At 36.9% G+C, this 922,500-nt stretch overlaps 324 protein-coding genes and 3 non-coding genes across 327 annotated transcripts; 154 read left to right on the top strand and 173 right to left on the bottom strand. All coding sequences in view use genetic code 12, as the record gives it.

Annotated features, from left to right (window-relative positions):
• Nucleotides 1–104: 104 nt before the first annotated feature.
• On the bottom strand, nucleotides 105–827 carry CSH3 (the record flags this gene model as incomplete). Its single annotated transcript, XM_001524465.2, has 1 exon — nucleotides 105–827. The coding sequence occupies one exon, from the start codon at nucleotides 825–827 to the stop codon at nucleotides 105–107; it is 723 nt and encodes a 240-aa protein (XP_001524515.2).
• Nucleotides 828–1,435: 608 nt separating this feature from the next.
• On the top strand, nucleotides 1,436–2,569 carry PVL30_004205 (uncharacterized protein; the record flags this gene model as incomplete). The annotated part of the gene is made up of 1 exon (XM_001524464.2): nucleotides 1,436–2,569. One exon carries the CDS (start codon nucleotides 1,436–1,438, stop codon nucleotides 2,567–2,569), a length of 1,134 nt encoding a protein of 377 aa, XP_001524514.2.
• An 87-nt stretch (nucleotides 2,570–2,656) lies between these two features.
• PVL30_004204 (uncharacterized protein) lies at nucleotides 2,657–4,192 on the bottom strand (the record flags this gene model as incomplete). The annotated part of the gene is made up of 1 exon (XM_001524463.2): nucleotides 2,657–4,192. The coding sequence occupies one exon, from the start codon at nucleotides 4,190–4,192 to the stop codon at nucleotides 2,657–2,659; it is 1,536 nt and encodes a 511-aa protein (XP_001524513.2).
• Nucleotides 4,193–4,839: 647 nt separating this feature from the next.
• Nucleotides 4,840–6,396, bottom strand: PVL30_004203 (uncharacterized protein; the record flags this gene model as incomplete). Its single annotated transcript, XM_001524462.2, has 1 exon — nucleotides 4,840–6,396. The coding sequence occupies one exon, from the start codon at nucleotides 6,394–6,396 to the stop codon at nucleotides 4,840–4,842; it is 1,557 nt and encodes a 518-aa protein (XP_001524512.2).
• Nucleotides 6,397–7,709: 1,313 nt separating this feature from the next.
• On the top strand, nucleotides 7,710–8,309 carry PVL30_004202 (uncharacterized protein; the record flags this gene model as incomplete). The annotated part of the gene is made up of 1 exon (XM_001524461.2): nucleotides 7,710–8,309. One exon carries the CDS (start codon nucleotides 7,710–7,712, stop codon nucleotides 8,307–8,309), a length of 600 nt encoding a protein of 199 aa, XP_001524511.2.
• Nucleotides 8,310–9,675: 1,366 nt separating this feature from the next.
• Nucleotides 9,676–11,856, top strand: VTC4 (vacuolar transporter chaperone; the record flags this gene model as incomplete). The annotated part of the gene is made up of 1 exon (XM_001524460.2): nucleotides 9,676–11,856. One exon carries the CDS (start codon nucleotides 9,676–9,678, stop codon nucleotides 11,854–11,856), a length of 2,181 nt encoding a protein of 726 aa, XP_001524510.1.
• A 1,469-nt stretch (nucleotides 11,857–13,325) lies between these two features.
• PVL30_004200 (uncharacterized protein) lies at nucleotides 13,326–14,825 on the top strand (the record flags this gene model as incomplete). Its single annotated transcript, XM_001524459.2, has 1 exon — nucleotides 13,326–14,825. One exon carries the CDS (start codon nucleotides 13,326–13,328, stop codon nucleotides 14,823–14,825), a length of 1,500 nt encoding a protein of 499 aa, XP_001524509.2.
• A 230-nt stretch (nucleotides 14,826–15,055) lies between these two features.
• Nucleotides 15,056–17,176, bottom strand: PVL30_004199 (uncharacterized protein; the record flags this gene model as incomplete). Its single annotated transcript, XM_001524458.2, has 1 exon — nucleotides 15,056–17,176. One exon carries the CDS (start codon nucleotides 17,174–17,176, stop codon nucleotides 15,056–15,058), a length of 2,121 nt encoding a protein of 706 aa, XP_001524508.2.
• Nucleotides 17,177–17,599: 423 nt separating this feature from the next.
• Nucleotides 17,600–18,139, bottom strand: PVL30_004198 (uncharacterized protein; the record flags this gene model as incomplete). Its single annotated transcript, XM_001524457.2, has 1 exon — nucleotides 17,600–18,139. The coding sequence occupies one exon, from the start codon at nucleotides 18,137–18,139 to the stop codon at nucleotides 17,600–17,602; it is 540 nt and encodes a 179-aa protein (XP_001524507.2).
• A 1,606-nt stretch (nucleotides 18,140–19,745) lies between these two features.
• Nucleotides 19,746–20,483, bottom strand: GPI11 (Glycosylphosphatidylinositol (GPI) anchor assembly protein; the record flags this gene model as incomplete). Its single annotated transcript, XM_001524456.2, has 1 exon — nucleotides 19,746–20,483. One exon carries the CDS (start codon nucleotides 20,481–20,483, stop codon nucleotides 19,746–19,748), a length of 738 nt encoding a protein of 245 aa, XP_001524506.2.
• A 482-nt stretch (nucleotides 20,484–20,965) lies between these two features.
• On the top strand, nucleotides 20,966–25,108 carry CFT1 (mRNA cleavage and polyadenylation factor subunit; the record flags this gene model as incomplete). Its single annotated transcript, XM_001524455.2, has 1 exon — nucleotides 20,966–25,108. One exon carries the CDS (start codon nucleotides 20,966–20,968, stop codon nucleotides 25,106–25,108), a length of 4,143 nt encoding a protein of 1,380 aa, XP_001524505.2.
• A 321-nt stretch (nucleotides 25,109–25,429) lies between these two features.
• PVL30_004195 (uncharacterized protein) lies at nucleotides 25,430–27,709 on the bottom strand (the record flags this gene model as incomplete). The annotated part of the gene is made up of 1 exon (XM_001524454.2): nucleotides 25,430–27,709. One exon carries the CDS (start codon nucleotides 27,707–27,709, stop codon nucleotides 25,430–25,432), a length of 2,280 nt encoding a protein of 759 aa, XP_001524504.2.
• A 2,320-nt stretch (nucleotides 27,710–30,029) lies between these two features.
• PVL30_004194 (uncharacterized protein) lies at nucleotides 30,030–31,076 on the top strand (the record flags this gene model as incomplete). The annotated part of the gene is made up of 1 exon (XM_001524453.2): nucleotides 30,030–31,076. The coding sequence occupies one exon, from the start codon at nucleotides 30,030–30,032 to the stop codon at nucleotides 31,074–31,076; it is 1,047 nt and encodes a 348-aa protein (XP_001524503.2).
• A 548-nt stretch (nucleotides 31,077–31,624) lies between these two features.
• Nucleotides 31,625–32,263, top strand: ERD2 (endoplasmic reticulum retention protein; the record flags this gene model as incomplete). Its single annotated transcript, XM_001524452.1, has 1 exon — nucleotides 31,625–32,263. The coding sequence occupies one exon, from the start codon at nucleotides 31,625–31,627 to the stop codon at nucleotides 32,261–32,263; it is 639 nt and encodes a 212-aa protein (XP_001524502.1).
• Nucleotides 32,264–32,550: 287 nt separating this feature from the next.
• On the bottom strand, nucleotides 32,551–33,285 carry PRE7 (Proteasome subunit beta type-6; the record flags this gene model as incomplete). Its single annotated transcript, XM_061119530.1, has 1 exon — nucleotides 32,551–33,285. The coding sequence occupies one exon, from the start codon at nucleotides 33,283–33,285 to the stop codon at nucleotides 32,551–32,553; it is 735 nt and encodes a 244-aa protein (XP_060975513.1).
• Nucleotides 33,286–33,861: 576 nt separating this feature from the next.
• TIM13 (protein translocase subunit) lies at nucleotides 33,862–34,197 on the bottom strand (the record flags this gene model as incomplete). The annotated part of the gene is made up of 1 exon (XM_001524450.1): nucleotides 33,862–34,197. The coding sequence occupies one exon, from the start codon at nucleotides 34,195–34,197 to the stop codon at nucleotides 33,862–33,864; it is 336 nt and encodes a 111-aa protein (XP_001524500.2).
• Nucleotides 34,198–34,909: 712 nt separating this feature from the next.
• PVL30_004190 (uncharacterized protein) lies at nucleotides 34,910–36,682 on the top strand (the record flags this gene model as incomplete). The annotated part of the gene is made up of 1 exon (XM_001524449.2): nucleotides 34,910–36,682. The coding sequence occupies one exon, from the start codon at nucleotides 34,910–34,912 to the stop codon at nucleotides 36,680–36,682; it is 1,773 nt and encodes a 590-aa protein (XP_001524499.2).
• A 718-nt stretch (nucleotides 36,683–37,400) lies between these two features.
• Nucleotides 37,401–39,329, top strand: PVL30_004189 (uncharacterized protein; the record flags this gene model as incomplete). The annotated part of the gene is made up of 1 exon (XM_001524448.2): nucleotides 37,401–39,329. One exon carries the CDS (start codon nucleotides 37,401–37,403, stop codon nucleotides 39,327–39,329), a length of 1,929 nt encoding a protein of 642 aa, XP_001524498.2.
• A 1,140-nt stretch (nucleotides 39,330–40,469) lies between these two features.
• Nucleotides 40,470–43,004, top strand: PVL30_004188 (uncharacterized protein; the record flags this gene model as incomplete). Its single annotated transcript, XM_001524447.2, has 1 exon — nucleotides 40,470–43,004. The coding sequence occupies one exon, from the start codon at nucleotides 40,470–40,472 to the stop codon at nucleotides 43,002–43,004; it is 2,535 nt and encodes an 844-aa protein (XP_001524497.2).
• A 391-nt stretch (nucleotides 43,005–43,395) lies between these two features.
• Nucleotides 43,396–44,427, top strand: PVL30_004187 (uncharacterized protein; the record flags this gene model as incomplete). Its single annotated transcript, XM_001524446.2, has 1 exon — nucleotides 43,396–44,427. One exon carries the CDS (start codon nucleotides 43,396–43,398, stop codon nucleotides 44,425–44,427), a length of 1,032 nt encoding a protein of 343 aa, XP_001524496.2.
• Nucleotides 44,428–44,564: 137 nt separating this feature from the next.
• Nucleotides 44,565–48,365, bottom strand: MSN5 (karyopherin; the record flags this gene model as incomplete). The annotated part of the gene is made up of 1 exon (XM_001524445.2): nucleotides 44,565–48,365. The coding sequence occupies one exon, from the start codon at nucleotides 48,363–48,365 to the stop codon at nucleotides 44,565–44,567; it is 3,801 nt and encodes a 1,266-aa protein (XP_001524495.2).
• Nucleotides 48,366–49,207: 842 nt separating this feature from the next.
• On the bottom strand, nucleotides 49,208–50,092 carry RPF1 (Ribosome production factor 1; the record flags this gene model as incomplete). Its single annotated transcript, XM_001524444.2, has 1 exon — nucleotides 49,208–50,092. One exon carries the CDS (start codon nucleotides 50,090–50,092, stop codon nucleotides 49,208–49,210), a length of 885 nt encoding a protein of 294 aa, XP_001524494.2.
• A 312-nt stretch (nucleotides 50,093–50,404) lies between these two features.
• Nucleotides 50,405–51,442, top strand: PVL30_004184 (uncharacterized protein; the record flags this gene model as incomplete). The annotated part of the gene is made up of 1 exon (XM_001524443.2): nucleotides 50,405–51,442. One exon carries the CDS (start codon nucleotides 50,405–50,407, stop codon nucleotides 51,440–51,442), a length of 1,038 nt encoding a protein of 345 aa, XP_001524493.2.
• Nucleotides 51,443–52,140: 698 nt separating this feature from the next.
• On the bottom strand, nucleotides 52,141–52,827 carry PGA62_2 (Flocculin type 3 repeat; the record flags this gene model as incomplete). Its single annotated transcript, XM_001524442.2, has 1 exon — nucleotides 52,141–52,827. The coding sequence occupies one exon, from the start codon at nucleotides 52,825–52,827 to the stop codon at nucleotides 52,141–52,143; it is 687 nt and encodes a 228-aa protein (XP_001524492.2).
• Nucleotides 52,828–56,489: 3,662 nt separating this feature from the next.
• PVL30_004182 (uncharacterized protein) lies at nucleotides 56,490–56,747 on the bottom strand (the record flags this gene model as incomplete). Its single annotated transcript, XM_061119529.1, has 1 exon — nucleotides 56,490–56,747. One exon carries the CDS (start codon nucleotides 56,745–56,747, stop codon nucleotides 56,490–56,492), a length of 258 nt encoding a protein of 85 aa, XP_060975512.1.
• A 492-nt stretch (nucleotides 56,748–57,239) lies between these two features.
• On the bottom strand, nucleotides 57,240–58,963 carry PVL30_004181 (uncharacterized protein; the record flags this gene model as incomplete). Its single annotated transcript, XM_001528761.2, has 2 exons — nucleotides 57,240–57,426; nucleotides 57,807–58,963. The coding sequence occupies 2 exons, from the start codon at nucleotides 58,961–58,963 to the stop codon at nucleotides 57,240–57,242; spliced, it is 1,344 nt and encodes a 447-aa protein (XP_001528811.2).
• A 2,673-nt stretch (nucleotides 58,964–61,636) lies between these two features.
• Nucleotides 61,637–62,218, bottom strand: PGA62_1 (Flocculin type 3 repeat; the record flags this gene model as incomplete). Its single annotated transcript, XM_001528762.1, has 1 exon — nucleotides 61,637–62,218. One exon carries the CDS (start codon nucleotides 62,216–62,218, stop codon nucleotides 61,637–61,639), a length of 582 nt encoding a protein of 193 aa, XP_001528812.2.
• A 5,690-nt stretch (nucleotides 62,219–67,908) lies between these two features.
• Nucleotides 67,909–70,401, bottom strand: VPH1 (H(+)-transporting V0 sector ATPase subunit a; the record flags this gene model as incomplete). The annotated part of the gene is made up of 1 exon (XM_001524440.2): nucleotides 67,909–70,401. The coding sequence occupies one exon, from the start codon at nucleotides 70,399–70,401 to the stop codon at nucleotides 67,909–67,911; it is 2,493 nt and encodes an 830-aa protein (XP_001524490.2).
• Nucleotides 70,402–72,585: 2,184 nt separating this feature from the next.
• PVL30_004178 (uncharacterized protein) lies at nucleotides 72,586–73,389 on the top strand (the record flags this gene model as incomplete). The annotated part of the gene is made up of 1 exon (XM_001524439.2): nucleotides 72,586–73,389. The coding sequence occupies one exon, from the start codon at nucleotides 72,586–72,588 to the stop codon at nucleotides 73,387–73,389; it is 804 nt and encodes a 267-aa protein (XP_001524489.2).
• A 686-nt stretch (nucleotides 73,390–74,075) lies between these two features.
• ELP1 (Putative elongator complex protein 1) lies at nucleotides 74,076–78,110 on the top strand (the record flags this gene model as incomplete). The annotated part of the gene is made up of 1 exon (XM_001524438.2): nucleotides 74,076–78,110. The coding sequence occupies one exon, from the start codon at nucleotides 74,076–74,078 to the stop codon at nucleotides 78,108–78,110; it is 4,035 nt and encodes a 1,344-aa protein (XP_001524488.2).
• Nucleotides 78,111–78,316: 206 nt separating this feature from the next.
• RAD59 (mitotic recombination and DNA repair protein rad59) lies at nucleotides 78,317–79,090 on the bottom strand (the record flags this gene model as incomplete). Its single annotated transcript, XM_001524437.2, has 1 exon — nucleotides 78,317–79,090. One exon carries the CDS (start codon nucleotides 79,088–79,090, stop codon nucleotides 78,317–78,319), a length of 774 nt encoding a protein of 257 aa, XP_001524487.2.
• A 398-nt stretch (nucleotides 79,091–79,488) lies between these two features.
• On the top strand, nucleotides 79,489–84,084 carry USO1 (Vesicle-mediated ER to Golgi transport protein; the record flags this gene model as incomplete). Its single annotated transcript, XM_001524436.2, has 1 exon — nucleotides 79,489–84,084. The coding sequence occupies one exon, from the start codon at nucleotides 79,489–79,491 to the stop codon at nucleotides 84,082–84,084; it is 4,596 nt and encodes a 1,531-aa protein (XP_001524486.2).
• Nucleotides 84,085–84,592: 508 nt separating this feature from the next.
• On the top strand, nucleotides 84,593–87,040 carry ABZ1 (para-aminobenzoate synthase, (PABA); the record flags this gene model as incomplete). Its single annotated transcript, XM_001524435.2, has 1 exon — nucleotides 84,593–87,040. The coding sequence occupies one exon, from the start codon at nucleotides 84,593–84,595 to the stop codon at nucleotides 87,038–87,040; it is 2,448 nt and encodes an 815-aa protein (XP_001524485.2).
• Nucleotides 87,041–87,409: 369 nt separating this feature from the next.
• Nucleotides 87,410–90,004, top strand: PAT1 (DNA topoisomerase 2-associated protein pat1; the record flags this gene model as incomplete). The annotated part of the gene is made up of 1 exon (XM_001524434.2): nucleotides 87,410–90,004. The coding sequence occupies one exon, from the start codon at nucleotides 87,410–87,412 to the stop codon at nucleotides 90,002–90,004; it is 2,595 nt and encodes an 864-aa protein (XP_001524484.2).
• Nucleotides 90,005–90,160: 156 nt separating this feature from the next.
• On the bottom strand, nucleotides 90,161–91,597 carry PVL30_004172 (uncharacterized protein; the record flags this gene model as incomplete). The annotated part of the gene is made up of 1 exon (XM_001524433.2): nucleotides 90,161–91,597. The coding sequence occupies one exon, from the start codon at nucleotides 91,595–91,597 to the stop codon at nucleotides 90,161–90,163; it is 1,437 nt and encodes a 478-aa protein (XP_001524483.2).
• A 3,998-nt stretch (nucleotides 91,598–95,595) lies between these two features.
• SUR1 (zinc-finger protein) lies at nucleotides 95,596–98,343 on the top strand (the record flags this gene model as incomplete). Its single annotated transcript, XM_001524432.2, has 1 exon — nucleotides 95,596–98,343. One exon carries the CDS (start codon nucleotides 95,596–95,598, stop codon nucleotides 98,341–98,343), a length of 2,748 nt encoding a protein of 915 aa, XP_001524482.2.
• Nucleotides 98,344–98,973: 630 nt separating this feature from the next.
• IMG2 (54S ribosomal protein img2, mitochondrial) lies at nucleotides 98,974–99,351 on the top strand (the record flags this gene model as incomplete). The annotated part of the gene is made up of 1 exon (XM_061119528.1): nucleotides 98,974–99,351. The coding sequence occupies one exon, from the start codon at nucleotides 98,974–98,976 to the stop codon at nucleotides 99,349–99,351; it is 378 nt and encodes a 125-aa protein (XP_060975511.1).
• Nucleotides 99,352–99,705: 354 nt separating this feature from the next.
• On the bottom strand, nucleotides 99,706–104,274 carry SSK2 (Suppressor of Sensor Kinase (SLN1); the record flags this gene model as incomplete). The annotated part of the gene is made up of 1 exon (XM_001524431.2): nucleotides 99,706–104,274. The coding sequence occupies one exon, from the start codon at nucleotides 104,272–104,274 to the stop codon at nucleotides 99,706–99,708; it is 4,569 nt and encodes a 1,522-aa protein (XP_001524481.2).
• Nucleotides 104,275–104,726: 452 nt separating this feature from the next.
• Nucleotides 104,727–104,948, top strand: HUB1 (ubiquitin-like modifier hub1; the record flags this gene model as incomplete). Its single annotated transcript, XM_001524430.2, has 1 exon — nucleotides 104,727–104,948. One exon carries the CDS (start codon nucleotides 104,727–104,729, stop codon nucleotides 104,946–104,948), a length of 222 nt encoding a protein of 73 aa, XP_001524480.2.
• A 340-nt stretch (nucleotides 104,949–105,288) lies between these two features.
• PPG1 (Putative serine/threonine protein phosphatase) lies at nucleotides 105,289–106,458 on the bottom strand (the record flags this gene model as incomplete). The annotated part of the gene is made up of 1 exon (XM_001524429.2): nucleotides 105,289–106,458. The coding sequence occupies one exon, from the start codon at nucleotides 106,456–106,458 to the stop codon at nucleotides 105,289–105,291; it is 1,170 nt and encodes a 389-aa protein (XP_001524479.2).
• Nucleotides 106,459–107,652: 1,194 nt separating this feature from the next.
• ARG8 (acetylornithine aminotransferase) lies at nucleotides 107,653–109,080 on the bottom strand (the record flags this gene model as incomplete). Its single annotated transcript, XM_001524428.1, has 1 exon — nucleotides 107,653–109,080. The coding sequence occupies one exon, from the start codon at nucleotides 109,078–109,080 to the stop codon at nucleotides 107,653–107,655; it is 1,428 nt and encodes a 475-aa protein (XP_001524478.2).
• Nucleotides 109,081–109,442: 362 nt separating this feature from the next.
• Nucleotides 109,443–111,440, bottom strand: zrg17 (cation diffusion zinc membrane transporter Zrg17; the record flags this gene model as incomplete). Its single annotated transcript, XM_001524427.2, has 1 exon — nucleotides 109,443–111,440. One exon carries the CDS (start codon nucleotides 111,438–111,440, stop codon nucleotides 109,443–109,445), a length of 1,998 nt encoding a protein of 665 aa, XP_001524477.2.
• Nucleotides 111,441–112,105: 665 nt separating this feature from the next.
• On the bottom strand, nucleotides 112,106–117,430 carry SRB8 (RNA polymerase II mediator complex subunit; the record flags this gene model as incomplete). Its single annotated transcript, XM_001524426.2, has 1 exon — nucleotides 112,106–117,430. One exon carries the CDS (start codon nucleotides 117,428–117,430, stop codon nucleotides 112,106–112,108), a length of 5,325 nt encoding a protein of 1,774 aa, XP_001524476.2.
• Nucleotides 117,431–117,982: 552 nt separating this feature from the next.
• MYO1_1 (class II myosin) lies at nucleotides 117,983–121,822 on the bottom strand (the record flags this gene model as incomplete). The annotated part of the gene is made up of 1 exon (XM_001524425.2): nucleotides 117,983–121,822. The coding sequence occupies one exon, from the start codon at nucleotides 121,820–121,822 to the stop codon at nucleotides 117,983–117,985; it is 3,840 nt and encodes a 1,279-aa protein (XP_001524475.2).
• A 657-nt stretch (nucleotides 121,823–122,479) lies between these two features.
• RSA4 (ribosome assembly) lies at nucleotides 122,480–124,087 on the bottom strand (the record flags this gene model as incomplete). The annotated part of the gene is made up of 1 exon (XM_001524424.2): nucleotides 122,480–124,087. One exon carries the CDS (start codon nucleotides 124,085–124,087, stop codon nucleotides 122,480–122,482), a length of 1,608 nt encoding a protein of 535 aa, XP_001524474.2.
• A 253-nt stretch (nucleotides 124,088–124,340) lies between these two features.
• On the bottom strand, nucleotides 124,341–125,768 carry PVL30_004161 (uncharacterized protein; the record flags this gene model as incomplete). The annotated part of the gene is made up of 1 exon (XM_001524423.2): nucleotides 124,341–125,768. The coding sequence occupies one exon, from the start codon at nucleotides 125,766–125,768 to the stop codon at nucleotides 124,341–124,343; it is 1,428 nt and encodes a 475-aa protein (XP_001524473.2).
• A 430-nt stretch (nucleotides 125,769–126,198) lies between these two features.
• Nucleotides 126,199–127,860, bottom strand: PVL30_004160 (uncharacterized protein; the record flags this gene model as incomplete). The annotated part of the gene is made up of 1 exon (XM_001524422.2): nucleotides 126,199–127,860. The coding sequence occupies one exon, from the start codon at nucleotides 127,858–127,860 to the stop codon at nucleotides 126,199–126,201; it is 1,662 nt and encodes a 553-aa protein (XP_001524472.2).
• A 509-nt stretch (nucleotides 127,861–128,369) lies between these two features.
• PDB1 (pyruvate dehydrogenase E1, beta subunit) lies at nucleotides 128,370–129,521 on the bottom strand (the record flags this gene model as incomplete). Its single annotated transcript, XM_001524421.2, has 1 exon — nucleotides 128,370–129,521. One exon carries the CDS (start codon nucleotides 129,519–129,521, stop codon nucleotides 128,370–128,372), a length of 1,152 nt encoding a protein of 383 aa, XP_001524471.1.
• Nucleotides 129,522–132,232: 2,711 nt separating this feature from the next.
• On the top strand, nucleotides 132,233–133,873 carry PVL30_004158 (uncharacterized protein; the record flags this gene model as incomplete). The annotated part of the gene is made up of 1 exon (XM_001524420.2): nucleotides 132,233–133,873. The coding sequence occupies one exon, from the start codon at nucleotides 132,233–132,235 to the stop codon at nucleotides 133,871–133,873; it is 1,641 nt and encodes a 546-aa protein (XP_001524470.2).
• Nucleotides 133,874–134,180: 307 nt separating this feature from the next.
• AXL2 (polarity establishment/cellular polarization) lies at nucleotides 134,181–136,109 on the bottom strand (the record flags this gene model as incomplete). Its single annotated transcript, XM_001524419.2, has 1 exon — nucleotides 134,181–136,109. One exon carries the CDS (start codon nucleotides 136,107–136,109, stop codon nucleotides 134,181–134,183), a length of 1,929 nt encoding a protein of 642 aa, XP_001524469.2.
• A 1,699-nt stretch (nucleotides 136,110–137,808) lies between these two features.
• On the bottom strand, nucleotides 137,809–138,882 carry PVL30_004156 (uncharacterized protein; the record flags this gene model as incomplete). The annotated part of the gene is made up of 1 exon (XM_001524418.2): nucleotides 137,809–138,882. The coding sequence occupies one exon, from the start codon at nucleotides 138,880–138,882 to the stop codon at nucleotides 137,809–137,811; it is 1,074 nt and encodes a 357-aa protein (XP_001524468.2).
• Nucleotides 138,883–139,201: 319 nt separating this feature from the next.
• PVL30_004155 (uncharacterized protein) lies at nucleotides 139,202–140,983 on the bottom strand (the record flags this gene model as incomplete). The annotated part of the gene is made up of 1 exon (XM_001524417.2): nucleotides 139,202–140,983. One exon carries the CDS (start codon nucleotides 140,981–140,983, stop codon nucleotides 139,202–139,204), a length of 1,782 nt encoding a protein of 593 aa, XP_001524467.2.
• A 2,344-nt stretch (nucleotides 140,984–143,327) lies between these two features.
• On the bottom strand, nucleotides 143,328–145,787 carry PVL30_004154 (uncharacterized protein; the record flags this gene model as incomplete). Its single annotated transcript, XM_001524415.2, has 1 exon — nucleotides 143,328–145,787. One exon carries the CDS (start codon nucleotides 145,785–145,787, stop codon nucleotides 143,328–143,330), a length of 2,460 nt encoding a protein of 819 aa, XP_001524465.2.
• Nucleotides 145,788–149,938: 4,151 nt separating this feature from the next.
• SOH1 (suppressor of hpr1) lies at nucleotides 149,939–150,622 on the bottom strand (the record flags this gene model as incomplete). Its single annotated transcript, XM_001524414.2, has 1 exon — nucleotides 149,939–150,622. One exon carries the CDS (start codon nucleotides 150,620–150,622, stop codon nucleotides 149,939–149,941), a length of 684 nt encoding a protein of 227 aa, XP_001524464.2.
• A 552-nt stretch (nucleotides 150,623–151,174) lies between these two features.
• PVL30_004152 (uncharacterized protein) lies at nucleotides 151,175–151,705 on the top strand (the record flags this gene model as incomplete). The annotated part of the gene is made up of 1 exon (XM_001524413.1): nucleotides 151,175–151,705. One exon carries the CDS (start codon nucleotides 151,175–151,177, stop codon nucleotides 151,703–151,705), a length of 531 nt encoding a protein of 176 aa, XP_001524463.2.
• Nucleotides 151,706–152,060: 355 nt separating this feature from the next.
• Nucleotides 152,061–155,600, bottom strand: PYC1 (pyruvate carboxylase; the record flags this gene model as incomplete). Its single annotated transcript, XM_001524412.1, has 1 exon — nucleotides 152,061–155,600. The coding sequence occupies one exon, from the start codon at nucleotides 155,598–155,600 to the stop codon at nucleotides 152,061–152,063; it is 3,540 nt and encodes a 1,179-aa protein (XP_001524462.1).
• Nucleotides 155,601–159,947: 4,347 nt separating this feature from the next.
• PVL30_004150 (uncharacterized protein) lies at nucleotides 159,948–160,217 on the top strand (the record flags this gene model as incomplete). Its single annotated transcript, XM_061119527.1, has 1 exon — nucleotides 159,948–160,217. One exon carries the CDS (start codon nucleotides 159,948–159,950, stop codon nucleotides 160,215–160,217), a length of 270 nt encoding a protein of 89 aa, XP_060975510.1.
• Nucleotides 160,218–162,405: 2,188 nt separating this feature from the next.
• PVL30_004149 (uncharacterized protein) lies at nucleotides 162,406–164,127 on the top strand (the record flags this gene model as incomplete). Its single annotated transcript, XM_001524411.2, has 1 exon — nucleotides 162,406–164,127. The coding sequence occupies one exon, from the start codon at nucleotides 162,406–162,408 to the stop codon at nucleotides 164,125–164,127; it is 1,722 nt and encodes a 573-aa protein (XP_001524461.2).
• A 3,182-nt stretch (nucleotides 164,128–167,309) lies between these two features.
• On the top strand, nucleotides 167,310–169,985 carry PVL30_004148 (uncharacterized protein; the record flags this gene model as incomplete). The annotated part of the gene is made up of 1 exon (XM_001524410.1): nucleotides 167,310–169,985. The coding sequence occupies one exon, from the start codon at nucleotides 167,310–167,312 to the stop codon at nucleotides 169,983–169,985; it is 2,676 nt and encodes an 891-aa protein (XP_001524460.2).
• A 2,310-nt stretch (nucleotides 169,986–172,295) lies between these two features.
• PVL30_004147 (uncharacterized protein) lies at nucleotides 172,296–173,864 on the top strand (the record flags this gene model as incomplete). The annotated part of the gene is made up of 1 exon (XM_001524408.2): nucleotides 172,296–173,864. The coding sequence occupies one exon, from the start codon at nucleotides 172,296–172,298 to the stop codon at nucleotides 173,862–173,864; it is 1,569 nt and encodes a 522-aa protein (XP_001524458.2).
• Nucleotides 173,865–175,910: 2,046 nt separating this feature from the next.
• Nucleotides 175,911–177,932, bottom strand: PVL30_004146 (uncharacterized protein; the record flags this gene model as incomplete). The annotated part of the gene is made up of 1 exon (XM_001524407.2): nucleotides 175,911–177,932. One exon carries the CDS (start codon nucleotides 177,930–177,932, stop codon nucleotides 175,911–175,913), a length of 2,022 nt encoding a protein of 673 aa, XP_001524457.2.
• Nucleotides 177,933–181,018: 3,086 nt separating this feature from the next.
• PVL30_004145 (uncharacterized protein) lies at nucleotides 181,019–183,298 on the bottom strand (the record flags this gene model as incomplete). Its single annotated transcript, XM_001524406.2, has 3 exons — nucleotides 181,019–181,027; nucleotides 181,785–181,813; nucleotides 181,867–183,298. The coding sequence occupies 3 exons, from the start codon at nucleotides 183,296–183,298 to the stop codon at nucleotides 181,019–181,021; spliced, it is 1,470 nt and encodes a 489-aa protein (XP_001524456.2).
• A 4,268-nt stretch (nucleotides 183,299–187,566) lies between these two features.
• PVL30_004144 (uncharacterized protein) lies at nucleotides 187,567–188,559 on the top strand (the record flags this gene model as incomplete). The annotated part of the gene is made up of 1 exon (XM_001524405.2): nucleotides 187,567–188,559. The coding sequence occupies one exon, from the start codon at nucleotides 187,567–187,569 to the stop codon at nucleotides 188,557–188,559; it is 993 nt and encodes a 330-aa protein (XP_001524455.2).
• Nucleotides 188,560–188,787: 228 nt separating this feature from the next.
• PVL30_004143 (uncharacterized protein) lies at nucleotides 188,788–189,456 on the bottom strand (the record flags this gene model as incomplete). The annotated part of the gene is made up of 1 exon (XM_001524404.1): nucleotides 188,788–189,456. The coding sequence occupies one exon, from the start codon at nucleotides 189,454–189,456 to the stop codon at nucleotides 188,788–188,790; it is 669 nt and encodes a 222-aa protein (XP_001524454.1).
• A 3,333-nt stretch (nucleotides 189,457–192,789) lies between these two features.
• PVL30_004142 (uncharacterized protein) lies at nucleotides 192,790–193,656 on the bottom strand (the record flags this gene model as incomplete). Its single annotated transcript, XM_001524403.2, has 1 exon — nucleotides 192,790–193,656. The coding sequence occupies one exon, from the start codon at nucleotides 193,654–193,656 to the stop codon at nucleotides 192,790–192,792; it is 867 nt and encodes a 288-aa protein (XP_001524453.2).
• Nucleotides 193,657–197,010: 3,354 nt separating this feature from the next.
• On the bottom strand, nucleotides 197,011–198,333 carry PVL30_004141 (uncharacterized protein; the record flags this gene model as incomplete). The annotated part of the gene is made up of 1 exon (XM_001524402.2): nucleotides 197,011–198,333. One exon carries the CDS (start codon nucleotides 198,331–198,333, stop codon nucleotides 197,011–197,013), a length of 1,323 nt encoding a protein of 440 aa, XP_001524452.2.
• A 937-nt stretch (nucleotides 198,334–199,270) lies between these two features.
• Nucleotides 199,271–201,217, bottom strand: PVL30_004140 (uncharacterized protein; the record flags this gene model as incomplete). The annotated part of the gene is made up of 1 exon (XM_001524401.2): nucleotides 199,271–201,217. One exon carries the CDS (start codon nucleotides 201,215–201,217, stop codon nucleotides 199,271–199,273), a length of 1,947 nt encoding a protein of 648 aa, XP_001524451.2.
• Nucleotides 201,218–201,597: 380 nt separating this feature from the next.
• Nucleotides 201,598–203,916, top strand: PVL30_004139 (uncharacterized protein; the record flags this gene model as incomplete). Its single annotated transcript, XM_061119526.1, has 2 exons — nucleotides 201,598–201,653; nucleotides 201,759–203,916. 2 exons carry the CDS (start codon nucleotides 201,598–201,600, stop codon nucleotides 203,914–203,916), a joined length of 2,214 nt encoding a protein of 737 aa, XP_060975509.1.
• A 608-nt stretch (nucleotides 203,917–204,524) lies between these two features.
• On the top strand, nucleotides 204,525–205,698 carry EFB1 (Translation elongation factor 1 beta; the record flags this gene model as incomplete). The annotated part of the gene is made up of 2 exons (XM_001524399.1): nucleotides 204,525–204,604; nucleotides 205,131–205,698. 2 exons carry the CDS (start codon nucleotides 204,525–204,527, stop codon nucleotides 205,696–205,698), a joined length of 648 nt encoding a protein of 215 aa, XP_001524449.1.
• Nucleotides 205,699–205,981: 283 nt separating this feature from the next.
• Nucleotides 205,982–206,743, bottom strand: EFM5_2 (Protein-lysine N-methyltransferase efm5; the record flags this gene model as incomplete). Its single annotated transcript, XM_001524398.1, has 1 exon — nucleotides 205,982–206,743. One exon carries the CDS (start codon nucleotides 206,741–206,743, stop codon nucleotides 205,982–205,984), a length of 762 nt encoding a protein of 253 aa, XP_001524448.2.
• Nucleotides 206,744–207,543: 800 nt separating this feature from the next.
• Nucleotides 207,544–212,097, top strand: TFC3 (RNA polymerase III transcription initiation factor complex subunit; the record flags this gene model as incomplete). The annotated part of the gene is made up of 1 exon (XM_001524397.2): nucleotides 207,544–212,097. One exon carries the CDS (start codon nucleotides 207,544–207,546, stop codon nucleotides 212,095–212,097), a length of 4,554 nt encoding a protein of 1,517 aa, XP_001524447.2.
• A 937-nt stretch (nucleotides 212,098–213,034) lies between these two features.
• Nucleotides 213,035–216,073, top strand: PVL30_004135 (uncharacterized protein; the record flags this gene model as incomplete). Its single annotated transcript, XM_001524394.2, has 1 exon — nucleotides 213,035–216,073. One exon carries the CDS (start codon nucleotides 213,035–213,037, stop codon nucleotides 216,071–216,073), a length of 3,039 nt encoding a protein of 1,012 aa, XP_001524444.2.
• A 310-nt stretch (nucleotides 216,074–216,383) lies between these two features.
• Nucleotides 216,384–217,823, bottom strand: PVL30_004134 (uncharacterized protein; the record flags this gene model as incomplete). Its single annotated transcript, XM_001524393.2, has 1 exon — nucleotides 216,384–217,823. One exon carries the CDS (start codon nucleotides 217,821–217,823, stop codon nucleotides 216,384–216,386), a length of 1,440 nt encoding a protein of 479 aa, XP_001524443.2.
• Nucleotides 217,824–218,236: 413 nt separating this feature from the next.
• Nucleotides 218,237–220,339, top strand: YND1 (Golgi apyrase; the record flags this gene model as incomplete). The annotated part of the gene is made up of 1 exon (XM_001524392.2): nucleotides 218,237–220,339. One exon carries the CDS (start codon nucleotides 218,237–218,239, stop codon nucleotides 220,337–220,339), a length of 2,103 nt encoding a protein of 700 aa, XP_001524442.2.
• A 285-nt stretch (nucleotides 220,340–220,624) lies between these two features.
• PVL30_004132 (uncharacterized protein) lies at nucleotides 220,625–221,075 on the top strand (the record flags this gene model as incomplete). Its single annotated transcript, XM_061119525.1, has 2 exons — nucleotides 220,625–220,675; nucleotides 220,827–221,075. 2 exons carry the CDS (start codon nucleotides 220,625–220,627, stop codon nucleotides 221,073–221,075), a joined length of 300 nt encoding a protein of 99 aa, XP_060975508.1.
• Nucleotides 221,076–221,803: 728 nt separating this feature from the next.
• NUG1 (nuclear GTP-binding protein nug1) lies at nucleotides 221,804–223,342 on the top strand (the record flags this gene model as incomplete). Its single annotated transcript, XM_001524391.2, has 1 exon — nucleotides 221,804–223,342. The coding sequence occupies one exon, from the start codon at nucleotides 221,804–221,806 to the stop codon at nucleotides 223,340–223,342; it is 1,539 nt and encodes a 512-aa protein (XP_001524441.2).
• Nucleotides 223,343–223,753: 411 nt separating this feature from the next.
• Nucleotides 223,754–227,101, top strand: MPH1 (3'-5' DNA helicase; the record flags this gene model as incomplete). The annotated part of the gene is made up of 2 exons (XM_061119524.1): nucleotides 223,754–223,791; nucleotides 223,834–227,101. The coding sequence occupies 2 exons, from the start codon at nucleotides 223,754–223,756 to the stop codon at nucleotides 227,099–227,101; spliced, it is 3,306 nt and encodes a 1,101-aa protein (XP_060975507.1).
• Nucleotides 227,102–228,456: 1,355 nt separating this feature from the next.
• Nucleotides 228,457–229,017, top strand: TMA20 (translation machinery-associated protein 20; the record flags this gene model as incomplete). Its single annotated transcript, XM_061119523.1, has 1 exon — nucleotides 228,457–229,017. One exon carries the CDS (start codon nucleotides 228,457–228,459, stop codon nucleotides 229,015–229,017), a length of 561 nt encoding a protein of 186 aa, XP_060975506.1.
• Nucleotides 229,018–229,103: 86 nt separating this feature from the next.
• PVL30_004128 (uncharacterized protein) lies at nucleotides 229,104–230,660 on the bottom strand (the record flags this gene model as incomplete). Its single annotated transcript, XM_001524387.2, has 1 exon — nucleotides 229,104–230,660. The coding sequence occupies one exon, from the start codon at nucleotides 230,658–230,660 to the stop codon at nucleotides 229,104–229,106; it is 1,557 nt and encodes a 518-aa protein (XP_001524437.2).
• A 428-nt stretch (nucleotides 230,661–231,088) lies between these two features.
• Nucleotides 231,089–232,640, bottom strand: PVL30_004127 (uncharacterized protein; the record flags this gene model as incomplete). The annotated part of the gene is made up of 2 exons (XM_001524386.2): nucleotides 231,089–232,466; nucleotides 232,636–232,640. The coding sequence occupies 2 exons, from the start codon at nucleotides 232,638–232,640 to the stop codon at nucleotides 231,089–231,091; spliced, it is 1,383 nt and encodes a 460-aa protein (XP_001524436.2).
• A 30-nt stretch (nucleotides 232,641–232,670) lies between these two features.
• PVL30_004126 (uncharacterized protein) lies at nucleotides 232,671–233,306 on the bottom strand (the record flags this gene model as incomplete). The annotated part of the gene is made up of 1 exon (XM_001524385.2): nucleotides 232,671–233,306. One exon carries the CDS (start codon nucleotides 233,304–233,306, stop codon nucleotides 232,671–232,673), a length of 636 nt encoding a protein of 211 aa, XP_001524435.2.
• A 2,436-nt stretch (nucleotides 233,307–235,742) lies between these two features.
• On the top strand, nucleotides 235,743–239,963 carry PVL30_004125 (uncharacterized protein; the record flags this gene model as incomplete). The annotated part of the gene is made up of 1 exon (XM_001524384.2): nucleotides 235,743–239,963. The coding sequence occupies one exon, from the start codon at nucleotides 235,743–235,745 to the stop codon at nucleotides 239,961–239,963; it is 4,221 nt and encodes a 1,406-aa protein (XP_001524434.2).
• Nucleotides 239,964–240,637: 674 nt separating this feature from the next.
• On the top strand, nucleotides 240,638–241,702 carry PVL30_004124 (uncharacterized protein; the record flags this gene model as incomplete). The annotated part of the gene is made up of 1 exon (XM_001524383.2): nucleotides 240,638–241,702. One exon carries the CDS (start codon nucleotides 240,638–240,640, stop codon nucleotides 241,700–241,702), a length of 1,065 nt encoding a protein of 354 aa, XP_001524433.2.
• Nucleotides 241,703–241,925: 223 nt separating this feature from the next.
• On the bottom strand, nucleotides 241,926–242,393 carry RPL24 (60S ribosomal protein L24; the record flags this gene model as incomplete). Its single annotated transcript, XM_001524382.1, has 1 exon — nucleotides 241,926–242,393. The coding sequence occupies one exon, from the start codon at nucleotides 242,391–242,393 to the stop codon at nucleotides 241,926–241,928; it is 468 nt and encodes a 155-aa protein (XP_001524432.1).
• A 931-nt stretch (nucleotides 242,394–243,324) lies between these two features.
• RPL30 (60S ribosomal protein L30) lies at nucleotides 243,325–243,958 on the top strand (the record flags this gene model as incomplete). The annotated part of the gene is made up of 2 exons (XM_061119522.1): nucleotides 243,325–243,327; nucleotides 243,641–243,958. The coding sequence occupies 2 exons, from the start codon at nucleotides 243,325–243,327 to the stop codon at nucleotides 243,956–243,958; spliced, it is 321 nt and encodes a 106-aa protein (XP_060975505.1).
• A 231-nt stretch (nucleotides 243,959–244,189) lies between these two features.
• Nucleotides 244,190–244,942, bottom strand: PVL30_004121 (uncharacterized protein; the record flags this gene model as incomplete). Its single annotated transcript, XM_001524380.1, has 1 exon — nucleotides 244,190–244,942. The coding sequence occupies one exon, from the start codon at nucleotides 244,940–244,942 to the stop codon at nucleotides 244,190–244,192; it is 753 nt and encodes a 250-aa protein (XP_001524430.2).
• Nucleotides 244,943–245,514: 572 nt separating this feature from the next.
• On the top strand, nucleotides 245,515–246,636 carry KAE1 (putative tRNA threonylcarbamoyladenosine biosynthesis protein kae1; the record flags this gene model as incomplete). Its single annotated transcript, XM_001524379.2, has 1 exon — nucleotides 245,515–246,636. One exon carries the CDS (start codon nucleotides 245,515–245,517, stop codon nucleotides 246,634–246,636), a length of 1,122 nt encoding a protein of 373 aa, XP_001524429.2.
• A 356-nt stretch (nucleotides 246,637–246,992) lies between these two features.
• CWC23 (U2-type spliceosomal complex subunit cwc23) lies at nucleotides 246,993–248,060 on the bottom strand (the record flags this gene model as incomplete). Its single annotated transcript, XM_001524378.1, has 1 exon — nucleotides 246,993–248,060. One exon carries the CDS (start codon nucleotides 248,058–248,060, stop codon nucleotides 246,993–246,995), a length of 1,068 nt encoding a protein of 355 aa, XP_001524428.2.
• A 665-nt stretch (nucleotides 248,061–248,725) lies between these two features.
• On the bottom strand, nucleotides 248,726–249,016 carry MIC10 (Mitochondrial inner membrane organizing system component; the record flags this gene model as incomplete). Its single annotated transcript, XM_061119521.1, has 1 exon — nucleotides 248,726–249,016. The coding sequence occupies one exon, from the start codon at nucleotides 249,014–249,016 to the stop codon at nucleotides 248,726–248,728; it is 291 nt and encodes a 96-aa protein (XP_060975504.1).
• Nucleotides 249,017–249,895: 879 nt separating this feature from the next.
• On the bottom strand, nucleotides 249,896–252,310 carry PVL30_004117 (uncharacterized protein; the record flags this gene model as incomplete). The annotated part of the gene is made up of 1 exon (XM_001524377.2): nucleotides 249,896–252,310. One exon carries the CDS (start codon nucleotides 252,308–252,310, stop codon nucleotides 249,896–249,898), a length of 2,415 nt encoding a protein of 804 aa, XP_001524427.2.
• Nucleotides 252,311–254,211: 1,901 nt separating this feature from the next.
• PVL30_004116 (uncharacterized protein) lies at nucleotides 254,212–256,353 on the bottom strand (the record flags this gene model as incomplete). Its single annotated transcript, XM_001524376.2, has 1 exon — nucleotides 254,212–256,353. One exon carries the CDS (start codon nucleotides 256,351–256,353, stop codon nucleotides 254,212–254,214), a length of 2,142 nt encoding a protein of 713 aa, XP_001524426.2.
• A 4,586-nt stretch (nucleotides 256,354–260,939) lies between these two features.
• Nucleotides 260,940–261,806, bottom strand: COX11 (Cytochrome c oxidase assembly protein cox11, mitochondrial; the record flags this gene model as incomplete). Its single annotated transcript, XM_001524375.2, has 1 exon — nucleotides 260,940–261,806. One exon carries the CDS (start codon nucleotides 261,804–261,806, stop codon nucleotides 260,940–260,942), a length of 867 nt encoding a protein of 288 aa, XP_001524425.2.
• A 390-nt stretch (nucleotides 261,807–262,196) lies between these two features.
• Nucleotides 262,197–262,574, top strand: PVL30_004114 (uncharacterized protein; the record flags this gene model as incomplete). The annotated part of the gene is made up of 1 exon (XM_061119520.1): nucleotides 262,197–262,574. The coding sequence occupies one exon, from the start codon at nucleotides 262,197–262,199 to the stop codon at nucleotides 262,572–262,574; it is 378 nt and encodes a 125-aa protein (XP_060975503.1).
• Nucleotides 262,575–262,772: 198 nt separating this feature from the next.
• Nucleotides 262,773–265,568, bottom strand: SEC15 (Rab GTPase-binding exocyst subunit S15; the record flags this gene model as incomplete). Its single annotated transcript, XM_001524374.2, has 1 exon — nucleotides 262,773–265,568. One exon carries the CDS (start codon nucleotides 265,566–265,568, stop codon nucleotides 262,773–262,775), a length of 2,796 nt encoding a protein of 931 aa, XP_001524424.2.
• Nucleotides 265,569–265,847: 279 nt separating this feature from the next.
• On the top strand, nucleotides 265,848–266,948 carry IRC6 (Increased recombination centers protein 6; the record flags this gene model as incomplete). The annotated part of the gene is made up of 1 exon (XM_001524373.1): nucleotides 265,848–266,948. The coding sequence occupies one exon, from the start codon at nucleotides 265,848–265,850 to the stop codon at nucleotides 266,946–266,948; it is 1,101 nt and encodes a 366-aa protein (XP_001524423.2).
• Nucleotides 266,949–266,965: 17 nt separating this feature from the next.
• Nucleotides 266,966–267,610, bottom strand: PVL30_004111 (uncharacterized protein; the record flags this gene model as incomplete). The annotated part of the gene is made up of 1 exon (XM_001524372.2): nucleotides 266,966–267,610. The coding sequence occupies one exon, from the start codon at nucleotides 267,608–267,610 to the stop codon at nucleotides 266,966–266,968; it is 645 nt and encodes a 214-aa protein (XP_001524422.2).
• A 608-nt stretch (nucleotides 267,611–268,218) lies between these two features.
• On the top strand, nucleotides 268,219–270,945 carry FZO1 (mitofusin; the record flags this gene model as incomplete). Its single annotated transcript, XM_001524371.2, has 1 exon — nucleotides 268,219–270,945. The coding sequence occupies one exon, from the start codon at nucleotides 268,219–268,221 to the stop codon at nucleotides 270,943–270,945; it is 2,727 nt and encodes a 908-aa protein (XP_001524421.2).
• An 855-nt stretch (nucleotides 270,946–271,800) lies between these two features.
• On the top strand, nucleotides 271,801–272,745 carry TOA1 (transcription factor IIA subunit alpha; the record flags this gene model as incomplete). Its single annotated transcript, XM_001524370.2, has 1 exon — nucleotides 271,801–272,745. The coding sequence occupies one exon, from the start codon at nucleotides 271,801–271,803 to the stop codon at nucleotides 272,743–272,745; it is 945 nt and encodes a 314-aa protein (XP_001524420.2).
• A 353-nt stretch (nucleotides 272,746–273,098) lies between these two features.
• On the bottom strand, nucleotides 273,099–277,049 carry BEM3 (Rho GTPase activating protein; the record flags this gene model as incomplete). Its single annotated transcript, XM_001524369.2, has 1 exon — nucleotides 273,099–277,049. The coding sequence occupies one exon, from the start codon at nucleotides 277,047–277,049 to the stop codon at nucleotides 273,099–273,101; it is 3,951 nt and encodes a 1,316-aa protein (XP_001524419.2).
• Nucleotides 277,050–278,826: 1,777 nt separating this feature from the next.
• On the bottom strand, nucleotides 278,827–281,220 carry HOS3 (histone deacetylase; the record flags this gene model as incomplete). The annotated part of the gene is made up of 1 exon (XM_001524368.2): nucleotides 278,827–281,220. The coding sequence occupies one exon, from the start codon at nucleotides 281,218–281,220 to the stop codon at nucleotides 278,827–278,829; it is 2,394 nt and encodes a 797-aa protein (XP_001524418.2).
• Nucleotides 281,221–282,248: 1,028 nt separating this feature from the next.
• PVL30_004106 (uncharacterized protein) lies at nucleotides 282,249–283,547 on the bottom strand (the record flags this gene model as incomplete). The annotated part of the gene is made up of 1 exon (XM_001524367.2): nucleotides 282,249–283,547. One exon carries the CDS (start codon nucleotides 283,545–283,547, stop codon nucleotides 282,249–282,251), a length of 1,299 nt encoding a protein of 432 aa, XP_001524417.2.
• Nucleotides 283,548–284,266: 719 nt separating this feature from the next.
• Nucleotides 284,267–285,142, bottom strand: IDI1 (isopentenyl-diphosphate delta-isomerase idi1; the record flags this gene model as incomplete). Its single annotated transcript, XM_001524366.2, has 1 exon — nucleotides 284,267–285,142. The coding sequence occupies one exon, from the start codon at nucleotides 285,140–285,142 to the stop codon at nucleotides 284,267–284,269; it is 876 nt and encodes a 291-aa protein (XP_001524416.2).
• A 1,266-nt stretch (nucleotides 285,143–286,408) lies between these two features.
• On the top strand, nucleotides 286,409–287,854 carry BFR1 (multicopy suppressor of BFA (Brefeldin A); the record flags this gene model as incomplete). The annotated part of the gene is made up of 1 exon (XM_001524365.2): nucleotides 286,409–287,854. The coding sequence occupies one exon, from the start codon at nucleotides 286,409–286,411 to the stop codon at nucleotides 287,852–287,854; it is 1,446 nt and encodes a 481-aa protein (XP_001524415.2).
• Nucleotides 287,855–288,494: 640 nt separating this feature from the next.
• Nucleotides 288,495–289,724, top strand: PVL30_004103 (uncharacterized protein; the record flags this gene model as incomplete). Its single annotated transcript, XM_001524364.2, has 1 exon — nucleotides 288,495–289,724. The coding sequence occupies one exon, from the start codon at nucleotides 288,495–288,497 to the stop codon at nucleotides 289,722–289,724; it is 1,230 nt and encodes a 409-aa protein (XP_001524414.2).
• Nucleotides 289,725–290,878: 1,154 nt separating this feature from the next.
• Nucleotides 290,879–292,009, top strand: BGL2 (glycoside hydrolase 3 protein; the record flags this gene model as incomplete). The annotated part of the gene is made up of 2 exons (XM_001524363.2): nucleotides 290,879–290,890; nucleotides 291,146–292,009. 2 exons carry the CDS (start codon nucleotides 290,879–290,881, stop codon nucleotides 292,007–292,009), a joined length of 876 nt encoding a protein of 291 aa, XP_001524413.2.
• A 639-nt stretch (nucleotides 292,010–292,648) lies between these two features.
• PVL30_004101 (uncharacterized protein) lies at nucleotides 292,649–295,984 on the bottom strand (the record flags this gene model as incomplete). Its single annotated transcript, XM_001524362.2, has 1 exon — nucleotides 292,649–295,984. One exon carries the CDS (start codon nucleotides 295,982–295,984, stop codon nucleotides 292,649–292,651), a length of 3,336 nt encoding a protein of 1,111 aa, XP_001524412.2.
• A 902-nt stretch (nucleotides 295,985–296,886) lies between these two features.
• Nucleotides 296,887–297,897, bottom strand: PVL30_004100 (uncharacterized protein; the record flags this gene model as incomplete). The annotated part of the gene is made up of 3 exons (XM_061119519.1): nucleotides 296,887–297,263; nucleotides 297,329–297,587; nucleotides 297,649–297,897. The coding sequence occupies 3 exons, from the start codon at nucleotides 297,895–297,897 to the stop codon at nucleotides 296,887–296,889; spliced, it is 885 nt and encodes a 294-aa protein (XP_060975502.1).
• A 3,403-nt stretch (nucleotides 297,898–301,300) lies between these two features.
• CPS1 (Gly-Xaa carboxypeptidase) lies at nucleotides 301,301–303,046 on the top strand (the record flags this gene model as incomplete). The annotated part of the gene is made up of 1 exon (XM_001524360.2): nucleotides 301,301–303,046. The coding sequence occupies one exon, from the start codon at nucleotides 301,301–301,303 to the stop codon at nucleotides 303,044–303,046; it is 1,746 nt and encodes a 581-aa protein (XP_001524410.1).
• A 743-nt stretch (nucleotides 303,047–303,789) lies between these two features.
• RPB10 (DNA-directed RNA Polymerase II subunit L) lies at nucleotides 303,790–304,008 on the bottom strand (the record flags this gene model as incomplete). Its single annotated transcript, XM_001524359.1, has 1 exon — nucleotides 303,790–304,008. The coding sequence occupies one exon, from the start codon at nucleotides 304,006–304,008 to the stop codon at nucleotides 303,790–303,792; it is 219 nt and encodes a 72-aa protein (XP_001524409.1).
• A 759-nt stretch (nucleotides 304,009–304,767) lies between these two features.
• On the top strand, nucleotides 304,768–307,467 carry NAN1 (NET1-associated nuclear protein 1; the record flags this gene model as incomplete). The annotated part of the gene is made up of 1 exon (XM_001524358.2): nucleotides 304,768–307,467. The coding sequence occupies one exon, from the start codon at nucleotides 304,768–304,770 to the stop codon at nucleotides 307,465–307,467; it is 2,700 nt and encodes an 899-aa protein (XP_001524408.2).
• Nucleotides 307,468–307,684: 217 nt separating this feature from the next.
• Nucleotides 307,685–310,396, bottom strand: msp1 (mitochondrial dynamin GTPase Msp1; the record flags this gene model as incomplete). The annotated part of the gene is made up of 1 exon (XM_001524357.2): nucleotides 307,685–310,396. The coding sequence occupies one exon, from the start codon at nucleotides 310,394–310,396 to the stop codon at nucleotides 307,685–307,687; it is 2,712 nt and encodes a 903-aa protein (XP_001524407.2).
• A 647-nt stretch (nucleotides 310,397–311,043) lies between these two features.
• Nucleotides 311,044–311,115, bottom strand: PVL30_004095. The gene has a single exon. It is a non-coding gene; the product is annotated as a tRNA-Thr (tRNA).
• Nucleotides 311,116–314,282: 3,167 nt separating this feature from the next.
• Nucleotides 314,283–315,704, top strand: PVL30_004094 (uncharacterized protein; the record flags this gene model as incomplete). The annotated part of the gene is made up of 1 exon (XM_001524355.2): nucleotides 314,283–315,704. The coding sequence occupies one exon, from the start codon at nucleotides 314,283–314,285 to the stop codon at nucleotides 315,702–315,704; it is 1,422 nt and encodes a 473-aa protein (XP_001524405.2).
• A 158-nt stretch (nucleotides 315,705–315,862) lies between these two features.
• On the bottom strand, nucleotides 315,863–316,531 carry PVL30_004093 (uncharacterized protein; the record flags this gene model as incomplete). Its single annotated transcript, XM_001524354.2, has 1 exon — nucleotides 315,863–316,531. The coding sequence occupies one exon, from the start codon at nucleotides 316,529–316,531 to the stop codon at nucleotides 315,863–315,865; it is 669 nt and encodes a 222-aa protein (XP_001524404.2).
• Nucleotides 316,532–317,214: 683 nt separating this feature from the next.
• PVL30_004092 (uncharacterized protein) lies at nucleotides 317,215–317,871 on the bottom strand (the record flags this gene model as incomplete). Its single annotated transcript, XM_001524353.2, has 1 exon — nucleotides 317,215–317,871. The coding sequence occupies one exon, from the start codon at nucleotides 317,869–317,871 to the stop codon at nucleotides 317,215–317,217; it is 657 nt and encodes a 218-aa protein (XP_001524403.2).
• A 2,488-nt stretch (nucleotides 317,872–320,359) lies between these two features.
• On the top strand, nucleotides 320,360–324,007 carry PVL30_004091 (uncharacterized protein; the record flags this gene model as incomplete). Its single annotated transcript, XM_001524352.2, has 1 exon — nucleotides 320,360–324,007. One exon carries the CDS (start codon nucleotides 320,360–320,362, stop codon nucleotides 324,005–324,007), a length of 3,648 nt encoding a protein of 1,215 aa, XP_001524402.2.
• A 357-nt stretch (nucleotides 324,008–324,364) lies between these two features.
• Nucleotides 324,365–329,014, bottom strand: ADR1 (DNA-binding transcription factor adr1; the record flags this gene model as incomplete). Its single annotated transcript, XM_001524351.2, has 1 exon — nucleotides 324,365–329,014. One exon carries the CDS (start codon nucleotides 329,012–329,014, stop codon nucleotides 324,365–324,367), a length of 4,650 nt encoding a protein of 1,549 aa, XP_001524401.2.
• Nucleotides 329,015–333,788: 4,774 nt separating this feature from the next.
• On the bottom strand, nucleotides 333,789–335,934 carry PVL30_004089 (uncharacterized protein; the record flags this gene model as incomplete). Its single annotated transcript, XM_001524347.2, has 2 exons — nucleotides 333,789–335,389; nucleotides 335,688–335,934. 2 exons carry the CDS (start codon nucleotides 335,932–335,934, stop codon nucleotides 333,789–333,791), a joined length of 1,848 nt encoding a protein of 615 aa, XP_001524397.2.
• Nucleotides 335,935–339,583: 3,649 nt separating this feature from the next.
• Nucleotides 339,584–345,682, bottom strand: MLP1 (the record flags this gene model as incomplete). The annotated part of the gene is made up of 1 exon (XM_001524346.2): nucleotides 339,584–345,682. One exon carries the CDS (start codon nucleotides 345,680–345,682, stop codon nucleotides 339,584–339,586), a length of 6,099 nt encoding a protein of 2,032 aa, XP_001524396.2.
• A 2,056-nt stretch (nucleotides 345,683–347,738) lies between these two features.
• On the top strand, nucleotides 347,739–349,259 carry ARH1 (NADPH-adrenodoxin reductase; the record flags this gene model as incomplete). Its single annotated transcript, XM_001524344.2, has 1 exon — nucleotides 347,739–349,259. One exon carries the CDS (start codon nucleotides 347,739–347,741, stop codon nucleotides 349,257–349,259), a length of 1,521 nt encoding a protein of 506 aa, XP_001524394.2.
• A 234-nt stretch (nucleotides 349,260–349,493) lies between these two features.
• Nucleotides 349,494–350,708, bottom strand: PVL30_004086 (uncharacterized protein; the record flags this gene model as incomplete). The annotated part of the gene is made up of 2 exons (XM_001524343.2): nucleotides 349,494–350,408; nucleotides 350,703–350,708. 2 exons carry the CDS (start codon nucleotides 350,706–350,708, stop codon nucleotides 349,494–349,496), a joined length of 921 nt encoding a protein of 306 aa, XP_001524393.2.
• A 47-nt stretch (nucleotides 350,709–350,755) lies between these two features.
• PVL30_004085 (uncharacterized protein) lies at nucleotides 350,756–351,544 on the bottom strand (the record flags this gene model as incomplete). Its single annotated transcript, XM_001524342.2, has 1 exon — nucleotides 350,756–351,544. The coding sequence occupies one exon, from the start codon at nucleotides 351,542–351,544 to the stop codon at nucleotides 350,756–350,758; it is 789 nt and encodes a 262-aa protein (XP_001524392.2).
• Nucleotides 351,545–352,252: 708 nt separating this feature from the next.
• MDM35 (Mitochondrial distribution and morphology protein 35) lies at nucleotides 352,253–352,513 on the bottom strand (the record flags this gene model as incomplete). The annotated part of the gene is made up of 1 exon (XM_001524341.2): nucleotides 352,253–352,513. One exon carries the CDS (start codon nucleotides 352,511–352,513, stop codon nucleotides 352,253–352,255), a length of 261 nt encoding a protein of 86 aa, XP_001524391.2.
• Nucleotides 352,514–352,979: 466 nt separating this feature from the next.
• ASK1 (DASH complex subunit ask1) lies at nucleotides 352,980–354,650 on the top strand (the record flags this gene model as incomplete). The annotated part of the gene is made up of 1 exon (XM_001524340.2): nucleotides 352,980–354,650. One exon carries the CDS (start codon nucleotides 352,980–352,982, stop codon nucleotides 354,648–354,650), a length of 1,671 nt encoding a protein of 556 aa, XP_001524390.2.
• Nucleotides 354,651–359,744: 5,094 nt separating this feature from the next.
• AGP2 (general amino acid permease agp2) lies at nucleotides 359,745–361,460 on the top strand (the record flags this gene model as incomplete). Its single annotated transcript, XM_001524339.2, has 1 exon — nucleotides 359,745–361,460. The coding sequence occupies one exon, from the start codon at nucleotides 359,745–359,747 to the stop codon at nucleotides 361,458–361,460; it is 1,716 nt and encodes a 571-aa protein (XP_001524389.2).
• Nucleotides 361,461–364,213: 2,753 nt separating this feature from the next.
• Nucleotides 364,214–365,509, top strand: PVL30_004081 (uncharacterized protein; the record flags this gene model as incomplete). The annotated part of the gene is made up of 1 exon (XM_001524338.2): nucleotides 364,214–365,509. One exon carries the CDS (start codon nucleotides 364,214–364,216, stop codon nucleotides 365,507–365,509), a length of 1,296 nt encoding a protein of 431 aa, XP_001524388.2.
• Nucleotides 365,510–366,054: 545 nt separating this feature from the next.
• On the bottom strand, nucleotides 366,055–366,816 carry DAG7_3 (Lytic transglycosylase; the record flags this gene model as incomplete). Its single annotated transcript, XM_001524337.2, has 1 exon — nucleotides 366,055–366,816. The coding sequence occupies one exon, from the start codon at nucleotides 366,814–366,816 to the stop codon at nucleotides 366,055–366,057; it is 762 nt and encodes a 253-aa protein (XP_001524387.2).
• A 1,018-nt stretch (nucleotides 366,817–367,834) lies between these two features.
• On the bottom strand, nucleotides 367,835–368,560 carry DAG7_2 (Lytic transglycosylase; the record flags this gene model as incomplete). Its single annotated transcript, XM_061119518.1, has 1 exon — nucleotides 367,835–368,560. One exon carries the CDS (start codon nucleotides 368,558–368,560, stop codon nucleotides 367,835–367,837), a length of 726 nt encoding a protein of 241 aa, XP_060975501.1.
• A 1,142-nt stretch (nucleotides 368,561–369,702) lies between these two features.
• DAG7_1 (Lytic transglycosylase) lies at nucleotides 369,703–370,428 on the bottom strand (the record flags this gene model as incomplete). The annotated part of the gene is made up of 1 exon (XM_001524336.2): nucleotides 369,703–370,428. One exon carries the CDS (start codon nucleotides 370,426–370,428, stop codon nucleotides 369,703–369,705), a length of 726 nt encoding a protein of 241 aa, XP_001524386.2.
• A 5,960-nt stretch (nucleotides 370,429–376,388) lies between these two features.
• PVL30_004077 (uncharacterized protein) lies at nucleotides 376,389–378,149 on the bottom strand (the record flags this gene model as incomplete). The annotated part of the gene is made up of 1 exon (XM_061119517.1): nucleotides 376,389–378,149. One exon carries the CDS (start codon nucleotides 378,147–378,149, stop codon nucleotides 376,389–376,391), a length of 1,761 nt encoding a protein of 586 aa, XP_060975500.1.
• A 3,475-nt stretch (nucleotides 378,150–381,624) lies between these two features.
• PVL30_004076 (uncharacterized protein) lies at nucleotides 381,625–385,998 on the bottom strand (the record flags this gene model as incomplete). The annotated part of the gene is made up of 1 exon (XM_001524335.2): nucleotides 381,625–385,998. One exon carries the CDS (start codon nucleotides 385,996–385,998, stop codon nucleotides 381,625–381,627), a length of 4,374 nt encoding a protein of 1,457 aa, XP_001524385.2.
• A 1,771-nt stretch (nucleotides 385,999–387,769) lies between these two features.
• PVL30_004075 (uncharacterized protein) lies at nucleotides 387,770–388,009 on the top strand (the record flags this gene model as incomplete). The annotated part of the gene is made up of 1 exon (XM_001524333.1): nucleotides 387,770–388,009. One exon carries the CDS (start codon nucleotides 387,770–387,772, stop codon nucleotides 388,007–388,009), a length of 240 nt encoding a protein of 79 aa, XP_001524383.2.
• A 289-nt stretch (nucleotides 388,010–388,298) lies between these two features.
• Nucleotides 388,299–392,549, bottom strand: RGA2 (Rho-type gtpase-activating protein; the record flags this gene model as incomplete). The annotated part of the gene is made up of 1 exon (XM_001524332.1): nucleotides 388,299–392,549. One exon carries the CDS (start codon nucleotides 392,547–392,549, stop codon nucleotides 388,299–388,301), a length of 4,251 nt encoding a protein of 1,416 aa, XP_001524382.2.
• A 3,066-nt stretch (nucleotides 392,550–395,615) lies between these two features.
• HSX11 (Ceramide glucosyltransferase) lies at nucleotides 395,616–397,365 on the bottom strand (the record flags this gene model as incomplete). Its single annotated transcript, XM_061119516.1, has 2 exons — nucleotides 395,616–397,202; nucleotides 397,357–397,365. 2 exons carry the CDS (start codon nucleotides 397,363–397,365, stop codon nucleotides 395,616–395,618), a joined length of 1,596 nt encoding a protein of 531 aa, XP_060975499.1.
• Nucleotides 397,366–399,828: 2,463 nt separating this feature from the next.
• On the top strand, nucleotides 399,829–401,739 carry CAT2 (Carnitine O-acetyltransferase mitochondrial; the record flags this gene model as incomplete). Its single annotated transcript, XM_001524330.1, has 1 exon — nucleotides 399,829–401,739. The coding sequence occupies one exon, from the start codon at nucleotides 399,829–399,831 to the stop codon at nucleotides 401,737–401,739; it is 1,911 nt and encodes a 636-aa protein (XP_001524380.2).
• Nucleotides 401,740–408,734: 6,995 nt separating this feature from the next.
• On the top strand, nucleotides 408,735–412,367 carry PVL30_004071 (uncharacterized protein; the record flags this gene model as incomplete). The annotated part of the gene is made up of 1 exon (XM_001524328.2): nucleotides 408,735–412,367. The coding sequence occupies one exon, from the start codon at nucleotides 408,735–408,737 to the stop codon at nucleotides 412,365–412,367; it is 3,633 nt and encodes a 1,210-aa protein (XP_001524378.2).
• A 672-nt stretch (nucleotides 412,368–413,039) lies between these two features.
• PVL30_004070 (uncharacterized protein) lies at nucleotides 413,040–414,506 on the top strand (the record flags this gene model as incomplete). Its single annotated transcript, XM_001524327.2, has 1 exon — nucleotides 413,040–414,506. One exon carries the CDS (start codon nucleotides 413,040–413,042, stop codon nucleotides 414,504–414,506), a length of 1,467 nt encoding a protein of 488 aa, XP_001524377.2.
• A 456-nt stretch (nucleotides 414,507–414,962) lies between these two features.
• Nucleotides 414,963–415,931, top strand: PRS4 (ribose phosphate diphosphokinase subunit prs4; the record flags this gene model as incomplete). The annotated part of the gene is made up of 1 exon (XM_001524326.2): nucleotides 414,963–415,931. The coding sequence occupies one exon, from the start codon at nucleotides 414,963–414,965 to the stop codon at nucleotides 415,929–415,931; it is 969 nt and encodes a 322-aa protein (XP_001524376.1).
• A 218-nt stretch (nucleotides 415,932–416,149) lies between these two features.
• Nucleotides 416,150–419,938, bottom strand: ATG11 (oligomeric, coiled-coil, peripheral membrane protein; the record flags this gene model as incomplete). Its single annotated transcript, XM_001524325.2, has 1 exon — nucleotides 416,150–419,938. One exon carries the CDS (start codon nucleotides 419,936–419,938, stop codon nucleotides 416,150–416,152), a length of 3,789 nt encoding a protein of 1,262 aa, XP_001524375.2.
• A 990-nt stretch (nucleotides 419,939–420,928) lies between these two features.
• Nucleotides 420,929–423,241, bottom strand: DEF1 (RNAPII degradation factor; the record flags this gene model as incomplete). Its single annotated transcript, XM_001524323.2, has 1 exon — nucleotides 420,929–423,241. One exon carries the CDS (start codon nucleotides 423,239–423,241, stop codon nucleotides 420,929–420,931), a length of 2,313 nt encoding a protein of 770 aa, XP_001524373.2.
• Nucleotides 423,242–424,383: 1,142 nt separating this feature from the next.
• PVL30_004066 (uncharacterized protein) lies at nucleotides 424,384–424,889 on the bottom strand (the record flags this gene model as incomplete). The annotated part of the gene is made up of 2 exons (XM_061119515.1): nucleotides 424,384–424,542; nucleotides 424,833–424,889. The coding sequence occupies 2 exons, from the start codon at nucleotides 424,887–424,889 to the stop codon at nucleotides 424,384–424,386; spliced, it is 216 nt and encodes a 71-aa protein (XP_060975498.1).
• A 4,948-nt stretch (nucleotides 424,890–429,837) lies between these two features.
• On the bottom strand, nucleotides 429,838–432,060 carry PBY1 (putative tubulin--tyrosine ligase pby1; the record flags this gene model as incomplete). Its single annotated transcript, XM_001524321.2, has 1 exon — nucleotides 429,838–432,060. The coding sequence occupies one exon, from the start codon at nucleotides 432,058–432,060 to the stop codon at nucleotides 429,838–429,840; it is 2,223 nt and encodes a 740-aa protein (XP_001524371.2).
• Nucleotides 432,061–432,875: 815 nt separating this feature from the next.
• TIM12 (TIM22 complex subunit) lies at nucleotides 432,876–433,205 on the top strand (the record flags this gene model as incomplete). Its single annotated transcript, XM_001524320.2, has 1 exon — nucleotides 432,876–433,205. One exon carries the CDS (start codon nucleotides 432,876–432,878, stop codon nucleotides 433,203–433,205), a length of 330 nt encoding a protein of 109 aa, XP_001524370.2.
• Nucleotides 433,206–433,521: 316 nt separating this feature from the next.
• Nucleotides 433,522–434,604, bottom strand: FBA1 (Fructose-bisphosphate aldolase 1; the record flags this gene model as incomplete). Its single annotated transcript, XM_001524319.2, has 1 exon — nucleotides 433,522–434,604. One exon carries the CDS (start codon nucleotides 434,602–434,604, stop codon nucleotides 433,522–433,524), a length of 1,083 nt encoding a protein of 360 aa, XP_001524369.1.
• Nucleotides 434,605–436,910: 2,306 nt separating this feature from the next.
• On the top strand, nucleotides 436,911–437,498 carry naa30 (N-alpha-acetyltransferase 30; the record flags this gene model as incomplete). The annotated part of the gene is made up of 1 exon (XM_001524318.1): nucleotides 436,911–437,498. The coding sequence occupies one exon, from the start codon at nucleotides 436,911–436,913 to the stop codon at nucleotides 437,496–437,498; it is 588 nt and encodes a 195-aa protein (XP_001524368.2).
• A 798-nt stretch (nucleotides 437,499–438,296) lies between these two features.
• On the top strand, nucleotides 438,297–439,076 carry POL30 (proliferating cell nuclear antigen; the record flags this gene model as incomplete). The annotated part of the gene is made up of 1 exon (XM_001524317.2): nucleotides 438,297–439,076. The coding sequence occupies one exon, from the start codon at nucleotides 438,297–438,299 to the stop codon at nucleotides 439,074–439,076; it is 780 nt and encodes a 259-aa protein (XP_001524367.1).
• Nucleotides 439,077–439,370: 294 nt separating this feature from the next.
• RXT2 (histone deacetylase complex subunit Rxt2) lies at nucleotides 439,371–440,441 on the bottom strand (the record flags this gene model as incomplete). The annotated part of the gene is made up of 1 exon (XM_001524316.2): nucleotides 439,371–440,441. One exon carries the CDS (start codon nucleotides 440,439–440,441, stop codon nucleotides 439,371–439,373), a length of 1,071 nt encoding a protein of 356 aa, XP_001524366.2.
• Nucleotides 440,442–443,448: 3,007 nt separating this feature from the next.
• Nucleotides 443,449–443,730, top strand: NHP6 (Non-histone chromosomal protein 6; the record flags this gene model as incomplete). The annotated part of the gene is made up of 1 exon (XM_001524315.1): nucleotides 443,449–443,730. The coding sequence occupies one exon, from the start codon at nucleotides 443,449–443,451 to the stop codon at nucleotides 443,728–443,730; it is 282 nt and encodes a 93-aa protein (XP_001524365.1).
• Nucleotides 443,731–445,367: 1,637 nt separating this feature from the next.
• On the top strand, nucleotides 445,368–446,750 carry HRT2 (Hairy/enhancer-of-split with YRPW motif protein 2; the record flags this gene model as incomplete). Its single annotated transcript, XM_001524314.2, has 1 exon — nucleotides 445,368–446,750. One exon carries the CDS (start codon nucleotides 445,368–445,370, stop codon nucleotides 446,748–446,750), a length of 1,383 nt encoding a protein of 460 aa, XP_001524364.2.
• A 296-nt stretch (nucleotides 446,751–447,046) lies between these two features.
• Nucleotides 447,047–447,451, bottom strand: toa2 (Transcription initiation factor IIA subunit 2; the record flags this gene model as incomplete). The annotated part of the gene is made up of 1 exon (XM_001524313.1): nucleotides 447,047–447,451. One exon carries the CDS (start codon nucleotides 447,449–447,451, stop codon nucleotides 447,047–447,049), a length of 405 nt encoding a protein of 134 aa, XP_001524363.2.
• Nucleotides 447,452–447,709: 258 nt separating this feature from the next.
• TAP42 (Type 2A phosphatase-associated protein 42) lies at nucleotides 447,710–449,318 on the top strand (the record flags this gene model as incomplete). The annotated part of the gene is made up of 2 exons (XM_001524312.2): nucleotides 447,710–447,755; nucleotides 448,216–449,318. The coding sequence occupies 2 exons, from the start codon at nucleotides 447,710–447,712 to the stop codon at nucleotides 449,316–449,318; spliced, it is 1,149 nt and encodes a 382-aa protein (XP_001524362.2).
• A 141-nt stretch (nucleotides 449,319–449,459) lies between these two features.
• PVL30_004055 (uncharacterized protein) lies at nucleotides 449,460–453,068 on the bottom strand (the record flags this gene model as incomplete). Its single annotated transcript, XM_001524311.2, has 1 exon — nucleotides 449,460–453,068. The coding sequence occupies one exon, from the start codon at nucleotides 453,066–453,068 to the stop codon at nucleotides 449,460–449,462; it is 3,609 nt and encodes a 1,202-aa protein (XP_001524361.2).
• Nucleotides 453,069–453,375: 307 nt separating this feature from the next.
• On the top strand, nucleotides 453,376–456,318 carry MPE1 (the record flags this gene model as incomplete). Its single annotated transcript, XM_001524310.2, has 4 exons — nucleotides 453,376–454,651; nucleotides 455,759–455,765; nucleotides 456,033–456,101; nucleotides 456,297–456,318. 4 exons carry the CDS (start codon nucleotides 453,376–453,378, stop codon nucleotides 456,316–456,318), a joined length of 1,374 nt encoding a protein of 457 aa, XP_001524360.2.
• Nucleotides 456,319–458,513: 2,195 nt separating this feature from the next.
• Nucleotides 458,514–459,836, bottom strand: CAR2 (ornithine aminotransferase; the record flags this gene model as incomplete). Its single annotated transcript, XM_001524309.2, has 1 exon — nucleotides 458,514–459,836. One exon carries the CDS (start codon nucleotides 459,834–459,836, stop codon nucleotides 458,514–458,516), a length of 1,323 nt encoding a protein of 440 aa, XP_001524359.1.
• Nucleotides 459,837–460,855: 1,019 nt separating this feature from the next.
• DIF1 (Des-methyl DIF-1 methyltransferase A) lies at nucleotides 460,856–461,335 on the top strand (the record flags this gene model as incomplete). Its single annotated transcript, XM_001524308.2, has 1 exon — nucleotides 460,856–461,335. The coding sequence occupies one exon, from the start codon at nucleotides 460,856–460,858 to the stop codon at nucleotides 461,333–461,335; it is 480 nt and encodes a 159-aa protein (XP_001524358.2).
• Nucleotides 461,336–462,416: 1,081 nt separating this feature from the next.
• On the top strand, nucleotides 462,417–464,321 carry PEX5 (Peroxisomal membrane signal receptor PTS1; the record flags this gene model as incomplete). Its single annotated transcript, XM_001524307.1, has 1 exon — nucleotides 462,417–464,321. The coding sequence occupies one exon, from the start codon at nucleotides 462,417–462,419 to the stop codon at nucleotides 464,319–464,321; it is 1,905 nt and encodes a 634-aa protein (XP_001524357.2).
• Nucleotides 464,322–464,890: 569 nt separating this feature from the next.
• Nucleotides 464,891–467,473, top strand: HIS4 (trifunctional histidinol dehydrogenase; the record flags this gene model as incomplete). Its single annotated transcript, XM_001524306.2, has 1 exon — nucleotides 464,891–467,473. One exon carries the CDS (start codon nucleotides 464,891–464,893, stop codon nucleotides 467,471–467,473), a length of 2,583 nt encoding a protein of 860 aa, XP_001524356.2.
• A 333-nt stretch (nucleotides 467,474–467,806) lies between these two features.
• PVL30_004049 (uncharacterized protein) lies at nucleotides 467,807–469,276 on the bottom strand (the record flags this gene model as incomplete). The annotated part of the gene is made up of 1 exon (XM_001524305.2): nucleotides 467,807–469,276. The coding sequence occupies one exon, from the start codon at nucleotides 469,274–469,276 to the stop codon at nucleotides 467,807–467,809; it is 1,470 nt and encodes a 489-aa protein (XP_001524355.2).
• A 1,870-nt stretch (nucleotides 469,277–471,146) lies between these two features.
• Nucleotides 471,147–475,307, bottom strand: SWI1 (component of SWI/SNF global activator complex; the record flags this gene model as incomplete). The annotated part of the gene is made up of 1 exon (XM_001524304.2): nucleotides 471,147–475,307. The coding sequence occupies one exon, from the start codon at nucleotides 475,305–475,307 to the stop codon at nucleotides 471,147–471,149; it is 4,161 nt and encodes a 1,386-aa protein (XP_001524354.2).
• Nucleotides 475,308–475,859: 552 nt separating this feature from the next.
• On the bottom strand, nucleotides 475,860–476,891 carry MNN10 (alpha-1,6-mannosyltransferase; the record flags this gene model as incomplete). The annotated part of the gene is made up of 1 exon (XM_001524300.2): nucleotides 475,860–476,891. The coding sequence occupies one exon, from the start codon at nucleotides 476,889–476,891 to the stop codon at nucleotides 475,860–475,862; it is 1,032 nt and encodes a 343-aa protein (XP_001524350.2).
• Nucleotides 476,892–477,475: 584 nt separating this feature from the next.
• Nucleotides 477,476–478,658, bottom strand: PEX10 (peroxisome biogenesis factor 10; the record flags this gene model as incomplete). The annotated part of the gene is made up of 2 exons (XM_001524299.2): nucleotides 477,476–478,428; nucleotides 478,613–478,658. 2 exons carry the CDS (start codon nucleotides 478,656–478,658, stop codon nucleotides 477,476–477,478), a joined length of 999 nt encoding a protein of 332 aa, XP_001524349.2.
• Nucleotides 478,659–479,624: 966 nt separating this feature from the next.
• Nucleotides 479,625–479,909, bottom strand: TIM11 (F1F0 ATP synthase subunit e, mitochondrial; the record flags this gene model as incomplete). Its single annotated transcript, XM_061119514.1, has 1 exon — nucleotides 479,625–479,909. One exon carries the CDS (start codon nucleotides 479,907–479,909, stop codon nucleotides 479,625–479,627), a length of 285 nt encoding a protein of 94 aa, XP_060975497.1.
• A 700-nt stretch (nucleotides 479,910–480,609) lies between these two features.
• On the top strand, nucleotides 480,610–481,779 carry PTC7 (Protein phosphatase 2C 7; the record flags this gene model as incomplete). The annotated part of the gene is made up of 1 exon (XM_001524298.2): nucleotides 480,610–481,779. The coding sequence occupies one exon, from the start codon at nucleotides 480,610–480,612 to the stop codon at nucleotides 481,777–481,779; it is 1,170 nt and encodes a 389-aa protein (XP_001524348.2).
• A 462-nt stretch (nucleotides 481,780–482,241) lies between these two features.
• On the top strand, nucleotides 482,242–484,065 carry PEP7 (carboxypeptidase Y-deficient; the record flags this gene model as incomplete). Its single annotated transcript, XM_001524297.2, has 1 exon — nucleotides 482,242–484,065. One exon carries the CDS (start codon nucleotides 482,242–482,244, stop codon nucleotides 484,063–484,065), a length of 1,824 nt encoding a protein of 607 aa, XP_001524347.2.
• A 188-nt stretch (nucleotides 484,066–484,253) lies between these two features.
• RCH1 (LRR receptor-like serine/threonine-protein kinase RGI2) lies at nucleotides 484,254–485,651 on the bottom strand (the record flags this gene model as incomplete). The annotated part of the gene is made up of 1 exon (XM_001524296.2): nucleotides 484,254–485,651. One exon carries the CDS (start codon nucleotides 485,649–485,651, stop codon nucleotides 484,254–484,256), a length of 1,398 nt encoding a protein of 465 aa, XP_001524346.2.
• A 2,320-nt stretch (nucleotides 485,652–487,971) lies between these two features.
• Nucleotides 487,972–490,578, top strand: HOF1 (formin-binding protein; the record flags this gene model as incomplete). The annotated part of the gene is made up of 1 exon (XM_001524295.2): nucleotides 487,972–490,578. The coding sequence occupies one exon, from the start codon at nucleotides 487,972–487,974 to the stop codon at nucleotides 490,576–490,578; it is 2,607 nt and encodes an 868-aa protein (XP_001524345.2).
• Nucleotides 490,579–490,963: 385 nt separating this feature from the next.
• PVL30_004040 (uncharacterized protein) lies at nucleotides 490,964–491,959 on the top strand (the record flags this gene model as incomplete). The annotated part of the gene is made up of 1 exon (XM_001524294.2): nucleotides 490,964–491,959. The coding sequence occupies one exon, from the start codon at nucleotides 490,964–490,966 to the stop codon at nucleotides 491,957–491,959; it is 996 nt and encodes a 331-aa protein (XP_001524344.2).
• A 449-nt stretch (nucleotides 491,960–492,408) lies between these two features.
• On the top strand, nucleotides 492,409–492,795 carry PVL30_004039 (uncharacterized protein; the record flags this gene model as incomplete). Its single annotated transcript, XM_001524293.1, has 1 exon — nucleotides 492,409–492,795. The coding sequence occupies one exon, from the start codon at nucleotides 492,409–492,411 to the stop codon at nucleotides 492,793–492,795; it is 387 nt and encodes a 128-aa protein (XP_001524343.1).
• Nucleotides 492,796–494,913: 2,118 nt separating this feature from the next.
• Nucleotides 494,914–498,129, top strand: MNR2 (CorA metal ion transporter; the record flags this gene model as incomplete). Its single annotated transcript, XM_001524292.2, has 1 exon — nucleotides 494,914–498,129. The coding sequence occupies one exon, from the start codon at nucleotides 494,914–494,916 to the stop codon at nucleotides 498,127–498,129; it is 3,216 nt and encodes a 1,071-aa protein (XP_001524342.2).
• Nucleotides 498,130–498,903: 774 nt separating this feature from the next.
• Nucleotides 498,904–499,521, top strand: YET1 (ER 25 kDa transmembrane protein; the record flags this gene model as incomplete). The annotated part of the gene is made up of 2 exons (XM_061119513.1): nucleotides 498,904–498,951; nucleotides 499,030–499,521. The coding sequence occupies 2 exons, from the start codon at nucleotides 498,904–498,906 to the stop codon at nucleotides 499,519–499,521; spliced, it is 540 nt and encodes a 179-aa protein (XP_060975496.1).
• A 295-nt stretch (nucleotides 499,522–499,816) lies between these two features.
• On the bottom strand, nucleotides 499,817–503,065 carry SYP1 (enzyme inhibitor; the record flags this gene model as incomplete). Its single annotated transcript, XM_001524290.2, has 1 exon — nucleotides 499,817–503,065. One exon carries the CDS (start codon nucleotides 503,063–503,065, stop codon nucleotides 499,817–499,819), a length of 3,249 nt encoding a protein of 1,082 aa, XP_001524340.2.
• A 3,370-nt stretch (nucleotides 503,066–506,435) lies between these two features.
• Nucleotides 506,436–507,941, top strand: MEP2 (ammonium transporter; the record flags this gene model as incomplete). Its single annotated transcript, XM_001524289.2, has 1 exon — nucleotides 506,436–507,941. One exon carries the CDS (start codon nucleotides 506,436–506,438, stop codon nucleotides 507,939–507,941), a length of 1,506 nt encoding a protein of 501 aa, XP_001524339.2.
• An 841-nt stretch (nucleotides 507,942–508,782) lies between these two features.
• Nucleotides 508,783–510,855, bottom strand: FRP1 (ferric-chelate reductase Frp1; the record flags this gene model as incomplete). Its single annotated transcript, XM_001524288.2, has 1 exon — nucleotides 508,783–510,855. The coding sequence occupies one exon, from the start codon at nucleotides 510,853–510,855 to the stop codon at nucleotides 508,783–508,785; it is 2,073 nt and encodes a 690-aa protein (XP_001524338.2).
• A 2,665-nt stretch (nucleotides 510,856–513,520) lies between these two features.
• PVL30_004033 (uncharacterized protein) lies at nucleotides 513,521–514,198 on the top strand (the record flags this gene model as incomplete). The annotated part of the gene is made up of 1 exon (XM_001524287.2): nucleotides 513,521–514,198. The coding sequence occupies one exon, from the start codon at nucleotides 513,521–513,523 to the stop codon at nucleotides 514,196–514,198; it is 678 nt and encodes a 225-aa protein (XP_001524337.2).
• Nucleotides 514,199–517,456: 3,258 nt separating this feature from the next.
• PVL30_004032 (uncharacterized protein) lies at nucleotides 517,457–518,218 on the top strand (the record flags this gene model as incomplete). The annotated part of the gene is made up of 1 exon (XM_001524286.2): nucleotides 517,457–518,218. The coding sequence occupies one exon, from the start codon at nucleotides 517,457–517,459 to the stop codon at nucleotides 518,216–518,218; it is 762 nt and encodes a 253-aa protein (XP_001524336.2).
• Nucleotides 518,219–518,898: 680 nt separating this feature from the next.
• PVL30_004031 (uncharacterized protein) lies at nucleotides 518,899–520,347 on the top strand (the record flags this gene model as incomplete). Its single annotated transcript, XM_061119512.1, has 2 exons — nucleotides 518,899–518,935; nucleotides 520,142–520,347. 2 exons carry the CDS (start codon nucleotides 518,899–518,901, stop codon nucleotides 520,345–520,347), a joined length of 243 nt encoding a protein of 80 aa, XP_060975495.1.
• Nucleotides 520,348–520,580: 233 nt separating this feature from the next.
• OPT7 (OPT super) lies at nucleotides 520,581–522,878 on the top strand (the record flags this gene model as incomplete). The annotated part of the gene is made up of 1 exon (XM_001524285.2): nucleotides 520,581–522,878. The coding sequence occupies one exon, from the start codon at nucleotides 520,581–520,583 to the stop codon at nucleotides 522,876–522,878; it is 2,298 nt and encodes a 765-aa protein (XP_001524335.2).
• Nucleotides 522,879–523,147: 269 nt separating this feature from the next.
• MET15 (Homocysteine/cysteine synthase) lies at nucleotides 523,148–524,467 on the bottom strand (the record flags this gene model as incomplete). Its single annotated transcript, XM_001524284.2, has 1 exon — nucleotides 523,148–524,467. One exon carries the CDS (start codon nucleotides 524,465–524,467, stop codon nucleotides 523,148–523,150), a length of 1,320 nt encoding a protein of 439 aa, XP_001524334.2.
• Nucleotides 524,468–526,252: 1,785 nt separating this feature from the next.
• PVL30_004028 (uncharacterized protein) lies at nucleotides 526,253–527,281 on the top strand (the record flags this gene model as incomplete). Its single annotated transcript, XM_001524283.2, has 1 exon — nucleotides 526,253–527,281. The coding sequence occupies one exon, from the start codon at nucleotides 526,253–526,255 to the stop codon at nucleotides 527,279–527,281; it is 1,029 nt and encodes a 342-aa protein (XP_001524333.2).
• Nucleotides 527,282–527,508: 227 nt separating this feature from the next.
• Nucleotides 527,509–529,522, bottom strand: SUB2 (Suppressor of the cold-sensitive snRNP biogenesis mutant brr1-1; the record flags this gene model as incomplete). The annotated part of the gene is made up of 2 exons (XM_001524282.2): nucleotides 527,509–528,587; nucleotides 529,300–529,522. 2 exons carry the CDS (start codon nucleotides 529,520–529,522, stop codon nucleotides 527,509–527,511), a joined length of 1,302 nt encoding a protein of 433 aa, XP_001524332.1.
• Nucleotides 529,523–529,936: 414 nt separating this feature from the next.
• Nucleotides 529,937–530,338, top strand: PVL30_004026 (uncharacterized protein; the record flags this gene model as incomplete). Its single annotated transcript, XM_001524281.2, has 1 exon — nucleotides 529,937–530,338. The coding sequence occupies one exon, from the start codon at nucleotides 529,937–529,939 to the stop codon at nucleotides 530,336–530,338; it is 402 nt and encodes a 133-aa protein (XP_001524331.1).
• Nucleotides 530,339–530,561: 223 nt separating this feature from the next.
• PRO3 (delta 1-pyrroline-5-carboxylate reductase) lies at nucleotides 530,562–531,389 on the bottom strand (the record flags this gene model as incomplete). The annotated part of the gene is made up of 1 exon (XM_001524280.2): nucleotides 530,562–531,389. The coding sequence occupies one exon, from the start codon at nucleotides 531,387–531,389 to the stop codon at nucleotides 530,562–530,564; it is 828 nt and encodes a 275-aa protein (XP_001524330.2).
• A 1,189-nt stretch (nucleotides 531,390–532,578) lies between these two features.
• PVL30_004024 (uncharacterized protein) lies at nucleotides 532,579–535,104 on the top strand (the record flags this gene model as incomplete). Its single annotated transcript, XM_001524279.2, has 1 exon — nucleotides 532,579–535,104. One exon carries the CDS (start codon nucleotides 532,579–532,581, stop codon nucleotides 535,102–535,104), a length of 2,526 nt encoding a protein of 841 aa, XP_001524329.2.
• Nucleotides 535,105–535,853: 749 nt separating this feature from the next.
• ATP2 (atp2, beta subunit of the F1 sector of mitochondrial F1F0 ATP synthase) lies at nucleotides 535,854–538,074 on the top strand (the record flags this gene model as incomplete). Its single annotated transcript, XM_001524278.2, has 2 exons — nucleotides 535,854–535,963; nucleotides 536,679–538,074. 2 exons carry the CDS (start codon nucleotides 535,854–535,856, stop codon nucleotides 538,072–538,074), a joined length of 1,506 nt encoding a protein of 501 aa, XP_001524328.2.
• Nucleotides 538,075–538,553: 479 nt separating this feature from the next.
• STE24 (zinc metalloprotease) lies at nucleotides 538,554–540,040 on the top strand (the record flags this gene model as incomplete). The annotated part of the gene is made up of 2 exons (XM_001524277.2): nucleotides 538,554–538,571; nucleotides 538,676–540,040. 2 exons carry the CDS (start codon nucleotides 538,554–538,556, stop codon nucleotides 540,038–540,040), a joined length of 1,383 nt encoding a protein of 460 aa, XP_001524327.2.
• Nucleotides 540,041–540,547: 507 nt separating this feature from the next.
• On the top strand, nucleotides 540,548–541,414 carry LUC7 (splicing factor; the record flags this gene model as incomplete). Its single annotated transcript, XM_001524276.1, has 1 exon — nucleotides 540,548–541,414. The coding sequence occupies one exon, from the start codon at nucleotides 540,548–540,550 to the stop codon at nucleotides 541,412–541,414; it is 867 nt and encodes a 288-aa protein (XP_001524326.2).
• An 829-nt stretch (nucleotides 541,415–542,243) lies between these two features.
• On the top strand, nucleotides 542,244–543,593 carry PVL30_004020 (uncharacterized protein; the record flags this gene model as incomplete). The annotated part of the gene is made up of 1 exon (XM_001524275.2): nucleotides 542,244–543,593. The coding sequence occupies one exon, from the start codon at nucleotides 542,244–542,246 to the stop codon at nucleotides 543,591–543,593; it is 1,350 nt and encodes a 449-aa protein (XP_001524325.2).
• Nucleotides 543,594–544,266: 673 nt separating this feature from the next.
• On the bottom strand, nucleotides 544,267–545,028 carry PVL30_004019 (uncharacterized protein; the record flags this gene model as incomplete). Its single annotated transcript, XM_001524274.1, has 1 exon — nucleotides 544,267–545,028. The coding sequence occupies one exon, from the start codon at nucleotides 545,026–545,028 to the stop codon at nucleotides 544,267–544,269; it is 762 nt and encodes a 253-aa protein (XP_001524324.2).
• A 545-nt stretch (nucleotides 545,029–545,573) lies between these two features.
• On the bottom strand, nucleotides 545,574–546,767 carry HIS5 (histidinol-phosphate transaminase; the record flags this gene model as incomplete). Its single annotated transcript, XM_001524273.2, has 1 exon — nucleotides 545,574–546,767. The coding sequence occupies one exon, from the start codon at nucleotides 546,765–546,767 to the stop codon at nucleotides 545,574–545,576; it is 1,194 nt and encodes a 397-aa protein (XP_001524323.2).
• Nucleotides 546,768–547,252: 485 nt separating this feature from the next.
• On the bottom strand, nucleotides 547,253–548,233 carry PVL30_004017 (uncharacterized protein; the record flags this gene model as incomplete). Its single annotated transcript, XM_001524272.2, has 1 exon — nucleotides 547,253–548,233. The coding sequence occupies one exon, from the start codon at nucleotides 548,231–548,233 to the stop codon at nucleotides 547,253–547,255; it is 981 nt and encodes a 326-aa protein (XP_001524322.2).
• A 767-nt stretch (nucleotides 548,234–549,000) lies between these two features.
• PVL30_004016 (uncharacterized protein) lies at nucleotides 549,001–549,597 on the top strand (the record flags this gene model as incomplete). The annotated part of the gene is made up of 1 exon (XM_001524271.1): nucleotides 549,001–549,597. One exon carries the CDS (start codon nucleotides 549,001–549,003, stop codon nucleotides 549,595–549,597), a length of 597 nt encoding a protein of 198 aa, XP_001524321.1.
• A 765-nt stretch (nucleotides 549,598–550,362) lies between these two features.
• PVL30_004015 (uncharacterized protein) lies at nucleotides 550,363–553,611 on the top strand (the record flags this gene model as incomplete). Its single annotated transcript, XM_001524270.2, has 1 exon — nucleotides 550,363–553,611. The coding sequence occupies one exon, from the start codon at nucleotides 550,363–550,365 to the stop codon at nucleotides 553,609–553,611; it is 3,249 nt and encodes a 1,082-aa protein (XP_001524320.2).
• A 257-nt stretch (nucleotides 553,612–553,868) lies between these two features.
• Nucleotides 553,869–555,341, bottom strand: PVL30_004014 (uncharacterized protein; the record flags this gene model as incomplete). The annotated part of the gene is made up of 1 exon (XM_001524269.2): nucleotides 553,869–555,341. One exon carries the CDS (start codon nucleotides 555,339–555,341, stop codon nucleotides 553,869–553,871), a length of 1,473 nt encoding a protein of 490 aa, XP_001524319.2.
• Nucleotides 555,342–555,752: 411 nt separating this feature from the next.
• VMA6 (H(+)-transporting V0 sector ATPase subunit d) lies at nucleotides 555,753–556,802 on the top strand (the record flags this gene model as incomplete). Its single annotated transcript, XM_001524268.2, has 1 exon — nucleotides 555,753–556,802. One exon carries the CDS (start codon nucleotides 555,753–555,755, stop codon nucleotides 556,800–556,802), a length of 1,050 nt encoding a protein of 349 aa, XP_001524318.1.
• Nucleotides 556,803–557,059: 257 nt separating this feature from the next.
• Nucleotides 557,060–558,655, bottom strand: RAD17_2 (Cell cycle checkpoint protein Rad17; the record flags this gene model as incomplete). The annotated part of the gene is made up of 1 exon (XM_001524267.2): nucleotides 557,060–558,655. One exon carries the CDS (start codon nucleotides 558,653–558,655, stop codon nucleotides 557,060–557,062), a length of 1,596 nt encoding a protein of 531 aa, XP_001524317.2.
• Nucleotides 558,656–561,055: 2,400 nt separating this feature from the next.
• Nucleotides 561,056–564,133, top strand: CNH1 (Na+/H+ antiporter; the record flags this gene model as incomplete). Its single annotated transcript, XM_001524266.2, has 1 exon — nucleotides 561,056–564,133. The coding sequence occupies one exon, from the start codon at nucleotides 561,056–561,058 to the stop codon at nucleotides 564,131–564,133; it is 3,078 nt and encodes a 1,025-aa protein (XP_001524316.2).
• A 482-nt stretch (nucleotides 564,134–564,615) lies between these two features.
• Nucleotides 564,616–565,644, top strand: PVL30_004010 (uncharacterized protein; the record flags this gene model as incomplete). The annotated part of the gene is made up of 1 exon (XM_001524265.2): nucleotides 564,616–565,644. One exon carries the CDS (start codon nucleotides 564,616–564,618, stop codon nucleotides 565,642–565,644), a length of 1,029 nt encoding a protein of 342 aa, XP_001524315.2.
• A 454-nt stretch (nucleotides 565,645–566,098) lies between these two features.
• On the top strand, nucleotides 566,099–566,860 carry PVL30_004009 (uncharacterized protein; the record flags this gene model as incomplete). The annotated part of the gene is made up of 1 exon (XM_001524264.2): nucleotides 566,099–566,860. One exon carries the CDS (start codon nucleotides 566,099–566,101, stop codon nucleotides 566,858–566,860), a length of 762 nt encoding a protein of 253 aa, XP_001524314.2.
• Nucleotides 566,861–567,079: 219 nt separating this feature from the next.
• On the bottom strand, nucleotides 567,080–569,179 carry PVL30_004008 (uncharacterized protein; the record flags this gene model as incomplete). Its single annotated transcript, XM_001524263.2, has 1 exon — nucleotides 567,080–569,179. One exon carries the CDS (start codon nucleotides 569,177–569,179, stop codon nucleotides 567,080–567,082), a length of 2,100 nt encoding a protein of 699 aa, XP_001524313.2.
• A 684-nt stretch (nucleotides 569,180–569,863) lies between these two features.
• On the bottom strand, nucleotides 569,864–571,129 carry PVL30_004007 (uncharacterized protein; the record flags this gene model as incomplete). The annotated part of the gene is made up of 1 exon (XM_001524262.2): nucleotides 569,864–571,129. The coding sequence occupies one exon, from the start codon at nucleotides 571,127–571,129 to the stop codon at nucleotides 569,864–569,866; it is 1,266 nt and encodes a 421-aa protein (XP_001524312.2).
• A 1,538-nt stretch (nucleotides 571,130–572,667) lies between these two features.
• On the top strand, nucleotides 572,668–574,929 carry TOK1 (Potassium channel; the record flags this gene model as incomplete). The annotated part of the gene is made up of 1 exon (XM_001524261.2): nucleotides 572,668–574,929. One exon carries the CDS (start codon nucleotides 572,668–572,670, stop codon nucleotides 574,927–574,929), a length of 2,262 nt encoding a protein of 753 aa, XP_001524311.2.
• A 580-nt stretch (nucleotides 574,930–575,509) lies between these two features.
• PVL30_004005 (uncharacterized protein) lies at nucleotides 575,510–576,664 on the top strand (the record flags this gene model as incomplete). The annotated part of the gene is made up of 1 exon (XM_001524260.2): nucleotides 575,510–576,664. The coding sequence occupies one exon, from the start codon at nucleotides 575,510–575,512 to the stop codon at nucleotides 576,662–576,664; it is 1,155 nt and encodes a 384-aa protein (XP_001524310.2).
• Nucleotides 576,665–577,273: 609 nt separating this feature from the next.
• PVL30_004004 (uncharacterized protein) lies at nucleotides 577,274–578,725 on the top strand (the record flags this gene model as incomplete). The annotated part of the gene is made up of 1 exon (XM_001524259.2): nucleotides 577,274–578,725. One exon carries the CDS (start codon nucleotides 577,274–577,276, stop codon nucleotides 578,723–578,725), a length of 1,452 nt encoding a protein of 483 aa, XP_001524309.2.
• Nucleotides 578,726–579,266: 541 nt separating this feature from the next.
• On the top strand, nucleotides 579,267–580,829 carry DPH2 (Diphthamide biosynthesis protein 2; the record flags this gene model as incomplete). Its single annotated transcript, XM_001524258.1, has 1 exon — nucleotides 579,267–580,829. The coding sequence occupies one exon, from the start codon at nucleotides 579,267–579,269 to the stop codon at nucleotides 580,827–580,829; it is 1,563 nt and encodes a 520-aa protein (XP_001524308.2).
• A 601-nt stretch (nucleotides 580,830–581,430) lies between these two features.
• Nucleotides 581,431–582,387, top strand: PVL30_004002 (uncharacterized protein; the record flags this gene model as incomplete). The annotated part of the gene is made up of 1 exon (XM_001524257.2): nucleotides 581,431–582,387. The coding sequence occupies one exon, from the start codon at nucleotides 581,431–581,433 to the stop codon at nucleotides 582,385–582,387; it is 957 nt and encodes a 318-aa protein (XP_001524307.2).
• A 533-nt stretch (nucleotides 582,388–582,920) lies between these two features.
• Nucleotides 582,921–583,403, bottom strand: SPC2 (signal peptidase complex subunit spc2; the record flags this gene model as incomplete). Its single annotated transcript, XM_001524256.2, has 1 exon — nucleotides 582,921–583,403. The coding sequence occupies one exon, from the start codon at nucleotides 583,401–583,403 to the stop codon at nucleotides 582,921–582,923; it is 483 nt and encodes a 160-aa protein (XP_001524306.2).
• Nucleotides 583,404–583,918: 515 nt separating this feature from the next.
• PVL30_004000 (uncharacterized protein) lies at nucleotides 583,919–585,667 on the top strand (the record flags this gene model as incomplete). Its single annotated transcript, XM_001524255.2, has 1 exon — nucleotides 583,919–585,667. One exon carries the CDS (start codon nucleotides 583,919–583,921, stop codon nucleotides 585,665–585,667), a length of 1,749 nt encoding a protein of 582 aa, XP_001524305.2.
• Nucleotides 585,668–586,208: 541 nt separating this feature from the next.
• On the bottom strand, nucleotides 586,209–589,325 carry NMD5 (Nonsense-mediated mRNA decay protein 5; the record flags this gene model as incomplete). Its single annotated transcript, XM_001524253.2, has 1 exon — nucleotides 586,209–589,325. The coding sequence occupies one exon, from the start codon at nucleotides 589,323–589,325 to the stop codon at nucleotides 586,209–586,211; it is 3,117 nt and encodes a 1,038-aa protein (XP_001524303.2).
• Nucleotides 589,326–591,371: 2,046 nt separating this feature from the next.
• On the top strand, nucleotides 591,372–594,644 carry PVL30_003998 (uncharacterized protein; the record flags this gene model as incomplete). Its single annotated transcript, XM_001524252.2, has 1 exon — nucleotides 591,372–594,644. The coding sequence occupies one exon, from the start codon at nucleotides 591,372–591,374 to the stop codon at nucleotides 594,642–594,644; it is 3,273 nt and encodes a 1,090-aa protein (XP_001524302.2).
• A 5,726-nt stretch (nucleotides 594,645–600,370) lies between these two features.
• PVL30_003997 (uncharacterized protein) lies at nucleotides 600,371–611,902 on the top strand (the record flags this gene model as incomplete). The annotated part of the gene is made up of 1 exon (XM_001524251.2): nucleotides 600,371–611,902. One exon carries the CDS (start codon nucleotides 600,371–600,373, stop codon nucleotides 611,900–611,902), a length of 11,532 nt encoding a protein of 3,843 aa, XP_001524301.2.
• Nucleotides 611,903–612,148: 246 nt separating this feature from the next.
• On the bottom strand, nucleotides 612,149–613,441 carry MMM1 (ERMES complex subunit mmm1; the record flags this gene model as incomplete). Its single annotated transcript, XM_001524249.2, has 1 exon — nucleotides 612,149–613,441. One exon carries the CDS (start codon nucleotides 613,439–613,441, stop codon nucleotides 612,149–612,151), a length of 1,293 nt encoding a protein of 430 aa, XP_001524299.2.
• Nucleotides 613,442–613,902: 461 nt separating this feature from the next.
• On the bottom strand, nucleotides 613,903–615,450 carry PCT1 (choline-phosphate cytidylyltransferase; the record flags this gene model as incomplete). Its single annotated transcript, XM_001524248.2, has 1 exon — nucleotides 613,903–615,450. The coding sequence occupies one exon, from the start codon at nucleotides 615,448–615,450 to the stop codon at nucleotides 613,903–613,905; it is 1,548 nt and encodes a 515-aa protein (XP_001524298.2).
• Nucleotides 615,451–615,994: 544 nt separating this feature from the next.
• Nucleotides 615,995–616,453, top strand: ibp1 (Cdc25 phosphatase Ibp1; the record flags this gene model as incomplete). The annotated part of the gene is made up of 1 exon (XM_001524247.1): nucleotides 615,995–616,453. The coding sequence occupies one exon, from the start codon at nucleotides 615,995–615,997 to the stop codon at nucleotides 616,451–616,453; it is 459 nt and encodes a 152-aa protein (XP_001524297.1).
• Nucleotides 616,454–616,731: 278 nt separating this feature from the next.
• On the bottom strand, nucleotides 616,732–618,765 carry PVL30_003993 (uncharacterized protein; the record flags this gene model as incomplete). The annotated part of the gene is made up of 1 exon (XM_001524246.2): nucleotides 616,732–618,765. The coding sequence occupies one exon, from the start codon at nucleotides 618,763–618,765 to the stop codon at nucleotides 616,732–616,734; it is 2,034 nt and encodes a 677-aa protein (XP_001524296.2).
• Nucleotides 618,766–620,002: 1,237 nt separating this feature from the next.
• PAM18 (mitochondrial import inner membrane translocase subunit TIM14) lies at nucleotides 620,003–620,479 on the bottom strand (the record flags this gene model as incomplete). Its single annotated transcript, XM_001524245.2, has 1 exon — nucleotides 620,003–620,479. The coding sequence occupies one exon, from the start codon at nucleotides 620,477–620,479 to the stop codon at nucleotides 620,003–620,005; it is 477 nt and encodes a 158-aa protein (XP_001524295.2).
• A 615-nt stretch (nucleotides 620,480–621,094) lies between these two features.
• On the top strand, nucleotides 621,095–621,727 carry RLP24 (ATPase-activating ribosome biosynthesis protein; the record flags this gene model as incomplete). The annotated part of the gene is made up of 1 exon (XM_001524244.2): nucleotides 621,095–621,727. The coding sequence occupies one exon, from the start codon at nucleotides 621,095–621,097 to the stop codon at nucleotides 621,725–621,727; it is 633 nt and encodes a 210-aa protein (XP_001524294.2).
• Nucleotides 621,728–622,162: 435 nt separating this feature from the next.
• PVL30_003990 (uncharacterized protein) lies at nucleotides 622,163–624,295 on the top strand (the record flags this gene model as incomplete). Its single annotated transcript, XM_001524243.2, has 1 exon — nucleotides 622,163–624,295. The coding sequence occupies one exon, from the start codon at nucleotides 622,163–622,165 to the stop codon at nucleotides 624,293–624,295; it is 2,133 nt and encodes a 710-aa protein (XP_001524293.2).
• A 387-nt stretch (nucleotides 624,296–624,682) lies between these two features.
• On the bottom strand, nucleotides 624,683–625,024 carry PVL30_003989 (uncharacterized protein; the record flags this gene model as incomplete). Its single annotated transcript, XM_001524242.2, has 1 exon — nucleotides 624,683–625,024. One exon carries the CDS (start codon nucleotides 625,022–625,024, stop codon nucleotides 624,683–624,685), a length of 342 nt encoding a protein of 113 aa, XP_001524292.2.
• A 472-nt stretch (nucleotides 625,025–625,496) lies between these two features.
• Nucleotides 625,497–626,027, top strand: PVL30_003988 (uncharacterized protein; the record flags this gene model as incomplete). Its single annotated transcript, XM_001524241.2, has 1 exon — nucleotides 625,497–626,027. The coding sequence occupies one exon, from the start codon at nucleotides 625,497–625,499 to the stop codon at nucleotides 626,025–626,027; it is 531 nt and encodes a 176-aa protein (XP_001524291.2).
• A 218-nt stretch (nucleotides 626,028–626,245) lies between these two features.
• PVL30_003987 (uncharacterized protein) lies at nucleotides 626,246–626,827 on the bottom strand (the record flags this gene model as incomplete). Its single annotated transcript, XM_001524240.1, has 1 exon — nucleotides 626,246–626,827. One exon carries the CDS (start codon nucleotides 626,825–626,827, stop codon nucleotides 626,246–626,248), a length of 582 nt encoding a protein of 193 aa, XP_001524290.2.
• Nucleotides 626,828–633,634: 6,807 nt separating this feature from the next.
• PVL30_003986 (uncharacterized protein) lies at nucleotides 633,635–635,743 on the top strand (the record flags this gene model as incomplete). The annotated part of the gene is made up of 1 exon (XM_001524238.2): nucleotides 633,635–635,743. One exon carries the CDS (start codon nucleotides 633,635–633,637, stop codon nucleotides 635,741–635,743), a length of 2,109 nt encoding a protein of 702 aa, XP_001524288.2.
• Nucleotides 635,744–636,363: 620 nt separating this feature from the next.
• Nucleotides 636,364–637,017, bottom strand: TMA22 (Translation machinery-associated protein 22; the record flags this gene model as incomplete). Its single annotated transcript, XM_001524236.2, has 1 exon — nucleotides 636,364–637,017. One exon carries the CDS (start codon nucleotides 637,015–637,017, stop codon nucleotides 636,364–636,366), a length of 654 nt encoding a protein of 217 aa, XP_001524286.2.
• A 508-nt stretch (nucleotides 637,018–637,525) lies between these two features.
• YPP1 (Cargo-transport protein ypp1) lies at nucleotides 637,526–640,825 on the bottom strand (the record flags this gene model as incomplete). Its single annotated transcript, XM_001524235.2, has 1 exon — nucleotides 637,526–640,825. The coding sequence occupies one exon, from the start codon at nucleotides 640,823–640,825 to the stop codon at nucleotides 637,526–637,528; it is 3,300 nt and encodes a 1,099-aa protein (XP_001524285.2).
• A 6,793-nt stretch (nucleotides 640,826–647,618) lies between these two features.
• Nucleotides 647,619–648,124, top strand: PVL30_003983 (uncharacterized protein; the record flags this gene model as incomplete). Its single annotated transcript, XM_061119511.1, has 2 exons — nucleotides 647,619–647,675; nucleotides 647,966–648,124. The coding sequence occupies 2 exons, from the start codon at nucleotides 647,619–647,621 to the stop codon at nucleotides 648,122–648,124; spliced, it is 216 nt and encodes a 71-aa protein (XP_060975494.1).
• A 486-nt stretch (nucleotides 648,125–648,610) lies between these two features.
• On the bottom strand, nucleotides 648,611–650,977 carry mlh1 (DNA mismatch repair protein Mlh1; the record flags this gene model as incomplete). The annotated part of the gene is made up of 1 exon (XM_001524234.2): nucleotides 648,611–650,977. One exon carries the CDS (start codon nucleotides 650,975–650,977, stop codon nucleotides 648,611–648,613), a length of 2,367 nt encoding a protein of 788 aa, XP_001524284.2.
• A 380-nt stretch (nucleotides 650,978–651,357) lies between these two features.
• Nucleotides 651,358–652,653, top strand: PVL30_003981 (uncharacterized protein; the record flags this gene model as incomplete). Its single annotated transcript, XM_001524233.2, has 1 exon — nucleotides 651,358–652,653. The coding sequence occupies one exon, from the start codon at nucleotides 651,358–651,360 to the stop codon at nucleotides 652,651–652,653; it is 1,296 nt and encodes a 431-aa protein (XP_001524283.2).
• A 78-nt stretch (nucleotides 652,654–652,731) lies between these two features.
• Nucleotides 652,732–654,081, bottom strand: QRI7 (Mitochondrial tRNAs modification protein; the record flags this gene model as incomplete). The annotated part of the gene is made up of 1 exon (XM_001524232.2): nucleotides 652,732–654,081. One exon carries the CDS (start codon nucleotides 654,079–654,081, stop codon nucleotides 652,732–652,734), a length of 1,350 nt encoding a protein of 449 aa, XP_001524282.2.
• Nucleotides 654,082–655,176: 1,095 nt separating this feature from the next.
• On the top strand, nucleotides 655,177–656,334 carry PVL30_003979 (uncharacterized protein; the record flags this gene model as incomplete). The annotated part of the gene is made up of 1 exon (XM_001524231.1): nucleotides 655,177–656,334. The coding sequence occupies one exon, from the start codon at nucleotides 655,177–655,179 to the stop codon at nucleotides 656,332–656,334; it is 1,158 nt and encodes a 385-aa protein (XP_001524281.2).
• A 190-nt stretch (nucleotides 656,335–656,524) lies between these two features.
• Nucleotides 656,525–657,331, bottom strand: PVL30_003978 (uncharacterized protein; the record flags this gene model as incomplete). Its single annotated transcript, XM_001524230.2, has 1 exon — nucleotides 656,525–657,331. The coding sequence occupies one exon, from the start codon at nucleotides 657,329–657,331 to the stop codon at nucleotides 656,525–656,527; it is 807 nt and encodes a 268-aa protein (XP_001524280.2).
• Nucleotides 657,332–657,867: 536 nt separating this feature from the next.
• Nucleotides 657,868–658,386, bottom strand: RPL20A (60S ribosomal protein L20A; the record flags this gene model as incomplete). Its single annotated transcript, XM_001524229.1, has 1 exon — nucleotides 657,868–658,386. The coding sequence occupies one exon, from the start codon at nucleotides 658,384–658,386 to the stop codon at nucleotides 657,868–657,870; it is 519 nt and encodes a 172-aa protein (XP_001524279.1).
• Nucleotides 658,387–659,447: 1,061 nt separating this feature from the next.
• ERG25_3 (C-4 sterol methyl oxidase) lies at nucleotides 659,448–660,377 on the bottom strand (the record flags this gene model as incomplete). The annotated part of the gene is made up of 1 exon (XM_001524228.2): nucleotides 659,448–660,377. One exon carries the CDS (start codon nucleotides 660,375–660,377, stop codon nucleotides 659,448–659,450), a length of 930 nt encoding a protein of 309 aa, XP_001524278.2.
• A 796-nt stretch (nucleotides 660,378–661,173) lies between these two features.
• CPA1 (Multifunctional pyrimidine synthesis protein CAD) lies at nucleotides 661,174–662,430 on the bottom strand (the record flags this gene model as incomplete). Its single annotated transcript, XM_001524227.2, has 1 exon — nucleotides 661,174–662,430. One exon carries the CDS (start codon nucleotides 662,428–662,430, stop codon nucleotides 661,174–661,176), a length of 1,257 nt encoding a protein of 418 aa, XP_001524277.1.
• Nucleotides 662,431–663,015: 585 nt separating this feature from the next.
• BUL1_3 (ubiquitin ligase-binding protein bul1) lies at nucleotides 663,016–665,673 on the bottom strand (the record flags this gene model as incomplete). The annotated part of the gene is made up of 1 exon (XM_001524226.2): nucleotides 663,016–665,673. The coding sequence occupies one exon, from the start codon at nucleotides 665,671–665,673 to the stop codon at nucleotides 663,016–663,018; it is 2,658 nt and encodes an 885-aa protein (XP_001524276.2).
• A 5,981-nt stretch (nucleotides 665,674–671,654) lies between these two features.
• PVL30_003973 (uncharacterized protein) lies at nucleotides 671,655–673,424 on the bottom strand (the record flags this gene model as incomplete). Its single annotated transcript, XM_061119510.1, has 1 exon — nucleotides 671,655–673,424. The coding sequence occupies one exon, from the start codon at nucleotides 673,422–673,424 to the stop codon at nucleotides 671,655–671,657; it is 1,770 nt and encodes a 589-aa protein (XP_060975493.1).
• Nucleotides 673,425–675,307: 1,883 nt separating this feature from the next.
• On the top strand, nucleotides 675,308–676,105 carry PVL30_003972 (uncharacterized protein; the record flags this gene model as incomplete). The annotated part of the gene is made up of 1 exon (XM_001524225.2): nucleotides 675,308–676,105. One exon carries the CDS (start codon nucleotides 675,308–675,310, stop codon nucleotides 676,103–676,105), a length of 798 nt encoding a protein of 265 aa, XP_001524275.2.
• Nucleotides 676,106–676,308: 203 nt separating this feature from the next.
• Nucleotides 676,309–678,093, bottom strand: TGL3 (triacylglycerol lipase; the record flags this gene model as incomplete). Its single annotated transcript, XM_001524224.2, has 1 exon — nucleotides 676,309–678,093. The coding sequence occupies one exon, from the start codon at nucleotides 678,091–678,093 to the stop codon at nucleotides 676,309–676,311; it is 1,785 nt and encodes a 594-aa protein (XP_001524274.2).
• Nucleotides 678,094–678,679: 586 nt separating this feature from the next.
• Nucleotides 678,680–681,886, bottom strand: PVL30_003970 (uncharacterized protein; the record flags this gene model as incomplete). The annotated part of the gene is made up of 1 exon (XM_001524223.2): nucleotides 678,680–681,886. The coding sequence occupies one exon, from the start codon at nucleotides 681,884–681,886 to the stop codon at nucleotides 678,680–678,682; it is 3,207 nt and encodes a 1,068-aa protein (XP_001524273.2).
• A 340-nt stretch (nucleotides 681,887–682,226) lies between these two features.
• Nucleotides 682,227–683,099, bottom strand: SPS19_2 (peroxisomal 2 4-dienoyl-CoA reductase sps19; the record flags this gene model as incomplete). Its single annotated transcript, XM_001524221.2, has 1 exon — nucleotides 682,227–683,099. One exon carries the CDS (start codon nucleotides 683,097–683,099, stop codon nucleotides 682,227–682,229), a length of 873 nt encoding a protein of 290 aa, XP_001524271.2.
• A 740-nt stretch (nucleotides 683,100–683,839) lies between these two features.
• CTU1 (cytosolic thiouridylase subunit Ctu1) lies at nucleotides 683,840–684,979 on the bottom strand (the record flags this gene model as incomplete). The annotated part of the gene is made up of 1 exon (XM_001524220.2): nucleotides 683,840–684,979. The coding sequence occupies one exon, from the start codon at nucleotides 684,977–684,979 to the stop codon at nucleotides 683,840–683,842; it is 1,140 nt and encodes a 379-aa protein (XP_001524270.1).
• Nucleotides 684,980–685,493: 514 nt separating this feature from the next.
• NIP1 (Translation initiation factor 3 subunit c) lies at nucleotides 685,494–687,866 on the bottom strand (the record flags this gene model as incomplete). The annotated part of the gene is made up of 1 exon (XM_001524219.2): nucleotides 685,494–687,866. The coding sequence occupies one exon, from the start codon at nucleotides 687,864–687,866 to the stop codon at nucleotides 685,494–685,496; it is 2,373 nt and encodes a 790-aa protein (XP_001524269.2).
• Nucleotides 687,867–688,302: 436 nt separating this feature from the next.
• PVL30_003966 (uncharacterized protein) lies at nucleotides 688,303–689,463 on the bottom strand (the record flags this gene model as incomplete). Its single annotated transcript, XM_001524218.2, has 1 exon — nucleotides 688,303–689,463. One exon carries the CDS (start codon nucleotides 689,461–689,463, stop codon nucleotides 688,303–688,305), a length of 1,161 nt encoding a protein of 386 aa, XP_001524268.2.
• Nucleotides 689,464–689,762: 299 nt separating this feature from the next.
• PVL30_003965 (uncharacterized protein) lies at nucleotides 689,763–690,983 on the bottom strand (the record flags this gene model as incomplete). Its single annotated transcript, XM_001524217.2, has 1 exon — nucleotides 689,763–690,983. The coding sequence occupies one exon, from the start codon at nucleotides 690,981–690,983 to the stop codon at nucleotides 689,763–689,765; it is 1,221 nt and encodes a 406-aa protein (XP_001524267.2).
• Nucleotides 690,984–691,437: 454 nt separating this feature from the next.
• On the top strand, nucleotides 691,438–692,817 carry NMT1 (glycylpeptide N-tetradecanoyltransferase; the record flags this gene model as incomplete). Its single annotated transcript, XM_001524216.2, has 1 exon — nucleotides 691,438–692,817. One exon carries the CDS (start codon nucleotides 691,438–691,440, stop codon nucleotides 692,815–692,817), a length of 1,380 nt encoding a protein of 459 aa, XP_001524266.2.
• A 465-nt stretch (nucleotides 692,818–693,282) lies between these two features.
• PWP1 (rRNA-processing protein) lies at nucleotides 693,283–694,953 on the top strand (the record flags this gene model as incomplete). Its single annotated transcript, XM_001524215.2, has 1 exon — nucleotides 693,283–694,953. One exon carries the CDS (start codon nucleotides 693,283–693,285, stop codon nucleotides 694,951–694,953), a length of 1,671 nt encoding a protein of 556 aa, XP_001524265.2.
• Nucleotides 694,954–695,139: 186 nt separating this feature from the next.
• On the bottom strand, nucleotides 695,140–695,799 carry PVL30_003962 (uncharacterized protein; the record flags this gene model as incomplete). Its single annotated transcript, XM_001524214.1, has 1 exon — nucleotides 695,140–695,799. One exon carries the CDS (start codon nucleotides 695,797–695,799, stop codon nucleotides 695,140–695,142), a length of 660 nt encoding a protein of 219 aa, XP_001524264.1.
• Nucleotides 695,800–696,156: 357 nt separating this feature from the next.
• Nucleotides 696,157–700,083, bottom strand: PVL30_003961 (uncharacterized protein; the record flags this gene model as incomplete). Its single annotated transcript, XM_001524213.2, has 1 exon — nucleotides 696,157–700,083. One exon carries the CDS (start codon nucleotides 700,081–700,083, stop codon nucleotides 696,157–696,159), a length of 3,927 nt encoding a protein of 1,308 aa, XP_001524263.2.
• Nucleotides 700,084–700,581: 498 nt separating this feature from the next.
• Nucleotides 700,582–701,937, bottom strand: BEM1 (bud emergence protein 1; the record flags this gene model as incomplete). The annotated part of the gene is made up of 1 exon (XM_001524212.1): nucleotides 700,582–701,937. The coding sequence occupies one exon, from the start codon at nucleotides 701,935–701,937 to the stop codon at nucleotides 700,582–700,584; it is 1,356 nt and encodes a 451-aa protein (XP_001524262.2).
• A 1,743-nt stretch (nucleotides 701,938–703,680) lies between these two features.
• On the bottom strand, nucleotides 703,681–707,812 carry ZCF27 (Zcf27p; the record flags this gene model as incomplete). The annotated part of the gene is made up of 3 exons (XM_001524211.2): nucleotides 703,681–707,355; nucleotides 707,706–707,713; nucleotides 707,806–707,812. The coding sequence occupies 3 exons, from the start codon at nucleotides 707,810–707,812 to the stop codon at nucleotides 703,681–703,683; spliced, it is 3,690 nt and encodes a 1,229-aa protein (XP_001524261.2).
• A 1,956-nt stretch (nucleotides 707,813–709,768) lies between these two features.
• ILV6 (acetolactate synthase, regulatory subunit) lies at nucleotides 709,769–710,677 on the bottom strand (the record flags this gene model as incomplete). The annotated part of the gene is made up of 1 exon (XM_001524210.1): nucleotides 709,769–710,677. One exon carries the CDS (start codon nucleotides 710,675–710,677, stop codon nucleotides 709,769–709,771), a length of 909 nt encoding a protein of 302 aa, XP_001524260.1.
• A 1,158-nt stretch (nucleotides 710,678–711,835) lies between these two features.
• On the bottom strand, nucleotides 711,836–712,288 carry PVL30_003957 (uncharacterized protein; the record flags this gene model as incomplete). The annotated part of the gene is made up of 1 exon (XM_001524209.1): nucleotides 711,836–712,288. The coding sequence occupies one exon, from the start codon at nucleotides 712,286–712,288 to the stop codon at nucleotides 711,836–711,838; it is 453 nt and encodes a 150-aa protein (XP_001524259.1).
• A 2,249-nt stretch (nucleotides 712,289–714,537) lies between these two features.
• Nucleotides 714,538–716,295, bottom strand: ssh4 (the record flags this gene model as incomplete). The annotated part of the gene is made up of 1 exon (XM_001524208.2): nucleotides 714,538–716,295. The coding sequence occupies one exon, from the start codon at nucleotides 716,293–716,295 to the stop codon at nucleotides 714,538–714,540; it is 1,758 nt and encodes a 585-aa protein (XP_001524258.2).
• A 3,093-nt stretch (nucleotides 716,296–719,388) lies between these two features.
• Nucleotides 719,389–720,789, top strand: CRH1 (transglycosylase; the record flags this gene model as incomplete). Its single annotated transcript, XM_001524207.2, has 1 exon — nucleotides 719,389–720,789. One exon carries the CDS (start codon nucleotides 719,389–719,391, stop codon nucleotides 720,787–720,789), a length of 1,401 nt encoding a protein of 466 aa, XP_001524257.2.
• A 1,376-nt stretch (nucleotides 720,790–722,165) lies between these two features.
• Nucleotides 722,166–722,239, top strand: PVL30_003954. Its single transcript has one exon. It is a non-coding gene; the product is annotated as a tRNA-Asn (tRNA).
• Nucleotides 722,240–722,528: 289 nt separating this feature from the next.
• ABP1 (actin binding protein) lies at nucleotides 722,529–724,424 on the bottom strand (the record flags this gene model as incomplete). Its single annotated transcript, XM_001524206.1, has 1 exon — nucleotides 722,529–724,424. One exon carries the CDS (start codon nucleotides 724,422–724,424, stop codon nucleotides 722,529–722,531), a length of 1,896 nt encoding a protein of 631 aa, XP_001524256.1.
• Nucleotides 724,425–725,033: 609 nt separating this feature from the next.
• On the bottom strand, nucleotides 725,034–725,357 carry PVL30_003952 (uncharacterized protein; the record flags this gene model as incomplete). Its single annotated transcript, XM_001524205.1, has 1 exon — nucleotides 725,034–725,357. The coding sequence occupies one exon, from the start codon at nucleotides 725,355–725,357 to the stop codon at nucleotides 725,034–725,036; it is 324 nt and encodes a 107-aa protein (XP_001524255.2).
• Nucleotides 725,358–725,904: 547 nt separating this feature from the next.
• On the top strand, nucleotides 725,905–731,787 carry PVL30_003951 (uncharacterized protein; the record flags this gene model as incomplete). The annotated part of the gene is made up of 1 exon (XM_001524204.2): nucleotides 725,905–731,787. One exon carries the CDS (start codon nucleotides 725,905–725,907, stop codon nucleotides 731,785–731,787), a length of 5,883 nt encoding a protein of 1,960 aa, XP_001524254.2.
• A 95-nt stretch (nucleotides 731,788–731,882) lies between these two features.
• Nucleotides 731,883–737,381, bottom strand: UBR1 (E3 ubiquitin-protein ligase ubr1; the record flags this gene model as incomplete). Its single annotated transcript, XM_001524203.2, has 1 exon — nucleotides 731,883–737,381. One exon carries the CDS (start codon nucleotides 737,379–737,381, stop codon nucleotides 731,883–731,885), a length of 5,499 nt encoding a protein of 1,832 aa, XP_001524253.2.
• A 530-nt stretch (nucleotides 737,382–737,911) lies between these two features.
• Nucleotides 737,912–739,198, top strand: TYS1 (Tyrosine--tRNA ligase cytoplasmic; the record flags this gene model as incomplete). Its single annotated transcript, XM_001524202.2, has 1 exon — nucleotides 737,912–739,198. One exon carries the CDS (start codon nucleotides 737,912–737,914, stop codon nucleotides 739,196–739,198), a length of 1,287 nt encoding a protein of 428 aa, XP_001524252.2.
• Nucleotides 739,199–739,573: 375 nt separating this feature from the next.
• Nucleotides 739,574–740,114, top strand: QCR9 (qcr9 subunit 9 of the ubiquinol cytochrome-c reductase complex; the record flags this gene model as incomplete). Its single annotated transcript, XM_061119509.1, has 2 exons — nucleotides 739,574–739,579; nucleotides 739,923–740,114. The coding sequence occupies 2 exons, from the start codon at nucleotides 739,574–739,576 to the stop codon at nucleotides 740,112–740,114; spliced, it is 198 nt and encodes a 65-aa protein (XP_060975492.1).
• Nucleotides 740,115–740,742: 628 nt separating this feature from the next.
• Nucleotides 740,743–741,498, top strand: PVL30_003947 (uncharacterized protein; the record flags this gene model as incomplete). Its single annotated transcript, XM_001524201.1, has 1 exon — nucleotides 740,743–741,498. The coding sequence occupies one exon, from the start codon at nucleotides 740,743–740,745 to the stop codon at nucleotides 741,496–741,498; it is 756 nt and encodes a 251-aa protein (XP_001524251.2).
• A 352-nt stretch (nucleotides 741,499–741,850) lies between these two features.
• On the top strand, nucleotides 741,851–743,137 carry zuo1 (Zuotin; the record flags this gene model as incomplete). The annotated part of the gene is made up of 1 exon (XM_001524200.2): nucleotides 741,851–743,137. The coding sequence occupies one exon, from the start codon at nucleotides 741,851–741,853 to the stop codon at nucleotides 743,135–743,137; it is 1,287 nt and encodes a 428-aa protein (XP_001524250.1).
• Nucleotides 743,138–743,349: 212 nt separating this feature from the next.
• On the bottom strand, nucleotides 743,350–744,066 carry PVL30_003945 (uncharacterized protein; the record flags this gene model as incomplete). The annotated part of the gene is made up of 1 exon (XM_001524199.2): nucleotides 743,350–744,066. One exon carries the CDS (start codon nucleotides 744,064–744,066, stop codon nucleotides 743,350–743,352), a length of 717 nt encoding a protein of 238 aa, XP_001524249.2.
• A 717-nt stretch (nucleotides 744,067–744,783) lies between these two features.
• On the top strand, nucleotides 744,784–745,341 carry ARL1 (Arf GTPase arl1; the record flags this gene model as incomplete). The annotated part of the gene is made up of 1 exon (XM_001524198.1): nucleotides 744,784–745,341. The coding sequence occupies one exon, from the start codon at nucleotides 744,784–744,786 to the stop codon at nucleotides 745,339–745,341; it is 558 nt and encodes a 185-aa protein (XP_001524248.1).
• Nucleotides 745,342–745,711: 370 nt separating this feature from the next.
• TYR1 (prephenate dehydrogenase (NADP(+))) lies at nucleotides 745,712–747,052 on the bottom strand (the record flags this gene model as incomplete). The annotated part of the gene is made up of 1 exon (XM_001524197.1): nucleotides 745,712–747,052. One exon carries the CDS (start codon nucleotides 747,050–747,052, stop codon nucleotides 745,712–745,714), a length of 1,341 nt encoding a protein of 446 aa, XP_001524247.2.
• Nucleotides 747,053–747,389: 337 nt separating this feature from the next.
• Nucleotides 747,390–748,667, top strand: ERG8 (phosphomevalonate kinase; the record flags this gene model as incomplete). Its single annotated transcript, XM_001524196.2, has 1 exon — nucleotides 747,390–748,667. The coding sequence occupies one exon, from the start codon at nucleotides 747,390–747,392 to the stop codon at nucleotides 748,665–748,667; it is 1,278 nt and encodes a 425-aa protein (XP_001524246.2).
• Nucleotides 748,668–749,134: 467 nt separating this feature from the next.
• TFG1 (transcription factor IIF subunit tfg1) lies at nucleotides 749,135–751,186 on the top strand (the record flags this gene model as incomplete). The annotated part of the gene is made up of 1 exon (XM_001524195.1): nucleotides 749,135–751,186. One exon carries the CDS (start codon nucleotides 749,135–749,137, stop codon nucleotides 751,184–751,186), a length of 2,052 nt encoding a protein of 683 aa, XP_001524245.2.
• Nucleotides 751,187–751,232: 46 nt separating this feature from the next.
• On the bottom strand, nucleotides 751,233–752,324 carry HGH1 (the record flags this gene model as incomplete). The annotated part of the gene is made up of 1 exon (XM_001524194.2): nucleotides 751,233–752,324. The coding sequence occupies one exon, from the start codon at nucleotides 752,322–752,324 to the stop codon at nucleotides 751,233–751,235; it is 1,092 nt and encodes a 363-aa protein (XP_001524244.2).
• Nucleotides 752,325–752,892: 568 nt separating this feature from the next.
• Nucleotides 752,893–753,828, top strand: PVL30_003939 (uncharacterized protein; the record flags this gene model as incomplete). The annotated part of the gene is made up of 1 exon (XM_001524193.2): nucleotides 752,893–753,828. The coding sequence occupies one exon, from the start codon at nucleotides 752,893–752,895 to the stop codon at nucleotides 753,826–753,828; it is 936 nt and encodes a 311-aa protein (XP_001524243.2).
• A 238-nt stretch (nucleotides 753,829–754,066) lies between these two features.
• Nucleotides 754,067–754,633, bottom strand: PVL30_003938 (uncharacterized protein; the record flags this gene model as incomplete). The annotated part of the gene is made up of 1 exon (XM_001524192.2): nucleotides 754,067–754,633. One exon carries the CDS (start codon nucleotides 754,631–754,633, stop codon nucleotides 754,067–754,069), a length of 567 nt encoding a protein of 188 aa, XP_001524242.2.
• A 490-nt stretch (nucleotides 754,634–755,123) lies between these two features.
• Nucleotides 755,124–756,260, top strand: GPI14 (GPI mannosyltransferase 1; the record flags this gene model as incomplete). Its single annotated transcript, XM_001524191.2, has 1 exon — nucleotides 755,124–756,260. The coding sequence occupies one exon, from the start codon at nucleotides 755,124–755,126 to the stop codon at nucleotides 756,258–756,260; it is 1,137 nt and encodes a 378-aa protein (XP_001524241.2).
• A 415-nt stretch (nucleotides 756,261–756,675) lies between these two features.
• SKI6 (Exosome non-catalytic core component) lies at nucleotides 756,676–757,410 on the top strand (the record flags this gene model as incomplete). The annotated part of the gene is made up of 1 exon (XM_001524190.2): nucleotides 756,676–757,410. One exon carries the CDS (start codon nucleotides 756,676–756,678, stop codon nucleotides 757,408–757,410), a length of 735 nt encoding a protein of 244 aa, XP_001524240.2.
• Nucleotides 757,411–758,987: 1,577 nt separating this feature from the next.
• Nucleotides 758,988–759,965, top strand: ERV29 (ER-derived vesicles protein erv29; the record flags this gene model as incomplete). The annotated part of the gene is made up of 1 exon (XM_001524189.2): nucleotides 758,988–759,965. The coding sequence occupies one exon, from the start codon at nucleotides 758,988–758,990 to the stop codon at nucleotides 759,963–759,965; it is 978 nt and encodes a 325-aa protein (XP_001524239.1).
• Nucleotides 759,966–760,592: 627 nt separating this feature from the next.
• CYT2 (Cytochrome c1 heme lyase) lies at nucleotides 760,593–761,513 on the top strand (the record flags this gene model as incomplete). The annotated part of the gene is made up of 1 exon (XM_001524188.2): nucleotides 760,593–761,513. The coding sequence occupies one exon, from the start codon at nucleotides 760,593–760,595 to the stop codon at nucleotides 761,511–761,513; it is 921 nt and encodes a 306-aa protein (XP_001524238.2).
• A 348-nt stretch (nucleotides 761,514–761,861) lies between these two features.
• On the bottom strand, nucleotides 761,862–762,140 carry TIM10 (protein transporter tim10; the record flags this gene model as incomplete). The annotated part of the gene is made up of 1 exon (XM_001524187.1): nucleotides 761,862–762,140. One exon carries the CDS (start codon nucleotides 762,138–762,140, stop codon nucleotides 761,862–761,864), a length of 279 nt encoding a protein of 92 aa, XP_001524237.1.
• A 412-nt stretch (nucleotides 762,141–762,552) lies between these two features.
• On the bottom strand, nucleotides 762,553–766,302 carry PVL30_003932 (uncharacterized protein; the record flags this gene model as incomplete). Its single annotated transcript, XM_001524186.2, has 1 exon — nucleotides 762,553–766,302. The coding sequence occupies one exon, from the start codon at nucleotides 766,300–766,302 to the stop codon at nucleotides 762,553–762,555; it is 3,750 nt and encodes a 1,249-aa protein (XP_001524236.2).
• Nucleotides 766,303–766,819: 517 nt separating this feature from the next.
• On the top strand, nucleotides 766,820–769,069 carry PVL30_003931 (uncharacterized protein; the record flags this gene model as incomplete). Its single annotated transcript, XM_001524185.2, has 1 exon — nucleotides 766,820–769,069. The coding sequence occupies one exon, from the start codon at nucleotides 766,820–766,822 to the stop codon at nucleotides 769,067–769,069; it is 2,250 nt and encodes a 749-aa protein (XP_001524235.2).
• Nucleotides 769,070–771,499: 2,430 nt separating this feature from the next.
• Nucleotides 771,500–773,245, top strand: NEM1 (Nuclear envelope morphology protein 1; the record flags this gene model as incomplete). The annotated part of the gene is made up of 1 exon (XM_001524184.2): nucleotides 771,500–773,245. The coding sequence occupies one exon, from the start codon at nucleotides 771,500–771,502 to the stop codon at nucleotides 773,243–773,245; it is 1,746 nt and encodes a 581-aa protein (XP_001524234.2).
• Nucleotides 773,246–773,998: 753 nt separating this feature from the next.
• On the top strand, nucleotides 773,999–774,742 carry clc1 (Clathrin light chain; the record flags this gene model as incomplete). The annotated part of the gene is made up of 1 exon (XM_061119508.1): nucleotides 773,999–774,742. One exon carries the CDS (start codon nucleotides 773,999–774,001, stop codon nucleotides 774,740–774,742), a length of 744 nt encoding a protein of 247 aa, XP_060975491.1.
• Nucleotides 774,743–775,016: 274 nt separating this feature from the next.
• Nucleotides 775,017–776,651, bottom strand: PVL30_003928 (uncharacterized protein; the record flags this gene model as incomplete). Its single annotated transcript, XM_001524183.1, has 1 exon — nucleotides 775,017–776,651. One exon carries the CDS (start codon nucleotides 776,649–776,651, stop codon nucleotides 775,017–775,019), a length of 1,635 nt encoding a protein of 544 aa, XP_001524233.2.
• Nucleotides 776,652–777,881: 1,230 nt separating this feature from the next.
• Nucleotides 777,882–779,591, top strand: TDA11 (Topoisomerase I Damage Affected; the record flags this gene model as incomplete). Its single annotated transcript, XM_001524182.2, has 1 exon — nucleotides 777,882–779,591. The coding sequence occupies one exon, from the start codon at nucleotides 777,882–777,884 to the stop codon at nucleotides 779,589–779,591; it is 1,710 nt and encodes a 569-aa protein (XP_001524232.2).
• A 129-nt stretch (nucleotides 779,592–779,720) lies between these two features.
• Nucleotides 779,721–780,689, bottom strand: CAP2 (F-actin-capping protein subunit beta; the record flags this gene model as incomplete). Its single annotated transcript, XM_001524181.2, has 1 exon — nucleotides 779,721–780,689. One exon carries the CDS (start codon nucleotides 780,687–780,689, stop codon nucleotides 779,721–779,723), a length of 969 nt encoding a protein of 322 aa, XP_001524231.2.
• Nucleotides 780,690–781,538: 849 nt separating this feature from the next.
• Nucleotides 781,539–783,365, bottom strand: PHO89 (Na+/Pi symporter; the record flags this gene model as incomplete). The annotated part of the gene is made up of 1 exon (XM_001524180.1): nucleotides 781,539–783,365. One exon carries the CDS (start codon nucleotides 783,363–783,365, stop codon nucleotides 781,539–781,541), a length of 1,827 nt encoding a protein of 608 aa, XP_001524230.1.
• A 4,341-nt stretch (nucleotides 783,366–787,706) lies between these two features.
• PVL30_003924 (uncharacterized protein) lies at nucleotides 787,707–788,504 on the top strand (the record flags this gene model as incomplete). Its single annotated transcript, XM_001524179.2, has 1 exon — nucleotides 787,707–788,504. One exon carries the CDS (start codon nucleotides 787,707–787,709, stop codon nucleotides 788,502–788,504), a length of 798 nt encoding a protein of 265 aa, XP_001524229.2.
• A 251-nt stretch (nucleotides 788,505–788,755) lies between these two features.
• Nucleotides 788,756–789,034, bottom strand: PVL30_003923 (uncharacterized protein; the record flags this gene model as incomplete). Its single annotated transcript, XM_001524178.2, has 1 exon — nucleotides 788,756–789,034. One exon carries the CDS (start codon nucleotides 789,032–789,034, stop codon nucleotides 788,756–788,758), a length of 279 nt encoding a protein of 92 aa, XP_001524228.1.
• A 380-nt stretch (nucleotides 789,035–789,414) lies between these two features.
• On the bottom strand, nucleotides 789,415–791,334 carry TFC1 (tau 95 subunit of transcription factor TFIIIC; the record flags this gene model as incomplete). Its single annotated transcript, XM_001524177.2, has 1 exon — nucleotides 789,415–791,334. One exon carries the CDS (start codon nucleotides 791,332–791,334, stop codon nucleotides 789,415–789,417), a length of 1,920 nt encoding a protein of 639 aa, XP_001524227.2.
• A 1,777-nt stretch (nucleotides 791,335–793,111) lies between these two features.
• Nucleotides 793,112–794,110, top strand: MDH1_3 (Malate dehydrogenase, cytoplasmic; the record flags this gene model as incomplete). Its single annotated transcript, XM_001524176.2, has 1 exon — nucleotides 793,112–794,110. One exon carries the CDS (start codon nucleotides 793,112–793,114, stop codon nucleotides 794,108–794,110), a length of 999 nt encoding a protein of 332 aa, XP_001524226.2.
• A 5,660-nt stretch (nucleotides 794,111–799,770) lies between these two features.
• CAS5 (Zinc-finger of C2H2 type) lies at nucleotides 799,771–802,371 on the top strand (the record flags this gene model as incomplete). The annotated part of the gene is made up of 1 exon (XM_001524175.2): nucleotides 799,771–802,371. One exon carries the CDS (start codon nucleotides 799,771–799,773, stop codon nucleotides 802,369–802,371), a length of 2,601 nt encoding a protein of 866 aa, XP_001524225.2.
• A 360-nt stretch (nucleotides 802,372–802,731) lies between these two features.
• On the bottom strand, nucleotides 802,732–803,940 carry AAT22 (Aspartate aminotransferase/Glutamic oxaloacetic transaminase AAT2/GOT1; the record flags this gene model as incomplete). The annotated part of the gene is made up of 1 exon (XM_001524174.2): nucleotides 802,732–803,940. One exon carries the CDS (start codon nucleotides 803,938–803,940, stop codon nucleotides 802,732–802,734), a length of 1,209 nt encoding a protein of 402 aa, XP_001524224.2.
• A 634-nt stretch (nucleotides 803,941–804,574) lies between these two features.
• On the bottom strand, nucleotides 804,575–806,353 carry PVL30_003918 (uncharacterized protein; the record flags this gene model as incomplete). The annotated part of the gene is made up of 1 exon (XM_001524173.1): nucleotides 804,575–806,353. One exon carries the CDS (start codon nucleotides 806,351–806,353, stop codon nucleotides 804,575–804,577), a length of 1,779 nt encoding a protein of 592 aa, XP_001524223.2.
• Nucleotides 806,354–806,595: 242 nt separating this feature from the next.
• ELP2 (Elongator subunit elp2) lies at nucleotides 806,596–809,118 on the bottom strand (the record flags this gene model as incomplete). Its single annotated transcript, XM_001524172.2, has 1 exon — nucleotides 806,596–809,118. One exon carries the CDS (start codon nucleotides 809,116–809,118, stop codon nucleotides 806,596–806,598), a length of 2,523 nt encoding a protein of 840 aa, XP_001524222.2.
• Nucleotides 809,119–809,560: 442 nt separating this feature from the next.
• Nucleotides 809,561–810,371, top strand: SRB2 (mediator of RNA polymerase II transcription subunit; the record flags this gene model as incomplete). Its single annotated transcript, XM_001524171.1, has 2 exons — nucleotides 809,561–809,571; nucleotides 809,642–810,371. The coding sequence occupies 2 exons, from the start codon at nucleotides 809,561–809,563 to the stop codon at nucleotides 810,369–810,371; spliced, it is 741 nt and encodes a 246-aa protein (XP_001524221.2).
• Nucleotides 810,372–810,852: 481 nt separating this feature from the next.
• On the top strand, nucleotides 810,853–813,180 carry DBP4 (ATP-dependent RNA helicase dbp4; the record flags this gene model as incomplete). Its single annotated transcript, XM_001524170.2, has 1 exon — nucleotides 810,853–813,180. One exon carries the CDS (start codon nucleotides 810,853–810,855, stop codon nucleotides 813,178–813,180), a length of 2,328 nt encoding a protein of 775 aa, XP_001524220.2.
• Nucleotides 813,181–813,339: 159 nt separating this feature from the next.
• PVL30_003914 (uncharacterized protein) lies at nucleotides 813,340–816,019 on the bottom strand (the record flags this gene model as incomplete). Its single annotated transcript, XM_001524168.2, has 2 exons — nucleotides 813,340–815,370; nucleotides 815,522–816,019. The coding sequence occupies 2 exons, from the start codon at nucleotides 816,017–816,019 to the stop codon at nucleotides 813,340–813,342; spliced, it is 2,529 nt and encodes an 842-aa protein (XP_001524218.2).
• Nucleotides 816,020–816,325: 306 nt separating this feature from the next.
• RPC53 (RNA polymerase III subunit C53) lies at nucleotides 816,326–817,705 on the bottom strand (the record flags this gene model as incomplete). Its single annotated transcript, XM_001524167.2, has 1 exon — nucleotides 816,326–817,705. The coding sequence occupies one exon, from the start codon at nucleotides 817,703–817,705 to the stop codon at nucleotides 816,326–816,328; it is 1,380 nt and encodes a 459-aa protein (XP_001524217.2).
• A 379-nt stretch (nucleotides 817,706–818,084) lies between these two features.
• On the top strand, nucleotides 818,085–819,827 carry SAS10 (something about silencing protein 10; the record flags this gene model as incomplete). The annotated part of the gene is made up of 1 exon (XM_001524166.2): nucleotides 818,085–819,827. One exon carries the CDS (start codon nucleotides 818,085–818,087, stop codon nucleotides 819,825–819,827), a length of 1,743 nt encoding a protein of 580 aa, XP_001524216.2.
• A 65-nt stretch (nucleotides 819,828–819,892) lies between these two features.
• CCT4 (T-complex protein 1 subunit delta) lies at nucleotides 819,893–821,494 on the bottom strand (the record flags this gene model as incomplete). The annotated part of the gene is made up of 1 exon (XM_001524165.1): nucleotides 819,893–821,494. The coding sequence occupies one exon, from the start codon at nucleotides 821,492–821,494 to the stop codon at nucleotides 819,893–819,895; it is 1,602 nt and encodes a 533-aa protein (XP_001524215.2).
• Nucleotides 821,495–821,953: 459 nt separating this feature from the next.
• PVL30_003910 (uncharacterized protein) lies at nucleotides 821,954–823,117 on the top strand (the record flags this gene model as incomplete). The annotated part of the gene is made up of 1 exon (XM_001524164.2): nucleotides 821,954–823,117. The coding sequence occupies one exon, from the start codon at nucleotides 821,954–821,956 to the stop codon at nucleotides 823,115–823,117; it is 1,164 nt and encodes a 387-aa protein (XP_001524214.2).
• Nucleotides 823,118–823,594: 477 nt separating this feature from the next.
• On the top strand, nucleotides 823,595–824,572 carry CGR1_3 (rRNA-processing protein cgr1; the record flags this gene model as incomplete). The annotated part of the gene is made up of 1 exon (XM_001524163.1): nucleotides 823,595–824,572. The coding sequence occupies one exon, from the start codon at nucleotides 823,595–823,597 to the stop codon at nucleotides 824,570–824,572; it is 978 nt and encodes a 325-aa protein (XP_001524213.1).
• Nucleotides 824,573–824,705: 133 nt separating this feature from the next.
• HIT1 (HIT domain protein) lies at nucleotides 824,706–826,229 on the bottom strand (the record flags this gene model as incomplete). The annotated part of the gene is made up of 2 exons (XM_001524162.2): nucleotides 824,706–825,092; nucleotides 826,119–826,229. The coding sequence occupies 2 exons, from the start codon at nucleotides 826,227–826,229 to the stop codon at nucleotides 824,706–824,708; spliced, it is 498 nt and encodes a 165-aa protein (XP_001524212.2).
• A 613-nt stretch (nucleotides 826,230–826,842) lies between these two features.
• PVL30_003907 (uncharacterized protein) lies at nucleotides 826,843–827,862 on the bottom strand (the record flags this gene model as incomplete). Its single annotated transcript, XM_001524161.2, has 1 exon — nucleotides 826,843–827,862. The coding sequence occupies one exon, from the start codon at nucleotides 827,860–827,862 to the stop codon at nucleotides 826,843–826,845; it is 1,020 nt and encodes a 339-aa protein (XP_001524211.2).
• Nucleotides 827,863–840,169: 12,307 nt separating this feature from the next.
• On the top strand, nucleotides 840,170–841,321 carry PVL30_003906 (uncharacterized protein; the record flags this gene model as incomplete). The annotated part of the gene is made up of 1 exon (XM_001524160.2): nucleotides 840,170–841,321. The coding sequence occupies one exon, from the start codon at nucleotides 840,170–840,172 to the stop codon at nucleotides 841,319–841,321; it is 1,152 nt and encodes a 383-aa protein (XP_001524210.2).
• A 1,081-nt stretch (nucleotides 841,322–842,402) lies between these two features.
• On the top strand, nucleotides 842,403–843,818 carry PVL30_003905 (uncharacterized protein; the record flags this gene model as incomplete). The annotated part of the gene is made up of 1 exon (XM_001524159.2): nucleotides 842,403–843,818. One exon carries the CDS (start codon nucleotides 842,403–842,405, stop codon nucleotides 843,816–843,818), a length of 1,416 nt encoding a protein of 471 aa, XP_001524209.2.
• Nucleotides 843,819–844,019: 201 nt separating this feature from the next.
• PVL30_003904 (uncharacterized protein) lies at nucleotides 844,020–845,306 on the bottom strand (the record flags this gene model as incomplete). Its single annotated transcript, XM_001524158.2, has 1 exon — nucleotides 844,020–845,306. One exon carries the CDS (start codon nucleotides 845,304–845,306, stop codon nucleotides 844,020–844,022), a length of 1,287 nt encoding a protein of 428 aa, XP_001524208.2.
• Nucleotides 845,307–845,644: 338 nt separating this feature from the next.
• ARG83 (Putative transcription factor) lies at nucleotides 845,645–848,383 on the top strand (the record flags this gene model as incomplete). The annotated part of the gene is made up of 1 exon (XM_001524156.2): nucleotides 845,645–848,383. The coding sequence occupies one exon, from the start codon at nucleotides 845,645–845,647 to the stop codon at nucleotides 848,381–848,383; it is 2,739 nt and encodes a 912-aa protein (XP_001524206.2).
• A 733-nt stretch (nucleotides 848,384–849,116) lies between these two features.
• PVL30_003902 (uncharacterized protein) lies at nucleotides 849,117–851,810 on the top strand (the record flags this gene model as incomplete). The annotated part of the gene is made up of 1 exon (XM_001524155.2): nucleotides 849,117–851,810. The coding sequence occupies one exon, from the start codon at nucleotides 849,117–849,119 to the stop codon at nucleotides 851,808–851,810; it is 2,694 nt and encodes an 897-aa protein (XP_001524205.2).
• Nucleotides 851,811–852,166: 356 nt separating this feature from the next.
• Nucleotides 852,167–854,071, bottom strand: TMN2 (Transmembrane 9 super member 2; the record flags this gene model as incomplete). The annotated part of the gene is made up of 1 exon (XM_001524154.2): nucleotides 852,167–854,071. The coding sequence occupies one exon, from the start codon at nucleotides 854,069–854,071 to the stop codon at nucleotides 852,167–852,169; it is 1,905 nt and encodes a 634-aa protein (XP_001524204.2).
• A 567-nt stretch (nucleotides 854,072–854,638) lies between these two features.
• PVL30_003900 (uncharacterized protein) lies at nucleotides 854,639–856,255 on the bottom strand (the record flags this gene model as incomplete). Its single annotated transcript, XM_001524153.2, has 1 exon — nucleotides 854,639–856,255. The coding sequence occupies one exon, from the start codon at nucleotides 856,253–856,255 to the stop codon at nucleotides 854,639–854,641; it is 1,617 nt and encodes a 538-aa protein (XP_001524203.2).
• A 368-nt stretch (nucleotides 856,256–856,623) lies between these two features.
• On the bottom strand, nucleotides 856,624–858,234 carry atg6 (Vacuolar protein sorting-associated protein atg6; the record flags this gene model as incomplete). The annotated part of the gene is made up of 1 exon (XM_001524152.1): nucleotides 856,624–858,234. The coding sequence occupies one exon, from the start codon at nucleotides 858,232–858,234 to the stop codon at nucleotides 856,624–856,626; it is 1,611 nt and encodes a 536-aa protein (XP_001524202.2).
• A 718-nt stretch (nucleotides 858,235–858,952) lies between these two features.
• Nucleotides 858,953–860,209, top strand: SEN2 (tRNA splicing endonuclease subunit sen2; the record flags this gene model as incomplete). Its single annotated transcript, XM_001524151.2, has 1 exon — nucleotides 858,953–860,209. The coding sequence occupies one exon, from the start codon at nucleotides 858,953–858,955 to the stop codon at nucleotides 860,207–860,209; it is 1,257 nt and encodes a 418-aa protein (XP_001524201.2).
• Nucleotides 860,210–861,338: 1,129 nt separating this feature from the next.
• Nucleotides 861,339–862,049, top strand: PVL30_003897 (uncharacterized protein; the record flags this gene model as incomplete). The annotated part of the gene is made up of 1 exon (XM_001524150.2): nucleotides 861,339–862,049. One exon carries the CDS (start codon nucleotides 861,339–861,341, stop codon nucleotides 862,047–862,049), a length of 711 nt encoding a protein of 236 aa, XP_001524200.2.
• A 1,282-nt stretch (nucleotides 862,050–863,331) lies between these two features.
• PVL30_003896 (uncharacterized protein) lies at nucleotides 863,332–865,569 on the top strand (the record flags this gene model as incomplete). Its single annotated transcript, XM_001524149.2, has 1 exon — nucleotides 863,332–865,569. The coding sequence occupies one exon, from the start codon at nucleotides 863,332–863,334 to the stop codon at nucleotides 865,567–865,569; it is 2,238 nt and encodes a 745-aa protein (XP_001524199.2).
• Nucleotides 865,570–867,798: 2,229 nt separating this feature from the next.
• On the top strand, nucleotides 867,799–870,273 carry SUL2 (Sulfate permease 2; the record flags this gene model as incomplete). The annotated part of the gene is made up of 1 exon (XM_001524148.2): nucleotides 867,799–870,273. The coding sequence occupies one exon, from the start codon at nucleotides 867,799–867,801 to the stop codon at nucleotides 870,271–870,273; it is 2,475 nt and encodes an 824-aa protein (XP_001524198.2).
• A 766-nt stretch (nucleotides 870,274–871,039) lies between these two features.
• On the top strand, nucleotides 871,040–872,668 carry RLF2 (chromatin assembly factor-I (CAF-I) p90 subunit; the record flags this gene model as incomplete). Its single annotated transcript, XM_001524147.2, has 1 exon — nucleotides 871,040–872,668. The coding sequence occupies one exon, from the start codon at nucleotides 871,040–871,042 to the stop codon at nucleotides 872,666–872,668; it is 1,629 nt and encodes a 542-aa protein (XP_001524197.2).
• A 119-nt stretch (nucleotides 872,669–872,787) lies between these two features.
• Nucleotides 872,788–873,102, bottom strand: PVL30_003893 (uncharacterized protein; the record flags this gene model as incomplete). Its single annotated transcript, XM_001524146.2, has 1 exon — nucleotides 872,788–873,102. One exon carries the CDS (start codon nucleotides 873,100–873,102, stop codon nucleotides 872,788–872,790), a length of 315 nt encoding a protein of 104 aa, XP_001524196.1.
• A 321-nt stretch (nucleotides 873,103–873,423) lies between these two features.
• On the top strand, nucleotides 873,424–874,572 carry PVL30_003892 (uncharacterized protein; the record flags this gene model as incomplete). The annotated part of the gene is made up of 1 exon (XM_001524145.2): nucleotides 873,424–874,572. The coding sequence occupies one exon, from the start codon at nucleotides 873,424–873,426 to the stop codon at nucleotides 874,570–874,572; it is 1,149 nt and encodes a 382-aa protein (XP_001524195.2).
• A 330-nt stretch (nucleotides 874,573–874,902) lies between these two features.
• RAD17_1 (RFC checkpoint protein Rad17) lies at nucleotides 874,903–876,555 on the top strand (the record flags this gene model as incomplete). The annotated part of the gene is made up of 1 exon (XM_001524144.2): nucleotides 874,903–876,555. The coding sequence occupies one exon, from the start codon at nucleotides 874,903–874,905 to the stop codon at nucleotides 876,553–876,555; it is 1,653 nt and encodes a 550-aa protein (XP_001524194.2).
• A 19-nt stretch (nucleotides 876,556–876,574) lies between these two features.
• GRX3 (glutaredoxin) lies at nucleotides 876,575–877,336 on the bottom strand (the record flags this gene model as incomplete). Its single annotated transcript, XM_001524143.2, has 1 exon — nucleotides 876,575–877,336. The coding sequence occupies one exon, from the start codon at nucleotides 877,334–877,336 to the stop codon at nucleotides 876,575–876,577; it is 762 nt and encodes a 253-aa protein (XP_001524193.2).
• A 698-nt stretch (nucleotides 877,337–878,034) lies between these two features.
• RAT1 (5'-3' exoribonuclease 2) lies at nucleotides 878,035–881,172 on the top strand (the record flags this gene model as incomplete). Its single annotated transcript, XM_001524142.2, has 1 exon — nucleotides 878,035–881,172. One exon carries the CDS (start codon nucleotides 878,035–878,037, stop codon nucleotides 881,170–881,172), a length of 3,138 nt encoding a protein of 1,045 aa, XP_001524192.2.
• Nucleotides 881,173–881,236: 64 nt separating this feature from the next.
• On the bottom strand, nucleotides 881,237–882,529 carry PVL30_003888 (uncharacterized protein; the record flags this gene model as incomplete). The annotated part of the gene is made up of 1 exon (XM_001524141.2): nucleotides 881,237–882,529. The coding sequence occupies one exon, from the start codon at nucleotides 882,527–882,529 to the stop codon at nucleotides 881,237–881,239; it is 1,293 nt and encodes a 430-aa protein (XP_001524191.2).
• Nucleotides 882,530–883,368: 839 nt separating this feature from the next.
• Nucleotides 883,369–898,452, top strand: MDN1 (AAA ATPase midasin; the record flags this gene model as incomplete). Its single annotated transcript, XM_001528784.2, has 1 exon — nucleotides 883,369–898,452. The coding sequence occupies one exon, from the start codon at nucleotides 883,369–883,371 to the stop codon at nucleotides 898,450–898,452; it is 15,084 nt and encodes a 5,027-aa protein (XP_001528834.2).
• Nucleotides 898,453–898,681: 229 nt separating this feature from the next.
• On the bottom strand, nucleotides 898,682–899,935 carry PVL30_003886 (uncharacterized protein; the record flags this gene model as incomplete). The annotated part of the gene is made up of 2 exons (XM_061119507.1): nucleotides 898,682–899,736; nucleotides 899,932–899,935. The coding sequence occupies 2 exons, from the start codon at nucleotides 899,933–899,935 to the stop codon at nucleotides 898,682–898,684; spliced, it is 1,059 nt and encodes a 352-aa protein (XP_060975490.1).
• A 5,524-nt stretch (nucleotides 899,936–905,459) lies between these two features.
• Nucleotides 905,460–907,220, bottom strand: PVL30_003885 (uncharacterized protein; the record flags this gene model as incomplete). The annotated part of the gene is made up of 1 exon (XM_001528798.1): nucleotides 905,460–907,220. One exon carries the CDS (start codon nucleotides 907,218–907,220, stop codon nucleotides 905,460–905,462), a length of 1,761 nt encoding a protein of 586 aa, XP_001528848.2.
• Nucleotides 907,221–910,216: 2,996 nt separating this feature from the next.
• On the bottom strand, nucleotides 910,217–914,872 carry ARO1 (3-dehydroquinate dehydratase (3-dehydroquinase); the record flags this gene model as incomplete). The annotated part of the gene is made up of 1 exon (XM_001528799.1): nucleotides 910,217–914,872. One exon carries the CDS (start codon nucleotides 914,870–914,872, stop codon nucleotides 910,217–910,219), a length of 4,656 nt encoding a protein of 1,551 aa, XP_001528849.2.
• A 247-nt stretch (nucleotides 914,873–915,119) lies between these two features.
• On the bottom strand, nucleotides 915,120–916,676 carry CCA1 (CCA tRNA nucleotidyltransferase, mitochondrial; the record flags this gene model as incomplete). Its single annotated transcript, XM_001528800.2, has 1 exon — nucleotides 915,120–916,676. The coding sequence occupies one exon, from the start codon at nucleotides 916,674–916,676 to the stop codon at nucleotides 915,120–915,122; it is 1,557 nt and encodes a 518-aa protein (XP_001528850.2).
• A 315-nt stretch (nucleotides 916,677–916,991) lies between these two features.
• On the bottom strand, nucleotides 916,992–917,063 carry PVL30_003882. The gene has a single exon. It is a non-coding gene; the product is annotated as a tRNA-Gly (tRNA).
• A 431-nt stretch (nucleotides 917,064–917,494) lies between these two features.
• PVL30_003881 (uncharacterized protein) lies at nucleotides 917,495–919,123 on the bottom strand (the record flags this gene model as incomplete). Its single annotated transcript, XM_001528780.2, has 1 exon — nucleotides 917,495–919,123. One exon carries the CDS (start codon nucleotides 919,121–919,123, stop codon nucleotides 917,495–917,497), a length of 1,629 nt encoding a protein of 542 aa, XP_001528830.2.
• Nucleotides 919,124–920,242: 1,119 nt separating this feature from the next.
• On the bottom strand, nucleotides 920,243–921,364 carry PVL30_003880 (uncharacterized protein; the record flags this gene model as incomplete). Its single annotated transcript, XM_061119506.1, has 1 exon — nucleotides 920,243–921,364. The coding sequence occupies one exon, from the start codon at nucleotides 921,362–921,364 to the stop codon at nucleotides 920,243–920,245; it is 1,122 nt and encodes a 373-aa protein (XP_060975489.1).
• Nucleotides 921,365–922,500: the final 1,136 nt, after the last annotated feature.

The raw sequence follows: 922,500 nt of genomic DNA, 5'->3' as shown, positions 1-922,500 counted from the left end.
CATATACATCAAGTGTACATTCACATTGTACCTACCTATACAGTATTCTAAATATGTGGTCTAAAGTTTGTAGTCTAAACAAAATGGATTCTAAATATGATTGATCATGATCTTCTCTTTTTGGCTGCTGACTTTTTCTTTCCACTTACAGAAGTACTGCCTGCATCTTTTTCAATTACTGCATCAGCCTCATCAGCAACATCGCCTTCTTCAACAACGACATCCTTCTTTCCTCTCTTACCACTCTTCTTACTCAAACTCTCCTCTTCTCTTGCTTGTGCCTCAGCAGCAGCAGCGGCCTCTCTCCTTTCATTCTCATAAAATTCCAACTTCAATTGCTCGTCATACCATTGGGCATAATATAATCCACCTTGAAGCACCAACACACCAACAAGCACCAAAATAATCATCACTTGTGACGCAGCCATGACATTGAGTCCCGTCTTGTAATCGACATCACCCCATTGTCCAGAAAGACAAGAAGTAACTCCAGTTCTCAAATTGGTCAAGTAAATAATGATGGCGATCATAAATAATCCCAACGAACCATACTCAAAGTATTTGGCCTCTTCATCCGGCTTGTACAATTTGATAAAATGTCCAACAAGACCAAGAAAACCCACAGTATGTAACGTGTAGTGAATGTACATTGGTGCATTGCCCCATGTTTGATAGTGGGCAAGAGACTTATCAAATCCATCGGTAACACTATGTCTCCATAAGGTGTCGAGATCGTAGGGCCAATTGCCATAAATGACACCAAGTCCAAATGTTGTTGCGCCAACAATCAAAGCAGTCCCAATTGGAACAACTTCTTTATATTTCATCCACCTGACCATTTTTTTTTTGAGGGGGGGGTTTGATATTGTTTGGAATGGGTAATGGAAAATGATCTTATTTGTCAACAAATCTGACTTTTCCCTCACTTTTATCTCGTATCTTTCTGACTCTAATTCAATATTTTTTTTTTTCTTCTTTTTTTTTTTTTGATTATTATTTTTCCCATACGTTTGATTAGGTTTGTGTCTGAAGTCTGGAGACAATGAGCGAGTGAAGAAGTTTGTGTGAGTGAAGAAGTTTATGTGAGTGTAAGGAATATTTTCAATAACGAACAGCCGCAAACATGTCTCAATCAAGTAACTGCTTCTCTCAGAATTACAAATCCCGCTTTCAAGAATTCCTTAATCCATTAATTATGAATCACACGGATAGAGTAATATAACCACTAGAATCTACTATTAACTCTAGTACCCCTTTTTTCCATTCATTATCCTTCTTTCTTATTTGCCAAAAGTTTTCCTTTTGTATTTTTTTTATCTTTTTTACTTGTTTTTTTTTTACCTGCTTAATAATAGCAGTTAAACAATCGCTTAGCTGATTTCTAAACAAGTTTGATTTCCAGTTGTTTACAAAGTTAAAGGGAAAATTCATAAAGATGCCACATATAGTAGTTGTTGGTGCTGGTGTTCTTGGTCTTACAACCGCATTGACTTTGGCTGAGAATTTGCCACAAAGCACAACTCAAATATCAGTCATTGCCGAATGGGGCCCACATCTGCCCTCAATGAATACCTCACTCACAACTTCCAATGAATATGTTTCTCCTTGGGCAGGCGCTCATTTCCGTCCTTTCCCCAGCGCCACAGAAAAAGAGTTTGAAGAACTGAAGTTGACGAGAAAGACATTGCAATATTTTCAAAAATTGGCATCTGACCATCCAGAAAGTTCAGTTAAATTTGTTAAAGGTGTGGAATATCTCGAAGACCCAAGCGAACTATACAAAACTTGTGCAAGAGGTTACACAGAGGATTTGCAAAATTTCAAGAAATTAGGGGTTGATGAACGCGGTTTCTTGGGATTTGAATATGATACTTGGGTAGTTAGTCCTCCCATGTATCTACAATATCTTTATCGCAAGTTGCAAACTATATATGGTGTCAAGTTTATTACTTTGAAGCTAGACAGTTTGCAGCAAATAAATACTTTGTTTTCCGAAAAGCCAAAAAGACCGATTATTGTCAATTGTACTGGAAAAGGATTGCAATATTCCGGAGGTACCGACCCTGCTTATGAACCTATCCGAGGTCAAACATTGTTGATTAACCCGCCTCCAGACTGTCCCTATTTAAACAAAACAATAACTTATCAATTAGCAAACAAATCATGGATCTTTACCATTCATAGACCATTGTATGGTGGAGTCATTCTTGGCGGAACCAAACAAGTTGGCGATACATTCTTGGGTATTAGGGAAGAAGATACAAAACATCTCTTTAAATTGGGGGAACGTTATTTTCCATCATTGATGAAGCTGGAAGCGAGAAATGGAAAAGAGGACAATATTAATAAAGAGTCAAGAAATGGTGAAAAGTACTTTGACGTGATGAAAGTCAACGTTGCTTTAAGGCCGGCAAGACGTGGTGGGTTGAGGATAGAGAGGGAGAAGATTAATGGACAAAATGTAATTCATAATTACGGTGCTGGTGGAATGGGATACGAGTTGAGCTACGGAGCAAGTTTAAAAGTGTACTCACTTGTCGAAGAAATTTTGAATGAATCAAAGTTGTAAGGAATTGAAGTATTTGTTCTTTTTGTTTGTTTTTTTTCTAAAAAAAAAAAAGAACAACCAATAGTTTGGAATATATTGTGCCTTTTACTAAGATAATGCATAATTACCACTGACCCATTGATTAACCATACTCAATGCATTCTTTGGCTGGTCTAATGGAACCATGTGACCGGATTCATAAATTCGTAAATAGGTGAAATGCTTGTAGTTTTTGACCTCACCTGCCTGAATACCTTCAGTGGTAAACCATGGCGCAAATTTTGTAGCATTGAAGTTCTCGTGGCCTGAATAATCAAGCTTATTGACCCAAGCTAAATTACCGAGCCAATCACAAACCAAATCCTTATCACCGACGTATATCAAGACTGGTATTTCCTTGTCCAATAACTCTGAAACGTATTGTTGGTATGGTCTCATTGTTTCAAATATAAATTTTTGACCAACTTTTGAGTTGCACGAGGTAAAATTCTTTTCTGGAACATTTCCAAGAAGTGCTTTTTCAACTTGTGGCAAATTGAAATATTCATTAATGTATCCAATCTGCTCGTAACATAATGGATTGTCCCCACACTTGACTCTTGAATCATATGGATTTAAGTCACCTTTGTCTGGAGCATTTGGTGTTGCCAACAAGGCAACAAAACAAGTGACGGGATTAGGAAATTTATAGCATAATTCACCAAACGGAACAAAATTTTTGTAGTACTGCTCATAGCTGCTGCACTCTTCATCAGTATAAATTTGACCAATACCACCTTGGCCACAACCCATATTTGCCACTTGGCCAATTTGCACCACAAAGTCAGTAATCCCATTACCAATCAAAACTGATTTCAAAGGTACTCCATTATTGACTATTGTAGATGCAAAACTGGGAATATAATGACCGGCATAAGACTCGCCAGCAATGTGGAAATCCAACTTGGCATATTCTGGGTATTGGTTACGGAATAATTCAACAAATTTGCCAAAGTCGATTGCAGCTTGCTCGGTACTAAAGGGAATCTCGTCATCATCACCGTCGGAAAAGCCAACAGCTACTGGCTGGTCCAAGAATAATAAACTTGCGTTGGAGTTCCAAGAGTATGGGTTGAAATCAGGCTGGATAGTAGCATTGATCCAACTTGGACCAAGTTCCATAGCCAATCCAATGTTGGACGAGCATCCTGGGCCTCCGCTAAGCCAGAGAATCAATGGGTCGTTTGCTGGGTCGTTTCTACTTTCAAAGAACCAATAAAAGAATTTCTTGTGTGTCTCCTTGATATGAAAATACCCAGATATTTGCTTTACTGAGTCAAAACCAAGTATTTCTGGCGTACTTTCAGGATCGGATGTAATTGAATATGTCATATCTGTTTTGGGTTTCTCAAACAACTTTTTAAATTTGTTATATTGGCCGAGCATTTGCTCTAAGCCTAATTGATGTTCATATTTGGTCCATTCATTCTGTAAATGAAGTTGTTGATGAATATTCAATGAGCTCAAATCAACCTCATTGAAAGGGTATGCCGGAGCGATAGAATCTTCTTGTACAATATTAGCAGCTTTAGGTTTGTTGGCGGTGAATGGTATTTGTAATGCCGAAGCACAAGCAATTGTCAAGACAAAGTTGAAAAGTCTCATGCTTTAGTATACTAGCAGTAACAGGTTAGGTAGATTTCGTCCTTTACAAAACAATTGACTGTTAGCAAAAAAAAAATAGAAAAAGGTGTTTATATATATATGTGTGTGTATGTATGTCTATGTATATTTAATAGCCGTTAGAGCTGAAGTCAATTGTATTATATATATATATATATATATATATAACAGTTGTCTGGAGAACAGAGAGAGAGCTAGAAAAGCTAGTAAACGACTAAAATTACCGTTGGTGTAAACGGCACCATTATTTGTTTGTTTAGAGAGAGAATGAGAAAGACGAATTCTGCAGATTAACGGAGATAGAGCGGGTTTAGTTACAGATTGGGCGAGGCTATATGGCTTGTTCTTCAAAGAACCCAAACATACCTTAATGGTTTTAATTTTGTTGTTGTCCCATTAGCTTTCTTTTTTCTCTAATCTTTTAACTTGTACCTCTCTTTCACTTTTCTAAGAAAATCTTGTGAAAACTGAAACTCAATCAAATCCTTTTAAAATAAAGAAAAAAATTGTATAAAATATAGAGAGAAAAATGAACCAATAGAGCCCACCAGGAGTGCCAATAAAAGTATAAGCTCTTTGATTTTTTTTCTTTTTTCAATTCTTTTATGTTATTTTATTTTTTCCATTTTCTACAACAATGCGTAATTCCCCTGAATCCAGCTATTAACCATATTCAATGAGTTTTGTGGTTGATCCATCGGTACCATATGTCCAGCGTTGAAGAATCGTAGATATGTGAATTGCTTATGGTTTTTCACCTCGCCTGCATGTACTACTTTTTCGTCATCAGATATAGTCCATGGTCTGAAAACAGAAGAATTAAAGTGTTTTTGGTCGGAATAATCGAGTTTGTTGCACCATGCCAAATTTCCCAACCAATCACAGGTAAGATCCTTATCCCCAGCATAAATTAGTACCGCCACCCCATCGTTCAAAAGTTGTGCTACGTATTGCTGGTAAGGAAGGGCCAAATCGTAAAAGAATTTCTGCTCAATTTTTTTATTGCAAACGGTGTAGTTTTTCTGAAGTGCATTTGATCCTAAAAGAGCATGTTGGACTTTTGGTGTGTTGAAGTACTGGTCAATGTAAGTAAATTCTGGATAACACCAGGGTGCATCGTTGTTGCATTTGAGACGTGCATCGTATGGGTTCAAGTCACCTTTGTCTGGTGTGGTTGGTGATGCGAGTAGTGAAATGTAACATGTTATTGGATTGGGGAACTTGTAGCATAGTTCACCAAATGGTAAGAATCGTTTGTAGCGTTGATCAAAAGTGCTGCATTCATCGTCTTTGTATATTTTTCCTAATCCACCTTTGCCACAGCCAATATTAGCCTTTTCGCCAAGCTGTACCACATAATCAGTGATTCCGTTACCAATCATAATTGATTTCAAAGGTACTCCATTGTTGACTATTGTAGATGCAAAACTGGGAATATAATGACCGGCATAAGACTCGCCAGCAATGTGGAAATCCAACTTGGCATATTCTGGGTATTGGTTACGGAATAATTCAACAAATTTGCCAAAGTCCATTGCGGCTTGCTCGGTACTAAAGGGAATCTCGTCATCATCACCATCGGAAAAACCAACAGCTACTGGCTGGTCCAAGAATAATAAACTTGCGTTGGAGTTCCAAGAATATGGATTGAAATCGAGTTGGATAGATGCGTTTATTATGCTAGGTCCCAACTCCAATGCTAACCCCATTGTTGAGGAGCATCCTGGGCCTCCATTGAGCCAGAGAATTAATGGGTCGTTTGCTGGGTCGTTTCTACTTTCAAAGAACCAATAAAAGAATTTCTTGTGTGTCTCCTTGATATGAAAATACCCAGATATTTGCTTTACTGAGTCAAAACCAATTGATTCAGGGGTAGATTGATTAGTTGTAATTGAGTATGTCAAGTTTGTTTTTGGTTTATTAAATATTTTTCGAAACTGGCTAAATTGACTCAACATTTGAAAATTTCCCAATTGATTTTCCAATCTAACCCATTCATTTTGCAAGTTTAATTGATCTGTAGAGCTCAATTGCGATAAATCATATTCATTGAAAACATTAGGTGCTACGATGTGGTTTTTTTGTGACTGTAGTTCTTTATCAATCGGAGGTAATAGTAGCGGAATCTGAGTTGCTAGCACTAGGCCAATTGCCGCAATCAGTGCTATGGAAGTGGAAAGCTTCATCTTTTTGTGGAGATGAATAAAGAAATACAGTCACTGACTCACTCCGTAGTGGTTTCCACATATATGAATTTGATGCGGAAAACACAAAATGGCTAAAGCCAAAAATAAAGAAACAAAAAAGTGTAAAAAGAGTAGCAAAAGAAGTAAATGGATATTACACAACGATGATGGATCCCCATTTGATATAAACAAAGGACAAGGCTTTTTGGTATAAAGTAGTGGAAATAGAAAAGTGTAGACTCTATTTCTTTTCACCACAATTTAGTTTTACGAAGACTGTCGGCCAAATCACGAATCAAAAAATTAACGGAGTTAAAGATTCTATTTCATTCCTCTGTGTAAGTGTATATGAGTATGTGGAATACAGTCGAGAAGCTCCGTAGTGAAGAAGTCAAAGCGAGAAAATAGTGCAAAGTAAAGACGGGAAAAAACAAAAGAAGGAGGAATGGAAAATGTACGGAGATAAGACGGAAAACTCGACGGCTGTAAAGAATTAATAAAAAAATAAAAAAAATAAAAAAAAAAAAAAAATTACAGAACAGAAGTAAAGAGACAAATACTACACACACACACAAACACTCATACACACAAACACTCATACAAAGACACAGAGAGTATACAAGCTTTCCAATATATTTCAAATTCTTCTGCTTCTCTCCATTTTACGAACACACACAAACACAAACACATAGTGTGAAATGGAAGCCGCATACCATTACCTAATTGTGCTGTACGGAAGAGAAAGTAGAATAATAATATAAGGAGAGAGTTTATAAGCCACCTGCGATAACAAGTTTATTACATCAATTGCCAGTGGTAACAGTAGTTGTAGCAGTTCAAAGGATTAGGTAAAGTAAATGAAAGTAAAGATTCGCCACCTTCATCCTTGTTTTCCTTTGACCTTTTACCTTTTACCTTTTAAATGAGTTACAGAATGATTCCATCTCTTTATTACTTTAACTGACTCGAGTAAAAGTATTATCATACACGTAAGCATCATCATCACCATCTCACCACCATCAATTTCGTATCTGTTTTCCGTTATTTATTTTTTTTTTAGCTTTATAAGGACTAAGATATCCACAGTTCTTGTATTCAATAAACCATTTCCTTTTTTCTCTTTTTATCTCTTTTTCTTCCTTCATCAACAACCCATTAATTTATTTATTTTTGTTTACCAGATCATCCATTAAAAAAAAACATTCTTTAACAAGATAAATTAAAGGATTTATTTAGATAACATAATCAAAAGGACATAAGAGAAAGAACACACAAATACAAAACAAAAACAAAAAAAAGATAGAGAGAAAGGAATGACACACATTGAAACCCATATTATTATTGATGCTCCACCAGAGAAGGTGAGAGATGTGCTTTTCAATTACCAAGACTACAAGAACTGGAACCCCTTCTTTGTCAGTTTCCAAAAGTACACAAACACAAAGGTCCCAGAGTTGCATGTTGGTGATGAGCTACAGATTGATATGAAGTTGAAAGATACACATCATACCAGTACCATGTATCCCAAGATATTGGAGAAAACAGATTATAAACTCAAATGGAAAGGTGTTTTGTTGAGTGCTTGGGTCTTTTACGGGGTACACACTTTTGAAATCGATCCACTCAACGATGAAGAAGAAGAAGAAGAAGAAGAAGAAGATAATGATAGTAATAAAGATGACGATAACGACGCGAGTTTGGTCAAACACAAAGATAGCCATGTACACCAAGTGAAAACTGCAAGAGCAAAATCAGCAACCAAGACTGCTCAAAAAACCATATTTGGCCAACTGGAACAGTTTGGTGGGTTACTAGTTTACGTTTTGCAAATATTGGGCGTGTATAGAAAAACCCAAGAATCGTTTAAATTGTTTAACGAAGCATTAAAGGAACAAGTGGAAAAGAGTTTGTGAGTATTATTTGCTTAACCTACCCCAATGGTTTGCATAAGAGAGAAGAGGAAATAAATGCTATCGTGTAAGAGAAAGAGGGAGAGAAGGCGAAAGGAAGAGAGAAAGTGTGTGTGCGTGTCTGTTTGTGTGTATGTATGTTTGTATGTATGTTAGTATATAGTTAAAGGATGATTTGAATTGACTTGAAACCAATTCTTCACAATCTAAATTAATGCAACATTGATCTGGGAATGGATTGGTCAAGAAATGTCTACTTTTAATTTTAATTCATTTTATTTCATTTTTTATTTTTTATTTTATCTTGTACTATTCTCCTTATTTATAAATAGTTTTCGTCTCATTTCAACAATTTGCGTTCAATTTGCAACAAAATTATTGCTTGTCCAGTTGGAAGATCAAGCAAAAGAATGTGGTTGTTCACCTTAATCATGCTACAAACTTTGGTACATTTTCTCGAAAAGAGTTGTGGAAATAAAAGAAAGAACACAAATTATTGTCTTCAGTTACGTGCTTTTGTTTATAAACCTATGAATATATTTACCCACTTGTGTACCCACGTGGGCATGGAAACTCCCTGAAAGATTTATTGCAAGGTTTTGAGTCTTAAGATAACTAATCTCGAATTTTAATATATTGCATTACATAATATACATTAGTTAAATTACATAATTACTTAGTAACTACAACCCAAATGTATTACATAATCTACAAAAAAAAGTGCAAAGAATTTAGACTTTTAAAAATTATCAAAATGTTGGTTTCTTTCATTTGTCGTTTTCTTTTTATTAGTATTTAATTTTTCCTTATAAATCAGAAGTTTATCAAAATAAAATTGTTGTCGAAACCCTTCTTTCCATTTATTCTTTTGGTTCTTCTTTCTTTAGTCAACTAATTCGTTTGGACCTATTTGAAAGCATTCTTCAAGAACCATATTTAAGTACAAAAAAAGAAAGAGCGAGCCTTTTTTTCTCCCCCCTCTATTTTCCTCGCTTTGCTCCGTTTCCTATCTAGCAATTGGCAACATTGAACAGAATAATTATTATCACATTCTTAACATCCCACAAGGCTGTACAAACACACAAGCACAAATATAATAAGTTGGCCACTATATAACTCCCTAACCTAATACAATACAATATAATATATTGCAGTATAATATAGTATAATAAGCTATATACACATTGTGGAAATAAAGTTGTTCTTGAAACTTTAAAACACTAATAATTATATCGAATACACACCAACATACACACACCCATATATATATACATATATATGTACAAGCCAACACAAAAGATCGCCTAAAGTCATACACCAGATTTATTTCCCCCAAGATCAAACAGTAACAGACCGAAAATAAGACAAGATGAAGTTTGGAGAGCATTTGAGAAAGGCCTTGATCAAAAACTATTCTTTTTACTACATCGCCTACGACGACTTGAAACACAATTTGAAAAAGGGATTGAAAGATAATGACTATGTCTGGAATAATGAGCTTGAAGAAGATTTCCTTAACCAATTGGAAGTTGAATTGGACAAGGTATATTCATTCACCAAGGTGAAAAACACTGAAGTCAATAGAAGAATTAAGGAGAGCGAAAAGTATGTTCATGAAGTTGTCAATCAGTTGCATCGCTATCAAAGACACGATTCTGGCGTCACCCAACCGCCTCAAGAGCAAGATTTTGAGGATTTGGAAGAAGAGTTGTCGGATATCATTGCTGATGTTCACGACTTGGCCAAATTCACTAGATTAAATTATACTGGATTCCAAAAAATCATAAAGAAACACGATAAAACAACACACTACCACTTGAAACCGGTTTTCCAGGCAAGATTGAACTCAAAGCCATTTTACAAGGATAACTACGACAACTTGATTGTCAAGTTGAGTAAATTATACGATTTGGTGAGAACCAGGGGTAACCCAGTCAAAGGTGACTCTTCTGCTGGTGGTTCTCAGCAAAATTTTGTGAGGCAAACGACAAAATATTGGGTTCATCCAGACAATATTACTGAGCTCAAGTTGATCATCTTGAAACATTTGCCAGTGTTGGTTTTCAACGCAGATAAGGAGTTTGAACCTGAAGATAGTGCGATTACCTCAATCTACTTTGATAACAAGGAAATGGATTTGTACTATGGTAGGTTGAGAAAAGATGAAGGTGCCGAAGCAATTAGATTGAGATGGTATGGTGGCATGAAATCTGAGCAAATCTTTGTGGAAAGAAAAACACACCGTGAGGATTGGACTGGTGAAAAATCAGTCAAGGCCAGATTTGGCTTGAAAGAGAAAAAAGTCAATAGTTTTCTTAGCGGAGAGTTAAAAGCCACCGAGGTGTTTGACAAGATGAAGAGAGAAGGCAAAAAATCTCCACAGGAGATTGAAAATTTAGAGAGATTGGCCCAGGAATGTCAATACCGTATCTTGAAAGAGAAGTATCGTCCCGTGATGAGATCTTTCTACAATAGAACCGCATTCCAATTACCCGGAGACGCTAGAGTCCGTATATCTTTAGATACAGAGTTGACCATGGTTAGAGAAGATGATTTTGATGGGTACGACAGAACACACGGTAATTGGAGAAGAATGGATATTGGTGTCGATTATCCTTTCAACCAATTACCCGAAAGAGATGTTTGTAGGTTCCCCTATGCGGTGTTGGAAGTCAAGTTGCAAACCCAATTGGGCCAAGAACCTCCAGTTTGGATTAGGGAGTTGATCAACTCGCACTTGGTTGAAGCCGTCCCCAAGTTTTCCAAGTTTATCCACGGTGGAGCAACATTACTAACAGATTATGTTGACTTGCTTCCATTTTGGTACACACAAATGGATGTTGATATCAGAAAACCCAAGATTGTTGAAGAATATGGTATTCGTCGTCACCATGGACAAGGCCGAGATCAACAACGATTGGGTGACAGTACCAGTGGTGTTGATTTGGACGACGAGGAGTTAACAGGTTCGTCATATGCTGGCGGTGTCCACTTTTCCAATGACACCAACCCATTGGAGGATGATTTAGACGAACAAACACCGCTCTTGTTGCCAAACAACTATTCTTCGCGTCACACAAATTCTCCAGTAAGAAACTGTCTCTACCATTTGTACGGCAAGTTTCTTTATTACTTCAATGACGACCGTACATTTACAGTGAAACCAGGTACGAATTACGATTTGAACGCCACATTCAAGGACAAGCTTCCACCTGGTAAAACAATTTGCGTACCGGTAAGAATTGAACCAAAAGTTTATTTTGCAAATGAGCGTACGTTTTTGAGTTGGATCACCATTGGTATGATATTGGGGTTCACGGCGACAACATTGTTAAACTATGGATCCAATAGTGCACTTACGGCTAGTATCGGGTTTTTCATCACTGCCTTGTTTACTTTGGGGTATGCCACGTATAGATACATCTGGAGAGTCTTGATGATTAGAGACAAGAAGCCAGTGCAGTATGGTGATAAGTTTGGTCCTAATATGATTTGCGCATTCATATTCTTGTCCACTTTTGCAACCTTTGTATTTAGGGCATTGGACTAGAAAATGGGGAGGGGGGTGAAAGCGCGCGCGCGCAAGAGAGAGAGAGAGAGAGAGGAAGTTTAAGAAGTGGCAAAAGTTTAAGTATCTTGCAATTAATTGAGTGGATTTGAGAAGGTGTATATTTAAATTTTCTTTATGACTTCAGTACAATAGTGTTGGCCATAGTCTTAATACTGATACTGATAAGAAGAGTAAATGTGTGTTTTTTTTGATTTCAATAAAGTATAAAAGTACATGAATTAGTTGTAGTTGCATGAAAATTAACCAATCAAGATTGAATAACTCTCGGATGTAGATGCGAGAAATGTTAAAGGTGGTATTCAACTTGTCTCTTCCCTCCTTTCCTTTTATTACGTTTCATGCATCAAGCTTATAAGAAGGCAGCAGACAGGTGATTACAAAGGCATTGGACTGGTAAACGACGAAATGACATTAGAATATCATTTAAACTCCTGAGCCAAAGGAAAAGGAAAAATAATAGAACAAAAGAATAAAAGAATAATAAAATATAAAAGTTAAAAAAGTGATTTATACGAAATTTTCAACATAGTTGCCAGATTTCGGGAGAAAAGGAAAGGTGAGGTGGGAACAATCCGATTATAAGAAGGAATAAAAAAGAAAAAAGAGATACATTGAGTATAGAGCAAAGTCTGTAAAAAAAAAGTGAAAATATGCAAAGCCTTTTAAGTCATTCCCCATCTATAAAACAATTTGGTCGCTTGATAGTATTCTTCTTGTTCTAATTCTTATTCGGTCCTTTTTTATCTTCGTTTCTCTTGTACTTGTATTTGTATGTGTATCTGTTCTTCTGTTTGGTAATGGCGGATAAAGGCCAGAACCAAAAAAAAAGTTGAAAAAAATAACACAAATAAAAATTTTTGGAATCGTGGAATATCGGATGCTTAATTATGACCAACACGCAAATGCTTCCGAATTGGGGGGAAAAGCAAAAAGCAAAGAAAAAAATCATCAATCCTGCATACAACTCCTACGTATTCCAATCCTACCCATCAGATAAAATTGATGGAATAGATAATTGCCAACTTTTGAAATTTGAAGGAAAAATAAAATGAAATTAAAAGCACAATAGTATAAGTTTTGTTTATTTATTTTTTTTTTCACCAAATTAATTGTGGACGAAACATCTATATACGGAGTTTAACGAGCTATTCGAGAAAACTTAGTGGAGTTAAACGACTCCGATAAAAGGGAAAAGAAGTATAAGAGAATCCGAAAATTTCAGTACTGTCAAGTTCCATCCACTTTTGATTTCGATTAACCTCCGCTCCTTTCTTGTTTTTGGTTTTTATTTTATCTTTTCATCTTAACTAAAGTGGAAATAGGATCTTGAAAGTTTTCATACAAATATATATATATATATATATATATATAAGCAACTGTTCTTACTTTTCTTAAACAATACCCCAAAAGAAAGAACCGGTTTTTCTATTTTTTTTTTTTGTTTCAAGATGTCTGATATCAAATCCTCGAATAGTTCAGAGATGTTCAAGTCGATACTTACCAAAACAAAGACATTGCAGACCTTATCGCAACCAACCAAGTTGCCCAAGTTGTCACATAAGGCAACTTCTTTGAAAACAAACATCCTCATTGTTGGCGGATCCTTTTCTGGGTTGGCTGTGTTGAGGTTATTGCAAACAAATTTACAGGAGCATTTTAATCAAGCAAGGCTTTCTTCAGGTGCAAGTAATGATGAAACCGCTAAACGTATTAGTATTACTTTGGTTGAACCTAGGAATGGGTTATTAAATATTTTGGGTATTCCAAAGTCGATTGTCGATACAGAGTTTGCCAAAACCCAGTATCTTCCATTCAACAAGCTTAACCACGTGAGATTTAACAATATTGTATCCTCGGAGAAACCAGAAGTTTATGCAGACAAGGAAAATGGTGAGTCATGGTATGTTGATGATGCACCAAAGTTTCCTAATGTAGAAGTCACTTTTGTACAAGGAACAGTCACATACCTCGATGACCACAAAGCTGAATATGTTCTTAATGATACAAAAGACGACACCGCTGAAGGTTCTACAGCTACAGCTACTGCTACAGCTGCTTCTGCTGCTTCTGCTGCTAATGAAACGGGGTCGATCGACTTTGACTATGTCGTTATGGCAAGTGGGCGAGATAGAAACTGGCCAACCACGCCATCTGCAAACACTATGGACGAATATTTGCAAGACATGAACAAATCACGTTCCATGATTGAAAATGCAAACATTATCTCAGTAGTTGGTGCTGGTGCTGTGGGTATTGAGATTGCCGGTGATATCAAACTGAGATTTCCTGAAAAGATAGTAAACTTGGTCCATCCACACGAGGTTTTCCCACCTGAACCATTAAGTTTGGAATTCAAGAGGTTAATACAGGACTCTATAGAACGTGCCGGCGTCAATATATATCTCAACACAAGAATCGACAAAACAAAATCGTCTGACACTGGGGATTTGATTACTACTGAAACGGGAAAAGCAATTCCTTCTGAGATAAACTTTTGGTGTACTGCTAAACACAACAACATTGCGTTCTTATCCCCTAAGATTGCATCCAAGTATGTTACTCACGGACAGATTAATGTTAATGAATACCTCCAGCTTCAAAGTCAAGCAGCACAAGGTCAATCAACTAATACCACTCTCACTACTACTACGGTACCCAACTTTTTTGTGCTAGGTGACTTGGTCAATTTGCCAATAATCAAATCCGCAGGTTGGGCAATGTACATGGGCAGGCAAACAGCCAATAACATCACTAGCTTAATATTTGAGGACACCTTAATCGAGCCATTACCAAATTTAAAAGAAATGCCCAGGGGTATGGTGCTTGTAGGAGGTCAAGAGGAAATTGTTAGTGAATTGGCAGGCGAAGTGAGTTTGAATCACGAGGGATATAAAAAGGAATATTTGGACTATTGTATAGGGAAAATTAGAGCTACTTTAGATGCATAAGCACCAAATTACAAATATATTCATAAAATTAGAAAATAGCATTAGAGCTATATATATATATATATATATATATATCCCTCCATTTTTTATTTAATTAGAATCAAAAAAAAAAAAAGAAAAAGAAACAAGTCGTCTCATTAATTTCACATATATTACATTTTTAACTAGAAACATCAATTTGTTGGTATTGGTACATCTTTTGAAAAATTGCACACCTTCGTTTTTACATCCTACAAGTACAAATCCTCATTAATATCATAGACTTCTTCCAGTAAAACTTTGTCTCTCATTTCATTTCCATCTAGTTTGTTGCTCCTTTGGTTTTGGTGCTGTATTTGTTTCTGTTGTGGCTCCTGCTGTGGTTGCACGGCTGACACGGTCTCATCTTCATGAAACTTGTCCACCAACATTTCCAACCTGCTCTTAAAATTTGTTGCATCCAAATCGGTGATCCCGTATACTTTGATACTCAGAATATTGACATGTTTGTCAAATTTGAAATACAAGCTCCTGCCGGTGACTTGACTATTGATGAACCGTACAGGTAACTTTATATGATTGATGCTTGACGCATAAAGCTTGTTGGTCTTTAGCAGTTTGTACTTTGATGCATATTTATTGCTACTACTTGCCATAGTTTCAAATCTTAACTTGTCAAAGCCTGCCTTGGAATCTGGCTTGAATCCAATAGAGACTTGAGTTTCTTGAGGTATGTCTCCGCACTCAATCAATATGTCAGTGGGGATGATTGATGAACTCAATCTTATTCCAAGTTCATCGCCCCCGGCCCACACAATGTCGTCATCAAGTATCACATGATTAGCGTTATGCGGATCAGTTAAGAAATCATGACTAGCACCACCTGGCAAAAGAGCTTGGAAAAACCAACTCTTTTCCAGCTCTGGTTTAGACGTTAAAAACCCCAATATCCTTGCACCATTGGTAAACTCGGCATAGTTTTTGTGCTTTGAACACTTTGAAATAAGATCAACCATTGAATTCACCCAAATTTGCGAAGTAGTGGCATGCTGAGGCACAAGCGTATCATTGATTATTGTAATACCATCAAAAATCTCATCAATGCTGGATTGAACATCCACTTTAATCGTGTTGGCAACATCTTCAATAGCCATGTTGACATGTTGCTTGAGGCTCTGGAAATCACTGAGACTTTCGAGTTTGCGTAATCTTTCATCTAATAGGAGGTATTTATCTTTTTCATCACTATCATCGTTGTTGTTGCTGCTGCTACTACCATTCCCACTACCACCATTACTAATACTGCTGCTGCTGCTGCTTCGATAAGAGTCGACAAAATTGGTAAGAAACTGGTGGAATTCGGGACTCACTTGCACTTGACCATTACTCAATGCAACTGCTTGATCTGAGTTTAATCTTGTTTTTTCTTCCAAGTAAGATAATTGCGAATCCAATTTATCAAACTTCTCTAGTGTGCTATAGTGGTAGCTCTCTATGAGAGTTGTCAATTGATTCAACCTTTCGTTGAGAGCAGTATCTGTATATTTTGAATCTTGGCGTGGATAAACATCGCGAGCAAATATCAGTAAGTAAAGCGTTAGCAAAAAAGATATTGATCCTATAAGTATATAGATTAGCCACTTTTTGATGCGTCCGTTTTTTTGCTGAGGCAAATGTCGAGAACTTTCATCCTCGTCTATATTCAATTTCCCCTGGTTCTGAAGTTCCCTCTCTGGTTTTTCTTCATATATCTCATTTTCCTTTGGCGCTCTTGCCTTGTTAAATCTGTTCAGCTTTGTAGTTTCAAATGAATGAGTCGCTTTGTTCAAGCTTCCACTCTTTTTCTGGTATGTTCTGATATCTTCTAGACCATTTACCTCGTGCGCAATTTCATCATCTTCACTTGGACTATTGTATTCACTTAATTCTTCATTATAAGTATCTTCATCAGTTAAATCGTAATCTTCAGCTTCTAAATTGTAGTCGTCATCTTCATCCTCTATATAGTCTGAATCAATTTCGCCATTCAAAAACATTTTATACGACTCATTCAACTCTTGTTCGTCAATTGGTGCAATCGTCTCTCCGCCAATATTGTCTCGATATAGAGCATCTGAAATCTCTTGATCAATATCATATTGCCGCGATGGTATATCAAATCGGTTACTATAATGGGTTCCAGATGTGTTGTTTATTCTTGTGGACTTATTAGGTAAAGTTGTAGTGGTATTTCTATACTTTGGAGACGATCTTAATGGTTGTGCTTTGCCTATAACATGATGAAGATGCACGGAATTCTCTTCGTCTGAATCATTTAGAAACCTTGGAATCATCGTATTACCGTTCCTTCTAGTAAAGCCATTTCCACTCATTCTTGACAAAAGAATGAAGGAGAACGGAAAACGGAAAACGAAGAACAAAAGATAAAAAATGTCGTCTTGTTTAATTGAATAGCTTTAGAGAATCAACTTCTTTTTCTAGCAAGAGTTTTTTTGGTAAAAATATCTCTTAGTTTACATTTCATTGTTGTTACACAAAAATTGGGATGTAAATTGTATAGACAATCTTGAAATGGTTCGCTGAAGCAACAAAAAAAATATATATATATATATATATATATATATATACAATGTCCGCGTCTGGCCAGCTTCTGGCAGCGGCCACTACAAATGGACATAAGAAATTTTAAACCAAGGAAAAAAATGGAATTTACATTTGATTTTTTTTTATTCGTGATATTTCATTCATTGCATCTGTTTTTTTCCAGTATTACAAAACTTTAATCTATGATTAGTCTATACATTAGGCAATCTCTTGAGCAAGTTCTCTGGGCTAGAGACGTCGGTGAAATTTCCCTCTTGCTCGCTGGCCAAGTACTTGATGTAACCATCAACAACGATTGCAGCATATCTCTCTAATCTTAATCCCATGCCTGCCTTGCTCAAGTCCAAGACATAGTCTTCTCCCAATTCTTGGGAAATCTTTCCGTCTGGGTCAGTGGCAAAGATGATAAAGTTTTCAGGGTCCTTGTAACCCAAAGCCTTACCAAATGAGGCTTGCACAAAAGGGTCATTTACGGCAAAGACAATGATGTTCTTGACACCTTTCTCCTTAAACTGCTTAATGTGCTCAATGTAGGCTGGAATGTGTTTGGTTGAACAAACCTTGGTGAATGAACCTGGGATGGCGGTCACAATCACAGTAGAGTCCTTGAACTCCTTGGCCAAGTCCAATGGCTTGGGGTCGCCATTCAGCAAAATACCTTCATGGTCCTTGTCGAAAGGAATGTATTTTGGGGTAACGTTTGTTGGGAATTTCTCGTTGGTGGAGGACATTGTAATTATATAGTTTAATTGGTATTTATATACTAAAGATACTAGTTATAAGGAAGAAGAAGAAAAAAAAAAGTAAAAAGGTAAACGGTGTAAATGAAATATTGGTTGGGAAACAACTGTAGTTTATATACTATTTCTTTTCTACTCTCCCTCTCCTTCTCCCCCTCCCTCTTTTCTTTCTATCTGACTATTGTTTTTATCCAGCAATTGTGATGTAAGTAGTATGAGTCTAAGTCAGTGTGGGGCGTGGGCAAGGAGGGACGGAGGGCACATGTGCGTGTGGAGTTAAATGTGCGCAATTCGGAGTAGTCTCTCATTCATCATTTTTTGCTTCTCAACTTTATTTTTTATTTTTTATTTTTTTATTTTTTTATTTTTTTATTTTTTTATTTTTTTATTTTTTTATTTTCTAGGGGAGAGGGAGAAAGGGAAAAGGAGAATAGAGACAGATAGAAGGGTAGGGGGAAGTCAGCGGCAAACATAACTTTCTGCATAATTACATCGATGAAGCAAACATGGCATAAACTTCCCCAAAAAAAAAAGTCGTAGCAAGTTTTAACAAAATTTATACTAGGGCCTATTACAACCACTTTAGTTTGCTCTCACAAGATCCACAAAAATAGGTCAATTAGTTGTGAATATATGTTAACCATTGCTGTCGCAGAATGCTGAGCAGAGTTTGAAAAGAGAATTGCAAAAATTAAAGAAGTAATATTGACATTAAAACTAAAACTAATATAAAGCCGAGCATACCCGTAAATTATTGAACGCTATTATGAATTAGTAAACAGAACATTCTACACTGTTCTTACCCTTTCTAAGTCCATTTGTGAAGACAATCAAGAGAGCAATAAGTGAATAACAAGGGGATAACAAGAGAATAACAAGAGAATGCAAGTGAGTGGGTAAGAAAATTTATGTCAAAAACAAGAAGTACAAAAATATAAAGGGAAAGCTACTCACTACAATCCGTCTATCCTTTGTTGGTCCTAGATGACTCGTAAATAGTTTTCACACCAGAAGTACATTCACATTGCAACATATAATTTTATACAATTACATTAACCTACGCCGACACATTTGTAGATATATTTTTTTGCAGATACCAACATGTACGGCCCAGAGATATGGAAAGTTCGAGTAGTATTGTCAACATTTGAAACATCAAAAAAATGGATCAAATTCATAAGCTTGGAGATGCTTTTAAGAATGATTCAAGCTTGAAACAATACCAAAGATTTGTTTTTTTGTTGTTTTTTTATTCTTCTTTCCTTTTCTTCTCTTTTCTTTTCTTTTCTTTTCTTTTCTTTTCTTTTCTTTTCTTTTCTTTTCTTTTCTTTTCTTTCCTTTTCTTTTCTTTTCTTTTCTTTTCAATCTTGACATTATTCAAAACTCTCTCTAGTCTCTGCATTGTTCACGATCAATGCATATATACAATAATGTTAAAGATATTATCTCTTTAATTCTTTTCATTTATGTTTTTTTTTCTTTTTTAAATTTTTCCATTTGTTTATTTCCATAATTTTCATTTATTTAAATTATATCAAGTTGACTTCTGTTTTTTTTCTTCTTTCGATTCCACTCCAGATCAGAATTTACAGTTGGATTATTCACTAGATAACTTGTTCCATTTTCTATAAGTCCGCATGAGGAGCGAAACTAATCCACCAACAACACCGCCAACATAAGATCCACCTAACAAGGTGATGGGCCACTGTTGCCAAGGTCTGTCCCAATCAAGAGGGATGGGAATCACACCTAGCCAACACCCTCCCAACGTCAAAAGTACTTGCGATAAAATTGGATGGCTAAAGATTGTATAGTAGATGTCTTCGCACTCAAATAGCTTCTTGAACTTTTCAAAATCCAAAGAGTATAAAACTGTTAATGGGCCAAATACCAACTGCGACAAATGAAGTGATAACAAAAAAGTCTTGAAAGTGTAGCCAAACACTGGTGCTCCCAAAATCACAATGGACAAAAACATCGGCACAGACAATACAAGACTCACCAAGAGGCTTGAAACAATCAATAAAGGTACATTATCACCTTTGGGCCTTTTCTTGAGGCTCTGAATTAATATATAGTCGTAAACAGCTTGTATCGGAAGGCTTGTAACAAAGCTTCTCAATAGAACCCCTTCAATGTTCTGAGTAATTCCAAAATAAAACATACTTCCCAAGATCAATATATTGTGAATGGGTATTAGTAATAAACTGTCCTTAATCTGCGGTACCGCGTTTTGTGTATTACTCTTTTGATCAATCTCGGTGGATGAGCTATCTCCATTGACATCGTGTCGAAAAGATACCGTCTTTTTCGCCGGTTTTGGTTTCCCATTCATCTTTGCATCAGCCTGAACTGCATTTCTCTTCAGCGTCATCATCATCATCAGCAGTAGCAGCAATAGCACACAAGTATGACGGCAGTTTTTGATGTTAGTGTTGTTAATGCTGTTAGCTGTGATGTTATCAAAATATTGGTGACACTTTCCCCAGGTCCAAAGTCAAGATTCTCTTTTCTCACTCTTTCTCCCGTTTTCTTTCTATCGTAAACGCACACACTATCATTTTTACATTACAAAGACGAAAGAAAAAAAAAAAAAAAAAGAAAAAAAAGAAAAAAAAAACAAAGCAGAATGTAGATTTCAATTCTCGAGATTTTCAGCAGTCAAAGCGTGAAGCATCGACCATAAAGTTATAGAATAATAAATAAAAACAACAATAACAATACCAGCAACAGCAACAGCAATAACGAAAAAGTGAAAACACATTTACTTCATATACCCCGATTTCAACTCCGTATAGCACCTTCTATCTTCAAGCAATGGATGCGTATAATGAGATTCTTGACCCGTCGAGAATAAGTAGCTGCGTTGGCTGCAATTTTATATCTCCAAAAGAGAAAAATTTGATTGTTGCAAAAGGGACACTTCTCCAGATATTTGATGTTGTACTCCTTAAACTGTCGACCATTCAGAAACCTCAATATCGTCTTGCGTTGGTGCAACAGTTTAAGCTTCAAGGATTGGTAACTGACTTGAAAGCTATAAGAACTTCTGAGAATCCCCACCTTGATTACGTTGTTGTTTCAACAAAGTTTGCAAAGCTTTCAATCATAAGGTGGGACCATGTGCAACATACCATAGCTACTGTCTCCTTACATTATTATGAAAATTGCATACAGAACTCAACTTTTGAAAAACTAGCAATGTCGGAATTGACTGTCGAGCCAACATATAGCTCGGTGGCATGTCTTCGGTATAAAAATTTAATGTGTTTTTTGCCATTGGAGGGAATCGAAGACGAGGATGAAGACGATGAAATAGACGATATAGATGATAACGACAATGACGACGACGACGATGATGATAAAGACAAAGACAAAGACAAAAACATCGATATCCAAATGAAAGATGGAGCAAAAAATGGACCCACTAGCAACAAAAATACCAACACCAATGGTCATATAAAAGAGTCACGACAGTTTTTTGATTCAAGTTTTATTATTGAAGCTGGGAACTTGGATTCTTCAATTGATACAATCATCGATTTGCAATTTTTACACAACTATAGAGATCCAACTATAGCTCTTCTTTCAAGTAGATCCCACTCTTGGGCAGGCTCTCTTCTCAAGAGCAAGGATAATGTACACCTTGAAGTCATGTCGCTTGATTTGCTGACTAAACTGTCAACATCGATTTTCAAGATTGAAAATTTACCATACGAAGTAGATCGTATTGTTCCATTATCTGCTCCGTTAAACGGTTGTTTATTGGTAGGATGTAATGAAATTATGCATGTTGATAATGGAGGAATTGCCAAGCGTATATCTGTGAATGACTTCACTAGTTTAACAACTGCTTCAGTCAAGAGTAACCAGGATCAAAGCAACTTGGGCCTTAAACTTGAAAATTGTAGTGTCGTTCAAATACCTGATGATCATCGTGTCTTGATCGTCACTGAGCAAGGCAGCTTCTACTTTGCTAATTTTGAATTAGATGGGAAATCCATCAAACGTGTATTTATCGATGTTGTTGATAAAAATATGTACGATAAAATAAAGTTTACTTTTCCAGGGGAAATTGCAGTGTTGAGCAAGAACTTGTTGTTTATGTCTAATCTTAATGGAGATAGTCCTCTAGTGCAAGTGAAGTATAGAAACTCCAAGATTCTCGAAGACACAAGGGGAACAAGAAGGGTTGAGAAAGGAAAAGGAGCTGAAAAAAATAAAAATAACGTGTCTTCTAATGAAGTTGACGATGACGATGATGACGATGACGATTTATACAAGGAAGAAGAAGAAGAAGAGCAGCAAAAAGTGTTGAGCAAGTCTCATATTGAGTTTATCTTACAGGATCGACTAATCAATAATAGTCCCATATCGACATTCACTCTAGGATTATGCTCAAAAGAACGATTCAAATCCAACTTGCCCAATCCTAGTTTCAACGAGGTCTCAGTTATATTCAATTCAGGCTCGCATGAGCAATCAAAGATTAATGTCATGACACCAACAATTCAACCCATAATTTCCTCCTCGCTTACATTCTCTCAGGTGAATCGGATGTGGAATTTGAATCAAAAGTATTTAGTCACTTCCGATGATGTCAATGAAAAATCAGAAATTTTTCAGATTGAAAAGAGTTATGCGCGGATGAAATCAAAGGACTTCATTAATAATGAGATTACAATCAATGTTCACGAACTCAATAATGGTAAGTTTATTTTGCAGGTAACGCCAAAACAAATTATTCTTTATGATACGAAATTTCGTAAGAGACTAGCACTAAGCGACGAGATCAAAAAAGATGACGAAGTATTGAGCAGTACGTTGCGTGATGAACTATTGATGATTTTTTTGGCAAGTGGTGATGTAAAAATATTTTCAATCAACACTTACAATGAAACCTATTCAAACGTCAGCATTCCAAAGATTCTTGATGATACAATTATTACTACGGGGTACATCACTAGTTCACATTTGTTAAATGCTGTGCTGAGGAATGCGCAACTACTTTTGAACCCGCGAAAGAGAAGACATGGCTCAGTTACACCTTTTGTGCCTACTGCTGACCCAACACCCCCAAAGAGTACGAAGCAAAAAATTATTATATTGGTCACCGGTGACAATAGAATCGTTGCATTCAACAGACATCATAATGAGAAATGTTATCAATTGGACGATGTCAGTAAATTTAGCGATGTGCTCAACCTAAATTGTTTCAGCATCGAACAATACCCACCAGACCCATTTATCAAGCAAGTAATTCTCAATGATTTGGGAGACAAAGATCACAAGGAAGAGTATTTAACGATATTGACTATTGGTGGAGAAACCATTTTGTATAAGTTGTTTTTCGACGGTGAAAATTATGTGTTTAAAAAGGAGCACGATTTGAAAATTACTGGTGCACCAGAGAATGCCTTTTCTATGGGTACTTCAATTGAAAGGAGATTAGTTTATTTTCCCAACTTGAATGGTTACACCTGTATCTTTGTTACTGGTGTCATTCCTTTCATCATTATTAAATCTTTGCATTCTATACCACGGATATTCCAGTTTTCCAAGATCCCAGCAGTGTCAATCTCTGCATTTTCTGATTCCAAGATCAAAAATGGGTTGATCTGTCTTGATAATAATAAAAATGCACGAATTTGTGAACTATCGCTAGATTATACTTACGAATTCAATTTGCCTATAAAGAGAGTTGATTTGGGAGAGCTGGTCAGGTCGTTAGCATACCATGAACAATCTGATACCGTGGTTGCTTCAACATTCAAAGAAGTCCCTTACAATTGTGTCGACGAAGAAGGCAACATCATCCCTGGTGTCGATAAGGAAAAGCTTCCACACGCGCTGACATTCAAAGGCTCGATCAAATTGATTTCGCCACACAATTGGACCGTTATAGACTCTTTTGATCTTGAAGATAATGAAGTTGGTATGACAGTCAAGTCGATGATTCTTGATAGAGGATCTGGGGCTTCGTCATTGAAAAAATTCAAAAGTAAGCGTGAGTACATTGTTATAGGCACAGGTAAGCTCCGGATGGAAGATCTTGCTGCAAATGGTTCGTTTAAAATTTATGAAATTATTGATATTATTCCTGAACCTGGAAAACCAGAAACAAACCATAAATTTAAAGAGGTTTTCCAAGAAGATGCTAGAGGAGCTGTCACTGCCATTTGTGATTTAAGTGGCCGACTAATGGTTGGTCAGGGACAAAAAATTATTGTGCGAGATATCGAGGATGATGGAGTGGTTCCCGTGGCATTTTTGGACACATCTGTGTACATATCAGAAGCAAAGAGTTTTGGTAACTTATTAATTCTTGGTGACCCTTTGAAAAGTGTATGGCTTGTTGGATTTGAGGCCGAGCCGTATAGGATGGTGATGCTTGGTAAGGACCGTCAGCATTTAGATGTTGAATGTGCAGATTTTATTATTAAGGACGAGGACATTTTCATCCTCGTTGCTGATAACAATAACTGTATACACTTGATCCAATACGATCCAGATGATCCGAAATCAATCAATGGTACTATATTGCTTAATAAGGCATCGTTTGAGTTGAATTCTGCGACAACATGTTTGCGTTCTATACCAAAGGGAGAAAAGGGGGACTACCAAATTATTGGATCCACGCTTGATGGTGCATTGTACAATGTCTTTCCGGTGAATGAGTTCACATATAGAAGAATGTACATATTACAGCAACAAATATCGGATAAAGTGTATCACTTTTGTGGTCTAAACCCTCGATTAAACAGATTTGGTGGTTCTGTGACATTGCGTGATCGGGAAACCAACACCAAGCCCATTTTGGATTATGGTTTGATTCGTCGCTTTTCGAAATTAAACCTTGATAGGCAACAACAATTGGCTGGCAAAATTAGTGTGCGAGGCGTGACCCAAGAGTTATGGAAAGACCTTATTGAATGTGAATACTCTTTAGAAGATTTATAAATATACTTGCATACATATATATATATTATTATACATGTATAGTAAAATTAGGAGTGTAGGGAATTGAAACCAGTTAAGCTCTTGAGGTTGTTTTTTTTTTGTTTTTTTTTGATAAATTTTTAAATATCGGATTTCTTTCACTTCCGTCTTGGTTTTTGCCTCTTGTATTACTGTATTTTCTTATTTATTTTACTTTTACTGTTTCCAGCTTTTTGCTATAAATTCATATATTATATATTTCAAAAAAAGAAACAAATAAAAACACTATATCTATTTAAGTTACACTTGTAATCAAATTTACTCTTCAATGTTCAGCTCCTACTAGATAAAGAAGAAAAAAACGAATGATATTAAGGAGCCAAAAATTGTGTTGGCGCCGATAGTTGAACCAACAGCAGCGCCTTGATATTCAGTGACGTAGGTGTTGACAGTTTTAGTTGAAGTCTTATCAAGCTTCTTTGAAGTAGTCTTTGCTTTGGGTGCTGGTGCTGGCTTCTTTGCAGTAGTCTTTGCTTTGGGTGTTGGTGCTGGTGCTGGTTTTTTAGCTGTGGTCTTTGCTTTGGGTGTTGGTGTTGGTGCTGGTTTCTTTGCTGTGGTCTTTGCCTTTGGTGTTGGTGCTGGTGCAGGTGCTGGTTTCTTAGCTGTGGTCTTGGCCTTTGGTGTTGGTGCTGGTGCTGGTGCTGGCTTCTTAGCTGTAGTCTTGGCCTTTGGTGTTGGAGCTGGCGCAGGTGCTGGTTTCTTAGCTGTAGTCTTAGCCTTTGGTGTTGAAGCTTTGGTAGGTTTTGGTATTTCATCCGTGGGACAGTATGTGCTTTTCACGGTAGTCTTGTCGCTAACGATCTTGACACCAGTTGTCTTTTTAACCTTGGTACATGATGATTCTTCATCGCAAGAGGTCAAGGTCACAACAGTGGTCAAGTACTTTGTAGTTGTACTTGGCTTCTTGTTCTTTGGCTTCTTAGTTGGTTTTGGAATCTCATCTGTTGGACAGTACGTGGTGTAAATAGTGTGAGTATCGCTAACAATCTTGACACCAGTAGTCTTTGGAATCTCAGTACAAACTTGTTCTTCATCGCATGAAGTTACCGTGACAACTGTAGTTAAATACTTTGTTTTGGTCAAAGTAGCCTCTTCTTCATCAGTAGGACAGTACGTGGTGTAAACAGTCAGGTCTAAGGTGACTGTTGTGAGTCCAGTAGTCACCTCAGTCTCGACACATTTCTCTCCTTTGCTTTCTCCTTCTCCTTCTTCTTCGCATGAAGTGATGGTGATTACAGTGGTGTCAATGACTTTCTCGGTGGAGACAGGACTATCAATACTAGTAATGGAGTCGGAAGTATAAAATGGATCAGAACTGTATGTCTCATCATCTTTTTCTTCTTCTTCTTCTTCGTCTTCTTTTTCACCCTCGTTAGTGGGAACTGGACCTTCCATGCTAATTGGAGATTCTGAAGTGATTGGACCATCTAAGCTTACAGTGTCTTGATTGCCATTTGTTTCAGAACTAACTTCGCCTTTGCTTTCATCTTCACCGCTTGGTGTAGAAGCAGCAGATTCATTCTCGCTAACTGTTGAGGCTATGTTGACTGTTTGCGAGGTGGTTTTCACAGTGGTAGTGGTGTTATCGTCAAATGTATTTTCTTTTTCACCCTCAGTAATAGTAGTGACAATCTCCATTAATGATCCATCAACAGTAATAGTGTATGTCGAGATGAGCTCTGAAGCTAAAGGTTCAGCACTAGTCCATGTCGTATCTACGCTAGACTCACCGGTAGTAGTAGTGGTGGTGGTAGTGGTACTGATGGAGCTCAAGGTTTTGTCAGTGTTAGTAGGAATTGCCAGTGGAGTTGTCTCTTCCTGTTCATAAATAGTAGTAACAATGCTGGTAACAGTTCCATCAAGAGTAATCACATATGTCGAGAGACTTGCAGAACCCAAAGGTTTCTTCTCAGTTGAGGCTGTGTCTGTAGTGAAAGGTACCATGATAGAAGTGGTTGAGGTGGTATTACCATTATCTTGACCACCTCCAATTGGTGTCATGCATGTGGTTGTTCCTCCTACCAATTCAGTTGTTTCTGGTTGAGCATAAATAGTGGTCACTATACCAGTCAACTTTCCATCAACAGTAACATAGTACGTCGAAAGACTTGAAGACGCTTTATCCTTCACACTTGAAGTAGTTGTAGTGGAAGTGGTAGTAGAAGTGGAAGAAGTGGTTTGACCGGCTGCATTATTGGTGGTGGTAGTGTCAAACTTTGGACCTTCAACTGCACTCAAGTCCTTGCCTGTTGGCACTAAAACTGGAGTCGAATCGGTTACATAATAATAAGTTGTAACCAAGCTGGTCAATTTGCCATCAAGAGTGATTGCATATGTTGAAAGACTTGGTGAGCCTTTTGGTCCACTATCAGTTGAAGTCGTATCAACCTTCTTCTTTGAGCTCGTTTGGTTCGAAGTGGCTAAAGTAGTCTGCGCTGTTTTTGGTCCATTGTTTGTTGTAGTTGGAAGTGCATTATTAGTATCTAATTTTGGATCATATTTTAATGCACCTTGAACTTGAGCAATAGCAAATAAAGCAGTGATAAACAAGTGACCCCTCATATTTTCTCGTAGGTGGATGTTTATTCTTTTATTTTGCTGCTAGTTTTAGGACTTGGGTCTTTATTGGTGTTGTTGTTGTTGTTGTTGTTGTTGTTGTTGTTTCTTTTTGTCTTGTTTATGAATTTGGCCTCCTTCTTAACAAATGAAGGGACTAAGTTGTAATGCAACCTTTGGTGAAGATATGGGCAATTTATATATCAGGGAAATTCATCTACCCTGTAACAATTATCTTTTAATATGAAATATTGGTAATTATTAATAAATTGATTAGCTAGCATTATGAAATAATAACCAGATCAAAACACTATGGGTGTGAAAGTCTTCCAATTCACTTCACAAATTGAAATAAAATATATGCGTCCATTTTTTTTTCTCCTTTGCCTTCTTCCATTATCTTTCATCCATTTCTCTCTGAAGCCACTAAGTTGTCTCTCGTGTTTTTTTGTTTTGTTTTGTTTTGTTTTGAATATAATATAGTACCAGTTTGGTTTGATTGAGAAAAGACAATGCTTAAACTGTAAACAAAGGTATTTGTAGAAAGGGAAATGTAAAGCGTGTGTTAATTCATTTGTTTGATCTATTTACTTATTTATTTTTTTTATTTTCTTTCTTTTATCTATTTCATGTCTATTCTGCTGCAAATGCCTGCAAAATGAGGAGCTATAAGCCTATCACATATATAATGTAATTCAAAATATATCTTCTTATTGAAGGATGTTAAAGATCAACCTTTTGGTGTCAAGTCGTGTGATCTGTTGGTTCAGCTCATTGTAGAAACTTTATTATATTTCTCAAGTTCTGTACTCAATCCCAAAAATAAAAGTCTCGTACAAAGAGGAAGATAAAAGGCAACAACTAATGGCTGCGAAAAAATAAAAAATAAAATAAATAAAATAAAATAAAATAAAAAGAAAAAAGAAATAAAAAGAAATAAAAAATAAAAAGAAAAAGAAAAGGATCAAAACTCCATAAAATAAATAAAAATAGAAATAGAAAATACTTCAACGACATTCCAGGGTATTTCTTTTATTCTTTTTTTTTAAAAAAAGATTATTAGAAAGACAGGGTCCTTGTCCAAAATTAGATACCCTGGTTTACAAATGTTGTGATTTTTGGTGTATGCGTCAATCCATAAAGAAAAGTCTAAAGCCAACTGCATATTGGGAAGAATATCAGCACATTCGTAAGTCAGAGTTTTTTAATAGACTATATGCAAACAAGTTTTGAAGAAAATGTACCTTTGCCATTACCATTTCTCTTCTAAAAAATCTTTTCATTGTTGCCGAAGTGACTCAATACAATGTACAAAGAGAGCCAAAAAAGAAAAAACAAAAACAAAAAACATTAGTTTTTGAGTTAAACAAAACTCAGTCTCACTGAAGATCCAAAACTTGATGGTTTAAAAAATAAAAAAAATATATCAACCCATTTCTATATTTTTATTATATTAACAAAAGTTTGGAAACAATAATGTTGTATAAAAACAACTAGGTTGCAAGAGACAGCTGATATAAAGGTATTGTATAGTAATGCAGCTAATTACAGGTAAATTGTTACTAGTATAATTACAAAAGTACTTGATGATACCACATGGAAATTGTGGGTTGATTATATTAATTAGGGAAAGAAAATATTGAAAAATAATTACAGTGGGAAATGGAAAATAGAATATGGAAAATGGAATAAGACAAGGTGATTCTTTCATACCATATCTGCTTCCTTCACATATTGTTGGTCTTTAATTTTCAATACCTTGCTTGAAACGGCAGCTTCCATAACTATAGATTGAGCGAAATCAAACTTGGAAAAGGTTTGAAAGCAAAACATTCATACAATTCCACAAATACTTGAATGTAAATATTCAATGGATTCTCCTTGTATATTGTTATTGGTAATGTAGACTAATATTTAATTCTTCTTTTCTGATGTCTCACGTGACTGGAAATTACAAAACTCGGGTTATTTTTGTGTTGTTTTTTGGTTTTTGATTTACGAGATAAATAGAACCAAATCGCCCCATTTGAATTTAAATTCTGTTTTTCTTTTCTTTTTCTTTTTTTTTACATTTTTCCAATTTTATAATCTTATAACTTCATAATTTTTTTTTTTACAAGACAGACTAACCCATATTAGACCAGAGTTGTTGAATACCTAATGGGCAGTTTAAAAAGAACCTATTTATAATAAAGTGGGCTAACTTTTGAAATAACCAGTTTGGAAACCACGGCCAACGTTATTTCTTTGTCAATTCATTTCAATTACAATTGTTTACCTGCACTAGCAGCACTAGCAGCACCCACCACCAGCACCCACAACTACTATGCTCTATTTTCCAACAATTACTTGGCTTGTTCTCGTGTTTTGCTCTAAATTCCTTCAAGCGGATTTGATCTCATCAACTACATCGAAATCTTTTGTCACTGTTGAGAACAAGCAAGAGGTGAATCTGCAGTCACCTACAGGTCTATTATCATCCTACCAATCTTTTTCGCCATCGTTGAAGAAAGAACATGATTATGAAAATGATTATGAAGTTGATGATGACACAATACTTGAAACATTAAAGAGGCTGCGGTATTCGTTAATCTATTTTTACTCAGATTCGTGTAAATACTGTCTCCAGTTTAATCCGACATTTGAGAATTTGCAATCATTATACAGTAGCACCGAGGAAAAAGAATTGCAGATATTGAAATCAAACGGCCGGTTGAACAAAAAATTGAGTCAATTGTTTAGTGTTCCCCACTACCCAACAATTAAGCTACTTAATTATAAAACTTCCGAAATCAAGACTTTTGATGAAAAACGAGACTTGAGCAAGTTGGTTGATTTTATTGTTAGGGAAACTAAAATCAATCCCGATTTCAGTGTGTTGGATTCGCCATTTTTAAAGACTTTCAATAATGTCGATACATTGCTCGCTAGTGACACTGATAGCGTGCTTATTTTGACGATGTCGTATTTACATGACTGGAAAGATGTCGACTACCCAACTCATTTCATACAGCATGTTGCTAGAGACCATAGTGATATCAACTTTTACGTCTTGAAAACGGATGTAATGGAAGACTTTGACATTGCAGAAAAGTTTGGCGTGAGCGGGTTCCCAAGCCTAATTTACCTTAGAAACAAGCAATTCAAAGGTTTACACACCGACGCTGAGAGTTTCAAGAGTAACGGATATTTGGATGAGCAAAAGATTAGGCGATTTATAGAATCAATTAAAAATGGTGAAGAAACAAATTCTGGCTGGAGAGATTACAAAGAGAGAGTAAGATCATCTTTGAATCAGTCTGAGCACGAGTATGAAGTTGACCATAATGATGAAGATGACGATGATTATGAAATAGAGCATATAGAATTATAATCAAAAAATAAATAAGAAAATAAAAAAAATATAAAAAAAAAAAGAAAAAAAGAAGAATAAGTTTCTTAATGAATGTTGATGGTGTGAGTTGATATAAACACCTTGCCAGTTGATTAATCTTTTACTCTTTCACTCTTTTGTGTTTCTAATTTTTTTCTCTTTTTTCGGTTCCTTGGTGTTCATTACTCGATTGGGAAGTCTAGTCTTCCACGCAAATCGTTATGTTTGACGTGTTGAAAGTATGAGAATAAGAAAAACTAAGAAATTGTTAAAGACAAAAAATGAAGAAAGCGTCCACACATCAAGTGAAGCAAAAACAACTAAAAAGAAAGAAAGAAAGAAAGAAGAAAAAACAAAAAAACAAAATTGCAATCTATCCACAACAGTTCCTGGTATTAAATAACTCAGTAATTATTCACCATCTACTCAATAATTATCAATTTACATCCTTACACACCTCACTCTATTAAACTAAACAATTGCTCATTCCGCACATACACACATATTGAGCAAAACGTATCTAAAACTAGACCTATAGGATTTTCGCAATGAACATTTTCAGATTTCTCGGTGATTTATCACATTTGGCTAGTGTCTTCATTCTATTATATGCCATTGAGCAAAATAGATCCATCAATGGATTATCATTAAAAACACAAGCACTTTACGTGGTTGTGTTTGTAACACGATACTTGAACTTGTTCACCAAATTTTACTCACTCTATAACACTTTACTCAAAATTGTATTCATTGCAAGTTCGATATACACTGTTTACGTGATGGTGTACAAATATCACAAGTCTATCACGAATCATGTCGATACATTCCCCGTCAAGTATTTACTAGGTGGATCTGTTTTGGCAAGTTTGATCTTTACCCACAAGTATACACCGGGTGAGATCGTGTGGAGTTTCAGTATATGGCTCGAGGCTGTGGCAATTTTACCACAATTGTTTATCTTACAGAGGACAGGAGAGGCGGAAAACATCACGACGCATTATATCTTTGCCTTGGGGCTTTATAGAGCATTGTACATTCCAAACTGGATTTACAGGTATTTTGCTGAAGGACACTTGGACTATGTCTCCGTGTTGGCTGGCCTTTTGCAAACTGCAATCTACTCAGATTTCTTTTACATTTACTACAATAAAGTAATGAAGGGAAAGAAATTTGAGTTGCCAGTATAAACAGTGTTAAAGAATAGAAGACGGCTAAACTATATATATATATGTATATGTATGTATACGTGTATACGTATACGTATACGTATATATATAAGCTTGAGGTATAGACTCGCCACGATGAGACTAGATTCAATTCATTGCAAGCAAACAATGCAAAAAAGAAAAAAAAAACATTTATGTTTTATAAACTCATTGTATAACATATATATATATATATATATATATACAACCATATATATAAAGCTGGCGCTAAAAGTTTGAGCAACAGAGGTATCTAAGTATGACTCCCTTCAATCTCTCTTTAAAGGAAAGTATTCTGTCCTTACACCATCCTTGGTGACAATCATGATTTCCAATCCGTCACCGACATAAATGTGTCTCTCTCCAGCTGATGTGAATGCATCCCTCACCAATTGTATCACCTCTTCTAAGCTCAAGTACTTTAATGGTTTCTTCTCCTTTCCATCTGTTCCAGGCACATACTGGTTCTTAAAGTTTACTTGGTTATCCAAAAATGGCATAATTAAACTAGCAGCGGCACCTCCAGCTCTACACTGCTCTCTCTCATAACTTCCCACCGGATCGTAAGAGTATACTGCACCTTTTCCTTCTTCATCCAACCCAGCAATCAATGTACTCACATAAAATGGGAAAAACCGTTTCCCATATAACAAATGTTGGATGTATCTTGCAGCAGAACTGATCTCTAGTTTCCTGTTTTCATTATCAAATTTGTACCATTTAAATGACTGCTTGAAACGATCAATTAATGCAACTCCATCTGCAGCAAATCCATTCGCAGTCATCAAGATGTTGTCTCCCACATTGTGCACCCTTGGCTCATATCGCGATTGTATAGAATAACCTTCAACTTGTCTAGTGTCTCCTGCCAAAACGGCAAAATCCTCACCGGCAATGCCTAGCACTGTTCCACCATTATCCGAGTATGGGTTGAATCTATGCTCAATTGGCACAGAGTGCACTTCTGCGGAATATTCTGATGCCACTGTAGTTTGACCCGACATCTCTGGTACTTTAATAGAATTGATAAAAGTATATGACAAGAACTAATAAGAATGTATTTTTAAATTATTGGATTATGGGCAAAAGTCTATTAAATTCTTTCTTTCTTTCTTTCTTACTTTCTCTCGCGTACAAGCTCACTCACCCAGTTTCTCTTTTGCTTTCACTTACTCTTTGAATACAAAGCTCTGGACTGCGAGAATGGGAGGCCAAAAAAAAAGTTGGAGGTATGTTCGCCACTTTAAAAAAAATTAAGATTTTAAAGAGAAAAATAAAAATAAAAATAAAAAAAGGAGAAAACATAAATCAGAGCTACCACATGTGCAAAGGAGATTAAGTATCATATATGTATATATATATACATATATCTTTCACTCTACAACTTGACTTTAGGACGATGATAATGATGTTTTGTTGATGATGAGTGTATGGATGGATGTATGTATGTGTGTTGTTGTTATTGTATTTTTTGTTTCTTTATGGACTTGCACAAACACTACATATCTATATAATATGTACAATTGGTTCCAGTAGCACTTCTCTAATTCTTTCTTTTGTTTGTCTTCCCTTGTGTCGACTTATCTGGCAAACAGTTGTTGTTCTTGAATCCTATTGATGTATGCGCGAGACACTACATTCCAAGACCTCATATATTTCTCTCTACATTGATCAATACATGCATTTTCTTCTGCATCAAGGAATCCCTTTGGTTGCGTAATGCATTTCTCAAAACAATTCTCTGAGATTGTTCTTACCAACTCTTGTGCATTGGCTGCGGCGAGTTCTTGGCTGATCAGTGCTTGTATATCACTCTTTATTTTTTGTGCTTGTGCTGAAACTGCAGAGTCTGTGGCAGAAGATGGTGCAAGTGAGTCCGTACCCTCTGAGGTTGTTGATTTATTCCAAAATGCCATTCTTGTAGTTTAACAGATAGATTGGGTGATTGGTAGGTAGGTAGATAAGTAAATAGGTAGGTGGCTGGGTATATAAAGAATAATAAGTATTTGGCAAAGATGTTCTCTGTATAGAGAGTGAATGAATAAACGTCTAGTTCTCGATTTGGATCTGCTCTCAATGTTTTTTTTTTATCTTTCACTTTCTTTTGCATTTCACTTTTCGTTCTGCTTTGCGAAAACGAAAAAAAATAAAAAAAAAAAAAAAAAGATCAAAAATAAGTGGTACAACTAGAGAACACTGGAACTGAAACTGGAACAAGCCTACCACGGGCAGAGTTAACCTTATCTATTTCGTTATCTCTCAAGATCCTCGTAATCTACTCAGCCTCTATTTGTTGCCTCTATTTGTTGTCTCTTTTTGTTTTCGTCAATTAACAGATATGTTAACTACCCTTTGTTTAGTTGGCTATTAACTTACTTATACATAATTAATGCTATCACAAGTAAGGTATTGTTTTTTTCCTCTTGTAATTTAAAAATAGAACAACCAATAATTTATCACGTGAATCTTCAGTTGCTACTTCTTGCATAATTTTGATAAAACATGTAGTAACTATATTATCCACATACATTCTACAACTACAATATAACAAGGATTTAAGTTATTTGCTTGATTCTCGTGAGCCTCTCAGTTGTATAAGCTGCTTGTGACTTTACACACCTACGAGCAATGTCTTCGTTTAACAGCAGCAACAGCAACAATAATAACGAATACGAATACAAATACAAAAACAAAAATAACAATCACAGCGCTATTGATGACGCCAATAGTCACGAGAAATCTACCCATTTGTTTGTCCTAATACACGGACTTTGGGGTACTCCCAAACACATGTCTACTATCGAGGACTTCATCAAAGAGTCGATCAATGATGAAGTTACAAAGGATCAAATAATCACATTGAAGCCATCGTGTTTCGGGTTTTGGAAAACTTATGATGGATTAGACTTGAATGCAAAAAAGATTATTCAAGAGATGTTCTATGAGATTGAATCTCTTAAGCAAAAGAATAAATTGATTGTAAAAAGAATCAGTTTCATTGGCTATTCGTTAGGTGGTCTTTTTTCACGTTATATAATTGGGCTCTTGAATGAAATCGGCTTTTTTGAACTAGTCGAGCCAGTGTTCTTTTGCACTTTTGCTACACCGCATTTGGGGATTCATTTTTTCAGAAACAATTTTTTTGACACGATTGCAAACAATTTGGGACCATATATGTTTGGCAAATCTGGTGGACAATTGTTTATTGCTGATCATGAGAAGATTCTTGTTGCCATGGCTGATCCACAACAAAAGTATATGCAAGGATTGCGCAAATTCAAAAAACACATATTGATGGCTAATATCAAGAACGATAGAACAGTGGCTTTTTTTACCTCTTATATAACGTCGTACTCGCCATTTGACGAGTTGGATAAGATCAAAGTTAAATACCTTAAAAACTTGCCCCACTCGGAAATTGCAACCAAATCAGTCAGGCCCAAATTCGTTGATCTTACTCGTTCTCGCAAAATTGAACCAAATGACGCCAAAAGCTTCATTGGTAACTTACAAGAGGAAACACCTGTTTTCAGGAGGTACAAAATTGTGAAATTTTGCTTTCTCGTGTTGATATGTTGCTTTGTTGTTCCATTTTGGATTCCCTTTGTTCTCATCACAAGTTCCATAGTGTCAATCTACAGTTATATCAAGGTGAAGGTGCATAGTATTCCTGATATCAAGAGTCACTGGGAGAGGGCTTCTGACTATTTATACGGCGGAGACGCGATTGATCTGGATGATGCTAAAGCCGGACAAGAACGTAGGGAAAGAAGAAACAGACTTGTCAAGCATGAAAGTTTCAAGGGAGATACGTCACAACTAGCTGAAAATACTATGGAGGGAATTATGTATGCGGAGGAGAAATTTGGAAGTGGGAAAAGGAGTGCTGGTGCTGATATTAGCGATGAAGAAGATGAGGATGAAAAGGATGAAGAATATGAAATCGAAGCTAAAGCTGGAGACGTAGATGAAAAGACTTTTTCAAGTGACATCTCCAATAGAACTAATGAAAACGGTGAATTTATCAGAAATGTTGGAAATGTTGGAAATGTGAATGGTACAAAACTCAATCCTAAATTGATCAACTTGGACTACCAACTACATGACGAAAAGATGAATGAACATTTGTCTACTCTACAAGAATATGACAGATTTATTCTATTCAAAGATGAGGCTAAACTAGAGTTGGATGAAGATAGGGCATTTATAGAGCGATCCTTAAATCTGTTGAATTGGATCAAGATTCCCGTTTTTCTTGACGTTTGGAATGCGCACGATGGAATTGTGAGCCGTAGAGGTGTCAAATCAAACCCCAAGGGTGCAGCAACGATTGGCCTTTGGGCTTCAATATTAAGAAATTACTTGCGAGAACAAACGGAACCCCCAGAGGGTAAAAGCTAAGACTGTTATTTTTACTGTTTTTTTTATCTAATCTTTTTTTTAATTTATTAACATATATATATATATATATATAATGTTCTTATTTATTTGGTTTAAAGTATATAGAATTTTATAGAACACATATCATATACTTAATGGAAGCCATGAATGCTTTATGAACTCATCTATTGATAAAGGAAGAAGCATATACTCTCAAGTAAATCCCCTTCCAACCACTTTCTCTTTATTTCCCTCTACCTCCCTCTATTTCTCTATCTCTCTCTATTTCTCTATCTCCCTCTATTTCTCTACCTCCCTCTATTTCTCTACCTCCCTCTATCTTTGTTTTTTATCTCTCTTTATCGGCTATTTGTTTTTCTTTTATTTTTGTGTAATGATATATTGAATTTCACCATTGCCGAATAGTTCTTGTGTGGGTGAGATCTACAGTGAGTGTGAAAGTGAGAAAGAGTAGGATAGCAATCATTACTTAGTTGTCGGTCAAAACAATAAAATATAAACTGCTCAAAAGAAGTAATTAGGTCAATACCTACTAGAAGAAAGGACACCAATTGACATGATTATACGCCTGTTGAAGTCTGTGAGACAAGTCTACTGCAGTACATTAGCAAAGTCAACTTCACGCCAAGTTTACAGAAATGCTCACTCAACGGTACGACATAATGGCTCGAGCAGCACGAGCAGCAGCAAAAACATCAAAAATAGCACACGATTCCTCATGGGTGCGGGTGCAGGTGCAGGTACGGGACTCGGTCTACTTGCATTTGCTTACAATTGTCAATCCCAGAATTTATACAACGATGTGCATGCATTGGACACATCGATACACGAGTTGAACCCAGTGAAAGATGCAGACACTTATGAACAAGGTCTTTACCAGGCATCTCAAAACGAAGAGCGTCAACAGTACGAAGAGCACAGAAGAAAGAAAACGCATCATCCAGTATTTCTTGTTCGCATTGCGTATCAAATATTATTTGCCATTGACGATTACATAGTAGACCCTCTATTAACTTTCGGACGGTTTATCGAATTATCGTGCATTTTTCTTCCCGTATTAATTGCCAGCCCCATGTGCTGGTTTGGGCACAAACACAAAAATGAAGGTGGGAACATGGTTCGTACTGGTGCTTCCTTGTGGTATCGATACTTGCGCTGGACGTTGGAGAGTGCCGGAGCATCGTTTATCAAATTGGGACAATGGGCAGCCAGTAGAACTGATATCTTCCCACAAGAGATGTGTGACGAATTGGCTACTTTGCACAGCAATGCTAAGGCTCACAGTTTAGCACAAACTAAAAAAATATTGGTCAAAAGCTTTGGAAATTTACCATTTGAAGAGATATTTGACGAGTTTAATGAAAACCCCGTGGGAGTAGGAGCAATTGCACAGGTGTATATTGCAAAACTTTCCAAAAAAGTGTTGCAACAAGCCAAGGATGAGGAAAAGCGCCTTGAAAGTGATTTAAATGCTAAAGATCAACAACGAGCCAATAAAAAGGGCCGTAATAAAGAAGAGAAATTTTTCGATCAATTGGTTGTGACCGAACATTTAAACTCTAATGAAACAGTGGCTATTAAAGTATTACATCCAAATGTAGAGGTCAAAATCAATAGGGATTTGAAAGTTATGAAATTCTTTGCGGATTTCATTAATATCATACCAACTATGGAATGGTTGTCATTGCCAGATGAAGTTGAGCAATTCTCCATCTTGATGCGGTTGCAATTAGACTTAAGAATCGAAGCGATGAATTTGGCCAAGTTTAGACAGAATTTCAAGAATCAACTCGACATTCATTTCCCTAAACCGTATTTAAATTTTACAACAAGAGATGTTTTGGTTGAAGAATATATGTACGCCATTCCATTGAGCAAGCTCTTGAATTTGACCGAAAACTTTGGTAAGAACTTGTCCAAAGAAGTTAGTGATAAAGGGTTAGACGCATTCCTCAAGATGTTGATTTTGGACAACTTTGTTCATGCTGATTTGCATCCGGGTAACATGATGGTTCGTTTTTACAAAAATGAGCTTTCGCCGCACAAGAAGGAATACAAGATTGTTAAAGCGTCTGATGACGAAGATACTGATCGAATTACTAAAGAGCTTTTGCAACTTGGAAACGACCAAAATGCTTGGTGTGAACGACTTGCAAAGCTTTACGAAGACGGCTACCATGCTGAGATTTGCTTTTTAGATGTGGGACTTATCACGGAGCTTAATCATACTGATAGAATCAACTTTATTGACTTGTTTAAAGCGCTTTCAGAATTTGATGGATACAAAGCAGGAGAGTTGATGGTTGAGAGATCTAGAACGCCTGAGACTGTGGTAAACAAGGAGATTTTTGCGTTGAAAGTTGAAAAATTAGTCGATAGAATGAAAGATAGAACATTTACTTTGGGCAATGTTAGTATTGGTGATTTGTTGGAGCAAGTATTGAGCATGGTTCGAACACATCATGTGCGTATGGAAGGAGATTTTGTTACTGTTATTGTGGCAATATTATTGTTGGAAGGAATAGGCAGACAATTGGATCCAAACTTGGACTTATTTGCAAGGTTCGTATACGCTTTATTACTTGGATTACCCACAGAAGAGATATCTTTGGCAACAATCATTTCGTTGGGTGATCTTGTCATATAGATAGAATGGGAAAAGAAGAAGAAGGGGAAAAAAAAAGGATGAAGATAGAGAAAAATAACAAAAAGAATTAATCCTCAAACAACATAAACTTGAACAAATAGACTAACTTATATTATTATTATTTTTTTTTAGTTCATTACCTGTTTTAAGACAATTAGGATTACTGAAGGAGGGAAGAGATATATTCAGAAACGAAAACAGTTTGAGCATGCTCAAGATCTGGTTGGCCCTTGAAGTGCGTCAATTCATTAATGCCTCAGTCAATGATGTACGTATAAATTACACTTATTTTTGTTTTTTCATTTTTTTTGTTCATTATTACCCATAATTCTTTAATTGAAGGGATACAAGTGATTAAACCAAATACTAACATGTTTCTTTTTTTTCTTTTCTTTTTAGATCCACTCATTGGTTAAAGCAGATATGTTGAGTCCAAATGTGTAATTCTTCAAAAGTTGTACGAGTAATAACATAGAATTAGTTTTACATTTATAGACTGAAATACAAAACAATTATATTTAAAAAACTGGTGAATTTCAGAGGAGAGGAAAAAAAAAAAGAGTCATTGTGTATTTTATCATCAAAATGTTTGAGTAACTCTGATTTTTGGAAAAAAAAAAACTAAAAAGAGGCATATGGAAAAGCATTTGGAAAAGCATATGGAAAAGCATTTGGAAATGCATTTAAAACATATGAACATTTGTATCGTTATTTTTGTATCTTGCATGGGATGTCCCATATGTATGTGGATTTTTCAGTTTTCGTAAGGTAGCGTGGTGGTTGTTTGATTTAGATCACAAAGAGTTGAACATACCGTCTTTCTATCACACACACACACACTCTCTCTCTCTCTCTTTCGATCCCTCTTTCTTTTCTAATGTAAACATTCACCAAAATTTGACACATAACATCAAGGATTTGCAACAAGCTTTCTTAACAAACAGATTTTGACAAATATACTTGGATTGTTTGCATTATCTCTTATATTCACACTTGAAACTTTTCTTTTTTGATTTGTTTTGTTTTTTGTTTTTTTGTTTTTCTCAGTGGAACTCATTATTCACCAATTTAATTCCCTGCTATCAAACCTACCTACCATTTAAACATATCCTTTTCCACACTTTTTTTCAAAACAACTCCATGCCTATTAAAACCCTTGAGCCGTACTTGTTTGAGAGAAAACAAGTTTTCCAAGCACTGATTGATATCTTGGCTAATGCAACGCTTGGAATTGATGTTGAGTACTATCTAAACAAGATATATACACAAAAGAAAGAGCAATTTTTGGCTGCAATTGGTGGAGCTCCAACTTCATTGGGGGACTACATCAAATCGGATTTAAAACATTTCCAAAGCTATAATATCAGGCCTATATTTGTAATCCCGGGATTAAAGACGGCGACACAATTAGACGATGCTGGCAAGGTTGAAGAACTGGTACAATATGAAAAGAATATTGAAAACGTTTGGAATAAATTGATGAACCCGCCTCTTCATGATGGAGTACCTAATTTGCAAGCAATGGAAAATTTCAGAACCTATACTGAAAAGTTTTCACTTGATTCAATTGTTAATGACTTGATCAAATGCTTTATTGAATTGGGAATTGATTACTTGGTGACTCCATACGATACCTCATTCCAATTGTCATATTTGCTTCAAAGTCAAGCGATTGATGCTATATATGGTTCAACCGATGTCTTATTATCCAAAGTCGATAAATTGATCATCGGAATGGACTTTCAAACTAAAGAATTTAAATTCGTTGATAAACGTAAGCTTTTGCAAGAGATTGGTTTAAACGAGCGCCAATTTATTGATCTCAGCTTGATGGTTGGGTGTGCTTTGCAGCCACATACTTTTCCCATTTTCCCACCGCAGCCGAGACATGTTCCAGGCCAGCCGTACCCCATATTGAACTATTTCAAACTAGGATTAGACATGGTATTTCAATACATCAGTTTTAGTGGCGTGACTAGCGATCTTTATGGTTATATTCTCAACTTTAACGATCCAAAGTTGGTGGACTTGTATGTGAGGGGCCAATGTGCTATTAAATATGTACCCGTTCTTACTGCAAATGGATATGTTGAACTATACAATGTACAGATGGCGCAACTTGGTTTCAAAACGGATATTGATTACTTAGCTGATGATGATGACAACGAAGAGGACGCCAATGACGGTTTGAAAGAAAGGGAGGAAGAAACAGAGAAAGAAACAGGGAAAGAAACGGAATCAGATAAGGGGAAAGTCGTGGGAAATATCTCCAAAAAAGAATCGGTAAAGCAAGGAGGAAAAGAAAAAAGTACACGCATTGTTAAAGTTCCTACCAATTTGCATGAAGTAATCTCCCAAAGGTTGCCGCCAGAGTTGTACCTTTATCAATCTTTAGGTCTTTTACCTGTTGAGTTTCTTACTTCTATTGCTCGCGGTGTGAATAAGGTGAGAGCACCGCCTGAGCTACTGGGCCAAAATAATGATTCCTACCAGAAATTGGTCTCGTCTAAATTCTACCTCGATATTTTAGATTATCAATACAATTTGATCACCCAGCTTGTCGCACGCTACTATCAAGTGAAGAAAATTGCTGTCAAGTTTTGGTTTAAAAAGGATACCATAGAGCTCAATAACCGTATTACCCCTCCCATTGGTAAAAGAGTGGAAAAGCTCTTTGTCAATAATGCAGAATCGAGCGATTTATTCAGTTTATCGAGATTTTTCATCAAGCCTGCAGGAACCAATGAGGACAAAAAAGATAGAGAGGTTAAACATATCGGCGATATTGTGTCAACAGGTTTGTTGAGAACATTGTACTTGTACGGTTTGGCTAATGAAAAGGGCGAGTTATCTGCATTAGGTAAAATCATTCAGGAATTTGCAGCTACAAACCAAATAGAACGCGAGGACCAGGAAAAAGAATTAGAAAGCCTCATTTACCTTGCACTTCTTTTGAAAACTAAGACCTTTAAACTCAATGCTTTGGAACCAGCCAATTCCGGTTTATCCAAAGTCTATACTCAGCTCCAATTTCCTAATAATGCTAGCTCAACATTAACAGCTGAAGAAGAGAAGTATATTTCCCTTATATCGAGAGTATTTTCATTACAAAAGTTGTCTACTACAGCAATCAACTACCATGGTCCCGTTTCAAGGGGCCTTCTTAGCTTTAGAACGCACGTGGAGTTTATAAGAACTACTTTGCTTCACACTTTAAAATGTTTATTGATTGACTTTATTGTCCGTCTGGAGAGCAATAATATCAAGGCAACATACGAAAACAAGCAGGATTGGCTCAAACTCATTGATCAATTGCCTTTCTACTCAAGCTCTAACAATACCTTGATGGGAGTTTTTGCAGAAATATTTTTCAAGGTGGCTATTAAGCAACAAAGGGGAGCTGACGCTAAAGCCAGCGAAGCTGCTGACTTTGCCAAGGTTTACCTAGCTGATCATGTGCTTCATTGTGAAGTGGCTGGACACAATGTCAACTATAAAGGTGAACAAACTTTCTCACAAACACAATTGAACAATGACTTTAAAAAGGCGGTTAAATGGTGGAAATCTTTCTACTCCTTTATGACTTTGATAAACGAAAAGGAGAAACTGATTTGTGATGATACTCTTTTCAAAGATATTAAAGGAGCAGACATTTTATTAAGCCAATATGTATAGAGCTTTTTCTTTTTTTTTTTTTATGTGGTAATTTTTTTTTTTCATTATTATTCTCGTTATTTTGACATTTTTTTAGTCTGGTGACTGATGCAAGAGTGTGTCAACTACTTGTATTTGTACTTGTATTTGTACTTGTACTTGTACTTGTACTTGTACTTGTATTTGTATTTGTACTTGTATTTGTATTTGTATTTGTACTTGTATACCTCTATACTTCTGTTCCTCTCTTTGTTTTTATATTCTTTTGTTTAATGACCCTACATCGCAGTTCTTTAGTTGTTTCGTTATCTAATTATTTTAAAATATTCAATTCAAAGTATTATTGCGCGACAGTTGATTTTAACAAATACTAGTTGGGGCAAAACTTCACACCGTATAGTCCATAATGACAATGAAATTGACCAACGACATACCATTACGAAGTATCTACAAGCAACAGATGCGAACCGTGGCTACAGTTATGGGTACAGTACCCACTGTTCCGATTGCTAGACAGCAGATAACTGGTGCGGGACCTTTCCGAGCGAGCCCCCAATTCACCACCGTTGGAAACCCTTCAACTTTACTCTCAATCTCAATGCCACAATCTTCGGAAATTTACTTATCTCAAAGCTCGATTATTGCTCTCAATGGTGATTTTGACAATGTTTACGCAGATAATTGTTCAATATATGGCGTTCCATACCAAAAGCTAGTGTCTTCGGCTGCCTCGAACATCATTGTCAGTGGAAGAACCAACTACAAGATCTTGGACTTAACGAAGCATTGGACAATACAAGACCTGTCAAAGGTTGTTGGCTGGGCAGGAATTGATGTAAAGGTACAAAAAGTCAAGACTCCGTTGACTATTCATAATAGTATAGAATTGTCGGGAAAAGGAACCGCTGTGATTGATGGTTCTTCACAGATATTTGAAATTGATGTTCAAGATGGGGAAAAGACATATGTCAACCCAAATGCCTTAATTGCCGTGCTGGGAGCTGGCTCAAATGCAGGTATAGTTGCAACAGCAAATGCAAATGCAAATGCGGGGGCAAGAAGGGGAAAAATATCTGTTTCCTTGTTACCTCATCCGACCTATGAACTAAGCCGATTAGATGTCCCGCGTATTCATTGGTCTTGGCCGCATTGGATAGTTAATCCAGTAAATAATATTAAAGCGGCAGTAAAGGAACACATTCTGGCACTAAACACGTATCGAATTTGGTACAAGACCAATGTGTATCCGTATTGGGCTCCAATAAGTGAAATGATATATACTTGTTGGCGTAAATCCTACAGCTATATCAATGGCAGACTAATCAGAAGAAAGCCATTATTTATCGAGATTCAAGGTCCCTGCACCGTATTGTTGGATAACCTGGCAATGTTGAGAAACGGGCAAATGTTTACAAGTGCAAAGATCAGCAAGGTATTTAAATAAAACATAAGACAAACTTTACTGGTATCAACACAAACTTATACACACTTGTTTACATACATACATATATACATACAGACACACACACACACATATATATATATATATATATACAAGTATATCGATAAATATATCTCTCTTTACTCTTCTCCAAATAAATTACCGAGAGCTCCGTTTTCCAAATAGGGGTCATTCATAACGTCTCCATCCCCACCAACTTTCTTCCGCTTAGCGGCCTGGTCCAATTGTCTCTTCCTTTTACTCATCTCATCTTCCTCATATCCTGCATTACCATTGTCCTTGGAAATCTTGACAAGTTCAAGCAATGCAGCTCGTTGGTGTCTCAAGGATTTGGAAGAGACTAAAAGTGACTCAAAGTTTGAAATATGTTGCGCTTTGATATTCGGAAGTGTTTGGATCAAAACTCTTGCAGCATAGTCATTCTTTGACCGGAGCTGACAATATAATGTTGTTAATGCGAGTGCTGCTTCACCGTGTGTTTCAATAAAATAATCGTCTAACAACACTTGCAATAACGCTTTGACCAAGTTGTCACTTAGAAACTTGTCAACTTCATCATCCTTTAAAGTAATCTCATTCAAAATGTTTCGCACCACCAAGATAGTGTTGAACGAACATTTCGTATCCTTCAATGTTATCAAATGGCAGCACAACTGCAAAAATGGCGCCAAGACCACTTTGCGTCCAATGACGAGTTTACGACTAGCAAATTGAATATCGGACATGGTTTTGGAATTGTACTGACCCACAATGTCCATCAAGAATCTCACCACTGTTGCTGTCAATTGTCGAAGCATATGTTCTTCCATCATCTCTTCGGATAAGGTTTCGCCATCTTCATTTCCCAGTAGCTGAAGACCACTCTTGTATACTTTGTCCCATCGGGTCACGATTAATTCGTCAATATCACTCAAAGCCATGGGTAAAAGTTCGCTCATAAATACCTCAACATACTTTACAGGGCAGAATTTAACAACCACACGAAGACAGCTATTGATCATGTGCTTCCAGGAGTGTAAAGTTACCCCAACAGTGTCACCAGCAACAGCTTTCCATATCATTGCAGCGATATTTGGTATTTCATATAATGTGTCCTCCAACTGTGCTAAAGAGCCAACTGTTAAGAATGCATACTCCCTAGTATATCGAATCAAATGACCAACAGAATCGGCAAAATCTCGCAATGTTAACGCTGCTTTCACATTTTCCTCGATAAAAGTCTCCTTGGATTGTATCGAAACACCTTGCTGCCAGAATCTTTCGGTACAACTATACTTCACAAAGCTTTGCACTTCTGTAGGTAAGTCTACCCAATTTGCAGGGTCGTGATATGCTTGAATTTGAGTGAGCAATTGCAAGATATGGGGCACAATTGGTTGCACTCTTGGTTTCCACAATTTGAGCAAATTGAGATACTCTGGCAGCTCGTGGTTTAATTTCTCAATACTGTATTGAATAAATATACGAGTTGCTCTAATGGGGAAGATCGAGCTCCAGTGGTCCTTTAACGAATTCTTCAAGGCTTTGCCCTCTTCATCCATAGTTGCCTCGAGCAAATTTGTTGTCGCCGTGATGCCACGTTTTTGAAAGTATGTGGCAATTTGAACGATACCTATTCTTTCCATAAACCAGTGTAGATCCAATAAACCTTTTTCAGTTTCCGGAGCAGACCAAGCTGCCAAATCAGGATCAACTATCTTGGCAAAAAGGTCGTTTTTGTCATCTATGGAAGATCTAGATGCAATAACCAACAAAAAGGACTTGAAGGCTACATTTTCATGGTCGCTGACTTTTTTCAAAGACAAAATATTGGCAACAACGTTTTCCAAGTCGTTGAAGATTTTCTTTAAAGCCTCTGGCATGATATAAGCCAACCTGTTTAACTCGGTACCACAGCTTGCCCTCAAGTCTCTAATTAGTTCTCGCTCTTCATCGGTAATATCTGGCGGATAGGGGAAAGTCGCAGAGGTTAAAATTTTTTCCAACACTTGAAACATCAAGGGGCTTCCTTCGACATCTTTCAAAAGTGGCGCAAATTGCACTAGAGTCTGCACTTGTTTTCTGATCAATAATGGTGATGCTAGATTCATCGCAAGTAAACGTTCTCCTAATTGTATAACGAGCTTGCTTAGTCGGTCATTGATAATATCATAGTCCTCTCCATTGTACCAAATCCTCCATCTCGAGATGCCTCGTATGCTATTCTCGATGATGTTGAATTGTGATAATCCGTAATTGAGCGCTTTTGATTTTTCTCCAATATTATACTCGTTGATACATGCATTGCCCAACTCTGAACTAAAGAAATTTTGTAATCTATTTTCAAGCCACATAAAACCTTCCTCGGGTTTCTTACAAATCGTGATTCGAACTATATCCTCATTGAATTTTCTATAGTTTTGCAAAAAGCTGTTTGCATCTGGGGTCGAGTCAAAGTCCACATCAAAAAACTTTTTCGACACATGCTCCTCATCCCATGTATAGTTGATGGTTCTATCTGCTGAAATTTCAAGCAAAGACATCATGATATCCAAAACTTGTTGCTTTGCACTCAATTCGTCAAATCGCAATATAGTTACCCACATCTGTAACGAGAGACCACTAATTATTAAGCTTGGATGATCTGTAGTACTCAATACCAATCTAAGATAACCACTAACGTCACGCTCGTCCCAGTTGATTTTGTATTTCGAAGTAATGTTGAGGTACTCGCTTAATGAAACAATCATCTCGACTGTTTTCTTGAGCAACGCGTAAACCTGCTCGTCAATGTCGTCTGGGTCAAGCACCAATGAGTTGTAAAACTCTGAAAACTTGTTGATCCCTTCTGTAGAAAATACGGACCCAATAAAGAAATTGAAATCCGTTTCATCTTGATAGGTTCTGGTAAATAGGATATGCAAGCAATCCACGGCCAATGTCCGTACTTTAACATCCAGACTAGACAAAATCCCCAAGAGAGTTTGCATAATATTCTGCTCCCTCAACACTGTTGGATGGATCCAGTGTAGGCATGTTTTGAAAGTGGATAAGATCCTGGGAATAAATTTCTGGTAAGGCTCATTTTGATACTCTGCACCACTTGATAAGATTTCTACCAAGAAGGTTGACCATGCTTTGAACCATCCGTCGGCTGAGGCTTTGCAGATGGTGAGTCTAGGGTTTTCCTCGTAGATCGTATCCAAAATCGAGTTTGGTGTCACTATCAACACCGATAATTGGTTTAATATAACACTGTTTCTGGAAGCTATTGGGTCATCGAGCAAATAGATATCCTCGAATAGGGTTCTAAGGATCGTTAGCGATAACTCTCGACATGTAATATTGCTCTGCCATAAATTCCACAAATCAGAGTCCATTGAGACCCAGCCATCTTCTTTCTCTTGTGCAGAGACTGGGGTCTGGTGTGTATATTCTGTATTGTTGTTGTTGGTGTTGTTGTTGTTGTTGTTGTTATTGTTGGTTGTGTTGATGTTGTTGTTCTCTTGGGCTTTGTTGTCCAATTCTTGGCGTGCATTTTGTTGGTGTTCACTTTTTACGAGGTAAGAACCCCAAATTCTTTTCACCAAAGATACCCATAAAAGGGCGATTTTCTCCTTTATATAATGAGGATCCTTTTCCTCAACTTTATTTGACAACTCGATAATCCAGTTTCTGATTGCTGTAATCTTTATTGAGTCAAAAGTGTGGTATTTGTACTTTAGAGAGGTTTGCATTAGCGAGAGACCAAAGTGTCTGACTATATAGTTAGCTCCATTGTTTTCTGGTAAAGCCAACTGAAACCCCCAATACGGCGACTCTTCATTGGATTTTATCGTCTCAAGAAATGCTTGTGCCTCTCTTCGCTGATCATTGCTTGACTTAGGATCATAAACGGCTTCTAATGCTGAGATTATCTGTCTCACTCCGTCACTGTCCATATTGATGTTTGTATGATTGTTTATATTTATTTTGTTTGTTTGTTTGGTGTGTTTTTGCTTTCTAATCTCTAGCTGATTGTAAATTTATATATATTTTGTTATTTTTATGACTTGGTAAAAGAAGTAAAGGATACTGGATAGACCAGGGTTATAGTTCAAAATGTTGTTGAATTGTTGAATTGTTTAACTGTTTAATTGTTTATTTGTTTATTTGGCTAAAGTAGGCGGTGTTGTTGATATTATCTCACTTTTGTTAGCTAAAGACAACAATTAATAGCAGAAAAAACCCAGGCTGAACCAATTGAAATGAAATTTTTTCTTCTCTTTTGTTTGTTATTTTCCTTAAGTAAGTTTGATTAAATCAATGTACTATTAAGCAATATCCAATACAAGTGGAAAAGTTGTGTTGCAATGGCCAATGTTGATATTATCAGTCAAAACTTCAACTTTTATTACTCGATAAAGGAGACCAAGTTTTTTGTAAATTATCTCATACTCTCGCTCATACTCTCGCTCATTCTCTCGCTCACTCTGGTTCCCAGGTCTTTGGTCACGATTGAGTTGAGCGCGCGCGCAATTTTCCTTCCCAATTTTTTTCTTCTTCTTCTTCTTCTTCCTTTCCTTCTCTCTTTTATAATTTATTTATTATTTTCTTTTTTTATTATTACTTGTTAGAACCCGGAAAAGGGATCACAGTATAGTCTTTATGCCAATTCTACATTAGAAAGTTTGTTTGAACAGGTAATGATTACAAACAGCATGGATAAGAGTAACATGATTTCTTACCAAAAGATTATTTTTTTCAAAAAGAAAAAAAAAAAAAATGAATATACATATTACAACTACAAGTAAAACTTTTTCTTGTCTCTTTCCATATCCGGCTTGAACTCCCACACAACGTCTCCCCTAACACCCTTTTGCAATCTCCGTAACTTCAATGTAAACTGCGGCCCCAATTCTTGTAGGCCAACTTTTTCTTCGTTTCTAAACACATACCTGTGTCTCCTTAAGAAAATATAGTCTCTTTGGTTATGCAACGTAATGACTTGTCGTCCTTGTAACTCTGGTCTGTGTGGGAATATTGATTGGAATAACCTACCAACGGTCTTACCTAACCTCGTGTTAAAGTTATTTAGCACCAACTCTGGAATATGGTCGGTGGCTCTCCCGTGGCCCTTGATTCTCTTGCCGTCAACAATTGATGTTATTGAAAAGTAAAAAGTCGGACCCTCCGGTAAGTTTATCAATGTCATCCCATTAACTTTCTTTTTATCTTCGTTAATGATGATCAATGTAGTATATTCTCTATTCGAGCAGAATTTTGCCATATCCTGAATACTAAAATCCTTCTTACGCTTGATAAAAGTCACATTGGGGAGGAAGTCCATCAACATATCTGCAAATTCATATGCTGCTTTTTTGGCATTAACATTTGTCGTAAGCAAAATCTTGGGCTCTTTAGTAAGGTTTTCGAAATACTCGGCAAACTCATCGTTACCTTCAACTTCCTGTGCAATGGTCTCGTCGTATATTCTTTTCGACTCTATAGTATCAGGCACATTCTCAGCAATCCTCTGCTCTCGTAATTCAGGGTTGAGTCTCTCTTCTTTGGCTCTTTCTGCTCGAAGCTGGTGACGTTGCTTCTCCTTGGCTCGCTTGATATCGCCATAAACCTTCTGCCTCCTCTGTTTATTCTTGATATTCTTGAGTGCTTCACTTGTACTCATAGTTGTTGGTATTTGTGTTGTTTGTGATTGTATACGTTGTTGTTGGCTAAAATTGTAGTCTTTGAGAGATGAGGCTGCTACATCATCTCATTCACTTTAATAATTTATTCTCACCAATTAGTCTCCCTTCTCTGTTTCTCTGTTTCTCTTTTTACCTTTTTCTCTTTATTAATATTTATTGAATTTTTCTTTTCTTTTTTTTTTTCTTTTGTTTAATTTTTTATAAATATTTTTTTTTTCTTTAAGGTGAGAGTCACTTGTAAATTACTTTTTTTTTTTTAGTGTCACATTTTTGTATTCTCCATACTGTTGATGAGGAATGCTACTGCTGGTCTTACAAAGGACTCTATCCAGAGATGGGCATCACATATCCAAAAGCAACTGTTTGTATTGAATGATGTCTACAAACCGCAACCTGTAAAGCAATTGCATGATTTTTTTGAGCGAATCTTGAATCACCAAAATCACCTTATTGAAACTGTGCTGCAGCTGCTGCTGCTGCTGCTGCCATCCACACAGAATGCTTGGTACTGGGGGTCTCATTTCCTTTACAACACTCAGCTTAATAAGACATTGGGTACAGATGGATATGACAATTATCAAGCACCTGTAGTTGAGGATTCTCAAGTTTTTTCTCGAAGGTTGTGGACTAGAGGCTCTCTACGATTTCATCGGTTTCCGTTGCTGGAATCTCCACTAAAGTGTTGTGAAAAGATCAACTCGATAAAACATATACAAGAAAATTTGTTTTTACAAGTTGAAAGAAAGATCTGTGATGAGTCCAGTTCGAAATTGTTGTTGACTGAAATGAGGGGGTTTGTGTATACGAACCAAAAACACAAGCCTGAAATGATCAAATCACGAATATATAACAATAATAATAATAACAACAACAACAACAACAGTAGTAGTAGCCAAAACATTGATACGCCAGTTCCTAGCTTTCGTTTATCACCTCGCGACTTGTTATACTATAGTCAGCTTACAAATAATCTTCATAAAATCCATTTGGACCCCGTATATTGTCGCCATTTTGAGGGATTGCCCGATGTGTTGGTTCATGGTCCACTTCAAGTGCTGCTTTTGCTATACTACTTTGCCAAGTTGCATCCATTAATTGTGCCCCAGTCGTTCACTTATAGGACTTATGAACCTTGCTATGCGCAGGAGGAATTGGGTATTGTGGTGAGTGAAAAACTTGGTGGAGAAGGTGGAGAAGGTGGTTACTATATGCAAGGTGAAGGTAAAACAGATAAAGTGTTTGAGTTAACCTTGTTGAATGTTAAGGATTATCGTATTTACATGCAAGGAAGCTATAAAGGGACTTTGCAAGCCCAAGTTAAACTATGAATATAAAACTTTAGCACAGACAAGGAGTACATAGAGTGTGACCAAGAAATTGAAGAAAGAGATAAAGAAAAAACTGTAGAAATTGTAAAGAAAAAAAAGATACAAAGTGATAGAAGAATGGTTAAAAATGTATTAAAATTCTAATTTTTTTTTTTTCTAAAAAAAATATAAAAGTTTGCCATGTACAATACTTGGTTTAGTTCAGTACAAGTCAAACGCGAATAAAGAAAACAGTATAAAAAAAAAACTGAGCCTGTTTTCTAGTAGACTCAAAGAAAAATGCTCAAATAAATACTTATGTATATATGTAAAGCATATAAAAAATAGAAGCATGCAAAATGAAGTTCAAATGTATCAAAATCTAAAAAAAAACGAAAATTATGATAAATCCTTGCGATATATATTTTTTGAAAAAAATATATGTATATATATATCTAGTAGAAGGGGGACAAAAATATGAAGAAAAAAATAATAAAAATAAAAAATGGGGTTATGATGCGTTGGTAGTAGCATTACCATATATCAAACCGAAAAATAATAATAATAATAATAATTTTCTCTCAATCTATCTCTTCTTTTCAATTTCTTTCAAAATAAAGAAAAAGAAAGGGCAAAAGGATTCCATTAGAATAGTAGGAAAAGGAATAAAAAACATTGTCAAAATGTATTTCTCCCACTCTCAAATCAAGTTAACAACTTTAGATGAAAGCACCCAAAGCCAACAAACCAGCAACAACTGGGATGGCGTTTGAAGCAGCACCACCCTCAACAGCAGAGACAGCTGGGGATGATTCAGCAGCAACAGCTGATGATTCAGATTGAGCAGCAACGGTGGTTGGGGTGGTAGCAGCTGGGGCTTCAGTGTTGGCTTCAGTAGAAGCAGCTGGAGCCTTTGATTCTTCAGCAACAGTTGATGGAGCTGGAGCAGCAGCAGATGATTCACCAGCCTTAGCGGTGGTGGTGGTTGATTCTGGAGCTGGAGCAACAGCTGGAGCAGAGGATGAAGGTGCCTTTGATTCTTGTGGGGCCTTGGTCTCAGCAGTCAATGGGAAGTAGGTGGTGTAGATGGTTTCACCTTCAGTGACGGTGGTCAAACCGGTAACAACTGGGACAGTTGAGCACTTGTCTTCTTCACATGAGGTGATGGTGACGGTGGTGCTTTCTTGTTCAGTAACGGTGGACAATGGGCAGTAGGTGGTGTAGGTGGTGTCCCATTCAGTGACGGTGGTCAAACCAGTGGTGACTGGAACAGTTGAGCACTTGTCTTCCTCACATGAGGTGATGGTGACAACGGTGGTTTGGATGTCAGTGACAGTGGAGTTGCTGTAGGCTGCGAATGCTGAACCTGAGACGGCAGCTAAGACGGCGACTTTTGAGTATTGCATTTTGTTATTTAAAATAAGAATAAGTTAATAATAATGTGGTTAAAGCGAATGTATGAGATTAACTGACGAGAGAAGAAAAGAAAAGAAAAGAAAGAAGAAGTAAAAGAAGAATACGTCAAAAGTAAGATCGAGGATTTGCTTGGCTATTTATAATGTTCTTCAAGTGGCAAAATATAAAGTGTTGATTGACTTAATTTCAGTAAATCTCAGTTCTACTTGTCCTGTCTTGTCTTGCATGGCTTTTACTTGTCCTTCCACTACCTTTTTTGTCAAATGTTTTATATGGCATTTACTCTTTTCTTTTCTTTTTTTCTATTTAATTATTCTGTTTTTGTACGGCAAAATAAATAAATAAAAAAAGAAAAAAAAAAGAAAAAACAAAAATCTCACATGTCCTCTTCTAAATCCGAACAAATTGCAAATTGCAAATTGCAAAAAAAATAAAAAATAAAAATAAAAAATAAATAAATAAATAAATACGTATTGGCAGCAATCAATGTAAGAGAGACTAAAATGCAAATAAAAAGAAAACAAAAACAAAAGCAAAAGCAGCAGCAGCAGCAGCAGCAACTACAAGTACAAGTACAAGTACAAGAGAAGAGAATGTTGGGGCTCGTGACTTATTAATTAATTGAAGCGAAGTAGAAGTACATAGGATAATAATAATAATAGTAGTAGTAGTAGTAGTACGACTACTGCTTAGTTAGTAAGCTACTAGTTGTGAGTTTCTCTCTCCCCTCCCCCTTTTTTTTTGGCCCTCTTTTCTTTTTTTCTCTCACGCAATCGGGTGAGATTCGTAGTGTTTATGAAAAGAGAAAAAGAAAAGAAAAAAAAGAAAACAAATTTGCGCATGAACAAATTTCATAGATGCATAAACGCAAAACAGAGCTTATTGAATGTGTGTATATATATAGTAGATTTATAAAAAGAAAGTGGGTTTATATTTAGAAGCTAAGCCCCCACCCCTCCCCCCTCAAAGAAAGGAAGAGCCCTTTATTCGTCCAAGAGATCAACACGCCATGCACAAAATAGAAAAAGAGTAAAAAAGTAAAAAAGTAAAGAAAAAAAGGTGCACTTTGGTAAATGAGTTCTTACTCAATAGTGTGTGTGTATTTGTGTTTGTCTGTGTGTTGGAGTTTATACAAGTGTCATTCACAAGCCCATGTCGGAATCCCTCCTTCTTGCCCTTCATTTTTTTTGTCGTTTCTTTTTTTTTTTTTGTATATTCCGCACGATATTCATCTACAACTGCTGGTGTCTGTCTATGTGTGTGTATACCAAAAACCACACAACAAGGTCATTCTACTTTATGTAACGAGGAAAACAGCTGGTGTTTGTGTTAGTCGTGAGTCTCAATTAGTAATGATGATGGTAAAGAAATCCTGTTTTTTTTTTTTTGTTTTCATTTTGGTGAACAACACGAAAACACGATTTCACCTTCTGTGTCTGCCTACCCCAAACGTCCCCTATGTTTTTTTCAACACAAACACAGATACACAGATACACCTCCACTCCACTCAACTCTTTTTCTTTAGTTTTGTTCTGTTGTTTGCATTCTCCTACTTTTGTACTTCACATTGTAGAGCTAAATATAGAAAACAAAACAAAACAGAAAACAAAACAGAAAATAAAGAAGAGGAAATTGATTCAACTTTTGACAGTAAATTTCAGTAACTCTGTTTTTTTTGTTGACATTGACATGGTAACTGAAAATGAAAAAAAATAAAAAAAAAAGGATGAACCAAGTTACAGCTTTCATAAGGAAAAAAAAAAAAGAAAGATATAGCTTTTCTTGTATTGCCAAAACCTAGAGTACAAATAAAAGGACTTTGCTTGTGTGCTACCCCTGCAGGTACCCGCCACCTCACCTTTATATGTGGTATTATGTGGTGCTACCAACGTACGAGGGAGGCAGGGAGGCAGGTAGCAGGACAATTACTACGAATCAAATAAAACCTCTTGTTCTCAAACTTCAACCACCTTGTCTCTGTCTGACTCTCGCCTCGTCATCCCTCGCTTCGTCATGCCGTCGTCGCACCATGTCGCCTTGGAAGCCTTCGTCACAATATGAATTGTTATCGTACTACTACTACTACTACTACCAGGATCAGCTCGTAAACAATCACAATTTCTCTTTTTTTAGTTTTCTTTAAATTTAATAAAAAAAAAAACTAAAAAACAAACTCTTACTACAACTAACCATATCTCACTCAAGAGAAATTATGAACTGATTAGGAACAACAACAAGAAAGAGGAGAAAAGAATATAAAAAGAACAGAAAGAAAGAAAAACCTAAACAATTGCAACGAAATAGAGGAAAACAAATACCAAATGGGGTATATGTGTGTATATGTTTATGTATATGTGTGTTGTTTTTTCTCTCTCAGTTGTGCTGCACATGTGCATCTCTGCATCTCTGTTGCCAATATTTGACAAAGTTCCTTACCAAGCAATTGATATCACAGATTGGAGATTGAGGAAAGGGAAAGGGGGTGAGAGTGAGAGAGAAATGGACTTTTCCTTTTTATGGCCATGGCTTTGCCAGATTGAGATTAGCAAGTACAAAAAAGAATTAGAAATAAAAAAAAAAACACACACAATTATTTTGACAACTTCAACAAAAACACAGAACAAAAACACAGAATGTGAAATAAAAAATATTCAACCCCTGGTGCTGTTTCTTCACCATACTCTTGCTGTGGTTGTGTCTCTGTCTCTGTGTTTGTTTATTAAAGTATAACCATGCGAGATTTATAAACATAGTTTGTGAGAACTAGAGTATAACAGCCTATATTTCCAACACAAATTTTGAAAAGGGAAATTTGAAAAAAAAAAAATTAAAAAAAAAAAGACGGAGTGTCGCATAGCACTGTCACAAGTAACAAGTGTACGACTGCTGAGCATCGGTTTGAGCTGGTAGCTCACCGATACCAGCGGTTTGAGTTCGTGACTTGATAGGCTATATTCCAACTAAGTGTAATTGTCAATGATCGCACCTATAAAGGTCTCAATGCTCATAAGTTAAGAGAGTAAATTGTCTCATACAAAGTCACTAGTAAGGAGAATCGTGAGAGTATACACTCTGCACGTTCACCTAGTGATTTGTGTTCAATGTAGTTGACCGTATAAAATCTATATTTTACCGATATTTCTATATAATAGTGATAAGTTAATTTTACCACTTCTCGTTCCTATTTATATAAACTCATCTTGTTTGAAGTTTCAAGTTTCCTATGTCGTGCAATATTTTCCAAATATTCACTTAGCGGAAACGAGGGCACAGAGCGTCCAGTGTGTGTCGCACTGTGACATCTTCCCCCCTTCAAAGTCAGATGAAAGATACGGCCTAATTTCAGTTGTACTTTGGAAAAATATTGATTTGAGGTAAAATAACTGTGCAATATGATGATAACCGTTGTGGCCTCCCCCCCTGCAAAGCAAAAACTTACCTATTAAATGATGAGCGGAGCGGCAACAAAAGGTTTCGACAATTTCCTGAAATTCTATCGAATAATAAGGGAAATGTTCTCATCAACGTTTGTAACAAATGAATACCTTCAAATCCAAAAACCAAATATTGCGGTGTGAGCCCAATACGTTCGCGTACTGTAGTATGGTCCACACACAATGCTAAATCTACGTCCTGCGTTGAATCGTTCGTGTCAGGATCGTTCGCATAAATATGCTTTTCTAATTTCTAATATTTGACTCTGCATATTGCCACTCTCATGTGATGTAGGAACAGGTTCATTTCTATTTCCTTCGCCTCCGGATAAGAATGACTTATGTTCTTCATCTGGATTTACGACATCCTCCATGGCTAGGTTTTCTAATTCCTTGTTCATTGCCAGTGCAGAGGGATCGAACCTAGCATCAGATGCGTCAGGCTCTTCGTATTCGTAATCCAAATCTACTTCCATGCTTTCCTTGGGAAACTGGAGTTCCAGGAATGGTAAATGCGAGTCAAGGGTTTGGAGAATGATCCCCGGTTGACAGAGACTTAGACTCTAAGTCTCGTCGAGAATCCTGCATAGTTTGATCTATGTCAGGACGAGGTGCGCTTTCGCGACGCATTACTTCAGTCTCCCGTCGCTGTCTGACTACTTCATTGAGTAGCTGCTTCACCTTGTCAGCTCTCAATTTATTTCGAGTAGATTTTAACACACTGGGGACAGGGGTATTTTTTGAAGCCCAATCCTTCACTAACTTCTTTGCGGATCGGGTATTGGCTGCGTACACCAAATATACATGAACGTCATCAACTGTGATCAATTCAATCCTTCGTTGTTTGTCACTCGTCTCTTGTCACTTTCTTCAAGCGTGATTCTGGACTTTGATGCAATAATGATGTTATATTTGGGATTTTAATTGGTGAAAGGATAAATGCTAGGAAAACCCTTCGTTCCAAATTATTAAGGGTTTTGTTCAATTATTGTTGGGATATAATTATCTTTCGCGCCGTGTGGGTTACGAGTCGACGTCGACAATACATTGGGTGAAGTAAAAAGCTTTTCACCATCAACTAGCCGCGCGCCTGGGTCTGTTTGTTCGGAATTCGTCGACGAAATATCAAGACTTCGGTTAAAAACTCCCCTACTACTAAAAACGGAAAGTCAGCATCTCCAATACTCTAATAATTGAACGTCCTGTAGAAACACTGAGGTTTCAAAAAATTAGTTGGTTAAATCCTTTCGGGATTTTCGTCCCACGGCAGCTACCTTCTCCGTCGTTTTTGAAAGGTGTATCTTCTCACCCGAAACACTGAGGTTTCATAAAATTAGTTGGTTAAATCCTTTCGGGACCTTCGTCCCACGGCAGCTACCTTTTCCGTCGTTTTCTGAAAGGTGTATCTTCTCACCCGAAACACTGAGGTTTCATGAAATTAGTTGGTTAAATCCTTTCGGGAACTTCATCCCACGGCAGCTACCTTTTCCGTCGTTTTCTGTGCTAGGTGAGATGTATTGGTGATCCTCAAATACTTTTTGACAGCAATACCAATAATGGTCATTTTCACTCTAGGATTATGTTTCTTTTTCAAAGCATCATGGATAGCAGTCATAACATCAGTAACTTGGTTCGTTTCTGGAGGAGTGCCCCCATTGCCCAAGATAGGTAAGTAATCAACCACCGGTTGTTCAAAGGGGCCCTCACTCTTACATGACATCTCAATCATGTCCTTCAACGACTCTGACTTCGTCAAATTAGCTCCGTTCCTTAACTCATTAATGATGAGCTTATCAGGAACACCGTAGGTGTGTTTGTGCCACAAAACCGACTTTAACCAGAACATGAAACCTTCCTCATCGGAGAACTTCAAAGGGACACGTTTTGCAATGTCATACTGACCGAGTGCCATATTGTCATTTTGAGTTCTCCCTTGTTTGGCAAGGAGTTTGTCGTAGTACGCCATGAATGCCTTTTCGACAGCTATGTCTGGGACTCGAATGTATGGAATTACCCTGACGTCTTCCCCATGAGGGTACCTCTGTCTTGCCTCGTTTATGATTTGACAAGCTTCTTCATGGCCTTCAACCCAGAATCCGCTATGGACTACTTCTCCATGGTAAAGGATACCATCGTAAGATGCAACAGATCTATCAGATCCATAAGCACTAGGAGTACCACTTTGACGGGATTGGTGAGTCAAGGGTGAAGCGAGTGAGTGTGGCCTCGAGGTAGGGAAGTTACGTCCTGGTGAAAATGTGTGTTCTTCCGGATGAACTTTCATTTGCACGTCAGTTGGCAGGGTTATGCTGTTGTTATCATCCGAAATCTGGGCCTTGTTAGCCTCATCGTTCCTAGCTGGTACAGGAGTGCTAAGTTGCGGGACTGTTTGAATCATAGCGGCTTTAAACATAGCAGTCATTTGTTTCATCTGCTCTTGCATCATCATCATCTCAGATTTCAAGTCTAAGATCTCGTTAATCTCAACCTGATTTATTTGAGGAGCTTCTGTCCTTTTCAAACCAGGAGATTCATCTTCACCTTCGCTCATATCGGCTCTTCCCGAGGTAGAAATAGACTGCCCGGAAATTGAAGATGAGTCGACACCAGCAAGGTCTGGTTTACTTGGACCAGGGTTGATACTCCTTGGAGTAGGATTAGAGGTCTTAGAATCTTTTGTTGAAGATGACATTTGTAGTAGAAGTTTTTCAAGTTTTTGGAATAATATTTTGCTTGAATGTAATATGTGATATACTTGGTGTTAAACTTTTTGGTGAAATGTTTTTATGGTAGATAAACCCTTTGTTCCAAATTATCAAGGGTTTCGTTCAATCAATCTCGGGAATACTTATAGTTCTCGTCACGCGAGTAAGAGGTCGTGGACAACAATTTTTGTTGAGTAGGGTGAAAATTTTTCACCAGCGCATAGTCGTGTATCCTGGCCTCATCTTAAAAATTTTGTCGACAATAAATGAGTGCCTCGGATTTGACTCCTCCTATATAGCAGGCGCTAAGTCAGTATCTCTAATAAAGTGATGATTGAACGACCTATTGAAACACTGTAGTTTCATAATAATAATTGGTTGCTTCTTTCGGGATGCAATTCTGTCTTTCTCTCAAGATGCTATATAGTCTTTCTTGCGAGATGCAATTTAGTCTTTCCCTCGGTAGTTACCATCTCCGCCGTTTTTATCTGGTGTAATTCTACCTCACCGATAACCCGTGTAGTTTGTTTAGTCTGCTACCATCATACTCAGATGAGTCCGTAGACAGTAATGATGATTTCTTAAACGCTGCTTTAACGGTGCTTATTTACCTTCTAGAATGTAATAAGTCTTTTTTAAAAAAATGATATAAACCCAAATTAGGGATGTGGTCATTATCCTAAAAATACTTTCCTCGATCTTTGCACCAATTGAGGGTAGCCACCTATACCCGTGCAATCTTCGGTACTCGTTTCAACGCCATGCCTATCACACGTACAGCCTTCAAACTATAGCCAAGTCAGCAGACACGACTCTATTCGGTCTATAGTTGCACTCTGTCTAACGTCTACAACCTTCGCCCTTTGTCAACTGATGGGTGAATATTCCATCATAAAGTGTTGACAGTATACGCTATTTGATATTTTCTGGTGTAGTCTCGGATACGTCCCGATGACTACGATGCATTATGTTCCATTGGACTAAACTCGCATAGTTCTCCAATGAGGAGTAGCTCCTCCTTTAAACTGTAGTTCACAATAGTGAAGCTATTAATTCGTGGATAGGAGATTTACTCTTCCACAGGTCCTTCTCATAAATGATATTGACCAAATGTTGAAATGCCAAGGTATTGAAATGTCATGATCATTCAATATCCTGGTCGACAATACTGCTTAACAGTAGCCTCAACCAATGTATCAATTACTTGAAATATTAGGTAACCATATCAAATCATTCAAACAACATGATTTGCAAGGATTTGAGGTCCTCACTCTGGTCGCCATTATGTCGCATAGCACTGTCACAAGTAACAAGTGTACGACTGCTGAGCATCGGTTTGAGCTGGTAGCTCACCGATACCAGCGGTTTGAGTTCGTGACTTGATAGGCTATATTCCAACTAAGTGTAATTGTCAATGATCGCACCTATAAAGGTCTCAATGCTCATAAGTTAAGAGAGTAAATTGTCTCATACAAAGTCACTAGTAAGGAGAATCGTGAGAGTATACACTCTGCACGTTCACCTAGTGATTTGTGTTCAATGTAGTTGACCGTATAAAATCTATATTTTACCGATATTTCTATATAATAGTGATAAGTTAATTTTACCACTTCTCGTTCCTATTTATATAAACTCATCTTGTTTGAAGTTTCAAGTTTCCTATGTCGTGCAATATTTTCCAAATATTCACTTAGCGGAAACGAGGGCACAGAGCGTCCAGTGTGTGTCGCACTGTGACACGGAGAAAGCGGAGCGGAGAAACTTGGATAGAGTGAAGGGTGGAGGGATGGGTTTGCCTGTGCCTGTGCGTGTGCGTGTGCAAAAGTGTTTATGTACCTTTGTGTAACTTTATATAAATAAGTGTGTGTATGGTTCAAATTGCAGTGGTAATCAGGTTGCAAACATCTATAGTGTAAATCCATATAGTTTAGAAAAGCACTCAAATAATGGTTGCAAAAACAAAAAAATAGAAAGAACGAAGAAAGAAAGGAAGGATAAAGTTAAATAAAAGATTAGAAAGATTATATTGAAAAGTTTAGATACAAACTAAATAAAGCTTAAGTTTGTAATAGACTTTAAAGCTCACCACACTTTGAATGAAAAACAAAAGAAAAAAAAAATAACAGTGTTTGAATTTAAAGTTAGACTGAAACGCTTTGGAAAACGAAAAAGTGAATCGAAAAGTAAAAGTAAAAGTTATATCGAAAAGTAAAAGTAAAATGATAAGAAAATAAAAATAAAAATAAAACAATATATTGATATTATGACGATCGATCGAAATTTGTTGAATTATTAGTAATAATAGTAAAAAAAAAGTTGGAGGGGAGGGTGTGACAAAGTAGTCAAAGTAGTCGAAACAGTTTCCTTTTATTTTATCAGTCTCCAACCAGCGAGGTGTCTCCAAAAATTAAAAAAAAAAAAAGAAAGAAAGAAAACGTTTAAAAGTTTAAAAAGCATTGCGAATACAGTATATCATCTCCCAGGGATTGGCATTTGCATTGCCATCAATTTCCCACAGAACATGTTTATACATATTCCTTCTTCATTCTTCTTTATTCAAGTCTTTTTATTTCAAATTTTTTTAAACTTCTTCATGTTGCTTTATCGTGGTTGTGCCTCATAAAAGAAAAAAGAAAAAACATAAAGATATAGGAATCGACTTAGATGAAAGCACCCAATGCAAGCAAACCACCAATAATTGGAATAGCATTGGCTGCTGCACCATCAACAACTGGGATAGTGGCGGAAGAAGGTTCTGCTGAGCCAGTGCTTGAAGAAGAGTATGGCGCAACTGAGGTCTTTGAAGTATCGTCAACACTGGATGGTGATGAAGTTGGGTGGACTTTGTTGGTGGTGGTGGTGCTTGGCAATGGGCAGTAGGTGGTGTAGGTGGTTTTACCTTCAGTGACGGTGGTCAAACCAGTAGTAATTGGAACTGGAGTACACTTGTCTTCCTCACATGAAGTGATGGTGATGGTGGTGCTTGACAATTTGGAAACAGTTGACTCTTCGGTACATGAGGAGGAGGTGGTTGGCAATGGACAGTAAGTGGTATAGAAAGTTTGGTCTGAGGTAACAGTGGTCAAACCAGTAGTGATTGGAATTGGAGTACACAGGTTCTCTTCACAAGAAGTAATGGTGATAACAGTAGTATGGATATCAGTAGCAGTTGAAGTGGTGTTGTAAGAGCCAAGAGCTGAACCTGCAATAGCAGCTAAGACGGCGACAGTTGAGTATTGCATTGATAATGATTTTGAAATTGAAAAAAAAAAAAATTTAAGCTATTTTGATAATAAAAAATGAAAGATTATTAAAAAGTAAAAGACAATTTTTTTTTGAATAAGCGAGTGTTTGTGGGAATAAAGACTTTGCTTTGGTTTTGATAGGTATTGAGGGGGGAAAATGAAAAAACAAAAAAAAAGAAAATCGAAATTGATTTCAGAGAAAAAGTTGACTTTTTCAAGGGTTATTTATAATTTTTGGAAAACTGGCAATGAAGATAGATATCGTGCTATCTCAAGCTGAGAGACAAATATACGTACTCACACACTCACTTACTTTGTTACTAGTTTGAAAGGAAAAGAGTCATCAACAAAGATATATGTGTTTTCAGTGTTGACTATACTATGCTTTGATGTGTGATAAAGCCTTATCTTTTTATCTCATTCAATTTCACCTTTTCTTTGAAATATCAATACAACTTCACCACCTCTTTGTCCATCATTTGTTGGCAGCCTCAGGCAGATTGCAACAAAAGAATGGCAATTGGTAGCGTGTTTTTCTATTCTTGCAATTCTTCAGCTTACATAATACATGGTGAGCTTCTACTTCTACTTCTACCACCACTATAACACTAACTTCAAATATTACTACTAATACTACTACCAGTAATACACTAAGAGCAACAACCTATAAGTAACATGCAGATGAGAGCCAGAAAATAAATAAAAATTTCAGAACTGAACCATCCAAAGTGCTGCACAGCACAGGTTCTCATTTTGTTTCAAAAAAAGAAAAACAAAAAAAAAAAGAGAGTAAAGAATAAATTTGCAATCTAAGCTAATACTTGGATAATTGAAATTTTAAAAGAATTCAACAACAAAAGGATGAGATTTCACCAAGTCATAGCACACAATGCAGCATGCGTGGTTTATATTTAGAAAAGAAAAATAAACATTAACAAACAACAACAACAAACAACAACAACAAACATAAAACATAAAACAAAAGACACGCAAAAAATCTCATGCCAAACCCATCTTTTGTTTACTTTTATCTACTTACAAGGCCATGCTCAAGATTTGAATTTGATTGTTTAGCAATCTGTACGATTGTGCCTCTTGAATGATGAACCAGAAAAGATTTTCACACACACACACGATTGTGCAATATCAGGAGCACTTCAACATATTTCTTCTGTTATTACATGTATGATCATGTTTCTTGTAGTAGTACTGGTAGTTCTAGATGTTAACAATGAAGAGGACTTTGTCATCTTCTTTTCATCCTCATCTTCGGCGCACACACACACTATCTCTCTCTCTTTCTCTCTATTCCTACTTTTAATGGTGCTAACAATTTACCTAACACCCCCCCCCCCCATGTCTCCAATCTACTATTTTATTTGGTTCTCTTTGTACTTGTTCTCACTTGTTGTTTTACTATTATTATTAATATTATTATTTGTGTAGCAATTACTTATTCTGGAATACTTTTTTATTTTTTTTTTATTTTTCTTTTGAAAAATGACGTAATTTTGAATAATTGCGCTTGCGTCTTTTATTTTTTTTTTTGTTTGTTTGTTTTTCCAAAATGCAACTTTGAACCTCGGAGCAATATCTGGCATTCTGTTTTTAGGAGGTGGGCCCACTCTACAAGAAACATCTTTTATTGTAATGATTGTATTGATTGTTTTGTTATTCTCTCTCTAATTTTTTTCAGCACTCTACTTACTCTGGTTATAATTAAATGGATTGTTTTTGCTATAGACTGTTCTTGCTGATACGGAGGAGACTAACAGATACGGTTGCAAGTTATTTGACTTCTTTTCCTCCTCTACTATTATTATTATTATTTTCTTTTTTACTCTGATTTTGGTTTTGGTTGTGTTTTGTTTTGTTTGGTATTGCTTGTCTCGATTCGCCTAAACTTACAACACGTCAAATGCCTATGCTCTTACGGCTCTCCTTTCCATTTTGCCAATTACGCAAAAAGAAGTAAACAAAATAAATACTTAAAAAGAAAAAAAGGAAGAATTCAATATAGGTTACAAAAATAATTTTTCACAACAGCAGAGAGTATACAAACCTAACCTCAGTTTTCGTAAAGTGATTTATCCATGTTTTAAGTTCTCATTGCTGATCGATGGAAATCTCTTTGGAATAATCTTCTTGTATTGGCTACAAGATGGGTAATTTTATGGTGATTTGGTAATTTATTCTTTATTGTTAATATATAAACTGTACTGCGGCTTTGTTGTTGTTGGTTGATTTTTTTTTCACTTTATTTTATTTTAGTTTTTTTTTATTTTTTAATTTAATTTAATTTAATTTAATTTTTGGGGGGGATTTATGGATTGACAATATTGAGCTACTTGGGTAATGATTATAGCAAACAAGAAGACAATAAGATTATAGTACTAACAGTGATAGTAGTAGATGAGATAAAACAAATATTATTGTTTCTACAATTCAAAGTTCAATAGACACTAAAGAACTCGTAGTTCTCTTTAAGGAAGCAAAACCTGAATCTTGAGCTTTCATTCTATTGACAATGCAATGACTATTCTGTAATTTCAGTTTTCCGGAACAGAAAAAAAAAAGAAAAAAGAAAAAAGAACATCTGGTTGTGCTATGAGCAAACTGCGCAGTTTGCTAAAACTTCTACTCTGTTTTTTTTCTGAAAAAAATTCTGTCTACGAAGCAACGATGTTACTGTTCGTAGTGCATCCATCAGTGGTATTGGTTTCCTCTACTAGTAAGCTCGGGCTCATACTCGTGCCTAGTTCTTCGTGCTTCGTGTTGGTTTCAATTTTGGTGTTTGCACGACTTTTCTTTCTTTTCTTTCTTATTATTTTAAATGCAGGCGGTGCTACAGCGGATGTCGGAGCTTTTACCAAACCCACCCCCCTTTCCTACTAGGCACCATGACTCTTTCAAAAAAAAAAATTTTTGCAATTTCTTCCTCTTCTTTCGAGTCAAGCAACGCTTGTTTTTGGATCATTTGTTTCATTAGTTTCGCTTTTCCTGTTCCCTTTTCCTTTTCCTGTTCCCTTTTTTCTTTTTTCTATTTAGGTGGTGACTCTTGCACGTCAAGGTGTCAAGATGTTACAAGCATAGGTACATTAACGTGACTCGCGCTCCCCCTCTCGCAATTACCACTACCACTACCACCACGCACTTTCGCCTTTCCCCCCACCGCCTGTTAGAGGAAATTAAAAAAAAAGGGGGGCGGCGGAAATAAAGTAAACGGAAAAAGGTGCTATTGGCCAAACAAAGCACGTGTGGTAAATATTACACGACCGTGTATGCTCGTTCAAGCCTTGTAAACCTAAACTTCAACCAGCGACAGAACCAGCGACACCACCACCACCACCACCACCACCAGTGGTACTACCATATTCACTTGAAACCCACATGTGGTTTCCTTATGGGGAGTAGAGAACAACAGTAAATGAGAAAAGTTAGCTCTGCAGAATAATGGATTATGAACAATCACATTGTACTAAAATTGAATACTCCTTGCTTAAGAAGTTGCTTCAATACTTGAAGATATTCCCATGTACCCGACACCCTCAATCAATTGGATATCCCAATAAGGAACAAGTTTTTCTAAATTGAGATACTTTATTGCTACTTTGGCCCTGTTTTTATTTTTATTTTCTTTTTGTTTCCCACTTCCCACCTCTTTCCCTCTCCTCTTTCCTTCTACTTTGTCTGTTTCTCCTTTTGTAATACCAAATGCTCGCTGTATCCTCAAAACAAGATATCTTTTACCAGCAAACATGCAACATTGTTCCTTAAGTCAAAGTATAACTACAAGTAAATTTGAATCTGAACCTGAATCTGAATTCGAATGTGCAAGCACTTCTACAAATTTATCAACAAAACGTTTCCTATTTCTTAATTTTTCTCTTTCTTCTTCTGGTTAAAGTGAAGATTTTTTTGTTCAAGGTTAAAACTTTCTTCTCTCCACATTGGGCAACTCAATCACCCAAAACAGAATCGAATTGGGAATTGGGAATTGGTGTTGGAGGGGAGGAAGGCTCCCATGCGCGCAATTGCAAACGTGTAAAAGGTGTGGCAAACGTACTGTTTGAAATTTTAAAGAATAGGAAAAGAAAAAAAAATATAAAGGAGAAAAGACCTCACCCAAAATTGAAAATTAAAAAAAAAAAAAAAAAGACAAAATTTTGGAGCAAACAAAACGAAACTGACGAAAGAGAGGAACTCTGACTTTACTACGTTTATGATGTTAATGCTTTATTGTATTTCAGTTATCTCTCAGTTCCTTTAAACAATCGTTGTTTAATTGGCCATAATAAAATACTAAATAAATTAGAATTAAATAAAAAAAAGAATGAATGAATAAATGAATGAAGGAAGGTACCATTCAAAAACAATGTACAGTAACATTTCGGTTATTGGCGGTTACCAGCAATTTCAAACTCTATTCATTTCTTACTCCAATTTTCAACTACTCCTTGCATTCATGGTTCTTCCCATTACGACTTTTACTCAGACACAGACAGACACACGCACAGACACATCGTTTGAACTCCTTCCATTTACCTCTATGCTCTCGTTCTGCTCCCGCTCCCGCTCCCGCCTTTGGCTCCATCCTTTCTCGCACCCAGCATCATGCTATTCAAATAAACTAAATAAAAGAAGAAGAAGAAGAAGACGAGAAAAAAAAAAAGTCTAGTATATCATCCACATTGATGTTTGGTTTGATGATTAAGTGAGTAAGGGGTAGGAGAATTGTACTCTACCATATCTAGTGTATTTGTTTTGCATTGTTTCGCTTTCTTTTTGCACCCATTTTTAAGTTAGGAGCTGCAATTTGGACATCTCTAATTTTTGTTCATAAAGAAAAAGAGTAATATTCAATTTACAAATTTTCAAAAATACGAATCGACTCTTACTTTATGTGCTGGTATCGACTACTCTTCTCCCTCTTTTTCTGGATGTTGTTGTTGTTGTCACTAAACATATCTCGTAACAAACATTTGCAATCAGTTCCTCTAATTTTGGCGTGAAAATTACACCAAAAACTGTGCACACAACATATACACACAAATAATAACGAATACAAACATAGTTTGCAGATATTAAAAAAAAAAAATCCAGTACTACTTTTAACGTTATGTAGCTATTATAACAGACCCAACTAACAAGAACCTAGCCTTTATAAGTTCAGGAAAAATCGGTGTCAACCACTATGGCCAATCTCAAATTGCGGATTCTTCTTCATCAATGATCTTATATTATGGCATATACATAAATTATTGTGCATTAGAACACTACCTGACACATTCTCACTACTCCCGCCAGCTCTATTTTCGTTGCAATTCACAGAATTTCAAGTTCCTTTATATACATTTATATATACATTCATATGTACATATAAATATACATATATTCAACTCTCAAGTGGTAAAAATTCGAAAGTAGAAAATTTACTAGGTAAAAACTAGAGGGTAAAAACTACAACCATTAGTGATTTCAAAATTAAATACTCCATTTGCTTAGTTTTTTTACATTCTTTCCTTTTTTTATTTACTTATTTAATGTTCGTCTTGTTACTTCAATGAGGTTGTCCTTACCGCTCTCTATCAAACTCCTCTAAACACTCAGGTACATAATTACAAAGAATGGATCCCTTCTTGTTCTTTTTCTTCTTATAATTTTTCTTCTTATTTTTGTTTTTCATTTCAAAAAACATTGTCAAGCAACCCAACAAACCCAAAAGGTTCATACATTGCACCACCACCTTCAAAGTATTTCGACATACTCTCAACCCAATGCAATCTCAACGAATGCAACATTGCTGAAGTACCTTCCATAACAACCAAAATACACACAGACAAGACAAACCACATTGCAAATAAAAACACCACAGCAATAACCCCCATTAAACCAGTTGGACCAAAAGCCTTGCTAATAGTCATCGACCACAACACTGTGGATAATTGTGCATGTGCCAAAGACAACGCCCATAATCTCAAATAAGAAGCAGTATGGGAAACACAATTCAAGCAAAATTCAATAGTATGAATCACTTGATGGATCATGATATCACCGAAACCATGCTCTTCGTGGTCTTCATCTTCTTCACCATTATCAGCAACATCCTCGTTGTTATTGTTATTTTCATTATTACTTTCATTATCAAAAACAAATCCTTCTCCATCCACATTGTTTTCACCATCATTGGGCAACTGGGAATATGCACCATGCGTCTTGGCCTTTCTATCCAATTGTCTCTTTAAATAAAGTGGCTTCACCAACAACAACCATGGAACACAAATCAACGCAATGATCAACAAAACAATCTGTATTTGAGCTTGCCCAGCAAACAAGGGCTCTTCAACTGTACCCGGCGATAAAAACATCGAAATCAACATGTTTAAAAGTCCCGGAGGTTGTTTTCCCACCGCAAACCAGTCAACAGTCCATTTGTAAACAATACAGAGCGACAAGTATCCAAAGATACTTTGCATAAATAAAAGACCAGGAATGAAATTTCCAACAATATCAATCACACTATCGAAATAAAGAAAGTTGGCAAGGGCAAAGAAATAGGAATACGTCATATGAATGAACCCCATAAGAATCGACAATTTCATCTTGTATGAGTTTGAAAACAATAATGCATTCTCTGTTCCATGCCATGCGGGATCCAACCCAAAGATATACGTGCCAACGGACTTGGCCACAATTGTCTCGCCCAACTTGAAATTCTCTGGCCATTCCCAACCACTAGGGAAAAAAGTCATTGTCCTGGAAAATATATCATTGTATATAAACCCGGTATACATGGAAAAAATGCCCATGAGCAACAAAATGTATCGTCCAGTATATGCCATATCAAAAATCTCATCTTTCTTCATACCATCCAATCTTTTCTCATTGAGGACCATCGCCAAAGCAGCAAGAAATACAATAAAACCATGGCCCATATCACCAAACATAATGGCAAACATAAATGGAAATGTGATAATTGTTGGTAATCCGGGATTAATTTCTTTGTATTTTGCCACACCATACGCGTCACAAATAGATTGAAAAGCATAGGTAAACTTGTTGGTACGGTTGCATGTTGGTGGCGTTTTGTTGGTATTGAGGACATTCAATATAGTTGGTATAGCTTGAGCTTGGTCATAATCCTGTATCGTATTGTTCAAATCTTGAATCGAGTCGGTTGGGGTCCAGCCTTCACAAACCAATGTCTTTCTACCACCATCGTAATCACACATATTCATTGTTTGATAAACCGCTTTTTCACGTGCAATCAATTCCCACCACTTGTACAAGTCGTGACTAATAGCAATCAACTCTGAAGTAAGTGCATTTTCAGATTCACTCAAAATGGTAGACAAGTCATTGAGCTTGATGTTGGTCTTGGACAACTGTTTCAGTCTATCCTCAGCAGAGCCTTCGATATCAAAAATGATCGCATCCAACGATTCACAAATCTTTTTTATCCTATCGTGAATCATTGAACCGTGCGAAAAGATGATAAATGAACTCTTGGGGACAAATGCATTGTGTTTGGCGTCGTAGATTTCTTCTTCCAACGCTTCACTATGGTAGTACATATTACCTCTCAATGTTCTCCATAATATTTGTTGCAACACTCCAATCTTTTCGGTATCAATCACACCAGAGATGAATGAAGATGCTGAATGTACATGACTAGTAGCGCCATGCTCCAATTCAGATAAGAGCGCACTCTCTTCTGAAGTTGTTCTCTCGCCTTCGACATTGAAGAACCTATCAACTGCACGGATAGTGTATCTAAGTTGTTTCAAATAATTTTCATTATTGTGCAAAGTATCAACCGAGTCACGCAATTGCACAACACGATCTTCCAAGAGCTGTGAGTTTTCAACCAACTCATCAATATCAGATTGTTGTGGGATTGAGAACTCATATGGATAAAGTTTGATATGAATATCTCTGAAATCCAATTCCTTCTTGAACAATCTAAATTGCCTTTCGACATTATCAAGCTTACGCAACTCTTTGACAAAAGAACGTTGGAACTCAGTGACTTTTGAGTTCAAGTCTCTAAACTGCAAAACATTGAGTTGTCCTACTTTGTAAACAATTGCTCTAGACACTTCTGTGGGGATATATAGCTGTACTAGAGACATGTCCGCAGAACGGAACACGGCCTCTTCTTTTTCCTCTCTGTCGGCCATCTTGATTTCGTTGTTATGTTCAACAGAGTTCAACAAAGTTCAGCACAGCAAAAAAAAAGATATTAGAGCACTAAACTTTTGTATATTATTATTGTATATAACTTTCGTTGCTCGCTGATGCTATTGATGATGATGCTATTGATGATGATAATGCCTGTTGGTTCCTGCCTCTACTACTTCGTCAAAAACATCACCAAGAGTGTCATTGCTCAGAGTTTCGAAATTGTCCACCGTCCCAAAATTTATTATGAGCACAAATACACGACTTTCTTATACAAGTGTTTTGATAAAGAAAAATATAATTAATAATAATCGATAGCACGTGATGTTTATAGCTTAGTCCATATAGTCAATTGCAAATACAATTATCAATAATATAGATTAAGCTAATTGGTGTTATTCTAACTTTTTTTTTCTTTTTATTTTTAGGAACATGACATAAATTTACTATTCGAGGTATAACTTCTTGCCTATCTAAAGAAGAAGTCAGCCAGTGATGGATTCACACTTGAGTTTAGATGGGGTTTACCCCTTCACTTTTTGGTGATGTGCATCATAGCAAAGATATATACAAAATGAACTTCAGATTGATGCAAAAGTTTTTTTTTTTTTTTAATTTTTTTTTTCCATTTTCCATTTTTCATTTTTGGTTTTGTTTTCCATTTCATGTAATATTTTTATATATATATCGTCATAGGCTTATTTGTTTAAATAGATCTGAAAGGGATCCCAATTAACAATGATGTAATAATATGGACAGTTTAAGCAAATACTTAAAAAGACTTTGTGAAATTTATTGTACGCTCCTTCATCTACTGATTACGGCTCCTTCGCCTCCTTCCTTCTTCTCTCCAAACTGTTGTTTTCCTATTTCTTATACATAGAGGCAAAGTAAAAACTAAACTATTTTGTCATACCCAGGCTTCGCAGTCGGCACAAACTTGTTTTCGCTGTTTGTACTACATTGTCAGTTTTGCTAGTACATTAAATCTACTGAAACATTGCACAATATTCCCAGTTTTCCAGCCTGTCCGTTTTTCTTTTTTTCTTTTTTTCTTTTTTTTAGTTTACCTTCCCTTTTTCCAGATATTTTTCGGCAAGTATCAAATAATGCATTTTGACGACGTTTTTGTTGTGTTTGCTAATCGAAGGAGTAAAAAACGAAGAATTAAAAATGAAGAATTAAAAATTAAAAAATAAAAAAAAATTAAAATTGAATTAATTTAAAGGGTTGGTGATGTCATATAGTCCGCTGTTGATTTTGTGCTACCTTCTTTTAGAGGCTGCAAAATAAATAAAAAAATAAAAGAAAGGAAAAAAAAAAATAACATCAAATTATCCAGCTTCCAATCTTCCCTTCCGGCATTCAGTATCAAAATTTTTTTTTTCTTTACAATTTATGTTTATGATAATGTGTTGAGCTTCTGCAATTTTTGTTTGTTGCTTCCTTCTATTCTTCTCTTTCTTTTCTTTTTCTTTCAATTAGTTATTTCTAGTAGAATACCATTCAAGTCCTTGGTATCATAAATTTAAATTCATATAAAGAATCCACGTTAGTAAAAGTTTTTAGTGTGTTGTAGCTATAATGAGCATCATGTTTCGTAATCGCGCTTGACACGGGTTTGCATATTGCTACACAAGCGAGCTTCCCCTGTCAAAGAAAGAGTTTATACATAAACTATACTCTTTGATTTGCGTTTTTTTATTTATTTATTATTTGTATTATTTTTATTATTTTTTTATTTTTTATATCGTTTTGTTTTTTTTTGCTAATTAAATTGTTTTAAATCATATTAGTATCACAAACTTTTCTGGAAAGCAGTGTATTGTCGGAGGTCAATGTGATGAAGATGATGTATACTAGGAGATTTGCTTACCTCGAAGCAACTCCTTTGAGAGCTCCATATTCATTTGACAGTTTCCTTCTTTTTCCTTTTCCTTTTCCTTTTCCTTTTTCTTTTTCTTTTTCTTCTTTTTCTTCTTTTTCTTCTTTTTCTTCTTTTTCTTCTTTTTCTTCTTTTTCTTTTTCCATTCCTTTTTCTTTATATTTTCTAAAATTAATCAGTTTCGTTCTCTCAGTACTTTTGATTCATCCTAAGTACTCCATTTTCCAGCTTTTCTTCAACCTTATTTTGTTTTTAATACATTCACTTATTCGAGACTTGTTCATCAATTACCACATCAATGATACCTAACTTCAAGTTTGTCTTTAATTCCAAACCACAGCCAAAGAAAGCGCCACGAGGGAAACAAGTTCGTGGAAGTTACGAAGAGCTTATACCGCATGTTCGCCACGACATCGAAATGACCAAGGCTCAGCTTCACCAGTATGACGGCAACACTTTATTGAATAAGCTCACTGCTTTGATGGAATCGGACCACGAAAAAATGATCCAACAGCTACAGAAGGAATGCGAACGCGAATGTGACTGTGGATCCGAATCAAAGCGAGGTAAATCGTCGTCATCATCATCATCATCATCATCATCGTCGTCGTCGTCGTCGTCCTATTATGAGAAACTATTTTTATACTTGAATACTCAGCTAGAGGAGCTTTCTAATTTGTTAGGCGTTTTCAAAAACAACTACATACATTCACTATACAATGACAAGATGCTGTCGAAAAAAACAACGCCTTTACAAACCACCAGAAAATACAGCACTTCTGCATCATTCTCCTCCGACAGCTCTACCAAAAGTAGCTTGTCATTGGTGAACTCAAATAATGACCTAATGGAAGATGCTCCTGACCATTTGCTAGACCCAATTTCATACGAAGTATTTACAGACCCAGTCATCACACCTAGCGGTATCACTTATGAGAAAGAAACCATATTGAATCACATGAAGAAAAAGGGAAAATACGACCCTATCAGCAAACAAGAGTTGAGCAAGGATCAGCTATATCCAAACTTGGTTATCAAAGATTCGGTTGAGGCATATAAAAATGATTCAGTGATGAAAAAATTAGATTCAGTACAACTTTAGAAAAAAAAAATAACATAAAGACAAAATCTATTTGTACTGTCTTTATAAAGTCATATTCGCATATATTCTATAATTTAGTTTATTAGACAAATCATTATCGGTGATACTTTTTCGCAAACTCTATATTTTCTCTGCAATCGATAGCTAGTACCTAAAAGCTACATCTTGACCCAAACTTTGACCCAAAATTGGACCCACACATTTTTCCACATTAGTTTTTTCTTTTTACTTCTTTCCACCTGCTTGGGTTATTTTAATCTTCATATATATTTTTTTTATTTCAACATAGTGTTTTTCAGTTATTCTTCTGGTTCTTTTTTTATTACTTCTATTTTAAATTTTTTGCAACTTGTACTACTAAAGGTGTCGCAGCATAGTCAATGGCAAATAATACAACAACCAAAAAAAAAAATAATCAGCTATTGCTACCAAGAGCAAAAAAGAAAAAGAAAAAGAAAAAAAAAGGAAGCCGAAAAGAAAATAGAAAAATATATTATAGTACTGCACACAGTACCAGTAGAGATGATTACTTCCCAAATTTTTTTTTTTTTCTTAAAAAAAGCTGAAGCGATTAGAGATTACCATAGAGAAAAAGTAGTAACGGGCATAGAGTAATACAGCCACTTCCATTCATACACTACATTACACCACACCACACATCATAAAGGCCACTTTAATTGATCGGGATGAAGAACTTGATTGTTTTAAATAGGGGTTACATCAAACCTGAGTCCAGAACATACCCGGATCTACATATAATTGACTCCGTTTACGATACAGTTTCCGATGCCATCACATTCGTCCTATCGTCAGACGAAAGCCCTGTTATTGAAGTGCAACAATTTCACAAGAATGGTAATGTCACTGTATTGGCAAGCTTTGAAGCAAACTCTAAGTTGCTCAGCACCGCACACTTTGTCGATTCCTCACAATTAGTATTTGTCTTTGCCAACGGTGATATTGTTACAGCCACATACGACTCGCAACAACCAGTGCAGGATTACGAAAATGTGGTTATTGAGATAGTCGGAACCATTGATGTTGGTATACAAGCAGCACAGTGGTCAGTAGATGAGGAAACTTTGGCAATGATCACAAATGAAAACAAATTATTGTTATTGTCTCGGATTTTGGAACCGATTACTGAAAAGTTACTTGACTCGGCAGATATTAAAATTACAGATCTGAAGCACGTTTCCGTTGGATGGGGTAAAAAAGAGACCCAATTCAAAGGTAAAGGGTTTAAGGCTTTGGAAAGGGAGAAAGAAAAAGAAAAAGGAAAAGAAAAAGGAAAGAACATCAATGGACACTCGCATGATCACGCACATGGCCACGACTCAGTAACTGAACCGTTACGCGATCCTACAGTCAACGAGGTAGAAAAAGGTTCATTATCGCGCATGGACGATGGAACCGTGCGAATAAGTTGGAGAGGTGACTCCAACTACTTTGCTGTTAGCACCGTCGAGCCCGTGTTGGTTGAGGACTCGGGTGAGATGTATGACAGAAGAGTAATCCGAGTTTTTGATAGAGAAGGTGAATTGGATAGTGTTAATGAAGCAGTCGATGGATTAGAACACAACCTAGGCTGGAAACCTCAGGGTGCATTAATTGCTTCAACTCAAAGACACATTGACGATGAAGATGGGGAAGAGGTTCTTGATTTGGTGTTTTATGAAAGAAATGGTCTTAGACATGGTCAGTTCAATACTAGACTCAATCCAGAAGACGAGGTTGTTCAAAACGTTATTTGGAGTTCGGATAGCGAAATTCTACTCTTACAAATGAATGATCGAGTTCAACTTTGGACATCAAAAAATTACCATTGGTATTTGAAGCAAGAACTATTTGCTGAAGGAATAATTTTCACCAAGTTTCATCCCGAAAAGCCTTCGAACTTTATGATTGGTACTGCCAATGGTCTTCAAATTGTTGATTTGACCCACAAAGTCGTCACCGGACCAACTAGATCTGGAGATGATGTTGGTATGACTTTGGTAGTGGATGGTGCCACTGCAAAGATGACTCCACTCTCAGTTGCAAATGTCCCTCCACCAATAAGCTACAGAGAGTTGGATGTATTGGGAAATATAACTGATCTTGCTGTGAGTAAATCAAATGAAAAGTATGCGATTTTAACAAGTGATAACGACTTATATTTTAGTCAGTTGAGCTTGGAAGAAATGAAAGCAGGAGCTCAACCAAAGGTTGTTAGTCACCTCGATGCAAAGAAGTACATTAACGAAAGCAACGAAGTTGCTAAGCAGATTGCATTTATTAGAGATGACTTTATCGCCGTTGTCATTGACGCACCAATGTATTCACGAATCGTCCTATTTGAAGTTGACGACATCTCCAATCCAAAGATGAATGAATCTGTTGACATTACACCTAAAGTTGTGTTGCTAAAATCGCGTGCAGACTTTGCTACCGTCATCATCGAAACAGTTGACAACAAGATTATTGAATTAAGCTCGACCCAAGATTCAAGAGAAATTACTAGATTTCCTCAATTGTGTCGAGAAATTGAAGTATCATACAATGAGGCAACCGACGAGTTTGAAGCATTTGGAATTTCTCGAACTGGTAAATTATTCCGCAATGAAGTACCTGTGGTTAGTGGTGTTACTTCAATGTTAATCACAGAATCGCATTTGCTTTTCACCACCGTGCTTTCAAAATTATGCTTTGTCCACTTGAATTCTAGACATGAAAATTTCGAAGTTTTCCAAAACTTGTCAAATGAAAATATTCATGACGAAAGAGTTAGACAAATTGAAAGAGGCTCATTTTTGGTGAATACCATGCCAAGCAAGTACTCTGTTGTTTTAGAGGCCCCTAGAGGTAATATCGAAACCATCTGTCCAAGAATTATGGTGCTCACAGCGATTAGAAAGTTCATTTCCCAAAAGGATTATAAACTGGCATTTATTGCTTGCCGTACCCACAGAATTGATTTGGATATTCTACATGATTACGATACCGTGCTGTTCTTTAACAACATTGAACTTTTTGTAAATCAAATTGGCAAGATTGAATATTTGGACCTTTTTGTATCTTGTCTTCACGAAGAAGATGTTACAGCTTCGAAATACAAGGAGACTTTGACCGATGCAGGAATAAACGAATCAGAACTCAAAAAAGAAGGTGAAACTTTGCAACCAGCATTCAAAAAAAAGTTCAATGTATCTGATAAGAACCAAAAGAAGTTTGAAAAATTTGAGGATTCAAAAGTCAACAGAATATGTCAAGCCATCCTTGCCGTGCTTTTAAAACCAGAGTATTTTGAGAAATACATGCAAACTATCTTGACTGCATACGCATGCGAAAAGCCACCAAATTTGGTTGCCGCATTGGAATTGAGCGAGTCATTTACTGACGAGAAACAAAAGGAGACTGCAATCACCCACCTTTGCTTCTTGCAAGATGTCAACAAATTGTACCAAACTTGTCTTGGATTGTATAACGTCAAACCCACTTTATTGATTGCTCAACAATCGCAAATGGATCCTAAAGAGTATCTTCCATTCTTGCAGAATCTTCATGTGCAAACTGACCTTGAGCGTAAATTTTTGATTGATGATTATTTGAAAAACCACGATAAAGCGTTGCAATGGTTGCACGAAATGGGAGATGAGGCATATGAAAGATTTGATAATTATGTTGTGAAGCACGAATTGTATAAACTTGCAATGAAGATATATACTTACGACAAGAAAAGAACTAATGACGTCATGAGTTTATTTGCAAATTACTTACATGATCAAACAAACTTTGGCGAGTCAGCATTGACCTATGAGTATCTTGAGGATCTCGATCTGGCGTTGGAGAACTATATTTTGGCCAAGAAGTGGAGACAAGCTTTATCAATTGCCGAAAAGCCAAACTTTAAAACCAAGTTGATTGAAACTGCAAACTCCTTAGTAGCGACATTGACTGCAGATCATAAATACAGCGATGCCGCAGAAATTGAGTACTATTGTTTACAAAATGTTAGAGAGGCAGTTAGACTTTATTGTAAACAATATTGGTTTGATCAGGCCATCTTACTTGCAGAGCGTACCCAAAATGCAGATCTTATTGAAAGTGTCGTTGATGTGCAAATTAACGAGGGATTTGGTGTGATTGCCGAGTTACTAGCTGACTGTAAGGGTCAAATGAACTCTCAATTGAGAAGACTTCGAGAATTGAGAACTAAAAAGCAAGATGATCCATATGCATTCTATGGTAATCCTGATGATCTTGATACACCTGATAACGTATCAGTTGCTGCTTCTGAAACATCAACTGCTCCTTCTTTTTTCACTAGGTATACGGGTAAAACAGCCGGTACTGCCAAGACAGGTGCATCCAGACGTACCGCAAAGAATAGAAAGAGAGAAGAAAGAAAGAAAGCACAAGGTAGAAAAGGGACAATTTATGAAGAGGAGTACCTTATTAGATCCGTGGGCAGATTAATCGAGAGACTTGACTCTACCGAGCAAGATGCAATAAGACTCATTGAAGTGCTCATCAGAAGGCAAATGAAGGAACAAGCATATCAAATACAAAAAAGTTGGTGTGAGTTGATTGCACTCATTAAAGAGAATATAGATGAGGTACACAATATGAGTGAAAGAGACAGAGAGAGAATAGACGATAATGGAGAGATTTATTTGATAGACGAGATTCCAAAACCAAATATTCGCGAGTTCCCAAAGTTTAGCATCTTAGATTATTGATGCGGATAATAAGGGCAATTTTTAGATATGATTTAACACGATGAGATTGAAAAAAAAAAAAAATTTATGCTATGCAATGCTATAATTATGTAGAAATTTAAATTGATAGATAAACCGAATTACCCCGAGATTTACTTTATTTTTGGTTCTTTTTTTTGGTTCTTTATTCTTTATTTTTTGGTTCTTTCTTTTTTTATTCTTTATTCTTATCTGTTTTTTTGCAACTCATTTTTTTTGATCAAGCTAGACATCTGAAAAAATTGATTCAGTTCGTAACAATTGTAAACATCCCGCAAACCAAGAATGGCGTTTTTTATGGCATCAGTTACAGCCTCTTTTTTGCATTTTGCAAAACAAGCGTGTTTTGAAGGCACATTGGTTGCTGTTCCAAATCCAAAATCTTCTCGACACGTTCCATCTAGCAATACCAATTTAACCAAACACAGACTTTTAGCTGAGTACCTTTTACCACTCAGTAAAGTTTTTCCAGAAGAAGATTCTCTTGTCAGTAGATCCAAGTTGTTTGAATTGGCTTCGAGCGTAGTATGAGTTCGTGCCACCTGATCATCCTGTTCTTCATTTGAGACGCGAATTTCTTGCATTACACACAGTAATATTTCAGTAGACCAACCATTAAAACCAAATACTTCATTTGCTAGTTGGTAAATTGAACTGCTCGAAAATTTTTGAAACCCGCCACTGTTGCCCCTATAGAACTTTGCATCTCGTGTATGTTGCATTTGTTCAAGTTTCGACTGTAGTGTACTGATTTTTGAAAGAGCCCATTCATTGATGATAGTCATTCCTTGGTGTGTTTCATCCTCTCCATCGTTGAAAAAATCTTCTAGGTTTGCAATATCTGGGAATAAAGTCACAGTAGTAGGAAGTAAGCTCTCAGTAGACTCCCTGATGTTATCACCACCATCCTCCAAATCTTGATTATGAGTATGATTGTGTTGATGTAAATCCTGAACTAGCATCAGGTTCTAGTCCATAGATTTCGACGTGTCAGTTACAGAATTAATAACGAAAACAAAATTTATATAAAAAAAACAAATAAAAAATAAATAGGAGATTTTTGCAACACAAAAAGAGACGATTTTTTTTTCAAAATTCACATTTTCATGTGTCCTACCACCAAGTTTGACATACTGAGAGACAGACAACAAAACAACAGAACAACAGAACAACCAAACAACAGAACTACCAAACAAGCAAACAAGCGCATCTTTAATATACCCGCCGACCTGAGCCTCGATATCACACACACACACACACACACACACACACACACACACTCTCTCTCTTTATTTTAAACTTTTCTTCCATTCATTCATTCTTTTATATATTGCATTGCACTGCACTGGATTGAGCTATTATGGAGTATATTAACAACATATTAGGCTCTCAATCTCAGGTGCAGCTGGTAGAAGAGGCCATTCCAACCTTATGCAGCAGACTTCAGCACGCAACTTTGGTCTCGGACAGACGTTCTGCTGTTTTAGGCTTGAAGAGTTTTAGTCGTCAATATCGAGAGTCTGTGGTTGAGCATGGACTACGACCATTAATTTCAACTTTTAAAAAAGACTCGGAGAATATTGCTTTGGCAAAAGCACTTTTAGAAACGTTCTTAATCTTGCTCATTCGTGGAGAAGATACCGAGGAAGATGCAACACGTGGTTGGATTTCCCAGCAGCTGCGACAGCAAAACGGAAAGTACCCATCGCCATTATTGATGGAGGAATTTTCATTGGACCAATTGTCCCTTTGGATCGCTGATGCCATATTGCAAGACCCCGAGATGTTGAGTTTATTGATTCAAGAGTTGACAGAGGATGATTACCACTTGAAATTTTATGCTTTGCAATTATTAGAGTTTTTGGTTCTCAGTAGGAGCTCAAGAGCGAAAGATGTGTTATTGCACGCGCCGACAGCCATGTCTAGTATCTGTGCTGTTCTCAACGATACCAATGAACCCGTACGGAACGAAGCGATCTTGCTCTTGATGGCGCTTGTCAACAACAATTTCAACATACAGAAATTGGTTGCATTTGAAAACACGTTTGAGACATTGTTCAATATTATAGACGAGGAAGGCGGTATTCGAGGATCAATTTTGGTACAAGACTGCTTAACTTTGATTACCAACTTACTTCTTTACAATGCCTCGAATCAAAAGTACTTTATGGAGACCCAATGCGTTCCAGGTCTTACCCGGTTGTTGGATGAGGCGGTTTTTGATGAGCTGGCTCCTGGTTCATCTGGTTTTGACTCATCGGAAGAATTAAACCCAAACTTGAACGGTGCATTGGATGCACCAGTACCAATGGTGTGGACCGAGCAACGAGTGCAGAATATGAGAATCTGTTTGGAGATTGGTCGACTATTAGTAGCTGAGAATAATGAATTGATTATGCAAAATCAGGACAAGCTTTTCAAGGAAGGATTTCATTATGTTATTTTGAAACTTATCTTCTCTTCACTGACCGAAAACTCAGTACGAGCGACTGCGTTACTTACTGCGGCAGATGCGATAAGAGGCAACCACAATATACAATACGAATTTTCCAAAATTGATGTGCCGTATATCGACCCTTGCTTACCCGTGCAGACTCAAGCAAATAACCCACCCGTCCTGGTTCCATTGGCACTACTCAATTGGTGTTTATTTATAAATTCAGTGCATCTGTTTGATGTGAGGATAAGTGCTTCTTATTGCTTACAAGCTTATTTCAAGAACAACCAAGAGGCCAAACTGGCGTTTTTAAAGGATCAGATCAGTGCCTACCACTCGGAGAACTATTACCCCTTGAACGAGGAATCAAACGAGGAATTGAATAAAGAAGAAAAAGAAGAAGAAAAAAAAAAAGAACAAGGAAAAGACAAGCAAGAATACATGGATATGAATGGTCACGGTACAGCAACCAAGGATATTCCTTATGGTAATATTTTCAAGTCTCTTATGGAATACGATGCCGAGGTCAAACTAAACCCATACAAGGTATGGTTCTCAGCGTGTATTCTCATGTATATTTTTGAAGATGAGCCGGAGAATAAAAATATTGCACGAGCTGTTATGACGGGTAATGAAAACTCAGGTGAAGAAGTGATGGCCTCAATTCAAGCAATGTCGGAACTATTGGTGACGACATTCGAAGATATGGATCAAAGAGTCTCGATTGGCTACCTCATGTTGTTGACAACATGGATCTTTGAAGACTTTGATGCAGTAAATGATTTTTTAAATGATGAGTCAACAGTGAAATCAATTTTGGCCTTTTTATCCAATAATACTTCCGAAACAAACTCTATTGTGCATGGAATGACTGCCATGCTTCTTGGTATAGCATATGAGTTTTCATCAAAGGATTCACCCATTAAGAGACAAGACTTGCACGCGTTATTGGTCAAAAGTATAGGAATGGATAATTATGCGCACAAAATAAATCAATTGACTGCCAACCCAGTGTTTAAATATTTTGATGAAACGCTGAATTTTGTATCTGTACAAGATGAAAGTGGTCTTCCCGATGTTTACTTTGATCAGTGTTATGTTGAATTGATGAGAGAGCATATGACGAGGATCAAGAGGGCTTTGTTTCATGATCCTGCAGCAGAGCCCCGTGGCAGGATCTCTTATGAAGTGTTTGAAGAAGTTGACATGAAACTTGCCGAGGTATCAAATAGATTGGAACAAGAGAGAGCCGATTCAGCAACAAAAGAGGATCTGCACAAACTGGAAGTTGAGAAATTGACAACCACAACGAAAGAATTGCAACAAAAACTTGAAGAAACAAATGTTGATTTGGAAAAAGTCAAAGTCGAATTGTCTACATTCCGCGATAAGCACTCAACTTCGTCAAAGGAATTATTGGAGTTGAAAAAGATCAAGGAGGGACTTGAGAAAAATCATCTTGACTATAAAAAGGAATTGGAAGAGACAAAGACCAAAATTTCACAATTAAAATCGCAACTTTCGCTGACAGAAACTAAACTTAAAACCACAGAAGAAGCAAAGAAAAAGTTAGAAGATGGAGTTAATGGCATGACCAAAGACCTATTCCAATTGAAAAAACAAAACTCTGAGTGGGATAACAAGGTAAAAGTTTCAGAGAAAGAGACCAGGAACGTTAGGAATGAAGCTGAGAAAATAAAAAAAGATCTTGAATATCGTCTTCGCAAAATTCAAGAAGAGAGAGATGCAGCAAATAAAGTTGTTTCAGAGTCCAAAGAAGAGATTTCCATCCTTAAAAAATCTATAACCTCGCTCGAGCTGCAACTTGCAAATAAAACTGTGGATGCGAACAAGTTGACTATGGAAAAGGACCATTTTGCAGCAAAGATAAAGGAACAAGAAAAGCAATTGTCTTTGTTGTCGGGGCAATTACAAGAGAAAAGTCTGCAATTTACCGAACTAGAATCATCACTTACAGAAGTTAAGGAGCAAAAAGCATCAGCCGATATTGAGGTGGAGAAGCTTTCATCAAAACTTAAGCGTGCACGCGAGGACTTGATCCACCACGAGTCGGAGATGAAGGAAAAATTGGATAGAGCAAAAGATGATATTGAAAACCTTGAAGAAAAAATCAAAAACTTTGAAACTGAAATTCAGAAGAAAGAGAAAGAACTAGAGAAGCACAATGACCTTGAGAAACAAATAGATCGGCTCAATACTGAGTTAACAAATCGTGACGAAGAAATTAAGAAACATCAGGCTAGTTTATCCGAAAAGGAAAAAGAAGTTGACTCAAAGAAACTTTTAGAAGCCAAGATCTTGGAATTAGAAGGTGAGTTAAAGGAAGCCAAAAACGAAGCTTTAACGCTTAAAAAAGAGCACGATAAGACAATTGAAGATCTTAAGCAAAATGAAAAAACCATTAATGAAGAATCTAAAGTTCTTGTCAAAAAAATTGCTGCTTTAGAGTCTGATAAGAAGAGCTTACAAAATGAAATTAGTGAATTGAAAGAAAAATTGAGCCAATCCGAAAAAGTACAAGAAGATTTGAAGGATCTGAAAAAACAATTTGCAGAACTTGAGAAATCTAAATCCAAACTTGAACTGGATTTGAAAAGTCTTCAGAAAGTACTCGATGATAAAAGTAAACTTGAGCAAGCGACTTCCAACGAGTTGACTGATATTGTGGAAAAATTGAAAAAGGAGAACCTGGCTATGGAGGAAAAGATTAGTGGCTTGGAGAAAGAAGTTGAATCTGGTACATCATTAAAAGACGAAAACCAAGGTTTGAAAACCAAAATTGATGAGTTGGAAGATAAAATCAAAGGCCTTGATACAGATAAAGGAAAGCTCGAAAGTACATTTCAAGAGGTTAAAGTAGAGAAAGCACAACTTGACAAGGAAATTGAAGCCTTGACTGCAGACAAAAAAAGGCTTATTAAAGAGGCAGAATCATTCAAATCTCTTCAAACTGACAATCAAAATCGGTTTGAAAAGCGCATAGATAAGCTTGAAGAGGAAAAAATTGATCTTTCCAATCAAATCGAAAAGTTGCAAGAAGAAAAAGATGCGTACAAGGCAAAACAATTAGCTGATGAAAAAAAGATTACCAATTTGAGTAAGGAAAAAAGTGATGCTTTAAGTCAACTCGAGAAACTCCAATTAGACCTCAAAAGTACCAAAGAAGAAGCGAAAACTGTATCGGACCAAAATTTGGAGTTGGAGAAAAATATTCTGGAGTCGAAAACGAAGCTGGATGCTGTATTTGAAAAGGTAAGCACGCTTGAGAGTAAAAATGCTGGACTTGAAGAAGAAATTAAAAATTTAAAGCAAAGAATTACGTCACTTGTACCCAAATCAGAAATTGATGATTTGATGTTGTTAATGGCAGATTTGGATGAGAAAAAGAACAAGTATGCAAAGAGGTTAAAACAGTTGGGACATGAAATCAGTGATGACGACGACTCCAGCGAAGAAGAAGAAGATGACGAGGATGATGAAGAAGATGAAGATGAGTAAGAAGAAATACAAAAGAAAGGAGAAAAATGAGCTAGTATCGGGTAGTTTCAATATTAATACAAATTGCATTTAGTATATTCATCAATATAGCTATTCTTTATATTTAATGCAGCTAATCAGACCATCAACAAAATCATACTCTAAATTGTATTGAATGTATTATGAATGCCATTGTCACAGATGTTTCTCTGATGAAGATGGTGATGAGGTAATGTATGTTCTTTTTCTCTTTTGTTACCAACAACCCTGCTTTTACGAGTATTGGGAAATGAGGCTTTGGCATATTTTATAGATGAATTTGTACAATTTTATTTTCTTTTTTCTTTTTTCTTTTTTTTTTTTTTTATTTTTTTTATTACTTTTTATATATTTTTGCCCAAGCGGCATTCCATAATATTGAAGACCATACATTGTATTGTTCTTTTCTGTTCTTTTCATCTTTGCCCCATCTTTACTTTCCTTCTGTCTTCAATAGTCTTCATTTCTTTCCACCCCACCTACGGTTTCAATGATCTTATTAATTGATTCATATGACTCGTTCACCAATAATTTAGCACATCTTATAAAGAGTACCACGAGTGTAAATGTTGATATTGTACATAATGATGCAATAGATGCGAAGGATTACGAGGCATTTTATAAGCAGGCGGCTGAAAAATATCAATGTATTGTTATAGGCCCTGGCCCAGGCCATCCAGCCATTAAGGAGGATATAGGTATTATCGGTTGGTTGATCAAGCGCATTACACAAGATGGTCCCGAACATGCTGTCCCTATTTTAGGGATTTGTTTAGGATTCCAAAGTTTATGCTATGAATTCGGCAACGAAGTGTCTAGGCTTCGGAATGTCAAACACGGGCAGATCTATTCAGTCGAGCCAACTGGAGAAAGTGGGTTGTATTTGAGCAAGGAAGGTTTTGATAGTGTACGATATCATTCGCTTCATGTCAAAACACCATTTTCAAGCAACATTGAACCGCTCGCGTATTGCAATGAAATAGATATATCAGATAATGATAACCATTTTAACGGAGACGCCGACGAGAAGGAGAAGGAAAAGGAGAAGGAGAAGGAGAAGGAAAAGGAGAAGGAGAAGGAGAAGAGGAAGGACGATATAAAAGGAGCGTCAAAAATTCTTATGGCTATGAAAATAAGGGATTTCCCATTTTATGGAGTCCAGTACCACCCAGAATCCATTTGTTCTCAAAAAGGTAAAGACTTGGTGAAGAATTTCATAAAGATTGCCAATGAATACAACTCTAAATACCGTCGACTTAAGTGTCCTCTGACACGGGTGTGTGATAGTACTCAAACAATGCTCAGAAATGGCACCTCCAATGATTCCTCCAAAGGCACCTCCAATAGCACCCCCAAAGGCACCTCCAACGGCTCCTCTAATGGATTTACCCATCGATACCAGGATATTCAATTCATAAAACTCAATCTTAATGAGAAGATTACTCCCATAGATATATGTGATCATTTCTACAAAGAGGATGGTGCAGCAAATTTCATTCTTCTCAACTCCGCCTCTACGCCCGGTGAGTGGTCAATTATCGGATTCCCTACTCCTGGAAAAAGCCCTGTTATAACACACTCTGTGGATGACATAAACCATGTCTCAATCTCAACTTACAAGTCCAAAAACAAAGATGTTCAAACAATAAAAGTCGACGGAAAAGAAGGAATGTGGAGTTTTCTTGAAGAGAAATTACGCGAAAAGTTTATCTCGCGTGATGATTTGAAAAGTAAAATTAAGAATTACCATTCAAGAGAAATTCCCTTTTTTGGAGGATACATGGGTCTAGCATCATATGAAGAAGGGCAACATGTAATGATCAAAAAGCTTCTGCCCATTTGTCGTGAAAACACGACAACTCCTGATTTGAAATTGGTTTACGTTGAAAACTCTTTGGTATACGATCATATAACTAAAGAGTGGTTTCTTATTTCCTTGGAGAATTCAGACTGGGCTAAAGATATGAGCCAAACATTGCAATCTATAACACCAATAAATATAGATTCAGTGCCATTAACCGTCAAGGACCTTGCTAAGAAATGCGACAGCAATTTAATCAAGTTTGATTTTCCTTGCTCAGAAAGTTACAAGGCTCAATTTGAAAAATGTCAGGAATATTTACATTCTGGGGACTCTTACGAATTATGCTTAACTACTCAACTGAAGATTGTTTTACCTTCATACATCGAGCCATGGGATATTTACAAGGTGCTTACACTTCACAAAAATCCTTCACCGTTTTCGTGCTTTATGGATTTTGACGACTGTTGCTTGATATCATCTTCACCAGAAAGGTTTTTATCTTGTAAACAAGATGGCACAGAGAAAGTTGTTGAATTGCGGCCAATCAAGGGTACTGTGAAGAATACACCCGATGTCGATATTGCTAAAGCCACAAAAATTTTGAAAACGCCAAAGGAAATGGGCGAAAACTTGATGATTGTGGACTTGATTAGGCATGATTTGTACCAATTCACAGACGATGTTAGTGTGACACAATTAATGGCGGTCGAGGAGTACAAGACTGTTTATCAACTAGTTAGTGTGATTCGGGGTGTTTTACCAGAGGCACCAAACCATTTTCAAGGTCTTGACTTGCTCAGGTATTCGTTGCCCCCTGGGTCAATGACAGGAGCGCCAAAGAGAAGGTCAGTAGAGCTTTTGCAAGATATCGAAGAAATGCAGCTGAATGTTGTAAAAGGTGGTAGAAGGGGTATATATAGTGGAATAGTGGGGTATTGGTCAATTACAGATGATTCTGATTGGAGTGTTGTTATCCGGTCAATATTCAGCTATAAAGATGATGTTGAAAACTCAGAATCAACAAATATTTGGCGAATAGGTGCCGGTGGAGCAATAACAGTTTTGAGCGACTGCAAAGGAGAATGGGAGGAAATGAACTTGAAACTTACAAGTGCATTACAAGCATTTAGGTAGAGAGAGAGGGGAAAGGAAAATGCCAAAAAAAGAAACAAAAAAAAGAATGCAACTATAGAGATTGTAAATATAGAAATAGAGGTACAAGAAAGAGGCAGAGACTTCAGTCTATTTGTGCTGTTGAAAAATTTAATATTTGTAAATATTTTGAGACTCGACATGGGTACTGCATGTAGATGAGATGCGGCGGCCTTACCTTCTAATTTTTTTTTTTTTTACTTTTTATACTTTTTTACTTTTTTTTTTTATACTTTTTTTACTTTTTTGCGCAAAACTTCAATTTTCTGTTGTCGAGAAAATTTCGGCAACAAAGCAAACCTAGTAGTTTTAATCTATATAGTAAATCAAGTTTCAAACTCTATAACAATCATGTCATTCTTTGGATTTGATCCTACCCAGCCTCCAGCTGGGACGAGGAACGATGAAGCGTATGATTTTGAAAATACCTATGACGGCTTAGGAGAGTTAGAAGAGGATGATGCATTCAACTCAGAAACTTTTGGAACCAGCACGAACGAGATTAGAAAGGATTTTGAATTTGGTCATACCGACAATAACACTGGTACCGGCGCTGGATATCAAGCTACTCCTCATGCTTCCCATACTTCTACTGCTGCCGCTGCCGCTGCTGCCACTGCTACTCCACAATCGACTTCAATTAGTTATGCACAAGCTGCTCAAAGTGCACCAGTTAACGATGACGAATTTATGCAAGAACTTTGGGGAGAATCAAATGCTCCAAGCAAATCTGCAGGCGTAAGCACAAGTGCCAAAGGAGATAGCCAATCGTCAGAACGAAAAGTTCTTTCATTGGAAGAGATTGAAGCTCAATTAACCGCAATTGATCAAAGTCAAATGCCAAATTTTGCTCATCAACAACCTGGTCTGTTTCCACCACAAGGCTATGGTGTTCCAGGGATGATGCCTCCGCCTCCCCATATTCCACCACAGCATTTCAATGGATATATGATGGGAGGATTCATTCCACCTAACCAATTTGGTATGCCTGGTATGCCTCCTCAACCTATGCCACCAATGCAGCCACCTATACCATCATCTCAGCCTCTTCCGCATTCTCAACCTGTTCCTCCTCCACCGCAACAAGTTCAGCAACAGCAGCAACAGCAGCAACAGCCACTTGTATCCATACAGCAAGAGAATCAACAGCCACGAAATGCTATCAAAGCCAATGAACAAAATGCTTCTCAACAAGCTCGAACCAAGCCTCAAAAAGTAGACTTGTCTCAATTTCCTGTTCTTGGTTCGAAAGAGGCCACTCAGCAACAGCAACTTGCACAGCATCAGCCACAAGCTCAGCAACCTCATTATCAGCAACAGCAACATCAACAACAACAACAACAGCAACAACATCAAAATTTTTTGAGGGGGCAAGAGAATCAGCAATTCGATGCACATCAACAATCTCCTCGTCACCACCATCAACGCCTTCAAGATCTCTCTCCCGAGGAAAGAGATAAAGCTCTTAAGAGGCAAGAGAAGGTATCGAGAATCATGAGATACTCTGGTATAATGAATCCAAAGGATAAAGATTTTGTCACTAGATTCCAATTGTCTCAGATTGTTACTGAAGATCCATATAATGAAGACTTTTACGCTCAAGTGTACAAAGTTATCCACCCTAAGTCTGCCAATGGTACCCAGCTTCAGGCACCCGCTCAGCAAAACAATTCGATTGCTCAAGCATACTTGGATCACAGTGGCCATAGATTGGGTGGTCGCTACAAGAGAGCCGATGTTGCGTTGCAAAGAATGCAGCAACAGGTGCAAAAAGCGGTTGCAGTTGCCAAAGATAGACCCAAACCCAACCAATTATCTAAAGAGGGTGCGTTGGGTAAGATTTCGTTTGCTAGCGGTAAAAAGCCCAGACAACAGTTGGAAATTATTAGTAAAGCGGCCGAAAGAGAGAAGGAGAACAAGTCGGGAAACAAAGGTGATGATGCTAACAGCAGCAGCAGCAACAACAACAACAAGAACAACAACAATGGCAGCGGCAGCGGCATTGGTGCTGGTGACGAAGACGTAAGGAAATACGGTAGAAAAGATATTCTTGGTATCCTTGAAAATATTATTTCTGAATTGATGAATGTCGAAAGTGAATCAAGAACACTGGTTGATATCGATACTTCCAAACTTTGGGAAGCAATGAAAGTTTTGGAGCAAACTTCTTCTTCTGGTGATCCAGAAAGCGAAGTCAATCCATTCGTTCAATGTTTGAACTACAACAAGATGTTGAAGATCTTGATGAGACTCTTTAAATTCCTCAACAGAGAACAAATCTTGACCATTGCAGCGTTGATTATGTCTAATTTGGAAAACTTGTCTGTGATCAAAAATGGATCATACACTACTTATCCAGATAAGAAAGTTCCTGAGAAAGTACTCAAGCTTGTTGATGCTTATTCGTTAACATTTTCTAAAGTGTTGATGAATGCTGTTTTGGAGTTCAAGTTTAGTGAAATCATTGGCCTTATTGTGATTTTGATTGAGCATAATAATGTTGCGTTTGTTTCTACAACAAAGATTGGTTTAACCATCTTGACTACATTATTATCTCGAGCAGAGTTGATTATCGGAGAAGCGCAAATTTCAGCTACGGACTTGGCGGAATGGTCCTCATGTTATGACGAGTTATTCACAGCATTGGAATCTAGAATTGCTGCTATTTTCCCACCTAATCCAATCGAAGTTGATGATGGATCTTCTAGAGAGAATTATATTTGGCAATTCCTTGCCACGTTATCGGTTGGAGGTAAATTGAGTCACCAGCGGATTATAGTTGATGAATTGAGAGATGAAATCTTTGGAGTGATGAAGAGAGCAAGAGAGATCGATCCTCGTGATATGGCAAATCTTTACAAGAAGCAAAACTTGTTGAACAATTTGAACATGTTTTTAGTCGTTATGGGGCTTGTTGCCGATGAAAATGAAATTAAAGAGCTCTAATTGTTTTTTTTTTTCAAAAAGAATGTATAGTTGATAAATAATAAAACAATTTGAATTATTAAGTGAAAAATTAAAATGTGAATTATAAATATATAAAAAAAAAATAATAAAGTATTAATTAATAGTAAACTGAATTGAAGGACGGGTATACGTATATTAAGTAGCTTTAAGACCTGTGCCATTGAAGCTCATTAACGAATCTTGTGATGAAATAGATGAAGCATAGCCAGATTTGGGCTTCTCCAACTTAAAAGGAGGCAATAATTGCAGCAGCAGCACCACTACCAACGATGGTGGAGCTGTCCTCGATAATTGTTGTTGTTGTTGTGCTGGCGGTGGAGGTGGAGGTGGGAGTGGTGAAACAGAAGAAGAAGATGGATATGGGTAAGAATATGATGGTGATGGATTGACCAGTTCGTAAGAAGCAAGTCTATTTGTGAGATCGTGACAGAGCAACGTTTGTTGTTGTAATTTCTTGCGGAGATTGCGTATTTCTCGTTGTTGTTGTTTAAGCTCGTAGTGGTGTTTGTCTTTGAGTAGCATCATCTCAAATTGGTATATCGACTCGAGATTAGCATCTAAACTTTCCACAGGTTCTGCATCAACAGGTGTGATTACAATTTTGTTTTCAGTTGTATCTTTCCTTACCTCTTTGAGTTTTTCACTTTTCAGGTTAGGTATGGATGTAATGTGGGTTGTTGTTGATTTCTTCACTAGCCGTACCGGTGATCCATTTGCATTTACTTTGAAAGCACCTTCGATTAAATGAAGACTATTGCTCTTTGATTTTACATGTGCTCTTTTGTATATTTGGATATTAGCATCAGTGATTGAGATTGCGTCGGTATCTTTTGTTGGCGTGTGTTCCAAGGATGTTGAAGTACTTATTTCACCCTCACACATGGTTATAGGTTGGTTCAGAGTTGCCAGGCCAGCATAGTGGTCGGAGTTGTGGGAGTTGTGGAAGTTGTGGAAGTTGTGGGAGTTGCATGAGACTTTGGAAATGTGAGATACATGCGAAGAAGTAGATGTAAGTGGTGGTCCGTCCAATTGGTCGAGAAGGCTGGCACATTGTGAGTCCATACGTGGTAGTTGGTTGTTGGCAATGACGGGTTTTCGAGGTGTGTACAATGCAAATATCGAGTCGTTTTCGAAATCATTGATATCTGGTATTGGTTCCAGTGGTGGAATTATTGAAGAATTATCAGTGAGTGGTAAACTAGGCTGGGATGGGGTTGAAAAGATGTTAGTGCCTGCAGTTCTTACATCTGTATATTGGTTGTTGTTGTAATTATTATTATTATTATTATTGCTACTGCTGTTATTGTTGCTGTTGTTGCGGCTGTGTTGATTGAATGATCCTGTATCAGGGGTATGAGGGAGATAATGGTTTTGGTTGTGGTGGTAGACAAGATGATCATTACGTTCGTTTCGTTGTTCAGCTAAAGATACAGGTGTTGAGATAGTGAGTTTTTTGAATAAGTTTCTGGCACTATGGACGCGTTTAATGGTTCTTTCACCTCCACTTGTGGTACTATTGCTATTGATATTTGATGTGAAAACACCTGCTTGTTTGTTTCGTTTGAAAAGCATCTTTCTTATGAATAGGTGTATGTGTATGTGTGTGTGTGTAGGAAGGGGAAGTATAAGTCTTGAATCAAAATATAATCTGGTAAGAAGAAAGGGTTCTCATATATCTAACCAAACGAATACCGATTAAATTGTTTTTAAGCTGAAAGAATTAGGGGTACTCGAGTATTGTCCTGAGGTTGTGGAAAACAAATGAAAGAACCAAGTAATACTAGATCTTCTTTCGTATATATATGTATATATATTTGTATGTATGTATGTGTGTGTGTGTGTGTGTTAGTGAATGAGTGGGTGAGTGCGTTGATTATCTTTTGTTCTTTTATAATGAGGATGGTGGAAGTACCGGATTAGGGAAGAAGATTGGCAACAAAACAGACTCTCTTTCCAAGCAAAAAACAAAAAAAAAAGTTGGGTTGATGACTATTCTATTTAGGAGCAGCTTGTCTAATGTTCGACAATCTAGAACCTAAATAAAAACAATAATAAGGAGAAGAGCAAGAGCAATAACAATAGCTGGTGTAATAGTAAGCGTGATAAGGTGAGGTGGGAAGAGGGGAGGGGGATGGGCGATAACAATTGGATAGTATACTGATTACAATGAGTTAATTAATTACCGGAAATGTTGATGTTATTGGATCATGTAAATTTCTGTAGTGAGGGAACGATGGAGATGAGCGGAATAAGCCGCAACAATGTGGATTTTGGGATCAAATAAAAACACAGGAAATTCAACACCGACTGCATTTTGGGTGATTTTTTTCTTCAATAAAGGAAAAGGAAAAATAGAGGGAGAAAGAGAGATAAAGAGGGAGAAAGAGAGAGGGGGGGTGCTTCCCAAGCCAAACATCAACCAACATTGAGAACAATAACTGAGAACAATTACAAGCAATCTGCCACCAGGTGCCTCCATTCTTGGATCTCAAATCTTGTTTCATAAATACATGTTATGTAATTACGGCACAGTTTAATCATAGATTCAAACTATTTTTAATTGATCAACATGTAATTCAAGATTACAATAGGCTAAACATTGTGAATCAGAAATATATGGAAAAAATTAAAAATAGTAAAGAACAACAAAAATTGATACAATGTTGTTGTTTCTTTTTGTTTTTCTTCTAAAAATATCTAACACCCAAAAGAACAAAACACAACAACAACAACATCTCTTTTTTTGCTAACGTGACTACCTAGAAAGGAAGAAAAGAAGTAATTTCAACTTACAATAGTTGGTTTTGTTTCTTTCCCTTTCTTGTTCTTTTATTTGTCGAAGTAAGGATTAAATACTATGTATGGTTAGGAGCCCAATATGGAATGCCAAAGCAAGAGACTCATTCTGTGCTGGTATCCCGTGCACATACATTTACACCAATAGAAAGAAATACAGACACAAATACAGATAAAAATATACAAACCCAAGCACATTCTAGTTGCTTTCCATACCTCCAGATAGTATATTTGACTCAAGTAAAGTTGGTATTAGACATCTAGAGAGACCCTACATGCACCAAAAAACTTTCAGCAAATGGGTAGGGTGCGGAGAAGGGGCTAAAAATTGTAACAAACACCACCAACTACATATCGTAACCTATAACTTAGAAAGGTTGGGCAGTTTCATCTAATGTTAGGTTTTTTTTGTTTGAATTCATTTATTTCATTTATTTCTCTTTTTCTTAATCTCTATTTCTTTCATTATCTTGTAAACGGTAAGATTGGTAACAACAAGGAATTGATTAATTTAAACTTCTCTAATGTCTGTAGATGTACACCTCTTACTCTACACCCGGCCACACTTTCCTTTGATTAAACGTTGTCGTTCAACAACTGCTTCCTTTTTCTTTTTCGTGTTGTTTTTCTTGAGGTGAGTAAAATAAGATCGACATTCTCCGTGCTCTATCCAGTACGTGGTGTACCATAAAATGACATGACATGTTGTTGTGACTTGGAAATTACCACTTTTTGCCTTTGCTACCGTCTTGTATTATTTTTAGTTCTTTTTTTTTCTTCTCCTTGTTAAATATAGTATGTTACTACGGAAGTGATGGAGGGAGATATCACCATTATTGATTGCTACTGTTGTATACCAATTTTTTACCAATATTTTGTGGTTCACCAATGTTTTGCCAATGTTGTTGTGTTTTCTTATTGTGGAATTTTTCGAAACTTTGGCGTGGGAACGGCGAGCGGTGCCAGTACGAGAGTTATATGTTTATGTTTACTATTTTAATTCAATTAATTTTTTTTTAAAGGCTTGAGCGGAAGAAAAAACAAAAGCGCAGAATATAAAGAACTAGCCGCTGAGTTCCATAGCCATTAGCCATAGCCATAGCCATATCTATTTCCAATTTTTATTATCCTGAAATTTAGCACATCAATCTCAGAAACTTATCATCATCATCATCATCATCATCATCATCATCATCATCAACTTCCATGGTACTTCCTGCTCAACTTTCATTTTCCTTTATTTTTATTATATATTTTTTTTTCATTTTGCTTTTATAACAAAGTTAAGAAGGATCAGAATGTATCATATGTTTCAAAAGCTTTTGCACATAGACCAGAAATCAAAATAAAATACTAAAAAAAGATTTGAATATGAGAGACAAATCAACTCCGTTCAATCCCAAACATTCCTTCCTACAAGTTTTGCATTGCGGCGCACCTTTGTTTGACTCGTGAGGCCGACGAATCCGCTCAAGTCAGGAGATATTGTATTACTTTAGGGCTCGACTTTGCCGAAACATCCTATGCGCGGCTTTGATTTGTTATCGATTTTTAAGATTCTCTTTTAAGATTCTCTTTTAAAACTACATTTGCATTAAAGAATGGCAAAATATAACGCGTTGTATTTTGTATTTTGTATTTTGTATTTTGTATTTACTTGATATTCGCAATTGTTGTTTAAAACTTGCGCGTGGACATGACGTTTGAGATTGCAACATCATGGCATTGAAATTATTTCAGTATCTCTACACATTCCTTATGCACTCTTTTGCCATAAATTTGCAAAAACACAAATGCAAATCACAATTAAGAAGAACCATAAGAGTTTAGAGAGAAGCAAAATCAAAAAAAAAATAATATAATAAAAGAACAGTAATGCAAGAAGCTGGAATGTTGAAAAATTTAAATGTATTTTTATCCTTATTCCCCAGAAAGACAACTGATTGATACCAGGGGATATCATTAAACAAAGAAAAAAAAAAGAGAAAAAGATATATCTGGGAAGTTGACTGGCTCACAACTCTGAAATGGTACCTTGCATTGTAGATTGATAGTAAAGACTAACTTTTTATTTTAGTTCTCTCATTCTCATTCTTTCTCTTTTTTACTTTTGTAAACAAAAACGCTGGAGTAACATAACTTAGTTAGAATAGTTAATGTTAGATTTCAATCATTGTAGAATATCATCGGTTTGTTTGGTTCATTAAACCTTGCTGTAAACATATATATATATAAATATATGTATATAAATATATACTTTAATACATTGATATCTCACAAGTATAAATCACGTGATCCATATCAATTGTCTGTTGGACAATTTCACAAAATGACGCAGAATAGAAAAAAGGGACAAGGACTAAAAGTGAGAAAGCTAAAACATGAGGAAGAGAAAATTGTAGGAGCCAGGTCCTTAACCACCAGGGTGATTGCAAATTCAAACTGGCTTTCACTAAATAGATTTATACAAAGAATTACAACCAATCCTTTCACATTATTTGTACAAACGTTAAAATTTTTCATTTCTTTTTTTTTCTTCATTCTTTTCCTTTCTATCTTTTGTTGGTATATCTGGGTTTAATTGAAAGAAGAAAAAGAAGAAGAAAAAAAAAACAGAACAAAATTGTTTTCAAATTACAAGTTGTGGTATTGATTTCAACTTGTTCCCTAGTGTTGTGTTTATATTTAAAGTGATTAAATTGAGGAGAAAAAAAAAGAGACAACCAATCCAGTTTCCGTGTTTCCTTTGCTTTCAAGTATACAATCCAATCTAAATGTCAAAGCATATAGAAGTATCTCCTCGAATACAATCCGTGGCATCTGCTACACCAGATGCGTCACAAGACCCATCACAAGACCCATCACAAGGTTCGAAACAGGAGTCATCCCTAAATGGGTTAACGATTGAACAGATTCTCACTCATGGATACGTTCATGGTCACATACACAAACATGGAGACCATACCCACATTCATGGCCACATCCACAACCATGACCACGATCAACATTTCAAGTATCAACAAGGCTCACTACCGAATAATTTTCAAGCTAGCGGAAATAATAATAACAACAATAATAATGATAATACTGCTAGTAATAGTAGCATTTCAAGTTGCAATGCCAATTTCCACAACCCTGATAACAGCAGCTATGAATCGGATGAAAAATTTTGTAATGAGTTGGAGAACTTTGTCAATTGTGAAGATGTATTTTGTGATGACTTGGACGACTGTTTTTTCTATAATTGTTTTGACGGCAACAACAACAACAACAACAACAACAACAACAACAATATCAATAACTGCAACAACATTTGCAACAGCAGCAACAATATAAGCAGGTCATCGATTGCATGCAATGGAATGCAGTGCGACCAAGTCTCGAATGGTGTACCAGGAGTCTGCTGCAACAATATTAATTGCACCAATATACAGAGACCTATTACTGGAGGCAATACTTTGGCAAGTGCGGTATCAACGGAATCAAAAGATGGATCATCTACTGCTGACAGATTACAATGTTGTAATGACCCACACTGTTTGAATCTAGACTATAATCTGGGTTCAGGATCGCAATCATCTCAACATTCTCAAACATGCTATGATCCCAATTGTACCATTGGTTCTACTTCTACAATAGGGACAACAACAGCCCCAACAGCCCCAACAGCCCCAACAGCTTCAACAGCTTCAACAGCTTCAACAGCTTCAACAATATCATCCTTTATGCACTCAGAAGAGGATAATCTATGCAATTTACAAACAGCCAAAAGGCCCTTGTTTGAAGATCTCATCAATAATGTACACCAAAATATGCAGCTTCAATTCCCCAAAATTGGTGGATCATTCAGTAGTGGGCAGAAAGAAACAGAACCGCCTGCGAGAAAAAAATTGAAACAAGAGAAAAATGGAGGCACTAATGGGGAAAAAGGAGGAGATGGAAAAGATGGAGGAGAAAGGGGAGGAGAAGAATGGGGTAGAGGAGGCAACAAGAACGGTATTAATAGCGGTGCTAATGATCGAACTATCAGTAGTGGAGGCAATAATTCTTTATTTCAACTTCATTTTCCTCATGAATGCCATGCAACAGACGTGGCAGAGTCATCCAAACACCATCACGTGCACCAGTCCTGTTTCCACACTACAATTCCTAACGATATTGATTTTCAAAACTCGAGTGACGAGAAAATGTCAATTTCAGATTATGAATTCATGGTTCGCTTCAACAATTTCAACAATTTGATGAGTAACACCGGGTTTGTCGACGGTGGCAGCGACCATGTCAACGGCAATGGTAATGGCAATGTTGGCAATGGTGGCAATGGTGGCAATGGTGGTGGTGGTGGTGGTGATGCAAATGGTAATTATTCCAATACTGAAAGATTGATAAATTCAAACCTTGAGAACGAAGAGAATGAAGCTCAAAATAAACAGCTTTCACAGTATCCCTGTCAATGGGAACGGTGTTTTAAAAAGCTTAGTGATGAAAATTTCATGAGCCACATGAATGACCACTTGAGCCAAGAACAAACTACTGGCAAGCACCCCTCATCTTTTCAATGTGAATGGAACGATTGTAATTTTACCGATTCGAGTCTCGACGCCTTGCTTGGACATCTACAATCTCACAAACAATCAAATAATGCTTCACACTATCCTACAAACACTTCAAACTACAACTACCCTGCAAACTTTTTAAGTCCTATATCTTCATCAAGCCCGCACCCGAATAGTGAGCTGCCGAAAGACCACCATTTCAGTCTTCCCTCGCAAAACCACCACCACGTTATTCACGATGTAAACATTACATCAATGCAAATCAAACCTAAAAAAATTAAGACTCCTATCTCAAATTCATGCTGTATCCAGCAGTCACCACTACCATCTCAAATAGTACCAACAGAACCAACAGAACCAACGGCACGAACAGTGCCAACAACAGAAAAAGTCACATCAAACATTATTACAAACCAAGAAACGAGAAAGAAGCTAAACAGAATGATGGCAACAAAAACATCGCACTGTTGTCATTGGGAGATTGGGGTAGATCAAGATGGGAAACCTGTTTCGTGTGATAATGTGTACCACTCTGAAGGCGATCTTCAACAACATATTATCGAAAACCATATTGGATCAGGCAAATCTTCCTACAAATGTTGCTGGATCGGTTGCGAAAGACACAATGGTAAGATCTTTACGCAGCGACAAAAGCTTTACCGACATATCCATACACACACAAACTATAAGCCATGCAAGTGCCCTGAGTGTGGAGCAAGTTTTGCAGTTGAGTCAATGTTGCAACAGCATCTCAGAACTCATTCGGGCGAAAAGCCTTTTGTGTGCAATATATGCAAGAAATCGTTTGCCACGAGCAGTTCCTTATCCATACATAATAGAGTTCACACAGGAGAAAAGCCCTTAAAATGTAAATGGCCTGGATGCAACAAAAGCTTTAGCGAAAGCTCAAATTTAACAAAACATATGAAGACACATACAAAGAACATCATTGTACGACCAATGTAATTCTGCACGAAGAAAATCCATTAATTTCAAGAAATATACCTTCGCAGTTTATAGTTTAACATTTAATAGTCACATTTTGTTCTATTTTTTTTAAATTTTTTTTTAATTTTTTTTATTTTTTATTTTTTTATTTTTGATTGTTTACTTTTTCTGTAATGCCCGAACTTTGCTTTAAACACAGCACTGATACCGGCATACCATTGCTAACAGTTGCTTTCAACTGGGTTTTCAATATTCATACTGTTGAACGGTCTTTCTTGACTTTTCTGGTAGTCACATGGTAGCGTACACATTAAAATATGTGCATTTTCTGTATGAAAAAAACTTACATATAAATATATATATATGTATATACATATACACATGTACACATGTACATATACATTAATGAGAAAAGACACACTCACATTTTGGTTTTTTTTTTTTGCGCACAAATTTGCGCGACATCAATTATGAACCATCAAAAAATTTCATGTTCTCAAACCTTAAACATTAACAAAAGGGGGTCAAACAACAGTTGGGATACTTCAAAAGAAAGTAAGGAAAAAAAATAAATTTAATCAAGGATAAGATCAATATCCACTTTAACTTGTTTATCTCAATAAAGCAAAAAATACAACTTACATTAAAATGAAACCAACAAGCACGTGTCTCATCGGTATTATTAAAGCTCCAAAACCAGAACTTGTGCGATACTCGATTCCAGACATAAAGTCTATTCTGGTCAAAGATCTTCCTGGACGTGGATTTGGTTCGGGAAATTACTTTATCCCAAAGACTAAATTTAATCATTGGCCGGTATATAAAAAAGTACAAAACACAAAGATCCAAACGGAAATCAAACGTATACAGGGTGATCTTCAACAACTTAAACGTGACTTGTTGAAGTTTGACCCGGAGTTGGTAATTACTATGAACCAAACAGCTGGAATCATGAATGTTAAAGGTGATGTTGTAAAGCAACTAATGGCATTGTTTGAAGAGCAACTGGCGAAAGCAAAAAACTAAGGGTATAACAAAAAGAAAGGAAAGAATCTTCTTTTTTTTCCTTTTATCCCTTTCTTATTCAACTGGGGCAAAGAGAGTATAGGCTGGTTCAGGTTACTTCAGGTTTGACCATGATAGAACAAGTTTGTTGTAATTTTAGTTGAACCAATATCAAGTTACAAGTTTGGTTCTTCTTCTTTTCATTGAATCTTTTTTTTTTTTAATTATAAATATATATATGTATATATTATAGTATTGTAAATAGAAAATACTTATTGGAGGTTAGTGTGATTTTTGGCTACTCAATATGGATATAGTTGTAACATATTTCCTTCAAAACAGTGGTGCATTTGGGAATTTTAATGTACACAACGATTAGTTGACACTGCCATTCTCTGATGAAGGCGTACTCAATTCTGATCCACTACCAAAAGCCAACTGTCTGATAGACACCATCCATGGATCATTGAGCAACTCCACTGCACTTGGTCTCTTTTTTGGATCATGTTCAAGGCATCTCGAAACAAAACGTCTTCCTTCTTCGCTCAATTGATCAGGGGAGGGTAGTTGTGGTTTATGACCAGCAGCAATGTGGTACATAATAGCCCACTCGTTGTCAAGATTGGCCCATGGTCTTCTACCAGTAGCCATTTCCAACACACAGCACCCCAATGACCAAATATCGACTACTCCACTTCGGTCGCCAGAAGCACCGGTAATGACTTCTGGGGACATGTACATCGGAGTACCGGTCATAGAGTTTAAATTCTCTTGATTGTTATTACCAGCACCAGCAACAGCGGGACGAATGGATTGTGTAGAAACTCTTGTTCTCCCACTATTGGCAATCACCTTGGCTGCTCCGAAATCAACAAATTTAATAACACCATTATGGTCAAGAAGTATGTTTTCTGGTTTAATATCCCTATGCACCACACCAGATTGATGCAAGTATGCCAAACCTTCTAACATCTGAAGAGTGTATACTTGCAACACCATCTCGTCTTCAATACGTCCATGAGTGAGCAACGATGCTAGAGAGCCTCCTTCACAAAACTCCATAAAGATATAAACTTTGTCACGATGCACTTCTACACCAAAATATTGAACGACATTCGGGTGGTTGAGCATTTCCAACACCGTCATCTCTTCTTTGATCTGTGGAACTATGCTCTTTATGGATTGGCTATCATGAAACCTAATCTCCTTAACGGCCATTATACCACCAGTGTCCAAATTCACAGCACAAAATACTTGACCAAAAGTACCTCCACCAATATATTTACCTTTCTGCCACCTAATTGAGACACTGGAAAATGAAGAAGCCAAGAGTGTAACAAATTGATACTCCAGATCACTATTATCAATAACTTTTCCAGTCGACTGGTATTCATTCAGCAACTCTTCCCTATACTTTTCAATTTCGGCAATCTGCTGCATAACTTCTTCACGGTACAATTTGTGTGCATACTCATCGTTCAGATTCTCTATATTTCCCCTTTGAGATGACCATTTAAGCAACTTGTTCTTTTCAGCTTCACTTGAACGAGCACCCATAATATCAAAATGGGAAATCAACAACGACATGCATCGCGCCACCTTCACTTTCAATTTACTAAATTGCTCATCATTCAAGAATAATATATTGACTCCTCTAGTCATATCCATGGCAAACTCTAATGCCAAAACACACCATCTAAAGGTTTTCCTGTCCGTTGGAATACAATCATCACATATGAATTTTACCCAGTCAATGGCCAACTGGATCAACTTCATGATGACTGCCGATTTCCTTGAAGCGTCAAGGTTCTTGGCTGCATTCTTACCGTAATCACGCGCAAACACAAAATAATTATTGATAACAGCTTGATAATCACCCCTTGTGTCCAACTGTTTGAATTGATCACGGGCTATCCTAACCGAATCCAAAACAGATAAACTCATACGAAAGAAAGCTTTGTTCGTTTTTGTCAACTCCAGATGAACCTTAGCCAATGAACATCGCTGTTCAATTGGCTTCATTCCACCTCCAACCATTAGCACATCGCTTAATAAATCCAAAAGCTTGTTACGTGTCTCATGCATCTCGGTGTGCGGAGATTTGGTAACCACAAGGAGTTGTCCATTCTTCAAGTCGGTTATGGGAACAGAGTCAATCGTAACATTAACAACGGCACCTTCCCAAACAATGGGTTTCATTGGGCAAAGTGCCATAACATAAGCGTATTTAGTAGGGTCCTGTAATTGCTGATCTTGCATAATCCAGCCATCAGTAGGTTGGATCAAGGAAAGTAATTCAGAGAATGCAGCTTGTGTCGCGCTTGGGTCCAACCCCACATAGTCACCATTCAAAATTTTCAAAATCTCATGCTCGTTGCCCTCAAGTTCAGCACTTGCAAAAAAATAAGTACCATGTGCTTCAACCGTATTTGTATACACCAAAAAATGATTTGTCGCTTTCAAGATATCAAGGAGGATCTTTGTACTATTTTGATGCGCGGAAACAGGAATTTCAAATACCAATGAGTTGGAGAAGGACCTAGAAATGTCTCCAGTGAATCTTGCCAATTTTCTTCGAGTTTGGCCAAAATTGTCCAAAGTAGCACTGTACCATCTTACCAAATCACGAGGATCACCGCTATACGAAGGGGACCTAATAGCATGATTGAAATATGCCAATAATCGATGGTTCAATCGCAGTGTCAAATTGGCCACTTCCTCTGCGACAACAGCTGACCCACCATCTACAAAATAGCCGAGTGATTTAAGGAAAGTCCATGCTTCTTCAAGTTCTTCGGGTTCTTTAAAAGTTCTGAAATTTGTTGGCGACCTCGAGCTATCAAGAAGCTTTTTATTCAAAAGCACCAAATAATATCGAATCGATCGTAAAATAACAGTATCAAAATCGGCAATTTCGTTATCAAACAAGTCTCCAAGAAGCCAGTTCTTGGAAGGGTCTGGTCTCTTATATTCTTGAATCCCCAGCTTGACTTCTAAAGCAATTGTAATGTACGATTTGAAATCTTCAAGCATTTGATCAATCATCATTAATGTTGGGTTTTGCAATTTTATGGCGTAGCCTAATCGTACAATAATAATTTCTTTAATCAATTTGATTGGTATAACACAGATTTGAATCAAGTCATGCAAGTAGTCTGGAAGTTTCATAATTTCAAACATGTGGCCCAATCGAATATATGTTTCTTTTGATTTAATCATCCAAGGAGAAATGAGTTTGAATATTCGCTTCTTGAAAATGGTGTGCACATCCTTTTCCTTCATCAACCTCTCAGCAAGAGACTTGTGATCCTCATCAAAGATTTCCTTGACAATCTTGCTGCTAGAGTCTGGTGATGTCGCAGATGCATTTTCTGGATGAGCTGGATTTGAATGAAACTCTACTGGCGATTTAGTAATATCGAGTTCGTCGTTTCCAATCCAAACTCTTAATGTTTCAGTTTCGCGATTGATACCATCGGTAATTGTAAGCCATGCGGTTAATGCATCTAACCTATTTTGGAATTCCTCACTTCGACAAGCAGGCTTATCACTTCGCATATCTTCAAGATTCCTCCACAAATTGCATGCCTCGTCGTATCGATTCAATATCGACTCGACTTGTTCTCTAATTGAAATGCCACTGGCACTACTATAATCCACTTCAAACTGCATGATATCATCAATCAATTGCTCAACCAAAGTACGCCTATAAGCAACGATTTTTCTTTGGTCATCTTCGGTTCTATTAAACATCTTTGCACGTATCCCAATCCAAATATTTTCTTTAAAAGTGGTATGAAAATACCTCTCCAATGGATTATCCGGGTTATTGTTATTTATGAGCTTGGTCTTTTCTGATCTAACAACATCACCTGTTAATACCGAAGTTAACATTGATTGCCAATCCAACCGTTCAATCACCGCTGGGTCATCGGCTTTTTGGTTTTTAAAATTTGTAATTTTGGTTAAATTGACGTTGGAATTTTTCATTAAGGAGAGTGCCATACTATAATCGATCTGATACTTGTCTTCGTCAATAGCAGCTAACAAGGTTGCATTCTCGCTGTTTTTGTTTGACATGCCTCGATTCCCGTTTCCGTCAACATAGTCGTCATCATCATCGTCATCTTCATCATCGGAGCCGTCTTCATCTTCCTCTGCAATGCTCTTAGCCCCACCATCATCGTCTGCACCAGTAATTCCTTTGGTGTAATAATCATCCACGGTCTGGTTTTTAAGTTTTCTCAAGTATGACTTTTCTTGTGCTAAATATTGGGCATCTAATTGATGTGAATTATACGATGATGACGAGTGAGTTGCTGTTCTTGATCGTGTTCTTATCACCGAGCCACTTGGAGAACGGCTGACCGAGGGCTTGGTCATCGGAGGAGCGCCTATGCCTCCACCAACACTACTTCCACTGCCACTTCGCGATTTTGTTTGAGGGCTTGCTGGTTTCTTATTACCCAAAGCAAGTGTGCTTGCACCCGGTTGTATGCCAACTTCGTTATTGCCATTACTAAGCGATCTTTTCACATGCAGTTGTGAATTCACAAGCGGTACGGCATTGCTTGCCGTCTGAGCACGCAACAATGGAGGTTGTCGACTAGAAGCAGCCGATGACGTGGATGATATGCTAGCAAAAGAGGAACCTCTGCTTTTGTTGGACCCGGTGCTGTTTTTTCTAGAACTAAATACAGAGTTTTGAAGGTGAGCTTGTCTTGGTGATTGTAGCTGTTCTTTTATGTCCTCTATAGGTGATACATCTTCCAGCACTGGTACCAGCAAAGTATCTGAGTTGTTTCTCGAGCCTTGCTCGTGATGCTCACGTGGCTCATGTGGTTCATGTGGTTCATGTTGGTGATCGTTTTCTGCTGCCTCTAACACATGTTCTGCAAGTTTTATCGAGTCACTTATAAACTCGTCTAGACCAGATTCTCCCATTCTTCAAAAATTAATATACCTGCTTGGGCCTTTATATGAGCTCAAATTTGGATATCTATGTATGTGTATATGTATGTGTATATGTATGTGTATATGTTTGTATATATATATACAATAATAATTATAAGTTTATCTAATGAACGAAGTCGTGTTGCTAGAATCTGCAAGATTTGGAAATCTCCTCTCTTTCTCCCTTTCTTCCCCCCTGAGGGTTTTGGCAACAGATTTGAAGATAATTATTTTTATTTTTATTTTTTATTTTTTATTTTATTTTTTTTATTATTAGTTGTTCCTTTTTGTTTTTTTCCCCTTCTCTTTTTCTTCTCTCCTTCCTCTGATCCTTTTTAATCATTCAAATATATTAGGGCTGCGCGAATATACTTGGATTTAACTTACTCACCCAGTCAATCCATATCTCTATACATACTTTACTTGACAGTTATAACCACACGATGATCGAGATACAGGCAAACGATAGATTGGGGAAAAAGATTAGAGTAAAGTGTTTACCCACTGATACAATTGGCGAGTTAAAGAAAGTTCTTGCTTTGCAGATTGGTACTCCATACGAAAAATTAATCTTGAGAAAAGGTCATCAGGTTTACAAAGATCATATCACGTTGGATGACTATGAAGTTCACGATGGATTCAATTTCGAGCTCTACTATTCATAAATTATTGAGCTATGGAAGACAAGAGGAGGAGATAACGAAAATTTTTTAGTAATATTCAAAAATTGTTGATTAATACAAAGTTCTATAGAATGCAGCGAAAGTAATAAGAAAAAATTAAAAACAAACTGTTGAAACGTCGAAAAAAAATGGAAAAGGAAAAGGAAAAATAAAAATAAAAGTAAAACATTAGGGATTGTGAAGATGAAAGGAACCAAAAAAAAATGGGGGAAAATAATACTCATATAACAGATCATAGTTTGTGTGGAGCAGTTGTTTGAAATCACGGGCAACTTATTATAATAACGTGCAAAAACACCCTATAAAAATACCTTGTAAAACTCTACAAGAAGTATTCAACGTGTTGTCTTTTTGGTCTTTCTTGAAAGTATGCAGCAAAAAAATCAGAATTGTTATTTGACGGCAGATCTAATAGATCGTTATCGAAATTGACCCCATTAACGCTTTTGCCATTGATTGTATCTTCGTCATTTTCCTGTGAAGCTTCAAAAATATTGAAATATTGACCTGGTAATACTCCCTGTTCAATTTGGGTTCTTGTCTTGTCATACATCGCTACTCCACTATTTAGTACATTATCGGGATCACTCATATCATTTGAGTGCAAATTTGCTTTTTGTGTATAACATGAGTGTGTGATTTCCAACACACTTGCCTTGTTGCCGCATCGATAACAGTAGTTTGGCGCTGACCAAACAGTCAAACATTTACCCTTCCAATAACTGGTATAGCCTTCATTGCACAATTGGTGTGCTCTGATCATTTGCACCAAATTATTATCGTGGCAAAACTTGTTCATTATATCACTTCCAAAGAGATAGCCTGCACCTCTTGGGCTCAGTTTGAAATCCGTGATTTCAACATCCGGATCGGACCACACCAAGTCGGCCATTATACCATCATGAGGTATTTCTCGAAACCTATCCACTGCTCTTATTTGATCAAGTTGTTGACAGCTTGGTGAGAGACCTCCATGACATGCAAAGATTGTGCCGTCAATCGTGGCACCCAACGGTAAATAGTCAAATAAATCAGTGATATATGTCCAAACATCAGCAGATCCGCTATACTTGTTGAGCACTTCAGTGTAGAACCCGTAATTTGTAGTGATTGTTCTTGACTCGTGGTTCCCTCGTATAAGACTTATCCGATTCGGATACCGTAGTTTCAACACCAACAATAATGAGATAGTTTCCACGGAGTAGTACCCTCGGTCCACATAGTCCCCTAGAAAAAGATAATTTGTGTTTGGCGGTGAGCCGCCAATTTTGAAAATCTCTAGCAAATCATGGTACTGACCATGAATATCGCCCACTACGGAAATAGGCGATTGAAGCGAAATTATATTGGGGTCTTGTAATAGTTGAGTCTTTAATTGATGGCAGAGCTGATGAATGGTTTCGGGTGGAAGGATCTTTGGAGGTTTATGATCAAGTAGCTGCTCTAGACAATAGTCCAAGTCGGATATGGGTATACTGAATGGCACTGTCATGAAGTCATATAACACTTGTAGTTTTTAACGAAACCAAAGAAAAAAAAACAAAAAACAAAAAACAAACAAAAATATTGAAAAAAAAAATAGATGCTGTGATAATTAGAAATTTATAAGTAAAAATATGCAGGGACGGTATAGATTAAGTTGAGCAGAGGCCAACTAAAAGTTAAATAATGGCAGCCAACAGGTTTTTTTCAGTTAATCAATTTATGGTTCAATCAATCAATCAATCAATCAATAAACCAATCAATGTTATCCTTTTTTTTCTTTAAAAAAAATCAAGGATCAAATCTGTGTTCAACCACGAATCTATTATCCTGTAGATATTTCCCTGTCGCTTGATTGGTATATCTTTGTTAATTTTAAAAACAACAACGACAACAACAACAAAGATTGTTTCAACTGTGTGCTATTTGTCCCTTTTTTTGGCAATTTCAAAAAGGCAACAGAATAAAAGATTCTGGTTGATAATGATGTAGAATAATTATTGTGTTCTAGTCTATCTATTTTTTTTTTTTTTTATTGTTTTAGTTTGTTTTTTTTTCTAATGTAGGTTAGTACTACTATATCGGCAATTAGTGCTGGTGGGGCTTATCAGAGTCAAAAAATTTAATTTGTACATATTTTGTTTATTACAATTTAATTTTTGTAAACAAAGTTTTACTGTAACATCAAGAGCAGGGGGGAGGGGACGGAGACTGGGACAAAACAACAGAAAGCAAAAAGAAAAAAAAAGAGAAAATTTGAGAATTCCGCCGCTGACGAAAAAAATTTTGCGCTTTTTATTACGCAAGGATGAACTCGATGTTGTATCCTGTAGTTGTGTACAAAATCTTCTACAACGTGGTAGTACAAGGCTGGCAAAGTGACGTGCGTATATATATATTTATATATTAGTAGATATGTATCTCATCATTTTATTCAAGAGAATATATTGAAATAGCTTCTCAACCGCTACTAGAGGTTCATACCAAAAGGTATGGATCCTGATACCTATTTTCTTTTCTTTTTTTTTTGTATAAGGAGTACTCCATTGTAGTTATTACTCTCTTAGTTTTTATGAATACCATGGGCTCAAAGAGTGTGTAATTGTCAACATCAAATATTACGAAAAGGAAAAGAAATGGAAACAGAAATAAAAATAGATACAAAGATAGACTAGTAAAAAAAAAACCTAAACAAATATACTGATCAACTATTTCTAATACAATGCTCCAATACTGCAAGTCCTTCCGTGATGTCACCCTCAGGTATATTCAATGCTGGTACAAGTCTCACTGTATTTAAGCCAGCAGTGATAATTAAAAGCCCATTCTCTCTACATTTCTCCACAATCTTGTTGATATCAACTTTTTCATCAAACTGCAACCCCAAAAGCAAACCTTTACCTTTAACTTTCAAAATCTTTTCCGGAAATTCGTTGGCCAATTTTTCCAACTTATCGGTAAATAAATTGGATTTTTCATTCACTTTAGCCAAGAACTCCTCATTTGCAATTTGATCAACAACGTAGGATCCAATTCTTGAACCCAACGGGTTACCACCATATGTAGTACCATGATCTCCCACAGCTAATGCATTCTCAATTCTCTCAGTGATCATTGTAGCTCCTATGGGGAAACCATTACCCAATGCTTTTGCCATTGTTACAATATCTGGATGCGCTTCCTTAGGGAGGTGGGAATGTGCCCAAAGCTTTCCTGAACGACCCAACCCACATTGAATCTCATCATATATTAAAACAACATCGTTCTCGTCACACAACTGTCTCAACTGCACCAAAAACTCGCCATCTATAGGATTGACACCTCCTTCACCTTGAATTGGCTCTATAATCACCGCACATGTCTTATCTCTCGATATAAGCTGCTTAACGCTTTCAATATTATTAGGCTTGGCAACATTGACTCCAGGAATCAACGGAGCAAACGGCTTTTGGTACTTGGGATTGGGTGTTAATGATAATGCACCAAGTGATCTACCATGGAATGAATTCTCAAAAGTAATAAACTCCACTTTTTCTTCACTTCCCCCACTCACCATCTTACCGTACTTTCTAGCAAATTTCATGGCGGCTTCATTTGCCTCCGTACCTGAATTGCACAAGAAAACTCGTGCGGCATCACTCATACCATCTAATTCCCGTGTCTTTGTCACTAGCTTATTGGCCAATTCCCCAGCTGGTAAGTTGTAGTACAAGTTAGAACAATGCAAAAGTTTCTGCGACTGGTCTTGAATGATTTTGCTTATTTCTTCATTGGCGTGTCCCAAACATGTAACTGCAATCCCGGATGTAAAGTCTATGTACTTACGATCCTCCAAGTCATAGATATGCGAACCTTTACCATGGGTAAGTACAAGATTTGGACGAGCATACGTCGTAACAGTGTACGGTTTCGATACAGTTTTGATGTATTCGCCAGAGTGTGAATCATCACCAGCATCGGGGATACCTTCGAATATAGGTTTTTTTGTAGAACTGGATGACGATGATGATGATGATGATGCCGACGCCGTTGTTGTTTTTGGATCTGAGCTAGCAAAACGTGCTAATAATAAACTCTTTCCAATACTAGCTTTAAGTGGACCTGCCACTTTGTATGAAACCAGCCTCAACATGTCTATATGGGTTGAACTCTTTACAGCAATTTAAAGAAAAAGAAAAATTTGTGAAGTTGAACAAAAGAAAAAAAAATGGAAAGAAATGAAGAGAAATGAAAATTATCAATGAAAAAAAAAAAATTGTGCTGAGATCGCTGAGAAGAATTTTGCGCGCTTAATTGATGTGACTCAGAATCTGTATTACCATTTTGGGAACAACCGTTTGCGAGAAGAAAGCAAACTGAATCAGTGGATGCAAAAATAAAGAGAAACAAACAAGAGTTGAGTACATACTAATAATAATTATAATCATAAAAAAAAAAGAAAACAAAAAAAAATAATAAGAAACTCTTGACTCCTTTTATCGTCCAGAAACTAGATCAGAACCTGTCTATGTCTATGGTAATTTCACATTTTGCCACCTTTAGCCCTCTTTCCAACTTCTTTACCTCGTTTTCAATTATTCTGTTTGTTTCAAACTTCATTCTCACCTCGTCATCAGCATTAGCGCCTTTCATTTCAATAGAAACACCTATCACGTATAAGCTATAGCTAAACTTTGTGACAAACAATTTCTGTATCAGATATCCATGTTTAAAACAATCGAGTCCAGTTATCTGGTCCATAATATTGGACTTTGTAACACTATTTTGATAGTCCGAGTATGGGAAAGCACATAACAAAGTGCCACCAAGGAATTTGACAAGGTTCCATCCATTGTAACAAAGCAAACAAGCTACCAATATATTGGCACATTTCTGTATATCGTATGCTAATTCCTGAACCCAAGAGCCAGGGATTATTGGTACCACAATGAGAAAGATAATGTATGTGATTGTGATTAAATAAGTAGGATAGCTTCTCCAAGCCTTAATCATATTCAAAATACGCAGACTCATAGTAGCACTGTTCATTGTTGTGCTACCACCTTTATAGTAATTTATTTTACCCTTGCTGAAGCCATTATATTGCTGAGCCTTGTCTGAAGTCGAGTTAAGCATATCGTTAATCCGATCATACGCCAAAATCACGTTGGAAGATACAAGCGAGACAGCTAACGATATCAACAAAACCACTTCATAAGCAACAATATTTCCTACAGGCCCCAGTTCTTCATGCACATGATGCGATAAATGATCATGTTCACCATGGTCTTCGTTGTCATGCGACATCAAAGAGAGCACAAGCTCCTCAAAGAAATGACTAAACAAGTCGAAACCAAGCATCACAAGAGATGCACTTAATGCAAAACCAACAAGCACCTCAAGCCGCTCGAGTCCAAATGGGAAAGATATCGATGGTTTTTTCCATACTTCAAAATTCGCCATCACATCCACAAGCACAATAAATAATGAGCCCAAGGAATCGTAGAAAATCAAATGAGCCAAGGTGGATAATGAGCCTACACCCAAATTAAAACCTGTATAAAATACAAGAAGCGATGTTGCAAAATGACACGCGCTCCAAGCAAGTCTCCCCTTTTGGCTTTTGCTTATCGAGGCAAATGTTTCTTTGTAATTTGGAATTGGATACAGATCAGCTATACTTTTCAACGGTGCCTTTTCAGCCAAGTCCGCCAATGGCGGCTCCTGGAACATATTCATCGATACCGAAGAGTGTTTATATCTATGTCCCTTACGATGGGCTGGCTTAACCTGGAGCGATGAATTTGATCCGTTACCATGAACCATAATTTCTTGCGGTTTAAAGTTGAACGGTCCGGACTTTGTGGGCGATAAAGATCTTCGTACTGGGGACTTGGCTCTAAAGTTTTTGTTCACGCGCACTGGAGAGGGTGATCTTGGTGGAGATGGAGGTGGTCCTCTTGTTGGAGAACTGCCTCGACGCGAATAATTATTGATACTATTATTGTTATAAAAACCATTGCCATATGTTGATATTGAAACATTTTGAGGGGAGTTATTGATTGCGCCATTGACCCCGTCATTGTTTATGCAAAAAGAATGTGCTCCTTCAGGTGAAGTGGCATAGTTTGCAAAGCTACTTTCGTCTCCATCTTCTTCAATTGCATTTGTTGAGTCCATTAGGAAAGCCGATAATGGTCGCGAGCGTCCACGAGTTGAATGAGACGGTGGCTGGAGTACAGGAGAATTTAAAAGCGAGTTATTTGAGTATCTACGTGTAGAATTTGCGCCATGTTTGGGCGTAGTTGGTGTAATTCCCAGTAGTGTTTGTGCATCAACTAGTGAGTCTGCCGAAAAGTTTGCACTAGCCAAAAAGCCAAGACTCGAGCGTCGAGAATTGCTAGCCATCTGCGTGCTTTTACTTGGCTCATTAATGTTGATGCTATCGTTATCATCCGTGATGATACCCAATGGATTTGATTGGTTTGGAAGTACTATGTTTGGTACATTCATATGATGGTTGTGTATATTGTCATGGTCGTGGTCATGGTCATGTTTGTGGTCGTGGTTGTGGTTGTGGTTGCGGTTATTTGCAGAACAAGGTTCTAGGTTATCATCAAAATTCTGAAACGAATGTGGTTCTTCCATAGTGATTCAGGTATGTTATATTTCAATGAATAAAACATCAGTCTATCAGTGGTGGAACGCACAATTGACCTTTTTCTTTAGTCGTTTCAATTTGTTTGCGCGTCGTGGAGAATCCAGAAAGCTGTTTACATCACAAAAACATAACTGAGAAACGTTATAAAAAATAAAACAGACACAGACAGAGAAAGAGAAAGAGGGAAAGAGGGAAAGAGGGAAAGAAGAACAGAAAAATTTGAGCAATGCAATGCAATGTTACACAAAACACAAATATTCACCATTAATTAATACCTTGGAGGTTCCTTACTTTTCTATAGTTTAAATGAATGAATGAATATATATTTATATATTAGATCAGTAATGACCAAGAAGGATAAAAAAATGATATGTGACTTCTTTGTTAAAAACAAACAATACACGAACTAATGAATAATTAAACGAATAAACGAACAAAAAAAAAATAAACAAATAAATGAATGGATGAGCGAACGAGTGAATTCGAGTGATTCTTTAATGTGACATTTAAACTATCTTCACACAGGATTTTCTCTGGTTAGATAAGAATCAAAGAGCAGCAAGTTCAAACACGCATCATTCACAGTAGAAACAGTAATATCCTCGATAATTTCATAGCTCTTCATTTGGAATGGCTTGATATCAATGCCATTACTAGTTTTTTGATAATCTCCGCTCTTGTTGACTGATAATAAATTACTAACAAAAGGCGACATTGCAAAAACATCTCTTCGGGTAGAGTCGATGACCAAACTAGGATCATTGAAAGTGCTTACATCGCCGCCATATTTAAGCTCTTCTAGATCAAGCATAATAATGGATCTTATCATGTCATCGTCTAGTTCACTTTTGAGCTCATTAACATCTTTCATCTTTGGCAACTCAAATAAAGTACCGATTTGTGCACTCACAGTGGTGGTTACATTAGATGTAGCAACAGGATGAAATTCATTGGGTGTACTTCCCAGATTGGGTGAAGTTGCGAAATCAATATTTGTGATTGAGTTTCTTCTCGTCGAGATCGACAGTTTCATCAATGAAAGCATATCAAAAAGCAAGACCTTCCATTTGTTATTGGGTTCGGCAAGGTACCTTGCCAGCAACATTTCAATCAAATTCCCCACTAAAGTTTCGCACGTGCCACCACTAATGGAAGATGGTGATGATGTTGATGATAAGACTGATGGTGACGATGATGATATTGATAATGAAGAAGACAAGGAAGATGAAAGAGTATTGCACAATGACTCTCTATGAATGATTAAAATTTTGAACAACGTTGCAAGTAGGTATTCTCTAGATCGATCTCCCAACACCACTTCGGACTTTGCAATATCTAGCGTGGACAACATGCTTTTGACAAAATTTGAAATTGAGTTGATAAGATGTTCTGAAATGCCAACTTTATGGCTTGAATTGTAAATGAAATTAGTAAAAAACAGATCAATGCCCAATAAGCGGGGTTTCGAAAGCATAACTACTCCTTGATTCTCGCCACGCGCATCATTTCCTTGTGACAAAAAAACTTCTTCAAATACTTCAAGCAAAATAGCCTTTTGATCCCAAGAAACAAATTCAAACAATTTGAATGCCGTCTTGATTCGTTCGTCATTGTAATCAACATCAGTGTTACTTGATGATTTTTGAAAGTCTTCTGAGCAATTGAGCATGGCAGCAACAAATTGTTCCCATCGCAACTTTCTCACAGATAAGTCAACTACGTCAAGCAACTTGGACAACAAAGCAACCAATATCTGGTAACCACCAATATTAAATTCGTTTAAATGACGAATTTCATTTTCAAAACCTTCTAAACTTAAAATGTAATTATTGTTATTTCTACCAAGCAACAAGTTTAACAACTCGATAGAATCGTCTCTACTTAATTGGGCAAAAAGAGATTCGTTCAAAAATGACGCATCTCTTGCAAGTATATCGCGAAGGTATTCTAAAGTGACAAATTCATGATTAATCATCAAATCATTTGTGAATAGTGGACCATCGCTTGTCAAGCTTTTTAAAATGAGGTGGAAAAACTCTTTTCTATTCTTCCGTTTGTAGAAGCCAACTGCAATATCAAAAAGTTCTTGCTGTATTGGCGAAATGAATTGATTCCTATCTGAATTGAAGTTTGAATATAAGTTATTTTCATAACCAGAACTAGAGCCAGAACCAGAATTTAACAACATTGAATTGAAAAGCTTGTAATTTATACTGAACGCTTTATCCAACGAAAACATAATTTTGATAATATCGCCCACACTCACAATATCATATATCACTAGCTTCTTCAACATGGCACATCGTTGCTCAGAATTGTCCACTTGATTGAGTAAGTTCTTCATTTTGAAAATTATATTTTCCTTCAGATTGACTACACTTTTGTTGTTGGCATTGTTGTTGGCATTGTTGTTGGCATTGTTGTTGGCATTGTTGTTGGCATTGTTGTTGGCATTGTTGTTGGCATTGTTGTTGGCATTGCTGTTGGCATTGCTGTTGTCTTCATCACTGGCACTTTCATTAGCCAACTTCAATTTTAAAAGTTGAACGGTCTGAATTTCTTTCTCCTCTTTTTCTTTTGCTGGCACATTATAATCCTTCGAATTTGGCGAGTTTTGTAATATCCATGACTCCAAAAGCACATCCACACTCAAGCTCAAATGTTGAGAAGAGAAACTTGCAGAATCATTTTCCAAATGGTAATTTGACGAGAGACGACGTAGGTTCGCGAGACTTTCGAAAAAATCATCAGCTGTGTTAATAGTTTGAGACCCAGCGTTTGCATTAACCATGGTTGTATTCGATATATCTTCAACGTTTATACGCATTGGAGTGTCCGGAAATTCGGATGTTGAACGCACCGTAGGAGGCACACTTTGAACAGAATCATTAGTGCCAATACTATTATTGTCAACTTTGCGTCTCTTTTGATTATGATCTTGGTTCAGAACCAGATTCAGTTTGGCGTTCGTTCTGCTAATTGCATGATCCATAAAGTTCCATACCTGCTCAAAGTTATAATAGCTACTATACTCTTCTGCTTCGCGGTAATTTTGTAGAATTAGCAGAAACAAAGTCAATGCTGAGGTTTCTGAAGAACTGGAAAACTGCTTAATCAATCTAAAATGTTTCATAACTAGCCTAGCCACAAGGTATAGCGCGTTATGGTGCAAAAAAATGATGCCGCTCTCATTTTTCAAAATTGTAGGCACCACAAACTTGAAAAAGGCCAAAAGATTATTACAATCCTTGTGCAATAGATACATGGCATAAACAATCGTTGGAGATAAACGAATCAATTTTGTAGTTCGTTTAAAAACGGCATTCAATTCCTTTGCAAACCAATTAGTCAATTGTATTTTTGAACCATATGTTAAATGTGTAACAGCATTAGATAAGTCAATTATATGAGATAAGATATCCTCATTTTTTGCAATTCGATCGATAAAATTCAAAGCAAATAATTGTTTAGTTTCTTGTAATTTTTCCGGCTCCAAGGTACCGCATCTCCATTTCTTCAATAGGTTGTTGCGCTGCCTATTATTCTCAACAGGTAAACATTGCAATATGTTCAAATGCGCTTGAATCACCATTGGTATTTGTTCATCATCACTAAATAGTTCGGGAGACGATAAGACACCTGAAGAAATTAGTTTTCGCATATAAGATGAAACTGAACAAATTTTGGCTCGATAGAGCTCATTGATCAAACAGTATAATTGGCTCTGATCAATGAATATCAACTCCTCTTTGTCATCGATTAATGCAAAAATGTTTTCCAAAATCTCATTTTCCAACTCGTTCCTTTGATATCTATCCAAGCCAATTTTTGAAATAGATTTTTCCAAAAATGAACACGCAATTTGAATCTCTTCGCTCTTATTGGACCTACTCCGCCATTTGGTACAACACCAAACAATTAAAATAGAGAGGTTTTGTTTCCAGGTAAAACTAGATTCGGCCACCGTGACGTTACCATTGTTGTAAGGTAAAAACATTTCTGCCATTTTATCGTTGAGACGACCATTGTCCAAGTTGTTAATAATTAAAGCTGCATTGCTGGAACTCTCGCGTTTATGTCTAATATTAGTGGTCAACAAACTTGCACCGTCCTTCGGGCTATGTGTGTCATTCCCAAGTACACCTTCACCTTCACTTCCACTTCCACTTGCAGAACCAGTTTCACCTTTTGTGTTGAGTACGAGGCTTTCATTTCTAAACTTTATTAAATCGAGCTGTTTCAAAAGTTTTCCTTTCTGCTCCAAAGTGCATGCCTCCAGATGCAGAAGAAGAATCTCGTTTAATAAACTTTCCACATGATGCCACGACTCAGGAATGACAAAGATATTCACATCGTGCTTAAACAAGTATACGATAAGATCTTTTATGGAGCCAGTCAACTTGGACCCAAGGGTTTGCGGCAAACGTATGCCGGTTATAAGCACCAGGTTTGCAATGATCATATAGTTTAATAAAAGCAATTCCGCCACCTCCTTAATAACATTTTCATGCTGTAGAAGATCTTTCCAGAATATTTTCAATAATGTCAATGCAAATAAAGTCTGAGAAAAATCTACCTTAACGAGGGCTCTTTGTCGATCACTTGCATCGTGTACTTCTTTTTCATCTTGTCCATCTTCGCAATTGTCTGCTTCGTCGTCATCTTGATTGGTATTTATCGTGATGCTTTCAAGTAGTTTTTTATCTTTTGGAATGTTGTCTCTAAATGGCTTCAAAATTTGTATTTGAAAGTAGGATGGATCAACTAAGGCTTCAATATACAAGTGTTGCACATAATCCAACAAGTAGCTTAATCTGCTCATATAGACACCCTTATATTCATGATTGGTGATACTATTCATCTCTTTGGAAAATTTGAATATATATTCCGTCACTTGTTGAGTCCAGTCGTGAAACCAGTGGATTTCATACTTTTCAAACACTGTCCACTCTGATGCAAGAGCAGATGAGCCAACACCCATACCAGTATTTCCACTGACACTGCCATTACCTCCACCGTTTAAATTTAGCCGACTTTGAATTTTTCGCCTCAATGCAATGATTTCTCCATATAAAATGCACTTTGTAAGCCACAACGCTCTATCAATTGGAATCTTTTTTGTAATTACTGCATCAATTAACGTCTTGTTTTTCATACCGTGTGGGATTTTTTCTCCTATCTTTTGCAATGGAATATTGGGATTACTCAACTCAGTGAGCCACATATCCCGCTTTGCTGCGGTAAGAGTTACTCTCTGAGGTAGCCGAAAGTGGGCCGAGTCGCTTTTTATCCTATTAATTACCTCGTTTCTTGATCTAAACGAATTTGTCAAATGCTGCGATAGCTCTGATATTACTGTATTACAATTATCGTTTGACTTTAAAAGTGTACTTTGTAAAAGGTTCCTGGCCGAGTAGTATTCATTGTTAACCTGCGGGGCCTCTGCATACCCCTTATTAAAATATACATGTTCCTTTTCTGCTGCTTCACCTGATGGAGGTACTTGGGATCGGGATTGATCAATGGATCCAGTTCCAGTTCCAGTTCCAGTTCCAGTTTTAGTTTCAGTTCCTGTTGATTCTTTCTGTTCGGAGACTTGAGTGAAATCTTTCCATGGTGTGAAATCAGGATACGTTGGTTCGGTTGTTATTTTCGGTTCTGTGGCCGTTCGTGGAGTCGAAACAACAGTGGTTGTAGTATCATCTAGGGTATACACCGATAAATCGGGCTTGATCATCAGATACTTTAGCCGCAAGAGCTCGTCCCGAGTTGCCGACCCGCCGGTATTTGATTTGTGATTCGACAACAGCAACCTATTCCGACTCTTTGTTTTACTCAACATAGTTCAAATGTGAAAAGAAGAATAATATTTAATGGCTAAGAAGAAACCGAAACGAGCTGTATAAGCTTGTACTGTCTACAACACTCGATATGGATTAATTATATGGCTATGGTTGTTGGCGAGGAATCAATGATCTCGTGACACAAAAGCACCTCTCCCTTACCTCTTACCTAAATTAAAAAGTAAAGCTAATTTCCCAATTAAGCGCTCAATTTTAAAAATCCTGCGCATTACAATTCTTCATTGACATTTTTTTTTTTCTTTTTCTTTTGCCCGGTTTTCTTTTAAATGCCGCATTAGCGTTTTATTAAGAAGAAAGGGAGAAGAGGGGGGGGAGGGGAGAAATTAAAGGAAAATTAAAGGAAGATTCAAGGAAAATTAAAGGAAAATTAAAGGAAAATCAAATACAAATGAAAAGGATGAAAGAAAAGATGAGGTATTAAAAAACTGAGTAAACAGTCTAAATTTTCTTCAAATTGATTTTGCCAATAATATACAAAATAACAAGTACAATTAAACGTAGGATTCAGGCTACAGTCTATTGAGAATAAATCACCAGTCATCGTCATCATCATCATCCTCTGCATCACTGTCATCTCTAGTGACACCTTGTCTTTTCTTTAATGCATCTGCCAAAGACCCCGCCAATGTAGTTTCCTCACTCTTCTTGGCTTTCAAGGCATCTGCCAAACCATTGCCCAAGCTACCATTCAGCATGGTTGTTGCCTGGGTAGTGTTTGTATACGTGTTGGAGCTAGCAGTGCTCACTGGGTTTGATGAGGCTGTCGTAGGAGCATAGGATTGTGTAGCGGCACTAGCAGAAGGAGAAGACTCCTCTTGAAGATAATCTATAGGAGACCATCCTTCTTGAGTTTCATCCATAGTCTTTACTAATCCCCATTTTCCATTAATTTGAAGCACATAGTAGATAGTGTCCTTAACTAATGGCACAGACCCAGCAACCGAACCATCATAATCATACATAGCCCTGTAGGTTGGGTGTTTTGGTTTCGACAAAGCAGGTGGAGGTGGAGGTGGGGGTGGAGCAGCAACTGTTTTCTTGGCTGGTGGTTGGGGCGAAACCGCTTTTTTGACTGGTGGTTGGGGTGCAATTTTCTTTGCTGGTCTTGCTGGTGCAGCAGGTTTGCGAGCAGCTTGTGGCAGCGTGGAAACTTGAGCAGCAGTTTGTGTACTTGGAGCAGGGGGAGGTGCTTTCCGCGATGCAGTGCGCGTTGGAACTTGTGGTTGTTGTGGTTGGTGTTGTGTAGCATACAGCTGAGTTGTTGGCTGAGGGTATGCTGGTTCACTCCTGTAGCTAGCTGTCGGCTGTGATTGAAAAGCTGGCTGTGCCAGAGACCTAACTCCACGATTGTAGTATTTGGAATAGTCTACTTTACCCAGTTTTGCTCTTGGTCTTTTAGGGTTCTTGCTAGTTGGTGGCAAGCCCTGATTCACAGTAACAGTTCCTGACTTGTAAGAGTCAATTAAAGGTGGAATATGAGGGCCCGAGCCAATGGCAAATTTCACGGTTTGGTATTTACCAGGCTTCTTTTGGTACTGCACGGTTGGACCAATAAGGATTGATAAACCTGAGTTTAATTTCTTTAATTGGGCAACCAACTCAGTTTTGAAATCCAAATTAATGAAAACATCAGGTGTTGTGGTGGTGGGTGACAGTAAACACACAGCCACCCAATTATCCTGTAATTGTGAAAGTCCTACACTTTTGATCAGATGAACAGGAAGTGCAAACTCTCTTTGCAACTGCAATCTTTTTTCAACCAAAACTTCCGCAATAATGTAAAGATTGGACTTGGTTAAAACAAATATACGTGGGAACCGCTTCGAGGACCTTCCGAATTTGGAAAGCAAAATTACTCCCTTGGCAGAAAACACGACTGGCTCCTTGATTCCAACTTGGTTTACAACAAATCTACCGAATCCAGTCTTGTCATTGCATGCCAAATAATCTCCCATGTAAGCACGCGAGCCCAACATCGAAAACCTTCTACGCTCTTTCCTACCTTGAAGCAAAGAATTTCCATAATCTCTAAACTGTTCAAACTGGTTTCCATGATTTTTCATTCTCCATGCTCTTTGGATCGTTTTGGCGGCATCTTCCTTACGTTTAATGTACCTTCTCCAAGCCCTTTGAATTCTGGCAGCCATATTGTGCCAATATTTGTCTCTCATATCTTCCAATGCAAATAATGTTTCAGGGGTTTTGATAAATACCTTTGTGGTACCCAACTGGTACTCGGAAGTTGGGATATGACAAGCTCTCAAGATCTCTTTAACTGCAGTGAGATCGTCACCTTGCCAAATGTAGTCACCAGCATAACCAGTCGCCGGTGAAAGCAAATAAAATCTCTGAACAAATCTTTGAAATGTAGAACGATATGCAAAACCAGCTCTACGAATCCTAACATTCTCCTTCAATCCCAAATACTTGATTTGGTGCAATACCTGTTGGTTATCATAATCACGCGGCTTTTTGGTTTGGTTTGGTTTGATAGTTCTAATGTAAGATGGTGTCGCTTGTGACAAAGTATCAACAAGAATATTTGCACTCTTTTTAATCTTATCAGAAGCAGTTTCTGGTCTTTTTTTAGAATCAACCAATTCTGATAAGAGATTTGGTGGGAACAAAGTTTGCGTGACAAAAGCATTCGAAGATGTGCCTAATAATTCCAAAAGATCACGCAACATTGCATCCTTATTCTTATCAGTCATACCAGCAACATCATAGGTGACATCACCAGCATAGTGCTTGATGATGAACTTACCACGACGATCTTCGAAATGACGGTTGCTAGCTCCAACCATACTCAACCTTTGCGCAAACACCTGATCAGCAGCATCCGAGTCGGCATGTGCTGTTTTAATTGAATCATTCAATGCCGCAAATAAACCCGGTTGAGGACGTGTAGCTTCAATCAAATCACAGACAACTTTGTTGTTGAAATAATCAATTGGAGTCCACTTGATCTGCTCTTGGACATACTCGTCTTGCTCTGCTTTCAAGGTCAATTGAATGAAAATTTGTTGCAATTTCTCGTTAACATAGTTGATACAAATCTGTTCAAAAGAATTATGTTCAAAAATTTCAAATCCGTAAATGTCTAGAATACCAATTGATTTTTCTGATTGACCCTGATTTCCCTGAAGGGAAAGATTAACTCTCTCAACGATCCAATCAAAGAGATTATTGTAGAGTCCCTTTGCAAGAGCATCTCTAACAGCAGTGGCCTGGACAATATTCAAAGGAACGTGGTAAGTTGAACCTCGCTTCATTCCATGTGATGTCTCAATTGTTCTTTCAGTAATTGCTTTTTTCAATATTTCGGCATTAACATCCAAGAGATAGGCAACAAAGTTGGTTACACTATCATCTCTGATTGCAGCATTGCCACTTTCATCTTCAACAAAGGAAATGTTACCGGTCCACAAAATCAGCGCCAAGATTCTAAAAATGTTGTCTTGTTCTGCTTGTGATAACCCAATAATATTCATCGCGTTCAATGTATCTTTGAAATCCTTACCATCGTCTATTCCATCAACAGTAATACATTTTGCTGCCGAAGTGTAAACATATGTTTCAGGCCCTTGAATTCCAAATTGCTGTTGGTACTGAGGTGGGCAATGTTTTGTGAATTGGTAAAAGATATGAAAGTTCCTTTCGTTTGTAATCTGGGACACAACCCTTTGTTTCTCCAAAAGGTAGTTTGTAATATGTGCGGCAATAGGCTGATAACTACCTTCGCTGAACTTGATTTCCAAATACTTTCCATGTCTACTTGAATTGTTATTACGCAAGGTCTTTGCACATCCGAATGATTCCAACAAGGGATTTGTAGCCAATACCATATCCTTGATCTTTGAGATTTCAGCATTACCAGAATCAACAGAGACGTTGGCAATGTATTGCATAATCTGCTTTGCGGCCTCAGTTTTACCAGCTCCCGATTCTCCAGAGATAATGACACACTGGTTTTCGCCATACGATTTCAAATGGTAGTACATCGACTCTGCAATTGCAAAAACATGTGGGGGAACTTCCAATCTATTTCGACCCTTGTATTTGTTGAGATTCTCCAAAGTATAGATTCCGAGATCTCTAAATGGATTCACGGAGATCAACACATGACCAATGTAGGTGTAGATTGTATCATTCATAAATCTCTTGTGCAAGTTTTCATTGATGGCTTCGTCCGTGATTTTGGATAAAAGCGTAAGATCAGACACTCCGACTTCTTTTTTCTTTGTGATATCAAATTCAGCCTTTTGAATACCACCGCCTGCGCCAGCACCAGCACCCAGACCATTGTTAACCTTAGCTGGAGCTTGTTGCTGCTTGGCCCTCGTACGGCCTCCTCTTTTAACTATAGCCATTGATGTTGCAATATATGTGGATGGAAGTGGGATGTGTGTGTGTGTAGAGATAATGGATAAGGGCAAGAGATAAGAAAAAAATGAAAAATGAAAAAGGAAAAAAAGAAGGAATATCGAATTGAAGAGTGTTGGTTGTTACAAAAGATCTAGTTAGTATGAGATTGCTATCAAATTTTATAACAAAAAAGAGTCTCTTTCTTATTACAACCGTTTTGATTTATTTTTTTTCTGTCCTTATTTTTTTTTTGTTCCGGCCGGTTAACCACATTTTTTTTTTTTTTTCTTTCAGAAATGCGGAACTTTGCCCCTAATCTATTGTCGATTTTTTGTGTCATATATACACTCAAAGTTTATTAATCATGATCACTTTTAAATCTCGTACTACGCCACGGCGCCATCCTCGGGCATATATACACTCTAACCATGATGCAGCGGAAGCCAAGAGGTATTTAGAAATTGAGAAATAATTTGAACTAGGCTATGGATATTGAAAAGAAAAAATAGAAAAAGATATGGAGAAATCCTATTACATTAGTAGACTGTAATTATATACGTATGTATATATTTGTTTATATATTTTCTGTATACAAATACGTATTTCTGTATACATACATATATATGTATATATATATATACCTGTTTGCAAAAATATTCACTCTAGTGAGACCATAACCTAATCATCTTGTCCTTACCCCCCGATGCTACCCTTTTGCCATCTAAACTCCAGTCCACTGCATAGACTTCATCTGCATGTCCAGGAAGATCAACACTCAATTTCTTGGTTCGGATGTCCCAGACTTTCAAAGTTGTATCCTTGGAACAACTCACTAATAATCGATTGTCAGCAGACCAAGCAGTTTGGTAAACAGGAGCCACGTGTCCACGTAAGGTGGTGATGAAAGTTCCGCGAATTCCATCCCAGATCTTGATCGAATTGTCAAAGGAGCTGGAAACAACATATCGACCATCTGGCGAGAAGTTGACATGATTCACCAATTTTTGATGCCCTGTCATTCGCAAAAGAGGCTTTGACGATTTTAAAGGTTCCCAAAAGTACATTGTGAAATCATCACTTGCTGTGACTAATCGCTCACTAATAACACCATTAAGTTTAGCCACCTTTTCGTATTGCTCTTTGGCCTTCTTGCGCAATTCCTCTGGAGCGAGCTTTGTTGAATTTCGCGATGATGTATGGTCAAACCCACCTCTTCGTAAAACGTAGTCTGTGGAAAGCGATAAATGATTCACCCAGTGAGCATGACTCTTCAATGTTTGTATACATTTCCCACCGGCTGAAATGTCCCATGCTTTAATCGTCTTGTCGTGTGATGCACTGTAGACGATGTTGGACCCCGACCATTTGACGCAGGACACAGAATTTGTATGACCGCTCATTGTCAATGTGCAAATTCTAGATGCAGTATCCCAAACTTTCACTGTACCATCTTTCGAACTCGAAGCCAACCTAGGCTTAGAGTCTGGTGCAACAAGGTGCAACGGCTCCCAACTCAAAGAACTGACCCATTTCGAATGGCCAGTTAATGGTTTCCCAATAGGCTTACCAGTATCAGCTTCCCATAATCGTATTGTGTTATCCATAGACCCAGTCGCAATCATTGTACCATCTGGAGAGTATGCAACGCATAGTACCCAATTTGTGTGACCCAGTAAAGTATGCATTGGTGTTGATGTGTTACAATCCCAGATCCGGGCTGTCGAGTCTCCTGCTCCAGAAACCATTCTACCTGAATCGTTAGGTGCGAAAGAACAACACAATATGGTTGCTCCATGACCAGCTATCGCAGCATTGGATCTTGTTACTGGCTTAACTTTAAACACAGCCCTTGGTGTATACACCAAAGTGAGAAAGTCTTCAGTGGTTTTCAACCCTGGCTTAAGTACTGAATGATAAATTGTATCTTTAATATCTATGAGCTTGCCTTGCGCTTCCTTTCCTTCCTCTACTGCTTCTGTTTCTGCTTCTGCTTTTTCTTTTCCTTTTTCTTCTTTTTCCTTGTGCAATAAGGAGAAGGTATACGGCACAGGATCATCAGATTCTCCACGTAAATTATTAAGCAATTCTTCCAACTGCTTCTCAGTTATACCTCCAGGTACTCGAATTGACCCACCAGTGGCTTCACCCGTATCAGAGGCTTGGAATCTGATAAGTACATTTCCCACATCTTCTGGGACCAAATCCACCTCTCTCACTTTTTGAGCTTCTCGTTTTTGTTTCTTTGATGGTGGTGGAATAACAGTGGCCATGTTAAAGTACTTGTATTTCTTTTCCTCCTCTCCTTTATTTGGTGTCGTACAGTTTTATATATTTTTTACTTCTTTACTTTGCTCAAAAATGATTTTAATGAAATTCATAGAGTGAGATGAGATTGATTTGAAAAAGAGTTGTGTATGGTAGCGCATGCTAACTCAAACAAGGATTAAAACAAGTTTATATACGCACGCACGCACGCACGCACGTATGCACGCACAAATATATGCGCGCATGCAGCCGCGACATCTATATAGCTTCGTCCTCTTCAGAATCCTCGATAACCTCTTTTACTCCCTCACTGACATTTACTTCACCAATATTGTGTTGGTTACTTGGCAGCTCGTAGTCATTGTTAAGTGCGGCTGTGTTTTCGTAATCATTATTTGTTACATCAATGACAGTCGAGTCCAATAAAGAATTTGGTTGTGAAGACGATAACTGCGTCAGCTTCGGCACGCTTTCAATATTAACCTCACAAAGACTATCATCATTTGTACCAAGAGTCGCTTCAGCGCGTCTCTGAGAAAGGTCGCGGATCGCTAAAAGTTTTCTTTTCTTTTCGTCTGCCTCATTGACGTCGTAGTAAAACGAGCTATCAATATCGAAATATATAGGACTAAATGATTCTCTTGGTGTTTCCAACTTCACGGCATTAACAAATCTTAACATCGATTGATTTACGTAAAGCACTTTCTCCCTACCGTTTTCTGTTGGGTAATTTTGCAAAAAGTGTGGTGTTTTGTGGTACCATTCATGGTAGAATAAGAATCTATTAGTGATCGACCTGTGAAATTCATACGGTGCAAGAACTACACGACCCAGTTCTATGAAGGATGAATAACCTGTATTAGTGGATAAAGGTGTCAAAGTCGTTCTAGCTGTTGTTGCAGGAGTGGCTGTCTTTGCTGCTGATGCTGATGCTGATGTTGTTGTTGTTGTTGATGAGGATGTGGATGCAATGGATGACAACAGCAACGGCATTTCTTCCCTTGTGGTGTTGGCTTGAAACGGTCGATACTTGGTATCCATATATCCCAATAGAAAAACCATAGACTTGGTCTGAATGCAAATACGATTTAGCACTCGAAATAATTTATCTAAATGCTGCCCAAGCTTCACAATAGGGCTGACTTTGAGTAAATCAGACCCTGGTGGAATTTCCGGTAAGGTTGTTTTTACTCCATTCCTTTTATTGTTTATATATGTTGCATTGCATTCAACGTGATGCTTGAGTATCATTTCCTCAAACGTGGATGACATCTCCAATTTATACACATCAACCAATAAATGAAACTCATTGATAATGATTACAGTGTCAGTATGAACCTTAAGTTTTGTAAGTGTTGTGAATAATTTGCCAAATGTATCACAATAGTAATGTGTTATCAATCGCTTATGCTCATTCTTGTTAAATTTCTCCTGTCTGAGCAATAAATCTATGGGAAACTTATTCAACGTGTCAATAATAACCACTTTTCGACCCCGAGCCAAATGCGAAGCGATAATAGATGCGGTGACAATGTACATCCCATGACAACTGGGTGATGATTGGAAATCGTATATTTTGTTTCTCACAGTAGATGTACGAGTAATTAATTCATCTAGCGTGGGTACCAGAGTGTTTAAGTTGTTCAATGTTTGCTGCTGTCGCACTATATCTCCGAGCAACACCATTTCATGGCAAAACTTTGAGTATAATTATACGTCAAGGATGGAGTATTGAGTTCGCCTGCTCTTTTTTTTAAGCCTTTGTTTTGGGATTTGGATTTGGATTTGTTTTGTTTTGTTTTATTACACTTTATTTTAATTATCTTACTTTCGTTCTTTAGAGATTACAACCATCTTCGCGACTTTGTTTATTGAACTCTAATCTTGGTTCTCGCGTTTTGGATACTTTGTGGCGCGTGCGACTCTACCCTCCTCCCCCACAACAGTTTTTTTTTTCTTCTTTTTTTTCTTTTTTGGATTCAGCGAAAATTAGAAATTGAAACCACTTGCTAATAGTTTCCGCTAAATTAGATAATGACGTTTGCTTATCTTATTCTCTTCGTGACTATATATATATATAGATAATTCTATCTTTATGTGTATACCAGTCTCCTGCTCACCGTTTGACTCTCCACGCACTATTTGGAAGGCTTTGTAAATATGCAGCTTTTCTCTTTACCCAGAACCAAATAATGATCCCCAACCCAATACACAAAGCATTTGTGTAGTAATATCCATCTCTTATGATTGCAATTTTACCGCCACTATATTCACATTGCTTCTTTGTTTCATCTGAGTTGACAAGAAAATGACCATCTCCAGGAAGTTGGCATTTGCTCAATGTGATCTTATCGATAAGGAAATAAATAAATATTCTCGGCCATGTGCCACCATAATTGGAAAGCGTGCTCAATGTAGTCATATACGTACCACCAATAGCCGGGTCAGCAATCTTTGTATGAAAAGCACATAGTGAAACAAATTGGATTGTTGACATAAATGAACCAAGAAGATGTTGCAAAATAATTGCAAGAAAATATACTTTGGAAACTTGTCTGTCTTGAGGGAAAAAGTAAACGACAAATTGTGCAAGTGTTGCAGCAAGTAATCTTCCCAAAAATCCCCAGAGCCAAGGTTTTAAAGGTGTCTTCCCCGTCGACCACCTTCCTGCATAGTACCCAAAGATCATCTCGAATGGGAAATCAATTAGAACCGTGATTGATAAATCCTCCTTGCTTAGTCCCTTTTCTAACAATTTCAAATTCGTACCGGCTTCATTAACTTGAAACCCAAGTTTTGCAAGGAGCAAAATTACAACAAATGTTTGAACATTGGGCAATTTCAACACTTCGTACATCGACGAGTAAACATCGGTCAATTGAGTCAACTTGTTTCTCTTTTTCTCATTGTAAGTTGAAAGCGCATATTGTTTCTCCTTGGCCATTCTCTCTCTATTCACTTCGACCAAATGTTTTGGATCTTCAGGAATAAAGACAACAATTATAGTTATCAAAAGATACATTACTCCCCAGAAGGTCAAATATTCGCCTAGAGAAAATAAACCCTTTTGCAGAGGGGCAGACCTTAAATATTTGTTAGCAAACTCTGGTGAGCTCAATGCAAGAAATATGGTGAAACTCATGAAATAACCACAGTTCATGCCAATGGTTTGCGCTGTAGAGGCAAATGATAGACTTTCGGGTGATAACACGGTTAATGCCCAACCATCAACAGCAATATCCTGCGTGGCGCAGCACAATACAAGAATAAAAAAACACCCAGTAATAATCTTGAGGTGTTTGCGTGGGTCCAACATTAAATCGTCCATGATAAACCCTAGATATATTAGGATAATACCAGAAATGGTTTGTACAGGAATGATCCAAGACCTTCTTCTCCCCACCTTTTTTGAGTACATGGAATCCACAAAAGGTGACCATAAGAGCTTTAAAGAGTATGGGTATGCTGCTAGGGAAAATACACCAACTTGTGAAAAAGTTAACTTATCCTTGAGAATAAACGGTACCGAGCCAAACGCCAATCCCACGGGGACACCTTGCAATAAATATAGCAAGATAAGCACAATAAAGTATGTTCGATCCTGCGGTAAAAGGTTTTTTTGAGATTTGGTACGAACACTTTTGCTGTTGGGTTTGGGCTTTAAGTCTTGCTGGGCCATGGGTAAGAGACCGTCGTTTTCCTCGCCAAACGCAGCGTGTCTATAATTTAGCTTGTTGTTCGTAGAGTCGACTTCTTCATAGCTTCCATTATCAGACATTTTAATGGCATGTGTTACTAATTGTAGGTTAATTGGTACTGTGCAAGTAAAATTCCAAGTTCGTTAAGTAGTTTAACAGTATTCAGCCGACGAAACCAAAAAATTATTTGAATTAGGATCGCTCGTGAAATAACTTTGTGTATCTTTTTATTATAATAATTTTGCAAGTGCATTGGTGAAACCACTCTCACTCACACACTCACACACACACACACACATATATATATATATATATATATATATATATACAATGCAAGCGAGAAACGGCAAAATCAAGCTTGAAGGTTCACAGTGAAATGTTCAAGGTTCAAGAGTTAATACAATTACAAATAGGTACAAATAAGTACGAAATGTATCGGCCATCCATACACTTACATATTTGTAGCCTTTTTAAATATATATATGTATGTATACATGTATATCTTTTGGTTCATTTCATGATCTTACATTGAGTACATCACGGTCTATAAAGTTTCATTTTCTTTTCAGCTCACGATATTCTTCAAACCTTACAAGCCCAAGACTTTTCTTGAGGCTCTCAAGACGGTTTCGGTGTCTGGGAAAGCAAAGTCTTCCAATTCCTTAGCGTATGGAGTTGGAACTTCACAACCAGTGACTCTTTCAACTGGAGCATCCAAGTAGTCGAAACCCTCTGATTCCATAATTTGAGCACAGATTTCTGAACCAACACCAAATGCTGGGAATCCGTTCTCAACAGTAATCAAGTGCTTGGTCTTCTTCAATGACTCGATAATGGTTGGCACATCCAATGGCTTGATTGATCTCAAGTTGATAACTTCGGCGCTGACACCATAATCTTTTTCCAATTTTTCAGCAGCTTCCATACCAAACTTGACGGCTCTAGAGTGACCAACGATAGTAAGGTCGGTACCTTCTCTTTCAACCTTGGCCTTACCGATTGGCAAGATAAAGTCAGATGAAAGTGCTTCTTCGCTGACTGGGAATGATTCACCATAAGCAATCTCATTTTCCAAAAACACAACTGGGTTAGGGTCTCTGATAGCAGCCTTGAGCAAACCCTTGTAGTCTTCAGCGGAGTATGGTGAAAGGACTTTCAAACCTGGGATTGATCCGTACCAAGCAGCGTAATCTTGGGAGTGTTGAGCACCAACACCTGCAGCGGCACCGTTTGGTCCTCTGAATGTGATGTTACATGGTTGAGTACCACCACTCATGTAGTAAGTCTTTGCAGCAGAGTTGATGATTTGATCAATGGCTTGCATAGCAAAGTTGAAGGTCATAAATTCCAACACTGGTTTTAAGCCGTGCAATGCAGCACCAACTGCCAAACCAGTGAAACCCATCTCGGTGATTGGAGTGTCGATAACTCTTCTTTCACCAAATCTGTCCAACAATCCTCTACTCACTTTGTAAGCACCATTGTATTGGGCAACTTCTTCACCCATGAGAAATACATCGTCATCTCTGTCCAACTCTTCAGCCAAAGCAGAGTTTAATGCGTCTCTCACGGTCATCTCTTGAGGACCAGCTTTGGAGTTGTTCAAACGCTGGGAGACCAAGTTTTTGCTAAAGTTCATTCTCAATGCTTGGTTCTGGCCAAGTTGGCTGAGTGGCTTGTTGTATCTAACAGCTTGGGCTGCCAATTGAGCAGTTCTTGCTACTGAGGAAACTGGTGACATTTCTTTTTATAATGTATGTGTATTTGTATGTCTAGTGTATAGGTGATGTGATTTAGATAGTTTGAATTGCTCAAGAAATTGCTCAACTAGAAAATAATAGAATAAGCAATGTGTGTTGATATATATATATATGGTTGTGTATGGGTATGTATGTATATATATATATATATATGACAAGAGGTGGCCCTGAGTATTATAAACTGATCCTAATTGGTGGATGTGATATAAAAGTGAAAAGTGAAAAAAAAGGGAAAATAAAGATTAGGGAGGGCGAGTGTTTGATTGCAGTAGTGGTGATGAGCTGGTGATGTCTCTGACTATCTGTTGGTGTGAGAGGGGTATCGGTTGGTGTTTTGCAATTTGACAGTATAATATTTTTCTTCTCTTTTGATTCTAATTCCCTCGCAGTTTGCGCTGTCTATAATCGAGGGAAAAAAAAAATAAAAAGAAAAAAAGAGTGCTCAGTAACAGTAGTGGCAAGCTATAGTGGATATAATTTGGTAGTACTTGCCATAAATTTGTGTAAGTGTAAAGTACTTAATGTATGTGAGTGAGTGAGAGATAGATAAATACTATAAGAACTTTAAGCGAAGAGATGATGCTACCATATGGTAAATAATACACATACACTGGACATCAATAGTCCGTGCACACAAACCAACGAATTTTGTTTTTTTCTTCTTCTTTTAATTTTTTTTATTTTTTTATCTTTATAATGTAAGGAGATGGAGATTAAACTCCGTTGTCTTTAGAAGAACTTTAGACTCCAAAACAAAAGTTGCAATGTTTAAAAACAAACTAAACACTTTGTGAGCCATGGCCATTTTTGGAATGTAGACAATAAGGATTTTTTGAATTGTGGATTTATTTTATTGGTATTTGACACCAGTCATTTTGATTGGAGACTCAAATACATATATCTACTAGAGTTTGTCTTCCATTCTTCTTTTTCTTCTTTCTCTTTCTCTTCTTTCTCTGGGTTACTTTATTCTTTGTAGAATACGTATCTGTAGAAAATTTGACCCAATTGCAAACCACAACACTCACAACACATGGTCCAGTTACAACGAAAATCATTTATATGATTTAAATTCTTCCTCCTCGATCCAATTCAACAGAGAAAAAGGAAGATGGGGTGACAGAGGAGAGAAGAGCTAATGTATAAATTTGGTATCTATTCCTTCTGGTTATAGTGCTATGAAGTGGTTCTCTATGTTGTTATTGTCAGTCCTTTGTTTGTGCCCGGGAGTTTTCTTTTTACTTTTCCTCCACTTCGGAGTATCGAGCTCGGAGAAGTAGGATCTGTATACCAGGTATACAAATTTAGTAGGTGCACACCATCGGAAAAAATAAAAAATAAATAAATAAATAAATAAAAATTGAGCAGAAGAAAAAGAGGGGAAGGAGGGGAAGGAGGGGAAGGGAAATGGTCAACAAAACCAAATACCTTTTTTTACATCCATTTCTCATCGATTATCTTGATGGAACACTCTTGTAAAAAGTGAGGGGATAAATAAATATTTTTTTTGTTGGCCATTTTTGCATAGAATTGTAGTACATGTTTATAATCCGTCGTATACCGGGAATTAGTTTGATGGATATTTCTATTTATTGGAGAAATAAGGGGACATTTGATTAGCATTGTGAAGACATGAACTTAATGGTATCTCTAGTCATAAAACTCTCTACAGGAGATTTGAAAGAGCAAATTAATTTGAGTTATAACGTTTTCTTTTTTGGTTTATACGACCATCATTACAAAGAAGTCACTAGTGAAGAAATTGTGTGTGTTTTTCTCCATCTTTAAATTTATTATGGTGTTTGCATTCAAAAACCTTGACTCAAATGGCTGCAAAAAAAAAACAACAACAACTACTACTACTACTACTAAAGCAAACAGCACAATTTCCTTTAATGGGGACTTTAATTATAAATGGATACCGTATAGATTAATTAGAAAACAACTTTAAGCCATTTTTTCAAACTCAACTTTTATTCAATCTAAAGTTGATACTGATTTCTGCTTTGAATTCTTATTCGTATTATTATTTTTTTCTCTTTTTTTTTTAAAAAAAATTTCTCTTCAAGATCTGTTTCTTTAGCTTCTCCTCGAACTCTTTTTTGTTGTGCAATTCTTATTCCTGAATCCCTTATCTCGCTTGTATACTCCTTCACAGTAGTTTCAAGTGCATTTGTTGAACTTCGGATTGGCCAGCTTAGTGCACTCGCACTTATTATAACCCTGCCACTCTGGGGTGTTGGGAAGAGGAAACACTCAACTTTTGTGTAATATTCGGGTGGGTGGGGATGTTGAGGACTTTTCGAATGAAAGTTGCCAAATCGGAGAGAGAGAGAGAGAGGGAGAGAGATAGGGAGGCAGAACACTCACAAATACTCGTGAAATTACTTACAACCTCATTCCACATTCCACCCACACCTCCAACCTCAGATAAAAGTATATAGTAACAAAGTGAATTAAGTGTTCATTTAGATACACATATATAATACAATCTGTATCCCGTTTAAACCCGAGACTTTTATATACACACACATACATTTCAGATATATACATAAATATATATATATATATATATCTATATACATTGACATTTACAAATCAAATCCTTCTTGTGTTTTGATAATTTATTTGTTTTTTCTTTGCTTTTGCTTTGATACCATCATATTTGCGTATATATTGAAAAACAACAATAATGCTCAGATCAATTCGTTGCTCAATTGCTAAACAAGCAACTCATCAATCCTCACTTATCCCAGTGTACACACATATTCGTTTCAACTCACAAGCTCCTGTTCCTATTAATGACGATGCTGCATCAACTTCAACACCGGCCCCTCGTTTTCACCGTATAGATAAAGCTGGCTCGCAAGAACCAGCTGATGCTGCCGATGCCGCTGCAACAATTCTTGCTGACTTGCGTGACTTGCAAACCAATCCAAACAAGGCAACATGGATTGACGCGTTAAAGGAGAGGGAGAAACTTGAAGCTCAGGGTAAGAAAATTGGAAGTTTTACTTATGTTAACCCTATTACCACCGATGTGATTGAAAAGACTAGAGAGGATTCATTTTCATACTTGCTTTTACCTTTCAAAAAGGACAAATGGCTCTGCGATGCATACATTAATGCATTTGGAAGATTACGTGCTGGCCAATTGTTTCAAGATCTTGATGCATTGGCTGGAAGAATTGCATATCGACATTGTTCACCTGCCGAACCTGTCAATGTTACAGCAAGTGTTGATAGAATCTATATGGTGAAAAAAGTAGATGAGATTATGAATTATAACTTTGTGCTTGCTGGAAGTGTGACATGGACCGGTAAAAGTTCAATGGAAATCACAGTTAAAGGCTATGCATTCGAAACCGATATTGAGGAATCAAGCTTGACCAATGAAGGTGCTTTACCCGATGAGAATGTGTTTTTAACTGCCAATTTCACTTTTGTGGCAAGACACCCAGTAACCGGCAAAAGTTTCCCCATCAATAGACTCCTTCCCATAACTGAACAAGACTGGATTGATTATCGCAAAGCCGAATCCCATAATGCAAAGAAGAAATTGATGGCCAAGAACCACAGGATGATTGAACCAACACCAGAGGAGTCGAAATTGATATACGATATGTGGAGATCTACCAAAGCTCTTATCGCAGATGACAAGGTTGAACACATCACCAAATCTACAGGCGTCTCATTCATGAAAGATACAAGCCAAGAGTCTACATTGTTTATGCAACCACAATATCGTAACCGTCATTCCTATATGATATTTGGAGGCTACTTGTTACGTCAATCTTTTGAGTTGGCTTACTGTACAGCAGCAACATTCTCGGGAGCTGGACCCAGGTTCGTGAGTTTGGACTCTACTACGTTCAAGAGCCCAGTACCTGTGGGTTCAGTTCTCACAATGAATGCAACCATATCATATACTGAACATCTTCATGATGATACTGCAAAAGCTGAGTTGAAAGAACAAGATGGTAATAGCCACTCACCATTTAATTTCAAACTACCACCAATGAACAAGATCAGTTCCAATCCAGATGCATTTTTGAATGAGGCAGGTACATTAATTCAAGTTAAAGTTGATACATGGACACAGCAACTTGAAGGCGGTCCTACTGGAAAGCCAAGTAAAGAAGGAGGCAAGACCGCAGCTGGAACATTTATCTATTCCTTTTTTGTTCCCAAAGACTCTTATTCTGAAAGTGAAGTTGGCTATTGTTCAGTGATACCTCAAACGTATTCCGAGATGATGACTTATGTTGGTGGAAGAAGACGTGCTGGCGACACTGCACAATACGTTGAAACCTTACCTCCAAGTATTCGTTAAACATTTACATGACCAAATGCACAATATCTACATTTTTCGTTTCAATGTTGATAAAATTTCACGGCATATCATCTTCTATTAATTACATTAACTATATCAATTACTCACACGTATATAAGCATTGGTCTAAAACATTCATAACATTAAATTTTTCTTATTATCCTTGTTTTTTTTTTATTAATTTAGTTTCTTTTGTCTGGTATCTAAGTTTTCTTTTCTTTTCCTTTCTATTGTTTTTACTTTCTTTTATTATTATTTTAATTTATTTTCATCATCTTTTTGTTTTTTGAAGAATTTATTATTATAATCATACGCTATCATCATTCAGGTGGAAGCTGGCACGTTCCTCCATGTGTACATGGTCTGGTTCAAAACTCGAGTCTCGTAAACTACCTCTTCGTGTAGTAAACTCCACTAAATTGGCTTCAGGGACTAGCATTAATTGTGAGGCTGTTTTACTGGTGTTTCCACTTTGACGCGAGTAAACTTGATTCGACAGTCTTGCAGAGTTGTCACCGTTATTATCATCGACTAAGCGTACAGTGAACAAGTTATCTGTATTCACTGTAGAAGTTGTCGCCGTGCTGAATCGAAGTGGATCTTGCGCTTGAGAAGTTACTTCTTTATTATCTGTTTTGGCATCCGCTCGCCAACTTGTCACAACAGGTTGTTGTTGTTCTCCTTGTGAGTCTAGATGGTTTTGTTGTTGTTGTTGTTGTTGTTGCTGTAATTGCTGGTCTTCATCGTTAACGTGCGTCGTTAATGAGGATAGTGATAGATCAGAGTCGTTGGCTGCGGCTGATTTTTCAAGTTTCATCAAATTGAGCTGTGATACACTGGCAGGAGTTAATTGTGTTAATGGAGCAAACGAGGTACTTGTTGCAGTATAGTTGGACCCAGGCGAAGCATCGTCGTATGTGCCCTTTTCCATATCCGCCGCCGCAGCAGCAGCGCCAGCGCCAGCTCCAGCAGCAGTAGAAGCTGAAGCAGTCTTATCTTTATTTTTCCTTCTCCTGCAACAGCAACATAACCCGAGAATCAAAAGAGCCAAGAGCGGAATGCCCACACCGAGTCCTACTCCTAAACCAATTGCAAGATTGTTATTGCTTGATTTATTATGAATTGTTGCTGCTGCAGCTGCAGCAGAAGATGTCTCAGCTGTAGATGATGATGATGATGTTGCTGAGGCAGATGCAGAGGATGTAGTCAGAGAGCGCGACAGTGACGACGACGACGAAGAAGTAGTAGAAGAAGAAGAAGAACTTGAGGCGGTGTAACTGCTTTCATAGATCGAAGACAGACTTGTTTCTTTGCTTATTCGCACTGAATAGGGTATTTGTACCTTGTTTCCGTAGATATCCTCTATTTGTACATTAAACGTTGTTGAGTTTGAGCCATCACTTTCGTCATTGGGTAATGTGCCACTTATAGTGTAGTCACTTGTGTCTAATTCCAAATAGTCTGGCAAGTCATCACCTATAACTGAAGAAATGTTCTCTTTAGCAATTTGTGCACCATCTAAAAAGACGTGCGAAAGTGGAACGTCTTCTTCAACCTCTTCATTCTTATATCCTTCGATTTCTATGGCTTCTTTCAAGTCGGTAGATAATTGGTGTCCTCCAACTAAAATTTCAAAAGTTTTAACCACTGCAGCGTAGCCTGCAATATCAGTTGCGATGTAGTTCAAGTTGAATGCTTGAGAAGGTGAATTTTCCAGGGTTGCATAAGGGACCGTACCCGAGAATGTATTACCACTGAATTTGACCCAATTGGGCAAAGATGTTCTATCGGAGGATCTTCCATAATAGGCAACTGAGTCGTCAATTTTGGGGAATGTAAAGCTAAATTCGTCTCCTTGCTTGAGGACGAGACCATCGCCTCCGTTTGTTTGGCCCATTGAAGTCAATTCATCGTATAAATTAAAACTGTTTGAGTCCAAGTCAGGCAGTGAAGATACAACCATTGAGTACGAGTTTTCCATACTTGAATCGTCCAGTTGGTCTACTCCTACAAGTGTGATTTGAAACTCCCCCTCGTCCGATGAGTCTGGGGTACCTGTGAATGTTCTGCTTTCAGAGTCAAATGAGAGCCACGATGGTAGTGATGTGACATTGTACTGGATATTATCAGAGCCTCCTTCGCTAGTAGATTTGTATGTGGATTTCGCAAATGTGAATGTGTAAGCTTCGTTAACTCTGGCTACATTTGGTAATTGTTCGTTGAATGGGAAGCCCATGTATATTGTTGCGTGGACATGACTGGTCAACTGTAGGAGTAATAGGAGGTATATCAAATATAATGGCTGTAGTAGCAGCTGTCGTTGTGGGAAAGGCAACAACATATGCATGTGTGTGTGTACGTGTTAGTTTCAATTTCAGTATCAGTGTTTGTATGCGTGGAAGCTATTGGACGTGATGTCAAGATGATAATTTGGCTTCCTATGTTGTTGCTGAAACTGTAGTAGTAGTAGTAGTAGTAGTAGTAGTAGTTGGAGGTGATGGTGGTGATGGTGGTGAGTGAGTGGGTGAGTGATGGTTTCAAAAGATGGTAAAAGTAAAGCAAAAGTGGTGAAATTGGTGAAACTCAGGAGTGAAGTGAAGCAATTTTTTCTTTCTTCTTTACCATCCAATTACTTTTCCAATTAGCTGTAATCTGTAATTAATTTAGCTAACCAACTGGGTTAGCAGAGTTTGCAAGATTATTACTGCTACTGTTATTGTTATTGTTATTGTTATTATTACTATTATTATTATTATTATTAGAAATAATAAAAGGAATAGTCTAAAACTGTATAAGATGTGAGATATGCCCACTTTGTGAGCTTATCTGTAAGTCAATGTAACAATAGCAGCCGTATAGTAGTGGTGTTAGTGGCACTTTGAGACTTTAGAGTAGTAGTGGTTGTGAAAGTGGGTAGGTGGGTGGTAATTTCTTGTTTCATGGTTCTGTGCATGTGTTTACATTTTCTCGCATTTTCACGCGTCGTTGTAGCACTCATCTTCCTCTCCTTAGACAAACATACAGGCACACCTCTCTCTATTGTATGAAGGGAGAAACTGGCGCGGTATTTTTCCTCCTTTGTGTTTGTTGGTTCTGATTGTTTGGCTGTTGCGGCAAAAACAAAAATTGCTTTTGACCCAAACAGGAATTAATAAAAATGTAAGAATGGAATACGCGTTTCAAATTCTAATTTTTTATTTCATTTTTGCCTTTGACTTCAACCAACTGAAAGAAACTAACAGGGACTTACGCGTACAAACTACACGATATATACAATACTTGATATATATATACCAACCATGCCTTTCTTAACTAACCCTCCCCCTTTGTTGTTGTTGTTCTTATAGTTTAAGTATTTTTTTTTCTTTTTATCCAGAATATGAAAACTCATTCCTTTTTCTTTCACGCCAGTTGCCCCTTTTTTTTAAAAAATTTTTGACGATGAGTTACTGTTTATTATTAATGAAAAGATAGACAAAAGGAATGAGAAAAGCCAAATTGATTGCATTAAACAAATGTGGTTTCTTCTTTTGTTTCTCATTTCATATTTTGTGCCAAACCAAAAAAAAAAGGAAAAGAAAAGAAAAAATTAAACTGAGAGAGAGAGCGAGAGAGAGGAAAAAGCTTGCTAACGTCATGTGACGACATCTAGCTAGATTTTTGTGATCACGTGATACGAGCTAACTAAAGTTTATTAGGTCCTATTATTCTTTCCTATCTTTTTTTTTAAATAAAATTTGTTTCACTATCAACAAACAGTTTTACTTGTTTGGTTCTCAAGAGCAAGAGGCATCTCAAAATTTGTTCAAATCAAAAACATTTTAATCTATTCTAAAGTCTATTACACTTGCATTTGCTTTACCTTTCATTATCTTTTCATTTCCTCATTCTCTTTCCCTTTCTCTTTCTCTTTCTCATTAATATATTCTTCACTCTCACTTCACCCATCTCGGCACAAAGTATATAGCAAATACTCCAACGTATCCAAATACTAAACCAACCAATTTCTCGGCAATCGAGTGGAAATACATATTAGTCATAAGCAACATAAACCACCATAATGAAATCAACAAAACAACACTCAACTGTGCCAACTCACCTACAAACAACTTTTCATTATGTTCAAATCCTCTAACCAACGATTTGCCTCCATAATTCTGCAACTTTCTGTATACATACGACACGCATCTCACCAAAGACTTCCAATCAAACCACGCCGCACACTCCAAATACAAATACAAACTAGAATGGATCATTAAAAACACATGGCCCAGTGGATCGTGTCCTCCTTCCCAGTTACCTCGTAACTTCCTACAATGATACGAGGAAACAGAAGAACTTCTCCAAACCAACGTTTCCAAATCTTGAATAAATTTCCCAAACAAATGTTGACTGTTGCTTATCTTTTGCTGCGATGCAGCAAATTGCGGTGGCTCAATAACACAAGCACCTCCAGAAACAACGAAAATCTTGTCCATGATAGGAAGACCAAAACACCATTGTGTAAATAAAACCCACCATATGGTCAGAAGAAGGTATCGCACAATAGCCCCAAACAAATACTTGCTTAACCTTTCAGACTTGGTAGTGTAAAGTTTCTTTTCCTTTTTCCCACTCACCAGAACTGAATCATCTTCATTTTCATCCACTCTTCTTGCTGTTGCTGTTGTTCGTGCTGCTGTTGCAGTTGTTAAATTAGAATTCAATATTTGCGGCACAGCAAATAAGGAATAGAACAACACTACAGCCAAAGTAGTCCATCCCCATCCGCGTTTGACAAACCACTGGTTAAGCACATTTCTCTTATCATTGTAATAGTTGTACACTTCTTCTTGGGGCAGTCCAAAATGAATCAATCTCGATAAAATGAAATTCGCCACAAATGATGCAAGGAACAAAACCTCATTTAGCGTTACCTTGTAACGACGCTTAAATGTGTCCGATACATGTTTAAGTTTATTGTAATGGGCATCATATATTGATGACTTGTCTAGACCCTCACTATTCATCTTGAGGATCAACAAAGTTGAGAATATAGTCTTGATAGTGATTTCCGTTAGTTGTAATGATGATTAGATAATAGTTGCCACGCACTTTTTCTTCTGATCTCGAGAAAAGTTGCGACAATAATATTTTTTTGGAAGAAGAGCAAGTTACACAAAAATAAAATGTAAAACGAACTCATTTACAATCAACATCTCGGTTGCAAAAAAGAGAATTAAAAAAATCAAAAAAAAAAGAAAAGAACAAAACAGAACAGAACAGAACAGAACAGAACAGAAGCGGAGGAATGAATGTATTCAACAATTAAACATTATTAACGTATTTTTAGACATCTACTTTGCTAGCAGCAAATCTGATAATGGGACCCATCAATTTATACCTAGGGTATAATGATCCTATCAAGGGCACAACACTACACCCAATAGCCACCTTGGCATCTTCTGTAGTCGGCCCAAAATCAATAAAACTAACATTTTCCCTCATTCCTATCTTGATCACCTCCTGCATCATTACAAAGTATGCCTTGTACTTTTTGCTAATCTCATGGTCCAACCCTTGGATATCCGAAGTCATTGTTTCTCCAAGACGGAAAATAACACACGAGGCAATAATCTCGTCACCAACTTTCAAGAATAACAACGACCTATACTTTTGATCATTGGTGTAGTTACCCAAGTTGTAGATAAACTCCCAATCGGGATGCAAAAGTTGTGACGATTGTCCGCTTTCTTGCCTCAGTCGTGCAATATGGTCATTCATCACAATGATTTCTTGACAATTTTCAAAATTGAAATTGTACGACTCATCCACAACTCCACTGGCTTGCTTAAACGCATTGTCTTGATTCCTATACTTGATTGCTTTAAAAAACTCAGTGCTATTTTGATTGTGGTGGGGACGTAAATCGACAATATGGCTGTTGGGCAAGTTGATTTTGATCCACCCGGAAGCATCTACTCCAGCCTCAAAACTAGCATCTTTGTATCCCGGATCAAGCATCACTGAACATTTCTCATTTTTTTTGTTCCAGTACGAGATTGCGCTCAATACGCTAGCACTTCTGGCAACTGGCTTCTTTGTTGATGAGCAATAAAATGTGGATCTCTTAAATGGCCAATGGAATCCAAGAAGACCAAACTTTATACACAATAGTGGCCATTTAGAATTCTTGCCAAAAAGTTTGTGCAACATTTTCCCAATTGACCCTGGTATTCTTTCACTCAAGTCAAACTCTTCAATTATTGTTAAAAGTACTAATGCCTGGGTCGTCATCAATTCTTGGTAAAACTCCTCGGTATTATTTTCCAAAGCTTGGAGTTCCATATCCTTTTTAGCTTTTTGTTTCTTTTTGGCCAATTTCTTCAACTGATTCTTGCTCAATGGCTTGTACTCTTCTTCAAGTGATTGGATCGAAAGTTCACTAGAGAGTAATGTAGGAGCATTTTGGAATAGAACAGTTTCTTGGTCCAACTCATCGTATGGTGTTTTAACAATACTCTTTTCTTTAACGTGTACATCAGCCTTGTCATTCTTTGATGTATTATTTTGAAGTGCAATATCGACATCACCCTGGCTCTTTGCTTCATTTTTATTAGCATTCTCTTTCTCACTTTCATAGTTATGTTCCGCTTTTACGCTCTTGTTATAAACTCTCAACACTTTACATTTCATACCTGGCAACTTAGCATGCACATAGTTTTCCATTAAACTAATCACGTGATCTCCTGAAACGCCAGAGTTGTATTTCTTGTTCAAGTCAATCAATTTAGCCCAACCTCGTTTCTGATGCTTATTGAGCTGACACAAGTCGTATTCTACAACTTGTAGTTTATTTGGTGCTGCTCTTCTTCTAAAGTATCGCGTGCATCCGAATTTGATGATAATGATTAAAAAACTTAAGAAAAACAAAATTGGAATAGTGAGAGGGAGTTCAGCAATCTCACCTGTTGATATAGAGCCATATGCTACTCCTGCAACTGCTGTGCATGCAAGATAAAACATTCCAAGGAGGAGCAACAACATATCATATGAAAATATAAATTTCCCAATTATCTGGTGTAAACGATTCTTGTCATTTATAATGAGGAGCAAGCCTAAACCCAACATGCTCTGTCCAATCATAAAGGCAGCACACATGATGAATAGATCATGATACTTTTTTGCCTTTTTGTTGTGTGAGGTGTTTAGTAGGCCAACATTTAATTGAATGATACTAACACTAATAAGAATTTGGACAATGTTAATTCCAGCAAACAACAAATAAAAAGACTTTAATTTTGAGCTCCACCAAACACTCAACACTGCGCAGTTGAGTAGTAATGAAATGAGGGCAACTACTATGTAACAATTGACGTTGTAATCGCTTATATCTAGATAATTTAAATCACTCTCAACCAAATCTAGAGGGTTTGCCCCATTCCCCTCTGATAATTCGTCAGCAGTACTGATACACATCACCAATAACCAGACCCAAAATGCAACTTTGAAAAAATTGTAAACATAGACCCTTACCCATTTTGGTCTTGCAAATTTCGGTTGAAAGTTGTTAAAGAATCGAAGGTGAATTTTTTCTATGAGTATAAATATATTTGTGATTATGCACATAATGGGAACTCCATTAGCGTAATGTAGTTTTCTTGTATATATCGAATAAAGAGCTGTTGTCACTATGTTAAATATTAGGGAGTAGCCAATAAGTGCAATTGGATCATATAGCCACTGAGCACGGAAATACTTTTTATGTTGGTTGAGCCCAATCTTGAGTTTGTTACGGATATTGATGCTGGCTTTCATGCTTTCTTTATTGGTTTAAATAACAAGAATGATTAATAGTTTATACTTGGAGTGGGAAGGAGAAGGATAACAGAAAAAGAAAGATATTATAGGGTATATTTCAAATTGAAGCTTTTGATAAAATCTGATGCAGTACAAAAGAAGAAAATAATAAGGCAAAGAAGATTGAACTGGTTATATAGACTATTCCATGAATATTATGGTTGGTTTTTTTTTTATATATATTTATAAAGTTCTTTCTTTCAAAACATTGATGTGTGTCAAATCCCCAGCTCTTTCAATTTTTTTTATCATTTCTAATTCTTCCTTTTCTTAACTATTCTTCATAGAGTATTTCATGGTCTTTTCAAAAGTCTTTGTTTCTTTGCCTAGTTGACAATCAAATAAGAAGGGCACAATCTGGCAGTATGTTATATTTAGCAACAGACTTAAGATACGAAGAAGAGGACAAAACAATGAAAGGCAAGAGGAAAAACCAACAAGGATGATGTAGGTTTTCCTAACATTGCGAGACCATTGAACAAAACATCATGAACCTCTTTTCCTCTCTCGCCTCTTGTTCTCCAACCTTCTTTAGACACACACACTCTCACATACTCGCTCTCTCACACTCACTATCTCATACTCACACTCCTAACCACATACACACACACACATTACAAACTAGTAAACATAAAAACGATTGGGCTTAACTCCGCGTATTATCATCTCTAGATATAATTGTTATTGACGACAAAGGTTATTGGGGGGATTTGTTTTCTTTTTATTTTTATTTTCTTACTTCTTTAAAAAGGTATACTGTACAGGCTACAAGATTCTTATAAACAGTTTGTTAAAGTGTTCTACAAAAGAAAACTGTTTAATTGCTTTTATTTTTTCCTCAATTCCATCGTTCAACTGCTGAGGCATAGCATTGATTCTAAGGGTAAGGAGAAAGGAAAAGAAAAGAAAGGAAACGAGGGGGAGTGGAGGATTTGAGTCTGTTACAAAGGCTGAAGTTGTGGGAAGAAGGGGCTGAAAGTAAGGACTTTCCACATAAGCATAGCCCACCTGCAAAGCGTGGAATCTATTTTTGTAATTTGTTAAAAAACGAGGTTGGGGGGGGGCAGGAGAAACGAGAGGTTCGGGGGGAGGGGGAAGTAGTGTGTGTGGATGGAAAGGGGGCTGAGGAGAAGAAGAGAGAGAGAGCGCGCGAAAGAGACAATGTCTATTTGTTTGTATGTATGTCTTTATGTATGTATGTCTGTATGTCTGTATGTGTGTATGTATGTATGTGTATTTGTCTCTCTGTTTGTATTTTTGAGAGGCTTTTATTATATTTGAGAAGCGCTTAAAACTATGACAGTGCAGCTTACTCATAAGAAATCTTTACTACGTGAACTTCAACAACATTTTGCAATCATTAAACACTTTTGATTCTTGCCTCTTCTTGCTGTTGTTTTTTTCTTTTCAATAACTAAAACTAACATCTCTAGCAATAGTTTTTGCAAATAATTTAGTAATAAAATTGATTCTCTTTATCATAATCTATGTAGTGAAACAAACACACAAATAATAAAAAAAAAAGACGGAGAATATGTACATACACACATATATGTATAATGCAATGAATATAGGAACTGAAAATCATGATAAAAACTTCTTCGAGTTTGTATGTTTAGACATCTACTTTGCTAGCAGCAAATCTGATAATGGGACCCATCAATTTATACCTAGGGTATAATGATCCTATCAAGGGCACAACACTACACCCAATAGCCACCTTGGCATCTTCTGTAGTCGGCCCAAAATCAATAAAACTAACATTTTCCCTCATTCCTATCTTGATCACCTCCTGCATCATTACAAAGTATGCCTTGTACTTTTTGCTAATCTCATGGTCCAACCCTTGGATATCCGAAGTCATTGTTTCTCCAAGACGGAAAATAACACACGAGGCAATAATCTCGTCACCAACTTTCAAGAATAACAACGACCTATACTTTTGATCATTGGTGTAGTTACCCAAGTTGTAGATAAACTCCCAATCGGGATGCAAAAGTTGTGACGATTGTCCGCTTTCTTGCCTCAGTCGTGCAATATGGTCATTCATCACAATGATTTCTTGACAATTTTCAAAATTGAAATTGTACGACTCATCCACAACTCCACTGGCTTGTTTAAACGCATTGTCTTGGTTCCTATACTTGATTGCTTTGAAGAAATCTGCACTGGTCTGGTTATGGTAAGGACGAAGGTCAATGATATGACTGTTGGGCAAGTTGATCTTGATCCATCCGGAGTAGTCGACACCGGCTTCAAAGTTAGCATCTTTGTATCCCGGATCAAGCATCACAGTACATTTCTCATTCTTGGCATTCCATTGTGAAATTGCATAGAGCACACTAGCACTTCTGGCAACTGGCTTCTTTGTTGAAGAGCAATAAAATGTGGATCTCTTAAATGGCCAATGGAACCCAAGAAGACCAAACTTTATACACAAGAGTGGCCATTTCGAATTTTTGCCAAAACACTTGTTTAGTTTTTTGCCAATCCAACCAGGAATCCGTTCACTCAAATCAAACTCTTCAACAATGGTCAAGAGTACTAATGCTTGGGTGTTCATCAATTCTTGGTAAAATTTTTCAGTATTATTTTCCAAGGACTGTAGCTCTGCCTCCTTTTTAGCTTTTTTATTCTTTTTGGCTAATTTCTTCAACTGATTCTTACTCAATGGCTTGTACTCTTCTTCAAGTGACATCATTGAAATATCTGCTTCGGCCAAAGTGGGCTCGTTTGCAAATAATAGTGATTCATGGTCCAAATCATCATAGGGAGTACTCAATTTACCCCTATTTTTATGATGATTCATCAGCTTTTCGTGTAATTCTCCCTTGTGTACAAATGTCTTTTGCGAAACTTGTCTTTCCAAATCATTATCATTGTTGTCATTGTTGCGCAATTTCTTGTCTTTTTCATTGTATTCCTTTTCCGATTTTTCTGATTTACTATAGACTCGTAACACTTTGCATCTCATGCCTGGCAAATCTGCATGCGTATAGTTTTCCATAAGACTAAGTACATAGTCACCGGTGACTCCTCCATTATATTTCTTGTTCAAGTCAATCAATTTACTCCATCCTTGCTTTTGGTGTTGAGTTAAGGAGCCCAAATCGTACTCTTCAACTTGGTAAACATTTTGCTGCACTCTGATTCGGAAATACCGCGTGCAACAAAACGCGACAAGCGAAATGCCGACACTAACTCCGAATAGGACGGGAAGACTGATGGGCACCTCATTCAATCCTTCCTTTGGCTTGTAATCAAACTTTACACTGGCAACAGCAGTGCATGCAATGTACAACAATCCCAAAAAGAAAATGAATACATCGTATGTAAAGATCAATCTTCCAATGAGTATGCTTAACCTGTTTTTCTCATTGAGAGAAATGGTGATGCATAATCCCATAATACTTTGACCAATCATAAATGATCCACACAAGACAAACAAATTGTGCATCTTCTTTGCTGGACTATCCTGTGACAAGTTGATCAAGTTCAAATTGATTTGGATAATACTAATACTGATCAATATTTGAAAGACATTCAAGCCAGCAAATAGCAAATGCACGGTGGACATTGTAGTGTTCCACCAGATACTAAGCACGGCGCAGTTGAGTATAACGCATATTAATTCAATAATCATGTATCCAGCACGTTGACCTTTGTTGAGATTCAATTCCTGTACCTCATGATCGCTAACAATTAATGGGTTTGTAGTTTGGCCCTGTGATAATTGCACTACTGTGAGTATACACATGACAAATAAGCAAAGCCAAAAGAGTTTCTTGAAAATGTTTTGAATGACCCAGTGACTTGCTTTAGCCCATTTGGAACGGAGTTGTATTTTTTCAAAGAACCTCAGGTATAGTTCTAGTATGAGAATGAAGATGATCATTGCTATGCTTGTGATGGGAACAAAGTTGACATAATGTAGCCGTTTCGATAAGTTGGAGTATTGTATGGCAGATGTTGTGTTGAATGCTAATGCATAGATGATAAGTGCAATGGGGTCATAAAGATTCCGTAGCAGGAACCTAAAGTTCTGTAAAGTAAAGCGCTGTTTAAATTGAAGCATCATTGACGTGTTTTTGAAATCTTTATATTCTATTTGCTTTTGTTTTTTTTTTTTTTGCAAAGTTGAGATAATTGTATATAATGTCCGATGTTTCAATATAGAAACTTTGAATTTGAGTATTTGAGTATGAATTTGATAATGAAGTAAGAGGATACAGTCTTTTTTATTTTTTTTTTGAGTTAAATCTAGTTTAAGATCTCGAATTCTGGAAACAAATCTTGTAAGAAGAATCAAGTATATATTTGAATGAATGAAATAAAACTGACCAGAAATATATTCCCTGTTTTGATGAGTTGCTCTATTTTTGCAGTCAAGGAAGCGAGAAAGGTGCACAGGAGCTTATCTTATTAGGGGAAACGACAAGACAAAATGTAAGTGTAAGTGTGAGTGTGAGTGTGTAGGTATATATGTATGCAAATTATATATATAAATATGTATATATAAATATATATATATATGTATATATATGAGTCACGTGCACCTTTTTCTTCTCAAGGAAAAAGTATAGGGTGGGGTGTGGATTGCTCTAATGTTTTAGTTCAAAAAGGTGATAAATGTGATGTGGAAGGAAAGCCAATGAATGACTTTAAGTAGTCCCTTTTTGCAGTAGAGATTGCTTTGAGCTTGTAGACAACCAAAAATAAAAAAAAGGGGGACGGCAGCAAAAGAAGGGTTTATAATGTGACTATTGAAGTTTTGAAGAATGAGGAAGATTTTGATTTACAAAGTGGGGCAGGTCTGTGGTATATATATATATATGTTCATATATATATATATATTTATATATAAGTTTGTTAAAGACTGCTGCTCTTTTTTTTTTTCCACAAACCATCTTTTCTCTTTATACCATAAAAGTATTTTTAACCTTACCAGCTTACCTTTAATTGTTTTAGTAATACCGTACAATTGTATGAGTAATTGTTCCCGACCTACTCTACTATCCGTGATCGTGTCTTTTTTTATTTTTAATACTTTTTTCTAGTCTTCAGTTTTCATAACCGCACCAACGAGATGCGCATATCGTGATCCACGGAAATCGTTTTTGAAACCCCCTCATTTTAGCAAACGGTGCATATTATGTCTATATCATTATGTAAACAATTCATCTGCAAAAGAAAAGAAAAGAAAAGAAAAGAAATTGAGCTTTTTCAAGTACAACTTTTTTTTACCATTATATCATTTCAAGAGTTTTGTTTATCCACTTTTCTATTTTTCAAAAAGAATGTTGATGGAAGTACCGGCAATGTTAGAAAAAAAACAAAATAAAAGAAGGATAAGTAACAAAATGAGACAGCTAAGTTTTACTTCTTTTGCAACTGTGGTATATACCAATATTCTGTACTGAAGGTGCTTGTAAATGCTATTGGTAAGTATGTTTTCATGTGCACCAGAGCTTTTCTAATCACTATTTCCCTCTTTCTCACCCGCATATCAACAACAACAACAACAACAACAACCTTAAGTTGCAGTTAGCACGAAGGAGGCTTTTTTTTACTTTTGTGCATTGATCGATTTGCTCTGTGTATTTCTTAGTAATCCTCAAGTCTTACTAAGCGTCTCCGTAAGATGGCTCAATTTAAGCACAGATATACTCCATTCTTTTTTTGCCTTTCTTTTTTCCTTTTTTCCAATTTCTTATTTGATGTTTGGAGAGTTTTATTTGGTGGCATCAGCTTTTTCCATAAACTTTACCCTAGAACTAGACTTGGAGAAGAGTAGTTCAGTACAATACTATTTTTATTTTCCAACCTTTACATTTTTGGCGTCACTAGTTTCCTTCTTCTCTCTCACGACGCACATATCCTTCCCCCCCCCCCCCCTTTTTTTTTCAATTTCGCCACTAACTTGCTAGACATACCATGACTGTTTTTATTGTTGTTGTTGTTGTTGTTTATTTTCTTCTCCTTTTACTATTGCATCTTTCTACTTATTTGACGTGTTGGTTATGGAGAGAGTTATTTTATTGTTCCCCTCTATGAATTTGTATTTATTTTATTATTGTTTTTTATATTTATGTTAATTTTTATTTTGATGAAGGATCGAAATCTTTGCCCAAACTATCTAACTAGAAAAATAAACGTATGACAAAAAAGAAGTGTGAGCCCCTGATCTTTTATATCGGAGCTGGATAAGAGCCAAAAGTTGGTTTTTTTCTTTTTCTTTTTAACATGGAAATAAAAAACTATATAGACAAACAAAGAGGAGACATATAAGAGAGAAACAAAAAAGGATATTGATTTTATATCTCTTTTCTTTTTGAAAAACAGTAATGATAACTCCCTTTTCAAATCTTTTCTTGCTTTACTTCTTCTTCTCTTTTGTTCCTTGAAGCTCTGTATCCCATTATTTACTGTAATTGAAAAAAACGTTTTGATGAAATCGATTGGTAAAAGTGTTGAAGAAAGAGAAACTGAGGCATTTTATTTTCTAGTCTTTTAAACGATTACCGATTACCGATTACATAAGCGACAATTTGTGTTAAACGAAATGTGTCATCCTTCTCCCGGGGCTAAAAAAAAGAAATATAAATATATATATGTATAGAGGGAGAGAGAGAGAGAGAGAGACACACACTTTTGTAAAGAAGCAAAAGTACACAAAACCAACAACATTAACAACAAAAGTTTCTATTTCTGTTTCTATGTATTACGCGCAAACTGATTTTATACGGATCCATCGGCACTAAATCAACCAGCCTTATAGACTCAAATACAAAAAATTTTAGAAGTTGCATTGCAACAGTTAAACTTGAAATACCAATATCGTGTGATGCGATTAATGCAATTATAAGCTACTAACGGTATCTACTAACTGTATCCAGCTTTAATTTACCCAACTTTTACTTTTCTTGTTTTTGGCCAAACAATCAATCTCTTGTGTACCACTATATCGAATTGAAAGGAAAGAAAAAAAAATAAATAATGCTACGCGGTACAAAGATAGCTTTTACCTTAATCTTAATTTACCAAACAGATTCCTATCTTTTTTTGTTTACATTTGTTACATTTCTCAAAAAAAAATGTACGCTCCTTCCTCACGAGTTCTGGCGATTGGTATTCTCGTATGTAGTCTGAAAAGAAGGCGGGAATTGGCAATTGTTATATGAACAAATCAAGCATTCAGTTGTAAACCGATCCATCAAAAAAAAAAAAAAAAATACCGCAAGGGAGACACAAAGAACTATCACTTTTTACATTCAATATTTGGAGTTGATGTTGTTGTAAAGTAGCTATTAGCTCAAGTAGCTTTGACTTAAACTGATTATGATAAGCATTTATCATAACAATCCAAAGATCTAATTATAGCGTTAGCTTTGCACAAACAATTATACAAAATGATATCCTGATAAAAATAGTAAATAAAAACACACGGAGCAGCAAACAGCTGGTGGTATGCCACGGTATATGGTTATAATTTTGAATATATCTTGACTGGAAACAAATGCTCCTCGAGCAATCTTTTGGATTTCATGGCTTTGAATCTATTCATCAAGTACTTTTTTTTTTCCCTCTTTTTTCTCTTTTTTTTTCTTCGCTCCTCGTTGTTCGCTTTGGTGTCTCAACTCCTCACATTCTTCCCCTTCCCCTTATTGAGACATGGCTCCATTTCATGGCTTTAAACAGATTCATGTAACTGCTTCAATACTAATCACTTTATAAGTCAAAACTAACTTGCAGGTGGCTTTGTCACAATTTTTTTTCATCCTCCCAAAAAAAGAAGGAAGAAAATTTAAAAATTAAATGAAAACAGATTGGATTCATCACAGCATACTTTGAAAGAATCAGTTCCAGATAAAAGTACCAACATCACATGAATGTGCTCTTCTCATTATGAAATTAAAGGTTTCAGCAATAAGTTAGAAAATACACTGAAGAGCCTAAATTTAAATTTACCAAAGAACCACATAAAAATGACAAGAACCGAAAACAAAAACAAAAAAAAAAAAAGAAACAAACAAACAAACAAACAAAATTTTAACGATGAAATTTTTGATAAAAAAAAGATCCTTGGTTTCACCAATCGATATTGATTCACCCAAATATTACTTCGCCTCTTTGGCCACGTCAAAGCCATCTTTTGTAGACTCGATAATTCTTTTTTTTTACCTTTTTTTATTTTTCATTTTTTTGGGGGAGAGGAGAGGGGAAAATTTATTGCATTTGAACATCCTCTGCAGATACTGGATCAAGTGCTTCTGTTCCATTAATTTTTTCCTCCGCCTCCTTTTTGACCTCCTTTTCGGCATCCTCCTTTTCCTTCTCCTTTTCCTCCTCCTCCTCCTCCACAATAATATGTGGATTCTCTACGTTTTTGGACTCTTCAGAATTGTTCACCACTATCGTCGGACCTCCATTTTCATTATTCAGAGGTGGGATATCTGCAACCTCTTTGACAGTTTCACTACTTGAAACAATACCTTGTTCATTCAACTCGGCCTTCTCCACTTGATCAACCAGTTGCCACTTCTTAACCATATCATTCATTAAAGTGTTCATGACTTCAGGGTTCACGATATCCCTTCGAAACTGCTCCAGCAGCAGTAACAATTTAAGAATGTGAAGACAGTTGGGATAGACCAAGTACTTGGAATACTCAGGTTCAGACCAATACTCTAAATATTTGAGATAATTGATAAAACTGGGATCTTGGAGATAGTTATTTTGAGCAAGATAATTGACATATGGGATATTGCTTAGTGATTGAACAAACTCTAATTCGATCTCCCATCGCGTTGGAAGCGAAGTAATGAGTTTTTGGTACTCATCTTCTTGTTGTGACTTCTCCGGTGACTGTTTGGAAGCTGCATCCAAATTAACGTTTTGTACTTCTGTCATTGCCGTATATAGTTATCAATCCCTTTTTATTCTTTTTTTTCTTTCTTTTGATAAATTGTATTTGTCGAAGTTGGTCCTTTAAATTTATATGCTATGTTTCATTTGATTCTTGATGGTATATTGTAGCTCTAATAATTTTTGGTGAAGAATTTCGCTGTGCCAGTTTACCTGTGTAATTTTTAGAAAAGAGAATAAATCAAAAATAAATAAATAAAAAAAAAAACTCTTTAATCAACGCGCGCAATTTCATCAAAAAATAAACAAAACAAACAGAATAAAGGGAAAAGCAGCAGAAACAGAATCAAATATAAAACTATACATATATAGACATAGATATAGATATATTTATAGATATAGATATAGATACATTAACACCCAACCATCATTTTCCATCAAATTGCCAACTTTAGAGCACCACGCACACAAGACCACTAGCATCACCGCAACCTTTTTTTTTGCTCATTAAGCAGCAATTCAGCATAAACAAGAGTAAGCAAACTAATAGACATATTTTTCAGCGCAGCATACAAAAGAAAAAGGCAATATAAAAAAATGACTTCACCTCAACGTACACCGATTCAACTTCATCCTCAGTCACAAGAAGATCCAATCTCACTCCGTGAAAAGGCGCTTGAAAAAGAACTCACGCATCTAAGAATGATAAATACGACTCTAGACACACTTGTAACCACCATCGAGTCAACGACGTCAGATATAAATACGTTTAACAATGGTACCTCGAATGCAAAGAGAATGATGGATAAATGGACAGAAATCTTGACACAGGCTAGTTTTACTGGACAGATGTTGGACGATGAAGAGTGGACGCCTCAAGGAGATGAGGGAGGACGCGAAGGTGGATTGCGCGAGGAAAGTGCAGTTGAAGAAGAGCTTCGAATTTTGCAAAGACGACTCATGACTGTTGAACTGGAAAATATAGTCTTGAATAAAAAATTGGAAAAGGAAATGCAAGAAAAAAGAGAAAGATGGAATCGTGCAGAAGAGTTGGCAAATAAGAGGAAAAGGGAACTAGGTTTGAACGTGGCAGGCACTGGTAATACAAGACGGAAACTCAATCGATGAAATGAGGTCAAGAGACTGTTTCGAGCAAAGAACAAGAAGTTGTTTTCAATTCAATTAGATGGAGTTAGCTTGTGAATAATCTATGAAAAGGAAGAGAGAAAAAAAAAAAACAAGAATGCTAGTAATTTTCAGTTCTTTTACGCAAATTAAATAAAAATGGGATCTACAATAAATATATATATAGATTTAAATAATAATGATAATAATAATAATAATAATAGCAATAGTAATAACTGTAAAATACAATCTTTCTAAACCACTCAAAACTTCTAGTTTTTAGCTTCTGTAAATTCTATGTTCTAAATTCCACTAACCATCTTCTCCTCGCATCGGAGCAATTAGATGCTTCAATGTATCAATGTTTCAAAATACTGGTGATCAAATCATTTGCATCAACAGAATCACCTTCCTTGACCAAGATATCGCCAACAACACCAGAAACTGGTGCACTAATGATCATTTCCATCTTCATTGCAGAGAGCACGGCAATTGGATCACCCTTCTTAACTTCTTGGTGCTTGTGAGTTCTAACCTCGATAACAACACCAGACATTGGTGCACCAACATCATTTGGTTGTTGTGCCTTTGGTCTGGTTTTGGTCTCAACAGAGGCAGTCTTGTCTTCAACAGTGACGGATCTCATTTCACCATTCAACTCGAAAAAGATTTCTCTTGAACCTGTCTTTTCCGAAAGCTCACCAACAGCAAGCAATTTGATGATCAAGGTCTTACCTTGTTCAATGTCAACAACAATTTCTTGTCCGATATTAGCAGGCTTGAGGAAGTAACGTGTTGGCAAAACACTCAAATCACCATATTTCTCAACTTGTTTACGGTAGGCTTCGTAAACTTTAGGATACATGACATATGAAGCAATATCAGTCTCGCTTACTTGAGTGCCATAACGTGACTGCAATTCTTGTTTAATCTCGTCAAATTTTACTGGTGGTAAGCTCAAACCGGGTCTTTGGGTCAATTTTTGACGCTTGTTACCCAACATGTTGGTACGAAGTGGTTCAGGGAATCCACCATATGGTTGACCCATTAAACCTTCCATGAAATCGTAGACTGAGTCTGGGAAATCCAATTCACCAGCAAGTCTATTGATATCTTCCTCGGTAAGACTGTTACTCACCATAAATTGTGCTAAATCACCAACAACCTTGGAGGTTGGTGTGACTTTAACCAAATCTCCAAGAATCTTGTTAGCAATTCTATAAGCCTTCTTTGTTTCGAGCCACTTGGTACCGAGACCCAATTGTTGTGCTTGGAAAAGCAAATTGGTCAATTGACCACCTGGAATCTCGTGCGAGTACACTTCGGGGTCTGGTCCCTTCAAATCAGCTTCAAAACAACTGTACAACAATCTCATTTGCGCCCAGTATTCATCGAGCTCTCTCACCAATTGCTCTGAGAGACCCGACTCAATTGAACCTTCAAATGATGCCAAAATAGCACTAATTGATGGTTGTGAAGTCATACCTGACATCGAGTTTGAAGCAGCATCAACAACATCGGCACCTGCCTTGGCACACTCAGTCATTGAAGCGACACCAGTACCTGCTGAGTCGTGAGTGTGCACATGGATAGGCAAGTCAGGGTGGCGCTTTCTAATCTCACCAACCAACAATTTGGCAGCTGCTGGTTTCAATGTACCAGCCATATCCTTGATACCCAAGAAATGAGTACCCATCTTGACAACTTCATCAACAAAGTTCAAGTAATATTCGAGGTTGTATTTCTTGCCAGGTTTCAACATGTCTCCTGAGTAACAAACTGTTGCTTCAACGACACCGCCTGCCTTTTTAACTGCATCAACACCAACTTTCAATTGTTCCAAGTCATTTAATGCGTCAAAAACACGGAAAATATCAACACCGTTTTCCTTCGCCTCCTTGACAAACTGGTCGATGGCATTATCAGGTAAAGAAGAATATGCGACACCATTTGCACCACGCAAAAGCATTTGGAATGGAATGTTTGGTACCAAGGCTCTCAATTGTCTCAATCTGACCCATGGATCTTCATAAAGGAATCTCATACAAACGTCAAAAGTAGCACCACCCCAACATTCTAATGAGAATGCACCATTAAGGGCAAATGCAGTTGTTGGTGCAATGTTGAGCAAATCAATAGTCCTTACTCTTGTGGCAAGTAACGATTGGTGTGCATCTCTCCATGTGGTATCAGTAATTAAACAACCTTTGAATTCTCTAACCTTTTTAGCAAATTTTGCTGGTCCTTCTTCGAGCAAGACTTGTCTCCAACCTCTTGGTGGTGGGGTGTGGTTGACATCGATTGCAATACCAGTCCTTGGTTCGTGCAATTCTGGAATCAAGGCTTCGGTATCCAACTTTGGGTATCCGATTTGACCCTTGATCGAGGAACCATTGACATAAAGATCGGCCAAGTACAACAACAATTTGGTTGCTCTGTTTTGTGAGCTAATCATTTGGAACAATGATGGAGTATCATCAATGAATGTGGTCCAACAGTCACCTTCAACAAAAGTTTGATTGGTCAAAAGCGCCAAGAGGAAAGGAATGTTTGTTTTAACACCTCTAATTCTAAACTCAATCAATGCACGAATCATCTTTCTTCTAGCAATTTCAAATGTTGAACCTGAACAAGAACATTTAACCAACATTGAGTCGTAATGTGGTGAGATTATAGAACCGGCAAATCCATTACCACCATCCAAACGAACACCGTTACCACCTGCTGATCTGTAAACCTCGATTTTACCGGTATCTGGCTGGAAGTTTTTGGCTGGGTCCTCGGTAGTGATTCTACATTGGATTGCAAAGCCTCTGGTTGTGATCTTGTCCTGGAGGAGACCCAATTGTTGTAAAGAGGCACCTGCGGCAATTTGGATTTGTGCAGCAACGATATCTACACCAGTAATTTCTTCGGTGATTGTGTGCTCAACTTGAATTCTTGGGTTAATTTCGATAAAGTAGTGTCTGTTTTGTTCATCAACAAGGAACTCGGCAGTACCTGCGTTTCTGTAGTTTGCACTCTTGGCCAATTTCACTGCATCGGTCAAGATTGCGTCTCTAACCTCTCTTGGCAAGTTTTTGGCTGGGGCAATTTCAACAACTTTTTGATGTCTTCTTTGCACTGAGCAATCTCTTTCAAACAAGTGGATAACATTTCCATAATTGTCGGCCAAGAGTTGCACTTCGATATGTTTAGGTTTATCCAAAAACCTCTCGATAAAACAAGTACCGTTACCAAACGCAGTCTTGGCTTCGGAGGTGGCTCTCTTGAAGGCATCTTCAATGTCATCGCCTTCGCGCACCACTCTCATACCTCTTCCACCACCACCAAAGGCGGCCTTGATGATCACTGGGTATCCGTATTTTTCAACAAACTTGCGAGCATCCGAAACATCGTCGATTGGGCCTGGAGTTCCTGGAACAACGGGGACATCGTTTTCAATGGCCAAAGTTCTTGCACTGACCTTGTCACCAACGGCATCGATGGTCTTGTGACTTGGTCCGATCCAAACAATACCATTTTGCTCCACCTTCTTGGCGAATTCACTATTCTCTGAGAGGAACCCATAACCAGGGTGGATCATATTGACATTGTGTTTTTTGGCGATATCTATAATCTCGTCGATTTGCAAGTAAGCACCCACGGGAGTGAATTGACCTTTTTTGCCAATTGCATACGATTCGTCTGCTTTCAATCTGTGCATTGATAAACGGTCCTCGTGGGAGTAGATGGCAACTGTCTGCATCGAGAGCTCGTGTGCGGTACGAAAGATTCTAATGGGGATTTCACCACGGTTTGCCACAAGAATTTTGTTCATGGGGCCAAGTACCGTTGAGTCTCTTCTCATTTGATTGATTCTGCCATCCTGAGTGTTTGATGAAGCAATTGATGTCATAATAAATTAGTGTGAATTTAAATATATGTTTAGATTATGATCAATTAGCTAGTAAAAAAAGTGGAAAGAAAAAAGGAAAAAAGAAAGATTGAAAGATTGATGGATTGATGGATTGATGGATAAATGGGTGGTAAGTATAGATTAGATGTAAGTATATTAGAATAGGTTAATTGTTTCGATATATGTGAAAAGGAATCAATAGATAAATTTACAATTGAGTTTAAAGGAAAAAAAGAAAAACTAAGAGGGAGCGGGGGAAAGTAAATATATATTTATGTTGTTGGTGATGATGATGATGAGGTGGTAGTGGATGAGATAAGAAGTGTTGTTGAGAGTATATTAATCTATTTTGCTTTTTATTATTTAATTTTTTTATTTTTATTTTATTTTTATTTTATTATTATTTTGTTCTCTCTCAAAATTGTAAGCGGACAGTATCAGATTACGATTCAGTCAGTGCTTTACAAACCCTATTCCGCTGCTTATGATTACATAGTAATAGTGAGTCTTTTGTAAATCAAGTCAAGTCAAGTCAAAAAAATAAAATTTAGCAAGAGTGATGTAATGAGTCTTACATGAAACAGATGAAAGCAAGTACTAAGGCAAATTAATATTTTCTTTTATATATCACTATTGTTTATTCTAGAATGACTCAATTATTGGCATGAAGCTACTCCATCGCCCGACGTTCACAAAAGAAAAAAAAAAAAAGTACGGCCCATAACACAAAATAAAAAAAAAAAGCCTTCGCCGATGGAGAGAACTCCGAAATTGATTGTGTTTGTTAACACTTGTGAATAATTCCAAAAAAAACAAAAATAAAAAAGCAAAAAAGCAAAAAAGAAAACTGAAAACTGAAGATTACAATGAAATTTTGTAAAGAGTGTGGTCGTCAAGGATGGTGATTGCTTATTCCAAGATTGTTTTGGTTCTTTTTTTTAGTGTTTGTTTTATTTTGCTTTCTTTTTTCTTTCTTCATTTCATTATTTAGTGTTGATGGAGTTGAGTTACAAAAAAAACGAGCAAAGAATATATACTACAAGTGCACATTGTTATTTTTTAGTTGTTGTTGTTTTCTTTTGTTCAACGGTTATATCATTACCGAAACTCCGGAAAAACGGCAGATGAAATCTTAAAGTGCTGGATCTAAACCACCTTCTGTTTCTACTTCTACTTCTACTTCTACTTCTACTTCTACTTCTACTTCTGCTTGCGCTTCTGCGTCTTCTCCTCCACCATCTCACGTGTAATGAGCCATATATATATATATAAAATGTAAAATAAAAAAAAAGAGAAAAGGAAAAGTAGAGAAAACGCCAAGATTGTTGTTGTTTTGTTCTTTTATCCTCATCACCCAATTGGTCTACTCATAGCTCATCTCTCTCATCTCAATGTACAGAATAGAAAAAGGAAAAACCAAAAAAAGAGAAACAAAAATTAAAAACCAGTAGGGAGAATACTTGTAAAGTTCGGAATTTAATGTCCTTAAACAAAAGTCACATGAAAAAACCACAAGTGTGTTGGAATTCATGATGGTGGTGTTGTTGTTATTGTTGTTGTTGTTGTTAATCTTCTTTTTCCACGGGTATTGTGAGTCTATGTTTTAGTTGTAGTTGTTTGTAATTGTTTGTCGTTAGTGGTGGTGGTGGTGGTGTTGAATATATATACTTGGTTTGTAGAAAATGGTAGAAGAGACTTATTACTGTTTGCAACTTTCAAATCGTTGTAACAACATGTGTCTTCTCTAGTGCAAACAATGTTTAGTATAAAAGATGATTATTTTGCAGCATTTGAATGCAAAAAAAAAATAAAAGAAGTAAAAAAAATTGTAAAGTTTAAAGAATTAAAGGAAATAATAAAGTACAACACCTTCTTTTCCTTCATTTTAAAGAGGTAAAAAGTTGAAATGTTGTTCTTTCTCCATCATGAAGATTGGGTCAATTGTGCTGACTATACCAAATATATTAATTGTATAAACTATAGTTGTACAATTTTTTTTTTCTAATAGTTCATATCGATGCAAATTCAAGATTGTTTAAACATTTGTCACGTGCTTTGGCTCGCTTGATAATACAAGATACTCAAATGTTCTTGAGCAGTGTGTGTGTGGGTGTGTGTCAAACAGAGCTTTAACTAATATTCAACTGTGCCGGGCCGTAACTCGATAGCTAGCTCATTTTCTTTTGTGCTATTGAACAGGTCACATCAATAAACTTGATCAGACTATGCAACAAAAGCTTTAGCCTTGGACATTGCGTTTGTCCAAATAGCTTTTTGTATCTATTTGGACAAACGGAAGAGTGTATTGGTTCCTACTTTTAATGCCAAATTTACTAGAGTCGGGTGTGTCATATCCGCACAGCAACAATGTTCTCTGTCTACTTGTCTTTGTCTGTTTTTTTTTTGTTCTTTTTTTTTCTTGTCCAATGTTTTGATTTTCCAGACGAAAGCGATTGAACAGGAATGAAGGAAAAAAAAAAAAAGGGGGGGGAAGAAAGACAAAAAGAATAGAGAGAGAGAGGATGTCTGTGTCTGTGTTTGTGTACATGCCATGAATTGCAATGTTTTCGGTCATTAATCTCCGTTTTGATTCTCTCACTTCAAACTTATTCAATTTTTTTTTTTTTTTCTTTAATATTTTTAGCACCTTGAGTAAAGGCAACAATATGTTTCCACTTCCATACAAAAAATTAATGAGTGAGGGAAAGCAACAGAAAAATATTTAGAATAAAAAATTCCGCCCCTTTATATTTTGTGTAATATCAATCTAGCTTTTAATTGGCTAGATAAGACATTATCCACTACTGTATGCATGTGACTTTTCTTATCAGAAGTATAGTTTTCTTTGAGTCAAACAGAAAGAGAAGACAAAAAAAAAAAACCTCAATAGCAAAGTATTGGATGCAAAAGATTAACATGGGCCGAAGGATCAAAACTTCATTTTTTTAAGCACACCGCCTGACCTTGGAAACCTAATTTCTTCTTTCTCTCACCTCCCTTCCTCCTCCTTTTTCTCTCTCCTGCCTCTCACTCTGTTTCTTTTTACATCATCTTTACCTCCTTCATACTATTATACTAAAGTACTTGTTGTCTCTAGAACCAGCTCAAGTGGAGAGAGAGAAAAAGATAAAAAAAAAAAAAAGTAAAAAAGAGAAAGACGTCTATTAATCTACAATAGCGTATCTGATATGAAGTAAGGTAAACGATGTTGGTATGCAAGGAATGGGGTGGAAAACATATATATATATAGATAGATAGATAGAAAAGAGACCTTAAGCACTATTGTTTACTTGAAATTGAGAAAAAAAGTAAAGATTCGAATAAATACATTAATAAAACTAAAGAAGAATGCTATTGCTAAATCTTTAGGAGCCACAGTTTAGATATGATCACGTGTATAATATACTCTTCAATTTCACAATAAGTATATAAGTTAAGTATGATCTAAATGAAATTGTGGGTTTGTGGATCAAATAAAGTGGAATGTAAAGAAGATTTGATGAGAGATAAAAGTGGGGAAGGGGGAAGAGTGGAGATGCTATGATGCAATGAAAAGGGATTTGTAATCAACTGCTTGTTCCTTATTCCCACGTTCCTTTTATTTGTTATTTTTTTTTTCAAATTGTAGTTGTCTGTTTGATTATAGTTGCTGCAATGTTGATCTCTATAGAGTAAAGGACATTCCGTTGGTCCTAATCATAATACATTCAACAGTAAACAATAGGAATTGAATGCAACTGTTGTGTAGAGATCAGGTGGTGGAGTACACAAATAGTTATGTGGAAGCAAACTATTATCATCTGTAAGCTTTGAGGAATAAGTAATCAAAAAAAAAACACTCCTCAGTTGAGAAAAAAAAAATGGGGTGATGCTCCTATTGTGTTGTGTCAGACCTATGGTGGTTGAAGGACAAACAACATTCAAAATTTAAGTAGTGTGTTCAAAAGAGAGAGAGAGAGAATTATGGAAATGAGGGGAAGCAATAGAATTCAATAGGTCGTTGATAAGCGGATGCTGTGTTCCGATTCATACATATTTTTTTTCGGTTTGTGACAGAAACCAAAATGTGAAAAAAAAAAAAAAAAAATTTTCAGGCAAAATCAAAATGAAAAAAAAAAAAAAAATTTTTTAAATTTTTTTTTTCACATTTCTCCTCATTTGCATTCCCTATATATATATTGACTGCAAAACCCATATCTACATATAAATACCATAACAATTTTCCCACCCATCCATCCATCCATCCATCCATCCATCACATTTTAATCTTCTTACTCTATACACTTTTCTTCTTACCACCTCACATTATATTACAATAAAGTCACACATATATATACAGCACTAACAATGTTTAAAAGATCATTTTCACAACTTTCAAGACAATCTTTCCAAAGAGGTATCGTCAACAAAGCAGTCAAGGCACCAACAACAACAACAGCAACAACAGCACCACCAGCAAATAGTGCCACTGCTGCAACCCAGTCGGCAGCACATGGCAGTAATGGTACATACAAATCATTTGCAGAGTATAGATTGAAAGTGTCTAACCAATCCCCATTGGCTGTTAGATCAAAAACCTTTAACGCTAACTTGAGAACCAAACACGCAGTTGCCTAAAAGGAAAAGTGGAACATTTATTCTTTTTCTTTTTCTTTTGGTTCCTTGTATTAGAACAGATCCATCTACTTGCAACGAAAATTAGACAATTATCATGATTACGAGATTCAGAGTCTAAGCAAAGGGCATATTCCCTAACTTTACCCATTCATTTTTCTTTAGTTCATTTCCATTTTCCGCACATAAATTATAGTGCATTTTGAGGTTTCGCACAGTTTTAAAAAAGCGTACAATTTTATCACGTGTTTTTTTTTTTCTTTTTTGTTTGCTTGTTGTTGTACAAATAAAATTATAGTGTATTACAAAAAATTAAAAAATTAAAAAAATTATATCTGGCATATAATTAAGCAGAGCATTGCTACGACAATTACATATGTATATTCATACATATATATGTTCATACATATACATAGATAAATATATATATAAATGAGGGTTTATCTGATATTACCATCATGTATTTGGTCAAACTCTCTCAACTTAGAGAAGGTGAAGTGTAGCACATTAAAGAAGGGCAAGTTTTTCATTCTTCTCTTTTCTTTCTTACTTACTTACTTTATCTCTTTGTTTGATACTTCTACATTGTTTTGTCCCACATTCTTTATCTTTAAAACACTTTATCCATGTAAACGGAGCGATTGTGGGCATTGTTGCATAAAAGTGAAAAGCAAATAGCTTTCCACTACTCTATACACCCTAAAGCATAAGCATGACACTATCGGCCCGATCTCATTTTCAAATATATATATATATATGTATATATATTAAGGTTTATCTAGGAAACTTAAAAGAAGATGACATTCAAAAACCAAACGCAGGAAGAAAGGGGGGTGACGGAATGGAATAGAATGGAATGGAAGTGGGGAAACAAGTAGGACGGTTAGGATAAAGTGGTGAGAGAAATAGAAGGACGATACAATTGAGATAGGAAAGTTATAGTGGATTGGTAAAGCAATGTAATCATCGCAAATATGTTATACAATAAATTTGCTTCTATAAGAACTGTCACTATACATAAACGATATTAAGCTTTCTTTCGTATACTGTACATCGCATATCTCTCTCTACCTTGCCATCTTTCTGTACCATTCGCCATACCTTTCCTCTTCTCCTCCAAACTCCTTCATCTCCCTTCCCACCGCCAATTTCATTTTTTTTCTAGACGTACCATTCACCGCTACCATCTCCGTCCACAATTCTCCACCCCTCCCCTCTCTCTATAGTTCTCTTTCCTTTTCTTTTTTCCCCCATTTTTTTTTTATCTCCGAAAGTACTTTTTTTTTTTATTTTTTTTTTGAATTTAATTTAATTTAATTTTTTTTTCTCAAACCTTCCAACGCCACTGTTACTGTATGTCACGTGCAATTAGGCGAAAATGTCGCACAAATTTTAAAAATGAAGAAGAAGGAACCAAACTGCAAAATAAAACACGGTATAAACATATACACATTCAATCAATTATTCATTCATTTATTGATTAACACAAGCAGTTACTCTTTGGCTAAGCAAGACGGTACGAATCATTTTTAAACAAAAAAAAACACTTATTGTTAAAGTTACGTTGGATTTGCTTCTCATATTTAAAATTCATTAATCTTTGTTTCCCATTTTTTTTTATTGGTTGGTTTGGAATTTTTGGTTGTTAGATGGAAACAGAGATTATAAAGCCAATTTAAAACTGTGGTTGCAAAGGATAGAAATCACCTAATTATTGGAATTTATCCACTCTAGCCCTGCTTACTTTCTTTTTTCCCCGCCTAACATATGCAACTAAAGACAAAGAACTCAATATAGATTGACAAACTTGAAGCCGTTAACAATTTACTTCATACGTTGTTGACGCTTTTTTATTTTTTTTTTTACATTATTCCTCCGATACATTTATATAGATTGGTCTACCCGGTTGCTTCGCTTACCTATTGATCAATATTTTTATCTTTTTTTTAGTTTCGATTTCTTGAAGGGTTTTTTGCTTTATTACTTTGAAGTTTCCACATTATTACAATTGCTGTTTTCGCTTGTTTGGTTTTCATTTGAAGGTCCAACAACCACACTTATTGAATAACTGTATTTGAAGTAAACTAAGAAGCTATTAATCACTGACTCCACAGTTTGGATTCGATTATTGTCAAATTGAACAGAAGAAACAAAGAAAAAAGAAACAAAGAAACAAAGAAAAAGAAACAAAATGAATGACGAAGCTACATCTTCTGCATTGCTAGAACAATTAGTTTACATCGATAACTATATAAATGGACAGAGCAACACTGATAGTTCTATAGCGACGCCGAATATCGATGTTGATGGACAGTTGAGTTTGGATCTTGCTGCGTTTGCTGACGATTCATTTGTGTTTCCAGATGAAGAAAAACCCAAGAATTTGTTTTTTGACGACGAAGAGGATGAGGAAAACGGAGGAGGAAGAGATGGAGGACTTGATGGAAAAAGAGAAACGAAGGATGCAGGAGGCAAGAAGACTGGAGATGCAAAGAGTTTGAGGAATAAAGATAAGAAACAGTTAAAAAGAGATATCGATCATTTGAGTGGATGGAATGTCTCCGACTTTACGGGGGCAAACACTAATAATAACGGTAGCAATAATAATGGCAATAGCAATAATCATAATACGATACCGATGAACAATGTGGGAAGCAGTAGTATTCACGGGAAAAGCAAGTTTAATGGAAATAGCGATTTTTTCATAAAGCAAGAGCCAGAAATGGAACCATTTGTACAACAACAACAACTACAACAACAGCAACTGCATCTGCAACTACATCTGCAACTGCATCCCCACCTTCAACATTTTCACCATGGTCAACATCCCCAGCTGCAAACACACCTTCTACCTCAATTTCAAGGTGTCGATGATCATGTTCAGCCATCTCTTGCTCTTCCACCAGATAACATCAACAATAACAATATCGAACATGGCTATTCACAAGGAGCTGAAGAAGATGGACATAATATTTTAAATTTGAGAGAGTTGCCAAAATTCCCAGTGCCACCTGGTGCTAAGTCTTCGCTAGTTAGTGCTGGGCTATCACAGAATCAAATCGATTTACTAAGTGCTTTGGTGGCTCAACATCAAGCGAGTATGGGAAAGCGTATCCCACCTCGCGAGCAACAACTTCAGCAACTTCAGCACCAACTTCAACATCAGCAACAACAACAACAACAACAACACGGACCACAAGTGGCAAATATTGATCCTACTTTACAAGGAGAATTTGTGGCAGATACAGCAGCAACGAGTGCAACTGCTGCTATTGCAAATGGCTCATTTTCTCAGCAACAACACCAACAGCAACAACAACAGCAGCAACAGCAGCAGCAACAACACCAACTCCTATCAAACTCTTACATTGCCCCCATAACACCAAACGTGTCTGTTCTGCCGGCAGAAATACCAGCCAACTCAAACAATCAAGTCAATTCCATTTTGCAATTATCGCAGCCCAATGTCTCGCAGTTTCTTCAATCACAGAGTAATTTGCAACAAAGTACAAATCCACGTCCACACAATCATCGCCAAAATAGTCTTGCGCTGATTCCAGATACCATTGTTGCCAATTCAAACATGGGTCATTTATCCAACACGGCACTGGCTTCTCGTCTATCTATTGCTTCGACTAGTTCAAACTTATCTAGTCCCGATGCTGCTGAATTGGATAAAAAGAGGCGAAACACAGCGGCTTCGGCGCGATTCCGGATCAAGAAGAAAATCAAGGAGCAACAAATGGAGAACAAGATTAGTTCGTTGCAAGGGTTGATTGACCAATTGGAGACAAAATTGAATAATTTGGAGATGGAGAATAAGTTGTTGCGTAATTTGATTATTGAAAAGGGAAGTCAAAAGGGTGATGATGAAGTGAAGTTGGTTAAGGAAAAGGCAAAACTGAATCAGTAAAGCAACTTTGGTATCTGTGTGTGTGTGTGTTTGCTTGTAAGTGTACATGCGTCTTTTGTTTTGTTTTGTTTTGTTTTGTGTTGTGTTGTGTGGTTTTGATGTTATATTAGATATGAATTGTTATTGTGCACGCGATCAATGTTGATTTATTTCAATTCTTTTATTAAATCCATCTCTATATCAATGTTTGTATGTGTATATGTAAAATGTTTATAAATATGTTTAAAACAAAGGAAGAAAAGCATCATAAATTGTTTGTAGATGTTGGCGTTTTCAGAATTTTATTCATTCTAGAGCGGAAACATTTCTTTATCTTTCTCAAGTGCTAATTGACCAGTCATCGTTTAGTTGATGTTATGCGTGATGAAAAGTTGGCTTCCAAAGTAAAGTATAGTGAAGTAAAGAGATGGCTGGAGAGGAAGTAGGGGGTGGGGAGGAAGCGGCACTATGTTGAAGTTGATAAATTTGTCCGTCTCTCTCTCTCTCTCTCTCTATTTTGGTAACAGTGCATAATGTAAGGAGGTATTTGCCAATTTTTCTTTTTCTTTCTTTTTCCAATGTAAAAGGGAACTACCATTTCCAAATTAATTTCTGCCAATCTTCTTTCTCTTTCCCTTTCTCTTTCTCTTTATCACTATCAACCTTTATCTTCTTCATGGTCTCTTTCTAAGTTCACTCGTAATATCCTTGTGTTTAGAGATACATTTTACTAGCAATGGCAACATTTGTTTAAAACCACTAGCTATACACTTGTAGTAGTAAAACTACTGAGTACAATAAGAAATTAATAGAGCAAAAGTAGGGGGGCGCAAATAAAAAAGTAGGCCATTTTTGAGTGGTATCGCAAGCTTTAGCGTGTCTATTCCAAGTCTAAAACAATCTCAAGTTCAATGATTTTAGTTTATGTAATTTTTGGGACAGTAAGTGGAATAGCGATGCTGTTGTCGTTGTCGTTGTAGTTGTTGTTGTCGTTGTTGTGCTAAAGTCTTTCAATTATTTTTGTTTTTTATCGTTTGTTTGTTTTGATTTTATTACACAAAAGGGTTGTGAATCTGCGGTGGAAGCGATGGTTGATAACGCGTCTATCTTGATTGCCAACATATGATATGGTTATTTGGTGAACATTACTTTCAAAATACAAAAATAAACTGGACAAAAAGGTGAAACAAATACAAGTGAAAGCTAGTGTATATATATATATAGCCTCCAAAAGTGTGGGCCAACAAGTTAACTAGTGATGAAAATGTTGGTGTGTGTGTGTGTGTTGGTGCATGTTTTCATCTTTCTTTTCTTTCTTCTCTATCTTCTTTGTTCTAGTTGTAATTTGTTTATTCAGTAACTAATATCAATGCTTAGTTCTATGTTAAAATAGAAAACTTCTCTTTATTTAACAAATGATTGCTTCGTGGAAATCCGAGGGGGTAGAAAAGAATTGTGTGGAGAGTGGGAGAAGGCGGGGGGGTGAAGTTGGGAGTAGTGGTGGTACATAATCAAAGTCAATTGCATATACATTCTCAAAAGAGTTATAGAGGAAGAAAACATAATAACAACCACCTACTGTTTTCCTTTTTTTTTTCTTTTCTTTTTTTGGTTTTGTCCATATCCAAGATTAAAATTAAAAAAATATGGTGTTTAAAGTGTGAAAAAACCTTGGTTATTGAGAGGTTGGTAGTATATGTCAGTCTTTGTTGGTTGAATAAAAGATAATGAAATGTTGATGAAAAAAAAAATATTGCATTTTGTATTCTTATTGTTTCCATGTCATTAGCATACTTTTTACAAGACAGTTGTTAACTAATCTGTTGAAAAAAATGTACTTGTGAAGCATTAAATTTGGGGGAAAAATGCATATCTTGAGCTTGATTAGTAGACTATTTCCATCCCTCTTTTTTTTTTGTTTCTTTTCTTTCTCTAGACAGTTCTATTGTTTTAGTTATTTGTAAAGGTCTTACTCCATTTGGTACGAGAGTTGTATCATGCTTAAAAAAAATAAATGTTTTTATTGAAAGTTTTGCAGTAGAGATTGTTGAAGTACCATTTTCTTTCTTTTTGTTTTAATTCTCCAAAATTTCTATAGTAGGTTATCCTCAACGGAAGCAGTATAGATGTAAATGTAGTTGTAGTTATAATTGTAGATGTAAATACAGTTTTGTTCTTCCCCTTTCTTTTTTTTTTACCTTGCCTTCTCGTTCCCTCTCTTTTCTTTTCCGACCCCCTCATCCTCCTCTTCCCCTTCCCCCCTCCGCAACACCCCCAACTACTTCTCTTTCCACAATTTTTTACAACTCCGCAATAATTACCGGTCTCGCTGAGATTGATGGGGTTAAAAAAAATTTAATTGGTATATACACCCCCCCCTTTACACTCAGGGAGACCTTGGAAGGGGAAGAGAAACAAAAAGAAAAAAAGAACATTCTCTATTATTTTTCTCTGTTCAATAGAATACTAGCTTCTGCCATGTAAAGTGGAATATGATATATCTGTTAAGTTCCTTTCTCTTTTTTTCAATTTTCGTCAAAAGTTGTTTGAACGACTACTCTTCTATTCAAAGTAGTACTGAAACTAATCATTAAGTGGTATAAGTAGGCTGTGGTTGTAGTTTTTTTGTAGTTGTAAGTAGGGGTAATTTCCATACGTGATGGGCGGCAGCGTTGTTTGGAAACATCACACTACCCCCCTTTTTATTTTTTTTTTTATCATTTCACTGCTTAATGTATCAGTAAGTCCTTTTAATCAAACAACAACAACTGGAAATGATTATGTCTTTAGACCATTAACCATACATTTTACTAAACAAAGTGGTTTGTTTTCACAGCCTTGTATATATATATACATATCTTCCTTTATTCAAGTAATTTGTACACATATATCACACACTTTGAAACTACCCCAAATAAAAAATTAATTTTTGTATATGGATTAAAAAATAAAAAATAAAAAATAAAATAATCCAGAACAGAAACAGAGCAGATTCCATCACCCGTAAAACCCAAACAATTTCCAAAAAAAAACAAAAACAAAAAAAATAAAAAACAAAAAAAAGAAAACAAAATTATATGGTTACCAACAACAACTGCCCCTTTTTACAAGTTCTAATATTCCACTCCATCTCTACATCCTACCCACTTTCCACAAACACACCTTCCCATCCTCATCTCTAGTCACTCAGCTTCAGCACAGATATGGTGGCTACAAGAAGATCATCTACTCAGCATGTAGATGTTGAACTAAGTCTCAACGGGAAAGAAGCCAAAAAAGTGATCCCCATTGCAGAACAGCGAAAATCGTCTCTTAGAGAATATAGCAGCGAAAATGACGATAACGAAGAACCACCTAAACCTGTGAAGAAGGAAACAAGAGGAAGAAAAAGAAAAACTATTACTACACACTTTGCAGTAACAGGAGAATCCAATGCACCTAAAAAGAAGACCACTACCACAAAAAATGGCGCTGCTTTAGGCGGTCATTCTATCGAAAATGTTGTTGACTCGTCAAAATTTTCACAACCCCCTGTCGACACAATAAAAAAAGTTGAAACTAGGGGGCGGAAAAGGAAAAACCCAGAGTCAAATCCCAACACCACCACAACAACCACCACAACACCTAGAACAACTACAACTACAACAACAACAACAACACCTAGAGCAGCAAGCACATCAAAGACAACAGCATCCAAAACAACAAGCACATCAGCAAGAGGAGTAAACACGAGACGCAAGTCTGCCATTGCCTCGGCCCTGAATGACAACAATGCCAGTGCTGGTGTTGGTCGCAGTTCCAGAAAAACCGCCATCTCAACGAATAAAGGAGACACTAGCCTGGGAGTAGCTGCATCTGCAACACAAGACACATTAGGACCTATTTCATCACCTGCAATTACTGGGAGTAACATTCTTGCCGGCATCAATGTCAACAAACACAATATCAACCACTTGTTGACAAAAGACTCGCCTCCACCACTCGGTGGCTTATACGGACGCCATCCTGGTGGAGTAGGCGGTATTGGTGGCCCTACAGTTGCCGTTACTAGCGGCGCTCACAATAGCTACGAAAGGAGTACATCACCAGCAATGGCCAGTTATCAACAGCAACAACAACAGCAACAACTTTATCAGCAACAGCAACATCTCCAACACACTCAACCAAACTTTTTTCACCAGCAACAACAACAATCACAAATCCACTACCAACATCATTTACAACAACCCCAGCAGTTTCACCCAGCTGGTACACAATTGCCACCGCCACCCATCACTACTACTCGCTCACAAACCAATGTGGCATCCCAACAACCTGGAGGACGTATTCCAATAACATCCATCATTTCACAAAAGATAGATGCCCTGGATATCCCATTGATGATGATGGAAGAAGATGACACTGGTCCAGAAGACAAAAAGACAAAGAGAAGGTATCGCGTTGATAAGGATAATATCAAAATCAACAAGAGAATCATGTCTCAAGATACAGAGGATGTGATTAAAATGTTTAAAAAATTTGATGACGAAATATTGACCAACCCAGAAGCAAGGCAACGTTTATTATCGTTAGGGTTTGAAACGAGGAAAAGGTACATCACTACATTCAAACATTTTATCAGATTCTGTTGCAGAAAGAAATTGGACAACTTTTTTGTCACGGGTGAATTGATGAAGGAATTTTACCAAGAACAATTTGCCAACAGTACCTCATCGAAACCAGTGATTAGATTAAGAAAAATGGACCCAGCATTTTCCAAATTGCAAGAAATCAACTTTTTGGTTTACCATTTAGAAAATAAAGAGATTCCAAACAGGCATATTGCTTTGGAGTATTTGGTGTACAAAGAAATTGGCAAGGATAGTCCTCCTTCATCTCATTCGTCGGTTGAAGAAACTTCTTCAAGCGAGACAAATTCAAAAAAGAAAAGAAGAATGGTGAAGAAAATATATAAAGCACAACAACTCTCTGGTGTTGCGCAAAATGGAGGAGACGAGAAGCAGCCTACTGAAGCAAGCGATATAGATGAGGGTTTGCAGAGTCAGGACCGTGCAGCAGCTATTGGGGCTCCAGTTCCAGATAGCAATAATCAATTCCAACAGAACCCACCTTTTGCCTCAAGTCCATTGTACCAACAGCAACCAATACAATATGGTCAACATTTGCAAACATATTCTCAACAAGCAGTTGCAAATCTACCCCATCACGAACAACTGCTGCAACAACTGCAACAACTGCAACAACAACAACAACAACCGGTGCTGCTGTTGCTGCTGCTGCTGCTGCAACTTCCACATCAATCGCCGCTGCTTCAAGAGCCACCCATTTATACTAAAAAAATAACCAAGAAGAATGTTGAAGAGATTCGTAAATCTTTTGCCGAGCTTCGTCAGGAAATTCGATACGCTTTACAAAAAACAGTTGCAGTTGATCCCGCATTTGTCCTGAGCTTATCTGATCGCATCAATGGCTCACTTGACCGATTTGAGCTTGAATTGAACGGACCACCACCAGCTAGACAACAGCAACTGGAACTGGGTGTCCCAATTTATGACTTGAACCATGAAATATACACTGTATTTGAGATTGTTGAAGAATGGTACAAGATTGATCCACCTATAGCACAAAGAATCCAACAGTTTGGCGAAGATTGGATAAGGGACGAGATTGATCACAACACATTCACTGAAAGACGCTCGATCGTTGAGTTTGTTGAGAAGATGGCCAAAGAGTGCAATGTGGATATCTACGTGATTGCTAATGATTGCGATCGATATATCCGTGATAAATCAATTTTGGATGAGTTTATCAGTGAGATTGAATTGGATTACGATGATTTGTACAAGAGAATAATGAGATATAGACAAAGAAGAAGCTAAGTGGAGGCGAAGAAAGAGGATTTGGCGGTGGTATTTGATTTGTATTGTTTTCTTATTAACGAGAGTGTAACTAGAAGAAGATGTGAGTGTGACGGTTTATTAAAGACCGCTATGATTATAAAGATTGCGAAGAAAATTAATGGTGTTGGACAATCATGCCAAAGCTTTTTTTTTGGATGAACATGTTACGAACATTTTGTAAAGATATTGTGAGGTTTTCAGTTTGTATTCAGTTGACGTCGATTTTGACTTGAATGATGTATAAGTATTTGTTATTTGTTATTTGTTATTTGTTATTTTAATTTTGTTTAGTTTATTACTGTTTTATGTTGAATGAATAATTAGACACTCGAGACAAAAAATCAACTATTTTCATTTCTATTTTTTTCTCTATTTTTTTTTTTCTTCATTTCAGCTATACACTCAATGGTTGTGACTATCTCCATCCTGAATGGTTGATAATGAGTGCTATTTCAGTTTTGCTATATCAAAAGAGCACCTTGCTAATATTACTCACAATGAAAATTGTTTGGTTTTTTTTTTTTTGAATACCCTGGCAAGGGGTTGTTTCTACAAGCAAAAGAAAAAGTTGTTTGCACAGAATATTCATTTTGATAAAAATACAACAGGGAACTTAATAGTTATGTTCTATTGAATGTATGTTTAAAGAAGCAGTACCATGCATCGATTGCATTAACCTGTTAATAATGGAGCAACGGCAAAGCAAAACAATACCGTACATTACAAAATTATCAAAGACAGTAAAGAAGGAAAGCAAAAGAGAAGAGAAGAAACGGAAAGAATAGAAAAGGTTTCAAATAATCTTACGATTTCTAAATATTAAGATACTTTGACCCATAGAGTTTTGCAATCAACTGTTCAGAGCGGCACAGTCAAAATTTATCAGGCGGTTTTATTATTATTATTATTATTATTATTATTATCATTATTATTATTATTATTATTATTATTATTATCATTATCATTATTGTTGTTGTTGTTGTTGTTGTTGGTTAAAGGTTCTTCCTCGCCATTTGTTAAATTTGTGCTGTGGAGCGCAAGAAGTGGCACAAAAACACTGAATTTTTTTGGTAATCCGTAATGTCGTACAATAAGCCAATGTGCATAGAAGCTTGATACAAAATCATTTTTCAATTTTAAGGATGCAAAAACCGAAAAGAACAAAAAAATTTGATAGAATCCACACGTTATTTGTGGAGAAGTACCGGTAGATAGTTCAACACCGTTTTTCTTTTTTTGTTAGAATTCATATATATTAGAAAACAGATTAAAACACATTGACAAGGTAAAAGTTACCTTCAATCACCTATAATATCCAAATTAATAACGATGTTAGTTGTTGTGAAGCTAGCGCAACTGCTTTATATTAAACAGTAGGACTGATTGGTCTTTGAATTTTTTTTTTTTTGCTTTTCTATTTCTACAACTAAAACATATAATGGTAAAAAAAACTTGGTGAATAACAAAGAAGTGACAGCAAATGACAAGAACTATCATTAGAAAATATTTCTTCTTTTTCCCTGCTGTTATTTTTGTTGTTACTGAGACCCTTATTTTTTGAATTATAATTGTTTACATAGTTAACAAATAACTTTATGGGACGATTATACTGCTTCCAGATTATCTTTCCAAGCCAATATGGTTGTTGTTCTCTGATAACTTATTATTCTTCTATGCTTTAAACTTGTCAAAACTTCCTTTACCCCACTTCCAAAATTGAACCGAAAAAGTGGTGGAACAAAAAAAGTATTAAATTATGTATGTTTTAAAGCCGTATTCTATATATAAAAAAAAAAGTAGAAAATAAAAGAAAAGAAAACATTATATCAGATTTGTGTTTCAGAACCAATATTGGATAAGTGCATAAGCATTATTTTTTTTCAGCTTTTCTATAGTTCAAATTTGACATTGAAAGTCAAAAGTTATGGGGTAATTTCCCCATCTCTTCTTTGTTCCATAATTATTTTTAGCACTGAACTTCATTCTTTCTCCATTCATAGTGTCTTTATCTGGGCCCTGTTTATGTCTCTTGATATATACATATATATATTATCTAAAGTCCCCTTGTTTTTCTTATCTATATCTAATCCCATTATATATATTTCACCAAAAGTCGTCTTTACTATTCACTTGCCCTTTTTTTTCAACTCTTTTTTTCCTTTTTCTTTGTTTATTCCTTTTTATCAATTTTCTTTACTCTCCTTTTCTTTTGGTTTTTGTTTTTTTCTTTCTTTTGTTTCTTCTGTGTCTACTTGTTTTCAAATAAATCAAAAATTAAAACAAGTTGCAATGGTGGAGAGTTCAGCAGAATCAATTCTCACTTTCAAAGAAGCTGTTGTTGAAGAACACAACAAGCATATTATTCATGCTCCCACATTTACATCACATGCAATAAAGCACTATTTAAAAACACGAATTTCCTCGTTGTGGGTTAGTTGGGATGAATTGAAGCAATATAGCTGGAACGAGATTCTTAACCCCTTTCAGCCATTAACAGAGATGAACTTGCACCAATGGAATTATTTTCTTATGGCCTTTTGGTGTTGGACCATGGATGCTTTTGACTTTTTTGTCACTAGTTTGAATGTGAGACATATGGCTGAAACTTTTGGTGTTTCCACAAAGGATATGACCTGGGGTATTACCTTGGTTTTAATGTTTCGTACTGTCGGTGCCGTTATATTTGGTTTTATTGGTGATCAGTTTGGTAGGAAATGGCCATATATTGTCAATTTGTGCTTGCTTATTATTTTGCAAATTGGCACTGGGTTTGTCAAGACATATGCGCAATTTTTGGGGATTAGAGCCTTGTTCGGTGTAGCAATGGGTGGTATCTTTGGTATTTGTGCCGCTGAAGCATTGGGTGATGCTCCCAAAAAGGCAAGGGGTGTGTTATCGGGTATTTTTCAAGAAGGTTATGCATTTGGATACTTGTTGGCGGTTTGTTTCCAACGAGCATTTGAGCAAACCAAAAATACATGGAACAATATGTTCTTTTTCTCGGCTGGTGTTTCTGTGATTTTTGTTATTTGGAGATTTTGTTTTCCAGAAACCGATAATTACCAACGACAAAGGGCTAGGTTTGACCGTGGAGCTGAACAAAAACACTCCAAGATTGCTGAATTCAAGAGTGAAGCTAAAAATGCTTTAAAGACATATTGGTTGATTATCATTTACATGATTTTGATGATGTCTGGGTTCAATTTTTCGTCTCATGGCTCGCAAGACTTGTATCCAACAGTTATGACTGAAGAGTACAGTTATGGACACGATAGAACCACTGTTGTTAACGTTTGTGCCAACTTGGGTGCTATTGTTGGTGGAATGATTCTTTCGCATCTTTCCACGTATATTGGTAGAAGAACTGCAATTTTGTGTGGCAATGTGATTGCTGGTGCATTCATTTATCCATGGGCTTTTAAGCCAATGTGGATAACTGCGTTTTTTATGCAATTTGGTATTCAAGGGTCATGGGCTGTTGTTCCAATCCATTTATCGGAATTGTCTCCACCACAATACAAGGCATTCATTGGTGGTGTTGCTTATCAATTGGGTAATTTGGTTAGTTCTGCAAGTTCCACCATTGAAGCAACTATCAACGAAACTTTGGATGATTATGGCAAGACAATGGCTATCTTTATTGGTGCTGTGTTGATATATATGATCTGTATCATTCTTATTGGTCCTGAGAATAGAGGTGCTGATTTAGGAGTAGAAAGGGATGACGAGTTTAGCATCTATGATGTCGATGACGAGGGAGATTATCAAGGGGATGAGGAACATTTCAAGCATCTTGATGAGCTTGCTGCTGTTAAATACGAGGAAAAGAAAGACGATGATTTGGAAATTAAGGGTTGATGAACAATTCTGCCAATATGAGACTAAACCCCCCCCCCTCCACCCATATGATTGAATGTCGGGCAAAAAGACATGAAAAAACGTTTATGATTTTTCATTCATTGCGTTTCTGCCCTTGTGTGTTTGTTGGTTTAAATCAAGACTAAGATTCCAAAAATCAATCAATCAAAAGATAAACATGAAAAAAAAAAGTGTATAGATATTTTTGAAATAAAAAATCAATTCAGTTTAGTGATTGAAGTAAGCTTGTATTATAATAGCCTTTTGGTAACTATGGTTTTTTTTCTTACTTTTTGAAATAAAATTTCCTTTATTATGTTTTTTGGTCCTTGTCCTTTTCTCAAGTATATATTTTTCTTTTAATTCATTGTTTATACTTTTTGCGAAATTTAACTATGATTAAGGTTGGGGAAACGAAGTGTTTTTATATGTTGATAAATATACGTAGGTGTGTATATCACGTGAATGAATATAAAAATCCACGACAAAGAGAGACAAACAAGCTACAACAGCAACAACAACAGCTACAACAGCAACAACAGCTACAATAGCAAAATCTTCATCATCATTATAGATTACAAATGCTAAATAGATAGAAGCTATAAGTAAACCAAAAAAAATAACTGTACACCATTACCAGTCCTCTAAGTTGGTTGCAACACACATTTGTAAAAATTTCTTCACCGCTATAGCAAGTATAAGAGTTGCTAAAATTGTTAAAATTGATTGTGAGTGTACCGACATTATACTGAATGGACTCTCTCTCTTTTTTTTCCTCTTCTTCTTCTTTGATTCTATTGAAAACAAAAATCAGGCTAACCTTTGTCTTTTTGTTTTTGTTTCTTCAAGACATTTGTTCATGTTGTCTGTTGTGTTGCTGCTTTTATGCTGATTTAGCAGAAATTGACCACATAGACTCCGCTTAGTGTTGAATTTACCAAGATTGGTCTATCTCTACCGAGTGGTCCATGAATTTTCAAAATTTAATCTTTATGCTTGTTAATATAAAACTTTTGACTCTTTGCGTTGTAAAAATACACTAGTCGTCTTCTTGCATCAACGTTGTATTTGCTTGCCTTGCCCTTACCCTTACCACTTGCCCCTTACCCCTCCCCTTTTCTTCCTCTAGTCTGCCACCAACACTCGATAATTCGTAATTAGCAGGCTTTGGTACTCGGTGCTTTGCTTCGTATCCTTTTTATTTTCTGTTTAGTAGTTTCTCTTTTGTACGTTTTCTCCACTTCCTCCCTTGCGCCCCCTTTCCTCCCCCCCGCCCCGCTCTTCATAAGAAGTAATTTGCGGAGTCACTGTGAGGTGAAAGTTGTTAATGCAATGGCTCTTTTTTGTACATAATGTCTTGAAATTCAACGTATATACGTCACTAATCTTGCTTTTCAATATTTGTAACATTTACTTGTTTGTGCTTTTCCACCAAACTACTAATATTTACTCAATACCTGATATGCTTGAAGCTCGCAACTTTTTCGTAACTGCATATTCCGATTCAAAGAACGTTTTTCAGAATAGCTCTACTATATTTTGGTGCACATAATTACCTTTCTGATATTGGTCTACTCTCTGTAAAGTATGCACTGTATATTTTGGTCTTTGCAAAAGACATATACACAATAACACAAATCATATACAAGAGAAGAAAGAGTTGAGAAATTTAGGGGGGTGGGGCAAGGCGAAGAGCTAAACTACAACTGTTTTTAGAAGTTACCAAAACTCTTTTCACTTAGCAATAGAGACCATAATTCAAGAGTGTTTTCAAAAAAGAAACTTCATTTCAGCCTTCAGCTATTTTTTTTGTCTTCTCTTTGGGTTTTGACTTATTGGTTAAAAGTATAGTTTCTAATTTGCTGGCAACATAATCTTGAACTGTTACCCACAAAATCTATCGAAAAAGTTTTCATCACTCTAAATAAATTTTTAACAAATCTTAAACAAACATTCAATGATTTGTTTATTTTAAAACTATTCAAGAAAACACAAAAAAATGTAGCATAATATATTTAGCTATGGCTCATACATCTCTGAAAATCATTACATAACAAAACCAACGGCAGCAAGGGCAAGTGCGAGGACTGAAGCATATCCACCATAGGTGGCACCAACACCTTCGATACTTGTAGCCAGTGCGGTACCTGTCTTACTACTGGTTTTTGATGTGGAAGAGGATTTGGTGGTACTACTTGCTCCTCCACGAGGACTAGTAGTGGTTGTAGTCTTGGAACCACCATTATTGCCACCTCCAACAGTTCCACCATTGTTACCTGAACCACCTGTACCTCCTGTGCCGCCAGTGTTACCTGTGCCGCCGGTACCTCCTGTGCCGCCAGTGTTACCTGTGCCACCAGTACCTCCTGTATTACCTGTGCCGCCAGTACCATCGTCACCACCACCTCCAGTTCCGTCATCACCACCACCTCCAGTTCCGTCATCACCACCTCCTCCAGTACCATCGTCACCACCACCGCCAGTACCATCATCACCACCTCCTCCAGTACCATCATCTCCACCTCCTCCAGTACCATCGTCACCACCACCGCCAGTACCATCATCACCACCTCCTCCAGTACCATCATCTCCACCACCTCCAGTTCCGTCATCACCACCACCACCAGTTCCATCGTCACCACCACCGCCAGTTCCGTCATCTCCTCCACCGCCAGTACCATCATCACCACCTCCACCAGTGCCATCGTCACCACCTCCACCTGTACCATCATCACCACCTCCTCCAGTGCCATCGTCACCACCTCCACCAGTACCATCATCACCACCACCACCTGTACCATCGTCACCACCACCACCTGTACCATCGTCACCACCACCACCTGTACCATCGTCACCACCACCAGTTCCGTCATCTCCACCACCGCCAGTACCGTCATCTCCACCACCACCAGTACCATCATCTCCACCACCTCCAGTACCATCGTCACCACCTCCTCCAGTTCCGTCATCACCACCTCCTCCAGTTCCGTCATCACCACCTCCTCCAGTACCATCGTCACCACCACCACCAGTTCCGTCATCTCCACCACCTCCAGTTCCATCGTCACCACCACCGCCAGTTCCGTCATCTCCACCACCACCTGTACCATCGTCACCACCACCACCTGTACCATCGTCACCACCACCACCTGTACCATCGTCACCACCACCACCAGTGCCATCGTCACCACCACCAGTTCCGTCATCTCCACCACCGCCAGTACCGTCATCTCCACCACCACCAGTACCATCATCTCCACCACCTCCAGTACCATCGTCACCACCTCCTCCAGTTCCGTCATCACCACCTCCTCCAGTTCCGTCATCACCACCTCCTCCAGTACCATCGTCACCACCACCACCAGTTCCGTCATCTCCACCACCTCCAGTTCCATCGTCACCACCACCGCCAGTTCCGTCATCTCCACCACCACCTGTACCATCGTCACCACCACCACCTGTACCATCGTCACCACCACCACCTGTGCCATCGTCACCTCCACCACCTGTACCATCATCAATAGTATCATCTCCTTCATCTATAAATTCATCAGTGGTACCATCTCCTTCTGCTGGTGGTGTTGTACCATCTCCTTCTGCACGTTTTCTAATTTGACGTTTGGCAAATCTTGCGCCTATTTTCATCTTTGATGCAAAACTGTCAATAGTGTCTCTCTTAAAACCGTAGTGATTTTGTTTGGTGTTCTTGACGTATTCAAATAAGTTTTGTTTATCCAACAACAAAGTACCGTCTTGTTCAAATTCAACAATGAGTGGGCCAGAACCTACTGCGATGTTGAGAACCTCGCCCAAGGAGCTGCCATGTGCTTTGTTTTCGTGAGTCAAGCTCTTTTCAACCAACAATGTTTTCTTTTTGTCGTCAAATTGTAGTCTTTGTGCTTCAGTACTCAAGTAGAAACCGTGCACACCTCTACCGGTGTGAGCAACGTAGACATTTTGGCCATTTATGTCTTTATCGTCTGAAATTGCATACAATTCAATGTCTCTCACTGCCGCCAACGCTGTTGACGACAAAGAAAGTGCAATTGCAAGTAAGAACGGCTTCATAATCTTCTTATTCTAGCTTTTTTTTTGTAAATCACAAGTCTTTCTAATGTTTTTTGTTTTCTCTTTTTTTATGTATTCTTTTCTTTTCTTTTGTTTTGGTTTTTTATTTCTTTTATTATTTATATATGGTTTATACTTTCTTTTCTATTTATTTTTTTGAAATAACTTGTTGTTTGGTTGTAAGTTTTTAATTATAGTGAAGATCAGCTTGTTTCTATAGAAGAAGAAGATTCAAAATAAAAATAAAAAAAACAAAAAGAGGAGAGGGTATAAAATGTTGTTTGAGTTTCTTTTCGAAAAAAAAGGAAGGATTGTTGTGATATTTATAGACAAAAAATTTGCAACAGAAATAGTTGGTGGGGGGAGTCTATAATTATTAGTGTTATTGTTGTTGTTGTTGTTGTTGTTGTTGCTTACGCATTAAAATTGTTATTCACAGACTCTTCTACTATATTAGTCCTCCTCTATTGATTTATTTACCACCATTTTATGTATATGTGTGTTTGGCGATAATGTTCCACAGTATATTGTAAGGGGTGGTGGGTAGAGAAATAAGGGAAAAAGGGGGGCGGGGATATATTTGTGTGTGTGTGTGTGTGTGTCTGTGTGTTTAGAAAATGTTCGATATGGTTTGTCAAAAATCACAAAACCATAATTACGCAGACAACAGAATATGTGTATTACGTAATACAACACATCTTTTTCATGACACAAAATTGGAGTGGTGAGGTAAGGATGGGTGAATGTGAAATATCAGGGTGCTGCAAAGTTTTAAAAAGCATTTGCCCTTTAATCAGTTGCACATTTTGCTCTTTGTTCTCTGCTTTCTGCTCTCTGCTCTTTTGTTTTTTTCTTTTTCCTGCTTTTGCTTGTACAAGGTTGATGTGTGTGATATCCACAGTTTTGTTCATCGTAAATGCAACAGTTCCAGTGAATGAAATGAAAATGAAAATGAAATTGAACCACCAAGAACTAAGGCGGTGAAGTCACTATGTAAAAACTACTCGATTCGAATAGAGTCACTCTTTATGATCATCAACACCCAACACCTGACACCAACATCTGACATCAGCACTAACTTCGTATCTGTAAGAGCTCAACTTTTTTGTAAAGCAAATGTCCAGACAATTATTTTTTTTTATACTTTGTTTTGGATTGCTGCAAGAAAGATTCTCTCCATCCCAAGGCAAAAGTTGCTATTAATAACAACATTGTCAACTCCGTATATATCTTTTTTCTTTTTTTTTTTAATTTGCCAATAAGAATTACTAAGGAAGTAAGAGAGTTTACGATAGGTATTTACCACCAAATAAATAATAAATATAATTTGTGAAATAATGTGTATTAGGTAAATGGTCAATCAATTAAACGCCTGGTGTACGTATTTTGTTTTGGTATAACTAGAAGAAACGCCGTATCTCAATCAACCAAAAAAAGAAAAAAAAGGAATGTCTACATTAAGAAAGAAAATAAAATAAAGAATTGAATAATGTAAAAAAATCAATAAAATTTAATGTTAAAAAAAGAAGGGGTGTTTTTCAACTTAATAGAAAATTTAGGGTGTAAAGTCTAGGTCATTTTCTCTGGCCAATATTTTAACTTGTTCCAATGCATGGCAAAAAGGGGGTGGCGTGGAAATCAATTGGTTGTATCTATAAATATATATATATTTATATTTATATTTATTTATATTTATTTATGTATACATTGAGTTAAAACAAAGCTTTATGGAATTACCTTACCAAGTCCAGTATTACTAGCCATTGTCTTTTCAGCTCTTTCTTTGTTTTGGGGTTTGACTACAATGTAAGATTGTTGGCTTGGACCCTGTATTTTGCTTTGTTTGTCGTTGTTGTCGTTGTTTTTCTTCTTCTTCTTCCTCTTCTTCTTCTTCTAATTTCTTATTTCTTATTTCTAGAAATGAGGGGGCGGAGAGAAACTGTGTAAATTTCAGTATAAGTCTTAGCCTTATATTGCAGCCACTTAATTAAAATACCAAAATGTGTTCGTTCGTATATAATACCTCTTTTGGCTATTCAATTAAAAGTTAGCAAAACATTTTACTGTGATGTTCCCCGCAAACAATTAATACCCCATTTTTGTGTTAATTCCAATATATATATATTATATATATATATCTTTACACGAATTAATCCATTCTGTTTTGTTTTTTTATTTTTTTGTGTGTGTACTCAATGTATTCTAGTTCTTACCAACAATATAAGAACAAAGTATCGTAGTGTATCTGTGTAAAAGGCTGATAATGCCTAACACTGTTGGTGCTGCTGTTGGTGCTGCTCTCTTGGTTGTAAATCCTTTCTTTTTCTTTTTTTTTTTTGCTTTTTTTCTTTTGTGAATTTTGTCTCGTAAATGGAAACAATAAGGCAAACAAAAACTTGTTTGTGTTACATTTCCCTACTATTTGCTTTATTCTGTTTTGTACTACCAAAAGATTTAAAGTTGCATTGCATGGAGCTCTTCACCGTCGATCGGGATCCTAAAAATATATGTGGCTGTTGTTGTTGTTGTTGTTAATAGAATTTCTTTTTCGTTGAAGATCTTGAAATTAGAGCACAAAAGAACCGAAATTTTTTCTCATACAAAAAAAAAGAAGAAAAAGATCCAGAACCAAAGATTTAGTCCATTAAAATCAATTGTAATTATTATATAAATGTTCCTACGTGTGTTGTAAATAAATACTTGTTCTAGCATATGGGTGATGAGTGTGTGGAGGAGGTATTATTGATTGAAGCTGTCAGGAAAGAGTATAGTACGTGAAAACTATATAATTGAGTACGCCAACCATTCTTCTGTGGTGATTTAGGGTGATAAAGAAGGGGGAGAATTTGCACTGTTGAACAACAATCGTACACATGAAAAAAACAATTTTGTTTTGTGTTGTGTTGCCTTGTTGAAAACGATCGGCATCTGAAAATGGTTATATCGCCAAGATTTCGATATATATATATATATATAGAGATATATATACACTTAAAATTATAGATATCAAGTTCTTGGCACGGCTGTTTCTGAACTCAATCTTGTGGGTCATTCCTTTTTATATTATATTCTATATATATATATTATTATTCACACTAAAGGCTCTAGACTTTATGAACATGTGACATGCTATACTTTTCCCCTCTTCCTCCCTCCCTTACAATTTTTATCATCTAAGAAAAAAAGAACCATAACTTATACTTCACTCCAAAAATATTTCCAAGTTTTTGTGACATATACAAAGCTATGTTAAAAGCGAGATATCTCTAGGTGTGCAAGAATTGAATTACCAAAAACTTTCACGTGCCTTTTCCATTGTATTGTGTTTACAAAAAAAGTAAGGAAAGATTGGAAGAAACACCTCTAAAAATATGCTTCAGTAGAAACATCTCCAAAATTGAACAAAGACAACAAAAACACTGTTGTTCATACTCTACAATACAAATATTGAGAAGAAAAAAAAACTACAACTCTGCTGAGTCTCATATCAAACGGGATTTTTCTGTACTGCAAAATATACTTAATAAAAAAAATAGAAAGATAAGTAGTAAAGAAAAAAATAAAAACTGATAACTAATAACTAACAAAGCAGCGAAGAATGTAACTTTGAAATAAAAAAGGAATGTTGGGTATCATATGCATCGTAGCATCATCAAAGTCATGGTCATAGTCATAATCATTACAGGACAAACCCTGATAATGATTATGATAATAAAAATAACTGGAAAAAAAACAATTTCAAAATAAAGAAAAATAGCAAAAATAGCAAAAGAAAAAAATGGACAAGTAGAAAAAAAAAAAGGGGAGAACCAAGTATCAGCCAAAAATAAACACACACACACACACACACACCTTGGGATACTCTTCAGCGGCACGCTTTACTAAGTATTCACTTAGCTGTTGTTGCAGCAACAGCAGCAACAGCAGCAATTACCCTTGCCGTCACCTTTTTGACAATAGCCACCACTTGGGGGGTTACCACCTTGATTACCACCTTGATTACCACCTTGATTACCAACTTGGTTTCCATTATCTTTTGGTGGTTCTTTATTCTCTTTAGGAGGCTCAATTGGTGTGGGGATTGGAGTTACGGTTGGGGAAGGTGGAACTTGCACATTAGTAACAGTAATGGTACCAGGCTTCTCAACTGTATAAGTAGTTTGGTGACAATAATCTTCACACACAGTTAATGTTAACGTGGTAGGTTCGGGACAGTAAGTAGTGTACGTGGTAACAGTAGAGGATGTAGTGTAAGTAATAGGTGGTTCTGGTGATGGCTCTTCAGTCTCGGTTGGCTCAGTAGGGTCTTCTGGGTCCTCTGGGTTAGTTGGATCATCAGGATCAGTTGGGTCTTCTGGATCGGTTGGGTCTTCGGGGTCAGTTGGGTCTTCTGGATCTTCTGGATCGGTTGGGTCTTCTGGATCAGTTGGATCTTCTGGATCAGTTGGATCTTCTGGGTCAGTAGGATCTTCTGGATCAGTAGGGTCTTCTGGGTCAGTTGGATCTTCTGGATCAGTAGGGTCTTCTGGGTCAGTTGGATCTTCTGGGTCAGTAGGGTCTTCTGGATCAGTTGGATCTTCTGGGTCAGTAGGGTCTTCTGGGTCAGTAGGGTCTTCTGGGTCAGTTGGGTTCTCTGGGTCAGTTGGATCTTCTGGGTCAGTTGGGTTCTCAGGATCAGTTGGGTCTTCAGGATCAGTTGGGTTCTCAGGATCAGTTGGGTCTTCAGGATCAGTAGGGTCTTCAGGATCAGTAGGGTCTTCTGGGTCAGTAGGGTCTTCTGGGTCAGTTGGGTTCTCTGGGTCAGTTGGATCTTCTGGGTCAGTTGGGTTCTCTGGATCCTCAGGATTCTCAGGATCAGTTGGATTCTCTTCATCTTCATCAGCACGTTTTTTCATGTTTCTAGAGCCAAAAACAGCTCTGATTCCCAAAGGAACCGTTGTATCTGCTGGAGCCCAATTGTTGTTAACTCCAACAAGTTGATTCTTTCTTGCGTTGCCATTTTTTGAAGCTGAAAGTGTATCCATACCGGCAAACACAACAGAGCCGTCTTCAAGGATCTCGGCAGACAATGGACCTGAACCAACGGCTAAACCCAATATTTCACCAATATAGTCAAACAAATGTTCATTTGGTTGATTCTTGCCCATATCAACAAGCAAAGTTTTTTTCTCATCATCATAGCTAAGCTTTTGTGGTGTTCCCAAAAAGAAATTGTGAATACCTTTGCCCTTGTGTGCCAAGTACAATCCTTTACCATCAACATCTTCATCCTCAGATTGTGCAAACAAGTGAACATCTCTCACAGCACCCATAGTTGTTGGAAACAAAGCAGCTGCTGTTGCCAAAGCGAGTAAACCAGACTTCATTGTTGATGATGTTTTTTTATTCTCTTGTCTTTGTTGTCTATGTTGTTGTTGTATGTTTAGTATTTAACTGTAATTGGTTCTTGTTAACAAGTTGTGAGCTTTGAATAAAATAAAATAAATGGTTGCAAAATTGTATTTACTTTTATCTCTTTGTCTTTTTTCGTTTTTTAATTGTTTTTGTTTTAAGTGGTGATAGAGAAGAGAAGGATGAACAATTATTCCAGATAAGTTGATTAATTTTTTGGGGAATTGTACCTCCTTTTATAGACAAATTTCAATCTCTCAATTACACCATTAGTGCTGTTGTTGTCTTTGTATTTTGCTTTGCATGTTCTTATTCTCTTTTTTTTTTGACTCTTCTAAGTTCAATGGTATATTGGAAAGAGGGAGCAACATACCTTTGTTCTTTGTTTATTGATCATTTTTGTCTCCTCACTCTATATTGTGAGATTCGGGGTATTCTGTATGATTGTGAGTGTGTTTTGCAGTCGATATACTAGTTGCTAAAAATAGCACGCATATACAGTAAACTTTATTTTGTTTAATTTTTTTTGTTTGTTATTGTTCTTTGATTTCTCTTTCCATCTTTTCCTTTACGTAGTATCAACTTATCCTCTAGAGTACAGATATTTAAAAGTTGATACTATTGGCGATAATGTGTGAAGTTTGCTTTATTAAAATACAATGTACAAGGAGAAGGAGGAGTGCATGAAGATTAGAGAAAAGTTAAAAAGAAAAGAGAAAAGAGGAAAAAGAAACCATTTGCTAGAGGTCATCCCTTCTGCTAGAACCAGAGAAAGAAGAAAAAGAAGATAGAAAATGAGAGAGTTTGGGGAAAGTGGTAGGTGAAGGGGAAAGAAAGTGATTGGCTTATTGTTGTTTGAACTTGTGTAGGAGTAGAAGATTTGCAATAGCCGTGTGTTCAATTGATAATCTTGGCAAGTGATGGTGATGGTGGTGCTTATGCTGATGCTGCATTTGAAGATAGAGACTTACAATTCCCCCACCTGATTATCTGCAAGAGTAGCATGACTGCAAAGACCAAAAAAAAAAAAACAAATGGTTTATCAATGGGATCCAGGTATATGTTACTGAAGCTAGGAAAGCAAAAGAGTAGAGAGAGAAGAACAAAAGTAAAAAACAGACTAGTAATTGAACCTGATGGTTCATTTCTGAGTATCTTGGCTTTGTCTTTTCCTTTTTTCTCCAAAGTTATTTAGTTGAGTCTTCTAGTGTTTGTTGTGTTTTACTCAATTCGTCAACACTGGTTGAGTGAAGTGTTTGTAAGTGTATTTGTGTTTGTATTTGTATTTCTTTTTTTCTTTTTTCGTGTTTCTACACTTTATTACCATTGGTTGTGTTGCAACCAATATTCTATTTTTAAAACCTTTCAGTATTTACATTAAATTTATTTTTTTACTTAAAGTTGATCAGTACAAGGGTAGTTTGCTTATCTGTTCAGTAATAAAAATAAAAAATTAAAAGAAACTTTATGCAACTAACTCCCCACTTTTATCTCGTGATTCATTTTATATAGTTTGTGTATTGTTTGTATATTGTTTGTCTTGTCAAAATATCACTATATATAGAGAATTGACAGAGATTCAAGTAGATTAGTTTATGTTTATATCAAAGACTATACAAGTTCACGTGTCACGTGTACATTTCATATATAACCAACAAAAAAGGGTTCTTCAAAATTAATCTAAAAAAGTTACTTGCCACAAAAACAAAAACAAAAACAAAAAGGAAAAAGAAAAAAAAGAAGACTTTGTAAAGACAATTGTTTTCGTAAATTCAGGGCTTTTAATTCCGTTACGAACTTCTTCTCATAAATAAAATATAAAATATAAAATATAAAATAAAATATAAAAATAAAGTTTTGATGCACCCAATCAACAGAACAAACATTAACCTTACTTTGTCCTCTCCCACCACTTCAATCTAAAACCCAGACTCATTTCCCTCGCCGATTCTACTCTATGGGGCCTTGGCACAGTAATTAAAGAAGAAAAAACAAAAGAAAAAACAAATCGGTCATGACTTCCAAAAATAGAATTTGTCTCTGTACATTGACAGAAATAAAACAAAAAATAAGAAAGAAAGAAAGATGATGGAGATGGAGATGGAGATGGAGATGGAGATGAAGCACACTCCATATTGTTCCATGTCAACATTGGAAATGATCTGCCTTTTAATTTCTAACCCGCTACTTCCTTTCTTCCTTCCTTTCTTCCAACCTACTCCACATATACATACAACTGGTTTGTTTGTTTGATTTCTTTCAAGTGCAGATCATTCAACTAATGTAAAATTGCATAAACAAATAAACACATACATATACATGTATATATACTCCTCCTTTCTTTCATACATAGAAGAGAATAGAACATTTTAATTCATCTGCGTATTCTTCTTGTGTTTTATCCCTTAATCTCTATATAGAAAGTATGCAAATAAAAAATAAAAACTAAATAAAAATAAAAAACACGAGAGAAAGAAGGTTTAGAACCAATCAGAATTAGTTCATCCAATAAAACATGCCATATATGCCATTAGCAAAGAAGTTCTTTCATTGATGTATCTAAAACCTCAAAGTTGTTGTTGTTGTTGTTGCTGTTGTTGTTTTTGCTGTCAGAGTTAGCAACGTATTGCATAAATATATTCAAGAAAAAAATATTGAAGAGGAAATACAATGTGTTTCTAAGTTTACTGTTTGTGGTTCTAGGCCTAAAAAAAATATTAATAGCAATCGATATAGTCCTTTTTTTTTTGGTAACATCAACTACATATATAACAATTTGGTTAACAATAAGTGGCAATGGTAGCACCAGTGCACACTATTGGGTATTCGTATTCTCCAGCAAAAAAAGAAAAAAACAAAAACTCTCTATACAGAAATACTCGTGACTTTATACAATAAATATACGTATATGTATATATGTATATGTATATATGTAATATGTATATGTATATATGTATATATGTATATGTATATATATATATATATGTATATATATATGAATTGATACTTTACTGTGCAAACCCACTTAAAATGGGAGCAGCAACTCAATTCAAACCCACACAAGAGGAAATGGAAAAGAGCCTACAATTTTCCAATGTCTTCAAATTTCAACAGTTTGTTTTTTCATTTGAAAAAAAAAAAAGGTATATATAAAAGTTGATCTCTTTAATCAAAGACTTATTTACAGGGTATTGTGTATACATATCATACTATAGATAAATTAGAGGAGTGTGTATTTTTTTTGGGGCTATACCCTTTACTGCTAGAATCAGAAAACAGAAAAAGAGAAAAAAAGAAAAAAAGAGATTTAGGAAATTGAATTAAATTGAAGAGATTATAGAGTATACAATGTGTTGACTATGTTGTTATTGTTGGAAACAAATACTTGAAATTGGTGCAAGTAACTGCAACCAATGTCTCTTTCCTCCTAATATATATATATATGCAATGATTCTTACGACTCCTAACTAAAGAGGATCCCAGATACACTGCACCTCCTCTTGTTACTTTACCTTTCCCGTAAAGAATAAGAATCTGAGCTACAGCACCAGCACCAACAACAGCAACAACAATTCCGACACCAAAACATTCGATGATTGCAATGACCATTGGGCTCTGAATTTCATTGTTGTTTCTTTCTTAGTTTTTTTATTTTTTTTATTTTTTTATTTTTTATTTTTTTTATTTTTTATTTTTTATTAATAATTTTTAATTTGTTTTATAGCAGACAGATCAACTTCTCCGCATTTTCCTTCCTTTCTTTTTGTGTAATTTATTTTCTTTAATCACGCACTTCTATAAACTAATGGTACATTTTACACGACTTTACTTTGTACTACTTTTTTATTACAGATTCAGTAGGGGAGGTACATCTTCAGTAGTATATACACTGTATATGCATCTTGATGTTATATACATTGCACACCAATACCTTGCACATTTATCTTTTTTTCCACCCTTTTGTCATAACCTAAAAAAAAGGATAGGAGAGAGAAAAATAAATTTCAAATTATAAGCAACTAGTGCACCAAAATAAAGGATTAAAGATTAAAGAGAAAACATCTACCTAAAGTTTGATTGTCATCCTACAAATGGTTGCTAATAATAGTTGACTACTTTTTAGATGCAAACACTATAGACCTTCCCCCCTCACCCTATACACACAAATTTCAATTGTTGTTGCCTCTTTGTCTTAATCTTTGTCTTTGTCTCCGTTTCCTTTCCTTTCCTTTGAAAAAGTGCCATGTTGCAATTGATAAGTGGATTGGTCACAAGTATCAACAATAGCATCGATTATGGGTTAAGAATTATACTACACATCCTAACATTCATATTTTTGCTCATCACTGTGCAAAAGATACGAGTGAGGAATCAATTGCGTATAGCACGACAGTGCAAACACAACATTGAAGTATTGAATAATCATCAAGCATATAGTAATACAGTCAATGGAGTCAATAATATAGCAAATGGTGCACAAGTGTTACCCATACTAGGAACAAGTAATGATCACTCCAATGTACGTTTTACATCTTCACAAACACAAGGGAATTTCACAACTGCAATATCTATTGGAGAAACCCACACATATAGCAATGGTGGTGGTATTAATGTTGGTGGTGAAAGTGTTGGTAATAATGAAAATCGACCAAATCTACTTTCCACTACAACTGCTAAATTACGGTCAAGTCTGTCTGGAAAAAAGATTTCTCAAGCCTGGAGCACCATTACTAAACGTAATAAACTGAATTCAGCACTTGCATCAAATACAAATACAACTACAACTTTAGCATCCAGTATATTACACACCAATGAGCAAGTGCAACGACCACGTATTTCTTCTACTTTTTCATTTACCAGAAAATTCAAACTATCGCATCTAAAACAATTAAAACTGAAACAAAGAATAGACAATAATCTTGTTGATGAAGCCAATAACCTTTTAAGAAACCCAGATAATTATACTGTTTCCAGTATAAATCAAGCAGATAGCTCTATGTATACTCCAACTAGCCTTATCAGCTCAGTAGATCTGCTGCTATCTGGAAATAGTACTGCACCACCACTGTTTGCAGATGCATTACAATTGGATCAGCCTCCACCATATTCACAAAGAGATACTTTATCTTCTGGAATTAGTTTAAACACTAGTGATGGAAATATATACAATATGAGTCCCGAAGAACTTGATGCTGAGATTAGTAGACTTGAGCAATTGGTGCAAAGTTGGATATAATTAGTAATGATGTAGAAAATAGAGGAAATGGGCCAATTTCTTTGAGATTTACTAATCATTGTCAAAGTCATACATATATATATGTGTGTGTGTTTGTGCTCAAATACATTCATTTGTATTACATTGTTTAGTAAATAAAAAACAGTCTTGGAGATTAGTTTCAACAGTTTCAAATGGAAAACTAGAGAGAAAAGATAAAAATATTGTGTATTCATAGTTGTTTTTTTATTAAAAAGCTAAACCAAGAGCAGCAAAAGCAACAGCTGCAATGGACAAGCCTCCGCTAACCTTAACACCAGCAGCTTCAAAAGTAGAAATAGTGGTTTCAGGTGTAGTAGAGTTGTCAACAGGAGCTGGAGTAGGTCCTTCAGTTGGCTCTTCAGTTGGCTCTTCAGTTGGTTCTTCAGTTGAAGAAGAGGTTTCCTCGTTTTCTCCAACAAACCTGGCTTGGACTCTAAGTGGGATAGCACCATCTGATTCAGTATTGACAACAGCCCATGAGTTTTCAGAGTATCTGTATGGATCATCGACATTCTTTGCAGCATAAAGAGAGTCTGAGCCGTCAAATGAGACTGAACCATCTTCTTGAATGTCAACTGATAATGCGCCTTGAGCCACAGTCAACGCCAAGAATTGGCCTTGAAATGCCAATTGTTGTGGTGCTGGTGGTTGTGAGTTCAAGGTGATGTACAAGCTTCTAGCCTCGTCGTCGTACTGGAGAGTTTGGCCAGCTTCACCGAGAAAGAAATAGTTTGTACCTGCACCTTCGTGGATTGAAGATAAACCTTGACCGCTGATTTCGTCATTGTCCGATTCGGCAAATAATTGCACTTGTCTAACAGCTGCCAAAGCAGAGGAGGTAAAAGCAAAGACTGAAGCGATTGAGGAGTATTTCATTATAATAAGTGCTAAGTGTTCTGTGAGGTATAGAAAAAAAAAAAAGTAATAAAGAGTGATTAAAAAAAGAAAGAAAGAGGGAAACAAGAAGAAACAAAAAAAACAAGGAAAGGTGGATAAGCATATATATATATATATATATATATGAATAAAGTGGTTCTAGGGAGGTGGCTTAATACTTGTGTTTGATTCTCTAGAAAAGTGGAGCTGCTGGCTCTTGGTATTATTATAACATCAATAGTATTATAAAGCACAGAAGTTAGGCTTGTATAATATTTTTCTTTTCTTTTTTTTTTCTCAGTACTGAGGTTTGCTTGTAAACATTGTGTTGGATGATGCATATAGAGAAAAAAAGCTTTCATTCATTTATACAAAGTGTGGCATTTTGCTTATGACGTCTGTGTACACCTTACATATAAGGACATATGACACACAAAATAGGTGTATATGTAGTTTTGGGCAATTATGGGCAACGCATACAATTGTTTTGTTTTTTTTTTGGTTTGGTTTTGTTTTTTTGGAGGGGTATAATCGTATTTCCTAAACTGACTGAAGAAGGAAATGAAATCAGAAACATGATTTGTCCAATTGTCTATTCGGCCAATTGTTCAATTGTCCGTTTGTAGTCCGATACGTCATAATAAGCCGTAGAGGCTTTGTTTTTTTTCTTTATCTTACTGTTTGATTGTTCCTTTGTATTTTGTTCCTCGTAAATAGATGAATACAAACCAGAGATAATTAGTTAGGGGTGAAGGGCGAATAGGGGTGACAAAAAAAAAAGAAATGAAAGAAATGTAAATAAAATTAGAGACAATAACATACACGAAGGTAGGTGTGGGAAAGGAACTCCATTACTATATTTTTATTTTCTGACTTGCCCAACAAGTGTTGAAACCAGTACTTGGCAATTGAAACATCTTTGTGGTGAAGTGCTGGTGGTGGTGTTGGTGGTGGTGGTGGAAATTGTTGTACTTGTCCTAAAAGGTGTGTGTTTTTTTTTCTAATCAATCTGTTTCTAATTTTAGCAACATCAAATAAGTGGGTATTTAAATGACGACAGACAGAGAAACAGACACTAACATACATTTTTATGCATGTATGCATTGTTGCTAAAACAAAATATTTTGTAATATTTGCGAGTGGAGTGTGTTTTATTTTTTATTTTTATTTTTATTTTTATTTTTTTTATTTTCCATTTTCGTCAAGTTCCATTGCATCGACGGAAACGACAAGAAAACATCCATATTTGGTAATATAACACCACACAAAAATAATAGAGGTTATGTTCAAGTTATTATACACAACAACAACAACAACAACAACAACAACAACAACAACAACAACAACAACAACAACAGCTTATATATCTGTTTTGTACTAGCTATACAGTGAAAATAGGGCATCAGCTGTTGCAAAACAAACAAACAAGAAGAAAATTTACAAATATTTGCAATACATATATTATAGGAAACATGTCCCTTGAGGGTAATCGACTTCACACCTAAATGAAGCAATTCACTTTTTTTTAGTTCCAAGCAACCATAATAGCTTTGGCCCTATATTTTTTTCTTGTCTAATTGCATTCCTTCACTTTTCTTTATTCGTGGTGAACTTTACTTTTCTGTTGTTGTTGTTGTTATTTTTTTTTCTGCTTCAAAAGTTCTCCCTTTTATTTCGTGCTGGTCGTGTGTGTTTGCATGTACTTGTGAATAAAGTGAATGAGGACAGGGGTAGGTCGATCCTATACCCCTTTTTTCTTTAAGGGGTAATCCAATGATAAAAGAGTGCTTGCAAACAAAACATATGTACTGTTACAAACCTCTAGTTGCAAAATACAATTTTTTTAAAAAAAAATTGTAGTATATTAATCTCTCTAATACCTATTTCTCTATAGCCAAAACTTAAATAGAATAAAGAACCCCCACACTTGTACAAGCTCAAATTACTAAGTTTTGTAAGAAGAAGAGAAAAAAAGACATAGAAGTTGTTGAACATTGCAACCTCTTTTTTTTTCGCACCAAATTCGTGCAAAATTGTGTTTTGTAACCCAAAAAGTAAGTACTTGACCTCAATAAGCATAGATATTACCGTTCAACTTCAAAGCAATGAAATAGTAGATAACTTTCATGTTAACTATCCTTCTCTCTAACTACAAGGTTAAAGCAAATATACCACTTTATATAGTCATATTATATCAACTTCTCGAAAAAAAAAATATATATACTGGAATGCAAAATCAGTGGCCCAATATCACCTAACAGACCAATTTCTTCTGCCTCCACCCCACCGTGCTACTCCAAGAAAAAAAATGCAGTAACCAAACAAATACCTGGAATTGATAGTTTTGATACCAAAGAACAAGTTCCAGCACACTGTATAACCTGGAAAAATCGTGTGGTGTTTGTTCAATGTCAATATTCTAGGATTGTTTGTTCATTTACAATAATATTATAAATCACGTGACAAGAATTTGTAGAAGAAGAAAAATTTTGATGCGAACAACTTCGTAATTGATAACCTCACAGAAATATATACTTACATCATGAACACAATAAGATATCCAGACTTGATGAAAAAAACCACTCCTCCCCCAAATTTTATATAGCTCAAATTAAACATCTATAAATGATTTAAAAATGTAAAAAGAGGTTTCATTATACTCATATAAATATATATAAACAAATACATATATAAATATATATAAACAAATACATATATAAATATATATAAACAAATACATATATAAATATATATAAACAAATACATATATGAATACATATATAGATACATATATTCTTATCCACATCTATATACCCAGTAAAGAGCAACTAATTTTTTTGTTTTAAAAACTATGTTTTTTATTTTTTTTCATTTTTGTAAATACAATAAAATTCTAAAGAGGACAGAAAGGATGGCATGTATAAAGCCACAGCCAGAACAATAAGATAAAACCGAAAAGACAAAGTAATAGTAATGATGATAATAAAGAAAAAATAAAACAACTAATTATACCTGACCAATGTGGATGGAAGGAAAGTAAAGGATATGGATGGTGGAATGTTTGAACAAATTTAATTAAAAAAATAAAAAAACAACAACAACAACAACCAGAAAACAAAATAAACAGACAAAAAACACGAGGGTGATTGGGTCTCGAGCAAAAAAAAAGAAGGGTTGTATTCAACAATTCATTTCATTTTCTTTTTCTTTCACTTCCCATTCATATTTCACTATTTCGTACTACTCGACATCCTTTGCAATCACCCTCCCTCAATATTTTCTATTCTTTACTTTTTTTCTTTTTTTTCCTTCCTCCAGGTTTAAAGGGTTTACTTAAAAGGCAACACCAACAACAGCCAAGGCAATAGCAGCAATGGATGCAGCACCACCAAACTTGGCAGCAGAACCTTCGTAAACAGAGACATCGGCTGGAACCTCTGGTTGTGGAGTCTCAACAGCAACAACTGGCTCCTCTACTGGAGCAGGTGTTTCAGTAACCACAACATTGGCAATGGTAACCGTGCCTGGCTCAGAAACAACATATTGAGATTCTTGACAAACTTCTTCACAAACGGTCAATGTCAATGTTGTAGCAACTGGACAGTATGTAGTAAAAACAGTAACAACTTGTGGTGCCAAGGTTTCTTCTGGCACGACAGTCCCTTCTGTAACATCTTCAGTTGATGCAACCAACGAATCTTCCTGTTGTTGTTCTTGGTTCTCAGACTCTGTTTCTTCGACAAACACTGCTTGAATACTCAATGGGATTGATCCTTCTGGTGCCGAGTTCACAACTGCCCACAGTGCCTCAGAGTATCTGTATGGGTCATCGACATTCTTGGCGGCAGCAAGAGCAGTGGAACCTTCAAACACAACTGAACCATCTTCTTGAATCTCAACAGGCAAGGGGTCTTGACCAACAGTCAAGCCCAAGAATTGACCTTCAAAAGCCAAAGATTGTCTTGCTGGTGGTTGAGTGTTTAATTCAATAAACAAGTTTTTGGCCTCATCATCGTATTGGACAGTTTGTGCAGCTTCACCCAAAAAAAAGTAGTTGACACCGGCACCTTCGTGGGTAGAGTACAATCCGAGACCATTGATTCCGGCATTTTCGGAGTTAACGTACAATTGGACGTTTCTGACTGCAGCCAATGCAGTTGAGGACAATGTCAAGACTGAGGCAATTAAAAAGGACTTCATTGTATAATGTTTTGGTTTGTTGAATAAATTTAAATTTATATTATAGATATTGTAATTGTAATTAAGGTTGATTTCACTAATTTGTTCAAGACTAGTTTTAGCAGCAGTATAACTATATGTTATTAGGGTGGGCTGTATATAATGTTTGAGCGAGTGGACAGTAAAAAGTAAAACCTACAAAGATTGTTGTGGGGATAAAAGAAGATAAAAAAAAAAAAAGAAAACAAACAGCAGAAGATTGAGGACTGGAGAAAATGGAGGAAATCTGGGACCTATTTATTCTTGAACAAATGTATACAGAGAGAGAGAGAACGACAACAGTTAATAGAGAGGTAGATAGGTTAGGTGTGAGGTTGTATGGAGAACGTTTTTTATGGCTATTGAAGGTAATCATTACAACGTGGTTCTCCTTATTATTTTCTTCTTTCTTCTTCTTTTTCTTGTTGTTGTTGTTTCTTTTTGGTATGAGACCAAAGAGTTGACAATTAGGTTGGTGGTGCAACAAAAAATCAAATAAAAATAATAAATAATTAATGTTGTTGTGAAGAGTAGAGACGAGTGAGGGTGAGAATATGTTGATAATTTTTCGTACCTTGCACAAACACACCATTTAAAAATTATATACCAACACCAAGAAATAATTGGAAGAAGGCGGAGAAAAGTACAACAAGGACAACAAGGACAACAACCGCAGCAGCAGCAGCAACAACAACAACAACAACAACAACAACAACAACAACAACAGCAGCAGAAAAATGGTCATCATCAATATCATTACGGTCTGAATGTGCTAATTCACACAGTGTCTATACTTCAACTTCTTTTCTTTCTTATGTGTCAAGGATGATTTCAAAAAGGCTTGAGTAAGGGAACCAGTAAAAGAATTAAGATTAAAAAGAAAAAACAACAGTCATGTTACAATTTTGAAAACAAAAGCTTGAAACTACTGATACAGCATCTAGTGTCAGATTACAAAACACAATGTTTCATAAAGAACAAAAAAAGCAAAAGTCTATATAAACCAAAACAGTAATATAAACAAATCAAAAAACTACTGCTTATTAAACTCAAACAATCAACAGAAACCAAAACAAAGCAGAAGCGGAGCCAAACACAAACGAAAGCAAAACAAAAACAAGAAAAAGTAAAGAAAATAATATATATATGGTAAACAGATGATTATTTCCACTTTCTATTTCTGTTGTTCTTCTTCTTCTACACAGAAGTTGGTTTAGGTAAAATAAAAACAACCAAACAAAGTACAAAGCGTGACTTACCAATGCTTGGCTAGCTGTTTTCTTACTTTTTATTATTTGCTTTGAACACCAAACAAAATATTGTCTTGGAACTCAAAGCGGCCGTGTTTTTTTATTCTCACTCTCTTTCTCCCCCCACCTCTCAAACAAAGTGCAATTTTTTTCATACACAACCTTTATGGGTTTGTCCGGTGAAATTTTTTTTCTTTTCATTCCTTCTTCTTCTTCTTCTTTTTTTTTTTTTTTTAGTTTTGTTTTAAAGAGGACTGACGTCAGAGTTGGTTTAGCCTAAGAAAAACACAGTACTTTACGTTACCCTCTTTACCTTGCTGTATATTTGCGAGTTAGTGAGTTAGTGAGTTTGGGTTTACTTGGTAGTAAAGCATTGTTATTGCAGAGTAAGCTGTATACCTCCACCTTGTAGAATATTATTTTATGCATTTTTTTGCCCTTGCTCTCATAAATTATTTTGTTTTGGCATTTCAGTAGAAGAAAATTTTGTATTAATGCAAAACAATATTATGGAGAAAATTGAAAAAAAAAAGGAAGAAAAAAATCCAGTTTCTCTGAAGGTATGTAGCTTATTTCTCAGTAAAATAGAGTGTTGCTGTTAACATCAAAGACTAGAGAACTCTTTCTATTATAGCAAAGCAATGCACTATTAGTGGAAGTGAATTGGTTTGGAAAAGGAGTTTTACAATATACATACAAGGGCAACAATAAAAAGATGGTTTTAGAGGACCCTCATCTATACGAGGCTTTGAGGAATTTGGAAATAAAAAAGAGCCACTATGCATTACTCCGTATACAGCTACACTACAAAAAAAACATTTAATAAGACATGCATACGTCTCGTATTTACAGGATAACAAAAGTGATCAACAATCTTCATAATCCCCTCCCCTCAACATTTCTGACACTTTCTGCTCACCCTCGCCACCAAAAAAAAAAACATACCAACAAAAGCAACAACAACAACAACAACAACAACCAAAAACAAAAAACAAAAAACAAAAAGCACAACACCACCACCGCCACCACCACCACCACAAATGGCTCACATTATTCTCAGTTTATCTTTTGCATTGCGTTGAGATGTTTGAAGATATAATTTACAGCAATGATAACAAAAGAGCAAATATGAGCTAGACTAATAACAACAATTGTTGTTGCACTGCATCCACACAATCCTGCCCCTCTTTTGACATCCAAACATTACCCAAAATAAAAACCAAGTAAAGAAGTAAACAAACAAATTGACTAATTCAAGAAAAATTTGGAGGCTCACAGTAGGGGAAAATCGAAATACAAACACGAGCGGGATTCGAAAAAGAATACGCGAGCAAAGTACCATGAGGTAAAGCCAGGAATATTCTATAAAGATATTATCTTGACAAATAAAGAAGACAAGATGATAAAAATAAAAATTGAGTCGCCTGTTGTTATTGTTATTGTTGTTGTTGTTGTTGTTGTTGTTGTGATTTCCAATTGGATCTCACGCGAACAAGCATATACCCGCATGAATCTTTACATCACTACAGCCGAATAATTACGTTTGTAGAATTACTATTGTCTCATTATTTTTATTTGTTTTTTTTTACCCCCTTTTTTTTTCCAACTCACACTTCTCCAACAATTGCAAATTTCTTCAAGATCCAGAGAAGTAAAGACAAAATCATAATACATAAATCATAAAACATACAACATAATACATAAAACATAAAACACAAAACAATCTAGCAACATTTGTTTACTTTGCGCGTTCTGGAGCAATGCTTGTTGCTCTACAAAAACACCACTTTACCACTAATACAGAATACATTTTCATAAACAGTACGGTCAATTTATAAAATAGAAATGAAAAAAAAAGAAAACAAGATATAATTCACTTCAAAAAAACTTTCTAAATTCTATACATGCTTGTACAATTCATTTCACGAAATAGATAAACAAAGAGGAAGAAAAAAGACTTTAAACTTACTTTTATGATTATCCATGAAAGACAAACTTGTCCAAATTGCTTGGTGAAAAAAAAATTGCAAGATGGAATGTCCAGCATCCTTTACTATATTGTTCCCAGGCAGCATTGATCGACTCCTCAAAAGAGCCTAGTTCTCGTTAACTCATAAGTGGCAACAACAGGACGATGGTCAGAGAAATAGAATCCTTTAAAGAAATTGCCCAAGATTCCAAACTGCTTGATAACAATACTATAGTATTGGTGGTGATCCAAATTGAAAAAGTTGTTACCAAAAAATTCATCTTTATCGCTATTATTGTTCAGTCCAGGATTCAAATCACTATACTCTTGCTCCTTAGCATTGCTCACAACCAGCTTTGTAAAGTATGGAGACCAGATGTAGTCAATGATCGAGTATGGTTCATTGTTTTTATCAAAAGCAGTGAATGTTGTCTCGTGGCCATAGGCAAATTGCCTATCAATAGTTACTCTACTATCTTTAAAGCCAGCATTGGTCAATATATGGTATGGCTCGTCTCTAGGCTCAGTGTTAAAGTCACCGCATAAAAAGGAAGGATACGCATTGTAGTTCTTCATCTTATCAACAATCAACTGCGAAGACTTGCGTCTCGCCTCGTGCCCACGATGGTCATAATGGGTATTAAACACATTGAATTTGATCAAGGGGTTTATCTTGCTTTGGAATGTCACCAATGTAACAATCCTCTCCAACGCCGCATCCCATCCTTTACTAGGCACATGTGGTGTTTCACTCAACCAAAAAGTCGTGTTTTCCAAGATGATAAAGTCTCGCGATTTAAAGATTATCGGAGCAAATTCGCCAGCTGCAACTCCATCAGTACGGCCAACTCCATAATATGTCCACTCCCCCTTTTCCTTTTCTTTTACCTTGTCCTTTACATTACCCTCCTCTTCCATCTCCACCAACTCGTGGCTTTCCCTTTTATAATCTGATTCAAATACTGATTCTGTTCTCACTCCTGTACGGTCATTCAAGCCGTTGATAATATCAAGCAATTGGTTGTGTAACACTTCTTGTAAGCATATAACATTGGCATGTCCCAACCCGGTGTTAAAGTGCATCGAATCAATACTCTCAACACGACGTTTCAGCCATGGCTTTTCGTGGGGGTCGGGATGTCTAAAGTTATCAAAACGAATATTATTGGTATATAATCTCAAGGTGAGTGAGGGGCCAAGCAAGGAATGGTTGCTAGATGAAGTGAGGCGAAGTTCAAGGTTATAGAATTTGTAAATGATGAAAACGAGGAGTAAGATTGGGACTAGTAAGAAACGGAGAAACTTTTTGGTTCTTGGAGCTATACCTCTTGACCAACTAAAACTCTTTGATGATTTAATTGTCCTGGTTGATTTGAAAACTTGTGATGTAGAAGCATCCTCAGCAGGGTTCGAAGAAATCAACGGAGTCGTTTCGTCCATTTTCGAAAACAGTCTAATCGGAAACACTAATATCAACTTAATAAACCAAAAACAAAAAAAAAAAATGAAAAAGAAGAAAGAAAAGGCAAAAACAAAAAAAAAAATCAATAAAGGATCAAATTAATAAAAAACTCCCCTTTCGTCAAAAAAAAAAAAGTTTTACAGAGAAAGATCGGGGAACAAAGGAGACAGACCGGAATGTAGAAGGATATTCACTGAAGCATGAAATATAAAGACTGTTGAAATTGTAAAAAATATATAAAAGTAGTGTATGATAATGGAAAGTTGGGAGCAAGATGAAGGAGGTGAAGGTGGTGGAATGAGCTATACGATTCCAAGATTGCTTTCTTATACAATATAACAAGGAGAAGTGGGTGAGAGGAGAGTCACTTTCAGGAACAATAGGAACCACAATACCAGTACTTGGTAAAGTATGGGGTAGCAGCCCAAAGGAAAAAAAAAAATAAATAAAAAAATAAATAAAAAATTCCCACAACAGTTAAATGAAATATAAATATATTTAAAAGTTTATATACATATTTTGAAATAGAACAAGAACAAGAACATGAACACACACAGAGAGAGAGAGAGAGAGAGAGAGAAAAACAAAAACTGAAATTCCTCTCTTAGAAAATTGTCTCCTATTTTTTTTTTACTTCCGATACCGGAGACAGAGAGAGAGAACGAGAGCGAGGCACGTGCCATCCTCCACTTGATTTTATCATACTTCAGCATCATCCAAGGTCATTGATGATACTAATTATAACGATAAAGGTTGAGAGAACCAAAAAAAAAAAATAGTAAGAACCAACTCTTTTTTGTAGGTGATACAAGTTATAAGAAGATTCATCCTGTATATTTATCTACATAGTTATCACTGCATTTTTGTTCTCCTTCTTTATTTTATTTTCTATTTTCCTTTTTTTTTTTTTTTGCATTATTTTCTTAAACGCACGTTATTACTATTATCATCACCATGAGTTTCCTCAAGAATCTCAATATCAGCAGACTTTGAGATATCCACAGCTCTATTTACAACAATGATATCATCACCATCATCTGATTTTCTGACTCTATGTGCAGCATACTTGTCTTCTTGCTCTTCATTTTCTTCACTGTTTCCATCACCACCATTTGTTGTTCCAGCCAATACAGTTTGAATGAGAAAAAGTACCACGCTAAGCACACCAAACCCAATTGTAGATGTAAATAAGAAAATGAGTGCATAAATTACCGTAAGAAAGGGGTACCTCTGCACGGTGTGGATGGGATCAATGAGGAACTGGATAACAAAATCTTTAAATTCCATATACTCCTTCCAACAGAAAAGTTTGATGAAAATGACAAATTGCTTAAAATTTCCCACACTGTTATCGCTGATGATATCGTCAAAGTTTATAGGAGGTGCCTTTAATGGCTGGTTCTTAACAAGTGGTGGATTCTCCAACTTGTTGGCATACTCCAACTCCAACTTAGGGACAAAGGTCTGGTTTCCAACCCACTCTGCCTCTTCAATGGAATGGCCAATGTATATATTGTCAAACAAAGTATCTCCATCCATGGTCCACAACTCAAACCCAATACCTCCAATAGGGTTGTCTAAAACTAGGGGACTTGCTTGTAGCTCATGGTAATCTGGATTGGGTATCATTCTCGGCTTCCACTTACCTTGATAGTTGGGATTCCTAATCTCTGGTGCAAACCAAGGGCCAAGATAATCATTGTTAACAATCATTGGTGGTGTCCATTTACCACATCCCAGAGTGCTACATTTCGGATTAATCACTAATGGTGGAGCCCAGCCGTCATCACCATTTTCACCAGCATGGTGATCAACATCCAATGGTCTCACAGCTGATGGATCTGGAATGTATCGAGGCTCAGACTCATCCCAATCAACTGGCTTGACTGCATCCGGGTCAGGGATAGTTGGATGAGCATGTTTCTCTTCATAGCCCTCCGGTGGTTGTACGTTTGGATCAGGTATATATTCACGATCATCCCACGATAAAGGCTTTTCATCATTTACATCAACGATAGTTTTAGGGGGCACCATTGGAGGGGAAAACAAGTTCAACTCTGCAAGAGCATTTCCACTGGTGACCGTTTTGCCATTAATCCTGATTTCAAATTCCAGCGTAGTAGACTTTAGTATCAAAGTATACAAATTACTCATATCATTAATCCTTGCCATTGGCGGATTCTTTAGTGTTTTGGCTTCAATCGTTCCGTTGGGCAATTTTTTATTGATCACAAAGTGGACTTGGTTTTCACTGCCACAGACATCTGGCCCAAATTTTATTTGGAAAGGAGTTTCTGAATTGAAGAAGATATAGTTCAGTGATGACGACGACGACGATGATGTTGCATCCAAAAGTTTAATATAGGCACCTCCGCAAGACCATTTATCACTCTGTACTTTGACCTCGTATTGAATAACAAGGTCTCTTTTATCCTGTTTAGCATAATCTCGTTTATCATAATCGATGTTGTTGGCACCATCAGCACCACCAGCACCACCAGCACCAGCACCATCATCATCATCATCAATTTTGTTGTTGGTGATGAGGTGCGGAAGTTTATACGCGATGGAATGATACGCAGCTCTCGACTTCATAACTAAGCCAGAGTCATTTGAAAAGCCCGGGTACTTATGAGGCGTTTCAATCGACCATTTTCCTTTGTATTCCACTATTTCGTCCCTTCCTTCATCGTACTTCTTGGAGTTGGAAGGTTTCCATGGCGAGTTCTTCAACGACGGATACTCAAATTGCTCAAAAATGGAGTCTGGATGTAACTTTGAAAAATCTATTGGTTCGTAACTCAAGCATAAAGCCAGTGAAGTTAGCGTTAGAAATGACAAAATGTACAAGATGTACTTCATTGCAACCTGCTGTTGTCGAATTGTTTATTCACTTGTATATACAATGTTCTTTGCCAAATAACAGTACGCCAAATTACAGATCCGCGAAAAAGATCCAGATCCGGTATATTCGCGCGACAAAGAAGATCTTTTTTAAAATGCGGTAACAACTAATTCAGACTACTCTTACTTTTTGCTATTATTATTACTACTACTACTACTGCTGCTGCTATTATCAGTACTACAATAATAGAATACAATTTGTCAATCGATGAGTATAATTTTCAATCCATCAAAACTAATCTCTAGATTCAATCGAAACTCATGAACATCACCAAGAGAAAGAACTTTAAAATTAAAAGACCTTTTCCAAAAATAATAAAATAAAAGCACAAAATAAAATGAGTGGTGCAAAGATCACGAGGGTCCGAACAGGGTGTTGGACATGTAAAAAAAGGTGTGTATTCTTTTATTCTGCTATTGTCCATCTTTATCATAACTCTTTCCACCGATATAAAGCTATTGTTGTACTAACAAAAAAAAACAACAAACAAACATTTAGACATAGAAAGTGCGACGAAACCAAACCTGTTTGCATCAATTGTTCTAGTACGAATAGGCAATGCGAAGGCTACGACCGTAAGATTACTTTTGAGGTGTTTCAGCATGACCCAAACGGAGAATTGGGCAGGGTCAAAAGAGTGAGGAATACCAACAACATAACGGAAAGTAAAAAGAAGAGCAGTAAGCGAGTTCAGATTGATGGAACTTTTAAAAATGAAACGGTTCCCAGAGCATTGATACAACCAACTCAACAAATTAGTAACTTAAGAGGAATCAAGTCACATAAGAAACAAGAACATGCTGAGGAACTGGAGGAGGAAGGAAAAGGGAAAGAGAGACAAGAAAATCCTATTGCAAAGAGAGCTAAAACTGAACATACCATGAACGAAAGCTTTTCGCAACAGAGGGAAAACATTGCAACTGCAACTGCAACTGCAACTTACCCAAGTACTTCAACCTCAAACCTTAACCAATTTAGCACTGATTTGTTTGAAGATCTCCAAACTCTTCTTTCTTCGGCATTTGCCGATATAACGCCGCCTCCTCCTGAACAGCGAGTGACAAATGATACACGGATTGTGGACTCTAGCACTTCTGAAGACTACAAATACCATCAGCACCATCAGCACCATCAGCATCAGCACCACCACCACCACCAACAACAACAACATAGCTTAGACTTTGACCTGCAGATTATGGATATAATTGGTAAATCTAAAATCTTTGATGAGAGTCATAAAAAGTTATTAAACAGCCCGGAAACACACGAGGACAGCAACACCACCAATAACAATAACAATAACAATAACAATAACAATAACAACAAAAGCAACAACAACAACAACAACAACAACAATAACAACAGCAGTAGCACTCACGACAGCAAAACCAAGATAACTTCACCACAAGACACTTCCTCGCTTTTTGCTATGAGCCACCAAGAAGAAAATAACATGTTGAAACATTTTTTTAAAAAATTGTTACCTTTGCTTGATGGCCATCCGAAATCACCGTGGCCAGACTTGGCACTACAATACTGTGACTTTGACATTGCCAGAAGTTGTTTTATATCGTTAGCTTGCATCCACATGTATGAGAGTAAGGCAGGTGGGTCTGAATATTACCAAAAGGGACTTGCGCATATCAATAATACAATGGATCACTTGATACGATATATACGTGAGAATGCGTCAAGAGTCAACTCTCCGAATAATCCAATGAGCAATGGACTTGAAAACGACGAGGATCAAAGCAAAAAGCATGTCAGTTATTTTGTTATTTTGGTTTTGATGAATGTGCATATTCTTTTTGCAGTTGTTGAAAAGGGCAAGAGTTCTTTGGCAAGGGACTTTTTTAAAGTCTTTTCAGAGATTTGTAAAGACCCCATATTTTATAATGAGGTTTTAACTAATAATTCGAAACAGAGATCGTTGTTGGTTGTGCTAAGCTGGTATGATACAGTTTGCGCAGTAGTATCTCCTGACTACCGTTTGCCATATTGTCTTCCACAGTGGTATGGCACTGTGTCAGATTCGGTTTCCTCATCAAAGATGATGGGTTGCCCGGGAGAGATTTTTACAGCCATGTCCGAGGTGTGTACTTTGCGGCATCAGATACGACATGATCCAATGTTGACGTTTGAACACATTCGAGCGAGTTATTTGCGCATCAAGCACATTTTGCTCAATTACAGAGACTATGTTCCATTAAACACTAGTGGTGTCGGTAAGGAAGAAGATAAAGAGGAAGAAAGTTACGTGTTGAGAATGAATTGTGCTTTATGCTGGGCTATTGCAGTGTGGATTACATTGAATAGATCTTGCAGTGAGCTACCAACTCGCCAATCTTCATTACTTTTATCACCAACTACTGATAAACTTGTCACCGAGTTTATAAGCATTTATGACCGATTAGACCCCAAAACAGCAATTGTGACGCAAATGGTATGGCCATTGTATGCAATTGGCTGTGAGTGTAAATCCGTGTTTGAAAGGAACCGCTTGTTGAAATATATCACCGCGCTATACGAAGTTACAAAGATGGGTACGATATTGTCGATGAAAGAGATTGTTGAGAAAGTGTGGCACTCGCGATTGAGCCAGGAGGAGTGCCTTAGTGAGTGGCTTGCAGAAGGTGTTGACTACCTACCGCTATAAGTGATGAAAGCTCAAACATGGCGCTGACCGAATTCATCCCTGCACTCCACTCCACTCTTCCATTCACCCCTCCACTTCCAAGCCAAAAACTTCCACCCATTAGTGTTTAGCTTTTAATAGATAGTAACGATAGCTTTTCCAATAGTCATTGAATGTGAGAGCCTACTTGTGACTACTTTTTAATGATGAAAAATATAGATAGATATCAAAAGAGAAAAAAAACAACAAAATTTGTATACAAGCAATGGGGGGGGGCGTGCATAATGGCCAAAAAGGACCAAAACCAAACTCAAAAGTTTTTTTTAAAAAAAAAGTGTATAAAAATTTAACAACAACTTTTGCTGCGCTGACTTATTATGGCGTGCAAGAAACAAAGAAAGAAGCAAAAAAAAATAGACACCTGTACACACACACATCTACACCTGTACACACACATACTTTTTTGTTTCTAACATTCATTTTTGTGTTTGCTCATCCATCCATCCATGTGGGTTTGAGAACCAGAGAAAATTTTTTGAACATAATTTTCATTCTGATCTTCTTCTTCTCAAAGTTGTTCCCTAAAATTTTTTTTTTATTTTTTTCTTTCATCACATATCAATTCAATCATGTCATTTTCAGACTTCAACAAGGTTGAGACCGTCAAATCTTTAAACCACTTCTTGGCTGACAAGTCATACATTGATGGGTATGTTTCGTGAATTCCATTCGACAAAAGAAAAATTTGGAAATTTTCCATTTTTTTAAGTTCTTTTTTAAACCAAGTTTGCTGTGAGATTTTGAAATTGAAAAGAGTTTAGGGAGGAATGAAACCAAATAAGTGAACAAGCTTACATTTTTTTGGTTTTCTTTCGACTATTCTGGCTTGCCAATTGCTCTCTCCTTCTTCATCTTTTTTCCCAATTGAGCTCAATTTTCATTCTCATTTGTTACTTTTTTTATGATGATCCCAATCTTTGGTCCGTGTTTAAGAGGTGGCCTCAAGACCCACCGCATGAGTGACAAAGGAGATTTAAATCTATTATCTGAAATTATACAAGTAACAAGGCAGCTTGCTTAAAAGTCGGAGCAACTTTTTGGTTTAATGAGCAATGAACTTTTTCCCGTTTTTTTTTTTTTCTTTTGGAATTTTTTTCGATTTTTTTTTTCGATTTTTTTTCATGTTGATTTCAACAAATTCGTTTGAGGTTCATTAATTACTAACAATTGATCAGTGCTGCACCAACTCAAGCTGATGTAAAGGTTTACAAAGCTTTCCAAAAAGAGTACCCAGCTTTCACAAGATGGTTCAACCACATTGCCTCATTCACTGATGAGTTTGCTGAGTTGCCAGCCGGTAACGACTCACCAGCTCCAGCTGCTGCCAAGAAGGAAGCTGCTGCTGAAGAAGATGACGATGACGTTGACTTGTTTGGTTCAGACGACGATGAAGTCGATGAAGAAGCTGAAAAATTGAAGCAACAAAGATTGGCTGAATACGCTGCTAAGAAGGCTGCTAAGGGTCCTAAGCCAGCTGCTAAGTCTATCGTTACCTTGGATGTTAAACCATGGGATGACGAAACCGACTTGGAAGAGTTGTTGTCTAACGTCAAGAACATCTCCATGGAAGGTTTGACCTGGGGTGCTCACCAATGGATTCCAGTTGGTTTCGGTATCAAGAAATTGCAAATCAACTTGGTTGTTGAAGATGCCTTGGTTTCTTTGGATGACTTGCAAGCTGCCGTTGAAGAAGATGAAGACCACGTCCAATCAACTGATATCGCTGCTATGCAAAAATTGTAAGCTTCTTGCCTCAATATTATTATAATCTTACGGTAATGTTTTTAATTTAGTAAACAATTTTTTTTTCTTTTCCTCGTTTTTACTTTCCCATCCCTGCTTTTCCCTCTCTAATCTTATAATAGTCAATTATAACGATGATCTATAAACAGAGTGATTTGGTATTCCCTACTTATTGATTAACTAGAAGCTGAAACTTCACACTTTTATCTACATATACTTTCATTTTCAGTTTCACCAGCTCGCTTCCTCCTTTTTTCTTTTTTTTTTCTTCATTTTGTCATTGTTACAGTTTATCAAATTTCCAAAAGGAACCTTCGAAATTGGCATAACATCTGAATTCATTGCTCAACCCATTCTTGTGTTCGGGTAAAAAGTTTGTAACATGAACACCTGGGTAGTTTCTTTCTACAACCTTGTGCATACGCTCCCCAGTTGAAGAAATTAATTTAAATTTGTTGTCTCCAGATGCCGTTTTTGCACTTCTTTCACTTTCTTCAACAAGTAGATTCTTTGCAGCCTCGGCGCTTTTGTTTTGACAGACCTCCTCCAAGAATGGCGGATCAATCAAAAGCCTATGACACTTGTGCTTTAAATGTGCTGGAATCTCGTCTGGCTTGTTATAATCGTAAACACTAAAATACTGTTCACCAGCCAATACCTTGAAACGAGGGTCAAATTCCAAAAGATAGATATGCTTTGTTGGAATTTCATCTTCGGGGAGCTGTTTTATAGCAGCATACACGGAGGGGGCAGAGGCAATTACGACAACAGTATCCTCATCGGCACCTTCTAGCAAGGCTTTCCCCAAAATCTTGGCAGTCTCATCGGCGTACCAAAACTGAGAAAGCTGCCAGTCTTCTTTAAAATCATCAATAGTGATTATATGCCCAGGCTGTTGTTGTTGCTGGTCGGCAAACTTATCCTCCGAAGCTTGATATAAAGACTCGAATTTCTCTAAACGTTGCTTCTCCTCGGATTTGAACTCTTGAAGTGCAGCCAAGGCATGTGCTGACAAAGTTATCGGTTCGTCATCAGAATCACTCATCTTGTTTGAAATTTGTCTTCCCCCCTCAAATAAATATAAAAGAAAAGAAAGTTTGTATTTTTTTTAGGCAAAAAAATATAATTAAGAAAGTAGAAAAGCTATTGGGAAAACAAACAAACAAAAAAAAAAATGCTTGATGATCTGACGAAACGGTACCTTTAGTGTTGCTGATACTAGCTAGTCAATAAACCCACTGTTCAGTTATTTTGTTTCTGTCTGTGATGAACTAGTAATTTTGAAGCAAGCCCAAAAGAAAAAGAAAAGAAAAGAAATGAAAAGATACTTTGGTTATTCTTTCTTTCATTCATTCTTTAAATTTTTTTTTTTTTTCCTTCAAAATTTTTTTTTTCTTTCTTTTCTTTTACGCTTTCTGTATATTTTGCAACTAGCGGATAAGTGAATAGGACAAACAAACAAACCAGAAAAAAAAAAAAGAAAAAAAAAAGAACATAAGAAAGGATGAATAGGTTGCGTGAGGGTTTGTGTGGTTTGTACTAACTCCGCAGAGATTAATATTGACATTTCCATCTTGTTTCCTCACACACACACACACACACACACACACACACAAACAAACAAACCAACAAACCAACAACAAACAACAAAAACACTTCTGTTTGATTAAATGAACTTGTTACTGTAATTTTAGGTCTTATCTATATTTATTGTTATTGTTATTTTTATTTCTCATTTCCCATTTCCCATTTTCCCATTTTCCATTCTTCAGGTTTAATTCTTATTTCCCCGCTTATCACCATAACCCACCCACCCACTCGATTCTATTTATACTTTTTTCAACAATGCTGTTCTCGTGCACACCTTATGAGCTTGTGGCGTTCACAGAGGAGAAGCTTTCATTCTCTGGGAGTAAAGGATTGTTGTTAAGTGAGTTATGGCAACACATTCAAGATAAACTACATCAGACCAATTATCTAGACGACTTCCAAAAACAAACGATTTGGAAATGGCTCTTGTTTGATGTGAGAGCGTACGATGATCACGAGGAGGTTAAATACTATGTGACCTATGACAAAGATCCCATCACAATTGAGTCTGACTATCAGTCATTCATTAATAAACAGAAAAAACCGTTAGATTTAAGAATAAGAGCCACGGATGATACTCAATGCTTCCATTTAACAGGGCAATCAAATTACAAGCGATGCATCCAAACACTAGGTGTGTTTCCTTACCAATTATTAGTTGAAATTGCCAAGTACGGAGATAAAGGTGCATGGTCTGTTGAAGTCTCCGATGCCACTGGGCAAGATAAACGGTCAATGACTGGAAGACTAAATAAACTTGAAGAGTCAGGATTGATAGTAAAGGAGCAACGATATTGGAAAGAAAAAAAAATTCACACGTCATGGGTAGTGCATTACAAATTGACGAGCCGAGTTGGTGCCGATAAGCCGCCACAATCGCACGAAGACGAAATGGACAAGACTCCAGATAAGATTAGACAATTTATAGTCAATGCACTAAAAGATGCGACGAATCATATACGAACATTCAGAGATTTGAAAGTGGAGATGAAAATGCATCTTGTACAACATATGTCTCGATTGTTTGAAGGTGTTGTTGACACTCTAGTAGAGAGTGGTTGTGTAGAACGGATCGATGTACCTCATCACCATTATCCGGAGCGGATGGTGTATGCATTAAGGTATTTGAAAGACCTTCCTCTTGGCGACGATGCTATTTTTGACAATGACAGCTTATTAAGCCGATTGCGAGAGAAGAAATCTTTGATTGATAAAGGCAAAGAGATGTTCGGAGAGGATTTTAAGATGGAAGAGAAGGAAGAGAAAAAAGAGAAGGAAAATCGGGACATGGTAATTGATGAGGAAGATAACGATGGCCACAAGGACCACTTTCCATCTGCAACATTTAATGATATATATACGCTTGCGACTCAAGTGTATCAAACAATCGAAGATGCAGGGTCCGCGGGAACAACTTCAAGGCAACTAATACAAGCAATAATGGGCGAAGGGAAACATCGAGGAATTGCCAAGATTCTAGAAAGCTTTCCAACATTCCTTGTAAATGATGATGTATTAATTCCTCAACAGGAATACCCAGGAGAAGATCCACACCATGCAATTGTCAGACAAAGTGAAACAGATGGTCGTACCAAATATTATAGATACTATACTAAACAAAACTTCAATAGTGCTAGGGTGAAAGGATCACATAAGAAATCACGTCCAAGGGCACAACTTGAGCACGCGTCATTGTTAGATTTAGAGATTCAGCACCGTACAAGATTGGAAAAAACGCCATCGGGCGACCTAGTGGAAATCCCAAACTCAATACTTACTAAGCGACCGTTGAACAATGCAGAAGAAGAAGAAGAAGAAGAAGAAGAAGAAGAAGAAAAGGAAAGAGAGGAAAGAGAACAAGATTCTGTTATTATAGAGTTATTGAAAAATAATGAGCCTACAGTGTTAGGCAATATTTGTGGTACACCAGCAGCGGGTCCTAAAAGAGGCAGACCGAGGAAAACCCCAAAGAAGGAGGAGATACTTCACAAAGACGACCAGGATAAGGTAAAATTAGAAAATGAAAGTGAAAATGAAAATGAAAAAGAAAGGGAAAGAGAAAGAGAAAGAAAAAAAGTAAGAGACAAAAAGGTAGGAGAAGAAGGAGATCATTACGACGGTGACGAGGTTCAGATACGAAAAAAGGCAAAGACAACAAAAGCAAAAGAGGTTAAACGACAAAGGAAAGAACATACTGAAAAGGAGCCAAAGGAACTTGCAAGAACTGCAAAACCAGAAATAGAGAGTTCTAAGGATACCAATGGCAACAAATTGAATTTAACCAACACTAGCGAGGTTGATATACACGCCACGGAGCCGATGGTCTCCAAAAGATTAACTCGTGGAATGGCAAGAAAAGAAAAAGAAACCCATGTTGTGGAAGCTCGAAAGGAACAAGATGGCAAAACCGGGAAAAGAAAACTTTCAAACGATTCTGATAACAAAGATGACGTTTTGACTACTAAAATAAAAAGAAGACCCAACATCTTGGACTTTTTCAAGTCAGTCTCACCTGAAAAATCAAAACAGAAATTAGACTACGACGACGCACTTGCAACTGAGAATAACAGTGTTGACGGGGTCCAGAACAAGCGTAATATCGAAGAAAATGAAAATAAACAACATCTGGAGCAAAAGCAGGTTCAAGAACACGAGCAAGGGCACGAGCAGGGGGAGATGGATTTGCAATCGCCAACCGATAAAGCACCAGCGAGTCAAGAAAACGTTGAAGCAACTGAAAATGAAAGCAATGTTATTCAAAAGGAAAAGTCCATTAGTGTCAAAATGGAACCAAATGAAAATCACTCAAATTCTATGAATTTAAATAAACCACAAAGTCAAACTTTTACACCAACGCTAAAACAGCCTATAGTGAAGGCCAGACTGAGAAAAGTGTTGGAAAAATCTATGCAAAGAAGCGCCGATGTGACTGGCTCAAGTCGAAGAAAGGTCCTCCTTGAAGTAATTAAAAATCTAGGTGGTGTGACGTTTGCGAGGGCAAAATTGGCCAAATTACTTGATGAGAGAATGGGCTCCGATACAACAACAGATCTAAAGACGATAGTTCGTGATATACACAAGCTAGTCGAAAGCGGGGATTTGGAAGTGCAATTGGTTCAAGTGAAGGAAAATGGACAAGACATGACTAGGAGATTAATGATCTTGACCGATCCGAAAGAAAGACCGTCAGACGAAATGATTGAAAAAGTCAAGACCAATTCTTCGGTTTGGGGAAGAAGTGGATACATGGCATCTCAAAAGACAAGGAAATTAATTGGCGAAACTTATGATGTAGTTAATCCACAAGAGGCTCTTGGAAGAAGATTGCCTCGATTATCCTCCTTAAAATCAAAGGAGCCTAGGACTGTTAGACTTGTTGGCGATGGCGAAAAGCAATATCCTGCTCGCCCGCCAAAAGAAAAGGCTCTGAATCGAAAAGCCCCTAGTGAGAAAAATTTCAGGTCGAGGAGAAAAGAGCGCAAAAAGGAAATCAACATGTCAATCGATTTTCCTATTCAATTTGATAGAAACGATGTAACGCAAATATTTCGCGCTGTTTGCATTTGTAAATCATTCAAGAAGAATGTGATTGATTTTGAGGCAATTGCAGCATTATTCTTGAATGCTGATGCGGATACGATAAAGAGATTATGGAATCAAGTGCGTCGACAGTTGGGTGGCATGAGCTCTGTTAAAAAGGGTGAAGAGGCTTTTGAACAAATTGTATTGCAAAAGATTGAAGAAAACTATATTGGAGTTGATGATTTAAATGATATCCAACTACCTTTTTTTTTAAACCTTTGGGATAGTTCCGATCCATCAAAGATTTATATGAGCGAGCGATATCCATTATATAACTCAATCGAAGACAATTTATCGTATTACAACAAGCTGAATCCGGAACAGACTCAGGACCTCTTTGACAATTTGGAACTACCTTCGATGAAACTAAAAGAAGAAGCGCTTGTTTCTAAATCATTTGATTACAATGATCTTGACACAACAATAGTCGTTGAGCCAAAAAGTGCACAGATACGCACTGCAATAAAAGCGTTATTTATAACAAGACCAAGTCAACAATCCAAAGTCGATATTGACAGAATCTTGAAAGACTTCGATGAGTCAGAGCTTGAGCAAGTCTCAGTGGCAATGAACCAAGAAGGTGATTTGTTATTCCAGAATGAGAATCCAACCACTAAGTTCCTGATTACAGAAAAGGTGTTTGAGCCAATCCAAGACTGTGTTTCAAAATCCTTTTTTAAAACCGCTAATCAGTTTAGAGAAAATCTATTGGAAATCACGAGCTCTAAAAAAGGTTTGGTAATTACACAGGGACTCGAGGATAGCAATGCCGCACAATTATTGTCTTTGCTATCGTCAAACATGGTTTCCATGACCCACATAGACCATCCTTATAAGTTTGAGGGATACGAGTCTCGAGCTGTCGATAAAGATTGTCTTGAATGTGACATGCTTGTTTATAAAGACCTGGGGAGTAATGCTGCACAAGAACCCTCTATAAAGAATGTTCCCGTACCAGTGGGGAAACCATGCTCGTATGTCTGGGTAGACTCTCACGGACAGATCAATAGTGAGTTATGGAGAAATATTATAGCTGCTTTGGTATATTTCATTCATTCCAGACCAGGTATACCATCTGTTTTTTTATATAAAAAATACCAACGTTTACTCAGCTACAAAGAGTTGAACGTGGTGCTCGACTGGTTGAAAAAGAGTCAATTTATTGTACATGGACCATTCGATGGTTACTCAACAACAAGTAATTGGTTCTCCATATTGGGCAGTTGATGAATGTGTTTATAATGGATATTTATATACTTTTTAAATGAGCCTGTGCTGTTGAGGTTGGATTTGTATTTCTAATTTTTTTTTTTTTTTTAATACTTGACTATTTAAGTATTTGCGTATTTAGGTATATGGGTATTTATTTATTTGAATATTTATATAGTTGTATGTGAGTGTGATCGAGGGAGCGTACCGCGGCAATTGGAGAATCAAAAAATATTGGGGCTATAATTTAATTGATTGTAAGTTACATCGCCACTGCTTAGTGTCGTTTTCATCGTATATTCTACCGAGTATACAGATTGCAACAGGTATGAGACGATCAGGTTGGCCTGCTCACCCAAAAAAGAAAAAAAAAAGAGAAAAGGATACAGAGGGTCATATCTCAAACATGGTTTTGATGTTTATGCTAGCAACAGTAGTTGCCAAAAGATAGATGTTTGGTGGCACGTAATATAGATTTCATCAACAATTTGTAAATATGTTGTTATTTAACAATGTGTGTGTATATACGTTATGCATTGTGAGACGTCTTTTTTAAAGCCTTCTATTTTCACCCCTCTCTCCCCCCTTGGATCGAATATTAAATTATTCCAAGATATTGTGTTTCAAAAATTTTACCACACACGCACAATCCCCTTCGTCAATTAATTTCTGGACCACTCTCAGTAACACATAATAGTATAAATACTTACTGATACCACCATACACATCACTAAGACATATCGACCATACACACACGTACACACACACGTACACACGTATATATTTATAGATGTATATATGTATAATACATATATATAGACAAATATAGACAAATATAGATAAATATAGAAGATATTGAGGTTAGTGTTTTCAGATCACAACTCAATTCTCAATTCGATTACACCGATTGCTAGTGACTAGTCTTGAATTGGGTATAACACTAGTAGTAAAATAAATGAGTGACCAAGCAAACCAAGGACGTGGAAGAGGACGCGGAGGCGGTGGTGGAGGCGGCGGTCGCGGTCGCGGTCGCGGTGGCAGTAACAGTAACAGTGGTAATGGTGATAGAGGTGAACGAGGAGGTGCTCGTGGAAATGAGCGTGGTGGACGTGGAGATGGAAGAGGGGGTTTTGGAAACAGAGGCACTTCTGGCGGACGCGGAGGAAGAGGTGGTAGTGGTGGTGGTAGTGGTGGACGCGGAGGGTCAAGCTTAACGAAATTGAACAACATTAAGGTTGAGTTTACTGACAAGGCTGTGAATGCTGACAATTTGAAGAGCATTGCTGTGTATGAAAAAGATTATGCTAAGCAAATCAGTGTTGATCCAAACCCAATATTGTTGCGTCATGACTATGGTAGTGCCGGTGCACCAGTTGACATTGCAACTAATTTCCTTAAGTACAATGTGTCAAACTTGAAAGTGTACCTTTATCACGCTGATATACAGGAAGAAGGAGACGAAGGAGAAGGTGCAGAAACGGGCAATTCCAGAGCAAAAAACAAGAAGGAAAAGAGTGTTAGTGGCATTAGAAAACCCAAGATGACTGTGAAGCAAGCTGTAGAGAATTATTTGTTTGACTTGGAGCCATTCAAAAGCAAGCGTCCACAAATATATTATCGTGACTACAATATCATGTATTCAAGCGTTCCTTTACCCATTGAAGATACTGTTATTTACCCAATCAAGGAGAAGCAGCTTGCAATCAAGGTTCAATTTGTAAAAGAACTTCAATTCAACGATTTATTTAAGATTCTGACTTTAAAAACTTATACAAGGGATTTCCAAGAAGCTACAGAATATACGAATGCGTTGATTGCAATTATTGGGTCCAAGGCATTGAAAAACCATGGTGCTGTTGGGGTTGGAGCTAACAAGTTTTTCTTATTTGAGAAAAATACCCCCGTCGAAGATTTCCAAAAAGGTTTGTTTATTGCGTTGGGAACTTTTGTATCAGTTAGGTGCTCATTTGGTAATGTTAGGGTCAATATCAACCCAACACCAGCGATATTTTACAAGGCATTTAAACCCGATGGCAATCCCATGAGCGTTGTTGACCTTGTCCAGGACTATTTGCAAATCAAGGGTGTCCCTAACGAGTCGGATGTTAAAAAAGTGCAATCTTTCTTGAAAGGTTTGAAAGTCTACAGAAACTATCTCAAAAAGATTTCTGGTAAGGCGATTCAAGGATTCAATTTCAGAGAAAATTCAAATACGTTAAAGTTTGAAGACTCTGATGGCAAACTTACGAGTGTTGCAGCTTACTTCAAGTCCAAGTGGAACATTGCGTTGAAATATCCTCAGTTGCCGTTATTGAAAATTGGCCCAACCGCGTATTTGCCAATGGAAGTGGCTTACGTTGTACCTAACCAGCAGTACAAGGGTGAGGTTTATGACACAAGAACTCTTATTCGTTTGACTGCCCTTAGACCAATGGACAAGGCCAAGTTTTTGACTCAAGAGGGCAAAAAATTACTTTCTGAAGTCGATTTCGGTAAAATCGACACAAAGTTTACAAAGATACCCTCACGTATCTTGCCAGCACCCGCAATTGAGTATAAGGATAACAAATTTGTCACTTACAAAGAAGAGCAGTTTAATGGTAAGAATGAGAAGAAAAAGGGTAACTGGAATTTGGAAAAGATGCAATTTTACCTGTCGCCCAAGGGCAAGAAAAGTTACAACTTTGGTGTGTTTGTTTTGGTTGATCGTTTTTTCCAAAAAAAGAGGGAGCATCTTGGTGAGGCGTGCGAGATTTTCTTTGCCGAATTGAATAGATTGGGTATAAAGAATGCAGGATCGAAATACCAGAGATATAGTGTTGATTTGGAGAGTCCTGCTGTTGCTGACGAACAATCTTTGGAAAAATCTTTGGTTGATTTATTTTCCAAAGCCAAAAATAAGGACAAGTGTGATTTCTTGTTGGTTGTTTTACCAAGCAAAGATGCTAGGTTCTACCGTGCAGTTAAGAGAGCAGGTGATTTGAAAGTGGGAATCAATAATAGTTGTGTGATTGTTGACACATTTACAAAGCGTAAATTTGATAAATTTGACATGACGTTGTTTGCTCAGGTTGGTATGAAGGTCAATTTGAAACTTGGTGGTTCAAATCATAAATTGTCTGATGCTAATAGTAAGGGGCTCGTTGACGAAAAGAAAGTCCCAGTGTTTATTCTTGGTGCTGATGTCACACATCCTACTGGTGAGTCGAACGAAGAGTCCGTTTCTATAGCTTCCGTTGTTGGAAGCGAGGATGCTATTTTCAATAGTTTCCCAGGCTCGTTGAGAGTACAAGGTGGTGGCCAAGAAGTTATTGCCGAGATTAAAGACATGGTATATGAGCGTTTGGAAAATTTCCACAAGAAAGTTGGTAAGTTACCTTCGAAAGTGTTATTTTACCGTGATGGTGTGTCAGAGGGTCAGTACTACACAGTATTGAAAGAGGAGTTGCCTAAAGTCAAGGCTGCATTCAGCGAATATGGTAAAGCCAAGAATATCAAATTTAACCCCAAGATCACATTTATGATTGTTGTTAAAAGACACCAGACTAGATTTATCCCATTGAGCGAGAATGCAGTTAGTCTTGCTACCAAGAAGAATATAGCAGCAACTGCCAATGATAATGTGATTCCAGGAACAGTTGTCGATAGAGATATCACGTCAATTGCGTTTTTCGACTTTTACATTCAATCGCAACAAGCACTTCAAGGTACTGGTATTCCAGCTCACTACTATGTGTTGCACGATGAAAATTCGTATACCTCGGATGAAATCCAAAGAATCACTTATAATTTGTGCCACACTTTTGGTAGAGCAACAAAGAGTGTCAAAGTTGTCCCAGCAGCATATTATGCAGACTTGTTATGTACAAGAGGTAGATGTTATGTTGGTCCACCATCTAGAGACGCACCTTCGAAGAATGTTATTGATTATTACAAAGCAAAATTGGGTGATAACGTCGCAAAGAGTATAAAAAATACCATGTTCTATATTTAAAAGAAAAGGGTTTAAAAACAAAAGAAAAAAAATGGATTAATTGGTTGATTATTGTGCGAGAAGATGGTAGTGAAAAGCTGTTGTATGTGTTTTAGAGAGAGTGTGTTTTAGAAAGAGTGTGTTTTTTAGAAAGAGTGTGTTTTTTAGAAAGAGTGTGTTTTAGAGAGAGTGTTTGTGTAAGAAATTGCAGACACTTGTTGTTGTTGAAAAAAAATCAAAATTATGCCTTGATACAAGTATATTTTCCTCTATTTTTTTTACCGTTAGTTTTTATTAGATTTACATAAGCATAAATATTATTTGTTGGTTATCAAAAATAAGACCCACGGCCAGCGTAGTCACTTTCTTTCATTGTATTTGTAGTTTCCCCTGGCTCATATGGATTTATATTTGAGATTGGTATTTTACACCCGATTGGCCATTTGGTATCTGTGCCAACAGCCGACCAATGTACTACTTCTTCATAATTCAACTTGTTGTTTTCCAGTGTAAATTTGTTGTTATAATTAATGAGCTGATCAAATAAAAAAGCCAAATCGTTCAATACAATCCCCGACTTGTCATTGAATGATGAATCCTTAATTTTGAGCGTGGAAATTGAGTCCAAGGTCAGTAGGAGTTTTTCATTTTTGCGCTTCGCGGTTTTCTCTCTTAATTTTTGAAATGGTTTTCTTGATTTAATGTTGGATTCCAAGGAGTTTGAAGTGACATCTTTCTTACTCTGCAAGCTTAATAATCCAAAATGAATTAAACCTAATGCATTTCCAATTTTGCCCTCCTTGTAGCTTTGTATTGCTAAAAAAAGAGCAGCATATGCATTAACATAGCGTTTGAATAATGTAAGATATTCATACCATCCATCGTAATTGAGATTTACCACCACTGGTGCATTCACCTCATTGTTTTCATTATCATTTTTATTGTTATTGTTATTACTATAAGTATTGTCGTTATTATCGCTAATTGCTCTTCGTGGGGTTGCCTTATCATTTGAAAGTGCATTTAATAGATTCAAACACGATTCCAGTTCATTAACACACGAAATTGCAACTTTGGACAACGTTGTATTATTTTCAGTCCCAAAATTTTCATTACGCTCGAATGCCGATCGATTGAGCCAAAGCGATTTTGCCAATATCGATACTTGTATACACATTTCGCTGACTTTGATTAGAATAGGTGCAATCGCCTTGTTAATGAAAACATTTGTATCGTAGTTAAAAACTTTTGCCTGTAGTTTTTCAGCAAATAAAAAGAAGGATATTGATTTCTTGTATAAATTAACAATTCGTTTCCAGTTTTCATTGACCTCTTCTAATTTTTGTGTAGTACTCAGCACATCAATATTTATCGTATTGTTGAGCAAATCAGAAGCTATTCTCACATATAATAACCCAACGGATACAGCAGTAACCACTACTTCGTTAAGTAAAGTCCATTTCAAAAGGTCTACTCTGTTTGTGGTTGAGATCTTAGCGACGCTCTTTAACAATTTAGGCTTGACCCTATTCAAGTTACTCCATGGGATATTTGAGCAGATAACTGTATGTAAATCGAAATTTTCTTTTAATTTTGAATATAAAGAGTCAAGGTACTGTTCAAGATCAAGTACATATCGAATGGAATCGCTATTCTGGGAATTCAGCGACTGTATTGATGCCCGTAAGGTATGTAATGACGCATCATCTATCTCTAGCGTGGGTTCAACAAACGATATTGGTCTGGGAGGTGTGTTTGGAAGTACAATCATTAGTTGATTAGAGGTTGATGTGTGATTACAAATGATGAACACATAAACATCAAGTTTTTGTGCTTGAATGTGAGAGTGAGAGTGAGAGTGAAAGTGAGAGTGAGAGTGAGAGTGTGTATAGACAAGATAATGCGTGAAATACAAAGAGGTTTGAATAACAAAGTAAAGGTGTCCACAAAGTTGAAGATTCGCGTCAAAAATGGAAACTTTCCCACAAACAAAGAATGTTGATAATAAAAAAATTTTGTCACTATGATTTTGTGATGTGGATCAGTATTGACAGATTGATTTTTCACTGTTTGTCTCGCGCTGGCACCAACACGTGTTGAAAGAGATAAGAAGCAAAAGAAGAAGAAGGAGTAAAAGAAAAGAAGCTAAACAACACCCGAAAGAAGTAAAAGTAAGAGTTCACAATGTCAGATGTACCTACCATGGTTCCAAGAAGTGAAGCCAACAAATACAAATACGGAATTGTCATTGATTCAGGCTCATCAGGGTCAAGAATTCAAATCTATAAATGGGAGGATCCCTCGTTACAGAAACTGCTGAATGATCAAAATGTTCTTCGATCACCACCAAAGATTACACAGGAGGACAATTGGACTAAAAAGATTACTCCTGGTGTATCTACTTATAACACGAAATCGAAAATAACGCAAATATGGCTGAAACATTACTCAGAGTTGATGAAGTTTGCCGAGTCCATTATTCCAGCTGATAAACACCAGGATACGCCTGTTTTTGTCTTGAGTACAGCTGGTATGAGGTTACTACCCAAAAGAACACAAAAAGCTATATTACAGGAGACATGCAATAGCATAAGACAAAACACGAATTTTCAAATCTCTTCCTGTCGATTAAATGTGCAAACCATTGATGGATCGACCGAAGGAATTTATGGTTGGCTCGGGCTAAATTATTTAATGGGGCAATTCAACAATTATGACCCAAGTAGTCTGCTGCACGAAACAATTGGCTTTATGGATATGGGTGGAGCTTCAACGCAGATTGCTTTTGTTCCTTCATCGGCAGAGCAAATTGAAAGACATCGAGAAGATTTGTCAAGGGTCACATTGAGAACAGTTGAAGGCCAAACAGTAGAATGGAACTTATTTGTCGCTACTTGGCTTGGATTTGGTGCCAATGAAGCTCGTAAGCGATACATTAAACAATTGATCAATTTGGCTTCTGTCAATGAAAACTTGCATGATCGGATAAACGATCCTTGTCTTCCAAAAGGAGCTACATTTACTCATGAATTTGATGGCAAGAAATTCACCATTGAAGGTGTAGGTAACTACGAGATGTGCGTGAGGTCTATCTATCCTTTGCTTATGAAGAGTATTCCATGCGCAGAAGAGCCATGTCTTTTCAATGGTATACATGGCCCCAAACTCGACTTTCAAAAAGACAAATTTGTTGGTGTTTCTGAATACTGGTATACAGCTAATGATATTTTCCAAAGCGGAGGAGAATACGATTTCAAGGGATTCAATTCGAGAGTGAAAGAATATTGTGAGAGCCCCTGGGGCACGATTTTGCAGAATTCAAAAGATGGGCAGTACTCTGGATTGGATCCTGAAAAGTTTTTGAAAGATGCTTGTTTCAAGGCCAGTTGGGTGATGAATGTATTGCACGATGGATTTGAGCTTCCGAGGATCGGGTTTGAGCTAGATCAAGACGGAGCTGATGATGTTGGAAAAGATGATTCATCAAAAGCCATAATGAACAAACACGTGCCATTCAAATCAGCAGACTCTGTTGGTGGCAAAGAACTTTCTTGGACCTTGGGCAGAATTCTTTTGTATGCCTCTTCTCAAATTGAGCCATTAAAAAACGATGATTTAGAGATTGGCATCTATCCAAGTGAAATTTCGGGCACTGAATTTATAAGTGGCGGCCATAATAGTGGATACATCAGTGAAGACGACAGCGACGATGAGAAGGATGGACCTTTTGGTCATTTCATTTACTCATCAATATTTGTTTTCTTGATGTTCTTTTTCATTTACCACTTTGGCAAGCACCATTTCAAAAGGTGGGGGAAGGGATTAAATTATCTTCCTATACCACTTCAAGTGTCCAATTTTGTAGCTCGAGTAGCTCAAAAGATTCCTGGATTTGATCTGTTTGCGGTACACTCTCGTGCATATAATGAATTGGAGCAGAGTATTTCATTAGAGGAAGGATATAGAGTCACTGATTCTCCAAGACAATCAACTAATTACAGCCCTGATCTGTCCGTTTTGAGAACACGACTGGCGATTGGATTAAATGATGAATATGAAAACCTGGTGCGAGATATACCAGTTCCAGCGTCAGCCTCTTCAAGTATCGGTGCTGGTACTGGAGGAGGAAATAATAATCTGCATTTCGCTCCGCGAGTAAATAACTTTTTGAGCAAACCGTTTATGATACCAAAGGCTAGTTCTAATTTCCAAATATCGAGAGAGAATAGCGCAGAATCCTTATCCAAGAAAGCATCAATTGCGCGTTCCAAAAGCTCTTTGGAATAGAGCTTATCGTGATCTTACTTGAAGCTAAGCTTACTCAGTTCATAAACGATTATTCCAGTGACTTCTTCCTTTATTTTATTTTATGTTACTTTACTTTATTTTCTCTTCTTTTCATTTATTTATTTATTATTTTATTTATTCATATGTTGCTTCATTTTTTTATTTTGAAACCAATAATCAATGGATAAATCTTATTTCTCCCGTTTTTCTTTTTGTTTAGTTTGGGAATTAAATAAAAAAAACAATGCGTTATAAAAAGAACAATTCATTGAGAAAGTGTCTTTTATGTTTGTAAATTACAAGCAGCATGTTATTGTTGAATACTACTATCCAAAGGTTGCATTCTATTTCTTCTATATTAATTGAATGGCTTAGTTTTGGTAGTGTCATTCAGAAAATCGATACAAAATTTTGTTACTCCACGTGATACCAAGGATTGGTACTAGTTATATGCTATGGAAAGTGCTAGAGGTTAATAATAATCTAGAGACTTCAATCATGCAAAAAGAAAAGAGAAAGGAATGCTCAATTGATTCCTTTTTTAAGAGTAGGTCTTGTTGTTAAACTGGTTGAACTAAAGGATTTATCCAATGATACAATAAAAGGAGCGCCATCACAGTTGATGAACGCCAAAGCTATAATTTATTATTACAAAAGCGTTGTTATTGATGGTGATGAAGATGAAGATGAAGATGAAGATGACGATGACGAGGAAGAGGTAGAAGAGAATAAATAGGAGAAGTAGAAAACAAAGAATAAAGCGAGTTTCCATGATTTTGACGTTTATATCTAGAATCAAGATATTTTGTAGAAATTGCAAAATGAATTGAAAAAATGCAGATACAAAATAATCTTTGAAAAAAAGGGATTGCAGTAGCAGCATCATGATATTGTAGATGAGCCAACATCTGGAACTAGTATGTTGATTGCAAATATCAATCAGAAAAATGAAGTTTTTGCATATATACAAACACATTGTTAAAGAAACTTCAATGGTTCAAAGCATCAATGGACCAGGTGAGTAATACAGAAATTATAAAGTCATCCATCTAGCAGTCGTTTCTGACTCTTCTTTATTTGGATCTGCCAACTCACTAGCTAATTTTTTATTTCTGTTCTCCATTTCATTTTATTTCATTTTATTTTATGATATTTTATTTTTATTTGATTAGTTACACTAAACTATGGGTTCTCTTTAAAAAAATTTATTTTGGTTTCTATGTAGATGAAGTTTTGCACAAAATTAAATTTTTGCGCGCGAAAAGGCATCAGAGGGCATCTCGCATTTTGACTTGAATATACTTGATTCTACTTTGTTTTTGAACTAGATTTATCTCTTGTAGAAACCTTAGAACCATAAACTATCTTTATATCAACAAGATTGTCACCACGACACCAACCACTTCCATTACTTAATAAACGATGAGAGTCAAGAAGCCAACATCCAAAAGGGTAACTACCCGAATGAGAGAGGGGATTAAAAAGAAGGCAGCAGCCAAGAGAAGAAAAGACAAGAAGCTTTCGAAAAAGGATATCACCTGGAAATCAAAGCACAGAAAAGATCCTGGAATTCCTGCTAGTTTTCCTTACAAGGATCAAATAATCACTGAATTAGAAGAGAATAGACGTGCTGAAAAGGAAAAAAGAGAAGAGCTTAAATTGAAGAGACAAATGGAAAAAGAAGCAGGATTAATGAGTGCAGAACTTGGAGACGAAGAGATGGACGTAGAGAGTGATACGGAGAGCGATGATGGAGCAAATGGTTTGGGTGCTTTGCTCGAGTCTGCAAAACAAGCAGCCAAAGAGTATGAGGGCGGATCTTTTGATGATAATGATGATGATGACAATAAGATGGTAGACGATGATGATGATGATGAAGCAGATATCGAATACAGCATTAGTGATGTCGATGATGGGGATGAAGAAGATCGTGGCGCTTTGGACAAATCAAGAAAGTCTTATGACAAGATCTTTAAAACAGTCGTTGATGCCTCTGATGTTGTTTTATATGTTCTTGATGCCAGAGACCCCGAATCAACAAGGTCGAGAAAAGTTGAGCAGGCTGTTTTGCAGAACCCCGGCAAAAGACTTATATTATTACTTAACAAAGTCGATCTTATACCAACTGAGTCATTGAACCAATGGTTAGCGTTTTTGAAATCGTCATTTCCAACTATTCCAATCAAGGCTGCTCCAGGAGCTACCAATGCTGCCTCTTTTAACAAGAGTTTGAGTTTTGCACTGACTGCAGATGTCTTGATGAAAGCTTTGAAAGCATATGCTAATAAATCAAACCTCAAGAGGTCGATTGTTGTAGGTGTTATTGGATACCCCAACGTAGGAAAGTCATCTATCATCAATGCACTTACCAAGAGGCATAACAATCATTCTAAGGCATGCCCCGTTGGTAATCAAGCGGGAGTTACAACGTCAATGAGAGAGGTCAAGATTGACAACAAATTGAAAATCCTTGATTCACCAGGTATTGTGTTCCCAGACGAGATAATGAACACCAAGAAGCAGACAAAGCTGCAGCAGAATGCCAAACTCGCTTTGTTGTCGGCAATACCTCCAAAGCAAATCACAGACCCAACAGGTGCAGTGCAACTATTATTGAAGAAATTTTCACAAAACACGGAAATGGCTGATGGATTAAAGAAATATTATGACTTGCCACCATTACCATCCTCAGACTTGAATGAATTCTTGAAACATTTCTTGATTCATATTGCTCGTACAAAGGGAAGATTGGGCAAAGGCGGTGTGCCAAACTTGGAAGCTGCTGCATTATCGGTTTTGAATGATTGGAGAGATGGAAGACTTATTGGATGGACATTACCCAATGCATCCAAACAAAAAGCAACCATTGTGGATCCCGAAGCACCAAAGAGCTCTTTGCGTGGTGAGAAGGAACCACCTAAGGTTGAACAAACTACTATTGTCTCCGCATGGGCTAAAGAGTTTGACCTTGATGGCCTCTTGGGCGAAGATTTCCAAAATTAATTTGAAAATATATTAATTTTCACTCTTGGTTTTCTTTCTATATATATATATATATATATATATATTCAGCAAATAGTGATTTACCACTTCTTTTTTTTTCTTTTTTTTTTTTTCTTTTCTATTTTCTATTTGGTTGTTTTATAGTTTCGTGATGGTTTTACAATTTCAACTATTGTTTTCTCTCACTCAAAACTAACTTGGAATACTTTGGGGAAGAAGCAAAAAAAAAAACATAACATCTAAGAAACACTAATTGTAGTGCGCCTTCATTGCCAATAATCGGGATTCGGTTGCCAAACGCGTTTGGAACGCGTCAATTTTTTCTTTCTATTTTCCTTAGTTTTGTTCTTATTTTATTTCAAGAGTGCTATATTTGGTTCCACCCTTCTACGTACAGGCTCGGAGAAGATTATGCCCTATAACAAATCAGAATCAGAGTCAAAGTCAAGGTCAAAATCGAAAGCAAAATCAAGTTCAAGATCAAGTTCAAGATCAGATGATGAATTGGACTACCTGGATTGGGAAGATGATGTTGGTGTTGTGGCACAACAAGCACATAAACAAAGCAGTTTAGATAGCGGGATGGACCAAACTATCCAGCTACAGTTGCAACATGTACAAGAACAACAATCAGGAACTGCCACCACCACTTCCACCACTGCCACTACCACTTCCACCACTGCCACCACCACTTCCACCACTGCCACCACCACTTCCACCACGTATCAAACGCGAATCCATATACCTACACATCACGAAATGAACTTTGAAGAGTTAAAGACTTATATTTATCCTACAAACTTGGAAGTGCGGGATTATCAATTTAGCATTGTTAGATCAGCATTTTATCATAACCTATTAGTAGCTTTGCCTACGGGGTTGGGAAAAACTTTTATTGCCTCAACTGTTATGCTAAACTTTTTGCGGTGGTTTCCAAAGTCTAAGATTGTGTTTATGGCACCAACAAAGCCGTTGGTGGCGCAACAAATCAAAGCATGCTGTTCCATAACCGGTATTCCCGCGAGCAAAGTAGCAATTTTATTGGACGAAACTCGAAAGAATCGTGGTGAGATATGGAACTCGCGACAGGTGTTTTTCACCACGCCTCAAGTTGTCGAAAATGATTTGGCTTTTGGACTGGTGAATCCCAAATCGATTAGTTTGTTGGTGATTGATGAGGCACACCGAGCGAGAGGTAATTATTCATACAATAATGTGGTAAATTTTCTTAAACGATTCAATGATTCATTTCGAATATTAGCGCTTACAGCCACTCCAGCAGCGGATGTTGAAGGTGTCCAAAACGTTATTGATAATTTAATGATATCAAAGGTGGAAGTGCGCACAGAAGATAGTGATGACATTGTAAAATATATGAAGACCAAAAAGGTTTGTAGGAGAGTTCTTGCAGTGCTGGATGAGATTCGAGAGTGCATTGATTTGCTTGCCACTGCAGTGGCTCCAGTATTGAAATCTGCAAACGAAAAGGGCCTTTTAGATGTAACAGATCCTACTAGAATTAATGCTTTTAAATGCATGGAAGCATCACGACGACTCTTGGCAAATAAAAATGTTCCCGAAGGTCTTAAATGGGCGCAATATTTCATTTTGCAGTTATTGGGTACGGTGGGCCAGTGCTATAGACGGTTGAACATTTATGGGGTTAATTCGTTCTATAGCTACTTTCAGGAGAAGCACAAGGAATTTACTGCCAAATGGAATAGCAAGAAATCGAAAAACAAGTTGAATGCGGATTTTTACTTCAGTGAGCCCATAAAGAAGCTTTTGGAAGCACGTGAAAAGGTCATTTCAAATCAAGCTTATAGTCATCCAAAGATTGAAGCCTTGATGGAAGAGCTTGAAGATTTTTTTCAAGCAAAAGACACCAGCTCGTCGCGAGTCATTATTTTTACAGAGTTTCGAGAGTCTGCTTTAGAAATAGTAAAAGCGATTGAAAATGCCAAAAATGGTAGCAAACCACATATTTTCATTGGTCAGGCAAAGGAGAAGGATAAGTTTGATGAGGAGAATTTTGGCAAAAAGAAGAAAAACCTGAAAGGGAAGCAGGGTAAAGGCAAAAATAAGGAGGAAGAAGATAGAGTGGCAGCACGAAGTAGCTCTGAGAAAGCTCAGATTAGCGGGATGAATCAAAAATTGCAAAAAGAAATCATTAGACAGTTCAAAAATGGCGATTATAATGTTTTAGTGGCGACCTCCATTGGAGAAGAAGGTCTTGATATTGGAGAAGTTGACTTGATTGTGTGTTACGACTCTACATCCTCCCCAATAAAAAATATTCAGCGAATGGGTAGAACTGGTCGTAAGCGTGATGGAAAAGTTGTACTTCTTTTTTCCAGCAACGAAGAGATGAAGTTTGACAAGGCCATGGCCGGGTACCAGTATATACAAAACCATATAATGCAGGGCGATTTGATAACGCTTTACAACCAAAATCGTATACTTCCTCAGGAGTTTACTCCCGAGGTGGTACGCACAAAGATTGAAATTCCCGAAGAGAATATGATTATCAAATGCGAAGATGACGAGGACGAAATTATTCGTATAGCTACCCAGTACATGTTAGGTAATACGCCAAAATCGCCTGCAAGAAAGGCAGCAAAAAGCACAAGCGGCATAAAAGGAACAAAAGGAACGAAAGGATCTACAAGCAAGAAAGGATCAAGCAAATTGAAAGCTGAAAAACCACAAAAGAGATTTTTCATGCCTGATAATGTTGAAACAGGTTTTCAAACAGTAGGCAAGATGCTCAACGAGGGAACTCGAAGTAGTGAAGTGAATCAACACTCAGAAAGCGTACTTTTAGAACCTCAAATACATCCTAGAAAAACAAAAACAGTACTCGACAAATTGATTGACTCTGGGAGCGATGATGACGATGATGACGATGATGATGAACAAGGAATCTTGTCTTCTCCGTTTCATCCGGCAGATAAAAACTCATTGCCAAAGTCTTTCGACAATCAAAACAAGATAGAGCATACAAGCCAGCAAAACAGAAATAGCAACACCAACAACAGTGGTAACAACACTAACAACACTAACAACACTAACAACAACACCAACAACAGTGATAACAGCACCACCAACAACAATAATAGTATCAACGAGCAAGAGGGAGAAGAAAACGCAACAGGAAATTTTACTCGTACTCCATCCACTTCATTTATGGATACTCATGAACTTGAACCAGCCTCAAAGAAATCGTCTGGGCCTGTGGTTGCGCAACCTATCATTGGAGATATACTTGACGATAGTTTTTCCTTCAGTGATGATGATGACGATGATGAAATACCGGAAATTGATCCTAAAGAGCCTTCGGCAATACCTCATATAAAGTTTGATTATCAGAAGGGCCACTCCAAAACTTTAGGTATACCTCATAATCCCATATTGCTTGAAAAAAACATACCAAAGAAACGAATGCTAATTGATGAGAATGAACAATTCTACCCAGCGCTTAGCACAGACGCCAAGAGTCAGAACAATTGTGTGCACCCTCAGGTAAAGAAAAAGAAAAAGATGTCGCTTGGTGTCAAGCGGATCACAATACCAAGTGATTCATCACACCTGAAACAGTTGTGTAATGTCCCTTTGAAAGAAAATGGTCAAGTTCAAGAGAAGTTAGTGCGCAAAGAGGCTAAAGAGGATTCTTTCAGATCAACTGATATGGAGGATCCATTTGATGATGATTTGGATGAGGTGATTGCGAATTATACATCGGCGCGGCGTCTGCAATAATTCCATCTTGAGATATGTTGTCGTTTGCCTACCAATTATTGGCTATTATGAAAATTAGAGTATGAACAGGTTGGTAGCGCAATAAACTCGTTTACTAGTAAGAATTTTTTTTTTTTAATTTCTTTTCATCACCAAGTTTTCAAAACTTTCGTACTTCTTCCTTCTCTCTCTCTCTCGTTCTTTTCTTTTTCTTCTTTTTCCTTTCTTCTTCTTTTTCCTTTCTTCTTCTTTTTCCTTTCTCTTTCTTCTTCCTTTTTTTTTTCTTCTTTCTTCTCCATCTTTATGCAGGGGCATTACGTGTTTCAGTGAGGATTCGTCCGAGATCATGTTTTTGCTGGTTGAAAACTTTAAACCTGACAGCTTCTCAATGTTGGTGTCCTTGTGATATTTGATGTTGAGAGAATTTTTGGAAAACTTTTTTTATTTTTTTTTAACTTATTTATTTTTGATTAATATTACAACTATACCCGTTGTAATAGAATAGCCAAGTTCCAACAGAGAATAAACCATCATGGGATCTCTTTTGGCGCCTCATCATTTTAAGCATTGGTTAAGTGAGGTCATTTCCAACATGAGTTTAAAATTATGAGTCGCCAATTGCGGTGGAAAAGAAAAAACGGAACTGATTGTTGGAGGGAGAAATCTACGTTTAAAATAAGTTTAAGTCTTCACGCCTTGTGCCTCGCTCGGTTTAGATCCTTTGAATGGTTTTCTTTAATTTCATTATTCTAGAAAAGCATTCTTAGGATATTACCAAGTCTTGAGCTGGATATTTGATTTCCTCGAGAGATTCTGTCTCATAGTGGAAGTGAATAATAGGCAATATTAATTTCAAAGATTTCCTTTGAGTGCGGTGACACCAAGGCTTCTTTTCTTTATACTAAAGAATAGCTGGATGGTGGCACTGTAATTATAAATCTTGACATTTTTTTTTTTTTGGTTTGATTGTGTAGAGTTTATTGTAGTAGTAACGACCGTTAAAAAAGGAGGAGAAGATGAAGCGTGAAAGAGAGAGAGATAGTGTGTGCGAGAGATGGGATGAAAGAAATATGGTTAAAGATTAATCAGTAGCAGCAGCTTCATCTTTAGTTTCTTTCTGTATTGGGCTTATTGCAGTGGCATTGATATGTAATAAGTAAATCTTATGATTGTTGCCATTGAACACAGTAATCTTATGTGAAAAATCGTTTTGGTTTTCGTGTGAGCCGCACTCGGTATTTTTCAAGCTCATTTCGTTCATCGCCAAGGAGATTGAAAATCTAGTCAGAAACTAATCAACTTGCTGAACACAAGTTTAAATATACATATACCCGTACACATACATACATACATAACCGGAAACATATATTACTGAAATGTTCAAGAAATTTACAAAAGAAGATATCCATTCCAGGTCAAACATCAAATCATCTGTGCAGCGAGGTCTTAAGCAGAACTTTGTTTCAAAATACCCAGACTTAGAGCCAGCAATAGACACCTTGATTCCCAAGAAATCACAAGTAATACTCATAAAATGCGAGGAAAAAATTCAGCTATATGCAGTAAACAATGGATCAGACTCAAGCAATGACATTGTGCTTTTCCAACATTTTGATGATATTGCACCTACTTTGAGAACAGTACACCAATATCCCGAGTGTTTCCCACGTGTTCAAGTTGATCGCGGAGCCATAAAATTTGTTTTGGGAGGTGCCAATGTTATGTGCCCAGGATTAACTAGCAAAGGTGCTTTGCTACCAGAGGAAAACTGGGAAGTTGGGAAAATTGTGGCAATCTACGCCGAGGGCAAGGAGAATGCATTGGCATTGGGTAAATTGACAATGAGTATTGATGATATTAAGACTAAAAACAAAGGTATTGGTATTGAATTATTACACTACTTGGGTGATGGGTTGTGGAACCACAGTGAGGAATAAATGAATAAATGAATAAAGAATGAATGAACAGATGAATAGATGAGGATTTGAGGATTTGAGTTTGTAGTAAATGTGCCGAATATAAGTTAGCGCACAGAAATATAAACCTTTTGACCTTCAGAGAAAGCGAAATCGTTCAAAGTCGCCATATAATTATCGATTTCGTGTTTAACTGCAAATTCGCTGTCCTCGTTTGTGTAGTAAAAAACTTTGAACTTTAGAATAGACATATTATTCAATAGTAGTTTTGAGATACTTCCCTTAAAGCTTAAAACTGTTGCAGATTTCAAAAACCGGTAATGCTTCGGTTCCGTGTGGTTGCCAGAATCAAACACCAGTAAGCTTAGTTTGAGCCACGGCTTGAATGTAGGTTGCTCTTCTCTGATTGCATGCTTATTATATTTTCTCAACAACTGTGTCCATCGATCTTCATTTGGCATCTGGTATTCACCAGATTGTACTTTTGATATGAAATATAATTCTGAATTTTCAATTTCGCTCAAGCTCAACTTAGAGCCATTTAATTCATTCAAATTGCTTGGACCACATTGGAATCTAGCAATCAATTGTACAGTCATATCATCAATTGTTATATCATCAAATAAAGGGTTGTGATTGATTCGAAGCCTCTTCAAGTTCTTTGCAACGGAGGCGAGCGTGTCAATTTCTTTCCAAGACGATATACAATTGTGTCGTAAATCTAGCGCTTCTACGCGATTGGATATATCCAATGTCTGCTCTTGTAAGATGCAAATTTCGTTATGGGACAAGTTCACTTCTTTTAAAATTCCCAATCTAGGTATACGCTGCAATTTATTATATGACAAGTCTAAATAATGCAATTGTGGGTTTTGAACAAAACTCAATTTGGCGATGCATTCATTATCATAGTCATTTGCCGAAAGAATTAATTCCTTTAACTCCTGGAACTTAGTTGCTAATTGATTAACTTTATCTACCGGTAGTAAAGTTGATGCCAACTTAAGTCTGACCAAGGTGTCACTCAGCATAATCTTCGGACAGCTCAGCTGGAGCAGCAGTAGGGTAAATCTATTGCCATTCAAAATCAACTCTTCCAAAGCAGGGAGCCTAGCTATAATTTTAGTCACTTGTTCAAAGTCACTAAACAAATTAGAGCTCAAATCCAATCGATGCAAACTCTTCAACCCAGTAAAAACCTTATCGGTTACTCCTCCCTCGATCAGTTCATCTTCCTTGTTACTCCATGCTTTCCAAATCAAACAATGGTCAAGACTCAATGATTTGATGCTTTCCAAATTTTTATATCGACGATTCAACTCTTCCAACCCCGTTTCTTTCAAAATCTTCAGTCCAAATTTGATCTCTTGATCATGATATTCTGTGTTTAAATACTGCGATTGAACCACCTCGACAAAGGATTGCCTCGACCAAGTAATAGTTTTGTTTGTAGATTTAACAAATGATGCCAGGTTCGAGATGGTTGGCTTAAAATAGGATATGCCATTGACTGAACCATTATTCTTGCCTCGTGTTGCATCATCCCATTCGAGTCCGTAAGCGAGAATTTGGTCTCCCCATGGAGCAATATGGCCCACAAACTTGATTGTCGCTAAGTAACCATCTTTTGTAGAGATTCGATCATTAATTGTATATTGAGACATTGCCAAAAGGCAAAAGGCAGAAAAGAAAAGAGAGAGAGAGAGAGAGAGAGAGAGAACAATTGGAAAAGAATACCTTGTTTTCTTATTTTAATATTTAGAGAAAGGATGATGGAGTTGCATGATTTGGCTAGAGAAATGAATACCGTTTGGGGAGCCGCGCGACATTCTATGGCTTTTTAATTATTCCAATTTTACGCGTTGTAATAAATGATGTACACGAAATTATCGGAGTTGAGACGGTATAATGAAACAGAAGAAATGGAAGGAAAGCATAATTAAAAATAAAAAAAAAAACAGAAAAGAGGAATAAAAAAAACAGAAATTGGCCATTCACAATGAAGAATAATATTTTTACATAGCAATACAAGTATTCAAATGGAAAGAATCTAAAGAATCAGTACGAAATGGAAGGTTATTTCTTTTTTTTTCTAAGATGGCATGAACTTTTTCACAGCATCGGGAATCTCCCCTTTATATGTTTGATATTCTTTAACCCAGTAGTCAATGAGGTCAAACAGTTTATCTGGAGGCATTTCTGATTGATTAGCACTTTTTGGAGTAGAACGAATGCTACGCATAGTTGTATCTCTAGGCACAGTACTATTGTCATCGTTTTCATCATTGCGATCATCATCTTCATTTTCTTCATTTTCTTCTTCTTCGTCGTCGCTGATCTCATTTGTGCCATCTACATACTGTTGAATCTTGTTTAGAATTTTCTCGTCTTGTTTCACGACTTGCCAATCGCAAACTAGACCAGGAATATGCAAATAGTTATAATCAGAATACAAGCAGAATAAGTTGCGTACTTGGTAGAAGAATACCAAGTATCTCATTCTCAAATGATTATGGGCTTTGTTGTTGCCCTTGCCAGTATTTTTACTGCTACCGATGCATTCACGAATTTCGCCAACTAAGAAATTGAGAATATTGTCATAATATTCAGCAATAAGCAAGTTGTCTTCTTCTGCTAATGTTGCTGCAGAAATGTAGCATTTGAGAGCCATATTACGGTTGTTTGGTTTGAAGGTTTTCAAAATACTTTTCCTTGTTTTTTGCTTTTCCAAAACGTGTAATTTATGGTATACTTTAGCTAAAACTTGATAATTCAATGCTGAATTAAAAGGGCTATTGGAGATTTTTATTGCTAAAACTTCCAATTGCTTTTTAGATTGGTTTGCTTCATTAGCTTGGCAGAGGCATCCAAGAAATGCAGTTTTTGAACTAAAATCGAGATTGCACTTGTTGTTTGTGTTATTGATATCACTGTCGTTGTTGCCGTTGTTGCTGCTGTTGTTGTCGCTGTTGTTGCCGTTGTTGTTGTTGTTGTTATCAATGGCGTTGTTGTATATTTCCACAGATTCTGCAAATAAATCTGCTGCTTCTTTGTATTCATGTCTCAACATCGCAATAAAACCTTTGATTAATTTAACCTGCCAAGCATGAGCATTGGAAACGGTGGTTGTTTTACCGGCAAAGAAAGTCGAAACTGTATGTTTTTTCTGTTTTGGTTGTAATGGTTGGTTGTTTAAAAACTCAAAGTACTGGTTCATTATAGGTTCCATCTTGAACATGTGGTAATAAGCGATATCTGGTCCCAAAACAAAAATGGCCTCAACTAAAAGCTTGAAGAGGTTACTCTTGAGTGGCTTTCTTTCTTTATTCCATATCTGTAATATAGAGTCAGCCTCGTGGATTTTATTGACTATAACTTGACACTTGCCTGTAAATGAGGTTTTTGGAAATACTTTGTCGACGATTTGCAAGTCGAGTATTTGGTCATCAAATGACTTGGATTTATTAATCCTAAAGTTTGTGGTTAGCATCAAGAAATGTTTTATAAAAGAGAGGCCAAAAAGCCGAAGCAACAGCAAAAGCAAAAGCAAAGGCAAAATAAAACAAAAAGAAAGAAAGAAAGAAAGAAAGAAACATGAAATAAAATAAAATAAAATGAAACGAAAACAAAAAGAAAAACATCATTGATAGAAAAATATAGTATTGTTGCAAATTTCAAACATACTTGTTGTTGATTCGAGCCATTTCCAATCTCTGCATGAGCTCTTTTTCCAAACCGCATATTTCGTTTTTCATGTTCTCAAAGTCTTCAGTGTTGACCAAATTATTTCTTGAGATGTCCAAGATCTCACCGAGGCATCCCAATACATATTCTGTTTTGTTTAAATCGGCATAAGTGTATGCCAAAACTTTGAGAAATTCCTTCCGTTTATGTTCTGTAGGTGCCATACATACTGCAAAGCCGATTTCTCTAAATGCACTGGATATTCTGCCAAAATGGATAAATGAGCAACCAATAATCAAGTTGAATATAGGGGGAACCATATTAAATTTGGCGATGGTTGGCAAAAGAAACATGATCTCGATAAAGTTGTTGTTTACATAATGTTTTCTCAATTGATCATACATTTGAAGAACTTCTGCTTTCAGTTTTGAGCTTGTCAGAGTAGCTGAATTTAAAAGGTGGTTTGATTTTTGCAGCAGGTGTTGCAGCAGGTGTTGCAGCAGGTGTTGTTGCCTTTTTCTGGCGTTAATTGATGTCAACTCATCATCTTTTCCAGTAGTTCCAGCTGATAATTGCTGGAAAAGTTCAACCTCATCAAAGTCAAGGTTTATGTTAGGGTTATCCATTTCTTAAGATATAATATAGCCAAACAATCGATGTTAGTTGTATACTTTTTTCTTTTTAATCAAAATTGTTACTTCAATAAAACGAATAATCAATCAAAGTAATAATGTTTACAACATTTTGGTGGCCAATGATTATTTCCAGTTTTGCAACCAAATTCAAGTAAAAAAAGAAAAAGTGCGAATATTTTTAAAATTTAAATTTTAGAGATAAAAAAAAAAATAAAATAAACAAAATTAAAATGAATAGAAGGTAAATATGATAACTTACACGCGATACATCACTGCATTATGTATTATAACTTTGCTCTCTATTTCAAAACTTTTTTTTTTCTCTTTTTCTTCTGCCCAGTACTAAAAAGTAATGGATAATACTTGCTAGTAACCGTTCAATAGAACCAAGATACTTGATCAATGATATTACATTGCACATTCAATATCAATTAAGTTAATTAAAATTGAATGAACTACAATAGTATTCGTTCAACTGTTTTCTTTTTTTTTTTCTCCCTCTCTTTCAAAATGTACTGAAACGTCCCCAATAAGAGTATCTCGTTTATATCCCTAATAAATATTTGTTTTTTTCGAGAGATGTCTATTAAAGGGGGGGCGTTGTAAAAGAGAAAGAGGGGAAGCGAGCTTATTGTTAAGGAAGAGTCAAAAATAAACACAGCAAAAAAAAAAAGAGTAGACACGACAACAGGTGAGCCCAACAGGCGTGAGGAGGAGTGGAGGGTAAGGAATGGATTAAGGTGACTATAGAAATGATGGGTCTTAAAAAAGGAAATAAAACAAGGACAAATTTGTGTTGGAATCAAGGATGATGAAAAATACTATTTTGTTTTTTTTTTCTTATAATCACCATTTGACAAGCCAATATATATATATATATTTTTTCATTTATTTTTGAAGTTGGTGGTGAAAGATCTACTCAAAAAGATAGATGATTGGATTGGAGTTTGGTAGCGTTTCTCTCCCTAATCATCTGATTGTGTTGATGCTGATTCAAGCATTTTAGTGATTGGCAGAGCTCTAAACTAGAAAAGCTAGTGTCTGTGCACCGTAAGTTTGTTCCCGCCCCTTCAAAGTTTGAAATTCCCACTTTTTTCTTTTCAGAGTCTCAACCTTATCTTCTAATCTTTGCAAAATCAGTAAAGCTCTTTAGATGCTTCGTGTGGGAGATATGGAAGATGTTTGATCCAAATGCCTTTGAGTTTAAAAAAATTAAGTAAGCTTGCGTCTCCTTCAGCAATTGAGACAATCGACCCACAATTCTTTGCTTTTTTTTTTTTGAATCCACCCCCCCCTGCCCCCTCCTTTTTATTTTCTTTTCTCAACACTTTTTCATTTGTTCTACTTTAATCGATTTTTGTTGTGATGTGACATCTTGTAAACGTCTCCCCAATCGATTCCTTACCATTCTTTATAGTTAGGTCAATTAACAACGTAGAAGTCAGCGCAATTCAAAGTTTTGCATACACAGCTTGTTCAACTAAAAGTTATACAATTCTACTTTTAAACTTCTTTAGTTCTCTTTCTTCTTCTCTTTCCTCTCTTTCTTCTCCCTCTCATTTTCATTTCTTGGTCTCACAGCGAGCATTCTCCACAACGAAATAGCATCGACAGGATAACATAGACAACAGTCACGTGAGACATTGGTGACTTTTCTTTTTCTTTTTCTCTCTCTCTCTCTCTCGATATTCTATTGTTTTCTTTATGGTTTTCATTTTATTGCTATCATAATTTTTCTTTTTTTACACACCACAATTTACAGAACAACATATTTAATAGTAATAATAATAATCATAATAATTTTTAATATTAAAAATAAAAAAAATATATAAAAAAATAAAACGAGCAAAAAAAAAAAAATTCAAGAATATAGAGGAGTACCTGTATCTGAATTAGTACCAGATTAGCAGCAGCAGCAAAAGTTCATAGTTGATTTTAAAAAGAAAAGGTTATCAAGAAACTAAACCAAACCTGTGGCCAACAATACACTTATCACATTTGTCTACCTCACAAGCAATAATTGCTATTACATAGCATATACAAATATACAGTGAGTGAGTGAGTGTTAGGCAGTAAAGCATTTGACTAACCTTGAAACTAATTGTGTCCATCCAAAGCAAAAGTGAGAGCAACGTCAACTCTCATTTTCAATTTTCGATTTTCAATTTTCAATTTTTGATTTTTGCAATCAACACCAAAAGCACACATAAACTTATACAAACAATTATATTCCAATTCTGCTGACTTGCATGATCTATTAATATACAGAGTGTGATACACCTTTTTTTTTCCTCCATCCGCAACCATATCACCAGTGCTTATTCTTTTCAAGAGATAGTTGAGTTCAATACTGGCCCCCCCTTTTTTTTCAAAAAAATCAATCACTTTTCCACATTACAGATCATCAAAAAAAACATTCTATAAATAATGCTGTCTGTATCAACATCTCCGATGCCAACAGCATTGGCTCATCCTACCACTTGTCCATCCACATCCACATCCACATCTGCATCTGCATCACAGTCACAATTACAACTGCAGCATTCGAATAAAAGTCATGTAAACACTCTACAGGAGACCTCATCCACAATACATAATAACGAAGCACAACCAAAGAATGTTGCGAGAAGCAACTCTAAAGTGACAGAGCACTCTACAAAACGAGAGCAGGAGCAAAGCAACAGTGCCTTTTCACGCGAACCACTGCTTGTGCAGCTGCATAAAACAAATACGTCCAACAACTGTTCACCATTTACGTCTCCAAGAGCCAGTCGTCCAGAAAATATGTATCAAAATGACAAACTAAATATAACACCTGGTATTAGTACTATTGCCACCACTGCAGCCAAACCTACAGCAACTACAACTACTACAACAACTACTACTACTACTACCACCACTACCACAGACACCACAACAGCAGCAACATTGAACCGACTGAGAGGTGTTCTGACTTCTGCACGCAACGCCAATGATCTTTTGAAACAAAATACAGGCAACCAGAATTTTGAAAATGCCTCGCGACTGCCGCTGGCTTTTCCAAACAGAATGACTCAAACCCCAATAATCAACTCGTCCAAAAACTCTACCCCCGGGTACTCTTCGCCAGTCAAAGAAACAAAGCGTGTTTTACTTGAATACGATCCAATTACACGCAGAAAAGTACTAAACACGTACGAAATTTTGAGAGAAATAGGCAAAGGAGAGCATGGAAAAGTCAAATTGGCAAAAGACTTGATCAATCAAGAATTGGTGGCTATAAAGATCTTAAACAGGAAATACAAGAAAGAAAGACCGTCTTTACGACAAAGAAGAGACTCAAAAGCACCCATCGTTAACGAATACGAAAGAAAGATTAAAAGGGAGATTGCAATTATGAAAAAATGCAGGCATAAACATATTGTAGCTCTTAAAGAGGTGTTGGATGATACAAGTTCGCACAAGATCTATATGGTTCTCGAGTACATGGAAAAAGGAGAGATCAAATGGAAAAGACTTCAATCTGATCTTTCGAGAAAATTTTGCAGCAACATTGACGAAAAAGATATACCATGTTGTGGATCGAGTGCAGAACCACGTCAACCACACCATCGGCTCTCAAGCGAAGAGGACTTGTTGTCCAATAAATATTCGCCAAATTTGACATTTAAACAATCAAGAAAAGTTTTTAGAGATGTGTTGCTCGGTTTGGAATACCTCCACATGCACGGCGTTGTACATCGTGATATTAAGCCTGCCAATTTACTTGTTTCGGCCGATAATGTTGTGAAAATAAGTGATTTTGGTGTTTCTTTTGCATCTTCATTGAGCAATTGCGAAGAGGGTCATTTGATCAATGAGTTTGATTTGGCCAAAACTGCAGGAACACCAGCATTTTTTGCACCCGAGCTTTGTAATTTGGATTGCGATGATAATGGGGTATGCAGAACATCAACAAAAATCGACCACAGAATTGATATCTGGGCTCTTGGTGTTACTTTGTTTTGCCTCTTGTTTGGTAAAGTACCTTTTAACGCGGATTCCGAGTTTGAATTATTCAATGTTATTGTGAATAAACCCTTGAAATTACCCGAATCAGTTGAAGAATTTTGCTCACCGGGCCCAGTGAGCCAGGATGAGTTTGAGTTAGCATGTGATTTGTTGAGAAAAATGCTCTGTAAGGATCCAGACGAGAGGTTAACCATTGAACAAATCAAAGAGCATCCATTTACATTGATGGATTTGGGCGAGAGTGTCGAGTCCCTCCAAGAGTTGTTCAACCTCAATAATGAAAACGGTCAACCTACTACCCTTGATTTTAACTTGGATGATTGTGATATTGTTACCAATGATGAAATCAACAATGCCATTATTGGGGTTGGAGCACGAATCAAGAGAAGTTTGGTTAGAGCGATCAAAGCTGGCGGATTATCAGAATCAGAGATTCGTGGTAAATTTCATTCTATGGAGTATCAACGATCAAAACGAGGCTCAGCCGGCTCTAGCGATGAATCTTCTAGTGGTTACTCGAATTTGAATTCAAGTGTCAAGCTTAATCAAATGCACAATAATCACTCCGTCATACTATCAGAACAACCACTTGTAGCTTCAGTTTCCCCGTTATTACTCAATGGTGATTCAACAACTTCGTTATCGAAAACAGGTGATGAATCTGGCCAGAATATTTCTAATAGTCAAATCAATCCGAACAACCACCAACATAATCCCCATATTCCCTCACAGTTGTCTCATCAGATTCCTACGCGATCAAGTTCTTCAATTGCCTTTCATAATCCTTACTCACTCACGCAACTACGAGAAGGCGGTAAAAGTATCTTGCATGAAATGATTGAACCACAAAGTGCAAACTCGAGTCGACGAGGAAGCGCTGGCGGTATTGAGGCGCCACAGATTGAGACAAAGAGAAATGTTGGAGGTAATTTATACCTTAAAAACCAGTCTGTGCTTGAGACTTTTAAAGGAATCCAACAAGAAGATAACAAAAGACGACGGTCGAGTTTGTTCAACCCAGCACATCCAAGTACTTCAAACAAGAGTTCGATCTCAACTGATGGCCACGTTGCACATGCTCATAGTAGATTAAACGAGGAACAAAAAGGACAGGATTTGCCTGTGCAAGTACAAAAATCATCAGGACTAGCACCAGCGGCAGAGCCAGAACCAGCAACAACAGCAACAACAGCAACAGCCGCACCACCACCACCAGCACCACCACTTGTCACTCCAATCCCAGTACCTGCAATAAAGCCGAATTTTGAGTTCTATCAGAATAGAATAAATCGAATGGATGCTAAATCCGATATTCTCTCGCCGACGGATGATGACGAGCAAACAGGAAAGGGTGGAAAATTCAAATCCAGAGGCAATTTCGATGATGATGACGACGACGACGACGACGAAGAAGAAGAGGAGGATGGTCCATTTTTCAAAGGTTCTATGCTCAAGCAGCTTGGTCTTGATGATCAAATGGAAAGCTCGTTTATGTCGTTACCGCTAAATGAGAGTTTTGCCTCATTGGATAGTTTTAATGACGATTACTTATCAATGAAGTACAAAGAGTTTGCAGAGAATGGGAAAGATCCATCTGCTATCCATGCAAAGCAAATGCTTAGACGTAAATCAAGCTTTTCCGAAGCCGACTTGCATCGCTCTGAAATCGCTAATGGGTTGGCTAGTAGGTTTGAAAATTTTAATTTGGCCAATCAGATGAACCGCGTTGGCGATAACATGACATCTTTACATGCTAAAAAACATAGCGATGAGGAAGGAATTGCACCTGGTTCAGGACAAGTTGAGTTTTTTTCGAATAGGTCAAATAGTGACTCGTGCTCGTCGTATTCAAGCAATTCCTCATCCAGTGATGAAGAGGACGAAGTTGGTGATGACGACAATAATAACAATGAGTCTGATGATGAATCAGATGAAGAAAAGCTAACCTTGGCTTTTCATTCGAAACTTGCTCCTTCCAATAGGCCACCATTTTTGTCACCAAAGAACCGTGCAAAGTCCCACGATTCTCATATACCGTATTTGCATGGCACTATGCAACGGGTCGATGATGTTGCACCAGTGATTTTCCATACTGGGTCTCCGGAGTTTGAAGATGTTCCGCTGGCATTGATGGAGGCAGCACCAATAAGTAACAACTTGCGTGTTCAGACGCCTACTGTAATCAATGGAGGCTTTGAACAATTAGACCAGAACATTGGTCAAAGCATTGGTCAGAACATCGATCAGAGTACTGGTCAAACTAAAGCCAATGAATCTAATAAGTGGACTTCACCCACAAAGGATATCAAGCAACGCCGCAAGGACTCTGTTATTAGCAAAATAGTTGCTAATGCTACAAATAGATCAGAACCCAAAACGCAACAACAACTCTTTAGAGAAAACATTTACAATTATCAATTCAATAATCACTACAAAAAGGCACCTATATTCCTGGCTTTCCCCGATGCCGTGAAACATTTGGATAATGACCAACAAGCTATTCTTGAAACTTCACGAAACAAGTTTAACAATAATAGGCCCTCGTACTATCGATCCAACTCGATAGCTGTCGGTGTATTGCAGCACACGAGCGATGATATTGTTGAAGATATGATTGAAAGCAGGAAAAATAGTGCTCTGCCAGAGAAGAATGCATAAATGTCACAAAGACTATGGTGGGAAATGATAAGAGTAGATGTGATTTTGTTGTGCATTTGTATGAAGTTAACCCAAAAGTCATGATCATATTCACGTGAGGGAAAAGAGAATAAGAATTTTGGAGCAAGTTGAAGAATGTTCAAATATTGCATATATATATTGACCCTTTTTATGTTTTTTGTTTCTCTGTTCTATATAGTTTTTGCATCTATTTACTCTGCATCTATATATTCTATTCAGTGTAAGCACCCCTTTGGGATGGTAGAGAGTTTAATTTGCAGCTATTGTGATAGAGCTTGAATAAATGGGCGAGAAGTGGAGAGATTGGAAGTAGACATTTATGAGTTGGAAAGAATGATGATGATGAGGAGGAGGAAGCGGGGAGGCGGGGTCGAAGGTGTGAAACTAGATGTGGTAGCGTAGTAGATTATCCATTATAGCTCCGTTCTGGACCAACTATCGGCTTTGTGAATATTATTGTAGTCCACTTGTTTGAATCTGTTCCACACTTGAGAACTAGTTGTAAATAGAGTCAAATCTGAGATTCTTATTCAAACTGGTTATATTAAGGAGAAACCACATGCTCAATGACCTCACAAATCGCCAATTGTACTTAAAGACAGAATTTTTTCAATATATCTTTTTTTTGTCTTTTCTTTCTTCCGCTCATTCGAATGAAAGATTTATTGGTTATACATATAGGGGCCGGGAATCATGCAGTGACCTCCAACAAAAAATATTCCAATTTGCTTCGGAAAGCACTTTCACATAACAACATTCTTGATGCCGCCAGTGAGGTAGAGGTATCCAATCTTACAAACACAGGGTATGGTTCAAGTCTCAACAAAGTAGGAAAAGTCGAGATTGATGCAAGTTTCATTGATTCTGCATCATCATTTCATGCTTCTTGGGCTAACAATTGTAGGCTTCCACAGAATGGTACTAAACCTACTCAACCCGAAACCAAGGCAGTTCGAATAGGATCCATTACAGGTTTGAAATGCCGTGAGCCGACAAGAGAAATGGTACGCATATTTGGCGAGCTTGAACAACAATATGCGGAAACTCCATACTTGACAATGCCTATATCTTTGAACTGTACAAGTTTGAAGAGCTATATGAAAATCAACGAAGATAAGGACGAGGATCTCATAAGTGCAAAGGCACAAAGGATATATGAAATATACAATACTGATGGCATTTCTACAACAGCAAAAGAGGAAATTTCTGATACAGTAGGGTTGACTCAAATCAAAGAGCATGGTTTTGTAATGGTGACTTCTTCGGGAGGTAATTTTTTCAAATTACCAGGGCGTATCGGATGTGCTGGAGTTATCAATGCAGCAATAAGTCATAAAGAGACCAATGGGTTAAAAATTAGTTGCATGTGTTCAGGAAACGGAGAACAAATAATACGATATAATTTAGCCTCGTTTCTAGTCGAAAAATTTAGTACACGATTTGGAGAATTAGAGTGGGGGCCAAATTTGTCAAAAGAATTATTCGCTTTGGATTCAGAGCTCTATATTGGCTTTATTGTAATTATTGAGCCAATAGTCAATATTGTCAATAACAATGGTGGCTGTGAACATGTAAAGAAAATTTCATTGATATACGGACACTCGACAGAGTCCTTCCATTTTGGCTATAGAGCAGGGGACAATGAAACCAAAACAATTTTGAGCTTTGCCGAAAAGAAAGAATCATTCACTTTTGGCGAGTACTGTATTCTGTGCTAAACATTGTTTAATGTCAGTGATTACAAATATATATATATATATATAGACAGCCGCAAATGGCGATTCAAAGTTACTTCAATACATTTGATTGAAAGCAAAAAAAAAATAAAATAAAATAAAAAATTCATTTTCAACAGTAACAAAAGAACTAGGTGTAAAAATTACAAAGGCATTCAAATGTAAAATGGTGTTAGTTATTAAAAAGTACAGAAAGCTAAACTACTTAACGGGAGGTAGCCTTGACTTTTTGGAATGAACCCTTGGCACCTTGCTTGGAAACAACTGAAGCACCTGAAGCAGCAGCCTTGGCCTTTTCAGCTTTTCTAGCAGCCTTAGCAGCCTTCTTAGCTTCCTTGTCCTTGGCCAACTTTGATTCTCTAGCAGCCTTTCTGTCAGATGGCTTTTGGCTTCTTCTTTCTTTGATCAATTCCAATGAAGCACCGACAATAGCTCTTTGGTGCTTAACGGTCTTTCTGGTTCTCTTCTTAGAAGTTTCTTCTGAAATACCCTTTTTGTGGTGTCTTCTGTACAAAACGGTCCATGAAATTCTTCTTGGGTTTTTTCTTTGTTGGAAAAGGGAAGCAGACTTTGATGATTGGAATCTGAAAATTTTGGAGTCTCCTCTGACGAACAAAGTTCCTCTACCTGGGTAGATCTTAGAACCTGAGAATGAATCAACTTCGATCTTCATTTTTCTAAAAAAAATACGAGGTTAGTTGTTAGTATCGAATACGGTAAAAAGTAATTACCTCTTGTCACATAACTATCTACCATCAACCAAAGTCGTTTCTAAAGCTATTGTCATTTTTGATTTGCCTCAAAAACTGTTTCCTTCAAAACCACTCTTCCTGATAAATATTTATATCTAAATCATAGATGCTTGGAATGACCTTAATTTCTTGTAACATGGGATTCATATCTTGATGTTATGTTTCCTTTGGATATTGGTAAACTGGATATGCTTTCCCATAATCAACATTCGTTGAAAAATTTCTTCCCTTGTCTCATTTCGTAGTCTCTTCTTTTTTTTTTCTTTTTGAAAAATCCTCAGATAGTTGCAATAGCTCCGTCTCAACTATGATTGATAGATCATCTGTGAATCATGTTAGGGTCTGCTTCACATACCTATTATTTGGTTAATTGACTCAAGAAACTATCACTTGTTTCTGATGGTTAATTTTCACTAATCTATGATTTTTTCCTTACTCTACTACCCAGTGAGCAAATGCGAGCGAGAGTGCGAGTGAGACTATGGGTGCGTGAGCGTGAGACTCTGTGTATGATAGTTTAGATGGAGTACAGTTTTCAAGAGAGAAAGAGAGAGAGAGAGAGAGGAAAAGCAAGAAAAAAACAAGCAAAAAAACGCACACAAAAACCAGATAAAAGTAAACTATCACGTGCTCCATAGGGCTCAAGCCCTCTATAAATGAACCCTCGCACTTGCCAAAGTATGGTTCCACCAACTCAAAAAATGAAAAATTGAAGCACAGGTTTTTCGAGCATCGCAGTGTAAAATTTGGACTTGAGATTCTTTCCTTATTTCCTTTTTTTTTTTTTTAATAATTTAACCACATCAAGACCGGAGTGTAACTTTGATATAACAAACAAGAACAAACACAGAGATGGTCCGTATAACTTTAGATTCATGAATGAATGAACGAATGAATGAATGAACTCAACATTGGTTGTCGTATCAAACTTTAATTAGTGTTGGCGACGTCGAAACCATCTTCCAATACATATAGACTACTATGCCTGCGCTTTTGTATTTTCCTTTTTTATTCCGTTAATAAGAAAGCGTTGGTCATAGGTGACTCGAGTGTATGTGAACCGAACGGAAAAAAGTTATTCTTTTTCTTTGGGAAGTCCGTGTTGAGATATTTGTCTAAGCCTCAAGTCGAGTTGAATTTTGTACTAACAAGTATTTCTGTTTTACAGGCCCCAAAATCCGCAAAGAACCAAGAGAACATCAACTCTAAATTGGCCTTGACCATCAAGTCAGGTAAATACACCTTGGGTTACAAATCCGTTGTCAAGTCATTGAGAAACGGTAAAGCTAAGTTGGTTGTTATTGCTGCTAACACCCCAGTTTTGAGAAAGTCTGAATTGGAATACTACGCTATGTTGTCCAAGACCCCAGTCTACTACTTCCAAGGTGGTAACAATGAATTGGGTACCGTTTGTGGTAAATTGTTCAGAGTTGGTACCTTGTCTATCTTGGATGCTGGTGACTCTGATATTCTTACCTCAGTCTAAAGCATTTGAAACAATAATAAATTAGATAGGCTAATATCTTTGTTTCTCAAAGTTGTTTTTTTTTCTTTTTCTCCTTGATTTAGACTTTAGTTTATTGATTATGTAATTTAACGCTGTTTCAATGCATCTAAAATTTATTTTGCGGTGAAATAAACCAGTTTAACATTGTAGAAACTTAGAGAATGGTGTAATTTAATTTTTTATTAAGATACTCTTTGCCTATACGAAATTTCAGTGCTTTAATTTATCATTTACCTCTTGTTCTAGCAGTTGAATTTCTTCTTCCTCCTTTGCTATTAACTCTTCGATATCAACAACTTGCTCAGAAACTCGTGGCTGTAGTATTTGTTCTCGAATAAACCTCTGCTTCACAGGACTCGTAGCGACATTGTGTTCATTTCTTAGCCGAACCTTGCACTCATCAATCTCGTTCTCCAACACTGCAATCTCGTTTTCTAACTCATTCACATTTCTCAAATACAACACTAACTTGTTTCTTGTTTCTCGCGCGTTCTCAATCAAGTTGGGATACTTATTTGCAACAGAAAGTAATTGCTCAACTTTTTCTGCACAACTCTTGCTGTTCAGTTGTTGATCAAGATCAAGCAATAGCTTAGATTGTGTTTCAGAATTTGGCGGTAATAGAGTTGGTATTCGAGCAACCGGGAGATCATAATCTTCGAACTGTGATGCTGAGGCTGTACTCGCATCATATAAAAATGAGTCTTCAATTGCATCATGCTCAATATACCTTTTCCTACCATCCACCCGTTCAATCTCCACTTCGTTTGGTAGCTGATTGCCAATCTTGGGAGTAGTTACAGTATACAAGTTTCTTTCGTCTGTACTAGGATCTTTAAGAAGTGTAGTTATTGGTGGTCTATTAACAATCGCATTCGTAAATATCCCAGGCTTGGAAAATTCATAAGATTGAATATTACTAATGGAAGTCTCTATTCGATTAAGTTGCTCAAGTAATGACATGGTGGAATGGAAGTCTGTGAGTACTAAACTCTTTTCTTTGTTATTTCTTTGTTAATTTGTTACTTTGTTGTTTTTATGTTCTTGGTTTTGGTTTTGGTTTTGGGTTTTTTTTATAACGCGTTATGTGTAGGTTGATACCATTAATTGTTGTTGTTAATCTAATGGTTTTAATGATGAAATGGATGTTTTGTTTACATAAGAGGGAGTAAAGCCGCATTTGGACAAACTGGGAAATTTTCTTATTTCTTTTTTTTTTTTGCGTTTTTTTATTTTTTTATTTTTACTTTATTTTGATCGATCTTATTACATCGAATGCGAAACATATCAAAGGGAAGATACCTAATCGTACTATTGACCACCTTTATTTCTATAATCACTATAGTCATTATACAGGCTACACAATTTTTGTTGGAATTATAACCACCTTCCTTTTCAGGTCAACTTCTGTGTCCAGTTCCATTTTCACTTGCAATTTCTCTTTGGACTTGAAACGGAGGATAAAATTTTCTTCATTAGTGCTATATCTCGATAGAAAGATAATAATATTAACAATAATAATAAGAATCGATCCAATGGTAGTTGATCTTGATAAGCATTTGAAACCAGGGAAGGATAGTTACATTGCACTTGGTCTCGAAGGCTCGGCCAATAAACTTGGAGTGGGTGTCATCAGACATCCTCGCGGTCAACTCACTTCTCTGAACCGCGCTGAAGTTTTATCCAATATCCGAGATACTTACATCACTCCACCAGGCGAGGGTTTTCTACCAAGGGACACTGCCCGGCACCATCGAAATTGGGTTGTTCGTGTTATAAAGAAAGCACTTGCAACTGCACGAATCGCAGGTTCCCAAATTGATTGTATTTGTTTCACACAAGGGCCGGGAATGGGTGCGCCTTTGCAAAGTGTAGTTATTGCTGCTCGAACATTGGCGCAATTATGGGATGTGCCGCTAGTTGGAGTTAATCATTGTGTTGGACATATTGAGATGGGACGAGAAATTACTGGAGCAGATAATCCAGTGGTTTTATACGTCAGTGGTGGAAACACCCAAGTGATTGCCTATTCAAAGCAAAGGTATCGTATATTTGGTGAAACATTGGACATTGCGATTGGTAATTGTTTAGATCGATTTGCTAGAACATTAAAAATCCCCAATGAACCAGCACCAGGGTACAATATCGAGCAGATGGCGAAACGTGGGAAGCACTTAGTTAGCTTGCCATACACGATCAAGGGTATGGATATGTCAATGCTGGGAATCTTGGCATATATTGATGGCATTGCAAAGGATTTGTTCAGCGAAAAACAAAAACGCAACCTTGTAGACGAAGAGACAGGAGAGCAAATCACGGCAGAGGATTTGTGTTTCTCATTGCAGGAGATTTTATTCAGTATGTTAGTGGAAATTACAGAAAGGGCCTTGGCCCATGTTGATAGTAACCAGGTTTTGATTGTTGGTGGTGTCGGTTCGAATGAGAGGCTTCAGGAGATGATGAAGTTGATGATTCAGGATAGAAAGAATGGACAAATATACGCCACAGATGAACGGTTCTGTATTGATAACGGGATTATGATTGCACATGCGGGACTATTACAATACAGAATGGGACAAACCAACGAGTTGAAAAACACCGTATGTACTCAGCGATTCAGAACTGATGAAGTCTTTGTCAATTGGCGCGATGATTAATAATTATAATCACAAATAAAAAAAAAATATAAAAGAAAAGAAACAATTAAAAAAAAAAATCAAAAAATGATGAATGAAAAGTAACTTGAACACATTAAATTGATTAACGTTTAATTTCGAATATACCATTTGTGCATAATTGCTTTTCTTTTTCTTCGTATCTATTTTTTTTTTCGTTTTTTTTGTTTTCGGCATGAACAAGAAAAAAAGCAAACAAAAAAGAAAAGAAAAGTTCCCCATCGATCCTCTGGTTGAAATTATAAGTTTCAACCAGTTTAATTGTGATCGTAAATCGATTAGGATTTTTAAAAGGCAATACTACTGTGAAAATAATGTGCATTGGTGTGTTTTTTGCATCATGCCGTTGACGACGCGGTATTGTCAGATACGGATCCAACATAATTTTCTAGTACTTTGTTCACTATGGTACTGTTAGTCCAGGACTTTTCAGTTGTCCCTTCTTCGCGTAAATTGTCGTTGCTCTTGACTAATGATCTCAAAAGACTTGCTAATTTCTTTACTCTAGTACCATCCCATGCCAGAGATGTTGAGTAATCATATTTAAGTGCCTTATGGAAACTTGAGGAGTTAATGTATTCGATGGTTGCATATGCATATCTGTCATCGCTTGTGAGTAAAGTCACCTTCTTTATAGGACCAAAAATTTCCATAATCTCGCCAAGAACTGATTCATCCATATTAACTCCTTCTTTGTTTTTATACTTTAGTATAGCACAAAACCTTTGTTCCATGGGTGGCGGAAATTGAAGCATACTTGGTAATGGAAAATCATCAATAGTTGTAGTTGATTTTGTTGTTGTTGTTGCTGTTGATGATGGTGATAGTGATGTTGATGGTGATGGCGATGGCGATGAAAGCCTATTTTCAGTAGCTGTAGTAGCTTTATGTTGTTTGTTAGAATTATTCAATATCTTTTCCTCGTGTAATCGCATACGCTTGAGTCCATCTTGTCGTAATAGTTCGATATTTGTATATCGTTTCTTTCCCAATCCTTTTTCGGCATTTAGTAGATCATTCTGAAACTTTGAAATCAAATCGTTGACATTTCTTTGACGCTGTCCTCGCTGGGCCCTTGCATCTATCAAAGTATCATACTGTTGTCGTAGCAGCTCATCAGAAAGAATCTGAAAACTTGTGAGAATAAGGTCAAATTGTGAATTATCTAGTGCATTCGATGAAGATGACAGCAATGAAGGAGAAGAAGAAGAATAAGATGATGATAATGACGAGGACTGCAACGATGTGGTAGTTTTATTCCGAGAAGTTTGCTTATCAGGATGATGTATCAATGCTTGTTTCCGATAGGCTCGACGAATTTCCTGTAAAGATGCAGATTTATCTACTCCCAACACTCCATAAAGATTCACATTGTCCTTGATGATCTTCCTTACTAAAGAGTCCATTTTTTATATACATGTGAAGAAGAAACAGTATACATCATGAAATCAATTTTGGTTGCAGTTGTATTTTAAAAAGACTTTATCTGCGCGCAGTGTATAGAAATCACGAAATCATTTCTATTCCTTTGTTCCTGGTTTCATTTGCAGGTTCAGAGCATTAAAAGGAAGTATTCTTCTTTTTAAACACCAATTCTAGCAGTTTTTTCTTAATTATTTTTAAGAGGAAGCAGATCAAAAGGATATTCACATAACACTGACCTTTCCACGACATCTTATACTTTTATTCAGTGTTCAATTTTATTTTCTTTTTGTATTTTTTTTTTTAAAGAAAGAGAACAAATCGAAAAAACAAATAGGAAGAAAACCAACTTTGGAAATCTATAATATATTGATCAAAATGATAAGAAAAACTATGGGTCCAATTTTTTAATTTTATATTTTTTGTATACAAAGAAAGCTAAAGAAAGAATATTTCCCAAATGTAGCATTTAATGTACAAGGATTTGCTTGTTATTATCGACTAGCAACTAACCAACAAAGTACAGACAAAGTCTTTCTCTTCTTCTTTGATCAACTTTTTTTTTTAAAAAAAAGATCACATCCAAACAATATATAATGAACAAGCTTGCTTCGATGTCAATCATCAAGTCTAACGACCATCTCTAGATTTATTTCTTCACAGTTCTCAATCCATGCGCAGATGCAGCACTTCTGAAGATAGCATCACCTTCAGAGTAGCCTCTACCTAAACCGAAACCAATTCCGAGCCATACTGGGAACTGTCTTCTTTTAAAAAATAATATCGATGCCAATACACCTCCACCAAATCCCAAACCGGTCTTGATCAATGCGTTGGACAACACAATATCCCATTTATCATTAAGAAGGTTTTGGGAAGCAGTAGGAATGATCTGCTGTTGTGTTGTGATTGTTTGTTGTTGTGCTGATTCGGATGACATTTTTGAGTGTGTATGAATAGATAGTGTTGTGATGAAACGTATGAAATATACTTGTAAAGATCCAGCTAGGTTATAGATGAAAATAAGTAGAAATAAAAATAAAAAACAAAGGAAAACACGAGTACGTTATATATGTGACTAATGCAGCAATGTTTTTGTAATAGATTTCAAGGTCAAAGTTTAAGATTCTGACTGTTGACTGTTGGTGTGTAAAGTAATTTTGCAATTGATTTGATCTTGAATATTCTCTCACTTTCCTCTCACTCTTTGTCTCTAATTGTTTCTGTCAACAGTTTGTTCCTTTCTCGTTGAGGTATTTTCCAACTGAATTGGTAGTGTCGGTTTTTTTTTTTCACCTCATAACTTTCCTAGCCTAACCGAATCCTGTACTGCGCACTCGGTGGCAGTCTCAATCAAAGTTGCTTCACTGATGTTTTCCACAAATAACTAAATATGGTAGCGCGCGCTTCCCGAATAGATTGCAATTACAAAATATACACAAATTTGGTTGGCTCAAAAAGAAAAAGAATAGAATTTGTATTGTCGTGTGAGGCGCTCCATATTTATGTACAAATTTGGTATTATATATATATATATATATATGTATGTACAATGCTGCAAAGACAAGGAAACTAAAAAACTACACTTGCGGCTGCGAAAGATATACAACATGTAATTTACTACACCAATTCAAGTCTAAAGCGTCTATTATTAAGATAAATATAACTATAAATATATATGTATATATATATATATATTTCTAAAGTGAGGTCAGTCTCACTATAATTCATATGTATCATGCAAGCGTATCCTGCTTCCTCTTCCTCGTTTCACCTACTTTTGTCTTTCCCTCTATGCAAGTCAAAACATCTCTCGCGTCTAGAAATTAGAGTTCATCATTCTTCTAACATCACTCTTTCTATTTCCTGGTAACAAGTCATTTTCGGGTCCATTCAAGTCGCCATGACCGAATTGAGCATGGAGGTTAGCATTTGAAGGATATGAGCCAGCAGGTTTGAATTTTCTCGATTTGGTAATCTCGGTGACAGGATTCAACATAACAACAGAAGATCTGGACAATTGAGTTGCTGATGGTACTGCTTTGACATGAGGTTGCTGCTGCTGTTGTTGTTGTTGTTGTTGTGGATGATGATGCATTTGTTGTTGTGGCGCGTAATTTTGCTGAGAAAAATAATCCTGTTGTCCATTTTGACTTAGTTGTTGTTGTTGTTGTTGTTGAGATTGGAATGATGCTTGGGATTGCATTGCTGGAGAGCTGATGGGTGATGTCCACACACCATCACTTTCAATAGGAACAAATGGTTGCTTACCCATGGGTGGCGACGTCACATTCTGATTCTTATGACGGGGCTTGAAATCAGTAAATGTTTGAATGGTGGATTTCCTCAAATCAGACGGATGACGCAATTGTTGTAATGGAGGTAAAGGACGTTGTGGCTGTTGCTGTTGGCGTCGTTGCTGCATTTGCATTTGCTGTTGTTGATAGTAATGATATTGCTGTTGTTGGATTTGGCGATATAATTGAGGGTCCACTGGTGAGCCAAACTGTTGTTGGTATTGTTGGTTGAATTGGTCGTAGTAATGTTGTTGTTGTTGTTGATATTGCTGCTGCTGCTGCTGCTGTTGTTGTTGTTGTTGTTGTTGTTCGTCAGATGGCTCTAGTTGTTCTGGGTCAACGTAAACGGATGATCCTGTACTATACCTGTTTCCATAACTCGTATCAACTTGCATATGACTATTCACATTATCAACCGGTAATGATTGGTCCTCCTCAGCTTCGAAATTCGAGTGATCACCACTAACTACTTCCCGATCAAAATACACCTTATAGACCGACTTCATTCTTCTTAATTCCTCTTGTTGTTGTGGCGACAAGGCGTCCATTTCTTCGTCGTCTTCTGCTTCGCCTTCGTCATCGCTATCATTCTTTAGCAAATTGAATGCAGAAATTCTTGGAGATTTACTAATAGGTTTCTCAGCCACTCGCAACTTATCGCCATCACTAGAGTTTGTAATGGATTCACTTGGGGTATCCTTGCTCTGAGCTTCATACTGATTAGAAAAGTTAAACTCTCCGTCTTGATCCTCTTTTTCTGAGTGGTGAACATTAGTCTTGTGAGAATCTTCTGGCACTGAGGTCACAATGGTATCCATAGTCTGAGGGTTTCTTTCCGTATCATCGTCGTCATCAAATGGCGAAGTTGGTCTTGACTCTTGGGTATCTTCATTTTCATGCTCACTTGCACTTTCGTCGTGTACTACTATTTGTGGGATGGTATTGTTGATGGCCATATTCGATTCGTTTTCATATTCGATTCCAAAGGCATCTTTGTCATGTGGAGAGTTGATTTCGCTATCATCTGAGCTTTCCATAACTGTAGAAACCTCAGGGTTGGCGCTTGCAACTTCTTCATGGTCATGTTCATCTGGCACACCTGTGTATTGCTTACCCTGGACTTTCTTTGTAGGACTAATTAGCGAAGATGGTTTCCTTGAATGTGTATAAGACAGAGCACCAACCACCCCAGTACTAGATCCAGCGGTGTTTGCATTAGCGGTGGTAGTAGCAGTAGCAGTAGCAATAGTTCCCCCTGCCACTCCCACTGCTTCTGTAGCCTTGTCCAAAGTCATTGAGTTGGTTCTTGTTCTCGATTGTAAATCATTTGGAGTTCTATAGCCTTGCAGATCACCCAAGTTCTTGGCATAATCATCTAGAGATAATTTAGAGCCTGTTTGGTGCTGATAGGGCAAAACAAAACTGTCTAAATATGGGTCTCTCAGCACTTGTTGGTGATGATAGTTTTGTTTGTAGTAGCCTTTACCTCTTCCATCGTCGTTAAATGGCATTGAGTCCTGATTGATCTGATCCATGGGGTATCTTACAGAGTTTCTGTTATGGAATGGATCTTCATGACCATAAGCACCCTTGGAGTCAGGGTAATCAGGTAATGCCGTGGCTTCACCAGTCTCATAAAAGTCGGGGTCATGTTCCAATCCTTCTTTTTTGTCCTTTCTATAGTTTCTGTAAAGAAAGAATCCAAGCACACAAAATATGGCAATACAAGGCAACACGATGGATAATGCAATCGTCAATGCATTATTACTCACTGGTTTCTGACACATGCTAGCATTGGGACTCTCGTCACAGTAGTCGGAACTGCTGCTCGAGCTTTCACTTGCATCTGAGGATTTTGAGGACGATCGTTCATAAAGCAATGGCAACGTTGGTGTGGGGTATATTTCGTCCCTAAGGTGATGATGATAATTTGGCATCGTAAAGCTAAGGATTATTGAGTTTTGTTTTTTTTTTCTTTTTTTTTTTTCTATATTTCCTTTTGTTTCTTTCTTTCTTTCCTTCTCAAAGATTATATTAAAGTGATAGTAGATAGCTTTTAGTTTAGCGAATGACTATAGTTAACTAATGATGAAACCCTGATTCAATATGGATTTAATGCACACACACACAAACAAACAAGCAAACAAACAAACACTTTGCTAGAACTTGTGGTTGTAAAAATATACTGGGGATCTGGTAAAAGGTGAAAAGAAAAAAAAATAATTAGAGAAAGTGTTGACAAGAAAATCTTTCGCGGGTACCGGACAATTTAAAATATATGTGTATATATTATATATAAATACTTGCGATCTATATTTCGTATATTATCTGTAATATTTTTTTTTCTTATTTTTATTTCTATTTTTCTCTAACTTTTTTCTATTCCTATTGTTGATGATACTCTTCTTTGTTCTCCCCCCCCCCCCCTTCATAAGATAATATTAGCATTACCGGGTGATTACTGATCTGCCTGCCCCTGTATATGCCTGAAAAAAAGAAATTTTTTTATTACTGTGGCCTTCCATCCCATCTTTCGCTCCCTTCCCCCTTTATTATTATTTTTGTTGTTGTTGTTGTTGTTGTTGTTGTTGTTATTGTTTCCTTATAGTAAAATTTGACTCGATAAAAAAGAATATTGTATTTATAATTTTTTTGTTTATTTACGCGTCTCTATTGTTCATTTTCCTGTATTTACCATATCATTTGGTAGCGCTTACATCACATCACTGCACCACAAAGGATTTAACCGTTTAATACTTTTTCGGGAATTTCGTTTCAATTTTTTATTTTTTTTTATTTTTTTATTTTTGTTTTTTTTGAGACGCGTCCTGTTTGATTAAAAAAACTGTATTATATACTAGCTGATTTGTGGAAATCAATGTAAACAATAGTAGTTGTGCACAACTGCAAGAGACCAGAGATGATTGTGAAGAAGTGTCAGTTCTGTGCAATCATTTCAGCTTGACATGAACTACACTTCACAAAGCCAAAGCATTGCATTTTTTGACATGGTGAACGCGATGAAATTTTTTTTTTTAAAAAAACATTTTTCAGCACACATCTGAAATTCTAGGATGCCTGTTCCCTCCCCTCCTCTCCAAAGAACACTACCTGTCAGAGATAAGTAGTGTTCGGTATGCTTATGTCTGAACAGTAATAGTGATATTACTTAGTTTTGTGTGTGAACTAAAGATATAACATTAGAAAGTTATTATACTAGGAGTTAGTTGATCTAAAGCTATCTACTCTAAAGTTGTCCTCTAGAAGTATATATCGAGGAGGTCTATCTAACTGGGATCTTGGTGGCTATTTAAGCTCTTCTCAACAACCTCAGAAGACGTAGCACAATGTCTATCTCGGGAAAGTACCGGCTCTCTAATTGGCTAGCGTATATGCAGATCGCTAGTCTGATGCCCAGAGGCGGATAAACTCGGGATGACAAGATGGTACGGTCCTTCAGGTGTTCTACAAGAGGTTAGTAAGGGAGCTACCTATGGGTTGGTAGCGAGCTTAATCACCTCGTAGATGCCCTGTATGTGACACTACCTAATATAATCTGTTTTCTTTTCTTTTTTTTTTTTTTGGTTCAAATCTATAATTTCTTAATGTGCAAAGTCCATATTAATGCCAGAACTCAAATAAAGAAAATCATCAAAGATCGATAATAATAACGATAATTATAACGATAATTATAACGATAATAATGACGATAATAACAATAACAATAATGAAATTAATACGCAAAATACATACAGTATGAACAATCTTCTATAAATGACCTTTATAGCCTTACTCCCTATACCACTTTCCTCATTATTCTGCCTCCTTTCTTCATCCTCTACCATGCTTGTATTTGTTCAAACAACTCGACTCTGTGTGGAGAGTTGTTTAAGTTGTCAACAACCGATCTTCTCACATCGTCAACCATACTTCCATGCGCACAACTGGCAATTGCCAATGGTGTTGTAGCATTACTAATCTCCTGGGCAACAATACTGTAGAAATCTGGCTTGCTCTCGATAAATTCAATATGGCTCAACTGTTTCTTGATCTGCGTGATGTAATCAACACTCTCTTCAACATCAGATTTCTTTTCTTGCTGTTCTTGTTGCTCAACTTCATCATCAGTAATGTTGGAAGTTATAGGCTCAACCAATCCCACATGTGGCTGGGTAACATACACAGTAGTCTCAATAGGCAAGTTTTGCAATTTTTGCAATTCTGGATAAAACCATTCCAAGGAACGGTAATGGCGAATAACCCAGAAAAATTTGATATGTCTTTTGGAACCGAGTTTTTTCGCAACCGAAGTAGCCTCGTAATAGATACCTGGAATACCATTACCACCAGCAATAAACACTTCGGACTCGTACCTATTGATTGGCATTGGATTACCATATGGACCTTCAACGGAAACCTTCATTGAAGCTTTTTGACCTGGTTGGTTAGACAAGTATTGGTACAACCCATGAGTTACACCACCCTTCACTTTCAAATAAAATGTTATCGTGTGGTTTTCCTCAACAGAATCAATGATGGTGAATGGATGCGACTGCCAGAAACATGTTGGTCTCATGAAATGAATGAAGGCATGACAACCAGGGAATGGCTTCCACCAAGCAGGTCTTGAAACAGTAACCATCAATGTCTCATTGGCAATTAGTTGCACTTGTGCAGTTCTCAAACCAAAGAAACACAATCTAACAATACGAACAGCCCTATCAAAGCCCCAAACGGCAACTGCAGCCCACATCCACATATCAAATCCATCATCAGCAGTATGAATCCATAATCCGGTTGTAGCAAAGATTGCCAACACAATGTGTACCAAAAGGAACAACTCGTAGTTTTTCCTTCTAAATGCAGCCAATGTTTGGAAACACATTAATCCCATAATCACCAATGCTGCAACACCCCAACGCACATACGCGGCAGCCATTCTTGTACCATATTTGCCAATACCTCTACCATTATAAGTCATACCAACAGCATGGATGATGGAGACTATAAACACGATTCTCGACATCCATTTGTGGAAATAAACAAATCTTGCATACGGCCAGCCACTGATCCATTGCAAAAAGTTGTTTCTTCCTGCAAACAAAAACAATACTGGTAAACACCAAACAACCATAATACCAGTTCTATCAGCGATTTTTCTTCCCATTTCATTCCATTTCTGTGGCCAGATGTAGTTGCCTTCGACATGAACATAATTGGTACAGATTGTAACCAAAAACAAAACAAACCAACCAAACATGATAAGGGATTCCAATCTAGTGGGGAACATCACGTGGACGTGGCTAAATACGGTCTTGTGATGAGCATGCGTCTTTCCAAATAATGCAGGAAGAGTCACCCAGCTACGGAATTTGTTGACCAATTTACCTTTGAATGACTTGATGAAGCCAGGCGCAACAAACGATAAGAAATTAATTAAGCCAGCAAAGAATAACACTCCCATCCAGTAGCACATCAATGCAATCCCAAACCAGTGTGCATAGTTGTAGTTGTACCATCTTGTAGCGTAAGCATCGTATGCAGCATTGACTTTCTTTGTCGAAAGCAAAATAGGTTTGTAGTATAACTTTGTCTTGTTGAAGCTTGGATCAGCAGTGGAGTTGACAAATCCCATACTGGTAGCATTGTTGTAAGCCTCAAGGTACTCTTCTTCCGTAAGGTTTGATTTCTTACAGCTGGCAAGGAAAAGTTTTCTAGAGTCCTTGTGTCTGTTTTTGGCGAGAATTTCAATACACTCGGCCATTGTGGCCAATGCTGGTTGATTGTTGACGCTACAGTAGCCACCTTTGGGGACAGCAGTAGCGTTGAAGTAAGTGACGACCTTGGCTAAGTACCCTGTACATGCCAGAACTGGGAATTCGTCGGCATGATAAATCTCAAAACCACTGGCTGCAATTGCTGGTTGTAGCACCAAACTGGTGAATATGAAAAGAAGCAATGATAATTTGTTGCCAAACATTATACCTCTTCGTTTAAGTCGTCTTGTTCTTCTAGTTGTTGCTGTTGTTGTTCTCTTTAGTTTTTTTATTTCCTAATTTTTTTTTTGTTGCAAAAAACCAAAGTCCAAGATGGAAAACAAGATAAAGCTCCCTAAGAAAATTTGAAAAATTAAACGATTAGATGAAGCAAAGCAAAGCAAAGCAAAGAAAAGAAAGGCAAAGAAAAGAAAAGCAGAAAAGTGAAAAATTGAAAGACAATCAGTCGGGGGTTGGTGATGTATACGGATTGTGTCCACCTTTTATGTATTGAATCCCATCGCTCTTCCTTGCCGTAATACCCCTCCCATCTCCCTCTCTCTCTCAAACTCTCCCTCCTTTTCAAAAAGTTTTCCACTATTTCTTTTGTCAATGGAAGCATGGCATCCTTCACAGTTTTTTTGTCAAACACTAAGCCAGTTAATTAATGCATGGGCACCAAATAAGGAGAGTGATGTATCAGATAACCATATATCCAATGGGTAACAATGTATATTAAAACATGGTTCAAAATTAAAATATGAAAATTAAAAATAAAAGAGATTACAAAGATAACAAAGACAAAACAAAGAGAGAATCCAAAAACCAAAATTAAAAAAAAAAATGAATCCAAAAATGAAATTGAAATTGAAAAAAAAAAAACATATAAAATGCATCAACACTTAGAAACGGAACAATAGGAAGTGGAACTTCATATGAACTTTAGTTAGTGTTAGTACTCATATCGTCTCTAGATTTGCAGAGATAAGTACAGGATATGAATTTATCATCCCCGTGCCTATTGTTCTTTTGGCCTTTACTTGTACTTGTACTTGTAGATGGGCTCTCTCTCTCTCTCTCTCTCTTTACAAAATATTGCGAAATAAAAAAAAAAAAAGAGGCAAGTTGCACAAAACCAAAGAATGAAAAAAAAAAATTAATAAATTTAAACCTCACTTAAAAACACAATGCACTATTGTTCAACAACCACAAAGTATGCAACAAATTGCTAATAAATTGATTTTCAATTAGCGAAGTTCGGAAAAGGAGCCAATCAACACTTTGCCAAAGCAAAGACTTTTCATGCCAAGTCCTTCGTTTTCAAAGCATTATTGTTGAAAGAAAAAGACAGAACAAGAGCGAACAGTATGATGGGAAGTGGAGAAGAAAGGGGATAAGAAGATGAAGACAAGAAAGTCGTTGGCTTAACTTGCTTGACGTATTGCATAAAGAGAGGAAAACGAACAAACCAAAAAAAAAATAACAAATTTAGATAATAAATGAAAATCAAAAGCTGTCTGAATTTTGAAACATAGTTAGATGGAATATAGCTGGAGGATAGTTGTCTTCTATTCTTCTGTTGTTGTATTTTCTTTCCAACCATTTTCCTTTCAATATCAGTATCATCATTATTATTATTATCCCTTCTATTGTTTTGAATGGGGTTTTACTATAACCGGTTTAGTTACTTGAAAAAGAAAAAAAAAAAGTTTAGACGGAAAGTACCAATGACAGCTCTTTTAGTTTTTAACCCTGGTTTCATTGAAAACCTCCACCTTGCTAGATTGAGATTGTAGCAAATCACAGGGCTGGATATTCAGATTAGTTACAAACCAAATGCTATTTTTGTGCATATACACATATACACATATACACATATGTGTGTGTCTTGTGTGTCTGTGTGCAAAGAGTTACAGTTTTATTGATGGTTTGGATACAATAGACTCACAAAGTATCTATCGAACTCACATTTTTGCCGTGGAAACTTGGTTGATGGAATTTTATACTTTTTTCTCAAAGAAACCAAAAAAAAAAAACCAAACAATAAAACAATTAATAAAATATAAAGTACATATATATACAAAGGAAAGAAAGGACAATTACCTTGTTAGCAATTGCTCATAACTATGGACACAAAGATACTAAGCAATACTACTTCATAAGATCAATCAGATAAACTGCTAAACGTATATGTAATTTGCCATAAACAATTAGGAGAAGGGAAGGAGACAAAAAGGCAAAAAAGGAAAAAAAGGAAAAAAAAAAAAAGGGAATTTGAAATAAATGAATAGTTGCCAAAATAAAGAGATAAAAGGACTGTAAATTTGGTTTCAAAACTACGCCAAAGTATATGAGTGCAAACATCAGAACCTCACATTCTAATTCTAGCCTAGTCTTTTGACTTGTAAGATGGAATAGTACATGTCTTCCGTCTCAAACCAAATAAAAAACAAGAAAAGAAAAGAAAAGAATAGAAAGAAGCTCATTTCATCAAGCGAGGACAACAAATTCTACAAATTCTCTTTGCAACTTATTCTGCAATTAAACAATTGATACCAAATCTTTCCACCAGGGAGAGTACAACAATTGATACCAAAATCCTATCATTTGATACACCTCAAAGCCCCTTTCACTTGTTGATGAGTAATCTGACTAATACGAAACAAGGAGGAGCTATTCCTTTGTTGCCTATGGCGATTGTTTACTCTATTGTTTGTACTATTGTCGGCACTATTGTTGGCACTATTGTTGGAATTATTGTTGGGTGAACGGCATCAAGTGGGAAAAACCTATATGTATTTATAACAATAATAAAAAAAAATCAACTATAAAAAAATAGAAGAATTCAATAGTTATTTTTTAAAAAAAAACAATTGTATAACTCGTAAGGAAACTGCTGCTTGTTTCATTCTATTGTTTTTGGATTTTTAGTACTATTTCAAAAGACTTTTGGTTAGGCCGCACCCACGAGAGAATGAGAATAATCAGTTGATCGATCAAATGTCTGTAAAGCAGAAGATTGAGGGTGCACCGAGAGAGTAAAAGAAGAAGAAGGAGGAAGGGAAAAGGAAAAAGGAAAAAGGAAAAAGGAGGCAGTAAATTGAGAACCTATTTCAAAGTAAATTTAAAAGACAACAAAACTGCTTCTAAACTCAATTGCTGGTCAACTCTAGCTCATATGTTTCTTTTTAAAAGGTGTGCAACCTTCACATTTTACTTTAGTACTACACTTGAAAGCAAGCCGAGTCTATTTTATTTAAAATATATTAGCCAATAGGATTACGGTTCCTGATCAAGTGTGTTTTTGTAACATTAAGTAGAAGGCTCTGTTGCATCATTTCCTAAGCCACAGTCTATAATAGAATAATAGAATAATAAATAAATAAAATAAAAATGCTTTTTGTGCTTGACATCTCTTCCAAACAATTATCTGATGGAATCTACGCCAGCAGTAGTAACTAATTTAGTAATTAAATAAATAAAGGAGGACGGTTTTCAATCAAAATTTATGAATAATACTCTAGTCTATAAGAAACGTAAACGTGCCCTAAGCCCTTTTAACAAGCTTGAGAGAGTAAGGTATTCTGAATAACAAACCTGTTTCCAATTCTCAAGTCTAACACACATAAAAAATTCGAGAAAGCAAATATAAAGTTGTTTAAAAAGCCTTGGTAGTTTGAGCCCTTATTATTATCATCATTATTATTATTATATATATACATATATATATATACATACGAAGTGTTGATTTTGGACGGCTCTTTGCTTTTATCCTCTGTCAAGAGCGTTGGGCTTAAAACCCAATCACGGCCACTTTTCACTAAAACCACCTGTAAGTGACATATATGATGTTACATTGGGAACAGAAGGTTGCCCAATAATTGCCAAAAAATAAAAACCCCAAAAAATTTGAAATACCACGGAAGCAAAAAGAATAATAAAAAGAACCGGAGACCATAAATAAAAAACTCTCCTTTTATTGCAACCGATTAAGTACATAAAGAGTCCTCATAGTAAAGGCTATAAAAAATAGAATACAGAATTGTCTCCTAGAAGATTTGGTTTCATCAACTTGCAAAAGACTAAGTTTTTTTTTTCTACCCCACTGAATTAAAAGCAAAACAAATTTTATTTCTATACCATAGCATAAACCAACTTTTGGAATGAAGGGCGAATGAATAGAAAAAAAAAAAGAAAACAACGAATAGATGATTAGATAGTTAACATGAAGGTAATATGACTCGTCTCGATACCTCTACTTGAGAACAAGGGACCTATACTTTACAAAACGTATAAAATTTTCACTGGTTTTATTTCTTTCCTCATTTAATTTCATGCTCTAAGAGATACATCCAATGCTTTCAAGCTAAATAAGTACTTGGCTGCTTTCTCTTTCTTCTTCTTTCTCCTTCTTTCTCACGTTTAGCCTCGCCCAACTTTTTCCAAAAATTACCATTTCCTGGTTCCAGCTTTGCCCAAGGATTGGTCTCAATCAATATGCGAAACTAAGAGGTCCCAGATTTACTACTAAATGTTACCAATGCCAACATTATACAAAGTCTATATTTCATTCCATTATAAATTTTTTTTTCAAATCTATTTACATGATCATAACATTGTTATTCATAAACCCCATCAAAGTCAACCCCCAAAAAAATAATTAGAAAAAAAAAATTTTTGAAAAAGAAAAACAACAATAACAAAAACAAAAACTAAACATTTTGCAAAAACAATTGGTCAACTGGATTGAAAATGAATGGGTCTTATAATTATATACATATTGTTATTGTATTTTTAACAATTCATTCCATTACCCCACAGTTGCTTTCAAATCCGCATTGCCCACAGGAACTGCCGCCAATTCACCTTCTGAATAAGCCGCCTTGAAAAATGAATAATGCAACACAATATCATCAATATTTCTCATTCCTGGATCCTTAGAGAAGTCTGGGTCAATAAAGAAGAAAACAGGCATATCAACTTCTTCACCAGCACTCAATCGTTGCTCTTCAAAACAAAAACATTGAATCTTGTTGAAATATCCAGCGGCATTTTCCGGAGTAATGGAATAAGTTGCCATTCCAATAATATCCTCTTTGCTCATATTTTTGGCCCTATAGAATGCCAATGCTGTCTCTCCTGGAACAACATAAACTTCTCTTTGCAATGGAGTAAACTTCCATGGTAAAATACCCGAAGATTGACAAGTGAACTGCACACGAATACGCTTATTTGTATCAACTGGAATCACCTTATCTGGAGTAAACTTCGTGGCATCTGTGATTGGAATACCTCCCCATCCTGTACGCTGACAAATGGCACGATAAACAGGAACCGCAACGAATGAAAGCGCTAGGAAAAAGATACCCACTGCAGCAGAGTAATAGGTTGCAGTCCTATTTCTATACTTTTGCTTCTCTTGACGATCCCTAAGTGGCTTGTTTAATCTATCTCTTTCAAGGGCTAATTTACGCTCTTCGTGTGTAAGTTCGTGAGCAGGTTCCTGTGTTGCTTGTGCTGTGTGATCTTTCGACTTTAACACTTGGCGAACAAGGTGGGATTGATGAAAAGAACGAAAGCATGGAGTATATAGCATAGGAAATAAGTGACGCGATGCAGACACTCTGAGTATGTTACTCCTCCTGAGAGGAGAAGTTTGAACTAAAAGTTTAAGCATTTAGTTTAGTTGTACGAATCAATATAGGTTTTCAAAAAGGCTATGCCAAATATATATGTATATATATATATATATATATATATGGAAGGATCTCGTTTAGATTCTTGTTAGCATTTAATTGAAGGAAAAAAAAATGCCAAAAAAAAAGGAAGATCACACACACGCACACAAGAGCCCATCAAAACTTTTTGCGACTTTCTAGATCGCTTGAGCCCAAATAGACATCACCAAATCTAAGTAGTGGAACTTCTCAACCACTTCCCCCGCTCCCCCTCACTATCCTGGATCCCACACACATACACAGACAAAGACACACATATTCATACATACATACATACATACATTCATACATACATACATTCATACATACATACATTCATACATACAACAATGTTAAACAGGGCAAGTATATATATATCATTTCCAAATCACAGCTCCCATTTGGTGAAACGATTGGTAACTAGGCCATATACAATTTCCATTGAAAATCCTAGACTGCCGCAACCATCAAAACCAAAGATTTCACAATTTAGTCATGCAATTTTCAACACATTGGTGATGGCGCTAGGAACATACTTATTCTTAAACACCGTATGGACCAATTCAGAGTACTATGAGTTGGAGAAAAAGTTTAAGCAACAATCAACAGAATTGGAACAAGAAATACAAACACTTGTAGATTTGAAAAATAATGAATTGCAACACCAACAGCAGCAACAACAACAACAGACTCAAAGATGGTTCAGATTTTTAAAGTTTTGGAAATAAATGCAATTTCTATAGAATACTTGTATTGATGATACAATAGATCATGTACTTGTTAAAAAATTTGGAAGAAAAGGATACGGTTCCCTCCTGACCTTGCCACTTCCCCCCCCCCCCCCCCCCCCCAAAAAAAAAAAAAAATAAAAAGAAAAAAGAAAGAAAAATAAACAATAGAAATTACAAAAGAAGAAATACTTTTATTTACCTTGCACTACTAGGTTTGAATCTATCTGTAAAGTGTGAAAACTTGTTGGAAGTCGTTGTTGCTGTATTTATATTCGGTGCAGTGTTGGACGACTCCAAACTAGTCATCGATGTATTTGATACAGCATCTTCATCACGATTCTTATTACCGTTACCACCACCTAATATATTGGCAAAGTTGGAGCCCGATATGGAATGGGATAATGATTTGATAGTGCCACCTCGTTGAACTGGCAGTTGCGCTCTAGAAAGAGGTGGTGCTTCCGAGTTGGCTTGTATATTCGAGGTAGAAGAGTTAACAAATCTAACACCTTGCATTTTCATAATGAGCTTCTTTCCATCTTCAAATTTGATGCTGTTATATTGCCTCATTCTAAATGAGCTATTGGACATGTACTCTTCATAGTTTTTAGACTTTAATAAATCAATTATTTGTCTCAACTCTGAAAATGTCGAGTCGACAGAAACATTGCCTTGCGAGGAATCTTTATCCTCATTTGTCGAAGCATTCAAATTCTTCATGGATTTTTCCAAGTACTTGATATCTAAATCAAAATTATCAATGAAAATCTCATTAAATACGTCGGCGTTTTTCAATACTCCCAAGAAATGTTGTGAGACAAAATCGTAACTTCTGAACAAACCCAAGGTACGCAACTGGGAAGGGAAGTTCTCAAAGATTGAAGTGAATAAATTTTCCAAAAACATGGCAAAATCCTTAACTGCAAAGTTGGCCTCTGTGTTGCGCTCAACGGGCAAGTATTCGTCGTATTCGACCAAGCCCAATAATTCTGAAATTTTCGTATCAATCATTTTGTAGACAGTATCTTCGGAGTATTTGCGCAATTGGATAAAAGTGTCAACAGCATGAAGTGTGAATGCTTCGTTAGTGTCGATGTTTTGAATACCCATACCTGTATTTTGTCGCAACCTTTGGTTTAGCAAAACACCAATTTTGTATAGACTCAAAAGATAGTATTCTGAGTTAACAAAGCTTTGTGCAATAACTTCCTTGTTGTTGGCATTTTTATTGATGAAATCCTCAATCTCCCACGCAACACCAAAACCTTTCTTGTCCCCCAAAAACACTTCAACAATCTGATTAACTATGATATCATTAATCTCACTGACTTCATAGCTGTAATACTCATTGAGAAATTTCAATGTTCGGTTAATAAGCTGTCGCACAAACCCACAAAAATGAACATAATCTTCACTAAATGGAAACTTCACAGGGAAACTTTTGACATTTCTAGGTGCAAATGATGCATTGCTTTCATAAAAGATTCGCTTCATAATAGTGTCGTAGTCCTCTTCGTCGATTTGTAAAGCAGTATAAAACTCCGATTGCAATGACTCAATAAATTTTCTTCTAAAGAATTGCACAACTAATGGCGCAAAATGGTCCTTAAAGATAATCATCAACACTTCATATAATTCACTTACATCGTATTCGTTCGAGTCCATAATTTGTATAAAGTCTCCAATGATATCCTTGAAATTACTCAATTCATCAAGGGAGTAGAAATCATAATTTTTTAGGTTATGCAAAAGAACTGGCTTTAATTTGGAAACATATGACATCCATAGTTCATCTGCTTGAGCATTTGTCCTCAATTGGAATTTTGTCAAGATATTCAATTGCTTATCCATGACAAAGAAAGCGGCAATCTTTCGTAAGTACTCGTCAAGTTCCTTTGCCGTAAATACAATATCCTTTTTGTTGGAAGCAACAGATGTGAGTGGATAGATTATTCTGCTATATTTCTTCATCCATTCTTTGTAGTAAACTGTGCTGAGATTTTCTAGCTCGTTCAAAGTACGATACACAAGGATCGCATCGTAAACGCTATCCAATGGAATCTGCATTGTTTCATCTTTGAAAACATCGTAGTTCAGTTTAGAATCACGAACGCTTAGTTCAACGGGTGAATTCAATTTATATGGTAAATACGTAGGATTCCGCCTCTTGCATTCTAGCCAATTTCCCTGTAAAACATACAAACTATCATATAACGAGTCTCCAATATTTGGCAACTTTCTTTCCAAGTTGATCGATAACCATTTGGTCAAGTTCTCAAACGAGTCATCTTTCACCATCTTGGTCAAGTGTGGTATTGAATCAACAATCTTTTTGGCAAAACTAAACTCATTCACTTTTTGAATGTGAATATTGGTGAGCTCATCAATCAACTTCAAAGCCAGAAAGTACTTTGTGTGCTTGATGAGTTCCAATATTCGGTTCATCAATTCCAACACTTGTATACACTCGAGAAGAACAACCTGTGCTTCGCTAATTCTTCGACAAACATCTTTATATTTGACATAATTTTTCTTCTTTGTCATCAATTCAATTGCAGATTTGCCCAAGCTTTGACTAACAGAAAGAAACTGTCGATTCAACTGGTCTGCCTCCTTATGTATACTCGCAATCGTATCCATACACTGATTAATTTCTCCCATTGAATTCATAGACACTTCGTTCAACTCCTCGTCTTTTAACTTGACAAAGTTGTTGAGCTTGGTTATCATCTCGGTGAGTCCATTTTGTCTCACTGCATTTTTGATCAATGGAGCTAAATTCTCCACATAGTCATCTGAATTGAGTGTATTTTGAAACAAATCATCGTCTAGTAGTAATAAGCTTTCGAGCTGGATCGAATCGACTGCTGCGCTTTCTTTACTTGCATCTTTGCTTTCAGAATCCTCTGTGCCTCGTTTTGAGTTTGTCGATTTCCCATTACTTCGACCATGTCCATTTGACACGGCTCCATTCAAAAGACTTGCCAGCATATTATGAAAAGTGTAAAGTACCGTGATGTTGTGATTCGTATTGACAAATATTGTACGCAATCGGCGCTATATGTTTATAGTCATTTGTAGAATATTTTATAATGTCGAGCGCGGATTTTCCGGCCATTATTGATAATAATTGATTTTGCAGTAAAACAGAATAGTTGTCAACTTTCCCTCACTCTACCAAAATTTCATTTCCCTACTCTTTGCTGCCCCCTCCTTCCACCTTCTTTCTAAACTCGCTGCTCTTCTCCTCACGCATTTCTCTTCAATATTATGTTTCCAAATCATATTTTAGTTCTAGGACCACCAAATAGTGGAAAGCTACGCATTGTCGATGCAATTACACAGCGAGAAAACGAAAGCATAGCCTTCGATACTGAAAGGAATAGTCACAGTGGAATTATAGAGAAAACCAGAATCATAACCAAATATTATGATATAGATCTCAACATCTTCATTGATGAGTTTCCCGAAGAACGACTGGTGAAGAAGGAGTACCTGCAACAGCTGCAGAAGCAGCAAGAACAACCACAACACATACAGCAAAGTGAAAAGATTGAAAGGGAGGGTACAGAAGAGATCAAAGAAATGCATGTTATATCGGATGACGAAAAGCTTCGACTGTTTAAAGCTTGGTCTAAGCTGTTTGGCGATGACTCGATGTCGGAGTTGCGTACCGTTTTGAACGGAGTGATATTTACAATAAATGCAACACTGGATGGGTTGGAGTATATCGAGCAAGCCTTGGATATTCTTGATATATTGCGAGCTCAATTGAATGATGATAGTTTTTGCGTAGTTGTGGCGTCAGTACCTTGCGGAGCACAGCCTTTAAATCAAAAGATGGAAGAAATAGAGGATTTGGTAATGTCGCATGCAATTGAGTTCATCAACTTGCAAGCAACAGGTAAAAATGAATTTGGAGAGAAACAAGGCAAGGAACGAGTGAGAGAAGTAATGGAGTCGCATGACTGGCCCAATATAGATCCAGCATCTTTTCCAAATGTTCAGGACTCGAAAATGAAGGAAGAACGTAATAGAGCAAAAATCAAAGCCTTGGAAGATCCTTTGGTAAAGAAACAGCCCCAGCAAGAGGATTTGCGGGTTGAAGAAAACGAAAATGAAGAGGAAAATGAATTATATGCCAATAGAGAGGTGTATAACAATGATAATGATAAATATGATGACCAAAATGATGACAAAAATGATGACAAAAATGATAACAAAAACGATAATAGCAATAATAATGAAGACAATTTAGAATATCTATTGACAAGATTGGTCTTGGCACGGCAAAAGGCTGAAACTCTTTCTGGAGAAGAACGAGAGCGATATGCTGCAGAATGTGTTGATGACTTTATAAATTTTCTTTAAATATGATGAGACATTAACTAAAGTTTTGGTGAACCGAGTGTAGTATATTCAACGTTATTTCCCGGCTCAAAGTAGCATTCTTGACAGTCTTCGTCTGCAACACTGTTTTCATGTATAAAGACTGCAAAATCAAGATATGGTATTGTTTCATCAATGACAACCATTGGTGCATGCCAGATCCCAGCACCGTACGTCACAGATTGGTTTCCCTTACATACGAAAGCTCTGATTTTTTTTGGGTTGGGCAATTTTTCTTTTGTACTTTGGTCTGTTTCAGCAACAATCACTAAATAGGATATTTTGTGGAGATCTTGTCCTAAAGGTAAGAACGTTTGTGTAGTGAATGGGTGTCTCTCCAATACTTTTGATAAATAAACAGATTTTGAACCACCGTGTTTGATCAAATGCGTAGGTGCCTTGCAACGAAAAATGTTCCAATTTGCCGTTTCTTCTTTCCCACTAGGAGCAATTTTGTAGTTGTTCACCACTGGTGCAACCTTGTGTAGTTTGATTGCAGTTCCATAGTTTGCTTGTGAAGTATTTACTCCAGATATTTGATGATCTGCACTGATGACTCCGCCATAAGGTGCAAATGACTCAGGAGTCAATGGTTCAGCTACGATATGTAGCCTTTGGGTCAATTCAAAAGTCTTGAGAACCATCCTTGACCAAATCAATGGGGTTTATTTTTTACACTGAATGTGAGGAAGTTTTTTGGTTTGAAAATTGTGGAACATGAGAATACACATATACACATAGAAACAAACACATACTGTCTCTCTGTCTCTCTGTCTCTCTGTCTCTTATCAAGGATGTGTGTAGTTTAAACTCGGATTTATCCGAGAAGCAATAGAGAAGGAGTTTGAAAGGGTGTGGTGTATATACTAATATCACGTGAAACTATTGTGCACCCGGAGTTAAATGCCCAGATCACGTGCCCATTTTAATTGGCAATTTACTTATTACCTTGATAATTTTTACAAATTTTTATTATATACTTCATGTCTAGCAATATATTCAATAAAGAAGATCATTTCATTTTTTACTTTTTATTATTTATTTTTTTTTAGCAAGAACCTGATTCCTAAATTGTCTCTTTTTATTTTGTTTTAGAAAAAAAAAAAAAATATTATTGAATAAATATATATATTTTGAAATTAAAAGTAGGTTTACAAGAGTGTGCCACTGAGAACATTTGTAGTTCACACATCACTTTCGATTATAACTCGAACATTTTCTAATCACACACTCTAAAAGACAATCATTATTAATGAGTAGTTTTTCCCATTTACCTAACGGCAAGAATAATCATGAGCATGTTCCAAATAAACATGACAATATTCTCAATAGTAATGAGAATGATGATGATGTTGATGATGATGATAATGATACAAAGACCTTGATCGGGAACAATAATCCTGCGCATTTGGTTTATGTACCTGGAGAAAGTCAATTAACACATGATGGAAGCACATTGGTTAACGGCCAGGATGGTAGTAATGGTATTGATCGCGGTGGCAGCAGCGGCAGCAGCAGCACCAGTCGAGGCGATGTGAAGCACGATCTATCATTAAAACATCGTCAACATATGAATGCATCCATCCTGCAACTTCGATATAACGAGAATAGAATTTCTTTGGATAGATGTATCAACCACACAGTGCAGTTGATAAATGAGCTACTGGCTGAAAATAAAGATAGACCTGTTTTTTACCCAACGGAGATTGAAGATGACCAAAAAATACTACTAAATAGTGCCAAGGCCCATTTGGCTTTGGTGAGGAGAAATACAAGTATTAAACAGTTATCGAAGCAGAAAATGGCAGAAGAACAGACTCAAAAAGATCTTCCAGAATTTAGAATCTTAAAGATCAACATCAAGGGCGGCCACGGCGACGATAATTTGGTGGCAAATTTGGATAAGAAATCAATAGCTAGTCTTTTGGAAAAGAAACTTATGCTGCAGATCAAATATTTGCACAATTTAAAGGAGAGGGTTGATGACACGTCGTCAAAGGTATTTGTTACTGGTGACTTGAATGCGGGAAAGTCGACATTTTGTAATGCATTATTGAGGAGAAAAATTTTACCCGAGGATCAACAACCATGTACATCGGTATTCTGCGAAGTCATTGATGCCAAGGCCGAAAATCATGGTAGGGAAGAAGTGCACGCTGTACCCATTGAAAAGGAGTACGATATAAAAGATGAGTCTACTTATGAAGTCCATTTGTTAAAGGATTTAGAAGAATTGGTATACGATTGCGACAAGTTTAAACTATTAAAGGTTTATGTGTTGGATCATCGCTCATTCCAAGAAAGTTTGCTTCATAATGGAGTTATCGACATCAAGTTGATTGATGCTCCCGGGCTAAATATGGATTCTTTTCAAACAACTGAAGTTTTTTCACGTCAGGAGGAGATTGATCTTGTTGTCTTTGTCGTTAGTGCGGAAAACCACTTTACTCTTTCTGCAAAGGAATTTATTGCCGCTGCTGCTAATGAGAAAAGGTATGTTTTTATTGTTGTGAACAAGTTTGATGGAATCAAGGATAAGGAAAAGTGCAAGAGGAGAATACTTGATCAGATCAAGAACTTGTCACCAGACACCTACAAGAACGCGTCCGAATTTATACACTTTGTCAGCTCAGAGGAGGTTAGTAATGGAAACAACCCAAACGGTGGCGATGATGGTGGAGATGGTGGAGATGACGACGACGGTAATAACAATAATGATGATAACAGACCTGACCATCCGGATTTTGATTTGCTTGAAGCATCGCTACGCAAATTCATTTTGGAAAAAAGATCCATTTCAAAACTTCTTCCTGCAAAGAGTTATTTGTTAAACCTTTTGCAAGATTTGCAAACACTTTCCACAATCAATGAGAAAATATATAACGACGAGAAACGAGAGAAGTTACAAGAGCTCACAAGTCAAGTTGCCCCTAAAGTGAATGAAATAATACACAAATCGCACAGAATTGCTGATACAATCAGTGCTCTCACGGAAGCCACCTGTACCAAGATCTACAATGACACCACAAGAGAGATCAATTATGTCATTGATAATTTGGGTGACAAGCCTGTTGTAGAATACAATGGGTTGCAATTCTTATTTGAGTATGCCAGGGAGTCGCAATTGGCCATGATTGATGTTGTGGGTGATGCTGTTTTCAAGTGTGAGGATATGGCAAGGCAACTAACTGCCCAAAAAGTTGACGAGATTGTTGCATTTGGTAGAAATACATTGAATGAAGAATTTCTTCATGACAAGAAATTCAATTCCGATTTGATGTTTTCTAGAATAAAAGATGATATTGGCAAAAACATTGAAGATACAATTGAAGTTTCTGACTTTTTTGACCCATCTATGGAATCCTTTTTGGTGTTTGTTGGGTTGCCGGAATCATATGTCAATCACACTGCAAGACAAATTTCTTACTTTAACCCCGTTTCGGTAATTACTCAGATACCCTCGAATGCCTTGGCCTTGAAGAACCAGCTTCCAACTCAGATAACCTTGCATACTATTTATTCTTCAGGAAAACTTTTGACGGCTGGTGCTTTGGTGAATAAGATTTATCAATTTAGCCATTATGTGACACCCGCTGTGGTGAAAAAAGTTGCGTTGCCTGTATTGATTGGTGTTTCAGGGATTGCCATTTACTATCTCATAAGCGATATCCCAAATGCATTACCAAGAAAACAGGCCCGAAAGATCAAGAGGCAAATTCATGCAATGAACTATGTGCATAACAACTCGACGCGTATCTCTAGTGAATGTCGTCTGGTACTCAACTTCCCAGCGAGACAAGTGATGAACAATTTCCAAACAAGTATTGATAAACGTGTAGTTCAAAAGGAGAAGTTGGAAAAGTACATTAAGGATGCAGAATTGAGCTCCGGATTTTTCAAGCAGATGTTGAGTAAGATCCACCATCAACAAAAGGTATTGAATGATATTGATTTGGAGAGTGTTGTTTCCGTTGAATAATTGTGGGGCTCGAAGATGGTGGTCTGTTTCTTCAAAACTAAATTACCCAATGTATATAGGTGTGTGTTTGTTTGTGTGTTTTTTTTATTTTGTTCTTTTTTTAATTCAAAACAATCGAATAAAACTACGCAACCACTACTATCTTTTATCTATAACATTTTTTCTATTTATTAAAATTAGTATAATCTTTTTTTTAAAAAATAAATTAAACTTGTGTTTTTATAATTCTTTGGTTTAGATTGTTAAAATCTATTGATTGGTATCTGCCCAGGGGTTTCTTAAACACATCCTCTTGTCAACTGCTTGATATCTCTTTCAAAATTTATATGACCAATTTACACGACCTATATATTTGAGAAAGTTGACGAATGCGATCCAAATGACGGGCCAGCTAGAGCACAAAGAATCTTTATCAATAGACTTGTCTAATAAACCACTGTAGAACATTCACTTTAACCTTTTGTCAATTATCAATTGTGAGTTGAAGGAAAACAGAAAGTAATAAGAAGGAAAGAAACTAGTTTTTTGTTTCTTAATTAAAAAACTTATTCTTTCATCGAGTTGGCTTTTTCTTTTTTTTTTTGTTTTTTCTTTTAGGTTTGGGGTCTCGAGAAAATTATCACCATTAATTGTTGTTTTTATATTTATTTATTTTTTTCCATTTTCCAAGCAAGAACGCCACAACATAGTTATTAGAAATCAACTAAGGTCCAAATTTCTAGAATCACAACGACGTCAACAATACCAATACCAATACCAATACCAATACAAGTACCAATAGCAATAGCAATAACTGTAAACTTGCCACTCTTTTCATAGTTTCTACCAAAAATATCACCATAAAGAGCTATCATAATGTCAAATATAGAGGCGAGCAAACTATATGAAACTATAGTCGAGGATGTGATTACTGATTCACGACAAGATTTCGAGAATATGGGGATTGATGAGTCTACATTGCAAGAACTTCGTAAAATTTGGTGTGAGAAATTATCACAGACTCAAGTCTGTAAGTTTTCATGGGATGAAGAAGAGGATGATGATGAAGAAGAAGAGGGAAAAGGGGAAGAAGTTGCAGATAGTGCTAGGGATAATGCCATCGATGGCGGAAGTAACGGCCTCGATTCTGAAAACCAGTTACCACCGGTAACTACCGGTGATTCTGCGGTGTCTGTACCTGAGCCAGGAGTGAATAATAGCTCATCTACAGTCGCTGTCAATGATAATGGAACTGCTGAGAATGGTTCAAATGATGCATTAAGTTATAATAACAACCTTGGGATTGAGTTGCCATCACTACCTAAAACAGAGCTGCAACAAGATGGAGAATTAGTCTTACCCCAGATTAATCAGACTGATGGAACTTTTGAAATGGTGATACATAGCAACAATGGAAGAGAGATGATGGAAAAATTGCTACAAGATAAGATACAAAATAGCCAAAAGAAGAAAAAGAAGGGCGAGAATGGTGCATTGCTGCGAAGGCGGACGTTTCATCAAGTTGACGGAGCACTTGACGATGATGATGATGATGACGACGATGATGATGATGATGATGATGAAGATGACGCCGATATATTCAATGACTCTGATGACATAAACTCAGACTTGGATGATGACATTGATAGTGAAAAGTCAGATGATGAAGATGGAGATCAAGAAGGTCAGATTATGCTTTGCTTGTATGATAAAGTTCAAAGGATTAAGAACAAGTGGAAGCTGAACTTAAAAGAAGGTATTGCAAATATAGATGGAAAAGATTATGTATTTCACAAAGCTACGGGAGAATGTGAATGGTAATAAAACTTAGTGATGGAGCGGTGGGAGAGAGAGAGGATTAGAGGATTAGAAGAAAATAAAAGAGGGCATTTTATTCATATAAATTCATGAATGTATTATGTATTATATGATTTGATGTTGTCCACTTTTAACTCTAATATATAAACTAGAGCTTAGTCTTTTGTTTTTTTTCTAAACAAAAAAGTCGAAAGGAAAAATGAATAAAAAAAAATAACAAAAGAACATATCATAACATAACATAACATGAAAAAAAAAAATTAGAATGAAAACAACCAACGAATCTTAGTTTGACTAAATGGAAATAAACATCGTAATATTATAATAACAATAATGATAATAATAATCGTTTTGTTTTAAAAATTGGGAATTTGTAAATCCAAGACTTCTCTGTTTGAATCCAGAATTGGTTTTCCATTTTCAAAGATGCATTCAAAATCAATCAATATAGTGCTCAACACCTCCAAGCTCAAATTCAACGTTGGCACAAAAACAATACATAGATTTCGAAGATTCATTCTGTTTATTTGATTTTGTGAGATGACCTGGCGGAGGAATTTGAAAATGACATAACATAGATCATAATGTATCTTATCCATTTGCAATGGGTCATTCAAATAGTCTCGGAATAGCATTGCAATCTGCGAAGGTGGTATCTTGTTTGCATTGTTCATTATAATGGTGTTGAGTTTGTCGTAAGTTTGTGAGCCCAATATTGGGTTAGGCAACTCTCTCAAGTATAATTTGAACAATCCAGAAACAGTATGTATATCAGGCTTTAATGGCGACTTAAACAAGTCCAAATCATACTCTCGATTGAACGCTTCTTTAAGCTGACGTATAGCGGAAGCAGATCCACTGAGACGGAATATACCTTCTTCAAATACAGCACCGGTCTTGTTTAAATAGTCCAAACATCGGAAACAAATACTGGGGATCAGCTTACCCATATACTCCAGATTCGACAACTCATATGCAACTTCTACATCACGACCAAACACCGCTCTAGTGAGGTCTTCTCCAAGTTGCATGTTATCCAAATACTGCCTCATGGAGTTGCTAGTATCATGATTTGGCGTCTGCGGTTGCGATTGAGTTTGCAATTGGAAATTCTTCAGTGGAGAATGTATATACGATGCACTGGGCGGTTGGCTCAACAGCGGTTGTTGGTATACTACTGGTTGCAGCTGCAGCTGTTGTTGATTCAGATGTATTGATTGTGACGGTTGTGGTGGTGGTGGTAATGGTGGTTGCTGCTGATTGTGTTCCTCTGGAATTGAAGAGGTTCTATTTCGAAATGAGAAATAGCTCCTTTTTTTCATCTTTTTAGCCTGTTCTTCTATCAGTGTTGATGTTTGTGTAGATGATTGGTCTATTGATAGATAACTACCAGAACTTGAGCTTGGTGCTTCTTGCATTGCATTACTGTTGTTGTTGTTGTTGTTGCTGTTGTTGTTACCACTATTGATACTGTTACCATAGCTGTCATACAGGTACTTGCCGCTATCACTTGGAGTCATTGCATCTTGATATGTATTAAAGTTCTGTGGAGATGCATCTGGCGAATCCGTCAGAGGCTCAGTAAATTCAATCAATGCTGTTACCCAATCATCTCTTTCTTCATCAGTTTCCGCGCAGAAAAAGTGTTTGTTTGTAGTAGTATGCAATTTAGATGCTTTTGTAGACTCCATAATCAAAAATGCGTGTCTATATCCCTTGTCGTCTGCTACTGAATCCGTTGCTTGACGTCCAATTTGTGCATTTCTCAAAGGAATTTGCTCTTGAAGTGGCCCACCTGGAAACAGATAAATCTCGAGCGCATTACCTTCGATTTGACACCACCTCACTTTCCAACTATTGCCTAAACCTTTGTATCTTCTTACTAAATAACCTTCTTTGCGCGAACCGCTTTTATAATCATCTAATGGATTAACAAAGTCCAAAGAAAGAAACAAACAAATCTTGTACAAAATAATGTGTGGGATATGAGGCATAAGAAAAATCGAGTTAAAGTAGTTTTGCAAGATAGATCGCCTTGTTTCTATTTTGCTCGGTGTTGTTGACATAAAGCTAGCCTTATCAGGTAGCGAGGCCAACCCGAAATACTCAACAATGGGTCTGATTTCGGCATCAAATGCACATAATTGCGAATGTGTCTTTCGAATCCTCCACATCTCCTTATTAGTTTCTCGGTCATTGATTGTAATGGTGAGATTTGGATCATCAGCTTTTTTCAAGGCTTGATTCGTTGCTGCATTAATATGTATCGTACTTACTACTTTGATAAATATAGTTTGAAACTCATCTGGCTTAATAAACAAGGATGACTCGTCCAAGTCTGTTTTTGGAGTATTCAACACATTAAAGCTAAAAGCAGGGGTACGGGGACTAGTGAAAGATGCACTTACACTGCTCTTGACATCATTTATTGGTGGTGTTTGATGAGGAGTTGTGTAATTGATTGTTTGCAGCTGAATATTGTAAGGTGGCGCCAACCCCAATCCTTGAATAGATAAATTATTAGTGTTATTCAGAGTCTGAGTATTATTCGTTGCCTGGTTGTCAAACTTATCATATCCAATACCGGGAGAGGGTAACTGACCATTTGGGTCGTCAAATTTGGAGCTTGGTGATTGAAAAGTATCAAGTTTCGTATCGCTTAGTGTGTCTAAAGTTGTTGATGCGTCCTTGCTTGAATCCAAATATCCAATCCCGACACTGTTTTGACTTTGAGAAGTTGGAAGGGGAGGGAGGGGTGAATTGTAAGCAGAAGCTGATACTGAGCTAGGGACTGGACCTGCTGATGGAGAAGTGTCTGTCCTTGAGCCAGTTCTGTCACCCAAGGCCAATTTCAAGGACGTTGGAGGTGCCAATTCAACTGGACTGTTGATGTTACCTGGGCTGTTAATAATACTATTGTTGTTGTTAGGATTATGATTATTATTATTGCTATTCATGGTTGATGTTTTTGAGGCGCTTGCGGGTGGTTTGATCCTCGATGATTTATAAGTTGATCCTATACTGCTGGTGCTTCGGGCCAAATGTTTGTTTTCTTTATAGATCTTTTCACTAGCGGCTGAAGATGCATGAGATCGAAGCTTTGCAACGTCCAAGCCACGCACGTGTTGATTGTTCATTTCATATGCATCATCGGTCCTCGTACTTGAGTCAATGGTGACATTACCCGAATGGATTATATTTCCATCGGATGTATTCAGTTGTCTAGTCGTATCTGGAGTATCATCTTGATCGTGTTCATCATTATATGCGTTACCATACGCATAATATGTCGATTCTGTGTCTAGCTTTTCACGTTCTCCCCGACCTGAAGATAAGTGGCTACTGACATTCGAAGATAGGTTGCTATTGCTTGATGTAGAGTTGGGAAGGGTAGAATATGATGCTGATTGTGCTGAAGACAATAAAGGCTGTTTATCATTCTCCTTTTCTTTTTCTTTTTCTTTTTCCTTACCTCTATTGTGATCTTTTTCTTGGCCTGGAACGTCTCTACTTCTAAGTACTGATCTTGTTGGTATTTCGTAAGGACTTTTTACAGCCGGTTCTTCATCCTTATCTGACATTGTTTGGTGGTGTTGTATAGGTGTGGTTGAAACGGATTTTTTATTTTCATCTTCTCCAAGTGATTGCATCTTATTGGCTAATGATGCAGATCTGGATCGCCGTGTGGGAGAACCGCTCTTGTGCAAAGGCGTGGGGACCAATGCAGCAATTGATGTAGAGTCAATAGGTGCATCCAATACTGGTGACAGTATGGGAGACAGCGATGCGGACAGTGAAAGAGGCAGCTCAAAGTTGTCGCGTTGTTGTTGTTGTTGTTGTTGTTGTTGTTGCTTTAAATTGTTTGACGTGTTTAGGTTGGAGTTCAAGTGATTTCCGTTTCTAGTCTTGGGCGTAGCTTCATTAGTTGTACTTGTGTTTGAGAATTGAGTGTGAACCTTCAATTGTTGTTGTAGGTGCTTGATGGTCCTTTCTTGTGATTCGATGAGATACCTTAGTTCCTTATTTTCAAATAGCAACTGTCCAATATACTCCTTGTCTGATAATTTGGAACGGTCGAATTTCGGATGTGATGGTGGTATATCTTCATCTTTTCGTGATTTGGTGGTCAGGTCCCTTTGATCGTTTTTGGATGTATGAGATTTGCTCACCTGATCGATGAGGTGGTGACGCTTTTCATTATCATTATTGGTATTGTGGGAGGACCTGCTTGTCAGTTGTTCCATATCCAAAGTAGTAGAGGAGGTGTAAGATGGAGATGAAGTATAGTTATGGCTAGCAACTTGCATTGTAATTGAATAGCGAACAACAAGGGGAAAAAAAAAGGGGGAGAGGGTGGAGAAAACGAATAGGTGAACCAAAATTCAAAAAAGATGTAATAAAAAAATAAAACAATGAATAAAAAAAAAAAAAAAGAAAGATAAAATGAAAACGATAGACCACAGGTTCTTTTCAAACAATCCTTGTTCTTGTATAGATTACTTAGATTGTCCAATGACTGAAAACTGGCGGCTGACAACTGATGTGTGATGTCCTGTGTTTGAATGTTGCAGTAGAAGGAAGGAGAATTGAAGTTTTTGCAAGAAAAGATGTTGTAAAAATAAATATATTATAATGGCTGTTGTTATTATAAATATTATTCACACAAACATTCGCATAGTGTCTCCTAGTATTACAACAGTTATTTGTACTACCACTACTAAGACTACTAAGACTAGTACTATTATTATTATTACTATTATTATTATTATTATTACTACTACAGCGTTATTTCTAGTACTTGTGCGTGTGAAACAGTACGTATTATCAATCTATCTATCTATCTATTCAACCATCTATATGCTACCAACTATACCCCAAAGAAACGAGAAAAAAAAAGACATTTCGTGTCATCATTGAGAATCAAGCATCTGCCATATATAGTTAGAAAATGTAGTTAATGAATAAAAGCAAATAAAAGAAAGAGAAAAACACAAACAAATTGGAGGAAGAAGATTCCGTCTATTTCATCCATAGGCCACATTAAACACTCCTCAACATATGGAGTCTTCTTTTCTCTTTCTAAGCTCACTATCTCTCTTCTTTTCCTTTTATTTGTTTGTAATTTCCATTTGTTCTGTTGTTTATTTTTTCCTTTTTCCTTTTTCATTCTTCTATTGTTTTGTTCCCTTTATTTTGTGGGGGGGGGGGGGGGGGGATATGAAACGTAATATATACTTACCTAAATGGTGTCATCCTATAGGATTTCCTAATTCGTTTGTAAAATTTCCTCTAATAGGCCAAAAAAAGTCTTCATGAATAATACAAATGTTGCCATAATTATGCTCATCACGTCCATCGGTTAGTAACCTCTTTCATGCATATTCTTATTTAAGCAAAGGGATTATGGATGGTTGGTCAAATATTAAAAAAAAAAAAAACAATAATAACCATCAATCACTAGATTGAGATAAAAAATTTTGTTTGTTTTGTAGTTTTATAAATACATGCATGAATAATACCACTGCGCCGTAAGCTCCTGCTTTTTGTTTTGATTCTTGCACTGGCTCGTGGGACTCACGGGCTCAAAGATACCCCAAATCGGTCCGTGCGGGTTATAAATGAAGGAGAGGGAGAGAGAGAGAGAGAGGTAAGAAGAAACCACTTGTTAAAAGAAATAAAAAAAAATAAAAAAAATAAAAACGCCATTTAACACAACGTGCTGTGCTGCGCTGTGCTGTGCTGTGCCGTCTGGCATAGTCTACACTTAATGCAGGCTAAGACAGATGTTTTTCCATTTTATTATTTATTTTCCTAATTCTGACCGAAATATTTATAATTACCCAAAGAGGGCATATACGATCAAGAAACGTCAGAGGGAAACTATTGGAGCAAAAAATTTAATTAGGAGCTTCAAAATTATATTCAACCGTAATGAGAAATATATGCATAAGGTAGTTTATGTCTATTCAAAGCTGTAGATGTCTATTATTAAATTCAATGCTAACTATATTATTATTGATATATATATATATATATGCATATATGCATGTTATAACATATACATATATCCTCATAACCAAATGCTCAACCACCAACACGCTTGTAGTAGGATCTCGTATGTCTGACATTTCCTGCTACACTCGACCCTCCATCTACTCCACCACCACTTCCACCAAAACCAGTCTCTTGCTTCTCCCTCTTTAGTTTGGGACTCTCAATAATCCCCATGCTTCCTCTTGCATCCATCAACCCTTTCACCATTCTATTCACTGGCTTTGTGTCTCCGCCAACTCCACCAGTTCCACCATTATCTTTTGATGCATCTCTATAAATGTAATTTGCCGGTAATATGGCATTAGGCATCATCGATCTGCCCAACTTGATCACCTCGTTAGCCCAGATTGTGATATCTGTTTTTGGATGCTTATACGGGGTCCAATTCTTCTTGCATCCTTTACACAACTCCTTGACAACCTGTTCTGAACCCCACGAATGATTCCAAGCCAAGTCGTCATCATTATTTAACCCAATGAGATGCGAAAAAATTCCGGTGGATAATGCACCATCAGAATAACCACCCTCAAGAAATGATATAACTTTACCACCAGTTTGTAGTTTGGCTAGTTTGACCACATCACGTGTAAAGTTGGCATAAAAGGAGGTGGGCACATTGATCCCATGTCTTTGCATTTGTGGATTCTCGTATTCAGAAGCATCAAACCCAGCAGAAATTATAATTAGTGGCTTGTATGGAGGCGGAGGCGTAGGCTTTTGAAGCTTCAAGTCATTATTAGACAACAAGTGCTTTGGTTTAGTAAGCATCTTGTTGTATTTGGCAAGTTGCACGAGGTATTCCTGGTACTCTTCTTCATATTGTTTCTTTGAGTTATTCAAGAACTGGTTTGCCCTATTAAGAATGGCAACGTATTTCGTCAGATAATGCTTGTAAAACTCATCTTCACTGGCCCATGACTGTAAGTGGACATTCCAGATATTCAAGTCATGATCCATTATACAAGTTGATGCATTTTTGATGTTCTCCTTGGTTGCGAAACCAAGCTCCGTAGGGTAGGACTTGATATCATGCAATGAGAAATAGCCAACTTTTGGATACGTTGCAAACCTCTTGCCATAATCGTCTCGTGGGTTTAGACTAGGGTCCACAATCTCATCCTCATCTTGTTGCCCATAATCACCTGTGAACCCACCTCTTTCCCAACATATATCCTGTGATCCATCACCGTGGTGTAGATCAATATCCAATATTGCACAGTGAGTCACACCATACGTTTCAAATGCATATTCTATCCCAATTTGGACATTGTTCAAAAGACAAAATCCACTAGGTAAACAGGCGTGGCTATGGTGTCCCGGTGGACGAATCACAACAAATGCCAAATTGTGGTTGGGTTTCTTTTTGCTTGATCCTCCATTCAAACCTATATTATTGTTGTTGTTGGCGGCGGTGGTGGAGGTGGTGCTTTTAGAAGACAAGGGTTCTGCCGCCATTGCTGTTGATGTTGATGTTGCCGTTGCCGTTGCCAATCCCGATGCCGATGCCGATGCTGATGCCGCTGACGACGTTGTAGATTGCTTAAATAGTTGATCTACTGCAGTTTCGATCGTTCCAATAACACCTTCAATTGCGTTTATTGTCTTTGGAGTTAAGTAAATGTCACCAGTGTTCCAATCCTTGGGCACTTCCAACTCGTCGTTTTCCAATTTGTCATGGCTTTCCAAACACAATTCAAAAAGTTTCTTGGGCCAGTTGCGTCCATGAATTTTCCTAACATGTGAAGAAAAAATTGATGACCGTTTAGTCGAGTTGATAAGTTTGTAATAGAAAGGGTACATTGTGATTGCTGAAGCAACACCAATACAACTTGCTAATAATCGTTGAGGACGCTCGAAAATTGTGGACAAATACGTCTTGGTAACCCATTTCCTGCCAAATGCATGTTCAGGTGAGTATGGCGATAATATGATCAACGTTTTCTCCGATTCCAAGCTAAATCGTGGCGATTCTGTATTGATGTGTGGATTTGATGCAATAAAGTCACTAAAAGTATGATGGTATTTGATCAACTTTTCATCCAATAGCGGGTTGGGTTTTAAAATTTCATCAAACTTGGGGTCAAGTTTTTGTTGATTGTAATACTCCTCAAGGCCAGGAGATCCAGTCTTTTTGTATGCTGTCAATCGAGGTAAGAGACTATATCGTCTATTAGTTTTGAATTTTGGAATCTGCTCCGAGATCTGCTCATTCTCTTCGAGTTCTTCGATATCTACGATGCTGGAAAGGTCGTGTGTATAGTTGATCGTAGTATTAGGTAATACTGTATGGTCAATGGAGATATCGTCTTCATAATCCGTGGTACTGGGTCTGATGCTGAGTGTGGTTTCAAATGCTTCAATCAAGGATTCCTCCTCGCTGTCAGTGTCATAGGGATTATTGCTATGTTGTCTCTGTCGTGACATGGATAATACAGTGAGTAATCTTGATTAGAAGCCAAAACGAAAACGGAAAAGAAGAAAAAAAAAATAAGAAAAAGAAAGAAAGACAGAAAAAGAAATGTTTTGTTTTATAAGATGTTTCTTTCTTTGGATGAAGAAGATGGTTTTAATTGGTAAAGTTTGAGATTCAGATCAGATCTTTTTGAGTCTCACGCTTTTTCTGTCTCCACGTTTGCTCTATTTTTAATTATTAATTTTTTTTTAATTATTTTTATTTTATTTTATTATTTTATTTTATTTACTTTATTTATTTATTTTATCTTCATCAAAATAATAATCTATGCGTTTGAAGCCTCCCGTAATCACAAGTATCGATTATAATAGCTAACGTATACGTTTCAAGAAGGAAGATATTATTGTCAGATCTGAAAACCATTAACTTTTTTTTTTCTACCATAGTATAAGTTTTTGATTAGTTCAGCTTAGTTGAAAACAACTAGGATCAACTATATCTTCATCAGTCCACAATTCTATCTTATTACGTTTTTTTTTCGGGTTTCTTTTTTGTTGATTTATTTATTTATTTTTCGTTCTTCTTTTATTTGTCACAAACGCGTATTTTTTTTTCTCACTCTCTCTTTTCCTTCATTCCTTGTTTTCAAACACAATTTCAAACGAAAGGGTTGAATGGTTGAAAGGTATAAAAGTCTCTACTACAAAAGAATTTATAAAAGAAAAAAAAAAAAATTTTGATCTTTGTTGCATATATCAGCTTTAAAAGCTATTGCAAGAAAATGCGTAAAAGTGCTGTTTTAAATAATAGTAATGTTTCATATTTTTACTTGTAACAATGAATGCTCTTCAACTGTCATTATGAGGTAAATCGAATTGATCAAGGTTAAAACATTGTTTAATTTTGCTTGAAATTTTCTTAATGAGTTAAAACAGAATTACATAGAAAACAATAATAAAGATAGAAAGATCCAAAAAAAAAAAATAGAAAAAAAAAAACTAATTCATATTATTTAGCATAAAAATGGTCCACCATAAGCTTATGCTCTTTTGAATATACTTGGTTTCACCTCTTGTAACATCCTAGGGCTTTCACCAACATTGTGCTTTCTCTTTTTCAAGACGTTTTCAATAAACGCCTCACCAGCCTTGTACGATGATCTCACCAATGGTCCACTAGCTACATACAAGAATCCCATCTCCAATGCAACATCTCTCCAGTAATCAAATTTTTCCGGCGTCACATATTCCACCACCTTCATGTGTCTCTTTGTAGGTCTCATATATTGACCAAATGTCACAACATCACATCCAACTTCACGCAAATCTTTCAAGGTTTGTCTAATCTGATCATCAGTCTCACCAAAACCAAGCATCAATGAGGTCTTTGTGATCAATGATGGTTTAGTCTCCTTGGCGGTTCTCAATACGGCCAATGATTGTCTATATGTAGCCCTTCTATCCCTAATGTGTGGAGTTAATGTCTCCACTGTCTCCATATTGTGTGCATAAACGTCCAATCCAGAATTGGCCAAGATCTTTACCATTTCCAAATCACCGCGGAAATCACCACCAAGCACTTCGACCAAAATCTGTGGTGCTTTGAACTTGATTTTTTGCACTGTTTCCTTTAAATGGTTAGCACCACCATCGATTAAATCATCTCGATCAACCGTGGTCAACACAACATATCCCAACCCCCATCGACTGATTGCCTCCGCCGTATTTTCGGGTTCCATAGGATCCGGCTTGCCAGGCTTTCTATTGGTCTTGACCGAGCAAAACCTACATCCTCTTGTACAAGTGTCTCCCAAAAGCATAATAGTTGCTGTAGCTTCAGACTTTTTTCCACCCCAGCACTCACCGATATTAGGACATTTTGCCTCCTCACACACTGTAGAGAGTTTCAATTCACGCACATCATTTTTTACGTTATGGAATGATTTACCCTTGGGAATGGGCACTTTTAGCCACAGTGGTAGTTTGGCATTGGGATCTTTACGTGCAAGTTCGAGTGGGTCTTCAAGCATGTCCTTAGCCTTGCCACTGACGAAATCATCAAATGATGGACCTTTGTTTAACTCATCGGTGAAGAAAGTTCTTTTTCGCTTTATGCTTTTAGTTTCTTTAATAGTGGTCTCAGTAGCATCCCCTGATGTAGATGTGCTTGTAGATTCAAGAGTTGTAGTGGTGGCGGTACTTGTGCTGGTGCTTGTGCTGGTGCTTCCAGGTGTGGCTCCAAGAGTGGTTTTGGCTTCGGTCGCAAGAGCTCTAAGAGCAGTTGTCGTGACTTGAGTTGTAGGTCTTAGCTTTAATATATTGATACTTCGAGGAAGCATTGTTTTATAAAATGTATTCTGTTTATGATGATACAAGAAGCTGTAGATCGATAGTGGAGTAGGTTTTGGCACCAATTACCTAGAAATATTGGTTGCGTACTTTTTTTTTTTTTCCTCTTCGATCGGAACGATGTGGATTCTCAGTAACAATTATATGCTTCTTGGCTGCAATATAATATAATGAGCAGATTAGCCAAAAGAGTGGGAAAGGGAATAGGAGAAAGAGAGTTCGTTTGAGTGTGTCAAAGAAAAAAGAACAAAGAAAAAATAGAGAGAGAGAGAGAGATAGAAATACAATAAGAAAGAAGTCAAAGGAAAAGAAAAACTCTGGTAGCGTTTTGTGCATATTCTTTGACTTCCGCAATCACAACTCACTGAGTCCGGGGCTTCACGTAAGGCTACAATTGTGGTGCTTAAATACGTCATAATATAGACCAGTGGAAGAAAAGTAGTGGAAGAAAAAATAAAAGAGAAAGGGAAACTTGAACAGCTAAAGAAGCTTTGCCAAATGCATTTTTAATTGGGCCATGACTGTGGCTGCAGCGTTAGCTATAATTGTGACAGTAGATACGATCGTGACAATGGTTATTCACAATTGCCTTGATCTTAACTAGACTACCCTTACTCTCATCATTGCATCCAATCTAGACTGGCCTCGGCTTTATTTTACAATTGTATAAATTTTCATGCTATTCACAAATTTATTTTTGTTTTGTTTTCTAAAGTAAACGGTGTATCTCATCGTCTTTGAATTGCTGTAAATTATCCAAGTTGCTCCACCATTTAAACAAGAAAGTTTGGCAGATCAACTTGAACCACGGTGTAAACACCAAGTTTTCATCATTGAACATCTCCTTCAATTCATCAGCGCTTACATATTTGTAATCTTTTACTTCGTTGTAGTTGGCGTTGATCGTGATATCGTCCTTGGTTCTCAAAATCAAAATATAGTCAATTTCGTGTTCTCCCCATTTCGAGGTTTGTTCCTCTCCACTTGCAGACTTGTAGTGGATACGAGTCAAGTAGGTAAAGTTTTCAATGGGCACGTCTTGCAATGAAATACCCAATTCATGGTCCAATTTACGTTGTGCGGCAACCTTAGCACCTTGAACAGCAACGTCTAGTGAATTAACATCTTTGGCACCACTTTTGACATCGATCCCAAGCTCCAGCGGCACACATAATGGATGAGAGCAGCATGTGTTTGTCCACATTGCGGGAAAAGTGATTTTCTCGTCTGCCCTCTGTTGTAATAATAGTTTCCCACTTTCGTTGAACAAAAACACCGAAAATGCACGATGCAAAAGACCCTGGTTAATGTTTTCCATAATGTGACAAAGTTTCTTGGTACCTGCACCTAAGGGGTGATCATCATAGTCCAAAATGATACAGAGTTCTTCCATGAGTCTGATTTGTTCTTCGTCGTGGCCATCAAATAATTCGGTTTCCTGTGTTGATGACTGAGTAGACGATGTATCAGACCCAGCTGATCTTGGAATACCAGAAATCTGCTTCAATGGAGTGATTTCTGGCCATTTCTGTTGGATAGCTTCTGGGGTGAGGCTAGCTACTAATTGGGCATACTCTGATGACATGATAAATAAAGCAAAGTTGAATCTAGTTGGTGGTATAAATAAAATTTATGTGGAAATAAACACAAAAACAAAAAGAAGGTAAGAATGGAAGATGAATAAATTATGAATCGAAAGTGGTGGTAATGGTAATGGTGATGGTGGTATTAATAGTATATTGAAATAATTATGTGATTGTTAGTAGTATTAATACTTTGTCAAACCTCTGTTACTTCAGCTTCTCGTTTATACGAGAAAGTTTTTTGGTGTAATTTCTTTTTTGGTTTTCCACGATCTGTTTCCTCTGCTTTTTTTTTTTTTTTTCTTTTTTTTCTGATTTCTTTTTTTTCTTTTCTTTGCGTTGGCTTTCTGTGCGCGCTGTTTTTCACAGCTTTCAAGTCTTCAAGTATTTTGTTGTTATTTACAATTTTTTCTCTCACTCTTTTTTTTTCCCTAAATTGTTTTCTTTATTTGCTTCTAGATACTTCTATATACTTTGATTCTTGACTGTGACATTGAAGCTATTATATTTTTCTTTGTCTTTTTTGCTCTACATAGAATAGACCATATTGCAAGTCATAAAATGATCAGGGCTTCCTTTTTTTTTTTTTGGAATTTTGTAATGGCTTTTGGTAAATACTGTTTATGAGAAGAAGACAAGATGACAACTATGTATTATATTAAAGTGTGAGCCTTATAGCATATAAAACATATAATGTATACCTCGTATACCATATATTATTATGGTAGCGCGTTTTCTTTTTTTTTGTCATTTCATTTTGTGTGAGGTGCTCTCAAATTTTTCAACATTTTTTTTTTATTATTTTTTTCTCCTCTGTCTCATATATTTTGATCTCCCAAGCTCTGTGAATAACACGTAAGTTTTATAATACTATATATCCCAGACAAGTAGAAACTTTTTCCTTTACCTACCTACATCGTCAATAATAACAACAACAACAACAACAACAATCACGACAAAATCAACTAGGACGTATCCGAACATTACCCTTTATCCTTTTTGATATAATTTTTTTTCTTCACGACTTCATTGGATTAGTTATAATCAGTATTGTCGAAGTCTGCAGATCAAACCTCATTTGAATAGATTGCACACTTAATTTACCAACGTCAACACCACACCCTCAGCACACACTTATCCCCTTCATCCCCGCGCACCTTCCAGCACTTGCCCATTACATTAGGTATTTTATATTAATTTTTTTTTTCTTGTTTCAATACAAATCAATACAGTAGAAAGAAAAAAAAAAATCATCAAATACATTACAAATGTCTAGTGATTCATTTTCTGAAACCTCGGCTTCCAAGCCTTCAACCCAAAGAAAGTTCATCAAGCGTCCAGATGACAAGGCCATGAAGGACCAGATTGAGAACTTGAGAAAAGAGATTAAACAATTGGACTTGGCCTCCAATGAGATCACTGCTCAAATTGCTAAGCACCAAATTGATCAAAAAATTATGGATGAAAGAAACAAGTTGACTTCTGAATTGAAGGCATTGCAATCCAAGCAATCCGGTTCAAAGAATGAAAGGCATGCTTTGAATGAACAAATCAAGGCTATTGACGGTCAAATGAAGAAGAAGATTGCAGAGATTCAACAACAAACCTCAAAGAACAACTACAAGAGCGTTGCTGAAATCGATGACAAGATCAATAGTTTGGACAAGTTGATTGATGCTGGACAATTGAAATTGGCTGATGAAAGAAGATATGTTAAGGAGATGAGCGCCTTGCGTAAGTTGCGTAAGGATTTTGGAAGTATCGAGCAAACTCAAGCTTCTATTGATCAGGATAAAGAGAAGATTGCTGAGTTGAAAAAGAAGGTTGCAGCAACTCACAACAAAGAGTTGAATGCTCAATACGATGCACTTCAGAAGAAGGTTGATGAGATCAATGAGTCAAACAAGACCATCATTTCCAAGAGAAATGAGTTGTATGACAAGAGAGGTGAGTTGAAGAAGCAAAAAGATGCCAAATATGATGAGATTAGAAAGTTGAGAGCTGAATTTGACGAAAAGTTTGCTCATTTCAAGAAACTCATGGCTGAGGAGAAAGCCAAGAGGGAAGAAGAGTACAAAGCACAAATTTTGGAAGAGAAAAAAGCCAAATTGAAGAAGAGAATTGAGGCAGAATTGGCCGAGGCTTCAGTTCCTGCATTCACTGAAGAAATCAACTCTCTTCATAATTGTTTGAGTTACTTTGATCCATCGTACGTTAAGCCAACCAAGCAAGAAAACCAAATCAACAATGGTTCAAACTCAAACATCCCTTCAACAACAAACAATGCCGCTAGAACGATTGAATTCCCAGAGGACTTGGTCATTGTCAAAAAAGAACAAGAAGCATTCTTTGTCGGTAACAAAAAGAAGGGCAAAGGTGCTAAGAAGCAGCAGCAGCAACAACAGCAACAACAACAGCAGTCAAAGGCCAAGAACTTTTCTGTTGCACCAGAAATTGTTGTTGCTTTGAGTGATTTGCACATTCCATTCCCATTGAAAGAGGATGATGTGCCAGAAACTATTAAACTCTTGAAAGAAACTTTGGAGGCATTGCAAGATAAACAAGAGGAGCAAACTCAAAAGAATATTGAAAGAGCCAAGGCTAGAATTGCTAAATTCGAAGCTGAACAAGCTAACGATGATGAAAATGAGGAAGAAGAAGAGGAGGAAGAAGAAGAGGAAGGAGAAGAAGAAGTTAACACTGAAGAAAATTAATAGACTAATTATTGATAAACAAGGAATTTTTCAAATTTGAACAAAAGAAAAAAGAAAAGAGGGGAGCACCAGAGAGAGAGAGAGAGAGAGAGAGAGAGAGAGAGAGAAAGGAAGAACAAAACAAATTGAATCAAAAAACTTTTATAGATAAAGAGAAAACTATGTATTGGTTTTCCGTTTGATATAAGGTGTATATAGAGTTGAGTTTGTAAAATTGAAGGTAAATAATTTCAAATTTTGTTTTAAATGATTAGTCAACATGCTGTTGTTTCTATTTTTTTAACTTTTTTTGCTTTTTTTGTTTTGTTTTGTTGGGGAAGGGAGGTGGGCCGGTATTTGGTTGCAAAAGTATTAGTAGTGTTTTCAAGCTGGTAGCGATGCGTAGGACCAGCTCTTTTGGGCTGATGCGCATCGAGAAAAGTTGCATTTGTAAGTTATGATTAAAGAGAGCGATGGGAAAGTCGACTATTTACCAAAAGAAAAAGTAAAAGTAAAAAAAAAAAAAAAAAAAAAAAAAAAGAGAGTTAAAAATTAAAAAAGAAAACGAATCAAAGCAAATTAAATCAAACTAAATTAAACTGATTTAAACCAAAATCAAAAAGAAGTATCGTGAATATTGTCATTAACATACTTTATCAAAATGGCAAAAAGAAAAGCGACTGAAAAAGTTGAGCAAAAGGAGGTAAAGAAACCTACAAAAGCTCCACATCCTAGAACATCAATTTCGATATGTATACCATCCACGGTGATTTCAAACAAGAATGCCCATAATTTAGAACAAAAAACCATGATATGTTACCAAATAGCCAAGGCGTGTCTCATTTACAATGTTGCTGAGATTGTTGTTTTGAAAGTGCCTGAAAAGAGAATGGGAGCCAAGGGAGATGAAGAACAGAAAACTCCATCTGCTGTGACTGTTGGGAACAAAGTTGTGTTCAATGAGGATTTCAACCCAGTACTGGATGGTGTTGAGGAAAAGAAAAATAAGGGAAATGACAAAGCAAATGGATCTTTTGATAAATCAAAGGAAGATGCATTGTTGTTGGCCAGTTTGCTTCAATTCTTTATTACCCCACCCTATTTAATCAAGACGGTTTTCCTGCCGCATCTCAATCCACACATGCAAGACATTTTGCACAAGTTTAAATATGCATACAAATTGCCAAAAATTACAACGTTGCCATTTATGCAAAACAACGAAGTTTATAGGGATTTCAAAGAAGGAATCATTATACCACGAGAAACGCCAAAGATCAAGGCAAAGCTGAAGAGTAAGAAATTCAGAGTCAAGGCACCGCATAAAGTCACTGTTAGTAAATATGTCAATATTGGTGAACGTGAAGCATTGGAATTGGATATTAGTAGAGAAATCCCTATTTATCTGCGGGTTACTGTTGATTTGAAGAACAAAACTATTGTGAGTCCGCAAAGAGCATATGGTGTTGTTGGCCACGAGTCAAGTTTTGGCTATTTGGTGCGTGTCGTTGATGATGGGTTCCACAAAGTATTTACAAAGTCACCAGTGGTTGATGGTTACAATTGTACTGTGTTTGTGCTGTGCGATGACTATTTCAATAAGTTGGGTAAGGTGTTGGATGAAGTGAAGGAGTACGAAGATGATGAAGAAAGTCGTCAACAACAACAAGCACAAGTACAAGAGGAAGAAAAAGATAATAGCAAAAAGATATTGGTGGTGGTGGGCAATTACAAAGACTTCCAGTTGAGTTTTGAAGATGATGAAGAGGCCAAGTCAACAATGTTTGAAGGATTGGATGGTGTGCTGAAATTGTTTGATTATAAGTTGAACATTCCATTGGGCTGTAGGACTGAGGATGGTGTATTGATTGCATTGACAAAGCTATTAGAATAGAGAGAGTAAAGTAGTTAACTAATAAAAGTTAATTAAAATAAACAGTAAGGAAAGAATTAAAAGCAAAACAAATGTAGAAAGAAAGAGAATCAAGGTTCATATATATATATATATTTGAAGATCAAATATTTTTTGTCACGTGCATGTTCTCATGTGTAAAGAAAAGAGAAGAAAAAGTTGTTCGATATTTCATTGCGAGTCTAGATCTGCTTATATGTCATCTGATTATCTTCGTCACACTGTAGAGGCGCAATGAAAAAAAAAGATATTCAATAATAAAGAAGAAAAGAAAATTACCATAAACTTGAGTGGTAAGCGGGTAAATATTATAGAAAAAATAATCTATTTATAGAATGTAATAGCTAACATCCATACACACATACATCTACAGCAAGTGTTTGGGTTAAGGTGATGTCTAAATGGGGTAATTCTCTCTCACTTTTCTTTGTTTTTCTCAATTGATATTATGTAATAATTGCGTAAGGAAAATATCAAAGACAACAAAGAAAGAGAAATAAAATTGAAAATAAAATTGAGAATGAAAATGAGAAAAGAAAAGAGCAATTGCCCAAGGTAGTGTACTTTGTACCAATTTCTTTATCATACATTTCACCTTTAACCGACAGAAAGCAAGAGAGGGAAAGAGAGGGAAAGAAAAAAGAAGAAAAGAAAAGGAGGTAGTGTACTTTTGGTATTAATAAATGATTGCCAGATCCGACATTGTCACTCGCAAGGGACTTTTAGGCCCCCCCTCTCTCACCACCACCGATCCCCTAGCATTTCCGCCTCCACTTCGAATACTTGCAGACACAAAACAAAACACTTTTTTTTTTTTGTATACATTCTCTCATTCGCACACTTCCAGATTCGTTGACTATTTTCTTCTTTTAGCAAACACAAAATAAAAGACAGCTGAAATAAATAAATAAAAAAAAAATTAACAACAACAACAACAACAACAAAGAAATAAATAACAACCCAAAAATCCAATAAGACAAAACCTACAACACTTTTACATCTACCTTTTCTTTCGTTTACTTCTTTTTCCTTTTAGTTATTTGATTTTTAATCTTTTGATCAAGTAAACTTTGTTCCTTTCGCTTTTCGCTCGCTAACCAGATCAACAGCAAAGGTTTAACCACTATTAATACACTATGCAATTCAAAGTATTAACTGCCTTAGCAGCTGCGCTCGCAACAACTTCAGCTATTGGAGGTGTATGTACTACTATGATAAATTTGAGTTGAATATGAATTACCAATATGTTTATGTCTAAGAATATGTACATATATACATATGTTTACTCCTTATTCAACATTTTGTTTTCTTTTCCTTTCTTTTAAAGGAGAGAGGTGGACATTTTGATCTTCGTTTTCCGATTTGTCTTCTTTTGAAAGTGTTTTACTAACGATTCTTTATAGATTGCTTTCAACTTGGGTGTCAAGGATAACTCTGGTAACTGTAAGACGGTTGAAGAGTTTGAGTCCGACTTGGAACTTCTCAAGGATACTACTTCAATCATCAAGACATATGCTGTTTCCGATTGTAACACTTTGCAAAACTTGGGTCCAGCAGCAGAACAAGAAAACTTTCAAATTATGTTGGGTATCTGGCCAACCGACGATGCCCACTACCAAGCCGAGAAGGATGCTTTGCAACTGTACTTGCCAAAGATTTCCAAGTCTACAATCAAGATCTTTTTAGTTGGTTCAGAAGCATTGTACAGAGAAGATTTAACTGCTAGCCAATTGGCAAACAAGATTGACGACATTAAGAGCTTTGTTGCCGACATCAAAGACAAGGATGGAAACTCATACAGTGATATCCCAGTTGGTACTGTTGACTCTTGGAATGTTTTGGTTGATGGTGGCTCTAAACCAGCTATTCAAGCCGCAGATGTCGTTTACGCCAATGCATTCTCATACTGGCAAGGACAAACCAACCAAAATGCCTCATACTCATTCTTTGATGACATCATGCAAGCATTGCAAACCATCCAAACTACCAAAGGCTCAACTGACATTGAATTCTGGGTTGGTGAAACTGGTTGGCCAACCGATGGTTCAAACTTTGAGAGCTCTGAACCAGGTGTTGACAATGCCAAGAACTTTTGGCAACAAGGTATCTGCGCAATGAGAGCTTGGGGTGTCAATGTCGCTGTCTTTGAAGCTCTTGATGAAGCATGGAAACCAGACTCTTCAGGTATCTCCGATGTTGAGAAGCACTGGGGTGTTTGGGACGCCAATGGAAAATTGAAATACGACATCACCTGTGACTTTGACTAAAGACTCACTGCATTTAAAAATTTTAACTAAATCTACAACATAAAAGTTAAAAGAAAATAAAATAAAAGAAAAAGAACCAGAAAAAGAAAAAGAAAAAGAAAAGCATATTCTGTTTGAATATCATGGATTTGTTATTGTTTTTTTTTCATATATATTTTTTATTCTTCCAATTGGTGGAGTTTACACCATGATACCTCGTTCATCTGTTTGTTTGCTTATTAACCTATTTGCTTTTCCTTCGTACATGATTCCGTATATATATATACACACATATGTATATATTTGTTTGTTTGTTTTTTTTACTTTTTTCTTTTTGTTCATTTTAATAGAATGAAATTAAGTTAGGTAAACATATCTATATATATATATATGTATGTATGTATGTATATATGTATATAATAAAAACATTTTGCATTTTCGTTTTCATTTTAAAGAGACTATTTGTATCTTTATTTTTTCTTTTCGTTAATCTCTTGTATTTGAGTAGCTTCTTGATTAATGAGTGTGGTGGTGATTCAAAGCATATGGTCACTCAGTGCAGGTACATGATTTTAGTAAAATCTATTTTTGTTCAAGATCAATATTAGTTTGCCTTTTCTTTTTTTTTTGCTTATTACCATAGCGTTTCTGTATTCCTAGCTAAACTCTACTATACCTCGATCCATAATTCGATGCAGCAGGCTTTTCAGGTGAGGCGCACTTCTCAGCAATCAACTTGTTATTATCCAGTCTCAATTTATCATTTTGCATCTTGGCAAACTCAAAATCCCTAGTTAAAGTTCTCAACTCTTTTTCCTTTGTAGCCAATTTGCTCTCATAATATTCTTCATAATCTTGAAGTTTCCGTTTATGCTTTTGCAGGTACTCGTCATATAGTGATTTGTACAAATTGGCAATCTTGTCTTCGTACAGTGTTTTCACTTGCTCGAGTTCTCGTTGCAAGTCATAGTTCACCTCGGTTAAATTGTCGATTTTCTTTGAGAGCTCTTGCCTCTCGGAACGAAGTTTTGAAGATGCTTCAAGTATCTCATTGCGTTTCGCCTCGTGTGCTTCAATCTCAGCTCTAGCTCGGGAAAGTTCTTCTTCTTCGGCATCCATTCGACTCTTGTATTTCTCAAATGTTGACAACAACTCTTCAAGTTTAACCTCATAAACCCTCTTGTCTTTCAAAGTATTCTGCAATTCCAGATCCTTTGCCTCTTCACTTTTAATGTGGTCCGAAATTTGCTGTTGCAAATGTGACACATCTGCTGTAAGAATCTCTTTACTCTTGGTCAATGAATCATTTGTCTTGATTTTGTCTTCAATCTCTTTTTCAAGTTTTTGAATCTCATTTTGATGCTTCAAATTTACATCATTTAGATTATCACGGTCTTGAGTAAGTTTTTTAATTATTTTTTCCTTCTCTTCAAGACTGATTGAATTGTTTGTTGAACTTTCTTTGATTTGCTTCTCGAGCTTACTATTAAGAGCTTCCAATTCCTTGTTTTGCTCGGCAACTTTTTCCCATTGCAATTTTTGGTTGGTGAAACTTTGAATATTTTGCTCTGCTGATTTTAACTTCAGTTGCAAGTCATGTATATCATTTGCATATTGCTTTTCTTTGTCGCAAAACTTTGCTATGTTTAATTCTAGCGATTGAACTCTTGTCTCGTGCTGATTGTTCAATTCGGTCAAGTCTTGGGCGTGTGTCTTTTTGATGTCTTCAATATTACTTTCTAGCTTAGATACCAATTCCTTTTGGTCATTCAACTTCAGACTCAAATCCTTTTCCTTTTGACGAAGTTCAAACACAGCCAAGTCGCGTTCTTTGAGTTTCTCTTCATATTCTGAGCAATGTTCTTGCAAAGACTTGAGTTTCTGTTGATGTTCATCTACCCTTGCTTCTGCGTTTGCTTCTACTTTTTTGTAGGCGATTCTCAATGATTCGAGTTCTTCTTGTACTTTTGAAACCTCTTTTGTTAATCTTTCTCGTTCATCAATGAGTCGGTCCATTTCCAAATTGCGTTCTATATCCTTGTTCCTTAAAGTAACCAACTCTTGCTCAATGTTGTCTTTTTCTTTTGTAGCAATTTTATAGTCCTCTTCATATCGTGCCATGGTATGCGTCATTTGCAGAGTATACTCTCTTTCATCCTCCAATTGTTGTTGCAAAAGAGCAGCTTTATTCTGAATACCATCCAAGGACTCGTTCAATTCCTTAATTCTCTCGTTTGCATCTCGAAGTTGAATCTTCATCTGCTCATTGGACTCTTGAACATTGAATTGAGTTTCATCAAACTCCCTTGCCTCTTGTTCTAGTATCAAGAGTTTTGCTTGTAATTCATTATTGGTTTGAAGTGTTTTTAAATAATCCATCTCCTTCAATGCCAACTTATCGACAATCGTAGCGTATCTTGCTTTATGTGAGTCTTGTAATTTCTTAACGTAGTTTGTGGAAAACACTGCTCTAGAATTGGGGGAGTTCAAGTATCGAGCACTTTCCTGCTCTTTTTCATCTCCATCCCCGCGGGTATTCCCATTATAATTGTTGTTATGGTCACCATCATCATCCACATCATCATCATCACCATCAACATCATCATCCACATCATCATCATCATCATCAACATCATCATCACCATCAACATCATCATCACCATCAACATCATCATCCACATCATCATCATCACCATCAACATCATCATCCACATCATCATCATCACCATCACCATTGTCATATTGACGTTTTCGGGATGCTGCTGCTGTTGATGTTATAGACGCTGTAGTGTCATGTGTTTGATGACCATGAGTTGGATGGCTTTTCAAGGGACTCGTATCTTGTGCCAGTACTGAGTTCGCGATATCTGGTGATTGTGACAATATTCTTGAATGCGAGTGAGATTGCGGACTATGGGCATCAGGTTCAGTAGGCCGATTTGGCGTTAAATCTTTGTCTCCTGAATTACGCAGGTCTCTAATGATCTTGGTTAATTGGGTGTGATTCAATGTTTGACTTGGATCCTTCAGGTATAAATTATCATCGAGAATTTCAAAATCACTACTATCGCCGTCATTCTCAATATCGCCATCCTCAACATTAACATCTCCTTCTGAAAGGTGTGTGGATTGACCTGATGTATGTGCTCTTTGATTATCGCGGTTTGGGTAGGTCCTTGCGCGTTTAGCACCTTCACTAAGCTCAGCTGGTGATAGTTCAAACTGACTTCGTATAACATTCTGAGATGTACTTCTTGTTAGGTTCTCCTCTCCTTGTTTTCCTTCCTTATGTTGCTCTTTTTGTTCTTCTTGTTCTTCTTCCTCTTTTCTCAAACTTGGTATCCTAGTCAAACCAATGCCAACTACACCACCACCACCAGCACTATTATTATTATTATTATTATTACTATTATCATTATTCTGCTTCTCGTTTAATCCGACAGATGCATCCACTCTCATTTTCCTATTTCGGATTGGTGAGCTCAAATCCTCAACTTCAGAAACACTAGATTGGTCCAAATGCATCACACGTCTCGTGCCATTTACGCTATTTATCAATCTGTCAGACTCTGTAAACTGTTCAAGAACCGATTCCTTGTTGAAACCCAGGGTTCTTCTTCGTTTTGGTGAGATCTCCATGTATCGCCTACTGCGTTCCAATTTGGAAGGGGATGACCGTGGTAAGCCAATACTAGTGCGACCATTCCTTGCAAATCGTCGGCTTGTTGAGCGAGTAATGGAACTCATGTTCAATATCGACTTACGTGTGGTAGATAAAGGTGGATCGTGTGGTTTAATGACATTTTCAGTATTGTTCTTCCTCATGTTGCTGTTGCTGTTGTGGGAAGTATTCTCACGTGGTGTAATTGGTTTACCAGTAATCTTTGTTTCTTTTGTATGTTTTGTTGATGTTGTCAGTGGTGAATATTGATTTGTAAACTGTACATGCGAGTATAATCCATCACTTTGCGGTTGCCGTCTCGTTGGCGATGACATGTTGAAGGACAAGAAAATGAAATAAAATTGAGAATGAAGAAGAAAATGAATTTAATAATAAAAAAAAGTGAGTCGTTGATGTATATTGTAATGAAAGGGTGTGTGTTTACAATGGGATGATGATTGAACAATATTGATGGTGATCTCCAAATTTTTGCTGCCAAACTGTGTGTGTGTAAGTGTAAGTGTAAGTATAAGTGTAAGTCTAATCTAAACTAAAGTGTACGTGGTAGTTACTTCTTTTTCTATTTTCAAAACTTTTAAATTTTCCATTTATCGTTTTCCTTTTTTTAGTTTTTTTTATTTTTATTTTGTTTTATCTTTTTGGTCTGTTTGACGGTGGTGGTGGGGGGGGGGGGGGGGGGGGGGGGGGGGAATGGGACAAAGACTTATTTTGTGCTACCAAAGAAAAGACGCGGTGGTGGTACGCGATTTTATTTAAATTCTTTGTTTTTGTTTTTGTTTTTGTTTCCAGTTTGGTTTGTTTGATTAAAGGTGGCGAAAAAAGTAAAGAAACCGTGTATGAATCTATCAAAATGTAGAGCTAGAGGATTGTTTGTAAGAATATAGCAAATGAACTTATAAGGTTTCAGTATATATTTACGTATATTTCAAAGACGGTTTAAGACGTTTACGTTGTTTGGAAAATAAAGCAAAATTCAGAGTAGAAAAAACTGAAAATAGAGTCTAAAGTTTGGAATCTAGAAATCTAAAAATCTAAGAATCTAAAAATCTCAGTAATAACAATAATAACAATCATGATAAAAGCCCAAATAAACATGGGAAAACCAAAAAAGAAAAAAAAAAACAAAACCAAAAATAACATTGGATGTTTATCGTCTAGTATAGAATAAGCATCGTGTTTTGGTTCCGGCGATTACCAGTGTGGGGTATCTATAGTTTTACCATGCAGTGCTCAATGGAACTGTGGTGTTTGCGTAGCCAGTGTTGTTATAGGTTGGTGCAACAGAGGCTGAAGTATAAGCGGAAGAAGAGACTGCGTCTTGGCTCAACGAAGAAGTCAAAGTGTAGAATTGAGTTTGAGTAACGTCAACGTATGAAGTGATTGTAGTGGTTGTGTCGTTATTGGTGAACACAGCTTGAAGTGGATAGGATGTGGTGTACAAGGATGTTGAGACGACTTCGGTGGTGGAGACATCGGTTGATGCAGAACCAGATGCAGTAACGGTAACAGTAACTGTTTCAGTTGATGGAACACATGCATCTGCAGTGGATGCAGCTACTGACTCGGCTGCAACGGTAGCAGTTGCACCAGCAGCTTGAGAAGTAGCTTCAGAAGTAGGTTCGACAGTAGTTGATTCTTCGGTGCTACGACAACTCCACCATCGGCATTAGTTATAGTAACAATTGAAGTGATGGTTGAAGTAGTGAGTTCGTCGTCAAAGTCCTCTTCTTCTTCCTTTACGTCCTCGTCGCTAGTAGCATCGGAGGCTGAGGCTGAGGCTGAGGTGAGAGCAGCTTGGGTGGTAGTTGTGTATGTGTTTGTGGCAGAAGTGATGACTGAGCTGCCTTGGGTGATGGTGACGTATTCAACAATAGTTGAGGTGATGTCTTCTGAGCTTTGAGTTGATGAGGTGAGGAGCTGCATAAGATGTAGTCAAGGTGTTTGTTGCTGAAGTTTGGGTGGTAGAGTCGAAAGTGACAGTAACGTACTCAACAATTGTTGAAGTGATCCACTCGTCTTCAGTCTCTGATGACGAAGATGATGCAGCGGATCCTGAGCTGGTTGGCAATTCGGTGAGGTATAAAGAACCTTCCAATATGGATGAGGAGGAGGACGAGGAAGGAGTGGTGGTAGTGGTGGTGTTTGTATATCTCTTGACGAAATTGAATGGTGCAGCTTGGACAGCTGAAGTAGCAATTGCTAATAAGACTAAGGAAGGGAATTTCATTGCTCTTTATGTGAAAATGTGATTTTCGTTATGGTTATTTTATTTTCCAATTAGTTAGGTTTGTTGTAGACTCTGTATAGTTTTGTTTCTTAGGTTCTTGATCTAAATTGATGTTCTTAATCTTTTGCTTCCGGGGGTTTTTTCAAAGGAATGTAAGTAGTTGGTGAAGCGATTAGGAATACGGTTTTTTAGAAAAAGAAGAAAGCGAGGTTGGTTGGACTTGAACTTGGGGTTTGCAAATAAAATCAGAATTTTCTCTTTTTTTCTTTGAAGAAAAGAAATGGGTATTTTGGCAAAGAAGCAAAGTTATATAGAAACAAGGGGATGAAGACTTTAGCAGGGACAAGTGTCGTTTCTTGAAACACCGTCTGTTTTGTTTGTCTTTTTATTCTGTTTTGTTTTGTTTTGTTTGTTTGTTTGTTTGTTTTTTTGAAAGGGCTTAGATCTTTTAGACTTTGTATTATGTTTTACCAAGCTATGCTATGCTTAGTTTTCTATACTACTGTGTTTGAGATCATGATTGTGGTGTATTCCTTCTTGTTCTTTAAAAAAATAAAAGGAATTTAAAGTTATGGGAGGTGGTAACATTTAAGGTGCATTTAGTGTTTGCTACATCCTTTCATTCTTTGTACTTTTTTCTAATGTTACCTATTGTGTTTGATGAAGATGCTGTTCCTATTGCTGCTAGTGCTGTTACTGTTGCTGCCACTGCTGTTAAATGTTTGACATTTGCATGTTGTGGTAAATAATTTAAACTAAATTAAAAAAAAAAAGAAGAAGAATTGAATAGAATAGAATTGTTTATGATGTTATATATTTCTACTCCTTATTGCTTGTTTGTGGCGTCTATAATTTAAACTTTGAAATGTTTTGGTTATTAGGTGCCTCGAGATGAAACACTTTTTTTTTTTTTTTTTTATTTTTTTATTTATTTTTTGGGGATTCTCGCGTCGCTTAAAGTGGTGGGAAGGGGGGGCGAAGGGAGAGAGGCAGAGGGACAGAGGGACAGAGGCAGAGGAGAGAAGTTAAGGCGAGGCGAGTCGGAAAAGAAAAATCAGTTTCGTGTCTTCTCGTCGTTTTTAGTTTTTAGTTTTTGTTGCTGTTGCTGTTGCTGTTTTTTTTTCTTGCGTTTTGTGTCATTATTTATGTTTACTTTTCACAAATGTTCTCTCCCTTTTTGAAAAAAAAAAAAGATTTCCAACTGAGCGCGTCGAGAATGAGGAAAGGGAAACAGATGGTGGAATGATGCAGAACCAACTCCATCGTATACTGTTGTCTACTATGTCTTTTATATACTAATTTTTCTCTTTATTCACTTTGGGGCTCGAGGAGAAGCAAGGAAGGAGGTAAAATGGAAAGGAAGTGTTCGATTGGTACTTCACAATTTACGGAATTGACCAACGAGATTGACAGAACTATACGTAAGTAAATATACATTTACATTTACATCCACATTGGCGGTGGGGTAAGGGACAGGGCAAGTTTCATATGTACAAATATATATATATAAAGGTGTGACGATTCCTCCTATTTTAAAGTTGATTGAGTTTTGTTATGTTTTGTTTTGTTTTTTAATTATAGATATATTTTAAATCTTCATCCTTTGCCTCTTGAGTCTTGTTGTTGTGGTGGTTATTGTTGTGCTTTTCTTTTTTTGGCTTTGAAACAACATTCCTTGACGATACTAGTTCCTTGTACTTAGTAACTCTTTAAAGTAGCACTCAAAAAAAAAAAAATTTGGTTGACGAAGCCCTTGTTTTGTTTTATCTTGTTCTGTTTTACATTTTCCTTTTTTTTTTTCTTTTCTTTTCTATTCTGTTCTTTTCTTTCCTTTCTTGCCTGCTTTCTATATCACACATTCACACAAAGAGACGGATATAGGGTTAATACTATGGCCAGTGACTAGTATTTCCTGTCACAAGACCACGCGTAGTATTCTTTACTCTTTGTTGATTATCACTAGAGAGACAAATTTCGTTAAGGAAACTTTATTTTATAGAGAAAAAGAAAAAGGGCATTGAAGCCACATTGTCATCTGTATCATACTGCTTTTGGATTGAGTAATGCCACTATATTGCTTACGCTTGCTGATGCTTGCTACTGCTTGCTAGTTCAACATCTTCAATCAACAATCAAAGACAAAGGAAGGGAGACACATAAAAATTTTAATAATTATTCAGGCATAGACATAAAACAAAACCATTCAAAATGTCACAGCTTCTGACTTGACCCTTGCTGCAAGACACGTGCCAAGATTCACACGTTTTATAATACATAATTATAATCTCAAACATCCCCACCCTTTTTTTTCATTTCTTTTCTAAACCCTTTCCTTCTCCATCCCTTAAAAAATTTCTCTTCAACTATATTATGTTGTACTCACCTGTATACACATCATCACATATGTAATACCATATGTGTGTGTGTGTCGCATCAACTTTGTTTTTTTAAAGTTTGTTTGTTTTTATCATTTTTTTGGTTTCAAAGTCTCCCAAAGTTTTTCAAAATAACCAACCAAGTAACGTTTTGTTCCTCAAAACTTTGACCTTGATACATTATTATTAATTCCTGTTCTCTTTTTTTCTTTCTTTTCTTTTCATTTCAATGGAAGGCAGGAAAAGAAAGGTGAGGTTTGAAATAACTACACTTTAATATCTAAGAAATTGGAAATACATATTGATGCCGAAAACGAATATATACATATAAATAGCAACAGTTAATCCACTGAAAGCCATCCACCCAAGAGGCTCCAAAAATTATAATCACCTATCCTAAACAATATATTTTAAATATTTAAACATTTTTCGATTTTATAAGCGGAATTTGCTATACAGATAACGAAGATACTAATGACAAGAAGGAACTTCAACCACTAGTATAAATATCATCACAATAACTGTAACTATAACTTTAGCTACAATTTACAAGTACAGGAAAGAGAAAGAAAACGGAATTTCATTACTATATTTGGTAATGATATAGCGCCGCAATTCTTACAGAAATAGAAACGAAATTGCGCAATCCCACAATAAATGAATTCACACTTAAAGAGATTTTTTTGTTAACTCACACTTAGACACACTTACACTAACTTACACACACATTGTCTATCTATCTATTTATCTCTCTGTCTACCTTCCTTTAGTCCCCTTTTTTTTTTTTGCTGGCTCTCCACTTTGTTTCTTAACCCCCCCCCCCCCCCATCCTCCTCCTCCTCACCTTCTCCCCCAATTCTTTCTATCACTTCTTATCAATACACGGACCATATATAAGTATAACCAATTGGACATCCAATTGCCCAATACCTCAACAATTAATTTTTTTTTTCGTACGTATCAAAACACTGGAATTTCCTCCTTCTCTCACCACCACGATTACCGCCACCACCACCAATTGATACAAGATGATTGGTCTCCCATTGGACGATGCTTCGCCAAGAACTAAAAAGTACACCTCTGTTGGTGCTGCTTCCTTAATCATCTTTCTCATTGTATTCTTTTCCACCAATTTATTCGAATACACAAAGATCTTCTTCACCACTATCCCCAAAGACGACTCCAACATTTGTCCCGTTGGTAAACCAATTGCACCTGCCTCATTCTACAAAGACAACTCCACTGTATTGACCATCTTAAACAATGAAGAGTATAGAGAGAAATCAATCAAGAGATTGTCGGGCGCTATTCAGATTGATACTCAAATCTTTGACAATCAACCTGATGTCGATGAAAGTCCAAAGACGTGGGAAAAGTTTGAAAACTTTCACAAATACTTGAAAAAGACCTTTCCTTTGGTTTACGAACAGATTGAAGTTGAAACCGTCAACACTTATGGCTTGATTTACACTTGGAAAGGCTCAGCAAAGAAGTTGAAACCAATATTGTTGACAGCTCACCAAGACACTGTTCCAGTACAAAACGAAACCTTGGACAAATGGACATTTCCACCTTTTGAAGGACACTATGATGGTAAATTCATCTATGGCCGTGGTGCTGCCGACTGTAAAAACGTATTGATTGCAATCTTGGAGACCTTGGAGTTGCTTGTCATCCAAGGATACAAACCAGAAAGAACCATTGTTGCTGCATTTGGTTTTGATGAAGAATCCTCGGGTCTTCGTGGTGCATCAAGAATTGCCGAGGTTTTGGAAAACAAATGGGGTAAAGACTCATTTTACGCCGTGGTTGATGAAGGTGCAGGCTTGAGCAAAGACCCAATCACTAAAACTGTGTTTGCCAACCCAGGTACCGGTGAAAAAGGTTACATTGACATCCTTGTAGACTTGACCACCCCAGGTGGACACTCGAGTATTCCACCTGACCATACTTCAATTGGTATTGTTTCTGAATTGGGATACCTCATTGAGAAAGACCCATTTGAACCCATCTTGACTCCCGAAAACCCAATCTTTGAATACTTTCAATGCCTTGCCGTGCACGATCCTAAAAACAAGATTCCAAAATTCTTTAAAAAGACAATTTTGAGAGCAGCTTATGATAAATTCGCCAATGCTAAATTGGTTGAGGCTATCTCAAAAAATAGAATTACAAAATACTTGATTAGAACATCTCAAGCCCTCGATATCATCAATGGAGGTGTCAAGGCCAATGCTTTGCCAGAAAACACCAAATTATTGGTCAACCACAGGATTGCAATCGAATCAAACGTTGCCGATACCATTAAGCATTTCAACAAAAGAGTAATTGAAGTTGCCAAAGAGCACAATTTAAAAGTTGTCTCCTTCAATGAAACCGTTTATGAGCCCAAAGAATACAATGGTGCCGGTGTCTTTAACATTTACTCTACCCACGGAGGTTTGGAATCTGCACCAGTAACCCCTTCAAACGATACTGTTTGGAAATACCTTTCTGGTGTTACCAGACACGTGTTTGAAGACCTTGTTTTCACCAACATTTCGTACCCAATTGTTTCGAGTCCATCCATCATGACTGGTAACACTGACACCAGATACTACTGGAACTTGACGAGAAACATTTTTAGATACTCGCCATTCTACGTTGAAAGCTTTATCGCTGGTATGGGTATCCACTCTGTCGATGAAAGATTGGAGTTTGATGGCCATTTGCAATTGCATGCTTGGTTCTATGAATACTTGCAAGCCATTGATACTGCAAAAGCAGACAATTAAATAACACGTCGAAAAACAAAAAAAGCTAAAGGAACAAGAATTAAAAAACTGAAGAGGAGGAAATGTAGCAGAGTAATAGTATAGGTTAGTTTCTAGTAAATATAACAAATGCCGGTATCATATATAAATGTATATCTGTCTGTATGTGTATCTATCTTTTAATGATTCCACCACCTTTCACTTATTATGATTTACTTTAACGCCTAGCTTCATTAGTAAGAAATATTATCATCGCAAAGGAAACTCATAAAAAACGGTTATCCATAAACAACTATTCCAAAACATTCAGATCTACAGATATACATATATATATATATATATATGTATATATGTTAATTTTCTAGCGCCTACTTTACATGGTTAAAAACGAAAAGAAAAATAAAACAAAAAAAGGAAGATAATAAAATCACTTAATGTTAATTGTTTATTTTGCACTCTGAACCTGAAAATCTATCTGCTTACTCTGTTCAACATATATATATGTATAAAAGCTCTTGTACCTCAAAGAAGTTTGGGCCATTTACCCTGCTTGCTCTCCTTCATATTCTTCATCTTCCTCTGCTTCTTTCTCCTCCTCTTCCTCCTCCTCCTCCTCTTCGTTCTTATCCCATTTATTCAAAAACAAGCTCCTACTTGATTGTTTTCATTATACATTTTTTATATTCTTTCCTTTCTCACTTTAAGTAATCTCACGATTATCACTTTTAAGACTGCTATACCTTTCTCCACTTTTGATTCACAAATTAGTTAATTTCCTTCTTTTCCAAAGGATTATACCTCAAAAACTTTTCAATCAAGTCGACATGGGTCAACACCATTCTTCGGCAACAGTATCTCTTCAACTTTAACTTGTCCAACGCATCTCCTTCTGTCATAGTCTCATCCTGCAAGTACTCAAGATAGGTTTCCCACTTGTCTCCTACAACTTTACCACATGAAAAGCAACGGATTGGAATGATCATTGTAAGTTTGATATATTGTATTCTGCTGTGTAGATGTTATAATAGACTACTTAACGGTGTAATCGATCAAATCTGAAACTATAATAGTAATAATTAAAAAAATTAGACCAGGATAAGGATCGGAAACAAAGTATTTGATATCTTTAAATATATGTGAAGCCTTGTAAAATTAACAAAAAATTCAATTTATAGATATGTTAATGCACAGATGCAGTACCAAAAAAAAAAACAAAAAATAAAGTAAAAAAGGGGGGGAAGGGGGAACTTTACTCTGTACTTTTGATGACTAGTCACAACGATAGCGGCTATGGTAACAAAGGTTAAGATAGTGTGATGTTGATGGCGATAATGATGTTAGCGATGATATGATGTTTGTGCCTTCTCGTTAGTATCTCTTTCTTTTTTTTTTTAAGTTTTTTTTGGGTTTTTGCTTTTAAAAAATCGAAGAAGCAGAACGAAAAAAAATTGAAGAGGAAGAGAGAGGAAAAGGCAGGGGAAGAGGAAAAAGGTCTTGTGGTACAAAGACATTGAAAATGCCTGTCCTTTTTTTTCCCTCTCTCTCTTTCTCTCTCTCTCATCCCTCATCGAAAAATTGAAAAACATCTCAAAATAAGAATAGGAATAAGAATAGAAAGAAGAACAAGTAGTAGAAGAAGAGAAGCTACAACAAGCAGACAGATAGTTACCCTCGAAAGAAAGAAAGAAAGAAAATAAGAAAAAAATATGCCGTCAAGCAAGATAAATGAGTGGTCGGTATCTATGTTGACTGGAGGAGTACCTATCGATTTCCCATACTCACACTCTTCTGCTTCTATATACTCACAAGACGGAAGATATTTAATCACCACGTTATCTCATCAGATCCGTGTTTACTTTGTGTCGACTAAACAATGCATTAGGACTATAGATATTGACCTTACAGATGTTGTGGATATCAAGTTAGACGTGACAAACCCTAGTCAAATTATACTCTTCAAAAGTATTGGTGAAATAATGATTGTAAATTATAAAGACAAGAATATGCCGGAGCCTGTTGTCACCACCACAAGCATACAACAGCAATTGAATAACCATAATGTTCTTTCCGTGGTATGCGTCAAGCACGATAGATATATTGCCATTTCTGGAAAGAAAGATAAAAGAAAAGGCCACAGTCCACATTCGAGATTCCTCATCTCGATCGATCGCACTGCAGATTCAGTTAGCGTTATGGGCGAAGTGGCCAACGTCCTACATTATGCGGTGTCTTTGGACTGCACCAAAGTTGCATTTGTCACAAATGATCAAACAATCACCTTGATTGATCTTGGAGTATACTATGATATTAGTAGCGGTAGTATTAGCAACACTAGTGTTGGCGCAAACAACCAAGTTACAGAAACTGATGCAGCAAATGGTAAACTGGAGCTTTTGCCAATGGAAACTATTCCATTTCAGTTTAGATCGCCAATTACTGCCGTTGCCGTATCCAATGATGCCGTCATCGCATTAGGAACAAACTCAGGTGTAATTCAAATATTATACGGAGGCATATTGGAAAATGCTGAAAAGACGCAACGTCTCTTCAAATGGCATATCGATCAAGTCAATGCTTTGCAATTTTCTAGTGACAACAATTATTTACTATCCGGAGGTATGGAAAAAGTTTTGGTGTTTTGGCAATTGGAGACAGAAAAGAAACAATTTCTTCCCAGATTGAATGGTGTCATTGACAAGATCTCTATTGACTTGAACAAGAATGATTACATCACCTTGTTGTTAAAGACTGATGTTGCCAACTATGAAATACTAGTATTGTCGTTGGTGGATCTTGTTTCGAGATTAGCAGTCAACACCATTAGACCAAAGTTTGCAAACAATTTAAAGACAACTTTAGCCAGAACCAAAAAGAAGCTTGCAAAAGATGCAAGTTTCCAAAAAGATTTCAACAAGCTAAAACTCAAGTATGATTACACTTGTTCGTTTGAACCGCACTCCAAGTCTAAAAACCTTTATTTTCCCAACGAGTCCTCTATTCAAGCCTTTGACATTATCAGAAATGAGCAAAGTTTTATCCAGCATGCGGCACCTATAATATCTACAGGTAAAGTACGAGGCGAAACAAAAATCATTGATCCTCAATTAACGCTCTTAAAGTTTTCACAAGACGGAGAGTGGATGTGTACTTTTGATGAAGTGGTGAGCTCGGAATTGGACTCGTTGTTATCCACAAAAGACAAGCAGTATGCTTTGAAATTTTGGAGATACAATGAAAACAAAGAAAAAGAAAAGGACAGATCAGATAAGGAGAAAGATAAGGATAACAGAAATGGGTTTTGGGAACTTACTACAAAGATTATTGATCCGCACGGTAAAGGAACTCCTGTATTGAGCTTAATCCCAGCTCCGTCATCATACTTTAATGGACTCGCTTTTCTCACTGCCGACAACAAGGGTGGTGTACGAGTATGGAGACCAACTTTCCCCAAGGATGCTTATAAGGTACCAGCATCTACCACAAATTCATCTTCTTTTAGCCAGCAAAAACAAAATAAGTCAACACAAACTGCATGGACTTTGCGTAGACAAAGAACTCCAGCTTCAAATGCATCATATGATGCTGTTTCCCTTGCTTGGTCTGACGATAGCTCTACAATTTTCCTTGGCCATGAATGCTCAATCACCTGTCTCGATTTGAAGACCTTTGAGCCTATCCAGGATTTCCAAATTCCAACGCTCACTGAGTCTAGAATAAGATCATTGCAATTTCTTAATAACTACCTTGTTGTGCTTTCAAAAACAAGGTTTTTTGTCTACGATTTAGTTGCTGCAAAGTTGACTGAATTGGTTACAAAAGTTCATACGACAAGTGGAGGCAAAAATCTCATTACAATTGACCCAAAGAGGAATTTGATTTGCTTGGCAATCAACTACTACTCTGGCTACGAGCCGCTGGATGCTGAAAACTTGCAAATCAAGTCCAAGATTTACCTTTTCAAACCAAATCAGCTCAAACCTATCTTTGTACGGGAGCATAGTCTGGGCATTGCTGCATTAAGACTGGACTCGGGCTCGTTTATATTTATCGATCTTGAATGCAGAGCAGGTTCATTATCGTCGACTTTACTTGAAGAAATTGACGAAGCAGAAAGAACCAAAAGTAATAATGAGCCTGGTGCTGGTGTTGGCTCGTTATCGGAAGAGATCAAACAGATGTTGATCACGGCGCAAGGAAATGTCGAATTGATGAATTACAGATCAACTGCATCAAGTGTAAAGACAAAGAAGCAATCTAATGGAGGTGACGGTGGCAACAAGGGTGTCAATGGCGGTGTTGGAATTGACGACGCCGAAATTGACGCAGCAATGAGCACCGAAGAACGTGTTTTGGATTTGCACAGTTTCCAGCCTATATTTCAGAACCTAGATGGACTACAAGTGGAGACGATTTTTGATCGTATAACAGATATCCTCCGATGATTGGTTATAGAGAAAGAAAGAAAGAATAATAAAAAAACAAAGATAGAGAGGAAAAGGTGATAAAGAAAAAAAGATAAGCACAACCGATTAAAAGTTCGCTCATGGCGTTGACATGACTTTATATATATATATATATATATATATATATATATATATGTATGTATATTCAAATATAAATATAAATATATTCGTATATAAATAATACTATTTGAGTCAATCACCATTTGAATAATGATTTGTGCTCGTCATCATCTGGACCAGCCTTCTTTTGCGTTCTTTGAATTGCTAGTACGCTCTCGATTTTGCTAAGGGCATTTTCCAATAAATCCTTACGTTCTTGTAGTTCAATATGTTTTCTGATTTTTGGATCTTCTTTAGCAAACTTTTCAATATCTTCTTTGCTAAGATTGCTGAAAAACTTCATGTCCAACTCCCTTGGGAAATTATAATAAAAGTCGCTGAGAAGTTCAACATTTAGGAAAAGAATCGAAGTGTTGGCAATCTTTGTTGCCACCGCATCTAAAAACACTTCGGGACACTGGTACTTGCTATTTTTCGACCTGCATTTCTTTGAATTCTTCACAAACAGGTATCTCATCTTGAGTAGGGATAATCTATCCTTCAAAAATATGGCATCCTTACCTCGCTGGATCAATGTTGGTGAAAATCCCAATGTTTCGTTTGAGGTAAGGTCAATGTCACCCAGTTTCAGCTGCTTCAACTTTTCCAAGTATGTAACCACTTGCTGTAATTTTCTTCCGCCAACTTGGCTTTTCAAATCGAGATACACTTCCTCGCATTGTCTCATCTCTTCCTTTAACAAAGAAGCTGCATTCTCCTTTGATGTTGTCCATTCTCGATCCTCGAGTTCGATTTCGTATTTATAAGGTTTGATACAATTTTCAACTTGGTCAGCTGTAGAGTAATATTTGTTGCTCAAGACTTGTTTGGCCGCATCTCTAACTGCTTGCTTCGCCATTGGGTGGTTTCGCAATTGTGTATTGTCAACCAAATTATCAACTTCAGTGAGTAAAGCATTGGTGATTAAGTTTGTTGCTAATCTACCAACACCCAACTTAGTCAATGATCCCGAAGCCAAGTCCAACTTTTTGTGCCAATACATGTCACCATCATGGATTGCTTGAGTCAAATCTTTCAAGTCTGGTTCGGTAATGCCACTCGACGCACTCAAATCAAATGGCTTATTCCAATACCTTTCAGCAAGCAAGTCCAATATCTTCTGATCCAACGCGTTTTTCAACAAAGCTCTCAATTCAGAGCGAGAAAAGTCATGACTCAAGTCCTTCGTTCCTAATTTCAACATATCAATATTGTTTGCCAAGTACATTTCTGGTGTCAATGGACGATCATTAAATTCCACTTTAAATTGATAAGCAGTTTCCTCCATCTCTTGTTGAATAGCTAAATGTGTTGGTCTGAGTGATGCTGCCATAGTTTTCTCCAAAACTTTCATAAGCTTTTTCTTCAAGTTCTTGGTGCCAACAGTTGTTCCCAAAAACTCCTCCTTGTGTTCTTTAAAGTATTGGTGTTCGAAATTTTGTTGAGCAACAAATGCTTGATAGCCTGTAACCTTGGCCCTTGAGAATAACCCTCCTCCTACTCCTCCTCCGCCACCACTGCCACTACCTCCACCTAATCTACTTGAAGATGGTGCTTTGGTAATAACTCCAACGTATCCAAGTCTGAGTGGGTACTTCTTATTAGTTAATATTTTTCTTGCCACTTTGGGACTTACCAAATCAATCTTTGTAATCACACCAATCGTTCGTTCCCCTCTGGGATCTGCTAAGCGTGATGCCCTCAATGCTGCTGAGTTTGCTAGATCCACATCGGCTGCTGATATGGCCAAAATAACATTTGGTGGTTCCAAGTATTTGAAACACAATTCTCTTATTTTACGCTTTAGCTCTGTAGGCTGGTCGGCTGCCTCAACTTGGATGTAACCAGGTAAGTCAACCAATGACAAGTCTGGTACTTTTGGAGATCGAATGGTCACTTGAATAGGATCATTTGAGATACATTCGGCTTCGGAAACCGCCATATTGAGATCATACAAGATCTTTTGCAATTGAGTGAAATCAGTAATATTGTTCATTTTCAATGCAGGAAGCTCGGCAACGTTTGATGCCGATTCCGGAGTATTAACCAAAGTGAGTTCGATTGGTCTCCTGGTGACCATGTTTGAACCTTTTGGTAAAAACTCCTGACCAACAATACTTTCCAACACTGAAGACTTACCACTTGATTGTGAACCAATAACGACTATGGATGGCAACTTGATTCCATCGTGGTCGATGCTTGCCAATAAATTGCGGATTTCAATCATTTGTCGCGTCAAGTTTAGCATATGGTCATCTGTTTCTTGTTCGCTTTCAAGGTCGTCATCGTCATCGTCATCATCAATGAGTGTTTCCATATCATCTTCATCTTCTTCCCCCACAGTTGTATCGTCCGCGTCATCGTCATCGTCATCTGCTGTAAGGCCAACTGCCGCTGCTGTAGCACCAATAGCTGTTGCAGCATCGTTTTCGCCGCCATTGCCTCCATTGCCACCGTTGCCTCCATTGCCTCCATTGCCACCACTGCCTCCACTGCCGTCTCCATCCATGCTCGATTTCATGCTTTTGAAAAATTCGCCAGTTTTGTCAAACACGCCATCAGTAAAGTCCTTTATAGCCGATAGCTTATCTTGAGTGTATGTACTTGCTTGTTCCACCTTGTATGCGACATATGTTCCACCAGCAGCCATAGTGCCACCTATATATACAGGTAATTTTGTAGCTTTTGCTATAATTTTGATGAAGCCTATATTACGTGCAGGCACCATCATCACTGAATTGTACCTTCCGTGGCCATATAATGCCAGTTTGGAGTATAGTGATTTATCTCGTGCAATAGTTCTGAGCATTAGGTATGTCCTTCGACTTCGCGGGATAAAAGCACTTGCATGACTGACTATTCCTCGTTTATTGAGTGTGTGAAACATCTCTATTAGTTGGTGGAAGCACACGTTGAAAGATATATAGTGTATATATTTCTGTATGAGCGTGTGTGTATACGTTTGCCAATGTGTTGTTGTTTGTTTGTTTGTTTGTTTGTTTGTTTGTTTGTTTGTTTGTTCTATTGCCTTTGTCCTTAATTTTGTTACTTCTATTTTAATTTCTATTTCTTATCAAGTTGAGAAAATTGTAGGGCCTCTCATTATTTCTAATGGATTAGTTTGATTTGTGTGTTTTTTGTTTTTTGTCTTTTGTCTTATTTTTTTGTGACAAGAAGTGACCTATTTTCTTTACGACAAGCAACAAAGTATTGTATGTTCACAGTTCAATGCTACATTTGTTTTACAAAGACCATGAACAACTTTGTTATTAAACAGAATTGAAGCTAAATTTCTTTTTGAATAAAAACAAATGATGATTAATAAAAAATATATAGAAAAGAAGATAGCAAAAGAGCTTGTTGAATTGTTTTCTATTTTAAAAAAAAAAAGGAAAACTTAGTCCAAAAGAGAATAGTGGAAAAAAATAAAGAGTAATTAAAAAAAACTAAAAAAGCTGCTCACTGCCAGAATTGAACTAGCGATCTTTGCATTACAAGTGCAACGCTTTACCACTAAGCTAAGCGAGCTTTTTTTTCCCTCTTATCTTTTCCAAAACAAACTCGTAGAGTATGTAAATTTTTTACGTCAATCTATAAATATGGCGAGGAAGGGGAAAGGGGGGCTAGTGAGAAAAATTTGTACTAAATAATATTAAGGCTGTTTAAAATCAAACTTTAGAATCAGTGATTGATTGTTCCCTTTTCTTTCCCATCAATATCCAATATGATTTATGGATTTTGTAGTTATATTTTTATTTTCTATTTGGTAGTGAATTGTAAAATATGTTTATACAAGTATATATATATGTGTGGGTGTGTGTGTGTGTGTGTGTGTGTGTGTGTGTGTTTTTAGCATTGTTTTGAACAGAAATTGCACATTTTTTCATATTTTTTTTTTCTTAATATTTTTCATTTTTTTTGTAGTTTTGCAAATTAGTCTTGATTTCTTATACTCAATATGAATGTAAATTCAACTGTGAAAGTTTTCACTCGTTAGCAATTGTAAACTTCCATATTATCAGTTGGCAATGGTTTGGAAAGGGTTTTAGATGTAAGAGTGAAAGAGAAAGAAAAAGAGAGTGTGTCTATGTCTATGTCTTTGTCTTTGTCTATGTGTCTGTGCAAGAAGATGTAGAAATTGAATAAAAAGAAATTTTACTTTTTGAATGCACAAAACCTAGAGCTCGGTTATATAAATGCTTGCTAATACATTGGTGTTGAGCCTACCATTCATCCATCCATCCATCCACCCCTCCATCCATTCGTCAATCCTTTGTATTCGTTTCCCTATTTTGACATTTGAAAACTTCTGCTTGCCCTATTTATACCGACAGTGGAGTAATTACAAGTAAATAACACTTTAAGGACCAGCCCGTCCCATCCGTCTATATACTAAGTTTCCATAATCTTTGTTTTTTTTTTATTTCCTCTTTTTTTTTATTTCCCTTTTTTTCTTTTAAACCATTCCAGAAGGGTACAATGCCACATGTGAACTTATCACCCGATTTTTTCCCCATTTCTTTAACACATTTTCAAGAGAACAATAGACTAGTTCAATCCTGTGTTTTTTTTTTTGTATCCTTTAATTATTTTTTTCTTTTTTTCAATCATTTGATTCCTTTTTCCTTTCAATTCTAAAAAAAGTATAACTAGGAGATGTAAGAGTTTGCCTTTATATCCGGCAGCCTTCCCCTTTCTTTTTTTCTTTCTTCAGCTCCTGCCCCCCTCCTCATCCTTCCATCCAAAAATAGCTAATTTCAGACTCAAATTAGTTTGGAAATAATTGGAGCAATCAAACTACTTTGCTAGATCCTATCTGCCTATAAACTGCAATTGCTATAGCTGTAGTTGTTGTTTTCTTTGCTTCATCTTTTGCTTCAACTTTGCTTCAACTTTTATTTCCCTCTCCTTCCGGCAGTCCTTGGTGCTTGGTGCTAAAATCTCCGTCTCTCCTTCCGCTGCTGCTGCTGCTTCTCCTCCTCTTCCTTTTCACCCCCTGACGATTTTGTGTCAGCGATTTGAAACTTGTTTCTTTCCTTTTTTTTTGTGTGTGTGTGCAAGCGAACGTTTCAAAAAAAAAAGAACAAAATTTTTCTTTTACAATTCAGTTGTGAAATTTTCAAATTTTCAAATTTTTTACTATTTTTTTTTTTTTTATCTTTCTTTACTTGCTCAGCATCAAGTTTCAGGTTTCAAGCTTCACGAATCACCATTCACAGTCGATGTCTTCTTCTTCGTCTTCTTGTTCTTCTCTCACTTTTAATGTTTATCCTCGGGTCACCGGCTTTAATTTTCCTCTCGAGATTAAATTCCAGCTAATATGCAATTCCGATTGAGAAGTAAAAAAAGAAAAGAAAAAGAAAGAGTAAATAATGTTACTTTGACTGTTAATTTTCTTTTGTTGATTTCTTTTCAACGGCTGAACAAACAATTAGAGGAGGATTATTATGGAAAACGGCAATATAGAGGGAGACAGACAAATCTCACCATAAATCATTTCCTCCTCAATGAGTATGTTTTTCATCTGTTTTTGACGATAAAGAAGTTTTATTTATCACTTCAAGCATATAAACGCATTTCATATTTCTCTGAGGTTAACTCTTATCCCTATTCTTTTCCTCTTCCTTCTTCCTAATAACTATTTGCTATTTTATTCTATTCTTTCTACAATTTGTTGTTGTTGTTGCTGCTACTGCTACTGCTACTGCTGCTGTTACCGCAGCCGCCGTTGCTGCCAATTTCAAATGTAATCAGCCTTTGTAAGTACAAGAAAATAAAATTTTGTTTTTTTAGTCGCGTGGGGGATAAAGAAGAGAAGTGTAAGATGAGGAGGAGAAAGAAGAAGGAAAACGGAGGAAGGAGGAAGGACGAAAAATAGAAACTGTGGTTTTTTGTGAAACACTGAACATCAAGATGGAAAGAATAAAGCAATGGCTAATAGAACTCATAAGTACTGATTGAATGTACAACAAGAGTACCAAATGGAAGCTACAGATTTGGACAGAATACTTTTTATCCAATCGTTTGTTACACGTACTTAACACCATCGTCTCAAGGCTCACCTTTACATGTAAAGCTTCCGGTAAGTGAAGTTATCTTACTATTACTGGTTGGTTACACAATTGTTATGACGCAATAAAATGTGTTAACCGCCTAACTTATTTGAAAGGAATAAATTAATTAAAAACCACAATACAATTTTTTTTTTCTCTTATTGTTTCGAGAAAGTTGCCCATCTATTCTTTGTATTCTTTGTATTTGTACATTTCATTTCCTTTTTCCATTTCCATTCTATTCTCTTGCAACTGAACAAACATCCCGAAAACGTATGTAATGCGTCTGTAAATTACATGCATCTCGACGTTCAACAATTGAACAATATGAAATAACAAAAATGAGACGGGGAAAGAATGAAAGAAAGACTGAACACAAATAAAGCAACAAATGAATAAATAAATGAATAAATAAATATTTATCAACTTATATAAAGAGCCAATGGATCCCCATCCACCCACTTTTTTACTTTTACTACTGATTTACTATAAGTGACCACTACCTCTCTTGTTTCCAGCAACCAATTGAGTGTTTTCGTTTAAGAAAACCTCATTCATCTACTCATTCATTTACTCATTCACCCCCCCAAATACTCATATTTTTCACATTTCCATCATCTTTGCATCCCTTCATATTCAACAATGTCGATGCAATCGCGATCTCTGAGTCTCAAAAGATATTCAACCATCGACTTGGACTTTGTTGGCTATGAATGCAAACACAAGTATCAAAAATACAGAGTCAAGTGGCTGAATTTGAAGAGGAAATGCACTATAAAACTCAAAGTTAAACAAACTACATCATCCACAATTGGAGCTCCAGCAGCTTTATCAACTGCAATATATTCTTCTTCTTCTTTTTCTTCCTCCTCCTCCTCCTCTTCATCTTCATCATCGCTGTCACAAAGACTTACTCGAAATAGCAGCTTTCGCAGCGTTCTAACACTCAGAGCTGATCGAATTTATCATAAAAGTTTTCGAGGCAGCAACCATAACAAACACAACAACAATAGTGATGGAAAGGAAGGGAAAGAAAAAGAAAAAGAAGAAGAAGAAGAAGAAGATAATGACGATAACGAAGACAGCGAAGTCGAGACAATTGAAACTATAGTAGTTGATGACTTTTATGAATTGAAACAAATTCCAAACATTGTCTTTCAAGTGAAAAACCAAGAGCAATATCATAAACAAGATCCACACTCACCCAAATGTGGCGAAAAGTTATCGCTAGATGACCTCGAGGACTCAAGTTTATCATCTCCCACAAGAAATAATTTGGAATTTAAACATGAAATTGATGCGCAAGAACTTCCATCAAAGACGACCACTATTGTTGACACAGTAACTAGTGATGTAGATGAACAAGGTGAGATTATCTGTAATGATCAAATAGGAGAAGTGATTGCCAAGTTCAATGTGCAACAACAACAACAACAACAACAACAACAACAACAACAACAACAAAAAAAACAACAACAACAACAACAACAACAACAAGAACAACAACAAAACCACCACCACCACCACCATCATTTAAACCAGGTACCACATTCACTAAGCTCACCTGAACTGCATTATAATCAAAATCAATCGAGGCAACTTACAAATGGTCCGAATTTGAGTCAAGTACCAGGAAACACTAGCTCAACTCTTTTAAATACGCCGCTTAGATACAGGTCTCAACTAAACCAGTACCTTGCAGTAGTTGAAGAATCCAATGAAGAGGAATATCATCATTATCAACAACAACAACAACAACAACAAGATTTAGGCGTGCCATTTACGAACTGGAGAACATACTCACAAAGGGCAAACAGAAGGTACTCTCACTATCAATTGGTTGACCTGCAGCAGCAATTGGGAGCAAGAGTAAATGCCAACGCAGGTTTGGGATTGAAAATGGGGAAAGAGATAGGAGTGTGCACCAATTTTGACAAACTACACCAACATATGAATATCAACTCGAAAATCGTTGACGATTTGAACCACTGCTGGTATGTGGTGGAGTTGCTAGTTTGCATAGTTGCAACATGGGAAATATTTCAATTCTTTTATTACTACTAATAGTATTTTATCATCTAACTCGGAATTTTATACATACATACATACATATATATATATATATATATATATATAATCCTATATTTATATAATCTAGTGTCATCTTGTAAATACTCTCATATCCTTTTTTAATTTTTTTTAATTTTATTTAATATTTTGCTTTAGTTCTTTGGAGGAACTTCGAACCCTTTCTGAACAGCAGGTAACTTCAATAATGAATCATACCATTTGCCTAACAAGGGCCATTGATTGATATCGATTTCCAACCTGGACAAACGGTATGCCCAGCCTAGTAAAGCAAAATCAGCAACGGTGTATCTGTCACCAACCAAGTATTTAGAATCATTGGCCTTGTTTCTGCTCAAAATGTCTTCGTAGACACCATATATTCTCTTTGTATCTGTAATGTATCTATTGATACCATATGGCACTTTTTCCTTGGCAGCAAAGACAAAATGATTAGCCTGTCCTTGGATAGGACCATTTTCTGCCACTTGGAATATCAAGTACTCCAAAGTCTTGTAGTATTCAGCAGTGCCTGCTGGATAGCTAAACTTGTGTTCTTTATCATAAGTGTCTGCGAGGTACTGTAATATTGCACCAGTTTGACTCAAAACCAATCCGCCTTCGACTCCTTTGAAATTTGGATCATTTATAGTGGGAATACGACCATTTGGGTTGAGCTTAACAAACCAGTCTTCCTTGGTTTCATTCTTGGAAAGATCAAATTTTTGTACTTCATAGTCCAAACCCAAGACCTCTAAAAAAATACTGATTTTGTATCCATTGGGGGTGGGTGCAGTATAAAGTTTAATAGGTTTTAAAGCCATTGTGTGTAACAGAGTTGTAGAAAATTGATGTTGTATTTACTGGTGATACCAGTAAATGAAAAGCTGATTAATGGATAGATTCAATATATTGGAGATGCCCATGTCAATTTAGGAGCTCCTATATGCTTAGAAATAGGCGGTTATATATACTGTAGATATACATATATAGCTATACAAGAGCTCTTGACATATAGATATAAATGGGGAACCTTCCCCCACTGCCCCCTTTATTTTTTTTTTTTTTGTTTACTCATTTTCTTATATACAATGTGATTGCATTGTTTTGGCACTGTGGCTTCTATTATTCCCACTTTAATCTCTTTGCTGATTTGTAATCACTATGAACCTGGTGCCTATAGTGCCAGCAACACTTTCCACTCATATATTTATTCATACATTTTTAATACAGAGGATTAATGGGATAAAAAGGAATGGGGTTGAACTTTAAGGTATGGAGGGAGGTAGGTAGGGGGAATGAAAAATTGGAGGTGAATTAGCGGACTACGCAATTGAGTGGATGTTTTACGAAATATTAAACCACAATAAAGCAAGGTTTTAATTTTTTTTTTATTTTCTTTAATTCATTCATTTATTTTTTATTTAATTTATTTTGGTTGTTATTCAAACTATACATTCGTTGCTTTCAGTAAAGCAATTGATGCTTCGAAATGGTATTAAACCTATTATGGTACCGAGTTACCTTTCTCTACACCTGGTACCTTGGCCAATTGAGTATACCATTTAGTCAATAACGGCCATTGGTTAATGTCAATCTCAAGTAGTTTCAATGCACCTGTCCATGTGAACAAAGCAAAATCAGCAACGGTGTATCTATCACCAACCAAGTATTTAGAATCATTGGCCTTGTTTCTGCTCAAGATGTCTTCGTAGACACCATATATTCTCTTTGTATCTGTAATGTATCTATTGATACCATATGGCACTTTTTCCTTGGCAAACACTGCAAAATGGTTAGCCTGTCCTTGGATAGGACCATTCTCCGACACCTGGAATATCAAGTACTCCAAAGTCTTGTAGTATTCAGCGGTGCCTGCTGGATAGCTAAACTTGTGTTCTTTGTCATAAGTGTCTGCGAGGTATTGTAATATTGCACCAGTTTGACTCAAAACCAATCCGCCTTCGACTCCTTTGAAGTTTGGATCAATGATTGTTGGAATACGTCCATTAGGGTTCAATTTCTCAAACCAGTCCAGTTTGCTTTCGTTTTTGGTAATGTCAACTTTATGGGTTTCGTATTTCAAACCCAAGACTTCCAAAAAGACACTAACCTTGTGTCCATTTGGAGTGCCAAAAGTGTATAATTTGATTGGTAAGGACATTTGAAATTGCAATTTGGAGTTGTTATGCTTGAAAATGTTTCTTTTTTTTTTGTTCTCTTTTTTTTTTTTGATGTTGATTCAAATCAGACTCAATTGAGAGAATGGTGGATCTGTGGAGCAGAAGTTGGGGAGGGGGGGAGTGTGTATGTGGGAGGAGTAGGAGGAAAGAAAGAATGACAGGGATAACAACAAAAAGATTGTGGAGTGCACTTTATCTGATATATTTATACCTCCCTCTCTTTCTTCCCCTCCTTCTTCTCCTTCTCCTTCCCCTATTCCTGTTTTCGTTATTGATGTCCCACAGTTGCTGGTTTTGGCAGGTCTTGAATAGGAATTGCTTAGTAATCTTGTGTAATATGTGAGGTACACACACACACACACAAAAAAAGAAAAAGGAAAAGGAAAAGGAGAAGGAAATATAAACCACAAAAGTCGGCAAATATATCCCGACTTTCCGAAAAGAGTTTTGATTGCAATCAATTTCAGATAGAATGTCCACTAATCATTCAACCAAAGAAGACCAAAGAAGACCAAAGAAGACAACAACAACAACAACAACAACAACAATAACTTCTTGATGAAGATTTGATGCAATTGTGGCAAAGTGTCCATGTTGTGGATCTAAACAAATACCCAATTGTTTATATGATACTGTAAAACATTTTTTGGTATTTTCTTATCACGATTGCCATAATTCTTCAAGACATTATTATATGACGTTGCCACTAAAGAGTCCTTTCTCTATCTTCTTCCTTATATTTTTTTTTGGATAATGAATTAGAGAAACATTACGTACATATTTACTTTCCAGACTTCCAAGGATACAGACCATCTTATATATATTTAGTTTATGAGGTAGATTCCATCGATAAAAGCATTTCTTACTGTGGCTTCTACATACAAAGTCAATTGAAGAACGGAGCTATGGTGTACAACTTTACGGCTCCGTGAATTTTCTACCTCTCTCTCTCCCTATATATATATATATCTATATATACAAACACAGTTTTAGTGCTTGGTGAGCGGTAGAAAGGGGAATGAAGAATAAGAAAGAATGGGGTTAAGAATAAAGGGGTGGTAGGAAAAATCCCCTTCTACTCCTTTCTTTTCACCTCTTACAGCAAAAGGAAAAAAAAAGAAAAAAAGAAAAAAAAGGGAACAGAAAAAAAAACAGCAACAACAACAACAACCTCAACAGCACACAAAGTACCTTATCTCTCACACTGAACCCTTACCACTGATCACCACAAACGATTGAAAAGAATATCATGGCAAACTTGTCAAGAAGAATTGTTGCTGTTATATAATTTGTAAGTGTATAGCCTCTATCATATTGTAAATGATCTTGTTTCTTCAATACAATAAAGAGGTCTTCAAACAATCTTCATCATATATAGGAAAAGAGATGTAAACATACAATACAATATACTAAAGACCAAAAGCAAGAAAGCAAGAAAAAAAATTATATAAGAATTAATAAGCAACAATAAGCAATAAAAATAATTATAAATTTATATGGCGTCAACGCTAACGTTTCATACCAGTGGCAACGGTCGTAAGCGAACTAGAATGATAATCCTGTTGCACATATAGACAATTACACAATTAAACACTTCATGACAAACAAGTACTCTTTGATTTGAACGACTTGTTCCGATGCATGTCACAATAGATAGATTTACCAGTTACTCACAAGTAGGAGGGAGGTTTTACATGGTCAATGAAGGGTTTGTCAGCTTTTTGTCACTATCAAACTCCAGTATATAATCTGGGGCTTCTAGTATGTCTTTTTTTATCAAAGCGGATAAATTTCTGCATTCACTCAATTATCACTCTTTCACACTCAAACACATATTCAAACACATACTCAGACACATACTCAGACACATCCTTAAACAGTTGCCTATTTTCAATTGTTTATCAATATTTTATTCTATTCTTCCTTTTGTTTAGTTGTTTTCTGACTACATGGAATTTGAACAAAAAGGAAAAAAAAAATGGTTTCCAAATTGGGAAGTTTTTCTGTACGGGTAAATATTATGAGGGATATATATCCGTATCCAGACTTGTAAAATAGTAGACACACTGCTGCTACCAGTACTACTACTACTACTACCAGTACTACTACTACTACTATTACCACTGTGACAAGATCTCCGTGCAGATACACTAAAGATCTTGGTCAGCCCAGGGGGTTATCAACTACAGAGCAAGATCCAGTTTTTTAAAAGTAAATCAGCAATTTCTTTTCCATTTCATACCATTGTGAATTGAGGTTTTTTTTTTTTTGGCTTCTTTCTTTTTTTTTGGTTTCTAGTTTTTTGGTTTCTTATTATCTCCTTTCGTTTACCTCTTTCTAATTCATTTAGTATTTAGTACAACTCCTTGAACCTTTTTACAAAAATTCACCCACTTTGTTATCCTTCACTCCTCACCTCCACCTACACCTCCACCTCATTCTTAATGATAAGATACCTTCCAAAAGAAAATGCAGAATTTTGAGATTGAAAAACGAACAAAAGTTTCGAAAGCATGTGATTATTGCAAAAAGCGAAAGTTCAAATGCAGCGGACAAGCTCCATGCGAGCTATGCACAAAAAAGGATATCGAATGCCAATTCAGTATAGTAGATCGACGAACTATTAGAAGAAAGAATAAGAAAAGAACTATTAAACCAAGAGTAGAGTCTACAGATGATATCAGCAACAACAACAACAGCAACAACAACAACAGCAACAACAACAACAGCAACAACAACAACAGCAACAACAACAACAACAACAACAACAACAATAATAACAGTGACACCACCACAAACAATAACCGCAATAGCAACAAAAATGGCAATAGCTTTGATAACACTTCTAGTACTAGTACTACTAAACAAAACAACAACAAAAAAAACAAGAACACTTCAAAGCAACACTCGTCCCACACTTTTGTTCACAAACCATTCAAGAATGATGGCCATTTTGACAAGGACACCCTAAAGTTGTTGAATCAAAAGAGCAAGATCCCAATACATTTCCAGCCATTAACAATTTTCCCCTTGCACAAAGTCGACGGTAGTGTAGCAGGCCAACAGGATGATATTGACAACAATGACGATGGCAGTACTGCATCAGAGTCAGGACCAGGATCAGGACCAGGATCTGGGTCAGGATCAGGATCAGGGTCAGGACCAGAGGTATTGGCGGAAGGAATAGCAAATACAGAGAAAGAGGTACAAAAATCAAAAGATCATGAGTCTACTGAATGTCACTTGAAAAAAGATTTCAATGCTAAAGACACAACAACTTTTAAAGACAATTTGCACTCAAATGAAACAAGTACAGAAGCTGAACTGGGGCAGGAACGAAAGCAAAAAGCAGGACAAGCAACTGATCATGAAGCCAAAGTTAATACAAAGAGACAAAAACATGGCCCAGCTTTTAAACACGAGGCTAATCCGTGCCAAAATACTGATTATTCATCCAATACTGACTCAACGCCACTCTCGCAAACAGATAGGTCATCTGTACCAGCAAGTGTTAATACCCCAAGAGCCTTGTACGACTCTGGCGGCAACCTACGTTATGTTGGTGAATCATCACCTTTGTCATTTTTATTCGAATGCCGCAACATTTTTAAACAACTCATTGGCGAATCATCTTTTACTATAGAGCTGGACTCATTTGAAGTATTTGACGAGGCTGACGACTTTCAAGAGATTGTTCAAGTTCCGTTACCCAATAGAGAAACTCTAAAACATATTTTGGAGATATTCTCGGTCAATGTTAATGTCAATTGCTACATTTTTGACCCCAAACTGTATGAAAAAAACATTATTGTTCCCATATACACCAATTACGCGGCATGCTCGATTGACCAGATTGCAATCATCAATCTCACCATAGGAGTGGGACTTCTTTATGCCGAAATCGCCAAACATCCCATTATATACAAATTGCAATCACCACAAATGAAATCATCTGCATATTTCGAATATGGAATCTACTTGACTAAGAAATATATGAATATAGGGAAATTGTGGATTACTGAAGCATTCTGTTTGGCCACTTACTACTACCAAACAAAGCAGCAAAGAAACAGCGCATGGTTGATGTTGGGACTCTCTATTAGAAATGCACAAGCATTAGGGTTGCATAGAAAGTACATCAATGAGTCATTTAAGGACCCGCAATACACACGACACAGGAGGAAATTGTTTAAAAGCTTATATGTACTCGATCGTATAATGTCTGTATTACTAGGAAGACCATTGATTATTGACGACTGTGATTGGGATGACTTTTCAAGTGAGGATATATATGAAAAGGATAAGGATGGCAACATAATAGAAGATATCCACATGAAGGCACTCTTTGAAACTTGCAAATTGGCAAAGATTATTGGCCGAGCTATTCGAAGTTTCTACTTGGATGGTATAATTAACTCGTACAAAGCTGAAAGAGTTGCGATTGAAGTAAAACTTTGGTCAATGCAGCTCCCAGAATCACTACAGGTTGATAAAGTGCTTTCTGCTGTACCTAATAAAAAAAATGGAACCGAGATGGGCGCAGAGATGGGAACAAAAACAGGAAGTGGAGAAACTCAAACAAAATACCAAGACAACTGGGCTCACGGCAAAGAGGATTTGAAACTTCCTTTGCTAATGATTCATTTATCCCAATTGTATGCCATCACATTATTATCGCGACCATTTTACATGTATGTCATATTCAAAGATAAAAAGGGGAAAATAACCTTGAAAAGGCCCAAGAACCGACAGGAAATTGCCATGTGCAATTTTACCAAAGCCACAGTAAAGGCTTCTAGTTTGATTATTCAGTTTCTGGAATGCTACATTGATTATATCAAACTGATGAATAATAGGGTTGAGACCTACGCGCTTGTACATTGCTTATTTATGGCCTCATTGATTATTGGTCTTACAGTGCTCTGTGTGGAGTTGAACAAATATATCGACGATGAAGGTTTCACTACAGAGAAATTGATGAAGCTTTTGAATTCTTCCAAAACAATTTTTTGCTATTTCTCAAGAGTAAACCCAATGTCCAATAGGTTTTATTTGATTGTTGAAAAGATGCAGGATGCTTTGATGTTAAAGTTCAAAATGGATGCAAATGGTCACAAAATAGATGTTAAGAAATCAAAGACTTCTGCGGGAGCAGGAGAAGGAGCAGATGCAAGAGCAGGAAGTAATAAATCACACAAGCGAAGGTCGCTGGCAAAAACACAAAAGAGCACAGAGGATGCAGCAGCACATGATGAAATTTCAGTAGATGCTTCAAATCAGAAAGGACAATTAAGCTCATCCAAGGAATACCGGCAATTATCTCATGATTCCAAAGCTACGTTACTTTCTCCCGCTAATTCCACTAACACCACTTACTCCAACATCACAAGTACTATATCGAACGAGCGCGAGAGTGCCACCACTACCAATGATAACACATTATTATACAATCAGAAGAGCAACAGAATTAGCACCCAAAGCGCTACAAACGGTGCAAACGGTGCAAACGGCATAAACACCATAAACTCCATAGGCGACACCGTTTCTGATCCTTTAGTTGATCTCTATAATTTCAATAAGGACTATGACAGTTTTATAGATTCTTTTGGTCTTCATGTTCCCGAAATGTCGAGCAACGAGTTTAATACTTTTTTACAGTCACAGCTTCAGCCGTCACCTACAGATAGCCAAAACTATAGCAATACCTATTATCGAGACAATCTGCTGCGAAGCTCACAAAATATCGATGCCATTTATGCTAATATGCAAAATTATGGTAGTAACAACAACAACAATGGTAATAACAACATCAATCATAGTAACAACAGCGGCAGTGGTATTGGTTTTGGTGGTGGTATTGGCGTTACAGCAGACAATAGTGTATCTTCTTGGAATCAGAATGCACATTTCAACAATGAAGCAGAGTCATCGACATCACCATTCAAGAAGGGCAAGACCAGCGGTGACAATGTGTTTGGATCGAATAATGGTAATGATGATGGTAATAACAATAGCAATAGCAATAGCAACAACAGAAGGAAGAGAGGTAGGAACCAGCTTGATGAGTTTATGTACAATGTTGGTTTAAATGATTTGCTATTTGACTCTAAGATATAAAAAGCTTTAACAAAGAGCTTTGGTTCAATTATTTTAGACTCATTTTATTATAAATTATTGAAATTCCCCGTTGATTTTGTTCATTTTCATTTCTCTTATTTGTATTTTCTAAAATATATTTTTGTCTTCCTTTTTCTTATTTTTCCTTTTTGTAATAAAATTTACTGGTGTTTAGATTAACCCGAGTGTTTATGGCTTGGTATCTACATTTTGTCAAAATTTAAATAGGAAATAAATATAGTATTACAGTTGTATATATGACAATGTTACTGAAACACACTAATAATAATAAAAAATCTTTCATATTCTCAATAAAACACTCTCCAATAATTGTTGGCCGCTCATGCCCTTTAAATTTTAATTCAATAAAAACGACTCATTGTCTATTATGTATTTTCTAATTTGTGACAAATTATCAGCCAACTTCTTGAACACGGAAACTTGAAAATTAGTATCGTACATGTAATACAACAAGGTCTCACCAATTTTCAAAATGTACAATGTCTTTTCTAAATCATAGCCAGTGTTTGCATTCATACCCATAGCATGGTTGTTGCCATTTTCACCATTGTTGTCGTTGCTACCATGATTTGGTGTTGCTGCTGGGAAAGCTGAGTTTGCATTTCCCTCTATTCCATTGAATAGATACAAGCTTGTAAAATTATTGTTGTCTTCAAATTTATTTAACGTACTTGGTCCTTGTGCTCCTAACATCCCTGCCATTAAACCATTGTTATTGTTATTGCTATTGCTATTGCTGTACTGAGCGACGCCCGCGTCGCCCAACATTATGCTGTTGCTATTGCCATTGCTGTGGATAGCTCGAGGGTCACCAGCAAGTGCTTGGAATTTTACTTGTAAGTTATGCTTGACCTTGTCCAATAAAGACACAATTGCAAGAAACTTGCCATTCATTTCAGCAAGTAGATCCTTATTGTCTTCATTTTCATCAATGTTTATACCCATCTCATGATCCATGCGTTTTTTCAAGAGAATGATAGAAACAATACCCAATATCGAAAAGACATGAAATAACATTTGAGAATGAATGAGATTTGTTGTTGGCACAAACTCATCAGTGACCACTAAATGCATCATTTCTTCAAACTGACGTGCAATCAACTTTGAATTGTGTCGTGTGTCAGTTTGTGGACTTTGCTGAACATTGTTTTCGGAGTTTGAATTGTTATCCAAGTATCCAAAGTCAGTGCTGAAGAGGTCATTGTTAGACTGTCCAGAAGCATTTGATGAGAACAATACAGGGTGATGGTGACTGTTTTGGTGAGATTGATGGCGATATCGATTTTGATTTTGATTTTGATTTTGATTTTGATTTTGATTGTATTGGTGACCATGTTCACGATTAGAATCAACTTCATCGCCTTTAATAACTTTAGCCTTGAACAAAGAAAGTTTCAAAATGATCAATGCAGAGTCAAGCGTTTGCAAATAATTCACATTATCAAGTGTATTTTGCGGACCCTCGGGATTTCCAGAATTCAAGATATTACCAAACGCACCCACCATTTCGTCGTAATTGGCTAACCAACTAAATGTCTTAATTGCGCCAAGATCAAACACTGTGGAGAGTTTGGTATAATTGACCAACATTGCATAATCCAATCGTGCATAATCTTCCGTACCAAACATACCAACACCAATGGGAAGTGGGAAACATTCAGATACCTCATTTAAAACTTTAAACAGGTTGATTTTTTTCAATTCTTTGTACAGCATAATTTCGTAAAAACCATGGACAAGGCAAACATAACCAAATTGACTCAAGCTTTGCAAATTTTCCTTGATGTAGGTGTCTAAATCTGGTGATGGTGGTTTCTCGGGGTTAGCATTTTTGGCAATTTTTAGAAGCAATTCCTTATATCTGATAATTTTGCGACGGTTAATGTAGAAACTTATTGTTTCATGTTCGTTTTGATGATCTTGACATGCTTCTTGAAACTCTTGAAAACTTTTAAAATTCCACAAGTATTCATCTGTTTTATCAGCAATGGCTAATTGATGCAAGTCGTTGACCGATAATGTCAAGGGAACATTGTACATCATAAACAAAAAACTCGTCAACCGGTAGATTAAGAATACGATACGATTCTGCGATTGCAAATTAATCTGGTTTTTAAATTTCATTTCATCTTGATGTAAGTTTGTAAAAAGAGAGTGAGCACCACCTCTGCTATCAACACCACCATTGCCGTTGTCACTGGCGTTGCCATGACCAAAAGATTCACGGTCTTCCGATGTTAATGTCTTGTAAATCACCTCGTCTTCACCATGGATTGAGAACAAGAGCTCATGCTTATCTTTTATAGAAGTCTTGACCAACGAGTTCAATGCATTCAATTGTCGCATGACAATATAAACGTTATTGATGTTTTCCGAAAATAAACCGTAAATGACTGATAGCGTCAATGATTGGATAAGCCATAAAGGATTCGCCGAAAAAAATGAAGGTTTTTTCAGATTAACGATATTTTTCCTGCTTTCCAAATAAATGTGAATTGTTCGTCTTGATGCTTCGTATAAATGTTCAGAATCGTTTTTGTTGTTTGCAATCAAGGCTCCAATGGTTGCCACCAACAAGGGGAGACAAACCCGAGCACTTTCATTATCGTCTAATTCATTCGAAGTCATGCTCATGATTTCATACTCATTCAATTTGGAAACATGGATAAATGGAAAATGTGTTAAAAAGTCCTTGACAAAAGTTGATAAATATGATTCTAGCTTTTCATTAGAAGGAATTGCAGGGGTGGTTATACCATTTATCGGGTACTTGTTTAGTGCTTTATTGACCAAATGTCTCATCCTATTTGTAAATAGTTTGTTTCTTGTATAGTTTATTGGTGCTTTCCAAGTAGATGGTTGGTCTGAAGCAATTGCTTGATGTGGTGAGCCAACTGAGTCAATACGCATCTGATCAATCGTGGTACTGGTGACACCCAAGGGGCTTGGTCTAGGAGGAGATTTCACAAATCCCGGAGAGTTTGTATCGATACCAGAAGAATATGTTGAGATACTATCGCCGTAAAAAGAGTAGCCACCTGCGGTAAATTTGGCATTGACATCATATTCATGAGTGAGATTGTCCATGTCATTCAAGAAATTTAAGTCCATATCTGTTTGCCGAAGAGGTTCTTGAGAGGCTGATGCTAGGTCTTCGTCGGGTTCTTGCTTGATAGGATTTAGTACACGAAGGTGAGCAGGAATTTCATTCATCATTTGAGCATCAAGCATATAATCAGGCATATCATAGAAGGAATAGCCAGGAATCTCAAATTGTCCATCGGGAATATTTGGGTTGTTTGGGTTATTAATTTGTGACTGACTGTTATTTGCAAATGATTGTATACCGTGATGTAGTGGTTCATTTTGACTCTGAAAAGATTGTTGATGTTGTTGGTGTTGATGCTGTTGATGCTGTTGCTGCTGCTGCTGTTGTTGTTGTTGTTGTTGTTGTTGTTGTTGCTGAAGCATTTTTTGATGAGCAGTGACCCCATTTTGGATCTCCTGATTTGTCAAAGTAACAGTGGGCATCATAAAAGTATTGGGTCCAATATTGGGTCCATGGCCAGTGTTGAATCCATGTCCATGTCCATGTCCATGTCCAAGCCCATCGAAATGAGAATTGAGACTTGCTATACTATCTGTTCTTGGTTGTTGCAACTGTTGCTGCTGTTGCTGCTGCTGCTGCTGCTGTTGTTGTTGTTGAGGAATGTTGGTAAATGATGGGTGTGAGAACGAGCCGTGTTGGCTCACATTGACTGGCGGACCAGGGTAATTGTTTATTCCTGAAGTGATTGATCCTTGACGCATGAGTTCATTGAATCGCAGATCATCGGATAAACCAGGTATTGCGGAAATGTTATTCAACCAATTGAGTTCATCAGCATTTGTTGAGGGCATTAGCTGTGGTGTAGAAAACTCGACGTTATCAGTGTTTGGGTACAAGTCATTAAACTCTGGAACATTGATTGCATAGTTTGCACCGGATTGTGCCGAAAACGAAGCGCCTCTTCGAAGTCGCGTTGAGCTAACACTCATACCTGTGGCCATAGTTTCTTCGAGCTTCTTTCTTCCGCGTTTCTTTTGTAGTAGGGCTGCATTAGAGCTTTTCCTAGTTGGCACTCCAGAGGATGAAGAAGATGCTGATAAAGTAGTGTTTGCATTGGCACCGGAGTTTGTGCCTGTGCCTGTGCCTGTGCCCGTATTTCTTTTTGCCTTTTTCACTTTTCCATTACTAGGCTTAGCCTTATCAAATAATTCGAGGTTGAATTCCACTGCCGTTGCTTCTTCTCTTTTCAATTTGGCCCTGGCCTTTAAAGCTGCCTCTTCGGCTTCTAGTACGGATTCCTTTTCATATACATCTTCTTCTTCTTCGTCCTCGTATTCTCCATTTCCTCCTGCATATTCACCTCCGTCTTCGCCATCCAATGGTTTTAGTGATTTCTTTCTTAACCTTGTGATGGCATCGGTGCATCCTGCGTGAAGTTTTTGGGCGTGCCGTAATAGCAAATCCCGTCGACTAAATTTGCGTTGGCATACTCCACAGGCAAATGGTTTTTCTTTTGTGTGCGATCGTTCGTGTCTTCGTAAATGCTCCAATCTGGCAAAAGCTCTGGTACATACTTGACAAACAAATAATCTGGGTTTTCCTGATGGTGTGGTACCAAAAGCAGTAAGTTCAACTGGGATATTCTTTTTGCTGCCGCTGCTGCCGCCGCTACCACCACCACCACCACCATGAGTGGAGTTGGCTACTGCTGATCCTTCTCCTATTCCTTCTCCTTCTCCTTCTCCATTTCCTTTCCTTTCTTGAGGTTCTTTGGTGGATTCGTGTTCCATTTGATTTGGTTGGCCACTTTCTTTATATTCAGTTGATGAGTTAGAGCTGTCGTAAGTAGCACCGGTGTCAGGTTTTTCTATACTGCTCTTGGTGTTCTTATTTGAAATTCTCGCCAGTCGACTTTCAAAATCTGGAGATTGTGCCATTGCATGAGACATGCTGTGCAGACCACCTAGATGAGGTGGAGAAGTGTATACTGCTGGTGTGTTGCTTGTTTGTGACAAGCCTGTTATCGTGTGTGTGGGGTTGATTGGGTAGTTTAATTGTAGTGGAGGAGGAGTATTTTGTACTGGTGTTGCAAGTTGAGTTGCAAGTTGTGGTGCCAGATATGGTTCCAGGTGTGGTACCAACTGTAATGCTTCTAAATTGTTGGGGTATAAGTCTGTTGAGGAAATGTGCAGGTTTAAGTTTTTTTGGTTAGTAGTTTGCAGATACAGGAGCAGATGCTGGTGCAGAAGCTGGTGCTGATGCTGATGTTGATGTTGATGTGGAAGCTGGTGAGATGTATTGGGTGTGATGGCAGTACTGCTTGTTGTAATTGAGGTGGCTGCCGAAATCATGTATTACAAAGTTTGTTTGTCTCTCTATCTTTTTTTTTTTTTTTTTGGTTCTTTGAATTTGAATTTGGATTTGAATTTCTCGCTTTCTCTCGTTCAGTAATTCTGGTTTGGTTTTTATTCTTTTTTTTTTTTTTTTTTTTTTTATTTTCGTTTTTCTGGGGGTGGGTGGAGGAGGGGGGGGGGGGAGAACTGAGTGGGAGTGAGAAAAGTATAGTGAATAAATATGAGACCGAAAGTTTGGGTAGTGTCGAATAAATTTTTATATATATATTTATATATTTATATATTTATATATTTATATATTTATATATTTATATATGTGGGAACAACAATATAAAAATATAAGAATAAAAATAAAATTAAATATAAATTTAAAAAAACCTATTGTTTTCTCTAATGTCCAACAGATAATATTAAATGGAATAATAATAATAAAACTATTCAAGGGCAGCTGAATAATACCTTGTGATATTCGTAAAGGGAGAGAGAGAGGGATAGGGGAGAGGGCAATGAAGAAAAGGTTTATTTCTTCTCAACATTTCCTGAGTGAGTCAGAAGTATATAAAGTGTGCTTCGTATTGCAGTTGTTTGTAGTAGTTTTGGCAAAGGATATATACAAAATATATATGTAAAAAATAAAAATGTCTGGGTCAAAAATAATTGATGAAAGAAAAGTAAAAATGGGTGACCTCTCTTTCTCTTACTTTCTACACTTTTGTTGTGTCTCCCAGTGCCTGGAGATCCCTACAATTTTTACTTTGGTGCTCTAGAACTCTTAGTACTCTTAGAACTATTAAGCTATTAAACACTTAAGACTCTTTAACTCTAATTCTAACTCTTCTTATTCTTCTTCTTTAGTTTCCTCTACTGCTAAAGTGTCGGTTTAGAGAGGTCGTGCACGATTTCCTTAATCTGGTTTAATTTTTTCTTTTCTTTCAAGTCTACTGCAAGATTCCCCCAGAATAAAATAAATAAAAAATAATAAATATAAAAAATATAAAAATATAAAAAATAAAAAGGAAAAAAAAAATGTGGGGAAATTATTTATGTCCGCGGGAAATCTTTTCACCAATGTTTCCAATGCTCGACCTAAAGTGAAAGTTGATGGTGGTATTGCGTGAATGGGATGGAGGGACAAAAAAAAGCAGTGGGGGGAGGAAGAAGAAGAAGAAGAAGAAGAAGACTGGAAGCAGTATAGAGTAGTCTAGAACTAAGAGTAAGTGGGATAGAGTGGGGAAGGGGGAGAGTACGTAGTTTGGTGAGAGGCTTAATACTACTATTTTAATGTGTTGTTGCTGCTGCAGAAATATATAGAGCAGCCGTGGGTATTCAAAATTAGCATTGTGTATGTATAGTACGAATATATACAGAGTGAATTTGGATGGACAGGTAATGAATGAAACAAAAGAGGATGTTGAATATGGTAACCAAGTATTTTTTTTTTTTTGAATCAAGGGTATGTAAAAAATCCCAATTGATAATTTTTAATTTGTAAAAAAAACAACAAAAAGATGAAGAAAACAACAAAAAAATGAAAAGAAAAAGAGAGAAGATGTTTCAGGGCTATATGATGTAATTAACAGTGTCTATAGTTCCCTCTGGTTCCCATTGGTTCCCTTTGGTTCCTTTGTTTGTACTCTCTTTTACTCTTTTATTATTATTGTGTACTATTTACATTGTTAATCTCCCCAGGTTTAGTCAATGTTGGCTATCTCCTATATTAGATATGTCCGACCTTTTTTTTTCTTTTGTCTTACAAACCATGAGGTGTATTGCGCTTCTGGCGACATTGCACAACTTGAAAAAAAGAGTAAGCTTCAGCAGCAACAACAGCAGCAGCAGCCTCTTCCTCTTCCTCTTCTTCCTTAATCTTTATTCTTTTTATTTTCTTAAAAACATTAGCATACTGCATATAATTGAATTTTAATTAAATAATTAATTTGAATTTTTTTTTTTTTTTTTGTGGGGTCAGACAGACACTTTTTTTTTCTTCCATTTAAAAGAAAACAACTTCGGTTAAACCCGACATTTTTCTTTAATTCTTCCATTCTCCTACTGTGCGATACGCGTGCAAACAAAAAGATATTGTGACTATCACTGTATATATATATATATGTATATATATAATATTTTAAACGATGAACACCCAACCAAATAAAATAAAATAAAATAAAATAAAATAAGAAAAGAAACCATACAAATTGACAAGACTATATATATATATACATAAATTCATAAAGGGATGACCTTATTCCATAAATATCTGGTTAGTGACCTCTGATCTTTTAAGCCAAGTAATATTGTATCATGTATGGAAGCAGTATGTGAGTATGTGAGTAAGCCAATAGAAGGCTACAAGTTCTCCATATACAATGCAATTTGACGCTTGCAAATATCAAGATCTGGATCTGTGTGCTTTAGTTACAAATTAGACTCCGACACAGAGTCTGTGTAACTTTTATATTTAAATACACATTGTATACTGAGTAAGCGTAGTGGTTAGGAGAATAGTTGTCAACATTGCAAGTGAAATCTGGGGAACCTTTCTTTCTTTCTTTTTCTACTTTGTTCTTTGTTCTTTCGTTCGTACACTAAAAAACTTGAAAACTATATACACATATATGAGTGATGTATGAAGAAGAACAGTGATTTAGAATCAGTTGGGCTTGAACAAAAGAAGGAACAAGTGTGAGATTGGGTCATCGATTTCTGTGGTTATGCAAGATGAAGCATCAGCAGTGTATTACCAAGGAAATATACATATGTATATATTTATATATATATTATTTGTTAGACTCATAGTGTGTTGGGGCTTTTCTTTTATGGGGGGTGGTTACAGGCCCTTGAATTTATTATTTTGAAAGTTCTCAAGTTTCTTGTTACTGTTATTGTTGTTGTTGTTGTTGTTGTTGTTGTTGTTTTCCATTTCTGGTAACGACGGACTAATGGCACTCTTACTCTCTTCAACCCTATATAGCTACTTCTCTCCAACACTCTCTTTTGCTTTATAATGTTGGGTTCACACTCTAATCTAATAACTCTCTGTTGCAAGGTAACACTTTATGGAAACATAGGAAGAGAGAGAGAGGAGGGAGACATCACCATTTAATACATTTCCTTGTTCATGCACATTGAATCTGGAATCTAGAAACTAGATACGAATTTGGAAACTAAAAAGAAGAAGAAAAATAAAATCATATGGACCTCGGACTTTTTTTTTTAAATTTTTTTTTTAATTTTGAATCATTATTTTCTTTACCAAAGACTTTACTTCATCAACAATTAATGAACCAACAAAGAAAATTTCAAATTATGAAAATGAAATTACTAAAGAAACAGTTTACACCAGCCTATCGAACAGTATTATTATTTGTCTCCAACTACGATTCTATTTCTTTCTTTCTTTCTTTCTTTTTATTGTAGTCGGGGTTTGGAGGAGGAGAGATGCCGAGTATACAAAAATATTAGGACGAAACCAAGATTTAGGTGAGCTTTTTACACTTATTCGGCTCTAGTTTTTTTTCTTTCTTTTCTTTTCTTTTCTTTTCCTTTACTTAACTCTCTACTGTAGAGTGCAAAATAAACGAACAAGAACAAATTTTAAATAGTATTACTAACACCACATTGTTGAACCAAAAAGAAATATATATATATACATATACATATACATATGTATATCTCCAAGTGCCAAGTAGTATCTTACAATCTATTGAAATACTTTCTTTTCTGGTTATAAAGAATACTCCATGATTATTATTCTTTTCATCATTCACCCTTTATATATATATACATCTTTTATTCAAAAATGTTTTTTCTAAGGGATACCACCAAGAAAAAAATACTCGTACAACAAATTGTAAACACTTTTGTACACACGTAGTTCACATGCATTGCAAAAAATGGGAATTGTATGACGTCATTACTAATGTAAAGTGGTGTGGGAAGGAAGGCAAGTCTAAAACAACCAAACAACAACAAACAACTTGTATCCACGCAGAAAAGAGACAGTCGGATTTATCGCCTCAGTGATAACACCGAGATAAATGTTGTCTCACAAAAGAATACTCAACCGATATTTTTGACAAAGTAAGAAACAATAAAAAAAAGAAACTAACAATATCAATATAATCTCATTAAACGCATTAAAATTACTAAAGTACCAAAAAAAAGAAAACAAAGAACAAAAAACCAGACAACAGCAACAACAACGACAAACCTCTAGCTTATAACACCATCTTCAATCAATACCAGATAAAACTATCAAAGCTCCATTTGGAAAATTGAAAATGGACAAATAAAGAAAAAAGACAAGAAAAAGACAAAAAAATAAAAAGATAATAGCAATAGTAGTATCCTAATTTCAAACCTTCTTCTCCACTTCTTCTTTATCCTCCTCTGAGTTGCGTCTCATCAAATTCTCAACAAATTCAACATTTGGCTTGTTCAGCTCAGGATCATAATGAATATGGTCAAATCCAGTATTACCCCTGCTATTGGTATATCTAATCTTGTGGATTTGCGAATGATCAGGCACCAACTTGTTACAACGTCTCAAATTGTACCATGGCAAGGTAAACACCTCTTCAATCGACTCCAAACTTCTTCCCTTCAACTCTGGTAAAAAGAATGCCCACACCAAAGATAAGACCAACACACCAACAAAGAAATAAAAGGCACCATAAGGGTTCATGGCAATCATCATCTTGGGCAACGCCTTTGAGTTACCATACTGATTGGCAAAATGCAAAATCATCACCATCGACTGGGCAAACGATCTAATACCCAAGGGGAAAATCTCTGCACCAATCAAATACTGCACCGAGTTAAAACCAACCGTCCAAAAAGTACCACTAAGGAAAATAGCAGCCAATGCACCTGTACTTGCACGCTTTGCAGCACCAGTAATCACCGCACCATCATCGGCAGCTTGAGGCACAATGGTAAGAAAGATGGCATAATACAACAAACAAGCCATTTGTCCAGTAATACCAATGTACAATGCCCTCTTCCTACCAAGAATATCAATAATGAAAAATGCTGAAAGATAAGCTGAAACAAACTTGACAACACCCAACACAGCAGACATTTTCAACTTATCAACACCTTCAACACCAACAAGCGCAAACAATTCAGAAGCATAGATTGTCACCGCATTAGCACCACTCCATTGTCCCAAGATTTGCGTTGCACCAGCAATACAAATAAACCTATACACAATACTCTTGTTAGAAACCATTTGTTTAAAGTTGGTCCACAAGCTCGATCCCCTTGTAGCCTCCTTTTCAGCCATAACTTGTTCATTGATATCACTAATCTCAGCAATAATGTATGGATGGTCGGAAGGCAAGCGTCTCAACTTTGAAAGCTTCTCAACTGCTTCATCAGCCCTACCTTTCTTCAATAACCATCTTGGCGATTCAACAGTAGTAAACCATGAAAGGATAAAGATTAATCCCGACATAATAATCTTGATTGAAAGCGTTACACGCCATTGCTTATCATTTATGGATCCGGAACTAGTGGTGGAAGGAATGTGCAAAACACTACCATAATTGGCAAAGTATCCCAACATGATACCAAAATACACGGCACCGGCAAAGATACAGTTACACATTCCTCTAATGGGACTTGGTGCAACCTCAGACATGTAAACGGGACCAATTGCTGCTGTTTGACCCACAGCCAAACCTTCAATCAATCTTCCAGCGTACAATTGCCCCACTTTGGTCGAAGTGATTTGAATAATAACGCCAACAATCCATATGATACAGACAAATTGCAATGCACGAACTCTACCCAAGAAATCAACCGACTTCATAGCAATAATGGCACCTCCAATAGCACCAAGTTGAACCATTGAAGTAATGTTGGATTTCAAATTGGCCAATTGGTCGGCCGTTTTTGTAGGGTCTTTTAAGCCAAATCTGGCAATAAAAGAAGGGTTGGCAATATTTCCAGAAACTATAAGTAAAGCAGGTTAGTAACAAGGTTGTCTAGAAACTGAATAAAAAAGAAGAAAAAGGAAAAAGAAGAAAAAGGAAAAAGAAGAAAAAGGAAAAAGAAGAAAAAAAGGAGAAAGAATTCGGCATCGAAATGATTGTCTTTAGTTTTTCTTCCTGTCCTCATGTCCTAGAATTTTTCATATCACTGTTTTGTGTTTTCTTTGTTCTTTTTTCTTTTCTAGCTTGTTCCTTTTTTATTATTATATTCTTCTTCTCTTCTCCCCAGCCACCTTCCTCATTTTCTGATAAGTACATACTGTTACCTTCATCCAAACCTCTTGCAGCACCAAACAATCCAAATAAAAAGATGGAAAGATACAACGTCATGTTGAAGATTTCTGGCGGATGCTCTGAGGTGTCTGCAGTGAATCTAAATTTGCTCATCCATGATTTCTTGGGTTGTTGATTTTCCACTACAGGATCTTCCCCTGTCACATATTTTTCTTGGATGGACCTTAAACTTGGCGTGTCAGTGCCCTTTTTTTCTTGAGCGGCTGTATTCATTAAATTATGTTGAATTAGTTGGTGCTAAAAAAAAATAATTTAAAAAAAAGGAACAAAGTTATACAACGCGATAATTGAATAGAAAGATGAATTTGTACCAATGAACTTGTTGAAGTTCCAAATAAAAATATGGGATAAAGTTTTTGATAAACTAGTCAGAAAGAGTACTTTTGAATTTGAATGAAATACACCTCTTTATATACAAAAAATAATTTTATTTTCTTTTTCTGAAAAAGATAGTCTTTGGAAATTTCGTTTTTCTTGCATATATTTGCTTTTGATTGTTTCTCCTTCTGTTTTTCCTGTTTATTTTTTATTTATTCTATTATTAACTAATCTTTATTGCTTTTGGTTCTGTCTTTCCTTTTCATCAATATTAAACCTCCTCCTTATTACTTACCATTCCCCCCCTCCCCGCCACCTCATTGACTCTAACCCATATAACGCGTTGCCCCCCCAAAAAATGCACAGCTGTTTTTTTTTTTTAATTTTTTTTTAATCTTTTTTTATCACCAATTTTTTTTCCTGTTTCTACTCAATTTGTTTGATATTTCAACCTTTTTTGATGCACCACTGCACCTTGCTTAATTCAGCAAAGCAAATTTTCCAACACACCCTAGCTTTTCACTAGTTTAAGGAGTTTGTGTTTCTACCCGGAGCTCACCGTAAACTGCGTGAAAATATGTTGCAATTTCGAAAAAAAGAAAAGATAAGAAAAAGATTTTTAAAATTTTAACCTATTGCATGGCTTACATGGTTGGAGGATATAGTGTTGGGTGGGAAGAAGAAGAATAAGAAGGAGGAAAAGGTAGAGGAAAAAGAAAAAGAGGAGGCGGGGATTGAACTAAAATGACGTGATAGAAGTAATACAACATGCAAACAAGATTGACAAAGCATAATTAACAAAACAACAACCAAAAAACAGCAGAAAATTTAAGGAATAAAACTCCATTCAACATGGAGGAACCGACAGAAGTGGGGAACACACACATTATGGGTGTTTTATTTTTAGAGATGGTGCATATGCGAAAATAAAAAATATAAAATATGTCAACAAATTTTTTCTCTTTCTTTTTTTTTTTTCAAGAATTCATTCAGTTTCCCATCAATTTTCCTCTCCTTCCTTTTCTTTTCTTTTCTTTTCTTTTGGCATACTTTATATAATATGTACAAGACTGTATTTATGGTCTATTTTGGCAATATCCTCTTTATATCCAAATCTTTTTACTTTTTTTGATTATCCTAAGCAGTATAATAATGTGATATTGCCTTCACAAATAGTTGCAAAAATAAATTTTTAAAAGGTGAAACGATACCAAAAGTTACACAAAACTATGATTCATTCCGCGAGAAATTAAAAAAAAAAAAAAGGAATTCAAAAAATTAAAATTAATCCGGCTACAAAAACAAACAATTGTTCCCCTCCCCCTCCCGCTCTTTTCTGTTTTCAGTGGGGTGATGTCTCCAATGAGAGCAGTGCTTTTACACACAATTAGCATTGTCCATGCTATTGTTTACTTACATTTATATTTTAATATTTTTATTCTTTTTTGATCAAGAGTTAGTGTGACAATGCATCAAAGAAAACAATAGGCTGAACATTATACAAAGATTAAAAAAAAAAAACCAAAAAAAGTGGGGAAGTAAAAAATAGAGTACCTCCAAAACACTTAAAGCCATTGCTAACGTAATTTTGATGTACAAAATTTGTCCACATTATTATATGTTTCTTTTCTTTATTTTATAAGTATTTATTTTATTTGTTAAATTTTTTCATTTCCTATTGTTGTGAATGTTGGAATTACAAATAGCCTCCTCCACTTTTACCAGCATTGGGGAGTCTCCTCCACAAGCCCTTTTTTTCAGAGACTAAAAACGTTTAAGGACAACAAAAGACAAAAGACAAAAGAGAAAGAAAAGGAAAGGAGGAACAGGAGGAGGTGGAGGAGGAGAGAGGGGAAGCAAAAGAAGAAGACAGGAATGAAAAAAAGGATCGTACGCACGTTGTCCTTATCGTGGTCCTGTATTCTCCGGTTTCGGGAAGTGCAACGGTCGGAGCTGCGTTGACATTTTTTTTTTTTTTGCTTGAATTTTTATTTTTACTCAGTTTTAGTGCTTTCACTTTTTGAGAAACAGCGTCGTGGGTGAATATGGAAGAAAAGAAAGATATATAGTCTTAATTCGGAGGGAGGGAGAGAGGAACTAGCTGTCTGCTTCTTTCGAGGCTTGTATAACAATAGTGAGGTAAAGAAATATGGGGTGATTGCAAATGAGAACAAGTGAGAGAACAAGTGAGATCCCTCGTCTAATCATACTATTGTTCCCCACCCCACGAAATATTGTTCTTACTAGACATTGCTCTCATACCCCAGATGAAACTAAAACTAACATCTTGTTTTTACAATATTGAATTCTATTGTCTTGCTGAACAAAGAAAAAAAATATAATAAAAGAATCAATGATAAAAGATATAATGAAAAGAAACAACAAACAGAACAATAAAATATCAAAATTTAATGACATAAAAATAATGAAAGAAGAATGTGTACGTATTGTACACTCATCTTGTTCCTGTAGATTAAAATATTGAGTATTTAATTTTTAAACTTTACACATAATTCTCTTCCCCGCCATTTGAAACATATAAAAATCAGAAAAACCAGAAAATCAAACAAAAAAAAAAGAGATTAGGTATCATAACCTATGCTGTTACAAGGCTTTATGGTATGATACTTGCTTTTTTTTTTCTTTAGCTTTTGCTTTTACATTTAAAAGAAGAACAAATTTATAGACACTGGAAGACGATTGCGGGGAATATGTAGCGTAGGAGGCAAAGGGCAAGAGGCACGAAGCGAGCTCAAAACCATCAAAAAACTATTTATAGCAGAAATGGAGTTTTTGATTCTCTTTATTTTTTTTTGACTTTTTTTGACTTTATTTCAACTTGATAGGTTGGCTACCCCGGCCATTCATTAAAATCTTGGCATCACCAATTTACCTATCCATGCATTTTACCTCCTCTATCCTTTCTCCTTTCCTCTCCTCTCCCCTCCCTTTCCCTTCCCCAACATAATTCTCTTCCACTTTCATCATCACCCGTCTCCCCCCTCCACCGATTCCCCGTATCCCCTTCACTCAAGATCCACTTGTTATCATGACTGAAATGCGCATTTATCGAACCGATTCATTCCGAATCCAGAGCATACCAAACGTTTGTAGGTACATACTCCGAATGACCCCGAGGAATTGCACAACTATAAGCTTTGAATGTCATTGAAGTACCTTGTAAGTAAAAAAAAAGAATTTGAAAACCAAAAAAAAAGAAACAAAAGAAAAAAAGATAAAATCGAATCCTTTGGAGGCTACCCCATCATCATTGCTTATCTATGCAAGAATTAGGAAAGGAATAAAAAAAAAGGGAAAGAGTGAAGAAGAGGATATGGGAAGACAGAAACAAGTGGAGATGTGGGAGAAAAGGGATGAGGATGAGCATGAGCAAGAACAAAATAGATAATAAAAAAAGAACAAGACATGAGGAAAATGCTTATTGCTACAAGTATTTGAGAATTTTTTAAACTTTCTAAATGATTTGTAAAAATTAATTATACATTTTTTACCACTGAATAATATGCAAAACAAAATAGCACAATTACTCCTTCTTTGTTTTCTTGACTTTAGGTCTTTCATAGTCAGATGTGCGCTTCGTCGCTCCTTGCGTCTCCTTGTCTTGTCTAGATGGTATGGTGGCAACTTTTGGTCTCGTTACTGCTGGGATTGCTGCCTTATCTGGACTACCAGATGGGGCAATATTCAAGGTCTTAACTTGTGGCTTTGCATTTTTTGGTAATGTAGATGTAGAAACAGTATTTGGCATTTGTATAGGCTGAGTTGGCTGAGTTGATTGAACAGACTGGCCAAATGGCCTTGTAGTAACATTAAGCAAAGAGTTTGCTTGATTATTTATTGCAGGTTTTGCTTGCAATGATCCGAAAACAGGCAGATTTAATGTCGCAGAACTAGTTTCCGCATTCGACTTATCATTAGCTGGAATCGAGTTTGAAAATTGTCCACCAACCATGGAGGATGGTGAAGCTTGTGTTACAGTAGGTGCTAATGTACCACTAACTTGTGCTGAGCCTAAAGACGATTGAGTAGAAGTACCTTTATTTGGATGCGGCACATTCGCTGGGCTTGCAGATGTGATTGATGCTGTAGAATGTTTTTGTTGTTGTTGTTGTTGTTGTTGTTGTTGTTGAGGTTGTTGTTGTTGAGGTTGTTGTTGTTGAGGTTGTTGTTGTTGTTGTTGTTGTTGTTGTTGTTGTTGTTGTTGTTGTTGTTGTTGTTGTTGTTGAGGTTGAAGTGGTTTTGATGGGATATTTTGTGGAGGTTGTTGTTGAAGAGGTTTCGATGGGATATTTTGTGATACTGAATTGAAAGTAAAGCCGGTTGTTTGTTTAGGATTATTATGCATAATCTTATTTGATTGTCCTCCAGTGGCGGCAACTGAAGTAGTAGGTTTGTCTTTATCCTTACTAAGCAACGCATCATTGGCAACGGGAGGAGCGCTTGCAACAGTATTATTCTTATTTGGTAATAGTTCTTTTTCGTACTTTTCAACTTTTCTGGTAAGAAGTCTTAATTTAAACTCAAACTTCTTTTCCACTTCCAATCTAGTTTTGCTCTTCTCCTCATCCAATTTCTTTTGAGATTCTTGTTGCATTTTTTCCAAAGATTGTTTAAGTTCTCGAATTTGAGCTTCCAATTTAGGTACTTCACCATTTTTAACAGCAGCAGCAGTAGCACCAGCAGCAGTAGCACCAGCAGCAGTAGCACCAGCAGCAGTAGCACCAGCAGCAGTAGTAGCACCACCAACAACGGCAGCAGCAGTCGGAGTAGTGACTGATTTACCTGCCGTGGAGCCAGACTTCATATTTTGAGCTTTCAAAGTTGCCAACTGCTTCACCAACTCATTCTTTTCGCCAACCAATTTTGCACTTTCCTCCTTAACTGTTTTAAGCTCTCTATTCACATCGGCAAGCTTTTTCTCTACATCTTTAGAGTCGCCATTAACACTCTTATTTTGTTCTTTAGCATTTGCTGCTTGCAATTCTTGTTTAATCTTTTCAATTTCTGCCTCCTTTGCCTTAACAATTCCATCCTTACCATCCAACTCTCTTCTCAATACCGCTATCCTATCATTGGCCTTTGTCTTTAATTTATCCATTTGCTCCTGCATTTTGGCAATCTCTGGTGCTGGAGATTTGGTTTGCTCGGAAGTTCGAGAATTAGCAGAAAGAATCTGTTTAAGACGTACATTCTCATCACTGAATAATTTAACTCTTTGTTGCTCAACACTAAGATGTGATAATTGGTTGTTGTATAGTTGCGTAATTTTTTCCAACTCAGACTTAATCTTTGTCACTTCACTATTCAAATTAACTAACTCTTGATTCTTTTTCAAATTTTCATTCACCAAAACACTATTACTTTCCTTGAACAGCTTCAATTGATCCAACTGCATTTGAATTTGTTTTTGTTGTTCGTTATTAACGGTAAGATTTATAGAAGCAGAGGGAGCACCAGCATTAAAGTTATTTACTTTGTTTTGCAAGTTCTCCAACTTGATTTTCAAAGCAACATTTTCCTCTTCCAATTTAGGTAACTTCTCGTCACTGCTTTCCTTTTCACGACGCAAAAAGCTTATGATTTGCGCAATGTCTTGAGATTTTTCTCCAGATGGATTTGTTTCTTGGTTGGAACTACTTGATAACTCTAATTGGTTAAGTAATAATGTGTTTTGACCTTGAAGCTCTTCTATCTTCTTCAATAATTCCGCATTTTCTGTTTGCAATTCGAGCTTCTGAGACAAAATTTGATTTTCCTCATCCTTTCGTGTTGCACGTACTTGCTCTAACTGATCTTGTAACGATTGTATTAATTCTTGATTTGAGTCAGAGTCTGACTTGTACGCATTAATCTGTTGCACCAAAGTTGAAACTTGAGTATGATATTCACGAATCTTTTGCTCCAAACCCTTGGAGATATCCCTTTGGTCTTGCAAATCCTCAATTGTTTTCTTCAATTCATCTTCAACACTTTGACTAGATTTTGTTTTGGACTCTGCAGCCTTTAATTTTGCAACCGTCTCGTCGAGCTCCGTTGTGTATTGCTTCTTCATATTTTCCATCTCTTGAATCTTGGAAGAGATAACTCCATTCAATCGGGTAATTTCCCCATCTGCAGCAACTTTTTCAGTTTCTTTACTTTTGAGTTTCTCCGACATAGAACTCAACTCTTTTTCAAATTTTGTCGTAGCTTCAAGTATAGTTTCATTTTTATCTTTCAACTGATTCGTCAACTCTGATATTCTGTCACCATATTCTTTCAACTCATCCTCCATCTGTTGTCTAGCGACGCTTTGTGAAGCTGAATCAGGCAGCAATTCCAGAACTATTGCTTGCATCTGTGACAATTCCTTCCTTGCATGCAACAACTGCGAACTCAAATCATTTATCTGCTCTAATTTCACTTGTTGCGACTTCATCGACATATCTCTTTGGTCAGTCAAGATCAGAATCTTGCTTTCACGCTCATTCAATTTACGTTGTATAGCAAGACGCTCACTCTCCAGGTCGTCCAATTTTTGAGCCAATTTCGCTAATTCAGAATTCTTGGTTTCCGCTGTCAGTTGCAACACTGCAAATTGTTCATTCATAATCTTTTTGTCTTGTCTCAATTCAACAATAGTCGATTCAAGTGATTTCTGCATCGATAAAGCAAAGTCCTTCTCTAAACAAAGTGATTTTACAGTTGTTTCTTTTTCATTTAATTTTGCTTCCAAACCCAGCATCAACAAAGCTTTTTCATTTAATTGTCCCTCCAATTTTTCAAACTGTTTGTTCCAAAAATTTACTTGCTGGTTGGCATGTTCTATATCAGACAGCAATCGGTCATTTGTTCTTTGCAAAGATTGCACTTTAAACTCTGCTTGCTCTACTGCTCGCACCTGTGCAGCTAATTCAACTTTCAATTTGTCTCTAGCATCCTTAACTTCGCGTAACTGTAGAATAACTTGACTTAATTCTTTATCAACTTCTTCTCTTTCTTTTTCGTCCTTTTCTTCTCCTATTTGTTTTTGTTTTTGTTCTAGTTGTTTTTCCATCTTTATCCTTATTTTTTCTTTTTCTTCATTTTCTACTTCATTATGACCAAAATTAGCTATACTCAATCCATTACTTTTGTCATTTCCAGCATCACCACTACCTCTTTCTCTAACAATTTTTTCCAAAGCATCGCGCTCCTTGACCAACAAAGACATCTTGTTACATGTACTTTCCAACTCATTTTGAAGCATCAAGATGGTTTCTTGAGCTTCGTCGATGGCTGCAATTTCTGCAGAGTTTTGAGCCGCTTCACCACTTTCCAATCTCGTTGATAATTCTCTAACTGCACTTAACAATTCTTCATTTCTTTGTCTAAGCTCTATGAGGTCCTTGAATTCCAATAATCTTTCAGAAATCAATTTGCTTGTATCTGACTCGGCAAATTCTTCATCGTTTCCAGTACGATCAATAACATTTTCAATAAATGTTTTTTCAGCCAAAGAAAGTGGCTCCTCATGGTTATCACGAATTTTAGTGTGAATCAAACTGAAACAAAGTTGACGACCCAAATCTTTGAGTGTCTGTTTCAATCTTTGTACTTCCAAATCATTATCCTTTTGTACAGCTCTAAAGTGTCGCTGAGATTTTTCCAACTCCAATTTCTCATTTTGCAAAATCGTAATCTGGTCCTGCAAATCCAGCCTGACTGATTCGTAATACTGTTTTTGAGCATTGAAATCTCCAAGCGCCCTCTTTAACGAGTCCATTTCAAACACAAACTCTTCCAACTCTCCTTCTAATTTTTCTTTTTGCATTCTTTCCAATGTGAGCTCTTTTTTGACGTGTATAAATTCAGAGTAAAGTAAAGATATCTGACCAGGACCGGAACCAGAATCAAATTCAGAACTAGAACCATAGCCACTTGCAAAAGTTTGTTCGCTATTTTCTCCAGATAGAGTTTGGGCCATATCCGCGGCAAGAGCTTCCTCTACTCTTTGAAGCTTTTCTTGCAAAACAGCAATTTCATCATCTTTTTCGGAAACTGATAACTCCAAATGTTTAAACGCCTCATCTGAATTCTTCAGTATTTGATTTACATACTCCTCAAGTTCCTTTATCCTCGACTCTCGTTGTCTTGATTGTATTTTCATCAAATCAATCAACTCTTGCTTTGCGTTTATATCCAATAGCGATTGAGTCTCAATTTTCTTTAGTCTGACTTCAAGGTCTGTGTTTTTCTTAGTTTCAGCTGCCAATGAGGAATTGAGTTGTAAAAGTTCAGTTTCGTGTGATTTAATTAGTTGCTCGGCATTTTTCAACTTGGATTGCGTATTTAACATTGCTGAATCAGTTGAAGATTGTGTTTGGCCGCTTTGTTTGAGTGCCTCTGAATACTTTTGCTGGCTTGATTGAAGCTCTTCATGTAACCATTTAGATTCATTTCGGAGAAACGATAATTCACTTTTCGCTTTTGTCAATTCCAATTTGTTTGCAAAATTTTCCTTCTCGCGAGTATTCAACTCTTCAACAAGAGATGCAAGTTTCCGATTTTGTTCAACATTCGAAGAAGTAAGCTGTTCAAGCTTTGATAAATAATGCGATTCTTGTTGACTACAGGTGTCCTTCAGCTCGGCAAATTTGCGATTTAGTTCCGCAAAAGATTTTGCCAGATGTCGTATTTTGTCTTGCAAATCTTCAATCACATGCTGGAGTTCTTTACTTTGTTGTTGAGAACTCTGCAATTTGCTCTCCAACATATCATTCTCCTCTTTCAATCTGATGTTATCATTATCGGCAGCACTGAACTTGGATTTGACTTCTTCAAGCTCGATCTTGATAGTCGAGGATGAGTCCAGTTCCAAATACTGCTGATTTTGACTGCCTGAATTGATCAAATTCGTCAAGGTCTCAGCTATAGAGTCAACCACTTCTTGTGTAGACGATGAAGATGATGATGATGATGATGATGATGATGATGATGTCGTTGTTGTTGCTCTTTCAATTGGAATAATACGCGAAATTGCAGAGTTTATAATTTTCGATATCTCCTCTTTGTAAATCAAAGATTTCCTGTTATTTCGACTTTCAACTCCTTTGTTTACAAGTGATACTGGAGAACTGACTGCACCAAAATTTTGCGAATCATCTTCACCAGCAATAACATCTCTCGCTACGTGAAAGGATTTAGGTGTTGTAATGATATCTTGGTCCTTCAATGGTGGGAGCACCTTAGACGGAGTATTATATGTAGTCTTGTCAGGCGGGAGTGGAAGTAAAACTGAAGTATTTGGCTCCTCTTGCATCAGCGTGTCGCCTTCTTCTATTAAGTTGGGATTATGTTCCATAAAGGAATTGGAACCAACAGCATTTACAGATTTTGTACCACCCAAAACCTCTTTAGAATCAATCGATTGCTTGACATTGGATGTTGAGTCACTGATATTGATTGAATTACTTTTCTCATTCTCTTTTTCCTGTCCCACTTCTTCTACTTCTTCATCTTCTTCTTTTGTTGCGGTCTTTGACGCTAACGCAGTTTTACTAGACAAATCGTTCTCATGATTTCCATCGTTCTCCCCCAGATCATAACTTGAGTTGTTTGGCCGCAGCTTCTGTTCTTCATTCAATTGATTAGCATCTCCCATGTTGAGGAATGATGCAATAAGATGGGTTTCTTGAGGTCAATTGTATGAGTTACAACTAATTGATGTGGAGTACTACTTGATATGTGTCGCCTTTTTTTGGACGCATCCCGCCATTGTCGTCAAGATTGAGCCTCACTAATATTCGCGACAACAAAAAGGAAAGAAAGAAAGATAGACAGTCAACTTATTTCTAGCAGCAACAAAGAACTACAACAAGATGTTGCCAAATCGATCAAAAGAGTAACAATAAAACAATCCACTTGGTTAAAGTTCTACACCAATTCAACAATTTACGAAAACATGCTGGACTCTACGTTGTTCTTGTTCTTGTTTTTGTTTTTACTCTTACTTCCGATTCATTTTGGACCCAAATTATCAAGTTCAAACTAATATGCTCTAGTTTTTAACTTGGATGATTTTGTACGGATTGCAAAGACAAAGTACAAATTCATCAATTCAGCAACAAATATTTATCAACAGAACCTATATTTTGAATACCAAGCTCTTGTCTAATCATTGTCGTTATTCTACTTGTATTTCTGGTTTATTATTTTCTATCTATTTTTTTTTTTTTTGCTCTCTGACTTCATTATTATCTTCTTCTCTTACAATCAACTGTATCTTCTTAATGGATACTTAAACAAAGAGGGGCGGTAAGGAACCGCAATTTGGTTTCTAGATGTATATCAATGGTATACTACTAGAGATGGGTAATGCTAAGCATTCTCCGCATTAGGGTCTTAACCCTAGCGCGCAAAAAATAATGTACACCACGTGACCAAAAAGTGTAAAATGAAAGTTCAGTAGGCGAGACAGTAGACGTGAGAGTAAAAAAAAATATGAGTTTAAGCGTGAATTTGAACTTTTTCACGCCACCAATACCTTACCCATTCACCAAGGAAACTAAGCAACCATGATTGAACCATCATTGAAGGCTTTGGCCTCAAAATACAACTGTGACAAGTCCATTTGCCGTAAATGTTACGCTAGACTTCCACCAAGAGCCACTAACTGTCGTAAGAGAAAGTGTGGACACACTAACCAATTGCGTCCAAAGAAGAAGTTGAAGTAGTGGTTTCATATATTATTTTTTCATCTTGGAGGAAAGAAATTTACGAGATATGTGTGTGCATTTGCATTTCAAGTAAGGAGTTATCTGTTGAGATTATTTAAAAGATGGTCACCAGGATCCATTATAGAAAGTTATGTACATCTATCTGAATAAAAGCTAAATATTAAAACAATTTTTTTTTATTTTTTTCGATAAGTCGAATTAGATATACAACGAGGTTATTTTCAGTGATTGAAATACATCGAGGGGCAAGGGCAAGGTGAAGAGAAAGCAATGTTTTTTTTGAGAAGGATTAATATATTTGATCAACTAGTGTTGTGGAACACGAAACGATATGTGGAACTTACCTTTATAACGAGAGAGTCGAGGAATGAAATTCGTTTGTTATTAGTTAAAAGTAATGAAGGGTTGCATTTCTTAGAATTCATTTATTAATCGCTTGAAGCATATCTTCCAAGAACATTGCCCTGAAATCTCGATTTGATCACTTGAACACTTCGTTTGTAGAATAATCTCTTTGAAATTTTCTTTTAAGTGAATGATGTATGCTTGATAATAAGTATCTTTTAAAAGTGATTGCTGATCTTGTTTTACTTTTTTTTTTTTAATATCTACCGTTTTTTATAGTTCCTATTATTTGACTACTAATTAGAAGGAGATTCTAGAATTATATCATCTTTAGAGGTAAAGATGGTTGGAAAAAAAAACAACTCAAGTTCATTTAATGTTAATCGTTCAGCATGATGTCACCCTTCAATTTGAATACCAATCTCTTTATTCATATTTAACTTTAGATTGCATTTCTTTTTTAAAGTCTGTCGCCGAGGTGGTGAATAGGTTGGAGTATCACGTGTCGATTTAAGATATTCAAACGGGTGGTAGCATCCCCCTATTATCACATTTAATAGTTGGTGATGGTAGGTGTTTATTGATAAGTCTCTACATCTTTGCTCTCCGACGTGAAATGCATACTGCCCTAACACCATGTTAATTGTTGGAAATGGAAAAAGGTTTCTTTCTAGATCTTGCCAGTTGTTACTGAAACCATTCAAGGTTGCAATTGTTGGCACAGGACCAGGTGGGTTTTATACTGCGCATCATTTACTAAATAAATCAGGTCCGGAAAAGGATATTCATATTGACTTTTTCGAAAAGTTACCGACACCTTTTGGATTAAGCAGGTATGGTGTAGCCCCAGACCATCCGGAAGTGAAAAACTGCGAAGAGTTTTTGACGGACTTGATGAAAGATTATAGAGCTTCAACACAAAATAAGCGACACAGAGTTCGATTTATTGGAAACGTTGAAATTGGTAAGGATATTAAACTCGGTGATCTCGAAAGTCATTACAACTCCATTGTTTTGGCATATGGGTCTACTGCTAGTGATAATAAGCTAGATATTCCTGGTGCAAACCTGCCACAGGTGATTCCAGCTCGACAATTTGTCAACTGGTATAATGGCCACCCAGACTGTTATAATACAAAAAACAAGTACCAGCCTCCTCCTTTGGATAAAATCAAGGATGTAACCATTATAGGAAATGGAAATGTAGCGTTAGATGTTGCAAGAATTTTGTTAGCAAACCCAACTACTCATTGGAAGCATACTGACATTTCGACTGAGGCGGAAAAGTTGCTTGAAAAGAGTACAGTCAAAAATGTACGCATTGTTGCCAGAAGAGGCATTTTGGAGTCTGCATTTTCGAATAAAGAAATCCGAGAGCTTCTTGAGCTAAAAGGTGTCCAATTTATACCTGTTGACACCGATTTATTGCAAGAAGTTGCTGCAAAGAAATTGGGACGAGTCGATAAGAGAAGGGTATCTTTATTGGAGAAATATAGTAGAGGACAACTGAGTGCAGATAAAGATGACAAACTTGATGCTTCAAAGATTGAAAAGCGCACTTGGAGTTTGGAATATTTTCTTAGTCCCGTAGAGTTTGTCAATGATGAGAATGGCAACTTGGTTGAAACAATATTCAGGAAAAACAAGCCTATTGATGACCCACTTCTACCTGGACGTATAGAAACAACTGAGACCCGTATCAAAGTGGAGAACCAGCTAGTGATTCTTTCAATAGGGTACAAGGGTACACCAATTGATGGGTTTGAAGAGCTTGGAATCTGGTTTGAAAAGAACAAATTGCATAACAAAGGTGGAAGAATTTTAAAGAAAATTTCCGAAAAGGAAAATGAGGTAAATGCAACTTACAAAAAAGGTTGGCACACTTCTGGCTGGATCAAGAACGGACCCAAAGGTGTAATTGCCACCACTATGATGGATTCCTTTGACACTGCTGAGAATATCTTGGAAGATATGACTAATGGTGTGTACATCGATGTAGCCAAGGACTCAGATATAACCGATAAGCTTGCAAAAGAAATAGTCTTGTGGGACAATTGGGAAAAATTGGACCAATACGAACTAGAAGAAGGCAAAAAGCTAGAGAAGAGCAGGTACAAAGTTTGCAATAAGGAAGACATGTTGAAAGTATGTAAATAAGTTAGAAAAACCCCCAAAAAAAAAGTATGAGATAGAATTGGCTTCAAAGGAGTCGGAATAGATTAATAAATGGAACGAAAAGTAAACAAATAGAAGATACAGATTATGATAATAGTTGGGAATGGATATTAAACAAAAGACAAACAACCACCAAACAGACAACAACAATAACATCACCACCATAATAATTGTCATTATTATAAACCACAACAATGGAAAAATTTCCACCGCAAATTAGTTTCTGCAGCTGGTGATTCTCCTAAAGTAATGTGTATGTTCGTACTTCCCCAATCTGTCCGGCCAAAATGAGCCGGGACGAAGACTGGGACCCGAGGACCTTTTCCAAAATAAATGAGATTGTTCCATTCCACGCCGATTTAAATTGCACTCTTTATGAGGCAAATCTTTTTTATCGATAAAATACTCAAAGCCTGCATGAGAAAACATTGGTGGCAATGATGGGATTATGTCATGACGGTGAACGACTCTAATATAGCCCGAATTAAAATCATGGTTCATGTTGATGTCGGTTGCAACCTTTTCAGTTTCGAAAATCATATTTGCATAATCAACAAATTCTTGATTGCCCACGCGGGGTCCGCCAAACGTTACCACTAATGGATCATAACCCAAGAGCAGAAATTCTACTCCACACATCACAGTGAATGCAGCTCCTAATGAATGGCCAATTATTAAAAACTGGTACTCAGGAAATCTCTGCTTCATTTTGACACCCGCGCTGATTATTGCACCAGAGTTGTCTTTTAAAAACTGATAAAATCCACGATGAACTTGGCATCCTTCGCATGTTTGCTGGTTATACACCGGAGCATCTGTGAATTCCTTGTCGTGTACAATGGGTGTATATTCAATAGGCGCAAAGTTCAAGTTCGTTGCCCAGTCGCGGTTTGAAGATGATCCTCTAAACACCAATATAATCGTCTCCCTTTCTTTGTCAACCGCATAATACCCGGTTCCAACTTCATTCATCTTGTTGAAATCAAAGATGCGGATTATTTCAACATCTTTCAACATGGAATTGCTGCAAGCGTTCAAAGAGCAATTCGTTTCGGGATCTCCTAGTCGCCCGGTAGAGATACCGTGTGAAACGCAGTACCCGACTGAAGCCAAATTAGCAAACTGAACCAACTTTGTATAGTCCATTGACTCTGTTATTGTCGCTCGACATCGATGCAACAAAAGAGTATACAATAATACAAGGAGAAGCATCACTTGCTACTACCTAGTACCCTAACTTGCAACAGCACACTCTATTCAAGCACCTGTTCACACGGATTCTTTATCGTTGATGTCAAGGGAGGTGTATTATTAGGATTGAACCAAAAAAAAAAATACAAACGCCCTGAGATGGCTAGAAGCAGCAACAGTATAAACGATAAGAAAAGAAAAAGAAAATAAAGAAGGAAAACAACTGGGGAGGACCATCATATTTTTTTTGTATTATTAGTACATTGGTCTTTCTGATGTTGATTGTGTTATGCGCATCTCAGTTCCAAATGTAAGTTGTTGCATCTGACACAACAATAGTATAAACCACAGGCAGAGCAGCGTGCATAGTTTGACTTTGACCCACAAACACAGCATATTCTTAGTTTTGGTCTTGAGTTTCCTAATTTTTGTTTCTTAATGTTCCCTTTGCCGGTGTTGTTGTTGGTGTTGTTGCCCTCATCGTAGTCAATAAATTGGTAATTCGATGTTAGAATGGTGTTTATAATCAAGATATTTCTCTCTTCGTCATAATACAGATTCAAGTTTCTTCGAGCTGCTAGGATTCTTTTTGTTGCAGGCGTATTACCAAGCCTCGACTTATGTGACATATTATTACGATTGTTATCTCCGCTGGAGTGGATGCTATTGTATTGGAAATTTTTAGGCAACTCGAAGCTTTTACCTATAGACTCCTGATTCAATTCGGTTAATCTCTTTTGAACTGCTCTTTCCAATTGTATCTGCTGAGCAGATTTAGAAGGTCCACTATCTCGCTGAGCCTTTGTTTGAGTTTGTGCATTAAATAGTTGGTTAAGATTGTAATTGACTTTTGCTCTTCCTTTAGGGTTCGTTGATGTTGGGCCAGATCCACCACCACCACCACTACTACCATTACTGCTGCTTGAAATAGAACTGCTACTCTTGATATTGCTATTATTGTTAAAGCTCGAGTTAAACCTGGCACCGATAGGACGAGCAGTCAAATTTATGGAGGAGCTGAAATAAACGGTTGTGGAATTTGCATTGCTCAGCTTGGGTATTTCTTCAACTAACATGAGAAAAAAGCCAACAAAAAAAGGGGAAGGATAAAACGAGATGATTAACAATATAATAAAAGAATTAAAAAAAATGAAAGAAAGACCAATGAAAAGAATAAAGTGATAATAGTAGAACCAGTGGTAAAAAAGAGCCAGTAAGTTTGTGAATAAAACTGATGCAGACTTGGCTTATGCAAGAATGAGGTTTTGTTCCGTTTGCATTTTTTTGAGACAGAGTAAAAAGAGAGGAAGAGAAAAGAGGAAGAAAGCACCAAAAAAAAAAAAAAGCAAAAGCAAAAGGCAAAAGACAAAGACATAAACAAAGAGAATTGACTATGAAATGTTTACTTCATCAGTAACAATAACGCTAGAGCAGAAATAAATCATGTACTCGCAAAAAACAAAATCCAGTTCTTCATGTATAGACAGGTTTTCTATACATATAACTATTTACACGTATCCTGATTATATGGAATAAAAGAGTCGGGTTCGAGATGAGGACTTTTGCGTCGAGTAGTTTTTAATAATGATGATGCGCTTCAAACATTTAATTGCCGTGTTTCTATTAGTTATCCCAACCCAACTCAGTCCAAATCATTTTAGCTCGATAGCTTCTGTTATCGTTTCGGTTTCTTTTCGGTTTCGGTTTTCGATTTCGTTTTGTTGTCTTTAATAATTTAATCTGATTTATCTCTTGTGTTTTTTTTTCTTTGTTCTTTCATATCATTATTTCTTCTCCGATTCCTTTAGCGATTCTTGCATCTCTTCATGAGAGAATGGCTGGTCCTCCCTAGCTTTATCCAACATTGGTTTGATTCCCTGCTTGGCCAAGTTGATATTTATACATTCGATGTAGTTGTCCCAAAACTCTGTGCATTCATTTTCAATCGATTTGCCTTTTAAAAACTTTTCGGTATACCATTTATTGAAACAGTCATCATACTCTTTCTTGGCTGGCGTACATTCTGGAGCAAAGGAGACTGACATGATGTTACCCATAGTTTTTTTTTTCTTCTTCTCTTTTCCTCTCTGTTGTAGTGAAAAAAAAGTGATTGGTTCTGTGAAGAGTATTTATTGCTTAGAAGCAGAGCAATCGATCTCAAATTCTGGATCTTTAGTTCTTTGGTTCTTGAATTCTCACTCTCACTCTCACTTTCACTCCTCCCTTTTTTTTTGCCTAATGCTCGTTTCTTCACTATTTGCTAAACTCGTCTATTGTAAAACACAACGCGTGTTGCGGAACGCATTTTTATCATACACGCACCAAGTGCGCAAAAATAAAAACAACACCAAAAAAACAAACAAAAAAAAAACAAAGTAAAAAAAAAGAAAAAAAGGGAAAAACGAGATATTTACTATTCCCCCTATGTAATGTAAACAAAGAAGAAAGATTCTGTATCAACACATACTTATAGATTTATTGTGGTTCCATCCCTGCTTGCACGAACCAAGAATGAAGCGTTTATCTATTGCACCTGGGTCCGTTAGAAGGACATCAAAAATCTTACTGGAAGATCAGAAAGCCAGAGAAATATTGGAACAATTGGACCAGGATACAACCATTGTTTTACAAGATATCGATCGGAAATTGTCACGAGCCAATGCCATCCTAAATGATTTAATTAAGCCCACTATATCTGAATATATGAAGGAAAGCTCAAAAATTAAACAGAGTACAGGGTTTTGGAAAAAGTTTTTCGAACTGTCTGCAAATGTGGTCCTTGATACGTATGAAGCCCCAATCGTGGAGGTGAATGCAAATACAGATTTAATCAATGCTTTGGAGCAGAAGGAAGCCCATGACGAATTGAAAGCAATTGGTGAAACGCAAGAGCTTAGAAATGCACATTTAAAGCGTGTGTTGGACGAAGAAACGCCAACGTGGTCAACAGAACAAGACTCATCTCGTAAGCCAACCTCATCGACACCGCAAAAGCATACGCTGACGCTGACGTCTCTGCAACAACAGCACCACCACCAGAACCAGAACCAGCGAACACGTTTCAATTTAGACAATGATGTCCCAAAATTATCTGATAATGTGAACCTTCAACATCCGTCTCGACTTGGTTCAAGTTGGCAGTCGCCTCGTCGAAAAGAGGACCATGCTAAAGGTTCCCCTGTACGGATTCTGACTATTCGTCAATCTCTCGATGCATACCAAAGAGTATCAATCTCACCACGAAAACTGAGGACTCCCATATCTGGTCGATCAGCAGTTTTACAAACTATCCTTAACTCGTCTCCCACATTTCCTGAACCACCGGTTCTCAAGTCTGATTTACCCAGCGAGCCATCGAGATTGACAATCACTTCGCCTCATCCAAGTAGTGATGCTGGTGGTGGTGGTGGTGGTGGTGAGCCACATTTGAGAAAATTCCCCAATACACCAAAGTACACTGGCACGAGAAGTGGGTCGTTGCACAACACACCGATCTTGGACGCAGTAACGCGCGATGACGAGGGTGAAAATGATCTTCAGCCACCGCAATTGGGCTCGAGTAGCCAATTGCATGAAAGTGGTAGAGGTAGTGGGCCCAGTAGTGGACTCAGTAGTGGTAGCAATCTATTATCCAGCAGCTCGAGCGATGAGCCATTACCCGCTTTGAACACAATTGAACTAAGCGGCAGTAGTAATAGTAACAGCATCAGCAGCAGTAAAGCCAGGAGATCAAAGAGAAGAAGTAGCGAAGACGTCAATAGAGATAGTCTAAAGAGGAGAAGAACACTAGATGATGATGAGGATAATGTGTTTTTGGATAGAGAACACAGCAGGTCATTACTATCACCACGTGTTATGAGAGATGAGCAACAAGGAGCCGATCATCATGACAACGAGCATGTTAATGATCTCGATGATAATGCTGATGAAGACAACAACAATAACAACAACAACAGCAGCAGCAATACGCAAAACAAGTCGTTTTCACAAGTGTACACGGAGGAGATATCAAAGGTTAGAGACGTTCAAGGTGCAGGCACCAGTAACACCGAGACCAATATTGTTCCTGTTGAAGATGTTACCAGTGAAAATACATTAAAAAGTTTAAAGGATATTACGGAAGGGTCAACAGATGAATTGGGACCTTTCAAGGAGAGGTGGAAGTACTATGCCAGCCTTTGATGAAGCCAAACTTTGAGGATATTTATTTGTGTGTAGTGCAAAGGGATGAAAGGGGTGAAATGATGTTATAAAAAAGAAAGAAAATGTTTATTGCAATGCGATGAATAATGATTTAGCTTTTAATAGTAAACATTTAAATAGTATCTAAAATTTTGAGGTGAACTGCTTTGCCTTTATGTCTTTGTCTTTGTCTTTGTCTTTGTCTTTGTCTTTGTCTTTGTCTTTGTCTTTGTCTTTGTCTTTGTCTTTGTCTTTGTCTTTGTCTTTGTCTTTGTCTTTGTCTTTGTCTTTGTCTTTGTCTTTGTCTTTGTCTTTGTCTTTGTCTTTGTCTTTGTCTTTGTCTTTGTCTTTGTCTTTGTCTTTGTCTTTGTCTTTGTCTTTGTCTTTGTCTTTGTTTTTGTTTTTGTTTTTGTTTTTGTTTTTCTTGTTTTTTATTTACTTTTAACTCTAATTGAGAAGTTTGTAATGTCAAATAAGATTTGTATCAAGACTTTAAAAATATTTTGCCTTCCTTTTAAATTTCTTGTATATTTTACATGCTGAAAAATTACTGTGTCTTGGTCAATTATTTGTGAAGTTAGAGGATCTGTTTGTAAATCAGTTCAAAGAAAAAAAGGAGGGGACGAGGAGGAGGGGGGAGGAGAAGAGGAGAAAGCAGGATGATAATGTGATGCAGTGAGTAAAGAAGAAATTTGAAAGACTGGATATCAAAGACAAAGCTTGTTGACTAATTGATTCTTGACTCAACCAGAAGCTTCAACAGGGATGAGAAAGTGATTGAAGAGAACGGGTTTAAAGTTAGGAGTGATGAAGAAAATGTGAGTTTAACAACAGAATTTTTTGATGACCAAACCTTATTGGTAGCAAAGAATCACTTACTTAATTATACCATTATGGGAGAGTAAGGAGTCGTGATAGTCTCACCCTTCCTCCTTCTTTTCAACCACTTCCTAAAATTTGAAATTTAAAGGATTACGACTTCAGAGTAGATTTGGCAACATTTTGAATTTGTAAGCCAAGAGTGATAAAAAGGTAAGCATGACAAATGCAAGGCTTGTCATTGGCTAAATTATTGCACGTGTATTACATAATCAGACCAAATACCGCAAGTTGCAAATTGCAAAAAAAAAAAAGAAGGAACAGAAAACACAGAAAAAGAAAACAAAAGACAAGGCGTATTATTATAATCGGCTGATTACCATTACACAATGAAGAGATTTCCTAGTGACTGGTATTGATACAGAAACTTGTTTTACCCATCTACTTCAAGCCTTTTTCAAAGTATTTATAAACCAGGGTAAATTTCCATTCTTGTATTTTTCTCTTCTTCTTTTTCTTCTTCTATTTTTCTTTTCTTGTTTGTTTTCCATCGCATTCTTTCAATTCCTCTTTATTTATTAGTTCAACTAAATCCAGTCAACTATACAAAATAAAGATTTGCAACCCTAGTACAAATAGTCTAGAGAAACTAATTTTGAATTACAGATAAATACAAACAAACAAATAAACAAAAGGAACAAAAAATGGTCTGCTCAGCTTCTGAATGTGTGTGTGCTCAAAAGTCTACTTGCTCCTGTGGTGCTCGTCCTGCATTGAAATGTAATTGTGACAAGGCTACAGTTGAGAATGTTGCTCCTGCTGCTTCCGATGCTTGTTCATGTGGTTTAAGAACTAAGGACAGCTGCACCTGCGGTGCTAATGCCAAGTGTGATGGTCACAGAGATGGCGAAACCGATTTTACAAACATGAAATAGGGAGAGGCAACATAAAAAAAAACATTAATATACTTGTTTGTAGGTGTGATGGTGTTTAGCATAAGTCATTAGTACTGACAGGATCAGGTACATTCGCTATGTATATATATATATATGTATATATAAAGGAGGATCAGAGTAATTAAATATAACGAAAAAAAAAATATAGACAAAATCATTTCAAATCCTGTAGTCCATTCTGTTTTTCTCTATTGATGTAACTATTTTTATTCATATAGTTGTATAATTAATTGTTTGTTTGTTAGTTTGTTCTGTTTGAGAAGAGGCGGCCGTTTTGAGCGGCGATAGAGCTCCATACGACCGAGATTTTAGAAAGCGGCGATTTGTTTTCCCCTCCCCTCCTCCTCCTTGTTTTTCTTTCTTTCTTTTTTTTTTTCGCAACAAACAAAGACAAATTTCTTTTTTTTCTTTTTTTCTTTTCTTTTTTATTCTTTATTTTATATTTGAGAGGTTGGTGTTGTTGTAGTTGTCAGTGCGACATTGTGTCAGTGCTCGTAACAATATGTTTCTTGGACAATTGGACAAAGACTTCTCGGATCAGATTACTTCATTCGCAAAATAGGCCAAAACGAAAAGAAACTAGTGAAGCATTGTTCTTCTTGCTATTAGGTGAACTTGCTTTTCTCATTTTCTTTTCTTTCTTTTTTTTCTTTAACCTACTAGTATGTCAAATTCATCTATTTACTACTAAACTAGCTGATCTTTATCAAATGATATGGTTAGGTTTTTAATTCTGAATAGTTAAGAAAAATTACTATACCCTATTGTCAAGTGAGACTTAGTGTACAAACTTGATATTCTTTTATGGCCATCTTATCTGAATGTTCCAGACTTGCCCATCTCTCAAATTAGAAGAACAATAGAACATTGAAACAGGAGAAAAAGAGAAAAAGAAATAAATGGTTAGTAGATAAGGGGCAATTTATGCAGATATTTAAAGTTTTGTTTTCGGATCATTTTACAAAATTGGTATTCAATATGATTGTAAGTTTATCTTTTTTCTTTGGTTTAATTGATAAGCTGTGTATAGGTGTGGAGGAGGATGGGGGGGGGGGGGGAAGGATGAGGGGTAGTGAAGTGTAGGGGTTGGAGAGAAGAATGGTTCAAAGATTATTGATAAGATAAGGTCCAGAGACTAGTGTAGATAAGAGTTGATTAGCTTTTTAAAGATATGAAAAGAAGTCAAATTAAAAATTGCTCTGGTGATAGGAGGAAGAAAAGGAGAAGTTAAGGAGAAGGAGGGGGAGGGGGTTAGGCAAATAGATAAACTAGTGGGGATATGTTTAGAACAAAAAAAGGCGGTATCAATTTTGACTTCAAGCAAAGAAGTCAACCATTTTGAACTTTTCTTTTTTGTCCCTGTCGATCCCGTTTACTTGTGCCTTACTACGTTATCTGCAACAACACTGCAGGCTTATACCAATGGTTGATTAGAACTTGGGGTGTCTAATGAAATAGCAATTAACAAGAAAAATTGAAAAAAAAAGAGGAAGAAGAAGAAGAAGAAGAGATAAAAAATTGAGAAACTACATAGATGACCTCTTCGGTAAATGCATCAGCTGAGTTTAACTCACCAACTCCGACTTGGCTGCGTTATACACAATATGGCTTGTATATTTTTTTTTTTTTTTTGATTCCTGTGTTTGTTCCACTTATTGAAAGTTTGGTTGGTATACTGATCCTGTCTCTCAATGTATTGGAGAATTCCAATTAAAAAAAAAGTAAATAAAATGTAAAAGTATTATTTTTTTCTTTTTATTCTTCTTCTGTTGAATATGACGTAAGAAATCTTGGCCATCATATTCATTTTGTGTTTTTCTCTCTTCTTTTTTTTTGTTTTATTTTTTGGTTCCGAGGGACCTTGAAGAACAACTTCAAAGAAAGAATTTTATAGCAGTTTCGCCAATAGAGGAAGAAGAAGATGATGAAGAAGAAATGAAAAAAGTTTTCACTATTTCTCTTCGTAACTCGGACATTTACGTCATAGACAAAGGTTTCGTATAATGCCACAAAAGAAATTAATTAGCAAAAAAAGAAAAAGGAAAAAACAATTTATCTTTCTCTTTATTATTGGTGATTACTTTTCAACTTTTAAGTAATGGGGAATATACGTGCTAGATATGCCATCACCCAAAGAGGTAAAATAAAACAGATGCAAGGCAGTAGAACTGGAAGTAGACATCGACGTAGAAGGGAGGTGGAGGAGAAAAGAAAAAAGGAAAAAGGAAAAAGAAAAGGAAGTACGGGAGATGCCTTCGTGTTTCACCTTGAACTCAAAGACAACTGAGTTCCAGCTATTATGCAGATAAAAAGTCGTGTGATAAAGACACTTCCATATCCATGCTCATCGGTAAATGCATGCATGGTTAAACAATGCCCAGCCCAAGATAAATACAATGTTGTGTTGTAGATATACATATACATATGTATATATCTTTACATGTATAGACCCATATGTATGTATAAGTTGTATAAGAAGACTTTGCCATAAAAGAAGTCGGCTCATCCATAGAGTGGACGAGTGGGTGAAAAGTGTTTGTGTAAGTGTGTGGTGCGTAGTTGGTATAGAGAAAAGTGAACAATAGCCGCTCCATGGCTTATGACCAAGATTGAAATTACTATAGCAAACATAATTTATCAACTCCTGTTTAAGTTGGTTATGAAACAAAAGGTATAGGATTATAACAGTAGATGCCTTAGTAGCACCCTTTTTGCCAAAAAAAAGTGAAAGAAATTAAAAAGAAAAGAAAAAAACAATGTTTTTTCTTACATTACATTTGCAAAGAAAAGATGAATATAAAATGTACATATCCATTATATGAACAATAATCACAATAATCAAAAGAAAAGAAATAATATTAAAAAAATAAAAAAAAAATAAAAACAAAGATAAAAAATTTAATGTAGAGGTAACAAGTGAACGATTTCATAATCTAGCATGTGGAGTAGTAGTAAACAATGGACGGATTATCTATTGTGGAAAAAGATTTCACCATAAATACAAACGCTGATGACCTTTGGTTTAAGAAAATGAAATTCAAAAATGAATATGAATAATAAATTTAAGAAATCAAGAAACAAAGGCATAAATAGTGTATACATCTAATCTTAAGGAATCAAACATAGTTGAAGAGCTCTATCTTTATCCAAAACAAAGCATAATAAACATTAAACCATATAATCAAAACAGAATATAACAAAGCAAAAGGAAACAACATCTCCTAATCATTGCAATTTTCAGTTTTCAATTTTCAGTTTTCAGTTTTTTCTTCCTTTTTTTTTTCTTTTTAACATATCACTAAAAGATTCATAGATCAAAATGTGGTTTAGTAAAGGGCTGAATCGCCCGTTCAGCAAAGATACCAAATCGGAAGTACAAGATGGGGCCGATCCCGCCACAAAGGAGACATTTGTTGATAGCGTGAGCACCACATCTAATTCCGATCAATCAACAAAGGTGGAAAACCGCACCCACAGAAAATTACTTCCTAGACACATTTCACTTATTGCAATAGGTGGTTCCATTGGTACTGGTGTTTTTGTCACTATTGGAACCACTGGTTTGGTTAATGGAGGTCCACTCGGTCTACTATTATCCTATTGTTTATCAACCACGCTTATCATGCTTTTAACAACGGCAATGGGAGAACTTGTTTGTTACATGCCCACAGACTCGCCATTTCTCGATATGGCAGGAAGAGTTATTGATCCAGCATTTGAAGTTGCCTCCTCAGTAAATTTCTGGGTGATGCAAAGTTTATATATCCCCTTTGAAATTACTGCAGTTAATGGTATGATACATTTCTGGCGTGATGATTACTCACCAGCAATCACCTTATCGATACAAATTTTCATTTACGCAGCAATAAACTTGTATGCAGTCAAAGTGTTTGGGGAGTGTGAGTTTTGGTTCTCTTTGTTCAAGTTGATCTTGTGTATTGGGCTCTTGTTTTTTACCCTTGTTACCATGTGTGGAGGTAACCCTAAAGGCGATGCGTTTGGATTTAGAAATTGGCATGTCGCAGGCGGACCCATGGGAATGATGTACACGACAGGTGCGTTGGGGAGATTCCAAGGCTTTTTGGGTAGTCTTCGTATGTCTTCGAGTTTCACTTGTGTTGGAAGTGAATACTTGAGTATGACTGCTGGTGAAGCAATTAACCCAAGACATACTCTACCAGTTGCCTTTAGAACGGTTTTGTATCGTTTGGTTATCTTTTATGTTGGTAGTGCATTGTGTGTGTCCATCTTGATTGCATATAATGATCCCAGATACTTGAGCTTGACTTCAGAAAGCTCAAATGGTGCATCTTCTCCATATGTGGTTGCTATGGAAAACTTGGGTATCCATGTATTGCCCCACATTGTTAATGCAGTCATCTTGACATCAGCATTCTCTGCTGGTTGTTCATACACCTACACTTCATCTCGTTGTTTGTACAATTTGGCTAAAAAGGGGTTTGTGCCAAAATTCCTTGAAAAGTGTACCAAACAAGGAGTTCCCATTTACTGTGTGCTTGCATCTGTTTGTTTCTCCTTATTGTCATTGATGCAATTGGGATCATCAAGTTCCAAGGCATTGAACTATATGGTGAATTTGTGTACTGGGTCGCAAGTGCTCAATTATGGCTTTATGTGTATCACATATATTGGATTCTACCATGCATGCAAGGCGCAGAACATTGATCGGAATAAGTTGACTTACAAGTCATGGTTCCAGCCATATTCGATTTACTTTGTCACCGTAATGTATTGGTGCATTATTGGAATCTTGGGCTACCATGTGTTTATGCCTGGTCACTGGTCGGTTGACGATTTCCTCTTTAGTTATGTTATGATTTTTGTTTCGCTTGCAGTGTATATTTTGTGGAAGGTGATTAAGAAAACCAAGTTTATTAGACCTGCAGATGCCGATTTGATCAGTGGGTTGGATGAAATTGAAGCACACGAGTTTGAGTATAAGGCAATGAAAGAGAAGAACGAGGATAAGGCGGTGACAAGTAAGTTCAAAGGTCTTGCCAACTGGATATTCTAGGCCATTTTGGTATCTCTTACCAAAAAAAGAAAAAATGAAGTCTTTCTTTATTTTCTTTTTTTTTGGCGGCTGAGGCTAGAGGAAGGGAGGGGGGGGGGGCACTGGCAAGAATGTATGATGTTGGAAGGTTACATCGAGTATTGAAAAAAAGTGAAGAATAAAGTGTTGCGTATGGAGCAATTAAGCATTTGGAGTACATTGTTGAAGGTGGCATAGAGTATTTTGTAATTTGTAATTTGTAGTATGTTGAGCATATCGTTATTTTAACCGTTAGTTATTTCTGTTCCTTTTTTTTTTTTAAAAAAAAAATACATATATATTTATTTCGTGATCCAGAATAGAATCAAAAATTTTTTTCAGCAAAGTGGCATGTAAAAGTGAACAGCTAGTGCAATTGATAAAGAGTATGGGTAATCCCAAAAGTAATGGTGTAGTATAAGAATAGAAGGGTGCGGAGAGAAGAATAACATTGACAATAATATTTGTCAGTAAATAGTAATAGTAATATTAAAAGCAACAAGATCAGGTATTTAGGAGAGATGTTGTACTAGAAGAAAGCGGTACCAATTATTTTGTGGCTTGGATGTGATTTGTTCCAAAGCCCTCGGTTTTCGTTTATGTATGTACTTTTTCGTTTAAACCGAGTCTATCTCCGGAGTTAATTATAATTCTGAAAAAAAAGACCAAAATGCAAAAAAAACACAAGTAGGCAAAGATTACAAATGATGAAGAGACAAAAAAAAAAAGGAGTAAATACACATACTGGGGATGTAATTAACAAAAAGCTGAGAATGAATGATCTATAGCGCTAATAAGAGGATGAAATATTTACATAGCCCTTGTTTATGCTTTTTCTTTTATTAAATGCAAAATGAGGCAGTTGCAAAAAAGTAAATGACGAAGAAAAAAAAATAAAGAATTTAATACAAGATGGCGAAGTACCAAATAGCCTTTTCTTGTCTAGGTTTGCCTTGCCTAGTCGTTCTTACTTTTCTAGTTTGCTTTTCCCTTTCTATTCATTCCTTTTTTATCTTGGTTCTTTTATTTTCTTTGGTGAATATTACATTTCTTCTAGTACTAGACTGAGCTTTTACTTGGCACATCATGAACTTTGAGACTATGTGTGGTTCTAGTAGGCTCGAAAGATATGTCACAATTGGTCAAGAAGACGAAGAAGAAGAAGAAGAAGAAAAATAAAAGAACCAATAGGCTTTGGTGTCTAAGCCTTCATAGGTACTAACGGTGTTTATGCAGCGTATTTAGTTGCATACCGTTTGATGATTAGTTTTCGTTTCCGTTTTCGTTTCCGTCTAGTTGAATGTTCTGAGAGATTACCAATAAAGTGGATAAGAAATTCACACTAGATAAGGTAACAGTTTATTACACCTGGCTCTTTATCAATAGCTATAGAAAATGTTTGAAGAATGGTAGATGGTATACTCTCTTGCTTCTTCAGCTTCTTCAGCTTCTCCTGGTTGACCCTTTTATTTTTCTTACTTTGCTCAATGATTATGTAATCACTGTATGTATATATATATATAGAAGTATACAAAGTACTCTACTATATGCAGTACATTAACCAGCCTCCTTTCTTTCTTGTTGTTCTTTTTGTTCTTCTTTTTTTTTTTGGTAGCTCTTCCTCATAAAGACATTTAAGCCAGCAATATTTTACTTCCTCCCCCGTTTTCCCCCCTCTCATAATAAACAACCTCTTATTCACTCTCCGATTCTTGCATTCTTCTTACTCTTTGTTTGTTAATGATTTCTCATAGCTACACGAGAACAGTGTTTCAGATTGACAACCATCCCCATTCACTATTCACTATTTTTTTTTGAACTACGTTGTCTCTATTCTTTCATCATCATAATCTATTGTAGATATTGCTCTTTGTAAACCTGCTTTAGTTTTTTTGGTTTTATTTCTCGGATTTGATCTTTCAAGCAATACAAAAAAAAAAAAAAAAAAAAAAAATTAAATTAAAAAAAAAGTTGATTTTGTGTAATGGTCTGTGTGAACAACATTCTTTTCTAAAAATAATACTCCATACAAAACTTTTGTACTTAGCTACATACACAAATACAACTATTGGTGGCACTAATGGTAACAAATCTCCACAATTTGTTTGTACAATAAACCCTCTTTCACCATCACCATCATCATTGTTATCATTGTCATCATCCACTAACCTCTCTGCATACCTACTACTACTACCTTTGTGGACTGGAGTCTATTACATTTACCAAAATTCATAGTTGCAGAAACACTACAGAACAAAGGGTTCTTTTTCCTTTTTTTTTTTTTTGCTTAAGGAATCAAAAACATTTGCAGAAATATTTCATAATAATTCTTTAACGCACATACGCACACCATTTTTTTTTGCTGCTACTGTAACTTTAAAAATTTATCTCTCACCTAATATATATGTATATATCTATTTGTCTTGTTCACGGTATTACCACCCCCCCGTCCTTTAGTTTCATAACCTTTCTCTCTCTCTTCCCTTTATAAAAAAATAATAAGAAACAAATACACTCATCAACTAATCCCATCTTGACGAGGCTATGGATCAGAGTATAAATAAATAGAGAATCATTTCCGCTTTCCTCCCCATCCCCATCCCCATCCTCTTCCCTTGTCATTTTGAATCAATCGCTGACAACTAATCTATTATTTACCTTTCATTTCATTTCACTATAAATCACTATAGAACTAGTCACTTACCTTCCCCCCTAGCTCCCCCCCAACACATACAATGATCTTTGCTTGCTTTCGGGTCATACTCATCTTCTTCTCTGTTGCCTGCTTGATCTTATCATGCTTTGCAATCACCGGTTCGTATAAAAATGAAAACTACTTAACATCCACATACCTCATCAATTTCCACTTGGATGGCTTAGACTTGAGACAAATCATAAGCACATCGGTTGGTTCAGGCAGTAACAAAATAAAGAAAAGAGCACAAGACACTGAAGCAACAGCAACTGCAACTGCAACACCTACAACCACGACGGGAGGATTACAACTACCATCCCAGGTCAACTCATGGATTGGAGTAGCCACAAGCTATATCAACCAACCAGGCTTTAGCTCGGAAGTTGCAGGATTGGCAACATCATTGGGAACTTCAATCCCATCAAGTATTTCCATCCCTGCAAGCATCTCGCTCCCATCAGGAATTTCCCTCCCCTCAGATCTCTCCATCCCCACAGACGCTTCCGATTTGACTGCAGCCATTGCTGATGTTCTAAACAATGTCTCTCCACAGGAATTGGGGATTGCTGACGTATACTCAACCAGTTTCTGGGGATACTGCCGTGGTGAAAAAGTCGGTAATGGATCCGAACCATTTGACAATTCCTTGGGTCACTGGATAGACAAAAACTTTGACAACTCCAACGTCAATTATACATGGTGCTCTCCACCAAAAGCAGGCTTCTTCTTTGATCCCTTGGAAATATTCAAACAAGAAATGAATAGAACCATTGATGACATTAGTGTCGACACACAATCCCAACAGATTAACCAATTATCCCAACAATACAAGACAGAATTGAAGTTATTGATTGACAACTTATCTGCACTGGACTTGAACTTGCCAGGTAATTTGCAAAATGACTTGACTTTACTAAACAACTTGACTACTGCTAGTTTTGCATTGATGTTGATCACCGCTGCATTATCCTTCATCTCAATCGTTGTACAATTGATGGCATGCTGCATCTCACCAGACAATTGCTGCTTATCATTCCTCAACTTTATGTTTCAAGTGCTCATCTTTCTCGCATCCATTATTGCTGCAGGGTTAGTCACTGGGTGTTATGTGTTTGTTAGAAGGAAAGTCAATGACGATTTAGGCGAATTTGGAATCAAGTCATTCTTGTCGATCAATTTCTACGCATTTGCATTTTCAGCAGCGGCAGCAGCTCTATTAGTGGTGATTTTCAGCCTCTTGGGACACTGCTGTGGAATGTTTGGATCCGGAAAAAGGAGATATAGAACCGTGCAACAAGCACCAGCTTACGAGCACTCATCCTATGAAGAAAAATAGAAAATTAAGAAATTAGATGGTAAAAAAAGCAGATGATGATGAAGAAGAAGAAGGAGAAAAACAAGTTTTACAGGGACCCCGAAGGATTAATGTTACGTTAGGTAATGTCGATGAGTTTGTGGGTGTGGGTGTGTGTCCCCTTTGTTTTTTCTTTTTTTCCTTCTTATTCTTCAATTTCCTATTTCTTATTTCCACCTTCAACTTTTCATCGCCGATTTTATACTTCGGTACTTTGGCTTTTATTCTTTTTCTTCTTATATATATTGTTATTTTTATTTTGGTTTTCGTTCTTCGTTTTTATTTTATACGAGTTGAATTATTAGTTTTCTGGAAAACTTTAATACATTGTTTACTTATACTTTGGATTGGCCATCTTTATTGCTAATAAAGCCAAAATTCTAGCTATTTAAAAAAAAAGAAAAACCGTACTGTTCAAACCACATGATCTACAGTTGACCGAAAAATATTGAAAACAACAAGCAATTTATCTATAAAATCTGTATATACATATACATATACATGTATACTAATAGGTCAAGCGGTATCTAGGCTACTTCCAACCACAGCCATGTCACTTGAATTCTACCCAATTTCTGGTCAGCCAATTGTCTAAATGCAGCAGGTGAAAAATCCAAATCGTAATAGCCACACCCAACACAGCAGTCCACCACAGTGACGTCGACTGATTTTCCATTGTAAAATGCACGGAGTTTCTTGCCGCACAATGTATTTTTATTTGGATTGTTTCCTGGTGTATACTCTTTGTAAAAGTTTTCTGAAAGGGCAACAATATAGTCTGAGTCCTTATTGCGTCCACCACATGCACCAAGTCCCGTTGAATAAAATGTCCCTTCGCCAGTATATGTGCCTTTGGTAGGTTCTGGAGTAATATTGTTTGCTGGAGGGGTACTTGTTTCTTTTGGGGTTTTGTCATCAAAATTGTTGTTACCACTATTGTCAGAAGGTAGCGTTGCACTAGCTTGTTTGTTTTCAGCAACTTCTTCACTAGTGAAAACTTCAATGGTGGTGGTTCTGTAAATTGTAGGAATCTCTTTTATTGTACCATTAGTAGTAATAGCAGTAGCAGCAGTAGTAGTAGTAGTAGCAGCGGCAGCAGCAGCGTCAGTGGGGAACAATTTTTTTGGTGAAAGTTTATTAGCAGCGGCAGCAGCTACACTCCCAGCACAGTTTTTCAAATCATCTACTTGTTTTGGTAAGTTGGCTTTATCGGAGATAAGCGACCATAGTGAGGTTGCTGTTGTTAATTGAAACATTGCAATAGCTTGTAAAATTGTTGATACTTTCATCTTGTTTGTCTTTTCCTTTGTTAACTCTTAATGGTAAATATATAGTAGAAGGAAGCAAAAAAAAAAAGGTGATAATGGAAAGAATATTTTTTTTTATAATCACATCAAGACTCCTATTTGGTGCAATTTATTGATGGATATTTATACAATTTCAAAGAGAACAAACAAAGAACAGGCTTGGTACTTTTACTTTTGAAGAAATCATTATACATAGCCCGAATCAAATGAACCAATGTGGGTGATTTAACCACCCAGAATTTAAAAAAACAAATTAAAAAAAAAAGAAAACAAGAATCAAAAAACCAAAGAACCAAGGGATATAATGAAAAAAATGAAAAAGTAAGAGACTAGAGTATTGGTCTCGTACCACTTTCACAAGTCTCTTTTCACCTTGAATATGGATCATACAACTTGTTTCTTATGTTTTACTCCTCTTTTTTTCCTTTTGAAAAAAAAAATAATTTATAAAATTTTAGTCTAGTGGCTGCGAAATATTAAACGTAAATTAGAAAATAAAACACCAAACACGGTAATCTGTTATAACCAGTACTGTTTTGTTTTAGACCTAAACATGCAATCATTTCTTCTTTGACCATTCACTCCATCTCCTTCTTCAGTACCTGTATCTTACTTATCTAGTTTATTTAGACTATTCTTTAGACTAGTGAATTATTTTATTTCTTTTCTTTTCTTTTCTTTTTTTTTGGTAGACTTTTTTAATTAGACTAAAGCAAAGTAATGAATACAAAATAAAAAAGTAATATAAAAAGACATTGTAAAATGCATGGGGGTATTTTCAATCTAAAGAAAAGAGAAAAAAAAAAGAAAAGAGAAAAAAAAAAAGAAAAGAGAAAAAAAGGCAAACTACGATTGCACGTGACAAGATAAAGTCACCAGTTTTATACTTTAACTCTTTCTGGTATACAAACAGCTTTTATATTCCCATTCTCCAATGCTCTGATAGCCTAAATTTGTTTTTTTTTTTTCTTTTTTTTCATTTCTTCCTTCTTGTTGGTATTTACAACCATTTCCAAGTAATACGTACTCTACCTTCTTCAAAGTCTGCCAACTGTTTGAATGCTGCAGGGGAAAAATCCAAGTCATTATATGCACATCCTTCACAACGGTCAACAACTGTAACATCTATAGATTTTCCATTGCGGAAGGCCTTGATCTTTTTACCACACAAGGTATTATGGTTTGGGTTTCCATCTGGTGTGTGTTGATCATACATTTCGTGCGAAATCGCAATGATGTAGTCTGAATCTGTATTGACGATGCCACATGCTCCCAATCCGGTCGAATAGTAAGTTGCATCACCTGAGAAAGTTTGACCCTGCTGTTCGGGTTTGGGTTCAGGTTCAGGTTCAAGTGCAAGTGCAAGTGCAGGCGCAGGCTGAGGTACCAGTTCAGGTTCCGGTTCAGGTGCAGGTACCAGTTCAGGTTCCGGTTCCAGTGCAAAAGGAGGTTCTTGTTTGACTTGCAGCTCTTCTGGTTCAGAAATTTGTTGTGGATTCAATTGTTGTTGAGGTTTGTTTGTAGGTTTAGATATGTCGATGGTTGTAGTGGTGGTGAATGTGGGAATTGCTCTGCTACTAGTGCTAGTACTCCTTAAACTTGATGGTGGTCCAACTCTATTACCGTTTTTATCAACATAAACCGTCTTATATACTACGATGACTTGCGGAGAAGCCAGAACATAAATGGCTAAAAGAGTGGCCAAAAGTATTGAGGTATATTTCATTGATTCTAAAGTGGCTGCGGGGTGTTCTTTTAGGTTTTTTGTTTTTTGTTTCTTTTTCTTTTTTTTTTTGGAAAAGGTGTGTGGGGGGGGGGGGGGGGGGTTGGTATTCCCTTTGTTTCTAAATAATGATCTTGTTTACTGTGCAAATGTGTGTAAGCAGTTTAGTGGAACTTATCTTTTGTTTATGACAAATAAGATGTGTTGGTGAACTGCAAAAACTGTTATTGATTCGAATATATAGATGAAATAAGAATTTTTCGAAACAAAAAGAAAAGATTAAAAAGCAAAAAAAGAAAAAAAAGAAAAGATACAATGAAGAAGTGCCTATCTACATTTATATAGTGTTGGTCTTTCATTCTTCTTCTTCTTCTTCTTCTTCTTCTTCTTCAAAAGAAAGTGGGAGATTTATTATTTGTGAATAATAAATAATGGGCTAAGAAAGTTCCTGTTCAGCAGTGAATATAAATATTTTTCTTTCTCTTTATTTATAATATTTTCTGGTTTCATTTAGGCTTGTAGTCAACAAGGTGATAAGTTTTAAGAATATCGTTTGATTTATTTAACCCTAAATGAGAAATTATAATATTGACACGAATTTTAAGAGACCAGTTTTGCCATCTGATGTGTGATTCTTTACATATACTTGATTATTAGTTTACTACACTATCTCAACTTCTTCTTAATTGAATTGAATCGTCTTTTGTAAAAAACAAGGGCAGTAAAGAGGACATCTGGAGTTTAGAGTTTGGCATTAGGTTTTGCCCGCCTGGTTAGTAAAAAATGGCTGCAAAATAAAAAATAGAATCTCTTGAAAGAATTTTTGAAACAACAAAAAAAAAACACTTGAAAATAAAAATAAGCGTTTGTGCATTGTGAAGTTCGATAAAGGAAAAGTTGAAGAACAGAACAACAACACCAACAACAACAACAACTACAACTACAACATGCAGAAAAAGGAATTATAGGAATCTGGAAATTGGCCAAAGTAAAAAAAAATTCAAATTGCTAGTAAGGTAAAAGGGTATAAAGTATATTCTTTTCATCTAAACATTCTAAATCCAAACACAAATGGTGAGGAAAAAAACAAAGATAGCATGCATATATATATATATGTTTATATACATATAAGTGTGGATTGATGTTTAATCCAACCATTCCCAGGTGATATCGATTCTTCCTAAAGACTGGCTGGCCAATTGGCTAAATGCCGATGGAGAAAAGTCCAAATCGTTATACGAGCATGCTTCACAACGGTCAACCACGGTAACGTCAACGGAGTTATCACCATAGAATGCTCTAACTTTCTTTCCACACAAGGTATTTTTGTTTGGATTTCCATTTGGCGTGTATTGGTCATACATTTCGTGAGAAACAGCTATGATGTAATCGGTGTCTGAACTTGTGATTCCACATGAGCCCAAACCAGTTGAGTAGTAGGTACCTTCTCCAGACTGTAAAGAGCCAGTAGCTTGGGATGATGATGTGGAAGAAGTTGAAGAAGTTGAAGAAGTTGAAGAAGAGGAGGAAGTTGGTGATGTGGAAACGGACAGTGGTGTGAATTCAGTGGATGACGTAGAAGTTGCAGTCGATGTTGTTGGCTGCAATGATTGTTCTTGATTCGATGATGTCGATGCAATAGCTAATGTAGGTTCATCATCTTTGGAAGAGCTTTGGATCTGGACGGCTGGCACTCTTGTATATTCTGCTTGAGCATTCTCTGTTTGCGCAGAAGGAGTTATGGTGAGACCACTTTCATCAACAATCACAGTAGTGTAAGCCGTCACAATGACAACTCCTGGTGCTGGAGCAGCTTGGACTAGCGAGGTTAAGAGTCCTGCTAATGTTAATGCTAAGGTCGATGTTCTCATAGTGTACGGATAATAATCTAGTGTAGTATTACTGTAGTTGTGATTAAATCAATGAATCCAAGCTATTATTAGTTGTTATTTGTAGTAATAATAGTAATAATGATGGTAATGATGGTAATGACTTATTTATTAAGAAAGGAGCGACTAGTTGTAAAGATCAAACTGTGATGTTACAAATGTCTGTTTAATGAAAGGGACAGGAAATGAGATTGTTTCTAAAGGATTGAATAATACTAAGGAGTGAATAAGTCGTTGTTTAGTAACGAAAAGTAGGTTAGTCCTTTATCTTGTAAGGTGGAAATGGATTATTTATTAGTATAAGTACAAATATTGAAATAGTAAAGAAGGTGGGATGGAACTGGGACTTTGCATTCTCTTATATAATTTCAAAAATAAAAAGAATTAAAAGAATTAAAAGAGTACATGTGTACATGGAAATGGCAAAGGGTGGGTGTTTCATGTCACGGTTAGGATGTTGCAACACATAATAGATTGTTGACTCCATATGTGCCATGTAGAACTAACCTCCTGCTTTTCCATTATAGTAGACATGCCGAGTATTTCGTCTATTGTGAAAAGGAAGGAGAAGACGAAGACGAAGAAGACAAAGAAGAAGAAGAGGAAGAAGAATAATACTAATAATAATAGATTGAAAGGATTGTTTTCGCAACTACACAAAATAAAAAAATACACCAAAAAAAGAAATCTTTTGGCGTTGGACAAAATTGCACAAAATGCCTCGGAATCTCTTTCTTGGGAATAAATATTTTTTTTTCTTTCTTTTTTTCGTTTTCTTTTTTTCTTTTTTTCTTTCTCCCTTGTCGCATAGCACTGTCACAAGTAACAAGTGTACGACTGCTGAGCATCGGTTTGAGCTGGTAGCTCACCGATACCAGCGGTTTGAGTTCGTGACTTGATAGGCTATATTCCAACTAAGTGTAATTGTCAATGATCGCACCTATAAAGGTCTCAATGCTCATAAGTTAAGAGAGTAAATTGTCTCATACAAAGTCACTAGTAAGGAGAATCGTGAGAGTATACACTCTGCACGTTCACCTAGTGATTTGTGTTCAATGTAGTTGACCGTATAAAATCTATATTTTACCGATATTTCTATATAATAGTGATAAGTTAATTTTACCACTTCTCGTTCCTATTTATATAAACTCATCTTGTTTGAAGTTTCAAGTTTCCTATGTCGTGCAATATTCTCCAAATATTCACTTAGCGGAAACGAGGGCACAGAGCGTCCAATGTGTGTCGCACTGTGACATCCTCCCCCCCTTCAGAGTCTGAATGAGCGATACGGCCTTATTTTCATTGCATTTCGGAAAAAATTGATTTGAGGTAAAATAACTGTACAAATTGATGATAACCGTTGTGGCCTCCCCCCCTGCAAAGTAGAAAATCATTTTGTAGTACTAAGCGGAGCGGCAACAAACGGTTTCAACATCTCCCTAGTATACTGACGTTTCATGGGAATGCCTTGGAGGTTACTAAGATAGTAAATCCTCGACAGCACCTTCCGGACAACGAAAGGACCCGACCAATTCAAGCCCATCTTGTTGGTAGCAGCATCGTAAACTAAGACTAAGTCTCCTTTCTTGATCGGTACATTAGTGTCATAACGTTTGTCAAAAACTTCCTTCTGATGATCCCGATCGCGGCGTTGAGTTTCCTTAGCAGAGTCTTCCTGTTGTTTACGGAAATAAAACTGACCAACGCGGAACTTGAATAGTTCGTCCTCCGTGTATTGTTGTATATCAGATGGTGTTTGCATCAATGATTGGAGCAGATTATTACCTTCAAATCCAAAAACCAAGTATTGTGGTGTGAATCCCGTACGTTTACGAACCGTAGTACGATCCACCCACAATGCAGCATTCAAAACTTTGCTCAAATTCTTATTCTCTGGAACCAGTTTGATGAATCTGATAAGTCGTTTGTGCGACGCTTCGATCATCCCATTCCCCTGCGGATGGTACGGTACAGAATAAGATGGAGAAATGCCATAATTTGAGAGCAATTGCTGGAGGACCTCATTGTGAAATTCACGACCATTGTCGGTTTTCAAAACACTAAAGGTTCCTACACGAGCAATAAAGTTTGAATAAATAAAGTCGGCTACTGCCTCTGCAGTAACCTTTGGTAAAACCTGAGCTTCGGGCCATCCCAGAAATTCGTCACGTGCAACGACAACAGTAGCGTCACGGAGCTTAACGCAGTCACAGACGATTGTATGAAACATACCAGCCGGGTAGTTCAAGTACAATGGATCCCGCTGCCTAGTTGCAGGTTGGTCCTTTTGACAATAAACACACCGTTTGATATAGTCGGCAAGTCTGCGATAGAGGTTCGGAATGTAGAATCCAGTATTTATTAGATTGAACGTAGTCTCAACTCCTGGGTGACCACGATCTCTATGAGCAAGATTGAATATGTGTTCAACCTGATTGTTCTCATAAACGACGCGTCGAGTGTATGAACCGGTCCGACCTAACTTGTAAAGGATTCCATCATGTAAATAGAACTCTAGTGCGCGGTTGATGAAACGTCTGGCGTCAGCAGGTGCGTTGTGCGAAACGGGAATGGTACGTGCCTCAAGGTACTTTCTAAGCGCTTGAAGTGGGATCTTCTTATAACTGTTATTAGGCTCAGCTTCAATGGTAACAACATTAACTTCTGCTAGTACTTTAGGATCCAACTTCGCCCTAAACTCGGCAATAGCTTCTCTGACCTCATAATGATCAGTCTGCGGAGTAGACGTGTGGCATCGGCTAAGAGCATCGGCAATGATGTTTTTCAGTCCATCAATGTGATGGATCTGATAGTTGAAGGTCCTGATGAAGTTCAACCATTTGTAAACCCGATTTACAAAGTGTGAATTATCGAGTGGTTTATTCATCACAAGGACAAGAGCTTTGTTGTCACAGTACAAATGAATGACCCCAGTAAATCCAAACAAGAGTGGATGGATTGCATCAAACGTCTTATAAATACTGAAAAGTTCCTTTTCGTAAATAGTATAGTTCTTTTCAGAACCATGGAACTTTCCAGAATAGCACAGGACTAGTTTCGATTCTCCAGCCGCATTGGTGTTTTGCAACACACCACCCCAAGAGTCTGTCGAAGCATCAGTGTGGACAGTAATGAGGTCCTTAAAATTAAGGGGTTGGAGAATCGGTTGGTTGGTTAGTACTGTGATGATTTGGTGGAAAAACCGCTTAGTTGTAGGATCCCAATGAATCTGATGCTTGGGTTCCTTCCTTGCTTGATTGACTAAGTTGTAGAGGGGAGCAGTCAACTCAGCATGCCCTACAATCAACTGTCGGTAATAATTGACCAAGCCAAGGAAACTTTCTAGCTGTTTGACCGTGTTAGGGAGTGGGTAATTCAATAATGCATCCACTTGACCCCTAATTAACGTTTTCCCTGCAGGTGAAATATGGTATCCAAGAAAATCACATTCAGGTACAGCGATCTTTAACTTCGCAGGGTTAATCTTCAAGCCAGCATTGGTTAGAAGACGGAACACTTCGACAATCTTATCTAGGTGTTCTCGAACCAGTGAGTCGGTAAGTTCATCTACTTTGGGACCCACGATGGCAATGTCGTCAATAAAACACATCACATCCTTCGCAACTGGGCTCAAAATCTTTTGTAAGATAGAACTAAACTCACTTACTGAATTGATATATCCTTGAGGAAGGACAGCATACTTCAACAAACCTAACGGGCTGTTAAAACTGGTAACATCGCTAGTAGCAGCATCCAATGGTATTTGAAAATACGCATTCTGCACATCAATAGTACTTATAAACCAACAACCACTAATCTCTGTAGTGAGATCATCCACGGAGAGTGGGTGACCCCCTTCCAACTCCACATTTTTGTTGAGTTCCCGAAGGTCAATCAACAATCGATGCCTTCCATCCTTCTTACTTATGAGAAACCATGGGTTCCGATAAGTCGCATCACTATAGACCAATTGCCCCTGTCGTATCATTTCTTGGAGAATCTCTACTGCAGCGGTACGTTTAGATCCTAATGGGATCGATTTCATCCGCCAGTGAACATTCGGATCTCGCAAGTTGATACGAACGGGAGGGTGTATTTCAGGCTTAAGTCTGCCAGGGTCTCCACCTTTAATGTAGAAGACATCAGACACCTCAGCACATTGGTCCACGAAATACCGAATATCATCTTCGCTCGCCCTAGACCCGGTAAATGCAGGTCGAAGCATCTCTGAAAGGGGAGGAATGACGACGGTTTGACTCACTTGGACAGTTGGAAATGAATCGATGTGGTAGTTAGAATCCCCATCGTAACGAATAGGGAATTTATGAATGTTGCCATTCGCGCGGAAACGTAACTCTCGTTTATCACCATCATCAGTAAACCCAATGGAGAGTTTGTGCGCATCTTGGAATGGCAACCCGAGTAGTACCTGACCAACAGGAATTTGCTCGTGCAAATAGAGGATTGCAGGTAAGGAGATGAAATGGACAGTAACATCTAAAAACACTCCCTGAGTAATTGCTTTGGTGTCATTATTAACACCTTGAACAAATACTGGCTGGCTCAAGGGAAAAGGCTTAATTGGTAACCCTTTTAGTGTTTGCGGGTTGATCAAACTCAACTGGGCCGCGGTGTCGTATTTCATTTCTATCCTACGGCCATGTATGGATGCGGGGAAACAGAGTAGTTCTTGAGTGACCCCTGGTTGGTGGTAGCCTGTCGAAGTGGTCGTCAGATTTACTTCAGTAACAACTGGTTTCTTCTTGAACTTGGCAATACCATCCTTAAGGGCTTTCTGCAAAACATCTCTGTCAACCAACATAGCTTTAGTACTTTCTCTCATCATGGCTCGAGCATCATCGTGCATTCCCAAATACTTCGAAAGATCCATAAACACGAAGAAGTTATGTTTCATGGCATCTTTGAATGCAGCCTGTTTGTCTAGTATGGTCAATTTACTAGTACGTACTCGGCGCTGACTTTTCCGCTGTGGATCAGTGGAATCGTCAGCAAGGTGGTGTGGTTGGTCGGACGTTGCACTTAATTTGGCAAGCTCATCTAACTGATTCTCTCTCAAGATGTCTTCGACACTAAAGAGTTTAATTGAATCGTCAGCCACTGGGGAGTCAACTCCATCATCAGCGGTAGCATTTGCCTGTTCCTCATTAAGTGGTTCATTAACAACAACGTCAGATTTCACCTTAGGCACTTCTTCTTGAGGGTGACTCATCATGTTTCCATTCTCCGGTGGCGTAGAAGTCTGTTCAATTCCTTTTCCTTCGGATAGGAATAACTTTAACTCTTCATCAGGATCTACGGTGTCCTCCATGGCTAGGTTTTCTAATTCCCTATCCATTGTCAGTGCGGAGGGTTCGAACCGAATACCAGCCGAGCTAGGTTCTTCATACTCGTAGTCTGGGTCTACGTCTATGTTTTCATCTGGAAACTGGAGTTCCAGGAATGGTAAATGTGAGTCATAGGGTGGAGACTGCTCTCCGATCGGCGGGGACTCAGTGTCTAATTCCCGTCGGGACTCCTGCATAGATTGCTCTGTTACAGGGCTAGGTGCGCTTTCACGCTCCACTCTCTCCATCTCCTGCCGTTGTCTAACTGCTGCATTGAGTTGCTGTTTCACCTTATCAGCCTTCAACTTATTGTGAGCATCTTTTCGCGAGCTAGGGAGATGGGCTTTCTTCGCAGTCCAATCCTTCACTACCTTCTTAGCAGATTGAGCATTGGCTGCGTGCACCAAGTAAACCGGGACGTCATCAATCATGATGGGTCCGGGTTTAATCACTTCATCTATTGAATCAGACATTATATGAGAATTAGATTGCATCACTTCTGTCGGTAATCGTTCGTGGTGGGTATTTTCTCTAGAGTTACTAGTGACTGTACTCTTAGGAATAACCTCTACCTCCATAACTTGTGCTGCCTTGGACTTACTTTGTTGGGGGCGTGCGATGCCTCGCATTAGAACTTAGAGATTTCAAGCTCAGGTGTTTTAAAAGGGGACACTTATAGAAATCCATGACCAACGGTTCACCGTTTGCTAAGTAATACTTCCCATCGACTTTCTTTACCAACTTTTCATCCAAAGCAGTCACCAATAAGTGGCAACTATCAACAGTGTGTCTGTACTTTCCACAAAAATTACATTTAGTAGTCTTTTGTGATTTGTCACCTTTAGACACCAGTGTAGTACCGGCATCTTTTTCTTCGTCATCTGAGATAAGATGCATCCTCGTTTGAAATGTTGCATTAACAGCATCCCAGATCCTCTCAAATGTCAAATCGTATGATTTGACACCTTGAATGATTTTATCGTTAGGTTTATTCTTGAGGAGTCCAAGGCCAATCTTTATGATCGACGCATCTTCAAACGTGACTATTGGTCCAGTCCTTCCCGGCTTTTCGATTTTAACTTCCGGGGTCATATACATGATTATTTGATCCATGACACTACCCATCCTTTCGAAAAGGGTCTTAAAGATTGAGATCCATGTTTCCTGTGCTAGGTGAGATGTATTGGTGATCCTCAAATACTTTTTGACAGCAATACCAATAATGGTCATTTTCACTCTAGGATTATGTTTCTTTTTCAAAGCATCATGGATAGCAGTCATAACATCAGTAACTTGGTTCGTTTCTGGAGGAGTGCCCCCATTGCCCAAGATAGGTAAGTAATCAACCACCGGTTGTTCAAAGGGGCCCTCACTCTTACATGACATCTCAATCATGTCCTTCAACGACTCTGACTTCGTCAAATTAGCTCCGTTCCTTAACTCATTAATGATGAGCTTATCAGGAACACCGTAGGTGTGTTTGTGCCACAAAACCGACTTTAACCAGAACATGAAACCTTCCTCATCGGAGAACTTCAAAGGGACACGTTTTGCAATGTCATACTGACCGAGTGCCATATTGTCATTTTGAGTTCTCCCTTGTTTGGCAAGGAGTTTGTCGTAGTACGCCATGAATGCCTTTTCGACAGCTATGTCTGGGACTCGAATGTATGGAATTACCCTGACGTCTTCCCCATGAGGGTACCTCTGTCTTGCCTCGTTTATGATTTGACAAGCTTCTTCATGGCCTTCAACCCAGAATCCGCTATGGACTACTTCTCCATGGTAAAGGATACCATCGTAAGATGCAACAGATCTATCAGATCCATAAGCACTAGGAGTACCACTTTGACGGGATTGGTGAGTCAAGGGTGAAGCGAGTGAGTGTGGCCTCGAGGTAGGGAAGTTACGTCCTGGTGAAAATGTGTGTTCTTCCGGATGAACTTTCATTTGCACGTCAGTTGGCAGGGTTATGCTGTTGTTATCATCCGAAATCTGGGCCTTGTTAGCCTCATCGTTCCTAGCTGGTACAGGAGTGCTAAGTTGCGGGACTGTTTGAATCATAGCGGCTTTAAACATAGCAGTCATTTGTTTCATCTGCTCTTGCATCATCATCATCTCAGATTTCAAGTCTAAGATCTCGTTAATCTCAACCTGATTTATTTGAGGAGCTTCTGTCCTTTTCAAACCAGGAGATTCATCTTCACCTTCGCTCATATCGGCTCTTCCCGAGGTAGAAATAGACTGCCCGGAAATTGAAGATGAGTCGACACCAGCAAGGTCTGGTTTACTTGGACCAGGGTTGATACTCCTTGGAGTAGGATTAGAGGTCTTAGAATCTTTTGTTGAAGATGACATTTGTAGTAGAAGTTTTTCAAGTTTTTGGAATAATATTTTGCTTGAATGTAATATGTGATATACTTGGTGTTAAACTTTTTGGTGAAATGTTTTTATGGTAGATAAACCCTTTGTTCCAAATTATCAAGGGTTTCGTTCAATCAATCTCGGGAATACTTATAGTTCTCGTCACGCGAGTAAGAGGTCGTGGACAACAATTTTTGTTGAGTAGGGTGAAAATTTTTCACCAGCGCATAGTCGTGTATCCTGGCCTCATCTTAAAAATTTTGTCGACAATAAATGAGTGCCTCGGATTTGACTCCTCCTATATAGCAGGCGCTAAGTCAGTATCTCTAATAAAGTGATGATTGAACGACCTATTGAAACACTGTAGTTTCATAATAATAATTGGTTGCTTCTTTCGGGATGCAATTCTGTCTTTCTCTCAAGATGCTATATAGTCTTTCTTGCGAGATGCAATTTAGTCTTTCCCTCGGTAGTTACCATCTCCGCCGTTTTTATCTGGTGTAATTCTACCTCACCGATAACCCGTGTAGTTTGTTTAGTCTGCTACCATCATACTCAGATGAGTCCGTAGACAGTAATGATGATTTCTTAAACGCTGCTTTAACGGTGCTTATTTACCTTCTAGAATGTAATAAGTCTTTTTTAAAAAAATGATATAAACCCAAATTAGGGATGTGGTCATTATCCTAAAAATACTTTCCTCGATCTTTGCACCAATTGAGGGTAGCCACCTATACCCGTGCAATCTTCGGTACTCGTTTCAACGCCATGCCTATCACACGTACAGCCTTCAAACTATAGCCAAGTCAGCAGACACGACTCTATTCGGTCTATAGTTGCACTCTGTCTAACGTCTACAACCTTCGCCCTTTGTCAACTGATGGGTGAATATTCCATCATAAAGTGTTGACAGTATACGCTATTTGATATTTTCTGGTGTAGTCTCGGATACGTCCCGATGACTACGATGCATTATGTTCCATTGGACTAAACTCGCATAGTTCTCCAATGAGGAGTAGCTCCTCCTTTAAACTGTAGTTCACAATAGTGAAGCTATTAATTCGTGGATAGGAGATTTACTCTTCCACAGGTCCTTCTCATAAATGATATTGACCAAATGTTGAAATGCCAAGGTATTGAAATGTCATGATCATTCAATATCCTGGTCGACAATACTGCTTAACAGTAGCCTCAACCAATGTATCAATTACTTGAAATATTAGGTAACCATATCAAATCATTCAAACAACATGATTTGCAAGGATTTGAGGTCCTCACTCTGGTCGCCATTCTGTCGCATAGCACTGTCACAAGTAACAAGTGTACGACTGCTGAGCATCGGTTTGAGCTGGTAGCTCACCGATACCAGCGGTTTGAGTTCGTGACTTGATAGGCTATATTCCAACTAAGTGTAATTGTCAATGATCGCACCTATAAAGGTCTCAATGCTCATAAGTTAAGAGAGTAAATTGTCTCATACAAAGTCACTAGTAAGGAGAATCGTGAGAGTATACACTCTGCACGTTCACCTAGTGATTTGTGTTCAATGTAGTTGACCGTATAAAATCTATATTTTACCGATATTTCTATATAATAGTGATAAGTTAATTTTACCACTTCTCGTTCCTATTTATATAAACTCATCTTGTTTGAAGTTTCAAGTTTCCTATGTCGTGCAATATTCTCCAAATATTCACTTAGCGGAAACGAGGGCACAGAGCGTCCAATGTGTGTCGCACTGTGACATCCCTATTTATTTCAAGATTGTATACTCCTTTGGTGAAACTGTATACTTAAAGCTGTATAGTCAAACACGAGAACAAGAATATGGTAACTGGATTAGATCTATGGAAAGGGGTAGTACCAAAAAAGAGTGTGGTGCAATTCTTCTTCTTGAAAAAAGTCTTTTGTCTCTACTTTTTTTTTTGAGCGGCATCTACTCACACATTCAATTGAGTTTACTCTTTTTGTTTTTCTTATGATTTCTTTGTCAAAATTTCCCATTATAGCAAGAAACATGAATTATAATTTAGTTTATGTAGTACTTGTCTCTTTTTTCCTCCATCTCCATTCTAACCTCTAATACTTTATTCACTTTGTCTGTCCTATATATCTTTTACTTGGTGGGGAGGGGGGGTAGAAAAGGAAGAGAGGTATTATTTCACGCAAAATGTGACTTTCACAACCGTACCGTATACACACAAACACAACTGAATAGCCTTTTTTTTTTTATAATAAGCTACATCCTGCATATAAACAAACAATGTAAAAATTTCCCAAAGTAGATAAATAATGAACGCAACAGTAAGGTCTGGCCAGCCTCCTAGAACTTGCCTTTTCTTCATTCTGTTTTTCGTTTGAATTTTCATTTACCAACGCTTGCCATACTTTCCACCCACCCTATACTTTGGTTATTAAACAAAACAGAAGAACAAATAATAACTAATAATGTCAATAAATTGCTCATTGCTCATTTTTTGTAAGGCAGTTTGTAAGAAAATACTATGCTGAGGGTTGTAAAGAAACAAAAAAAGAAAAGAAAAGAAAAAAAAAGAGAAAAGTTCTCAACCTCACTTGTGTAATAGAAACGGACACATGAAGAAAACCAATGCCTAAATTGTAAAGAATGAATTTATACATATTCAACAAGCAAGAGAGCTGAGGCTAAAGTGAAGAGTATAAGCGGGAGAGGGAGAGAGAGAGAGAGAGGGCAGAAGGGCATGAGGGCAGGAGGTGAGATGAATAATGAAACAAAAACAAGGGAGCTTAGGAAGATTTTCGCGTTATTTGAAGCTTTTCAATTGTATAAACATATAGGTGGTTATATGTTCATACGCTTATATTCACTAACCGTATCATCCCATGTCGTGTCATCTCGTGTCGTGTTTTTGTCTGAAGATTTTAGTCTTCAAAACCTCCCTTTCGCAAATGTACTGTTTTGCATCATATTGTTTTGATTTTCCAAAGCTCTCAACGGTCTACTTACATACGGGAAAGGAGAAAAGGTTAATTAATAAGGGATTGAAGATGTTAAGGGGAACAAGAAAACAGGGGGAATGGGCTGTATATTATGTTTCAGAATTAATAGCTTCGGAGAAACAAGAAACAAGAGAAAATAGAATTGATATAATCAAGATAACAAATCTCACTAAATCAAAAAACCTAAATCGCTTACAAGAGCTAAAAGAAAAGCCAAAAACCAAAAAAAGAAAAAAGAAAAAAACAGGAGAAATTTTTGGATGGTGCAAATAAATATTTCTTCACCAAACATTGCGTAGGTGGAGCCTGGCCAATACTTCAAATATACACAAATTCAGTATTTTATCACCTCTTTGCTTTCCGATTTCTTTTCTCTTTTTTTTTTTTAATTTTTTGTTTTTATATTATTTAGTTTGTTTTAGTTTCCAAAAAATATTTGGCATCGATGGTCAAATGATCTTTATATTTTGTATTATTACTATTTCTTCCTTCAATCTATACATCTATCCGAAAACACCGTTTCCAATTGACTAAACAACCATTTACTCTGAAATGATGTCAATCCAATAGTCTTTGCTCTCAACCTCATATTTCGGTCATCAGTAACCAATATACAATACTTGAATAATTTTGCCATGCGCGAGTTAAGTACTGGCGGTTCATTAAATTGATTGTTACTTTCGCTTTTGAAGCTCGAGTGCAGATAGTTATTATAACCATCGTGTATACTATATGGCTCACCCCCAATGTACTGTGCAAACGACCTGCTCGAGTTTGCACTTGTGTTTGCATGCGAACCAATTGTTTTTCGAGTGAATGGCGAAAGTTTCAAATTAAGACCTTTCATGGTTCTTTTTCCCAAGTCATCATACTCATTTACCGCATGCAAAATCGTTTCGTCAACATTTGTCCTCCAGTTGGAGTTGTTCTCAAACTCAATAGTTTCATTAATGTCCAGCGCCACCGTCCCGTCAAATCGCAAAGGAACAATCTCTCTTGTCAAATAAAGTTCACGAATAATGATAACAGATCTCGTGGCTGCATCGGCAATCGTCGCCTCAGCAGATTTTCTCAATGCACGTAATTCTTGAAACACAATTAATGGAATCGTAATCTTGATCACTCCATTTCGAACACACTTGAATATTCTTCCACAATGCTTCAACCAAATATTAGTGTCAAGCGTTATATATGTAATATTGCTATCAATCTTGTCACCGAAATTGCCTTCAATCTCATCATTGTTAAGATTACCAAGTGGATCTGTTGGCGTACCAATGAAGCTATCATTGTAGAAATCATTCACCGCCACACCAATTGCACTGCTGCCACGGTGGTGGTGAGGACCCTGATTAGTGTGATTCTGACTCTGGCTCTGACTTTGACTTTGACTTTGACTCTGACTCTGATTTTGATTTTGACTCTGATGGTTATGGTACAGCAGCTGAGGTTGGAAAGGCTGTTGGTTCAGTGATGAGATATTACCATATTCATCCTCATAAGGAATGATTTCATCATCCTCTACCCCCTCAAGACCGTCCTCGATAATGTCGTCTTCAAGCTCCAAATTCTCATCTTCATATAAATGACTATCCAATCCACCAAACCACAATTCATCTTTTTGAAGCGAAGTCAAAGTATTGTTTGCATACATTGTTAAATTCTCCGCTGAAATTGGTTGCATAAACCCATTCTGCGTAAACCTCACATCAGTAACAAAACTATCAGCAAAAGAGTCATTCAGTGGCTTCATGTAAACTTGCTCGTCAAACTTAAACTCACTATTGGCACGCACTAAGCCAAAACCATAATCATCAGCAATAGTTCTCGCCAAAAGAGTGATACGTACAATCCTCTCATCATTATCAGTTTCAAGCTTATTTTTTGACTTTTCATTATAATTATCCGAAGGCATATTCACCACTGGGTAAGTTCCACATATAGGATAATCAAATATATTATTGTTTTTCAATCCCGCCTCTTCTAAATCTGTATAATCGCTTTTAACGTTGATAAAGTCAAACCACAAAGTACCCCAACACTTCCAAACTTCAGGCAAAAACTCATTTTCGCAAAACCATGATACATACGGCAACTGAAGGTAGTGCGTGTACAACGCGCATAGCTTGGGGCTATTCTTGATAAATGCAAGTAATGAGTTTAAATAATTGATGAGTGATTCCCAAGGAAACAATGTCTTCAATAACCATTGAATCATTGGCTGGGCAATTGTATATTTCTTAGTTGCCTCACCCAAACTGATTAGAAAGTAAAGCCATACAATAACGTGGCTTGTTGATGCTTGCTTAGGCCCAACCAAATAATGATTCAAAATCCTCATCGATAACTCCAAAACTGACTTGTTGATGTATTGCAAACTATGGAACCAATCGTGAATATGCAACTGGGAAGCAGTGATTGATTGTCCATCAATGCCACTAGTAGAGCCAAGATTGGATAGCATTGCTTCTTCTGATTGGGAAACGCTTCTGGTTTTGCGTTTCCGATCTTTCTTATCTTTTCTTTCCTTAAGTGCCTCTGGCAATTCAAACAATTTGGCAAATGGATTCTTTGCATCACCAAACCCAATGAGATGATTGATGTTGGATAATGCAAACAATGAACCCTTGTTGAACCAAAAGTTCATCTTTTCCAATGTATTGGAAGCACTGGGTGCCATCATTGCAGGTGGTGCTCCAATCCCTCCTAAACCTCCAGCACCTCCTATACCTCCAACACCACTACTGCCAACACCTCCTACACCCAAGGACGTTGTGTGTGCAAGATGCTGTGGTAATTTCTGATAATATGGATTATGCGGGTCTATTCCACCCAGAGTAGCACCGACATTAATATTAGCACCAGAAGCAGAGTACATTTCTCTTGTGAAAAAATTGTATCCATTAGAGTCAGAACCAAATGTTAAGCCGTACCTCGTGACCAAGTCAATGCCATATTGTAGTTGAGAGTCGTGAATATTCTCAACTGACGTGCCTTCACTATTGCGTCCATTGTATATACTAAGTAAGACCTTATGAATCTTGATGAAATCTATAATTGGTAACTCTAATAATGATAGAATGTTCCTTTGGGTGCAAATGTTTTCAACAACCAATCGCAAGTAGTGCTGGGTGGGTACAAATGGGTCTCGACACGCAACAGATTTACTAATGTTCACAAGCGCATCTAAATTATCTTGCTGAACAGTACACATGTGGTAGTATATCTTCCCATGTCCGTAAAGAGTCCTCATTGATACCGAATACCAGTATTCGGCACTAATCTTCCAATCAATCGACTTTGTCGAGTACAAGGCAATTGCCATTCGAGACAAGTCACCCAACTTTTCTGCCCACCATCCTTCCATCTCCAAAATCGGATCCGTGAGGTTCGATATAATGTTGAAACAGTGTGATATAAAGCATGAGCAAATCTCATGGTCTTGGAAAATCCCCATAATGTTTTTCAAAACTTCAAGAAACCCAACTATTCCGTACACCCACATTCTCCTTGGGATCTTGTATAGTTCAACAATATTCTTTCCTGTTTTAAATTGTGTTTGATTAGAGGATGGCTTGAGTGAGGTGATAAGAAAGTCGTAATAGTTATCCAACAAGGCAACATTGTGATGGTACACTGTCCATAAATCATTCAGCAATTCTGATGTTCTAGTAGAGTTTGATGCGAGTGAAGAGTTTGATGTAAGCGAGTTGGCAATGTTTTGATTAACAACTTGCGATCCATATACCAAACTAGGATTTGGGTTTGTTGTAATCTGGTTAATTTTAATTGTAATTTCTATGCAATTTTTCTGTACTACTTCCTCATAGTTGACGATATTCTTGTATGTCTCTTTAAGTTTGGTGGCTAGTTGTTGTTCCTCATCCGACATAGTTCTTTGTTGTAGTGATGGCTGATCTTGTGATTGCTGTTGTTGTTGCTGCTGCTGCTGTTGCTGTTGTTGTTGTTGTTGAGTTTGCGAGGAATATGGTCGTTGCTGCTGTTGTTGTTGCTGTTGTTGCGACGACATTTGTTGCCTTTGTGGTGTTTGTAAGGTAGATGGATTAGTTGAAGATAAAATTTCTGGTCGTGAATCGGGCGGACACAGATCAGACAGATCAGAATGATTTTGGTTGGTTGTGCTTAGATGCAATGCATTATGGATATTGGGCGACGAAGGTACTTCGTATGCAGAAGGCGTAGGTGTTTTTGTATGCTGGAACACGTTCTTACGCATGGTGTTTGCCATTTGCGATGGCAAAACTGTAGTGTTGGTGGATGTTGTGGCGGGAAGAACGATGTTGCCGTTGTGATACTTGCGGTGATTTTTATCCTTGTTGTTGGTTATTAAATCGATGTCAATGTCGAAATCGAGGTCAAGGTCGATAATGGCGTTGTGGTTTCCAATCAGCGAGTAATCAGTACTACTTGGCCTATCAAAGGTCTTGATCTTGTAAAGAGGAGGTGTATTTAAAAGATGGTTTGCGTGATGTGTGTGTACTTTGTACTTTCGCTCTCGATCTATATGTGCAATGTACAGTCGACGATGTTGGTGATGTTGGCATATAAAATGCGAATGATGTAATTTTTGTTGGTTGTAAATTACCTGACTTTGAAATTTCGTTCCCCTGAGATCAATGTCTCCAGCAGTACCACCACCACCACCACCTCCACCCCCACTAACACCAAAACCATCTTTTTCCCCGCTATCATTTTTTACATCATTCATCACATTAGAGATGGAATCCCCGCGGAAGTGAGGTTCGGAATCAGAGTAAAGGTTGAAGTCGATATCGCCTTGAATTATATTGCCTGAACTATATTGCTCATTGTAGTTATCAGTTGTGGTTTCATACGTCGACATTTAACAAACTCAACAAGGATTTCAAGATAACTTGGAAGAAAAAGGAATAGAAAAAGAAAAGAAAGAAAAGAAAAAGAAAGGAACGACCTTATTACTATTATTGTAGTTGTTGTTGTATCACTCATGAGATATCTCTTTCGTAGAGAATACAAGGCTTAAACCAATATACTACATTGGTCAAAGTCTGAGAATGACGAAATGTGTAAAAAATAGTGAGGAGAGTGAAAAAAAAAGGGCAAAAGAATCAAAAAATGGGGAAAGAGGAAAAGAATCCATGGAAAAGGGAAGCTGTTGTCCATGCCATACTCACATCCAACCAATCCTATGTTCTTCTTTCTCCAACCTTGATATCTTGATTTGAACCTCCAAATTTTTCTTTCCTCCCCCCCCCCCCCCCCCCCAAACTTTCTCTCTTTTTTGTTCCTTTTTCGCATTGTCGTAAAGAATGCACTGAAATCGATTAAATCGATGAGTCAAAAATTTCCTCAAAATCAGGTGGAAAGGAAATAAAAATATGAGAAATAGAAAAAGGAAGAAAGAAAGAAAGAAAGAAAGAAAGAAAGAACGAAAGAACGAAAGAACGAAAGAAAAATTAAGGATGAGTTTTCTCTTATCCTTATAAAAGAAATGCATGGGAGAAGAAACAAGGAAGTTTTGAAGGTAAAAAGAGAATGTTTTCCTTTCTCACTTTTGTTCTTTTTTAGGTATTTCGTTGGCACTTATCCTATGATTTACTACCAGGATCTTGCATTAATATCTTTCTTCTTTACATTTGCCAGATTTACTCTTGCACTTTACCCTCCTCACCCCCCTCTCCTTCTTCTCCCCAGCATTTTCCTGCCTCGTATCACCTTCTACCATCTCTTTCAAATACAAAGAGATTTTAAAACGTTTTCTGTTTCCTCTAACTCTCCACCATCCATACCTCCACAGTGCTATCCCCAGATCTCCGTTTCCTACAATCGAAGTCTTTAGGCAACAATGCGAAGATCAAAGAAAAATTTAGCAAAAATAAAAGAAGGAAAGTCGACCAACCTATGTAGCTCAGGTGGGGTAAACAATATCACCACCAAAGTTATTCTAGGAATAATCTCTGTAGGTTCTTAATATAACCACCTAACAATGAACTTCATTGTGATTCCATTCTGTCGGACTTTCCCCTTTTACATTGGGAAAGCAGTTTTATACTCTTTCTTCTACATGACATCACCTAATGAGCATGACATATGCCATTTTGTTCCAGACAACTGCTATAGATTACTTTATACCTTTCTATGTAACAAATCTCTTTATTACAATTACATCTGTACTCTCTCTCTTTCTTTTTTCTCCTTATATCATTAAGTAGTTCTTTGTAAAGTAGTAGTTCCTTGTTATAAACCATTTGAATTTGACCTCGGAAGATACTGTTGTATTTTATCAATCCACTATCGCATTTGCAATGTCACGTGCATGGTTACTTCAACTCTCATTTTGTAAAATTTCTTCTTTGATCTTTCTTTTTTTCTTCTCTTTTCTTTTCTATTGTGTGGTGTCTTGCTATAGTCGTTTATTCTATTAAAAAATATTTTGCGACAAGTATGTAAAGAATTTGCGACATTGGTTAATAGCACATTCTTTCATAATCCATAGTCCATCATCCTTCTCCACAAATCAAGAGTCAACCTTAAATTGCTAATAAGTGTTGCCGAAATAAGGTAAATTGAAAAGAAAAGAAAAAAAGGAAACCAAATTTTAACTGTTTTAAATCAAGAGAAGTTTAGAAAAAGAAATGGCACGAAGATTATCGGGACTACAACGAGATGTGTTATCGCTATATAAGCAATGCATGAAAGTGACATATACAAAGCCAAGAGCAACACAACATCATTGGAGAAACTATTTACGAGAAGAGTTTCACAAGTACTTGCATCTACCGAAGAAACAATTTAGCACGATTGAACATTTGTTGCGTACGGGCAATCGCAAATTGGAGATGTTTCTGAACCCTCAAATCAAGGATATTCATTGAGTTATTACAAGATAAGGTGATTGATTTTATATTATTGCTAATATCACATTTGCACGTTCAGGTCATATTCAATGAATCTTGTTTCCTTAATTAATTAATTAATTTTTATTTTTTATTCTTTTTTCATTTTAAAAAACAGGATGTGAAGGATTAATGCCAATTCTATTTAAATCATTCAATGTTTAGACTATAGAATATATGTAAATTAAGAACAGTCATGGAAAAAAAAATGTATATAAGAAAAACTAAAAAAGAAAAAGGAACAAATAAGATTCTTCTCATAAATTAATCAAGTAAATATCTGGTTCAGCTCACGCAACAACAATTCTGTCAAATCATTTCTATGTCCCATATCAGTCATCTCGCGCTCTCCTGATTCGTCTCTTGCTAAAGTTGGCGCGAAAACCACACTGAGGTTCTTGAACCCCATTCTATTTAAGTGATTCATATCGTTGACTTTTTGTAAATGTGCACACAACTCTCTGAGTGTTGATTGATTCGCAGGAGGAAGTTTTCTCAAAAATTGCGTAAGCTCTGGTAACCTCGCATCTGGTGAAGATTGTCCAATATTGATAAACTCGTCATACAATGCATATGGCACTACCGGGTCTGGTAATTTTCTCAAATACCTCTTGAGCGCTGTGGTAACAGCATGAATATCGCCATCGGAAAGTAAACTCTCTAGTTTATTCAATTGCTTTTCGTCCAAATTAGCAGACTGGGTGTGGAGATTGGAAAACGCGTTTTCAATAGCAACAACAGCAGAATTACCACCAGATACACGGTATATACCTTCAAAATCCATACCTCTATCTTCAACTTCCTTCAAACATCTCGTTATTATAAATGGTATTGAACTATTTTCAAATTGAGCACGGCTTTGTATCGAGGAGTTGAATAATGGCGGGACATGTCCATCCTTGCCATTATTGGAATTGTGGTTGTTATTGTTGTTGTTGTTGTTGTTACTATCACTTCCTCCGCCATTCAATAATGTATCCAATATGTTTGAAGATGTTGACTTCGAAAACTTACTATTGCCATATGCTTGACCAGATGCATTATTGTAATTTAATCCATTCAATGGAATACGCAACGCTTGTGACGAAAAACTATTAGGAATACGAGACTGATTGTTTGAATTGTTCATGTTATTCAGATTGTTCAGGTTATTGTCTGTACTGTTTGTTGTAACAACTTGAGGAGTGGTGTTCTTTGGACGTCTCCAGAACTTTAAACGGGTTGCCTTATGTGTTTGTTCCTCTTCAACAGGAGGTGGTTGCATCTCTTGTGCTTGAGCATTTTGATCAGGTTGCCCATTGAGTTGGCTTGGTTTCTGTGGAGATTCCTGAGGGATGTTTTGTTGATAGAACGAATTTCGATGAGCGTTTTGAAGATGTTGTTGATTCTGTTGCACAGGATTCCTGAGCTCGCGTTGAGGGTTGTATTGTTGCTGCTGTTGTTGTTGCTGCTGTTGTTGTTGCAGCAGTTGTTGTTGTTGTGGATGGTGATGTTGTTGATGGGAGTGGTGGTGGTGGTGGTGCTGTTGTGGATGTAATGCACCTTTTAAAGGTGATGTTGACGACATACTGCTAGAGTTAGTTATGGTTGTTGAATCATAGGAAATGGAATCATTGCTAACTGATCTCTCGGAATTGGCAGATTCCAATGCTCTACCCTGTGCCAGCAATTCTTTATTTTCATCCACTAATTTCAATTTACATTCTTCCAAGTTTTTAGTATCATCCACAAGTTTTAGTTTATGTTCTTCCAAATCTTTGATTTCTGTTACCAAATTATCGTATCTTATCGACTCCATGGTAATTTGCGACTGTATGGATTTGAGCTGGTCCGTTAATTTCAGTTTCTCATTCTTGAGTTTTTTAAATTCCTGGTCCATTATAAATTTTTCACTCGAAAGTTTCGAAAGCTCTTGCTTTAACAGTTTGACATCAAAAAAGTCATTCTCAGAAGCAAACATCGTTGTAGAATCCGAAGTCAGTCTAACATGACTATTTGGCGAATGTCCATTATTATTGAAAGTTGCGGGATTAAAATAATTATTAAAAACATTACTAGCGACTGAGGCATCTGAGGTGCGACGAACATGTCCTCCTTGCGACTTGAGTGATTCTTCTCTAGGTGATTTGAAAAATCCAAATTTAGTCAGACTATTTCCTGACGTCGATCTCTTATGTTTCAAGTTTCGAATAATTGACGTTGTACGCGAGACTGACGACTCTTTAGCCTGTTGTTGCTGTTGTTGTTGTTGTTGTTGTTCTTGTTGTGACTGATGAAGATGTTCACCATCAGGTGTTGGCAGGTTCTCCAAGTTAGTTACGGAAGGCGTTGCATTCTTGATAATTCTTTGCAGACCCATATTCAAACTACTTGGAGTTTGCACAATTGGAGTATTGCTGCCGCTATAGTTACGATGATGATGAGGTTGTTGTTGTTGTTGTTGTTGTTGTTGTTGTTGTTGTTGTTGTTGCTGTTGGTCGTAGATTTGTCCAGGATGCGTTTGTGCAATTTCTTTATACTTATTGCTGCCGCGGTTATCACTATCATCAAGATCTTTGTCTCGAGGTTTCTTTATAGCTATGCCTTCGCTACCCTCATTCTCATGATCGTGTCCACCATATTTGACCCCTTCCAATCCCAACCCTTGATGTGCAGATTCTTCAAACTTGGGTCGATTACTGGCTGGTGCAACTTCTTTCCTTCTCACAGGAGTACTAGGAAGTGGTACTTTGGGTGGTGGAGATGATAGTTGAATTGTATTTTCCGGTTTCGACTTTGACCTAGGTGTCGAGATCACCTGAGGAATAATCTCATCATCGCCAGCAATTATATCAGTGGAAATCTCGTCATTTGTCTCTACTACTCTTGCTTGTCTATTCGCTTTTGCAAATGGTGAAGTACTCACAGGTCTTGACTCTTCAAAGTTTAAAGCTTGAAGTTTTGTGTTGTCATTGCCATGGATACTTGAGTTTCGACTTAGTAAAGTACCTGGAGAATCAACCATGGGAGATCTAATTGTAGTATTATGAAACTCGTTATCGTGAAATTGGTTCGGCGAAAAGAGTAAAAGATTCTTGCCTCTAGTTTCAACCGCAAGGTTCAGGTTCAGGTTCAGATTCAGGTTCAGGTTCAGACTTTCAAGCTGGGGTCTACCCTGGTTCAGACTACTTTGGCTTTGAGTTTCAATTTTCTCCGATGAGTAAGATGATTTTGAGCCCTTTCTGGGAATAACATCAGCAGCAGGCTTCAACTGATTAGAACTTGAAGTGACTTCTTCCGAGGGAGTAGTAACAATGTCCAAGTAGAGCTTTTGATCGCGGTCTGACAGACTACTATCCATATTTGGGGTTTTGAATTCATCTTCATAATCTGCGGTAGTCAATGGTGTTGATTGACTTGTTGTGGGTCTTGAGTTTGAGCTTCTGTTCCTCAATGTGGCACTCATATTACCAGTTGGGGTTTGCTTGTCTTCGTTTTCAGAATCAGATGAGTTTTGCACTTCCTCTATAGAGAAATCGTTATCAACGGGAGGTAATTTTCTTTTTGGCGCTTCAAGCACATAATTGGTATTCGGCAGCAGCTTCAAGATAGTTTCTTGTGAATGATAGCTAGATTGTAAATATGATGGCTGCTGAAGACTACTTTCACTATTACTATTGGTATTGTTTTTGTCGCTATTATTCTCCATGTTTTTGTCGCTGTTATTATTTGGCGACTCCATGGTTTTGGGTGACCTTGAAGAAGTGGTTGGTGGAACCGGTAATGACTTATTCTTGTGCGAGGTTACTGAGTTTGTTGAGCCATTTTCTTGTTTGTAAAAACTGGTTGTTGAGTCATTATAGTTTTGCAACATATAGGATTGAATCAAACTGTTTCTTGAGCTATTGGCACTGAGTCGTTTATGTTCCTCCAAGATTTGCAGTTCTCTGGCATCTTTTTCCTTTTCCAACTGTTTCTGTTTTTGCTGTAATAATGCCAAATGTTTCTTTCGTGCATCATATTTCTTCTTCTTCGCCATCAACTTTTCGTGGCAGTCCATACAAAATAAACCTTTTGATGTTCTCGCATATCTCAAGTCTTCAATCTTGTTTTTACAGGATCTGCATTTGAAACAATTGGAGCAATAGGCCTGGTCTCCTGTCAAGATTGCCAAATCGTCAATCTTGCGACCGCATTGTTTACAATTGTATGAGCAATTGGAGCAGATCAAGTTCCCATTACCCAACACTAGAAAGTTTGAGTTGCAGCCCAATGAAGTGTTGCATTTTGAGCAATTAAAGCAGTCAATGTGCCATCTATCTTCGCCTAATTCATATGCATGTCCTTCGCTAATTAAATTGCTACATTTCTTGCAAACTTCCCTCAGTCTGGATGTGTCAGGAGATGAAATGGAAGGTAAGTTTTCTGCATCAGTTGGTGGTGGTGGTGGTGGTTGTGGTGGCAGTGATGATGATGATGAGTGATGAGGTTGTGGGTATATGCTTGATCTCGACGCTGATTTTGGTAACACTTGTGACATTTGGTATTGTGGTAAGAGAAGAAGTGTGGAAACGTGGGCGGGGGGTATATATATATATCTGAAATATGTGAAGTCAAGCTATTTCTAAATGCAAATGTATCTGTAACGCGTGTTCTATAGTTACTATGTTGAGTTGAATTTGTTTTACAGTTTAGTAATGATCAACAAAATGATAAACTCTAAAGCTCAATAGTGACGCAAATAATGGGGGTGGGGGAAAGACAGATGAGACGCGGGCTGTGTACTTAGGTATGTAGATGAGCAAAATAGCGGTAGTGGTTGTTTTTGGATATTTATATATATATATATATATATATATATGTATATGTGTTTGGAGGTGTGTGTATGTATTTTCTCTAAAGTATTGGTATAAGAGTTTATAAGCAACTCTCTCTTCTTTAATGATTGAGCAAATGGATAGCCAGCTCTAACGGGTTCCTATGTATGCTTATTGTCTTTGATGTTTTCTGTATGGGGAAACGAACGTAATGGGTTTTCCCTGTCGTGTAGCTTCTAAAGGCAGGTGAAAAGGAGGGGCGGACGGATTCAGTACTCGCTTTCAGTTTTTGACTAATCGAGGTGTAGTGTAGAAATGTCTCTAAGAAATGGGAGATTTGAGTAAACTCTCTTAGATTCGAAAGCAAAGAAATAAAGGAGTAATAAGAAAGATAGAAAGAAAAACAAAAACAAAAAAAAAAATTATGTGTATATGAATAGAAAGATGGAAGAAGGGTGGTCAAAGGTTAGGGATGTATGTTGGGAAAGAAACAATGTGTGATTTTGGACAGTAATTTTGGTTGTAAATCTCGAGTACAATATAAATCAAGTTTCCCTAAGCTTTTGAGTGCTCTTCCTTTACATTATTTATTTTGGAAATCGAGAATATTCAGGACAGAAAAAAATTAAAAAAAAACAAATTAAAATTTATTTTATTTTATTTTATTTCATTTTATTTCATTTATTACAGTATACATCAATATGTAATTTATATGGATAATTCAAAAAGGAACAAAAGGGCATTTCTAAAAATATAAAATTGTAATCAACCAAGAATGCCTTCCACACAACAAAATACATTTTGCCTATTCCGTTAATACTTCCATATATGTATATACGTAAAGAGGTGTACGGATATGATTGTCTTATTTCCAACGCAGTTTAATTCTTGTCTACTATAATAATTTGTATAGTAACTACTAACCCATACATTACTACTAGAACAACTAGAACAACTAGGACCAATACATAATCCCTACTCTTTTCCCCATTTCAAATCAAGTGTATCATTAGTTCAACCCTCCAAGTCCATATCTTCGAGCAATTAAAGCGACTTAAATCTGATACACATTCCTTTTTTTTTTGTTTTGTTTTTCTAGATTCCCTCCTCAACTCACATTGTCCTTTTCCTATATCATTCTCTTCTTTTTCTTACACTTCCCCGACCCCCACCCCCTTTCTCATACCAGAGTGAAACCTATTCTCACTACTTGTCAAGTATACTTTCCCTTTGTTTCTCTCTCTCTCTTCTTGTGTTATTTTTCACACACGTACACACAAAAGTGCACTACCAGAAATACAGATATTTACCAACAACAAAAATAAATTACACGAACGAACGAAAGAAAGAAGAAGAAAAAAAAAAAAATAATAATAATAATAATAAGAATAATTAATTTTAAAAATAAATTATTATAATAATACCAACAGTCTTTTCTCTTTTTCTCTTTTTTTTTCAATTTGTGTGAGCTACCCTTAAACATACTGATACCATTAATGCTAATAACTACTTTCAATTCGGGAACAGACATAGACAAAGACAACTATAACGAAAAAGAAAGAGGGAAACCAAATTACTGTCAATGTGTCTGTGTTTTTGTGTGTGTGTGTTTGTGTACTTGTGTTTATACCTCGTTTGTACTAGCACAAATGAGTCACGTGTGCAATTACATCTAGTACCCTATAATCCACATTGCATACACTACAATTCAATTCAATGTCTTCTTCTTGAGATACGTTAATGACCATAGTATATATAATCCAGAGTAAATGCTTATTTCCGCTCTTTAATTTCTCTTCTAGTATCTCAATCCCCTTCTTCAATACTACGAAATGGACACTTAGAGTTGAAAAAGTAAAATTAAATAAAAATTAAATAAAAAAAATTAAGAAAAATAATATGCGAAGCGGTGCAGTGCTGTGCTGTGCAGTGCGCTTGAAGCAGAGAGGCAATGGGAGAGAGGGTGAGGGAGTATAGCGAGGGTAAGACGCGAAAGGGGTGGTATATCGTGCAAAGTACTCTCTACTACCAACACGAGAAAATAAAAATATACTGGAGCTAGAAAACTAGAACATTATTCTGCAAGATCACGCGAGTGAACTTTTCCCAGTAATGAGCTTGTACTATGCTTCCAAATATTTATAACACATAAGGGAGGTCACGTTTCATAGCTAACGAGAAAAAAAAAAATGATGGAAATAAGCCCCTATCTATGACGTAGGAAATGGAAAAGACGAGCTCAGGGGGAGGAGAGGGAGGAGGGAAAAGTGGGAAACAACCGGACATTATTGAAAAACTTGGCAATGAAGTATTTCAAATTGGACTTAGTAATGACAAAAAAGGGAAACCAAAAGCAAGAGAAAGAGAAAGAGAAAGAAGTCATTCTAAAGTATATATTTGCATGTAATATCATCACACGTGCATCAAACCATTTTTTAGACTCATTGAGGAAATATAAAAGAACAAAAAGAAAATAAATAGTGGAAAATGACAAAAGAGGAGAAAAGAGAAAAAAAGAGGTAAAATCAATATGTCACGTGCCATATATATATATATACACCTATATATATCTACAACCATATTTTAATTGAATAGAACCAAACCACATATTGCTTGATTCATATGAAAAAGTAGTCGAAAGTTTTTGTTTTTTTTTAAAAAAAAAGGAAAAACAAAAAGAGAGAAATTAAAGAGGAATACTAGTATTTCCATTCCTCCAACTTTTATTTAAATTTGTACATGCAAAAGTTTTACCAAAACTTACAAAGATTACCCAATACACCAGAAGTCTAGAGCTCCTCTGCAGTTAAATCCTTTTTAATCCTAAAAGGTGCTCCTCTCCAATCAATCTCGTGTCCAATCATTGCAATGGCCCAAATGGGCAACGCCAACATTTCCCGCAAACACCAAACATAGAGCCATGATGCAAAACCTCGCGCCTGTTTTGCAAAACCTACTCTGTTCATCCATTGTGGCAAATATGCGATATTGTTATTACTCGAGTCCTTGACATGCGACATCAACACATTATATTGGACATAATCAGTTAATAACCATATAATCATATGCATCATAAACCATTTGATAGAAAACCATTGATGTAAGAAAAGTGTCGAAACGGCGTAGGTCCCATATACTCCGCACACAAGCGACTCTGTAGTTGGCTCAATCAATGTAGCTAAGAGCACCATATACTTCCTTACTCTGAGCCAGCGCACGCGTCGTTGAATATAATCGCGTATGCTATTGTTCTCTGGGTTCAATGGTTGGACAACAATGTCACCCGTGAGACCAGTTCTTCCATTACAGTTCTCCCATAATGCAATACCAATCATGTTATCCTCGCCAATATATCGTGCAAAAAATTTGATCGAGTTACCGGAAATTGCGCTTGACGTATATTCATAAGCGTCGCGTTTCACTTTTGGGTCTCTAAAAAACTCGGAATCCTTATATGGTATAAGTTTCACAGATTGGTCAAGATCTGATTTCCTATAGATGTTGGATTTACCATTGACACAAGGTGCTATCGACAAGTTGTTTAACGAGACATAGAATTTGGAATGAGAAGTATGGAGAAACATCTCATCTAATTTAGCGCCAAGTTTTTTTGCTCTCGAATAAAATTTTGAAGGTTTGGAGCTAGAAGAAGATGGTGGCGCTAGTGAAGGTGAAGATGGCGGTGGTGTTGGTTTCCGATTTGTCAAGTAGGAAACATTTTGTGGAGTTTCAGACTCCTCGTCCGATGCAGTCGGCGTAACTCTATTCTCCAACTCGTCCAAGGCCAAAAAATCACCACTTTCATCTGTATTAGAATCGGTGCACACTGCTAGTGGAACATGATGGACCAATTTCACTGGTCGCTGATCGCTAACTTTTCTCCCATTATTCAAATTTGAATTTAAGGTAATGACCGAATTCTTGAGGATATTCGAACTAGCCCATACATTACTATCCATCACCCACAAGATATCATATTTTGCCTTGAGGAACCCTTTAGCAAGATTGTTTACTTTGGGATTGGGGCCAAAGTGATCTTGGCTAACCTGTGCCTGTGCATTATAGTTTTCACTTATTAGAATCTCGGCATCAATCGTAGGGTATCTCCTAATCAATTTGCGAATGATGGGCAAACTAGGATCATTGGGGTTATCGACGCAGAATAGAATTTGAAGCTTAGAGAAAGGGTAGTTTTGCACAAACGATGATTCTAGACAAGAACCAAGCTCGGGGTCGATACCTTTGATAGGTCTAATGATTGTAACTCCTTCACAAGTGAGCAAATCTGTGTCGTTACTGTTTATATCTTTCCCGTCTTCTTCTGCTTCTGCTTCTTCTGCTTGTGCTTCTGCTTCTTCCACTATCTTGCTCTTGGTCTTGCTTCTACTTAGATATTTATTTGTTTGTAAATCTATTGGTGGTGCAAGCACTTTTCTGGATCTGAATTTTAGGAGGATTTCGCAAAAACCGGTATATGCTACAATGAGGATCACAAGGTACCATAGAAGGAAAAATATCCCCGTGAGATACCGCAGCCATGATAGTTCCTCCATTTAGTATGGTTCCCACAAGCTATGATTCAATAAGGTTAGACTGTTTCTTTAAGGTTGTAATTGGATTAAACTGAGACCCATCTCATGAAAAATTTCAGATTAAAAGGGAAAATTAAAGCCCACTTCCTTTTCCGAGGGAAATATATGCAACAGAGTTGTGCGTTAACAAATTAAAGTCAAACCTTCGCGTTTTACGTCACTCCGGTTAAGTTTTCTTCTTTTTTTTTGTCTGTTTTTTTATTTTGTACTCTCTCTCTCTCTCTCTCTATTTTCTTTTTTCTATTTTGAGTTTGTATTTCTCTTTGAGATCTGTCTACTATCACATCATGTGGTAGCTCAATGGTGATGAGAATTTGAGAATTTGGAAAGGTTACAAAATGTTGTGGATGTTTATTTTTTTTTTTGTTTTATATTTTTTTCGTGCCGATGATACTCAGTTCTGCGATAATATGGACGCGGTTAGTGCCGATATTTTTGCAACTTCTTTACAGGAGCAGAGGTTAATATGCTGAAAAGCTTTAAAATAGAATACAATTTCAAACAAGACATACCATGCTGGTAAGACGTGTCCATTTCAACTTTTTGGTGGCAAGTTGTTGTTGTTGTTGTTGTTTATGATGTTGTTTGTTTTCGCTTTAGAATCATCACAGGTTAATTTCTGCTCATTTAATCTTACTGATGAGAATCAAAAAATTAAAATAAAGGTTGATCATATTAGATCTTATGGTTAACGTAAGTTGTTGTTATATCACGTGATCAAGACCAGTAACTGCTAGGTATACTGTTACAGAATATTTATTTATTATCAAACAAAGAAAAGTCGAGACTATGACACATAATAGTAAACTTGGATTTCTACTCTTACCAACCAAATTTGTTTTCACCATCTATCAAATCGCATTGAATCAACATTACTGTTTTACAAAACTAACAAGATCAGAAGTATTAATTAATTTTTAGTGGAACAGCACTATAAGGTTACTTTCCCCCAGCTTTTCCTTTCCTCTCTTTTTCATCTCTTTATCTACTTAATTATTATTTGCGGACTTTTGATGTTAATTTATTTTCCGACTCCAAACCAAAAAAAGATATTTTTTAAACCATATTGAAACAAAAAAAAAAAAATAAAAAATAAAACAGAAAAAGGGCAAAACCAAAACTTTAGCAAAATAGATTGGAAAAAAAATATATCAGCTGAATGTAATTATTTATAAATGGGTATAGAACTGTGGTTTGGCTATTACCATTATTATTCTACTTTGTTCGTGTTCCGATTATATGGGTACAGAAATCATATGAGAATAGATTGTTGCTGGTAGAGTTTGATCAAGAAAGAGGATTCTCTCTCCCCACCCACACAATTGGTGATTTGATACGTAGTGTTTGGTCTAGACTAGACTAGACTAGACCGATACACCAATAACAAGCATTATCAGTTTCCCCCCTTTTTAATAAAATTCTATACATTTACCCACACTCACAGGTGTTAAAGTGTACATGAAGTTGCATGACTACATCAACAATGAAAGCTTAAGGATGTTATTTGTCCAGAAATTGTGGTGGTCCATGTGTATGATTGTGCCTCTGTGTCTGTGTGTGTCTGTATATATATATATATATTTGGGCTTGCCGCAAGTATATCCGTGGGATTTCCACCTTGTTGTTATCATCCCTTCTAAGCGCATTTCTCCTAGGGGCGTGAGAATAGGAGCCTAAGCGCTGTGAGAAAGTGTGTGCTGTATCTTGTGTTGAGCACATTGTATTGCAGTGTATTGTACTGTATTGTATTATATTGTATAGTATTGTATAGCACGGTTTGTTCCGCTTAGCCAAAGCCAAATCCAACATTAATAAAAAAAAAGAAAGTGAACAGCCCAAAAAAAACCAAAAAAAAATCATTAATAATAATAATATTAATATTAATAGTGAAAAAAAAATATATAAATAATAATACCAGATTGATTAGTCCTCGGTTTCGGTCTTTCCTCGATGGTCGTGCAAAACACAGATTATTAGAACGCACCCACACCGCAATAGATAGTATACAGAACCCACCCCACCCCACAAAATTCAGAAGAACTTTTGTGCGTGTTAAAATAAAGGATGGAGACTAGCGACACAAAACCAGTGGCCAACTTCTATCTACCACTAATGATATACTTTCATTTTGTAGAACAAAAGAAAGAAAAAAAAAAATTGGTCAAGAGGAAAAACACACTAAAGGTATCCAACATAAATACTCCCTCCAATTCCTCAAATTGAAAAAAAAAACATAAACTGAAAACGATTCAATCAAAATTAAAAGATAAAGTTCACTTTCTCCAATTTTTTTTTCTTCACAGAGAATTTATATCCCCACATCTTCCTTTTTTTTTTTTTTCCAAAGTTGAAGGTATTATCTATCTGGACACAAGCTAGATAGTTCTTATATCCTCCATTCTTATACCAAATGTTGAAGCTTGGCTTTACAAAGGCACAAATATCGACACATTTAAGTAAATCACAACAGATCAAATCCATTGTTATGCCTATTTTACAACAAACGAAACCATTATCGTCGCTGTCCGCTAGAGGCGAGACCTACAAATTGCAGTCTCAGCTACCAAAGTTGCCAGTTCCTGAATTACAAGAAACTGCCTCAAAGTATATCAAGACCATTGAACCATTTTTAAACCCACAGCAGTTGGCTGCTTCAAAGGCAAAAGTTGAGGAGTTTATACAGCCAGGCGGTGTTGGCGAAGAGTTGCAACAAAGATTAAATGCTTTTGCCAAGGGTAAGGATAACTGGTTAGCTGAATTTTGGGACGATTATGCATACATGTCCTATAGAGATCCAGTTGTTCCCTTTGTCTCGTACTTTTTTTCGCACAAGGATGTAAGAAACATTATTGGCGAGGACCAATTATTGAAGGCTACCTTAATTGCTTACTATACTATTGAGTTTGCTGAGAAGGTGCAAACCGAGGTTTTGGAACCAGAAGTTATCAAGGGTAACCCATTCTGTATGAATGCGTTTAAGTACATGTTCAACAACTCTAGAGTCCCCGCACCAGGATCAGACGTGACTCAACATTATGATGTTGACTCGAACAGATTCTTTATTGTTATTTACAAGAATAACTTTTATAAGGTTCCAACCCACAATGAATCTGGTCAAAGATTGAGTAAAGGAGAAATTTATAGCTACTTGCAGCAAGTTAAGAATGACCCAAGTCAACAGGGTATTGCTTTGGGTGCATTGACTTCGTTGAATAGAGACGAATGGTTGAGCGCTTATCAGAATTTGTTAAAGTCGCCAATCAATGAAGCCTCATTGACTGATATCTTTGCATCTACATTTGTCATTTGTCTTGATGAAAACACCCCAATCACCATTGAAGAAAAGTCCAAAAACTGCTGGCACGGAAATGGCCAAAATAGATGGTTTGATAAACCATTGGAGTTTTTCGTTAGTGCCAATGGTAACTCTGGATTCCTTGGTGAGCACTCGAGAATGGATGCTACACCAACAGTGCAAATGAATAATACTATTTTGAAGCAAATCAGTGAGACCAAGCCAGAAGAGTTGATTGCTGAGATTGGTTCTGTTGCTCCAAAGGTTGGTCCTGCTGATAAGTTGTCCTTTGACATTAACCCCACAACGAGAGCCAACATTGCCTCTGCGATTGTTAAATTTGACGAGACCATTGCTGCGCACGATGAAGAGATTTTCCAACACTATGGCTATGGTAAAGGTTTGATTAAGAAGTTTAAGTGTTCACCAGATGCATACGTGCAGATGTTGATGCAATTGGCTTACTACAAGTTGACTGGTAAAGTTAGACCAACTTATGAGTCTGCTGCTACAAGAAAATTCCTCAAGGGTAGAACTGAGACTGGAAGAACTGTTTCCAACGAGTCAAAGAAGTTTGTTGAGACATGGACTGATCCTAACTCATCTATTGAAGATAAGGTTGCAACTTTCCAGGCTGCTACTAAGCAACATGTTGCATACTTGTCTGCTGCTGCTGATGGTAAAGGTGTTGACCGTCATCTCTTTGGTTTGAAATCCATGTTGAAGCCTGGTGAGCCAGTTCCTGAGATTTTCCAAGATCCAATCTTTGCCTACTCACAAACATGGTACATTTCTTCATCGCAAGTTCCATCTGAGTTTTTCCAATCCTGGGGCTGGTCTCAAGTTATTGATGATGGATTTGGATTGGCATATTTGATCAATAATGATTGGATCCATGTCCATATTTCTTGTAAGAGAGGCAATGGATTGAAATCCGACCAGTTGAAGTGGTTCCTTGTTGACAGTGCTAACCAAATGCAAGATGTATTGGTTAAAGGATTGTTGGGTGACAAGGCTAAATTGTAATGGAGCCTTTAAGTTTGTGTAAAACAAGAACCCGAGGACAAAGCATTGGAAAAAAAAAGAAATGAAACAAAATTGAGGTGAAAGCACAGTTGGTCCTAAAGGTTTACAAAAAAGTCAATTATTGAAGATTGAAAGTATTTATTTTTATATAGTGATAGAAAATATGCTCTTGACACAGATCTTTGTTTTTTTTTTTGTCTTTTTGTCTTTCTTTCTTTTGTAGATATAAGTAATGGAATTGTTATGAAGTGTGAGGTAGAAGGTAGAATTACGGTAGCGCTTGTATTGATGAGAGTGGACCCTGCATTAATTGTTACACCAAGAGTTCAAGCGAAGCCTTCATGTATTCAATACTTCTATACTTTTGCCCAGTATGACTGAAAAACAAACTATCGAAAAGCTTCAAAGTATTATAACGGAAGTTAAACACATTCTTGTGAGTGAATGTTTTTGATTTCTATTGTTTTTGGGAAAGTATGCAAATCAATCTGTAAACAATACCTTATTAGTAAACCCTTTTTTCCCTCCATGTTCTTCGCTTCCATCTTCACCTTCGCACCTTCACACCTTCGCCTTTTCTGTTTTTCAACAAAAAAAAATGAAAAGAATTAAAATAGAAAACCATTAAAACCATATCAATAATTGATTATACAATTTATCAGCCTTTTCTCATTCTGATCAATTTATGAAGTATTTTGTTTTGTCTTTTTTCCTTTCATTGTTGTTGCTGTTTTCTTTTTTTGTGCGTATTTTGGATATACATCAAAATTTTGTTTATGATTTCACCTGTAAGAGGTATTTGGTTTGTTCCTTTAAAAGTGTTTAAGTGCATTCCATGCGTCTTTCATAATTGGTGTGTGTTAAACAATCGGACCTTTGTAGAACATTCCAATTCTTTACAGGGTATGTGCAACTTTACACTCCACTACTCCATCCCCTCCATTTGCCATTACTATTGCTGCTGCTAGTGTGTATGTATGTGTATGTGTGTTCTTTTTTTTTTTCTGGAAATTATTAAAAATGACTTCTTTAGTTTTTCTTTTCTTTGTTGAATTAGACGATGGAAAATTCATTTATTTATATTTGTTTGTTTTACTTCCACTTTTAGTCTTTTTGTTTGTAATTGGGGATGCAACTCGAAATCAAAGTGAATTAGACGATGGATATTGACGTTGGACTATTTACCGTTTTTAGCTTTGTTTACAAAACAATCAAGAAAGTCTCGAGGGCACTGTTCAAGATCTTATTTGTACCAAAAAAACGCAATACAATCGTTGAATGGTTGAGCAAACTGTCTGTTTGTTTGTTTGTTTGAATCTATACCTTCCCTTTCTTTCTTTTCACCATTTCTCGTTTCTGTTGAATTTTACAAAGAGTATGTTGCACTGAGATTTGTAATATACAAGCAATGCAAAGCAATTTTTTATCAAGACAAGTGAAAGTTATTGACCATTCTATCCTAGTGAAAAGTTACCAGTCTTGAATTCACAAAAATAGAAAAGTTCTCAAATCCGAGGCCCTTACAGAATCAAATATCCCGATCTGCACAACCGGTTGTTTGATTTGCTTTTATTTTTTTATTTTTTTATTTTTTTATTTTATTCATTTTGTGTTGCATGGTGATGAATGTGCAAATTGATGTGCACATCAGAATCCACAAAGTTATGAGAAATACGAATTGGAGGGGGAGGGGGGGGAAGGAAGGTTCGTCTTGACGACAATGTTCTTTTCAAAAAATACGTGACCCACCTTAACCACCATTTTGCCAATCTACTCGCCTGTGGTGTTCATATGGATATAATGAAGAGAGAAGTTGTGAATAGGGAATGTTGGTTCAGTCGATCAAGATAAGATATTGAAAGGGGGGAGGGAGAAAGGGAGTGGATGAGAGGAAAAGGGGGCAAAGAGCGAGAAAGAGGATATGTATTATCAGAAAGAGAGAGAGATAGAGAGAGAGAGAAGTATGAGTATAAAGATAAGAATAATGCTGTTGTAGGTGGTAAGCAAAAAAGAAACTATTTCCGAGAAATACAGTGTAAATGCGAAAGGGGGGGTGGGGGAGGAGAAGAAGTGGAGGAAAGAAAAAGGAGCAAGAGAGAAGATGATTAAAATGAATCGAGGTGGCAAGCAGGATAGTATTCTGTTTAGAGAGTTAACAAGCAAACAAGTTGACAAAAATTGCAAATATTGTAATATCCAATATGTCTTTCATTTTTACTTTGCAAAGCTTCTGGTGATTTAATCTGACCTTTATTAAAGTGCTGCTATATTCTACCTTTTTTTCTTTGTTTTATGTTCTCTTTGGCATCTCTATAACCCATCTCATCCTATTCTATAATGTGCAAATTTCGCTAGGTGGTTTTTTTTTCTCTCTCTTTTTCTCTTTTTCTTTCAAATTTCGAAATAAAAAATTTTCACATGGCAAAAAAAAGTGGTGGTTTTAAAGTGAGTATACAGGAATAGGATCATATATCCAATACGTTAGGGAGTATAAGCAAAGCTATGCAAGAGCAAAACTGTTTTGTTTGTGTTTGTGTTTGTTTTGTTTCTTCAATTTGGGTCGACTTATGGAGTTGAAATAATAAAAAAGGTGGGGAAGGGGTAGGGGGTTGGGGGGTTGGTCGGAGGAAAACAGAGGTGAATGGAGGGCGAGTTTAACTAATATTTGTTCTCACTTCTTGGCTGTTTCACTCCATAATTGCTGCCCACCCCTTCTTCTGGAGGACCAGAATGTTGCTACACTAGACTATGTCTTGTCTTGTTCTTCCAATAGTTGGAACCTATTTGCCAAAGGATGAGATGGCAAATCCAATTAAAGGAAAGTGGGAAGAATAAGATAGAGAGAGAGAACAGTATAGAGCAGGAACAAAGGTTGACTCTTTATTATTATTATTTCTTTTAGCTCTGATGGCACAGCATTGCGTGTAAAATGTGTAAATGGATTGGAGGATAAAGGAAGGGGTTTTGTTTTTTATGCTTATGCCCTTTTTTTTTTGTGTTTTTCAAACCTATTTTCTATTTCACAAGCTTTTGTTTATAGAGAGATATGGTTATGTGACTTGTCCTTTTACTTCTCCATTACCTCAACATAAAACAAAAACTAAAACATAAACAAAAAACAAAGAGTTAGAAATGTTTTAATGAGAATATAGGGAATGTATGTTATTAAAACACAAGATATGAAGAGTATATATTGTGTTGACGACCATTCGGATTAATCATAGACTTAAATAGGGAGGTTGTGCCAATAATAAACAAAATTCCAACCTCGTCAAAATAATGAATAGATGAAATAAAAGAGCAACAGGAACAAGAGCAAGAGCAAGAGCAAAAAACAAAAACTACATAGAAGAAAAAGGTTGGTATAACACCATTCAGTTTAAACGGCTACTAATATCAATTTACTTTGCAAACATTATAACAATGGTAAAAATAGACTAATATAGAATAAGTTGACTTCACATGAAGGTGGCTGATCTACATACTTTGCTCTCTCTCTGTCTTTCTCTCTAGCAAAGGCGTAGCCCATCATTTGCTCCATGAAATGCAATCATTTCATCTATCAGGGCAAAATGAAAACAACTGTCTCAAAAGGGGACTAACCATATTCTGTTGGAATAAGCATTCAAACATGGTCTTATCCAAATACATCATGCACAACGTACTGTGCACAGTACATTAAATGATATGCTCTTGTAGCTTATAGAAAGAAACAATTTGATTTAGGTTCTGATTTTGATTTGTTGATTTTGAACCTTGTTTAGTGATTTGTTGATTTATATTTTTTTATTTTTTTATTATTTTATTTTATTATTTTTTTAGTTTTTATTTTCCCAGTATTATTTATGGTCTTTAAAGCGTTGTCCATACAACGACATATGCACTTTTCCCTCCTGCCAACAGTTGACTTCAAAATGAAGTCAAGCGAGAGGACCAAGTTCTCAGCCCCCCCCCCCCCTGATACGTTTTCTTCCAAGTTACCATTAATTCAATTAATGTAATTGTTCAATTGTTCAATTGTTCAATTAGTTTAATTAATTATCCAAGTTCTTTCCATTTTTGTTTTGTCTCCATGTCAACCAAAGATAGGGTATTCCCAAATACAAATACAAAAAAAAAGGGAAAGAAGGGAAGATCATTTGTTGTAGTTAGGAGCAGGCGGGAGAGGCCAGAAAGAAATGAAATTAATAGATTAATTGCAGGATAAAGTGCTTGCATCATAGTTTCTCTTGATTGATCAGATATGTCTTTTGAAATAAAATTGAAAGAGAAAAAGGTTCTTTCAAAGCTTTGCACACGGAATAAAGAAGAGGATTGGAGAATAAAAGAAAATTGTTTAAAAGCAAAGTATGGTGTTGATCTATTCATAGTAATATTCAGAAGTCACAGTCTATACAAGGTTGGGTTTCCCATATTTCTTGTTGCTTATTCTTCAAGTATAGTTCTTTTCATGAATTATTGGTTCAGGGTTGGTTTAGTTTGCACTGCATTTGTTTTGTTTTGTTTTGTTTTGTTTTTGTGTTGATTTATGCATCCTGTTAAATTTTATTTTTTTTATTTTTTATTTATTTATTTTTATTTATTTATTTATTTTTTTTCTTTTATGATTTCTTCATTTGCCCAAATCATCATCATCATGTTGAAATCTATTTTCCTATCCTGTCCCTGTAGAGGTATGCAATATCCCACTTGTTCTTGTCCCCTAATGTATATAATATCAACACATTTCTAATCTAGTTAAGAAGATCTCTTACCACTTCCTTTCCTTCTTCTTCTTCTTCTTTTGTTGTTGGTTTTTTTCTTATGAAGAGGAAGAGAGATTACAGTTTTAATAAAGTTGTCCTTACAACTTGAATCATTTATCAACACAAGATCAGTCTCAGCTACCTCAAAAACAGTATATACAAACAAAACATACTTACATACATATACATATACACGTTTAGGTAGACAGCCAGACAAAGGTATACGTGTTTGATATTCAATTGACGAGCAAACACACAACATAAAAAAACATAGACACACACACACACACACACATTCATCTTCAGTCTACCAAATACTTTTCAACTCTAGCTATCATTTCTTCAATACCAGTAAACCTGATTTCAAAAAACAGACTGTAAAATAGGGAACACGTCTTGAAGAAAATAAAAGAAAGAAGGAAAAAATAATTATAACAAACCTGTATCGGAGTTACTTGGAAATTCACGTGCATCATACCATTCAAAGACTAAGCAAAACTCCCTGCGAAGTCGTCTTCAAAGCTAAAGTACATAACTTCAATCTCAGCCAAATCGATCAAGACATTCGATACACATATATTGGCACACAAGCAAGTATCTGTAGCCAAAAAGATTCAAGAAGAAAGTCATCCATATATATATATATATATATATATATATATATTGACAAAGGAGAAACTAATAATCATCGCTTTCGCCTAGATCTCAAGGGAGAAAGAACCACAGTAATTGGCATAGACCAACATACTTCAACGCACACCAGCATCAACTTGCTTGAACTCACCAGATACTTGAAAGAGTTTTTATACCCTCGGCCTCCGTCCTTCTTCCCCCGCTACACCTTTTACTTTTTTTTTTCATTTGTCCTCCTTTGGTTCTTCACCATTCTTGATAATCCCCCCCACCTCCCACGGACACATACTCCAAACTTTGCCAATAAGCTCAAGAAAGCGAGAATTTAAAGTCGTACCACAAATCTTAATTTCAAATTATTGTCTTGGATCCTTATTATTTTTCTTCTTATTATTTGTTTTTTTTTATTATTTATTTTTTTTTTTTTCTTGATTTCTTGAATTTTTATTTTGCAACCAAAATACAAATTTTTGCTTTCAAACTAAATTCAACAAATACCACCATTATAGCGAAAAATAAAATAATAATCATAATCATAATAATAACAACAATTTTTTATCGAATCCAAGTGTATTTTAACCCCAAGCAAACAGCAGTACTTGACTTGCCATTCTTGCAAACCCATCATTAATATACAAAGAAGAAGATTAAAGAATTAAACAACAGAAAGTTGTCAAAGGCACAGAGACCAACAATAAAGTTTAACTTAAATTCTCCACAATTACAAAAAACAAAATCAAAGAAAAGTTTAATAGCATAACCCACCCACCCCTTTTTGTTTTCCTTTGTCTTCACTTGTCTTCACTAGTCTTTTTTTTTAACATACTTTGTCAAAACAGAATAAATATTTGGCAAAGGTTGAACCTAGTTACCAGCAGTACCCCTGAGAAAAATATTATTTTACCCTTGAACTTTTTGATTATTATTATTCAATTGGGTAATAATATTTTTGCATCACTACTACAAAGACTTTAGAAAAAGTTAGTCATCCCTAGTTGGCGAGGCACTTGAATCTACCTTCCACCAATTTTGAATTGTTTAACCATCACTCCCCCCCCCTCCTCCCCTCCGCTTCTCCTCCCAATTTTGTTTGCTTGATCCTCACACAACCACTCGCTTTCCAGCTTTCCATCTTTCTTATAGATAATATAAAGGTCATCTACTTCTCGTGTTGATTGAGAATCTTTGAAAAAAAAATAAAAAAGTTGGGTCAATTGAAGTTTTGTTTGTTATTGTTGGTATTTATTTTTTAATTATTTTACGGCCATTATCATAATACTTTTGTGTTCTGCCTTTTGAAATCTACTATACATATATAATATCCAGGACTACGCAGTAACCAACTTGCTAGGCTAATCTGTTTTATTTTTGGAAAGACACCAAACAATATTTCATTATATATATCTAGTTGGAGTTTTGTCACCATTTAGCAACTAAAGAAGTTAAATTTTTGATTTACATCCCTCCTTATAGTTGACTAGTCAACCAAATTTATACAATCGTTTAACAATCCACTAAAGTATTGACGTACATCAAAGGTCAAGGAATACTAGATCAAGTGGAAACATAGAGACAGACAAACAAACAAAATCACATGAATATTTTGAAACTACATAGATGTCGACACCTCATAGATCTCATAAACGACAGAAATCTTCTGTTCTGAATCCAAGTCTCCTATTCAAACAGGAGCAAGACCAGTCTCAACCCCAGTCTCTGCCACCACATCCATTACCATCACTCAGTCATTTTCATGCGCCGCAACCTACAAGCACTACTGAAAATGACCCATACTCTAGTTTCAGCTTGCCGTCATCCAATGTTGGCAGTAACATTCAGCGGCCGCTTCCTATACGAGAATTTCAATACGAACCATCACACTCTCGTACTGGATCGTCATTGCTAAAGCGTGGGGCTTCGATTGCGTTCAATTCAACTGCAGAAACTCCACCTCTACCGATCCCTGCAACAACGACAACAACTGCCCAATATCTGCAACAACTGCAACAACAACTGCAACTGCAACTGCAACAACAGACTGCAACAACATATTACTACTCTTACGGCCACACTGACTCCTCTGAACAGTTTGCAACACTGGCACCGCCTACAAGTTCATCCTCAACAGCTGTAGCACAAGGTTACCAGCAATCGCATCTTCAGCAATCAACAATGGTGCCAATATATGGAGCACCATTGCTACCTACATCCAACATTGGTGGCCAAGTGACCTCATCACTAGCATACAATGTGTTCCCATCAACTACTGCATATACCCCGATTGAGAATTTTCAACAACAGCAACAGCAACAACAACAACAACAAACGCAGCCAGGAAACGTTTCCATATACTCACAACCATTTTCAACCCTGAGTTCAACAGTTGGTTCAAAGTTTCAACCTGCTTCAACATTTCTGGCATCTACAGCACCATCTAGCTCAGTGCCGGCGGTGCCGACGGTGCCTCCACATCTTCTTGGATCTTCAAATACTGGAACTAATGCAAACTCATCCATTATTTCAGCCGGAGTGTCCAATGCAGTCTCTTCTCCGTCGAGACATCAAAAGAATAACCTTTCTATATCATCTCACCTTACTTTGTTCAGCTTGAATAGCAACAACACTCCAGCAGATACACTTGATTACCAGAAAAGAGCTATTGGAGCTGACACTACACTCGTCCTTAATGACTTACTCCATTCACTTATTGGGGTTGATGGATCAAACATCAACAATTTCCTATTGACGATTCTTTACAAAATCAACTTACCTTTTCCCTTGGATGATTTTTACAATTTACTATATAATAGTGATAGACAAAGGCCATACATTAGCAATTTCAATTTCCACCTGAAACTAGACAGAACACCTGTATCTCCAAGTAGCACAGAAATCAGTGTTTATGTGATAAATCTGATTCTCAACACCTTTAAAAATCCAACATCCCTAAATGAAATTTTCCCTACTCAAGAGGAAAAGGAGAATAAATTGGTCAATATAAATTATCACGAGCTTTTGCGAACATTTCTTGCAATTAAGATCTTGAATGATATCATGATACAATTACCATTGAGTGCAGATGAGGATCCTCAAAATTATTTTATTCCTAGATTATCCATCTACAAAACTTATTTCATAATCTGTCACAAGCTAATTGCAAGCTATCCAAGTTCTTCAAACACTACAAACGAACAGCAAAAATTAATTTTGGGACAATCCAAATTGGGAAAACTAATCAAATTGGTATATCCCAACCTTCTTATAAAAAGATTAGGTAGTCGTGGGGAGTCAAAGTACAACTATTTGGGGGTTGTTTGGAATGAAAACATAATCAATGACGCAATGAAACAATTGTGTGACCAACATGACATTTCTGATCTAAATGAAATATTCAGTAGCGAGCAAAGCGGAATTAACAAACCTAACCCTTTTATGCCGGCACCTTTAGGTGCACCGCCTGCAGATGTTATACCATTATTGAATACACCTAGAAAAGGAAGTCGTGGTAGTGGTGGCTCTGGTGGTGGACAAGGTAGTCACGGTGGTGGTGGTGGAGGTGGTGGTAGACAGGGTAGTCACGGTGGTGGTGGCCATAGACGAAGCATATCCAAACAAAGAACTCGGTCCGGAGATATTGGCATTCCCGAAACAATACTCTCTGAAGGACCAGTTATTGCTCATGACCCAAAAGATATCCCTGACTTGACTAATAAGGACAAGTCTGCGACATATCCGATAACATCTCCAAGGCTATCATTTGTTAAGCCGTTCTTGATGTATCCGTCTGAAACAACTTTTACTGTTTTGTCCAGACACAGTGAAGGAGAGAATTGGTTTCAAACTCTTCTTGATCAATTATACACTAAAAGTTCAGCATTTAATAGAGATTTAATCCAGCTGATACTTTTGAATAATTCCAACTTGCATACTAGCTCCAGCATATTGAGAAACTTGTTGGACTCTGTCATATTACCATTGATTTATAAAAGAAATGATGATACAAATACTGAATATACAGAAAGACAACACGAGAAATTGGATCTAATGTTGTACCTTATCATCATATTAGAAGTATTACCTCACCTATTGCTAATTAAGGCTTCAGCTGATATTAATCTTTTAAAGAATCTTCGTTTAAACTTATTGCATTTGATCAACAACTTCAATGTTGAAGTTAGAAACATCAACTCGCATCTATTTCCACTGTCAAATTCAACCATTTTTCTTATCATTTTAAAGAAACTTATCAACTTGAATGACTTGTTGATTACATTTATCAAGCTTATTAGTAAGAAATCGTCACGGAGTCTAATGTTATCTGATATTGAAAATTTTCTCAAGATGAGTTCACAAACAATGAAGTTTGAAGACAATTCCACCAATAATAATCCGCTGAATTTCTTTTTTAATTTGAATACTACATCGATGGGAGAGGTTAATTTCAATTTCAAAAATGATATTCTTTCAAATGATTTAATTTATACATTGATTGGGTATAATTATGATCCCAAAGTTAACGACGAGTTGAAATCATCAATATCAATGAATTTTATAAATGATGAAATCAACATTGTTGACGAGTTTTTCAAAAATGATTTGCTTATGTTTTTAACTTCTGATTACGATTATGGCGACGACTCGGAAAGTCATAGAAGGCGTGAGTCTCAAGCGTTGCATGAAGAAACTGAAACAGAAGAGACTCAAGCTGACACTTTACCCTTCCAAACTGGGGTTTCACTAAATGCACCCACATCACAAGACTCAAGTAGTGCAGAAACAGTATTGACGATAGCTGAGATGAATAAATTAAATTCACTTATTGGTTTAATCGATAAGAAATTGCTCTCGACTCATTTCAAGTCAAGATACCCAATACTAATTTACAACAACTACATTGCATACATCTTGAACGACATTCTCAAGTACATTTTTCTTAAACAACAACAAAGCCAATTACAGCTGCAACAGCAACAGCAGCAACATTGGAAGAGACTGAATGAACATATGGGTGGCAGTGGCAGTAGCAGTGGCGTAGGTGGTGTTGGTAGTAGTAGTGGTGGTGGTAGTGGTGGTAATGGTGGTGATGGAGGCAACAGCAGTACTGATCCACATGGGTCTTCACAACAACAAAGTGGACATGGCGGAGGTGAGAATAGTTTTGGAAACTGGTGGGTTTTTAACTCCTTTATCCAAGAGTATATGAGCTTGATGGGTGAGATTGTTGGCCTTCGCGACTGCATAAACCAGTAAAAGACTTTTTGATCATATTTTTGTGGACATATGTTATATATATATATATATGTACAGGAGTAAAAAAAAAATTGCATAAGTGTATCCAGTACTCTTAATTGTAAATTATAGTGATGATGATGAGGAAGAACATGGATGTCTTTAGGGTGAAACTGAGTGCTTTACACTCTAGTTTCTGCTTTTTCAACTTTACTTTACTTTACTTTACTTGATTTTGTCTTAAGCGGCTGCAGAACGTTTAAATCAAGAATAAGTTATGTGACTACAATGTGCCTCTGCTTATGTAAGAAGTGCTCGGAATTTTTAAAATTACCGATTTTGGAATATATATCCGAAATCATTTTCAACAATAAAACCCTCCAGCTTCACATTTTTTTGTTTTTTTTTTTTTTATTATTATTATGATTATATTTTGTTTCGCTTTGTCTCTTTCTTTCCTTTCGCAATTCCAAGCCAACCCCCACCCTCATCCACTGATAGATTCACTTTCTTATCTTTCCTTCTTTTCCGCTTTTTTGACTGGTAAAACTTATTTAAGATGTCAGGAGTATCGCAATATTGTTTTCTGTTTCTTTTTTTTTGAAGAAAAAAAAGAAATTGATCTTTGCTCTTTTGATTTATTGAAGGTTCTATGGAATGCAATAATTCAAGCAGTTGAAAGCATACTAAACAATGGAACACAAATCAGTAATAATAATTGGTGGCGGTATGTCAGGTATCAAAACTGCCATTGATCTTTTTCACGGAGGTGTTGAAGATACCTTAATTTTGGAAGCTAGATCTCGACTTGGCGGGCGAATATTATCAAAAGAATCACCTAGTAATAATGGTGTAGTATACGATTTAGGTGCGAGTTGGTTCCATGATGGATTGAAAAATCCATTGTTTGAAAAGTCAAAAAAATTGGGAAATATAGATTACTATTTTGATGATGGCAAGTCTGCATTCTATAGTGCTACTGAAGATGGGATAGTCGAATCTTGGAAATTTGACGCAGTTGTTGACGAGTTTTACACGTACTCTGCCTTGACATATGAATCAGACCCAGACAAGCAAGATATGTCTATTAAAGATATGTGGAAAGAATATAGCTCACAATTTGATGATCGACTCAATGAAAACCAGAGAAAACATGCACCAGCAGTGATTAGAATGTGGACAGAGCTCTGGCTGGGTGAGAGCTGGGATCAATTATCGGCAAAGCTCTCGTTGGAGAGAAACTCTATGCACCATTTAGGCAGAAACATTTTTATCAAGAGTGGATATACAAAGGTTTTAGAAAATGAATTGAATGAGCTACCGGAATCGTATAGAAGAGCCTCGATTAAACTCGAGGCACAAGTAAAGAAAATAGATTTTTCAGATCCAAAAAGAATCAAAGTGCAACTATCCAATGGTGGTAAAGAATACAGTTGCGACTATTTGGTGGTTACTGTGCCTCAGACAGTATTGGCCATTACTGAAAAAGATGATCCTCAGTATATTGAGTGGACTCCAAAGGTACCCACTCCGATCTCTGAGCTGATTAAGGATTTGAAGTTTAGCTCATTGGGGAAAGTAGTGCTTGAATTTGACGAGTGTTTTTGGCCAAAAGATTTTGATCGTTTTTACGCACTAACAACAAATTTCCCAAAAGTAGATGTTAATGACAATGGCTGTAGTGAAACCATAATCGAGGCTTGGGATTTTCCAGCACTATTCCTAAATTTTCAAGCCATTCATAATGTTCCGGCGCTTGTGATATTGACACAACGGCCACTTTCCGGCTATATAGAAGAATTATTGCAAAGGGGTCATAGTGATAAGGTATGGCACATCTATAAACCCATATTAGAAAAAATTGCAAAGAATTCACAAATCCCAGCCCCTACTAATATTTTGTGTTCACCATGGAATGGCGAAAAGTACAGTAGAGGCTCATATGGAACCAGTTTAGTCGGTGCTGAAGACTCTGCGGCAATCGTCGAGAAATTTCAACAAGGATTCCAAAACAGAATCAGATTTGCTGGCACCGAGACAATGGGCGACACTTCATCCGGTTGTGTACATGGAGCTTGGTATAGCGGACAGAGAGAAGCTAAAGCTATTTTGAAATCGATGTCGAGCGGAGAGAAGGAGGTGCTGGCAGAGAGCAGATGATAAAAGGACCAAGGACTGTTCCATGTCAAAGCAAATGGAATAAAATAGAATAAAACAAATAGTATAAATAAATAAATAAATTAAGTAAAGTTAAACCAAATAGATTGAAAACAATTCCATAGTCTTAGCAAGAGGGGTTAGATACATATCTATATATATCCATATGTCTATGTATATCAAAATTATAATTGTATTAAACTATGCAAGACATACTTATTTTGTATAACTTTCTACATATATGTAGGGTTGCTGGATTACAGTTGGTAGCTGTTTTATGCACGTGCAATAAATTTTGAAGATCATCACAAAGTCGTACAACGAATAAGAACCCATTTATCATCAACCATCCACCATCTATCATATATCGTATATCATATACCGTGTACCGTACACGATAAACACCGCGACCCGTTTACAATCTTACATTCCCATTTTTATTTTTTTTTTCTATCAATAATGCATCAACGATTACCAAACTCTATCAAGATTCTAGCTGGGAACTCGCATATAGATTTATGTGAAAAAATTGCAAAGAGATTAGGTATAAACATAGCAAGGGTTGGTGCCTTTCAATACACAAACACAGAGACAGCCATCGCTATCGGTGAATCTGTTCGAGATGAGGACGTTTACATTGTTCAAACCGGATGTGGCGAAATCAACGATTTTTTAATGGAATTACTATTCATGATCAATGCTTGTAGAACTGCAAGTGCTCGAAGGATAACTGCAGTTATACCAAATTTCCCCTATGCGAGACAAGACAAAAAGGACAAGTCAAGAGCACCAATTACTGCAAAATTGATTGCAAACTTGTTACAAACGGCAGGATGCGATCATGTGATTACGATGGACTTGCATGCGAGTCAGATCCAAGGGTTCTTTAGAGTCCCTGTCGATAACTTGTATGCTGAACCGATTGTATTGAGGTATATTCGCGAAAATTTCAACAAAGACGATATTATCATGGTGAGCCCCGATGCAGGAGGAGCTAAAAGGGTTGCGAGTCTAGCAGATAAATTGGATGTCCAGTTTGCATTGATCCATAAAGAAAGACAAAAGGCCAACGAAATCTCAAGAATGGTGCTCGTTGGTGATGTCAAGGACAAAATCTGTATACTAGTTGACGACATTGCTGATACTTGTGGTACTCTATGTAAAGCTGCCGATATCCTACTTGATAACGGCGCCAAAAACGTTGTTTGCATGGTGACACATGCAATCTTTTCTGGGAATGCTATTGAACGACTCAACAACTCGAGATTGGATAGAGTAGTTGCTACAAACTCGTTGCCTATTGAGGATAAACTTGCAAAGTGCAAGAAATTGGAAATCTTGGACATTAGCCCGACATTAGCTGAGGCCATAAGGAGATTGCATAATGGTGAAAGTGTCAGCTACTTGTTCAACAATGTGCCTGAATAAATCGGCAGGTTCATGTTTATTTATATAGATGTACAGTACAACTTTGTTATTTTATAAACTTTGCTTGTTTCTTTTTCCATTTTTTTAATTAATTACCCAATCGTTCAATTGTTCATTCAATTGTTCATTCATTCAATCAGTAATGTATGCTAGTTTTTATACATTGATTTACTTACTATTCCATATATTTAGATATTGACCCGCTTTTTTCGGACGATTTATTTGCTTTTCCTCTCGGCCTCGGCCTCAACCATATACCAAGTCACTCCAATACTTAAGTGGAAAGGGTTTGCTTCAAAAGAAGCAAAATTATCCTCCGTGACCCTGTATTCCACAATGCTTTTTGCACGACCAATAAACCACTCTTTTGCATTCAAAGCCGGGTTTTTTTCTACCTCATCATTGTTGCCATTACCATCACCATTACCATTTTTTAAAAAATAATGTGGAGACCCAACATTAAAAGCGGCCCATGGTTGATTTGTATTGTGGTCTTCATTAGCACCAGAACCATTTTCAAGTTTGGTTGGCAAAAATAATAACAAATCACCAACTTCAAAATTCTTTATTGCTATCTTGTTTCTCGTTCGCGAATGAAACTTGTTTATTTCTTGATCCTTAGCTTTCAAATCTTTGCTTATTTTCTTGGCAAACCCTTCGACGTCTTTAAATCTCTTTAATATTGCATTGACAAAGAATTGAGTACTAGTCGAATGTTGGTCAACTAAATGGACATTTTCTGAGAAACTAATCACTTTCAAGAATTCTTCAAGCTTTGAAGGTGCATCCAAACGGAAATTTTCATCAAATGCAGTTCTTAGTTTCTTGGCATTTTCTAAATGCTGGTCACCTACATCAGTGTTACAGGCGGTTTTGTCGCCAGTTCCAATACCTTTATCGTCATTGCCATTTTCAATTCCAAAAGAAGAATAAAAACTATCTGGCATGCTTGTTTGAAGAAGTGGTAGATCGTCCAACCAATTTAATTTTGCTTTTATTTCTTCAACAACTCGTGAGTTTGGTATATTGTCGGTAGAATGAACTGATGGCGATGTTGGGTCAAGGTCACCATTGCTCAATTTTTTTGACTTGAGCCCCTTAACGCGCTTAATCTTATAAATTTTATCCTCCTTCACCAAAAGCAATCCCATTGACTCCAATATAACACAAGTTTCCCTAAAGTTGTCATACAACTTACCAACAAGAAACTTGATAATTGTCATAAAATTAATACTGGTTTTATATAGATCATCCACAACACTTTCGTGCTTTAATTGTTTTGTTTGAGTCAACTCCATCAAATTCTCATAATCATCGCTGGCTTCTTCAAATTTAGCCTTCCACCTAGCAATATCTTCAATATACTTGTTGCGCTCAAGTGCAAACTCCGCCTCCTTTGACGACATATTTGATAAAAGGTCATTTTTCATCTTGGACGAATCGTTTAATTCATTGCGAAGAGCAGAAACAAGTTTAGTCAGCTGCTCCAATTTATGTTTTAAATCGGCAACGAGATTAGCTTCAGCAGTTTTTTCATCCGTCAAATCACGTATTTGGGCATTCTTTGCAGTAACTTTGCTCTCGAGATTCTCAACCTCCTTCTTGTCTAATTTAGATTCTAGTTTCTGAAGTCTAAGCTTTTCTTCACCATCCTCAATAACTTGATTCAATTTATTAACCTTATTATTGTGCGAGACTTTCATGTCTTCTATTTGCAATTGTAGCTGTGCAATTTCTTGGTCCTTCACTGCGATATCCTTCAAAAGCGTTTCGTTGGTTGCTTTTAGATCTGAATTAATTTTCCGCAACTTGATATTATCGAGATGCTTATCAATAGAAGAAGATTCAAGTCCATGAGCTCCCTGAACCTCTTGAGAGTGGGCTGAGCTCGGTTGAGATCCTCCGTTTCTTGATGTTGATGGATTTCTTGAGAGAAGTTTAGTCGGGTCTGTGAGCGGGGTTTGCGAAGCTATTTGCTTTGAATCCACAATAAGACTCATCCTATTATCCAGGTTATTCCGTGTCACTGGCCAACTGTTGATGTTGCGATATTGGTATTGATGAAGTAGGCTTTCTAGCTTATTGATTCGGGACTTGAGCTCTCGTACTACAGTATATTCTGCTTCCACCGCATTAACATTCATATCGCTTCTGCTTCCATCGCCTGGCCCACTACCATCGGTCTTTGGACTTGATAGTTTAATATGTCTCAAGGAAGAGACTCCTCTTGTAATGTACTTCATCGTTTCAGTTGATGCTTTCATTTCTGAATACCTCTTTCGGAGCTGCTCGGCACATGTCTGCCCAAAGGAAGACTCCTCAATAAGTTGTATATATTTCAAAATATCATCCCTCTGCACATCTATACCTTCAAGTATAGGTACATTAATATTGCTTTTGCCAGAAAATGATATATCAACAAAAGGTATTCGGGACAGTAGTACCGTGTATTGCAGCAGCTGCTGCTGATGCTGCTGTTGTTGTTGTTGTTGTTGTTGTAGGAGTAGCTCTCGAAGTTGTTGTCGAGGTTTAATTATTGACAATTTTTCCATCCCATATCTGAGGTTCCATAATTTACGAGCGTTATTTTCGGCATCGACTATGCTTGCCAATTGCTCAGAAACATTGTCAACGATCCCTTTTGCAAAAAAATCATTCCATTCATATTGTCTTCTCCTTTCTATTAAACAATATCCAAAAATCAAGGGCAAGTCTTTTACTAATGTAAGCCTATCATCGTGAATTTTAATATCAGCAATATTTTTTATGCTATCATTGGCACTAGATGGTTGCTTGTCTGCTTGTCTGCCTATTTGTTCACTTCTTTGTTCCTCAGCAAGTGACTTATAAGCAGTTCTAAAATTTACCATCCTCAACTGTATATTCGCAATAGTTCTGAAAAGTGTTGGTCCTTCCTTTGTGAGCCTTTTTCTAAAATCTAGTAAATCATTCAAGTTCGATTGCATCTGAAAGGCCATTTCCTCTAAAGCTTTCGAGGTTTGGTTCTTTTGGGTACTATAGAATTGTTTTAATTGCACAATGGCGGTAGACTCTAATTCTGAGCTCTTTTCAAGAATACTTTGCACCGTTGAGCGAACATTTTGTAACAACTCATCGCTCTTGAGACTCTTGAATTTTTTAATTGATTCGCCTCTTAATTCTTCAATCGCTTGGTCAACCCTATGACGACTATCATCAACTTCCTTTGTTACACGTTTCAAATCTTCAAACTGCTTAACCACAACAGGAAGATGTTTCAGATTATGGTCTGCAGACATTTTGAGACTTTTGTATTCAATAAAGTCTACTAAATTTATATGACTGCCATTAACCATAACTGGAGGAAATTGTTGCAATGTCTTGAAATTCGCCAGTAGATGTGAGTGAGCATTTTTGTAATTGAGTAATTTGACATAGTTATAATGGTGGTAAAATCCTTGGGTAATGTCATCAATAAACTTGCCAGCAAATTGTAAGATTGATGTTAATGATTGAAATATAGCATTGATTTGCTTAATTAGACTAGAACATTCTTCTCCTATCCTGTTACACTCGTCTAGCAAGTTTCGAGCCCAGTTATTATAAACCCGGAGAATACCCTGTAAATTCTGTTCGTTCACAACCGCGTTGGCTACTGACAATGATGGTGTCTCGAATGTTGTTGTTGCTGCTGTTTCTGTTCTTAACGGCAGGGCATCTATTTTTTTAGTTCTTTTATTCTGGTAATTTGAGTCGCTCAAGTATCCTTGTAAAACTCTTTGATCAATCTTGTCAGCGAATAATCTCTTATCAAATACCAAAACATCGCTAGTTTCATTTATATGGTTGAAATTTACTTTGATGCCAAATGAACTTAGTAGAAACAAATTCTCTACGCCATCAATAGAAAAGGCTTGGATCAAATACTCTTTAAAGTTGCCGAGACTATGGAATCTAATGGGTTTGGGTATTTTGATGGATACACCGTTGTGTGCGTTGTAAACAGTCAAATATGATATCGTGGACATTTTTTGGTTGAAATGTACTATTGCAATTTAATTCTTTCAATGTCAAATAACTTATCTTTGCTTTAAAAATGTTTAAAGGATTTACCCTAGTTTATGTAGAAGTCACTAGTATCGAAAGGGGAGTTTGCAGTTTGCTATTAGGTGTATTCACATGAGCGTAAAACGAGCTTGTAAAGATAAAAAAGGGTATATGTGTACCGTAGTGTTCGAATGTGCTTCTCTTTCTTTCTTTCTTTCTTTCTTTCTTTCTTTCTTAGTCTTTTATTATCGGATTAGTTGTGGCTGCTGTAGCATTGTTAAATGGTGGTAGCAGCAATTACCGCCTTCCGCCGAAAACAACTCTTTCTTTCAGTAACAAGGTGCGACATTTATTTGCAACTTCGTCACCCATTACCCACTGTATGGAAACTTACTGCTTTATCACTTTACTCGATATGATCCAATCGGTTGCTCTCTAAATAGATGGACAGATAGCAAATTATGAAATATTAATGCAAAATTACTTCTAAATCTTTGATATCTCTGCATAACGTACGAGTTGGATAAATAAATAAATAATAGAATTTACAATTTTTTTACTAATACTGGAAAGATATTACAAGCATCAAAGCTACAAGACCTTGTCTTTGTATGTTCTCAAGCACCTGTAAATTTAAATTAACTATGAGTTTTTCTTTCCAACTCTGACAAAAAAAAAAAATCATAATTTAAGATTAAATGATAAAAGAAAAACAAAAGTAGACACCATTGCCAATCGAATGAGAACCAATTTTTGCTGCCAAGGGCTTTTTAATTCTCAATGGTTTTCATCTTGTTCTCTATTCAGATTTTTATTTATTTACTTTTTTATTTATCTGTTTGTTTATTTGTTTCTTTATTTAAAATCTTTATTCCTTTATTTTGTCCTTTATATATTCGAATACTCTACTACATAAATTATTTACGATGAAAGCCCTTCATTATAAAAAATTGCTTTCTCTACTAAAAAAATTAGTACCAACCTCCACGGTATTGAGTTGTGTCTTGGTATCCGTATTGAGGATATTGTTGGTAAGCACCATATTGAGGTACAACTGGTTGTTGAGGAGCTCCTGATTGTGGGTGGGATTGTTGACCTTGTCCTTGTCCTTGACCCTGTTGTGCAGCATCACTTTCCGAACCAGTGGCTGATTGTCCGGCATGTTGACCTGGCTGTTGTTGATGTTGCTGTTGACCTGGCTGTTGCTGCTGTTGAGGTTGTGGAGGGTATGAGTAACCTGGATATCTGTTAGAGTATTGGTTAGGATTGTAGTATTGTTGCTGAGCTCCAAATCCGTTTGCAGATACACCCGATGGCTGAGTGGCAGATGGCACATTCAGTTGTTGAGATGCTTGTTGTGCACCTTGCTGTGTTTGTTGTCCAATAGATCCGGTGTTTGCTGAAGCAAAACCATTGTTACCTAAACCACCAGCGCCTCCAAAGTATGGGTTATTATAGTAGTAGTTGTAGTATGGGTAGCCAAATGGTGTAGGAATTTGTTGTTGTTGTTGTTGAGCTTGCTGTTGTTGCAATACATTCTGGGCAGAAACTGGGCTTTGAGTACTGTCGGCAGCACCGACTGATTGCTGGGCGTATTGGTTGTAAGCAGCAGCAGAGCCGGTCGTGGCTGCATGTGCATTGGCTGGTGAAGCAGCATATGCTTGTTGGTTAAAAGCACTGTAGTCGTAAGCGGGGTATCCTCCAAACTGAGCACCAGGCTGTCCAGCTTGTTGTGGATATTGTTGTTGTTGGAATTGTGAGTAGTAATCGTATTGTTGCTGAGTAGGTTGCGATTGTTGTGGAACTTGACCTTGGGATGGAACACTTTGCTGAGAAGCGTGCTTACCAAATTGACCTTGTCCTTGTTGTTGTGGTTGTTGTGATTGTTGTGATTGTTGTGGTTGTTGTGGTTGTTGTTGGTAGTTGGTGCTTTGTTGTGGTTGTTGCTCATACAAGTCGTAACGTTGTTGTTGTTGTTGTTGTTGTTGTGATGGTGCTGGTGCTTGTGCTTGTTGTTGTTGTTGTTGTTGAGGTTGAGGTTGCTCTTGTGGTTGCTCGTACTTTTGTTGAGTTTGGTCAAATTGTTCTCTAAGATCTTTGTGGGAATCTTTTGGTTCTTCTTCACCAAGAGATAATGAGCCAAAGCTGATACCGACAGAGTTAACGCCTTGCAGGGAAGTTGGCAACACTACTTGAGGACCTTGTGCACCAGCTTCAACAGCGGAGGATGATGAAGCAGGAGCTTGAGCTGCAGAAGCAGCTGCAGAAGCAACTGGTTCTTGAATTTCCAGTGTTTTCTCCTGCGCAGATGTTTGTGATTCAGAAACCACCGGCTCCTCTGGTTTAGAAACACTTTCATTCTGGTCAGCTTGAGAAGTTTGTGGTTGTTCAGGTTGTTCAGATTGTTCGGATTGCTCAGATTGTTGTTGTTGTTGTTGTTGTTGAGCTGGTTCCGTGGCTTGTGTTGGAGATGGAGCAGTTTTGACCGCCTTAGGCTTTGGTTTTGGTTTTGTCTTTGGTGTGATTGCCGAAGCCCAGGATCCTTGGTTTAAAGAAGGAATCACAGCCTCTTTCAAAACAGGTTTTGGAGCAGGTTCTGAAGTAGTGGTGGCGCTTGCTGTCGTCTTTGGCTTTTGCTCTGCTTGTTCTTGTGGCTCTTGTTGCTTTTGTTCAGATTCCAGTGGAGTTTCGTCTTTGTTAGAGTCCTGCTCTGGAGCTTTCTCCAATTCTGTAGTAGGTTTAGTATTTTTAGAAGTAGCTGGCTTGGCAGTATCCTCGCCCAAAGCTGATGCCCAAGATCCAGATGCACTTGATTCTTTGCTCTTTTCTGCACCGTTTGAAGTAGATGTTGTTGGCTTATTGTTGTCCGATGTGCTTTTTATTGGTTTCTTTGTGACATTGCCTTGTTTTCTTGGTGGCTTGTTTGAAGATTTAAATTTGTTGAATGGCTTGCCACTTTGTGAACCCAGGTGAGTTGAAGATGTGGTATTGTTTGCCTGGAAGCCGTCTGTGTCGTCCTTTACTTTTTTCTCCTTCTTTTCTTTCTTGATAGGTTCCCATTTAGAAACTTTGTTATTCACAATCAAGTCAATCACCACTTCAAGCGAGTTTCTCTTCTCTTGTAATAACGAGTTTAACTCATCAGATTCCCAGTCTGGGAACATTTCCGTCAAGCTGGTTAGCTCTGGAGAAGCATTGCTATTGGTGCTGTTTGTGCTGCCACTAGTTTCATTGTTGAACCTTTTCAGCTGGTTCTTAAAGCTCTTTCGCTGTGTCGTTGACATGATCGTCTTGTGTTATATAGTAAAGATAATAGTAGTGGTTGTGGTAGTGGTGGTGGTGGTGGTGGCGTGGATCTTAGTAACGGTAATCTTGTTGATGTTCTCTTGTCTAATCAATCAAAAAAATCTCGTAATCTCAGAATTTTCGTCTCACTCCCTTCAGCTATGAGTGATAATAAAAACTATAAGTATATATGGTTGTGATTAAATTGATGTATATCGGACTTGGTGAGAGGATAAATTTTTTGTTCCTTTTTTGTTGAATGTTGAAATTTCGGTCTCTACGATCTGTTCTTGGAGAAAGAGAAAAAAAAAAAAAAATTTTTTGGCCTGCTTCGAGGCATTGTAAATTTTTTTTTTTTAGCCGTAATTTTTTTTTTTTTTTTTTGCCTCAAAGCGGTCATGAGATCATGAATTTCAAAGTTGAGTGCTAAAGTAGGAGATTGAACAAGTACCCATTGAAACTAATTAATTTAGTGTAGTAGATAAATTTGAAAGTAATTGGACACTGAATCTTTGAGAGCAAGGATATTTGATGAGATAGAATGTTTACCCTTTTTCTTTTTTGCAAAAAACCTAGTCATCATGACATTAATTGATCAGGTAAGTGTCGCATACAGGGCATCTACGTCGTGATTAAGCTCGCTACCAACCTATAAGTAGCTCCCTTACTAACCTCTTGTAGAACGCCTGAAACGCCTTAGCATCTTGCCGCCTCGAGTATGTCCGCCTCTGGGCATCAGACTAGCGAACTGCAGATACGATAGCCAATTAGAGAGCTGATATTTCTCGAGATAAGCTTTGTGCTACGTCTTCTGAGGTTGTCGAGAAGAGCTTAAATAGCCACCAAGATCCCAGTTAGATAGACCTCCTCTGTACTTACCTCCTTAGATAGTTAATACATTCGAACCCCTATCAACCTTTAGTTTGACACTTACGCTATTTCCCGGATCAAGATGTCACATGGAGGTCCTAACCAGATGGTTAAAACCCGAGCTACTCAAGTTGCGATACGTTTTCAACGTAACGTAGCTTTCACAGCCTTCATTGCCACTCTCTCCGGTCTCGTTGGATCCCTTCTTTACCAACACGACCCAGAACACTTTGCAGTCGTTCGCCAATGGTCACTATTCATTTTCACGACTTTACAAATCTGGAAACAACAACTCATTGTTCCAGACTGGTGGTACAACTCCACCTACACCACACAAGCTGTGGTTACTTCTCTTAGGCTTCCTTGGTACAGGACTCACTACACCACCATTACGTACCAATACACCACTCGTTCCTTTCAGGAATTCCACCTTGACGATTTGTTAGGCACTGAACTTGACACCTTCATCAAAAGTGTCAAACTTGACCCTGCTGCTCCTCACTGGCTCATCACCGCCTTCAATATTATCAAGATTACGATTACCTACTGTTCCCTGTTGTTCCACATACTTTCCGGATGGGCGTTACCTATCATTACGTTCATCTTACTTACCACTTCCATTACCTTTTTCAGAATGGTTTGGTCAATCCTTACTTGGCCAATTAGAGCATCCCAACCCAAACGGGTCACTAATCACAATACGACCCCAACAGCCAATACACCTGTCACGTCAATACGTACTGAAATCACCCACGGGTCCAACTCACCGACTCGCATAGTAATCGAAACTCTCCCCGAGTTAGTCGCGCAAATACACGGAAGAGCTCAAATCCCAGCAGGCAGACAACCCTGGCATGCACGCTTGATCACCTTCTGTTGGATGCTCATTCGTTGGATCTTCCTATTCCCGTTTCAGCTAACTCGGTGGCTTCGTGAGTCTCGTGCACGAGCACTCACTAGAGACTACAGAGATTATCAACTTGTTGACCTTGACTTCATTTCCCGTGAAGCTCTTGCTAATTCACTTTTTCCACAAATTCGGTTGGTTCGCTTCGACCCTAAGCGGTTATACGGTGCCATCATCAGAGCAAGCGAGAACCGGAACTGGAACGACCGTAACACATTCACATCTCGCAGAAGTAAATTCCTTAGGATGACTACCTTATGGCAATTCCAAACTGAGTTCATAAAAATGGGCCTCTCTAATGATGTCTACAACACCCTCAGTGAACAAGCTAGACAAACAGCTCTTGAGTTCAAAACTCCAGTTCTGGATTATCAGGAAACCTTAGACCTTCTCCGCGAGCTTGATCAAATCCCCTACCTTCATAAACATTTCAATTCAGTTATGCCAGCCTTACTTAGAACAGCTTTCTCCAAGCCAGCAATACACAATGTTATACTGACACTCTACGACACCACACAATCCTACTGGACGTTAATGAGTTTACTTGATTCAAATTGGTATGACCTTGCTGTTAATGTTCCTGAGAGACCTTCCACTAGGCCGTACAACAAACACCACTTACGAAATGGTCGCCCTCGACTCGTCACACCCAACATTGTGTCAACTACGACAGAGACAACCACTCCTAGCAGTATTATTCCAAAGATGCACAGTACAAATTACTCACAGACGGGTTATGTTGCTGCTGCCTTAGCTAACCAAGCCAAACACTCCTTCTTTGTGCCCATCCTTTTGCAATCCGCTGACGTTCCAGAGACAATGGGCTACCTTGACCAAGGATCAACATTCTCCTTCATCAGCCCAGCACTTGTGTCTTCCCTTGGACTTGTCACCTCACCACGAGCACAACGTATTAATCTCGCAGCTTTCGGTCAAGGCGCCCGCACAGTCACTGCTCCTACCGTCGACGTCGACTTCAACATCAAAGACCACGATACACCATTTAGCTTCACCTTCGTTGTTCACGAAACCAGGATCGCTCCTATTCTTCTTGGAGCGGATTGGTGGGAAAAGTACGAACTTCTTTGTGTTGTTGGTAAGAGATTAGAGATAAATGGTCAAACCATCCCCACCATTCAAGGGGAGGAACACCAACTCATCTTCAGTACCGACGATTTAGACCCACCACCTGATCCGACACCACCACTTTTTGCGCATTTGATTCAACAGTATAAGAGTAAAGCGCCCACGCTCACACTCCCTCCGGCGCGCAGTACTGATTACGTCATTAACATTCGAAAAGATGCGATTATTAAGCCCAACAGACCACACCCGAAGTACGCAGTTAATGCTGAACAAGCCATCATCAACAACACTCGCGAGCTTCTCCAACAAGGGTTAATTATCCCATCGAAAGCACGTCACTACTCCATCCCTTCAGCGGTCCCCAAAAAGAATGGTACATACCGTATCGTATATGATTTTCGAGCAGTCAATGCATTGACGATCCCAATAAATTCCACTTGGAACAATTTTCGCGAATTATTGCCTGGCATCACCGGCGCCACCTGCTTCAGCACCATTGACTTGTCTAGTGCCTATCACCAATTGCGCATTGCGCCACTGACTCAACCTTGGACTGCCTTTTGGACCCCAATTGGTGTCTTTGAATTCTTGGTTCTTCCCTTTGGACTCACCGACGCACCTGAGGTTTTTGGCCGCTACATGAAGCAACTTTTTATGGACATGCCTTTTGTCCGAACCTACCTTGATGACATTCTTGTTTTCTCCGAAAACGAGAAAGTCCACTATAGTCATCTAAAGAAGATCTTTGAACGACTTGTTCAACATCAACACACCATCAATTGGGAAAAATCTGTTTTTGCGCAACCTGAGATTCAATGGGTCGGTCACCTTCTTACCAAAGACGGGGTCCTGCCTACTGACACCACCAAAGGCCAAATTCAGCTGATTGCAATTCCCAGAGACAAAGATGAAGTCCGTCAATTCCTCGGACACGTAGGTTACATTCAAGATCACATTGCCAATTATAGCCATCGCGCTGCCCCGCTCACGGATCTCTTAACCAAACACACCCAATTCAATTGGTCACAGAAATGCCAATCTGCCTTTAACGACCTCAAAGCTGCTGTTTTAGAAACCACCAGTCTTCAATTTTTTGACCCCAAACAACCCATTGCGGTATTCACCGACGCTTCCCACATAGCTATGGCTGCCATTCTCATGCAACCTGACCAAGCTGGTGGCGGAAATTGGCGCCCCATCGAATACCGGTCCCGCAAATTCACTGGGGGGGAAGTTAACTGGGACATTTTCTTGAAAGAATTTGCTGCTGTCAAAATGGCCTTTGAAAAGTTCCGCCTTTACCTCGAAGGCACCCACTTCTCACTTTTTGTGGATCAACTTCCCATCAAACAAGTTTTCGAAGCCTTTGGTCGTGGTAAAATACATGGGGATGCTCGCATTCAACGCTGGATGTCCAAGCTCCTTTGTTACAACTTTGACGTTTTCCACATCAACGGCAACGAGAACTTTATTGCGGATCACATGAGCCGCAACCCAGCACACTTTCAGTCATCTACCGCCATTTCCATCATTGGCGCCGTCAACGTACTTCTGGTTCCAGATGAATGGTTCCACCAATTCCCTCCGGCCTACGCGGACGATCCATTTTTTGCCAACGTGTACGACCTTCTCCAACAAGGACAAACCAATAATGAGGCTACTCAAAATTACTCTCTTGACACAACAACCACGTTGCTTTACTACCATGACAAACTCTGCATCCCACATGCTTTGCTTCAACAGTTTCTCATGACCCAACACGACTCCCTTGAGGGTGGTCACTGCGGCATCACTAACTTCTTCAATAAGGTAGACCCTTACTACTATTTTCCCAAGATGCGTCTCGTAATCCGACAATACGTCGACCTGTGTCTACAATGCCAACGCCACAAACCTCCCAACCGGGCACCCAATGGTTTGCTCCAGTCCTTCCCTGATCCAAAGGGAAGATGGACCGACATCAACGTTGACATCATTAGTGGTTACCCCGAAGTTGAATTCAACGGACGTTTGGTAAATGCGATTTTAACAATCGTATGTAGATTCTCCCGCAGAGTCCATTTTTACCCCATATCCACGAAGTTCTCAACTCTGGACTTCATCCATGTTTTTCAACACCTTTACATGCCTCTTCATGGCATACCCACCATCATCACCACCGATCGAGGTACTCAATTTACTAGCGAACTTTTCCAAAACTACATGAGTTCCCTCAAAATCACTTCCAATATCGCAGTAACCAGCCACCAACAAAGCAATGGTCTCGCAGAGACCAAGAACAAACAAATCGAGCGCTACTTACGCCTCTATATTGACCAGAACCCCGAATGGCCACAACTTTTACTGATTGGAGAATATGTTATGAACTCCACCCCTAAGTCCGCCCTTGACCACAAGTCCCCATTTGAGATGGACCTTTCCTACATCCCTCGCTCCCCGGCCACTATTCTTTTTCCTACCCACGCGGGTGCACAAGACAATGCTGCTATTGACATCACTGAGAAGTTGGAACGTCTCACCACAGCTGCTCGACACGCTCACAAAGCAACGTTCCAGCGCCTAAAGGACAACTACGACAGACACCACCGTGACATCGAGTTCAACGTTGGTGACGCTGTTCTAGTTCGTACCCCTTTGCTTAAGTCTCACCCTGATGCTGCCAACCATGGCCAACGCCGAAAGTTTTTGTCTGAATTCACTGGCCCATTCACTATAGCTGCAAAATCTGACAATGGTGTCAACTACACTTTGGAAATGCCTCAATCCTACAAAGGTCATTCCGATTTCCACGTCTCCCAGCTTAGACTCCTCAAGTCCCTCCCACCTGATGCTATCACCGCCCCTCAACCCGAAGTGGGCTTCAAAGTCTACAAGGACGGATCTCAACTTGTCGAAATCGACGCTATCGTGGACCACAAACCCCGGAAAACAGGTTTCTTACTCCTTTGTCGTCACACACCTACCTCCAAACACCCAGATGGCGAATGCGTCTACTACTCCGCCTCATCACTTAGACAAACCGCTCGCGATCTTTTATTAGCTTATGCGTGCGAAAAGTCCTTGCCTGCCCTTGTGGCACCCAAGGACCGCCATTTAGTAACTCCTCCTCAAACAACCTAGGGGGGATGTCGCATACAGGGCATCTACGTCGTGATTAAGCTCGCTACCAACCTATAAGTAGCTCCCTTACTAACCTCTTGTAGAACGCCTGAAACGCCTTAGCATCTTGCCGCCTCGAGTATGTCCGCCTCTGGGCATCAGACTAGCGAACTGCAGATACGATAGCCAATTAGAGAGCTGATATTTCTCGAGATAAGCTTTGTGCTACGTCTTCTGAGGTTGTCGAGAAGAGCTTAAATAGCCACCAAGATCCCAGTTAGATAGACCTCCTCTGTACTTACCTCCTTAGATAGTTAATACATTCGAACCCCTATCAACCTTTAGTTTGACACTTACGCTATTTCCCGGATCAAGATGTCACAGTAAGTGAATGAAAAATGAAAAATGAAAAATGAAAAATAAAGTATAAAAAAAAAATAATAAAAAATACAGAAAGTCGTGGTGACGTAACATAAGCTTAAGTAAAAAATTCCACCAAATTGATTGCAAAAGATAGATTTAAAAAAAAAAAAATGCAAAAAAAGAGAAGAATACAACAATAAGAGAAAAGAAACAGAAAGAACCTAGTCTTTGAAAGAATGAAAAAAAAAAGAACAATTGTATCTATTCGGTCTAAAGTACTTTGCACAAACTCTCACTAGTTGTGTTTATTTTGGTATTGGTCACCATAGGATGAATCACAGTCTTTACTGTGGCGTCAAATAACTCTGTAATGATATCTTTTAAATCCTCACCAGTTTGTTTGAAATCAGGGTACGAATTGACCTCTAACAAGTACACATCTAAGTTGTCGTCGACTAAAAAGTCTACTCCAAAAAATTCAACTGCATTTTCCAATGGTTGGAAGTTCAATTTGTCGACTGAAGCAGCAGCTTGGTATACTTCTTTAGTTATCTCCAACACCTGGTTGTAAATTTGATCTTTTTGGGTTTGATTCAAGCCGCTCAATTTCCAGAAAGGAACCACTAAAATGTCTGACTCAGCTTGTAAACATGTATTGGTAAGATGACCTCCCATCTCTATTTGCTCTTCATCTTTTTGATTTGTGGAATCTGGGTATTCTTGATCAGCAAACAAAGCAAGGATATGTTTGTACACAAATACATTTAGATCGCCCTGTGCCACCACATATGTTCTTAAATGAAACTTTTTACGTCCATATTCCGGTAAGAGCAATGGGTTGGAAATGTATTTTTGAACAATAAAGTGTCTCAAGTGCGATAATATCAATCCATTTTTCTTACTTTCCTTTTCATTCTTTATTTCGCTATGCTCCACCTTTTCCTCTTCTTCTTCTTCTTCCTCGTCATCATCGTCATTATCAAAAGAGTCAAAATAGTTTTGGAGTTGTTGCACCGTTTTGAAAATCCCAATGCCTTGACCTTTATCACTCATACTAGGTTTAACAATCCACATACTATCCCCCTGTTCAATTGCATCCCTTAGTTCATAGGAATCATCCAATGAATCATCTAAGAATTCAGCATAGTCCAACTCCAATTGATAGTTTTCAGGGACTGCTTTCTTCAATATTGATTCGGGGTGTTTTGTTATATAATGATGAACAGTGTTTGCTAAATAATGCTTTCGAATAAGTGCCTTCCTGTATATATACGATGGAATAAAATAGTTTTTATTGTCGAGTTTGTCCAAATCGATATCTTCATACTCACCATAATGAAACACTCGCTGGTCCAAACTTTCACTTTGTTTCTCGTCATTTACAGCGTCATCATCCTTTTTACCATTTTTACCAATATCATCAATCACTTTGGGGTCTGTTGATATCGTATATCCTAGTTGTTTAAACGGTTCAACTAATGGCTCGTACAAGTATGAGTCTTTGGGAATTGTTATCAAAAAAGTGTTATTTTCAAAACCTGTGCTTGTACCTCTTGGGTTGGACAATGGTGTATTTGTCTCGTCGTTGAGATTTATTTCGCCAACTAATGCATCCACGGTTTGAAAACAAGCTTTCAAAGGTGTTACGCTGATTCCTTCATTAAGAAGCACTCTGCTGTCCGTGTGAGCGTGGTCCTCCAATCCGTCTTTGTAAACTTGCTTAAAGTCAGGTGCCCAGTAAAATTCCAATTGTCCCTTATCGTTGGGCTCTGGCTTGGGTGCATATATCGATTTCCATGTGTTTTTAAAAATTGGTGCATATTGGATCCTGGTCTTTTCAAGGTCAAGGGAGGGGACCAACGGCACATTAACGGAGAAAATATCCACATCCTTATTCTGTTGTAATTGGACATATAGCCTTTCAATCAACTTTACTGAAATTTGTGCTGCTTTTTTCAATATATAAAAGTCATGGTCCAAATTGTTGAATGCATAACTCAATCCAATCGCTTTTACGCCATGGGTAACTGCTTCCATAGCAGCACCAACAGTTCCGCTTGCTAAAATGTACAAATTGCTTGAGTTTTTGCCGAAATTGGGTCCACTAATAACCAAGTCCACGGGCTTGTTCTTTGAGTGTCTATAGAGATGGTGGATACCAATATCAGCACACGCTGCCGGTGTACTATTGATGAGACACCATTCCTGGTATTCGGGGTCATCATTGTACTTTGCTATAGGGTGATCAAAAGGTCCTTCGTATGCATTGATCTGATCATTTGGGGTAGAAGTTGAGTTCTTGGGGTATATGTATGTTGCCACCAAAGTTTTTCCTGCAAAGTGTGCCTTCCCGATCCAGGAACGCTGTTGATTTGGGATCACAATAGATATATCCCAGTCTGTGGCTTGCTTGATCTCATCAACGAAATATTTCATATAAGGACAGGCATTGTCATCGATGGGCCCATCATCATTAGTTAATAACACGTGCATTTTTTTTTCCTTCTCCTATAGTTGAAACTGAGATCGATGCAATTGCACAAGAATAAGGATCTAGGTGAATAGAAGAGAAAGTGGAACTGAAGTAAAGGCAATACGTCAAATATCAAATATTGAATTAAAAAAAAAAGGAAAATTAGTATTACAGAGAGACTGGTTGCAAGGAATTCACCAAAAAAAAAATTGGATAAATAAAATAAAAATAAAATAAAATAAAGTAAAAAAGCAGACAAAAAAAAAGCTACTAGAATTTATCGTAGTTTAAATCACATATATGCAAAGATGAAGAGGACAATTTACATTGATTGGTTTTCGTTTGTTTTATACCCAGCACTTTTCATCCTATATAGTATAGATATTATGGTTTATAACAGAGAAACAAAGAGTTTAGTGTAGTGCCATGCTTTATTGAGATATAGTTTTAACTCAACTTTAACTATATGAGATTTTTGAGTCCACTTGGTAGTAATAGCAGTAGTAACAGTGGTAGTAGTAGTAACAATGGTAGTAGTAGTAGTAGTAGTAGTATTCACTGCCTTCCTTTACTTACACTTTTTGCTTTTCATTTTGTTTGTCAATTTTTCTGTTGTTCTTTATTTGTTTTTTGCTTGCGAACTTTTGGCGTTCAGTCGGTCTGCTCCCCCAGAGGAAAAGACTACGAAAAATCTGAACCATCACACCAACCGTGGTTTTAAAAACAAAATTAGTCTCCTTTTTTTTCTTTTATTTAGCTCTTTCATTTAACATAACCCTTTGTTGAGAAATCCACTACACACAGTACAATAAGCTTATAGCTAATATTATCCAAGATGTCGTTGTTTTTGGGCTCAAGCTCGCAATATTCATATGCCAGGGTAGACCCTGAAAAGATTAGGCTAGCGACGATCCAATTCCAGGCCATGGCTGCAACATTCAACAAGGTGCTTAGTACATGTGAGGCAAAATGCTTAGTTCACGAGTATGGTGAAGGAGAGTTGACCAAGGGAGAACTGGAATGTATTGATCGGTGTGTTTCCAAGTACGTCAAAGCCAATAAGGTTGTTGGTGAACAGATACAGAGCCAAAGAGTGGATCCGTACAATCGGATGCCTGCTTTTATAAAAGTACAGCAGATTTTGAGTGAAAGTCGACGAAGTTGAGGTGTTTATCTGCAAGTTTACTAGGCCAATAGAGATTGTAAATATACACTTATAAACATAGTTATATATATATATATATATATTTGGTATGTACATATACATATACATATACATACATAAACAAGTTGTTCACATTTTACAACCTTTCTGTGTTTGCACTTTCAAAACAAATATTTACGTCTTGTAATAATCACAATTTAGAAATTTTACAGTTATCGGTAATATTATTATGATTCTTTTTTTTTCTTGCTTCATTTCTTTTTATTCTTCTTCTTTATATTAAAGTTTTGCTATACACAGAGTGTTTAGATATTACTCAAGCCAATTGGTTTTTGGTGTGGAAAACCTCCAAGGCCTCTTCGATTCTCTTGGACATGGTTTGTTCACCAGCTCTAACCCAGACTCTTGGGTCAAAGTACTTCTTGTTTGGCTTGTCGTCACCTTCTGGGTTACCAACTGGTGATCTCAAGTAGTCAACATTCTTCAAGATAAAGTCTCTGATACCGGTCAAGTAAGCGTATTGACAGTCAGTGTCCAAGTTAACCTTAACAACACCATTCTTGATGGCAGTGTCAAACTCTTGTTGTGATGAACCGGAACCACCGTGGAAGACCAAGTACAATGGGTGCTTGGCGTCGGTGCCAATTTGTTCCTTGGCGTATTTTTGGTGGTCACCCAAGATTTCTGGCTTCAATTGCACGTTACCTGGCTTGTAGACACCGTGGACGTTACCGAAAGCAGCAGCAATGGAAAAGTTTGGTGAAATCTTGGATAATGATTCGTAAACCTTGAAAACGGTTTCTGGCAAGGTGTACAATGATTCCTTTTGCACGTGTTCGTTATTGACACCATCTTCTTCACCACCGGTGATACCAATCTCCATTTCCAACCATTGACCCATCTTGGCCATTTTTTCAAAGTATTTGGCACAAGTACCAATGTTTTCTTCGTCAGTCTCTTCAGAGAGATCCAACATGTGTGATGAAAACAATGGGGTTCCAGATTTTTCAAACCATTCCTCGTCAGCCTTCAACATACCGTCAAACCATGGCAACAATTTGTGGGCACAGTGGTCGGTGTGCAAAACGACTGGGATACCGTAGATTGGAGCGATAGCTCTAATGTAGTGAGCAGCAGCAATTGAGCCAGCAATTGAAGCTTCTTGGTTCTTGTTGCCAACACCTTTACCAGCAAAGTAAGCAGCACCACCTTGTGAGGTTTGCAAAATGATTGGAGCCTTGTTGTCTCTAGCAGCTTCCAAAGCAGCAACTACAGTGGAGGATGATGTGACATTGATGGCTGGGATAGCAAAACCTTTTTCTTGAGCATAGTCAAACAAGTCTTTAACGTCTTTACCGTAGATAACACCGGATTTCTGTAAAACTGCTGGAGGAGCCATTGTGTGTTGTGTTGTATATAAATATTTATTTAATTATTAAGGTCAATTGAGTAATATATCAAAATTTGATAAGTATATATATGATTAAAAGAAGAAAAGAAAAAGAGAAAAGAAAAGAAGAAAGAAGAAAGAGGGAAATATTAAAATTCGTTAAACATTCAAAATTTTTTCTTTTGGTGGAAAATGGAGATCATATTTATAAAGTGGAGTTTCAATCTTGGGTTGGTTGGTTTTTTTTTTTTTTAATCTTTATTTTATTTTTTTATTTTTTTTTTTTATTTTTTTTTATTTTTCATTTATTTTTTTGCTCTGTTGCTTCTGGCCATAAGTGGTGGGAGAGTGGGTGGGTGGGTGGAGGCAGGAGGGTTTTTGTGTACGCCAATTGTCTTCACCATGCAGAGAGAGAGAGAGAGAGTGTGTGTGTGTGTGTGTGTGTGTGTTCCATGTGTGTTTCTTCATCATCGGACATCACTCGCCAGTTGATGTTGGACAAAGTCTTTTAGAGAAAATAATAAGTAAAATTAAAAGTTAAAATTTAAAATTTAAAGTAAAGTCAATTGCACTGCATTTGGCTATCCTCAGTAAAGATGACAATTCACTACTACTACTACTACTACTACTACTACTACTACTACTACTACTACTACTATTCCTCTACTTTCTTATGTTTGTAGTACAATTGAAGCAGGGTATACATCTCTGCAACATCATAGTGCTTTTGAAACATACTATCCGTCCACTTCTTCCAAGCACTGGAAATACTGGAAAAAAAAATTATTAAAGAAAATTGCAAAACGCAACCAATTTCTATTCTCCTGTTTTGTTTCTGTTGTTTGTTTTTGTCCAAAGTTCAGTAGGGCAGTCTATTTGTCTCTTTTGTCTATTTGTCTCTCTGTGTATTATTACCGCTACTTTAATTGTGCATGGATTTCATCCACCCGTGGCCCCCTTTTCTCTCTCTCTCTTAAATTAATTTATCATATATTTTTTATTTTTGTTCTTCTTCTTCTTCTTCCTCTTCTTCTTCTCACTATTTTGTGTGTGTGTGTATGTGTGTTCATAAACATATATATAATTGCTTCAAGACAAAATGACTCCATTTGTCATATGTGGGAGACAGAGAAAAAAAAACAGAGAGTGTGTTTTAGAGAATTAGAGCAAATGATGTATCTGTCTGATGTCATACCACTTTCTATAAATTTTTTTTTTTTTTTTTTTTACCATTTATTCTACAACACTCTCTTTAAACCTGCTACAAATAAGACTTCACAGTAGTGAGTTAACTGATACTTGCTCTTGAAATACACCTTGTTGAATATTGTGCTGATTCCTTAATTAAAGAACTTTGCTAATTTGATATCCACTTCCTTAGTATTTCGATCTATCTGTTTGAAACAAAGAAAAAAAAAAAAAAAAGAAAAAGAAAAGAAAACTATTTAGGGCACGTGATTTTGGTAAAAGGAAGAAGAAGAAGAAGAAAACATTCTTACAAGAACAACAGCTAGCATGTGTAATTACTATTGGATATGCTTATGTGCAGGTATACAGAAAAAAAGCAAACAAAAGAAAGAGAAAGGCTGTACGGAAATGAGTCCCGTGAAGCGCCGGGTGTAGATCAATCGTAATTCTCCGATCTCTTTCCCTCTCATATTTCATTTTCAACCATTTCCCAAAACCATCTCCACCTCCCCACCTCCACCTTTACCCTCACCCTCCGCCTTTCCCTTTCCTTTAGCTCTTCACCCCGCATTTCCATACAAGTAGAAATGGGAACTCAAGCACATTGCTAACCTCTGTGAAAAATTTTGAGATTGGTAATAGTTTTTTTGCTACATTATATATACTACTATACGGCTTTGCTCTTGTTACCCAAAATTAAGATTAAAACAATACAATTGGAGAAAGTGTCTTTTGTTCTGTTCTTTTTTTTTATTATTACTTTCTTTTAAGGATGATCTATACAATACTTATTTTTCCAATCATATATCAACTTTACTTTACCACCACTGAAATATACTAATGTATGTATTGTGTAGAACAACCTACAAAGAGAAAAAAATAAATAAAAAATCAAAAGTAAATAAGAATAAAAAATGAGAACAGAAAAAAAATAAAAAAAGAAAAAAGGAAAGAAATGACAGGGAATAGAAATAATTAAAGAAAAAACCTTAATACTCCCCACCAGTTCAACTTCAATCATCACACAGTCTTGTTCTGATTTGTTTTGTTTTGTTTTGTTTTGTTTGCCTTTGCCTTTGCTCTCTTGTTTTCCAAAAAAAAAAAAATTTAAACACATCTCTCAAGTAATGATCTCCGACAACGACGAATCTTTAATTGGAGGATACAGGTGTCGGCAATTCAACATCAAATCCAAAGATGAGTTCCAACAGATATCAAACTTGATCTCAAATCATCTTTCAGAACCATATTCCATCTACGTATACTGGTACTTTTTAAACAATTGGCCACAGTATACATATGTCCTTCTAGATCAAACAGACAAAGGCAATGACCAAGAACCTCTGGAACTACTGGAATGTGATAACAACGAACAAGTTATTGGTGTCATCATCTCCAAAGTCGAACCACACAGAGAAGTAAGGTCACGAGGCTATATAGGAATGCTCGTGATTGACCCCAAATACCGAAACAAGGGACTTGCTTCAGGACTAGTCGAAATGACCATAAACAAGATGAAACAAGAAAACGTCGATGAAATCATGTTGGAGACAGAAGTAATAAATAAAGGAGCTTTGAATTTATACGAAAGCTTTGGATTCTTGCGAACAAAAAGACTATACAAGTACTACTTGAGCACCCATGATGCATTTCGACTAATACTACCATTGAGCGACAAGGCACATACAAGAATAGCATTCCTCCCGCCACTATAAAAAAAAAGGAAAAAAGGAAAAAGAGGAAAAGGGGAAAAACTAAAGAGCATTTATTCTGCAATTCCTCTTCTTTTATGTTTTATATATCCTTCAGTGTGCAAAAAAATAATATATACAATTGGTTTGCTTCTGCAAATGAGCCTCTAAAAACAACTTGAAAGCACATGGAATACTTTTTCAATAGACACAATTCAAGAACTCAAAGTAGTAAAAAAATTAGAAACGACAAAGGAAAACAAATAATGTATATAGAGAAAATATATACTCCCCCCCCCATCTTTCAAATACAATACTTCATTTAAATTAATCAACTTTATACAGAGTACACGTATCCCTCCAATTTAAAGAAACAAGAAATAAAAAAAAAAAAGGAAAAAAGTAAAAATTGAATGAAGGTAACGCGCTCGAGCCTTTTGTTGTATTTTTTTTTTCAATAAAATCGCCCTTTAGTTTTTATGTTGCCCTGTGTGCCCTGTGCGACGCGTCCGTTTTTTCAAATCTATACCAAAAAGGCAAAAGAGCAAAAGAGCAAAAGAGCAAAAGAGAGAAAAAACTTTTGTAAGTTTCTCTGATTTTTCCACCAACACCATTTCATTCTTGTCCTTTCTTTTTTAAGAAAAGAAACGAAACAAATCAAACTAGAAGAAAAAGCAGACCAACAATCAGCTTCAGTAGTACTTTTTTTTTTCTTTGCTATATCAATTAAAAGAAAAATAATACATTCATCCAATTGTTCATAATACTCAGATAGTATACACATATTCTTGCTTACAACGCCTCATATAATCAAGTCAAATCATGTTGGAAGGAAAATTCGATGAATCAACATTCTTGAAGAAAATCGTTGATGCCATTAAGGACTCTGTCAAATTGTGTAATTTCAACTGTACAGAACACGGTATCACCGTGCAAGCAGTCGACGACTCGCGAGTCTTGCTTGTCTCATTATTGGTTGGCCAAACCGCATTTAGCGAATATAGATGTGACAGAGACGTGACATTGGGTATTGACTTGGAAAGTTTTAGCAAGATCATCAAGTGTGGCCAAAACGAAGATTACTTGACCTTGTTGGCTGATGAAAACCCAGATAGTGTGATGACCATCTTTGAAGACAAGAAAAGAGAAAGGGTTAGTGAATACAATTTAAAGTTGATGAATATCGATTCGGAATTCTTGAAAATCGACGATATGGACTACGACTCAGTGATCAATATGCCAAGTGCCGAGTTTTCCAAAATCGTTAGAGATTTGAAAAACTTGAGTGAATCATTAAACATCATTGTTACTAAAGACTCGGTAAAGTTCACTTCGGAAGGTGAAACTGGTAGTGGAAGTGTTGTGTTGAAACCATACACAGATATCGAAAAGCCAGATGAAAGTGTTAGCGTGCATTTGGACAACCCAGTCGATTTGACATTTGGACTCAAATACTTGAATGATATTGTGAAAGGTGCAAGTTTATCTAGCTCAATCACTATCAAGTTGGCTGACAAGACACCTGCATTGTTTGAATTCAAATTGGCTGTTGGGGGATACTTGAGGTTCTACTTGGCGCCTAAATTCGACGAAGATGAATAAGTTTAATAATATAATTAGTAATATAAGTAATAGAAACTATTGGTAAGATTGTGAAAGCAACAACAACAACTCACAAAAAGTAAATAAAAGAACAGAACAGAACAGAACAGAACAGAACAGAACAGAACAGAAATAAATCAATGTGCTCAACTGAGCATAGTAACAAGAATTGTAGTTTGCCTTTGCTGTCAAAATAATCAACTCCAATAGCACTTTTAACATCAAAATAACCATATAATTTTTTTTAAAAAAAATAAAATAAAATAAAACTAAACTAAAAGAAAAAAAACTCTACTAACTCTTTCTATCGTGCATTTCTTGACCCCATTTATGCAAGTCATTCTTAAGACGATCAGCTCGCACAAGTCCATTTCGCAATTGTGTCAAGTTCTCAATATATTCATGTTGACGTTGAATGCTCACTTGAAGATAATTTATAAGTTCCTCTTTGATGCCACCATCATCGTCCTTTGGTTCCAACAGTTCATGGAAAGCCTCGAAACGCTTAACTGCTGTGGGAAGAGCAAAAAATGGGTCCGCTGAATTTTCATCGTCGTCGTCGTATTCATTATTGTTGTTTTCCTCTGCTGTGCTTGTCACATCTGCACTAAGCGCATCTTTCTTTTGCCCTTGTTCCAGATTCTTTTCTTCTTTATCCTCTCCAATTCTTTCCTCGCTTGTTGAGCTTTTCTTATCGTCATTTAATCCATGGTCATAATCCTTTAACCCCAAGTTCTCCTCCAACAAGTAAAACCAATCTTCACCATTCAACACTTGGAGCAATTTATTCAACCAATTCAAATTGTTCTGTTCAATCTCTATCAAGTCAATCAACTCCATTGCTAGTTTGCTCAAAGTCTGCAGCTTATATGTCTTTGAGATTGCTGGGTGTGTCACAAGCTCCAGTGGATGATTTAGTGGAGATAAAAGCTCAACTATCCTTGCAGTTTTCAAAGGATGTATCCTTCCCTCTCCTCTATCGTCATCATTATCTTCATCGTCGTCGTTGTCTTCATCCAGCCATTCATTCTCTTCTTTGTCACTATAATCGGCTTTCTTGCCATAATAATCGCTCCATTTTCGTTTGCTTCTTCTATTATTCCTCTCTATAGTTTCATTCGTTAACACCGAGTAAGGTTCACCTTTATACTCTACAATCTTTGTTTTCAATACATCAAGCGAAGGATGTTGGCTCAATAGTTTTATACCTCGATTCGAAAAGGGAAGCACTTCAGCCGTGGACGCCAGTTCATTTGTTGCAAAAGTGGGAGCGGAAGTAGCACCGCCATCTTTGGCCAGTTGTTGACGCTTGGCAAATACGGTGTCTCTAAACCTAGTAATCACTTCTAAAGAATTACTATCCATCATCAATATGTGGTTTGGTAAAGTACAAAAAAAGACGTGCGTGTAAGTGTGTATGTGTGTGTGTGGAAGGGGAAGAGGAAAGGGAATTAGGGCTCGTGATGAAAATTGGGGACCTTTGCGTAAAAATGAAGTTCTATAAAGTCAAGCATGAAAATTGCGTATGATGCGCTCTGGTATGTGTGCTTAAAATTGTGTGTTTAAAAATGTGTGTGGATGTGTGTAGTTTAATAAAGCCGCATACTTTGCTACATCGAGTAAAATGAAAAAGCTACATTGTGATATTCTAATAGTCACGTGACTAATTAGGGAAGCGAATAGAGAAGACCATAAACGACAAAGCTTTCCTTTTTTTTTGTATATATCGAATAAAGGTATAACCATGGACCATGGAAGAATTGAGTAACTTTTGTAGCAAGTTTAAAAATGCTGAATTGATGTTTCAATTTTGGCTGATCTTTGTTTAATAATTTTTGAGAAACAAATAGTATTATTTTTAACTATTGAGAAACTATGGTCTAAAGATTGGAGTTGCTTTTCGCACAGTTTTTAGTAAAATTTGGTGCAAAACTCATACAAACACTTCGGAGAGAATCTTGAACTATTTACCAAAAAATTACTCTGTATATACACACTAAAGTATCAATTACGACTTTTCCTTTTCTTACCCATTTCTAATGAAATAGACTGGTATTACAACTTGCTATACTCAGTGAGCATCCACTTGAGTAAACTTGAGTAAACTTGAGGGGATGAGTTGGTGAGTTTGGTATAGACAAAGAGAGGAGAAGGGGGAGAGAATGTGTGTGCGAGTGAGAGAGCGTGTGCAATGTGTTACCAATGTTGATACTTGCACTTGGAAACGAATTATGCTGGCTACACAGTGTGCCGAAACAAGTGTGGTAGCTATCATCTCTCGCCTCCCTCTTTCTCTCTCACTCTTACTCTAACTCTTTCCCTCTCATTATTATTATTATTATTTTTTATTCCCTTTTCCTCTCTTAGCTATCTCCCCTTTCAGCAATCTTCCAGCCATTTACATAACAAGTGTAAACAAAAGAATATGAAATTGTGCAATTGCGCACTACCTCTATTGCCTACAACGACTAATTAGGGGGGTTGAGGATGTTGGGAGTTATATGGTAGCACCAAGTAATACAAAATCTCACCACTATATAAATTTTACACATAGTCTCGTCCACTACTCAAAAATATATACACTGTCCTTTTACTAACTACTACTAACAACAGATACTATTACTACTAACTACTACTAACAAGTGATACATAGTTAATTTTAAGGAGTAGTAGTTGTTTCCACATAGTAGCAGACAAACAAACAGTATGTATACATGCACACACACAACTAACGACTGTGCCTTATATATATATATAAATATGTAAACATATATATATATCTATCTATATATGTACACAACACAGTATCATCAACAAGGAAAGAAAGAGAAGAAGAAGAAGGATACAATCATACCAGTGTTTCCACTCGAACCTAGAACCCAGAATTCATAGCTCACTACTCAGTATTCAGTACTCAACACACCGCATGCTAGACACATACACATACACATTACTCAATGGCTAATAGCTAAACTGCAATTGCCCTTGGAAACAAGCCAAACTTTAGTAAAAGCTCAACAACGAAATATTTGACAATGCAAGGTTAACAACTCTATACACGACAATTGGAACTATCGATTATATCTACCAATACAAGGAAAACGAAAAATAAAAAATGAAGAAAGAAAAGAGAAGGAACGAACAACAGCCCAGATAGTCCCATATTGGAAGTGCAAGAGTTGGAATCTAGAAAATTGTCAAATGCTACACATTTCAGAGCTGAGCTAATCAAGGCACTTGAGACAGTTTAGCTAATAAGTCAATTGACCTTTTCCAAAAAAAGGACATATATGTATATATGTATATATGTATATGTGTGTGTGTTCTTAGGTGCTATTATCTCCTACATTAGAGAATACACATTAGTGAATGTGTTGAGTTTGAATATTGCGATTTTGTTTCTTACAACAAATTTTTCTTTTTCATTTTGGAATAGTGAAAGTTTCTGGGAGGAGAATTTTAGGTACTGTGGGAAGCTTGAGAAAAAAAATTTGGGGGGAAAAAAAAATTTTGGGAAATATGGAAAGAGTGGGAATTTGAATTTGACTATGAAATGGGAACTGGGAAATGGGAAACATGAAAGAGAGAGGGGGAAAAAAAAATTGGTTGTGTGTTTGCACATGCGCGAACAATTTTTTTTTTCTCCCTTTCTTGTCCCCGCTCACTTAATGCTGATGTCGACGCAATTTTGTTTTTTTACCAATTGTGCACGACCAGGATATATTAAGAGAGAGAGATAGAGAGACTCAGACGCAAACACGCACACACACAGATTACATTAACGCGAAGTACACGTTCTTAGACACATTTACACTACTTTGCACATCTACACTTACACCCAAACATACACATTGCTATATGCTGTTGCACAAAGTCGCGCACTTTCTTTAGTCTACTGCGACTAATTGTCTTGGTAAATTCAGATACACTAAACGCCAAAATTGTATTAAGCACAGTGTTTTTGTTTACACTTTGTATTGTGCAATTTCGAAAACCACAACAATCATAACAACAACAACAACAACAACCACCACCACGTCCATATAGTACATGAGTGTGTTTGTGTCCAAGTCTACGTCTCGAGAGTGAGTGGGATCTCTTTCATATATTATTCAGATTCAGACACTTATTTTCTTCTTTCTCTCTTTTTTTTCTTCTACTACTTTCACTTTCTTTTTGGTTCTTCACTATCAAAACATCTTTTCTTGTATATCATTGTTACTGATACTGAGTTCTGATATATATATATATATATTCATACACATATATATATACATCTACAATCATAGTCATCAACCGGCAATTGCATATATACTAATACTTTGTTAATTATAGTCCATTGAATTAGAATAATCTAAAAAAAAACAACAATATGGCTGCCGCAGGTGAAAGAAAGAAATCTTCTAGAAAGAAGAAGGATCCAGATGCACCAAAGAGATCTCTCTCTGCATACATGTTCTTTGCTAACGAAAACAGAGACATTGTTAGAGCTGAAAACCCAGGTATTACCTTTGGTCAAGTTGGTAAGTTGTTGGGTGAGAAATGGAAGGCTTTAGGTTCCGAGGACAAGGTGCCATACGAGAACAAGGCTGAGGCTGACAAAAAGAGATACGAGAAAGAGAAAGCCGAGTATGCAAAAAAAAACTCAGTTTAGAAGCAGCAAAGACACAAAAACAAAATAGTAGTGCCAGTAGTGCTCAAATTCATCACCAACCCACACCACCTCTCCACCAACAACAAGCACCCCATATCACTCAACAACAACAACCTTACCAACAATTGCCACCTCAACACTACCAACAACCACCTCCTCCAAACCTTCCTCAATTTCAACAACAACCTTATCAACAACAACAATCTCATTATCCTTATCAATATCAACCACAATACCAAAATCCAAACCAACCACTTCAACAACAACAACAACCTCAAAATCCTAACCAACAACCTCAACAAGGTCAAGGTCAAGGACAACAAGGACAACCACCACACCCAGGTCAAGGCCAGAACTCTGAATACTATGACTATGGATTCCAAAAGGATTTCTGGATGTAAGTGAAGTATATTGAAGAGAATTTGATTTTTTTGATTTGTTTAATTTTTTTTATTTGATTTGTTTGTTTTTGTTACTCTACAATTAACACCACCACCACCACCAACACGGAGACAACCACCACCCCATATGATAATAGCTTTGCTCTCACTCTTCAAAATTGTGATCACCGTCTTTGCTAGCTTCGCTTAATTGTCTTTTTTCACCTTGATCACCATTTAGAAAAAAGTTTTGATGAGTGGACGGCTATTATCAAACATCCATTTATACTGTTGTTGCTTTACCATTATACTACTTGTTACTACTATTACTATTACTATTACTACATTTATATTCTACTTGATTTGAAAATTTTTTATCTGTTTTATTTTTTAGCTTTCATTTGAAACTCAACCCATCTCACAACCTATTTTTTTTTTTATATCTATCAATTACAATTATAACTTTTTCATCATTACTACTGAATTATTATAAATTATTTTATACTTTTTTTTTATATATTTAAAGAATACAAGTGAATATATCTAGGTCAATTAACTGTAATCTTTTTTTTTTCTTTTGTGATCAGCGTTGTGATTGATGGTGATGTCAATTTCGATGTTAATGCTGATGATTGATTGTGTTGTAAAAGCTTTGCTCTTTAGAGAGCCTCAGTAGGGAGTACTTGGTGTGGCAACCATCCTCGTATCACTTTAAAAACTCCCCACACATGACAATGCATATAAACAAAGAGGAAAAGAAAGTATACTTTGACTCATTATTCACGGTTATATAGTACTACCTGATCAATGGATCAGTAATCTTTTGTGGCTAATTGAGTACTTGCTTGAATTACAGCATTTCAGAGTGTCGACAATATTGCAAGAACCGCTTTAACATTTTTTTGCCCTCTCTTTTTCAATTACCTTTTTCTTTTCTTTTTCTCTTTTATTTGTGCTTGCGCTTGAGCTTGAGCTTGAGTTTGAGTTTGTGTTGGTATTTGTATTTGTACTTTTATTATTTTCTTTTCTTTTGCTCTTATAAGCATAAATCTTTCCTCTTTTTCCACCCCCTTTAATACCCTTCCGCTCAACAACGCTCCCCCCCCCCCCCCCTCCTGCTCCATCTCCCGGTTCAGTTTGAACTTGTTTAGACTGATTTCCAAAAAATAATTTTTGGTTTTTTTTTTTTTGTACATATAATTTTGGCAACCACATTCTCCACTTATAGGATAAAAAGGTTTAATTGTTTCATTCGCCATGTCTCCATTACCTCCACCATACTACAACGACGACAAGAGATCGTTTGCGTACCCTACCGTGCACAAGCGTTGGCCCACCATCATACAAGGTGCAATTGACGATGTTCAACAAACAATTGAAGATGAGGGTCAATCACATCCAGAGATTAGGGAGTCTGGAGAGCTGATCCTTACTCAATTGAAACAATTATTACTGGACTTCCAAAACGATTTAGTTGTTCGGCCATTTACAGAAGAAGAAATTGACTTGAACGAAAACTTGACTCATTTCAACACCACTTTAGCAAAATTGAACACTCAACGTAAAGTTACTTGGCAAACCGGCCCTTGGCTTTATTTGGAGTGTTATCTTTACCAGTTTGTCAATAATATGTTTATTGGTTCTACAGCTAAATTCTGGCACTCGTTTGATGTCTTTTACAGATTAAAGACAAAGACATTTAAGCAATCGGAGTTGGGAGTGTTGGAGTTGTGCAAACGTTATGAAACATTATCAAAACAATTGGAAAAAGTTCAAGGCGACGAAGAGACGTTGTACTTGTTGTTTACCGAATTTATCGACATTTCGCTTTGGGGAAATGCCACTGACTTGTCACTTTTGGCTGGAAACGTCACATTAGAGGACATCAAATCAGTCCAAGGGGCTGAAGTTAGAAAACAAAATGAAGAGAAAATTATCGTTAATGATTTGCAAAAAGCATGGCAAAAAAGCGGCCTTAAAGAAAATGTGGGCCAAGGATCTACTAGAGTAGATTTTATCTTGGATAATTCTGGTTTTGAACTTTTTGCTGACTTGATCTTGAGCTTGTTTTTGCTTGATTCGCAATTGGCTGGAGAGGTGCATTTACATTGCAAGGAAATTCCATGGTTTGTAAGTGATACCATGCCCAAAGACTTTGATGACCTTTTGAGTCAATTGGATGATCATGAATTCTTTGCCCAGATCTACAAAGATGATCCAAAAGCTATTCAATTGGTATCTAAGAAAATACATGGATACTTTAAGGAGAACAAAATCATCATCAATCACCATCCATTTTGGACATTGGACTACAATTACTGGGCTATTCCACAGTTTAAAGATTTATACACTGAGTTGCAAAAGTCCAACCTCATAATCTTCAAAGGTGATTTGAATTACAGAAAGCTTACAGGCGATTTGCAGTGGCCAAAGACAACACCATTCAGCGAGGCAATACAAGACTTGCAAAACAGTGGATTGACCATTTTGTCATTGCGTACATGTAAAGCCGATGTTTGTGTCGGACTTCCAAATGGGTTAAATGAAAAGTTAATAAAAGAATACGAAGAGGCAGGAAACGAAATTGGAGAATTTTGGAGTAGTTCTGGTAAATGGGCAGTTATTTCCTTCAACAAATGATGGTATTTGTCAGGTTCCATTTCCATTTTCATATATGTTTTCATGTTCAATTTCATATTCATTCTCTCCGTCGATTTCTATTTAGATAAACAGTTATAGATATATCCTTTAAATGCATTATAGATGTCAGCGACATATTGTTTTACTTAATTCCACCTTGTTATATCTTCTTGTGTTTTTTTTATTTATTTTTGTTTTGCTATCCTCTTTCATCATGTTTCCTGTTTTACATTTTTTTTAATAAAAGCCATCTTTCAAAGTATATAACAGTCTGACTTTTACTGCTTTAAGATCTCTCATAGTTCACCAGCCTTTCGCGAGTTACAAGCAACAATCTTGAACTTATCCACATTAATCTCTAAATCGTTGTCATTGCTGTTGCTATTACTATTACCATTGCTATTACTGTTGCTTCCACCACCTACATCGCTCAACTTCACAATCACGTTTTTGATAATAAATGTCCACACATCATCGCAGAATCTATATGTGTCCAAATCACCTTTGAATGTAAGTTTCAGCTTAGCGATGTTTGCATCATTCTTTAAATTTTCAGCTATAATACGATCAAAATTGTTGAGGATCCGGTTAGCGAGCTGTGGTTGTATTTTCTCATCGGAAATTAAAGTGTCCAATGCATCGGCTAGTGTCACACCAATGGTAGATCTTCTATAAAGTTCGTAATATGCTGGGGCGCTCATTATTGAGAATTCAAAAAAGCTGTTGTGCGAATAAAAATTGTGTTTGTATATATATATATATATATATGTGTGTGTTTGTGTGTGTGTGTCAAAGAGACGGTTGTGGTAAGATCGTTTTATTCTGATATTTAACTGGTAAATAAATCGAAAAGTTGCCCTTTTGTTGAAGAAATTGAAATACCAAACAAATAAAGAAAAATTGGCAAATAAAGGAAAGGAAAGAACTAAAATCGGTGGATTTTATTGAATCTTTCAGTAATGAAAAGTGATGAAATTGTTTTTATGGTCTCTATCAAATGTAGTTGTAAATCCAATCTCAAAGTAAATAGGCAAAAAAATCGGGTATTAATGAAAGATTTGGGGGAGGGAGGAAGGGAGAAAGGGAGAAAGGAAGTGGTGGTGGAGGAGAAAAAGGAGGTTTAAGAGTGTGTGACAAGGAGTTGCAAGTGTTGCTAGATGGAGGTTATCATTATTATTATATTTTCTATTTTTTTTTACTGAGACAACCTCATTTTTAAAACAAAGAATTTGCCGCACAGAGCCGCACATCAAGTGTTTCTAAACTTCACTCATTTATTTCTCACATTTTCTATAGTATTCTTTATTGCAATTCCTTTGTTGCATACAAGTCATACTATATCGCCATCGATTTAAAAGCTCAAATCAACAAATCATATCTAAAAGGCTTTTCTTTTGTGTCTATCTATCTATCTGTTTTTTTTTACCCTAATAAATATCTTTGTTGATGATGGAAAATCTAACAGTATCAGAGAGATTCAGTTATGCACTTGAAGAGTATGAAAATTTGTCCCAACGTCAAGACCGTCATGATTCCATAACTTTTCAGACTCATTTATCTAAACTTATAGGCGAGTTTCAGATAATATTGAGGTTAATTGACTCGCTCTCGCTATTCAGTGAGAACGAACCCATTTCAGAACTCACCACATCATACATTCCGTACTTGAACACCTGGTACTACTTGGCAAATTTATATACACGTCTTCTATTGAAAGAAGGTGTTGGAATTGCAATTGACAATAAAGTGGGTTATCTTGAGCAGGCGAAATTGTTTCTTATTGAATTTTTAACAAATGTGGGAAACTATGAGCAATTGAACAAGGACCAACGGGAGAAATTGGGGATGTTGAAGCGCGGAGAAGAGATTGTACAATCACCACAATTAAAACGCCAGGAAAAAATTGAAAATTTCAGAAAGGAGAAAGACTTGAAAAAGAAACTTGAAACTTTTAAGCAATTGAAATCAACTGGGAAAAGTAGGGAAGCGGATGTTGATGAGGAGGTAATAAGAAAAATGTACCTCGATCAGGTACAGTTACATATCCTCAATTCTTTCAACTTGGCTGATCTGATAGCCATGGAACTTGCTGTACTATCAAATAGGCCAAAGATACTGGAAATTACGCAAGGTGCAAATTTTGAAATGGCACGACTGCAAGGGATTGATGACGACAGAGTCAGACAACAAACAGACCCAACGGGGTTTACAACCCGGGTGGAACAAGTGCCAAAATCTAAAGCGCAAATATCTGATTTAATTAGTAAGCAAGGCAAGATATTACAACCATTTACCATCACGAGTAATAGACGAGAAGAAATGAAACAACGGGTTTTTGGAACTGGCCAAGTATTGCCATCTATGACAGTTGAAGAATATCTTGATTATGAATTGGCCAATGGTAAAATGATGAAGGAAGAGCCAAAGAAAAGTGCGTTGAGCGATGACAATGATGATGACTATGACGATGATGAAGACGATGAAGCGCAATTGGAGAAAAGGAGATGGGATGATTGGAAAGATGATAATCCAAAAGGTTCAGGTAATACAATGGGAAACATTGGTTAAATATCTTTAGTTATAATAATAATTTTACTGATATCAATTACAAAAGACTATTGTACTGGTCACAGTTACGTGAAAAATAAGAAAAAAACATATTAATAAGACTATTAATAAGACTATCAATAATGCTATTGAGAGTTAGATTTAGCTGAGGATGGATAAATCATCATCTAAATTCTTCATCCATTCAAAGCATTCAATCTCAATATGTTCCATCTTAACTATTTCTCTACCATCCTTCAATTGCCTCACGAGCCATTGATCATCTTTAGAGAATGTTTTCATCAAGTTCAAAACAATCATGTAGAGTTCTAAAATTTTGAGCTTGACTCGCTTTTCAATTGTAGTTGTTTCATCTTTGAAACGAGTGATGAATTCGTATAATGCTTCTACTGCACCCCTCTGGTCACCTAACTGGGGTTGATGAGAAGTAGGAGATTGCGCCAATGTCTTTAATTTGTCGCTTCCTTCTGTAACACACCCAAGTAATCTCCACGAGTACAAGTACTCGTAAATTTTTAATGACTGGAATAGTGATTGCTGAGAAGCAAAATTGTGAATGATCGAGTCAATCATACTGTAATGCTGTATGTAAAAGTCCTTGTCTTTATCACTGTAACCCTCCTTCCACTCGAAAATAAGCTTGATTTTCAGGTCTTGGATAAGCTTGTGGATGAACTTTGTTAATAACGATTGAAGTTCAGGGGTCTTGGACAACTTACTAAGCGACTTTTCAACCAACTTAAAATCAGCAATCGTCAATGCTTGCTCAAAAACATTAAAGTAATAACTTTCAATAATTGTATCATTCGTGCCATTATCGATAGCCAATTGTTCCAATTTTAACGCAACTTCAATAAACAGATGATCATCTTTGGCCAGATGGGTTGAGCTTGTCTTTATCTGTGCTAAACACAATAAAGATAATGCGTGGAAATATTCAGATTTTGATGGGTAATCATCAAATTCTTCAAGGAAAGATTTGAAATTGCTATCCTTCTTCAACAACAGTAAGGACTTGAAGTCGAATTTCATTACTTCGTCATAGTTTTCAAATGCGTTAAAGAAACCTTGAGGATCATTGGTGATTAATCTGATTATTCCTGTGAAGAACCTCTCGTTGTGATCAAGCTTTGGTAAGAAATCTTTCCGTAAATATTGCCCCTGGTTGTGAACAATCAACTCTTGTATTGCAACAGTTAAATAAGCTTGATTTGGCGATAATACCTCATGGAAGAAGTAATCAAAAGCAGCGTTAATTTGCATCGAGTCGATGAGCTTTGTAAGAGTTTTATCTTTCAGCACAAATACCAGCCAAAAGAGAGAATTTTGAACATTTGCCACGGTTGACAATTCAACTGGTGCCTCAATAGAAGAAGAGGAAAAGCTTGTTTTGAAGATCAACTCAGCTGTATCGTAATGGCGTATGCTTTGAACCGCAGAGTTTAGCAACTTAATAATCTCATCATTAGCTTCACAAACAAGTAAAAGGATGATCAAATCCATCAACAAGTCCTGATGCTGTTGCATGATATTTTGGAAAGTCTTGAAGACGGCTAATTTTGCAAATGAGCCCAAGCTTGATACAGAACTTGACGATACCACCAACAGGAAATCGTTATCAAAGAGCAATGACTGGATTATTTGCAAAACATCGGGAATTTCTCCTAGTTTGAGTAAAATTTGTTGAATCTCACTTTCATCAATCTTGCCCTGTAGGTATGTTTGGAAAACTTCATTTGCACTGGCTGCGCCGTCAAATTCATTAAACGAAGTTACCAATTGTCTATGTAGCTTTTCGTATGATTTCGTCGATAAAGTCTTTCTGAACTTGTCAAATATTTGCATAAGTTTGCCGTCAGCACTATCGAGGTTCTTGTAACTTATTGATTCGTAATAGCTCGAGGGTCTAAGGAAAGTGTAGCCACTAGCTTGTAAGCAAATTAGACTACTAGTACTACCAATAGTATCACCGAAACCACCACTACCACCACTACCACCACTACCAGCAGTAGCCGTAGAAGCAGTTTTAGTACTGGCACTAGTAGCAGTAGTAGCAGTAACCGCAGTTGTTACATTAAATGGGGCAATTGCAAATGCTTCTTGGCTTGTCTTGCTAAATTCTTCACAAAGGGAATACAATTTAAACCACAAGTGTTTTGGGGATTCCCTTTGCTTTGAAGAATGTGTTTGAATCAATGTCTCAGCAAAATGTCTCAACTCTAGTGGATTAATCAATTCTGTTGATTTCAAGTGTTGAGCTAAAATGGTTAGCGATGTTGCTACAATGAGATCATCAAAATCGCCAGATGCAAATATTTTGGTGGCATAGAAATCCAGATCACGAGATTGCAAAATCGCTTCTTCTTCAGTATGTGACGAAGGTTGGGATACATCAATCAGTACAATAGATCCATTTGAAAAATCGAGGGTGTAAATAGCGAGTATGGAGGAAGTATTGGACTTCCATAGGATGTGGTACTTTATATATTTTTTAGCTTCCACAAATTCCACTTCATAATCTTGAATAAACCATATCTTGTTCTGGAATGTAGAGTCGTGGAAGAAAATATCGGAATTGGATAACAACGTGTTTGGTAACTCAGGTTGGAACTCAAACTTTGTCACTTCTTCCAACAATTGATTTTCTGAGTAAAACCACAGTTTAAATGCAAATCGACTTTTGTTGGACTCGCCGTTTTTTGTAGTAATAAACGATGTAACGAGTTTCTTCCTATTGTTGGTGTCGGCAGCATCGAAGTTGTCGACATCCAAGACTTGCAAGTACTTCGTAGGCACTCTTGTAAGCCACATGTCGTGTTCACTTTTGTTGTACAAAGTCGTTGTCTTTACAAGCAGGTGAGTACTGACATTCCAGATTTTCAATTCTTTGCTTACTGACAATGTAAGAACTTTACCATCTCCAAATAAAATAAAGTCGACGATTGCATTGGACGAAATTCCATTAATTTCAATATTTCTTTTACCGCCACCAAAGAGGCCGCCAATAAAAGATACAGGTTCATTGAATACAAAAACAGATACGTCAGATATTGGTGTTTGCCTCGAAAAATGTAAAAAGCCACCATCCTTGAGTGAGATGAACAAATTGAGCTCATCACTTGCCTTGATCGAGAACGGCTGAGATCTCATTTCAAACGAGTAAGGTACCGAAATTTTCCCCCATTTATCAAAATTCAGCAATACCAAGTTTTTTCTGTTTTCGATAAAAGTCTCGATTGGGATCTGTAAACTGATTAATAAGTAGTTGGAATCAATTATATCTATCCAAATGTAGTCCTGATTATTGTGAAAAGTCACACAGTTTGGCGAGGAGACAACATTGGGCAACTGAAGTTGCAAATTTTGAAACTTCAATCCAAGACTATTTGCCTTGAGTTCAATTGGAGTAAGGATAATTGTTTTTAAGTCATTTAAGATTGAACATGAAATAGTGTTGAAAAGGGAAACTTTTTCAAACTTGAGAAATCGCCCGGCAGTAGCTAGCCTCTGGTGAAATTGATCATTTGGATCAGTTATTGTTGAGTTTATATTAGACAAGGCCGACGAGGATGAATTAGTAGTAGAAGTAGTAGTAGTAGAAGAAGACGAAGATGCTGGTAATGGTGATGAGGTTGAAGGGGATGATGATGTATTGCTATACTTTAATGGTAATCGTATATTGTATGTTGGTAGATTGCTGGCATATCCCAGCACGTTTGACCTAGCATAGGTCACACTAGTTGCACTCATTCCTGGATGTATATCTACGAATGAGCTGAATTTGCAAAAATGTACAAATGGGAATTGTCAATGTGTATATATAGATATACGTATAGTTTAAAGATCGATGGTTGTTATTGTTTCGTTTGTGAGTATTCTAATTTTTTTTCTTTCTCTTTCTCTTTCTCTTTCTTTTTATTCATTTTCCTTATTTGATTTTCCAGATATGAGTATACAAAACAGTTGCAGAACTTTTCTGCGAAAACCATTCCACAAATACTTGCTTCTAAATTTGTTTCCACTACTTGAAACTTTATAAAATCACAGAACGTACCCAATGGCTTCGGTAGTGTATTACAGGTTTCTACATCAAAAGAATAAAAGCGTCATTCATTTTGACGGTACGGCAATCAGTGTTTTTGATTTGAAGAAGGAGATTATCATTCAAAACCAACTTGGTGCCGGAACAGATTTCAACTTGCGATTATATCATTCTGAACAACCGGACTTGGAGTATGAGTTAGACAATGATATTATTTCTCGGTCAAGTTATGTGCTAGCCAAGAGGTCACCTGCCTCAGCCAAAATGGGCAAGTTCAACAATGCTTCGCGGTATATCACTGGTAAACCACGAATAAATCGAAAAGTCTTCAATAATACCAATGCCGCATCCGGTACGGGTGCCTTAGGAGCCAGTGGAGGCTTATCTGGAGCACCAAGCACAGTTTCTGCGGCACAGCTAGGCGAGAATGCCACAGAAGAGGATAGAATCAAATTGATGTTTGAAAACCAGTCCACTGCATGGGCACATACACAAGATGAATTGGCACAACATAAGATGGTTTACTATAAGCCCACGGCAGCGGCAGCTGCAAATTCTTCAGGATCCAATCCTGAAGATAAGCCACCGCCAGGATATATATGCTATCGATGTGGTAAAAAGGATCATTGGATCAAAAACTGTCCAACAAATAATGACCCTAATTTCGAGGGTAAAAAGATTATGAGAACAACGGGTATTCCCAAGTCGTATTTGAAGACAATTTCCAGAGAAGAAGTCGAGAAGAACTCCAATTTATTTACAACAAACGAGCATGGCGATATTATAGATAAGGATGGTAATGCCGTATTGATCACTGAGGAAGGTGAATATGCCATTGCCATGGCGGATTCAAAGACATGGATGAGTTATCAAGAGAAGTTGCAAAATGCAGCAAAGAAATCTAAACAAGAATACGAGTCACGGTTAGTAGCGTCAGCAGAGCAAGAGAACAAGTTTGAGCTCTTGGATTCCTTATCGCCAACTAAAAGACTACTCCAGCCTCCAATATACATGACTCCATGCTGTACAGATGCCAGTAAATTGAAGAAATTAAAGAATTTCAATCACAACCAACAGGAGTTGGAAAGGGTGTTAATCGAGAATGATTTTCATTGTCCCAACTGTGATAAAGAGGATGTATACATTGATTCTTTAATTCAGAACAAGGAGTTGGAAAAGCAGTTGCAGGAGTTTAAAGACGCCAAGGAGAAAGAATTGGGTATAAACGATCCAAGCAAGAGACCATTAACAGATATAAGTGGTAATGGTGGTGACGTGGTAGATCCCGATAGTAAGCGACAGAAGGTGCAACAGTTTCCTATGGGGATGGTACCACCTTTCAATATGATGCCAGTCCCACCGCCGCCGCCACAATAACAACAACAACAACAACAACAACAAAAACAACTTAAATAGATGTAGCAAAAGTAGATATTACGATAAACTAAGCATTCATAAAGATGATCACAATACTGGCGTGGTCGGTAACAATAACACTTTTATTATTGTGTTTTATATGATTTATAGGGCTTTACTATTTTAAAAAAAAACAAAGAGCAAATCGACATGGAATACACGACCCTCATTGAAATTCTTTTTTTATTGTATTTTTTCTGCCATCGACAAAAAAAAAACTTTTTAATGCAAATTATTTTCATCCTAAATATTTTCTGTCTCTTTTTCCTTTCCTTTCCTTTCTTTTCTTCTTCTTTTCCTTCTTCTTTTTCTTAGAACAACAATAGACTTGTGTTTACAGTTTATAATCTAATTAGTATGTTTTCAACACTATCAATTTGACTCAATCGGTATAACGGCAAGATGGAAATAGTGCAGAGACTTTGCAGGATTAAAACAAATAAAAATTAAAAGGATGATCAAACTACATAAAATTTTCAAACTAGAGTATGTGACTATTATGGAATGATCACAACGTGTATATTATCTGATTAATTTACAGTCTTGAAGTTTATGCCATTTTTTTCTCATACTTTGCCAATTATTGAAGAATGAAGTCAAGTCAACTAATACTTTTATTTTTTTCTTATTTTTACAAAGACTTGATATTAACAATTGCAGAATAAATGTATGTGACATTTTGAATGTTTGCTTTTTCTTGCTGAGGCTACTCTTTAATTTCGTCTCTTTCTTTTCTTTCAAGAAAAAAAGATCAATTTCTATATTTATTATGATGATTTAACAAAAACAAAGCTGGAATTACTGGCTGAATCTCTATGATTGATAAGTTTTTGCAAAACGCTTCTGATATTACCCCAAAAAAACAATATAGATGATCTTGAAGGAAAGAAAGATTTGGAAAATGAAACAAATGGTGGTCATGAGTGAGAAATTTGAGTTTACAAATATTTTACTCGAAATAGGTTTGATACTAACTATTAAGTTATAGTGTATGTAATGGGCACAATTTGAGCAATTTGAGCAATTTGTCAATATGTCAAATATTCTATTTGCTTTCTTTTTTCTGTTGTTTATTACAAGGAGGAATTATTGCACTGGGCACTGATATATATTATGAGTGACAACGCATCTATGGTGGGCCTCAGAAACCCATCGTGACTGATTTGTTTTGATTAAAAAAGTTTTTTTTTTTTAATTCAACAAACAACGAGAATTTGATTCGAAGATAATCATACTAACTGATTCCATGAATCTAGAGACAAAATTTTTCAACCACAAATACTCGATTTCAATTTGTATTTTGTTGATGAGAATAGACACAACGAGTATGTAATTGATTGCACAAAGCCGAACGTTTGAAGTGATGATTACCTAGATGACGAGTCAGAACCTCGGGTTTCCCGTTGATGACAACCTTTTTTTTAATACCATTCATGCATTTCTGATTCAAAATTTTGTTTTGTTTTTGTTTTTTTTTCTTAAGTTAATAATTATGGAACAATAAACTAACATAAGTCTAGCTTGAAATCAATCATGTTTTAGCTGAAGAAAATTATAAACCATTCACGAAGGTGGCATTTTAGCATATGCTCGATATTCATAGTAGATGTACTATTATGACAAGTTGTTGAAGGAATTTTTAAAGGGATGAATTAACTCAAAAAGACAATATAGACAAGCATATGTCTGACTTTTCCAATGAAGAGAGTCTTTTACCTGTCTGATTTTTCTTTCCTTCAAGCACTTGCATTGTTGATATATTGATGGATATGGAGGATGATATTAAGAAGCCACTTTTTCCTGAATATAAGCTGGTGAATAAAACGGCAAAATAATTTTACTTTGCGGTCCCTTTATTTCGTCCTTTTATCGGAGCTCAAAGCGTTTACTTTCTTATATTTTCTTCTTTTTTTTTTCCATTGTTTTTATTTTTTTTTTACTATTACTATTTCCGCATTCGACTTTTTATTTGTTGATGATGATTATGCCACATTTAATCACGACGGTCTACTGTTTGTTTAAGGACTGTTAATCCTTAAATGTTGATGATAAATACTCGGCCTTGACCGGCCGGTGGTGCCTGATACAACAAAATAGAAGCGAAAGTGGAAATCAAAAATAATAGTAAAAGCAAAAAACAAAAACAATAATAAAAACAAAAGCAAAGAAATCTTTGTATATTCTATTAAAGGAGTAGCAATTATGAGGGGAACTGTAATGTAAAATTTTTGTCAATGTCTCCAGGACTATGAGCAGAATGAGTTGTGTTGAAACTCATTTTGATGCGTTTTGGAGAGATTGGGGTATCGAGTGGTATGTATGGTCAAAAAGATCAAAATATTAAAGCCTATTTAAGTGATGACATTTTTATATTTCACGAGATCAACATCGATGAAGTAAAAAACATAAATTCGATTTGCATGTCAGTCTGATACTACGGTTGAAAAACAATAGATAGAATAAAAAGATATCGTTTACTAACTTTAGGTATACTTTAGATAATTGGAAATGTTAACTGATTAAATCTTTTTTTTGATTGTTTTATTACTGGTTTCGTCAAGTTTCTGTTCTTTTTTTTTAATATACGCTTTTTGATTATATTGATTTTTCCTCGTCTCTTTTATCTTTGATACTTCACCTCGTAGTTTGCAATAGTATTAGTCATTTACATTCGACTAGGCTTTTGATTAAATGTAAACAAAGGTTTGTGGAAAGATAGACTTACCTTAATACTGAATTTATTTTGTCAACAGTGTGCAGTGGATGCAGTACAGCATTTAATTTAAGTTTTTGTTTATTTTGATTAGCGAATTTGTGTGTGACTCATGACATTATAAACCAGTAAAAATAAACAAACAGACAGACAGACAGGCAGACATTCCTTTCCTGTCACGACTTTACACACCCAAGTATTTCATAAAGAATATTCAATAGAATTAGAGTAGGTGGTGTAGATCACATTTTCTCAACTTAAATACCAACTTGGTTTCCCTTTTAGAGAAAATCTTTCAAAAAATTCTGAATTTTAATTTTTCTGTTTTGGTTTGTCTGTTGATCAAAAAGCTTGCCAACAATCATCTTTTAATCAAGACTCAACCAAATCACTTTTAACATGATTTATCCTAGCATTTAAATGAATTTTTTTCAATTCATCAGCTAGAATTATCTATACAATTCGGCATATTTAATAATATTTTGTGGAGTTTGACTACTTCGGAAATAGAAGTGGGAGTTTTGCAACATGGTAGCAAAGATAGAAGCTCGGTTGCGAAAAACTCGTTATGCACCGTGTTGATAGTAGTTGTTCAAGTATATTTCCAAAAAAAAAGATATACAAGAAACAAACATACAAACAAAGAAACCAAAAAGAAAAAGAAAGATCAAATGGTCTATTACATGAGGTATGTTGGTTTTTGTTTAAATGACTTTTTTGAGAAAAAGATAAAGATGAAATCTTATTACACTCGCCGCATTGATGGAGTTTTAATCCAATGAGAAAACTAGAATACCGATATGCATTAATATATTTATTTATTCTGACTAGTCTTGTTCCAGAAATATCCAGTTCACAACACTCTACAATTCTGTACTAACACAAGAAATATCAATTGTGTAAAATAAAAACATTAGGTTCTTTTTATTAAATTCAGAAAAAAAAAAGAAAAATTACATCTATATATATATAGCTATAAACAGAGAGAAAGCTAAAAAGACAACTTTCAAAAACTTCCGTTCTTTTAATGGTCAGCTTTTTCAGCTGTTGGTAATTGCTTTAATGATTCTCTTATTGCCTCCACTCCTTTCAACAAGTCCTCTTCGCTGATGACTAAAGGTGGTGCTAATCTAATAATGTTATCATGAGTTGGTTTGGCCAAAACACCATGGTCTTTCATCAACAAACAGAGGTCCCATGCTGTTCTGCCATTTGTCTTTTTATCATCAATGACTATGGCTGCGAGCAAACCTTTACCTCTAACTTCGCTAATTATTCCATCACTTTGAGACTTCAATTCTTCTAATTTCGAATTAAGCAAATCACCCAATTTTTGTGATCTTTCCACCAAGTTTTCGTCTTTCAAAACTTGTAATGCAGCAATAGCGACCCTTGATGCCAATGGGTTACCACCATATGTAGATCCATGTGAGCCTGGTTCTAAAGTGGACATGATTTCTTTTGACGATAAGACAGCAGACACAGGGATCACACCTCCAGAGATAGCCTTACCCAAGAGTACAATATCTGGTTTGACATCTTCAGACAAAGAGTGTTGGTAGCACAACATTTTACCGGTTCTTGCCAACCCAGTCTGAATCTCATCACAAATGAGAAGACAATTGTACTTTTTACACAATTGTTGAACCTTAGGCAAATAGTCGCTTGGTGGAACCACAATACCAGCTTCACCTTGAATTGGCTCCAACAAGATTGCAGCAACTTTGTCACCAGCATTCTGCAATGACTTTTCAATATCCTCAATCACACCATAACGAATAACGCCGTTTTCCGAATCCTTAGCACCTGGGATTTTGGGTCCAACATTTTTCAAAAATGGACCAAAGTTGGTTGTAGCATCTTCATCTGTCGACATTGAGATAACACCCAATGTTCTACCATGGAAGTTGTTTTGTGCCGCCAATATAATAGCTTCATCTGTGGGGATTCCCTTTTTAACATAACCCCATCTTCTTGCCAATTTCAATGCAGTCTCAACGGCTTCTGCACCCGTGTTCATTGGCAATACCATTTCGTAGTTGAAAAATTCAGTAATGTACTTGGCATAAGTACCAAACACATCACTCGAAAAAGCACGCGAAGACAAGGTCAATGTTTGGGCTTGGTCAATTAAGGCTTGGATAATTTTTGGGTGGCAATGGCCTTGGTTGACTGCCGAATAAGCGGAAAGAAAATCGAGGTACTCTTTACCTTCTGGGTCCCACACGTGTGCACCAGAAGCCTTGTGAAAGACTACTGGCAATGGATGGTAGTTGTGTGCTGAATATTTTGATTCATAGTCCTTGGCAGTTTGCGAGGAAATGTTGAAATCTGGGGAGGTTGACATTGTTATTTCTGATAAATTATTTAAAGATGTAAATTGTTTTCTTTTTATATTTTTTTCGTACTTTTGATGGTCTATGTCCAAAAAAGTGAATGAGCAATTGGATAAATATATAAAACCAACGAAAATGAAAGGGATGGAAAAAGAATACAAGTATATATGTATATGTTCAAGTACAAGTAAGGAAAAGAATTAAAAGAAAGAGAAAAAAAAAAGAAAACAAAGTTTGGCAATTGGGGAAAAATTCAAATGTTTATATACTTTGAAAAGCCTGATGATACTTTTTCATTTCCTTACTAGTTTTCTAGATTAATTTTTCAATTCTGCGGAGATCATCAACATAATACTTGTTCCCCACCTCCCAATTGAGTACTGTGCCTCATCAATGGACGTGTTGTTGTTTATCCGTGTATGGCAACTGAAAGCATTTTAGGAATCACGTGTCAGCTTAAGCTATACAATTTCCAAGACAATGTATATATAAATATAAATATAAATTTAGAAGAAGAAAAAGAAAAAGAAAAAGAAAAAGAAAAAGGTGACATCTAATGGCGAGCATTGAAAAGTTTATGTAAAAGGCAATCGATAGAGACTAAATAAAAATGAATAGGAAATACAAAAAGAGGACAAGAGAGAAGAGAAAGAGAAAACGAAAAAAAGAAGGAACCTAGGTGTTGACTACCCAATTGGGTAGTCTCGGAGCAAGTAATGATAAGTATGTTTTGTGTGCAGAAAAATAGAATAAGTCGTGTAAATTGTGCTAATTGGTTTAAATTTCATCGTCATTCAATGGATAAGCGAGACGAAGGATGAAATAGAGTACCAAAAAAGAGTACGAAAATGGGAAAAAACTACAGGTAGGGGCAAAGAATAAGAGTTACAATACCGCAATTACCCCAAGAATACAAGTCTATCTGAAAGTCCATAAAAATTATAAAACTTACTAAACACAACTCTAACTCGATTTTAGTAGGTCCAGAAAACAAAAAACAAAAAAAAACAAAGTACGAATTGAAGAAAGAATGTCGTCACAGGAGAGACAATACAAGAGATCAAACCTTAGGGACCACGCGTCCTATACAGTTGCTCCCTTTACAAGTGACTCCAATGTTATGTCCTCGCACTATGGACCAAATTCAGATTCACCCTTGGTATCAGTTGCAATGAGGATCAGAAAAGCCGTCAGTGAAGGTTACAATAATGGGCAACTGAATTTTTCAGGAAATTTCCAAAGATGCCCGCTTCCAAATAACATGTCTTCACCACCAATGTTATCTTCTTCAGAATCGACTAGAACAGTTTCAAACTTGGAGGAATGGGATAGCTACTACAAAATCAATAATGCTCCTGTGCAAACTTTAGATGCAAATGGTGGGAACTATTACGACCAGAGCCAGAACGCTTTGAAGAGAAAATTTAATGATTTTAACGAGCAACAAGAACCAGAAATTGCTCTGTATCAAGCTAAATATGGTGCTCTTCACTTCAATGAAGAGTTTTAAGAAAATAGTTTAGATACGAAAAGTACGAATTTGAATGTGTGTGAGTGTGTGCAGGGGGGGCGGGGTCGAGCAGGGAAAGAGAGAGAGAGATAGACGAGGGAGCGGTATAGTATGGAAGTCACGGGATAGACATCGACGTGCTTTGCATTTGACTTCCTATCTGAGCACTTATATATATATATGATATTAGCTCCTATCACGACCTCACCATGACTTTACCACCATTGCAATTGCTTTGAAAGTGCTTAACTTCTAGAACACGAATATTCAAACCCGCATTTAGTACCAGTTTAAACCCTTGTTCTTCAGTTCAGTTGAGTTTAGTTGAGTTTAGTACAGTTGAGTTGAGTTTAGTTGAGTTTAGTTTATTTCAGTTCAGTTCATTCCACTATAGTATAGTTATTGTTATATATTTGATTTCTTTTTCCTATCTTTTTCTTGTAATCGAATTGTAAGTGTATCCTTTCTTTTATCTTTTCTTTTCTTTTTGTTTTCGTTATTTGGTTGTCACTAATTTAATTCTTTCCAGTAGATGTGGTTCCTCTTTTTGGCATTAACTCCACCTTTCCATCAAACTTTAGAACACCAATAACAGCTTTTTTTTGTGGTCTTTTAGGTTCTGTGATCGTAGTATTAACAGAGGCATTTGTGTTTTCGTAGCATTAAAATTTATAACCGAGGAGGTTTTTTTCATGTGACAATAAAAAAAAAAACTAAAAGAAAAAAAATGATAAATGAAAGAGAAAAACTTTAAAGTGTGGGGCGGGGAGTGAGTGTGGTAGTGGTAGTGGCAGTGGTAGTGGGAGAGCGAGAGTGAGGTGGGGGGAGGGGGAGAGGAGAGTGGTGAGAGGACAAATTTGTTTACCAATTTATCACTTATAAATTACAAATCAAGTTGTACAGTTTATTAGTTCTTGTTTATTTTATTTTTTTTTTCTTTTGCATTTTTTTTACAGTTTACGTTTTCGCCACCTTGATCATTATTTATATCAACTTTCCAATAATCCAAGACTAGATATTGGAATTCAGAACTTTTAACACGTTTTTCATCTTTTCATTTTCTTTCAAAAAGTATATCGTAATGTCATTTGTTGGAGGCGGTCCAGATTGTGCTGTTGGAAACAATGCTGTTTCTCAACTAAACAAACATACTCAACAAGATAGATCTTTACAACAACAGGCCTCTTCATCTCAGCAACATGGAATAAACTTACCAAATCAAGGTTTTAAAAGCAGAGATAACATTATCAATGCAAGAGATCGACAAAATCTTGACCAGTTTATGAATGCTGGTTCTCCATCTGTTCAGGCAAATTCCTTTCAATTTCAGCAGATGAGACACGAACTTAACGGAATGCAACATCACCAGCAACCGCAACAACACCAGAATAACTGGTCTAAGGATTTTAAGCAGCAATCGGTATCGCCTGTCCCACAAAATGCTTCACCCATTGTTAAAAACACACAATGGGCAAACGAGTTTCAGAGTGTGGGGCCGCTGGTTCAACAATCATCACAAGCTATACATCAGCACCACCCACAAGCTCTAGGAAACCAAAATTATACGCTGTATAGACCCATGATGAATTCATACCGTCCAATGATGATGATGGGTGGTGCGGGTGGCATGTCCTCCTACCAACAGCAACAGCAACAACAGCCAATGATGCACCAACACCAACAACCACAAGCAGATACTCAGAAGCAGGATTCAACTCAACAGGTTGATTGGGATGACCAGTTTAAACAAATTGAAGAGTTATCAACGTCTGAGTTGAACAAAGAAGAAGAGGCAACGAAACAAGCCGACGACAAGGATGATATAGTTATTGATGACAAGTACCAAGCAACATTTCAAGAAGTATGGGATAGTTTAAATTCTGAAGCATTTGAGAATGATCTTATTGAGCAACAGTACGAAGAGTTTAAACATACCCAACGTGAAACTTTTCCAGCAGATATGAATCAATGGGAAAGGGATTTTGCCAAATATGCATCAACAAGAGCCCATTTCGGAGATTACAAGTTTGAAGAACAAAGCCAAAACCAATTTATGGATTTACCAGCTGATCAAGACCCATATGAGATTGGTTTACAGTTGATGGAGAATGGGGCAAAGCTTTCTGAAGCTGCATTGGCCTTTGAGGCTGCAATCCAGAAAAATGAAAACCATGTTGATGCATGGTTGAAATTGGGCGAGGTACAAACACAAAATGAAAAAGAGATTGCTGGTATTTCTGCGTTGGAGAAATGCCTTGAGTTGCATCCAGAGAATGCAGAAGCAATGATGAATTTAGCAATTTCCTACATTAACGAAGGATACGACAATGCTGCATTTGCCACCTTGGAGAGATGGATATCTACAAAATACCCCGCAATAGCCGAGAAAGCCAGACTCGAGAATCCTGAAATTACCGATGAAGACCGCATTTCTCTTAATAACAGAGTCACTGAATTATTCCTCAAGGCTGCACAATTATCACCGGATCATGCTAGTATGGATGCGGATGTTCAAATGGGGCTTGGTGTGTTGTTCTACGCTAACGAAGATTTTGACAAGACAATAGATTGTTTCAAAGCCGCATTGAGTATCAGGCCCAATGATGCTGTGTTGTGGAACAGGTTAGGTGCCTCATTGGCCAATTCAAATAGACTGGAGGAGGCAGTAGAGGCATATTTCAAAGCATTGCAGTTGAAGCCAACATTTGTCAGGGCCAGATATAATCTCGGTGTATCGTGCATTAATATTGGCTGCTACAAGGAAGCAGTCGAGCATTTATTAAGTGGATTGCTGATGCATCAAGTCGAAGGTGTTGAAGGAGATAACAATGCTAGCGGTAATATGGGAACATTGAACCACAACCAGTCTACTTCATTGACTGAAACATTGAAGAGAGCATTTATTGGTATGGAAAGAAGAGACTTGGTTGAGTTGGTGAAACCCAACATGGATTTAAACCAATTTAGAGGCGAATTTAACTTTTGATTGGAAGACAAAATATTAAAGTAACAAACTAATGAAATAAAAAGAAGAGAAAGATTTCGTGGAAATTGGGTGGAAGCATTGGTTTAATAATGAGATGATGAATATGTAGATAAAATTTGAAATACACAAATAATGAAAGAAAAAAAATAAATAAATAAATAACTCAAACAAGCTAACAATATCAATTGAAAACCAGAAAAGAAAAAGAAAATTCAAAAAATTGTGCAATACCCTATGTGGAAACTGTCTTCAAGCCCTGTAATTTTTTTTTTTTGTCTGTTTCCTGTCGGTATTCTGTTCTAGGATCATGTGATGGAGAAGATGATGTAATCATCTCATGGTGCAGGTAAAATGCACACCCACGCGCTACCAATATCAGCTCTTGACTCATACAGAGTGAAAATTTGTAGAACTTTCAGATAACACCAAGAGCGATTTTATGATATTTAAAACTTCAGCAACTTCAGCAACAGCACCAGCAACAGCACCAACACCAGCACCAGCAGAATCACCAACATTCGCATTACTGTTGGCAACCGAAAACTTATACTCTACATAACTTTGCAGCAATGAGCTTTCCACTTTTACCATTTGTCTCATCGCCCGAGAGCTCGCAAGTGGAGGAATTTAGTCTCACAGGAGCAATTTTGCTTCCATATTCTTCACTCAAGATTAGCAAGCACTGGACTCGTCAGTTCTCAAACGACTTGAAAATTTATGTCAAAGTTGACCCCTCCGTTACAGTTGACCAAATCACTGAGTTATTAAATACTGGTGTGGAAAAAGTGTTTATTTACGACATTGAACAATACAAAGAAGCTACCGTCAATGCAGGATTACCAGCAGCAAGGTTTGCAACCACTAACATCGACACTGCAGAAGCTTATCTTGAGTCGTCACTTATTGTGAGTGAAAAGTTGAACGATGTTAAGTTGTACAACAATCACGAAAACAGAACAATTTATTTCGATGTTTCCAACTCTGGAACTCAAGAGGAGGTTAATGCATTGGCCAAGGAAGGATACACTCCTATTATTTCTGCAGATAAATTAACCACAAAGAAGCAAGAGGCAGGGAAGATCTCTATATCATCAGTGTTTATCGACACATTGGTCACAGATAGACCAGATGGATTATTCACTACACTTGTTACTTCCCCTGCTCCAGAATTTACTAGTTTGGGTGTCGTTTACTCTTCCAAGGACTCTATTGCAGCCGCTATTGAAGAAAAAGTTGGTGTGTATCAATCGAGAAAGAGAACTCATGAATTATGGTACAAGGGAAAGACTAGTGGTGCTACACAGAAACTAGTTGCCATTAGTAAGGACTGCGATTCCGACGTTGTACAATTCATAGTTGAGTCGCGTAAAGGCTACGGATTCTGCCACAGGGAAACGCAATATACATGTTTCGGAGATGAACAAGTGAAATCGTCAGGTAAGGGCTTGGTCAAGTTGGACAAGACGTTGTCCGAAAGATTTAGTGAGATTGATGCGGCTCCTGAAGGATCGTATACCAAGCGATTGTTCCAGGATGAAAACTTGCTCATTGCCAAGTTGAAAGAAGAATTGGACGAATTGATTGATGCAAAGGGCAATAGGGATGAAGTCGCTTGGGAAGCCGCAGACTTGATTTATTTTGTAATGACATGGTGTGTAAAGAATGGGGTACGATTGGCAGATGTGGAGAAGAATTTGGATGTCAAGAGTTTGAAAGTGACGAGAAGAAAAGGTGATGCTAAGCCGCAATATGTGCAAAAGGAGCAAGAGAAGAAAGAGGAAGTTAAGGCCAAGGTAGAAGAGAAAGACTTGGAATCCAACGAATCGTATGAAATGGAGGTTATTGTTGCCGATGACATTACTTCTTCAAATGTAGACAAGGCTATGAAGAGACCAGTTCAAAAAACATCAGACATTATGAAGCTTGTGCTTCCAATTATTGAAAATGTGAAAACAAATGGCGATAAAGCATTAATCGAACTCACTGCAAAATTTGACGGTGTGCAACTCACCACTCCTGTGTTGAATGCACCTTTCCCCCAGGAATTGATGGAAATTTCACAAGAAATGAAAGATGCCATTGATTTATCCATGGCCAACATTGAAAAATTCCATAGAGCTCAATTGCCTACTGAAGAAGTGATGACTGTTGAAACTTGCCCTGGAGTTTATTGTTCAAGATTTGCTAAACCTATTGAAAATGTCGGTCTTTACGTTCCAGGTGGTACTGCAGTTTTGCCCTCGACGGCAATGATGTTGGGTGTTCCAGCTAAGGTTGCAGGATGTAAAAACATTATTATTGCATCACCACCAGCTAGAGCTACTGGTAAATTAACTCCCGAGGTCGTATATGTTGCTCACAAGCTTGGGGCCCAAAAGATTGTTATGGCAGGTGGCGCGCAAGCAGTTACTGCAATGGCATACGGTACAGAATCCGTTATCAAGTGTGATAAGATCCTTGGCCCTGGTAACCAATTTGTTACTGCAGCAAAGATGTACGTACAGAATGACACTCAAGCGCTCTGTTCCATTGATATGCCAGCTGGTCCAAGTGAGGTGCTTGTGATTGCTGATAACAATGCCGATGCAGACTTTGTCGCTAGTGATTTGTTGTCACAAGCCGAACATGGTGTTGATTCACAAGTCATTCTCATTGGTGTTGACTTGACGAAAGAAAAACTTGCAGCTTTCCAAGATGCCGTTAAAAAACAGGCATCTGTGTTGCCAAGAAAAGAAATTGTTGCCAAATGTCTTTCACATTCATTCATCTTACTCGTCAAGTCCTATAAAGAGGCATTTGAGTTATCTAACCAATACGCACCAGAGCATCTTATCTTGCAAATTGATAACGCTAAATCTTTTGTTCCTTCACTGATTGAAAATGCGGGCTCGGTGTTTGTTGGTGCATTGTCACCAGAATCATGTGGTGATTATTCATCGGGAACAAACCATACATTGCCAACATATGGATACGCAAGACAATACAGTGGTGTTAATACTGCTACTTTCCAGAAGTTCATTACATCACAAGACGTGACTGAAAAAGGATTAAAGAGTATTGGTAAAGCAGTGATGACATTGGCTCACGTTGAAGGATTAGAGGCACATAGAAGAGCTGTTGAAGTTAGGATGGAGAAACTTGGATTGCTTTAAAATCCTGTAGTGTTTATAATGTTTGTGTTGAATGATGATGAACAAGAGTAATTAAGTACTAAAAGCAAAGACGGAAAGCAAAATAATAAAATAATAAAAAAATCAAACATTTCTTCAACAACGTAATTGTTCTTTGTACAGAATATGTGTAAACAACATTGGTGAATAATACACGTAAAAACTAATGAATTTATTGGAAACAACAAACAAACAAATATAGAATACACACAAACAAGTAAAGTTAGTTACCACCACTCCATTTTTCTGGCATTTTCTTTTTTCTTTTTTCATTTCTCTTTCTTCTTTTTTTTCCCCCCTATTCTTGAACACATTTTACCAATCCATTTCACCACCACTTCCGTTTTCGCCACTTCCACATTCGGTTGCCTGACAAATGGCCTCAAGCTCAGCTATTTCTTTATTCTTTGAGTTTGGTGCAATCGATGCTGGATCAACAGGTTTTCCACCATTGGTCTTTTGCTCCAAAGCATGGTGATCCTTCACCATATCACGAACTAATCCTTGGTAGTATAACACACCTCTTTCTTTTTCAGGATGCAAGTATCCCGAGGAGTAAATTCCTTGGTTCAAGTTCTTCTGGGTCAATTGGCAAAGGTTAAAGTCTTCAATCTCAACCAATTGTAAAAAGTCGACAAACTCCTTTGCTGTTTCTTGATCAATCCCCTTCTTTGTGTAAATGTCGTATTGCAACGTGGTTTTCTTTGCCGAAAGTGGTAACACTCTAATTGAATACCAAGCTGGCGAATAACAATTGATACCATTACTTGGAAACAAGTAAACCCATAAACCGTCAAACTCACCACCAGGGTTACTTGCCTTTTTCTTTTCTTGTTTTTGTTTTTGTTGTTGTTGTTGTTGTGGGGGTGCTTGTGTCTTTTTGCCAAAACCAAACCAGGATGACTTTCCTTCTGTGGTCTCTTCTTCAACGTCTTCCACTTCCTTTGCTTCCGGCTCTTCATTTCTCTTGATGGCAGCATAGTGACGACAATATCTGTTTTTTGGAACAACTTTGTACGTCTCCATCTTGAATGCCGAGTTCAATCCAGGGTGAGCAGTGGGGCAGTGGTAACATTCTTGATAACCATCCATCAATGTTTTCCAATTAAAATCACCATGTAATTCATAAGACATGTGATATTCATAGTCATCAAAGTCAAATTCATTCATCTCATTGGTTAAACCTTTGAACCAGTCGTCGAATGGGATAACGGATGCATCATCCTCGTTACTAAAATTGACAAACACTAAACCTTGTGGAGTAACATGAGTTCTAATAGGGAACAATGAATTTTCCTCCTTCTTGAATCCCTCCACATTATCAAAATGTGGTGCCTTGTTCAATTTTCCATCAGCATTGTATGACCATCCATGATACTTGCATCCCAAAACAGTAGATGTTCCTGACTCTTTACGCACAACTGGGTATGCTCTGTGACGACAGACATTGTGGAAGGCTTTGATTTGGCCATCAGTTTTTGACTTAATAAGGAAGAATGAAATACCGGTCACATTGAAGGAATAATAATCACCTGGCTTTGTAAAACGGGAAGCATGAGTGCAGTAAAGCCATGATTTGTGGAAAATGGCCCTTTTCTCCAACTCATACACGGATTCCAGATGCCACCAGCTTGCTGGAAGTGTATGTTCGCCAGCAAGTAAAGGAGCAGCAGCAACCGAAGCAGCAGCAGCAGCAGCAGCAGCGGGAGTGGTAGTAATACTGTCAACCTTTGGTTCAACTGGGAGTGTAGTTGGTGTTTGTGAGCTAATTTCAACAGGAGCCATTCTTTAAAATTTGTTTGGTAATTCGTATTTTACACGTTTAAGGTATTGTCCTTGGAGGATTAGTGAAGAAGATATTTGTATTTCTTGTTGATATATTTTCAAAGTCAAATGGAAACAAACTGAAAAGAAATAACTTTGATGAAAATAAGGAAACTAAAGGAAGGGAAGAGGGCAGTATTTATAACATCTTTTTCTAAATCAAAGTTTGCGATCAAGCTAGACTGTATTTGTAAGTGATTGCTTACCATTGGATACTGATCAAGGGAATCGGTAAAGACAAAGAAGAAAAAGAAATGTAGTGGTAATGAGCTGAGGAGGGGTATACTAGTTGCAACACGGGATCTTTTGACCTGTTTGGGCAAAAGGACCGGTCTGTCCAACAGGAGACGGGGAGACAAAAAGTTTTTTTTTTTTTTTTCTTTGATTTTTCCTTTCTTTCCTTAGTTTGTTTCTATCAGCAAAGCAAAGCCTCCTGTAATAAATATGATATCATGTCAAGCTGTTCTTATGTATCAGTAATACTTTGAATTTTGTATTCTTTATCTTGTATATTCGATCCAACTGAATACTTTGTGGTAATAAGATAACGAGAAGAGAATGCAATGCAGCAGGACGTAAAAATCATTAAAGTTTCACTACTCAGCAAAATTGAAGAAAAATGATTACATAATCAGATCTATAATCCGTTCTTATTTTTTTTTCCACCCCCCCTCCCCTCCTCACTAATCCTCCTCTACTTTCTCGCTCCTCCCCCTGGCTCGAAGTATCGCCAGCACTGTTCAATACTGCCGACTCTGTTTTTTTTTTTTTTTTAATTTTGAAAATAAACTCACATCTTTTTCTTGTACAACAATGCTTTACTTCAACTAACCTTACAATAAATGCCATATCCAATGCTATGATTACTTTCTTTATTCTTCTTTTTTACGCTTTCTATTCTTTGTTCGGTTGCTTCTTCTTGATTTCGATTACCAGTATTGCTGTTATGCATAAAGACTCCATTTTGCAGAACATCATAATAGGCAAAAAACAGATACAGACTTGTAGCATCAACAGTATCTACAGTACCGGTTAAGAAGAATCCGGAACCTTTCCCATCTCCATAATTCATACATTTTGCGACTAACCAACTATTTTGTTTGGTTCCATCCTTGTCTTTCTCTCCAATTTTTTTGTCTACAAAATTCCGTTATCTGTCGTCCTTTGTTTATGTGTCTATCTGTGCAAAAAAATAAAGAGGAAAAAAAAAAAGCCAGCGGCTATCTCAACAATTGTTGCCTTAAGTGTGTGGAATGCGCTATTGCGCTTTGTTCGTTCAAACTTCAAGAACCTTTAAGAAGAATGAAAAAATAGGGAACAACAACAACAACAACAACAACAACAATTACAAAGAAGAACCCTTCTCTTTTTGGTCACCGCTCTTTGCTTTAAAGTATTCAACATTCTCCAAATTAATTTCTTTATTATTTAGACCATTTTTTTTTCCATTCAACAAACAAAAGCTCTCCGATTGGAAGATAAGCACCAGGCACAACTCACTCACCCCCGCTCCACTTTGAGTAGGCAAAAACGAAAAAAAAAAATACACACGCAGAGACAGATATATGCATTGATTAGCAAAAGAGGGATGGTAAATTTAGGAAACATCTTTATGAATCAGATAGACTAAAAATAGCATTAACATTTCCATTTACACTTATATCTACATTTTTTAAAATCTTCTCTTTTTATTTTTATTTTTCTATTTATTTTTTTTTGATTCGTTTAGCAGTTGTAATTCGTTAATAAATTATTACAAATAATGTTTATGGAACTAGAGGCAAGATTGGTTACTGTAATTACAATTTACACAATTTTGTTTTCTTCACGTTTATATGGTTTCGCATGCTTTCAAATCTTTTAAGCATCTGAGTAACCTTACAATCTCATCACCCAAGCCATAATCAATTGTTGGTGCCAAAAATGTATCCAAAGTCAACGTCACATCCGGGATGATTCTGGGAAAGGCATAACAATCAGTCAACTTCTCAATCAACTCTGAATGCTCCTGGGTCTCATCTTCAATCTTCTTTGCCAAAAGCGCATTCTCGATTAATGAATTAACAACAAGTAGAGCCTTTGTCAAGCTTGACGACAAAATGCTATGCTCGGCTGACCCACGAGGAAATTTGCCCGTCTCTGACGCCAAAGCAACAACAATTCTTGCAAAATTTCCAAGAATCAACTCCCTATTCTCCAAGATCCAGTACAATGTAATCTCATGAAGTGGCGTATGCAAATCCTCTATTGGCGCCATATCGATGATCAACTTGACCCCAAATAATAGCTGCGATACCGTGGGTGCTCGAATAAACACAAACTTGGAAAACTCAAAGCTATTGGCGTCATATGGAATAATACTCATGTAAAGCTGGAATGCTCTCGTCAATAAGATACCCGACTTATACTCTCCTGCATTCTTGCCAAGATATAAAGAAATCAACCTTCTCGTCCGGTCTTGATCCTCTTGACTCACCAAAAAGTTATTGGTGTAGCTGGATGTCATACCGATATTCAAGGTTCCATTAAACATTGCTTGGAAAAGCGACCTATTATAAGGCTCCCGCACCAAGAGCTTAGTTAAGGCATCAATTCCAAAGGAAAAGTATGAATGAGTATCCAAGTTACAACGAGGTATAGCCCATCTATCCTCGATGGCAGGACCAAAACACTCCACCAACACAAACGACAAAAATGCTTCTTCCAACGATTGCAATTGTGTATGGAATGCAATATTGTCCAACATCAAGAGACAGTCCTTCAACAAGCAAAGTCTTTTCCTACTAAATCTGAACTTGGAACGATGCAGTGCAATTCCTTTCACAATAGCAAATAGCAAGTCCTTGAAAAGTCTATTGTTGGCCATAGGCTCCTTGTTGAAATCCAGAAACGAGATGTTTCTCAAAATCATTGTTATAGTGATCAACTCATCAATCAACAACACCTGGTCATCAGTAGCACTTTTGACTTGCAACTCACTAAAGTGGTGTTTGTTCTCATATTTGAACTCTTGTAATGCACACGAATAATCATCAATATGAAACTCACGTATGTCATCCTCATCTTCCTCGGATCCAAGAGAAGTAGTAGCATTAGTTGCTGTTTCATTTTTGTTTGTATCTGTTGTAGTTGTAGTTGCAGTTGCAGTTGCAGATGAGACTGATGCAGGTGTTGTTGCAGATGACGATTCTTCAAATTCAAATAATTCATTTACAGCGTTTTCATCTTCCGACTCAACTTCTCCAGTCAATGAGTTGACGACATACAGAATATCCTCGCCTCTTCCTCCCGAAACATATTTGGCAAACACATCGTCAATGTTATTCTGTGAGCTCATTTTGCTCACATCTTCAACAACAACGTCTTGAGGTGCTGCATTTCCGTGTATGATCTTGCGCAAAATTTCTTTACCCAAAGCACTCAACGCATCGAGCAATTCAAAACAATCACGAATTTGAAATGTATAGTTTGTGTCTGAAGTAGTCACGAGTAGCGTATTCAACGCATTCACAACTTCGCCACTCTGTATACCATGGTTACTCTTTATAGCCATTGTTAGCGCTTGTAAATTGATCATTCCCAACTCCGGGGCAAACAAATATATAGGTTTAGCTGCTTCAATCTCACTACCCAAGTGAGAGATGTCTTTAATCGACTGAAAGCCATGTGTATCAATAATTCTTTTAAATGGCACATAGTTTCGAAGAACACTCGCCTCTTCTTTGCTGATTATATGCTTCATCTGTTGCATACTACCGGTCTGCGATGGTTGTCTACTATTAGTTGCAGGAATGTCCTGTTGGATTGCTTGTTGCTGTGGTAAATGTTGACGAGGATGCTGTTGTTGTTGTTGTTGTTGTTGTTGTTGCTGGAATGGAGGAGGAACAGGAGTTTGATTTTGAAGAATCTGTTGTTGAGGATTTTGCTGTGGGAGATTTTGTTGTTGAGGATTTTGTTGTTGAGGATTTTGTTGTTGAGGATTTTGTTGTTGAAGATTTTGCTGTTGGAGATTTTGCTGTTGGAGATTTTGCTGTGGGAGATTTTGCTGTTGCATGACTTGTGGCTGCAGCGGCACTCTCTGGTTTTGCGATTGCTGAGGGATATTTTGAGACTGTGGTTGTACCTGTGGTTGTGGTGGAGCCTTATATTGTTGTTGAGGCAGAGCACGTCGAGATTGCTGTTTCTGCTGTTGAATTTGTTGAACGCGAGCATGGGGCAACTGCTGCTGCTGTTGCAGTGGCGGTGGTTGTCTAAATTGCTGATTGTGCTGATTGTGCTGGTTTTGCACGTATGGAGAGTTTACTCTAGGCGAATTCTGAACAGAGGCGTTACTAGCACGAGACAATTTCCTTTGTTGAGGTGTTGGCGCGCTGTTAACTATCGGGCTTTGATGCGTAGAGTGAGTTCCAATAGGCGTTGGGTTGTTTGCTGCTGAAGGTGAAATGACTTGTGACTGAAGATTTGATGGCATCAGCTGAGAAGACGGCGGTTGTTGAGATTGTTGACGTAATTGTTGCTGTGGTGGTATTTGCTGGCTCTTTTGTGTTTGAAATTGTGGTTGCGATCGATCTTGCACTTGTGAAGTTTGCTGATTTTGCTGATTTTGCTGTGCTTGTTGGAACTTCTGCAACACTTGGGCTTGGAAGATTTGTCTTCTTTGCAGCAAATCACGCTGACCATTTGGTGTTGCGTTATACTCTTCATAAGGAAGAATATAGGTTGCGTAACAATTACAAACTTCCTGGTCGATACTTTCCTTGACACCTGGTTCTTGCAAATTTGCACCTTCATAAACTCCAATTCTGGGAGCAATCACACTCCATGGATTTTGTTGCTGTTGCAGAAAGTTAATATTGAGAAACTTTTTGAGCTGGTTAAATCCACCCATCTTTGTGCATAGCAAATAAATCATAAACAAATTTACTCGTTTACCATTGATTGTGGGGTGTGATTTAATAGGTGTCCCACGACGCTGCAAAAAATCATAAAGTAAAGTATGGAAAAGCTCGCTATTCAATTGCCCAGTCATGAGCTGCTTCTGTTGTTGCATTCGTTGTTGCTGAATCTGCTGCTGAGGTGGTTGCTGTTGCTGTTGAGGTTGTTGCTGTTGAGGTTGTTGCTGTTGAGGTTGTTGCTGTTGAGGTTGTTGCTGTTGAGGTTGTTGCTGTTGCTGTGGAAAATGTTGTACTTGTGGATTCAGAGGCGGTCTAGTAGATTGAATACCTTGAAGACCTTGTTGTGATTGATGGGGCAGCTGATGCTGGAACTGCGGTGAAAAACTATTTCCCAAATTTGTGTTGATCCCACTAGTTGCACTAGACACTTGTGGAGAAGCACCTTGTTGAACAGTCAGTGGAGTAGGAATCTGCGAAGGTATTGGCGACCCTTGCGATGGAAAGTTTTGTGTAAACTGTTGGTTATGTGTTTGGCCCTGACCTTGGTTTTGAATTTGTCCTTGGGTCAATGCTTGGGCTTGAGCCTGAGCTTGTGCTTGCATTCTTTGCCTGTAAATTTGCTGTTTCATTTTCATCAACATCTCTTGTTTATTAGCATTGTTCGACTGTTGCGGTACTTGTTGTCTCGCAAACATAGCATTAAAGTCTTGCGAGTCAAGTGTTTGAGTAGTTGGAGTTTGTTCAAATCCTGATATCTGTGGCTGTTGTGTTTGTTGAAATTGCAGTCCGGGCGCAGGTGATTGCACCTGATTGAACTGCTGTGGAATTTGCTGATGTTCCTGTTGTTGCTGATTTTGCCAAAACTGAGGAGGCGGAGCTTGACGTTGTTGTTGTTGTTGTTCTTGTTGTTGCTGCTGCTGTGAAGCCGGTTGCTCTTGGTGTTGTTGTTGTTGTTGTTGTTGATGTTGTTGTTGTTGTTGTTGTGTCTCATTCAGCAATGTTTGACCCTGCGTTTGATCAAAGATTGAGTTAAGAAAGTCATCACCAGTTGGCCCTCCCATAAAATTTGGGTCATTAATCCAATCTGTATCGGACATTATATCAAATTTGACTTATAGCTATTTATCTTGTTTGATATTTGTATCTATACGTGTTCCGTATTAATTATTGGAATTTAGATTTTAGATTTTAGAATTTAGAATTAATTCTCAAAAACCAATATTGTCGTTTTGTTGTTTAGTAATTTAGTTAATTTTGTCTTTTCGTTCGTGTTTGGATTATGCAAAATTTGCACACTAGTGCACTACTCTAACAATACACTCTCGGCCTCCAACTACGACCCTCATCTATAATCACTACTATTGAAAAACAAATAAATGAATTAAAGAAGAAAAAAGGATTCGAAACATCATAAATCATACACTACACAGTAACATCATAGTAGTACCTTATTGCGGAGACAGCTAATAAGAAAAAAGAAATACATATTAAACTAGTGCAACAATGCAAAAAAGCCAATACTACAGATGCTATCTATTCAAATAGAATTCGTAAAAACAAAAAGACTATTCTACAGGTTATATATTTCCTCTCCTGTAATAACATCGACTCAGCAGGAAAAAAAAAAAGTAGTCAAATAATTCAAGAAATCACTGCCAAAATTTCCACCATGATTTACGTAGTTTCTTTGATAATGCCTTGTAGTGTTCCATCTCTCCCCAGCAATCTCTTCCCCATTCACAGCCAGCCATATTGATAACAAAATCATGGTCCTTGAAAAAATATTGCGGGTCATCTGCTTTATCTGCACATGCGCCAGGTGGGAATGCATTGATCTTTCGTAATGGTAAGAACCCAATTCTCTCTCTGATCCATGCTTGGGTTGAGTACAATGTTTCTAGTGCGTCCTGTTCCTTGTGCTCCCACTGCATGTGCATTTGTTCATACATTGCTGGATCCCACCATATATCCAACAACATCTCAGACCAAGATGACCTTCGTACCAAAAATGAACCAAGATTGAATCCACCACAATCTTGCGTAATAATCATGTCTATTGGTTGCTTATAGTCGACATAAGGAATATCAGTGGGCAAGCCCAAAGGGTTGAACTGCTCCAATGTTCTATACGTAGCATTATCCAAATTGTTCAAAAAGTGTTCTTCAAGTGAAATCAGCGGATCCATTATATAAGTATGCAAGTCCAACCACCAGAACCACTCGGTTTGTGGAAATTGTCTCATTGTTTGTTTGAGGATGTCAACTTTTTCCCAGCTTTCTCTCCATTCGTGTGAATATCTCTTCTTGATGGTCATATCTTTAATGGTGAGACCATACCCGTGCTGCTTGGCATAATGCTTCTTATTAGCAATTGATGATCTTTCCACCGACCACTCTTGTGGTGACTTCCATTTCAAAACACCACCACCTTCATTGGCAGCTAGGATAATGACCACTTTGGGAGATGTGGATTTAAAGTGTGGAACATATGGAATATCAGTGAACAATGATAGACAGATTAAAGTGATAAACGCTAGCACTATCTTCTTGTGTCTATTGACAAAATGAAGTCCCGTATCCAAGGATGACAGTTTCTGCTGGGGTTTAAATGGTTTCAGCAAATCATGAGGAGGAGAAACACCCAGATCACTGCTATAGGGTAATGAATAAGACCCGCTCATGCTTAGCAGGAAAAAAAAAATAAAAAAAACAAACAAACAAAGAATGAAAGATCGAAAGAACGAAAGAATGAAAGAATTTCCAAGCAAACAGAAATCCACAACAGCCGATTTCAGAGCTAAACACTTTCTTTTATTTCAATATCCAAGGTTTTTTTTTGGGGGGGGGGGGGGGGGGGGGGAAAAAATAATAAGTGGGTACCTGAAAAGCTAAGTGGGAAAGAAAAAGGATTTCTGAGAGAAGTATAGAAAGTTGTGTGAGATTCACGTTCACAATGTAAATAATTTTCGAGTCTTTAGTCTGCAGTCTGCGCGACAATTGTTTTGATTGTCCTTTGCTCAAATGTTTGTTTTGCAATGCGAAAAACAATAGCGCAAAGACTGAGACTGAAAATAACTGTCTTGAGATATATATATAAATATATATATATAAATATATATATAAATAAAAGAGCCTACTTACCGTGTTAATTCCTCCAATTAATTTTCCTGTCTTTTTATTATTATTATCATTATTTCTTTCTTAACCCACACCGCCATCACGAACATCATTTTAGATTTGATGAAAACCCATTGCGTGTTTATTACTATCTCAAAGGAAGTAGATGCTGTTCTAAACATTGTTGTCTACATAATGGACATTCTGGATTTTCTCTAATCCAATCCACAATACAATCCCAACAATACAAATGTCCACAGTTGGCTGCACTTGGAGATACCATAGGCGACAAACACAACATACAATTCCTTGCAGTGTCTTGCAAATAGGGTAACTGTTTTTCATCGGCAAGGTCAATTAATAGAGTTGTATCAAAGTTGTCACTTAACGTGCTCAACTCAGTAATACTGTGCACTTTTGCTTCATCCTCTATAGAATTAGTCTGTTGTGAGGACTTTTCATCATCTTCTTTTCTTTTACTGTGCTTCTTTACGTATTCCTCGTTGAACTCCTTTAAATTCATCAATAATTTAACGGCAAATTGTATAATAATTAATCCTCCAAGCAAGGAATAGTTCCCTCTTTGCATCTTCTCTGGTTCCTTGTGATGCCCGTAAGCATAGCGAAGGCCAAATAGTCGTTTTGAGATGGAGTAGAATTCACCTTTGAAGTAAAAAACTGCAATGTGGATATTGATCATCGTGTCAAGAACTTCATAGTAGTTGGAAAAGAACTTGACGAGCCAACTATCTTTACTTTGATCTCCTTCCAATTCTCGCTTCTCTCTCTTTGTCCGCAAATACTTGACGAATTTATTAATGAGATATGGTGCCAATGCATAAGATATCAAAAATCCCAATCTAGGCAAAAGTTTCGGGAGTTTCCGTCCAGTTTTATTAACATATATCAAGTCCACATACTCTTCACCAAGTGTTCTTGCGCCAATCAATGTCGTTAGTGCCAAATACAATGCTTTCGAAAGTACAGTAATCTCCTGAGGGAATTCATTAATAAACCTTTGGCCCTTGAAGATTTGGAGGATATCCTGTAGTTGCGAGCGATACGATGATTCAAAATAAACATCCTTTTGATGCGCCCTTACTATTTAGTTGATGGTTTTAGTTAGTATGGAAAAAGAAAATAGCTAAGATGATGATTTAAGATAGTGAAAGTATTGAGTGAAAGTAGAATAAAATGACATAAAATGAAATTAGATTGAAAGGGTGATAAGATATAGAAAAAGAAAGGGAGGGGGAGGGGACAGAACCCATGAGTCCTAACATACCTATAGTGGCAGCATCTGCAAATGGCAAACGTCGTTCTGAAGACATTGCTAGTGGATAGATTGTGTATGAGGAGGTATATTAGTTTTTATTGGCTTTGTTTAGTCTTGTTTAGTCTTGTTTAGATTCGTTTAAATCTGTTCGAATATGTTCAGTTTTGTTAAACTCTGTTTTCTTTTGGTTATGGGAGGAGAGTCCTGGTGGCTAAATTTGTGTTTCACCAATTTCTCCACACTACATATTTTTTTCTGGCACAGTTCAACCGAGCTAAATATACTGCGAGCATTAACACCTGACACTATTGAGGCATAATACCCAAAATTTTTCAAACAGAGCTTGGAACACGCAAAGAAACTCAAATCTGTATATTTACAATTGTCAACTTCTTTCCGGCCAAAGTTTTTCACTTCAACAAGTCTTTGATATGGATCATACTTTTTTTTTTCTTTTGCTCTCCTAAAGAGTTGAAGAAAAAAACAACTACATTAGATACTTTTCAAGTATTTTGTTTTACAACTGAAGAAGAATATGTTTATTAATATTTTTGAGCATAGTCAACGCTTAAGATAACTATATTAAATAAATCCTTCGTGTTTTTACTTCTTCCATCCCTCCAAACCATGCTATGTAAATTGAAATTCAAATCGATGTAGAACAAAACAAAACAAAACAAAACAAAAGTAAACAAGTAAACAAACAAGTAAACAAACAAGTAAACAAAACAAGCAAGTAACAAAACAAGCAAGTAACAAAACAAGCAAGTAACAAAACAAGCAAGTAACAAAACAAAATACAGAAAACAAAAAAACAGGAGAGAAGTACATTCATAGGCATGTCTAGCCTATTAAAGAACTTTATAACAATCACCTTTCTTTTGATGCCTCTGTTTCCTATTTCTTTTCTCTTGTTCCTTTTCCATTTCATTTTCCTTTTGCATTTCCTTTTGCTTCTGCTTTTGCTTTCGTCATTATTACTTTTGTTCTCCATTCATCGATGAACAATGATTCTCTGCATTTAATCCAATTTAGCAATCAATGATTCCAAAACAGCGCCAAAGTCCAAGTTTGGATCCTCCCAATTGATAGAGCCAGCTTGGCTCTTTGGTGTTTCTTGTTTTGGAGGAGTGTTGATCTTTTGGTATATAGATTTAGCCTCGGCAATCAATTTCTCTTCTTTCTTCCATTGTGCTGCTGCTTGTTGCTTAGCAAAAGCTGATTCGAGTGAGAATCTGTGGTATGCACCGTAAACAACACCTAAACCTAAGGCTGAGTACCTCAATACATTGACTGTTGCGGACATTATGCTTGTGCGTGGTGTGGAGTTCAAAGTTGGTGTTCAAAAGATGTGTATGTATATATATATATACTTTTTCGAATATTTATCGTTTTGCAGGTTCTTCTATATTTCCACTTCTCTGCCGTTTTCTATTGGAAAAGATTTTTGACTATTGTCAATTTTTGTCTTGTCTTCTTCTTTTTCAATTTTTAATTTTCTTTTTTTTTTTTTTTTGAATTTTTCATTGCGCGGATGTCGCATAATAAAATGTCATGAATTGAAATAATGTCGCACATTTGACCAAGAGAACAACTCACTGATTGGGGAGTCGGCTAATGCGATTGGTAGCAATTGCATGTTTATGTCACGTGCCAGTGAACTTATAAGTCCGCTAGCTTGAGAGATGTATGAAATACTGAGGAATTGAATGCTGATCTCATATATTTAATAGACTAATTCTGTATATTATATATATAAATATATATAAATATATATGTACATGTACATTTATTATTGAAGTTTCTTATTACTACTTCTGCTACTGCCACTGTTACTGCTACTAAAGCCACAACTACAACTACAACTACAACGACAACTACAACGACAACTACAACGACAACTACAACTACAACTACAACATACATTTACAACCCTTCCGACTTATTTGTGGATGGCAGTGTTACAAAGGTTCTTTCAAGTATCCTGTATAATATTAATAATCTCAATGCTTTTATCAATCATCAATAAAAAATCAGTACCATTAGCACAGAGCCTATTTAAGACATCGGTAACCACATCATCTCGATCGTTTTTCTTTGGCTCTGGCTCTGGCTCTGGGTCAGGCTCTAGTTCAAGTGCCAGCTCCGGTTCCAGTTCGGGATCTGGTTCAAGCTCATCTTCATCTTGGAGTAGTAGCAAATCTTATAGCAGCACCTCAGCCCAATCTGCAAATGCGAGTGTCCCGCCTGCTACATCATCCACGGCTTCCTTAAACTACGACACAGCACTAACAACGTTCACACACTACAATGTAGCAGTTGCATACCAGCCAAAAGATAGGAAACCCAGCACAAACTTGTTCAAGAAAAGAAATAGAGAAGTACCAGCATTAAACTCTCCTTCAGGTGAAGATAATTTATTTGTTTCCAACCAAACAAAAGATGGATCCATTGCAGTAGGTGTTGCAGATGGAGTAGGTGGATGGTCAGAAGCTGGCTACGACTCCTCGGCAATCTCAAGAGAACTTTGTGCCAGCATTAAGTATGCCTTTGAAAAAGAATACGATACTCAAAACTCTATAACACCAAAGGACTTACTAGTAGAAGCATTTAGAGACGTTACATTTTCGGAAAAAGTAGAGATTGGAGGCACTACTGCTTGCTTGGGTATCTTCACACCAGACAAGAAATTAAAAGTCGCTAATCTTGGTGATTCGTGGTGCGGCTTGTTTAGAGATTACAAATTGATTCACGAGACAAATTTTCAAACTCACAATTTCAATACTCCATATCAATTAGCTAAGATTCCGCAGCATATCTTGAAGCAAGCCGAGTTGGAAGGCAGAAGATACATCATTGATAGTCCACTGATGGCTGATGAATATACATGGAACTTGCAAAAAAATGATATCGTCATGTTTGCTACTGATGGTGTCACCGATAATGTTGTCCCTCAAGATATCGAGATATTTTTAAAAGACAATTTGGAAGATAGAGCCGATAAAGATGCAAAATTGGATGTGGTGACTAACAAGTTTGTCAAGGAGGTCGTTAAAGTGAGCAAGGATAGTAATTTCCCTAGTGCATTTGCGCAAGAATTATCAAGAATAACGGGACAAAAATATCTCGGTGGTAAGGAAGATGATATAACTGTTGTTCTCGTAAAAGTATTATAGAATTAGAATAAGGTAGTACACATAATTTTTTTTTACTTTTAAAATAAGATCAATGATGAGCTAAATGTTTTTTATTTCGTTTTTTATTGTGTTTTCTGTCAAAGCAATGTGAAGTAAAAATGTAAAATGCTAAATTTTTAAAAAAAAACTAGAACTTGAGCTACGCACCTGATATAAAGTCCACAATTTGTGCGGCGTCAAGTGTTGAAATGCAGGCAAATGCACGTTATGGTCTTGTATAAAAACACATTCATAATCACCATTCCTGAACATAGAGTTGAAAACAACCTCCATTCCTTATTGCTTAGTTCCTTATTAATCTCCATTTTTTTTTATCTTCTTTCTTTTTTTTTAAAAAAAAAAACAAAATTTTAGGAACTTTATACCCATCTGTTATTCAATTAAACTACTGCAGCAAAGCCAACAATGGTTCATTATAAGGAAATAAAGTAAGTTATTATAATGTCAGATAATATTAGTAATTCCAACTCCAAACGTGATTCCGCTACACCCGCATTATCAGCAACAGCCGTAACTTCATCAGTATCATCAACCTCAAATTCGAAAACGCCCTCCCCTAGGCGAAATACTCCAGCTAAGAAAATAAACAAAATTGTTTTTTCTGAACATGGTTTTAGTATCGGTGACATTCAAAGAAGTCGATCCTCGAGTCCCACTTCTGGATCGAGGTCAGAATCACCTGCAGTTTCAACCGAATTATCTGAAGCATCAGGAGTCTCAGGAGTGTCAGGAGTGTCAAGGGTGTCGCGAGCATCAGCTAAGTCACGAACCACTTCCTCGTCATTATCGGCACATATAATCACTTCACATTGGAAGCAGCAGTCTTCAGTTTCTGATCCAAGGTGCAAGATATGCGGTAAAAAACTAAATGTCAAGAATGGCATTGTCAATTGCCGCAAATGTGGTGAGTTATATTGCAATGAACATACACATTATCGAGTCAAGCTCCGAAATCCCGATCCGCAACATGGTGAAACCAAGCCTCAATTTGATACCTCTGCACATGGTATATGGTGCCGGTGTTGTGAACTTTGTTATATGGAAAGACGAAAAACTGAGGTTAATTTTGTAGACGTGACGTTGGATTTTAAACAAAAGAGACAAGAACACGTTGATCAAAGAGAGTTGCACGAAACAAAAGTGCAGCGTAACTTCATCAAATTGACTAATCTAATGGTAGATAAAAGCTTACTGAAGAGAGCAAAAGGAGGAAAAAAAGGAAATTTGGAAGGTTTGGGAAAAATTAATAGTACCAGCAACGGTATATTTTCATTTTTTAAACCAGTTAGTAACGATGAAATGAGTATCATTGGGGCTGATAATTGGGTTCCAGACGACAATGCAACTAATTGCACCATTTGTTTTACAAAGTTTAATTTCATTATAAGAAAACATCATTGTCGACTTTGTGGTGAGGTGGTATGTGACGACTCTTCTGGTGTTAGGAAAAACTGTTCATTATACGTTCCGTTAGTGGCATTTCTTGAAAAATTACCAAATTTGAATTATTCAAGCCAGGTTCGAAAACATTGGAGTGAGATTGATCAAGAGTTGAGATTTCGATGTTGTGTAAATTGCAAGAATGCAGTCTTACATGATTGGAAACGAGTGCACCGTGGTCAAATTGGAAGTGCTAGCACAATAGGGGGAACAGATGTCGAAGGCGAAGAGATTTTTCGAATGTATGACGGCATGCTCTTACAAAAGGGTCTTATTGAGCAAATGATGCACCAATATGAATTTGGATCCCGCAGTGGAATTACAAAAGTAGGAGGGACTGGCTCTGATGGAGAAGATGAAATGAAAACGGGACACAAGTTGATGTTATACCTTAAAGAATTTGAGAATCTAGTAATTCAGTTTAAAAAAAAGTTTTTTTTCAAGGACAATGATAAACTATTGATACAACAAGAATACCTAAATTTTGAACGTGTCTTGTTGAATATGTATCAAAGCGTTGGTACTTTTCTACAAAATAATATTATTAAATTCAAAGCCATCCAGGAAGAGCGTCGTCCTAAAATTGAACAAGCACTGCCAGAAAAAGAAGAAACGCCGGTTCCGCGTTTGACCAAGAAACAAATTAGAGAACTTAGAGAGCAATTAATGGTTTTGAATGAACAAAAGTTTTTGATTGAGAATCAAATACAAGAATTCACTAGGAATAGACAATTTGATGAACTAAACACTTTGATCACCAATAAAGATGAAATCTTGGACACAATTAAACAGGTAGAGAATGAACTAGGCGAGTTTGGCTTCTAAAGCTATATTAAAGAAGTGAATAAATAAATATCTTTCGGATATCGTCTGAATCTGCACTATAAAATTTTCTATTATCTATGACTGGTTGGAGATTTGCTCTTTTAATTTTTTAGTTCTTTTCTTTCGTTTTGTTTCGTTTTGTTTTGCTTCTTGCTTCTCGCTTCTCGTTTCTTGCTTTCTGCAATATCTTATGCTTTAATTGGCTGTGAGTGCATGGAAAAAGATTCAACTTCTCGACTCCCGGAACTCGAGGTTTGTTCTGTTTCCTCAGTCCCCTCGGTCAAATTATTTTCTTCTCTTTGTAGTTCTTCTTCTTCCTGGGAAATCTCCTCATCTTCTTCACGCGTATTCCTATGACTCAATTGATTTTCATCGTCACTTTCGTTCTTCTTTTCGTCGTCGTAATGAATCCATTTTTTCATTATTCCAGTAAGAAAATTTGCCGTCATAACTTGTTCTGCTTGGTATAAAACCAAGGGAACTAGGAGAATACCCAAATTGGGATTATTCGACCCATATTGCGAGGAAACTAAAGAAACACCTAATGCCGCAGTTTTTGCCGGCCCGCAAAGCATAATTGCCACGGTATCCTTCTTGTTATAATAAAAAGGGTTCAAAAGTTTATATGACCATTTGTAGAGCCAACTCGATTGCTCGTTTGGGTACTCCCAAAACCATCGCCTTACAAAATATGGTCTGGAGTATATGAAGGTAAGAATGGTAAAGAATAAGTAAATTCCAATGTTGAAGAAAACAAGAAAGATGATTGAGACATGGCTGACGGAAGTGAATGCATGTTGGGCAAATGCTGTTGAGAAAGATTGAAACATAATCAACAACAACATGAAGGAACCAACTTTATTCAATTTGAAGGTGGTGCATGTCCATTTCGTTTGCTTGGGAAACACGTTTTGGATAACCTGCCCAACAAATAATGGAACAAATACGCTTAGTCCCAATTGTTTCATTGTTTCCTTGTACAAATCTCCAATAGAGTTTTCTCCCGAAGGTTGATGTGATGGATTACCAAAATCCCAAACTCCAGTCATGTACATTTGCAATAATGCCGGGGTGATGAATGCACCCAAAATGTTACCCACGGTAACTTCACATAGTGTCAAAATATCATTTCCATCTGCTTGCTTAGTCATCACCACGTTGGAGCTCACCGTTGTGGGACATGCATGTGTGACAATCATTCCCACTAGTAACCAGTCATCGATTTGTCCGTCATGACTAGCTCTGATGCCGGAGACAATACCGTATATTATGGAACTTGTAATTAAGAATGACATAGTGAGCACTGTAAAATGGGCCCTCCAATTCAATGCATTGATCAAAAGTGCTTTGGACGACATAGAAAGTCCACTGATGAGGAAAATCACTGCTACTGCACCATATCCAATCGAATATTCCGCTCGGATCATACCGCCTTGTTTGGCAAATTCGGGATACTCATATGCAAGTGCAACAAACACACCCAAAAGGCAGAAGAACCATTGGCCAATGAGAAAATCAAGGATTTTCTTAACCCAAATGTAGACCTTGTTGTTTTTTACCGAATCGGGAAGCTGGAGTTTTTTCATATTGACTAGTGAGATTCTGTTCTGACTCCTACGTCATGTGCATATAGCTTGATACTGTTGAGTTTATTCGACGGGATTTGAATGAAAGAAGAAGGAAAATAAGAATAACGCTTTGTATATATGAAAATGTGAATATATTTTTTTTGGTAAGATTATAGGTAGATGTAGTCGGATATATATATATGTAAGTAAGTGGATTAATCAATTACTTAATTAGTGGAGTGTTGGGAGTATGGCTATTATTTCATAATTTTACACAGTGATTAAAACTGGTTTTTTTTTTTTGTGGGACAATCACATTGTTTGGTGATAGTAGTGATGCGCCTTAATCATTTTTTAATTTTTTTTTTTAATTTTTTTAATTAGTTTTTTCTTTTGCAGCAACAATCGAATAAAAAACTCAAACGCAAAAAAAAAAATAAAAAATAAAAAAAAGAGTTTCTGGAAAACATCCGAGTGGCTCAGGGTGAGAAGCTCACAAGATATTACTATGATGAAGTCAGGTTAAGAAACCTCGATCCGTCTTCAGCAACATAGGTCACTTAGGATTGTTAGCTAGTGAACATCTATAGAAACAATTCTTGAAGTTTATGTGTTCAATGTGTCATAATAGTACTCTGGTATTGACATCCGTGTGTGGCGATATACACACTGTCAATATCGGGCCGACCATAAGAAATACGAAATTTGAAAACCCAGGCACTCTCTCTATTTTCTCTATTTTATTTTTTTCTTTAATTTTTTTAATTATTTTTCGTTCCCTCCACTTTTTTTTCTCTCTCCACTCATCATAAACACACATAGACACTTAACATACATATACAATTACCGGTTCCGCTGCGCCTTGACGAAGGAAAAGCTTTTTCTTTCTTCCTACAAAACCAATTTATTCAATGCTACATCGGAACGGCTTTTGCTTTATAGCTTGTTACTCTTGAAAGTTTAGTCGGATCGTTTTAAATTAGTTGAGGATCTTGTTTGTTCAAAAAACTTGTAATAAAATGTCGGTATTTTATCTTTCTCCTAAATGTTGTGAGAGTTTATCACGTGACTAAACATAATTACACTTTAAGTGCTTTAGAAAAAAGAGAATGAGAAAGAGAAAAGAGGAGAGAAAAAAAGAACAAGTGCTAACTATGGGAAGGGCTTATACTGTTGCACGGTATTATGGATTAATGTAGAGTTCCAACTCCAAATACTTTTTAAAAAATAAAGTTGAATTACATTTTATTGAATGTGTTTTGCACTTTTGATTTCAATTCTCTCAGTTGGTTTACATTAGAGGCAAAACCTTTTTTTTAAAAAATTGTATTGCATAAAAATTTGCTTTGATCTTGAGTCAAATAGTTTTCTTAGTCTGCAACAAAATCCTCAAATTCTTCTATTATCCAATGAAATTTTAGATTCAATTGACAGATATTTAGACTTGTACGCTACACATTACTCAGGGCATATCTAATACACTCTTTTTGTCGTCGTTGGTTTTCAAGTAAATGCTTACTACATTTTTTTAGAACCTGCCCCCCCCTCTTCTTCACTAGCATTAGTACCTTAAATGAAGCCGCATCCCAAACAAGAAAAATATTAAAGCTAATTTGGTAGCGACATTTACGAGACTATTGCTTCCAGGTAGTAATAGTGGTAGTAGTAGTGGTAGTAGTTAGTAGTAGCAAAACAATCAATTTGGGGATATCGTTAGATAGCAAACTGACAACGATTAAACCAGTTAACAACTTCTTTTCATGGCCAATCGACTTTGAAACGCCCATGCCCAAAGTTGAAAAGCAACAAAAGAAAGTTTTTTGTTTTGTTTAAACTATGTCCAAGATAGTATTCAATAGATTATGCTAACATCTGTTACTCACAATATATATATTGGACCATAATTTATAAAAGTGTTTTTACGTTTCCCCTTCATTCTCAACTCACATTCTTTTTTTTTTTTTTTTACTTTTATTTTTTATTTTTTATTTTTTGTTGTGCCCATACTCACGGTTTTGCGGCATCTTTACTGAAAAAGGTGGAAATATAAACACAGCTCAAGACTTGGAACCAGAACAACATCTGGAAACTACATTTACTCCAGGAAAGAAAAAAAAAAGAACCACCTCCCCCCAAAAAAATAGAAAACAACAGAAAAAGAAAAGAAAAAGAAGAGAAAAGCAAGGAAGAAAGGAAAAAAGGGAAAACAAATACCGAAAATATCTTTAAACTTGAATTTCTAATAAGCAGTCGTTTTAGCCAAAGAGTACAAAATACAAATCCGCCAATAAAAGAGCATTTGAAACTACAGACAAAACTATAAGTTGATTTAGTTTTCATGAGAACAACGGCAGCGGAAGCAACAACAAACTCGGTCGAGGGCTACGTAGAGTTTGTTAATAACTTTTGGGGCAGTTCTCCAGAACAAAGTTTTGAAATTATATCTATTCGAATAAAGGACTCTATAAAAACTCTTTATGAAGTCATCAATTTTTACCAAGAAAAGATAAGCATAGAAAAAGACTATATTAAACGACTAGAAAAGTTACAGGCAAAATGTCCATTGGGCACTCATGAAACTGGCAGTCTCAAACGGTCGCTTGACAAATTCCATTTGGAGAATGATACCATGATAGATCACAATGTTAAATTTGTCAAGTCAACGCAGGATGCAAACCTCGAAAAGCTACATCATTTCACTCAATTGTATATCCAAAAAGTCGACAAGCTTCGTCATCATATGGGCAAAGTCATTTTGCGACGAGCCAACACTTTAAAAGAGCTAAATGTGCATAAAAATAAATACCAAGAGGAATGCGGCTTGATGAAGTCGTTGAAATTGCAATTGCAAACAACTTGGGGTAAAGAATTGGAGAAAAACCAGCTTAAATATAATAAACTTTCCAGCTCCATCGCACAGACCCGGAATAACTATCAATACTCCATCAATGCGTTTAAAGAAATCAACGATATTTACAAAAGAGACTGGTCCATATCAGTCAATGATTTTTACAAGTTGGAGATTGAGCGTGTTCAATTGATCAAAATCAACTGCTTTAATTACTGCAATAATATTGCAACTCTCTGTGTTGATGTGGATCAATCAATAGATTTGGCTAGATCGAGTTTTGCTGCCGTACAGCCTCAGCCCGACGTGCAGGAATTTAGCAATAATTACGGCACTGGTAACAAAATATATAATGACCCCGAGTTTGTTGAATACATGACGGGCACGGAAGAGCCTTCCATAGGCTATACTATACTGGGACTGCGAAACCCCAACCACGATGAAATCTTGACAAGAACTTATTCAAACTTTTCGCAGAGACAACAAGTAGGCAAACAACAGCTGCCGCCAAAGAATTTACAGCAACCACCTCGGAATGGTCGTGATAACGGAGAGAGCATAATGTTCAACCCAATAGATGATTTCACTTTAAAGGCTCAGGCTGCAAGGCCAAGTACTGAGAAGATGATTGCTAATGGCAGCAACAATACCAACACTAATACTAATACTACCACTAGTAATAACAATCATAGTAATGGAGTAGGTCGCGGCAGTCCACCGAAATCACCTTTTTATCACCATATTACTTCACCATTAAAAGATTTGCCAAAAGTAGATTTACAATTCACCAACCCACTGGAGAATGAAAAAAACTTTAATGAGAGAAATCACTTTGTGACTCCAACAAAAAATACAATTTTTGATACTTCGCCGTATAAGCAAAGAAATGCTATTCCCGACCTTTCACCAACAAAACAAATCAACGCAACCATGACAACAAATACAACAACCCCATCCAATCCAACAATGACACCAATACCAATACCACTACCAATATCATCACCAACACAAACAGCAAAAACAAAACCAATTGAACAACATATTCCTGCTACAAGGCAAACACTCTCGCCGCCAAAGAATAGTCATACTCCAGCCCGGAAACCTCCCATTGACTTGTTATCTCACAAGACACAGTCCACTTCAAGTTCTGTACCAGATAACGATGTGTTTTCAAAAGACGAGAGACTCTCAAATAGTGGTGGAACATCGTCCAACTATAGCTCTGAGAGAAATTGGGCATCACCAAGAAGAAGAGAGAAACAACTTCAACAGATGCAGGAGCAAATTACTCGTAGAGCCACTAATGAATTTGGTAGAAGGTCACAAAATTCCAGAAATGATGCAATTGATCAACAACTGATAAATGCAAAGACAAAAGTGCCGATAGTGAATGACTTTTCAATCGACTTTATTGCTAAAGCTTTAGAAGATTTGAACGCTGGTGGAAATGGCGACGTTAACCAATTTAGAAGGTCAATACGAAGCAATGGTAATGGTCTGAATGAGGGTAATCATGAAAGAAACAGCGAGAGAAATTACGAGAGAGGCCATGAGAGGGATAGAGAAAGTATTGTCACAAGTACCTATAGTCGCAGACCCAAGTCCGACTATATAGATGATCATAATGAAGTAGCGCAACGTTACGAATCAATAAGTTTTAGACGACCCAAATCTATGGTTGATATTGGCGGCAGTGATAATGGTGTCAACAATGTCAATGAGAGCTTTGCCAATAAACGTGCGTCTCCCGATGTCTTTACTACTAAGCCACAACAATACCCATATGCACAGAAACAGAATAGGTATTATCAAACTCCAAATAATTCACCCTTAAAATCGAAAACCGTTGAGCTGAAGAACGTCAAACCAACAATTAAAATCACGCCAGTCAATCAGAGACCATACGTGAGTACTGCTACTGCTCGGTACACTTTCAAGCCGCAGGAAGAGGGGGAGTTGTATTTCCGCAAAGGTTGGCAAATGTTTATTATTCATAAGCAAGAAGACAATTGGTTTGTTTGTGAATTGGGGCCAAATTGTGACGACTGTAATGGTATGATTGGATTGGTTCCGGGTAATTACATAGTTGAACACTAATATATAATACCATCTGGTGCTTTATTTTTAACTTTTTAATTTTTAATTTTTATTCTTTTTTTTATACATATATAGGCAACAGCAAATTCCTTGTAATACTACATATATGATGATAAACAAGTGTTGAATTGGTGATTGGAAACCGCGCTTAGTAATATTGTTTGTAATACTATCTCACAGTTTTTGCTGCAGATTTATGTTTATAGGTTAATCTTTTTTTCTTCCTTTTTATTTTTTTTTATTTTTTTTTGGTTTATTTTAAATCCGCTTACGCAGCACCAAAAAGCAGTGGCAGAAACAACAGCAAAAACAGCAACAACAGCACCAACAACAACAACCATAACAACAGTGAAAACCACTAAAGTTACATTTATATGTACTTATAATGACTCGAGCCGTTAGTAAACCATATTCAATTGATAACCTTCCTCCATTAATTGTTGGTGGCGCAGTCTTCAATTATCAATACAGCTCTAACCCACAAGCACTTCCTATTGAGTCTCTTCTCAAACGCGCTTTTGATTGTGGGTATAATGCCATTGACACGTCACCTTATTATGGTCCACTGGAGGAACTTCTTGGTGAGGCATTGCTCAAGCTCGGGTATCCTCGTGACTCTTACTACATCTGCACCAAGGCTGGACGTGTTAAGCTTGACGAGTTTGATTATTCGCGTGCACTGGTTCGTCAATCCGTTTATCGGTCTTTAAAGCGATTGAATACTGATTACCTTGACTTGGTGTACATGCATGACATTGAATTCCAAACTGCGCAAGCGGTAATAGATGCATTGAGAGAATTGCAAGAGTTGAAAAAAGAAGGCAAAGTTCGAAATATAGGTGTTTCTGGGTACCCTGTTTCTTTTCTTCTTGATATAGCATTAAAATGGAAGGAGGTTAACAATGGGGAACCATTGGATGCCGTGTTATCGTATAGTAATGGCTGTCTTCAAAATAGGATCTTGTTTGACTATTATGAACGATTCAAATCAGAGGCTGGAGTCAGGAAAGTACTTAATGGTTCGATTTTGTCCATGTCCCTATTGCGATCAGCCAAGACTCATGATTTCCACCCGGCATCGAGCGAGTTGAAGCAACGAGTTTACGAAATTGCTTCGGAGTTAAAGTCGAAAGATGAAAAAAATGATGGTGTCGAGTTGGCAGAATTGGCTACAAAATATGCAATTGCTGAGTGGTTGATCAAGTATAAAGAGAGTATTGTTTTGGGAGTCTCAAACGTCGAGGAGCTTAATTTAGCAATTGATGTTTATGAAAATTTACAAAAAACAGGGTTGACCTCTGAGGATAAGAAGTTGATTGACAAGGTGCAGCATGATTTGGGTAAGCACATGAATGAAACATGGCCCAGTGGGTTCCATTAAAGCAAGCTAAATATGTCCAAAAGAATTTTTTTTTTTTAAAAAAAAAAGAATTAAAAAAAAAAGTATTTTGAAAATCTAATGGTTGAAAAGTGAAAAGAAAATTGTGCTATTTAAAAAAATTGTCTTTTTTAATTTGTGCTCTAGTTTATAGATATAATAGAATGATACCGAGAAGGAAAGTAATGTTTTTGGGAAAGGCAAGTAAAATTTACGTACGTACATATATATATGTATATGTATATATGTAGGTAATTTATATATGGTTGCGTTTGTAAGGGAAGCATATGGTATCTTTCGCGGCGCAAGATCGGATCGTGGCGCGTCCATCACACACACAAATTTGTTGAAATAATGCGTATACACGTTGAGGCAAGATTTCCTTCTCTTACATTCAATAACATCCTCGATACTACTACATTACTACTATTACATCTATTATTACCGCTATAATGGCACCTAAGAGACCTTTTTCAGCTGATGCAAACGAGACGGAAATTATTTTAGATAATAAGAAACGAGTCACTGTACGGAGATTCAAGAATATCAACTTGGTTGACATTCGTGAGTACTGGACTGACGCTAAAGGCAAACGCAATCCGTCACAGAAGGGGATTTCGCTAACTGAAGACACTTATATTGAATTGATCAAAGCTCACAATAAGATCCAGAATGCTTTGGATAAGTTGAATAGTGGAGATAATGACGCGGGTGCAAGTAACAAAAAGAAACCAAAAATCGATATTGGAAAGGTTAACGAGAAAAAGAGTGAAAAAGAGGATGGCAAAGAAGCTCAAGCTGGAAGTGAAGCTGCTGCAGAGAATGCAGGTGAAGATTAGTAAAAATTAAAATTGAAAAATACAAAAAATACAAAAAATACAAGAAAACAAAAAACTAGAAAGAAAACAAAACAAAGGAAAGATCAAGATTTTAGAGAAGTTGGTGAAGATGGCGGAAACTGCAAAGGATAGGTGGTTATAGAAAGGCGATTATTGTGTGTTTTGTACGTGTGATTGTGGAAGGATGGGACGCGGTGCAGCAATCGAGTTGTAAATTTGACAATGTGAGAAAAGATGCAAGTGGGATAGTCAAGTTGTGTTTATTACATTGATATATTGAAGAAGTCAGCTTTCAGATTTGGAGAGAAACTTTTGTACAAGAAGATTACGGATACGCCTTGTTGATAAAAGGTATTGTTCGAAATATTTGTTTTGTAGAGAGTTGGCAATTGCACTCTGTAATTTGTTTTCTTTCTTTTCATTTTATATATATTTCTTTTATTTCTTCATGTAAAGGAAGGGGTGTGAAGGAAAGAAAAAAAAGCTGTTCTTGACTTTGGTGTTCTCGAAGTAGTGGTTATAGTTGATAGACTCAATTTTGGGGTTGTAAAGATTATAAGTGGTTATTTTTATTCGGTATTTGTAAGGACGTAGTAGATAATGTTGGCAATATTGTTATTACCACCTATAGTGGTATAAGCAAGTACATTATACTTGAGAAAGATGAAATAAAGGCTTTACCACTTTCCAGCTCTATGCAAAAACGTTGGTGGTTGATAAGTTTTGATATTTACTATAAGCAAGCAGTTTAATACGCAAGAATTACGTTTCATCCATTTTAAGTATTGCTCAAGGCAACAACAGCATCAGTTGGGTTATACCAAAGATACGGACTAGATCTCTCCATTTAATCTCCTTGATAAACATTAAAGTGTGCACAACTATTTACAATTCAGTTACCAAAGAACAAAATAAAATTTGACATATTAACCGATATTAATATAAACTTCCAAACACTTGTTTATGGTTACGAATGTAGAAGCACAGACATTGGAAAAGTTTAAAAAAAATCAAAATCAAAATTAAAATTAGAATTATAGTAAAATAAAAAAACAAGTAAATGAATGCTGGATTTCATTGCAATTTATGTGAGTTACAACTCTTTGCTTGCAATTCTTATTAGTGATACACCTGCTTCCAGATAGCCTAGAGATAAGAGTCTTGTGCATACTTACTACAAATGGGAAGATGGTGATTCTATCTGTATAATCTCTGCTTTTGCATTGCCAAATGGTAAGGGGGAACAAAAAAAAAAGGCTAGGTTATGAAGGACTAAGACAAATGAATTGGGGGTTCATCCTGTCAATAAATAGCATGCATGATAGCCGCAGGTAGAACTATAGCAAGTGGAACGTTGTTTCAGAAGCTCGCGATGTAAGTCGAAGTTATGATTGCTCTTCTACTATTTGAGTATATTGAGCATCATTTGTGTTTAAAAACTCTTTGAAACAATGTCAAATGAAAAAGGAATTGATTTCATAGGTATTGAATGGTAGGAAGGGATTCCTTCGTTTTTGAAATTTTTTTTTTTTTTTTAATTTCAATTTTTTCATAATTTCATTTTCTGAGAAGGGCTTTTGTAACTCCTTTTGATTGCTATAAAATTGCTAAATTAAAAAGGAAGAGAAGAAGAAACAGCACAAGAAGCACAAGAAGCTGATGATGATATCGGGGAATGTTAAATAGGATGTACGACTATATTGTTAGCAAATATAAGAACAAAACAAAAAAAGAAAAGAATAACATACTATAACTACGTGGTTATTAAGTAGCTCTATTACATATACAAATACATATATACATTTTTCTTTTCTACAGGGTGCAGACAGACTTGCTTTTATTGGGACAAAAATAAGTAAATCCCAAACCTCAAATTTCGATTTTCAAATTTCAAATCTTTGCTTTTCGTGTTTATTTTCTCAAAAAAGGCACCTTAATAATATCTAATAAGAATTATTATATTAGATCATTATTATTACTACTATTATTATAATAATAATATAAATTGACCAAGAAACAAAAGAATCAACATTCTATATTCTCACAAATCTACTCGTTCACCAACTTACTCAAGGTCGTGACTATTTACCAAACAAGAGTCTACAAGTCTGGTTAGTAATGGAAAGTACAGATCAACTCGGTAATGCTGATGACCCAGTTTTCAGAAGCTCAAGCACTTTGAACAACCACCTTAGAGATAAGAGACAAAACAAGCGCAGCAAGGATCACCATGGAATTGATCACAGCAATAATCAGAGTACCTCATCATTAGAGAAACTTATAAACTCTGGTTCATATATAGATCATCGAAACCAAAGTGATTTAGCACATCTTCATTCGTCTCCTGCCAGATCAAGAAGAAGAAATAATGGGAGTGTATTCAAAAGGTCAAACTTGGGAAACAGTGACAACACTAATAACCACAACAACCATAACAACAATAATAACGACAACAACAACAACAACAACAACAATAACAGCAACAGTAACAATGCTGGGTCTCCAAATAGTGGAGATGGAAATATACCGCCACGAAGACCATCTAATCTCCCGTTGACTAATCGCAATTTACAGCATTTGCTTCGAAGCTCTGTTTCCGCACCAGGTGCTGCAGAGAGCACTACACCCGATGCAGTTGCATTGGATATGGATCAATTTGCAAGAGAACAAAGTCGACTTGCAAGATCACACTCATGGACTGATCCATTTGGCGATGGCCAGGGTCAAGGACAAAACCAGAGCCTGAGCTACGGAAATGGAAATGGAAATGGAAATGGAAAAGAATATGGAAGGAATGACTCCTATACTGGAAATGGTGATTTTGATAATTACTCGGTCAACTCGCTTGAATTTGGAGAGTCAAATCCATCGTCTGATCATTCTAGTGACTCGACATCGCTCGATGATGTTTGGCATTTTGATAGAGAAGAGATTAAGCGTGACGAATGGCCAAACTTGGATATTCTTGAAGAATTTGTTAAAGAAGAATATGAGATTGCCGAAAGAGAAAATGGTCAGGGCATTAATACAGAGCAATCAGTAAATTTTGGTGCACATCATCGTATACACGACGAAGGGGTTGGAACAAGAACCGGAGCTAGGGCTGCAACTGAAGGTGGGGCAGCAGCTGTCGTTGGTACTGGTTCATATAGTCCAAGACTGCACAATGATCGGAAACAGCAGCAGCAACAACAACCATCATCATCATCATCATCACCACCACAACAACCATCATCATCATCATCATCACCACCACAACAACAACAACAACAACAACAACAAAACAAGGATGTGGGAGTTGACGAAGATGATGCCGATGAAAATACTCCTCTTATTGAAAACTTTCAATCAAACGACCTTGAGTCATTAAATTCTCTTTCAGAATCATTTAGGGTTCGACCCACGCCAACTCAGCCATGGGAGAAATCCAAAGACCAAATTCCTACCATATTGAACAGGAAGAGCACATCCCCAAATCAGAAAAACCGGAACCAAAAAGATGGCGAGGTTTGTCGTTATACTTATTTTCGAGAAGATTTACCAAAAACCATTTATTCGCCAACTATTGGTGGCTTGTTGAGTGATGACCCCAAATTGAGCATCCATGATAGGTTGGTGGAATTATTCAGACCCGGAACAAGATCCTTTGGCGATAACTCTACCATTAGCCATAAGCAGCAAGATTCTTTATCTTCAACTAATTTGCAATCACAACAACAAATACAAACACAAACACAAACACAACCACAAACACAACCACAATTGCAATCACAAACTCCAACACTGACTCACGCTTTGTCTCAAGCACAAGCACAATCACTCAAGCCAGGAAGAATTGGTAATGAAACCCCATTACCGCTTTCTATCAATGGAGAAATAGTTAATGATCCATTTTGGTTAGATGTGCTTGATCCAACAGAGGAGGAAATGAAGGTTATTTCACGAACATTTGGAATCCACCCATTGACAACAGAAGACATCTTTCTTGGTGAAGCAAGAGAAAAAGTTGAACTATTTAGACTGTATTATTTTATTTGTTTTACTTCTTTCGACGTGGTTTACGAGAGAAGAAAACAGAAAGCAAAAGAGCAGGAAAAAAAGTATAATAAATTGCAGGAAATGTATGAAAATGCTTCCGACCATGATAGCTTATACGGACAATATAATGGGAATGGTAATCATGGAGCTGTGCAAAGATTCTTATCAAAAGCTTTTGGAGGCTTATTCAAGGGCAAAAAGAAACCTCCTTCAATATATGAGAAACCGCAATCTTCATCAATGAAGTCCAAGGGAAAAAGAATTAGGGAAGGTGAGCTTGCACCTTTGAACATGTACATGATTGTGTTTAAGAATGCAGTAATCAGTTTCCATTTTTCTCCAACACCACATCCCATAAATGTCAGAAGAAGAGCAAGAATGTTAAAAGACTACCTCACAGTGTCTTCAGATTGGATATGCTACGCCTTAATTGATGATATTACTGATTCGTTCGCACCAATGATTGAAACCATTGAGACAGAAGTGAACTCCATTGAGGATGCCATCTTGAGGATGCATTCGGGAGAAAATGAAGACTCTGATGATTCCGACGATGAAGAAGATGATGGGGCAAGTCAAAGTATACATCAGCACACTAAGCATCCCCGCCATGTCCACAATCATCATTCTCAGCATCAAAATCGTAACAACGAACGCGAGAATGTTTTTGTGTGGCGTAAGAGATCCAAATCCATGGTGGAACCAAACCCACAAGGATTCTACCGAATGGCAAACACCAAGTCCAAGGCAAGTTCATCGAGCTCGTCAACGTCCGATACTGGATCATCACATATTTTGGGGTGGAAACGAAAGGGTGATATGTTACGAAGAATTGGAGAGTGCAGAAAACGTGTTATGTCAGTGCTTCGACTTCTCAGTTCCAAAGCAGATGTGATTAAAGGGTTCAGTAAACGTTTTAATGATGTAGATACTGGTAATTACCAACAGCTGGAGATTGCTATGTATTTAGGGGACATTCAAGATCACATAGTCACCATGATCCAAGCATTGAACCATTATGAGAAATTGTTGGCACGTTTCCACCTGAATTACTTGGCTCAGATAAATATCGATATGACAAAAGTTAATAATGATACTAACGACGTATTGGGTAAGATTACTATTTTGGGTACGATTGTCCTTCCAATCAATGTTGTGACTGGTCTTTGGGGTATGAACTGTATAGTACCAGGACAAGATTATGATGGATTACTATGGTTTTGGTGTATTGTTGGTGCCATGGCCTTGTTTAGTATATTTGCTTATCATTATGCTAGAAGGGTAACAGGTTTATAAGACTAGAGTGTATCATGATTTAATAAAAGTTTTATTTTCTTCTTTACATATGAATAAGTATAATAAATGTAGATATACATATATATATATATATATGTTCATATTCATATTCATTTTGACTTGATGCTGGTCAACTTTTCTTTTTCAATTCAATGTTGTCGGATTTAGAGTTGCCCATTCTGCTTCAAAATATTAATAGCATTGGAAATACTATATACTTTATCTCTTTGTAGAAACAAACACACGATATTCAACATTTGGAAACTGGTGTCCAAACACGTTGTATATAATTGAAATTGAATAATTCATATTCCAAGAGATAGTTATTGATAATCCCTTAGAATGTGCTGTCATTTTTCATGGCTATCTCTAACATGGCTTAGAGAGAACTAACCACATTACAGATTTTTATCTGCACGTGAATTTCACTCTACTTTTTTTCTGTTTTTTTTTTTTTTTTTGTTTTGTTCTATTCTTTTCGTTTCGTTTCGTTGCACTAGAGAATACTCGATTACTAAATAATTGCAACACAATCCCGCTCAACCAGCATTGCCTCCAGATTTAGAATACTTCAATTGAATCTTCGCCTAGTATTTAAACCATCAACTAGAATCAACCAAAAGAGAGAACTTTGAAACTAAAAAAGAATATATATATATATTCATATTCAAGTGAAGGAAAATAATAATAATAATAGAAAAAAAGGAAAATAGGAAATCAATCAATCAAGCAATCAATCAATCAAAGAAAGAAATAGATAAGAAAACTTTCAATATGTCGTTGCAAATGTCGCTCGTGTTTAGCACGATGGTTGCCCAACTGGTACTCCTTCTTCTTCTTGTACTTCCGCTTCCTTACATTGTCCGTTCTAACATCATTTCATTCTTAGATCGGATTCAGCACTCCCAACACTTTAAAGTAGTGCTCATATTCAGTCTCGTGCTTATGTCATTGCAATTCTGGGATTGTCTTGCAAGATTGCAAAAGTACCAAAAAATACAAGAGCAGATCAATGGCAATCCCCAGTATGGTGGCGGTTTTATCAACTATGATAAGTTGGCAAGCAAATTCTACTCAGAAAGGAATTTATATTTGAGCGGTGCTATTTTGTACTTGCAGTTGTGTATTGGAACCGTGGTGACTATAGTTAAGAAATTAGTGTTGAAACAAAAGATTTTGAGGGATCATTCAGTTGAGTTAAAGAAGAAAGGTTTAGCTGGTAGAGATGCCGAGAGAAAGAAGACAGATGAAGAGATTACAGAGATAGTAAGGTTGAAACAGTTGATTGAAGTGAAACTGAGAGATGTTAAAGTATTGAAAAAGCAAATAAAGGGAATGCAAGCTACGTATGATGGAATGAATGCAACTGGAATAAGAAATAAGGATGATTAGGTAAAAAATTTTTTTTAGATGTGATCAGATTGCATATGGAAAGTTTTGTATAAGTAAGCTATTCTATACACCAGAATTGAAACAGAAAGAAAGATAGAAAGAAAGAAAAATTAAATGAATATATAAATATATACATGTATGTATATATAAACATATTAGATATAAAGTTTTTAAAACAAAAAATAATAAAAAAAATTTAGAAATAGAAAAGAAATGAGTAAAAAGTATTGACGACATAAATGAATGAGACCAATGTTGTCAATTGTGATGCCAACTTTTCAAGAGTCAGTTATTTCTATGAGTGACTGCTGTAATGACCACTGATCAAGTTACGGTAAGTTGGTACTTCTTGCCCACTTGCTGCGTCATAAATTGTACAATATCTAATTGATTTGGCCGAGTCTTCAATAGCAAATTTGACCTGTATACCCAGCTCGTGCTCTGTTCCTTGACCATTTGTCTTGAATCTTGCAATGAGTTTTTCCTCGCCGTGTGATTGCAAAACAACAGGTTCATGATACCTACATGTTATTCTATTTTTCTCTTTATTAAATGCACCTTGAGGCTTTGACGAAGCCGAAGTTGCTTGTACATCTTGATTCAACGCAGCTGAGACCACAAAATTGTTCAACACCAATTTTTCACTAACGGTAGACTTGATGCTAATAAGCAAACTCGATTGGTGAGGTTCATGCTTCCAAACTTGGTGTATGGACAATGGCACTTGCAGGGTCTTGTACAAATATTTCAAACCACCAGATGTCTTGGAAATAATGGTTGATGGATCGATTGTGTAATTTCCTTCACCAAGCTCCTGAATAAAGTTTTTGTTGACAATGAGCTTATCGTATTTGTATGGAATATTAACATTGATAAATGTGTCTTGCACAAGCGGACCATTGTAATTGAATGCAACTTCACCAACAACTTGGCCAGCAATTACTTGGCCATCTTTGATATTTGCATTTATAATCTCGGCCACCGATGCATTTAACCCGCTTGTTGCTTCGGAAAGATTGAAATGTTTGAAATCGTTCTTTAATAAAGAACCAGTATCTTGAGTAGACAAGTGTTTGAATTGAGTCTCGCCCAAACTTGAGAATCTGTGTGCAATTGGTGGCGGTGGTTGTTGATGTTGTTGATGTTGTTGATGTTGATAAGCGGGAGCAGAAGCAGGAGCTGCAAACGAATCGCGGGTAGATGTGCTTGTGGATGCAGCGGGTAAATTGTGAAAGATTGAAGAATCTCTCACTGAAGAGTTCGTATCGGTATGATGAACTTTTCTAGAAGGTGGTGGACGTGGAGCTGCTGTTGAGCTATTTGCACTTGTAATAGATTCTGCCATTGTACCCATTCTTGGCGCCTTGGATGTGAAGAGGGTAGACTCTGAATCTTTAGACGCTCCTCCCAGACCCTGTTCTGTTTGTTTATAAAAGAGATCTGGTTCAGGAAGCTGCTCGGAATTCTTTTCTGTAATTGAGTTTCGAACTCCATTACGTCCAGTATTTGTAGCTGCCGTTATAGGTTTCTGATCATCGCCAGTTTCAAATGAATAGATTCCATCACTGCTTTGTCTTGAACGTTGAGCGTCATTTTGAATGAAGCTGCCAGGCACCATGGATGGTTGCAAGGAACGTCCTTGGAAATGACCTTGACCTTGACCTTGGCCCTGGCCTTGACCTTGGCCCTGGCCTTGACCTTGGCTATGTGGTAACTGAGCTTGTGGATCCAAAGATGATTTTGGAACTTGGTTCAGCGCAGGTGGGGTTGGGTAGAAGTCTTGATTACGATTGTCAATGGGACTGGTATCGCCCAACTCGTTTCTTTGTAATAATGAGCTTCTACGGCCTGCAACTATAGACTCGTCACTATCATCTTCATCATCGTCGTCGTCATCATCATCACCTTCATCACCTTCATTATTATACTTGATAAAATTAGGCGATTCAGCTGTTTGCTCCGATAATGGGTTTGGTGGAAGGAATTTATTGTGAACAGGTGTTGATGGCTGTCCGACTTCTTTGCTTTGATTAGAGGCCACGGATCCAAAGGTCGATTGACGAGGTTGTCCACTTGATTGAAATTGTTGTTGTTGTTGTTGTTGTTGTTGTTGTTGTTGAGCCTGAGCTGGTTGTTGGAATTGCTGAGATTGGGGAGACGTTTGAAATTGAGAAGGTTGCGATTGTTGGAATTGCTGAGATTGAGGAGACGTTTGAAATTGAGAAGGTTGTGATTGTTGAAACTGTTGGGGTTGTGCAGTATTTGCAACAGTTTGTCTTGGCTGTGGTTGCAATGGTTGTTTAAATGGTGAAGTTACTTCGCTTGCCTCGTTTGTTGTGTTTGCTGCATTTGTTGCATTTGTGTCACGATTATTGGATTCAAAATATTGAGGCGAAGCAAAAGTTGGTTCTGGGATGTTTGCTTGACCATTAGCATTATTATTATTATTAGTTGTTGTTGTTGTTGCTGTTGCTGCAGTTTGCGATCTTTGAGTAGAAGGTGGCTCGTATGTAGATCTTCTCGTAGTGTTTCTTGATAACAATGACGTGCTTTGTGTTCTTGAGATTGATGCATCAGTTGAAACAGAAGCATCTTCTGGGATCGTTGCTTCTTGATTGAGTTGATTCTTGTCTTTCTTATTCTTTCTGCCAAAAATAGAGCCAACTTTAGACCTAAGTTTTGATTGCTTTTTGGGCGATGATGGTTCATCACTAGCTCCATGATGCTTATCAAGTTTACCAAATGAACTCATCCTTCTCAGTTTTGGATGACCATGCTCCAAAGAACCAGCACCAGCACCAACATGTGATGAGCCTGTCGTTGTTGCTGTTGTTGTTGTTGACGATGATGCTCTTCTTGAAGAGCCTGGTTTATTATTTGCTGGGGCCTGGAATTGGGTTTGTTGCAAGTAGTCCAATTGACTATTCATCTCATTGTCCAACTTGAAACTTCCCAAGAGGTAGTTTGTTGAGTTTTCGTTATTCTTCAATTCCTTGGTCAATTTCCCATTGTACATTTGGAAAAAATTCAACACGATATTAAACATCAATTGGATCTCGACTTTTTTAAAGTCCTCCAAGTTTTGAAAAGTTTGAGGCGCTTTGTAATTCCATTGGTATTCTCCATCCTTGGTCAAGTGGGAGCTAATTTCTTGCAACTCTTGTCCGTTTACAATCAACTCCGAGATTCTTACATCGTTTTCAATCAAGTTTCTTAATGGGTCAATAATCTCCAGCTTCAAATTCTTTCTTATAATTTCATTATTATGGTGTTCCATCTCGACTGCTTTGAGCAAACAATTCCAATTACGAGGAAAGTTGTTGAACCCCACGTTGCTGCGTTTGGCAATCTTATCGGCATCATCAATTAATTGCTTGAGGTTTTGATTGTGTGTGGATAACGTGGACAGGTAGTGGTTAAAACATGATATTAAATCCTTGTTGATACCAGACGAGCCAGCAACAACATTGGGAACAATAGCAGCGGCCTGTTCTGGAGTTTTCGAAGTTAAAATTGTTGTTGCAAAGTTGTATGACTCCTCCATTGTCCTTCTCAGTGTTATTATTATGCTTGTAGGTTGTGTGTACAGTTGTGGTAGAAAGTAGTGGTTGTTTTTGTTGTTGTTGTTTTTTTTTTATGTTTATGTTACAAAGTGTTTCCTTTTTGCTCGAAATAATCAAGCTCAATTACAGAATGAGTAAGTTTAAGTTTTAGTATTGATGGTTCTAAAGTTACTTAATACTAGTTGTTATTATTGTTTTTTATTATTGAGTGGTTATGTTATGGTGTGATTGATGATATTAGAATTAAGGATTCAGTTCTTCACTTTCCAGTTTTTCGGTGGCTGGAAACTTCGGCTATTGTTTTCAATTTTCGATTGAGCACCTTGACCTTTTTTTTTAAACTAATTTTTTTTCTCCCTCATTTCTTTTTGTCTTTTTTTCTCGTTTTACTCCAATCTTTTCTATGGCTCAGGTTTCTCGGTTGTTGAAACTTTGGAGGGAAAAACTTGAAAAGAGAACCGAAGAATAGGTGGTGGGGGGAAGGGGGGGGGGGCGGAAGTGTAAAATATTGTCGCGACACTGAATATGTGGAGAATCTATTATATCGGAGCTTATTCTTACGATCAGAGATCGGCTTTAGCCAATTTGTTGGTAAAGTAGGTAAACACGTGCACATTCACTTCTTCACTTTACTTTACTTTACTTTGCTTCGCTTCCATTTCGTTTCCTATATATTGTTTGTCAACCATAGAATATCGTTATATAGACAAGTTTGAATTTTTCTACTGTTTTTCTGTAGTACTTGATCAAACTATCAATCGTTGATTGGCAAAACGGATGTCAAGTTGATTCTTTGGTACTATTTTTTCTACAAAGAGAAACCCCTAATTACGTAGTATTTTCAAAATTTGCTAGAATGAATCATGTTTGGTGAAAAGCTGAATAAGCTGTATACTTTTGTTTTTCTGTTGGTTGGTTAAAAAGAATGGATGTAGAACAAAAAAAAGTACAATTTGTATGGTAAGTGTGTAAATGACGTAGGAAGCAGCAGCAAAGAGAATGCAAATAATGGACAAGCCATGGTGCCTATTAAAAATAGTAAGGGTTCATAGCGAATCTCAAAGCCTTTCAACGAGTTGTTCTTGAGTACACAAGTATATGTAAATATAAATTTATATATATATAATTATGTATATTTATAAGTGTATATAAGTGTATATAAGTGTATATAAGTGTATATAAGTGTATATAAGTGTATGTGTATTTGCAGGTAGATAGTATTAAGACATAAGATCAAGTACTTCCGTTACAGGCTAAGCATATAAAATTTAGCCCGTTACAGGTCAGAAAATTTGGAGGCTTAATAAAAATGTGAATGAAGGGTGGTGGAGGGGCAATGTTGTAAGCAACCATATTGTTATGTACTGTGATGTATTGCACGATCCTTCTTATCAAGATGAGCAGAACGGCTCTTTCTTTTCTTTTTTTTAAATGGTTGTCAAAAATCATTACATTCTCATCAATTTCTTACTTCTATTCCATGTAGTTTGCTAAAACAAGCATGTTGATTGGTTCTTCTACAGGATAATTTGCAAATCCTTAAGCTACACTGTTCTCAAACCAAAAAAAAAAAAAATGGCAAATCAAATTTTGTCTAGACAAAACAGATACTTTTTATAAAGGCTCATTTTTTCATTCCTTTGCCATTGGTTACTAGTATGTTAATTGATAGTATGTTGACCAATATTTTTGTTGATAAAATATTGGTGGTTAATTTGTCATTCTCTGCATTGGCTCTACACTTCCATACAAAACAAATGTTTATTATGTACTACTTATCCCTATATCATCTATCTCTGACCAAGTTCCATTCTCATTGAACATCGAACGATATCGTACTGCGCACACTCATTACTCGAAGGTACACACATATAACAAAACATATAAAGGTACAGGTCCTCCTTACTATCTTTCTTCCTATCTTGCAATCCAGTTCTTTTTAGTTTCTTATTTCTAAGAAATTACTTGAAAAAGAAAAAAAACGACGGATACGAACTAAGTTCCTAAAAGGCTTAGTAAACCAAAAAAAAACAAAAAAAAAAGCTTCCCCCATCGTCTATTGCTGTGATATTAGCTCTTGAGAAATAAAACTAATAAAAGCAAATAGGTTCACAAGAGGTTGTAAAGGAGCTAAAGACTGAAGAAAAATTAAAAAGTAAAAAATTTATTTATTATACTTTGCTTCCTTGCAGATAAGATGTAAACGCATGAATGGGTGGGCCTATAAGAATGAAGCATTTCATTTTCATAATGAGTTTTCTAGACTCTTTTTTCGAAGTTGAATGCAGTTACGGTTACTCTTGTAAAAAGACGATCGACACAAAGGCAAAAAGATGCTCAAGAATAAGGGTGGAATATGAATAGAATATGGATAGAATATGGATATACCACGGATGGATATACTGTATATTGGCTTCTTATCTCTAGTGCTGTATAAAGAAATATAAACAACAACAACTACAACAAATATATCAAATATTGGAAAATTTCACTTAACCAGGCAAAGAAAAAAATTAATTACATAAGCAGCTTACTCTTGACTCTTTCTCTCTAATCTAGAAATATGATTGGTTAACAAAAGACAGATGCGGCTTAGATAAGAGTTTAAACTACATGGTAGCACAAGCAACTTAACGAAATTTGCAGCAAAAAGTTTAAAATTAGAGTAAAAAGAGAAGAATAAAACAATTGTAAAAAAAAAATTAAAATTAGAAAATATACATATAATAAATTCAACACACATAACTGGCAAATCTCTTATCTCTAAAACTTCCTATCTCAAGTCTTTTATTAATCAATTTTACAAAGTTGTTGGAAACAAGAAAAGAAAAGAAAAGAAACGCCCAAAGAAACGCCCAAAGAAATGTTTTAGACTATAATAGTTCCCGGAATAGGGTGGCTTATCATAAATGTATCACATGTTAAAGAATGGTATAGACGATTCTGTTTGTTTTCCGAACTTATTGGCCTTTTGTATGTCTATTGACAAGAAAAAAGAAAACAATCAGATGTACAGATATTAGCAGCCTCTACTTGATGATGTGATCAATAAAGAATATCCCTTGATATTGTGAGTCAAGCCAATGGACAATAGTTGACAATAACTTACTGATAAGAGATTTTAACCGTAAACACACTACAATCCTATTGTATCCATTCATCATCTGCATATGAAGATATACTTGTAGAGAACAAGTACAAGTATATATATATATATGACTTCCATATCCCTCCATCTTTCCCAAACCTTCTTCAGCCACTTTTCCTTCTTTCTTCTTTTCCTTTTTCTTTTTTTCCCCTTCTTCTTCTTCTTCTTCCTCTATCCAAGAATCATTTTTAGTTATCACAACAATGTCTGACTCGGGATTCACAGGCACAGGAACAGGAGGAGACGTCTTTAAAGTCGACCTCAATGAACAATTTGAACAAGGCGACATGGTATGGATCGGCACTGCCTCGGTGCTAGTCTGGATCATGATCCCTGGTGTTGGTCTTCTCTACTCTGGATTATCAAGAAAAAAGCATGCATTGTCATTGATGTGGGCCGCATTGATGGCTGCATGTGTCACTGCTTTCCAATGGTTCTTTTGGGGTTATTCATTGGTGTTTGCTCACAATGGTTCCAAATTCTTGGGAACATTACAAAACTTTTGTTTGAGAAATGTACTTGGTGCACCATCAGTTGTGCTGACGGTGCCAGATATCTTGTTTTGCTTTTACCAAGGTATGTTTGCCGCCGTGACTGCCATCTTGATGGTTGGTGCAGGTTGCGAAAGAGCCAGATTGGCCCCAATGATGGTGTTTTTATTTATTTGGCTTACTGTAGTGTATGCGCCAGTTGCATACTGGACTTGGGGTAAGAATGGATGGTTGGTCAGCCTTGGAGCATTGGATTTTGCTGGTGGTGGTCCAGTCCACGAAAACTCTGGTTTTGCTGCTTTGGCATACTCCTTGTGGTTGGGTAAGAGACATGACCCATTGACCAATGGTAAAGTTCCAAAGTATAAGCCACACTCTGTCTCATCCATTGTGTTGGGTACCGTTTTCCTTTGGTTTGGATGGTTTGGATTCAATGGTGGTTCAACTGGTAATGGAAATATGAGATCATGGTATGCATGTGTCAACACAAACATTGCTGCAGCATGTGGTGGGTTGACCTGGATGTTTGTTGATTACTTTAGAACTGGTGGAAAATGGTCTACTGTTGGTTTGTGCACTGGTGCCATTGCTGGTTTAGTTGGTATTACTCCTGCAGCAGGTTATGTTCCAGTTTACACTTCGATTGTGTTTGGTATTGTTCCAGGTATCGTTTGTAACTTTGCCGTTGACTTGAAGAACATTTTGGGTATCGATGATGGTATGGATGTTTGGGCATTGCACGGAATTGGTGGATTGTGTGGAAACATCATGACTGCATTGTTTGCTGCCGATTACGTTGCCATGATTGATGGAACCGAGATTGACGGTGGTTGGTTTAGCCACCATTATGTGCAATTGGGTTACCAGTTAGCTGGCTCTGTCTCCATTGCTGCATGGTCATTTGTTGTCACTTCAATCTTGTTGTTGGTGATGGACAGGATTCCATTCTTGAGAATCAGATTGCACGAAGACGAAGAGATTATGGGAACTGATTTGGCACAAATTGGTGAATATGCATACTATGAAAACGAATCCGATGGAAACCCATATGTGTTGGAACCAATTAGATCTACAGATGCAATCAAGGAGAAATTGAAGGCATCGGCATCAAACAAAGATGCTGAGCCCTTGCCAGAGGCCGATTTAGAAGCACAACCAGAAGCAATTGATGGTATCACGCGTGCTGCCAGTAACTCCCTGAGTTCAGTTAAAAAGTAATATAAATGAGTGAGAAAAGAAAGATAGGAAAAAACTATCTAAAATAAAAACCATAAATTCAACAACAAATCAATAAGAAAGAAGCAAAGTTTTTTTTGCAAATTCTATCTAGCATTGTTGCGTTCATTTTAATTTCAGTTCCTAATTAATGCATATGTCTATGTATGTGTGTATATCTTTGTTGTTCTATTTTTTTCTGATAGTTTTCATCTTTTTTTTTTCCCAAAAAATGGAATAAAAATAAAATAAAATAAAAATTAATTAATTAATAATGATTATACGGAAATTGTGTATGAAATGAAAAGTGATTGTAGTCACGTGATATAATGACTAAATCATTTGACTTTCGCTATTCACTTTATTTTTTTTCCTCGTCTTCAAATTTTGGTTGCAAAATGAATCATAGTTTTCTGGATTTTTAAAGTACCCCTCCCCACCCCCAAATTTTTTTTTGTTTCTACTTCCTTAAGAAAACTTCTTGAAAATGTTCTAACAAAAACTTAGCCAATGTACACTCACACACTATAATAGGATGCAATATAGAAAAAATTATTAATAAAAATAAAACCGATATACCCCGATAACTCCACCTAAATATAATTACTTGAGAGTTATTGCTGAAAATTGAAAAGTATACTTTTACTTTTCTTTCTTTGTCTTTCATCAAATCAAAATTTCATTTAAATATCACATATCAAACCTCATTATTGAAAAGTATAGCTAAACTAAATATACAAGCTCTTTATACCATAACTCATTTTTTTTTCTAGCTAAAATAAGTTTATTTTATTTATTTCTTTATTTATTTATTTTGTTTTTCCTATTTTTTGTGGCAAAAAATTTAGAATGATTCGGTGTAGCAATATACATCTGGTGAGTTTTTCATCTTTCTTACGGTTTGACACTCGTGTTTAATCATATTTGTAAATGCTGGTGGTCCACAACTTGCGACGGCAATTGATTTATGGATATTCTTTGGGTCGTCAGCAACAAGATTCATGGCATCTTGTTTGATTATATGGCCAATATGTGGGCGGCCGTAGTAGAGGTTATAAGGTGTTGAGGATGATGTAGAGGATGTAGTGGTGTTTGTTGAAAATGTACTATTTGGGTCGATGGTCATTGATGAAGATGTACGATTTATTGTCGAAATGCGTGTGGAGACTTGTTCAGATTTGCCATCTGTAGCCGATTTCTTTTGTTGTTGCTGTTGTTGTTGTTCTTGTGGTTGTGGTTGCTCTTTCTTTAGCTCTGGATCCTGTTGTTCCACTTCAGTAACTTGTTCAATCTCATCAAAAGTGGTGTTGGTTACATTTGTGTTTGTACCGGTTAGTGTTTGCGACTTTTCAACTACGGTAAATTGTGCCTTTTTAAGCAAGTTTTTCCTAGAATCACCGTCACAAGAACTTTCGTCTGAACTGTCAATTGCATATACATGTGCATCATCATCGCTTCCATTTTCCTGCGTCACGTAAATGTCTATAGTGAGCTTGCCTTGTAATACATATGGGATCAATTCATCCAAGATCCATTTAAACCAGATAATGTTGCGTTTGCGCTTTATTGTCCATATAAATCTAATGTGTGGGTTGCGTGGACGGAAGAGGTAATCTTGAGCTTCATCTTTCTCTTCAATTTGTCTCATCAAGTCAAGACATACAGGGAATGTAAATGCTCCACCAGAACCAGCGCCAAAGAATATACACGAGTCAAACGAGATAAATGGTTGGTGCACTGCTCCATATGGACCAGCAAACATTGATTGGATAGTTACTGTTTCATCGTCGTGCTCACTATGGTCAATATCAGTCAAGTACTTGTACAAGTTCTTGGTAAAACCTTTTTGCACACGAATAAGCAACTTCATTTCATTTGACGAGGAAAGCGAAGAGATTGTAAATGGGTGGTATTGAAACCATTTGATCTTGCCAACGTTGATATAAACGTGTTGCCCAGCTTTCCAGTTTTTGTATCCAAAAAACTTGTTAAACCATCTGTTTGGCACATAGTCCAGGTCCTTGACGGGGATGGTCATCAAGATTGTATCTTCGTCTAATACTTCAAATGTCAGGCGACACTTTGTTGGTGAGTGGTATTTGTGTATATGTGACATAATTTTGGATACAACACGGTCAATGACCAAGCCATGCACGGCAATCAACACGGCAGCACGGTCGCCTGGGTTGTGGATGAATGCCATAAAGAGCATGATAAATGCGAATACTCGATGTTGTACTAGCCAGAAATCGTAGGCCCATCTTCTAATAAATTTTGTTGAAGTCCAAGTCAAGATTGCCAATGAGCCATAGGCCATAAAGCCAAAGATTTGTGGTGGAATCATAATCATGATTTTGAAGTTCATTGAGAGCCAGTAGTAAGTACCCAAAGATAAGTGGACTGAGATGAATAGCCACATTAGTCTCGAGAGCCACTTGTGTAAGAATTCTAATCTATCAAATTGGAATCCCGATATTCTGGTTAGCCAGTCGTTGCGTGCCACAGACCAGAGCAAGATGGGTAAGTTTCCTACACCAACACGACCAATTCTTTTTGAGATGGGGTACATATAGCCTTGGTAGTTGATTAAAGTGACTTCAGCAAAGCAGAAACCAACGCACATACCGGTGAATACTAGGCAAAAGAGTACTAGACTGGGTTGGTAGTAAAAGTCCCATCTGTTGAATAGCCTCAATTTGCAGCAGGATGTCATCATGTCCCATTTGTGCAAAAACTTAAAGTATTTGACATTGGATAGTGTTGAAGGATTTCTTTTGTTTCTTAAATAAAGTGGAATCCAGTGGAAAAGCAAGCCGTGGAGCACGAGGAGGATTAGGGTGATGACAAATACTAGCCATTCATATTTGTTGTTTAGTTGTTTCTCAACAAAGTATTGCTGGTCGAATGGAATACCCATTTTTGTTGTAATTTGTTGTTGTTGTTGTTGTTTCTTGGTGAAGAAGAAGAAGAAGAAGAAGAAAAAAAAAAAAGAAGGTATTTTTCTTTCTTCTCTATTTTTTTTTGTTTTTTTGTTTTTTTGGGCAAGTCAGTTTCTTGGGTATATGTATGTGAATGCTAGATCGTTTAGATAAAAAAAAAAAGAAAAAAAGAAAAATTTAAGACTAACTCAAATACTAAATGGAGGAACACTGAATCCTTCTATTTGTGCAACAATTGAAATTGAAAATAAATATATATAAAAAAATTGAAATTTATATATGCAAAGCACGCACCCACACACAAACAAAGACTTAAGAAATCAGGTAAAGGATGAAGATGTTGGGCAAAGATGGAAGTTTATAAGTGAATCAGTTGTTTTGTTCCTTTTTTTTTTTTTATAGATAAACTGGTGTCTTGGCAGAAAGAAGAAGAAGAAGAAGAAGAAGAAGAAGAAAGGAAAAGAGAAAAAGAAAGTCCTGTCTCCTCTTTTTTATTCTTCATTTATTTATTTGCAATTATCTTTTCTTTCTTGCTTTTTCTTTTTTACAACCTCGATGCCTTGATAAAGACATGTAAAAGAGAAAGTAGAATAAATTAGATACAGGATATGTAGGATGTAGGATGTATGATGTAAAATTACAAGTATGCTTCATGGGTATATAGTTTTGTCAAATAGGCCAAAAGATTTTTTTTTTGTTCATCTGACGTAATAACAAACTTTTTGATTTATAAGATGGTAACAAATCGGGGGGAATAAAGATAAATAAGCCAAAAAAAGATAGAATAACTAAGTGAGTATAAAATATGAGAGTGGGTTTCTTGAAATGAAGGAATATTAGAGGAGGAGTTACCGCTGTTTTTCATTCTTTTTTTCTTTTTATTTTTTTTTGGGGGGGGGGGAGAAGAGGGGGGTAGGGGGATGTAACACAAAAGGAAAATCTGTTATTCAACACACAATACTGATGAAACTTGAGAGAGGACAAAAAAGAGAAAAGAGAAAGAGAGCAAAGAGATGGAGAGTGAGAGTAAACTGAAATCTAGAAATCCACATCAAAATTCCTTGTCTTTGCCATACCATCTATTCTTCTGGCATCACCATCACCCCCTTCCCATTTATTATTTTGTAGTAACAAAGTAATCCACATAAGAACTACTAATAAAACTTGTGCTTCCTACAATGTACAATGTAACTGACCTCAATATATACATATATATTCTGTTATTAGTAGTGTGCACTTATTCTTTTATTCTTACAACTTTCAGCTAATTTATAGAAACCACCACTATTACCTCCTACTCACAATCATCATTATTTCCTTACCAAAATGAACTCGATACGAGATGTGGTCCGAACAAAAAAAAAGAAGAACCTGTATTGTTGTTGGAGAGAGGCTTATTTCTATTTCCTCGACTAGTAATTGCAATAATAGCCCTAACAACAGCAACAACAACAGTAAAAATTTAAAATAGGAAGAACTTAGAAAACAGGTTTTAGTTGATGTTTATTTCAAATTTCCTATTACTCAAATGCATCAGTTATCTGTTTCCCTTCCATCTAACCCCCCGCATTCAATGAATTTGATTGGTGGAAATATCGTTGTCGCCAAGTAAAAAAAAAATTTGTTTTCTCTTTATGTAACTTTTTTTTTTTTTTTCTTTAATTTTGTAAAATTAAAAAATCCACTAATGCCGTTTGTCCACATTCAATTTTTTTTTGAAAGAGAAAACAATTTCAGTATTCGTTTTTAGTCCTTGAAACATAAGTTACACAAAACATATTTAGTACACAGTATGCAACTCTAGTTATTATATATATGCAGTACTCGCATCATATCTATTCCATCTAATGGCTACTGTTGTGCTTTGTATGTTTGTGTATGTGATAGGTATTGGTCATGCTTCTTGTTAGGCAAAAAGAAACAAACGGTATTTCCGAGACTAAAATTACACTATTTTTTATTCTTTCATATTTCTTCTTTAATTCTTTGCAGTGTTTTTGTTTTCAATAGACCATATGGAAAATTATGCAATACAATACAATACATTGAAGAAAGTGTTATTTCTAAAGTATGGGTCCTTTTTGTTTTCTTTCTCCCTGTTTAGCCAAGTAGATGGACTCACACTAACCGATGTCACTCTCTTTCTCTTTCTCTTTCTCGGTGTTATATATTCAATGACACATTTGTCTAACCACATAGAGTTTATCTTCTAACATTGAAGAAAAAGAAAATTATTTATCTTCCATTTCTAAACTTCTAAAGTTTTCTTTTTTTTCTTTCACTAATCCACCTTTTTCTTCTTTTACTTCTTTTTCGTTTTTGTAAAAAAAATTTTTCAGTTCGGTCATTATTTTTTATTCCGATACAACACATCCTTATATAAATAAAGAAGAAAAATAATTCCTATCCTTTTAACCAATTGGAGATAGAACAAGGTTTTTATAAGACAGAGTTCCTTAACCATTGCAAATACAACAGTTTTTCCTTTTTTTTTTCTTTATCTCATTGTATATAAAGAATATAAAAACCACAAGTCAAGGACCTTTTATAATCCCAAAAGTCACAGTTAAATCACATTCAAACAAATATCAATACATCATATAAAATAAGATAAAGATAAAAGAAAAAATGGTTTCAATCACAATGTTATCGGTGTCTATAATCACCTTTTGCTACTTGGTCTTTGTCAATGCTGACAATTATGCAACTTACCCCAAAGTACCCAAGACTGCTTCCATCAATGGTTTTGCTGATCCAATCATTGACCTCTTGCCAGATTGTGCCAAGGACTGTGTCAAGTATAGTACTTCAAATACTCCATGTCCATACTGGGATACTGGATGTTTCTGTGTTATGCCACAATGGTCTGGCTTAGTTGGTCAATGTATTGCAGAAAACTGTAAAGGTGAGGATGTTGCTAGTGCTACCTTTTTGGCTACTTCCTTGTGCTCAACTGTTGGTGCAAACACATGGATGATGCCTGCATCCATCTCTACAATGTTGAGTACTGCTGCTGGAAATGCCAAGGAAGTGACTACAATCAGTGGAAAGACAGCCATGAGTTGGGTTACTGCACCTGCCAGTGTTGCTGGTGAAGGTGATGCAGTTGTTAGCACCGATGGTACAGTTATGACAGAAGTGGGAGCTAACGAAAGCAGCTCAACTGACGATAGTTCTGCTGCTGCTTCAGAAGAAACAACAAGTTCTACTACTACTGCATCATCTACTACTGAATCATCTACATCCAACCTCGGTGTATTGCAAACAACAGGTAGTATTGGAACCGTTGTCTTGGGATTGTTAATGAGTCTCTTGTTTTAAGTGACTAAAAAAAGGAAAGATTAGTAAATAGGTAGTATATATATCTAAAATATAGGTGTTGTAAATGTTTATGAGGTTATAGCAGTAGATGGGAAACACCAAGTATTCTATTAAAAGACAAATTATTATGCATAAGGGTTCAATCTACTTATCAATACTTTTGTTTTTTAAAAAAAGAGAATGAGAGATCAACAACTTAAAGTGTGGGACCAAATACAGTATTGATTATCTTCTATACTTTTTTTTTACAGATTCTATGGCAACTAGTTGCTCTCGAATCTATACGTCTAAATACTCTTTGATCAGACTCACTGTATATAAAAAAGAGAATTGGTGATGTTCTATTTGTTGTTGTATTCTGTCTGTGTTGTTTCTAGTTGATAATGTAGATTTCCACTATTAAACCATTTTTTTTAAAGCGGGGAGGGGATAGCAAGGGGTTTTGATTTTAAACCTCTTACTTTCTTATTATATATTTTTTATTTTTATTTCTATTCTGAGTCACAAACATTAAATAAGTTTAAGCTTTTGCACAGAACAGCAGATATCGGCTTTCTAGATGCGGTTTATTGTGTCTCTTTAAAAAAAAAAGTTTTCTTAAAGTTCTTTTTCGCCTTATTTTGACTTGCGCTCTTTATTATTTCACAATTCCGTTTGTTTGTTTTAGTTTTCAAGTTGGTTTAAGCGGTGAGTTGTGAACATTTCGTATGTCTTACAAAAGAAAAGCAACAATAAATACAATAAATACAGTAAATATATAATCTTGAGAGAACAAAAAAGTGAGCATCTGCACTATGAAACAATAACTAATAAAGCCAATCTTTATTTTTTTTTTTCAATTCTCTCTGTCTTTTTTTTGTATATTCCATACCTTGGCTATGTTACTAATCACCTACTAAATATTTATACCATTTTACTACCTTGTGTGTGTTTCTGTGTCTGTGTCTGTCTGTGTGAATATGAAATCTTATTCGTCAACTCAAAACTTGGTTTACACATATACATATATGAAGAATAAAGTTATAATAAATATAATATAGACAAGACAAGTGCATTATCTGATTGTCCGTGACGCTAATTCTATGTACCGTTTACTATTGCAATAATATAGTGCAAAGTACAATGGAGTGTGTTGAAAAAAAAAGCCTCATAAATTTTTCTTGTCCTGTTACACAAAAACTATTATAACAATATACAAGACTTAAGTATGGAGAAGCAAATAAAAACAAAAGATAGTTATCTGATCCCATCAGTAACACAAAAATAAACAAGAAGGTTAGTTATATGCAGTATACACTATATTATACCACTACTTAGAGATTATTTTTTAACCAATTTTACTCTAAAAATAGTTATAAAATATTTGCTCATCTTGGTGGCGGGGGAAAAGAGGGGGACTTATCGGGCGTTACTCCTTTAGTACCAATCATTAATTTATTTACCAAATCGAAAACAAAGTAAAGAGAACTTCATAAGCTTTACTTTATACAATTGCTTCTTTCTCAATTCTGTTTAATAATAAAAACTACAACAGTATTCAACACTAGCTTTATTCACAAATTGTAGAAAATATCATACACACACATTCTCTTTCTCTTTCTCTTTCTCTCTTTTGTAATTAAGGGGTTATCCTTTGGTTTCCCTCCGATACGGCATGTATGTCCATGCAAATTGTTAGTGGGAAATATATATATATATGTTAAAAAAAGAACATACGTTAAGAAAAAACCTACAGTATAGTAACACATTCTTCTTTCTTTTTCAAACATTACCAAGGCAGAAGAAAAAAAAATAAAGCTAAGAAAAAAAAGATTTATTAACCATTGGAATATACCATACTGTGATTTACTCAACATGAAATTTGCCATGTATTGTGCAATGTATAACACATGCACACAAACACAGACACATACACAATTTTTGTGTCTGTGTCTGTGTGTCTGCCTGTACAAATACCTCTTTAAAACCTCGTGTTTTGTTTCTTTCTTGTACTTTTGTATTCAATTCTTTTCCATCCATTTATCCATCCATCCATTAATATATTTTTGTTTATTGAAAATTTTTGTATTTCCACCAATGACATTTCACCATGCCATCATATCTTCATAACCCAATACCACTCTACCCGACCCGTTTATAGAGGTTACTGAAACCGATTCTCACTGTTTTTATGTTTCTTTTAATAATTTTTTCATTGTTGGTTGCTATTTTCCCACCCGCAACTACTGTCACCACCGCCTCTTCCTCTCTCTCTACTTTCTCAAATAGTATAGACGATTACCTCTTTTGAAAATGGTTATATCTAAACACTAATGTTTTTAAGTTTGACACGATGCTTGGATATAATTTAGATCAGGGTCACAACCATATATAAATATACAGAGTTGTATAACTCCCACTACTCTATTAAGTTTGTAAAGAATACAAAGTCTAGACTCTGTTTCATCTACTTCTTTCACATTGTTTCCTTTTCCTTTCCCTTTTGTTAAGTAATTATCCACTCTCACTCATTATAATTTTCTTGTCATCTGTTGTTGTTGTTATCCAAATTTTTTCTTTGTTTCTTTCCCGTTGAGGTTGTTTACACTTTAGTAGTTCTGTATACACAAGATTGTATAGATTAAAACAAAAAATTACAATTATTATTATTATCATTACATTGCTTTGCTTTGTATAGAATCAATACTCTGTATCTTTTGCAATTTTCTCGAGGAATTGAGTTGTTCTTTTTTTTTGCTTTACACAAAAACACAAATTGTTTGTCTCTGCTCGGGATTGTACTTTTCCACTTCACTAACAATAATTTTATTTTTATTTTATTATTTCTTGTTCAAAGGTTTACCGAATATTGCTTTTACCACTATTGCAGGGTTAGAACAAGACATTATACTTCACACATACACACCCCTCCGCTCCCCAACTCAATAACCTCCACCACCCATTTTTTTCAACATCACTATGAAGATTCACCGATACTCGCAATAAATTATACTACATTACTCTATTACAGCAATATATCTTGTGTTTTCCATATTTCTCTTAATTTTCCAATTTTTTCTTTTTTTTTTTTGCTCTTTTCCAAAAAAAATATATATATAGCCCTGTTTATTTCCTCTACATCCAACCTCTGTCTTTCTCCTCCTTTTTTCTCCTCCTTCATTTCTATAATAAAAATCATCATCTTTAGATAATTCTTATTTTTTGAAAGTCACTCGCTTCGACAACTACAATACATTTGTCTAATTAACTACTAAAACAATGGCTGACCAATACACTCAATACCCATCAGTTGCAAAGACTGCTTCAATCAACGGTTTCGCTGACAGAATCTACGACCAATTGCCATCTTGTGCTCAATCATGTGTCCACGAAAACACCGGCTCAACCCCATGTCCATACTGGGACACCGGTTGTCTTTGTGTTATGCCACAATGGTCTGGTGTCGTTGCTGCTTGTATCGCTGATAACTGTAAAGGTGACGATGTTGTTAAGGCTGAATCATTAGCCACCTCCATCTGTTCATCAGCCGGTGTTTGGGAACCATACTGGTTTATGCCCGCCTCTGTCTCATCCGCCTTGGACGCTGCTGCCACCGAAGTTGACACCACCCCAAGCTCAACCGCTGAGCCAACCACCACCGAGGCCGCCACCACCGAGGCTGCCACCACCGAAGAACAACCAGCTGAGACTTCTGCAGCATCTTCAGCTGCTGCTGCTGAAACTACTGAAGGTTCCAACAACAACGAAGGAGAAGCAGAACAACAACAATCAACTACTGCTGTTCCAGTCTCTGAAAGTACTGCTGTTGCTGGTGGTGATGCTGAAACTCAATCCTCAGCTGCCCCATCTTCTGCTGAAGAACAACCAGAAGAAAACTCTGCTTCAACCGTTGCTGCTTCTTCTACTGATGACGCTGAAGCTGCTGAAGCCTCATCTGCTTCAGTCGCTGTTGTCAACGGTGGTGTTGCCAATGGTGTTGCTGTTGGTGGTGTCATTGCTGCTCTTGCTGCCTTGATCTAAACTTAATGATTTAGAAAAAAAACGAAAATTCATTATTTTTCACAAGAGAATGTTGGAACAAAGTATTAAAAAAAATACAAACTTTGACCATATATTTCTAATTAATTTTTTTTTCCTATTTTATTTTGTTTTTGTCTTGTTTTGTTAAGCAGTGCTAATGGTTTCAGTTTTATTCTTTTGTATCTTTCAAAAAAGAAAACGAACCCAAATTTTTAATATAGTGTTGATCCTTTATTTCTATTTTTTTTTTCTTACCATCTTTTACTAATAAAGTATAATTTTCTTCCCCTTTTTGTTTTATTCAAGTATTTTGATATACTGTAACCAATTATGGAATTGAACCATTTCTATATAAACACTTTTACGAAACAGATATTTGAGTAATTCACGTGTACTGTTGCTGGTAGTATATTGTTATAGTCAATGCATGCAAAGAAACTGGGAAATATTGGCTTTTGGTTGCAAAAAAATAAAGGCTGAAAAAAAAAAAGAGAGAAAAGAGAAACGAGTATCACGTGATTATTATTGAAAATAATCCGCGCATCATAATTTTCTATTCTTTTTTTTTGATCTTGGTACAATGGAAATAACACACGAATATTTTTTACAACACTTGCCAAAACAATTTAAAGCAATGAATACCAAGTTAGAGACAAATATAATCATTCCCTGTTTAAACCATGGAGCACTCCATTTTGGAAAAAAATAGTTCCACAGGTACTCTTGCGGCAAATTTGAAGGGCAATCAGAACATGAAATGAATAATAACACTACCACCAATACCAAATATACAATGAAACCCATATTGTATTAATACAACTTAGAAAGTTGATAAGTTTCGGATTAGACATTAAAATATGTCTTGAACGAATTTTTACCTACAATTATTCAAGATTCAGGATTCTCAAGATGATGAAGACTGATGAAATGTCATAATCTTAAGAAGAAATCAACAGGAAAAGCGACAAAAGGAAACGGCACAAAAGACGGAAATTAACGGGTGAGCCACACAAGGACTCTCCCACACAAGGACTTACACACTCACACACTCACACACTCCCACACATAGACATAGACATAGACATAGACAAGCAGCAGATAGGAAACAACTCAAAGCCAGGAATGCATTTGTAAAAACAACCACCCAAATTTATTCAAAATGAGCCACAATTTTACCTTTTCCCTTTTACCCTTTACTTTTACTTTTACTTTTACTTTTTTCCGTTCTTTCTTCTTTTTAAGGCTTTTCTATCTCATTTCCATTTTCTATTTTCAATTTGTTATTCAATTTTTCAGGTGGCTTATAGTCCAAACACCATTTCACTATTGTAAAGTAAATACATTGTGTGGTACGAGAGCTGAGATGAAAAAGAACACAAAAATACCCCTCCCCCTTCGCCAAAAAAAAATGCCGCTAAGGATTTGAGATGAGGCTTGAACAATATTTACATCAATTTGTTACTTTCCTTCAACCTTCACTCACGTGTTGTTGAGTAGTGGAGAAAAAAAGAGAAGGTTCTTTAAACATTCACAATGCTTTATTAACCACATTCTATTCAATTCCTTTTCTTTTTTTTTCCTTCCTAGTTTTTTGGTAATCATGTTCTGGACAATAATAGAGAAAGAAGGAAAGGAAAAAAAAAAAAAAGAAATTCAAATTCCAAAATTTTGACAGTTCACAGCGCTCGAAAACATCCATATTTTCTTTTTCCATTTTTTTTTTTCTCTCTATTCTTTTGACAGCTTTGAGAGAAAAAAGAAACGCACACTATCTTATTTCCTATTGCCGTACAGTTATAAGCTACGAGTCCACGTGAAATGAGGAAAATGGAAACAGGAACAAAACAAAAAACAAAATTAAAAAAAAAAAAGAAATTGGTTACTAAACGGATTGAATCTCATTCAATTATGCTTAGTAATTAGCAAACTCGGCGTTTTGCAACCCATCCACAGTTTACTTTCTAAGTAAAAGTGTGATGATTGTGAGAAAAAATATTGTTAAAATTATTAAGATTATTGCATTGACTGATGCCCAAGATGATGATGATGATGATGGTGGTGGTGGTGGTGGTGGTGATGATGATGGTGCAGGTGCTACTGAAGATGGTTATAAAAATTACCGATTATAATCTCTTAACCAGATAACATACACACTTCTAGTATTTAATGCAGATCATAAGACCCTTTTTTTGGTTTTTTGGTTTTTTGGTTTTTTGGTTTCTGTTTTTTTGGTCTCTATTCAAACTCATTTCCTTCAATCTAATCCAAACTAATCAATAAATAGCTTGGCAACCCCCTAAAGAAGAAGAATAATAAAACAAAAAAACAAAACTAAAGATTCAATAAATAGAGCTGCAGCATAATGACAGGGACAAAGATTCCTGAAGATGCACTTGAAACCGTGCGCAAAGGACAAGCGGAAACTGTTGTGGAGAGTATATCTACAAAGTCAAATGTCTCTATTGAGCAGATTGATTCAGAGGCAGGCAGTTTTGATGGAGAGATACCTCCAGATATAGCAGAGTTGCCGCAAGTGGTGAGAGATACTGTATCATTCGAAGACGACCCTACGACCCCCATTCTCACATTCAGATATTTCATCCTTTCAATCATCTTCATTGTGCCTGGTGCATTCATCGATACAATGAACACTTATAGAACCACTTCAGCAGCATACTCCATCTTTTTTGTACAAATTGCATCACACTGGTTTGGTAAATGGCTAGCCAAAGTCTTGCCCAAAAAGAGAGTTAGTCTCGGTAAGTTGGGTCTGTTTGATCTCAATCCTGGACCATGGTCCATCAAGGAAACAGCATTGATCACCATCACTGCCAATTCTGGTGCTACTGGGAGCCAGGGCCTCAATTCATTATCATTAGCAGAAATCTATTATGGAGAAAAAGTCAATGCGGCAGTCGCCATTTTCTTCATGTGGACAATTGTCTTTGTTGGATACTCATATGCCGGAATAGCGCGTAATTTCCTACTTTACGATCCACAGTTTATTTGGCCGCTGGCTTTGATGCAAACAACATTGTTTCAAACACAAAGCAAATCAGATCTCGATTCGAAGCAAAGCTCAAAGCAAATGAAAATTTTCTTTTGCGTGCTTATAGGTGTCTGTGCTTGGCACTTTTTTCCAGAATATATCTGGCCCATGACCTCATCACTAGCATTCCTTTGCTGGGTTGCACCTGAAAACTATACTGCAAACTTTCTTGGGTCTGGTTTAGGAGGTATGGGGTTCTTGAACTTTACATTGGACTGGTCCAATATCACGTCGTCAATCATGTTGTATCCATATTGGGTTCAAGTGGTTGAGTTTGTTGCATTTGTCTTGGGCGCTTGGATATTGATTCCCTCTGTCAAGTGGGGCGGCTTATCGAGTTTTAAATCTGGGTTAATGTCCAATAGTCTCTTTTTGGCCAATGGAACCAAGTACCCAACAACTGACTTGTTGACACCAGATTTACAATTAAATATGACGGCATACCACGAATTGGGAGAAGTATACCTTGGAGCACAACGAGCATGGAACATGTTTTTTGATTATGCTGCATACGTCTCTGGTTTTGTATGGGTGGTTGTCTTTGGCTATAGCAGTCTTTCCAGCTCATTTAAAAAATTGATCAAGGCAAGAAAATCAAATAGTTCCTTGAGTTTGCAGTATACTGATCGATTAAACAAGATGCAAGCAGTTTACAAAGAAGTGCCTTTATTGTGGTACATAATCCTATTTGCAGCTTCATTCATAACACTATTGGTGATTCTTGCAACCAAGAGTCTTTTCATGCCCTGGTGGTGTCTCATTGTTGGGCTTGTGTTTGGCTCAATTATAGTTACTCCATTGGGCTGGCTATATGCATTGTCAAATTTCCAGTTGGCAATTGGTACTTTTAATGAATTGTTGTATGGATACATGATCCAGCTGCAATCTTCAAGACACCCTGCAGGTGCCACCGTGTATGGAGCCATTGCCGGTGATGCATGGTATAGAGCTCAATATATCTTGCAAGATCAGAAAATTGGCCACTACATGCACTTGCCACCAAGATCGGTATTCTTCTCACAAATATTTGGTGAGCTCATTGGCGTGCCAATAAACTATGCGGCAATGCGATGGGTATTGTCATCCAAGATGGATTATTTAAACGGTACAAAGGAGGACCCATTGCACCAATGGACAGGCCAATCGATAACATCATATAATACAAACGCAATCCAATACGTTGTATTGGGCCCATCACGATTGTTTAAAAACTACCCTGTATTACCATATGGTTTCTTATTGGGCGCCGGTGCGCCATTGGTCCTTTACGCTGCATACAGATTTTTCCCCAATTCAAAACTAAAATTCAATTTGTGGAACACCACTGTTTTCTTTTCAACACTATCAACCTTTTACGGTAATATTTCTACTGGACCATTATCACTGTTTATTGGTGGAACCATCACCATGTTTTATGCCTATAGATATAAGCATGCCTTGTGGAAAAAATACAATTACTTACTAGCAGCTGCAATTGATACAGGTTACAATTTGGCCATCTTGTTGATCTTCATTTGTTTTTCTGCAGGCAAGGTTATATTGATGCCCAATTGGTGGGGCAATAATGAACTAAGCGTCGAAAGATGTTTTGCATTAGCCAAAGCTGGATAATTAGTTGAGATGAGAGGGGGAATAAATGGATGAATAGAAATAGAAATAGAAATAGAAATAAAAGACAACAAAGAGTAATAAGGATATATAATTTGTATTTATTTGTGTAAGTGTATACATACTGATACAGTAATGTACATACATTTAATAGATAACTAGAGATGCAAAACAAAAAAATTGAAGAAATGAAAATAAAATGGGTGCAAGGTAAGAAATAGAGCAAATGTATCAATGTTTCAATAGATTTATTTTTTTTTCCTTCTTTTTGTTTAAGCGTAAACTTTCTTGAAAGCTTGGTCAAAGTCATTAATGATATCATCAATGAATTCAGTACCAACGGAGACTCTAATTAATCCCTTTGAAACACCAGAAGCAACTTTTTCGTCTTCAGTCAATTGTTGGTGTGTAGTAAAGTATGGTGCAATAACCAATGTCTTTGAGTCACCAACATTAGCCAAGTTTGAGGCAATTTGCAAATTGTCAACCAATTTAGGAGATGCTTCGTCAAATGGGTCTTCGGAAGTCTTTGGTTGATCCTTGACTGTAAAGGCCAAAGCACCACCATAGTATTTTGCACCATTGTTGAAGTACTTCTTAGCCAATTGGTGTGATTCGTGGGATGGTAAGCCCAAGTATGAGACCGATTCAACTTGTGGGTGTTTCTCCAACCATTGAGCCAATGCCAAGGCATTTTCACTTTGTCTCTCAACTCTCAAACTCAAAGTCTCCAAACCTTGAAGAAGGAGGAATGAACCAAATGGGTTCAATGCTGGACCAAGATCACGAAGAAGCTCAATACGCAAGTGACCAATGTATGCAGCCTCTTTCAAAGCCTCGCTAAGCACCAAGCCGTGGTAACCTTCTGATGGCTTGGAGAATTGTGGATACTTTTCTGGGTATTTAGTCCAGTCGAATTTACCAGAGTCCACAACAACACCGGCAGTAGTGGTTCCGTGACCACCAATCCATTTTGTAGCAGAGTGGACGACGATATCTGCACCGTGTGCAATTGGGTTAACTAAGAAACCACCAGCACCAAAGGTATTGTCAACAACGACTGGGATACCATTATCGTGAGCAACCTTGACAATTTTTTCAAAGTCTGGCACATTGTATTTAGGATTACCAATACTTTCCAAGTAGATGGCCTTGGTCTTGTCATCAATCAATTTCTCAAAGTCGGCGGCCGAGTCACCATTAACAAATCTTGTTTCAATTCCCAATCTCTTGAATGCAACTTTGAATTGGTTATAAGTACCACCATAGAGATAGGAAGTACTGATAAAGTTGTCACCAGCGTGAGCCAAACCTGCAATGGCTAAGAATTGGGCAGATTGACCTGAAGAAGTGGCCAAAGCGCCAATACCACCTTCCAAGGCGGCGATTCTTTGCTCAAAAACATCATTGGTTGGGTTCATGATTCTTGAGTAAATGTAACCTGGAGTCTCCAAGCCAAACAATTGAGCACCGTGTTTGGAGTCGTTAAAGACGTATGAAGTAGTGGCATAGATTGGAGGAGCTCTTGGTCTGTGTGGTCCGTCAACAGGTTGACCGGCGTGCAATTGAAGGGTATCGAAATGAGAAGGCATTATTATTGGATAAGTTGAGGAAAATTAAAAAAAGAATAAAAAAATAAGAATCAAACTGTAGTTTCTGAGACAATTTGAAAAAGACAAAGTGAGAGTGTTGGTATTTATGTGGGAAGGGGTGAAGTGGGGTGAGGTTAGGTGAGTTAAGTCAAAGCTCGAGACAAAAAGGCTGTGCAACGAAAGAAGTTGTATGGTAAGAGAAAGAAAGAAAGAAAGAAGGAAGAAAATAAAAGAGTAAAAGAATTGAAAAGAAACAGAACTGATAAAGGTGAGATTCCATAAACTATTTATATGAATTCTTGGTGAATAATTTTTGTTTTTTTTGTTTTTTTTTTTGTTTTTTTTTCCACTCTTAATTGTGTTGATCTATTTGTCTTTGACTAAATTGTACGTTTAATTGCATATCCATCTTGTGTGTATCCTACTTTCATTGTCTCGGACTGTGGTTTCACACACACACACACATACTCATTTGTTCTATCTATCCTTCTTCCTTTATTTCTCTCCAGTATTGTGTACCTCCGGTAATCGGTTGATTTTATTTTTTTGTGGTTTTCGTTGTAGTGAACAGAAACATATGTAAAATAACCTTTATATCTTTTAAACTGTGGAGTCATATTACTCAAATAGGTAATTGGTGGGGCTTTGCGGGTAAGCGCATGAAAATAATAAAAAAGTACAATTTTATTATGAGATATCACGTGCACTTAGTTATTTCAACGTTTTTCCCACTAAACAAACTTTGGGAAATTGATTTTATTGTGTTTTCCATGTATTTAAATTTTTTTTCATTTTTTGGATTCTATTTTGTTGTAGAAGGGCTTTGCAACACAAAGCATCATATGGTGGTTTGGCTCACACTAAGCTTTGTGGGTTAGAGACGAAATTGTGTTGGGTATAAAATTCGTTCTAAGTTTTTGAAAATTTTGTGGGTTTTGTCTCAAGCAAAAGGATTATGATTGTATAAGTTTTGATAATTTCTAATTTTTAGGGAGGACTTCTACAATCGACCATTTATTCTTTTGTTGTTGCTGCAAAAACATGGTTATATATCTTCAAAAGAACAAAGTTTTATAGAGTGTATGTTAAAATTTTGAAACAGAAGAATAGTTTCGTGGCTACTGAACAATCAATGCTCCAAAACTGCAATGTACACGTTTTGATTGTAGAGTCGTACCTGAATATCACCTGCTACTATTTGAGAAAAAGAATATATATATATATATATATACTCTATTTTATTCTTGCATTGCTGGTTGGTATTTTGTATTTGCATTTCTTTAAACCTTTTTAGAATCAATGTAGGACCATGCACAGAATATAACAAAAAAGAAAAAAGAAAAAGGCTTTTAAGTTTTGGAGGCGTTGAAGTATCGAGCTTCAATGACCTTCCCAAACCCAATTTTTAAACTTTGCTTTGTGCATCTAGTCTATCGTGAACATGTTCGGTATGCGCAAATACGTTTCGACTATTTTGAGATCTCTTTTTTTCAAACAGGTACAAATTAGACAGTACTCCAAAACAAATCGATATGTAAAATTAACAATAAACTAACAAACATAAAACACAAATTCCAAAAAGAAAAAAAAACACAAGAAACCAATATATATATATATATATGTGTGAACTTTGAAAGTAAACACTAAACCAACAACAGAATCAGATTATGAGTTTAGCGCAAGAACCAAACAATTGAAAAGGAACAAAAAAAAAGAGCAAAAAAAGAGCAAAACCAAACCATTAGCAAGGAAGTGATGATTCTAACATCTTAAACCTAATATAACATGGTTGTCCAAGTCCACCAATGCAATGGTATAACTGTCAAAGGTCAAAGATGCAAAATTACAGTACGCACCGAGCATGGGTATTGTCATTATCATATAAAACAAGCCAAGGGGACTGAGGAAATAAAAGCGATCCGTAAGACAACCACCAAATATCCTACAAACAATGCTTTTGAAAAGTCACCTGCCTCATCTGTGACATTACTAAATGACCTGAATGAAAAATACAATGTGATTGGAGGATTTATAGCTCCTGATCCCGTTTCCTCTTCATTGTCTCCTACACCATTACCAAAACAAAAACCAAAAACAAGTACAAGTACAAGTGCAAGTGCAAGTACATGTACAAGTACAAGTGCAAGTGCAAGTACAAAGCCAGTCACTGATGCAGGTTACATTTATATCTACACCATGGAAAACTTTATCACGCCTCCAAAGGGCTGGAATTTCCAAGTGAAGAATATACCACAGACAAAAAAGCGGCACAAGGATAAATGGACAAGATTTAAAAGCGATCGGTCTCCTTATATATTGGTAAAGATTGGAATGACCACACAGCTTCCGAATATCAGGATAAAACAATGGAAGCAAAAATGCAAACACGAACTAGTCAATTTGGGACCACGGAATCAATACTTGGTGAAAGTGCGTGAGCATTGGTGGGAAAGATTTAAGAGGCTAACCATTCGTGATGATAAAGAGAGTGGTGGAAATGTTAACACTGTTGGAGATGACACCAGTCCTTATACATTTCAAAGATTTAAAAATGACGGCTTTCATTGCAAAAAGAATTTAAAACAAGTGGAACTGAAGGTTCATAGTACATTACGCGAAAAGTACGGGAAAGGCGATGTTTATTGCAGCGGATGTGTCCCCGACGACGAGTTAACAGTGAATAAGAATCTAAAGAGAGCACCACTACAAAACAACTACAAGGTGCACATAGAATGGTTTCTCATTCCCAAAGCTGATTTACAATCTGTCTACCAAACGATTGACGAATTGTGTTTCACTATAGGCGGGAAGTAAAGTAATTTTGAAAATACAAGATAAATAAAGTAAAAGTAAAAAATAAAGGAAAAGTAAAAGTAAAAATCAAAAGTAAAAATTAAAAAGAACAACAACAATCACATTTCATTTTATTTTATTTTATTTTATTTCATTTTACTTTTGTGTTGTCAGCTATAAAAGTACAAATACAACAATTGTATACTTGTGCGAGCACATGTATAAACAATCATCTACAAACTAACTTCTTATGTGTTCATGTAGGTTGATGGGTCGACACCTTCCTCTGGGAACTCAGTAATCTTGACATCAAATCTACTTTGAATCTTTTCCAAGACTTCCTCATCTTCCTTGGTCGAGACAAATGAAATACCCAAACCTTTGGTACCGAATCTACCAGCTCTACCAACTCTATGCAAGTACTGATCAGCTTCGTTTGGCAAATCGTAATTGATAGCCAAGTTGATTCTCTCAATATCGATACCTCTACCAAAGACATCGGTTGAGACACAGATTCTCTTGTTAAACTCCTTAAAGGACTTGTATCTCTCAATTCTCTCCTCTTGTGGCAAACCTGAGTGGACGGCAATTGATGGGAAGTTACAAGCACATAACAATTTGTTCAACTCGTTAGCTCTTTGTGTCGACTTGACAAAAATAATCACTTGATTAAACTCTAATGAATCTAACAAGTCGGATAATTTTCTATTCTTTTCCTTTTCTTCCAACTTGATGTAGTATTGTTGCAAACCGTGCAAAGTCAATTTAGCTTCGTCGTCAACGTAAATCTCCAATGGGTTTTGCATAAATTTCTTACAAACTGGACGAATGTCTTGTGACAAGGTAGCTGAAAACATCATAACTTGTTTTTGGTGTGGGGTTGCACGGAAAATATCCTGGACATCTCTTCTCATGTCGAGAGACTCCAAAACCTTGTCACACTCATCAATAACAAATGATTTGACATTGTTCAATCTAATGGCTTTTTCTTGAACCAATGCATGCAATCTACCTGGAGTTGCAACAACAATGTGTGGACAAGTGTCCTTGTTCTTCAACTTCTCAATATCTCTCTTGACTGGAGTACCACCGTAAAAGACTTCTGTCTTGACATCTGGCATGTACTTGGAGAATCTGGCATACTCGTTTCTAATTTGATATGCCAATTCTCTGGTGTGACAAATGACCAAAGTCGAGATCTCACCTGCAACAGGGTCCAATTGCTGTAAAGTAGACAAGACAAAAACGGCGGTTTTACCCAAACCAGATTTTGCTTGACACAAGACATCGGTACCCAAAATAGATTGTGGAATACAAACTTGTTGGACTGGAATAAAAATAAAATGTTAGTTGATGATTCTCTTTTGAAAAATAATGCTGAAGGAAAAATTAGAAAAAAAAAAATAAAAGAAAGGAAAAGAAAAGAAAAGAAAAAAAAATAAGATTGTAGGAAAAGGGGGAAAAGCAGTTATAATGAAACGGGCGAATATGAAAAACACAATCTCTTGTCCAAATAATGGGAATGGTGATGCATTCAAACAAAGGTGGAGGGATCCCTGTGTATAATTGATGAATGAAACATTTCAAATTGCGATTAATTGGAGTTGAGCCGTGCTTATCTTGTAGATAATATCACGACTATCAAAAAAATAAAACACATATTCATTAATCAAAATGCACCTTCTGCACATCTTGCCGCGATGATTCACGTTGGTGATTCAATCATGTAAGACACTGAAAAAAAGATTTATCGTGTAGTTGAAAATAAACTACTGTTTGTGGTCTCTTGTTGCAGATTTAAACACCAACGATTGGTGAATCTGTTTTAGAAATCTCCTCCTTTAATAGCAATAGGAAAAAGAATAAAAAAACAAACAATAAAATTTGAAATGAACAAGGAAATGAAAATGAAATTGGAAATGAAAATGTAAATGAAAATGAAAATGAAAATAAAAACAAAAAGAAAAAGGACAAAATGGACAAGATTGTTCGTGATTTCATAGACGCTGTAGTTTCTTTTTAAATGATGATGTACGAACCTTCTGAAGGGTGCTCAAAACCACAGTCACCAATAGCTCTCAATAACTCTGGTTTCAATAAAAAGTCTCTGAAACCGGTGGCGTGGATACCAACGTATGAACCCTTTTTGTCGGCTTCCTTGTCGTTGGCTGACTCGCCCTCACCTGCTTGAGTAGTGGTTGGGACTGCAATTTCCTCGGAGTCGGAATAGTCCAACAATTCTTCTTGGTTTTCAGCAGACATTATTTGAGATTGATTATTGGTGGGTAAGTCGGTAGAAAATGTGTGTGTGTGTGAATGTGACTGGATGCGTGTGTATTTGTGTGTATTTGAATTTATGAATTTATAATTTTATAAATTTATATATATACATATATATATATATGTTTATATGTATATCCTTATATTTGTATACGTTGCTTGTTGTCAATTTTCAATTTTTCATTTTTTCCTTCGACCTTCGCGAGAACTGAAATTTCTCCAGGTCGTGTACCGGAGTGTACAATTTCCTATTTAATATATATATAGTAGATTTATATGTAGAACACTAGATCACTGGCAAATGCACCAAGCACTTGTGTTACATACATTTTCATAATAAGAAGTAGCTTTAAGTCAAGTGAGCTCTACATAAACACTATACTTGCAATACCCAACATGTTCAGATTTGCCACGCCTAGAATAAAACCAAACTTTAGACTTTCTTCACCCATCAGAAGCTCTAGGTGTTTATCAAATACTCCTCGTGTGCAGTTTTTTGGTAAATCACCATCTCAAGAAGAGCAAGCACAGGCGATACTCAAAGTACAAAAAGTGATTAGTGAACATCCTGAATTGAAACAGTTGACATTGGAGTTTAAGGAGTTGCTTGATAAGAAAGGTTTGTTGGCCAATGGCAAACCTTCAATGACCCAAATGATGAAGATTCTCACCGATAAGGACATTATTGCTCATGGAACGAAATTGAAGAAGTACTTGGACGATAACAAGACGGGAATAACAAAAGAGGAGATGGCCACACTCACTGGAGCTTACATGTTTCAAGGCAAAGACATCTAATACTTGTATATAGGATTGATTATAGACACTTGAAATGAATTCGAGAAAGAATGATAAATTGAAAAAAAAAAAAAACAAAAAAAACAAACAAAAAAAAGAAAAGAAAATAAAATCAATGAAGAAGACAAGAGGAAAAAGCAAGTAAAATAGAGAAACGATAACAATGTTCTTTGGATTTAAAGTCAAAATGTTAAAGCTGACTCCTTTTTTTCTTCTATAATCTCTATTTTTTCGCAAAAGATGCTGATATGTTGGCAGCCTCTTCAATACCTCTCGCAATTGTACTTCTAAGTGCACCATCCTCCATCTTTAATAAACCACCGATGGTGGTACCACCTGGTGTACACACTTTGCTCTTCAATGCAGCTGGGTGGTCGCCAGTTTCCAAAAGCATCTTGGCGGTACCTTCCATCACTTTTGCCGCTGAGACCCTTGCCACGTCATAGGGCATACCCATTCTCACTGCACCATCAATCATAGACTCCATCATCAAGAGACAAAATGCTGGACCCGAGCCAATAAGTGATGTGGCTATATCCATATTTTTCTCTGGGATGCAAACAGTCAATCCTACAGGTTCAATCAATTTCTTAACAAGCTCCTGTTGTTCCTGGGACACGTCTGGTGAGAATGCAATGGCTGCAGTTCCACAACCATACCTAGCAGGTGTATTGGTCATGACTTTGGCAACATTTTTGGTAAATATAGATAACTCATTGATAGTAGTCCCTGCGAGGAGTGAAATCAAAAGCTGATCGCCGGTTAATGCATCTTTAACTTCGTCATACACTTGTTGGTACATAAATGGTTTTACAGCCAATAAGATGATGTCGGCCTCCTTAACTGCCTTCTTGTTTCCTTCAGCGGTAAAAGAGTATTCAACATTGTCAAATTTGTCAAATGTTTCCTTAAGCGTATCTGTAGGTTGAGGCGTACATAAGATAACTTTTTTAGGGTATGGTTTCACCAGCGAATTTAAGATTGCTGATGACACAGCAGTGCCCATGACACCAGCACCCAATACTGTAAGTGTGAATTCTTCTAAAGCCATTGTGTTGGACAAGGAGTAGAGTTGGTTTTGTTGTTGTTGTTGTTTTCAAACAATGAATAAATCAATTGCCGAAAATCTGGTTATGCGGGGCTGAAAAAAAAAATCATCCATTATCTTGATTTGTGCTCTGTAATATTTTTGAAGCTTCAGGTTTTGGGATTTTTTAATAATAAATTTTTGTTTTTTTTGGATTTCTTTGTTTTTGACTATTTACTTTTCCATTGACGCTTCTTCGTTCAAAAGAAATGTCGCGAAAACTGCAAGCGATAGCGAGTGATCTTTTTCTTCTTTTTTTTTTTTTTTTTTTTTTGCTTTCCCTTTCCTACAAATGCTTGTCGTTTTTCTCACCTATCTTCTGCAAGTGCAATGAAGGTGTATCGGTATATTACTCGATAAGGAAATCTACGCATGTAATTTATCATATGACCATGATAGAGTTCCTTCTTTCTTTTCTCTCATTTTTCTTTCAATTTTTTTTTTGTTTTTTGCCCTCTATATCTCAGTTGACAATTGTTTTGTAATCTGAAGGATAGAACAAAGAAGAGAAGTGTAGAGTGATAGTATTAAAATATCCAAGAACCATAAAGAAAATAAAAGAGAGACAATTGGCCAACCTTATTGGATTGGCTGGGATAAGTGTTTTTTTTTTTCTCTTGTAGAATTAAAATTAAAGTAAAATTTTGGTGCAAATTTGAAACAAAATTTGGAATTTTCGAAATTATTTTTTTTATATATAAATTTGTTTTGTCTACTGATAGTGCTTAAAACAGCAATCTCAAGCTTAACATTGTTTGTTACTTCTTATTTAGATTTCGTTGCATTTATTAAAAGAAGGAGAGGCAAAAAAATAAAATTATGTAGAAAAGTGGTTTGAGGAAAACATTAGGTACACGCAAAAAAAAAAAATGCAAATAATCAGTTCCCGAATAGTAAGTGGGATGAATACATGTGTTACTTGCAGTAATAGTGGTTTAACAATTATCTTTCACTTTTCTTTGATTTTGATTTTGATTTTGATTTGATTTGATCTTTTCTTTTTTTTTTTTTTTTTGATTTTTGGCTAGAAGTTCTGTTTGATAGGAACTTCCTGCCTCCAAATAAATACTAAACATTCAAAGACGCTCGTACGTGATCCGAATATTGGTATATTTTATTTTTTCAAAAATTACCCAAAATTTGTTGCTGCAAGATGTCGAAATTTGATAAGAACGTGTTGACTCCATGTCCCGTTTTACGACCCACCGATGCAGAGTTTATGGATCCCATTGGGTACTTATCTAGCCCCGCTGCGTTGGAGCTTGGCCGAAAATATGGACTTGTTAAAGTTGTCCCACCTGAAAGTTGGAAACCAAGTTTCCAAATCTCGCCTCATTTCAAGTTCCATGTTAGGCAACAAGTAATAAGTGATTTAGGAATCACCACGAGATCAAGAAAATTCTTTAAAGAGAACATCAATAGGTTTCTCAATATGAGAAGGAAACGTCTTTTAAAATTATTTTTTAAGGTTGACGGCCACACGGTATACTATTATGATCTTTATGCTTTGGTTGAAAAAATGGGCGGATTTCAAGAAATGACCAAGCCGCGCTGGCAAGAAGTTAATACACATTTTGGTATTGACCTAAAGTCTAAAGCTATAGAGTTGGAATATAATGCTACAATCAAGAATTATGCAAATTACTTGAACTGCAATAAAGATGTTGAATTACCAGAAAGTGATTCAGAAATAGAAATTGAAAATGACGAACAAGACTCTGACTATTGTTTGATTTGTGGCGATAACGATAATCCCGAGGAAACATTACTTTGCGATCACTGTGATGGCGCATTTCATATGGCATGTTTGAATCCGCCACTAACTCAAGTCCCTGCCACGAACTGGTATTGCGATAAATGTTTAATAGGAACTGGCGAATATGGATTCGAAGAAGACCCCGAGATCAAGTATAGTATTCCCGAGTTTTATCGCCTTTGTAAAGAGTTTGATAAATCCTTTTTTGAGGATTACAATAACGGTTTGCCCATGAGCGTTGATGAAATTGAAAACAAGTTTTGGTCCTTTGTAGATATTGAAAAAAGCGATTTGGAAGTGAAATATGGTGCTGATATACATAACTTGAAGCCAGGCGAAATTAGTGGATTTCCAATGAAAACTACACCAGGTCTAGATTTGCTGGACCCCAAGAATCATTTTTACATCAATCATCCATACAATTTGACCAAGTTACCTTTTGCTAAAGGATCACTACTAAACTACATCAATACATCAATCTCTGGTATGACAGTACCATGGATATACATTGGTTCGTTATTATCAACATTTTGTTGGCACGTTGAGGACCATTATACATTATCGGCAAATTATTGTCATTTCGGTGCTGTAAAGAAGTGGTATGGAATTCCTTCGTCACATTCAACGCAATTTGAAACATTAATGAGAGATTCTGCACCTGATTTGTTCCAAAAACAACCCGATCTTTTACACCAGTTGACTACATTAATGAACCCAATGAAGTTGGTTGAAAATGGCATTCCTTGTGTTTATGCCGACCAGAATCCCAATGAGTTTGTTATAACTTACCCCAAAGTGTACCATGCTGGTTTCAATTGTGGCTTTAACTTCAATGAGGCAGTTAATTTTGCAATGGACGAGTGGCTTGAGTTTGGAGAGCAGTCTATTACAAATTATAAACCTATTGGTAAAGAGAATGTGTTTAACTTTTACGAGTTGGTTGAGAATATAATAAAGCAATTTGTCAATGAAGAAAACAAGATTTTTAACGATGGTGCGAATCACAGTTTAGATATGATCAAGCGAAGCACAAAAATATTTGCCAATTTTTTAAACAAACAAGATGAGTTGTTGAAGCAGATACACAAGTTCAATTTGAATATACAATACAGACCAAAGGTTTATAGGGCTCGAGAGTTTGAGCTGGAGCAAAGTGGGAAAATTATGGATTATTCAGATGAGGAGGAGGATTTGTGTTTTGGGTGCAAGACACATCTAGGGTTCCAATACTGTATCCTTGGCGAAGAAGAAGAGATGGAAAACAAAGATGAATGTGATGGAGAGGAAAAAGACGAATTAAAGGCGAAGCTTTATTTTAATACCAATACCAATACCAATTCCAATACCAATACCAATCTTAACTCCACTTTCCAATTACCCACTCCACATGCTTCTCCACAGGAAGAAAATATCATGTCTCGAAACAAAGATGCAGCTAAAGTTGTTGCAAACTCCAACTCTTCGGAAGAGTTATCACACTATTCTGTCTCGACGCCAAAATGTGTTATGGATGAATACGATGAACTTATCCAACGCGCCAAAAGAAAAGGACTGCAAGAGCCTGAGAATGACGGTAAAGGGCAACTGGATCTGCAAGACTCTGCACCAAAACGACGAAAATCGAGCAGATTGCAAACTATTGAAGAGCAACAATTTCAGAAAAGAAAGGATCACGCTGCCAATTTTAGCAAAAACAAGTTGAAAAGGGCAAAGGCAAAAGCAAAGGCAAGGGCAAAGAAGTTTGGTATGCGCAAGATGAATGAGCGCACATTTGATAATGATTCTAGAAAGATTTGTCTTGAATGCATTACAAAGAGGAAAACGATTCCGAAATCTTCCATTGTGATTTATCAAAATCAGCCGGAGCAAATGAGAGAATTATTGACTAAAGCTGAATTGAAAATCATGTCTTTGGAAAAATAAGTAGTTGGATATAATAGTATACGAATTTAATGAGTTTAGAAATGTCTTTTTTTTTTCAATTAAGTCACAAATATTACGTTTTTTCTTTTTCTTTTTCTTTTTCTTTTTCCATTTTTTATCAATTTTTTAATAGTAAAAGCATCACGTTTGATTAACAGATTGATGTTGGATGCAAAAACAACTTATTGTACTCACCTGTATCGGTTGGTTTGAGTATGGGGTGTGGAAGTGTGGGACTCAAATGTTCCTTAGACCAATTGGTAGCATTGCTTTAGTTTGTAGTAGAGAATGGGATACTTTATGGAAATTCTCGGAGATTCCACAGTGCGCAATTGCAACAGGATCTTGCACAAATGATTGGCTGTCATAGCAAGAATTCTCATTCATCAACCTTTTTTCTGTGCACATGCACACTACCATCCTAACCCACAGGCCAATAAAATTAACATTTGTACTGAGGTATATTATGTAATGTATTATGTAATATACCTCATATTGGAGACACGCACAAATAAACAGTAAAAAAATAAGTGAGTATTTTGTATGTATGTATGTATGTAGGTGTGTTTGCACGTAGGTATGTTAGTGAGCGAGAAAAAGAGAGAGAGAGTGAGAGAACTCGTTGGGTGAAAAAAACTCTTACTACCAAATCAACTCTTACTTTCTTCTTCCCACTCTCCTTCTTTCCTCATCAAGATTTCAACAGCATTAACTTCTCTTTGAAATAATTGACCAAAGTTACCGCAACGATGGTTTTACCAAGATTATTTAATGCTACTTCACGTACCGCAGTGAATGCAGCTAGATCATCCAGAGCATTGGCCACTGCTGCTGCTAAACACGCCCACGGTAAAGTTAGGTATGTTTTTTTTTCTTCCTCTTGTTCATTAAAAAAAATGATTTACAATTTTACCAAAAGGTTGCCAACAAACATGGCAACGGGTCCAGGCTACTACATACATCGGACTGTCGACTGCAATTGAGAAGATAACACTATTGGAGGTGTTTTGAGTTTCGAGCATTGGTGGGAGTTTATAAAAAAAAATGCTTTCGAAAAATCTGATTGGTTGTTGAATCAAGTTCAATTTTACATTCAACCCAACAATTAAAACGCGGAGATATTGAGAGGCAAACAACACGATTACACTAGACCAGTTAGCTCGATTAAAGATATTTAACAATTGGATAGATTGATCTTGTCGTTGCTCTCCTGTCGCCTGCTTTTGGGTTTGTAGTGAAAAGTTCAACGTCGGGTAGAAATTTTTTGTACCGCGGCGCACTACCTTTCCGAAAAATTTCCTTTCCTCGTGTGTGTCCAATCAATTTCAGTCGACACATTAGAGCACAACACAACATAATATAACACAACACAACACAACACAACACAATACAATAGAGCACCATACATCAGAACACAATTCAGTACAAGCACAACATAAGTTCACATATCACATTGAGACTTAACACAACATCGATCCACCACACCAACTTTACTCGACGCCAGTATCCAAGCCAAAGTTTGTGCACCGCTTCCAAATACATGAATGTATATACTAACAATTCAAATTATATAGAGCCGTTATTGGTGCCGTTGTCGATGTCCAATTCCCAAATGAAGACTTGCCAGCTATTTTGAACGCTTTGACCTTGAAGAATGGTGACCAAGACTTGGTCTTGGAAGTTGCTCAACACTTGGGTGAAAACACCGTTAGAGCCATTGCTATGGATGGTACTGAAGGTTTAGTCAGAGGTACCGAAGTCACTGACACTGGTGCTCCAATCTCTGTCCCAGTTGGTAGAGGTACTTTGGGTAGAATTATCAATGTCACTGGTGACCCAATTGATGACAGAGGTCCAATTGAATGTAAGAAGAGAAACCCAATTCACGCTGAGCCACCTTCATTCATTGAACAATCCACTGCTGCTGAAGTTTTGGAAACCGGTATTAAGGTTGTCGACTTGTTGGCTCCATACGCCAGAGGTGGTAAGATTGGTTTGTTCGGTGGTGCCGGTGTCGGTAAGACTGTGTTCATCCAAGAGTTGATTAACAACATTGCCAAGGCACACGGTGGTTTCTCTGTCTTTACCGGTGTCGGTGAAAGAACCAGAGAAGGTAACGATTTGTACCGTGAAATGAAGGAAACCGGTGTCATCAACTTGGAAGGTGACTCCAAGGTCGCCTTGGTTTTCGGTCAAATGAACGAACCACCAGGAGCTAGAGCTAGAGTTGCTTTGACTGGTTTGACCATTGCTGAATACTTTAGAGATGAAGAAGGTCAAGATGTCTTGTTGTTCATTGACAACATTTTCAGATTCACCCAAGCTGGTTCAGAAGTGTCTGCTTTGTTGGGTCGTATTCCATCCGCTGTCGGTTACCAACCAACCTTGGCCACCGATATGGGTCTCTTGCAAGAACGTATTACCACTACCAAGAAGGGTTCAGTTACCTCTGTCCAAGCCGTTTACGTGCCAGCAGATGATTTGACCGATCCTGCTCCAGCCACCACCTTTGCTCACTTGGATGCCACTACTGTGTTGTCTAGAGGTATTTCAGAATTGGGTATCTACCCAGCTGTCGATCCATTGGACTCCAAGTCAAGATTGTTGGATGCTGCCGTTGTCGGTCAAGAGCACTATGACGTTGCCACTGGTGTCCAACAAACCTTGCAAGCTTACAAGTCCTTGCAAGATATCATTGCTATCTTGGGTATGGATGAATTGTCAGAAGCTGACAAATTGACCGTCGAGAGAGCTCGTAAGATTCAAAGATTCTTGTCACAACCATTCGCTGTCGCCGAGGTCTTCACTGGTATTTCCGGTAAATTGGTGAGATTGTCCGAAACCGTCAAGTCATTCAAGGAAGTTTTGGAAGGTAAGTACGACCACTTGCCAGAAAACGCTTTCTATATGGTTGGTGGTATCGAAGATGCTGTCGCTAAGGCTGACAAGATGGCTGCTGAAGCTAAATAAATGCATCACATGTGAATGAAAGAGTAATATATATATACATTTAAATATATTCAAGTATAGACTTTTAGTAGCTCTAAAAAAAAAAGTATTCAAAAAAAAAATAATTGGCTTTTTCCAATCTTTGGTGAGTAAGTTGCTCTTTAATGAATTTGGATGTTTTAAAAGTATTACGGTAGGAACCTGTGGATTGTGGAGCAGGTTTTGTTGCCAAAATTTGTTTTATTTTTTATTTTTTATTTTTTATTTGTTAATTTTTTATTTTTATTTTTATTTCTGGGGGGCTTGAAGTGAGGGAGACAAGTCGTTGAGATAGTCGTGGGTAAGGTTAGTATGGAAGGCGATAGTTAATGGGCACGCGAGATGGGAAATTCATGAACCCAAAATTTGCTACCACGCAGTGTGAGGTCGCACCAATTTGTCTTTCGAATAAATCACACCAACTATGTGAACTCTTTTTCCTACACATATACGTATCAACAATGAAGTTTGTCATTGATGTATGTATACATATAATGCCTATTTTTCTTCTTTTCATTTCCTTTCTTTTCCTTGAAGAATTGACCGAAATCAATGAATCGATTACTAACTTTGCTTTCCCTAGTCGTTGTCTTTTTTGGACAATCCAAATATTAATTGGAAGGCAATTATTGTTGGATTCACCGTGGGTCAATATGTGTTTGAGAGCTATTTGCAATACAGACAGTACCAAGTCCTCAAAAACAAATCGCCTCCAGCCTCTATAAAGGCTGAAGTTGACCAGACTACGTTTGACAAGTCGCAGAAATACTCTCGTTCTAAAGCCAAGTTCTCCATCTTTGCATCAACTGTTGGTCTCTTACAAAATATAGCCGTCTTCAAATACGACTTGTTGCCCAAGATATGGAACTGGAGTGGTGGTCTTATGCAATCTGCCGCATTCTTGTTGCCCAAATTCATGGGTGGCGTTATCACACAGTCCATTATTTTTGTCTTTACTACGCAAATCATGTCCACTATTTTCGAATTACCCTTGAGCTATTATAGTCATTTCGTGTTGGAGGAGAAATACGGATTTAATAAGCAGACCTTGAATATTTGGATTACTGACAAGTTAAAAGGAATTGCGCTTTCCATCGTGCTTGGGTCCCCGGTTATTGCAGGTTTTTTAAAGATTATTGAATACTTTGGTGACTCGTTCATTTTCTACTTGATGGGTTTCTTTTTGGTTATTATGTTGATTGCCATGACGATTGTTCCCACTTTGATAATGCCACTTTTCAACAAATTTACACCATTGGAAGATGGAGAGTTAAAGACCGCTATTGAGAATTTGGCCAAGTCCCAAAAGTTCCCATTAAAGAAGTTATTAGTTGTTGACGGTTCCAAACGTTCATCGCATTCAAATGCTTATTTCACCGGTTTGCCATGGAGTAAGCAGATTGTTTTATTTGACACTTTGATTGAACACAACAGCACCGAGGAGACAGTTGCCGTCTTGGCTCATGAGATTGGACACTGGAAATTGAACCACATCCCCAAGATGATTGCAATGCAACAGATCCATTTCTTTATAATCTTTAGTCTTTTTGGAGCTTTTGTGCGTAACAAGTCATTATACAACTCCTTTGGCTTCTACAAAGAACAACCTATATTGATTAGTTTTATGTTGTTTGGTGATATATTGCAACCATTGGAGTGCATTTTGGCATTTGCACAAAATTTGCTTTCAAGAAAACACGAATACGATGCTGACAAGTACGCACAAGACTGTGGGTACTCTGAAGAATTGAGTAGATCATTGATTAAATTGTCAAATGAGAACTTGTCTGGTATGAACGCTGATTGGTTATACTCCTCGTTCCATTACTCGCACCCAATTTTGCCAGAGAGATTGAGTGCTTTGGGATACATCTCCAAAGAAAAGATTGTGAAGAAGAATGTTTCGGAACAGACTGAAGATGTAGAAAAGTCTGAAAAACAAGATTAGTTGTGGGGGGGGGGGAGAGTTCTTCTGTTTTGTTTTGATGGTGCGGTTATAAGATTAATCTAGTAAAAATTATATTGAAGAATGTATTTAGAAGTTTATATTGCAAACAGTAGAGTTTTAAAATACATTGAGGTTTGTGAGTGAATGGGGTAGTCCTTTGACGAGTTTTTTTTTTTTTTTGGTAACAATACCCAGAAATGAAGTCTCGAATCAAAACTAACAGTATCTATTAAAGCCACAAGAAACGAACATGGATCTGTATATGTTTATATAAACATAATGTGTATACATAAATTGAGTGTTTAAAAATTTGTACTTACTTTAGTTCTGAACTTGTGCGTAGTGGTAGTTTTGGAATCTTTCCTTCCTTGCGCGCACAAAACACTCAGGCATCACAAGCCCAAACTCTCCTCCCATGAGCACAAACTCTCATATATATATATTACAAGAACTGTATATACTCAAGTATAACCCACCAGAATATAGATACATCAAGACTTTGTCATCATGGCAGAAGAGCAGAGAAGACATATTGAGAAGCTCATGGGTAGACAAGGACTGCTGCTGTCCTACGCTCGACATTCTCGCGATCCGGGAATGACTGCTCCAGAGGTCTGCAAAGCATTTATTGTAGGTACCTGTCCACATGATCTTTTTGTTGGAACTAAATCGGATCTTGGACCTTGTCCCAATCTACACATGCCGAAATATAAATTGGAATATGAATACAAAACCAAAAAGCTTGGACGAACTTATCCAGAGATTGAACACGAATATTACCAAGTACTCCAATCATATGTCCGCGACCTTGATCGAACTATTTCAGTGGCACAAAAGAGATTGGAGCATACTCCCGAGGAAAGAGAGAAAATTTCGAAAGTTACTGCGGACTTGGATAATTTGGATGCTGAGATTGGGCTTATGATTCAGGAATTGAACTATTTGATCAAACTCAGCACGCGAGGGAAGTACATGGAAAATGCCGAAAATGAGGACGACAGTAACAAGGGTGAAGAAAATGGTGAGAATGGTGGTGATAAGGCTGTTTCTGGGAGCGAAATTGCCGATGCTAGTAGGCTAGTTAAAGATCTTGGACACAATGATCAAACGTTGAAGATCATCGACCTATCTATAAAGCTAGATGCCAAATGCCAGGAAAGAGATGAGGCAAGTAAACGAGCAAGAAATATCATTGATAATGTTGGCCAGACTTCGCAGCAGAAATTACAGGTTTGTGATGGGTGTGGAGCATATCTATCTAGATTGGATAACGATCGAAGGCTTGCAGACCATTTTGTTGGGAAAATTCATTTGGGGTTCGTTCAATTAAGAATGGCGTATGAAGAATTACGGCCGAAATATAGGAGAGCCTGATTACAATGTAGAAATAAAACAAAGTAAAGAAAAGGAAAAGAATGAAAAAATGTAACAAGCTTATAGCTAATTAAAAATGTTATACACGAGAGTAGTTGTATATAAGGTAAATGTAATTACATTTGTAAATCCCGCTTATTTCCCCCCCTTTTTTTCAAAATCTTCTGTCTCGAATGGCAAATCGTTCAGGCTTAGAGCTGTGGCACCTTTTGCAGTTACTTTTCTTCTTCTTTAGTCTTTATTTGTTATTTCTTTCTAATAGTTTGAGTTGCTCTACAAAAGTTTCCAAAATCTTGTTTAAAATTCGAAACCTAATAATCACAGGTAATTTTTTCAAAACTTCAATATCTTAAAGACAAAAAAAAAAAAAAAATTGAATCCCCAACAACGTCGCCACAACGGACATTTCCCAATCGGGCAAGGGAGAGCATTTCAAATTATATTGTCGTTCGTTCTCCACATCCACATCTAAATCCACATCCATAACCATAACCATAATTGTTACCATATACATACATACGCACATATATAAAGATATATTTAAATACTCATCACTTTGTATATATAAAGAAACACAATTACAAGACTCGCTTTGTCATTCACACTTGCTTTATAAGTCATTACATTCCAAAGCTACCCACTTTCCTTTCACTAGTCCTTCCCTTCACATCGTGTATCTCCAATCTCATTCTCAATTTGATTTTTTTCCAGCTTCTGATTTTTTTCTTTTTCTTTTTATTATTTGGTTTTCGAAATAAATCAATCGCTATAATCAATTTACTATTCACTACAAACTATAAGCATCTGAGAATCCAATCGAGTGTTCACTATGAAAAGGTATCAATTGATAGGCAGAAGAGGTACACCTTTTGTCAAGAGGAGAGCTCCGGAATACCCAACAGCCCATTTGTATTCACTACCCACCGAGATATTGCTTCGGATCTTTCAATATTTTTCCAATGACCCCCAAACATTGATAATACTCTCGCTGGTCTGCGTGAAGTTTCTGAACATTATCAACAAATGCTTTTTGTATAAATCAATTGAGTTTAAAACACCTATATCTTTTTTCCGATTTGCAAACCTGCATTTGAGTAGCGAACCGAGCAATAAGATCAATTTTGTTCAAAATGTCACATTCGTTAACCCACAATCACAAAAGTCATCAAAACACAAGATTACCATTGCCGGCAGCTATGCCGTAGAGAGTGAATCAGGCTTGACCAGTGATCTTACCTACACAGACTTTATAAAAGCATTGGGCACCTTGTGTACACGTACTTATGGATTGCAAACCTTACAGTTTCTGGAGATTTCACCAGAGTTTGCATTCCCCACGGAATTTAAAGCTTCAAGCTCAAACATATTCAAGAGGAAAATTGTAAAAACGAAAAGGAGGCTTCCAAAGTTGATACTAAAATCGCAAACAGGATGGTCGATCCCGCTTCGGGATACTCACTTATCCTTAGTGTGTGAGTACTTTGATGTTATTGATGAGTTGGAACTAGTCAATTTTATTCTAGATGCACCGATATACCTGTCCATCTTGATCAAGAGGATTACATTTACATCTTGTTCGTATGCTTCTAAAAAAGGGAATAAATCTCCATGTCGGGCATTCAAGGATGTGCAAACTTTACAATTACTGCGAATAACCAACTCTAGTGAGTTGTCACTAATCGATTTAGTGAAAATTGACAATCACAAGCTCAACACTTTGGTGCTAGACTTGTCCTCAACCCTTTTCTACGAAAGGGGTGAGTTTAATTTTACAAAATTTAATCCATTTTTCAAACTACTATGCTCAGGAGAAGGAGGGTATGCTCGACTAAAGACATTGGTTCTTGTGAATTTCGATTTATTTTCGTACTTACAGCACGATGATGTACATATCCGAGATGTGGATTCGTGGGTGGAACCACCAACAAATAACTTTGAAACTTTTATGGCATATATATCACATGTGCCCGAGCTAATTTTGCAATTAAAGAAAACAGCAATCAAGGTGAAAACGTGCAAAAGATGCGGTTTTACTGAGCAATATCAAGATAGACAAATTGAACACTTGACTCGTGACGAGTGGAAACACTTTTTGAAACCTTTGGATTTGCAGGAAAATAAATTTCGAATTCAGCTGCACAACAATGAGATTTTATATTCAGTTTCAAAGTATGTATAAACAATTTGTTTATACTACTATTAAATTCTTTGAGTGCTTGCTGTGAACGAATTTTGAGACTGCCATTTACAAAATCTGGGTCACTTATGGGGGGACATTCAAACAAAGAGATGGAGTTGGGGGAAAAAGAAACACAAGTCAGCATGTTGGCCCTTGCTTTTGAATATATAAGTCTGAGATATTGACATTGATGGTTTGCACGTATGTTAATTGACATAGGTTATTGAATGTATAGTACCTGTAAAATAGTCCAGTACGTGTTGTAAATCTTACCAGCGATTGTATGTTTTTGCTCAGATATAGACACCCTCAGAGAATACCGAAATCTACTAGCAGTTATTAATAAAAACCATGAAAGATGTTTTTCTTCTTTTTTTCCCTATTCATTTTTTAGAACTTGAATAACGGTAGTAATAAACAGAAGTCATTACTAAAAACTTCACTATCCAAATTTGAAAATGACATCTCAAAAGAACTAGCAAAAATGAAACTCATACTCATCGTGTACTACAAGGGCTCTACACTCTATAACAATCTTAGTCAGAATCGGTGCATGGACTTTGAACAAAAAAAACGAGTTCCTCATTATTATTGATGCAATTATTTTTTTTTTCAGTTTATTTATTTTTTCTTTCCTCTTGTAGCTCCTATTCACCTATTTATTTACAAAGATTTAATTTGCAGGAAATTGCACGGGAATCTCATTCTTCTCATCCAAAACGTATTTCCTTAACACATTTTTTTGGATTGCCTTGCTCACCTCTTCTATTGGCTTATCTTTGAAATAGCTCTGCAAGACCTTTTCCTTGAATTCTTTATACATCTCTTTGTTCATTAATTCGTCCAAAATATGTTTGATAAAATATGTCCTCCTTTGTGTTTCAGTTTCCCAAATTGGTTTATTCAATTCCAAATCAACCACAGGCTCAGTAGTGGGCCATGATTTGATTCCGTACTTTTCTCTTATTGATTTCACCTCATTTATTAACGACTCGTGCTTCTTATCATCATTTTCCAAATCCAATTCGTTCTGAAGCAGAAAGTTTAATTCGTCTAGCCTCTTCAAATCTTCTAATTGTGTGATCAAGTTCAGAAACTGTTTTCTCAGCTCGAGGAACTTGCGTGCCTCGGCCTCGTCTTCCTCTTGGATTCTTCGTTTGGCAATATCTTCGTACTCTGCAAATTGTTGACCTCTGTTTTCCTTGATCTCGGCAATGGCGAACGCTTTACGCTTTGAAAGCTTAGGTATACTTTCAATTCGTACCACATCTCCTTCTTTACAGATATTACCTTGATCATGCACGAGGTAATCTTTACGACGAACAATCTCCTTGTCGACCCTTCGATCATAAACTTTTCCCAAAACTCTGACTTTAACAGTCTTGTTCATCTTCCCCTGGGAAACAACTAGCCCAACAAAATTTTGCTTCGCCATTTTTTATACGAGGTCACCACTAATATATAGATTGGCAAAGTAATGGTTTCAAGACCCTCAAGTTCAAATCAACCTATCGTGTAACCTTTTAGGATATTTCAAGTAAACTTCTAGTAAACTTCACTTGACCTGTTTTTTAAGTTCTTTCTTTTTTTTTATTAATTATTTTTTTTTCTGCTTCCTTTCTTAGCATGCTAAGTTTGAAAATTTTTGTTAGCGTGGAAATTCGAAATGATCGCACGACTAGATTTTTTTTATTTTTTTTATTTTTTTTATTTTTTTATTTTTTTATTTTTTTCATAGAGAAGTTTAATTTGGATAAGTACTTCATGATGTAGATAATGTTTGTATGGCTATATAAGTCATCAACAAATATATTACATATTTGAACAAGAGAAATTAGCCATATTGAAACAAGAAAGAGACGGAAATAGGAAAATTAAATGGCAAAAAACAAATACAACAAAAAATTATGCAGTAGATATGGAGAGGAGAAAGTGTCTCCCTCTTTCCACAATCAAATCTTTGCCAAAAAAAGATAACACCTATTTATTGATCTCGTTCAAGACTCGCTCAAATTTTTGAAGCATTACTTTGTTTTCTTCTTCGGTTCCTATTGAAACTCGTAAAGCACCAGTACAATTGAGCTCTTTACCTCTAAACCTAACAACAACAGCATTGTCTACAGCCAAAGTGTTATACAATTTGTTAGCTACTTCGTTCGATGGCTTCTTGTCCTTATCCAATATCTCAACCAAGATGAAATTTGCATCCAATCCACCAATGTTTCTACCAACGTATTCAAATTGTAAGATTTTCTCGAGAACAAATTCCCTTTGCTCTATAATGGATTTCACGTAATTTTGCATCACTTGCAAGCCCTTCTTGGGCGATGTTGCTCTGATTGCAACATCCGAAGTCAAGGAAGATATATTATATGGGTACTTCATTGCATTCAAGATTCTGGCCAATTGCTCATCGCAATAAGTGATACCTAGTCTGATACCGGCCAAGCCGAATGACTTACTCAATGTTTGCAACACAACAAGGTTTGCGTACTGGTTAACCAATGTAGACATTGACTGACTGTGGCCATTATCTTTGGGAGCAGTAAAGTCAATATAGGCTTCATCTACAACAATCAACCCATTCCAGTTCTTTTCATCCGTTTCTTGAAGAAGCTTGATGATGTCATCCGGGTTGATCAATTGCGCCGTGGGGTTACCTGGAGACGTGAGATATAATAAATTTATAGTTGGATCAGCTGTGACTTTTTCAACGATTGCATTAATATCAATTTGAAAATCGGGTGTTGTCAATGGCACCTTAACAATTTCAACGTCATTAACGGTAGCACAGATGCTGTACATTCCGTATGTTGGTGGACATATGAGCAATTTATCCTTGCCGGGAACACAACAACATCTAAGTAACATATCAATGCTTTCATCTGAGCCAACACCTAAACACAAGTTTGAGACTTTTAAGTTTTGTTTCGAGTGCTCATTAGGCTGTGAATTTCTGAAATCGATAATTTGTTGTTTAAGCTCTTCCTGGTGTGGGTCAGGGTACCTGTTCAATTGTAGTTGTTTTTCTGAGTCTGACGGCTGGGAGAGAGCTGGGCCATGGGTGTTTTCATTAGCATCTAGAAGAATACCTTCTTTGAAGTCATCTCGAGCACATCTATAGGGTTCAAGAGAGTAGATATTGGGGCGGATTATAGATTTGAAGTCAACCATTGTAACTAAAGTTATTTTGAAATAATAAAACAGCACCAGCAATAAGTTTTTTTGAGAACAAGAGCCAGTTGGTGAGGTGTTTACTGATAAGAAAATAAGAGAAAATAAAAGAAGGGTGTGGTATTGGAAGTGTATATGTTTGTATATTGAGCCTATCTCGAAAATTGAATTTTTCACTCTAAATGCATAATATGAGTCAACGCTAAAAGAAAAGCGTGTGCGAGAAAGCGAGGACAAGACAGACAAAGAAAAAAAAAAGTAAAAGAGAAGTGGCTTTAAAGCACAAAATCAACATCTGTCACTTGAGAATGCATCGATCAAGACTTTCACACATGCACACATATGAATATACAGTCTTATACCCACATATATACATCTTTATATATACATATATATATATGTATATATGAATATATTTCCAAGTACTGATAGTTTGTTGTTTGTTCTTACCACTCTAAACTTTTTAAAGCTTTATATTTTAGGATTCAAGAAGTCATGGCAGCAGCAGCAGCAGCAGGGAGGGGGTGTGGCGACAGGGAAAAAGCATTGGCTAATGCTGCCACGTTTAGTGTTTCGTCGGTAATTTGTGAGTTATCATAATCAATAGGTTGCCTGGCATGAGACTTGAAAAAGCTATTCTCGTAGAGAGCACGTAAGCTACTACAGATCTCTAAATCACCAAAAGGATCAATAGGCAAGAAACTCGTCTCTCGCATCCGTCTTGTCTCATCAGACTCTCTCAATTGTTCTCCTTCACATTTAATTTGATCATTTCTGGTTTTCCGATTAATTACATGTACCGAATCAATACTTCTCATTGGTTTTGGAGTAGGTGGGGAAACAAAATCCATCCGAGGAGATTCAATGTACATGGATGATTGTGACAAAACATCTTGTTCTTTCTCAAACGCACAATTGTTAGAAGTAGTTGCAAACGGCTTAAACACGGATATGGCATTGTACTTGTGAAAGATTCTGCGTCTCCACGACGTTGTTGATGCGATAATTGGCGTTTGAGACCGCGCCAGTGTTGGCACTTGTGCTGAGTGTTGATGAAATGGAAACCCAGCCACTGTTTTGGACTTGTGGGGCAAATCTACCTCCTCGGTCGATATAAAAGAGGTGGAAATAGTACGAGAACTGCTTTTCTTTCTAGGTTTGAACTTGAGCCAGACTTTGCCAAATATAGAGTGCTGATTTCTTCCCTTTATTTCTTTATTGATGGACTCGTTGCTTTCGTCAATGAAGGCAGTGAAGCAATTGACTTGCTCTTCTTTGTCCTTCTCATTGGTTATCAAAACTAAAGGCGACTTTTGTGAATATTCTTCGAGTGTTTTGCCAACTTGTTCTTGATTAGACTTGCACTCCTTGTCAAGTTGGAATTTGATAGGATGTTCACTTGGCTCTTGTTTTATAGAGGTAAAGGAGCTGAAAGCTCGCTTTGAGTGGTAAGTTGTAATTCTCATTGACTTGGGCAAACCTTGATTTTAAATTAAAGGATTTGAAAAAGAAATGACACACATACACACACACATACACACACTGGTTTTTTTTTTCTCCCTTATTTTTGTTCTTCGATTTGGTGGGTATTGGTAACAATTATTTGATATACCATTCAAAATTTAACTTGGAGAAGAAAAAATAAAGAGGGGAGGGGGTGGAGTGAGGGATGAAATATTTTTTCACTTTTCTTCTTTATATTTTGTTTTAATTAGTATTATCAAGTGAATTATAAACATCTCCATTAATGACTGCAAAATAAAAGTTATGTATGTGCTTTTATGCTTATGATCCCATGGGTGCAAATATCGTGATATTGGCCATTCTACATTACAAAAAAAAAAAGAGAGAATAAAATCTCTGTTTTATTGAGTTGTACATTTGGTAGCACAATACGATTCTTCATTTTCGCTTTTCCTCACTCTTTTTCTGTTCTCCTTTCATGAAAACTCAATAACACTCCGATTGTTTTTGGAAATTGTTGTCTACACGTATTCCTCAAATTCTATCAACAAAGTTGTAGCATTACTTTTGCCTTTAATTGCACTTTGAAACGTATATATATATTTCCCCCCCCCCCCCCCCCCCCCCCCCCGCCATTCATAGAGCTGGAAAATTAAATTATATTAAAGGAAAACACATAAACCGAAGAGAGAGAGAGACAGACAGACAGAAGAGGTACCTTATAATAATAAACATCACACGTACAAATAATTACCGAGTCAATATAAAAATGCAGTCGATACTATATGATGCAAAAACAAAGAAGCTCTCGTTAGACGCAGAGGCCAGAGAACCAGCATTGAAGTTGGAACTAGATCAACTAAACACCCTTACGCAAGAGATTATCAATCAAGGAAGTGATGTTCCCCCAGTTCCCACGGCTGAAAATTTCAACAAGGACTTGTCGAAAATGATCAAAAAATTGTATGAAAGTGGTGTCCAGTCTTTTAAGATGGGGAAATTCGAAGATAGCGCACGTCAATTTTCAGTTGGGATTGAAATGATCAATAGAAGGCCAAAATTGGAAAGTTTTCAGGGTACTATTCAGGAATTGTCATTATTCTTGATGAGCAGAACTGACGCATATTTAAAAACAAAAGAGTATCTCAAAGCATACAACGATGTGGACTTGTTGCTTAACATGCAGATGAACAGTCCAGATAATTTCTTAAGAAGAGGAGTTGCAAATTACTTTTTGGGTAATTACGAGTTAGCAAGAGCTGATTACCAAAGAGGTTTGTCATTTGATGAAAACCACCAGCGATTACAACACGAGTTGACAATTTGTCTCGACAAAATCTTGGAAGAAAATGGCGACTACTTATAAACTTGAAGCTTTAGTTTAATTCATTATTCTGGCAATAAACGTGACTTTTTTTATTCCCCCCTCAACATCTTTTTGAGTTTGTATTGTATTGTATTGTATTGTCTGTTTCTCATTTCCCGTACTTAATACTATGTTCATTATTAATATTATTGGTATAATCATTTAAGTTGCAGACTTTGTAAAAAGTGTTGGTTGGGAATGTTGATAATAATTTTGATAAGAAAATGGCGGGTAACTTCGTGCCTCTTGAACGTACGGGTTTGCATGAGAGAGCCCTTGAACTTTTCACTTTGTAACATTTTTACTTTCTTTTATCCTAATTGTTTTTTAATTTTATTTTTTTTTCTTCCTGTTCTTTGCGAAGCGCATTTTTTTTTTAATTTACTGAGGCTCGCGCGCATTATCTATGGTACAATCGCTTCAATACTACTTAATAAATACTGCTTAATACGATTAAGCCTGTATCACAGGAATAGAGTTCATTATTAGTCAGACAACAAAAATACTTGATTAAAGTACAAGTTCACAGATCTGTTACGGTAGCTACTACTGCTTTTTTTTCCAGATCAAGCTCGTGCTTTCCTTTTTAAATTTAAATTTACATTTACATTTTCATCTTCCCTATAGTACAGGTTGATAAGATCACGCGTCACCCAAGGATTTAATAAACTGTATCCCATAAAGGGATTTGATCTTTTCATAAATTCATATTTTTCATATTTTTCATTTTTCTTTTTTGAGTTTCTCATTATTTTAACTCAAAGTATGAGTTTGTTCTTTGAAGAGAATCAATTTAAAAGACGAAAACTTGCACCACCTAGTTTGAGTGTAAGTTCACAATACCCTGAAGTGATCAACCTAAGTTCAGACGAAAATGACGAAGATAATGAACAAGAGCATGAAGACGTGGAAATGGAGGTGATGAGCGACAGTAATAATGACAATATTGTAAGTTATGGTATTACTCCTACATCAATAAAAGTGCAAAATGGACATAATTCAAATCGAGAACCGATCGTTATTCCCGTGGGCGATGAAGCCAATAACAACGGTAAAGGTGGTAACGAGGGTAACGACAAAGACGATGTTGATGACGACGACGACGATATTATAATTATGGATAAACGAGACGTCTCAGGAATCAGATTCAAATCCCCATCATTTAATTCACAAAGCTTTCGACCCGAGTCTCATTTTGATCCAGATGTTTCGAACAGCCAAGCTGGCAAATTTAATGGCGACTTGACCGAACTACCTGCAGGGAGCTCTTTGGTTTCCAAGTTTGGTGACGAGTTTGGTCATTATGCAAGCAACAGTTCCCCTACCTCGCAAAATTTACCATCTCTTGACAACTTTACTATGCCAGGCGCGTTCAACGCCCCTGCCCCCGTTCCACATGCTGACCAAGACCTCACATCGATCCAAAGAGACGAATTAAAGAAAAGAAGTGAGTCCAAGTTGACCATGGTTAAAGACCTTATTGAGTCTAAGGGCAAAATAAGTAGTCAGATGCAGCTACATCAAGCTCAATATGATACTCAAGCGCGAAACAATCAGAAACTACAACAACAACTTGCACAGGCAAATGCCATGGGCCGGCACGATTTGGTCTCTCAGATCAGAGGATTAATTTCTAAAGTGCAGCGCCAGATGGAAGGTCCACGCAATTATATCAATAATTTACAAAAATCGCTATTTGTTGTTGAAGCAAAGTTGCATAAATATCAAACAGAGTTGTCCTTTATCAACAACAAGATCAGACAGTTGGGACACACTTTGAACGCTGCATTTAATCCGTATGAGGCGCAGATTGCTGATGACTACCACCATTCTTTCTCGCAACAAGCATCTTCTTCCAACATGCAAGGTACACCAGCAGACCTTGATTTGCAGAGTTTGCTAGATAATATTAAACCAGAGGATACGTTGGAAGAAGGATTGGCTCCTACACCACGAGAGATGACAGTGAAGTTGTTGAAACATCAAAGGATTGGTTTGACGTGGTTACAACGTATGGAAAGCTCCAAGACAAAAGGTGGTGTTTTGGCAGATGATATGGGATTGGGAAAAACAATCCAGACACTTGCATTGATTGTTAGTCGTAAATCGGATAATCCAAGTTGCAAAACTACCTTGATAATTGCACCAGTATCCCTTTTACGCCAGTGGGCGGCCGAGATTCAGTCGAAACTACATCCCCAAAGCAATCTCAATGTTGGTATATTCCATGGCGATGAAAAGAAGGAAATGTCGACTTTTAGTGCAATGAAAAAATATGATGTAGTACTAACGTCGTATGGAACACTTGCATCGGAGTGGAAAAAACATTTTGCTGAAGAACTTCAGAATAATCAAGATAAAGGGAAAAAATTCTATCCCCGGGCAGAGGGAGGGGGGATTAGCTACATATCACCGTTTTATGCATCTTACTCTAAATTTTATCGTATTGTGTTGGATGAAGCACAAAATATCAAGAATAAGTTTGCACTTGCTTCGAAAGCGGTGATTTATTTAAAAGGTGAATATCGTCTTTGCTTATCAGGTACTCCAATGCAAAATAGTATTGAAGAGTTGTACCCCGTGGTCAGGTTCCTAAAGATCCGACCGTATTATATCGAAGAAAAATTCCGTGCAGATCTTATTATCCCGCTCAAGTCCAAAAATGAAAACTATGACGATGTGGATAGGAGTCGAAGTATGCGAAAATTGCGTGCCTTGTTAAGTTCAATAATGTTGAGAAGAAACAAGAACTCGTTGATCGATGGCCAACCTATTTTGCAATTACCTGAAAAGCACCTCATTTCCGATTTTGTTGAACTTGAAGGAGAAGAAAAAGATTATTACTCGTCGCTTGAACTGGGTATTCAAAAAGTTGCAAGAAAAGTTCTTGATAATGGTGACAAGAGTAGTGTTTTGACCATGTTGTTACGTCTTAGGCAAGCATGTTGCCACTCGTATCTTGTGGAAATAGGACAAATTAAGAAAGAACGTGAAGGTAGAGAGGCTGAAGATGGATTAATGGGGGCAGGCGGAATCAAGCTGGATTGGCGACAACAGCTTAAATTGATTGCAGGAATTTCGGATCTGGTGAGACGGTCAGTTGTAGAGCGGATGTCTTTGGATAACATCCAGTTTACTTGTCCAGTTTGTTATGATGCGGTTGACTCTACTGGGAGATTAGCCATTTTTACTGAATGTGGACATATAATTTGTCAAGCTTGTGTAAATGAATTTTTCGAAAACAACATGACTGAAGATGAACAGCGAGGGAGTACACGAATTGCAGAATGTTTGGATTGCAAAACTCATGTAAAGAATACAAATGTGGCTGATTATGCCATTTTTAACAAACTTTATATCCAGCAAATGGATGTAGCGGAGGTTGAGAGGCATTGTCGGGTGTATTATGCCAAAAAGCAAATTTCAAACATCAGTATAATTAAGGAGTTGACCAAACGCGATCAAGGTTTTGAAGCTTCTGCTAAGATTGAAAAAGCTATTGAATTGATAAATAATATTCAGCAAGCCAATCCAAGTGAAAAGATCATTATCTTCTCACAATTCACCACTTTGTTTGATTTGATGAAACTTGTTTTGGACCATTTAAAGATTCTTCATTTACGATACGATGGGTCAATGACTGTTGAGGCAAAAAATAACGTTATCAAACAATTTTACCAATCTAATTGCAACGTGTTGTTGTTATCTCTACGTGCAGGTAATGTGGGGCTTACATTGACATGTGCAAATCATGTGATAATAATGGATCCTTTTTGGAACCCCTTTGTTGAAGAACAGGCAATGGACCGGGCACATCGTATTGGCCAAGAAAAAGAGGTTCATGTACACAGAGTGTTGATTACAAATACTGTTGAAAGTCGTATTATGGAACTTCAAGAGAGGAAGAAAGAATTGATAGGAGATGCTTTGAATGAAAATGAGATGAAGTCTATTTCGAAATTGGGCAGAAGAGAACTTGGATTCTTGTTTGGTTTGAATACCTTGGAAGAATAGAATCAACAATAGGAGACAACAAAAAAATTGGAACAGAACAATTTTTTTTTTCTTAAACCGAATAGTAATTACTATTATGTTGTAGATACATTAAAGTTGCTTATTATTTTATATGATACCCTTAGAATATTATATATTTTCTTGCACTCCTTTTTTTTTTCCCGTTTTTGTAAAGAAATAACCATTTTCGAATGCAATACCCACTTCATTTTGTATGTATTCCTATATTATTAGTACACGCTTTACCCACTATAAATTCAGCGATGTTTCTTTACCTTGTTCAGGTTATCTACCCAGCTCTTTTCCGTGAAAAGCTCATGTTTGTAGCATAGTTGCGACAACAAAATTGGTTCAAAGTCAAATTGAAAATTGGATAATGACTTGCTAAGGTAAATTAGTTGTAATAGTAAGCCATCAATTGCATTATTTAATTCCAACTGTGCTTCGATTGAGGCCTCGTTTCCATCACTTATACCAATAACTTGTGATTTGATAGTAGGTAAATATTTGATAAACTCATCACATAAAGCGTATCCTAAGCTGGTGACAAATTCATTCAATAGAATTAAGTTAACCTCCTCCTTAAAAATAGTGTTGTACATTGATAACGAGGCATACAAGTGTTCTCTGTATATTTCCACATACCTCTTCAAATATGTCAATTTGTTGAATTTTAAGATTGGCTTTATGCTGGAAATTTCATTTGTGATAAACTTGAACCTACTATTTAGGTATATTCGATGCAAGACTTTGCCACTTATAGTGTCCAATTTGTTCAAGATTTGAAAGATTTTCAAAATATGATTCTGTCTTAAATCTGTGTTCAATAACTTGATTAATCCCTTTAGCATCAAGTGCAACTCATTATCAATTTGTTCTGCAATGGTTTTGAAAATTTGTAAATTGGGGAATCTGATAATAAGCGATTTCGCATACATGGAAATTTCCAATGACTCTTGGTAATTTCCTTGAAGGATACATAATTTGCATAATGTAGGTAGCTCAAGAATATCCAATATAAAATCCATGTTGCCCAATATTTGGCTATCGAGTTCAATTGACTGAAGTAGGCTCTTGTCATGGTTTTGTAACTTGTTGTGGATGCTACTTATACTACTATGATGTTGGTGATGATGATGATGATGATGATGATGGTCATTACCAATCTGACGCTGCTGTTGCTGCTGTTGTTGTTGTTGTTGTTGTTGTTGGCGAGGTTGGCGAGGTTGGTGATGATCTGAGGGTAAGGAGTTTTGTGCATTGGTGTCATTTTCAAGAATTTTGAGAAGCAGCTCAATGTAGTGTGGATAGTCAATTGATAATTTATGGTTCACATCATTTAAGTCTTGATTGACTTCAATTATCAAATCTCGGTTGTCATTTGTGAGTGTGCTTAATTCTTGATTAATCTTGTGCTTATGTAGATCCAACTCGGCAATCTCCTCAACTATTGTTTTGACCTGCGATTGTGGCTGACTGAATTCTCTAGTCGGTGTCGTTACTGCTGCGTTGCTTAATGCACCATGTGCGGGACTTGTAACTGTAGCTGCAGCTGTTGCAGTAGTTGTGGTTGTAGTGAATGCATCAGTAGATAAAAGGTCGTCATTAAGGAGAATTTCGTGGAGGTATTTCTCTGCTTCTTTGGATAAACTTGGGTTCGAGTCGAGTTGTTTTTGTAAACTTGGGTCTAGACCAGATTTAAGAGTATTTAAAAGAATCAGCGAACTCATTTTCGATAATGTGCTTTTGACAATGTATTTGTTGCAGTTGTTTTAAAAATGACAAGTAATTACAAACAGTACGATTTTGGGTGTATTTGGTTTGTGCATGTGTCTTAAATTTCAACTTGATACATACACGACAAATTTTGAAATGTTGGTGAGGTTTTGCGAAACCTTTTTGTTATCAACGAGAGAGGTAAAGAGAGAAAGAAAGAGAGAGAGAGAGAAAACAGCCACTTGGACTTTGACCCACCAGCAACGTTTAGGAGATTCCGACAATAACAACAACAATAACAACAGAAACAAAAGCAAAAATCAGATTCCACTTAGCACATTCTCACCCATTTAGTTCTTTTTTTTCACTCTAATTAACCATCCAACCCCATTAAGCAAAACTTTTTTTGCAAGTTTGATCAAATAATGGAAGGCCTTTATTTCAACATAGATTACGGGTATATTGAAGGTGTTGTGAGAGGATACAGAAGCGGACTTCTTTCAACAAACCAATACGTTAACCTTACCCAATGCGACAACTTGGAAGATCTCAAGTTGCAATTATCGTCAACTGACTATGGTAATTTTCTTGCCAATTACTCTGGCCCCTTGAGTACATCCGTCATACAAGAGAATCTCAACAAGAAAGTTTTCCAACAGTATCAATATGTCAAGTCGCAATCAAGTGGGATTTTGACGGAGTTTTTGAACTTTATTCAATACGGGTATATGATTGACAATGTTATTCTTATGATTACTGGTACTTTGCATGAGCGAGATAAATCAGATATTTTAAAGAAAAGCAATCCATTGGGTTGGTTTGACACGTTGCCAACTTTGAGTATTGCAACCGATATTGAGAGTTTGTACTCTACTGTGTTGATTGATACTCCTTTAGCGCCGTTTTTCAAAAATTGTGTTAGTGCTGATGACTTGGACGATTTAAACATTGAAATTATCAGAAATAAATTGTACAAGAATTACCTTGAAGCATTTATGGGATTTGTGCAGAAGAATATGGATGGCCCTGATCGTGAAATTATGACCAGATTGTTGATCTTGGAAGCTGACAAACGTGTAATAAACATTGCTTTGAACTCGGCCAGCAACCAAGATTTGTCAGCCGATGACAAGTTGAGTTTGTTTCCTCAATTGGGATTATTGTACCCAACATATCATTTGGAACTTGCCCAGGCCGATGATTATGAACAAATTAAATTGACAGTGGAAAATATTGGGGAGTACCAACAAATCTTTAGTGACAGTGGTAATGATGGCAATAAGTCAATAGGAGACTGGTTCTACTTATTGGAAATGCAATATTGCAGAGATGCATTTACTCAACAGTTCACTTTGAGTACTGTGTATGCGTGGTTAAAGTCTAAAGAGCAGGAGATTAGAAACATTTATTGGATTGCCGAATGTATTGCTCAAAATCAAAAGAGTAGAATCGATGACTACATATCGGTTTACTAAAAAATTTACTTTTTGTACTTTTTTGTTTTCGTTTACTGGTGATTCGAGGAGCGGGTTGAGTAACAGAAGAATGAAAAATTAAGAACAGGTCTGTGTTTGTGTTTGTTGTGTCCTTATTTAGACAAGTAAAATGAATATACTGTGTAATTTCGATATGACGACGATGATGATGATGATGATGTTGATGATGATGTTGTTGTTGTTGTTGTTCTTATTTGATTTATTTTATTTCTCTCTATTTAAGTCTCGATTTCATTTTATAGGAATAAAGGGATGCCTTCTTCTCGTTGGTTATTGTTGTTCCTCATTCCATCTTCACCATTGCGATTTCTTTTCAACAGGGGTCCGTCACTCTTATTCTTTCGCGCATTATTATCATCCACTGCTGAATTTGTAAGTTTCGGTCTACTTCGCTTAAATGAATTAATCAAGGGCTCATTTCCTCTATGTGTAAGGTCGGGAATTGATTTAAGCAATATGGGTTCCGTGACTCTTGTGGCAGCATCATTATTGCTTGACGCAAATCCCTCATTCTGTTTTTCTTGATCTATGTGTTGTTCATCTTTGATTATTGATTCAACCATAATTTCATCATGAACCATTTCTGTCATGTTAATAACAATTAGGGTGCCCAGGTATCCAGTTTGTTGAAAGTTTTTACATAATAGTTGGATGGAGAAGCATCCATTGGCATCCTTGACAATCTTTGACTTTGTGCTCAACTTGACTGCTTTTAAAATCTTGCTGAAGTCGTGGAATTGAAATTGCGAAATATCATATTGGTGATGGTCATCTGTCTCTTTTGCCAAATAAAGTTTTTCCAATATGGTTCGCTCATTGGGGAAAATCAACTTCGAGACACCTATTGGTCCTTGGCTAATGAAATTGAGTACATTCTCGGCACAATATATGAAAAGCACTTCTGTGCCAATTTGGTATAGATCCTGAAGTAAATTTGTCAAGACATCGCTTTTGACCATAATCTCCATAATAACTTTTTCGTAATCGATGCGTAAATTGTAATCAGAAGTGTTTGATTTTGAAGCATTTGTATTTGAGTAACCTGTATAGTCATCATCACTATCGACATAGAATGTGTAGAACTCCAATTTTTCAGATATAAAAGTGTCTTCAAACTCAATGATTAGTGGATGTCCGTCCCCCATGTATGTCAAGTAACATGTTACAGCAGATTCAAACTTGAGTGTATTCATGACTGAGGTGAAGCAGTCGGCTATGAGGTTTATATCAACGCCTAGTCGGAGTTCCAAGTTTTCGTCCTGTTCTTGTTCTTCTTGGGTAGTTTGCACTCGTGTATCATCATTTTCATTTTCATTTTCATTTTCATCATCATCATTGTGTACTGATAAATTGAAGATACTGAATAACGTGGGGTCAATGGTGACATGTACGTTGGTTGAATAGTTGTAGGTGGAGTATAGTGTTATTCCGGTAGGTTTTATAGTAATTATAGCTTGGTTGTTTATATGTAGTAGACTCTGAAACACGTCTGATAAGTGTGCAATTTGTGTAGTTGACGCGGTGAAAGTTACATTTTTGGGTCGATTGGGATACGTTGGATGAGTTCCAATGTTATTCCTAAAAGTAGATGTAGCCACAGCAGCAGTAGTAGTAGTAGCAGTATTAACTTTAACATTAGCTTTAGATGTGCTGGTGGCTGTGCTTTGGCGATGTGTTGATCTGGACGGCAGTGCATGAGTAAGTGGTCTTTTATTGACATCGAATTCTTCTAAAGCAGGATCTTCTGGTACATAAACAGATGTGTGTTCTGCTTCATGTTGGTTGTCGTCATCTTCATCTTCTGAACGAACAAATAGTGAATGGGCAGACATGAGTATGATAGATATAATGTTCAACTATGTATACTTTTCCTTTTGGTTTTTTTTTTTTTCTTTTTTCTTTTTTCTTTTTTTCTTTTTTGAGTTTGATTTGATTTGGTTGTAAAGAAAGACATCTTTTGATAGTTACTTTTATAAGGTCGTAGCGGAGTAATGCGGTAGCTACCATGTGAAGATAAGATTTTTGCAACATGCAAAATAGAGAGAGATTGTTAAGACGAGTAAAGAGGTTGATGTAGTATATAAATCACTTTTGATTCTAAAATTATATAGTATTGATAACGATAGATGTTTTAAATTTGCACTGGGCTTTAGTTACAGCCAAGATGAAGACCAACAAATTGTACAGTTTTTTTCAGCTAATTACAAAAGCTTGAGATAGCTATAGCGTGGTAAATGCAAACATTTATTGGCAATTTCAAACTTAAAATACTATACTCCAAATGTTTGTTTTTATCCAATAAGTTATAGTAGCTAATTAATAAATTTTTTTTGGAAACTTGGAGCAGGTGTTTCCAGCGGTATAAGTGTTGGACAGAGTTGGATCGTATCTTTAACATCCTCTTCTTGTAAATTGTTACCTTTATTATTGCAGCAACGGCAATTGCTTATTCGGTTGTCGGTCGTTCTTTTCCTTCTCCTTTCCCTTTTCCTTTTTCATTTTTTATTTTTGTGTATATAATTGTTTTACCAGCAGATTAGATAAACATTATGTAATTAAGTACGTATAGATTACATAAGAATTTATCTTTTTCTGAAATTGATGCCAAGAAATCAAAGTAGGGCGGGACAGAGGAGAGAAAAAAAATTTCAGTTTTTAAAAATTTTTTTTTTCCAATATAAATATTGGTTTATAAAGTGCACGTGACTATTTCTTTTTTTTTGGGGGGGAGGGGGACGGAGGGAGTAGAAGTGGAAATTACTAATTTGTATTTCGTGGGAATGTGGTTTCAACTAGAAGCAATAGTATCCATTCGCTCATTCATTTTCTTATTCGTTAATCATGGATAGAAATAGTGAATTTAGATGAGCCTCACTAATGACTTCTTCCCTTCCCTCCATCTTCTCTTTATTTTTTTTTTGCAATTCTGCTTCATGTTTTGTTCTTTTGTTCTTTTGTTCTTTATTTTTTTATTTTTTTCAGTTAATCAGATAAAAGTATTTTGTTTTCTTTTTTGTGTAATTAGAATAATTTGTTTTTTATTTATTTATTTTTATGTTTTCACCCACGGACTGAGGAGGTTAGAGTGATAACTTTGAAAGGGTCACAAGTATTTGGTTGTTCATATTAAAGGTGTAAGACAATAACGCATACTTGTTATTACCAAAGTAGTTTGCCTATTCTTTTATAGCTCTTTATTTTAACTACATCCAATTGCTTCATGTTTGTTGTACTTTACTATTTGAAGTAAAATAAGAGAGATACGAATGTACATACGTATATATATATGTATATAATCTGTTAAGCTGTATTCAATAGAGACAATAAGGAAAAATTAACAAACCCAAGAAATGTATATTTGTTCTCAGCCTCTCTCTCTCTCTCCCATCATTATCCTCAAAAAAAGAGCCAAGACCATGCAAAGATCCAGGGACCCATCTACGAAACTTTCTTAGCCTTCATCTATCAATCTAGAGCTTTCTTGAGGATACTCCTTTATTAATTTTTTTTTCCCTCAAATTTTGTCTTTATTTCATTATCTCTCTTGTTGAACTATTTCATAACCTTTTTCCTCTTCTTCTTCTTCTTCTTCTTCCATTACTGCTAGTGTTCTAGATAGCGATAGTCACACAAAAATGAGCAACCATAATAAATAAATAAATAAATAAATTAAAAAAAAAATTAAAACGGGCAATACGCAGCTGATGCAAATTCATGATGATAGGAAAAAGAAGAAGAAGCAAAAAAAAAAAGGCACAGTGGAGGAGAACATACATTAAACCAAAAAAATATAAAAAAGTAATAAAGTGAAGTAGCCAGTTGTATTTCAATCTCAATAGACGAATCTCACTTCGACTTCTTCATTTGTAGTAGTTCAGTATTACAAAAATAAAGAAACATTGGATTATCCAGAGAAAAAAAAAAAGAGACTATTCTTTTACTATAAGAATCAACTGCAAGTTTGCACAGATTACTCGTCATAGCAAAAAAAATATAACAAAGAAAAAGAACAAAACAAAACAAAACAAGCTAAAGCAACAAATCAAATCAAACCAAAACAACAAAGCAACAACAAAACAAGAAGAGAAAGAATCTCATGAATCAGTGATTGCCAGGATTCTTCTAAGTACCACTTCTCAGTATCACTTTACATATTATTTACTGAACAAAGCATTAAACAACACAATATTTAGCAATTTCAGAACCAACCAACCTCATTTACAACTACATATATGGCGTGGGATCAGCTAGAGTTGGAAGCTCCCCATATAGCATACGCTTGTGTGGGAATATTCTGTACCCTATTCTCACTAGTCTCCCTTTTCGTCAAGGAAAGACTATACATTGGTGAAGCAACAGTTGCCACCATCGCCGGCCTCATCATTGGGCCGCACTGTTTGGACTGGTTCAACCCTATAGAATGGGGAAACTCCGATTTCATCACTTTGGAAATATGTCGAATAGTCCTTTGCATCCAAATCATTGCCGTTGCAGTAGAATTACCCAAAAAGTACATGCAGAAACACTGGATCTCAGTGTTTATATTTCTTGTTCCAGTAATGACTACAGGATGGCTTGTTGTGGGACTATTCATTTGGTGCTTGATCCCTCATTTCACATTCAACGATGGGTTATTGGTTAGTGCTTGTGTCACCGCTACTGACCCGGTGTTGGCAGCGGCAGTCGTGGGTAAAGGTAAGTTTGCCGAGCGAGTGCCCGGGCACTTGAGAAATTTACTATCTGCCGAATCCGGATGTAACGATGGAATGGCTTTCCCATTTATCTACTTGTCATTATACTTGATTACATATTCCGGTCGCGGTGGCGAAATTGTGAAAAATTGGTTCTTACTTACTATATTGTGGGAATGTATCTTTGGATGCTTTCTTGGTGTTGTTATGGGATTTGTGTTGAGAAAGCTAGTAGCATTTGCTGAAACCAAGAACTTGATCGACAGAGAATCATTTTTAGCAATTTTTGTGTTTCTTGCATTCAACTGCGCTGGTATTGGCTCAATGTTGGGTGTCGATGACTTGCTCGTTTCGTTTGCTGCAGGCACTGCATTTGGATGGAATGGAGATTTTGCGAAAAAAACCGAAGAATCGCACGTGTCTACTGTGATTGATTTGCTTTTGAACTTGTCGTTTTTTGTCTACTTTGGTGCAATTATCCCATGGGAACAGTTTAACGATGTCAAGCTCGGCCTTAATGTATGGAGATTGATCATCTTGGCATTTGTGATCATCTTCTTGAGACGTGTTCCAGCAGTAGTGCTTCTCAAACCCATCACTCCAGATGTCAAGACTTGGAGAGAAGCATTCTTTTGTGGACATTTTGGACCAATTGGTGTTGGTGCCATTTTTGCAAGTATCTTGGCACGATCAGACTTGGAAAAACATTACACTACAGAAGAAACACCATTGCACAAATTGCCCAATGAGGAATTTCCACACTATCAGCTTTTAGCGGCAATATGGCCAATGGTCTGTTTTATAGTTGTGACATCAATCATTGTCCATGGCTCATCAGTTGCCGTCTTGACTTTGGGTAAGAGATTAAACAGGATGGCCATCACTATGTCTTACACCCGTACCACAGGTAATGACTCTGACAATACGGCTAACTGGATTCAAAGATTGCAAAAACTTGATAGAACAAGTTCCTCTTTTTCGTTACAAAGAGTTGATACAATGGCTCCAGAGGAATTACAAAATTTGAAAAATAAGGCTGAGCAAATGAATGTGCCTGAGACAAGCGGCGTTAAAGTGCGACCCGCAGGAGGTGCCAAGCGAAGAACTAAGAAAAAGAAGAAGCACAACCATGGCCTTTTGCTGAGGACACTATCAAGGGTCAGGACTGGTGATGATCAAAGGGAAGAAAGACATCGTCCTGTTACTGAGAGCTTACAGTTGGGCGGACTCGGTACAGGTGCTGGCGTGGGTGCAGGTGCAAAAAGCAACTTTTCTTCAGAACCCGATACTTCGACTAATGAGGTTAAAGCTTCTTCTTCTTCCTCAACCGAAAGCGATCAACAAGAAAAGCGTGCTGGAACCACAAACGAAGATAGTGAAGAGAATGGTGATGGAGGTGATGAGTTTATCACGTCTCCTGGTATTCTGGAAAAACAATCTGGTAAATCCAAATATGGACTTCATCCCAGCAGGACCAAGGACAGAGAAAGAATTCCTACTGCAGCATACCAAGAAGGTGATAATCTTATTGTTGAAGATCAGCATGGTGAGATCTTGGATAATTTGAAATTGAACACTTTACCTGTTGGACAAAGGAAGCCTGTTGGTAAAGCAGAATCTAAAAATGATGATGACAGTATACACTCAATGGAATCGTTGCAACGTCGTTTATCTCAGTACTCTATTGCTTCCGACAAAAGTAGAGAGTCTATGAAACAAGATGAAATGAGAGCCGGTGCCACATCTGGTGCCACATCTGGTCCAGAGAAGAGAAAACCATCCATTGCACAATCAGCTGCATCGCATATTCTTCCCAAAATAAAACGTACCGAATCACGTCGAACATACTACAAGAAAGATGATCCAAAACGTCGTAAAGTTTACGCACATCGTATTGACAATTTGATACTTATTGAAAATGAAGATGGTGATATTATTAGACGATACAAGGTCAATCGCCATGCTTCGAATATACCAAAGCCCAACAGGTCGCGCTCCTCTACTTTAGTAGGCAAAATGAAGTCATTTGTTGGAATGAAAGATAAAGAACAGCAGCAACAAGCTTTGGCTTCATCGCTGGCTGGAGCTAATGGTGAGCTACAACAACAACATCAACAACAGCAGCAGCAGCAGCCCACAGTGCATGTTACTGACTTGGAAAAGAGTACACATCATACTATTCTTGTGCCCCAAGATGATGAAAAGAACCAGCACTCACCACATTTGGCAGATGGTTTGGACAAGGTTGAGGATAAGATTGCGGGAATCTTGGAAAGTCGACATCAACATGGTGGCCACGAGTTGGTAAGACGTGCATCTCCTCCTCCACCGATACATGGAGATATTAATGAAGAAGGCGAAGATGAGGACGGAGATGTTGTTGACGATGATGACGAAAATGGAGAAGATAGTGAAGAGTATGATACAGATAGCGATGAGGAGGAGGAAGAAGAAGAAGAAGGGGGTGACGGACATGGAGAGCTTATGGATGATGAAGCTGAATCTGACGAAGAAGAAACCTCTGTTGAAAGGGCTAGAAGATTGCAAGCATTGGGAAGAATTCCAAATAGGAACAGGGATGAAGACGATGAAGAGGAAGATGTTGTGTCCATTAGATAGAGTGTGCATTTGTTTATAGATTAAGTGACTTTAATAAATTTTGAGTTCAAAAGAAATTAATGCTTGTATACCTTTTCCTTTTTGTTTGGCTTACATCTTTTCATTTTCATTTTCATTTTTTTCATTTTTTTTTTGTTTTTCTTCTTCATTGTCTTGATTTTTCAAGTACTCGGTATTACTTCCTGCCGAGGTTTGTTTTCCTTCTGCTTGGAAGTATGTTAAAAAAAAATCGAATTTGAATTTTGTTGCGAAATCACGTGAAAAATAATAATTGTGCGGGGGTAGAGGGAGAGTGGAAGAAAGAGAGGTGGGGAAGGGAAAGCGGTGGTGGGAAAACGCTTTGTTAAGTCTATATCGAGCAACGAGCAATACTAATATTCACAAGTGAAATTATCCTTTTCCTTCACATCTATATTCTGATTATCTACGAGGCAATAAAAACGTGAATCACTCATTCCAATATTATATTCACATAGACCTCAATGAATACATCAATGAATACATCAACGACACTAACGACGCCTAACAGCAACCGGCAATTTGAGCAATCTTATAAACTTGCGTTGAAACACTTTATTAATCGAAATTTTTCACAAGCTTTCCAACAATCACGTACACTTTTCATTCAAGCATTCGATGAGTATCGTACAGGTTCCATCTCTATGAACCTTTTGGTAAAGGTCATTGATTTGTATCTTGTTGTTGTCGGGGTAAGTCTTCGGGAAAAGAGATTGAATCAGATTATGACTACAGAAGCTAAGAATTCAATTACTTCTAACGAAGTATGGAACTTGATTAGTAGCGTTTGGGGGAGCAAACATGGGGAAGACGTACCGTGGGAGATATTGTACAATTGGCATCTTTTAATGATTTCTAATCTTGAGTTGATTCAAGATCGACTGGAATATTTACGTGATTTAAAGAGAGTCTACACGAGATTGAGTATTGATGAAATTGATGGTGAAGGGCAGAGCGAGAAGTATGTGAATAAATTGATGATTTTGATCAAGTTTGAAATCCTCCCGCGACTTGACCAGTACGAAGAGTCATATAGACTCATTGGTGATAATGTGGAAGAAAGAGAGAAATTAGATAAAATCAAACAAAATCGTATAGATGCAGAACAAAAAGCCCAGGAAACGAAAAAGCAAGAAGAGAAGAAATTGAAAGAAGAGAAAGAGAAACAAGATGCCGAGGCGAGGAAATTGGCACGGGAAAGTAATCTAAAGTACCGATCAATAAAAGAGATTCGTCGTGGCTATGAAGATAATGGCGATGAAAAGAGATTAAGTATCAAGGAAAATCAAGATATAGATGGAAGAGTGGACACTATTAAACTGCGCTTGATCTATTTGTCAAAGTTGATGAAATCATACTTGCTGCAAAACTACATGGTATTGATTGTGTTAGTGATTGCTGCTTTAGGAAGTGGGAAATACTTGAGACAAGCAAACATTAGAGAAAAAGTTATTGAGACTGTGAAAATGGCATTTAAATTTACATATGTATAATTTTAATACATACCTGCATATATGTGTTTGTATGTGTATATGTTTTTATAAAAATCAATAAAGGAATCGGACATTGTATTTGTTAAAGGTTACTAAACTCTGTATTCAGGTGTTAAGGTGGATCTCTTCACATTTCATACAATTGAAATCTCGATCTAACAAACCAATTCCGAGACACACGGATCCAAGTCATTTTCCTTCTCTTTGTTTTTATTTTTCTATAATTCTAAGTTGTTCGTTGTTTTTAATTTATTGTTATTGTATATTCGGTTATAGAATAAGGCTTTGGAAACAAAAGGGGAACGAAAATAAAAATAAGAAGAAAAAGAAAAAAATTTATAAAACACCACAGTTCTACGTAACTAAGCAAATCAATAGACTACATCTATTGCTTATACTCTACTTTACTTTACAAAAAAGAAAAAAAAAACAATAACTACACTGGCTCCTAAACATGACAAACTTTGATCAAGGGTTGTGGGTAATAGGCTATGGCTCGCTAATATTCAAGCCTCCACCGCATTACTCGCTCAAAGTCTCGGGCCATTTACAAGGTTTTATCCGTCGTTTCTGGCAAAGTTCAATTGATCATCGAGGCACACCCGAATCACCTGGCCGTGTTGTTACTCTTATCTCACTAGACGAACTTCGACAAGAACGTTTTTTCCATAACGATTTGCATACCTATGAACTAATGGACAATAAAGGTCTCGGACAAAAACTCGAAGTTGACCACTTTGATATCAGTTCCTTACAACCACAAGATTTAAAAGTTTGTGGATGTGCATATTATATTCCGCCAGCGCATGCAGAGGAAGTACGAAATTACCTTGATATTCGTGAGCAGAATGGATATGAATTAAAAACATTGCGTTTCTACATTCGTGATGAGGAGTTGCCAAAATTGAAACCTAAAGTTCTAGATGTAAACGAAGTAGCAGGAACTGATTTGATAACTCAAAGTGTTGAGATGAGTGATTTTTGTTTGCAGCACGATGAGTTTGGACCATATATTCAAAGTCAGATATATATTGGTGGTTTAGACCTTGAAAGTTTTATTGGACCGGAAAGTATACATGAGACAGCCAAGATTATCAAGACAAATGTAGGACCTAGTGGGAAAAATGTGGACTATTTAACAAGTTTAAATACCGCTGTGAAACAACTTGGTTGGAAAGATAGCTATCTAGAAGATTTGGTGAGACTTATAGAGTAAAATAGAACAAGTCAAGACAAAAATAAAGCAAAGAGGGACAAAAAAAAAACAATGAGTAAAGTTAAATTATAATGAATTAAATCATGGTAAATTAATCTTGGTCAATTAACTATTTTCGTCTAAAATTCATACTCTAGCATTATTCTATAATCTATATTCAAGGTGTTTGTGTGGGGTCCGAAGCGCCGACATCCATGTAATTCAATTGCTCTTAGCTTATTACAGTGGGACGTAATCATATGGCGCTATAGGTGTTTCGACAAAATCTAGAATGATGTAGGATAACAATTCAACCAATTGAGAATGCTTCAGCATCAGCTTGTCGATGTTTGACTTTTCAAAGTTCTCAAAATCGTCGTAACACGAGTTCTTTGGGTACGTTTTGCCTTTATATTTGACTTCCAAAGCAGGTATTTTGACAAGATTAATAAATGGCATATAATTTTTCGTCTCCAGAAAATTATTTTCAAGATTTGGCTTCTTCTGATTCTCAATAACCTTTAAAAGCGATTCGCCTCCTGTGCTGACTTTTTTCAAGGCATCGTGTACTATTTTCTTCATAGATGAATGCATATTGACCTGTAGTTCATCTCCGGAGACCAAATCACTCATGTCGATATATAAGAATCCATCTTGCCTCAATGCATCTTTCCGACTCTCAATCCATTTTGTGGAACCGGCAAGATTATAGTCTGTTGCGTCAAAGGAAATGAAATAAATTGGTCTTGATGGTGCCCATTGGTATTTCCGCTGCAATGTAGTCAAGATTTTAATAAGCTCAAGGAAAGCAGCCATCCCGGTGCTGCTTCCAATTGTTCCATAGCAAGCTGCATCTCGTTGTGCCCCGATAATAACACCTTGCTCGCCTATTCCTCTTCCATTTATCGAGCCCATTACATTCCATATCGGATGGTGTGGTCTATCGATGTTGTCCACTTTCATCTCAAGTGTAAATGAATCCTCGCCGTTCTTTCCAGTACCGCTAAATCCATCATCGAATTTATAGCCATCTGCTAGCTTCTTTATCAATTTCTCTCCATCTCTCCAAGATATTGGAATTGAGACTATTTTTGGCACAATTTCCGACATCTCCCATGATAACTTGGTCACATACCCATCTTCATTTGTTGGCCACCCAAAGCCTTGTGAGTCGCCCGTGACCAATCGAGTAAAAGCAATGCTTTCCTTCTGTATCGCATCACCAGTAGGTTCCACTTGCGGTGTTATAAAAATAACAGCTTTTGCTGAGTGCTGTTGGGCAAAGAATATCTTTTTTGGCTCTGGTGTGGATCCGCCATATTTTACCAACACGATTTTCCCATTGATATCAACACCATGTTTTTGCAAATTTTCAAAGTCCTGATGAGAACCGTAATTAGCATAGACATATTGAGTCTTGATTACTTCGACATTGTTCAAAACGTTTTGGTTGTAGGCTAAGGACTCCATGCCTTGATTATCTTTTTCGTACAATTTAGCTGTAAAAGAGCCATCCAACAGTCTTATATAGGTGTTTTCGGAACTGGGATAATTGAGAAATGTACTAAACTCATTTAGTCCCACGTTTTGGAGACCATTTGTTTTCATAAACAATTCTGTATATTTTGCCAATAGTAGATCGCCCTTTGAGCCACTGATGTGGGGGACAGATGAGAAATACTCGAGATGTTCTTTCATCGATTTTGCGTCAATCATCTCGGCAACTTCGGCCATTATTTTCTCTGTGAGATCATACTGTCCACTTGAAAATGCTCCACCACTACTTGCAGGTCCACTAAAGTACTCATTAGCGGTATATCTTGATATTCCAAAGATAACCAACATCATTATCAAAACGTACAATAAACGTTTCACAACCAAAGGGTTACCCAACTTGAGAATCAGCTTTTCATAATGTAGTTGCAAAAACTTGTATCCTTCGTATATGGGGTCGATCATTTTGCTCACGGGATGTAGTATTCGTGTTTGGAAATTATTGGCAAACTTTTTTGAAAATGATTGTGCTCGATTAATGAATGTTTGTTCAGGTTGCGGTTCGTCTATCTCAAACTGTAGCATGCGCGAAGAAGAAGAAGAAGAAGGAGAGGAGCCTGGTAAGCCTGTGGGATCAGAATCTAAAGATGCCGATGCATGGTATAAAGCTGAATCAATGTTGTTATCGTTATCAAAGCCGTTGCCGTTGCCGATGTCCTTGTACTGTGGCGGATGTGCTGGCAAGTCTAAATTTGTAGTAGTTCGCAAAGTACTAGACCCCGATCCTGATTGTGATCCTGACCGTGACCCAGAGTCTAGCCGCTCATAATGATGATGGTTCAGCATAGTATTTTTGAAATGCTAGCAGTTTATAAAGAATCAAAAGATGAAAAGAAAGGAAAATAAAAGAAAAGAAGAAAAACAAAAATGTAAAAATGTAAAAATGTAATTTTGTATACGTAATAGTTCCACCTTTTCGTTTTGTCCTGAGTATACAAATTAGTTGTTACAGAGGCGAAGTAAAGAGAGAAATATCTCTTGTGTCTATTGTTTTTTTTTTAATATAAAAATAGTTTTGTTTTGTGACCCATTTGGGGTTTTTTTTTGTGTAGCGTGAGTAAGAAAGTCCAAGAATAATTTCCTTACGCGCCATTTTCTATCTATTTTGAAGTGAACCAAATAAGGGCTCATTATTTGACTTTGGTGTCGTTTTCCATCACTCATACTTTGTACCCTTTATTTCTTTTTTTCATTTTCTATCTCTTTCTCTTTTCTGCTTCTTTTCCATTTCCCCTTTTCTTTCTAAACTCGACCTCTCGTCTTTTTATTCATAAAAAGATGATGCTAAAACAATGTTATAGTTAGATATCTAGCAGATGTTTTCGTTAAAGAGTCGAATTTTTATTATTTATGTAGTCAAGCTACCTAAATGAAAAGCGTATTGGCTATATTTATCTTTAATAAAATTTCTACCTTTTCTAAATATTACTCTCAACCATTAACAAAACACACTCCATAAAAGAAATGCTCTTAAAACTTTGCAGTTGTTGTCTTTGACTCTTTAACTGCTTTGTAAACCTCAGTCTCAAACTGCTCAATGTATGCAACATTGTACTCGTCCATGTATGGCATTACCTGTACAGCGTAAAAGCCACCAACCTGGTTCTCAAAGTCAATCCAATAGCTCAAATTAGCCAATCCACCCCAGTATATTGAACCCTTGGGTCTTCCAGATGGCAAGTCGTTACTTCCATATGCATTGCCTGTCAATGTCCAGCCATCCATTTTTTTACTTGGCTCGTCATCGTCAACAAAATTGTGAGAAAGGCCAATAAACTCCAAGTTGATGTGTTCTGGTAAATGGTTCTTGATTGCAAATTTGACAGTGGACTCTTTCAATATACGCTTGCCTGTGTCTGGACTTTGACCATAGTTTAACCACACTCTAAGGAACTTCAAATAGTCTCCAACTGTTCCAAAACAACCTTGTCCACCAAGATCCAAGTGTGGGTCCAAGCTTAAAGAGAATTTTTCCTGCAATTTCAAAGACTCGTCTTGGAGCCTATAGTGCACTCTAACTAAATTGTCGAAATTCTTCTTGTGGAAAGTACATGAGGTCATGCCAATTGGATCAAAGACCTCTTTTTGTAAAAAAGCACTCAATTTCATGCCACTGATTTTCTCAATAATAAATCCAAGCCAATCAATACTGTGACCATACATCCATGCAGTTCCTGGTTCATGAACCAAGGGGGTTTTTTTGAAAAAAAAATCCATAATTGGGTCTATTGCATCTAGCTTTTCACCTTTTGTAATAAGTGTGAAGTAGTCAGGGTGAATAAACCCGTACGAGAACCCAGCAGTATGTGTCATCAAGTGTTTTGCTGTTATAGCAGTCTTGGGTTTCTTTAAATCCCTGAGATAAACACCTCTTTTTTTATCCACAATTCCAGGCTCCAACACTCCAATTTTGGCAATTTCTGGAAAATAATTAGTCACTGGAGCATCAAGATCTAACTGGCCCCTTTCATACAAGATTAATGCACCCGCAACTGTAAGGGATTTTGTACAAGAATAGAAAGCATATAAGTGGTCATTGGTTGCTGGACTCGGATCTTTTAGGTTGGTCACTCCTTTGGTATTAATATAAACGGTACCTTTAGCATCAGTGACTCCCATTGTGCAAGCAGGTGCTACAATTGGAGGTTCTTTTTCTGTATTCGTGGTGGTGATCTCATCAAGTAAGTTGTTGAGAGTTGTACTCAACTTCTTTACCAGTGTTTCAGTAAACTTCATTTTGAAATGTGGTGTTTGTCGTCGTAAGGAGTATTGTTGGATAGATGTGTTGAATAAATAGGGAGAATTAAAAAAAAGGCAAAAGTTTTGATTTAAAAAGAAAATTGTTAAATAATAATGTAAAGAAAGAAGGGGAGGTATGATTAACTTTTGTATTTTTCAATTTTTCTGGCTTTATGTATTTTGTATTTTGCTTTTTGCTTTTTGCTTCTGATTTTTAAAATTGAATTTGACAGATTCTGGACAACATTAGAAGTGGACCCCGCGTTTGCGGATAATGCGTAGAAGTCTCATAGTGTTTTGTTAGCTTCTTCTAAGTCTTTTTTTTTCCTTCTTTTTTTTTTTGTCCGTGCATTTCCAGTTGTAACCCCTCAAATTCCATAGTTTTTAGGGGGTTTTCGGTTATGGCGTAAGATAGCAAGGAAATTTTTTTATCCGCAATCGTTTTAAGAACTCGGATATATCAGGTTGTTTTTAAATCTGCAAAACTTTTAAGAAACACATTTCAAATCATTACTGAATTTGGAAAGTTTGACTTTGACTATGCTAGTGCTATCCATTCACTTTAGAAAAAAGGAATTTGCTTTTTATAATTTCTCTGCCCATTTGAACAACATAATTACTTTAATTCAAAACAAAACCAAATTGTTAAAAAGATCAAAAAAAAAACAGGAATAGAGAGAATAAGCAAAACGCAGAAAAATTCCTAAATCCGAGTATTTTTAGTCCCCAAAAAAATGAGGAAAAGAAAAGACTAGTATAAAATCTGAGTAAAGATCGTATTTCAATGCAATTTTAACCCATGTTCTAATATATTATACTCTGCGCTAACTAAAATGAACTATGAAAGTCTTTTAATTCAATTATTGAAGCAGCAAAGTTTTCGTTATTGTAGATCTAAGTGAAACAGTTTCGGTCGTGGCTTTATTCTCGAAACTTTACAGTGCTGACAGTGTCTTTTTCTAAGCACAGCATTTTCCTTTCCTTCCTCTTTTTTCTTTTTTTCTTCTTTTTTTCTTTCGATACAACTGGAATCTTAGATGCGGCGCCTTTCATTCATAATATAAAATACAATTTGTACTTGCAGATACAAATCTTGTTTTTCCCTCCTCGTTCTCTTCATCTTGATCATTTTAGTGATGCAACGAAGACCACCCCAAAAAACCTACATCACATTCAAAGAGAAAAAGCTTTATTATAAACAATCATTTAATTATAAAGCACCAGTTTCATCTCCTCTTTTACAATCTCAGTTTGCTTATGCTGCTGTGGCAGATTGACAACTCACAAGGATGTTACTGACATAGTATTCAGTAAAGCAACAAAAACAATAAAATAAAATAGAATAAAACACAACGCAACACAACGCAACGCAACAAAACAAATTAAGATAGAACTAAAGCAAACTTGAATATAAATAATCTATTTCAATTTTTTTATTTTTCTCGCTATTAAAAAAGTTAGAATAAGAAACAGAGATAGAAACAGAGTTCCCGAGTCTTATATTGAGCTCATAAATTCCTTTATTCTTTCTTGCGATGGCTAATGAGAGTGCAAATGATGGCCAATCAACAATCTCTTTGCATCGAAATGTCAAAAGAGCCTTGCGACAAGCACGTACTGTCCTACAACCAGACTTCACTAATGAATTGTTAATCAATAACGAAAAGAGTTATGAAGACATTCTAGGTCCACTATTGCTAGATAAACCAATTGATCAAAAACGGAAACGATCTGCTCCAATCGCAATCAAAAGTGCTTTGAATGTTCCCATTGGTGCAATATTGAACCTTAATGTCATGCCTGGTGAGCCCTATTTTGTCATGTGGTTTTTAATCTCGTCTTATTTTCCTTTGATTGCTGCTTGTTTAGGACCCTTGGCCAATATGATTAGTATAATTGCTTTGATTCAACACTGGCGACAAGACCCTACAACTGAAGTATTGATACCCGATCCGCATTCCGTGTTGGTTATGAATGCATTATCGTTGGCTTTGGGGATTATTGGGAACATTTCGTTGTTGATGAATTTCTCAAGATCAGTGAAATACTTGATTACTCAGTGCGTTTCCATTTGCGCATGGTTTTGTGCTTCTGCTTTGCTAGTTGCCGGCGTCCTTGTTACCCACTATAAATATATGGGTGACTACAAACACTCAGAAGGGTTCTTCTTTGCATGTTTTACTGCAGGGTATTATTTTGCTTGCATGCTAATTCTTTTGATTAACTTTTTGGGGTATCGGTTGGATAAGTACCCTGCAACGTTCAATTTGGACCAAAAGCAAAGAACATTAATGGTTTATACCATCTTGTTTGCCATATGGTCGGTTGTCGGTGCTGTTACGATGCATCATTTGATACTGGGCCTCGGTTACGGTCTGTCATTGTACTACTGCATTGTTTCATTCTTAACAATTGGGTTGGGTGATATAACACCAAAAACCGCCGCGGCCAAGATAGTTGTATTAGTGTTCCTGTTGGGCGGTGTTTTAATCATGGGTTTGATTGTTGCTACCCTTAGATCGGTTATCTTATCCTCGGCAGCACCAGCGATTTTCTGGAATGATATCGAAATTGCTAGGCTAAATTATATCAAGAAGCTCAAGATTCAGGATCGACCAATATCACCAGAAAATGCCTACCGCAAAATGAGACGCATTAGGCACAAAATTAAAGTAAAGCACATGAATTTCTCACTAGCTTTAACTGTAATTATTTTTCTTGCATTCTGGCTCATAGGAGCAATGATTTTTCATTTTATTGAAGAATGGACATATTTCAACGGTGTGTACTTTTGCTTTCTTTGCTTATTAACCATTGGATATGGAGATTTTGCACCAAAGCAAAGTCTTGGTAGAGTCTTTTTTGTTTCATGGGCTACCGGGGCCGTTCCATTGATGACCATTCTAGTTTCAAATGTTGGTGATAAGTTGTATGAAGTGTTCAACAATACGAGTGCCTGGTTTAGCAAATGGATTTTCCAACCGGACCGTGAATACCTTGCCAAAAAGAAAATAAAGCAGCAAATGAAAGAATACCAAGAAGACGAAACAAGTACAACTTCGAGTTTTCTTCTGGAGCAGATTAAGGAGGACTTTGATTCTTCAGCATTTGACGAAGATACAGATAACGAAGAAGAATTTGATGATGATGATGACGACGAGGAAGATGAAGATGAAGATGATGATGAAGAAGAAGAAGAAGAAGAAGAAGAAGAAGAAGAAGAAGAAGAAGAGGATGGGGTTGAGGAGGCTGAAAAGGAAGAGGACGAACAAGAGGATGACGATTTACGGCAAATTGATAGCGATCTCGAAGAGCTGAGCTCTGAAATTTTGGATAATTCTTCAAGTGCTTCAACACGTATGAATGTAATACGAGATAAACTTTTTAAACGGAAAGATGCTCACGAAAGATTATTGCACTACTTGGAACGTTTGAAACCATTAATCTCAGATGGAATCACCAACCCGAATAAAAAGTACACTTTGAGCCAATGGCAGAGAGCTTATAAGGCTTTGGAATTGCAAAAGTTACCCGATGGAGTTGATGCTGATCCATACACGGGGTTTTGGTTGGGCAATTATAGTCCGTTGCGCTTACCACTAAAGGAACCAAACTATCTTATATTAAGAGTATATTATAAGATTGAGGAAACATTGCAAATGATTGTGAATGAAGAAAAGAACGATTTAGAAATGTTGGAGCTGAAGGGAAATGCACTGCTTGCCAATTCACTTAAACGACGAGTCAAGTTCAGTACTCGAGGAGAAGATGTAGAAAATAGGGTGTGTGACAAATAATTATAGAGTAATTAAAAAATATATATATATATATACCAAATATCGATGACGAAAAGAGATCTGCGCATAAAATTTCCAGTTTTGTGAGACAAACGCAACAAAAAATCAAGCCTTGTCGTAAAGTGTGTGCCTTATCTCTCGCACATACACGTACACACAATGAATAACAACACCAACTTCAAAACAACAACAACTTTAACATATTTGGAATCAACCACATTATTATTCTTACATCAAGAGCGTTGCTTTCTTTCTTCACACTCCTTTTGTCTCTTCTTCATCAATGAACTCTGAAGACTACACCACCGATCGTGCAGGAAATACACAGGAAGAACCACCTCTACAGCTACAACTACAGCTGCCGCTGCCGTTGCCGCTGCACGAGCACGAACACGATGATCCTGTTCTTTTCCAAGTTAAAGGGTTTTATAAAGTACATTCCTCACAGCTTCGTTATTTTACATATACAATCATTGGGGTAGCTCTTCTATGGCCATGGAACAGCTTCCTTTCGGCGTCTGCATTTTACGCGCTCAGATTCAATAAATCTCCATCACTTGTCAGTATTTATTCATCCACAATGATGTCAGTTTCTACGATAACATCGATGGCTTACAATTTCTACTTGAGTCAAAAACAGACCGGGGTCAACTATAAACAGAGAGTTATGACCGGACTAAATTTGACTATTGGAGTATCGATTTTCATGGCAATAACCTGCATTACCCGTGTCTTTATAGACATGAATGATGTTTGGTTTTTCACGATCCTTATGCTAATGGTATTTCTCTCCGCAACCGCTACATGCTTGGCCCAAAATGGTACCATGGCAATTGTCAATGTTATGGGTGATATATATGCAAATGCAGTTATGGTGGGCCAAGCCATCGCTGGGGTGTTACCTTCGTGTGCCTTGATCATTTCGGTGCTCATTGCAGGCGAAAAGACAAAAGATGCACAGTTGGAAAAGGATTATGGTGTATTTTTGTATTACATCACGGCTAGTTTAATTAGTGGTGCATCGCTTGGTTTGTTATTTTTGATTGGACGTTATGAGGAAAAGACTTTGTATAAAGAATTACGCCAAAGTGCCGGTGAACATTTGAGTGTAACTAATACAGCTGGAAACGAAAACGGGCATGGGTTTGACTTGGAAGTCGATGAGCTAGTATCTGTTCAAAAAGTGTTTGTGCCATTTGGTCAACTTTGGTCAAAACTTAAATTGATTGTCATGACAATCTTTCTTACGTTTGCCATAACATTGCTGTTTCCGATATTTGCGTCAGCAGTTGAATCAACAAACACAACACTGAGTGTGATTTTGTTTAAGAAACAAATATATGTTCCATTTATATTTTTAGTATGGAACTTGGGTGATTTATTGGGTAGAATTGCATGTGGATATCCCAAATTGCGCATGGTGGTTTCGGAACCTAGGACATTAATTACGTATTCGATTGCACGAGTAGTTTTTATTCCTTTATTTATGACTTGCAATATTCATCCAGGGAAGGCGTCTCCTATGATAAATTCGGATGCTTGGTATATCTTATTGCAATTACTATTTGGATTTTCAAATGGGCAATTATGCACATCATCGTTCATGGTTGTTGGTAAGCATTGCGATACTGATGATGAAAAAGAAGCCGCCGGCGGCTTTACAACAGTATTCTTGAGTAGTGGGTTGGCAGTTGGGAGTGTTCTCAGTTATTTATTAGTATTAGCGATTAACTGATTTAAAGAAGATGAAGAAAAAAAATGGAGGATAGAGATGCAAAATAAAAGTACTAGTTATAATACCATGAATGAAGGTGAAGAAAAAGTAATTATGGAAAGATGTATATATTTATATACATACATATATATATATATATATATGTATAAACGTATTTATATATCTGATTAAACTTTGTGAAAGATGTGACGACTATTTACAAGCTTGTTGTAGCAGCCAGATACTAATTGACTCTGCTTTTTACAAGCTATTAAAATTGTGATGTAATATTATTCTTTTCACCTTAGAATTGAAGATGCAAATAAAACTTAAAAATCGATATTGAAATCAAGATTAATAATAATGTTTTGTGCTCCAAAGCATTCAATATATTTTTTATCTTTGGTTTTCAATAGTGAGATATTTCCGCACTTCAATCGGTTGGCGCAGTGACACAATCAACAAGCTAAATTGTTAGAAAAACTAGAATGTTTCATTTCAGTGACGACAACTCTTCCCTGACCATACATTTATCGAATTACCTATCCCTCCATTTATCTACCTATATATAACATATATCATATACATACACACACACATATATATATATCATTATATATATATATACCAATGTCGTCGGATCAATTTAAAGCAGTTGGTATAGCAACTTTCAAGGGAATTGGAAAGGGGGCCAAGAAGCTTGGCCAAGCTGGCCATGAAACTTACAAGAAGAACAAGGCAGAGAGGAATGGAACAACATACGTGCCGCCTCAAAAGGATGACAAACAACTGTCCCTGTCGCATAGACCAGCCAGCTTAGAACCTGAACCGGAGCAACCATATAGGTTTAGACCTTTACCTAGTAAAGAGACTCTACAATCGTATCAACCACCACCGAAAAGAAATGTCGGAGCTTATAGCATTCCAGAGCGTGGAGGTCAGTCAAAATACGCAACAGCAGTTACAGCAACAACTACCAATACTACTCAGGTCCAACAGAGTGGTGATGTAGGAGTGCAACAAGTATATTCAACCACCTCTCAGCAGCAGCAGCATCAGCAGTTTCAGTCTCCTCAGCAAGTACATCAACACCAACAACAACAACAGCCACAACTAGTGTATGAACAACAGCCTCCTAGATATGAAACACAACCTTCGTACTCTGCCAGCGAACAGTCACTGTATCAAAGTCAACCACATCAATCGCAATACGAACAACCACAACCACAACCACTGCAACTAACTCAACCACAACAACCACCTCAACCACATCCGCAATTACCAAGCAGACCTCAATCTCAGCAGCAAGTGCAATATGCAGTCCCAACTTCTCAATTGGGACAACAAGGATTAGCATCCCAACAACAACAACAACCACTACCACCCCCAAGTTATCATCAGCAAAACTATAATTATAACAATCAACAACCAGCACATATACAAACACAAGCTCCGTCATCAGTCCCTCCACAGGCCCAGTCGGTAAATTATTCTGCTGCACAACAAATTAATACATTCCAACCCACATCGTCTTTGGATTTATCAAGAGTATCCACCAATCATACTGTTTCTAGCTCAAACTCATATGCAGCTCCGCCCAATTACCCTCCTACACAATCAAAACCAGAGGAAGCAGAAGCCTCGCCGCCACCACCACCAACTCCTGCACGCAGACCTTTACCAAGTCCCAACTCGTTCGCTCCTCCTCCCGCGCGCAATCCAGCGCCTTTGCAACAAGTTAGAACGAACCTGACGGTGTCTTCCTCACAAACGACTCAATCAAATGAGTTGGCACCTCCTCCATTACCAACCAGAAAGTCTTTGTCGTTAACACCTACAACAACTGCCAGTACATACCAAGAGAAGGTGGAAGATGCATCCTCACCGCCTCCGATGCCGCAGCGCAAGATAAGTCTGATTGCACAAGAAATTGAAAACTTGTCTATAAACAAGAAGAAACCGCCTCCACCATCCAAGCCTTTAAAGCCTGCTTCACTTAAACCACAAAAGCCTGCGAAGCCTGCTGCGTTGTCGAAACCTACCGCAGATACACCTCCACCAATTAAGAGAAGAAACTATTGAGGAAAAGATCCTGATACAAATTATGGGCGAACCACTACTGAAAAGACAGTCCACTAAGATTGTGATACATATATATATGTATGTATATATATTGATTGATGGGTAAGCAGAGTTTTTTAAACTTCTTATTTTCCCTTTCTTTTTTTTTTTTTTTGAAATCATTTATCTTAATTTCTATGTATTTTAGTGAACTGGTTATGAAATTGTTACCAGCTCTGATATAGATTTCATCGACTAGCTTTTCAATTTGCTTATTGCATTTGTATATTCACTCTTATCATTATTTTTATTTTCTCGATAATTTGCTCCATCATTTTGCAGCACTATTTCTTTGATTGTAATCTGTTTTTTTATTTATTTTTATTTTTCTATTATTTTTATTCTTTTATTTATTTTTATTTTTCTATTATTTTTATTCTTTTATTTATTTTTATTTTTTTATTTTTTTATTTTTGTTTTACTTATACTTAGCGCATCTCTAGAAAACTCACTTTCACTTTTCACTCATCGATCGTCTTCTTTAGTTAAGAACCAAGAAACAATGCAAGCGCCAGTATTATCAACCAATTCCGACTATTCATATGCCAAAGTACAATCATCAACCAAGCTGCGACGAGAAGATGTTGTGCAATACTATGCGTTGGATAAATTAGCTGAGAAACTTGCAGAAACAGAAACGGACACTGAAACAGACAAAGACACAAGCACAAGCAAAGGAAAACCAAAGTTTAGGCACATCACATTACAATTCCCCGATGACCTAATTGCAGATTCCGCTTCCATAGTCTATTACCTTCAAAAGAAATTGAACTTGAACAACTCTGATTCTGATCAGCAAAAAATCTGGGTTCTCGCAGATACTTCATACTCTGCATGTTGTGTTGATGAGGTAGCTGCAGAGCATGTTGGCAGTGATCTTGTTGTCCATTTTGGAGACGCATGTTTGAACGATGTTGCCAAGTTGCTGGCTATATATGTATTGGGAAAACCACTGATCGATGAGGAACAGGTGTTGCTGCAATTTAGAAGCCGGTACTCCAAAGAGGATAGAGTTATTTTGATGGCGGATGCTCCACATACCTATATTCTTTCAAATTTAAAACAAAAACTATCTAATGAGTATGAGCAAATCGAAATTGCTGATTTGAAAAATGCCAATATTGTAGATTACCAGCCATCATCTGCAGAGCATATGAACTTTAATCGAACATTGTCCGTGCAAGAAGTTTCAGATTACCATTTATTTCACATTACCGTTCCCGAGGCGCCCAGATTGCTACAGCTCACTACAAATTTTGCTTCTGTTACTACATACGACCCAGGGAACAATCAAATGTCACAGGGTCCGTTCCCCAATTTGATGAGGCGCTACAAATTAGTCCATGTGGCGCGATCGTCGGGGACAATTGGTATTTTGGTAAACACTTTATCTTTGACCAATACCAAGTTACTTATCAATACCATAAAGGATAGAATCAAGGCTGCAGGTAAAAAACATTACATATTCGTTGTTGGAAAACCCAATGTGGCCAAGCTTGCAAACTTTGAGAGCATTGACGTATGGTGCATCTTGGGATGTGATCATCTGGGAATTGTGATTGATCAAAACAACGAATTTTACAAACCAATTATCACGCCTTATGAATTACTCCTTGGACTCAGTGATGAGCTTTCGTGGACTGGCAAATGGGTGACTGACTACCAAAGTGTGATTGAAAACTATCAAGAAGAAATTACAAGAGGTGCAAGTAATGACGATGAAGAAGATAATGATGGTGATGCTAGCTCCGACGAAGAACCAGAATTTGATCCGGTCACGGGTACTTTTGTTAGTACATCAAGACCATTACGACAACTTAATCACTTAACTATACAGAATGACGATTCTAACGAGCTTGTAAAGAGGTCGGCCAATGCCATTGCCATTCGAAATACAGTAAGCACATCTGCTATGTTTTTGCAGCAAAGACAATGGACCGGTTTAGGTAGCGACTTGGCAAGTAACAATGATAAGTCAGATGAGGGATCGGTACTTGAGGAAGGTAGACGAGGTATTGCTCGTGGGTACGAATTTGACACAACCCAAAAAAAGGGAGCAAATTAGAAATAGTGATTGTATATGTAAATAATTAATTGATACGCGGAATTATCTTTATTTCGTGATTTTTTGATATTTTGTTTTTGTTTTTGTTTTTATGTTTATTTTTCTTTTTTTTTTTTTTAGTATGATCTTATGCGAGTCATAGCTCTAGTGAAAACTATAGAATTTTTGGCAAAAAGGAAGAAAAAAGAAGAAAAAAAGAATACAAAAGTCTCTTGAAACTCTTTTACCACTTGACTGATTGGATTGTTTTGGTCATTGAGTTGTTTTGGTGATTGGGTGATTTTGAACTTCTTTGCTATCTAAAGTGTTTTCCTATCGAAGCTGTTCTCCTGCAGTTCGAAAACTATCAGACATTGCTTCTCAAGGCACTTACGCTGCTGTTTCTGCCCTTTCTATTTCTATTTTTGAACTAGAGATTCAACATTTTCCTACCGTTGAAAGAGGCTTTTATAAAAGCAAATCATTTTGGTTTCCTGTTGATCCAGTAAGTAAGACGGCATACTGCGTGTAGGTGGGTTCTCGAAGTGAAAAAAACCAAAAAATTACAAAAAAAAAAAACAAATTGAAAAAATAATAGTAAACTAAATCAATTGATGATAAAATGAACTTTTTTGATACTAACAATGGTGGACTGCTTGCTATTCCATATACTCCATCCACTTCAAACATTTGCATACTTTTAGCTATATTTACGACCTTGCTTTTACTTAGATACATAAGTCGTCTTATACGGCAGTATAATTTGCCTTCGGGGAGGTGGGGAAACTTAGGTGCGTCTGATATTGCATTGGTCACTGGGGGCTCAAATGGGTTGGGGTTTGAGCTTGTCAAGGAACTTTTGGAAAAGCAAGTTGTCGTTTATGTTTTGGATAGACAAGCGCCACGAGAGAAGGATGTGAATATGCATTATATACCATGCGATTTGCAAAACGAAGATGCGTTGGAAAAGACAATGGAAAAATTGATCTTAGACTTGGAGGAAAGTGGTCGGTACTTGAGTGTTCTCATCAACAATGCAGGCATTAGAGACAACAAGTCATTGGTTAACACAAGTTTTGTTGATGTGAAGAAGGTGTTTACAGTTAACACTTTACTGCAAGTCATGATACTTCAAAAAGTACTAGATAAGCACCTCAAGAATAATAAGCATGGCAAACTCTCTATAGTTACAATTTCGTCAATTTTAGGAGTATTTGCTCCACGAAATTTGTCAACCTATTCGGCCTCAAAGGCTGCCCAAATAATGTTGCATGACTCGCTTCAGCAGGAACTTAAGCAATACCCTTTGATTCGACTATTATTGGTGACACCTGGTCAAATGGATACAGAGTTGTTTAAAGATGTCAAGCCAACAAAGCAATTGGTTGCACCGGTTGTGAAACATGTTGAGTTGGCAAAGACAATCATTGACAAAGTAGATATTGGGTACATGGGATGCTTGGCAGAACCATTTTATGCCAACTTTCTACCTGGTGTTCGAACAGCACCAATGTTTGTACAAGACTTTTGTCGCTGGATAAGCGAGATGGACGAAAAAGTTAAAGAGACACAACATTAAAATTAAATATACAGAATAAGTAGTTTGATGCCTTTTCTTGCTTTCTTCTTTTCTTATTTTCCTATCTCCTTCTCTATTATTTTACTTTCTTTTTCCGTTTGATTTTACAATATACACTTTCACTAAACATTCAGTAATAAGAAAAAATCGCTGTTGCCAAATGTTGACGTGGATTAAAACAGACAGAAAAATTGAAATCAAATGTTGGCAAAAAATTGGTAAATATCGAAATCCAATTTCAACATTGCAAATGAATTTTCTAAACTGGAAATTCTGAACAAATTCAACATGAGTGGACATGTGAACCAAGTGTTGATTATAATTTTGCCCGGATATTCCACAATTTCTTTCCAAAAATTCAAGATTAAAGTATAACCAAATTTGAATATAACATATAAAGACGGAAAACAATAAAAAAAAAACAACAAAAAAACAAAAAAATAGACAATAAGGCAAAACAGAATTAGATATGCAGTCCTCGATATCAATGAATTATTAATATTCCATCCTCTTTTCCTTCTCTATAGAACTATTTATTCATCTTTTTTATTGATTTCGCGTGACAACAATTTCGAAAACTCGTCCCTATCTAAGTATCCAATAGAATCATAAATTTTACTAAATGGAATCTGTGCTCTTTTCCCATTGATCGTGAGAAAGTATATTGGATCATACTTGGTTGTTTCTGTTGCTATCACAAGTTTATTTCCCTTTGAATAGCCAATATATTTAACATTTTTGTACTTTCTATTCACTAAAAACAATACTCCATTGAGAATAGCATATATAAAGCATGAAGCAGCTGTAAGCCCATAAATATCCTTGAATTCGTATTTCTTATCAGCTAGAAAAAGTAAGCCCGCAATAGCAACACTTACGAGTCCTAATCCTAGTTTAATGTCGGTAAGTGTGAACGATTCCTCGTAACCCAATTGTTGAAGTATGGATCCAAGCTGTTCATCTGTATGTTTGTGCAAATCCTTGACGGAATTAATATTGGCTTTCTTTAATGACATTGGAAAATTGAATATATAGTTTAGTTGGGGAGGTCAGTTAGGGAGGTGAGTGAGTGTGTGTGAAGGGGAAAGGAAAGGAAAATGAGAATGGAGATGCCGTTTAGTGTGAACAATTGATATATTATTGATTTCTGATTCCTAATCTGTTTCAAAGTTGATGTAGATTTATATGAATCGAATGTGTACTCGTTTACGCATCTATAAGCAAGACCCACTCACTACACGTTTTTCATTACATATTCCTTTTTTTTTTCTTCTCCTTTTTTCCTTCAACCTAAATTAGTTTTCATTCTCTTATATTTCTAACGCTATCCGCGGGGGAAGTGTCACGTGGACCCACACGTTTGCGCGACAGCCTCCCATTCCACGTTTGAGAAGGGAGCCATCTTCTACATTGCATTCTTTACATTTCTTTTTAATTAGAAGAAATTAAAAACCAAACCTTTCATTTGGTTCCTTTTTTTTTATTTCTTGAGGTAGTCTCACACTATTTTCACGTAACTAAAACATATCATATGATGGGGTTCCATTCGAATGCAACTTCAAATGCAACTTCAGACGCAAACGCAAATACAATCGCCACTGCAAACGTGGTACGATTGGAGCAACCACGACAATTAGCACAATCATGGAATAGCAATAGCAGTAGTAATAACAACAACAAGGGCAATAGCAAGAACACAAGCAAGAGCAAGAGCAACCAAGACCACACTAATCGACCTCCCAGTAATGGCAAGAAAAACCGCAAAAATCAAGTTTCCATAAGTCACCTAATGAATTTTCAGTCATATCGCGATACAGAAGAATATCAACAAAGTAAACATAGAGAGCGGACCAAGAGAAGACCGAGCAAAAATAAGCAAGATGGTCGAAGAGTGGAGCTTACAGGGATGAGGTTCTTGAGTGTCAACTTCAAGTTTGTTGTTCATGAACGTTATACACCGCAACTATTGCATTCGGACCCTAATCTTCCCATTGATTTGGAGAAGGTCATAGCAGTTATTGCCCCCCTGAGCACCTGTCCTATATGTATATCTTCCGATATGATTGCACCACGAATGATCTGTGCTGGGGGCCACGTTTTGTGTCTTTTGTGCTGTTTGCGGTTGATGGCTAATGATGGCCATTGTCCCATTTGTTTTGAATATGTCCGAAACTTGAGGCCAGTTATCATTTCGGATGAGTGTTTTGAACGACCCCGCGTCGGAGAAGATGTCATTTTGAAATTGATGGAACGACAAAATCAACTTGCAACACCAGTACTCGAGTCTGCTACCGCTTCTGATTTTCCAGACGCAAGGGATATATTGACAGCTCCTTATTTCAGGTTTTACAAAGGCGACCAACAATACCTCCTCGATTTCTTTGAAATGGAACGAATGTTGGTACTTGCAGTTGATGATGAAGATAAGGAAATGGTGCCAAAAGGAGTACAGCATATTGATCAGCTTCTATCACAATGGACAGCACCATTCAATATAGATGATCAAATCATGCCTCTGGAAAACGACTCGGCAGTAGCTGCAAAAAAGTTTTTCTATTACACAACCGGATGTAACTATTTCCTATCTCCTTTTGATTTCAAAGTGTTGAAGCACTCCAGTGGTAATCAATACGAACTTCTTCCAACGTCAATTGTTGCCAAAATTGAAGATATCAAAGTTGAAGTATTAGATTCAGACACCATTCAGCATCACAAGTATTTGGGCCATTTACCAATTGGATCGCAGGTAAGCTTTATACAATGCAACTGGGAGGGAATAATCGATTCCGAAAGCTGGTCACTATTTGGAAATGATTTACAAAAGCGAAGCAAGGCTTCTAAAAAGAAACAATTGAGAGAAGAAATGAACAGGAAACGAGCACTCGACAATGAGGAAGTTAAACTTAAACGATTCTTCATGCATGGAAATGATCTTTCTGATCTGGAATACAACGATTATGATACTGGAAGCTACGGGCGTCGCAGGTTTATTGATACTTTTGACTCTTTGTCATTAAGTAATCAAACTAGTCCAACTGACGCGGACATTGATGGAGATGCCGGTACCAATGGGATTGGAGTTGATCATGGTGTTGCCGAATCTGATAAGGGTGGTAGATACGAAACAACTGTTTGGGGCACGAGAATCAAAGTACATTCTGACGATGACGATGGGACAGACGACTTAGAAAAAGATGCCGAAGAAATCCAAGAGATGATACTTAAAGCAAAGGAGAAAAGGCTGAAAAAGAGTAAAAAGTTGGTTTTGATGTCGACTTGATTGTGACCACATAAAGCTGAAAAGGTGAGTACGAAAAAAACGAAGTAAACGAAGGAAACGAAGGAAACGAAGGAAACGAAGGAAACGAAGGAAACGAAGGAAATGAAGGAAATGAAGGAAATGAAGGAAATGAAGGAAATGAAGGAAACCAATAAAGACAAAGGGAAAAAATCTAAAACACATAAAAAAAGGGAAGTACTTCTGCAAGATATAACTCATGTTTCAATGTATAATGACTCTGTTCTTCCCCAGTATAATATCATAGGACAAGATGATGACAAAGAAAAAATTAAAACTAAATGTCGGCAGAAATTTCAATAGAGAGTTTTCTAAGGTCAACGCTTTTTAAAATAGAAGGAAAAGGGGCAAAGTTATATACACATATATGATAATTGACATTACCAATAATCATCAATTTGAATAAACAATCATTGGGAATAAAAAATTTTTCTCTACTCGTGCGTTACAGTGAATCTTTAGTTACCTCTATTTATTTCCATTTAATTTTTATGCAGTTATTTATATTCTATATTTACTTGTCCTATGTATTCACTACATCAATTATTACTTTTTGATCTTCATCCTTCAAATTCCCAAAGAGAACATTAAACTTGTCGGGGTCAGCCAGCTGGAATTCATGTAAAAAGGATTTAAAGAGCTCAAAAATGTTAACTTCATCCAATGGCGTTGGAGCGAGTGGGTCCTCGTAGATTTCTTCCTCATCCTGGAAACCAGATCCAGTCAATTGGGATTCTTCATTGTTCAAAAACTCAATGTATTTCTTTGTTGCTTCAACATCATCTTCCCAATCCTCCTCATATCCGGATTCGCCTTGTTGCTGTTCGTCATCTGCACCCAACGAATTATTTTGTATAGAATTTTGAGTTTGCACCAGCAGTTGTGCTTGATCAAGATTCAAATTCACATCATCTTTGAAATCATCAATGTTTTTCCTCTTTTTCTCCAAATTGGTGATTGAGGTAACGAGTTGTTTTAACGTTGATGGGATCTTACCGGATACGGCTAATGAAATATCGGAGTCCAATTGATTAATAGAAATGAGTTTCATCAATCCTAAAAGCGAAAGCTTCAAATCAAAAACCCTTTCAAGAGATGAATCCAACCATTTCTTGAAGAAAGTACTAAACTGGTTGGTCTGTTTGAGTATCGCAATGGTAGCCTCAGTGCTATAAACAAGGCACGCTATAATAACGTTATTACTATTGACGGTAAAGGTACCGTTTAATTTCCTTTCTTCACATTGGTGGTAATTGCTTAATACCACCTCTAGTATTTGGGGTACATATGGTGCAGCATTCTCCTCCAATGTGAGTATAAAGTTTTCTGCAAATTCATACGTCAAAACCAAGTCTGAAATTGAACCCACTTCTTCTTCTTGAGACGAAGCAGCAATAACATTGAGCAATTGGAAAAAATGTTTTTGCAAGTTTTCGTCATTCTTTATAGTAGATTTCCCATAAATCATATAATTGGTCAAGCAAGGTAACAACTCTTCAACATACAAAAGACCAGACCCTTGTTCGAAAATATCATAAAGAAGCTTGAAATTTTTCCACATAATGGGGGTAATGGCTCTCAACAAAAAAGTTGCATTCTCAATCAATTCACCAATTTCAGCAAAAAAGTCATCCATTTGGTTGACCAAAACATAATCAATAGCAGGAGCACAGATCTCCTCCAACTTGACACAGATTTCATGCGAGTTCTCAAATGATAACAAAACAGTAATCATGGTGTTTAAGAATCCCAAAGCTGCCATTGCCTTGTCACCTTGATCTTCATAGTTTGCATCGAAATCATCAACTTCCACTTTAGAAGCCTCATTGATTTCTATAGCAAGCTTTAAAAATTGGTGGACTAGCTTGCTCATCAAGTCAACACCAAATGGTTGTAACTGTTCCGAAAAACTTTCGACACATTCTTGCATTATAATGGAGATGGCATCATTGTCAATCTCATTCGACAATTCCAAGAGTTTGGACATGACAGGAAGAATTGTTTGCGAAAGAGCATTTTTGGAATCCTCATTGGTAATAAATGCTTGAATTGACAAGGCGCTATTGAAGCGCACAGGCAAGGAAACATCGCCGTCAAAATTGTTTAAAATGCCATGGGTTATAACAGCAAGTACATCGGGTGCAAATTGAACGTCAGCAAACTGCGAGCATACTTCAATAGTCCTTGCTTTAAGGAACTCGTGTGCGGTTTTAAAGTTTGGAACAACCAATGTAGTTAATAGTGGTGCAATCGAGTCATCATCAACAAGATAGCCAGAAATGCTACCTAGAATACGCATGAGTCCATCTTTCTTTTTAGCACTTTCAAGCGAATCGTCGTTTTGAACATTCGTTAATTCTTGCTGAATCATTAACGTAATTGGTGGAAGACAAAACTTGGCATGTTTGAGCAAAGAAGTCGTGACGAATCCTAAAGCTGCATATCTCTCGTTATCATAATCGCCACATGTATCAAAGCATAGATTTATGTATTCTTGGGGATCATCTTCAAAAGTCTCGAGCAAATGATCGGATGGACATATGACAGGATAAATAAAATGATGCATTAAAATTTCAAAATGTGGTTTGATCAATTTCCAAGTGGGCATTTCACTAATGCAATGGCTCAAGAACTCAAGCAATTGGTATAATTCAGTCAATCCAATCCACCTGACACCTTGGCAAAACTCCTCAACAACTTTTAAAATGTGGTTGAAGAAATGTGGCATAAACTCATTTATAAACACATTGAGAAACTCGGGATATGCAATCTTTCTAGACAATGAGTTTTGAGATCCATAACGTATAAAGAGTCGCAAGATATTAGCCACTGACCACTTGTAGCATTTGGCAACTTGGAGCAAACTCTTTTCTTGTTCCGATACATCAGTATTGGCTGCGTAAGCTGGTGGTTTCATGCTGATAACGGATGCATGGAACTCGCCCCATTGCAAGAGCTGGTCACGCTCCCTCAACATATTGGGAATTTCATAGTATGTAACAAATCTGTAAGATTTCAAGATGAGTTTCAAAATCTCAGCTTTCGTTTCCGTGAGTTCAACGCCGTTTTCGTGTTGACTCAAAAGTGATTTACCAATGGACAATAAAAATGGGAAGGTTTGTTCCAAAATGGGATCTAATTTGTTCGACCTGCTTTGATTATCTGCCCATTTGAACTTTCTTGTAATCTCCACTAGACAAAGAATAGCTGTGTATAAATAGTCTTCAGATTTCTCCAGTTCTTGCAACAATTGTCCAGTTTGCTCTAATAACTTGCTCCAATTGTCAAACTCGAGACTTACTAATAATCGGAATGCTGGTAAGATTTGTTGTCTTGTACTGTGATCGACAACAAGTAAAACTGGAACTATTCGGTCTTTCACCACAGGTTTTTCACCTTCATCGACTCTTAAATTGGTGTCCTTTGACGCCCAGTACCGAACAACCCTATTTTTGAAATAAACTGCAGCAGCCTTTTTGACATGAGCCGGAGTTTCTTGAGTCTCCAATATGTCAAGACATGCACCCAAGAAACCAGGCTGCACTGAGATTTCCTTCAATTGTTTCTCTGCTGCAGTACGTGAGGTCACGTCTGCTTGAAGTGTTTCAGCAAAACACTTTAGAAGTAAATTTGCATCCATTAGCGTCTGTTCTTTTAGTTACTAATTTTGTTAGTGAGTAAGCAAATTACAATGTTGAAGTGTTTAAGTGCTTGTGTATGTATATATGTGTGTGTGTTTACTTAGCTATGACTTTTAAACATCATAGTGTCGTCTTTTTGATGAAGACGTTTTTTCCTTTTTTCTTTTTTTTTTTTTTTTAATTTAATTATATGGAACATTTTTTTTAATGTTTTTTTGTGTTCCATTTCTATGGTAGCGTTCGTGTATGCAATTTATACAATCATACTTATAGAACTCTGTTGAAAGAAATTTCGAAAGAAATTCGTTTCTTTCATTTCTTGAATTGTATGGGTTTTCGATTTCATTAAACTATTGTAACAACATGTTATTCACTATTTATTTTATTTTTATAAGCAGAGGCTGTGTGTGAATATTCAAAAATGGGACTTATAGCTCTACTGAAGCTGGTTAATATTTCTACGAATGATATGAGACTTACAATTTGGGAAGATTTTATTTTGAACCACTGGTAAGAATAAAAAAATAATAAACTACATACAGCACAGTAAATTGATATCTCTGTTTCCAGCTACTCCATTTTTTCAAAACTTGATTATATTTTTAATTGTTTTTATGAGTATTGCAAAGTAAATTTTTGAAAGGGAAAGAAACATTACTAAGGGAAAAGTTAACTTTGTTCATTCAGTGCATTTTAGTACTACTTTTTTGACAAATTGAGTGCTATTAAAAATATGGATTTCAATTTTCATTTTTCCACTTTGGTGTTGTAACAAAAGGCAATGTCTTGCACTTTGGTCAAGAATGTCAAGATTATTCCCATATTGGGTTGTTATGCTAACTTTGTCCTAACCAATTTACTTTGGTTGAAGCTAAAAGAGAATAATAATAATTAATAATTGCAATCAATATTGATTACACCTATAAATTATTGACGAAGAAGAAGAAAAAGTGGTTATTTGTAATTTATATTAAATCATCAGTTGCCAGACTTGGGAAAAAGGCCCAGATTTTAATAAAGAGTAACAAGAAGGTGGTTTAGGATTAAAGAACCAGTTCTTGAATTGTTTAATAAACTTTGTGTTTCCCAAATTTTGAACCCTTGATGGTGAATTGAAAAATCCAATTTATAATAATTTGTCCCATCCTTTCAAAGACGCTGTTCAAATATTGATTCGGTTATTGAGAAAGAAGAAAAAAAAAGTACATCAAGAAGAGCAGAGACAAAGCAAGGAAATTATAAAGCTCATAATAGTAGTAGTAGTAATAATAATAATAACAGTAATTATAATTATAGTAATAATAACTATTATTATTATTATTATTATGATTATTATTAAGGTCTATGCTATTCGAATTACCTCGGTTATTTAAAAGACCCTGTGGATAAATTAAAACCTTCTTTTTCATTAATTATTTATTTTTATTCTTATTTTTTTTTTTTTTTGGGGGGGGGGGGGGGGGAAGTTTCTTGGGTTCAATTCATGATGGATCAATATAGAAACAACTTTAGAACATTTGTGCCGTGAAGGGTGAAGTGATAATTTTGCAAAATGGTAGGAAACAAAAAACGTCTGCAATGTCTGCAAAAGTCATTCTAATACTATTACAGTGTACCCGAAGGGCGTTCTGATTCTGCTTTATGTTTGTGAATGGAAGAAAAGGGCGGTAGGGTGAGGATAAAGAAAAAAGCTTGAATGTTTGAAAGTATTTTACTCTTTTAAATGTTACCAAGTTTTACAAATAGTTATCTAATTTATGTACTTTTTTTCACCAAATGGCTTCCAAAACAAGAAAGAAACAAAAAAAAAAAAAATTCAAGTTAATTAATACTTCAAATCGAAGTGGTGTTCACAATTGAGTTAATTAATTGACTCGGGTCTTTTATCTTTTGACTTATCTCAACTATAAATATGTCAGTATTTGTGCCTGACTTGATGAGTGGTGATGGTTGTGAATTTTATTGATCAAAATTCAACAAAGCTCCAAAAAGTAAATTAGGAAAACTGAAAAGAAAACAAAGGGAAAAGAAAGGAAATAGAGAAGATGCAATTCAAAAACTTATTGGTATTCATTGTGGCCGCTTTAAGTACTACTGAAGCTACCAAAAAGGTGACCAAACCACCTTCAGTTCCTGGGAAAGGCGATTACTATGACTTTGCAAGAAATTTTGCTCTAGCTCCCGTTGGTCATAATTGTTACGGTCAAGAAGTTCCGTTTGATATTCAACTGAGTGCTGGTATATACGAGGGGTTGGAAAAGAGGACTGTAAAGTCGTCTGCAAAATCTTCTGCAAAGTCTGCTCCAGCTGCGCATTTTCAAGTGACCAAGGCTGAAAAAGTTGATGAAAAACACTACAAGATTGATTTTTTGTTCAAGACTACTTATGATCCATCTGCTTTAAAATCATTTGCTGGTGAAAGTTCTATTGAGATTGATTTTGTAAACTTGGGCTCTCCATATATGGACAATATTAAGGCGCATGGCGATACTGCAACTTTCAAATATAACAACCCTTTTGACTTTGAAGCATCAGTAATAGTCTCACCTATTCAACACGGTAATTACTTTTGTTTGCCTCCTGATTTCGGTATAGAGTATAGAGTTCTGGTTTGGTACAGTGATTGGCTGCATGTCTTTGACACCAACTACAAATACACATGCGAGAAGAATCTTGACAAAGTCAAGAGAACAGTTCACAAATCATATACCAAGTTTGATGCTGCAAAGACTTTTGATTTGACTTTACCAAACTATTGTTGGAAAGTTCCAGACTGTGAGCCATACAAGCCAACTTTGAGCTCTACTATTACATCTACAACTCTTTCCAGTACTTTTTTTACTGAAACATCTACTGCTTCATCTACTGATTATTCTACTACCTTGACAACTCCAATTGTCGCTACTTCATCTGAAAGTGAAATTGAAAAAGTCACAACTTTCACCACCACTGTTCCTACTGTTGTTGTTACTGAAACTACCGTCACCCACACAATTACTGAGGATGGAACAACATTTGTCACCACCGAAGTAGCTACAGAAACAGTTACAATGAATGTTACTGAAACCAGTAAGGAAACAACAACCGAGGCTATAACAGTCACCCAGGAAGCCGAAACTGTAACCACTACCGTTGAAAAGGTTTTGGAAACCACTGTTGAGCGCGAGATACTTGTGACTGAGACTATTACAAGGGATGGGAAAACATTTTTAACAACAGATACCGAAACCGCAACAGTTACTGAGTTGAACACTGAGACCCTTGTACAGACTCTTGTTGTAAGCACAACATTTACTGATGAGCCGGAAACCGAAACAATCACCACAACTGTTGAAGGTGTTCCTGAAACAATAATCAAGTATCAACAACCAGTGACTCATACAGTCACTGAGGAAGGACAAACATTCACCAAAGTTCGTGTTGAAACAATTTACTCTACAGAACAACCAATCACATACACAACCACCGTGGAAGGTGCTGTTGAGACTGTTTTTAAATACTTGAAACCAGAGACCAAGACCGTTACTGAGCAAGGTGAAGCATATTCCATTACTGAGACAAATTATGAAACAATAGTTGTTACCAAGGAACCGAAAACCGTTTATGAAACGGTGGAAGGAATTCCAACTCCAATAACAATTATTGAGGTCCAAAAACCAATTACAAAAACCGTCACCGAGGAAGGCCAAGCTTACGCAGTCACTGAAAAGAGTGTTGAATTTATTACTGTTACTCAAGATGCCCAAACGATTACCACTACTGTTGAAGGAGTTCCAAAGACGATAGTTGAGTATAAAGAACCAATCACTGAGACCGTAACTGAAAAGGGCAAAGAGTTCACCACCACCGAAATTAAATTTAAGAGCATTACTGTTACTGAAAGTCCTAAAACTACAACGAAAACAGTTGAAGGCACTCCTGTTACGATTATTGAATTCAAAGAACCTGTTACAAAAACAGTGACCATGGATGGTGAAATTACCACTGTTACCGAGACAACAAAAGATCAAATCACCATAACAGAAGAACCAGTTACAGTTATTAAAACTATTGAAGGTGTTTTAGAAACGGTTCTTGAATTTAAGGAACCTGTTACTGTTACCATTACTGAAGAGGGAAAGGAGAGAACCAAAACCCAAGTACATACTAGTTTAGAAACTGTTGTTTTGAGCACCACTGTGACTGAAGAGCCAAAAACATATACAACTACAGTTGAAGGAGAATCAGAGACTATCATTGAGTACAAAGTTTTGACTAAGGAAGTTGTTGTTAAGGAGAACGAAACATTCACAGTTACTGATACCAATCATGAAACAGTGACTTTGGTCAGTGTTGTCACCGAAGAGCCGGTTACTATCACTTCAACGATTGAAGGTGAGGTCATCACTGTGGTTGAACAAGAGAAGGCGGAGGTGAAATTGATCACCAAGGACGGTTATACTATTACTGAAACTGACACTGTTATTGATACGGTAACAATCAAAGAAGAGCCAATCACTGTTGAAGCTACCACCACTGAGATTCAGGAGGTTTTTGTTGAGAAAACTCAATACTTTACCAAACTCATCACCGAAGAAGGCAAAATCTCTACAGTGACAGAGTCAAGCGTTGAGACCCTGATTGTAACCGAGGTCTTCACCAATCCCATTACCATTACAACTGAAGTCACGGTTGTTGACCAGAAGGTGCCAGTTACCAAAACCATTACAAAGGAAGGTGAAACTTTTACGACTACAGAAGTAGGTTTTGAAACAATTGTTTCTCAATCAGTCATTTACAAAAAAGCAAGCACTACTACAACCTTGATTGATAATAGTACAATAATTATTACCACCACTATTACCACTACCACTACCACCCCCATCACAATCGTAGACGAAGGAGTTCTTATCACACAAACCTTGACCAAAGATGGAGAGACGTACACCACAGAAGAGGTTGGAACCAAAATTGAGACATCAACTTTAACATTGACATTGACCATGACTACTGAAATTGCTAAAGAATCTGAAATCGCAAGTGCTACAATTTTGGATTATACAGTAACAGAAACAGCTGTTGTAAAAGAAGAAGAAGAAAAAGAGGAAAAAGAAGAAGAAGCGGAGGAGCAAGAGGAGATAAATGAAGAAAAACAGTCTACTCTCTTTACTACGACTGGAATCACTTCTCTTGTAACAGAAATGGAAAGTGGATCAACTATGGCATATTCAACAACTGCAGTTACTGATGTGTTGGAAGTTTTTGAAGGTTCGGCTGGCTATATCACCAAATCCTCATGGACTGTCCTTATTGGGTTTATTGGTTATTGTTTCATCTAATTGCAGTAGCTAGAACATGGTGTGTTGAACAATTGCTAAGTTCTTGGATAGATAATGGGTCAATCTTTTTTATTGGTTAATTATATGTTTTCCTACTGATGGGTATATCGGAATGTTATTCTTTTTATTTCCTAGACCTTCAATTTATCCTGATATTTCAATGGTTTAATTCCATTTTAGTTTTTTATTTTTATATATTTTATTTTTTACTTAATTTGAACTGGTTATTTAGTATCAATTTTTTTTTTTAATTTTTTAATTTAGGTAATTGACTGATGTACAACATAGTTGTGAAAGTGATGATCCATTAATTGGTATATGCAACCTGCTTTGTCTATTCTCTTGAGCAAATAGAGAAAACGATAATGTGCTAGTATTACGAGTAATAAATAAAGGACTGAAAGGGGGGGTTAGGAATACCAATTATGTATTCGACTGATTAATGTATTGTTTTCATCAATTCTAAGAATTGGTGCCAAACCAGACCAAAAAAAAAAAGTATTTGTTTTACATCCATAACTAGAATAATGTTTAAGCTGTGTCATTTATTAGTATCTTTCATTATTCGATTACAAATTGTCAGAAGTTATACTAAACAATCACTTTTGATTTTATACTTTGTTGAAGTAGATGTGTTTCCAATGCATGTTCAATGTTACATGGAACATTAGTTTATCCGAATTTAAAAAATAATAAATTCGCGTTGTCTGGTCAACATAGTTGAAATATTATTTCTGCTCCTTTCTCATTCCGGTAAACTATATTCGTAGTGCAAACGAGAGCGGACCAAATACCAAAACAAAATAATAATATATTTCTTTTCTTCACAGTTTAGTTGAAAAAAGAAAGGAAAAGGGGAGAGGATATATTGTGTCTATACGTTGCCAACAGGGGTTTTTTTCTCGGGTAATATTCTATACGAGAAGTGTTAATTGATTGCAAAGAAAGGAGAAAAGCACTGTGATTGATTTGATTAAGCCAGTAAATAGATTTAGATTACAAGCACGTGCTTTAGAATTTTTTTGGTTCATGTTTCGAAAGACTAGAGTAAGTTTGAAATGAATATGATACGGCATTTGGTGATAATACCGAATCAAAATTACTTTTGCTTCGTATATTGAAAAAGTTTGGAAAATGAGAATGAATGATCTATTTCCTCTTTTCCTTTTTCTCTTTCCCGTTCCCATTCCCATCCCCGAACCAGTTTCCATTCTCTTTTTAATTCACCAGTTCCCGCTCCTGTTCCCACTTTTTCTTCCTTGCTTTTGCTTCATCCAAATTATACGAATAAACACTAACTGCGGAAATGGCGTGATTGTTTGTCTGTTTTTCTTGTCTATATCAGCCATGAGCAAGTTTCTAGGTTTCTAATTTTTTTTTTTCATTTGTTTTTATTGTATTTGGAAAAGGGGGCAACTCTGTGCGCAATAATGCAGTTTTGCCTCCATTGCTAGAATAGCCAATCAACTTTGAGTTCTTTTTTATCTCTTTCTTTCTTTCTTTCTATCTTGCTTTCCCTCTTTTCCTTGACTATGTTATCTCTTTTGATATTCTTTCGACAAGTAAGTAGAGGCGAAAATAAAAAAGCTCCTATTTTCAGCCTTTAACGTTTAATTTTTTTTTCTCATTAAAAAAAATAATAATTAAACAATAGCTAATTTTAGCCTAATGTTCAAAAGCCTAATGCAAAAGCCTCCTCCCTTTCCCTGCCCCAAAACCTTTTGATTTAGCCAAACTTTAAAAACTTCTATTTTATTCCTCTCTTTTCTTTTTATTTCTTTTTTAAATTTGTGGCTCTTTTATTGATGATTCCGTACACAATCTTGTTACATTTTGCAAAGTTTTTGAAATTCAAAAACAATTTTTCTTTTTTTTAAAAAAAAGATTGTATTTGTGGCTACATGGACCGCCTTGTACTACTCCGGCATGAAATCTGAAATTGTAAATTACGAAAAGTAAGAGATTTGAGATTTGCTATTCGTTATTTGCCACTTACTACTTGTTGCCGTGCACTTTTCGTAAATGAGGATTTGCAAGTAGATAAGCCCAGAACAATTGAATAAAATTTTTTGTTTCTATTTCTTCAAGAAAGAAAGAAAGAAAGAAAGAAAAATTCAAAAAGCATTCAAACCTACTTGTTCATCACTTATAAAAGGTAGTTCGCTTAAATGTACTTTTTTTCTGTTCTTCACTTTCTTCTTTTTTTGTTTTGTTTTGTTTTAGCACTTTTCACTTTCCATTTTAGTTAAAACGAAGAATATTTTTTGAAATTGACAAAGAAAAGGAAGAAGAAAAGGAAGAAGGAAATGTATTCAACCAAACGTTTAAAACACAAAGAGGCGGACTTCATAGTGGATAGCACTGCAACTCCTGTTTCAAAGAATTTGTTTTAGATGGCAGGGAGTGGGATATCAGAGAGGGTGCTGAGCTGAAAGTAGGAGCAAAGTCCTTTTTTTATTTCGTTTTTTGTAGATGCAAGAGCGACTACTTCTTTCTCTTAGTTTGTATGTTTTTTTCTATTGCTTTTTCACTTTTTGGTTCTGTAATTCTCTAGCCCTATTTCTTCTCAAGTTGATGGTGGGTCTGCTGAAGTAGTGGAAGTATAGCCTTAATGTATGGTTAGGCGTGTGAAATTATAGAAATAGTAACAACAGCACAAAAAAAAAATAGGATTCAATTACAAAAATATGGTTTATGCATATTTGTGTGATTATTGCATCAAACTTTTGCGGGTGATGATCATCGCAGAGGTTCTTGATTTGCATTTTGTTCGTAAATACAAGTCAAGTCAATTGAATGGGCCAAAGAAAAGAAAATAATAAATAAATGAATGAAAAAATAATAATAATAAGAATGGAAGTGTATCTTAACAAGTATTGCTTGTTCGTTGTGTTTCTTTCACAGCTTTTGAAGTGCACTAGTTTTGCATTAGTATTTTTGAAGAAAAAAAAATGAGCAAATAAACAGTGTTAAGTAACCAATAGAATATCACCCCATATATACATTAGTCTATATATATATATCATCGTATCTGCTAGATAAACAAACCATTGCTTTTTTGTTAGGGGGAAAGGGGAGGGGAATACTATATTTATTCTCTTAACCCTTAGTAGGGACTTACTAGTTGTCTAAAGATCACAATGTAAGAGTAAGAAAAGAAAAAAAAGGAGATGAAAAGTGAACAAAAGAAATGCATTAGAGTTTAAATTATTAATTTTTTATTCTTTTAACTTATAAAAAAGTTTATAGAAAGCAAACAAAAGGACCACGGGAAGTGTTAAATTGTGTTTTCTTCCTTCCCTCTTTCTTTCTTACATTTATTACTTTAGCCTTCTTCACTCAAGGCGGTGGTTGGTAATAACAATCTCTACCTACTGTTATTTCCAAAGTCAATTTTCAACAAAGTGTACGCACCACCTTGTGTAATTGAATTTGTTCTTTTTTTTCTTCAATCTGTGATACTTTCGAATTTTTCTTTTTAAAGAAAAAAAGGAAGAAAAGACACAAAAATATACATTGATGGATCCTTACTTTATTGTAAAAGTCCTTGTCTTGGGGACGGGATAGGGAACATAATAAAGGGATTAGTAATTTTAAAGTTAAGATGTAATCTGTTCGGGGAAAAGGAATGAAAAATATGTTACAATGAAATGGATAATATACAAAAAGATTAGTCTATCATGGCTTGTGGTCTGAGCAAAATATTGTCAAAACATTTAACTTGTTCTTTATTCTTCTCTCCTTTTTCTTGCTCGGTTTTCAATTTTATTTTCAACTTTGATTTGATGAAGCAATGGTCAAAAGTGTATTGGAATAAAAAACTCCGAAACTTCTTTATAAACCAAAAAAAAAAAAATGTTTAGCCACACTCCTTACAATAGTGATTTACCTTTTATTTTATTTTTTTTCATTCACCTCCTTCCGCCCCCTATTTACCACTTTGTTCAGAGCCCCGTGATTGTTTTGAGATGAACAAAGAAAAGAGCCAAAAGGTTAGGGAATGAACTTAATTGCGCCGAATGATCAAATGGCATTGTGAATATCAAATATAAACCCGATGCTCATAACCAGGGTCCTTATTCCTATTCCATTTGTAGTATTGTTGCTACCAACTTTTGAGCTCTTACCTCCTTCCAATTTTTATTTTTTTTATTTTTTTTTATTTTTATTTTCCTTTATTTTATTCCGTTTTATTCAATCTGCATAAAACCTTATTTGTACGGATGAAAAAGAAAACAATTATTTTGGTTTTGTGTAAGAACTTCCTTTGAATTTTTTTTTAGTATATATTGTAGATGTTTCTGTATCAACACATATTAATTTTTTTGTTTTTTGTACACTATTTAACTGAAAGCGCCTTAGTTAAGAACTCAAAATACAGAGATGAGGAAAGATTGAATGTAGGGCGTAAAGACGGAGGGTTTTATCGAAGCTTCGGAAGTATTCCCCGCGAGTCTAAATCAATTACTAAGCATTGAGATACATTTTTAATATGATTCTGGTTCTGTGATCAAGGCGCGTGTTTATGAGTATTTGCATTCACTGGTGTTGGTGGTGGGGTGTGTGTGTGTGTGTGTGAAATAGAGACTTGAGTTTGTTAGTTTGTAAAGCGATGCTAAAGAACGTTCATCTAGAAGTATATATGTCTTTATTATTGTTAACAGTTGCTTTAGAAAGATGCCTCATGAATAGGTTATGGATAGGAACTTGCCATAAACTTCAAATGTGACTTGAAGTAACTGTAGTCAACTCGCTAACCTAGAATACGAAACATAGTGATAACCATTTGACAATCTACAACAAAACTGAAGACTTTGCTTCTGTATTAGAAGTATCTTTATCTTCAAACTCAAGCACAACACACCTTTATACACTTATACTTACTAAATTCATACACTCTCTATATTTGTGACGCAATTGAGAGATACATTAATATTGTTCTGGCTGGTAAACTCATCACTTGAAAAATCCTCAATGCCGAGGAAGAAAACTTATTTCAAGTAAAAAAAAGTATTTGTTTGCTATATATTTAGTTCTGGTATGCGATTTAGGGAATTGAACATTAGCTTAGGCAAATTCGTACTTTTAGTCTCTATTCTTTTTTTATTTTTTATTTTTTTATTTTTTATTTTTTTCTTTTTATTTTATTTTTTATTTCTATTTTTTTTATTTCTTCCCAGGTTTATCCGTTTTGCAGCAATTGCGGAGGGTGGTGATATTCGATGATGATGCAAAGAAACACCCCCCTCATCTTATAGAGAATAGAAAGAAGGGTTTTACCCATCTCTTATACTTGAAATTGCACTTGTAACTGAAAAGTTCTGGAAAAGGTAAAATAAAAAAAAAATAAAGAAAAAAGTAACTATTTCAAATGGGACTCATCAGCAGTTTATATATCTTCCTCATTATCCCCGTCCGTTTCCTGACTCTCCTGCTGATGTTGTTGCTGCTGTTGATGCCTCTCTCATTTTGTTTATACTCTAGGCTCAAAATTACCCCATTCCAATAGATATCCTAACAAACCAAGAATTACAAACGTTAATTGCCTTTTCTTCAAATTCTATTGCTTCTCACCTTTTTGTTGTTTCCATCAACATCGCCATATAGTGACTAGAACCTCTTCACAATTTCAGTTTCAACTCAATTCACATAGACTTTAGCTTTCTTTTTAAAGGTTTAATTTCAACCTTTTGCTTTATATTTCCCCATTTTTTAACACAAGAGAAATGTCAGATTGGTTATTTTTGAAAAAGATGTGGATTTTCTTATTGCTTATAAGCATATCCGCCGCCACTATTGTTCAACGTTCATCAGACTCTTACGATTACACACAGGGCTATAGCTATACTGTACAACCTTTACGGTGTTATGGTCAGACCAATTCATACACGATTACTTCGATTGGAACAGCACCAGCTCAGAATATATTTGTCAACCTCTTTGACTGGGTTTTGGGTATTGGAACCCCGGCCGCCGACCTTCAAGTGCTTGATACTCAATACGTGGGGAATAATTATTTCCGCGTCACATTATCATTCCAGATACAAGGTTCCATCGGAGGATCTATAACGACCACCTTGAACAATTTGGGAAGCGCATACGCCAACTCAATTGTGATCAATGGCGATGGAGCAGCAAACATATTCTCCGACCAGTACTCCTTCACCGCTACTGTGCTTGTTCAAGGATCCTCGCATAATGGAATGTCTTGTTTGCCAGATAATTTGCAAATCACCTACAGAATCGACAAGACAATATTATTTGTCACAAAAACGAAAACATTCACATACACATTGAATCAAAATTTCAATTCCCCGTCTTCAACAAATGGAGACTTGCAAGTGAGAAATTATTGCTGGAAGGGACCAGGCTGTACAGGAACTACAACCACTTTTTGGTCAAACACATATACGTCAACAACTACCATCAGCAACGGGTTTGGAACTGGAACAGATGAAGTTTTGATCAATGTACCATCAAACAAAGCCATAACAACCAGCGGGTTCTGGACATACCCCTACACGTCGAAATCAACATTTATCAACACCGTTGGTGGAACCGATACAGTGTTTGTTGGATACCCTCCAAATCCCACCACACTGAAAACTAGTTTTTGGACAGGAACAGTCACATCAACAAGCACTATAAGGAATCTACCTGGTAGCACGGATACAGTAGTTGCCTTGTATCCACCAAATCCAACAGTATCGTCAACTACTATATGGACAAATGCGTTTACCTCAACTACCACAGTGAAAAACTCACCAGGAATGACTGATTACGTTGTAGCCGAGTATCCTCCAAATCCTACACGTACTACCTCGATATTTTGGACTCGGTCAATCACTTCAACAACCACTATGAAAAATAATGCAGGTGCCACTGATAGCGTTGTTTTCGAATACCCAGCAAACCCAACTACTACAACCTCTCAATTCTGGTCTGGTACATCAATAACTTCATCCACAATAACTAACCCCCCAGCTAGTACGGATACTGTAGTAATAAAGTACCCGGCAAACCCAACAACTACGGTGTCGTCATTCTGGGTTGGTAGCACCATCTTGACTGCTACAATTACCAATGCTCCGGCAAGTACTGACACTGTGGTATTGAACTATCCTGCTAACCCAACAACTACAATTTCCCAATTCTGGACTGGTACTACTACAAGCAGATCAACTATTACTAATGGGCCAGCAAGTACAAATACCATTATTGTCAACTACCCATCAAACCCAACCACAACGGTTTCGAAATTCTGGGTTGGCAGCACTGTTTTAACAGTAACAAATACCAATGGCCCTGTAAATACAGATACGGTTGTAGTGAACTACCCAGCAAACCCAACAAGTACAGTATCATCTTTCTGGACTGGATCCGCTACTTCGGCAATTACGGTTACTCAAGGTCCTGCCGGAACCGATGTTGTCGTCAAAGAGTACCCTTCAAACCCTACCATCACAACTTCTCAATTCTGGACAGGTACCACTGTGACGAAATCTACAATTACTAATGGTCCAGCTTCCATTGATACCGTAGTGGTGAAGTTCCCTCTGAACCCAACTACAACCGTCTCTCAGTTTTGGACTGGGACTTCAGTGACGAAGTCAACTGTTACAAATAATCCATCAGGTATTGATACCGTTGTTGTAAAGTATCCCGCTAATCCAACAATCACTTTATCCTCTTTTTGGACAGGTTTGGGAACTTCCATATCTACACTGACGCAAGGACCAGCTGGTACCGATGTCATTGTCAAGGAATACCCATCAAACCCGACAACAACAGTATCAAGTTTTTGGACAGGAACAACTGTTTTGAGGTCTACAATTACCAATGCACCAGCAGGTACAGACACAGTGGTGATAAACTACCCATCAAATTCCAAATCCACAACATCACAGTTCTGGACTGGCTCTACAGTTACAACGTCTACCATAACTAACCTGCCGGGTGGTATAGATACTGTTGTTGTAAAATTTCCATTCAACCCCACATCTACATTTACATCTTTCTGGACTGGCTCAGCTACTTCACTCCTTACAATTACCCAGGGCCCCGGTAGTACTGATGCTGTGGTTAAAGAGTATCCTTCAAATCCAACAACAACAATTTCTATGTTCTGGACTGGCTCTACAGTTGCATCAGCAAAATTTACTAATGCACCAGGCGAAGTAGACTCCCTTGTTATTGGGTATCCATCAAATCCAACAGTTACTGTTTCCACCTTTTGGACCGGTTCCAATACTGCAAAAACAATTTTAACACATGGTCCTTCAAATACAGATACTATTGTTATCCAGTATCCGGCCAATCCAACCACAACAGTCTCTTCATTCTGGAGTGGTTTAGGAACTGGTTATAATACTATAACTAATGGTCCAAATGACGTTGATACAGTTGTTGTCGAGTACCCGCCAAACCCAACAACAACAGTTTCATCGTTCTGGAGTCACAGTGGAAGCGGTATAACAACAATTACGCAAGGGCCCGATAGTGTTGATACTGTCGTGATTGGGTACCCAGCAAATCCTACGGTAACAATAACATCATATTGGTCATTGAAAGCTACTTCACTGTCTGTTCAAAGTAACCAGCCTGCAAAAACCGACACTATGTATATTTGGGAACTTCCAATAACAACAGCAACATCAGAAACAACAAGAACAACTTCTTCTTTTTCTTCTTTTTCTTCTTCTCCTAATTCATTATTTTCTTCAACAACCACACCTGATATTGTGGTGACCAATACTCAGGCAGAAGATGCGTCATCCACATTTGACTTCACAAGCGAATCAAGGACCGAGTCTAGCTTTGAGCTGGATTTCATGTCAGACTTAACAACTTTGAGTGAGCTAACAGACTCGAGTGGCCATTCCACTGAACAATCCGCAACACATATTGATGTTTCTACCACTACAAACGAACTGAGTTATAGTTTAGAGCATCTGACTTCTGATCCTGAATTAGGAAGCAAATTACAAACTACAGAGGAATCAACCACAAGTGAAGATTATGTTACAAAAAGTCACGATTCAAGTTTTTTTGAAGAAACTATGACGGATGAAGGCTCTCTATCAACTACTGAATCATCCACTCTTATGAATGATTCAAGATCCAATGAGTATCTGACTACAGTAGAGGAAACTGTAACAAGCAAAACATTAGGATTGACAACAGAAGAATCAACTAATTCAATTGCTGACGAGATATCCACATCGTATAGATCTGTTTCGTTTGACATGTCAAATTCATATGCCGAGGAATCTGACGTCACAGACTATGTGACTACTTTCAAAGAATCAACAACAAGCACTTACAAGTCAAGTCCAAGCGATGTTTTTGCAACAAATATTGGCTCTAGCACTACCATAGAAGAATTCACCTCTAGTGAGCAACAAATTTTCACAAGCAAACCGACTAGTCTGCTGATCGACTCTGTATTGAGTGAAGGATACGACTCAGATACAGATAGCTACAGCGCTACTACCGAAGTTAATGTTTCTTCTGAGGAATTAAGCTCTTTTATCGATGTATCAATAACGAGTGACGCTTCCAAGACTGATGTTGAAATTAACACATTGCTTGATGAATCAAGCACCAATAATGAACTGACCTTCACGATGCACGAAACTAATTTCGAGGAAGAATCTTCAAAAACTGCTGATGTCTCAGACTCTACGAGAGCTGAACTGAGTACAGCTATTGATGAATCTATTTTAAGCAGTGAATTTGTAGCTACCCCAACCAAGCTGACTTCTACGGTAGAGTCCAACACTAATGAAAAGCCAACAGGAAGCATAGCTTACAGTAGTACTGATGGGAATAATACTGATTTAAATGATACAACTGAATCAACTGCCGAGTCTAACATAACTTCCAATGAACAAAACACCATTGGAGAAACAATCACGAATGAGCAAACAAGCTTCTTCACTGGAGAAATAAACTCTCAACTTTATTCTTCCACAGAAGATGAAGAAAAAAGTATTCTCACCAACATTGAGTCCGGTATAAGTACTGATCTGTTTAACACTATACTGAACTCATTCACCAACTTTGATTCTGCAATTGTCACAACTGAATCATACACAGAAGATAATTCTGAATCTAGCGAGCAATATACTACAATTGAAGCTGGTTCAAGCTTTGAGGAGCTGGTTGCTACATATGATGAATTTAGCTCTGGCACTGACGATTTGAGTTATACTCACAAATTGACCTCGAGTAATGGAGAAACTATACTCACTGCCCAATCAAGTGATTACTACTATTATGAATCTCTGTCATTTGAAGAGACGAGTTTTATTTCCGATGAATCAGTCACTGATTCGGATTTCACTTCAAGTGAAGATTCACATATGACTGCGCAGAGCTCTTATTCCATTGATAGTTCCTATACAGATGAAGGATACATTTCAACTAGTGAATCTAGTTTATACACCGACCAGACATGCTCTTCAGAACAATATGAGACAACTACAAAAGACCTCAGCTTTAATACGGTAGAATATAGTACAGACGACGAAATCAGATCATCGATTGATATTAACAGCACAACAGAAGAACTGTTTACCTCTACTTTAGAGGAAAATGTCTCCATTGTAAATGACGTATCTGATTCTACCAAAGATTTTATCACAACTTCATCACATGATTCTACCTTAGAAAAAACAAGTTCTACAAATGAATCTACCGCTAATGACTACGATACAAATCAAGATTTCAGTAGCAAAGAGACAAATGCAATTGAAACCCCAATTACTTCTGTTGGATCAAAATCAATTACCAGTGATAATCTTATCACATCCAGTGATGAATCAATTGTAACCCAAATGCCAACTAATAGTGATGAGTACACTATAAGTAATACTGACGAATCAAGTACTGCCGAACAATTAACCACTTCTATTTACACCAGCGAAAATGAACATTTCGAGTCAACCTCTGATCAAACTAATATTCTGAAAGAATCAAAAACAAGTAGCCAATCTGATATAACTATATTCGAAACAAGTAGTGTTGATGAGTATTCAACAAGCGAGGATGGCTCTACAAGTAATGGGGATGATTATTCCACTGGAGAGAGTTTATTCACAAGTAGTGAATATGTTACAACTCATGAACTTAGCTCAATGACCGACAAATCTAGAGGTACTGATGAGACTGAAACAAGTACAGAGATGTCTGATATAACGGAAAGTGCAACAACAAAAGTCACAAATACAACTGAAGATTATTCATATTTTCCTACTGGTGATGAGTCTTTTTCAATTGACCTATCCAATATTGCTACTCAAGCTACGATGGAAAACTCTGATAAACAGAGTTTTATTGTAACAATGACAACAGATGGAGTATCCATTTCAAGTGAAGAGACCTTGGTGAACAGTTCAGAGCCGACTTTTAACGAACAAACCGTGTCGACTTTTAATGATTCAGTAAAAACAAACGAAAATGTTTCTGGTAATGAATCTAGCACTTTCACTGATGATCCAAGCTCAACTATAGAAAACATTACTAGTGAATATACTGAAGCAACAATTGATCAAGCAAGTTTTAACAATGACTCGTCTTTAGACGATGCCTCCAGTACAGTATCAAACAAATTACATACTAATGATTCATTTATGGCCTCTACTGATTCAACCACTGACCACCACCAAGTAAGCGCCTCCGCAACTGAAGACAGTTTGAACAAAGAAACATCAACTTACTTCCAAACATCCTTTACTGATGAGTTAAGTTTGACTACAAATGATTCAACTGCAACTACTCCGCCAATTTCAACAATAGACATTTCAACTCTGTCGGAGGAAACATCTGCTATTGAGAAAAGTAGGGAAACCGATAATGGGTCAAGCTTTATAGTTGAATCGATCATCTCTACTGATGAGCACATTACCGAGTCAAGCTCAAATGAAATTTCTATTCCTAGTAGTGATTTGGATTTTGATACGTTGGAGTCAATCTCCATTGACGAGATTTTGTCAACTACTTATGATGAAGTTACGACAAGCAAGGAGCTTTTATCACAATTTGAAACCAATTCAGTTACTGGTGAAACAGTATTTACAGATGAGGTACTTAGTTCATCTACTGAACCAGTGAGCTCCATTGCAGACATATCCAGTTATAAAGATGCACCAATAGAAACTGAAGAATCTCTTTCCACCCAAATAGAATCTAGCTCAGTCACCAACAAAATAAGTTTTAGCACTGCTCCAACTTCAACAGATGGGTACTTTTCTACCGGTTTATCAAATATTAGCAAAGACGTGGATCCAACCACATATGAGGCTAGCCCAAGTCTGCAATATGTCTCAAGCCATGAATATATTTCTACTATAGAAGAAACAAGAACCAATAATGCTTTTTCCACATATTCTAGCATCTATCCAGAAACAGATAGTTCAATTGCCATGGAAAAATCATTTTCAACAGATGATTTTTCTACAAGTGAGGAATCAAGTGAAAGTGAATCATCTGACGTAATAAAGGACTTCTCTTCCTTCATTACCGATAGTATAAGCTCAGACGTTGCGTCCACCATGGATGAGAAAGACACCTCTACAGACAGCGCTTTTAGTTTGCCTGCAGTTTCCACCACTAATGACAATTTGTTTTCATCGACAGACATATTATTTTCGAGTAATAATCAATATGCGACACTCACTGCTTTATATAGTCAATCAGAAGAGTCGTTCACATCAAGTGATGAAGTTACTACAAATGATGACACTATTAATACTATTACTGAAGAGGCTACTTCTTTCAAAGGATCAATGACTATTGATGGGTCTGGATCTGTTCCCTCCAACGAGTCCAGTACCTTCAATGAATCAGATACTACAGCTTACCATCTTACTACCGACGAAACTGAATATTCCAAAGAATTTAGCTCTACTGAAATGGTATCAAGCTCTATTCATGAAGTAACTTCAACTGTAGTTACAGAACCTAACGTCACCATAGAAGGTTCAAGCTTTAATGAAAGTTTTAACACCAATAATGAGTCCAGTGTAATGGCGACAGAGTCTAGTTCATTAGAAGAATTGTCTTTCAGCAAAGATTCTGGTATCTACAGCTCTGAATCATATTCGATAGTTGATTCCTTTTATGAAACAAGCACCTACACAATCGATGATGAGAGTTTAACTCAAGATACTACTACCACTACAGTTAATGCTTCGGGTCAACAGACCAGTACAGTTAGTATAATCACCAATCAACTGACCAATAGTGATGGTTCAGCTACAAACAGCAAGACTAACCAGACTACTCAACATGTAGTATCCATGCAAACGACTGTTTCTGACGACGAACCTAACTACACTACCGAAGAGATTGACTATAGTGATGATGTAAGCACCACCAATGAATATCACACCATTTTTGATAAACTGACTATCAGTACAGATTTGAGTACGTACTCAGATAATTCAAGTACAAACTTTATCGAGAGAACTTCACTCAGTATCTCCGAATCCAGCTCAACAGATAATCTTTACATATCCAGTTCCATCCCCACCTCCACTTTGACTTTAACAACTAAGGTAGAAGATTCGATTTCAGATGATTCCTCTTACACGTCACTCGAATCATATTATAGTGACTTATCAAGTTACCTTGAGGAACTCACCACAATTCAAGAAACCAATATACCATCCACCTCTAATTCAAATTTGAATGTTATCACCAGTTATTCTGATATGTCAGCGACAATTGCTGAGTCAGATTTACCAACAGATAGCTTTAGTTTCTCAAATGAGTACAGCTCTGATGAAGATACCGCCACTATATCAAGAGACGAGTCAAGTTCCACCAACAAGTTCATATCTACCAACGCATCTACCACATCCAGCAATGAAACCATTATTACCGACATAACAAATACTGAAGACACCTTCACTTTCCTTCAATCATCTGATTCTACTACTAGTTCAAGCTTTGCCATAATTGAGTCAAGCTCAGTCGAAGAACCCAGTTCAGATGCAAACGAACCAAATTTTGAAACTGATTCAAGTGCAACAACAGAGTACCACACCACAAACCAAGAGGTAACTACAGCTATTGAGATATCAAAGCATAGTAAAGATATTAGTTCTAGTGATGAAACAACCATATCAATTGAAGATTCTGTTTACAGTACAGATATGTCAACATTGCAAGAATTTACTGATTCCATAGGTAATGCAGCAACCATTTCACAGCTTAGTGCCCAAGTGACATTCACCTCAACAAGAGATGATGAATCTACTTTGAACAGTAAGTCGCTCGCTGGTGTTGAACTTACAACCTCGGTTGGCGATCTCGACATTAAAAGTGATTCATTTGAAGATAATGACCTCAGTACATTTACTACAGACTTGAATACGAGCACTAAAACTACTACAGTTGAAGAGGGGCTGGCAATTCTTAGTAGTATTTTGAGCTTTTACAAGGAATCTACTACAAACACAGACCTCAGTACATTGACAAGTGAAGCATATTATAGTGAATCGTCATCTATTGTTGAAGATACTACTATATCATTTGAAAATTCAATTTCAAACGTGGAAATAACCACACACATTGTTGCCAGTTTAAGCACCGATGATTTCAGTAGCCATGTTTTATCTAGCACAAGTGATGAAGTAATCCATACATTTACAGATAACCTGATGGATACACTTACCGATGGATTAAGCTCTAGCCTTGGGTTTATTACAAGTGAATCTTCAAGTTCCACTACAGATTCTGTGTCAATTCTTGATAACAAAACGAGCATTGAAACTATCCAAACAATAAATGACTCCGATTCTGGTAGTTTGCTCTCCGTTTACTCAACATATACATATACCCATGACTCAAGTATTTCTAGTGATATTGTTAGTGCCATTGAGCATGAATCAGGTACATTTGAAATCAGTTTGGAATCTACAGCAAGTCCTGGTGATTCTTCTATTCAATTTCCTCATACTCTAGATGCAACTAGCTTTATCGAAAGTAATGGGGAACAAATTCCGTCAATTGAATCTTCACCAAGTGTAACAGTTGATTTTGGTATGAGCTACCTGGATTTATCTCCAACCGTAACATTAACTGAAAATGAAAATTCACAGTTTTCGTCCCTTACTACTGATGTGGAACATTTGACTTCAAAAGAAACAATCACTACATTGACAAATACAACCTCAACAATTTCCACATCGGCTTCTACCTCCGACTTGAAAGAATTTAGCTCTGGTTTAGTCTCTGAAAGCATTGACTTTGCAAGCAAATCAACATTTGATTTGGTTTCGAGTGTATCTTCCAAAGTGACTACTTCATCCAATACTGTGAACACTAGTACTATTGCAACTCTCTCAAATGAAAATGATAATACAAACTTTGGAATTTCGTCGCAAAGCATTAATGACATACCTTATGTAACAAGCTCAGTATCAGCAAATCACATTTCAGTCACTGGATCTAGTGGTTCTGGATCCGTTTTTGTTACAAATACACTTTTAAGTTCTAGTACACCAACAAGTAGCCCTAGCTACTCTTTGGGTGAATCTGAATCCAAATACATTGCAGAAAGTGATATTCATTCATCAAATGAAAGCGAAAGTGTTTTTAGATCATTAAATGCTGAGGAGTCAACCACATTGATTACTTTAGTCAATTCCATTTCAAATGATGATAGTGTAGCAAAACCTGGCACAAAAACTGACTCAATATTGTCCACAACCTCAGTTAGTTCTGTACCATCTAAGATTACAAGCCAGTCACCGCCGCAAGTTAGTCCACTAGAATCCACATCACATAGCACGGAAGATCAACAATATACCACTTCAGCTGAGTTTTCGCATTTATTGGATGCTACCTCAGTTTATGCTTCTGGCCCAATATTGCTTACAAAGGAGTCTTTATTGACCACTTCATACAGTCTGAAGTTGTCTTTGTCCACCACTAGTACTCCAAATTCAATAGTCGCAAGCAGTACTGGTCCAGTATATTGGAATTCAAGTAATGCAAACACTCACTCGAGCTCAAACAGAAATGATTTACAATCCACATTGTTAGCTTCTTCAACTTTAAATATTCTAGACACTGAAGCAATTCAAACATCAACCACGTATGCGCTGGTTGTCACTGCAACAAATTCCTTGAGTACAGACAATATTGATCAAAATACAAAAGGTGATACGGATATTTTAACCGCTCAAAGTTTGACGATTTCTCATGAGCTAATCTCAACCACTTTTGATAGTCAATCAGGTACATATTCTACACCAGCTTTATATGACCAAAGTCGTTGCAGCACTTGTTCTGCTAATTCAAACACAGTTTCAGAGATTCCTCCTAACACGACAAATAAAATTTCAACAGCTTCACCTTCTGACTTTAAGAATACTTTAATACTGTCAACTCGTGCAGTAACTAAACCAGACATTCTTTCTTTACCCAGTAAAAGTGACTCAGGTGTACCAACAAACACACAAACTACAAATTTCAACACTCAACCAACAACTCAACTTGATTATCTGAATGTGCCCAGTTCGAGCTCTACTGGTCAAACAGGAATCATGGAATTTCCATCTCAACTGGATATACAACTGCTCAATAAGCCAGTTTTAGCTTCATCAATCAATAAAACCAAACCAACGTCGGTAAAACTGTTATTTTTGGAGCTGTCAAAATCTAATGAATCTGCTAGAAACACTTTAGCTGCAGATATCTCAAATTCTTCCAAACAAGACTTAAGCTCTGAGGCCAAAACTACAAACTCCAATATGCCTTCCAAAACTATGGGATACGAAGGCGCAACAGAAAAGTCTCTGAATATTGAGAGTACTAAAACAAATCAAGTAAATCCATCGTTAGTAGACGAAGAAGACGACCATGATTTTTCAACAACAACAACAACAAAAACAACTGGTTTACAAAAAACAAGCAAGTCAGAGCTTGCTCCAGTAGCTTTATCTACGGATGCTTATGCACAATCGGAATTACCTATTTTTGATCCTGATACATTATCAACTACTAATGGTATTGCTCAATTGACATCTGCAAATCCAGTCCCACTGAGAAAATATGGAACCACTTTAAGCTCGGCTTCTAGGCCACCACAATCTTCACCATCTTCACCATCTTCACCGTCATCGTTATCATTAACTTTACCACAAAATACAGTTTCTCTGTATGAAGGTAGTGCATCGTCACTCACTTCTATCGGCACGTTCCTCATAATTACCATCACTACAATTGTACTGTGCTTTGTATTGTGATAATATTCACGAGAGGATCTTGCGTTTATACAATGTTTCAGCCTAAGCAGCTGTCAATTGTATTATTTGTTCTTCATTTCAATGAATTGTATTATTATTGTACATATATATATGTAAATCTATTTTCTTACAACGTTGTATACTTTTTAAGTGATAATTATATACACTCCATCTACTTATATTAATAAATCATTCTATTGTCATTTCCTCTTCTTCTTTTTTCTTTCCTTCTTTATCTACATTAGATCATAATGTGTCGTCGCTATCCTTTGGTTTTGCTGGCTCGCGTGTATTTTTAGTTCTTGGCCAAAGTGACGGAAGCTTTACAACTTGAAACCTTGGCTCGACGCATCTTTCAATAAACCAAGTTCTCAACCTATTTTCAATCAAAGAAGAAATTTTGGGAACGTCTTGCAATTTGGCCCTAGAACCAATCAATGACTTGACGACAAATTCGAGCCGATAATCAGGTGCAAAAGAGAACATTAATGCAGTCCCTCCTTTTTTATCTTCAGAGCTTGAGCCTTTACCAATTTCGTCATTGCCGTTATCCGTGCTTGTGTGACCGTTGCTTGGTCGCGCAACTTGATCAGCTTGAAATTCTTGATCATTGGTGTTGACCAATGATACTGTCAGGCAACCCGAAAAACGGACTATGGAAACAGTCATTGCCACGGGCAATATTGCTGTTAATGGACGCGGATAGTTCAACAAGAGCTTTGTCTCCATACCCAAAGTCAATGTATCTGACAAGTCGACGTCTATTTTTGCTTCTAGCCGTCCAGTATCTTCTTTGCTGTGCTTGATCCTACAATTAGAAAAGATGGGAAAATCATCGCCAACATCAATCTCCGTAAGATTTATCTTATCCAAAAAGTCAGGCAATTCACTGTTATCCAAAAAGTTGCTTAATGAGTGGTATATATTGTCCGAGAGCAATGCCTCCGTACGAAGATGTGAAATTGTTTGTGCAATAAGCACATTAAACCAATCTAGAGACTCCGAGGCATGGTTGTTTACGTCATAATATGTCTTTTCCAAAATACTTGATACTTTGGCTCTATTGTTCTGCAACCTCTCGTCATCGGTTGAAGGTTCCAGGTTTGAATCTTTGCCACCAATCCCATTATGTCTATCTCGTGATGTAGTAGATTTATTGTCTCTCCGCACAATCACGCCCGCTCCATCTCTGGCAACAAATTTCGAAGGTATGCTTGATGACGAATCAGCAAAGACAAAAAATTTGACAAAAATGATAATGAGGAAAATAACGCTTAATTGGCCAACCACAAGTCCCTGTGTGAAATTCCATGTGTTGCTTATAGAAGAGTGCGATGACTGGAGCAGCTGCAAGTGTGACTCTTGCGATAGTAGTTCTCGTTGTTGTTGGAGTAGCTCTTCCTGTTGTAATCTCAATTGATTCTGTAGCTGAGCAAAAAGCGTCAGCCCCACTGTGTTAGAATCGCTATCAATATCTTTGTCACTGTTTATTACTTCAGCCATTTCTTGTTCTTTGATATTTGGATCAATTTCGGTCATAGCGTGGTTTAAATTTTACGGATTACACGAGTTGTTTCTTGCTTGAGTAGCCAGTATGGCTTTAGCCTTCTTTTTTATTTTTTTTATTTTTTTTTTATTTTTTTAATTTTATTTTTTTTACTATTATTATTATTTTCATTTATTGGAATATAAATTAACTATAAAACAGGAAAGAAGCACAAAACGATAATTTGGTTTACCAAATATTTTTTGATAAAAGAACCGCTCAAGAGGGAGCATTGAACAAACTTTAAACATACAAAGTCAGAGTTGAGAACAAATGTTTACAAAAGACATATCAACAAGATAAACTGCCTTGTCCAGAATTGTTGTTGTTTTTTTCCTGTTTTTTTCCCCTGTTCTTGTTAAATTGTTAATTATCTAGTTCTTTGTATATATTTGTTTTTCGTTTCCCTTTCGCTAAAGTACAAGTTATATTTCTTTTATTTTTCTTTCCCAATCTAATATGCTTTCTTTTGAGGAGTTTTCCTTGGTGTTGATGATCCTTTTTTAGGCGTAGATTTCACTGCAGCTCCACTCAGTGTGCCTTTAGTTGTTGTCGTTGTTGCATTCATGTTGGCGTTAGTGGTAGCACTGTTGTTGATTAAACGGGGTTTAATGCTACTGTTACTGCTACTGCTTCTCCTTCTGGCCTTGTGTACTGGTTTTATCACTATAGGTTTGATCTCCTCCTCATCCGAATCGTCCTCGCCATGTATCCATTTCAGAATTACTTTTCCTGCATTATTTAATTCCTTGTTGGCATTTCCTATATATTTTGACGCAAAATCTGTGAGTGGAGAGCCGCCTTTGTACGAAGTAGAATCCTCAAAATCACTAATAGACCCACTTCTGCTTGGCCCTTGACTTCCATTTGTAATTGATTGTTGGTTCTTGTGTTTTTGTTGTTGCTTTTGTTGGTTTTCCAAATATTGTTGCACGTCAAACTTCTTGCCTCTCATAAATTCCCTAATTTCGAAGTAGAGATCACGGCTAACATTGTTGATATTCAGCTTGTTCCTCATCCAGTATGTTCTAAAATCATTAATATGTTTCTTGAATTCTAATTCATTCTTCTTGAGCCAACTCACATTAAGCTCTTTTCGAGTGGCACCTCTTGCAAAGTTCCTCATCAAGTATTTGTCATAATCACGGATAATCTTGGTGATAATGTCTGAAGTAGAGATACCTTCTGTTCTTTGAGTGGTGAGAAACATCCCTTGCTCTTTAATTGGCTTATAGATATCATCACTATCACTACTTGCATAAGGTAAATCATCATGTGCAACATAATCAATATTGTGTTCCCTTAAAAACTCTGGGGTAACACACCATGGAGCGTTGGGAATCACTTCATCGACCCATTTACAATGCTTTAAAGTTTCGCACCTTTGCTCATCTGTCAAAACAGTTAAACCTTTACGCTTATGTGTCTCTTTATCGGAGGGAATTCCACAAACCAACTCGACATTCTCAAAAGACTTTTTAGCTTGCTCCAATTGTTTCATGTGACCCAAGTGAAATAAGTCAAACACACCATCAGCGTATATTCTAATTGGTTTATCCTTTGGTGGAATGTTGAATCTGAAACCTCTAGGTCTGAATTTTCTATATTCTTCTGGTAGTTCCTCATCCAATTTCCGCTCTTTTTCTTCAAACTCTTCTTCCTCTTTTGTTTTTATCCTTCTCTTTTTGGCTCTTCTATTGCCACCACGACCTTCCTGATCGTTCCCATCTTTATCTTTATCTTCTTCTTCCTCTTCATTATCATCATCATCATCATCATCATCGTCATTCTCTTCGACTTCATCTTCATATTTAGACAGCTCCGCATCTTCGTTGTCGGTGGTAGGGCTCGATGACTTGACCGAAGAGTCATCCTCCAATTTCCTTTTTCTATTTCGCTTAAAAAGTGAGGAAATTGATTCTATAGATAAAGTTCTTGTCAAGGGCGCACCATGACCATTGAGCTCATTCTCAATTGCTTTTCTTCTTGGTAATCTGGCCATTTCAAAAAGATCAAAGAATCCTATAATGATACTATGGTTATACCCAAAAGATAATGTTGTCGTACTAGTAAGAAAAAGAAAGACAAAAATAAAAGTGTAGACTTAATTGGATGTTTCGGGACGATTGCTACTTGAAATGTAATGTCGATCTAATGGAGAACGTGTGAGGTAAAGTTGATTTTTTGTTGTAGTTTTATTTTTTTTTCCTCAGCTTTTTGTTTTCTAAGTTGTATTTTATATTTATTATTTTTTTTTTAATTTTTTTTATTCTTTTTATTCAATAAATTGTTTCAATTTAAAAGTAAGGAAAAGGCAAGAAGCAAAAAAAAAAAAAAAAATGTAAATTCACAGCATTCTTCTAAGGGGGAAAGTGAATTAGCCGCCTATCCATCCCTCAATTCCGCAACTCAACCATCCTACGATCCAACTATTCAGTTTCTTTTTCTTTTTCTTCTTTTTCTTTTTCTTTTCCTTTCTTTTCCTTTCTTTGCTTCTTTTTACCCCATTGTTTTTTTTTTACAAACTCTTCAGCTTTTTTAAAGAAATGAGTCGTCTATATTCTATTTCAGATATAAAATTAATTAAACCAGCAACGCTCTACAAATGGATTACCACTTGTCATTCGCCTAATGGTACTTTCCAAGTAATAGATGTGCGAGACTCAGACTATGTTGGAGGCCACATCCGCGGGTCGTGGAACTACCCTGCTTCAGATCTCAATGGCTCTAAAATCTTGGAGTTGCAGCAACGCATATACGACGCTAAAATCAAAGATGTGGTGTTTCATTGTATGCTTTCTCAAGCAAGGGGTCCAAAATCAGCCTTAAAGTTCCTTCGATCATTGGATGATATCGTAGATCCGGAGATGCAACGATATTTTCAACAGGATGACGTGCGTGTCTACATTTTGAAAGGTGGATTTACAGAATGGGCTGGAGAGTATGGCCCAAATAGTGAGGTGACTGAAGATTTTGCAGAGGATATTTGGGGATTTGGTTCTTGAAGTAATAGAGTATGTGAAAGATAGAGCAAGATTTTGAGTTTTTTTGCTTTGTTTAGTTTTGTTTATGTTTACGTTTTGTTTTCATGTTTGTCTTTCGCTGTATTGCATATCGAGCTTGCTGGCTTGCAATTGGTGATTAGAGGAATCTCTACAAAAGCAAAATAGGTGTTTTTTTGTTAAGATGTATTGTACAATTAATTTATAGCATTAATATATTTCAAGTGTTGCATTTCTATCAATTTTAAGTAGGTTTAAACCAAATTCAAACCTAATTCGGGCTAAATGAGACTATCGGTAACAGGATTAAATGCCCTTTGCTGTTGGCTTTGGGGGTATGAATTGAAAGAAGATTGTTGATTTGAGCCAGCAGAGAATGCAGCAAACGGATTGGTGGACTGTGGAGCCAATGGCTGTTGTTGTTGTTGCTGTTGCTGTTGCTGTTGTTGTTGTTGACCGGTTGCCATGCGCATAAATGGATTGGTAGACTGTGGTTGCAAAGGATTAAGTATATGGGGCTGTTGTTGTTGTTGTTGTTGTTGTTGTTGTGGAGGTGGGGGCGGTTGTCCAATTAGTGACAGGATCTGTGGTTGCGATTGTGATGAAGGAATTGTCTGGTGACCTGTTTGCATAACTGAGAATGGATTTGTACCTGCTCTTGTCAAGCTGCCTTGTGGTTGAGTATATTGGTTTGGGGCAGGTTGTTGTGATTGTGATTGTGATTGTGATTGTGATTGCGCAAATGGGTTTGTGCTCTGAGGCTGGATTGTCGTAGGACCATATCCACCAAAACCAAACCCAGTAAATGCAGATTGAAATTGCGTGGTGGAGTTGGGTGATTGGTATTGTTGGCCTTGTGCAATTGATGGAAGCGTGTTTTGTTGGAAAGATTGGGTATGTTGAGCTTGGAGCTGTTGTTGTGCTTGTTGCTGAGCTTGAAGCTGTGCTTGTTGTTGCGCCTGTTGTTGTGCTTGCAATTGCTGTTGGTATGCCTCTTGCTGCTGTTGTGCTTGAAGCTGTGCCTGTTGTTGGGCTTGTTGCTGTGCTTGCAATTGCTGTTGGTATGCCTCTTGCTGCTGTTGTGCTTGAAGCTGTGCCTGTTGTTGGGCTTGTTGCTGTGCTTGCAATTGCTGTTGATATGCCTCCTGCTGCTGTTGTGCTTGAAGCTGTGCCTGTTGTTGTACCTGTTGTGGGGATTGCATATACCCTTGCGCTTGGCCTGGCACAAACATGTTACTCCACGGGTTGTAAGTTTGTTGGACTACTAAAGATGCGTGTCTGTTGACATCTCCACCACTATTACTCTGCCCTATAGAGCTGTTACCAAAACCAGAACTGACATTATTGTTCAGGTTGTTGTTGCTTTGCTGCTGCTGAGCCTCCTTGCTAGCAATTGCAGTGTTGTTATTCAAGTTCTTCTTACCATCTTTTTCAGCCAAGTACTGTCTTCTATTAACTTCAAAGTTTGGATCATCCAAATATTCCTCCAAAGAACTTGTCAACGCTGTAGGTGCGTGCTTTATCGTTGGAACGTGCAACTTTGTTGCGTACTCTAGGTGCTTTGCTACTCTTAAATAATCAATGACAAATTTAGTCTGATCCACAAACTTTTTGTAAATCTTCAAGGATCGCTCGGCATCATATTTCGACATTTCAAAATAGTGCTCTAAAATGTTAATAACCCCTTCGTTCAATTCTTGAAAGAGTGCAAGCAAGTCATTGACCAAAAGACGAAACGCAGTAAGGACAATTTCATTATTGACATCGTTTTCCATAAAGCTATTCTTGAGCAAGGCATCAATCTGTTTCTGAACACTTTCGCACTCTCGTAACAAGCCCTTGTCGATGGTGAGAAATCTTAATCTTCCGCCCTGTTGAGAGGTACTGTTATTTGACCGTTCATCTCGTACATAATCGATCCCTGTGGCATCATACTGCTTCACCCTTGTGTGCAAGTATTTGGAATACTTGATAATGAACCGTACGTCGGTATTACCGGAACCTCCGCCATGAGAAATATTACTCAGAGACAAATTCAACATTGAGTGTCCTTGGTCAGCCAAATACTTTAATGTGACATCCTTATCTCCTTCCCTGATCATCAAGTGGATAACAATCAATGCTTTGTAAACTACCGACCAAGCACTATCACGTAATCTATGTTGCAATGTCCTCATTATTGTGTTGAAGTTATCATTTGATATTATTGAATGGTCAGTTGACGTTGCCATCAATATGGGCTCTATGTATTTCGGTTTTGGAGCCGCGACCTTGAGCTTAGTCGCTCCCTTGACAATCTTTTCATACGTCGTCATGATTAATTAGGTAGAAAGAATGTGAAATTTGTGCTAAATGTGGGAGGTGAAGTGTGCGTGAGGACGAGGTGAGAAGAGGTCAGGTGAAGCCGTTAAAGTCTTATAATGAATGCAATTGGATGGGTAAAAGAAGGAAGAAGGAATGAAAGTTATAAAAAAAATGATAATGATGATGATGATAGAAATTGAGAAGAGAGATTAGGAGAAAAATTGGGGTATAATTGATTTGTTTATGATAGTTGGTGGTAAAATCGGTTAAGTATAATAAGTGTTGTTGAACAAATATCCGGGCTAAAAGGAGTAGTAAGAGTAAGACCGAGAGTAAGCGACTAATAGAGAAAGGGAGGGAGAGAGAGGGAGAGAGAGAGAGAGAGTGTGTGTGTGTGTGTGTGTGTGTGTGTGTCGGTTTGTTGCACTTTCATTCGGTTCATTACACAGCTGCATTTGTTGTTTGTTTTTTTCTTTGTCTCTCTGTCGTTTTTTTTTCTTCTTTTCTAACTAAGAACAATTGTTACCAAGCTATTTTTAAACACAAAAGTAGGTACTGCCAATGTAATCTATAGTATTCTATACTTTATTAATTAAAAATTAGCCTAAACTCAGCCATCAAAGTATTTAATTCAGATTTGCCTCAAACCCTTCCATTAATGTTGATGTTGATGTTAATGTTGATGGTAATGTTAGGGTTAATGTTGGGGTTACTTCTGCTGCTGCTTCTTCTGGCTAAATCCTAACGTGGTGTTAACTCATACTATGATACCTCCTCCTCAATTTGTTTCCTCCATGTTTTCTTCACTTCCCTCTTGTATCTTTCAACTAACGATTTATGCAAAAATTGATGTTCTTTTTCTTTTTCTTTTTCAATTTCTTTAACAACATTCACCACTACTAATGCAAGGTCCGTAATCTCTCTACAAAAGATTGAGTCATACTCCACTTTACATAATAAAAATCAACTTCTTCTAGTCTAAACGCTTGGTATTCTATTTACAAACCTATTACATTTTTGTTTCTATTCGTTATAATCATTATCCTTCTTTAATCCTGCCATCACCACGTTTGATTTTTGATCTTGTTATTACAAACTGTATCTTGCCATTGCTTTTCTTGCTCCAAAAGTGAAAAGTGAAAAGCGGAAATGTCCAAAAGGTGCAAAACTGCAAAAATTGACAAATTCTCAAAACCAGAGAAGGCAAGGAAAAAGAAAAGAATTTTAGTAAAATTCTTAAGATTTCAACTACTTTGCCTTCATACCGCCCCTTTTCTCCAAAAAGTCCTTTGCCTCATTCACCTTAGTTGCCAAGAATGATGAACCACCCTTATCTGGATGATTTGCCATCATTAATTTTCTGTGGTGTTCCTTCAATTTCATCTTACTCAAATTTGTCTCTTTCAAGTTCAATATCTGTAACGCCTCTCTAGCAGTCATTTTTTGGCCAAATCCCCCAGTATAAAATGCTTTTCCATTGATACCAGGACGGTTTTTCTTGAAAAGACCAGCTGCAAAGTACGCAATGGTTAAACCACCAAGTCCTGTGAGCCAAGGATGGTCACCCATCCAGTTGACTCCTTGATCAAAATACCATTCTGCAGAACCTTCTGCTGCTTGTTTCTTCTGGAGCTGTCCAGTGTATTGGAACTGTGGATGTGATTGTTGTTGTTGTTGGTATTGTGAGTTGTTTTCACCTGGTATAGCTAGCGTGGGTACTTCCATAGGTGCCATTATTTTTCTTTTCCTCTTTGATAAGCAAGTAGCTAATTTAATGTCTCTGTAAACGTTGCAAAGCTAGGTATGATCACTTTTCAAAAAATCCAAGTTTGTAGTTGAATATATTTCCAAAGTCTTCTTTTTTTTTGGAAGGATTGAGTGAATATTGAAAAAAAAAAAAAAAAGAATAATACTAATAAAAAATAAAATAAAAAAATAAATAAAAAAGAAAGAAAAATCGAGGTCAAAAAGATTTCACAAAAGAGAGAGAAATTTAAAATTTCCATGCTCTTCTCAAAATATTCACATCTCAAGATCTCAAGCAGCAAAACTCCACTTTTATACCGAATACCATACTTGTTTGAAAAGAAATAATAATACAAAGGTATATACACACATACATCAATAAGATATATACTGTCACGTCCTTTGAAGAAACAGAGATATCCCGTATAGAAACTTAGCCACTTTTTTTTCTATTAATTTGCTTCTTTACACATTAGCAGAAAAAAAAAACTTACAAAGTTGAATAGAAAACTTGTAAAGAAAGACAAAATTTTCGAAACAAAAAAGATCAACCAAAGAAAAAACAAAGAGAAAAGAAAACTATAGAGATAAATAATGAGAATTTACCAGTGTCATTTTTGCTCATCGCCTGTATATCCACTTCACGGAATCACATTTGTGCGTAATGATGCTAAGGAGTTTAGATTCTGTCGTTCCAAATGTCATAAAGCATTCAAGCAACGTCGTAATCCACGTAAGTTGAGATGGACCAAGGCATTTAGAAAAGCTGCAGGTAAGGAGTTGGTTGTGGATTCAACATTGACTTTTGCTGCTAGAAGAAACGTTCCAGTTAGGTATAATAGAGATCTTGTTGCCACAACTTTGAAGGGTATGAGTAGAATCGAGGAGATTAGACAAAGAAGAGAAAGAGCATTCTACAAGAATAGAATGAGAGGTAACAAGGAGAGAGCTTTGGCAGCAGACAGAAAATTGGTTGAGGAGAACCCTGAATTGTTGAGATTAAGAGAAGTCGAATTGAGAAGAAAGGCTGAGAAACAAGCTGCTAAGGAAAATGCCATGGAGGAGGAAGACGAAGAAGAAGAGGAGGACGATGTGGAAGAAGAGGACGAGGAAATGATGGATGAAGATGAGGAGATGGAGAGCGAAAGCGAAAGTGAAAGTGAAACAGAGGGTAAGAAGATCAAACAAAAAGTGTTGTTGAAAAACAAGAGAAAGACAAGAAGGTGATTCTCAAGAGGTTTTTCTCGTGGGTGAAAGCAAGAAAACATTTTGCTCATAAAACAGTATTCAATGTATAATAATATAAGTTTTTTTAACATTTCTTTCAGAAGATATTCTAATAACCATTGCTTGGTTATATTGTTGTATCGAACGTATGTAAATAGAGAGAAAAAGAGCGAGAAAAAGAGTGTGTGTAAAAAAAGAAAGAAGAAAAGTAAAATAGAAGGAGTGGATGTCAGAAAGAAGAAGGTGAAACGACGTGGGTCGAGGTGGGTCTACGCGGTTAGATGTGGTTCGAGTAAAGAGCTCAGCCGCATCCAAATTCAACGGTGTTTCTTTTTTCTTTTTGGTTCCTTTTTTAAATTTTCAATATCCAAACATTTGCATTATTATTTACCATTTTTACAAGGACAAAAATAGAGAAATAGATTTTTAAAGGATATGATTACGCTCCGACGATTAAATGCTGTTGGAACCAGGATTGTGGTACCTAAAACATGTTTTAAACAATTTCACTACACTCTGCGTCGTCAGTTCAACCCGATTGTGGAGAATTTTTTGAATGATTTGAAAGAAGAAGGAGAGGACGACAAAAAATCTAACAAATCGAGGAGATTGAATAGTCTAGGCAACAATGATAGGAATGACCACAATAACGAAAGGAACAATAATAACAATTATAATGATGGTGAAGATAATGGTGGTGATAGTAGTGGTAGGTTTGACCGATTCAAGTCATTTTTAATGAAATGTCTTGAAACCATTGGCATAACTATTTCTTCAGTTGGTATTTTGGCCGGTGCAGGGTTTTTATACCACAGGTTCTATGGCTATCACGTGTTATACAAAATGGACAAGGCATTTGATAAAGGTGAAGATCCAGCTGCACAAATTGCGATGCACAGCAAGACTCATGCTCATACCTCTAATAGTGAAGATGATAAAGGTGATCAAAGTAAGAATAATGATAAGGAAGATGGTGATCACAATCATAATCTGATCCAAGATTTCTGGGTAGATAGGCCACAACAAAAACTATTGGATGAGATTATTTCTGGGAAAATCATTGGCAGGTACTTTTTAATTATTGGTGAAAAAGGCACTGGTAAGACATCTTTGATTATGGAGGCCATGAAGAAAGTCAATGGCTTGAATGTTTGCATATTTGATGCCCATGCAGACCCAGAGATATTTAGATTGCGATTGGGTAAGGCTTTAAACTTTACATTTAGTGAAGATTATATTGGCTCGTTGTTTTCAATCAGAGGTCCAAGAGATACTACCGCGTTATTGGACATTGAAAGAGCTTTTAGCAAATTAGAGGAGTTGGCGATTAATCGAGTTGCTAAAACCAAACGACCTTTGGTGATGATTATTAATAACGCGCACTTGATCAAGGAAAATGAAGAAGGTGTCAAGCTATTAGAGTTGTTGCAGCAAAAGGCAGAAGCATTGAGTGGTGCTGGTCTTTTAACTATGATTTTTAATAGTGATGATTATTGGGTTTATGAGAAATTGAAACAATTGGGTACTCGTCTTGAACTAATCAATGTGAGGGACTTGAACCGTAAAGAAACCGTTAATGCTTTAAAATTCATTAGGCATAGATTTTTCCCCAAAGACCGTGTACTAAATGATGCTGTTTGTAACAAAGTTTATGATTTGATTGGAGGAAGACCGCAACATATAACGCAAGTGGCTCGCCATAATGACATCGTTAAGGCGTGTCATGAAATCATTGACCGTGAAAAAACTTGGTATTTAAATCAGTGTGGGCTATTAGGGTCAGGAATGGACGATGATGTTATGGAGAGCGGAAAGTTTTCCTCGAGTGCGATGTTGTTGATGAGAGAATTTGTTGAGATGGATAGACAAAGAGCTGATAGTTTGATTCTTAGCAAAGACAATTCGAATCAACACGATCATTATTTACCAGAGCTTCCACTTTGGAGAGCTAGACAAGTGATGACTAGGGCAGACTATATTCAGAGATATGACAATTTAAACATCTTTACAATTGATTCAGAGAGCCGTGTGCGTGCTGATTCTGTACCGATGATGCGAGCATTCCATGAAATTGCCTCTCAACCGCACTTTGATGAGCTATTGGAGGACACAATGGATAGAGTTGCTGATATTGAGTCGCTTGGAAGAACTAGGGAGATTGTAATGAAGGATTTGAATATGGGAAGTGAATATTTGTGGAAGAAATATGGTCCAGCTGAGTTGAAAATGACAATGCTTAAATCGGCAAAAACTAAGGATGTGCATGGAGACTTTACCGAGTTCAATAATGCTGCTAATGAAAAAGGAAGCCATTCAGGAAGCAGCGGAGTAGGTCTTGGCAATGACAACAGTGCCGGTGCTGGTGCTGGTGATGGTGCTGGTGGTGGTGTTGATAAAATTGAAAATGATGATGATGATGATGATGAAGAACTCTACTTGGAAGATATCGACCGTAAAGATTCTAGAAAATGGTGGAAAAGAAGAATGAACGATCAATTGTTTGTTCCAGAGAAGGATCGACATGCCAAGGAGGGCGATTTGGATTTAAACAGAGTCAATGAAGATTAATAAAAAAAAGGTTACAAATACATATACATACATATATATATATATATAAAATAAAAGTTTTTGTTATCATCTATCGGGGAAAGTAGATATTGATGGTACGGGAACAAGTATTGATTTATCAAAAACATTTGTTTTTTTTAAGCAATAGAAAGCTTTAAGATTCCCTTAGCTTTGAAAGATTTAACTGTAGCTAGTATAAAGGATATCTTGCTCACATGTGAGCTGATTGGTTCTTGACTTTCAACGTTTCGTATAATTTCTAGTCTAACGAGGTCACTTCATAGCTGGAACACAAGCATTGAAAGTAGCCCTTAGCTTCTCTTTAAATTTTATTTGACTCAACATTTCCAAACACTATATTCTTTGTATTTGTGTTTGTGCTTGTCTTTACCAATGCGGTCGTTGATAATATCTCGAGCCAGTATCCAGCTCTAAATCCATCGTTTGTTGTTGTTGTTGTTGTTGTTGTTGCTGCTGCTGCTGTTGAAGGTCCTTTTCCATAGTCCCATTTTCATTATACTTTATATTTCGCAGCGCATTCATCATCATTTCTATTGTCTTGTAATGCACCTCAGTGTGGATCTTGTGGTCTTGGAATCGTTTGCAAACAGGCGATGAGTAAAGTTGTGACAAAGAGGGTGGTGTTGAGGGTAAGCTTGATGAGCTCGTGTTTTCGAAATGAAAATTATCAGACTCTAAATCTGAGTCCCAAGATCTCTTTCTGCTCATTTATTGTTTTATTGAGGAAGCGATGACAATGCTAAGATGCGACGGCCTGTAAATGTGTAGAAGTGGAGATGTTTCTGCAATTGACGAAAACAAAATGGTTATATCTATATATATATATATATATATATATATACAATCTTGATGAGAATGTTGTTTTGTTGTGTATTTCTCTTCCTGTCCTTTATATATATATAAATATAAATAAGTAAATTTTAATTATCCGCATTAAAACGCGTATCGAGAAAACTGCTTGTTTGGTGTATTTCACAAAAACCCTGAGTGAGGGAAAACCAAAAACGAGTGTAGAGATACAAGCGCAAAGATTTCAGCACAGCATCGCTTCTTCATCTTTTTACCCCATACTTTTTTTGTTGGCAAAGTTCAATAACATATATATATATATATACGAACCGCGTTTCAAAGTGGTTTTCATGTCAGTTACTTGGTTTAAATAATTCTTACTTGTAATAAAATGGCAAAGCGAATACAGGGCAAAAACATCCGTCATACTAAACACTCGCCAGTGCAAAAACTTCAAAATGAGACGGAGTTCAACCTGACCATCCTCATCAAGTCACTGACACCATTCATTTCTGCGTTGAAGCGAATCCAGAAACAATTGAACAAATTTTCCAAATCTGCGGCAACTAGTACAAGTTCCAAGAAATATCAAAATGATCAGTATAAGAAGTTGCAGTATATAAAGGTTCGTGGCATGGGCAAGTGTTTGGAAAAGACGTTGAAATTGGCGTTGAAATTCCAAGAGTTGAACTATCGTGTGGATATTGTGACGGGAAGTATTGAAGTTATTGATGAATTTGAGAAGTTAGAGAATGAAGATGAAGAGGAAGATGAAGAGGAAGAGAAGATGGATGTGGATGTGGATGTGGATGTGGGTAAAGAAACGATGCAGGAGGATGATGTGTTTGACGATGAGGAAAGGATATATCGCAAAAGAATGGTCAGTACAGTTGAAGTACGAATATGGCTCAACAGAGATTAACATGAAGAAAGTAAATGCATTTGTATGTGTCTATTTTCCTGTTTTGTTGATATCGAAGAGGATATGTTATATATTTTTTTGATTTAAAAATCCTTAAACTCTTAACCAAAATGGTTTCTTTATACATATATATATATTCTATTAGGTTTATTGCTTTGTTCTCGCGTCATCCTCGTTTATCAACTATAGTAACCTCCATTTTTTTCTTTAATTCTTATTTATGCTTCCTCTTTATCTTTATCTCTTTGTTTAGCTCTCATGATACATCGCAGTTTAATATTCCATAATTCGTAAACTTGTTTTTCCAACTTTGAACAGATTCTGCTCTTTTTTTTCACATCTTTAAATTGTTGTAATAGTGCTTCTTCCTCTGCCTCCAACTCTCCGAAATCTACACCAAATAGTAATTCGGCAACTTTACACATTTGCAAACATTTGGTCCAGTCTCTTTCGTAGTATGCCTTTTCGCATGCATGTAGGGCTTTAGTTCTATCTGCTTTATTGTCCACGTTTAAATTGTCCATGTTTTCATATAGCCATGTCTCGGTGTTAATTTGTGGTCCTGTTTTTTGCCAGAGTTGAAGCTGGTGATTGTATTCTTCTTGAGTTTGTGGTTTCCTCTGCTTTTTAGATTTAGGTTGTTGTTGTTGTTGTTGTTGTTGGTAGGAGGTTACTGATGTTGTATTTGTTGAAGCAGGGTTTGGCAGTGAGGGTGCTAGTGAAGGGTGGTGCTCTTGCGCCAGTATGGTCAAGTTCTCCAAGTTTGTTACATTTTCATCTGCAGTGCTATCACTTGTCATACTGTACTATGTTTTTTTTGTTCTTCTTGTGTGTTGAAAATGAGTGAAATCAAGATAAATATATGTGTATGTATATATATATATGTGTATGTCTATAAGTTTAGTTGGTTTGATGTGGATGCGATGGAGAGTGATGGATATAATGGTTTACAGCATGGTGCTTAATATGTAGTAGTATACACATATGTGAATATATATGGGCTTAAAAGTTTTAACGGAAAAATAAAAAAGAAAGAAAGAAAAATTAAAAAAGAAATAAGATAAATACAATGTGTATAGTGAATTGCATCGTAGATTACCTAATTGGGATATTGGTGTGTTTGGTTGCAAAAATGGGACAACTAATCATTTTGATAATGTTAGAAGGAAAGAAAGTGAGTTAGAAAGAAAGAAAAAACTAAATTAAAGGCGGAATAGTAGAGAGTCCAATAGTTGTTTATATTGACTATTGATTTAAGAGTTTATCTTAGAGATGAGGTGAGTAATTGAAGTTGTATGTTTTGGTTTCTGTGGTTTACAACAGTAGATGTCTCTTGGAGTTCATATTCTAATTTGAAAATTAGATATAAGTATATACATATATATATATATATATATATTACTTTACTTTCATACTTTACTTGATTTGTATAAATTTTGGCTTGTTTTTCACGTAAAGTATTATAAAGTTTAGCTACGTTTATAATATGAAAATCTCATATTAATCCATACTTATAAGTTTGACTTTAAAAGAGGTTGATTGTGCTGGTCATAGTGCTCTTTCAAAAATATTTCTTTTGCAAGTCTTTTTTTTCTTTTCCATCTATTCATTCTTCCATCCCTCTTTACAGGTATAATGGTCAAATATGTTGTTGTTTTTTCAAATGCCGAAGAATTGCGAGCAATGTTCTTTTGTTTTTTCTTTTCTTTCTATGACGCAGACATTTTGTTTTACGATGTATTATTTTTTGTCTGTCTGTCTTTCTGTCTGTCTGTCTGTCTGTCTTGCTTTTTTCTCTACTCTTGCACTACCTTTGATTTAATATTTTTTTTATAGATTATAAAATATTATAACTCTTGTTTCAGAGCAGCATCATCATCATCATCATCGTAATTCCCAAGTGGAAAGTATGTGTAAGCTATGATGTCATATATGGATTCCAGAATATACCATTTGAGGTAAGCTCGGAGTTTGGAGTTGATGGCTTTAAAAAAGAGAAGAGATGTGACTAAATGAGTTTTCAGGTATTCTTACCAAGGAGTTTTTTTTTTTCAGTCTATTATATATTTTCGGATATAGCACCCTTGTTTTTTTTTTCCTTTTTTTTAACATCACTGTTAAATATCCTTTGGTCTATTTCTTAAAATTAAAGTGTAAAACAATAGTAGCGAATAAAAAAAAAAAGAGAGAGAAAGAGGGGAGTGGAAGGAAAGAAAAAATAGAAACAATAGAACCAAATCACTAAATATATATATATATATATATATAATATAAAAGCGAGACGGCAGGTACTCGCCATCATATAAAGTATTATCCGTATATTGCGGAGTTAGTGTCAATTTGGTTATGAGTGTTCCGTATACACTTTTTTTTTTATTTTTTATATTCTTCCTTTTTTTTTTTTCTGTTCCACTTTCTACTGCCTTGTTATTGCTAAAGATCCAAACACAAAAACAAAGACAAAAATATAAAAATGAAAAAAAGTATACTAAATAGACGACTATGATCTTTCCGAGAATCTGGCCTCAAAGCCAAGATAAAAGAATAGGGACAAACAGACAACAGAGAATTATATCTATACACACATGTATATAAATAATAATAGAGGAACAGAGAATCAAAAGGTCTAGACCTGGTGGACTAAAAGACAAGGAAGAACAGGAAGAACATTATAGAGGCGAAGTCGATTATTGTTTTCATTCAATTTGTTCTTTTGGTTCTTTTCTCTTTGAACAATAGCATCTGTTTTAAGCAGCACACAAAATTGTTGTTTTTTTTTTTCTCATAAATAGTTTATAGTTACCGTGTCATATATACATATATATATATGTATACATATATCTGTCTTTATTTTTATTTTTGTTTGTTTTTACGGTGTCTTGTGCCGATTGCTTGAGTCGTAACTAGAAACATTAAAGTAAAGTTTGAAACAACAATAGGATATTTCTGAATGGACCAGTTCCAGTTCTAGTTTCAGTTCCAGTTTCAGTTTCAGTTTCAATTGCAGTTTCAGTTTGGGCATCGACTATTGTCCATCCTGAAACTAAACTGCAAGTTTTTAAAATAGTTTAGTTTACTTTAGATGCTGTTATTGTATTTATTGTATTTTCCTGAGTCTTTACATTACTATTTCTAGAGATATGTTGTTGTTGATGGTAAGAGAGAGATGACTTATTACGTATCCAACCACTTTCTACTCTGCATCTCTCTCTCTCTCTCTCTCTTTACCTCCCAGAATAATAATAATCCTATTGCTAATTTTCTTTTTTATTTGTAATGTATAATATTTAACAATTTGTTGGGAACTATAGAGTGATGTAATCTTGTCTATTTCTTTCCCTTCCTTTTCTGCTTGTTTTGTTTTGCTCAACAAGAGTGTTTTTTTTTTATCTTTCTTATTTTTTACCAATCGTATACTCGTACTTGTTGCTGTCATGTTGCTTAATATATTTAAGGAAAAGAAAAGCCAACGGTATTCTGCTTGCTTTATAAAATGTATTTCTTTCTTTTTTGGAATTCTCCTTATAGGTTGATTGCTCTATCCTTATTCTTCTTCTTCTTCTTCAACATTACTATAAGGATACGCTAAGATGCTTTTGTAACTTCGTTTCAGATTTGTTTTATACACTATGTTATTGTTTATATTATTGTTAATATTATTGTTCATTTCTCCTCTTCCCTTCATCTTCCAACGGCGGTGACATCACTGTGCATTATGCATCTTGCGTCCTTTTTTTTGTTTTTAGTTTTTACGATACTCTATGGTGGTAGCTACATCTATATATATATATATTTCAATAAGGCAATGGTTAGTTATCTTAAGTTTTTTTTTTTTTTCTCTTTTTTTTTTTTTTTGCTTTTAATATTATTAGTTCTATTACGTATGAGTGTGCATCCATTTATCCGAGCCGATAAGTCTCCTCTATATCTTTATATATATATTTCTCTCTCTCTCTCTCTTCTTTTTTTCGTATTATAAGCTAATTTCACAATTCTCATTTATAGTGAAATTGTCAACAATAGGCTTACTACTGCAAGATGCATCCTTTTATTTTAAGAATACAAAAAAAAGAACCAAAATAGAAATGCTATCGGATCCTTCCCCGTGTGTAAAGTAAAAGCAAATAATAAATAAAATAAATAATAAATTTAAATTTAAATTTAAATATAAATATAATAGCTAATAAATAATTTTTTTTTTTTGGGGGGGGGGGGGAGTGTGAGAAGGGGGGGGCAGAAATACAAATATTTTAGATGATACAGATACATCATGTATACACACAAAGGATCTTGTGAAATTTTGTCAAGAAAGAAAAACAACAACAACAACAAAACAGAATACAGAATATTCAACTAGAACAAGTGTATGGCTCTTCTTTTTTTATATTTAACCAATTCATATAATGAGTACTCTGTTGTTTATATAGTCCTAGAACAAAACAGAACAAATGAAGAATAAAAGCCTTGTTGATTGAAGTTCAACTTGATTTACCTCATCTATCTCTCTCTCCATTCTCAACCAAAAAAATAAAGAGGGGGTAAAAAGCAGAATGGAAAGTAAGAAGAGACACAAATTCAATAATAACCTCCACTTTGAACCATCTTGTATATTGCAAGTCTTTATTTGTTCTTATCCTCTATAACTCTTGTTGTTGTTGTTGTTTTTCTTTATTTTAGTCAACATTTTACTGGTTGCTTTGTTTACCACTTTTAGTGTTTCTGCAAATGTATTGATTTTACAATGCGACAATGATTATTATCTGCAATAGAGTTAATGAAAAAGAAGAAAAAGAAGAAGAAGGTGATGATGATGATGATGAAAAAGCAGTATTATTAGAATTTAAAATTCCATTTTCAAACAAGCTGAGCCATGTAATATTTAAAAAAATGATGGCTTAGAATTTATAAACTCAACAAAGATGACCAGGTTTAGTAAGTGTTTGAAAAGCTGTTGTATATTTTGTTTGTCATATTGGAATACTATAAAATTAAGGAAATTAAAACCACCAATAAGGAGACACTTGGGACATTACTCAATAACCTTTGCCACTTGACTCCATTTGTTATATACATATATATATGTATATATATAAGATATAAAATAAAAAACCCTGTATCCGTATTATATTTGTAGATAGTACACTACTCTACATACTGAATTATTTTTTATAATTTATATTTTACTTTGATCGTAATGTTCCTATGTTTAAAATAAAAAGACAGAGTGTTAATAATTAAATATAAAATAGTCTCTATATTTTTTATATTTCTTAAAATATTATTTTTTTATGACCCGAGGATTTACCATAAGCAAAGGGTCATTCGTAACCAAGCAGCATTTGCCCTTCCTAATAAATTTATATAATTTATATATTATATATAATTTATATATATAATTTTTTTTCACTCTATTTTTATATAAGAAAGAGGCAAGCAGACACTATATCCGAGAAATAAAGAGCTATAATATTGACATTAAACAACAAAAAAAAAACAGAGTAAAGAATACGAAGAGTTCTCTGTAAGATGTTTCTTTAGTGCTTGTTGTTGTTCGTGATGTTGATGTTGATGTTGTTTGTACTTGATAAATAGTATTTACAAGCCACAGGTTGCAATGGATTCCCCTCTCTTCACAATCCATTTTCTTTTTCTTTTTCCACTATTTCTCTTTTTCCTATTAGTACTAAACTAGTGAATAGTGTATATATACGTTTTTTTGTTTGTGGCTATGCTTTGGGGTTGCATTCCTCGGCTTTTGGACTCCTCAAATGTTACTTGTTCTTAAGTTTCTTAGTCTTCTTTCTCCTCTCTCTCTCTCTCCTTGAGTACATACTTGTACTTGTACTTGTACGTGTGAGTCCCTTTATACGAAAGACAGAGAAAAAGAAAGAGGTTAATTTCTTGTCATCTTCGTTTCTTGGTAATATTGCTCATTCTCTCTGTTCTCCTGTTTTTGTGGTGGTTGTCGTTTTTTCTCTCTTTTCTTTTCTTTTCGATTCTGGTTCTTTTCTGTGTCTCGTAATTTGCACCTCTGCATTATTGCATTTACGCAGCTATACAGATAAATAACAAATATGCACCATGTGCTAAAAACAATTTTATTTTATAATATAGGGCATTGGATTTACTCAGCCATCATTTATTCACATTTTTTCCTTTTAAGAAAAGAGACTTTAATAAAAAATACAAATAAAATAAAATATTATATTAATAATAATTAGTAAAGGATACAACAACAGACATCAGACACCAGACACCAGAACAGCAATATAACAAGTAGTGTAACCCTCCTCCCCCCCCTCTTTTTTTGTATTGTTTTGTTCTGATTTGTATTGTTTTACAGATCTGCTTCGTAAGTATATCAGACAGAGACACTTGTACACACACACACTACCTCTACCTATCGTACTCACAGACATTATCTTCTTACAATGTATATATGAAATACCGATTACATCATCGTATCTCTCTTTTATTTTCTCTCTCTTCTCTTCTCTTCTCTTATTATACTTTACTTTACTTTACTTTGCCCTACTTCTTATTGTTTATTTTTATATCAAAAAATAAATAATAATCTATAAATCCACTTTATTTTCCTTCTTCTTCTTGTTGTTGTTTTTTTTTTCCTTATTATTTTTATATTTTATTTTTTCTTGTCTCTTGTTTCTTGTTTCTTTTTTTCAGGTACAGGCAGGCACAGACACATGCTGACACATACACACACATACAAACACACACCTATATATATATACATCCAAGACAATCCCTTCCCTTTTTCCTGCCTTATAATTTCACACATTTTCCTTTTACATTTCACTTTTATCACTGATTTCACCCATTGACCCAAATCTTTTTTCTCTTTTTTGTGTTTACCACTGACTCAATACATCCTTGAGCAGCAACATCATACACTCAAATACCCACACACACCTTCCCACACACACACACACTTACACACAAGGTCAAAGAGAAATTAGACCAAACACAATTCTATTATATATATCCAGGATCCACCATAAATTATTATTTTTGTTCCCTTTCTTCATTTTAATTTTCATTTTTTTTTGTAATATTATTTTATCAAGAAATATTATTCACTTCTTCACACCAAGTTCATCATATATACATATATATATAAAATAAGAAAGAAGAAAACAACAACCACAACATAAACCACATTATCCATCTATATAGGGTCCAAAATCCACATTATTATTTGCAATTAATAATAATAATATTCATTTTATTATTTACTTTATCAAGTGTTAAAGAAGCATTCAGTCCTCGGTATAATCCTATCACCCCCACCCTTTTTACTCCAAATTATACATTGTACACACCACCACTAACTACACTTACTATACACACACAACCCCAGAACTTAAATAATGATGATGGATATATACAGTAAAGCACTCAAAAATCCAGATCCACCTAAGAAATCATCTACAACATCACAACTAGGCTCTAAAAGAAGTACTACTCCTGGAAAAACTGCAAATACTTCAACACCACCACCACCACCACCACTGTCTACATCACGACTGTCAAATCTGCTGGTACAAAACAACAGCAACCACCACCAGCAACAGCCACACATCAATACAATGTACCATTACCCAAATTACCCAAATTACCAAAACCAGTATCAGCAACCACCGCAGCAGCATTATTTACCACTGCTATCCCAAGTACAACAACCACAACCACAACAACAACAACAACAACAACAACAACAACAACAACCACAACAACAACAGCAAGTATACCATCAACAAATTTATCCTCCACCCCCACCACCATCTCATTTGCTTCATCAACCTCAACAACAACAACAACAACCACACCCAAATTATATAACCACTACATCTGCACAGCCACTTACACAGCCACAAACACAATCTACACATACACCACCACCACCACCAGGTATACTCACAAGCTTCAATAACAATACAAACACACAACAAAATACACCCCAATCATCAGTTTCTCCACAAAAGCATGATTTACACTCAAATTCAATACCAAGAAGAAAAAAGAACTCTAGACGTAAACATCGTAACTCACATTTAGGCTGTGGAACATGCAAGAAAAGACGTATCAAGTGTGACGAATCATTACCATCATGTATGAACTGTATAAAGGGAAAACTACATTGCGCATACCTCAATTTGGACAATAACGCAAGACTGGCTCTAAGATTAGCACAATATAACCAAAATATGAGGCAGGATAAACTAGAACAAGGAATAAGACCCATGCCACCAGCACAAGAATTGCACCACCAGCACCAGCAACAACAACAAATACAAATACAACAACAACAACAACAGGCACCAGCACCAGCACCATCATCAGTGTCAGTGCCAGGTCCACCTCTTCCTTCAGGACAGCTACAACAGCATATGAATATGGGTATACCACATCAGCAAATACACCAAACACCACAAGGTCCTGTTCTAATCACTGGAACCACACCTATTGTAATGGCACCAGCTGGAGGTGCGCATCCACAAGTACAGCCACAAATATCAGGCCCAATTGGTGTGACAACAGCAGCTCCGATAATACAATCACCATATGGTCCATTAGTTCCAATGTTGACAACCACCGGTTCCATTGTATATACCACAACAACACAACCACAACCACCTCAACAACCACAACCACCTCAACAGCAACAACAGCAACAACAGCAACAACCACAGCAACAACCACAGCAACAACAGCAACAACAACCACAAACAATGTCAACTCCCCAGAATATACAAATTTTGTCACAGCAACCTATTCAAACGATACCACTTTCACACTCACAAGTTGCTGCTCCACCAGCAAACCCTCAATCATTATCGCTCCAACAATCAGCAACTTTACAAATACCACATACTCAACAACAATTGCCAACTACATCTCCGGCATCTATACACCTGTCACACCTGTCGTACCTGATGCCAGCACCTCCAGCGCCCTTGGCTCCCTTGGCTCCAACATCACAACTGTCGCCATCTACCACGTCCTCTACGCAGAAACCATCATCGACACCAATCACATCATCAGCTGCAAACGCCGCTACTATGGCATCACAAGCTATTAATGTATCACCACGTGAAAGTACCAAATTACCATCAATTGTGCATAAAATCCCACACATCCCATCGATCAAAACATTTACACCTTCACCTCCATTACCCCCACAACCACAATCATCATCATCATCAACATCAACAACGACGACGACGACCCTGGCAGTACAGCCACCAAAAATTGAAATACATTCAATTAGTGGAACACCACAGCCACCTCAATTGGCAACAAAGAATATACATAAACGAGTGAAGTCATCTACTTCCTCTCCAGAAAAGTCTCCAATCTTACCCAGTATTGCTCAAATCACCAATGGCACACACAACTTTGGAAGTGGGAATGGAAGCAGCTCCAACAGCAGTACAAACAGCACAACTAGCTCAAATAGCACAAATAGTCTTGGTGCACACTCTTTCTCAAGACCCAATTCAGCAAATCTTACTAATCTAACCCCATTGGCCTCAATACCAAAACTGAGCAGTGGTGTATCCGGATTCGGTGGATTACATATCCTGGACAAAAAAAGTGGCAGCGAGGATAACGACTCCAAAATTAAATTGCCAGGAATTAATAGTTTGAAAAAAAATGACGAGGAAAAAGTCTCGATTCTGAAATTGATTACCTAGGTGATGGATTTATTTAAGGACACGTTTAAGATTAAACCTGTTTATGAAATAGGACTCTTTATATATAATACATGCATTTTACACGTTTTATTTCTGAAAGAACTTGGCGAAAAAAGAAAAATCCAAATAATAGACGAGGATTATATAGTGACTACGCTTTGTATTGTAACTTTCAACATTGGTATTGGTTTTTAGCTGGTATTTAGAAATAACTAGTGATGTTGCAATTTACTTTTTTTTTTTTTTGTTTTTCTTTTCTTTTGTTTGTGTTGCAAAAATATGTAACTTCTAAGAATGTAGATATTGGGGGAAGGGCAGGGGGGGAGGAAGGAAGTCAAGAAAACCAAGATTGAATTCTACAGTCAAATACACGAAACAATTGCAGAAGAGCAGTTTGAAAATTTACATCGTGTTGGAAAATCTGAAAGGTCTTGATGAATTTTTTTTTTTTACTTTTTTTACTTTTGTTCCTCATTTTCATTTTCTTTCAGGTTGCAACGTTGAAATGAATATATAAACTGAAAATTCAACTACCAAGTATTCAATGTAAATACATTATATAAACAAAACTAGTGTATATAAACAGCTATATATATATATAGGCAAACATAAAGAGATCATCACTTCTTCACTTTTGCTGCGGCTTCAGCAGCAGCCTCTTGTTTCTTTTTGATTTTCTTATCATCAACTTGTTCCACTTTCACATTTTCCAACCCTTCTTGCTCTTTCAACAATTTCTCGATATACTCTTTTGCCTCGTCACTCACATCTCCTTGCACAACAACTTCATCTAATTTCTCTGCATTCTTCACAACACTTGCACCCGTAGCAAATTTACTTGCAAATGTTTTTGCCAATTTCTTAGGCTCAATCTGGAACACCTCCAACCCAGAAATGGAAATAATATGCTTTCTCTTGTTTCTTTCAATACGTTTGATAATAATCTTACTATTCTGCTTCTTTGTAAGCTCCTTTTCCTGTTTAAGTTGATGCTTAGCCTGCTTCTTCAAAAGTTCTGCTTGTATTTTGGCCTCCTTAGGATCCGACGAAAGCGTAGCCAGTTCCAATTTGGAAGCAAGCTCATCTGCACTTGGAGCAGACGCAGACACTGACTCTGGGTTTGGCGTATTTGGATATACAGTGGAGAATAGCTCAGGGTGTTTTGACGCAAGCCATGATTGACATCGTGGCAAAGAGATTCCAAATTCACAAAATTCTAGTGGCCATGTACAAACTCCGCAGTATGTGATTTGTTTTGGTGCTAATTCAGTCATTGTATTTATGCTTGAGAAAGAAATAAGACAAATTTGGGAAAATTAAATGGTGTAAGTGTTGGTTTTCCTTTGAATTTTTTATTTAGAATGAAATTGTAAATGGAAAAAAAGAAAAGAGTAGTAGAAATCAAAGTTCAATTTACAGTGCTAGAGAGAGATGTATATATTGTTAGGTTGAATAAAGAATTTTTGTTCACCAGTATCAATCTCGCGCGCAATGGAGAAATGGCAAACATAATATCTCACTACCATTAATCACCAGCATAACTACATCACTGTCACCTACACAATGTCCCTCCCCACCCCTTCAATCCACCTTTACACCCTTTCCCTATCCACCTGTACATTTTTTCCCTACCCACTTGTACATCATTTCCCAGTCTTTTTTTCTACCAGTCATAATCCAAATCATTCTTTCTATTTTATATATATTTATATATATATATATATTTAAAAGTCTAAGTGAAAAAAAAATTAAATATTAAATAATGCATTCTCTACGATTAAATTAAATACTGAAATTACAAATTTCAAAAGCTCTAACAGGTCTCACATCTTCCAACTCAATACATTTCCATAAACTCTTGGTCAACAAGATCTTGTCATCAATAATTTCGTAAATTTTGGAAAGGTAAAACCAAACTTCAGGGTTATTCACTCCATATGGCCAACTAATCGAATATTGTTCAAGCAAATTTTTCAACCTAATAATTGCTGCATCCATATCTCTCGTGGAAATAAATAAACTATTGCTCAATTTGTCATCAACAAGAACCAATTTCGCCAAGCCCAAAATGGCGTAGCCATAATCAATTTTGTTGAATTTATAATTTTTATCAAGTATTTCCAAGGATCTTTCAAATTCCAGTAAAGCGAGGAATTTCTTGCTCTTGGAGTGAAGATTGCCTGTGGCAATGAATGTCTTGTAATTAGGTTCGTAAACCAACTCTGCTTCAATTATACTTTGCTCACATTCATCTAGTAACCCAACTTTCAAGAAAATGCGTGCAGTCCATAACCAAATTTCCTGCAATAGTTTTCGCTCAATCAAGTTATCATGACGATGTGCTGGAGCAGAAGTTGCATTAGAGCGAGAGGCACCTAGAGGGGAATTACCAGCACCAGTACCATTAGCATTTGCCAATATTGTTTTCGGTTTTGATGTTGCTGCTGCTGCTGCTGTTGCTGTTGTTGTTGTTGTTGTTGTTTTGTCATTATAGGCGGTGGCATCGGTTCCCGTAGTTGCAAATCGTTGCGATGGTGGTGGCGGTGATGAAGTTCCACCACCACGTTTCATGAAATCCGGTTTACGGATATGACGTGGACCAGAGTCATTGGAACCATATGACGCCACTGAATCTCTCCTGACAATCATTGCATCCTTGACTTCCTTCATAGGAAGCTTGGAAAATCTTTTCAACTTATCAACTGCATTGGATCTTTTAGAAGTTTGAACACGCTCCAACTTGTGTTCCGATACAACATCGGGTGATGCAGCCCGTGGTGGATTAAAACCAGTATCACTACTTTCTTTGTCTCCTTGTTTTTGGTTTTGACTCTGTTTCGACTCTGGTTGCATTGGGATTGGAGTTGGGGTAGAAGTACTGACACCATTGGCTACCTTGGGGTCAATGACACTTGGTCTATGTGACCATTTCTCTCCAGAACCATACTGTCTCGATGAGCTTGTGTTAGCCAGATTTGAAGCTAGCTTCACATCGAATAATTCATGAAACAACACAAATACTTCTGATATGTAGTCAATCATATATTGAGGACCATGGATGGATTCCAAAACTGCCAACTGAGTCATTTTCAACTGTAAAATCTCATACTTAGCATCAGTAGTCAACTTGATATCTTTTTGCTGATGTTTCAAAATGTACAATCCTGAAATGTTCAATGCCTTGTTGATAAACTTTTCAGGTTCCCTGATTTCTGGTGTTGGTGCAACATAGGAATCAACCTTTTGATCGAGATTGGCCACGCCATTATATTTTTCCTCATCACTCAATAAATTGTCCGGTAAGATATTACTATGAGCACCAGCTGGTTTGATAACTTCCGCATTGTCATTGTTAAATGATGAAATTAACAACACGAGCAAATTCCAAGTCTTGAATGATTCTGGATACTTCTTCAATATAAGTTTACAAAGCTTTAATGAAGACTTTAATTCACCAGAGTTGGCCAATGCAAGCGCATATGTGAATAAATAAAGCACATTACCCGTAGAGTTAACAATCAAAGAATTTTTGTAGTTTCTCATAACTTCGCGCACATGTCCATCCAAAATTTTCTGATTTGCTGATTGCTCAACTGCAAAGTAATAATGGTAGTACCCTAATGAGTGCCATGCTTTTGATATCAACTCAATAAATTGCGAATGGTCTGATTGCAACACATTTAAATTATACTTTCTGTACAAAAATGACAATGGATTGCGATCTCCGGCATAGTTTTCATCGTCATACGTCAAATCAATCAACTCGGCCAATTTGTCCATGTACCGTTTCAAGCTCTTGGCAAACTCATGCAATTCATTCACAACAAATTGCTCATCGCTATATTTAAACTTTTTATGATTCTTGAAAGATTTCAATGGGTTGAAATGTATGATGCATGTACTATACGTATCAATAATAGCCAAGATATCTTCAATGTATCCATCTTTTTGTTCTTCATCCTTCTCCAAATACGCAATATACGTCTTGAATGCAACCAAAGCCTCATCATACTCATTCAAGTCAATCAATGTGTAGATTAAATTCGATAAAACAATTCTACTTTGGTATGTCTTTTTAGTTGCATCAACAAGAAACGACTTTGACAACGAAGGTTTGAAAATGGCCAAGTTGAACGGGACATAGCTCATTGTTTCATAAAGATTATTGATAAAATCATTGACTTGTGTGTTTGTATCGCTGGCATTCGGGAACTGGATCTGCAGGTGGATGCACTCATTGATATCAATAGTTAAATATGATGCGTAATCGGATTTAAATGACTTGTTTGTCAATCTCAAATTCTCTGGCCTCAAAAGAAAATTGGAAAACGCAATTGCCGATAACTTGTTTTTGAAAAATGGTAAATTGCTCACTTGACTTGTGAATGATAAAGGAATGGTACCGTTTTGCGAAACTGCAAGTGCCAATTTGCGAAACATCAAATCAAGCCAATGGTTAGCTACAACCTGAGACTTGGAAAACGGTTTGTTAAACTTTGCAAGGTAATCAAACCACACCTGTGTGTTGTTGCTATTGCTATTATTGTTGCTAGTGCTGGTGCTGTGGTTGGACAAGCTCAATCCAAGTAGCACATAATACCTACATGTGAGGTATTGAATAAACTCCAACACATTTTGCGAGACATTAGCATGTTGTGACGTCTTGTTGACTTGATGACTAACAGTTATGGAAGAAAGAAGTCTATTCATCTCTGGTAAATTGCCATCCAAATACAATAGGTTGGCCATCAAATTTATATAGTATAGATTCTCCTCGTATGTTCTACTATTAGTTTCATGTTGGTAATTGAGGTGTATTGAATTTGTATAGTTGATCAATTGGATTAATTTTCCCTTTGGATCATTACTTCTGGCATCTTTCTGGAGTCGCTGGAAGTCATTAATTGTGACTAATTCTTTATTGTTCAATTCATTTTGAATAAGCAATTGTAATTGGTAGTCTATGAAAATCAACTGTTGAAAATAGTCTTGGCTTTCTTGAAAATTCAAAACATTCTTGGGGAAGCAGCCGAGATTCAAGGATCTGATATACTTTTCATTTATGGAATTTTCAATATACATGGTTTATGGAACTAATGAAAAATTCAGTTGGAAATTTATGACAAAATTTTCAAATACACTCTGGTTGGTGAAAAGTTAGAATAACCAAGTGTTTTTATTCTTTTTTTTTTCTTAAAAAAAAGAAGGCAAAACAAAACAAAAAGAAAAGAAATTAAAATAGATTAGGAAAAGGGTATGGGTAATGTCTAATCACGACGGAGGTGAAGCTGGAAATGACTATGATGATAGTGGTGGTGCTGGTGTTGGAGGTGCTGGTGAGGAGAAAATATAGTTTGGCCCACTAAGTTTGTAAAGATAAAAGTTAAGCAAAAAGAATGAAAACTAAAGAAGAAGAAGTAGCAATGGAAGTAAAAAGTGGAAGTTGAAGCAGAAGTGTTGGATATTAATGTGGATAATGGTTAGGTACCTTTTGGTTGTCAAATTTTCCCCGTGGTCAAATAAAGTCTCTCTCTCTCTCTTTCTTTCTCTCTTTGATTCTTTTTTTTTTTCTCTCTCTCTCTTTTTCTCTAATTCTCTTTCTCCATTATATATACAAGTATATAAATATTATTGTACACTGCTAGTGCTAGTGCTAGTGCGAATGTGAAGCTGAAATAAATTTCCAGAAACGGGAATAATATGCCACAAGAGAGAATTATTAACCAAATGATTTACCACTCATAGAATAACCCCACCTTTTATAGTAAATAAGCCCAACTAATCAATGAGAGATGAGAGGATATGTCAGGGGGTTTCTTAATAATAGGAAGCCAATATAGAAAAAAAGCAAAGAAAAGAAAAAAGAAAAAAGAAAGAAGAAAAAAGGGGACAAAGAAAAGAAGAAAAAAGGGGAAAAAGCACCAAAGAGAGACGATGTTAACTATACTAAACCAAGTGGTAAAACAGAACGTTGAAAAGTATAGACTTTTCACACTCTATATAATTTGCGTCCGCTTTTGTTTTTGTTGTTGTTTTTTTTTTTTTACCTTATCCCCGCAATCACAATTTCTTCTACAAGAACCACGGATATGGGCATGTATAGGCAAGTTGATACATTCTTTCTTTTCCAATTTTTGTTCTTCTTTTACTTTTCTTCTTTTTTTCTTGTTTTCTTTTTTTTAATTTGTTTTTCAGAATAACCTTGTGGAGATATCCCAACTGTTGTTTTAAAAATCAATTCTTTAAACAAACGTACGCAAGGCTGTAAATCCATGTAGTCGAAGCAAGAAAGATAAGCAAAACCATTATCAACCATCGACCTTGTAGTGTATAGATACAATTTCCACCAAACGATTCTGAAGAGCTTTGCCCAAACATTGTCTCTTCCTCCTTTCTTTCTTTCTTTCTCTCTCTCTCTTTCTCCTATTAGATACTTCTCTTTTTTCTAGAGTAACTACAACAACAGAAATCTATCAAAAGTTTTCACATGATCTTGTATAATTCCATGTGAAGAAATAAATTTGTTATTTACCTTCTCTTTTTGTGGTATCCCCAAACTAGGCAAGTGGTCCATAGTCTAAATGTACACCCTACACAAATTAATATATTATTATTAATATACTATTATTATTATTATTAATATTTCCTTTTCTTTTCTTTTCTTTTATTATTTATTGTGAAAATATTTCGTCTTAATTCTTTTTTCCGGCTCTCCTAAACCGCTGTACCTCCCTTATCACCGTTTCGTACATTTCCATTCTCTATGCACACTCCCCCCCCCCCCCCACTTCACCTCACCTCACCTCTTTCCCCATTTTTATGTGTACAGTGAAATGTCACATCCAAATACGACACAGGGTCTACAAATATCTTGCTTTATATATATGCTATTCATCTGGCATGATGAATTACATGTGCTGTACGTCTAACCACAATACAGTCATTGTCTACACGCTACGTCTAAAGAGGAGAGATGATAAAAGATATATGTACTGCAATGACTTTGTTTTATAACTTTGTTGTATAACTTTGTTTTATAACTTTGTTTTATAACTTTGCTGCAAATCTCTCAACATATATAATTATCAATATTATAGCAAATACATTCAATCACACACTTACTCACTCATTGACTAACCAACTTGTATTCAACACCTTTCAAAAACTCTATATAGCCTGTGACATCTTGATCCGGGAAATAGCGTAAGTGTCAAACTAAAGGTTGATAGGGGTTCGAATGTATTAACTATCTAAGGAGGTAAGTACAGAGGAGGTCTATCTAACTGGGATCTTGGTGGCTATTTAAGCTCTTCTCGACAACCTCAGAAGACGTAGCACAAAGCTTATCTCGAGAAATATCAGCTCTCTAATTGGCTATCGTATCTGCAGTTCGCTAGTCTGATGCCCAGAGGCGGACATACTCGAGGCGGCAAGATGCTAAGGCGTTTCAGGCGTTCTACAAGAGGTTAGTAAGGGAGCTACTTATAGGTTGGTAGCGAGCTTAATCACGACGTAGATGCCCTGTATGCGACATCCCCCCTAGGTTGTTTGAGGAGGAGTTACTAAATGGCGGTCCTTGGGTGCCACAAGGGCAGGCAAGGACTTTTCGCACGCATAAGCTAATAAAAGATCGCGAGCGGTTTGTCTAAGTGATGAGGCGGAGTAGTAGACGCATTCGCCATCGGGGTGTTTGGTGGTAGGTGTGTGACGACAAAGGAGTAAGAAACCTGTTTTCCGGGGTTTGTGGTCCACGATGGCGTCGATTTCGACAAGTTGAGATCCGTCCTTGTAGACTTTGAAGCCCACTTCGGGTTGAGGGGCGGTGATAGCATCAGGTGGGAGGGACTTGAGGAGTCTAAGCTGGGAGACGTGGAAATCAGAATGACCTTTGTAGGATTGAGGCATTTCCAAAGTGTAGTTGACACCATTGTCAGATTTTGCAGCTATAGTGAATGGGCCAGTGAATTCAGACAAAAACTTTCGGCGTTGGCCATGGTTGGCAGCATCAGGGTGAGACTTAAGCAAAGGGGTACGAACTAGAACAGCGTCACCAACGTTGAACTCGATGTCACGATGGTGTCTGTCGTAGTTGTCCTTTAGGCGTTGGAACGTTGCTTTGTGAGCGTGGCGAGCAGCTGTGGTGAGACGTTCCAATTTCTCAGTGATGTCAATAGCAGCATTGTCCTGTGCACCCGAGTGGGTAGGAAAAAGAATAGTGGCCGGGGAGCGAGGGATGTAGGAAAGGTCCATCTCAAATGGGGACTTGTGGTCAAGGGCGGACGTAGGGGTGGAGTTCATAACATATTCTCCAATCAGTAAAAGTTGTGGCCATTCGGTGTTCTGGTCAATATAGAGGCGTAAGTAGCGCTCGATTTGTTTGTTCTTGGTCTCTGCGAGACCATTGCTTTGTTGGTGGCTGGTTACTGCGATATTGGAAGTGATTTTGAGGGAATTCATGTAGTTTTGGAAAAGTTCGCTAGTAAATTGAGTACCACGATCGGTGGTGATGATGGTGGGTATGCCATGAAGAGGCATGTAAAGGTGTTGAAAAACATGGATGAAGTCCAGAGCTGAGAACTTCGTGGATATGGGGTAAAAATGGACTCTGCGGGAGAATCTACATACGATTGTTAAAATCGCATTTACCAAACGTCCGTTGAATTCAACTTCGGGGTAACCACTAATGATGTCAACGTTGATGTCGGTCCATCTTCCCTTTGGATCAGGGAAGGACTGGAGCAAACCATTGGGTGCCCGGTTGGGAGGTTTGTGGCGTTGGCATTGTAGACACAGGTCGACGTATTGTCGGATTACGAGACGCATCTTGGGAAAATAGTAGTAAGGGTCTACTTTGTTGAAGAAGTTAGTGATGCCGCAGTGACCACCCTCAAGGGAGTCGTGTTGGGTCATGAGAAACTGTTGAAGCAAAGCATGTGGGATGCAGAGTTTGTCATGGTAGTAAAGCAACGTGGTTGTTGTGTCAAGAGAGTAATTTTGAGTAGCCTCATTATTGGTTTGTCCTTGTTGGAGAAGGTCGTACACGTTGGCAAAAAATGGATCGTCCGCGTAGGCCGGAGTGAATTGGTGGAACCATTCATCTGGAACCAGAAGTACGTTGACAGCGCCAATGATGGAAATGGCGGTAGATGACTGAAAGTGTGCTGGGTTGCGGCTCATGTGATCCGCAATAAAGTTCTCGTTGCCGTTGATGTGGAAAACGTCAAAGTTGTAACAAAGGAGCTTGGACATCCAGCGTTGGATACGAGCATCCCCATGTATTTTACCACGACCAAAGGCTTCGAAAACTTGTTTGATGGGAAGCTGATCCACAAAAAGTGAGAAGTGGGTGCCTTCGAGGTAAAGGCGGAACTTTTCAAAGGCCATTTTGACAGCAGCAAATTCTTTCAAGAAAATGTCCCAGTTAACTTCCCCCCCAGTGAATTTGCGGGACCGGTATTCGATGGGGCGCCAATTTCCGCCACCAGCTTGGTCGGGTTGCATGAGAATGGCAGCCATAGCTATGTGGGAAGCGTCGGTGAATACCGCAATGGGTTGTTTGGGGTCAAAAAATTGAAGACTGGTGGTTTCTAAAACAGCAGCTTTGAGGTCGTTAAAGGCAGATTGGCATTTCTGTGACCAATTGAATTGAGTGTGTTTGGTTAAAAGATCCGTGAGCGGGGCAGCGCGATGGCTATAATTGGCAATGTGATCTTGAATGTAACCTACGTGTCCGAGGAATTGACGGACTTCATCTTTGTCTCTGGGAATTGCAATCAGCTGAATTTGGCCTTTGGTGGTGTCAGTAGGCAGGACCCCGTCTTTGGTAAGAAGGTGACCGACCCATTGAATTTCAGGTTGCGCAAAAACAGATTTTTCCCAATTGATGGTGTGTTGATGTTGAACAAGTCGTTCAAAGATCTTCTTTAGATGACTATAGTGGACTTTCTCGTTTTCGGAGAAAACAAGAATGTCATCAAGGTAGGTTCGGACAAAAGGCATGTCCATAAAAAGTTGCTTCATGTAGCGGCCAAAAACCTCAGGTGCGTCGGTGAGTCCAAAGGGAAGAACCAAGAATTCAAAGACACCAATTGGGGTCCAAAAGGCAGTCCAAGGTTGAGTCAGTGGCGCGATGCGCAATTGGTGATAGGCACTAGACAAGTCAATGGTGCTGAAGCAGGTGGCGCCGGTGATGCCAGGCAATAATTCGCGAAAATTGTTCCAAGTGGAATTTATTGGGATCGTCAATGCATTGACTGCTCGAAAATCATATACGATACGGTATGTACCATTCTTTTTCGGGACCGCTGAAGGGATGGAGTAGTGACGTGCTTTCGATGGGATAATTAACCCTTGTTGGAGAAGCTCGCGAGTGTTGTTGATGATGGCTTGTTCAGCATTAACTGCGTACTTCGGGTGTGGTCTGTTGGGCTTAATAATCGCATCTTTTCGAATGTTAATGACGTAATCAGTACTGCGCGCCGGAGGGAGTGTGAGCGTGGGCGCTTTACTCTTATACTGTTGAATCAAATGCGCAAAAAGTGGTGGTGTAGGATCAGGTGGTGGGTCTAAATCGTCGGTACTGAAGATGAGTTGGTGTTCCTCCCCTTGAATGGTGGGGACGGTTTGACCATTTATCTCTAATCTCTTACCAACAACACAAAGAAGTTCGTACTTTTCCCACCAATCCGCTCCAAGAAGAATAGGAGCGATCCTGGTTTCGTGAACAACGAAGGTGAAGCTAAATGGTGTATCGTGGTCTTTGATGTTGAAGTCGACGTCGACGGTAGGAGCAGTGACTGTGCGGGCGCCTTGACCGAAAGCTGCGAGATTAATACGTTGTGCTCGTGGTGAGGTGACAAGTCCAAGGGAAGACACAAGTGCTGGGCTGATGAAGGAGAATGTTGATCCTTGGTCAAGGTAGCCCATTGTCTCTGGAACGTCAGCGGATTGCAAAAGGATGGGCACAAAGAAGGAGTGTTTGGCTTGGTTAGCTAAGGCAGCAGCAACATAGCCCGTCTGTGAGTAATTTGTACTGTGCATCTTTGGAATAATACTGCTAGGAGTGGTTGTCTCTGTCGTAGTTGACACAATGTTGGGTGTGACGAGTCGAGGGCGACCATTTCGTAAGTGGTGTTTGTTGTACGGCCTAGTGGAAGGTCTCTCAGGAACATTAACAGCAAGGTCATACCAATTTGAATCAAGTAAACTCATTAACGTCCAGTAGGATTGTGTGGTGTCGTAGAGTGTCAGTATAACATTGTGTATTGCTGGCTTGGAGAAAGCTGTTCTAAGTAAGGCTGGCATAACTGAATTGAAATGTTTATGAAGGTAGGGGATTTGATCAAGCTCGCGGAGAAGGTCTAAGGTTTCCTGATAATCCAGAACTGGAGTTTTGAACTCAAGAGCTGTTTGTCTAGCTTGTTCACTGAGGGTGTTGTAGACATCATTAGAGAGGCCCATTTTTATGAACTCAGTTTGGAATTGCCATAAGGTAGTCATCCTAAGGAATTTACTTCTGCGAGATGTGAATGTGTTACGGTCGTTCCAGTTCCGGTTCTCGCTTGCTCTGATGATGGCACCGTATAACCGCTTAGGGTCGAAGCGAACCAACCGAATTTGTGGAAAAAGTGAATTAGCAAGAGCTTCACGGGAAATGAAGTCAAGGTCAACAAGTTGATAATCTCTGTAGTCTCTAGTGAGTGCTCGTGCACGAGACTCACGAAGCCACCGAGTTAGCTGAAACGGGAATAGGAAGATCCAACGAATGAGCATCCAACAGAAGGTGATCAAGCGTGCATGCCAGGGTTGTCTGCCTGCTGGGATTTGAGCTCTTCCGTGTATTTGCGCGACTAACTCGGGGAGAGTTTCGATTACTATGCGAGTCGGTGAGTTGGACCCGTGGGTGATTTCAGTACGTATTGACGTGACAGGTGTATTGGCTGTTGGGGTCGTATTGTGATTAGTGACCCGTTTGGGTTGGAATGCTCTAATTGGCCAAGTAAGGATTGACCAAACCATTCTGAAAAAGGTAATGGAAGTGGTAAGTAAGATGAACGTAATGATAGGTAACGCCCATCCGGAAAGTATGTGGAACAACAGGGAACAGTAGGTAATCGTAATCTTGATAATATTGAAGGCGGTGATGAGCCAGTGAGGAGCAGCAGGGTCAAGTTTGACACTTTTGATGAAGGTGTCAAGTTCAGTGCCTAACAAATCGTCAAGGTGGAATTCCTGAAAGGAACGAGTGGTGTATTGGTACGTAATGGTGGTGTAGTGAGTCCTGTACCAAGGAAGCCTAAGAGAAGTAACCACAGCTTGTGTGGTGTAGGTGGAGTTATACCACCAGTCTGGAACAATGAGTTGTTGTTTCCAGATTTGTAAAGTCGTGAAAATGAATAGTGACCATTGGCGAACGACTGCAAAGTGTTCTGGGTCGTGTTGGTAAAGAAGGGATCCAACGAGACCGGAGAGAGTGGCAATGAAGGCTGTGAAAGCTACGTTACGTTGAAAACGTATCGCAACTTGAGTAGCTCGGGTTTTAACCATCTGGTTAGGACCTCCATGTGACATCTTGATCCGGGAAATAGCGTAAGTGTCAAACTAAAGGTTGATAGGGGTTCGAATGTATTAACTATCTAAGGAGGTAAGTACAGAGGAGGTCTATCTAACTGGGATCTTGGTGGCTATTTAAGCTCTTCTCGACAACCTCAGAAGACGTAGCACAAAGCTTATCTCGAGAAATATCAGCTCTCTAATTGGCTATCGTATCTGCAGTTCGCTAGTCTGATGCCCAGAGGCGGACATACTCGAGGCGGCAAGATGCTAAGGCGTTTCAGGCGTTCTACAAGAGGTTAGTAAGGGAGCTACTTATAGGTTGGTAGCGAGCTTAATCACGACGTAGATGCCCTGTATGCGACATAGCCCAGGCAAATCAGCAATCTGCACAACATCGCGCGTAAGATTTCTTGTAGCCAAAAACTGTTTCTTCAACTCCGGAAACAATATATTCTCCAACTCTTGTTCAAGAACATCCCTCTTTTCGCGTGCTTCGTTATTATCTTCATCACTAAATGGTTCTGGTAGATATAGCAATGCAATTTGTCTCAAGATACCTTGTAAACACTCCTTTTCATTATCGTAATTTATCTTGGTGCCCAATCTGTAAATGAAAAACGGCAACTTTTTAAAATCAGGCTGTATTTTCTTCATAATCATGGGTATCGCAACAAGCCTATTTTCATCGTCAATTATTATTCGGAAATACTCTTGAAACATATCCTTCATGTTGATTATAGTTTCTATCACTTTCTCCTTGGCAAGTAAAACATTTTCCATGCCCTCCATTGTGTATAATGGCTCTAACAAGTCATCTAAAGACAAAGGTTCATCAAATTCTATTTCACCATAATTGCAAAATTCATGGAGACTAATTTGATAGTAAAATTCCAACAACACGGCAGCATAATCGCAAATAAACAATTTGACATCGTATTGAAAACAACATAGTCTCTTTAGTGGGTCAATGATCCCAACAAACACCGCATGGTTAAACACATTGGTCAACTGCTTATCAATAAACTCAGTCAAATCACTCTTGAGACCCTTAATGGACTCCAAGTTGACTTCAACCTGAGTCCGCTGTGAATTAAGCAGTTGCTGCGAGTTGTTCGCGAGCTGCGACTCTTGGTTAATCCTCTGCGTATCAGTCAATCCTTCATCAAAATCCTTAACAAACAAATCTGTATCTTCTTGATCAACAAGCGTCGTCGTTTCATCTTTGTAATCAAACTCATCTTTAATAAATTCCGAAAAACTTCTATTAGTGTCTCGTTGCGACAAAAATGGATTGATCTTTGATTGGGATGCATCAACACGGACCATTTTATTTTCCTGTCTATATTTCTTTAAAGGGGGTGCTTCTTGTGTTTGGACAAAGCCCAGATTCGTATATTGACTTGCATTTTGACTTGCATTTTGACTAGCACCTTGGCTTGCACCTTGACTAGCACCTTGACTGTTACTTTCACTTTGCGAACCATCGCCAAACGAAAGCTTCTCCTCCTCCAACTCATTATTCCTTCTAGTCACAATAGTTTGTGTTTTAAACTTTCTTGACGTGTCAACACTAGACAAAATCTTGTGAACTCTTGCAACTATTAAATCAATAATCTCATCTTCATTCAAAAATCGTACTTCCCTCTTAGTAGGATGAACATTAACGTCTAAATTTTCAGGCTTTATCTCCAAACTAATATAGAAAAAAGGATGGCTTCCCTTTGGCAAAAAGAATTGGAAGACCGAATTCATAGCTCTTCTTAACGGATCACACGACACCAATCTATGGTTGATAAAAATCACTGATTGTATTTTTTTCTTGTTGTTGAAATTAGCATTGGTTAATGTACCTTTGACCCGTAGAATACCCAAGTCGGGCACCTTGTACGCCATGTTTCCTCCATCTTCTTCTTCTGTGGGTTCAAAATTAAATTCCAACAACTCATTTGCAATGTTCGATCCATAAACAATACGCACTCTTTCCTTTATTGACAAATTGGCTCTTGTGTTCAACTGATGCAATGGATCGCCATATTTCTTGCAGCTGAATCCTACGTGACCTGTGTGTATGGCATACCGGCCAACAATATCTAAAATCTTGGCAAACTCGTCGCTTTTCGACTTCAAACCTTTGAATCTTGATGGCAAGTTATAAAAAAGATCCTCAACGGTAATTTGAGTACCATCTCGACCAGCGATAGGTTTAGGCTCAATTTTGTTATTACCCGTTGCCGGTTTAAAATTAGAAGCGCACATTTTGCCATTGATGTAGTATGCCTTGTATGCAAGATTCGAGTCCCTGGTTTTAGAAACAACCGATAGTCGTGAAATGTGCGATATACTGCTTAGAGCCTCGCCTCGAAATCCGTATGTTGCAATCAGTTCAAGATCCTCAAATTTCGTTAGTTTGGAAGTGGCAAATCTTTCACATAGTAAATGTAGATCGCTCTTGTCAATACCTTGACCATTATCAGTAATTTGAAGTAGTTTCAAGCCTCCTTCCTTGACCACAATCTCGATATTAGTTGCCTTTGCATCTATTGAGTTCTCCAACATCTCCTTCAAAGCATTGGCTGGCTGGATAATGATTTCACCTGCAGCAATCTTGTTTATCACTGATTCATCAAGCTTTTTGATCTTTTGTTTCTTTTGCTGATCAAAGTTGTTGATTTCACTCATGATTTGAAGAAAAAAAAAGAAAAGAAAAGAAAAGAAAAGAAGAAAGAATAAGTGGTAGGGTCAAAAGTAACGAGGAGTGAGAAGGGCAGGATGTTAATGCATTTACGTTGCTAATAATGATGGGAAACTACTTGGTTGATTGTCTATATTCTCCTTTTATTCTCTACTTTTTATCTGTTTTTGTCTTAATTTTTTTTGTTTTTACTTGTTTTTTTTTTGTTTTTTTGCAACACGAACACACGCGCTCACATGAATAATTGCGCATCATTTCAAGTGCTAGACGTGGATCAAGATAGTATTCTTTGAAATGACAAATACAAACGTATACTGTACATTGATTATCACCACAACAACAAATATCACCGAAAAGAACAAGAAATATGTCACAGCTGCTGTCACCAACAGACCTGCAATTGCGCCTGCAGTCTTTAGTGGCAAAGCCGTCGAAGCGTACAAAGGAACAACATTTTGAGGCCTACAATAAACTCCGTCAACGCATGAAAAACCAACTAAAGGAAGCAGCAAAAGGACAGGGAACTTCATTAGCTTTAAATAACATCGATGAGTTGACTAGGCTCTACTCAATTGTTGAAAAGGATCATGTTAGAGATACAAAAGTTCATCTTGAAGACTCAGAAGTGTTTAAAGAAGCATCGGGCTTTGCGGCATTGAATGCGAGAAATATACAACTAGGAGAAACCGGGGTTTCACTTAATGAGAAGGATGTTATAAAAAGATTAAAAAGATGGGCTGCTACAGATGAATCTGTGGTTGGTGTTGTTAAACAAGATGCTTCTGGGAATGGAAATGAGGTAGAGGGAGAGGAGTCGGATGACGATGCTTCTGATGCGGACGATTCTTCAATGGATAATGATCTTTTGGCAGATGAATTCACATTTAACAAAATCAACTGGCTCAAATTGGGCGTATCATACCATCAACTTAGTAAAAAAGCTATTTCGGTAAATTTCTTACATGGCCCATTGGCTAGTGAACGAAAGCGAGCCGCTCCTCGTGCAAGAACAGTGGATGATACAAAGAATGGTACTTCGACAACTGCTAGAGCAGTTGAAGCACGGGATATTCAAGACGATGAGGAGAAAAATACTGCTTATATGGTGCGGATGATTTACGAAATCTACTTGACGAAGGACGATGGTGAGGAGTTGAATTTTTACAAGTTTTTCATTGATCCGTTTTCATTTGCCCAATCAGTTGAAAATTTGTTTTACACTAGTTTCTTGGTAAAGGATGGCAGATTGAAATTATACCGAGGGAAAAACGGGTACCCGTGCATAATGAGGGTGAGTCAGCAAGAGATAGAAGAAAGCAGACTCGATGGTAGTAATTTGTTTTCGTCGCACCATATTGCCACATTCAATTATGACGTATGGCATTACTTGATCGAGACATTTGGCATAAAGGATTCATTTTTGGGACATCGAGATGAAGATGAAGACCAGGTACCTGAAGAGGATTTAATTGAAGAAGAAGATGAAGAGGCAAGTGAAAATGGATATGGAAATGGAAGAGAGATTGAAGAAGAAGAAGAAGAAAAAGAAGAAGAGGCTGCGGTGGCAGAAATGTTAAATGGCAAAGCATCGAACAGCATAGATTCTTTGCCAAACTCCATGGGAAGCAGTCCGTCAACGACAGCAAGTTTTGAAGAAGACTAACAAGGATTAAATAGACCAATGCTTATTATAGAAAGTCACATACTTCAAGTCTAATTACATGTAATTCTATCAATGAATCTATATATTATATTTACATACTCTATCAATCTCCTTTTGGTCAACTTTGACCCATGAGTTTGCAGTCAATAGCTCATTCAAGGGCCATTTTCTAATTGGTATGAAACTAAGATCTGTTCTAAGTTTAAGTTTTTCAAATATTTCCATTCCTGCAAGTCCAATCATCACTGCATTATCAGTACATAATGGAAGGTCTGGAAAATGAAAGTTTAGTGGAGTGTCACTAATTTCTTGATATTTGATTTTGTTGAATAGTTTATTCCTTAACCGCTTGTTTGCAGCTACTCCGCCGGAACATACGAAATCCTTGACCCCAACAAATAGTCCATCGCTGGTCCTCATGCTCAATCCATGTCTTTTCATTGCCTGATTTATCCGACGTATAATGTGATCAAAGATAAATTCCTGAGTAAAATATGCAAGCATTCGTTTAGTTTTGTCATCAAACTCTGTAACGCCCTCGCCTCTATCCTTGCAATACTTGAGTTTGTAGCCTTGTATGGTACTTAGAAAGTGGGCAAAAGCAAAATATAACTTTTCTTCATCTTCAATGTTGGACATCATATATGGTAGTGCAATCTTGAACCCATACTTGTTTTGGCCTCTTTTCCTCACATCCATGCTCTGAAACTCCTCTATCTCATCTTGAGGTATGCTATCTACAAATTTCTCCAACTCTGGACCCAACATGTTTCCGTAAAGTCCCAACTCTCGAGCACATTTATCTAGAGAATCGCCCACGGCAATATCACTTACATTTATAATAATTTCATGCTCCGATACAGATTTTGATAATACAAGCATTGTGTGGCCGCCACTACACAATAAACTGAGAAATGGATACTGTGGTGGTTTTGAATTTGGTTGTTCTGATTTCGGTAAAAAAGATGTAAGCAAATGGCCCAACATATGGTGAACGCCAACTAAAGGTACGTTCCATGCTACACTCAACCCCTTGGCAAATTCAGTCGAGCTGCTTAAAGAACCGGACATGCCTGGCCCTCGAGTCACACATATTAGATCTGGCGGAGTTTGCGCTGTTATTCCATTTCGCTGACAAAATTCCGTACAAAGATTGGCTATTGTAGACATGTGATAGTTGAAAGCCACTGTAGGCATAATCCCTCCAACATCGGCTGAATGAAGTGTCTTTTTTGCATGATCAAGAATCCGCGGTGTCTCGTTTGGATGGTTTCGTTCTAGTAATGCAAAGCAAGAATCGTCACACGATGATTCGATAGCCAAGACTCTGTAATTTCTATGATGCTGTAGTCGATAAAGTGGACAATAGAAGTGCAAGGATTGTTTTAATGGGGACCAAAAGCCTCCCTTTGTGAGTCTTGATATCATAGCATATCGTTTAATATTAGAGTTAGGTATGTTGTGAAAATAAATTTGCTAAGATATATCTTTATTGTCAGATCGCGCATAAAGTTGGTAAAACTAAAACCAAAGTAAATCTCATCAGTTTGTCACACATGTACAAACATTCTCTCTCTTTTTTTTCTCTCTCTCTCTCTTTCCTTCTATTCCCCATCTCTGCCTAAGTTGTTCCAAAGAAAAAGAAAAAATAGGATTTTTGGACCGAGAACCAAACAAATTTTGAGAGAAATGGTGAAGCTTATCAATACTCAAATGTAATTAACTACACTAAAAAATCAAAATGGACAATTTTCTATCCAGAAACTAAGCACACAGAAATTTTTCAAGCAAAATAAAAAAAAAAAAAAGAGGTAGCCAATATATACTCGGCAGGCTCATCTTCTATATTACACTTTCAAAAGGTAATGTTGTGGTATAAAACATGGGAAAAAGTTCCGGCTGCTTTTGCAACCGGTTGACAAATGGTAGCGACTGTTATTATTAACGTATAGTAAATCGCTCAGAATAATAATTTTTCACATTGACGTTCTTGCGCAGTGTTTTGAGCAGGCCAAAAAAAAGGCCCAATTGCAGTCTACAAGCTGAGGCATCAAGATTTGATTTTCAGCGACCAAAACAACAACAACAACAACAACAACAACAACAGAACACTGCTGAAATTTGGTCTGCTTATCGGACTTACAAATACAAAGAAAGCAAAGCATATAATTCATACACCTACCATCAAAGCTCCTGCCCTAGGTCCCTCATTTTTGCTGGTGTTCCATAACCAACTTTTTCCTTCTTTTCTTTCTTTATAATTTTTTACTTTCCTTCTTTCGAGGACACAACAACTTAGGTTAGAGGATATCAATCTTAGAAAAAATAACACCACCATCATCAACAACATAAACGAATTTGAGAATTTCTGCCCGTTTATTTTTTTTTTCTTCTTCTTTTTCTTCTTTGAATTCGTTTACCTTCTGGAAAGAATATTCATAACCTACTTCACTCGTTTCAACTTTCCATCACATTTTATATGAAGAAATACTCACTGTAACGAAGTCAAAATTTTCATAAAGAATGTCACAACTGTTCACTTCATCTACGATACCAATACCTTTTGAGCCTCACGATCATCGACATCACCACCACCACCACCACTTACAGCAAAAACCTCCGCCGAACGGCGATGGAGGCGGTAATAATGATAAAAAGAGTAACGAGAATGATATCGATGATATAGAATCCCAAGCACCAATATGGCAATGCATGGTAGCTGGAGGTTTGGGTGGTGTTGTTGGGGATAGTGCTATGCACTCGTTGGATACTGTTAAGACTAGACAGCAAGGTTTCCCAAATAATCCCAAATACAAAAACATGATCCCAGCATATAGAACAATCTTGAAGGAAGAAGGGTTTTTTCGTGGGCTTTATGGTGGTTATACTCCTGCGGCACTCGGCTCATTCCCATCAACTGCAGCATTTTTTGCAACTTATGAATCGAGTAAACGAATCATGATTAATAAATGGAACATGAACGAGACAGTGGCATATCTCATTGCGGGAACATTGGGCGACATGGCGTCAAGTGTGTTTTATGTTCCTTCTGAAGTGTTGAAGACGAGATTGCAATTACAAGGAAAATACAATAATCCATTCACAAAGGAATGCGGGTACAACTACCGTGGGTTATGGGACGCAATCAAGAGCATATACAAAACCGATGGACCAAGGACTTTTGTCTTTGGCTACAAGGAGACTTTATATAGAGACTTGCCTTTTAGCGCGTTGCAATTGTCATTTTATGAGAATTTTCGTCTGTTGGCAATATACTATAACCACGGTTCAACAGATTTGTCTGTTGGAGCAGAAATGTTTACTGGTGCTGCTGCTGGTGGATTGGCCGGAGTGCTTACCACGCCATTGGATGTGATAAAGACGCGTATACAAACACAAACAAATACTGCTGATTTCAGCAATAACAATAGCACACACAACTTGACGCCACTGCGAAACCCGATAGTTCGATTTTGCAGTAGCAATGCTACTTTGAGAGCGATTTACTCGATATACAAACATGAAGGAATATTTGGAGCATTTTCTGGGGTGGGCCCAAGATTTATATGGACAGGTGTGCAGAGTTCAATCATGTTGCTATTGTATCAAATGTCATTAAAGCAGTTGGGGGAAATATTTGGCACGGATAGGGGAAATCAAGTAAAGAAACTAGATGCATAGAATTACAAGCACAGAAAATGTAAATAGAGTTGTTATAGAATAAGAACTTAAAATTTGGGAAGGAGAGAAAAGAAATAAAAAAATTGAAAATGTAAAATCTCTATCAACAATGTGAACTCATTTTCCAATTGTTTGCTCTTTACCAGTTTACCAATTTGCTTCTTTGGTTTTATCACCGATCATTTGTAGTTTACTCTGGAGCTCTGTAAATATGAGCAGAACTAGCTTGGTTGGTGGGGAATACCAAAGTTTCGGCAATGACGGTGTTTTCTCTTCTTGTGACGATGAATGCTGCAATCTCAGCAATATCCTCAGCTGTCAATGGTTCACCTCCTTTATAAGTTGCTTCCTCCTTTTCTGCATCATTCTTGAATCTAGTCATACTGAAGTTTGTACGCACCATTCCTGGTTCTAAAAGAGACGCACGAATCTTTGTCGAAATGGTTTCTTTTTGCAACGATTGGAAAAAAGCTCTCACACTGGCTTTTGTAGCACAGTACACCGAACCTCCTGGGTATCCGTCTCTCGAGGCAATGGAACCTATTCCTAAGATTGTACCGGTATTTCTCTTTTTCATAATGGGCAATACAGCCTGCGTCATTGTTATCAATCCCAAAACGTTGGTCTGAAACATTGTTTCTATATCCTCAGTATCGATTTCACCAACCTCCTCTCTACCGAGTGCCAATCCGGCATTGTTTACCAAAATATCAATATTGGCAAATTCCTCAGGAAGAGATTTGATAAAAGGAGCAATTGTTTCAACTTTGGAAACGTCCAATCTCTCCGCGTGGATCTTTATACCTTCGTGTTGTTTCTCCAAAAGGTCCTTGAGTTCATTTAGCTTGTCCAATCTTCTTGCTGTGACAATAAGTTTGATGTTGGAATTGATTGATGCAAGTTCCTTGGCAATCGCTTGACCGATACCCGAAGTGGCACCAGTAATGAGCACAACTTTGTTGAGGAGTCTTTCTGCTGATGCTTTTCCAAGAGACATTATTTTCTTAACTTTCTATACTCTTTTTTAATTTCGTTTTTTATTTTTGTTTTATCTTTTCAAAGATAATTTTTTTTTTTTTAAAGTTTGCGGTGTTTAAAACAAGTTCTATGTAGAATTGAATTGATTCGAGTGGAAGAGAATTAGAGCAAGAAAGTTCAAACCAATGTTGTGGGGTAGAAAATTTATGTTTCGTCCATTTACTCGAGCAAGGTTACATACACACATTTTAAATTTCGCATATATATATATATATGTATTGTTCAACGACGATAACGGAAATATCCGCGGAACCATATTGGCGATAATGTATGTAAAGTATAGAGACGTTTTCTCAGTTTGCGCTTCAGTGTCGAAATTCCAACCAAAGACTCTACTTCTGACATTGTAGACAACACAAGATTTACGACAATTACCGATTTTTTTTAGATAGTGTTTTAGTTTTTCAAATTATGTATACATTGAAGTTTGTTTTTTTATATATGACAAATTGGTATGCTATACAACTAACTTAGCAAGAAGCCCAAAAAGTACATTTAGTAGAAGGTGGTTGGTGCGTGAGCTTGGAACAATTTGGTTTGTTTTTGGACTCTGTGTGGCAATGGGAATTTCAAGTCCTTTGACAAGAATTGTTTAACGTATTGTCTCTTGACATCGTCAGCCTTTTGTAATTCAACAACCTTCAAGATGTGGATGTTTCTAAATCTAGCTCTGTGTCTAGCAGCCAAATCTTGGTACATGGTCTCAACAGCACCGACTCTGGTGACATCTCTGTATTCTTTGTACATGTTGTGGATACCAGATCTTGATTCGTATCTCAACCAAACACCGAAAGTCTTGACCTTGGTTGGCTTAGCCTCGCTGATGATGTTTACTGAAACAATTTCACCAGAGGTCTTCTTGACCTTGTGCAATTTTTGCAAGAAGTACCAGTATCTTGATTTAGCGACAACGGTGTTTGGTGCAAAAATTCTCATACGGAACAACTTTGGTTCCGGGACGGACTCAGTTGGCAAACGGCGACCAATCACTTGATATTCGTTTAATCTAGACATTTCTATATCAATAAGTTAGTATTAAGTTCCCTCTTTGAAAATCTGTTTTATAAAGAACCACAGATAGTTTCCACAGACACTTGACAAGTCGATCACGATGCTTGATTGTACTCGTATGAAAATTAGAAAACGATAAACTCCAAAATGCAAATAGGAATTAAACAAAAGTTAGAAAGATAGATGATGACGACTGTAATGAAAATAAATGGCGATGATGAGAATGAGATTGAGATTGAAAATGAGGATGAGGATGGTAATTTTAACAATGATAATTATAATGATGACAATGCCGTTCTTTGCTTCAGATATTCTAATGCTTTCCAATCATATCGTGATAGACCGTAAGTTCTTGAACTCCATGAATGCCCTTTGTATCTTGTTTGATTGACATACTCTTCGTTGATGGTGTTGAATATACCCTTTTTCTACCTAATTCAACTGAAATTTTTTTTTTTTGAGCCTAACAAAAATTGTTTTGTTCAGAGTCTGGGAAGAGACTGTGTGAACTGAGTGTAGCGCGAGCGTAGATGCCAGACGGGAGCTCTGTGTGTGTGTATGTGTAAGTGTGTGCGTGTGTGATAATAGAGCTGTAGTATATTACGTAAGACTATACAAAAGCTTAGCGCTATGTTATGTAATCAATATTTTTACAGGAAAGCGAGAAAGTCATGTTTGTTTCTGTTTAAAAAGGGTTTATACCCTAATGTGCGAAATGTAAAGAAAAGTTACTCCCCTCATTCCCCCCGGTATTTTGTGTTGCGCGACAAACTAGATCTTTCAAAGTAAATACCAAGATTTGTTATAAGGTGAGGTTCAAGAGGTGTAATTTAAAACAACTGCAAGTCAGCATGCTAATAAGCCCTTGTTCATGAAAGAGAGTATTGGGTAGATGTAATTCAACAAATACTTATTAACTAGCCAGTATTTTGGGTAGTTCACTTACTCTCTGGTTGTTTTGTTTTTGTTTTTGTTTTTGTTTTGTTTTTGCTTTACCTTTTCTTTCTTTGTTTGTTTATTAACTTGATCTTTATTTACGCTACTCCTTCATCAATCTATCTGATCTACATACTCTTTTTATACTGTTTTTCACTCTTTTCATGGGCAATTTTAACTCTCTTGCCTCTGGCCAAATCCCCACACTCTGTGCTTAATAGCCAATCCCATACTCTAAAGGAACTGGCATAGTTGCCAATAAAGTAATGGTGGTGGTCATCGTGGTGCTCGGCACCAGCCCATAGTGGGAAAAATTTGTTCAAGCTCCATGGGAAATCGTAACCCGAATGTGAGTCGACTGCTTGGAATAACCTCAAGACAATCCAGCAAGTGATTGTAAATAAGTGAATTGGTGGCAATGTCTCGTATTTTGTGGCCAAAAACGCGTACAAGATTGGGAATCCCACCGTTCCAACACCCAATGCCATGACTTCGGCTGGGTGCGCATACTCGGCTGCTAATCCAAAAGGTGCTGCATATTTGTGGTGGACCTTGTGGATATTCTTGTAGAACCACCCCCAATGGAATAGTCTGTGAAATGAGTAATGCCAAAGATCTTCGCAAATGAAAAAGAATGTGATTTGAGCAAACTGGATTTTCCAACTAGGAAAAGGAACACCATAAGTAATGTTGAGCGTTGCACATATAGGGTGGAATGCCCAAATTGGTAAGGCTTCAACTAGAAAATGTGATTTCAACACAGATTTAAAGCATTCCCATTGTTCTTGATTCGAGGGAATCTTGTTTGGTTGGATTTTGTATTTGTTGAAATAAGGAATCTGGTCAATAATGAACCATGGAAGGCATCTGCTAAAGTACATAAGCTCATGAACAAGAAAGAATAAAAGACCTGTAGCTAATACATCATTTTGCCAGTACAAATACCATTGTGCCCATAATTTTTCTATATATGTCAACCCCACAGATTGTAGCACTGTTATATCAATACTTGTCGAAGCAGCACCAAAATTACTACTGTTGCTAGCGTTCAATGACATGTTGCTGGTAGTAGTAGTAGTAGTACTAAAAATTGTGGTGGTTTTATTTAATCGGTGTTTGTGTTACGCTTGACGAACAACTATATAATGAACTGGTGAAATGCTTGAAAGAAAAGAATGGAGACCTAATGGAAAGAGGGATAAATAGAAAGAAAGAGAGGTTATATTTGATTTATTTATATACATCTCAACAGAGTGGTTCCTTCCTTTCTTACCTTTTATGACTGATGATATTAATTATAATAACTTATATTAAAACAATTGTTTCTCTCTATAGAATCCCATCGTTTAGCAATGGGTGTACATTGGGATCGTATGATCTGGAAAATACTGCAAGTATTATTTTTCTTTTCTCTCTCTCACTCTCTCACTCACTCTCTTTATTTTGCTCGCATAACTTTACTTTTGTGTCATGTAGGAACAGTTATAGACAGATGGAAAGAAAGAGAGAGAAGGAGGAAGTAGAAGGAGGTAAAGACTAAGCGCGCTCTTATCCGATCGTATACGCAGTGAGTCTCAACAACATCCGACCAAAAAAAAAAGGAAAACATAAAGCACCACGCACCACGCACCACGCACCACGCCTCACAAATCACGCATCAAGCATCACAGACCAACAATCAGACACTTCTTATGTCAATGAAGATGCAAACGAAAAAGATAGAACCAAAACGTATTTTGTCTAATTCGATAATGATATCAAAATAACAAAACAAGCAGCATAAAGCTATAATTTTGAAGCCCCCTTTTTTCTATTCTCCATTTTTTCCCCACTTTTTTTCCATCTTTTTTCCATTTACTCGACTCTTTCCTTTGGCAAGATATCAACGAGCAAACTGCCGTCAACATTTGGCAAATTTAAACCATTGTTTGCCTTGTAGTGTGCAATATTCTCGAAAAACTTGTCAAACAAATATGCAGTGTCTTGCGGACCACCTTTAGCCTCTGGGTGGAATTGAGTTGAAAACACGGGATTACGCTTGTGAATCATACCTTCATTACTCAAATCGTTCATGTTGATGAAAAATTGTTCCCAATCGGAGCCCAAAGTCTCGGAGTCAACGGCATAACCGTGATTTTGCGAAGTAATGTGGCATTTACCCGAAATGAGATCAAGGGTAGGGATATTGTGGGCACGATTACCATATTTGAGTTTAACGGTTTTAGCACCACTGGCTAATGCTAACAATTGATGACCCAAGCAGATACCAAAGATTGGTAAGTCTGGGTGCTTTTCCATAACCTTGCCCAAGTGTTCTACAGTAGATGAACAATGAGTTGGATCACCTGGACCGTTAGAAATGAAAAGACCGTCAAATTTAGTAGCAACTTTGTCAATAGGGTAGTCATATGGGAAAACAGTTAATGAAGCGCCTCTCTCAACCAAACAACGCAAGATATTCTCTTTGGCACCACAATCCAAAACTGCCACATGAACATTTTTGGAGTACTCCTTTGGACATGCAACATGGAATGGTTGTTTTGTAGTAACTTTATGAACCAAATTTACAGCACCAGGGTCTTCAAAAGCTGCATCCTCGTCAGCATCATATTCCTCTCCAATTGTAATCTTACCCAAACTTGAACCTTTATCTCTTAAATACGAAACCAATTGTCTAGTATCAACACCCGTAATTGCTGCAACTCCATTTCTTTGACACCATTGTTGTAAACTCTCCACAGCAGTCCAATGACTATACTCTAAAGCGACATCACCAACAACAATACCAATACATTGAATCTTGGGACTCTCCATATACTTTAATAAATTAAACTGGTCCTTCACTGTAGATGAAGGCACACCATAATTACCAATCAATGGTTGAGTAAAACACAAGATTTGACCTTTATAAGAAGGATCAGTCATACTCTCGGGGTATCCTACCAATGATGTAGTGAAAACAGCTTCTCCACTAACATTTCTGTTAGCACCAAATGAGTATCCGCTGAAAACGGGACCATTCTTGATTGTAAGTGTTGCTCTATCTAACTGCTTTTTGTTATCTGTAAAAGATTTGGCAGCAGTGGCCATGCATCTTCTGAAATTGAACATATTCTTTTTAAAAAAAATAAAAGGACAAAAAGGTATTTGTAGATGCTAAAAGCAAAAAATGGGTTGATGATGTTAAATCCAAAAACAAACAATTGAAGACAAAAAAAACAGGATATGAAAACCAAATCAAAAAAGATAGGAAAAAAAGAAAGAAAGTGGATTGATAAATATTAAACTGAGAAAAAATATTAGTCAGACCTTCTGGAATTCAATCTTTTTTGAAAACTGGGTTTTTATGAAAAAGAAAAATTTTCTTAAGAATGATTGAAAGAATAGTTTAAAAGAAGAGAAGAAGGGGGAAAAAAAAGAGAGAGAAAGAGTGAGAAAGGGAAGAGAAGGAAAATTTGCCAGAAATGATTAGCGCGCTTAATTTTTTCTTTTGTTACCTGAATTGCCTTTTTCAGCCCAACAGTGCGATTGAGTCATCACACATGCATATCTATAAAATACATTAAATGGGTACACTAAATTAACACATTAAATACGTACACTACCAAATGTTTTAGCTACAATTTTTAAATAAAATTAAAAATAAAAAATAAATAATATGAGAAAGAAACGCTTTCTCAAATACAATCAGTAAAATCAACCAACTAAGATTGGCACATCGACACTAACGACATTATGTGCAAACTCATTAGCTTCTTGACTTGCACCTTTGAACTTTACTGCAATTTGTAAGCAATAGAGTCTTCCAGTAAGACAGCTCTGGAATGTAGGCAACAAGTTTTCGTTTCTTTGATTCTCCACTACTAAAGGGATTTTCAATTTTTGAGTCCAACGAATATTGTTTAGTTTATGGACATCCCATTTATCATCACTGATTGATGTTGGCTTGAAATAGTCTCGGATAATATCTTTTTTTACTCGTAGTTTTTGTGCAGATTTTAAGTATATATATGACTCTTTGTCCAACTCAATCCCACTATCCTTGACAAACTCGATATAATGAGCAACTTGATCTTTCAAAAATTGCAAGTTTTTCGTAGTTGTAACCACTGGATCAGTCAGGGGAACAGTGCCATCGTGATTCTTGTAAAAGAAATCATACGCAATGTCAAATGGGATAGGATAATCAGTTGAGTATGACCAGATAACAATGTTGGTCTCAATAGAAACAATCTGTGGTCGGGAATTACCTTCAAATGTAAGTTGTGCATCAATGTGTTTTAAAACCTCTTCGGTATGTTGATTGTAAACACGCTCCATGGACACTTCGTTATACTTCATTAGTAAACGCGGAGCCGAATACGCCAAAACGCCGTTGGGGACCTTAACGCGCATAGTCAGTTCTCCAATCTTTACCAAAGAAGACATCATCATTTTCTTTTTCTTTCCGTATATTTCAATAGGATGATTGGTACTGATATATGAGCCATCGTCAATATCGCTATCGCTATTATTATCTTCATATTCATCTAACACGCCCTCCTCTTCTTCTCCGTCTTCTCCTCCTAATTCCTCTCCTTCGCGATTATTACCATGATTGTTGTTAATATTATTATAATTATGGTTACTATTGTTCTTATTAACATTAGTTCCATTATCATCAACGTTGAATCCACCACTAGTACCTCTTCCTCTTCCTCTTCCTCTTGGCCTTTGCCTTTTTTTCGTTTTCACATCTCTCAATGAATTATGTGATTCGCTAATTCGAAGGTTTTTCATCTTCATCTCTTCAACTGAAACATTACCTGTAAGTTTCTTTTCAATATCCTTTTCAAGCCGGTTATTTTGCTCTCGTATAGACATCCATGTTTGATCATCTTGATACTGTTCCAAAAATTTTCTTGCATTTGAAATGCCTTGAAACGGAATCTGCTCAGGGATAAAGCGCAAATAATATTGTGCACTTTTCGAAATAACATAGTCCTGTCGCTTTGCATCATTGATCTCATCGTGGGACACTGCATCCTTTGTCCGCACATTGTCAATGATCTTTGCCTCTACGGCGTATGAAACGCTCATATCCTCAAAACTATAATCCTTGGTCAAAATCGGTGTTCCTCGCAAATTCAACGATCCATACCCGAGAGCTTTGTTGATGACAATGCCTTCACCTCGATTATAAAAAGATGTTTTGTCTACACCTACCGATGGCGGTGGAAGCAAGTGCAGGAATATTGCATCGGGACAATCATTGTCAAGTAACCTTTGTGGGAATCTAAATGTGAAAAACTTTTTGTATTTGCGGTGCGGTTGCAAAATTCGATCATCCGGTAATCCAATCTCACAACCGTCGTAACTATCCTCAGTAAATGGAACAAATTCAATCCCTGCGCTACTCGGTACATAGCCATAGCTGTACCCGGCACATAAATCGTACATTTTCAAAATCTTTTTCATCAAGATCTTGCGATACCTCTGCTGTAATGGGTTTGCACTTCGCTCTAGAGACTTGATTGTGCCTTCCAATGACACAGTAAAGAGACCAAATTTTACAGGTTTACTCGATGTATTGGTCACAATAACGTATCCATTGACATGATCACCATTTGTATACTCTTTTAATTTGGTCTCTAGTTCGTTTTCTTGATTGGGTCTGGGCACATCCTTTGTAACAAAGATTTGTATATCAAAAGGAGATTTGGTTGCCTTTTGCAACCGATCAATATTGTCCAATGGTGAGTGGCCATAGCTATCACTAGTGATTGCCAAGTTCTCATTGTGAACTTGCGAATTCGCATCAGCAGTACTCGTCACTGGCATCAACCCTGTCTCGTCAACAAAGACCATCGCATGCTCGTGCATCTGTTCTTGTTGTCTATCCCGTTCCATCTGCAACGTATCCTCTAATCTTCTAGAGACTTGCAGTAAGTTCTGATCAATTGACAGTTGTGCATGTAATCGTGGTGAGGTGGGCCGACTGGATCTACTATGGGCCGTATCTCCATATCTCGGGGGAACAGTTGTGAGGTCTTCCTGGAATTGCTGGTCATCTCTTTTCAAAATACTCTGAAACATTTCAAATGACGGTAGAATATCAAAATACTCTGTTTGTGTGTTGCTTGATGTAGTTGCCACTAGATTCGTAGCTGATGAGTTGTTACGTGCATTTGTCAATATGTTAATCTGTTGCTGTTGCTCTCGTGATGGCTGATAAGGTACATTTTTTGCAGAGCGACTATTCCCATTGGCCCGAGTAGGTGATGGAGACGCAACTCTCGATGTATTGCCAGAAACTGACGTTTCATACGATGGTGGGAGGTCAGTAGATCTTGGAATGCGTGGTGAATTTGACATTGCGCAAGAAATAATGGTGGTGATGGAGGTGGTGGTGATGATGATGATGTTCAATGCAAGTTCATGCACTTAATCTCTGTGGATTTGCTAGTATGGTGCAAATCTTAATCTTAGCTCAGTCTTTTTTCCTGTTGTTTTTTATTATTATTTTATTTCTCCTTTCTTCGCTCTTTTTTTTTTTCTTTTTTTTTCTTTTCTATTTTCTTTTATTTTTTAAGTTTTGTTATTAACGAAATTGCGCTTAAAAAAGCGCAAATTATATATATATATATGTCCAATTCCAATATATTTGCCATTTATTATTATTAATTTTCTTTTGTTCACCTCTCCTTCTCCTTTCAACTTCCTCTTTCAGATACAAAAGCGCGTTCCCACTAATATTGTAACGGTAATTGTTCCTCGGCATCATGGTAATGTAAATATTTGAAAAAGGATGAAAGGCTTTATTATATTGCTAGGACAGCCAAATTCTTATTTTAGTCCTAATTTACTTGGTTCTACAAATTCAATTTTGCAATTTTCAATTCTACCAAACTGTTTGTCTATTCCTTTTCTTCTTTTCACTACTCTTTTCCCATTTGTCTTGTACACTCCCGCTGACATATGACTTACCAAGCATTGTAACATTTCTACCCCTTAACAAATTGAACTACCGCGCAAAACAAACAAACAAAAAAAAAATTTGAAACGGAAAAGAAGAATGTAAAGAGACAAATAAAAAAAAAAGTGCGAGTTGTCGCATAGCACTGTCACAAGTAACAAGTGTACGACTGCTGAGCATCGGTTTGAGCTGGTAGCTCACCGATACCAGCGGTTTGAGTTCGTGACTTGATAGGCTATATTCCAACTAAGTGTAATTGTCAATGATCGCACCTATAAAGGTCTCAATGCTCATAAGTTAAGAGAGTAAATTGTCTCATACAAAGTCACTAGTAAGGAGAATCGTGAGAGTATACACTCTGCACGTTCACCTAGTGATTTGTGTTCAATGTAGTTGACCGTATAAAATCTATATTTTACCGATATTTCTATATAATAGTGATAAGTTAATTTTACCACTTCTCGTTCCTATTTATATAAACTCATCTTGTTTGAAGTTTCAAGTTTCCTATGTCGTGCAATATTCTCCAAATATTCACTTAGCGGAAACGAGGGCACAGAGCGTCCAATGTGTGTCGCACTGTGACATCCTCCCCCCCTTCAGAGTCTGAATGAGCGATACGGCCTTATTTTCATTGCATTTCGGAAAAAATTGATTTGAGGTAAAATAACTGTACAAATTGATGATAACCGTTGTGGCCTCCCCCCCTGCAAAGTAGAAAATCATTTTGTAGTACTAAGCGGAGCGGCAACAAACGGTTTCAACATCTCCCTAGTATACTGACGTTTCATGGGAATGCCTTGGAGGTTACTAAGATAGTAAATCCTCGACAGCACCTTCCGGACAACGAAAGGACCCGACCAATTCAAGCCCATCTTGTTGGTAGCAGCATCGTAAACTAAGACTAAGTCTCCTTTCTTGATCGGTACATTAGTGTCATAACGTTTGTCAAAAACTTCCTTCTGATGATCCCGATCGCGGCGTTGAGTTTCCTTAGCAGAGTCTTCCTGTTGTTTACGGAAATAAAACTGACCAACGCGGAACTTGAATAGTTCGTCCTCCGTGTATTGTTGTATATCAGATGGTGTTTGCATCAATGATTGGAGCAGATTATTACCTTCAAATCCAAAAACCAAGTATTGTGGTGTGAATCCCGTACGTTTACGAACCGTAGTACGATCCACCCACAATGCAGCATTCAAAACTTTGCTCAAATTCTTATTCTCTGGAACCAGTTTGATGAATCTGATAAGTCGTTTGTGCGACGCTTCGATCATCCCATTCCCCTGCGGATGGTACGGTACAGAATAAGATGGAGAAATGCCATAATTTGAGAGCAATTGCTGGAGGACCTCATTGTGAAATTCACGACCATTGTCGGTTTTCAAAACACTAAAGGTTCCTACACGAGCAATAAAGTTTGAATAAATAAAGTCGGCTACTGCCTCTGCAGTAACCTTTGGTAAAACCTGAGCTTCGGGCCATCCCAGAAATTCGTCACGTGCAACGACAACAGTAGCGTCACGGAGCTTAACGCAGTCACAGACGATTGTATGAAACATACCAGCCGGGTAGTTCAAGTACAATGGATCCCGCTGCCTAGTTGCAGGTTGGTCCTTTTGACAATAAACACACCGTTTGATATAGTCGGCAAGTCTGCGATAGAGGTTCGGAATGTAGAATCCAGTATTTATTAGATTGAACGTAGTCTCAACTCCTGGGTGACCACGATCTCTATGAGCAAGATTGAATATGTGTTCAACCTGATTGTTCTCATAAACGACGCGTCGAGTGTATGAACCGGTCCGACCTAACTTGTAAAGGATTCCATCATGTAAATAGAACTCTAGTGCGCGGTTGATGAAACGTCTGGCGTCAGCAGGTGCGTTGTGCGAAACGGGAATGGTACGTGCCTCAAGGTACTTTCTAAGCGCTTGAAGTGGGATCTTCTTATAACTGTTATTAGGCTCAGCTTCAATGGTAACAACATTAACTTCTGCTAGTACTTTAGGATCCAACTTCGCCCTAAACTCGGCAATAGCTTCTCTGACCTCATAATGATCAGTCTGCGGAGTAGACGTGTGGCATCGGCTAAGAGCATCGGCAATGATGTTTTTCAGTCCATCAATGTGATGGATCTGATAGTTGAAGGTCCTGATGAAGTTCAACCATTTGTAAACCCGATTTACAAAGTGTGAATTATCGAGTGGTTTATTCATCACAAGGACAAGAGCTTTGTTGTCACAGTACAAATGAATGACCCCAGTAAATCCAAACAAGAGTGGATGGATTGCATCAAACGTCTTATAAATACTGAAAAGTTCCTTTTCGTAAATAGTATAGTTCTTTTCAGAACCATGGAACTTTCCAGAATAGCACAGGACTAGTTTCGATTCTCCAGCCGCATTGGTGTTTTGCAACACACCACCCCAAGAGTCTGTCGAAGCATCAGTGTGGACAGTAATGAGGTCCTTAAAATTAAGGGGTTGGAGAATCGGTTGGTTGGTTAGTACTGTGATGATTTGGTGGAAAAACCGCTTAGTTGTAGGATCCCAATGAATCTGATGCTTGGGTTCCTTCCTTGCTTGATTGACTAAGTTGTAGAGGGGAGCAGTCAACTCAGCATGCCCTACAATCAACTGTCGGTAATAATTGACCAAGCCAAGGAAACTTTCTAGCTGTTTGACCGTGTTAGGGAGTGGGTAATTCAATAATGCATCCACTTGACCCCTAATTAACGTTTTCCCTGCAGGTGAAATATGGTATCCAAGAAAATCACATTCAGGTACAGCGATCTTTAACTTCGCAGGGTTAATCTTCAAGCCAGCATTGGTTAGAAGACGGAACACTTCGACAATCTTATCTAGGTGTTCTCGAACCAGTGAGTCGGTAAGTTCATCTACTTTGGGACCCACGATGGCAATGTCGTCAATAAAACACATCACATCCTTCGCAACTGGGCTCAAAATCTTTTGTAAGATAGAACTAAACTCACTTACTGAATTGATATATCCTTGAGGAAGGACAGCATACTTCAACAAACCTAACGGGCTGTTAAAACTGGTAACATCGCTAGTAGCAGCATCCAATGGTATTTGAAAATACGCATTCTGCACATCAATAGTACTTATAAACCAACAACCACTAATCTCTGTAGTGAGATCATCCACGGAGAGTGGGTGACCCCCTTCCAACTCCACATTTTTGTTGAGTTCCCGAAGGTCAATCAACAATCGATGCCTTCCATCCTTCTTACTTATGAGAAACCATGGGTTCCGATAAGTCGCATCACTATAGACCAATTGCCCCTGTCGTATCATTTCTTGGAGAATCTCTACTGCAGCGGTACGTTTAGATCCTAATGGGATCGATTTCATCCGCCAGTGAACATTCGGATCTCGCAAGTTGATACGAACGGGAGGGTGTATTTCAGGCTTAAGTCTGCCAGGGTCTCCACCTTTAATGTAGAAGACATCAGACACCTCAGCACATTGGTCCACGAAATACCGAATATCATCTTCGCTCGCCCTAGACCCGGTAAATGCAGGTCGAAGCATCTCTGAAAGGGGAGGAATGACGACGGTTTGACTCACTTGGACAGTTGGAAATGAATCGATGTGGTAGTTAGAATCCCCATCGTAACGAATAGGGAATTTATGAATGTTGCCATTCGCGCGGAAACGTAACTCTCGTTTATCACCATCATCAGTAAACCCAATGGAGAGTTTGTGCGCATCTTGGAATGGCAACCCGAGTAGTACCTGACCAACAGGAATTTGCTCGTGCAAATAGAGGATTGCAGGTAAGGAGATGAAATGGACAGTAACATCTAAAAACACTCCCTGAGTAATTGCTTTGGTGTCATTATTAACACCTTGAACAAATACTGGCTGGCTCAAGGGAAAAGGCTTAATTGGTAACCCTTTTAGTGTTTGCGGGTTGATCAAACTCAACTGGGCCGCGGTGTCGTATTTCATTTCTATCCTACGGCCATGTATGGATGCGGGGAAACAGAGTAGTTCTTGAGTGACCCCTGGTTGGTGGTAGCCTGTCGAAGTGGTCGTCAGATTTACTTCAGTAACAACTGGTTTCTTCTTGAACTTGGCAATACCATCCTTAAGGGCTTTCTGCAAAACATCTCTGTCAACCAACATAGCTTTAGTACTTTCTCTCATCATGGCTCGAGCATCATCGTGCATTCCCAAATACTTCGAAAGATCCATAAACACGAAGAAGTTATGTTTCATGGCATCTTTGAATGCAGCCTGTTTGTCTAGTATGGTCAATTTACTAGTACGTACTCGGCGCTGACTTTTCCGCTGTGGATCAGTGGAATCGTCAGCAAGGTGGTGTGGTTGGTCGGACGTTGCACTTAATTTGGCAAGCTCATCTAGCTGATTCTCTCTCAAGATGTCTTCGACACTAAAGAGTTTAATTGAATCGTCAGCCACTGGGGAGTCAACTCCATCATCAGCGGTAGCATTTGCCTGTTCCTCATTAAGTGGTTCATTAACAACAACGTCAGATTTCACCTTAGGCACTTCTTCTTGAGGGTGACTCATCATGTTTCCATTCTCCGGTGGCGTAGAAGTCTGTTCAATTCCTTTTCCTTCGGATAGGAATAACTTTAACTCTTCATCAGGATCTACGGTGTCCTCCATGGCTAGGTTTTCTAATTCCCTATCCATTGTCAGTGCGGAGGGTTCGAACCGAATACCAGCCGAGCTAGGTTCTTCATACTCGTAGTCTGGGTCTACGTCTATGTTTTCATCTGGAAACTGGAGTTCCAGGAATGGTAAATGTGAGTCATAGGGTGGAGACTGCTCTCCGATCGGCGGGGACTCAGTGTCTAATTCCCGTCGGGACTCCTGCATAGATTGCTCTGTTACAGGGCTAGGTGCGCTTTCACGCTCCACTCTCTCCATCTCCTGCCGTTGTCTAACTGCTGCATTGAGTTGCTGTTTCACCTTATCAGCCTTCAACTTATTGTGAGCATCTTTTCGCGAGCTAGGGAGATGGGCTTTCTTCGCAGTCCAATCCTTCACTACCTTCTTAGCAGATTGAGCATTGGCTGCGTGCACCAAGTAAACCGGGACGTCATCAATCATGATGGGTCCGGGTTTAATCACTTCATCTATTGAATCAGACATTATATGAGAATTAGATTGCATCACTTCTGTCGGTAATCGTTCGTGGTGGGTATTTTCTCTAGAGTTACTAGTGACTGTACTCTTAGGAATAACCTCTACCTCCATAACTTGTGCTGCCTTGGACTTACTTTGTTGGGGGCGTGCGATGCCTCGCATTAGAACTTAGAGATTTCAAGCTCATCTTGTTTGAAGTTTCAAGTTTCCTATGTCGTGCAATATTCTCCAAATATTCACTTAGCGGAAACGAGGGCACAGAGCGTCCAATGTGTGTCGCACTGTGACATCCTCCCCCCCTGGTGTTTTAAAAGGGGACACTTATAGAAATCCATGACCAACGGTTCACCGTTTGCTAAGTAATACTTCCCATCGACTTTCTTTACCAACTTTTCATCCAAAGCAGTCACCAATAAGTGGCAACTATCAACAGTGTGTCTGTACTTTCCACAAAAATTACATTTAGTAGTCTTTTGTGATTTGTCACCTTTAGACACCAGTGTAGTACCGGCATCTTTTTCTTCGTCATCTGAGATAAGATGCATCCTCGTTTGAAATGTTGCATTAACAGCATCCCAGATCCTCTCAAATGTCAAATCGTATGATTTGACACCTTGAATGATTTTATCGTTAGGTTTATTCTTGAGGAGTCCAAGGCCAATCTTTATGATCGACGCATCTTCAAACGTGACTATTGGTCCAGTCCTTCCCGGCTTTTCGATTTTAACTTCCGGGGTCATATACATGATTATTTGATCCATGACACTACCCATCCTTTCGAAAAGGGTCTTAAAGATTGAGATCCATGTTTCCTGTGCTAGGTGAGATGTATTGGTGATCCTCAAATACTTTTTGACAGCAATACCAATAATGGTCATTTTCACTCTAGGATTATGTTTCTTTTTCAAAGCATCATGGATAGCAGTCATAACATCAGTAACTTGGTTCGTTTCTGGAGGAGTGCCCCCATTGCCCAAGATAGGTAAGTAATCAACCACCGGTTGTTCAAAGGGGCCCTCACTCTTACATGACATCTCAATCATGTCCTTCAACGACTCTGACTTCGTCAAATTAGCTCCGTTCCTTAACTCATTAATGATGAGCTTATCAGGAACACCGTAGGTGTGTTTGTGCCACAAAACCGACTTTAACCAGAACATGAAACCTTCCTCATCGGAGAACTTCAAAGGGACACGTTTTGCAATGTCATACTGACCGAGTGCCATATTGTCATTTTGAGTTCTCCCTTGTTTGGCAAGGAGTTTGTCGTAGTACGCCATGAATGCCTTTTCGACAGCTATGTCTGGGACTCGAATGTATGGAATTACCCTGACGTCTTCCCCATGAGGGTACCTCTGTCTTGCCTCGTTTATGATTTGACAAGCTTCTTCATGGCCTTCAACCCAGAATCCGCTATGGACTACTTCTCCATGGTAAAGGATACCATCGTAAGATGCAACAGATCTATCAGATCCATAAGCACTAGGAGTACCACTTTGACGGGATTGGTGAGTCAAGGGTGAAGCGAGTGAGTGTGGCCTCGAGATAGGGAAGTTACGTCCTGGTGAAAATGTGTGTTCTTCCGGATGAACTTTCATTTGCACGTCAGTTGGCAGGGTTATGCTGTTGTTATCATCCGAAATCTGGGCCTTGTTAGCCTCATCGTTCCTAGCTGGTACAGGAGTGCTAAGTTGCGGGACTGTTTGAATCATAGCGGCTTTAAACATAGCAGTCATTTGTTTCATCTGCTCTTGCATCATCATCATCTCAGATTTCAAGTCTAAGATCTCGTTAATCTCAACCTGATTTATTTGAGGAGCTTCTGTCCTTTTCAAACCAGGAGATTCATCTTCACCTTCGCTCATATCGGCTCTTCCCGAGGTAGAAATAGACTGCCCGGAAATTGAAGATGAGTCGACACCAGCAAGGTCTGGTTTACTTGGACCAGGGTTGATACTCCTTGGAGTAGGATTAGAGGTCTTAGAATCTTTTGTTGAAGATGACATTTGTAGTAGAAGTTTTTCAAGTTTTTGGAATAATATTTTGCTTGAATGTAATATGTGATATACTTGGTGTTAAACTTTTTGGTGAAATGTTTTTATGGTAGATAAACCCTTTGTTCCAAATTATCAAGGGTTTCGTTCAATCAATCTCGGGAATACTTATAGTTCTCGTCACGCGAGTAAGAGGTCGTGGACAACAATTTTTGTTGAGTAGGGTGAAAATTTTTCACCAGCGCATAGTCGTGTATCCTGGCCTCATCTTAAAAATTTTGTCGACAATAAATGAGTGCCTCGGATTTGACTCCTCCTATATAGCAGGCGCTAAGTCAGTATCTCTAATAAAGTGATGATTGAACGACCTATTGAAACACTGTAGTTTCATAATAATAATTGGTTGCTTCTTTCGGGATGCAATTCTGTCTTTCTCTCAAGATGCTATATAGTCTTTCTTGCGAGATGCAATTTAGTCTTTCCCTCGGTAGTTACCATCTCCGCCGTTTTTATCTGGTGTAATTCTACCTCACCGATAACCCGTGTAGTTTGTTTAGTCTGCTACCATCATACTCAGATGAGTCCGTAGACAGTAATGATGATTTCTTAAACGCTGCTTTAACGGTGCTTATTTACCTTCTAGAATGTAATAAGTCTTTTTTAAAAAAATGATATAAACCCAAATTAGGGATGTGGTCATTATCCTAAAAATACTTTCCTCGATCTTTGCACCAATTGAGGGTAGCCACCTATACCCGTGCAATCTTCGGTACTCGTTTCAACGCCATGCCTATCACACGTACAGCCTTCAAACTATAGCCAAGTCAGCAGACACGACTCTATTCGGTCTATAGTTGCACTCTGTCTAACGTCTACAACCTTCGCCCTTTGTCAACTGATGGGTGAATATTCCATCATAAAGTGTTGACAGTATACGCTATTTGATATTTTCTGGTGTAGTCTCGGATACGTCCCGATGACTACGATGCATTATGTTCCATTGGACTAAACTCGCATAGTTCTCCAATGAGGAGTAGCTCCTCCTTTAAACTGTAGTTCACAATAGTGAAGCTATTAATTCGTGGATAGGAGATTTACTCTTCCACAGGTCCTTCTCATAAATGATATTGACCAAATGTTGAAATGCCAAGGTATTGAAATGTCATGATCATTCAATATCCTGGTCGACAATACTGCTTAACAGTAGCCTCAACCAATGTATCAATTACTTGAAATATTAGGTAACCATATCAAATCATTCAAACAACATGATTTGCAAGGATTTGAGGTCCTCACTCTGGTCGCCATTCTGTCGCATAGCACTGTCACAAGTAACAAGTGTACGACTGCTGAGCATCGGTTTGAGCTGGTAGCTCACCGATACCAGCGGTTTGAGTTCGTGACTTGATAGGCTATATTCCAACTAAGTGTAATTGTCAATGATCGCACCTATAAAGGTCTCAATGCTCATAAGTTAAGAGAGTAAATTGTCTCATACAAAGTCACTAGTAAGGAGAATCGTGAGAGTATACACTCTGCACGTTCACCTAGTGATTTGTGTTCAATGTAGTTGACCGTATAAAATCTATATTTTACCGATATTTCTATATAATAGTGATAAGTTAATTTTACCACTTCTCGTTCCTATTTATATAAACTCATCTTGTTTGAAGTTTCAAGTTTCCTATGTCGTGCAATATTCTCCAAATATTCACTTAGCGGAAACGAGGGCACAGAGCGTCCAATGTGTGTCGCACTGTGACACGAGTAAAGGAATGAAAACAGGATGAGAAAAGGATGGGACTAAATAATCAAAGAGCCGCTTGCAAGATCGAATAATTTGTTTATTACTTCTATCATTTTACCATTTTTACCCCTATCACAAGATAGACAAGATGTCATCAGAACCCAGTCAAGAGCTTACTTTCTACAAAGATCACACGCTCACTCCCGATACCAGCCTCGATGACCCTTACCTCACCACAATCACCCATATTCTGAGCACTTCGCCCAATTGGCTCATCAATTCACTAATTGAATGTAATCTTACTGGAACATCATCAACTGTTAATAAAGAGTTGAAACAACCATATACAAAAAGTGTTGTTGTGCTAAGCTTCTTGCACACAAAAGAATTCTATGTAAAAAACTGCAAAAAGAGTGGATTGGACTTGGCCAGAAATGATAAATTTATATTCCTTGATTGTTTTACTGATTTGTTTTCAGAGCGAAAAATCAAGAACCCACTTGATGCTTTGCAGGATGTGCAAAAATTACTAGACATTGATGTTGTACCACATAATGATACAGTGGTATTTGTAGAGGCTCCTGAAGTGTTACTTTACTCAACAAACTTGCAAGCTAATGATCTTTTGTTCCAAATAATGAAATTGAACAAAAAAGTTTCTCATCTATATCTTATTTCATCTAAGGATTCTCCACAATTGGTCGATTACGAGGTCAACGACATTGCTAACCCAACCTATAAAATCACAGATTTCTTGACAAAATTGCTATTCAGAGCAAACTTGAACCTTACTTTGGAACCATTGGCAACCGGTAGAGCTGAAGATCTTACAGGAACACTCGTTGTAAGCAAAGGCGCTAGACCCCATGCATCAACTGTTGTTAGTGAAAGAGAGTACGTGTACCATATAACCAAAGAAGCTGCAGTCAAAGTCTATTATCGTTGAATCTAAAAAAAAAAACAGAACAGAACAGAACAGAACAGAACAGAACAGAACCAAAAAAAAAAAAAATGGTAAAGTCAAAGCAAGGTATGGAAAATAGAATGCTATTAGCTGGAGGGCCCAAAAAAAAAATCTTTCTTTTTACTTAAAGTGTTTGTATGGGTACCTGTTTGTGTTTTTTTTACGTACTCTAATTTCCAAAACATCTAACCACGCTTTCTATGCAAATTGTATAAATCATCCAAAGCAAACTCAATCGCACATCGAGTCCATAGCAACGGAAATAAGGGCCAAACTGAACGCTCGCCAACAAGAACCCAGTAAGGGATGTTCTCCATTGTGCGGTGAACATCAAATACTCTGCTAAAGTCTTTCACCAAGTATCTTACCTCGGGGACTATAGTAACCTCTCGAATGGATGCGAGGTACTGTAAGGATGTAGGTTTTTCATCAATAAAAAACCTTTTCATCACCTCATTTAGTAAACCCAATTTGTTTAGAACCACTAATCGATGTTGAATCTCCATTCCCAAAATAGTTTTAAAACGTTTCATGAAATTGAAACCTGTGTCTTTTGCATACTTTTCGATATCCTTCTTCGTCATCTCCGTGCCATTGTCATATGTCTTTGTCTTTTTGTCGTACTTGACATTGCCATAGGAAGTATGGTAATGTTTGAGGTCATTACTTATCAAAGGAGCAAGGTAAGGTCTCGCCAAACTAATGACAAAGTGGTTGACATTAAACAATTCCGTCAATTTGGTGTAAGGTGACTGGTGTTGAATGTTTGTCGATAAGTTCTTTTGGAAATAAGATGTCAGATAGCTTACGTCTTGTGGTTTAAGAAACTTCACATTGATATCTGGAGTTTGTAGAACAATTTCGTTATTGAAGTCCTTCACGTATAACGCAATATCGTCTGATAATACTCCGGTGCCTATTGAGGCATATATTGCTGTCCATATAATCACATTGGGTGCTGTTATGTAGTTGAGCAAAGATGGGACACTTCGGTTGGTCGGATGCACAACAATGTTGAGAATTTTCCTCGTCTTCATATATGCTTCTTCAAAAGTCAAGTCGCCTATAGTATCGCGCACAAACTTTAAAAACAACAAAATGTCCTGACTGTAACCTTTCTTGACGACATTCTCAACTACATTCCCATACCTTTCATCGATTTCGTGATTCAAAATGTCTATATTCTTCATCAATTCTTCAATATTGACCAATATAGGGATCAAATCTTCATCGGTGAGTGTACACACCAATGAAGCAACGGCCGCGCCAACTGCACTACCTGCAATAACTCGTGGAAGCAATCTTTTGAAATAAAGCGCCTTCACCACTCCTAAATGACACAACCCAAATAGAGAGCCACCTTGTAGCAACAACGCTGTGCATCCAAAACTTTGTCTTGCATCGTGGAAAAAATCCAACTTCAATTGCTTGCTATTCATGACATAATCATTTCCATTGCCGCTATTCAAACTTTCGTTGAGAAAGTCTAAACAGCTCAAAACTTCATTGATGTACTCTTCAATCTTGAACTTTGTTCCCATGTACGACTTTAAAAACAACCTCTTTTGTGCAATACCTCCAAAATTACGTATGAGGCCAGCTCTTAAGAGCGACATAATTTGCTGGAAGTCCCGGTTCTCTCTTGCTTCCCGAAGCAGTTTAGTCCGCTCATTGATTAATACGTAGTCATAATGTTTGCTTATGAAATTCTCGCGCCAAAGATCCATATTGGTCAACCTATCGATCTCAAATGTTGTGGCTTTCCATTCGGTATAGTTTTGGACATTTTTTAGTTGCTTGATATGCTCTTTAAGTGGGTCTTTCCTATAAAAATGATGATACAACCGGCGCACCCAAAAGAAACAAATGTCAAAGAAGAACTCAATGAGTGCCCAAATAAAACTCGGCGTATTGTTTATAATGAATGCTGCTAAAGGAAGCACAGCCTGGCTGATAAGCAGTCGAATCATCACACAGAACTTAACTTTCGTGTAAAACTTAATCTTTTGGAATAAAAAAGCATTAGTTATTAAAACCTTTTAATTAAAATCTGTTTCATAATTACAATTAAAAATAGTATATATATATATATATATAACAGGGGAAAAGAAATAAGCCTAAGCAAAGCAAAACAAAACAATACAATACAATACAATACGAAGGCATACAATTAAATAGACATGGACAATTATAAACGCAAGGATGTCTAAATTATCACAAGCATTTCTTTTTCATATTTTTTTTTGCCTTTTTTTGTATGACCAGATCGCTTAGTCGCAATTTTTTTTCTTTTTCAACCATATAACTTACTAACCTACCAGCAACTCATCTATATTAGGCAAAGCACATTTTTGTGTCATCGACGTCAAATTATGCTGAACAAAACATGGAGAGGGGAAAAGATAGAATAATCCCGAAACGAAACAAAACGAAAAAAAGACAAGACAAGGCAAGACAAGACAAGACAAGACACAACTGGAGCAATTTCAACCTAAAGATTATAACCATTACACTAATGCATTTGTAATATAAAAATCCTACTCTGATTTCACTTCTCTATTTATCACCTCCAGATATAAATTTTTTACTTCTACTGAACAACTTCTTACCAAAGTTAGAAGCAGTAGACCCGGTTCCCTCAACTTTATCCTTCACAACATTCACCGTACTGCGGAACGAGACATGTCTTCTTAAATCATTATGTTGTGCATTTTGATAAGCCTCTGATGCAATTCTACCAATATGGATATTGTTGAAATCTTGACTTTGCTTCAATGCATGGTTCAACCATGTTTGTAATCCAGTGTCGTACTCTGCCTCTTTCCCCAATGCATCTTTGAAAGCTGCAATTCTTTCAACTGGTTGCGAGATAGTAACAATGGCCTTCCAATCAGATACAGGGTACTTTGCTCGCTTGAACTGACCGGAACCATGTGCAACTGGTGTTGGTGTTGACGTTGTTGCCGTTGTTTTTGTAATAGTAGGTATAGAATTTGAAGTAGTATTAGCACTTCCACTACCATCACCAGCACCGGCACCAGCATCAGCACCAACAGCAGGGCCACTTCCGTCGCCGCCTCCAGTAGTAGTAGCACCTGAAGAAAGCACAGTAGTCGATTCGCTAGTGTTTGAAAACTTCCTAGTTTTTGGCACTGTTAATGTGTCCAGGGTGTTCCTTGATGCCAGGACCAGTTCGTTGCCAACTAAACTACTGTACTTTTGAGGAAGACTTTCCCTAGAAGCAGCAGGAGTCAATTTTTCCTCCTTAAAAAGCGCCGATGGGTACGCCTTAGTCTCTAATATCGAGTCTTGCGTTACCATAGTATTGAGCCTGTGGTTAGACAGAGAGTCGTGGAAGTCATTATCCTCGTCCTCCTCATCGTCATCCCCTTCTTCTTTTTCTTCTTCTTTTTCTTTTTCTTTTCCTCCTTCTCCATCATTATAATGTTCATCGTGGCCATGTTTCTCTCCATATCCGTCACGGCCATCATCATCCAGGTCTTCCTCAATAACGGGCATTGCCACATCAATTGTATCAGGAAGCGATTCCGAAGAACTTGCATTTGAAACCACTTCACTTAACCCCGAAGGATTCCTAACATTTGTAAACTTGTTATATCCTTTCTGTGATGATGATGGTAATGTTGTGGTAAAGTCTGAATTAGCAGTCGACTCATTGTCGTTGCTATTTATAAACTGGTTACGGAAACTGTCGGTATTAGGAACCCAATTGCCAAAGTTCAAAGTTGACTGCAGCACTCTCCTTGAAGCAATATCATCCTCGTTGTTATTGCTATTATCGTTGTTATTGCTATTATCGTTGTTATTGTCATTCTCATATTTGGTAGTTGCTCCAGATTTGCGTGCAGTGTTTGCATCAATTGGTGGCTCATTAAACGTGAATGAACTAGAAGATTGAATCGATTGTGTATCATAGTTTCCAGAAGCTAATTCATTTTGTGTATATCTTGAATCTTGCAGTTCCTGATTTGTAACAAATGATGATTCAGCATCATTAAACTGATTTTTCCCTTCTTGCTTTTTGCTGTCTTTCTCTTTCTCTTTTTCTTTTTCTGTTTCTTTAGAATTCACATCTCCTTCTTCTTCTTCGTATCCACCAAGCAAGCTGGCATAGTCAACAACATCATTATTTTTCATTGAAGGTGCTTTATTTACGGACCCTTTTTGCGAATTCTGAGTCGAAATAGTAGTTGTATCTACATTTTTCGTCTCTTTCTTTTCGATATTGTCGTTGCCTACTTCTTTCTCATCGCGAGCAGGTGGTTTTCTAACAGAACCCTTTCTTTCGGCAAATCCACTAAGGTATTCATTGTGTTGCAGAAGAGTGGACAATGGTGCAATGGGGCTCTCAAACTCCTCATAGTGATAAGCAACATTTTCATCGTCGTGTTCCAATGAAGTCCGAAGGTTGGGTAATATCTCTTGGTCCTGTTGCTGCTGTTGTTGTTTTAAGGTACTGTTGATATCGCTTGTGTTTGCGCTCAATTCACTAATCATGGTGTCAATGTCAGGTTCAGTGGTTTCATCTCTATTTTTCTCTGAGTATGTTTGCCTTTTTCGTTCCTCATCATCATCCTCATTATCATTATCATCATCGTCGTCGTCTGATTCGGGTCCATTGTACCCCCAGTCGTCGTCCGTGCTATCACTGTCTACTCCGTCTCTCTTATTATCAATTGATAAAACTAACTTGTCTGTAGTCCCATCTATTTCTGATGAATTTGTTTGTTGCACGTGCAGTTTGTGAGATTCAAGTACAGATATCTCGTCATTGTGTTCTCGATAGTGTGTCTTACCAATATTCAAGTCATGAGGTTCAGCTTGTATGGAAGTATCCGACTGAAAACTGGCCTCAGAGGCTGGCTCAGTATGTCCAGAATGAGTAGAAAACTCACTATATGTTGGAGTTGGTGGCACGAAGAAATCATTGCGACGCGAATTATCCATAATTGGTGTATTCTGATCTTGATAATGTTGTTGAGTTTGGTATTGCTGCTTGTATTGGTATGGGTACTGACTAGGTTCAACGTCAGCCCTTTCATCATTGGTTTCTTCATCTTCAGCGTACACGTCGTACTGAGATGTGACTTTTGAGGTACTATTGGCTCCATCTGCCTTCTTTTTTTCAATTGCATTTTGCAGATCATCACCATTGCCAGAATTATTTTGATCGAATTTGCTGTCTTGCTTATATTCTGATCGGAATGCCCCAGGCACAGCCTCCTCGTAAGTATGTGGTACTTCTTCCAACGAAATGGCTTTGGTCCGATTAAAAAAGGGTTGTTGAGCTTCATTCAAATGCTCGTGTCCACTATTCCGATAATTAAGCGAATCTTGGAAAGACACGGGATTAGCTTTCTCGTCATCGTCACTACTATTTGAACTTAAATCGTCATTATTATGGTCAATCGATAGCACGAGTTTATCGCCAACAGTATCGTCATTTTTGTGGTCACGTTTGGCATCGCTTATAATGTCCTTGTACTTGTCTTGTATATTTTGTGGTAGTGCTGGCATTGGTGCCGATGTCAGCGTTTGATGGTCAGTGGTCAAGTCATGCGTCACAGCCCCGCTCGTTTGATCACCGTCGTGTGGTTTATTACGGTGACTGGCTTCATCACCAACATCATCATCATTATAGTCGTAGTCATAAGAGTCATCTTCATCATCACCCCAATCACCATATGTAGGCACACCTTTCACCCATCTTGTTGATTTATGTCTTTCTACGTTATCGGACATTTGATCTGTGGTATTATAATGGTTCTTGATTAAGAAAAGGAAAAGGGACCAGAAGTCAGTAGAGGAAAAAAAAAGTATAAGCGAGAAAGAACCCGTCTGTAAAATACCCAATTTGACAAAACTTAGTGTACGAGCGCGAATCGTCTACAAATTTGTTACCAAAAAAAAAATAGATAAAAAAGAAAAAAAAAAAAAAAAGATGGAAATACTTCTTATCTGAACTTGTCAACCTCAAACGTCCTTCCCTATATGAAAATAAAAGAAATACTTTATGAATTTGAAGAAAAGAAATGAGAAAAGAAAAAAGAGAAAATAAAAAGAAAAAATTAACTAGAATTAATTATAATTTAACTTCAGGGTCTTCTAGCTGTTGCTTAACAACAGATGGGTACAATTCACCCAAGAATCCACCAATTTGCCATAATCCACCATCCACAACAGTCACAGTACCTGTAATGTACGAGGCCGCTGGCGAGAATAAATACACAGTAGTATCAGCAACATCAGTAGTGGTACCAATTCTACCAATGGGTACTTTTTGATCCAATGGCACTTCGGTGGGTGGGTTCAATCTTGCGCCACCTTCGGTATTGCCTATTAAGCCAGGAGCAATACAGTTGAGCCTGACCCCAATTGGGCCCAACTCGACGGCTAATGCATTCATCAATGCATCCACACCTGCTTTAGCAGCTCCAACATGGGATTGGAAAGGAATACCATAATAATGCAAGGTGGCACTGACAAAAATTACAGCACCTTTATTCTTTCGCAACTCTTCAAAACATGCCTTTACGGTGTTGAAAGAACCGAGCAAATCAATGTCGATAACTGTCTTGAACGCGTTTGACGACAAATGGTTGAAATCAGCTAAAAAGTTACCAGCGGCACCAGCAATCACGTAGTCGATCTTGCCCAACTCTGCAACTGTTTTGTCAACCGCTGCTTTCAAATCGTGTACTTTACGCACATCGACATTTCCCAAACCAATCACTTTAGCTCCTGGGCGTATTTGTGCAATCTCCTTTGCTGCTGCCTCTGTTTTTTCGACATTTCTTCCGATGATGGCTGCATTTGCACCAAGAAGGACCAATGCTTCTGTCTGCACTCTACAGATTGTACCTGCGCCTCCTGTAACAAATACAACTTTATCTTTGTAAATATATGGTTTCCAAACCGAATTCTTCACGTAAGCATCAGTAAGTGTATTTGGCATTGTAAATGATAAGGTATTGATATGAGTGGCACTATTACTTGAAATGTAGCAAGTTATAGAAACTAGTCGAATGAATGAAAAAAAAAAGGAAAAGAGAAAAGTTATCTAGAGAATAACGAAGTAAAGAGAAAGAAGAAAGCAAAAAAAGAAGAAAAACAGGAAAGAAAAAGAAATGAAAAGAAAAGGAAATGAAAAGAAAAGAAAAGTCTATAGAAAACCAAATGCGTGGGGTAACTTGGTGGGGAAGAACGAAGGGGGGGAGGCAGAGTCTATGAAAATTACCATTAAAAAATAGTACAGTCTATGTTAGAATTGTATGTAAAAAAAGTCGCTAATCAATTTTTTGTGTAACATTAATAATTCTGATCCCACGGTTAAACTCTTCCACCTTTGAATCGAGTTATTTACGGATATTTTCATTCCCACAAACGGTCAGAAAATATAGATTGTTAAAAACAAGCGTATGTATATATATTCATATCCGAAACATATACATATACCTATACACAAATCTATAGCATCTTGAATGAATCAAATTTAATGACAAAAACATGTTCACGGCATTTTTCTAAGACGTTTTTATGACATTTACAACATAAAAACAACAAGAGAAAACTTATAGAAACAAAATGGAAAGATTTATAATGTTACAACAATTCGTGATTTACATAGTGCCATATAAAACTCATCCAAACCTTTATTTTTTTTAAGCCAATTCCCAATTCGTTAGTCTTTCAAGGCTAAAACGTCAACCCTTCTAAAGTCTTACTCAATTTGGCTGCACCATCACCCTCACTATCTATAGAAACTTTCGCCCTACTCACTTCAAGGCCAGCAAGTAAAAAGCATGCTTGGCATAGATCGTTGGAAGCCAAACTTCCACATTTTTTACACCTCTTGCTCTCCTTTATTGCTACTGTACCGTTGGGTAGAACCTCATGTTCGTCAGCCATATTATTCTTATTATTCTTGTTATTCTTATTGTTTTGTCTCTTCATGGCCTTGGCTTTTCTTTTAAACTGCTGGCCACTGTATATAGTGTTTGTGTGAACGCTAGGAAGAACTGCAGACAAAGAATGGAATAAGCTTCGGCACTCGCCCCTGAATGCTTCTTCAGAATATGTGCACTCCGTGCTGAAATATGTAAGGTTCTTATAATGAGCATAGAGCACAATCTCTTTCTGGGACATGTAAGCAAAGGGCTTGCTTCTCTGTATAACAGAATTTTCTGAATCAGTAATAATCTTTGTACTATTCTCGATTCTGTTGATATCACCACGTAATAAATTAAGTAAAACTGTTTCCGCCATATCGTCAGCATTATGCCCGGTAACAATGTGGTTGATACCCAATTTCTCTGCTCCCTTGTCTAAAGCTTGGCGTCTCAATACTCCACAATAAGTACAAGAAGACCTGATTCCAGCACAGCTCACCACCTCATCCATTGTCCAGTCATAAAGGTCTTTGTACGATAAAATCTCAAGCGGCATGTCATACTCTTTTTGATTCATCTTCACCGTCTCTAAACTATGATCTCGATACCCTTTAATCCCTTCATCGATACACAAAAGAACTAGTTTGAGGCCATAATTGTATCTTTCATTCAATGTCTTCATAACAGACGCAAGCACAGTAGAATCTTTACCACCAGATGCACCTATAGCAACAGCCCGCCTTTCTGGGAACTCGCTATTTTCAACATTTGCAAAAAGTTTATTCTCTACTATAGTATTGTGGACTTCCGTCTCAAATACATGAAAAAAACATTCTTTACATAGTTTGCGTAGATTCTTGGGTCTTTTCATCACGGCCTTTCGACCGTGGCAAAGTTCACACAACGAGGAGACTTTGACTTTTTTGGTATTTGAACTTTCCACCATTATTGAATATAATATGACTCAAAAAGGTGATGTTTACTATGAAATCAGTGCTGCAAGTACTGCAAAAGATGGTTGTGGTAGTGCTGGTTTTGCTGTTGGTTTTGCTGTTGGTTTTGCTGTTGGTTTTGCTTTTGTTAGTGCTGTTGTTAGTGCTGATACGAGAAAGACGAATTTTTGATGTAGAAAATAGATATAAAGACAAAATCTATTACTAACATTGCAATCACATTTTCGAGATGAGCACTTCGCTTCCAACAGTTGATGAAAATCGCAAAATCAAAAAAGAAAAAAAAAATTCAAAATACAAACCACAAACTACAAATTGCAAACTGCAAAAAAGATGTTAAAGACAATCAACATCATTTTGTAATTAAACAATTCATTTACAAACACTTCTTACATGATCTACTTCAAGCCTCAATTCCTTGTTTTAACAAATGATGTGTATTTCCTTTCTATTAAACAACAAAAAAGCGATATAGATAAATACGAAATTTAAAACTAAAAAAAGTATTTAAAACTCATCAGTGTTTGTGTTGACATTTGCATATCTAAACTTGTTCTCTTCAACCTCCTTGCTTTGAGCTTGCGGCTGTGTCTGTGATTGATTCTTCTTAGCGTATCCGTTCGAAGAAGTCTTTTCATTCTTTTCAGTCAACAATTGGATCTTATCGTTCATAACAATAGCCAACTCTTGCAATTTGGATCTTTGTGAGTCAGTAGTATAGACAATATAGTCACCGCTAACTTCACCATTGATGTCCAGTTTTTCAATCATTTGAGTCAAAACTTCAGAGACATTTTCCTGCAGCAAACCAAAAATAGAACTCAACTTGGAGATTGATAACTTCGAATATACAGCTTTGTAAGTGAAAATATATGTTCTCAAACCTTCAATTTGTAATTGGTTCTTCATCATAGCCAATAAATTGTCGTGATCTGGGAAAAGGTGCCAAATTTTGATCGAGGACAAGAGGTTGTATGCCTTGGACCAGTCACCTTTTTGCAAAGCAATGGAGGCATGCACGATATGATCTTTTATACTTTCTGGAGGACCAGTAAAGTATTGTCTATCGTGAAATTCTAATTTGCTCTTGAAAGATTTCAAAGAAGCGTTTCTGCGCTTAGGATCCTTGTTTGAGGCCAATGCTGGGATCTCAATAAGCAATGAGCATGTCATGTAGACACATTCCAAAAGCTCCAAGTTGATGTGTTGGTGGAATGGCAACAATCTTTGCTTTTCAACAACGGTGGCTTGGTTGGGGAATTTGGAGTTGAAACCTTGGCCCAACAATTCTTTTGATCTTTGAGAATTAACCATTTCATTAAGAATCTTGTGTGACTCTTCAATAGCTCCAGATCTGAATGCACTTAAACCTAATTGAACCAATGCTCTGTTGTATGAAACTTGCAATGCAGAATCTGAAAGGTTAAAGTGTGCCGATAAGAACAACTCCTTAGCCTTGTTGTAGTCACCATTAACAGCGTAATAGTAGATTGAGTATAACAAAGCTTGCTTAGCAAACACTTTGTTGCTTTGCAAAAATTGAGTCAAACTCTCAATTACTTCTGACGGCGTTTGTGTGGATGGCTTGATATTCTTCCAAGCTTCTTCCTCGTTGGCTTTGATTAATTGGTTAGGTTTGTAGTAAATGTGCTCCAATCTCCTCAATACAACTCTAGCTAATTGGTTGCTTTGTTGCTTATCAGCAACAATTGACTCTATGTATGCTTGTCCTCTAACAATCAAGTTGTAAATCTCAGTCTCGTCTTTTAATCTCTCAACGTACTCCATTGAATGTGGGTCTGTGTTTTGCAATGATTTGGTAAATTCGTCGTCCAATCTGTCAATGAGTGATGTTACTGATCCATAAATAACCTTGACGCCATCTTCATTAGCAGTAGGCTCAATATCGATATCATCAGTGGTTTGGCCTTCCTCACTAAGTTGGTAGACTTTTGATTTGACCAAAATATCCAACAAGTTGTTCAAATCTCTCTTGTTCGATCTCCAATCTTGAATGGCCATAAATGATTGGTTCGAAGAGGCATCAAATCTAACAGATAACAAAGACTGGTATAATGAAATAAGCTCAAAATCACTTGCTTCATCGCTTATTAAACCTTCCAATGTGGTCACTTGCTCACTCTTGTCAATGTTCTTTTTACCTCTCGACTCGTTAATGAGCTTCAAGTTGTGGAAAATTGGGCTCAAAGTACGTGTTTCCTCTCTTGTCTCCTGGTTCTTGGCAAAAGAATCCAAAGACTCGTCCTCTTGGTCGAAATTCTCTGGAACATCCTTGTACAAATCGAAATAGACTTGGAATTCTTTGATTTGTTTCTTAACTCTCTGTCTCAAAGTGTTGAAAGCTCTTGCCTCATCCGCCTTCATGGTCTTGTCATCCTTTTCATTGTTAACTGTTTCAGTAATTGAGTCATCCAAGCTTGCCAACAATTTAACATAGAATTTAGGAGTTCCAAAATTCTGCTGGTTAGCTCTGTTGATAAGCTTTCCTAATTTTTCAAACTCACTCAAAACTACAATCCAGTTATTGGTTCTCTTGTTGACATTGATTACTTCGATTGATGCTTTCATATCATCCAACAGTTTTTCCTTGGCACTCTTAACAACTTTTCTACCTTCATCATCACTATCTGAGTCTGAATCACCGCCTGCGCCTTTCAAAAAAGATTTCTTCAAGAAATATGCAGGTCCCGATGGACGGCCATCTTCTTCATCGGAACTACTCTCGTCATCATCATTGAAAAAATCACTGTCTTCATTTTCTTCTCCGGATGATGTTAATAACTCTTCTTCACTACTCAAAAGATCTTCCTCCTCGGAAGAGGATTCAGAATTATAGCCTGAAACGAAGAAACGCGACATAGCTGGTGATGGGAATAAATGGTTGTGAAAGGTGATGGGTGGTGGAGGGGGGAGATTCGTAATAGGTTGTTCAACTTACTTGGGCTTCGCTGATACTGTTTCTGTGTGGAAAATTTTGAAAAATCGAAATTTTTTTTTTCCTCTTTTCCTCTTGTTCTCAATTTCTCTTTTAAAAAAAAAAAAAAAAAAAAAAAAAAAAAAAAAAAGAAGAAGAAGAAAAAGAATTGGATTTTGCGATCTGTGGACTTCTTCGCAGGTCGTGTGAATCACACGCGAAAGTTGTGGTAAGTTTTAAGTTTTGAGACAGTTGGGATTATAGGTTACGGTATGGATTTCTTAAAATAAAGAAGTTCAGTTTTTTAATAACGTTTCTATATGTATATAAATAAATATTTATATAGATGAGATTCTAACAATTTTTAGGACCCTCGATTTGCTACGTTTGATAGCTTCTCACTCTCAGGAATTTAAATGGTTTCTCATTACGAATCGAATACTCTGATATTTCACCAGACCGATCATCATTTTCAATCTCCTTGCGCTGTGCATAGTATTGATTCCAGGTTAATTTAGCGTGCTTATTGATTCCGAGAGATTTGACAGTGAAGTAATATTGAAATATTAAATAATCAACTGATCCTTGGTCAATCCTGATATGAATTTCGCCGTCGGAGTTTATTGTCCATTTCCCTCTATATATTCTGTGGCTTTCTTTATTGTGTTTTTCGTCGTGTGGTATCAGTGGATTATCAATTTGTAAATGTGCAACAACTTGATCTGGAGGAAGAACTGTCAATACTTTTAATACTGTGCCATCAGGATAAAAGCGTAGATATCTATAGTAAGTGATAGTTCGCACAGGGTTTGTCCATGACAAAGATGACTCGCCTCGTGCACCTTCACTGTAGTAGTTTATTACACTGATGTAGCAACCTTGAAATTTCACAAAAGGTCGTTTGCTTAACATCTGTTTCCAGCCAGTATACTGCGAAACCATCTGCAACTGATCGTCCGGTATAGCCGGTTCAAATCGGCCCTCATTCTCCTCATATCTTTGCTTTGGATAAACAAGTTGACACAAGAGTCTCCATATAGAACTGCTTCCAAATCCAATGTAGGCAAACTTCTTGCAAGTAATTGACATTTTGAACCACGATTCGGGAAGAGTAATCACCAAGACCTCCAAAATATAGAGCCAGATATCCTTTGGAAGATGGACCAAAGGTGATGGTTGTGCAACTGTCATATTTTCTTCATCTTCGTGGGTACTCATGTGCAAACCATCCACTTCGAGATTAGCAAAGCTCTTTATTAAAAAGTCAACATTTATCTTTGCAACTTCCTTTTCATCGACTCGTGTTCCCACATTCTTGCCCCTCTCCTGTGTAAGCTTCTTCATTGCTGAAGGTACTTTCAAGTTTCGATATAGAGTATCAACCCGGTCATTTATCCGAAACGCCTTTCTGTAGTTCTCAACGGCATCCGACATTAGACCTTGTGCCTCCTTCTCTATCGCTCGCTCAAAATACTTTATAGCTTCATGATCCAAGTTTGACTCGGCATGATTCAGCGGTAACGAAGTTGCTGCAGTGCTCATCGTAACTTGTTGGTTAGTATGTTAAATAGTCGTTTCAGTAGTGCTCTGAGGCACATTTAAACTACCTAGCTATGGTTATTTACTATGCCAATATATGTGGCTTTTCAAAAGCTTAGTAAGTAAATAGGTTTTGTGTAATTATCATCACCATCCACCATCATCACCACGATAATCTTTGTCACTACATTTTATAAATTAATATCTTTTTCTTTGATTTCTCTATATTTTGCCAACACATTCAAAAGCAGGAAATTGATAGATTACAGTCTTCTTTTCTATATACAAATTTGGCTTTTATTTTACTTTAAAAGGCTATCTACAAAGTTTAAATCATCTTCAAACGGTTGTTTCGAGGCATTTAAATCTTGCTTATCTGTAGAGAGATGGAGATTTCCAAAATTGTGCAGTAAAGTCGTTTGCTTTCTCTCGTGCTCTTGCTCTTGGTTTTTACTTCCCTTGTTTTTACCAGATTCCATCTCTATTTCACTATCAACATTACCATCTTTTGATGGAATTGGTAATCCTAAGAGATTAAACAAGTCATCCTCAAGTGTATTTGGAGCATCGTCTCCCTTCTCAAGCTTTTCTTGCAACCTCTGTAGTTGAGACAAATCACTCGAGTTGAAATTATTCAATTCCAAAACTTTCTTCTTAGCATTCCCTTCTTGTGCTCCAAATTTCCTTTTTATTTCTTTATAAAAATTATCCAGTTCCATAAGAGCGCGTCTCCTCTTTTCCTCTTCTTTTTCCTCTTCGGTGAGCAGGCGAATTGACTGCTTCTGTTTATCAATACTTTGACCAATTTCGTATTCGTCAATACCGCGCAGTGTAAGCTCATTGAGTAAGTTTTTGCTGTGGCTCAGCTTTTGCCTTTCTTCATACATTTTGTTATAATCATCTTTACCATAATTGTAACTTTCTAGTCCATACTCCTCCAAAAAGTTTTCCGAAAATTTATTCTTGAGTAATTTCTTGTTTTTATTGGGCTTTTTCTCAATACTGTTGATAAAATCTTGCAAATTAAAAGAAGGATTCTGGGGTAACGCAGGGTTGCTTTGACTTTGGTCTTGCCTTTGTCCTTGTCCAGGTTCTAATCCTTTCAGTATTTGACCGTCGCTTGCTTGTCCCAAATATATACCATCTATTTCTTCTCTTTTTCCTTCTTTATCATTGGCATCTAATTCGGGCGAAGCATTGGAGTTCTGTAAATCATTCAAAATCTGCTGTTTAATCTTTAATTTTTGTTCAATTGTAAGCAGTTCGCCCTTGTCAAGTTGTGGGTAAAAGTGGTTGATTAGCGCTTCGTCGACATCAGAGTCCCATTCTTCTTCTTCTTCTTCTTCTTCTTCTTCGTCGGAATCCTCTAAAGTAATTTTTCTTGCGTCACCATCCTTTCCTGCTTTCTTTCCAGACCATTTAGGAGTTACAACGGAGTCTTTCGGTCGTGACGTCTTCAAGCCATGTTTCTTCATATATTTGTATTTTGCCTGTTTGTCCCATTTGGAATTTTTTAGCACCATTGTTTGTTTAAAAGATACTTTAATTACGTGTCTGTGTGTGTGTGTTTGTTGTGTTGCGTTGAGTTGTTATAAAGAACAGTTGTGTTGTGCTTTGTTAAATCGTATATACTACGATATGGCCGGGCCCAGAATTGCTTAGCAAGGTCATAAGCAAAATTACGCGAGGCCCGAAAAAATCTACAATTGATAGAACCTCAACCCGAGTATAAACCCAAGTGCAAACCCGAACCTGCTTAATTTTTTTCTTATGTTTTGTGACCAAAAAATTGAAATCAAATACATTAGGGACAAAAAAGGACAAAAAACCAAAAAAGAAAAAAATCTCACAAAAAAAGAACAAAAATTAAAAAAAAAACAACATCCACAAGCCGTAGATCAGAACTGAAAAGAAAGTCAACCCTTTCTTTTTCTTTGCCTTTCTTTCTTTCTTTCTTAAATTTGATCTTTTGCAGGCATGTCCGATCCTAATAAAAAGTCCATTGAGGACCTTTTGAAGATGTTGGCTCTAGGCGAGAGCTTGACCCCTTCTCAAGAGAAACAAATGAAAGACTATAAATTTTGGAAAACTCAACCAGTCCCATCTTTGGACGAGACAATCACGAAGGAGGGTCCTATCGATGTCTTGAAAACTCCCGAAGACGTGCCAAGCGAGCCATTACCACTAATCAAGGAATTCGAGTGGTGCAATATTGATATCCAAAATAATGAGCAGTTGGATGAGTTGTACAAGCTATTATACGATAACTACGTTGAGGACACCGATGCAACTTTTAGATTCAAGTATAGCCATGAATTCTTCAAATGGGCATTGATGCCACCTAACTGGCAGCAGGATTGGCACACTGGTGTCAGAGTTAAGGAGACAGGCAAGTTGGTGGCTTTTATAGCTGCCACTCCGGTGACTATCAAGTTGAATAAGTCGGGCACTGTTATTGATTGTGTCGAGATCAATTTCTTGTGTATACACAAGAAGCTCAGAAACAAGAGACTTGCGCCAATAATGATCAAGGAGATTACCAGAAGAGTTAACAAGCAAAACATCTGGCAGGCTTTGTACACCGGTGGCTCAATCTTGCCCACTCCATTGGCCACGTGTCGATATCAACATAGGCCAATCAATTGGTCCAAGCTTCACGATGTGGGATTCAGTCATCTCCCAGCAAATCAGACCAAAGCTGGTATGTTGGCTCATTATGCCTTACCCAACAAGACAAATATCCAAGGGTTACGAGAGATGGAGGAGAAGGATGTTAAAGATGTGTTGAAATTGTTGACTGAGTACCAAGAAAGATTTGATATCGTACAGCTTTTTACTGAAGAAGAGTTCAAACATTGGTTATTGGGCAACGCCGATGCCAACGCCAACAACGCCAACAACGCCAAGACCAAGACCAACAGTTCCGGTGATAAATTAAACTCCAATGTGATCAAAACATATGTGGTGGAGAATTCCGAGGGAAAAATCACCGATTTCTTCTCATACTATTTATTACCATTCACAGTGTTGGAAAATACTCATCATGACGAGTTGGGGATTGCCTACTTATTTTACTATGCAACTGATGCCGAGGGAGATAGGTACAAGCCAAGACTTAATGAGCTCATCAATGATGCATTAATTACCTCAAAGCAATACAATGTTGATGTGTTTAACTGTTTAACGTCGCAAGATAACACGTACTTTTTGAAGAATTGTAAATTCGGAAGTGGGGATGGTTTTTTGAATTATTACTTGTTCAACTACAAGACATTTCCAATGAGTGGTGGTATTGATAAACAAACCAAGCTGGTCATTGATGATGAAACAAGTGGTGTAGGAGTAGTTTTGTTGTAAGAGGTAGCTTATTATACCAATGAGAAAAAAAGAAGATTAAAGTAATCGAATGGAATTGGATTCCCCGTATTGATATATTATTATCTATTGTTAATAGATGCAAACAAAAATATCCCAATATCACTATGTAGATATATATATATAAAATTTGTGAGCGTATATATATATATATATGTTTGTATGCATTTGTTAATTTTTTATTTCATTTAATTTATTTATATTTTTTTTTATAATTTGATTTTTTTTTTCTCTGCGCTTCCTGCAATTGTATTTCGATTCTATTTTGTTCCTCACTGAAACCCTCATCTCATCATCACTTCCAAAAGAAGAAAAGTTCCCATAAACTGAAGTTTTTACATATATACATATATACACATATACATATATATATATTTGGAAACTTTGGAGAATTCAAAAAGGAAAAAAAAAAAAAGAATACGACATTGTTTAGAATAATTTTAGAAAATGATATCGTCGTCTACATGGGTACCTAGAGGCTTTGCTTCTGAGTTTCCTGAAAAATATGAATTGGATGATGAAGAAATGGCCAGAATCAATGAGATGGCGAATCTCGAAATCTCCGACGCAAAGGAAGAAGTCGAAGAAGCACAAAAATCTTCATTAAAGGACCAATTGGAAATCGATGATGACTTGAAGGAGTACAATTTGGAAACTTATGACGATGAAACTGAAGATCTTGGAGCCGGTGAAAGTATTTCGATGTTTCCAGGATTGGCAAGTACCGATGCTAAAATGCACGAAACCGGTGAAGGTGAAGATGGGGAAACAGACGTTTATTTAAGTCTTCCAACGGAGATTGATGAGCAAGAAGAAAAAAAGGAGAACCAAATTTACCCTACAGATAACTTAGTGCTAGCCACTAGAACAGAAGATGACATCTCTTGGTTGGATATCTATATCTATGATGATGGTGCCGGTGCACCCGCAGGTGCAGAAGAAGAAGAGGAGGATAAGATGGATGCAGATGTTGCAAAGGGTTTAGTAAGAGATTCGGCATTATATGTTCACCATGACATCATGTTACCTGCATTTCCATTATGTGTTGAGTGGGTGAATTACAAGAAAGGTGGTGACGATGATAATGGATCCAACATTGGAAATTTTGCCGCAGTAGGAACCTTTGACCCACAGATTGAGTTGTGGGATTTAGACTATGTCGACAAAGCATTCCCGGATGTTATTTTGGGAGAGATGGAGACAAACAAGTCAAAGAAGAAGAAAAAGAAAAGCAAGTCAAAGGAACATGTTTTGACACATCACACAGATGCCGTTTTATCGCTAACCCACAATAAGATCCATAGATCGATCTTGGCATCGACATCTGCAGACACCACAGTTAAGCTTTGGGACCTTAATACCGCTACAGCCGCACGTTCCCTCGACAAAATCCACAATGGAAAAACCGTATCGTCTTCTCAGTGGCATCCTACAGAAGCTACCGTGTTATTGACAGGTGGTTATGACGGTATGGCAGCATTAACTGATGTGAGGATATCAGACGATGCGCAAATGTCGAAAACTTACTCTGTTAACGGTGAAGATGTTGAAAACGTTACTTGGAGTAGTAATCCGGAAATATTCTATGTTGGTACCGATAAAGGAAATGTCTATTGTTTCGATGCAAAGAATGATGGAAAACCTTTGTGGACATTGCATGCTCACGACGCAGGAATTTCATCACTTGACATAAACAAGTATGTGCCTGGGATGTTGGTGACGAGTGCAATGGGTGAAAAAACGGTGAAGCTTTGGAAGGCGCCAGAATCCTCTCAAGGCGGTCCATCCATGGTGTTGTCTAGAGATTTTGGATTGGGCAATGTGTTGACAACGTCGTACGCCCCCGATATTGAAGTTGCAGGCAATCTCGTTGTTGGAGGTGTTACCGGTGGATTGAAGATGTGGGATACCTTTTCAAATAGATCTGTCAAGAACGTGTTTAGAGAGGAATTGCACAGCTTGCAGAAGCGTGCAAGAGACGAGGCTAAAGCAGCGGGACGCGCTTCAAGAATTGCTAGAAAATACAAGAATGACGTCAATGATGTTATCCTTGAAGTCGACGGATCAAAAGATGACTCGGAGTCGGAAGATGAAGATGCAAATATTGCTGATAATTAGGATAAATAGGGGGAAAGGAAAATGAAAATAGAAAAAAAATCGTATCCCAAAAATAAAATATTCATATATTAAAAGACTTCTTGTTGTGGTTTATTCTTCTTTTTTTTTTGCTCTTTTTCCTTCTTTGAAAAAGATAAATCACTCTTTTATCCATCACTAACATTTCGTTTTTGTTAGAGAATCGCTCTACAACTTTGCTGTAAATACTTTAATTAATTCGTCTTCGCTTGTACCGCTAGAAATTGAATCATCAACAACTCCATCCACGGTAACTGTCGGAGTAACATGGATGCCTGTGTTTCTAACAATTCTTGTAAAGTATTTCACATCTGCAGTTGCTCCATTTCCTGCATTATCTGGCTCGCCTCCGGACTTGATCAAAAGCTCTTTTAAGAGATCATCTTTTCCCACTTTCAAATCTAAATCCTTGGCAACAACATCGTATATTTTCTCATAGATTTGGTTTCTTGTTAACTCGATGGTTGAATTGTCGTAGAATTGTTCTTTGTCTTGATAAACCACTTTGTTGAAATCCCAAAATAGCTTCTGGCTGTCGTCGATGTTTTTCTCTCTCAAAACTTTGGCATATGCCAAGCCAAACTCATTTAACAACGTAGAATTGGTGTGCCATGGCTGAACGACATTGATATAAACGAATTGAAATTTATCTGGGTGAGTTTTTTGCAACTCGGGAATTACCTTATTGTACAATTTGAGATATAATTTGGCACTGAATGGGCAATTGTAATCGAAAAAAAGATTCACTACATGAGGTGCGCTCTTGGCAGTGGATAATGCCTTAATTCCAAGCGAATAATGGGTTGTAGAATACTTGGGTGAGATCATGGTCAATTGATTTCAAACAGAACCTAACTTCCAAAAGATAGAATAAAAGCTAAAACTAAAACTATAAAAAAAAGGGGGGAAAAGACAAAGAAAAAGAAGATAAATTGTAGAAGTAGTAGAAACGGAGTTTGAACTGCAAAACTGACGTTGCTTGGTATTTTGCTCGGTTGATTTTTATTGCGGCGCAACAAATCTGGAAAAAAATAAAATAAAAATAAAAATAAAATAAAGATAAAGCAACAAAAAAAAAAATTACGTTAAATTCCGCACTTTGTTTGCTTATGGGTGCGCGCCACACTTTTTCATCATACTGATGTATAAAATAAGCTCAGGTTTAGGTCGATTTTGTATTACTTACTAATCAACATACGGAGTCTTTCTCTCTATACGTCTCTTCTTTCTACGTCGACTCTGATTTGCTCTGTTTTTCGCTTTTGAAGGTTTTTTCAACTTCTCGTCGTTACAAAAATCATTGGTTTCAATCGCAATTGCAGACGTAGTGTGATTCGCTTTGTCAAGATCTTCTTGTCCTTCTTCTTTTTGCTCAACTTTTCCTTCTTCTTTTTGCTCAACTTTTCCTTCTTCTTTTTTCTTCACTTCCGTCCTTTCATTAATTACCTTTTCTTTCGTATTTAAACCCTCATCAAGGAATGCCTTTCTCCTCTTAGTTTTTCCAGTGTCGAGCTCTATCTCTCCGTACCGCTGAGATACCGATGACATATCGAAGCGATGTGCAGACGTCTCCAGATACACAGAGTGATCTATGTGTCTTGTTTCACCTCTATCCAAAGACTGAAGAAACACTGTAGTTTGCGAAATGGTCTTTTCAACCTCAATGCAACTAGAAATATGTTGATCTTTTGCCCCTTCTGATGCGTACTTGTCAAAAGCTTCACCTTGATTATCACTACAGTTATTGGAAATTTTTATATCACCATTTCTATCAGATGATGTGGAAGCTCGATTTTCTACGCATTCAGTTGGTGCAATGCCAATAGCTTGATCTTTTGAATCAGTTTTAGTTGAAAACAATTTAGCAGTAAAATTATACTGTGAGTCTTCTGAAAAATCATCCTGTTTGTTAGCTCGGGTCTGCGCCTCCTGCGTACTAGTAGCAAAATCGCGTACAGATCCTTCTCGTTTTCCCTCTTCTAGTTGACCAAAAGATATAGAACTAGTACTTAAACGTTCATCCTGAGAGGCGACAGCATTGCCTTGATTGCTGTCAATATTATCAGCTCCATGTGCTGTTACAGTTTTTGGTATGCTATTAGGTTTGCTCTCCTCTGTAGGTAAAGTTTCACAATCATGCGTTGATTCATTTTGGCCAACCATGCGCTCGTTATTCAAGTTAGAGCTAGATAATTCTTTGCTCTTTTCAGTATTTTTAAAGTCTTCTTCTTCCTTTTCTTCATCTTTACCTTCACCTTCTTCTGTTTCTTCATCTTTCCCCTCTTTTCTCTTTTTTGTCTTTTCTACATCATCGCCATTTTCATCCACATCATCTACTCTCCATTTCGAAGGTGATTCAGGTACGAATAAAGAATCAAACTGTTTAAACTCTTTGGTATTTATAGATTCCACATTTTTTTCCTCGTATTCTTTTGAAGCATCCATATTTGACTCCAAATTGAAAACCACTCTCTTGTTTTTATCATTTTCCAAACTGGCCTCTAATAAATCAGTGGCAGTCTTTTCTGTCCCAATATTTGTTTCCTCGATATTTATAATCTGTCCTGTATTGACCGATTTGTTAAAATGACCATCCTCGTCCAATTTTTCCAAAAGTGCATCATTCTCATTGACTTGATAGTCGTGCTCTGGTTTGTGTTTGTTCTTGCAAGTCTTTTCATGGCTTCGGTGCAATGAATCTAATCCAGTCTCAGCCAAATCTATAAAAGTCGAAGAGTTTTTAAAATTTCCCTCATTGTCGTTAGGATCCCTTTTTTTATTATCGATGGCAGCTTGAGCCCTCGCCTCAGCTATTTCCTGTATTTCATCATCCTCACTATATTCATCACTTGTATTTGCCATCCATGAGACATTCCCTCTGCGTATGATTTTCTTGCGTTTTTTAACTTTCTGTTTCGCTTCTAACTCCTTAGCTCTTTCTGCAATCCTTTTTCTCCTCTTTTGAGCTGCTGTGAGTGGAAATTTAGTTATTTGACTTTGCTCAATTTCTGTACTACTATTATCCTTATTGACTAATTGTTGTTTATTTGTTGTCAAATCCTCGTGCTCTCTCGGTCTAAATTGGGCATTGATCAGTTTTGGTGAAGCTCTCACGAATGCCGAAAGTTTAGGAGATGATATTTGAAAATTGTCAACACTCAAGATCTTCTGCAGATCATCACCCAGAACCATCTCGGGAGACCTGGTTGGAAACAAGGAACTACTTTGTGGAGCACGTATCTTTTTCAACGTCTGTTTTTCAGGTGTCGTAATTGGTATCAAGGACTTGGATTTTTTTTCATGGCGATGCAAAGACTCATTCAGAGAATGCAAGTGCTGAGTCTCTGTTGGGAAAAAATTTAATGGTTTAGGAGTCCTGTGCGGCAGTTTGACATAAAACTCCCCAATTTTGTGAATGTGAGTGTTGGATTTAGGAGGGCTAGTTGGAAGCAGTCGCAAAGTAAAATCGTTATTATTGGTAGAGTTTTTCCCTTCAATTACTCTAATTATGGTGACTGGACTTGAGTTAATAGGTTCTGTGTTCAGGGTGGTAGACTCAAGGGGCTGGATAAAATGTTCTGGAGGACTGGTTACATTAAATTTCGAATCAAAAACTTTTGGTGTTTGTTTTGTTTGTTGTGTTGGCTGTCTTTGATTTGTCTGGTGTGTTTGACTGGTAGGCAGAGTTTGCAAAATATTCTTGCTATCCAATGGTGAATTAAAATGATTTTGTTGGTCATTGACGAAACTTGAAGACTGACCATTGTGATCTTTACGACCAAGTTGCTCTTGCTTTTGCTCTTTCTCTTGCTCTTCTTCTTGAGCCAAAAGTTGAGTTTGCACTTCAAGTCTCTGGTTTTTTCTTGGGCGTATTCGAAATTTTATCAAGTTGTTGTTTTCTTCTTGTGGACTTGCGCGTATTAAAAGTCGACTTTTTTTAGAATTTGGAGTTGACGTATTAGTGGTCTTGAAATCTGACAACTGCTTTTGAATCGGCTGTCTATCATTATGATTTGCATCCATAACCTTAGAGCGCAAGTTCATATAGTCCTGAAGATTTGAAACATTCCCTTCATCAGCAACTCTCTGTTTACGCCGAAGCGATATGGTACCAGCAGATGTGTTAACTTGTAGCTGTTTCTCCTTTCGCGTTTTCAAAGATGGTGATTCTTCAAAGCTAGTCTCGCCAACTTTGTTGCTAAACTTATCAGTTGCAGATTCAACAAAATTAACATGATTAGAATTTGTTGAAGATGGAGATTGGGACTTGCGTGGATGACCTAAATTGGGTGAAAAGGGGGATTTACTGGTGACTATATCCATTTTCGGTGAATAAATAGTTTGTGGCTCTAGAACCTCCTTTTCTTTTTCCATTCTTTTCTTCAACATCTGTGAGATCCTCCACTTTGCTGATTTTTTGGGTTTCTTGATTCTCGATGTTTCTAAATCTATTGATTTAATATTTTCATTAGGTCTAATATTCGAATCGTCTAAAGCTTCAGTTGCTTCTTCAAGAGACAGAGGGCAATTTTTCTTTTGCGGTGTTGGAGTTCCAATATCCCGTATTTTAGACTGTAATGGTCTCTCTGGTTTTACATTTGAAGCGTTCGAGTATTTAGAAAGTTGTGGAGAGAGTATAACTGAAGTTTCAACTTCCAGCTGATTGGCATTTCTGCTTCTCCAAGATAAACGTTCTTTGTATAAGCTTGGGGTGTCATGAATACTCTTGGACAATTGTTCATTTGAAGGTAAATATGTATTCTCTAACCATGCTTTTACTGTACCTGAATTATCAGCCACAATGGAATCTTGTGCATCAAAATATAACTCATCGTCGCCATTATTTTTCATTTGACCTATCCCTTCAGCGCCATTTAGTGATTTTATATTGCCAACCTGGTCATTCAAAGTATTATTAACTCCGTTTTCTTGTAGTTGACCTATGTTGTGTTCCTTTTGATCTGTTTGTTGTGGAGGTGCTATAAATTCAAGGAATCTATTAAAAATAGACCCCTTGGGCTCTTGCGTTTGTACATTTGCATCGATCCTATTGTCTATTTTCTTTTGTTTCTTTTTGTTGTTGCTCTTCCATCCTAGTCCAAGAAAACTCATTGGTTAGGACATTGACATCAGTTGGTTAGAATACTGGGAAGAAATGGTAATTACAAAGGAATAATCTACAAGAATTGATCTTGACTCACTCACTGACACATAGATATAAACATATGCATGCATTTGTACATACACGCGTACAGAAATACACGCATATATTTATTACCACGCTCACACACACTCACACTCTCTCTCTATCTCTCTTTGTTTTCTTTTCTGTCCAAGATTTTGTAGTAGCGAATTCTGAATCCTTTGTGATACTAATAGTAAAATTAAAATAAGAAAAAAATTAAGATAGAAAAAAAACAAAAAAAACGAAAAATTATGACACACTCCAGAAGGAGGATACTGTGCATATCCACGTTTGAAAACTTATAAAACTTTGAAAGAACATTTCATTGCGTGTTACTGTGAATCTACCTAAGAGACATTTTATGAGTATCAATTACTATTAGACAACAAATGTTATATTTGAAGTAGAGTATTCAGTACATGGGTCTATACAACTTTTATGATTATCTTACATTTATCTCCCAATATTTCATGGAACTTTGTGTCATCATCCACTTCAAACTCTTTGAGATTTGCGCCATGTAAATCATAATCGACCTCAGTAATATTGTTCTCTGTTTTAAACTCTTCGTAATCGTTTTTGAGGTACAAATGGATGGATTCGTGTGTTTTTGGTGTTTTAAAATTATGCTGCTGACTATCCTCCAATTCCAATCGATTGTATAATTTGATTTTCAAATCTTCCAACCGTAGTGTTTGGGGGAGTAGTAATGCAAAAATATCTTCTTCATAGTAAAACTTGACTTTGAATTTTTGTTGCTGTTGTTGTTGCTGTTGTTGCTGCTGCTGCTGTTGCTGTTGTTGCTGCTGTTGTTGATCATATTGCTGATATTGTAGTTGCTGTTTCTCGGTAGTTGGTGAGTCGAGCATATACTGTGATAATCTATCCTGGTGTGAATTCAGTATCTGGCTTATTGGCTTCCCTCTCCGGCTTTCTGTTTCCGTATCAAACCCATTATTGAGCACTTCAAACAAGTTTAATACTTCGTTGCATCTTGAAATATGTGTTGGTAAGGCAATAAGATTGGATAAATATGAGTCGAGCTTCGCCCGTCTCAACTTTGATATCGAGTCATTGACATTAATCAAAGGACCAGGAATGGAGGGGATTATCCTTTTCGAATGTTCCATCTTACCTGCTTCAAACGGAAACATCTCCAAAAGCCTAACTTGTAAATCATAAAAGTCTTGGTAATATCGGTACAACTCTCTTTCCTTGCCGTTGGACATCTTTGCAACAATTAAATACTGATATCGTCCTTCGATTAGTAGATATGATGTTACATTACATTTTTCAACCCAGATCGAGTTTTTCGAAGAGCGGTTTGAAGATGGAGGTGTCTTGCTATATTGACTCACACTGCTCTGTCTTCCGTAGCTTTGGCTGTATCCCAGTCCTTGACTATGTCCCTGACTTTGTCCCTGGCTATGTCCCTGGCTTTGTCCATGTCCATTTCCAATTTGTATACTTGATTCCTTATATCTCCTGGTTTGGTCCTTCCACTGCTCCACTGTAGGGATCTTAAATTCATCAATGATCTTCATCACCTGTTCTCGGTCATATGTGTCCACCGAGGCGTACTTTGCAGGATCCATCAAATCAATGATTCGCACATAGGACACAGGCACCAACCCTGGCCCTCCTAACCGATTGATTGGTTTAGCAATGAACCATTCGTAATCGTAATGAGCACAGATTGATAAGTTTTCACCAGGTGATACATCCAATTCGTCATCTCTCTCTGCTTTGAACTCGTACAACGTTACTGCAAACAATGGCATTGTGAATGAATGGTGGCTCTTATAGTATAGTAGTATCTCCTTCTCCCTCGCCTTGTTGTTCTTATATTCGTTCTCCTTATATTTCTTTTTTATATGTGAACTGATTTCAACCTTTGTAATACAAGTTCTACTACTCAAGGTGAAAACGTGCAAATGGGGTTAACTCAACGGCTTTCGTTGCCCTTTTGTTCTTGTTTTTTTTTTTGCCCTGTTGTACTAAAAGGAGAAAAAAAAAATAGAACTTGAAGATCTCGAGAGATCTCGTTCTCTCTCTCTCTCTCTCTCTCTCTCTCTCTCTCTTTCTCTCTCTTTCTTTCCTACAAACAGTGTGCGTGAGAATAAAGAGAAGAAACAAAAAAAAAAAAAAGAATTAAAAAAAAAAAAAATTAAGCCTCTTACGTCCTTATTTTTCCCCCTTCCGTTTCCGAACTCCATCCCTCTCTTTTATTTTTCACTTCAGCCACCACCAACCCCCCCCTTTCCACACAGAGAAACCTTCCATCAACAAACTTTGCTTACAAAAAGGAACGTATACCTGTATATATATAAATACATATATAAATATATATATGTGTGTAATTAGAAATTGAAGAAAGTGGAATTGCAATTACTTTAACTAGCGCACTATTTTTAGCATAGCTTCTAGTCTCTATATTTATTGTATTTTTTTTTAATTTTTTCCTTTTTGCACAAAGCGAGCGAACAATCAACTGCCGATGAAGGTGCCAGTAAATGGTGGGCCATTATTTCATGTGTTGATACAACAAGATGTAATGTTTTTTATTGAAGTTACAAAATTATGGAAACAAATTTGGAAGAATTCAGTGTGTGTGTGTGTGTTGTTTCAAAAATTGATTGCATATTATGAAACACATAATTGTGGTTTGTGCTATTGTTCTCCAGTAGTAATATTATATTCAATTCAAGAAAGAAATGAAATATAAGATGAAAGAAATAAAAAATTTCTTGTTAATATTTGTAAACCAGCCCTCTCCAAAGGTATTTGTCAGCGACGGTGGTTTTAACTATGATTGAATTCATATTTCCCTTTCTTTCTTTCTTCTTCTTCTTCTTCTTCTTCTTCTTCTTCTTCTTCTTCTTTGTTGTTGTTGTCATTATTGCCAGTAAAGTAGAGTGGAGAAAGACAAGATGGATTGGTGTTTACCTTATTTTCTTCAACACAATTCCTTGTTTGTAGCCTAAACATTTGCTTACTAATTAGAAATCCATCCACACTCCATCTAACCATGTATTGGGTACATACACACTATTAATCAGATCCGATAGCATTTATACCAGGAAACAAATGCCTTGGGCTGGTTGGATGGGACAAAAAATAAATGCAATACTGATATATTTTTGGTTGCAAATACAGAATGATAAAAGATAAAATATATATATATATATCTAAATCTAAATCTACATATTTATAGATCTTATACATTGCATAATATGGTAATGTACTAAATCAACTCTAATGAGTAAGAAGCAAACAAAAGATTACTATTATTATTATCATCATTATTGTTATTGCTATTGGTATTATCCAGACTAATAGTTTAAAAAAAAAAAATTTAAAATGACAAGAAATGAAAATATAGAAATCTAGCTTTCCTCATCCCCAGTCTACCATATATACATATATATATGTGTTTGTATGTCCACATGTTAAAATGCATGTATCTCTATATGTATGCAACTTCTCACTTAAACAAGACTTGGCATTGTTGAAATTAGTAGTTTCTATAGATCACACAACATCTTGTCTATATACTTTTCATAAACCTCACAATCGGTCATCTCATCCTTCCAATAATTCAACACAATCTTCAGATGTTCTAGTGAAGCTTTGGTCCCGTCCTGATCTATTACCATCTTCATCATATTTTCAAGTGATGGTGCCCCACTTGGTGGGTTATTTGGCGTTCCATTAACAGAAGAATCACTGGACTTTGTAAAAGCAGACAATTTAGTTGCAATTAATTGCTGGATTGCTGGATTCGCACCTGCATGGACCAACATCTCTTGAATTTTCTTATACAAAAGATACTGTATTATATTCCCAACAATAACATTGCGTATAAAGTACCAACTTCCAGGATGGCGATGAGTGCTCAACTTGGGAATGTTGAGTTTGGGCAAGGTAATCAAATTCTTGATCAATATCGCCAAAATCTTCCGCTTGGCTAGTTTCATATCAGTAATGACAAATGAGGGATCGTCATCTTCGTTAGAATCATTTGTCGTACCCGTTCTTGTACCTGTGTTTATGTTTGTATTTGTATTTGTATTTGTATTTGTATTTGTATTTGTATTTGTATTTGTATTTGTATTTGTATTTGTATTTGTATTTGTATTTGTATTTGTATTTGTATTTGTATTTGAACCTATACCTGTAGGTTTAATCAAGGATGAGAAATCTTCATCGGGGTGTTCTTGTTGGTAAAATAGTGGCGCATTGACAAGTCCCAAAAAATCCATATCCATATCAAAGCAGTTGGAACCATGCAACGAGGGTGCTGAAACAGATGAGGCAGAAGCAGAAGTAACGGAGTCAGTGCATGAATGCGGAGAACCCGAGAATGGGCCATAATTGCAATTTTCTTGCTGAAGCTGACTACCATTACTTCCATTCGACGCAAGGTTACCCACCACAGTGGCAATTGCTTCGAGAACATCGGCAAATGGAATCTGGTCTTCCAAGAATAAATAAACCAATGGTCTAAATAGTAGTGTCTTGGATAAAAGGATGCGCGTCTTGATGAACATGATTGAATCGGATTGTGCCCGAAGTATTAAATCATCATCAATGAAAAAATCGTCCAAGCTTTCGAAAATGTCATCACAGTCGTCGTTCCCAAATTGCTTACTATTATCGTACTTGTTTTTAATATGACGGTATATCTGGTCAACATTGACTTCATGCAACACAAAGTCTCGAATCTCCTTGGGCAAAGTATTGATTATACCATTATACTGATTGAGATACTTGACAAACTTGATCCATGGATTCTTAAAAGCATTGTTGATGGAGTAAAAATCGTCAAACATTTTATTGTCTACTTTTCTCACGGCAACTTCGGTCAAGTAGAAATACCAGGTATATTCGTCATCATAGTTTTTGCCCAATCGTTGCACTTGCTCGCTATACGCATCTTTCTTGTAATCGGGTATCACACATGGTATACCCAGTATTCCTGCAATCCCCGAGGGTTGAACTGCTGGTGATAACTCAACATTAAGTTCACACTCAAGCTTAAGACAAAGCCAAAATAGTCGATCAACTAGTTGATTGTGTTGTACATTGTCTGTAAGGACTCCTTTGTATCCAGTTTTTGGATCATACCGGCCCTCTTTGCGTAGAACATAAACAATATTCCTGGCAGCTCTAGTGACATTTTCATGAGCAAGCAACGGACAATTAGCTAACAAGTACAATTGACTCAAAGTAAGGTAATATTGCACTGAGGTCACGGTATTCTCCATCATTATATGAGGATACAATTGCCTAATCATCTCGGCATAAGTCACCAACAGGTATGCAATTTTTAGTCTCCCAAAAACAAACTTTTTTGCTCTTTTCCCAGCACCTGTTCCCTCTCTTCCTTCCTCTATAATTTCTCCCTTTTCCACCTCTGCTTCTGCTTCTGCTTCTGCTTCTTCTTGTTCTTCATTACCAAATGTTGTATCACTCCCAAGACAACCTAATCTGGCAAACGCTTCTTCCAGAGAGTTTTTAAAATTCTTGAAATTGTCCAAACTCACGGGCGTACTTACAATTCCCAGTGCGCAGATGAGTAGTATCATTGGTATGGAATTTCGCAAGGTCTGGACCTTCTTCTTTAAAGCCTCGTGCGGGATCTTGACATCACTTTTGTGCCGTTCGAAAATCTTGGTCGTTATATCTTCACTTACCAAGTCCATAAAGGAGGTGCCTGGTAGTTTATTTTTGATCCATGTGTAAATCTCAATAAGTTCAAAAAAGTTAAAAACGTCCAAGTGTGGTACTTTCGAATAGCAGTTGACAAAATATGAATTGATAATGCTCTTGAAATTGCTATCCAATATTTCCTCCAACTTGCTAAACTCTGCAAGCCGCTCTTGCAAAGTTAATTGCTGAAAATTCCGCAAGTATACGTTTCGATCGTAACTACGCACCAAGTCGATATTATCCTTGTCGATATCTTCCTGACTAACTTTGAACCGTTTTCGAAATGAATCCCAATCAAAGATGGAGGAAATTGACATGTCCCAGCACCCAGGTCGAATACACTCCTTTTCCACAACCACTTCATCTTTCTCTCTTCTTGTTTCTTTTTCCTTTTCTAGTTCTTCCCCACTTTTCTCTTTTTTTATTTTGACTTCTCTTCTCTCAAGAGTTTCCGTTTCCAACTCTGGTTTTTTTATCTCTCTCATGATGTCATCCAATTTGCTCAATATTGTTAATGATGCGGGGTCAAAGCTTGAATAATCTCGATTCTGATCATCAGAGCTATATGTACAAGTAGTAGCACCTGATCTTTCACATGCTCCACATATGGGTCGTCGGTTATCACATTTGGTTTTCTTCACTCTACATGTATTGCATGCTGTGAGTGCCCTTTTCCTAGGATACATTGCTGCAGCCCTTGAAACATTCTTGTTTGAATGCAATTGTCGTTTCTTTCCTTTGGGTGAGTTATCATTATATGTCAAAGTTGTTTTTGGCAGCAGATATTGTGTGTGCTGTTGCGGTGTGAGTGCTTGTTGAGCTGATGGCGGAGCAATTTGTGCTGATAATTGTTGTTGGGTTTGAGGTGGCGACGTATGAGCTCGAGCAGGTAAAGTAACGGAGGATATATTCGATGGTGGTGGAAATGGCAATGATTGGTCATTTTTTGTATCTCCCCTTTGAGATAAATAGCGATGATATTCTTGTTGTTGTGGTGGTGCTGGTGGTGCTGGTGGTGCTGGTGCTTGTGATTGTGTTGAAGGTTGCAATGGTGGTGCTGGTGGTGGTGGTGGCTGAGGAGGAAAACGTTGGTATCCTGCTGCTGGTTGGGATTGTCCACCAATTGGTGGTCTTAAATGATGCGGTGGAAGAGGTGCAAAATGTCCTCCCGATATTGATTGTCCATAATCAGGTGAGTTCAGCAGTGGTGTAGCATATTGGTATGCGTTAGGGTTACTTGAAAACGAAGCTGCATCGTTAACTTGGTGTTGCAGCAGTATTGTGCCAGGAAAAGTGCTTTGAATAGTGTTTCCTTGAAATTGTATATGCGGTGGTGGTATGACCTGAGGCTGGACCAGTGGTTGCTGGTGCCCTAGTTGTGCTTGTACCTGTGCTTGTGGTTGTACTTGTTGTTGTATCTGTGGCTGACTATGAGGTCGATAGTAGCCTCCATCGTAGTTTTCCATCTGTGGTGGTTGTTGTCCTTGCTGCATTAGTCAGAGCTCGTGGTTGTATTGATTTTCCAAACTCTATTGAAGAAAAAATATAAGGTAATAATTGTGCTTGTCCAAATTATCAAGTATTAGCATCCGCAAGTCGAAAGAAGAATTAAAAAAAAAAAAAGGAATGAAAATGGAGTTAAGTGATTTAATGGAGTTAAACGATTCGCCAGGAATGTTCTTTGTTTTTTCGTTGTTTCGTTGTTTCGTTTTTCCTTTTTTTGCTATTTTCTGCCTTGTTTTCAAAATCAAGGGAAGCCGAAAACAAAAGAAAAGAAGGGAAAAAAAACAAAAGAATAGAGGAATAGGAAATGAATATTCGTATACTTTTTCTATACGGGGTTGTCTGTAATCTGGATTAAAAAAGTTGAATTTGTGAAGGTTTTCTTTTTCAGTTTCTTTGGTGGAGAATAACTTCGTATGCATACAGTGCGGAACGTATCATGGAATATATTCTCATTCAATTCAATTGTTTGTTTGTTTTTGTTCCACCAAATATCTGTTGCTTGAAAATCGTAGAGAGAGAAAGAGAACAAAAAAATAAAATAAAAAATAAAGAGAAAATTAACAAATGATGTAGTAGTAGTAGTAATAGTAATAGTAGTCTGGAAATACGAGGCACAAGTCACTTCAACAGGTTTGTATATTTTTCTTTTTTTTTTTTCTTGTATTTCCTTTTAGATTCTCATTACTACTACAATTTTTTGCCATAACTTTATCCTTATTCCAAGTAGCTTGTCAACCATTCTGCTTTGCCCAGCTAGTCAGCTCCTCAAATTTAAAAAAAATAATAAAGCATTGTTAGTATATTGCAAAAGTAATATTTGTATGTGTTCAAGTATGTATATGTTCTGCTAAAGGCGAGAAAATTCTTTGTGGCATTGACATCGCGTTTCTATTCTTTATTCTTTTATTCTTTTTATTTAACCTCTCTCTTTCTTAACATTAGAATTTTCTTTATTATCTTTTCAGAAAGAAATAAATATTAAAAATATAAAAATATTAAAAATATTAAATATTAAAAAATTAAAAATTAAAAATTCTTTTCTGTATTCATTCATAAGACCGATACGCCATATTAATTCAACAGAATGCACTATAATTGTGTTACACAATTGCAAATTTTAATACGAAGCCGGAAAACATAGTCTATAATCACGTGATGTAGCTAATCAGTTTTTGCATGTTTACTTATCTAAATCTAGATCCCTTTTGTATCAATTACAAATACTAGGTTTATACTAAAGCAATTGGATATAATCAAGCAAAAAAAAAAGTTAAAAAAGGAGAGTTGCTCATTCAAGCTTAAGAGAAATAGAATAAGATTGGGGAATTATATATACATACTTTCTAAAGAGTATTTTGTGTTTGGCTCAAATTCCAAACCATTTCCAACATGAAATAGTTATGAACCTTGCCACATCTCCTTTGTTCTAGACACACAATGACCTTCACTGAAAAACTTTTCCTTCCTTTACCATCACCACCATCCCCTCCCGCTTCACCTACTCGAGCCATTGCATGGGAAAATAAAAAAAAAAAATATGCAATGTAGAAGCAGATCAAGTCGTCGTTGCAACAAAATACAACGTAGTAGCAGTTTTTCCAAAAAGTTTTTATTCTTTCTTTCTTTTTTTTTTGTTTGTTTGTTTTAATGAATAATCTTTATTATATATTATTTTTATTTATTTTTTTTTAATTTCAATTTCCTTCCAGTCTTGTTTTGAATATATATTGCTCTTTAGTAAAAATTTATGGATTAAGTGATTCAATTGAAAGCCCTTGTTGTTGTTGTTTTTTTTTTTTTTGACATAAACTTGTTCTTTTTTTTTTCAAATTCATCTTGATATTGACTTATAGTAGCAGGATATAGAATTTGAAATATAAAATGAAATAGGAGTAAAAAAGAAAAGAATGTCTTTCTATTCACTGAAATACACTAGACTATTGTTCATTAACTATTCTAACAACAAACTTAACGTGTGTTTGAGAGTATTTGTGTATAAATGTTTGTGTATAAATGTTTGAGTTTGTGATAACAAACAAAATGATGGCCATTTCCATACACATTGACTTGAATCTTTAAAAGTTGTCAATCTCGCCTGCTTCCAATTACAATGTTTCCCCGTCTTTAAGACAAAATACTTAAAAAAAAAAAAAAAATATGTTCATTTATTAATTAGAAATAGCCTATGTTAGTGCTATTTACATACAACCCATAGTCTAGATATATCAAAGGCAAACCTTCTCATTGTGAGTGCATTTGGACTCAATTTGCTTTATTTTGTTCTTGTTCTTGTTCTTGTTCTTGTTGTTATTTTGTAATTATTTCATTTCAGTTTTGTTTTTGTTTTTGTTTTTGTTATTTTTTTTCTTCTTGGTTAAATCATCTCGATTCACTTTAACCTGGTGGTAATTGAGAAGCATCAACGATATCAGCAGCGTCAACTGGCAAGTCATCTTCTTCACTCAAACTTTCCAATGGTGTTCTAGGCAATGCCATCATACCAGATCTAGCCAACTCAATAATACCAAATGGTTGCAAGAGGGTGATGAATGCCGAGATTCTGGATGGCTTAGCACTCAATTCAACAATAACATTACGATCACTAACATCAACAATCTTACCACCAAACTGCTTTGTTAAGGTGGAGATGTGGTCCAAGTGCTCGTGTTTTTGTCTCAAAGCTTCACTAGGTGCAAGGTTTGATGGGTGGAATGCTGACTCGCACGCAGACAAATCTGGAATAGCAGATGCGTCATCCACATGCAACTGGTGAGTAGCAATCAATTCCTGGAAATATTCTGGTCCAAGAATGGAGACTCTTGCCAACAAGAGTTCTCTCTTGATAATCTCGGCATTGGTGTAGTCCAACACGGCGTACACTGGCACGAGGTCTTCAATTTGTCTTCGTGCTTGTTCAACAACGCCATCTTGGCCCTTCAAAACAATGGTCATACGTGACAAATCCTTCACCTCAGTATTGCACACAACCAATGAGTCGATATTGAAACCACGAGCTGCCAAGGTACCAGACACTGAGGAAAGAACACCGGGTTCATTTTGCACAAGACAGTTGAGAACATGCTGCTTTGGTGGTGCACGTGAAGCAACTGGTGTCTCGTAGAGAATGGAGGAGACTGCAGTATCAGCTGACCAGTTGAGGGTTTCAACAGTGGGTAATGGTGGTCTCTTTTGATTACGGTGGAGTGTCTTGTATGCTAATGCCGAAGTAGATGAACCCGAGCTCGAAGAGCGTGTGGCTCTAACAAATGTCTGTGCAAACGCTTTCTGTGATCTTCTCAACATGAAAGGCGTATGGTGTTTGAAATAAAAAAAAATAGTGGAGGTAAGTGTTGATAAAAGAGTGATATTTCTCCACGAAATGGGAAAATTTGAAATTTTTTTTTTTTTTTAGATTAGAGAAAATTGATTATAGAATCTGGAATTTTTTTTTATATATATATATATATATATTGATTTTTTTTTTCGTTGGTGTTCTGTTTCGCTCCTGAGCCGGCGCCCTTGTATTAGTATTGTGAGTCAACTTCGGGGCGCGAAAAGCACAGGACAAATGGAAGTGAGGAATAAGATGAAGTGAGGAATAAGATGAAATGGACATATGGACATATGCACTTGTAGACATGTGCACTAGTGCTAGCACTAGCACTTGTAATAGTAAAGGTTGCAAAGTTTTGTTGTTTTTTTTTTGCTTCTATGTATTGGATATACCAAATATACTGAGATGACGGCTTAACAAAAAAGAAAAAAAAGAAAACTATGAATAGTTTTACATGCTCTGGTCACAAGCACGATATTATTAAGGAAGAACCAAAAAGAAAAGAGAAGAAAGAGAGAGTTAATAAAATTTATAAGTTGCAGCCGTTGTTGTGCTGTAGTGTCTTTACTACTTGATAAGTGATGTTCAGTGATTGCGAAAGAAAGCAAATTGGTGTAACAAACAAATCAGGTAATAGTAAACGGTGGTCATTATGGTGGTAAACTAACTTGTTAAAACATTCAAAGTATTGAGTGTTTGTAAAACTGGAAACACTCTCTAGAATCAAGATAAAAGGTTATGGTCAACGTGGTGTCATGCTTCGTTTTCTTACTATATATATTTATTCTCATCTCTTTCTTTGTTGGTGTTTTAAAAAGAGTTGACTTTGCATATTGCTAAACTACAATTGAAACACTAATCAAATACCTTTTTTATTCTTCCAAACTAATAATCTAATAATTTCTTTTCCTTTCTTATGTTTTTTTATATATTTTTTCAACTTCAATTATGTAATTTTAAAACAAAAACTGAATACATTCATGTGTATATGGATATACATATGTATGTATGTATGGAGAAAAAAAAAACAATAGCTATGTAGTTATATGTTTATAATATATATATAAAAAAAAACCCTATAGTGGCTAGCCAAGGTTAGTTGTCATCTTCTTGACTCAATTGCTGCTTTACAATAACAATCCCAATGCAAACAACAATGGACCACCAACGTTAGCAGCGGCAACAGCCTCGGCACCAGCGGTCTTTGTGATGGAGTATGTCTTGGTCTTTGTATTCTTAGAGGTTGAACCGTGCTTATCGGTCTTGGTCTTTGTAGTGGTGGACAATGACTCTGAGGTGGTCAAGTACTTGGTTGTTGTAGTTGAAGTTGATTTTGAAGTCGATGAGATGGTGGAGTATGAGGTTGAAGCAGTGGTGGTTTTGGAGGTTGACTTATCCTTCTTTTTTCCGCCTTCAACCTCAGCTTCATCCTCAGAGTCAGCTTGGGCCAAGTTGACGATTTTTGGGAAACCGTATTGAGCATCTTGGATGATCAATTCGTCGTCATTGAGTAATCTGATTTGTTCCACATTGATTGCCAATGCAACAGAAGCGAGTGATAAAACAGCAGCGAATTTCATAATGAACTTTGTTATATTATTGTATTTATTATGTGCTTTACTTTATTTTAAGGTAGAAGTAGAAACTGGTACTTTTCTATTATTTTTATTTTTTTGGGATTGTCTGGCTTTTACTTATTTGCCTCTTCTTTGAATAGTAATTGAACAAAAATCTAGAGGATAAATGTGGAGATGAATATAAAATTTAAGAAAGAAAAGGAAAAAAAAGAAAAGAAAGGAGAAAAATTGTACACTATATGTATATAGAGAAATAGCAAGGAATGGTGGACTCGTGGACTATTTATATGAATTTAGACTTTAGTATATTTGTATGTCTACATACAAATTAATAAATTAATAAATTAATATTGAATTCTGTGGATGGGAAAATTGAGAGATGGTTCCCTTCCTTCCTTTCCTTCCTTCCTTTCCTTCCTTTCCATACTTTTTATTTTATTTAATTTTTATTTAATTTTATTTTTATTTTTTATTTTTTTTAGCTTTATTTAATTCCTATCATTGCTATATATTTCAACTAACCATATTCCCTCGTTGCCCATCAATTTTTTATTTGTGTAGGTAATAAAAAAAGGATGGAAAGAAGGCACAAACGCAATTGAAGTTCCATTACGAAATATAGAAAAGAAAAGAGAGAGTGTGTGTGTAACAATAGAATTGGTGGAGGAGGAAGTTACAAAAACCACTGTTTTCGTAAGAGCAAGTGTATCACAAGTAAAGGTGAGAGTATGACTATATATGGAGAGAAGGCACAGAATTATAGAGGACCATAGCAATAACCACAGTTTTTTTTTTTCTTTAACTTTTTCCTTGTCTTTTTCTTTTTTGGTTTGTTTGTTTCGAGGTAATTTTAAGCCTGCAAATGGACGAGCATAGCATCTAATTGTTTGGTGAAACGTAAGATGAAAGAATGGACACTGATTAGAAGTTGGAGTTATGGCTAAGTGTAAGATGTGATGATAAGAAGCGGAGAATGGGACAGTGGAAGAGAGAGAGAAAAGGTTTATTCTCTAGGTTGCTATTCGACAAGATGGGGAAGAGAGAGAGGAGTTTCGTCTCTCTCTCTCTCCCTTGCCCTAACCCTTGCCCTTACATAATCTGTATTTTCTCTCTCTCTCTCTCTCTCTCATTCTGGTGGGGTGGGGGGAAGGGGGATATTGGTGGTATCTCTCTGCGTCTAGTTCTTTTTTTAAAAAAAAAAAATAAAAATTAAAAAAAACTCTTCACTCCTAAACTAAGTAATGGCTTTTGTGTAACATTGTCTGTCACTAATTAATACTACAACCCTTTCTTGTGCACATGTGATTCTATTACCTTTCCACATTTGGTAGCTGTCTGTATTCCTTCCCCTTTACTCGTTTTTCATATTTTTTTTTCAAAAGTATTGCAAGTAGTGAAGGCCATTAAGTGCTGGATTCTCCCCACATATCAGAGAAGTGTACAAATATTGATAAACATATACATTATATCATATGGATAACTTAACATGTCACATTTTTTGCTTTTGAAACAGTAAAAAAAAAGAACAAAGTAGGGCGAGGAAAAGAGAATACCAAAGAATGTGTAACCAAAGAATTTTTTTTTTTAGTCTTTTTCTCTTGTTCTCTTTCTTCTTTTCAGTATGTTTATTCACAGTAACAAAGTATACTGCAACTATACCTTATAGCATAGACAATTTATTCACCATCGTCAATTATTCCTTGAACTTGCGTGCACGCCCTCATAACGTCTTTCCTATTCTTCTTCTTCTTCTTCTTCCTCTTCCTCTTCTTTTGGGTTTTAGCTTTCAAATAGCACACAAAGAATAAAGATTATGGTGTATTTTATTTATTTTATTTAATTTATTTTTGTTTCTTTCTTTTTTTTTTGTGTCGTCTAACTTATTCCCAACCAATATAAGGCGTTATTAGTGGTAAACTATATAATATTTTTTTTTATTTTCATTTTTTTTGCCTAACCAATTCTCTACAATTTTGGTCCTATAACCGTTTTTTATTATATTGGGGTTGTTTTCTTTTTCAACACTAAGACCTAAAATTGTTTTACTGTATCATCAGACAGGACTTATATACTTCATTGATGAGTCAAGAGATTTCAACAGAGTTCAAGTATAACACATACCATTTGCAAATGCCAAAATAAAAATAATTTTAGTAAAGAATTGAAAAAAGTGTGAAAAACGTGAAAACTTTAACAAGTTAAAAAGTTTAAAAAAAGAAAAAAAAATCAAACAAACTATTCTAAATGCCTAATCAATAAATTTCCCAATTATTATCCACATCCTCTTCCTCTTGCTGTTCTACTTGTACACCATCAATACCATCATGATGAACCATTCGAGATTTATTCTTCTTATTATCCGTGGTTTCATTCGAGGTAGGTGTAAAAGTGGAAGTAGATGGTCCAGCCATAGTATCCAATGCAGTGTTACTCTCGCCCTCATTCACAGATCTCAGCGCTGCTGCTGCTGCTGCTGCTGCTGCTGCTGCTTCTTCTTCCTCCTCATTCTGTTCACTTTGTGTGTGTTCAAGACTAGCAACCAACGCAGACGATGGTCCCTCTCTCGGTATATTTTGTACTCCATCCTCTTCACGCACCTCTACTCCACCCTCTACTTCTTCTACCTCTCCTTCTCTTCTTCCTCCTCCTTCTCCTTCTTCATCATCATGATAAGATGGTGGCTTGTGTGGAGGTACAAGACTATCTAAAGTGATTCGTTCATCTGCTGAACCAACTTCCGAGTACGCATTATAACTAAATTTGTCATGATTCAATACATTTTCTCCTGCCTCCTTCCTTCGCCTGCGTCCTTCAACATCATCTTCATCTTCTAAACCGGAACCTTCTTGCTTTACTGTAGACCAAAAATCAGGTGGAAAGTCGTGCTCCCTATCAATTAATCCGTTATCATCAGCAGCATTAAATCCTGCTGCACCGCCTCCACCTCCATTATCATCGGTATCATCAAGAATTTCTGACCTCTCTAATAATATGTCCGAGTTGAATTTGTTATATGCTGGTGGTGCTGGTCCCGTGCCCTCTATAGGAGCATATCCCCAATTCTTCACATTACCTTCGATAAATACAAACCCTCGCTGTCCCAAATTCACATGCACAGAACATATATTATTTGCACCAACAATAGGGAAAAGTTGTCCTTGGTTTGCTGGTTTAAAATTTTTAACATGGCCACCGAGTTTCAGTTCACTGATTTTCTTGCCATTACGAGTGAAAAACACTGTTCCAGTGCGTGTCCTGTACCCAACACCAACAACATCGCCTTTTGCTAGTTGAGGAAATGGCGGCTCCATATCAAGGAAGTTGAATGGTTGGTTATGTCTTCTAAAGCCATTGGAGTCGTATACTACAGAGTGTGGGTGGCGACCAGGCAAACGAAACCAGGGGTATGGCTTTGTGCTCAACCCCATTGAAATGATAGTCTCCTCTGGGCTTGGTAGCGAATATAGTTTACACTCAAAATAGTAAACTTCATTTTTAGTAGGCATGGGCAAATTCGTTTGTGCCGAGCACTCAAAATTCTTAAAGAAATTGAGCTCCGTCTTGTTGACTACCAAGAGATCATTATTGGTCAACATCGAATCCTTAACAAACTCATATGCGCTAACACCCTTTTCTTGGATGGAGAGGTTTTGGCTAAGAGTGAGTTCTCCAACAAAGTATGGGTTGTTGTGTAAGTACTCTTTGGATTGGAAATAGAGTTCTTGCTCATCGCTATTAAGCTCAAGGTATGCTTGATTTTCTTCTTCTCTCTCCAAGTCATCTTCTGAGATTTGATTTGACCTTCGTATGATGAGAAATATTATGCCTGAAATGACAAATAGTCCAACGATAGATGTCATTGTGATAAAAGAGATGAGGAGTATATCTTCAAAGTTTGCCATATCGTTATTGGGGTTGTTGTTGTTGGGGTTGTTTGGGTTGTGATTGTTATTGCCACCATCCCGATTATACGGAGGAATAACATCGGGTTCATCAAAATTTATAATCATTGTGGAAAAGTTGGTTTGTTAATCAGCAAAGCACACTTCAAAAAGAAAATAAATGTAGTTATGGCTTATAGTGTATTACGTTTTTACTGTTGCCTTTGAAAATAAAAGAAAAGATGGATGGGTGAGTGGAGGGTGTTGTATAGTTTTGTGACCGCAAGTAAAAATTGATATTTTTTTTTGGCCTTATCTTTTTCTATGAAAAAAAAAAAGAGTAGATTGTGCGGAGGTTGTGGTGGTGACAGTGATAGTGACAGTGATGGTGAGTAGTGGGTAGTAAATAGTTTCAGCTGTTTAACTATGTACTTGTGGTGGGAAAAGTGCAATGTATTTCTGAATTCAAGCTCAATAAAAAAAAAAATGATCTACCGGCTTCTCTTTATTTGTGTGTAGTGGTGAATTTATTGATTTAAGAAAATGGCTAAAGGGAAGACCATTTCTTCTAGTAAATATTGATTCAAATGAATGATTCTTTGGCTAATGATAATTATGATCACTTTTTTTTTCTCTCTCTCTCTCTCTCTCTCTCTCTCTCTCTCTCTCACTCTCTCTCTCTCACTCTCACTTTCCTTAAACGCCGCAAAATATATATATATATATGTATATATATTTATATAAAGGTGTATATTATTATATAAGATATTATGTAATTTTTACTACCTCACTATAACCTTAGAGAGAGAGAGACTGAGAGAGTATTTGGATTGTCATATTTTATGTACTATCAATTACACACTGTAAGAGTAAATGCGACAAGTCTATATATCTATATATATATATAGATATACATCTATTTATTTGTATGTGTTCCAATATATGTGAGATATGTTGTATCACGTGATATACCTTTTACTTTCATACATTATTTTTGGTTTATTTTGTTTTACAACATCGACAGCAAGATACATGTATATATATATATAGAAGGTTTATATGTTATGAGTCCTTGGTGGGCTATCATCACTGCTTCATCTCTTTTCCCATCTTCCACCCACTTGACCACTGGCAGTAAATTTGAAATGGCATAGCATATTCAAGCATATTAACTAGTTTATCAAAAAAGTATCTCTTTATCATTATCTTACTCAGCCATCTCAACTAGTAACGTTTTCAAGTACAATGTTTCTATTTTTATATCTAATTTTATTTCTATTCTTTCCATTCATTGTTCTTCTAATCACTTACTTATTCTCCGTCAAAATAACAATCAAGAAAAAAAAATAAGAAATAGAAGAAGAGCTTAAACAGTAAGGGAGAGAAACGAAAAGCAGAGCACTCTTTGTGTATAAGATATTGGGAACATGAATGATTTTTTAGTAGTGTAAACATTAATTTTGCATAAACTGATCATGCTAGATAATAAGATCGTGCAATTTAAAAAGAAAATAAAAAATAGATTTGGAAAATCACAGAATGAGGTTATATTCTCTCTTGGTTTTACAATCAATAGTTTCTATGATAGTGTTATTGTGTATGGTGAAAAAATTTAGTGTTAAGAAATGACTGAACAGATATGGGGGAACACGATACTTTATTTGAGATTGTGGGTGTGTGGGTGTGTGGGTGTGTGAGTGTGTGGGTGTGTGAGTGTGTGGGTGTGTGTGGGTGTGTGTGGGTGTGTGTGGGTGTGTAGATATGTAGGTCTACGAAAGGTCAAGTAGATAAGAGTCAATTAATTAATCTTTGCTGGGCATATCTTATCAGACGATGGATGATCTGTTGTGATCATCTAAACATGTGGTAAAACTCCTAACAATAAAAAGTGACAACGACAACGACAAGGACAACAAGAAGGCAAGAACGAAATTTAGGGGGGTGAGTAACGGAGTGTGTGTCTGTGTGGGTTAGAGATTGGATTGCATAAAATTGATTTATTCCTGATTGAGAAGATTGAACCAGCCTCCGCGTATTGAATCTATCTGCGCTTCCAATTGTATATCTGTTTATTTATTTATTTTATTATTTTTTCTTTCTTTATTATTTTTTTATTCTTTGGACTGCTCGTATTATGTAGCGCTAGAAGCGGTATTGTTATCATTAAGCAGTTACACGTTGATTCTCGGATTCCTCTCTTTAAATTTCAATTTTAACCAAAATCAGACAACATTGTTCGTTAAAGTCTCTGATTCCTGATTCCCGTGTCACCTTGTCATTTGTTTTTTTTGTCAATTTAGCACCCTTGGCCATCTAGTAGAAATTATTTTTTTTTGCCTCTCTTACAACATGAGGCACTGGTTATGCAGGGAGGTGAATCATTTTGTAGTTATTGGCCTAACAGCTTCATCGTGTAGTCATGTTAATACCAAAAGAAGTTCCTACAGCCAACCATCCATTCTGATCTACAACGTCCTACACTCAACACACTTGCTTCAAACACAACCATAACCACAACCATAACCACAACCACAACCACCATTTCCTGGCACACGTTGTGCATGTAAAACAAGCATTGTATATTCTCCAACTCTCTTTCCCAACAATTCATTGTATAATTATCTCCATATGCTCAGTATTTGTGGTTGGCCCTTTAGTCTCTTTTCGGGTCTGTCTTTGCGTCTTTGTTTTGGTTGTTTAATAATTTGTGCGCACTTCTATTTTTAACCAAAAGAAAATATGTGTACCAAAGCCGATTATTTTCGAGCTTTAAAAATGCAAATGCAAAGAAACACCCTTTCGCTTTACGCCTCCCTCTCTCTCTCTCTCTCTTTCTATTCCCACCCTCCCCCCTTTCCATCGTGTTTATTATATACATTCAACCTACAAGACCTATGCAGTACACCATTTATGGTTAGGACACAGAGATACTTTTGATGACGCAATTATATCTTACGGGAAGAATAACAAAATTAGATAAGTATGACACTATACCAATACTCAAAAGTTACTTGTACTTTTCTTTTTTTATGGCTCCTCCCCTACACCCTTGCAAAACTATAAATTGACCACCAACTTCCTCCTTTTCCACCTCACTTACTTGAAAAAAACTATCCTGTTCTCCCTAGTAACCTTTTCCTTTTATTCTTAATTTGTTTTTGTTTTTTTTTTTTTTCATTAACCAACACTTGTCACTTGGCTAGTCATAAATATACAAACAAAATGCTTTTGAAAAACTCTTTTGCAGTACTAGCACTGATATGCACATATATCAACACATCTTCAGCATGCAATCCTTTAACACAACTGGACTGCTCACCTAATCCTGCTCTTGGCGGATCGTTCCAAGAAGACTTCTCCAATGGGCTTGGCTCCTACTTTAAGAGCTTAAACAAACAAGGTACCATCGATACTGGTGACGATGGCTTGTCATTGACTTTAAAAAAGAGATTTGACAATCCTTCCATTGAGTCAGACTTCTATTTGATGTTTGGCTATGTCGAAGTTGTGCTCCAAGCAGCTGAAGGTAAAGGTATTGTCTCGTCTTTTTACTTGCAATCAGATGACTTGGACGAAATTGATATCGAACTATTTGGAGGAGACAATTACGAATGGCAATCCAATTATTTTGTTCAAGGACGCACCGAAACATACGATCGTGGTGGATATCACCAAATCTCGAACCCATTGACTTCTTACCACACATATGCCATAGACTGGACCTCTGAGAGATTAAACTGGATTGTTGATGGACAAGTCATTAGAACATTATCAAAAGACGGTCCCCAAGGATACCCACAATCTCCAATGAAGATTTTTGCCGGTATCTGGGCTGGTGGTGATTCGCTGAACCCTCCAGGAACAATTGACTGGGCTGGTGGTAACCCAGACTATAGTCAAGCCCCATTCACAATGCATATCAAATCTGTTGCCGTGGTGGATTACTCCACCGGTGACAGCTATTCTTACGGTGACCAAAGTGGCTCATGGGAAAGTATCAAGGCTGAAAATGGTGAAGTCAATGGAAGATTGAAGGAAGGACAAAGCGATGTTGATAAGTTGACTAGCGGTGGTAGTATCGAGGACAGCGCAGATGTTAAATCTAATAGTGACCTGGAAAGTAGCACTGAAGCACCTGAATCATCAACTGAATCATCAACTGAATCGTCAACTGAATCATCAACTACTTCATCAACTACTTCATCTTCATCTTCAAGCTCTTTGTCAGAGAACACAATCTCCTCGGTAGAATCAACTACTTCTACAGAGAATTCCGTTGTATCTACAGAGCAACCATCTAGTTCTTTACTTGGTGAAAGCACGCCACAGTCAACTGTTGATTCATCAACTTCAGTTGCACCAACTTTGGCCTCCTCACCATCATCACCATTATCATCATCACAAGCACAAGCACAAGCACAACAAACTACTCCTACTACATCATCAACTAAATCGTCAGAATCTCAACAACCTTCAAGCACGAGTTCAGAAGCACCAGCTATTTCATCTGCAACTTCAGAAGACTCGGGTGTTAGATTGTTGTTCAATGGTGATGGAATGTTGAGCGTAAGAACCTATTTTGCATATGTTTTGGTTTCTTCATTATTTGCATTTGCCCTTTAAGTACACAAACATCAAAAAGTTTAGATGGAGCACAATAAAAATGTGACCAAAAATAAAAGGAGTGTGTATAGTATCGCATTCGACATTCGTCTTTGTTTCTTTTTTTTTTTTTGTCCTTTATCCTTTTCTGTTAATTTTCAATATACAGTATATTAATCTTTTAAATCTGTTGGTTCTCTTGCTATTTGTAGTATGGTAGGTATATTAGTGAATCTAATTTTGTAAGTTGCAAAAAAAATAAAACAAAAAGAAGTATGGAAATAGAAAGAAATGAAACAGAGAAATAATATTTGCTCATAATATACATATACAGTACTACGGTCTTGTATGCACAACTTGCTACAGAACAATACCTTATGAAGTGATAGTGAAAGGTTTGTACAATAAATAGTCCAGTTGTTTCCTTGTTTTATTTGAAATAGTTTCAAATTTAATATGATCAGATTTGTTATTGTTACTGCTGTTGTTACTGTAATTGTATTTCTTTTTCGGTGGTTTAATTCTAAAATTAGCGATATCTTAGATCTTTTTGAGGGAAAAGGGGTAAGAGGGTAAAAAACAGGGGGGGGGGGGGGTTTCTGTTGGTAAATTTTTTGGGGTATCAAATGCAAAATGATGTTTGAATAAAGAGAGGTTTTAATCACTGGATCGTTACAGCATTGCAAATCTGCAATTCTGCAACTTTGTGGCTTGAAAATACTCTTGGGTTTTCTGTGTGGTTCAAAAAGGTGGCTGTGAGGGAGGCTGCGAATTTCGCAGTGATGGAAAAAAAAAAGGGGTGGGAGAAAAAAGGGTCTTCAGCATAACTATAGCAATTAAAAATTATTGGTACTACTTCATTCACTAAAATCAAAATATTGATCAAAAACACCCACTTTGACTTATTCTGCTGTTTTAGTAAACATATGTTACAATTCTATGAACTATAAAAGGGATTTGAACAACATCGGGTACATATTGTATATTTGTGTTTGTATATGATTTTATTTCGATCATTTTGAAAGAACAAAAAATTTTTTTTTTTGCAACGAATTAGAACAAACTCTTTTGTAAAAAAAAAAAACTTATTTTTTCAAGAACCAAAAAGAAACAAAAAACAAAAATTGTATCAAATAATTCAAAGCCAGTTTGGTAAGATTTAAAAGGTTTTTATTTGATACTAGAAACATCATGTATTATATAGAGATCAAGAGAGCTCGATGGAACATTTATCATTAGCAGGATCATATCTGGTCAAAGCAATTTTTTTCTTTCAATTATATGCTTGTACATCACATTGCATGAATATCTCTGTTAAAATTTAGGACATATAGTGTACCATGATGCACTTTTATGCAACAAGCGCTTAATAGCGCAGTTGTTTCCAAGTATACAACGACTGGATGGCCAAGCTGGTTAAGGCGTGAGACTGTTAATCTCAAGATCGTGAGTTCGATCCTCACTCTGGTCGATTTTATTTTTTTCTTACCGGTATTATTTAACATTAATTTTAATTTTTTGTCTCGTCTACATTTGTCTGTTTTTTTTTTCTACTATAACAGTTTATTCTTCAAATTAAATAGTACACACTTGACAGAATGCTTTCACACAGATAAAAAAAAAAGAAAACTTTTCACTTATTTTATTAAATTTCTTTATATTTTGTTTTTAATCTTATTTATACAAAATGAAAAAAATATGCTTATTCGCTGTTATGCATCTTTATTCTCCTCCTTCTCATCATCACCATTATTCTTTTTTTATTGGTTCAATTTCACGTAGTTTGCAGGGAACAATCCTACTTCGCCGGTCTTTTGGTGTTTACCAGACCACCAATCTTCATCGACAAAGTCAATCTCGATAATAAGGTCTCCTTCCTCGAATCCAATTTCATTATCCTCGTCTTTCTCATAATCATATTCAGCGGTAGCAGTTGCACCAGCTGATGATGCAGGTGTTTCTGCTTCTTCCTCTTCATCTTCGGGTTCCGGCTCAACTTGTCTACTTGGCAATGGAGGTTGTTCATCTTCGTCTTCGTCTTCCTCTTCGGGTTCCGGCTCAACTTGTCTGCTTGGTAATGGAGGTAAGTTACGAGCAGGTAATCTTGCTGGTTGTTCATCCTCCTCGTCCTCTTCTTCCTCCTCCTCTTCGTCATCTTGCCCAAAACCTTGACTAGAGATTGGTGGTGGAAGGTTTCTTCTAGGTGGTAACCTAGCAGGCTTTTCATCCTCATCCTCATCCTCTTCTTCGTCTTCGTCTTCGTCATCAGGATTAGTGCTTTGAGCAGGTGGAGGTGGTGGGATGTTACTTCTAGCAGGTAATCTCGCAGGTTTCTCATCTTCTTCATCATCATCATCTTCCTCCTCCTCCTCCGCTTCCTCATCATCTTCTTGATCTTGTAATTTGGCCTGTTGCTCAAATTTCTTGGCCAATTCAGAGGCATGACTTGGGTGCTCATCCGCTTGATTCAAAGTCGAACCGGAAGCATCATTATCATTGGAGTCATCTTCAGAGGACACTGTTTTGTACTTGCCCCTCTTCTCCGCCCAAATTTGTGCAGGTGTTTTTCCGTTTTCAGCACCAAAATCTTTCGAGAATCCACCCACAACTTTATCTTTTGGCTTTGAGGAACTTGGAGTCGAACCAAAGTTTGGCTTTGCCCCAAAGCTAGCTTTACCTTGACCAGCATTAGCTTTGTATCTGTCTGCAACCGAGTGGCCAACCTTTGGTTTTGGCAATGAAGTCAATCTACCATCATCATGGTGGTCATATGCTTTCAAACGCTCACTCAATGGCTTACCTGTAACATCCTCTTTTTCTTCATCATCATCACCATCAGCTTGTTTCTTTTGTCCCTTGTTTATTTGATTGTTATTGCTGTCGTTAGCTGATTTTTGTGCTTTTGGTGTCGAGCTCACTGTATCAGATTTTTGTTTCCTCAATTCATTGATATTGACCTTGGTGGGCTTGTATGTTGAAGGAACATTTTCCAAAGGTTTTTCATCGAAATCTCTCTCTTCTACATCCTGTGCATCCCCCCATCCGTCATCTCTTGCAGCTGGTGATTTTGATTTTGACACAACCGGAGTAATTGGCTTACCAGTGGATTTGGGAACAAACTCTGGTTTCTTAGTAGATGAAGAAACAGGTTTAGACACTATTGGTTTTGAGATACTAGGTGAAGCTGATTTTCTAGAGGCCGAACCACCACTAGCTTTACCACCACCTACAGTTGAGTATCTAGCTCCAGCAGCAGATGCAACCCTATTCAAAAACTCATCAACGTCCAAATCGTCTTGGTCCCTCGCCGTGATTTGAATATGGTACCCACTAAAGATTCTAGAGACATCTGCAAAATTGTTTGCAAATGACAATCTCAACTTGACAGGCGAATTATCAGGACACCAACCTAACAATATAATTTTAGAAACGTCAGAGCCAGGAACATTAACTCTTGCTAATCCAAATTGAACTTGTCCATCAGTAAAGTTCTCCACAAATTCATCCAATGAACCTGAACCAGTCTCGTCAACATCCAAAGTGGCATTCTTGTCGACCGCATAAACGACATAGGTGACATTTGGGTCACCGCGAACCAATTTGTCGTATGGCTCTTGAATCTTTTTGGAATTGGTGGAAGTATCAATCTTTTCCATATTGTCTGCTCAATAATGCACTTGCTTGTCGAATCCTTCTATCAATTGACAATGATATATGAGATTAAATACAAATAAAACTTCAAATACAAATATATGTATGTATATATATATATATATATATGTTTATAAATGTTTATATTTAGGTTTTTGGGGTTTTCGTAAATATGTTTGTGTGGATAACTTATGTATTTAAATTAATTCAACAGCGTTGTTGTAGTCTCGCAATTGCTCATGGAATTATGATCACGTTTTCATTTCGGACCATATCGTCCAAAAACGTCGCCAACTACTTTATTCAGTCCCCCATACTTCCTCACCCCTTTCTTTCTCTTTTTTTTCTTCTCCGTTTTTCTTTCTTTTCTACTTCCAACATCGCTACCATCTATTAGTTAGCCATAGAATAATTATAAATTACAACCGATTTTATGTGCGAGATTATTGAAGCATGATACATTACAAGTTGATTGATAGAGCAAAGTGATTTCGTGTTTCTCGTAAATAATATGAGTCAAACTAGGCTATCTAAAGAGTGTTAAAGAACCCCCAAAAATTTTTTTGAGGAAATATCAGTATCCAGTGATGATAGATAGAAATACCTACTTTGTTTCACGAACTAGATTTGACCAAGGCGTAAACTAGACACCACAGCATGATAAATCCAGGTGTATTATTTAGCAATCCATTGACAAAAATCTCCTGTATTGGCTTTTTGAAAAACTTATTAGCTTGCTTCTCTCCGCATATAATGTAAAATGCCAAGTTGGTGATCAGTATTCCAATAATGTAGACAGCAAAACCATAGAGAGACTCTAGTGTCATTATCCCAGCAACAACACCGAGGACAAGTGAAGTAACATCATGTACATGCTGCAATTTCTGCACATTCGTATCAATATTGGCTTGGCTGTATAACTTTTCAACAGAACTCATATGGCGTGGAAGTGACAGAATAAAAAAAAATTATGGGAAAACGGGGGATCGATGGAAGATCAACTGACTTGCGAATAAAGACAAAAAAATTATGGCGAAAACAAAAAAAAAAAAAAACTGTAGCAAAAAAAGCAAACTCAAAAGTCGTTGTATTGATGTTGATACTGAATGCTATAGTGGTGGTGACGGTGACAGCTTTTTATTGATGTTGATGTTGATGTTGATGTTGATGTTGGTACGAAAGATTCCTCTTTTTCGGATCAACTCTTTTCCTTGCTTCTTTATTTTTATCTTTATTTTTGTTTTTATATCTTATTTTTATTTTATTTTCTATTTTTCAAAAAAAAAAAAACTTAAAAAAAAAAATTGCGTTCCTGAAATATTATGAGAGGAGTCGCCTTTCCGATTAACACCTTATAACCTGGACATTTATAGCTTTTCAATTTACTATTTCACAACTCCATAAACGCTTACCTCACCTTTCACCACTCACCACCTTATTGCTCTCAAAAACCTCATTACTTCAATTTCCATTCATACTTTTCAAATGAATGAAGAACTAAAGAGGTTTTTATTATTTGCGCCTTCGCGGTATAATTACGAAGTAGATGCAAATGTAAGGAAGGAATTGCGGAAACGACTAATCTTATCAGTTAGTAAAAGCGGAGAGTATTTGGATTGGCTTTTTCCCGAGGTATCCAATTTGGAAAGAACTCTTGAAAAGGATTTTGATTGGGAATTTGCAAACTATTTGAAAACATTGAGCATCAAAAGGGATGTACAGAACACTCATGATCATTCTGCATTCCATCCAAATCAGCCATGTTCAAAAATATTTAGAAGAGGAGAGCCTATTTACAGATGTCTTACATGTGGTATTGACGAGACTTGTGCAATGTGCTCACATTGTTATCAGCCAGAGGAGCACAAGGATCATGATACATACATAGCCATATGTCTTCGAGAAAATGGTGGAGTTTGTGATTGTGGAGATCCCGAAGCCTGGAAAAGACAGGTCAAGTGTCCCTATGCCTTGACCGACTCTTTTGTAAAGGATAGAGAGATACCAAGCGAATTTAGTGAGGCAATACACGATACTCTAAGTGTTGTACTAGACTATATTATTGACGCAATGTCCAGAAGTGATACTCACCTTGCGCAAGCTCCGCATGACGAAAAAAATGCTGTCATTCGTCAAACTCAATTAAGCGCTTTCGAACCTCATGGATATGCCAGCTGCCCAGCGGAGTTTCAAGACCAAACAAATGGTAATTTCAGTCTTGTGTTGTACAATGACCAAATTCATCATTATAGAGAAGCCATTCAGCGTGTGCGACTAGCGAGTGGCAAGTTTAAAGATTTTGCCACAATGATTACCGAAAAAGTACAAAATTATGGTAGGGCGAAGGTGATAACTTCTAAAAATTTGGATCTCTTGATAGAAAGACAAAATATTTTGAACTCCACTGGTATGACATCGTGTATCAGGAGCGACAGAGACATATTTCGAGAGGATATTTGTGATGAGATGATCAATTGGTTGAATGATTATACGGAAAGTGAGTTTTTCAAAGCTAGCAAAGTAGCGAAAGATATTTTCTGCCAAACATTTTGTGAGCCATGGACTTGCGGTGTAACAAAAGAAAATGAAAGTAAAAATGAAAATGAAAATGAAAGTAAAAATGAAAGTGAAAGTAAAATTGAAAGTAAAAATGAAAATGAAAATGGAAACGAAATTGAAGATCAAGAAAAAGAAAAAGAAAAAGAAAGTGTTTTCAGCATGGAAGATGGACTAGCTTTATTACGAAAAGGAAAATTGAATAAAAACCTCAGTATACCAAATGCACGCTCTCTTCATCACCATCACCATCACCATCACCAACAGCGTCGAATGCAAGAGGATGTGAATTCTTTTAATCTGGATAAAATCTGTCCCACTTGTGAAGTTCATATCAAAGGCAATACAGATAAATATGGATCTCGCTTACAGTACATCATATATTTTGATGTTCGATTCTGGAAATCGGCGCGTATAATATTGCGAGACATGTTTTCGACCTCGTTGATCACAAACTTGGAGTTTAAGAATACTCTCTCAAGTCAATATGTCGACATATATACTGGAGTAGCCAACAATTGTATGATTGTTGACCGTGAACCAGAGCAAAATCTCATGACAACGTTATCAACCCAATTGTTTATGAGTCAAAGCAATTCAAAATCCATTATTCAGCGAGGCGATTTCATCTCCATTCTTCAATCGATTCACGCATTCCTAACCTCGAGGTTATCATCTCCAAATTCAAAACTCGAATTTGAGAGAGAGCTTTCGATGAAGGACTTGAAGAGCCGAAGATGGGGACAACTATTCTTTGACATTAGCTTTGTTATCAACAAAGGAAAGGAGCATAGAGACGTTTTGAGCAAAGAGAGTATTGCCATAATTTGTGATATTCTAGAACTTTTTCAAGGAAGACCTCCTTTGAAACGCGAGACCGAAAACCATATAGAGTACGAAAATTCAGACTATACCACCATTTTTCAATCAGTGCAGACCATCTACAAGTTTGCCGAGTTAAGTGCTGATTCAATGAACTCAGCCGAAAATACAGTATATAAAAAACATGAACGTGCACGTTCTGCAATATACGAAGTGCTCAAATACTTACGAGATTTGGACTTTGGCAAAATATCGGGCGTAAAATATGAAAACACCGATATCAATTTGACTTTTGACTTGGTTTTAAAGGAGCCAATCACTGGTATGATGATGAAGCTGTCAAAAGTCGAGTGCAACAAAGTTAGCTTTCTTCACCCATTGCATTCATTCCTCAGTTGGTTGATTGAGTATGCAAATTTTCCTACTATGGATACATTGCGAGATATTTTACAAAAAGTACAGAATGAAAATGTGGTAGGCTCATATATAAGTATTGAGAGCATAATTTTCGATTATCCAATAAAGGCGATTGTTCTTTTATCACAAATCAAAGCAGGTTTTTGGGTGCGAAACGGGTTTAGTGTTAAATCACAACTGCATTTGTACAGAAATAGTGGTATTAGGGATTATGGATATATGCGAGATTTGTATCTCATACAGATTTTATTGAATATTGCCCATCCTGAATTTGTTACCTTTTTCTTGCTCGACCGGTGGTCTTTAAATGGGGATTGGTTAATGACTTCAGTGTATGAGGAGAACATTCTTCCTTACATGCTTGAAGAATGCCTTGGTTTTTTCATCCATTTAAGTACTGAAAGTATTTTTTTGAGAGGAATTTCTGAAGATGACTTGAGAAGAACACAGATAGAACAGGAAATTATACACAACTTGTGCTTTGAGCCTCTCGGCTATAAGAAGTTATGTTCATACATACCTGAAAATATTGTTAATGACAAAAAGTTTGACATTATATTGAATGAAATAACAATTTACAAAAAACCTACCGGCTCCAATGACGCAGGCGTACTTCAGCTCAAAGATAAGTACCTTGACGAGGTCAATCCATACTATTCAAACTATACATTGAACCGACGCGAGGAGGCATTGAAATTTGTCAAAGCTAGAAAGCTTGAGAAAATAGCGAGTTCAAAAGAGAAAAAAGTACCTATTGTTATTGAACCGGTGTCTATCAAGTGCCAGATTTTAGACAATTATAGCCACGTGGTAAACTTTTCAACAACGTCATATTTTCAAAGTTTTCTTTTGAAAATTTTACTTTACGTGCAAAGAAATGATTGCGAAAAAGTTGAATCATTGTTTGAAACTGCGTTGCACTTAATAATGATTTGCAGCTTGGAAGACTTGATTGATAAGCAGCATGGCGATTTCTACACTAGATTCATTGAGTGGACTAAAGTGGAAGAAAAGCTATCTGTTTCAATTTGTCAACTTTTATACAGTTTTTTATCGAATTCTGCATATGGAGCTTTTCATGATAAAATTCGCGCAATCTTTGATCTAATTGGAAGCAAACATAGTCAGCTCCTTACTTTTATGGAGGAACTGATTCCTAATTTTGATCTGCAAAATCTACACAATGATTTGGAAAAATCATCATCAGTCAAGGATGAAGCTGCTAAGAAAAAACGTTTAGCAAAAAAGAAACAAAATCGGTTGATGGAAAAATTCAAAAAGCAGCAAGCACAATTCTTGGAAAATAATGTAAAAGGAGAGAGCCTTGATGATAACTTTGAAGACGTTGACATGGGCCAGGGAAATGATGAAAACAACGAGAAAAAGTCATGGTCGGTTCAAGAACAACACTGTATACTATGCCAAGATACCAACACCGAGAATGAAGCACTCTATGGTATGGTTGCTAATATAGCACAGGCTGCTACGTTTCGGAACGTTCCATTTGAAGATGATTATTGGTTTTTGAAAGCCTTTTCAAGTGCAGCAAACTTGAATCTGCGAGAGGACCAGTTATCGCAAGATTCCAAAACCACAAGCCATTGGCACTCATATATGTCCAAGATTAAAAATGAAAATACGTTTGGTCCTGGTTTTGACATTGCTTCGGCAGTAGATAGCAAGCTTGTATCGCTGAGCTGTGGACATGTCATGCATTTCCAATGCTATCTCAACTATGTAGCTAGCAGCCACGCACGCCTGACACAAATTACGAGAAACACGCCAGAAAACTCGCAAGAAATTTTATGTCCATTGTGCAAATCAGTCAATAATGTTTTCATTCCAATATTTGGCAAATGCAACTCTCAAAGTTTGAAGCAGTATTTGAGTAAAGAACCAACATCAATCAGCACCACCGCCTCCATGACTACTACTACTACTACTAATACTACTACTACTGATACTACAACATCAATTCCATTACTAACATCACAGTCATGCGGCAACCCTTTTGCCAACATGAACATGGAGCTGTTCATGAAACCTGAGTACCGTGATCTGTTCTTTTCTTTGTATAAACAGGACTTAAGGTTCCTTCTTGGCCCAGAGGAAGATTCCGTATGGTTTGCTTGGGAAGGTTTCGAGGGAGACAAATTCCACACGATGATGGAAGCTGTGCATTCTGCATTTAAAACCATCACATTCCCATTGATAGTGGAGCCAACCTCGCCCGAAATTCTTTCCAATACGATCAAGTCTACTGAAATTGCTTTGCGAGGTATCAATTCTCCTCATCTGTTGATAATTCATCAAATGACAAATAGCGCAACAAGTTTGCTTCAAAATATAAACAATTTAAGGTTGTCCTTAATAGATATGGCGCTAAGTGGAAGGAAACCAGTAATTGGGAAAGACCCAAGAATCATGATGATGACAACCATCCTATCCTTTACACCTGAGAATATAAATTCAACATTGACACAAGGTGATTTTTTTGAAATCTTGGTGAGTATTATACCTGCTCCATCGTTGGGGCTTTCTTTCAATTCCATATTAAGGTTCATTTTTGTTTGTCATGTTATACAGACTTTGCACATCCTTTGGAGAGAACTAGAGTCAAATTCGAGAAGGGGCCGCAAATATTCCTTTGAGGATATTCCAAGATACAAGTTTCTGACAAAACAAGATCACGATTCTGCCGGTGCATCTTTTCGTCGGTTCCAGAGCTTTGGAGGAGGAGGAGGAGGAGGAGGAGGAGTGGCACATTTCAACATCTCAGATTCCGTTATATACACCATGTTGTTGAAGGCAATTACACCATTCTTGAGGAGATCGCTTCTCTTGGCTTTTGTACAGTGTGCTAATGATGCAGAATTGGACATATTTGATAATGGCTGTGATAATGATTGTGAGAAGAATGAAGATCAAAACAACAGTGTCGCGGAAGCCGATACTCTTTGCTCCACTTTGAATTTGCCTTCCTTGAAAGAAATTTTAGTCTCGTTAAATGAAGAAAACTCTTGGGAAAATGCTTTATTCACAAATTTCATTAGTTTCTTGAACAAGAAAAATTCAGAGGTATTGTTGATCAAAAGACTTGAGTATCCTGGTATAATCAGCCTCATTGATTTACCTGAAAGATTGGATTACATATTCTCTAGGTATTATTACCTGGATAAATTTGGTAACCCTCATCGATTTATTGAGGACCCAGCCATTTGTCTCGTATGTGCCAAAGTTGTTGATCTTCAAAAGCAAGCCACTGGATGCAACGAAGGCGAATGCACCGTTCATTACCAAAAAGAGTGTAAGAGTGGGTTAGGGATTTTCTTGATCCCAAAGGATCGAACAATGTTGCTTCTACATAAAAATGGTGGTTCTTTTTACAATGCACCGTACCTAGATGACCAAGGTGAACTTCCTGACGAGAACAAGCGTACTAAGGCTTTGCATTTGATGAAACCAAGATATGAAGATTTTAATAGAAACGTTTGGTTGCTGCACAACATTCCAAATTATATTGCAAGAAACTTGGATAGTGTTTTAGACCCAGGTGGTTGGGAAACGCTATAAAACTATTATATATAAAGTCCTGAATTATTTATAATTAATATAGATTCATCTATTTACCTATTTATTATCCCCCATACAACTTTCCATAAATGATCTTACCATGTAATAAACTCTTCGTCGTCGTCGTCGTCGTCTTCCTCTAAATCCATTTGATCATTAAGACCTAATTCCTCTACGAGAAAATTCCTTCCTCTATTCAAAACATTAAACGCATTTTCCATCACACCAGGGCCAAACATTGTCCTAGTCAAAAGCGCATACAATCCTTGGTTGATCCAGAGCTTATTGAGTTCCTTAAATCTAAACTCGCCAAGCATAGCCTTGCCTCTATCTTTTATAGTTTTTATCTCTCCGTGCTTTGTCAAATATGGGGCTGGAATGTCCAATGGGAAAACCGCCAGCTCGACCAGCAAATAAACGTGAATGGTGCATTCCTTTGGTTTGAAATATATTTGGAATTTGTTCGCACATACATGATGTCGTCTCTCCAATCTATTATTGTATGCTATCCAAGTACCGCATATTAAGCAGCACATTTTGTTGTAAGCATCCAACTCCAGTAAACGTAATAAGCAATTTTGATAATCTTTAGGTAATGTGGTCAAGTGAATTACCCCAGGGTATTCCAATGGTAAATGATTACTAGCCGTCTTTGTAAATACCGTCTCAAACGCACTTTTCTCCATAGAAGATTCAAAACTAACAATGCTACCAATGATCCGATCCAAAGTTGGGATGCGCAACATTGATTCTAGTTGCGTAAGACTGTAAGCCTCCAAAAGTGCCGTTTGCTCAAAATTATCCAATTCATTTATAATGATTTTGCTACTAACAAAGTCTTCACCTTCGAAATGACCGAGAAGAATATCTTGGAATAAGACAACACGACGTAAATATATGCAAATGATTTGTTTCACTAATTTGTATACCTCAAGACTAACTTTGGAATTTGGACAGTATCTGGCCCACAATTGCTCAAATTCAGACAGCAAAGAGCCAACATCACCAATATCACCACCAAAATATGAAGATGATGAGCTAGTGTCGTGGTGTTTAGTATGATGGACTCTGCTCATGACAATTGCCAAAGTTTCACAAATTCCTATCTTTACCAATGAAGCCAAAGACTCATTAGTATTGAAGAACAAATTCATGGTATTGGAAAATACACCTTTTTCGTATTTGCGTTTCTTTGTGATTCTTGATGTTGATATATCGGTCAAATCCACGATGTTTGTAGGTGTTTCATTCTCATTCTCACTATCACTCTCATCCTCATCCTCTTTTTCCACCGAGCGGGGTAGTAGTACCACGGCTTGCAACAATGATCTTAGTAAAGTCTTTGCAGAATTGGGTACTTGGCTCGAAAAGTTCGTAAACCCTTCAGTACCATTCAACCTTGTAGCAATCTCATTCATTTCAATAGTATTGATAAGTTCATCAATGTATTTATCAATCAGATCGCCTTGTTTAATTTCAGGGAAAAGTTCGGCATAGTAATCCAGCGTATAGCTAGCATTACTGGGGATAAGTAGTTTTCTCAAATGTTCCAATTTAGGTGAAACATTATTTTTTGCTGTGATAGTCAAATAAGTTGAGCTTTGGAAATCAGTATAAAGTAAATACTGCAAAATACTAGCAGCAGGAGCATCACTGGAAATATCAGAGGCAACATCACCAGTTGCATAATCAAGATCAGTCAGTTCTCTAAGTATAGGAATGAACAAATCATGATAGTTACGACACAATGGACAAGCAGTAAATCCCCTTTGAGTTTGAACTCTGCGAAGGCACAGGAGGTGCACACCATGACCACAAGTTGACAACACAGGCTTTTCAAAATTCTTACTGTCAATATTAGTCACATCATAACCTTTACCATAGTTTGTATCATCAGCGCCATCATAAAGATCCTCGTTCCAAACATCACAAGGAGTGAGTTTTGGGTCATTGTATTTCCAAAAAATTGGCGCAAAAGTTCGTTTCATCAAACATCCAAAAGTCGATTCTGGTGAAGCTGCTTCTCCACACATTACACAAACAGAACCGTCTGCTCCCTCTTCTAGGCTGAGTTTCCCGGTAGCATCTTTCTTGTCTTCCTTCATCACAGTGTCAGCATCTACATTGTCATTACCATTTTTTCCACTATTTTGACGTAAAAACTGCTCTTGTCTTTTTGCAAATTTCTTCATAATCTTTCTCTTTCGCGCCTCAGACTTTTTCTTTGCAGCATCTTCATGCGAGTCTTTGTGGTGTTGCTGTTTGCCCTTTATAAATCTTTCCACATACTCTTCTCCAAAACAACTCATTAAATTTTCGTAAATTCGTGTATCCTTTGCCAAGAATTGGTCTAGTATATAGTCCGCTTTCCTTCTCACTGTCTTGGACATTTTGGACTCCACAATTGTCACCAATAAGTCGCAGATGGGCAACTCCACAAAGTACTGATTAAGGTAACCTTTCCCATGTATAATTTCATCATCTAAAACTATTGCATGGAGCAAGTGCAACAATTGTGGAAGATAAGTCTCATTCGAGGTATCAAGCGCGAGCTGTAAAAGCTTGTACAATAGCTTGACAAACAAACGAGTCTTTGCAAACAAGCCAATTACTTGATCGATGTTTTCATTATTGTTACTGTTGCTGTTGTTGCTGTTGTTGCTGTTGTTGCTGTTGTTGCTGTTGTTGCTGTTGTTGCTGTTGTTGCTGTTGTTGCTGTTGTTGCTATTGTCACTATTGAGAAAAACAGGTTGGAAAATGACATCTTCCTCTTTGATCTTGTCTTGCTTTGAAATGAGGCGCGCCATTACCTCTGAAACAGAATGAAAGTCAGTTGAATTCAAGTGAACACTCATTGGATCAAGTTGTTTATACATAGAACTCTTGAGCCTATAATGTCCCAGATCTAGGAATGAGCTAGGAGGCTGATACTCTGCTATTTCACTCAATATAGAGTCAAACTCTGGTAATGAAGTAATCAGCGAGCCACATTTAGTCTTTAATTCAGAATATGACTTGGCCAGATCGCATAAGCGGTACGCAATTATACGTCTCGCCTCCATGTTTGCTTGCTCTGTAGGGGTGGTTCCGGCAATAAACAAGGTTCGGTCTGTTAACAAGATGTATGAAATCCATAAAAACATTTCGATAATCGAGAAAAACCGTTCCTCATACATTGTACCATCATGTGCACACTCATTCAGAAACCACTCGTATAGCTCCCACCTCTCCAACATTTTCCGTACTAGTGAAGATGCATCACCCGTCATTAAGGCAACTTGCAATATATGAAGATCTCGTCTAAAGGTAAACTCAGACATTGCAGTTCCAAAGTACATCGACGCTTGACGTGAAGCGCCTACTCCATTTCTGATCCACAACCCTATCTTGATTTGCGACGCCATAACGATGTTCCAAATGCAATGATCAGCAATTGGCTCTAGTTTGTTATGATTTTGGTTTTTGACAAATTTATCGAACCCACGACTCTGGATAAGAAAAGAAAGATAGCTTGTGATAGGGTACACCAAGCCATGAGGATGGTGCCAGACCAGCAACTCATGTAATTGTGGTTGACTGATTTCAAGAGAAGATGCAACGGTTGGTAAGTGTTCGGCTACCGCATCCGCGAGTAGGTTATCAGACTGCGAAAATGCCAAGTTTTGTAAAGATTTCAAAATTTGAATCGACATGATTAAGTGGAATTGAAACAAATACAGCTCGTGCTCAACATGATCACCATACTTTCTAGTTAACGGCAAGTATCCCTGGAATAGTTGAATAAACCGAATAAGGAAAAATACATTTGCAGGTTCCATCAACGGAGCCAAAGCCTCCTTACTAAAAGCACTAGAAGTAAAATGACCAAAGTCTCTTATTCCACGTATAATTGCTGCCTGGATAGTCCTCTTGATATGGCTTTCGTCTCCAATAAATTTGTAAACTCTGTGGCTCAAATGTAGAGGCTCAAATTCCGAGGAGCAGTTTTCAATGATTGAAATGACAGGGCTTAGTATATAACCAATGCCAACAGATTTGATCAATTTTGGCACAGTCACAGGGCAAGTATAGAGTTGAGCCGCAATTTCATCAATCAAGTTGAGATCGTCTTCTCTGTCAGAGCGTGCAAGTATGGTTAAAAGAGTTGGATAAATCTCGGTAAATTGTTGAGCAAAAACTTGTTTGTCATGGGATACCAATGAAGGAATTATGATGGGAACTAGTGCTTGACGAATTGGTTTGGCAAGTCGGATTTGAAAAATCAACAAAAACTGAAGTCGTGAAAACCGTTTGAATGGCTTGGGCAAAACTTGCTGATCGATTGTAGAATGGTGACTTTTTGGAAAAGTTTTAAGCTCGTTGGAATTAGAGTAAACGGTGAACTCATTGTTTATTGGTAAACCATTGGCAAAATAGCGTTCTCTTAGGTCATTGCCAAAAGTCGCATCAAGAAAGAACAGTTCTGGAATCTTTTTCCCTAAACTATACCCAGTATCGACTAGCAAATCTGTCACAACTGCTCTACAAGCACTTTGAAATGCTTTATTCTTAGAGTTGAGGCAGTCCTCAAACCAGCTAAAAATCGTTCTCACAAAAACACTTCGCATATAATCACGAGCAGATACAATTGTTGAAACAAGACCACCAGCTTCAACCTTAAATTTAGGCGTGGTGAGCTCTCTATAATTCTCAGCCTTGAGCAATATCGCATATCCTTCTTTGTCAATCTTTGTTGCCAATTTTATTGCTTGGTCATCATTACATCGTTTACAGCTCTTAATAGATTCTACTGCTTGATTAACATCATGGAATTCATCATTCCAAAGAATCAAATACCATTTGTCTTGTGAATTAACGTCAATCTCACCGTAACGGCCCTCAGGCATAGATGAGTAATCAGACCATTCTTTTTCTGAAAATCCTCCAAATTTCACTAGTTCATGCACCATTGGCAAAGTCAATATCGATAGATTAGTGACATCGAGTATATACTCAAAGCAGATTTTGAATGTTTCCAATAGTTGTTCCGTTTGAAAGTCAATAGTCTCAGAATCAAGGTGGTCTTTTTGGTCTCCCAGGGCCTTTGTTTCTGAAGTTGAGCACTTGCAATTCAAAGGGTTAACAAACGCTTCAGGGTCTCCACAATCACATATTCCACCAGACGTTCCTTGTGATGTGTACATTGTTACGTTATGGCCAAGATGGTCTGCTTCGTTGAAACAATAAGTACACAACACACACGTGTCATCAAAGCCACAATCCTCGCATCTGTACACGGGATCATTGAATTTGAATAGCCTGGCACATGGCTGACCAGGTGGATGCGAGTAACTTTCTTGCAGTGGCTGTGATTTTGACTTGACCCTATAGAATGGGCTTACATCTTGCAATTGTTCCAAAGATAACAGATTAGAAAAATTCAGCATAAGCTCCAAGTCCTCGTTTGCAATATCTGGAAAAAGCTCTTGTAGTAGTTTACCATTATTAGTTGCTAGATAATATAATACTTTGTAGAGATGTGCTTTCGAACCATCGTCATCGTAGGACATGCGCCTAGGCAATCCCACCAAAAACCGTCTAAGATCAATGCCCATATCAGATTCAGTCAAGCGTTTTTTTTTTTATCAATAAATTGAGGGTTTTAATAACAAAAGTAAGATTTGGTTGTGTGTTTTTCTTCTTTTTTTTTTTATAATTTTGTTCCCTGTTTAGATATATTTTTTATGGGTGCAAGCTTGCCAATTTCTATAGATTTGAGAAATGTCAATTCAGGCACACACACACACACACACACACACACACATACGCTTTCTTTTTTCTTCTTCTCTCTTTCTCTCTTTTCCTCTTTTAACTTCTTCGTTTTAGTAGTGTGGTTTTGACATTATTCAGCAGAAGAAAATAAACTCTCCTCCATCGAAACACCGAAGCGCCGCTACCATTCTTTGTAATTCGGTTTTGAGTCAATTTTTTTTTCACCTCTACTTTTCAGTAGTTCGAGACCTAATAGGAGCCTTTAGTAACATCAAGATAATTGAAAAGCTTGAAAAGCAAAAAGAAACAAGAAAAAAGAAAAAAAAATAGTCAACAAGCCTATTTATATTACATTTTAATATATAATTTAGTAATGGCCAGTTTAAGTTCTCAAGAGCAATACGATCTTATTACAAAGGGACTTCAAGAAGTTCTTAACGGACAGATCATCAAGGATGTCTTGGAGAAGGAGCAAAGACCAGTAAAGATTTACTGGGGTACAGCACCTACAGGAAAACCACACTGTGGATACTTTGTGCCCATGGTTAAGTTGGCCCACTTTTTGAAAGCCGGATGTGAGGTCACTGTTTTGTTGGCCGACTTGCACGCATTCTTGGATAACATGAAAGCGTCGTTGGAGGTTGTGCAATACAGAGCCAAGTACTACGAGTACGTCGTGAAGGCCATCTTGAGATCAATCAACGTTCCAATCGAAAAACTTAAATTTGTTATTGGTTCGTCTTACCAACAAGATGGTCCTTACATTATGGATCTTTTCAAAATGTCAAATGTTGTGTCACAAAATGATGCCAAGAGGGCTGGTGCCGATGTCGTTAAACAAGTGGCCAATCCATTGTTATCTGGTTTGATCTACCCCTTGATGCAAGCTATCGATGAGGAACATCTCAAGGTTGATGCTCAATTTGGTGGTGTTGACCAGAGAAAGATTTTTGTTTTGGCCGAAGAGAATTTGCCAAGTCTAGGATACAAGAAGCGTGCACACTTGATGAATCCTATGGTGCCTGGTTTGGGCCAAGGAGGTAAAATGAGTGCATCTGATCCGAATTCCAAGATCGACATCATTGAAGAACCAAAAGTTGTGAAGAAGAAGGTCAATAGCGCATATTGTGCTCCTGGAGATGTTAAGGATAATGGTTTAATTGCATTCTTAGAATATGTCGTGCAACCAATTCACGAGTTAAAGACCGGTGTTAATGGTGCTTTTGAGCTCACCATCGATAGACCAGAAAAATATGGAGGACTAATATCTTACGATTCCTTGGACAAATTGAAGAAGGATTACGAAGAGGGCAGTTTGGCTGCTCCAGACTTGAAGAGCGGTGTTGCTGATAAGATCAATGAGTTGTTGGCTCCTATTAGAGCCGAGTTTGAACAAAGTGAAGAGTTCCAAGCAGCACAAAAGAACGGATACCCAGTTGAAGTACCAAAAGAGCAAAAGAAGGTTAAGAAACCAAAGAATAAGGGAACTCGCCACCCAGGTGCTGCAAAGACTGGTGCTGCAAGCACTGAAACTACTCAAAGTGTTGAGAAGGATGCTGAAAGTACTGAAATTACTGAAAGTGCTGCAACTGCTACAGAGAAGAAAGAGGGCGAAGTGGAGGCCGTTTCGGCAGCAGTTGAAGAAGTCAAGCTCAACTAGGTTCAATTCTCAGACTATTGAAAAAAATTTATTTAGTAAGTAGTGGAGATGTTTGTGATAGTAATAGTACCGGAAGCAATAGAATGTATTAAAGTAGAGTAAAGAACAGCGATGAAGAATATATTGTAAAGCAGCAGTAGAGTAATAGTGGAGTAAAGAATGGTAAAGTAAAGTAGTAAAAGCGAGACGTTCAATTGGTAGCGGCATCACGAGCCAATCAGTGGAAATTTGAAAATGATTATTTTCACACATTCTCGCTTGTGGAAGAGTGGAAAGGTTGATTAAGAATACAAGATTAACAATTATTCACATATATCAAACTAAACATTTATATATATATATATAAATATAGATACCTATCTAACTAATACAACAATGTTGGTATGTACTGGAACTATCGAATGAGAGAATTTGAGCAGATTGCTTTCTATTGGCAATAAAGTTTTGTTTTCTTATTTAGTGTGGATGGGAAGGTTATAAAACGATGGAAACTTGGAGTCACGAAACCATTCATGTTGATGAAAGTCATCATTATTCAAAACACCAAAATCAACAAATTTCATAAATTCACAGTACCAGCTTTTTCATCTTCCTCCCCATCCCGCTTTTGTTTACCGTTGGAGATTCCCGTTTTGATAATACTTTTCTCAAGATTTTACTTCACTTTATTACCCCCTGACTTATCCCGATTGAATTTTGTTAGATACTAACTTCTGAAATTTAGACTGTGCTTGGAAGATTACTCGAGAGAAACTCAATTTACGTGGGTACTATTTTTGCTGGTGCTTTTGCATTTCAAGGATTCTTCGACGTGGCTATTAACAGATGGTGGGATGCTCACAACCACGCTAAATTGTGGTCTACAGTGAAGAGCAATTTCATTGAAGGTGGCGATGACGACGAAGATGATGAATAAATAAATAAAGAACTTGTTTATCTTTTTAAATGGTAAATAAAAATTTTAATCGAACAGAATATTGTGTTTTTTATTACTTAGAATTCAAGAGTAGGGATGTATTTACAGCGAAGGATTGTTTTTTTTTTTAGTTTCTATGTTAATTCTTTTCAAATATTTGATATTAAGAAAACGCATGAAATGAATCAACAATTCTACTGGCTATTCATTCTTTTACATATATCTAAATATACATATATACATATGTATATATATATACTTCACTATGGCTAGTGTTCATTATAGTGATGAGGCATTTTGCTCTGCATATTGCTTTTTCTTGTTAAACTCTACATTTCCAAAAGTATAACGTCCCAAACCAAAACAGTATGCCTCTGAGTAGCTTAAAACACTTTCAATGGTATGAATGATGTGGAACAATAACTTTTCTCCCAAGTTGATGTTGTGTAAGATTCTCAAAGTTATTTTGCAGTTTTTTCAATCAAAGAAATAACCTAGAAAAAAAAATAAATTATAAAACTAAATATTATATGTAGATTTACGTACATATATGTAGTAAATATAAGAGAGTACTAATGCGCCTCGCACCAATTTCTAAAGGATTACAACTAATCTATTAAACACAACGATGGCGGTCATCAATCAACCAAATAGTCAGATTAGACTAACAAATGTGTCGCTAGTGCGTATGAAGAAAGGCAAAAAGCGGTTTGAAATTGCTTGCTACCAGAATAAAGTACAGGACTGGAGGCTGAAAATTGAGAAAGACTTGGATGAAGTGCTCCAGATTCCACAAGTTTTCATCAATGTCTCCAAAGGACAAGTTGCCAACAATGATGACTTGATGAAGGCATTTGGCACGACTGACCAAGATGAGATTGTGCTTGAAATCCTCAATAAAGGTGAGATTCAACTAAATGAAAAGGAAAGAAATGCAAACTTGCAACAGAAACAGAATGAGTTTTTAACTATCATCTCGACAAAGTGTATAAACCCCAGGTCAAAGAAACGGTATCCTCCAACAATGATAGAGAAGGCTTTAAACGAGATCAAATTCCACCTCAACCCTACAAAGACTACCAAAACCCAGGCATTAGAGGCAATCAAGGCGTTAGTGGAAAAACAAATTATTCCCATTGCGAGGGCGCAAATGAAAGTGAAAATAAACTTGACCAAAAAGGCATATCAAAAGGCATATGAAAACGATATAAAACCTGCAATTGACCATTTAGAGGAGTTGGAGAATGATGGCAAAATGTATGAAATTGTGGGTATAATCGATCCCATGAACTATAGAGTATTGGTGAATTTATTTGAGGAGAAGGAGTTAAAGAACGAGGGATCCGTAGAAGTTTTGGATATGTCAGCTGTTAAGGAGACTTAGTGTGTAGAACATATAAATTAAAGTTTCAACTACCTTTCTCTTTACTACTCTTTACTACTCTTTACTACTCTTTACTACTCTTTACTACTCTTTACTACTCTTTACTACTCTTTACTACTCTTTACTACTCAGTTTCAATCATATTTTGGTTGCCTCAATTGTATCTGCTAGAATTCTGCTCTACTTTGTTTCCACCACCATCTCTCAAAAAATTTTTGCTTTTTGTGTAACAATCCAAAAAAAAAAAAGAAAGAACTCACGATGTTGAAAAAATTATAACCTTTTAAACCGGAGAAAGCATCTACTCCATCTTTGAAAGAAACAAATATACCACAAGTAAACTACAGAAAACATGTCTATTGTCTTACCTGCAGGAGATGCTAGCGGTTTCAAAGCCGTTGGAAAATATTCAGCGCCAGTTCGTCGTCCAATCGAGCCAGTTGGACGTTACTTTTTAGCACATGCATCGAGAACTCTTAGGGGCCACACTTGGTCAGAGTTTGAGAAGATCGAGGCTGAAAAGAATGTTAAACAAATTGAAGAAGACGAAGATGACGATTTGGGAGACGAAGAGCAAAGTGAAGAGTTGTTAGAACACGATCCAAGAGAATGGAAGACAGCTAATTTGTACGCTGTTTTAGGGTTGTCACATTTGAGATACAAGGCCACTGAAGATCAAATCAGAAGAGCACACAGAAAACAAGTGTTGAAACATCACCCAGATAAGAAGTCAGCATCTGGTGGTTTGGAGCACGATTCATTCTTCAAGATCATTCAAAAGGCATTTGAGGTGATGTTGGACCCAGTCAAGAGAAAGCAATACGACTCTGTTGATACCGAGTCCGACCCTCAACCACCATCACCTAAAACAAACTACGACTTCTTTGAAGTTTGGGGACCAATTTTTGAGAGCGAAGGAAGATTTTCCAATAAGCAGCCTGTTCCATCTTTGGGTGGTCCAGATGCTACCAAAGATGAAGTCGACGCTTTCTACAACTTCTGGGGTAAATTTGACTCTTGGAAGACATTTGAGTTCAAAGATGAAGATGTCCCAGATGACACTGCCAACAGAGACCACAAGCGTTACATTGAGCGTAAGAATGTAGCAGCCAGAAAGAAGTTCAAGCAAGAGGACAACAAGAGAGTGATTGGTTTGGTTGAAAGAGCTTACAGCGAGGACCCAAGAATCAAGGCATTCAAAGAGGCTGCTAAAAAGGCCAAGGCAGCAAAGAAATGGGAACAAGAAGCCGGTTCTAGAAAAGCTGCCGAAGAAGCCGCAGCAAAGAAAGCAGCTGAAGAAGAAGCAGCTAAAAAGGCTGCCGAGGAAGCTGCCAATGCCAAAGCCAACTCCAAAAAGGCAAAGGAGGCTGCCAAGGCTGCTAAGAAAAAGAATAAGAGAAATATCAGAGCTGCCGTTAAGGACAATGGCTATTTCGGAGATGAGGCAAAGAGCTCGGTCATTGATGCCGATGTTGATTTGCTTATCGAGAAATTCGACGATGTTAAGTTGGGAGAGGTTGCTTCAAGCTTGAAAGATGCAGATGCTACCACAACCAAATCAGTCATTGAAAACGCTGCTAAGGACTTGGTTTCTGCTGGATCTTTAGAGAAGTCTTACTTGAAGTACTTTCAATTATAGATATGGAAATGTCTAGTAACTATAGAAAGTAAATAATTTTATTGTAATAAATTTCTTTACGCTGAACTAAAACAACAGTAGAAGATGGAAAAGAAAAGAAAAGAAAAGAAAAGAAAAGACAAAAAAAAAACAAAGATTGACAAAAATAAGGCGAAAACAAACAAACAAACAAGTATACAAACAGACAAAAAGAAAAAAAAAAAACAAAACTATCATTCATCATTAGCGTTACCATCAGTGTCGTCTTCATCAGGAATGTCTATCTTGTGTTTTAATGGAAGAGCTTTCAAATGATAGTGCTCTTTCCTCTTCTCTTCAAATCTTCTATGTCTTTCTTCAGCCGAAAGTGGTTCCTGATCTTGTTCCTCTTCTGCGTCTCGATTCTGATCCCAATCCTGTTCTTGGTTTTGGCTTTCATCTTTAATCACTTGTCCACCATGAAGAGATGAAGAATGTGCATCTTGAGAAAGTTTGTCATACTCACCTTCGCCCAACTCGAACTCTGGAATATCAGTTTCACCATTTTCCCCGTCTTCATTATCGTCATCTTTGTAGTATTCTCCTTCAGGATTAAATCCTCCCTCATACGGTGTCTTTGGCTCGTCTATTTTCATAGTGGCACTCTTTTCTTGTTCATTTTTGTAAATATTCACCTCGTCCCATTTCAAATGTTCGTGAGGAGACTGAGACAAATCATCGGGATCAATACCTTGTTTCCTCTTTTCTTCAGCAATCTTGGCTCTTATGGCATCTCCTCTTGCGGATTCGGATTTCAACTGCGCATTGAGTCTGGTGTTTTTAATGACTTCTTGACGATCCAACTTGTCCGGTATTTGGTGACTTTGAGGAGAATGTTGAGACACTTGATCACCGCTTTCTCCGCTTACTGATTTATTTCTTAATATTCCTCTTGGTTGGTGTTCACTCATATTTTTTTCTTCTTCCTTTTGATTCAATTTAAAAAGTATGCTGCTTTTTGTTCTGGTAGGTTTGGTTATGAAAGTTGTTTATGAATAATGTAGTGCTTGTTAGAGCAGTCGAATTGTGGAGTGAGATTGCAGGCCTTTTTGGGGCAAAGAAATAGTGGCCAAAAAAAGAAGAAAAAGTCCTCACACGTGACCTTAACATTACAAATCGCTGTTTATTATAAGAAAGAACAATTAAGAAAAAATAACTTAGAGAGAAACAAGAACATTCATGAGCAAATGATGGAAATATATATATATATATATATATATATATATATATATGAAAGATTACCAATTACTAATTAAAGAATCATAAAAAGCTTTCATTCTCTTATAGCTATTTTTTTTTTTTTAATTTTTAATTTGAAGGAAAGTTTATAAAGTATAGTAACTTGAATGGGTGTTGGCAAAAAGCTGGAAAAAAAACACACACTAATTGTTAGTCTTGTGAATTTATCCTGGTGGCCAGGCGAGTGCGTACAAACAAACAGACAAACAAACAAACGAAAAAAAAAATAATAATAATAATAAATTTACTCCATGAAACGTATTACAAACTGACATCACTCATATAGATTTCAGAGATTGATTCCAAGTAGTGATTCCAAAAAGTACCACAACAACGCATCGTCTTCGTCAACTTGTATACACAACAAACAAAATATATAACAATTGAAAATGGGACAGGCTTTTAGTTTTGCCAATATCTTTGGGAAGCTATGGTCTACAAACAAGGAGATCCGGATTCTTATACTAGGCTTGGATGGTGCAGGTAAAACAACTATATTATATCGCTTGCAAATGGGCGAGGTGGTAACAACCAAACCAACTATTGGATTCAACGTGGAGACATTAAAGTATAAAAATATCACATTGAACATATGGGATTTGGGAGGACAAACGTCCATCAGACCATACTGGCGGTGCTATTATAGCAACACCTCGGCAGTGATATTCGTGGTGGATTCGACAGATAAAGATCGTATCGATACTGCATGCAAAGAGTTACATACCATGTTGAAAGAAGAAGAACTACAAGATAGCGCACTTCTTGTCTTTGCTAATAAGCAGGATCAACCAGGTGCCATGACAGCAGCGGAAGTTTCACAAGCATTGAGTCTAACAGATTTGAAAGATAGGAGCTGGAGTATAGTTGCGTCGAGTGCAATCAAAGGCGAGGGTTTAACCGAGGGATTGGACTGGTTGATGGATGTGATTAAAGATGAGCAATTGTAAGAAATACAAGAGAAAATCCCAAGAAGTGAAGGATAAAAGGAAAAAAAAAGAAGAAGAAGAAGAGTGAACAAGAGTGAACAAGAACAAACAAACAAACAAACAAACAAACACAAGAAAAGTAGACGGAGACTTGTACGAAATTTGTCTTAAGTAAAACGAGTTTGAGAAAACTTGAACAGAATTCATAAGTATCAATTGTAATCGCGAGAATGCACGATGGTGCTAGTAGAAATAGTAGTAGCAGTGGTGGGTAGTGTCTATAGATTTAATGCTACACATCGAAGAAGTGATCTACAAAGATTTATGCATCCATTCCCTTTCTCCCCTCTCCCCTCTTCCCTTTTTTATTTTATTTTATTTTTTTCAAATATCACTCTCCTCTCTCTTTCTCCCTTTCTTTAACTCTATCTAATATTGTTCTAATCATCTCATTACCAATAGAATTTGCTTCTTGGAACATCGGCTGAAAAAATGCTTGCGTTTTGTTAAATTCTTCTCGGTAAAGGTCGAAATTGCCAAATTTGATGATCTTGGCCCACGACTCAGCAGCAATCGTAAAGTGTAAATCATCTTGTCGAAATGTTGGGTCATTGGCAGCAACATCTATACTCTCCTCGAGCAACCTTGGTGTACAAAAGATATACTCCGTGACACCCAAGAAAATCCTGAAAAGCGGAGTTGAACAAATAATGTGATCATATGGCAGGATTCCTAAATTATACCAACTATCGGCAATTGCTAAAAGCGATAAGTGCGAATTTGGTTGTTTACCCTCGGGAGGGGTTTTGCTCAATGAAAACTTCTCCAAAATGTTATCGTCAAGAAGTAAATTGTGGTCGCTGATATGATGGAACAAAAAATCTTTCACTTTTTGTAATCGTTGGTTCAATTCCTCTTTTTTACCTTGAATCATGAGTGTAAAAAGCTCGGTAGTGGATTTGGAGTATTGCAACACTTGGTCATGTGCCGATGGGTTTGTTATCGCCAATCCAGCATAAACATGCCACTTGTTGGAATATATTCGCATTGAAATGTTGATCTTGGCATTTTCAATACCACCAACCCATTTAGGTACTTGCCATGGATATTGGTTCGAAGTTCTCCATGCTACCCCCATCGACAAGAATGCCGCATGGGTCACTGCCTGCGTATCCGCCGTGATTCTATCGTGTTCTTTTGCAGTTAGTTCAACAATTTTGGAATTAAGACAAGACACAAGCAGGCGCACAAACTGAACTGATTCCGATTCTGCTTTGTGAGCAATTATTACCAAAGGCTGCCCCGTAGTGTTCACTTTTGGGCCATGCAACGAGTGTAGGGAAATTATCTGGGTGTCACTAGGTAAGAATTTTTCAAAAGCTTCAATCTCCGGTGCCTTACAAGATGTCTGACCTCCTACTATAGCTCCATATTTAGTTGAGGGTCCATATAAGGAGACAATTTTTTTGATATTTTCTGCTTCAACACTATAAATAATATAGTCCGACTCCCGCGAAACCAAATGACCATTACGTCTTACTTGAAACTTTTCATCCTTGTACTTGTCACTCAACTCGTCATAAACATCCTCTCGGTCACAGCCTATAACACGCCAACCAGCTGCACTAAATCTTCGTGCGTAAAGGAAACCCATATCTCCAAGACCAATGATCCCGATAACTTTGGATTTCTTCCATTCATTCTCCAATTCTTTCAGTTTGTCACTGCTCATGATGTACCTAGAGGTTTATGGGTGTAAAATTTTGGTAATAGATCTAGACTGTTAATGGATAAGTAAATATATCTAGGACTCAAAGAAAATATGACATAGATACAGATGTAGAATTAAGACCTTTTAATAAAAACTTAAAATGAAAAAAAAAAACAAAAAAAAAATAATAAAAAAAAAATTAATATTGAAAAATTAGAGAAACAAACAGACAAACAAACAAACAAACAAAAAGATCTAAGTAAATAAGATCAATGCTTTCTAAAACAATCGAATAACTCTTTCTACGAAAAAAAAAAGGTTTACCTAAAAAAAAACAACAAATACTTTGTTAATTCCAATGACCAAGGCTTTTAGTGCTCCAGGGAAGGCACTTCTTGCGGGAGGGTACTTGGTACTAGACCCTCAATACGATGCTTACGTTGTTGCGCTTTCATCGCGAATGTATGCTGTTATTGATTCCAACGGTGAAAATTTACATTTGACTAATTCCAAAGTGATAATTACGTCTCCACAATTCCAAAATGGTGAATGGGAATACCATTTCGAGAAATCTGCTGATTACAAGCACCCAATGGAAACAAAAAAGAATGGGAACCCATTTTTGGAAGCGACACTAGCGACAATCTTATCGTATACGCAACCAAACAGTCATTTCGACTTGAAAATCACGATATTCTCTGACCCGGGATACCACTCGCAAACAAACACATCAGAAAAACATTCAGTTAATGGGAAAAAAACATTTTTGTACCATAGTCAAGAGATAAACAAAGTACCGAAAACAGGGCTTGGATCATCTGCTGGGTTGGTCACCGTGGTCACGACTGCATTGATGTCGTATTTCCAGCCTGGAAGCGAGGATTCGTTAGATTTGATACACAATTTAGCCCAAGTTGCTCATTGTAAGGCCCAGAATAAGATTGGATCCGGCTTCGATGTCGCCGCTGCAGTGTATGGATCAATCATATATCGAAGATTTCAGCCACTGGTTGTTACTGATATTTTGGACAAACTCTATGCAGACCCGCATGCGGCAAAACTTGCCATTGATGGCGACTGGGAGTTCAAACATGCCAAATGCGCGTTGCCTCCAAGTATAAGATTGATGATGGGCGACATTCAAGGTGGTTCAGAAACTCCCAAGATGGTGTCAAAGGTTCTCCAATGGAGATCAGAGTGTCCCGAAAGAGCAAAAAAAGTTTACAAACTGTTGAATGATGCAAATGTTGGATTCACAAATGTAATTGGAAGCTTGAGTCAAGATAGTATGAACATTACAAAAGATCAGCGACGTGCAATCAGTGAAGCAATTCAAAGGATCCGCCAAGGCTTGAAAGAATTAACTGCTGGAGCAGATGTGCCCGTAGAGCCACCTATACAGACAACATTGCTCGATAATGTCAGCCAAATTAATGGTTGCCTTGGAGGTGTTGTTCCAGGAGCAGGAGGCTACGACGCTGTGGCAGTTTTAGTTTTGGCCGAATATATGGACACGATAAAGGAATCAACAAAAACTTCACCAGAATTGTATAATTTTGTACAATGGGTAGACCTTCACGAGGAGGCAGAGGGGTTGAGAAAAGAGGATATCTCTGACTTCAATGGCTTAATTTAGAGTGCATGGGTTTATCAGAATTAGAAATCAGTAAAGTTTAAATAGACAGTGTATCCATGGGACAATTTTCTCCGTTCTTTCTTTCTTTCTTTTTTTTTTTTATTCCCTTACATTCATTTACTCAATCATCTTTTTTACTCATTCATTCTTTCATTTTCCTTACTTTGCTTTATGTTTTTTACACTATTTATTATTTTTAAATCTTCTTCCTGAAACTTGTTAGGTGTATGCTCGTAAATACTTTTATATGCTTTAATTTCCTTGGAGAAAGCGCAATTTCTCCAAACTGAAAATTTCCAATGTCCGCGAGTTACCTTTCAAGAGATCCTCAATATTTCTGTTCTGAACATATGGGCAATTCCTCTCATCGCCCTATCATCCCATCAATACCTAGATTTTTTTTTTAATTTTTTTCTAGACATCATTTCAGTGTCATTGAAATAGGATTATTGTAATTAACTAGCACAATGAGTCAACAAGTGCCACAAGTCAAGACTGAGCCCGGTATTAAGAAGGAACCTGGAACTGAAAACAATGAGGAATGGCAAACTATTCCTCTAAAGTCGTATGGACCTGAAGATGTAGATGAAAACACACGGATCCACATTATGAAACTTATTTCTAGAAACGATGTAAATATAGTAAAGGATTTTGAGAAGCCTGTTAGACTTCATAGAAAGGATCCAAGGAACATGCAGTTTCATCTCACACGTCAAGAATTGGATCAACGAAAAAGAGAAAAGGAAGAGGCAGAGAAACAAAATGCAACCAAACAAGAAACCAAGAAAGGAAAGGGCGAGGGCAAAGACAAGGACAAAGGCAAAGGAAAAGACAAAGAAAATGAAAATGAAAATGAAAATGGAGGAGAAAATGAAAAAGAACAAGAAGAGGGCAATACAGAGGGTGATGGTAAGTCTGATGTCAAAAGTGACAAAGCTAAAGAAGAAATAAAGAGTAAGATAGCACCAGAGGAGGGGAAACTCATGAGAGGTCAAGCCGATTTGTCTCAAGTGGCACCAGATGGAGGTGCTCGTAAGAATAAGAAAAACTTGTTCAAGAGAAAGACAAAACAAATAAATTTGATGGACGAGGCGAAAAGGAAACTTAGATACGAAGAACATTATCCATGGGTTATTGAAGATTACACGGGTAAGAATGTTTATGTGGGGAACTATGAAGCAGGATCAACAGAGCTGCTGCACGTACTTTTTGTATTTGATAAAGATGGTTTCAAGATGATCCCAGCCGAGAAAGTTTATAGATTTACACCAAGAAACAAGTATGCTACATTGACATTGGAAGAAGCCGAGCAGAAAATGGAGAAAAACTCGAGCGTGCCTAGATGGTTAATGAAGCACATTGAAAATGATTCCATCGCTGAAGGTTCACCAGATCAAAGATTTAGAAACAACTCGCCATCTGCTAATGGGCGTGTAATCAATGACAATACACGAGGCAGAAGAATGAGAACTGTGATTGGTGGCAGTAGCAGCAGTGGTCACACCAACAGTGGATCTGGTAAAGATAGAGATTCAGACCATGATGATTTGGATTTTGAAGAAGAGTTTGCAGACGACGAAGAAGCGCCAATTATGGATGGAGATGAAGAAGAAAATAAAATGTCAGAGAGAAAAATCAAGAAAGAAATGCTCAGAGCTGCACACTTGAATGCTGATGAAGATGCCGACGTGGAGGATGATTTGGATGATTTGTTTGAAACAGAAAAGTCAAGAAAAGTTGATAAGGAAGGTAAGAAATTGAAGAAGATGTTGAACAAAAGAGAAGGTGGAATTTATGATAGTGATGACGAAGAGCGTGAGCTTTTGCCATACTTGTCCAAGTCTGATTTGGAAAGCGATGAAGAAAGTGATAATGAAATTAAGGTGAAACAAGAACCGAATCAAGAAGAAGCTGGTAGCGGTGCTACTTCAGGACCGGGAGCAGGAGAAAGTGTAGGTCCAGCTATGCGACATATCACTGCTGCATACTTGGGAGATGGATTTGTTACTATCCTGGCGCCAAAAGAGTTTCTTAGCACATTCCCTGCAGGTGAATGGGTACCAAATGGAAGGAAACGTCCTACTAGTCCTATTGGTGTAGAGATGGCTTCTCCACAAAAAAAGAGCAAGACTGGAAACGTCAGCAGCAGTGATAAAGACAAAGACATAGACAAAGACAATAAAAATAACAATGACAATAATAAAGAGAATGAGAATAATGCTCTGATGAATACTGTCACTGTCAAGAGGGAGCCATCAAGAGAACCAGTATCAAGATCAGCCTCACCAGTCAATGCAGAAGGCTCTACTTATGATTTGAATGATGCAGGGCCATCTAATTTGTTGGTGACAGTAAATGAAATCTTGAGTATTGTCAAGGACCGTCCTCTTACTACAAAGGAGTTGCTTTTGGGACTCAAGAATAGAATCAGTGCCCATGCGGATAACAAACAGAGAATTATTGCTATTGTTAAGCAAAATTTGAAACTTGTTGATGGTAAACTAGCACTTAGGGAATAAATATATTCCATCAAAAGTTCTAGCTTATACATTCAATTTATTCTATTTATAGAATCTCAACTATTTTGTCATCATCTTCATCACTTTCTAGTTCTTCAATTTCTGCAGTTTCAGGCGCCTCATCTCTCTTCAACATTTGCACTACTCTATCACACAAGTCTGCAACTTTATCTGAGGTGGTTGCCTTGTGCAACTCTCTAATTATGGCATATACTTGTTTTTCACGCAAATACTCTCTTGCTGATCTGGTGGTACATAGCAATAAAATTGACTCTAAATGGATGCATTGGATACCAGCTAATGGCTCTCTCTTTTTGTCAGGTGGCAACAATTGTAATTCATCGGGTAAGTCAAACATTTCATCCTCATCAATTTCTTCTGGACCTGCCAAAGGTAAGAGCAAAAATGGTAAAATGTTGATCTTTGGATCCGTGAGTAGCTTCATGTGTGCATTAGTGTCGAACAATGAGTTCTTAATGGTAGACGCAACACCCTCTCTTCTAATCTTGTCATCGTATTTTTCAGTGAACACGAGTAATTTTGAAATTGGGACAACACTATCGTATACTTGCTCGGTGATAAAGTATTCTCTACCTTGTTGGAAACGTGAAAGATCAGCAAAAAAATATGCAAGGTAGTCGTAATTTGCATATGGGTTCAACTTTCGGTCATATCCTTTAACAAAACAATCCATAAGACAATCAAGTGCTTTGGATGATGAAAAAACTTTCTTCTCTTCTTCGTCGGTGAAATCAACTTCAAATTCCAATATTTTATTGATCAAGTCATTCTTTGCCAAGTTGGTCAAAAGTATACACATTATGTCGGCATTTGTGTTTTTGATCCTTATAATCCTCGAAACTAAAAACTTCAAAAACTCTAAATTCTCAACAATAAGGTTCCTCATGGCAATATCTTCACATAAATTTGCTAAAATAGTAACTGATTGAGCCACAGTTGTCTTACTATCAGACTTGCTTAGCCTTTTAAGATCTTTGATAGCTTCGTAGTTATCATAGCGGAAAATTTGTTGCGTAGGACCCGTAGAGTATCCCACAAGATTGTCAAGAGCAATCTGTACAACAGCTGGCTGAGGGGAATGCAAGAATCCCACGAGCTCTTCTAATTCAGTTGGCATTGCTTTGCTAATGTTCTGAATAGTTTGTTTTCAATAATGAACAAGGATAATTGCTTGAGCTTGCAAGCAGAAAAGAAGGGAAATTGGAATTAGAAAAAAAAAAATTAAAAAGAGAAAAGAAAAGAAAAAGAAGAAGAAGAAAAAGAAAAAGATAATTAGTAAACCCGTCATCTCCCAAAATGCGCGATGATCTTTTTGCAACACTGGCCCCAATTCCCTTACCAATCTGAGCCGCACATTATAAAAACGGTTAAAGCGCAATACTCAATTGAATTTATTTTTTTTTCTTTACATTTTACATTTTCCATTTTCCATTTTCCATTTTTTATATTTGTATTTATATTTATTTTTATATTTTTTTTCTCGTTTGTGCCCGATCCCGATTCCGCTCTGATTACTCGAGAAAATATTTCATAGTGGTTGTGAAATATCGATAAAATGCCTCTATTCTGATTTTCTTTAAAGTTAACAAAGTCTCAAATTTGTCAAGTTCACAATTTTTTCTCATCCGTAAATTTTTCATTATAGAGTGAAACAAAAAAAAAATACAAGCATTAACAAGTTACTCATGTCAGTCGTTGAGCTCGAGGAAGAGATTTGGGTTAACCAAGAGAAACATGTGCCCAACCAACCTTCTAAATACCTTGGTTTCGTTGCTGGTATGGCGCTGGGGGTGATGAAAAATCTCGTGGGCCACCCTTTTGATACCATTAAAGTCAGATTGCAAACCTCACCAAAGGGAATGTTTAATGGTCCAATGGATTGCCTACTACAAACGGTGCGTAAGGAAGGTGTTTTAGGTTTATATAAAGGTTTTACACCACCATTGGTTGGATGGGTGTTGATGGATTCCGTCATGTTGGGTTCATTGCATGTTTATCGAAGGTGGTGCAAGGAGTTTATTTATCCTGAAGACAAAAAACTACCTTTGTTGGGTCACATCATTGCAGGATTAGGAAGTGGAATGACTGTGAGTTTCGTAGCTGCACCAATTGAGCAGTTCAAAGCAAGATTACAAGTGCAGTACGACTCGAAGACGCGGCTATATTCTGGTCCTATTGATGTAGCAGTGAAGTTGTATAAGACTTCGGGAATACGAGGCATCTATAGCGGATTGTTTGCCACGATGATGTTTAGAACAAATTTTATTTTCTGGTGGGGATCATACGAAATATTTACACAATGGTTTGAAGAGCACACAAAGATGTCTAAACCATCAATCAATTTCTGGTCTGGTGGTCTAAGTGCCACAGTGTTTTGGATCTTTGCATACCCAGCTGACGTCGTGAAGCAAACCATAATGACCGATTCTCCTGTGCCGTCACAAAAAAAGTTTCCTCATTATATGGATGCAGTAAGGTACATTTATGAAACCAGAGGTTTGCGAGGGTTTACTCGAGGTTTTTTGCCTTCGATATTGAGAAGTTTTCCAGCAAATGCTGCAGCATTGGCAGCATTCGAAGCTGTGATGCGATTTTTTACAAAAGACGGACATAGAATATAGAACGACTTGAATTGCCAAAATAAAGCCAATTTATAGAAAACAAGAAAACAAGAAAACAAGAAAACAAAAAAGCGATGAAACAAATCAACAATTAAAGAAAGAAAGAGAAAAAGAGAGAGATAGGGAGAGAGATGGAGAAAGACATAAAAAATTATCCAGCTTGGTAAAGTTGTAGTTAACTTGCAAAAAATAAAGTTATTTTCATTTCCCATTTCTCATTTCTCATTTCTCATCTCCTTTAATTCTGCAGCTGTTCCCAAGGTTTCTTTCTTTGTTGCTCGTGCGAAACTGAACCTTGGTCTCGAAGGACCGTATCAGGAATCTCCTTAATTCCAGGCACTGGTTTCCCTGTCATTATGAGCTCAACGAGGTTTTGATAATTTGATGAATATGGGGGTTCCCCATCTTCCCCATTTTCGTCGCCATTGCTGCTATTTGCTTGGCCACTTTCTTCTATATTAGTAGCTCTTGCCGATGATGATGTCTCCTTAGAAGCTTTATCATTATTAGATTTTAAATCTTCATCCTCTGCAATTTCAATAATTTTGGCATTCCTATCGTACTTGTCTCCATTGTGTAGTTTCCAGTCTTCGTAATCATCTAGACTTAATATATGACCAGTTTCTTGACAAAAGAAGAAGGACTTTGCTTGTTCAATAAGTTGATTAGAATCTGCTGCGGAGGTGGAGTTTGATGTTACACCAGCAGCAAGACCCAATTCTTTAAGATGTTTCTGGAAATCTTCTGACTTTTCCCAGTCATAGTTGAGAAATTCAATATAAGCCTGTTCCTGTGGATTTGACATTGCCCTTGCTACTGATAATCAGAAATGATAAAATGGAATGTTAGTTCTTTATTCTTTTATACTTCCCTTTTTTTTATTTTTTTATTTTTTTATTTTCATTTTTTAATTTTTATTCATTTATTTTTTCGATTTCTTCAATTCTCTAATATTTAAGTTTTTCCTCTTACTTTAGGATTGTACCACTGAAGAGGTTAACGAAGATGTAAAACGCGGAAATTCCATTTTCAAATTGTTTTTTGAATTCTTTCCCAAATTTCATAAGCAAAATACATTTACATTCACATTCACATTTACACCCAGACAATTACACTCGTTTCAATTTATTTGTTTTTTTGGTTTTGAATCTATTTCATTTCAATTCTATTATTACTTCTTTCTTGTTTCTTTTTATTTTTTTATTTTGAATATGGTCAATTTAACTGCTTTCATAGCCATTGCAGTTGCGCTTCGAATTGGCTTCTTTGCTTTCGGCCTCTACCAAGATGCACACATGCCTGTAAAGTACACCGATATTGATTACCTCGTGTTTAGCGATGCTTCCAAATACGTGTATAATGGCATGTCTCCATATATGAGGGAAACTTATAGATATACACCCGTGTTGGCATGGTTATTATTACCGAACAATTGGAGTGGAGTATGGTGCCATTATGGTAAGGTTGTGTTCATATTGGGAGATTTAGTTACTGGCTATATCATTACAAAGTTGTTGTCTCAGCTGAAGCTAAATCAAAGAAAGATTACTGAAAAAAGGAAATTAATTTATGCTTCTATTTGGCTATTGAATCCAATGGTGATTACGATAAGTACGAGGGGATCATCGGAGAGCGTTTTAACCTCGATGATTATGATGTCATTATATTACTTGTTATCGACTTCCAACGAAAACCTTGTAGTTTCGGCCATATGGCTTGGAATTGCTATCCATTTCAAGATTTATCCCGTTATTTACTTGCCAAGTATACTTTATTATTTATCCGACAAAGTCGAAACACCCCTAGTTGGTATTTCCAGTTTAAAAATCAACTGGAAAAACATCACGTTCTTACTTGTAACGTGTGCGTCTTTTTCCACATTAACAGCGTTGATGTATCTCATATACGGACAAGAGTTTTTGGATGAAACATACTTGTATCACCTCACGAGGTTGGACCATAGACACAATTTTTCCATCTACAATGTGTTACTCTATTACAAATCTGCAGTTTTGGGATCTTCGCCATTAAGCACCGGCTATGACATTGAGAAGTTAGCATTTATTCCGCAATTGATGATTTCGGGAATAGTCATTCCGCTTTTGTTGGCCAAGCAAGATTTGATTTCTTGTTTATTCATCCAGACATTTGTATTTGTTGCTTTCAATAAAGTGATTACTTCACAATATTTCATTTGGTTTTTAATATTTTTGCCACATTTTTTGACCAGATCGAATCTAGCGACCACACGGAAAACAAGAGGCACTATAATCTTGTTATTGTGGATTGGATCACAGGCATGTTGGTTGTACAACGCGTATCGCTTAGAGTTTTTGGGTGAAAACACGTTTGATTATGCCTTGCTATACTCTGCGGTTTTCTTCTTTTTGAGCAACTGCATATGTATCAGAGAATTTATAGCTAGTGTGTAATTGTCTATATTCTACAAAAAAGTTTTTTAGTATATTATTCCATGGACAGAAAGTAGGGGAACAAAGGTGGTTGATTTTTTGAACCATTTAGATGATCTTTTCAAAATTTTTTTTTTTAATAATAATCATATACTCATACATTCAAGCCATCGATACGAATACTTACAAATAGGTGGCAGCGCGTGCAAAATAAATGAGTGTAATTTTTTTTTTCTTCTTCTTTTTCTTTTCTTGAGCTGCGAGTTGCAAAGTGTATATACACATAATTTATATTCTTGTTTCTTGTTTCTTATTGTATTTTTTTTCCTGTTGCTGTTTTGGCAATTACTTTCTAAAATTTTAAAAGTGATCTTAAAATCCATACAACTTATTACTACACCAGGGCTTTATATCATAAATTTAGCTATAATCATAAATGTCGCGAATGGAATTGTATTCACCGGAGGGATTGAGAATAGACGGAAGACGATGGAATGAGCTTCGCCGATTCGAGTGCAGAATCAACACACACCCAAACTCATCGGATGGGTCATCATACGTTGAACAAGGAAACACCAAGGTGATATGCACAGTTATTGGACCCATGGAACCTACAAGCCGAGCACAAATGAATCAGGATAGAGCCAATGTTGAAGTCAATCTTACGATTGCCAACTTTTCTACTTTTGAACGGAAAAAACGGTCCAAAACCGAGAAAAGACTAGTTGAACTTCGAACTACTTTGGAAAGAACCTTTGAGCAGCTGATATTATTACACTTGTACCCTAGAACTAATATCACTATCAATGTTCAAGTATTGAACCAGGATGGTGGCATGCTTGCTGCAGTGACCAATTCAATAACGTTGGCGTTGATGGATGCAGGTATAGCAATGTACGATTACGTGAGCAGTATTAGTTGTGGTTTACATGATCAATCTCCATTGCTTGATTTAAACAATTTGGAAGAAAATGATATGAGTTGTTTGACTATCGGAGTTATTGGAAAGAGTGAGAAACTTGCGTTGTTGATGCTTGAAGATAAGATGCCCTTGGATAATTTGGAGAAAGTGTTGGGCATTGCAATTGCTGGTAGCCATAGGATTAAGGATTTGATGGATATGGAAGTGAGACGACACGGAAGTGCGAGAGCAGCAAAGTTGGTGAAGTAGGGTGTGCTATGGCTTTCTTTTTTTTTTTGTTGTTTTTTTCTTTTTACTCCAAAAGAAATGAGTCTCCCTCCACATCCTTTCCTTCTCTGCTGCCCCACCTTTTATCGTCTCTTTTCACCTTCTGTACGTATTTGCTCGTGGTAACAAGGAAAGTTATTGTGCAACTTAATCACAACAATGGTGGAATACAAGTTTTGAAAATTATTATCAAGTTGGACACTAATTTGGTTTGAAACAATTAACTAAAGAAATCACGGCAAACTTTAAAGATTCTTCAATATAAATCCATAATCAAAACCCCAATACCTTTTGAAGGAGTTTATATATTATGTTTTGTTGGAAAATAATTATTCTTGGAAGTAATACTTCCACTAGCTTTTTGATTTAAACTTACTATTCTAAAAGCTGTGTTTGGAGTTGAGACTCGGACAGAGATGAAATGAACATAGATCTGAAAATCTTTAGACTAAGTGTATATTTGTGACGCATGACTCCGTTCTGATAACATTGAAAATCAACACTTTTGGTAGGCTTGAATTCTTTAAAAGGAAACCAATGTAATTGTGATGCGCTCTGAATCTTTAGCTAAAACACAAATTTAAATTCAAAAAAAAAGTTATGAAACAAGAGATGTACCGAGAGGCTTAGCCAAGGTAGGTCGATGTCTGAAGTACGAGAATGTAGGAAGTAAGTCGAGAAGAATTTTATTCAACGGTTCGATATATAGATGTTGGTAAGTAAGTATGTATACATACATATATGAGTGTGTGTCAAGATGCCCCGCGCCAATAACTTCTTCCTCTTCTTTTTTTCCTTTAGCAACTTTTCTAAGATGAATGTTTAATTCATCCTTTGCAAAAAAAAGGAACAACAAAGCCTACAACAAGCAGTGCCAGAGAAAATTGTCAATAAAATGATTGGATTCTCGATTTAAATTGGTTTTCTTATTTAATTAACAAGTCTATGAAATCAGAACTTTGAATGTAATAGATATATTTATCCGTTGAACTTCCTATTTAGGTAATATGTTTATGTAATGTGATGAACATTATATATTTGTGATTGCCATGATTGCGTATTATTATTATTTTATTTTTTGTTCTGTATTTTAAGTATTAGTCTCTCTTTTAGCTTTATTTCCTTACCTCATATACATATTTTTCTTTTCTTTTCTTTTCTTTTTTTTTTCCTTCTTTGAGAACTCCAACGTTGTCCTTTTTTTGGTTGATCTGGAAAAACACCATCATCAATTACGTATATATTCTGGAGTTAGGTCCGTTTCGCCCCACAACATAGAATTTAAACACTTTTTTTCACAGAAAGTTTTTACACATTCTTTATACACTTTCTTTACACTTGCACACTAGTCAATCATACTTATTGGATCCATTTCCTTTATTTCCTTTCATTTGTTTTCTTTATTACCCTTTATTTTTTTCTTTGCCCCTTCAATTTTGAAAATAAATTTAGGCTCTTGATCACCTTCAATAACACTGGTTACTAGCAAGACAAAATTTTTTTTTTTTTTTTAGAAAGACAAAGACAACAGCAAGAAAGCAAAAGGTATTTTATAAAGTATGTCGTATCGTGGACCCAATCAATTCCAAAATCAATTTGGCCAACCACACCAGCAACACCATTCTATTCCAACAGCAGCAGCGGCGGCGGCAGCAGCAAACTCTCAGCCACACCCTCACCCACATATTGGTCCTATATCTAGTTCCAAGTCTCCTTTAGAGCAGTTTGAACAGTTTAGTAAAAAGATTGAAGATTTAATTGATGAATATTTCAAGCCATTGAAACCTTATGTTCCAGCAATCGGTAGAGCTTTCCTTGTGGCTACATTCTACGAAGACACCATTAGAATTTTTAGTCAATGGAATGAACAAGTGTATTACTTGCACAACTATAGACACTATTGGAGGTGGTTGACGGTGATTTTTTTGATCAACAATATGCTCATCATGACCATTGCCTCGACTCTAGTCATTATTAGAAAAAAGATCAATATTGCTACCGTGGGCTTGATCTTTGTTGTTGTGATCCAGGGTGTTGCATACGGCTTGTTGTTTGATACACAATTTATATTGAGAAACTTGTCCGTTGTGGGTGGACTAGTCTTGGCATTCTCTGATTCCATTGTGAGGGACAAGAGGTCACTCAACATGCCTGGATTGCCAATGTTGGACAACAAGGATCACAAGAAATACTTTTTACTTGCGGGAAGATTGTTATTGGTGTTGTTATTTTTGGGATTCGTCTTTTCTTCTGAATGGTCATTGGGAAGAGTGCTCATCATCCTAGTCGGCTTGACTTCATGTGCATCGATTGTTGTTGGATACAAGACCAAGTTTGCTGCTGCCGTGATGTTGATCTTGTTGTTCTTCTACAATGTCTTTACCAACCAATTTTGGCAATACGCTTCAAAGGATGCAAGAAGAGACTTTTTGAGGTATGAGTTCTTCCAAGTTTTGTCGATAGTTGGTGGGTTATTATTGGTGGTGAATGCCGGTGCGGGAGAGCTTTCAATTGACGAAAAGAAGAAGATTTATTAAAGAGAGAAACAAAAAAAAAACAAAGAGAAGGAGAACAACAATAAAGGTGCAAATAGTTGGCCTTGTTAATTTTAATTTGAGTTGCTGTACTGCTGTACTGATGTTGTTATTGTTGTTACAACTTACTTCGGTGTTTAACGAAGTGGAATGTAAAAAAGTCGCTTAGCGACTATAAAGTAGATAAAGAAAGAAGAACAAAAAAAAACAAAGAAAAGGAGACAAGAGAAAAGAATAGAAAAGAAAAAAATCAAGACAAAACAATTTAAAAGAAAACTTAATTGTTAAACTACTTTAGAAATACATCATCTTTTTTCCTGATGTCTATGTAAATTCACTCTGTGTAGAGTAATGGTTTGCAGGTGTATAAGTTTGTTGTTGTGCGTTTGGAATTTTCGCAGGAGCTAATATTCTCGAGATTTCAATACCGACAAGAGCGAATGTAAAAGTTTCAAATTAAAATTAATAAGCGAAATTACTTCGCTTTAGCAAAGACACACGCAAATACACTTGCAAAAACAACTTGCAAATACACTTGCAAATACACTTGCAAACACACTTGCAAACACACCAGTAAAACCATATACTAAAGCTACATATTCATCATTTACGAAAATAGGAACCAACAGGATGGGAAACGAAGATAGCCAACCAAAATGCCCAGTAGACCATTCCAGTAGACAAACGTGGCTACTGAGTTTACTCTGGAAGTCAAATGAATCAGCGCAGCGCCCACAGGCCAACACATCAACATCAACAACGACATCTCAATGTCCAGTACCACACCAAGCATCACATCCAGCACCTACTCAAGATCAACCAGTTTGTCCAGTGAGTCCTAGTAGTCGACAGGCATGGCTTGATAAAGTCTCCGTTACAGTCACTGCACCAGATGCAATCGAGTCTCCATCTCACGCATCTCACGCATCTCGTGCACCAGCATCAACATCACCTCCTTTACCCATTGCTAATACATCAACGGATTCTACAACTTGTGATTCATCTGTGCTTATGAATGACACCTCTGTAAAAGACAACACTACATCGAATGTGGACCTCCCCGTTGAAAGAGAAATCAGTTCTATTCCACGTACTTCCTCGCTGTCCAACTGGATATACCCTTCGCAAAAACAATTTTTTGAAGCAATGCAACGCAAGAATTGGAACCCTGACACCTCCGATATGAAAGTTATTGTTCCCATTCATAACTTGGTTAATGAACGTGCTTGGAAACATATCTTAATGTGGGAACAGCCATATAATGAACAAGCCACCAAGGAGTGCGGGGGAATCACTTTGACATCGTTTAAAGGCGACTCTAAAAAGATGACACCAAGAGCATGGTTGAGACTGGTTATAGGAGGCCAGCAACCACCGTTTGATAGACATGACTGGTTAGTTAACCGATGCGGTACTGAGGTCGAGTATGTGATTGATTTCTATAATGGAGAAGAACAAGGCGATGCAAATGTTTGGCTTGATGTAAGACCCAAATTAAACAGTTGGGAGGGAATCAAGTTGCGTTGCATGAAAGCTTTTGGTTTGAGTTGAAAGAAGTACAAGAAACAGAGATATAACCAATAAGAAGATTTGTGAATAGTAGACACATAATGCCAAAACATGTTGCTTTTGTTAATTATACTTACATAAATATATATATATATATATATATACCTACTTAAATACGTAACTAAACACATATGTTAATATATATATATGTAGATATATATATATATATACAGATACATAATAAAACAACAACGGTATATGTTATAAACACGTATTTTTTTGTTCTTTTTTATCAAAAATCGTCAGCTTTAGATTGCTTTTCTGTCTTTGATTATATCTACCTTTCTTTTGCTCCCATCCACATCTCTCTTTTTTCTCCATTTCACGTATTTATCTTCTTCCCATAAATTGCCCGCTTTGACCCAATTTTTGCATGTTCTCACCAACTTGCACATTGGTCTCAAAGTATTTAGCAACACATCTATCAAGACACAAGCTTTCTTGCTTGGTGATATCACTCTCGTTGTAAGACTTGTTTATGCATTTATTGTGGCATTGTGAAACAAGAGAGTTGAACATTCCGGTCACCATGTCCAACTCGGCCTCGGCAGCGGCAAGTTTAGCCTGGGATGAAATTTGTGGTGTAGCGGTGCCTCCTAATCCAAACATTATATACTATAGTGACAAAAGAAATGACCAAATATGAAAAATAATCTTTAATTCTGTTTTTGATTATCGATTCTCTTGTTTTTGGGGTAAAGAACTGGCGGCGGATTGTACATTTGGAATTTTTTTTTTTTTTTTTGCCTTGGTTTATTGCAGCAATTGAAATTTTCATTGTCGCAGTTTCATCAGCAAAAGATATTCGCGACAGAAATGACGTCAGGAACAGAGATGAATCCACTTTTGCAGTCAGTATGTATCTCATGGGGAAGAGACAAGAGAATTGAACAAGAGCAGTTAAGCAAAGACATGTACTCACTATACTTAATGTACTTACAATTGGCATATAAATAGGAATTTTTTAATTTTCAATTTTTGATTTTAATTTTCAATTTTTGATTTTTTTTTTAAAAATTCCTTATAGTCCAGCTAAGGTGAATTGAATATGTGCGCCTAACAATGCTTCATCAGGCGGGATATCATCTCTAACATTTTTCAAATCTTCCTTTTTTTCGGGCAGGATTATGAACAAGCCTTGGGCAACAGTTATAATCTTACCAGTGAGACTTACAGTTCCCGCGAAATGCAATAGCCTTGAATTAATATAATAGTCCTTGTCTTTCAATCGATCGAGGTAGGAATTGGTGATTGCATGGTTAAAATCAAAGAAGTAACGGATGTATTTCCAGGTTTGAGTACGTAGATTCAAAACTGCAAATCGCATAATGTATGGATTTGAAGAAGCTACTTGCAAAGCACTTATCCTCGACACATCGAATTTGTCAGTCACGTAGGGCTTTGGATCAACAAATCGCAAGTACTCGTTTACGATCCCTCCAATAAAAAAAAGGTAATCGTGTTCTTCGTTTTGGTAATAGAGACACGTGTGATGGCAGCTCCGAAACTCTGCCTCCATGAGATGCGGCTTATCAACAGTATTCTCTTTGGTATAATATGTTGCATCGTCATCCTCCCCTGGTAACAAAGGTTTTTGGAAATAATCAAAAGTATATGTTGGCATTTTTTCCCACTTACATGTATCAAACACAAATTTGTAGAAATCACCAAAAAATTGATTATCCTCAGTGCATCCCCCTTGAACGACAAATGCTCGACCACTAAAGTAGCTCCTAACTTGTCCCAAGCTGACATCAGATTGCTCTAAAGATGCCCTGGCAGAATCAACTGCAATTCCTGCTGCTCCTGTACTTCCAGAAGACCCACCGATACTTATATCTGGAGATTGAGGACGCTTCTCAGCCAATGGGTTTAGAGGATGTTTTGGAACCTTTGCGATTTCCAAATTACATTTTTCCCCAACATCATTCGAAATATCAATCATACTACTAGCAAAATACCCTCTCGGGGTGGGCCAATTGATGTCCTCGTCAAGGCAAATATCACAGGTCTTTGGGTCCAGCCCAATTTTCATGACTAGCGCACTATCCAAGAAAGTCATTCTTTCCAAGGATTTCGGATTTTCTTCCGTCGTAGAGAGATCAATCTTGAGAAAATCATTTGTTGCATAAAACTTTCGAACATTTGAAGAACTACCTAGAACATTTTCCTCTTTTTTCGTTTCCTGCTCCTCTCTATCGTCCTCATTTTCATTTTCTTCCTCGTCGTTAAGGACAAATCCACCATAGATAAAGACTGAAATGTTTGTTAATACATCGTTGAAAAGCTTACCCACTTTGCTATGTGTATTTCTAGATGGCTTTACACCACCATTTTCCTCATCAACATCTGTATGACTCGATAAGTCAGTATCAATTGCTTGATAATCAAAAGTATGAGTCTTTAAACTTGGCATGTTTTGCCTTATGGTCTCGACTTCAATAATTTCGTTATCCATAGTTTTTGCTCGTTTGGGTGGTGCAAACTTATGGTGTGGTGTTTGCAGTGAATCTTGTTTGTTATGTTGCAAAGAAGCAATTGTATCCGGCAAGGAGTCTAATGTTTTTGAATGCTGTTCAAAGTTACTGGTTTGCACCAGTAACTTTGGTGGTTGCTTATGAGCAGTTTCTCCCGCATTTGTGAACTTTATAGATGAACTTGATGGAGTTCGCGATGCCTTAGCCGATTTATATGAAGCTTGGCTGTGTGAATTAAGATCAACGGGCTTTGACGATATGGGAAATACAGTAAGGTTCGTAATGACATTATTCAAAGAGCCAATAATTGGCCGCGTTGTTTTCAAAACAGGCGACGGGGTTGCGCTATTAGCTGTCGAATTATTACCGCTGTTATTGTTACTATTATTGCCATTGGTATTGTTCTGAGCGTTATTGTTGGCATCATTTTTATTGCTAAAAGAATTAGACCTGTGATTACGTACACTTTGAGAGTATGTGTTTTTCATATTGGAGCGATGAAAACGTTTTTTGAACTTGTCAAATGTAGTCAGGCTCGTTGGTGTTGGCATTGATATTGAGGGTGATGCAGAAGCATTTTCCGATACGGATGTCGGGCCACTGGACAGGGTGTTTGACACAGGAGATTCGTTCTTGGCAAAATCATAAGATTTGGTGGTGGCGACCCTATGTAAATTTGGTTGCCGAACTGAGCGAGTTCTTGTGACTGAAAAATCAGCCCCTGAATCTTTGGATGCTGCTGATGATGTCGATGTAGAAGATTCCAGACCTTTATTGCTGTTTGGTGAAGACAACCGTTTTGATTCGGTGTTTGCCATTGCAGAAGCACTTGTTGTTGTTGTTGTTGTTGTTGTTGTTGCTGGTGGTGTTGGTGTTGGCGTTGTTGCTGGTGTTGTTGTTGCTGTTTCAGTCATTGCTGCGGTTGTTGTCATTAATTCAGCTTCTGTTGTTTTTGATTTTACACTTGCCAGTGATTTCTGGGGCTGTGGTGGTATTGGAGTATGTACTGAGCTGGTCTCTGAAGACCAATGGCTTGATCTAGCTCTACTAAATGCTACGGGCAGCAGTGGTCGTTGATTTTCAGCAGAAATGTTTGCATGATTTAGCTTTATATCAGACAATGCTCGGCTTTGCTGTTTCAGAAACGGTTCAAAAATGTTAGCACAGGCACCCAGCCCAATCCTGGCAATTTTCACTGATGCATTACTTGGTTCTAGTTTAATTTTTGTAAACTTGAAATTAACAGTATTTAAAATGTACCCGTCCTGATTCATGACAAGCTTCTTTCGTATAATCCACCGGTCAATAGTGGGATGATAAGAGACCGACTCATCAATTATTTCAAAACCACCATAGAAAAAGAAATGTTCTGGAGTAATTTTTGTTGCCACCATTGCAGATAAATGACCAGGGAAATCACCTGAATTTGAAATGTCAAAGTCGGTCACTGTGTTATTCAACGAGTTCATTATAAACAAGCTCGGATGTTTTTGCAAAAAGGGACTGGTGAGCAACTTGGTATTGACAAATGGAGGCAACTCATATGGGAAATGCACTGATATTTTATTTAAATCTACGTTTCTTGGTAACCCTATGTCATCAAACGTTGTGAATTTCGAGACAAAAAGGCCACCAAACAAATACGTCAAGTCTCCCACCGGGAATGATGTTTGGTAACAAAGCTGTGGTATTTCTGAAACTTGTCGAAGACGCCTTTTATCACGCCGAACGTGATTAGGGACATTAAAAGATACTCTGGGAAAGGAAACATAGCCCATAAATGCATCACTATCCAGCGTAGAGCCTGGTTTATATATTTTCTGCAGCCTTGGGCTTGAATTGGGACTATAATCTTCCTGGGAGAAAGAGACATCCGAACTTTTCCTTCCAAACCCAGAATGTTCGATTTCATCAAGATGGTATTTTGGGTTGAAAATGAATTGAAAGTCTCGGTAACTCTTGTCCAATCGTATCTTTGTCGAAGTGTCCAAAGAGCGCTTGTAGGTTATCAAAGAAAAAGGAACTCTATAACCATGGATCCAGCCATTGGTGTTTGAAGTTAAAAATTTCTGTTCATTTTCTCCAATTGCATTGACTGTTTTAGTGCAACTTTCTTTTCCAATGTGAATAGAGTACCCATTGCCTTCCACTGCTGAGATATGGGGAGTTTTATCTCGATCCTTGTTTCTGGTATCTTCTTGTTGCAATTGATCTGGTTCTTTCGAATCATGTTGATTTGCAACTGCGTTTTGCTTAATTGAAGCTGATTTGCTTTTAGGGGATAAGTCGCCCATGTGCTGGGTGTATGAAATCGTTTGGTAGATTTCAGTATCCAGTTCCGAGTCCGACATCTTTCATTGGCTCCGCATTGATAATGATTTAAGAACAATAAGCTAAGTTACAAAGAAGAGGTGGCGAGTGGGGGCCGAGATCAATAGGCTTAATGTATATATATATATATAAATATAAATATATGTACAGGGGTACACGTAATGTAAACTATATTTGTCATTCTCGCGCTTAGATGGCGGTTATGATGATTATGTGGAATGTGGAAAATCAGTTACGAAATATTATTTAACAATTGTATATATATGTATATATGTATATATATATATTTTTTTTTAAAGATTGCAGAGCGGGACATAAATGATCCTAGGAGTCTAATACCCGTTTATCGCATTGAGCACACGAAGGAATTAAACATCCGTGTATACATAAATTTACACACCTATATATGATTATATAAATACTTATACTGTTGTACACTCATATATACGAATTCATTTGCTTCTTTCTCAAACCTTTAAGATGACAAACATCAAGTATAAGGAGCCTAGTCTAAACAGGCACAATAGAGAAGACCCTATAGGGACACCTATTAGCCATGCCAAGAACGAAGAAATGAAAAATGAGGAGAAACCCAAAGTAGAGGAAGACGGAGAAGAAGAAGAAGAAGAAGGTGTTAATGCGATGGCGGAGGATTTAGATCAGATAGGTTTGATAAATCTTAGTTACTTCCTAGACAAGATCAACTTTAACCTTCCCAACTTTGATCTAAAAAATATCTCAAATGAGATCAATAAACAAGTGGATAAATATAAATCATACTATAGAGGTTACAACAATGGAAGTATGGCCGAGGATGGAGATCATGATACGAGTAGTGGTATTGATGGCGGAGTAGACCTTGTAAATGGGGTTCGAGGAGATGCTGCACATATATTGAACTCGCTCAAGACGATTCTAAATACACGACTACAAATCAAACAATTTTCCAGTGATTTAACTGCGGCATTAGATAAGTTACAACCAATTACTGAAGTTATACATCGTGCAGTAACACTACCGGCAGATGACCTGTCAGATTTCGAAGATAACGATATTGATAGCGATATTGATAGCGATATAGTTTTTGACGAGGATAAAGGTCAAAAAGGAAAAAGTAAAGATGTGGAGTTGGGATCTGAAGCAGAGATGGATCCCGAAGTGCAAAAAGTTGCCGATGCTATAGGTTTGAGTGATGTGATTAGTAGTGGACAAGAGTATATTGCCAAGTTTATCAAACAAGTCACCGGCTCTACTACTAGTCTTGATGCTAATAACAATGACTATAAAGATCATACCCCACAACATTTAGATATGGATAATCAAACGAATCATGTTCCACTTGATCAAGTTGAAGGTCTTTCCAGTGAATTGATAAAAGAGTTGACCGAGGTGGAATGTATGAATGACTTTAAAAAAGAAGAGATATTACGAAGCAAAATATTAGCGATCCAGCAATTGTCTATTGACCAAACAGCCAAGAATAGACTAATGACAAAGTTGATGATGGGTAATTACTGCAAATATATCAATCAGCAATTGAAAGTGGAAAAAAGGAGACTATCCAATTTATTGGAGGATCAAAGGGATGTCTTTGTAGGTGAGAGGAATGGCAGAGCAATTGGTAGTACAAATGATGGAGCCGCTATTTACGATGAAGCTGACCAAAAAGGTTATAATAATTTGATTAATAATGAAGGGGTGAATGGTGGTAATTACAATCACAATGATAATGATAATGACGAAAATGAAAATGAAAATGAAAATGGAAATGGAAATGAAATTGAGGACGCAGATGAGGATGCAGATGAAGTGATTATCACCGAGGAGGATCAGCAAGTATCCTATAATGACGCTATTAATAACATCCTTGGTTGTCATCATTACCAACGAAGCTGTAAATTGGAATGTGCTACTTGTCACAAATGGTACACTTGTCCCTTTTGTCATGATGCCCAAACGCGAGACCACAAGATGGTGCGAAATCAAGTTCGGCATATTTTGTGTATGCATTGCAAAACACCTCAAAATATCGAGTCTAAATTCTGTGTCAATTGCGAAAAAGAGCTTGCCAATTATTTTTGTTCGAAATGTGTGCTATATGACGATGATCCTAATAAGGACATATACCATTGTGACAAGTGTGGCATATGTCGTTTAGGTCTCGGACTCGATAAAGATTATTTTCATTGCGATGTGTGTAATATATGTCTTTCGATTGATTTGAAGGATAAACACAAGTGCGTTACGAATACTACACATTGCAACTGCACCATTTGCAATGAATACTTGTTTACCTCAGTACAGAAAGTTGTTTTTATGAAATGTGGTCATTCCATCCATCAGCATTGCTATGATGAGTTGATCAAGCATAGTTACAAATGTCCCATATGCAAGAAATCTATTGCCAACGTTGATAATCAATTTAGATTATTGGATCAGGAGATTTCGCAGAGTCCCATGCCTGAGCCGTATAATGAATGGATGTGCACTATAACGTGTAATGACTGTAAGGGAAAATCCAATTGTCAGTATCATGTGTTGGGGTTGAAATGCAAGTACTGTAAGAGTTATAATACTAACCAGGTGAAGATCAAGAAACCAAATGAGCCTGAAGAAGAGCCGGCAGCAAATGAGGTTCATGATTTTGATGCTAATATCATGAGGTTGGTGCTGACAAACTTACAAAGTAATTTCGGTATTGATTTGCAACACGGAGTGAGCCTAGAGTGAAATACAAACAAAGATAAACAAAAAAGATAAACAAAAGCAAAAGAGTAGTTTTTATTTTAATATATAGATTGGTGATAGAGATCTAAGTAATGTCGTCGTTTTCTTTTTTTTTTTTCTTTACTTATTGATTCAATAGTATTTCAATGTAATATAGTGTTCAATAATAAAGTATGTGCTTTTTTTTTCGGCGCAAAGGGAGTATTGCCTAGCCAACCATGTTGTAAGTGAAGGATAACGGTGTGGTTCCTTCGTTAAATGCATTTGAGAGATGAACAAATCTCAAAAAACAAAAAAGAAAAAAAAGAAAAGAAAAAAGAGGAGTAAAGATTAGTCTAAATTTTTCCGGTAAAGCCAAGTAGATGAAGCAAAATTCTAATAGTTGAAATAAAAAAAAAGGAAAGAGGTGAATGGATGTTCTTTTCCTGTGTTGGAAGTTTAGAACCCAATAGTTTGCAAACAATAAAGTTGGTCTTAAAATTTCCTTTCCTTTCCTTTCCTTTTTTTTTTTGGCTTTGTACAAATCCCCAGTACCCAACTTAACCTCCCGACCCCCCCCCCCCCCCCCCCCCCAAACTTTCTCTCTTCCCAACACTATAAACCCTTCCCAAATTTTTCCCTCCTTTTTTTTTTGCTTTGTTTGTTTTCTCTCGCCACAAAAAATTAATACCCAACCTTTGCAAAACTTAGAAACCAACGGAAAAAGGGAAATATGAAAAATAAGAACAGAAGAGAAAGAGATGGAGAAGAGGGACAATGTATGTAATTGGTTATTTCCGCGTTCTCTACATTAAGTAATCACATTGTAGTTATTCGAATTCAAGTTCTAAGTTCCTATTTTTTGCATCTATTGGTGTGTACTTCTTTCTTTTTTCTTCTTTTAAGATACGACTAGTCTGTTTCAATTTGATTTGATGGTAGGAGAACATATAGTGTTTGTATGACAAAGAATGGTTTATACCTCGAGGGAAAACGTGCCCGCTATTGTGTCTTTGTTGATTTTAGTCCTTTATTTTTTATTTTATTTTTTATTTTATTTTTTTTCACCTTTTTTTTTACTTTTTTTGTCTATTCTTCATATGTTACTGTCATCCATCAAAATTGTAGCAGGTAAAAAAAAAAAGCCGCCGATGCCTAACGTTCATGACCCATGCCACTTTGTTGAGCTTCTACTATGCACATGGTGGGGGATATGGCACATCGAGCACATACTTGTGTTTACAAAGTGGTTCGTTGTAATTCCTGTAATCTTTTTAGTCATGTAATAGAGATCTGTGATTAGTATATACAATCTTATACGAGTAATATCGTATAGAAGAGAAAGAAAGCAACTGTAAAAAGCGACGAAACCAGTTTTGTGGAGAAAACGTGTATGGGTAGTTCTAGTTTTGATGATTTACCCAAAAAAAGTTGAAATAGAAAGAGAGAGACAGAGAAAGAGACAGAGGGTGAGAAAGTGAGAGTGTGTGTTTATGGGTAGTTTGGATGTTTTAGATTTTGTGGTTGATTCATTGTTGGTACTGTTCCTGTCTATTGCTACTTATGATACAAAAGCCTTCTACAGAGAAAGATCAAATTTGTTTCCTAACCTAAGAATAGAAACGCCCAAATTATATAATACAATCTACAATCTACAACTTGTAATTTATAATTTACAAACTACAACATCAGATTAATATAATAATTCACCAGTTACCAATTGCGGCTATCACCAATACTGTTTACCCATCTTTTCACATTATCAACCTTCATAGCTCAATCTTCTTCTTTTTTTTTTGGAGTTTACTAACACAGCCATACCCACTATATAGTCCACTTGCTCATTTCTTTAACTGCATCAGCCATTTGCATCAACAACTATAATCAGAAATTCTTTACCCACATATATCTACACCACATTGACTTTGAACAAAGTCATAAAACTTATTAGACATTAGATATTTTAGCATAGATTGTGGAAACCTTTATCCATTGTATATCTTTGTTTGTTTGTTTGTTTGTTTGTTAATTTATTTACTTATTCCACAGAATCATAGTGACAGGACTAACATTTTGCCAACCAAACCTTCGACCTTCCTACTTTTTCACCCTCTTGACATCATAAACACCACTATACATCCTTAATTACACCACTCAAACGCTTACTTCCCAGCAAGCAAGAAAAAGCAATTATCTTATCTTCTTCTAGCTATAGAGCAAATATATACTCACGTCTACAACTATACATATACACGTCTAAACCCACATCCATACACAAATAAATACATATTCAAAAGTATATCAAGATTTTTCACAATTCACAATTCACAAATCATATGTCATTTTATTTATAACCATAATTAAACATTGTCACCCATTCTCCATCAAGACTTGATAAATAGAAAAGAATAGAACAGGAAGGAAAAAAACAAGGAAAAAAAAAGGAAAAGAAAAATGAATTCCATCAAAGTGTTGGTACATTCATTTGATAATATTCTTCCCAATTCAGTTTCACAGAATTCAGAACAGTATGACAAAAATGTTGAACAGATAAATGAATTAGACCGAGCGGAGGATGAAACAGCAGATGCAGAAGATTCAGAAGATGCAGAAGAAGAACAAAATTCCCAACTCAAGAAAAACTCAGGGTCATTTGTATCAAAACAGACCGCGTTAGAAGAAGAGGGACTTAACGAGGAATCATGTAAAGTACTCGAGAAAGATCGACAGCATTTGAAGGAAAAGTTGACCGCGGTGAAAATAGAAGAAAATGAAAATAGTCTTCGAACTACTGGTTACCATAAGAATAACCTAGGGGAAGAAGAAACAAAAAAAACAAAAGAAGCAGAAGAACAAGATGATGATGAAGAAGATGAAGAAGAAGAAGATGAAGAAGAAGAAAACGCAATCACAAATAGTGAAGAGATTAATTTAATTGGACTGGAAACACGTCTCAACGATGCAACATTGGTTGATCAACCAGAGTCGGCTTACTCAGTCCTTTTATCCATTTTATACACCATGTGGACAATCATATCTTTCCTTCCAAAGTATCTTATTGTGAAACCCATAACTCTTGCGTTTAAGATTATCCTATACCCATTTGTATTGATCAAGGCATCTCTTGGATTTGGCGATAAACAGCTGATTGAATCACCACAATTCCCATTTAATGAAAAAGAATCAACTTATGACTCCAGTAACCAAGAAGACGAAGAAGAAGAAGCCGATGATCCTCTTGTCACTAGAGAAAAACCTTCATCGTCGTCGTCGTCGTCGTCGACGTCTTCATCATCTTTTTCTTCCTCCTCCCCCACTCCATTATCTCCATCGAAGCAACGACGGGGTGAACTTGAGAATCTACTGGAACAAGATGAATACCAGCACGATGACGACGATGTTGAAGATAAAAAATTACGACAACTAAAGAAAGATAGCATAATGGCAAATGAAGTCAAGTCTCCTACATCATTTTCCAAGTACTTGATACCTCCCCCTATTCGGTTGTATCCGTTATCACGAAACCCACATAAGAAAAATAAGAAAAAGATACTTATTCTTGACTTGGATGAAACACTTATCCATTCTCTATCTCGGGGCTCGCCTCGATCATTCCACTCGAGTGGATCACATTGCAAGATGATTGAAATCAGAATCAATAACATGTCCTCCCTTTATTATGTCCACAAACGTCCATATTGTGACTATTTTCTACGAGAAATAAGTAAATGGTTTGAGTTGCAAATATTTACGGCTAGTGTTAAGGAGTATGCTGACCCCATCATCAACTGGCTTGAAGAAGAAATCAGCGATTCTTTGAACAAGCAGAAGAATTTACAACAGAGTGGCGGTGGTCACGGCGGTGGTCACGGCGGTGGTTCTCTCAAATCAACGCGTCAAAAGATATTCACAAAACGATATTATCGAAACAATTGCAGCTATAGACCTGGGGTAGGTTACATCAAGGACCTATCAAAATACATCCGTGACGACGAGTTGAAAAATGTAATGATTTTGGACAATTCACCAATCAGTTATGCTTTGCATGAAGACAACGCTATTAGCATCGAGGGGTGGATCAATGACCAAAACGATCGAGACCTTTTAAACTTGCTCCCGCTTTTGCATAGCTTGAGTCTTTGTATTGATGTGCGGTTTATTCTTGGATTAAAGAATGGGGAGAAATTGTTTGAATCATGAAAATGATGTGTTTTGTACCTTTTTGTTTTGTCCCAAGTTGTACAGACATAGGAAAACAGAAAAACAGAAAAACAAAAAACAAACCACATACTCAATTACAATCAAAAAGTTTTAAAATTATACAAATATATATTAATAGTAGACTATTGGAAAAACCTGTAGGTTTTATTTTTTGTTTTTGTTATTTTTTTTTAAAAATAGAAAATTATATCTGCGTAAACTTATTACCAGCGACATTGCATTTAAATGTAAGTTGTCAATGCACACTAGTGTACTCTTTTCATGTAATATCCAATTTTGTTCTTAAGAGGTACTTATTTCACACCCCTTTAATAAATGTGGATTTGTTGTATTTGTATCGGTATTGTTGCTGTACACGACCCCGGTAACTTTGGAACAAAAGACAGACGTTGAAACCCGTGATTTTTCGTTGTTCAATTTAATCGAAACCAAAGTCTAATAATAATTTGGAAATCAGCAAACAGCGACACCACCAACAACAACAGCCAGGACAACAAGAACAACACATTGTACACTACACACACCAAACCGACATTTAAACCATATATAACTTTATTTGGAAACCATCTTACAATTCAAATTTTTCAAGTAGTTACCATTACGAGCGAATCTATATAATTATTTTTTTTTCATCCATTTTTAATTTCAATTGAGTTACTCAATCACAGAACATTAAAAAAAAGAAAGACATTAATTTATCAACCAAAACAGTTAAATAAATAATAGTACAACATGGCTGACAAATTCCCCGAGATAGATACACACACAGACGATGCTACTGCGACAGACTCCGACTTCTTATCGCGTGAAAAGGAGCTTGTAGGTGATGAATTCGCCACTGATCAGGATAAAGTTTTGCAAGAAGAAAGCGATGAAGAGATTAATGATTTCAAGGAACAATTCCCCGAGGTTGATGGATCAACTCACGCTGGTTTTGAGCAATCAAAGAGCGTGTCACAAGGTGACGGCCATGATAACGAAGACGACAACGATGATGATGATGATGATGATGAATTCGAAGGTTTTGAATCTAAATCACACAATGCCAGTACAAGTGGGTCACAAGTCAAGGATCTTTCGCAATCTGAACCTATAAAGGAATGGAAGCAACGCAGGGACTTGGAGATTGAAGAACGTGAAAAAGTTAATTCGCAAAAGAAACAAGATATATTGAAGAAAGCGCAACTGACCATTGATGATTTCTATGAGAATTACAATGCTAAAAAGGAAACAGGCTCCAAAAAGTTGCAAAAAGAAGAAGAAGAGTTTTTGAAAAAGAGGGATGGTTTCTTGAAGAATGGAACATTATGGGATCGTGTTTATGAATTGATTGAAGGTGTAGGTGAATTGAACACCGGTGATAAGGATAAGGAGGACCCAGTAGTGAGTCTGAGGGACAAGAGCAGGTTCAATGAGGTATTGAAGAAATTAAAGGGCAAGGCCGATGTGCCAGGTGCTGGTGGATACCAGGAGTAAATAACCCAAGAAGGCAATTGAAAAGTAACTTTGGCTGTATGTAGGTATATATTAGAATAAAAAGAGGGGGATGTAAACCTACAATATATGGGAAAGAAATTAATTTTGATTCTACCAAATTTGGTGAAACAAAAAAGAAAACAAAAACAAAAAAAAAAAATAAATTAAGAAACAAATTCCAATATTCCTATATATAAACATATCAATATATCAATAAATCAAGTGGGATGAAGTTCTGCTAAATTGGTTAAAATATAAATCTATATAAAATAGTTCAAGTTACATAGTTTGCAGCTTTGATGGTGTAATCGCCAGCGATTCTCTCCCGGTCATCAGCCATTTTTGTCTTATTAATGAAATCGTTTAGGTTCATGTACTTGAAAAACCCAAAGCACATCAATATCGTCTCTATCCTGTTGTATGTCTTGAGTTTTACCTTGCTGAAAAAGGGGTGGAAAGATTTGATGATTCTCCATTTGGAGAGAAGAATTACTTGAAACAAGTACAAGTCAAGACTGGACAAAAATTCTTTGGATATTAACCTCAATGGTGGGTTTGTAGCATCTTTCTTTCTCTCCTCATTTACTTTATTGAAATAACGGTTGTGGTTGTCAACCTTATCATCATCAACATCATCATCATCATCATCATCATCATCATAATAATCATTGTCGTAAGCATCGTAATCATCATCGGAAACATTATAGCCATCCTCAGCTTTCCTTTTATTTGGCTTTGTATACCCAACATCAGGTATAAGATTGAACGAGTTCAAACCGAGCGTCAAAAATCCAGCTACAAATCCAATTAATTTCGTGTAAGTCTTGAAAAAAGTTTTTTTATTTCTCAAATAGTATGTTTGTAACATGTTTGCTTGATAATGACCACTCAATGGCGTGAGCATCTTAAACACTCTTGCAGTCAATGCAATGAGTAAAATCGAAATCAAGTTGGGACAATAAATAAAGTTCAAAATTGAATTCGACCTATGTGCACAATACACAACAAAATTCTTGAGGATGGGCACTTCTTCATCTTTGGATCGTTTGCCGTGTTTCATTTCGTAGAACTTGTCCAAAATCTTTTCTTTGAAATTATAAGCTGCAATCACTACTAACAACACGATGTTTTGCAACGCATAAGTTGACGCCAAATTGAACCAATCCATACGATTGTAATTTACTCCCATTGAGAAGTTGATCCATATCGGATTAAAGAAATTGCGCTTGATGAATGGTGAAAAATATCGCTGATTAAGCTTATATTTAGTTGGTGTGAGGTAATTGCTCAACAATTGTGCATACAAAATGGGGAATATTATGTATTCCTTGTGGTCATATATTGCTCTTATTTGCTTGTAATATCGACTCGATTTGTAATGCGATAGTTTAGAATATTTGGAAAATCGCGGAGTAACAAGGATTTGTGATTTCAGTGGTGGATTCAAGTTCCCATAGTAGGTGGATAGGAAATCAACAGCAAAATAGTCTTTGGGTACCAGATCGTTGTTTACCGAGGCCAAATATAGGAACACACAAGTGCTCAAGTTGGAAAAGTATTGAATAAACAATTGTAAATTCGGAGTTTTTGAATCAAATCTTTTGATATACGAAAGTAATTTGATGATTCGTGATTTGTAATGAGTTAAAATTTGTCGTATTGGTTTGTTTAGTGATAAAAAGTTTGCCCATTGTACGGGATTCTGCACTCGAAAAATCAGAAACAAGATAGCCCATTTGAGCCAATTCCGTAGTGAAGGATGGAAAAGAACCTTTTTGTACACTGGTTGCAAGTTTTTAGCAATTTCTCTTTCGGTGTTTTCTAAATTGTCTTCGATGGTCTCTAGCTCATGGTCGATATAGTTATAAATGCTACTTGACATCAAATTGCTTACCGACATACTGGACATTTTCTCTTTATTATTATTTTTTATTTTTTTTTTGTACTTTTCGAAAGACAATTGGCGGCTATAATGATGTGGTAATATGGAATATAATAGGATAGTGATGAGATATGTTGGTAGATAGTGGGATATACTAGTTGGTTGTATTTGTAAATGGAACCAACTTTGTTTAGCTTATCGAATTCAGAATCATATGACCTCGGATATTTATTATTACGAATTTTTGTATTATTGTAACCACTTCTTTTATTATAATTATTATTTTTATAATTATTATCAAAAGAAAAAAAGTTATATACGAAAGCGAGAAACGTAGAAAAGTAGAAACATAGAGACATAGAATCATGGAGTGGTTGAGGGGTAGTCATTTGCACACTTAAGGGGCTATACCATTCATTCTATAATATATAATGATAAACGCGTAAGAGCGTTAATATATATTACCAAATTCAAGTGTAAAAAGAATTAAGAATATCAACATATTTGCATTATTTTACAGTTGTTTCTCATTCTCTCCTGGAATATGTTTGTTGATTTCCAAAAAACAGGGCCATATATCAATTGAAAAATCAATTTTTCAGGTTCTTTATGTTGTGCTTCTGGGTGGAATTGTGTTTTCTTCTTCTCAATATCGATTTTCCTTTTTTTTTGAGCTAAAAAAGAACATATTTTGTAACAAGAATTGAAAATATAGATCCAGTTGCTTTTAATAAATTTGAGCTATGCTGAATTCAACACTCAATTTTCTCTTTTGCAATAATCTTCAATTGAAAAAAAAAGAGCAAACTTCACGGGTTATATAGTTACAAATGCAAAGGATCAAGAGTTTGTAAGCTAGGTATTTTTTTTTTTGCTGCTGCTGATGGTGCCCAAAAAATGGACTTTGGCAGTGATAGTCGCAGTGGCAGTGGCAGTGACAGTGGCAGTGATTTTCTGGCGGTGTCGATTAGTGCGTTCCCAAAACGGAAAAAAAAACAACTTCCCAAGCCGCAGTCTGATCTCGGTACTTCACCCCTTTCTACCAAAATCTTATCAATCACAGGCCAGGCTCAAGCCAAAAAAATAAAAAAGAATTGACATTGAGGCAGATAATAGAGGAAAACCATATTGACACAATCAAATATATTTACTAACAGACCACGAAAAATTCCTTTTTTTTTCTATAGCTTCTTGATTTTTCTGATCAATCATTAGATTAAGAAAAAAAAAGAAGTTCATCTGCTGCATGCTTTCCACATGAGCCAATTTGCCGACACAACAGCTATGGAGACGACGGAACGGAAAACTAGAGACCAACAGAGAACTCCATCACCTCCCAAAATTGACTACCTGAGTAAAAGCAAAGATAGGTACCTGTTGCCAAAACCATTACATGTAAGTCGACTGCGCACTGGACTGGTTTCAAACTCAGCTACCAATAACAATAATGGCATTTCCAATAGTCACAAACCATTAAAATTGACGACGACTGCACTGATTGCACCTAATGCACCTAATGCACACACTGCATTGACTGCACCATCAGAGTCTACGACAACACCAAATAGTAATAAAACTCAACTGCAGCCAAAAACAAAAGGGTTGAATATATTCGCAGTGTCTCCAATTACTCCCAGCAGCATAACCAAAAATTCAGCTCTCCAACTGGACTCTACAGATTTGTTGAAACGCAACGGTAGTCAGCTGCGGCACCAACGGAGGAGATCTTCAATAATTTCAGAGTCACTGCCTCTACCCCTGTTGATAGAAACAAGCGATGATCTCAGCTTTGATGAAAAAGTACTGTTCTTCGGCCCTTCGTCCAGAAAGTCACCCGAGTTAAAGTATGATGTTCCACTACCGCTGAATGAGAAATTGCGTGAAATGTCTATTGACGAACAACTTAGACTTTTGGCGTTAAAAGAAATGTGTCTTGTTGAAATTAAAGATCAGATTCAAAATTTGAACAGTAAACTTAGTAGTCACGAGAATGAGTTGCACGATCTAAGGCAAGTTATACAACGATCATTATATCAGGAATTGAGTGGAGCAACAAGTAACAATAATGGCCAGAATGATAGTATGAATGATAATGATAATAATAATAATAATAATAATATGGATAATAACAACAATAGTAACAAACACAATAAAAATAATGGTGGTAATCTTGACAGAAATAACAACAGCACAACATCGATTTTGCTGAGCCGGCAAAGAACCAATAGCAACCCTAGAGATCAGGCACTTGAAAGTTTGCGTGGCCGTCGCAGAGCACTGCTCATTGGTCCGAACAAAGAAGATGAAATAAAAAAGACTGGCGAAGAAGACAGCAAGTCCAAGATCTGGAGCGGATTGACCAAGTCACTTAATGTATTGAATCAGTTGGACTCGTTTGTTTCAAATGAATTTGAGCAATCACTAAAAACGAATAAAGATGGCCAAATCGCACACAGTGAGCAGCAGCAGCAGCAACAAAAAAATCACCATTCGTCACATAAACCAAGAAAATCCGAAGACTCTATAACTAGTGTTGGCACAGTGTCTTCGCCTTTGCAAAGCAGATCGGCCAGATCATTGCTGGAGTACAGAGCAAGTCAGGATAGAAAATCAGATGATATGATACACACGGTTTCGTCTTCGATTTGGTCGTTTGTTAATGAAGTCAAAACAAACGTTTTAGCATCGCTTAGCGAGGAGACTGATTATGGTAAACCACCACAGTCACCGCAGTCTCCACAACCACTGCAGCCGAGACCATCTCAACAACGCCAGAGCCAACAGAACAACACTATACATACATTAGATAATGGGTCGGTTGTGAGTTTGGACAACGACAGGAATGTTGTTAAACAAGTACTGCCCAATTGTTTTGACGATCTGGAATTGTTGATTGACCTTGAAGATGATTATGAAGCCGCTGCTGGTGAAAAGCTTGACTTATCGATTTATAAGAAAATGGAATAGAGTTGGAATATAGAATAGCATAGACTAGACTAGAGCAAACTACAAATAGACTAGAGCCAACTAGAAATAGACTAACATTAGAAATGAAAGTACCTTAGACTATAATCAAAATGACTAGACACAATTCAACTACAAACTTTGTAAGCCCTTAATGATATCGGATTGAGAGCCTTTAATCTCTCTTTCAGATGCACCATCGAGTGACCTTAAATCCTTCAACATTATATCTTTCAACTTGTCAAAATAAACTTCTTGCAATGCATTTCTGATATTGTACTCGGCTTTCTCCACCAAAGTACCTATGTTGATCAAGTGGTTAGTCTCCAAATTCACTCCAGAGTCCAAGTCAATCACCTGAGACTGCTCCAATTGTCTGGTTATACTTCCACTTAAACTCAATCCTTTACCATTCTTACCGCTCTTTGATGCAATGTTCTGGTTACTGTTTTTCAAATCCAAAATCACCGAAGTGGTTAATTTATAATTAACGCGTCTCAGACTTTCTGGAATGACTTCAAGAACATGAATAGAGTCCCATTTGCCGGACCCATCACTTGTTTCCTTCTTGAACAAAACCACACCGGCAAACCCATCCTCGAGTCCCTGGTCTCTACCTGCGTTATTTCCTTGCTTTTCGTCTTCTTCTTCATCATCATCATCATATGCAGTGTCCCAGAAATAAACACTCGAGATTCCTGCACCTTCGTAATATAAATCTCTATAAATGTCAAATGCGTCGTTGGCTTTCATTTCCAATTGTCTCAAGATCTTACTTGGATATGGTGGAGGTGATTCCGAGTCATCTTCTTCTGGTTCTGGAAAGTATTGATTTGACCATGGTGATCGATAACTATCTCCATCTCTATTGTAGTCGCAACACAAGTAATCCTTTCCTGATTCAGTACAATGTGCAACTTTAAGTGGCACATCAACTGCTGAAAGGAGTTCTTCAATTAGTTCTGCTGATTCGCCTTCCTCGTCTTCAGAGTTTGAGTTTGCAGCAAGTATTGTGCATATGGAGTTGAGGTTTGTTGACACTGAGCGTGGGTCTAAACGACGAAGAAGTTCTAATGAAGCATCTACTTTATCAATCGACATTGTGACAATTTATGAGTATGCAATCGATGGGTAGCAGGTGATAGCACAGGCAAAAGAACAAAATTGGGGAAAAAAGAAAAGAAAAAAAAAAGAAGGAAAAAAAAAAGTAGGAGAAGATGATAAATGGGGTGTAAAATAATGGTGTGTGTTTCAATGATTTGGTGGTTTGGTGTTAGCAATTACAAAAGGAATCGACCCTTGAATCTCGGTGTTAGTATTATGTAGTTGTTGATCGGTTATACTGACGAAATAAGTACCCAAAAAGAAAACGCTACCAAGTTTCAATAATTAAGAACAAAAACAAAACTCTATAGAGTTTAAGAGCATTTTCATTTTCTTTATCCTTTTCTTTTTTACCCCAATTTATTTATTGTGTTTAATTTTGAATATTAGGACTTCAACACAGCACAACTATATGAAGAGGATGCAAAGATGTTTGTTTTGGTAACAATTACTTAAACCACAAAAAAAGGAGCAAACTGGATGAAAATCTATAATCTATTCTATTGTTTATTTGTCTTGTTATAATAAAATAAAGAAGAGGAAGAAGAAGAAGAAGAACAAGAACAAATAAAGGGACAAGAATGCAACACTAATAATAATGAACTAAATAAAGCTATTCTAAGGAGATGAAGGAGCGAAAGAAAATGTAAAGGAAAACGAACTGAAATGAATTATCAACAAGATAATGATGAAAGGAAAAGAAAAAAAAATAAAAAAAGAAGAAAAAAAGAAAACCAACCTCATAGATTATGCTAAAGTTGTTTCTATCCCTTCTTCTTTTTGTCTATCATTTTTTTTTTTGGGGGGTTTTTTTTTTGTTATTTTTATTTTTTTGGTTTCCCCCATCTAACTCATAGTATATTCCATTCCTTTAGATGGTGCATACAAAATGATACCGTTGAGGATACCGGCAATCAAACCAGCACATGGCAAGGTGAAAATCCAGCCCAAGTAACACCAGATAACCATTCTCCAATTGACTGATTTCCATTCCTTGTTACACAAACCCACAAACACGGTAGCACCAACGGCGGATTGTGTAGTTGAGATGGGAATCTTCAATTGGGTAGCCATCACGGTAGTAACGGCAGCACCCAATTCAATAGCAAAGCCTCTAGCGGGCGATTGCAAAATCAACTTGTTACCCAAGTTTGCCATGATTCTGTAGCCAAAAGTCCACAAACCAATCACCAAAGCTGCTGCTGCGTAACAAAGAACCCAAACTGGAACTTCAGCTTTTGATGCTGTGGTGTTTGTGGTCCAGACAAGGTAAACAGTTGCTAATGGACCTGTGGCATTGGCAATGTCATTAGCACCGTGAGCAAAGGACATGGTACAAGCAGTGATTGCTTGAAGCAAGGAGTACATGTATTCGATTTTATTGTCATAGTATTTGGACGAGGTGTGCATCTTGTGCAAGTCACCGGCAAGCATATCCTTGTTGTTGGCCTGGTTTGAAATGATATCTTGTCTAACACCGTGGAAGAAAACGAGGAAGCAAACCAATGGCCAGTTCTTTGGTGAGGCTTTAGCGAGTTTCCAATATTCGGGATACTTGTTTGGATACTTGCGTGTTGTTGAAGTACCAGCAGCAGCAGTAGTAGGGTTTGCTGAACCCTTTTTAGATTCAATAGCTGAAGGTTCCTTCGAGAGTTGGTTAACAGTGATGGAGTTTGCCTTTTCAGCGTCGTAATCAACACCATCGTGGCTTTCAATTTCATCGGATAATTTTCCGTCAACCGAGTCGCATTTGACACTTGCATTTGTTGAGCCAACCAAGTTTCCTGCCTCGTCGTATCTTCTTCCTTCATAGTAATCCAATGTCAATTGGTGTCCTTGGGGCATTGGTGGGATATTGTCGGTGGATTTAAACCACAAGAGTGGTCCTCTAAAGATGTCGTACCATTTCAAAGTCCAATCTTCGTTGACCAACTTTCTGTAATAGTATGGGTATGCAAACAACAAGTAGACTGCACAAGCAACAGCACCAGTTCCAAAGATGGCACCAACAATGGCGCCGGTGGACAAGTCGGACAAGTTCAATTTGGGTGATCCTTTCCAAACAATCAACATGGTCAAGATGGAAAAGGCAGCGTAAACCAAGATTGGAACCAACATCATTGCGTTTCTTAGCGATGTTCTTGGATTTTTAATTTCCAAAACTGCAAATTTGGAGATTAAAAACACAATTGATGCAAAAGCACCAGCAATACAAGGGGCAATGAACCAAGATGCAATAATTTGTGAGACACCACTCCATCCCCAGTGGATGTTTTGGCCACCTTTAGCGGCAATTGCTGCACCAATAACGGCACCGACAATCGAGTGGGTTGTAGAAACTGGCATACCAATGGATGTGGCAATGGTGAGCCAAGTTGAAGAGCCAACCAAGGCGGTGGCCATGGTCAACATCAACACGGCTGGTTCGTCACTAAAGACGCTAACGTCGACAATTTTGTTTCTAATGGTATCGGATACTCTCGATCCCACCAAAACGGCACCAAGGAATTCCATGATGGCTGCGAGAATCATGGCTTGCCAGTACTTTAACGATCTAGACGAGACCGAGGATGAGAAGGAGTTGGCGACATCGTTTGCACCAATGTTCCAAGCATCCAAGAATGCAAAAATCATTGCAATAGCAAAGATGTAATCGAATTGATGTAAAGCCATTTCTGTTTTTTCTTTATTGTATTCTTTGTTTGTTAAAATTCTATATAGCGGCGAGTGCTTAATAAGGTGCAAGACAAAGAATTAGTAAACAGTTGCAATTGGCTTATAGTGTTGGTGTTGGTGTTTGTTGTGTTGGTGTGAATTGAAGGAACAAAAAAAAAAAGAAGAAAGAGGAGTATTGGATAAGATTTGTGAAAATTCAAGAGGAATTGGATAAAATATTTATACCCCAAAGAAATTGAAAAGAAAGAAAGAGGAACAGTTGAAGGACAAGGTGATAGAGGCGGAAGGGGTCTTTCTTTTTCTTTCTTTTCTTTCTTTTTTCTTTGTTTCTTTCTTCTGGTCTTACTATATGCAATAATTAAAGGAAAAACTAGAGCTGTGTTTCTAAGATGTAAAGTATCTTCAGTATTGAGTATATGGGTATGGTATATTGATTCTAGTATTCTTTCTTTCTGTCTTTGGGATGTTTAGTATTTTGCACAGAAAAAGAAGAAACAATAAAAGTTAAACCCAGAAAAATAAATATAAATTAAATAAAATAAAATAAATTAAATAAAATAAAATAAAAAAATAAAATAAAACCAGGAGTTGCAAATTGTACTCCTATGTTGATGAGCCAAAAGCAGATAAAAATAAAGAGTACTCTTCTTCTTTTTTTATTGAGAATGAGAATGAAGTTTAAGGTATGGTACATTCTATACAAAGAATTTTAAGCGATAATGATGATTGATTATGACAGAAACATGCGCCTGTGATGAGAGCAACGAGGGGGAGGGGGTGGTAAGAAGCTTAAAAAGGGGGGGGTGGATTATGTTGCCTGTTATGTTGTTTCCTACTTCACATAAATAACATAGAATGTTGTTTGAATACCAATTACCGGGGAGACGGGGACAAGGTGGCGGTGGTGGTTGTTTGATAGTTGATTAACATATGGGTAAAATGAACAGGTAAGTCTATGTGTGTGTGTATATTTCTTTCTTTTGAATGGTAGAACAGCTTTTATTTTATTTTTTTATTTTTATTTATTTTATTTTTATTTTTATTTTTATTTTTTATTTATTTTATTTTATCTTTTTTTTTTCTTGTCTTTTGTTTCTTTGACTTGGGAACCATAATCATTTGATTGTAAGTTGTTTATGTTGATGTTGATGTTGATGTTGATGATCAATGTTGTTCTTTCTTTCTTCCTTTTTGTTTTTTTCTTGGTAATGCTTCAGAAGAGAAGGCCCACGAGGGACCCACGAGGGCCACGAGGTTCATTAGTGGATTTTAAGTCTCTTCTTCTTCTTCTGCTTCTGCTTCTTCTTGCCCCTCCCCCTCCCCCTTACACTTACACTTTGGCTGTTGCTGCGGTGCAACTCAATCGATCGCGTGTGTCAAAAACAAAAAAAGGGAAGAAAACTTAGCGAATAAATTTGCTTGGACTTGCAAAGATAGAAACTACATAATGTAAAGTATATGGGTGAGATAGTAAGAGTAACCAATGGGGGGGGGGGAAGCAATTAGGAAAAAAAGGATAAAAGAAAGGAGAGAGAAGAATAGAGTAGAATAGAGTAACATTGTCTGTGAGTGCAAGGGTTATACAGAGAAGTATTGTGCAATTGCAAACATCCAACTGGTATTGATGGTACTATTTTTGATTCAATTTTGGTACATTTGTTTTTAATTCGAATTGAGTTAAAGTGAATAATCAAAAGTGAAAACCTAAACCAGAATATAATAGGTATTGCTCAATTTAAGGTTTGCAGTTTCATGATCTCCGGCAAGGCGCTATCAAAAAGAAGGCAATAGTAATAAAGATATAGTATATGGTACTTGAGTACGATTCTACAATTGCAGAGCCACCACTTTGTTTGGCTCTTCCTTTCTTTGTTTGCAATTTGCAATTTGCAATAATTTATTTTTTATTTTATTTTATTTATTTTTATTTTATTTTATTCTTAGTTTTGTGTTCAGTTTACGATTTCCCAGTCGTTTTTTTTCCTTTTTTTTGTAGGTGAAAAGGGTTGCAAAAAAATAAAAAAAATAAAAAAATAAAAAATAAAAAATAAAAAAAAGGTCACATACTTTTTTTGCTCTATGCTGTGTCTGTGCCAAGCAAAGAATTTATAAAGTTAAAAGAGAGAGAAAAGTTCCAAGAAAAAAAAAATGGACAAGAATATTTCTCTAACAACTTTTTCCCAAAAACCACCACCACCTCTCTTTACTCATTTCCACACACACATTTATTTTATTTATTTTAATAAACAGCACTCAGGATATTGTATCTTAGTATTTAATTAAAGGCATTTGAACTTTGGAAAACGTGGGCTTCTAATGTCTGTGTATATCTATGGAAAACATCCTATATTCTATCACCACTATCTATGGTTCTTGGAATTATGTTTTACATATCTACATTTGTTATAACTAGCATACCTTTAGTTGGTTGGAAAGAGATATAAACTAACCATTAACCGAGGATAGTATATGTATATATACATTCTTTTGACTGGCATTTGTAAACTAGAACTACTGATTGCTTTGATTAATAGATATAGGGAAACTACAAGTCACGAGACTACCAACAAGCTATATATATATATCTTTGTCTGTAGCCTCTTTGTTTGTTTGTTTATGGATGGTATACAGAGAGAGGCTGAGGCTTTTTCTTTTTTAATTTATTTGTCAAAGACGAGTAGAGTAAGTGATAAAGTACATAGTGTAAGAACAATACTTGCACGGCTCAACCGTAACCTGTAAGATGGTTATGTAAACCCCGTTTTTTTGGTTTCTCACTTTTGTTTTCACTCTTATCCTCTAGCACTAGTCATATACGGTGCAAGGCTATGCTTTTACTATACAAATATATACTTTTAATTGTTCTGGCTTTCACCTATAATCCCACTCTACTCCAAATCAAAATGTTTTACATGACTAATGAACAAGATTGATTCTAAGAAAAAACGAGTTCAAATGAGTATACCACGTTTCTTGTAATTGACTTATAAACACCTTGTACATGTATATATATATTACAAACCACATCTACTCTTTACGCAGTAATAATACCAGTATAGAAGAGCCAAGAGTTTCAGTTTGATTTAAACCAAAGTAGAATAAAGTAGGGAGGGGGAGGAAGGAGAGAAAAAGAAATGACTTTGGAGCAGTAGGTTTGCATTATCAATTTTATATTTTTATATTATACTTCATTTTATTTTATTACATTTTTGCATTCACCGTAAAAAGCTCAACCGCCCCCCACGTGGGTGCAAAAAAAAGAAACAAAGAAAAAAGAAACATAGAAACATTGAAAAAATCAGACAAAGTGTAAAAGAGAGAGACGGTGCTTCTTTTTTCACCTTTACCTTAATTAACTATTTATTTTATACTTTATTATATACATATATACATATATATATGTATGTATGTATGTATGTATAAAGTTTAGCATTGATAACGGTAAACTCAAACATTATATATATACCAAACACTAATTCATTGTTGGTAAAGCACCTGATTCTCTAAGTATTTGGGACACTCTGCTCAACAACATAGTTATTCAATTAACAATCTTTACTTCATTAAATTTTTATGTCAATTTGTTACCAATATAAAAACAATTGGAATAAAAACACTTTTATCCACCACCATCCTCCACACGAGCAGTTACCTTTATAGATTGAATCTTTGTTGCCTGAATTTGCAACAAATTAAACGTCTTGTTGTGTTTAATATTTTAAATTTCTTTCCAACCTTGACATTCAACTCTCTTTAAAATGGACTAGTTGGCAAATTTGCAACTTGTAACTACAAATTTCCTCCTTTTTTTTTTTTTTTGTTGGCTTTGGTAAGTCTCCTTAAATGATAATGTTTGTCAAGTTAGGAAAACAAATTCAAGTTTTGCAATCTGGAACCCCCAACCCTCCCATACACACATACAATTACAAATTCAGTACTATGACGTTATCTAAAAAACATGCGAACAAAGCTAGTAAAAAATGAATAGAGCAAAACAAATAAAGAAACAAATAAAAATGGAGCACCCAGTGCTACCAATTGATATTCTTTACTTGCGAGTGAAGATATTTTCTCTCAAATTTCTCCGCAAGTCAGCGTTTGCTTATTACCAACACTATGTGACTAGTTCCAACATTAGTTCCTCATCTTCTTATCCAAGTCCATTTTTTTCTTCTTTCTTCTTAATGAAACAAAGCACATTGTGCCCCAAAAATATTACATAAGAAAGAAAATAGAGGAAAGAGGCTTCCCTATTTCACCTTGACTCATACATAGACATATTAACTCATTCATTTTGTTCAACTTTTAACTTCGCACATCTTGAAACTAGCACCCAAGATGATATCTCGACCCAAACTGTTCACCAGAAGTTTGGCCACAGCATCCAAGCTTCGTCCAACAGCAGCAAAAAAAACACTGACGACAGAAAAGCGCAAATATGCCTACTATGACCTAGTTTTACGTACACCAACACACCCAACACACCCTATCGAGTCCTCCTTAATGACAGCTAACGAATTGCTGAACCTCAAGCGACATACAAAGACCAGATATGAAGGTAACTACTCCATCGACACTTCGATTACCCCTGAAGAACGAATCAGAAGAGTATTTGGTGGCCGTATCAAGGGCGAAGACCGTACTGCATCTAGCCGTGTTGAGCGAGGCGAGCCACAGGTGATTGCTGGAATCACCGTGCCACTGAGACCACCCGAACCCGATAACTGTTGTATGAGTGGATGCATAAATTGTGTATGGGAATTGTTTGAAGAAGACTTGAAAGAATGGAATGAAAAAAGAGAAGAAGCAGCTGCCAAATTGGTTAAGATGGCTGAACTGAGAACCAAACTGGGAACCAAACTGGACGAAAAGAGTTTGAGGTGGCCCGAGAATTTCCATGCGCCATTGAAATTGCTAAAGAGAGAAAACTACCCAGAATCATTAAAAGATAAGAGTGATGAAGAATTGTTTGATAAAAGTAAACCTGGCCAAAGCAAGACAGCAGACGACGAGAAATGGGGGGACGTGCCAGTGGCAATCAGAGTATTTGCCGAAGTGGAGAAGAAATTAAAGATGAAACACAAACGCATAGAAGAGCAACAAACTCAACCACAAGCTCAATCATCGCTGGCGTGAATTAGACCAGCAAAGAGTTGAAAGATTAAATATAAAAGTAAACACAGATTAGATATCTTCTTCTACAGAAAAAAAAAAGTAGATAAAACAAACCAAATCAATTATTTATACTTATTGAAACATGCGTGACTGTGCGCTTGTTACTGTGTGACTGTGACTGTGCGCTTGTGCCTGTGCTTTATTTATCTATTCTCTTACTTTCTTTCATACATTTTTCTTTCCTTATTTTTTTTCATTTATTCACTCCTTACTTAATCTAAGCTAATACCCTTGGAGCTGTAAAAGGCCTTGGCCTCATCAATCTGCAACTTCAATTCCTCATACTTATCCTTCTTATCCTTAAATGTAATGATACCCCAACCCAAAGTAAACAAGGCATACGAACCAAATGTCACCAACCCCCACCATGGTAAGTAAGGAAGAATTTCATCATGGAACAACTTGGGACTGACAATCACACCAGTGGAAAGTGCAAAGTAAAGTGCCGAAAGCGCAAATAGCGTCAAAGCTGTTTCTGTAGCCTTTGTCATTATGATCGGGTAATGATGTCTTGTGTGTGTATGTGTGTGTGTGTGTGTGTGTTAGTTAGCAAAAAAAAAACAACTTTATAGTCGATTGAATTTGTTGTGTTGTTATCCTCCTTAAAAGGTTGACTTTCGTTTGTTTTAATTGTTGCGAGGAATTTGGTGTTTTTGGCGAGCGAAAAATTAAAATTAACAACAAAACTAAGAGAACAAATATCGTTTTGCGCTGTTCTTTTCTCCTCCTCTGTTCTTTTTTACTTTTGAAGCGCGCGGAAAATATTTGCGTGTTTGCAACCAAACATGTTCCCAACTACAATATTCAAAACAGATGTTTAATTCGAATTTAAGTAGTTTGGAAAAAAAACTTACACTAGTACATGTTTCATTCATTCATTCATGTAGTCTATATCATCTTGCTTAATAATCTTTACTAGATGTTTAATCTTTTGTGCAGCATCACCGTTAAGGTTGTTTAACCGACTGATGACATCATCAACATCTCCTTCATCTTCTTCAGTTTTATCTACATTCATGCCATCTACCATTCTATCTGCGATTGCACCAGATGTTCCACCATACGGTGCTTCTCCACGCGAAATCATTTCTTCAGTTAACGTCATGTCGTGCACTTCATCACCTTCAAGTTCAGCCTCTTCCTCCTCTTCGTTGCGAACCAGTTCTTCGTCTTCTTCATCTTCTTCCTCGTCTTCCTCCTCGTCTTCCTTTCCTTCCCCTTCAATATTGTCATCACTGTTGTTATTATTATCAATATCATTCTTGTCGTTGCTTTTGGTGGTGCCTACCTTTGGTACACGAGAAGCAAATGCTTCTTCCCTTGGCGCATTAATTATTTTATAAATCTTATTTTGATCAATAGGTTCTTCATTCACCAACTGTTTAAGCTTATACCGAACTATTTTCCTTATAACTTCCATTGTTGTTGCATTGAGCCAACCATCTTGCACATCCCATGTCTTTCTCAAAAAATCCTTACCCATATCCTTCATATGACTTTCGATAGTGCTCGAAATATCCAAATCCAAAATATCACCAACTTGATACGTGACTGCAGTTGGAAGATTTGTACCATCAAAGAACAAGTTTTGTGCCAATTCAAGTTTATTTTCACTTTGCGAAAAATCGGGCGACAATGTATGTTCCAACGATGGCGGTGTGATTCTCTTGATGGAACTACTATTAGGATCAGAAGAGTTCCTTACACCCAAAACTCTAAAATATTCACTTTGGTATTTCCAATACTTGGAATCAGACCGCGGATCAATGCCAAGTTTAATGTTACAGAATCTCCAGGGACCACTACGATAAATATATGTAACATAAGGAAGAGCCAATTTGATATACTTTTGATATTCTTTTGGTGCAAGGTCCATCAAGTGTTTTCTAATCCAAAACGGTTTGATTTCAAACATTGTTTCTAGCCATTCAATACACTTGAGTAACATACTATTTGGATGCAGTGGTGGTAATTGATGTTGCTCTTTTTCAATCATTTCTCTATTTTGAATTAAATCAGGCGCTGGTTGCGATGGCGGTGTTGCCGTGTGATCAATTATTTTCGTGTGAAGCTTTAGTGCGGTTTTTGTTGACACTACTTTTTTCTGCCCACTTTGTTTATCCATTATTGTTGTTGTTGCTCTGTTCATCTTGTAATTGTAATCAAAGGGAAATCGAATAGGTGATAATATTGGCGGTGGTGGCAAATCATGATCCTTGTTTTTGAAATACTCGCTATTGAGATCCATATACCCATTCATATCACCATGTTGTGCAACATAATTGGCAACGGATTTGAAGTTTTTGGGGTGACGTACATTTTCATTAAATTGTTGAACCATGGGGCTATTTTTAGTAATTACTTGGAAATCAGCCATCGCTCGGAACCTAAATGTCTTGTCAATAATTGCTATGGGTTGGATCCTTGTCTTTGGCGTACTTGGATCCGCGTCATTCATTTTAATCAATTCCCGTAGCAGTAATTTCCCATCCTCATCTTTTTGAATAGTTTTCTTGGACATGGTAACCTTTAGCAAGACGCGTTCATTATTACTTGTCAGAGCTTGGATAGGGTGGTGAAAGGGATCATTGCGTAATCGGAGCTCCAATGGTTCTCCATGGTTGATAGACTCTGAGATTCTTTTTTTCCCACCAAGTGCATTAATGGCTCGGTTAACATTTTTGACATGTAATGGGAGTTCCACGGCAGTGATGTGCGGTATATCCATGGGGTGGGACTCTGCTAATTTTTTTCCATCTAGCATTGGAGCAGGTGAAGGTGAGTGACTCATTGCTAACACTAGGTCTTGTATATGGTGATGATGTTGAAAGAGGAGTAGATGGGAATTTTCAAAGCTTCTTGGTCCTTGTTTTCTGTTTTGTTCCTGTTTATTTTATTTTATTGTTTCTTATATTTTTTTATTTACTTTTTATTTACTTTTTATTTGGGTTTTTATTTCCTGCGAAGATAACAAGTTCTTCGTCTTAGTAGGTAATATGTGCGGCTTTCAAACTTTGCAGCTTCCATATTTGTTTTGCAACCAAGAGAAAAGAATGAGAGACAAAGGTTATTACATTTAAAGAGTTGTTTAGAAAAAGTTGTGTCTATTTATTGATTGCTCGATATTTGGTGACAAAATCTACCTAGTGGTCCGGTAGAGTTATTAGAAAGTTTGTTTTTCAGTTCAAAAGAAAATCATGTGAAGGTTGTCATAATACACTATACTAAAAGAAGCAAGGGGTTCTGGAGCTAGGCAAATGGATATACGTGAATCGTTAATGTTGACAGTAACAAGCGGCAAGTAATATCAAAATAAATAAACCAGTACTGATACTGACAAGATTGTTCAATGCAAAACTTGATAAAACACTTATTCTTTTAGTGCCATTCGATCATCTTAATCATAATGTTTGAAGAAGACATATAAAAAAGGATTCAAAAAAAAATAGAACGCAAATTTCACAATTGCATCTAAGCAGTTTAACAAAGCTAGACATTTGGTAAAATTTATCCATGGATAAAAACTTTACTACATTTGCCTTAATTTTTTTTTTGTCTTGTTTTTTTGTATTTTCTACCAAACGCATTCGTAGCTTAAACTTTCTGCATTCATATATAGTTCATGTTTCTGCGCATGTAAAATTAGCACTGGAAAATCTATTTTCGGCTTCTTCATCCGGATCAAGGTCACGTTTTTCCTCTTTGTCCTTCTTTTCCATTTTATTTCTCTCGCTGATTTGTTTATTGATCAATTTTTTCATTTACACAAAATAACCACGTGATCATAAAGCCGAACAGACATGTGGCAACAAGAGTCAAAATCAGGACTAAGAAGAATTAATTTGTTGTTTCTTTTTCATAATATAACGGTAACTAACTAAGCTTTGTTCAAAAAAGAAATAGGCTAATACGAATCTTACTTTGAAAAAGGGAACCATTCTATTAGTTTCTTGCCTTCTTTCGGTAAAACAGTTTAACAATAATAACGGTAGTAGTAGTCCTTAAGCTATTTCAAGACTCAAATGGATTTAAATTAAAGCCACTGAAAAAAAAAGAATACTTCGATTTGATTGGTTGAGCCCAAATCTGGGGACATTCTACAAAGGTAATTTGCGGGACTTTTAATTTTTTTTTCTCTCTCTCTTTGTAACAATACAAACCAGAATAAAATAAATAAATATAAAACTTGTGCACCCACACATACATATATATACTACGATCCATTTACCCAGAGACCCACAGTTCGGCAACAATATTCTCATTTCTATTCTTTATTTTTTATTTTTTTTTTAATTTTTTTTTAATTTTTCTCATATTATCCCCTACCCTCATGGTGAGCATGAAAAAAAAAAAACTATGAAGAAAAAAGAAAAAATAGAACTTAAAAAAAGTTGAACAAATTGTATAAATTGAAATCCCGATTTTGCTCTCTTTCTTTTCCCTTTTTCTCTTTCCACCTTCCCCCTTTAATTGACTTTAATCAATTGACTTCAATCCTTTTGTTTTTTTCCAGTTTTAAAAAGCAAAAAAGAAAAAGATAGAAGAACAAGAATAAGCAAACAATCATAATGTTTTCAAAAGTTGCAGCTAGATCATTCTCATCCTCAGCTACCAATGCCTACAAGGTTGCCGTCTTGGGTGCTGGTGGTGGTATTGGACAACCATTGTCTCTTTTGTTGAAATTGAACCACAAGGTTACCGACTTGGCTCTTTACGATATTAAAGGTGCTCCAGGTGTTGCTGCTGATGTTTCACACGTTCCAACCAACTCAACTGTTAAAGGTTACAACCCAGACCAATTGAAGGAAGCTTTGACTGGTGCTGATGTCATTGTTATCCCAGCTGGTGTTCCAAGAAAGCCAGGTATGACCAGAGACGACTTGTTCAACACCAATGCCTCAATTGTCAGAGACTTGGCCAAGGCTGCTGCTGAATACGCTCCAGAGGCTGCTCTTGCCATCATTTCCAACCCAGTCAACTCTACTGTTCCAATTGTTGCTGAGGTTTTCAAGTCCAAGGGTGTTTACAACCCAAAGAAGTTGTTTGGTGTCACCACTTTGGATGTCTTGAGAGCTTCAAGATTTGTTTCTGAAGTTGCTGGTACCAACCCAGTCAATGAACACGTTCCAGTTGTTGGTGGTCACTCTGGTATTACCATTATCCCATTGTTGTCACAAACCACCCACAAGGACTTGCCAGCTGACAAGAGAGATGCTTTGGTCCACAGAATTCAATTTGGTGGTGACGAAGTTGTTAAGGCCAAGGATGGTGCTGGATCAGCTACCTTGTCCATGGCTCAAGCTGGTGCCAGATTCACTGGTGCTTTGTTGAATGGTTTGGCTGGTGAAAAGGATGTTATCGAATGTACTTTTGTTGAGTCACCATTGTTCAAGGATGAAGGTGTTGAATTCTTTAGTTCCAAGGTTACTTTGGGACCAGAGGGTGTTAAGCAAGTTCACGATTTGGGTAACTTGTCTGACTACGAAGATGGATTGGTCAAGACTGCTAAGGAGACCTTGATCCAAAACATCAAGAAGGGTACTGAGTTTGTTAAGCAAAACCCATAAGCCAAAAAATTGATTTAACAGAAAACTTTTTTTTGAAAAGACTCTTTGCTATAGCACAATACTTTAATAAAAGAAAAACAATACATACATATATATATACATAAACATTAAATGATTTTTTTTTTTGACTCTTGACTTTTGATTTTTGAATTTTGATATTCTTTTCGAAATGTTGTTTGAAGTATCTTAACGTTAATAATAATACAATTCAGTTGTATATTATTGTTCAAGGTTTTTCCATGCTCAAGTAGTTATTGAGCTATGTATGAAAAGGTAATATCGGTTAACAAGTAATTAAGTGAAACTCTGACATCACGTGATCCAGACTTTCCAACAAGAATGCAAGTTTCATGTGTTTTTTTTTACTCTACTTCATTAAACCTCCATTAGTTTTTGGGGTATCACAATATTGTATGGATTGTAAATATTCATTGAGTCTGAGGTATTTACAATCTAGTATTGACTGGTTCATTTTTTTTTCTTCTTTTTTGGTTTCGTTTCTAATTTTCTGTTATTGATTAAGACTTGTTTTTCATGTATTGTAGTCAAGCGAATCTAATAATATTTTAAAAAGTTGCTTCTCTTTCGTTCTACTTGTATAAACAAGATGGAAATGTGTATACTAGTACATGTAATTTAAATGGTTTTGTTTTTGCATATGTATTTATATGTGTGTTAGTATTGAGTCATATAAACCTTGAAGCTGAGTTGTTGCATCTTTTGGTTAATGTGAGCTTGACATAGATGTACTGTTAATAACCAGGGATTAGTTGTAAAGCTCAATATTACTAATAGTGATTGCTACATTCATTGCAGTGGCTATTGTGCTGGTAATTTAAGCATAATGCCTATAAAATTTATAACCCGCTATGTAATAAAAAATGGAAAAAAAGAGATTTGTATATGGTTTGGATATTCAAATTTAGGGTCTGTATATACCATATTATTAAGCAAAAATCAAATAAAATATAGAATCAATATACAAACAGACTTTTGCAAAATCCTACTTGAAAATCGTTTGATGAAATTTTTTTGCAAGCAAATAAGAATACAGAGGGTAGAAATACTTACTTTTTTGTCCTACTCTCTTCTACAGCTTTTTTTTCCTCTGTCTTAATATCGCACTTCTCATCAATTGCTTACAATACTAGTGGGATGTACAGTTATGTTCCCATTCATTTTGTGTCCAGTCAAGTGCTCATCTCTTTCTCTGTCTCGAGAAAAGCACTGCCCACTCATGTGATCCAAGAAGGCTGAGCAGGTGAAGGAGCTGGTGCGCGAATATAAGTAGAGAAAAAGCAAGGCATTGGCAAATAAAAAGCAAAAAAAAAAAGAAAGAAAACAGAAGAAAAATATATATATGTATATATATAGTAATGTACTGCGTATAGGCTTAGGTTGACGCAAAACCGCCGAAATGTCGGACCGAAGGAAAACTATCAGACAGTCAAAAAAATTAAAATAAAAATAAAAATGTCAAAAAAAAATAAATTATAAAATTCGTCCATGAGAGTAGATATCGTAGTATGGTAAATTAAAATTGTTCTTGTTATATAAAGTGATTTATAGAATGGAATGAAATAGAAGAATGGCAATCTTGTAATTTGATGCAAGGATAAGAGGTACAAAGCATAACATTTGTGTTGAAAGAAAAAAAGTGATTTCCTCTCTCTTTTACTTCTTGGTGTAGAGTGTATGTAGTAATCCTCTTGTAAATGTACAAAACTAAAATTGAAATTGTAAAAAAGCAATTATGCGTTTGCTGCAGGCCAAATGAGATCAAAGCCAATTGGATTGAAGCTAAAACGGATAATCAAGTGATAGATTGTTTAGTAGAGTAGAATAAAAGGGAGTGGGGAGGGGGAGGGGGAGGGAGAGGAAAATAAATATGAAAACTCCAATTGCAGAAGATGAAGATAAAGAAGAAGAGAGGGGAGGGTGGCAGAAAGTAAAGGTTATAAAGAATAATTAAATGAATTGCGTGTGGCAGAAGAAAAAGAAAAAAAGACATAAATATTGCTATTTTTAGCTTTAGTTATTGGGAGTTACACACACTCTCTCTATTTTTTTCTCTTCTTCTTCTTCTTCTCTTCGAAGGAATGCGTGCAAGATCAAGGTATCATAACCAGGTATGATTCGGACAAGGCCATAGAGGATATTGGTTGCGTTCTGTAGAAAAATAAAAAGGATATCTAGTGCGTTTCAGGTGCTTACACAAGAAGGAAGAGGCGGATGAGGTAGGGAGAAGGAGGAATTCTGTCTAGACCAATGGATCACCAAAAGAGCTTAAGGATGATGTACAATAGCCAGGAAGAGCAGAAACGAGGCAAAAAAAAAATAAAATAGGGGGGGGGGGGGTGGGTGGTAATTATATTTTTTTTTGCTGTATACCTTTAGTAAAGTGAGAATGAGAGAAAGAAGGTGATGGACAATTAATTTATGCTCTCCTTTTCTTTTGTTCTCTTTTTCTTGTGTTGCCAGAGGTTGGTAGTATAGGTTGTGTTCCTTCCAAACCTCTCTTTTTTTTTGTTTCTTCTCAATGACGTAGATGTAGATGGAATTAGAGTTTGAGAATATATATGTATATATATATATATATATGACCATCACAAATCTACGTTTTGTTTAAACAGGTTAACCGACAGGAGTATATAGTAAGAGCCTGTTGGTTCCGTCAATTCCGTTTTATTTCATTTCATTTTTTTTTTGTTTTGTTTTGTAAAATTAGGGCATAGCAATAAAGGCGTGTTAATCAAAAAAGACTTGTGAGATTGTATTTTGTAAAGTACCCAAGCTAGCGAGTAAAAAAGTGATGGGGTAAAAGAAGAAGAAAAAAAAGAAAGAGAAAGAAGTATTAAGATATTTGTGAATAAGAATTGGCTTTGGCAATAAGACGCGTCGCAAAAGTGTGTGCGTGTTTCTCTTTTTTTTTGTTTCGGCAAATCAAATTTGTTTCAATGAATTGCCAGAGGAAATGGACAAAGGTGCAAACACATATACACCTACACACACATATATATATGTATATACCATGGTTGAACGAGTGTAAGCTGGAACTACTTCCTATTTTCTATTCTCACTCTTTTTTTTCTTTCTTTTGTGTTTTGCTTAGTTCGACGGGAACAAGGCTCGGTAGGCTAGGGCGGACCGGCAAGTGTCTCAAAAGTATGGATCTCTACCGAATGTTCGATTAGACGAGATGTATAAGTGATAAAAACAACAGAGACTTTTTTTTTTTGTTTTTTTTATTCATTTTTTATTTATAAAATTGTTGTCTAAAATTTTCACCATTCATTTTGCGTCCACTAATACTTTGTGACGCGTCTGTTACTTTTTTTTCTTCTTTATTAATTAAATTAAATTCAATTAAAAAAAAGAAGACAACAAAATGATCAGCGTTCTCTTCAATTATTTATTATTTTTTTCTTTATAAAAAGAAAATCTTGAATGTGTCTACGGTTGCCAGTTGCTGTCGCCATGGCTGTAGTAGTAGTCTGTATAGACAAACAGAGGTGAAGAAATTAAAAAATAAAATAAAAAAAATAAAAAATAATAAATTCAACGAGACAAACGGAGTACAAAACCAAAATATATATATTATAATAATAATAAAAAAAAAGAGCATAAAAAATGTTTGTCCTCGGAATTGTACATGAGGAGAAGAAACATCGGGCTTTTTGTGTAACAAAAGTGTGGGCGTATTATCTCGCGTTACCAGGCATCTTGACTTCCAAATTATTATTTAATTTTCTTTAATTTTTTTGTTTGGGATAAGTGTCTTGTGAAACCTCAGATCATTTATGTTGAGCCCATATATCCCTCGAGTAAGATACTTGTTAATTGGAACAATTGAACAAGTGAAAATATAGATAGATATATAGATGCTTAACTATATGGTACTGAGTTAGGTTAATACTTGTACAACTATGACAAACGGAAATGAAAATTTTGGTTCTGTTTTTTTGGGTACATATTTTTTTATCCATTTTTTTTTTTTTATATTTTTTGATTTAATTTTTATTTTTATTTAATTTTTTTCCGCAAGTGAAGTATTTTGTCAGTGGGATTGCATGATATCTGCGATTTTATCGGGTTTCACTCTTTCACACTCTCATTCTCATTCTCATTCTCATTCTCCTTATACAAATGATTCTTATTTCTGGAGACTGATTATTCTATTTATAACAATCTTCTATGCGTTTCCCTTCTCCGCTTCTTGCTGATTGCTGCTGATTGTGGCAGCCATGAAATCAAACAATAGCTTTGTATATCTTTAGTTTAATTTTTTTTTTTAGTTGCATTTTCCCCTTTGTTTAGTTACATCCTTTGTTTTTCTGTTTTTTTTTCTTAATGCTCTTCACTGAGAAAAGAAAAGAGAATTAGAGTCATCGACTTTGCCTCTTGTCTTGTATCTTTGCTGCTGTCGACCCATAGCCCTCCCCCACCTCTGATACTTCTGGGTCCACTTGCTACCTACCATTCTACAACTCACTATGTAACAATTGTCACCCTTACCATCTTCCCATTCCCTTTTTTCTTCTTTCTCTTTCTCCCATAATTAAGTTTACTTTCCTTCTCAAGTGACGATAGTTGAGCAAGAAATTACCTTCCTTGGTATAATCAAGTTGCTTGTAGTGTAGGCTGAGAGATTATAAAGATTGATACCTGAAAAAAAATGAAGAAATAAATAAATAAAAATTAAAAAAATATAAAATAAAAAATAAAAATGAAAAAATGAAAAAGAATAGATAGCAGAAGCACAACGTGTAAATTGTGTAATGTAAGCGCACTATTTTCTAGAGGTTGGTGGTGTTACTAAGAAAACAGGCAGTGAGCGACAAATAAACAGAGACAAAGAGAGAGAGAGAGAGAGATTAAGCGTGAGATTGCCTGCCATAGTGTTAACACACCTTTCTTTTTTTTTTTTAATTTTTATTTTATTTTATTTTTTTTGCTTCTTCCTTTACTCTCACACATTCTTTTTCCACTCTTGTTTTTTTACAACCAAAGTATTCTTTCAAGAAAACACCAGCATTCTTACCAGCTAGATTTCCCCCCCCCCCTGATCCTTTTTCCTCCAGCACTAGAATTGGGCAAAACAACAAATACACCTGGTAACCCCTACAAACAGCTTAGATTCTGTAGCTAGACCATTTCCACCACCATTCAAAACCAACATTACCACCACCACCACCACCATCAAGATAGAACCCAGACGCAAACCATTAGAAACTAGAGGTCCACGTTCTATTCTTGGTTTCCTGATCTTGCTCCATAATCACCTACTCCACTTTCATCGCTCACCACCATCCCAACCCACAAGATATCACAGATCAGACATCCATACTTTTCTTCTTCTTCTTCTTGAATTCTGCAGAACAAGGAAATACGTCTAAATCTCATATATCGCGGACCTTTTTTTTTTTCCAATCAAGGCATACATTCGCTACTATTCCATTTTTCTTTTTTATTTGTTGTTGTTGGAATTATCAAAAAAAATTACAAGCAAGGACAACACCACATTACAACCCACCATCGTATGAGCAACTACTAAAATAGTCAAAACACCATTTTTTTTTGTTTACAGCTAATATTACAGCATCCATACTCTTTTATCTTATACAATTGTTCTTTTTAATTTCTTTTTCAATTTACACATTATGGAGAACTTTTTGGTAAGTTCTCCGACGCAACTCGCTCAGCCATATAATTATGACGATTCAAGATATATGCAAAGCAACTCTGGCGTTAATTTGAATAATGATGTCCAATCATTGGACTATTACGACGACTCGCTGGAGAATCAGACATTTATACAACAACAACAACAACAACAACAACAACACAACCAGCATCTGCAACTGCAACTGCAACTGCAACTGCAACTGCAGCTGCAACAGCAGCGACAACAACATCAGCAACAACAAACGCAAGGTTCAAATCAGAATTTGCTTCCGCTGCCACAACATCAGTTCCAACAGAATCAATCGCTATCGTTTCCATACCTGCCACCAAACACAGAAGATCGCCAAGAACAATACCCGTCTAACCAATTACAACATCCACAGGCAAATCTGTTTCCATATCAACATCAACTGCAGGACTTTTACCCAAAACATTCACGAGATCAAGATCACTTGGATTACCTACCCAATCCAAACTTTCAAAGCGACTCTAGTTACAACCAAAAACTCAATGATCCAAATCTTGAAAGCGAAAATGAAATCGTACCGATTTCAACCAAATTACCCGATAACAAAGTCTACGTAACAGATGAATCAGGGTTTGGCATCAACATATATGATACAAACCATACTAGCTTTCAACACTCCAGAAACATTTCACTCGACGGAGTCTTGCATATTCTGAACCAACCACACAATTACCACAACAATAACAATCAACTACAACAACAACAACAACAGCCTTATTACCGCTCGCATCAGTATACGGACTCGATCGCTTCAATAAGTCAGGACCCGCCAATTGGCCAAATTGGAGATATGTTACCTCAGTCTATATCATCTAATACATTGTACTCTCTTGATTCAGTGCCGTCATTTGAATCACCATTGCATCAACAACATCATCATCAACAACAACAACAACAACCGCAACTGCAGCAGCAACTGCAACATCACCATAATCAGTTATTCCCCACATCACAAGCACAGCATTTCACAACTACTCCACGAAGAGTTGGGAGAAACAAATCTGCATCCATATCAATGTATACAACACCATCAAGAGTGGGACATCCGGGTTTATCGCCTGTCAATTTAGCTGCATCTACATTTGCTAATGGTGGTGCTAACAATAGCAACAACAACAACAACAACAACAACAGCTCCACAAATGCAGGTAATAGTAGTAGTTGCACGAGAGTCAATAACCGGACGCCTGCAAACAAAGTTGTTAAGGGACATTCAAGAACCCGCTCAAGAGTATCACTTGACGCAGCAGCAGCAGCATTGGCAAGCAAGACAAACTCGGCTTCTTCTTATAATCCAACACTAAACCCATTCTACACACCTTCACAATTTACTCAAAGATCATTTGATGAACACGAAGATGACTTGTCGAGCACTCCGTTGGTTACACCAGGATATAACAAATTGAAACAATCGCATTCGACCTTTTTCAGCCCTATCCGCAATGACGCATTTGATGCATTGGATGATGACGAAACAGATGCAGTAACACAATTGAAAAAGGCTAAATCGTATTCAAGCTTGGCAAGGAGACATCAAAAACGTGACTCTTTGCATCGACCACATTCCCAAATGAATAGCTTGAGTGAGAATATCTTATCTGGTCCATTATTATCATCACAAAAAGCGACCGCCGATGACTATCAACTGCAACTGCAACTGCAACTGCAACTGCAACTGCAACTGCAACCACACTTGCAGCAGGGCCACAAGATTGATTTGCTCCTGCCAGAATTTGAGGATAACCAATCACTAAACTATGGCGCTTACGACAAGAGCATAACAACAAACTTGAGTCAATCGGTATCGCCATACAACAAGCATAAAAGGGCACCTCAGCCGCAGCCACAACCTCAAGTGAATTTGCAATATCCAAGTGCCTCTGTCAACTTAAATGCATCATTTACTATAACGCAATCGGAGGAAGAGCATTTCACATCAAATGGGAACTCACCAGCAGCAACAACAACAACAACAGCAACCACGACAAACACAAACACAAACACTACCACTACCACTCCGAATTTATTACCACCAATGGCTACCTTTTCAAACACCTCACTGCAAAGATCGTCTAAGGACGAATCCGTCTATTTCGACAATGCTAAAAAGCCAAACTCATCAAAGAATAACAGGAAAAACAAGAGTAGTGGTGGCAGCGTTCCGAAATCTGTAAAGTCGCTGAAGTCCCTGCTCTCGTCATCAAGCTCTAGTGGAAGCGATGGCAGCATTTCAAGTTTGCAGGATGTTGTTGATGAAGATGGTACAGTGACGATTGCAATTCCATCTGATCTTCATGTGACGCGTCCAACAGTGCGTAATAATAGATCCGATAAGAATGATAAAGTGGATCCAAAAAAGAAACACAAGTGTCCAATTTGTGAATCGAGATTCCAAAGACCCGAGCATGTCAAGAGACATCTCAAGTCACACTCTTCTGAAAAACCATTCCAATGTGATGAACCGGATTGTGGCAAGTGTTTCAATAGAAAGGATAACTTAAAAGCGCATTTGAAAAAAATCCATGGAATTATTAGAAAACCATTATGATTTTGATTGACAAACTATATAATTTATAGAAGACATTGGAGAGAAGAAAGGACAACCACATTATGGGCCATGCCTTTCCTTCGATTTACAAGGAGAGAAACATTATACTTTATTTTTTTATTTAACTTGCATTTACTTTTCTATGGGGGTGAGAATTAAGGATATCTTCTTCTGATTCGATTTTTCAATCTCATGAAGAAGGAAGAAGAGAAACAAAAAAAAAACAAAAAGAAGAAGAAAAGAATTAACTCATCTTCACCAGTTACATACACTTATATATACATATTATTATTTTTTTTCCTTCTGTTTTCTTTCTGTTTTCATTCTGTTCTTTTTTTCTCTTTTTTTTTCTTATTTCTTTCAATCTTCTCTCACCACTTGATCAATTGCTTTACAGAAATGGTCTACAGTGTTGAAGTTTAAACCAGCAACATTGACTCTGCCCATGTTTGTTGAGTAAACATGCTTAGCAACCAACTTATCGTTTTGCTCTTTTGTTAAACCAGAAAACCAAAACAATCCGTTTTGCTCTACAACATTTGTCCAATTACCTGGTGTGCCCAACTTGGTTAGTCTATCCAAAACTGCACGTCTCAACTCTTTCAATCTTCTGGTACACTCTGCAACTTCTCCTCGCCATTGCTCTTCCAATTCTGGATTGTTCAAGATTATGGCAGCTAACCTTGCACCAAATGCAGGTGCAAAGGAGGACTCATGACGGAATAACGCAACAAGGTTACTCTGCACTGCAGGTTTGTATTGTTGATCACCCATCACCACATGACATGAGCCAACTCTCTCAGAGTATAATCCCATATTCTTGGAGAAAGACTGACACACGACAAATTCCAAACCCTGGCTGTAAATGTATCTTATTGGCCATGCATCTTTGTCTAAATCGCCAGAGCCAAATCCTTGGTATGCAGTATCCAAAAGCGGGACAAGTTTTCTTTGCTTAATAATTTTTACAAGTTCAACCCATTGATCCTGAGAAAGGTCAGAGCCGGTAGGATTATGGCAACATGTTTGAAGAAGGAAAACTGTTCCTTGAGGAGCAGCCTCCGCTGCTGCACGGATCGATTGGAAATCAAGTGATTTGGTTTTTTCATCATAGTAGTTGTACAATTTTGCTACTTTGCAACCAATGGACTCAACCATTGGCTGATAGTTCTGCCACGTTGGAACTCCGATATAGTATTCGGTGAATCCAGCTTCCTTGAGGAAAAGCATAGCCATGTGGAGTGAACCAGTCCCCGAAATAGTTTGTAAAGATGCAACCTTGCCCTCAGAAACAATTTCCTTGCCAAAAATGAGTCTTTGTGCTCCACTAATGAAATCAGCAATACCAGACATTGAAGTGTAATTGTGGCCAGGATCGTTTTTAGCAAGAATTTGTTTGGCCTTGGTTATGGCTGGAAACTCGTAGCAAGCGCCGTTTTCATCTTTGTAAACACCAATACTAACATCAATCTTTGCAGGATTGTTGTCCTGAGCGTATTGTTGCATGGTCAAGATTATAGGATCTGGTTGTTCCGTTTTTAAATCTGCGAAAATACTCTGAACTGTCATTTCGTTGCTTGCCTGTATTTAAATTGTGGTCTTTTTTTTAAAGGTAGAAACCAAAAATGGGAATAAGAAAAAGTGGATATATATGGATGATAGTAACTCTTGTTGGAAAAATAGTTAAAAAAAAGAGTCCAACAGAAAGTAGTGAAATGAAGATTTGTGGGAAACCCTTTTTCAAGAAACTCAAGGCCCTTTATAAGAAACAAATGTGAAAAATTAAAAGCGACTAAAAGGGAAAAAAAGAAACTACACTTTAGAAAGAGAAATATTTGAAAGGATGACACTGTTTAACTTTCTCTGCGGGGTTGTTGGTCAAGGCATTTTGAAATATTTTTGTATGTTCTCAAAAATTTTTTTTTTTTTCAAACATTATGCATTGTGGTGAATCATCCTGTTCGAGCATCGGGAGCGGCTCGTGACACAATTTTTTCAGGCTCCAGAGCCGCACTCTCTATGAAAATATATGCTCATTCTTCCGCTAATAGCCATCGAAACCCGCCTCATAAGGGTTTTTTTTATTTGATTTCTTTTTTTTTTCTTCGCTTCTTTGCTCTTGCATGGATAAAATTAATTCTCCTCACGCCGCATGCGGAAAGAGATGGAGAGTAACCACCAGGGTCTGTGCACGTGATTCGAGTTAGTCCAATTCGTCAATTTTTCTTTCTGGAGTTTGTGTAGAAACGTCAACTGTTTTGATTATATTCTCGCAAAGACTTTTGAGCGAACTATATTCATCCGGATCTTCACCAATGACTTGAAGTGTAGATGCCGCTAAAAACCTTAAATTGTTTGCAAGAATCTTGTCACCCCATCCGGATGCTGATGAAGCAGATGAAGGTTCACTTGTCTTTGTTTGCAACAGGCTTAAAATTTTCTCGAGTGGATTGAGATATAGTTTATCCAATTCTGCAAGCTGTATTTTCTTTTCAATAATTAGGTTATTGAATATTGCTAATGTCTTTACTTGCTCTAGAATAGCCTGGTTATCGGTATGCTTAACACAGCTAACAACTAGATCATCAATGCAAATACTTTGGTCATTATTGAATGTTCCGGCTCTTTGTAGCAAACAATACTTTGCTTGCATCAATGCAACGTTACCATGATCTTCATATTTAACAATTTGTCGAATAAACTTTGTTGGTATAGCTTGTGTTGGAGAGAGCAGAACGAGTTTCTTAATAAATTTAAAGTATGTTTTCGCAATTTCCTTGTAGTAATCAGCATTATCAATCACTAGTTTTGTGAGTGCAATTATGGCATCGCTGTATAGCTCGATAATAGTTTTTGCAATAGACTGGTTCATCAAATTGACCCACATGTGAACCGCTTGAATTTGTATTACATCGGTGATTTTAAATCCAGTAAAGAATTTATCCATGAGAATGTCCATCCCTAATTTATTCTCAATTGTTTCAATAGCGTGCGACAGACTTTGTACATCGCTTATACAATTTCCGATGCAAATACAAGCAGCCGCAAAAACATATGGGTTGTTAGACTCAATGAAATCGAAATGCATATCGTCAATAGTATCTGTAAATACATCGCTAAGAGCAACCATTAACAATCTTGCTAGCTTTGACTTATTTTCAATTTCCAATATTGCCAATATATCTTTGTAAGTGGATAAGTTTCGAGGGGCATATTCGACAAGTTCCAACAATTTAATACGATTCTCTTCCTCTTCTTCCTCTTCTTCCTCGTCTTCTTCTTCTTCTTCTTCCTCGTCTTCTTTTAGTGCTTCACGGGTGTAAAGAGACTTAAAATTGCTTGTGATATATTTGAGAATATCTTTGTCTGATTCATCCAAATTGCTTTTACCTGCCACGATAAATTCATAGGGTAAATCAAGTGCGCTATTCGATTTCCTAAACTCATTGTATGCTACTCTATGCATTCCTTTTTGCCTCAAGTACTCCATATACAAACCAGTATTTGATGTATTATATATAAATTGTTTCAAAAGTATCAATACCAAATTGTTGTCATCAGCTATCGACGCATACTCATAAAGATTACCCCAAAATAAATCAACACCCTTTTTGTCACTTGTGAAATAAGCCCGATTAGTATCATTGTCTGCAAGGAGATTTATTGTAGTTTTTAAAACCAGTGAAATTATCTCATTGTTGGGATCTCGTGATCCATTCTTGACAGAAGAACGAATTTCATCGAAAACATGATTGAATTGATGGACAAGGCTTTCAAGGTTGGTAAACACAATTTCTGAAGAGCGTGCCTGCTCGTCTCGAAACAAAACAGTCAATTGATCTAGAAGGTCTTTGGTGGCACCCTTTTCCAAAATCAGATTGAGGACTTGTTCTAAAGTGGACATCAGTGAATATGGACGTAATGCGGTTATCCTCTGGAAATCTTCTGCCTCTACTTTTGATTCTTCCTCCTTCTTCTCCATATTTCAACTGGAATCTGCGCGCCATCGAACAGGCGCTAAACCCTTTACTGACTTAAGCAGATATTGGGTGCGAAGAATTAGTGTACGAGAAAAGAATGCGAGGAAAAAACTGAAAAAACAGCATGCAAATAAACGCTCAAAGTTAAATAATTACCGCATCAAAGTAATCAAAGTTGTCTATATTGCATCTAAACTCTAATCTACAAGTTTTTCTACCAATTCTCTATAAATATTGCTATCTTCTACTGACAAATAGTCTTCAGCAAAGCATAGAGCCTTACTGATGTGTCATTACTACCCACTGCCAAGTAGAATACACCATCAATAAGCTTATTGCTGAAACTAAGCTTTGATATCCTATCGGAAGGTGTCAAATCCGAACCTATAGAGTATACTTCCTCTAATTTCCCTTCGTCTTGAAGAGACACGGAAATAATCTTGATGGATCCAGATTCAAGTCCAATGGCAACTACATTTTTATCTTGTTCCCATTCCCCTTTATATGCCGATACAGATATAATTGGCTCGTCAACTTTCAAACTGTTGATCAACTCAACTTTATTGTTCGCATCGTCAACTTTCCAAAGCTTGAGCTGTTTATCACGGGACACAGTGACAAAATAGTCTTGTACTGTTAGCCACGAGCAATCCCAAATAATTCTCGAGTGTGCCTTTGCGTTCAACTCTAGAAGCTCAAATTCGGCATTAGCTTCATTCACAACGCGCCACAAACTAAATTGACGATCTCTGGACACTGCAAGCAAGTATTTACCATCTGGAGAAAATTCTAAACTCGAGATGGTCAAGTTGTGTCCTGCCAAGACTTGGCTGCTTTGTTGATAGTCCTTGCTGACATTAAACACTCTAATCACGGCATGCTTAGCATTATTCGATCTGCATGCAGTAGCAATTAGCTGGCCACTGGGCGATGTTGTACAACAACTAATTTCGTAACCATGTCCATACAACTTTTCAGTTTCTGTAGCCAAACTATTTCTTTGGAGAAAAGACTCCAGCGGTGGAACACTGTGTGGAGATGCACCTGCTGGCCCTTCTTCTCTTTCTTTGAACTTATCTTCATCACTTTGCTCACCTTCCTTCTCATCATCATCACGCTCGTCATCGTTTTTCTCTTCTTCTTGAATTTGTGCATCTGCCTTGTTTGATAACCCAAGAACTGGCAAAGACGCAAAATCGGGCAATATCGAGTTTTCGGTATTGATATTTACATTACTCAACTCCTTTAAACTTTCGTCTATGGATTTTGTGAGCTCAAAGACACGCAATATTTTCTCATCTCCACCAGAAACAAACTTTGTCGAAGTAATATTGTCAAGACAAATCATGTCGTATCCGTGGATCTGTGGCCTAGCAATCTCGTGCCATGTAGTGGTTGACTCGCCATCTTTAGTTCGTTTCCAAGGAGCATAAAGCCGCGTTGTTTGATCTAATGAAGTTGCCATAAAATAGTCACCTTCCAAAGACCATTTCACATCAGTGATGGGACCAACTGCACCAGTCACACCCAAAACTTCTTCAAAATATCTGCTATCAGCAGCACTAGTACCACCAGCACCACCAGTAGTAGTAGATTTGTACGCTCTAATAGCCCCCGTTTTACCACTTGCTAACACGTACTCATCTTGACTACTAGGGTCCACAAACCATAAACATGACCAAAATCCACCTGAAGCACCCGTTGCTGTTGATGCACCTTTGATGGACATCTCACCAAGCCTACTAACACAAACCCAAATACCAGATTCCTCATCCATTTCCCAAATCATCAATGCGGTATCGGCAGTTGCTGTGAGTAGCTGAAGCTTTTGTTCAGCTTGTGTAGAACCAGAAGACAAAGATGCCGATGATCTCTTTTGATACTTGTAAGAAGGATGCCATTGAATACCGCTGATCCAATCATCATGACCCATGATTAATGCCTCGAAACTGAATGCTGCCCGCTTGTTATCGCCATATTGGAACTTGTATTGTTTGTTTGATAAAAGAATCAACTTGTTTGGATCTTCATCTGAATCGTCGATAAATTCATTCAACTTTAGTCTCCAAAGTCTAACGTATCTATCTTGTGATCCACTTGCTAGTATAAAGTCCTTGTTCTCGCTCTGCACAACAAATTGCAAACACTTGACCCAATCTTCATGGCCCATAAGCTCCTCACTTGTACTGAATTTCCCAATTGAAGTTTTATCAATCTGAAACGTGTAAATGTATATGCTACTTGTAGTTCCACCAACAGCGAGAACATAGTTTCCTTCATCATCAAGGTTCTGAACTGCCAATGCCAAAGGATAGAAATTGCTCTTGACTTGAAATTTGTGTCCTAATCTAAACTCGCCTCCATCAAACAACCATATAATAATGTTGTGGTCTGCTCCTCCAGTAACAAATACATGTTCGTTTATCTCGGCAATACATGTGACAGAGTTTTCGTGACCCTCGAGCGTTTGAAAATGTTCATAAAATGTTTTGTCACTTTTTTGCTTCCACACATTGACTTGGTTATCTTCAGCAACGGAAACCAAGAATGGAGTATTTGGAAGAAATTTAACACCTGTGACCTCTCCTGTATGTTTCTTGAGTGTATGGTATACACCCTTTTGAGACTTGTCTAATGGGTTCCACAATGCAACAGTATTGGATGCACCAAAAGCTACGACTGATATCTCGTGGTTATAATCAGATACATAGTTTTGTTTGTTAGTTCCAATGAATATGGCCTTTTGGTCAACCTCCTGAGATGTCATAGTGGATTCTGTCCCTGATAAAATAAAATAAACTGAAACAAATCAAGAAAGAAGGAAAGAATGAAAAAAAAAAATTATATTAAATACGATCCAACACAAACTGATTTAGATTCCTCTTTGCATTACACTCATAACTTCGCAATGAGATGTCTTGTACTTTTTTTATAGATATATATTATTTTTTCTTTTGCGAGGTACAAAGTCCAGTGCGGCGGCATCTTTTTTTTATTAAAACTTTCGCGGTGGTAGTAATAGTAGCTGTAATAACATTGGTGGCATATCCACTACATAACAAGTATACAATGTATTCTTTATGAAAGCTTCAATCAATTTGAATTTACTCATACAAGCTTAAGAGTAATCATTTACACACTTATTTATTTATCTATTAATTTATTCACTCCTTCACATTAGCACAGCATATACAAATACATAAATATCCATGGTATCGGCGTATGTTCTATTTCAAACAATGAGGTTGGAAGATTAAAAAAAGAGAAAAAAGACTAACACTTTTGATTAGAGTCATTTTGGTTCAGCATGCAACGCCAGAGACAATAATACAATTTGAGGATCAACTTTCTAATGAACTACCAACAAGGCGAGGGAATTGGGGTTTTACATTCAAGATTTTTCGAAACAACCTGTACTCGGTGCCAGAGGCTATTGCTGGAACCCATGAGAGGAACCCAACTTCGCAGTTTTTGTTTACTTTAGCTCCCACATACCTCCCTGGAAGTACAATTACTATTATAAATGGACATTCTGCTGGCGTTTTTTGCAATTCTATACAAGAAGAAGTAATTGAGCTTGGAAACAACCCCGAATTGAGTATACCAGATAATCATTTGCATTTGGGTGCCACCACCGGGTTGAATGATAGCTTTGATTTGTTTCTTAATCAAAAATTACAGAGTTTATGGACACAAAAACAAATTATTAAAGGTGATGGAGGTCAGATTTATGAACTAGAGAATGGCAAAGTCTTGATAAAAACATCGAATGTGTTTATGCATGGAAGTTTTAAAGGATTGCTTGTGCAGATCGAAGTAGACGATTCATATAGAAAGCGAGGTGGCGCCATAAGTGCAACAGCAGTGACAGAACGAGAAGAGGATGCAAACATAATACGGCAGGTTTTGGCAAAATACAACGTACCACAAGGCAAAATCTCATTTGATGTGTTGGATACGGCTGCTAGCGATCGCTATGGTAACCTTTGCTTGCAGTACTCTCGAACATTAGACTTTTGATCTAGAATAGAATAATAGAAAGAATAGAAAAGAGAGAGAGAGAGAGAGAGAGGTTAAAGAAATTATTCATACTACTTATCTCTTTCTGAAAGAATATCTATAGATTATTTCCAAAGAAATTCACATGTATTACATTATTTGCAAGCTCTTCAAAAAAGGAAAAACGAAAAAAAAAAAGAAAAAAAAACGACCGTACAAATGTTTAATAAAAATGGTTGTGTTGATTCATTCTTGGATAAATATATCCTCTGAGTTAGCATGTTCCTATGTAATAAATTTTGAGGTCGGCGCTACCACATCAGCTCCCAGGTTCTATCGCTGTATAATATATTGTGGGATGCGCTTTTTTACGATGCTCATCTATATACATAGAAGAAGTCTTTAACTACAATCGAAAATTATATACATCACGAAACAACAATTATTAGAATAACAAACAAGAGTTTCATAATTCATCAATAAAGAAAAAGATAGATAAAAAATGGTCAAATCTCAAAGAAATGGGAAGAAAGGTGCCAAAGTATTAAGCAGGAAGGAGAAGCGTCAGTCCGAAAAGGAAGAGATGGATAGTCTTCGGCAGCGAATCGAGGAGTATAATCCCGAAGTTGACGAGGCAAGCATTAAACACTTTAGCGATCTACCGATTACGCAAAACACTCTTCGAGGGTTAAAAGAGTGTTCATTTGTATCTCTTACTGATATTCAAAAAAAGTCTATTCCAGTTGCCTTGAAAGGAGAAGATTTGATGGGAACTGCGAGAACGGGATCCGGTAAAACATTGGCATTTTTGATCCCTGTTATCGAGATTCTTTTGAGAAACGATATCACTGAATACGACGGACTTGCAGCATTGATTGTATCGCCTACAAGAGAACTTGCAGTTCAGATATTCGAAGTCTTGGCAAAAATTGGAAAGTACAACTCCTTCTCAGCTGGTTTGGTGACTGGTGGAAAAGATGTGCAATACGAGAAGGAACGTATATCTCGAATGAATATTTTGGTTGGTACACCAGGAAGAATATCTCAGCACTTGAATGAATCTGTGGGTATGGAAACTTCAAATCTACAAGTTTTGGTTCTAGACGAGGCAGATCGTTGTCTCGATATGGGGTTCAGAAAGCAAATTGATAACATTTTGAATCATTTACCACGCACCAGACAAACACTTTTGTTTTCAGCAACGCACACCGATAGTGTTCAGGACTTGGCAAGATTATCATTAACCAACCCAAAGAGGATCGGTACATCGTCTGACCAAGACATCTCTGCCATACCAGAATCTTTGGACCAGTATTATGTGAAAGTTCCTTTGAATGAGAAATTGGACGTGCTTTGGTCATTTATTAAATCACATTTGAAGAGTAAGATTTTGGTGTTTTTTTCCTCTTCAAAGCAAGTACAATATGCATATGAAACTTTTAGGACTCTTCAACCAGGTATTCCTTTGATGAAATTATACGGAAGGCATAAGCAAACGTCGAGGCTCGAAACAACAGTGAAATTTTCTCAAGCACAACATGCATGTTTATTTGCCACTGATATAGTTGCTCGTGGTCTTGATTTTCCAGCAATTGATTGGGTTATTCAAGTGGACTGTCCAGAAGATGTGGCCACATATGTACATAGAGTGGGGAGATCTGCGCGTTTTGGTAGACAAGGCAAATCGTTATTGATGCTTTTACCCACAGAAGAAGATGGTATGTTAAAGAGAATGAAGGTGCATAAAATTGAGCCAAAGATGATGAATATTAAAGAGAAGAGTAAAAAATCCATTCGTCCACAATTACAATCATTGTGCTTTAAAGACCCGGTGATCAAAAATTTGGGGCAAAGGGCATTTATTGCATACTTTAGGTCGGTTTATATACAAAAGGACAAGGACATTTTCAAAGTTGACGAATTACCAGTGGAAGAATATGCTGCTTCATTGGGACTTCCTGGTGCGCCAAAGATCAAGATAAAAGGTGGTGAGATAAACAAGGAGAAGAAGAATCAGTCAAGAAAATTGTTGCAACTTTCCAAGGCTGATGAAAATGGTGAATTGAAGGAGGATGACGATAAGCCTGCTAAGGTGAGGACAAAGTACGACAGAATCTTTGATAGAAAGAATCAAACTATTTTGTCGGAACATTATCTTAATATGACCAAGAGTGCGCATGGTGGTAAAGATGATGACGAAGATGAAGATTTCATGACAGTGAAGCGTCAAGATCACGAATTAGTGGATGATGAGCTTCCTGACTTGCTGCTTCCTGTTTCCAAACGTCAAGCCAAGAAGGCTCTCTCTAGAAAGGCTACTTTGGCTTCAAAAGGTAACCCTACCAAATTGAAATTCGATGATGACGGAGTGCCGCACGCCATCTATGAATTAGAAGGCGAAGAAGATTTTGAGAAAGCCGGTGATGCCAAGCAACAAAAAATGGAGTTTGTCCAGAAGGAACAAGAAGCAATGAAAATTACTGATTTGGCCGATAGGGAAGTTGAAAGACAAAAGAGACAGGAAAAGAAGCGTAAGAGGAAGGAAATTGAACGAAGGATACGCGAGGAAGAGTGGGACGATGGTTCTGGAATGGATGGAGAAGACTTGCCAGATTTGGAGAGAGATATGGAACCTACTGAAGCCAAGCCTAAGAGGACTAGTAATTGGTTCGATGATGATGATGATGATAATGATGGTGGTGATGAAAAGCATGGCAACGGTAAACCACCTGTTAAGAAGGCTAAATCTGATAGCAAGTACGTTGAGTTTGAGGAGCCTGAGACTTTGGAAGACCTTGAATCTTTGGCAGCTACTTTGATTGGGAACTAGGTAGATAGAGTAAAGAGAAGAATCAGTAGGATTAAATTAAAGATAATAATACAAAAAAAAAAAGAACAAAAAAAAAGAGCAAAAAAAAAAAGAAATTAAATGAAAATGCAAAAGTAGATTAAAATGAACAAATCCTCTTCACTTTTTATTCTAAAAATACTACATGATCAAAGACTCGAATTTTGCAATATCTGCTTTGGACTTATCGGGTGAAACTTCTGTTTCGTCGAATTCTATAGTTAAAAATTGCATAACCACGTCTCTAGCAATTGCATATTGAGTTTCCTCTTCTTTTGAAAGAAGCATCAATTCATCAACCAAGTCTTTACCCTGCGCCAACATTTTTGCAAACACTTTTGCTCTGTTTATAATTTGTTGCGGTAAATCACAGAATTTGGCGCAGTGAATACCAAAACTATCTGCTGCAACACCAGCCTTTACCTTGTATAAATATTTTATACTGTCAACATGTTGCGTATTCAGTGGCAGATCTGGTTGTAGTGAAATTTGCATTGATACATATTTGACTCTTTTATTCTCAGAAAGTATATTATTGGCGAGCCAGTGGTCCCGAAATAACTCTAGGTAATGGGTCGACATAATACAGCGTGGTGGAGAGCTCATCCTAGCAAGATAAGAGATAGCCCCGCCAAACAATGCTGGTGAATCAATGGAATCACTTCCTTTGCCAAATTCATCCACCAATATTAATGATTTATCTGTTGCAAGAGTAATGCACTTTGAGAGCTGGTTGATATCAATTGCAAACGTGCTCAAATGTTTTTCTAGCGATTCCCTGGACAGGATCCGCGTTAGCAACATATCAACTACTCCTATAACCCCCAGTTGTGCAGGAATGGCACATCCTAACTGAGCAAGTACCGTAATGAGTGCGATTTGATTGAGGAACACAGATTTTCCAGAGAAATTTGCACCTGTCAATACCATAATTCGTTCTTCTTCTTCCTCTTCTTCTTGATCCGAGAATTCTACATCATTTGGAACAAACAGATTCAGATAGGTTTCTACTAATGGATGTCTTGATTGTTTTAAACACAAATCATAACCTGTAGTCAATTTAGGAAACTTATAACCAGGTAGTTGAGAAACCGTGGCTAATGAGCACAAGCAATCAAGTTCAGTTAAAGCAAGCATGGTATCGACCAAAGTTGACGCATACTTATCGACTTCCTTCTCCTGAAGTAGCTGAATAATTTCAATTTCCCGATCGATTATTAGCGTATGAACGTCTCCATATGCATCATCCATTTGTCTCACTTCTGGTGATTTATAATACAAGTGAGTTGATGTAGCAAAAACTTCTTTCCAGTCACTCGGTAAGCAAACATCCGTAGTATCATGAGTTATCACATTGTGAGTTATTTCGCGAGAAACAAGAAAACCTAATTGTGGAATATATATTGTGTTGAACCCAATACCAGGATAGCATTCACTTATATTTTTAGTGCACGTTTGTAATATCGAGTCTAAATTATTGTAAATTGATCGTAACCTGTCAATTTCAGCATCAACTCCATCACGGATTATTATTTTGCCTTCTTCTGCAGACAATTCTATCGCAATCACCAGGTGGATTATTCTCTCTAGTTCTTGAAAAGCAAACAAATCTTCATTCAAAAGGAAACTCATGCTTAAAGAGCTTTCATGTAACTCTTCAACGTTGATGTGTTGTCTAAGTAACTTAACAATCAGCACACTATTCCTTAGCAATAAAATCAAAGAATTCCAGCATTGCCACAGCATCTCGTTGGTCTTCAATCTCCGTACTTTTGCAAAGCAGCCCTTCATGCTACGAAGTATTGTGACGATTTGGCTACAGCCTCGGTTATCATGACCAAAGACACCACTTGACAAATATCTAATCATACTTTGTCTTTCCATTATTAAGGTAATGTCAGCCAAAGGCTTTCTCACCCAATCCATGAGCAACGAATAGCCTTCACTAGTGGCTGTGTAATTGACCAAATCAAATAAACATGACTTTTGCGATTTGGACTTTGAAAATACTTTGCTGGGATCTGGGAGAATTTGAAGTGCATACAACAGATCCACATCGATGAACATATGGTCTGTAAAATTACAGAATTGGACAGAATCAACAAACTCTGCAATATTTGACTCTTCGACATAGTCAGCAACTCCTAAATAGATGGCATTAAGGGTGCCCACCTAATACTATCGGTTAGTGGTTTGGTTTCCCAGATATATATATATATAATAAATAAAAAAAAAGTAAAAAGAAACGAAAAGTATAAAAGGAAAATGAAAAATGAAAAGTAAATCATTTTGCTTTTGCAAGTGTCTATTTATATCAACATACTGATAACTTGAAACATGATGATTTCAATGCGAGATCCAGAAATAATCTGGAACGAACACTTGTTATACAATTAATAAATGAATCAGCCAATTGCTGTAAGTCAAATCTATTAAAGTCTGCCACAATTTTTGTGAACAATTGAAACTCATATTGGGATTCTTTTTCTCTCAAGTAAATAAACATCAGCTGCTTACACCTCGAAGACGCAAACACAAGGTTGGGTTTTAAATCATCCAAAATTGTGTAAAGATAAACATTTGGATTACTCACTTCAAAATCCTCGTAAATGTAGGCCACTCGAGCATCGAAATCTAAACAGGTAACACCAAGTGTGGCTTTATGGTAATCTATCGACAAAATCCGTTTGTCGCAAACATCGAACGTAATATCTTCAAAAGATGTGTTACCTGTTGCTGCTGCTGCTGTTTCTTCCTCTTCTCCTTCTCTATGTACACTTCTGCCATCTTGTTCATTCCATGCTGCACGTCTCTGAAACATTAATGGGGATCTTATAATAAGTATGTTTCCACATGTAATTTCAACCCCAAAGTACAATTTTTTTGCAGCACAATTTTCACGCACATTGGGAAAAGTGCTGCAAAAACATATGAATGAAAAATAAATTATGAGGAAAATGGAAACGGGAGAAAAGAGAAGAACAAAGGACGAACAAAGAACAAAATAAAAAAAGAATCAACAGCAGCAACAACGACAACAACAACAACAACAACAACAACAACAACAACAACAACAACAACAACAACAATGATAAAATAAAGAGCCAGTACAGCATTATTCTTTCATTCACTCTATACAAGGAGTGGCTATTATCTTATCATTAACATTTCCCAAGTGAAACAACTTTCCGGCAACTTCTCTACCTTCGTCATCAACCAAATCCATGTCATCGGAGTTTTCACCCAACGGCTGGCCCCTAACTTCCAATAATGCCAACTCTTGCAAGAAATCAGTCGGCGAACCTTTTGTAACATTCAATTTTATTCCATTACCCAACGATATTGTAATCTTACCAGATTGATGGATGTTGACTTTACCTATTGTTCCATAAAGATCGGAGCTCGTTGTTGCAAACGCAGATCTTGTCTTTTCCTCTTGTGACTCTTTACCCAGTTTTTCTGCTTCTTCTGTAATGTTTGTAGAGTGCTCAATTCCTGGTTCTAGCTTGACCTTGCTTTTCTCACGTTCATAAGTTGGCAAGTGAGGCAACTGGAACATTACATACTTATTATTGTTATTGGTTTTGTTGTAATTGCTGGTGTGATTTCCTTCTTCTTCTGCTTCTTCTTCTGCTTCTTCTTCTGCTCCTTCTTCTTTTTTTGTTTCATTGATAGAAACATCCTGAACTGAACCTGTCAAGAGATCGATAATTTGTTCATGATCTGTTATCAACTTACTCTGTTCATCGGTCACAATTGAATCTGCTTGAGTGATCTTGCTCTCCAATTTGGCCTTGTTCTCCTTAATCAGCTCAATCTTTGCTTCGATGTTTTCACTCTTTGCTGTATCTTCTCTGCTTATTGATATTACTGCAGGAGTATTCTCCGCTGATGGTTCTAGTTTCACTGGCAGTGGTTCCTCTACAACCTTTGTTTCCTCCACCTTACGTTGTATACCATCATCTCTAAATGGTCTTTGCGGAAACAATTCAGTTTCGCTCTCCTCAAATCGGTACTCTTTGGTCATGTTGATTCTAGTCTTATCTTCCTCTTCTTCATCGTCATCGCCATTACGACCTTCTGCTCCTTCTCCAGACGGACTCTTCAAGGTCTTTGGATCCTTTAGTTTCAAACTACCAATAAACTCTGAAGTTGAAACCTCCTGACCAGAGCTATTGAATATCAAATCAGATGTAAGTCCCAATTTCGATCCACTTGCTTTACCCAAAGAAACAGATCCTGCTGCCAACGGACCCTGAGTCACCAAATGTGTCCCTGCGTAATTATTATTACGACCCCCTCTCCCTCTACCTCGTGCACCACCTCCACGACCTCGTGTAGGCTGCGTTGATGCATGTGAACTTTCGTCTTTGACTTTTGGTGCTACTTTCTCCCTCTCCTCCTTGGATTTTCTTTGAACAACTTTGGGTTTGAATTTCAATCCAGACTTGGAACCTGAAGGTGTAGGAGTCTTTTTCGTATTTAAAGAGTCCAATCTATTTGACATATTATGGTTTTATTATGTTTTTTTTCTTTGGTTCTTTAAGTTCTTTAGATTGTTTTATCTTTTTTTCTGTTTTGGTTTTAGTTTCTATTTGCTTATGCAAATGAAGGTGTGTATGTGTATGTATGTGTGTATATTTATATATGTATATCCAGATGTCTTAATGTGTGGGATCAAAGGTGGATAATGAGTATCTCGCTCACTAGTACAGAGAAAAAAATATGAGATGAGTTTGGTGAGAACTGCCATATTTGTCTCATCTAAAACACTTCTCACACATCCAATTTCTTTCACTCATTAACTCCTTCACCCACTCACTTAAACTCATATTTATATATTTTAATATATATATATAAATAAACATATATACATACATAAGAAGATGGCGAGACGTACGACCAGAAGATCGGTAGAAGAAGATATAGAGCCCGATGAGGTTGATCTGTTCCACTCAAATAGAAGCAAGATTCTATTAAACGAAGCCGGCGAATATGGTCAGCAGAAAAGCATCGATGACGTGGAGTCAGAAGAGGAAGTTTTTGGAGAGTCCGCACTGGGGAGCGACGATGACGACGAAGGGGGAGATGATGAAGATGAAGATGAAGAGGAAGAGGGTGATGTGGATGAAGAAGAGGAGGAAGGTTGGGGTGGAAGAAAAAACTACTATGGTGGAGATGAAGCTAGTGATGATGAAGATTCTAAGCAAATGACCGAAGAGGCAATGAGGCAACAACGAAAGCACTTGGAAGATCTTGCTATGGATGACTATATCGATGAAGACATCATGGAGGATTGGCAAAAGAAGGCCGACACGTTTGATAACAAGGAACAGCAAACGACATTTACACAAAAGATTATGAGTTCTGGAACCTCGATTGAACAACTTGACGATAATGAGCGTCTACAGTTGCTTCGTCAATCTTTTCCTGAATTTGTTCCATTAATGAAGGAGTTAGAAATTTTGCGACCGGAGTTGGATGAGTTGAGAAACATAAAGTCTCCAAACCAATGCGTACAAATTAAAATTGCAGCTCTCTCAGGTTACCTTGCATCCATTGCTTCATATTTTGCATTGTTTGTGGAAAATTTGCAAACCCAAGAGGATTCATTTATCTCAATGAAGGATCACCCCGTGATGGAAACAATTTTAAGCTCCAAGGAGGTGTGGAGACAAGCAAACGAGTTACCCATGGAGGTTAAAGATACTGTGGTGGCACTTACTTCTTCAACTGCTTCCGGTGCTGATGTATCGAGTGAATTTAATGAAGATGAGTTTGTTGATGCAGAAGAATACAACCTGGAAGAGGAAGAGGAAGAAGAAGGAGAAGAAGAAAACGAAGATGATGATAACAATGCCAAATTAAAGAATGGTTCATTAGACCTGGACCTTGACATTGACATTACAAAACAAAGAGCTATTAGAAAAGTTGCAAACACTGCTGAGGACGATTACGCTGAAGGTAACATTGAAGATGTTGATATGGAAGATAAGAAGCGTAGGAAAAAGACCTTGAGATTCTACACGGCGAAAATAGACAAGGCTGCCGCGCAACGAGAAAAGGCAATCTCTGGAGATATGGATGTGCCGTATAAGGAGCGTCTCTTTGAAAGACAACAGAGACTTGTTGAAGAAGCGCGTAAACGTGGTCTTGAGAAACGAGACATTCTAGATGCAGACGAGGATGATTTGAACGAAAATAATGTGGAAGCAGGTGATTATGGTGACTATGATGGTGATGCTGATAACAATGATGTTTATGATGGTGGTGACTATTATGAGAGACTTGAAAACAGAAAACATACAAAGAAGGAGAACCGTAAGCAAGCACATATTGCGGCAGTCAAAGCTGCTAAAGAAGGTAAGTTGGCTGAATTACAAGATGAAGTTGGAGAAGATGGAAAGCGTGCCATCAATTACCAAATACTCAAGAATAAAGGTCTTACTCCACATCGTAAGAAGGAGTACAGAAACTCGAGAGTTAAAAAGAGAAAGCAATACGAAACAGCAAAGAAGAAACTCAAATCTGTTAGACAAGTGTATGATGCTGAGAAACATAGAGGTCCATACGAAGGTGAAAAGACTGGTATCAAGAAAGGCTTATCTAGATCTGTTAAATTGGTATAAATTTTTGTTAATACAAGTTTTAATTACAAAAATTTTTCTAATATAATAATTATAACAAAATCACTTTAACGACTAAATTGTATATCATCAATTCTGAGTATTGACTTGACACACTCTGAGGCTAGCACAATTGCACTTGTACATACCAATACTGGTTGCAACACATGCTCGTCAAAAGTGTTGGAAGCACCTGCTCTTCTCACTGAAATACCTGCATTTTTTTCTCCGTTCTCATGTCTATTCCTCAAGTCAGTAACAACATTGATTGGGTTCAATCCGGCATTTTCAGCCAATGTTGTAGGAATCACCTCAAGGGCTTGGGCAAACTCCTGGTATACGAATTGTTCAACGCCAAACAACAGGTGCGACTCTTTCATGAGCTGTCTAGAAACTTCAATTTCTGGTGCGCCACCGCCGGCAATCAATGCTTTTTCTTTCACAAGACATCTGATGACACAGAGGGCGTCGTGCAAGGATCTTTCAGTTTCATCAAGAATAAGGTTATTTGCACCTCTAATAACAATCGATACTGTTGGCTTTGTAGTCTTTGATGTAATACCTGAAATCTCGACAATTTTGGAACCAGAACTTTCAATTTCTTCAACCAAATTGGCTGAACCCAACCTATCCTCTGTGAAATTCTCAACATCAGCAATTGGTTTACATCCAATAGCCTTGGATAAGAACTCTACTTCATCTCTCTCAATGTCTTTGATAACCATAATATTGAGTTTAGACAAAAAGTGCAAAGCGAGTTCATTTACAGCATCTCGCAAAATAGACTTTTGTATGAGCAACACATTACATTTGGCCTTTTTGATCTTCTTACAAATGTTCAACAAGTAAGCTCTTTCTTCCTTCAAAATCTTGTCCATTTGTCTATAGTCATTCACAACGACATTATTTTCCATATCTGGTTTTGGTGGTGATAGCTGGAATTGAATCAAACCAATCTTTGCCTTTTCCATCCTTGTTGGGCCACCTGCATTTTTAACAACGCTTTGTGTCAAAACTACACCATCTACCAATTGAATATCATCGATAGTACCACCAAGTTTTTTGATTAACCTGATATCGTTCAAGTCGACATTATCCTTACTTTCATTCATTACTTTCAAAACCGAGTCCACTGCCAATGGTGCCAACAACTGTGAGTGTTGTGACACAATTTTCGAACTAAGTGATGTTGTTGCAGCTCTAATCATTTGCTCCCTATCTTCAAGTTTGATCTGGTGAGACATCTCCAAAAGGATTTCAACACTACGTTGTGCAGCTCTTTGGAAGGACTCGGCAATTAATGTAGGGTGGATACCTTTGTTCAATAATCTTTCGGCGGCCCCAAGAAGAGCACCAGTTAAAATGGCAACCGAAGTTGTACCATCTCCTGCCTCAACATCTTGAGCATGGCTGACATCAACCAACATTTTAGCTGCTGGATGCAAAACAGCCATGTGCTTCAAAATTGTAGCTCCATCGTTGGAAATAATAATCTCTCCGTTCTTTGTTCTGATCATCTTGTCCATACCTTTAGGACCAAGCGATGTTCTTATAGCATCTGACACGGCTCTTGCTGCTAAAATATTTGCTTTGCGCACTTCTTGTGGCTTTTCCTTGTTTTTGAATGTGGCATTTGATGGTGCCACCTGAGTTCTTGCAGCTGCTGCCATAGTGGGAGTGATGCAATTGATATAGAGAGGTGGTAATAGGTGAAAGTGAACTTGAACTTAAAGTTGGGTGTAGTTTTATAATTATTTTTTTTGATTTTTTTTGAATAAAGATAAAGGATAAATAAGTTTAGTCTGTTTTTTTAAATCAGTTCAAATTGTTCAGAAAATTCTGATGTCCTAGTCAGTATGATTAATTTTTTTTTTTGGTTTTTTTGTTTGTTTTTTTTGTTCTTCCTTTTTTTTCTGCCTGGTGCTTTTGTTCCAAGCTATTCCACGATGCGTAAAAAAAAACAAACTTGAAAGAGGGGCGCGCGAAGGGGACAAGGGGCAAGAAGCGTGAAGACAATCTGTTTGGCACTACCCGAATAGAACAAAAAAAAAGGAACAGAACAGAACAGAACAGAACAGAACAGAAAAGTAGGAGCAGCAGCAAACACTTTGTCACAACCACAGAATACCATGACCGACTATGCAAAGTTTGAGGAGATAGATCTTACAGTGGAGGAAGTACTCAATTGTTCTTTCTCCAAATGGGCTCCCTTATTCCCTAAAAATGTGTTTCCCTATAAGATAATAGCACCATTGCCCGATGGGTTCATTGATTATGTGCAAAGAGATGGGATTAAACTACCATCTGCTAAAACAAACAAGATTGTTCTCGAACAGAATAGCGATAACGAATATAGTGATTGGGAGGATGTGGAGGATATAGAGAATGATACTGGTGAAGTAGAGGAAATGCACAGTGAATTTCAAGAGAACCATAAGGAAAAAGAGGTACTTGAAGCGAGCGGTCATTTTCCTCAGCTAAACCAAGAGATTACACAGAGTATAGCTGAGCTAGGTGGAAAAGTTATTCCCAAACTTAATTGGTCAAGTCCCAAGGATGCAAGTTGGTTAATGCCAGGGAATGTGATCAAATGTACAGAGGTGGATGATGTACTTTTATTGTTAAAATCGTCTGATCATGTAATTGATGATTTGGCTTATCCGTTTCTGGAAGTTTCCCAACTTCCTGAAGATGAAACTAGAAAAAACGGGCAAGATAGGATAAAAGTGGATTACGAATTGGTATTGAAGCAATGGAGAGATTTGAACCCAGCATTGGAATTTCGAGTTTTCGTTAAGGAGGGCAAAATATTGGGTATTTCTCAGCGTGATTTGAACCACTATGACTTTTTGAAAGAATTAGAGCCACAGCTAAAGGAGAATATACAACTGTTTGTAACTGATAAGGTTGTCAACAAGTTGAATGCGTCGTTACCCAATTTGACCAAATTTATAGTGGATGTTTATGTTCCTCGACCCTTTGACAAGATCTACATCATTGATATCAATCCCTTCCTGAGAAAATCCGATTCGTTGTTATTTACATGGAATGAATTGCTAACTGCGGATCCAGATAGTGATACTGTTCCATTCAGATTGATTAACGAGACCAATGTTGGCGCATTTGCTAAGAAGCAATATAGTGAAAGTCAGGTCCCTCTCGATGTTATAGGTGCGGCCCAGGACCATGAGGCATTGATTGAGTTAGCCAAAGAATGGGAGAAGTTACAGTCGAAGGAGGCAGAGGAAGAAGATGAGGCCGTGGTGGTAGATGGTGTGATTGAGGAAAAGTAGCTGGAAGAGTTTTTTGGAGGGGAGAAAATAGCGGGTAACAAGGATTAGTGTTGCTGTTTAATAGAGTAGAATGCAAATGATCATTAGTCCAAGTGGAATTTATCTATATTTATTTATTTCTGTCTGTATAATTACATAAATTTGTACATCAATTTTTAAGGATACCTTTTTTAAGAGAGAAAAAAATATATATTCGGAATTCAGCTTCGTGATTTAATTTCGATTTTTTATTAAAAAAAATAAATAATAAAAAATAAAAAATAAAAAATAAAAAATAAAAAAATAAGAATAAATTCGTAATTTGTGACACACACACTCCGAACACTCGCTTGCCATAATTGTTAATTAGTCCTTGTATTTTTCTCTATTCACGTTGCTGTCATCTACCTTTCCTTCTTTCTCTTCTACCCCCTCTCTTCTTCCCCTCCCCCCACACACATCAACCTCACTTCTCAAAATTCATCGATACCAATAATAATGTCAACTCAATTATCAGCATCCAATATTTTCCCTGAAGATTATAGAGGAAGATTAACTGAAGGGATCACATATGACTATCGTAACAACACTTTACTTTGGGTTGATATCATCCTTGGTGAAGTCCACCGAATCTCACTCGACGATTTGAACAAACACGAAGTTCTCAAATGGAATGAGCAAGGTGAATCGATTGGCTTTGTTGCGTTGACCAAGGATCTAGACACGGTGCTTGTATGTGGCAAATCTGGTCTTGCCTATGGAAAGTTTAAAGCCAACACATTGGAGTATTTCTTTAAATATCCCCTCACAGAAGTAGAGCAAAAGAGATTACGATCGAATGATGGAATAATTGACCCATGGGGTAATTTGTGGATTGGACTTATGAATGATTTCCACGTAACTGCAAAGGAAGGAGAAGTAAAGCCAGAAGGTAAGTTATTGAGAATCACGCCGGATTTGAAGGTTGATGTTATGATTGAGAATACCAAGATCTCCAATGGCTTGGCTTTTTGTTCAAAAGGTACCAAGTTGTATTGGACTGATTCGTTAAATTATACGATTTGGAAGTTTGATTATGACCATGAAACTAATACATTGAGCAACAAAGTTCCATTTTTGGAAACGAAAAAAGTGTATACCGACGTTGAGAGTCCAGAGCCCGATGGAATGGTAAGGACTACCAATGGTGAAGTTTATACAGCGGTGTTCAGTACATCGACTGTTTTACACGTGGATAAAGAAGGTCAAGTTATTGAAAAGATTCATGTTCCCGCCGAAAGGTGTACTTGTGTCACAATTGGTGGGCAAGATGGCGATCACTTGTTTATCAATACGGCGAATTTGAAATTGGATGACTTTGATGCCAAAATTGACCCTACTGACTTTTTTGGTGATTTGGGTGGATTCTTGTTTAAATACAAGTCTGACCATAATCTTAAAGGTATCAAAAAGAATTTCTGGGGCGGTGATGTTTAATAGAGTTTGTAAGTGGATATTTAATACAACTGGTTTTATCTTTTTTCTTTTTCACATCAACAAAACATTCCGGTTCCCTTTTTTTTATTTATTTCCTTTTCCCTTTGCAAGTAGAGTTTTCTTATAAATTGAATCAAGATTGTATTTGTTCATTGAGATCTAATACTCTTTGCACAAACTCCTCCACGATTTCGTTTTCCTCTACTCCTCCTGCCCTCAAGTCTGTTAATTTCAAATTCATTACTTCTAGTTTCTGTTCATGGTTCAAGTTTCTAATAAAACCTTCTTGGATAATGGAAAGGATCGTTACTAAATGGAATTGAAGGACTGGCTCTTTCAATAGGTTTTTAATTTGCTCGTCTGCAAGTATCTTATCAAATTTGCTCAATGGTGTTTTTGACTCGCTCTCAATACCAGTAGTATGCAGCAGTTTCGAAGTATCTTGTTTAATGGATGTGTTTGTTTCTGTTTGTAATGAATCCTTTAATGCTGCATCATTAGAATCAGTGTGGCTTTGGTGCTGCTTTTGATGAGTATCTGATTTGTAGCAAGGTAATGAACAGTAGGGTAGTTTGCATTTGGGACATTTGTATTTACTCTCGACAAGCTTGCATATTTGGCAGATCATCTATTTAAGTTTATTTAGACTAAAATATAAAAAAGAAAAAACAAAATTTGAAGGGAAATATATGTTAATGTTGGATATAACACAGTTGATGTTTTGGATATCTTAAGAGGTTTGCTGCATCTATTTGCAAAGTAAAAAAAAAGAGAGAGAGAGAGGCATTTTAGTGTGCTAAAGAAAAAATAGAAACTTATAGTGGCATCTCGTTTACACGTGATCTAAAGATTTATATAGATCTATAGAAATGTTTGGTCATGTGACATATACTCAGTAAGCAATTGTACTGACTACACATTACCACCATGAAATCCAAATTAAAGATATCTCACTCAACCTAAAAGTCTTTTCTTTTGTTTCTCTTTCTCCTTTTACATTCTTACACCTACTTTGTTAAACTCAATCTCTATCAATATTGAAAAGTCTAGAGTAACACATGTAAAATCTCATAGTCCATTTAATCTTTTTTTTCCTAAAGCATTTGAAAAGGTTTCTAAATTTACTAATTTGAGTTGTTTTTAAACCAAAAATTGAAAAAAAAAGGTTGTAAAGGAACTTAGATGATAAGGGCAATCACGTGATATAAAAAGCTCTTCTTTTTCGTTATAAAACTTCAGATAACAGTGAAAAAGAGCACAATATAAAAAAGATTAAAGCACTTGATCAAAAAGTCATTCACTATGCTCTCATCTAATTCTTGCATTGAGAATGACTACATTCTGCCAGTGTCAATTGTTACTCGTCACATTTGCTGTTTTTTTTTTGGACAAGAACTTGATACACTAACATAAACCTGTTCTCCTATCAAATTCCGCCTTTCAGTAATTAGAAAAAAAAATAAAAAATAAATAAAAAAGACAAAAGACAAAAACATAGAGCAAGTCTCTTTTATGATGGAGATTAAATAAGTAGTTGTACATATACGGTATCTTCTTTTTGCAACCCACAAAACTTAACGTAAATGTCTAAAATTGTGAAAAATGTGAAAATCCGCCTGTAACCGAATTGTCTTGATATCTTAGCTGGAAATGCCATAGAGCTTAAAAATCAAAGATGATGGATAGATGGATGGATCTTGTCCTATGTATTCAACCAACTTTTGATACTTGGCATTTGTAACCTTTCCCCGCTTTCTTTACTTCTTTTGCTCCTGCTATTCTTGTTGCTCATCATGATCAGTGCACCTCACCTATCCATCTCTTACAATCAGCCAATAACTTCTTAAAAGAAAAAAGAAAAAAAGAAATATTCATAAACTTTTATTACTCATTAAACATTGTCATTCATCATCTATATAACCCCAAATAAGCGAAAAACCAAAAACCAAAAACCAAAAGTAACCAAAAAAAAGTAAAGTAAAAAAAGAAAATAAAATAAACTAATCAAGATCGCTACCCTTGTTTGTAAACCTGGTAAACTCATCTCTTTTCATTCTTTTTCATTCTTTTTGGTTAAACAAAGAAACAAATAAATATTCAAGAAAAGTAAAATCCCCCCTCTTATGAAATGAAACAATCAATGATATTGTAGAGAAAAGGGTTATGATCAAAGAAAAAAAAAATAGGCATAAAGACAAATCAAAATAAAAGTCATTGTTATATATATAAACTTTTGATTTCTTCTCCATTGACCCTTCTTTGATGGTAACTTACCAGTATGAAACGTAATTCTGGTTAGTGTATGGATTCACTGCAATTTGCAGTGGTATTATTGAAGATGTGTTATTGTAGAATGGCTTAACTTGTTGTGGTTGATAAGCTGGCCATTCATAGTATTGTGGAAATAAGCCTTGTGAGCTAAACAAGGTTGAAGATGGTTGTGCATACACTGGATTCATAGATGTCATTGGCACTGATGTCATTGTAGTTGGTGCTAGTTGGCAAGAGGCCATAAATGTCATTGGTGGACATGGTGTGGCAAAACTCTGAGATGGCAAAACAACCAGTTCTTCAAACTGTTGTGAAAACTCTTGTTGTATTGGTAGTGGTTGCACTGGCTGTTGTATTGATTGTTGTTGTTGTTGTGGTAGTGGCTTGATATCCAATCTTCTTCTTTTATAGTAGTCACCTGGTGTTTGTGGAGTCAATGGCAACTCTATAGGTGATGAAAATGTCAGTGTTATAGGACTCAATACTGGTGTATTGATAAAGTAGTTATTCATACAGCATGGTCCTGTACAAGCATTACTTTGTAATTGTTGTTCTTGTAGTTGTGGCAATTCATCATCCAAACTCATAATCAGTTTAAATCTGTTTAATATGGTCTTGTTAAATCTAAACAACTTGTCCTGTTCAATCATTTGCCAAAATTGCCAATCAGTAGCCATCTTGATATAATTCAATTGGTAATTTAATGATGCAAGAAAAAAGCTCTCCATGGTATTGAGGAGTTTGAGGTCCAAGCTTACAGTTGATGTGGGCAATTGGCGGTTTGTATTGTCAATAATGATCCACCATGTCTTTAATGTGTAGGATTGGTCATCCAATGTCTTGTTGGAGAGTACTAGTGATGATAATATAGCGTATATAATCATTGGGTCAATCACTTGTTCAAATGAATTACCCATTTCTTCTCCAGTTCCATCTTTGCTTAAGCTATATTGTATAGTTTCTTGTTGGTCCAAGATGGTGTTTAAATAGTGCTTGTACAAATAGTATAGTGAAATCATTAAATTAGTAGTAGATAATTGTGCATTTTGAATCAACTGGTGGAGAAACCTGCCATACTTTGCATTAAACTGTGAAAATAGCTTGTGTGGTGATTGTGATATACTAGAATTATGATGTTGACGTCGCGTGCGGGAAATGACAATCCATACTAGTTTAATGTATCCATTGATATAAAAGGGATCCATCGATGCAGTCATTATATATATATATATATATATACAAGATATTTGTTTGTTTGTGTGTGTGTAAATTGTTAATTGTGTTGCAAAATAAATAATAACAACAAGAAAAAAAAAAGAATGCACGTGATTTGATGGGTTATGAGTATAGCTGTTTCGTGGTAGCTATACTAGTGATGTGTAGTGGTATTGCTAAAAAGAAGCAAATAATTGTGAAAGAAGAAGAAGAATAACAAAAGGGTGGTGACAAAGGACTGTAAGTAATCTATTTTGAAGATAGTGGATGGGTAGAAATTGAAAAAAACTGGGAAATTAAAAAAATGGTGGATGCAAACTGGTATATATATATATATATAGAGGTGTTGATTTAATATATGATGACAGGAGTATATGGGATAAATAAATAGGTATTTATAAAGATGCAACGGTTTTATCATATAATAGGTTTGCCAAACAATATACTTTCTCTCTCTTTTAGTTTTTTTTTTTTATAAATTTTATTATTTTTAGTATTTTATTTTCTTTTGTATGGGTGTGGAAATGTAGATAGTGTATTTTTAGGGGTAGAAGTAGGAGTGGAAGTGGAAGTGGAAGGAGTATGACTAGGTGGAAGGAAGGAAGGAGGGTGAGGGCGGGAGTATGTCTGGGTATGTCTGGGTATGTCTTTGGAGTGAGTGTGTTCAGAGTGCCTTGGGTGGATACATATTATGCGTGATGTGTATATATCAATACATATGTATTTTTTTTTAGTACCAACATAAGCATGTATACCGAGCCATGTAGCAGGTGTTAGTATTTATGTGTCTCTCTTTTGTTTTGTGTGAATCAGGATGGAATTCTTTTTTTTCTTTTTTTTCTTTTTTCTTTTTTCATTTCCTTTTACTTTGATTGTACAGAGTGACAGACAGTAAACATACTGAGGCGCCAAAAAGCAGAAATAAATAAAATAAAAAAATAAAAAGTAAAAATAAAAAATAAAATAAATAAAATAAAAATAAATAAAATAAAAAAAAGAAAGACGAATTTCAAATGTAATGCAAATCTTCTATTATTGGATTCTCTTAGTTTAGTTTGAAGTGAAAGACTGAGAGAGAGAAGGAGGATCATACTCCTTTGCACTACTCCTCCACAAATAAGTCTAAGCTTTTTTTTCCTCCTTTATTTCCCTTATTCTTTTGGAGTAAATTGTACAAGTCTTGTGTTGGTTATGTGACTATTCTAAGTACATAACACTCTCCTTCCCACTCTAAATTTCTTTTTTTTTTCTATATTAAATTATCCTTCCTGTAATGGTTTGGTTTGATTGTTTGAAAAAAAGGAAATAGAAGAAAACACACAGATATTGAAATTTTAAAATCCTTTACTAAAAAAAATATATATATATTGAATATTAATTAAATATTAAAAGTGTAATGTTACACAAACCCAAGTAGTAAGAAGGAAAGAGAGAGAGAGAGAGAGACAACACATACTTTTTTTCGGGCAACAGAGAGAGAGAGAGAGAGAGAGCAATGGAGTGCGGAAAAAGAACAATTAGGACGAAGGACAAAAAGGTTGGGGGGGGGGGAAGAAGGGAAGAAAAAACAGTAACAATTTTTTTTCTGTTTCTGTTTCCGCAATTTTTTCTTTTTTTTTATTTTTGAAAATTTCAGAAGACTATATTTATTTTTATTTTTATTTTTATTTTTATTTATATTTATTATTCAATGAATGACGATATTGGTCGATTATGCACAAAGCACAGAGAGAGACACAGAGGGTGAATATTATTATCATCATCAACAACACTTTACTTTGCAAACAAGCAATTGTATGCAGCAACCAACAAAAGTGTCTCTCCCTTTCATCATCGTTAAGAAAAAAAAAGTTATAGGCCAAAAAAAAAGAAGAAAGACACAATAATAATGCAACAACAAGAGCAACAACAACAGCAGCAGTACCTTTAGAGCACAGAGCCAGTAGTGTGACTACTCGTGGCAAAATGAAAAAGACCAAAGCAAAGCAAAATAAAGCACAACAAGCCTCTACTTTCATTTCTCTTTCTTCCTTCCTTCCTATTACTTTTACAACACAATTATTACTACTACTACTATTATTATTAGTATTATTATTCTCTTACAAAGACAAGGTAAACAATACTATTTGACTTGATTGTTGATCTTTTCCATTATACAAAGGTTGCACCACTTTATATGTATTCTTTCTATTAAATTCCACGTAACAGATTTTTTTGTATATACCAAACTCATACTGTTTACATATCAACATTCTCCCCTTTCCTTGTATTACTTAAAATAAACCTCGCTTATTATTCTATAAATTTCCTCAATTTGCAGTTTCAAGTAAAGAAAAACTGATTCTTTAGTTAGTCTCCTTTTACTTCCCGCCCTTGCAATTGCAGATTACAAACAAAACAAAACAAGAACAAAACAAGAACAATGTATTGTAAACCATTAGAAGATGAAATTTTGATTTATTCAAGCTTTTTGATGATGATGGCTTCATTGCTTCCACATCATTTTGGAAAAATTGACAAAAGAAAAGGAAAGAGTAGTATATCTAGGCACATGCACTTAAAAGTATATGGTAGATTATTATGCAGAGTAGAGTAGAGACTACGCGGAAGGTGATGTTGATGTTGAAACCGGGTATTGTAAGGAAAAGGTAGGTGGTGGTGGTGGTAGAGGAAAAGACAAAAAAGAAAAAAAAGGGAACAAGAGAGTAGTGTAAAGAATTAGACTCTGCTACAGAAGACATATTGTAAAGATATAGATGAGAAATTATGAAATTCTTTAATGTTAATTTTTTTTATTTTATTTTTGACAAGATTACTGGAAGATTGCGCAACAAATTTATATTTTATATTTCTTTTATTATTTTTATATTTTATTACTTTTCTCTTCTGGTAATTTGGAAAAAACAAAAGACAAAAGAAATTGAAGCAAAAGACAATTTAGGGGTAAAAGTTTCAACAAGTGCCAGCAGTGATGTAATAAATATTTTGTGTTACGTACAAAGGAGGGGGGGAGGGGGGAAAAGTCTGGACTCTCTTTCTCTTTCTCTGGTTTCCCTTTTTTTTATGTTTAGTTGCTTGTCAATTGTTATCTTATTATATCCATATGTCCAGATTTACAAATAGCAGCAGGTTGTAAGGAAAGAAAAAGCAAAAATGGGTTTGGGTAGCAAGTAGGAAAATCTCACACACAAGGGGACTTGTTAAGGAAAAAAAAAATTAGTAGTGCACTTACGAACTTGTAGCACATGATGAAACAATCGATTAACCAACCAACCAACCAACCATAACAACCAATTTTGTATGTTAAGCCTTGGATATATTATACTGTGTTGTAAGAAATAAATGCACCGTCTTTTTTTCTTTTTTATTTTCTTTCCTTTTTTTTCCAAAGAAAGACAAGCAGGTAAAACTTTGCAAAGTGTACAAACAAACAAAATAAATATCCTCATCATCATTTAAATTATTGGATGAGCAGGAGAAGAGGAATGTAGATCGCAGTGATCGCATTTGTTGCAACAACATTAATAAGGAATTGTATACATCACTTTTTTATCATTGTCTCCCATAAAAACAATATGAGAAATCTTGGAAAAACAGGAACAATAGCGTCAAATCATAAATAAAAAAAATAAGGCAAAGAGGTCAAAATTGAAGAAACAAAAGGGTTGGCATATCCCATTTGAAGAGCTTGAATTTTATTTATTTGTTGTAAATTGAATTGGTAGCGTTTACTACTAAGACTTTATTATCTCTTGTGATAAAAATTGTCTCGTTCTTCTATTGTCTTATTGCCAATGCTAATGCTGTTAAATAATTATTATATTATTCTACTTCTTCTAAGGTTTGGAATATTTCTTGCCAACGGTTTGAATAAACCACATCCAATTAATTTTGCTTCTCTACGCATATTCTGTGTCACAATAAAACAATACAGTTGATTTTAAAATTAAACAAAATTAATAAATAATTAATTATATCAATAGTAAGTGGATTTAGTAGCTTACACACACACACATGTACCTATGGTTTTCATTAGAAAAGACAAAGATCAACAGTAATAGTTTTGAATATCCAAAACATGATACTATAATTGGTGAATTGTTACTGGGAGGAAGGTAGTGCTACTTTTGCATGATCATTCCAGTTTTGTTCTACATCGATATAGGTATTTGCTTTTTCTAAAAAAAAAGGTGTTGTTGAATCTGTGCTGAGTTACTTTTTAGAAAAAATAGGGGTGGAAAAGGCATCACAACACACAAAAGAATTTCCTGTTTTTTTTTTTTTTCAATTGTCCCACGTTTTGTCTCATATAAGCTTTTTCTTTTTACATTTGGTGGGTGCTGGGTGGTGGTGGTGGTATACAGTATAGTATAGTTATTATGTATACTGCTAATGTATTAATTGGAAACTCTGGTTAGTCACGACTTAATTTCTTCGTCGCATAACAGATCAATAAGGGAAACGGAAGGAAGAAAGAACCGAAAGAAAGAAAAAAAAGGGGAAGACAGAGGAAGGACGGAGGGACGGAATGAGGGAGAGGGAGAGGGAGAGCCGGTGGGCACAGTATGTGGAATGGACTGGACTGGATTTGTATGCACAGCTGAATAAAAAAAGGTCTCTTCACCAAAAATATAAAAAGAACATAAAAAAAAATATTTAAAAAAATTTGAAACTGTGAGAATAACCGAATATACGCCGATGCTGCGGATTGTCATGCTAGTATTGTCACTACAGCTGCTATACTGCAGATAAAGCTCCTAACCACTCCTCTTTTTCTCTCTCTCTCTCAAACGAAAGCTATTGTTACATTCTCAAAAAGATTCTGTTTGCCTCCACCTTTTTTAATACCCTTTTACTTTTTCTTTACTTCTTTTTTTGGCAATTAAAAGAATAGAACAATACTCTGTGAGTCTGAAACGAGACTAGACTATACCAATGTGACAATCAAACCGTGTTCTTCTTTCTTCTTGCAACTCAACACTATATACTCACTTTGCTTACAACAGTATTTAAGATGTGTCTTTGGGAAATACAGCATTTCAATAATTGACACAACTATATATCTAAGTTTCGGGGTGTGCAACTTTTAATACTAATACGCATTTGTGCATTACATTTGTTATATAAGTAATATAACCTTAAAGTAAAAAGAAAAAGAAATTTCTTTTTTTTTTCCAATTTAATTTTTTTATTTTAGTGAGTTTTAGTTTTGGACTATATGGGATGGGCTTTAGCTCTAGGTTTTCTTAAACATCACCAAACTTTAAAAAATCAAAATCAATAATTTGAGAAAATAAATAATAAATAATTAATAATAATGTATGGGACATTACGGCGTTGTTCTACATCAACTATATTTATTGGTGATAATTATGATGATGATATACACAAGAAGTGGTTTGGCGATGGATTAGTCTCTATCTTCATATTCAATCAATTTACTCTTAATTTGAACCTTCTTTCCTTTTACACAATCAATTGTGTTAATTGCACTTTTGTTCTATTGTAAGGAAAATTAAAAAAAAAAAGAAAGAACCTCCCCCTTTCGTGATTGTCTTTTCCCTTGCAAATTCTGATGTCGATTAAAATGCGGATGTAGCGTAATACGGTAACTCCGTCTGTTCTGTTTACTTCTCTATAACTATAACGCCTCAATTTTCTAACCGCTTTCCCTCAGTCATAGGATACGAAAAATGTTTTTTGGGTTAGTCTCTAAAAACTAAAAAAAAAGGTAAGGGCCAAAAAAAAAGGAATGGATTAAATGATTAGTACTAAATTTTTAATACTATACAAATTGGTGAAGGAAGGTGAGGGGAGAAGTGAATAGAGGGGAAATAACTTAAAGTTTTTAGGTAGAACAGCTGACCATTAATACTACTTGTTCTCGTACCAGTAATTAAGGAACATTTTGGGTTGTATAATTCTGCTTAATATTGCTAAAGCTGTCTCCCCCTCTTCCCCTCTCACCAAAAAAAAAGAAAGAAATGGATGCAAAATTTAAAAAGTCCAGAAATTTTGGTATAAAGAGAGAAGAATAGATGGACTTTCACGCAATTTCAGTAGTAGTAGTAGAATAAATATACAATGTATATGCTGCTGTTAGTTATTCTCTTAATGAAACTCTTGTTAATGCAACGTACCAAACGTGTGCACTACCAAATAGAGCACAACCTCACGCAAATGTCCACTTACTTACCCACTCACCCACATATACGGATAAAGAGGTTAAAAGAGAAATAAAATGGAAGGTCGTATCGTGCTATACCATATATTCATACTACGTGTCCTTGTTTTTTTTCTTTTACAGAGAGATATAAATTAAGAATTAGTGGTATGTTGAACCAGACAACAAAAGAATGGATGTTAATGTCATTGCCACTATGTCAAATGGCTCATAAAATATTAGTACTGCATCTTCTTCTATTTTATTTTATTTTATTATTCTTGCATTGGTATGTTATGTTATGTTGGTGATATCGAGTGCAAATATGAGATTAGAAGAGAGGTGCAGATGGTTACATCTAGATACTCTGCTGTTCATTTGCTTTTGCCCTTTTTTTTCCAAACTTCTTCTTTGATAAAGTAATTTTATTGTAAAGCTCTGGCTCAAGTTTCTAGTTCTTTGCCTTTCTCTCTACTTAATTTTTTTTCTGCTGTTCAAATACTTTATCCGCTGAGCTTCTTGCGTCTGCATTTCAACTAGTACTTGACTTGAGTTGATAAATTTTATTTTTAATTTTTATTTTTTTTATTTTTATTTTGTTGTTGTTGCACCTGAGATTACGAGAGGGCCAATTTTTATACAGCATCTCTGCTTTTTTTTGCAGTATATATTTTTTTTACAATTGTTCTTTGTATCTGTTACAGAGTTGCTGCAACTATGGGCGATGTATTAAAGGGAATGGTGGCCTTTTTTTTATAAAGGTCACGCTTGCATTTGAGATTCCGTTCTCTACTTTATATTCTTTTGTTTTTATTTTCAATACTCTTTTCTTTTTTAAGTGAATTGTAAGTTGTTTGTAATCAATTTTTTTTCTACCAATACTAAACTAGGTTGTTGTCAAAGCTTCAGGTATAATTGTTACTGTTTTCTTCTTCTTGTTTTCTTGAAACAGATATAGTGGTGTAGGAAAGTTGATGATTAAAATGTATAATGGCCCAGTTTACTAACAAATTAGTATATAATGTATATAAATATGATATTGATAAGTAACACAAAACCACAGGATAGCTAAAAATTATCACCATCTCTGCTGCTGCTGCTGCTGCTGAAAATGGGTTAATTTCCGAAGTAATACCAAAAACAACAAAATTAAAAATAAAATACATTCTGCCAATCCCGCTACATCGAAAGCAATGCATCAACAAATAATTTATTTATAAATATTGTACAATATTGTACAATGATTTCTTTTACGTTTCAACTTCAATCATGAATTTCAACTTAACAAAAGCCTCTTCTCACATCCATTCCTTGCTATTATAATTCTTTACTATATCGGGCGAGTGTCGTACTAGTCTATTGGGCACAATTGTGCATATTAGTAAGAAATTGGTGTAGACTCTTAACTTTCCCTAATTTTCTTTCTCCATACCTCTTTTTACAGAATATTGTTCGTATCGTTATTGACCATTCCATTTTAACTTCTCCATCGTCTATCCTTGCCGTTATTGTTAGTATCAGAACAAGGTGTAAGAGAGAGAAAGAAACAAAGAAAAATGCAGATTGACATCACCAGTCTTGTTCTTCACCAATAAATTTTAAAAAAAAAGGGAAAGAAAGACTTGTGTCTCGTGTAAGATACAATACTTGTTGGTGCCTCATCACCACCATCTGCTACTGTTCTTGCTCTTTGTTCTTCTTTTTTTTACTTTGTACTTCATTTGTTATATATGTACATATGTATAGTTATCTCTCTCTCTCTTGGTTACGGTGATTGAAATTTCTTGTAGTAGCTGCAGCAGCAGAAACCTACTTTTTTATTTTATTTTATTTTATTTTATTCTTTTCTGGCCTTCTTTGTGTGTGTATAATAAGTATCTCTCTTTTACACTTGTGGGTTTTGTGTAATTGTATACAACGTACCATCTTGATAAAGTCAAGTACAGTTTGTAATTGTAAAAGTAAACACCCCCCTAGTTTAGAGAAGAGTATTTTCAGAAAGAAGTATTTGAAAGTGTAGTAGTAAAAGTATTGTATGCACGACAACGACAACAACAACAATCACTATTACTTTCCGGATATCCAGTTGTTCTAGAGCTTTTGCATCCCAGTATTTTTGCTATTAGCCAGTTGTTCTATATAATAAGTCTACTTTACCATATATTGTTTTGAGATGATGTCTGCTTCCATCTTTTCTCTTTCTAAATTTTGTTTTTGCAACTCAGAACAAAAGGGAACTAAAAATAAAAAATAAAAAATAAAATAAAAAAAATAAAAATATAAATCTAAAGTTACAAAATTTGTTGTTTCTTGTTTTCCTTAGCGGATGGTTTTGAGCCGTCAAAGTTATAGGAGCTCACAATAGTCTTCTTCATAATGTTGTCTAGCTGGAGTTGGATCAATTTAATTTGCTCAACAATAGAAACTTTTAAATCCTTTTCTTTTTTCTGTTACAAAGTGTATAGATGATTGTATGAAACTATCACAAAAAAGAAGGTGGAGGAGGTGGTGGTGCTATTGTTGTTGCAAAGTAAGCAAGATCCCGATGGGGGTGGTGAGGTGGGGCGATTTGTTGAGGTGAACTGGAGATAACACGTACGAATAAGCCGATGGAGAGTAAAAAAAAAAAAGGATGGGAAAGGCATGAAAAAATATAAAACCGAATAGTGCTGATGATTATTACCCTTATACTAAAATTATATAGCGAGTTATACGAAATCGTCTCTTTTTTTTTAGTTACACTTTACTTTACTTTGCTTTTCCCAATTGCTTGTCAATTTCAATTATAAATAATCAGTAAGGAATTCGAAATTCACAGTGTTTTGCCTTATACAAGGCTTCCCTCCTTCCTACTCTCACTCTTATTCTATCATAGCCACATATGCCTGTTTCTAATACTTTTTGATAGAGCATCCTTTAAGTTGCACAAAAACTTAAAAAAAGACAAACAGACAAATAACAAATAAATAGCACTTTCCAAACACTTCGTTGTTGGTACACACACATACTACCAAAATGATTGGTTGAGAAACAGCAACACTTAGACTTGTTGCTGTAAAAAAATATATATAGATTTTTTTTATGCGCACCTGCCTCTTTCTTAGAATATACTTTTGTTTCACCTTTCAGCAAACAAATTAAAGGTAAAATTTGTTGTTCTTTTTTTTATCTCCTACTTCTTGTTCGTGTCGTGTACTTGTCACAATCTACCAGGCTTCAGAAAAAGAAGAGAAAAAAAGAAAGGATAAAGGCTTGTAAATCCTATTGTAACCAATACTTTACTAAAAAGAAAGAAAAAATGAGGCAACATACACTCCCGCTCCCCATCTCCACGTCACATCTGCTATATTATTCCAGACTTCTGTTGATGTAATACTAATATTCAGAATGGTTTGAAGCCATGTCCCTTTCTTTTTTTTTCCTCTAAATATTGAAAATTTTGATCCAATTGCCTTTGAAACTTCATTAGAACTCAAGTGCCTCTTTATTTTAGAATTAAAGGTCGCATTATTATTATTGCAAGCTTAGTAATTGGGTAGACTTGTGGCTTTGTGTCTAAAGCGGGAAAGAAAGAAAGAAAGAAAGAAAGATGAAAAGAAAAAGGCGGGCTATGTTAAACACCTGCTATGTAAGACTCCCGATGAATAAGTAATAATTGTTTTATATACATACTAATAGATATTGCACAGAAATCAATTTTTGAAAAGAATAGAAACAAATTGGCAAATTGGCAAATTGGCAAAATGTATACAGACACCCTTTTTCAAAACTCATAACAATTGCTTTGGTTGCGAAAATTATCGTTTAAAAAAGAAAAAAAAATAGAGGAAAGAGAAACAATTGGCATGCCTAGTCAACATATAAAACCTAAATTGTTTCCAAAAACAAAAAAAAAAAAAAGAAACACTTTGTTCTTGACTTTTCGCATAACCTAATAGTTTCAAAACCTTAGACGAGCGGGTTTATCTACTTTCTAAAATCGTATTGTAGAGTAGATGATTGGAGTAAATGTTGTCTGGCCAAGCTAAGCTTGTCGTTTTCATTTTTACCAATTCTGTTCTGGTTGAACTCACAAATTAAACCTATTGATAATCATTGCTGTATTAAGTTATCATAAAGAATAAGTAGCTGTGCTACAATTTGTAAAGAAATGTTTCTTATTGTTTTTTTCAAAATTTCTATTCTCGGGTAAAAACAAATAAAAAAGCTTAGTCCCGTTTTCCGGATCCCGTGACCCTTTGCATTCTTATTTTCCCTATTCTTCCCTCTTTGGCTAGTAGTGCACTTGGGATAATTGAAAGAAAAGAGCAAAAGAGCAAAAGAGCAAAAGGGCAAAAAGACAAAAAGATAAAAAGGCGAAAAGTCCTTTCTCAATTAACCAGCATAAGTACAGATTCGGAGCCTTTACCCATAATTTCAGGTTTGCAACAACACTATATGCTGCTATTTGGTATATAACAATAGAATGTTGACCATAATATTGGCGCGACTTCTCCCTACTACTTTTATACACCCCTCCCTCTTCTTCTCTCCAGTTCCAGTTCCAGTTCCACTTCCACTTCCACTTCGTCTACGGAACTAACGGGTACTGGTTAATAGGCCAGAGTGGCGGAGCAGTCACTATATAATCATTGATTTCCTACCATTCTCTCGCTCTCACCACGCACTACCTTTCCATCGACGCGCCAGAAAAAAAACTCAAAAAACTCAAAATAAAAATTAAAAAAATCAAACGACGTAAACCAAAGAAGAGGTTTGTTTTCTTTTTTTTTTTTTTTGCCAGGCTTAGCCGGTCATTGGTTGATAAAAGGGCATTCAAAAGTTGTTTTTTTTGTTTGGATAGAATAGAAAAAAATGTAGAAAACGAAAAAGGAAGATGTGTCGCACGAGCGTTATCAATCAGTTAATCAGCACAGCCTCTCGACATAGTAATAGGAATAAATGTGACTCTCTGTAAGTTAACGATAAAACCATCCACTTGACGGACGAACCCCTTGATGAGACACCTGTAGTTAACGTTGTTCTTGAGGTTTTTTTTCCCTCGAGTGATGTTGCAAGGCTTTTCATCACTTTTAAATACTTTTTATTCTCTTTTTAATCTCTCGATTTCATGTTTATAAATTAAAAAAGAAATCTTAATATTGATTATTCACCAGCCAACGCTTTATTCTTACAATCCAGTATTCAATATACAGCTTTTTGATGAAGAAAAAATAATAAAATAATGGAATGACCATAACACGGTCCAATTTCACCAGTCCGTGTATCTTATCACATATATACCTTGCTTATCCTCATATTTATCACCCAGGACTAAACTCATCGACTTAGCCATACCGATTCACACACTCTTTCTTTACTCATCGACTTACGTCATAGACTCGCGCACTTTTTGTTCTTTAATCATCTTTGCAATTTCAAGTTTCTTACGCTTCTCGAATTCAAAGAAAAAAAAAATAAAAAAATAAAAAAATAAAAAATGAAATAAAATTGTACTGAAACCTGTCACTTTATTTTCCAAACTCTTTGTTTGTTTGTTGCTTGTTTGCTTGCTTGCTAATTTTTGTGGTCATCACCGGCTTTGGGCTATACAAGTAATGTGAAAAAAAAACCTTCTTTTAACTGCGTTAAAACTGTTAATTTGTAAATAAATATATATACCAAATGGCCCTTACATCTCTTTTTATTATTTTTTGGTCTTGATTAACATTCTCTTTACTTTCAAGGTTCAATTGTTCTTCTTGAAAAGAACTAGATATCTTTGTAACCACCTTCCATACCAGCAGCAGCAGCATCACAACAACAACAACCGCAATCCTACTCTTTAACACCACCAACACAGACCAATCTATCCAAAAGTCCATTGACACATTTTTTTTTTTAATTTTTTAATACTTCAAAATAACTGAATTTAGTTTATAAATCAGAGAGAAGAAAAAGGACTAGCGATGAGTAGGAGTAGTGAAAAAAATGGCAAAGTAAAGAAGCCAATCGTTAGATTTCAGGTCATCCACTACTACTTAATCCCAATTATCGCTTTGATAGTATGGTGGGGTATGCTTATAGCCATGCTTGCATGTTGGGGTGCCCAAGGTAGACCTATCTACAAGTTTATGAATGGTGACTACCAAAACCCAGTCTACCTTTCCGATATCGGTGCTACAAATTTGCAACCATTGTTCATCTCATGTGCCGGATTCCAAGGTATATTCTTTGTGGGTACTTTGGTTGTGGGAATGTATTTGAGGAAAAAACACAAGATTCAACCATATATCTCACACCATCAACCAAGATTGGCGATTGCAAGTATCATTATGGCAACCATTGGACAATTGGGTATCCTCTTTGTCTCCATCTTCAATACCAAAAACTTCCACTCGGTGCACATGTCCATGGTTGGTATCTTTATTGCCTTTTGCTTTTTCGCATGCTGTTGCGATTTCGGAATCACCTATATCTTTGGTACCAGGGGCGACCAATTAGATCCCGTACACAGAACGACAGTGTTTGGCACATCGCGCCGTGGTAACTTGTACTATATCGGTTTCTGGGCCAAGATTATCTGGATCCTTGCTGCAATCTGTTTTGCAGCAGCGTTTGGTTACTATATGAATACGGGAAACGACTCGAGATCAGCAAGATTTGAGTGGACCATATGTTTCTGGTATGGTTTATTGTTGGTGCTTTGGTCAGTCGACTTGATCCCAAGTGCTGTACGGAAATATAGAGCAAGACACCCTGAAATTTATCAAACAAACGAATTGGATTATGAGCAACAGGTGGGCGCCAAGTGGGAAGAACAAATGGGCCATCAAGACATATTGGGAGGTGCAGCAGATGCAGCAGATGGCAATGATTCGTACACATATGTAAACTCGCCAGTGATGCAGAACCAGCCAATTATGCAAAATCAGCAGTTGGCAAACCAACACTTTGCTAGTCAGCAACAACATTTCCAACGAGAAGCACCAGTATCTTACCCAGCTCAAGCACACACTACAGCAAACACAGCAAACATTGCAAGCACAACTAATCCTGCACAGTTGACATCACAGCAACTCAATTACCCGCAACCAACTGAACCCGTTGCTCGGTATTAGAGAGAATAAGAAAAAAACCCCTTACACCTTATGATCTTTAGCTTTTGAGCAATTTCACCCTTTCTCCTTTTTCAGTTTGTCGGTTTGTGTATTAATTTGTTTTTATTATTAGAAATGTCAGTTTTCAGTCTTTAGTTTTTACCTTAATTTTGAATTAGAATGTATTTTAGTTATTTCTAGTTGTTGTTTGTACCTATCTTTTCCATCAAACTAGTTTTTGATTTAGGGGTTACTATTTTTATGGCCCAATAGCTGTTCAAGCGGCTATTCAAACCGGTGACAAAGAACTCACATTTTTATTTCCGAGATTTGTTCCTCCACTTTGCCGATATTTCAACAGATTTCTCTACATTTGAAGTTTTTGTAAAAGGATATTAAATAAAAAAATGGCGGAGAGAACCAAAATTCACAAACAATAAAACTATAGTTTTCAATTGTAATATATCGGCAATCTCCGTAAAATAATTTGCTCAATTGGAAAATAAATAGTTATATCCATTTGTCTATTTATCTAATTAAACACTTAAATTATACTACTTGTTGTTTTATTTTTTTCCTCTTCCCTTTTTAAGCTTTGACGTAAGTCCCTTTTGTTTGCGCTTTTATCTAATAGTAACTAAAAAATTGCGTAATTGAATACAGCTGTCATCTAAGTGAGTGCGCATTTACGCATTTGTGCCACACAAAAATTCCTCTTTCTCTTTTTATATTTTTATATTTTTTTATTTTAATATTTTTTTTCCCACTTTTCTTCATCTTGATTCAGCCATCTCACTGCTAAAGCGGAAAAGAAAAACAGTGCTATACTTTCTTTTCTTTTTCTTTTTCTCTTTTTTTTTCTTTTCTTAAATTCTGGCTAAAGTGGTATATAAAAGAAGACATATCCTTTGTGGTAAATACCAAGTGATTATTTTTATTTACCTTGAATGAATATACAAAACTTTTGAAACATCACACCGTGTGGCTTTTAATATCAAAGGAGTTAAAGTTTTAAAGAGCAAAAAAGAGAAATCAATTATACAGCAGAAACAATAACATTGATAATAAAAAATAAAAAAATAACACCAGGAACGCAATTCTCATGACTGCTAGCAAGGAAGTTTCAGATGAAGAATGTGTCTTATCGAGCAGTGCATCCGGCGTCTCTTCTCAAGTTGACGCTCCACTGAGTGAGCCTAATCCAGACCTCTCCGTTCAAAGGAATGAGAATTTGAATCATATAGATGCTGCCAATGCGCACTTGTTAGACGATCCATCAAAGTTTCCCGACGGCTGGAATCGCACGGCAATGACAACTTTGCTCGGATCATTTATAGGTCTCATCGGGACTTTGGGGTTCGTCAACACGGGAGGAGTCATATCTACATACTTGTCAGAGAATATACTCAAACATGAGCCACAAAGCACAATTGCATGGATCTTTTCACTATACAGTTTTTTCGCATTTGGAGGTTGCTTGATCTCAGGGGTCATTTTTGACAAGTTTGGATGCAGAGTGCCAGTCCTTATAGGAAGCATACTCATGTTTGTTGGTTTACTTTGCACCAGTTGGTGTCACACAGTTTGGCAATTTATACTCGCTTACGGAGTGCTTGCAGGTATAGGAGCAGCGCTCACGTTTGGCCCATTTGTAGCATGTTTGAGCCACTGGTTCTTAAAGAAGAGAGCATTGGCAGTAGGGCTGGCGTACACAGGAGGCGGTGTTGGCGGTGTGATTTTCCCTTTACTTTTCCGAAAACTATTCCCTATAGTCGGATTCGGGTGGACAATAAGAATCGGAGCGTTTGTATGCCTATTCTTTCTCTTAATAGGCTGGCTCTTGGTGAGAGATCGAAAGGAAGAATTTCACGAACCTTCTGATGACCACATGGTGAAACAAATTTACGACTCTATCGATTTCAAGATCTTGATACGAAATCCATTATTTGCTATCATCGTCACTGGTTTGCTCTTTAACGGATTGGCATTTCTTATATCAATGGTTGAGCTTCCCACATATGCGACGGTGCGTGGATATTCCGAGAGCGAGTCATATTTGCTAATCGTGGTATTCAACTCATTTAGTATACCAGGTAGAATTATTCCAAGTTTTGCCGCAGACCATGGACTTGGTCGGTTCAACACATTCTGCATTATTAATGTCATGTCGCTAATCATTTTTTGCGTCGTCTGGGTTCCCTTTGGTCACCATTTGAAAGCATTGTTTGTGTTTGCTGGTTTTTTTGGTTTCACGAGTGGTTCAGTTTTGAGTCTTTCAGCAAGTCTTGTTACTTCAATTGTGAGAACAGCTGACGTGGGGAAGGGTTTGGGCACGGCGTTTTTCATATTGTCTCTTGGAGACTTGTTTGGTTTACCAATTGCAGGTGCAATTACAAATAAGACACCAGAAAGCTTTGACCACTTGGTTTACTTTTTAACATGCTGCGCCTTTGTTGGAGCTTGTGTGAGTTTTGTTTCGCGATATATGTACGCTGGATTCAATTTGAAATTTGTGTAACTAATGGGAAGGGGAAGTGGAAGAAGAAAAAAAGGAAGGAAACGGAAAAAGTGTTACTCCGTTGTTGGTATCACTGCTTCATCCCCTTAAACGGAACAAAACAAAAAAAAAACAAAAGTACTTTTTTAAAAAAATATGAAACAGAAAAAGTAATCATATTAGCATTGAAGTCCTTTCATTTCCCTTATTTCCTTTTTAGTTCTATAGAAACTCGACCTTATCTTCCTTTAATGTCGTTACTGCATCTAATGTCACTGCCTCAAGACGTGCGAGAGGCCCTCGCATCATTACTTTCCATAACGATTTGCGTAAATACAATTCAATTATCTCTCCTTTTATGTCATCTGATAATTTCCTCTTTTTTGAAGGTGCTTCTTTACCTTCTGGCTCATCTGTTCCATTAGTGAATGGAATGTTATCACCGATCAAGTCGCTAACCCAACACTGTTTCATCTCGCGGCCATTGATGACCGTGGACAGATTATTGAACCCAACAAACAATGTTGCAGAATCTTTCTCCATCATTACACCCTCTTTTAAATTTCCAAATGCTTTCAAATACTTTGCAAAAGTTTTCTTTGTAAACACTGCGGTAACAATTTTTGTTTTCTTATTCAACTTTAATTTAACATCGCCTTGGTTCTCCAATGAGTTATCAATTTGGAATATGAGGTCTCGCTTGGGCTCATCTATATATGGTCTTGAATATCTTAGTGGTATTTCGTTCAGTTTATCTGCTGGAGAATCATTCACCAATCCCTTTCTTGCAATATCATTCAAATTTAAAACAATACCGGCAGCCAAGACCTTGTGTTGCAATATCCTTTGTTCCAATTCCATAAACCGGTAGTATTTTGCCTCCTTGATAAGCAACTGTCTATGCTCATTGCTTTTGATCACTAAAATGTTCCCACGTAAAATCTCCAACAAGTCCCGAAACAATTCCGGCGAGCGGTTCGATACAATGCACGGTCTCTGTGGTGGTGGTCTGAGCATATTCTTTTTTTCAACAAGAGCCAAATTGTCGAAATAAAGTCTTTCTGAATGGATGGAAAAGTAGTTGGGGTAGTTTCCTTGCCCTTGAAGCAATGCCTTGGGGATCTTGAATCGTTCAGTACCAACGGTGGCAAAATAATCGTGTTCTGTTAACACTTTTCTTAATCCTGTTAATCCGAAATAACAGGCATCGCTCCAGAGGTGCATGAATTCAAAATCCTCTTCGACATTGATGGAATAACCTTGTAAATGTGTGTATATCTTTTCAAATACCCTGGGGCTCCTGTCAAAGAACAAGACTTTCTCTTCATTCTCTGGCTCGCTAAAAAATTTAGTGAAATAGGACGGTGAATCTGATGAAAGTGATAACCCGCTCAATCGGAATAACCTATACCCAACTTGGATGGAATAGACTTTTTCATGAGGAAGAACCACGGGAACCGAAGGATCAAACTCTTCAAATGTCTGTATTGGCAACGTAGTAAAGCTCATAATTGATTTTTGATGAAAATGTTTTCCAATCTCAACTAAGTCTTTTGTTTGAAATTCAAATTGCGTGTAGACCCTTTTTTTTTGCTTTTGAATATAATGTACTATCACTATCACTATTATTATTATTACTACTGCTATTACTATGATAAATATTATTATATTTGTTTAAAGATTTTTTTTTTTTCACTATTATTCTACTTATGATTACATTCCCATATTGCGCTTTCTTTTTCTCTCCACAAACTTTTTTCTTTTTTTTTTTTTTTTTTGTTATTTTGCCTATTCGTGTCAACATTATGTTTTAGTTATAGTTCCCATCTTTATTTTTTTCACCTTCAATGCCAAAAAAGGGCCGGACATTCAATGGATGCTGGACATGCCGTAGTCGTAAAGTCAAATGTGACTTGACCCAGCCATATTGTACGCGTTGCGCAAAACTGGGCCGAAAATGTCAAGGGTATGAGATAAGATTAGGCTGGAGTAATCCTATATCGATATCGGAAAAAGATGGCGAGATGATTACTTTGAAAATGGGCGATGATTTAGATTCATTTCAAAGGAGAAGTATTGAGTTGATGAAGTTTCCACAAAGCATGAATTATGAAACATACCAGCAATTAAATGACATTTTGGAAGAGATTGAAAACTCCGTGGTTCTATTTGGTAAAGGATGTGTAGGACCTTTTCGATGCTTCCATTTTCAAAAAAGAAGCAAGCTAGACCGTGGTGTAAATATTAGCGATATAGACTCACACCTGCTGCTGAATCTCGAGCCACCGCCAAAACGAATGCGAATAACTACAAATAACAATGAAAATGAAAATGAAGATGAAAATGAAATTGGTCAAAAGCAAGGCAAAGTCATCACTAAAGTTTCATCGGCCTCCACGTCATCTCGAAAGAATTCACACGGAACTTTATTTAGCAAAACCAATCGAGCCAATGTTCATTACGATCTCATAAACTATGCCAAGCTAACTATTTTGGCGATCAAGGGGCCAGATTACAAGTTCAACGAGCAGAATATGATGCACATTTTATACCCTAAATTTTTCCCCAATGTCGATTCCGATGACGATTGGCTAGCCAATGCCAAGATGGTGAATAATAAATTGTATAAAAAACAAGGTGAAAACTTGGTGATACATGCATTGTTCCGCACACTATTAAACAACTTTCGACTGGATTTTATTTCCATATCGCGAGTAGGGTTTGAAAATAACTACATTGACATCATCTTGCTACCATTTATTAAGCTGATTGTGGGCGAGTTTGTATGTTGGGAGTTTGCCTATTGGGAGGAAATTGTGGAGGCAGACACAGTTGTAGCAAACAAAGAGAAGGATTACAATGACGACGAGGACGCGGACGCGGAGGAGGATGATGATGAAGAGGACGACTTTGAGGAGACTGGCGGGAATAGCTACATCAATAATAAAGGTGATGACGATGATAATGACCATGATAAAATTGATCATCGCCATCTACTAGCGAGCATAAAGCTATGTATCATTTGCCTTACTCTTGGGCTAAGTGCTTTCAATTTGTCGAGGAAAACTTGTCTTGGTAAAAAAAATGTTTGCAACTTTAACGATGAAAATGAAACTAATGTCAAATCTAACGAGGACTATGAAGATGATGAAAGTGATAACAATGAAAGTGATAACAATGAAAGCGATGACAATGTATACGAAGTTGATGAGTTCTTACGCATAAGTATGGAATTGCGGAAAATAAGCATCAAGCTACTTAACCGCCACCTTGACGATGCTGATGAAATATCCGAGTTTCAAAAAGAACAACAGGCGCTGTCTGTGCCGCTGGTGCAGTATGCCATGGCCGATTACGACACTATGCTATTACTAGCACTTATCCTTCAAATTGAGCTCGATAATTTCTTTAGCGTATTTGAAAATTTGGACTTGATATATGCTATAGGAGATCTTGTTATCAAAACAAAATTTGAATCTAAAAAGAGGATGGAGACGATAAATCGTCTTTTGATAAACATTTTCAAACTCAAGTATTTTATGTACGAGAGCACGCAAGCCGTAAACACGGTTAATTATCAGATCAATGACAAAGATATTGAGCACAATTATGGAGATTTAAAAGACGATTACAACCTCATTAGTCTGGTGGATAGTGACGATGATGATGATGATGATGATTTTGACAAAGTATACCAAAACAACAGCGACGACGATATGGGTATCAACGTTGATGCTGATGCTGATGCTAATGATGAGCAAACTGTGCAGATGCAACCCACCATCAAAAATATGATAACAACCGATGGTTCGGGTGTTTCGAAATACGTCCCAACTGCTTACACTATTAGTTTTGAACAAAACAAAAAGTTTAAAGACGCATACGAGGTGACAACTGCGTCTGAGCTTGGACCATCGCACAAGATGAAGTTCACTCCATACATTGCAACAAAATTTACTTCAATGTTTGATGCTGATTTAATTTATCTCATGTTTGGTATCCCTCGTGATCTTCTTCTTATTTTCCATGAACTGATTCATCTTGCCAATCACAAGAATATTTTTAATCTACGGAATGTGTTTCCACGAAACTTCCCCAGAATTTCAGCAGAGGTCGAGGATAGGATCATCAACTGGAATCATACGCGGCTGAACTGGTCACTCGATCCAAGCAATTCTTTCCACGAGTTCTTGATCAACAATGTCAATTCTTTCCATTATGCAGTTATAATATGTCATCACAAATTAATGAAGAAGAATTTTTGCGCTGAACAGTATCAAGATTTGGTGGATAAATGTCTCATGTATTTGGAGTGTGCCATAAGAGTTTCACAAAAACTCCAGCTACAGTATAGGCCAATGTTTTGGAACTTATTAATGTGCGGATCTATTGCTGTAGGTACTATGAGGCAGGAACGGATTAGACAAATATGGGACTTTGAATGTTATCGAAACCAACCGAATTATTGGAGATCGAAGCAGATCTTGTTTGAGATTTGGGATCGGAGAAACAATGGGGAAGATGAAGAACACTTGGGATTTATGAATATGATTAGGGAATGGGATATATGTCTAAGTTTAGGGTAAAAGAAGGATATAAGTAGATGTAAAATTGTATAAGATATATTGAAAAAATAGGGCAGAAGTAATATTTCATAGATTGATAAATTTAATGTGTTTGATGAACTTACATATATTTTATATACGGCTAAAGAGTGAGCTTGCTTCCACCCTCCTTCCCCTCCCTTCCCCCAGACTGTTGTGGTCTGGGGTAATGCGGGACTTAATGTTGTTTTTTTTTCTTTCTCCCCCGGATCTCAGACACTCGCGTGGTAGCGTCGGCATATATATATATAATTCATACTTTGTTTTTTTTTTATATGCTAACTCTACGTCTCTCTCTTTCTCTCTCTCTCTCTTTTTTTTGCTCTCGGATTTTTTTTTCCGCCTCCAAATTTTTCCTTTTCTTTTTTTTCCTTCCCTTTCCCTTTCCCTTTCCCTTCTTACTCCAGGAAATCCCCAAATTTCCGTTTGTGTAAACATTCTCATAATTGTTTTTTTTTTTTGTCTTTTTATTTTATTTTTCTATTGAGTTTTTATTTACTCAAACTTACGAGTGAGTGAGTGAGTGAGTGAGAAAGTTGGAGGACCATTAATATACTGAATATTTATCAAGAATAGATTCTTTTAATCAAAAAAAAAAGCCAGCTTTATTTCATCATCTTTCATTATTGTCTCTTTTTTAATCATCATTATTATTTTCACAACCATTTCTCTCTAAACTTTGGTCCCCCCCTCCCAGTTGATCAATCAGTAGTAGATGAGTTCACATACGCAGTCAGCCTCTAGGCTGATACTTTCCATCAACAACATTCTTTCCGATACTGGTCAGTCATCTATCACCGGGGTGCCTTCAAATACCCCACGCAACCCCGTGTCCAACGAACCAAAAAACGAACCAAAAAACGAACAACAACAACAACATCAACATCAACACTTGCTGAATGGTACAAGAGAAAGGGCTCAAGGTCAAAGTGGAGCTATGCCATCCACTTTACACTCCAACCCAGCTGTCGTGACCCCTTCTTCAGCCTCGGAAATATCTCACACAGACCCGAGAAATGCCGACCCACCACGAAAACGATCCAAAATCTCTCGAGCTTGCGACGCTTGCAGAAAGAAAAAAGTCAAATGTAATGCAGAATTTTCAACAACTCTTAACAAAGTGACAAAGATTTGCAATAATTGTGAGAAGAATGTGGAAAACTGTACTTTTTCGCGGACACCACTAAAAAGGGGTCCTTCAAAGGGGTATACTAAGGATTTGGAAGATAGAATTGATGCAATCAATGGGAAAAGTGAAAGTCGGCTTTCTAGCGATGGTGGATCATATAACCACCACATACAACAAAACACTTCCAGTGGTATTTCACCCAGTAGACCAGATGGGCTGGCACTGGACGATGGTAAAAATTCACATTCTAGTTCTAACCTGACTAATCTGCAAAACCGACCACATTCACAATCGCTCTCGTCGCTCGGTGGTACAATCAAGCTTCCACCATTGATGGGTTATCTACCAAAATCTGTTCCAGGTATTCAAAGTTCTGGTACTATAAACTATGAGCCCGATCAACTAAGCCCAAAAAATGCACAACGTCCGCTTCCTTCTTCAAATTATGTTCAAACACAAACTCAAGCAACACCACAAGCTCCATCATCACAAGCACCACCACCACCACAGCAACAACAGCAACAACAAGGGCAAGGGCAAGGAAACTCAAATGCAACTAGTCCGCCAATACAGGGTCCCTTTTGGAAGGTTCCATACGAAATGCCTCCTGCCTCTACCTCCCACCGCTCATCAATAGTGAACTTGAGCAGCTCGGGACAGTCTCACAGTCGAAGGAAATCATCTATAGACTCGATTACCTCAAACTCAACGACAAACAGCAGAATACCTTTGGTGAGAACACCGTCAAGTGCCATGCTCAGCGATAGCGACTCAGAAGACTTTTACTCTATTCGATCAGGTACCTCTATTGCAAGCCGCCCGATGTTTACTAGAGAAAATAGCCAGTCTCTATCACCAAGGAATTCAATCGTTTCGCTTTCGAGCTTGAATGGTCGAATGAATAGGTCTTTACATGTTGGTGTTCCACCACAATCTCCCGTTGGGTCATCGGTAGTTGGGTCGCCGTATAATTTCACTCCACAACCAACACAGCAACAACAAATTGAATTTTCGAAATCCAATCCTCACCAGTTTCTATCTACTCCACAAATTGCGCAGATAAATCCTCACCAGCCACATAAACTGCCAATGGATTTGCTTAAATTGGACTTGGAAGTATATGAGCGCACTTTTGCACCAACTTTCCCCATTTTGCAGGTTTCTGCAGAGACACTAATAAGCATGATCAAGTCAACGGGGGACGAAATGCCAATTGAAAACATTGTAGAAAGTTTCCATCTTGCTTTGAATGATTTGATCAACTTCAAAACCACAGAAGAATATGCTTCAATATCTTTGTTCTTTAGGTTGCAGCTGATTGCCTCGCAATCTAAAGTAAACAAGTATACTAGGTTCATTTTTGCTGCAAGCTTGGTGGTGCTCAATTACACTTTGCTTCTTAAAGGCGTGCGCTATTCTCCTGGTATTGCAATGGCAGCGGCATTTTTTGGTGACTTGACTCCAGTGGAAGTGTATTTACAAAAAAAGAGTTTAAAAGAACCATTGGACCCACTTTTAATTGCCTTTGTGAGGTTGTATTTGACACTTGTGATTATCGATAGTGTCTCCAGTCTTGTTGAAGGTACCACAAAACTTGTCACTTTGGACTCTACAGCAACTACATTGATCTTGGGTAATGACAAAGAGAATAATCTACTTACAATGGAGTGCCCAATCTTGAAGGATGAGTTATGTTTAACTAACATTTTGAATGATCGAAAACACTTGTGCAATCGAACTAATGGTTACGAAATTAAGGACGAACTTCACACACTGAGTCCCGATGTTTTATGTACTCATTTTACCAATATTATTCGTCGCAAATATGCAGTTTACCAACTAATACTCAATGAAACTGCTTCAAACATAAATTTGTCAACCCTCACTGCAAGGTTAGATGTATTGGCCTCAACGGTTATGCATTTTGCAAATTACCTTAGTACAACGACAATATCCAACAAGAGTGTAGTACATCCTTACTTGTGTGCATCTGTTGTGCAGCTGTTTTATGTTGTGGCGTTCACCAAACGTATCATTTCTCATATGCAGCCCACTGATGAGGTTTCTAAAATCAACCACAATTTATCAATCTCGTTCAATTTGCTTAATTTGAATTTAAACAATTTGCAATTGAGTGAGTCCAAGGTGAGACAAATACGAGACCAGCTCACGAGAGATAAACTTGATTTCTCGTACACTGGTCAGCCAGCTAAGGATTTAGGTTGGCTTGAAGAAGTCAAGGTTGCTGTACAAAAGGACTTGATGAATGGGTATAAGTAGATATATATATATATTATATAGTTCTACGAGGTTTTGCAATAAAAAGAGTCGAAAAATAATAGTCATATCCGCCAATAAGTGCCTCTTCTTGTTTTTTCTTTCTTTCTTTTCTTGATTTTATTAATAAATCTTTGCATCAATACTCACAACGAGTTAACTTCAAAATAGCGGTGACGGTGGGGAGGAAAAATGAGAGTAATTTTTTAACTAGTATTTATTAACTTTTGATGATCAAGTAAACCAATAAATAGATTCTATTTCTGAAAACACCGTAGTCCCCTTATATATTCATATATATATAAGTATGTATATATATATATATTTTTTTTTAGAGAAAAAAAAAGGAAACACAACACCTAGTCAATCTTGATTTGACCGTAGATTTTTCTCACAAAGAATAAACTGCTAATGAAACCAACACTTGAGCAGCAGAGGAACACAAGGAGTGAGATGACGATGGAGTACCCGGTGTACAAAACCATGGAAGTGAACCCTCCCAACTTCTCACCACCCATCAAGAACAACGAATGGATAAAGACATAGATGGCGCATCCTCCACCAATGAATATAGATTTCCATTGCCATTTGTAATTCTCTGAGCATAATGTATAGTAAACCATCAACACTGTGATTAAACAAGTTGTCAAAATCATGAGCAAGAAGCAGAAGAACAAGAATCCAAACATGTAAAAGATCTTGTTGAACCACAACGAAGAGTAAATGAAATACATCTCCACTGCAATCGAGCCGAATGGGAAAATACCACTAATGAACATGACTGGGATCAGTCTCAAGTACCATGGTTGTTGAGGCACTTGTCTTGGAATTTGGTTTGTTCTCACTGGAACATCGAGCAAAGGTCTCTTGGAAGCCAAAATTGCACCAGCAATGGACAAGGGGAGTGAAATGGCAAACCAGATAAAGATCACAGCAACCATGGTTCCCATTGGCACGGCGCCGGATGAGTCGACTGAAATCAAAAAGAAATTAAGGAATACAAAGATTCCAAACAAAATACCCGGGACGAGTACTGGTGTGAGCACCAAGTTCAATTTCCAGTTGTCGCCACCAAGGAATCTGTACAAGTATCCTGACACAAAGGAAGAAAGAATACTACTTCCAATGTAAACAATCAACATGAATGTGGATAAAGCACCTCTGTTTGATGGCGATAATAATCCAAATAAGGCAAAAATGATGGTGACAAACGCCATGAAAAAGATTTGAACACCACTACCAACCAAAACAGACAAAAGCATTCTTTGTGGTGGTGGTCTAAACACATCACCATGAACCAATTTCCAGCCACTTTCATCGCTGATGTCATCATCCAAGTTCACCTCATTGTATTTAACAATATCGTTCTTCAAGGTTCTGATCAAGATGTGGGTAATAACAATGCCTAGGATTAACACAATAAGAGAGAAGTTGATTAAAGAAAACCATTGAATCTTGGGATCGTATACGTGGAGGTACTTGTCCCATCTTGTAGCCCAAGCAACTGGACTCTCTTTGAAGTTGACGGTGTAAGTAAACAAAACCTCGGTGTCTTTGTCCTTTTCCAAGTGCACCTGTTGTAAATCTTCAAAGCTGCATAGTTTATCGGCATCAGTTTCGTCCTCCAACTCAGATCTATCCAATGACATTGCAGCAGCGGTCACACCAACGACACGGTAGATATCATCTGATCTCTTGTGGTATTCCACTTCGATATCAAAATGGTTATACAAAACAGCACGTTGATCCTTGTCTACTTCACCGATATGGAAACCTGCACCGTAAAACTCACTATTGGTACGACGGTCTTGTAATATGCTTGCAACTGGAAGTCCATCAACGAGCCAATTGTGGTTGTATCCAGCTCTAATGTTTCTGTTAACAAACACTGAATCAGCCTTTGGGTATTTGCTCGTACACAATCTTTGACACTTTAAAGGCTCAAGCATTTTAATCTCAAATGGGGAATTGAAAATACGGTCTCCAAAGATGATCGAACCGAGCGACTCCAGCTGTTTCTTTGGACCACCTTCGGGCTGACAGAAATGGAATTTGGGATAGTAGTAGTCGTAAGAGTAAACATATGTGGCGGAGTTGATTTTATTTTGGTTGGAAACATGGTGCAATGATGGAGTCAAGTGATTGACCAATAGCGGAACCGGGTCACCCTTTTTATAATCGGTTGGCGCTACACCAGGTAAATAAAACGCATTTGTTAAGCTTGCAAAAAAGCCAACAAGTGCAACAAAAAGCAACTGTAGCATGGTCAAATTACCAATGTTGTATGTGTTTTATAGATAAAATATGGTGTTCACTTATCTAGTATTTATGTATTTTTTTTTTCTAAAAGAAAGGAAGTAAAAGCAAAAGAAAAGAACAGGATGTGAATTTCTCAACCTGATTAATGGATATATTAAAATGTTGAAAATTGAGCACCGAAAAAGGACAGACACGGTTTAAAATTGCATTTTTTTTTTCCTCTCTCTCGCTCTCTCTCTATCTCTATCTCTTTTGTTTTTTTTTTTTTCTGTTTATATTTTTTTGTTAGTTAAATTTTTTTTTTCAATAAAAAAAAAACTTTCTTTTTTTTTCGCCCTGAACGAATATTTATGGGTTCTGCAAAGTTTGTCCTAGATATAGTGTATTTGAGTGTGTAAGAAAATGTGTCGTTTTTATTTTTCTCACTCAAGGCGTGAGCAACACAAAATAGAAAGATGAGGAAAAGTAGATTATACGCAAAGTAAATAGAATAGATTCACGAACAAAAGCTACCTTGAATTTTCGTGTTTCTTTCTCTCACTCTCTCATTTTTTTTATTTTTTGTGAATTCTTTAGTCAGTTTGTGCAAAGCGTGAGGCAGATCTTTGGTGCTTTCGCTTGATACATAATTCGCGTAGATTCTTCTTCTTGACTTTACTGGTTTGCTCTTTGATATCTTCGAGCTTGGCAGAGTGTAGACTAGCATCGAGCATATAATCTGGTCTAGATTTCGAATAATCGCATTGCAAATGTAGTCTTTCACATTGGCTACAAGCAGGTTTTTCCTCGGGACACCTTTTGTGACGAATTCTGCATGTCCAGCAACCGCTTTTGGATCTGCTGTTTGATGGCTTTGGTTTTGGCTTCGGCTTTGGAATGTTTGCACAACTTTTTCTTTTCTTTATTATAACTGTTTTCCTCTTTTTTAATCTGTGTATGGTTTCACCTGACTCGTCTGAAGAAATACTAGTTTCATCAAATTGTTGTTTTTGTGATTGTGATTGTGATTGTAGTTTTGGCGAATTTCTTGAATTAACAAATAGTGTTTGCAACTTTGAAATGTTTTGTTGCGAAAATTTCAAAGTCACGAGAAAATGCCTCGAATGATCCGATGCATTATTAGTTGATTGATTAAATGAATGATCTAGCAAAATTTCCTTTTTCATTTCAACCAACAGAGCATTCGAAACTTCAACTGGCTCTTGCTTTAATTCCAACACTTTTGAGAACATCCACGGAGTATTATTATTATTAGTGTTGTTTTTATTGTTGGTAGGTGTAGGAGTACTGCATATCCCTTTAAACTCTGCATTCAATGGTAGCGATTTGTTTTCTCGGTCCTGCTCCTCGCCGTTTTCCTCTACATCTTCAATGTTTGAATTTGCAACCAAATTTATGTCATCATAATTTAGCAACAGCTCCACTTTCATAATAGAAGGCGTTGAATGCTTTGTATCTGTAATATCTTTCAAGGTATGGTTGGACAAATAGTCTTTTACACCGTTCATTGCATTTTCATTGATGTTCATTTTGTTCATTATACTTGCATTAGATCGAACGCTTTTTGTATTTATTGCTGATCTCGGTTCAAAACTAGTAGTGGTATAAGGGCTCATCTCATAGAGGTTGCGGAAAACCTCTTTGGCTCTAAGCAAATCATCCTGGTCACGACAGTCTGCCCACTCACCACCTACAGCTTTGGATCTCAAAAACTCAACTGAAATAGGCGAGCTTTCGATTAACTCTACATTCTGACGATACCTGTTACAGTTGACGAGTGTGCTACTTGCAAAACTATAGAGCGGCATTTCCATGTCATTACAAATTTCTTTCCCAATTTGAGGCTCTTTTCTTGGTGACTCATCTTCTCTTTCATCAACTTCAAACAGTATACTTCTTGGAATCATAGACTCATTGATGATTCTAAAGCTCTTTGGTGCATTGCGTGTCGTTGTTGTTGTTGTTGCAGGTAAAGAAATAGGGTTGTTCACTTTTGTAGGCGTGTCATTAAAATTGGTGATAAATGAAATTGAGACTGAATCAGGTGTTTCTGAATATCCTTCTGAATATTGTTGCTGCAGTTGTTGGTTGTTGAGTTGTTGGTGACGGAAACGATGATGGTTATTCAGATTCCATATAGGCGTAGAGTGACGAATAAAGCTTTCCGTATGTTCGTGAAGCCGTCTCATCTTCTATTAAAAAATACAAGGAGTAAGTAAAGACAATTTAAAAGAATGAAAGTATACAATCAAGTCTTTGAAAGAAAAAGAAAAGTGGCTTGATTCTTATCTTATTTGTTGGTTGGCGGTTAGGCTTGTCAAAGAAACAAAAAGAAAAAAAATTTCGATGGTGCAGATACAATTTGGTTGCAAGAATTCCTTTAGATCCACAGCTTATAAATTACACTATCAATTTGAGAAAAATTAGGCGCCATCTTCAAAGCTTACAAAGAAAAAGCAATTTCGATAATAGAAAATAATTCATAAAAGAAAGAAAGAAAGAAAGGAACGGGGCAAAAAAAAAGACGACAAAAATAGAAAATATATAGATCCATTTTTTAGGCAGAACCATCGGGACCGCTGGTATGTGCTTGCACAAAAATTAGCATCCAGTTCAAATTTGTTAGTAAAAGCTTACAGCTTTGAGTCCATTCCGAGTTGGAAGTTACTCGTATACTCTTACCACCAATTGAATCGTTCTTGATCTTATATGGCAACTCAATATCTGTATCCAACTCGCGTAGCTTTATACTTATTATACTCAAGATCTCCAACAAAGCAATTAATGACACATCCATCTTATTGAAATTGAACAATCTACCGAGCGTAAACTCATCTGAAGAGTAAAGATTCAAAATCTTTTTGCTTCTCGATCCGTCCTCGTGTTTGGTGAACTTGACAATGTGTGATTGTGAGCCCATGGGAACTAATTTGTATGCCTCGAGCTTTAAATGCAATCGTCTCAATATAAACGCAACAAGAAGCGAAATTTGACCCAATGCAGCATTCACCTCGGGCCAAACAATCTTGTATCCTATTCGAAGTCCATTGATCATACCGTATTTCTCATCTAAGTTGATATCAAACATTAGTTTGTAGATGTTGAAATTTCGTAGCTCATCAATATGATTTAAATGTAGCTGGTACGATGCTTTTAATTGATCAAGTTTGGTCTGTTTATCCAGAATGTTCAATTGTAGCTCGTTTCGTAGCCGCATAATTTTGTCTAGTTGAGATGTTTTGATATCTTCTAGTTCATTTTCGCTTTTGGAGATTTGTTGCTCTAATTGAGTTCTGGTACTTTCCAATTTCTTTAGCTCTTGCAAACCGTCTTGTTCCTTTTGCGTTAATAATTTATACTCTTCAAGGGTTTGTTTCAAGTTGTTATCAAGCAGCTCGTCATCGCCAAAGCTAGTACGGACGTGGCCTTGCTCATCGTGTAAATTAAGTTTAGAATCTTGCAACTTTAACTTTTTGAGAAATGACAAATATTGCTCTTTCTCCTTTTGACTTTGGTCAAATTTCAATTTATAATTTTCAATGAGCAAGTTTGCACAATTTTCGCTTAGTGGGTGATCAATATCCTGAGTGTTTGACAAAATTCGAAATATCTTGTTTAATGTTTTTATTCTGCTAGAAATTTTGATTTCATAGTTTTCCTCGTCTTCTAAGTCGAGGTTATTAATATTGGATGTAGCTCTATTGCCCTCTTGCACGCCATTTGCTTCTTCCAAATCATCATTTTCGCTAACCACTAGGTACGAGTTGGTATCTGAGTTTGTATTGGAATTTGAGCGCGTACTCCGAAAGGCACCATGAGTTCCATCATCATCGTCGTCGTTGTCATCATCATCATCATCTTCTTCTTCTTCTTCTTGATCTTCATCATTATCATCCTCATCGTCTTCTTCGTCCTCACTTTCAAAATAACTCTTGATATACATTGGTTTAGCATTTCTCGGTAACTGGTTATACAAATCTAATTTCTCTTTTGTCAAGTAATCTGATGGATTAAGGTCATTTAGTCGTTCATTATCTGCTTTTTGAAATTCCTTGTTTTGGGTTGTATTGATTAATAGCTTCAATTGAGACTCATTTAGTCGACGTAGGGTATCACTTAATGTTACTGGTGTATCACATTCACCACATATATGTTGATTGTTGACCATCTTTATTTGGTAAAGAGCATTAACTATTGCAAAAAATGTTTTGACAACGTTGTTCTGGTTAACCCACCAGTAGAAGAGTGTGGAGGAGAGTGTGGAGGAGGAGGCGGCGTGAATCGTGCGTGAATAGTTAAGACAATAAGTTCAATTATTGCAGACGATGCTACCAACTGTCCAACTTCAGATTTTCAAAATTGCAGCATCTTTGAAATTTTAGAAGAGGTAAAAAAAAACCGGTGAAAAAAAAAAATTTCCCACTTTACCTTTTCCTTTCTTCCTTTTCTTTTTTTGGATTTTCTCTATTTTTTTTTCAACAAGAAAGATGATTATCAACTAAAATGTATGTTACCTGGCTTCAATACAGAAGCTTAGCAAAACTGATGTTCTGCATACTTTGTTTTTTTTTTTCCTTTTTTTTTTCAGTCGAATCCAATTTATTACTGGTATTGAATACATTTTTTCTTTCTTTTGCATGATGACAATTTGACAAGTGTCTTTAAGATCGAAAGATCAGTGTGAGCACATGATTTCTCAATAGACTACAACGGTATCTGATTTCACAAAGAAAAGAAATATTTTGCATTTTACGGAATTGGAATTTGAATTTGAATTGGAAATTGGAGGAAAGGGCAAAGAATATAGCTTATGCAAGTTTCTTTTATCGCTTACAAGGAGGCAAAAAAGATCATGAACAAGAAAACTAACATTGAAATTGATAGTAATGGGGAAAAAGAATTCGAGATTATTGAATAAAATCTATCAAAAACCTTTACCTGTTGTACTTGCTGGTGAAAAATATGGAATTGATTTGAAGAATATTGGCAAACAAAGCCCATTGCTTTGGGTTTGGTATTTGTTGAAGTTGGTCAAGCTCAATTTCTTGCTGTATTTTAGACCAGTGCCTATTAAGCAAGTTGATGTACAATTTGAAAATGGGATATTCAAGGTTGTTGATGAGAAATCAATGGTTAAACTTTGGAGAGAAGGTTTTTTTGGTAAAGGTATATTGTCTAGATCAGATCCAACGTGGTTTGAAAGAACCAAAACTAGGTTGAATTTGAGAGCTGAGAGTTTAAAGAATCTGAAGCAGAATGTTGTTAAGGAGGATTTGACAAAAGCTCGAAGATTGGAAAGGTTGGAATTTAAGAAGAAGAGACAAGAGTTGCAAGATTTGGTGTTGAAACAAAGGCAGGGTATTATAACAGAAGATGAATTGAAGGAAATGCAAGTTATTGACGAGTACTTACTGGAGTATAGAAAAAAGGATAGCGTTGTTATTAATATTGTAAATAGTGACAATAACGATAGCATGAATAAAGATGTCGAGATGAGGGTAGAAGATGAGCTGATTATAGATGAGAATGGATTTTTGGTACAGCTAGAGTATATGCAGTTACAAGCAGTTGAGGCATTTTTTCTCAAGTTTGCATTGGATCTGATTGCTGTTATTGGCAAAGGCGAAGATTCCCTTTCACTTCGACTGTTGTTTGAACAATGTTGTCGTCTTTACGATGTAAATGCTGTTGACAGTTTTACCAACAGTTCCAACGATAGCAACAGCACTATTGATGCAAACAACAAGTTCATCATACATTATATAGTCTACCATTATTTCAGAAGCAAAGGTTGGTGTGTTCGATCAGGGATCAAGTTTGGATGTGATTTCTTGTTGTACAAGAGAGGTCCTCCTTTTTCCCATGCCGAGTATTGTATTCTGATTATGCAAGATAATGAGCTGAGTGTCAGTTTTATAAATGACTGGACTCAAATGAGTGGGCAAGCGAGAGTCATTGGTGGTGTAAAGAAGAATTTGGTGCAAATATATGTTGAGCCACCTACTCAAGATGAGTTTGACAAAATTTACTACCACAATGAGAAGGAAATTGATGAGGGACTAAAGTTGAAGTTGTTGCTCAGCAAGTATAGAGTGTCAGAGCTTTTATATAGAAGATGGAATCCTAGCAGGACTAGAGATTAATGTACATGCTTATGAGGAAGAAGGTGGTGATGATATTAATGTTGTGATTACGATTATAATAGATGCATAATTTTTTCTTTTTTTTTTTTTGATAATTCGTGTCTGTGTCTGTTTCTATTTCTGTGTCTGTATATTTTACTTCTTTTCCAGCAGTTCATTTTGAAAGCTCTTATATACTGAAACAAATAAGTAATAGCTAAGAAGGAAAAATGTCTGTTCTTCATGGTCCTTAGTCGTGTATAACAACACAATAAATAAGTGGGACTGCTCATCTCTGAATTTATTTTTATTGCGTATGTATGGATCTATTTTGTTCTTGCGATGCCCCTAAATTTTGTTGCTTTTAAGTTTTTTTTATTCTGTTTTGTTTTGTGTCTGCGTATTGTCTACGCTTCGCTTGTGTTGTTTATACTTTCAAACTCCTATATGAAATTCAGACAGTGGTGAAGACAAAAAAAAAAAGAAAATAAAAAAAGCAGAAAAATTTGCATAATGAGGAGAATGGAAAGCAAGAGGAAGCAACAAACGGATAGGAAAAGTACGGAAAGTGAGAGCAAAAATTAAAAAAAATAAAAATAAAAATAAAATAAAAAAAATAGAAAACAAATTTAATGTTTAATATTTATTATTAGAGTAACGCATAATTGAAGTATAGAGAACAAAATAATATTAAAAAATCAGACAGTCATTACTTCAAAGCAATGTATACGTGTCTCTCTGTCTCTCTGTCTCTCTGTCTCTCTGTATGTATATGTATAAGTGTTTTTTTTTTCCTTATAATTATTATTATTTGTTTTTTTTTTATTTTTTAAATATACTTTGAGAATCGCATCGCGCTGTTCACTGAACTCTGAAGTCTCAATAATCAGGAAATGTCTTCCATATATAAATATAAATACATTTATTCTTCTCTCTCTCTCACATACACACCCTCCCTTTCTCTCTTTTTTTTTTCTCTCCTCCCCCCAGTTTCTGACCAACCCAGAATTCTCTTTTTAAACTTAACCATATTTATCCACGAGCGCACTACTATATACTACTGTATACACCGCTATTTTCAGTATAAACACATACACACAGACACACATACACACAGACACACATACACACACACACATTTTGAACTGAAATGTCTAATTTAAGACATTTGATGAATTACGATAACAACTCTATAGGTTACCAGCATAATGGTAATAGCAACAGCAGTAATAATCCTGGAGGAAGTAGCTATTTAAGTGGTAGGAACAAGGCTAGCATTAGCAACTTGATAGATACTGGAAGTGATGTTTCCTACAATAACCAGAATGTCGCATCTATAAACAACATTACCCAGCTGCCGCCACTGCTGCTACCAAATTACAATTACAACTACAATACATATACACAGCAGCCACCCATTCAGCACCACCAGCAACAACAACAACAACAACAAGCCAATACGGTTGAGACACTGCAATCACCCGAAGATGAAAATATAGGAACTGCCACCGAATATGATCAAGCTTCAACTAACAACGCTATAACAACAACAGACCAAGTCTCATCGGAAAGGATCTTGCAGAGTTTTGAACGTATCAAGACACATTTCCCAGCTGCAAGGATCAAGAAGATTATGCAGAGCGACGAAGAAATTGGAAAAGTAGCACAAGCCACTCCTGTGGTTGTAGGGAGAGCATTAGAGATATTCATGGCCAATTTGGTCGAGGTCAGTGTGAGCCAGGCGAAGAAGCAAGGTGTAAAGCGTATAACTGCTTCTCATGTCAAACTGGCCATTGAAAACACAGAGCAATTTGACTTTTTGATGGAAGCAGTTGAAAAATATCCGTCATTGAAGAATTAGAATTGATTTTCTGTTGCTTTGCGAATTGGCTCGGGCCAATATTCTGCATGCGATAATGTGTTGATGTTATTTTTTTTTTATTTCTATCTAATTAATGATTAATGAGTTCATTTCGGTATCAAACCATGATTGTATTAGTGCTGAAATTATTATTATTATTACTATTTTCTTTTTGGTTTGGTGGTAAGTTTAATGAGGTAATACGAAAGAAAAGAGAGGAAAAGAAAATGATTAGAGTTGTTTTTGTTTTTTAAGTGTGGGTGTAATAGAAGGAAGAGTTTGGGTATATACGATATAATGTAAATGGATGTTGCAAAACTAGTAGGTAATTTCAATACATTGTAGACTATTTTGGACCATCTCCATTAGTTAAATCTAATCACGTGTTTCTTTGCTTTATTAAATTATTAAATTATTAAATTATTTAAATTTTTTTTTGACTATTTTAAAATTAATATTCTCTACTACAACTATAATTTTGAGCAATACACTACTTATGATATCATGACACAGAAATGATTCTAGACTATACTATATGAGCAAAAACGAGGGGTGAATGTTAAAAATAATAAAGATGACGATTGGAAATTGTAAGGAGTTAATTTCAAAGAGACATTAGAAGTTGTGTATTTTGTATCTTAGCATGTTATTATTAAAGCATGTTGTTTCTACTATGGTCGGCGATTACCTGACTAAGTGTATCAGAGTAACCATTGCTTAATAGCCGATTCTTTTCAATTCGATGTTACTATTCTCTTTAGCGGCACCCAACTTGCTCTTAGAGAAGTATAAAAAAATAAATTAGCAAAAATTGTTGTGAAAGATAGTGAGCGCACAAAAATTGGCTCCGTCATAGTTGCTCCGTTGCTTATGTTCCTCCGAAACTATGACCAAACCCCACATAACCGGACTTAATGTGCACCCTAAATAGAGAGAGAAAGAGAGAGAGAAAGAGAAAGAAAAGTAGAAAGATAGAAAGATAGATAGATACACCGCAACTAATATATTTCAACAACTTTCCAAAAAATTAAAAATTAAAAGAGCTACATTCATATAGAAGTCTTTTTTTCTCTTTTCTTTTCCTTTCTTTCTTTCCTTTTCTTTTCCCCTTTTGCTCCAACTTTCCATCTTTCTTTTGCTTCAATCATCTATTTAATTACTATCACCCCCTTTACCCTCCATAGCCCTTACTCAATTGATAACAGCATTATTCACATTCAATTGCAAAAGATAAAAGATATAAAAATTAAGAAGACTTTATTATAGAACAGAATAATTTACAATGGTTGCTTCAAAGTCAAACATTAGTCTCGCAAATAGGAGACAATCGTCTTTTTTCGCACAATTGCCCCCTGCTCAACCTGATATTTACTATGTTGGTGTTGATGTAGGTACCGGTTCTGCAAGAGCATGTCTTATTGATACCAATGGTATTATTTTGGGGCTTTCTGAAAAACCAATCTCAAGACACGAATTGAAAGCCAACTTTATTACTCAAAACTCGACTGAAATATGGAACGCCATTTGTTTCTGTGTCAAGAGCTGTCTTAGAGACTCTGGCGTAGACCCACACCATGTCTTTGGTATCGGTTTCGATGCCACTTGTTCATTGGTGGCTGTGTCTCAATCTACTGATGAGCCCGAATCCGTGGGTCCAGACTGGAGCGATAACACCGAGAATATCATCTTGTGGATGGACCACAGAGCCGAGGAAGAGACCAAGGCTATTAACGCTACTGGTGACAAGTGTCTCAAGTATGTTGGTGGCCAAATGTCAATTGAGATGGAGTTGCCCAAGATGAAATGGTTGAAACACCACAAGCCAGGCGGAATCAAGGATTGTAAATTTTACGACTTGGCCGATTATTTAGTACACAAGGCTACTAGCAAGGAGACAAGATCTTACTGTTCAGTTGTCTGTAAGCAAGGTTTTGTTCCTCTTGGTGTCGATGGTTCTGAAACCGGATGGTCTGAGCCATTTTTGTTATCAATTGATATGCCAGAACTTGTTGAAAATGATTTCGAAAGACTTGGTGGTATTCCTGGTAAAAATGGTACATATTTGACCGCAGGTGACAATGTTGGAAAATTAACCGAAAAAGCTGCAGAGGAATTGGGATTATCGACTGAATGTATTGTTGGTTCTCCAGTCATTGACGCTTACGCTGGTTGGGTCGGAACAGTCGCCGCCAAGGCCGATGTTCCAGCCTTGCTTGACGAGAGAACCGATGGTACGATTGGTGACTCTTGTGGTAGATTAGCTGCCGTTGCCGGTACCTCGACTTGTCATATTGCCATGACCAAAGAGCCATGCTTTGTTAAAGGTGTTTGGGGTCCATACAAAAATGTCATGGCTGAAGGTTACTGGTTAGCCGAAGGTGGTCAATCAATTACTGGTCAATTGTTGGCACATGTGTTGAGTATTCACCCAGCCAATCAAGAGTTGTTGAGATTGGCTGACCAATCAAACATTTCTAAATTTGACTATTTGAACTCTACATTGGAGCATATGGTTAGGGACAAAAAGGAGAGGTCGGTTGTATCCCTTGCCAAGCACTTGTTCTTTTATGGTGATTTCCACGGAAACAGGTCCCCAATAGCTGATCCAAACATGAAGGCCAGTATAATTGGTGAGTCATTGGATAATTCACTTGGTGATCTTGCAATTAACTATTTCGGTGCTTGTGAGTTTATTGCACAGCAAACGAGACAGATTGTTGAGCATATGGAAGAAGCAGGTCACAAGATCTATTGTATCTTTATGAGTGGTGGCCAGTGCCGTAATGGATTGTTGATGAGATTATTGGCTGACTGTACTGGTTTACCAATTGTTATTCCAAGATATATTGATGCTGCAGTCGTGTTTGGTTCAGCTATCCTTGGTGCTGTTGCTAGTGCAGATTCTGTTGAAGAGTACAGTCAAGACCGTGAAAACTGTAGCAGATCAAAAGTGTTGAAGAAAAAGTCTGAGTTGAATTTGCAAAATGCTGGCGCAGAGAGTGGCGATATAATTCCACCATCGCCATATACTGCACCAACTGCAACTTCGGCAATCGACTTGGCCAGAATTGCATACTCACACCAACATTCCGGTTTACAAGGCGGCGATGGCAATGTTGATTACTTTAACCAGCCTGTTCAACAACAAAAACAATCTGCAGTAGAAAGCGAGGATGATTCAGAAGATGAAGGAAAATTGTCTTTTGGCTCCAAGCAAGACACGCAAAAGAGTTTGTCCAAGAAGTTGGCTAGTATGGGAATCAAACCATTGTCAAGTACAAAGAAACCTAGTGAATTGGACAAGAGTAATCCCGGTGCCTTGTTGTGGAAAACCATGACACAAATGACTGGACCAGGTAAGGTTATCAATCCTAGACCCAAGAATGATCCAGACAGAAAATTGTTGGATGGTAAGTACAAGATTTTCTTGGAGCAATGTTATAGTCAGCGGAAATATAGACAAATGGTTGACGAAATTGAAGCCGAGAATTTGAAAGCCGGAAATGTTACAGCAGCTTAAGGTATTTAGATAAAGTTGATAAATTTGATAAATTTGAGAATAGACAATAATTTTAGTTAATATTAAAAGGGAATAGGAACAAGAAGAACATAAAAATAAGAGGAAAAAGAAAAAGAACGTCGTGCCTTTCTCTTTTATCTTCTTCTTGTAAACTTTTAGGTAAATTTCCTTTTTTTTCAGTATTTTTCAATGCTTGTCGAGAAAGGCTTTGGATGTATATAGAAAAAGAAGGAAATGAAAACACAATTTTCTTCTCTACAATTCATGTGGTCTATTGCCAGTTCACGCGACTGGTTACTTATTGAAAAAAAAAAATTGCATCTTGTAGCAGTAGTTGAGAAATCATTATAATTAAGCTTTCTCCACTAATCATGTCATCATTGGCACTTTGAATTTACAATTGGTTCAAAATAATTTTCTTGAGAATTAACAAATTTTATATTTCTTGTTCTTATATTTTTCTCTATAATTTTTTTTTCTTGAGAAAAGAAAAAATCAGGCACATACACCTAATCATACACTCATACGTACCTTCCTGCGAATTTCTGCGAAATTGCAACCAAAAATTAAAAGTGACGTAAGACTTCACAAAGCAAAAGAAAATAATAATAATAATAAAAATAAAACAGAAAAAAATAAAAAGAAAGAAAAGGCTTTGAGGAAAGTGGCTACAAGTTTGGAAAATAAAATCTACAAAGATATATGGGGCAAAGACCATGAATTATGAATAAACCACTGCAGATACACAGTTTCTGAGGCGTCATCTTTCAAACTAAACAAATAAAAACGATTTGTATCAAAAGGCGGAGAAGTAAGATCTTCTTTTATCAAACAGGAAACCAAAATTGGGGAAAAAAAATGGGGAAGAATAGAGTAATATTGAAAAAATTAAAAGGATCAAATTTTTTAATGTGAAGGTAAGGTCAAACTTTGCAGTTTGCATAACCAAACCAAAAAAATTGTGAAAAATTAAAATTGAGAAGAAAAGAAAATAATGAAATAGAAACTCTTGAACTCATGCGAAAAAAAAAACACACTACATTAGCCTCCCAAGCTAGTCCCTATATCGGACCTCAGCGATGTGAAAGTCATGGGTTATGAAAGCAACTGATTAGTAAGAATGCTGAGAGCGCCTATTATGAATTGTGTTGCGTCGATATAATCAATAGAAAAAAAATGTTCACCACATCACGTGATGTTGACAAATTGTGGTTTTTCGCAGCCTATATATTGTATCATCGACTGCCACACTTTTCAAGTTAAATTAATTGGCAATGAAAATTTAAATTTAATTTCAAAGCAAAGATGAACTAGTTTGGCAATTTGCCTTGTTCTTTTTCAGACGTATATTTTTCTTTTGATTTAGTTTTGCTCATTTCGAACCGGGTCTTCAATACACATAAATATCATTGATATATCCTTTTTCTATTCGTTTGGTCGTTGTTGTTCTAACAAGATAATAGTTTGAACCAGCCAAAAAAGAATATACAAGAAAAGATCGTGAAAACAAGCACTTGAAAAGGCTGCAAAAAAAAACATATATCAACGAAACGCATCCACATTTCCATCACACCTTCCTTTGACCCAATAACTTCCCAAACACACTGTGTCAGGGGTTAAAAAAAATAGAAAGGAAAAGAAAAGAAAAGAAAACGAAATAAAAGGACAAATCAACAGGCATATCCATCGTTACGAGCTCCAGGCGTTCACCTTATTATTATTTGATTTGCTGCATTAATATCGATTTGCATCTTGTTTGATTATTTGGAAATACATTAAATTTCAAATCCACACTTCAACAAAAGCAGGGCATAATTTAAATAAATTAAAAAATTATCACGCCCATATAGACACTGATACACATTATTCGTTCTTTTGTTGTTGTTTTTTATTTGTCTTCTTCTTTGCTTCCCACATTTTTTTTTTCTAATTCTTTGAAAAACAATAGCAAGGAGATTAGAACTTGACTAATTATCATCGTCAGGCGTGCAGTTAATTAAGAAGTTCATCGTAATTCTGCAACAATCACAGGGCTAATTCCAATATTGAAAAAAAAGTAATTAAACAAATAAAAACGGATACATTGTTTCGTTTGTGAGAAACTATTTTCATCCAATATAAATTAAGGTCCAATTCTCCAATCCTTCATCCCCAGATTTTTAAAATCCTTTACTTTTATTTTTTTTTCTTATCTTTAGGAAAAACATCCACAAGAAATAACTAATAATCATGTCTGAGTTCATTCATGCTGTGAAGTCCATCACTTCACAAAATGGGCCAGAGTCAAATGTGCCTGAAATATATCCAGAGTTTTCCAATGAGGCACACTCTGTTAAGCGACCATCTCAAGAATACCACCCAGAAAATGTTGCTGGACACTCCAACTATTATGTCCCAGCATATGACGAAGAAGAAGTCACAGTTAAGGAATGGTTGGAACATGTGTTTGCCCACCCACTTCAGTTTATCAAACACTATTTGATTTCGCTTTTCCCTATTGCTCAGTGGATCTTGCATTACAATTACAAATGGCTATACGGTGACTTGGTTGCCGGTATCACTGTTGGTGTTGTGTTGGTTCCACAATCAATGTCGTATGCTCAGTTGGCTGGTTTAGAACCACAATATGGTTTATACTCTTCGTTTGTTGGTGTGTTTATATACTCCTTTTTTGCCACCAGTAAAGATGTTTCCATTGGTCCTGTTGCCGTTATGTCTATGCAAGTTGGTAAAGTTATTGCTCATGTGCAAAGTAAATTTGGTGATCAATATGCAGCACCTGAAATTGCCACATTCTTGGCTTTGATTTGTGGTGGTATTGCCACCGGTATTGGTCTTTTGAGATTGGGTTTCATCTTGGAGTTCATCTCCATTCCAGCTGTTATGGGATTCATGACCGGTTCTGCCTTCAACATTATTGCTGGTCAGGTGCCTGCGTTGATGGGATACAATAGTTTGGTCAACACAAGAGACTCGACTTATATGGTGATTATCAACACATTGAAGAATTTGCCACACTCTACTGTTGATGCCGCATTTGGCTTGGTCTGTTTGTTTATCTTGTATGTTTGGAAATTCGGTACTGATTGGGCACAAAAGAGATGGCCAAGGTACAAGATGTGGTTCTTTTATTTCCAACAGTTGAGAAACGCCGTGGTGATTATTGTTGCCACTGCAATCACATGGGGTATTGTGCATCCTGAAAAAATTGCTTACAAGGGCGACATTAAAAATTTCAAAGGTTCCATCAAGACTATTGGTGAGGTTCCTAGTGGGTTGAGACACGTTGGTGTTATGACCATTCCTGATGGTATTGTTGGTGCTATGGCATCTGAGATTCCTGTCTCGACTGTTATCTTGTTATTGGAGCATATTGCCATTTCGAAATCTTTCGGAAGAGTCAACGACTATAAGGTTGTTCCTGATCAAGAAGTTATTGCCATTGGTGTTAATAACTTGATTGGTACTTTTTTCAATGCTTACCCAGCCACTGGTTCCTTTTCCAGATCCGCTTTGAAAGCCAAGTGTGGTGTAAGAACCCCATTGGCTGGTATCTTTACTGGTGCTGTTGTGTTGTTGGCTTTGTACGCATTCACTTCAAGTTTTTTCTACATTCCAAAAGCTGTTTTGTCTGCTGTGATTATCCACGCGGTGTCTGATCTTTTGGCCAACTACAAGGTCACGTGGTCTTTTTGGAGAATTAGTCCACTCGACTGTGGAATCTTTTTGATTGCTGTGATTTTAACTGTGTTTGTTACCATTGAGGCAGGTATCTACTTTGCCATTGCTGCATCCCTTGTGGTTTTGTTATGGAGAATTGCTTTGCCAACTGGTTTATTTTTGGGTAAAGTGCAAGTTGCCGAAGTTGTTAACCCAGTTATCGAACAAGCTGCATTATCAGAGTATGAGCAATCATCCGAAAACTCTTCAGACATTGAGATTCACCAAGTCTTGTCTGGAAACTCAAACTATAGATCCACCGATGAAAAGAAGAATAAGGAGAATGGAGCCTTTAACGCACAAACACAGGATAAGACTTCTACATTTGCATTGCAAAAGACCAACCCACATATCAAGTTCCATACCCGTTGGGTTCCATTGAACAAGAAAAACATCAACAAACACATCAACATCACACCACCCCCACCTGGTGTCCTTGTTTACAAACCACTTGAATCATTTACATATCCTAATGCCTCGCGACAAATTGATATTGTTTCCGATGAAGCAAAGAGACTTACAAAGAGGGCAAAGCCATACAGCAGTAACGATACTGGATCAAGACCATGGAATGATCCAGGTCCATTGAAATGGAACTTGCCATTCTTGAGGAAATACAATGTTCCAGAGAAGCATGAATCAGACACTCGTCCAGTTTTGAGGATTGTGCACTTTGACTTTTCCACTGTGTCACAAATCGATGTCACATCTATCCAGGCATTGGTTGATTTAAGGAAAGCATTGAATGCATATGCTGATCGCGAAGTTGAGTTTCATTTTTCAGGAATCTTGAGTCCTTGGATCCGTCGTGGGTTGTTGAATGCTGGATTTGGAACATACGAGGATGGCTTGACATCAAGTAATAATTATGTTGGAATTGCTGCAGGATACGAAGATTTGGAAGAAGGTATCGATGAACAGTACCTTGCAGCTGTTGGTACAAACACACCGTTTTTCCATTTGGACATTCCAGACTATCAATAAGATCTGGATTCACATCCCAGCATCATCTTCTTCTTCATCTTCATATTCTTCTTCTTCATTTTCTTTAATCCTTTCAGTTCCATGCATCATTTTCTGACCACGTAAGCACCAGAGTGTGTTGTTTTAGATTTCACCACTTTTCTGTTGTGGGTGGGGGTTATTCTTTTTCCCCCTTATTTTTATTGATTTTTATATAATTTTGTTCAGTTCTTTTTTTATAATAATATATTGGATAATTTTTGTTTCATTTTTTTGCTTAAGAAAGAGTTCGTTGGTATATATCTTGTTTGCTGTACATTTTTGTTTTGTCTCTAGATTCTATCTCTCTCTCTCTCTCTCTCTCCTTCTCTCTTGACAATCGTGTAATTTCGTGGTCAATAATCATCAATTTTTTTTTCTTCCTCTTCTATTTCAATGCTATTATGAGACGCGTTTCGTTGTTTTTGATTGTATTTTTTTTTCTTTAATCTCTATAAGCTTCACAGCTAACTATTTTTCCCAAAAATTTTTCTTCTTTTCCTTTTTCTAAAACATAAGAATATCCAAAGGTCTACAGATCAACGAACCAATAGGCTTTGTAAAATTTATGTTTTAAAAATTGACAAAATTCGTTTACTTTAGAGAACTTATTAAATAATACACATTGCTCATTATTTTGAATAACTTAACAATCACGTTCATCATTACTTTTGCTTGGAAATATAAAAAAAAGAAAGGAAATACATTAGTAAATACATTGATCAATACATTAATAAATAGATAAGAGATGACCACTGTTTACGCTTCAAACTTTCAAGAAAATTCGCGACTAGATGAGGATACACATCAGCGTGGTGAAAATGCAATTGATTCAGAGACAAAACTGCCAGATCAACTAGGCTATGAGGATAAAGATGATACATCTGCTTCCAATAGAAAGCTAAGGAAAAGAAAGTCACCCGAACAGGATGGACATGCAGAGAAAGATAACATAAAGCCTGAGTCGCCAACAGAAGAGGAAAAAGCAGCCAAGAGAAAGAAATTAGACGATGAAAAAGCAGCTTTGAAAAAGAAACAAGAGGAAGAGAAGGAATTGAAAAGGCGGCAAGCGGAGGAGGAAAAATTAGCCAAGAAGAAACAACTTGAAGAGGAGAAAGAAGCTAAACGTAAGAAACTTGAAGAGGAGAAAGAAGCTAAACGTAAGAAACTCGAAGAGGAGAAGGAAGCTAAACGTAAGAAACTTGAAGAGGAGAAGGAAGCAAAACGGAAAAAACTTGAAGAGGAGAAGGAAGCTAAACGTAAGAAACTCGAAGAGGAGAAGGAAGCTAAACGTAAGAAACTCGAAGAGGAGAAGGAAGCTAAACGTAGGAAACTTGAAGAAGAAAAGTTGGAAAGGGAACGAAAGAAAGAAGAAGAAAAGTTAGAGAAAGAACGGAAAAGAAAAGAAGAACAATTGCAACGAGAGCAGAAGAAGCAAGCCGAATTACAAGAAAAGGAGCGAAGGCGAGAGGAACGCGAAAAGGAAAGACTTGAAAAGAAGCTCAAGATTGAAGAGGAAAAGAGGGCAAAGGAACTTGAAAGACAAAAAGCTGAAGAGGAAAAACGCAAGGCTGAAGAGGCGAAAGAACGAAGTCAAATGAGGATCTCGAGTTTCTTCCAGGCTGGTCCTGCAAAGAAAACCGACGTGAAGCTCGAGGAGAAACAAGTTGAATCAGATTATGAGTCTTTGTTTCTACCCTTTTTCGTTCAAAAGAATGTGACCTTGAAAACACTTGGCATTGTTGCTGATGCTACTGAGGCATCCAAGAAAGAATTGGATTTAATGATACTGAATCAAGGAAAAGAAAATGAATCAAAGTTCAAGTCATTTTTGCAAAAAAGCAAACTATCGATTCCAGTTCATCGCGTGCCAACTACACCCGAGTCTATATTAAGCGCACTAAATCTGCCCTCGACTACTGAGCAGCAGATCATCAAGTTGATTGAAAGTCTAGATCCTATCAAATTTATTAGTTTCTATGAAAATTCTAAACCACCATATACAGGGACCTGGACTTCTACAAAGCACCAAAGCCAGCTTCTTCCGATCTTGTCAAATCCATTGGACGCGTGTACTACTGGATTGGATTATGATTACGACTCTGATCTCGAATGGAACGAGGAAGATAAAGATGGAGATGATATTGATGATGAAGATGAAGATGAAGACGATGGGGTTGGTCTCCTACTGGATGAAGAAGATGACGAATTTATCGAAAATGATCAGCAGGATAATAAGAAAAGAAATTGGAACTTGAAGCAATTGGTGGTGGTGAATAAATGGAACGATGAGAATGAGGAAACCTTTTTCCAGGGCTACTCCACAGTACACCTAGTTTCTGAAGACAAAGTGACATTGAGAACGATACAACATTAATAGTTGAAGAAATTTTTATGTTTTTGAAAAATCAACAATGAAAATAACATGTACAAATATATATATATATATATATGTATTCTTAAAATATTTGTTTTCTCTATATCGTATTTTGTGGTTTAAAAGTACTTTTTGTAATCTGAATCGACTTTATCCTCTACCAAGATCTTGTTCAAGTATCGCAAGAATCTGAAACTCAATCCTGCATTGGCCAAAAATGTACCTGGACCATAAACAAGATTGTTCAAAAGTGTGCCATATGGCTGATTAATAATGACTTTGAAACTCCATATGAAATGATAGCCTAGCATAAGCAAGACTAAAATCATGACAGTTGTAATGATGAATGAGTTCACCACCCTCGACTTGTGCGACGCCGCCGCATCTTTGTCATAAACACCTTTCTTGATCTTGTTATCTCTAGTATAACTCATGGCAATTGGTAAGGTCTACTCTAGTTAGATGAAGGCGTTTATATCAATGCCGATATGTAAATCAACACTCAACTAGGTAGCATTCCTTCGCGTGCTAAAAAGAAAAAATTGACAGGAACAAACAAAAGAGAGTAAAAAAAAAAAAATAAAAAAAAGAGAAAGTATGTGACCCATTTGGATTGATTTTGTGACGAGGATTTTTTTTTTTGGTGTTTTTTTTTTTTGTTTTTCCTCTCTCCTTTTTAGCTTTAAATGAGATTTTTGTTAGAATCTCCCTTTATCCTTCTTTTGCATTTTGACATATATTCATAACTGCAAACAATGCAAACAAGGTCAAGCAAGGCTCGCAAGTATCTAGATTCCGTCAAACCTGCATTCATTGACAATGGTGTGCCTGTTTTTAAGCCCACCATTGAACAATTCCTGGATTTCTACGCTTTTAATAAAGCAATTAATGAGTACGGGTTGCAGTCTGGTATCGTACGAGTCATTCCCCCTGCAGAGTGGTTAGATAGTGTTGCAAAATGCTACACCGTAGACAATTTGTCCCGAGTATGCATCAAAAACCCTATTGTTCAAACAATCAACCATGATGGACACGGGGTTTTCCAACTGCAGAATGTCGAGCGAGCTAGAAAGTACAACCTTGAACAGTGGAGGGAATTATCGAGGAGCTATGAGCCACCGAGGAAGAAAAGAAGACAATCTGTCGAGCAAGAAAAAGAGAGTTTGAAAGACTCGAAAGAAGGCAAAGAAAGTAAAGCAGATTTGAAAAAGTATTTCATTGATACATCTATTTACACAGATGAGCGTTGTCAGGAACTAGAGCGAGCCTACTGGAAGGGTCTCACATATGCTGAACCCATATATGGAGCAGACACTTTGGGGTCACTATTTGTTGATGATATAAAGTCATGGAATGTGGCAAAGCTCCCAAATATATTGGATCTAATGGAAGAGGAAATCCCTGGTGTCAACAATGCTTACTTATATGCTGGCACTTGGAAAGCGACATTTGCCTGGCATTTGGAGGATCAGGACTTGTACCTGATCAACTATTTACATTTTGGCGCACCAAAGCAGTGGTACCTGATACCTCAAGCACAACATGAAAAGTTTTTCAATGTGATGAAGGATTTGTTTGGCGACGAGTACAAAAACTGTTCTCAGTTCCTTCGCCACAAAACTTTTTTGGCTCTGCCGCAGTTCTTGGAGAAAAAGGGTATAACAGTCAATAAAACAATCCACCGTGAAGGTGAATTCATTATAACGTATCCATATGGCTACCATGCTGGTTTCAACTATGACTATAATCTTGCTGAGTCTGTAAATTTTGCGCTTGAGCTGTGGTTTGAGTATGCAAAATCCACAGAGAGCTGTCAATGCATCTCGGATGCTGTCAATCTTAATGTCGAACGACTATGGAAAAGGTATAAAGAAGTCGGCGATCTGAAGTTTATGAATGCGTAGATAAGATTAAATGATTTTGTTTCATTATTTTTTTTTCTGTTTTTTAGTCTGTAATATTATTGATATAGGTACAACTTGGCAATTTCCATTTATTGCTGTGTATACGTGTGGGGAAGAGTAAGTAGAAGGAGAAGAAAGATTAGGATAAGAAATATGGGAAGCCATAGGGAGAGAGAAAGCGAGAACGAAACAAAGAGAGAGAGAAGCAAAGTGTGTGTGTGTGTGTTTATAAATGCGAGATACTTCTCAACCATTTGTATATAATATTCCATTTTGGAATTAGATCTAAATGCGCATTAGTAAGGCATACACTGTATAAACATCTCATATATGCCACCTAGAAAGAAGCAATGCAAGCAACAAGATGTGTCATTCGAACTAGTGGACTCCTTGTCCGACGATGATGATGAGAGCCAAGATTTCTTTCTGGTTCCTCCCAGTCCTGAGAAGTTGAACAAGTCACAGGTGCCCTGGCTTGAAAAATATGCTCCTCAGAACGCGTCTGAGATTTGCATTAATCCAACAAAGTTGCAACAAGTTAGACAACTGCTAAATAATATGTTGAAAGGTCGACTGCCGAAAAAGCTACTTGTTCTTACAGGTCCCTGTGGAAGTAGCAAATCTACTACCGTTAAACTATTGGCGAGGGAATTGTGTGGTGGCGATATCTTTAATGATTCCATAGTCGAATACCAAGAATCTGAGAATTTCTCTGTGTTTTTACAGAGTTGCAGGTACAAAAATGGGAGTATTGTGTTGTTGGAAGATCTCCCCAATGTTTATCATTTTGAAACACTTCAATTGTTTAGAGAAGCTTTACGACATTGGATCAACTATGATGGTCAGCTTCCGCCATTGGTCTTATGTCTTAGCGAGTTTGAGTACGAGACTGATGACCAAAGAACAGGGTACAATTTGGAGAATACCATGACCGCAGAGACCCTACTTGGCAGAGATTTGCTAGTGAGTGAACAAGTTGAAGTTATCAAATTTAATCCTTTGGCACATCGTTTTCTAAGTAAAACAGTTAAAAGAGTGTTAAAACTGGAGAGTTTGGCCATTGACGAATCCTTTTTGAACGATATCTACAAAACTGGAGATATACGATCTGTAATGTTCAATTTGGAGATGTGGTCTAGATCAAGGAGCCATTTGAGCATGATACGAGAAAACTCATTAAACATCTTCCATGCACTTGGAAAGATTATTTATTCAAGTAAAGAGTTTGAAGGAAAATCAAGCAATTACAATTCGATTGCAAAAGTTATTGAGCTGTACCCGGAAAAAAATTCGGATTTATTGAATCTAGGGCTTTTGGAAAACTACCATATTTTCCAAGATTCTAAATTTCCTTTGCAAATAGGAGCAGCAATCTGCGATGATTTAAGCAATGCAGATATTTGCCCATTTGGTGAGCTTGGATTGAGGTCAACGAGAATCAATTTGAGTCGAGTTACTCAGAAGCCTATGGTGTCAAAGTTGAAGATGAAGTTTCCAAGACATTTCCGAGCAATGAAGATAAGGTCAAAGACCCATAGTCAAGTTGAATCGTATAGACAGTATTTGGCACCTTCCAACTCGTTTCAAACTTTGAACTTAATTGATGGGTTTTATCTACCGCTCATATACAATAAAACAAGAGGTAGTCTTTTGAGGTATAATAGACTTGGTGGTAGGTTGCAAGAAGTATATGCTGGGGAAGAGGTGGTTGCTGATGACGATTGGCCGCTCATGGATGCTTATGACCAATTCCAAATGGATATAGGCGAAGCAAGAACAAAAAGGAAAAGAAAAGACAACATTGACCGGAGCGGAATCGCAAATGGCAATGTCAATGGTAATGATAATTACAATTACAATTACAATGACGATGATGATGATGATGATGATACTCTTAGTGATGAAATAGAAAACAGCACTCAATCAGACCTGGACTTTGATGATGATGATATTGACTACTTAATATCGCAAGGTAAACTATAGAAACTAAAGCTTAATCTACTCATTCATTTGAATTTAAAGCATGCTCGAAAAATTGTTCATCCTCTTCTATATTCTCTTTAATGATGTCCAACCCACCTTGGAATTCTCCATTGATGTATAGTTGAGGAAACGTTGGCCAGTCACTAAATTTCTTCAATCCTTGCCTAACTGAATCGTCCTTTAAAATATCAAAGAACCCAAATCTCACTTGGTGTTCTCTCAATATTGCCACCAACTGTCGCGAAAATCCACATTGTGGACTCGATGGCGATCCTTTCATAAACAACATTATAGGAGCTGCCGATGTGAGTTTTGATAACCTTTCGTTAAGCGCCTCCTCGGATTCCTCCACGGGTTCTGCTTGTGCTGGATCTGCTGCTGAACCTGAAGCTGTGTTGTTTGTATTGGTTGCGACTGAGGTGGCTGATGCTGCAGAGTTGGAATCATTCGATCCAGAAAATTGGTTTAATGCTGCGATAAATTCCTTTGGGTCTGCGCCGGATAATTCTTTCAAGATTGTTTGCTTTCTAATCAAGATGAAATATGGAACAGCACTAACATCAAACAACTCGCTGATTTCAGACAAGTCATCTGCATTTATTGAAAGAAATACTATTGAGCTATCGTCTGCTTTGGAGTCAGCCAAGGTTTTGAATACTTGGTTCATGGTCTTACAAGGACCAGCCCAGGGGGTGTGGAAGTACAAAGCAAGAAGCTTTGAGTCGGATGACTGAGTAATCTCTGTAAACTGTTCTTCACTTTCAATCTCTATAACGCCCATTTCGTCTTTATCTTTCTTAATGTATGTATGTGTTTATATGTATATATAGAGCTAGGCTTGTTTGATTGGGGTGTAAATGTTGAAATATTAGATTGTGAGAGGAAACTGTGGTTTCCACCTTTTTCACAACCTTTTATTATATTTTGCTTACATATATTTTTATATATATATATATATATATATATATTAAAGAGACAGCGAGCGAGAGAGAAGATGAGACAGAGAAAAAGAGAGAGGGAAATGTCACGATCAATGCCGTAATAGGGATGTCAAAACATGAGCTACCAGATGTTCGTTCAGATTAGCAAAATGGCGACTATCCACTAAACTAAGCTATAAACGATGAGCTTACAAATCACATTGCACTATTTTTGTCGAATAAAGAGTTTAAAGTTGATTCGTAATTGTTTTATATTCTCAACTTGAATAATGACTGTGTGTTAAACTCGGTCTTGTATTAGCTCCATATCCACTTATATGCTGTAAAGTAGTTGAAGTTTCAACAATTACACCGGTCAAGAGACAAAAACAAATTTGTAAATCCAAAAAAAAAACAAGCCGTGTCATCTCTCTCTCTCTCTGTGTATGTTCTCCCTCTTTCCTCTCTCTTCCCCTCGTCCTCCGGCTCTTAACTTTCTTTTCTTCCTACCCTTTCACCTATTCCAGTTCACTATCGCAGCATCTCCCTATTGTCAAGAATGGGAGTTCCCGCATTATTCAGATGGTTATCTAGGAAATACCCAAAGATTATATCTCCAGTGGTTGAAGAAGACCAAAACGAAATTGGAGGTGCCAAATATGAAGACCCCAATCCAAATGGAGAGATTGATAACCTCTACTTGGACATGAACGGTATCGTACACCCTTGCTCGCACCCAGAGCACAAGAAAGCGCCCGAGACAGAAGATGAGATGTTTTTGGATATCTTTACATATACTGATCGAGTGCTCATGATGGCACGACCTAGAAAAGTATTGATGATTGCGGTTGATGGAGTGGCACCACGAGCCAAGATGAATCAGCAAAGAGCAAGAAGGTTCCGTTCGGCACAGGATGCCAAGATTAAAGATGAGGCGATTGCTAAAGAAATAGCCGATAAAGAGTTTCGTGGTGAGTTGATTGACAATGCAGTAAAAGTAAAGAAACTGTGGGATTCGAATGCCATCACACCAGGTACACCATTCATGGATAGATTGGCTGAGGCGTTGCGATATTGGGTGGCATATAAGCTTGCAAACGATCCAGGATGGGCCAATTTGCAAGTGATCATTAGTGATGCCACTGTTCCCGGTGAAGGTGAGCACAAGTTGATGAGTTTTATTCGATCACAAAGATCTGATCCTCAATATGACCCAAACACAAAGCATTGCATATATGGTTTGGATGCCGACCTTATCTTTTTGGGTTTAGCTACGCATGAGCCACATTTCCGAGTGCTCAGGGAAGACGTTTTTGCCAATCAGGAAAAGAGAATGACAATTTCGGATCATGTCGCAATGAATAAGGACCAAGCAGATCTGATAGAAGAGCGTGACCGGAAAAAGCCGTTTTTGTGGTTGCATGTGAATGTCCTTAGAGAGTATCTTGCTGTTGAACTACATAACCCAAACATGTCGTTTCCTTTTGATTTGGAGCGTGCTATAGATGATTGGGTGTTTATTTGTTTCTTTGCCGGTAACGATTTTTTGCCTCATTTACCGAGTTTGGATGTTAGAGATAATGGTATTGATACTTTGGTCAATTGTTGGAAGAGGTGTGTCCCAAGGCTTCGCGATTATGTCACAAGTGATGGTAAATTAAACTTGGACAGTGTTGAAGTTTTGATGGCAGATTTGGCGATTAAAGAGGATGAGATTTTTAGAAACAGGTTTAGAATTGAGCAACGGAAAGAAGAGGGCCGCAAGAGACGGAAACTTGCAGAAGAGCAGGATAAGGCATTAAAGAGTGTGTATTTGTCGCAAGTTTCCAAGGGAAAAGAAAAAGCACCCATGGAAGCCAATGTGAATATGCCTTTGATGGATACAAGCGGAAATGTTGTTGATGGTTTTGCTCCGTTGAGCAACAAGGATATTGTTCATAATAGAGATGCAATTACGTTGGCAGGAATGGCTAATCAAGATGCAGCGGCTGCGTTGAAGAAATTGATTGACTCAAAGAAAAAGAGTATGATTGAACAAGAAAGGAGTAGTGGTGTAGCAGGTGCTCTGGGAGCAAGTGGAGACTCTCCAAGTGAGTCTAGTGAAGCAGTAGCTACTCCTTCTGCGGCAAACACGGACCTGGAAGATACCATAAATGGAAAAGAGACCAAGAAGAGATCTTATCAACAAGACGAAAGCATTGAGGATGAGGATAGGCTTAGGCTTCACGAACCAGGGTACCAAAAAAGGTATTACGAAGTGAAGTTCCATTGCACGAGTGATGAAGAAATTGAAGAGACGAGAAGAAATGTGGTGAGAAGTTATATTGAAGGTATTTCGTGGGTGGCGCTATACTACTATCAAGGTTGTCCATCGTGGAACTGGTTTTATCCATACCATTATGCTCCGTTTGCTGCTGATATGACGAACTTAAGAGACCTTTTCCCTGAAGGTGTTAAATTCGAATTAGGGAAACCTTTCCGTCCATATGAGCAATTGATGTCTGTGCTACCTGCTGCCTCAAAGCACGCCCTTCCCGATGCGTTCCATGGTTTAATGACCGACCCAAAGAGTGAGGTTATTGATTTTTATCCAGAAGATTTTGAAATCGATATGAATGGAAAGAAAATGAGCTGGCAAGGTATACCATTGTTGCCCTTTATTGAAGAGGAACGACTTTTGAAAGCTGTTCAGGCAAAGTACTCTGAGTTGTCGGAATATGAACTAAGCCGAAATGTGAATAAAGAGGCTGAGTTATTCATCTCTAATCAAAATAAAAATTATGCTTTATTCAAAGAAGAGTTTTATGACAAACAAAACACAGAGGTTAGTTTCAAGTTTGCTAGGAGTGGTTTATCGGGAGTTGTTATAAAGTTTAGCGGGTTCCAGCCAAATGGATTTCTCAGATTCCCATTGGATCAAGGTGAAATGCCCGATGTTGATAAAAGAGAATATTTGCAAGCTGAATACCATTTCCCAGCAAAGAGGAAAGGTAAATCAATGTTACTCAATGGCTTTATAGCACCTACACCGGCATTGACTGTGAATGATGTAAATGAAATCTTGTACAAATTGAATTCGCAAGATCTGAGAGGAATGGGCGGTAATTACAGAAACGATTTTAAAGCAGTCAGTGATTATGTCAATCGCGGCCCTGCGGGTAAAGAAGTTTACAAGTCTTATGGCATGAGAATTGGAGGTTATAGGTCCTATTTGCATGCAATTAAAAATGGACAACCAAATATACAAGAAAATCGACCTCATGCGCAAGGATACTCTAATCAAGGTTACTCCAATACTGGTGGATATGGCAATCAAAGATATAGTCAGCAGCAGCAGCATCAGCATAATTATTCTCAGCCATATGGTCAGAATCAGAGGCAGGGTGGGTATAACAACAGCAACTACAACAACAATTATAATAGCGGTTACAACAATCATAATAACTATAGTAATCATAATCACAACAACTATAACAGTGGTTACTACAACAGCTATAACAATGGTTACAACAACAATTATAATAACGGTTACAACAACAACGGCAACAACAACGACTATAACAGTGGTTACAACAATAACCATCACAACAGCTATAGCAATAATAACCATAGTAGTAGGGGAGGTGCCAATTCCAGAGCAAGTTTCTTGCCTCCAAAGCCGCGTTCAAATAACGGACGCAACGGCTATAGGTTTTAGTTCTTCAAATCACTGAATGGAAAAAAAAAAGACAAGAGAGTAAAAGAAAAATAGTGTATTAGCTTTAAATTTGAATAGTTTGTAATTCCCAGCCATGGAAATGATTTCCTGTAGACTTGATAACGATTTCCAGTTTTTCTGGTACTACAAGTATAGCTCCATCGATACAAAAGCGTCTTTGAAGAGTATCACTTGCACCACTAATCGACAATCTCAAATAGTCCTTTCTCTCAATCCTTGTATACTGAACATCCGGATTCAATGTATGTTTTCCTTTGTCGTAGACTTGCATCATGATATCCATGATATAACTATCATCCTTAGGCTTTGACTTGAAAGCTATGAGGTACAAACTATCATCGAGGATATTGCCATTTGGCGAGATTTCAAAAGTCGGTTCAAATTTTTGAGCAGGAGTCACTAGCCAGTACGCGTATGGGCCCGGTATTGAGATTTCCTTGTACTTTCCTGTTTGCCTCCGCTCTTTGTCATCACTTTCTTTACCAACATTTTCTTCATTTTCTTCATTTTCTTCATTTTCTTTATTTTCTTTTTCTTTGTAAAAAGTAGTTTCTCCATTATAAATTTGTGGCCGTTTTAAGTTACTCTCTGCGGCCATTTTAAATCTTTCAAGACCGTGCTTGCGTAGCTCTGGAGTATCACTATCTGCAACAAGACTCGCATGAAAAGCCCAGGAAAATACCACAAGAAATTGCAAACTATTTGAAGGCAAAGGACTCTTTTCATTTTGTACCAATTTGTATGAGCCATGTGGTAATAAAACATTGTATAAATTCAATGGTGCTGGCTTAGCGGTTGCTGCTAATAATTGGACCAAAGACTTGAGTGGATTGGTAATGCCCAAGGAAAGGGCAAAACTGTTTCCAGTACCCATTGGAATGGGGAACAACACTATGGATTTGTTTTCTTCCGGGTTTTGGTTTAGTTTATTGATGAATTCATTTACAGAAGTATCACCACTGAGAAAGAAAACAAACGAGTCTTTGTGAGGCAATGAATGTGCAAAATTTTCAATTGAATCTGGTGAAGTGGTTTTTATATATGTGAATTCGACACCTAAAGCGTGAAGCAATGGTGCAAGAACCAATTCATGGAAATCTTTTTGCTTGGGTCTTCCTGTACCTGAACTTACTGAATCAATGATGTACACCTTATTGGTTGTCAAGAATTTTGGTGGAGTATCTATAATTAGATCCGATTCATTTTCAGATTTGTTTGGGGAGATATGTTCATCGTGGTTGAAATAGTAAATTGATTCTGATTCGGCTAGTTCGATTCTGATTGATTTCGATTTGATATAAATCTGGAAACTTGAAGTGTACGAGCTCAGCGACATTCTCTAATTTAATTTTCTTTGCTTACGTTTGAAAAAAAAAGTCGTCGTTGTGTGAATCAATTGAGGGATAGAAGACATTGCTTAAATATGAACTAGGATTTGCAAAAAATAAACTGTGGATCCTCATTTTTACTAAAATTGGTTTATTAATAGATTACCGAAAATTACTACTGTTTATGTTTTTGTCAAGACAAATTACTCAGCGGAGATAAGAGCAAAAAACTATAAGGAAATATGTATAATGGTGTGTAAATATTTTTGAATAACTACAATCGCGTAAAGTAGGTCCAAAAGAACTATAATATACTTACTTAAAATCGTACTTTATACCAAAAGCTTGAAGAACATTGTATGATCTTGCAGTACATGTGGAAATTGTAACTGGTTCTGCTATAAATACTATATAAAGCCTGTAATAATATAAACTATTATACTCATCATTCACATATATTTGCCGCATTAACCATCACTCGAAAAAAAAAAATAGAGAGAAAAAAAAAGAGAGAGAAGACGAAATAAAAATTTGAAATACCCCGTAAACATTAAAATTAAGGGGTGGAGAATATATAGACGGTAGCGATCAAGTGAAATGAAAATATGAAAATATGAAAATATGAGAATATGAAAATATACATCTCATCGCCCAAGCCATCGCTCTCCCAAAAACAATTTAGTATAGTAGAAAACTACCTAACAAATTTTGGAAAGAAAAAGCTATATACATTTCCATTCATATATATAAACAAACACACACACCATAAGACCATTGAAAAGCATTAGTTGGTTCTTTACTTTCCTAACTGAACATTAACAAACACTGCACCGTAAGCATTTTAGAAATGGAAAATAACCATTCATCGGTATTTCTAAATACAACAAAGATTAATCAGAAATACAATGTTTACAAGTTGAACTACCCAGGAAAACTGTTTCCAAAAGACGAATGGTTCAAGTATGATTTCAACATCAGCGCTTCAGATAACTTGAACAATTTGGCTTTGACGGCCTTGGAAAACCCGTTACTCGCTTACTACTGCTACAAGCCAATTTTCTTAGATCTCATTGCACGTTGGATCCAATCTCCTGGCGCATTTGAGCAAGAATACAACAAGTACAAGAAGGAGACGAATAAAGTGAAAGGCTCAATCATTTTACAAGTTTTGTCCAAACTCCTTCACTTATGTGATGAGTGCATTAGTTTATTTGAATTATTCTTGCAACGTCAAGATATATGCAATGCCATGGTTGAAGCTCAACCTGGTACTCTTGAGTTGGAGCAGATTCTTTTATCCTTTTATCGACTACTCCAATACGATGCAGACAAATTCAAGAGGTACATAAACCCAGATGTTTTGTACAAAATGGTCAAATCAAAAGGAGAAGCGCAAGAAAATGAGCAAAATGTATCAGGTGCAACTCTGCAAGTATCAAAATATTTGATTGTACAGATCTTAGCCTTGTACCTACTGGCGTCTGAATCCTCGAAAAACAAAATGTTGCAAGAGTATACAAATGCAAGCACCGAGTTGGACTCATTTTATGAGGGCGAAACAGTTAATTACTATTACCTCCCTTTGCTCGAGGCCAAAAGAATTGCCAATTTCAAAAACTTGCCAACCATAGAGGAAGAGGAGGAACAGGAAGAAAAGGAAAAGGAAAAAATTGAGAAAATAGAAAACAATGGCGAATTAGAAACTAAAGTCAGTGATTTCAACAATGAGGCATCATCCACATCCAACTTGATAGAAATCGATGCTAGCGCACTTACAACAAACTTTATTACCTCCATATGTGGTGTTTTGGTGCCTAGATTGATTAGTGACCTGATTCCAAATGTACTGCTATCCAGCCAGTTTGTCCCAACTTCTCATGCTGTAAGCGTTTTGCGTTCAATTGCAAAACAGTTACAAAAGAGCCACCCGGTGATGCTTGTTGGAGCAGCTGGTTCTAGTAAATCTTTCTTTATTGAAAAATTGGCACACGATATGTGCTATACTGACTCGATTGTCAAGATTCATCTTGGTGAGCAAACGGATGCAAAGTTGCTTCTTGGAACTTATGCATCTGGAGAAAAGCCAGGAAGTTTCCGTTGGAATAAAGGTGTACTCACTACTGCAGTTGAAACTGGTAAGTGGGTCTTGATTGAGGATATTGACCAAGCACCAACTGAAATTCTTTCGGTGCTCTTGATGTTGCTTGAAAAACGTCAGTTGAATATTCCTTCACGAGGCGAGACCGTTTATGCAAAGAATGGATTCCAACTCTTTGCAACCATTCGTAACTCAGCTGGACATGGATCTACTAGGGACCGCAGTATTATCCCGGATATGATTGGTTCTAGATTTTGGAAAATTATTGAATTGGCTGCACCAAGTGATGAGGAATTAAGAGTAATTTTGTTTGCAAAGTATCCCTTGTTGTCAAACTTGTTGGACTCGTTTTTAAAGTGCTACTCTGCCGTTTTGGACTTTTATAGCCAAAGATCATTTATCTCGTTAAGCAAAGGCCAATCCATTAGAGCGATTTCGTTAAAAGATCTCATGAAGTTTTGTTCTCGTTGTTCTCGATTGTTAGAGCAAAGAGGTGTGCGTGACTCAAACGAGCCATTGGATAGCTCTATCTACGATGAGATATTTGCCGAAGCTATAGCTTGTTTTGGAAGCACTATAGCTGAGCCTCGTGCGCTGACATTGCTTATCAACTATGTTGGAGAACAGCTTGGAGTTCCCAGCTCCAGAGTCAATCAGTATTTGCTGAAAATCAAGCCTCGGTTCTTGAACGATTTAAATACTTTACGCGTTGGAAGAGCAACTGTGCAAAAATCTACTGGTCAGCAATTATTATCGAGCAGGGGACACTCTTCTTCAGTTTCATCATTTGCAAGAACAAACCATGCACTCCATTTGATGGAGGAAGTGGGTGTTGCCATCAGTATGGCCGAGCCTGTATTGTTGGTGGGAGAAACTGGTACAGGTAAAACCACTGTGGTGCAAGAAATTGCAAAACTTGTTGGCAAAAAATTAACTGTGATTAACGTTTCTCAACAAACGGAATCTGGTGATTTGCTAGGAGGTTATAAACCAGTGAATGTAAAGTCTTTGGCGATCCAAGTTCAAGAATTGTTTGGTTCAATCTTTATGGCAACGTTTTCAGAAAAGAAGAATGAAAGGTTTAACAAAATTTTAACCCGTTCATTCAACAATGGCCAATGGAAGAATGTCTTAAGACTCTGGCAAGAAGCATACAAAATGGCAGTTGCTTACCTTGAAAAATCAGTAAATAAAGCAAACACTGAAAACAGTGAAGATGGTGCGCCAAGAAAGAAGCAAAGATCACACCAAATCGATCCAAACTTTTTGCTCAAGAGATGGCATGAGTTTCAAGATATGGTGAAAGAGTTTGAAATCCGATCATCGATGTCAGAAAACTCATTTATATTTGATTTCGTTGAAGGTTCATTGATTAAGGCTATTAGGGATGGAGATTGGCTTTTGTTGGATGAGATCAACTTGGCAAGTCCAGATACATTGGAGAGTATCACCGATTTGTTAAACGAACAATTGTCGCAAAGATCTATTTTGCTCACCGATAGGGGAGACACTGAGCCAATTAAGGCACATCCTGAGTTCCGTATTTTTGGATGTATGAATCCCTCTACTGATGTTGGTAAGAGAGATTTACCGATCAGTATTCGTTCTCAGTTCACTGAGATCTACGTGCAGTCTCCAGATAGGGATTTAGAAGATTTATTGTCGATTATCGACAAGTACATTGGCAGATACTCTGTTGGTGATGAGTGGGTCGTCAATGATGTTGCTGAACTTTATATGAAGGCCAAGGTTTTGTCTGAGCTGAATCAGATTGTTGATGGTGCAAACCAAAGACCACACTTTAGTATCCGTACCTTGTCAAGAACATTGACTTATGTCAGTGACATAATTCCAATCTACGGTTTGAGGAGGTCCTTGTTTGAAGGATTCTCGATGACTTTCTTGACCTTGTTGGATGTCAACTCGGCACTGATTCTTAAGCCTATTATAGAAAAATACACCATTAACAGGTTGAAAAATGCAAAGTCCGTCATGTCAAGCATTCCTGCTTGTCCTAGTTCCTCCAACCTGGGAAGTTATATCCAGTTTCAACATTATTGGATGAAAAGAGGACCTTACGAGATTCAAGAACAACCAGATTATATTCTTACACCATACGTCAAGAGTAACTTGTTGAACTTGGTGCGTGCTACTTCTGGTCGCAGATTCCCTGTTCTTATCCAAGGTCCAACTTCTGCAGGAAAAACATCCATGATTCGTTACTTGGCTAGTATTACTGGACACAAATTTATGAGAATCAATAACCATGAACATACTGATTTGCAAGAGTATTTAGGAACATACGTTAGTGACTCTTCAGGCAAATTGGTCTTCCAAGAAGGTGTTTTGGTTGAAGCTTTACGCAATGGGTACTGGCTTGTTTTGGATGAGTTGAACTTGGCACCAACTGATGTTCTTGAAGCTTTGAATCGTCTTTTGGATGATAATAGAGAACTTTTCATCCCCGAGACACAAAAAGTGATTAAGCCACATCCAGATTTTATGTTGTTTGCCACTCAAAACCCTCCAGGGTTATATGGAGGAAGAAAAGTCTTGTCGAGAGCATTCCGTAATAGATTCTTGGAACTTCATTTTGATGATATTCCTCAAAATGAGTTGGAAACCATTCTTCATTTGAGATGTCAAATTGCGCCATCATACGCCAAAAAGATTGTTGATGTTTACAGAGAATTGAGTGTTCAAAGACAATCAACAAGGTTATTTGAGCAAAAGAATTCATTTGCCACACTACGAGATCTTTTCCGATGGGCTAGTCGAGAAGCAGTTGGTTATGAACAATTGGCAATCAATGGATATATGCTTTTAGCTGAGCGTGTTCGAAAACTCGAGGAAAAAAGAGAAGTTCAAAGCGTTATCGAAAAAGTGATGAAAGTGAAACTTGATATGGAGAAATTCTATGATGAATTTGATATATCTAGTGTTGCTCAAAAAGGCGCTCAACAAGTGATTTGGACTAAAGCCATGCGCCGTTTAGCTGTTTTGGTGCTTTCCTCGATGCAAAATAATGAACCTGTGTTGTTGGTTGGTGAGACAGGTTGTGGTAAAACAACAATCTGTCAAGTTATTGCCGATGCGCAAAGGAAAAAATTGATTGCATTGAATGCTCATCAAAACACTGAAACTGGTGATTTAATTGGAAGTCAGAGACCTGCAAGAAACAGAGCTGCATTACAAAGCAAGTTGAGAACTGAACTTTTGGAGTTTTTGACATCTATCGGCTTGGAAAATGTTCAACTGTTGAGCTTGGAAACTCAAATCAAACATTTTAGATCACAAAAAGATAACATTCCTCAAGGTTTCGAAGAGCTTGCTCAAAGCATTGAAGATACCCTTTGTAAATCTGCAGTGTTGTTCCAATGGAACGATGGACCTTTAGTTGAAGCTATGAAATCAGGTGATTATTTCCTTTTGGATGAAATCTCTTTGGCTGACGATTCTGTGCTTGAAAGACTCAACTCTGTTCTTGAACCTGAGAGAACCATTTTATTGGCAGAAAAGGGTAGTGATGATGCCGCAGTTACTGCTGCTGAAGCATTCAAATTTTTTGCAACAATGAATCCCGGTGGTGATTACGGTAAAAAGGAACTTTCACCAGCGTTGAGAAACCGTTTTACAGAGATATGGGTTCCTTCGATGGAAGATTACGCCGATGTGCAACAAATTGTACAAGCTCGTCTCAAGACAAAACAGTTGGCTGATGCTATAGTACAATTTTCCGAATGGTACGGATTAGAGTTTGGCGGTGGGTCTACTAATAATGGTGTGATTTCGCTCAGAGATATACTTGCTTGGGTAGAGTTTGTGAATTCATGTGAGCCAAAGTTGGATTCCTTAACTGCGCTTTATCATGGTGCATCCATGGTTTTCATTGACGCTTTGGGGACCAATAACACGGCCTTTTTGGCAGAGAATCAAAGTTCTTTAGAATCTGCTAAATCCAAATGTTTAGTCAAGCTTGCAAATTTGACCGGAGCCGAATTCGAAAGTGGTGAGCTTGATGGTAAAACTATTGTGCAAGTTAACGAAACAGCATTCCAAGCAGGTCCATTTGCCATCCCGATTGCCAACCAAGACGACGACGGAAATAGTAAACATACCCTTGGATTTAGCTTGGAAGCACCTACAACAGCCTCCAATGCCATGAAAGTAGTTCGTGCTATGCAAGTGAACAAGCCAATTCTTTTAGAAGGTAGTCCCGGTGTAGGAAAGACAAGTCTTGTTTCAGCATTGGCAAAGGCTACTGGAAACGAATTAGTGCGGATCAATTTATCTGAACAAACCGATTTGGTTGATTTGTTTGGATCGGATGCACCTGTGGAGGATGGAGCAGCTGGTGAGTTTGTATGGAGAGATGCGCCATTCCTTAGGGCAATGCAAAGAGGAGACTGGGTGCTTTTGGATGAAATGAACTTGGCTTCTCAGGCTGTGTTGGAAGGTTTAAATGCTTGTTTGGACCACAGAGGAGAAGCTTATATTCCTGAGCTTGATAGAAGCTTTAAAAAGCATGCTGATTTCAGAATTTTTGCAGCTCAAAACCCACAATACCAGGGTGGTGGTAGAAAAGGTCTTCCAAAATCGTTTGTTAATCGTTTTAGTGTTGTTTATGTGGATATCTTGAAAGCTGAAGATCTTCACTTGATTTTGCAACACTTGTATCCACAAATTCCTAAAGAAGATGGTGTCAAATTGATCAAGTTTATGTCGCAGATTGAGTATGAAGTAGTCAAGCACAAACGTTGGGGTCATTTAGGATCACCATGGGAATTCAACTTGAGAGACTCGCTTAGATGGTTGACGTTGTACACTTCAAGGAGTATTAATCAAGAAATTGGACTATCAGCTTTTATTGATATGATCATTTGCCAAAGGTTTAGGACTCAAGAAGACAGGGATAGAGCATTGCGTTTGTTTGAAGATGTTTTTGGATCAAGCACAAAGAGAGATAACTACTTTAACATTACTCAGGATACTGTTCAATTCGGAGATACGCTCAGTGTGCGTGATGAACTTTTCCAATACGATAATGGAAAAGATTTGCTTCCACTCCAGTGTAATTTCAAAGTCTTGGAGACGGCGCTTCGAAGTGTTGCTCACAATATTCCCTTGATTTTAACAGGTCCCACGAGCTCGGGAAAGACTAGTTTGGTGAGATACCTTGCAAACTTGCTTGGTGCGAAACTAGAAGAATTTTCAATGAATAGCGAAGTAGATGCCATGGATATTCTTGGTGGATACGAGCAATCGGATATAGTTAGACAATTCCATTCATTTTTGGCCGAATTATCGAATATATTAAATGAGCAAATCATCACAAGCATTCGTGACGGAGCAACACATGCGCCATCATCTATTGTTATTGAAGCTGCATTGAAGTTGATAGCTGATATATCTTCAAGTCTTATCACACTTGAACAGACAGATGTATTGATTCTGAGAATGGAACTGGTTAAACAATTTCTTTCCAATGAGGTTTTCGATAGTGTTTTGAGATTCAAGCATGAAATGGGTAAAACCACTCTCAAGTTTGAGTGGTTTGATGGACAACTTATCCAAGCAATTGAAAATGGTCACTGGATTGTTCTTGATAATGCCAACTTGTGTCCTCCCTCAGTTTTGGATAGGTTGAATTCTTTGTTGGAGACCAACGGTACATTGCTGATCAACGAGTGCACTAATAGCGATGGTGAGCCACGTGTTGTTAAACCACATCCAAATTTCCGTTTATTCTTAACCGTGAATCCAAAATACGGTGAATTGTCGCGTGCCATGCGTAATAGAGGTATTGAAGTTTATATGGCCCTGTTGGAAGACAGAATGACCAAATTTGACTCGCGAGTACTTGGAAATTTGGCAATCGGGGAAAATATTGTCCAAAAGTCTGCAAAGCCACCTACAGCTATATATTCATTTGACCGCAATACAAATATGAGAAACTTGAGCTTAGTGTTTGATACTATTCTCAGTGCTGCCTCGGATGTGGAAAACACTTCGATTTGGTCACTTTTGAGTTTGAGATCCTTGAATGAATTTGAATCAGTCTTGCAATTGGTGAACCTGTGCTCCGAATTTGTTGATGAGAGTAATGCATTTAAGCAAATTAGTGAAAGTGTGGCGCTTTTCCTCAAACTCGGTTTAAGTTCAGTTGTTGAGACATTATACGGCAAAGTAGATACCGTTTCAAGTGAAGTTGTTAATCAAGCAGTCAATTATGCCCAAGATCAATCATTACACCCATTAGTCAATTTGGCATTGGTGTCAACATTTTCACAGGAGTTTCCACTTGTACAAAGCAGTGAATCTACATTGTTGTACGAAGTGGTGAATGAGGTGCAAAAGTTGGCTGTTACTATGAGCCGCATCGAAATGAACTCTTTAAACAAAAAGATTGATGAATTGTCGTATTTGGAAAGATCAGCAGCTATCATACAAGGTAGAAATATCAAGTTCGACTCAAAGCGTGATGACACGTTTGTGGTTTTGCAAAAAGTTGTTGAGTTTATTTTTGCAGTGCTTTCAAAGCTGGATTTCCAATTCAAGACTCTTATTTTTGCACCAGTGCATAACCTTTTAAGCATTGCTTTATTGATGATTGAAACTTCATATCAAAACAACTTAGCAAAAGCAAAAGTCTTGAAAGACTTGATTGTTGATTGGTGCGAATGCAATGAGGAAATTGTTGATATTAGCGACAATTCTGGTCTAGTAGTGTCAGCCACTAACAACTCATCAATGGTCTCTTTATCTTCTGCAAGAGGCTTTGCGATGGATAAAGTTTGGGACAGGTTTAGAGGTCAATATCCATCAACTTTACAAGGATGGACATTAATGCAAGCTTTATACAGAACCATGAAGAGTCTTGACGAAGTCGCAAAGTTTCAAAGTTATGATGAGGCTCCTATGATTGCTGCTTTGGCGGGATCAATAGAAGATCTTTACAAAACCATTCTTCGCGGTGATTATGAGTATACTGCAATAGAATCGATTATTGCAAAGAGTACATCTACCTTGGAGTCATTAAAGCAAAATGTCAGTTTGTATCAAGACCTTCCACAAAGATTGCTAAGTGACCAATTCACATACATCTGTGATGTTTTGGAAAGTACTGGCGAAAAAAGCAAATTGCTTCAATTTTATGTTTCTTCCGATAGATCATTGAAATCGTTGATTGGTGCTACTGATGAACATAGACCTTATCCTCGCATTTTGAGTTCACTATTTGATACTGCAAGCGATAAGGTAGGTGTAAACGAACTTTTCACCAGCAGTATGGTTACCTCGGCATTGCAAAGAGTAGGTGCATTACCTAACGTTGCTGTTGGACAATATCAAAACATTATAAAGGATATTTCACTATTGGGTTATTCTGTTGTGGATGCATCACCTTCAATACTCACCTCACAAGTAAATGTGTTTAAAAAGGTATTATTGGATTGGGTCAAGAATGTTTTGAGTTCGCTTGGAATTGTTGAAGAGTTGGATTCAAAATCAAGTTTTGGTGCATCTCATGGCTTAGAATCGCAAGTGCACGATGTGGTTACCAAATTCATTATTCCAGCTATAAACTTAGCAAACGAGTCAACAGCAACAAGTCTTGGAAAAGCTTGGATCTTTTTCAGTTATGCAATGACATTGTTATATGTGCCTAATACGCCTAACGATCCGGCTATTAAGGAATACATTGAATGGAAACTATACACCAATCACAACCAATTTGTGATAAAGTTGCTTGCGTCTTGGCAATCCGCTAGGGAAGTGATTAGTGGAGATGAGCAATTGTTTTTGGAGACAACCATTCAACCATTAGCATCAGCATTGAAAGTTCCAGAAAGACCAAAAGTCTATCGAAGTGAAGAATCAATAGATGCAATCTTTGAAGAATGGAATGCAATTGTTGAATCGTCGCTTGATTTGAATACAATAGAAGACTTGCTCCATGGTTTGAGCAGCAACAACAACAAAAGTGATGGAGACAGGTCGACTGCAAGCAGTAAACTAGCCTTGATGCAAAACAATATTTCCAAGTTTGTTTCTAGATTGAATCAAAACTATCCAATGTATGCTGATTTGAACGATATTTTGATTGGATACTTGTATGGCTTAAACTTTGGTCTATCTTTAGTTGCTGTGGAACAGAATGAATTGAGCAAGCACAGTTTACATAAGGACTGGTTGGTTAATACATCAGAGATTTTGAAACCTTCTGCAGTGATTACAGAATATGCCAAGGCTCAGGATTATATTAAGACCTTGGATGTCAACAACTCGACAGCTGAGTCAATCTTGGTTTACTTTTTGCAATTGGGATTGGTGCACCATGAGACATGTGATGATGTTATTTTGGGTGCTACAAAGTCGCTTTATTACCGTTGGTCACTCAGAAAGTTGAAATCTGATCAAGCAAAACAAGAAGAAGGTAGCTGGTTCAAGTATAAAGATGCCGATGAGAATTATGAGGACGACTTTAAGAACATGTTCCCAGATTACGAAGATGTTGTGACATTGGCTGCTGAAAACGATAGTAATGGTAGTGGCAGTGGCAGCGGTAGTGGCAGTGGTTCTAGTGCAGTCGAAAAGTTTGAAAAGTTGTATTCACAATTGGCTCAGTTGTACATTAGTCACTTCCATCTGGAATTAAACACACTGGACTTTCCACTCAAATTGACCAAGATGGGTTGTGATTTGTTGAACATTCTTTCGGGAGATGATTTAAGACAAGGAAGCACTAGTGCCTCTGCTGTTGCAGCTCTCGTTAATTCAATGGCTTTGCTGAAGAATCCAAATTCCGATTCTGTGCAAAATGACAACACCAGTTTCCATTTCTACAGAGATAGCAATCCAACTGAAGTGCAAAAAGCCGCACAAACTATTCAAAGTGTTTATCTCAAGGTGAAATACTTGTTGGAGGAATGGCCCGACCATGCTACTTTAAAGAGCATTGCGTCAGCATGTCGTGAATTCTCAAGTTTTCCTATTGGATTGCCATTGGGTAGGTTTTTGCAAAAAGTAGAACAAATCTACTACTTCATTGCTGAGTGGCAAAAGTATTCATCAAAGCAAACATCTTTAGAAGTTCAATACAACCAGTTGACCGAGTTAATTGTGTCGTGGAGAAAATTGGAATTATCTACTTGGAACTCATTGTTCAAGTTTGAAGAAGAAAGTCTTGGCCAAAAAGTTGGCCTTTGGTGGTTCCACTTGTTGGAGGTAATCATTATTCCTATAATTGAAGGTGATGCTGATAAGGACCATGCTGTGAAATTAACAGCTGCTTTGAACACCTTTTTGAGTAATATGACTATGGGAGAGTTTTCAAGTCGTTTGAGCTTGTTGCAAGCTTTTAGAAACCATGCAAAGACATTGCAAAACAGTAAGATTACAGTTGATGCATTATCGAATTGTATTGATTTTTATGTCCAATTTGGCTCTACTATTGCCGAAAAATTAAGTGCTGGTCGAGCACTTTTGCAAAAAGAAATTTCAGAAGTGATTTTGTTAGCTAGTTGGAAAGATGTCAATATTGATGCTTTAAAACAAAGTGCACGCAAGTCGCATACTGCATTGTTCAAAATTGTTAGAAAATACCGTCTGCTTTTGAGTGAACCAGTTCAGCCACTCGTTGAAACTGGATTGTCATTGGAAACACTGAATAAGTCTGCACATGTGAATAAGCTTCACCGTATTGAACAATCAGTTCCAATTATGGAGGGAGCCAAACTTGCTGATATTAGCTCTTGGACACAAAGACCTGCGAGATTACAAAACTTGAATGTCGTTATTCATAACTTGGGTATTTATACAAACAAGGCCGAGTCTAGTTCATTCCCGCCATTCCTTGAATTTGCAAATGATTTACATGAAAAGATGGAAGCACTTCGAAAAGAAACTCCTAAACAGCTTACTGAAAATAACAAGAAGATTGTTGCAGCTCTCAAGAATCAAAAACGAAAGTTGCTTAGTGACACTTTGCGTGATGTTAGACGTTGCGGTTTAAAGCTTAGTTTCCGTTCAGATATCCAAGCTACTCAAGGCTCTGTCACTTTGATACTTGCAAATTCCACCAGTTTTAATGATACGTGTTTGGTAGGATGCGATACTGACTTTTTCAGATTGATGGATTTGCTTCCACGTCTCAGAAGCTCTGCATCTAACCCAGCTGAAGACGTTCCTATAACGGATGTTGATAAGGGACTTGCGGCAATTGAAAACTTGATCCACATGTTGGTTGTTAAGCGTTTACCTTTGAATCTGTATGCTACTGAATATGCCAAGCTTAATGAAGTCTATCTGAATTTGTTGGTTTGTGCAAGAATGGCAGCAAACCGTCAACAATTTGTACCTAAGGGTCACAGAAGAAGTTTGTTAAAGAATAAACAGACTGCGATAAATGAAACAAAGACATGGTTGGAACAACTTGTGAAGTATGCTAAATCCACATTGAATTCAATCAACTATTTCAACCACAAGGCCAACACAAATGCATTTGACCAGATTCTTGTAAAGATAAATGAGTTGAGCAATAGCAATACAAACAGTGCAATTTTAACTGATGAGGTTGAAGAAGCCATTGTGAACTATGAGAATTTCCTTGTTAATATCCGCGAGGTTTTGAATACTTGGAAACAAGAGCATTTGTCATTTGCATTTGTTGCTGATGTCATATTGGATTGGATGAACCAGGAATTTTCGAGTGGCATTTCACTAAAGATTGAAGATGGTTCAATTTCTGCAGGTTACGAAACAACAATTGAAGATTGTGAACGTGAATTTAGAGATCTTTCTTCAATGATACTTGTTTCTTGTCAAAAGATTTGTCAAGTTTCTGATACTGAGATTTCTGAAGAAGATGACAACTGGTTGTTATTGAAGCAAGAGAAGGTTGCAAGCTTTATAAAGAGCTCACACATAAAGTCAATCATTTCAAAGCTTTCCAAATGTCTTGAGCTGGTCACTTCAATTGCACCACTGGATTCCGATATGGTTTCTCACTTGTGTGCGTTTACATCGCCATTGGTTGAAAATTATGTCAAGTTGTGTTCCATTGTACTTCAAAAGAGTGCTGAGAACTATACAGATTTAGCCAAAACCACGTATCATTTGGCATCTGCTTTGTACACGTTGGCTACAAAAGGATTCTGCTCACCTGAACCTCCATCTGAACAAAAGCAGGATCAAAACTTACAAGATGGTACTGGTCTTGGTGATGGTGAAGGTGTACAGAATAACTCTAAAGATGTGGAGGAAGATGAGGATTTGCTTGAAGATGCGCAAAAGCCAAATGATGATCAAAAGGACAATGATGATGGAGACGAAGATGATAATAATGATGCAGTGGATATGGAAGGCGATATGGCAGGAGAACTTGAAAACTTGTCTGATCAAAGTGATGAAGAAGGCGACGATAAAGATGGTGATGACCAAGATGAGGAAGAGCTAGATGATGAGATTGACGATATTGATGATCTCGATCCAAATAGCGTTGATGAGAAAATGTGGGATGAAGAAGCAAAGAATGAAAAGGAGAAGGAATCGGATAAATTGCCAGAGAATTCTACCAATGATGACAATATGGAAGCTAATGAGAGTGGCGCTGAAGACGATGAAAAGAAGGATCTGAACCAAGCAGGTGATGACAAGGAGAATGAACCGGATAAAGATGGTGATAATGAAGAAGAAGAAGGAGATGAAGAAGGAGATGAAGAGGAAGATGTTGGTGAACAAGAAGATGAAGTTGATAATAACCAAGGAGATAAAATGGAAGACCACGTGCCAGAGTCAGAAGTATTGGACTTGCCAGAAGATATGAACTTGGATGGAGACGACGATGATGAGATGGATGTCGACCTGGATGATGAGGATGTGGAAGAGAATGGTTTGGAAGATAAGCTTGATTTGGAAGATGATGATGTTCAAGCGGAAAACGATGATCAAGAAAAGGAGGATAGTTCAGATGTGGTGGACGAACAGGCTGATGGTGAGAATGAGTCCGACGTTGAAGATGCAGAACAGGAAAATGCCGAAACTAATGATACTGCTGTTGATGAAGAGCCACGTGAGGATGAGGCTGCTCCAGAAGAATCCGAGGAACAAACAGATGAAAAAGATGAAAAAGATGAAAAGGAAAAGAAAAATGAGGAGTTTGAAAAGGCTGAACGTGGCGATGCAGGTGAAGATGCGGGCGCTGAGCAAGATACTGTTGATAAGGATTCTGCAACGAACCAGAGCATGGGTGAGTCGGGAGAAGGTGCAGAAAATGTGGAAGAAAATAATGGAGAAGATCAAGGTGTACTTGGAGGTGAAGCTCAAAAGGATAAACAAGAGGAAAAGGAAAAGGATGAAAATGATGAAAATGCTGTTAAGGATGAGGCTCGTGAAGCTGCTAAAGAATCATTGAAAGAGTTGGGTGATTCATTAAAAGAGTTTCATCGTCGTCATCAAGACATTCTTGAAGCTCAATTGGAGGATCAAGAAGATGTTGATGAAAAAGCTGGTGAGGATATGAATGAATTGCAACATGATCCTGTTTCTAGTAATGACAAAGACTTGCAAGCTCTAGGCAGTGCAAACCAAGATCAAGCACAAAAAGTTGACGACAACATGGCTATTGATGATGAAGATGAAGATGATAACGGGGACGATAAGGATATTCAAAATGAAAGGCCGTTTAATGAGAAAGAGCAACCAGAAGATCAAGCAGCTGAAGGTGATGAAGACAATGAAGGTGATGATGATGATGCTGATGTTGGCGGTGAAAATGAAGCTAATGATCTTGATGGTGGTGAACAAGCCATTAAATTGGAAGAGGACCTGTCAGATGATTTGGAAAAGATTGATCCACTGCAAATGGATATTGACGAAGAGCTTAGTGATGACGATGAAGATGAGGAAATTGGTGAACATCAACTTCAAAAGTTCAATCAAGAGCCTCAATTACCACCAATACCTTTGGAAGAAGCTAGGGAATTATGGAAATCTAGTGAGCTTGCTACTCAGGAATTAGCCTCGGGATTATGTGAGCAATTGAGACTTATTTTGGAGCCCACGTTGAGCACAAAGCTAAGAGGTGACTACAAGACAGGTAAGAGGTTGAACATGAAACGGATCATTCCTTATATTGCGTCTGATTTCAAGAAGGATAAGATTTGGTTGCGTAGAACCAAACCTTCAAAGAGACAGTACCAAATCATGATTGCTGTTGATGATTCCAAGTCGATGTCTGAGAGCAACTCTGATAAATTGGCATTCCACAGTATTGCTTTGGTTTCAAAAGCATTGAGTCAGTTGGAGAGTGGTGGGTTATCTATTGTTCGATTCGGTGAGGATGTTAAAGTTGTTCATCCATTTGACAAGCCATTTAATGCCAATAGTGAGAATGGAGCCAAAGTCTTCCAATGGTTTGATTTCAAACAGTCAAAGACAGATATCAAGGCATTGTGTAAAAAATCTTTGAAAATCTTTGAAGCACAAAGTTTTGAAAACAAGGCTGACTTGTGGCAATTGCAAATAATCCTAAGTGATGGTGTTTGTGAAAGCCATGACTCCATCTTGCAAATGGTGAGAAAAGCCCGTGATGAAAAGATTATGATGGTGTTTGTTGTCATTGATGGAATAAACCTGAAGGAATCAATCATGGACATGCAGCAAGTGAAATACGAGGCTGATCCTACTACGGGAGAGTTGAAATTGAAGGTTGACAAGTACCTCGACAGTTTCCCCTTTGAGTTTTACGTTGTGGTGAAGAACATTAACGAGTTGCCCGAGATGTTGTCAACAATTTTGAGACAGTATTTTGCAGAGATTTCTTCTACAGTATAAATTTAGGTATAATTTTGTTAATTTTTCGGTTTTGGGTTATTTTTTTTCATTTAGAAGTAGTTGTTTACATTAATAGAAGTATAATAAAAATATTATCGTTAGAGTTATTAAAAGAATCAAAAAGAAATTAAAAAATGTAATTAAAATGAAATTAAAATTTGAATTAAAAATGTAATTATAAATGAAACTAAGAATAAATGTGAAGAAAAAAAAAATATGCAATAATCTTTTAATTTGTGTTTTTAACAACTTTGGCAACGACAATGGACATGTCGTCAACCTTACCACCTGAGCTGTGATGGTGGGATCCCTTACCCGATGTGCCTTTACTCAATGCCTTATTAACTTTCTCATTGTATGGTGTATATGCATAATCATCAAATGCAACTTCCTTTGCCTTGATTAACAACTTGTTTGCCACAGTCTTCATATTATTCTTTTTGGTATTGATAAACTCATTTAAGTAGTTCAATATCTCCCACTCGTACAAGTTGTCTGTAATTCCATCCGAGCATACAAGCACATAGTCATTCTCTTTTAATTTGAACAGCTCGATCCATGCAAAATCCGAAGGCATGCGCGCCATTGTGTTTGTTCCAATCTGCGTTGGACAAAGACCATCACCAGATTCCTCATTGGTCAAGATTATCTCATTGTCTCTGATGATGAAGATTTTGGAGTCACCAATACTGATCATCAAAAACCTGTCCCCGCTCAACATACCCAAGATCAATGTTGATGAGCCTTTTAATTTTTGCAAATCCATCAAATGCGAGGTGTGCAAGAACGAATCATCCAAGATTTCTTCTATATCTCTTCTTTTCAAATGATGCGGCGTATGGCTGATCTTGTACTCGGTCATTAATCGACTAAATGTCTCAACGATTGATCTCGACCAAATGCCAGAGTCGGCCAATGCACCATCTGTCTCCCAACCACTAACTCCATCAGCAATAGCAAGCACGGAGGGAGATACGAGCATAGTGTCATCACCTGCCTTGATACTGAGCGTATCGCTTGGTGACCCATGAGGTCTTCTCCTCGGAAGCAAGGAATTGAGCTGGGTAGGATCTGTAAGATCACTTAAGGAGTTGATCGAGGGGACAATAGAATCAGAGTGGAAACCAAATGATGCATAGCCGAAATCAAACTTGAACTTGTCCTTGGCAATACTTTTGAGCTGCTCCCTGGTGAATAAGGGGTACTTAACATAGGGTATACTTTCGTCAACTGGCCCTCGATCTTCTTCTGGTTCGTTGAAGCCAAGAAAGAAATTACGTGCACCTTGAAAATATGATGAATAGTTTCTCACTTGAGTTTGAATTAGTCGTTTGTAGATTTGTTTGTGGGAAAATATATAGGATTGTGAGCAAGTGCAATGAGTGCGTAGACGTGACTGGCGAGGATGGAGTAAACTGTGGCTACGTATCGATTGTTTTTGTAAAGCTTGTACAACGGTGCCAGCTTTTTCAAATGAACGCATCTTATATGTACTGTTTGTTTAAAATTGCAGTGACTAAATGAAAAGTTGTTTTGATTGAAGTGAATAAATTGGGAGGGGTATGAAGTATGCTTGTTCTTTATGCTAATGAGTTGATTGAAATACACGTGATGTACTTTTTCTTTTGCCGCCTTGAAAGATTAAAGATTTCGGAAGTTGTGTGAAAGTCCAAGTAGTTATAGTGGAAGTGATGCAAGTACCTAGCTATCAGTTGAGAAGCTGGAAATGTTTTGATGATTCAAAGATTAAAAAAAAATGGTAAAAGAAAAGAAAAGAAGGAAGAGGAGGAAGAGGAGGAATAAAAAAAAAAAGGGGGAGAAGAGTAGAAAAACAAGTGTTTTAATTATAAAGGTGATTGTCGCATAGCACTGTCACAAGTGACAAGTGTACGACTGCTGAGCATCGGTTTGAGCTGGTAGCTCACCGATACCAGCGGTTTGAGTTCGTGACTTGATAGGCTATATTCCAACTAAGTGTAATTGTCAATGATCGCACCTATAAAGGTCTCAATGCTCATAAGTTAAGAGAGTAAATTGTCTCATACAAAGTCACTAGTAAGGAGAATCGTGAGAGTATACACTCTGCACGTTCACCTAGTGATTTGTGTTCAATGTAGTTGACCGTATAAATTATGTATTTAACCGATCTTTCTATATAATAGTGATAAGTTAATTTTACCACTTCTCGTTCCTATTTATATAAACTCATCTTGTTTGAAGTTTCAAGTTTTCCATGTCGTGCAATATGTTCCAAATATTCACTTAGTGGAAACGAGGGCACAGAGCGTCCAGTGTGTGTCGCACTGTGACATCCTCCCCCCCTTCAGAGTCTGAATGAGCGATACGGCCATTTTTTATTGTGTTTCGGAAAAAATTGATTTGGGGTAAAGTAACTGTACAATAATGATGATAACCGTTGTGGCCTCCCCCCCTGCAAAGTAGGAAATCATTTTGTAGTATTAAGCGGAGCGGCAACAAACGGTTTTAACATCTCCCTAGTATACTGACGCTTCATTGGAATGCCTTGGAGGTTACTAAGATGGTAAATCCTCGACAGCACCTTCCGGACAACGAAAGGACCCGACCAATTCAAGCCCATCTTGTTGGTAGCAGCATCGTAAACTAGGATTAAGTCTCCTTTCTTGATCGGTACATTAGTGTCATAACGTTTGTCAAAAACTTCCTTCTGATGATCCCGATCGCGACGCTGAGTTTCCTTAGCAGAGTTTTCCTGTTGTTTACGGAAATAAAACTGACCAACGCGGAACTTGAATAGTTCGTCCTCCGTGTATTGTTGTATATCAGGTGGCGTTTGCATCAATGATTGGAGCAGATTATTACCTTCAAATCCAAAAACCAAGTATTGTGGTGTGAATCCCGTACGTTTACGAACCGTAGTACGATCCACCCACAATGCAGCATTCAAAACTTTGCTCAAATTCTTATTCTCTGGAACCAGTTTGATGAATCTGATAAGTCGCTTGTGCGACGCTTCGATCATCCCATTCCCCTGCGGATGGTACGGTACAGAATAAGATGGAGAAATGCCATAATTTGAGAGCAATTGCTGGAGGACCTCATTGTGAAATTCGCGACCATTGTCGGTTTTCAAAACACTAAAGGTTCCTACACGAGCAATAAAGTTTGAATAAATAAAGTCGGCTACTGCCTCTGCAGTAACCTTGGGTAAAACCTGAGCTTCGGCCCATCCCAGAAATTCGTCACGTGCAACGACAACAGTAGCGTCACGGAGCTTAACGCAATCACAGACGATTGTATGAAACATACCAGCCGGGTAGTTCAAGTACAATGGATCCCGCTGCCTAGTTGCAGGTTGGTCCTTTTGACAATAAACACACCGTTTGATATAGTCGGCAAGTCTGCGATAGAGGTTCGGAATGTAGAATCCAGTATTTATTAGGTTGAACGTAGTCTCAACTCCTGGGTGACCACGATCTCTATGAGCAAGATTGAATATGTGTTCAACCTGATTGTTCTCATAAACGACGCGTCGAGTGTATGAACCGGTCCGACCCAACTTGTAAAGGATTCCATCATGTAAATAGAACTCTAGTGCGCGGTTGATGAAACGTCTGGCGTCAGCAGGTGCGTTGTGTGAAACGGGAATGGTACGTGCCTCAAGGTACTTTCTAAGCGCTTGAAGTGGGATCTTCTTATAACTGTTATTAGGCTCAGCTTCAATGGTAACAACATTAACTTCTGCTAGTACTTTAGGATCCAACTTCGCCCTAAACTCGGCAATAGCTTCCCTGACCTCATAATGATCAGTCTGCGGAGTAGACGTGTGGCATCGGCTAAGAGCATCGGCAATGATGTTTTTCAGTCCATCAATGTGATGGATCTGATAGTTGAAGGTCCTGATGAAGTTCAACCATTTGTAAACCCGATTTACAAAGTGTGAATTATCAAGTGGTTTATTCATCACAAGGACAAGAGCTTTGTTGTCACAGTACAAATGAATGACCCCAGTAAATCCAAACAAGAGTGGATGGATTGCGTCAAACGTCTTATAAATACTGAAAAGTTCCTTTTCGTAAATAGTATAGTTCTTCTCAGAACCATGGAACTTTCCAGAATAGCACAGGACTAGTTTTGATTCTCCAGCCGCATTGGTGTTTTGCAACACACCACCCCAAGAATCTGTCGAAGCATCAGTGTGGACAGTAATGAGGTCCTTAAAATTAAGGGGTTGGAGAATCGGTTGGTTGGTTAGTACTGTGATGATTTGGTGGAAAAACCGCTTAGTTGTAGGATCCCAATGAATCTGATGCTTGGGTTCCTTCCTTGCTTGATTGATCAAGTTGTAGAGGGGAGCAGTCAATTCAGCATGCCCTACAATCAACTGTCGGTAATAATTGACCAAGCCAAGGAAACTTTCTAGCTGTTTTACCGTGTTAGGGAGTGGGTATTTCAATAATGCATCCACTTGACCCCTAATTAACGTTTTACCCGCAGGTGAAATATGGTATCCAAGAAAATCACATTCAGGTACAGCGATCTTTAACTTCGCAGGGTTAATCTTCAAGCCAGCATTGGTTAGAAGACGGAACACTTCGACAATCTTATCTAGATGTTCTCGAACCAGTGAGGCGGCAAGTTCATCTACTTTAGGACCCACGATGGCAATGTCGTCAATAAAACACATCACATCCTTCGCAACTGGGCTCAAAATCTTTTGTAAGATAGAACTAAACTCACTTACTGAATTGATATATCCTTGAGGAAGCACAGCATACTTCAACAAACCTAACGGGCTGTTAAAACTGGTAACATCACTAGTAGCAGCATCCAATGGTATTTGAAAATACGCATTCTGCACATCAATAGTACTGATAAACCAACAACCACTAATCTCTGTAGTGAGGTCATCCACAGAGAGTGGGTGACCCCCTTCCAACTCCACATTTTTGTTGAGTTCCCGAAGGTCAATCAACAATCGATGCCTTCCATCCTTCTTACTTATGAGAAACCATGGGTTCCGATAAGTCGCATCACTATAGACCAATTGTCCCTGTCGTATCATTTCTTGGAGAATCTCCACTGCGGCGGTACGTTTAGATCCTAATGGGATCGATTTCATCCGCCAGTGAACATTTGGATCTCGCAAGTTGATACGAACGGGAGGGTGTATTTCAGGCTTAAGTCTGCCAGGGTCTCCACCTTTAATGTAGAAGACATCAGACACCTCAGCACATTGGTCCACGAAATACCGAATATCATCTTCGCTCGCCCTGGACCCGTTGAATGCAGGTCGAAGCATCTCTGAAAGGGGAGGAATGACGGCGGTTTGACTCACTTGGACAGATGGAAATGAATCGATGTGGTAGTTAGAATCCCCATCGTAGCGAATAGGGAATTTATGAATGTTGCCATTCGCGCGGAAACGTAACTCTCGTTTATCACCATCATCAGTAAACCCAATGGAGAGTTTGTGCGCATCTTGGAATGGCAACCCGAGTAGTACCTGACCAACAGGGATTTGCTCATGCAAATAGAGGATTGCAGGTAAGGAAATGAAATGAATAGTAATATCTAAAAACACTCCTTGAGTAATTGCTTTGGTGTCATTATTAACACCTTGCACAAGTACTGGCTGACTCAAGGGAAAAGGCTTAATTGGTAATCCTTTTAGTGTTTGCGGGTTGATCAAACTCAACTGGGCCGCTGTATCATATTTCATCTCAATCCTACGGCCATGTATGGATGCGGGGAAACAGAGTAGTTCTTGAGTGACACCTGGTTGGTGGAAACCCTTGGAAGTGGTCGTCTGATTTACTTCAGTAACGACTGGTTTCTTCTGAAATTTGGCAATACCATCCTTAAGTGCCTTCTGTAAGACATCTCTGTCAACCAACATAGCTTTAGTACTCTCTCTCATCATGGCTCGAGCATCATCATGCATTCCCAAATACTTGGAAAGATCCATGAACACGAAGAAGTTATGTTTCATGGCGTCTTTAAATGCAGCCTGTTTGTCTAGTATGGTCAATTTACTAGTACGTACTCGGCGCTGACTTTTCCGCTGTGGATCAGTGGAATCGTCAGCAAGTTGATTTTGGTGATCTGACGTTGCACTTAATTTGGCAAGTTCATCTAACTGATTCTCCCTCAAGATGTCTTCGACACTAAAGAGTTTAATTGAATCGTCAGTCGCTGAGGAGTCGACTCCATCATCAGCGGTACCAATCGTCTGTGCCTCATTAAGTGGTTGATTAACAACAGCGTCAGTTTTCATCATTTGTTCTTCTTCTTTGTAATGATCCAACATATTGTCGCTCTCATGTGGAGTAGGAACCTGACCATCTCTATTTCCTTCGCCTTTGGAAAAGAATGACTTGAGTTCTTCATCGGGATCTACGACATCCTCCATGGCTAGGTTTTCTAATTCCCTATCCATTGCCAGTGCAGAGGGTTCGAACAGAGCACCAGCTGTGCTAGGCTCCTCGTAATCGTAATCCGGATCTACTTCCATGCTTTCCTCGGGAAACTGGAGTTCCAGGAACGGTAAATGTGAATCAGCAGTTGGAGATTGGTCTCCAGTTGACTGAGACTCAGATTCTAAGTCTCGTTGAGGTTCCTGCATAGTTTGGTCTATGTCAGGACGAGGTGCGCTTTCGCGCCGCATTACTTCAGCCTTCTGTCGCTGTCTGACTACTTCATTGAGTTGCTGCTTCACCTTGTCAGCCCTCAATTTATTTTGAGTAGATTTTAACACACTGGGGACAGAGGTATTTCTTGAAGCCCAATCCTTCACTATCTTCTTTGCAGATCGGGTATTGGCTGCGTATACCAAGTATATTGGAACGTCATCATGCGTGATCAGCTCATCTCCGAGGGACTCGGGGCTAATCTCATCTCTCAAGGTTGATTTATGTTCCAGTATGTGAACACGTTGTTGTTCATGCTGGGGCTTCTCTTCGGGAATACTAGTGACCATACTCCCAGGAATAGCAGCTGTTTCCATGACTTTTGCTACTTTAGCTTTACTAATTTGGGGGCGTGCGATGCCTCGCGTTAGTTTTTAGGTTTTTCAAGTCGGGGTAACGTTGGACAGCTGGTTGTTTCCCATCAATATTCAATGGTTTATCATCCGCCAAGTAGTACTTCCCATCCTTCTTCTTAACCAACCCTTCTTCCAAAGCAGCAGTCATCGTATAACATTTATCTAACTTGTGTCTACCTCCTCCACAGAAATGACACGATGTGGTCTTCTGCAGTTTCTCTGATTTCTCAGATTGCACAGGTTTGTGATTTTTTGCTTCTTCGATGCCAATCATCGGCAAGGTATCTCGGAAGGTAACATTTACTACTTCCCAAATTCGTTCAAAGGTCAAATCATAGAATTTCATTCCGTACATGATCTGATCTGTCGAATTGTCTCTTAGCAAAGTGAGCCCTTGTTTGATGTCTGTCGCATCTTCAACCCTAGACAGCATAATTCCATTTTCTCCTATATATTCAACAGTAATCTGCTTGTGCATGTATTGGATAATCATAGACATGACTTTACCCATCTTTTCAAAAAGCGTCTTGAAGATGTTGATCCAAGTTTCCAGGGATAGTTTGGTAGACTTGTTAGCATTCATGTTCTTCTTAATCGCTATCCCAATGATAGTCATCTTCATTTTGACCTCGAAATCTTCTTTCAAAGTGTCATTTATCTTCCCTATTATGTCAAAGACTTGGTTTTGCACAGGCGCAACCTTCCTTGTATGCAAAATAGGTAAGTATGATATCATTGGTTGTTCGAATGGGTCGTCACTTTTACACTCCGTATCGATCATCGCTATCAATGCCTTCGACTTTGTCACATTAGCCGCCGTCTTCAACTCATTAATGATGAGTTTATCCGGGATCCCGTATATGTGCTTATGCCATAAAACTTCCTTTAACCAAAACATAAAACCGTCAACATCAGAGAACTTCATGGGAACACGTTTGGAAATGTCGTATTGACCAAGTGCAATAATGTCATTCTGAGTTCTACCTTGTTTGGCAACAAGTTTGTTGTAATACGCCATGAACGCTTTCTCAACTAATAAGTTTGGCACACGAATATACGGAATTACCTCGACATCTTCCCCATGGGGGTATTTCTGTCTCGCTTCATTGATTATCTCGCACGCTGCCTCGTGACCTTCTACCCAAAATCCATCGTGGACGACTTCTCCCCGGTAGAGGATACCATCATAAGATGCAATGGATCTACTTGACCCATAAGATCTAGGTGTTCCACTTTGATGTGAATGGATTGGTAAGGGTGAAGCAAGTGAGCGTGTTCCCAGGCTGGGAAAGTTAGATTCTGGTCTAAATGTGCGCTCGTCCGGCTGAGCTTTCATTTGTTCACCAGTTGAGTGAGGCGTAGTATTGAATTCCCCCAGCGCATAACCAGGGTTAGTACTAACGCCTCCAATGGGTTGGACAGTACTACCTTGAGGAGTAACTTGCGGCATAGCTTGTTTAAACATCATGGTTAGTTGATGCATCTGTTCTTGCATTGACAACATTCCTGATTCTATCCTAGCAACATGATCTTTGATATGTTGGTTTTCCGAAGTAAGCCTTGTTATTTGAGACTTTGGTGAATCGGTTTCACCTTCGCTCACATAAGCCCTACCAGAGGTTGAGACAGATTGTCCTGAAATCGAAGACGAATCGACTCCGGCTAGGTCTGGTTTACTTGGACCAGGATTGATACTTCTTGGAGTGGAGTTGGAATTCTTAGAGTCTTTAGCAACAGTAGACATTTGTATTAAATAATTTTTCAAACCTTGGAGTATTATTTTTGGCTTTGATGAAATAAGATTGTTAAACTTGGTGGTAATTTGTTGGTGAAATTAAAGTTTTTAGGAAAATCCTTCGTTCCATATTATTAAGGATTTTTGCTCAATTAATTTTTGGGATTCAAATTTTTTCTTTCGCATCGTGAGAGTTAGGTTTATTTGTCGGTGACCTCATCGAACGAAGTGAAAATTTTTTCATCATCGACCGATCGTGCGTCTGAACCTCATTTTCTTAAATATTGTCGACAAAATATTTAAGATCACAAATGTAAGTCCCCTAAAATAGTAACACAATGATTCCGCGAATCCAGTAATCGACTAATAGAGCGTCCTGTAGAAACACTGAGGTTTCATGAAATTAATTGGTTAAATCCTTTCGGGAACTTCATCCCACGGCAGCTACCTTTTCCGTCGTTTTTGAAAGGTGTATCTTCTCACCCGAAACACTGAGGTTTCAATAAGCTTAGTTGGTTAAATCCTTTCAGGACCTTCGTCCCACGGCAGCTACCTTTTCCGTCGTTTTCTGAAAGGTGTATCTTCTCACCATAAATGCCGTTTAGTTTGTTTAGCCTGCGGTCACCATATCTAGGCGAGAAATGATAATGGTAACTCCTAAACTCTGCTTTAACGGCCTCACCATAGCTGCAGAGACTGGTGAGCCACTTTTGAGATATAAACCCTGATTTGGGATGTGGTCATTACCTCTAAATAACTATTTTCCACGATATTTGCACCACTGTGAGGGTAGCCACATACCCGTGCAATATTCGGTACTTTTCGACGCCATGGCATTTCATGTACAGCCTTCACCTATAGCCAAGTCGGCAGACACAACTCTATTCGGTCTATAGATGCACTCTGTCTAACGTCTACAACCTTCGCCCTTTGTCAACTGATCGGTGAATATCCCATCATAAAGTGTTGACAGTATGCGCTATTTGATATTTTCTGGTGTAGTCTCGGATACGTTCCGATAACCACGATGCATTCTGTTCCATTGGACTAAACTCGCGCAGTTCTCCAATGAGGAGTAGCTCCTCCTTCAAACTATAGTTCACAATAGTGAAGCTATTAATTCATGGATAAGAGATTTACTCTTCCACAGGTCCTTCTCATAAATGATATTGACCAAATGTTGAAAAGCCAAGGTATTGAAATGTCTAGATCATTCAATATCCTGGTCGACAATACTGCTTAACAGTAGCCTCAATCAATGTATCAATTACTTGAAATATTAGGTAACCATATCAAATCATTCAAACAACATGATTTGTAAGGATTTGAGATTCCTCACTCTGGTCGCCATTCTGTCGCATAGCACTGTCACAAGTGACAAGTGTACGACTGCTGAGCATCGGTTTGAGCTGGTAGCTCACCGATACCAGCGGTTTGAGTTCGTGACTTGATAGGCTATATTCCAACTAAGTGTAATTGTCAATGATCGCACCTATAAAGGTCTCAATGCTCATAAGTTAAGAGAGTAAATTGTCTCATACAAAGTCACTAGTAAGGAGAATCGTGAGAGTATACACTCTGCACGTTCACCTAGTGATTTGTGTTCAATGTAGTTGACCGTCTAAATTATGTATTTATTCGATCTTTCTATATAATAGTGATAAGTTAATTTTACCACTTCTCGTTCCTATTTATATAAACTCATCTTGTTTGAAGTTTCAAGTTTTCCATGTCGTGCAATATGTTCCAAATATTCACTTAGTGGAAACGAGGGCACAGAGCGTCCAGTGTGTGTCGCACTGTGACAGTGATTCTTTCATTTGCGTCTTCGCTTTATAGAACCTTACTCAAAAGAGTAGATATTTGCAGTATAAAAAAAAGAAATAAAAAATAAAAATAAAAAAAAAAATAAAAATAAAAATAAAAAAAAGAAACGTTAAAGAATCGAGCAGGACCAAAGGAAAGGCAATGGGAAACAAAATCTCACTGATAAACAACATAAAGAAAGACATGAAGATCAACTAAAAATTACACTCATTTTATATGTTTCGTTGCCATATACAAGAGGTATCAATGATTATTCATTAACAAGCAAAGAAAATGATTTGGTTTGCAGAATTGTTATTGGAAGAAGTAAAAATGAAAAAATGAAAAAAAAGAGGGATGGTTAGTAATGGCCTACTTATATATTATCTTTGCGTTAGAAGCTATAATAGGTTTTTTGACGACTGCGACGGAAGAGTTCGCTAAATGTCAGTATTGGCATTATTTTGCAGTAATCTACGTCAAAAACAAATGTGTGTTTTTTTAAAGGTCATCACAAAATAGTGAGATATACTACTCTGCTACTCAGTTAGAGAAGATAATGATGAGTTTGAGCAACGCATTTGAATCCGTTTGGAAGGAAAAGTTTTGAATCAAAGCATTTTATACAAAACTCGCACGATACTAAAGGCAATAAAGGGTCTCTCCACTTTGCTCGACTCCAACTTCTAGCAAATTTCTCTTCTCCTCTTTCTTTTCATCTTTCTCTTTTTTTTTTTTTTTTTTCTTTTCTTTTTACATATTTTTGGAATAGCGCGGCACATCCGGAAAATTCCTCAAACTTTACAAGCGGAATTTTGAAACAGGTGCGGTGCAAGTGGAGATGAGAAGTCAGAAACAGAAACAGAAAAAAAAAAGAGAAAAAGTCCGAAAAACTAAAAAAAAAAATAAAAAAAATAAAAAAATACAAAAACAAAACAGAGCAGAAGAAAGGAGAGAGAGAGAGAGAAAAAAGAACACATACACGCTCGATATACAAGATTCGGAGTTTTTCCGAAACAAACGGCATCTCAAAAATTTACCTTGCACAAATGATACCTTCGCTTACATCTGTCACAAATATCAAAGTACATATATATATTAAATGCTTCCAAGACTAATCTATAATAAAGAGTAAAACACACAAAAAGGAAAGGTCTAAACATTTTTGGCTTTGTCACCTATTCTCTGTCTTATTCTTTCTACTCGTTCAAGACAGCTGAGTGGATAACTTTATATGGAGCAGTGTAGCCAGTGTGCAACTTGAATTGCGCTTCACCTTGGTTTACCAACATCTCTACACCTGGAATAACAGTCCAGTCGTATTTCTCTTTTGCTAATTCCATTATTGGTGTAACTCTTGGCTTGTACGCAGCTTCCAAAAGCAAAGGTCTTGTTTGCTTGTCACCTTTATTATTGCTCAAGACACCATCCAATTTCTTCATCAATGTTTCATCCAATGCCTTATCACCAGGAACACAAGAAACAACCAAGCCTATAGACACTGAGCTGGCATTCTTTTCCAGTAAAATTTCGAGATCATAATCTGGGAACGAGTCAACCAAATCTTGAAGCTTGGATTCAGTTCTGTTGAGGAGGTATATCTTTTGACATCCTAAACTGTGCAAAGCAAAAATGGCTGCTCTTGAAGTACCACCACCACCAACAACTAACCCATTTGTAACTCCTGACGCAAGTGCAAAATCTGCTTTCTTGAATGAATTGGCAATACCAATCCAATCTGTATTGTCACCAAGGAATCCTTTTCTACCATCTGCGATTGGGGTAACAGTATTCACTGCACCAATCAATTTAGCAGACTCAGACAATTCAGTACAATACTTCTTAATATCCAATTTGAGTGGAATAGTTACCGCCAAACCGCCAAAGGTGGGCTTTTGCATAAGTTGAGTATAAACTTTTTCAGCATCATCGGTTTCAAAAATGTCAAACTTATAAGGTAATCCCAATGCAGCGTATGCGGCATTATGCAAGGCTGGTGATCTTGAATGGCTCACAGGAAAACCAACAACCCAAAACTCTTTTTCCAAAAGACCGCCAATTTGAAAAAGTGCTTGATTGATCTCCTTGAGTGATAATTGGCCAACACCTATTGGTTTATCAGTAATGAGTTCGTGTGTAACTGGAGTCAACACTTTATTCAACACTCTTGACAATTTACCCTGTGGCCCCATATTGATACCAATCAATGGCTTTTCAGTGTTTTGTCTTCTGAAATTCTCCAAAAGCAAATTGTCATCAAATGTCTTGGCCATACCAACCAACTTGACAAAATCGGCATCAATACTAACACCTTGCGCATATTTGTTTTTCCATTCAACATTATCCCATTTCAAATCACCTGTGAAATCGTGATGCGATGCAATAATCTTTGTGTGACCTCTTTTGCTAATCACCTCGGCAATAGTTGATGGTGAACTAATCAATTGCAAGTCAATAATATCAACACCCATCTTTAAACCAAACATGAGCAACTTTCTCATACCTTCTTCATCCTCATCAGGGTATTGCCCACATTGAGACTTGGTTCTCACTGTATAAAGGATTGGCAAATCCGTAGCTACTGAGCGCAAAAGTCCAATTTGCTCTGCAATATATGCAGTCTCCTGATTAGCCAACAAATCAACACGCAACTCTACGGCATTGGAAGTTTCCGACACATCCTTTATAAGTGAAGGAACTTTTCTCAAATCGGGATAAGTCAATGTAACAAATGTTGAGCGCGTAGCAGGAAGCACAAAAGTATCATCACCAGTGATTTTCGATACAAACTTTGCAAAGACCAATTTCAAGTTGGCAAATTCAGCTTCTGAAGTACAGTGGGTAGAGTAGAAATGGTAGTTGGAACACTCGTGGTACCATTTTTCCCTTCTCTTCCAAACTTCTTCAATGTCATCCGAATATGCTGGTCTTGTTGGATCTTTACTTAAAAAGTTTACTGTTTCTTTCAAGTCACGATGCAAGTGTAAAACTATTCCGCCAGACTTGGTGTAGTTTTTCAACGCCTCTCTTGGCTTTTCGCCTTCAACGATACCGCCACCGGTGGCCAAAATATGACCTTTGCCAAATTTCTCAAGACATTCATTTAATACTTCAGTCTCTTTTTCACGGAAATAGTCCCATCCTTTTTCCTTAACGAGCAACTTAATGTCAACTGCAAGTTTCTTTTCCAAATATTGGTCCAAATCTAACAATTTGAAATTCAAGTGCTCTGCAAGCCATCTGGATAATGTTGTTTTGCCAGCAGCTCTCATGCCTATAATCACAATGCTTCTATCGCCATTTCTCAATGAACCACTACGTTGTCTTATATATTCGTGACCTTCAAGCTTGGCATTGAACTTGGAGTGCAAGACATCCCACCAACCGGGCCACGTCTTACCAGTAGTTGAGCGCTCTTGAATCAAAACAGGATCTTTGCACAAACCAGCCAAAAGTGAAAATGACATTGCAACTCTGTGGTCGTCATAGGTTTTAACACCTCTGCCACCTGGTGTCTTCAAGTCTTTGAGCTGAACCCCATGGATACTGATTCCGTCTTCAGTCTCATCGGCAGAAACACCAAACTTGGCCAACTCGTCAACCATTGCCTTGATTCTGTTACACTCCTTGACTCTCTGATTGGCAATTCCCGAAATAGTAGTTGTACCTTGAGAAACAGCTGCAACAACAGATGCGGTCAAGAATGCATCAGTCATGGGTTCCATATCAATCTCGGGCAATGCCTTCAATGTACCGATTGGAGGACCTGTCACCGTGGTGGACTTTGAAGTCTGCTCCACTGTACATCCCATTGGTTTCAACACATCAACGGCAAATCTGGCATCTCCTTGCAAAGACGATGATCCAATGTTGGGAATTGTGCACGAACTATTGGTCAATGCTGCAAATGCCAATGGGTATGTGGCAGATGATGCATCTGACTCAACAACGTATTCTTGTGGATTTTGGTAAACTGCCTTGGGTATATGGTAAGTGTACTCTTCAGTCTCTGATTTGGTGACATCAACACCAAAATCTTTCATCATGGCAATCGTCATGTCAATGTACAATTGGGAAATTGGTTTACCACCAACAAGAGACAATGTCACTTCTTTTTCAGCGTATGGTGCACACATGAGGATGGCAGAAACATATTGCGAAGATGTAGTGGCAGCTAATTCGATTCTTCCACCTTTGAACCCGTTTCCAGCCTCGATTTTTAATGGCAACGATCCTTGTTTGTTTAAATAATCAACTTTTGATCCGTTTGTAGTAAGAGCATCTACCAAAGCCGCAATGGGTCTTTCTTGCATTCTTGCATTACCTGTTAAAGTAACACTCTTTTCGTCTTGTGTGCTGTTGACCAAAGCAGCCACAGCAGTTAAGAATCTTGAAGCTGTACCAGCGTTACCCAAGTAGATTTCTTCCTTGCATGCAAACAATTTGCCTCCGTGTCCTTGCACAACAACAGTGTCTCCGCTATCTTCAAAGGAGACGGTTGCACCTTTCATCAAGACAACGGCATCAAGCATGTGCTTTGTATCATCTGAATGCAACAAGTTCTTGATTCTTGTCGTACCCTCACCCAATGCTGCCAAAATAAGTGCACGGTTGGAAATGGATTTGGATCCTGGTGGTGTAATTGATACAGATTCTGGATGACGGTTTGCAAATGGGTGCACAAACACTTCATCGGTCATTACAACCTGAATATCTTCCTTGAAAATTTGGTGGGCTTTAGATTCGTAACATTTGCCAATAGATTCAAGCAAAACGCATCTAATCTTGCTTCCATCGTTCTTCTTGTCAATCAACATCTTTTTGATCAAAGAATCAATCTTGAGGTTGTTTTTCTTTGCACCAATAATTTTGGAGAAAATCTTTTCGTCAACGGAGATAGGCAATCCATATGCTGCCAAGCACTTGGAAAGTCTAGCAACAGCCGAGGGTGGCAAGATTCCCAAATATCTCGACAATTCAGCCTCCTTGATCATACCAATGGATACACACTCACCATGTAATGCTTCTGGTGTAAGAATGGCTTCAATGGCATGGCCAATAGTGTGACCAAAGTTTAACAAGTTTCTCAAGCCACCTTCTTTCTCATCAGCAGAAACAACAAATGCCTTGACTCTAACTGATCCCAAAACGGTCTTTATCAATTCGTCCTTTATCGACTCTAAATTAGGAGTTGGCGCTGAGATCTCAGCAAGAAATCTTTTGGCGAACCCTTCCAACCTAGTGAATTCGGTTTCGTCCCAGATAGCAGCTGTTTTAACAACTTCAGCCATACCGTTGATGAGTTGTCTCTTTGGTAATGTTTGCAAGAAAGAGACATCGCAAAAGACAAATTCAGGTTGGTGGAATGCACCAATGAAATTCTTTCCCAACTCAGTATCAATAGCTGTCTTTCCACCAACTGAAGAGTCAACCATTGAAAGCAATGTTGTTGGAACTTGAACAACCCTTACTCCTCTCATAAAAGTTGCAGCAACAAACCCAATCATGTCTCCAATCACACCTCCGCCAACGGCCAAAATAACTGTATCTCGAGTACATCCTTGTTGGAGAAGGAAATCCTCAACCTCGGCCTTGGTTTCACGATTCTTGTGGTTTTCTCCTGGTGGGATGAGGTAAGTGAGCAACCTCGATTGCGGTCTTTGCTTGGCCAACTCCTTTTGAAAGCTGTCTTGCAACTTCTCGTATGTGGGGGTCTTGGACATGTTTGTGTCTGAGATAATCACATAAGTTGACGAGGCCAAACATTTGATGGTCTCCTCCACAATGTGGCTCTGTATCCCATAACCAACATGTATACTCTCCTTGCCCAAAATGGACACTTTTTCAATCGACATGTTGATAGTGGATGGGAAGTATGTGATGGAAAAAGGTTGGAAAAAAGGTTGGAAAAAGGTTGGGAAAAAAAATGAGGACAAAAATAAGTTTGTGAATTATGACTAAGATTGATTAGTTTTTTTGTTTTTTCATTGTGAAAAATTATCACCTATTGAAAAAAAAAAAAAACTGAGAGAAAAAATAGGAAATAAATAAAAAAATAAAAAATAAAAAAAATAATAGCCAAATTGAGAACTATCTATTTCTCTATAGAGTCACCTTACTTTTTATATACATCATACATTCTTCAGCACTTCCACTAGGATTATCCAATTGCCACTTCAACACCTCGTCTGTTACAGGCTTCATCCACGGTCCAGGCTTCTTCTCAAGCTCTTTGGCAATTGTCCTTCCCTCAAGCAATGGTTTCATAATGTGCACATCTTCAAGTCCCAACTGATTAATGTGTGAAAATAATGACTCATATTTCGCTATAGTCTCATTGATGAGTTTTTTGTTTCTTAATGAGAGGTCAGCCGTTGTTGGTGATGGTGGTGGTGGCAAGAGTAGAGATCCATCCACATGAACGTTGTGGATGCAGTCTATGAAGCATTGAACAAGCAAGTTCAAGCTGGCAAAGTCTGGAAACTCTCGTAAATACAAACCCAAATCTGATCTTTTTACACTTTGTGGCGCTTCCAAAAACTGGTCAATCGTAGTTCTACTGACCAAGTTGATGGCTGATATCTTGTTAATATCGCTTTTTTTGCATTTCAATCCAACTCGTAGAAATTGGTCGTATACATCCTTATTCTTGACTCGTGGCACAGTTGAATAAGGATGCAATATCATCGAGAGCCAGAAATTAAACTTTGAATCGTCGTCAAAAATTTCAAGAGCACGCAGCATATGAATTGTACTTTTATGGATTTGTTGTTCAAAGTATGGGTAGATGGCACTTGCTGCTAACAAATGGTGTGGAATACGTTTAACAGAGTGTTTCATTGCCGTTTCATCGAATCCTAATCCATCAACGTAGAATATACTCTTTACCAAGTTACAATGATAAATCAATCTCAATCCATAGCTCGGGTTCTTGCTCACCAATGCCTTTCTCAATTCTATTTCAATTCTCTCCTTACTGATCTTGGTTGAGAGTGCCTTTTGGTTGTGCAACTCCATCATGGCCTCCAACGTCTTTTTTTCGATTTTGAAATCGAATTTACATGCAAATCTGATTAATCGCAAAATTCTTAATGGATCATCAAGAAACGTTTTCACTGGCGATAGTGGAGTTCGCAAAACGCCATCTTGTAAATCTTGCAACCCTTTACCAGTAAAGTCTTCAATTTTCTGCTCATTCAAATTGTAAAACAACGCATTCAACGTGGCATCCCGCCTCATTGCATCTTCTTTTGGTGTGCCAAACTCGATCACGGGGACACGGCTCTCCTCAGTGTATTCTTCTGAACGCAAGTTGACAAAGTCCAAATCGATATCGTACAATTTTGTAGTACATGTTTCCAAATGCTTAGATTTCAGCGGGTTCATCTTGATAGTATGCACATGTCTCATTGACATTTCTGGGTCCTGCTCAATGAGATAATTTTGCAATCCATTAACAAAGTCTACTCCCAGCAAGTGATCGATTGCAATGTCAATATCCTGACTCTCATTGCATAAGAGTTTATCACGTACCCATCCACCAGTGATGCGTAGTGTTAATGGTTTCCCACCTTGGTTTCTGTAGTAGTCGCAATACCCTACGAGCAAATTGCGAATCTTTTGTTCAGAATCATTCAACAGAATTGTGTGCTGTTTCATTGAGGAATGGACTAATCTGGTGAAAGTACGGCAGAACAATCGTCGATTCATTAACCGAGCAAAAAGTTTCGGAAAAAAAATTGGCAAGAAGAAGAAGAAGAGGAGGAGGAAAAAGAGGTGCAAAAGTATGAGTGATGAAGCGGGAGTTGCATGATCTGAGGGAGCTGCGAAACGAGATTTCAGAAGACGAAAAATTATACAGCCTTCTATTATAGAATGAAGGAGCGTGAAAAGAGCAAAAAAAAAATAAGAATTGTGTGTGTTATGGACTTCACGCGTGAGAGAAAAAAAGTGACGGAGAAAAACAAAAAAGAATGAACGAAGCGGGAATCGAACCCACGTCTTCTGCTTGGAAGGCAGAAATAATAACCACTATACGATTCGTCCTGAGACCAACTGAGCTAAGTAGCTTTCGTTGTTGAAAATAAATTTTTCAGGTATTTATCAGATAGCCATACTGTTTTAAATCACGAGTGGTGAATGCTATTTGGTATAGACGTGGTTCCGTTCAGAATTGAATCCGATGAAATATCCAGTAGCCTATGTGGTGGGATTTCTTGATAGCAAATGTCTAAAGCTAATCATTATGCCGAAAAGAGTTAGTTTTTTGCTGTTCTTTGATTTCTTTATATTTTATAAATATTTTGCACTGAATCAAGTAAAAGTTGCGTGTTTTATAGTTTTGAACAGTACATGCTCATATAATATTAATTTGGTACATTCTTATGATGCAAATACATACACATAATGACACATATTCTTTCATTGGTATTACAAAGATAAATGTTATTTATACACTTGTGGTTACAACAAACATTTCATTGCTCTTCTTTCTTCCCTTCTTTCACTTCTTTTCCAAATTTCTTCTCCAATGCCTCCAAATGTCTCCTCGTTTCAAACTCCTGAGTAGCAATTACCCTCTCACGTTCGTGTTTGCGTGCTTCTTCTTCGGCAAGTTTATCCTTTTCTGCTTGCCAAACTTTCATCTTTTGTTTAGCATCTACTAACCTTTCTGCATTTTGTTTTGCGTCAAAATGTAATTCGTTGAGTTTTGTCTGGTATTTCGCAAGAGATATCTCCAACTCTTTCACTTTATTAGCTAACGCTTTTTCTTGAAATTTCTTGACATTCAAACTGTTATAGATTGCATCAACTTTAGCATTGAAATCATCAATCTTTGCATCATTTGCTTTGACCCAGTCTTGCTGAACTTGGTAGTTGGTAATCAAATCATCCAATTTTGTGTTCTTTTCATTGACAATCGCACCCAATTGTTCAATGCTGTGCAAAACCACCTCGTTTTCACAAGCCAAAGCCGCTTTTCTCTCTTGCAAATCTCCAATTTCGTGCAAGACTTTTTCTTGATCAAATTTGGTCTCTTCCAATGCTTGTACTTTAGTAGCAAGAAGCTCCTCATGGTTCTTTTCAAGTGTCTTCTTATCAAAAGCATGTTGGGTAATGGCCTTTTCCTCGCGTTGTTTATACTCCTCTTTTGCATTGGAAATCTCAGTTTCAATTGTCTCTTTATACTCGTTGCGTTTTGCAACCGAGTCATTCTTTAAAGTTTCTATACTTGCCAACTTTCTGTCAATTTCCTGGTCAAATGTGTCTTTGTTCTTTTCCAACCTGCTTTTATGTCTCTTGAGCTCATTTTCCAATTTACCTTTATGTTTCAGAACCTTAAATTCCAAATCTTGCTGTCTCTTGATTTCATCTTCCTCTCTGGTTTTTGCCACTTCGTTATCTATCAAAGTAAGTATAGGCTTAACTCTTTCTGCGGCTATCTTCATCAACTGCACTTGTTTCATTTTCAAGCCAGAGCCCAAATCATACTCCTTGTTTGGATCATCTATATGAGGCTCTAGTGCACCTGCAGCTGTTTTATTGAGCTCTCTGTAGTGTTTAAGCAAGACTGGCTTGTCTTTTAGTGATTCTTCAACTACCGTGTGCGTGATTGGTTCCTGCTTTGCTGTTGATAAACTATTTTTCAATTTATCACCTGTTTCGGTCTTTACATTATCTTTGCTATATGTTGATAATCTCTTATGAAAAGATTTATCTTTACCTGTTTTATCGCACTCAATAGGATTCTCCACGCTAGTAATTTTTGCATTATATGCTGTACCATGATCTTTTGAAAAAGCACTTGATGTAGAAATTGATGAAACGCTCTTATTAGCTCCAATTTTTTCTCTTTCTTCAAGTCTGTTTTCTTTACTTTCTCTTTTGTTGGAGGTTTCTAATACTGGGTGATGATCATATTCAGTAGACTCTGTTGCATCTAGTTCATTTTCTTCCTTAGATTGTTGGTACAGTTTATTGACATTATTTTCGGTGTTGCTTTGTTCTTTGTCAAGAACAGGTCGTTTAAATGATGTTATCCAAGCTGTGCTTGAAGGAATTATCTTTCTCAACTTGCTTCGAGATTGTGGTACTGTACCTGGCATAATAAAATGAAGATAGAGGAGATGGGAAAAAGTGAAAGAGAGAGGGAGGTTGGTGGTAGGGAGTCGGGGCAAGAAAACAAAATTGTTAATCAATTGAGTGGTGAAAAGAAAAATAGCTCAATTGATTACCAAACGGCTAGGTGTATGGAAAACAAAAGTGTAGTTTGAGGAAAAAAGAATTATGTCAATACGATCCCATAATTGTAATAGTTTCCTGAAACATATAGTTATAGCCTTGTGTGGAGTAATACCAGTTACACCGAGACAAAGAGAGAAAAAGAGCCTGAGACCAAATAGGAAAGGTAGCACTTGCATGCCATGCAAAAAACGGGGATATATTTTTTTTATTTAGATGAAAAACAAATATAAACTTTGTGAACCAAGGAAGGAGATGTATTTTAATTATTATCGTGAAACTATACTTAGTAAACTCAATTGAAGCTTGTTCCATTCCTTATTATTATTGCAACAATTTTTTTCATATGTTCATTGTAGTGTCTTGGAACGTACATTCTACGAAACTAGTCTGATGAAAGACTTTTTGGTAAACAAGGAAGATCAATATTTCAAATGTTTCCGTTTTGCAAATGCACGGCTGTTTAAATGTGAGACACGAGTCTTGATTTAAACGGTGTCCCCTTTTTTTTTTTCTCTTCTTTCTTTTCTCTTCACGTGTTTGCGCGAGAGAGAGATAGTGTGTGCGTATGCGGGGAAGCGAAGAAAAGTGTGAACCGAAATTGGGTGGCAAATACTCACAACAATTTTTTTTGTAGCAGATATTTTAAGCCGCAATTACACCTCAACAAAATCCGTCCCCATCTCGAGATACCAAATTATACACCTCAATAATGTCTAAATATACTTGTCCAGAGTTTAATAGAACCAATGTAGAATATGTAAAATTTGCAAAATCTATCCCAACTTTGTTGAATATATTATAAGTAAAATTTAAAAAATAACAAAAAACAAGAACAAAAAAAAACAACAACCCAATCTACTAAACTATGTACGCGAAATGAACCTTCCACCCTACAGAATGACTAATATACTTTGTATATTTGCCATCCATATTCTTTTTACTTTTTACTTTTCTCTTTTTCTTCTTTTTCTCTTTTTTTATTATGCAAAATAGTAGTCTTCATTCACGCTGATCACTTGCTGAAGAGGTGCAAGCTCTTGCCATGGTCTAACAACGACTTGGTCTTCCAAATGTTCAACCAAATCGCTAGATTCGGTGCTCAACACACCACTGCTGCAAGTATTCAACGACTCGTCGCCGTATGAGCTGAGAACGTCAGACTCATACACTTGTGCTGGGCTCTTTGTCTTTGCATTGTTTGCTGCTGCTGCTTCTTCAAGTACCACGCCTCCAACGATGCCCTTTTCGATGCACAATTTCTCCAACCTTTCTCTGTCACAGTTGGGGAAATGAATTCGGAGAACATTGGTCTTTGACAAATACTTGATTGGCAACTCGCCTAAATCGAATAGATTGGTGAGATCGCGCTTTAGCTCTTGAAGTTTCTTTTCAAATGACTTGATACTGTGAAGCATCTCATCAACAATCTCTCCCGTGAGGATTGTCTCTTCGGGAATAGAGAGATCAAAATGGATTGGGTAGTCGATATAACTACCCATAGACCGTGGAGCAATTTTACTCTCTGAAGACTCGGTTCTAGCCAAGTCCAAGATTAGTCTATGATTCTGTGGGGTATTCGAAGCATTCAATCTCACATGGAGGTTCTTGCGTTCGACATTCTGCGACTTGATTGGGTATACTTGGTATTTCTCCCTTAACCTCGTCATCAAGAACCGGTAGGTGTAACGCAAGTTCAGCTGATGCAACTTTAACCTAAACTTATTTTGGTAGGCCTGCGAAAAGTTGTGGTAAACAAATCCACGATTCAACAATCTGAGCAAGTTTGACTTTACGGGTTTGCGGAGATTGTTGAACATGTATTTGTTTACCCACGAAGTGCGAACCTTGGCATGCGACCATGATGGTTGATAGGCAAATGAAGCATGCGAGTAGGTGCTGAACTGGCGTATAAATGGGCCGGATCTGTTTCTAACTGGCACGGGCACCAATGCCGGTTGTGGTTTTGGTACGAATTGTTGTTGTTGCTGAGTTCGCTCCCTGTGGATATTCTCCGCTAGTTCCTGTAGAGCCTTTTGGATCCTCTTGGATATCTCTCTTGCTCTGAACGAGAGTTGAGTGGAGAATCTGGCTAGCGGGAGCATACTGTGTGGTTATTTATGTTTGGTTGGTGGTGGTTGGTGGTTGATGATTGTGGTGGATGTGTAGAGAAAAGAAGATCAATTGAAAGGGGTGAAGGAAAATGTGGCAGATAAGGGGGAAGTGAGAGAGAGATAACAGTGGAGTCATACGGATCCGGAGATCGCATTTTGCATCTACATTTGGGGTCGTGCAAAGCCCATTTGTATAATCACGTGATAATATATAGTAAGGTCGAAAGTGAGGGGTCATGCGTCAAGGTACAATTAATTGACTTAAGATTTGACATCAATTTGCAGCAGGTGGATAGTGGAGTTGATTATGGAGACAAGGATAGCATTTAATGAGGAGATAGAATATATAGATTTTAGTGTCTAAGCTGTAGTCTTGTGAAATTGGATATGTGATAATATTGAAAGAATGTGATATTTTACAATTTTGTCTCAAAACTGAGCAAATACATACAAACAAAAATGATTTAATTTTTTCACAAAGTTTGAGAAACCAATGAAATAATTTAGGGGATTTAAGCCTCAATAGTACATGAACAAAACCTTTTTTGAATTTTAACGGTTTTAAACTCGAAGATTGGTTGTTGTTCAGGTCGTGAGATGTAGACAGTATAGTCAAGTAAATAAGTTTGTCTTGAGTAAATGATTGTAATGTTGGTAAAAGTACCTGGAGTTCATTATAAGGATGCACTTGAAACTCGGTGTAAGGATGCACTTGAAACTCGGTGTAAGGATGCACTTGAAACTCGGTGTAAGGATGCACTTGAAACTCGGTGTAAGGATGCACTTGAAACTCGGTGTAAGGATGCACTTGAAACTCGGTGTAAGGATGCACTTGAAACTCGGTGTAAGGATGCACTTGAAACTCGGTGTAAGGATGCACTTGAAACTCGGTGTAAGGATGCACTTGAAACTCGGTGTAAGGATGCACTTGAAACTCGGTGTAAGGATGCACTTGAAACTCGGTGTAAGGATGCACTTGAAACTCGGTGTAAGGATGCACTTGAAACTCGGTGTAAGGATGCACTTGAAACTCGGTGTAAGGATGCACTTGAAACTCGGTGTAAGGATGCACTTGAAACTCGGTGTAAGGATGCACTTGAAACTCGGTGTAAGGATGCACTTGAAAC

Source organism: Lodderomyces elongisporus, chromosome 5, assembly GCF_030384665.1.
Source record: "Lodderomyces elongisporus chromosome 5, complete sequence".
Classification (NCBI taxonomy): domain Eukaryota; kingdom Fungi; phylum Ascomycota; class Pichiomycetes; order Serinales; family Debaryomycetaceae; genus Lodderomyces; species Lodderomyces elongisporus.
The sequence above is the reverse complement of the archived record's forward strand: the minus strand, read 5'-3'. Positions and strand labels throughout refer to the sequence as shown.